Source organism: Aphelocoma coerulescens, chromosome 4, assembly GCF_041296385.1.
Source record: "Aphelocoma coerulescens isolate FSJ_1873_10779 chromosome 4, UR_Acoe_1.0, whole genome shotgun sequence".
Taxonomy (NCBI): Eukaryota; Metazoa; Chordata; class Aves; order Passeriformes; family Corvidae; genus Aphelocoma; species Aphelocoma coerulescens.
Window position 1 is genome coordinate 21,557,002 of NC_091017.1, and position 975,175 is coordinate 22,532,176.

The 975,175-nt window shown below is 39.0% G+C and overlaps 4 protein-coding genes across 28 annotated transcripts; 2 read left to right on the forward strand and 2 right to left on the reverse strand.

Annotated features, from left to right (window-relative positions):
- Positions 1-31,462: 31,462 nt before the first annotated feature.
- On the reverse strand, positions 31,463-63,602 carry GPRIN3 (GPRIN family member 3). Of its 3 annotated transcripts, none has more exons than XM_069013040.1 (2): positions 63,542-63,602; positions 31,463-38,995 (listed from the first exon to the last, which is right to left on the reverse strand). In XM_069013040.1, exon 2 carries the CDS (start codon positions 38,901-38,903, stop codon positions 36,522-36,524), a length of 2,382 nt encoding a protein of 793 aa, XP_068869141.1. In that variant the 5' UTR covers positions 38,904-38,995; positions 63,542-63,602; the 3' UTR covers positions 31,463-36,521. The 3 variants fall into 3 exon arrangements, with proteins under 3 accessions (XP_068869141.1, XP_068869142.1, XP_068869143.1); XM_069013041.1 differs by lacking the exon at positions 63,542-63,602 and adding an exon at positions 63,080-63,176; XM_069013042.1 differs by lacking the exon at positions 63,542-63,602 and adding an exon at positions 43,344-43,417.
- A 102,293-nt stretch (positions 63,603-165,895) lies between these two features.
- Positions 165,896-229,522, reverse strand: SNCA (synuclein alpha). 5 transcript variants are annotated; one of them, XM_069013047.1, is made up of 6 exons: positions 229,435-229,522; positions 227,717-227,862; positions 221,584-221,625; positions 214,009-214,154; positions 167,498-167,587; positions 165,896-166,525 (listed from the first exon to the last, which is right to left on the reverse strand). In XM_069013047.1, exons 2-6 carry the CDS (start codon positions 227,835-227,837, stop codon positions 166,493-166,495), a joined length of 432 nt encoding a protein of 143 aa, XP_068869148.1. In that variant the 5' UTR covers positions 227,838-227,862; positions 229,435-229,522; the 3' UTR covers positions 165,896-166,492. The 5 variants fall into 5 exon arrangements, with proteins under 5 accessions (XP_068869148.1, XP_068869149.1, XP_068869147.1 ...); XM_069013046.1 differs by lacking the exons at positions 165,896-166,525; positions 167,498-167,587 and adding exons at positions 194,044-194,103; positions 196,404-196,491; XM_069013044.1 differs by lacking the exons at positions 165,896-166,525; positions 167,498-167,587; positions 229,435-229,522 and adding exons at positions 194,432-194,534; positions 196,404-196,491; positions 229,125-229,409.
- A 22,907-nt stretch (positions 229,523-252,429) lies between these two features.
- MMRN1 (multimerin 1) lies at positions 252,430-292,946 on the forward strand. The gene is made up of 8 exons (XM_069013049.1): positions 252,430-252,992; positions 265,854-265,973; positions 268,205-268,311; positions 273,597-273,695; positions 277,947-278,120; positions 282,555-284,534; positions 290,300-290,446; positions 291,576-292,946. The coding sequence occupies exons 1-8, from the start codon at positions 252,466-252,468 to the stop codon at positions 291,995-291,997; spliced, it is 3,576 nt and encodes a 1,191-aa protein (XP_068869150.1). The 5' UTR covers positions 252,430-252,465; the 3' UTR covers positions 291,998-292,946.
- Positions 292,947-307,354: 14,408 nt separating this feature from the next.
- On the forward strand, positions 307,355-973,894 carry CCSER1 (coiled-coil serine rich protein 1). 19 transcript variants are annotated; one of them, XM_069013052.1, is made up of 14 exons: positions 307,362-307,412; positions 307,530-307,621; positions 318,712-318,770; positions 320,000-320,156; positions 329,599-329,828; positions 425,333-426,694; positions 429,280-429,467; positions 472,286-472,379; positions 512,942-513,062; positions 601,052-601,262; positions 655,204-655,281; positions 697,159-697,242; positions 738,234-738,311; positions 973,011-973,894. In XM_069013052.1, the coding sequence occupies exons 5-14, from the start codon at positions 329,726-329,728 to the stop codon at positions 973,494-973,496; spliced, it is 2,805 nt and encodes a 934-aa protein (XP_068869153.1). In that variant the 5' UTR covers positions 307,362-307,412; positions 307,530-307,621; positions 318,712-318,770; positions 320,000-320,156; positions 329,599-329,725; the 3' UTR covers positions 973,497-973,894. The 19 variants fall into 19 exon arrangements, with proteins under 19 accessions (XP_068869160.1, XP_068869153.1, XP_068869163.1 ...); XM_069013062.1 differs by having other exon boundaries at positions 307,366-307,621; positions 601,052-601,099; positions 601,196-601,262; XM_069013051.1 differs by having other exon boundaries at positions 307,366-307,454.
- Positions 973,895-975,175: the final 1,281 nt, after the last annotated feature.

Consider the following 975,175-nt stretch of genomic DNA (forward strand, 5'->3'; position numbering starts at 1 on the left):
ATGACTTTCCCCAGGATGTTGCTCTTGTTAATGAATTAAACATTTAAAATATCTAAAACTAGTATTAATAAGGGGTGCTGTTGTTGTTGCTTTTGTGAACAAATACATGGCTACCTTGCACGTCTGCATGAAAATCAGAAAGTGAAGGGGACTAGAAACTATCTTGTTTTCTTTTCATTGTGTTGTCCAAATGAAAAAACCACCAAAATTAACTAGGCAGCACATGGAGGACAGAAAATTAAACCCAGCATTTTTGAGAGCTGTTTTACTGAAAGATGGGCAGGGATTTGTGGTGTGACTCTTCTCCAATGTAAACCCTACAGAAAGGTCGGGTTGAATTTTTAATGCCTTCACATCACCTTTGTTGTTCAAGACAAGGGAGGATGTAGGAGAAGGAAAAATCTGATATGACGATTATGATTCTAAAGTAAGGAAACAAATTGTTTTTCTTGAAACACAATTTGCAATTTTATCAAGCCTGAATAACATTGTTCTCCTGCTTAATATTATCTTGTTATTTATGACATCCTACTTTATTTATACAAAATTTTCTTTAGAAAAGGCAGAATTCGTTGGAGGCACTCATTACTACAAGTGAATTCTGTGAATGTAGAATACTCTGATGAGTCATCACATAAACAGTACTGCCAAAGGAGTAAGTGGTTATAAATAGGAAAAGAGGATTTATAAATAAAATACTTTTTATTGTAGGTCAACAATAAAAATGTCCAGTACCTACATTTTGAAATAGTATTGGGAGTGGAGGATAGTGATTAAAGCTATTCACAAAGATATCAGTGGTCCCAAGTTGGTGATGAAAGAATGTATCACCTCATAACATGGATGATGAAAAATGGGATTTTGTGGGCTCAGGTCCCTTTTATCCTCCCTTTATGTGTGCAAGACTAAGTAAATGCTGGCTAAATGAAGGGCTGAGTATGCTGAACACTTGCCTTTAGCTTGGAAGGAATGGGAGGCTTCATTACAGGAACATATAGAAAAAAAAGAGATATGTATGTGACATAATATTTTCTACCGAAACCTTTCAGGGGCTGCCCGTTGCTGTGTTATGAAATGAAGCTGTTAATCATTTCAGCCAAGCTGCCACCACTGCCAGCTAAATATCAGGTCTGCAGGGCCTTCCCTGGCCACATTTTAGCCTGGATTTCTTCCCTTGGCCACTTGGGACAGAACATTTGTAGATATTTGATGACTCTTGAAGTTGAAAACAGAAAATAAAGCAGCTTATAGAATTGATTTAACTGACTAAATCAAAAGCCAGCTATTATCTGACTAATCATTAGCTCACTAATCTGTACTTAGTGACACCCAGGTATTTTTAGAGAGAGGTTTGCCTCTTAGTGTTGCTGCAATGATTTGAAATTTGACATGGATTTGCAAGGAGTTCAAATTGTTTATGGCCAACTACATCACAGAGGTGTTTTAATTTCAGCAAAGATAAGAAACAGGTTTTTTTCAGACGCCAGCACCCTTCAATAATATAAAATTATTTAAGAATTAATGTATCTTGCGAGTTTGCAGGCTCCAAATAATAGCAGCAAAAGGAGGTCCCTGAGCGGGCAAGGGTCATGGAGATTCAGTCTTACGGGAGAAGAAGCGGGTTCACACATGGCCTAAACCCGGGCTTGCATCTCCATCTTGTGGCAAAAGGGGATGGGTGCAAGGAGCAAAAGGAAAACCACACCGTGGCCGGGGGTAACCCGTGGTTTCACAGCCAACCAAGCAGCAGGGAATGCATGAGGAATGTCCTCGGCTCGGGAACTGCTGCCACGCCGCTTCTAATTTCACTCCTCATCAATATCCCCTGCCTCATCAATAAAAGAGACTCAAGGAAAATCCTGTCTTGGTACAAAAAACAAAACAACACAAAACCAAAAAACCCCAACCAACTAACAAAACCCCAAACCCCCCACCCCAAATAAACACCACTCCACACACCAAAATGCTTGTTTCTGAAATCTCAGCACAACTGCATTCCGAAGACTTTCACTTGATGTAGAAAATGTCTCCATCCCAGCACTGTGCCAACGAGAAATGTGCTTGCCATACTTCAGGAATAACATCCTCTACTCAATCCTGTTTTACCAGGGGAAAACTGAACTTAATTTTACTAATTTCACAGACTGCTGGTAAGTTTTGGATCAGGTCTGTAAGTAAAAACCAAGCAAAAAAAAAAAAAAAAAACCAAAACAAAAACCACCAAAAAACCCCCAAACAAACAAACAAACAAACAAAAAAAACCCCCAAACCCAAACCAAAAAAACCACCAAACAAACCCAGAAAGCACTGGCAGAAGAGCTGTTGGCACACTGCTGCCCTGGCAGTCCCAAAATGCTCATCCATTGCAGGTGTCTAATTTTTAGCTTGCACATTTTAATACACCCACTGCACGGGTTGTCTAACCTCTGAGACAGACATATTTCAGTGTGGTTAATACTTAGGCTGGGTGATGATGTGGTCCACAAACTCAGAGCAGGGAAGAGCTGCACGTTTTGTTCCAAAAATTATAGTTGTGTGTTTTACCCAACATCAGTGTCTGAGACATTTTATAAAGGACACAGAAACACAGAAACCAGTTGAAATATGGAGACATGGGAAGATCAGAATACCAAAAATTGTAACAAGCCTACAGCAGAATAATAAGACTTCACTAGAAACCCTGTGAGAATTAATGATGAGCTTTACAAGCAGTTGAGAAATATTTATTCCCTCTTTCTCTCCGATCTCAGCCCCTGCCTCAGGTTGTGAGTCAACCTTAGCATTTAAACTGTTACAGAGCAATAGCTGTAAAAGAAGAGAGAGCACCATTTCTACCCTATCCCACAGTGAACTACTCTGTCCTAAAAATTATGGTTGGTGAAACCTGCACATATTTTTAAAACCAGACAGATCCAGGCAGTATCTGGCAGGACTGCAGCATGCTTAAAGACATGTAGGATCTCCGTGGGACATAATGAGTGTGGCAGCCTGTGCTGCTGTTCAGACACACTTCTGAGAATGTTAATGGGATTGATACACTATTCAAAAACCGTCAGAAATTTCAGTCTGTTTTTCCTGGCCTGGAAAACCAGCATCATCCAGCCTCTGTGTCTGGTGCAGTCCAGGAACCCTGATTTAGGTGAATGGAGACCCCACTAGAATCTGTCTGTGTATAGGGCAACGTTGTGTGAGCTCAGCTAACAGATGGTAGTGAGGCAGCCTTAGGCAGAAGTGAAGATTTGGCTTAAGTCAACTGAAAAGAGAATCCAAGCTTTTGACCCTGGGCTGGACTTTGTGAAAAGGTTGCAATACAGCCCAATGTGTTTGGGGTGCTGCTGTTTCTAGAGTTCCAGTCACTCCAGGCAACTGTCAGAAAGCAGGGAAGAGTTTCCAGCATTCCCCAGGGAGATAAAAGAGGTAAGAGTAATAAAAATGGGAGGACAATAAATAGGGGGGTTTTGCTGTCATATTTTGGTAAAGGAAATCTCTCCAATATGACACATCAGAAAAGGTTCATCTTTCAGTGACCAGCTACACATGACAGGCCAGGTTGTTTTTGTTTTTGTTTTTTTTCCTGAAATATCATTTTTTATGTTTATGAGCCTAATCTTGCATCCTGTTTCAGGAAAAGCTGACAGCTATGTCCCCACTGCTGCCTGCCCAGGGCGTGGCTGGCAGCAAAAGCAACACAAGGCAGTAGGGGCCAGCTGTGCTCAGAGCAGTCAAGACTTTTTGCTCTTCAGTAACTTTCTGTTTCTCAGTGCCTCTCTGCACTACAGATGTGATAGCAATTTTGCAGTGAGGGAAATACATCCACAAAATGTAGACCTTTGCCATGATTGTTGCAAGTTAACTTGGTGGCCTCAAAGATGAAGTACCAGCTGTCAAATTACAGTCAGAGTCATTCACCCCCTTTAAAGTGTAACTGGGAGGAAGAAGTACTTGCACATGTCTCCCAACTCAAAATATTGTGACGTTTTACCCACAGTGGACCATGGCTATGAGCACTGATTCGTTTGTCAGAAAACTTAGTTTTTATTGGCTTTGAACACTGCAAAAGGTGCAATATGAGTTGAAGCCGCCTCTGAAGAGCCAAGACAGAGAGGTAACTGAAATCACATCCCTTATTGGAGGGTAAAATTAAGCATGATCAACAGGAGAGAAATGTGTAGGCTGGGACTAAAGAAAACTTCTCTACATTTGGCATTTTGTTGCCTTGACAATACAAGTCTGTGTAAATAATAAAAAAAAAGTCTCTGAGTACCAGACTGGATGGAGCCACATCTGATGCTGGGAAAGGATCCTGCCCATTAATTTGTGTGAGCAGAGAAGGCTACATGACAGGATTTGGGCACTGGAGACAAACCACTCAAGAGGGAATTTGCACTTAGGCTCTGTGGTGGAAACATAAAACACTTGCATTAAATCTCACCCTGCTTCAGGAATTTTTGTTCTATGAAGAGTTTGTCTTTGCCCACAAGGAGGGCAAAAGTCATCCTTCATGTAAAGCTCTGAGGCTGCATTGTGGCCACCCAGCTGCTCTGCAGAAGATAAGAAGGAAGATCTTGTGTCAGCTGTTATTGCCCTACAAGTTGGTTTTAATGGTATTTTTAACTTATCAGGCCTTTACCAAGTGTGTAAAATAATCACTTTGAGAGTGAATGGCATTTTACAAGTTGATCTACTGCAAAAGTCAGCATCCCAGCTGAAGCCAGCTCAAATGGCCTTCAGAAAGCAACCTGTAACAAAACCATTGATTATGTGTTCCGGTTGGAAACTGTGCATCCTGGAGCCAAGAAAAATTCAGTCACTCCACATTTTGTTAATCTTATTTTTTCCAGGTTTTACAGGACTACTTCACTGCCTGGAAAGCTAGTGTCAAGGAGAGATCTAGAGGTCAGCAGAGTCTCAGCAGGAGAAAAAAAAAGGGAGTTTTCATCAGGAGAATTTTTTTTTTCGGTAGCATGTTAGCACACACCATTTTGGCTAAAAATCTATTATTTCAAGTCTGAAATTGCCCCACCATAGCTCATGGACATTCCAGCCAGATGATCCCTGCTCCTATCCTTTTCTTTAGCTCAGAGTCCAGGATCTGTTTTGGCTGCAGCATGATAGTGAACCCTGATGAAAATCCTAGGATCTGTGGTGTGGTGTGTTTCCAGCTGAATCAAAGAAATATCAGTTGTGCTGTTTGAGGTGTGGCCATAAGCTCACTTGCAGTACTGTGTTCAGTCCTGCTTCATGAAAGGTTAATCTAAATGAAGACAAGTACAGAAAAGAACCAGTAGGATCAAACAGAGAGGAGAAAATTCAGTTTGATGTTGGAAAATGAAGACTGGAAACAGATATGATTGTTTACTGCCACAATATAATAAACACCAGAGAAATGAGAGAGTTGTAATTTATGGAACAACCTTAACAAATCTCAAACTGGCCTATGTGGCTTGTGAATAACTTTAGGGTGGAAATAAAAAAATATTTTAAACCTAGGCATGTTCTGGAGTAGCCTTTTGTATGGAGGAATAAAGGCCAGAAACCTAATTAGGCTGAAGGTGGATTATATGATGGGAACATTGCTGCAGTAGGAAGCAGTTCTTGGAGACCCAGTAGATTTTTTCCCGTCTGTGGTTCAAGAGGAGGCCTGATAGGGAAAACACATGATTTGGCAAATTTAGGTCACACTGTTTTACAGGAATGGAGTTTCCAAATGGAATTTTTTTTTGGTGGGACTTTCCCTTTTTCAGCAGAAGAAGAGTTACTCATGGGAAGCAGACACATTCCACAAACACGCTCATTTAGTCAGGAAGATGTTTCCCACTGAGAAGTCATTCATCTTGAAATTTTCAAGTAGCCCCTGCACTAACATCTGCTTGGATGTAAAACCCTTGGGCAATGGCCTCCTCTCCTCGTTTCTTCAGTGTCAAACACCCTTGGCAAGACAGGCAAATAAAGAATGACCAGGCGAGGGAAGTAGAGAGTCCATCCAGCTTCTGCCATCTCCCCTTTCCATGGGCTGTCCGTGAGAGGAGAGGGCAGGGAGTGACTGGTGCAGCTGGCTTGGAGCAGGGAATGCTGCAAAGACGTAAACCATACGATGAACCTGACTACAGAAAACTCAAGCATGACTTTGCAAGGCACAAGCTCTTAAAGAAATAAAGCTGAATGAAAGGGTAAAATAATAAATAACAATGAATTACTGCTTTCAATAAACTAGCTAAGTGTTGTGTTGGATGAAGCAGGAGGCATCTCAGGAACCCAGGCCATAGTAAAAATAATGTAATTATTTGAAAAATAATTATATTCCAAGATGAAAAAAATGGGATTAAAAAGCTTGGGCTTTTTTTCAATGAATCCATTGCAAAATTGTTCTATATAAGAAGAATTCAAGTGTTATCCACTGTAGCAGAACCCTTCTGTCCTACCTGCCTGTTCTCTCATCCTGTGAGTCACAGAATTCTGTATATCTTATGCATATGGAATAACAAATTTTCTTCCTGGAGAAGATGAATCCTTTGTCAGGTCTTCCACATTTTTGCCACCTACAAGTCTCTTGGGAAATGCTGTTCAACAAGCTTGAGTTAGCAGAGAGTTCAGCTCAGCTCTTTCACAAAGCTTTTTAAAAGCTTGATAATCAGCAAGATGTGCAGGGGGTGCTTAGCCACATTCATTTCATGAGCTCAGGAATTCTGAGTACAGTGCATAATTTTGGTTTGCACCCCAGCTCCCTTGCAATGTCAGCTAGTCAAAAGAACAAAAAGCATGCCCGCATGCATAGACACACACACACAGTGTGCTTCCTGCGGCAGAAAGAAAGGATTCTCCATGCCTGGGAGTTTCTGTGAGGAAGCAGTAGAGACAGCAGCTCTCCTCCAGTGTGTCCTTCCTTGTCACAGCCTGGCTAAAAAAAAAAAGAACGTGCACAGATCTCGCTCAGACATGATTGATTGCTCCGATTTACCCTTGTGGGTTTTGTTGCATTTTGGTTTTTATGTTTGTTTGGGTTTTGTTTTATGGTTTTGGTTTTTTTTTCCCACAGCCTTCTTTTTCTGCTGTAGCTGCCAACTGACCAACTGATTTAGTGTCTTTGCTGGCTCAGAGGCTGTAAGGTCATTTTTACTGTATTGCTCCCACACAGCGCCTAATGATTTGGAGTCACAGCACCCTTGCCTATAAAAGGGAACATAAAGCAGTGGGAATCACTGCCACTTGCTGTGCCTGTCCTGAGTGGAAATAGGATAGTCTCCATTAACAGATAATTGTGTTTACGTTTCACAGCACATAGGGGTATTAAGGGTCATACAGGCATCAGACAAGGTCAACAAAACCAGCTTAGTTTGGAGTAAATGAAACAATTATAAAGCCCAGTTTCCTTGAGCAGTTGTATTGACCAAGACAGGAACAGAGCACAATCCCCATTTCCCAGGGAATGTATAGACAAATCCTGCAGTGCCCTTCCGGCAAGGCCTCCATATGCTTCTTTTGCAATTTTTGCTCCCAGAAGTATGAAATCAGGTACCCTGTAGATGCATATAACACAGCAGTTCTGGCACTGGGAATGCTAAATCAACAGTGGAAAGCCAGTACAGCATACAGAGGTTCATAACAGCACGAGATCAGTGTTGATGTGCACTACTTACTCCTGTGTGAGGACTTCTCTGCACACTCAACTTCTTGTGATCTGTCTTCATGAATCCCCTTAGGGTAGGGTCAGGATTCAAAAGAGGAGAAAGCAGCAACAAGGTCATTTTCGTGGCCTGTGTCCTGCTACGAGTACTTGCTAATAATTCCTTTCATTACAGAATTCAGCGCACGATGGCACATCTTATCTATCCAGCCTCATGGGTTTGCCCAGTCCATACTCTATTCTCTCCTTACCCAAAAAACTTCTTCCTTTCCCACTATTCAAAGTGGTGTGCAAAAAAAAGTCACTCCCTGCTATCAGCACAGGGGTCTCAGAGAAAATTTACAGGTCACTGCCAATAGACTGAAGACATTTTCAGCTGTCCAGGAGTACAAAGTAGAGGTTTGGAGTTTGCCTTGCAGCAACCAAGCTGATCTTTGCTGCCAATTGCTTTTTACAGAGGTTGGCAATGGACAGAAACAGGCACCCATCAGGAACTGAAAGCAAACCCTCTCCTGGGGAGAGCAGTGCCAGGGCTCTGCCTGCCAGCTCAGGGCCACAGGCAGGAAATCCCCTTTATCAAGCTACCCTGATTCATGGGCAGCCAGACTAATGATGTAAAGGCTAACAGGTCCCAGAATAATTCCAATTAAATGCATTTGTGTCTGAGGACCTCACAAGACAGCAGCAGAGGGACTGGAGAAAGGTACTGAGCTGAAAAATAGGCTGTGTATGCTGGTGGGGAGGAAAGGAAGGTGCAACATGGAAGCAGAGAAAGTGAGGTCTTGCTAAGCCCAAGAGCTACTAAATGACAAAATTTCCTCCTGTTGCCTACAGTGAGCACCCAAATGCTTCAGCAGTGCTGAAATACTTCACAAGCACTTGTCAGTGGTTTAGACATGTTGAATCATAGGTTAACCAGTTAATTGATGAGTACAAGTAGGATCCCTGACCTTCCCAAGGACTGAGGTGCTTGTTCACACCATCACTGCTGCCCCATCAGACTGTTGCTGCAGTTAAACCAATAAAACCCCCTCAGTTTTTCAGTCAGCTTCGTAATTCATATTCAGACATAGTCCTGAGTGTCTTGTAAGCACCTGAATTTTGTTCTCGTGTTTAATAGTAGATATGAAGCTGTCTAATCTTGAAATTCAGACAGAAATGATATGTTCTTCAACTGCTTGATGGTTTTGCTTGGATTTGCTTTTTCTTTTTTACTTTTCTGTTTAGCAGATCTTCAAACTGCTGTGACTTACTGACTTTCTTGTGGCATAAATTTGTACAACACCCCCAAATTCTGCAGCAAAAACCCACTGTTTAATTTGCATCACTCAGAACTGAGGGGGAGCTATATTGAGGGCTGTCTGTTGTAAAGACAATCTTGCTGCATTGACCCCAAATGCAGATGCATCATTATACAGTCCTTAATGACACAATTACACAAGTATTTTTCTTCAGAGAACCCCTTGGCAATTTACCATGAGGAGTGTTTTCTGCTTTGCTGCTGAGTGTCTCACCCCGAGCCTTGTGCTGGACAACCAGGCTGGCATATTTCCTGCAGAAGATTCAGCAAAAGGGACCAAGCCCTCTGTTCATCCCACCCCAGCCCTTTTCCTAACCATAATCACTGCTGAATCCAGTCCTTTATTTCTGCCAGACTCTAGAGAGCCTCAGAGACATTAAGTTCCTAAGGTTGTTGGCTGAGGAAAGGAAAGAGGTGATTTTCATGGCCTCCTGCAGGGCTGATACTCCTGTAGGCTCACACCAGTGTCTCCCCCTTGAAATCCCTGTCCATACCCCAGGTGTCCTTGGCTCTGCAGTACTGGAAACAACTGCTTTTTTCCTGGTACTCATTCCCCTGTTCATGCTGGCCATTTATAATTATTCTGTTTCCTTGCCTATGATTTTTTAAAAAAATCTTTCAGTTCCCTGGGGCAGAGCAGTGGCTCTGTGAATGCTGGAGAGCAACTAGCAGCAGCATGAGAAATTGAATTCCTCTTAAAAAAAAATTAGATTTCTAAGTGAGACATCCTGTCCTGGAACTACAGGAAAAAAAAAAAAAAAAAAAACGCCAAACAGAGGAAAAAGAAAAGTTTGTTCCTTTTAACAAGAGGGTAAATCTGGAGTGCATAATAGGGTGGTTCCTTTCCAAAATCAGGGGTGGGGCTGGAGCATCCAGGGACCTTCAAAACACTCACTTTGGGATAAAACTCTCTTTTTGTGGACTACAAAAAGGATTATGACTCTGCAGAGCCAAGAGGTCCAAAGTCTCATGGTATCCTGGGAAGGGAAAAGAAATTGAAGACTACTTAATATGCAGATTACCATTAATCTGACCTGTGCAAAGGATGGGGGTCTTGTCATCCCCCAATGTTCAGGCATCCCTTCAGACTGTGCACTGTTACAGTCTTGTATTTAAACATGTAAATGGTATTGTTAACAAAATACACAAAGGGCTTGTATCAGCTCATGATTATAGTTTGGGCTAGCTGATGAAGAGATTAAATGCTCAAAGAGATCTATTTCTCCTTATCTGTATTGCCTTGCCTGGCTTAGTATCCAGATGAAAATTCAGGAACATCCACTTCTTGTACCTTGGGGATGGGAAAAAGGGAATGTTGTGATGGTTTTGCAGAGAAGCAGACACAGTGGGTTTGCAGGGAAGAAGAGAAGGTAATACTGGCCCCCAAACTGGCTTAAAGTCTAACAAAGGCGAGTGGAGAGAGCGCGGTAAAGTGCTGGAAGGAAGAATACTCCTGGTATTTGTTACCAGATGGGATGCTTTGGTGACACACGCCTGAAAAGAGGGCTCCCATAGCTTTGAAACAGATCTGTAGAGCACTGACGAGAAACTGGCCATGCAGACTCCCAGCAGATTGCCTGCCTTGAGAACACAGGTGGATGCAGTGCCTCTCTAGCATCACTGCTGCCAGGAGATGAGGACAAAAACCTCTTTAGGTTCCCTTTTCTCATTTTACTAGTTACCTCTGCTATTATAATGCAGCTCTTGTGTCCTGCTATCCCGAAGGCAGTAGATGGTGCTATTGATAGTACTATTAGTGCATATGTTAATCAAGTAAAAGTATCCCTAGATGAACAATGTTAAATGCTTGTGTTTTCCTCATATTCATCATCTCAAGGAACCTCAAGGCACTTGCAAAAATTTAAAACCTGCGTTTTTATGTCAATTCATGTTCAACTTCAGTGCAGCCATGCTTGTGTGTGCCCGCAGAGCCCTGCTCCAGAGAGAAGACAGAAGATAGCAGAGTGATGGTAACACTCTGGCAAAGAGCCTTGTTACTCCAAGTCCCACTGAGGCTTGAAAGATAATTTCAGGAAGAAGGATACGAACAGCAAGGCTGGAATCTGGCAGGGCTAATATAAATCAAACTAATCTCTCAGTGTTACAAGAGAGCCCTTAACAACTTGAGGTCAGGTTGTCATCTCTATTATCTCTTGGGAAGAGCTGTTCTCAAAAGCCAGCACTGATTACCCTGTTGGCACATGGTAGCTACTCTGCTGCTTCTCACAATGGGGACTTGTGATCTTGGTCCCATTACAATAATTGACTGTTATTAGTCTCAAAGTAGCAGATTAGGCAAAAGCCATGGTTCCCAGAGGGGCAGAGATGGTGCAAAGACACAGCTCGTGCTGGAAACAATTTACAAAGGCAACTGCTTCACCCTGAGAAATTAAATTACATCAGCAGTATCACAAAGCTGAAAAGACTAATTTCTGACTCCAGATCAGTCATATTTCCAGGAACAAACTAAACTCCTTTTGCACCCTGTACGAAGTTGTCATTACAATCACAATCCATGCATCCTAACAGAGATGATAACAAAGGAATGGGCCAAGATACAAAGCAAATTGTCCCCAAGGATGCTGAACTGGCCGACTCAGCAAGACACTCAAGCAGTGTGCTTTGTGTTACCAGGCTTTGTAGAAAACATCTGAGGCCTCATAAAACCAAGAGTCAGATTTCTAGATCTGAAAGTGTCAGTGCTCATAGTAAAGACAGCTCCATATCTGTGGAAAAAAGGTGCTCAGAGCACAAGTTTAAGTTTTTCTACATGTCTTAAGTCTTCTGTGTTTTAAAATCAATGTTTCAGGCTGTTAACAGCCCTTTCCAAATGCATCCAAGCACACACATCCAGCTCTGCAAAACACATACCAAGCATGAGAACATCAGTCTGGTCCAGCTCCTGGCCAACCTTAAAATCTCCAGTATTTTCTATCATTTTCCTTCGTCAGCAGCAGTTCTTTACATTGATCTTTGAATGTGTACAATTTTGTTCTCTGTAGATGTCTCAGAGAAGATTTAAATGGCAGCAGATTGTGTTTCAAGCCTTTCACACTGATGGAAATTAAAGGTCCATTTCCCAAACCTTTTAAATACTTGCTTAACTTTGGGCATATGAGCAATGCTATTCAGCAAAGGGATGATTCACATGTTTTGCTGTACTGCTGCACAGCACCTAGATGACAACACAAATTGGTCAAGTGATATTAATGAGATTACATGGATTCTTAAACAAATAAACCTGTGGGAGAGATACCATTTGGCAACATGTTTTAGGAAGGGAAAGAGGACCTGGTGACAAAGGGAACACAAGTGTCTGAGGAACAGAGCCTCTTTGCCTCACTCTTTACAGGTAAGACAACCCTTACTTAATCCAAGACCCTGAGACCTGGAAAACTGCAGCAAGGAAGACTTAGTTGTGGTGGAATAGGATGAGGTTAGGGGATATTTAAACAAATTGAACATAGGTTAATTCCATGGGCTCTGTCAGGATGCACCCACAAGTGCTGAATGTGCTAGCAGGTAGTATGACAGTGGGGCCATTCTTGGTGATGTTTGGAAGGTTGTGTTCCTTGAAAGAAGTTCCTGAGGATGGGAAGAACAAAATGTCACTTCTGTCTTCAAGAAGGGCAAGAAAGAGGATCTGGGGAAGTGTAAGCTAGTATCCCTCATTTTGATCCCTGGGAAAGTGATGAAAAAATTTCTAAACACACAAAGGACAAGATGATGGAGTAGTCAGCATGGATTTCTGAAGGGACAAGCATGCCTGACCAACCTGATAATGAAGAGATGACTGGTGAGGGGAGAGCAGAGGATGTTGTTTATTGGTTCTGTGGACCATAGTAGGCTTTCAGTTCTGTTTCCCACAACACCCTCATAGACAAGCTGAAGAAGTACAAGTTAGGCAGTTGAGGGAAATTGGTCTGAATTGCCAGACTCAATAGTCATGATCACAAAATCCAGTTGTGGCATGAAACCCAGCTGGAAGCCATTCACTGGTGGTGCACTGAGGTCAGTACTGCTAAACATCTTCATTAATGATTTTGATGACAGGGTGGAGTCTGTCATCAAAAGCAAGTTTGCTGATGACACAAAACTGAGAGGAGTGGCTGATACTCAGGAGGGTTTTGCTGCCGTCCAGAAGGACCTCAACAGGCAAGAGAAATGGGCGGAACAAAACCTCAGGCAGTTCAACAAGGCACAGTGCAGACTCCTACATCTGGGAAGAAACAGATCCACACATCAGTACCTGGTGGGGGCCAAGTGTTTGTAAAGAAGCTGTACAGCAAAGGAGGTGGGGATCCTGGTGGATACCAAGCTGACCATAAGTTATCATTGTGCCCCGGTTACCAGGAAGCCCACCAACTTCTTCAGGGGAAATTACAAGGAGCATTGCCAGCAGGATGTGATACTTCCTCTAGCACTGGTGAGACACATATAGAGTGCTGAGTCCAGTCCTGGGCTCACCATACAAGGAACATATGGATTTACTGGAGTGAAACCAGGGGATGGGCCAGAAGATGATGAAGGGAATGGACTGTCTGTCATACAAGGAGAAACTGAGAGCTAGGACTGTACAACCTCAAAAAGAGACAGCTGAGGGAGGAGGTCATCAGTGCATAAAAATATCTGATATGGGGGGAAGGGATAGAGAAGATGAAGCCCAACTGTTCTCAGTGTTGTCCAGACAAGAGGCAGTGGGCACAAATGGAAGCACATGAAATCCCGTTCAACCATAAACTTAGACATACTCTTTTCCCCTTTCCTGTGAGAGTGGTCAAACACTGGCACAGGTTCCCCAGAGAGGTTGTGACCTCTCATCATTGCTGATACTCAAAACCCAACTGGACATGGCCTTGAGAAACCTGCTCTAGCTGACTCTGCCCTGATCTTGTTCTCAACAGATAGTCCAGCATCAGCTGCCACAGATCCCATGCTAAATTCAGATTTACGTTAAGATTTTTCATCTTACTTTTCCTGGTAAAATACAACTTCTAAAGTATAACAGTGTAGCTGCCTTATTCAGCTCAACCATGAAATAATGCTCATTGCAACATACTCAAGCTGAAGGCACTAACAGCCAATTATCCTACAAGTGGTGGTTTTTGCAGAGCTAACCTTTTGGTCTTTACTGTGTCTTTTCCAAAGCTGCCAATGCTTCTGTGCTTACATTAGAATCTAAATGGACAGTATTGGTTCAAGTTTAAAATGTCTAAAGAAAAGATACAGCCTAGCACAATGGAGTTACACCCACTTTCCTTTCTCTTTTTATCTTCTGCCTGCAAGGTTACAGAACACTAAAAGCACCTGCTCTCCTGCAAAAGTCCTTTCTGTTGCCAACTGCACTAAGTAAGTGCTGCTCCATAGTTTCCTCTTTTGTCACAAAAGCAGCAAATGCATTTTAAACTTGAAGCAAATGCCAGTGAAACTCCTGGAATACTTATGGTTTTTCTAGCGCATGCCAAGTCATATTAGCACCAAGATGCTGGGAAGCCTGAAACTCTCTTAGAAATGTTGACTCTCTTGGTGAATCAAAGACTGAGTTCTCCAGGTCTGACTAATTGTCAGTCCTCTGCAGACCAAAGAGATTCGCTGGCCTCCCTCATCATCCAGGGGAAACATTAAAATGATCGAGTAGCCCAGAACTGCAGGAAAGAAAAAAAAAGGAAGGTTGCTATGGAAAAGAACCAAGTATTAGTATTTGACAGACTTTAATGACTACCATCAATCTCATTTCAGCCATATTCCAGTCATGCCAGTTCAGTTCAGACCTTAATTCTAACGTCTTCCTGGTTTAGTGGTGGACTTGGAAATAATAGGTTTACAGTTGGACTCTATGATCTTAAGGGTCTTTTTCAACCTCAATGACTCCATGATCTGCAGTATAATGAGTGAACACATACACTATTATTGTCAGTGCTAAAGTTTGCCGCAGCAGAAGCATCCAACTAGTATTTGGGCAAGCCCTGCATTAGCAACAAATTACCTCAATCAATATTTACTTCTCTAAGAATCAAACCCAGGAAATTCTACAGGCAAAGGGAAAACAAGAAATGTTGCTAATGGGTACAGAAAAGCCAGTCACCAGGGAGCCATATGAACAGCTTCTTTTTCCCATTAGGAGCTAACACAGGAGTTGTTCATCACTACTTGTTGCAGAGTTGCTCATGATTTTTCTGTATTACAACCACAGAAACCAGATGCTGCAAACAGCAGCTCTCACTCTGACCCTGTGTAGATGGCCATCCTACAACGAGGAGACTTCATCTGATACCAGCAACACTGGTTTCTTGTTTGGAACCTCAAGCACTGCTGAGACTCAAGTCAGTAAAATTGGTTTTCTCAGGCCATGGAGCTTACAGGCCAAAATCTGAGTGGCTGTTTTAAGCTGCCTTTCACTTTAGAAGGTATTTATTGTTGTGAACAGTGTCCTCATTTTCCACTTAGTTCAAAAGAGAGGTGAAAATTTGGAAAAATTTCTGCCAAGTTTAGTCTGCCTTTTTTTCCCCCCTCTGCGTTCCCAGCAATAGAAACGAACCAGAACAAAAGGAAGGGCCAGGCTGAGCCCCACTTTTGCAATTGGCACACAAACATGCTCATTAACCAAATGCATTGTACCCTGACTCTGCTGACAACAGAGAGCAGGAGCTGAATCACAGCTGAGCAGGGCTAGACAGAGCCTGGGTTTGGTATAGTAGACATTTGTGGAGTCAGTCCAGCAACATAAAACCTGTTTTCTAACTCTGCATGTCAGGAGTTAACAATCTGAGCAGAGCAACCTGCCAGGTACTAAATGAGAGCACTACTGAGGTTCGCAATAGGAAACCAACAAAATTTCTGATCAGTACAAAAATATCATCTGTGAGGGTTTTTTTTCCCCTTGTTGATTTGTCCTAGAAAGTTTTTACCTAATTTTCAGCTGGTCATTTCTATAGAAAGAAGGGTAGAACTGAAGTTTCCTACAGTGAATGAAGGAGAATTTAGAGAAGGGTTACAGAGCCCACATGTCGCCTTTCACAGAATACAAATCATTACTTGACAGTATTTGAAGTGTTCGAAGTGGCTTTGCTGTCACACTCAGTATTTTACCACATCCTAATTACAAGTTCCTGAATCACTTAGCTAGTTGTAAAAAATTCTAGAGGCATAAAAATCAGAAAACAGAGGTAAATAGTTTATATATGTTGTCATGAAGATGATGGCATTTCTGATGATGTTTTAAATATTTCGGATAGGCAGTACTGACACAAAGTAACTCAATGGAAAACAAAATATGAATAGCTCAGATTATTACTTCACATACCCATTGGACACACTTTCCACTGAACCATAAAGTTAATCTCTTCTTATCAATGCTGATTTATTACCACTTTTGCCTGCAAGAGCATATGTATAAAACATTAAATCACAGCAATATTTGCCCTTTCAACGGCTAAACCAAAGGGAAAAACACCATCTTTGGATGACACTGACCTCCCACAGCTGCTCTCAGGTATTGATGCTGTGTGACCAAAAAGGGAACAAGTCGGGAGTGAGCAGAAGCCTATAACTTTGGAGAGCTTTTGCATCAATCCCTTCACAATTTTAAATGCCAAATGTTTAAAAATCAGCAATGAAAATGTTTACACTCCCAGCCCACTGCAGCCAGTGTCTCTGTGGCACAGTAAGTAGGAAGAAGCTCAGTATAAAAGCACTTGGAATGTGCATGTAAAAAGTGACAGTATTTAATAAAAACATTGCCTCAAAATGCTGCTGGAAGAGCACAGCTCTTGTTTCCAGGAGTGGAGGGAATATTGAAGCACCACAAGATTCCAGCTGTAGAAAATTTTAGCAGTTCTTGATATCTTGTTTGCATAACTTCATTTACCCATGGCTAGAAAGAAGAGTTCTTAAATACCTGCTAGCTGTTCAACATTTTCCTAGACTCACTGCTTTGGTAGCATTTGCATTCTGCAGCCAAATCATACTTCTTCCATTAAGAAACCCACCAACTTCTGTCTACTTAATTTGTGTAACAGAATCTGTTGCTAACACTTATGGTCTAGTCCAAATAGAAGTAACAGGATTTCTAAGTGCTGCATATCTTGGCATTAGAGCTAAATATGTCTTAAAATTCTTCTTGGACAAGACCTGGAAACCTATGGAAATATTTTGGAAAATCATCTTGATAGTAAAACGACCTAAGCCATCAGGAAGCAGTAAAGAGTCTGCTTTGGTGATAATGAGAGAAGGTCTGAGCTCTACTTGTAATGCAAATGTGTAGTAAGTTAAAATCATAAGAGACTTAATTTTGCTCTGGGGTCCTCTATCACAGTAAAACGTTTTGTCTGGTTTCAAAGGCACTTCAGATACAATAGTGGACAGGCAGCACTGATAGATGGCTCCTGTGCTATCTCTTACAGGACATCTGTCACACATACACCTGGACTGTTTCTCACTGCTGTTGCTTTAAAGATGACAGACATGTTCTCATTCAGAAAGGCTGCCTATTTATATCCACTTAACACAGCTTCTTTCACTGCTCTGTAGAAGCTTTATCCAAACAGGAAGGAGGCCAGTGTAATCTGAAGGATGCTTTCCCCATTGAAATTATGAACTCAGGCATGTCTGCCTGGGAAGGCACAGGGGGCAAAGCTGAAGTTAGGACTAATCCATGAATATTGCTCCCAGTTATCTTAGCCATGCAGTTTTTAACTGGGGACACAGGTGTACTTTGCCAGAAACAATGCACTCAAAGTAGCATCTATTTACCTGGTGGTTTATAAACATGTTTTAAGAGGGAAAATCCATGGGGGTGTTGCCTCACTGTGAGCTTCATGCTGGGTGTGGAGCTGTCTGAGGGGTCCTCAGGGACCACAGTGATGGCTTTTTGCTCTGGGCCCCAAATGTTCAGGCTAGCCTATTGCTGGAGGAATGTATTACCCAGATGATGTGTTGCTCCCCACTAGCTCAGCCTGCAAACACAGCAGGACAGACACCTGAAGACTGTCCCTGTAGGATGCCACTTAGAAGATATCCTGGTTTTTAGCTGGGCCTCAAAGCTGGCATAAACTTGTTTCTGATAAGTTTTTTTCTGATGGGAATTTAGAGGGAAAGACAACATGCTCCTCAAGGAAAAAAATAATCTTCTGATGTCAGTGGAAGTCTTGCCAGTGACTTCAAAAAGGCCAGGACTTTGCAGTGATCTAAAGGTATAAATATAAATACTGAGCAAAATGTTTGGGTCACCCCTCTTGTATCCATTTCTGGCCTTTCAAGGCCCTATCTAACAGAAAGAATAACATTACAAATTAATCTAAGTGCAGTTGTCTGAGACCTCCATTTCAGCACAGTGAAATGCTGCCTGGTGAAAATAATGGGCTTGCTGTTACTTTTACCCTCCTTAAAATTGCTACTTTCATAGTACAGTTTCACTGCAAGACATTTATCCTTTATAAAGATTTGGCAAATAGGAACAAAACTAGGTATTAAAGCACTGGGTAACTTAATTAATTCACTGCAGGGAATGGTGCAGAGGAGACCCTCATAGCTTATGCTTTAAATCCAGCACTAAAAAGACAGCCTCAGCTTGTCCTTTAAAAAAATAATAAAAAAGCTAATCCACAATGACTTGTCAAGACTCACTGGACTTCCTTTTGTTCTTCTCATATATCCCTGAATCTGTGTACACCTGAGGAGGTAAAGAGATGCTATTAAAGCCTTAAACTAGCATATGTTCACTTATCTAATTATTTCTACATGTAACATAGGGTGCAGTTAACCATAAATTTAAGGAGAGTTGAAGATACTGCTTAGATCTAAGGCAGCACTGCACTTTTTCCTTCTCATTGAAACAAACTGCAAAGAGTGGACACTGGTGATCCAGTAATGTTTGCTGCAGAGTGGCAGTATAGCTCAGCCATGAAATACTCTTCCATGTATCATCACGGATGACAGCCACTTCCCCTGCAACAAGGTGAAGGCCCACTGTAAAAGACAGGAAGCTTTAGAAATCAGAAGACAGAAACTACGAGATACTGAAAGAGCTGCCAAAGAAATTCTTGATCTTGAAACAAGGATAACTTCACCTGATGAGGAGTTCTCTTGCTTCCACATGCAAAATTCTCTACTTGCTTAAACATCCAGACCTTGAGCACTCATTCCCTCAGGGCTTGGTGCTGCCAATAGAGCCTATTACTCCCTGTATTTCAAGTTTGGTGTAAAAAATACCCAGAAGACAAAATTGGAGCTTTAGCATCTCCCAATCATGTTGCATTCACAGAGACAAAAGACACACCGGTGTAAACTGAGTGTTTGCCCCATTCCTTCACCTGTTTCAAGAGACTATACAGGCAATGATAGCTCTGCCTCCACAGCTGGGCTGTTCCTTATCAGTCCAGATGCCTCAAGCTGTTATTAGCTATTATGCTATTGATCATCATTATCTCTCAGACACATCTTCAGAGAGAAGCTTGAATTTGCAGATGCTCTCTGCCTCCCGAACCATCTCTGCTTGAACAGACCCATGAAATCTGGAATGTCAAATGCCCATTGCTGTAGACTTTCACTACAATTAACCCCCTGACGGACACGAAGGAGCTACCCTCAAAGCACTGCTGGAGATGCACTGTGCTCACCCACAGCTGCAGGCTGCCAGCTGAAAAATTAACGCCATACACATTCATGGGAATGAGATTAAAAGGTCATTTGCTGGTGATTAGCAACACTCCAAGCCTTCTGTTCAGTGTTGTTAGCAACTCCATACATGGTAGCTATGAAGTGTTTCCTGTGCCTTCCTGGCAGAGACTACATTGCTGAACTGGGTTTACACAGAGAAGTGCATGTGTTAGCCAGGCACAAAACTGCCATCAGAGCTGCACGTAAGAGTGCAGCCTTTCCCAAAGCAGAGGGGAAGCAACAGGACCCCGTGGCATAGCCACGTGGCCACAGCTGTGTGTTTGGGCCCTGCATGTGCTGAGGAAAGAAACCCCCAAGAGACTCCAGGAACCAGAGGGAGTTCAGGGGCCAGGCTCTGGCTCTGCCAGCTGGGGTTGTTAAGGTCATATCCAGATGTGGAAACAGCTACAGCAAACAAGAAACACCCCCAGTCATTGCTGAATATAAACACTATGACAAGCAAATGACTAACTAACTTCAGTGGAGGGTGGCATTAACAGCTCCATCAGCTTCTCACGAGTGACTCTATGTTCAGGTAACAGCAAGAAGATCATTCAGGAGGCAAGAGCTCCTTTAGACCAGACACTGTACAGCCTGGGGTGGTTTCCCTACACCTCTCTGAATCTGCAGTCCCCCAAAGACTGTAACAAAACAGAAAAGTGAAACAAAACAACTTGGGGTGACAAAATAGTCAACAAATACAGCTCTGTTAACTCTGAACGTGGAATTTCTGACAAAGGCTCAGCTAAGCTGAGACTCAGGATGTAACAGTGTAGTATGTCTAACCCCAAAATGTGCAAAGCTCACTCTATCGATAGGACAGTGGTCAAGATTCAGATCTTAGGTGTATGGAGTTATTCAAAGTTAATTCATCAGCAGCTGTTAAGGACTGATGGCTTTGTTGAAGTCAATAGCACTATGTTCATTAACTCCAGCTGATGGTCTGGCCCTTAGGGTTTGATTCAGACACAAATCTTTAATCAACTAAATGCCAACATGAGGAGCTACAGATGCATTTGTGGACAGCTCATTGTTTAGAACAGGAAGAAAGAGGTGATTTTTCCACATATGTTTAACAGCTATGCTTTTTCATCGTTTTCAAACTCAGCATCAGTCAGACCCAATATGACTCTTCAGAGGAAGCTACATAAACCAGAGTCCCTGCCCTTTTATATAAAAGGACAATGCAGTGCAGCTGAGGAGTATGATCTGAATTATTATTCTCAATACACTGCAGTCTCATTACATTCCAGGGCAGTCGACCGAGTCGATTGCAATGCCCAGAGCGCTGGCAATTGCAGTCCAGGGGCTGGCTGAACTAAAAGCCAAATAGGATGCTGAGGAATAGGTAAATGCAGGTTCCCTCTGCCTTTCAGAGGGGAATTAAAGCTCTTAATTTTGTTTCCTGGTAAGAATCTCCCTGCTGAGCAATGCTGCTGTGCTCTGGTGCCCGAGGTTCTTCTGGTGTCCCCAGAGTTCAGGAATTTCTTTAGTCTGATCAACTCTTAAGGTTAAGGAGCAGAACTAGAGATAATACTTCCAGAGGGAATTCTAACTGAAAAGGTAAAGTAGGGGTGGGATTAAGCCAAAAGGAAATCCATTCTCTACAACCCCCACATGTGATCCTAGGAAGAGGAGCGCATTAACATAACATCACACCTGGCCTGGACAGGAGGGAGCTGTGGCTTCTTAGACAAGGTCAAGATCCCAGGCAGAGCTGCCTGCTGGCCAGCTGCCAGGCTGTGTTCACCTTGCAAAGGGACAGCTTGGCCCAAAGCCCAATGTGGAGGCAACAGGACGTTTGCTCCAGTGGGCTTCCCACAACGTTGCCCTCTGTCAAGAAAAGCCGTGGCCACCTCCTTTCCTAGTGATCCAGACAGGAATGTAAGTACAAATGGCAGCACTGCAGAGCTGGCATGGAAGAGTAACCAAAGCATGAACTGCTTGGGGGCAGCCTGGGCTGTGCCTCATTCATCCTTCTGCAGAGGACGCGCTGTGCGGTGTCCCCACACAGCCTCGCAGATGGAGAGGTGCCACAGGCACCACTGAGATGTGTCACTGGTCGGTTGGTGATGCTACTGCAGGTTTGTATGGAAGGTGCTTGGGCAAATCGAAAGACAAGCATTGGTTTACACATTCTTCCAGGAAGTATCATTGTTTAAGGCATTTAATTAGCAGAGGTTCCCCATTCATTCACTTTGTCTACTTAGCAAAGGGATACAAAGGCTGTCAGCCTCCACTTACTGGAGACCAGCCTGGAGGCCTTTGCTCCCTGTTGAGTCCTGTGGGAGGTGAGCAAGCTCAGCTTCTGGAAGGAATTATTTTCTGCAAAATTGTGTCCTTTGAGACATGGAAAACTCTAGTGATAAGAAGGTCTTCTGCAGGTTTCTAGTCACCTGAACAGATTGTTTGTCTAATACATGCCAGAAAAACACGTTAACTCATTTCTGCACCCAGCTGACTGAGCTGGAACTTACTGGTCTTGTGTGAAACACTCCCACGTGATTTAGTTGAAGAACATTCCTGGACTCTGCCACTGACACTATTTGAAATCTGGCAGCCAGCATTGTCTCATACATTGCACCTTGTCCAGGCCATGAGCTGATGAACAGCTGGTGGCTTTGAAAAACCCAAACTGGAGCACTTTCCACATTGAAGGGAATAGGGTTTTAATGCTTGAGCTCAGTACAGAAGCTATAAAACGTCCTGCAGTGTGACTGCAGCATTTTCTGGCTCCCCTGCTCTCAGCAGATTGGAGAGAAAAATGTTCTCTTAGACCAGAGGAACAAACGCCTGCACCCTCTGTTACAAGTGACATGGAAGCAAAGACTTTCCCTAAACATGGTGGGTAATTAGAAGATCAAGAAGCCTCTCTCTCTCTTTCTCTCTCTCTCTCTCTCTCTCAGACATTAAGGGTAAGGCTTAGAAGACCAGTGCTGGGGTGCATAAATCATGAAATCATGAGTTGAAACCTACCTACACAGCAGTCCCCAAGATTCCCTGCTGTCCAATGGCTTTGGAACAGCCTGCAATAAAAGCAGCATCTAAGCAAGTGAGAGTTAAAATTGCCTCCACAACTGACAGGTTGGCCATTTTGAGGGGAATTCATACAAAGTGACACAGTCCTGAGATTAACCCCTCCCTTGCTGGTTCAGTAGGCAGAGACAGCACTGCTCACTGGAATGAGACATGTGAGAACTAAACCTTAGGCCAACACAGTTGCCCTCTTTACTATAAATTGCAGTGCAATGCAGGAGTTCTTCCAGGATCAGCTGTTTTCTCTAGATTTCTGTCAAGCTTTGACAGCTCATTAAAAGTTAGGAGGCGAAAAGGGTTTGATTTGCTTCACTTAGAAGCAAGGCATAGAGGCTTACCCTTTAGCTCAAACAATGATGAATAAATGACCTTCACTCTCCCCAGCTTTTCTCTGCTGCACCGTAGCTAACAGCAGGGGAGGACCCAGTTCTGCACACAATTATTGCCAAAAGTCTTTTAGAGCTTTAAAATTGATTCTCCAGTCAGATACTAATTTGCACTGCTAGAAAAGACTTAGCGCTACCTGCAGGTTTAAGGCATACAGCTGCATCGATTATGCTGAAAACACCATTTCAGGCAATCTTTGCAGCTTGGAGAGCTAAACCTCACATTTCCCCCCACCCAAATAGATTCCCCCCTCAGACTCTTACAAGGGCAGACCCACTGCAAGCCCTGCATGCCAAAGGCACAGTGTAAGAAAGAGTTAAATATCCATGTGACACCATGGCTGGTGCTGCTGCTGCCGGGAACTGTCATGGTGTTTGTGTGCAGTGTTAGTGTGACGTTAAAATCAATGTGTGCTCTGTATACCTGCAGGCAGTGCTTGGTGCCTGGTAAACAAGGCAGGCAGGGCTAGGATGAGAGCTACAAGCCAGAGGACTCAGTAACTCTGCTCTATTTAAAAGAGAACTCATTTAAAATACGTGGCAATTCCATATAACTTGCCAAGAACATCCAAAATACGAGAGCGCATTTTTGTTCTTCTGTTGGAGCTTTAATGCTAAAAAAAGTGCTGACAATACCTTTTTATACAGGAAAAAGCTTTTGTGTCACATTTCTCTAATACTCTAGGAAGTTACCCAGTCAATCTACATCTGCCTTTTCTATCTATCAAACCTCAGTTAAAACATTCTTCTCTCATTAAAACCAATGCAAACAGTCTACCGGGGATTTCTTACTTCTTTTTGCAGCTATGTATCTCATGGCAAGAAAAAGAGAGGGAAACAGTAAAACTTCAGGGGGAAAGCCTGGCCTTACAGAGTTTTGTGTGCCTCTCTGGTAAGTCCACAGAGTTGAGCCACTTTGCACTCCCTGGGCTGCCCTGGCTGATGGAGGCACAGGCCCACCTGCTGCAGCCTTAGTTCTTTGTTCTTCTTTTCTTTGGACCTAACTCTACTTGTTCTTACTCTTGGCTTGCAAAGCAAGAACTATACATTCAGCCAAGCATCTCAAACCACCTTATTTCTGCACCGAGAATCAAAACCTCTCCCAGAAGCTGCACCTTTTCCTTGCTATGCATTAATAACAGCATACACTCCACATAGCACAGTATCCCACCTCTGGGTCCCTCCTCCCTACTCAGACCCTCCATCCTCTCCACTTGACAAAGTTTCACAACCCTTTGAACCAGCCTTGAATAAAGGCATCACAGAAGCAAGAACTCCATGTTGCATCTTACCTGCAGCTTCCCTGATTACCTCAGCTCTTCTGCAGGATAGACATTCTTCTTAAGCCATCATCACTCGAGGTTTTACCGTCTCTCCTGAGGGGGATCTTTAGCCAGTGTTATGCCTAGGTCTCTGCTACAATTCACTGCATCTTCGTCAAATGCCTTTAGGCTCTTGGCTCCTATCTCCTGCTGCTCACTGAACTCAAGTAATGAAGAGCACTTGTGCCCCTGTTCTCTTCCCACCAGTCAGAGCCTCTACTGCCTCCTGAGTTTAATGCACATCACCAATACACCTGGTGTTTGCAAAGGTGAGGAAAGATGAGAGTCTCTTTTCTCACTGTCCTCCTTGTAGGGTCCAACCTGCCAAGACCACTGGTTGGAAACCAGTCTTACAGGAAAGCTGCTTAGAGGCTTTTCACCTAAATAGATATTTTTCTTTTAATGAGCTATAGCTCATTTTCATGCACATTGCAGCACTTTGGAAAACATGTCAATCACTTGATTTTTGAAAGCCAAACTGAACTGTTCAAACAGTGCTGAAATGCCTTTGCAAAAGATAGTTCATCTGCCTGCAAAGGTGTGGAGCATCCCAGGAAAAGGAGCATTTAAACCAGCCCATCCCTTCCTCTACTGACCTTTCTCTTTACTATCAAAGCAAAGCTCTGCACTATGGTTTTCTTTCCAGTCACACTTGTTTGTTGCACATGCTGCATTCTCACGCAAGGACACTGAAACCAAGCCTCTTTTTTCTCCTAGCATCAGGAAATGTAGGAGTTTTGGGGGGTTGGTTGGGCAGATGACCTTTTCAGGAAATAGGTCATGGCACTGAAAGACTCAAATAATTTATTCAAGCAAAACTTGCCTAACAAGTTAAAGAAGTATGAAAGCTCTTCCGGGGCTGGTATTGAATACCTCACAATGATGGAAAATTGTGTGATCAGAGCAGACTGCCAGGAAAGAGCAGTGTGTACCTTGTGCCACTATGTATGGGCTTGGACAAATAGAAGAGACAGGTGTGCCCCAGTAGAGGGAGGATTCAATGAAGATATTTTTCCATTTTCTATTTTAGCCTGCACTGGAGACAGAAAGGACCAGCTGTGCTGAATCTGGACACAACCTTCATATGTGTAGCTATTAAAAAAGCTGTAAGCTACACCACATAGCTCTCCTTTTGTCAGGGGTAGGTTCTACAAAAGCTCCAGATTCTGTTTCAACAGAAATTAGGACCATTTAGGGACTGCCTTCAATTTTGTAGGCTCTCTCTGCAGTGCCATCAATTAGCTTGCAGTAGCTATTCCAGCCTGTATGTGAGCCAGGCTAGAAATAAAATACAGAAATTAAATGGCACAGATTTTCTCCCTGCAAGCAAAGGAATGGACATTATGAGATGGTTACTGCAGCTCTGTGCCCTTTGGGAAGTGTACCATCTCAGAGAAATAGCCAGTGGAAAAAAATAGGATTGCTTTCTGCTCCACTTGTGCTACCGAAAGGGAACAGGCCAGAGAGCCTGGCTTTGGCTTTGCAAGGGCAGAGAGATGAGTGACAGACGGGGAAGAGGCTACTTATCCACATCCAGCCCAGGAAGGAGAAGCCAGGTACTGACTGTGTAGTTTGCACTCAGTTTAGTGATGTCAGGATGTGGATCCCCATGTGGATGCTGAAAGTTTGATCGCAGAGAAATGTTCCAGCTTTCTGCCAGCATCCGTGTGGAAGTCTTGCTTTCACACACACACTAGCTGAGAACAGTGAGAGGTTTTTGTAAACCAATCTTTTATCTTGCAGCTGCAATGTGTTATGCAGTCTGTTATGTTACTGACTGGAGAAATATTTTGAAATGGGTGCTGCAGGGTTTAACCAATCATTCTAAGAGGTGGATGGTCAAAGGACCAATAACCTTATGCCAGTTAAGTGAGCCAGGTTATAGAAATGAGTTTGGAAAATAATAAAAAATTCCCTTCCTCTGGACCAAAGTCTATGCTGCTTTTCTCGCCATCCCCGGTACAATAGCGACAACCCAAAGGACAGGAATACATGTAAAGAAATGCAAGGCAGCTGCCAGTATCATTCACAGCAATGTGAGTGATAAAAGTTTCTTTTCCTAAAAGTGAGGAGCAAATAAGAGTGAACAATCAAACATTTCACTCTTACCTGTCCTTCATCATCAGCTGAGCCAAGCTGGAGAGGCGGGTGAGTTTGAGAGGAGAGAGACACAGAGCACTGTCAGCTCCCAGGATAATAAAGCCCAAGATGACAATGCAGAGGACAGCACTTTGCAGAGAGCTTCAGCTACAGTGAGTGCATTCTTCTCTAAAATATGATGAGTGCAGAAAGGAGGTATAGTCTGTCAGTGCATGAGCTATACAGCAGGAAAGTTAGGGTGAATACCAGGAAGTCTTTCCCAGCAGAGAAATATATAAGCACGCAGAACAATGTCAGTGAAGGCAAAGAGATAAACCTGTAATAAAGGATATTTCGTGTAATGAACCAAAATTGAAGCATATTTTGAATTTACATTATATAGTTTGTAGGACTCACTGAAGTTCCTTACTTAAACTGCTCTACAGCTCTTAGCTTTCTTAGCCAGCATTTCTCCTTTATGTAGCTGAAGAAGTCACACTGGGTGCAGGGAGATATTTGGAAATGACCTGAGCAAGTGTCAGCCCTATTTATTCCCCATTCCTTCTCTCCTGCAGCTAGGAAAACAAAGGAAAGCCTTTCCACCAGCCTCTGCCTACAGAGCAGACACTCAAAGTATCCAAAACCTAAGTGGAGCCCAGGAGTTCCAGTAGGGTGAGTAACCCAATGCATGGAGACAGTATCTCCCTAGAGGCTTTTCCCTAGCTTAAGACTTACTACACCTAAGCAATCTCTCATTAATTGGCAGCTCAGTAACTGTCCTTGAAAAAGCAAGAGACACAAATGTGAGGGAAGAAATATGAGGAGCTCCCAAACCCCAGGAGGAGCAGCTTCATGGATGGCCTCACCTCTGCTGGTTCCCAGGCAGACCTCCTCTCTCCTCCTCCTCGAGGCCAGGGTGACACAGTCCAGCAGTTCCTGGCTCAGCCCAGATGTGGGGGCTTTGCAGAAGCCAGCAGACATTCCTGCACACCAGCCATTTTCCACCAGGCACCGAGGGAAAGGTGGGTGCTGAGTGGTTCTGCTCCAGCTGCCAGGGTGTTTTTCACCAGCCCGTGAGAAAAATGTCCTTAACTGCTCAGCTCACTTATGTCTTTCTGATGTTATGTAAGTGGATTGAGAGAAAAACAGTGCCATGAGCAGGTTTCTAATTAGGAAAAGAAATAAAAAGAATTATGGAATTAAGGCAAAACCTCAGCATGAATGACCCAAATCCCTTCCTTGTGCTGCAGTCCACAGCAGGCTATTAGTAAACTTCTTTTTTAAAGAAAGTTAATTCATCACTAAGATGGCACAGCAAAGGCAAATTCTTTTGTAGGCTGGCACCCGCTCTCCCAAGCAGCTGATCCCACTTAATTTGTCTATTGTTAGTGCAAAGGACGCTTTCGAAAGAGATGTGCTTTGCGACACAAGCACTCCTACAAACACTGCTGAAATATGAGTAGCAATGGGGCATACCACAGAGTCTTAGAATCATCAAGGTCAAAAGAGACCTTTAAGATCATCAAGTCCCACCATCTACCCAGCACTACCATGGTAACTCCTGAACCATCACCCAGCACCGGATCCGAATGCCTGTTGAGCACCTCCAGGGATGTCACTCCATCACCTCCCTGGACAACCTATTCCAATGCCTGACCACCCTAACAGTGGAAAGTTTTGTTCTAATATCTAATCTGAATCTCCTGTTCCTCAGATTAAAGCCTTTTCCTCTCACCCTCTCACTGCAGACATGGCAGAAGAGACCAGCGCCCACCTCACTACAGCCTCCTTTCAGGGAGTTGTAGAGAAGGATGAGGTCCCTCCTGAGCCTCCTCTTCTCCAGACAAAACAACTCCAGCTCCCTCAGCTGCTGCTCATAAGACATAAGAAGTGTTCTCTAGATCTCTCATGAGCCATCTTACCTTTCTCTGGACATGCTCCAGGACCTCAAAGGACATTTTAAAGTGAGGGGCCCAGAACTGAAGGCAGCACTCGAGGCGCAGCCTCACCAGTACTGAGTACAGGGGAATGATCACTTCCCTAGTCCTGCTAACCCTCCATAAAATCACCATACAATTACCATTTCTTGATTTGCACTGGCAACTTTCTGTTGGTTGTCTGCACACTGTCATTTCTACTGAGAGTTGCCTACAATGAGTTACCTACTATCATCTACTATCACAAGGTGTCTCATCAACAGTGGCTTGCTTTGGAAGATTTCAAGCATCCACAGGTCTCCATGCCCTGACCTCAACAGGAGATAAGAGCACCCTACATTTCTCACCAATGAGGTCATATTTATTTAAATACTCAGTTGCAGATGTGCCTCAGTTGCAGATTTAAGTGCCTACACTTTAAAACATTGGCTAGCCAAAACTAGTAATTTTATGGGTCTCATAAGAGCGAGTAATCTGAAATTTGCTGAGGAAATCTTCTTTTCCCTCACAATACTGCCTATTGTAAGTGGAAATACCTACCAGAGAGTGATTTTGATGCCATTTGAATCCCTAAGGGCATGGTGATTTTCTTCAGCAGGTTAAGAAGTGAAGCAGATACCTTGGGATGTAGTGCTGCTGCTGGTTGGAAATCTCACATCCTCAGTAAATCAGTTGACATTTGAACAAGAAGCCAGATTTACTCTCTGTGTATGAAGGCACTATCTCCCTGAAACTCCATGTTACATGACAAAGTCTGCATCAGCCAGAAAATGTGCACTGGTCATCATTGGTTTGATAGGATGGTAGCTTATTTTCTGCACTAGTCCTTTTTCTGCTGGGTCAGTCCCCTCAGGGTGAGAGCTCTTTAGGCTTTTTCCTTACTGCAGCAAGGCTGCAAGGATGAAGCACAAAAGGGAGACCTCAGCTTTCCTGCCTACTAAGAGACCTTGACAAATGCAGTGCCGAGCTGAATGAACCAAGCTACCGTAGGGAAGCACCCCACTCTGGCAGCTTGGGGACTAATGTTTGGCAGCCACTGGTATGTAGGATCCTGAACCATACAACAAGGAATCAGCAAAGCTCATTAATAAAACGCCCTCTGCAATTGCCTGAAGCAATTGCCTGGGCAATTAGTTGAAGCACCCGGACAACTACAAGGCACTAATAGAGAAACATGAAAAACTATTTTTGGGAATACACTCCAGCTTGGGGTGAGCAGACAGAACATCACTGGTAGCAAGAGGCACCATTCAACTGGATTATCTCAGTCTGTTCTGCTCCTGTCTTCTCATCATAGGAAAGTGTGTGCCAAGGTGGGGTCTTCACGCCCTCTGGAAGATAGGTACATAGATATGCCTTATCTGTAACAGCACTGGGTCAGAATGCTTCACTGCCATAATCTGTTACCTTATGCTCATTTGTGCTATGAGACAAAACTTCCTTTTTTTGAGTAGGAAAATGGTCACTGTGATGCTGATGCTCTCGGCTTTGTGTGTGGTATGCAGGCATGCTGGTGGGCAGTGGTGACCATCTGCTACAGCAGTGACACTGCAGAGTTAAAACGCTGCCTTTTCCACCTCGGCTCAGGGGTGGCTGTGCTGGGTGAGTAATGTGGTGTTGTGTGGCAGAGGGCTGTTGAAAGGCTGAGTGAATTCATTCGAAAGGGCAGAGCAGCAGCTGATGCAGAAGAGCCTGTGCTCATGGGCAGCTGTGCAAAGGCAGCTGCACTTACACAGAAGGAAGCAGACAGGTCTCTTCTCCAGCGGGGAAAGCACAGGGAAGCTTCCACCACACTGAGCTTTGCAAGGTACCAGGTCTCAGGCCTGAATCCAGAAAGCCCTTCGTTTCTGCTCTGACTCACACACATTCACAAATTCAGGCAGAATGTTCGCCCATAAAAGTCCTTTCTTTTCCCATGTCAGCCTACAAACAGAGACCCAGAATAATTAAGACAGTGCTCATTTTATTGTACTCAGCATGGAAACCAGATGTAAAACAGCAAAACATTAAATTCCTAAGGGACTCGGTCAGGTGGGTAACATTGCTTTAGTATCACTTTAAGACTTTTCACATGCAAACTTCTGTTGGTATGTCTCAAATGAATGCCATGGTACACCTGGTAGCCTAAGACTAGCTTTATTTTGTACAGTACATCACGTTCAATCAGTGTAACTATAAAATTAATAAAGCCACAATAATATCAGTTGTTGTTAGAAGCCTCCAAGTTGGTTTTCTTCTGCTGCTGGCTGATTCATGGCCATAGTTTTTTGAAATTAAAAGTTCAGATACACTCCCTACCTTTAATTCTGGGCATAAACTCCCAATACTTTTCAGTGTCACTGAGACCTTTACTTCACAACTCAGACGTGATTTTATGTGCCACAAACACCCGAATGGTTCTCTTCTATTTAATGGAAATTCCTCAGGGCAGTGTCTAAACTTGCTTTTGATGTACTTGAAACCATTGATTGTGAACTGAGCTAAGGGAAGTGTCAGGAGGACCCTCTCACCTGTTGTAGCGGAGCTGCTGAGAAGTGTCTGAGAGACTCGAATTTTGCAGCAAACAACTGCTGGGGACTTTGCTGGCAGATTTGTCATTTATTTGTACTCCATAAAGTGTCAGTCTTAGCAGAAAGCTAAGGAAAACTTAAGGTCTAATATTTCAAATGAGGACCAGTTGACATGATTCTGTTCCTAATGAGACCAGATGCTTCCTATCACCCACAGACTGCTTTTTAGAAACCAGATGAGGAGAAAGATTTAAACTTTCCTCAAGGTTGTGGAAAATGCTAAGCCTCCAGAATTCAGTCAGGGCAAAGGGAAAAAATCATATTAGAGCATGAGTGATGCATGAGACCTGCACACGTACTTGCCTTTTAAACAGGGACACACACACATATGCTTACCTACAGCAGAAGTTTTCCTAGAGGAAAAAATATTTCCCCTCTGTGTGATTTGGCTCAGTAATAACATCTTTTTTTTTTCTATAAAGAAGCCTGAATGATGAAAGGTAGGTTTCACTTTGCAAAATCTTCTTTGCCAGAATTTGATGCAAAATCCACATTATAAACTCTAGGAAGGAAGAGCTACTCAGAAAAGCCCAAAGCAGAAAAAACAATAAATCTCAGAGTTTAAAAAAAAAAAAAAAATCAGTTTGGCTCAATTCAGCTGTTATACTTCATTCTTCCTTTTAAACGCCTACACTGACTCAAGTGGGATAATTTAGGCCCCTAAGAGAATATTGCAGCCAGTTCAAGTTACAGGAACTGCTGACGTTCAGGTCCACAGATCACCACAGCATCCAATGACCCCAGAGATATTTGGTAGTGTGCACTATTTGGATAAGGACCTACCTGTGTATCTTTGGGACAACTGAAAATACTGACCACTCATGCAGGCATCACAGAGACACCAAAACATAAACTGGCAGAAATTGGTTACTGAAACAAGGAGGTGGGGAAAAAGGAGGGAAGAGTTTCCCTCAGACCACAGGCCTCAATTTTCTAAGCCCACAGAGTCTGACAATCAGTTGTCTCTCATTCAGAGCAGCCATTCCCACAAGATGTGTGCAAAAGTTACTCTGTTGTGGTAACATTTTGCATTAATTTTTAAAAGGTGTAGAAGGACAGACACAGAACAAGATAATGGAGCAAATAAGTTAATAGAATTTGTACTTTCCTACAAACCTTGCATATACTGAGCTAACTAATGAAACACTGGTATGGTAGATTTCCATGAAGTTCCCAAACTGAAAACCAGTGGCAGCCATTTTGAATTCCTCATCAACACTGATTTTCATTTGGACTTCCATTTCTAACTTTAACACTTCATAGTAGTGAAACTCAAGAGAAAAGCTAGTGCTATCTTTAGAGACTATATTCACCTTCTTGAATCCCTTCAATATACTTCTTCAAAAAGTGCATTTTACAAGCTCTTATGTTTTAGTAGCAGTAATAAACTGAGGTTGACTGCTTAGAAGTTTTGTTGAATCCTATTTGGATATATCTATAAATACTAGCAAAATATACAGCCTTTGGAAACATTCATTTTCCTAAAAGACATGGGACACCAACAAATAAAAAAAAAAAGTGAGGTCAGAAAACAAGTGGGCAAAACTTAAGCAAAACTCTGACTTTACAGACATAGGAATGGGAATTCATTGTGAAGTACCTACACCAACTTTATTTTACTTCTCATTTGGTCTTTCCCTGTCCATGTTTCTCAGCAACTTCTTCTTCTACATTCAAAAGAAAGCTTTCTTCACCTGAAATGAAGAAGACAGATATTCCCCTTCTTGCCCCTTCAGCTCTTTCCCCACTCTTTTTTTTCCAAACCAAGGCAGCAGAAATGAGGCAGAACTTCAGCACTTGTGCCCAAACAACACAAAGCTGGCAGATCCCAACCAAGTGCACACAGATGGATGTCACAGCCTCACAAGAAATCCAGGACAATATTGCAAAAATGCCTGCAGAGATGCTCCTTCAACTCAGGTATTGTATTGGCAACACCAAAATGCGCTTGTTCTCATCTTTCCTAGTGGAAAGCCCCGAGTAAAACTAGAAGTAAATCTTCCATTCTAATTCACTGCTTTCATTAATGGTTCTTGCTACATCGGCCTTCCTAGGAGATGCAACTGACAGGGAAGGGTTTCCTGACAAATAGCTTGTTTCCCAGAATCTCTGATCTTGAAATAAAATGAATTAAAGAGTTACTTCAACTGGCTAGGCTGCAACACAGGTACTTTTCTTTATTTTTCATATACATTTACCCTTGGGAATGACAAAGTATTTTCTGTTTTATTAGCCCAAATGGATTTTCTTGGTTGTTACCCATCCAACTAATGCAATATGATTCTGAGTCATTGGGCAGAGAAAAAGAATGGGTTGGTGGCACATAGATCATCTCCACCTACTCTCTGCCACATCACTACTCCAAGCCCATTTTCATTTTTGGGACTGACATGACACCAAGAACAGCCTTTCTTGGCTGCTACAAGCTCACTCACATGCATAATATTTGCTAATTGCTACCCCCAACATGGTTGTTTTGCTGTTGGTGAAAGATGTGTCATCACTGAGGATTCACATTGTCACCTAGACATCTAGTGCAAGAGAAAGCACTAATCACCAGTGTTAAACTAGCAGGTTGCCTACAGTCTGCCCTAGCAAGGCACAGTCAAAACCTAAAATATTTTCCATGAGATATGCTGGTGAGTATCGACTCATTTTTATGTGTTGGCTTTTGGCACTTCATTGCTTGGCTTCCAACACACATCTGCAGGACTTCTGCACCCACCAGACAGTGCCATGGACAATTTGCCTCTTTGCACTAGTACTTGCCCTGAACACAGGCTGAGCACTGCATTTTTTTTTCAGTTATGCCCATGAAGTCATTCAGACTCATCCACTCAGTAACTTGTCCATCGGCACTTTGTGGTACAAATGCACTGGTGAAATTTTCCTAGAAGAAAGGTCATTTATTATGGGGAACTCACAGCTGAAAAAAGCTGCAAGGAGCCAGGGGAGACCTCTCATTCCTTGCAAAGAAGCATTAATTCCAGTGCTGTCCCAGCATCTGCTCATTCATTGCCAAACCCAGTTTGGTGTCAATAAAGCAACTCATACCCATATGCTAAAAATATTTTGCAGAGCTTAAGCTAAAGGATAAAATTCATGGAAATCAGTGAATGAGTGATAGCTGTTTATTCTCCTCTGGAAAAAAAAAAAAAAAACAGGACAATCAATTTGTATATTCAGACTGAGCATATTTGTAAAGGGACAGTTCAGAGTAAGCTGGCTCACAGCTACAGCAAGGGGAGCGCACAGGGGGACGCGAGCTGAGCCAAGGGACACGGCTTCACAGGAAGACAGGCCGGGCAACAGCTAGGGAGTGAAGGGGCAGGAGGGAGGCAAAAGGAGCAGCACAGAGCCTTGGACCTGGACAGGACACAGCAAAAACTGCAGACAGCTCAGGGAACCTCGTCAGGGCTGACATGGACACAATGTGGGAAGAGACACTGAACTTGTCAACTAACCTGACCTAATGATACTGTCAATATTAATCCCACACAAAATTTCACGTTATACTCACATCTCAGACACTGCTAGGAAGGGGGTGGAAACAGCAGTACTAACAGAAAAAAGGTTGGAGACTTTCCTCCTGGTAGGCAGAAGTGGGAAGACGCTCTCTAATGTGGTGATTTAGAATTAAAAATTCAGCACCACAAGTAGGAGAGGACTTAAATAACATACAAAAATTGAACAAGGACGTGACATAAAGCCCCCTGGTATATATCTGAGGAAAACTAGGAGTCAATTCAGTACTATGCTTAGGGGCAACACTTTTCATTGCACTGGGTTAAAATGTATCTTACAGTATTTTACTTTTATGCTAGGGAAAAATTGCCCCGAAACAGCTACTATGGCAGTTGATATACTCAAGAAGTCTGGCCTCCTAAATAACTGGGGACCACCTCAGGTTGGCTTTACAGAAAAAAAAAAGAAAAGAAAAAAGATACTAATACTAATTTACACCATTTAAACCTGTAAGATTTAGAGTAAGTTGTAAGAGTAAGATCTACAGAGTAAGTCAGGTGTGTGGTACTAGAGACAGAAATAAATTATCATCATGATTCATGAAAAATCTTTAATGGACTAAAAGTATCTCCTATTTAACTCTAGTACTCTGCAGGATTACAATACCCAAATCATCAGTGCTTTGCAGGATTGATAACTAAATTTTCTAAAAACTGCAGGAGTTCCCCAGACTCCCATAATGAACTCTAGTGGACAAAATACAAAGCTACTGGGAAACACATTTCCCAAGTTGAAAAATATTATTAAGTTGAGAAATGTGACCAACATATATTTGAGACATTATTGTATATCATACTTCTGGAGAAACAGTCACTAAGCTACCTTTTATTAGCAGTTTCTACAACTAAGTTCAGAAATACAGCAAAGATTGTCTCAAGATTTCAGTACTGCTGCAAATTTTTCAAGTTAACAGTATAATGGTTTATAATATAGAGTGTAAGGTAAAACAAAATACACACAGGCTAAATAAATGGTATTTGGGTTATGAAAGGCAGCAAGAAAAGCACCAAAATACTGGAAAAAAACAGCAGAGCTGGCTAAGGACTTCAAAGGAAAAAAAAAAATCAGTGTAACACACTAGACATGGAGGCTCATGGACCCAAATGAACAGGAAAGCCTGCTGCTATGGGAAAACATTACTGTGCATCTCTGGAGAGAGAAGAAAGATCCACATCACTTTCAAGAGTGATTTAGAAGAGAGGTGCTCAGTGCCACGGGAGGCTGGGAGCAGGGGCTGCCCACCCCACCTGAGGAGGCAGAATGGCTTCCTGCTTTTTAAAGACTTGGCAGAAGCACCAGAGAGTAAGGGTGGACATCATCCTGTTGGATGCAGGTCCACCTACCGATGCGCTCTCCTGTGCCTTGCTGGCTTATACCTTGAGTGGCCACTGCAGGGGACAAAAAGCATCTCTCTCACCTCCCCTTCTGGCCATACACGTCCCACTGCCTTAGCTTCTCCCAAAGAGAGAATCCTTCAGTCTTGATCCTCATTCTTTGCCTGGTTCTGCATTTCAACAGGAGGGGAAGACTGGGCTCCCTGGGGCTCACCTGGGAACAGTGGCCCACAGTATCAACAGAGGTGAGGCTGCTCAGTGATCAATGTCCATAGCCTGGTTCACGGACTTGCCTCAGCGTGGGTAACTTACAAACCAGGAAAGTTGTCTTGTGTTAGGTCTTTACAGCTGTCAAACCTCAATTCCACCTCCCTCAGCTTCCCCCAGTCCACCCCTTTGAGTAAGACCTCATAATGCACACAAATAAATTCCCATAATTCTGACAATCCCTCTGCTTCCTGCTTTATCAGAAGGTGCTGCTCTCCCTGCAGCAAGGTGGAAATTGAAATTTGTGCTTTTGCTAAGTGCCTAGCTTTTCATCTGACAGCAGTCAAGGTTGGGGCATAACGTGGAAATACACCAGCTGTGACAATAATAATGGCAGGATGGAGCATGTGGCTAGTCAGAAAACAAAGGGGAATCATGTTCCACGGTTGCTGCATCACAACCCCAATTACACAACCAAACAGCAGGACTCAAGGGGAGGGATTCTCTCCACCACTGCAGGTATTTAGGCACCCCTGCAAACCATGTCAGTCTAACACAGAAGAGGGAGCAGGTCGGACACAGCAATTAGGACGCCTAAAATTCTGCAGCATGGACTGGAACACATTGTGCTGCCTCCCTTTCAGTTTTTTATTTGAGGATGTATCCGAGGAAATGGATTTCCGGGTCTGATTGTTCTGGGCCCGGATCAGTTTTTCGTGTTCCCGTATTTGTCTCTGTAAGTGGTTCTGGATAGCAATTCCCAGGGATTCTGGATCGAGGGAAGCACCATAAACCTCCCAAGTCATTCCCTGCTCGTCCCAAACAACATCCCTGACATGTTTGGACTGCTTCACCTGTACTCTTGCCTCCATGGCTGGGGTGGAGTGCTTTTTGTTCTCCCCCAGGTTCGGCACAGCTGGAGCAGAAGCAGGAATCGCTGCAGTGTGGAGCTCATGTCTGGACTCCCTGGGCTGGAGGCCTTGCTGCTGGGAAGCTGCCGATGCTGGCACAGGAGGGGCAAGACCTGCAGAACTCACATTCAACTTAGGCATCAGTCCTGCCTGCAAGCTCTGGCCACCAGCCATCTGAGACTGGCCACTGTCTCCGTGGCCTCTGCTCTCCTTCTCACCCACATCCTCTGAGCATGCTTTTACATGGACAGCAGCAGGCTGGCTACCAACATTCACCCCTCCTTTAGGATCAAGTACCACCAAGTTTTCTTCCTTTGCTTTTACCACAGATTGATTAGGACTGGTCTCTCCTTGACTTGCACCCTTGCTTTGCACAGGCTTTTGGTCAGAGCTGCCCAGGACCTCCTTCTGCTTGACTTCACTGTCCAAGCCACAGAGTAAAGGTGACCGGCTGCTTCCCACATGAGGGACGAGATCGTGCACGTTGTTCCCGGTTCCTGGGATAGCATTGGTAGAAGTGGTGCTTGGCTCACCAGCACCAGTCCCAGACTGCGATGGAGTTTGATTACTGGAGTTAACGTCAAGCTGCTCTGCTGGGATGGGCTTTGGTGGGACTGGAGCATCCATTGGCAGCTGAGCAGCATCCTTGTCATCACGAGCTGCACTGGTCATTTCAGCATTACCCACAGATGTTCCTTGGGAGGTAACAGCTGCAGGGGAGCAGGAGAGAAGAGGTTTTGCATTATCTGCTGATACTGGAGACACCACGTCAGATGGGACCCCAGGCAGTTTGACAGGCTGGGTTTGGGCTGAAGCAGTTACAGCCACAACAGTCGATTTTGATGTGATACCAGGAGAACATGAGAAGTTTTGTTGTGAGGATAAACTGTCAGTAAGTGCAGCCTGGCTCAGCCCCATACCTCCTTGGTAAATTATATGCAGTTCTTCCTTCTCCTCTGGAGGAAGATTCCCTTTTAAGAAGGCAGCAAAGATGCTCGGACTGGTGGAAGCTGATTTGCTCTCCACGGTAGCCACGGCTTGCACCTCAGCATCTCGCCATGTCCTGCTTACAGCTTCCTGAGTAAAAGGGCTGCTCTCTGACTGAGCCGTCATTGTACCTGTTTCTCTGAATTTGGAGAGCTGGGTGGGGTTTGGACTCCCAGGTGTGGGGTCCAGGTTGTGTACAGGACGTGGACTCCCGTGGCCAGACTGGGCTGGTGCCTCGCTGCTCTGCACCGCTTCAGTTTTATCTGGGGGCTGCGACTGTGCCGTGTCTGCAGTCCCACTTTTTGCCTCCAGAATGGTCTGTGCGACTCTCCCCAGGTCAGCTTCAGTTTGCCTTGCTGGCAAGGCTGACTGACACACAGTGGAATAATTTTTTTCTGCCGCCCTGTCTTTTTCCCCTGTTTGCAGAAGGTTTGCCTGAGAAGTACGACAGAATTGATTAACCCCGACAGGATCACCAGGGGAAGAATAATTTAACACTTCAAGCACTGGCTGATCATCAGTCCCCTGAGGTTTCAAGGCAGAGTCATCTATCTGTGTCAGGGAGCTCGTTTTGGCCTGGGTACCTTGCACAAACTGCCGGGAGCTCTGGGGGGCTGGCATCATCTCTGGCCCTTGCCCTGCCAAGAGGGCTCCTCCTGCCGCAAGGGCTGGCGCTGCCGGTGCCTGGATGCCCGCTGGCTGGGAACAACCAGCAGGCTTTACATCTGCAGGATGCACCTCTGCAGCTGTGCTAGCCAGCCCTGGAGAAAAGGCTTCCTGCTGGCTGTCATTGTCTGCGTGGCACCGCTCAGAGCTCTGTGTGCCGGCAGCAGCTGTGCAGTTCAGGTCGAACGAGCAGACCCCAGCTGAGCTGGACGGGGTGCACGGGAAGCCATTGCTGGCCCTCTCGCCGCTGGGGGGTTGGGGCTGGTGCTTAGCAGGCTGCAGGTCTCCCAGGTGCTCCTCCTCTGCAGAAGTTGAGACCAGGGGAAGCTTGGCAGATCTCAGAGGATCTGGTACAGTCCCCATGGACTGTCTTCGAGATGTTGTTTGTCCTCAGCTTCTCCTTGGAGTTTTCTCACTGGGCAGGCGGTCGGCGACAGTTTTCCTGTGAAGCTAATCTGTTAATGAAACAAACACAGTGTTAGCGGCAGTCAAATTTAAGAAAAAGTACCCAGAGCTAATTGATTTTATAGTGTGAAGAGAAATACTTGCAGGCAAAGAGGAAAGTGAAGCACCCAATTCTGCCTGAAAGTCACAAAAAAGACACAGATTTCAACGATCTCCCAGTTCTGAGGTCTGGATGGAAAAAACAATACTAGGGACAAAGCAACAACAGCTCCTCTGTTGTTGATACATTTAGCAAAACATTGACATGCCAGGAGGGAGGGAAAAAAAAAAGAAATATGAAAAGAAAGAAGAGGTATGGACTTTGTGTGGAAGTTTGAGTCACAAAATAAAAACACTGTGACAATATTTTCTAGCAAGCCACCTTGGAAGGAAATGCCTATGTGAAGAACAGATCCCTAGGTCTGAGTGGATCCCACATCTTCAGTGAGCTCCAGTTCCCCTTTCTTCTCAAGGATAGCCATTTTGGCTCCACTACCAACAAGGACAGTCACAGGGAGCAACAGGTCAATTTAGACTAATGTGGATGAACCCAAACCTCACTGGTAAAGGAATATGGAGGGATCACAACCTGCTGTGTGATGCAGATAAAAATCAAGAGAAGGTACTGCACTCCAGAGCTGTGCACATACTTACTGCTCTCACATTTAGATCCTTTGAAATAATTACAAGGAAGCCAGCTTGATTAATAAATGGGGGTACAGATGACCTAGAAATCAATTTACAAGTAGCTGGTATGAGATCGAATGGGGAGCATTGCAGCACCGCAGAACAGGAGGGGTTCATGCCATATCCAGGGAAACCTGGAGGAGGGATCTTACGCAGGTAGAACAGAGTTATCCAGGTTGGAGTCATGCCAGGACTGCAGAGAAACCACTGCTTCAAACATGAGGTGTTTTCCAAATGTGCTTGCTGGCTTTCCAACGGGCTTAGCACTGCCCACCTGGACGCTTCTAGAGATCAAGGATGGGATCCATATCAGCAGAGTGGTGGTGGCCAGTGATAGAATCTCACCCCACTCTTCTTTTGAACTGCAGGCTATCTGGGCTTGTTTAAAAAGCTTTCACTGGCTTATGCTGCCAGCAAAATACAGGTATGTAACTTGGGAGACACCCAGGTTTTGTTAACCTGATGATGGAAACATTGCTGTACCTGTTTGTGTGCCCGTCTCTGCAGGCACACCGTAGGATCTCCTTTGCTACATTACTAGGGAGATGCTGCTGGAAGCAGCAGTACAACCACTCAGCTGTTCCAGACCCTTCCTCCACACTAGCAAAATCAACAAAAGCCCTTTCCAGAAAAATCTCTACTCTCCTTCTCTCAGCCTGGATTACAGTCATATAACTTCCTTAGTTTCTGTAAAATGAGTCCTAAGTTTCAGCACCTTAGGATACTTTAAAAGAGCAACAGGAGAAAACTGCTCAATGAAGGGAAATTTAAAAAAATACAGCCACTCTATTTTTTCTAAGAAAAGGAAAGTGCTGCAACTTATTACTTATTCATTAAGCTTTCTGTCTTCCAGATATTAAAAATGTATTATTTTTTACTGCCTCTTTGGGCTCTGTCCAACCACAGAGATATAGTCTGCTGGGTTAAGCCAGCCCTGAGAAACTATAATCCTGCCTCTGAAGGATTCCAAGTCCCTTAGCTGCACTCTGTGACAGCAGCCCAGCATCACCCCACAAGGGCTTTCCAGGAGGGCTAAGGATTGCCAAGCGTTTTGAGAAGTACTAAAAGTATGTAAATCAGGCTGAAAATCAATGGAAGTTTGTGGCTGCCTACAACACATCTTGCCTTCATTTTATTCTCACTTTAGAGACAGCCAGCATAGTCCTGAAGGAAGGACAGACATTCCATGTCCACGCTGTTGTGCTATAAACGTGTAATGGCTGCGAGGAGAGGAGCAGATGGCTTTGGGTATCCATTGGACTAAATTCTGTTACTCCCTTCTTTCCTTTTCCACATATCGATGCAAACCAAACCAGTATATACAACCGGGCAGCTCACATTTCTTTTTTTTTCCTTATTTTTTAGATCCAGAAAGAAAAATTAAGCAAATAATGGAACAAAACCAATCCCCATTTTTAGGATGAGATGTACTGCTCAGCAAACATTGTCAAAAAAAATGAAGACTTCTGAGAGAATCAGTTTGGTTCTTCATTATACAAAACCTGGGCAAGGCAATCTGCACACTGGAGCATTATCTTTTAACTCATACCCACTCAACAGGGCAATGATTCCTAATTTTTCAATTAAATGAGTTAGTTCTGGTCGGAACCCCTGCATGAATTCTCCCCATCTGTTTAGTGGCTTTTCACCAGCATCACCTGAAACACATAGTTAAATGTTTGCCTCCTACAGTAATCAAAAGAGATTCTGCTACCAGCCCTTGACATATGGCAAGAGAAGAAATTCTGCCCCAGAAAACCCAGCTGGACCTGTTCTCTGATGTGGGACAACTGAGCATAGACCAGACATTTTGCTTGACCCTTGAATATGGGGCAGGGGGTGGATCATTCTTCTGCCTGGAATGGCTCTGCAAATGAGTTAATTTATGAGAATAAGGTTTCTATAAAGACTTTGTTGTCAAAGTCATGGAGCTATTTTCTAGACTCGTCACTAAGCCATCCTACTGACAGGAGCCAAAGGCACTGAAGTAGTCTAAATAAACATGGTAATTTAAGAAAATGTTCTAACTTAAGAATTAATAAAAATCCAAAAAAAAAGCTAAGTCTTATGAAGGAGAGCATCAAGGAAGCCCTACAGGTTACAGAACTAGAAAGGCATTTTTACTATTGGAATCTCATTTATGATTATTGTCTCATTTCTATTATTTGAGTCCTGTTATATAGGAATGAAGAACAATGTTGGGACCTGTGGGCAACACTACTCAACTGCCAAGACCGTGAGGATTCAAACAAACAAACAACACTGCCTACAAGCAAATATGTAGGAAAAACAGAAATACAAAACTCAGTAGAAGGCCAAAAAACATGTCAAAACAAATCAAGATCGCTGATGAATTTTTCAAGTTTTGTACATCAGACTTGGAGCAATCATCCAAAGTTTTCTTTTAACAGGAGGTAAAATTAGTATCTCCACAAAGGTCTAAATCAAGTTTTAGTAATAAGAACAGATTTGCTACATCAACAGAGTTCTCCTTGCCCTTATTCTTGCAGATCAAATTAGCCTGCCTGACTGTGTCAATCTCATCTCAACAAAGAATTATTGTGGACCTTTAGCAACAAGAGGTTTCTAACTTTGGCAAAGTCTGTGTTTTCTAGTCAAAGACCTATTGGGAGGGTCCCTGCATGGAGTCTTGTAACTGAGTAGGTCTTTTTTTATGTGTGGTTAAAAAAACCCCAAAAAACCCCAAATCCCAAGAAGTTTCCTGGCAACTCAATGCAGACAACGTAAAGAAACTCCTATTTATTTCAGTAATACCCAACCCCCAATAAAACAACACTGCAATTTTTACTCTTGCTGCTTATGAGAAAGTCAACAAAACCAGAAAGTCTGCATGTTTCATAATACCAGCCAATAAATTTTCAGGAAATTCCTATGTAAGATTCTGCCTTCCATCTCCTCTGGAAGAAATCTGAAAATCTGCAAAAGCACAAATAAGACTGCCAGCATCTCCACCTATCCTCAACTGTAAAAACAACTAAAAAGCAGCTCCCAAACTAATCAAGCACCCCTTTCCCAATTCTGGATTTCCATTCTTTGAGTCCCCTACTCTTTGAGCCCTCTCTTCAACCTTGTCTCCGCAAATGGAAGAGCTGAACACTTGCTCTTAATAGTTCTAATCTTACAAGATCTCTCAGATCATCACAAACATCATTATATAGCCACATCGGTTAAGAACGGAGATAAACATCTGCTGAAGTGGGAATTCAGTCTCTGTTCTCTTCTCCTGATCTGAGGGAAAAGACAATGACTCACCTGAACTCGTATTAGACCACTAAATGTATCAAAAATAAAGCACACTTCTTTAAATTTTAAGCATAAAAATGCACTTGCATCCTTCTAATTCTGCAGCCAATGGGTTTTTTTTCCCTCTTTTCAATGTCAAAGAGTGTTTGTTATTCTGTTTTTCATGAAAAATTTGCTTTATGGGTTATTTTCTCCTAATTATCTGTGGGATCAAAAAGACTGGCACTACAAATGAAAAACAGCACAAAACAAGGACACATTCATTAAAATACTTAAGACTTTGCCTGAAGAGGTAAAATACAAGAGGCAGAGCTTCCATCTTTCAGTGTGTTTTGGGATGCTGACAGGAGACAAATTACTCACTGTGATGACAGGGAGGGAAGAGGTGGTGGGGATTTCCACAGATACCTTGTGTACTTGTGATTCCCATCAGAGACAGGGCTGGCATTTCAAGCAGAGGCTGCTCTAAGTCCCAGTTCTCCTTCTACACCTGGGGAATGCAGATGTTTTTGCAGGTCAGACCTGCAGACAAAGCAGGAACCTGTGCCAGAGACAGGCAGAGAGCTGGACAGGAGAAGTAACATGTTCAGCACCACAGGGCTGCAGCTCCCTCCGTGAGGACATTAGGCAAAGTGGGTGATTGTATGTGCTGGTTTGCTTTTGACTGGTCTGTGCTGAGTGAGTTAGCAGAACTTCTGTAACACTTCACCAGGTACTGCAAAATACCTATTTATTCCCTCACTAGCCACTGAATTGATATGACTTTACTCAGCCCAGAAGGACAACAGCCTATTGCAGCTCAGAACTCCCTACGATCCTGAACTCTTTATTTTTACCTTTCACTATATTAAAAATTACATTTCTCATCCATAAGCTTTTTAACTCTATGTGTCTGGGGGTTTGCTTGAAAGGCTTTTCAGTTTTCCTTGTTATTTTTTGGGGTAGGAAAGTTTACCTTAGAAAAACATCTGCTCCACTTGAAGGCTCCGGCCAGTTCAAAGCTCTAGCACACATAAGATATGGATCCTCTCCACAGCCTTCCTGCTGCTGGCCACAGGAGTTTAAGGACTTTCTGGATGGAAGGACACACTCTAATCACCTTTGGAAATGAATGCACATCTACTCGTGGACCCCTTTAGCATAGCTGGCCTATGCAAAATGCTGTGCAGTGCACACATGCATGCCCTCTGAGAAAAGGACCTCTATTTGTACAAGCCTGCTCACTGGAAGTCTAGGCCACTCATATTACTGTTAAAGCAAACACCACCAAACAAAACCCCACAGCCTCTCCTAGAACCCTTCCCAACATCTGCACTAGAAGCCCTTCTTAGTCTCATGTGATGCATGTCATGACACTGAATCAGCTGGAACTACCAGCTGAGCCACATGAACAGCCTTGAGGAAAAACCAGATCCAGCCAGGGCTCTCACTGGGGTCCGGAGCCTGGCTCCTCACCAGACCTCAGAGCTCTTCCCCCTGGATGTTGATACAAAACAAGTACTGTCTATCAGGTCTGCTCAGAAAGATGCCATGACACAATGAGAAATGGAAATGGCAGAGGTAAAAACAGGAAATAAGCCCAAACACAAAACCAGAGGCTAAGTACTCATCTTTGCTTTGTAATGGTAGTAAACTGAGGAAAATCATGTGAAAATCAAGGGCAAGATGTACTACCATTTTCAGCCAAAAAGAGATGGCTGCCAATCAGCCTGACACCTACTGAAGATTTATGTTAGCACTATTTTGTACATGCTGAAGAAACACATTTTTCTGGTTGTTGACTCCTCTCATCTTGCATCCCTCCGCCAGGTATAAACTAAAACTCCACAGTGTGCAGAGCATGGGAACTCCACTTTGGAAGGACAAAGCTCAGCTTAACCTGCTGCCCACAACCTACAGATGAGAAAATGTGTCAAGCCAGTCCTACAAATGGTACAGTGGCCTCTGGGACTAATACAAAGCAAAGCAAACTGCTTTGCACCTTTCTTAATTTCTCTCAGCTTCTGGCTAACCTTAAGTACATCCTGCCAAGAGCCCTCAGTAGGGCCTTGCCCCAACACCTCAATGCAGTCCAGGGACACATGGGTACCTCAGCAGTCACTCAGGGACAAATGTGTGAGAATATCTGCAATTGGCTTTTAATAGGCAGGCACAGAGAATAAAAACTGTGTGGTGATCAAGCATGATTCAGCTCTACTGTCCTGCTGGCAGTTACCCTACAATTAGAAAGATGTCCATGTAAAAGGAAATACAGCTCTGCTTGGAGACAGGATGTTCCAGCCCATGTCCCATCTGTTCCCTGTGGGCAGCACCCATGTTGCCCTGGCCAGGAGACAAGCAGCAACCCCCACATCCAGCTCTGGCACCAGCTGACAAGGCCCTGGCGGGAGCCCGGGCACTGTTAACAATGCCACAATGCAACTCAACCCCGAAAGCTGGGCTGCCTCTGCTGGAAATGTCATTGTCCTCTGGCCATGGCCAAAGACAACAGGCAGGCACATGCTGTGAATGTGCAGCAAGAGCATCTTGTTTGTATGGGAGTAAGAATCAAGTGTTTACGTATTTATGGGTGCGCCATGGCTTAGCAAAACTCTCCCACATTTCCTGAAAGAAAATGGGTTTGCCTTGTGCTCCAACATTTTAAAGCAAGAAAAAACAGTATTTAGAAGTGATAGAAAATACAGTACTGAGAAGATAGCTAGAAGACAACATTTGGCAAGGAGATTGAAAATCCTGGTTTAGATTAAGAATTGTGTTATCATCTGCTGCCATCAAAGTTTTGAGCCTTCACAGCTCACTCCTTTCTCACAGATTAAAAACTTTTTCCAGGAGAAGCTCAGATCCTCATATAACCACTGCTTCTAGATTCTCTCCAAAGAACCCCACACATGGTCAGAAGAGGGTGGCACGAGAAGGAACCACAAGAGGGCTGGATGACAGCCTGACCATGCATCACCTCCACACTCTTCTCCCCGTGTCCTCCTGCCCCTCTACTTCCCCGCTCAGCTCACCCTCCCAAGCATGCTCCCTGTTGCAGACAGGGGCCTTGGGCAGCAGCAGGGGCTGCAAGGACAGGCTCTCTCCCTGCACACCTCTTCCCAGGGCTACAGCAGCCCAAAATAGGCTTTCTTCGGCGATGCGTGTAAGTATGCAAGGGTCCCTGCTGAATACCAGGCTTGCTGCAGAGCACCGCTAAGAGCCCGTCAGTCTTTCTCCTCCAAGGTGAAAGGGAAGGATAAATGGCTTTATGAAAACAGCTAAATCAAACAACAACTACACTGGCTGAGGCAGCTGTAACAGTTGCATAAGCTACAGCAATATTCCTACCTGGGCCACCCTGGAGGGGAGGCAATATGTGGGTAAAACCCACAGGGACATACCTTTTTTTTTGTTGCATGTTATTGTGTTTAGCCTCATTATTTATCAGCAGTTTTTTCTTATTTCAGTGTCTGAGCCTGGAAGTCACTTTTAAGGAAATGCAGCCTGACTTCAAGGGTAAGCCATGTTTCAGGAGGAAGGCCTGTGTGCACACTCCTGACACACGCACATGAGAGGAAACCAGCAACCTGCTGTCCACATCAGGCAGGTGACTCCATACAGCTCACTGCCACTGCTTATTTTCCTTCAGTTTACTATCGTATAAAAACAAGACTTGGTGTTTGAGGAATGTGAACAGGAGGGTCATAAGGACCTCTCAAACGCCACTTTTGTATTTGGTGTTGAAAGCAACAGAATTTCTAACCAACCAATGGGAATTTCACTCCTTACCTATCCTGCTATCTTTCTGTCTGATAAAAGTGTGGTGAAATCTAACCCCTCATTAATGCATTTTATTCAGCTTACTGCATTTGAATGTTGACAGCTGACAAACAAAAGCTCCTCATGAATTTTTCCTGAGAGCAGTTTAGCAGTAGCCAACAATAAATACCTTTTTCCTACACAGCAATACCAACGTGACTTCATTATAAAGCAGAGTGCTCATCTTCAGGGATGAAAGCATAATGCTGGCTTGTTGCCCGTGCAATTCTTGCAATTCTTGCTTGTTGCCCAGACAACTTGCAACAACCAGGATGATGTAGTTTACATGGACATCCATCCACTGGAAGCTGGACTAGGACCAAAATCACATTCGTGTGGTCAGGAAAACATAACCACTGCTAAGTAGGTGTGTCTTAGGGTAGCTCTAGGGACAAAGGCTGTTATGTACTTCTAACATGCTTTCAGGTCCTCAAAAGGAAGCTTCCTGAATTTCATTATGACTTCCTTAAGAGCATTCCCCCAGTGCACTGAATACAAACATTCATCTCATGGCTGAAGCGTCCCCAGGAGCAGAGTTACTGCCCTAGATAATTAGGCCTGATTTGCTGCTGAATAACCATATTATCAGTGCCCAGAGAAATGTATTGTAGCAGCATTTCTTATTTTAAAAGCAACCTTGCAAGTAAGAAAATTCTGCCTTGGAAGAGCTGACAGCAGGATCAATGTCTTTTGCATAAGGTAAAACCCAAAAATGATAATGTTTAACTCTCACACACCATCTGAAAAAAATTAACTTCCCCTCATATATCATATTATTTTAATGAAGATGCTGGACTCAGTTTTAGAGAAGGGAATAGATCTTTACATAACAGGCACCTGGCAAGGGACGTATCCATTGTAATTTCAGGCGTTATCCTAACGGAAAAGAACTACTCCAAATGGCATGTAATTAGAGAAGAAGGATGCAGTGCCTACCCAGTCATTACTGTAACAGAAATTTTCTGTACTGTGTGATTAACCTAAGAAAGGCATGATGATGATCTCACCATGTCTGCTCTTGCCTCCTGGCTATCACAAAACACAACTCATGTGAATAGAGAGGCTGGCAGCTGAAACAGCTATCACCGTGGGTTTTTTAAAAAAAAAACAGTTAAAAATATCCTGCCTTCTTCCGGCTGCCACCTCAGCAGTTGCTTCCTGTTTTTTCACGTTGGCACTTTGCTCTGCTGCTGGCTGTCATTGACAGTAAGAGCAGCAAAAAGAACAAAATAATCTCCTTACTAAACTGCCTCCTGCTAAACACCTCCTCAAAAAACCCACAAGAGGAAGCACCATGAGCTGGGCCACTTTTTGTCTGATGTATTGAGGCTCTGCAGGAAACCAAATGGCTGCAGGTTGGAGGCCTTTGGTGTTCAGGGATAAGATCTGAGCAATTCTGTGGTATCTTTACAATGCCGGTAAATGCTCTTTTGAGGGCAATGACTCAAACCTGGGTGTCCAGCTAAGGACTCTAAGCTGCTCACCTCAGTCACTCAAGCTTATGATGTGACTTTTAGTGAGACCATTACATGAAAAGCTGTCACCTCAGCCTCTTCTTTTTCTTTACTTGAGATTATACGCTTTATTTTGTTGAACATTGACCCTAACGGAACTGGGCAAAACCAGTGCCTCATTCAGTACTTGTTGGGGAAACTGATGAAGAACAGCATGTGGCATGTGGGGAAAGCAGCACTTGTCATGTACTGCAGATAATCAGCGAGACCACTGTTCTTGATATCCAGAAATGATGGAACAGCCTAACGGTGTACAAAGCACTGTAGGTGGGTGAGGGCTTCCAGTCACCTGACTCTAAGGAAGGTCAATGCCAAATGGGAAAATGATGGTAAAATATTAAAACTATAAACCAGACCAGGTCTTCTTTGGTTTCCAGCCAGAGCTGACAGAAGGTGTTGAAAAATATCTGAGAAACCTCCTAGATGTCAGTGACTGCCATTATGGCAGATCCGATCAGGTAAAATTGAGAGAACCTTACTGTTCTGGCTCTTGGCTTGAGCAAAAGGTGGTACTGGCATTGATACCAACTCAGCCTTGCTAAAAATCAGCTCCCAAACCTTACAACCCTGACTCTGGGTCCTGAAATTCACCATGTAGCCAGAGAGCTCTTTGAGACAAAGAGAGGCTCTTAAGTCTTCTCCATCCAGCAATTAGATATGCTTGAACAAAGAGACTGTGGTGCTTCCTCTGGGTGAAGCAGCCAACTCAGTCACTCTCTCAACACCTCCATCCTCCTACAGCAAAGAAAATCACCAACAGCTGTGCTGTATGATGGCTTATTTTGGAACAACTCATTATTTGCAGGCTATCCCACAGGTGTTCGATGGCAGTAGCTTTTTAAAGTTGCCCTTGCAGTCAGCACAGGGGTGTAAAAATTTCGCACACTAACAATTGCAGGAACCATCCTCACTTCTGTTAGAATTGTTTCCTAACAATGGCTTATTCAAAACATGTATTTTTATCCCTACATTCAAAGCGCTTCTATCCTTCTAGCCTCAAGAAGGGGGACTACGGTACCCAACTGTCTGCAGCATTTTATACTGTGATTCAAATATGATTTTCACAGGCTTAAGAAAAATTACATTCTCTGCTGCTGAATTCTTAAAAATCTCAGTGCTCTTAAAACAAATCCTTATTTAGTGTCTGACCTGGGAAGTCCCATCTGTGTTGGAAGCAAACTAAGCCCAGGATCACTTCCTCAAGACAGACAATATTTAAGAGATAGCAGTGCAAAATCTGGAGGCTAGTTCAATAAAACAGGCTGGGAACAGAGACACAGCAGGTGGTGTAAGCCAAAGCTTTGCCCACTGCAGTGTGGCGCAGCCATATCCTTAGCCTAGACCTCTGCCTTATCCATACCAGGTGTATGGTCCAGTCCACAGCCCAGAACTGTGCAAGGCTTACACCAGGCTGACGTGACATCCCTGCTTCTGCCAAAGGCTGGCGTCTTCCAAGTTAGAATTCAAGGTTTACACTGAGCCTATTTCTGGGCACACCTCTTCTCATTTCTTCTGCACTTAGGACAGGGGAATTCACATTCACATTTATCAGGTGACTGAAGCAATGCATGTAGTGATGAAGGCACTGGTAAAAAACATTAACTTTGACTTGAATCACTGTCCCTCAGGATGATTGCCAAACTGGTTAATGAGTATAATTAGCATTAATTAAAATGACAGCTCAAAGAAGACGTATCACATCTGAGTTCAACTGAGTCTCAGGTTTACTGGAGCTGGCTGCCTCGACCACCTGGCCAAGCCCAAAGCAGACATCCCTGTGGGCAGCATGACTGGCACTCACCTGCCAGCTATCCCTCCAGCTCACCTTCCAGCCTCTCATGTCACACTCCAAGCAAATCATGCCCCCAAGCATTCAAAAAAAAAAAAGAAAGATGTGGCACCCCCAAGCAATTACTGAGTTTATCACCTAAAGCCCAGCACCTCCCATCAGGCTGCACTGCTTTTTACTCCTCTTTGGAGCAGTTTTAGCTGCCTTTGCTCAAGCTGCCAGCATATTTAACCTGCAGATCTTAGAAGTGATCTAAGGTCAAGCTGTACCTTGCTAGAGCACAGCTGTGAGTGAGGAGGGCTGTGGGATAGCTTTGTCCTTATTTCTAAGTCAGCTGGAGTGGAAGCTGGCAGGGCATGACAAAGGATCATTCACAGCTTAGGGTTTAATTACTGGACTCGCATTGAACATCAATGCCCCATGCACAGAGGCACACTTGAAAGAGTGAGAAAACACATGGCAACCTTAGAGCCAGTATGAAAATCCAGACAAGATGGTTAATTTCCATGTAGGACCTTCTTGAAGATAAGCACTAGATACTTCAACCAGTCATCTGACAGCTGTGAATGCGTAGCAGGCTTCCGACCACAATTTATTTTTATTGACATCCTGTTTATGGGTACAATTTGAATTACCACAAACTATGCATACTTACATGATTGAAGACAGACATACACATACATATAAAATCTGATATATGCTAACAAAGATAGTCATCTAGCCTCATCTGAGTGATTAAAGCTGGGCATTGAAATCAAAGAAGTCTTATGCTCAAAAGTGCTGAATAATCAGAAATACCAGTAAAGCCAGCAGGATTCAAAAGTTGCTCAATATTTTTGAAAAGATAATTTTTTTTATTCCTGTTCTTACCCAAGAAATGCCAGAAAGTTCTAACATACACTGCCATTTTGCTGGATTCTACATGGGAGCATAGAGATGCTAAACATTCATCACTTAAGCAGGCAAGATACAGACCAAAGGTAGGAACCTCTACTTTTTCTGCCTCTTCAATACAATCTAACATAGATGAAGATCACAGAGAAAGCTATGCAGCAGCTGGTGTCTAATGCCAGTGATTTAACTACAGAACACCTTTCTTCTACATCTCATCATCTACTACTAAAAGGCTTGCAATCATGAGCCCAGCAATTCTGGCTTTAGTGATTCACCTCTGCAATATTACCGAAAAAATATTAAAATGAGTTCCTTCCCTTCCTAGACTCAAGTCCTGAATCTACAAAGAGGGAAAGAAACCTCTGTTAAATAAAACCAGAAAACAAAACAAGTGTACAGAATATGCTGCTGCTAGCATTTGCAAAGAAAAAAACCAAACCCCACAAAGCCACTACCTTAAAGCTGAACAAGCAAAGGATGTTACAGACCCAGGAAAAGTACTTGCACATACTCCACCCAAGAAAAGTACTTGTAACCACTGCAGATTCGTAAATGTTCATACAGGGAGGTAAGCAGTTTTGGAAAGGGCTCTGTTGTTGCTCTTGCTCTTCAGAAAGCTCGGGTGGGGCATGGGATCAGATGGGGTACGAACATATGACAAGAGAGAAGAAAACATCCAGTGTAAACAGGGCAGCAGTCAATGAGGTACTGAACCAGCAACTCAATTAACTTTTCATCTTCTTACAGATGAGCTGCTTCTCTTACAGAGAGCAAGGCTGGCAATTTGTTCTGAAACACCTCTCCTATAAACCTGTAACCTGTGTGCCAGAGCAAGCAAACTCAGAGCAGACCAAGAACAAATGGAAGTAGTATGTAGACAGAGGCAGATTGTGCCAGAGGATCAAGTAAGTCCAGGCTACAGAGCTGGGAAACCGAGAGCAATTTATCAGGTATTCATTGTATAACCATATTATCAAACACTCAGGCCACACTTCAAGAAACTTGGCTGTCACTGAGATGGGAAGCCTTGCCCTCCATCCCTGCTCAGCTGCTGGTCAGCACAGTCCAGGTAATTACTGTAGCTTGATTTTCATTATCTCAGCTCTCTTCACTCTGCTCCCTCATCTATTTATTAACAGTCCTTAGCCACAGGTGTGGGCAGCCACAGGAAAACTGTTGGGTTTGTTCTACTCCAAGTCAACAAGAGAAAAATATTTTTGCAAATGCAGACTTCCATGTGAGGTGGTTCGAGAGAGACAGATGTCTGGTTAGCACTGCAGATGGGCTGAAAAATCCCCCATCACTGCTTCAAAACTCTCACCCTTTTCCTTTCCCAGAAGGACAGAAAATGTGTTCTTTTCCCCTCATGGGTGGGGGCTTTGCCTTTATTTAAAGGGGAAAAACTGCAACACCTAAAAAATCATTAGACCCCATGCCTTCTCTCTGGGCAGCAACTAGATGAAATGGCTCAGCTGTTGAATTTCTAGGTTAGTATGCCTCAGTCCTAAGCTTCTCCCACAAAACTAAAGTGTTAATGCTGACCTTGGGAACGCCAGCCTTCTCCTACACAAATTCAGTGACTTCTTTCCATTTATGAGGCTGACGTACCTTTACAACTGCTGAGTGAATTGTCTCTGGGTAAGAAGGCAGGAGGAGATAAGGGGTGAAGGGGAGACTTGCTCTTTCAGAAAAAAAATGAGGATGTGCAGAGGAAAGTAAGTTGGTTGGTCCCTGTGATAAGAGAAATGTTTTGGCCCTCTGCCTCCTGGACCTAGGCTTGAATGCTCTTCCAGCACTGATTCCCCATCTGTCTCTTACTGTGTGCTCCTTGCCAGACCATTTCACAGCTTCATATCACTCAAGGCCAGGAAACTGTTCATAAATGGATGCTTTAAAATTGTCTTTTGCACCATGGTATAGCACCATTTTTGAAAGATAGTTTTAAGTATTTATGTTGACCATGTTTCTATCTCTTGTTGCTTCATGTTGCACTTTCAAGTTGAACATTGTAAACATTGCTTTGTCTTTCTAAGCCTCTGATGAACACTTTTCCCCATTTCCTGTGGTTTTTCTGGTAAAGTATTAGGTCTCTCTCAATGGTTGACCAATGCCAAACACTATTCAAAAGGCTGCTCTCTGATCATACAGAAAGTATTTTTCTGTCTATAGGGACATAAAAAGAAAAAAAAAATAACAAAACCAAAAAACTCACACCAAAAACCCTCAGACAAACAAAAAATCCCAACTGGACTTAACTAAAAAAAAAATGTGTGTATGCATAAGGGGGGATATGTATAAGCCCATTTTCCCAAAGACTGCCCTCTTTTCAGTCACGAACAGAAAATCTTCTCTGAAGAAAGACAGAATAAGTCATTAAGTGTATATAACCAATTAACACTTTCAAATGTCAACAGTGAAGAATTTAAGATCAAAACTAGGTGACTGCCAGATATTTATCCCGGCTAAATCCTGGTCATGGAGGTCAGCTCAGAAGTCCATGAATGAAATTCCACATGCAACACACAAAGGTCAATCCTACATTAATTCAAAGGGCAATATATATTTTCAAAATGCTCTCCAAAACTAAGCTAACAGGTGTACCCCAAAATGTCTTTGACTGTCTTTAATTCCACAGTGCAGAAGAGTCATCATATGGTCTGCTAGAAAACAGACACTTTTCATTCATCTCTACCTCACTTGCCCTATATTCATTATGAATCAGCCATCTAAGACAGGATGACTGAAAGGATGATGTGGTTTGGCTTCCTGTCAAAATGGCAACTGTGGTGTTTGGAACAATTTCATATTAATTCAATATCTCTGGTTAGATACCTCTAGTAAAAGGTCAGATTTATACCTCCTGTAAACTACAGCAGCTCCATTAATGGGGTTTGCATCAAAGGAATTACAGCCTTTAATTGCAAGGTCAAATTTCACCCATCTAATTAAGTTTCCTGCTCTAAGCAGCATGTTAGCCACTGACTCTGATAGAATTTTTACAATAACAGGTGTGGCTCTGATTGCCAACTAGTTGAACTCATGTAGTCATTAAAGACTAACTTTGATTGCTGAAGTCAAGATTATAGATCACATTGAAAAAGAAGAAGAGTTTTAACAGACAAATATGAGACAAACTGAGGCTGAGTAGGTGGGATTCATTAGTCACTAGGAGGCAGGCTCTACTCCTGGAGGAACACCACCACATGAGCTGCCCTGGAGCATCCACACAGACGGAACCGATGAGTAACAGCAAGTAACACTTCTTACAGAGCTCCCTTCTTGGAATCATAGTGTTAGAGGCATAATGTAATTGAAGCTTGCTTTCCTGGTACATCCTTAACAAAACTATTATTAGCTTTGTTGTCCTTTTCCTTCATTTTCTTCTCCTAAGGCTTTTTGAGGAGCGGCTCAGACATTGTGTGGGTTCTCTCCATGTCATCTGCATGTTTGAGCTGGCTGCTGGTAGGAAGGTCTGCTCACATTCCCGCAGGCATGCCAATCTGGATACAACAGACATGTACAAATCTAGCAGGAATCTAGTGAAAAAAGAAATTAAGAAAAACCCAAACCAAAACCCAACCCTAAACAAATGACTAAAAACCACCCCAAAACCCCAGGGTACTATCTCATGAATACATTCAGTCCACTCATCTGCTCATTAGGGAGCAAGTGTGAGTGTGCTTATTGTCCATCTCTTTGGCAAGCATCCTGCTACCTTCCTGTCCCCTCCAGCATGGAAAACTGCAATTCTAAAATAGGTCATTTTATTATGAAAATTTGTTTTCCAAGCAATATTCCCTTGAGGCCCTTCATATTAAGAGCATCTTTTGAACTGGATAAATACTGTTCTGCTATTTCCCAATATCAACTCACATGTTTATGCGATAATGGCCGAGCATGGTCCAGCTGGAAGCAAATCTCAAATAGACCATTTAATAGAAGAGTATTTCTGAGGGAAAGCTCCCAGGCTTTATGATAGGATATTATGTGCTTTTATTGCACTGTGACTCCATGACTTGAGGTTTGTATCGGTCCTTTTAAATTGATGCATACCCTGAACCAAGAGAGGAAGTAAAAACCCCTTTTCTCACCAAAGGAAAGACCACCTCTGAGTTTCTGTGACTGCTGTATGAAGGAGAAAACAGCTTGTCCCTTCTCCTTCCCAGGCATCAAGCTAATTGAGACTCAAAACAATCAATAAAGGCTGGATTAATTCCTGAGTGCCAAAAGCACAAGCAGCTAAATTAATGAAGCTAATCCTTTTGTAATACTCATTTGTTAAAACTTCTCTGCAGCTCCTGATGCAGCTTGCTTGACTTCTCAGGAAATGAATGAGCCACTTTTATTCCTCAGTCGTAGTTCGCAGTGCATCCCCATGCATTTTTAGCACCACTAGCACATGGCCAAAAGTACAGGCTGAATTCAGCTGATGAAGCCTATGTTCTCAGGCATGAGATAACAGCACAGATTCTGCACAGTCCTGACCTGACCATCATATGTAGGGTATGGTTTTCCAAGACTAATCAGTTCTTGGCTGAGGTAGGTGAAAGCACATTTGCAGTTACTAAAGCTCTTGCTTATGGCATGAATGGGTTTATTTGAAGAATGGGGCAGCAGACAGGAACCTGAAAGCCTGGCCACTTTATTCTGCCATACCATGCACTTGAGGTGACTCCTTGAAACACCTCTTACCCTTTCTGTGAAAATGCCTTTGGTGCTGCAACTAAGAATTGTAAAATGTTACCACAGCTAACTTTGCAGTTGGGATACCCATCCCTACGGACAGATGGAAACTGATGTTATTTTATGGAGTACTGAAACAGCACATCTTATAAGGCTATTGCTTAGCTTGAGCAGAAATCCGGGTCCTCAAACTCATGCAAACCTTCATAGCCTCTTTACTGGCTTTTAACAGATACTCCCTAACTATTAACCTCAAGGGCAAGATTAACATTTTTCTTTTAATTAATATGGAGAGGCTGTGGTGTGCAACAGTATTATAAAGAGTTCTGAAATGCCAGCCTTTTAGAGTGGAATAATTCTGTCATCTTGTTTCCATACAGCTCTTCTCAAGACTATCAGCTTTCTGACAAGTATTTTATCACTAGTACTTCTACTCCTAACTACACTCCCCAGCATGCTTATTATATTCCATAATTTTCTTAATGAGTCATCTCAACCTTAATCTTTCAATTGTGTGAAGTTTTTAATGAAACTGATGCTTCAGAGGAAGGAGAGTGACTTTAATGAAAGTGACCCTTTAGTTTGTTAAATACTAAAGTGTGATCATCCTTCAGCATTTTCTAGCCAAAGTGCTAGCTAAGTCCCCAACAACCAGACTGCTTCTAGGAGAGCTGAGCTGGGAAGATTTAGACAACTTTTACACCTGTGCACTTCCTGAAGTTGGGACCTGGTGATTTCTAACTCATTCCTCAGTGCCCAAAGGCCATCCTAAAAGCTGCTCTGAATTGCAGCTCCAGTAGTCTAAGAAAACAGGGACTTGCTAAAATGCGACAGTGCCCTGTCTGCATCACCTTCTTTGCTGGAGAATTTCTTACCTGCTCTGTTATACCAACTTTACAGGCTTAATCTGTTGTTTCACCCTGGTTGTGGCAAAACTCCATGGAGTCCTGGGGCCCTATGGAAGGGGAGGGACTGTTCCCTGAGCACTCAGCAGATACACTACTTTCTGGATTAAGATCTCACTGGCAATACACTGAGGGTAAAGCACCAGCCCTTGGACTTCAAAACATTTTACAGTTTCTTTACTAAGACAAAATGACTGCCCATGAGTAGAAACTAACTTTCAGTCAGGCTGGCTTTAGTTTAAGGGACTCTGCTCATCCCAAAGCTGGTAGACACCATATTTCCCTGACCAGAGAAACCACATGCCATCTCTACCTGCTACCAACAAGAACACTCATATCTTCCCAAACCCACGTAAAATCAGATTAGTAACCAGTCTACTGCTCTTTTGCTTCTCTGTTTCACCAAGGAGAGGAAAAAACCATCCATCTGAAAATTATGCCTAACCACATCATTTTTTTTCTCCCCCACATAAATGTTAATGAATTGACTCCTGTTTATGCAAATTTAAGGTAAACATCAGATCCTCTGTTATCCTGTGTTGGAAATTCCCACTGTTTCCATGATAACATCTTGACTGATTTTCTCAGCTTTCTAGTGATTATTTCATGCACATAAAGAGGGGTCCTGGAGTCACCAGAAAATTCCTGAATTAATTCTTCACTGACTTCACTGTCATCATTTGAGATATGCCATTGCTTTTTATAGTATCCTTTTAAGATTACTCATAATGTAGCATAGTATTCATGCCCTCTGTTTGAATCTGTTGGGTTTTTTGCATGAAGAACAGTAAAAATAATTGCACAGCTCCTTGTTTCATTTTGCCTTTTTTCTTGTTTGAGTTCCCTTTTAAAGACTGAACTTTGTTTGTTTGCACATTAACATCACTGGGATTTTCACCATTAGAATGCGGTCTGGGATTCCAACTGCAATAGTCAATATTTGTTCAATGTTCTCCAAAAGATGTAGGAAGGCACATGTGCACATAGAAAGCCATCCTGTTCTTCAGGATAAAAATGCCAACTGGTGATAATTGCATGATGATTTTGAAGCGCTGACAATATTAATTACCATCACTGAACTACAGGAGAATCTCAAGATAGAGGTGTCACCGTGAGAATTCAAGCAAACATTGATTACTTCTCAATATTTTTAGAAACACCTTGTCCATTTAGAAGGGGAAAAAAAAAAAAAAAAAAAAAAAAAAAAAAAAAAAAAAAAAAAAAGAAGTCAGAAAAAGGGAAAATAGTTAGAGCTGTCTTTCCAAAGCTGAATGTTTGGTAACTACATTCTGCTTATGTTTGGTATGTGTTTTCTTCAGAAAACAACAATACTCCTTTGCAGGCTCTCTAGGTAGCCTTCCCTATACCAGTTACTTCAGTCCTGGCCTATGTCTTAGTTCACAGTTGTAGCTAACTGGAGCACTACAGTAACTTTGTTAGCTCTTTCCAGACTCATCCAGACTACCAGTCCTTCAGGAAACACTGCTCTTCCCCTCACTTGTGTGTGTGCACATTAATGTACAGGCACACAAATGAGAGGGGGTGTGTTATTACTATGTAACCACGATCAATCCACAGACAATATCAATGATTTTAAACTTAGCAATGCTGCTGCTTCCTGGATCAGGAGGTCACCAGACCACAGTGAAGATTCCTGTCTAGCAATGTGCTTCTTATCTGTTTTATCATAGTTAAGTTTGACTGTGAGGGTTGCCTGAGAGGGAGATGATAATTATCTCAGAACACATACTTCTTCTGATCCTCTTCTAAGAAACTTCTCCTCTGCTCCCTCAGCGTAATATTTCTCCTCCAAAGCTAGACAACAGTGATACAACTTAGATTGGAAAATGAATTGTTACCACTTGCCAAGTGATACAAGCTTTCAGCCTCAGCTCAGAGCTGGTCTCCACTATGTTCGACACAGACGCCAATAGTATGCAGTGATGCTGGTAACACAGACGCTAACAGTTTAACAGAGCACTGGGGTGTCTGTGCCCCTCCTGATTAACTCCTAAGTAATTCTAAAAGAACTACTGTCAGAGGGAGGAAAACAGGCAAGGAAACAAGCAAATTCCACTGTTACTACCAACTCTTACTAATGTGTAATACATACAGTAAAATGAACAGTAGAAGTAACATGTGTTGCCAACAATTACACTCAGATATAATAGATACAGACACTTTTCCCCTGGATAATAGATACTGTATCTTTCTGGATGTCTGGTTGGTATTGGCTGTGGTAATAGCTTCCATACCTGCCACCAAGCTTTGTTACACAGGATCATGGAGTTAAGAGATGTGGGGAAAGAACTGAAGCTGTTCCTAGTGGACACACCTGTAGCACTCTTTTACCACAATGCACTGTAATATTTGTCATTGTTGGCATTCTTCCCTTCATTTATTTTCACCAAGTGCATGCGTCGACTGCTGACAGAGGCCAAATAGATACAAAATGGTATTATGCTGGTTCCCAGTCATTCCCCCTTTGGTGCCCTCTTTTTCCTTTGCCTTTCTTCCCCACAGCCTGCATGGAGTTGCAAGTGCTGGCACTGCATTTTCTTCCCTATTTACTCAGCAGCATGCTGACACCTCAACCCTCTAGGATCTGCTGCCAATTTACACATGTGAGCTCTTAGCCACAGACTCCCAAGAGACAAACAACTTGGTGTTAATAAGTAACTGATCATGTGTGATTAAATTTTTTAATCGGTACCAGTCTTTGTTTCTATAGGACTGTTGCTGAGTTCAAAGTCCATATATATAAGAAAACATATATGCAGACCTTTTCTATTTTTGCTATTTGCAAAAGTAAACTGTATTTAGATATACTTCCAAAATTTTTTCCTATTGGACAGTAAATTGATTTCACTCAGAACATGTCCAAAACTTGCTTTCCCCCAGTAAAATTAATTATCCATCTTTTTTTTGTTCTGACTCTCAAGAAAGTGGTGTTTACCTAAAATAGGTAACATCAGGTCTTAATCCAGGATTGCTCTTAAATCCACAAAGGCAACAGATTCAGCCTATATTCTAAGTCTGCCTTTAGGGTGGGGGTTATAAATTAAGAAGTGATGTGCTGCTAGAAGTGTAATTCTAGGTTATGAAATTTTGTTCTCTCTGTAGCTGTGAGACTACGAGCAGATTGCCTGTACTCCTACACCAGTGAGGATTTCACAAACTGTAGGCAGGATGTTGATCCCCTTAGCTTTGGCTGAGTCTGACAGAGGGAGTTTATGTTCTTAAAAATAACGGTGTCAGTAACAGTTGCGGGACCCAAATTTGACAAATTTTACCACTACCAAAGTATTTTGCTAATGAAATCTGTCTAACCTAGCACTTGCTGGACACTCTTCAGCAAGTTTGAGACCCAAAAATGCTATCCTCTGTCTGTCCTGACCCTGTAGAATTAATTCACAGCCACTATTCTTATTGCTGGGCTGACTCTGGATGGGCTTCATAATTCAGAAATGTGTAACTTTTGGGACCAGCCACCCTAAGGAAACACACATATTCTTCTGATTGCAAAAGGAGTTGAAGAAAAGGTGCAACCATGAGAAGGGGAAAGCATATGTTGAAAAAACTCAGATATTAGCCCAGTTTGGGGGATGGAAGTTGAGTTTGAATGAGTGAAGGAGAGATACCTCTCAGGTAGTAACATTTCAAAATTTCATATTGGAGGGGATTTGCAATTGGACAAACAATTGAGAAACAATTCCTAAGATGCTGACACCAGCCTGTAGAAAATTCACCAGAATTCTAGAGCTCACTGTTACTCTATTCAATCAGATGTGGTATCTCAGCTCTGTGACGATTTTTCAGACCTTTTAAGGGTCCATCACTGTTCATATTTTGTGCATCGCTGTCTATACTTTGTGAAATCTTATGAATAGACATTTTCTGGGACTTGTAATAAAAAAATCTTCATGAATTTCAAGAACACTCTTTGTCCTGACATTTAAGTTGTTTCACAATCAGAATGTACTTTTCTTAATTTTAACACTTTGAAGAAAACTAGGTCATTCTAAAGGCTGAAACCTGCTATCTTTATTCATGCGAACAAACTTACTCACAGACATCATCATATCACTCCATGGGATGGTCTGCATGTAAAGACCTTTAATTCAGACCTCTTACATCACCCTCCCTCCCTATGCATTAAGCTTGTAGACAGGGCAAATCAAGGTGGTTATAAACACACCCCCAAACAAAAAAACCCCACCCCAACCCAAACAAAAAAAAAGACAATTTCATAGAAATTTATTTTGTACCATGTCCCACAGAAGGTGCCTTCAGACTACTCAATCTCATCCTTTTGTTGAGATTCAAGATGCTACACGCTGCTGGAAAAATTGACAATATTCTGTCAAAGCCACCTACCTCTGGCCCATACTCTCAAACTCTGTGCTTTCTAGAGAGCTTTAAGTCCAGGCTTAAGCATACTTCAAAGCAAGTAAAGCTCACAACATTCAAGTCAAAGACTCGCAAAGTAATGACATTGTATATGTCAGCCTAGACACCACAGCCATTTGTGGGATTTACAGCTCTCCAAGACAGGAAAGCAACTCTCTTTCTCACCAACACTTGGAGGCACAGCTGAACAAAAGCAGTTACAAAAACAATTCACTGCAATGGGCACTTTCAGTTTGCAGTTTGTATATTACTCAGTATAGCTTCTTGGTACCATTTACTCTAGGTGACCTTAAACTTACTTGAAGCTGGCTGGGAGAGAAGACAGACCTTTTAGGATGGAGGTCCCGGGAAAAGAAACCCTTCTGACTTCTCGAGGACACCAGAGGTCTATTGTTATTCCTGAGCTGCAGACTCCACGGAAGTGAGGTGGGGGAAAAACTCTAATATAGGCAGATCCAAAGTTATACATGTAGAAATATTTAATTCAAATGCTCCTTTTACAGACAGGCAACCAGCTTCTGAGAAAACCTTGGCTTGCAAAGAAATGCAGGGATCACTGCCTGTAGCTAATGGAACAGAAGTTCCCACCGTGTAGTCGTGGGAAAGAAAAGTTTGTACCATTGGGTGAATAGACAGGGGAATACTGAGCATGAGGTTATTATCTCCACACGTGACATTAACAAGGGCCTGCCTGGAATCCACTGTGCAGCACCGGTGACCAGCGAGGACGGTGGTGGAGGCTCAGAGAAGAGCAGCCCAGACATTTCTCCTGGGGAGCATCTGCATTCCAGGGAGAGACCAAGAGAGTCAAGTCTATTTATCTCATCGGAGACAACGTTAAGTGGCTATTTAATTACTGCCCTTAAATACTTGAGCAGAGGGAGATGATCTGAAACTAGATAGCTATTTAATCTGACAAACAAAACATTACAAGATCCAGTAGCTAGAAGATGAAGTCAGAAAAGTTCAAAGTGGAATAGAGATGCAGACGTTTAACAAAGCAACTAAAAATTGGAGCCAATTAACCAGGAATGTAGTCAATCCCCATCGCTGGAAGTCATTAAATCAAGACTGTTTGAAGAAGCTGGTGGGCCAGACCTTAGAATCACTGGGGAATAGTCTCTGCTTTATATTATAGAACGGGTTAGACTATGGGATCATAATAATTCCTTATGATTCTAATAAATGTACCACCAGCGTTATTATCTTCCTTGCCAAAAAAAAAGAAGGATGAAGGAATAAAGCATGAATGAAGCTAAGGCCTGTATGGGGCACAAAACACAAGCTGAATGTGGACAACACAAGCCACAGATCAGGAGCTGACATCATCAGTAGTTTTGTCACCAACTACAGCAAGAGAAGGAAAAGGCCGTGAGAGATTCGTGCCCAGCCCCAACGCCCTGAGCCAGGCAAGGGACATCACCTGGCCAACCCGTCACGGCGTGATGCTCCTTGACCGTGACACCCCAGCTCGCAACCCGAGCGGACCCTCCCGCTGTCGGCCCAGAGCCGCCACACCACGGTGTGGTGCCACCAGGGGATACCCCAGCTCAGCCTCACCGCTCTGTCCGCCCGGGGGACGCCCCTTGGGCACGATCCCCGCTCTGGGAGGCGGAAGGCGGCAGCTAGGATTGCCCCCGTGGCAGCGGCCGCCTCCGGGGCATCTTCCGCGCTGCGACATCGCGGCCGCGGGCACGTTGCCGTGACGACCGCGCCGCGCATCCTCCCCGGCCCGTCCCGGCGGTGGGGGGCATCTCATCATTATTCCCTCCATCTTTTTTATTTCTTTTCTTAAGTTTTCCGCGCGCCCGTACCACGCGGGAGCCAAAGTCGCTTACAAGCGCCGGTAAAAACGAGCAGAGGATGAGAGAGGCACCCTCGGGGCCGGCCCTGCCGCCCCCACCCGCTGGTGCCCGCTCGGCGGGGCGGCCGCAGCCCCTCCCGCCGCGGCTCCCCGGGATGCGCGCCCCGGTCCGCCCGGCTCCGAGTCCCGCGCCGGGCACAGCCGGCAGGGCGAGGCACGCCCGCCTCGCCCCGGCACCTGCCCACGCACCCGCCCCGCTGCTCTCCGGCGCCGAACGCCCTCGCTGGTGTGTGTGTGTGTGCCGTGTAGGTGCTCACCGTGCCCGCTGCGCTCCCCCCGCCCCTTACCTCCGCGGCGGCGCCTGGGGAGCCGCGGGCACACCGCCGCCGCGGGCAGGGATGACCTTGCGGAGAAATCCATCATCCGGGCAGGAAAACAAGCCGTTCCTCGGGGTGTGCGGCGGCGGGAGGAGGGCTCCGCTTGGGCGGCCCTTCCCGCCGCGGGGGCAGGACGGAGGCGATCCGTGCCACCACCGACGAGGCGGCGGCGGCGGGAGGCGCGGGCAGCCCGGCCAGGCTCCGCCGCCGCCCGGGGAGCTGCGCCTCCGGCCGCTGCCAGCTGCGGCTCCCGGCCGGCTCGGGAGGCGGGGAGCGCCGGGGCTGCGGCGCTGGGCTGGGGCCGGGCTCCCCCCGCGGCCGCAGCAGAGCGGGGCAGCTCCCGGGCCCCGCCGGCGGGGAGGGACCGCGGCAGCCCCGGTGCGCTCGGCCCCGCACCCCGCCCTCCCAAACGCGCAGGGCGCGGACACGTACCTGCTTCCAGGGAGACATTTCCCGCTGACGCCAGCCCCACCCCAGGCCTCGCCTGGCTTTTATAGAGCGGGAGCTGGCGGCTCCTGTCCTCCATCAGGCGCATGGGGCTGAGCAGGGGGCCCTTGGCAGCCCCCCGGGAGAGGTCGGCAGCCGTGCTGGAGCCCCGGGCTCGCTTTGCGTTACCACCTCTGCCAGCCGGCTGCTCTCCAGCTTCTAGCCCAAAACTAGGTGCTGGGATGCTTCACGGCAGAAGAGCTAGAACCTCACACCCTAAATCCGCCAATTCCATCCACCTGTGCTAGCCATGCATGTGTCCGCGGAGGAAGCGTGCAGCCAGCGAGGCACCTCCTGAGCCCTCTGCCTGTGGGGTGGTACAGGTTTGCGCGCGGAATTGCAGTGGATGCAAATGCGGTTCAGCTCTTGTTACGCTTTCAATTTGGATTGTTGTTTTTGATAGGCAAATTTGGCTTCCTGTGTGAAGCACTGCCCTGTTTGCCTAAAAAAAAAAAAAAAAAAAAAAAAAAAAAAATAGATCAAGCAAAACGCGGCAAAAGAGGTTTTGGTTTGGAACTCTTAATTATCCGGAAATCTTTGATCTAATTTCGGTTTATTCCCACCACAGTGGAATTTTATCTCTCTCTGCTGCAATCACAGGAAATGGTTCTGCAGTGCCCGGAGACTCAAGTCAAATACAGGTTTTCAACTGGGAAGATTTTAACTCTTCTGCCATCCCTTAGGAATAAATAGGAGCAGGATTTTTCAAAAACTGTAGGACAAGCTGTGAGGAGAACTCTGTTGCAATATGGAAAATTGAGGGGAAAAATTGAGGGGAAAAAAGAACACGTGACTAGGGTATCTTAAAAAAATAATTTTTATCCCTAAACGTTGTAGGCATCCTATCAAATGTAGGAATCATATTCCCTCGATCCTTATGAATGGATCCATATTTTATTCACTGCTTTACCAAACACCCTCTGGCTCAGTTACTGGTCCTAAATCTCTTTGACTCGTGAGTTAAGCGATCGTGAAAAACACCTTACATTTCCTACCGTAGCAAATGTAATTTCTTCCCCAACAGTGGCCGCTAAGATCAGCCCATATTTATGTAGTAGCCATTCCTGAATGTGGCTTTCTGACAGTTATTTAACCATGGAAAATTTAAGATATGTATTTAATGTTCACCTACAATAACCACTTTTTCACATATGTCAAAGCCAAACCAGCAGTACTCTTAAGAGCCTTAACATCCCAAGCATCCTTCACTGGAAGGAGATTGGAGAGAGCATCAGACTTTATCAGGAAAAGATTTATAGCACTAGCACATCCAAGGCTTCCCAGTAGCTCTTCTTTACTTTGTTCTCTTCACAATCTTGCTACTTTTTTTGGTGCTCTGGAGGACTGAATAAAGCCTGGTCCTACATCTGCCCATGTCTGAATCAGGAATACAAGGTCAGCTTGGCAAACCCAGTCAGTGTTCAACTCCTCTTCATTATTCTGCTAAATGACCTATTTTTAAAGAAACATTGCCAAACTTCCTAGAATTAATCCTCCTACCATTAACATTACTACAGTGGAACTTCCCTTTTTTTGATAAAGAAGGAAAAGGGCTGGATGATGCAATTTCCTTTTGTCAGCAATTACACTTTTATGAAGAGGTAGCTGTCAGCACTTACAGACCTTGCAGCTGCAAGGACTTTGTGAGACCTCACAGGCTACTCAACAAGGGACAATTACAATTAGAGTTGTTTTCATAAACCTTCCTAAACATGAGATACCTTATTCAGATTCTTAAGAGAGATCTTTCTTTTGACAATCCAGCCTTGAAAGTCACAGCAATAAGAGTTATAGACATTCAGCTGGAACGACTAGGAAGCTTTTCTATTTTAGGGTTGTGAAGCACCCTCAGAGCATGTCCCAGAACCTGTGTGTAATTGACATTCTGAGGCAAAAAAGAGAGGAACTGGGAGCTTTTTTGCTCCAAGCCCCTCCATGCTCATGCACCTCATAAGTAGTGTCCACATGTTTTCCCGCTGAGTTCAGATAAACCTTTCTTCTGTCTGTACAGCATTGCTGAGAATCCCCATGCTGCTCTCAAGCAGTCATACCTGAGCACTGGGGTCTACTATTATTATGTCTGATGGACAAGGAATTCCAAGAGAATAGAAGACTGTAACATGACTGAAATACTGCTCAGCTAATAATCCCTTTCCCATGCCCAGTAGGTCATGGATGCTTTGGTCTCTGAATGCAGTGATGATCTGGGAAAGCTGAGAAGAGGTTTTAAAGAGACTCAGGTTGTTGCAGAGACTGGTTGAGCTGATGCACTCAGGGCATGGCCACTTTGTTTATGAGCTCTTCTCACACACCTGCTTTTTCCCCTATGTCCTTTACTCTTCCCTGAACCACAGTCTACCATGTAATGGCTTCATTTGGTACATTAGGCAATATTGGTTTTAAAGATCTCTAAATGATTTTTAAACCCTGTTATGCTCTGAAGTCTGCTAGCCACTCTTCTGATAGTCAAGACAAGTCATCACATCTCAACACATCAATGTGTCACCATATCAATGCAAACTAGAGATTTAGATTATTCTGACTTATTTATCTGAGTGTTTAATTCCCTTAATCACCTGTGAATCATGGCCAATTTGATACTATTACCCATCCTTTTTTCTGCTTCTATCTCCAGCTATATGCTTTTGGTTTGTGTTGACTTTTTGTAGGTCTCAATGCAGAAAGCAATCATACTGAGGGCAGCACATAGACGGTTGCTTAGCTTTAACTGTACTTAACTGTTAACTGTACTTAACACTTTAAATAAAGTCAGCAGAACATGCTTAAAATAAAGTGTGTGCATAGGTGTCAATAATATTGAGAATAATAAAGAATTCGAGCCCTTTAACTTGCTAGTATGGTCTGAGGTGAAAGCATAAATGTAACAGCAGAGGGTTCATCTTTTGATATGTGTTAGACCAGAGCTCAGGACAACAGGAGCCTGGGTTTTTAAGAGCTGCCAGAGTCCAATTAGCCATCGGAACGACAACCACACTTCTGCAGTGCCCTTGACTCTTGTAGAGTAGTTTAAAATCTCATCTTCAAACTGTATCACTATCTGGCTAAAAGAAATTCCTTACTGTAGCCAAAAAAAAAATAGATTTGATGATTTATCAAAATGAATAGTGGTGTAATGTTGAAAAGATGCGCAGTTGGCCTAAACTAGTGTGGTTTAATTTACTTCAGTAGTGCTAGGCAAATTTACATTGTTGTTATTGCACTGCTTCTACCATATTTGTTAACATATTTTGAGTTTTGATGATGTTAATACCAAATTTAAATTGTGTGGAAGCCTTATATTTTTTTAACACCTTTTGTGTCTTCTTTAGGAAAAGGAGTTAGGAATACTTCAAAAAGTAAGTAGAAGCATAACTTTTCCCCAGCAAAACTTCAGTTCAAGATTTAGCTGTAAAAGGCAATGAAGAGCAGCTTTGTGAATACAGACATTTAACATTTATGCTTTCGTGAAGGCACTTATAACTTGACTTTCCATTAGTGCAAAAACCAAGGTGAATGACTGGATGAATATGTTTATTTGGGACCAGGACCTGAGCCAAAAAAGGTGCAGGTCCTCTGGTGTGATAGCTGCAGTTGACAGCTGTATCTTTAGAGACAAATGTATGAAGAAAGAAAACCATACCATGCCCAAGGTGATGTGGCGCGTGTGTCTTGTGATCATGTGCCTTCTGTACAACCAGCAGAGCAGAGTAAATGTTCACTCCACGTGTTACACAGCATCTGCTTCTCTCTCTACCTCTCACAGACCTAATGGGCTGTACCAGGCATCTCACAAATAGATGCACCATTCAGCCACAGTAATAACTCTCCTGGACCATTAGACTGGGACTGATATCACAGTTTATGGCTAGAAATAATGGGTTCTGTTGGTCATATTTAAGAATGTTGCCCTTAAACATTTTGGTGTTTATAAAAATAGTAATAAAAAGGATATATTGAAAACTGCCTTGAACAAATAGTATGCTGTTGTGAGTGAACTCAATATTTGGGGTGTGTTTCATGGTGGTTCTAAAACCCTATGGATGCATGAGCGAGCTGCTGTACCTCTGGCACTTATGGCAAATTTCAGTTAAAAATATGTAAGCACGTGAATTTCTACAGCATTGTGAAAATGATTTTGCATCTCACCATGCACCTTTTGCCAGCTTTTGTTTCCATCTGAGCTGTGAAGGTGCTCATGGGGTACTTCAACCACCCCAACATATAAAGGAGAGACAGTAATGTGTAGGCAATCCTGGAGGTCCTTTGAGTGCATCAACTTCTTCACCCAAGTGACAGAGGAGCAGAGGAGAGGTGCTCACTGAACCTCATACTCGCCAACAAGGAGGGGCTCACTGGGAATGTGAGGGTCAAAGGCAGCAGTGACAATGAGATGATGGAGTTTGGGATCCTGAAAGGAGGTAGGACAGTAAAAAGCAAGCTTACAACCCTGGACGTCAGGACAGCAGATTTTGGCCTTTTCAAAGGGTAGAGACCCATAAAATAAAGCCCTAGAGGAAAGAGTGGCCCAAGAAAGGTGATTAATATTCAAGCATCACCTCCTCTGAGCTCAGGAGCAATCTATCCCAATGAGGAGGAAGTCAGGCAAAATTTCTGCATGAATGAACAATGAGCTCTCAGACAATCTCAGAGACAAAAAGGAAGCATACAGGGAGATGGAGCAAGGATGGGTAACCTGAGAGGAATATAGATTCATTGTCAAAGCATCCAGGGGTGAAGCTAAGAAAGATAAAGCCCAACTGGAATTTAATCTCTCTAGGAATGCCAAGGCAACAAGAAGGGCTTCTATGGGTGTCATAGGTTAGCAAGCATAGTCCCGGAAGGGATATCCTTGCTAAGGGGTGCTTACAGGTTCCTCTGGGACCTGATAGAACCTATCAGCTGGCCAGTTTGAATATGGACAATTCTTTAAGCCACTTAAAGCTGTGACCGCCTCTGTGATCCACACTTAAGAATAGACAAACTCCCCCCCAAGCTCTCTGTCTCGTTTCCGGCGCTGGCACAGGTGGCTGCAGGCCCTGTGCGGGGGCCAGGGGCCCAGCCAGGCCCTGCTTGGGCCAGGCCGGGCCGGGCCACGGCCAGCCTGGAGCCGATGTGCCCTGTTCCACCTATCCTGGAGTCGATGGGCCTGTTCCAGCCTCGGAACCCCCCTACAGCCCTGCTGTGGGCAGCCGGAGCAGCTTGGCTCTCCCCCCTCTCCACTGTGATAAGCCGAATTCCAGCTGCAAGGCCGAGGTGAGATTAACCCTTTTATTGCTGTGAAGAGCTGGAAACCTGAGGGAAGAGAGAGAGGAGATGCTTAAAGCTGAAATTCTGTTGTGAAGCTATGATATATCAGAGTATCCCGTTGTAATTTCATGAAGATATGGGGGGTGGAGTGTTCAACTCGTAAGCAGAAGCACCTGCGCTGAGATAGGCAGATGCTGACACAGCTGTAATTTCATGAGAAGTTTGGACAGGGAGAGATGGACCAGATGAGGACTTTTGCTCCAGATGGGAAAGGAGAAAACCTCAGTTCCTAGAGATGCTCCCAGAGATAGTCCTAACGATGAAGATGAGGAAGACCCTTTGCTCCCAGGGAAGGAGAAGGGCCTCTGTTTTTGTTTCTGAACGGCTCAACCTTAAAATTGTACCCCAAAAAACTTCAAGAGTGGACCCTCGAAAGCAGTTGTGGGAAAAGCTGCAAGTCGGGGGAAGGGACTCATATGTGAGCAGAGAGACTCCTCTTCCTAAATGGACTGAACAATATTTGGAAGTGGGTGGCTGTCTCATTGTGATAATGTTTTCATAGCACAAGCAAGAAGAGACTTCTCTTCCTAAATGGACTGAACAAGGTTATTATGGAAGTGGTAAACAGACTGATCATCTTAAGGGCTGTCTTTTTACATTGTCAGTGGGAGAAGGAAGGAAGGTGGGGGGAGGAGGAGAGTTCTAAAGGTGGTATAATTTTTTTTTTCCCTCTTTTAGGTCTGTTAATAAACTTCTTTATATTCTTTCAAGTTTGGTGCCTGCTTTGCGTTTCTCCTAATTCTTATCTCACAGAAGATAAACAGTAATGAGTATTTTGGACCAAACCACTACAGGGTAAATAGGTAACAAAAAGAAAATGAGGGAAAATGTGGATGCATTCATTGCTGAATGAGATGGGAGACCTCTTTACACTGGATTTGGAAAAGGCTGTAAGAATGCCTCCTTCACCTCAGTCTTTACTAGCAAGACTGACCTTCAGAAATCCCAGGTCCCTGAAACCAGGGGATCTCTGTATCAGAGGAGACATAACATTGGTGGACAAGGATCAGGTTAGACAATATTTAAGCGGCCTGGACATGCACAAAGGTCAGGAAGAAGGACCCAGGCCAGTCAGCCACACTTCAATCCTTGGAAGGTGATGGAGCAGCTAAACTTGGAAACTGTTTCCAGGCACATGAAGCATCAGACTGTTGTCGGGAGTAGCCAACACAGTTTCACCAAGGAGAAGGTGTGACCAACTTGACAAACTCCATGGTGAAATGACTGGCTTTGTAGATGAGAACAGTGATTATTGTCTACCTACACTTCAGGAAGGATTTTGGCACTGACTCCTCTAAGATTCTCATAGTGAACATGAAGTGTGGGCTGGATGAACAACAAGCTGGATTGAATAGTGGTTGAACAGATGTGTCCAGAAGTCGGTGATGAGTGGTCAGAAATGTAATTGTAGACCAGTCACTGGTGGTATGTCCCAGGGATGAAGACTGGGTTAATATATTGACAATATTAAATAATATTAAATAATAATATATTAAACATCCTCGTTTATGATCTGGATGATGGTGCAAAGTGCACCCTCAGCAACTTTGCTGATGGCACAGATCTGGTAGGGTGGCTGATACAGCAGAGGGTTGTGCTGCGTTCCAGATACACCTCAAGGGGCTGGAGATGTGGGCTGACAGAAACCTGAGCCTTTTCAGCAAGGGGAAGTGCAGGGAGCAGTAACCCCAGGCATTGGTATATGCTGGGGCTGCCCGTCTGAAAGGCTGTGAGGGTGACCAAGGACTGACACACTTGCCCAGAGAGGCTGTGGAGTCTCCATCGTTGGAGGTATTCCAAACCCATTTGGGTGTGGTCCCAGGCAGCTTGGTCTAGGTGGCCCTGCTTGAACAGGGGTGTTGGACCAGATGACCTCCAGAGATCCCTTCCAACCTGTAGCAGTCTGTGATTCTGTGATTCCTTTGGTATGATGGGAACCTTTGGCCAATGTGCTGTGACACTTCTCTTTTCACCCTTAGACTCTGAGGAAGATAATTGGGGATGATTCATTTCACATTCTGCTATTCCCATTTAACACATTCTGTGTATTCATTACTGTGTTCCTACATGTGAAGCAGGCCACACACAAAAAAATAACCTTCTCCCTTCTCAACAAATTAAAACAAATGATTTGATGAGTCAGTAATTTATACTGTTTACCTCTTTTTATGTCAACAATCCCGAGACCTGGAAAAACACATAATCATAATGATTATAGACATAATGAGCTGATTTATTACGTAGTCACCACATGGTATTCCGGTGCATATTCAGCTGTAATGATGTCAAACAATACGACTGGAAAACCTATCTGCTCAGACAACCTCTGCCTACTGGGAACAATGAATTATGCTAATGCAGTACCAGACACATGGGTTCTCTGGACTCACTGCTCCATCTCTACTTAAATTATGTATATGTCAAAAGCCTTTGACATTTTTAGAATTTCAGGAAAAAAGAAAATCAGTTGGGGATTCTTTGAAGGAGTGGTTGTGAGTGCTGAAGGTAAATGTAAATGAAATACTCTCCGAATACATTTCTGTGATATGGAATCACTCCTACAGCTGTACATTTTCACTGAGTTTAAGAAACTGTTTTTTCTGATTGCACGTCTAGTTCTGCCTACTTCCTTGGCTGTGCAAAGTGTTATTCCAGAGGGGAATATCCTTTGACAGGGCTATCACAGCTACTTTCATATCTTTGCGTTTCATTGCACAAGACAGAATCTTCTTCTCATGCTACCAAAAGAACCATTCCCTGCACCACTGCTAAAGATGTTTATGGCTCACAGTTGCCCCCTAAAACATGAATTTTTATGCTGATTTGTACAACGGGTGAGATGAAAAGCAAAGAGAAGAGATAAAAAGAACTGAAGAGGAGCAGAGGCTCTTGTTTAAATATAAAGAGTGTCAAAACCCCAAGAATAACTATATATACACCATAGGTCAGTGTAGAACCACACGTCCAAAAAGAAAAAAAATCTGGATTGAAATCACTTGTTCATATCATCTCTAAACATGTCAGTGCTCCATTGGCACAGAAAGCCTTACATTAATTCCAGGCAGCTGACAAAATAAAATATCAGGTGTTTCTGCTTCCTGGATATATTCACTAATTTTCACTAGAATCCCACTGACAGAGGGTCTCAAATGTCTGATGCACCTGTGCTTTGCAACATTCCTGGTTATCATCTTTAAGTTTTCCTGGGCATACATTATTCCTGTGTTCTGTATAAAAATGTCTGATTTACTTTCTCTTGGCCATTCTTTGTGTTGTATCTATCAGGATAATGTATCTATCAGTTATCTATCTATTATGTTGTTTCATCTAAAGTAAGAAGTCAAATTTTTACAAATTATTCCCTTTTCATGCATCTATTGCATCTCTGGTCCAGCCATGGTTCTAATAATATTATTGGTCTCAGAAACAGGTAATAGCTACTCTATTTATCTGAATACATAGATATTTTATCTTTGGCTGAAAAAGCTTGGCTGTAGCTCAGTTGTATTCAGTGTAGCTGTTTCTAGTAGCAGAGCTTGATCTTTTTAAAAAGCCTATTTTGTCATTTTTTTTTCTCCTTTTCTTACCATAGGAGTAATTACCTCCACTTGATCAAACCAACTGATTTTACAGTTTCTCAATTTAAAGTAGGTCAGGCCCTGTCTTCTGTTTGTCTGGATTACTTTCTGTTTGAGCTCTCATGCATGTTGTAAACAGCTCACCTGGTCACACTGGACAGCCTCATCTGCAGACTCAGCCAGCCTCATGCAAACAGACACAAATGTGCCCAAATGGACACACTGCACCTTCCACGTGGGCTCCTCTGGACCAGGCTTCACCATGGGGATTGCACTGGTTTAGTTTCACTTGAATGGACAAGGTCTGCCTGGGAAGTTCACCCTCCCTCTTTGTCCTTGTAGCTCTTTCTGCCAGGCTGATTTTCCACTCTACCTTGGTTATGCTCCCTTTACAGTCCTTCCTTGCTGCAGGGATCATCCAAACGCTGTTCCTAGCACCAAGAATGTGCATCATTCAAGCCAGGACTGAGCTGATCCACTGGGATATATATGGGGCCCATTCTATATGATTTCAGCATTTTTATGACCTGCGAACCTACAGAAAGTGTTTTGAGACAGGCTTTCTGCAGCACAGACCATCACTGTTTCCCACTCCAGTTCTACCAAAACACATGTCCACTTTGGCTTTTGGTGAATTGCATTAGGGGTAGCAGCATGATTATCACAAGGTGTTTTGTCTGATTATTATTTAAAGATGGTTTTTCCTCTGGACTTTGAGACCTCCCTCCAGAACATGAGCTAGTCAAGGTTCAGTGATTCACAGGGAGATTGGGAAGAGTCCTGCCTCACAGCTGCAGAGCAACAAGACATTTTTCTGTCAGTGCTAAGGAAATGTACTGTCAAAAAATTGTCTCTGAGCTCAACACAACAGACACTAAAATTTCTAGGTGACTTCTGATCTCAGTGGACAAGGCAAAAATCATGGAATAAGTCACAGATGGCAGATGAACAAATGTTTTACTACCCCTTTAAAGTCAACATCCCTTAATATAATTTCAGGAGAACTTGACCTTTTCTTTGAGCTAAAAAATCTTCAGACTCCTGTTAACCAGGGAAAAGGGCAGGGAGAAATAGCTGAAACTAATTCTAATAATTTTATATTATCTTGCCTACTGATAAGATATTTGAATAGTACTCAGCATGGAAAAAGAAGATAAATTTTCCATCTACATCTAATGGGAATTTAATGTCACATTGCTTTATCACAGAAACTTTGATTAATTAGCAGCATTCTAACTCAGAAACTAATGGTCTGTGAGTTTAGCTTGTCTCTAGAAGGTGATTAACTTAAAAACCACTAAGACTTGCTATTTCTTCTTAGAATCATAGACTCATTTAGGTTGGAAAAGACATTTAAAATCATCAAGGCCAAGCATTAACCCAGCACTCCCTCTGTCCTTTCCCTTTAGAATTGGTAGAACGAGGCACCTTCTACTAGTGAAGATGTTCTAACCTCTTCTTCTGAAGACGGTATCAAAGTTTTCTCAACTGATGTTAGTCTTCTCACCTGGCCATGGATACAAATGCACCTCAGAGTGTAGCTTGCCAGATGGAGTAAGAATCACATCTCTCTACTTCAGATAGCAGAGGGAAGACTATTTTTTGTGACAGTTCTGTTGAGAATTTCAGGCATATTTCAGGCACAAGAAGAAAAAGTATTTTACTGTTGGCTTTGTGAAATAAAGCCAGATACTATAGCTGACCAAATGACTTCATGTTTTTTGTCCATGCTGTAGCAGCAAGGCAAAAAATGTTAGTTCTTATGATACACCTGACAAAAAACATCCCCACCATGAATAAATTTTATTATATTGTTTTCAGGAAGCATTGCAGAGGTATAACAGTGGTGAAAACTCCCCAGATTCCAGAAAGATATGATATTTGGGAAAATACACTGTCTAGAATACACAAGCCTGGCTCTGTCTTTCATTTACTCCCTTACTATTGTTATTTGCCCTTCTTCTTAGCTGAATATAAGGTGCTACTCTGTGTAGCTAAAGTGTTAAGATCAATGCTGTGTGTGTAGCCAGAGGTATTAAAAGGCACTTGCTGACACCATCAACAGCACTGAACCTCCCCCACACTAAGAACACCAGCCCCCCAAAACTGTAAAGTAGAAACAAGTTACCTAGATGACCATCTGAGAGGCTGAATATTTTAGAATAAGTTTGTTAAAGATGCACTCGTGAGCTTCACTATGGTTTACAGATTAGTCACCAGAACATTCCCAGTTGGCATACAAATGTGAGTGTTTGGAAGCTGGAGGACTCCAAGTGTCTCACTGCACTTTTGGGCATGAATATTTTCTAGGCTAGCAAATGACCAAGGCTGGCTCAAGTATTTTGGGAAAGAATTATTTTTTTACAAATATGAGAAAGACAGAAATGGTTCAGTGGTTGGAGTACTGGATTCTGACATGATTGTATATCCATTTGAGCATAATCATCGATGTCCTTCATTATGCCAGTCAAACTTTTAGGGCCTTGGCTCTCTCTACTTTACAGGACAGTTGCCTAAAAATAACAGAATTGGGAGCTATTTGGAGCAAAGGAGATAGCTCGCTGTAAAACAGGGCTACCAGGGTTTTAGAGTTTTTTCCTTCTTTTCCAAGCTTGCAGCAGAGTAGGACATACCTGAGTACTGTGATGACCACGGCTGACAGAGAACAATCAGTCCAGGTTTGCTTTCTCTGAGCTCATGTGTGTGAAACAGGAAGAGACGCAAAAATCCATGGTAGCCATATTGTCAGTCAACGCTTCACAAAACCTGCAGATTTGATACTTGGGAATAGAAACTACCTGAAACCTGTATCATATACAAAATGGCACCTTTGAAATGGATAATAATGTTTGGCAGATTCTCCTGGGCTTTGACATTTCTTCCCACAAGGCACATGTGAAAGAAGCCAGGCAGCTCAGGCCGAGGATCTCACACATCTCTGTCGCACCAGAGCAGCTTTTTCGCCCTCATTCTTCCTGTGGAAGGTTGACTGATCTCCTTACCTGTGAATCCTAAGGTGCTAATTTCTCCTGTCTCTCAGGAAATAAAAATATTAAGAGCAAGGTATTACAAGAGTGGCACTGTTTGGGTTTTATATTGGTAAAATCTTTTTCAGGTTTGTTTGGCTTATTGGCAGCTTTATGCTCCGGGGCTTTGCAAAAGGAAATCACCCATTTTCCAATACAACAGAGCAAGCATGACAAAATCTGTCCTGCTGTGCTCTGGTGAAGCAGCTGCTTGGTATTATGGGATGCATATTGACACGGTGTTCCCTTGTCAAATAGCACAGAACTGTTTCCTGGCTGACAAAATGTTCTGGACAGCCTAGTGGCTTTCCCCAATCCAGTTGCTAATTCCTGCAATCTCCTACCCCTAGAATAGCCACAAAATCCTCTCTTCTGACACCACTATTAAGCACAAAGACATTCTCGCCCTTATGAATCTCCACCAGATCACATTTCCCCATGCTCCCATTGGGAATGACCTCAGCCCTCATGTGATGGTGCCTTCCAGCCTCCCATCTTTTCCTGTTTGTGATGAATGATTATGAGTCAGTTGCCTTTTTTTCCCTCATGTGATGGCATCCTGATGGGATGACTGCAAAATCAGGGGCCTGGGACTAGTCCTACCTTCCTGCTCATCATCAGATTAAGCTGCTGTGAGATCCTGGATGTGGTCACTGAACAGGATGCCAAAGCAGTGAGAGTATATAGCAAATACAGATCCTCTTTCCTCTATTGCTTCTATATAATAGATGAAAAACTGCAAAGTTCTCAGCAATCATGACCAATGCTTTCTGTGGTTATATACACAAACACACACACAGAGAAATATATAACCCAGGATAAGGTTTTCCACGCCTACATCCTCATGCTGTATGACTGGTTGCTTGAAAGGAGCTGGAGTTCTCCATTTTTTTTAGTGCTTAGTCCCCTAGATATACCCATGTTGGATTTAAATGAGCAAATTGTACCTGTTTCTCTTGTGAGAGTGCTCTGAGCCAGCATTTTGATCCAAGTGAGGCCAACTGGCAGTACTGTAAGAGGCAATCATTATCAGTAAACTGAAATCAGTGAATCTCTGGCAATTTATAACAGGTAAGAATCTGCCTTTAGTAACAGGGAAAGCCTTGAGGCTTGTCTGAGAGGTATGGTAAGACACAGCAATCCTCAGCAGCAATAAAGCTGTCATAATGAGCTGAAGCTAAAAGCTCTGGGTTAAGTGAGCATCCTGGGACTCACAGAATGGCACTGCCAGGTACAGGAACCCCCTGGTTAATGCAGCAACCCTGAGAAATGAAATAGGTGGCTGCCACAAAGTAGTGAAACTGCACTGGAAGCTGTAAAGAGCAGGGGAACAATGTGATAGCATGAGCCAGGCTGGGTCCTGAGAAGACACATGGAAGTCCAGTCAGAAAAATTCTTCAGTTTTTGAAAACAGTTGTAAATTAATTAACTCTCTCTGCATGTTACCTTTTTGTAATACTCAGAGAGGGCATGATTCTTACTTCCAGCAGAGTATCATGTTTCTATGTCACTGGAATAACAAACATTTTAAATTTATAGGGGTCTTTTTAGATCAGCTCTTTGCCTAAGTATAAATCACTTTTCCTCGTTACAGGGGAAGAAAAGCATAAATATGACTTGACATTCTTATCACCTATCCATTCCCCAGCTAAAAGATTTACTGTGTTGCTCTCTGGGAAACATTCCTGTAGTTAAGGGACTCATGTAAAAAAACTCAGCTGTGAGACAACCTTATGTGTCTGGGAGATGTAAGTCAAACTCTAGTAATCTTCATGAATCTATAGTACATTAGCCGCCAGATTGCAAAGGATGGATAAGACTCTTCTATTTTTCACTTGACTTTGACATAACTACCATAAAAGCCATATACTCTACAGAACATTGTGAAGTATGAGAGGCTTGTGGCCATTAAAATTTATTAGAGTATGGCTTACTATTTAAACCAGAATCTCTTAAGGCAGTAAATTCTTTGCTATTACCTTCAGTGTAATTGAAAAATTGATTTGTATATGGTGAATATTATTTGAAGCTGTAGAGTTTGCAGATTTGCTCTAGTTCCTTTTAACCTGAATGAACATGCAAAAGTATCCTGCTTCCAGGAGAAACCAATACCTTCCTTCAGGAGTCACCACAGAGATTTTTTTTCCACATTGATGTCCCCAGTTTTCTAAAATGTGTGATTATTCCACATGTTTCTGCTCTGATGGAAAGGGTCACACTGCTCATTGGTATAGCTGCCTGAGAACTCTCTTCAGCATAGAAAATTTGGTTGTGACTGGTCTTTAAGTGGCTTATCCTAGTGGACACAAAGGCAGCAGACCGTAACAGATAGTGTACAGCCATGTTGATAACACAGTTGGTAATAAAGCCTCATCCTTGGCAGGCCCTTTGGAAGAAACTCCGCCCCTGTGTAACTCCTTCTGAGCTCAGCACACCATCAAACTTTACCACAGACAAAAATAAACAGGAACTTCAGTAATTAATGAAGACAGTATTGGTAAGCCTTCATTTTATCATTTCCACTAAAGCTAATGAATTTGCTATTGATACTGATGGCCATAGGATTATCTTCCTGTACACGTTAACAGTTGTCTATTGTGCATATTCATATAAAGAATTCATACTTGATATTAAAAAAGGAAAAAAATGTTAAAAATCTGTTTATCTTAGCTGAAGAGCAATATCAGCTGGTCACACACAAAGGAAACCCACTTCTGATTCTGTTCACCTGACTCAGCCCATTTGGGTTTTTTTGACTGAGCTGAATCCTTTGCACTAGAATAAATGGCAGGCTGCTGGGAGATTTTCTAAATGAGACCTGGAAATCCTTGCTGAGTGATTGAAAGCTACTTCTTCCTGTGATCCGTCCTTCCCGGCAGGAGTTGCCATCCTCAGGTCTGAGAGAGCAAAGTATGTGATTCTTAAAGCCATCTGTCTTGTGATTTTAATAAAAGTTCTTGAAGCTTCAGGCACTCAAGGAAACCTTTCTCTGCATTGACTTCATTCTACATACAGTAAGCTGTGGTAAGGGAGTGGAATAGGCAGAGGAGGAAGTGAAAAAAAAATAGAGAAGTTAATTTCTGCTTTACTTGCACCAGAAAGAGTTGCAAGTCCATTTTTCAGTTCCTTGAAGACATTTGTTGGGATTCTGCATAGGATCATGCTGAGAGCCCTTGTGCAGATGTTAAAGTGACTCTTTTCTGCTAGGGAAAAATCTATGCCATGAACTTCTTAATTCATTCCTGTCAGACTCAGATATGCATGTGTCTATGCTAGTTTTAATGTAGGAATAGTGATTATCTTGCTTATCTTTGAAATTTGTCCCTGTCTTGAGTGCTAGGATTCCTCTTACTGGTTCCCTCTTCTCCTCCTGCACTGATTCTCTGCATTTACTTTTAGTTATACTGATTATCTTTGTGTGAAGCGAACACTGAATTTATCATCATTGCAGAATACTTCCCAGGAAGTCTTGGGTTGCCAAGGTTTCTGTCAAAGGTCACAGTGCAATCTATACCTTTTCCAGAAGATCTTCTCCCTATGAAGTCATGCCAGGTTTTGAGCATAGAGCCACTGCTGTTCCTTCCTTTCTTGGCTTAGGTTTACTTTTTGTTGTCCTAGTGCATTCTCATCAGATGATTTTGGCAAGTCTTTTGACCCACAAACAAGCATCACTGTCACAGCAAGGTGATGCTGGCAAGAACTTCCTATGTTGCCTGTCCCCTCAGGAGTGTGGCCTTCAGAAGCATCTCAACCAGCACATAAGCAGAGCACATCCTGTACTTTCCCTTAGCTGCTGGTGACTCTTCAGCACCACTGCCCATGAGCTTCCACACATCCACCAGCAGCTAAATAATTCAATGGCTGCTGAGGGATATATTGGAAAAATTCAATTGGTCTTCTAAGAAGTGTATATTAATGAAGTGTGTCTATTTATGAAACTGCTTTAATAGGCAGCAGGAGAATTGTTGAGAATTCTACCAAGGGCAACGGGTACAATTTATACTGCTAACAGAGGATATTATTCACATCCAGAAGAATAAATTGGATATCACCAATGCACTGAATTACTCTCTTGAAATAGAGGTGGGGAGTAGAAGAAAAAATAATATCCCAAAAGCATTAAAGAATCCATCAAAGAGTTTAGAGTTTTTATTAAAAAGTGTAATCAAAGCTGGATCCAATTGTGCTCTCACTCTAGCTTAATGGTTGGCAATGCTCCTCTGATCTCAGTGGCATTGCTAAAAGGGAGTCAGCACAGTCAGAAGCAGATTCTTTTTAGTCTCATTTTCTTAAGGTAAAAGTGAGCTGAAGAGAAAAACCTATTTATTTACCAAGATTGATGAGAAGAGGCTAGAGAAATGAAAGCAATATTCCCTCCTGTGTTCAGCTGTATTGCAGAACTGCAGAGATTAACCATGCCATCTCCAGGGGCAGTCCCCTCCTTGTCACAGATGTGAGGCATTCTGGCAGCAGGGCACAGAAGAATTGGCATGCCCAGTGCCTGACTGTTTGCCCCATGCTACAGCATGGCCTCCACTAAGTGGCACCACAGTGTTTATTAGGACACATCTTAGGTGACAAGGGTCTCAACACTGGCTAAAGCTGAAGTTAAAAAATTTTTTTGAAGTTTTTTTAACTGCTTGGCACAGGCTAGCATCGTGTAAAGGGAGAGTATCCAAGGGAAAAGAAGGTGAAAGATGCAGCCCATGCTAGGGAGAGATAAGACAAAGTCAGCTCCTTTTCTGAAACTCACTGGGAGTTTTGTAATATTCCAGAAAGAGCAGTCTGAGTCCCTAATACACAATGTCAGCATCCCAATCTCTGAAAAAACGATAACCATTAGAAATGTCTCACATCAGGGTTAAAGCCTATATGTTTTTCAGATGTTTAAACTTCTGGAAAATACAGCATAGCATCTCCCATGTGCTGAGCACTGATGTGCCAACTTTAGCTTACTGACTCCTCAGAGGTTAAAGAAAGTTGTGTAAGGAACGGACACAGATGAGTTAAGTCTCTCACACAGAAGAGATGTGGTGTGTTTGTGGAGTAACCAACATGTTGCTTTTCCGTGTAAGTCAGCAGTGTGTGGATTTTTCTCTTGTGCTGCATGTGCTGTTTACTGACTCATTTTAACTGTCTTTCCACAGAGGATAACAATGTGCTTGCTATCTATAGCCACTGAACTCAGACTTAGCCCTTTCTCCTCCAGGACTGTTCCCTGCCTGAATGAGACAGGAGCAAGGACAGCCATTTTGGACACATGAAATAAAGGTGCAGAGGGGGATTCAACAGGGGCAAAAAGGCAGCCACCTAAGATGGTTTTTCTCCCCTTGCATGGATTTTCTGATCCTCATACAATACAGAGCAGGCAGCTGGGTGACATTTTTTCTGGAGAACTAATGCTGATCAAAGTTCAAGCTCCTGAAGGGTGCAGGGGGATGATGTAAGCTGCTACACCAGACCATCGTGCCTTCATGTATTTCATCACTTTACCAGGGCCATCTAGCACTCTGCTGAGAAATTCCTGTGCTTGGCTGGCTGGCTGGCAGGTAGGATGCTCCAGGTTCATACCCAATCACCTCGTTGTGGAGGACACAAAAATTTGCAAAATTTGATGGAGCTTGCTCCATGACATTTGGCTTCATCCTGCAGCAGAGGGGCCACAGACACAGTGTTTCTTGAGGACTGCCAGAAGGATGTGGGGGAATGTAGTTTCAGGGCAGTTTTCAGTGGCTACAGTCCTGCCTACCTCCTCCTCACAGCTGCACCCTCCTGCCTCTCCTCAGACCAGCATAAACACTCCCTTGCCTCCATGGTCAGCTGGAACAGAGGGCTAATGAAGGCAAAAAGCATCACTCTCCTAACTATTAATTTTATCTATACCAGCTCTGCAAACCATCTCACCATAAGTGTACAGGGACCTCTGGACACCTCAAATGAAGGGTGGGAAGAGGAGTGAAACCTCCAGATCATAGTCTTGGCCTAAGCTGTTGTGGAACTGTACTTAAGCTGTGGATAAGGTCCCAGCCCTCCTCTACCACTTCTCTTTACAATGCTGGTATGAAAAGCAATTGTTTCTTAGTTCTGCTTCAGAAACAAGAAGTGGGCCTTTCAGTTTCTATAAATAAAAACCTGCCCTTCTTACAATAAGCCATCATAGCCCAAGGTTTAATTCAAAAGGAAGAGTGGCTTTTTCAAGGTTTGAAAGACTAAAATAATATTTTAATGGATCTCACCACATAGTGGTCACTAATGAAGCAGGGAACTTATGAAAAACTGTGGACATAGAAACACAGTTTGTCCTGGAGGGGCTGAGGGGTCCCATACAAGTGAATAACTTGTGGTAGATACAGTAAACTCATTTAATATACAACATTCTTCATTCCATATTTGCCCAAGGCTTTACCAATGAAACGTCATTCTCTGTTGCTGCATAAGTAATACCATAATATGACACAGAGCAGCTGAACAGGAAAAGTGAGGAAGTTTCCTGCAGAAATCAGGCAGATGGATTCAGGGCCCTGCCTACTTTTCATTGGACTGCTACTGGAAGGCAAGTGTCTGTACAGAATTCACTGAAGCTTTTCCAGCTGAGATCTTCAAGTGGGTCAGGCATCCCTGCAGGACAGCTTGATAAGCTGAACATACCATTCAAATTTCACCCACAAAAGTAAAAGCTTTCAGATTCTTCCCTTGAGAGGAACTTCAGGTGATGCCTGGTTGGCAGCCCTCTAGACATTAACCTTAGAAGCCCTAAAATCTCTAATTCCACAAGCAGTACATCTGTAAAGCATGCCTATTATTCACTGCTGTGCTACTCCAGCTGAATTCCAAAGCAGCTCTGTAACTGGTGCAAAATCTGACTAATGAAGTGCTAAATCAAGCCCAGCAAGTAGAAGGATTCAATTCTTTTTTAGTTCAAAGCTTTTGCAATTAAGGATAATTATGATCCAATATTTAAACCGCTTCTGTTTCAGTTTTCCTGCAGATGAGATTTGGGTTTTGCACACATAATACTGTTTCGTTTCAGTAAATATTTCAGTAATAGTATAAGTGGTCTATTATCATGTAGTAAAAATCTGTTGCAACATTTATTTACTAATAGCTCTGAACTATTCAGAAATGGCCAAAAATAAAAAAAGCCACAACCCAGCAGCCCAGTCTGGAAATGCATGAATGGGTTTGCAAGAACACTATTTGCTTTTTCCCTGTAAGCTTCTACTGCTGCAGGGAAATTTGATTTATGAAGCCCTGAGTCCATGTCTGCTTCAGACCCTGGCCTGTTGCTTAATTTAGCAACAAGGCATTGGCTGTGGATTGGCTGCCTTGGAGCAGCACAGCAGTTGGGCTCACTCTCGCTTTCCCTTGTGTAAGGTCACTTTCTCCACCAGCTTGAATGTGTGATGTGCTGCATACAAATAGACAGGAAAAGGCAAAAGCCTGTTGTGAAAACTGTCTGGCTCTCTGGTACTCATCAACAACATTCAGCCTGTAGCAGCTGAAATGACACTGCCATACTCCTCCCACCTTATACCTTAAGCCTCCCTTCAGCCCTTCTCTGTTTCTGCAAGTGTTTTCCTCCAACCCCCTGTGCTTCTCGTTTGCTTTGTTATTTTCTAGCACCTTTATCCAAGAGGCTTTATTTTGCAGACATTTTGGAGTGGTGACAGACCATCTGAGCTCCAGACTGTTCAGTTCAATAGACCAAAAGGAAGGTGACATGACAGCTGGAGTAAGTATCATACCATTTAACACACATAGTGAGATGTGAGGGACTCTTAAGTCTTACAACCTCACATGCTGACTGGCTGGAAAATGGAGGTGTAATAGGTAAAAAAACAACTAACAGGAGTCCTAAAGGGTTCAGCACCTAAATTGCAGCTTTATTTTTTTCCAGGCATGTCTCTGTGTTTTCAGAACATGAAGTAGAGTTCCTTTCTTTTTGTATCTTTTAGTCCCTTAAGTGTATATTCTTTATAACCCAGTTTAGGTCTGGAAGAGCTGCAGCCACTCCTGCAGGAATCAAATGGAGGATATGGTCCATTGTAGAATTTGCATTTATCAGATGTCAAAGAACAGAGATAAAGCAATTTTTAATGTCCTCTTCCAGCAAGTGTAGAGCTTATATCTCTAAAAGTTGCTCACCACTTTGGTTGGATTAACCCTTCAGTTATTGACTTCAGGAGGTGTTCTACTTGACTCTGCACCATGTACCATATTAGATATACATATTCCCATGGATGAAAGCTGTATAGCGCTTCATAAGCAAAGCAGAGACATTCTACCACCATGGGGCAGTCCTTCTGCCAAGAAGCAGGCTTATTCAAGCAAATAGTAAGTCTCAAGAACCCTTTCTAATGAAATTTTTCACAGAATCTAAATATAGACATTTCTGTCAATTCCCTCATTAATAAATCACAAAGAAGAAAACACAATTTCTGTTTACACTGAAGAAAAACCAAATAATACAACCTTTATTTAGCATTGTTTTCTGCTATGACTTTTTTTCATAGCTGACCTTTTCTATTTCAAGAGAGATCTTTATAAAGAATAAGCAGGGATGAGGGGTGGAGGAAGAAATGAAATTATCTTGCTGAAGTGATAATTAAGCAAGACAAGGGCCATGAAAATAATATATTTTCAAAGGTCTGGGCACGCTCAGTTGTCTTGGGCAACAGGACAACATAAGTGACGCTCTGCCCCTCCTACAGCCCTTCCTGTCCCTGACATCAGCACATCACTGTCATTAAAACTGTCATAAAAAATAGATGGGGCTGATGGGCTGGCTGAGAGAAGCTGTGACAGCTGCTTCGCGTGTGTCACTGGGTTTTATCACTCCATTACAGGATAATGATAATGATTAGCCTTGCCTTGCTCTCAGAATGGAAAGAGGTATTTTTGATGAAAGGAACTAAAAACTTGGTTTGGGCATCATGGCAAGATTTCAAGAATCAACAGCATCTGTCAGCACAACTCTTAGTAGTTATTCTAATCTGTATTCCAATGACACCCGGATGGCAAGTGTATGTAACAACCCCTGACCTGAAGGGCTCATAGGTTTAAAGAGAAAAGGGACATGGTGTGGAAGAGGAAGCCATTTTGGGTGTGTTAATGTGCAGTACTGGCTGAAATACATGCATATATGCATGGCAATTTTGTACACAAGTGTAGGGCAAACCAGTTTCTAGCACTGCCTGCCAAGAAGCTCTTGCTTGTGACACAGAGCTACCTTGTACTCATGCCAGGTTTGTTTCCCACTCAGCAGGTGATGTGACAACTCATACAGGTTCTCTGAACTGTATGACAGGCACCAAACTCTTCCTGTTACCTGTATGTGAAACCAGGGTGTCCTGAGTTAGCTCCTCTGATTTGGTCTGTACTCTTCACAACAACAAGGTTTTGTTCTGGGCTGAAAGCATTAGAAAATTAGTCAAAGGTTCTGGGTCAGTTGCAGACTTTCTTGTTGATGCTAAGGATTTAAGACAAGAGAAATACACAAGGACCTAATTGCACAGATAATCTCAGTTCCTGTATTTCTGAGAACTCAAATTTTCAGTCTTCATGCTCATTAATATAGTGTTTTAGGCTCTCAAACAAATCCGAAATGTTCCAGGTAGTATTATCTGGTGACCATACATACTGGTAGGTATTCTCACAGTTTCTAGCATTCCTCTTCACTCTTCCTCTTACAAAGGAAGTAGAAATCTGACTGCAAACACACCAACACTGAATGATCTGAAAGAGTATCTGTTACACCAACAAGTATTTTGTGGCTTGTCTGGGGCCAGGGTCTACCATCTTTATTTAATTGTGAGTGTTTCTTGCTCAGCAGACAGTCCAAATATAATTTCTTATAATTTAAGCATAGGGAAAACAGGCTCATGGCTTTAATGAAGTATCCCTTTCTATGAAGACGAAAATGGAAGTTCTCAGCAAAGCAAGCACATTAAACTGTGTCATGGCACCATAGGTTCTGAAAATTGTTCAAATCACATTCTCAGCTTTCCTCACAGGGTAACATTGTAGGCTACTTTCTCCACAGCAATTATCTCTAAACAAGCTTTAATTTTTCCTACTTTTGGAATTTATTTTCTTATTACAGTGGGAAGTTCCCTGGACATGAAGGATTTTTCTTGTCTTGTGAATCTTCAAGAGAAGATGCACATGTTGCACATGCAACAAAGCCATGGGCTTTTAATGACTTTTTGGAACAAAACAAAGCCAGTAAAAAAAGCAGACAGAAACACAGATGTCTTTCCCTTTAATCAAGTGGGCCCCAAATCTGAGATTGCTGTGGCACTGTCAGATGAAAATGCGACTTGACGTTTGTTCACCTCCCTTGCCACTCGTTAGTTGGTCTGTACTGCTCCTCAGCTGGAGCTCTGTTGTGCTGTGCCAGCTAACACTTCACTGACCACAGGGATCACGAGCAAGATGGACTCTGTGCCCTGTGGTTCTACCACTTACTGGCATGCAGGCCACCAGAACCTCCAGCTCATGTCTGGCCTCGCTCAAATCAGGTGTCAGTGATGACTGAACCACCTGTTGATCTTGAGACAACGGATATTGTATCTCAGCAAGTGCAAATGGAGTTTTCTTCATTTCTTATAGTAAGTTATTACTCCAGAAGAGCTTTAATCTCTGTCTCCCAGACTCCTGCACGTATTCCAAGGTTGATATGTTATATAAACCCCATACATAGGCCATAGCCAGAGAAGTCTAAGGTGTCATCTCTTCTGAAACATTCATTTCTTAGCAAAGCTGACCCACTCCTTTCCAGCCAAGAGAGGACTGTGGGTGGGCTAAACCATGAAGCAGGTAACTTATGAGAAGGAGAATATTACAACTTGAAAATACACTAGCAAGACAAGATCCTAGAAAGACCTGTCTGTGATCCACGTGGTGAGTGTAGGATCTGGCTGCATGCTGCCTGGTATCAGTGGAAGCAGAAGCAGTCATTCCTCTGTGGGTGTGTAATGAAGTCAAATATAGTTTGGGAGTAATCCAAAGATATCAATGTAATTGCTCAGTGCTACGTCTGCATGCTGTGCAGAGGAAGGAAATGGCAATTTCATTAAGCTTTTAGTGCAAACAACACACCTCTTTGTCTTGCTTAGTTCCTACACGTTACTCATGATTTGTTGCCTTCACCATATTTCATTTGTATAAACTGAACTGTCATTTTGCAAAGGGGACACTGGCTTTCATTTTACAATCAGTAAAATTATTTAGTACATTGTGGTTTTATTCATAACAGGACAGAATGTACACGGTCCTCATAATTGGTCTTTTGGCTTACAAGGGAAAGGTATGAAGTGAAAAAAAGATGGTACTTTATGAGTTCTGGATCGTAACAGTCTTCAAAAAGCAGCAAAAAAATAGCACAATATTCTGACCTATAATTACTTAAACAATGTAATTTGTGGTAGAAGCACAGAACATTTTGCAACACAGTGACATGTTAATACCTGCAGATGAATTCCTTTAGGTACTCTTTGAGAAGCATCACTTTTAACAGCCAGACTCTCCCACTGGCAGAGTAGGCAGATGGTTCTGTCCCATGGAGACATGGAGGAGGAGTCACAGCAGGCAGCAGAGGGACAGCCTGCACACTTGGACAGTCTGCTTGGTTCAAGAGCCATGTAAACACCTCCACTCTTTCATCCCCTCCCTGCCATCCTCATTTCAGAGAATGCAGCTCTGGTTCAAGTCGCTGCTGCTGCTTGAAGGCTCAGTGGAATATTTTTAACCATTAGCTGTACAGGCACCAGGAATGACCCAGCTCCTTCTGGTCCATGGTGTTCCTCTACAGCACCACATCCTTTGCTCTCCCTTCCAGGCTGATTATCTCAGGGTGTCCCTACCTGCCCAAGCTCTCTCCTCTCCTCTCCTCTCCTCTCCTCTCCTCTCCTCTCCTCTCCTCTCCTCTCCTCTCCTCTCCTCTCCTCTCCTCTCCTCTCCTCTCCTCTCCTCTCCTCTCCTCTCCTCTCCTCTCCTCTCCTCTCCTCTCCTCTCCTCTCCTCTCCTCTCCTCTCCTCTCCTCTCCTCTCCTCTCCTCTCCTCTCCTCTCCTCTCCTCTCCTCTCCTCTCCTCTCCTCTCCTCTCCTCTCCTCTCCTCTCCTCTCCTCTCCTCTCCTCTCCTTCCAAGTCTTTTCTTCCCCCACAAAGTGTGCCCTTCAGCCTTTTGCTTGGTTACTCCTGCCAAAGCATGCAAGGCTTTCAGGATCACCTTAACTTTTGACCAACACTGACACTCCGTGTTTCTCATGTACTTCATCTTCTCCTGCAGAGGCAGCCCCACTGTATTTGTTTAGAGAGGCAGAGAAAAGCCTAAAGCAAAACTGTAAAAGCTGCCTCAGGCATTGCCACTGCTTGTTAAAGTGGGTGGAACCAGGCAAAGCTATCTCCTAGACATTTCAAAAACCTGCTAAAATGCCCAATCTGTCATGATTTCATGCATTTACACTGTCAAGAAGAGCATTAGGAGAGAAAATTGAAATGAGCTTCTAACCTGAGAATATTTTTAGTTCCCAGTCTAAGCGTTTTGGCATTCAGAATTGTAACTGCATGGAACGGGCTGCAATTTCCCTCTTCCCTGGGCTGATGTGATTTCTTGCTCCTTAAATCTTCCTGTAAATTTTTAATGGAAACTGCACATTTTCCATGTTTTTTGAGCAGTTTTCTTCATTTGTATAAATGGGAACCTTCTGATGCTTTCTAAGATTAGTCAAAATTTTAAAACATTGCATGTTAATAAAATTTGGTAATGAAATTGTGAATTTTGGTGAGAAGACCTTTGCAAAAGACTTTTCTGCTAAAAACTCTTCAGTTGCTTCCAGAGATGGTTAGTATTTCCATGTTCAAAGAATGATGAAAAGAGTAAAGAATATAATATGCCTTCTTTGACTATCTGTATTACTTGCTGCAGGAAATTTAGTGAAGAGCACATGAACTTTGACTTGGAAAACAAAACGTCTCTACATGCTTTACCTATGCAGTTAGCACCATATCAGTGCTGAGGGCTTGACTGCCTGATTTCAGAACTGGCCTCTTGATCGGCAATTTGCCTTTTACCTAAATACCTTAAAAGGCAGTTTTGAGAAAAAGGCCTAAAGTGTTTTGTTTGGGTTTTTCTGTTTTAATTTTTCCTCAAATTGATTCCTGTGGCTGTGGTTCCACAATCTTTGATGCTATAGCTGTATAAATAGGAACCAGCTAAATGAACTTAAACCGGAATGAGAGTTTGCATGTGGTTGTGGCATTTTAAATCTGATTTACAATTGATAGTTCCTTCAAAAGTAGACTTAATTCTTTCCAGCCAAACTAGTTTAAAACTAAGCAATCTCATAGCGAGACAACTGTTTAACCAAATGAGTAAAATTATGCCCTACCCAGGCTGTTGGTCCATGATAGGGTTTTCTAGATACCAAACATGGGTAGAGAGAATCTCAGAAAAGCTGGTTATGCAACTCATGAGGTACCTGGATTGTTGTTCTGACCCCTTTCAGCCTTTCTTAGCACAGCCACCCCACTGCCCTCTCTCAGCTAGCCCTGTGCCAGTGACACTGAGCTGTAGGACCGCTCCAGGCCAGAGGTGCTCTTTAGGCCAGCTTCACTGTGCTGCAGATGAAGAGGAGGCAGGCTCAAGCACAGCCAGAGCACAGCTTCTGCAGCCACCAGAGACTCTGTGACCAGCTGGGTGGGGAGGTTTGGACACCCACCCCTCTGCATCCCTGCATGGGGTGTCCACAGCCCTGGCTGGCCATTCGCCCTCCTTTGGTGCAGCCGGGGCAGAGCCAGACATCCACGCTTTGACCAGATGTAATTGCAACTGGTGGGTCTTCAGGGGCACTGGGGAAAGGAATGAAATGGGTGATTTCATGTGTTGTTTCTATTTTATTTCAATTCCTTTAGCCCAAAGAATGTGAAGATGTTTTGTGAAGTCCTACATCACTGTGGGCAAATGAAATAGAAACAACAAAGATGTGATCACGAGTTCTAAAAGAAACCAGAATGTTTCCAGTCAGATTTAATCTAATCTAGCTTTTTCCTTCCCCCCCCAAAAAAAAAGCTAACAGGCAATGTTCCTTTTTCATACTTTATAGAGAAAATAAATCACTGCTGAAATGCATAACACTTGCTAGCATTCACCTGCAGGAAGTCCATAACCCTGGCACTGACAAGCAATACCTTAAAGCATGATGTTGAAGATGAAAATAAGGCAATGGATGCTAAACAATCACAGATGCAATCTGCAAGAGGGGCTCCAGTCTTTATGAATGAACACCCTGTTGCCAGCCTCCATCTCTAGGCATAATAAGGGATACAAAAAAGGACATAATACTTCTTTAACTTTTTTATTTTGTTAGGTATAAGGCTCTAACTTTTGCTCCACATCAGTGGCCTGTTATTTTTTTGGCTTTGCACCAGAGTCTATTACAACAGAAGAAGGAAAACCTTTCAATCCTAAAGGTCCACAGGGAAAAAGATCTTGGTTTGATCTCATTTTCCTTTTAACATTAATTATATATTTGGTTTTTATAGGCAGAGGGCCAAAAAGCAAAATAACAGCTTCCACCATGAGCATGACTAGGGTCAAGCAGCAGAATTTAAGGCCATCTTGTTCTTGGTGTTTCTGGCACTGAAAATCCCTGAGTCTGGCTCAGTCCTTCTCTTACCATCTTGGATGTGTTACAGAATAACCGTATGCATCTCAAAGTGCAGAATGAAATAAGGGTGTAGGTGCCTACAGAGCTTGAGATTATCTACACAAATTTAGCAGTTTGTAAATATTGCATTTCACCCTCAGTGCTTTTCTGTCTCTTCCCCTTACTGCTTAAGCTGCATCAACCTCATTCTCCGACTAAGAAATGGCAGTGAAGACTTGATACACTTATTTTTTAATCTGAAAATGTTTTTTTCTTACCCTTTGCATGTTCCAGCAACTATAACCACTCCACTCAAAAAGAAAGCAAGTAATTTTAAAGAGAACATGCAGGAAAAAGAAGGACATTTTCATTCGGTTAGCTCTCAGCACAAAAGGGGATTGGTTTCCTTCAGTGGTACAACACAAACTGAGCCCAATAATCAGTTCTTCACACTTCAGAAGGAGTTGGGCTTAAGTTCATAACTTGATGTGATCCCAGTTAGAGAGAGGAATCCTGACACAAGATAGCCCAGGACAGCAGACCATGAGGGTGGTAGGCTAGAGATGGGAATAAAAAGTATCAGTGGAATAAAATGGCTATGGTTCCTTCTCCCCAGAACTCCCAGACACCCAGAGTCTGTTGTGATTGCCCTCAAGGCCTTGATGAGAACAAGAAGATGCCCTGTCATTGCCCTGCTCATGCTGGAGATCTCTTTGCTCACAGATGAGCTCACCCAGGCACTCCTGGAGGACCCTATGTCTCAGCCTGTGTTTTCAAAACAGGACAGAACTGGACCATTTACAAAAGGCCTGAGTTCACCTTGGTGTGCCACAACCACAACTTCTAATGGAAGCAGCAACAAGCTCGTTCTGGGCTGTGTTTTTGATTCTCAGCATATTTTGGGTATACTTATTACAGGATAAGCTCTTTTTGCTGCCATAAGCATTATAATAATTTAATCAGCTGTCATCTACTGAATGATTTCCTTCCTTCTACCAACACTATCATTCTTAGGTCCAAAATTGTTAGAAAAGTAATTAACCACAAACTTCATTTAGCTAACTAAAATGAGATGAGATCTTTTTATTTGTTTTCATTTGTTACTGCAATAGGAGCACCAATTTTGCTGGTTTGTTTTTGCAATGACCTAAGGGGAAGCCAAAAATTTATTTTAAACATGTAATAAATACCTAGAGAAAAATAACAATAATTACACTTTCAGTGTCAAATAAGTTTTACCTACCCTTATCCTGTGTTTCATAATTTTATAGTGTTTCCATTTTTAAAGACTGCTTTTAAAATAAATGTTGATAAGTGTTCCCTAGAAAATAATGTGGTTTTGACAGCATTTCTTTTCTTCTGTGCGTGAATGGCTTAGGGACAACTGTTGAGTTTTCAGCTATAAATGCAAATGTAAACCTAACCCAGTTTACAGCTTGAATGTGTGCTATTTGCTCCAGCTGTTCTGTGTTTGCAAGGTGGTCTGATTCAATCCCCTCTAACAAATGACACTGTTTAAATTCTCTGGTTGTCTGGAAAAAAAAAACACTGAAAGGTGAAGAAAATAAAGCTATTTCAAGATAGACAAATACTGTTTTTCTGGTTAGATATGTAGGGAAACCACTGCCTGTCCAAAATTTTCATAGGGTTTTTGAACACCACATTTAGAGAAAAGAAAGAAAACAGGATTCTTGACCCCAGTGAGACTTCTGTCACCTGTGGGAGAGTGGACAGGGGAGGTTTGTGGACCCTCTTCTACAGCTTCTGTGGAGCTACAGGCCTCTGTTGTTTCCTGGCCACTCTACCAGGGAGAAGTACATTTTATTTTCATGCCAGGAGTATGCTTGCTCAGCCAGTAGGCTGAGCTCCCATGCTGCTTGCAGTACGCAGTCAGGGACTGAAGGCATTCCCTGTGGGAATAGGTATCTCAGCATACTTGTGTTTTGCAGGCTGAGAAATCCTGGTAGCCGAGCAGGCTGGAATGGTGAAAAATCAGTCCTGGGCTGGTGAGGCTCAGTGTAAGAGGCACTTACATGCAGGAATGTAGTGGCAAGCTTTAAAGGAAAATCCTGAATTGCATGATCTTTTGGGGAGGGAACAGTGCTCGTCCTGGCGGTGTTTGTCTGACATCCGCCGCTTGTCAGATGATCCGTAATGTCACAATATGGCTATGTGGGAGCAGCGCCAAGGCTGGCAGAAGGGGTATAACATACAGAGCATGGATCCTCCTCTGAACCTGCCCCAGGTTCCCTGAGGTTTTGATTAATGCTCATCCCAAATTGTTTCGTCATTTTGTTTACCTTTTCGGCTTGGAGCTGCTAATGCTGTTGCCACAGCTCGGCACATCTCGAGCTGAACACACCTCCAGTTCCCCCAGCATATCAGTTGAATTATGTAGGTCTCAGTCACTGTGGAGAACTTGTCTTGGGCCAGAGAGCCTGTTTATTTGAAATGTTGCTGCATCTGTGCTCAGTCCACATCAGGGTTATGCAACCAATAAAAAAAAATACATGCAAATTGCTCTAAGTGCCAGTTTGGAAGCATAAATGAAATCTGGTCACATGCGTTGTCAGATGCATAGGCTCTGCTGCAGGAAAGAATAACTTTTATTTTATGGCAGTATTTGCTTATGAATCTACTGGGACACTATTTCTTTCTTGTGAAGCTTTGCCATTCCCAAGGTTCTTCATCTCTCTGGTCAAGCACAGTGACCAGCCAGGACGTAGGAGCCTGAGTTTCTGTTCCAAGCTCTGCACAGGCTACAGAGGCACAACCTCACCCAGCTGCAGCCAGATCAGCTGCAGAAGTGGGTACATTCTACTTCTGTTGCCCTTCTCTTTGTCTGATGTGCCTTTAAACATTTGGAGTTAGGAGCAGTCTCCAAGGGTGCATCCCTGCTGCACCTTTGCAGTGGAGAGGGGAGGGAGATAGCCAGGTTGCCCTGAAGAAGCAGCACTAAGCAGCTCAGCCCACTCAGTGCCACACCCTGCCTGGCACCATGTAGCCAGAAGCACAGAGCTTCTACAGCTCACATATTGCCAGCAAGGATCTAATCTAGTTCAGTTATCTCTGCATTCTGCAGTGCACGCACACCTTTCCTACGTTTCTGCAGCCTGGTGACACAAAAGGTTGATGTTTTACAGTGGCTTTGTGATGTGGGGATCAAGCTCCTCCAGGATACCGTGGTCTGCTTTAATACAATTGAGGTCACTTTCAAGCAATGTGACAAGCTACAGTTTGTCTCATCAATACAGGCAGGAGATGGAGCAGTTTAAAGGCTTTGAAGCCTGCACAAAAAGAGTGTAGAATCAGTTACCCCTTTTTGGCAGCTGTTCTAATAGAAGGTAAAAAATTACTGTCCTTGGCAAGCCCCTTTCCTAGCACTCAGAAGCATGCCCCAACCTCAAAATAGCCCATAAAAAAATAAAAAGAGCAACCAAAAACCCCATTTTCCGTAACCAGCAAGCCTTCCTCGTCAAGCCCTTGCTTCAACAACAGCCAGCATTAAGGAAAGGAAGGAAATGGGATGAAGAGAAGTAAAAATTGTCTGCAGGAAGCCAGCCCATCATCTGAAGGGGTGCTCCCCGCTTCCCTCCCCACAGCTTGTTTCTCCTTACAGGGTACCATATGGCTTAGCAGCTCTGCAAATGCTGAGACAAGTGTGCTGGGGAGCAAAGAAATGTTTCCTTATAGCCATGCAAGGCTGTCACTCCTCTGCCTCCCCCACTGTTAGGAGCTGCTAGAGTCTCTCAGCCATCTGGTGCAGGATTTGAAATTTCCTGCTGCTAACCCTGGCCAGTCCTGGCATTGCTGTGCACTTGGTGTATGGAGATGAGACAGGTTTTGAAGTGTTTCTACAAAGCTGGAAAAGCCGTGAAAAGGCTGGAGGAAAATGAGTGGGAAGGTGTGAGCTGGAAACAAGACACGCTGGTGATGTAGGCCTCAGCACATATTTCCCTTTTGTGGGGGATAAAGGAAAGGGCTTTGCCTTTAGACTTTAGTAGTCATGGGACACAGCCACAGGGGAATAAATTGTAGATGACATGCTCCTCTTTATTCCCTGCTGGGGAATGGAAATGCAGACAGATTTCCAGAGAAGCACAAGGACTTCAAGCCCTTTGGATGAGGAAGGGTCTGAGAAGCCATCTGCCTCAGTTTCCTCTGCCAGCTCCTCACTGTGGAACGCCACTCACATGTGAGAGTTGGGAAGCTAAAGAAATCCTTATGAGGTGTACTTAGACCATTGTGCCAGCAACTGGGATCAGGACCAAGGTGTGCCTGCATAGTCTGCATGCACAAGAGAGGAAGTCATTGCTGCTCTTGTGGCTCTCCCTGCTGGAATCTGCTCTGACCCCAAGTTACTCTGGTTTGCTAATGCAAAGAGCTGTAAGGCAGGTCTTAGACTGCTTTGTTTATGCACTTTTTTCATCTCACTGCCGTTCAGGAACCTATCACACTGAATGCATGATTAATTAGGCCATGTTAGAAGACGGCAGTTCTTCCATGGACTCAATGCTAGCAGTGCTAGCAAAAGCACAGAATACCCTGACAGATAGCGAACATCCAGAGCTGTCCCAAATCAGTCTCTGTGATCCCAGACTTCTTATTCACCACTGTGCACATGTCCCTAGAAGTCATTGGGATGAGTTTTGAGCCACTCCTAGAAAGCCCTGCAGATTCCCATTTTGAAATTACTATTCAAAAAATAGAGGAAAGTGCCATAACTTCAGTAGATGTTTTACCTGGGTAAGAGTCTCAAAAGGATGTAGCCTCTGGTTGGGTGGAGTGGGTGGGTTAGGCGATCCTTAGCCAACATGAATATCCAAAATGGATACTGCCTTGAGTGAAATATGGACTGGATTTTCTTCTGAGCATTATTACTTTGCAGATACAGTTTCTGTGCAAAGTGACTTGACTTTTCCCCAGTAAGAATGGCAGGATGTCAAACAGTTATTTAGTTACCAGTATTTGAATTTTGAAAATATGTTAGCTCCAGATAAGAGAAGAAATATCTTAGAGTTTATAGAAAAACCTTCAGTTCACCAGTTTTAAACAACTGTCTCAAATATATACTCTAATACTTGCAGTGTATATGGCAGGCATAACAGTACTAGTGCAGGACTTCAAAGAAAAATATCCCATCTTTCCACAGGCAAGTATGCAACTGTTTGAAAATATTGAGCTGGAGGTATTATTTTTTATTTCCCAGTGAATAGTTGCTGAAATGATTTACAGTCTTCCCACAGTTCCAATTAGTTTCCTGTATGCCCTTACAGGCTCTCTCTATGTGCAAGGCATTTTATTCCTGTATCTCCACACAGAGAAGAGAATTTATTGGCACAAGCTGGCACAGCCAAATTGACTTTAGCTACCTGCAGTGATTTTAAGTTGCAATAACTGAGGATGCTTCTCACACTACATGCACCACCCAACTGTGTGCCCTGAAATTCAGCTAAAGGGTGCCCATTAATTTGAATACTGTTTTGATGAGGCTTTAACAAATACTGCCTTGGTCTCGTTCAAGGCAGTGTCACATGGACTTCAATGTCAATTCACTTTCTGAACAAGGAACAAATAGATAACATCTGCCCCATTACAGATGCAGGTAATGCAGATGCAGTGAGGAAGGTAAATGGTGGGGGGGATGAAGATGATAGTGATGGTGATGACCATGGTGGTGGTGTGTTCCCCGGATGTTGCTCGATGTCCTTGCCTCATGACTTAAAGTGTCTTCCATTTTGCAGGCGAAATGCTGAACACAGCATTCTACACTGCCACATTCTTCAGATTGCCCTTAAGCTTACAGGCTTTTGAGAAGTGGGAGACCTTCAGAGAATCTGTTAGTGCTCCTGTCATCAGCTGGCAGTCATCAAGGGAACACTATAACCATGGACACAACAAGGAGCAGCTTGGACCATAAACAAGCTGTCTAGATACAGATTTTCTCAAAGAAAACAGTTTTGTTTGGATGTGTGCACAGCCTGCTGCTCTTTCGATCTTCAGAGCACCGAAAGCACGACATTTTCACCTGAAACCACCCTGAGAAACAGAAAGCCTTGTGCCCCAAGCAGGGCCTGTTTCCTTTTCCCCCTACAACACACAATGGCCACAAGAGCTATAAAGCTAATTCCTTTAGCATTTTTTCCCCCAAATCAATGACTACATGAAAAGAACACATCTGACTGATCAAACCAAGACTGTAATTTTCACCTGTTAAAAGAAGTCTGTCTACCAACAGAGTCTGACACAGATGAACAGACAGACTTGACTATATTTAAATTAATTAGTACTTTATTTATAATTAAATTTTATAATTAAATTCAGGAAAAATGGAGCTGTATACAACAAGAACTATATACATGAAGGAAAAGTCTCTATATCATCTAACCTCCAAAATCCACCTGAGTCTGTGCTGAGAAATAGAGGTACTCATATACAAATGGGATGATATTCTTTGTGAGTGAGTTCTGTCCTGGAAGTTGGGCAAAAGCTGGCCATCTCAAGGGCAGCAGAGAGGCACTGACTGCAGAACACATGGCCACAACAGGGCTGACTGTCCTGGGTTGAGGTGTATTCTATTACCATCCTCATGAGCCGTTGAAATCAGGTGGGGCAGTGTTTCCTTGCCTCCTCCCCCCAGACTATCTTTCTGTTAATGGCCCATCATTGTCCTGCTGCATGACTCAGAGATAACTCCCTCCGGACTATCTTCTGTTAACGAGCCTAATCAACACTTGGCCTCATGACTCATTACCCCATTGTGAGATGCTCCACCCAGAGGGAGGAACCAAGCATCCCATCGTGGATATAATCTGGGACTCTGAGCACCAAAGACACTGGCTCCACTGGATTTCTAGAGGACAGGACCTACGCAGCCACCGCTGGACTTTCTGAGGAAGAGCAGACCCCTTCTACTACAGGATCACCACTTCAGAGGACTGCAGCCACCTTTCTACCAGACTGCTACCACCACCCTGCCTAACAGGGACTCAGGTTGTATCTTGACTCTATCAGTGTTTTCTTTTACTTTCTTTTCCTTTTCTTTAATTTCCATTAAATTGTTATTCTGACTTGGTGCCTCCCCCTGGTTTGTTTTCAAACTAGCACACTGGCAAAATCATTCACTTTGCACAGTCTGGAAGTAAGGAAATCACAGCATGTATTGGGAGGAAAGAATTCCAAGTTTGCTGCTCTACTGGCACCAGGCCGATAGGACTTGGAGTATCTGCAATCAGTCTGTTACTGTTAGAATAATGAGGGACCCACAGATCTGCCAGTGCCATCTTGGCAAAGGTTTCTCCCTCTACCTTCACCACCAAGAAATAACTTTGGAGCTTCAAAGCAAGGTCTATGCTTCAAGCCAGCTGCACATATCATCCCAAATTAGCTGAGTTGCACAGCTCTCTCTCTGTTCTGTTTCCCATCCCACAAAGCAGAAAGAATGACAACATGTGGATCCTCACCTCTGAGCTGTCATGCACCCAAAATGGACAACTACCAGGACCTGCTGGCCATGCACTAGTGAGAACAGAACCAGAAGACAACAGAACCAGAAAAACATGCAGGTATTCATTTTATTGTGCAGAGGGTCACTGATAAAGAAAATGCCAGAAATTGAAACATTCCCTATTCTGACTTAATAACATCCCAGCCCAGCAACACAATACTTCCAAGAACTTTCATGTTCTGCAAGCATTTCAGCATATCTCAAGCCACAGTGTAAGATACATTCAATCATGACTTCATGAAGACAGAAGAAATGTTGCAGGATGGTTCTGTCCCACAGAGATGTGAGGAGTCACAGCAGGCAGCAGAGGGACAGCCTGCACACTTGGACAGTCTGCTTGGTTCAAGAGCCATGTAAACACCTCCACTCTTTCATCCCCTCCCTGCCATCCTCATTTCAGAGAATGCAGCTCTGGTTCAAGTCGCTGCTGCTGCTTGAAGGCTCAGTGGAATATTTTTAACCATTAGCTGTACAGGCACCAGGAATGACCCAGCTCCTTCTGGTCCATGGTGTTCCTCTACAGCACCACATCCTTTGCTCTCCCTTCCAGGCTGATTATCTCAGGGTGTCCCTACCTGCCCAAGCTCTCTCCTCTCCTCTCCTCTCCTCTCCTCTCCTCTCCTCTCCTCTCCTCTCCTCTCCTCTCCTCTCCTCTCCTCTCCTCTCCTCTCCTCTCCTCTCCTCTCCTCTCCTCTCCTCTCCTCTCCTCTCCTCTCCTCTCCTCTCCTCTCCTCTCCTCTCCTCTCCTCTCCTCTCCTCTCCTCTCCTCTCCTCTCCTCTCCTCTCCTCTCCTCTCCTCTCCTCTCCTCTCCTCTCCTCTCCTCTCCTCTCCTCTCCTCTCCTCTCCTCTCCTCTCCTCTCCTCTCCTCTCCTCTCCTCTCCTCTCCTCTCCTCTCCTCTCCTCTCCTCTCCTCTCCTCTCCTCTCCTCTCCTCTCCTCTCCTCTCCTCTCCTCTCCTCTCCTCTCCTCTCCTCTCCTCTCCTCTCCTTCCAAGTCTTTTCTTCCCCCACAAAGTGTGCCCTTCAGCCCTTTGCTTGTTACTCCTGCCAAAGCATGCAAGGCTTTCAGGATCACCTTAACTTTTGACCAACACTGACACTCCGTGTTTCTCACGTACTTCATCTTCTCCTGCAGAGGCAGCCCCACTGTATTTGTTTAGAGAGGCAGAGAAAAGCCTAAAGCAAAACTGTAAAAGCTGCCTCAGGCATTGCCACTGCTTGTTAAAGTGGGTGGAACCAGGCAAAGCTATCTCCTAGACATTTCAAAAACCTGCTAAAGTGCCCAATCTGTCATGATTTCATGCATTTACACTGTCAAGAAGAGCATTAGGAGAGAAAATTGAAATGAGCTTCTAACCTGAGAATATTTTTAGTTCCCAGTCTAAGCGTTTTGGCATTCAGAATTGTAACTGCATGGAACGGGCTGCAATTTCCCTCTTCCCTGGGCTGATGTGATTTCTTGCTCCTTAAATCTTCCTGTAAATTTTTAATGGAAACTGCACATTTTCCATGTTTTTTGAGCAGTTTTCTTCATTTGTATAAATGGGAACCTTCTGATGCTTTCTAAGATTAGTCAAAATTTTAAAACATTGCATGTTAATAAAATTTGGTAATGAAATTGTGAATTTTGGTGAGAAGACCTTTGCAAAAGACTTTTCTGCTAAAAACTCTTCAGTTGCTTCCAGAGATGGTTAGTATTTCCATGTTCAAAGAATGATGAAAAGAGTAAAGAATATAATATGCCTTCTTTGACTATCTGTATTACTTGCTGCAGAAAATTATTTCCTCAAACTGATTCCTAGGCTGCAGTTGCGTGATCCCTGATTCTGTAGCTCTTCAAATAGCAACCAGCTAAATGAACTTCAACTAGACTGAGAGTTTACATGTGGGTCTGGCATTTAAAAATCTGATTTACAATGGATAGTTCCTTCAAAATTAGACTTAACTCATTCAGCCAAACTTGTTTAAGGTAAAACAGTCTCATACCCAGACAAAACTATTTAACCAAATGAATTTTTGCCTTAACTGGACTCCCCTAGGAACCCACAGGAGCCCCTGTACAGAAGCAATAACTAAAGGTTGCTTTTAAAGTTATCCTTGGAAAATCTTGTAAGGGAGTCAATAAAAATAAAATATAAAAATGTGTTTTGCCTTTTCTGCTATTCCATCTAATTTCACATTGCTTTTATAATTCACTTAGCTGTTGCTATGAAAATAACAACTACATGTCCTTTACTACCTTCAATCTCATCTCATGCCTGGTGTTTAAGGCCAGAGGATCCAAAAACATGAGTGGAATTAATCAAAGTGCAAACTTTATATCAAAACAGATTCAGGTCTACACAGCAGAGCTGATTCTGGCCCAGGTATCCACCACAGATGTGCTGAATTAATAGATACGCCAGAAGTCACACACTGAAAATCCAAAATCTCTTTCTGCAGAACACTCTACATTGGAAGAATAAAGAACCTGTTTCTTCCAAAGGAGCATCTGCTTCTTAGAGCTTGGCTTGAAACAGAACACAAATGAATATTATACTAGGAGAAGAGTAGGGAAAGAGTAATTTCAGTAGAAAAGAAAATAAGACCTCTTTTCCATGACATGAAAATTAGTTTTATTACTTCACACAGTTAATGTATAGGGAGTAGCCACCCTGTCATAGCAAGCATAAATAAATAAAGAAAAACTTTTCTCCCTCTGTTTCATCTGCAGAACACTATGCTCAGTCTTTTCTGTTAGGCTGCATTTCTTGCTAATATTCTTCCATCTCAATAGTCATTTGCTGGTTTGGCCAGCAAATTGAGAAGAATCAGCACCTTCAGAAGCCACCTGCTTAGCCAAAGATATTTGCAGTACAAAACAGAGGGTTGTGACTGTTCTAGCATCATGCCTCTAATGCTGAAAGAAAAATAATATTTGCATATTAATCGGAGCTAAATCATCATCCAAGAGTATAGAAAAACCTCCAGATCTTGCAGAATCGCATGATTGGAGATGAACTTCTAAAAAATCCTCCATAATTTACAGAGATGAAAGTGAAATTCATTTTTGCATTGTGAGAACTTGGCTGCACTAAATCATTTAAAGATATATTTTTATTGACTTTGGAAGGAACAGGGCTTAATTTGTTGATATTTTCTATTTGTTAAAATGAAACCCCCTGACTGACAGTGCTGCGATGGAAACTCCTGGGATCGAGGGTGAGTGGTAAAAGGAGATCTCTCATTTGCCCTGGTGAGTCTCAGTCCCAGCTTCCATTACCAAATGTTCCCCAGTATGGTGGCAGCTTGGACCCTGACCCAGAAATCCTTATTCATGCCCAGTTTGGATTAGCTGCTACCTTTTTCTTCCAAAAGCTATCAATGTATCTAGAAACAGGTGCATTTGCTTTCTGTGTTTTTTCTGGAACAAGAGTGATTTATTTATTTAATTATTTTTAATAAATAAATTATTTATTTATTTATATTGCAGCTAGAAGATCAAGAAGTATCTGAACTTCAAAAAAAAAAAAAATTCAAATCTGACAGTTCTTCTAGAGAACTTCCATTTCCTCACAGTCCATGGAGATGGTGCTTTTACAGATGGGGTTTGGGTCAGCCTGTTCTCACTCTTCATCTCACTCTTCATCTTCCTGTGCATATGAAAGCTCATGACTTGACAGGCCGCTCAAGACCTATAAATGTCCATTTGTTATTTATGGTGATTAGAAAGTGTCCGTGTTTTCAGACCTATTACGTATGCAGTGATGTAAGGCTTCTATTTTAAAGATAATATTTATTTATCATACCAGAAGGGGCTAATGTCTGGAAAGGTTATATCGGTAAAGTAAACATGGAGCACTACTGAACAAAGTATGGCCTAAATGGCCTGTTTGCATTCAGTATTGAATTTTTAATCTCATTTCCCCATTTTGTTACAAACAGTAAGGGGAAAAACCGATAGAGAATCCATAGGAAAAAAAATCCAGGGCACTGTACACTGCATGTGAGAAAAAGAGTTCCACTGATATCCTTCTGCTTTGTTATTGACAACATTTCGTTCCCTGCCAATAACAGTAAGAGCAGCAGGGCTTGCTTTAAATACTGATTTTCCTGTTTGTAGCTAAGTAAGTTTATTAGGGGTCAAAAAAACCCCTAGGTGGAAAGGAGGTCAGGAAATAACGAAGACCTTTATGGTGCGTAGGTTGCACACTAGAGAACAAATACTTAACACCCTAGTACCCCATAAAGCCTGTGTTCCCAGGCAGCTCTGCTTTCTTGGGATGCAGCCAACAGATAAGGGAACATACTCCACTTTCAAATCCCTTCTGATTACAGTTCTGAAGGTCAGGATGAGTGAGAATTAGAAGAGCTAAGAAAAGCGTAAAGAGAAGATCCAGATCATTAGCTGATCTGGAAAGGTGTGGGAAGTCAGACAATTTCTGAGTCCTCTGTGGACTCATGCAAGCTAAGACAGAGTGCTATTTGCTTAGAAGATATGTGAAAAGAGAGCTACAAGACTGTACCACTTCCGGCCTCTAAAGCCTTTCCTGATGATCCTAGAGAGAGCCTAGGCTGTGTGCACAGCTATAGTAACAGCTCCATCTTCCACTTTGACATGAGTCTTATTCCTAAATCTTCTTGTGTTTTGGACAGCTGCTGCCACAGCAGTCTTGAAAGAAAAAAGTCTCACGTTGTATTACTGATTTTAGAATCAACGGAAAGTCAGAATTCTGATATGATTTCTGTGATGGCATAAGGAAGATAAAAATGGCAGCTTGCCATAGAAAGCCCAGGAAAGTGAAGGTAGGGCGAAATCCTGAAAGGAAGGTTTGTCAAAACTTCTCTGAACAAAGCGAATTTACCTGATTTCATGCACTCAGTTGACACAACCCTCTTAGCCTCAGTTTTCCAATGAGACTCCAACAGCCAAACCCACATATAAAACATTTTTATAAACAGCAAAAGAAACACAAAGTAAAGAAGAACAAGGCAAATCAGAACTGACTTCTATTGATTTTGTGATAAAGGCTCCATGGAGACCAGCTGTTAATTACCTTTTCAGAGGAGACACTTATTTAGCTTGTAGCCAGGGTTGGGGTTATTTCACCCCTTTCCTCTCAGGTACAATAGACTGTACTTCTAGGATTAGCATAGGATTGAAGCTATAAATATGTATTGGGACACAGTTTTAATTATTCCTCCATTTTATTACGGTACTGCTAAAGACCAGGCAAGAATGAGACAATACACAAAATAGACACTCCCCATCACAACTGCTTTGATAGTGAGTAGTATTTTCAGCAGTTTAGCATCACTTTCTTTCTAGTCAAAGTTATGCCAAAGCAGCATGTGCCTGTCCATCTGGTTGTCCTTTCCACTGCTGTTTTTACACACCTTAGTGACTTATCCCTGCCAGGTAAATGGCATGAATGACTTAACCCTGACAGGTACAGAGCTCTCTTGATGCCTGTGGGGTGGGGATGGAGGGGAGACAGAGTGCTGTGTCTCTGTGCTTAGCTCCACTCTGAATAAAGCCACCTAGTCCCAGCTGTACGATGGCTCTGAGCTGTGCATGGTGGAAGACCAGCAAGTAGGGGCAAATGAGGCTTGAAAACCATCTGTTCACTCACCAGAGCCTGACACAGGCTGATTCAGTGTTTGCTGGCCTGCCTGGGTGATGTGAGCTGTTCCTTACAGCAATAACAGGTGCAAAGCTTTCTGGCAGCAGTGTTGTTTTTAAACCCCCGCGTCCCTTTAATAACCCGGAGAGGCGGCGGGATGAGCTTTCCAAAGACGTAGGGCCAATTTTATACATGCAACCTGGGCAATTATGGACGCAAAACGAATCCTGCAAGTGAAGTCACACTGCTCCTCACTTCTCAGAATTACTGGGGATAGTGTACAGAGAGTGGGAGCATACACAACAGCAGGATGACATGGTTAGACATAGGTTTGCAAACACATGTGCTTTTCCTCAAAAATCTCTCTGCTGCTACTAGGGCTGATGCAGTTTTGCTGAAAGTCATGATGCAGAGATCTTGGAATCATAGAATGTCCAGGACATGTTCCACTAGGCTGGGCTAGACTCAAAGCCCCATCCAACCTGGCCTTGAACACTTCCATTGATGGGGCATCCACAGCTTCTCTGGGCAACGTGGGCCTCACCACCCTCACAGTAATGAATTTCTTCCTAACATCTAATCTAAATCTCTCCTCTTTTAGTTGAAGACTGTTCTGCCTTGTTCTAACACTATCTGCTGCCTCTTTTTAAGAGCCTTTTAAGTACTGGAAGATCTTCCCTTTTTTAACCACCTTGAGAAAGAAGGTCAAAGAGAAAGGGCTTTGGTGGCTGCAGTGCACAAGAAGATGAGCATTTAAATTATTCATTTTATACAAAATCACCCAATACATGATTGAAAACAGGTGGTGCCTGGAATGACAGCTCATAGCTGCTTTCTGATTACTAATACACCATCATTATGTGGTGTAAGGAAAAGAGCTGTAGCAGATGGGGCTCTCTACAACCAGACAGCAGCAGACCATACAGGAAAATGCATTACTCTGTTTTGGCTTACAAGCTGTAAGCACAAATGCTAGTATGATTTTGATTCAGAGGGAGGGCTATGTGCAGTAAAACTTGGGAGACTTCAAACACTGCAACCACTCAAAGAAGATAGAATTTAGTTAGTCACTCTTCTCCTGCCTATCATGAATTTCTTTATTTTCTCTGTGCTTGTATAGCAGCACATCTAGTGCAAACTAAGTAAACAGTGTAAACTAGAAACAATCAGCATGATGATCTTGGTTCACACTTCAGCTCACACATCAAGGGTCTCTGTACCTTAACAAGCTGCCACTCACAAGGAAGCCAGCTCAATCACAAATTAACAACCTCTGCTTGGTTTTGATTCCAGATCTATTGTGCCTTGACAAATATTGCCTCTAAAAATACTCAGTGTTAAGGTCCCCCATACACTTCAAGTGGGGTGTTCTAGAAATGATCTACAACATTTTGCATGTCAAAGAACAGCAGTGGCCTTGGTGAAGAATGCTTTGCTCATTTGTATTTATATACATTCCCAGAACAGCAAAGTGGCCAAGGTGACTTTGGGAGGAAAAGGCTGCTTGAGTACAACCAGTGCAATCGGGGCCCACAACTTTCTGTGCATGTCAAAAGTCGTTTGCATATTCATTATCTTTTGATGAGTGCTGTGTGGTCAAGGGAAATGTACTTTCCCCTTTGGTGCATATCTCAATTTGATCAGCCTTCTGTAAATCTCCTGTGCTCTGTATCAGTGTGGGTATAATTTAGTCCATTTGCTGTATGGAAAGATCCTTCCTCCAGATTACTGTGGTTTTAACTGTAAACAAAATATTTAGGCAGGCAGAGAGCCTGGCAGGGGAGTTTGCTGAAGGCAAATATATAATTGCTAACTGTTTAATTAGGACCAGTCCCTAGAATTTTCTAGAAGATAAAAGAAGTTACATGCTCACTGGGGTTGAGCAGCAGACGTGCCAGCCAGCATTACTAATAAAGCCAAGAAATTTTGGCATTGGGATCCATCCTCAGCTCAGAGGTTATAAAAAACCCACAGCTTTTCTGTCCTCACAAGAAGGGTGAAAATTGAAGCAATTCATGATCCACCCGTAAATATGAGACAGAAGCTACAGAAGAAAGAGAAGGGACTCAACAGATGAGCAAACCAGTGCAAGTGAATTTGGCATTGGAGAGGTCAGGTTACTGAAAGCTGGATGTCTTGGTCTGACTGCTTTGCTCCAGTAACTCAAGCAGCAACTTGGCTTGTAGGTCTATAGGAACCATTCTCTGTCTCTCTCTCAGGTCTTCTTTTACAGGACAGCAATGCCACTTAGTGGCTTCATGAAATCTGTTTTCTCATGAGAAAAATTGCCTGTATTAGAGAGGAAGGTGTTTGACTGAATAGCAGCTTTTTGCTGAATCCTGAGCATAGCTGCAGAGTAAGGATGAGACACCACCCAAAATTTTCATCTTCATCTTTTCCAGATGTTACACAAGGCATAACCTCCAGTGGGATGTGCCCTATCTCTGCATGTGCCCAGAGACAACAGCACAAAGCCCACAAGCCTGGGAGGCTGATGAGCAAGGCAGGACTTTGGGCACAAAAGCCTACCTTGCCTTAAGAAGGATGTCCATCCTTACAATGGAATTAGAACAACCAACCACAATTCAGCAGGAAAAGCCATTCTCTGGAAAGGAGAGGAGCCTGTATGGCTCTCACTGTCTGCCAAGCACGTTCATTCCCAGATTTGTCAAGGTGCTGTGCCATCTAGAGGAATTTGAGGGGCATTTTCCCGTGCCTCTCCAAAGAGCTCCTGGCTCCTGGCTAGTAAAGCTGCCGAGGACTGCCACTGAAGGAGCCAAGCAGCGAGACCTGCTTCTGGGCCAAAGCCACTCCTGGCAGCCCCTGTGTCTGGTGTTCCCAGCACAACACAGCCCCGAGGCACTTCACCGAGGGGATTTGTGTGAGTTATACTAAATGCCTTTAAAATGTGCTGCCTTAACTGTTTGAATGTGTTTTCTTTACGAGTTCAGGTGTGATTTACAGAAACAAGGGCACATCCCTACCCAAATACAGGGCTACTGCTGACAGACACGTGTTACTAGATGAAAGAAGGGCTTCATTGCTTTTTTTTTTTTTTTTTTTTTTTTTTTTTGCTTTGTCATCACAAAGGAAACTGCTGTAATATCCAGCTACCAGTGACTACAGGCAGAGAGGGACTTCATGGCTTGTGGTGTGAGGTAAATATGGAGCACACTAATGCTAATTAACATGAAATGGAAGCTGTGACCTACAAATAGAGGCACAGGGTATATAGTTGGTGAATATTGCTATTGACTGAAAATAGTTATTTAATCTTTAAAAATGTTTAGTTGATGCAAAATATTGCCTTCATTCCTTTACTGATCAACAACACCTCAAGTTTTATTCACCTTCTGAACTCGCCAGCTCAGCCTGATGTCCTCAGCTCTGTCCTGCCTCATGTGCCTGTCCTGGTTCATGTTTGTCTCCTCTGACTGGGAGCCATCCAAAGCTGACAGGCTACCTGTGGCTTTCCTTTGCATTACCAGAGTAACCCTGTGCTCTCAGCCTCTACAGTTCCTTTAGGCATCCTAATCCCTATGTGATTCTGACCATCAGAGAGGTGAGCCATGAATTACTAGAAAAAATTATGTCTTTCCAATTTACTGTAAAAAAAATAAAGGAATTTCCCAAGTTCTCAGAAGTTTGAAATCATCAGATGACTTGTCTTCAGTTTTGATGCCCTCCGCTCTAGATTTTGTTCCCACCAACCTGTGGGGCTGTGCTGTATAGCTCCAGATAAAGGGTATTTTTTTCTGGCAGGAAGTGACTATTGCCAAGTGACTGTCAGAGTAGGATGTTTGTTGTCAGAACCATCATCTCACACTGTTTGTAGTCTAGCTACAAAAAACCCAAACCCAACCAACCAAAAAAAAAGGGGTGGAAATAAAGATGCCTATTGCTACAAGAAGTAACCCATTAGCATCATATTCTGTGCTTTTAAATTAGCACGTGTTTGGGAGGCCCCTGTGTAAACTTTACTCTGCTTTCTTTGCTCTGTTTTCTAAGCTTTACTTTGCTTTCACAGCAAATCTAGAGAGCTCTTCCATGCCACAGTTAGATGATTTTTCAGATCCAGAATGAATGTACTTTCTTCTGGTTATTCAGGGGGTGAGGTCAGGGTCTCAAAGGCTTGCACTTGAGGTGCTGACATCCCCACCACGCCCATGTGCTCTAGCACTGGCCCAAGATCTGTTTCTGACTGTCATTAAGTTTCTCCGTAGCTCTTAGAAGTCAGTTACTTCCTCCTGTCTTTTTATCCATGTCCTGAGCACACAGGGCATACAGCATGCAGGGGAGAAATGAGTTTTCACTGTATTTTTTTTCTTTCTGGGATTTCTGCAATGTGCTCAGAATGAATGATTTATTTTGCCCCTTGTCCCTTGTCCTCACAACCTGCCTGGCTCCCCACCTCAGCCTCCAGAGGAGAACAGAAATAATTATTTCAGGGAATAAGTGAAACACTGCTTAAGCAGCAAGGGTTTCACATTTTAGTCTAATTCTGCAGTATCTGAGACCTGTAGAAAACAGCAGAGCATAATTTAAGTTCTAAAGGATTAGATTAGGCAAGTACTCCAACCACTATAATTTCAGAACCAAAGGGCAGATGGATTATGCACATTCAGCTGAATTCAGACCTGAAAAAGATGATATAGCTCCTCTGGGTGTAGCTATTCCTGCCTTCCCCAGGTCAAACCCAGTTGTGCTGATTCACTAGAATAGACTAGAAAAACAGGTTCCATCAGTGTCTGGTAAGAAATGGCACCACTGAGTTGAAAGTCAAATCAGTAGACAAGGATAATACATATATACATTTTGATTCATGATATATTTATCAAAATTACCCTGTGTTCTGTGAAAGAAGATTATGTGGAATGGAGGGACTGTATCTTGCAAAAGAAGAAATTAAAATGTGGCTGGAGTAACTGGATAAATGTGTAGTATTACAAAGAAAGTAATAATAATGATAATAATAATCTAAAATAGAATAGTCAAAGACAACATGTGTCAATGGTCCCTGGTGGGGATAGCCTATGGAAGTTATTGCTGCGGGACCACAAGGTAGGAAGGATTTCTGGGCTGATTGGTGAATGTAAAAAGTTAAGGGACATAAAAGAATTCAAATGTGGTTTGAATCACCAGACAGACTTAATTGCAGGACACAGAGATGCTGCCCTACTTAGCGTACAGCTTTGAAAGCTGATCAAAGTCTGGACAAGAATGACTATATTCTTATGTAGGAAAACCAGGAAAATTCTTACAAAGTGCTATTAAAGCAGGCCCTTTAACACCTTGTAGGAGTATACATTTGTCCAAACTACTCTCAGAAAGGTCCTGCAGGTAAGCAATGAACACTATGTTTGGTAGAGAATCTCACAACACAGAGGGAGACGGAGGCTGCAGAATGCTGAGTGTTGTACAAACATGCAAGGCATCACTGACTTTTAGGGCTTCCAGGCTGAACAGGCAGTGGAGATAACAGGACAGGCAAGCAGCAGTGGAAAAGGCACTACTCAACACAATGAAAAGGTTGGCAGTAAAGCCAGGAAGCATGACCAAGCTTGCCAAATCCCCATCTATGACCATACCCCCTGGTCAAATCTCCTTTGGATGATATGAAAGAGTCTCCACTGTTTTGTGACTTGCCTTATAGAAGAAAATCTTCCACAGGAAAGAATTCTCACAGCAACAACATGAAGATTAAAAAAAACTAGACTGTCTCTCAAGAGAAATTTGGGCAACTGTACAATGTAAGCTGCATTTTCTGGCCTGAAACATCTGTTTTGATGCACTGCTTTCTCCAGAGTATGTTCAGATTGTTATCTCTCTGTTTCAGTTGTCTGAAAGTCCTGGTGGACAACAAGCCATCCATGAGCCAGTAGTGCCTTGGTGGTCAAGAAGGCCGATGGTATCCTGGGGTGTATTGGGAAGAGCATTGCCAGCAGGTTGAGGGAGGAGATCCTGCCACTCTGCTCAGCCTTGGTGAGGCTTCACCTGGAGTGCTGTGTCCAGTGCTGGGCTCCTCAGGACAAGAGAGACAGGGAGCTCCTGGAGTTCACACAGAAGGCAACAAAGCTGATTAAGGGACTGGAGCATTTCTCTTACAAGAATAGAGAGGGGAATCTTATCAATAAGTGTCTGAAGAGAGGGTGCCAAAAGGATGAAGCCAGGCTCTGCTCGATGGTGCCAAGCAATAGGACAAGAGGCAATGGGCAGAAAATGGAACACAGGAAGTTCCACTTGAACACGAGGAAGAATTTCTTCACTGTGAGAGTGACTGAGTGCTGGAAAAAGTTGCCTAGACAGTTTGCAAATTCTCTTTCCCTGGAGAGACAAAAAACTGTCTGGACACAGTCCTGAGTAACATGCTCTTAGAGGACCCTGCTTACACAGGAAGGTTGGACTAGGTGACCCCCAGTGGTCCCTTACAACCTTACCCATTCTGTGATTCTGATTAAATATCTGAAGGCTGAAATCCTTCAGGAAGACTTGGAATCTTCAAAAGGAGAAGTGAGTTCCCCCTGTTCCAGAGAATGGAGAGGAAAAGTCGTGGCTTCCTTAGTAACACCAAGCAATTAGCCCATGCTCTTATCAAGCCTATAAATGACCTTGTGGTGGACCTGTAGTTTTGGGAAGATGTCCTCCAAGCCTAACATCGTGTGATGCTGGATCACAGCCTGCCCTCAAAGCTAATCAGCATTAATAATCAGTCTTAATGTGGAACAACTGAACAGCACTGCTCTTGAGAGTGGCACTTTCCTCCTTACACTGCAGGTGTCACTGTAAAATAGAAAATCTGCTTGTAACAGACTGTTCTGGTGACTTTCCAGGGGAATGTACACAGCTAGAGCTTATGGGAAAATGTTTGTCCTCTGATGCTGGATTACATGCTATCCTCTATTCTAACACTGTTGCTTGATCTGTATTTGGTGGTCATGGTTCTCATGGGAAGAACAAAATGTTGATGTTATAAAGGCAGATTTTCCCCTCTCCTATGATATTGCCATTTGTGAGAGAAAGGCAGAGCATCCTTGGTCTGCAAATCGTTGCTTTGTACAAATGCAGCAGAGCCGTGAAAGTTCAGCAAAATATAGAAAAGCAATTTGCTTCTTGGGCATGTGATTGCCCATGGAATTTTGTCTTTCAGTGATGCCAGAGAAATTCTTTGCAGAAGGAACTTCAAATGCTTTAATTAGGGTGGGTAAACCCAGTCCACCAAGTGATTAGGATGATATCATGAGGAAATCCACAGCAGGCTCCTGTTAAATGTCAGCAGTATTTTAATTCTGCTGTAGCACAGTTTTGTAAGGCAGAGAGATCGTCTCCTGTCACAAAGGTTCATTGTGAGGATAAATATATTAAAGAATGTGAATCACTTAGATATGTTAGGTGTGAAGGTGAGATCACATGCCAAGTGAAATTCACCTCTCACTCAGAAAAACTAGTTTTTGCCTGTTGTTTCACTGTTTTCACTGTCTGATGAAAAACCATGGTGTGAAAGCAAAAAAAAATCAGCTTGATGCGTTCTCTTATTGCAAGTGAAATTATCCAATTTACCCATAATCTATAAAGATTTATAAAGGAAAAAAAAAATGCAATTTTTTTTTCATTAATTGCAAGCATTTATGCCCTTGAAACATCCCTAAGGATAGATTTTAGTAATATGAAATTTGGTACATTTAAAAAAGTTTTGGAAGCCTCTTTTAAGAATGATGCAAGAATCTCCAGAAAATGTGACCTTATCAAATGGCATAAAAGACTGTTTTTATTGTGCAGATATATTAGAGACCTAAACCAGTATGCTAGCATTTATATATCAGTATTCATATATATGAGTATATTAGGACATATCAGCTCAGATATCCTGGAAGGATTTCCCTTGACAGCTATGTGTGAGGGTAACAACAGGGTGTGTGCAGGATCTGGGAAGAACAAGGCTGTAAACCTGCAGGAAAAGCAACACAGTGCAGCCAAATTGTAGTGTGCCAGTATTTCAGTAACTATTTCTGTCTATGTGGGATAAAAGTTCTCACCTCTCCTGGTATTTTGTGTTGATTCTGTTTCTATAACCAGGATCATGGAAAACTGTTGTTGTTTTCCACACTTCAAAGAAAATGTTTGCTTTAGGCAGATTTTTGCCTTTGGCTTGTCCTGGCTAGTATTTGAACAAGTTCTGAAAAGATGAAAAAGATACATCCTGATTTCATTATAATGCCTGTGCAGGGATTCCTTCTACTAGCAGTGTGGATACAGTGGGCCACTTCAAATAATGTAGACATCTAATGTGATCTTTTGTTCCCTTTACTCCTGCACTAGACATATGGACAGATTATTTTAATTTGTTCCAAACCTGAATTTTCAATGTTCCTTCATCAGACTGGGTACTTTGTTATCCTTTGTACAACAAAATGCTGACAACTCTACGCTTGATCCTGCAAAATACTTAAATACATGCTTAAACTTACCTGCACATATGCTTTGATGCACAGCAGCTAGTGCTCAGCAGTTTTCAGGTCCATTAGCTGGGGAGAATAATTTTGAAATATTCTGCATGAACTGCAAAAACCAAAATTCTTTCAAGCAGACCAATGCAGAGGAGAATATTTCTCTTGGTTTTTCACTTTTTTTTTCCTTGGGCAGGAAGGAAAAGAAGTGGAAAGACAGTAAAAGACCTGATGCAGAAACAACGTTCCTATTCCTTACTGACACAACAAACTTACACATTCAGTGTAATAAAATATCCTGCACTGTGATCTTCTCCTCTCTACATTCAGATTCATCCCACATCTATATGTGAAGCAGGGAACTGTAAGAATAGCATAAAAGGAAAATTCACACACACAATTTAATTTTTCCATCTTATCTAGGCCAAAAAATTGGTACCTTTTACAACAGGCTTGGATAGTTGTTTTAGATGTGCTCAGGAATGTGGCTCTTTCCTCTGATTCTAGATAAGAAAATATACAAATAAACCTGATATACACATTTACACAATGTACAGGGAAATCTGCAAGAAAAAATATTTTGGAAGAAAAAGATAAAATAGATTATAGAGAAATATTAGTCAGACTTTATTTAGGAATGCACTAATTTACTGCCTTAGAAAATTTATTTGAATAAGAGACATATTTTTTCTATCTACTGTGTGCAGAAATAGAAAATGTTGTCCAGTTTCATTACAGGAGGTAATTACTCTCACACTCATATATATGGGCATGTACTAACAGAATTTCATATTAATTTTTGCCTCTCTTTTCTCCCAGGGTAGAATTATTGACTGTGAGATTTTCTTTTGATATATATATATATATTTTTTTTTTTTTTTTTTTTTTAAATGAAGTAGAGGTTGCCTTACTCATTTAATTAAAAAAACACATGTATTTATTTTTCTTGTTTGGTAACCTTGTTTTAAAATCAACAAAGTAAAGAAATTTTTTTCTCCACTCTTCTAAGGTAGGTAGAGATGAGGTACTAATTTGAAGACCTTAAAATTACACACAGTGGCAGATAGCATTTAGTATTAGGGGCTGTAGTTTCCTTAAATCAATTAAAATAATGTGTCTATTATCTAAATAGGAATTTAAAACCCATTTAGAATACATTAAAATTATTAAATAAAGGACTATATCTACAAAAGCATTTAGAAACTGTAGTACTGCCTAAAAGCCCAGAGTGAGTTGAGAAGTCAACACTTCATTCTCCTGCTTGTTGACCACTTGCCTTCCAGAGGCTTGTAAGGTTTCTGCAGATCAGTGAAATCCCAGTGCAATTAACATTCTGAAGGGCAGAGCAGTGAGGTGCCCCAAATCCACATCTAGATGTTTCTTTTCCATCTGTCTGGTCTTTGGTTTCAAAACTGGCATGTATTTGAAAGGTTTCTGTGAAGGCACTATGATGATCCTGCTGCAACACCTCAGCCTTTCAGCTCCTGACTTAATAGTCTGGGATGCCAGAGGCTCAACTACATTTCCTTCCCCTCCTTGAGGTAGTTTCAATCTGCATATTTCCCCATCTCACCCTGTAGCAGAATTGCCTTAATTTCTCTGGCTGTTGCATTTTGTATATGGTAATTGCACAGTCATCAGACAGAGAGACTCACCACGTTCATTACTTCCTCAGGAATAAGGCAGGACATGGGAATTACATGGTGACAGCAAGTCACAGTGCCAGGAATGAATCATATTTCTTAGCAACTCTGCATCAACAAGGAATCCAATTGCAGAATATGTCCTTCTCATCCCACCAGCAGCAAATTGCCTACAGAGTCATTCTTGCTTTCCCCAGCCAATTAAAAAAAAATAAATCAGTGTTATTCATCATCTTCAGAAGTTGCCAAAAATCTTGGAGGCTTAGCACCTGAAGAACTATATTAGACACCACTATCTGCATTTTCAATAATTCCCCTTTGAAAGTCTTCAGTTTTCATCTTGTACTCAATTGGCACAGCTTCACCTAGTTTTCTCACTATTAAAAGTTGCTGTTATGAAAAAAACCTCAACTTATATTAAAAATATTGGTTAGCACCCCTCCATACAAAAAGCAGAAAGAAAGAGAAATGATTTCTCCTTCAAGAATGCTGCCTATGAGCTTGAGAATTTGATAATTTTAGCTATAATTAATCTAGTGCAGAGATAGAAGGGCTAGATCATAGTGCTTCTTCATGCTTTCTTTCCACTAAATGAAAGCAAATAGCTATCGACCTTTCGCCAGCAGCAAAAATGAATTGGTGTGTTCAGCCCACTGTTTATTTGGAGGAGAGAAGAGAAGTGCTCTATAAAACATGCTCACCAGCAAGCCCATCCATTCTAAGGCTGTTGCCAACTTCTGCCTTCAAATGTTAAGCTTCTCCAAAGGCCCTACAGTGATAGGACTCCTTCATTAACTTTTGGTAAAGTTTGGAGCTGGACCTAGTGATTGTACCAGTAAAATAATATCCAGCTTCTGGGATGTGAAATCCTAGCCTGTTCATGGGAGTGGGTGAAAGAGTTAGGATGTGAGCTGTCAATTGGATGATCAAAGCCCTCTAGGGCACTGGAGGAAATCTGAGCTGTGGGAGGCAGAGACATGCACCAGACAAACTGCAGGTAGGAAGGGCACCCCTGCAAGCAGGTGTACCCCTGCAATCTCTTTCAACAGAAAGGACAGCCTGAAGGAGAGACTTGGGGTGTAGAGGACATCTCATGGCCCTGTTATATGAGTCCTTGATTTATGAGAGGACCCAGGACCTGATAACTTAGTTATAGGGAATAATCTAATTCATGGTTTGCTTTTTAACTCTGCATTTTTATGCTAGATATGGCCGTGTTTGAAATGACATGTGTGGTTTTATATTTACTAAGCATTCTCTACTAGTTTGCTAGGAGTTTCACTTTGACTTATGGAGGGGTTTTGATTTCTTTATTTACATTTGCTTTCCCTGACAGGACCAGGGGACTAAAGGTTGCTGTCATCATATTTCTGCAAAACTAAGGCCTGAAAACAGTTTGTCTTGTGGCTACATCTACCAAAAGACTGAATATTGCATAAATGAATAGCCTAACTGATTTTCTACACTCACATAGAGTAGAGCTCAGTAAGACAAGAAGATAATTAGCATTTAAGGTGTAAGTTAGACACAAGCTTTTAGGAGAGAAAGTCCCTCTTCCCTTCTCCCCATAAAATAAAAAGGTCAGGGGATATGGATCAAATTTTTCAAAAGATGATGTTGATTTCTGGTAGAGTTGAAAACCAGGAGTTTCTAGCAATTTATCTATTTCTACATTAATTTAAATGGTGAACATTCTTTTGGCAAGATCTATGAAGACAGGGCTCATAGAAAAACTCTCACAGCATCTTCCCTTGCTTTGATCTCTAATGAGTGAACTGTACAAGGTTCATGACTCCTTACAGAAGAGTTCGTGTCAGAACCTATGTAAAATTTATTGTGCAGAGGCCTGGAGGCCCTTTAAAATTCAGAAAAAAGCCATGAGATGTAAGGGAAAGGGAATGTGATGCCTTAGGTTTACAATTTGTACTTTCTTTTCAGTTCTTATGGTTTTGCTAAAATTAGAATCATAGGCCACTTTGTACAATTCCCAAGTCACTGCAGCATTACACTGGGGGAGTGTATACTAAGGGATGTGCTCTATGGTATTAATAAACATATAATCTCCCTCTATTACACATACTATCTATATATGTATATCTAAAATGAAAATATGTATGGAAAAGACATATTCCAAGAAAAGAAACAGAAGGAAAATAAATAGGGAAAGAAATCTATTCATTGTAGGGAAACATGTTCACTTTCAATTTTGAAAGGTTGGCTGATAGTTCATAAGGAAATCTAGACACATGTCACTAGATTGTCAGTGAAAAACCTTTCTGAAGAACCTGCAAAAAACCCCCCAAAATCTACACGATTCAAATAAGAGGCATCCCAAATACTCATCTAAACTAAGTGTCTCAAAATGGGTTTTTCTGAGTCAGCAGGTTTCTTCCATGTTTATATCTGATAACTGCAGCATTACTCCCTTACCTTCAGAAGCTGTGCAGAGTTCCTGTTTCTAAAACTGAATGAGATGCAACCCTTTCCATTTTGTCTACCAGAATTATTGGTTAAATCATGAAATACTACTTTTCAAAGTTTTATCTGTGGAATCTCATTGAAGGCTATGCTTCATTTGAGCAAAAACATGCTGGCAAGCTGTAGTTAATATCTATGTGTGGTCAGCAGTAAAATAAATTTGGCAGGCAGTGAAAGAAAATCATATCAGGTCTGAAGAGCTGGCAGAAAAAATATGACCCATTTCATGATGGCTAAAAAGCATTTCCCCCCAAACACCTCTCCCTGTAGATCATTGCAAAAGCTGTGGCAAGCTGCAGTTCTGACTCACAGATAAAAGTCTGAGAACAGGTGCTGTAAAGACTGGTATTATCCTTCAGAAGGGTGAATTAGTATTTGATGATCTCACTACATAGATCTCAAAATGTTTTAAAAAAGCTAGAGAGTAATTTACTGTCATTCTCCAGTGGCTTGATAATGGACCCGGGAATAGCTTAAATTCATTTATCTGGGTTAATACTCACATGACAGTAGAGAGAGAAACATAATTTAGAATGTGCTGCTTTTCTTTTTTTTTCCAGATGGCTAACTCCACATTTGTTGGTAATGATGGAGAGATAATAATGACAGAACAGAATAAATAGGAATTCAAAGAACTAAGAACTAGTATTTACAGACATCAGCAAGAAAGACAGATTGGTATAAAATATCCAACTATCCTGTCCATTGTCACAAGCCATTTTAAGACAGATTTTCATTCCTACTTCTCATTGAGATGCATCTACAGACCGAGTGGCATCTTTTTTTATAAAGCAAAATAATGTGTGTCTGGTTGCCATCTCTGGATTTGTGTTCTGTCACTCCATTTCATAGCATGAGTTACTGAGCCAATGGCAGCAGCAATCCACACACATCAGCCTCCTCCAGAGGCTTTGTTTACTGCCATTTGTCTGTTTTCCCACTCCTTTCTCCTTCCTCCCTGGAGAGCTATGTGAGCTAAATCCTGCTCCCAGCCCTACTTCTGTAACTCTACACTTGCCCATTGGAGAGACAATTTAAAACTCATATGCACTTGTGGCAATCTGCCCTCCTTTGCTGGTCCAAGGTTAATTGTGAAAAATACTGCAACTCCCCAAATGAACAAGGAACAACCACTGAGTCCCCATTAGACTCTAGAGGTTTTAATGGATTTCTTTCCTTGCAGATCAAAATCCACATGACTCTACTGCCTACAAATTTTTTCATTTTTTCCTCCCCCCCATGCTTATCTGGTGCTGTGAGTGCTGTGGGCACACCAGGAGGCTCCTTTGAAGGCAGAAGTCTCAGCTGAAGAGCAGTTGAAGAACATGTAGAGCATTTTCACTGACACAGGACATTTTAATTACTGACTGATTATGCCAGCAATTTTCAAGGTTATATTAGGTCTTGCTCAAGTGTTAGAGCAGCTTTTCCACTGCTGAACTTACACCTCTGCTAGGACATCATTATTGGGATTCTCTGTAAAGGCCTAAAACGGGAGACACAGTTTTCAGCTTACTTTCAGTTCAGGAACTGAAGTCACTGTGTAAGGCAACAAACTGGGACCTGAGGCACTTCATTTTCCAATCAGGAGATTCTCCACTTTGGTAGCAAACTTCCCTGGGACTTCAGCTGTATCATGCTGGTATCCTCCCAATGTCTCCCTCGATCTGGGGCATCGAGTTAAACCTGGAGATAAAAAGCATCCAAAGTCCATCACCTCTGCCACATCTAGCATTTAATCTGGATTTAATGCTAAATCTAAACAGCATGCACAGTCTTTCCAACTTACTGGCATTGTGTTGTGGCAATATTTTGAGAATGGCAAAGATCCTCTGAGTCTTGTGTGCATGTGATTTATTTCCTGCTTCCTGACTCACAGCACGAAGCAGTTTAATTATATTACTTCAACATGTAATTTAGCTTTTAAAACCTCAGCACTGAGGTGTGAGGTGTAAGCTCACACCTTCTGCCCATGAACAAAATCAGACATGGGTCATGCAAGTTCCTCTCCCCAGTGGCACCACATCAGCCACAGCTGGAATTATGTGGAGAGCCTGGACACTCACGACAGCTTGCCAGACACAGAGGCTTGGGCAGATGGCTCTGAGATGGAGCAGAAGTCAGGGTTGCAGTGTTGCTTGGGGTGCATTTAAATTAAATTGTCTATTGGCTTCCTGACAAAGGCCAGTTTTCTCTTTGGATTACTCAAGCACAAAGAAATATACTCTGTAGGGACCTAGAAGAGTGAAAATCCGTAAAATAGGATTTCATTAGGAGAAATTGCTGCCTCAAGAGTATGTCCTCAAGACAACTGTCTCAAGAAAGTAATTTAAGGGCTGTAGAAAGCTCTGTCCTCTCTCTCTGTAAAGTATCTGCTTATTTGGGCTGCTACCAACTCAGTGTTCTGCACTGGTGATTCTGTGGTGGATGCAACATACCACACTGTCCATTAATAGCAATTGATTAACTTTGCACATAGTTTATAACAGCAGCATGTGCAGGAATATAGAGTCTTCAAATGTAAGTTTTCAGGAGAAAGACACCCTGACTTATGCCCATCACTGCATCAAATTTTCAGGAAATTGCTATTATAGTTCCAGGTTTATGTAATTTTATGTAATTATTATCAAAATTTGACTCAGTATTACACTGAAGAACGCACATAGCTATAAACTCTGTGCCTGTTTTTATTTTTTTCCAGATTTTAAGACCTAAAAACTTTAAAAAAAAAGGAAAAAGAAGAAAAAAATTTAAAAAATTAAAAAAAAAAGCCACAAAAAAACCTCCAACAAAACAAGATATTTGAAAACAGCCTCAGCTGTAGTAACTGATAATTTGTAGCATTTCAGCCATTTTGGTTGAGTCACTTTGAATACAGATGTCTGCTAACATTCATGCAGCTGTCTCAAAAGATAGAAAATAACCTAAAAATTGTTCTAAGAAGGTGAAGACAATCAGATTTATTAAAAGGACATAGAGTATAATGTTAATGATAACTCTGATAATCTCTGCAATATTCAGTGCCTTAGCAGTATTAGATGCTCTTGGCTTTTCCCTGTTCATGAAGGTCTCACTTCACAAATAATACATATTTACTTATTTATTTTCCTGCTTGGTAGCAGGATTTTTCAGTACCCCATGCTACTAAATTTAATATCCTTTGGTAGCACTTAATTCCCTTCCTGGAGCAGATTTCCAGCATAACATCAAATATAAACTAACAACAGTGCAGGAAAGCCTCTCTGGCAGGCAAAAGAACATTGCAGCAGCTTGTCCCTGTGATCCTCCTCGTTTCTGTAACTGAGGATATTCATCATCTTGACAGCCACACTTGACAGAAGATTTATAGTTTCTCTCTCAGTCACGTTTCTCTGGAGCATGTAGAATCATAGAACAGTTTGGGTTGGAGGGGACTTTTTAAGGTCATCTAGTCCAACACTCCTGTTAGATCAGGTTGCTCAGAGACTTGTCCAGCCTGAGCTTGAATGTTTCCAGTGATGGTGCATTTACCACCTCTCTGGGCAACCTGTTCCAGTGTTTCACCACCCTCATTGTAAAAAATTTCTTCCTTATATCTCAGTCTGAATCTACCCTCTTTTAGTTTAAAACCATTGCCATTTAACACCTAACTTGTCCTATAGCAGCAGGCCCCATAAAAAGGTCTGTGTATATGACAGCACACAGTTTTCTTCTGCTTTCTAGGGTATTACAGACATATGGAATGGATGTGCACCTTTAGCCTGATGGCTGCTCCATTAAAAAATATCTCACATCAACTTCATTCAGGGTTTTTCTACAGATGAAGATTTTGTAGAAGGAAAGGAAGGGCCCATATGTCCATATTTGCACAGTGACTATACCAAAACACAGAACTGGAGCTGAAACTTTGAAATAACCCCAGAAGGAGGACTTAAGTCATGTTTTATTAGAAACCCAGAAAAGAATTCATGGACATGCTCAACTGATACAAAAAGCAGTTCAGGCAAGGCTCGCTGTGCTGTGATCGGGATCTTAATTTCCCTTGAAAATGTGTTTTTCTTGAAACTGGACTTTGTGAAATTGTACTAATTTGGCAAAACACTGCCTGAGAGGGAAAGAATTTTCACAATAATGCAACATGCCACTTTTCATAAGAATTTAGTTTTAGGTGTTTTATTTAGCAATTTCTTATGGTATAGAGGAATACAGGCTGTTTAAATCCATTTGGTTTCAAGGTTATTTTTCTGTTTAGTATGAAACTTAATTTGGAAATCTGAAAAACCACAGACAATCAGACTTTCCATTCTCTACCTCACTTCTCCTCAGATGATTTGTGTTATGTTTTTCTAGGCTACTTGCTTTCCTTACATTGATTGGTGAAAATGAGAATTTATAGAAATTGCCCATGTCATAGCTGATAGAAATCATCGTGTATGAGGTGCTTAAAAGCCTTTGAAAAATATGACTCGAGTCTCTATGGTATAATGTGGAGATACGTGTAGATAAGATTAATGAACACAAGTTGGGCAGAGAGGAAAACATAATTAGGCTGGTTTTGATGTTTATCAGAGAGGAAGGAGCCATGAATGAAAAGCAGGCATTTAATCAGGGTGGAGAGACGTGCTCATAGCTGTACACTCGCTGCAAGCAGACCTTCTCTTGCTCCTTCAGGAGGCTGTTTGTCGGGAGCCAGTGAGGGGCAGTGGGAAGCCACGGGGAGAGGAGGCGTGTGTGGAGCACACCTCTGCTCCCCAACACATGGCACTTCTGCAGCAGGGCTGGCACAGGGCAAGAAATGAAAGCAGAGGTTTGATGTATCTGATAGTCCCGTGATTGCTCCCCTCCCCCACGGAGCTTGGAAAGATGATATGGGAGCTGAGGCATGGTCATGAGCTGTTGTCCCTTTTTAATTGCTGCTGGCACCACAGGGAGTCATCAGAAGTGGAATGTCAGGTGCACCGACTTCCCCACTTGGCACCACACTGTGCCACCCAGAGTTTGGGTCATGATTTTTAGGGAATTTTTTTCAAAAACATGTAGGAAGAGGGAAAAAAACATGAAAGTTTTCTTCCACTCTGAAAACATCCATCCATCTTGTCAGACAGGGGCAGTCCGTAAGACAGAAGGGAATGGCACATTCAGGGTTTTGAAAGGACTCAGCACAGAGCAGAAGATTGGAGTGCAGACTAAATCAGCTGCAAGGATGGTTCCAGGTAAGTATCTGACCCAGTACATAGAAGCCAAGTTTGATAGGTTTTTTAGTATGACAGCGACTGAGCACTGGCACAGTTTTCCCAGAAGGGTTGTGGAGTCTCCATCTTTGGAGATTCTCAAAAGCCATCTGGATGTGATCCCGAGCAGCCTACTTAGCAGGAAGGACTGGACCAGATGACCTCCATGTGTCCCTTCTAGCCTCAGCTACTCTGTGATTTGTTGTTCAACAAGATCATTACTGTTATTGTTGTGTCCACTTGCTGTTTCTCTGTAGATACTACAGCAGAAGCTCCTTCTTCCAGCCTCTGGGCTGTCTTCTCCCATCTGAAGCTGCTCCTAAGGCACAGATAACCTCTGGTTCAGTAAGGGTATCAAGAAACCGTGACCTCAGAGGCAGGTTATGGCTAATATCATAATACTGCATTTGATCTAACAGCCTCCTCACTCGGGGAAAGGAGATCGTATTTTCCCTGTATTTTCACTGAGTGTCTATACAGGGTGTTGCAGAGAAGGCAGTTGGGTTTGGCTACTTATTCCCATCACCATAATCCAGAAATAAAATTAGTCTGAGGTGGCTCACACAGATATGAAATTGTTATTCACCCTTTTATAAAGCATCTATTTTAACTACAGAATAATTACAAGAAGTAAATTCAAGCAATTTTATGTCCTTTAGTTCCAGTTCTACATTTAAACTACCTTAACAACAGCTGTAATGATTTTTGCCTTCTTGGTCACGCTCAATTTGATCGATGGATGGAAAAAAGTCTGAGCACTTGAAATGCACAACCACTGTGCACGGGAGCATAAGTCATTCTGCTGGTGCCAAATGTAGGTATATGTTGACACACAGCATTTGGGCAGTTTTAGTGCTGCTAAGAGATGCCTCATCTTAGCAAGTGAGCAGAGGGTGCACCAAACACCACTCTAGCAGTGTTTCATAATCAAGGTTCCCCTGAGATGTGAGGAAGCACTGAGCGGTTTAGGCCATCCCACACTGGTAGCTGGAGGTGGATCTTGAGGTTGCAAACCAGCTCATTCCCCCAGGTCCTTTCCCTTTCCCCATTTTCACTGACTGCAAGCTGCCATTTAACTGTTTAACTCTTCATCCCCTCAGATGTATCTAGAACAGCTTCAGGAACTGCCACAGCAAATGCAGCCTTAAGCACCCAGGCAATAAATATCTGGAAAATGTGTGCAAGCATTCCTGATTTCTACTGCACAGCTCTAGACTCACAACACTCTTCCCCCCTCACAGAGACATGCAAGGCTGAGCCTCTTCTGGACAGGGTAGGGGCAGGTGTTTCTTTTCCTGATACAGGAAAATAAATGCAATGGATACATTGCACTCTCCCAGCTTTCTGTGAGTTAGGTGCTGAGAGAGGGGTGGCAAAAGATGTCACTGTTCAGCTAACGCACTAATGGCTGTACCAAATACTTTCACTTTTTATCCTTCCCAGATACAGCTTGTTTCTTTGAAGACATCATGGCTCAATTCAGCCCAATACAGCCCCTGGTGTAATCACAGTGGCTTCAGTTGCAACCTCCTTATAAGCAGAATAAAATTGCTCTTTTGTTCCACATTTTCTTTTTCCTACCAGCCATAGCTCCATTGTCCTGGCTTTTAACACTTGTAGCAAACCAGCAATTGCTGCATGAAGTGCTTTTGTTGTCCATTTGCAAGGGATGACCTTCCCTTTCTCTTGGCACAAGTCTCCAGATGGAAATGTAATCTTTCACAGTTGAGTGGCTTTCAATACACAAGCAAAGGCAGAGTGAAAAAACTCAGCACTGCTATTAAAGCTGCTCTCTATAAACAATTACTTGTCTTAATAGGGATTAATATGAGAAATAAGCATTGAAAGAAAGTGAAATCACTGCAAAGCCTGTCTCGCAGCTGTAATTTCTTTCTGCAGATATAGAACTGTGAATCTACTGACTGAGTCAGGCACTCTTCATCGAGTAGGTAATCTACAGAGTGAGAGAGCAGAAATAAGCTCCACTGGTATCCATGGGAAGAAAACCTGTTTGTTTATTTGTTGTTAATTGCAAAGACTGAAAATACATGCTGACATACAGAAAGCATATGCTACAAGGAGTTTGGTGGCTTTTTAACAATAGAAAGTTCACATAAGACTTCAAATAAAGGACAAATGACTAGCGTGTGCAGAACACTAGAGCAAATATGAATAAGCCAGGTAGTAACTTTTATTTGGTGAATTTTAATGCACAGGCAGTTCATTAGGAGCTACAACAGTAGAGAACTAACTACTCAGAGATGCACTAGCATAATCAGCTAGATTAAATGCAACCTTTTGAACCACTAATAAGATTACATTTCAGTGAGTTAATCAACGCAATATTGTGATTACATGGAGTTAAAATAGATTTTTAGAATAGAAATCAGGCCAGTCATTTAGATGGAATTAATAGTCCGCCTTTCCTCATTTTTACATTTCTTAAAATTCAAGCTCAGTGATAATAACTTTACAGAATCCTTTCTTTGTTATGTTCTGTCTGTTTATTTGCCATTCACTGGAATAGTCTTGTTCAGCCAAGTGAAGTGATTAGTAAAAATCTCATGCTTTGTTGTAATGTGTGGAAAAGCGGCAACATCTGGGGAGATGTTTGTCTCATTTGCTAAGGGACACCAGTCATACAAAGATGCTAATAACTGAGAAGCTCAGTCAAAGCCTTCTTTAAATGCTGAGTGTGGACCCTGCAATGTGTCCAACTCAATGTTCTGGTGACAGTGCTGGCCTGCTCTGTTTCAGAGTCATCTCTGTCTCACCTGTCTCAAGACAGAGGCTGTTTGCCTTCCTCAGCTTCTCCATGGAGCTCAGGAAGGAGCTCTGTGCTTAAGAGATTGGCTGTTTAGCATGGCATGTGCCCTGGACTCGGCCAGCAAGTCACACTTGGAAGCTGTGTGGCTCCCCTGAAGTACATGCACGTGGCCAGTTGTGGCACTGCCACCAGAGATGCCACACATGCCACCTCCTACAGGAGCACCTCTGTGTTCTGAGCACCTGGAATACACAAATATAGCTCGTGTCATGCAGCACCAAATGCTTAACAATAATTGCCAGGTTATGTGACAACAGCTCATCTGAACAACCATAAAGGCCCACAGACACCATCCCCAAACCTGCTCCTTTTTACCTCCCCAGGCAGGCTGTCTCCTGGCTGCCCACTGCCCTGTGTCCTTTGAGCAGTTTATCTGCTTCATACTTTTTTTTTGTTAAATCTTGTCTCCCTCATTTTAAATAGTGATTTTATTTTTTCTGGTGGTATGAAATCAAATACTGTGCTCTAAGTGTAAGTAGATGAAAACTGCTCTACTTTCTCATCTCTAAAAAAAAAAAAAAATCGTATGTCTCACGGATTTGGCTTCAATCTGCCATATACCACTGCTCAAAGTTTCTGTTTTTCTCTGTCAGGTTTCAGAATTTTGTGCATTCTGAGGTCAGATGACAGGATGCAATGTTTGTGCAACTGTTTTTTTAATCTTTCACTTTAAAAAAAGCTATGCATTTGCTTTTTGATGGTCATGGTATATATGGCACCTTGATTCGGTGTTCATTTAAAATAAAAAATTCAATCTTTGACACCTAGAGCCAGAGCTCTGGGATGGAGAATATCCTATTTCCCTCTGTCTTTTTTAACCTGCAGAACCTTTTTTACCCAGTTCAATGCTCAACTATTTATTTCTATAGGCCAGAGAAGTCTCTGGTGCAATCTTCATTGAAAACTGATGCAAACTGTGCTGAATTTAATCCCATTCTCTTTACAGCACTCTCCTCTTTCTTTTTTTTTTTCCTCCACAAGACTGTTCCAATTTCCTTTGCATGCTTAATATCTGCCTGAGCAGCAGCAATTTTTACTTTATCATTATTCCATAATCTCCTAATATCCTTTTTAATATCCCCCTAGTGCAATTTATTATCCTTTTTTACTAAAATAAATAGCAATCAGAATACTATTATGATTAAATTTTATAAAGATCATAAATTTATAAATTTTATAAAGAGAATAAGCCAGCCAATACAATTGAAATAAAAGGTAAATGCCATTTTTCAGGCAGATTAATGTGAAATTCTTGTTGTCATCAGCCTGGTTTTCTCCAAATTACCAATATCCTTCAACCAAGAGCTCAGGTTAGGAATCCTCTCCCCATATACAGATGATCAAAAATTTTGTAGTTGTTCCTTAAAGCAGAAAGGTTGGAATGGCTTTCTTTGCTCTGCTTGACATACATTTAAATATATGCTAAACAAAAGCAGTTACTGGGTTTTCTGGAAAATCACAGAACCACAATATACACTGTGAGCAAAATTCACACTTTTCCATCTATACCCAGTGAGCAGCTTCATGTTGGAATAAAACACTATCTGCAAAAGGCATATTTAGATCATTTTGTTGTTCTCTTGTGAACTCTGTGTAATAACTGCAGAGGAAAATAGCACATTTACAGAAAATAATGGTGCTACATTGATGCTGTCTGCAGAGTTACAAAAGATCTGACAAAGGCTGAATAAACCATAGAAATGCGCTTTTTCTTTCATATTATCAGTTCAAAATGCAAATTGCACTTGGTTAGTTTTACATTTGTGACATACCTTCTGCCTGGAAATGCAATTTGCTTAAGAGGCAGTTAACTTCTGTGTAAAAACCAGAAATTTAAGTCTCTGAGTGAAATGGATCTATTTACGTGGTGTATTTACTTCCAAATATGGACTTATTTCTTTATTTTGCACTTTTGGAAGCATTTTAGGTAGTTTTCATCCCTAAAGATTCCTCTTTTTTTTTTTTTTTTTTTTTTTTAATGTATTTCTTTCCAGACATTTATTTTAAGATTAGAAGAACCTCCATAACCTTTATTGCTTAATCAAGACACATTCAAAAAGGAAAACACCTAGGTTTTCCCACACTCTCTTATGATTTTCAAGCAATGACAAAACCCCCAGGTAACCCCTTCCTGTTGATCCAACTACAATGCAGTGATGACAGGGCACAGCTTGACTACAGGACCACATCAACAATTTTGGAAGCATGATATGCAAAAAAACAAGGAAGGTCTGAGTCCCTACCCCAGTCTGCTCTTAATTTGAGCCAAACAGAGTTTTGCCATTTATCATTGTCAGACCTTGCAGCCCAAATGCACAAATTCATGCACTTAGACAAAATTACATCTTCAAAAACACTCGAGGGACCTGCTGTGGAGTAGTCTGGCCATAGTACAAATATGGAGAGGGCAACAAGCACCAGTACTAAATCAACCTGCTATTTTGTTTTCTGCTTTTGAATAATGCAAAGCAATCAAGAAAGCACTTCAGGTTTTCTGTGGATGCAAAATGAATCAGGTATCACATCAGAAAAGACATCATCAGTTCCAGCAGGGTCTGCTATCACAAGTTTGTCATCAGCACATCTGGCTGGCAGGTGAGTACAGGAATGATAGTGAAGCACAGGACAACAGTTTTCTACACAGAAACAGCAACTATTTCTAGTTATACCCATAACTTTTTGGTTCACTGCAGTCTTTTGATCAAGTGTTTGCAAATTTGTTTTTCTTAAAATGGGGCAGAAGCAGCAGATCACTCCTTAAAGATGAAAAGAAACAGTTCTTCACAACTCTGCATCTTCCAGTTTTATGAATAATGTTTATACATCAACAATTTTTTTTATTTTATCATGTTACAAAGAAATCAGGTTAGAAGGTTTATCCAAATTTGTGAGCTGCACATTGCCTTATACTACTCTGTCCAGACATTTTTGTTTTCTTTTCTCCTCTGTTCTTACTTCCCTTGAAACAACCCCTTCCACTCCTCTATCTCTGCATAGAAATTTTCTTTCTCAGTGTTTTCCCTGTATTTTTGCTTACAGTTTTACATGCCTGCAGGCAACCCATGAGGAAAAAAACTGAAAGAGCATAGCTCATCTAGCTGGTAAAATGAAAGCTAGAAGAGGGTAGGATTTTTCCTCAGGAAAACTGCAAAATGGTACCTGCTGCAAATGGAGAACGCTGTTGAAACTACTGGACTGTACTGGCAGCAAATCAAACAAGGACCAACCAGTTATAAATTAATTTCACTTGGGTATTTTGAGGGTTCAGTGCTGGGTCTGAGCTTCCAGAACAGTTTTCCAACAGGAGCACGAGGATAACCCACCAGAGTGGTATTAAAATAGTGTTTACTACCACTATAGTAAAAGGTTTGTTCAGGAGAGTTGTAACACAAAGTGACTGGAGGTCCTCTCCAGATCTATTAGCTCACATTCCAGGTGCCCAATTCCTTTTCCTGTGCTGAAATTTCCTCTAATTCTACATGAAAGTTCATGCATTCAAACAGAAAAGACAAATAAAAGCCTCCACATTTGTATTTCTCTGTGCAGACTTAGACTGGCCTCATGCACCAGCCACCTCAGTCACAAAGTGGAACTGGTGGTAACTCTTCAGTGCAGCAATACTTTGTTTTCCCTAGGTCTGCTTTCCAAAAAATAAAATGCTTGAATTACACTAAACTGAAACAGACAGTAACACAGGTTTTGTAATGCTGTTGTTGTTACCTCACAAATTCCTGTCTCTTTTTGTGAGGCTCAGAACATCTGTGAGCCAGTTGCTTACAGAAGGTAATTAGTTCTTGATTAACACTTACACCTAATTTTATATAATTTTACATTTTCTAGTTTTCCCAGCTTAGCCTGCTCTGATTCTTTCTGTAATGAGACAACAGCTTTGCCTCACCCTGTGCCCCTCTCAAGGGAAGCATTCTGATGCTCTTCTGCAGCCTGGTTCTCAGACACACCCTGTTGCACTGTTCTAGATACCAGGGTGACTCTTACTAGGGCTGTATTTCTCCACGTACCCAGACCAACAAAAACACCTTTTCAAACCTATTGTCAGTGAACTTCAAATTAAGGCAAGAGCAGCCCAAAACTATCAACTGCTCTGAGAACACAGTAGGGGCTTGACTGAACATGTGTGAGGCAACTGCTTGTGTACTTATTGGTGACTAACTGAGCATGAAAGACATGAGATATGAGCTCAGAGCTATGCACATGTATCATCTGATGGATGTTTCTTTTTTGTTCCAGGTTCACCAGCCCAGCACTTCTCTGGCTTCTTAGATGTTGCACATATATGTGAAGTAGAAAGCTCTTGGGAAGTCCCCATCTATGAAAATACACCCTCCCCCAGAAGAAAGGGAAGGGGAGGGGAGGGGAGAAGGGAGGAAGGGAGGAAGGGAGGGAGGAAGGGAGGAAGGGAGGAAGGGAGGACCCTTTATTCTCTTCAGCATCAGCCTCTTCATCCAGCAGCAGTCAAACATGTATTCATATTTTCATTTAAGTTCTGTTACCTTTGGAATTCTGTAAAGCTCCTAAACAGGTTGTTTTGAAGATGACTGTAGTCTTATATTTTGGTTGATGATTGGAGCATGCTGGAAGAATCAAGTGTCAAATCAGGCTCTGAAACATAAACTTAGTTTGAATTTTTGCTTTTTACTGACAACATATGTTCAGGGAGAAGCCCCAAGGATAAATCATGCCTTGTCTTTAGATTGGCATGCATACATTCAGACAATTAAACCATAAACTCTCAAGGTAACAGGAAAATCATCACTATTGGACTAGAATATTAAATTTCAATCTTGGTTAGTAGGAACCTGAGGATACAGCTCAAGCTTAGTCTTACGAGAGTACACTTACTTCTGCTATTGTCTCACTGTCTTTGTATGTGCTTTATTTTCCATGGATCACGATGCCCATCAACTTTCACAGGAGTTACCACTGTTAAGGGGTGGGTGATGATAAGCTGTGTAACTCCATCACTTCTGACCATACTTTACCCTTCATAACTGCAGCTAATGAATACTGATCTTGTAAGTCCTGTCCCTATTCAATGGCTCAAGGTAAACAGCCTTTTCCTTTCACACTTTTTGTCAAAACCTTTCTGACATGCTTCACACACAAAGTGTTTTGCTGCCTTTCTTGAAACAAGGAAACCTTTGCTGCAAAGTTAGAATGACCTTGATTTTTTTTTTGTGCTAAGATTACACTCCTTGCAGGTACTGCTTTCCTTCGAATTGTTTGCTCTTACTTCTGAAGTGATTTTACAAGGTCTTCTTTATCTCTTTATTCCAGACTAATTCATTATAAATGTCTACAGCCTGTCTTGGACCTTTTCAGTGATTGTACTACAGTGGCTTTCCCAGCTCCTGCTACTGCTGCCGTTGCAGTTTGCTGTGTATCAGGCAGCTGTTTCCCACCCTCCACACCCCTGGCAATCTTTCTGCAGTGATCTGCTAAATATTGCTGATCACCAGGTTAGACTGGCTCCAGTTAACGTTGGTCATTTTCTGCTTGGCTCATTGCTGATACTTATTACAGAATAACACAGATTAACTTCAGCGGAAACCTTTGGTGTGGTCACAATGTCATACAGTAAAACCTCCCTAGCACTGTGTTTTTTCCTTTCATACTGATAATCTCTGAGGTTGGACAAATGAGGTGGTGGGCAGCCTTTAAAGGTGACCCTCTAAAGAGCTGTCTGCAAACATGCACTTCTACAGTCTAAGCAAGATAAATTACCTGCTTATTTAAAGGAAGCTATAAGCTTTCATCCCATCAGTACCTGTGAAATAAAAATGTTTGTGGTGGATAGACATCAACTCATTCAGATTTACAGTACCTCTGTGTTAATGACACAGTTAATGTCACAGCTTTCCTGCAAGTATTTCACAAAATCCTTGACACCAGAGCAGACCAATGTCTGTGTCTCAGTTCCTTCTCTTCAATGAGGGAATATCCATGTAACCCTGTCCTAGACATTACAGCAAGAGAAATGAGCCAAAGATTTCATGGCTTTAAGAGCCAGCAGCCAAAAGCAAATCATGGTGTGTACAAACCTGCTCCCATTTCAGTGGTACTAACAAGCAAAGCTGAACCTCTCAAGGGTCCTGTATCTCTGTATGCTGAGCTGACAAAGACTTTAACACACCCAGCAGTGATGGCGTGTCACCCAGTCTGATTGTTTTCTCCCCGAATTTACTCAAGGTTACCTCCCAAAGTAAGTATCCAGACACGGGAAACATTCCAAATTTTAGATTCCCTAACAGCACTGACAGCCTGAGTTGTGTTTTCCAAAGGAGAGAGAATCAAGCTGGGCTGTGCAGTGACTCAAACATTTTCAGATGACTAGCCCTTGGCTGTACTTCAGAGGACACTTGCAGCCTACCTAAGCAAGCACAGAGACCAAAAGAGGCAGTCCTGCCCTTCTCCTCTGCTGTTTGTTTCCACACTTCCTCCTTGTGCTAACACAAGCTCTTCTGTGAATATTCTGCAGTACTGAGCAGACTGAAAGATAAATCTTCCCATTGGTTTTGGCAAGGCTATTTTTCAGCTCCCAGAGTCTCACCTGTCACCCAACTACACAAACATTTGTGCTGGCCCAAAGATGAGGCAGGTTTGAGGCCACAGAAACCACAGCCTTCCTAGTTGTAGTAATCTGCACTGACTTTTTAAAGCCAGATAATCCACCAGTCGTCCTTTGTCAGCAATGCTGTTTCTCCAGGTGAGGGTTGCAGGCCTTGTTCCAAGCCCTGTGCCACACCTTGACACAGCCATGCCATACTGTACCTTTGGTCTTTGCAAAAGAAAACTACCATGAGTAAGTGATCTGCCAACACCAAAACAGTGAGAGTCATGGGTCTATGAACAGCTCAAATGACAGGTTCTCCACACACTGAAATGAGCTTTTCTAAGATGCATGTATTTTCACAGAGTAGCCCTAATTGCTTTGGTGTTTTTGTCCTTGAAGCTTTACCTGGTAGAAGCCCCTTTTAGGAGAAATCTGAGAAAAAGAAAAGGGACTTTGTAGTCTCATTCCTGAACAGCTATTTCATTCTGGTTTTGCAATGTCTTTTCCATTCCTTGGTGTTCCAGCAGTAAGAGAGCAAAACCCAATTACACTTAAAGTAAAGCTGTGAAATGAAAACAACTGCAAAAGCAAAACAGAGAACAGCAAGTGGTCTAGGAGAGCACATCTGGCTCTGCCCAGGGAACACAAGTACCCTGCCACTTTGTTAAGCTCATGATGACTGGGCAATTGAGCAGCCAAACCTACCTGAAAATGACAGAATGTGGCTACTGTTAAGAGGAGAAAGTGTTTTTCTGTGTGTATTTACTTTATCTTCTCCTGGAGGAGATGGGATGTCTCTGTGCATGGATGCTTCAGTCACAGCTTGAGTGCCAATAAAACCAAGGAATGAAAGGACACAGGTTACAGGGGGACCCTAACAGGTGGTTCAGACTGGATGATGCCTGCGTTTTTGGGACCTGTTTTGCATTCTGTCTTAATACGAATACAAGATGGTACTGAATAGTACAGAGTGTCTAATGAATTTAACTGCAGCTACCTGTAGACTTACAAGCTTAAGCTGAAATAAGGGGAGGCAATATTGTTTTGTTGAGTTTACTGCTCAGCTGTTTAAATGAACTAACTTGCTGAATAAACTACATGCAGGAGTTTGGTTTGGGTTTTTTGAAACTTTTTTTTAAATCATTTTTTCCCTCAACTACTAAACCTCTATAATGTTTGGAGGCAGCTCTTGAGAAAAGTGCCCTAGTGCAAGACAAGCTATGATGTGCTGGTGACCTTCACCCGGCTCCCTGGAGCCTCCCTGAGCCTGTGATCATCCATTCACTCAACAGATTCACTCTTCATCACGGACAGGGTTCATCCCACTCACCTTTCATCATGAAGGTATCTTACAGAAGCCATTTTTCTTGTCTTCTTCTGTATGATATGAAGAAAAAAAAAGTAGTCTACAATTAATTATAAAGACTAGAACAGAGGAGAGTGCAAATATTTAAAGCTCTTTTAATTCAGCAGAGGCTGTTTTGTAGTTATTCATCTTTGAAATTTAATACTCTGATTACTTTAACACTTGCAAGTTATGGAATGAAAAATAATTTTGCTTTTTGTTACTTTTATATATTGAGTTTATTAACTGCCATTAAAATAATGCAGGACTTACAGAATTAAGCAGTACATGTAGGAATTACAGTATTATGTAGATTTCTTGAAAAGCCATGGCTCTTTCCTCACTGGTCCCTCTACAATTATTTTTTTTTTATATAAACAGATTTTTGACCACCAATATGACTTGTTTGTGCCTCTAGTCAATGAATAGATGCATGTATCTTTCAAGCAATAATATTGTTTACAGGTGATGGTTTCTTAGTTCATTTGAGTCTAGAATTAATCTCCTCCAAGAGTGGGTTTTTTTTCTGTTTAGCTCATCACAATACAACTGTCTTCTATTGTAGCCTTGTGCTTCTACAAGTAGTCCAAATGGGTTTCCTTTGTTCTGATTTCCCAAAGGGTGTATGAGACACTGACCATAATTCTAAGCTTGTCCCGCAGTGGGCACTGAGCATTGTACTGGGAGGTGTTTACAGGACCTTCAGCCAGATTAAAAGAGAGAAGATTTGCTAATGTTGCACTTTCAGGAAATCCTTCCAGCTAAACATCTGTAGTCATAGCTAACTTTACCATATGTGTAGTTTTCTGGGGATCAGACAAAATTTTTTAAATTATTATTTTAAAATACTTAATATAATAAATAATAAAATAAAACATAATAAAATAAATATAATAAAATACTTAATATAATAAATATTAATATAAGACTAAAACATAAAATATTACTATCTTTTTAAAACATGTTGCTACTTGTTAATAAGGCTTATCATGCTGATTTTCTAATTGGTGTAATTAATGTGCTCAAACTGAAGTGCAATGAACACCAGGAGATTTCATACTGCTCTTTATCTACATAAAATCATTAATCAATGTATAAATATATTTTATACCTTCAGCTGGGCTTCTAACACGTGGTAACTTTGCCTCACAAAGAGTTTTTCCTTGATTCTCAAAGATTAGATACTTTTGGCAAAAATAACCAGTTCGTTCAGTTACTATATTTAAGGTCTTAGGTGTCTTCTCTATTTATCCACAATCTCAGGAGTGTTTTGTGGCTCTTGTGATTCCTTCAGACATGCCTGAGTTTGACTGGTTTCTTTGTTTCAACATGCTAAGGTACTGGGCTGGTTTTTGTGTGTTTGCTTGTCTTCTTATTCCTGAACAAATTAAAAATATCCTGAGTCTTTTTGGAAGTCAGAATGAGCGTCTTGCAGTCAGATTGTCTCAATTCACTTGGGCTCTGTCTCTCTCCGTTGGCGCAGTGTGCCATCATCTGTGATGTATGAGCAGAATTACGTAATTTTTCTTAATTTCAATTAATTTCTTATGTTATTTATGCCTTTTTATACAAGGGAAAAGATCGCGTAGGTGAAAGTAAGGGATTTGTTCCAACATTAAGCAATGCTTCACCAAGTGCTTAAATGTATATATATGTTTATATTTCTCAGATCAACAGCTCCACTTTCCCCCTACATTTTAAGGGAAAAACTAGATTTGGTGACACAGAATGAATGTGGAGAAGACCATCTTCAAAGAGGAAAAAGACCCTGAAACTGGGAGGACAGGACAGCAAACACAGCACCAGTTTCGAGCCCAAGACCATCACCCTCCTTGGAAAGCTACCCGCCGCGTTTTAGCAGCATTTCCCGACGGCTCTCGCCCCGCTGCTGCCGGGCTTGCCCAGGGATTCGTGGCTGGCAGAGGGGGGACAGCGGAGGGGAAGGTGCCCTGGCAGCGACCAAGGTGGCAAAGGCGGGTCTGAGGGCTCCTCTCCCCGCCGGGCACCAGGTGGCGATGCACGGCCAGCGAAATGCAGCGCTCCCGGCCGCTTCCCCACGGGAGATGCTCGCGGTCTGGGGAACATCCCTGGGGCCGACGCCGCCCTCCCCGAGCACCTCTGATGGTTTTAAGTAGGGGACAAGGTCGGGTAGTTCCTTACTTAGCTCCCCCTCTCCCCACTGCTCAGTGGGTAAATCTCTACTCACCCCGGTGAGAGCTCGCAGATTTTGTTCAGAAAGGCACAAGATTCATTCCTGGCATTTGTCTCTCACTTTAATTTCCCATTTATTTCCAAAACAAACCCAGAAAAAATCATTACTAAATAGGGCAGATTTCCCTGCACGCAGCCCGTCTGAATATTTGCACTGAGCACGTACAGCTTCCCTGTGAGGGGAAGAGGAGGGGCAGGCACTGATCTCTTTCCTCTGATCACCAGTGATAGGACTGAGGGAATGGCCTGAAGTTGTGTCAGAGGAGGTTTAGGCTGGATATCAGGAAAAGGTTCTTCACCCAGAGGGTGGTTGGGCACTGGAACAGGCTCTCCAGGGAAGTGGTCACAGCACCAACCTGACAGAGTTCAAGAAGCCTCTGGACTCTCAGGCACAGGGTGTGATTCTTGGGACACTCCTGTGCAGGGCCAGGAGTTGGACTCCATGATCCTTGTGGGTCCCTTCCAACTCAGCCTGTTCTTTTACTCTGTGTAGTCCTTTGGGCCAGCTGAGATGTGGCAGCAATAATATTCATGCCTAAGAACTCCTTCGGATGACAGTTCCATTCAGTCATCTTGAAGTGACTTGCAACAACCAGAGATCTCCAGTACTCTCAGATGAGCTGCTTAGATTGTGTGTTGGGCCACCCTTCCTCCACCACAAGAAGACTTCCAGTCTGTGTTCTAAAAGGCTTAATAACCTCCGATCATATTCCCTAAGTTTGGAAGACCTTTGACAATCAACCCCTTTGAGAAAAAGATGTATGAATTAAAAAATGTTAAATGCAGATTCCACCTCTATCTACAATTGAGGATGCAATTTTCTAGAGTCTACCACTGAGGCTTCTGTAGCTGTGTTATTATTTGTGTCCATCCTTTCCATCTACTTACAGCCCAACAACTCTTTGCAATTCAGTTTGAACACTCAAAGCTGTTTCTTAGGAGGGAAGTGAGAACAAATTTTCATAATATTTACAAGAAAATACTATCTAGGTTAAATATGTGCCTTTTTTTTTCTTGCATTCTGTAAGGCAGCATGGCTCTGCAGTACTTTTATAATCATAAGCTGCCTTCAAAACCACATGATGGGTGAAATTTCAGAGTTACAGGATGAAATATTTTCGTCAGTCATTTCAGTTTTGCTGGATATAGCTCTGCAAAGCAAAATTCACAAAAGATGCACAACTTCTAAAGCAGCCCTGAGAAGGTTCAATATTGAGCACAGCTCTGCAAAAATGTTACCTACTGTTAATAAACAGTTGATTGAAAGGGCACCTACAACTTTTACCGACCTCTCCTGGCCTCTCACACCCTGTAATGAATACTTTCTACTTGCAAAGAAGGAGGAAAGAAATGAGAAAGGATGAACTGCTCAAACAAAGTCAGAGAGAATTCCAGCGCACTCAGACATGATAACAATAAAAATGTAGGTAGGTTTATTTTGGTAGGAAGAAGCTGTGACTAATCATGCACAAAGGAAGCCTCTCTAGAGTGGGAGTTTGAGGTGCAGGTGGGGAAAGAAAAGGATGACACCAGGAGAAAGAACATTAACATGACAGAGAATTTATATTTTCAATGTCTGTCTGGGTTTCCCTTCATGATGCCTCAGTCTGTGCCAGTACTATTCATTAAATCCAGAAGTTGCCATGATGGCAAACTTGTACATACCTTGAAATCTTACAGAGTTAAAAGAAGAACGAGCAGATGCTCATTAGATGCTGAGAATTTAGATTAGACTGAAGAGGAGGAGAAGGAGGGAAACAAGCCCATTATCTGCCAAACCTACTAACAGAGCTGTATTCACAATTACAGCTCTACTTAAAAGAAAGCCCAAATTGTTCTCTAGATCAACACCAAAGGAACTATTAAGAATCCAGGACTATGCGTGAACTCCTCCTGAAGTCTGTCTATGCCAGCATCTGGGACACCAGCAGGTACACCCTGCTCCTGGGCATTGTAAATGTCATCATGGAGCATGGAAACACAGACCACTGCAACACTTCACCTCCTCAAGTTGTGACCCCCTGTGTAGTTCTTTAAATTAATTCGTTTTTGACTTGGAAGTAGGAATTTGCTTGCCAAATGCACCATAGTCTTATACGCTCTGCAGAGGATGAAAATTCCCAAGTGTATTTTACCTTAAAGAAATTAGTTTCATGTACCTAAACAAAAGCAGGAGTCACCCTAAAAAGTTCAAACCTGTCTGTCGGTGGATGGTTTTGTTTTGTATTTTCTTTTAACTTGTAATTGAACAAGCTGTCATTTTTTTAAGAGCAACTGGGCTTAAAACCAAGACCCAGCTATATACTGGCCTGGTGATATTGTGATATCAAAGTGGCTGGCCTGGTGCATAAGCAGCTAAAGGCAATTTGTCCCTAGATCACCTGTGTAGACCACTAGGGAGATGCTTCCAGGGCCTGGAAATCCCAGAAGAGGTGAAGAGAGTTTATTCTGTGAGCCTCATCTGCATCTGATGAACACCCAGGTCACAACCCACTCTTGGTGCAGCCTGAAAACCAATCCCTGATTTTCAGCATTCCCATGACTGAAGTGTAACAGAAATGGCCAGAGCAGGCCTGAGTGGAGAGGAAAAAAAGAGAGAGGTTCACAAGCGTTAAATAACTGTTGGGAATTAGCTGAATACTGCATTTTTAAAAATAAACCAGACCTGACCTTCTAAGAACTCTCTGGAGGGATTTCAGCTCAAAGAAGCAGCTGGAAAAGATAGTAAGTAAAAGTGTCTCGAGAAAGAATAAAATATTTAATTTTTTCAGAACAATGGGAAACCATCAACCAGGTAACTGATGCAAAGATAAAATTGGATACTGTGTGCTGAACATCACAGAAGGACACACCACTGAAATGAAAGACTGTTTATAAAGAACAGAAAATGAGGGGACACCCATCCCCTGTAGATTATGGATTAGTTTCTTGGCAATGTCTGTTCTGCATTTACAGCTTAGAAGCATAAGCCCAGCTCAGCTAGGAAAGCATACACAGGTGAGACCATGCAGTTAAGCCAGGACTAGGTGTTCAGGTCCCTCCCTAGATGATACCAGGCTCATCAGATTTTCTGCTGGAAGACTGTTTCTTCATTTGTGCCTGGAACCAAAATGAAAACTACCAGAAGAGGAAGACAACAAATATGTCTTGAGCTATGAAATAACAAAATATGTGAAAGACGTTCTTGCAGGTCAAATCAATCTGAAGCAGGCTTGCTAGCTGTCTTATGAACATTCTAGTTTGAAAAATAAAATTATATATTCGATCATCATCATCTGAAGAATGAGAATACCCAGCAGTTTTACAGCATGGAGTCAGTAAAATTCTTATCCTTAAGACTATGATTTTACCTTGAAATTTCCAAAACTATATGAATGTCCTGCAAATTATTAAGAGTTCAGTCCTATGGCATTTGCAAGTCTTTTCTTGACATCAACAGAGATCAGTACTGTTATATCTCTGAGTCTTACTGTGTAGTGTAAATTCAACTTGGCTCTGTAGTCGAGTTCTTAACACACACAAAAGAAGTTCAGAGACAAATGTATGTATCCTGAGGCTTGCAGACATATTCCTCAGCTGTGGGGGAAAAAAAAAATAAAAGAAAAAAGAAACTAAAACTGCAGTTTTCATATCTTTGTAATTTTCAACAGAGAATTTGAATGGGGATCATCTATCCCTGCTGGGCAATTTCTGAGAAAGAATCTGTTTAATTGTATGGCTGTTACACTCCATATTGCATGCATCTAAATTAAAGTAGGAGAGCCTGTAAGTTATAGTCCAAGCCAACTATTAGTCTAATCAGTGTATCGTGCTTATTGTAACTCAGTAATGAGTTGCTAGGAAGATTCCTCTAAGCTGTATGGAATGGCCTGGAAAAGATTCAGTCACTTTACAGGTCTGAGAATGTCACCAGGAAGAGAGGAATTAGATGTATAATGCTATTGTAAGAAAATGTTCATACTATTTCCTATGGTTTTTTACCACCCTTAAAACACACAAAGGTGAATAATTTGCAGTGACAATACAGGGATTGTGAGCAGTAACATTTACCTCAGGAATATTTTTTTTCAGATACCTGCAGCTTAGCTACAGGAAGGAAAACCCAAATTAAACCATTCTTCAGAATTACCTTATAAATCAAAGTCAACCCTGCTAGGCATGAGTTGGAACTATTCAGAGTCAATAGTGCTGTATCATATTTGGAGGTAACTGGTTTGTTTTATGAATCTCTCTGCAAATAAAAAGCTATGCCTGGTATGTCTAAGACAGTGTAAACATTCCCCATTTGTGACATCCAAATTCTGTTTCAAGCTAAATAATTTAAAATGCTGTCTGCAGAAACCTTACAACAAGTAATGCAGAATGTAAGTCTGACATTTCACTTTGGACCAGTTACTTTGAGAATGTGATTTCTTGAATACTCTTCTGGGTCCATGGGTACCCAGTTAGTGAATTCAAAGTTCAGAACCTGACCACACTCGGCTCCAGCCTCTAGAGCAACAGCATCCTGTAGGAGGTGGACATAGCAGTCCTAAAAATGCCAGTGTTCCCATGAGAGAGTTGGGATGGAGGAGCTGGAAGTTTTGGGCTGCATTTGTACAGCATGGATGCCCAGGGGACAAAGACACCAGGTACTCCCTTGCTGCTTCACAGACCCTGTAGCCAGCAACAGCAATATTAGGGAGCAGGTCTGAGTAAAATATTTACTCGCCTCTGGAGCAGCTGCTGAGTAAAATACTTTGTTTCAAAATATATGGCATTCAGGTGCTTCTGAAATAAAATTTTCTTTGATTTCTGGTTCACAGATTTCTGCTTGAAACAGAAGAAATCAAATTAAAAGAATCAAATAATGTCTCATAAACAGTGACTCCTGGCTGTTCAGTGATCTCCATGTGGTACTGTTCTCTAGAATAAAAGTTTATTTGAGGACAGTTCCCATTGCTTTTCTGCTGGTGGATAAAACAATAACAAGGATTCTCAGTATAGCTGTATTGAAGCTTGCTTTGGTTCCAAAATAGCATGAAATAACATCTGCACAAGAGAACCATACACAGTCTTGCCAAAATCAATCAATGCAAGAATCTTTGAAATAATATCTGAAGTGGGAGTAGGAAGAACTCCAGCTTTGATCCATCACTGCTTTCACTCAAATAATGTATTACTTTAAAAAACATCACCTGCAGCAATCTTTAGCAAAGCAAAGGAGGAAGAGGATGAATTTCATCAGTGGGTTTCCCTTAAGAAGAGGTCAGTTTGGTAAACCTCTACAGGGATCACCAACAAGCACGCTGCTGCTGTCCTTGCTTTTTCTGAACCGTGCCCTGTCCCTGAAGAATTTCAGCTTCCTGCCCAGTTGCACCTCAATGAAAATTGGCACCATGGGCACAAAGCTGACTGGGGAACTGTGTTCCTTCCTGTGTTTCCCTAGCAGCAGCTACAAATCTGCTCATGGGCATCCCCTCCATCTGAGTGCTGGCTAAGATAAACATTATTTTGCTGTTTAAAACACAGGTTCTGAGAATGAAGTCAAGCAGGCAGCTGGAGCAGAGTTCTTCCCTCTCCCACCATCACTGGCACCTATGATTTATTGTTTTTGCTCTCTGAGCTGCTTAGTGGGCTAAGTGGAAATACTTTACCAAAGACTGGAAAAGTATACTCTGTTTCAGAGAGGAAACAGTGAGGCAGTGTGATTTTCATTTGCTGTCCTCTTGGGCACTTTCCAGCAGCTCTGCAAAACTACTCTCACCAGCAAACAGAATTTGGCCAGTGGCAAGACCATAGCACCAGTGCCTCTAATGAACTGGAAAAGACCCCGCTCCCAGGGGTATGCCCAGCATTTTCCACGAGGTATTTAAGATACAAGATATCAGTAGGGCTCTTTGGTTAGTTCAGGGTGTAGAACAATAATTCATCAGAAAATACTCCAGAGGTCCTGGGAAGTTGGATTGCAGCCACTTAAACAATATCTAGGATGGTGTCAGTCAGCATAGACAGCAAAGACAATGCAATTATGCACTGAGCCTAAGCAGAGGTCAAGACTGGGCTGCCTCTGAAATCACAAAAGCAAATGAGAAACAAAACCAGTGACATATGCAGAATGACAGCTCTTCGTCTGCATCCAGTGGATACCACTGCCCCATCTCCTCTTTAACTGAAAACTGAAAGCCTAAGAAAGGATCCCTAAAAACGCAGACCTCGAAGTCTCAAAGTTTAGGCTGACTGAACAGGTGGGGAGAGTGGGACTGGGAAATCACCTTTCCCATGAAATGGCTGAGACTGTCCCAATACACACCATGGCACTCAATCTCTCCTTACCAGATGGGAACCCTTACAGCCTGAGAAAGGATAGCACACTCTTCCTGTAGCCAACAAGAGAAGAGGCTCCTACTGCTTGTACTCAGCAAACAGCCTTTCTGATGAGCACCTGACTGCCTGACCACAGCCTGCTCTCTAGAGAAAATTTTAACAGTACAGTCCCCCAAACCAACCCAGCTGCAAGTGACTAGAGAACATCTGTGGTGAACACCATCAGTAACTGCTCAGAGATACTGGAGCCACTAAAGCTCCTGGGATGTAACACCCTTGAAGCCAGGAGGTGTCTGCACCCCTAAGCAAGAAGCTGATTTCAGCAGGAACACCACCCAGTGACTTTGGTGATGATTTCCTCCATATTTCCATGGCAATTTGGAGATGTTATTTTGAGTAGAGATACAACAAAGGACTAAACAAAATATTAATCTCCAACTGCTTTAGAAAATTAGCTCCATAGGCATCTTTGGCATGATTTACTAGATCCATTAAAACTCTAGCAAACATTTGATAAATTATATAAATTAGAGGTAAGGAGAGAAGTTGCAAATGCATTTTTGCTCAGCCTTGCCTCCCTTGTTGACACAGATGTCTGTGGACTATGATTCATCAATACTGTTTTGGGGTTGGATTTACTTTTAAGCCCAGAAGCATGCTTAGATTAAATGAACAACTTTGCAATGCATTTGCTCCAGATTTACCAAGAAAAAGTAATCATGGCAGTTCAAGTTACCCTGGCTGGTGCATAGCCTACAAAATGTTTTTCTCAAAAGCCTTTTCACAGCTGAGAGTGGTCTTCGGTTTTTTTACTTCATTACAAAAGGCAGAGAGGGACTGGTAACATCACTCTCATATTAAAATGTTTCCAAGAAAGAATTAATATAATTTAAAGAAAATCAATCAAAGAAGACATTGCTTTCATTGTTAATCCCTAAGCAGTAGCTAAAATGCTGGGATAAAAAGAAGGACATAATTTCTAGGGAAAATTAAGGAACCTTAATATGACACTGTTCTTGTGAACTAAGGCAAATACTGCAGATAAAGAAAATTACGAGCTTGAGAAAGAAAGCTCTTGGTTGGAAAAAAAGATAAGAAATTCAGTTTTCAGTAGAATGAATAACACTGTAAACTGCAGCAGGCTTGTCACTATGAAAAAGCAGCAGTCTGTTTAATTAAAAATGGTGCTTTTTCATGTAAGAATGTGCAGTCTGGGCTGTGTCAACATGCTGCCTGCCTAATCTGAGTATAAAAAGAGCTGGTAGCAGTGAGATAAACTATAAGCCAAGGCAATGGTTTGGTTGTTTGGTTTTTTTTCTTTTTCTTTTTTTTTCTTTTTTTTTTTTTATTGTCACTCTACCTCATGGATTTTTTTTAATTCCCAGGCATTAAGCAGCCTCATGCTCGTTCTCAGATCCATATTAAATTGGATCATTCAGTTAGGGACTGTAAAACACCAGAAGATGGATCTAGATGACAAAGGGAGCAAAGACATCCCTCTTGAATATTGAGGTATGTTGGACCCAAGAAGTTTTGGAGTGCTCTTGGCCCAAAGAACTGTGAACTTTTTGCGATTTATTGCAAACTGAGTATTTGAGGAATGCAAAGGAGGGTTGTGGAGGGGGCATGAAAACTTGGTAAGGCTCTCACATGCAGCAGGTACACTGAATCCACTGAATGTTTTCCTGATCTGCAGAGGAAGTAAATGTCTATGTCACATTCAAGACTCTTACTAACATTTAAAACCATTTGGAGGAAAACAGAACATGACCTGAAGGTCTTTGCAAATGTTGGAATGAACTGTGATGAGTTTTGGCTCAGCATAAGAGGATCCTCACTGCACAGGGCATACACAAACATGGAATCAGTCAGACTAGGGGAAAAAAAAAGGAGGATTAAATTTCAGATCCTAAACACACCCCTCCAGCATATTTTGACAAACCTTCTCATCATTTGGGAATTATCCAAGAAACCTGAAGAGTATAAAAATCAGTCAAGCTCTATTCATTAAGCACCTTTTAAATTTCTCTAGTTGGTACATTTGCATGCCAAAGATGCTACAAACAGTTTTCAAGTTATAGTTACTGTAAGGAAATAAATATTTTGATTGTTTGCAAATTATAGATTTGTATGTCCATCCATGGTCTGCAAATTTCAGATGATACTTTTAGTACTATAATCTAGTTTCTTTCCTGCATGTACCAGCTTGTTAGGAATAAAAAAACTAAAGCGAAAACTCATATTAATACAAGCACGAGAGACTTCAATTCTCAACTGCAATTACAGCAACTCAAAGCTGAAGAGCTGGAGCAGAACAAATTAAATGGTGTAAGTACCAATACTTTTTCATCTTTTACACACAAAAAAAAAAAAAGAGAAGTGTTGAAGGAAGAAGTTCTGAAGCCCCTGCTCAGTCTCCAATGAGCCACAGTCTGATTAGTTTGTATTTGTTGATGTTTGACATGACCTTGAGTCAGGAGCAGCCCCATGTCATCAGAGACCAGAGACTTCCAGTGGCACCAGAATCAACAGGCAGTGCAAAGCCATGTACACATTAATGTTACAGGTTCTTATATCTAAGAATAAAAAAGTAATCTTTTTGGTGATCAAAAGACAGAGAAAGATGCTAAATGGATACATTTTCATATGCAAAAATATCCGTAATTTAGAAGGAACAGAATACCTTCCCCCCCACCCTGCAAATTAAGGCCAGGTACTGCTAACCCACCCTACTGCGTCCCTAATTTTTTTCCCTGCCAATATTTTCTTCCTGACAACTTCTGTCAAAGAGCTACTGAAGAAAACAATATTAAAAAGTGACAAATACAAAGTGACAATACAAAAAAGTGACAGAACCAAGTGTCTAGCAGACAAAGAGTTTCATTTCCTTTCAGCTCCTAAACAGAATGCAGTGAACTTTCTCCTGAAGATGGAGTTTTAAACAAATAAACAAACATACACCTATTGTTTGACTCCCAAGCAACATTTGTATCCATTTTCAGGAGAAGCAATAAATCATCTAACGTCTTTAAGATTCATGTGAGTAGCATAAAAAGTTATACCTGGGGATACCACACAGGACAGAAACTTAAAAAAATACTTTATAATTAATTCTGGCATGCAAATTTAGTGAATTTTCCCATCTAAAAATTCAGGAAGAAAAAGGAAGGTGACCTAGGAAAATTAAGTTAACATCAGTCCCAAGAAAATTCATGGGGAAATTAACACACAATTCAACTGATAGCCAGGGAAGGATGTAATTAATGCCATCAACAGAGTTTTATGGAAAACATCCTTAGGGATATATGGTGTGTTTAATGGAGAAAACTACAGGTATGTAGTGTAGTAGAGTATACACAGATGTTGCTGAAGTGCTCAGTTAATCTTTGTGGTGTGTTCTGATAAAAACTGGCTCAAATAAATGGATTTGAATTTACGGACTGGCCGACACAAATTTATTGAACAACTATTATTGAAATCCCATTTTCTAGAAGATTTTTTTTTTTTTTTTGCATAGAAGTAAATTAGATCTGGTACAACTCAATAGTTTCAATTAGTGATCCAGAAGTACTCTTAAAACGTTGATGACCAGATTTTCAGAGGACAAAAATGAGTTGAATAAAAATATTAAGACAGACAAGCAGTCATAAAAAATGACAGAGACCATCGGAGAGGAATGAAATGTTCATTTTAACAAGTTTCAGTGCAAAGCACTGTATTTAAACACAGAGACTACAGAACAAGCTAGAAGATGACAATATCCATCCTGGAGCAGCAACTCAAGAAAGACGCTGCCACAATATCCAGAAGTCCCACCCTGAAGTCTCTGTGTCATGGTATAATAGAAAAACAGGTCCTGCAGCAGACTTCAAGGGCCTGAACACCTTATTACATACAGCTCCAGTGCTTCATAAACACAGAACAAAAGGCAGCATCCCTTACCCCCAGAAATTAAATAGCACAGATGCAAGAGATGCAAATTTACTGGCGAATGGAAACAAGCATTCACATATTCCCACAGCATTCACATGGATCTGCCACAGACACCAATAAAAACAGTGAAACAGGTAACAAATCAAACTTCACATGGGGAAAAGGGTAAGCATGAGAGTGTAAACCCTGCTGCACTTCTCAAGGTGAGCAAGAAAACAGAAACTGTGCAGACACAAAGGTCCCTGAAACAAAGCCCAGCGCTGGAGCCAGCCAAGGCTGTGTGATTCATGGCATTGAGGATCCTGGCTTCTGGGAAGGTCTGGCATCTTGTACATAAGTAGCAACAGCCAGCTGGACAAGGACCAACTCTGACAGCAACAGCAGCACGTGTAACAGATGGAAATGATAAATGCTGACAGGAGGTTCCTGGATTAAATGTGCTTATATTAACCTGCACTGCACTGTTTTTTTATTTCTGCACCTCCAACCCCTTGGCTAACCCTTCCTTGGCAAGGTTTCCCTGCTCCAGGGCAAGGTGCAGGAGCTAGATCTGAGCCTGAGTAAACAGCATCTTAGCAAAAGTACAGTGAGAGTCTTCAGGGTCAGCTTTCAGACACTGGCTCCAGTCCTGGCCTGGCATTAAGCCAGAGCAATCCAGGCTTGCTCTAACCTGTGACAACCAATTAGGACCACCAAGGGACCACTGACCAGCAGAGATTTGACATCTGTATGAAACACTTCTCCATCCCTCTCTTACTCATCCTCCTAACACACCTTCTCCTTGGAGTCCTACACTAGTAGGGGTATGCTGGCAGTGCTCCAAAGGCCACCTCGATGAATATAAAGGACAAGCAGAGGAATCAGGCTTGCAAACTAATCAGACTGTGGCTCATTGGAGACTGAGCAGGGGTTTCAGAACTTCCTTCAACTCTTCTTTTTTTTTTTTTTTTTTTTTTTTTTGTGGAATCATTTTGCTTTTTCAGGAATCCCATCTGAGGAGTAGAAGGCAGAAATGGCCTCTTTCCTCTTCCACAGACACATTTCACTGTGAAGATCTGCCTGCAGCACAGGAAAAGATTGGAAAAGCTGCTGTTTCTGGAACACCTAGCAGAGGTTTGATTACACAAACTCAATTTTTGGTCAGCAACCCTTTGCTAATGCAACAATTCTTCCTGTCACACCACACATACCAGTGGGAATTTGTAGCTTCTATATACAAGCTGGAGAAAAGGAAAAAATACTCTTGCCACCTTATTCTACTGAAAAAGCCACCAAAAGATAAGAGGCCAGCAAAATTTTTAACTTGGAAAGCAAGAATATTTGCAAAGTCTTGTTTAATATCTATACTCTTCTGTTTCACAAAAACCCAAGTTCTTACCTACTTTAGGCACACAGAATACATTCTGTGGACAGCAGAAGAAAGCTGCTGTATTGTAAACAGGGTGCCAAAATGCCTCCCCAACACCTAGCTCTAGCCTTCATTGGTATCAGTGAAGTCAGCAGAGCAGCACCATGCCCGGTTTGTCTGGAGTAATGATTGAAGGTGCCAATCTCCCCCGTCTGTGACAGCCACTTAGGGGAAGCACAATGCTGTCCACGCTCATTTCTGGGCCCAGACACAGGATGTGCAAAGACACCATGTCCTCCTGGAGAGAGCTGAACCCTGAGCTCTTTGCTTCCAGATCTCTGCATGAGAACATCTCATCCCTTCTCCACACATAAGATTGCATATGATTCAGTGAGAGCTCCATATGTGACAGGTTAAGGACAGTGATACAGATACCAGTCACTTATGTCTCATAATACCTGAACTTCTAAGCAGATGTCAGATCAGATGATATTAGTAGTGATGTCTGATTTTCCTCCTCCACTGGAATTAACGAGGTTCACCAACACCAGCCCAATGCCAATCCATGCCTATGCCAGAACTGAAATATCAAGTGGGTTTGAGGCTTTTCCATAAATGTTGCATGAACGTATTTTTCTCAATCTGAAGTATGAGAAGCCTTAACCAGGCAACAATTACCCCAGAGTGCCAGTGTCTGCTGTGGGCAGAGAGTGGGAATGCTTATCAGCAGGCAGGTGACTGGCACCTCCAAGGGAGGCAGCACCATCCTCTGCAACACCTCCCTTTCCTCGGAGACACACTGAGCATCCAGCTTCCCAGGAGAGACAAAACCTTGAGATCCTGAAGAAAAGCTCTGCAGCTTTGTTTACACTTGACATTCAATATATTACATAAAATCCACTGAGCTTCAATTCACGAAAGCAGGTGATCACAAACTTTTTGAACATTTCCCTTTACAGTGCACAAAGACTGGTACAGCACATTCCTTCCTTTTCCAAGTGTTACAATGCAACAGCATGTGGTAACGCAGATTCACCTTCAAGCACTGTGAAAAGTAAACATCTGCCATTACCTGATTCCTGGTAATACTGTAGCACCTATTCAAAAACTCTCTCTGAAATAAACAAAAGCAATAAGCAAATTTAGGTATCACTCACCAGTACAATAACCCAAAGGAGCAATTGGAAAGCATCTGGGGCATGAAACGTGTGTTTATGACTGTACAGCACCTAGCACAAACGAATTTTGAAGTTTGATTAGGCTGAAACCCATATACACTGCTGTACAGCAATTAAGATCATTATTAACATTAAGAATTAAAACACAAGCTGACCATGTTGCTATGGAAATACAAGAATATGGCAAATACACCCTCCTGAACAGGAGCCAATAATTAGGAATGGCATAAAGGAAATGAGCCTAAAATTAATTACTAAAATAAAGAGGATTTCTTTAAAAACAGAAGGAAGTAAGCCTTGCTTGGTCAGGCATCAGGAAATACAGGTGCATTAGTATTTGCACTGATCTTTACCTCCAATAATAACATTTCCAGTAGCATAGCTACAAAAAGGATGGGAAGAAGAAAAACGAAGCAAATAAACAGAAAGTAGATAAAACCAGTTATTAATCTAAAATATTTTAGAAGCACAAGCTTTCTGTCTTATAAGAAACAATGTTGCTTCCTTTTCTGGTTTGAAAATGAAAGCTCTACTACAATATATCAAGATAAACAATCTAAGTGCCAAAAGGCAACAAAAGTGCTATTCTTCACTGAAAATTTATACACCAGCCAATGCAGGGATGCATCTAGAAGAGAAAGATCCTCTTTGGACTTCCTTTCATCACCACATTTCCATCTGGTAACTTCAAATCAGAGCATGTATCTCCCATGCCTGAGTCTGCATTTCTCTTAAACCTCAGGTAGGCTGGCCCCGTCTTCCCCCAGGTCCTGAGTCTTTCCAAACTCTGTGTCCTATTCCAACCTATGGAGACACCTGAGTTGGTAACTGAGAATTGTCAGAGTACCTCTATGGATCAGAGAAGGAGTAATTTAAACAAATTATGGATAAACTTAATAGAAGAGCAATGGAGAGGTCCAGGAAATGACAGAACTTGTTCAGGAAAGCAATGAGCAAGAGGGGACAGAAATGCTTTTGCTTTCCTTTCCCCACAACGCAGTCCATCTCCTGAGAGGTTTGCTTTCATCTGTTGAAAGAAACCTGCATCCAAAATTTCTCATAGGATCGCCTTCCCTGAGGTTCTGCTGTGCTCTTACCTAAGAGATCTCTGCTGGTTTGTGTTTTTGCTACTCTATTCTCACAGCTTCTGGAAATTTCCTTGCATACTGGAAGTTATTCCCCAGCAGAGGTGATTGATTTTTCACACACAAAACATTCTGGTGATTCTGAAGGGATTTATTTTTTTGTGCTCATATGTTCTTGTGCTGATTTTCCCTCAAAATTGTGGCTGAGAATATAGTTCTGTCCTCTTTCTGGTGGAAAAATATGACATATAGGGACAAGGACATAACTCTGTTATCTAAATTCTAGGCAGCACACAGCCTTTTGAAATACTGATATATCACTGCTTGAAGACACACTTCTGAGCTGGACTCTCACTTCAGCATTAGGAAGCAGGGAAGACATTCTCCCACCTTGAAACATACATTTTGGGCACAGGCACCCCCACTCAGAGCAGTGGATTCAAAAGCTCCACTCTTTCTGGATTGCCCTGGTCAGCACCAGGCGACACAAAACATATGCAGAGCAGAGGAGCAGGCTGGTCATACAGACATTTAAAGGGTAGGGAGCAGGAAAATACACACACAAACTGTATCTGTACACCAACTCCCCATCTTGCCCTGGGTGGAAGACTGGTGCACACAGCCAAGAGCTGTGCAAGCCCCCATGTGAGCAGCCTGGTTTTCAAAACAGATGCCTAATAAATTATATACATCTCTATTCGCATCCCGGTAACAATTTGTGCTTTTCTTTCCCCATGGGCAGCACACAGAAATACATTAATAGTAATTTAAATGCCAGAGGTTATGGAAATTTTTCAGTAGAATAAAGTCTTATACAGCACAAGTAAAACAGACTTTATGAACAGAAAACATTTCCACAACAGTCAGGGGAAAAAAAATGGATTATTAAAAGTGACTTATCATTTTTCATTTAAAGACACCACCACCAATAAAATCAGTTCTTTGCCCTGATGCAAGTTCCCTTAGAGGCAGACTCCATCACTTCACGTTGGGCTTGGAGTTGTGTCTGAAGCACCAAAAGAAGATTGAAGAGTTACCTGGAGTAAAATAAACAAATTGCAGTACGAAGCCTGTGAGTATCTGAATGCTGCTGCTCCTTTGAAAAATGTTACGCTATATTAGAAGAGTGGCAGGCAGGCCTGTTTCTCATTTCATTGCTCTGAATTGTCTAAGTATTTAAGGGTCATTGACTAGGAATATTTTTCACCCAGGACCAAAGAAGGAAGTACCCATTGGTAGTGATTATTGAGCACAGAACAAGATATCATTCTTGTGTTCACAGAAAAACTCAAGCACTTCCAAAAAAACTGAAGCTGAGCATCATGAACAAACTGCTGATAAATGACTGAATCTTAATTAGAAAAAGAAAAAAGCCAATATGAAATACATGCTTTTAAAAAGAAAAGAAAGGAAAAGAATGATGACGGATGCTACTATTCCACACACTTCAATTGGTTAAGATCTCTCTCATAAAGAAAAGAACCACTAGAGAAAACCAGATCCAGATAGAAAAAAATATCAGCGACCAAGAGAGAACATCACATCAGCTGAAGAGGCAAGCAGGAGCACCATGCCAGTGCTTTGAGCAGCACGCTCTACTCCACAGAGGCTTTGTCTGGAAAGCTCATTTACCATTTATACTTTATAGGCAGTGTTCCAATAGCTGGTCTAATCACATAATTCTTTTTTTCTAATATTTTCAGGAAGCCACGCAGGTTGGAAATGTAATACAGTGTCTGGTAGCTCGTGAAAGGGCTGTAAATGTGAGCAGAAAGGATAGAAGACATTTGTTTCCATATTTTCTAAACTGAATTCCAGCCCAGGCATTGTTGAAAATTGGATACAATACTAAGAAATCTGTATTGTATTGACAAGGCAATAATCAGAACTGAGTTCTTATACTGAACTGGAACCCAGTTTGGACCTGAGATACCAAATGCTCTATCAGCAAATTTTCAATTGTGAAGCATTAAAAGGCAAATTTTTATTGCAACTCTCCAGCCTCTGCACCTGCTCTAGATAGAAACAAACTTGTTCACTGAAACTGGAAATAGAGATAAAAATGTATAAAGTGGGAGGAGAACAACAGTGCACTCATAAACAGCATCTGTCTTCAGAAGGGAGATGTAAAAAGCTGGAGAAGAAATAACGAGTTTTATAGAGGCAATGAGAAAACAAAGATAATTAAAAACAAAACTAGAACTCTTTACCATTATGATCCCCATATAATAGCTTCCCCACAGGAAAATAAAGGAACTACATCTGAATATACATCTATGGGGGAAGAAAGTTCTCTTGGCAGCAGAAATAAGTGACAAATCTTTTTTGTTTGTTCGTTTGTTTCTTTTTAAATTCAGATGAGCACCAAAGAGACAACCTCAGCTCCTGTAATGCTAGAAACATTCTGGTGCCATCAGTCTCTGGTCACTAAAGGACACCCAGCAGAGGCAGGATCACTGTCACCTTGCTTCCCCAGCAGCTTCTCTCTGCCTGTGCTCCCCAGTCTCCAAGTAAGATGGTATGCTTGTTTCTGTAGAGAAACAAGCCCTGTCTATCTGTTCAGCTGAGACAGTAGATGTAGAAATTCATTTCAGTTGTATTAATCCTTTCCTACAAATGCTAATAAGTGGAAACATTGCCTGGCCCATGCAGCAGTGTTCTGGTCACCCTGCACTTATCCAGCTCCCCCACCACCCGAGCTCCAATACTCATTATCCACCTCAAAACATCCCCTCCAATCATGTAACTGTATGTGGTGCAGACATCAAGCTGTCTGGAGAACTAAAATGCAAATAACTACCAACAGTTACACCTTTCTTCCTGCCCATTAGGAACATTCTCCAATCTCCAATTCTCATGTGGTTTTAGCTGCAGTTAAAAAACACTTTTCAGGAATAATACCACACCATAACCAAAGTTCTGGCAGATGGAATCCACACCCTGGTCTTGTAGGCAGTGATGGACAGAACTGTACCTGTTCCTCCATCTCTCCAGAAACCTTTCCAGTAGGAGAGATGCAGGCAACCTCACCCAACACCCTGCCACATCCTAATGAAAGATAGAAAGGCAGCTGAAAGCACAGACTGCACATACAACTACTGCTGCAGGGATAGCAAAGATCCCATTTCAAGGCTAATCTAAAAACCCTACTGTGCTGTGCATGGAAGTCTGCCAGTGCTTTAAGAGCAGGAGGTGACTGTGTGCCAAAGGCACATTTCAGAGCACATATATGCCAGGGTGTAAAGATTGTTTCCTCTTCTTTTACACTCTGTTGTTAATAATGCAGCTAAGTTTAAAATACTGCGCACCCAAGGTCTCTGGTGGGAAGCAAAGCCCTTGCAGCTGAAACAGCTTAAGCCAAGAGTTTCCCTTCCTGCAAGCCCTGTCTGAAGCAACAGCTGTGTCTGCCAGAGCGAGCCTTGCCTTAATTCCCTCTCCAGACAGTGAGGTCAGGCTGGCAACAAGACAGTTTTCTTGGAACAAGTTTGTTTCAGAAAAGGCAAACACAAACAACAGCCCAATAACAGCTCCATGTAAGCAGTAGTGGAGCTTTAAAACCAAACCTTTCCGCTCTGTCTCCACGTTGCCTATGGCTGCACGCTAGGGCCCACCCCTGCTGCTGCTTCTTCACCTCCCCTTCTTCTTTGAACTCACCGAGCACATATTGTACAGCAGATGTGGGGAGCTGCCTGCCCTCCTACCTTCCAGCCGCTGAAGCTCTTAAGTCAGGTCTCTGCTGAAAAAGCTCTCAGAGACTGTCATGCCCCTGACCTTTTCTGTTGTGCTCATTTCTGTAACTGTTTGTATCACTGAAATGAAATGCCCGAAACATACTCTGTAGGCTCTTTATCTTTGCCCCTTTCCTTGCTCTCTTCATGGTAAAACCGATGAGCAAATCCCTGGAGGTCCCACCTGCCCCCAGCACCATTGCTACACTGTTCTCTCACGTGGGGAAAGAAATAAGCTACATTTTTCCTCTGAGAAACAAGATTGACTATGACTCTGGTGCACAGCTGAGAAGTATGTAATCCTATTTATCACTTGCAATAAAAGTCTCCAAGATACCAACCAAAAATTTAAGCTTTTGGGTGCTAATTAGAGCAGGCTGGCTGACGTTTTTACAAAGTTTTCTTCACATTTTTGACCAAACGCTTGGCAAAGAGTATCAAATAACAGCAATAATCATCATCAACCACACAAACAAACAAAACCCCAAGTCCAACAAACAGACACAAAAAAGAACACTTTGGATTCTTCAGACTCTTAAAGAAGCACTTGTTATGAATTCAGCAATGCAGGTCAGGTTAAGATACATGTTCAAAACAACTTAAAGTTGATGCAAAATGCAACAAAAGCTCTTTCCCTCTGCTAAGGGCGCCTATAAAGCAGTTTATCTGTTTGAGTCATCTCAGTTTTTGTGACGGCATCAGAGGAGACAAGAAGCCTACCTCCTCCAGACAAACCACTGAAGTTAGCAGATGAACACTAAATTTAAGCAGAACCTACCCTTCTCTCTTTGAAGGATTTGCTCAAGTTTCTCAATATTCTGTCAACATCTGCGTGCACAGAATTGAACATATACCATTTTCCTGGGCTGCTTTTCCTTCTCTTTAAGGAATAACACAGGGCAGAGGAAGTGTCAGAGTATCATGCAGCCCTTGTCACTTGTCAGTGTTATTTCATACTGTTTTCTTAGCAACTCCTGCTGAGATTCATAAACTGTTTTCACATAAGGATTACTAATGAAGTTCAGTCTCATTCTCCAGCCCCCCATCCAGCCCACAGTGCAAAATATAGCTGTACTTTGGATTTCGAAGACTGACTAATCATGCAAGATATACCTATCATTTATCTGTGGAGAAGGCAGCAGTTTCTACAAGAGGATTCCTGCCTTTTGCCCCTTTGCTCAGCTCTGCATCAAGACAGGACTATTTTGTGGGCAAATCAAGGCTTCTAATCACAGAATTTCAAAACGGGAAAGGTTGGAAGGGAGCATTGGTGGGATCATGTGGTCCAACCTCCTTGCTCAAGTAGTGTTGCCTGGAGCATACTGCATAGGATTGCATCCAGGTAGTTCTTGAATATCTCCAAGGTTGGAGACTCCACAACCTCCCTGGGCAACCTGTTCCAGTGCATGGTCACCCACACAGTAAATCAGAGCCTTCAATCCCAATGGAAGGATTAGCAGGTTTCAATGCCCTACTCTTTAGGAAGACTGCTCACCATTAGCAGGTAAAGGATGATTGATCTAGTATTTATAGTATGAATCTGGGAGTAAAGATGTACCTTAAAGTGCTGTCTTAACCTAAATTTTAATATCTTGGCACTGAGAAAATTCCCTAAAACCCAATAAAACTGATGATGGCATAGATCTCTTAGAAAAACTTGGCTAACAGATAGCCTTTCCCAGATCAGGTAGTTATCCCTTCCAGACTGTATTTTACAGTCCCAAAATACTTGGTGTTAATATTCATCCTCTACTAACAATTTCAAAGCATCATAAAAGTCCTGCTACATTTCCACACTGTTAACCATTTTCAGGTTTAGGGTCTTTTTTCAAAAGCCTTTGTAGATAAGAAGAGACAGAAAGTTCCAAGGTAAGAAACACTTGTCTGTGCATCATAGATTTCTCTGTGCAGCCTTTATGAAGAGCACATCTGGAACAGAGAGAGGAAGAAAAGTCTTGCAGAAAAGCAAACCTTTAATAAATTGGTTGCATGCCAGAATCTGTCAGCTGTGTGACTCATTCTGTGGTCGTTTCTACTGTAACAAATTACTGCTTTTCCAGGTTTGAATTTTCTCACTCGCTGTTTTGCTACAGCACTGCACGAAATAACCCAGCTCTGAGCACCCCACTGTGGGAGTGCAACATGCAGTTAATCATTAGCAATATTATTATGGCAAAGGACGGATAAGGGTGGTAGTGCAATCCCTGAATAAAGCAATATTAAACAAATAAACAACGGGCAGCAGCAGGTGGATTCAAAACAAACGGCAGGCCATAATTGCAGTAGGCTGTTTTACACTGAGGCATCAGCTTGAGTCCTGCCTCAGTTTGTCAATGTTACTGCCATCAAGCAGCCACTTATTTTCCTATTTCTAAACATGGTAGTGGCCACAGTTGTTCTGAGAGGGAGGATCCAGATTTTCAAGCACAAAGAGCACACCTACCAGCACCTAAGGGCAGAGAAGAAGGCAGAGTATCACTGTCTCCCAGTTCTCCCTTTCCTCACAATGCATCTTCTCTTCAGCATTTCTGTTATCCTTGCTCAGCTTCACTACCACCCTCTCTGCATGTCTCCTCTGTCCTAGCCTTTGGATGGCTGGTGCAAAACCTAAAAGGCATTCCATAGATAGACCTGACATTGTCTTGAGCTCCAGGGTGGGTAAGAAGAGAAACTGGAAGTACACAAGTAGACATGAAAAAACAAAGGAGGCTTCTGGTGTGAAAAGGACAGGCTGGAAGATGTCCCTTGCTGGGCATTTCTATAGTATTTCCAGAGATTGGAGGAGAAAGAACTGGCTTCACTCCCACACTTTCCCTGGGGACTTGCCCCAGGGTTTTTAACTCACTGAAAGAATAAATTTAAAACTCAATTAAAAATTGCAAACCAAAAGCACTCCCCACCTCAAAGCTCTGTCCCCTGTAAAATGACTGTTGAGGTAGTCCAAGGTGAGGGTGACAGGGAAGAGGCTTCCTGAAAAGTCAGAGCTGATACAAGAAATATGAATTCACTAATATGAAATGAGATGTATCTGGAACAAAGTTACATGATTGGTTTCAGAATGGCTTAAACAGAACATACCTCTTTTCTTCCATTCCAGTAGATGTTGGTTTCCCTCTGTGTTACAGGCTACAAGTGACAAAAGGATGATGACTTCTAATCAACAGTAATTTAAAAATCCAGAGCAGAACCAATGGATTTGGGGTTTTGTGGGATTCTGATTATTAGAAATCCCCCAATCCCTGGTTTTGGGCTTCTCAAATTTTGGGATTCTAGAATTTTGGGATCGTCTCACCAGGGCCAGCTCAGGATCAGTTCTGGGATCCACTCCAAACTCAAAGTTGGAGGTGCCCAGCATGGCTGTGGGGTTTGACATTGGAGATTTGGGGTTTTTTGGGATTCTGATGGTGCCAATCCTCAATTCGCAGGAATTTTGGGATTCCTACCAGTGCTAGCTCAGGATCAGCACTCAGATCCACCTCGAAGTCAGAGGTGTCCAGGCCCACAGTGTCTGTAATGTGACTGCAAAGACAAGAAGCTGCACCCAAATAAAAGGAAAAACCAAGAAAATCTTCCTAATCATGTCCATCACACTGACTTTTGTCCTGGCATCTCTAAAGCTAAACACTTGCGAGGTCAGACTTTGAAAATGTCCAGAAAAAGCTGCTATTTAAATTCAGAGGTGAAGCATTTTAGGTGCTAGCACAGTAACCCTGAGTTCCTGGAACAATACTCAGACAAAAGGTTGTGTCTGTCTGTAACCCTGATATTTGTATTTCTGCGTGTCCACCAGCACATGACCTAAAGATTGACCTGGAAACTCCCCTTGCTTCATCAGCCTGTTTAGCTGCACAAGACACTTCAGGCTGTGTCTGCACACGTGGCAAAGGAAGGAGACAATGGCAGAGCAGCAGCAGGCAGGCAGAGAGGAGGAGGCACTGTGATTCAGATGCACTCACTGACTTGCCTGACTCGGAATTAGTTTTACACCATTATGTCACGAGATTAGCTGGAATACAAACAGCTTACTATTAGTTGGTGAATTGCTTGTTCAAAGGTCTCTGCTCTAAACAGACTGAATGCTCCTCAGCTCCTTGTGTGACAGCCTGAATGGCAAATTGTGTTTAATAAAAGAAAAAAAGGCATATTGGTACTACAAATCAGATGAGAGCGTTTTGGTGGTTTTTTAAAGTCCTTTTAAAGAAGAATCAATAAAAACCCAGTACATAAATGATGACATATGAATAACATTCTTGGTAGGGTTTTTAAGGTGTATTCAGACATAGCCCCGAAAGGTGACGCTGGTTTTAAAGAAACCCTACAGCAAGGTTAGACTCAACATTTGGGGGATCATTCATCTGAAATAATTCTAGTGATAAACCTACAGACCACCAGAATTTGCTGGGGGAGGGAGGTGAAGGGAGGAAGACCTTTTGGTGGCATCCTAACAAAGTGAGGGTTTGCTGAGTGCTGGTTTACCTCAGTACCTGATGTTCAGCTGCCAACAGTACTCTTCAGTTTCCCCACCCTTTCTTCAGCAAATTCAGGAACATTGCATTGGAGGGTCAGAAGGCAATCCCCAGCAGGTCAGCCTAAAAGCAAGGGTATTTTCCAATGGATGCTGAAAAACAATCTCCCTCACCCTCAAGGGTGTGTGATTGGTTGCAAATGGGGAACTGCTGGCATTTAAAGCCAAAGTATTTCCCAACCTTTCTCTGCAGTGTTGTTGTTTATTTGCATGGCACTGGGGATATACCAGGTGTTCTAAAAAGCCACAAAAACTCACCTCCCTTTCAGCTTTGTAAATAGCAGCTAATGCATTTACATTCTTTGTCAGCATTGTTTCTCCAACCTAGTATTTTAGAGCCCCTTGGCCCAATCATGTCTAGGGCCTGAGGATGCTCTCCTAACATCAGCAACAAATAACAACTGAAGCCCCTGGGATTTCTGTAACTACTGAGAGGTGAAACAGTCTGCCAACCTGTCCAGAGAATTCACAATCTCATAAAAACCCACAGAAATGACACCAGCAAGCTGGCTGATAAACTGGACATGACAGCCAGAAGCACTGATCTTCCTACAACCAGTATCATTAAAAATGCCACTGCAACTACACCACAGTGTGAAACTGGGTGAAAGCCAAGAGGAAAGGGATAGGTCCCTCTGTGCTTCAGCAAGCTTTTCTCAAGTGATAGGTGAAGCCTTGCATACCCACAAAAATTGTAGCAAGTTACTTTTAAAGGTAAATCTGATAAGCATCAGCAAAAAGAGAGGCAGAAATTTGAAGCCCAAAGGCAGAAATGTGAAGCAGGAGGAGGAAATGAGTTATTTTAAGAATTTTGAATAGCAGAGTACTGTGCAAAGTGGGATTCAAAAGCAACAGCAAGGTGACTCCCCTTCTGGAGAAGGAAATTAGATTGACAAGTGTGGAAATAAACTACCTGGATTGCAATGAGCAGATTAATTAAATCTGGCCTCTGAGGTCTGGCTGACTTTTAATTGTCCCTATAGTTGAAAATGGATTTTTCTCCTCTGGTGCATGTTCACACCTGGTTCTCACCTGGACCATTTATTCCAAGGCTCCCTCATGGCTCTGCAAACCCAATCTCACTATATTGTGACATGTAACTAAAATCACTGACACAGAAAAATGCCTATGGAGAAGCTATTGCAATGCTGGTTTCCATCCTCTATCTCTGTTGCTCTATTTTCCTTCAAACAGCCAAGACTCCTACTTACTATCTAGTAACGTGCCCAGAAAAATGAATATATTCATAATCATCTAGTTTAGAAATAATATAAATGGGAAAGAAAACAATAAAAAGGAGCAGCTTTCCTTTTTAAAAATCAGCACATGTCCAATTGTACTAACCCTGCACTTTCTGTACATTATGTCTCCTAAGAAATCCCACTGGGAATCGGGGATGTGCAAGGTTGTGACCTGATAGTCAACACATCTTGGGCTTTGTAACTGAACACTGTAAGATCAGCAGCAGAAAGACAAGGATAAAAGCTAACAAAGAAAATAGACTACTCTTTGGCAAGAGTGTTCTGGAAACAGTGTGGGAGTGAAATTCTTCCCAAACCCAGAAGGAAAACTCTAGGAAGGATGCACTCCAACTCCTGACACTCAGCACACAGTACCATAGCTCAGACTGGACTCTTGCTCCCCAATCAACAAGTTCAGAGCTAATCAGAGCAAGTCACAGCTCTCCTCTAGCCCAGGTATGATTGGGGTACAAACCCCTGTCCTCAGGTCAGCACGTGACTGTGGCATGATCCCAAGCCAGGGAAGATGGACAAACAAATATCTTCAGGTACCTCAGGTACAGCTGATGTTGTGCAAATCACTGATATCCATGTGAATATTCATGCTTCAGTTCATTTAATGAAAAAACTAGAGAGTTGTTTGCATTTTACATCTAACTGAGCCCAATCTTCACTTCCAATTTAAATTAAGAAGTTGGAGGCCAAGACCTGCTGTTGCTCTTTTCCACCACAGAATGATAAGTGAGATAATAAAAAAACCCCTTGGGGTAATGTTTCCTTTTTTTAAAAGTCAGCCATCTATAAATAGTATGGCTTGGTCATTTTACCAGAAATACCTGCATGACAACAGGGAAACCTGCAAACTCATTCTTTTACACTTTTCCAGTTCAGTTGTCTTGATCTTGTCCTGTGTTTCTTAAAGTCACAAAAGCCATCTAGCCCCGGTAAAAGACATAAAAAGTGTGACAAGAGAAGGCAGAGGAAAAGAAACATTAAACTATGACAATTAGCCACAAATTAATTTCTAGCTCCTTATGTTCTTCTGCTGTATTATGTCCATATTGTTAAGTGAAGTCAGAGTAGCTTCAGAACTAGCAGTAATAACACCTCTCCGATCTGCAAGCACTTTGCAAGTACAGTTGGGGTCATAAACTCAGTTGAGGTGATTTCCCTACCACAACATCATAAGCAAATAGCAGAATTTGAATTAAAGTCTGCCTCTGTATCTTACAGTACCGAAGGACACCCTTGTTGTCCCAGCATTGTGGGATCTGTACTTGCCCACTGATTTAGTTTTCTGGTTATAACCCTTCATGCCCATCACAGACACAAGGAGCTGAAGGGACAGCCCTGCATTGGCTGTACTGCTTCTGCAGGTACTAAAGAAACAGCAAAGCAATACTTCCCACTTACCTCTAGAACACATCTGCTTTTTGCAACAGTGCAGTCACACATTCCTCTTCCTTTCCTTCCCTCTCCAGCTTCTGTGACGAGATAAAGTAAATCCCAGTTTTAAGCCAGCATCTTCTCTGGAATTTACATCCCTGTCAGCCAGGGGGTGGTGGAGCTGGTTCAGGTACTAAGCTGGAGATGGAGTAAGGCACAGGTACATAATTTTAAACAATGCAAAATCCTTTGATGTTGGGTAAAGTCAAACTTCTTCCATGACGATACCTGCACTTTGTCTAATGAGAAGCCTGGCAGGAACTTAGACAATAGTTTACAAAGAGTTGAAGTAGCCCACAGGGACTGAGAGCTGAACTCTGCTCCAACACCACTCATACTATTTTCCTGTAGATTTCAAAAGGGTCTCCAGGGGCAACACACTTGACTCTGTTCTCCTGACCTCCAGTTTAACAGTATTATCCTCTTACTTCACCTAAGTTTCAGTAATATTTGAGGTCCTGTCGAACAAGGGAGTGAACAGTCATGGAAGATGCAAGGACCTTTCCTCCAGCAACCTTGTGACATGTAAGACAAGACAAAGTGATTAAAGAGAGAAAACAAGTGGGTGATTTATCAACATGTTAAATGCAGTTTGTCCCCAAAAGCTCTCCTCTCTCTGCCTGTTCTTGTCTCTCAGATCTACCCACCCTCCTGAGGGAGCAAACACTTGTGCTGTCATTCTAGACTGACTTGCATTACTCAGCTAACATCCTCCCAGAGCTGCCTTGCCATCAAGTTGCTCTGCTAACATTCATCTATTCAGCTGTATAGTCAAGCTCAGGACAACTCCCTTTATTTAAGCAACATAGCTTATCTCCTGATGAGAGAGAGACAGACTTCCCTGATTTAACATGATTGTTTGCATGGTGGTCTACCCTTGATAGGAAGAGGTTGTTGGCAGTCATATAGGAGCCAGTGTTCCATGGGCACTCGGGTTCAGAAAAGCCATGCTGTTCTTAGGAGCAGAAGGGTTGCCAAAAAATCCAGTGTGTAACTAGGAAATGCCAGGATTTCTGGGTAGGGTGCTTTTATTATCATGCTCAGTTAAGTGGAACTGGCACTGTGACAAGAGCTTCAGAAAGAGCACTAAGCACAACATGGGGGAGAAAAAATAAGAATCTGGACTGATGGAGCTGTATCATCAGGAACACCTACTCCAGAGGGGTAGTAGCAACAGTGCATCTTTATTACACAGTGTATTTCACTGGAAAGGAACAAATAATGTCAGTAACACTGCACTGTAGGTAACATAAGCCACATATGGATTTATACAGTTACGTGGTTATACCTGCAAAACTCTGCTAATGCAGGTTTGGCCTCAGTTGTGAGGGCTTGAATTTGGCAGCTTTCAAATGTTACCTAGTATTTATATTAAATGCCTTAAAAATGGATTCCTTGAATTTGGGATAATTCCCCACCCCTGAAGACAATTATTAAAATAGTATCAGTTATAGTATCTCAGCATAGTGGCTACACATACTGAACAACAACTAACACCAAGAAAAGACTCATCTGTCTGTGAATGTCTGTCTGTGATGCTGTCGCTCTAGTGCACAGCAGCTGCCTTTGCACAGAATGGAACAGACTGGAATTGCCATCATACTTGAATTCGTTGAGCTTTCATAAAACTGAAAATGAAAATTGAAGGCTTTCAAAAGTCCATTTACTCCACACCTCACAACATCCAGTTATTCAAATGAAATATCACTCTCGCTGCAAATCTAGGCCAGAAAGGAACTTGATTTTGGAATGAGGAGGCTGAGTAAAAAGGAGGAATTTTGTTTCAAGGGTTTTGTCAGAGATGCCATCACCTTTCTTTGCCAAGGAAAGTTGACACTTACTTAGTGGACTGAGATCACAGATTTCATTTCTTTTTGGCCTTATTATGTATCACTTGTAAATCACTGTTCCTTATATTCTCCCCATTAACATGTTTTCCTATTTTATTCAACAGCACTGTTATGTCTTCTTGCTAAGGCTGCTCCTTTTGAGATGTTTCTGGTTTTGGGAAGTAGGCAATGCAGCCATTTCAGCAGGATGCTATCTTACCAACTGCTAACATTAGATGACCATCTTTGTTATTTTTGCAAGGCTTCATGGAATTTTACATCTGAAATTCACATGAATAAAATGCCTGGCCAAACAACAGAGGATACAATCCTAAGGGCATTGTTCAGCTCCCTCTTCTATTCAGGAGACTGATAAAATCAGATTTCATACTTTGTTTTTTATTTATTATCTAGTACGCTCCTCAGTCAACTGCTTTTGTTTTCCTGGTAGCACAGAGGATTTCAGAAAAAAACAGAAAAGGAAACTCAGCATAAAAAGCTAGGTCTCCTCAAACAGCACAGGAATTCTGGCTCATGGAGAGTGAAGCATCCCTGTTCTGAATTTACCTGGTTTCTCGAGGCTCCAGTCCCTGGAAGCACTGTAAAGCCATGGGCTATTTTCTATCATTAGCCTCTCACACCAGAAGCAGTGGCCAGGGCAGGGAGGCAGGATGAATGCCAGCCAATTCTCAGCAAGGCTCTCCCACCTGTTTTTTTTCTCCAGCCTCCTCTGCTGTCCTTGAACAGCCACTTTGCCTCACCCTCAGTACCTTCAGGTATTGCCTCTGCCTTTTCGTGTCTTTGGCTACAGCAGGGATGGAGCAGAGCAAGGGGCAGACGAGCTGCCATCTTTTCAGAGGGAAGATCAAAGACTAAAAACCCCAGTTCTCCAGGCATGCTTGCAGCCTTGTCACAGCGTACTAGACACAACGGCTGGAGTAAAATTTTGGAACAACATGGACACTCATCAACAGGTACAGGGTAAGATCCAACCCTCTGAAAATTTAGCAGATTAGTGGAGATATAGAAACCAATGGGACAGTGGTGGGCAGTAGGAAAAATAATAGAAGTTGAGGTATCCTCACAGTGGCCTTTCCATAAAAACATTACTCTAGTTAAATCTCAGGTTAATCATTGGAAGTACAGGGGTGCTTTGGCCTCCTGTGAAGAGCTCTCCTATGCTGCAGCTGAAAAACACACACTCATAGTCTCAGATATTCACCTTTCCTGAAGAATGTACCCTACAGATGTATCAGCTGCTGGTAGACTCTGACCTATGCAGAGATGTGAACATTAGTGGAAAATCATCAAAACCCACTTTTATGCATCCACTGGAGGAAGCATTTGTGAAAGCATTTATTCCAATATGGAAGAAATCTCATCTGACCTAGTTTCCTATTCTGTTTGTTACCTCCTGGCTGTCTCATCTGAGGTTCCACCTGCTGTTTCTCCATCTGCCAGTCTTTTTTATATCAGAGGAACCTTGTGAGTTACACGTTAAATGTCAGGCGGGCTGGAGAAAAGTTGTTTATGTCTGCATTTAAACAGATGATATTTCCATTAAAAGTGCATCATGGAGACACTAAAGGTTAAGATGTCATTTGCATTTGGTTGTTGTAACTCAGGCCTGCTTGTGTGAAAACTCATGCTATTGCTTCAGACCTTTGTATACCTAAGCAAAATGACCATTACCTGTGAAGCTCACTGTTAGTGTCTTTTCTAGTAATATTGAAAGCCTCAGGCTAGGGGCCAAAAAGTTACCAGGTAATTCATTTAAAGTCACTGGAAACCAAAACCACTATCAGGGAACCATCTGTTTCTCCCACTTACCTCCTAAGCTCTATTTCAGAGCAGAACATGAAGAGTTAGTTTGGATTAATGTGTGAATAAATATCAATTACCTGAAAGAGTAATTACCTCTAAGGTTGGAATACTTAAGGGCAACTACCCCGTTGAAAACCAGCATTTGAGGTATATTTTGCCAGCATAAAAAACCTCAGCTATGCTGAAAAAGGACTAAATTGTGGGAATATTAAGGTATCTATCTTTCTTTTTCTGCAACTTTTGCTATTCTTAGATATTTTGCAAAAGAATCTTGCTCATTTGATCTCTGCCATCTTAGTTCTATGCCGAGAGCCACTGGGAATCATCCAAACCCATGTAAGCCAACAAAAAATCTCCCTTTATTTTCAGCAAGTTAAGGATCAGGGAGCATCACCTCCATCACACATCATCTGTCTGACAAAAAAAGTACTGTATATCCACCAGTGCCTTGGGAAACTCTAGAATCAAGGGTTTCAGCAGTTATCTTCTCTCAAAAAAGCATTCAGAAAAGAACTGGAAACTCACCACGTCAGTGCAGACTGCCACATGTAATTTGTATGAGAAGATCAAATGTATACTGCAGCTATAGGTGCCCTAACATATCCATGTGAAGCCAGTAGGAGTCTTTTCACAGATTTCAGTGAACTTTGGATCAAATCTTAGAGGCAATTAAGCAGTCCCATTCTGTATATTAAGATTTTATGAATATGTGTAGGCAGACATTCTGTACCTGTCTTTCATGGTGCTCCTGGAATAATTGCAGCCATTAAATGGACAGCCATGGATCTTCCAGTCTCTACTCTGAGTTTGCTGCAGCTGTTTGACCCACTGTCCATGTCTGATTTTTCCATATGAGAATCCTTAAGCCTAGACTGTCCATGCTGTGAAAACCAGGATGAATGAAATCTGTGCTTCCTGACAAGATACAGGCATGTTACTTTTCTTTGAGTTTACGGCATCACAATTTACCTTCATTTGCCTACTGTCTTGAGGGAATGAAGGAAAGGCTTGGTGGGGAGAGGAAAGACTTGAAATTCATTATATGAAAGTCATGTAACACCAGTATTAACACTATGATTTACAATAATAAAAACATTGTTACAATGTGTTTAATTAGGAACCATTACAAGACCAATTAAAGTTGTCAAAATAGAACAAAAAAGCAACATGTGTTTTTCCCCTGGAGGAGTAGGATATGGTGAGGCTCATTATTAACTCTAAATTTGACAATAGAAGACTGCTTTTGCTTTGAGTTAAAATCCAAGCTCTTAGAAAAAAAGAGCTCAGAGTTATATTCCTCTCTGGCAGACATCGTTTAAAAAAATTTTAGCACAACAGAAGAAGAATTTTTTAATACCCAGAGTAGACACTTAAAAAAATCTGAACTCAGCAGTATCTATTTAGTTCAGCTTTAGCAACCAACACAGTTCTGATGTTTGCAACCTGCATGCCAGTATCCATCTTACTGCAGAAAATAAGACACAATGGCACTTAGTTTACCTGGAAAGGATGGTCAGGCAGCCCTTGAAGAAATCTAATTAAAATGCAGCTTGTTACCAGAGCAGTGCATCACACTGTGCTGCCATAGCAACCATGGTCCCATGGGCTTTTGAGGCCATCTGAGGGCATGTTTGCAGAGGCCCACAAGAACCAAACTGATCACCTTTAGTAAATTTGAAATGACCTAAACACTCGGAATGATTTGCTAATGTTACCAATGAAAGAAATTAATTAACTCTTACATGTTCAGACAGTGGACCAGTCTCAGGAGCAAATTTATTCTTATTGTTCTTTATGATATAACACTCCCCACAGCTAATTTAAGAAGTGCACAACTTATTTGCAACATGTGAGCAACCAATTAAAATTGATTCCCTAGGAGAGAAACTATAGAGCAATCAAGACCTGTGGGCTGTGGAAGAGAAGACGAATAACAGAAATACATGTTCTATGTAGACTGCTATTTCCAGTGCTATTTTCTGAAGTATCAGGCATGAGACTCATCTCAGTTGTTGCTTTTGGTGGATGATTCCCTGCTGCCACACTAGGGGAAAAAAATCACACTACAGGACTGGGCTTTTCTTCCCAAATCCTTCTCCTAGAACAGAAAGATCCTTAAACAACATAAAGATATATATATATAAAAGCAGTATCGTACATTGTACCTCATCCTAATATAATTTTCCAGGAATGCAATCAACAGATTTGTCACTGAGGCATTCATTTTTCACCATAAAGATGTCCAGGTCAAGAAACTCCTTTGACACATCACCTGTGAAGGAGACTGCAAACTGCTGGTGGGTTGCTACAGGTTACCACAAAAGTTTTCTGCAAAAAAGCACAGGACTTTAGGTTCCATTAAGCAATTAAACTGTTGATGAGAATACCTCAAAGTTGTTTTAAATGATCAAGGGGATTTTTCATTGTTTGAAGAAAATAAAAAAGAGCTTGATAGCAATTATTCTGAAAAAAATGAAATTCCTGAGAAATATTGAGTTGGGACTGGGGGATGACGCAGGAAATTGAAGCACTGGTTTTCTAAGCATCATGAAACCAGTGTGTTCATGTGATTTTTGGTTCAGAGTACTACATCATCAGCTCCCACTGTATTCAGATGGCACAGGCACTCACAGTTGGAAAGATCTATTTCATGTTGGGCATGCTACTACCAGGAAGGCTGCAGAAAGCCAGAAAGGAGCTCAATTCAAAAACAAATTGGAGAGTTCATCCTCCATGGATCTGGGTCTCTTTTTGAGCATACCAGTAACACACATTATGTGGTTGTGCCTAAGTCTCCTCACTTCCAAAACCAGACAATGATATTTACCTGTTACCTAGAACACTGGAAACAGTAGCACAAGTCAAGCTCAAAATCCTACTCGAGACCAGAGAATCTTTAAAACACAAAACCACTTCAGGTTAGAGGCAACACTAGATCCAAAATAACAAATAATAAAACATCACAGAAGTAAAAGCATCTCACATTTAAATCTTTTTACTATATGGAAAAATATCCAGGCAGCACATGTCTAAAAACAGACAGTAGACTGTACTTCTGCAAAATGGGACTTTATACAGGACAAACTCATTGCAACTAAGCCATCACTGTATATCCCAGCTCTTTAACAGCCTTGGAACAGTAATTCTTCAAAGGGCCTCATGACTTCCTGATAATTTGCTGCAGCCCATTATTAATGGCTTCATTCACTTTCAGGTTGTCCTTACAACAGCAAGTTTATTAGCCCTGCAAACGAATCTATCTGTCAGCAAAGCTGTGCCCAGCTGAGGTAGCAGCCCCGATTTTCTCATTCTTCACCATGTTTTTTGTACAGACTGGGCTTACATTTGCTGGTTTTGTTCCTCCAGTTCCTTCAAAAGAAGCAACACAGCTTGAATGCTTCAACAGGGACTTTTGGAAGGGAAAGGTGGCATTAGAAATCATCACTAATTTAGAAATTCATTTTTAATGGGTTACGTTTTATTTGCTTCAGTTGAACACCATTATTTACAGACACAAGTTAATAAAACACATCACAAAGCAATAAAATTTCAACAGCTAATATTTATAGGTGCATAGTTCATGCTCAATTACTTCTTTTTATATGTATAATACTTACACATATATATAAAGCTCTCACAATAAGTAATCTCTGCACAGAAAGAATAGTCATAGGAAACAAATGAAAACTGTATCATAAACAATATCAAATTACTGACAGCCTATCAACAAAACATGTACAGAATTAGAAATAAGCAGTAGACACTTAGGTGTTTTTACTTAATATTTTCTTTTTTAACTTTTAAACTTGAAGCCACAATATCCACAGCACAACAATGACTCTGCCAACCGGCTTTCATTTCAGCAGGAGGGAAATGCTGAAACAAGGTGGATGCAGTCACAGATACTCCAATCATTGCTGATGGAAGACTTCAAAATACACCGTAAAAACTGTAAAAAAATTTAACGACTGGGCACATTGGAACTCAGCACTTGTACAGGATGGGATGTCTTTAGTAGTTAGTAGATTTCAGGTGATAGAAAGGAAGGAAAGGACTCTCATGCTTCAGGTTCATAGTCTTGATACTCTTCCTATTGAGGGAGAGCAGAAATCAACACTACTGGTATTTTAGATAAAGACATCCTGTTTTCTCTATTTATTCTACTCCTGGTGGATTCAGTGCCCAAATACAGATTCTCATGTGATCAGGATATGACATTTACTTGTGTTTCGTCACATTTTCCAGATTCTGTACCTTACAAGTCATGGTACTTAGAGAAGAATTAGACTTTTACAGCAATTAACACATCATTCAGCTGATGCTGCCAGGAACTCCTGAGGCCACCCATGACTATTCACTTGGAGAGGAAGGAGGACTACCTCTGGGCTGAACAGCACACCAGGTGCTGCAGATCCTCATATGAGTCAGTAAATCATTTAAAGGAGTGTTTAACTGTGGACACATGACCAGCATCCATAATTTCAGTGATATTCAAGATATTACACGCAAGCCTTTAAGTCTTTTACTGGATCATGGCCTAAATTTTTTATACCTCTCATTTTCAGTCTAATTAACTATGCTACCATAAAACTGCTACTCCATCTACCAATGCATCACGCCAGACATTGTAGTAATATTTTAGATAGCTAGTTCATAAAAACCAACAAAATAATTTACTCCCATAATTGCATTAACTTAAGATCATGTTTCACAAAGCATGATGCATTGGTGAGTGTCCAAGCTATTAAAATAATCTATGAAGATGCAGTTTGTCCTGCATTCCCTATTAAACATATTAAAGATACAAATTTACTGTGGATTACTCAGAAACGCAGGCACAAGTGTTTTGAAACACACACACTATTTTCTCATTTAACTTCCTTACTATCAAAAAAGCAATTAATTTCTGATTCCCAGCACTATACCTCTGGCAGATCTTGAACAAAGAGGCCCTTGCAGCTCCCAGCATCAGCCTGGGTCAGGCTCATGTAACTGGAGCATGCAGGCTCCTCCTGTGCCCTTCTCTTACATGCATTCACAGCAAACACCACAACAGATTTACCTCTGGAGGCATTTCGTAAGCCTCGTTCTCAGGATCCACAGGAACATCTGTATTATTCACCATTCCCTCCTGCAGGAAACCTTCTTCATTCTACATTTAAAACAGGGAAAGAAAAGTGACAGTGACTGCTTGTCTCATCATTTCCACCACAGTGTGACTTTCCTCCCCACCAGAGCTTGACTTCTCGGCCTGTCCTTTGGTTGTGGGATGTTGCCAGGGGTGATGGAGAGGGAAGGGACATTAGTTGCAGAGAGATCTTCTCCATGTTTCACAGGGATATTCATGGGAATGACTACTGTCATCTTTTTGAATAGCTGAGATTCCATTTTTCTCTTGCCATGGACAGGCCAAGAAGTCAATCTGAATACAAGAACAGTACCACGGCCACCTTGCTAAGTATGTTCGGAAAATATTTTAACCCCACAGAAATGCTTTCGTTGAGTCACAAAACAAACCAAAACAAGGGGATTTTGTGCCTTAAGAAACTGATCTGGGAAAGAAAGTTCCACACAAACTGTGTAAGTATCACATTAATTCCTATTTAACTGCCTTGGGGAACACAGTCACAGGTATGCAAAAGTGCCTGTAAAAACAGGCCAATATTGAATAGTATCAAGACACGCAAATGAAACAGTAATTCAATTATCTATTTTTTAATGTTATAGGTGCATCCATCCTCTCATAAACCTTTATTTTCAAGTTTTAGCTTTTTCACAATACACTGCAAAAAAGGGAAAACATGCTGATTTTCTTTTTTCTTTCAGTTTTAGAACCTAACTGTATTGGAAAATGTTTTTTTCCTTTAATGGGTCATACCTTTACATGCTTTCTTATGTCAACCAGTATGCTACTCTATGCACTATTGGTGTACGATACATGGCATAATACCTTTTACCCAGCTTCTTGCTTTTTCTTTAGTATAGAAGCACTTCTATTTTATACAGCAATTTTATAAAGATCTCTTGGAATTAACAAGATTGCAGTGTTGTGACGAATAACTTGTTCAATAAGATTATTAAAGAAAAATTATTATTGTCCTAGAACTATGGCTACTATGTACCAAATGAAACAAAGGAAAAAAACCCACATTTCAGTTGGGCCAATCCTTTTTGTAGCTGTTACTACAGAAGTTCAGAGAGAAGAAACATGAGTACTGCCAGAGCAGAGGCTGCTGAGTTCATCCTGAACTGTAAGAAAATTGATATGAAAACAGGAGGAGTGTCTCAGTGGAACTATTGTGACCATGCTGATTTATAACAGGTGTCAATCTAGACAGAAATGCACTAAAAACCAATTACAGACACTCAGAAAGAAATTAATTTTAAAAACCCTACCTGCAGGCTGGTAGCATAGACAGAAATACAAAATTAAGTAAGTCATAAACCAGACTAATGAGATAATTCTTCAAATCTACAAATTATAATATAGTGGCACTAAATTAAATTTAGGATACAGAAAAAATAAGGACAAGAGAAGCTAAACCTGAAATTCACCTCTGAAAGCTTAATGCAAAATAGAATATAAGATGCAAAACAGGTGGCATTAAACCCTCTTTACCGTCACACAGTATTTATTGTGCTTCTCCATTTGCCACATACTGGTTTCCTCTGTGGTTTAACCAGGTGACCTTAGTCATAACACTCTGTTCCTCACTTTCTGCACCACCCCAAGCACAAACTGTGATTTCATCTGCCAGATACTAACCCTGTTCTTCCTTGGATCCATCACCTTTCTATACATATGTAGGTACACACTTTTGACCCTCATCATGGAAGTTTATGATGTGCAGAATTTATATCCATAATATGGATTCTTCTCTTCACCTCTTATTTCAGACTTTAAAAGGTCCAGTGTGGAGAGATATCTGATCCTACTGCTTCTCAGTGGGGCCAGATATGCTTTTTCCTTTGGAAGTGAACAGCACAGTCTGTGTGGAGACAGGGCCTGACTGTTCTGCCAAGTTCCCTCCATGCATGTGCTGGCTCTGCATCAACAACCTGTGCTGCTCTGTGGCATAGACAACATGGACAAATTCCAAAAATTCATTGGACACTGATGAATAAGCTTGCAAATGCCTTTATTTAGGTATCTAATAGGCACCTGTGTCTTCCAGAACTGCCAAAAATTTGAGGTGTTCAATATGACAGGTATTTTTTCCAGCATGAAATTATGAGAAAGACTAGGCCCAGTTACAGTTCTGCCTCATCTTATTAAAACACTTGAGTTCCTCAGATTACTTGACTTCAGTATTCACTTACCTTAGCGTCTAAACAAATTTTTAAGAGCATTTATGCCTACTTCCTTTTATCAGAAGTAGCATCAGTCCTTACCAGCTTTGATTGAAATAGCCAAACAGAGTGTGCGATGCAAATTTTACAGCTGTTACCGTGCCCTTGATCTAACAGATCAGCTCTAAGGACCTAAAGCTCCCATCACCTGCTCTCTTGCTTAATCCAAAACGTAATTTAATTTCTGCTTCTCCCAATCATTAAGGAACAGCTTCAGCTAACAATCAGTATATCAAGTAAAACTGTGCCCAAAGTCAGGCTTGAGGATGCACAAGAAAGCAAGCGTGCAGCTTAATGTTATCTGTAGCAAGAAAACAGATGGCAAGTGAAACTGCCAGGACCATTAGTAACAACAAGGAAAAAGACTTGCCAGCCAAATTTCAAATAAGAACTTCAAAGTTCACATGCTGTTTGCTTGTTAGGAACCTCTGCAATGGATCTGGACTGTCCATCAGGATTAGTGAGACACAAGGCATAAAAGACTGAATTTATCATCTTCCCAAATTCCTTCAGCAAGTTCAGGATGGAGATTTCTCTACAGCTTCAAATAAAACAATCAGCAGCACTAGAAAAATACAACATCAAGCACACCACCATTATTTTTCCAAAGGAAGTAAATCATAAGCTGTACCAAACCTCCAAGGGAACTCTTTGCCTGGGAAAAGTTTATCACCTTTGCCCAGCAGCAAACAGTAACACAAACACCACCATTCATGCTGATGTCACTGCAGTTCAGATGAGGATGACATTACTCAAGGTCATCTGTTACATATAAATGCATAGCAAAGGTGACCACCTCATTTTAAATGGTGGCATGCTCTGCTTCTGATCTACAGTCCCCCCAAAGTAAGGGTATCACAAAAGTAAATCACCACCCCCAGTAGCACAGAGCCATCTCAGGTAAACTTTAAATCATAATTTACCTCCTTTAAACCAAAGAAATGCAATTTTACATTGTCATGATCTATAATTCCATATCCTAATTCAGTTATGGAAGAGGAAAACCACCCAAAAGACCAATTCTTGTCTTAGTATGGAAGACACATTTTTCTCTAAAAGCTCCAACCTCTCTCAACCACACTGAAGGGTATTTCCAGAGGGAAAGATTTTTTTATATTAGATGATCTGAAAAGCTCAACTAATGTTTCTCAGAGATGAAGTCAGTTTTTAACTGGGGACCATGAACTCTTGCTGGGAAAACAATTTAAAAAGGGAAAATTGCAACTTACCCAATAAACAAGGTGTTAGAAGAATAGTGAGGTGAGGACATCTGCTCATCCCCTGAGGATTCCCTTAAGAAAAAATGAATGCCCACCTCTACATTGGTTTGAAGCATGGTCACTCTGGGTAAGACTTGTATTTTGACTCCAGAGAGTCTTGTGCCTTCAGACCCCACGTTACAGAAAGAAAGCTTCTGCGCTATCCCAAGCAGTGTAGACCACACTGCCATCCCCAAGCATTAACAGGAGTGGTCACTTTGTGCTACCAGCAGTTCTGCCTGCCTTGGCAAAGGCATGTGCCTACCACACCTGCACAAGGCCCATGAGCTACCAGGCAAACTGGCAAGCCCACCCACACTTTTCCCAGGAATACGTAGGTACATTACAAGGTGTATACCTTCTCTTCCATGAGGTGCTGTGCTCTCATTTTGCCAAGCAACTTTTAGAAACAAAGAGGAGATGGTATCCCATCATTGTGAAGTGACACATCTGCATGACCCTGGGTGCCACTACTGCCTCAAGGAACAGGTAAGAAATAATCAGCATACAAAAGCATGAAGCAGAACTGCTGTGATGGCTCCAAAATGTTGATCCCCCCTCTTTTACTATGGGAATGAATTCTGCTAAGGTCTGTGCACGACACTGTGAAATGACCCACTTTTGCAAAAAAATAGTAATCAAACTAATTAAAAACTCTTCCTGAAGAACTGGCCCAGTTAAAATATAGAGTACTTGAAAAAACTTCAGGACTATTTCTTTCACCAGGAAAATGTCACCAAATAGGTTTTCCTTATTTCAGTGTTTTTGATGAAAATTGCACTCCATTCTTTCCCTTCACTCTCTTTCCCACCTCGTAACACTCTTGGTGGAAGGGAGCAGACTGTTTAATATCCCCTACCCATGGAAAACAGACCAAGTGGTCCACTCCTGGTACTGCTCCTATGCCAGCACCAGGTCGTGAAATGGTCACCTTCAGGAATGTGCATTCTGTCCCCTCGGTGACATGTGCTGGAAGGCCAAGTTATTGCCACCAGAAAGAAGGCAATTTATCCCAAGTCAGAGACTAGAGAAACTTCAAAAGGGACCACTGTAATTGTAATTTAGTGGCTGATCGAAATGCTATACTTTGCCATCTCTCTGGTTAGTAATATGGTTTTTTTCTCCATTATGAACACTGATGGAGTCTTACAGTCATGCATAATTCTCATGATTACTGAAGACTAATTCCTTCTGAAGTGATTCCACATCCTGAGATAAATAAATCAGGCTACCAAACTGCCAGCTCTTAGAACATTTATACTGGCAAGAGGCAATCACCCTGGAAGCCACGAACCACAGAGGTCAGAAGTGACCTCCAGAAATTGTCCACCTTGAGCAGGTTGCTCAGGGCCATGCCTGATCGGGTTTTAACCACTCCCACAGATGGAGAATCCACAACCTGGCTGGATAACCTCATCCAGTGTTCAACTAACTACACAGTGAAAAACCTTTTTCTTACATTTAAATGGAGTTTCCTGCATTTAAATTAGTGCCCACTGCTTCCTGCCATTTCACTGGGCACTACTGAAGAGTATGGTTCAATCTCCTTTACTTCCACCCCCACCAGGTGTTTATACTCATTGATAAATTCCCCCCCAAACTCATATTCATGTTCTTTCACAGTTGCTGATTTTCTGTCTGCTCTTGAGACCTCTATGGAATTTCTCATGCAGATATTGTGGGAGGACCTTTTCTCTAGCTGAAAGCCCTACTGCCCACAATAAATAAGGTGAGGCTTGCCTAAAACACCTAGAAGACTATTGTAACTTGAAAAGTCATAGTTAATTTCAGCAAAATAGATTATTATAACTCAATGAGCACTAGTCACTCTACATCACTCGCCAGTCTGTTATGGAGCGTTTTATAATGTAAAACTGCGAACCAATTAAATTTGATTAAATTAAATCTGTGTAAATTAATCAAATTAAAACTGTGAATCAAAAAAGCTATGAACCAAGACAAGAGGCATTATGCAAAAAGCAGTGAACTAGAATAGGGAAAAAGCTGGTTTACAAGGTAATCTTCAGGAAAGCCCTTTGAGACCCCAACAAAATGTTCCATGCAAAGCAATTTTAACATAGCCCAACCTGTTGTGCGTACACACCAGTTGGTACCTGCGGGAGCTCAAAATAAGAAAATACACATCCAAAAGCATTATTACCTTGAAGAATTATCACATACTGATAGAGTAATGCCTTCCTGACAGCAATGGGCATGTACATCTTTGTGAGCCCAGATGTTAATTCTAGCCCAGTACTAGTGAATTATTGAATTTGCTGCTGTTACAGTCTGGATAATTGCACTGGTAATCTGTCTTAATTTATTTAGGGATAAAATTGTTTATCCCTAAAGCTATTGGTCTCATGCCTGTTACCACATCCCAAACCTGTAACTTGGCAGGGCTGCCTTAAGCCCTTAAAACTGGTAACTCTACGTCCCTCCAGCCTGATTAAGCCCATTTCATTTTGGTATTACCCACCCTGTGAGAGCTTTTGTCAGGAGCTGTCAGTCATTATATGGTGGAGCTTAAAGTAAAATTTTGGGATTCCTTTTTTATACCCCCAAGGCAGCTGTTATTGTTCCTGTGCAAATCTGCCTCCTGCTACAAAGCTGAATAACAATTTGCTGCGTTTATGGGCTTAAAATTCCACTTTGAAAAGAAAATAATTTGTATTCCTTCTTCTCCAAAATATACTCCACCAGGATGCCCAGGGGCTAGATGCTGGACTGAAGTGAACAAATAATTGTCTTCCCAGTTTGGTAACTAATTTTTTACAGATATTTTCACCATAGAGCCCAACTCATCTGGATTGGAGAGAAACCCTCGAACAAAGAATTCCAACAAGAGGCAAAACAAAGATATGCTAAAACGGCCTCAATTAATTTACTTTCCTAGTCCTAAGGTGTTATATTCATGGAACTGACTGAGTTATACAGTTATAACTAAGTGGCCAGGTCAGCTTAGAATGCTTTTTAAAGCTCCTGCTCACTTATTGCAATAGTCAGTGCCTCCAAGACTCAGCAGTAAATGACAAAGCATCCTCATCAGTCCAGTTGTCTTACTCCTGAGACACAGAAATGCATCTGTGCACTAGCTCGAAATAAAGTAAACTGTTTCAATTATCTCTAAGCTGAACACCTAAGTGAAGGAAACGATGAGAAAGCATTATGTGTGAAAGGAAACTAGCTGTTCCAGTGCACAACTCATTTAGAGTACCAATAATGAAATGAGACTATCTCCCTCCTTCTCCTCAAATGGAGAGCTGAAATGAAGAAGAGACATTTAATTAAACAAATATCAGCAAAAGCACAATCCCAATGAAAGGCTAAAATACTGCCTGCAAGTGCTACAGGCTGCATTTTGATTTGCATTTTTATGCCTTTCAGTTAGCAATGACAAAAGTGAAAAGGAAAACAACCAAGGCTTACAGAGAGAGGAATGAAGTGTGCGTGGTAATCTGTAACCACAAGCCCATCTTGATGTTTACAAGTAGCTGGAAATAATTTGTTTACAACAATCTGCAAATTGTTGTAAATTCCTTGAAAAACAAATTTCAGTACAACATAGATTATGTATATTTTTTCTTTCCTTCCTCTACAATTCCTCAGTATTACTTGTACGGATGAGACTCCTTCAGAGCAAAACAGGAACATTCCTGTGAGAAATCAAATTTTCTGAAACTCAGATTCATGTTTGCACTAACCAGGCTGGTAAAGTACCTAATTAGAGCCACTGGAATGTTGGTATTGCTGATAAATGAGAATTACATGGAGAACCTGCTCATTGCCCAGGCCAGACCAGAAGTTCATGTGAGTTCTACACATGATGGAGATGTGCATCAATTCCAGGTGACTTAAACTAAGAGGCTGCCTAGGGGCTGAGTCAATGTGACATCAGCAACGCATGTAAACGCATCTAGGACACACAGCCCTTCCAGCTTCATCCTTTTCTGCTTCCCAAATCCATGGTCACATTGAAAACTCCATGGGTAGGGAAAGAAAAAGCTAGAGCACATAATTTGGAAAGACTGAAGTTACTTCTAATTGCAAAATAGTGGGAATGATCCATGCTAACTCGATGTCGCATCAGAGATGTGGCCACAGATCTGCCTCTTGACATTCTCCTGAACAAGGTAATAATAATTTTTTATAGTAATAGATCTGTTCAAACAATTTCCACTATCAACTTTGTGATTTGCATTCTCAAAACTGAAATTTCAGACTGCAGCTCCACAGAAATTTTCAGTCAAATAACACCACTAATTTCAATGAGGATTTGGAAGAAGGACCAAGGACTGCACTGAACTGTTTGCTTGATCTTATGCAGTAAGAAGGAACAATAAACAGCCTGAGTTTATTTTTATTATTTTTACTACATAACTCAAAGATACCTTGACAAAACTGAATGAGTGACTGAAACAAGTAACATGCACCTCAATAGGAAAACATGTAAGTGTCACTTAGGCACTCAACCAAATCAAAGATGATGGGCAAACAGCGCATCGAAAAGAATTACAAAGTCAAAAAATAACATAAGCACAAAATGTCACATTAGTGCAAAAAAAGGGGAAGCCATTCTCTCATGTATTAAAAAGGCCTATCCAGCCCTAAGGGGCCTTCTCCTGAATACAGAATTCAGTTTACACAATGCACTTGGCTGGGGATGTTGGGAGATCCCAAAGGAGAGCAGCAGGAATGATCACATCCTAGAACAGAGAAGAAAATGAAGGAATCTGTTAGACGCTATGTCTGTTAGCTAAACCCATGTGTCCCCTCTGTTTAATGGAGGATTCTCCATTCTGTGTGAGCCCATCACCAAGAATGGTATCCAAGGATGATATTTGAACTTTACCTTCATTAAATAAAACTAGAACATAGCAACACATGACCTTTACAAATCACATTAACTAGAAGAATGGTACACATCAGCTTGGAAGTCAGCATAGAAATGAGCAATCTTGGTCAGATTTGGCTCTACTAGGTCAGTAAAGATTATTTTAAACAGCATGGTCCCAGCCAAAACTGCAATGTTATTTTACCATACTTTATTTAAAACAGTTTGAATATCATAACCACATTTCAATGTAAAGTACATTTTTAGTACAGATAAACTCCAGAAGTTATTGTATAGACTCCATGAGTACATATTCTCTTTCCTAAGACAAAATTAAAGGAGAAAAATAAATTTTCTCTTAAAAAAAAAAAATCTCCAGTTACACAAGCAGTTCATTCAATGCTGTATTATCTAAAACAGCAACCTCTAAATCATAGGTACTCCTCCTACTCTTAGAAAAAGTCCTCCACACAGAACTGCAGGCCCAGCCACCCTCTGGCACCATCAACAGTGTGAGTTCCCACTGCGTTACACATGGCCCCAGAGAGAGCACACCTTCCAGTTCTGTACCCTATCTCCTGTGACTGTAGTCACAAAGCAATGAAGCAACTTCACTCACTCCCAAGGAAGTTCTTCAAGAAAGGGGAAGATCTCTCTGCAGGTAGCAGGAAGAGGGCATGCTTTTCTCCCTTTTGCTTTTCCCTGGAGTATGAGCAGACAAGCTACTGCAATCAGCATTGACTCATTTGCTTGTATACTGTCCAGCACACTGAGCTGTGGGCTCATGGGTGATCTAGTGGCAGGATGTCACCTTCAAAGGCTGGAATTAATTGACAGGACATGCTTTGAGTGAAGTGGTTACCCTTCAATTATTATCAGTGAGCATCTCTCTAAAGCATTCCTTCAATTCCAGCCTATTACAGCACTTTACTCAGCTGGGGAATTTTAAAATATATTTATTCTACAGAGTAAACCACCACTTGCTTTGAAAAAAACCCACTTGGAACAATTACTTGAACTATAATGGTTTCAGGAGTATTTCCTGCAATTGTGATCTATTCAGCAGCAGATTAGACACTACAAAAGACTAGAGAGCCTGCATTTTAAAATTTATATTCCTGCAGTGACAATCCTCATCTAGAAGCAAGTACACAGCTATTCAGAGCTTTCACTTGAATCGGGAAAGGTTGCTTCACAGACCAGTGTCACGAAACACAAACATCATGTACATCTCTTCAGCTTATTCCTCTCCCATAGAAAATTGAAATAACTCCTTTTGATTACGTGGAAAGAATTACTTAATAAAGTCTACTTACTAAGGTGTAGTAGGCAAGGAGACTCTTTAAAGACCAGTGCCTAAATATGCAATACTTGAGTATCTGTGTTTTCTTTCCCTCCTCCCCCAGCAGTGCTATTGTTATCTTTTCTTTTCACTTCTGGCTTAGATGCAAGTAAGCAGCAGACTGAAGTCTGCCATCCTCTACACTGCCTGAGAGTAGATTTCAAAGAAACAGTTTCCGAGGCCAAATTCTGCTCTATTTTTGTCAATATAAGCCTGGTGTAACTCTACTCCTCACTAAGCCATTTGGCTACTTACACCTGTATGTCTGAGAGCAGCCTGGGTTTATGACCCCCTTTTCAGATACCTGCTGCTGTCCCAAAAGGGGTGGACACCAGAAAAATCTTCACTACTACTTCACATATAAGAAGTCATAAAGAGTAAGTTTGGACGGCCTTTGAGGAGTCACCCAAGTTGCACGTGTTTTAGGCAGGTTCAGCTCTCCCCAAATCATTCCCAACAGATGTCTGGGAAAAGCCACTTAAAAGTCTTAAAGTAACAAAGGTTTGGTACTAGAGAAAGCATAACCCTGACTCATTTCAGTCTTCTCTCTCTCACCCAGCTCCTTCTGTCCACACAACACAGTGAGGCAAAACCTGTGGAGCATCCACTACTCTGCACCTGCGGTGCTCATTTATGAGAACTGTAGACAATGTACCACTTGCTAGAGTTGGGATGTGGCTGCCTGGTGTTTGGAACAGAGTCAAGTGGGGCAGAGATGCTGCTCACCACGTTGTTGAGAAGGAAAAGGAAGGCAAGCCCCAGTGGTACCAAAAGTCCAAAAACTACCTGAACCAGTGTGGGCAGATGATGATCTCAGCCACAGATGAAGCTTCAAAGGGGAACTGTTGCTGCACTGTTTTTACCAGAAGGAGCCTTCTATTAATAAACTCTGTTAAACCATTTGATATTAAAATGCAGAGCTGGTTTTAAAGGATCAAAGCATTTAATGTTAGTTGTTAGAATTGTTAAAAGGACACTTTCCCTCTGGTCCTTTCTTATTATTAATCACAGTAGCTCCCCAAATGTCACCAGTTAAGGAGGGGCTGCCCCTGGAATGCATGTAAGTCACAGTGAAGTTATCACCATAAACTGCCAGAATTCACAGGAAGCAGTCAGTCCCACAGCCACTAGAAACAAAAGGGAAATATCACTTTTCACATCTACTATTCTGATTTGAGAGAGGGGACTCTAATCATACTCCAGCCCTCACCCCATTTATATTTAAGCATATCAGAGGAAAAAATTATGCATAGACACCATAGAGGTAGCACACAACAAAAGTAGGTGAGATAAAAGCATTTATTCTGTTCATGACAGCCAGAATAGCAGGTAAAACCACTCTTCTGCCAGGACATTTTGAGTGAAAAACTGCTTAGTAACTGCACTCATTACACCGTCTACTTTAGGGATTAATAGGAAAAACCAAACCACTTTTCTTCAAATTCATGGCATAACAGTCAGCAACATGTGATTTATGGAAGCTCAGATGAAGCTGAGGAAGAATAATTTCATGTATGTCATGTCAATGAGACTGATTACCAACAAAGCTTATTTTAGGAGAGACAAGAATGATCAGTTAAAACAGAGAAGGAGTGAGAGAGAGAACACATGTAGCAAATTAATTACAGTTGGTACAGTTCTTTCCCCTGCAAGCCACATTTGCAGTTCCTGAACAACAGTACACTGCCTGAAGCAATACAACATTTTCTCCATCATAATGAGAACCTAAATGCTGCTCTTTTGTGTTTTCAGAACTGAGGATGAAACAAAAAGGCTGGCAGGATGAGTCCACGCTTCAGAAGAAGATGTGTACTTACGATATGCCTCCCTGTAGTTAAAAAAGAACACAAAATCCTATCTGCTACCAGCCATAAAGATGTTTCTCTACATGTGCTGCCTGATGAACATTTGGGTAAGAATCAGAGCCAGATCTTGAGAATCACCCACACAGATCTGAACACAACTCACTTGCAAGACTGCCACAGCTGGATGCCCCAGTGTTTGTAAACACTCAAGCAGTATCAGTTAGGCACTGAGCTGGTGAGTCTATGTGCAAATGCCATTTTAGAAATGGCCCACACTAGAAAATACTTCTGTGGAATACAAGGCTAAGAGTAAATGTACTTTGACATGAACAAACTAAATGAAATTCAGCACTGTACTGTATAACCATCTTCTAATAACTACCTCCAAATAATTTTGTTTCAATTATCTGACAGGTATTTGTGCATTCCAACATAGGGGTATTGCAACGGCTCTCATTAAAGTATGATAATTTCTGTAGTGGTTTAGCATAAAGCCAAATGATGTGTTTACTGTTCCATAATGAGCATTGTTCAACAGGCAGATTCAATAAGGAAACATGGCAGTGAAAGCAGCAGTGATTCTCTTATACATGTGTTTCATTTCTGTACAAGCAGGCAACAAACCAACTGGTCCTTGTTTTTTGGTTTAGTTGGTCATCTTCCTGGAATTATCCAAGAAAGGCAATGGCATTGGAAAAAAGTAACAGTTGACTGCTCTAATGTTACTGACCTCTTTCCCATACCTGTAACATTTCAAACATAAATATGCAAAGTGTAGATGCTTAGTGGGTTACATTTACCTAAGTCACTTCTGCCAGGATACGCTCTGGACCATCTAGCAGCCTCAAAAAGCTATTTACAGAAGAATAACTAGTGCCTCAAGTATTCAGAAGCATTTTTCTGAATAGATTATTGCAGAAAAGAAGTTCAACATATTCTTTGCAACAACAACATATGTAAACCATATCGTGTGGCTGCATGGTACTTAGTTGCCAGCTGGACTTAAACCATGACATAGATATAAGCAATCTGAAGCTTAAAATAACATTACTCCTGAAAGCTTAAAAGCTGATCTACTTCAACTTGAATTATTTTTAAACATTTAAGTTTAATGGTTTTAATTCACTAAATTCATTCATTTGCTTCAGCAAAAGATTTTCAAGCATACACTTAAGCAAGTAGGTAGCTCCACAGAAGTCAAAGCTTTTACATAGGTTTAACAGTAACACTGTAGAGAATCAAGAATGACCCTCAGAAACCCAAAGTGCTTCAAGTGCCAAAACCCCAAACTACTTAATATGGTTAAGGTAGGACATCTTGGGAATTTGATGCAAACCACTTTCATCCAGCAAGACAGACTCAGCATGTATCTACCTGTAGTCTCCCAAATCATATCAGTGACAAGTGAGCTCTTCTCCTGTACCCTCACTGCAATTAGGAGAATTAAGATTCCCATATAAAGAGACAGTATTCAAGCAAGATGTGTTCTTAACACTAGTTCCAACAACCCTGTGGAAACCAAGATTTAAGTCAAAGCAAGCTTAGGAGACAACATTCCCCCAGTGACTATTCACTGCAGAAGCAGAATCCCTTCAGCACTTATTTTTTTTATACTGCTGCTGATTATCCTGTGCAGAGAAAAAATGCTCTAGAGCTTTGTGTTGTGTGGGTGATGCTCCCATTTCCCAGCTGAGTTTGGTTCAACATTTATAGAAGGGGTAAAATATTCTGAATTGGCTTCTATCAGTAAAATGACTCAGTGATCACTGCACAAGTGGGAGGACTTCAAGCACTTGACATTGCTTCTCACATTCTTGCTGTCACAAATGCAAATGTTAGGGAATTTAAACTCGCTCCTATCTTGTCATTTTAAAATCCTAAAGGGACCTTTGATAATTCAGCGGCCTGTTAAATATTTAGCAGTCAGGAAGAAAGGATTTTTTTTTCCTTCTGTGATGGTTTAACTGGTTTCAAATCTAATACTGCTTCCTTTATGTGAATACAACATATCACCATTTGCCCACCATTTTCCTCAGAGAAAAACAAAAATCCCTTCAATTAAAAATTGATCTGCCTTCTAAACTAATGAGAAAAGAAGACAGAAGTAATATAAACAGACAGAAGATAGGGCTGTGAACCCCACAAACTACATAATCTGTATGCACAGAACACAGGTACGTCTTGGGGGCTTATAAAATAAATTTTAATTTCTCTGTTTCCCTTCAAAGCTAAGTGCCCTGCAAATATTGGCTGGGGACACGCTCAACTCATTGAAGGCAGCACTGCCACTACCCTCTTCCATTGGTCCCGAGGGCACCAATACCCTACTGCACTTGAACCTGTTAATCCCACTGAAGCATATGTGATTGTTTTCATGGTAATATTCATCACACTCCATGAGGAGATGAGTGTCTCTTATTTTAGGAGCTGAAATTAAGCACCAGGGAGCACTGAGCTGTAACCAGCCCTGTTGCTCTGGCTCAACTCTGCTAGCAGCCTAAGGAGAGATGGCTCCTGCACCCTCCCACACAAACGCTCTCCTGTGCTTGTGAGCATGCCTGTTATATTAATGACTCATCTTCATCGTAAAGCACCAGCTCAGACTTTTCATTAATCACCTGAAGTGTGCTGGCTTCTGCAGTTTGCTCAGAGTCCCCAGTCTATGAATAATTCAGGCTTCAGCATTACAAACACGGGGAAGGAGTTTGTGGGTCAGGCCCTGCACTTCAGCAAGGACTTTGTAACTTCACAGAAAATACATTATGGTCAGAATGTGATTTTTTCAACCCAGTGCTGGATAATTCCTGGATATTTTGTATGAGCCAGAATAACAGCTTTCGAAATGTGATTTTTAAATTGTCTGAGTGGCCAGCAGGTCACTGCTGGTTCATTCCCAGTGATAGGATCAGACAGAGAACTAGTCCTGTACCACAGCCCAGCCCTCCTTTCCTGTAGAAAAACCACTGGCTAGTTTGTTCAACACTATGGAAACCTAGAGTAAAAAATGAATGCACTGTACTGCAAACTAATTTATCCTTCGGGGAAGAGAAGAGAATTCCCTCAAAATATTCTGAAAAAGGCTCTACATGTGTTATGAGAATGAGAAAGCCACTGAGAAGAGCTGCAGGTTGTGGGGAGGAAGCACTGACTTTTGATGGACTGTGGGCACTTTCTCCTGCATCCCAGTCAACACTAGATTTCATTCACAGTTCCTTCTTTACATCTCTTTCAATTTCAATTAACTGTTTCTTAATTATTTCTGTAATAGTTTCATTTTATTCCATTTTACAGATGACCTTTTTTAACGCTAACTACAAAGTAATACAGCTTCCTACTCTAGTTTAAAATGGGCTCCCCACAAATAACCACCAGGGCAAAGTACACTGTTAGCAAAAACTAACAGCCTATAACTGATGTAAATTTATGTCCACCCACCAGCTAGCCCATCAATTTCCTCTCTCATAAAATGTCAAAGCACCTGTCAATCACACAGACAATGTGAGAGGCTTCACCATGAGGACTAAAAGAAGAGCTCTCCCTTCTAGCTTCTCACACCAATAAGGGAACCATTTGATACAGAGGTTAGAGCCCAGACACACTGGTTATGTATCTTACAAACTTGACAGATATGTAAGCACTACATCAAGGCTGTACCACTCCTTGATACATCACTTCCTTAAAATATACACTAGATATCACATAGGGGGTATCTAGAACCACATATTTGGCAGCTGTATACCAGAGTAGACTGTAGACCCCATAACTGATCACTTATCAACAATGGATTGCTTATCTATCAAGACTATTTGTATCTTTTGGAGCACCAATTTCCAGGGAGCTGGTTAACTTCAGTTCAAGAGATGTGCTTCATTCAAGCCAAAGGTACAGATATTTATGTACAGCTCTCCCCACAAAGGAAGGGGACAGCTTCTTCCCTGGCTGGGACTGAGCCTGCAAAAGCTTGTAATACCACAAAGACTGGATGCAGCAGGCTAAGTGGATAATTTGGCAGCACTTCTATCTTGAAAACACTACTCAATTTCCTTCCACGGGACAAGTGTCTGCAGCTACCCTAAAGGAAGTGTTCACTCCTTCTTTCCTTGCCTGCCTAAAATAAATACCTTTTTGGCACAGAAAACAACCTACTTTTAGACATGCTACAGATGAGCAATACATTTTGCTGTAAGACAACAGACTGAGACCTGAGCTCATGGCAGCAAGGGGCAGCCCACAGCTGACAACACTCACAGATCAGCTGAGCTCATGTCTCAGGTGGCCTTGCTTTTCTGCCTGAAATACATTTTGTTTCCCCTTCTGCTTTAGATTTTTTTTTTGTTTTGTTTTGCACTTCAGGATTACTAACTGCAAACCCAGCAGCCATGTGTTGCTGCCCCCCAAAGTCCCAGCTCCTCTGCTGAATGGCCCCTCAGTGAGGGCCTCACCATCCTCATCTCACTGTGCTTTTCACCTTGTGAAAGAGCAGTCCAAGCCCAGTCAGCACTGACCTGTTGTAAGAAACGGTCTCCTCTTATATGGGAAAATGTCCTGGCCCAAGGGGCCAGACTTTTGGAAGTGATGGAACTTTTCTCCTCTACATCCCCAAAGGACTACCTGCCTTGCTCCAAGCCCTGCTCATTGCTGGATGGTTGTCAGTGCAACTCCAGCATGCTGGCCCAGTAGTTGAAAACGACTGAAAAGCACTGCTGAAAAACTTGTAACACCACTCAGCACTACAGCTTGGGGAACATTGATGCTGTGGCTTTACCACATCAATGCTGCATTTTAACTGACTCAAAGACTTGAAACCTCAGTAAACTATCCAGTGGGTGTTTAAGTGTCCCAGCACAGGAAGAGTACTCATGAAAATACTGAAGGAGCTTTCCAGTTCAAATAAAACAACATTTTATTTCCTCCAATAATACATTGCTTTAGTCAGGGCAATCTGACACTGTTCAAAAGCCCATGTTTAATTAACAGCAGTTAAAAGTTGTCTTTCTACATGGGAACTTAAGAGTAATTAACTTCAGCTGCTGAGCTTGTTAAGGACACTTCCTTGTCCAACACTCTCACACCACCTGAGCTGGGACTGAGGCCCCTTCACAGCTGTACCCCTCACACTCACACAGTCAGAACAGGTCTCCTCACCAGCTGGACCCCAGGATTCCCACAGCACAGCCTCAGATGTCCCCATCTTTTAAGTACCTTAATCATGGTATAATAACAAAATAACACCTCGAGCTGGTTCCTCAAGGAGGGACCCAGAACCAAGGAGCCCCTGGGCTTTCACATCCTCACAGTGTAAGGGTGGGAAAGTCTGGAATCATCCGCTCCTGCTGTGTCCCTGAGTGTCCCGGTCCCCTGGCTGGGCCACAGGTCCCTGTGCCCTTTGTTCTGCAAAGGGTCAGCACTCCATGGCCTCTTGCCTGGGGCTCGGGCTCCTGCCCCCCAGAGCTGAACCTGCAACTCTCAACCTGTAACTCAGCTGTACTGCAGCCGTACCCTGAGCTACCTGCACACAAAAATGCTGAGTGAACTCACTCTGCAGAAATTCCAGACTAAGTTTCCACTGGAAAGTTTTGCTGTAGTAGGGGTACATACTGGGGTAATGAAAACCAGTCTATTATTGATATGTCTATACCCACAGCGATTCTTGCAATGCAGTTCTTCCACCACTATAGCATATTCTGAACAACTTTCTCAATTTTTTTTTGGTTTTTTTACTATAAAAGCTTTGTTGACATTTGGGATGAAGTTCCTCGGAGAGCTCTACCAGTATCTGTCTACCTTCTAAATATAATCTTTCTTCAGACATCTATCACATCCTCCCATGATACACACAGAATCTGCTCGAGCTTTTCGTACCGTCAGTGACAGATTTAACTCTGCATTTGCCAAATTGGGAATAGCATAGATGTACCAGCACATCTCTGACGACATTTCTGTCCTTTCCCATCAATTATTAGACTGTGTAGCTACTCGTTGTCTCCCAACACCACATAACTGCTGAGAAAGAGCCTATTTTGAAGCTTGTAAAGAGCACAAGAAAAAAAAAAAGGCCCTCTGATGCTTGTTCTTTATAAACTGCACAGCAGGAGCCAGCTCGCAGTCCCTTCTCTGGACAACCTCTCCATTGCCCAGACTGCTTCTTGAGGTTCACTTGGACGTGTGATGTGCTTTGCACTTCTACAAAGCAAAATAATCCCAGAGGATTGCCATGGGTTTGAAGTCAAGGGCATGCCATGTTTACTTGTGATTTCTGTTTTCTTTGGGAAACTTTGGAGAGAAAAGTCAAAAATAAAATGTTCACCGCTGAGACAAAGCAGTGCTTCCAAGTGCAAATGTTTCCACAAGTGAAGAGGCCCTCTAGGTACCTAGATGTGACCATAACAGTATCTCTGCTTTGAAAACATTATGATTAGTCTCACTTTTTTTTTTTTTGAGAGAAGGAAAAGGTTTAAATTCAGGTAATGTTCTTCAAAGGACTACATTAGAGATGCAAAGATAAGCAAAGCACTCAAAAAATCATGAAACACCATCTGCTCTCTTTTATCTTCTAATGTCTATCAGCATCACCAGTGCTGCCAACATTAGTCACCCTCCTCATGATATTGGGTGTTTTTCTTATGCTCTCCGCTCTCATAATCAAAGTTATACAATAGCAGTTTATTTAAAATAAACTAAAAAAAATCCAATACACTTGATGCCTGAGAAAACTAGTGCAAGTCAGCAGCTCAGAAAAGCCAGTTAAAACAATTTAGATAGAATTAAACTGCTAAAATTTGTTATGGTATTAAGTATACTCCAGGGACTATCTATCAGAGTCGCTCAGCTTCCACAGGGGTACCAAATGGAAAACCACATTTAAGACCCAGGGTAGCACACTGAATCTCTCAAAAATCTGCTTTTGACTACGACCATAGAACACCCAAAAAATCCTGTTGCAAGCCACATTTTACACAGGCATAGCTCATGACAGAGAAGTCAACTGAACTCAGCGCCTTTGGAAGCCAGGCAATACTCAAGCACTGAGCCCCATATTGATTGTAGTCTCATTCTCTCCTCACATAAGTATCCAGGAGAACAAATGCAGCCTCTGCCTCTCTTGCCAACTTTACACTACCAGGATTACATCTTACTCAGCTGCTTCACACAGATTTTATTTTTATATAAAGCAAAGAAATTTTTTGCTATTCTGAAACACAAAGTATGTCACTGCCACTGCCTGCTGACACCAGGGTGCAGCTCATGACAAGTGCTGTAGGCACTGGAAAGGCACCAGCACACCTTGGCTGGCAGGTGGAGCAGGGCAGCCCAGGGAATGCTGCTCACAGGTGTTTTTCAACAACTCTGCACAGCTGAGCTGGGGACCCAAATGATTTGGATCCCTTTGTATGTCACCATCACCTGGGAAACTCCTCCATTACGCCCTGCTCTCTCCCCATCACATCCCTAGCATAGGTGCCAACCAAAACCGCAGTCTCATCCGTGGCATTTAATACTGGGAAGTAGGGGCTGCACTGTGCGAAAGCGTTCTGTTCTCAGCATGCGTGTCACAGGCTGCATCTTTGCAGGAGGCTCTGTGACTCATGCCTGACTCATGCAAGACCTGTACCACCAACACCATCTATCACAGCCAGAAAACAGAGTACCTGTCCTCAGGTTAGGAGCTATTTTAATGCCATGGGTGTTAAGGAAGAAATATGCTCAAGCCGAGGTAGCTGGTGCAAGGACACTTGAAGGAACATGATGCTGCCCTGATCCCCACAACCCTCCCTCAGCCCAAGCTCTGGGGCTTCCACGAGAAAGATTAAATGGCAGTACCCACCAGCTCAACTTAATTTAACCACAGCACCCTGGCATCCAAATCCCACTGAGGACTTTTGCACACACACTCTTGAGTTCAGGTACCCACACAGAAGAACGAACCCATGCACATGCTTGGTCCTTTACACAACCAAGTCCTGGTCTTTCTGGCACTGTGATTTGTGTGAGGCATTTTTCAAAGTTTCATGTCTTTTCCTATCTACATTTTCCAATATGAAATAGCAAAGTTAGTAATTTTCTTACTGTTACAGCTTTGCCCCCATCAAGAGTGAGAGGGGAAAACCAGGATTTCAGAACATTTGAATATTTCTTACAAAGTCACCTTCCTCTCTCCTTCCAGCCTCAGTAAAACAAAGCCACTTCTCCCCCACATTTAAAACCACTGAGCTCATTAACTACAAGTTAAAAACTCATTAAAACTATGAGTTTTGTGCTTTCCTGCTGCACAAGCAGCAAGCCTCACTCTATTTTCCAAGTCACAACTTCTTTTTGTTGTCATTTCTAATACACAGTTTTGTGCACAGAGGTTTCCTGAGAGCCATGTGGACTAAGACATGTTTCTTCACAGTAGGAATACAGAAATTGGTAGAAGAGCAGCACTAAAATTAAAGCATTTATTTGATCTGTCAAACAAAACCTACAGCACCCAACCCAGCAGTTCATAACATTACACTAGATTAAGAAAGCACAGGCAAAATGTGTAAAATAGTGGAAATAGAAAATTTGAAACATTATAGAGTATATTATATTTAGCAATATAATTTAACTGCACAGTAAAGCAAAACTGCTTAAGCATTGGACACATATATCATTATAGTTTATCCACTGCAAGTAACTCTGCCAGTGGAGACAAGAAATTGTAAGTTGCCTGCAGGGAATTCTTTTGGATGAATTATCAGAGGGCAGTTGAATATTCAAAACAAGACATTTTAGAAACGTACTTCTCAAAGAATATCTAGTCCTTCCAGAAAACCAGGCCAGATTTTTAATTGTGTATCTGTCAGTGCAGATCATCTAAATCAATTATTTAAATTATGCTCAGTTTTCAGGCATTAGTTTTAAGAAGGAGAAGAAAGAGGAGAGATCGATCATGAGATGACCTGCTTGGTTGATCTCTGGCCACTACTGCCAGAAGAGCTGTTAGGGGGAAGCGGACAGACATCCACACATGCAGGAATCCATCTTGTTAAGCTACTGCAAATCAGATCCAACGACCTCCTGGGCAGCATTCAGCAACTGCCATTAAAAATGGTCACCAGTACATGTCTAGAAGGCATCTTTGAACTAATTAGTCAGCTTCCAAACTGCAACAGCGTTCCAAGAAGAAAACAAACATCTCTTTATATTGTCACTTTTTCAAGTTTCTATTTTACCTGATCAAAACCATAAAGAGCTAACGGGCTTGGTGTTAAGAAAAAGGCTCAGATCCAAAGTCAGTGCCACTGCTGCCAAAAACTTAAGTCAGTTTTGGACTGAGCCATGCATTTGAAAATTTTTAAAGACCAGAGCTGTCACTTGTGTCATAGACTTAACTGTCTTAGATGCTTAGAAATTATAATAAAAAGCAAAATATGATGTTGTTAGCCTTAACACAAGTTATCTGCATCTAGCATTACCAGAATTCTTAACTTGTATGTTAGTGCAGGTGAAAGCAGTTAGGAAACAGCAGGATATTAGGAAGTATCATTTCAGAAAGCAGTCATACAGCAGATGAAGAAAAGGCCAGTGGCAGCATCTTTCTCCACATCCCCAATCCTTCAATTACCTTGTGGTGAACCATGGGGAAATCACAGCCTTGGTCCTAGGAGGGAGAGGATATGTGGTGGACAGTAAGGAAGAGCAGAGGAAGTGTTTTTTAAGAGTAACCATGTAAGCAGAGTCTACAAACCACCAGCAAATAGCTACAGAAAAACCAAGAATGAGTCCCTGCCACAGGCAAAAACATATGGTCCTATCTTTTTGAAGTAATTTTCCTGATTGGAAAAGTCAAGCCAAACATCTTGTTGCCTGTGAAGTGGGAATAATTAGGGATCCTACACAGCCATTTCCCAGCAACACCTGTACAAAGAGAAGTAGCTTCTTCTATCAATTGCAAAATAGTATTTTTTTAGAAGAAATTTATCCTGACACTCACAAGTCCACAGATTTATATTTCTTTGCCCTCTTTAAAACAATTATGTAACTAAATATAGAAAATAATTCTATTTATGCTATTTGTCATCTTAGAATTTGGCACAGAACCAAAGAAAAGAACACATGTAAACAAAATGCTTAAATAGCACAGGAAATATTCTTTTAAGATCTTACTGGGTTAAATCAATATGAATAAATGAATGAACTAGCAAAAGCTATCATTACTAATCCAACTACCATTGTATAATGAAAGGAAAAGTCTCATTGTAGCTTTGATACAACATTTAGTCCTTGGTTTTGATTGCCCTGTTTCTCTAGAGATTCTGATAGGAAATATGTGAATTAAGGGAGGAAAGGGATCTCTCAACTACTCAAAACCCATAAATAAATAAAGGCAAAACCCCAAAGCTAGTGAGACAGCTTCAGACACCTTCTTACATTCAATCCCTCTTCCCAGCACTTCCATGGAATGCTTCAATTTTTAATTTTTTCCTTTCTCCTATTGTTACCATTATGTTACCTATGAACCTCAGTTATTGGGGAACTCCATCTTCACTTAATCACCTTCTGGCTGATAGATCATCCAGCACAAACACCCAGGGCTAACTTGTCTTCCACAGGAATGACTTCTGGGAAGTGTGGTGCTCAAGGTCTATAAACTTCTCAGCCACATCCATGAATTTTAGCCTTCTGAATGCTTTACTAAACACTGTGCTGATTTCACCTTTGCAGAAGGCTTCCCCTTGCTTACAACAGCATGACAAGCTCTTATATTTTACACAGATAAAGCAGAAGCATTCTACAAGCTCTGCAGGTAGGGAAACAGACTTATTAGAACTTCAGTGATTAAATGCAAAGCTGCAGCCAGTTTATGATAGACCAGAACCACTCCTCCGACTTCTCCAGCAGCCCCATCCATGGATCTAAATTTCAAAGTAGCTCAAAGTGCATCCCAGGCATTTTAAGCTCTGGAGTTAAAAATTAATTTTGCCTAGCAACATGGCCTTAAGTTATCCTACTTTCATGTTTCAGTGATCCTTTTTGTTACAGAAGCAGCTTGGGTTCACCATCGGCCATTTCCTTTACAACTGGTACTGAGAGAACCTGGAAAAAGCTTCACTTGATCCATCCAACCTTGAATTTTCTTCCCTGCTTCCTGCACTAATCCTTAACTGAATATCACTGCCCCCATTTCCACCAGAACAACAATTCATGGAAATTACTTGCTTTTTTACCATACAACACAATATTTTAATTTCTGATTTTCTTTTGACATCTGTGAGGATGCACAGAGTTCACTATGGGGTCACCAGCTGCAAATGTCACTTCCCATATTTTTGTGGAGCCTCTCTTGACTACTTGTTTGTCTGCCATCAGGCAAGTTATCCTGCATTATTGTCAGTGCCTCTGCTTGTTTCCAAGGACAGAACATCTAATTGTTAATGATTAGATGTCCAAAATTCACCAACTTCATAACTACAACTGAAGATGCTTTGACAAAGCCTTCACCTATTCTATCTTCCCCAGTTTCACCCTATAAAAAAAATTGTCCTTTGAACTCCTTTATCTTCTGTGAAGAAAACCCTCCTGAATATGCTTCACACACACACACACCACTCCTTCCCAATCCTCAGCAGGGAAAAGGGACACAAATCTTCAGTTCAGAAAGAATTTTTCCTCACTTAAACAGGTTTTCAGTGGGAGCCATATGAAACTTTGTGCATCACCCAAATAATGTGTTTCAGGATTAATAGTCCTTTTTTTTTTTTCTTTTTTTTTTGGCCAAAACTCATATTGTTCCTGAAGAAAAAGGAAGCCTTAAATTGTTTATCAGCCACATTCTCCACATTGGATACCCTGCCAGATCTTTGCTGATCACTTTATATGCTGACACTGCTTTTATTTTTTTTGCTTGTTGAACTAATGTTTTTGTATTATTTTCACATGCTGTTCTTTGGAAAAACACAGATTGTTTTCCCAGTCACACAGCTCCCATCATTACCTTAGCCACAAGTTGTGTATCTCTGTTTTAGCCACAATCCCTCATCACTTAGTGTGATTTATAAACTCTGATATTCATTCAGCTCCCATGCTTTCAGACAAAGAAAAATAGCCCACCAAATGCTTGCAGGAACTACACTACCTGTCATTCTTTCTGTAAACCCTGGCATCTCTGTTCATTGCCCTTAGAAGAAGAAGAAAAATTAAGGTGAAGAGCATGCAACATCAGTGCTTCTTTTCTGCTCAAATGACTATGTGGGTTTATTTTCTGTTCCTGCAGGAAAATCTGGAGCTAAGTCCTCAAGGTATAGCTAAGCATATCACCTGTGATCTCCATGTTCCTCCTTGGGACATTTGGTGGCCATACCACAAAAGCAAAGCTCTTGGGCCAGGCTTCCCCAGGTAGCTGATACTGAGGTCAGGTTGTTCACAGTACAGTTATGCTGGCAGAACATGCAGTCCTAGGCTTTAGTCGTGCAGTGATTTCTCTTACAGTTTCCAGCAAGAGGCACACCTCATCACTAGAATGTTCACAGAGATATTTTTGACACACATTGTGGCCATTTTTTATTTCCCTGCTACCTCCATTTGAAATCTCAGTTTGTCTTGATTCTTTCCGAGTCAGAATCCTTAAGAATTTCTCAGGTCATTCAAAAAATTACCAAGAACCCTAGTAAAACTTGCAGAATTACATATCAAATTTTATTTTAATGGGGAATAAGTTAATTGAAACATAAAAGATGCGGAACTCTAAGCAATTGTAAAGGAGAATATTAAGTCAACATAGTGAAAAGCACATCTCCTCTACTTCCAAGATAGTTATCATTTCTTTTGTCCTAGTGGCTACAGCCTTTGGAAAAATCTCAGTTTTATATGTTCTTTGCTTTCTCTCAGTCACTCTATGGTGGTAAAACTATTAGTATTTAAAATTGAAGGGTCTGGCTAAGAAGTTTATCTTATCTACAAGAAGATTCTTTTTAACCAAAAGTTAGCAGTCCATGATGGATTCCAACTCCCACTTCTGAGCGAGGGTAACACCAGAGAGGGGGCGATGCCATCTCAGTGTTCTCTCACTAGGGCCACAGTGAATAGGGCTTCTCTCTGACCTGCCCTCATTTGTGCTCACACTGTTATGCACTCAGAGTCCCTGGGCCCCCCTACAGCTCTGTACCACATCTGTTTGGAACACAACAAAATCCCATCTTCCTCAGAGGCCCGAACAAATGAAACCAGTGACCTTGTTTCATTTCCTTTTCCCCAAAGGAGCACTAATTTCAGGGTTGCGTTGTAGCTGGCAGAACAGTATGTCTTACAAATGAAGCAGTGAGAAATAGCATTCCCAACATTATATTGCATAATGCAAGGCACTGAGATTTACTATGTTAGTCACGAGCCTTTACATACTGTACTCATCTATTCACAGAGCACTGAATCCTCCTTCTTAGAAAAGGCTCCTACATGTCCCATGCTAACAAAGATGACATTTACGAGTTTTACCATGAGTCTTCTTTCTCCTCAACTAATTCTGTCATGGTAGGAGTATGTCACTTATTTATGGCACGCATTTGGGTGGAGTGGGGGGTTTTAATCACCAACTCAAGGAATTTTTGTTGCTGGACATTTTGGCCAAGGCTGTGTTCATTTAAGAGTGGCTCAGATTTAGTAACACTGAGGAGCCCAACTGGAAGCACTTTAGGAATATGTATTTCAGGACACTTCTAATTAATCTCAGATTAGACACCCTGAAGTTAGAATCCTAATAATGGGTCACTGAACAACTGCCTTGGACAGTGACCTAATTTTAATGCTAAAATGATTTCATCTATTTTATTGCTGCTGAGAGGGAAACAAAGTAATTAGCTGGTGCTTTTTAACAGGACAACCAGCAATTTAAGTTTCTTTTACAGAGAAATAGTCGGAATTGCAGAGTTATCCACAAATAAATCTTCACTGAATTGCTTCTCCACTGCCAAAAACAGGCCCCCATGGCACAGAGAGCAGAGGTTGATAGAAGAGAACTGCATCATTAAAAACCTAAAATGTGTTATTCCTCTTTCTCATGCAAACATTGCTTCTCTTTCACAGCCTTAGAGACAGAGTAAGAGCATCCCATTTGAAGGAAACCTTCCCTCCAGTTGCTTTGGAGGAAGGAGTAAAATAACCAGTACAAGCCTACACAAACAAAGTGAAAAAATCCCAAACCCCTAGAAGTGAAATACCTTAGATATTTTGAAAGTCTGGTTACCTTCTGACCAAACTTCCTATCAAATACTTGACCAGATCTTTAGGTGGTCCAAAATGAGCATTGATGGAAGTCAAGTGACAACCACTGCCGCTTCATGAACAAAGTCAGCAGTCTGGGTGGGGATTTGGGAACTGCACCAGAGGCACTAAAGTTGCTCTCTCAGAGAAAAATCAGTAACTCTCCCACTGACTGCAATGGCCAACAACTACACACAGCTGAAAATCCTGCTCCTGGATGGAAACAGAAGCACAGGCAATAAAACACCAGAGCAGATCTCGTCCAACAAGATTACTTCTTTTGCAGAGACTCATAAAATTAGTGGATTAAGGGTGCACAGTTAAATTACTCTAGTTAGATTTTACCCAGGCAGCTGGTGCTGTACCTCAAAAATCTTGATTTAAAAAGTAAGTCAAATTGATCTGAATATAAACAAGGCCTTTTAAATTTAAGCTGTAAAGAAAGAATAACAATAAATGACAGTGTTTCAGTTTGAAGGAAGGTGTCTCATCAGTTACTAAAAGGATTTTTTAAAAATATCTTCCTTAAAAGATCTGTGATAGAAAAGACAGCATACTAGTCACAGATTTAGAAGTGGTAATGAAGTGGAAGAAATTCTGATTACTGGCAGCAGAACAGGAACACAAATCTAAAAACTGAATCTCAAGCATAAAACTCCCAAAATTTATCCCAGAAATAATTTGTTCGTAAGCTTAAAATTTCACTTCAAAAACCCCCCACAACTATTTGTAGCAGGAAATTTTGAAAATGTGAGCCAAGTCTAACTGTTACATACATGTGCAAAAATCCCAGAAATACCCAGATGACAGCTCAGAGATGCCACATCTCCCCTCCACTTCCAGCTGTTAGTCTGAAAACTAAGAACAACAGTTTAAAGGTCAGCACAATTAACTATCTCAGTAAGTCTTGCTGCAAAACCAGCATCCAGCTAAAGCCCATAATACCCACAACTTGAAGGCACTGTCTTTATATTGGCTATTTAAAAAAGTATCCATGAGAAGCTGCAGTCACACTAAGCCATTACAAAATATTCCCAAACACTCATACAAACACAATTTTTGTAACCATTTCAATGGCATTCACCATTCCTTTTATTTACATTCTACTATCACACATATGAGAAGCCACTCCAAATATGCATGCAGTAATGTATTTGCACAGTTCCTTCAAAAAGGCTTTGTGAGCTTGGAAGACTTTTTATCCAAGAGCAAGAGCATTCTGTGCGATCAGTGACCAAATGCACAGTGCAAATAACAAATTGCAAACAGCAGACAGAGCAACTGACAGGCTGAAACAGACAAAAAATTTTGAATAATGGGTAAATTAATGGAAATTGAAATCTGTTCACACATCATTTATGGATACAATGGCTAAAATTTCTGCATAACAAAGTTTTGAAATAATATTAGAAAATACTACAGGAAAATGCTATGAGGCTATCAAGACTGGAAGATTATTCTTGTTTTTCCTCCCCAGTTTCTTATAATTATACAGTCTAAGACAAGAAAAAGACAGCTTTACTGGATGAGTAAGTTACATAAAAATCTAGGATTTCCCCTTCTTTCCCATTTTATTGCAAGGTGCATATTTTTCAAGAAATGCAAATAGAAACTCAGTTAACATCAAAAAATATCAGGATGAAGAGCATCTCAAAGAGCTCAGATTTGGTATTTCTTTGATCATCAACTTGACCTTTGCCTGCTAAACAGCACAGAGACAAGGGAAGATAGATCAGCTGTCTTCACAGATGAAAACTAAAGAACATCAAATACAATCACTGGTGCCACATAAAAATCTTCAAGTGGGACACTGGCTGCAGAAGGTTACATGGATTCAAATAACTGCGGGACAAGCTGAGAGGTATCAAATGGAAACACAGCACTTTTCTTACAATGTGGTGACACCTCTGAGTTAGGAAGTCCCTCAACTAAAAATCCCTCCTGGCAAGTGAAGAGTGAAACCATGCCATGAATGCCCTGCATCTTCAAGACAAGATTCACATGCCACACCAATGTTTGTAACTCTTCTTAGGTTCTTACATCTGATGCACTTAGAAACAAAAGAACTAAGACATCTAATGCACATTTTTTCCTTCCAAAAATCAACAAAATAATACGACCATAAACTTCAAACATTTCAGCAATGGTTGTAATTTCAAGAAGCACAATGAACAACTTAAATCTACATGGCAAATCTGTCCCAATGCTGAGCACTGAAGCAGCAATATCAAAAGATGCAGCTCTGAGTCTGAACAACTCAACTCAGTGCCACATTTGAATTTTATGCTACTCTGTGCAACTCCCCCTTGCCTTTGTATTAGAAGGTTTTAAATAAAAATGTTGTTCAAAGAGATGCTACCACTTTGTTTCCCTGTAACTATAAGAAACTTTAATCCTAAAAAAGTTGAAGACAGTCATCACCCAATTGAAAATTTAAATTTAAGAAGAGAAGCAATTCATCCGGGTTGGGCTGCAGCTGACTAGACAGATAGAGTTAAGATTTCTTTCAGTGTTCAGGAACTGTAGACAGCACAGTTTCTAAAATGCTTTAGGAGGGCTACTGTGTATTAGCCAGTAAATAGTTGCAGGTGAAGCCCCAGAGGATGTTCCAATAAATCATTTAAACAATACCTTTAGGTGCCTAAACCAATACAGTGGTAGTGAGCCTGCGCTTACAAGTCCGTATTTGGCAGACAATTGACCGCTTCAGGTTTGTTACTCTGACATCAACACTACTAATAGGACTAATTACTGTAGCTTGTATTTTTCTACTTCTCAAACAGCAAGACAAATCCAAGCTTCCTGCCTTGCATTTCCAACAGAGTAGAAGCATCTGTTCTGAAGATGAAAAGTGGCATTTGCTTTTAAGTTCTTTAAAATAATCCCCATGCTTTTCAGAGTGTAAGGACTAATGATTTCTGTCAGTTTGGATGTTTCAGGATCCTGTTCTAGTGAGCTACATTTCTGTCACATTTTTTTCCTGGATAAAACACAAGTAAACCCCAAAGCAACAAAACTTGTACAGCTGCAAAGCCTTGAGAGGTGTATTCCACTCCATCCATCCAAACTACACTCTTTTGGATACAGTGTGACTTCAGACAACCATTACAGGGGTCTTCACCTAAGGATTACTAAAAAACATATTGTGTTCTACTTACAGTTCAGACTGTGTGTGAGGAAAGCACTGTGGCTGCTTAGAGGACAACCCCTGTGATTTGGGAACATGGTTTCTGTGAAGTCTGGTCCCTGATTAGAAGTACAGGAAGAAAAGTATCAGCAGAGCAGCTTCAGGCCAACACTGGTCTGCATGTGTTTCTCTTCAGTGCAGCCCACTAAGGCACAAGGCATCCTCCTCCCCAGCCACATAAGAGGTGAAGTGATTTACTCTCCACAAGGATTGGACTCAAAGGTAATGTACATAATGCTGGGAGACTGACTAGAACTCATGGACTCACCATCTTTTAAAATGGAATAGGGCCATGCAAATGCAGTTATTTCTGCAGCACCTGTACCTATCATGTCTGGACTGATGCCTGTCCAGGTGGTCTGAATATGTACTTTTTAACTGTATCTTTAAATACTAACTGGCACCGAACACAATTCAGTTTCCCATCTCTTTTCTCAAACAGAAATAGGCATTTATGCATGGCACTTGAGCCAATCCTGTCTAAATAATAAGACACAGAACAAAAAGTTGTTGAGAAAAACATGCACAGAAGGGTACTGCTATCACATCTCATGCTACTGCATATGTGTTCTGGCAGGAAACACTTCAAATACAGCCCAAGTAGTAAGATAAGACTTAAATCACAAGGAGGAAAGAATTAGTATGCACTAGAAGGTATGTATAAAACAAGCAAGGCAAAATTATTTCCCTGAAATTAAAAGTGTAATTACTTTGGTGCAAAGTTTCACACATCTCACAGATATTTTAACAGCTGCACATCTACTGCTCCGAAATGCCCCTTTGTTGTAAACCCGTCTCCATCCTTGATTACCAGCACTAAGACTGAAAAAATTTCAAATAATAAACTCCATACAAGCCACAAAATTCACTCTGTTCCATTTCCACCTAAACATCTGTTTTTCCAGTGATGGACATGAAGGACAAGGACTAGGAGATAGGCTATTCTACCATTCAGTCTTCATAAAGTAACTGAAAAACTCAAAGGTCACCAGTTTTGTGATCACTATCTCATATCAAATAAAAAAAATCCCATCACCTTACAGTAATTGTCTGCTTCTCTGGCAGTCTGAAGACAACTCTAATAGCTTACTGTATTTCAGAGTCTGAGGCAATGAAGAACCAAACTGCTTGGCTTGGGAAAGATGAAAGGGAAAGTAGTAAAAAAAAAAAGACCAGGAGAGTTCTAAATTATTACTACTTACTTCAGAGTTAATATAGTGATCTTTCAGAAGGGAAAAGAAGTTAAAAGGCAGTATAGGCCATCACAATAGACTAAATGCATATAGATACAACAGTACTTCAGGAAAGCGAACAGATGACAGTCTGGATGATCTGTCCAAAAGCACAGCTAACATCTGTGCTATTTTTTTTAATTGCACTTATGAGCAGTGCTTGACTGATCATTATTTTATATATTCACAGCTGAAGAAGCAGTTTCCATCTGACAAGAGTATCCTGCTGCCTGGCATTTGTACTTTTTACTAATATCCCAATTACATTACTACTGGCGACCAAGAAGTGGAACAAAGTATTCAGTAAGAAATATGGCCATGCCAAATTATCTCATTCTCAGACGTTCAGTCTACACAGTCTTGAAAAACAAAACTATTTATATGGCATAATGAAGTACTCAAAGATCAGAACAATCTTGAATAGAAGGCAAAATAGAAATCAAACACCAAGTAAATGGAACAAGTCTTCTGTTGAGTAGGTTTGACTGACAAGATCATCCTTACTTGCTGTACTTGCTGTCAAAGAGTGACAGTCCATGCTGAGGTGCTTGAACAAGCAGTGAAATAAAAACTTACTGTCAAAGGAAGTAAGAAAACTTAACTGTCACCAGCTGTCAGTGTACCAGCCTTACCCTCTTGTTCTTAGTCAATTCTAGTTGCTTTAAAACCTTGCCAACCTAGAAGACATATCAGGTTGATCAAGAGTACAAGACAGAACTGACAGCTGACAGGCTCATGATAGCCCTTCTTCATGCAGCCAAAGACATCAAATGGGAACAAGGGATGAATTTAACAGACCCCAGCACCATTTTTCATTATAAGAATGTGATGTTATTTGCTGCTCTGTACTATTTGGATACCATCCACCTACTGCTTGATGCCTCTGGAAGAGCAGCTTCCCAGATGACTAACATTGACTCCCACAACAGAGAAGATGCTATGAAAGAACAATACAGGGAGCAACGAAGAACAAAACAATTTCATGTCACATTTTAAAGCCAGAAAAATTACACATCCTATTTATTTCCACCCTCTAGAGACTTATTTAATCATTACTCAGTAATGCCTGGTGGCAAAACTCTCAGGGTTTTGGTTTTGTTTTGTCAAGAGCAATTACTATAATTTCTCTCTCATATACAACTTTACCAGATGATGGTTGAGATTATTAACAAAAACCTGAGCGCTGCAGCATGCACTGCTCCAACAGTAAAAGATAAGGAGAAACAAGTCCCAACTGTTCAAATACAGAGTTCAAAAAGCCCAGATATGGCAATATCCCAAGGGCTGACTTAATGAAACTATGCACTCCTTGTAGGCAACACACTTAAAGAGACCTGACTGAGAAAGCCTACTGTCAATCAGAGCAACTACAAAATTATGTGCTAGCATTGTTAAAATACACTAGAGTTCTACCTCACCAGTTCTATACACGTGTATGTACTTTAGATTATTTTATGTTATCAATATGCCCATTCACTTCTGCTTGTTTCTCCTGCAATCAGCTGCCAAACACTGACACCTTCCCATATTCTTGAGCAGCCCCAGCGACTGCAGTTCTGTTTACCTGCTCACCAAAGCACTGTTGGGTGGCTAAAGAATAGAAGAGCCCTTGATGCACCTTTAGTTTTAATATTGATATATTAAAGCACATAGGCTTGTTTAGCACCCCTGAAAAAAGACAATCCCAAGAATCATGCACTCAAGCATGAGCATATTTTTTCAGTGAATGATTCTCATGAACATCCCAAGTCTTTCCAATGCTAGTCCACAGAGCATGCAAGTGCTGCACCTCTGGTCCCCTGTCCTTTGATTTTGGAACTGAAGCAAGCTGTGCTTCTTGAGAGAGACAGATCAAGCCATCAGCCAAAACACAATTTTCTTGGTCCATCTCCCTCATTCCTTGCACAGCTTGGATCCTACTAGATGGACCCTACTAGAAGCCCTTCCAAGCTTCTGTTAGCTACTCATGCAAAACAAGTGAGGGAAGGAACTTCATGCACTGCCTCATTGTTAGGAAGATAGCACCTCTTAGGGCAAAGACAACTTGTATTTCTGCACTTCTTTGCCCCCACTTCTCAAACCAGTCTCAAATGTTGGCCACATGCAGAATGACACTTTGTGAAAGAACAGTGTGTTCTTCTAACAAAGAGTGACCAACAGATAGTTCAAGCCACAACATCTGGAAATGAGCCAGCCAAATTCCTGCCTCTCCTCCAGAAGAGATTTTAAAAAAACCCCAAAAATCCAATGCATCTCAGATATCACAATCAGAAACTACATAAGGGACATAACAGATGAGATACTGTAACAAAAAAGCTCTTCATAAATATGCTACATACAGTAGCTTGAAACACAATCATCATTTTAACAGCTACACTGAAATGTTTATTGCAAGTAGTCGACAGTTCACGTCAAAACAGAAAAATACAAATGATTTCAAGTTTTCTTCCTTCTGAAAGATGCTTGGTAAATGCTATGACAGGTTTGTTTCTCTCTTTGAATGCCAGATACGTTCAACTAAATGTAAAGATAACCGTAAAACTCAACTCGAGCTCTTACTTCTCGTGGATCATCGCTATAGTTTAATAAAGATATATCTAGCCAAACTAAATATTCAATTTCTCCTGCATAGCCACTGTGGATAAAAGCCTTGTACCTATTTACACATGAGCAAGCAAGACAGCCTTTGACAGATTTACAAAAATGAAGCTGAGCATTAGGGTAATAAAAAGCCTATCTTGACTTGGACATTGATGATGTGTAAGAAAAGCAGGAAAGCACCAATCCAGTTCTGATCTCCTACCAGTCTACCTGGCAGGTCAGGGGCAGGAAGTGATTACAACCCTGGAATGCACATAACAAACCAAACACTCTGGGTAAATTCTTTGTACTTTGTTGAAACAGTCAGCATTTCCCTCAAGTGCCAGTTTCAGTCCCAATGACAGACAGTCACACCTCCTGCCATCCTGGTAAAGGGGAGATTGGTGTCTTATCAGTACAAGGCAGTCACCTTTACTTCCACAGGACAGCTGCAGAGATCATGACAAAGGAGCAGGGAAGATAATAGCAGGGGGGTTAGATAATGCCCAAGGCAGAAGGGTTGGAAGTAGATGATCTCTAAGGTCCCTTCCAACACAAGCCATTCTATGACTCTGCGATAGAGCAATATGATGTTGTACTGGACTGATGAAATAGCTGGTCAAACACTGTGCACGCTATGGAAACCAAAAGGATAGGTGTCCTGCACAGGACACAAGAGTGTCTGCAGGACAGATGGACCAAAGGCTCAGTAAGAACAGATTTTAACTCACTGGAAAATTTAGAAGGTATTCTGATTTTATTTTAAACTTGGATAATCAATAAACACAAAGCACATGGCTGTGGATTTTTCTTAAACTTAATAATCTTTAAAAATTTCTTTTGTCCTTCTTTCATGCATACAAACCCATCCAAATTCAAGATCCTCAGAATCTGATCAGTTTAGTTTCTTTCTCCTTGGGGCAAGGGATACTAATTAGATGAGCTAGTGAGATGCCAGCACACAATCTAGGAACATTTGGGTGGATGTGATGGTTTGCACAGAGCTCAAAATAGGCCTCAGGCACTGAAGGGTAAAACATGAAAGGAGAAGAGGAGGACATGACATGATGGACCCAGTACAAGTCCTTTCAGATAATTTGAAGTCTTAGCTGAATCTATGTCCCTGTAAAACAATCACTCAAAAGCCCTGCTTTTCCACACTAGCCCAATGTTAGGTGCTAGGATAGACATTCAAAAGCAGTCAGCACTCATCAAGTTCTGCTACAAATAAGTTTCCTGGCAATTATCAAAGGGATCAACACTAGGACTGATACAGAGCAGTTACAAAAAAAGACTGAAATGCAATTTCTTCTTCCCATAGGATTCATGTTTATTACCAATGTTTACCAAAAAGGCAAAACATCAGGCTGAAATATCCAAGATCCAGGGCAGCTAGACTTCCAAGCCACTATTTTGGTGGCAAAAGCTGCTGGGTATACAAGAAAGGTAAATCCATTGCACATCCCATACCACAGCCTGAGTCCTTCTGCCATGTTCCCAGCAGAAGAAACAGATTTCTGGAGAGGGATTTCTGTGCCAGCATCCCATACCCCAAGGAAACAGGATTAAGAGGTTCTCTCATGGTGCTTGAATGCAAAGGGGGAACTACCTTCTCTCATATATGGCCACTCTTTCCTCCTCCCACTCATTCCCCAATCATCAAACATCTCCTACCAAGTCTTTCCATCCTTCCTGAACCCAGCTCATCCCCTCCATCAGCTTTGATTCCACAAACAGACTTTTCCTAACCAGAGGATGCAAATCAATCCCAGCCGAATCAGTTACTGTTTTCTTAGGCCAACTTTAAATCCAAGATTAACAGGGAAAACTTGAAGTAACTGAATGTCCTTAAGTCTCTGTAGAACACATTAACTTGGCACCTTGACCAGCTACTGATCATCCATTTTACTTCAAGTACAACCAATAGTTCTCCACATTCTCTTTGTAGCCTGAATGCTAGGATGAATTCCTAAGTCTGAAAGATTCTGCTTCAGGAAGCCTGCAAAGGCTTCTGTTCAGTCACTTCCCTTCCCATAATGTACCACACACAATCTAGAGGCATACAGCTGAGCTAAGGAACACAGAGGCTGGGAAAAGAAGAAAAAACAAATCCACCACTACTCAACTGTCATCAAGATGTTTACATTACTCCAACTAGATTCCAAAGCAAGGTCTAAGCTTTGCTTTTTAAATTGATTTCATTACTTCTCCCAGCCTCCCCTATTTCTCAGTTTGGACAACAGCTGGCATTTACAGCAGTCCAACCAGCCGCATGACAAAGCGTACATCCGAAATGCAGCTCAGGGAAAAATCTGCAGAGACAGCTAAGATTTAAAAACTCCATCTCATTGATGGTGTGTAGGAGGTGGAAAGAAGCACTGCTAAATCTGTTACCTTTCCTGTGAATGATGAGCATACCACCCCTTCCAAAAATAGACTACGGAAGAAACATTATGCTGGTGACTGTGAAAAAGCAAGCTCACTACTTTGGCTCAGACATCAGGTCAGCTGTATGTGAACACATGCCCTCCTTCAAAGCTACTGGAATAGCTATTACTTAGGTTTTTTCTAAAAAGTAAACACATGGAGTCTATTGGAAATAACAGTGCTTTAAAAAATGTATCCTCATTTCAAGAAGCTGTTTTATAAATTCCAAGCTAGCAAAAGGTAACAACTGACATAAGGCTCCTAGTAAAAGTTTCCACCTTCCACCTGCTGGTCTGACAAGCTTGTGCTGCATTCTATCACAACAGCCATCACTGATCCCTCCTGCCTTCACCTTTTAAACTTTCACTATGCAAATATATGCTCATAAAGCCTGTCTCCACGCTTGGACAAGGAAGAGAGTTCAGCTGCTAGATGCAAAGGTCCAGCACCATCGAATACAAAAAATGCACTTCAGAAAAATTACTCAGACCACAGTAGGTATGAGGAGAAGGGAGGAAATCTGTCTTCCATCTGAAGATCTCTGCAAAGCCAGTGACTTCAGTCTTGACCTGTTACAATAATTTTCACCTGAAAGGGAAATTAATTCAGCCTCCAGCTCTGTTGGATCTCTGACCTTTCTCTACAAAACAATTTACATACAGTATGTCTGAACTCATTATATTTTGAGGGATTTGTAAGATGATCTGTCACAGGCACAAAATTAAAAATGACCCAGCCATTAAAACTGGTGCTACCAGGAATCTGAAAAGAATCATTTGTTCAGATCAACCATATGAAGTATTAGCTAAGTCAGACAGGGGTTAATCAAACATCTCTGAGTGCAGTTCTTACATAAGATATGCTGGTAGTTAAGTAATGAACTGAAGTGTTTGATGCCACAAGAGTGATGTTATTATTTTTAATTGACATAAGTATATTCATTAGGCAAAGTATAAGTGTTTCATGCACACATTATCATCTATAAACTGCATTATGGATATAAATTCTACCAAACTGGCCATCAACTGCATACAGGATTACAATTAAACCACACATTTCAATACCTTTAAAGTATCAACTTACTATAAATCATTAGCTTAATAATTAAAAACACTTCAAATTAGAAGCAATCAGAAGCTCACAGTGAGTTCTCAATACCAGAGATGCTAAGAGGTTTTACAGCTTCCAGCCTCCTTCCTAAAGGCTCACACAAAATCAAGACAACCTGCAAGTCTTAAAAGTGCTCTGTAACCCAGCTCAGTTGCCCTTGCAATTTCCTTCCCCAAGCATATTTCGCATTACAACCTGTAAAAGCCATTTGCTTTAGATGTGATAGCTTGTTTCAACCACTGCTTCTTCCTTTCTTCATCTTGAATGGACATTCCCTGTTAGAAATACTGTCTCTATAGATAAGAAGAGATTTCTTGTGACTGACACTCAACCTGACACCCTAATTGAACTTTTCACAGCACTCCAAGGTAATGCATGTCCATTTAGACCACAAAGAACCCTTTTGGCCTTAAAAGCATCACAGGAAATCAGCAAGGGAAAAAAAAATCCACATATCTGTCTTACAAATAATAGTACATGAAGAAAGAACTACATTACACAATTAAAAGGTACAGCAGAGGTCAGCCAAAAAAGCCTAGAGGCTTTGCTTCATCCCATGGCCCCTGAGAAGAAATATGCATGGCTGACATAATACTGGCAGGGTATCAGCTGCTCTAGGTGATGCCCCTTCCCCACAGGATGGAGTGGGAGGTGGGACAGAGGGATTAAGCTTCTTTAAGGGCACAAATCCTGTTTCATGTGCTTCTGAAGGAGCAGCAGTTACAGACAGCTCCTCTTTCTGTTCATAGCTAACTGACCAACCAGGGTAAAAGTAGTTCTCTTCTGGCTGCATATCCTCATCTTGAGCTTCATTTTGACTTTTCTGACCCAAGCCTGGAAAACCTCCAGGGCATGTGCTAATCAAGCACAAGGAAATAGCTCTGAAAGCTAACACCAAAAGCTTGGAGGGCAATCAATACGTCCAATACATTTCAGAATCAGGCTTTCTGCCTGCTTCACTCTTGCAAAAAGCATGTTTTTTTGAAGGACAACTTTAGCAGCTTACACATCCAATTTGCTCACAAGGAATATTTTGCATTAGACAAGCCACTGGCAAAAGAGACATGCAATCTAAACGTTCAGATGCATTTCTGAGACGTTCTATGTAGCTTTGTCCAGTAACAAATTTCAGTATCCAGATATACCATAGAAGCTTTTGAAACACTCTGAGACAAGTACTTAGAAACTGAAACATTATTACCAATCATCTTTATCCAGGCCACTTAACTTCCTCTAACAAAAAATTAAGACAGTTGAAAGTAGGTCAGAGCCAGAGAGTTTAATGACAGTTTACTGTAGAAAAGATGGATCATCTCTTCTTTTTCATTATGTCCTAGCAGCTTCAAAAAAGTCCCAGACACCTGCAGGCTATATCCAAGCTTTTATCTATTACTCCACAGATTCTTTAGGAAGTTATATCAGTGGTTAAAATAGCCACCAAAATGGTGTATGTGATATGACACTAATATTTGCTGATCATCACAAGTACTCTGATATAAATTTCCTTTCTTCTGATAGTAACAACAGCACTACCAGTAATTAGGTAGTCCTAATAAAGCACCCCACTTTATTTCTTTCATCCTCCCTTTCCCTCTTAACCTACAGGGTTTCTTTGGAAGGGAGATGACATAGAGATTAATCTCTATTTTCAGAATGTCAAGCCAATCTCCTCAGGGAGGTATTTACTCCACACTTCAGTTCTTGAAGTTTACACAGCCCTCATCATCACATCAATCCAGGACCCCAATTTGCTACTCATGCCTATGAAACATCCCACTGCAGTGCTTTGCTGAACAGACTGGCAGACAAACACATTGCAGTGCTTTGCCAAAATGTCGTTTCAGCACCATAAACTTCCACCGCTAGCCAAAAAAACCTGCCAGCTGCAGTCCTTGACTTTTACAACATCAGCAAGTCACACCAAATACCATCATCACAAATACTCTGGAGACAATGACTTCCAGATAGGCACAGAATGAATCACATTTAAGCTTCTGACCTTCCAAAGCTTGCACGCTCCTTCTTGGCCAGCAGAGGAAAGGAGCATTGAAACGTGGCAGAAGATGCTAAGGAGACACTTATAGTAACCTGCTAATACCTGGAAGCTTGTAAAACCTTTACCTTAAGTTGCACAAAAATGCCACTTCAAATTTTGCCCAGCTATCATGAGTTACATGAAAACTATCTCCCATCTGAAATTGCTGAATCTTTCACACAAAAGTAGTCAAGAACAGGAATATAGTTGGCATGAATATGTATCACCCCCAAATGAACTTAGAAGTACTCCTCTCACCAAATAGCGCCTTCCTGAATATTTAGCATGGGGTTGGAAACTATTCAGAACAGGAAAAAGAATTCTGTCAGTACTGCATGAAATCCCATAGATGGATGCATAGGAAAGACAGGGACACTGAAACGGAACTGGTCCCACAGTGCAATGGCCATACCTACACAGGGGAGATCAACACAGCAGGAATGTGGGGGGAATACTAGGTAAGTTACACAGAAACAGGAGATGGAGGATATAGGAGGTGGAAAGAAGACCAGAGTAAAGAAGAGGGAGGAAACCAAGCAGAGTGTAGAGAAGCAAAACCCTCATAATAAATGCAAAAGGCAATCTCCCAGTAAAAGGATGGGGAATGTCTTTTGCGCTTCTCCCTCATAAGTTAAAGAAAAAGAAATTAAAAATTGTGTTCTGCTATTTGTAGATATTACAAGTATTATCTCATTAGCATGACATGAACAATTCCTAGTGGAGAATGTGTTTACCCTTCTATCAGCTGGGAAGCAATTCTTTTTGGAGAACAAGGGAGATAGGCATACTCAGTTTAAGATGGGGGTATTTAATTTCTCCGCAATCAAAGATAAATCTGAGGTTAAGCAATTGCTAGAAAACAAAGAACAATATGACGCCACCCAAAAGCTCTGTAACTCAATCTCTCCACAGGTAATTAGGAATACATTATGGTCAGAAGTAGTGAAGGCAGCAGGTAGATCCCAAACATCAGTCTGCACTAAAATGTTATCTCACAGCATGGAAGCCATTAGGAAACCAGGAAAACTTGCAAGACCTTTACATTAAACTGACATTTGCTCCTGAATTAATGAAGAGCAATAGCCTCCAGGATATTGTGATAACAGCTTACAAGTTTTCTTTGCTCAAGTTCTGCTTAAATCACAGCTATCAATGCACTGAAATGCTTTGACAGAGAGAATATGGTCTTCCTTCAAATACTGCTGTTTTGCTCTCTGAGAAAAAATACTGGCAACATGCCCCACAGTAGGAAAAGTATTTTCTCTGCCAACCAGGGAGGTCAAGCATAAGTTGCCATTCAAAGTTCTACCAGCACTTCAGCATACTCTTCAACAAACACAAACTCTGGCACTTCTATCTACAGTCACCCATCTTCCACTGTCTGTTTTTTTCCACCCAAGTATTATTTTCTATGCATATTCATTTCTATCTTGCCTAGCCTAATTTTAAGTATTTCAAACAGTGGTGTTCAAAGTGACATAAAATTGTACTCTGAAGTCCTACCAGAATGTGCACATACCTGCCAAGAAGGAAGTGACAGGTAAAAAACTCTTGCAAAAGAAAGGTACAAGAAAACCATTGTATTTCCTTGCTGGCTTTGCAATCTCTTTGCCCCTCCTGTTAATCAGCATATTTTTTGTGAGCATCATTAGCATATTTCATCAAATAAAATTTTCTGTAAACATTGGAGTCTGGTTCATACACTCCATGCTGTTCTTTACCGTGCCACTATGCAGTATCAACATATACAAAGCTACATATGGGAGGCTCGCCCATGTGGAAACACCAGGAGAAAACAGAACTGCATCAATGAAACTGCATTAAGTGGCCTCAACTGCTACTATAATGTGCTTCCAAAATAAATTCAAACCACTAAATCAAAGCCACTTGCATTCCAACACTCAGAATTCATACTGGATTCTAACACAATTTCACAGGTCTACCGACATTCATACCTCTGTACAACCTAGATGATTCATGAGCTTTCCCATCAAAAATACATGTGCTGTCATGAGGAGGAGATTGGACTGTGTACATAAAGCAGATTCAAAACTTTAATATCACCTACTGGTGGGTGCCTTATGATCCATAACAAATCAGAGTTTGCTGTTTCTAGAATACAGATTAGCTTTATAGAATGAATTTGTTAGAGATATTTTAGTACAACACATCATTAATTCTGAGATCAGTAAGAAAATCTCTACCAAAATAAATCAGTCCAGCTACACTACAATCAAAGAGATATGTCAGCTCACTGACAGCTCCACTTCCAAGAATTTAAAGAAACAGCTAACAAAGGCTTTCTCTTAAAAGGGTCTTCTGTGAATCAGCTCCTGAGCAATGTGGATCCCCTAATGGGAAATCTATCCATCATTCTTCCGCTCTCAATCAATCTACAGACATTAAAAAAGGAAACATCACTAACAGCTGCTAAATATCCTTTTTGTTTTGCAGCAGTCACTCACATACATTATGCATAGATCAAGAATAAAGCAATAAGGGAAAAAGAAAAACCTGCCTCAGACTACGTGCTCTGCACATTATGATTCAAATAGAAATTTGAAACCAAGTGTTGTCTGACTGATGTTCAGCTGTGACTATCTGAGCAAGCCTTCTCCTATAAATCACCTAAACCATGTTGGTTTCCTTGAGAAAGACCAACTATGTGCTAGTTATCCCACCAGAAACCATGCTATGCAAGCTTGCAGGCCAGGCTGATGGGGCTTTGAGCAACCTGATCTACTTGAATGTGTCCCTGCTTGTGGCAGGGGGTTTGGAACTAGATGATCTTAAAGGTCCCTTCCAACCCAAATCCTTTTATGCTTCCAAACTGCTGCTGTAATTGCTCCCACACACCAGCCAGGAGTGTCACATCAAAACAATGGTGAGGCCCACCCTGAACAACCAGAAATGCCATCTCTGCATTGCACAACAAGACAAACTGGCACTGCTTGCATCAGGTGCAAAGGGTTAGACCTATGACTGCCTGGCAGGCCCACTATGGACCTAGATCATTTGATATATTTAATCAAACGTATCCATTCTCTCCTGTGACATTTTATTAGAGCCAGAAAGGGTAAGAAGTAGTTGAGGAGGGCAGTTAGATGCTGCTGTGCCCCTACAGCCTGCTTGTTTTACAGTATCTACAGAAAAGCATCAACTCCAGAAGTTAGTTGGGTGGAGGCCATTTCTGCATTTGGCACGCCAAAATCTTACTGAAGTTTCCTTGCTTAAATCAAGGCTTGATATTTTGCTCATACTAAATGCTCTGGGAGATCAATAAACCTGCTTATTCCAACTAAATAACAACAGTTTAAGTCTCACACAACTTGCACTTATCATCCTGCTTTTCCTTGGGGTCTATTAGCCTTTTGGGACTACTGCCAGTAGCAAAAAATGTAATGAAAAAGTAAAAAACCTCTCTAATTCCCTTTCTGAATAAGGAAATCGGGCATCTCTGCTCCACAGCTTTTCCTTAGTGTTTTTAGCCAAGCTTTTCAAAATTAATTGACTAACCTATAGACTGGAAACATAGGAAATAGTGATCCTTCAACAAGTCAAGCATCCTGTACAGCATACTGAAATAAAGATGATCAGAGAACCAGGAGATCTCCATATTCTAGCAAAATACATGGTTCCACCTACAACCAAATCCTGCAATGATTAGACCTATTTTTAGAATCTTATTTACAAAAAAAATGATTAATTTTAAAAGTTTCAGGAATTTTCCCTGTGGCATGTCAGTATTATGGCAAGCAAATAAAATACACTGAATAGGTCTCAAAGAGATAAAAAGAGATAAAACAAGAAAATGCCTGTTGGAGCTTCTCAACTACCAAGCTAGACATTTTTATTGTATGCAGGTAGCAAGGAAAGCACCAAAGCAGTCTTGGGGACTTTAATGTTGGTATTCAAACTTTGGGAACTGATACCCAAGATAACTTAAGTAGAAGTCAAATGTCATCCCTAAGTTATTTCTGCATAAGATTTCTGCAGAAGAGTTTCTAAACTGATCTCTGTTTCTGTAATCAAAGTGTAAAGTGCAAAACCTCGAGATTTCTTACTCAGCTTTTTTGGTTTCTTAAACTACAGGTGGTAATCAAAACTTCTTTGGGAACACCCAGGAATCTCAATTTGCAACAAGACATCTTTAAAGGAAAAAGTATAACTTACATTTTAAAAAATTGGTGTTTAATAAAAAAAAATATCCTTCATTCTGCCACTGAAAGACAATTTTCAGAGACTCACAGGGTTTGCATTCCTTCTAATGGTAAGATTTCCCAAATGAACAAGTAACAGCTGACTGGAGTACACTGTGATGCTTGGTGTCTTAATCAAAACTGAGTTGCTCTCACCAAAATTAAAAGGTGTTCCACCATGTCTTTAGTCTCAGCAATGCACCATGTCTCATGGAGATTCCCTGTAAAAAGGATCAAAAAGGCTCCTACATATTTGTATATTTGATGATGGTGATTCCCCAAAGTGGATTCATTCACCCTGGCTCTAAACAAAGTATAATGTCCGTGGAAAATTTTGGTGGTTCACAAGATGAGCTATTCTAGAAAGGAAAAAAAGTAAGACATCGAATACTCTACATCTGTGGGTTGCACTGCACTGAACATTTATGCTGGGGCACTGTTTGAATTCTAAAGAATGACAGAAAACACAGGGGGGTGGGGAGGGGCAGATACAGCAAACTTGCCATCACTTTTAACCTTCTATATTAATTTTCACATTAAATGCAATTAGCAAGGGCTCTTAATTAATATTTTCTCTTAAAGAAAATGCCTAATGCCTAAATTGTTGGTCTTGACACCTAAAGACTTTTTCTGTGAAAGCTTTGTAATTAAACCAAAGAGTTCTATTACCTGCTCTGGAAGCATATTGCCCACCTACTTGTTACCTGCTACTGTAATCTTGTGTTTTCAGTGTTATTTACTGCAAAAGTGTTAAATTAAGAGACACTAGAAAAAAGAAATTAGCACATGGAGATAACAAAAATGATTCATACAGATCATATAGATCCCAAAAATCTTAAGGACAAGACCTGCTCTTCTATTTACTTTAGTAAAATCTACAGCACATGAAATCCATAGCACTGTATCATCATACAGTACTCAAAGAACCTTGAGGTTTCAGCTTGACTGGGAATTTTCGTGCTAGAACAGTAAAATTATTCAGCAGAGAAATCATAGAAGTTGGCTACATCTATTCTTGAGATGCCAGGGAACCAAATGACATGGATTCCGTGAGGTTAAGAACTTAATTCAATTAGTTAATTACCTATCTGAAAACAACAAACTTTGCAATCCATATTTTGTTCTCATGTAATGCTATACACCAGATGCTTATTTGCTGGTACCCTCCCCTCCCCCCCATTTGTATCCATACATTCAGGCTGACTTACAAATCTCCATTAAATGCAACTATCAATAATTTTCACTTTTTAAAAACTCCTTTAGAAGACACACTGTACACAGAAACAAAACATGCACAGGCACACAATAGATGTTTAGTCATTCAGTAAAATACTGCTTGCAGTACATTAGCCCTTTTATAATTAATTTGAGCCTACTAACCACCACTACCCTGGCTGTTTCTAGCAGTGGGTTTCTGCCAAAGCAGCAATCCCCCAGGCAGCCTCAGATGGGCACTCTCAAGTCATCCCTGTCTCTCGCTGTCTCAGCTGTCACTCCACACTGCCTGCTTACACCAGCTGCAGGGCAGGTGGGTGACAGCATGGTGTCACAGCAGCCCTCCAGCCTGGCCTCACTTGGATGCTTAAGCTTGTGCTTCATGCTCCAAAGCACACCAGCTTTTAAGGATGCACTAGGCCAGCTTGGACAAGTTTCCAAAGAAAGAATTTTACCAAGTATTTGCTTCATATTTCCTTCACATAATTATTGTTGTAGCCACAGGTTAAAACAAACAAACAAACAAACAAAAATTTATGAGTGTTTTTAATTATTGAAAGTCAAAACCAAGCTTCCATCATGGCACAAGAAAAATGCCCGTCACCATGCAAGACTGTAGGCTTTCACATAGGCAAGTTGCCTTAAGACACAACCTGACAGATTAAAAAAAAGTTACACTGATACTTTGATTGGATGCCTGATTGGCATCTTCTGTTATTTCAGAAAAACTCACCCTGCTTCCTTCAAGGGACCTGTGTCCCACTGCTATTCTAGATGCTCACACCTGCCCTACCCAGCTGTCAGTTAACCTGGAAAATCCAAGCAAAAGTCTATCTCATGGGCCTCAGAGCTGCAAAGGAATGCAAACCCTCTAGGTTTTAAAATAACTTTCTGTGACTCAATTTTGATATTAACATTTTCAAAATGGCTACTCATCCCTTGCAAAACCAGTAAAAGACAGAGGCAAGGCAGACCAGGAGGAGCCACAGATACTCCTCAGCTACATGGCCATACTGCATAGATGACTGAGAATCTCAGTCTAAAAATATCGGTATCAAGACTCGAATGAATGATTTTACATATCTAAAGAACAAAGCACCAGGTCAGAATAATGTTGCTATTTATAGGAATAATATGCATGCACATTATGGATGTTCTTTCATTTCACAGATGTAATTTTATTCTGTTACAGCCATCAAGACTTATATTTAAGCTTTACAATACAGAGAACAGATTTAAATGAAAGTCAGCAGACATTTGTTTTATACTTTATAATTACAGGGATCTCGCTCTACAGAGAGGGATAAAAAGGCATTAGTTATGGTCAATACTAAAGGGGGTAATTGTGCATTAAAGCAATGATGATCCTGATTACACTGAGTTTCAAGAGATGTGAACAGAAACGAATATTCTCATCATAAAACTACACGAGAGCTTTAGCAGAAACAAAGGGCAGAGACTACTGTGACCATGCTATACTCATGTATTCCCTGGCTGTTCATTAGATTCTCCACTTTGCAAATCTTCCCACACAGCTTTCACAAAGGTCCATGACCACATCAAAAGCAACATTTTACTTATAGCTGAATAAAAGAGGACTAAAAAATCCCCCAAGAATATTGATTTGAAATAGAATAAAACCTGCTTGTGAGATGTTTTCCAAGACAATACACCACAGTGACATGAATACCTACCACAATGTAATGTCCCTTTTTGCTCCACATCGTAAAGCACCAATAGGATTTGTCAGACAGACACAGACTACACTTCAATAAGGATAAAAACCCCCAGTTTTTAAGGATTTAATTTTTACAGCTCCTCTGGACACTAACTGGAAATAAGATACACAATAGAACTTCATGGTAAATTCCATGACAGCTGTATTTTTGTGTAAATACTAAATACTCTTCCTAATCTTATTTTTGTCTAACTCTTAAAGGTTCATATAGAAAACAGCACAAAAGGAGGTATTTGTCTCTTCTGGGTTATTTTTGTCTCCAAAAAACACTATACACATTTTGGAAAGCATCATTCCTGCCAACTGGGGTCACTTTTCACCTAGTGTCAGTGGAAGAATATAACTACAGTATATCAGCAACAAAAATGAGGTAACACTTCATATTGTGCAAATACTTATACTCACCTTGGGGCTGGAATAACAATGCCTACAGCGTTCTATAGGATGAGCTAGAGCAAATTTAATCTGTATAGTCAAGAATACTTGGAGGCATTTTTGAGACAGTCAGTCTGTTAAGGAAGACAGTGACTCTCCAGCTAGACCCTTACTTTAGATGCAGTGTGTCTAACCAGTCAGTGGATTCTGAAACCCTTCTCTCTTACAACCACAGAGGATACAAATGAAACCTGAGATTTGCTGTTTGACCTTCCAGCACTAACAGGTTGCTTTTAAATTTGAAGTTACTGGGAAAAACAGTTGTCTTTCCACACAATTACACAGCTACCCTACAGCAGTTGGCCTCCACTAGAGGCTGCTGAGCTCAGAATCACCACTAGATCACACTTTAAACCATGTTCCATGACTAAGACACTTCAGAATAATAAAGTTCTGCGCCTAATCCTACTCAAGTTCCCAAATCCTGCAAGCCACTGAAAATACAAGCTATAAACAGCAGACATGTTCTTTGTTGTTCATTTGTTTGGCATAACACAAATCATCCGGCATTCATACTGCTGACAGACAGAAAACACTCCATCTGCCTCTTCATGAGGCCTTCTTTGCTCACTTCTTCACCTGGAAAAGACCATAAATAAACAAACCTGTTTGGCCAACTGATCCTTCTTCACCAAGCCAGTGGCTGCAGCGATGTTCCCTGCTCCTTCCACTGTCTTCTGCGCCACCGCCGTCACTCCCGTCACCACAGCTCCCCCAACATTAGACACTTGCTCTTTGGTCTTCTCAGCCACTGAGGAGAAGCATAAGATGGAAAAACACATTATGCCTCTGGGAGCTGTAAGTTTTTCAGAGAATCTATCACTGACAGCCCAACATCATGAAAAGCAGTAAGGCCATTACATTTTCTGTACCCCAAGTGGATCTTAAGAAATTAAACTATCCATCTGGTAACACTGGAGCAGTAGAGGTAAAAATAAGCCTTAGCTAGGGCTCAATTTCTTTCATGTGAAAGACATCTGACATTTTCATTCATGTCTAACTGCACTTTAGGGAAGAAAAGTCATTATTTAGGTGCTCTTATTATGTCCAACTCACTGTATAATATATCCTAGTTTGGAAACGCATTCCAATTAGTCCACCAAACACTTGCTGCATGATACAGGGCACAGAAGACAAGATTTTTTTACATTAGACTCAAAAAATACTGATTATTCTTTTTATTTTTATTTTTTAAGATATATTTCATTAAAAAGATCTATCAGTGCTCAACCAGAGAATTTCAAATACAACCTTTTATCTGACTCCCTTGAGATTTTTGCCCCAGTGCTGATACATAATATACTCATTTATAAAAAGACTGATTGCCAAAGCAAACTGGATTAATAGTTACCTTCCAAGCCCGAGGGAAACAACAACTCATTTAGCCTACATATACATCAGCAGTTGCCATTCTACCTTTCAGAATATCACTGGGTTTTTTCTGCTCATTCATCCCCAAGGGCTCTTTCTGACAGCAGCTTGAACTACAGTGACACTGCTCGAAGAAAAGGGATGGAATGACTTCATGCCTTCAAGTTTTCAGCAAAAAAACCCCTATGTATTCCTCTAAACAAGGGAATGGTCTTCAAAAACATCCATCATATATTTTTTCAATTCTAACTAATCTTATCCTTTCCTCCAGGCTAAATCCTATTTGATCCATAAAACACATTCACAGCTTTATCTGTACCCTTTATGACCACGGGATGGATCCTGCTTAAAAGTTAGGCCACCACTTCTGTGTCTTTTTTTGGGAAACACATATGAAAATTAGACTTTCTGTGGATAAATTACATTTCTTTAATTCCTTACATAAAGAGTATCAGTTGTCCATATCACAGGGCAGACAGCATACATTACCATGATTGATATTAAATGGCAAGAATTAGGAAAAAGCTAGAAAGCTAAACAACATCACTAATACACAATTTTAATTAAAGACCCAAATCATAAATATCTGCTGACTGAAAATGGAGGCAGATAATTTAATGCTCATTCTAGCTAAGTTAAAGGGAAGAGGTAGCAACCAATTGAGTATTATCTCTATTATGACCAGGAGCTTTCATTATAGAGCAGAACAACAGACTACACATTGTAGGAAATTAGAAACAGAAAAAAATCTGTTTCAAATATCTCCCACACTGTACATGCTAATAATCTAAAAGTTCACAAGAAATTTATTGTATACATCCACTACTCTATTGTCATGCTTTTTCCAGGGGGAAAAAAAAAAAATCAAGAGTGGGTTTTGCTGAAAAGCAAATGTTGCCCTCAGGGAAGGTCTGACTTAATGCTACTAAGTGCAAAAAGATATCTGTTAAGATGCCCCATTTGATTACCAGCTACAGACCATAAAAAGCCTTGGATTCTATGGATAAAATTTATATAGGTAGCTTTTCACTAGTTCGTGCAAACATGTATCCTAAGATGTGTGTCCTAATAACACACTTTATCTTGCAAAGCATGGTGAGACCCAATTGTGCTTGGAGTCTTTCAGAAAGAAACTGAGTAACATTCTGAAACAAACTCATTCATGTTATTCCAAATGGCAAAAAATTCTAAAAAATAAAGTAGCATCTTGTAAAAGTAGATTCAAAAATCATATTTTCCAAGAAGTATTTAATTTTTTTAAAAAGTTAAAAAAAAGAGGAGATACGTTTTGGATACATTTCAGTACTTTTTATTTTCCTCTGTCTCATTCATTTTCTTGGAGAGATCCTGGGCTGTATCCAAAGCAGCATAACCAGCAAGTCAAGGGAGGGGATTCTGCCCCTCTGCTCTGGTGAGACCCCACCTGCAGTGCTGCATCCAACTCTGGGGTCCCAGCACAGGAAGGACATGGACCTGCTGGAGCAAGTCCAGGGGACATTACCAAGATGACTAGAGGGATGGAGCACCCCTCCAATGAAGGTAGACAGAGAGCCGGGGTTGTTCAGCCTGAAGAGAAGGCTCCAGGGAGACCTACTTGTGGCCTTCCAGTACCTAAAAGGAGCCTACAAGAAGGGTGGAAAGGGACTTTTTACCGGGTCGTGCTGGGACAGGACAGGAGTGAATGGCTTCAAACTGAAAGAGTGCAGGTTTAGATTTGGAAGAAATTATTTTCTGTGAGGGTGGTGAAGCACTGGAACAGGTTTGCCCAGAGAAGCTGTGGCTGCCCCATCCCTGGAAGTGCTCAAGGCCAGGGGGCCATGAGCAACTTGGCCTAGCAAAAGGTATTCCTGCCCATGTAAAGGGGTTAGAACCAGCTAATCTTTAAGGTCTCTTCCAACCCAAACCATTCTATGATTCTATAATTCAGGGTCCTTTCATTCTGTTAATTTTTTCTGTACGGAAGTGACACACACTGTTTTGAAAACTCCCCCTTCCAAACAATGTTGAATGGCAGAACACGTGAAGGACAAACTCAGCAGGCTCGATGCTGACAAGGGCTCAGTTGGCCTTAAGCAGACTCATCCTTTCTGATAAAATAATAAAGCATGGTTGTAACTGTGTTGATTGTCATAGTCACAATTAGCTTCATTATCTCAAGCTCTTAAAGCAACTGCACCTCAAAAGCAAAATATCACAAAGCAGAGTGGAACTGAGTGCACTGTGAATGCTGCAGTATAATCCACCTGATTCTCAGTGCCATTATTAGACCCACATTTCTTATACTATGTTGTCATGGCAAATACAACCACCTACCAAGAGCAACTATCCGGTGGCTGCTGTTCCCACTACTAACAGTATTTTGGGAAGGCGCTGTCTGAAGTACATTTCTTCCTCCCAGAAACACATTATCCTAGGAAAGGCTTAGTACATACAAACTCAAATGAAAAAGGAAAGAATCAGGCTGCTAACTGTTACTGGCACAACAGTAAGATACTGATAAAAGTAGCAACAAAAGCAGTATACTTAATATTGCTTCTATTTCAGACGGCCATGGGTTAGCCCCAGCTGGCAACTAAGCACCACACAGCTGCCCACTCACTTCCTCCCCCAGCAGAATGGGGAGGAAGAGAATTGGAAAGGTAAAAGTAAGAAAACTCATGGGCTAACTACAGTTAAATTGAAATACAATAATAATAGTAATAACAAATCATAATAAAAAGGAAAATAACAAAGAGAAATACATAAATCCCACAGGTGATGCAAATTAAAACAATTGCTTACCACCAACAAACTGATGCCCAGCCAGTCCCCAAGCAGATGACCTCCACCAACCTTCCCCATAGTTTTACTGCTCAGTATGATGCCATACAGTGTGGAATATCCCTCTGGTCAACTGTGGTCAGCTGTCCTGACTGTGTCTTCCCCCAATTCCTTGTGAACCTTCAGCCTCCTCACTGGTGGGGTGAAGTGAGAAGCAGGAAATGCCTTGATGCATAAGACCTGCTCAGCAATGAGCATCCCTATGTTATCAACTCTGGTTCCAGCACAAATCCCAAACAGCCCCATACCAGGTACTATGAAGAAAATTAACCCCATCCCAGCCAAAACCTGCGCAGACACAGCATAAGAAAGCTGACACAGGAGTTACCATAGAAGATCTCTCACACACTGCTTCAGAAATCAGAGCCATGAAGATAAATTCAGCAAACTATATAAATAGCACAGATTGGCAAAAGCAATCATAGTAAGGAGAGAGCCTTCTTTCCTGTCTCTAAGGAATAACTAAACATCATTACCAGAGTGACTCTGATAATGAGCTCCAGCCTGGTGACACTCCAGCTCTGAAACCCCAGTGACAGGAGAAGAAAAATCCAAGTAGGTTTCCAGTCTCACATATTTTATTGCTTACACGAAGTAGCAATGCGGAAAGCATTAAGGGCACACAAACAAATCAATTTGGAATGCAAGGGGTTGATTCCAAATTATTAAATTCATCTGAATACCAGGCTTAACGATCTTAAGCCATGAAGTCTTTGTAAAATTGGTATCTGCTTTGCATCACAGTGTTGAGAACCACAGTAAAGCAGCTTCTGCAGAGCTTTACTGTGTTATGGCCTGATTACTTCTTCTATCTATGCAGAGACTATCCCTTCCATTAAATGACCCTGGGACAGTGTACAATGACCACACCAAGGCTAACTTTAAGTTCTAATACTGACTATAGCGCTGGGCAAAAAGTATTAGCATTGAAGTTGACTTTTCCCTACTTATTACAGACAACTGGGTAGCATATGGTATCAATGTAAAACCTCTGGAGCAATTCAAAATAACAACTAGTTGCTTTCAACCTTGGACAGTAAAAGTAGATTCAAACCACAGAACTTCTCTGAATGAATGAAATTACTCTTATTGTACCAAATATACTTTTGAGTACATATTTCAAACAATAAGTTTGTCTTAAGTACTTGAAGAATTCACTTACAAAGATGCCACAAATATATTGGTGGTTCTTTAATTTATGCAATTTTCTGTAAGATACCTGAGGGAGTTAAAGAGCAGGACACCAATGAATAAGAATGTTAAGAAGAATACGAATGATCAGATAAAAGAATTAAGAAAAACACTTCACTATTGGTTTATAACTGTCAATATTGTGTCTTCAGTCAATTTCAGGACACAGACACATGGTTGAAGGACTAAGGGCTTTTTGGTTCTGATTTATTTACAAGTAGTAAATATTTGTAAATAGTAAATATTTAAAATAAAGTAAATACTTTTAGAATATTAGGAGATGGACTGTAAATATTTCATCTCTGATACAGTTCATTTCTGGGAGATAAGCAAGATGGGTGAATTATGCATTTACAGTCAAAGGCCAGGAGACACATTAATTACGAAGGCAAGTCTAAACACAAGCAAACATCCCATAAAACCAATGAGCAAAGCTGCTTTATCATCAGAAGTTCTGAGAAAGGGTGACCTGACAAATAACACACTCACCATATTCCTGTGAGCCACAGCCTGGAATCCTCATTTCACAGTATCTTGATGTCACTAAACCTGGTACAATCAGGTCACATTTAAAGCAAGAAACACCTCAGTCTAGTAACTTTGGGTTTGGAAATTAACTGACTGAAGAATGCATTTAGGTTTTTTAGCCCTTTAAGGCATGTCATTTCACAGGCATTTCACCAGCACAGAGGGTTAACCCACAACTTACTCAAAAATAGCAAAAACAATCAAGATTTTGGAACTCAGACAGCAAGAAAAGACTGACTGCACAACTGTGCACATACTCATTTTGATCTGTAATTCTATTTTGCATTTGATTGTCTCCAGCCCCTTGAACCATTTTTGTTTACATAACAAAGTGTTTACTTCACCTCAGGTTTCACATGATGAACTGGGGAGTTAGTATCATAAGACCACCACAGCTTGTGAACTCCAGTCATATGAAAAGAGACAAGTAGGTCTTTACAAGCGACTTAAAAGGCATTTTTATCACATTAACTGTAACAGCACTGATTTAAATAGATTTGATTTCTACAGCAACTTCACTACTATCTCTGAGTGTCTTCATATTACACCTCAGAATCACTACAGTGAACCCAAATCTGTTTTTATCTACCTTCTCTACTTGCCAGAACAGCTATTTATAGACTTGCCTTTTTTTTTCTTAAAACGTGTCCAAGCAGTTCCTCTACTCTTACACTAGCAAGTCCATGCTGTTTCACTTTGGAAGCCATGCTCTCTAGGTTTTGCCTGAAGTCTTCTCTTCTCACAGCCACATTTCAACCTGTTCACCCCTTGTTCATTTTCCATTTATCATTTGACAGCCAAACTAATCCCAAGCCGCCTGAAAGGCCAGAAGGAAGCAAACTGTGGCACAGAACCCATTATTCCCAAGTTTTGGGCATTTTGCTTTGTGTCACCTGTTTCCTAAAGTGTGTGAGGAGCAGCTACTGTTTTGCCTAACAGTAACTTTTTCAAATTTTCTGTTCATAGGCACAGCACGTAACAGAGGTGTTCCCCTTATGTTTAGCTTTACAGTCTGTTTTGTACCTTCCAGAACAAAATTCAAAATCTTTTCAAACCTGTTAAAAATTCTATCCACCTATTGAAAATTTCCTGCCTCACTAAACATATTGCCATCCTGTAAAGAGAGGTACAGCATTTGAGATCAGCAGTTTCTTTCAGGATGAAGAAGAGAAGTCCCCCACTGAGCTAGCCCACCAGAAGCCCAGTGCTTCAGCATGTTTCATACACATGCAAATGCCCTTGACTTTGACTCTATCACATCCCAGCTTGGTAAACATCACCTCTATTAACTTGCTTCCTACTGCTGTCAGTTGCTTCTCCCACATCTGTGATATTGGATATATGTGCCCCCAAATCTCATTCTACTGCAATCCTCTGCTGGTCATAGCAATGATCCCTCTGAATATTTCTCTTAATTGAGGTCTGACAAGCTGAGATTTGATATCTCATAACAGCATGCATGCTCAGCCTGAGGCCAAACTCTGAAAGACCATCCTAGATACTCTGTTCTGTTACTAGAAATGCTCTTGACTGACTTTTCAATCACTTATGTGGGTTGTGTATTAAGTAGTGACATTTGTTTACCTACCATTGTTTATCCTTTGCAGTGGCTTATGTGAGAACAGCTGAATGATACACCAGCTGTACACTAAGGAAAAAAATCCTTTTCTGCTACTTATTTGTTTTCTAATTTGTCAGGGGAAAAGCAACTTACATTTCTTGACCATGCATTCTCTTCACATCTCCAGAACTCCCACATTCTATAGCAGAAAATTACACATTTTATTCAATGCCCTATGGTCAGTTAAGGCTTTTCTGCACTCTGTATAAATCAAAGACTTCCATTCATTTTGCCCCTTAAAACAAATTATTGGTTATTGGTTACAGTTCATAGCTAAAATGATCCCTGCAAATCAATTTAAAATGCAAATCTACTCTTTTTTTTGGTGTAGAAATGCTATTGTGAATATACATGCATGGCATTAAATTCCAGGTTTCAAAGTGCTCTTGCTACTGAGAGATTAGTCAGTTTTAAAAAAACATTTCAAAACACACAACTGTGACAAATTCAAATCAAAACTCTGAAATTTGTTTCTTTCCTGTAAGCCATTTCCCTTCAATCTTCCCACCCAACCAGATCTCTCAATTTTCCTATGTTTTTCTCTCTTTCATAAATTGCAGTGCTCTCAAAAACCCACAATTTTTGAGAGCTAAATGGCTGGTTAATCAGATGTAGGAAAGAAGCTGAAATCAAGAGATAATGATCTTACCTGTTGTGACACCATGAACTACTCCTTCCTTGGTCCTGGAACCTAAAAAAAGAAAAATATTAGGTTGAAAATGCAAATTTTTAAGTACTGGTAAAGACTAGATAGATGATAAAGGGTAAGGATTAATATGTAGATTACATACAGTTGCACACAATATTTTCCAAGGTTATTAAAAGAAATCAAAAAGAAATTCTGTCTAAGAGAAGAGGCAAAACCATCAGTAAAGAACACCTGCATGGATGGGTACTGACTGTGGAAAGGTGAATAATAGTGGAAACACTTCTGCAGTACATACTCGAAGAAGTACATCCTTGCCATTTTCTTAACAGCTGCATTAAGGTTCCCACCTGGCAAACTCACACAGATGACTCTGCACAGAAACCATGCTAACATCCTAAGGAGGCTCATGCATGCATTTGGAGAAGCTCTGAGCCACAGTTTCCAGAAGATCCTTACAGTTTCACCTTTGCCCGATCTCAGTTTGCAGGGGTTGACAACCACTACTGAACTACAGAAAGGCCTAGAGGTTAAATTCACAGGGAACTGGTAGTGCTAGCCAGATTCAGACATCAACTAATCCAGAACAGAAGCTTCAAGCAGGAGATTGGTCCCACCCAAGGTCTGCTACATCCAGTGTCCTTGTTGTCACAAGCACATGTCACAGCTCACACCTGGAACTTGTGCTAGACTGAGCCATAACACAAGACAAGTTGTGTAAGCAACGTAACCCTGCCATGCTTAAGACCAAATTGATTTCTGCAACACTCATGCAAAAAAACCTTGACTTTTTAACATGCTGCATGAAAGGGAACAATCTCCTGTGTCTTTCAGAGGAAGAGAAACAAATTAGCACCTACTGCTGTTTAAAACATAACTTGGTGTCTTTTTCCCTACCAGCCCTCTTCTTGCCCTTGTCAGGTTCCATAATTTGGCTACATTTCAGGGATTAGTATCCATCTGTGACCTATGATGATTAACAGTGTGCAATTAACAGAGTTTATGGCTCCAAGTTAATCATCTTACCTTGCCAGAGATAGGATGACATTTTATTTTTCTTACTAACACAGAAATGACCTTATTTGTAATGCAATTTTTTTGCTGTCATTCAGTATTTGAGACATTATAATTTATACTTCTGACTTTACCCTTCTAACATAACAGAATAAAATGCATGAGCAGCAAAATATTAGAAAAAAGGCAACCTTTTGTCCAAAATTCTTTCCAATAATACAATTAAGCACAGAAATACAATATAAGCTCATTCATCAATATGTCCTATTTGCTACTAGTGCAAATTTATGGAACTTTAGCCATGTAGTTCTGGCACTATTAGATTGATTACACAATTGAAAAGGCTCTGTTACCCATGAGCAAGAGTAGAATAACAATCCATGATAAACACAAGTAAAAAAAATATTGCCTCAAGTAAAATGAAATATTCCTTTAGCTAATTATGAGGTTAAACAGCCAAGAAGTCTTTTTCCCTTTATTCCAATTTTCTCTTTAGACAAAGCTCGCTTTCTCTCACTGAAAAATATTTACCATTGAACAATTAGAAGTTTCATTATATGCAAAGTGTTCACCTCTAAGGACTTGTTTTAGGACTTTGGTTCTCAATTTTGCACCACCTTGAGACCTGAAGAAGCAAAGCACATGCTGGAATTCAAGCAGATGATGGTTCTACTGCCTTCTAGCAACTGAACACTGCTGCAGGCTCACAGTGTGTCTATTGGAATACTTAATATTCAGCACATGCTTTTAAATGCATTGTTAGACCTGGCCAGTATCTCATTCATGTTGTTGAACTGACTGTTTGCAAGCCAAACCACTAAAGACATGGAAAACTCTGAATTAGCAAGTACTCAGTTCCCTAAGGCCAGGAAGAGATGGATGGTATGACAGAAGTCCCTGAGGACCTGTGCAATGCACACATCTCCACAGGGACCTATTGCAAGTCAATTCTTACATCACTTGCTCTGATGTATCACTGCTATAGCCACAGCTCAGATAGGCTTTTCTTTAAAAAAGCTCAGCTCACAGACCCATATGGAACAGGGGTATGTATAGCCAGATCCATTAACTGGCAAACAACCAGCTAGCTGGTGTTCCAGACCCTATAGCATATGTTAGAGCTCAATAGTACTTGCCCCACTGCTGCACACTTGCATGCCAGTAGCTGTTTCTGCCGTCGCAGCTACAACAGCATCCAGAAGCACATTAGGATCTGCCAGAACAGGCCTATAAATAACAACAGTTGAATTCAGTAGGACGACTTCTGGCTGGCCACGAAGGAAAGCTGGTTGTCCTCATTGTTTCTGGGAGAAAGTAGCTGTCTTTCATTCTGGCATTCCCAAAATACCAATAGTCTTGCTCATGTACCCTGCACAACAAGTGGAACAAAGGAATCAGAGTAGGGATACTATAAAGACCAAGGAACATGACTCTGACCTAAGCCACTTAGAAGCAATAGTAGCACATGGTAATGCGACTTTTCCTAGCTATAGTACACATCTGTGTGACGGGAGGCAGAAAACTAAATGGCATATTTGCTTTTTTTCCCAATTATAAAAAAATACCATGGAGTCTCTTCATCATTTATTATCATTGCTGTCATTGTGCCAGAATGAAGGAGTGTATCAGCAGTTTGAAAATACATTCATTTCTGGACTATTTGAGATATCAACAGACTTCTCACATTGCTTAGTCACAGCTGGTTAAAGACAGGGAGATTTAAGTCCAAATTAGGGGACGGGGCAATCAACATTTAAGGAAAACACTTGCTTCCAAGTCCTCAAGCCCATTACTCCAGCAGCCGGACCCTGAGTCCCTTGACTACTCTGCTGGCCTTTCTACTACCAAAGGAAAATAAGGAACACTATGAAAAGAGAGCGCAGTGGAGGAGTTTGGATGGCTTTGCCAAATAGGTCATGACTGCCCTGTTCTACTCTAAGGCCATGTGCCAGCACGGGGAGTAGTAAACAACTCTGTCAGCCACTCTGCTGCTAATAAACTATTCCTTTGTTCTGCAAGCTTATGACACACCAAAAACGATCAGACTGGAAACTTCCATTCCTGAGGACTGAACACGCACTCAAGAGTCAACTGAGCAAAAGTTTTAGCTCCCTGGAAGCACACATGAAGTTCAGCAGACATTTTGAAGACTGCACCACCAAGAGTGTGCGAGCACATCCTTCTTACTCAGTTCCTGTTTCAAAGCCAGTGGGGATCAAGAGCTGTTAGTGTGAAGAGAGGAAGCAAGTGGCAGCACGTAAAGGATAAAGATGCACTTTTAAATTTACAGCACACACAGGACTGCTGAGCCTCAGTCCTCCTTTCCAAACAAGGACCAGGCCATTGTCTGACATCAAGAAAGGTCCTGATGCTGTGCTTGAATGAGTTGAGAGAACCACCAATTTCAGTCGCCCAGTGCTGAAGCCCATTAGCAGAGGAACTTAAGGATAAAAAAAAACAACACCCAACAGTTGAAAGCATAAAAACACATTGTAGACTGTATTGAAGGGATCTTGGGTACTTAAAAGGAGGATGGACAGTGGATTGAGGGAAGAAAGAAGAGATTTCAGCATGGAAAGAAAAAAATCCTCAATCCTCCAATACACTGCTCTTCCACAGAGCTCTAAGTTTCTCCCTCTGTCAAGGCAAATTTTCCTTGTGCCAAAAAAATACTAAAACCAAAACAAGAATAAAATAATTACAATGACCACACTTCATCCCAAACAGCAGCTGTTGTTAATAGAAATCTTACCAGGTAGAATTAGGTTATAATCTCACACTTAATAGTTAACAGCAGCCTGGACAGAAGGTTCCACATGTTTTCCATATTTACTTAAATTGCACTGATTTCAGTAGGAAACCACAACACCTAGGGGATCTGGATGAAAGACTTTGCATCTTCTTAATTCTCCAGCAGCAATGGGAGGCTGAATGTTATGAAACTGAAAATGATTAACAGGTCCCACTCAGCCCAGTGTTGTTAGGTTCTTTTTGCAAGATGTCAGGCAGCTTTCACAGTACAATCCGGCTGTGAATCTCAAATCTGAAAACCCAACTATAGAAAAATGGAGTGAGAAGTGAGCTCTAATGAATTGTGCTGCTCCTCTCCTCATAAAGGGGCTTCAGACCTTTTGCACTGCAATCATTATCAGCCTGCAGAACAAAAGATTACCACACTGGCCTTTGCTAATGCTGCACAGGGGAAGAGACACCTCTGATGTGTGCTTGGGAAGTAGACAGAGAAACATCCAGCTCCTTATTTCCCTTACCCTACCTGAACTTGTTGACACCTCCTGCCAGTATGGGCAAGCACACAACTGGACATGAGCTGCCAGAGCTTCCGGAGACAACTTCCAACAAAAGGCTCTTTTGCCTGCATGACAAACTGTGCACATAACTCTTTCCTCCTGCAAAGGAGGCATCTGGTAGGAGAAGGATCCTCCACCATTACTACAGTCACATGCACAGGTCCCTACCATGGCTCAGGGCTCTCCTAACCCCAGTAATTTATTCTCGAAAAAAATAGCAAGCCTGCCCTCCAAAGTTCAACCTCAGCAAAAGCATCTCTGAAGACAACAGGAAATCTGTTGTCTTTGGGAGCAGAACTAGGTTCAAATGTTATTATGGTCTGAATAACAGGTCAGGTACAGAGATTAATTTAGCATACAATGCAGGTTGCTAAGACAAAGAAACCAATCACCCCAGAAGCACAGCCAGAAGAAAACAAGGCAACAAAATAAAAAAGTTCCACCTTTGGAAAATCATTCCAACATGAAGCACAATATACAGTGGAAGAACATCTATTTTAATATCTTGAAAATGAGCAAACGCTCATTTTAAAATAGATTCATCCTACAATTAGTGTTCAAAATGACTGCCATCCCTGTTGGCAAGAGCACTGAGCTTTGCTATGGCTTAAAAGGAGGGAAGTATGTTCCAAATGAGTAGTCCATACTATCTGGAGCAGAAATAATTTCTTACAGACTGGCACTAGCCTGCAACAGCAGAGGGAATCCAAAAAAGGCACTGGAATACCAGAGACCTCAGTACTTCCATTGAAAAGAAATGCCTCTGGTTTTCAGCTCTGTTTAACTTCTGATACGTGCACATCTCCCTCGGTACACACAGCATCCATTACAGAACTGACCTGCTACAAAATCAACAGAACAGAAACGACCTACAGAAAAGGTTATCCTTTCCCCCTCCACTCTTTTATAGACTAGCTTTATTTGATGAATACGAGAAACAGATCCGTAATCACTTTTTTATAAATAACCACTTACTCATATAGTCTTGGCAGATTGCTTTTCTGTGAATTTTTCATGACAGCATTTGCAAGACAGTCCTCTAAAGCCCAATACTTGTGAAATGAAGACGACTATCACGCATGTACCAGTCTGGGATTTGAAAAGAATTTTATCCCTGGCTCTATGCAAGACATGTGTGGTCTAGAATAAGACACTTAACAACTGCTTTGCTACCTTGGAGTCTACCTGCCCTACCTCTAACTGTAGAGGCTCTTCCTTGAGAAGTCATGGAAAGTATCTGCCATGAATTTGCACTAGTAACTACAAGAGCATAAAATTAATTTCAAAAGATAACACTTAGCCATACAAAATGTTACTGTCAACATGCCAAGCAGCCAGCATGTTTACTACTCAGCTCCCAAGCTAACCTCTCAAGTGTCTTCTAAAATCCTATTCAAGCCCCACATGTTCTGTAGAATGCTGTGAAGCCATCTTCACCTCCAGCATTTACATTTTTTATATTTATTTTTACTGTACCAACCAGCCCTTCAGCCTTGATCGGGCAAACTTCTTGTGTGGAGTGCCAGCCAGCAACCTGCACTGTAAGGCACCTCCTATGACACAACCTCGTTCAGGAGGGTGCTACCCATGTGGCTCCTCCTCCACTGAGCAGCAATGCATGCCCAGCCCATGACACAAGAAGCAACATTTGGCTTCAAAGAACCAGAGCTTGGGAGGGGACAACTTTCCTCATTTCTTTTGCAATGGTCTCCTGTGAGCAGTTACATATTTTTTTGCAGAATAGGTCTGATGAGGATCCAGCTGTGAATGTCTGGGTGCACCAATGAGCAGTGTGCTCTCTGCTGCCCACCTACCCACATAGAGGACTCCCTCTTTCGTCTTTCCTGCTGCCTCTGCCACACCCTGCTTGGTTTTTTCTGCTGCTGCTACGACTCCCTCCTTTGCCTTGGAAAGCCCTTTCATGAACACATCCATGGCTGAAGACTTTCTTCACACAGCTCTAGAGAAAAAAAAAAGACAGTACACACTTTCAGTAAGGTTTTTCCAGCTTTTTATCCCAGAAAGTGGAAAAAAATATTCCAACTGAATGGAATCACAATTACATTAAAATTATATTATTTATATCCCCAAATTGTATAGCAATATGAAACAGATATCCTGTTTCCACAGAATCCTACAGAGAGGTTGCCAATAATGCAGTTCTGATTGGAAGATGGATTCATTGACACAAGTACCTTCCTTGCCTATGAAGGCATCATTTCTTCCAGAGGACAGTTCTGTTCATGCTCTGATTGCAAGATTTAGCCCTGTGATCTGATGATACTCCCATCCAGAGAAAAAAAAAGAGCCAACTTAAAGAAACACCGGCAACTTAAAAAACCAAACAAACAGACCACCCTGAAAACCAAACCACATAAACCAAAACCTCTTGTAAATGATAAATGTTTACTTGTTGTAAGAAACTACCATTACAACCCAGGACTGGAGAAAACAAAAAATGCTGCATTTCCAATAGTCCAGCATTTTGCACATAGTCCACATCACTCTTTTGGAAACTGAGTTTTCCTGAATGGGTTCCTTGCATGCACCACAACTCAGAAAATATTTTACTAAAAAAGCCAAAGCAAGAACACAGGATTTTAAAAGCACTGCACTAAAGCTACCAAGAGAGTCCTCTGGCAGCAATACAATTCAGTGCCACACTGAAACCACCAAAACAGTAATTAAAACCCAGAATCAGTGTCCCTTCAACAAATCCATTATCAGTAGTCCTTTCCCTTCCTCCACCCACACAGACAGAAGTGCTGCCTGTTATCTTCTCTTCTTTGCCAGAAGCGGAGTAGGAGGAATGGATGTCTAGGAAGGCAGCTGGGCTGTCGCAGCTTTCTACTAACTCGTGACGAGCGTGCGAAGAAAGGCAGTGTTTGCGCTCCAGCCAAACTGCCCACGGTACCTGCCGCCCTGGGGATGGCGAAGAGGGGGTGCCTTATACACAGCACCGGGGGGAGGCAGGAGCCGGCCCGCGGGACCCTCTGACTCCTCCGCCGGGAGGGTCCCCAGGTCCGTCCCCGGGGCAGCGCCGCGAGCAGGTGCGGGGGCAGCTGGGGACCGCGGGTGTGTATCAAATAACACAGGGACACCTGCAGAGGCAGGGAGGGAGGGAGCAGCGCGTCGCGCCCATATATGTGTGCGTGTATATGTAGATACACATATACAAACAGACACATACATACAAATACATACACACAGTGAGGCACCTACCGAGGAAAGCAGAGCGGCGCGACCATATGGGCATCCACAGGCTCCCGCGGACACGCCGTCGGCACACGGCGGACACAGCGCCCGGCTTCTCCTCCCTCCCCCGTGCCCACACGAGGACGTGCAACAGGAAATATCAGTCTAGCTACCTTAGGTACTATCTATAGATATCTCTCTAATTCTATGTACACACATACGCGCACCCCGCGCGGCTCCGCAGCCCCAGCCCAGCCCCCGGCAGCACGGACGCGGAGCGGAGCCGCTCCCCGCCCGAGCCCGCGCCCCGAGCGGCCCCGCCCTGCCCCGCACTCACCGCCGGGCTCCTCCGCCACCGGCGACCGACCCGTTCCGAGCGGGCGTGGGGCGGCGCGGGCTGCGGGCAGGCGGCGGGCGAGGCGCGGAGCGGCCCGAGGGAGCTGCCCCTGCTCAGCACATCCCGAGGCGGGGAGCGGGCCGGCTCTGCTGGCACCACCCCGGCGGCAGCCCCGCAGGCGGCGAGTGCCGGCGAGAGACGAGGGCGGGGGGCGGGAGGATGCGCCGCGGGAGGGAGGGAGGAGCGGAGGCTCTTGCCACGCTCCCTGTTGAGTATGCGCCCCCCGCCCGGCCCCCTGCGCCCACCCTATCACGTCTTCCGTGGCAGTGAGGGGGGCGGTGTGAAAAACTGGGAGCACCTGTTCCATGGACGCAGACCGAGAGAGAAGCGAGGATTAGAGACAGGCCAGGCGACTTGAGCCCCCTGGGACTCCGCACAGTCACCACTCCCTCCAAAGGCTGGAGTGCCTCATCTTAGAAGTGTAAGGAAGCTGTTGATGCGGCACACCCCTGTGTCACTTCACCAAAGCCGTAGAAAATCTTCCCTCAGGATCTAATCGCTTTTTCATCTACTTCCAGATCTTCAACCCTGAATGACTGCAGTTCAATGTGACTGTTCTCACAAGGTTCATGATCCCAGCTCATTTTAAGCACGGGAGGTGGTGCTCTTGCAGGTGTATTTTGAGTCTTAACTCTATTGCACACACATACAAGAATTTTCATCCCAAACGAAGAGCAGACTTGCCCAACCCCTACACCTCAGGCTAGCATCGTCCACCACACAGTCTATGGCCTCCCAAGCCTTAAGTTGATGCAGAGAAGTCACCTTCTCCCCAGAAAGGGAAACCTATCAAACCTCTCTACTTTGGTTGCAGAATATAAGCATGAAAAGCCAAGACCAGTAGGAGACAAGGAACTAGAACAGATGGACCTTCAGCTTCAGTACATCAATTCAAATCCTGCAAGACTTACAGAAACAGTTTGGGTTTTATCGCACTCCAAAAGGAGAAACAGAACGTGGCATAGATGAGATACAAGGTTGTGAGCTGCAAGGAACATCTTTCATCCATCATCCCATACAGACAGCATCCTTGGTTTTGTTTTCATGCTGAACATATAGTCCAGAGTCTTACTCTTGTCAGGTTTCTTTGTAATTTCTGTATTCTTTGGTAAACTTTCTTTTGCTTCATTCTGCTAGTAGTTTTAAGCAACCAAGCATTAAGCAACAGATTTCACTCTTTGTGTAAGAATGTGCAGACTGTAATACAAATCATTTTCTCATAATTCTTCCCTCAAGAAAACCCTAAAAAAAAAGCCCAGAAATTAAATTATGTAAGGCACCTCTCCTCATTTGTCCTGTGCAGCACATTCATAGTTAGTAGCGCAACAGCTAGATGTGGTATTTATATTTTCTTCCTATTTTGGGGAGAGGGCAATAGGTACAGTTCCAGACAGTAAATAAAATTTAATCAAAATCATATTCTTTGCACATGTTAACTGGTCCAGCAATTTATGTATCTTAGTATGTAAATTGGCTCATGCAAACCTTTCTGTCAGTCAGTCTCTACTAGCCTGAGCAGTAAACTTAGACCCCAAATTAGAATGAAAGTGAGTATTGAACCCTTATGTAAGTATTATCTTCCAAATTTAAAGAAGGCTTTTGTTTTTCCAGTATGCAAAGTGACTATGAGCACGAAATGTAGCTTTTTATCATGCTGATATAAATCTGGATAGACTTGTTGTATTTAATTATGTTAGCAAAAACAGATAATCCAGTATGGTAAATAACCTTGTACATTTATAGCTCTATTTCTGAAAACTTTACGAAGAAGAGCTCAGATGTTTGCAGCTCCTAGTTTTGCAAGCAGTCTTTTTTTGCCTTATGTTTATCAAAGGCAGGCATTATGTTCTGCTGTTAAACAAAGTAACAGCTTGTCCTTTAACAAAATCATGCAGCTAGAAATAGAGAGGTAAAGGCAAGAGGGATCAGTGTTCACAGCAGAAGTAAAGCTTAAAATTTCAGCTGTAGTATTCAAACTAGGCAGATGTTAAATTCTAAATCATACAGTAAGAGGCACAGCAAGAAAAAAACAATAGAATACCAATGTTGACACAAGAAATTCTTCATTCTGAAAATGAATGGGACTTAAGTGGAAAACAGAATTACATGTGGTAGAGAATGGGCATTGTATCTCCAAGGCAATTCCTATTGAACCCTCATTGTCTACAATAGCTGGTTGGGGTTTTTTTTAGGTTGTCTCTTCAGTACTATTAGTATCACAGTAAGTTCTCCCCTGAAGCCTTTTCTGTCTGAAGAAAGGATAGTGGCAAACAGATCGCCCACTGATCACATTTAAAACAAATTTTATTTAATGACACTGTTTACTTCACATGAGCATCTAGAGCAAAAATCAATTAAGTAGTACTAAAATCTTCTTTAATCCATCTTGCCTTGCAGTCTAACTTACTGGTTTAGTTGCTAATGATTAAGTACATCTATTTCATCACTATGAAAAGGACAATTATGGACAACTGAAAAAGGTTGCAGAGTAAAACTGATCAGAATGTACTGGTTTTGGGTTAAAAAATTCAAATGTAAAACTATTCATGTGGAAACACTGGAAAGGTGTTCATCTTGAACACTACATACAAAATCGACAGCTTTCTCCTATTTATTCAGAGTGACTCACACAGGCTCTCCGTGTTACCACAGAACTGATAGGTGATGCTCTTCAGAGGAAAGGTACCTTTGAAAACCTGAAAGCTGCAGTATGAAGGGAAGCTGTCTTAGAGCAGTCTATTCACAGTTAACATTGATTGCTCCACTGAAAGCTCCTACTGATTGCAGATAATCTGAAAATGGTCTTTTTTGGATCAATACATTAACTGTGAGAAACTGTGAACTTTTTATGCACATATAGTCCAGTCTTTGCATTTCTCACAGAACAGTTTACTATGTGGATTGCTTTAGAGGCAACTGGGAGTTCAGATCAGTTTCCTAGACTCTTGAATCATGGTGTTTGCATTTCCACTCAGCTCCCTCTGTGGACCATTGCTGACCATGCTGACCATACCTGTGTGCATAGCCCCTTTCTGAGAACTCAAAAATGTGCTCAATTTAAAAAAAGAAAAAAAGATGAAGATGACCTCATCTTTGCTTAGAGGTAAGCCTGGGGTTTAGCAAACCATTATCTTAATACTTATCATGCTCATAAGTGTTGTAATTTAACACTCCAGAGTGTGCATGGTGTTCCCATGATGTTTACTCAACTGAAAGTTAAGCACATGTATTAAAGCCTTCATATAATCAAGATGCAACTCATATCAGAGTTAATTTCCCAGTGGAAGCATTCCATTTATTAATTTAAAATTAATATTCATTATTATGCAGCAGTTGCAATTTCCAGTTCAATCCCATTGAAAAGATTTCTGTTTGTGAACTGTTTTGATAGATATAACTGGGTGCTCATTATGGGCTGGGTTATTGGATGTCCACTGTCATGCAACCATTGCCAAGAGACACAAATAGAACTGATTAAAAATGTTTTAATTGATCTATATGACATATATGTACTGTATCTGAGTACATGGAGCTATGTACACACATACACAGGCATACATACACATATATTTAAGGAAGATTGATGTATGTCTCTCATCTGGTAGATTTCAGCTCATCTACACTAATCTTGACATAACTCTAACCACCAGACAGAGGGGTCTCACAGCTTTATACCACCTCTGTTACAGGCAAAACCTGCCAGACCTTTACCTCGCCTTCACTTGCAGTCAATGGTGAAGTTACAGAGTCATCACATCTTTCATAAGCCATGTTAATATTTCATTAATTAATTAACCTATCTGGGCTAGAAATTCAGTGCTGAAGGGCGCAGAAACTGTCTGTTACACCTGGAACATTAAGCAAAGCTTTACTCTGAAAAGCAACATCTTGAGTGCCAAAGAAGCCATCTGCCAGCATCTTTGTACTCAGAGACAACCAGTAGGTCAGATGAGGCTGACCTAAGGGTGCCTGGCAGAATCAGTGTTGATTGTTCTTTAAGATGTTTCCCACAGAATCACAGAATATGCAGAGTTGGAAGGGACCCACAAGGATCATTCAGTCCTTCTCTTAGCCCTTCACAGGACCATCCCCAGGAATCACACCATGTGCCTGAGAACATTGTCCAAAGGCTTCTTGAATTCTCTCAGGCTGGTGTTGTGACCACTTCCCTGGAGAGCCTGTTCCAGTGCCAAACCCCTCTCTGGGTGAAGAACCTTTTCCTGATATCCAACCTAAACCTCCCCTGACACAACTTCAGGCCATTCCCTCAGTCCTATCACTGGTGACCACAGAGAAGAGATCAGTGTTTGCCCCTGCTCTTCCCCTCACAAGGAAGTTGTAGACTGCAATGAGGTCTCCCCTTAGTCTCCTCCAGGCTGAACACACCAAATTACATAGCACCAATGGGTTGATTGTAACTGAAGGAAACAATCACCTTACTCACATGTGATGCAGTGTGTTATCAGAACCTCGTATAACTGGAAATGCAAATGCTACAATGGTGCTGATGGTGGAAATCATCATGCAGAGTCAGGTCTGATGCCTGTCTTGTCCCAAGTTCTGTTTAATTGAGAAGCCAGCACCAGATGTCTCCAAGGTCAATGATAAGACATCCTGCTGCAAATATAGGCATCTGAGCCAGTGCAGGCGCAGCACATTAATTACCTGGATGGCAGCATTTCTCAGGAGCTGCACCAGGAGGGCAGCAGCTTTAATTAGATACTACAGTTAGTTACCAGAAAATTGTTTGAACAGGTGGAAAACACAAACAGGAGCATACTTCATTCTATCAAACTGTCTTCTTTCTGTAATTTCTAAGGGAAAGTAGACATCATGTAAAAGAAAAGTGGTGGTTTTCATTCAGATATTAAGCCATAGGGAAAACCTAAAGTCTTCTCTGGAAAAGGCAACACATGATTCTCTTCTCATTTCTCTGATTCCTACATCCTAGCTTCCCAGCCAAGCTGTCCCTTGGATATTTTTGCTGGTGCCACTCCGATCACCATGAACTCATAACACTGTCATCAGTTGCCAGCACATTTTTTGTAACACCAACTACTGGTCCAATTCAACTCCCATTCATGCTGATATTAAACCAGAGATTGATTCAGGGAACTAAAAATAGCAAAGGAAATATTATTGTAAGCACATTATTATCTGTTCTGGTTTCTTTGGCTCCTTTATTTATTACATGGAATCACTTACTGGAATCCTATCTTAGTGCAATCTCCAACCCACAGGCCTGTACCTTCTTGTTGATGTTTGTATTACCACAAAACTTATAGGAACTTGTCTTAATCTAAAATTCTTAATTTTAAGGCAAGGCCCTGGGCTATTAAAATTTCTCTATATGGAGCACAAATCAGGACATGGAATAACTGTGGGGAGCCATTTCAGCTTTCTTCACAAGGGGATTTCTACTCAGGTTTGGGCAATGTAGACAATCAATAGAAAAAAAATTACTTTTCCTCGCAATCACACACAAAATAAATGAACTTGTAAATTTAATTTAAATTACCATTCCAGTTACAGCCTCAAGCTCAGATCTTGGAAAAAAACCCCTACCTTGGAAACATTTAATTTCTGTTACGCTCTCCAATTTGTTTCAATTCACAAGCAGTTTGAAGCATTCACATTTGCAGTGATGCCCAGGAGGCAGGAGAAAAAGACTCAAAACATCACTTCAGTAAGGAACATTGTCCCTTACTGATAGTTAGGTAAGGGACAAAGGGAAGACAAAGCAGCAAACAGGGTGTCAGTGGTCAAAATTAAAGGCCACAGTCAAACCTAAGTTAAATTTTTGTAGTATCTCAATGAGGGGTTTGTCCAGAAAGAGACTGCAGGTTTTCAGTGAGTTAAGTAGAGATTTCTGGAGAATGATTTTTCATGTGTGAAGATTTCCTTATGTGTTTTGAAATACAGATGCAGAATTTGTGCAGAATCAGTGTCTCAGGAGTTTACCTTCTTCTTGTGGTACAAATCTACAGGAAATATTCAGAGTATTTAAAAAGCTGAATTTGTTTTCCCTATCAATATATTTTGGCATTCACTTCACTCATATCTGCTGATGAATGCCCCGTTGTTCTTGATATTTTATAGCCATGATCAGACAATTTTCTTGGCTCAAAGGGGCTTATTATCTTGGTTTCATGACAAGCTACCAACAGGGGAATAAAGCACAGATGAAGAATTTCAGAAGTAGTGAGAATGAAACAGGTGAACCATTCACAGTAGCTGATAATCACAGATCACTGCCTTCCTAGGTACCAACCGCCCTGTGAAATGAGAGTTTGACATTTCTGTAGCAGTAAATTCTTTGTACCTGTGGTACATACTCATCAATAATATTTTCTGCTGGCATCCTCATAACAATGTTACTAGGTGCTTTTGAAGTTTCCTCCAAAAATTCAACTCTTTCAGAACTACTTGAAGTGGGCATAAATCAGAATTTCCTCTTGCTATCCATGACCCAAATGCAGATTTCATTATTCTATGACTAGTCTGAATGCTCTGCTGAAGAAAGGCATTCCCATTCACCAGCAAACTTGAGTTTCAAATTGAGATATATCTGATTACATGCTTCTGAACTGAACATTTGAATTCCCAAACGAATTTTAATGTTCTTCACTTAAAATCATTGTGCTGAACACCTTAAAGAAATGTTGATTATTATATTTCCATTTAGTGATTTTAAAAGATTGTGTTTCAGTCACTGCTACTTTTGTCGGTTGTGAATAATACAGCATTTACTCTGCAGGGGTCATCTGTGCTACAAAGTACTAACAGCATGAATTAGAAAATGAGACCTTGACACTTCATTAAGCCATCTCAGTCTGAGAACAGCATTTTCAGCCTCTTTAACATTTTTCATAAGTCAGCTATGTTGCTCCCATGCAGTACCTTTTCATCCCAATGTTACAGTTTTGCAGTTTTGACATATTTGAGTGTGTAGTCACTGAAAACCACCATCTCCTATTTTTTGCTTCAGTGATCTCCATTTGACTTTGCCTGTCTGATTTGGGCTACCATTTAGCCCAGCTCTGTGGAAGACTGATTCTTCACAGAGACCACAGAACTAACTTTTTATATGGCGTGGTATGAGATGCTGAGTCAGCCAAAGCTATGAGGTGGATCTCACTTGTCCCCTTCTCTAAAGGTCAAAACATTCAAAAAGCCAGGTGTGATCAGAGTAGAATCTAAGCAAATAACCCAAATTTTCTAGTGAAGTCAGGTTAGATCAGACCAACTAATTAGCCCAACTGAAAATAAAAATATTTGTACCTGACTTTGTCCCACACTGCTGTGTTCTGGCAGAAGCTTTTGCTTCCAGATCAGCTCATCATCTTTCTGAGTTTCAGCAAGCAAGCCCTGCACATTCCCCTTTGGTCCTTGGGAAGGCCTTCATCCCCACCTGAAACCAGGGATCTGCTCTCTGCTCTTCGGTGCCATTCCACAGGCCATGGGAGCTGTGGGCTTCTGGCTGCAGGTGGTGCTGTATGGCCCTGCCATAGGCCCTTCCCTCCCTTACCACCCCACAAAAGAGTTTACAATCTCTTTCTGCCTTCTAGGAGATCTTCCTGATCCAGTCTTCCTAGGCCATTTCTCATCAACCAAGAAAGCATTCACACCCTTTTAGGCTACCCTGAGATCCAAAACTTTTGTTCATTTTAGTATCACACCCATTGAGCTTTGTTGCAGAGACACAGCTGTGTCATGTGCACTCCTCTAGATGTGGGGATACTACATAGCTCAAATGTTGTACTGAAATCCCGCTGAAGATGGTGATGGTCTGAGCATGTAGAAAGCAAATGATGTATTTTAGTGTGGAGCACTAACCCAAGTGCTAGTGGCACTAGTTTGAAACTTTTTTCATCTGCTGTTGTGATTACAGATTTCAAACAGACTGCCTGCATGTGACAGAGCTACTTCCATTTAGTATTCATTGTAGAAACAGCAGAATAGTGTTAATCAATAGATCAGCAGGATCCTGTTGCAGATTTCCTTTGCAATTGTAAGGAGAGAGAAAGATATTTCTTGTAATAAAACCCTATCTGTGTAAGTCCACAAAGACAGGCTTGTTCTTTCTAGCTGAGAATATGGTGAGGATCAAATGTGTTTTTCTCAACAACATGTCTGCATAGGCACGTGTAGGAAGACCTCAGACTGCTGGAGAAAAGTGAGATTATTCTGGGAGGCTATATAGCATAACTCAGCTCTGCTGAGAAGCTCAGTGTGATGTACAGCTTCCAGATCTAAGTAATGCATGGAAACAAAAGGGCCCTCTCTAGCCAAGGGTGTGCTGCCTTTGCAGGCTTAGCTAGCTTGTCTATGTTGCTGCAGCTTCTATAAAAATCTTATTGAGTCTCATTTATAGAGTAGATCAATACTTCAGCTTGCATGCCTCCTGCATGTTTAGTCTTTCCAAGCTTTGCCTTGTGCCGTGGTTTAACTTTGGTGGGCAGCTTATCACTGTGCAGCCACTCACTCCCCACAGTGGGATGCAGTACAGAATCGGAAGGGTACAAGTACAAAAATTTGTGGGTGGGGATAAAAACACTTCAATAGGTAAAGGAAAAGCTGCACAAACAAGCAAAGCACACTAAGGAATTCATTCACTAGCTCCCATCTCCAAGCAGGTGTTCAGCTATTTTCCAGGAAAGCAGGGCTCCATCACATGTAATGCGTCCTTGGAAGCATAAATGCAGTAACGGTGAACATACTCCCTGCCTTCTTCTTTCCTGAGATTTTATTGGAGAACATGACACCATATGGTATGGAATACCCCTTGGGTCAGCTGTATTCAGCTGTGCCAGGTATGTTCCCTCCCAACTCCTTGTGCAGCCCCAGCCTCCTTGCTGATGGGGTGTGTGAGCAGAAAAGACCTTGATGCTGGGTAAGAGCTGCTCAGCAATAAATAAAACATCCCTGTGTTATCAACCTTATTTCCAGCACAAATCCAAAACCTATCCTTGTACAAGTTACTATGAAGAAATTTAACTTTATCCCAGACAAACCAATACACTTCATTTTGGTTGAATAGGCTTTCAGTGTGGTTTGCAACCTTCCAGGCTTTCTTCCAAACGTGAGCAACCATTAACATTAGAAGTTCAACTCTGCATCTGAGTTTTCTCTGAGGCGCTCTGCTGCGTCACTAGCTCTCCTATCCCATTATGCTTTGAGAGTTACAACCTTGTCTCGCTCTCTTTTTAGTATACAAGACTCACACATGGGAACACAAAGAGCATTCAACATTGTGGTTGAAGAAGAGGTTCGGTAACTCAAGCAGACTCATCAACTGTTTTCTCCAAAGGATTAAACCATCTCTGTATTTGACCTTTTGCTATGTTTTTTCCAGTTTTTAGATATCGAACTCTCTAGGCAGTCAAGATGTGTTGAGCTCAATGAGAACTAGTCTTAGATGAAATTTTCTGCTTGTTCCTTCTTTTGTTACCTTAACAACCAGTATATGTACCTCTCAAGTAACAGCTTCATCTGAAGTGCCTCCCTCTTCCACATACATTTCCACTCTGAATATTCACTGAAAAATTATGCTGGAAATCAAATATTACACAGAATTTGTATATGCCTGTTTTCCCACATTAATGGAAATTGTCAGATAGCAAGCAGCTCTCCTGCCAAATTGTGTGGGTTTTTCTTTTTAGATTTACCCCGATCAAAAAAGACACCTTCTTGTTTAAGCTGTTGAAACCAAAGACAAGGTTACAAAATGGATGAGATCGATTCCAGCTTCCCCATTTTCTCCAGCAAGCTTTGGATAAGGAAAGACAGGTTTGTTTCACAAAATAATTTCCTTGAGAAGCAAACAGTAACCAAAGCAGAATTAATAACAGATACTCAATTTCCTTCTAAGACAAGGTTCTGTCACATTCTACATTAGCATGGTGCTGGTTTTCAGTGGAGGACTGCAGATTTTTTAGACTTTAAAATAAGTTAAACTCTTCAAAATTCAATTAAAGCGACAAGATACTCAATGATTATACATGTAAAAGTCTCACCAAAGTCCACAGTATCCTTCAATATGAGGCTTAAAAATTGTTATATTCCAGTAATGTTTTTATGGTGAACTGCCTGTATGAAATAATTTCTCTGTATGGGAACATTGGTAGTCCAGACTCCTTAATTCAACAGTATATCAGCATGTTCTTAAATTTGAAGTATGCACAGCAGCAAGCCAGACTTCACACATGTTTAATGCTCAATTTATAGACAAGAATCCTGATATTACTGATAATTTTCTATACATTTTCTATAAATCACTGTCTCTAGGACTTTTAAACTGTTGTAATACTAAGTTTTCTTTAAAGTCTATCACAATTGCACTTTGAGGATGTATTATGGATGTTAGATTTTCGTCCTTCAGTATCATGTGCACATATTCTGTGCTAGTAATCCTTTTCTGACAAATCAATCCCCCAAGTCATCACACTAAAATGTCTTGCAATGGCATTATATGTTTAAAAGTTATATTTCAAATTTGTTAAGACTTCAATCAAAGAAAGGACTTAACCCTTCCTGAAGTACAAGTTCAAACAGTCTATCAAGTCACAAAATAATAGATTTATAATCCATTTGAAATGTGTCAGCAAGGTTTAAACCCAACCAACACCCAAAATATTTTCTATTATTTGTTTTGAAAGGGTTGCTATTTAATTTTATTTTGTCAGCACGATAAATTACTCTCCTGAAAATTCCAAAAATTCCAAGGAAATTTTACTTGGTGAGTGCTTAATGACCACTAGGTGTTGCTGGAAAGCCCTTGACTTGATTTGTAATGCTTAATACAATAAGGATGACTGCACTTGCTTTCTCCTCTTCCCACTCTTCATCTTATTGGGTCTCAGATTTGTTCATGGGCTGGAGTTTCTACCTTCAGGTCTTGAGCTGATCACACTCACCTCAATCACCACATCAGATGAGACAAAATAAAGAAATAAAGCAATGTATATGCTCAGGTATAAGCTCTGATTCCAGATCATCTCCCCCCCAACTTCTTTTCTTCCTCTATTCTTAGCAATTTCTTCAGCTCTACACCTGTAAGAGAGTAGATTCAGATTTTTGTCTTCAATATAATTTCCATAGATTTGTATAGAAATTACATTTTTGGCAGGAAGTGCGCTTAAAGATCGTATAGTTCAGGTATATACCTGACCCCTTCCTGCTTGTTGAATTGAACTCTTTAAATGTTTCTGAGCATCTTGCAAGAAAAACACAGACTACCAAAAAAAAAAAGTCATTAACTTCTTCCTGTATTGCTGAATACAACAAACTCCTCCTGTTTGGTTTCCATGCTGCATGCTTTGGCATAAAGACACCTCAGCTGGGCTGCTGGCTGTGTCACCTTCCTAGAGAAATACCCCTTAATTCCTTTGAGGTATTTCCCTGGTGTTTCCCTGTTGGCCTCTTTACCTCAGGAATCCCTGACTCATCTCTGTAAGTCTGGAATTATGCTCCAGTGTGGCTCACACATTTCAGAGTCCTTGGCAGAGGGGCCTTGTTGGTACCCTGTCCCTCTAACCTTTGCATATCACCCCACAGCTTGCCAGGGACAACCCTGATATTGTTGTGTGCCGTGTCTGTCACTCCCCCATCACACATAGTTTAAAGCTCTGCCAACTCCTGCTAGTTCCTGAGCAAAGACTGTTCTCTCCTGCTGAGAAAGGTGACTGCCATCTGATGCCAGCATGCCTGGTGCTATGCAGGCCATTCCACTGTCAAAAACCCCAAAATATTGACCAGCCATGGAACCATTTATTAATAGGCTCAGCCCATCTGTTTCTTCCCACGTTTCCGCCTTCAACTGGAAGTCTGGAAGAGAATATAACTTCCAGTTATAAGTGCCCCAGACTTCCTTACTTAATGTGCCAAGGCCCTGAAGTTCTGTTTTGATGGCACATGGACTTCATGTTGCCATTTCATTGCTGCCTGTGTAGGAGATCAGTATTGGGGTACTCTGAGGGCCACACCAGGCTAGGAAGTTTCTTGGTGATACCCTTAACCCAGGCCCCATGGGCTGGGCCTGGTCGGCTTATTGGGCCCTCTGTTCTCCTTAGAAGGGAATCACCTACAACTACAACCCATCTTTTCTTCCTCTTGGAAGTAGTTGTAATACAGGGGGTTACCTTTCTAACTGTAGTGATCCCTGTGGTGTAACTGGGCCTTCATCCCCTTCATCCTTTGGCTGGCATCCCATGTACAAAACCTCATACCTTTTCTGCAGAGGGTGAGTTCAAAAATCCCTTGGAAACATACTACTAATACGGAGCATCTTGTACTTCTGAGATTCCCCCTACTTCTTCTCTTTGAGTAAATAGATGGTTCATTGCTCTTTTACCAACATAAAGTCACCATGCAAAACGGGGAGAAAATACCACGGAAATATAACCTGGTCAGCCAGGAAAGGGGGTCCCTGGTCACCTCCCAGCCTCTCCACGAGTTTTCTGGTGAACCTAAGAAGGAGATCCAGCACTGAGGATGGGGAAGCCATGGTGCACTGCCACCCCACACCTGATCTGGACAAGAGTGAAGCTGAATGCTGATGCACACTAAAGGGACTATACACAGATTCTGTCTATTAAATAGATTTTTTACTCATTTGCCCCTGTGGATTACTCAACGTCATGATGCACCTTCAGTGAAGTGTTCCCATATTCTTCTATATACCCTACAATGCCTTGTTTACTGGCTTTAGGAAGGCTTTGGCCTGCTGCTTTAAGTATACATATTTTCTTGCACAGCAACCTCCACCATCCCAAAGTAAAGCTATATTTTCCACCCCTCCAACTCAGAAATTTATCAGTTAGGACTGTTTGAAATTCAGTAATTGTAGCTGGCAGTGGCAAAACAACTGAAAACATGTAGAAATTGAAATGGGGCTCATAGAGAAAGGAGGGAAAGCACAGCTTGCACACAAACATAAGCACTCATCTTAGGCCCTAGCCCACCACATGACAGGAAAATGTGTTGCTCAATTCAATCAGTTTGAAAAGCCAGGAATAAGCCATCAATCATTTCATTTTACTGTGCCTCATAAATTTGTGAAGCCTGTATTTCCCAGCAGACCATACAACCCATTTTACAGGACCATGGAGCTTCACAGGAAGCCAGGCACAGCCTAGCCTGGCCCATTCTATTGCATTTTCTTTGTATTTTCACCAGAATTGCATGTCATTCACAGTGAGCCTTTTTACAGAAATTAATCCAATGAAACTCCAGTTGTTGGAAACCTCCCTGATTAATGGCCCAGGCTGCTGGCAAGGCTTGTCCTGGACTGCAACACACACTGATGGGTTTTCCTCTGCTACCTCTAGTCTGCTACTCACAGTCCAGATTCTGCTCTGCAGTTTGATGCATCCATGTCAAAGACTACATTGCCTGAGTTCCCCACCATTATACTCCAAATTAATGAGCAAAAAGGGAAACACACCTTGTATGAAAAACCAAGAACTTATTTTTAGTTTAATGAAACTCTAATCCATGGAATGAAATAATTATTTTTGGTGCAGTTACAATGATACTTACACAGTTCAAATGAAGTACGATTAAAAATGACATATACCTAAACTTCCTAGAACCTATCCCCTTTCTTTGGTATTGTGCTCACCCTTGCACTGCCCCTCTGGGCATGAAGGCTGATAGCTTCAGGCCATGGACAGGGAGTTACAGCACAGTCAGCATCTCCTCCCTGGGAGGAATGGGATGTTGATTCTCCCTTCTCAACCCAGGACTGGTGGTTGGGGTCAATATCGTATTTGGTAACAGCATCTACACTCTGCTCTTTTTTCCTTGGTCTGTGATATCATGCTACAGCTTCATTTGTGAGCTTAGCAAACGTTATATACTAATTCTTTGTTCTCTTCTCTTACCACTGGAACTGGTTATAGCCAGCTGCTGAGGCTGCTTTCCTTTGATAGCCTATTTGTGTCTTATTTACAACAATTGACCAGTGCTGAGTCATGGATTTGCTGATACAATTCTTTGTATGTGCTTTGTATGTGCTTTAAAGTTCCTGCCAAAGAAGGCAGGTTGAGAAGTAAGAAATCATGCTTATACACTTGGTACAAGGTTTTCCAACTCTTCCAATTGGAATAATTTGCTGGTGGCCATTACTGCTTGCTCTGACCTGCTTTGACACTGTCTTAACCTCCGGTTTTCCTCTTACTGATACAGCTAAGAAATCCTTCAAATACATTTCAAATCCAAGCACTCATTTGGCACTTATTGTGTCATGGCTGCTATACATGAGCACACATGCATATATTTAGATGTAGTACTTGCTCCCAAAGCTCTTTATTTTCTAAATGAAGCCGCTTCAGGCTCCAGTCCAACTCTAAACTCCCAGCTGCAGCAACCATTGCATCACACATTACTCAACCCTCCTTCACTTTTTTGTTCCAAGGGAAAAATTAGTCACTACAAATAATCTACATTTGCTCAAATAGAAGATTACACACAGAGGTTCATGTTGCCTTCCCTTTGTTTTTCTCCCAGGGCATGTCAAGACTGCTAACTAATTTTCTAGGAATAGAATTAATCATGTGAGCCAGAGAAAACTCTCTCAAATCTATTTTCCGTATGATGGGAAAAGCTTCTTTGTAAATAGCAGAGGGCTCACTCCTGGAGCTTGGAGCAACATCCTTCTGTTGCAAGATCAGAGGATTTTGAGAAGCCTTCAATATAGATTCGTTTTACATATTATCAAGTTTTCCAGGGAAACAAAATATAGCACCATACATTAGCAATCCACACAGTAGCTTAATGTGAGGTTTTAAGTCTGGGTGAAAAGGATAATTTTGAAATTCTTGTGTTAAAGGCTACACTGAAGAGTAAATTTTAGCTAGTTTGGAATATCTTTTCTGACAAATCTTTGGCTTTTCCCGTGACTATGCTTCATTTTCTGACTGGAAAATTAAAGCACAGCATCACTGGTCAATCTGGAGACAATTTGCCCTACCTTTAAATGATGTCTTAAGGAATAGAGATGGCCCAAGTATCTTTTTATGTAGGGGAAAGGGGAGAACAATATGATCAAGCAATTCTGAAAGTGAAACTGAACAGGTTGAATCAAAGTCAGTGTTGGAAATCGACTCCAGCCAGTCATTGCAAGTCAGGTTATTCTCTTGTATAGACATTTCACATCCTTAGCTCTCCTACCAAACCTATTCTTATAAAAACCCACTTGAAAATCCTAGACAAAACTGTCTGCCACCAGACTGCTCCAGTCTTTAGAGAGATACTTTTACATCCTCCTGAACTGGTTCCGTTCTGTGACTTAACTTACCCCATAGTCATACCTGAAGGAAATAAGACACTACCATATCCTGACACAGTACACTTCAAACCAGAGAAATACCAGCTGGGAAACACCCAGAAAATCAAGTTTCTTACACTACTGAACTAGAACACCATGGTCACTACAAAAAGTAGACTGACATGTTTATTCCTGTGTAATTCATACACTCACCCTACAAGCAGCAACAAGCTCTAGTCAACCAAAAACCTGGACAAATTTCAAGCACAGCAGCAGCAAAAATTAGGAGACAGAATTATGCATATACTTAGATTTATGTATACTGAAATGTATTGTCAGCTATATTATCACCTTCCCTTTTAGATTTCTATCCCACTAAGCCTTTCCAAATGCCCTAGGCAGAGCTTGGCAACAGGCCATAGCTCATGAGTAATGGAAGAACTTCATGGTTATCTACATGCTACCAGTTGCAATGCTGGGGCCTCACTGCTGGAAAATGGCAAAAGGAATTCTGTTTATAAAATGACAAGAATGAAATTGACCCACAGATGTCTCAGAAGAGCAAAATGCAGAAAAACAAAACATCCTGAGCAGAACTCCTGTAGCCTCAGGAAATCACATGCAGCCTTTTAATCTTGGTTGGATCCATAAAGACTTGTTCTTTGCATAACTTGCACAATGTTCATTCTCCTTAGTAAGAAGCAAATGGCTTCTCACTGTCCTTTAAAGGATCTGTGGCTCTTGCTCCAGACTGAGCTGCTTGCAGGGTGCAGAAGAGGGAGGGAAGACATGCATTTTTCCCATGAAATGCATACCTACAAGAAAAGTGGTAAAAGAGTGTGATTGTAGAAAGCCAAGTCTGTATATTTGCCATGGAAACAGCAGTTTTAAGAAACATAGTGATGGGAGGAATATCAACTACCACTTCAGTCTGATTTCTGCAGCATGCAGTCTTAGCAAACTGGCTAAAAGTAGGCTGCTCCTCTTGCAGCTTGACAGACCCTCCAGTTTTATTAGTTTGGTGAATATGGGTCATTTCTGGCTGCTACTTTTGAAATGTCCTAGGTAGCCTTTGCTACATTGAGGAAATATAAGGAATGAAGTGGAAAGAAGAAAGCAAGGGTGAAAAAGGCTCTCACTTCAGTCTGGACACTCACCTCATTTTTTGTGAGGCCAGCAGCAGCCTTGATGCATATTTCATTTACACATTTGGCTGTTTCCTTACATCCTAGCAGAGGCACACAGTATAAGGAAGGAAAGGGACTTCTTTGGACACCTACTGAAGACAAAGCAGTGCAGGCCTAATTCTGGCATTCTGCTTTTGGAAGCTTTTTGCGTCACATGTACCAGGAAAAACCTGCCATTAAAAGCACTTTCAGAAAGCTTAATTGAAGTAACAAACTCAAATTTTAGCACAGGGTTCCCTTTGTAGAACTGCCACTACTTCTGTAGTCATTTCTCTGTTCTTTCCCACTTAGCAGTTTCCTTTCCTTTTGATGCCCTGTTTCTCTTTAGTCACCACTTTCCCTTCATTATTCTGGGTTTTTTTGCTGCCAAAGGTGTAGTGGAAGCATCCCGACTTCTCATCGCTACTGATGTGAGCAAAATGAAGCAACTACTTTTGCTGAAGGAGAGAGATAAACATGCTCAATGCAGTCTGTAGCCTTAGGCTCTGCAAAACAAGTAAGGTATACACTCCAGAAAAATTAGCAGCACCTGCCCTTAAAGAATGCCAAGGTGCTTGGCTGCTCCCAGAGTTCAGGGAAATGCTGCTGTCCCAGTCACTTGCAGCACTGCTATTCAGGAGGGTTGATCACCTTGTGGAGTCACCTTCAGCTGCAGGAGAGCAGCCCAGCACAGACATGGATGTGTGCTTCCAGCAGAGGAAAGTTTTTGCTTCTCTGGTCTTTTGTCACAGCCCTGGCTTCCTTCTAGTTTCCACAGAATTCCACAGATGGATACACTGGGGAACGAGCTGGCATGGGAGCTTGTCAATAGCACATGTTTGTTTTCCACAGGGTGTTGCTAACAAAGCTTTGTCAGTAGCAGACATGGGTGGGAAATCCACACTATCAGACAGATGAAAACTTATCCAGGAAGTTTCTGTCCTTCAGGCATCATTACTTAGTCCCCAGTTCCCCACATTTTCTTGGAGATAAAGCCAAGCTTTTCTTAGTGTTGGATTTAAAGGCTATATAGGTAGCTGTTGCTTTCCTAGGTCCCTTCTGATTTCCTGTCTGCACTTGGGCATGGTTTGGTCTCCAGAATAGTGTGAGCATTCCCTTAGCTAAACTGTCCTTTAGCACCATCACCTAGAAGCTGGTAAAAGAGGCTGCACTGGTCACCAAAGACCAGTGGCTTCATCACACCTGGGAGGCAATGCTATGAAAAAAAGGCCAAAGTGAGACCTCTGCACCAATAAGTTGGTTTTTTTGTTCTAGGCAAAACCTAGTTTTCTTTGGTTTTTTTGCCTATCAAAGTAATTTCTAGAAAGGAAATGCTAGGAACAGCTCACAGAGGGGTTTTTTTAAGGTAACCAGATGATTGCCAGTTGCCACTTATCTGATGTCAGCTTTGCCCTGAGGATAGGCTGAAGTCAGAGCAAAGCAGACAGCAAACTCCTTCATCAGCTGCTACTGTTCCCAAGTAAAAGAATACATAAATATCTCTGAAGGCTAAAAACGTGCCCACAGGCAAAGGAAAAGAATATATTGGAATACACTTTAAAAACACAAGTATTACATGATGCTTCAGCAAAGGTATACTCAAATACTGTGGGGTATTATGTTTGCTTAGTTTGATCAAGAGTGATGCTGATGATGGAATAGGACTCTCTGGCTTAGCTGGATCCCAATCGCAGCTGGGCCTTTAGAAACACTAAGAGTTCGTGCTGTAATCATGCAAACTTCACATCCTGACCTTTAATTGGAAAATCCTTCTGCTGCTGTGTCCTTTCTACATAAAGTAATGGTTTCTCCTGTTACTGCTCTTCTAAGCAAACTAGGACTCAAAGGAGTCATTTTTTTGGGAGGGACACAGTGGTCTGTATTATGCAATCAGAACAAACCTAAAGAAATCTTACTGATTCATTGAATCCTATTTTAGATGTAAAATTTGACCTTCCTGGGTAGACATAGAGAGATATTTTTTTCTAAGTACACAATGGCTGTAATTTGTAAAATGTGGCCACCTTAAGCATGATAGCATATTTTGTAATGTAAGCTTTTAATTTAGGCTAACCAGCCATACACATTGGATATGAGCTCTTAAATAAAAAACAAAACTGAAACCAAACCTAACAGTAAGTATGGGTATTGCTCAGGAGTCTTCAGTATGCTTTTGGACCTTACAGAGGAAACATTATGATAAGAAAAAGAAGCTTTCTTTTTTGATATAGAGATATTTAGAGCTCTTCATAACCTGATAAGAATTTTCTGAATCATTGCAGAAGTGATTTCTTCTTCCTTATCCTGGGGTGCCTATTTTCCTGTCTTAAGTGCTGCCCTGTGCATCTGTATATGAGACAAGAAAGCAAAGTGGCTTTTTCACTGGACCATTCAGCTGGTACCAAGAGGCACGGCAGGAAATGGGAGAATTTATGTCAAATACAAGTGTCTTTGATCTGGAGCAAGGGAAAGCAAAATTCTCCCAGCAGTAGGCACACCAGTGGAATAAAGAGCTATTCAATAACAGCTTTCTCACTGTGCTGGTTTTGGTTGGGGTAGAGTTAAAATTCTTCACAGTTGGTATGGGGCTGTGTTTTGGATTTGTGCTGAACATGGGGCTGATAATATAGAGATGTTTGTGTTATTGCTGAGCAGGGCTTGCACAGAGCCAAGGCCTTTTCTGCTTTTTGTGCTGCCACACTGGCAGGGAATTTTGGGATGTGTGGGAGGTTGGGAGGAGCCATATCTGGGACAGGTGACTCAAACTGACCAAAGGGCTATTCCAGACCTTATGGCATTATGCTCAGTGTATAGAGCAGGGGGAAGAAGGAAGAAGGGGGGGATGTTTAGAGTATGATGTTCGTCTTCCCAAGTAATATGTGCTGGGGCCCTGCTCCTCTGGGGATGGCTGAACACCTGCATGCCCATGGGAATGAACTCCTTGTTCTGCTTTGCTTGCATGTATGGGTTTTGCTCTTCCTATTGAATTGTCTTTATCTCTACCCATGAGTTTTCTACCTTTTTTCTTTCTGATTTTCTTGCTGATCCTACTGCTGAAGGATTGAGTGAGTGGCTGTGTGGGGCTTGTTCGCTGGCTGGGGTTAAACCACAACACTCAGATAGAAACTCTCATTTTTTACCATATCACTTGTGACCCCACATGCTAAGCAGACAGCCCATTGTGTGAGCAGTGTTTTACAGCTGTTGTGGCTGCCAGCAGAGGTAGAGGAGACGATCCAGCTGTGCAGTCCTTGGCCTGAATAGTTCTGGTGTGACTAATCCCTATGGATTTGAACTACTCTGCCTAAGACTGGGAATAGGTTTTCTACTGGTAAATCCCAAAGAGTGAGGATGACAGACTGTGGCTGTGTAGCCACAGTGACCTTATAGAAGTTGTTAAATAATCTGGAGGATCAACAGTAACTCTGCCAAGATGGCTATGCAATCTGGTAACTTAGGGGAGAGCAAACCTGATGCTCTCACAGTGGTTGGGGGGAGTTGAAAGTTCCTGAAGATGGCTCAGGTTATGCAATGACATGTTCAGGGATTTGTCTGAAGTCACAGTGTTGAGTGTGTGCTGTTAGCAGATGAAAAATATAAAAGTGTTTCTACAATCACAGTCTGGTCAGCTTACTCAAGCATCAGTAAAGTGCTCGCCTTGTCTGAAGAACCACAGCTGTGACCCTGAAAACAAATAGTGTTCTTTCTTCCGCAGTACAGAACAGGGATAACTCTTCTGTGAGCAGAAGGGTACTGCTCTTTTATATAATGTAGCCTGGTGACTTAAATGCCCCCCAGGAGTGCAGTTGCATCTTCACAATCCATTTCCACCTCCCAGAAAACTGCTTCTTTTGCCGTCCTGTGCTCTCATGGGAGATGAGAGACTCTCTGTGCCTCCTGCTGAATGTGCCAATACCTACAGAATTAAAACTCACGGAGTGAAAGAATATGTATCTGATAGCAAGCATGATGTAGACTCTAATATGGACACTTAATATGGATTGGAAACTTGAGATCCAGCTTCTGCTCCAAGGTCAACTTTTAAAATTTCCAAGAAAAGCCCATGAGGCCAGCCCAGCGTGCAGGGATTTCAGTTACATGAATGCACAACTAATACAAAAAATGTGGCACCTAGGGATTTATGCTTAAGGGAGTAGGCAGCATGTTGAGTGAAAGCTTTCAGGATAATTTTGAATCTAGTTCTACCTGAGTTTCACCAAATGCATCCAAGTGCTGATCTTTTGCTGGGTTCAATTTGCACCAAGACAAGCAGCACTTGGATGTGAACTAATGCTGAAATAAGACTTATGATGAGCTTGGGATTCAGATCCAGCATACAGCAGTCTGAAAATGGATATCCTGAGTTTCTTACAGTGCCAAGATGGTTTTGCTAAATAAAAACAGCCTTCAAACAGCCTTATATTTTAATCTAAAGCCCAGACATGTACTAATAAAGTAATATTAACAATAGATCTTCATTTTGGATTATTCAGACAGGGAAATATACACTGCTGTAAGCGAAATCCACCAACCACCAAAAGCCAGACTCTTCTACATTACTTTTCTCTTTACTGGTGGAAATCTGCAGTTGCTTTTCTGAATTTAGAGGTAGAATTAACACTGAGTGGAGTGACTCAAAGCATAATCCAAGTTTTGTGTAGTTTTAGGCATTCTTATTGTATAATTAAACACAGTATACAGCTGCTGTGATTTTTTTAAAGGCAGCTTTCATTTAATTTGCAAATACGGTCAACACTAATTTACCCTTCATTTTGTCTTGGGATTTCTAAAAAATATGGGATGCCAAAGGCTGATTCAGGTAATGGTACTAATTCAAAATCTCAAATATAAAGCTGAGAAAGATAAGCGCTCGCATGAAATTGCTTATGTTAGTCTTTAAATTAAATTGCTCATTAGATTGTCTCCTGTGTCCTCCATTCAAAGGTCATGTACAGATTTCACTATGAATAAAAAAAAAAGAGAGGGGTAATAGTCTCCAAAAGAAAACACAACTGCATATCTTTTCTAACGTGTTGTATCATAAAATTGCATCTGGTTTACTTACACAGTAGAAGCCTGTGCTTTACCAAGACAATAAAACAGGAAAATAAAACCATAACAAATGGAAAACTCAACCCTTTAGTACACCTAAACATTTTCACCTGGAAACTGAAATCAAGGCACTGTTATCCAAATCTTCTAAACAGGAACAGTCATCACAGAGATTTACTTGACTGCAACAAAAGCTGGTAGTTTATCCCCCCTGTTGGTGTTTTGCTTTTGGGCTTATTGGTTTGGTTTTGGTTTTTTTGAAAGCCTTTTCTGACAAAATATGCAAGCAATTTACCAGCTTTTCCACTGTGTCCCTGTTAGTCATTAGACTTCCACGGAATGGAGATTTTCTTCTGTTTTTGAGGAAAGTTGATCCTCAACTAACATGAAGCACACCCATAAGATGCTCTTCTGTTAGCAGATGTGTGAGTTGCTTTCAGGGACGTCTTGTTCACAGTCTTTAGTACAGAACTCCTGTCAGTGGCCAGAGGATTTTTGAACTGGTTGGCAAGGGCCTCTCAGATCTATATGGTTCCTGACAGGTCTATTCTGTTGCTGCTTTGTACCTCCTTTAAAATTTCGTGTATTTGTATTTCTCTATGCAATTTCTTCAGCAATTACCTTTTTCCCTTTCTTTTCCTTCAATAAGAAACTGACCAGTCTTAGTCTCAGAGAGCTGGGGAATGGCAGCATAGGAGAAAAGCCTTCATCTCCTCTTTTCTGGCTGCAGTGTTCAACCTTGCAGGTATTAAGCATAATTTCATAGAGTGATATACACTGGAAAGGACATCCAAAGGTCATCTGGTCCAAAACACCAACTCTAAGCAGGGCTAAGATCAAATTGCTCAGGGTCTTGTCTAGTTGAATTTTGAGTATCTCCAGGCATGAGGATCAGTGGTGGATACAATGTGAACCTCTTCCTTATCTCCACACTTTTGGCAGCAGTGTGCTTAAATGTTCAGACTAAAAAGAGGAGACACAGCAAATGTTCAGCTTTGTGTAGCACACCAGTTTTGCCAACTCTTTTTCGAGTAACAAGGTCATAATTTTAACCATCGAAAGGGCACATGTGAGACATCACTTCTCTGTGCATGTGCATGTGAAAGGAAAATTAGCTAATAATTTCAGGTTTTATCCCTCAGGATTACTTCACAGTGCATATTTTTCCACATTTCTATTGTGCCATGAATCTTTATCCTGTGCCTTCTGCAGAGACTTCTTTTTTTCCTCCCACAGAGGCTGCCAGGTTCCTGCTCTCTGAGGGGTCACAGGTTGCAGGGGGATCCACAGAAACAGGAAACCAGGCTTCCTCAGTCAGTTTTGAAACACCAAAACCTGTTTCCTTTCTACAGAAATAAAACCTGTCAGGGCATCCTCTGGGTAGGCTCACTATCGGAGCAGCAGCCCAGGAGGAGGGAGAAACTACAGGATTTCTTGTTTAGGAAATAAATGTGAGATAACTTACAGCATTTGCAAACCATCAGAATGAAAGAGATAATTTTCTTCCTGCTCCTATTGCACTTACAGAGGGGCAGCATTGGATTTAACATTCCAGGAAAATTCAGGACCACAGGACAAGGTGATGAAACCCAGACAAGTCACTCAGACTCGACTCCATCTTTGACCACAATTAGGGGGTCACCCCACTCTGAAATCCAAGAAGCCAAAGTGAATGCCTCACAGGGACCTCCTTTTGCATCTTCAGGCGAGACACTGGGAATGAAAGCAGCGAAGAAAACTTCCAGTCCCACAATATCTACCCCTGCAAGTCAGTCAAATGGACACAGTGATGATGACTCTGGCAAAGACAAGATGGGAAGCTCATCTCGCAACAAAGGGACAGCCCTACAAAGCACTGCTAGAGAGATCCCTCTCCTTCAAGGGGTCACTACAAGCCTGGATACAGCTACAGGGAACAGATCTGTCAAGCAGTCCTCTCACAGCGCTGGTATCACCAGGAGCCAGCAGGATGCCAACTCCAAAGCATCCGGCTTTCAAACTACCAGGGGAAAGTAAGTTACGTATTTTTTCTTGTCTCCTATGCACTGCTTATTTTCCTGTTTCCAGTGTCATAATTGGCAAAATTCCTAGCAATTTCAGTAAAATTATTTTTTTACCTTAAAAAGGACCATCTAAAACAAGCAAGGGAGCAAAATAGCAGCATTTACTCAGGCAAAACAATTGTAACATTTCTAACAGTGTAAATGCTGCAATATTTTATTCCTCAGGGTAGTTATCTCAAAATCAACTGGAGAATCATTGTCAAATATGGGTAGGGAAGAACTACAATAGATGATGCCCTGCTTTATGCACAGTAAACTACTGCTGATTTTTTTTTTCTTCTTTCTTTTCTTGTGGGTAAAATAAATTGCAGATGCACTATCTCATTTGGAATCTATTAAAAAATATTGTGTTTGTAAACTTCTCCACTAAATTGAAAATACAAGCAATTAAATGTAAAAAATGCATCAATGTCTGACAATTTGAAACATCCTATTCTGTGATAAAAACTTATGAAAAGTGGTGTTGTAGGTGAATGTGCATTCAGAACTCTATAACTTAATACACAATAGCTGTTCATAACAGAGTATATCAAACTGTACTGTCTGGTTTTATAGCTCTGGAACACTCAATTATTTTCTTTGTTCCCCAATGTCTTCATTTCTCAATGGGGATATTAACACTGGCTTTGCAGATATTGCAAGTTTCCCTTAATTGCTGATATATAGTCAGATCCTGGTAGAAAATGAAAGACACAAAGTATTGGTTGTTTTCCATAGCATTTATGGAGAGTGGGCTTTCAGAATATAGATTTCTTCTTCTGATAGTACTTTCCCAAATGTTAGCATCCAACTTCATGCAAAAGAGAATAAATCACTACTATGATCATCTTGCTGTGTGTGGCTGGGAGCTTATATTCCTTTAACTGAAAGAAAAGATTCCCATTGACCTGAGCAAGTTTTGGATGATGCATAGGGGAAAGGATGCACAAGGACCCAAAGGAAAGGAGTCTTTTGCCTCTGCTTGGAAGAGAGAGCCCAGTAGAGGAGCTGTGTTTCCCAGACACCTTTTGTCACATACTCCTTAAGTTCTGAAAGTCGTCTGTTACACCGCCTTACCGCAGTGTTTGGCAGAGTGTCTGAGTTCACCTGAGTTAAATGGGTTCTCTTTTTACATGAGTGCTGGTAGCTACATCTCCATTAAAATAAATCCTAATACATGCTAACCTTGGTCTTTAGCTTTCACAGCTTTCTTCAAGAACAGTATTCCAATTAAATTAATCTTCAGAAAAACTCTGTGAATCAGCAGGTATTCTTTCTACCTTTTACATGAGATAAAAGTAGCAAAAATTAGTCTCTGGTGAAGATGGTCACATATTTTATTTATCATAATGACATGTGGTTGCAGCTGCAGAGAGGCAAAACAAGCAAATCTTGTATTTGCCAGGACCTAATTTCATGAGTGGTCAAGGAGCAACCTGCTGTGCAACATGCATATTTGAGCCCACTGAGCCAGTTAGCAGTAAAGCCAGGACTGCATACCTAATTTACAGGAATAGGTAGCAGCATGAAACCCCAGCATAGAACAGAATGCTGGATCCCCACTCTCTTGCTCAAACTGCTGAGCTACATACCCTCTCCCTGTCTAGCAAATATCTAGGTGTGGCTCAGTCCTTCTCACGGGAAGATTCTTGTGCTACAAGGCTTGTCTTCCCACTGTATACAAATGTTTTTGCAATCAGCTGTGGTGTTTTGAACTTTCCTTCCACTTTTGCTGCGACCTGGACCATGACTTAAATCACTTCATTGTTCCATCTTTCTTTATGTATGAATCAGACCTGGATGAATAATAAACTTGCTTGTGACTCTTTTTTTTTTCAGCAAAGGCATGAGAAAATGCCAAGTCTTGTGTGCTCACTTTTACCAATCACTGCTGTGAAGCACCTGAATAGCTACTGCTGGGAAAATATGCATAAGAACACAAAAATTTTTATTTATTAAGTGCAGGTGCCATCAACTATGCCCTAAATAATTTCTAGCATATAATTTCCTTCTTTTTTTCAATACTTATCACAAATAAAGTAAAGAGATACTGTAAGATCCAATAAAGACATGCATCTTTCTTCAACGTTTTACTCATTTGAAGCCTGAGCACAGCATGGCTCAGTAACAGATTCCACGGTTGTAAAGCGTGAGGAAATTTGGAAGAACTATTTGCTTTTTGAGTTTACTTCGAATTAAAGCACCTCTTTGGTTATAGACTGTATTCCAACCGAATTTTTGAGTGACCTTGTAGGATCTGCATGGCTCTGTAATCCTTTATGGCAACCCATTGTGCTAACATATGTGCAGAGATGCTGATATTAGGAGGCTCTGTATAGAAGGAACAATAGGGAGAGATCTGTGAGAGACAAGAGGAAGGAAAACAAACAAGAATGAGCATTTATTTTTAAACATATTTATAATTTTAAAAATACCAATACATACACTTTATTAGAGAGTCTGCAAGGCTGTCAGATTACCCACAAGGTACAATACGTGCCCATTGTACAAACTTATTTACCCAAATACCCCTTTCTGAAGGAGGTTATGTGCCTTAATGGCTTACAAAGATAATTCCCTTGCTATCTCTATCCTAGGTTTTATGAGGACAGTATTATGCATCCATATCTAATCAAATGCATACTAGAACTAGGTTAGGCTTTGAGCCTCTATTACATCCTGATGTGGAATTATAAGGGCTAAATATTGGGCATACCCTTTTCTCTAAAAACACTAAACTCTTCCTTATTCTTCACTGGCACAAAAATGCAATTAAATTCTGTTCCTTCACATTGGAACAATTTTACAATTAACCTTCGAATAGGTACAGGAGAACACAATTTGTCACTGTCTACTCTCAGACCATTTCAGAAGAATGTTTTCTGTGGTGAGGTATTCCCCCTTCTGGCAGGGTCTGCACCCAAGCTTTCATAAGGATAAGAAAACTTCATAGGAGCTCATCTGGAATGGCCTGAGCTGAAGGAGAATTCCTTTCTTCACTCCTAGTAATGAATTTGGCTTTAGCTCTGAAATGCAAAACTTGATGTCTCTACAAATATGCTTTTTTTTTTCTTGGTTTTTTTATTTCTACTTATCTTCAAATTTTATGCAGTCCATACCAATGAATAAAGAAATACTGGAAAACCAGAGAGAGAATTTTTCCAAAATTCAGTGACACTAAATCTGAGTATCAGTTTGGTGTCAAAGAAGAAAATTTATGATACATTCTTTTCAATTGAGTTAATTTGAGGTACATGTTTTTCAGCCTGTGGAGAGAGACAGTTGCAGCATTTCACTGTGTAAAGCAGCTTAAACAACAGTGGTGCAATGGAGTAAATCTCAGGTGCAGTCCTGAGACCAGCACACTCATCTTTTCGTTCTGAACCTTATTTTATTAATTACTGTGCAAGGCAGCTCCTGAATACATGAGACCTTCATTCAGGCTGTAAATTAAGCACAGTATCCCCACATGGCTGGGTGGCTCTACATTACTCTCTTCTCTTATTATGTGTATATTACACCTTTTCCAGTTATCATGAAGCCACTGAGGGTCTTTATAGACTTCCTCTAGCATTACCTTGGGTAGTGGTGAGGTGACAGTATTTTATTACTAAGCACAGAAGGGTTTAATAGAGTCAGCACCAGGGACAGATTTGCTTAGCTGTCACATGTGATAGGAGTGCTGAAATATTTCATTCTCACGACCAGACGTCTGCATTTCTCCCTGGAAATTGCTTTTGCCTATATCAGCTTGGTAGAAATCTAGTGTACTGACAAATTAAAATGAATGGTTGAGATCAGCAGATGGCTCAGATACATAAGACACATACAAATCTGATTTAACTGCCTAGTTAATGGAAGGTTCACAGTCTCTTTTCATCATGTCACTTTTTAATGGAGCAGAGAGAACAATTCTTGAATCGATTTCCTAAGATTTTGCATCACTGTGCGTTTCCAAAAAATACAGTCACACATGGCTTAGGTTTCTGCCTCACTAGGTATATTCACTATGACCTGGAAGGAGGAAGATCTTACACTGGCCTGGGGTTGCCTTGGCGGCTGTGTCAGGGTGTGTTTGACAATCTTTGTCCCCAGAATTGTACTACAGCTATGCAGAAGACCCTTGCAATAAGTCACTCGTGTCCAGCAGCACCTTGAATGTATTTCTGATACTCAGCTGTAAGCCCACAATCCAATCTTCCTACACAGGCTAAACTCAGTGTTACTCCCATAGCAGTCCCAAAGACCATGGCAAATGGAAACAGTGGCTGGTAAAGTCATGACAGACTGTTTTCAGCAGCACAGGAAACATAGCACTGGAAAAAACAAATCACTTCTTCACCAACGTTGTCTTTGAGACACAAAGCACTTAGCCTCCTCAGAGTCACATTGTTTAGTTTTTCTGTGATCAGATAAGGCATCACTATACAGATGATTTCTGGGTTTTTTTTCAGGGTGGTAAGGAAGGTTTCTGTTTTTCCAATTACACTAACTATTGCATGAATGCTCACGCTTATCTTGCTCTTGTTCTTTGTTTCATCTGCCATGGGAACAGCAGGAAGGATTAGGAACAGACTCTTTCCCATCCCTACAGTGTCCCTTCACCCCTCTGAATAGATTAGGATTACTGTACCAAACTGGACACAGTTTTAGGATTTACCTCCTAGACCCTGCAAATACTCAACTCTTTGTGGCATTTCATTTAAGGTACACCAGAAACATCTGCCCAGGTATGCACAGAAAACAGGCATTCTTATAAATCTGAATAAAATTAACATTTTAGAGAACTGACACTAATTCTAGAATAGACTTGGCAAGGAAGAGGACAGCAGCAAAGTGTCCCCGTATGTGTTCCAAAGGCATTATTGTGTTGCCAGTTAGAGAATGCGAGTGTTTCAAATGTCGATTTTTCTGCCAAATCTCAGAGCATCTATTCTGTATCACATTCCTGGTAAGCAATACCATTGGTCATGAGGAAAAGCCTGTGGAAAAAAATCACCTTGAATTTCATGGACTTTGGCTCAGATGCTTTCTGTTCAAGAAATCTGTTCATAAAATCAGTCAGGGACAGTATAAAGATATGTATCTGTATGATAAAATGGCAAATCAGGTACAAAGAAACTGGCAAGGTGGTTAATCATTTAATGAAGGGAAACAGGAAAAGAAGAGCTGCCCAAAACAACACTATAAACAAGGAAAAATTCACCCCTGAAACTGCAAGGGATCTTATTTTTCATATTTTCATTTGGTCACTTACAAAGTCTTTTTTGTGTTGGTATTTCTCAAAGTGGAGAAGCCGTCACTGACACACTGCAATCTCCTTTTCTGTAGATCACAAAAGCACTAAAAAAGCAGTGAAAACCAATACCACTGAAGGTTACCTGAAAAGGACTGACAGTAAACTAGACCAGAACTATCATAATGAATTTTGTACTCTGGGTCAATTAGAAGATGGAAAATAAATTTCTATTCCAGAAGTAAAAAAGCAGAATTCAGACCTTTTTAAAGAACAATTTGTCTGCATTTTCAGTTGTGTTTTACTGGATAATTCTCGAAGGTTTGAGATTAATGATATCTTCTCCAAAGTCTAAATTCTTTCTGGAAAAGTTTGATTGTGTTAAAGGGCTCTGAACACGGAGTGCAAGGTCATGTATCAAAGAGGTGATCTGATTTGCAACAAGAGAACATTTTAAATGCTAAAACAGATTGGTGAAATAATAAGTGGAAAGGGTGAATTAATTTTTGCAGCAAGAGGGAGGACAAAGAGTAAATAAAAATTTGGATGAAATAAAGAGGCTGTTGCAGTCCAAGGTTTCAGCACTGTAATACAAAAAAAGGAAATGAATGATGAGAGCAGAATTTGTGTTTTGTAACAGACAGAACAAAATGTCAGGACACTGAGTCCCGAAAAAAAACATTAAATAAATCTTTGACACCTAATGCTCTAGTCAGTGTCAACAAGTCAGCTGTTTCTCAGAGATAAAAACATATCCTATAACATATTTTACTATCACATACTATATTATATGTCACATGCACTTTTTAGTTTCTTCCATTCCAACCAGCTTGTAAAACACATTTTCCAATTTGATTTGTTTATGGTCAGTCCCTAGTGAGTACTGAATTTTTATTGCAGCTGAGATTCATACATTTCAGAGCAAAGGAAGCTGGGCACTGAACCTAAAAAATTAACTAGTTTTAGTTCAAGTTTATAATTTCTCTTTGAAATAGAGCTTATGTTATTGAAAGATGACCGACATTCTCTTAAAGATATAGAATTTACCATATGACGGTGAGACGTCTCTGTAGTCACCTAGTGGAACTCAAAGGAAGTTGCTAAAACTGCAGTCTCCCATGCAATAGCAAAAAAGAACCTTGTGAGGGTGCTTGCTATCCTTATAATCTTAGTGTTTGCACTGTGTCAATCAACATTATCTCTCCTCATCCAAACTTGGAAGGCTGTTTAAAGCAAATTTATCTCCTGGCTCTAGATGCTTGTAGCATCTTTCTACGACCCCTTTTGCCCAGATGTAAAGGATAATATAAAATTAAAACTGTTGTATAATCAAGATGAGTATTTCATTAACTATTCTGTGAAACACAAGCTGCATACAACATGAATGAGGCACAACCACCAAGATGGGCATGGACTTTGACAATGGCTCCAGCTCTGGGTCCTTTTGTATTCTGTCAGCAAGACAATAATCTTATTTTCATGATTCAGTGGTATTCAGCTGGGCTGATTCAATAGCATTTCTATTAAAAGCCAGGTAATCTAATTTACTCACAGACAAAAATAAGTCATTTTTCAGATATGATATGAAGGGGGCATAACTGATTCTATGCCCTTTGTGGTCCGATTAGCACTGGTGTTCCTGTGGGGTGGCTTTAGGACCCCTTGCAAGCATCTGTGAGCAATCCCGCACAGGCGTTGCCGGCAGTTTTTGTGAGGTTTGCTTTTTTTCTCGTCAATGCGCCCAAGGAACACTTTACAGTGGAAATGTGCTGTGGAAGGGGGACTGCAGGGACCCCAAAAAACCCGTGATTTTTGGTATTGGTGTAAATTGTACTTCGTTGTTCAGCAGCATCGGGTGCCCCAGCGGCGGCACCTCCGCGGGCTGCGGCCGCCACCTGCCAGCCGTGCCGGGCACTGCGCGCCGCCGGGGAGGCTCGGGTAAAGCCGAGCCTGAGCCCGGCTGATGGCGAGTTAGGAGAGGGTTTTACAGTGCAAAGACGGTTTTGAGGGCTCTTGAGTGTCCCCCGAACCAGGAGGCAGGATCCCAGAAGCTAAAGACAGGCTTAAAGGCAGCGCCTGGGGGCCACTGGTGGGTCCCTGCCCGTTGTAGAGCCTTTGTTCCGGCCGCCTGGGCAGGCTCCGGGGCCAATTATCTGCTCAGGACTTGGAACTGGGAATGGCCCTAAGGCCCAGGAAACTCAGGCTGCCGAGGCTGCCAAGCAGACGTGCTCACAGGTTCCAGCAGAAGCAGATGCTGCTCTTCCTACCGTGCCCTGCTGCTCGGTGAAGGTGCTTCCTCACCCCTGAGGGTGGGATGTCACATTCGGGTACAGCCAAACCACACGGAGTGCAGAGCTGGGCTAGCAGCATTTTGATTTAAGCTGGAAATAATGCAGTGAATACCACATCAAGGAGGCTGCTTCAAAGGCCTGAGGACTCTCCCACACATTGCCACCAGTGCACGTTCCCAGCCAAGACATGCTGGAGGAGGATGAAATCTGTCCCTTGGGCTTTATGCTGGCTGGGAACTTGTACTGCTCTTTCCAGGCTGGATTTCTGTTGTATGTTGTGAGGATTTTGTTTTGTTTTTAAATACAGCTCTCCTGATTGAAATCAAGCTCAATGCAAAAGAGACGCTAGGCTCCTCCAGCTCTCAACAAAATCTGCATGTTAGAAGCCTGTGTTGATGATCTGGAATAAATTATTCCAGGGAGGGTAAAGAGGATTTTCAGGTTTGAAGTCCTGTTATGCAAATCAGTTGTCTTCTGTTCTGCCTTTGCATTAACACAGCCTGTCATAGTTCTTCCGCCACGCTTCATCTTCTATTTCCAAATCTACATTTTTTCAGACAATTTGATTTCAAAATTATATTTACATTTTTAACGTCTCTTAATGAGCTTATTTCATTGGTAGCGTAAACCTAATTATGAGTCACACCAGGGGCTCTTTTGCTGTGAATATTTCCTCCAATTTAGCCTGATCAAAGATTGCTGGGCCATGTGAGAACCACAGCTTCAGACATTGCACTCACGTACATTAAGAATTAGTTAAGTATTTTAAATGGAAACAATCTGCTCAAGTTAGTAAAATTTTTGGTGGAGACCAGAGGCTGAGTACAGACTGTCTTTAAAATTCAAGAACAGCCCTTAGCATTTGGGGTGTATTGTAACATTTTTTTCCTTTGGAAGGCGTCTCCAAATGGGCAAGTTCCAATAGCTGCTCCTCAAAGCTACACACCCTCAACAATAATAATAATAATGGGACTTACAGTATGAATTTTTATAAGGTTTTAGGTGGGGGCTAGAGTAGTTTGTTTTTTTAACTGAAATCTATATTCCAGTGCTTTCATGTCTTTTGCTATTTTTCTTTACACCTGTTTTCATTCTCTTATTTTTTCATTGGCCATGTTTGCTTAACTGTAAAATGGCTCTCAGTGACTAAAATGTATACCCCAAATACGTGCACTGCAGAACAGGTTGTCAATGACAATATTGCTGTACATCTTCTGCTTAATCCCTTTCTCCGGTGAGCTGTCAGATCTGCATGCAAAGGTAAAGTGCAGGCTACAGAGCCACAGGCTCAAGTCCTAACCTCACCCCTGCTTCACTGTAGCCCAGATTTTAAAATCTGGCCCCTATATTTGGCTTTTTTATTTGCAGAGGTGGTATGCTTAGCACCCAGCTGCCCAAGGCGTTAGCTCCTCACTTCCCACACGGCTAATGTGCAACAGGAAAGGAGATGTGGTACTGCATAACAGCTAGAGATGGCATTATTGCTTCAGAGGTTTTCTGAGCAGACTTTATATGCCATCAGTTAATTGCTGAGAATTATTTAGGAATTTAGATGTTTACATTCTCTATACTTAGTTTAAATCATAAGCAAATCCCCATGATTAGTCAGAGCTCCTCCTGAATAGATCAGTGTCAGTCTGGCCCAGAATCACTTCCTGCATCTGTTAAGAAATATTTAGTAACCCATTCATATGCTGAGAGATTATTATTTTTTTAATCTCTGTGCTGCACTTCAGAGAAAAAAAATACATTTTTTAATCTTGGGTATGAATTTGCAGAACCCTCACCACAGATATGAAAGGGAAGAGATTTCATGCCTGTACTGAGAAAGAAGCTCTGTGATAGTGCCCTGGGGAGCATAACGAGCCTTGATAGTCCTAAGCAACCTCACCTGTAGCCTCCACCCACGCCCCTGGGCTGGGACTCCACTTAAGCCCAGGCTTGAGGTTGTACTGCTTTCCTTATGAGGGTGCTTGTCTCTAGCAGACCTCTTGGACCTGGCTCCTTAGGTGGTCCCTGCTGGGCTGCTCCTTGACCTGTTCCTGCTACCCTACTGCTGCCTGCAGGTTCCTGGTGCTGTGGTACCTCTGCTGCTGGTGAGGTCAGTGCCTGGCTTGTGTGGTTGGCCCTCCCTTTTTGATAGGGAGAAATCCCACTCATGCTGCTCCCTGATGCTCAGTGAGGAAGCCCCATGGAAGAGCTGTTTTCCCGGCAGTGCTTCCAAGGGCCACAAGTGTCCTGCTGTGTCTGGTTCACACTGGACTCTTGGCAAGAGAAGGTGCTTGTCCTCTCTTGCTGCAGCAGAAGTGTGCCAGAAGAGATGCAGCTACAGGCTCTCTCTCTCTGGCTTACTGCTGCTGGCATTTAACTCAAATATCATTATTACCTGCCAGTCTCTGTGGTACACGAGACTGTGAAGGGCCCGCATGCCCCACCCGGAGGGGTGGGTAAGTAACTTCACCGTTCTTCTGCAAAACTTGTAGGACTTAAATTTCCTCTTGTTTTTGCCAATTTTATGTGTCTTGAACTTGCATATAGTTGCTCCTGACTTTCCCAGAGGAAGTGAGTGGAGTACCTAATCTTTATGCTCATGCTTGATAGCTGCATTTAGCTTTTAGCAAATATTTATTCATGGAGTCTCTAATTAATACACAGAGATAAAAGGCAGTAACTAAAGGAGTGAGAAAATAAAGGAATTTTAAAAAGCACAGCTTTTTTATACCTTAACAAGAAGAAATACTGTCTTACTGAAAACTCTCAAGGAAGTGGAGAATGAGTGAGCAAAATCAGATCAAAGGCACTCAATAAAAGCCCATTTTATAGGAAGCACATTATTCCTCAAACAAATAATGTGTGTTGTGAAAGGGAGCACAGCAATATTGGCAGTAGAGATATTGTGAGGTTCAATCTGTTGGTTTTAGCATCTTTATAGCTTAGCCTGCTTTTTTCTCAGGAATCATTTTGCTAGTACAGCCCTACTGAGCTTATTGTGCATACACTTGTAGGATCTCAGTAGACAAAAGCAATCACTTAAGGATAGATGCTGATACTGTTTTGTGTTTTGTGCTGTTGTTCATGTTTGAAGCAGTGTAAATCTGTATTAATGCCACTTAAGTAAATGGAACTAATCTGGTCTTAATTATATTTTGATTTCCACTGTAAGGAGCCCATAGCAAGATACTGGTTTCTGGGGTAAATAACCCTTACTGAATCATGAAACATGAACAGAACTACTACAACTGGCAGAAAATGTTATCAGCAAAACACAACACAGAAAGATGAACTTTAAGTTTTCATACGCAAATATTTTTTGGAAGTACTTGCAGCTCTACCAGTCCTTCAACTGAAACAGTGTCTAGTCACTAACTTGCCAACTCAAAAATTAAATATGTTTCAGCATGGACAAGGCAATAACATATGATCCTGAGAAAGGCTGTGCTAAGTTAAGGATGAAAGAAAAAAGTCAGTTCTAGGCCAAATAGACATTTGTTCCACCAGCAGAAAAGCAATAGTACTTTCTTCAGGATGCCTTCCTGTCTGCAGCTAGGAGACTTCCTGAGACAGAGGTTATAGTGGCAATGATTTTTTTAAAAAACCAAACTGATAATACCCATTATGGCATGTTTTTTCATGAAATAATTTTACTGCCTTTTTAAATCTGTTTTGACTTCCAAATTTGGCACAGTCTATAGCTATGGAAATGCTGCCCTGGTCTTTGGTTTTAAACCAGTTTTGTTGCCTATTTATCATAACAAGACTAAGTGAATAATGAATGTCGTGACTTCTTATCCCTTCTGCTTTTCTTCTATTTGTATCTTGGGGGGTTTTGCACCTCTCTTTAGGTATAGGACCAAACCTGAATTCTCTATTCAAACTGGCTATTTACTTGTATACAGCAACAGAGAGTTGATGTACTGAAACAGTGGTGATTCCTGTTTGTTCTTTAGTCCTTCCCTGATAATGTCAAGTATTTGATTACCTAGCTTCGTTAATGCAAAACAAGAAATTGGCCTATTCAGAGAGCCATTAACAATGACTCCAAGATTATTTTTTCCACTGATGAAATCTACTGTACATAGTGATACTATCTCTATAAGCCTGTCTTTGTGACTGATTCTGCATTACAAGACCCTTTTCTGACACCTACTTAATTAGACATTCAGTATCATAAGACTTCTGCAATTCTTCAAGTTCAGCTTTGTTTACTACACAAAATGATTTTGTATAATTCTGTATAACCCTGCCATCCCCCTATTTACTGACTTCCCCCCTAGTTAGTGAATATAGTGCCTATTACAGATTAATGTGGGATTGTGTTGATAAAGTGCTTCTTGAGAAAGCAAACTAGTCTTTCATCTTTCTGATTTAATGCCTTATTTGTCTGTAACAGAATCTATTTTCTTACTATGTGATAGATTGCTTCCCCCCCAATATCTTTTGTTGAGAGACCTTGCCAAAAGCCTCTGAAAATCACACCCTTATCTACCTGCTTCTGATTCAAGGAATACCAATAGATCTATGTGGTGTAATTTCCCTGTATTAATCTGTCCTGAGCCATTATTTAGATTATAATTTTGACTTAATTCTATTCTCTACTGTAGCAAAGTTCCAAAATCTGATTTACCAGTTTGCATTTTCTTAGAAACCTTTAAAAAAAACCCAGCAAACCTGCTCTTGCATGCCCCAGCCCCCTGGGCTGCAGTGATCTAGAGTTTGATCATTTTGTATGTGACTGCCTTCTCTGGATGGGCATCCAGAGGCACAGGCAAGTGTGGAGCCCTGCTGTGTATTTGCTGTGTGTGGCTTTAACCTCACAGTGCACTGGAAAACAAAGTCAACCTGGACTCACAGTATTGCTGGGGAAAGTGAGAAGCATTAGAAATGGCTGTCCATGAAGTGAAAGCTGTGGATGATTAAAAACATTACTAAACAATCCTCTGAATTCTGGATAAACAGTTTCTGTAGTCTGAAATGTAGGTGTACTTTAAGACCTGTCATTACTGAAGTCTAGAAGAGCTTCTTTGTACTTGGATCTCCACAGACATTTACAAATTAAAATTTAGATTTGCAGTATGAATGTATGTAGAGATGGAGAAATTATCATCTGTTTTCTTTGCTGAAGCACAAAGACCAAGTTATTGCCCAAGACAACATTGGCAGTTGGAGAGAAACAAACGTAATTTTCATAACTTACTCCTGTTTGTGATTTATGGGTGCAACTTTCACATTTAAGTATCATATATTATCATATAGTGGAAAATGTTGTTTGTACTTTTAATCATATTTACCTTCTCTATCTTACAGAAACTGGTGTGCTTATGTCCATACCAGACTTGTACCTACAGTTGTGGTGGACAACCTGGAAACCTTCTCATCAGGCAGAGCAAAGCCTTGCACTTGGCACATTGGATCCTGTGCTCAGAGGTACTGAGAGCTGGGAAGAAAGAGGACTTGCAAGTACTTTAATTACCATCCAATGCACAGTTAATGTGACTATAACTTTAAAAATTAAAAGGGAAACAGGAAAGAGCAGCTTAGCATGTCTCCAGGGCTCATCATCACATGACCCTATAGCATATAGAAAAGCTCATGGCCTGTTCCTATAGCAAGTCTAAGTGCTTGTGACTGGGCATGTCCTCACTCTGGCACCCTCCCATCAGTTCAAAGTCTTGGAGTCAAAGAGAGATGCACAAGTACAAAGGTTTAAAACACGTGCATGGAAGAAAATCCTTTCTGTGCAATTTTCCAAGCCTGTGCTCTGTTGGAGCAAAAGGCTTCCCCTGAAAGGCACAAATATTTTTGTTCTTATCTCTCTGCTGAGTGCTTATTTCTGGCACAGCTTTGGTCAGGCAGTGAACCTAGACAAGTAATTGGCCTGGATGGAACTTGTAAATAATACCTCTGTTAAACATATTCAGATTGTCCTTTGTGGTTTGGGTGCCTCCTTGTATTCTCCAAATGTTAGATTTCAGTCAGAAGTGAAATTGGAATTTAATGCATGAATTTGGAAAATGGCAAACTGAAACAGCACCAACAAAAATATTACAATCTCCAGATTGTAATGTATTTTTCCCTTGACAAATTTCAGAAGCCTCTTAGAAGTCAGTTTGACTGTTCTGAGAATTGTCCTCTAGGTGGTATGGCAGAACACGCTTAAAGCTTTGAGTTGAAAGTGGGAATAGAGCTTCCTTAGCATTTGGTGACTCTGAAATGCAGTCGATTGCATTGCAAAGCTGTGGAGCGGACCCTGTGGTTGAAATGTTGCCAGCTGTGTTATTTTGTTTTGGTTTTTTCCTAATTCAATCACTTTAGGTCCTTGTGCTGCTTGTATAAATAAAGCTCTACTATATAAATTTCTGGGACTCATTTACATGATTTTTTTTTAAATGTGGATTATTTTTGAAGTAGCTATTCCTGATTAACTCCTTTCATGGACACTTCATTTTTGTGAGTGGTTTTAGGAATGGATTATGCTAATGCAGAATGAGGTGTTTTTATCATAAGACCATCCATACAGCAAAATAACTGAGAACACTCTTGAATTAAGATCACCTTAAATTTTATTGATTTCTTGCTGCTGAAAAAGCCACTTCTTAGAGCCAAAGCTGGTTGGGAACACATGCAAAGCTCCTGCCAGTTGCTATGAGAATTTTATTATATATAATATTGCATCCCTTGCGAAGGGCTGACAAGATTAATTGGGGTGTAAAATATGGTGGCATTTTTTAATGCGTTGGGAGGATAATTTTTGATCTGACAGCCTTTTTCTCTTTTTCTGGAGTGATTTATACGGGGATTGTGTACAAAACAATTCAGTAACTGTTTTATCATCGTATTTTCTGAGATTTTAGGTGTTCTTCATGTTAGTGTTAACAACTAGCAGCACTGTGTGATATTGTTTTTATTTGAACTTTGTATTTAACATCTTAAAAGAGCAAGGAGACTTGCTGTAGTTTATTCTGTATGCCCTACTGCAGCACGTTTGTTCTAAACTGACTTCTCTGTGAAGTTAAGAAACCTGGGAGAAGTGATGTGGGTAGCCAGGACATGCAGAATGTGTTGGAACACAAACAAAATTGCTGCTGCCTCTGCAGTTGTGTACTGTAACAGTGGTAACTGAGGCCTCACAATTACACAGCCATGCCCTCCTTTCCCTGAAGTCCAGAGTGGAATTTTTCACACTTTATTGGATTAATGTTTCTATAATCTTGTTTAAAATAATCAGAAGGGAAGGTTTCCAGTGTGCATTAAATGTGTGCTGATGTGGCATAAATTTATTGTGAATGCATTTTTCCACCAATTTCAAAGAAAAGGGGCATATGACTATTGTAGTTTGTACTTTGTTCAATGAGGTAGTTATTAATTGTAATGTCTTCCATAAAAAATTGCAGTATTTGAATCCTGAATAAGATATTCGGGGAAGAAATCTAAATAGACATCAGGTTTCTTTAAAATTCATGCAGGTGATCTGAAGGTTGCAATATTAAAGATCTGATTGCTAATGAAACACCAAACCCTGGTTAAAATTCAGTTTGAATTTCAAGCTGTAATGAAAGGATAAATATGACAAGTGGGATAATGCACTGTAGTTATGCAGGTATCTTACAGCTCCTCTTTGGTTACCTAAAATAGGTTTAAATGCTCTCATTTCACAGGTCCCAGACAACAACACACCAGGCCTATAGAATCAAACATAAAATAGTGACATCCCTGGAGTGGAAGTGCTGTCCTGGGTACAGGGGGCAGAACTGCCAACCCAAAGGTGAGTAGAATTGTAAGGATTTGAAACTATTCAGCAAAAGAAAACAATGAGCTGTGATTTGTGAGCAAATGGCTCTGTTGAAAACCAATACAGTCCTTTCCATTAATTTAAAACCAGGAAAAATGTACAGTAAACTAAAATGCTTTGGGATGTTGATGCTTCCCTGCATGTGAATTTTCAGAGTGGCTAAGCAAAATGTCCTTTCTTCTCTTCCACTCTAAATAAAGCTCATAAGATCTCCAGCCTTATTTCATTTTGCTAAAATACGGAGTTTGCATTCAGTGCGTCTACATTTTGACCTTTTAAGTTATTGAGTATTGCATTGCTGGGGATATTAAATCCAGGTCCTCTATTGAATATTTGCTGTAATATTCCTCTACAACACTGTTACTCTTTTGCCTTTCAGTTTCAGGCTCTAAGAATATATTTTGTTTGTGATAAAATAATGCATCAACTTTTTTTACTTCTCTGAATTTTGTAGGTCTTCTGTTGTTCATTTCAACAGTAACTGAATTTTTCTAGGTATTACACATGATCCCTGTGTAACTGTGCCCTTTTTGACAGAATAGCCTTTTACCTCTGCCCTGGTGATCAAACATGTAGCATCATATTGTAGTTTTACATCTGTATAACAGCTATTTCTTTGCTGCTGGCCTTAAGCAAGCAGCCTTTGAAAAATTAGATATGGCATCAGCATACATGTTTTAAATGAATGAATATTGCAAGAAAGGCCATTAGGTGTGATAGGGAGTTCAATCAGCAGCGTAAGGCTGATTAAAAAAAGGGCTGTGATTAAAAATTAATGTAGAGGAATGAAGAGAAATCACTGTTGTTCACATCCACGAGGGAAATTTCAGTGCTGAAGGGCCAGAACCTTGGCAGGCTCCAAGTTCTCCTCTGCACAGCAGAGTGTATAGAGACAGTTATTAACACAGGACATGGTCAGGCAGAAAGGCTGTCCAGTGAGCATGGATCAAGTGTTGTAAAGGTTTCCTTTCAGAAAAAAAAGCAAACATTAGCAAAAATAGATTAAAAAAAAAATGTAAAGGGTAGCATTGAAGGGGAAGGTCACAGTTGACAAAATTGAAATGGCATCAAAATAACAGGGAAACATTGACCAGGAAGAAAAGCTGTACAACTCAATTTGTAGTGGCATCTGTGTAAAAAATAAGAATAAAGGAAAGTGCTGTGAAGTGTTACAGGAGTGGGTGTTATATCCCCTGGGTTCTGTTTTCAAACCTCTTCTGGCTTGCTGAATAACTTTGGGAAGCCACTTATAATCTGCATAACCAAGTTTACCCAGCTAGAAAATTGAGATGACACTTATCTCACAGGGGCACTGGGATATTTAATTAATTAATGCTTGTAGAACTGCTTAAAGAGATTGGGATGAAAGGTGTTATGTCAGAGAAGCTTTTCTTCCCTGCTTCTGGAATCCTGCCTCCCATGAGGAGCAGACCACCAGCACAAGCCCTGCCTGTATTATTCAATTCCCATGAAGGGACGTCGGCTAATGAACTTGAACAGTTGGGAGCCTGATAGCCTTGTCTTCCTGTGCTCTGCAACAGCAGGGGAGAGATGCTGAAAGTGCTGAGTGGGGCTCTCCGAGTCACTGAGCCTCCCACTTGGCCCCTCTGTTGTTCAACAGCAGAACTGTCACTGAAGGGTTTCTGTGCCGAGGGAACTGGGGTGTTCTGACAATCCTTTAGATCCTGCAAAGGCATTCTTAGTGTGATGTGGGTTGCTGGTAGAAAATGCTAATTTAAAATGCCTTCTGGTTTAACTTCTCTTTCAGACAGAGTGAAGTTATATGTAACTGTTTCAGTCTGATAGTCTAGGCAGAAGGAACCACCACCACCTGGTAGTTATTATTACACATCTGAGAGTCTTATTTGGTAGCCCTGTTGTAACTGCTTGATTACAGATGCTTCCCAAGGTACTGCAGTAGTGAGAGAGCAGGAAGTGATGTGTTCAGATTGCTGTTTCTAGCCTTACCTCCCTTGTGGCAATGCCTGACCAAATTGGCTATGACATGGATCCTATTCCAGCATGAACAATGCAATTTTGTAAGAAAAGTTTTAAGAACGAAAAAACGTAGACGTAATTTCTTTTAAGCCTAATGAGACAGCTCAATATGGACAATTCAACAATTAAAGCATCATCATTTTGACCTGGGAATACAAAAATGCTTAACTGGGAGCAAAACCACTAAAACAAAAGCACTTTTAAATTCTGAGTTGCAGACTTCATGGCATATCACTTTTACTAAACACAGCTTTATTTTAACTTTGCATGTGTAGTAATGAAATCCGAGTTCCCTCACGCACATATGGCCCCTGAACACCAAATTATATGGTTTAGAGGCAGCCGCCGTCTCTGCCACAGCCACTGTCAGCACAGAATTCCCTGGCGTGGCAGTGATGTCATTTCTCCAGCAGATGGCCGTGCAATGTCCCATCCTCTGCGTGGGGTGAGCGGCACACACAAAAGGTGGCAATTCGTGTTGAAACACAGGGAACGGGAGGAAACTACCTAACCCCCCCTCCGGGAAACCCCTTCAGCTGCTCCTGCTTCATCAAAGATATAGTGAGTGAAAAAGACCCAATCTCCATTTTTTAAATATTCCCTGAAATGATTTTGAATGCTGTGTTTAAAAATACATGGGACAATAAATTATACATCTAGGCCAATATATTGGATGATAGACATCTAATGTTACCTTTCTATGTGCATTACCTGTTTTTCCTGATACAACTGGAAGAACTCATTGCTCAGGATTTTGTATTTCTGCTTTTTTTGTTGTTTGTTTTGTTTGTGCTGCTTTGTTTTTGAGAATGGCACCTTTAGGGTGGGTCTAGCTGTCTGATTTAAATTTCATTTTTTTTTTTTTTTTTTTAGTTTAAAGTGAGAATGGCATAGCTAATTTTTTAAAGGTCTCAAATGTGAGTCATTTGATGGCTATTTCTACCCTAAACAGTATGTGTATTAGATTTTCAGTCTGGTGCTCCCATCACACCTGCTGTTATCCAGCATTTACGATGGGAAATCTCAGCTGTGGGAATAAGGGACAAGTAGATGTAATCACCATATGATGTTTTGGAGTGATTCCTTTGGAAAAGGTCTGAGCTATGCTGAAAGAATGATGTAGGAGAAGCTATATCACTAGTGACTCCTCTGAATTTGTTTCACAAATGAAAAGCCTGAATTTCTAATGGTACTTGCAAAGTACCTTTCCTATACTGCAATGAAATTTAGTAAGTGTACAATATGTGACTATCTGTGGGTGAGGTTTGTGTGTGTGTGTGTGTGTGTGTGTGTGCATTGCTGGCTCCAGTCCTTGCTGCTGTCAGAGGCAGTGCAGTGCAGTTTGGGCTTGCTTCATGGATGGTTTGCTCTGACAGAGATGCTATGTCCTGGGTCTTGCAGCCATCACGTTACCTGAGCAGTTTTAAAGCACTGGTAAAACAAGCACACAGGGATAAATATATATCCTTAAAACTTTAAAAGTGAATAAAATTGTAAGATTTTGGGTATTCCAGGACGTGGAGCTGTGAGTGGGGCAGTTGATTTATCAGGGAGGATGAAAGATAAGGTGGATAATATATATTAAAAAAAAAGTGGTGTCTATAGCACCAAGAGCGTCAGTGAATGCATTTAGAGTAACAGAAAGATCAGTAAATGAAAGAATAAAAGGACATCGATCAGCTGGTCATTACCACAGGCAAGTAACCTACTCCCTTGTCACAGATTGTATCATCATGTCACCACCTGATAAATCCTGTGTAATGACATGGGCTGAATGCAAGAGTTTAGCTTCTGTCAGTAACCTTGACACAGAAAGATAACAGAAACTGTTGAAATTATAACTATTTGAGGATTTTGTATTTCTTATCAGCCAATTTCAATAGATTCTATCAAACTGTTGGTCCATATGTTAATTTCCTCTGAGTTCCTATCCTAATTTTACAACACCCTTTATTCACAACATAAAACACCTTATATCCTTCTAATTGCAGTCTATTTATCTTCAAATGAACTATGTGAAACATGGAACTCCTTGATTCAGCATTTTAATCTGTTTCCTTGGAAACTTGTTATGGCTAAACTAGATTTTAATATTTGAACTGTAAAGTAATGTCACTCTACCCAAGTTATTCTGCTTGTACTGTACTAAAGACTGGAAATCACATTAGTGCCACATAAGTGGCATTCCTTAGATATGCTCCTCCTGGAGCATTGACTTCAAAATGTTTCATGAACTGAGCAAGTACACAAAAATTGCTATAAATTTACACTAGCAAATTTATTACCTAATTTATACATATTCTGGTTTGTTTTTTTTTTTTTAAATAATGAAATGAAAACAACACCATTAAGCCTAATGGCTAGGAAATGTATGTCAGGAATATGGAAATTTCAGTTCAGTTCCCAGCTATCTGATCAGTTCATTACTTTTTGTGAGTGCAGGCACTTAACTTTCTGGACCTCAGTTTCCCCAGCTAGGATATTGAATTAATAATGATGTTAGTCCAGCTGTTTGCAAACTGCTTTCAGATCTTTTGGGCTGAAACGTAAAATAAGAACAGATAATCCCATCTGCCATCACCAGAGAAAATATTTACAAAATTGACACCTTTGTGAAATCTTTTAATGTGTATACCAGTCATAAATCTCAGATGTATTTGTTGGAACTTAGAATTTGATTATGCTTTGAAATTGTTTTTATTTTTTAGGTGCTGCAAAAATGTAATATCACCATTGCCTTTAGTAGTAAGATTTCCATGGTTGAAGATCTGTGTAATCTGTAAAGAAAAACAAACAAACAAACAAAAACCCCACCAAACAAAACCAACCCTAAAAAACCAACCCAAAAATCAGTTTCAGCAAGCCTGGTTAATTTTGTAGCCATTAAAAAACCCTAATTAATTTTACAGCTGGCAAACGCTGTATTGTCTTTGTACTCCTGTTTTATATGGTTCTAAAGTATTTATGTAGAATTTTTAGCCTTGGGCATTTAAAAATTCTGTTCATCATAAAGCAAATTTTGACATTTTAATATTAACACCAGCCCATGCCAGTCTCAAGAAGTCTTTTATAAAGCCAGTCAACATCTTCAGCAATGTGGTCCCACACTGGACAAAGCAGGTAAGAGTCACTGCAGATGATTAGGCTTTGGTAAAGCTGGTACAGAGTAGAGACAGAAAACAATTGTTGTGGAATCATCCTGATTGTTGTGTTCTGTGGTTCGCTCACATCCTTTCCTTTCATTTTTCTCCCTTCTCTAGCTCCAGAGCAGCAATCACTTATACACAGCAACCAGGCTGAAAGCAGCAGAACTGTCAGTGAGAGGACACCAGGAGCTCTGCAGGACCCCAGTGGGACAGGTCAGTTTTTTTAAGAGTGCTCTCACTTCCACCCAGTCACTGACAATGGGATTCACTGAGATCACTGCAAAAACAACTTGAGGAAAATCTCTGTCCACTGAAGGGACCTGAATGCACTGTCAGCTTCTGGCAGTCATGGTTCACTGGTATGCTTTTCTGATAAAGATGGGCAGAAGATACTGGATTTAAATATACCAGCAGCTTAGAGTTTATAGAGTGTCTTGTGACTAATTTAAAACCAGGGAACTATTCTGTATAGAAATATTTAAACTATTATATTAGTGAATACAATACGTTAATTAACAGGAGAAAGCAAAGAAAATTAAACCAAAAAAAAAAAAGGCAAAAAGACCCAACCCAAATACAGGAGTAGTACAGACCAGCATTGCACACAGAAGAAAATGTAATGATGTTAATTGATTATGTGAATACGTAATTACTGTTATATATTTTCTTACAAAAATTGGTTCTTTATTCAAAAATCACAACAAGGATGTTTCAAGCCTTAACAAGGGCAGCTCAGGTGTGTTTTAAGCTACTATGTCTAGGATGATCAAATAGCTAAGAAACACAGTGACAGTTTACACATTTATACCACAGATACTTGAGAGTATTTCTTATTGCCCTATTCATTTGCTCATTACTGGGTTTACTTTAACCTATCTGGACCTTATGTTTTTGGAATATAATGTCAGTTTTGTCTCACAACAGTACGTACAGATGTGCTAGTTTGAAAACTAACCAGTGGGAGGCACCAAGTCAGAATAACAATTTAATGGAAATCAAAGAAAAGGAAAAGAAAGTAAAAGAAAACACTGACAGAGTCAAGATACAACCTGAGTCCCTGTTAGGCAGGGTGGTGGTAGCAGTCTGGTAGAATGGTGGCTGCAATCCTCTGAAGTGGTGATCCTGTAGTAGAAGGGGTCTGCTCTTCCTCAGAAAGTCCAGTGGTGGCTGTGTAGCTCCTGTCCTCTGGAAATCCAGTGGAAAGAGTGTCTCTGGTGTTCAGAGCCCCAGATTATATCCACGATGGGATGCTTGGTTCCTCCCTCTGGGTGGAGCATCTCACAATGGGGTAATGAGTCATGAGGCCAAGTGTTGATTAGGCTCATTAACAGAAGATAGTCCGGAGGGAGTTATCTCTGAGTCATGCAGCAGGACAATGATGGGCCATTAACAGCAAGATAGTCTGGGGGGAGGAGGCAAGGAAACACTGCCCCACCTGATTTCCACTGCTCATGAGGATGGTAATAGAATACACCTCAACCCAGGACAACAGACAATCTAGAATTGTAGGAGATGGTCAGTAACAAAAATGATTTATTCAAATAGAGATCTGTATCGAGAACCTATGTTAGATGACTGCTGCATGAAAATCTTCTCCACATCTTGGTCTCTAGCTGCTGGCAGCTTTGCTCTGGGAGAAATCCTGTGCTGTTTGCCATTTTGGGAGGTAGCACGCCACTGTTGGCCACATGCAACTGGACACGAACAGTGGCCATTTTCCATGAGGAAAAAAGCTCAGTCCCTCAGTGTCTCGGGGTCAGGTCAGAGGTGTGGCATCTGGAGCTCCAAGAGCAGCCAGAGTCCTAGTTGTTGGCAGCTTTGGTCTGGAAGCAATCCTGCAACATTCACAATTTTTGGAGTTGGTGTGCAACTGTGGGCACAGGCGCCTGGTCTCAAACAGTGGTCCTTTTCCACTGGAAAAATGTTAGTTTTCATGGTGAAGAGCCAAAAATGGCCAGGATGTGAAGGATATTTTAAATTCCTTGAACTTTCTTACTACCTCCCTGTTCTTTTCAATCTATTGATGCTTCAGTTATGTTTGTCTACACTGGCTTTTTGTATAACCATCTGCTGTTCCGTACTGTGGTGTTGTTGTCACCTATTGGCCTATATCCAGAAACATTTAAATGAAGTAAATAAATGAGGCAGGCTATGTTCTCAGGTCTGTGTTTTGCAGTTTTCAATATACTCTTCTGGGCTGTAATGCATGCTGAGAGAACAGGACATCAGAATTAAGATTGCTGCTGATTTTTATGGAGATTTTACATGTGTATGTGCTTGTATGTGTTTTATTTTAAATCTTAATAGATAGAAAAAGAGAGGGATAGATTGAATCTGGCATGGAGATATAGAAAGGTATTTTCAAAAGGGAGTTAGGCTGTTTCCCCTTGGTGATAATGTACGAGCAATCAAGTCTCCCAGGGCTGGAGGGAGGAGGATGTTTAGTAAAGCAGACAGGGCCTATTATGAAAAAGTGAACTTGATCGATAGAGCACTGAGACGTGCCACTTCTGTTAGTAGAATTATGCTCTGAGAAATAAATCTGGAATTGGAATCTCTAACCTTCATATTAATTGCTTTTCAGTTATTTTTAAATCAAATTGGGTCAGTCTAGAAAGAGAGAGATACCTGTTTTGGCTGTCAACCCTGCAAACATGGCCTGTGGCCAGGACTGACTGCCCTGGTCTGGCATTCCATCAGCACCTGCTCTATAAGCCAGATTCTGCTTCCAGCTGCCACTATGCAGCCATGCCACTTTCAGGCATAAAACCTCACTTTCAGGTTCATCTAACTTCTCTTCTTCCATCAGTGGGAAATGATAGAAACCAAGATTAAAAAAGCATTGCACCCTGCAGGTTAGTTATCAGTTTGGGTGACCATGCATGAGCCACTTATGAATTCAAATCCCTTTCTCATAGTAATAATTCTACCAGAAGCAGGAGTGTCCAGGCCTGTTTGTCTCTCACAAAGCTGTATTATGAAGACAAAGGTCTATCAATGTCCTGTCTTTGCAGTGCCAGTCAGAAGAATTGCCAGAGTCCAAGCTAGATGGTTGAGTTAGAAACTATTTATTATCTGTATAAGTAGATACCTTGGGCAGAGAACACAGTTGGAGATCCTAACATCCTAACCTAAAAGAGCCTTATTCTCCAGGCTCTTCCAATTCTGGCCTTTACAACCAACATACCTCTGCAGGAGAGCATTTTCATGGGTGTTGGCCTGCTTCATCTGTGCTGATGGGGTGCATTTAGCTCTTTTTCTGGGTTTTCCCATATGCTACCAGGTTAGATAAGACACATGTATTTTTTACATACTAGAATTTACATACTAGAATACAAGTCATCAGAAGAATATGCCCTTTAGCATATAACTTGGGGTGTTTTGGAGCCTTTAGACCCCTGTAGTTAGACACGATTTCTGATTAGAACTGTTTGCTGCCACAGGAATAGACACTGATGCTGTGATGAAAAGTGACAAAGGATCAATAGCAATACTGTAAACTTACACTAATAAATATGTGTGTGCAATGCTAAAGAATCTCTTCCACAGCAGTTTATTAAGTCATAGTATACATAGCTCAGATCATTTGGGGTAATATATCCTATGTCAAACATAGGCCATTTGGGCTGAATTGTTGGAGATTTTCTAGCTTTGCTTACAGGAGTTCAAATATCTAATTTTATCACCATCTTCTGAAAATCCCAGACTAAGTTTGGTACCTGTCATCCATCAAACTCAGACAGCTGGCTGAAGTCGTGTGGGGTCTTAATTTTCAGCATCAAGGCGTTCTTCACCATTCCCTATCTTAAAAGCATCCTTCGAGGCCTTTTTATTCCTGAAGAGACTACAGGCGTCAGCAACAATTCGGGCAGGTTTTAAAATAAACCTGACTTTGTAGGTTGAGCTTCTATTTTTAATGACAGACTAGTCATTATTGCAAAGTAGTTTATCTATTAGCTGTTTTTCTGCCATGCTTCTGCGTTGAACAAGTCTTTATTTTGACCTAAACAATGGAAAGATGTGTTCCTTCAGACACAAGCCTTGCAAATTCATGAAGTTGTGTTATAAATGGTAAGTAAAAATGAATGCTTTTGTGATTGTGTTAAAGGAGATTGACTAAATGAGAGTTAACTGAGTACCCTGTAGGGTGCTACATGGAGGAAGAATGGCATTATGCTGATTAAAATATGCTAACCATTCAGAATACCCTTGCAGAATCATAAATACTTTATAATGGATACATATGCTTCAGTAATTAGTAACTAGTGTGCTGCTGAATCTCACTAATAAATGATACATGACAAAAATCAAGATGGTTCACTCAAAACTAAAAATTCAGAAACTTTTCACCCCACTTTTAGCTAATGTCTCTCAAGTCAATTATACCTTCCTTTTTTTAAATTCCCTGGACAATGTTTTAACACTACTTGTTGGGTTTTTTTCTTATTTTGTTCCCCAACCAAGCACTTTTTCAAAAAATGAATGAGAAGATTAGCAGTCAGGAGATGAAACTGACTTTTCTACAGAAGAAGGTTGACAGCATTGCTGCTGCAATGAATGATGTGAGCAAGATGCTTTCTTCTCTGGAAGGCAAAATCAATGAAGATAAGGGCAGAGACTTCCAGTCTTTTCTAAAAGGTAAGAAAAATAAATTAATGTAATCACTCACCCTGTTAGAGGTGCCAGGGAAAAAAAAGCTAAAAACCTTCATAGACTGTCCTATTCTATCACTCAACACTTGTAGGGAGAACTGATTTTTTAAATTTCATTTCATAAGAGAGGAATTTATTTATTTCAATGTTCGCTATGGTGTCTTTCATAGTGACAAAAGATTTATATTCTTGGATACTTCATCATCTACATGGTAACTTAAGCCACTAGCAAGGCATTTTAATTTACTTAGAGCTTCTGCAAATATTCTTATCTCTGTTTTTGTTTATCTGGCAGCCACTGAAGGATGCAGTATTTGCTTTGCTACCAAGTCTAACTAATATGCTTTGATACGTAATTCACACATGCAGGGCAAACTATTAGGAATTCTGTGGTGGTTGTATTTATAACACAGCAAACATTCTGCAGAATAATTTGTCCCTGATTATATTAGGCTATCTTTGATAAACATGATCAGTATATGAGAAAGACTCAGCTAGAGATCAGGAGCTTGGGCAGATCCTCACCCGCAGAATTATGCATGCGTTCTTTGTGAATCCTGAAGCAAGACCTGTGTGTTACACAGCTACAAGTGCTGCTTAACAAACAGATTCAAACTGAAACTTTCATTTCCTCAATGTGCATTATTTTTCTCATTTTTCTGGAATTTTCCCTAAACCATATTTTACACTTAAGAATCCAGAGGACTGTTTAGAAATAGAGCAGAGGTTCTGGAGTGCCTTACATTGAGATAAAACTGAATGAAACAATAAGTGGTTTTGCATCTCCCTCAAAGTTGGATCCCATTTCTTGTGTTTTCAGTCCTCTGTCTCCTGAGCTGCTCCTGCACATGCTGGATGGCTCTCTTGTATGCAAGTTTATTCCATCTCTTGATCGGTGACCCACTTTCACCTCTCCACATATTGCTAGATGGCATTCTTGACCTTTGGGTGCACATTTAATTTGTCTTTGAATATTTTCCATTTCCCTTCTGCTTTGTCCTCATTCTTTTTTGTATATTCCACTCATTCTAGCTGTCATTTTCTTGCTAGTCTAAGAGGTGTTTTTCTGCATCCTGTGTTTCTGCTTCTGCATTCCCTACCTGTACTTCAGGGTCTAAGTCTTTATTACAATGTCCTGTTCAAATCTCCCCTTTCTTTGAAAATTTGCTTCAAGCCTTTATTGTTTTTACCTGGAATGTTTTACATTATACCTGCTTAAAAAAAATCTCCAGCTGATGTCCTCTTTTTTGATTTATCTTCCCAATCTGTCTCCTAATCAAGTAGCTCCAATGAACAAGATGCTATCAACTACATTCCTTGGCTCTAATTATGAGCATTCCAGTACAGGTTATTATTGACTTGTACATAGGTAAACAGCGGGAACGAGGAAAGGAGGGGAGAAAGAAAAGGTTAGTGTGTCTGTTGGCTTGTGTTTGTAATGACAAATGGCAACTGCAGTTTCTGTCCAGGAAATATTTGAGTTGCACTCAAATGCATAAACAGCATCCTAAAGTAGCAGGACCTGGAAGGAGCTTCCATGCTGTCCTGTAACTTTGTACACAGGTGCAGCACAGGCACATCAGACTGGCTAAAATTTGCTCTTAGAAGCTCTCCTGAAGCAAACCACAGCTTTCCCCAGTATGGCTTTGCCATCCTGAAGCAAAGTGCTATCCAAGCACAGTTAGGTCTATAGTTGGTTCATGTTATACATTTTCCTTCTTCACCTACTTTTCCATTTTCTTCTTGGGGTGCCCAGGTCCTTTGCTCCATACATCACTTTTTTTCTTATCACAGCAATTAAAATGTTCTGCCCTGCTTTGTATCAGGGTTTCTTAGGAGTGAGGACTGATTCTATGACCAAGCAATTCAATAGAGTTTGCAAAGTCTTTAACTCTTGGTTTCATCTGTGACTTTGGTGACACAAATGTCATTTGTTCATAGAGGGCAACACTCACTGGAGTAACTGATATGCTCCTCTAATTTTGTTAGTGAAACCTGTTGTGCATTTTAAAAATTGCTTTCAGTACTCAGGCAGCTGTTCTGGTTTTTTACTTAGGGAAAATAATTTTGTGCTCTCTTTTTAATTTAAGAAACTCTGCTTACTTCCTGCTATTCTTTTCTTCCTCCTTTAACTCCGTGTTTAATGCACACCTTTCCTCTTCATTATTAAAATGTACACTCCTTTAAAAATGAACTCAATAATGGAGTGTTAATCACTTCCAAGTCAGAAATGTCATTTACAGCTGCATATATAACCTCAATTCAGTCTCCTGTGTACATACATTTATTTTGCACATTATTCTTCAAATAATTGAAACTGCAAAGCGAGTATATGTTGACACAGAGTAATTACACCCTTTGGTTTTCAGCCAGGAAGCTAAAATTAAAATTTATATCTCATAAAAAGTGCAAGACATCTTTAACTTTCACAGGTAGTTTGGACCTTTCTATTTCAAAATGAGCAATGGAGAAATTGAGTTACATCCATGAATGCACACATGTATTCTTAGCTCAAGCCTTACAGTATACCCAGTTGTCACCTACAACACAAGTTTGGGTTAGGTCTTTGTGTGGATAACTGTGCTCCCACAGTCCCTGCCTAGCTGTCTTAGCCAGCAAGCAGCAGGGAGAGAAACCCAAAGCTGTCTCGTTTATCAGGCTCCACACTCCCTTGGTAATGGGAACACCTGAAAACCAGAGCTGAGCTCCATATTACCCTCACTATCCAACTAAATGGAACAGGAATAGCAGAGAGTGAGGCTGGCACCTTCTTGGCTGTCACAGAAAGAAAAGGTCAGTGCAGACCTGTGGAACACCTCTCACAGATGAATGGCCTGTTATCAAGATTTGTTGCTGAGATGAAGGAATTTAATTGATTCCTCACAGAAGGTTTAGAGTAATCTTGGTTCTTTCCACAGCCATTAAATTTTTCTTCACAGCTCATTGTGTCTCAGAGCACAGAACACTTTTCAGCATCATAAGGCAACCTGACCACATCATATCTTGGAACGGTTTTCCTACATGTCAGTTTTTTTAACTTGGTTAATATCTTGGTTTTTCCTCTCAGCTGCCAGGACACCTTTATTCTCAGATATTTTAGTGTGCACATAGATGAGCATAGTCTTGTACATGCATCTGTCCTGTCATTTACTTGCTCTTTGAATAGTTAAAAGGAAGTCAATAAAGGTAATCCCAATATTATCACTGTTGTTTATTATACTTTATATAAAATTGCTGTGACATTTGGGACCTCACTTGACAATAATGGAGTTTAATTCTTAGGAAAGTTCATGCTGTATTTCTGATGAGGCTCTTTCCTGGGCTAGCAAACTTGGGTCTGATTTCCTGACATTTTACTGCACTTGCTGAGAGTGTACCTTCAAATAAGTTTTCAGAACATGCCTCAGTGTTTTAGAGATGAAGAAATAAATTCCAGTCTGTAGAATTAATTGAGAAGAAAATGGAAGTAGGGAACAGAGAATTTCTGCCTTTATCGATACAGTTTTAATCAGAGAACCTGTGGTCATTGAGGCATTGTAGAGGTTGAAGAGTTTAATCATTATGTCACAGTCTGACTGCAAATGTTCATAGGGTTTATAAAAATTGTGCAAAGAATGCATCAGTACTTTAGTTGAATGTAAGGGCTACCTTTGGAGAATAAATTAATAAAAATCCTTCTAACCTCGCACCAGAGAAGAAATACTGCTCTGATTGACTGAAATATGTTATGCAGAACTCTTTTATGCCTGCCTTGACCTCTCTAAGGCTATATGGGAAACATGTTGTTCACTGGGGCAGAATTCCCACACATTCACTTCTGCCTAGTGCTTTTCAGGATCAGAATTCCTAGGAGCTGTTTAAGGAGTTGTAGTATGCAAGCTGTAAAGTTTCTACCTTTAAAGTGTCAGCATTTTGTAGCAGTTGTTGTGTTACTAACTTTAGCTATTCAATAAGATGATTTTTTTTATTTTGCTTCTTTCTCACAATAGTGTGTTGTATTGTCACCTAGCACATACAATACAGCAGGAAGGTAATAATCTCTGCTTTCACTTCTTGACCATAGTGTTGTAAAGCAGATGGTTTTTGCCTTACTTTCCTAGTGGAGAAAGGATACATCACTTTTTATGAGCAAGCCACAAAAGCATACAGATCTCCTTCTGGTTCTCAGAAACAACTTAGCTAGGGAGGTCAAAGTTGGAGTTCGCCCTTTCAAAATAATAGCAAAAGTCCCACTGATCTCAGTAGAAACAGGGACTTGACATTCTTCAGCTGTAAATTTTGCTCTGTGTGTGGGTAAATTGGGGCAGGGATGTGTGTGTCACCTCTGTGCAGTGCTGTGTTTGCTCACGTTGTGGGGAAAACTTAGATGTTACTAGCACAGTTGGTTTGATTGTTTCCATATCTCTTCTTTTCCCCAAAGGTCTCAAATCCAGAAGTATTAACGACTTAATCAAAAACACAGTTGAAGAACACTTTCATGTGTTTCAAGGTGAAATGCAAGAGAGCATGGCTCAGATTTTCAAGACTATGTCTAGTTTGTCAGGTGACCTTGAAAATACAAAAGAATTAGTCAAGCATCTGAATGAAACCCAAAATAAATTTGCTCAGGAGAAAGATAGTGGGCCAACAGAACTTGACATTCTGGAGCTGAAGAGTCATATGGTGCAGATGAGAGAGGAAATGGCCCTCACTTGTGACAAGCCTGTGAAAGCTTTACAAGAAAAGCAGAAGTCCTTGGAAGTTAACTTGGAGCATCAACAGTCAAGAAGTGTAATTTATTATGAATCTTTAAATAGGACCCTTACTGAAATGAGAGATGCTCATGAACAACTGTTATCAGCTGAACAGTCCTCAAGGCAAAGCATCCCCTCGGCAGATGAAGTCATGGAGTACAATGTTACAGAGTACATGTTCACACTGCATGAGAAAGTAAAGAGACAAGGCATGATGGTACTGGAGATCTATGATGACTTAAGAGTCCAAGACAGCAAGATCAGCAATCTCAGTGTTGCACTGGAAATTCAGAGGGACTCTGTTCTGGGAGTCTGTGATGACATGTTGTCAGAGAGCAGGACAGATTTCCAAACACAGCTGGCAGCAGTCCAAGAGGGCATGCTTGTTCTAAACAAGAGTCTCTCTGATGTGTTCCTTCCATTGGGCAATAAGATGGACAAAATGAATGAGCAAATTAATGATTTGTGCTATGATATGGAGATCCTGCAACCCTTGATTGAACAAGGGGTACCTTTTAGTCTGACTTCAGAGTATGAGCAACAAATCCAAGCTCAAGAATTCAAAGAGAAACTTGATAACCTCACTGTTGTCATTAACAGAATGAGTTCTGCCATGAAGGAACTTTCCAAAACTCAGGAAGGACTTAAAAATGAATCTCAGGCTTATCAAGATCTGTTTGAGAGTCGTGTTAATGAATGCTCCATGGAAATAGAAGATGGATTAAACAAGACCATGATAGTAATAAACAGTGCTATTGATTCTATTCAAGATAATTATGTACTGAAAGATATGCTACATGCTTTAAGAAATGAGACTGAAGTTTGCTGTGGCAGAGCTGAGGAACTGGACAGCCTCCTGGCTTTCATTCCTCAGTTCCAACAGTTGAATGAATCCCTCCAGTCACTGCTCTATAACAAGAAATACGAAATTACTTCACAAGTAGCACCATCTCTTTCTGATCTTCCATACAAGGAATCTGACAAAAGTACCCTCCACAACTTCAGTAGAGTTTTCTATATTTTAAATGATACATCATCGAAAGTGGAAAAGCAGCAACAAGCTATCAGCCGCCTGGAAGAAAAAATATTTGACTCTGTGGAGGGTTCAAAGGACCATGAGGTTCGCCTTCTGAATGTAGAGTCAAAAATTTCCAAGTTTTTGGCAAACAACTGTGTCTCACTCAAAAAAACAAAAGCTGCCTCAACAGAGAAAGAGCAGGTGGTCTCACTTCAGCTCCAGGCACTGAGTTCCAGGATCAAGGCCCTGGAAGCCAAGTCAATCCGTTTCTCAAACATCATTCCACTTGTGAACAAGACTGCTCATGAGGCTGGGGGGCTGTGCCAGGATGCCAACAACAGCATCCAGAAAGTGAATGCAAGCATACCTGTGCTAATTAAATTGGCTCAGCCAGATATCCCCCTGCTGCAGAGAGGCCTCAAGGAGCTCATTGAATCTGTGCTTGAAGTAAAAGCAGGAGCTATTTTGACAAATTTAACCCAGCATGTTGACATATCGATGGTAAATGCAATGAACAATATCACCAAACTTCAGAAGCCGCTGAAACCAGTTACAAAGAAACCCTCCCCAGCAAAAAAAGTGGCAGCAAATGCCACCATGAGCCTGGCAAGCCGAAGCCAGAGAAACACAGATAATGCAATAGATCCAGGTAATGCGTTTTACTCTACTAAAAATCAAGGTATGCTTTATAAAGATTTATGTAACAATTGTGATGAACTGAGTGACAGAACCTGAGAGTAAATAAAAAGTCTAAAGACTGCTGTAAAGAGTGTTTCAGAGGAACTTGAGATTAGTCTCTTGCTTACAATAGAATTTATTTTGCTTATGAGGAGATTTTGCACTAAGGCATCTAGAAGCCCCATTTAATTTTCCTTAATAGATTCCCATCTGATCAGTTTATTATATATATACATGCACACACAATCAGCTGAGAACTTGACCTTTGAAAAGTAGCTGATAGTTTAGACAAAATCTGAAGAACCAGAATGTTGTGCCTGCGTCTCAATTAGCAATTTCAATAGAAAAAAAATGTATGCAAGCTGGGAGAGAAATATGGAGTTGCATCAGTACTTTGCAGTGTCAGCAACGATGAAAGGTATCAAAAACCTGAAGCAAGTGAATACAAATGACTGTAATGAGGCTTTTGCTGGCTCCTTCAGGACTTCCTTGAGAAGTACAGTTACAGTTACAACAGTGTGTTCTTGAAAAAGCAGGAATCCAGCCAATAAAGTAAACTTGGCTCCAGTCCACCAGGAGAGCAGCTCAGCTAAGCAGGAGCTGCCATTCTTAAAAAGGAAATTTTGAGTGTGATCTGCTTCATGACTTAAATTCAAATGCCATCATGTGAAATGAATTCATATGAATGAATTCACAGAAGTACAAACTCTTGAGTTATGACTTTTGCAATCATGCTTGAGTGAAAATCAACAGCACAAGATAATGTTTTATGGAAATATAATTTCTGGCACAATACAGAAAATGAAGAGTGGATGAGTGACTAGAAATACTGAGATGATTCTAATTCACAGTAAAATTAGACAGATTTCTTGATGACAGAGACATGTCCAGATACTCTTGAAGATCCAGACCTGAATACTTTCTGTAAAGTACTCTTAAACCTTTGAACGTTTCTAAACCGGTGTTTGGTCCCTACTGCAAGCAGATGTAGAGAAAGTAAGAACTATTACTCTTGTTCATGTGCTAAGGCCATGGGCAATCTCCTTTTCCCTCTCCATGCTTTTTTCCTTCCTTTCCACTTGGCTCTTTCAAGTCTTCCTGTCCTAGGGACAGCATTTCTCAATGATCAATGGAAAGGATCCTTTATAAAGCCATAATCCCATGAGTAGCTTGGTTTCTGATGAAAGCCATCCCCATTGAAGGATTGCAGTCCTTGGTTATCTTTTCAATTAGAGAGGGGACACAGCTATTAGAGGAGGCAATCACACTTAAAAATTTTGGTTTGCCAAATCCTCGCTACAAAGTAATTTTAATATTTTGCTGTTAAAAATGGCACTTCTTCCTCAGTCATTTGTGTTTTGTCTGTTGCTGCCAATGCACAGGATGGAAATTCAAAATCTTTGTTCAAAATTTAAATTAAGAGAAAATGAGATATGTCTTTGATCCTTCCCACACCATGTACTTTGTTGGAAAATATCACTAGTGCTACCTGCCTGGAGCACAGAAAGGTGCCAACTGCTCTGGTTTTCACTCCAGATTGATGAATTAATGTCTTTCCTATTTGTTATTTATGTCATAGTCAATTTTAACAAACAACTTGCTTGATAACTTTGGATATATGCTCACTTACATAAAGTGCAGATCTTTGCAGATGTTGAGAAGCCTTATTTTTATACAAGTTCTCTACACAGCAGTGTTTATGCTGACTTTTCCATCAGTAATGAGGTTTGGTACTTAACAATATTTCAAGGCTAGCAAAGCCACACATTATATTTCTGTAAGTTAAAGAACCAAGACCATTACCCTAATTAACAAATACCCATTTTCTGCCTGGGTAGATTTTACTTCTCTATGAAGGATTTTTCTTGCAAGTTCTAGGATACCATCAGAGATTTGTATTGCCTCTACTAAAATTTCTAGAAGAAACTCTAAGGCACAATTGGCTAATTATAAGATGTATTTAATCTCAGACTGCCTTTTTCAATTTAATAAAAGGGAATAAATCTCTAGAAAGAGGTGAATGACAATTTTCATTGACTCCAATATGTTCAATATTTGAGCCTACTCTAACAGAGTAGGGTTTTAGTTGGCTTTAATGTGTTCAGGATTTGACCCTGAGGTAACACTTTCCTAAGTAATTAGTTGAAATCAAGGGAAAGCAATGTGAGTTTGCATTGCATGTGCAGGGACATAAACCTTTGCAGATTTCCTGTATTGTGGAATGAACTAGAGAGGAGTTCTGTGTCAGGTGGAGGCTGCAATACGTGTATGAGTAGTGAAAGCACCAACACTTCTCCTGATACCGACTGATACGGCAACCCAGGGTGGATAAAAATGTGATGATCTTAAGACAGCTTCAATATCTAATATAGAGGAGAGGACAACCTTAATATATATGTATTGTTATGTACCTACAGACACACATCTAGACTAGTTAGTCTTGGGTGTGGGTTATGGCTGGTCCTACTTTCTGATGCATTGCTCTGCAGAAGTGTGTGATGCAGTGTGAGGGCAGTTTAGCTCAGTTCCCATTTCCCTGTTGCTATTAGTGCTGCTCTCTAGGGAATCTGTGCTTTGCAAAGGTGAGTGTATTCTCTTGTTGCACATCTTGTATTAGCTGTGGATTTTGCTTTATTCAGATTATGCCACCCTCCCATCAACATGAATAACTGAGAGTGAAGCTGTGCTGTATTTATGTATTTAAAACAGTGCATCTATGAGAGAGGTAATTTCATTTCATTCTCACTTTCTATGTGTCTTATTTCTGATTTTGTTTTCACAAGATTTCTGACTCCTAACAGAATTGCAAAGTTCCATTGTTGCTTTATCATTCAAGACTTAATTTCAAGTTAAATTAACCTATTCAAATGTTTTCCATCTTGTGTTTTAATTGCACAAATGTGATGGTTATTCCAGTTCAGTTTGGTGACATATACTTCAAATTCGCATATTTACTCTTTAGACTGATGGGTTGATGAAACTGTTGTGTTGTTTTTAGTTGGGTAGGCCTAAAATCATCACACTGGAGTTATTAGACACCCTTGCTTAACAAAGTGACAGAGTTGCCGAAGCCCAGGCAGCTTGGGTCCATCCTGACAATCCACCCAAAAGTGGAGGGCACAGCTGAGGCACCTCTCCTCCTTGCTTTTTGCCCACTGTCAGCCTGAGAGTGCTAAGCCAGAGGTGATTAATAACTATAGGCTGACAACCAGTTTGACCCTGTGCAAGTGGGGTGGTTTAGTAGATTCTCAGGCTCTTCCAATCTCCTAGGGCTTCCTGAGAAGCAGGTACTGATAACTGAATACTGAGAAAATGTTGGTAGGTTACTTCCTGGTCAGAAGAATTTCCAATTTGAACTGCTGGAGTCAATCCTTTCCATAAGGAGACCATTAAATTGCTGAATATTTGTTTGGCTTCTAACAACACCCCGGTAGATACTGACAGAGCTTCATTATTTGTTTGAAATTTGTTTGCACAGCATTGGCAGTCTATTTCCCAAAAGAGCTTCTGGCTGTTTGCACTCCCAAAGAGTAGCAAAACTGAGCATTAACTGGCTCTTCTCACTGCTACCATAATAAGTGTAATTAGCAACTACATTTTATTCTCTGCTGGTACTGGCTACAATTTAGGCCTTTAATTTATAGTCTCTTTTACTCATCTACACTACTAAATTGTCAAAGATTAATTAACAATAAAATATTTACTATAGTAGGAAATCCTTTCCTAATCTGAACCTTCTGGCATCTTTATCCCAAGGAGATTATTCAGACACGGTGTCTCAGGACACCCTTCAGTAAGATAAAAGAAAATACTGGGCAGAGGAGCAGCCTTAGCCAGAAATGACATCAGAAAAATGCTATTATAGCATAGTTACATGGAGATTATTGGTGCAGTGGAGATCTGCAGCATTTGCCTCTTGCTCTGAAAATCCTCACTTGACTCAAACCCCTGCACAACTTCTCCTATTCTAGCAAATGCAGGAGCTTCCCAGATGCTGTTAAGCAGTGCTTCACCTGGAGGGTTAATTTAATATAGATAAAGCTGTGTCTAAATTTGAATTACCTCCAAGGTTAAGTTTGGGCAGAATCACCCCACAGCAGACTTCCAAAGCACTAGTCTCAATCTCATTATCGTTTCCTTTTAGTGATCTTTTTCCTGTTTCTTGGATTTACTTCTTGTTTATGATAAGCAGAGGCCAATTAGCAGAGAGACTGCTGAGCTCTTACAGGAAGCTTTTGTATTTTGGGAATATGATAGAGTCAGCACAATCAGCTGTTTTCCTTCCTTTTCTGCTTTTCTTTGACACTTGGTAAATACGTGGATGCTTGGTAAATATCAGTGAAATGTTGTGGGTGCTCGGTAAATGTGGGTAAAAAATAACTTCAATGAAGGACTTAGCAAACTATTATCTGAGAAGAAAACCATTATTTCCTCATGTCCAGTTGCCTGTGCTGTGACCCCAGACATGACAGTCCTAAATTGCTTTATTTCAGGCATTACAGAACAGACATTATTTTCTGTGAAAAGAATGACTGTTGTGTTTATAAATCCATATGCTATATCAGAGCAAATTCAAGTGTCACTGCACAACGTGCCTCAGCATTCTGCTCACTGAACTAAAATATCACGCAGAAACAGTTTGCCTTAATGCAGCAGTCTGTGAAATATCTGGTTGGTAAAATGAAGGTAACACTGGAATTACTGAAACATCTATGTGAAATCCAACTCAACAGTTTCCTGGCAATAAGTAGATGCTTTTCTGCAAGGCTTTTTCGGTTCTGACCTACAAACCTAGATTTACCATCACAGGACTGTGTGGAGTTCTATTTCCAGAGGTCTGCAGGTAGTTCCTGGCAAAGAAAAGGTTTGTTTTCTAAAATATTTGAATTTTATTTGACCATACCAAAAGAAAGCAAAACTGTGTGGTTTGGGAATGCTTTGTGTTCAGAATTATTCATAGCAATATTTAATTTTTAATGTGACCTGAATTTTCTCCCCCCAAAAAACTGCCATGACAACACATTCAATTACACTCAGTAATTACTGTCTCAGAGCTCAGCAGCACTGGCCTGACAGATTTATCTGTATTGGCTGAGTGTAATTTGGCCAGCTCATACCTAGTTGGGAACAGAGGCGAGGACATCCTCAGTGAGGGTGCTCTGCAAAGCCCCCTGTTTGGTGTAATTTTTCTTGCTTGCAGTCCAAAATTCCTACAACAATCTTGGTAGATATCCTGAAATTATGGAGTTTTTTATGGACAAATACTTGAAGTGGCTGGGATAGCATTTAAGACCTTTCATCACCAGGAGCCTGACTCTTCTGCAATGTTTGTGATGTGCCTGGGTGAAAAATACCGTAGACAAGACAGTCCAACCTGAACACCAGCAGTACAAAATCTGTTTTGGTACACCCAAGGATAAGATGGCCCAGTCCAGAAAGAGCAGCCTGATCTAACTTCTTTGGAGGACATTTTTTCTCACTGCATGTTCCTGACCCTCTGAGACTGGCAGAACCTAGAATTTACAGGTAATTTTGAATATCTTGGAGGATAGCTGAGGGTATGCTGTGCTCAGGTCAAGAGGGAGGCTGGACAGGATCTGAAGTCGGCCTTCACGAAGAACTTCAGCAGAAATTGTGAATTGACAAAGAGCCTTTCCAAAATACTGCATGCTTAGGAAGTGTTACTGTCAGGATGTTGCAACTGAGGCTGTTGGATTTCCTCTCTCTCTTTCACAGGGCAGTTTTCAGCGTGTGCCAGTTCCCCGTGCCAGAATGGAGGGACCTGTGTCAATGACAGGCAGAGTTTTGTCTGTGCCTGTCGCCACCCCTTCGGAGGAGTCAACTGTAGTGTGAAGCTGGTGAACGACAATTCCCTGAGTGTTGGCAAGTACAGAATTTAGCAGTGCAATACACCATCAGTCCAGGCCTCTGCCCCGGGGCCTAATTACAGAGCACTTGCTGGTCAGAGGTCTCACGTTTCACTTTAATGAGTGACAACTCAAGCAGCAGAGTCCTGTGTTTTGGTGCTGAAGACATCAATCCCCACGGGTGACTCATGATCTCTTTTTTTAATATGACCAGATGATGGGATTAAATTGGTTTGGGACCTGCCATAATAGCTGGAAAGCTCCCTGCTGAAATGTGCAGAGTGGGAGGGTGTGGAATAGATATATTTGAACACAATTTCATGGATTTTGAAGGTGGAGGTAGAATCACATCACTGGGGAATACTAGCTTTAATGCAGCCATAAATGTTCTATAAATACCAGTAGCTACCAGGATGCATGGGACTATGGCCTCCAGAAATCATGTTAGGCTTGCTTCTGGTTTTCATCAACAAAGGATGCAGCCCTTGAAAGATTTCAAAAGGAAAAAAAAAAAAAGTGAAAATTATGCTTATTCAGTCCAGAAAACAAATAAATAATTTACACCCAGGCCACATGGAATGTGAATTTTATGCATCTTTCAGCAGTCATTAGGCTGATTTTCACTCATGACAGTATATGAATAGCGAATGAAATCATTTGTAGAGAAGCAGGGAATGATACTGTGCAGGCTCAGCTTGAAGAGAAACACATATACTTTTATTCCCTCATTTAACATCATGAGTGCTAAACCTCCTCAGTGTTTGTCTAAGATCTGTGGTGAAATTCTTGGCTTCAGCTCTCTCACATGAACAGTGAAAGATATCCTGGGGTGGGAAGAACTAGGAGGGGGTATGGGGTGGAAAGAAAGCTCCCTTAGTGATACCATAGATAAACAAACATAAAGTCCCCTTGCTTTTTCTAAAATTTTTCTCTGGTGAATACACCAAGCACTAATTGTGAAGAAAATTACTCTTTATACAGTATAGACAGATGTGTTTATGCAGGAATACTATGTTTCATTTGCTCAAGGTCCACCATCCACAGGATGATGTGACATCAGAAAGTCTGCTTTTGATCTTCTGGCTGGTCCAAGTTGCCTTTGTACAATGTAACATCACTTGAAATTGTTCTTTATTCCTTTCCAGATTTTTCAAAAGGATCATACAGATATGCACCTATGGTGGCTTTTTTTGCTTCTCATACATATGGAATGACAACTCCAGGACCCATCAGATTTAACAATCTGGATGTCAACTACGGCGCCTCATTTGCCCCAGCAACTGGAAAGTTCCATGTTCCGTATCTGGGGGTCTATGTTTTTGAATATACTATTGAATCATTTAGTCCACGTGCCTCTGGCTATCTGGTCATTGATGGAATAGACAAACTCACTTTTCAGGCTGAAAATATTAATAGTAACAAGTACACTGACAGAGTAATTACTGGAAGTGCTTTATTAGAGTTAAATTATGGTCAGGAAGTCTGGCTCAGACTGGCAACTGGCTCTATACCAGCCCAGTATCCACCAGTAACTACCTTTAGTGGCTACTTATTGTATCGTACTTAAGTCAGTCCTAAATGCAAAGTTAGTCATGTGAAGCAACTTGCAGCTGAATTTAGCTTTGCCTTTAAATACTTTGTTTCTTTAACAGCACTAAGTTTCCCAATGTAATGTCTTTTCTAGTGCTGATCCTCCAAGATGTCCTTTGGCTGTAGCCACGTGTGCAACCACAAGGAGTCCATAGGTTGGAGACAGGGGAAAACAAAGCATCTTGTTTATATTAGCATGATTTGGAAGCACAAATCTAATTATGTTCTACTGTTACATCACATAGACATACTCACACAAGGTTGCTGAGAATCAGTTCTCAAGAGAAAGCTCATTTTGATTATTCCTTTACACCCTCACTGCAAATCAAAAGTGACAGATTTTGATGACTCAGATGCTAGATTACTACTTAGCTCATTGTATCAATTGATAATAATGGGTATATATTCTGTTTGGAAAAAAATATATTTCTTTTTCATTTTGCCTACCATTATCCACCACATACTTTGATATGGGAGCATTTAATTGATTCATTATTTTTTTCATGTAACCAGTATAATGATAAACTAGTTTTTTTGAGTCTGGCAGCAAAAAACTAAGAGGAATACATTCAGATGAGAAATAAGGTATTTTTAGCAGTTGAATTAGTCACAGGATAAACACCATAATAGATTTGGTGGATTTTTTCTGCTGCTTGAAATATTTAAACCACAGCTGGATTTTCCTTAGGTGATGTGCTTTAAGCAAACATTGTTATATTGGCTTCACACAGATTATAGGTCAAATGCTAAAAAGTACACAAGATTAAATTATATAACCAAAGTGTTTTCTAAGTTTGAGCTCTATAAATCCATGGTTTTGTTTGTTTCTGCATGATGTTCACTAACTACTGAGGCAAGATGAAATTAACTTCAGTCTGCATGTGATTTGTAAAGCAACAATCTAATAAAGAAATATTTTTAATTGATGCCTGTCTGCCTAAAAAAACCTTCAGGTTTTTATTCTTATTCTTTGCAAAGTCCCAAGCTGCTGCAGTTTCTTGATATCCTATCCTCTGGTGTGACTGGCCTCTGGTTTGTTTCTGGTTATTGCCTTAGTTAATGCTATTTGACCAGGTTTTCTGTGGCTCTGTGTTTGTCTCACTCCCTTTTCCTAAAAGCTGGAAAAACCTAACTATGATCTATGCCAATCTATTAAAACACAATGTTTTGAAGCTCCCTGAATTAATTTGTGCCCCACTATCAGGAACTTTTCTTGAAAACACATGGGAATCTTCAGCTCTCTTCTTAGTATTACTTAATGTACAATACAAGATCTTAAGATGAATGTCCATGAAATGACTGAATTCCTGCCATGGTGTGTGTGGATAAGATAATCCACAATATCTTCCCTCCGATGCATAAATCTACCTTTTGTTGTTCCAAACGGAAATGAACGCTCCCCACCAGCAGCAATGGTGCTGAAGAATGTCCATGGGCATGTGCCTCTGGGTTCTGGCTACTTGAATTACAAAAATGTGCAGCACTGAGCAGCATCCCTCCAGCTTCAGGGGCATCCTATCATGGCTTATGGTTAAGGACAGCAGTGGAGAGTTGATGAAAGTTTTCAATCCAAGCCTGTTTTTTTTGAGGCCAGAAATCCTTTCTTCTCTGTAATTGACAGGTTCTTAATGTACCATGGACCCTGAATGAGTGTGCTACAGACCTTTCTCCTGTTGCATACCACATTTTATCTGTAAACAAAAATCTTTGATATCAAAATATATCAAAATCTTTGATATGGCACTAACTCAGCCTACTGTATCATGGAATTTTATCAAATATAATGACCACAAGCCCAAATCCCTCCTTGTATGACTTTGTCATTTTAATGTGTTTAGTCCTCTTTATTCCTGCTGCCATTATGGCTAAATGGCATGAAAATTACTCTGAAGATGAAATTCAAATGACCCACCAGAGACTCTATCTCTGTTTTAATGTGACTTTCTTTGCTGCCCTTCTCTCTAAATCCTTCAATCTGGGTACTCATCTTCACAGGCACTATTTTCCCCCAGCAATCAGATAATTTCTATGTTGTTGTACTGGTTTTCTTTCCTCTTTTCTCTTTTTTTTTTCCTCTTCTCATGAAACTACAGATTCCATTGGAGTAAAGTAAGAATTCTGATTAACACCACATGTGTTTGAGTAACACTTAGAAAATGAATTTCCCTAATAGAAATAGTACTGAAACTAATTCTCATTTTACTATTTGAAATATAGTAAAAAATAATACTTTAAAATGCTAATAAATGTATGCTCCCCTTTTAACACTGTTTAACAATCCATTCAAATCTTTCTTCAGATGTATACAAATTAATTATAGTTGGCTTTGTCTATTTTTAAAAACTAAAATGTAGGTTGTTCGCTGTGAAGATAGGTTTGTATCAGTCACTGAAGCTTATTTATGGGCTTGTGATTGTACCCGAGCTGCCTGGACTCATGAGGCAAACCATTGAGAAATAACTGAGGATCAATCAATCAGTCAGCCTACCCATTATGCAGAATAGACAGCAATCAGTCTGAAATCCCAGGAGAACTTTTTAGGCATCAACCAGGGTAGGTGGTTCCCGAGGCACTTTGTCACCCCTCTGCTTTTATCTTCATGCTCTGATTTGCATTCCCTAATGACAGCAGGCAACAACTCTGAACGCTCATCTCTGCCCACAGCCCTTGTGAGGGACCACAAAGCCATCCTAAGCCTTTGTACTTCAGAGCGAACTGTGCTCTCTTTATTTGGGTGACTCAATAACCATTTTGTCTGGTTTGGCTTTGACAAGCCCATCCCATTTACTCCAGAGTTTTTGCTATCATTTCCTCACCTATACCAAGCAAGTTATGGCTGAACCCAGCCCCTCATATGCTTGGAATTCCCACTGAGACCAGGGGCTGGTTTTCCTCACAGACCATTTCTAGCTGCACAGCCAGCACAGCTCGTGCCAAGCTCCCTTGCTAGCCCAGGCCTGCCTGGTGCTGACTCGTGCATATTGCCGTCTGTCCCTACATCTGGGATGTTTTTGTTCAATTATTTTTTTTTATTCTGCGATAATAACATCTACATTGGCAGCAAGAAGGAAAGAAACCAGTATTTCTGAATTCAGCAGTGACTGAAAGCATCTATTAGGAGCAACATTACAGCTAAATCCCACCAAAATCAGTAGGCACCTGATGATTAAGTGCCTTTGACAGTGGGATAATAAGTGCATTAAGGTAATTGCAAAACTGAATCTCCCTAGCAGCTCAATTGGGCAGGTGAGCTGGAGAGTATGAAACAAAAGAAGACAACACACAAACAGTTTGGACATTTTCAAAGAATGAAAGTGTACCTGGCTTTGCACATCTGTCACTGGTGGCTGCTACTTGGCTGCAGAAACAAATGCCTAGCAGCTCCATGAATTTCATTAACCCCTTCAGGCCATCAGATGTATCACACAGAGGTCTACATTTTTTCCTTCAGTTTTAATTTTATTGATCCATACTTCTTCCCATGCTCAGCTGACTGCTGGGAAGCCTGAGCCCAATACTCCTGTTCCCATGCTAGAGCGTTATCAACAGCAGAAGATGGAAACCTTTAATTATTGTGGAAGAAGTATTTGTATTTACTAAATCATCCTGGTGTAATCATGTTTTCAGCAGTTTTATAAGTAGTACAAATATTTCAGCAGTTTTATACTAGTACAAAGTAGTACTTTGTTTTTAAAATATACAGTAGCTCCATCGCAGTAATTTTCCCTTTGCAAGGCTGCCATTCTCCCCTTTTGTATGATGGCCCTGATGGCAGGAGAGTTCTCAAGGGTGAGATAAAATAAAACACTCTGTTCAGATGGGACTCCAGACAAGAGTGCATGGTAAGAAAGCTTTATCAGCAAGCTGCTTCCTAGCTGAAGTTGCTATAGATATGTTACAACCAATGCACTGGCTTGTAATGAACTTCCTTGCCCTGCTTCCCCACCCTCAGAAATCTGTGGTGGCTGTGAGCTGAAAACAGTCTTCTTCACTCACATGTTGCATATAAACAAACCAAAGTGTTTCTGAAAACACTGATTGCTGTGGCTGCTGTTGAAAATTCTTGTCTCAGAAAGAGCAAGTTGCAAACAAAACGACCATGGCTGTTTACAAACAGTGGGCAAGTACTTCCAGAAAGCTTGCTATTCAAATCGGCAGGAGTTGGGAGATACCATGAAAATTATCTGAAGTGCCCAGAAGTCCTCTATAAATACTATAAGCTTTCTAAATGCTTTTTGAGCCATTGGACTAGTATATCTCACATTCACACAGATTTAGTGTGATGAATGGCAAAGTCAAGAATGGTGGCAACTAAAACAAAATCCTAAAATGACAGACTTGTTTAGATAAAGAATTATCCCCAGCTCCATCTGATGACTCTGACTCCTCTGCAAATTGCCTTGGGAGGGAAAAAAGGGTTCAGCCATCCATTGCTAGGCTACTTGCTGCTACTTACTGAAGGGAAAAGAATACACATGAGAAAATTGTCTACTATTATTTCCTTTCAAAGAAAGGGCCATTACCAGCTTATACAAGCGAGACAATTTTCAGGCTCAGCATTTAGACACATCCTAGAAGAACATACTAGACCTCAAGTATAGTTTTCATCAATAATTTCTAGGGTCTAAGTTGATCACTCTGCTACCTTGGCCCCAACACCTGGCATTATTACAGCTTCTTAATAGGTACACACTATCATAATAAATGTAATCCTGGAAAAACAGGAACTTTTCTTACAAAAAAGGGAGAGAGATTCACTAAAAGCTAAAACGTAGCAGAGGAAACTAGAATGCCATCAGCAATGAATCACAGAATCACAGAATCATTTAGGTTGGAACAGACCTCTGAGGCCATTGTGTCCAACCTTTGCCTGATCACCACCTTGTCAACCAGAACATGTGCCATGTCCAGCCATTTCTTGAACACTTCCAGGGATGGTGACTCCACTGGCTCCCTGGGAAGTCCGTTCTAAGGTTCCATGAAGAAATTCCTCCTGATGTTCAACCTGGACCTCCCCTGGCATAGCTTGAGGCCATGTCCTCTCATCCTGTTGCCAGTTGCCTGAAGGAGAGGCCAAATGTGCATTAAAAACAGCCTTTATTGGCCAAAAAAGTACTAAAGATCATTCCTTTATATGTGAAATTATTTGTGTGAGCTAAATAGAAATATGATGACAGCTATGAGGAACTCTTAGCTTTCAGAGCAGAAGGTATAGGTCTAGGACCACCCTTCAACTTGTCTGTGGGCTTACCTTGTTTGTATAGGCTTGGACTTTGACTTAACTAGTATATATGGCCATTATGGCCCCAAAGGAAGGTCAGATGCTTAAATAACTGTGGGAGAAAGGTACAAATCAGGGAAATAACACTGGACATGTTTGTAAGTGTTAAACAAAATGCATAAATAACAATACATTTGCCCTCCTAAATAAGTATGAAGAGAAAAATAAATTAAAAGTAAGATATGGGGGAGTGTTCATCAACAGTTAGGATGCCCAGCTGTGAGGGATTGTTCTCCCAGGTCTCACAGCACCCAAGTACATTTGCTGGGACTGGACCACAGCCCTGCCTTTTCTCTGCCTTCCCTGTGTCCTACCCTGCATTTCTTTCTTCTTCCCTGCTGTTTCTGAGAATGACCAGACTGCAATGACTTTGGAAATTGTTTATGATGCAATATCCTTGCACCACATTTCTCCTGAGCCATAAGGACAGATTTTTCTTTCCCTCTGTTCTTTTCAGTTTGCTATGTCCTACGGGCACCCCAATTACCATCATTTTAGTTTTGTTATAGTACAGCACAAAACTCCAAAAAGCTTGTTTGGAAGAAGGGAAAGAGCATTCCTTCAATCTATTGCTACACAAACACAGTATTTCATTGTTGCTGACCATTGTTCATTGTTGTTTGTGTGTATATCCTTTTTTTTCCCCCAGGCAGTAACAGGAAAAGCTGATGGGGAAAAACTACTTTTCAACCAGGTGCTACACATTTTAGTTAGAGAAGAAAGTGCACATGGGTGAGAAGCTGTCTAGTGTCCCCTGTTTTAAACTCCATGCCATGCTTTTCATTTTTTAGAGGTGTATGTACAATCTCTCCACTCATTTGGTAGCCAGTTTCACAGCTCGGCCTGCAGGTTGTACTATCTCAGGTCATTTTTCCAGTGACTGTGAAAATGTGTCTATGCCAAAGGCCCTGTATCAACAGTGAAAAACCATCCATCTGTTATAAAAATTCTTGGAGATCCTTTCAGGTTAAGGTACACTGTTGGTCACCCAGCAATGCTGCCCAGCAGGAGATTGTAGCCAGCGGGTAGATCTTGATGTATCTTGTGAAACAGGAGTAGAGGCAGGTTTAAAGATACAAAGGTAGAAGAGGAGAGTTAAAACCAGAGAATAATTAAAAACATTGCAGAAACAGATAATCAAGGGAAATAACACAGAGATTATTATAAATAAATATGTGAATTTGTTGCTCAAGACATAGGATAGACTTGTAAGGTTTTTTAACATTACTCAGAGGGAGATGAAAAATTCTCTTCTGTGCTGATCAGAAAAACTTCCTGTTTAATGAAGACAGAGAATGTATGGCAAGACATGTTGATCTGTAAAAGGACATTTCATTAAAGCATTTAAACACAAGGAAGGTCTTGATGTCTACCTGAAAGCAGGAGGGAGATACAGAATGAAGAGTCATGCAACTTCTGAAACGTGGCAGGAAAGCCATCGACAGCAGCAGCAAAACTGAGGCTGAGTGGGTCTGAATAGTGTGCTTGCTTTCTTACTGGGAAGAACATGATTAAGCTGAGGGCATCTGGGGCACTTTGGGCAAGCTCAGCTCTTATTGTGCTACCTCCAAGTATTAGATCAAAATTGGGGTATAAGGTAGATATGGGTATATAGCCAGCCTACCCCAGCTTGTGCTTTGATGTGTATGTAAAGAGCTTTCCTTGGCTTATGAGCACTGATAAAAATAAACTCATTGAGAGAAGCATCTATCTTATGTCAAATTACCTGATGTCAGCTGCCTGCAATTCTGAAGTCTTTTGCAATAACTTACTGCAAAAAAAGATTGAATCTTTATCTGAATGAGAACTACCCAGTCAAATTTAAGCCAAGTAATTACAAAATATTTGTTTAAGAAAATAATGAGATTACATTCTGCATTTAAAAATCCCAAGATAGACTTAATGTCCAACATCTTTTTTAGTATAAGTTTGTCAGTGTAAATTGAGGGAAGCTAAAAATGCAGAGTTGGTTTTGCAGCCCTTTAGTTCTGCTACCCCTATAGAACTTGCAGAAGGAAGGCAGTTCCTCCTGCATGCAGAGAGCAGTGCTAGTGGCAGCATTAGTGTGGCAAAGTGTTTAAAATCTCAGGCTTAGGTGGTAATAGCAATGAATAAATACCAAACTGCATTGTGTGTCACTCCTCTGCCTGATGGAAGAGAGCTACTTGGAGAAACACGGGCACAGCAGGTACTCTGCTGCAAGGATGTTGAAAAGAACAATGTTTGACAGAAGTAAATTAACACTTACAACAGGCATATAAAAAGCTGAAGTAACAGAGGAGTGCCTGACAACATTTACAGGTTAAGAGCAAGGTTCCTGCTCAAGTCAAGATTTTTTGCCAGTCTCCTGTCGTGTCTGCACCTTTTGACTCTCAGGCCGTTCTAAGGTGTGCTTGTGAGCCTCACAGCCTGCAACCAGAGCACTTCTTAAGAACATCAGTCTGTTTGCCATCTCTGGAGAATATCACCAAACCAGTGAATGCTGGCACCTTTTCAAAGCCACTGTGAGAGTTAGGGTGGGCTGCTGATCTCAGGAAGAATTGAAGACTATAATCAGTTTTTAAGGTCTTTGTAAATTGGATAGATCTTGCTTCACAGCTACTGACTAAAATAATGATGTCTGGTGGTAAAAGGACTTTCTTGGAGTAGTCTCTCATCATCATCCAGTTTACTACTTTTCTTTCCACAATTATTTTCCACAGTGCTGGCAGTGACAACCCCTTCCCAGATAACATTTTTAATGAGAAATTTTTGTTTGACTTTTGATCTTCCCCCAGCATGATGGCTCTCCTCTGCTGAGTTATAGCAGCAGCCATGTGCTCATGTGTGCTGAGAACAGCATGCTGCAAGTGTTGATGATGTTGGGCCTGTCTCTTGAACCTGACAGGACTGATCACAGCAATTCACCTCTCAAGTGGTCAATACTGCTGCAACATTTCAATCTTTCTGTGATGAATCCCATGCAGTTTCATGCTTTTAACTTGTTTTTATTTCCTGCTAGTTGACTCCAGACACACTGTGAAGACTCACAAGGGCTCAGTTTTTACATCCATGCTGCTCTGAGTTTCTACATTTCTTTGGAGCAGGCAGCATGTAACATATTTCCCACCGTCATTGTTATGCTGACGATTCACTGCTTTATCTGTCAAGTACTTGCTTTGGGAATTTGCATCCAAATCCATTACTGCCATAATCCAGGAGTGGTAAAGCAATTGCCTTGGAAACAGCATCTTTGTCTCTCACCTCAGTACACCTCTGTGTTTGGTTTTAAGGAGGTGTGTTGTGTGATCTCTGATCTGCTTTGTCTTATGAACTTTACAAACATGGCTGGTGCCCATACACCCCTTTAGGGTCTTGTCTGTGCACTTCACTTACCACTTCAGTTTCTCCCAGAAAGCTGATTCACGTGGGCCTTAAAAAATTAAACTCTCCTTTAGAGGTAGCTCCCCTTCAAGGCCACACCTCAATAAATTTCCCTTCCCTGTTTCTCAGGCAGGTGTATCCTTTCTGTGACACAGGGGTTGCAATTGAAAATTCCGGGCTTTACTGCCTGGCCTGGGGACACCTGACTTGAGAGTAGGGTTTCACATGGAACCAAAAAATGCCACAAACACTCACAGCTGAGAATAAATGAGACACTGCTGTGTCTCTCAGCATTAAAAATTAACTTCAGAAAAACTACACTTTCTGGTAACTGCAGAAGCTCTAGCTCCTTATTTGGCATCCTACATGACTTTATGCATTTTGATGGTGAAAAGTAATGTAAAATAAATATATTGAGTGATTCTGTTTTACCCTCCTCCTGGGATGACTTTGATGTCCAATACTTTCTTCTTGGAGAGGGACTATTTGTCACAGCATTTCAAACAGTTAGCTTGAAATTATGTGCTCTTCTGGAGCCTCCAGAACACTTGAAGCTAAACAATTTAGAATTCAAAGAGAATTTGCTGAAGTATGTAGATACAAAAGTGCTTGCACATAAACTGTTACAACCCTTTTAAAAATCCCCTCTGTTTCATGTCCTGTTGCATTATGAGACTAACTCTCCTTTCAGCTGACAGATCAAAATGGCACAGTTTGAAATCACAAAGCTTCCCTGTATTCTCCTAGGAGCTGAGAACCCAATTTCTCCACAGAACTATCCAGACTGTTGAACTGCTATAATCTTTCAGAAAATAATGACATTTTTTCTTTAGAAGCTTCCTCTGATTTACTTGTATGTTGTCAGTATTATGAATTACTAGATATTCCTCCTAATTTAAAATTCTCCAGATTAAACATCTTTATTGCGCATGTGTCCTCACGATCCTTTTATCTGACCATATGGAATGAGTACTGACAGCAACTAATTTGATAATTATTGTATTGTGCAGATGTACAGAAGGATAAAAATTCAAGTCTTAAAGACAAACACAATGAAAACAAAAAGGAAAGCATCTTGCTTTGTCTGGCCTCTCCTTCCTTTGTATCAATACCCTCTAAAACAGTTTACCCCATTAAGATTAAAACAAGCAGCTTGATTCTTAAGGATAGCAATTATTTTTGAGTGCTCTGGTGAGTATAATTACACTGTCAAGAGTTCACTTATGTTCCACTGGTAGCCATGTGGCTCTGTTTCAGATTTCCAATTTCTCTCTCCTACAGAGAGAGAAACCCCTTGAATGGTTTTAATGCTGTACCAGTCCCGTACATTTGTGCTCGCACTGTGGTGAGTCACACACCACCTGCCCACAACCATAACAGTCCTGGGCAGAGAAATAGTAAAGTCCACTCCCCAGAGGCTCCTCTTTTCTGCTTCCTAACAAGTGGCTGCTCAGCAGGATCCAATCCTTGGAATGTCACCAGAAAATGAAAGTGGGAGAGGGACAAAAGGAGGAGCTGTGTCGAGAATGTGCAACAAAATAACCCTGAAAAGCCTAGGTGTGAAATGAGTCCTGATAGAGATGACAGGGATTACGCTTGTGGAGTGAGAGAAGTCAGCGTTAGGGGAAATACTCACAGGCAAAGGGGACATGTACTCTGAGCTGAAGGCTGCCATGCTGCTGGAGAGCATCCAAAACTGGAAAGCAGCAAGAAACAAAGGAAAAGCGGTATTTGACAAGAGAGATACTGAAACAGAGGAGAAACATATAGAAAAACAACAGGATTAATAACAAAAGAAAAAGGTAAAATGATTGTAGGCAGTGATTCCTTAGTTAACATTCATGGGGTCTGTGTGATTTCCAGAGGGCTAAAGCTTGGATCAAGGTATGCTTCAGAATAGATTCAGGTCTTCTCGAGGAAGGCAGAATGAATCTATCTGGTGAGCAAGATAAAACAAAGAGCAGGAGAGAGGATGAGAAAGTATTTTTGTCCTACTGCTGATTTTCTTTGTGTGTGACTCAAGCTACACTTCAGGTAGGCAGCACCATTGTACCCAGTCAGCACACCCCCTTGACCAAAATTAAGCATTTATGTAAGGTTTGATGATTTAATGCCAGATGGGGAAGAACAGAAAGATTTTTGACATGAGCAGAACATGTTTTCATATGCTGCTGATTTTTCTTAAGCTGGATCAAATTGCCTTTGTGCTACTCTGCAGAAATCTATTACAAATTGCTACTGCTTGGTTTCTTTTCCACCAGTATATGTTATTATAGCTTGTGTAATGTGAAATAGGAGTGAGAGAGACTCAACTAAGTCTTGGGGGATTCAGAGTGGAAAAAGACGAGCTTTCTTTAGAGGTAAAGCTTGAAAAGAGATGAAACACCTTGGGGCCCGCTAAGGTTGTTCTGAAAAAGTGTCTTGACTCAAATGGGAAAACTTGATGAGAGGATAAGCCTGCCTGCTCTGCTTTGTCCCCTCCAATTTGCCACTCTCAAGGAAAGAACATCCCTGTGTGGGAGACTGATTCTTCATCAGGAAGCAAGAACATTTTTTCTTGCTGATTTGAAAGGGAAGATAACATCCCTTTTGGAGCTCTGAGTTTTCTGATCTCTCCCCACCTCTGCTGTAAAATGCAAATCTGTCTGAGAAACCCTGAAATCAGCAAAAGAAATGTGAAGACCTAGTTAGAGAATGTCCTACTCCCTGGTCCAAAGGGACAGGAAAGTCCCTGCATGGGAGATTTGGGAGTGTTTGACCTGGGAAAGAGCCAGTGACTGACATGCCCTGGGAAAGCATCTGCTGTTGTTGTGGTTTGAGAGACCCCTGGAGCCACAATTACTTGGCTATGAGTGTGTTGACTTTAATTGTTAAAGATATGGAAGGACTAGACAGGGCACAGAGCTGAACACAAAATGTATTTTGGACCATTTGTTTCATTTTGGTTTTTATCCCTTGTATTGGTTATCACTGTTGTTGCCTCTTGCAATTTGTAGCCTAATATCTTCCTGTGTGCCATTCTCTCTTTGTGCTCTGATTTCATTTTGTAATTTTTATTTTTATTGATGCTATGATTGTCAACTATATAATGAATCCTTTTCTGCTGTTTTTTCCAAAAGCTCAAGAAAGCATCAGATGGTCTGAGTCGGCACTGTTCCACTGAATTCTAAACAGGTGAAGCAAAGCTAGCTCAAAGGGCTGATATAACAGTGCAGGAAAGGGAAGAATTTCCCCCTAACTTATAAAAGCTTTCCATTTTGCAGTCTCCTGTGATATGACACTTTGTTGACAGAAAGATAATTTATTTGCTTTTCGAGTATCTCTGCACAGCTCATGCATGTCACATGGTGACAAGCCTTCCTGATTCATTAGGTCTCTGTAGAAATATGCATCCCCTTTTCTTGTTTTTTATAAGATCAATACATGGGTTTTTTCCAATTTGAGATATTCTGTGGTTCTATGATTCTATTCCTTCCCCCCACTCCACTGCAAGTGATACTGGATAAGCATGGGATTAAGGATTAAAACAAATGAGTGAAAACATATGTTTATTGACTGCCTAGTTGTGGTGACAAAAATCTCAGACTCGTTGTAAGAGGCAGAGGCTGCAGCAAGGTGCATCCTGTGTGGATTTGGCTTGTCATGGGCAGCACAAGGGTGGAGTAAGTATCGTCTGATTTTATCAGATTAAGCAAAAAACAGAGGAAGATGCAAAAGCCAGTGTGAAATTAAGGTGCGCGTATGAATGCTTTTCCTCATCAACAGTCGATTCAAAGCTGACAAACCAGTTCCTGCCTGTGATTTGACTTGTTTCAGGAGATTGCTTTCACATTCAGGTGAGAATTCTCAGGGGTTAGAAAATGCATTGCAGTTTCATAAAAATCATTAACTTGAGGTTTTTTCTTTGGGATTTTATTTGCCTGATTTTCTAACTCCCAGTTCTTTTGCCCAAAAAATCAGGGATAGAAAAGCATGTGGAGTGGATTGGTGGGAAATGTCAGTTTTGAGTAAATGTTAAGGTTTTCATGTAAAGCCTGTTTTTATGATCTGGATCTTCAAGAAAGAGTCCTGTGAGATGGCTGGAAGCTCAACAGTAAATTTACTTTTACTGGATGTCAGGTTCGTGTTTCACATCTGGTGAGTTGTGATCTGCATAACCCATGTCTTGAATAGGCTTGCCCATCCTTCTTTTCTTCTGACACAGCATTCACAACTGTCCTGTTGCTATTTAGTGAGAGTGCAACAATTATCTATTACAAAATTTGGGGATACAGCAACAGTAAACCATCAGAAGAATCAGTGTGTGTGAGCAAATAATCATATGCCACTTTTGTTACTGGATTTAAAGTACTCAAAGCCCAATGCTGTACCCTGCCCAGCTAACACTTTACATTTAAATGTAACTCACAGTTAGTGACAGATGCTGAAATAAATACACACATAGGGAGGGGAGGGTATTAGTTTATATACAGTCATTTATCTTCTGATAGCATAAGTAAAGCTGAAGTCAGATACAGTTAAATGAACTGAAGCTTTAACAGTGCCTCTTGAACTGCTTGAATTAACAAAATCAATCCTCATAAATTAAACTATCATTGATCCATGATACAATTAAGTTCTATAATCAAAATACACTATTGGTGCATGCAGCGTAACCATACTTGTTCCAACGCTGAATTTTAACCACTGCTGGCTAACTGCTCCTGCCATGTTCTGTAAGGCTCCCATCTGGCATGGGAGATGCTAACATTATGATACAGTATTTCTCTTCCATTTTTCAATTTAGGCTGACATCTGCTGGTCCCTGCAAATGGCAGGCAACCCTGCTGAATGCAAACCAATTTGAGGCTGCGGCTTCTCGTGTTTTCCCTTTGTCATTTTTCCAGAGCTGGGAATGGCAACCGAGCCACTTAATTACAAAGGAAAATCATGCAGAATAATAACTCTGTGGAAAAAGAAAGGCAGGAACAATACCGTGTGAAAGAAAATGAGTTTGACATGATAAATTACATGCATGCACGCCCAGCGCGCTGTGCAAGCACTCAGAGGAGCCAATGGCAGCCACTATATATTGGCCAATTGACCTACACAAAAAAGGTGTTATTTAAGGGCACCACACTGAGGGTTGTAATGAGGAGGCTGTGGATGGGAGTTCTCTCTTTTACGCTCTCAATGAGGCTAAAGAGAGGGGGAGTGGTGCGATATTGGGCAATCAGCACTTGATGTCAGCCCAGGCACACAGCAGTGGTGGCAAAGGACTTGGCATTGGAGGGCGTGAGACATTCCTCCAGGAGCCACCAGTACGCCAGGTGAAGTGCTACACACACCTGGCCAGAAGCAGCAAGAGAAATGAGAGGCTGCTCTATGACTAAATAAAACAAGAGGCACCTCCACATTACCTGCTGGCTGTATATATCATACCTCAGTTTTTTAGGAAAATCAGTCATTTGGCACCTTATATTGACTGCAGCACTCCTCACCCTGGCAGCTAGCTGCAAGACCATTCAGGGGTATCTCCAGTGATACAGCTTCCACCTCTGTGGACTTTCAGTTCAGTTGTCCCCCAGCTGTTATTTTGGACAGGAATCTACTAACAACCACTGCTTTCCCACTGCGATTTTCAAATCCTGAGTAAAAGGAGTCACCTCCGAATGAGCTGTGAATCTGTGGGGATACTGATGCTTGAGCTACAGTGCAGATTTGGATAAGCAGCATTTACTGATTCCCTACAGTGGTTTGCTGTGCACTTTGAAGTCCAAAGAGTTTGCAAAATTTTTGCTCTCGCCACGTTTCGTTTCCATTTGTTCCAGCTCTTTGTTTGAAACAGCTGGTGTGCCCACTTACCCTAGCAGCGGTATTTCCCACTTCAGTTGCATCACTTTGCCTTTCCCAAGGTATTTTGTAGAAGGGAAAGAGAAGGGAAGCATTAATTATGCGATGACAGAGGTACTCCTCTAACTCCAGGGTGTTTCAAGCACAGGTTGCTGACAGTGGGTGTTGTCCATGCCTCCTACAGGCTCCTGCCCTTCAGTACAATGCATGAGAGTTAGAGTATTCTCCGGCTCTTCCCTGCTCTTCCCGTGGTGGCTAACCACGGTGATTACATTGTGTTGGCTGTCTGAGCTAGCACCCTGAGACATTTCAACACTTAAGTCACTGCACAGGACAGATTCACTTTAAATCCTGCACTGCAGATCCTCTGAGTTGAATTTTTTGTGAGCTGTTGAAAACACTCGGTGCTAGTTGCGATAATTCATGATGATGACGACATTTATCCTTGGGAAACTGGGTGGAAGTTTCTGCTGTAGCTTGGAGGAGCCAAGAATGCCTGAGCCAGTGATAAAGGAGAGCTCTATGAGCTGCCATGGCTGGTGCTGAGGCGCAGCCTTAGAACACACAAAGAAAGAGAGGAAGGGTGGATAAGATCTAGGTCCTTGCATCTCATGAGCACTAAGGATCCTCCAGCTGATCCTGCCCAGAAAAGCAGGAAGCCTCTCTGCTTTGGGAAGTAAGGAGTAGAGACGTGTGCAGTTTATGCATGCTGCTAGTATTTCAGCCAGGAATCTGAAGTGAAATTGGGGTTTGGCGCAGGTTTAGTGATGGTTACTAATTGCAATTAACTGTTATTGTCTGTTAAGTGCTGACAGGCATAAAAGGAGGCAGTGCCACCCCCAAGCATGATAACAATCAAATGAATCAGCGGTTGTTACCAATAATCCTCATCTCCAGGTGCTAAATTGCAGCTGAGGTACAGATTTGGGCTTGGTGAAGATCCTGCAGATAGTGCTTGGTTAGTTTTGGTAGGATGTAGGGGCCAGCAGAGTCCCTTATGTTTCTTTTGATACTACTACTACTATTTCTGCAGCACCTAGAAGAATAAAATGTCATTTCAAAGTGTCAGCCCTTTAGATCCTCATTAAAAATGTGTTCAGGAAGACAGGCAAGCCAGCTAGCAAGGTGAATTTTTCCTCTTACCATTTATATCATTTATATGAAGTAGAAAACTACAATAGTGAAGCTGACACAAAAGTTTGTCTTGTATTTGTAGCATAAATCATGTGGGGTTTTATCTGGTTGTTTTCTTTTGGTTTGCAGGGGTTCTTTTGGGTTGGTTTGTTTTGGTTTTTTTTTTTTTTTGCATTTAGGTTATTATTTAGAGTTTTAAACCTTCTGTATAAAAATTGTATAAAAATATTAGCAAACTGTAAAGCTAGTGCCCTGTCAACATCAGTGTAGCCATCAAGAAAATCCTTAAACTACCTTAAGCCTTTAAATGACTTGTTACAAAGCAGTTTGGACTGTTATGTAAGTAACCGTAGTGACATTTGGTGCTTCTTCAGGTTAAAGCCCTCTGAATGCTCCCAACAGCCCTGAACTGCAGTTCAGATTGCTCTGCGGAGCTGCTTCCTGTGAAAACGCAGGCATTTACCACTGAATTGCTTTTCGGCTCCTGGTATTCGTTTCTCTCACTCTCCGATTCTGCAGACACTCTGTTTCTCTCAGGTGTTTAATGGTGACATCACTATACTGACAGATACACCCAGCCATGTTGCAATTTACTGGAGCTGATGGGGAAATGTTCTCAGAGCTATGCTTGCAAAATGGAGCTGTTTTATAACTTTCTTGATTGCTGTTCTTGAAAACTTCACCTCTCTGAGAGTGCTGATAGACAATTTTCCCTTCCATTCATTCCTCTGCTTATTGTAATAGATACTTTCAGCACAGATCAGTGAACTGTAAATCTGAACAGACTCCTCAGCATTTTATACAGTAGGAGAGAAGCACCAGAGAATTCACATTTGTTACAAAGCTAAAATAAATTATCGCACAGATATCTTCCTAAGATGGATTTTAAGTTCCAGATCTTCAATATCAGTGCCAAAAATACTTCAGGCAGAGATTTCTATCTGCCTGCTGCTGTGCTTTGTGTAGTAGACTTTAAACGGTGTGATACACTGGATGGCTGAATGGACCTGTGAAAGTCTCATTTAAATGAATTCCTGTAAATGCAGAGTGATGTTTAGCGGGTTGTGCATCCTGGATTCAGATAATGCCAGAGGGTAGAACCACCGTGTGGGTACAAATAGAACCTCTGTGTCCCAGAAATGTGTTCAGAGTTTAGCCAAAAGCCAAAGCAGCTATTCCCCAGCCATGCTGCATCTTAGATCTTTAATGGAAAACTTTATTGTGGGTTTGACTTTGCTGCAGTTTCAAGCCATGGAGCAAGATACACTTACAATAGGGTCATGGCGAATGGTCTTTTAGTTCACTGCTTTTTTTGTACTGACCACTTTTGCAATTTGATGATATGACAGCAATGGCTTTTACTGTGAAAGTGAAGGTAGGTAGTTTCATATTCGTGAAAACTGTATAGTTTAACTGTAAAAAAACCTCTATATGCCTAAGTGTTTAGGATATGCCGTGATAACATCTGATTTTGTGTCATCACAGGCATTCACCTTGCATTTGTGCTGCCCCCCTTACACAGTCTCTTTGACAGTGGCCTCACTGCTAATGAACAAGGCCTGTAGATGTTAATTTTCCTGGACTTTTTGTGTAATCAGGTCTAGAGGATTTCAGTTCATCAGGTTCTCATTTGAACTGCCATGTACTTTTACATGCTGGAACCTTTTAGAAATGAGCATAGACATGATCCAGAACTGCAGCAGTTCAGCTGTGTTGGGCTTTATTTCAGCTATTCAGTTGATGAGAAGATTCATCTTTGTCATTTTAGTGTTTTCTTATGAAACAATAATTTTTTTCCTCTTGGAACTCATTAGCAAAAACCCTCACTGGTCTGAATTGAAGATAGTAGTATCTGAAAGCTTTTCAAGCTGCTGAGACAAGTAGAGTTGGTAGCCCATGAACCTGAAAAGAAGACAGATGGGAATTCCTGGACCCAACCACAGAGATGACCTTTCAGTCCAGTCAGCGAAAACTCTTCAAACAGTTCAGAGAGAGGAAGGGAAGTTCATATTTCATAGCAGTGTCATGAACAGAAGAGGTTCCAAAGCAGTAGTGTGATTTTTCTGCCTCTGAGTCCTTTTTTACAGACAATATAATCATCTAGATCAGCTTCTCACCACTTTAAAACTCCCAATATCATTTCCTGCTGCCTTCTGCTTTGACCCTTTATGCCAGCAGTTGTGAGACATTTTAGAAGAGCTCACATGGTCACGCTTCATGCCCAGTTTGCCTCTGGTGGAATTTAATCTAGAGGCAACAGGGTAAAACCATCAAAGATTCGATTGTTGACCTGACAGAGAGATCCCAGAGGGGCAGCTGCAGCAGAGAGCAAGATGAGGACCTCTTTGCCCAACAGAGCTCAGGGCAGCACAGGCCACGTGAAGCCACTCCTGAGGTATCCAGCTGTGAGACAAGAGCAGGAAGTAAATTGGTAGAGATGCTCCAAGTCATGCTGGGATAGCTGATTGCAGACTGACTAGCTCAGGGGATTTGGGGGCTGCAGGGTGCATGCAAATCCTCTGTAAGGCTCAGCAGTGAAGAGCTCAGGCCAAAAAGCTTTGGTGCTGCTGTATAGTCTCTGCCTCTGTCCTTGTTCAGCTCCCACAGAATGCTTAAGCAGCAAAGCTTAAGCATAATCGAGTTATGTGAGCCAATAAACTCCACTGCATTTCTTACTGCCCTACCACAGTTATATGCTTCTAAAATATTTTGCTTAAAATCAAGGCAAGGATTTTTACAGATTTCTTCTAGCACAGTCTCTCCTCTTCACCTCCTGAACTTGCTGCTCTGCGACTCAGGTGGACCCAGGACTGCCTGGTGTGTATATCTGTGAGGAACATTATGAACTGCACAGCTTTCACTTGACCTCAGGCTTCAGAAGGAACGTCAGGATCAGACTCTGAATACCTGAATTAAAGGCTTAACTTTGAAAAGCGCACGATCGAAGTGGTCAGAAGGTCTGTGGGGTGCACAAAGCAGGTGATTGTGCACTTAGACCCCTGTGTTAGCCTTCCATCTGTTGCCAGCAACCAAGGCTGAAAGAAAGTGTTTGTGTTGTAGGTAAGGCCATAAAAAAGAATCGTTCTTATTGAAGTTCAGTTTTGCAGAAGCTGGCCTTTCTACTTCATTCACCCAGCTTCACAGTAATGGGGGAAACCACGAGCTCTTCCTCTCATGGTACTGAGCTCACCCAGTTTCCCCCCTCCTGCAGCGTCTGCAATCCTTGCAGTATTTTTAAATTGTAACAATTACAAAGTCCTAAGAGAGGCAGGGCTTCAATTCTGTGGACACCAGTGACATTCTCAAGGGTGCATCTCTCTTGATCCCAGCTTGTGCTTCCCACCTCCTGCTGAGCACAGGAGGAACAGCTCGTGTCTCAAGGCAGTGCAGCTCCCAGGCATCTTTCTTCATGATTCACACAGAAACTTTTAATTTATAGAACTGACATATTAACTCCAGTGGCCTAAAAGAATAAATGAGTAATGCTGTGGGGTCTTCCATTCAAACACGGAAGTGTTTTCCCCGAGATCTCTTTTTAATTGAAGCCATTTGTCGTTTTGAATGTAGAATGTATTCATTAGAAAGCAGCACATCGGAGGGGACTAGAGAGCTCAGGAGATTAGTAACAGGGTACAAAGCCTTTTGCCTCCAGGTTGCCAGTTTCAAATCTGGCCATGTCACTATTGATCAGAAGAAGTCATTACAGTCTGACAGATGTTTGGCTGCTTATATAGAAGTGACGTTGTCAGATTAGTCAAATTCTTTGTTAAGAGATATGTCCCTTACTCTCACACACACACACAAAAATCCTCATTAGCACCTTGTTGGTAGTCCTCAAAGCATCAGTAAGGACAGGGCAGGCTTGTTTATGTAAAATCAGAACAGAGGGATCTTTGAGCCATGTGAGGGTTGATTGAAACATTTTCAAAGCATCTTATGATGCACTTTGAAATTTCCAAGTTGATTCTGTGCTGCATAATTTAAAATGAAGCCTTCTTAGAATATTTGCAGTGCTTTGATCAATATAAAATTAATTTTTTTTGGAATCTGAGAACTGAGATTTTTCTTATAGCATCAGGAATATGTGTATTAGCAGTATATTCTTAGCAAAAAAAATGGGGGGGGGTTTCTGAATTTTCTAAAAACACCCCCAATGCTAATGCTGCATGCATTTTATTCAGTAACTTTCAGACTAAGGCTGAAAGTCCTGTGATGTATTTTGCAGATTTTGCTGACTGATACTTAGAGAACAGAAGAATCTTACAAAATCACCCCAGACACTTCAGTCCAGCCTGCAATAACTCATATCTGTAGTTTGGATTAAACCCTTGCTCCATGGGCCACAATGACCTCCTATGGTGACAGCAGACATCTCTTTTCACAAGGCTCTGCTACCTCTTGAGCATAAGCTGTGGCTTTCAAAATCACCTAGGACAGGCACTTGGGAGAGTGTACACCCAAATTTTCAAACACAGGCTTTTTAAGGGGCCTCTTTCCTGTGTCCCTTTGAAGACCCTATGAGGAAGATAATTCAGCTTGGGACAAGGCTTCCTCCACTAACCCTGAGCTGGGGCTCAAGGGAAATTTATCCAAGTGAAGGGGCTCTGACAGAGATGAAAACCTCTACACAAATAATCTTTATGGGAGATGCACCCCAATTGTTCTCTGAAACAGAGGAAAGAAAGTGCCAGAAATCCAGGGGGAGCTCAATTTGCCATAGGGAAGAAAAGATTCGTTCTTTGTCAGCTTTGCAGCCCATGTTGAAAATTGAGTTTGAGACACACAAAAATGCTTTGGGGTGCTCATACTTTTTACATCACCAGCAATAAATATCAAAGCTCGGTTGATAATGTTGGTGTGAAAAGTGCAGGTGACGTTGGTCTGTATTGTGAACAGAACAGGCAAAGTGTGTCTTGATTAGTGAGGTTGGTAGGCAGCAGTTTGTAATGCTGTGATTTTTATTCCAGCCCAAATTCTGCTTTTAGAGGACTAAATCAGATTTTTACCTGATCTGAACTTGCTTCTACACAGGAGTTTTGAACAAGGTCCTTTTTGAAACAATTATAATCTCTCTGCAATGGGAGGGTGGAGGGGTTGTAGGCTGTGAAAGCAATAAATAATACCTTTGGGCTGGTCTGAGTTGTTCTGAGAAATGCCAAATCACTGGCACACCTTATGAAATCTTTTAAGCAATCACAGCATGTGACTCCAGCTCTTTCTATGTCAAGAATATTTGTTGTTAAATGCCGCAAGGATATGGGAAGCTGTGCCAAGGCTCCTGTGCACCTTCAGCTGTTCTCAAGGTGATGACTTAAAAATGGCAATTCAGCCTTTGCAGAGCACAGAACAGTATGTGCCGTTCAAGTCTTGGGCAAAAAGATAAGATAACACGTTGTATTTTAGAGCTGAGGATTATGAATTGGATCTCTGGGTGGTGAGTGGGGGGAAGGGTGAACACTTCATCTACCAAACTTGGCTGATTTGATTCTTGTTATCAGTGAGGAGATTTAACCTGCCTGATACACTATTTCTTTAAGGTCTCAGTAATATTGGTTCTGCAAGAAGTAATATTTCAGTGTGTGTAGTTTAAAACCTGGCTTGCCTTAAGGTCACATCAGCCATAAGTAATACACACGGAGTACTTAGGATCCCACAAATGTGACCTTCTACTTGTGTCCCAGAATTGCAGAAGGCACCAGCCCAGGGCAGGCCTATGGATTTCACAAGTGTATAAAAGGGAAAATAAAAAGACAGATATGTCTGTGTATTTTAATGGGGGGAAAAAAAAAGGCAGAATCTACAAGAAGCTCTAAATTAGTTATTGTGGTGATGAATGCTGCATTATGGACCTGCACATGTGCCTCAGGCTTTTATGGGCTTGTAATTACATTAGGAGATATTGCTTTGACCTAGACACAACTATTATTTACTATTATTCTTTTGCTTGAGAGAAATAAAACCCAATACAAACTCTTTCAAATTCTGTATGCCAAACACACATATGACAACATATAGAACAGATTCCCTGATGAGAAAAGGAACTAAGATGGCAGTCAGAATCCATTTCAGAGTGGATCAGTGAATGTGAATACTGTTGGTTCCATGAAGGTAATTTAACTTGTCTTTCTGTGATGGTGGAGCGAAACTGAAGTTTGTTCTGCCACTCTGTCACCAGTCTTCCCAGAGGGAGCATGTCCTGATGAACTAAGGGAACTTGGCCTATTTCAAGATAATGGGGCAAATTAAGTCGAATCACAACTGAAGGCATTTTAGAACAACCTGGCTAACTTTTCTAGGTGGCCTCAAAGCCTTCACACAGCCTAGAAAAGCTGCTTAGCTGGGAGGTTGCAATAAAGCACTGTTGTAAAATAATCATGAATGTTCATAAAGCAGATGAAAGCCTCCAAGTAGTACAGCCAAGCTCTATCAAAGGCTAAAGTAGCAAGACACATGATTTGTTTAAGACTTTCACTCTATTTGCATTATTTTTTTTCTTTCTTGCAAAAAAAAAATGGAAAAAATAACTTGAAACAAAACTTTGAAACAAAAGGCTAAGAATTTTCCAAGGAAAAAATTAAGGACTTCAAAAGTCTTGCAAAAGTGTAATATTACTGTTACAAAATACATGTAGAAACAAAGGATATCAGGATAAAAATTTTAAAAGAAAACAGAAGGAGTTAACAATACATCCTTTTTAGTGTTGTTTCAGCAAAGGTAGCCATGCACCAAATTAAAAACGGTGGCTATGAAGGATTACAACTTCAAGGAAGAAAAGAAGAAACCTGTAACACAGCCTGGAAAGCACAGCTAGTAAAGCAGAGAGACTTTCTGAAGCTACAGGTAGATGCTATGCTTCAGGAGATACTGACACAGAGGGAAAACTAAGCCTTAAAAAACAATAAAAAAGGGTGGGGGGAGATTCCCCCCCCAAACCAAGTGAGAATTTATGTAGTGGGTGGCTTCATATGCATTTCTCATTTATTTCCCACCAGGTTTCCTTTTGATATCAATATATACTCTCCATATCCAAAGTGTAAAGGCCTGATTTTATTTTCTTAGTGATTTCTTTGCATTGCTCCAAGGCTTCCAAACAATGAGAAACTTGTAAAGTCTCTGTAGCATGAGCTACAACTTCTCGAGGCATTGAAAGTTGTCAGTATGGCCAAGCTGGACTTGGCAGGGCAAGCAAAGGGAGAGGAAAAGAAAGCAGTTATGATGCCCCTGCTGTAGTAGTTACTGTGCATTGCTGCTCTGGGCAGTGCTGGCTTAGCCTCTTTCTGCTCCAGCTGCTCCCAGGAGCCTGTAGTGTCCCAGGGAAGCTGCCCCCTTCATCACGTTCTGTCCCTACTCCTTCACCCTTCCCAGGGGGAAGTCAACAAGGAAGCTTGGGCTGGTTGTCTCCAGGACCTGAGTGGTGAAGTGCTCTTTGCACACACAAACACTTTCTTGAAGCATGGCTGCAAACAACTAATCACTCTTTAATCCTACTAACCTCTTTACCTCAGCCGTATGGTGGGGTTAAAATTCCTGCTGATAAGATTAAGTGCTGTCTTGGATTGGAGCCTACATAAATAATAATGCTATTTCCACAGTTGCACTCATTAGACAGAAATGTAAAAAAGGATGTTGGTCTTCCTGCTGCGGGATGTCAGCCAACTGCTAGTTGTTTGTGATCTGAAAGAAGTTCTCTTCTTGTTGTTCTTCAGGGATCTATGATATAATTCCATTTTACACTTGCACTGAACTCAAGTGCATTTATCTACAGTGTTTGAGGTAGATTCTTACCTTTAGAACACTGGATAGCTGCATGTAAGTCTAGGTTGTATTAACCACAGGTTTTGTCTTTAGTTTTCTTATAAGGTTGTGTTTTTAATCTGAGTGGTACCTACAATAAAACCCTTTTGAATGGCCAAGACAGTCACACCTCAGATTTAACTCCCTCGTTATAAAGCTGATGTGCTTTCCCCATTGTCACACTGGCTGTTACTCACTGCTCCTTTCTGCCAACAAGAAATCCATTATGTTAATGTGAGTTTAAGAACTACAATGAAATTATTCCAGTGATCTTTTTATTTTAAAAATTCATCAGCAAACACCACAGAAACAGAGTGGCTAAGTCTGTTATTTTACTGAACAATCTAAAAAGAAACAGCTGTTAGAGACTGAACAATGAATTTGTGCCTTTAATCTTTAGAGGTGCTCTGTGCCCTTTCACCAGCTTAGGCACAAAAATTATGAAGCACAAGCCTAATTTTAGGCACACCTGCAATTCTTCTGGAGTGACTAAATGCTTTGGTTGCTTCAGCTGTGTTGGCAGACCAGGGAGACCTTTGGATGCAACAGCAAAGTCTGGAAAATCTTCCAAAGCAAATCACATGTCAAGATAAAACCATCACTCATGCAGGATTTTAAAACTATATGTTGAAGCAAACCCATCTGTTTTCCCTTGAAAAAATAAGGGACACAAAAGAAACCAAAGAGTAGCTTTCCACCTAACAAGCATCTCATGTAGAATAATACAGGTGTGCCGAAACCACTCTTGACATAAAGCATACAATAACATGTGTGATACAGATATGTTGACATTCCCAGCACTTTTTGTCCGAATGCTTAATTTGAAAAAAATCTACTTTCCTGTAAATTTCTCTGCTGGTGGGGGGGGGGGGGGGAAGGGTGGAGGGTAGGAGCACTGATATCTCTCATTTTGCTAGAGGTGTGCAGAGATGGCTTTGAAAATCTGAGCTGAATGGCTCTTATCACAAGAGGAATCTGGCTGGCTGGGGAGCAGTGCTTTGCCAAAGGAGTTATGTAGGGCACGAATGCATATATGTCAGATGACACTTGTCTGTGATGCTGTTCCCCGTTGCGTGTGTCATGAGTTATCTTCACTGTTCCTCAGTCTTGCACTGTTAAGAGGGAAATGCAAATTTCCTGATGTCTTCTGGAGGGCTATGGAGGGAAGAAAGTGAGGAAGGGAATCAAAGGGAATATATTATTGGTGACAGCAAGTATACTAAGTGAGAGATGGAGCAGAAACTGAGGATGTGGTTAATGAGGGCATGTGAGGGAAAGCAGCCCACCACACACACTAAACCCACAGCAGGGGGAAGGGTGGGGGAAGACACTGAGGGAAAAGGACAAAATAGAGCTTGTCTGCTAATATTTCTGGTACTGCAACCCTGCCCGTCCAAGAAAGCAGCACCCACTTGATGGCATAGTCAGAAGCCCTCTAATGCTTTTATTCCTCTTGACATGATCCCCATTTAGAGCAGAGGATCTCTCTCCCTTTCCCAAACCTCTGCCACCCTCTTGCTCTGCAATACTGATACTAAAAAGATCAAAGCTTGGTGCCGTTTCAACATTGCAAAATGAATTACTTATAGCTGCAATGACTTCTTTCAGTTTTCAGGTCCTTAATATTGTATCTTTTAATATTTTCAGAATGAAATACCTTTTATTTTCAAAAAAAAAAAAAAAAAAAGAACCTCCAAGTAAAATAATTGTCTTCCCAGAATATTTCTTTCCCAGGGATTTCAAAAACACCATGTTCCATTGTAACTCATCTTGAAGCCAAGACAGATTTTGAGTTATTTCAAGCCTTTACCAAATAATATTTTCATCCTTTTGCCAGGTCTGGTTTAGACTCGTAGCAAGACAGCAGCAGAACAGATCTTGTATTATACATTCATCCCTACCCCTCTTATGCAAGACTTGTAAACAAGAGTGTGTGTCCTCATCTTGGCCTGTATCTTCATTTCCCTGATGGTTTCCTTTATTTTTGTTACATTATTATCCCAGCCCTGCTTTTTCTCTTTCCCTAGAGGCATAAAAAGCACACAGAAGCAGCACAATATCACTATTCTGCCATCTTTATTGTAGGTACTTTTGGAAATGCTTGGTCCCACTGCTCTGCAATTATTATCATCATATTGATCCAAAATTTCCAGACCTCTTGATTTATATATTTATGCAATATATATATATAAGCACACACATAACCCCAATCATTCTTTGCATTTAACTAGTATTGGCATTCTTTCATCTATGATTAAGATGATCTTTCATGATCAATACAATCTCTAGTGAAAGTTTTACACACGCTATCACATTAGCGTCTCTCCTCAGAGATCTTGCCTTTGTAAGACCTCCACTCCATTGCATTTAGGACTCCTTCAAAATACTCTGAAATAGTAAGATGTCCAACCAAGATTGCCAAAATTATCTGCATAAGAATTATTATCATTATGAAGATGGAAAGCTAGATGTACAGCACATACTACTTTTTTCTGTATTAGGAGTATTGCTTTAAATTTTGGATTCTTTACAGAAATTTTGATATTTGAATATTCTGAATGTGCTGCAAAGAAGGAAGACTCAAATATTTTAGAATCAGGACAGAAGCAATGCCTGGATGTTGGGACTTTTAAAAACATACATGGAAGTTCTAGTGGATGCATTCGTTGTACCATATTCAGGGATGTTTTGGTTATTGCTGAGTGGTGCTTCAAGGCCTTTGCTGCTCCTTGTACCACCCAGCCAGTGAAGGGTTGGGGTGCACAAGGAGTTGGGAGGGGACATACCCAGGACAGCTGACCCTAACTGACCCAAGGGATATTCCATCCCATAGGGTGTCATTCCAGTATATAAATCTGGGGGAAGAAGGAGGAAGGGGGATGTTTGGAGTGATGGTGTTTGTCTTCCCAAGTCACCATTGGATGTAATGGGGATTGTATGGGCCTTTCAGGGGATGACTGAACATCTGCCTGCCCAAGGGAAGTGGTGACTGAATGCCTTGTTTTGCTTTGCTTGTGCACACAGCTTTTGCTTTACCTATTTAACTGTCTTTATGTCAACCCATGAGTTTTCTCACTTTTCCAGTTCTCTCCCCATCCCACCAATGGGACAGTGAGCGAGTGGCTGTCTGGTGCTTAGTTGCCATCTGGGGTTAAACCACAACAATACTGAAAGTAATCTAATACATAAATCCTCTTTAAATTTTATTTTTAAAATGCCTAGTGACACTTTGCTTTCAGATCAGGTAGCATGTGTCAGTGAAAGTTCTTTTTTTTTCCCCCCTCTAGTAAGAAAAGTAATCTCTGAGATTGTGTTTGACAGCACTTCTGACGAAAAAAGAAGACAGGTCAGTTGAAATGAGTTAGTATTTCACCAGAGAAACAATACAATCATTTTATCATGAGACTGTCTGAAAAATAAAAGGCGTGTTGGGAAGGAAGGAATAGTTCCTTAGATGAGCAGATTTTTGAAGAGCAGTCATTAATTTGAAATATTACAGACTTAAATAAGCACACTTCTCTTAGTCTGATAAGAAATAAGTTTGTGCTTTGTAACATTTTTAACACACACAAAATGAAATTATTAGATTTTTTTTAAAAGCTCAAATGAAAGAACTATATAATTTTTTTCCACTTGTCCAATCCCAGAAAGTTCACACTTCACATAAAGCTAAGATTAAACTAACCTGAGACTTCTGGAAGGATGAAATCTGTTTCCACAAGCAGCCTCCTGCATTACAGGAAAATCCACGCTTTAGGAAAAGCCAAAATCCAAAATCCTCCAGTTCTAACAGCCTTACCCTGCTGGGGACATATGGTACCTATGTACACTTGCTTCTCCATAAACACATAAGTGGATTAGAAGGACCATGAGGGTGATGATTTAATTTGCCTCTTGCCAACAGCAGAATGTCTTGCTGCCTTATTTTTAATAAAGTTTATGAAAGAAAAAGCATTTATACATATAGTTTTCCAAGCAGTGCACAGAAATCTTTTAAATTTAAATCTCGAGATGCTAGGAAATATGATTGCTAACTGAAAAACTTAATAATTTTTTAATCCTCTTTTAATGTGGAAATACATGAATTTGAATAGAAATATCTTCCTAGCTAAGGAATTGTCCTCTTTCTAATTAGCAATCACAAATCTGTCTATCAATTCCATATACAAGTATCAAGTTAAAAAGCAGCCTTGTCATTCCCACTTTCATTTGTGCATTTCTTATTCTAATGCAGAAATCCATTTGTGTGAAAATCACTAAAACCAGCATCAACATATTTTCTTTTTTACGCAGTATAAACCAATGCCCACAAAAACTGCAGTTTTGGAATTCTCTTATGATATGTGTCAAGAACTGCAGCTGTTTCGCAGAGTATTATTAAAAGAAACAATTACCAATTACTTTCTGCATCTTTTACTGTGTTCTACCTTGATCAGAAGCTAATGGCTTCCGCTATGGACACAGGGGAGGATAAATCCTCTTCAAAACAAATAACCCTCATTTTAATTCTTCTGTTGTAATAATGTATTTATGGATCTAGTTCATTCCTTCCCTTTTGGGAAATGTGTATTGCAGAACACGGCAGCTCCTGCACATTAGATACCACCAAGTTCCAGAGCCTGGGAAAGCAGAAACACCAAATTCGGAGGGAGTCAGTCCTGAAAACTGCAGAGCTATATGGTCCAGGCTAAGCACATGCTTAACTATGGGAAACTTCAGAATCACATGGCAGGTAAGAGAATGACGTCTGTACTTAAGATTTTATTGCCCATTGAAGTGAGTTTTTGGACAAAGTCCAGAGTGTCTCTACTTTGCAGGACTGAGCGCCCCACATTCAGGTCTGGATGCAAATCCACTGAAGGCAAGGAAAGAGTGTCTGAGTGTCCATGGACACTGTTATCTGCATCACCCCTTGAACTGGGCCCTGTCATGGCAGCAAATTTTTTTCGTTTGACTGAAAATTTTGTAGCTTGAATTTGAACAGTTATATAGATTTTGACACACTTTGATTATTCCCATCATTTAAGTAAAATGTCTTCCTAAAAATTTCACAATATTGTTCCATTACTTGTCAACTGTTTCTTCTCTATTATCTCATTAATGCATAGTCTCTCATACCTCTTCATCATTTTCCTCTTCTGGGTGACTGATATAAGAAAACAGGTCATTAACCCCATCATCATAAAATTCTTATTAAGTTGCTTACCTCCCTCATTTTCCAGTGGTCCTACTTTCCCCTGGTTCTTCTTTTATGCCTGCTCCATTAAACAGGGGTTCATTATCACCCTTAGCTTTGTTAGCTAGCAATAGCTGATTGCCTTTCTCCACCTTGTCTTGTTCACTGCTGGTTATTTTCTGCTCTGTTCTTGTTCTCCCTTCCTTTTCAGGTCTTTCTCTTCCTTGCAGCTCTCTGTGAAGCAATGGTATGTGTATGTTTTTAGACACCCACCTGTCGTGTGGTGGTTCCTTCCCTTTCTTTAGTGGCTCTGAAAGTATGGAGGAAAGATGAGGTGTGTCCTGGATACATTTCTCTGCAGATCTCCCTCACTCTTCCACCCGTGTCCCTTTGGAGAAGTCCAGAGCAGTTTAGACTCACGACTAAGTTGTTTCTACTATGGACAAAATATGAACTCAGTTCATTATTTATGCTTAAAATGAGTTCATGTTAGAAACCAAGCACTGCAAAGATGACATTTCAGACAAGGTACATTTATGCTGGAAGGAGAAAAGAAGAAATTCCCATCAGTATTCTGTCACTACTTTTGGCATGCCATGTTTGGTGGCATATTACATGCTGCTGCACAAGTTTCTTCTACGAAACACCTGCTTCACATTCAAGTTAAACTGCAAAACTGCCATTGGTTTCAACATGACAGGGAGGTCTTGTGAGCTTTGCTGCTGGTGCAGTCACCACTGGAAAGCTAGTGCTCTTCCTGAAGCTCTGCCACTGCACCATCAAACAGGTGCAAGATTCTGCCTTCCTTCACCCTGTGATTTCACACGCCCTTTCCTGTAAGTGCAAATGGTTGAACTTTTGCCTTCCAACTGAGTACCAGTGACAGGTGCTGCAAAACACACATGGTGCAGAACTGCAGCTGCCAAAGCCTCCCTGCAGATTGGTCCCTTCAGTGCTGCTAATTCTTTGCTGTTAACCTGAGTGATCAGACTGAAATCTGCAAAAGGAGCCCAGCCTACACCACTCAAAAGAAATCTCCTTTACCCTCTCCTGATCTCCTACATCTGAAAGATTTTCAGCCAAGGTGCTGCCATCTGTGCTCACAAGAGAGAGGAGATTGTGTAGTTTACCATCTTTTGTATTCTTTCATGTAATCTCTATTTACGTGACCAAAACACTAGGATTAGAAGAAATACACAAAAGTATTCCCCAAAGAAATGGCCTAAGCAATTCTATTGCTTATTTCCCAAGAGCTCTCATCGTGTTAAAACCTCCCAATCTCTAAAATTAATAGCTGGGGAAGAGCAGATCATAAAAGAGTGAACTAAGAAAAAACCCCACAACTGAAATGGAACTAAACCCCACAAGCATACAGCTGCATCAGCTGGGTCTGTGCTCTGGACCAGCTTCTACTACTTAAATATGTATTACTGGCAAAGGTTTCTGAGTGTTGTGTTTATTCAGAGAGTTACTCTCAGTCAAATCACTGGCTAAAGTCCAAGTAGGTACATCCTGGTTCCTTTAACTCATGAAAGTACCCATTTCAAAGCACTTACTCTACTTTCTGCTGTATTTTTCTCTGTTAATTAATACCTTTCTATGACAAGACCCTGAAAATCCAAAACATGAGCTATACAACTAAATAAGAAGCCACAGCTTGCAGTCCTTGGCTTCAGGCCATGCCATCCCTCCATACAGACCCAGACAGGTGTCCACCTTCACACACATTGGATTGTAACCTAAACTGAGGGAAGATTGCAAGAGGCTTTGACAAAGGAGATGAAAATGTAACTTGGAGTTTGGGATTAATGAAAATATACAAAGATTGGATGCCTAAACTGAGGTAAGGATGTTACATGGATTTCTAACTGGCATCTCATGCCAGAAGCCCATTCCCAGGAAAGTATTGGCAAACAGATTTACCTGATCTGTGGATATGTGGATTGTAGAGAATGAGGAGTCACCCTGTTTTTCTCTGTAAATCTGTACACCTGGAAAAGGACATAGGGAAACATGGCAACCATCTCCCTACCATGCTCTGTCTCTTCTAAGTGTTTCCATGCTAATGGCTGGAAATACAGACCAAAGACACTCAAAAACACCTGGAGTTCTCCTCACTGCAACAACTGCCCATTTGCCTCCACCAGTTCAGGGATGCTGCAATGAAACCTGCACAAAATAATGAATAGCCCTCTCCCAAATCGTGAAAACGCTGTGAAGCTGATGTTTCTGTAACACTTGTGTTCATTGTTCACAGAGTACCACAATCAGCAGGGTAACCTGGAGTATGCAGACAGCTCATTAACACATTAGTTGCCATGGGGAATATAATTCTAGCTCCCATTTCTGGCAAATTAAATTTTATCATTAGGTGTGCTCTTCAACACATTATGTCCATCAGAATTAGATTTTTTTTTTTTTTTGCATACTCTTGTCAGTAGACCTCAACCATATAGAGAAAATCTGTGTAGAGAAAAAATTAGAGAAAATATGCTCCACAGAGCACCAAACGGTTTTGGAGAAATTGTCCATATGAAAGATTTTGACCCAGAGCTCCCACATTCTGTTGTCTCTTATCAGAAATGTGTCCTGCTCTTTTAATTTTTATGGAGAGTATCATAACTATGATATAGCTGCTCTTTTCTTATAACAGGATCATTATTTGCTTAATCCTCTCACTGTGAATTTGTTTCCCGTTTCATTCTCTCTCTCTTTTTTTTTTTTTTTAAAGGAGATCTATTTGCAAATACAAGGTTTCCTCTCAGACCTATTAACAACTCCCATATTGCTCCTTGACTTTCTATCTCAGCATGGGTCTTAATTTAACCTAAGATACTGTATCTTGCCAGTGTAGATAGGTGGCTATAGCAACCCAGATATTTTAAGAGTTATGTGTTGCTTCTGAACAGATGTGACAAGATAATATTTAATCTTTGTAGCATTCCTGACATCCACTGGGCTAAATGTCTAAAACGCACCACTTGTATCAGAAATGCATGATTGCAAAAGAAAAAGGGGAAAAAAAAGATTATTTGCCATTTTCTTTGACTGCTGTGGAAACAGACACACAGCTGATCTTTTTCATTACTGTGTATCAGACTGAGCACAGTATTCATTGTTGAGTAAAATAATTGCAGAAAAAAAGGAGAGATGAAGAGAGAAGAAAGACTTGTTTAATTAAGATAATTTGTTTGGACCTGAGAAATCTGTAATCCTTCAGTCCATGCTTATTGTTCACTGGGACTATATTTGCTTCCCCATAGCTGAGAATAATCTTGCAGGCTTTTTCTTTTTCATCAGAGAAAACTGGAAGTTTTATTAATTCTGCATTTATGGTGGGTATTCTTCTGTGCCCCCTCTCAGATGGCATTGGCATGTTACTTGGCTACTAAGAAGCAATATCTGACATAGGAATGGAGTGGGGGCAGGGCAGAAAATTGACTTTTTCAGTCCCTGACCATGCAACCACATCTGGAATTGTGGGATGTCTACAATAAATCCCATCTTCTTACCCTGCATATGAAATATAACTCAACTAATGACCATATGGAGCAGACTAAAGTAAGCAGTCTAATTTACTAAAGAGGGGGGAAAAAAGGAAATTTCTTGCTTAATTAACAAGGGCAGAAATACAGCAACAGACAGTATAACAGGAGGACCATATTTAGGGCACCTCCAATCAAATGTTTTAATGGCATATAAGACCCAAGGGAGCTCTAAAAATGCCTGGCACTGCTAACATACTTGTAACATGGTTTTGCTTTCAAAAGCATTTTGGATAACAGTTTTGAAAATGATCAGTTATTAGGAATATCTTGATTTTTCTGTGTCCAATTTGCAACGCCTACAAAGGGAGTGATGTTTATGACTCTGTACAATAATCTCATGATTATGGCAAGGCAGAGCAAGATACACTCTCAAAAAACCAAGGCATCCTGGCCTTGATTGGAGGAGGATACAGCATGAGCCAAAGGACAAGGCAAATCCAGTTGCTGCTTGTTCCCCAGTGATACTCAGAAACATTCTCTCACCTGGGAGAGCAGTCTTTCATCATCTTAGCAGCTGCAAAAGCAACTTTCAGACATCATCCTTGGCCTGCGTGGGCGGTGGTCCATCATGTACTGTGCATCCTTGCTTTTGATTCCCCATCCAACCCAGGCAGTTCCTTTGATTATTACTGCAGCTCTCAGAAGCCTTTTGTTTTCTCATATATTCAAATTAGTCCTGTGGATGACTACTGCATGAAAGGCTAAGGAGTGTGTTTTTCCTGTTAAAGCAATAGTTTTTAACTGATTCTTTTTCCACAGCTGCTGCGAACCTTGTGAAGTATGCTGTACAAACACATAGAAAAAGGTATTTCTTTTTCAGGGAAAGTTTTCTGTCTGAGAATCAAAGCAAGAGAAAAGTGATTTGTATAAACCTAGAGAGACAGTGAACATAATTTAAAGAATTTAAAAAATTTTAAATTTGAAGGGCTTTTTTTCCTGCTTTTTTTCTTTATCAAGATAATGTAACAATGGGAAGCTAGTGAAGCCTGAAACATTTCAGATTTTTTGGTTTTACCTATGACCCTTGAATCTTTCAAAATGCAGGGTACAACACACAGTATTTCTTTGTATTCCTGACAGACTTCCTTCAGCCTCACTGACATCCTAGCTTTGAAACCATTTTCTGTTGTTGTCACATATATGACACTGGATGGCTTGGATTATGTATAGCAAAATGTAATTAAAGACACATATTGCACGGGAGAGGTAGAATCACCAAGGAAAAGAAGATTTGCCAACCCTGAAATGAGGATTAAGGAAGAAGGAGGTTTGCAGAGACTTGAATACATTAATTTTCCTAACAGCTTACATAGCAGTTCAGTGAATTCTATTGCGTAGAGTGTAGTTAGCACCTTCCTTGACCTGAAATCAAGAAGAAAGGGTGTACCTGTGTGGAGTCAGATGAAAGTATATGTAATTTCAGAGTCAAAGAACAAATATCCTAGTCTTGAAAAAAAAAGCTGATAGATTGTAGCCAAGAATTAAAGTGGCTAGGTCACTGAGGAAAAAACCTGTTCCATCTCATCCTTTGGGACTGTAGTTAAGTGACAATTAAATGGTCAATGAGATTATTTTCTCAAATCAAATTGTTTCACACTGCTTGTTGGACTTTTCTTACCTTGGGCTCATGATGAATTAGATCCAGAAATAAGACAGAAATGTCACTCCAGTGTTGCAGTGGGGATACCGTAACACTCCAGTGTTATCTCTGAGCTGTTCAGTCTCAACTCTTAAACCAGACTCAGTGGTTGCACAAAGAACAAAAACACTCTGTGTGAACATCTGTAACAGAAGAAAAATATGATTTAGGAGCTATGCTGGAATAGGGAGGTATGTTCTCTGTTATTCTCCATCGTATGTGTCTGTCAATCAATTTGCATATTTTAAACATCTTTTGAACTCCTGTGTTTGTGTTATACTATAGACTTTGCCAGTAGGATAATGAAATACATGCAAAGGCACAGAGGGAAAAAACACACCACTACAATGTGATGATTTAAATTATTTTAATGATTAATTATTTAAATCTCTGTTGCTTTACTTACAGTTATATTAGACCTATGAACAAACAAACAAAAGCAGAGATGATGTGCTGATCAGAAGATTAAGTGTGGCAGTACATTCACCCCAGCCCAGAAGCTGCTGAACACGATATATTACTGAGCAGCAAATACACAGAATAAGGCACAAACCACCATAAAATTTTGATATCTGCAATGGTGATCATTATATTTCCCTCTGAGGCCACAAAGACATTGTTCTTATCAAATAATACATAATCCACCACTGCTGCAGCACAAAAAGGACTCCAAAAAACAACTGAGCTGTGGTAGAACGTCAGGAACTTGAAACACTGATGTGGTTCACTGGAATCAACTTCGTTTAGTTTTAATACTAAAGGATTATTTCTTTGCTGTCTTGTTTCTCCAGACAGGCACAGGTCTCCTTCCAGCTCTGGCAGGAGGCTCTGCACACCCTCGGAGGGCTGATTCTTTCTGAAGCCTTTCGTGTGCTGCCTGGCTGCCTTCACAAGGGCTGCCCAGCCCCTTCCCCAACTGCCCTTGATCAATGGGGAATAGCTGTCCCAGTGGGGTGGGTACAGAATTTCCTGCCAGTCACACAGAACAGTCCACAGGGTCAGCTGTGTTAAATACGAGCAATTTTGTGTTGCATTGCTCAAGTGTCTCAATCACAGGCCAGGTGCGCTTTCTACATGCTGCAAATCCTTGCCTTGATTTCACAGGAACCTGCATGATATAACACTGTTCTTCCTGGATAGGTTGAAGTTTATTTGTAGAGCCTAAGGAATGGAAAGTAAATAAGTGCAGCCAGACTGAAGTTCAATGAAACCTGCATTTTGTCCTGTCAGCTGTGCATGCATAAGTGATTTCCTTGTGAATAAAGATTAAGGCTTTTTTGAATTCAGGGATTATTATGAGGGCTGAGCTGTCTTTCAAAACACAGTTTCTTGGGACTTTGCACCCTACTGTACAGCCCACATGGGCTCATTTCATCTGATTCTAAAAAGACAGGCCAGTGGAAGAGAGTAGATGATTTCTCCTTTTTTTTCTTTTCCTAAAGTTTGCATTAGTGCTGGTGGGACAGTAATGTGAGAATTCATGGAAGGAAAAGCAATTGATGTAGCCAGGATTTTTGATGTGGTCTGTGAGATGTCTTCCCCCCAGCTTTGGCCCTCTCCCAAGAAATAGCACAGCACCTGAAGTTTGGTCCTGATGCTGCTGCATCCTCTGGGATGCAGCAGGCTCTGGGGAGTTTGATGGTACTCCCCAGACCTCGTACATTAACACTGGGCTCTTTTGCAGCAATGGTTGAGGCTGCTCTGCTGTACTGCTCACAACTTTGGCCTCCCAGAGAAAAAAGTTCCTGTCTAGAACCAAGAAACCTGGATCCTCCTGCTTTTGACTCTCTAACAGGAGAGTTACCTAGAGCAGCCTTGCATGCAACACCCCTTTCCAACACCTTTCTCTTTTCCATTGCCAGTTTTGTCCTGGCACAGAGTCCTGTGGTCAAGCAGTTTAGCATGGGTAGCTTTAACCTGTGACACATTTAAAAAGCGTAAGTATGGACTATACCAGAACATGCAATGTGTTTTTGCTGAACTGAATAGCCTGGGTGTCTTGATGGTACAGGAGATCATTATGCCTGGCTTATCAGAATAATTACACTATCAGTGACCTTGACTAAGAAGGTCAGATCCTTTCTGCTCATCTCCCAATTTAGCGTTATCTTTTTCATACACCTTATGCTGACACTTAAGTAATCCATACAGTGCAATTAGCAGGGAATGGCCATGAGTTTTACCTTCAGAAGCAGGGAAAAAAGGCAGGATTCCCCTAGTACACACTTGACTATTCATTAATTAGCTCCTTTTGTATCGTTAACATCAGATACAGGTCTCAGGAAATGAAGGGTAGCCAACACTGAAAACAGACCACTCAATATGAATTCCCATACAGCCAATGCTATCTGCAAAAGCTTCTGTCTGTTCTTACAATGATTTGTCTAATAAAGTGCTAATAATCTCAGGTGTTACAGAAACTATGATGGGATTCTTAAATTATTGTTGTTATTATTGTTATTTTTTTAACCCTCTACTATTAACTAGAATGAGAATGCTAAGAACATACTGTTTTGAAGAGCTAGCTGACTGATCATGTTGTACTTATTTTTTTTAGAGAAATGTTGTGGAAATGCTGAATTTTAACCATACCAAGAGCTATGTAATACTGTGTGCTCTGAAATGTCATGTACTACATTGATCAAATGAGATCCCCACAATGAAGGTGTCTGTGTTTCAGTTCCTTTCTGTATAACAGAGATACTATCATCCCCTCAACTCATGAAAAGTGCAATGAAAATTAATTAATTTTTGCAATACACCCAGGTATTAGCGTAATGAGATTCTAGTCCTCATGCCCCTCAACTTGCTGTAATATCTGATTCCTTTCCCTCTTACTTATTCCTATTTTGATCTTAGAATTCACCCCTTTAAAAAAGGCACTTGTTCAAAAGTCCTTATGAAAATTAAGAATAAAAGTGTTGTCCAATACCAAACAATTTTTTTATCCAGAATAAGGACTTCCACTTTCAGTTTATTTAACCATCTTTTGTGAATGAAATGAACACGTTATATCCACTTTAAATGGTCTGAAAACTTCCATGTTTTCTAAAAAACTTTTCCTCTTCTATTTTACAGCAAATTTATTTGTCAAATTCAGCTTGAGGCTAAAAAACCCCATCTGAAATATGCTAAAAATGGTCACAGCTGAGTAGGCAGCTCTACTTGGTAATAAAAAAAAGCCCTTGTGAGTCAGTTCAGCAGGGAGATTTAAACAGGGTCCTGCTTCAGGTGAGAAGAAGCCTTTGGGGCTTGCTTTTGGGTAATTCATAGGAGAGTTACTCTTCTATCACTTGAGGGCTGCTGTGGCCTGACCAAAGGAGGACAAGAAAAGGCCTGGTATTTTCTTCTTTCTCTTGGTCTGCAGGTGCAGTTGTACTATTTTTTCTATTTATTCTGTGGAAAAAAGGTCTGGCTAAGTAGAACAGCTCTGGCATTTATTGTCCTGTGCTTATTAAGTCCTCTAACAAATCTGAGATGGAACAAAACAGAATGATCACTCTTGGAAGAAATACGTCACCTTTTTTCAGCTTGAGATGCCTGGAAAAAGTCAGGACATCTGTTTGATTCCAATTTATAATGAGATGAAGTTCATTTTTAATTTGTTTGTTATTGTTTTTAGTGGAAATTGAGTTTTAGTACTGTTTCTTTAAGGGCTCTAATGTTTTGATTACTGTCTTCTTTTCCGACCCTAACAAGTCTGTGATGCTTTACCAGCAACACATGGCTACATCGTGAGTTTTTAATTAACAATATATGCCAGCTGAAACAGATCTTACTTTTCTTCATTGCCTCTTTCCCTCTTATGCAGGAGAGGTGCTTGCTGTGAGTTGTGTGGGGGGTAGTCGGAGCAGATTGTGCTTGTGCCTAGACACGTTTGTGCCCTCTGCAAGCGAGGGCCAAGGAGGAGATGTGAGAGAGCTGGGAAGAGGCCTCCTATGACTGCTCTCAGCATCCAGAAGCTACAGCTTCAAGAAGTCGAGTGCTTTTCCTCCCTGCTCTCTAAGTGTTTCTTTCAAAGGCTAAAGCAGCAGTGCAAAGGTAAGTCTAGAGTGATGAAGAGAAAATAGCTTCTTTAGCTGAGCAGAAAGGGAATAAGGAAGACATGGTGAGTTTCCCTGTTTTGCCTGGACTGGGTTGTAACTGCAGAAAAAAGACTACAGCAAACAGCCAGCCTTTCTAAGAGACAATTTTGTGTTTATTTACCTGTATAAAATAGTTGTCAGTTTGGAGCATTTGCAGGCTTGTGCTTATATTCTGAATAGTTGTTAAATTGGTAGACTGGGGAGATGTGAAATTTCACACTATATTCTCAATGATTCATAATATTCCAGTTATCGTAATATCTAATCAGGAAAATACAAAATTAAAATGCATTCTTATCTAGGAAGACTGAAACAAGAATACAAAACCAAACTAGAAAAAAACCCAAACAGTGAGAAGTGTTGCCCCTTAACATCCTAGCTCTATAAACTGCTTTTGAAATACAAGAGATAAATCTAGGTATTGGAAAGTCAGCTTAGAGAACAGCTGTGCATTAAGAGATGTCTAAGCTCCTTTCTCTGCAGAAGCAATTAGAAGCCTTTCCCATGAAGTTAATACTATTAATATAGCTACAGTAGGTTTGAAAGTCTGGATCTGGAAAAAGAAGTGCTTTGTGTCTCTGTGACCACTTGTTGATCAAACAAATAATCCCAAGACAAAGTAGTGGTGAATTCACATGTTTTGGATCACAGGTATTTTAACTGTTCTCATACCCTGTAATGCACAGGAATGAGAAGCTGGCTATTCCTTGATTCAGTTCTGTATCTACACAGAGTATGTTTGCTATGCAGAAGGTATACATGCATAGATTCTCGTATTTCTTTGTATGCATCAACACACACAATATTCAAACAAAGGTATTTGCCCCAGGGTCTCCTTACCTAACTCGTGACTCCTTCCTGCAGAAGAGCTCTCCCAGCATTCAGGGCTTTGATGGATTTCTTTTCCCTTCCATGCTTCGTTTGTTCTCCTTCCCCAGGGTGGATGCAGTGGGTGATGAAGTCTGAAATGAAGGATGTGCGTGGCTTTCTGAACGTGCTTTTGCAGAAAACTGACAATGAGAGGATGCTTGCTAGCTCTCCCTAAAACTTCCTCCTTACTCTTCTGTATTTTGGACATGCAATGCTACTGTCTATTAACCTTTGTTTTAAAGATAGATTGTTTTGGATAATGAAACTTCCTGTTCCTGGAAATTAGGTGAATGATGTAGAATATTACACCCAGGGTAAAAGGGTGTGTTTTTCTGCTGAGATTTGTATGATAGTGATGGAAATTCTTATTTAGCAGATTTCATTTCTAGTAATGAAGGGGTCAATATTATCTATTACGCCTTTTTGGGCAGTTATTGCTCTCTTCCAAGATTATTTCTGCCGAGATATTGTGAAATATAGCTTACTGCCAAAGCAAAAACAGAACTCACAGAACACATGAAAACAGTTCCTCTGTGTTAGTGTTTACAGGTAGGTGCCACCTTTTTTTCTTTCCAAGGATATCTGAGGTCTAAGAAATCAGCACTGTGACACTTTATTTGCTGGTCTTCCCGTATTCTGCCAAAGACTTCTCAGATCTCAGAATTCTTGTATTGCTGTGTTGTTGCTGCTCAAAGGCAAGGTTGCACTAGACCCTACCAGGCAGGGAATCTGGATGGGTTTTTTTCCCCCTAGTGATTTCAATTTTAGCTTCTGAGCTGCTTCAGAAAATTACTAACTCATCTAAAAATTCTGGGCAGCTTACTGTGTATAATGTTAGCCACTCACACTTGTTATCCTATGGTTTATTTTCTACAGAAGTGTTTTTTTACCCTAACAGATTGATGATTGACAAAATTAAATACATAAATGTGAGTATAATTATTGGGTCCCACTATTTTAAGGTGACTTTCATGAGACGACAACCTCATTGAAAGAAAAGATAAGAGTTAAAAAAAGACCACTTGTTTTATTGTCTTCATTTGAAGCCTGTGGATCCACAGTCAGAAAGAAAAATAAATCCATATATCATGAAAGTTGTACCCAGGGAGTGATTACTTCAGAGTTCCTGAAAATTGAGGGCTTGCCACATGAATCCAAGGGGTTTCTGATGTCAGAAAACTTGCCTCTTAGCCCCCTCAAAGCGCAGGGAATGTAAGTCGGGGACACACATTGCCACTGCTGCCGGGCTGCTCTTTTGGAGGCTGGAAGGGAATTTAGGTAGGAGCTAAGCAGCAAACATGAGACTTTCCTACCAGGTGCTTGGGCATTTTGATGATGCTGGCTCTAAAAATCAAACTCTTTGTGTCAGGTGATAAACAGTTCATAAAACTGAATATCAAATATCTGTCTGTGATAGTGATTTTTTAGGCTAATATGTGAGAAGATATTCTCTGTAGCTACAGGAAAAGAGGAAATTAAGTGCTAGAAAGTGCTAGACTTGAATTATGGCTGTGAATGTATTTTGTGTATTCTGTATACTAAGAGGAAGAGGCCTTTTCCAATCTTAATGTAAAATTTTGACCTGGAGTGAATGTAAGTGATTCTTGGGAGAGCCTCTCTGCAATCTATGTAACTATCAATGGATTAGGTTCGAGCTTTTCTTTAGACTCTGCTCAGGTATTTTGTCCTTTGACTTGGTAAGTCAACATAGAAAGATTTAAGCACTAAAAATAAGATCTTTTTATCAACTAGACTTAATTGGTACAATTAATGAGCTCAGTGAGCTCTCTAAGTTTTCATATTGTGAAAATTTTTCCATTCCGTGATGGATCTGTATTTTCCTGGGGTTTTCTCATTTCCATCTCCCTTCTCCTGCAGAAAACATAGATTGCTTTCCCACCCCATCCCCCAGCCTATTGCTTATTAAATGCAACATCAAAAATGAATAGCATAAGGGTCGAAGTATTCTGAGTAATCAAGAAAGCTAATTAGGAATTTTAGCATTTACTTTTAAGAGCAATTAACATTGGAACAAAGATGCCTGGAGAAAAAAAAAGGATTTTTCTTCATTTGACATATTTAGATCTGGATATATGTTTTACTGTTCAAGCAAAAGCTAATTTTAATGTAGACATTTCTAGATTAGATTTTAATCTTGTCTAGTAAAGTAAGTGATCTTATACAAGGCATTTATAATAACACCTCTTAGGTAGTGAATTTAGACCTATCAGTGATAACATTTTGCTCTTTGATCAGTGACAGTAACCACCAGATTGCACTCTTGGAGAAGGATTAAATGCTGTTTCCTATTCTAATGAAAATATTTGTCAGAAAGGTGTAATCAGCTACTGTGGTCAGTCAAAGCTCATAAAAACCAATTATCTGTACTCAGGATTCAACAGGAAAAATTATCATGTGAGATGGCTTTGGCTAACACAGGAGGCTTTTCTGAGCTTGGGAACTAAAGGCTTTGTTACAAACTCTGAATTACATTTTGCAGTTCAGAAAGGATGATTTAACTGTGTTGCCTGGTTGAAATATTTTACTATTCCTGGGCCCTATCTGGGCAAAAATACTTTTTTTTTTTTTTTTTTTTTTATTGCTGTGAAATCCTGTTCATCAGTGAGTATCTGACAGCTAAGATGGGGTGATGGGTATTTTAAGGATATTTGGTGTTTGTCCCTGTGGAATGAGATGCAAAATCTCCTTTGTGTCATGTCGGCACTGCCGTGCGTCACCTTGTCACTACGCTATTTCATGTGCTGCTGACCTCTCTGAGAGCGGGCAGAGGAGATTCAGTGTTGAAATTCCCCATGTCCTTCAGTCTGTGCCAGTGCTGTGACAGCTTTGTGGAGAGGGAGGACTTGAGGAGCAGATCTTGAGCTACAGGATGTGAAAATGATTTATTTTTCTTTTGTGTAGACAAAATGCGCAATTTCTCTGCACGTTTCTATCCAGCAATGCAGCCAGGCTCAGGGTGATTATTTTTGTGCTTCTTTTCTATACTGAATACCATCTGCTACTGAATGAACGGTATTAAGGAAATTTTTGGTTTATCACATGTTTAGCTGATAACATCTATGGTTAAAGCTGACACAGTTCTCTATTGACTAATTTCTGAACGTATCAGGTAAATGTGAAATAAATCCAAGTCATCTAAATGCATATTCAGTGAGAGCTGCAAGAAAGTTCCTACTCATGATAGGCTGGAGCAGACTTGGGAAGAAGCTGAGTGTACTTCAGCAGAAGGGATGTAGCAGGTGCCTAGAGCACTTCTTCCCTTTTAATACTGTTGCCTGAAGCAGAGAATTATTTCAAGTGCAACATAGGTTCCCACTGATAAAGCAGATTGCCACTGGACCCAAGCATTTCTTACAAACCTAGTTCTTCCCTGCCCCATGCATCTCAGTTGCAGACATAAAGCACCATCCAAAGCCAATCCCCCCTGCTTTGGTCTCTAACACAAACATGATTTCTCTAACACAAACAAAAACTTACGGTTCTGTAAACATAGGTGATTCTGATAACACTCATCAGCAATGTGCGGGTACAGTGATTATAGGAAGAAGCAAGAAATGCTGTAGACTTGCATCTTCTTTGTCCAACCTCCTCCCATGCAGCATCCTGATGCTGACGGTCTGTCTGCCAGTGTCTGTCTGCGTCTGTTTCAAGCTGCCTCGTGTTGCTGGAGATCTGAGGGACAGCCTCTGGCTACGCCAGGGGTCATGCTTGAGGCAGAGCTGTTGTACAGACTCCAAGCTTGGTCTCTGGGAGAGCCCTGGGAAGTCTGATATGATAAAGATGCAGTTTTAATTTATATGTTTTTTTAACCTCCTTGGAGAGTGCTGGGAGTCAGACTGCTCTGCAAAGTCCAGGAATGACTGACGTTGCTGAAGAGGAGACTTCTGTTCAAACGGTGAGGTTTTCTAGTCTCACCGTCATGTTCCCAGACTGCTCTTGAGTAAGTCCAGAGTCAGGCAGCTCAGGTTGGCTTATCCTGGGCTTGCTCTTGTGAGTCAGTACTTTATCCAGGGCTCTGCATCTGACAGTACAGTTGTTCAGTTCGGTTTTTCCTGCCAAACTGCCTTGCAGTGGTCTCACGGCAGAGGTGGAGTGGGCACATCCAGAATTACCTATTGTTAGTGGGCACAGGGACTTCCACATCTCCTATGTGCAATAGATACAAATGAAACTGCTCAGTAGTTGACAATAAACAAAAATGAACTGGGGAAAAACCAAATTAGATTCAATTTCTTCCAACTCCGGGTAACACTTTCGAAGTGTTTTTATACCATTACTTCAACTTTTTCAGTCTGTATGGTGGGATATTTCCAACCCATTAGCATGTGGGACTACCTGAATTAGTACCATGGTGATCTAAACCTTGGCTGTTTTTCTCTTAGGCCACTTTCTACCTGAAAAGAGTAAAACCAGAGGACTTTTACTTTTTACTGTTACTTTAATTCAGTCAATGCGAAATTGCCTGTCACAGAAGTATTTTTAAACGTGAGGCAGTATCTTTGCCCAACTATAAAGGGAAGTACGGTACCCCAAGTCCATGAAAACTGCTGCCAGACCAGGGCTCTGGACCCTTTTTTGTGCTTGTAACCACGAATCACCCTGCAGCCATCTGCACCCATCAGCTCATTTTTATAAGTTTAAAATGGAGTGTAAATGGGTTAAGTGAGACACAGGTCCATCTTCTTATGTGCTTGGAATAACAATAGAAGCAGTTGACTGAATTTTCTGTGGATACCCTTGGTCTCATTTACATACGTTCTCTATTGGCAATTGCTGCTCTGCTTTGCTAAAAAGATGAAATACAAAAATGCCCTGTCAAGTGTCATCTGATTTACAATGGTACATGAACGAAGACAAACTGTGGGCTTTATGAAAAGCAGAATACTGAGTAGAATGAATCCCAAGGATAAGCATTCATTTGTTTTGTGAATTTTATATCTAAATCATAAATAAGGCATAACAATTTAAATTTCCCTTCTGAATTAATCTGATATGGCTCTGAAAGAGTACTGATAGTTATGATCTTTTTTTCCACCCAGTCCCTACATGAGCACTGTCTTCATTGCCCTTTGTGCTGTGCAATTACCTACTGGCATTAATTGCTGCACTCTTAAAATAGTTTACACCATGAATTCACACATCCTGTGATTTGCTTATGTGGTAAATCCAGAGGCAGCTACAAGAAATACCTGATTATGTTTATGAGCCCTTAAGTGCACACAGCTATTGACAGCGTATTTTAATGCACATATTACTATTGATTTTATTAAATTGTAGTTAAGTTCTGCAATTAATTTTTATTATTACTAACCTTACATTAGCTTTCTGCATACCTCAGATATTCACAATAAATACATATAGATGGATAGTCATCTGGAAAAAAATTAAGGCTTGAGCTTTCAGCAAAATTACTTGAGAGGAATTATGGAAACACTTGCCTTTTTTTTTTTTTTTAACTAATGTGTGTGCAACATTTTACTATTTAACAGACATGCAGATTAAAAAGAAAATTCTGGCACGAGATACCAGCTCGTGATGAGCAGGGCTGTATCTGCAAGATTATTTTTTTTTAATGTGGACGAAACAGTAGACAGAAGCAGCAGCTATTTAAGATTATTTGAGGTTAGCTGAGCAATAAAGCTCCCAGGGAAAGGAGTTACGTTAAGTGCTAAGGGAAATATGGCTGGTACTTGAACTTTGCTAATGAGGCAATTGTTTAAAATGTGGAGGCCAACGCTAAAGCAGCAGCAAATTGGCAAAGAAGATGCAAACAAAAACCAAGACATTTAGTACAGCTTCTGTATTTGTAAGTCAGAATACAAAGTGGCTCCTACTTTGTTCGGGAATGGGAGGAGATACCAGGGCTTTGTTTTTCCTGCAGTTATTCCTGCTCGTTCCAGGCAGGCATAAAGGATGCTTATTGGGCTGGGCTAAGGGGAGTTGATAAGGATAGAAATCGTGCAGACTCTGAAACTGCCATCACCTCCTGGGATCTGCAGTAGAAGCCAAGGGCAGGTTTGTGTCTGAGAACCTCAAATGTCAGGGAAAACTGAACGAAGGATGTCATGTCTCTTGCTCCTTCTAAGCGCCAGCTGAGTCAGTCTGACGGTACAGTATTGGAAGCACCGAGAATAATCTCAGTTGTTTAAGTTATTCTTGTATAGACTGAGGAAGCCTGTGTATAATGTAATCATGCTGTTGATTTAAAGGAAAAGATGAAACACCATTCTGAGATTCTTCTTGCATCTGCCTGAGCGTTTTTCAAATAAAAAAAATCTGCAGTGTCTTTCTTCTTAATTTCCTCATGCTTCTTCATTTGCATGTCAAATAAAACCTCCCTGACTAATTTTGATGACACTGCAAGTGTTTAGCTCTGAAGACAATCAGTGTAAGTTGTCACATGTTATCAGATAACCATTGACAAACTACCTAACCTTGTGCTTCACAATCTAATGTATAACGATTTTTTTCATGAAATAAAGAAAATTCGAGACCACTACAAAACTATGTCTTTTGTTTGGGAACACATTATGTGCAGTGCTGGAAAATGAGAGTCGGGTCAGGTAATGTGACTGAGAGCTTCCTTCTCCCTCTGCCCCTAAGGCCTATTTAGCCTTGAGACATTTACCATATGCCACAGATTATTTTAACCATGAGGACTCCATATCTTTATGGATATGGAGCTATCACTGGGCTTTCACTGTTACTGGACTTTCAAGGTTAGTTTTCTGAACCAGTCTGAGAATTATGCTGATGTTGCAGACATGTCAGTCTTGATCTTCGCACTGTTTTTACTTTTTTTTTTTCCTTCTTCCATGAATAAATTTAACAGCCATTTGTTACCTTGCAGTGTGAACTTGAGGCAGAGAGAGCAGAGAGTGTGCATGGATATATTGCCTGGCAGGGGGTATGTCTTCCTTTAAACTATGGGAAACATAGATATTGCATTTTCATATTAGGCACATCGAGCTTTAGAGCTTAGTTTCCAGTCAGTTATCCTACTTGGTGAAGTGAAGCGATCCATACTAAAGGTATTTTTCAGCAATATCTCAGCAAATGTCATAGAAACCACCTCTTTACTGTTGGTAATTATTTTTCCCAGTGGAATGACGTCCTGGTCTTATATGACAAAACAATAGGAAGGTGCAAAATTGGCCTTGTCAACTCTGATAGACTTGATTGAATGCACAGCAACAAAGAATAACTAAATATATATGCTTTCTTTTCCTAGGATATTTTTGGTTTGTATCATAAGACATAATTTTACTTTTCTCTACATTGTGGTTAGCAGAAAGAGGGAAATATCTCAGATGTGCAATGCTATTATTAGATGTTACCTATAAACATGGGTTTGCATTATTTGATGCGCTGGTATAGTGTTTGTTAGAAAATTTTTTTCCCCCTAAGAAAGACATGGTCAGAAAAGACTTTTCATAAATGGGATTTGAGTGTGCGTGTTGTATATCATTTAACAAGGAATGAGAAAGATGAAAGGTCATGTACAAGTTTTACCTCATTTAAAAGGTAAGCTTGAACTGCTTCTTAAAGGCCCCTTCTTAAGGTTTGGTAACAAAAAAACTACCAGAGCGAGAGCTTTTTCTCTGGGCTGTTCCCAGGATTTTCTGAAGGGCCTCCTTGTCTTGCTCCTCACTTGTCTGAGCGTGGGGTTGCTTCCCTGTGGCTGGAGGGCTCATGGAAAGCCTCTCACGTGGGACAGGAGTATTCCGCAGCCATCTAGCTCCAGTACTCACAGGGTCTCATTGCCTTTATCCCCCAGCTGAAGAGGCGCCAGGGAACAACTGAAAAAGAATGTAAAATGTTTGTCAACACGCTGCTGTCATTGTGTGAATAGAATGCTGAGCTCTGTGTTGCACGTACACCTCTTCTCCCGGTCGATTAAAAATTACTTGGGTGCTAAAAACTTGCTGGCTGACTGGTGTGAGAGCATTGCTTAACGGCTCCTACCCACAGATGCTGGATTTTTGCCTTTTGTTTGGATGCAAGTACACTTGAAATCCAGCAGAGGACCACCACGAAATTTTGTTTTGAGGGTTTGCCTCAGGTGCTGGCTTCAACCTGCACCTCAGGGTGAAGGAAGAAGCAGGACAGTGAGAAATTGTGCTCAGACAGCCTGTATCGGGTGGGTGCCTGGAGGAGGTGGCAAGCACTGAGAACCCATCAGGGCAAAGCAGCCCTGCAGCCCCTTGGGTGAGCGGGACCCTTCTCTCCTCTGCCCCCAAGCACCTGGCTGTGCACTCAGCCTGGCCTCTCCCACGGGGATGAGAGGCACGCCAGTCAAAGGGATGGTGTTCACTTTCCCAGCAGGTGGATGAACTTGAATGTCTGGTTCTGCCCTGGTTCACACGGTCTGTTCACTGAAGAGATCAAAGCATATTTATTTCTGGTACAAGACTTGATACAGATTCCTGTGGCTGTGCGTAAGCAGAGCACGGATGGACTCTGACCATCGCAATAACCCCAGCTCCACCACGATGGCAACACCCCTCACCATACCTTTTGGGAAAACAGTCTTTATCTAGTGGACCAACTTTGTCTACCAATTAGTTTGTAATCAAATTCTCTTGAATATTTGTTATTTTTTATGGAGGTTTTATGGCTTAAGTAATCTCAGATTTTCAGGCATCCATGTGAAATAGTTGTGAAACAAGATGATCAACTGACTCATTTAATGTTATGCCATAAAGCATGGCTTGATTCAGCTTTGAGTTTCAGCTGTGTCTAGCTGTAGTTATAACTGAGCAGTGAATCACTACCCCTTGGTCACTGACCCTTTTGGTGTTGCTTGGGATCTGTGACTGGGAAAAAAAGTTTATGTCAAAGTTAGAAATTTCCTGTTCCTTGGTCCTAACCCATTGCAACAAATTATCTGTGTACCTACCATTCTGATATTCAAACAGTTTTATTTGTTCATTTTTTTACTTTCCTAAGAATTTTTGCCAGCTTGTGAAGAGGCTGGTTAGCTCACAGCCTACCCCCCCACAGCTCTCTACCACATCACAAGCTATGTCATGTGTTAGGGTGACTGGCACTGAGTCATACTTTATTTTACTGTACCTGTACTTTTTCTGCCATAATCAACTTTACTCATATTCTTCCCTGCCTTTTCTTTATTCAAGTAGTAATTCACATGCTAATGGGATTTTGTTTGAGCCTGTTTCTAGAAGAGTAGCTCTTAGCTGAAGTTTGTCCATACTTTCCATTGTAAAGATCTGTTTAGATTGGAGATCTTTAATTTTTTTTTCCAACAGCTGACATAGGTAATCAGCAAGCAGTGTGCTTCTTAAAATCCCTTGTGAAAAACTGAGTAGGATGCCTGTACTATTTGCAGTAGTTTACCAGAGATAAAAGCAATGTTAGAGCTCTCATGCTAAAGCCATTTTTCTCTCCTTTGCCTCATTTTATCTGGCAATTCCCCTTTGACAGGGGCTGATTTGACATCTTAGAGGGTCCACAGACAAATGCCCGTCATGGTAAAGATGCTCCAGAGTGCTGCAGGGCTTGCAAAGTAGCCAGCGTGCCCAGCACCACCATCTTGGGATTTCCACCTGTGTCTCAACACTCACTGTGTATGCAGCATTCAGGCCTCAGTTGGGCATCCAGGGTCCTTTGAAGAAAGGTTAAGAAAGTCAGAGAAAGGTATCCTTTCAAACCAGGAAAGCCCATATTGCTTGTAACAGCTAGGAAGTGAACATGAAAAGAAAGAACTGGAGTTTATGTGCCACTCTCCTCTTCCTTTGGGATCCAAAGTGTGACCCTTTTCTGGGGGTTTATTCCAAAATGTGGCATTAGTTAGACATATGTTTGAATTGCCCTGCTTTGAGCAGGGCCAGGTGTCTTCCTGAGATCACTTGTGACCTAAATAATTGCTGCCTAGGGGCAACTGGTGGAGGGACATAGCACAACATTGCCTGGTTTCCAGTGACTTGTGATTAAAGCAGCAGCATGTGAGAGACCCAAGTTCACGTTCCTGTCCTGCCTGTTTCACAAAAACACGAATCCCTATGTTGTACTCCTCAAGGGGCTATTCTGACAAACAGGTTAATAGATACTCTGGAGGGCTGAGGTTTCCTTTGGTTTCTTAGTCTGGAGGAGTTTACCTAGAGAAGGAGACAACTGGATGCTAGCTCCATAGGGTACTGCAATTCCCTGCAGATGCAAAAGACTGGGATAATGTATGTGGAGTTATTTATGAAGTGTACACAGGGAAAAACAGAAACCAGCTTTTAGGTTAGTGTGCTTACCTGAACGTCAGACAGCTGAGTTGAGGGGGATCTGAATGTGGTTCTCTGGCTCCACTGCACTAGTAGATGTTTTGGTATTTGTCGTGCCTTCAAAACTTTCTAGCTCTTTGGGGAACATCACTATGTATGCTGTAACCTGCATATCAATGTCAAAACCATGTTTACAAACCACAGTAGCAGCCAGCCACTACTGAGGCAGCAGCAATCAGCAGTAATCCCTGAATGAAGCTAAAAGGTGCCCTCCTTTTTCCTGGCAAATCTCACCCTTGGCATAACCACCACGAGGTCCAGGAGGCTTTCTGCCTGGCTTTGTTTTGCTTTGGGTTTTTTTGTTAGAAAGAAAGTCTGTTTCTACAGCATCAGGAGACTTCCTTCTATACATAGTGCAATTATGGACACAAATGCATTTTACAACCAGTGCTGAATATCATATTTTCTTTAAAACCCTGGTGAATACTAGAATCTGAGTTTCTAGAAATTTGTGCTGCAGTAAGTCAGAGCATATTCCCACAATATGGTAAGATCGATCCAGGTAATTCTGTGTAAAACTCTGAACTTCTAGACATGTGCACACATGAAATTCCATTGATGTAATGGGCTTTCTACTGCAAAGGAAAATGTTTGGTTTGGATTTTTTTCCCCCTCTGGCTTGCAGGAGTAGAATATTTCAGTATGCATTAAGAATTATGCACCTTAATCATAAATCAATTGACTGGTTTATATGAAATGTAAAACTGGTATTTTCAGGTATTTCATTAGAATAAAAAGAACTGTTCTGCAAGAATAGCTTCAGCCCTCAGCCCAACTTACATGCTTAGCTAGATTAATATGAGTGGAATTGAAATAAGTGAGTCTGGATCAAGTCAAAGTTAGACTGCAACGAACCCTACATTGAAGTCAAAGGTAATTTTCCAATTGATTTTGGTAGATACAGGATGTCAGAGACAAGAAAGATGGTGAAAAACCTGGTATTTCCGTTATCAGTGCTGTGTTGAGGATATACGTGCTTCAGATTTTGCCACCTATTTGCTGTGCAGGACATGGGGAAGATGCAGGAGGCAGTCTGGGAGAAAATGATTGAACCAAGGATTTAAGGGCTGAAACTCTTGAAGGCAGCATCCTCCTAGTAGGCTAGTGATGGAACTCAAGACTCTAGAGCAAAACTGGCTATTCTAGGAATACACTATTAAATACCTGATGGCTCTTCTGGTGAAACAACCTAGGTATTTCCACACTAAAGCACACCCCGTGGCATTATTTCTCTCACTGTGGAGAGAACCTGCACAAGGTCCTTTCAGATAATTGGGTTGCTGGGTTTTTTCACACTAATTAAACAGAAAATGTTTTGAAGTGAAGTCAGTCATTCTCCCTGGCACGTTGCCATATGGAGTGGTGCAGGGGCAGATGCACTCACAGCTCTCTTCACCGGCTACAGTGTACAGCAATTGGTAGGAAAAAGACTCAGTGGAAAATGGCCTGTTCTGTGGAGATGTAAGTAATAGCAACATTAGCCCAATAAAAATCAACCGTGTGATTTTTATGTGCAGCTGTAATTATTTTCCACTAAAGGAGGTGCAGGAGGAGTACAAAGCCCGCGACTCCCATTGCTAGCAGCCTGCCTAGCAGAACGCCTGCCTCCTCCTCACTGCCTCTCACAGACACACATCAAACAATTGCATTAGCACTTCTGCTGCCTTTCTTCTCCCACCCTCTTTTTTCACACTACTTAAGAGCCAAAGCAGAGTGGTGTTGATAGTTGAGCCTAACAGCGAGTTTTGTTTGAACACAGCTTATCCTATCAATGATAATTCAGAAATTTCTACACGCATTTTGAAGGCAAGTTTAAGTAATTTTTAAAGATGCATTTCTCCATTCGCAAATAGTAAATAATTTGTTCTGTTTAGCGCTTCTGAAAGCGTGTCTGTGAATAGGATAAAATTCTGCCTCTAATCACAGAGATGGGCTCTATGTAATTGTGCATTTAGAATATGTAGAGTTCTAAAAGACATTTTTATATTTTTATACCTTTTTTAAAATTAAAAAGCCATTATTACATAAGAACAAACTGTAATATTTCATCTTTATTGCTGCTTTTACTACTGTGGGAGCAATTTTAAGGAATGGCAGTTCAGTAACTCTAGGTGCTTTCTGCAGACAACTGCTTTTTTTTTCCTTGACGTGTTTTTAACAGTTTTTGGATCAGGCCCCAAATATGTGTAATTAGCTTTTTATAAAAGCTATTAGAGTGTAATTGTCCTCCCATCTGGATTTTATGTTCTGGCTACTAATGCTACAGATGCTTTAAAATATATAGCTCCAAGCCCTGCTCTGATCCTATTAGCTAAGGCCTAAATTCCATTTTCTTTTTTTTTTTGAAGAGGCATGGAGAAATTGTTAGGATTTTAAATATATGTACTCACCTCACATAGGGGATGATGTGTTTAGTACTGCGGTTATAGATAATTTAGATAATTCACCTAGTGATATGACTCCAGTGCTGCTCCTACTAGGACCCTTGCCATCAAGTTCAGCATATACAAGTTTGTGCCCTACACTTATGTATTAGCAAAATAAATGCACGTTTGCTCATCGGCTTCCATAGCAAGATTTCTTTGCCTGAGCCAGTGTTTCTTCAAGTTCAAGTGTTATGGTCTTATAGAATCAAATGATGGTCATAATTTCTAAATAAAGTCTGTGGGTGTAATTTGGTATTTTGAGCAGTCCCACTTTTGTAAGAGGAAATACAGACTCAAAAGAAAGTGTAATCTTGAAAATCCCATCCATTTCAGATGGAATATTTGTTGAAGTCTGTGGGAGTTAGTATCCAGTTTCTGGTATTTTAATGGGTTTTAGGTCCCTAGCTCCTATATGCTCTGCAGAATCTCTGATTTATTTACTCCCCAAGATTTGCAAGGAAGAGCAGAATCCTGCTGGGCCAAACCACAGACCCAGCTACAATTTCTGCCTGAAAGAATCCTCTATAATCACTTCAAACACAGGATCTGGTCAAAGCACAGAAACCACAGGTAAAAATGTCCTATACCTACATTGTAGAAAAAAAAAAAAAAAGTCCTGCTATAGTGTTTTGTTTTTCGTTTCTTTTTTTTAAATCATCATTTAATGAACAGAAGTATCTAATAACGTGTTTTTTTCAAAAATTAATTCAGTATCTTGGAATTAACTAAAGGACACAGGATTCCTCAGGTTTTGTGGCAGGTATACAAATGTTTATTGAAGAAAGAAGCATTTAGGGACATAAATCCATGCTGCTTGTTGAGGCATAACTTACTGTTGCCCTTGGGAGGGAAAAACACACTGCACTTCTGTGTGTGTGTGTTAATGAACACATATTTAATATACTGGCACGTTTTACTTGCTGCAACACTCAGGTTTTCGTTTTCCATTTTTATTTAATGTCAGCTCAAATGGCACTAAGATGTCTATGGTCTAGGTACAGATGTGTTAAAGCAATCTGAAAAACTGAACACTAAATAGAGCTAGTAAGAAATATCTGTGCTTATTTCATAACTGTTCTCTACATGTGTGTCAGAAGGATCCTATTTATTATCCGTATATGGTTCAAAGATTTTCACGTAAATATATAAGTATGCTCAGGGGAAGAGTAAATAGGGACATGAAAGTCAGAAAATGTGATGTGAATTATTGGCACTATATATTAGCAAAATAAGTTTTGTGTTTTAAACAGTTTAATTATTTGCCTGTGAAGGGTATCTATTTGGCAATGTTTGGGCACTACTGAACTCCACAAAATTCTGGTACCTTTCTATATGCATCCTTTATGCTTCTGCATTTGCTAAAGCTTTTGAAATCCACACTAGTGAAAATGTGTCTGTTTAATGGCAGTTATCACATTTATGTGGCTGTAAATAGCATAAATTAAGAAATTACCCAAGATGAAGTTAATAGGCCTTTCTGGTGTCATCCTTCAGGTTATTTAAACTGATCACCAACCGGAGAGAAACTTCCACAGGAGAACTGCAGTAGGGAGCTGGTGCCTTTTGCTGAACACCAGACTTGTCCTGTTAACATAGATCCTCTTTTCCAGATGCATGTTTCCTAGGAAGGAATATGTGGTTTAGGGACCTGAGCCAAAATATGAGCCTGTTCAAATATTCAGTGCATGAGGCAACACTCAGCATTTCTATATTTGGGGAAGTGTGCTGATCTTTTTCTCATACTGAGTATGGTAGAGCTATACATCACGAGTGCTTGTGATGTTCATAAAAATAATACTGTTTAATAATAGAGTATGCAATAGAGTAATAAATATCCTTTAGGATGTAAGACAAAGCCTAATAAATTCATTAAGAAGACTAGATTTCCAGCCCCTAGCAGCAGACCTTGCACTTAAATCAAAATCACAACATGCACTTGTCCATCTTTGATAGAGACTTGGAAACAGACTTGAAAATGAGATGTCTGAATAAAGAAAATGCCCTTGCTTCCATAAATACTAAGTATGAAGCTAGGCATAATAGACATGAATGCGAAAATGGAGGCATCTTAGCACATCTTTGTGTCTGTTTGATTGCACATTGTGAGGCCTGGTGGCTCAATGCCTTCTCGCCTTGAGCCTTGTGATCATGCCAGCCTATGCAGTGGCTGATGAAGCAAACCTGTCCAGGCTGTAATAGAAACCTGAAGTGAAATGCAAGGCACCAACCTCTTTTAGACTTGGGTGCCAATTTGGAAATTTCCATGCAAGTGCTGCTCTGTAGAAATGCAATCTCACATTTACATAGAACCTGCCTGAGACTACATCATTCGTGGCAGCAAATACCAAGTAAGGGTGGTGCTGTGGAAAGGGCAATCAGGTCAGGCTTAAATAAAAAGCTGAGAAAGCTTTTTATTTTTTAAAAAAAATTTTTTTCCTTTTCTGTTTTTCCTTTTTTTTTCCTCTAACCCCAGTTCAGCAAGGGGCTGCCAGTGCAATACTCTCAAGTTATTTTAGTCCCATATGTCCATTCTCCAGCTGCAGCCTCAGACAGGGCACAAGAATGTGCACACTGATTATTCAGCCACACCATGCTGCAATAGTCCATAAACAATCTGCCTGCTGGATAAAAAAAAAACCCCAAAGTTTTGGTTAAGTCTAAAATGCTTTAATTTTAACTTGGCCAGATCTTTACAGTTGTATTGTCATTTGAGGTCTGCCACAGGTTGGTTTGTGTGACTACTAAAGATGTAAAAACTGTTTTTGCCTGTGCTTGGGGAAATATGGAGCTGGTGTTTTCTGCAAAGACCAAATCCTTTGCCTTCCTGAAAAAGCAATGGTGACCATCCAACTACAGCTTTTCAAATTCCTGCCAATGTGACCACTGCATGGTAGATAGAGAGACAATGCATGATAGAACTCAGAAGTTGTATACCTATTTCTAGTCTGTTTTTCAGGTAGATTCCTACTCCTGAAGACCCAGCTGAAAGGCTGTGTTGAAGAACATCAGTAACTGAATGAGCTTACACGTTTTTCTGGGTGTTGCCAAGATGCTGGTTATCAATCATACAAGCCAGTTGAATAATATAAAATTCATGACATATTCTTTTGATTTTGGCATTAGCTCTTATTCTTTGACCAATATTGGAAAGTTACCTAGATTTTCTTACTAGGAGACAATTTTTTTTTTTTCTAATTTACCAAGCTAAAGGAGTAGAGAAACAAATGTTCTCTCTTCTCTAAATTCATTATCAGTTGATAGGCACATGAAGAATATGGGCACTTCAGGGGAGAAATTAGAAGTACAGCAGTAGAAGTGAAAAGAAGATTTTTGGGAAGGTAGTGCTGGAAAGCTGGCTTTGCTCTGCCTGGGTGAATGGTACAGAGCAAATCCTGTGGTATGGAGTGTCTGCAGCAGCTGCAACAATAGATTAAGGGCCCTGAAGCCCATCTGTGCTGGAAGCCTTTCCAGTAACTGGTCTTTTCGGTGTTATTCTACACAATATGTGTGTACCTTATATGTTTTGGTGTATTTATGTTTATAGCTGGATATTCTACATTCCTCTGCATAATCTCAGATGATGTCTACCTTGCTTTTTTTGGTCTCATTGTTGGTCTTTTGTCTGCAAACAGAGAAGTTGCTCCTCACTAAACACATGAGGAAAACTTTCATAATTCCATGCTAACTGAGCAATTTGAGGTGCTATTTTTGCCCAAGGCAAACTGAATTAATGAGACTTAAATGCAGAATTTGCTCAGCCCCCCCCAGGTTCACTGGTACTGAAGAAAGCTCCTGCTGTGATGATGCATTGGAGTCACAGATACCATAAAATGCAGCACACATTATTCTTTTTTAATCCTCTACTTTCTGGTACCAAATACCACCCTCAGACTACGTTTTCAATGCTAGCATTCAATCTATTACAAATAGAAATATAGTTTTCCCTTTCAGCAGATTTCCTTCCTTTTCCTATTTTGTACAATGGATAAGTAACAAGGCTGGAAAGAATGCTTGTCAACTTCAATTTTTCCAAACATGTAAATGTTATAAGAAACAATCTTTAAAAAAATCCCTAGACAAACCAAAATATTTCCATGATTTAAGCAGGATTACAAAGATGAAGAGATAATTTACAAATAAACCCTGGTAGCCTGGAGAATCAAAATATTTTGTCATTGGGACCCTCCAAGTGAAAGAGTTCAGAAAGAAAAGTAAAACTGAATTCATGCACACTTCTGTTGTTCAACTAAAAAGGCACAGAAAGACAAGGCAGCCATTGAAGGCTTTTTTTAGCTGCTGTTTGTGAAAATACAATGCTCAAATCCTTTGGAGTCCTTTGGGTTTATGTATCCATGTGGAGCTTTGGGGATTACAATGGAGAACCAGAAGTTTGCTCACCTACTTCAGGATTAGACCCTCAGCCAGTGTGCACAGATTTTACTGGGGAATACCCCTCTGCATTAGAAGCATTATTTTCTTCACCAAGACAGTTTATCCAGTGCAACACTAAAATAAATAAACAAAACTTCATTCTCCAGTTATGGCATATTTTTCTATGGAAATGTAAACAAACTTTACCACTAATCTAATTTATTTGAACATCAGAGCTGATAAGATTTTTATGCTTTTGATTATACTGATAACAGTAAAGCAAGAAACTTGCATATTGACAGTGTTTGAAATCAGATTAACTAGAAAAATATATTCACAAAGCTGGATTGTTAAAGAGAAATCTTTTTGCTGTGCTTCTGAGGTAGTTATACATTCATTGGCATCACAACATCCAGCAATAAGCAATAATAATACCTGTATTAACTGTTTGAAAGGAAATAGTAAAGCCAAAATAGATGAACTGAGCTGTTCTAACAGACTAAACAAGGAGAAAAGTACAGGTATGGGGATTCATCCTTTTTTAGTGCCAAACTGGAGATTTTTCAAAGATAAATCCATGTCAGTTATCTCACCACTGGGAGTCAAATAACCTTTCTTTGTTCAATTTATTAAACTGAATTTTGAAGTGTAAGGAGCATTTATCTTTTTGAACAAGTAGAAATTCTATATTTCTAGTTGTAATTGTTCTTTCTGGCCTAAGTAGTGAAGGTGGTTATAGTTTTAGAAAGTGGTGTCATTTTTGCCATTAGTGCTGAGGGAGCCAAGAGACAGAGTATAAATCAATTTACAGCGTGTTTACAAGCAGGGAAGAAAATGCATGAACCTTAATTCAAAAACTGCTTCAGATTATTATTATTTTATGATTAGCTAAAGTGGACTTCAACCCCCTCTGAGATCTCAGTGTTAGCACGATAAAATTCATAGCTTTTAACCAACCGACTGATTTCAGTATTTATTCAGTACATTACATACACAGGGGGGGAAGGTCACTTGAATACTCCTTGCCCCAAAGGTGCAAGTGGGTATGATCATCTGCAATACAAAACCAATATGTATTGATTAGCCTGACAAAGCTTCACTGAACAGATGTCCCTTGAGAGTGGAAGCAATTTAGTATGGGAGGCCTCCTTTGACCTCTCCCCTGCTGGTAAGGTAAACCAGGACCTGACCAGCAATGCTTCATGCTTTCTATAGTATGACAACACCCCTAATGCCAACCTGGCTCTAACAGTGGTGTAAGAGAAAAACCTTTAGTGAAGTCCATACATCCCCTGGACCTTCCAAGAAGCCTCAGTCTACCCCAGTGCCAAGGTGAGGTTGTTCTTGCAGCCTGTGGTCATGAGTCACTGCTTGGCATACTTAGCTGAACTCCAGAACTGGTTCCTTTCAGGGTCATAAAATGCTCTTACAAAACAGAAATTAATCTGTTTTACCCCACAAAGACTGTTTGTAGCCCTGGCCAGACCCCAAATCCATGCAGTTAGACTCACTTAGGCAGACAACCACTGCATATCTGGTAGATTGAATAAGGAAGACTAGTGCTTCTCTGTGCCCAAAGAGTTCTCTTGAGAATAATGAAATGCCTGTGTGGTGAAGGGCTGAGGCCTTGAAGGTTACACAGGGATGCATGCTCAACCCTGATGGACATAGCTATTGAAACCAATTTGGTCTCACATGTCTCAGCTTCCCCTGTGCCTATGATGGATCCATATATGTGGAAACAAAAACAAGGGATGAAAGTGAAAAACATTCATCCCTCATTTTTTGGAAGAAGGTGGCATCAAGCATGGGGATAATGTGAAATCCTTGGTCAGGCAACAAGAAATAAATGCAGAGATAATACGAAGAGCAGACAGATGATGCAAGTGAATCAGACATACCAGTTGTAGAGACTTTCATGACACGTATCTCAGTCAATGAGAATGTCTTGTTCCTGGTGAACCTGCACCTCTGAATCTGAAGTTTCTTTTTAAGACTTTGTTGTGCTAGCAAAACCTAATGAAGATTTTCATGAAACACCCTGTCATAGCCTCAAAGCGAGGCTTTCTGCTGAAGTCACCAGGGCCACACCAGTAGGAAACCAGAGGGAAAAGAGACTCAGGTTATTGTGTGCTTGGGCAGATCTGGGGTGTGGTGACCACAAGTGTTCCTCCTCTACTAACTCCCATAGCTATCTGCTGGGGCCTCAGTTAGCAAACCTACTTCCAAACAGGCATTGCTCAATACTTAAGCTTATGACAGTATTTAGGCTTTTTTTTTGTCCCTCCAAATCCCTAGAATGCAGTTTAATGTTGGAAAAGGTAACACTGTTCCATATAACCTCTACCTGCTGTCTCTGTTGTTTGTCTGTCTGTGTTGCTGGGCTGATCAAAGCCTTGACAGCTTCACTGGAAGCATCACCTGTGAGAGTGTCTGAAGTTCTGGTTAATCACAGGGGCTTTCCTTTCAGGGGAATGGCAGTAAAGAGAGCTGATAGAAACTGGCGAGCCAGAGCTAACCATTAGGAGATTCTGCGAATCTTCTGCTGAATACAAGGATGAAGGAGGGTGGGGAGATGTCGTTCAAAAATCATGCAAGACTCTTAGGAAAGAAGCCTGATTCAGCAAAACACAGATTCCTCTGTCTCTATGTTCAAGGCTGTCTCATCTTAACTAAGAGGCTAAGCAGGCCCATAATTTTACTTATGACAAATACCCCCATCTTCATTGAGACAACTCATGTCCATGCAGTTGCTTATATACTTTGCAGGTTGTGAGCCACCTCTTAGTAAAGTGATCTCATTACTGCATGCTCTTGTTTGAAATTCCCAAATTGTGAAGGTAGGTACTTTCAATAATGAACACTCTTGGGGCTGTGTCACATGAGATCTTTTGCCTTTTAAATGCAGATGACAGGTTACTAAAAATGTTTCTCTCCATGGAGCATTTTTTGCAGTGCTGCATATGCCAAACTTTCCTTTGTGACTGTAAAATATTTTACCTGGTTTAGGTTTATCTGGCCCAAGAAGAAACAGAAATGCCTTCAGATTTGGTTATTACATTTCATTGAACAATCTTGTGAACACATTAAACAGATAGACAGTTATATTCAAACATAATTAGGTATGGCGAACTCACCTTGAAAGTTTACTTTTGTAAAGATGTATTTACTAGCATTCAGTTCCTTTCATACCAAGTATAACATTGACTTCTGCACTCTCACACAATTCTTATTCAGAATTTCAGTGGAACTTCATTGTTGCTGTTAAGTTGTAGCTGCATTTTGTTCAAATCTGTTTTACTCAAAATTCTTCAAAACTCTTTTACTCCATTCTGGATCTGCATTCTTCTGCACAAGCCTAATAGTTGAAATTTCTTTGGGTTCTTCAGTTGCAGAATTGGCACTGATGTTACAGAATGAACACACTTTATTCCTGTTCAGACTGAAGTCTGCAAAGTCAATGTGTTTCTTTAGTGACGGGAGTTGTATGTGTGTTATTCTTTGGTATGAGAGGATAGGGCACATAGCTACAGCCTGTCACTTTTGAGTCATCACTCATTTTACTCAAATGTTCTTAATGAGGCAGGGTAGTTCACTTTGGTGGGTGATACAGGAGGGATCCTGTATAAATTGGCAAGAATAAACAGGGTATGAAAACTTAGTCATATTCCTTAAGTATTAGTCACAGAGAACACGGTTATTTATCTGCTTTACCTTATCCTTCTGAATTGAAAAAGGAACTTAACTCATTGCATCTGAACGCCATGTAATTGACCTCTGCCCTCACCCGATATTCCAGGGAAATCATTCCTGCTCCTACAGCGGTGCAGCCGAGACTTGTCTTAAGACCTGCTTCTTAAACGTCGTTTCCTTGTTCCCTCCCCAGGACGAGAAATTTGCCGGGATGGCCATGGAGCAACTGGGAAATAATTACAAAACACATCTCTGAAAAAGAGGACGAGGAAGGGAAATCAGAGGGCTCCGCCGCCCTCCAGGAAAGGGAAAAAATACGTACAGATCCCTGAGCAGATGGCGAGTGTAAACAGACCGGAGCGGAGCTGAATTTCTCCCGGTGGGGAACTCGGACTTTCTCCTCTACGCTGCTCGCCTCTCGCCCGAGGAAGCCGGGGGGAAGCTCTCTGCCCGGGGACACACGGACACGGACAGACACGCATGGACAGACAGGGGGACGCGCACACACAGCCGGCCCACCCGCACAGACGGGGACACGCTCATCATCCCTCGCACACACAGGGACCGCGGCGGCCCCGCTCCGCGCCGCGGGGACACGCGCCCCGCACCGGCACACGCGCGGAAGCGCCGCCCCGGACCGCCCCCGCATCCCTCCCTCCTCTCCTCCCGCCCTCCCTGCTCCCCGCCCGCCGCGCACATACACACACACACACACACACGCACACACACTGGCCGCAACATGACGGCTAGGCGGACAGACTGACAGACCGGGGCACCGCCGCTCCGCACGGGATTATTCTCCCCGCGCCGGGGCGACGCAGCGAACCGGCGACCCAGCGGGGCGGGGGCGGTGCCGGTGCCGCGCCGCGCTGCCAGGAGGGTCCCAGCCCGCGGCGGCAAACGGCGAGCGCCTCGGGCGCTGGAGGAGCCCGGCCAGGTAACGCGTCCCTCCCGGGCGGTATCGCCGGGCAGAGCCGGGCCAGGCCGCGGCGCGCCGCCGCGTCCCCGGCGTGCGGGTGCCCCGGGGCGGCGGGGCCGCTTCGCCCCGCTCGGCAGGTGCCGAGGTGATGCGGCGGCTGTCGCCCCGGGGCGCGGGCGACCCCCCCCCCCGCCTTGGCCTCGCCTTCCCCGCCGGCGGGGCGGCGGCCGCCGGGCGCCCTGCGCCGACCTGCGGCGCTGCTGCGGCGGTGGGGGCGGCGGAGGATCGGGGCTGCCGGTGCCGCAGCTCCGCGCTGATCCCCGGCAGCCGCGCTCCGGTAGCGCCGGGGATTTGCGAGGGCGGGCGGGCGGCAAGGGGACAGTGGCACTGGCGTCTTTGTGGCGGGGCGGCCGGGGCTCGGCGCCCGCAGGTGTCACCCGGGGCCGGCCCATCCCGGGGCAGAGGCAGCGCCGGCGGGGCCGCGGTGCTGCCGCGGTGGCCTGGGGGCGTCGCGGGGCCCGTCGGGCCCGGCCTGCGGGGGGCAAGGCGCGGGCAGCCGGGGCCGGGCGGCTGCACCTCGCTGGCGGTCGCTCCGGCCTCGCTGCTGCAGGTGGCGGAGAAGAAATCACATCCTTTTTTTGTTTATTTTTGGCGTTTCTTGTTTCCGTCTTTTCCCCCTTTCCCTCCCGCTGTGTGTGTTAGGCAATCTGCAGTTAACCTGTGAAAACGACAAGAAGTGGTTTCAGAAATGTGAATGGGTAGGGCCGGGCCACTGGCGGTCATGTGTGACCTTTGCCATGGATTTGGAGGCAAGAGCTGGAGGATGCTGCATGTGCTTTCCAAAATTGCATGGCAAGCTTAAAAAGTGGAGCAGATGGTGATGGTAGTGCTTGTTATGGAAGAGGTTCACGGAAATCCTGTATTTCCTCTAGACAGTTTTTGTGTTTTTTCTCCTTGTTAAAGAGGTTATCTTTGACTTTTGGCAAGGAGAAGAATGTTGCTGCAAGTTGTCTTGCAAAGGAACGGGGTTATTTTGCTCTTCTACAGAGAAGGGACCCCCCCTCTCCGTCACAGTTTTATGTGTCTGGATCTGTCTCTCCTTTGGGATTGACAGCACTAAGTGTCTTGGCATAGACAGAAGCTGCAGTATGCTTTATTTTCTTATTGCACACCTTTATAGTTGAATGTAACTAGAAAGGAGAATTGGAGTATTCTCTTTTCCCTCTCTATGCCAGATGTGTTTTTCTATCTAGTATATATTGTACTTGAAGTGTTAAACTCTCAGGGGGCACGGAGGTGGGGATGTGAGGTGAGGTCTGCTAGTTACTTCAAACAATTCTCTCTGCTTGTACTTAAGAAGGAGAGAAAGGAACATGTTGTAAAAGCAGGTGAGGAATATATAAAAGTGAAATATTAATGAACTGAAAAAGCTCAGACAGCAGAGACATTGTGCCTAATCATTCAGGAGGGTTCATATCCTCTTTACAACTCTTCATTGTATGTGTGCCTGTACTACAAATGCAATTGTAGGATGGTAATGTTTGTATTTAGCTGGAAGTAGTAGTACATTTTGGTTTTTTTTCGTGTTAGTGACCATCTCTGGAGTAGCTTCTTTTAGCTGTGATTTTTGAGGCTGCTGTAAGAAAGGGAATTATTACAGAAACAGTAAAAAATATTTCAAGAATGTTTTCTTGGAAATGTAAATGGGAAGGGCTGACTCAGATCTGGAATAACCCACAGGAATAACTAGTCTTGGAAAGTCCTCTTAGAGACATCATGATGATAACTGAGGTATTATTAATCTCTTGCATCCCAGAGAGCAACATCCCATAAGTAGGCAGCACTGTCTCAGGAGAAGGCAGTAACATGCAGCTGTCCAGGATCTGCTGAATGCAAGACATAGAAACAAAGGGTATTTTCTCCAAACGGAGGTTCCTTTACCTCTTTGAGTTTGGAGTGCAGTGGTCCCTGTAGTTTGATTAACGTCCCCAGTTTGGCGTGGAAGGATATTAAGTGCAGCAGCTTTCTGCCACAGTTTGGTGAGGGAATTTAGTTCAGTGGGAAAGTTGTCTGTCAGCCCACAGGGTGAGGTCCTGTAATCCCTGGCTGTAATCCCTGGCAGGACTTTTTTGAGTAGCTGGTGGCTTGAGTAAGACCTGCCTTCTGGAGAGCTCAGTGCAGGCCTGAGTAGGACAACAGATAGGGGAGCTGTACCAGAAGAATGACCTGGAATGGCACATAGGGTATATTCCATGTCTGCCTTATATGAGTTAGTGTTTGGTTTTTAAATACATTAGTCACAAAAGATGCTGAAAAAGTATCTTGTACCCTCAGGTCTGTGTATGTGGTTGTATGAGACCACGATCTCTTGTGCTGCGTAAGCTGTGTGTGGCTGGATTTCTCCTTTTTGATTAAAACCTAATGTCACATGGAGCCTTTGAAGTTGACATTGAAGAAATTACATTTCTTCAGCGTTTTGGGGCTTTTTTTGCTAGAGTGTTTCATAAACAGCAAGAGCGATGTAGAGAAGTTGCTCCATTGGGAGAAATTCCCACTCTTCCATGAAAGTTCATTGAAGTAACTATGGCTTTGTTGAATTAGCCTACATATTTGATTGATACTAGTAAAGTATGACATGAAATAACATAACATTCATGTGTCAGTGAATGTATCAATGGAAAAGAAACCTTCTAAACACGTAGTCAAATTAAATAGCTACCAGCTTGTTATGGTGAGGAACAGAACTATATCTTCTATCTTGTTACTCTGTTATAAGATTCAGTGCCTCAGGTCTTCCCCTTGAGAATAGTTTTGCTGCAGTTGAGGGGCTCATCACCAGGTGGGAGGGAGGGAAACAAAAGGAAATACACAAATAATGGCAAGTAGGGGCTGGGTTTGTTTCCTGAGAAATGACTGCAGTTTCATCGGGTTTTACTCTCAGTATTGCATTTATTTGGCAGTTTTCTGCAGTGACAGTAACCTGGGTTACCTTGATAAAGTAAATATGCTTTTGTATTAGACTTTAGCTATTGAGTGTACTGGACTTCAGCTATTGAATGTACTGGCTGTGAGAGATGGCATGTAAAATACAGAACTTGCAGGCACCTAAAATGTGTATGGTCATTTGTACTGTAAGATTTAATGTGTATTCTCTGCTTCAGCAAGGGCTTGTAACTTTGAGAGTATGGGAGATGCAGCTGTATATTCTATAGGCATCAGTATTAAACCTCTGTAGCTGTTTGCTAGTTAAATATGTGGTTACTTGTACTTACTGCTTCTTGACTTGTTCTCACTGCACTACATTGTGGAGTATGTTGCTTAGATAATACAAACTCACTCCGTGACTGAGGGCTATAGTATCATTCCTCTATTGTACAACAGTAAAATAATAATAATGATAATGATAATAATAATAATACTTTCTATGAAGTCTACTGCCTTTGCCTGAAATGTGACGGTCCTGTAGAGGGAAAAGAAGATACAGGCAGGCAATAAGTAAAAGCAATGAAATCCTGGATGTGAAAAAAGCAAGACTTTTATTAAATATGCGCTGTAGTTTTGTTGCGTGTGTTTTGTAATTCTGCACAAAAGGTAAAACCTGAAAATTAAAAACATACTGTTGAGAGGGATTACCAGATCTGAGTGATGATGGTTTTGCACCCAGACATTGTATGTTGCCTATAGATGGTGCTATGTTTTTGCCCTGATTATTGCTGTGAAGGCCCACGTGAATGTTGAGGTAGGGATGTGTAGTTCTTTTCCTTATACATGGGAAATGGAAGCAGTGGTGTGTGGAAGTCACACAGCTGATTTGTGATAAAGACAGTAGAATTGAAATATGCATCCCAAGTCCTACGGTCTTATCTTAATGGATTAACTGTGTTCATATAGTTTGTTTGATAACTTGGTATAGATGTGGAAACGTCCTACTGATCCAATTACAGGATTGTGTGTAAAGTTATGCAGCATTTTCTTAGTAAAGACTAATTACTATCAGATTATTTTTTTTCCGTTTAGGCAAAAAAGCTTTTCCTGGATTTCGTTTTGTTAAGTTTGAGAGAAAGCAGTTTTGCAGTCGTAGAATGTAATGATGCTTTTACATTATTTAAGGAAATACCACTTAATTTTTTATAATGCTCTAGCATATCAGGAATTTGAGATCCAGCTCAGTCAGTGAGGCTTCTGAGGATCACAGCTGTTTTCCAGTGTGAAGAACCAGTTGTGAGAGACTGGTAGGAAGCTTTTAAAAATACTCCTTTATAAATTTTGGTAGTGCAAATCATTGTTTCTGAAAGTACATTGCTTTGTTCTAGTGCATATCCAGCTCTGACTTTTTTTGCTTATTTCTTGCTTGTTTTTGGGCCCCTTTACTGATCCTTGTTTGATGTGCCATCTTTATGGGATCTCTTAAAACCTTTTAATAGGAAAATAACAGCTCTAAGTGATCTAGTGATTTTGTATAGTACAGTGGGATTTAGATTTGGGTGAGAGTACAGAAGTATTCAACAGGTTTCTCATCTGTGTGTTGCTTGTGACATTGTCCAAACCTTGTCATTTACCTAAGAAACAATGTAATCTGTTCAGATGTCACCTCTCAATAATGTTAACCTGTCACTGTGTCTGCCATGCCACACTGAGAGAAAGATGGAGTCTCCCAGTACAGCCAGAACGTTGTCAGAGGGGTGTGTTGTGCTCAGGTGGCAGTGCCAGTCTCTGCCCACTCTGCCAGTATACAAATACACCAGCAGTTTTTGCTTTGTATTTTGTCCTGTGTGCTGGGCAGTAATTCCAAATTCTGTAGTGTCTTTTAGCTTTGATTTAATGCAAATCAAAGTTTGTGGGATTATATTTCAGAACTATCTTGGCTCATTTGTTTATTAATTTAAAGTGTTTTGTCTTCATTTTTTTACTATATGACTGGTGAGGAGAGAGGAGAAGAGCAAAGTTTTGCCATCTATTCTTGAGGAAGTTTTGGCCAGTGGCAGAACTGCTGCTGATTTGAATAGGTGCCTTGGCAATTGTTTTGACAGGTTTTATGACTTTAAAATATGCTGGCTAGATTCTTGATGACCCACTGAACATGTTGTGGCACAAAAGCAATGGAAATAGAGTAACAGTCTTGCCAAAAATAGATTGCCTTTCATTTTTTTTCATTAGTTGTCACCATACTTATTACTTCATTCTGGGCAAGGATATTTATTTTGTTGTTAACACAGAAGCTTTAAATAAGAATGTAGTGTATGTATTGAAAGGATGAAAATGCTAAGTTCATTTGGAGTATTCAGAAATACTAATAAACTGCCTTGGAAAGGAAATTCTGCAATAATACATTCATGGTTTTTTTCTCTTGATTTTGCTGAAGGAGGTGAGTGGCAGAAAATAGCAATAGGAAAGATGTTGTGGCTTTCTCCACATTTATTTCAAGTAAAGTGATGCTGCAAGATGATGTACGTTCTTTCACATTCATTGAGACCTCTCAGATACCTTGAGTGCAGATATGCCTTCAGCTGTGAGTGTAAGGTATCAGTTGTGCTTAGAGTGACATGTTAAGCTTTTTTAGTATTTCTTGATACTTAAACCAAGTATGTTTTAAGTTGTGCCACACAGCATCTGCAGGAAATGGGGTGTCCCAGTTGATATCATGTAACATATATTAGTTTCAATTTGCATGTAGAAGCACAAACATTGTGGTATAATAGAATCATAGGCTCATTAAGGTTGGAAATGACCTCCGAGATCAAGTCCAACCTTTTATTGAATACTACTATGTCCACTAGACCTTATCACAAAGTGCCATCTCTCTGGGGACTGTGACTCCACCACTTTCCCAGGCAGACTGTTCCAGTGCTTAACCACTCTCCCAGTGAAGAAGTTTTCCTTTGTATCTAGTCTGAACTTCCCTTGGTGCAACTTCAGGCTGTCTCCCTTTGTGCTGTTGCCAGTTGCCTGGGAGAAGAGGTTGACCCACAACCTTGGGGTGCCTCAGCCACAGCCTCCTTTCAGGTAGTTGTGGAGAGTGATGAGGTCTCCCTTGAGGTTCATCTTCTTCAGCCTAAAGAACCCCAGTATCCTCAGCCTCTCCTCACAGGGTTTGTGTTCCAGACCCTTTACTTGTTGCAAAACTACTTGGCTGTTTGGAAAACAACCCACCCAGCATGTGAAGGCACACCTGCATGTCTTCCAGAGGCAGCCTTTGAAGGCATTCCAGTTGATTTCTTCTGTTAGAGGTTAATAAGCTGTCAGGGATTCTGGGCTGGGAGAGCCATGTAGGTATCTCCTATTCTCTTCTGGTTTTGCTGTTTCCCAATGTAAGAGTAGATGTGGTATAAGGAAGGTGAGGGCAGGCTCTGCTATCTCTGTGAATAGCAAAATAAAGTGGTTTTGTTTTATGTGGATTTAAATTTTGAATTATGTGAATATGTAGTTTTTGTAGCTGCAGTTAGTACAGAGGTTATACTGTGAGTAGGAGACTCATCCTAATTTTTTACGGTTTTGAACACATTTTTTCAATGTAGTGGCTGTCAGCTCAGAGAGAAATGTTGGCCCCATAGCCCAGTGGCAAAACTGCTACTGGTTTTAATGAGGCCTTGATTATATCCTTAAATAATATTTTAGTGTCTTGATTATACCCTTAAATAATATTTTAATATGTCAGTTTGCTTTGTGCAACATTTATTTTTTTCAGGGACTGATTTTCAAAAGATACTGAGCTTTTACTGTTTTGATGGTTTTTGTTACATCATTAAATTCTTAGTACTCCTAAAAAGTAGTTTATAAGAATGTTTCTTACAATAAGTAATCCAAAAGAGTAGGAATTTTAGAATGTTAAGACTGCAAATACAGTTGATAATGAATGAGTTCTGTGTGTCTGAAAAGAAACTCCTTTGTACGTGTAGGTACCTATTCTATACTAATGGTGATTATGCAAGGGCACAACACAAGGCATTTAGAGTTTTTATGAAGTCTAGCTGGAGCAGAGATTCAAAAGACCAGGGTAGTTAAAATGATTACCTAGATTTAAACTTTTCAGAAATAGATGAATAATGGGAAAGTAGAAGGAAGAATATAAGATTTGGGAAAACTGTTTCAAAATAATATTGAGTGGAGAGTTGTGGAAAACATGCATACAGAGTAGAAGAGGAGGAAATAAAAGAAATATAAAGAAATTAGTCTGTCAGGTGGTAAGAGCTGACACCACAAATGCCTTCTTTTTATCTGCTAATCTTTATGGCTAGCAAACTCTGGGGCATTTGCTGAGACAGGGAAGAAAAAGACACAGGAGAGGTGGTAGGGAATGAAGGGAAAATCAGCGTTTCTGTTCGCCCAGATCTCTGCTTTTGTTTTACCACAACAAGGCTGTTAGAAGAAATTTAGGGATTTAGTCACATGAGCCACAAGATAATCTCTATTCTCTTTAAACCCTCATCCCAACATCCTCATCTTGGTCAATTATGTGTTTGGTGTCTGTCTGTGGCAGCATCTCAGCAGATTTCACACCAGTCTTTACTACTTGCTTATGGCCCTCAATAAGGGAGTAATGTACAATTGTCTGTTAATGATAGGTTTTGTTACAGATTAATCTTTTAACAGGCAGAAATCAGAACCAGAAGCTACAAGGCTGTTTTACACTGTCAGATCTGCAGCTCTGCAACACCTGTGTCTATTTTTAATAGTTAGTTTTGCTAGTTAGTTCTTTTCATTTAGTATTCGGCATGAGCTAAGAACATGCAAATAGCCACCTCGGGTGGCTTAGCTAAGGGCCTAATAACTTATGCATCTGATTCCTCTTTGTCAAGAGACGCATATCATTTTTACCTGTAATAGTTTCAATTTAAGAGTGCTACCAGGTGAAGAAGACTGGGATGTTAATATGACTTGAATGAAGTGTTCAGCTAACGCAGCCCGTGAGTTGCTTACAGGGATACGTAATAGTCCGAGATACTGTGGGAATAAATTTTCTGGGGTAAATACTGCATACACGTGTGTGTGTGTATATATATATGAAAGTCAAATGTTTTCAGTGAAAGAAGGTAAGCAATGGTGGTTTTGGTTGAAAGCTACATGGTTTTAATGTGAAATAGTGAATGGTTCAAAAAAAAAAGGGTTTCTTTCCTTTTCTTGCTTTAGTGGCAGTAACATTGAAACAGAAATACACTCTCAGATCTCTAAGCAGTTAATAATTGGGGGTGGGAGCAGGCAGAAAATAACAAAAGCAAAAAAAAATACTACTTTTCCTGGTTTAAAGGAATTTATTTTGTTGTGGGCAAGATGCTTCTGAAAGCTATATATTGCAATACACATATCATTTGTAGCCTTGGTTTGAGAGGGCCTTAGGATGATACTGTTTATTGAAGAAGGTGAGCAAGAAGTTACTGGTGGAAAAGGGTGTGAGAATTTTAGGTTTTTGTCTACTTTCTCATGCTTTCATTTGAATTTTACTGAGATCTTGCATTGTAGATGTTTCATTGTGATTCTGTATGCTTTGAAAATGGTTAAGGGGGGAAAATGTATCTATAAAAGAAGCAATTCCACTCACATTAATGATTCTTATAGTTTGCATAGGACAATGCATGTGACTTCCAAAATGCTGAAGTTGAACACCACAGAAGCCATAAAACATTTACACAGCACTATATCTTCTGCAGCATTTTCTAAATATAGACTAAATCCTTGGCATGAAGAATTTGTATAGTTAAAACAAAACAAGACTTGATGTGACACAGAACAGCTTGAGAGGCATGAGAGCTGTAGGTGAGGAACTGTGAGAAACTGAACAACTTTTCAAGTGAAGGATCGAGAGGATGGTGAAGATGCCCACCCCCTTCAGTTGAAAAAAAAAAAAAGGTAGTTTGAACTCCTTTTGTTGCTTAGTTTTTTGTTAGTAGGTTTTTAGAAACCACTATTTCTTTCTAATTTAAATAGTGAAAACAGTAACTATTTGAAATCTATAGAGGTTTTTTTTTAGTAATAAGAAAGGAATTTAAAGCTGTTCTCAAATGCACATTTGTGGGTCTAGATCCTCAGCTAGTGTTATAGCACTGCTATCTTCAGTGGAGCCCAACACACCTATTGCTTGTAGCTCCTGTTAGGCTGAGCAGTGGCTGCTGATGGCTGAATGAAAGAAGGATGGAGTAGGCAGAAAATGCAATAGCTTTTGATCTACAGTGCCTCTAGCACCCCTCCCTTGGGATGTTGTTTGTTCTCTTCTGTTCCTCTTGAAACTGGTTTGCTCTCCTAGAAGTTAAAAATGAACCTTGCAAACATTTGGTAAATTATGCTGCTTGGACAAAAAATGAAAACACATTACAGGTAAGTTACAACTTACCCTGATTTTCTATGGAAACAATACTTGTTTATCCTACCATCCAAGATCCTACTGTACAAGCTGCGCCAGAAGTTTTTGAACTTCTTGATTGCTTTCAGAGATATTTGACAAAAGAATGGAAGCCTTAAAAATTAGTTAAAATTTTATTAAGTTTTGAGAAATTGGAGGAGAGAGCGACGCTCATGTAAATTCTCTGGCTGAGAGAAAGGCTGTACAGTGACCTCATTTTATGATCAGTATCAAAGAGTCCACCTAGGAGAGGAGTCTTGTATGTGTCCTAGCTGCTCAGAGCTTCTTAGACATTGAAATGAACCAACCACGACATGCAAATCTGTAGGTAACTAGGCCTTGTTAGATCTGGCATTCATTCATAATGGTATATGAGGGAAAAAAAACTGAGTGCTTTTCTTAAGTTGTTGTTTGTTTGGGGCTTGGGGTTTTCTTTTTTTAATGGTCTCTTCCTCCCTCCCCCTGGGTTATTTTTATATCACCTTTTTGAAAGCGTGGGGCGGAGCACTCCTTCAGGGTGTTGGACTGATGCCTGCCTGATGAGAATTGATTTGTTTAAGCCCTTATGCTGTATCCATTTACACCACCTGAAGATTTGCTTCTCTTTTGTGTTTGTTACTTAGTACCTGAAGTCCTCAAGGAAGCACGTTGCAGGCTTGAACCTTTTATTTAACTCAGCTTTTGACTAGGAAGATAGCAGGTATTGTGTTTTTTTAATTGGTCTGGTCACACTGACACTGAGCACATCTATCAGCAGCAGCAAAGAAGGCCAGACTTCTTTTTGTTCCACGGTGTCAGAAAAGAATGGAAAGCCCAAACAAACCCTGCTGTGAAGAAAGTGCAGATGAATTGGTTTTGCTTTGAACTAACCTGAGTCCTTGGAAGAATAGAAGCCGTGCCTACTTAGTGAGGTGTGTATTGGGCTGGCTGGCCATAGTGTAATTGAAGGAAAGATCCGAGCTACAGATATTCCGCTGAAGATGGGAAACTAGTAATTTATGCTCTGTTGCCATTCAGCTTCTCTCTGGTACTTCTGGTTTAAGAAGGTGTTTTAAAAATAGAGAAGTAGGAGAAAAATTCAGAGGCATTTGTTTTTCTGTGCAATAGCAAAACACTCAGCAATTAGTAGTGAATGCAAAATCCAAGTGTTTGTATTCAAATAGAGTGCATAACTACCAAAGGTTTTAAGTGGTTTGTTGCTCTCGTAGAAAATGAGCTTAGAAATAAAGCAAGGGAGTCTCTGTGTCAAGTGAAACTTAATGGAACGTTATGTTTCAGTACTTCAGTCTTTATGCTAAGATTTGGAAAGCATATTACTTTTCTCCACTGTACCTGAGCACAAATTATGGTGAAGAACATAGAGAAAAAATGTTGAATAGAGTGGCTATGAAAAATAACGATGTTGTGTAAGTGTTTGGCACAGTAACAACATCCAAACCCTCCTCATGTGTTTGTTTATTTTGGAAAACAGTTTGGGCAGGGTAGTACTGTGATTATTCAAGTCATGTTTGGATATAAAATGAGCTTGGTTTGCTCTGTCAGGCAGGTGTCTCTGCATTCCAGTGAAAAACATTTGCTGAGCTTGTGTGCAAAAAGTGCACCTGTTTATTGGAATGACAATTTCAGCTGAGGTAAACGGGTATGCAGAGTACAGCAAAGTGACTCAAGGGTGAGCCATCCTTTTTTAAGCTGGGGTTCTTCCTTTGGCACTGTGACAGTTTTGCCTTTGCTCATGTTAGCTGCGCTTCAGTCAGTGCTGGTTGTACTTCAGTTGAGCTCTGGTTACTGTATGTGTGTGTTAGAAAGACCTTTTGTAATTTATCTATTATGAATGATGGTTATTGAGGAAAGTTATTTCATGGGCTACTTTATTATCTTGAATACAGCAGCTTGTAATACTTAGGGGTTTACCAGAGGGGTTTAATGAATCTGTGACAATAGAAACAATTACAGGGGTGGTAGAAAGAATCCTTGAATGTATTATTTTTATTTCCCTGGAGTTAATCTTCACATATCAAAGTAAATTAACCAGAATATGCTGCGTGGACGTCTACTGGATTCCCAAGTCAAAAGCTATTATGAACAAAATGTGATTCTCTTTATTCCCTGTCCTACAATCCTTTCTCCAAGTATGCTCCTAGTGAAGTCAATGTAAGTGAACAGAGTAATATTCTGCATACATTCGTGGTATTAAGGGAAAGACACTGGGATATGTAGAGGGACTGAGATATGTACTGGGATATGCAGAGATAAAATTATTTCAGGAGATATTTTTGCTTTTGTTCCTGAATCTTCGGCTCCTGCCACCCTCTCAGCCTCCATCCCCCTGGCTGGTGTCACGAATCTTCATGCTCTTTGTTATCCCACAAGCATTGGCAGTTCACGGCCTCTTGTCCGGGTTTCCATCCAGAGCTCAATCTGCATTTCAATCTGCAGCTTTCGTGCTGAGCTACCTGCACCGGCTGTTTTTCTCAACACTACAATAGAGTTTTTGCATGCCTCACTTTGTCCATTTAATGCCCTGAGGGACTGCCAACGGAGTGGCATTTACTGAAGAGGCCAGGTTTGGAAACTGAAATCATAACCTGGCTGGAGATGAAACAGAATATATTTTGTATTTGTTTATTTGCTTAGGAGTAGATATATGCAGAGATGAATGTCAGTGTAATCCTCAAACTGTTTACTATGTTGTGCTAATCTCTACAACTACATCTGATTACAAAAGAAAAAAAGGCCACTGGTAGGCTTTAAAAGTTTCTGCCATCTGTCCTGGTGCTTATCCTTCGCTCACCGTAAGGATGTATTGTGACAGCCTCCCCGTGTATTGCAGCCTCTTAGGCTGCTTTTACCTTCTGTCTCTCTTTTGGACTCCGTTCAAATGGAGCAGCATGTGGGTCTTCTGTTTTACCAGTACAATGGAGATCCTCATATCCTATGCTTCAGTTGCTTAACCTAGCAGCTTGGCATTTGGGACCTTCTTTTTATTGTGTAGCTCTTCACAACAGCTGGCAGTGGAGCTATCACAAGGAAGAGATCTTCTAGGTCTGGTCTAGCAGGAGGAATGGTGTGCTTTCCTGCTCCTTCATCCTTGGAATTTTAGCGCTTGTGGAATGGTTTCACCCTGCGTACCCTTGTTAGCTGAGTGCATCTCCAGATCCCCACCACATAAATGACTGTACCCTTTGGGTGCGCTCTGGGTCAGGCTCATCCTTTGTCCTCATCTGACACTTCACTGTTTCTGTCTGTTGGGGAGATCTGCCTAGATTTGAAACCACAGAAGGAAGGATAGCCTATAAATCTAGCAGGATGGTGGCTTTCCTGCAGCTCCTGGGCTGCTTTCTGGTGTGCATGAGTTAGTGTAGTTGAAAGGAATGTGATTACCTGTGGTTGTGAGGAGGAACAGACTGATGTCTTTGGGAGAGCTGAGGAAGGTGCACAATTTACAGCAATGTTCATGCTGAAGTACTTCATTCATCTAAACCACATTTTGTCCATGTACTGATGTAATAGACAGTATGTTATTAAAGCTAGTAAAAACCACCATGGCTTTTGAGAAAATACTACCATTACTGAAAAGCTGGGTTAAGCTCTCCCTAAATCCAAAAGTAGTTCAGGCTGTTAATGGGTTTCAGGACTCTTCCCTAGAAAGCGCACACCAGGCAAGTGATGGAGATCAAGAAAATAATATACAGATACCAAATCTGAGAGCTAATCCTTGTGTTTTTAAATATTCAATGAATAATTTAACAAAATATTTTAAATATTTAAAGTGTATTTAAAGCACCGTTTCAGCAATTCCCGCATCTTTGGAATTTTCTTTCTAATCTTCTTGGTTCATGATAGAGGTTTCAGGTATGCTGTTATTTCCACCCCTTAGGTTATAATGAAATGAAGTATCAGTTCAAGATATGAAATTGTGGATGTCACTGCCTGGGCACAGTTAGGCATAGATACTTAAAATATTTTAATTTTATGGTGGAAATCCCTTATAATAAAGTTGTGGTTTTCAGAGGAAAGGCTGGACTTAATTGGAGTTATTCACATAACTTGATGGGAGGAAAAAGCACTCTTAGAAAATACAATAATCAAGTTTTAAAGATTTTTTGCTTAAAAAAATTCTTGCCTCCACAATGTATGTATTCTCTTGATCAGTTGCAGTGTGAAAAATGGTATTGGTAAGGTTTTTTAATGCTTAGTATATATTATCTTTGCTGATTGTTTGTCACTGGCTGTGGCAAATGAAAGTAGCTGTAGGCAGTATAAAACAAATACATTTAACATGCTCTTCAAGCAGTGAGTATGTAAACTTGAACCTTCATGCCAAAGTCTGTGTTGATGGTTTAAAGTTAAAAGCCTGTATGTTCTAAAGGGAATTCAGGACAAATTGATGGAAGTGAAGTCCGATGAGTGTTACCAAGTATGCAGAAATTCTGGTATGAAAATGGTAGGAAGAATATTAGGGGTGGGGGAGGGTGGTATCTTGCATTCCTCCTGAGCATAAGATTTTGCATGTGCATGAGATGGGCGTGTGGCCTGGCTGCATCGTAGAAATGGCTGCATCAGATCCAAGTTCTGCATTCACAAAGCATCCTCAGAAGTGTTTAAAATTGTAGAAATTAAGAACTGAAAGTCTCAGTGAGGACTGGTTATGTCTGCAGTGCCCAAGGTAATGCAAATTGCATGAGCTGACAATCTTATTCTGTGAGCTCAGGGAATGCTGCTGATCTTCTTTTTGTTTTTTGAACTTTGATAATCCACTGTCCCACGTGGCTAAACAACGGAGAGAGATCTTGTTTGCTACGTATCTAATGTTGGCAGCAATTTCTTGGCAGCTGAATTAATTTTTAGGTTCTGTAACATGACTTCAGATTAACATTAGATTTCTTATAGCTAATGGTATTTTTGCCTCTCAACTCTATTCACAGGAAGAAAAAATCCTCTCTCTAGAGGTATTTGTGTTTTACATTTGATCTCCCCTATTTTCTTATATAGCATGTCAGAGTTTGACCTTTTAATAGATAGAGGTGTGAAAAGCACTGTGGTCATGACCAGCAGCGCTTCTTTTCAAAAATCAGTTCTTAAACTTTGAGATTCTACATGAACAAAAAGGTTGTTGGTGTATACATAATAAGAGGAATTCAATTTCAGAGTGATCTGTGCTGCATAATAAGATGAACTCACTTGTACAGAGTTCATTTTAATAAGCTGAATGAAACATTGCACGAATAAGAAGCAAAGATTGAGGTCTCCCTTAAACTACATTAGAAAAACAGTGACTCACTGAAGTAGTGGGTAACCAATCCCCATGTCATTCAGGGGGTGAGGCTACAGTGTGTCCCTGCAGGGGGGAGTACCGAGCAGAAATAAAGGAGGTGTTTTTTGTTCTGTATATTTGTTAGTGAGGCTTCCTGGAACAAGTCAGTTTGGTGTCTTACATTGAAAAATAGGATGTCCTCTTGTGGAGGGTTTAAAGAAAATGAGGGAAGCTTATTCAAAAGTCAGAAAATGTTTTACCCTGAGGGGTTAAAAAAGGTCTGCTTGTTTGATTTAACAGGAAAAAAAAAAAGGAACTTAATGAATACAAGAATGGAAGTGCAAGTGTAGGTGAGAGAAAGGCTCTTGAAATAGAGTGGTGTTTAGTAGATGGAAGTACAAAAAGTGTTTCTATAAAACCTGTAATGTCAATATGAAGGAACTAATGTGTGTAGACTGTTATATAGGAGGTTGTCAGCAGTGCTCATCTTGGTTACTCTATCCCTAAAATGTGAGAATAATAGAACTATTCCTGGAATGCACACAATCACACGGTAAATTTTAAAGACTCTGTGATGGATAGATTAAAAAAGTAATTATTTTAGGAGAGCCCAGGTATTTTCTGTTTAAAATATTTTTTAAATGGAAGCATTTTTCACTGTACATGCTGATTACTCGGTCTGTTAATTTATTTTTTTTTACAGCTTAGAGTAGGGAAATGATCTAGCCTCTTCCATCTTCATGTTCTTACACATGAGGACAGACTTAATAGAAAAGTTGACGGAGAGAGGTTAATTAATTTAATTGGTTTCCATGGGACTTATAAAAATAAATATGGATACAGTTAATTTTCTCATAGAAGGCTGTTTTCTCTAAGCCAATAGAGTGAGTTAAATTTGGCTTAAAATCTGTTTGGAGGAACTTATTTTGATGTGGCCTAAGGGATAGAATGGCTCATGTTTTTGGGGTAAAAGAGGGATCTAGGACCTTAAAAGTGCTTTCCTCCATCCTTGGCAGCAAATGTCATCCCCCAGACCAGTGCAGAAGTGGCACCTATGTCGTGTGCCAGACTGTGCTCGAGAGGAGGTGTTCAGCTGCTCTGTCTGCGATCACTGAGCAGCTGTTCTGCGTCTCCTGCAGGTGACAGGCCAGATGGAAGTGTCTCCTGTGCCTGGTACAGCCCACAGTCTGTTCTCTGGATGGTCCACGTGGCTGGCCAGTGCTCATGGTAGGCTTCTGCTGGCATGAGTGGGTTTTCTGAAAGCTTGCAATGCTGTTGCGTGTGAGTACACTTAAAAGCCTTACTTTCCTGAGAATGCTGAATGAAAAAGATCAGGCATCTTTCTTACTCAGGAGCTGAGTGATTATGAAGTTTTCTAACCAGAAGCTTGTGTTTCTTCTCCCTCACCTGTGACTGCAACTGTTTTCCATGTTATCTGCTGGATTTTTGCCTTTTACATCTGTGGATGCATGCAGTTGTCAGTCCCTATCCCACATGAGCATTCTGTGCTGGGAGGAGCCCTCAGAGACCTTAAGCTCTGCTTAGGCTTTGCTGTACAAGCCTGTTGTTAGACAAAGCTTCACATTGAATTCACATTTTCATTAGGAAAATGTGCACCTAATTGGTTCTTTTAGCTAACTGAAATTAAAGATGGGTGGCATCTGTTTAATAAAGTCTATTATCATCTGGAGATTAAAGAGGGAAATATTTCTACTTTGCTGTATCTTAGTGTATCAACTCAGTGTTTCTGTAGGGGCTTCAGTGCTGGGCTGGACTTTTATAAGAAGTTTCATGCAGTCAGTACATATCTTGACACTGTTATGAACATGTGACTGTATTGATATTTTCTTGGCTTCTAGCAGATATCTAAATATGGTACCTGTAAATTTGAACATACAGAAAATGAAAGTGTGTGTTACTAGTCTTTCATCTGAGCTGTCCCATACACAGACCCTAATTTAACCAGGTCTCTCTCACTTACTTCCACCATCGTTCACTGTACTTTTAGGAACTTAGCATATGATATTTTTTCTTTTATTTATTTCCTGGTACTTCAAAAGAAATGTTTGTGCTGAGAGCTATAGTCAAACACATTGACACAAACTGATAAAGTATGTAGGTACTTAAGGAATACTGTATGTTGTCCTCAACTTCGCTGCAGCTGGATTATTCAGAAGTTTGTTGTGGAAGCATTTCATGGGGTGAAGTGTATGGAGGACATATGGCATGTTTCTTGGCAGACTATGGACTTCTGATGTTCTTGTTTATAAGCACAGAAATACTGCTTTCTTTATATAGGTATTGTGTGTTTGTGTGTGTGAGAAAATATATATATATATGTGAGAGCTGATTTTATACGACACTATTGCAGAGTAAATGTTGTAAGGTATAATTAGACAAGCTATCATTAAACTATTACTGAGTTCTGTAGTTTAGGATTATACGTTATTTCATTTTGGATTGAGGCCATTTCTCTCATGTGGATTCCATGTCTGTGATTTCTTGTTCTTCAAAATACAGCTAGAGACTCAGCAGACATATACAGCTAATGAGATAGAGAGAAATTAAATATTTTAATGTGAAGTGTAAAGCTCCATCCATTTATTTCTTTATTAAAACATTATTTAATACTTAATCTATGCTAATGAAATATGACAAAGATGAAATCACAAAATACAGCATCTGTGGCGAAGCCGAGCCCGAGATGTTTAGGATATTGTAAGTAAAGGGTGTGTTTAAGGCTGCCCTTTGTGCATCAGCTCAAACTACTGGAATGCTGTGTCATAGCAACAGACTATAGCGGGAGCACTGGCTTCTGGTTGAGAGGTTGCTTGTGAGTGTTTTGGTGACTGAGGGATTTTGGTGGGGTTACCCTGCTCCAAGGACTGTCCTTGTTTCTGCCCAGTCAGCTGTGGTGGATAAATTCTGGGACTGATTTGCATCATCCTCTTCAATACCATAGCTCAGGTTATAGGAAAAGAAGGATTCTCAGGACATTGGTGGTGTCTGTGAGAGAAATGGAAACGTGCCCTTTTGGAAAAGTGTGGACAATGAGCGGTATAGCTAGAGAGGGACAGCATTAAAGGACCTGTGGGGAAGAAATTTGGTGTCAAGGGAAGAGAGATGGGTGTACATGTACATTTGGGTTGTGTGCTGGGAGCTTGATAGTGTCTTAGGGGATGACACTAGAACTGCTGACCTCGAATGATGCTCCTTTTGCCACATCACAGCTGGACAGCTGTGGCTCTTTGGAATTAAACAGTTCAGCTGGGGACCAGGAGAGGCTTTCAGGGATAAGGCAGTGTCAGATGGATAGCTGACAGTGAACGTTGCTTCACTTCTTTTTTTATCAGGAAAAAATTCTGAGCAGACAGAATTGTGGTTGTGCATATATGCTGGGCAAAATGTACATATTTACATAAGCTTCAATCCTTTTGCATGCGCAATTGCTATGATAAAGGTATTTATTACTGCCTGGTGAAAATTGTGTGTTCAGTTTGAATAAATGTTTTTGTTGGGATTTCTGCAGTAGTGATCTTAGAAATCGTGGGTTTTCTTTAAATTTACTTTTCTCTGTGAACTGTGGTGTAGTTAAAGGTGGCTTAAAACTTAGGAACAAATATCTGTTCTGCTATAAGAAAAGTAATGCTTTATTAAAACAAAGAGTGTATATTTTTCAACTACTTTAAAACCTTTCCTATCTCCTTACCATAGCAATAACTTCTAGTGCTTACACAGTGCTTAACTTTTCCAGAAGCACTTTACAAATATTAATAAATTGTTTTCCTAGGTTGAAAAAGCTGCACAGTGCAGACGTGTGGGTGGGAGCAGTTGGGGACAGATAGGCCACCAGAGCAGTGTGTCTTGCTACACCTCTTTATTTCCTGTTGAGAAGGTGATTTTCTATGGTGCCAGCCACCTTTCATTGTCCTTCCCTCTTGATAGCTCTTGGGGGACCACCCTGTATGTTTCTTAATGAATCTCTCCTCTGAGAATACACCATGAAGTCTTGCCTCGTGTATAGTTTTAGGCCCACTAAGATTTTCACTGGAAAACAATTAGTACTGCTGTATTCTCATAGAGTGCATCAAACTAGGGGTGATTAGCATTTGTGTGGTGCTTTCCAAATAGTGATCTCGAGGAGTCTAATGAAGTTGGCATTTCCCTATTTTGGAGTTCTATAAAAAAATTAAAGTTCAGAGAAGACAGAATTGGAAATAGAGTATTGGATTTCTGGCAAATAGCTTCTCCTTAGGTGAATGAGTAAGATTGTCTTAATATGGAAAACAGATGTGCTTTGAATTATGAAAAAGAATAAGATTGCAGGAGTTAAGAGGTGCAATATATTTCACATCCAAGTCAGAGAAAAGGAAAAGCCAATATCCATGCATGTTGAATTGGGATTGCAGTAAGGTAGTGAGTGCATACACCTGAGAACTTCTATGGAAATGAATTGCTATTTAATTTCCTTTATATGAATTAGCAATGGCCAATTCAGTTAACTGAGTAGCAACAACCAAAAATATTGTCTCAGACCACACCCATCACCATTGCCCCTTGCACTGCAGTGGACTTCGTGTTGAGTTTTGGCAGCAGAGGAATTGGCACAAATCTGTTTAAATCCCAGTTTTGTTACCACACACATTAACCTGTGTTCCTCCTGAGCACTTCGGAAGCACTGAAATGCCTCTTTCCAGTGCTCTTTTTTCACTGGTACATCGAAACCAGGACTGCTGCTGCTACAGAGTCTCCTCACCTCCAGCTGCCAATTACAGGCTGTCTTGGGGTGACTTTGTGATGTGTATCCTTATCACTATCCCATGCCCAGAAATTAATTTTGTGCCTTTCTGTGCTTTTAAACTGAGCCTGAGAGGGGGGAGGAAAACCTGAACAAAACTTCTTCAAAGCAGTTTGCAGCTTGTTCAAGGTCACACAGAGATAGAGACTTTTTTTTCAGCTGCGGCAGCAGAGTGAGAGTGGGGAAGGCACCCGGCTTGCTTTCGGCCAGTTTTTTTTTCAGCTCCTTTTTCTTTCTCCTGAGAGAGACGGAGAGTTGAACTTTTCATTTGCTGGGACTTTGTTTTGTTTGTTCTTTTTTTTTTGTCCTGTGCTGGACTGTTTCAACATCAGAATACATCAGGAGGAATCTCCATCAAGGCCTTGGCCCTGGAGGGTGGCCCACCACTCTGTCCCAGCTCCAAGGAGGCGGGGAGAGAGATCTACGGAAGGACTCTGAAATTTTCCCGGGTTTCTCTCAGCAGAGCGAGAGGTTTTATTATTTAGCATTATTATTCTTTTCCCATGTGTTTGTTAAGTAAATAGTTTTTATCTCTTTCACTTTCCTTCGAGGAAAAAGTTTCTTGTTTCCCGAACCTGGTGGGAGAGGGTTGGTTATAGCCTGCCTTCTCTCAGGATATATTTCTAAGTTTGGCCAAACCAGCACACAGGCATATCTTTAGTGTTGTCCTTCCTTGCATTTGGTCAGGTGTGGTGGTTACGTGTGCCCTGGGCTCCCTCTGATCTTCTGCAGTAGTTGCCTGGACTGCATCTTGCAGGTTTGAGTGGGGTTTTTTTTTTGTTCATTTTGCCCCATCCTGTCCAAGGAGAACAGGATGTCATTTCCAGTGATCCCACAGGGACTTGGGGTTGAAAGATTGAGTAGGAAAGGGAAGAAGTTGTCAAGAAAGGAGGAAATTCAGATGAATTAAGGAAAGGAGATTAATGTTCAAATGAGTCAGCCTTTTTTTTTTTTTTTTTTATCTGGTATTGGTTTTTGTGGAACAATGCCTGTTACAGATTCAGGAAATGGTATTGGCATTTAAACCAAAAAAAATTTGCTTGGCTTTCTATTTAAAGGCAATTTTTTTTTATCTTTTAGAAACAGAAATTTGATTAGCTGATGATTATGAGAAATTATTATTTCTTGAGAATTCAAACTGACTCAGCTGAAATGATCACAGGGTCATAGAATACCAGGCTGGAAGGGACCTCAAGGATAATCTGATCCAGTCTTTTCTTGGCAAAAGCACAGTCTGGGCAAGAAGACCTAGCACCTGGTCCTGCAGAATTGGAAGTATCCACTGTTGGGTAACCCTCCACTTCCCTGGGGAGGTTATTCCAGTGGCTGATGGTTCTCATTGTGAAATATTTTCCTATTGTGTCTAACCGGAATCTCCCCAGGAGTCTTCTGGTTCTTATCTTGGAGGCAGCTAATGAACATTTGTTGCTGCTCTGGTAGGCCTGGCTTATTCTCCAGCTGGGTGCAATGGCATGAATATTGCCACTTTGGACCCTGCCTCCTGAGCCCTCCAGTTTAAAGCCTGCCTCAGCAAGCTGGCCAGTCTGCTGCCAAACATTCCCTTGCTTCTTCTAGTCAGATGGATCCCATTATTTCCCAATAGACTGTAGTCACTGAAGATAACTATTGATGATAATTATTATTGATCACAAAATCGTAAGAGTGGACCAGGTTGCAAGGGACCATGGTGGTCATGTGGTCTGACCTCTCTGCTCAAGCAGGGTCATCTTAGAGCACACGGCACAGGATTGTGTCCAGATGGTTCTTGGATAACTTCAGTGAGGGAGACTTCACAGCCTCTCTGGGCAATCCAGTGCACAGTCACACACACAGTAAAGTTCTTCCTCGGGTTCAGATGGAAGTTCCTGTGCATCAGTTTCTGCCCATTGCCTCTTGTCCTATTACTTGGCACCACTGAGAAGAGCCTGGATCCATCCTTTTGACACCTCTCTTCAGATGCTGACAGGCATTGATAAAGTCCCCTTTCAGTTGCCTCTTCTGAAGGCTGAACAAGTCCAGCTCCCTCAGCCTTTCCTTGTAATAGAGATGCTCCAGCCCCTTAATCATCTTTGCTGGACCTGCTCCAGGAGCATCTGCCCCTTCATCCAAGTCATGGATGTCTTGCTAAAGACCCTGAAAGTTGAGATTTAACAAAATATTTGGATAGGATGTTGACATTAAATACTCCAGTCATCAGTGTTTTCTTCAATTTTTGGTTTGTTCCAATTTCTGGCCTCTGCAACTGGTAATGGGCCAGGTATCTGCAATTCTTCATATCACTAAGAAATGAGAGCTGGGGACATAAATCACTGTGTTGTGAAGTACCTTAAAGTGTGCTGAAATTCCATGGATTTAGAGATTTGATCATTATGTGCAGCAAAATGATTACCTTCAAATGACAGTGGGATTTTTTTTCTTAATTGAAAAAGACGGCTAGACTCTAACAGCATAATTAGCATAGATTATCTTCAGTGTAGGTCTATTTGTGCTTTTACTTCAAAGGGCACTTAAGGATGGATGAATATCTGTTGTTAGAGGCACCTTGTTGTTGTAAAAATTATAACCAGCTGGAAAGCTAACGTATATATACACAGGTTAGTTGTAGATAAAAGCTCACTTAGCTTTTTAGGTTTTGGTTTTAGTACTCCTTGTTGCTTAGTGTTGTTCTTCAGTTCTTTCCAAGTCCTCTCCATTTTTGTGTGCATAGCTTTCCTCTATGATAGTACATACTGATATTTAGGATTTATTTTTTTTGGAAAAAAGCTGAAGCAGCTAATAATTTTTTTTTTTTTTTTAAAAGACTGGTCTCAATAGGTGTAATTAAACACCCAGTTTGTCACCTCAGTAGACAGCAATTTTACTCTTGTTCTAGTATCTGATTGCACTATGTCTGGCCACACTTGGTTAACATGTTATCTGAACATTTTATCTGATCTGAGCAGTGGACTTCTTAAGTTGATCTTTGGATTGCTAAGTTCATCCATTATTTATATGAATATAAGCAATGCAGTGTCACACATAGGCCTATACTTTCAGTCTTAATTCAGAGAAATAACTCTGCTTTGTTTTCTATCTACTTACACTGAAAACTTGGCTTTGGAACATTGGATGTTCTCTTTTGTCTTTTGGCAGCTGAGGTCCTGCAAGAATGGTAAATCCTGTGATTGGAGAAGGCATTCTGAAGTTTTTTTAAAATGTGAGGTTCTAATTGCTGCTTATTAAGAAGGCTTAATTTCCATATTAGCTAACAGGAATTAAAAAAAAAGGGACATGATGCTGAAATCTCTTATTTACAATCCTAAACTTTTTAATTATCTGAATATCAGATCTGATTTGTTTGTACAGTTTTTTAGAAAATTATCAGAATAGTGTTGTGGATAGTAGCCTAGAAGCTTAACAGAAGTTAAAACATCTCTGCAGCCTAAAAATATACATCCCGGTATAGTAGAATATCAGATATCTCAAAAAACATACTTGGGCTATTGCATATAAATCATGTTATGATTCCCAGTATCTAAATAGGCACAATGTGGTTGGTCAATGGTCAATCGGGGTTGCTTGGAACACCTGCAGTTGTGGGAAGACTGATAATGGGTAAAATTTTGTCTCAAATTTAGGCTATTATGAGCCTGCAGTAACTCTGCCGAGGACAGTAGGGTTATTCTATGTTTATGTCCAAATAGATGATTATCCAATTAGTTCAGTAGAAGAAAGACTAGAAACCATTGAACTGGAAGATGTTTGGCTTTATCAAAGATGTTGATATTCATGGTTAAATACTAAAATATGAATGGATATAGAAAAAAAAGAGTGATAGGAACAGCCTGTTTTTTCTAGCTGTCTCAGTGTTGCTATCAGTATAATGGTGAGATAGGTGTTTTTCTTCTGTGTTGGGGCATTCCTTGTGGAAGCATTGAGTGTAAACACTGCATACCCAAGCAGTTTTTGCAATTTTAATTGTGGGATGTTTTCTGTCAGGAAATGTCACTGCACACTGCCTGCTTGAGGTCAGCGAGTTAAATATTGGAGTTGGATTCTAACAGGGCTGGATAATTTAATAACCCATAACAGCATTAGCAGTTATGCATGCAAAGATAAAGGTTATCACACTTTGCTCTATAAGCTGATTGCAGTGGGGACCTGTGGGGCCTCTTCTTTTCTCTGTTCACTTTAGAGCACCACAAGAGCTGCTCTCTTTGAGTTGAACCACTTTTGTGAAAAGAGAAATAGTAGACTTAAAAGTTGAGTGATCTCAGTTTATACAGTGAATGTTGCATCACTCCATCTATTCCAGGGCTTGAAATGCAGAGATGTTACAAGAGGGTTGGTGCAGCACCATGGGGAGGTTAAGTGCTCCGCCTGACTATTGCTGAAAACATTATTTAGGGTAAAGGAATAGGAGCAGCTTCATAGGAGTTAGAGAATTTACAAGTGGATTAACAACTCCTAATCTCTATGTCAGTACAGATGGATACCTTGATAGAGGGAATCTGGTAAAAGATGTCCAGAACTGCCATACTGAGCCTATTACAGGAGCTAATCAGAGCTGAACAGCTTTAATCTATTTGTTTGCTACAGAAAAAGTACACACAAGGAAATATAGAATAAAAATTGAATTTAAAAGTGAGTAACATGTTTCTTGTGTTTTGATTTATCATACTTTTAAAATAACATTTGCAGTCAATTAGTGATGTGAGAGAAGGAGGCAGGGTACGTGTTCCTGGCAGTCAGCTTGGGAGAAAAAACCGTTCTGCTTCTTAGTACCTGCTTATTGAGGACTGGCTGCAATTTTAAAGCATGTTCTCTGTAGACCTGGACTTTCTATGAAAGAATGTTGAGCAGAAGGTACCATGTTTTTTGGAGATTAATTGATGCTAAAACCCACTGATCCAGCGGGGGAGTATGTGCTGAAATGTATTAAACTTTTATAACCAGTCTTGCTATATAGATGATTTTGTTATAATTAGGTTTTTAACGCTTGGGGGGAGCTGTTGGCCTAAAATATAGTTACCTTGTCACTCAAAATATTTATTCTCATAGTCTGTTCCTCTCTTTATGTTACATTGCTACTATTTTCCCCTCACGTTTTGCTGGAAGTCTATTTCCTTCTTTACATTTCCTTTTTTCTTCTACAATTCCAGGATGTAGAAGGAATTAACAGGGTGATGAAGGAATATTGGAAGTGGTTATTGTTGTCTACTGACCTTGCAGTAAACTGAAATACGGGCTCTTTACTAAACCAAATGAAAACAATTGCCAAAAATGCCCATCTATGTTCTGTCTCAAGCCATTTAAAGTTGAACTTTATCACTCATTGCATATTTAACTGGAAAATTGGAACCTGCCTAGGCTGAGATGCTTTATTGAGGGCAATGCCCTGATGTGTGGGCTATTGCTCTGCAGCACATCTGTCTTAATCATTTGGTGCATTGGGGCTACAGGCCCATCTAACATTACTCACTGTCCTGATCAACAGATACTTCAAGGAGACTTGGCATGTGAATAAGATAAGCTTTAATGTTGTGCACATTTATGGATAAGTGAGGAAAAAAAACCCCATAGGTTTTTTGTTTCATTTTTAGAAAACTAGTTAAAGCATTGCAGAGGGACTTAGAGTTCCCCCCCTTTCCAACTTTTCTTGATCTTGTAGTCAAAAAAAAAAAAGAAAAGCTGGGGATGTGCAGATGTCTTAAGCTTCCCAGTAAAAGGGATTCCCTCCCCCCTTTTCAACCTTAAGCTGCAGAGCAAAAAACAATCCCCTCATCTAATTGAGTATCTAACTCCTTTTTAATGCAATTACAGTTATTGTAATTCTCATGTACTGAAACTGGTCTAGCGGTCTGTTATGGGACACAGTAAATGACATCTTATATAGCTGTGATTGATCTCTCAAAGAATATGTAGTTTGTCTGGTGCCAGTGTGAAATGTCAGGAACAATACACAGAAATCAGCATTTCAGCATGGATTTTTACGTAAGTCTGAAATTGCAGGGAGCTTTTAAATCTGATTGCTTAGATTAGAGGCATAGGAGACAGAAGGAATGCTTGGTTTTGAGTGTGACTGCATTGCTACACACCTGTTGTCTGATACTATAAATAGTTGCACTTTTATTCTCTTTAATTAGTGAGAACTAGTTAGAAATAATGATTTAAAAAACTGCTTTAAAAATTGAAAAGTCTTTCATGTTTCTTTTGCCTCCTCAGGAAGGGAGAAACTGATTTATCCAGGAATAGTGAAGTTACTCTAGCAAAAGTATAGTGTAGCTTAGGAAAGAGCAAAAGACAGGTGTATTTATGTATTTATGAAGGTGTAACTTCTAAGCTTGTATTTTTTTGCGTCACAAGCATCTTTTGCTATTGCAGCTATGGTATTAATGCTGGAAAAATACTAAGTAGAACTTCTTGTAATTACTGCAATAGGTGATGGCATTCTCTTTGTTTATGCCAAATCTTCAGTAAAGAAGAATACGTCCAGTGTCTTAGGTGGAGACTTGAGCAGGAGAAGCCTATCAGCAGTTAATTTAGAGTTTGTTGAGGATGGTTACTAAGCTTCCTATGTAAATTTTCCTCTGGAAATTATATTGATGGCACATGGGCTAGAGAGTTCTCATCTTTCCTAACCTGATCAGAGGTTAAAATGAGTGCTTTGTTGCCTCCCTTGGAAGCATCCTAGTGTTTGAACATCGAAAACTGTAATGCTGTTTAAGTTCATTGCCAGGTAGAAAGGCTGCCTGCCTTGTAGTGGTTCGTAAGATGCACGAATTTAGTGTATAGAAAATTACCACTTGTGGAGAAACAAACTGGCTTCTGGAAATGGGTACAGCTGGTAAAAACTCTGTCAGTGGTTAGCTCAGAGTCATCTTGCAATTTACAGTATGAACATGGGTTTGAAGTATCTTGGTTAGCTTGTGCTTCAGGTGAAATAAAAATAAGACAGTAACCTTTTCCTTTCCTTTTACTCCTGAAGTATCTGCTGTTATGTTTTTCTTTAAAATAAATTAAAAAAACAACCAAGTGAAATTGTTACTTGAAAATTGGCATGAAATTCATTGTGTGTCATTTACACAGAAACAGCGCCAGAATGGAAACCTTAAAATTTTCTACCAAGGAGTTCTATTTCCTTGTATTTGTAAAGTTGTTAATTTAAATCTTTTGGCAGCAGAAATGTTTCATTTTAAAAACCTTACTGAAAATACTTTGTGAGGGCAACAATTCCAAACTTTTATGTAATGGACTATATTTTGTTACATTTTTGCAAATTGGATTTTTTTTTTTTGTTGTTTTACATTTTGGAGTATGTTTAATTTTTCCTGTTTATTAACAACAGATGGTTAGCTTAATGCCAACTAAGCTCAATATGGCCAAACAGGTTAATTTTCTATGTTTAGTCCTCTGATATGCGTCAGGAAAATTTTGGAGTATTTCCTGCTACCCTCAAAATATGGTGAGCCATATTTGTAAGATTTCTAAGGTAATCTCTGTGTAGCATTGCAGAGAAAAAATAACTTGACCTCAGTTGAACAACCTCCTGGAGGTGATGTCTTCTCCATGACCCTTCTCATCTCCCCTGTCAGTAAATACAGGCTCTGAGCTTGCACCTCTCTGGGGCTGTGGTGCTTTACGACAACTACAGTGTTATCACAGCCAGGATGGCAATGGTTTGCTGGTGGTGTTTTAGCTTTAGTGAACTAAAATCAAGTGACTTCAGACAGAAAGAGAAGATGAGGGCTTCTTGTCATCTCTGCTGCATGTTTGGGTTGGTGTGAAGTGAGGAACAGGTGAGAATGGCATTTCTGCTAATGGTACTAGTGAGAGATAAGTGTGCATGGTATAAAACTTGTCCTGGGTTACCTACTTGGAGGAGAAGGCAGGGTTTTTTGTGACTACTGCTGTCTTGGCTTACAGGCCGGTGGGTGAACTGGTCCTGTGAGTTATTACAGTGTTACAGAGCAGAATTGTGTACCTGCAATTGCCACAGGTCCCTTTGGCACTGATTCTCAGCAGGGAATGCAACACCACTTGGTTTCTTCTTAAGTGAAAGTGAGATGTGACACAGGGATTTATGTTTTCAAGATACGTCTTCAGCTTTGTGAATCAAGCAGTTAAGTAGTTGTATTTCAGAATGTGTTTTGATTTTCAAGATGTGCATTTTTGAGAAGCATCATCCACATCATCTAACTTTAGCCACATAGCTCTGAGTCTTATGTTAGAAGTCTGTTTTTCCTCTGTGATTGGTGGAGACTGAGAGGCTTCTCTGTAAAGCAATTCCGAACATCTAAATTGGATTACTTCCTTGATTTGTTCCCTTATGGAGCCCGCTGTTCTTCACAGAGGAAGCTTAGGGAAGCTAAAGTCATTATATGCTCTGTCATGTCAGGTATGGTGAAACTCCTCTACCCAACTTCATTAATAATATATAATTGCATTACATGGTGGAAAACCACCTGAAATTCGGTATCATTCCTTTACATTTTAAACAAACTTTTCCATAAAAGATTGGTGATAATGAGCAAATGCTGCAATTACTATAAAACAGTACTTTCAAAATGTATTAGTGTATTTATAATCTTGGAAAGTAACAAACTCCAGGTGCTTTCAAACATCTCTTTCAAGATAAAATAAAGTATTGTGCTACATGCTTGAAAATATTTATTACAACAAGGCGGGACAAAAAGAACTTAGTTGTAATGGATGTGTGATTATATCTCTGCAAAAATAGTCTTAATGCTATTTGGGGCATTTCTGTTTTGGATATTTCACAAATGAGAAGGAGTTATGGTCAGAGATACTTTTTTAAAGTATTATGCATCTGCTTGGAGGTTTATATAAAGTAATTAGTTGACTGACATGGGTAAAATTTCTTTAGTGTGTGTTTGTAAGGATGTGTGTGCAAGTGTTTGGAGCCATCTGATTTGCTAATACATTAAAATGGTAACAATTACAATGTACAGAAATACTGCTTTTGGATCCCCATCACTGACCTGCACAACTGGCACACAACTACAGGAATAACTGTGAGCACTCAAGCTTTCTCCATGGCTGACAGTTAAGCAGATTTTTTAGTAGCTTGGGAGAACTTTGTGTACTTGAAGTTAATCATTGGCGAAGTGCTTTGTTGGATCGGGGTCAGCGTTCACTTCCTCAAGGGATCCCATCTCTGCTTGCTGTAATCTGTTTTTCTGACTTTCTGTAATTTTCAGTTCAAGGGGGACTTGTTTTGTTGTTTGGTTTGTTTGGCTTTGTTGTGGTTTTTTGGTTTGTTTTCAAAAAGAAGAATCTGAAATAAGTTACTAGGAAGTGCCTGGCAATTAGGTGACTTCTCTCAAGTCTATGTTCCTTAAAGTACAAGCAGCAAGTTCCTAGTCCTAGGGACTTACAGCCTGATAGGAGGCCATGGGAGCCAGGGAGGAAGTGTTCAGTTGCCCAGGCCTGGGAAAGGAGCCCCCAGGTTGCTGCAATAAGATCACAAAGTTGCTCAAGTTATGAATATAGCAGCTTGATTCAGTTCCTTTGGTGTAAGGAATGAGTTTCTCACTAAGCTGAAATAAAACATACTAAAATGCAAAAATGCATTCTTGGAGCTTCTTGCTTCAGTGATTTTCATATGAAATAAGAAATGTTAAAAATTAGTCCCAAGTTGACAGTGTTTATACTATCTGTTGTTCCTATCTCTTGCAGTAGCATATTCTTAGTGCTCTTAATCAAACAGGGTGTTTTCATGCAAAAGAAATGTGCCATGGCGAGCAGCAGAATGGCCAAAGACACTTTGGCTGACATCAGAGAAAAGTATTAAATGAGAAAATGTTTAGAATGCTGCTGTTGGCTTGAAATATGTATACCTATCGCTTTATAATCCCATAATGAAAGTGAAATCAAACATATAAATCTGAGAGTGGTATATTCAGTTGACAAGTCTGGCTTGACAGAGAGGACATAAACCAGAAAAATATTTTAATGAACTATAACTCTTTCCAGGGAATATTTGGGTTTACAGTAGAGGCAAACATAAATAAAATAGTCTTAGAATAATTTATATGATGCTAAGCTAGTGAGTGCAGTGGACTTGCAAGGCTACATCCCTTTGGAGAATAATACATACATATATATGGAGATAAAAATACAGTATCTCAATGACTGAGTTTAAGGGCTGTTCCATTATCAGAAGCACAAATTTTCAAATTTAGGGAATTCAAACCCAGAAAGCTACTGTCTGACTTAAGAGGTAATTACAGACTGCATAGGCTTTGGCATTATTTCTTGCATCCTTCCAGTCTATGAAATGACTTGACATCAAAAAAATGACGTGCATGACTCTGGAAGATGGCGTGAGAGCTCAGAGTGCAGCATGGCAGTGACTTGTAGCGTCCTCAGAGGTGACAGGAGAGCCCTGCAGTGGGAGTGGGGCTTTACCTGGCTTTCAGTGCTCAGTGAGGCAGCACCGCCTCTGCAAGCTCAGCACAGCCTTTGCTTGGCTTCATTTAAGGTTCAGCTGCAGCTGCTGTGTCTTCTGTGCACTGCTTCCCACACAGTCATAAGAGCAACTGTTAAAAGGTCACAAAACCATCTTCTTTTTTAAATGACTTGATAACATAGCCTGCTACACCGAAACGTGAAACAGGGTATAGCTTTGGGTTGCAGTGGTGTCTTTTTGCAGAATGTTTTGATGGAATCTGTTTCTTGGTTTTTTTTGTTGACAAAGTGTTTTATGGATATTTTCATCTGTTACTTCAAAATAAGTTAAAATGAGAAGCTGTTGTTTTAATAGAAATGAAGACACACTAGCAGTCATCTCTGTCTTCAGATTTGAGACAGAAGTATTTTCTTGGGAACAGGTATTTTCTGCAAATAATTACATTTTGACTTAAACTCATTGCTTTCAGAATGTTTAAGTGGAAAATTTTATCCCACGTGTGGAATATTCTTTTCTGTTCATTATTTGTGAACCTAGTCAGTCCACATAAGATTCAATCATATAGACTGCTTCTGATTTTGTGCCAATCTCTGAAGATGGAACAGGGAATGACAGGGCTAATTATAATCTGTCATGCTTAGTCATCCACATACACTTCTATTTTCAAGGGTAAAAATCAAGCTGTTGTATGTGCATCTCTTTGCAGCTAGTAAAGATATATTTTCTTGGAAATATTAAATACGTGCCAGAAATACTTGGGACATTTTAAAAAAAAATCACAAGTAAAAATGAATTGCAAAATCACTCAAGTTTCTCACTTGATTCTGTCTGGCAACTAAGAAGCATGGGCTGTCAGAGAGGATGAAAAGACTACAAGCTTTTTTATTGCCTTTAGTTTGAAGATCACAGAGTTTTGAAAAGTTGGTGTCTTTTTTTAAGTGAGCCCTTTTTTTTTTAATAAGAGTATCACAATTTATAAGAAAGCATAATATTTTTATTGTATTATAGGTCAGCTGTCAATAAGACTTTGGAATGCCCAGTTGACTATTACTATGCACCAGTAGAGATATTGCTTGCCTACGAAGTTGATGATTAGCAGAATTAATTAACTCTAATTGGGTGATTATATCCTGGTGCTGTGTCTTGAGTTTAAGACATGTTTACAAGTTGTTGAACAAGTGTTTGGTCTGTTATGGAAGTTTTTTAATCCTTTTCTACTCTGTGTGACTATGCTATGTAAAGCCTCTGAACTGTACCACAGAGAGACAAGCAGTGAGATGAGTCTAATCTCTCCAAGCACATTCTCTATGCAGTGCAGGACCAGACCTTCCCAGAGCAATAGCTAGATTCTGATAAAGCCTGAATTATACTCAGTGTGAATGTTTGTACCCTGAGGGCATCTGTCCCCTGCTTGAAGTGGCGTATCAGATCACATCTGTGAGCATATGTAGCCACTGTTGAGATAGAGAGAATTTAAAATGCAATTGAAAGTGATTTGTAATCCCCTTACTGGAATTATTTCTGAGTTATTTTTCTCATATTCATTTAGTTAAAGGCTGTGTTTATTAAATTAAGTTGCCTTTTCTTCAAATGCGTTTTCTCAGCTTCTCAAGATAATGAGTGAAAACTGAATGTCGTGTTGTGACCTTCTAGATTTCGGTTTAGTGCTCCAAATCAATCACAAAGATGTGTGTGTTATATCAAATCTATATTTAACATGCAGTCTGAACACAGAGATGCAGTGGTGAAATGGTGCAGAATCAATAAAAATCAGCTCCAGGCCTTGCTGTTTAGCTGCATTGTGTTTCAGCACTGCAGGCAGAGAAAGCTCAGGTCCTACCTTTCAATGGAGAGGCACTACTAGCATGGGAGCTAGTAAAGCAAGCTGGGCTTCTGCAAAGCCCAGCTTGTGTTAAATGTTCCATTCATCCCCTGTAACTCCAAACCCACTCCTCTGCAGGATTCTTTCCCCCTCAAGAAGCATTTGCATCAAGCGATGTCAGTTCTGTTTGGTACAACACAGTGAGGTGTGGGGGTTGATCAAGTGTAGCTAATGATACAAATTTTACAGCCAGTTGGTGTGAGCACCAGGCTTCTCAAACATCACTATAATATTTTTATTTCACTGAAATTTCTTGATAAAATGGAAAGGTGTTTGTTTGAAAGCAGGATCCTCCAATTCCTGTAATTCTTTGGTGGGGTTAAACTGACTCTCAGTTTCCAGCTTCACAAAACATGCCATTGTGACAGGCACTTCAGTCATGGAGCTACTAACCCTCCCTCAGAAAGAAGGTGAATATTAAAATTAAAGATGCTGTCACAGTAGATGCAGCTTTGCTATACAAAGAAAGGCACTCAGAGGTGGAGTATTGTTCATTTGCTATTTAAAACACCGATTTTAATTGATACATATTTTTAGAGGCATTCATGGGCCTTATTTCATTATTGTGGCAACTGGTGCCTTCCTGCATCCCTTGTTCAGAGGGAAATAGCTTCAAGTGTAATAAATTTATGTCATCTTACTGCTAGAAAAATGAGCTTGTAAGTAGGATTGAACATGCCAGAAGAAAACTTTACAGGAATCTTACCTTTTCATGCAAATCTTGCATAAATTTAGAGTAAAAAAAAGAAAAGGAAAAGAAAGACATGGCAGAAAACAAAAAAGCAATGCATTTAAGAGATGGTCATAAGACTTGGAATTGGCCTTGTTTTGGTTCTGTTGTTCTAATTTATTGAAAGTAGTCTGAAAAAAGTATTCAAACCAGTAAGTGTAAAAATAAACGAACTAAACTGATTATCCTTAGAATTTCAGTAAAATGGTAGAGAAGTTTTATTAGAACAGTAGCAATAGAACAGGAAGAGAAAGATGTATCTTCAGGATATTCTCCTGCCATTTTTGAGCCTTTTTTTTGCCTTACTTCTAACAGTAATGTGATAAAAGCTCCCAGAAATGTGTTTGACACAGATCTTTCTTGTGCCATCTTCCTGCCCTCCTCAGCATTGGCCAAGGGGAGCTGAAGCTCTGACGAGCAGATTTTTTCCCCCCTACTTTCTCTGGCAAATGGCCCTCAAGAAAATAGCCTTCATTTGTGCTTTAGACCCAGAGCCCGCATGTAATTAATCAAATGTGTCTCTTACCAAAGTGGAGTGGAAGGTTGAGAAGGAGGGAATTGTATTTTATTATATATGTAAGAAAGTGTTGCTTTTCTTTGTGGTGCCTCTTTTTCTCTAGGGCTGATTTTCCTGGAGCACGAAAGTGATTGTTTTGGAAAGCCAACAGGTATCATATAATAAACCAGTTTCTTTATTTATTTTGGCTAGTGGAAATTACTGTTGCAAGATATAAAAACGAATGCTATGGACAGCTTAAAATTAGAGGCTATAGAGAAATTAATTTACCTAAAAGCTTTCCAGAAATACACTTTTTATATGAAATGATATCTTGCATTAGACAATATACACTTCTTTCCTTCAAATCCTGGGAGTGGAACTGCTCTGGACAGTTCTTCAGTCTCTTCCCATAGAGGAAGCACAAGAAATGAAGCACAAAATCAGATTTGGAAGGTGGAAATTTGTCCTGTGTTCATCCCTACAGGATAGAAGGCTTGTAATAATTATCACAAAGCCTCGTACGTTGGTTCTTAAGACCGTGTTTAAGGGGATGCATACTGTTCTCTTGAGGCAGCATGAGCAGATACTGGCCTAAATAGGAAATGATGTGAAAACTTGTGAAGTCTTCCCCTTCCCCCTCCTTGGAACTTGTCAGAGTGCTATTGAGGATATAAGGTGAATATAGGATAAGATTTGACAGCCACTCAAATTAGGATGCTTGATAAGTGGGAGGATGTGTGTGTCCTAGGTTTAGCTGGTGCTGGCCGCACAGTTATTGTACCTGGAACTCGATTAATGGTGACAGGGCAGCCTTCTGTGTGCAGAGAAGTTCTCTTTACAAACCAGCACAGAATAGCTTGCAAAAGTCTCTCTGCTGCAGAATCCATGTGAAGGAGAAGAAAGGTCTCTGTGCAGCCTTACAGTTACAGGAAAGGGGTGGTGAGAGCAGCGTGAAAGCTGCCTGCAAAAATTTGGAAACATGTAAAGGTTAAAATGTAATCCTTTACTCATCTCACAGGAGAACAAATTTTAGCCATTTGCTCTGAAAGGAAGGAAGGAATAATTTGTTTGAAACTCTGAGGAAATGGTAGAGTTCCCTTACATGTACACAGGTGTTTCCTGGATAGAATGTGACCTATCCATATATTAGCATATAGTTCTGCATATCTTTGGGCATTCTTTGGGGCCACATAGGAAAATGAACTTTCTTGGGCATGAAGTTGGAGAAGTAATGATCACCTTTTCAGCTATGGCGTACACTGATGACTGTAACACTAGCATTACTCATTTTGTTACAAAACCTTTATTTGACATTTGTTGAAGATGGAGCAGGATGCTTTCTATAAGGGTAGCAAATTAGAAGCAAAGAATATTGATGGTTAGTGCTTTTGGCAAAGCCTTGCATAAGTCAACCCTTAGAGGATCAGGGTGAATAAACCATTTGAGACATATTGTAAAACTAAACTGTGCAAAAGTATAACAAGACAGTGTACTGCCACTTCATTTTTGACTACTGGACATTATTAGGTGTTTCAGCCATGGTTAGAATTACTTAAATTCCTCAGATGTCCATTCTGCCACCAGAAGGATATTTCTGCCATTGTTTTTGTCCCAGGTGTTAGTGTTCATTGTGTGGCTGTTCTTCATCATAGCAGCATCATAACTAAGTCTGTGGAGAAATCACTCTGCTTGTGTCTGATTAGAATTCAACTGTTAAATTGTCTAACTTGATTTATTCTCTGCTCTAACTGCACCCATCCCTGAAGGAAAGGGTGACAGTACATTGAGACCCAGCTGTGTGGGAGAGGTGATCAGAGCCTATTTGCAATGGGAAGATGGGTTGAAGTCTCTCAGCTGTTTGTGGGGTGATTTGACAGGTCTAAAAACAAACAGAAAGCAAAATAAATGGTGTATTTTGTTTCTACTTTAAGAAAGGAAATAATTAAAAAGGATAAAAATAAAGAAAAATTTTTAATGCATTTCTTCCAATACTGAAAACAAGGATGACATTCATAGTGCTACATTTGGTCTGCAGTCACTATCCTTTTACTTGCTGAATATTGCTGGTGCACACACATTTACGATGGGGAGCTATCTTAGTGGAAAGCAGCATGTCCAGACAGCAGTCTGACAGCCAGGAGGAATTTCCAGCTGCTGCCAAATGTGCTGGTGCATCAGCTAAGTAGCGTGAATTGCTTAGGATGCAGGTTGCCCCGCCTGCCCCAGATGTTGTTCTGACTCCCTCTGCAATTCAGACTGGACAACACTTGTAAGGGTTGGTCTTTAAGGCCCCTCCCTCAGATGGCCTTGTGTGAAGTATTACACTAGAGGAATGTGAGGCTCCATGAAATTTCCTTTCTTAAGACCTAAGGGCTTGTCTGACATGTGATTTTGTGGTTTAGGGCATTGCCAAATACATGACTGTTCTGTGTGGCCAGTGCTGTGCTGACGGGTAGAATTCCCATTGCTTAGTTTGAGGATTCTTTCCACAACCCAGTGAAGTTCTGTAAAATGTATTTAACACTTGGTAAACAAGCTCTGAGCTAACTCTTGTATTTTTCTAGTTAATGTAGTACTTTACGAAGCACAGCTACACTGTCCATCTCTAAATCTGGTATGTATTCTGTATCTTTTCCTGTCCGTACACATTTGAAAAGGGTTTTTCTAATTACAGTTCAGTAGTTCAGACCTATTGTTTGTTGAGATCACTCTGATTAAATTCTCAAAGTATCATTAAGCTTGGTGGTGATGCTTAGGAATTCTTTTTTTCATTGAAATTGCTACCTCTCATCTGATCCATGGAAATGCATTCTCTCTGAAACACAGCTGCATTATGATTTGCTGTGATTAATGTTAATTGATAAATGATAGTTGGAGTCTCTTGTTTGAACCTTATTAGAGGTTCCAAATTAAATCTCAGAAAGCATTTTCCTCAATGCATGAATGGTGCTAGGAATGAGGAAAAATAGGTTTTGGAAAATATGTAAAAGATCGCACAAGTGTATAGGCAAAGCTCTTAACATCATTTTTTCAGCACATGAATGATTCTTATATTAATCACTAAAGCACACACTAAAACGACTCCTTTACTAATAGATTCAAGTGATACACTTAGCCATATGTATTTCCTGTTCATTGATGTATGAAAAAAATCTTTGTTTCCAGCTTTTGTGAATATATCTAGGAAGGAGGTGATTTATGTTCCTGCTACATTCAGTTTTATTGTAACTGAAAGCTGCAGCTGCCATATAAATTCAGCGGACAAAATCTCTTAATGTTAAAAGCAGTTTACATCTTTGGAGATACAGTAATTCCTGAATTGGGAGAAGTCTGTGTCCTGACTCTAAAGAGCAGATCTCAAAATCATAACACTTAAGTCAGAAGTGGGATCTCTCTGAAGTAGATGTCTGGTTGTATTCGTACGTTAGTTAATATGTGTAACTTCGTTTTGACAGGGTGATGTAGCTGATGAATGTGAGGTCCACCCAGTCTCACAGTCAGATCTTTACATGTTCATTTGCCTTAGGACCCTTGCAGTGGGAGTACAGTTGCACCATGATCAATTTGAAGACTTACAAAATGATATAGTAGTTCTGATCTGTCAAACCCATTCAGGATTTGTTGTCAGTGTGAGGTGTGCTGGATTAGTGTAAAGGTGTATTTTGACACCTCTTTTATTTAGAAAGGGTAGGAAAGTACATCTGTACATCTATGTGTTGAAACTCTCCTGGTGCCCGACTCTTGTTGCTTTAACTCACCTTAGTGCCATAATTCATTAGAACCAGCTTCATGGTTACATGTATAGTAAGTGATAATTTGTACTGAGAAGTGGAAAAGAGGGAGGATTTTTTTCTTTAATATGTGTGCGGTACACCCAGTTTTGTTAATCTCAGTATTGCTCTATGTGTGTATGTGTCTAACTTAAAATTACCATTTTTGTTACATGAACACCTATCACTCTGCATATTGGAGTCTGTTGACTTAAAAGAGTGTAATTGAATATAAAAACATCACATGACCCTTTGCACTTAATTTTGAGATTTTTGCTCCCTCTTAGAGACATTCTTGCAGTAAAAAGAGAGCTTTATCCCAACCTGTGTCACAGCAATGCTGTTTTCAGTTTAATAGGATGTTGGGGAAGATGAAACAGGAAAGCCTTATAAATATGATTGCCTAACAAAAGATTTTGGGAATATGAAAACTATAAGCGACATCGAAATGAAGGCCATCTTTGAGATATAGAGTCTTAGTTACTGAACAACTGGAAAACAATGGTATAGCCGGCTGAAGGTAATCCCCTCTTGATTGAACAATACCCTCTGCTTGCAGACAGGTCCAAGGGTCAGAGCAGACCCTACTAGCTCAGCAGAAGGGGTCCAAGGAGTAGTTTTTAGAAGTTAAAATGTAACACTCTATGGTAATGTAAGAACTCTTATAGGCTGTATGTAAATGCTATAGGATTTGTACCTTGTATTAGATTGGCTAGTGAGAATTAGAATATTCACTACAGAAGATGATTTATTGTATTGTAACAAGGACCTCGCTCTCTTAGTAATGCTCTTCTCCTCTTAATTCAGCTCTCTTAGTAACTCTTCTCCTCTCTTCTTAGTTCAGCTCTCCTCTTAGTAACGCTCTTAGTAATGCTCTTCTCCTCTTAGTAACGCTCTTAGTAATGCTCTTCTCCTCTTAGTAACTCTCTTAGTAGCTCTCTTAGTAATGCTCTTCTCCTCTTAATTCAGCTCTCTTAGTAACTCTTCTCCTCTCTTCTTAGTTCAGCTCTCCTCTTAGTAACGCTCTTAGTAACTCGCGTCTCTCTTAATTCAGCTCTCCTCTTAGTTTGTCTCTCTTGCTCTTTACTCTCTTAGCTCTCAGCCTCTTGCTCTAGTGCTCTTGATTCATCTCTCTCTCTCTTACACCTTGGGCCTGCTTGGAGCTGCAGCTGGCAGCTCTAAGCAGTGCCTCTGTACCCACGCCCTCTGCAATAAACTGCATGCTCCAAAGACCTGCTTATAGAGATCTCCCCATCCGTCCATCTCCGGCCGGGCCCGACCGAACCCTCACCCTCTTCACGATCAGTTTCGACAATAGGACTGCATTTACTGTGTGTGTTTAGAATGTAATGTGTGTGTTTTTATGAATGTTGACAGTGCTTGTGTATTGTAAAATGAGCACTGTGTATTTTAAAGATTGGATTAGAGGACTGGTAGGTTTTAAGAATGAAGTGGATTGGTTTCTGTTACCATTTGATGCAGCAATGTTGTTTATACTTCTTTAGGCTTCTGTGCATCATTGTATGTCTACCTGTTCTCTTTTCATTTATTATAGAATGTCCTTCTTTCAAAAAGGCTTACATCAAACAAAAAGTAAGTCTAATGGGCTGTTACACAGGTGGGACTTTCACCAAGTTATTGAACTTTCATTTCTAGATGTCTTAATCTTTGAAAGTTGTGGAAGTTGTACCGAGATACTAAAAGGCTAAGGTCTGAAATTTATTTGATGTTTAGTTTGGAGGCTGAATTATAAAATAAATGAAAAAAAACATTAGCTAGTCAAGGATTATTGCTTCATTATATGGTAGACTGAAATAAACCAGAAACATTGTTTTATTAAGACAGAAAAATCGTTCTTTTTTTATGATTCTTGGCCACAAAATAGTAGAAGCAAAAGATTGCAGGAGAAAAGATAGGACTGTTGATACTTTTCTTCTCCCTCAGGTGTCCTGATTTGACTTTTGTGAGATAGGCGACTCTAGGATCACTTACTTCAGTGGGACAGTTTGCTTTCTTCTGTCCTGCTGAGTGCATATGCCTGTATTTGGTACAAAATGGAATTGGTTTGATAGGAGAGACTGCTGCTGAGAGTCCCCAGGATCATTACACCCTGTCAGTGAGAGTGCTTGGGAAACAGTTCTTGGTTCACTTTGCTTGGAGTCAGGCAGAGAGGGAAACTGTAGCTTTGGTCTTCTCTGTCCCTGGCAGGTGGATTGGACTCTTCTCCATGGAAGGCAGCTGTAAACTTGCCAAGGGCCAGCTGGTCCTTCACGCTGTCCTAACACCTTTCTGCCTGCCTGGCTGCCTCCTTCGGGTACCTGATCAGTTGCACCTGGAGGATGACTGCATCCACCAGGGGAGGTGCTGTGGGAAAAGCAAGACCAAAGGGGGTAGGAAGCTCAGCACAGACCATGGGTGAATTTTTATTGGTGTTGAAGAAGGTGGAAAATCTGTGAGGTGAGCAGTGCTTCCTGTTTTCCCTGCAAGGCAGTGGGCAAGTTTTAAAAAAAGGAATTTACTTGATTTTACTTTAAAGGATTACAACCTACACAGCAATGCAGTTGCTGGTAGAAAAATCGTGCTCAGAAGACCACTTAGAATATGGAGTAAAAGGGCATAGGAATGAAAGACTAATTTAAATTACTGGGCTGTGAGGATGTGGGCTTGGGATGAAGAAGGAAGGAATGGGTGCATGTGGCAAGTGAACATGGAGGAGGTGGATGATACAGAATTACAGAGTAAGGTTACACTGTTTTAATAATGTTTTAATACAGTTTTAGTAATGCCTTTCATGTCCCTAAAATTGATCAAATTAATGTGCTGTTTAGAAAATGAATCAGGCTTCATTTCTTTGGTCTAATCTGCACAGATGTAAAAGTGCAGTGTTGAGTTAAATTAGTGCAAGCTCCATGTAGGTGCTGGGATCTATGCACAGACAGCCGAAATGAGGCAGACTGAAGGTAGCTGAGCTTCCAAAAATAAAATGAGGAAACCAGAATTCTGCCTCTGCACTTCCCTTAGCAGTAAGGGTTTTTTTTTCCCTTCTCTCTCAAATGTCATAGTCTTTGTCTCTTCCAACATTTCTCACTCTCATCTTTGTAAGCTCACTTTCATCTATAAAACTTACTTTCCCTTATCTTTTCCCTAGTCCTCTTCTTTTCCTCAGGGTTCTTGTAGCATTCTTAAGCTGTAACCTTTCTTGCTAACTCTGCTGTTTTTTTCCTGCTGACTTGTGATTGATGACTGTGCTTCTGATGCTTACCCTTTAATTTCAACAAACCTATCTGGCACCACCCAGAAGCACAGTTGAAACCTGGATGAACAGTTCTTAGCCTGTTTGCCTTAGGGTGGCCATAAAGAGAACACTCTTGGTGGATTTTGTTTGAGAAATGCTGTCTTTCATTGTAAAAAACCTGTAAGAAATGAAGCGTGGACCAGAAATGTAGTAGCATAATTTTCCATGTCTTGCTTCTTCATTTATTTATATATTTAAAATTATATTTACATTTAAAACTGATTCTAGGAATTTTTTTTTCGCATGACTATTGTTTAAATTCCAATTAATTTACTTATTCATATACTGTCCTGTTCTGCTAAATGCTGTAGTAAATCTTATGACCCACATTCTGCTTAAGACATAAGGCCTTGTAGTTCAAAAGTTATTTCCTTGTCTCACAAGATTTTTTAATTTGAAAGAGTATCATGTGACAGTATTTACAGTAAAACTTTGAGGGACTTTGCTCTTTTTTTTATTTGAGGTAGAAGAAGATTTTGCTGTAGGAAATCGGCTTCTTTGGGACAGTTGAGTAGTTACCACTTGTAGAAGTATGCAATTTACACATCTAAATATTTACTAAGAGAGAGTGAAGCAGTGTACAAAAATTTTGTAGCTGACTAATGCCAATTACAGACAAGTCATTCTGCAAATAATTGGTTTATTTTCTTTCAGGTGAAAAATGAAGATGTAATTTTTCACCTGGTTAAATCAACTTTCTTTGCTGGTATGGATTTTCTTCATCAATTTTGATTTTTGGGAGATAAACCTCTTACCTTATTTGCTTGTGGAAAAGGTGAAGCAGGACATATTGACTCATTCCTTCATTCAGACTGCAGCTGTAACTTGGTAGTGAGGTTTGTAACAGACTAAATGAGCTGTCTGAACTTTGAGCTCCCTCAATAAGATTCAGCAAAGTTTTACCAGTTTTTAGAAGAAAGAAGGTACTGAAAAAATGAAGACCTTCATGTACTTTACTGTACAAGGAGTAAATTTTTTTGGAGAGCCACACATAGACACGCACACATGCTCTTATTTTTAACAACAAGCAAATTTTATTCTAAAAATTAACATGTTTGTGTGTTTTGATGTTTGACTGTCAGTAAGAACCTTGTATCCTTTGTTTATCCTTCTGTAATGTCACTGTGTGTAAGATGGGGGTATGGCTTAGAGAACACCTACAAACCACCACAGTATTTGCGTGAAAAAATTCTGAGAAGTCTTTGAATGGATGAAGATTTTACAGTGTAGTTCTCAAAACAGCACTTTGAAGTTTTAGTGTTGTGTTTTTGTTGGTTTTGGGGTTTTTTTGAGGGTTGTGTTGTTTTGGGTTTTTTTTTGGTGTGTGTTTGTTGTGGGTGGTTGGGGTTTTTTGCTTGGGGTCTTTTTGTGGGTTTTTGTTTGTTTGTTTTACTTCTTTAATTTATCTTTTCCTGAAACATTCTTTAAAACTGTGATGAAATGTGTTCTGGCCTCACACAGTTATTTCTAGGTGTGTTTTCTTGGTGATAGTTTTTATTGGAGGCTCTTTGTTGCTCGCAGAGTTTACTCTGAATCTGATTTCAGTTGTAAAAAAAGAAACCTATTTTTGTGCCTGTAAATTGCTGCGTCATCTTGTTTGATTATAATATGAACTCTAGTGTTTGGTAAACCATGTAAGCTAGCTCGGCATTAGAGCAGCTAGAAGAGAGACAGACAGACTGTTGACATGGGCTCCTTGTGGACAAGACCTTTGGGAGTTGCTCTTCCTGTTCCTCTTCAGTGGTTGAGTAAAGTGCTGAAGTGGCTCAAACAAGGTAACAGCCTCCCAGGTTCTGCAGTACAGTTCACACAATCTAATTCTCTTGATTGAAATGCCAAATGTTTTCATAAAGTCTTGCTGATGTCATGTAGTGATGTCCGCAAGAAATTCTGTTGATGGTTTGAAATTGCATTGGTGGCACTTACCTGCAGGAAAATGACTTTTTTTTCCCCTTATTGGGTTTATTTGAAGGAATAATGCAATTCTAGTAGTGATAAAAAGACAATTTTTAATGTTTCCTGAAGCTTAAACCAATACTGTTAAAAACAAGTACTGTATTTTTTTATCTCAAGAGAGGACGTGTACATTGGAAGTGGTACTGGTACAATGAAGGGTTAATTTCAACTACTTCACTTGTTCTGATTTCTGCTGTCATTTAGCTCGTGCCTTAACTACTTATGGAGCAGCCTCTTTTATGTTTTTAAGGGTACTGTTATAGTCTTAGAGAAGTAGCATTGGAAGTATTAAGTGATTGTGAATGTAGTGGCAGAGGATTAAAGCCTAAAGCTCATTTTCCCTCTACCCTGTAACAGTACTTTATTCTGGTCAGTATTATGCCATGGATAGTGATACCACAATCCTCAAAGACTGTGAATCAAGTCAAGCAGGGAAAATACAATGTTGAAGAGACTGATAACTGCAATATCTCTGTTTGCAAGCTGCTTTGAAATTCTGTTGATGGCATGACTTGAAGCATCAGACTTCAGGTCTCTTGATGTGAATTATTCTGTTCAAAAACCCTCAGGAAAGGAGTACACCTATGCCTAGTAGAGTTAATTTGTTCAGAGTTTTGGATGTAGGATGACTCTTCTATCGGTACTACTTCCAAGAGATGTTCTGTTGTTGATTTACTTTTCATGTATGAGAGATTCTGCTTTTGAGAGGTTCTTCAGAGTTTAAAAAGATGAGTTTTTATAACACAGATCAGGTATATGTAGGGAGATGGTAAAGGGTAATACCAGCAGTGATAACTTAAAAAATCTTGGAGTAAGCTAAAGCCTCGTTCACGTTTTTTTGTGATTGATTATACAGCTTGGAAAAGATTTGTGTGGAGTTAAGTGGGTAGTTACAAGCAGTTAGGCTGTTGTAGGATGCATGTTAAGCTCTCTAGACTGCTGCAATTAAGTCTTCAGCATTCAGGTGTAGTCAGGATCTTGAAATTCTGATATTAGCCCTCCCTGGGACAAGTATATTTATGCAATTTGCATCGAATGTGAGTAGGTGGATTGACTTGTATGCAGAGGATCTATGTGAATCCATGTGAAGGAGGCATGTAGGGTGTGCGGGTGTGCAAGGGTCAGCAGTCATATATTATATTAAAAAAGACATGTCAGCTACACAGTGTGTTCCTGAGGTTTCAGTGAGTGCATTTCATGTGTGGATCATTATGCCAATTATCCTCCTTCCAGAGACAGGGAAGGTGAAGCACAGAGACATTACCTGCCTAAAGACACAAGCGAGTTCACTGGCTGGACTCTGTATCTCATAAATCTCTTGTCCATGTTATGTCCGCAGAACCAAAACAAGACATTTTTATTGAATAATTTTCTTAAAAATCTCTGAAAGGACTTCTCTCTTGTTAGAGGCACTGTTTTACAGTGTGCTTTCAGGTGTTTTTAGACATTATAATTGTCTGTATTCAGAGAAAAGTGGAAAAGCCCAGACCCCCTTTTTTCATGTAATGAGAAAGGCATTCACACCTAGATGCAAAATTCCATCCCAAAGCTAATTTTACAGCTCAGTTATTAACCCCTGGATAAGAATAAGAATTCATAATGAAAGTGCTGTCAGTGCTTTAATTACAGTGATTATAATAGAACCTGTAATAATAAGGCAGCACCCAAGTTTTTGAGCTGCTGTGTCAGCTGTCAAACCCAGGCTCAGAAAAATCCCTTTGAGTGGAAATGTGGTGTAATGCTATTCAAGGGGGACTTGCATCTGCTCTTTTCAATGAGCACACCAGCCAATGTATGAAACTGTCTTCCTATCCTTACAGCTGCACAGAATGCATGTCTTAGTGCATTTGCAGTTATTTCTGCTTCTTTAAAAGAAAAAAACAATTTCATTGTAGACTAGACAAAAGCCAACTGTTGTTTGTGGCAATTGAGGAAGTATTAGCACTGTTAAAATTGGTAATTATTCTTTTTTGTTAAAAATATCTTTGAAGCAAACTTTACTTTGAAGCATTTGCATTTCATTTGTGTATAGGTTATTGTGGCAAAGTCTTTATAGCAATACTTGCCCACACAGTGTGGAAGATGATACACTGATGACCCGATTTATAAAGATCTGTCCATTTTCTATTCTGCTCCGTCAGAACAAAAACACTTTCTCAACTTGTTTACTTCAGACTTTTGAAAACAGTTAGTGAGGTTTAACTTGGTGAGAGCAAGGGCCTTGAACCGGCATTGAATGTCCAGGGCTGACAGTTCATCTGTGGAACAAATCCTTTCCTAGGTGAATGGCCATCCAGAAGTGAGCACTGGATTGTACTGTAGGTAGGTGGACCATGGTTATTTTCACTCTCCAGGAGTGGGTGATATCTGGACTTTTCTGGCTTATGAACATGCTGCCAGTGCAATACCTGATAATAGCAACCTTGGACATCTTAGTGTGGATACTTCTGAATTAGAATTTCTGAATTGTTAGCACTTAAAAATACATTCATGAACAACGAGTACATTTATATGTGATTATTAGCTATTCTGTTTCTTTGTTTCTAAAAATATTTTTGTGTTGGGCTAGTGATGAAACCTCTGTTGTGATAGTCCATCTCAAAGTCGATTTAGTTGGGCTTTAACTGTCAGACTCATCTGCAACAAGACTTTCAGAGGAGGAAAAAGAAAAGATTGCTGCTAAAGACAAATTTCTTTCTTGTGTGCCTGTGATTTTTTAAAAACATACTCTCAATATGGTATGAAAAAATACCTTTTTAGAATAATTTTGTGTAGGAAATGAATTTGAGGTAAGTTATGATAGTGTTTGTGTGTCTTCAAGGAGGTAATTCTTTTAAAAATAACAGCTTTTCAGGAGACTCTTCAGCCAGTCATATTGATTATTTTGCTACTGAGACATATACTGAGCTTTGGTAACACTTGGGGTAAATAATCATGTATCAAATTAACTTCAGCTTTATTTTTCAAATATTGTAGTGTCAGGAAAAATAAAGACATCTTGACCAATATTTAAAAATTCAGTTTTATTTGTTATTCAGTAATTGTAAGATTTTAATTGACATTACTTCATTAGTAAAAAAAAAAAATAAGCAACATTCTCTTTATTTTCTGGAAGTCAGCAGTTAAGTACTAACTGAAACAATTTCTTTGGCTTTCTTGGAGGGGAAAGGAGCTCCTTGTTTTTTGCAGGTGGATTCATAAACATGGCTCTAATGGCTCATAATGCAAAGTCTCCTATTCTTTATGTTATAATACTGAGAAAAAGGCCACTATCTGGTTTTGATGCTACCGGGTAGCAGCATCTGCTGCTAACGTTTGTTTGGGAGGAATAATGACTGGAAAATACTTAAAAAAGGTGCAGGGCCTGAAGTCATAGGCTGCATTCTCACAGCCAGCTGCTTCTTCAGGTCAAGTCCTTGAGGAAGTCCTCTGAAGTATCTGCAAGCTGCCTTTGACTTGCACCCGTAGTTATGCTGTTACAAAAACCAGTGGGAAAGCGGTGGTTACCCTGGAGTCTGGCCCAGGGGCACTGTATGCAGTTCCTTGTTGCTAACCTAAATAACAGTATTGGTTTTTAGGTGCTAGGGACTGGGAGTGCCTGCACAATTTGATAGCAGTCAGGCATTCTGTGCTTTGATACTGATACCGCCAAAATACCAGTTCCGAAAGAGACATCCAAGTGAAAGCTGTGCTGTGCCCTACAGCCACTTACAGAAAACTGCTGTGCAGTTTTCTTACTGTTTCTGTGTTTGTCCTGTATTGATGGTTGTGGCTGTGTGACGGGTGCTATTTGCAGCTTACTGATAAAACCAGCATTAAACAAAGATGTTGCAGAAACCCACTTCTTTTGTCACCTAATCAGCAGGCAGGCCATTGTGGTAATGGATAATGAACATCTGTGTTTCAGATGGAGTCCAGTAAAGCCCAGCCAGAAAACAAAGCTTCTCCAGATTTTGAAGTGGCAGTGATCTAATAACACATTAACGTTCAATGATGTGTGTAGATGGGCAAGCAAGATATAATTGGGTATAATCTGTCCTTCCTTGTGTAACTTAGTATGAGTTGTGCACTCTGTTATTGTGGGATCTGTCGTGCCTTGGGCAGTTCTGATTGCGAGCTCTGTACTATATTTACAGGTGAAGCTTCATAGGACACTTGTAGCTGAATCCTGTCAGGTTGATGTCGTTTCAGCTGATGTGAGATGTCACCTTCTTGTGACACAGCTGTGGCCATCCTCTCCTCGGAGCACTGTAGCTCTTCACATCTTTGTGCCATCACTGCACCTGGCCTGTTAGGCTCAGACATTTGTCAGCACAATAAATGTTTCCTCCTTCCTCATAGTGGGAAGAAGGAAATATATTCTCAGAAGCTGAATTGACTGTTTATTGACCAGATAAATTACATACTTTCCTTTTGGCTTTTCCCATGCAATTTAAAGTGAGGTAATCAGAATAAGAGCTTGTCTTTGGGATTTTATTTCTCTCAGATATGTCTACCTCCCTCAAAGACACAAAATAGTTCATGTAGCCCAAAAGAGAGCATCAGGGAATTGTTTCCAGCTAGTATTGTAGTTTTTGCTTTGGAAATGCTTCCTATTAGGTATTGTATTCCTGTATTTCTAAATGGGGGAACGACTCAAATAAGTCAACCTGGCCAACCTTAGAAGCCTTTTCTTCTCTCATTCAACATTGCCTTTTACTTATGTCTGGCAACAGGAACTTTTGAAAGTATTAAATGGTCTTAGCTGTGTAAAAAGATAGAGGAGACATTTTATAAAATCTAACTCTTTCAGTTGATCTGCCTGATGTATTTCAGCACTCCTGTTCACAGCATTGAGATTTGATATTTTCATAAGCTCCAGAGGAACAGTTATACTGGTATCATCTGTACACAGTCCACATTGTCCTGGATTTTGTCTTAGGGCATTGCTTTTGCTTTGGTACAGCACCTTCTGCATTTACTGCCTTTCCAGAAGCTCACTGTGCTGCCTGGTATTCTCAGCTTCAGAAACTGAAGAGGGAAACCTGGGTTTGTGCTCTTTGGTCCATTCTTCTGTCATTTCTGTTGGTCAGAGGTTGAGGATTATAGCTCTGACATTTTGGCTATTCACTTGGGAAGCTTTTGGAGGTCTTTTAGATGTTACAGCCTGAAGCTGGGGAATTTTACAGCAGGTCCCTGGGTGTGGTGTGGCAGAGTTCTGCTGGAGCAATGGACACGTGTCGGGGCCAGACCAGGGGCAGCCATGTAGGTGTGTGCCTTGTGCTAATGTCCCCAGCTTGGAAACTTTACACAACATATGCTACTGTCCTGAAGAGAATAAGGCCAGAGCAGGAGTTGTGGGAACAGAGAGGAAAAAAAATATGGATTCACCTCTTCTTTCAAACTGTTATTTTTCCATAACAGCTGTAGTGATTGCAGATGACACATATGAACTGGATGGTCAGGGGCAGGATTAGCACTCAATGATTTGCTATTGCCATGTAACTTCAGCTGGTCTGAATAAAGAACAGATTCATTTATTGCAAGTACATATATGTATAATAGCTTAAAATTAGCTGCAGTAAGGCTGGCATTAAGCTTCTGGATTTTTTTTTGCCAGTATCTTTGGCGTGGATATTCCCAAGAATGGTTTGGTTTTTGTGGGCTGAAAGTTTTGTGTTGGGATGTAATGTGCTATCTGTAGTACTTCCTTCTATTAAATAATTATAATTACATTTTCAGTACAATCTGAATTGTCTGTCCAAGCCTATCTCCTGTGTATCTTAAGGAGTACTTTGATAGTTTGGCTCCACCTCCAGTTTTAGTTACTATGTGCCTAAACCTCACTTTGCTTGTGTTTTCTGTTCGCAGTATGTATTTTGTTCCTTATATTCAAATAGCCATCTTCCTGAGCAAAGTTTAAAGTCTGAGTCAATGGCTGCTTTCTCCATTTTGTGGGTGTGTCAGCATTTTGTTTGTAATTTTCTTCAGATCCTCCTTATAAGAGGAGACTCTTAAAGCTGCAGTCAGAATCCGTAAAGGTGAGACCATAATGATTAATGTAACCTATTGGCCTGAGTATTGCAAATATTTCCTTGTATATGGTATCCTCAAATCAGCCAGGAGTGAGTGCGTCAAAGTGCAGTGTGCACTGCATGCCTGTGACGTATTTGTGTAAAAATGCAAATAACTTTAAACAGGCACACCAGCATTTGAGCTTTGATGTGTTAATGACTTCTTCATTCAATAAAGTGTGGAATGCCAAATCCCTGTGCTTGGCAAATTCAGACTGCTAATTTGTCAAAGCTGAATAAGAGGAAAACATGTATTTCGTAATTCATTGCAAGAATGTAAGAAAAACAGAAGTCTTAGTAAAAGAAACAGTAAGGTGCTGAATATTCCTTTTATCTGTTGAAAGCAGATGAAAGACAGTAGGACTAATCCATAGTGTCCAATATTTCCACTCTCTTTTGTGTTAAATTAGGCAATTCATCTGCTGAAATGCACACAGGAACGTTTTGCTTCGTGAAGAGTGCATGGTGGTCCAGAACTGGAGTAATAAGAAGTTCAAGTAAATATGAAATTGTTTACACTTACCTATGCATTTTAAATTGGTTAATCTAACAGAAATTAGTTAGAAGGTTTTTGATGGGCTTATCGTGCTTACAGGGATTGGTGTAAATGTTCAGAACAGATTGTATGTCTGATGCTGTCACCCAGAGCTCTTTAAAAAAAAATAATTATCAAAACAAAGATAGTTCTGAAAATACTTATTTTCTCTGGAGTTTAGCCTGACTGAGGTGAGATGTCCTTTAATTCTGAATTATTTGATCTGTTGAGTGACTTTGTGTCCTAGCTACATACTCAGAAAGGAAAAAAATATAGATACATAATATAGAGCAGTTCAAAACAGGGCCATGCAAACATGTGCCCAAATCCTGATATGCAATGAGTGGAGAATGCAGAGAGCAGCCCTGCGAAGAACGATTTTGGGGTGCTGGTGGATGAGAGGTTGAACATGACCTGTCAATGTGTGCTTGCAGTCCAGAAAGCCAGTTGTATCCTGGACTTCATCACAAACAGCGTGACCAGCAGGGTGAGGGAGGGGATTCTCCCCCTCTGCTCTGGTGAGATCCCATCTGCAGTGCTGCATCAGCTCTGCAGCCACAAACATAAGAAGGACATGGTCCTGATAGAGCATGTCAAAGGAGGCCACAAAGATGATCAGAGGGCTGGAGCACCTCTCCTACGCAGGCTGAGAGAGCTGGGGTTGTTCAGGCCAGAGAAGAGAAGGCTCTGGGGGGATGATATGGCACCTTCCAATATCTTGTGGGCAACCTACGAGAAAGCCAGAAGCAGACATTTTACAAGGGCATGTAGGAGTAGGACAAGGGGTAAAAGGCTTTAAACTGCTTTAAACTGAAAGAGAGTAACCTTAGGTATTAGGAAGAAATTCTTCAGTGTGAAGGTTGTGAGGCACTGCAGCAGGTTGCCTGGACCAGCTGTGGATGCCCCATCCCTGGAAGTGTTGAAGACCAGGCTGGGTGGGGCTCTGAGCAATCTGGTCTAGTGGAAGGTGTCCTGGTCCGTGGCAGGGATGTTGGAACGAGATGACATTTAGGGTCTTCCTTAACCTATTCTATGGTTTTATGAACGGCAGAGCAACTTGTATGTGGTTAGTGAAAGATGATGAAAAATGCAAGTGCTTCTCAAATAAAGTGCTGTATTCCCTTAGACAGCAGTTCCCGTTACAGTTGCACCATATGTTCTCAGCAGACAGCAGATGTACAGTCTAACATTTAGCAATGGAACTTTCCCATTTGAACGTTTGGGATAATACTGAAATAATGAATAATTAATTTTTGGCATTTGTAAAGCAGTTGCTTTTTCTTGCTGTTTGTCCCCACTATTTGCTGTGCCTATTTGTTTCACAACGGGTTTGTCACTTGAAGATATTAGAACCTTATGCAGGCATTTCATTCTATCTCTCCAATAACCCTGAAAGCATTATCCATTTTAATGCTTGGATGACTAGGTGGCTTCCCCAAGATCACACAAGGCACCACAGAAATGCAGGGGACATCACTGGTATCTTGAAGACTGATGTTTCTGTCAAGACAGGCACAGCTGCAGGGTCGATGGGGAGCTGCCAAGGGCATGGCATCTGGTAAATGACAAAGTGCCACCTTGGAGGCGGTGCTCAAAGATGTTGTCTCCTCACTCTCTTTACCACTTTTGAATACTTTATATTTCATTAATAAAGGCAATTCCTGGAATTGGATGTTAATTCTAGTATTCTTTACTTATAGAAGCATCTTGCTTTCTAATACCATGGAAGGTAGGTGTAAAATTGTGTCAGACCAGGGTGCAAGATAATTAAACCAGGGCAAAATGCCAAGTTTCCACTGCAAGTTTTGATAGATCAGCTCATGCTTAAAGTAGTCTGAAGGATATAATCTGAGCTAAAAGTTCACTAAAATCAGCACTTTGGGAAGTGGAAGGGGATTGACTGGCTATGACAGGATATATTTTTAAAAGTGTCAGTTAAAATGGTTTCTGTCTTGTCATGTTGTTTAAGAGGGATCTTGCATTGTTTGTTGTGAGTGGTATGTTAACCTTCATAGCCTCCTGAGGAATGTATTGATTAGCTTCCTTTTTTCAATTCAGCCTAACAGTTCTGTGGATAAATATCCAGTATGAGTATAATGCGTAGAAATATGTATAATATTTCCTTCAGTGGAAAACTGATGGTCTTGTAACCTTCCTGCATTGCCCTTTGCTAGAGAGACGTAGTCTTATGGGACTTTGATTCTTAAGTTCTTGAAAGTATCAGCAAAGCTGTAAGAAAAGGAAAACACTTTTATTGACTATTTTTTTTAACTGCAGAAGCTTTTTTAGCGGTTTTGTCAAGTGTGAAACTTGATCTGTTCCCTACAAAGTGGTGTTGTCTCTCTCTGCAGTTTATTTACAGTTCATTAGAAGTTCATGATCTGTTTTTTCTTTTTTTTTTTTTTCTTTAATTCTGCATAAGCCAATCAATAATTGTCAGATCTTTTCTTGGTAGTAATTTTGCAGGCTGTAGATGTTTGATCTCTATCCCTTATCTAATTGAGGATGAGTCAAGGCTGAATACTCATTTCTTTGTTATGCAGAGGCTATAAAGAGTGCAGTAAATGGGGACAAATGGCAGGTGTTTTGTGTGCAGACAGACTTGTAATAGATTAATTTGTTGCCTCTTGGATTATTTTGCCTTATTGGGCCACTGTGTTATTCAAGATGTCTTCTGAAGGTAAAATACAAGAAAAAATACTTCCTTTGTTCAGTGATATTTCTTGATGATCTGCATGAATGATCAAAATGAGTTAGTTGCATTACCCTGAGGTACAGACTGTAGTGAAGCCTGGGTATTATTTTCAGTAGTAATACAGTCATTAAGTCAAAAGTCCAAACTTTCTGATGTCCCACAAGGAGTTAAAAGTGCAAGAAATATACAAATAATGTGCTACTGCTCTAAGTAAGTCTAAGGTGACTTTCTATTAGATGCAAACATGAAATCCTGGCCCTGCAGAGGTTTAAGTCTGACCATTACTAGAAAAGAATGCAGTTTAATGAAGGTCAGGTTTGTTAAAAATGAAGTTGTTGTGAGGGTCAAAAAGTTGCTCTGTCATTAACTTTCCTGTCTACTAAAGGCACATGGTGTTATTTTTGGGATTGTCCTGTGCAGGGCCAGGAGTTGGACCCATGATCCTTGTGAATTCTTTCCAACTCAGGATATTCTATGATTCTGTGACAGGCATCTGTTGAACTTCTGCTGCGTTCTGTGCTTTTGCAGGACAGTCAGATAGCTGTGGCTCTGAAACCCAACTCTTTTTCTTCCACGTCTTTTCTTTTAAGTCTAAATCACTTTATTTGACAAAAAAGTAAAGCTTCAAATTTGAATATGACTAGCTCTCTTACAGGTATGAAATCACTTCTCTCTACAGCCATTTATTTAAGAAATGGTGTCCCGTCTTTTCAGCTGGAGTAACTAGCTTTCATATACGTAAGTACTTCACTTTCCTTATTAGCACAATACACTTTTCAAAACTCTAAACAGTTTCTCTGCCAGTATCTCTTTTTCATTTGGATATAGCAGACCTCAGATCCTCTGTGTTCCTGACTCCAGATCCCTAGCTGCTGACCTCAAGGCTCCCCTGGTACTTTCTGCCAGAGGCTCCAGGAAGGCCCGTTCTTCCTGGCTGTTGTGCACATTTTTTTACATCTTGTTTTGTCCAGACTGATCCAAGGGCTGCTGCATGAACTGTATACCTCTTTGATTTTTTTGAAGGCTTGTTGTTGCTCAGGGCTCCATGTGAAATGGTTCTTCTTCTGGGTCACTTGATAAATAGAGCTGGCAATCAGACAGTCATTTGGAATGTGCATTCTCCAGAAACCTACAATGCCTAGGAAAGCTTGTGTGCTTTTCTTGCTGGTGGATATCGGTGCAATTTTGTTGATCACACCCATTGGGATCTGACCAACTCTGTCTTGCCATTTTATTCCTAAAACCTCAATCTCCTGCGCAAGTCCCTTGACCTTACTTTGTTTTATGGCAAAACCAGCTTTCAGAAGGATTTGAAGTATTTTTTTTTGTTTTTCCAAAGCTGCTTCTGCTGTATTACCCCACATTATGGTGTCATCAATGTACTGCAGGTGTTCTGGAGCTCCAGTGCAGTCTGAATTGGTCCATGGCAGATGGTAGGGCTGTGTGTCCATCCCAGGGGTGGGTTATTCCAGGTATACTGGGCACCCCTGGCAGGTGAGCTCTGTTGCCAAAGGGATTGACAAAACCACATTAGTGGTAGCGGTTTTGGCACAGTGGGCTGCCTTTGACTCCAGTTCGTGTTGGAAGTTCAAGCGTGTCTGGTATAGCAGCAGGTTGATTTCATTCATGTCAAAATAATCTACTGTTAATCTCCATGCTCCATTAGACTTTTACACTGGCCATATGGGGCTGTTAAAGGGTGAGCAGGTCCTGCTAATGACTCTTTGGTGATCCAGTCGGTGACTCAGTTTATGGATGAGAAGCATGGAGTCTTGGTTGATGGGACATTGCTGCTGGTGCACTGGTATGGCAGTGATCAGTACCTGTGGACCTTCGACCTTCAGTAATCCCATGGGAGGATGGTCCTCGAAAGACCAGGCAAGATAGACAGCTGTTTAATTTCCTCTGTCTCCAAGGCAGCTGTACAGCAAGCCCACTGCATAGTTCAGTGCCATTAGGGTACACTGCATACTGGTATCTGCCAGAGCCTTGTACTCCTGTATTTCCGATGTTCCAAGCCACTGGATCCAGAAAGTCCAGTAAATCCAGTTCTCCCTCTTATCCTGTGGGCTGGAGGCAAGACCTCTCTAATACTCATCATAGGATCCTTCACTTATGTCTTACAGAAATAGGTTAGAATTTCTTTCCATAGGATCAGGAGTAAAGTCAGCTTTACCTCTCTGCCTGGGAAGCTGCCTGCTGTAAACTGGAGCAGCAGCAACGTTCCTGAAGGAAACCCCCATTTGTGATTGTTTTGATTTACTAAAATATGGATAAGTGCAGATCAGCAGAGATCCCTCCAGGGCAAGGGCTGGGCATATCCCACAGATAAGGATCTAGTATTGATATCCAACTGAGACGGACAAAAGCTCTCTAAGAGTTTAAAGTTAGAAAGTGCATGTTTATTGGCGCCGGACAGCTGCATGGGATAGCTTCCTAATACGCAGTGTCAAAGTATGAATGGTTACAGAGTCTATTTATCCACAAAAGTTATGAATATCCAAAATACAAATACATATTTATGACAGTGACCCCTCCTATTCTCCGCTTCGTATGGAAATTAGCTTTAATGTCATTAAGCATGTGTCGTATAGCTTCTAAACTGGGTCCGTGGTCATCGTTAATTGAGGAGTGGTCTTAAGGATGAAGGAATAATAGTCTTCTTCACTTAAACCTTCCACCTTTCTGGGTTTTGACAATACAAATGGCCTCTTGGGGAGCATCCAGTTTCTTCCTTATGACTTCTGAGTAGTATCCAGATGGGAAAAATTAGCAATTGTTTAGATTTCTTTAGATCTATTTATCAATGTTTTCTGGTTCTCATTATAACCACAGCTAAGCAAATATAGAAAGACAATTAATTATCTTCAACTTAAAAGCTTATTTCTAACTTAACTCTTATTAACTCTTAATTAGTCTCAGCTGGACTTACTTCCTCTAACTAATTCTAGCAAAACTAATCTTTAACTAAAATCTTAAAATCTTAATGTTTCTTTTAAAGTCTGTGTTTCAGTTTTTCCCTGTAATTCATGTATCTCTGTGTCTAGGGTTGAGGTAGGTTTTCCATCCCACTTACTCTTGTCTTCTCCACGGTCTCACGGGTCAAACCAAAGGGTACCCTGTGGTTATAACTTCTGTATCCTCTCTCTTGAGCAAAAGTTTGATGGGTTTTCCTTAACCACAGTGGAAAGTCTCAGCTGTTACAGTGACAGGTTCCCACATCCCTGCATTAATTTTTAGTAATAATTAAATTGGCTAGAAGTTGGTCAAAGACATGGGTGTAGTACCTGTGACCTTGCCTGCAATGTCCTGCCCTCCTCCCTGAGCCTTGCTGGAGCTGTGAACGTGTGGTCAAGTAGAGAAATGTGTCTCTTCCAAGTCTTCCCACATTTTTTTTTTCTATGGGGAATGTCTCCCTGCAAGTAGCAATCGTGCCAGGAGCGTTAGGTACCTCTTCATCACGTCAGGGTTTTTCTAAAGTCAGCAGATAACGCATAGTTCTTGCAGGAGCATCACCCTGGCAGCATGTTCCTGGAGAAGCTGAGAGTGTCTGGCCCATCTCATGGAAGGCACAGGGAAGGGAGCACACTGAAAGGGGCAGAGTGGCCTCAAGGGGCTGAGACCTCTTTGTCTGGGCTTGGCCTCTCTTGGAGAGACTTGGGCCTGGCTGGGCTGTCCCAGGCAGCCAACTGTGTGGAGAAGACCTCAAGCAGGCTATGTCTTGTTCCCCTTGTCCATCAGCCTATCCTTGTTTCCTGTGCAGCAGCTGAGACTCACCTCTGCCTCCTGGGGTTGGGCAAGGGCTGGGGAGGAGGCAGAGGAGCTTTGGTGCCTGCCCAAGCTTTTCCTCCATGTGGACTCTCAGCCCTTGCCCTGTATGTTGTTGGCCCAAGGCTGTGGCGGGTCCTGGCCTGCAGCCGCCTGGCACCATCCCACCTGGCTGAGCTCCATCGCTCAGCGCTCTGGAGTGTCTCCTGGCTTTCCTGCAAAGGCAGAGATGAGCCAAACCCTGCTGAGCTGCTCCAGCAGGCCACTTGCCAGGACCTCCAGGTGACAGCCAGCTGGGCACAGGAGGGCTGGCATCCTGTGCCCGGGCCTTGCTGGTCCAGATCCTGGGGGGCACATCCTATGTGAGCGTGGCCCAGGTGGGATGGCTGAAAAGGCCAAGGCTGCCAGTGAAGAGAGTGACCATGGAGAGAGCTGTCCATCTTACCTGACTTGTGCATGTTGTATCTGTCCATTTTACCTGACTTTTGTTGTGAAGAACTCAGAAGAGTTCTGAGTCAAGGATGAGGTGGAGCACAAAAGCTAGAGTCTGGACATGAAATTAGCCTGCCCTATTGCTCTAAATCAGAGATAAATCAAAGAGAGAAATTGAGCCTGGCCATAGGGATCTGAGAGAATATATGTATTTACTATTTAGCAGGATGAAGAACTGTGTGTTTTTGTTTACGCTGTGTATGTAATAAAGAAAAGTAACTCGTGGGGCTGCTGTTGGACTTTTCTGAAGCTACACCTATTTTTCAGCTCACCATGTCCTGAAATAGTTTGTGATAGAATCCAAAACAGATACTGAAAGAGAATGCATCATAATATTTTACAGTGTCCTTTGGCTCACAACCAAAAAATGTTATAACCCTTGACATAATTATTGGAGCAGTAATGAGCTTAAGAGGTAACAGAGAGTGCAATCTCTGCCCTTCTTTATAGGAATTTATGACTAAAGCAGTGGTGTTAATTTTATTTATGTCATTAAGGGAAAAGTAATACAGCACTAGTGTAATTTTCCAGGTGGGATAGAAACTCAAGAAATCCATCCACTTTGCAGCTGGGTTGAAGACAGAGAGGCACCGATATATGATCTTTCAGAAACATGAATAAAAATTTCATATTTAATATGTGTAAAACAACTACAAGCATTTTTAAAAATTGATTTGATAATTGGGCACTAAATAAGAAGCCGTGTAGACAAACCCTTCAGAAGTATGTCTGATGGGCGTTTTTGGAATTCCTCAGGGACTGTGATTTGCACAGTAGATTTGGTATGGCAAAAGTCAACAAGGGGAAGACACAGAGGACAGTGATATTCTGCTGCCTTGGGGTACTCAGTGAATGTGTGTGGGGAAATTAAGACCAAGAAGTGTGCTCACCAAGAGAGATCTCCTGTATTTTGTTAAGCCTTTTCCTTGACTGTGGAAGACCAAAGAAATTCTCATTTGAGTTATAAATGATGAGTAAAAAACTTAATGTTAGCATGAAAAAAGAGGCTGTGGCTAACTAAAAAAGTTGCAAAATACTGATAGTATATCTAAAGTCAAGGCAGAGGAGAAGGAACACCAATTTCTACTGACTTCCATCAGAGGTCTATGTAATGTGTAATCCCTATTTTTAAGACTAACTTAGAACCATACTAGAAAACTTTATACTATGACAAAATAACTAGTTTTCTATACTCTCCTTTAAATTTCATCCTTCACCTTTGCTTGTTAAGTTCAGATCTGTTTTGTATTTGAATTGGAAGCTCATTGAAGTACTGACCATATTTTCTTAAATGTGGGTGTGATTAAATAAATACAGTGACTGAGGCAGTACCTACAAGCATTGATCTAGTCAAAATAATACATGGCTTCTGAAATAAGAAACTCCTTTTTTTTTTTTGGTAATACTAGATACTTTTGTCACCAATTGAAGAAGAAAAACTATCTTGAAGCTTTTTGTAGCAGCATTTTCTTTTTAAGAAAAGACTTCATTTCTAGTCAGTGTTTTCCTCTACTAAGTTGCACTGTCTGGTTGCTGTCAAATCCTGGAAGATTATTGCCTCGTTTCTTAGACATCTCCTGCATGTGGTACTTGCCTTTGTGACATATGTTCTTGACAGAAGAAAATGGGGGACATTTGCTGTTGTCATCATCTGTCATCACTGAACATAAAGACATTGAATGTAACACTCTGGGAAATTATCTCAAGAAGTTTATGCAGCTTTTTGCTATTGACTGTGTAAGCAGTAGTCAGATACAGTACATTTTTTAGAAGTCCTCATTGTCCCTCTGCAGAGAGCTGTGATTTTTCAGAAGATCTCAGTAAGACTGACTAGTTATGACTGCTGTGCATCAGATGTTTTTGAATACCTTATCCAAGCTGGTGGATGGCACCGTGCTGTCACTAGTTCAGTTTCTTGGAAACACTTTTAAAGGTCTAGAACTTCTGTGCAAAATATATCCTTCTCTGCTGAAGGAGAAGGTTGGTTTGATGGCTCTGAATCTGGCAGTTTGCTGTCCGGGAACAGAGCCCTCCTTCATTACTTCTGATTATATCCTCTCTGTGGACTTTGACTCCATCTCTTTGAATCATTTTGTTAGCACTGTTTTTACAGTGTGCAGAGAGAGTATGCAAGCAGGATGCTTGCTTGAATGTGACATATACAAGTGCAAAGTGACTGCTTGTTGTCTGACAAGAGCTACTGGATTAAGTATTAATATACTCAAAATCCTGGTGAGACTTCTAGGCAGTGTGTGCTTGCTCCTGATTCATGCTATCTGTATTTTGGATAACTCTGTGTATCCCCACAAGAATAACAATTAGGTGTACTCTATCAGGGTTCAGAACATGGTTTAAGTTTTCAAAATAAGATTGCTTAATCTAACTACTGCTGGTGGGATTCAGGTGATGTTGCTCTTTTGAATTTTGGTTGCAGTTCCCATCTTCTCAGAGAACATTTCCTGTTTAAGTGTTTAACAAGTAGCACAATGTTTTGGTTAGATAATTTTGTCTTCTTGTTTTCTAAAGAAGAATAATCAAGGAACACATTCCATTTTTGGAAAATAAATTAATGAAAATACAAGGAGAGCAAATATGCAAAGAGATTCAGTGTTGCTCATTTCGTGTAGAAACAAGAGTTCTTATACAAAGATGTTGGTAATATCAGTGGCTTAAAAGTCCCTGTTCTGGCCCTTAGCATACCTGTTGGTTGCAGTTTGAAAGTTTCATTATGTAACAAATAAAAGATAAAGGCAGACATGAGAATTAGTATATATGGTGATCAGTAGATGTTTCTGTAATCAGATGTAAATGGGCTGTATTTTGGGAACACATTCACAAGTTGTGCTGCAGTGTAGGAGGGCCTGGTTCAGCAGCTGTGTTAACCAGTTCTAGGCAGAAGATGTTTTCCCTCCTGGTGTGCAGAATCTGAATTGTGGTGCAGGCTAATTTTATGTTATTCCTTAAGGGACTTTTCCAGCACTATCTATCTCAAAATCAGTTCTGAGGTACCTTTGAGGTTCACCTGGAATTTACATTTGTCGCTAGTATGCAGGGTCTCTTGCTTTGTAGAGCTGCTTTGTGCAGCTGGCAGCTTTCAACACTTCTTTGCAGCTCTCGAAGTTGGGCAGAATGGTGTGGGTTGGAAAGGACCTTTAAATGTCCCCTTGTTCCAACCCCACTGCCACAGGCAGGAATACTTTCCCCTAAACCAGGTTGCTCAAAACCCAACCCATCCTGGCCTTGAAAGCTTCCAGGGATGGAGTGTTCACAGCTTTTTTGAGCAATTTGTTCCAGTGTCTCACCACTCTCATCATAAAATATTTCTTCTTTATGTTCAATCTAAACCTACATACTTTCACTTTAGAGCTGTTCTTGGTGTCATCCACAGACTTGTGGAGGGTGCATTTGCTTTCACTGTCTTTGTTAGTGATGAAGATATTCAATAACACTGATCCCAGCACAGACCTTGAGGGACATGACTGGTTAGTGGTGTCCACGTGGACACTGAGTTGCTGAGTGTAATGAATCTTTTGTTGGCTTCACTTTCTGATGCAGTAAAGCTTTCTGAATGACTTTTTTCACTTTGAAGAAGATACATCTAAGCAGGAGCAGCTAAAATTATTGACTATGTCAAAACAAGCCTTTAAAATGGGAAAGACCAGTCTTTGTGATACAAGCTGCAACAGGAATAGTATTTACTGCCAGGAGTGTGTTCTGTTATTTGGTCGTTAAGGGCCATGGAGAAAGATGGGTCTCGCGTTACTGCTTTGCAACAGCTGTGAGATTGCATATGTGCACTCACAATATGCTCTCTGATATTTGTAGGCAACTTTGAGAGTGTGGCAGCTCTATTGCTATTTAATATTGTAGAGTTTAGGTGTGATGGAGAAAGTCATGACTAGATAATGTCATGAGCTAAAACTTAAAGCTGTGCAAAATTTCTAGCTGTGAGCTTGTAATTAACGCAGTTGTGAGTGCTGATATAGTTAACTGAGATTGCACGGCCCAATTTTCTGAATTTTCCCTCTTGTTTACTGATATCTCTCCCCTGCAACTTCCTTCAGACTCACCCAGTGCTGCTAAAGCAGACAAAATATGCTTGTGTAAGATGAAATACGTGAAAACTGCTCATCTCACCTTAAAAGAACATAACTCAGCCAGCAAAATTTCAGATCTGTGTAGAATCAGAGGTCAGGGGTATAGAAATGTTGGTATCTCATAAGTATACATGTGGAAATGAACTATATGTCTCTCTGAATCAATTTTTTTAAACCTGGTATTGTTAGTCTTTAAATAATTACTATGCAAACTGTTTGCATATTGAGGTAATTGGGAAATACCCATACTTGTTTTTTGACACCTCTTTAATACATTCAAGACTGGAGACGTGCTGTATTTAGCTGTCTTTTAATCTGAGTTTTGTGTTCACACAAAAGTGTGTGAAATCTGCTCTTACGTCTCTGATTTTTGGAACTGAGAACCATATGGTATCTTGGTTTTGCATTTCTTAGATCTTCTTAATTGTGCCTGCATAGCAATTAGGCTTGTGCATAAATTTGAGACAATAATGCATTCATTTGTTCTTAGTGTATAAAATACACTGAGAATTCATTTCAGCTTTTAAAATAACCCTAAGAAGCATTCAGAACAGGACGATTTGGATTGCAGTTACTACATCGTTGATTTGACCCTTTAAGGTTTGCTTTACTTTTTCTTGGTCTTTTATTATGAAATGGCAAGACACAGGACGTCCAATTCATCCAGTGAAGGGGGCTAAATTATGTCTTTGTGCACTGATCCAGCAAAGCACTTGGCATTGTGCTTATGTCCCATTTGAAGTCAATGGGATCACTCATGTTTTAGAAGAAGTGTGTGCTTTTAAGTGTTTTACTGAAAAGGGGTGAGATTATTCTCAAAGTCAAGCATGTGCTTAAGTGCTTGGCAGAATTGAATTAGTTAACGTCTGTGAGTTAGCACAAGAAAAACGGAACCTTGTAGCATGCTTGGTCAGAAAATCCTTTTTCTAAGTTCCAGTTGAGTTTGACTGGCTCTGAGAGAATGTCATAATGTAGGAAGTCAGTAAACTCATCCGTGATGTATCTTTCAATGGAATTAAAAAATGAATCAGGATGACTTTAGGACTCTTCCTCATTCAGACATGGTTTTATCACCAAACTTCTCTTTTCAATTTTTGTCTCTTACTAACTTTTAAAATATATTTTGCATTTCTAGCATCCTTTTTTTTTTAAACTCTTTCTTCTAGGCACTTATGTTCTCTCTGTATTGAGAGGTGAGTTGAATTTCTTCCTTGAGTTTCTGAGCAGTTGTGTATTTCTGTAGGCATCTCTCCTGTTGGGATGCTGCCTTGAGACAGGTCTCCAGATTGCTCACTCTGAATTGACATTGGAGGTTATTTCTGCCATCATTTCTCCATTGCTATTGGCATCCTTGCTCACCAGATTTCTCTTTCTATTTATTTGTTGATCCTTTGTATATGCTAAAATTGCTGGAGGCAAAATACTGACTAGAGATTTGTGTTGCTTAGACGGGAGGGAATATGTTGTTAAAAAAAAAAGGCAATTGTCTTCCTACCAAACTTCTAGGCATGGTGTAGTTATCTCTGCTTTCTGTCATCCCAACCAGGAGGCAGAAGACAAATGGATTGCACCCTGCTGAGAAGTTAATTATTTGATTGGACTTCCAGGACTGGCATAAAGCACCCGCTTTTGTAAAAATGCTGTCACTGGTGTTCCTGATGTTTCAGGAGATCAGACCAGCTTTGAGAGTTGTATTTGGTGATAAAGGGGAGCAAACAATACCAACTTGGGCATAATGATGGATTCTGATTCAAGTTTTTAGACTGTACAGCTTGGTTTTGGTTAACAGTGACAAAGTACGCCAGAGACATCCAGGAACATGCAGTAAAAAAACTCTTTCATGTATCTAAGGACTCTAAAATTTAAATATGAAGTTCAAGTAACTGTTAGGTTAAAATATTCCTGGTAACATAATTCTAATGAGAGGGGTAGGTTCTTAAGGGTCACTTGGTCACAGAGCAGGTCACTGCTAAGTAGGGGAAACACAGGTGATGGCTTCAAAGACCTTTACTCTTCCACTTAACACCTGGATATTTATGCTGTACCTGGGATAAATGGAAGCTGTGATGTACCATCTTTTTGTAGACTGTGCTGTGTTGAACTTTGGGTTGAATATTAACATTAATGGAAGTTTGTGTTGAGTTATGACTACAAGCTGTGAAGTTCCAGATAACTGGGCTCCTGAATCCAGAGAAACAAATTAAATTAGGTGTTCATATTTTCTGGAATTCTTAGGAACTTCCATGATGTTTTTGTTCTGTTTAGGCAGCTGTGAGTATTCAAGTTGGTTTCTTTTACTTCCTTCTGTGCTTGCTTTGTGGGCAGCAGTTTTATGCTTAGAGGATGCTAACCTTCAGTTTTCCAAACAAAATGCATGTTTTCCTGTTTGTGTTTAAACATGTTTAACTGCTTCCAGGCATTACTGCTGTGGCACTTGGTTATCGTAAAGTGTGCTATACTCAATGCTACAGAAATGTGAGCCTCTGTGTTTTAATGTTTGATTAACAACTTGCAATTAGAATTTGAGTATATGAATATATTGAGTTGTCTTGAGTGTTCTTCTCTTTCATTGTTTTATTAACAAGAAGACAGCTGGAAGTGAGTGTGATAAATTTAATCTAGAAATAATTATAATTTCAGTATAACACAAGGGTCTTGCCTGAGTCTTTGCTGAGGTTCATGGAAGTCTTAGGTAGAACATGACAAGTATCACGATTAATTTCTAAATGTGGTATGATTGATTCTTAAAAATATATTCTTCTTCTAAGTAGTGTCCAGTAGAGTGCATTAACATATAAAGAAACTAAAGCAGTTAGTTTGCAATTAAAATAATGAAATTACACAATATTGAGGCTGGTAATTATGAATATATTTAATATTCATCCCCATGAGGCACACATCTTATGTGTGGTAAAAACTGCAGGGAACACGAATCATGTGGTTCCCTTTCATTAGAGTTAGTAAGCCGTGAGTAGCTTGCCTGGAAGGTTTCAGTTAATCTGAATCCTCAGTCTGAGTATTATCAGTTCATTTTGCATCACCAGATTTCTTTCAAGGCGTGAGTTGGGAATTGTTCTCTTCTGTTGAGCTTAGAGGAATTTGGAAAAGAGCATTGCTGTTATATTATTTTGTGGCAATACAGTAAACAGCTCCAACATTGATACATTACAATTACCTTTTTATTAATCAAAGACTGATCTGTAAATTAAACTGCCTAGTGTTAGGCAAAGTTTTCACAGTTTACTTTCATGAATACTATTAGCCACAGATATGTTGTATTTTTAAAATCCTTTTACTCAAAAGCATGTACATCTTTCAAGATATGAGTTGTCCTATTGACTTCAATGGGACATAAGCATAGTGGATTGCTTGAAAGAGTTTTTAGTGCCCTGCTTTTTTGACTGTGAGGATGTGAGGTAAAACCATGGGTCTGTCTGTCTCAGTGCTCTGTTTTTAACACAGCCCTGAGCAGACACGTAGGGAGAAGCTGGAATGGAACACAGGTGTATGGTTGCTCAGAACTGCACGATTAATCTGCTAGGGTTTCACTGATTTTCACTGTAATCCATTAAGGGATTCTGTACTTGGTCAGCATTAAAAAAAAAAAAAAAAAAAAAAAAAAAAAAAAAAAAAAAAAAAAAAAGAGGAAACCGTGCTTCCGTCTACTTAAATTACGAGTCTGCATCCTGGTAGTGATTGGATCATGCATGTCAAAGTGTTGCTTTTGCAAGAGTTAACAAAGAATTACAGATGGGGTGATTGAGGCTTATAAGGATGAAAGGCCAAATGGTTTAAATCAGCATGATTTCACTTCATTGGAGCCTGTTGAATTTACAGCAGATGAGGATTGGTCCTTTTTATTGCCGTTAAGGTCACACATTGAACCAGTGACAGAGATAATAAATGGCCCCAACCCTTGTTGGCACTCTGGTTGCCATATACACAGCAGAGGCAGGTGGCACTTGAGACTGAAAAGGAGCCAGACTGGGAAACGTGCAGGAAGCTTTATCATAAAAAACAAATTGCTGCTGACGTTGGAGCTGTGATTCAGGAAGGTAAGAGGAATAGAGGGAGAGCACTGAACAAAGACTTGCAGGTCTGCTGGGACTGGGCAGTGCTGAGACAGTTATGAGGTGACTTGCTTGAAGTGAGCAAGAGATGCAGATTTTAGAAGGAGCACATTAAAGCTGAACTTGAATGGACTACTAACTGTGCAAGTCAAATGGATTATGCTTTAGAGACCTTTATGATGTCTTGTGAGACAGCAGAATATTTTCAGGAAGCTGTTTGGTTTGTTTTGGTGTGTGGTTTTTGGTGGTGGTGGTGGTTTTGTTTGTTGTTGTTGTTGTTTTGGTTGTTTTTTTGTTTGTTCGTTTGTTTTGTTTGTTTGGTTTTTTTGTTGTTGTTGTTGTTGTTTTTGTTTTTGTTTTTTAGTTTTAATATTTTTGGGGGGGGGGCGGGGTGAGGCAGAACTTATAGAGATACTTTGAATGCCTTGTGGGAGTTGTAGCCAATATTGGTACTTTGCTTCATTCTACCAACAAATTTTATGCACTGAACAAGCTAGAGCTAGGGCTGTGTTATTCCTGGTATTTTCCTCGTGAATACCAACTGCCTTGTGCAGCAGTGATCTGTTCCACTTGAATTCCAGAGCAAATGGCTGGCAAGAAGTCTCTTCCTCTTTTTATGCCCTGGGCTCAGGCAAATGCTAGGTGCTGTTTTTCAATGTGCACATAAGTCAGTGCTCTAGTAGGCATCTTACACTTATTTTTCATGCATGAAAGAAAAAAATACCCTTGATTCTTTGTAGGTTGCTTTTCCCTTTTAGTTAAACTAAAGTACAGCCAGAAGTCAAATTGCTGTCTATATATAAACACATCCTATGTTTATGACTAAATACTAGTATTTAGTGTGAAGTTCAAATATAATTATTTTCTTTAAAATACTATTAGAACATGGTTTTGTTCTATCTGTAAGCATTGTAAAAACACAGCTGTGGTCATCAAGAATGGGGGTGAGAGGAGAGAAAGATGTGAGGGAAGAAGGATAGCATTTGATCCTATTGAATCCTTCCCAGTCCCCAGACTGCTATCGCTATGTCCACCCAAGATGTCTCAAAATTAGTCCATTTCTCTTTGTCCCTTCATGGTATAATTTCCATGTGTACTCAGGGACCTGTGTAAGTCCACTTCAGTTGTTAAAAGTGAATAATTCATTGCATGCAAGCATATTTGGGGAAGATAATTGGGGGAGTTGATGCCATGGCATTCAAATCACAAAGCAAGCTTATACTCTTTGATGCTTGAATTTCCAGGTTATTACTTATACTCACGACTGTTTCTAATTAAACTGTTAAATATTGTGAATATCAGATGCTGTAAGAAATGCATTGTACACTTCTCCAGAATCCAGATAAGTGTCAAAGATGAGAGATATGGTTTCTCCTCTGTTAAAAAAGCAACACATGAAAACATGAATGTGACTGCTTGTTCACTGAGGTACGGTCATTACCCCATTTCTTACCTTTTTAATGTCTGATTGCTGAATGAGTGAAAGTGAATTGTTTACCTTCTTCACACAGTCAGTTTTTTGCTAGTAGGTTATCCCAGCTGTCACTGAAGAGCAACTGGCTGCTGGGTGTATGTAAAGACTAACAGTAAGGTTGGTTCACTTCTGTTATTTTGTATATTGTACTGAAGTGCTTTTTGGTGTGATACAGAGACATTTGAAGTAGAGGATGGTTTAAATGTGAGAGAACTGTGGCCTCTAAGTTTCTAATGATCAGTTGCCCTGGTTCTCCTTTAGTAAAGCCACAGTTCACATGGTACAAGTGGGATAAATTTACACACCCAGTGATAGTGAATGATAGAATGAGTTGTGTGTGACTTGTCTTGTGCTAATGTTTGCCTTCTGGATAATTTAAAATCAAAAGAGGAAGTATAGATAACTTACCTGCAGTTGTCGTCCTTGAATGATTGTTACACTTCTGATTTAATTGCAACATAGGGAATAGCAGTTATGGATATATGAAATCACTGTCTTCAGCTGGGACAAGACCAGTCAAAATGAGAGATGGGCTTTTGATGTATGTATGTGGCTTCAGACTTCTTTATTGCAAATTTATCTGCTTGTTTCCTTTGTCATTTCCTGAAAGCACAGGAGTATTTGAAAATAAAGATAGGTCTGGGCTGCTGAAGGCAGGAAACTGAAAGAACTCTCATCTCTTGCCTTAGGGTAACTCAGTGTTTGGATTCTGTGTTCTTGGGTTTGGTTTGTATTTTTTTTTTTTTCCCCAGGTATATAAAAGCTATTCCTAGACAGATGAGAACTTTTTTTGCCCAATCAGTTTTCAGTACAGAGGGAAAAAATGGTATGGAGTTATACACGTGTGCACATAAAGACATACATAACTTTTAAAGGTCTAGTGCCCTGTGTTCAGTATTCTTCTGTTGTTATGAAAACTGTTCAGAAAAACTAACCTTCAGAAACAGGTGTGGATGTGGTAGGAGCTTATAGATTTTCACTGTGAGAATTATGACTGTGGCTGCTGTTCCACAGAATACACTCTGCAGCTCAGTACCACGCTGCAAGGGTTGTATGCACAAGGAAGGAAGAGGGAAGAGTGTTATTCACAACAGCAAATGGAGCTGTTATGTATTAGGAGTTTCACTCATTCCATTTGCAAAACCAGATTGTTTCAGGATCACAATCCCACTATTCCTAGCTAGTGCCTTCTATTGTTCAGGCATTTGGCTTTGCTGGTGTTCTCAATAAGATCCTATTAATTCAGTTACATTGTCCGTGGTAACAGCTAAAGCCCTGAGTATTTATTTGGTGTTTATTTGTTTGCTTTTGTTTTAAATGTCAACTGATTTTTAATGGCATTTTTTGACTATTATGTTATCCTCATGTACAAGCTTCATCACACATAGTGACCCTGAGAGCTGTTCAGGTAAAACCAAGTCACAAACATACTAGAGAGACAAATAATATTGCAATAGAATTAGAACTGTATTGAAGGCAGTAATGCTTAAATGCTGAGGACAATACAGTGCTGGAATCCAAATGATGGAAGCTTAACAATTTGGGTGGGAGCCACAGGCTATGATGTTAGCCGGTGGATGGAAGGATTGCTTCTCACAAGTGCATCAGCTGCGTTAGGACTTCTGTTGTCCCAGCAACAATTAAAAATACTTATTTTCATGTAGTTTTGCGGGTATTTGTAGCATCCTGAGGGAAATTTCATTTCTTTGTGAGGCTGGAGGCAGCTGGTCTATAGAGACTGTGGCTGTGAGGTGGTCCTTCCCTCCTGCTGCATGCTAGTGCTCATGTGAGGGATGGAGGCAGGAAATTCACAGTGTAAGATGCACATCTTAGTCCTGTGTTTGTTTCTTTATTGTACAGTTCCTGATTCAAAGCAATAAAGAAAATGTATCATCATCCTTAAACTATGAGTGGAACCTAAAAATCATCCAGATGCTTATTGATATTTTGCTCTGATTTAAGGTTTGAGGCCTTTCAGCTATGTGTCATGTCATCTCCTAGTTTAAACTTTGATAGCTAATTCAGTTTTGGTTTTTGTGTGAAAGATGTTGTTTGATATTTCTAGGGAAGTGCATCTTTAAGGAGAACCTCTTTAGGAAAGCTTTAGAAAGTGTTGAGATGTAGTAGCAGGTTGGTTTATTCATAACGGGAGTGTTTGCACTCCCCTACACGCTACAGTGTTGAATAAGCATGTATTGTCTTTTGGTGTGTACATGTAATTATGATAATGGTAAAATTCACAAATAATTTCAATTCCTAAATTTTGCCTCAAAGGCAATGAGAAATGTAAAAGGCACCCGACTGTTGCTTTTTCATAGTTGCAGTTATTGAGAAAGTAGATCCATGGCTCCATCTACTGGGGTTCAAAACCAGAAGCATCGGGAGTTGCTGTTTATTGAATGACCTGAGTTCTGGCACACTTGAGAGAGTAGCTGCTTGGCAGAAGCTGAAATAAAAAGTACTGTGTTTTCTTTTTCAGCTGGTGAATTGAGGGAGTAGATTTCTCTGGAGATATTGGTGTAATATTTTGACAATTTTGCCTGTTTTAACGCTTGAGGGATTTTTGCTGCAGTTACATTCACTGTCTGGAAGTTGAACAATTTGTCTCTTTTGACAAGATACAATGATATATACAATACAGAGCTGCTTGTATAATTTTTTTATTCTGTGTTTTTTTTATACTCAGACAACTTCTGTAGGCAAGATGGAGGTCAAATATTACAATATTAGCTGGATTGTTCTGCTGAAGACCTCCTATGGGGAAAGAATAAGGCCAAAGTATAAAAAAATTGACTTCTTGGGTTTCTCTGGCAATTAAATATGTGATATTAAGATATTTTTGAGATTAATCTGCTTTTTGCAAGATCTTGGTGCAGACCAACAGGAAAGGAAGCTATTTCCATCTGATTAACTTCTAAAATTTCTATTAAGAGGGAAAATATTTTGCTCACACTTTCTCATTTCTGTTGGTCTGAGCACAGGAGCTCAGAAACTGTGAACTGTAGCCAAGCTCTTGAGGAAGAGAAGATTCTAAAATAATCCAGTATTACTCTGGCTGCAATTGTTTTCAAAGTAACTTATTCATTTCCTTCATTTTATCAAACTCTGTCTCGTGTAATGCCAGCTGCAAAAATATGCATCAAAAATCCATTCCATAAAAAGCAAAATTTAATGTCTGTCTTGTGCAGCACTGAGTAAACACTTCAGTTTCAGCAGCTAACTGCATTTTGGAATTTGAAAGTATTACAAAGTGATGGTTGTGTATTTGATCAAGATTCACACCTCTGTACAGAATAGTGGGACTGTTTTCTTGAGTGTTCTCATTATGTGATAATGATGCAAAATATATTTTGTCCTAAATGAGGAGCCTACCAAGGTGTCTTTCTCTGCTATTTTCTTTTTCTTCTGTTGAAGATTTTAAGAATGATGCTGGTAGGGATGAGGATGTTAGATAATGAAAATTAATGGTTTTGTAGAGAAGATGTAGCTGGAGTGAATTTCACTCTGTAAGGGTTACTGCTGTGAAGTTATTAAGTACAAATAATCATGTTAAATATGGAGACTGAAAGGAAACACTTCCTATTTTTAGTCATAATAGGACATATATGGCAGTTTATAACTCCCCTGCAGTAAGCAAAAAAATTAATACAAGATCAGATTTCATTAGTACCTGTAAGTATTGCTGTCTGGAAATACTTGTTATTTTTTCTTGTATTGCAAGTAGAAAAATTGTCAAACTTAGTGCTAAAGTTCGGTGGTTTACCAGTGTAAAGTGCGTGTGTGTGTGTAAATGATACATAATTATATTACATTAATAATACTAAAAATATTACTAGAATGTTCACAACATTGAAACAGTATATGCACATGGGCATGCATGTATATAGGTATATTTACACAAGGGTATATGTTTTAAGAAATGTCCTCTGATAGCTATTGTAGACCTGGAAAGAACAGTGTATTGTACTTAGTTCATATTTTATGGCTGAGGATTTCTGCTGCTAAGACAATAAGAGGAATGCTGACAGTTTGTGTTCTTCCTTCAAGAGACAGGAAAGGCAGAATCACTGAGTAAATGCCGTTTTGTTATCTGCTGTTAGAGGCAATGTATTCTATTAAAATTTATTACCACCTGGAAAGCCAAGGCTATGTTTTTTCAGGGTCAATCCTTAGGAATAATCTCTATTATTTAGACACAGCCTTTGTATTTCCAGTGCAAGTTACAGAGTGTGCTTTTTGCTCAGTTTTCTGCTTCCTTCTGCTCTGAACTTGGAAAATACTGTAATTATAAACTAGGATGTCTTGTTCTTCAGTGAACTGACAATTTAAGTTGTGGGCAGGAGAGAGAGCAGTGGCAGCAAATGTTTTATACGACCATAAAATATCTATAGAGACATAAGGTATTTTAAAAACACTGTGTTCATCTACTGCTATTGTAAAACCGCATTGTTGCGGGTTCAGTTTTTAACCGGGCAGAAACACCAATTTACTGTAGTGGTTTGGTCCAAAATACTCATTACTGTTTATCTTCTGTGAGATAAGAATTAGGAGAAATGCAAAGCAGGCACCAAACTTGAAAGGATATAAAGAAGTTTATTAACAGACCTAAAAGAAGAAAAAAAATCATTGCACACCTTCAGAACTCTCCTCCTCCCCCACCTTCCTCCCTTCTCCCACTGACAATGTAAAAAGACAACCCTTGAGATGTTCAGTCTGTTTACCACTTCCACAATAACCTTGTTCAGTCCATTTAGGAAGAGGAGTCTCTCTTGCTCATGCTATGAAAACAGTATCACAACGAGACAGCCGCCCACTTCCAAATATTGTTCAGTCCATTTAGGAAGAGGAGTCTCTCTGCTCGCGTGTGAGTCCCTTCCCCCGACTTGCAGCTTTTCCCGCAACTGCTTTCGAGGGTCCACTCTTGAAAGTTTTTGGGGTACAGTTTTAAGGTTGAGCCGTTCAGAAACAAAAGCAGAGGCCCTTCTCCTTCCTGGGGAGAAAAGGGTCTTCCTCATCTTTAGGACTGTCGCTGGGAGCATCTCTAGGAACTGAGGTTTCTCCTTTCCCATTTGGAGCAAAAGTCCTAATCTAGTCCATCTCTCCCTGTCCAAAACGTCTCATGAAATTACAGCTGTGTCAGCATCTGCCTATCTCAGCGCAGGTGCTTTTGCTTATGAGTTGAACACTCCACCCCCCATATCTTCATGAAATTACAGTGGGTACTCTGATACATCATAGCTTCACAGCAGACTTTCAGCTTTAAGCATCTCCTCTTTCTCTTCCCTCAGGTTTTCAGCTCTTCACAGCAATAAAAGGGTTAATCTCACCTCGGCCTTGCAGCTGGAATTTTTCTTATCGGAGTGGAGAGGGGGGAGAGCCAAGCCGCTCCGGCTGCCCACAGCAAGGCAATGCGGGGGGGTTCCATGGATGGAACAGGTCCATTGACTCCAGGATGGCCATGGCCTGCTGGCCCCCACACGGGGCCCGCAGCCACCTGTCCCAGCACTGGAAACGAGAGAGAGAGCTCTTGTGCTTGGGGGGGGGAGTTTGTCTATTCTTAAGTGTGTATCACAGAGGCGGCCACAACTTTAAGTGGCTTAAAGAATTGTCCATATTCAAACTGGCCACTGATAGGTTCTATCAGGTCCCAGAGGAAGCTGTAAGCACCCCTTTGCAAGGACATCCCTTCCGGGACTATGCTTGCTAACTTATGACATGCATTCTAAAGTCTTTTTTCAGCAGTTATGGTCTCCTTAAAATACAGGGAAGAACCCTCACAATCTCTAAAAATCCTGTGTGTGTTTATCCATACATACCAGTAAGCCTGCAGGTAGAGAGTCACAACAGCAAAGAAACCCCAACACGGTTAGGTCTTGAAGTGATGAAAGAAGCGAGAGAAGCTTGTAGGGGAAGGACGGGAGAGGGTTTCATGTGGCTTTCGAAAGCCCATTTTCAGTAGGCAGAGTTGTGGGCAGGTGAACAAGCTGGGATAACGCCAGCTCTCATGGGAGCTCACAGGACCTCGGCATCTCTGTCCTGTGTCCTCTGCAGTCGCTCTTACAGAGTGGTCTAAATGCAAACTTTCCTATCTGTCAGTGAAATGGAACAACTGGCTGTGCTTCAGTTCACTGGTGGATGTAAAGTTAATCCAGTAACTCTGTGTGGTCCTATGTTGTCAGTTTTGCCCCAGTTAGACTGAATTCAGATTGGGTTTTCAATCACAGAACCTGGGCATTGACTAGATCAAGATTTGCTTGCCATGAGGGATCACCAGTGATCCCTGATGACTTCTAGCAATTAGTGACTATTCCCAAACTGTTTTTCTCATCCTAAACTACAAAATTGCGTATTGATTCCTGGTGCTTGTGAATACTGTGGCAGCTTGGCACTGCATGTTCAGACTGGAGCTGTACTAGCATTTAAAAAAAGTGTTAACAGCACAAAAGTGCAGTCCAGTGTCTAGTCAGAAACAGTCTCTGAACTTACTTGTTTCCCTTTCTTTCACAGTTATATAACATATATGTAATTTCATTATTACTTAAAAATTCTGTTTTCATTTATATATGTGTGTATGTATTTATACACTACCTAATATATGTATTGCTCATAGATACTTGTTCTAGCCACATAACACATACTAAATTGCTCGTTAGATGAATTACTTTGTTTTTGCACTTGACACACAGACATTGTGTAGATAAATGACTTGGGTTTTATTTTTATGTGCTGAACACCAGCAGCTCAGGAAGTTACATTGGGGCATTATTCCTGCAGCCTCTTATGTTCTTGTGATTATATATTACATGTTTTTATTGCTCTCTCTCTGTGGTCCTGTCTTTCACAGTGGTAGTTTATTTTAACGAGAACAAAAAGAGGTAGAACTGGTATATATTTCATAAAGATTAATGTTCTTCCAATACATCTACAGTGCTGATGAAAATAAGTTTTGCTTAAATATTTATCAAAAATGCCAAGTGCTTGTGCATGGAAACACTTCTCACTAATTTCAAAAGACATGAAAATGTAGCTAATTATAAGCAAAAAGGCTATGAGAGGATTTCAGAGAAACGTTCAAAGGAAACATTAAAGTTCAAATCTGTAAACATGATCCCATATTTTGACAGTAAATTCCTTGAACTTACAATTCTTTAGGAAGAATTTTCGGTGTTGAATGTTTTGGCTGGATTGCAATGCCATCATTTTCTATACTGCGAAGTGGTACATACAGCCTTTAACAGAAGTGTGTAAAAGTAATTAAAAATCCAACCAAAGGTTCAGTGAAGATTGGAAAATTTAAATCCTCTTCTTTCTTGCAAAAATCTGGGTATTTAGAAATGTAAAATAATGATTTTTTTTCTACTCAGATCATGAAAAATCAAGTATCTTCTGAGAGAGCTTACAGTTTATAAGAAGAACTTACAAAACAAGGGCATCTGGGTGATATGTTTGTATATCTTTTGGCATTTAGATTTTGTACTGTAACCCAGTGTAACAGTAGTGTTGTAAAATACCATATATAAAACTGGATCTTTCATCTGTAGAATATTTTAGCGATATCGTTACTCACTTGCGAGGTTTTCAGTGCTGTCCATTGAAAGCTGCTTTGAAATTCTAAGTGTCTTCAGTAATTGTACGCAACAAAATGATGTTGATGTCTCATGTATTTAGGCTGACTGAAGAGTCTGTTTGAGTGGTCTTTGAGGCTGAATAATTTATCTTCCTTCCCCCCTCCCCGTTATTTTTCTCTCATCCCAGGTTACTTTATTGGCTGTGGAGAACCACGGACCCTTTTTTGTGCCCTGATGGGGGACTCGGGATCCAGACGATCAACTCTTGTATCTCGTTTGCCAATATTCAGGAGAAGTGTTAGCCGGAGACACGACTCCCTTCCTTCCTCGCCTTCTTCTGCTAATGCCATTGGTGTCCACACCTCCTCCCCATCCAGCACGAACTCCAGCTCAGGGAGCACAGGAAAGCGACGGAGTATTTTCCGCACTCCTTCCATTAGCTTCCATAACAAGAAAGGGAGTGAGCAGAAGCCTGACTCAGTGAGTCAAAATGTTAATGTCTCAAATGGTGCTCAGTTCTCTCTTAGCACTTTTCAAAAACTCAGCTTAGATGAACACATAAAAAGCAGAGGAAGGCATTCAGTTGGCTTTGGCAGCTCACGTAACAAGAAGATAACAAGGTCTTTGACAGATGATTTTGAAAAGGGAAAGGAGCCCTCAGCTAATAAGAATGTCTTTATCAATTGCATAAGCTCTGGGAAAAATGAGGGTGATGATTCAGGCTTTGCAGAAGAGCAAAGCCGATATTCTGTCAAACAGTCCACACGAAAACTTCTCACTAAATCTTTTTCATCACACTACAAATTTTCCAAACCAGTTCCTGAGAGTCAGTTGGTTTCCTCCGTGCAGCAGCCCAGGTGCTTGTTGGAAGTTAAATCCTATGTGGAAAGCGAACCTGTGATGGCCAAGTCGTCTCCTCCATGCTCGGCTGAGACGACGGAGTGCATGGGCAGCTCCCTGCAGTCCCCGCTGCTCTCGACTGACCTCACAGCTGCCCAGACCCCCTCGGACTTTGTCGCTCTGACTGAGGACTCTGTTTCAGAGGCTGATCCCCTGCCCAGCAGTGGGCCTGGGGCAGTGCTCGCAGAGGATTTTGGCCATGATGTCTCTACCTCTCAGATCTTTTTTAATCCTGCTGCTGCTCCTACGAGGGAGACAGATACTGTGCAAAGTATTGGCCATTCTGCTGGTGTATCTCCTGTGAGTCACGCAAGCTCGTGCAGCGTGGAATCCAGTACCTTATTCAAAACCTCAGTTGCTAATCAAGCAAAAGTACTGTTGCAAGCCAATGGACTACATATTAATGATGCCAGGCATATAGAAAAAAATAACTCAGAAAGCGCACATTTAGGAACCTTGACTTTACAGCATAGTGAAGAACCAGTGACACTCTCTCCAAAGGCACAGGGGTTGAGTGGGAGCAGAGATGAAAGCATGCCCTCCAAGCACATGAGAGACACAATTCCTGTAGTGGAGTCTAAGTCTGTTCCATGTTCTGAACCTCAGTCCTTTAAAACACAACAGGGTTATGAATCAAACCATCCTAAAGGTACGTCTCATGGTCTTTTCATTTTTGAGTTTGGTGGGTTTTGGGGGGGGTGGGGCTGGCCTCATTTCTTATATGATGATTATTTTGTCATAAAGTGTTTTTGTAGAATTGCAAGTGCTAGCTATGAAGTTCAAAAAGTAAAAATTGTGTCCTCCTTCAAAACTGCAGGAATTAAAGAAAAAGTCTATGATTTTTTTGAGCTTGTGTTTTACAGTTTGCAAACACCCATCAGTGTTGTTTGTGGCTATGCTTTGCTGTAGTAAAGAATGAATTAAGAAAGCGAGTATTGATTCCCAGCTCTCATTAAAGGCCGAAGCTGTGATTTTTTGAAACATGGCTATTTTGGACTTGAGTTATGGGGTTGCGTAATTTGGGATAGAAACATCACCAGAGAAACAAACCTTCTTGTAGTCTGATTATGGGAAGTAATACGGTTTCCTTTATATTGATCTGGGTTCAGAAATTTCTAGAGTCTTGCTTTCTCTATTCAACTGATGTTATAGAGTAACTCAGAGTGATATTTTGTCAAAGTACGAGAGATCTTGTTTCTGCTTCCATCTGAAATAAGTGTCCAAATTCCCATTTTGTCATCAGTGAAACTGAGGGAGTTAATCACCGTCTAAATTTCACACTGGGTCTTTAGTTTATGAAGAGTAATTTGGAAATACTGACAAGATCAAGTGGAAAGACTGTGCCTAGAAATCCCAATCGATAGAGATGCAGATAAATAAGGCGCCAGGCCCTTGAGTGAAGGGCACCTGTCAGAAGACATTTATCTCTGACAGTTTATTTTCTCAGTCCTACTTAATGGCTGGTGCTTTCTTGAGTAATCCTGAGGCTGTATGTGATGGGCCAAAATTTGTGAGAGTTAACAAGACAGCATTTGTAGTGATTGTATGAGAAGATGAATGATGGTAAGTATAAACTCATATTAATTCACACCCATCATTTTTCTTGGCTATTTATCTAGGCATGTAGATTATAAGCAATCAAAAGCAATCTTACTTTTTGAATTATTAGTCACTGCAAGGCTTAGTTGGGTATCTTGTACATAAATAGCAATATAAAGTCAAAGTAATCCACTGAATTATATTTCACCAGAGGGCACCTCTTTCCCTCAGAACCGTAGTCATTTTGGGGAAAAAAAATATTCCCATTTATATATGTTACTGGTCCAGAGCACTCTGTCTTCCTTGCCACATTGTCTTATCTGTGAATGAGCTCTTAGTTCAGAATCTGCCTTGCTAGAGTGTACTGCAGGACAGCAAGTGAGGAGCTTGGAGGGATGTTTAGAAATACCCACTGCATTTCAAACTCATGCACTGGCAATTGGATATTTAATTTGTATTTCAGGAAAGCAGCTAATGGGAGTTGGAATCATGATAGAGGGATTTTTGTAAATTGGATTCTTGTTCACAGAGACACTAGAGCTAATACTGCACTGTATAAAAGTTGATGATTAATTGTTACGGTTTTTTAATGCCTTTTTTTTTTTGCTTGTGTGGTGAAGAATGTGTTTCAAATTAGAAATTGGTCAAGCATGCAAAAGAACCATTGAAAAAAAGATAAAATCCTGCCATATGAAGTGAATCAAATACAGAAAAAGCTTACATGGCATTCAGCAAGATATGGTTATAAGTAGTTATACCTGTTGCAAACAGACTGGTTTGAACATTTGGTTTTCTAAAACAGTATTTGAACCTGTCTGTCAATACAAAATATTTCTGTGCATTTTCTTTGGTAATAGATATTTTCTCTTCTGTACCTGGTCTCATAGCTGATGTCATTATAGATAGCATGGTGAATGTGACATTCATATATGAGCAGTTTTGATATGCCGTATATTTCTCAGTATACCTTTATGTATTTTTATGATATGGATTTTTTTTGAGAACCCTTAGAGAAAATGTCTCTTCGCTTGCAAAATGCAAAAGAAGATTTTCTATATGTGTGACATTTATTACTCTATTACTCTTTTATCTTTCCCCATCTCTAAATTTGCCCTAGCATGTCAAAATATATCTTTTTCTCCTCTTTCCTGATGTGTTATTGTTTTAACTGGACTGGGATTTTGCCTGCTGCCTGCAGGCTGAATTTGGAGGGTGCTGGTGCAAGGCTAAACAAGGACTACACAGAAGTGGAAACCAGTGTGCATCCCTGGCTTTATGGAGGGATAACAAAGTTGTGACCTGGCCCTTCAAAAGCTGGACTTGCCTTTGGGCACAGGGTGAGGCAGGTTGGGTTTTGGCACCACTGGACAAGTGACAGTTTCTCTGGTAGACTTTACTGACAGCAGTTTGAAAGTGTCCTATGATGAGGGGAGAAAGAAAAGGACGGAGCAAAGAGTCCTTCTGGATTCTATGTGGAGCCCTGGACTGAGCTGTAGTGTGCTGAGCATGCCTGGGGGCTGAACTGGGGCCCAGGTGACACTTTTGTCTAGGTAAGCACGGTCTGCTTTCTACAGAACGTTTCTCATGTGATTCCCTTTCAGTGTAAGCATTTCAAGCAAAGCAGTGTTCTGATTTAGAAAATAGTTGTAGAGAGCAATTCCCTGTAACAGCTGCTGATTGCTTCTCTCTTTGCAGTTGATCTTGCCAATAGTCTCAGTCCATACAGGGAAGGCAGATTTGTTGAGAAACGCCTGAGGTCCTCTTCAGAAGGTACTGCTGGGGGCAGCCGGCTGATCATAAAACCAAAGGACGGAAATGAAGAGGAGCTTAACAGCCTACGGAAGCAGAGAGCAAGCTCATCCTCTTCCAAAATGAACAGCATGGTGAGTTTTATTCCCACGGGTGTAAGTCTCATATTTTTCTGTGATTGGTGTAACCATAGTGAGAAGCAGTGACTTCACAACCAGCAGTAATAAAGAGGGCAGGAGCTGTCTCAGGCTTCCAAAATGTGACCCAGGCTCAGCTTTGGATATTAAAAGTATTTTTTTGCAGGGTGTGGCGCTGTGAAAAGGTTTGCATACTTTCTGGGAAGAGTTTCTTGTTGCCATGTGTTGCTGATTTGCTTGTGCTATTAAAACATGGAGCTTTTAGTGTTTCTCTGTTTTTGCAGGAAGTTTGCATCCAAGTTTCAGTGAATAACGTGTTTTTTCAAAGCTAGAAAGAACGTGAAGACATTTAAAGATGCTGTTTCAAGTAGGCATGCAGAGCATTACGCAGATGGAGTTCATGCCCTAAAATACTGGTTAACCTTGCCTCAGGCCTGTGAACCTTTTTTGGGTTGTTAGACCCAAGCTGTTAGGCAGAGCTCTTTTTTCATTTAAATACTCGGCTACACTGATGCTGTAGCATTTCATTCTATTTAGCCCTATATTAATGATGGAAGTAGGAAGGTGACAACAAGAACAACAGGAAGCAGGCAAATTGTGGGTGGGATTAGGTGGTAATCTGAGTCCCTTCTTTGTGTTTTGTATATGAAATCCATGGGCTTTTTTCCCACACTGCTATTAGCAAGATCGTCCACAGATTCACATGGTTTTGCCCATGCTTATTGGTATTAGTCACAGACCAAGGAGTTCTAAAACAAGAATAGTGACCATGCTCATGAGTGAAGGTAAAATTATCCCTGCTTTTACCCCAATATGTATGAATATCATTTCCTATCTTAAGAAAATAGGAGCTTTTTTTAGTAAAAAGTGAGGTTTAGGAAGTAAATCAAACAAAACCAAACCTGAAAACATGCCCTGCACCCTCTCCTCCCCACAAACAACCAGAAGACAAAAGAGTAAACAAGAGTTTCCTGGAAGCAAAAGAAAAAAAAATATGAAGAAATTGAATGTTCATAATAATATGTATTTGAACAGTAAAAAGGCCCCTTGAAAATGCTTGTCACAATCAATTCATGTTTAACACCAGCGTAGCAGATGGCTACCAATGAATGATGCTAATGAAGAATAAATAGTAGGTAAAGAATCGGCATTATTACACAAAAGTATTATAAAAAACCTACAGCTCACTTTCCTGTGTGGCTAGAATAACATGAGTCGTGTGGCTGTCTGTATTCATTTTGTTCAGTTCTGGAGGAAAATGAACCACAGCCATTTAAGGGGATGGCAAGTCGATGGGGGAGAGCAGAGGCCCCCATGGCAAGGGCAGCCTTGCTGTGCAGTTCTGCTTGGCGGCACTGCGTGAGTGGCTGTGGCTGCAAATGCGGGTTTGCTGGCAGCACCCAGATGTCTTGTTAAGCTGAAGAAACTTTGTATCTTTGCCCCTGTTTATGTTCTTTTTCTTGTTAGCAGGCAGTGTGAGCTGCCTCTGCTAAGGGACTGGGAGTGAGGAGCCAGAAAATCTCTCTCAAGGGGTGTGAGATTTTCACAGGAGACAGGAAATAAAAAAAAATTAGCATCTGGGAAGTTGTTCTTTATCCTACACAACTTGCTCAGCAGAGTATTCTTGCATCATTATCAGTTCCTGTTTCGAAGGTAAAAGGTAAAAGCTTGGATACCTCCTAAATACTGGGAATATGTATCAAACCTACAGGGCCACTGCTTCCCTTAAGAGTGGCCTTAACTAACTTGCGAGGTGCTGAAAGTAATTTATATACTGGCTAAGAACAATGCTGTTTGTGAATGAAATTGAGAGAAGCAAAAAATGTTTCAAAATAACTCTGCAAACGTGCCAATTTCGTAGTATTGTAAATAATGATCTGAAACAAACACTTGAGGTGAACCACTTGGATTGCCAGGTAACGTGTTCATTACAAAGCTGCCGTTCTTGCAGTGACCGATTTCTGCTACAAGAGGGCGCCGTTTCACCAGGAATGGTTTTGGAGAGCGCTCACTGCAATTCAGGACACGCGTTCGAGCAGTTTAATGTTATTAGCCTGGGCAATATAATAGACCCTTTCCAGGTGAAAAGTGTTGATAGTGAAGCAATTTAAAGAGATTGATATTGCTGTATAAACTCTGGTCAGTCTAATGCTCCAACAATGAACTCGTGAGTTAACAAATTTAAATCTTTAGGCGTACCATATAGACTAGTTAACTATGTCTCAGAAGATTGGTAGAAGCTGTGTTTAGCCTGCTGTTTCTGCCTAGGTGGTTCTTCTTTTCCAATGTGTAAGAGAGGCAAAAAGAAGGAAAATGTGAAGCAGCACAGTAGAAGACTTGAATGGTCTGAAATAAGCAGTCCTGCAAGACGAGGAAAAGGAATGTAAACCTGTAGAGTTGACACAAAGAGACTTAGATTAACCACATTAAAAGAAAAAGATCAGACCACCAAATTACTCTAAGTAAGTTCTTTAGGAGAATTAGGAGACAGAACAGCAGGGGAAGAAGACTTGATGTGTAACAGTACTCGGAACTAAGAGAAAGTGAGGGGTGTGTGAGCAACAGAATTATCCATCACTTCTCATAGTAGTGGCTAATATGGAAAGATGAGTATCTTGAATATCACATTTATTAATACAAAGATGAAACGTTAAAAAAATTGCAATTTTTAGGTAAAGTTGCTGATAGAGATTTTTAAATGCTAGCAAATTACAGTCATTAAAACCAGATAGTCATGAAGGATGATACGAATGGAAGTAATTGTGCATTACTTCAAGTTAAAAAAAACTACTTGAGAGAATGATGGGAGCACCTAGGCCACACTGCCCAACTTCAAGACATGAGCTACACTGTCCTGCATGCATATATGTGTTTTCACTCTGTCTAGAAATGTGACTGCTTACATTTGGCTCTTGCAAACCTGCCTTTCTGCCTCTCTGCTATTTCTTACAAGGAAAATAGTGGTTTGTCTTTATAATTGCTCCCTTGCCCACACCTGTCTTTCAGCATATGTACTATTTAACTAAAAAAACTCCTTATTTTTCAACTTCTTGTTTCAGTGGGCGAACATTATGTACTGCAGGACTGCATTTCTCTGGGCACTCTTTGCACAGTTTTCTCTTTAGTTCCTCATACTTGAATCTTCTCTAAATGTTGCCTGTTTTTTGCTTCTTAAATTCAGCTTCAGCTTTTCACCCTTGCAGGTAAAAACTTTCGTGCTTGCCCTCAGTGCTGCATCATCAGCTTCCTTTGCCTGGAGCAAAGCAGCCTTGCCGACTTGTGCCAGCCCAATTAGAGCTGCACAACTTATTTTTCCGGATTGTTGCTTTGACTGTGCCATTTCTTTCTTTTCATCTTTCCCATGGATCCTATATATTAGATATAAAACCATTTGTTGCCAAGGACTTTTGAGACCAGAGGGCATCCCAGCTTTTTTCCCCTCAGCTTTAACAGTGATACAAGTCTTCATTGCCCTGTTCCCAAGCTGTCAAATAGTTGCATTCGTGTTTTCTCCCATACTGGCTATCATGCACTACAGTAACTGCAGTTACCACGAAGTTTGCTTCATTTCCTTTCTCAATTTTCACTTTACTTTTTTGCCTTGACTAAAGATAATTTTTTGAGATGCATGCTGGGTACTGTATTACTGAGGTTTTTACTGAGCTTTTTTTTGCTTACACATCCAGTGCTGATGCTTAGCCAAAATCCCCCTTTCCTCACGCTTGTCCTATGCTTGTTATGTGAGGATGCTCCAAGTACCAAGCATCTCAGTAAATGTACTTACAACATAAATTAGGAACAGCATATGCAAAACCCAGTGTCAGAATACAGGGCAGTATTTCATGGGCAGGAATTCAATTTGATAATGGAAGTGGTTGAATACGTTAGTTGAACATTAAATTAAAACAATTAATCGTTTACTAGTTCAGTATAGAGGGGGCTATCTGACATTTCAGGAATATAGAATAAAGGTAAATGATTGACACAGAAATATGCTTGCAAAAGAGAGGTTAACTGTAAATATCTGAGACTCCTAGTGTATCTCTGGAGGGAACAGAAAGTCAAAACAGAGGTTGCTAATGAAAGTGTGTTACGGCCAGAACTTCTGTGATAATTTTCTAATTAGCAGCTGGTGTCTAAATTGTGGCTGGTGTCCTGGATATTCTGTGTGTGTAACTGTACCTCAGTTTTGTTACCTAAGTGATTTGGGGGGACTTAGCAGTTAATAGTCAGGTTTCTAGTAAACTTCAGAAATGGTATTTGTAGTGATGGAGCAATTATCCAAACCACTGTATTCAAATCTCTTCCTGTGTTTGATATTGTACGTTATCAGGCTGTACCCAAATCTGCAACACGTGAAAATGTGCTCCTTGCTTCTCACAGATGACTTTATTTTTAATGTTACCTGAGTACTCTTATTTATCAAGCATTAGTTTTAACCCAGTTGCTACATCATGAATAAGGGCTAGAATGTTTTTTATGTTCCTCTTCTCTGTGCTTAGTATGGTATTTTTCTGGTGTACGATTAAACACAGAGTGTGAATCAAACTAGGTTGGCTGATAGTCTAGAGAGAATTGAAGTGATTTCCATATTTACTTGAGGTTACTTTAACACTGACCTTCTGGAAGCTGAGATTTTTATGCAATGTGTGGCTAATACATGAGGTGGAAGCTGCTGTTGAAAATACTTGAGTTGAATGAGCTTCAGAGGGTGACTAACCAGTAGATTTGAAAGTGGAATTTGAATGTGGCTATTTTTGTGGCCCATAAATGTGACCTGTAAAGGCTTGAGAAAACCTTATGGGCTACACTCTCCTTCTACAGACTGGAGACACATTAATTATTAATGCCTTAAGTGCCTGCCCTGGAAAGGCAGTGAATGAAAGGTTAGAGGGAGGATTTGAGTGCTCAGGGCTTCAGGTTGGGAAAAAACCCTCAAACAAAACAATCTTTTTCAGATATGCCAAGACCGTTACAAAAATATGAACTAGGTAAGTAAATAGACACACTCTTAATTGTCTTCTGCACAACCTTCTTTAGAACTAGCAATGTTGTGTTTTCTCTGAATAGCTACAACGTGTTTTTAACTTGCTATATCGTGTATTATCTTTGGTGTCTGTGGTGTTTCTAAAAGCTGTGTCATAGTTAAAAGAGATGGGCCATTTTTTTCCTGTCACCAAATTATTGTATTTCTGCTTAATTCAAATTCCTATCTGCTGTGCTGGGCTTCTTGAGGGAGAATACTTAGGAACATCAGTTGTTGCTGAACTGTTCAGGCAAACCCTGTAAGGCAGTGGTTCACCCTTCATGAGAAGTGGACTTGACAGCATTCATTTATAACTAGATTTGTACTAACGTAACAAAATTTTCCCTTTTGCAATGAATTTAGCGTTTTGCTCCTTTGTGAAAAGAAACTGTGGAAGCCACTTAAAGCAGGAACTGTCAGGACTACTTTGATCTTATAAGGCTGAACAGCGCTATCTAGATAGGAATAAACTGCTGACTATAGGTACTTAGTAGTTTGAGCCTTATATTCTTAATTTAGTGTGGATAAAGTGCCTTTTGCATACTAATAGCATAAAAAAATGGAAATGGCAGATAGGGATTTAAGCATTTTGGCTGTGATTTTTAGGTCAAGTCAACTAGAAGCTTTTTGGGTAACTACCCTGTGGGAAATTGTAGTGTAATGGGTGTTTCTTAACAAATGGAGGGCTTGTGAAAATCAGATTGCAATTGTTAAACACTTGGAATTAATTTTTGATATCAAGTAGCCAACAGAAATTAATTTAGACATGACTTAATGCTTATGCTGTAATGTTCTATGCACTTCTTTAAGGACATAATCATAGCCCATAAAAGGGTAAACTGTTAATCTAACATTGGAGTAATTATTTAAATTGAATTGGGTTATGTTAATACAGGTAGAAGGTAGAGCTATTAGCAATTTTAAATCCCAGAGTCATCATGGCAGTGGGTAGATGTGTTTGTTGTGTAGTTAAAGTAGAACAGAATTCGTTTTTTCCATGCTTTTATGGGTTAGCTGCAGTGGGTGAGCTGCACCCCTCAGCCACTGGCTTACTCCCTCTGGCAGGATGAGGAGGAGAAATGGAAGGATAAAAGTGTGAAAGCTTGCAGGCTGAGATAAGGGCAGTTTAACAGGTAAGGTGAAAGCTGCCCACACAAGCAAAGCACACTAAGGAATGCATTCAGTCATTCCCATGGGTGGACAGGTGTTCAGCCCCCCATCCCCAGGGAAGCAGGGCTCCATCACACCTAATGGTACTTTCGGAGGATAAGTGCCCTTACTGCGAACATTCCCCCTTCCTTCTTCTTTTCCCAGCTTGAACTGCTGAACACATCATATGGCTGGATCCCTTTGGTCAGGTGGGGCCAGCTGTACCAACCGTGCCCCCTCCAAATTCTGGCTCACCCCAGCTTCTTCTCTGGCAGGGCAGTGTGAGGAGCAGAAAGGGTCCTGACGCTGTGCAAGCCTTACGCAGTAATAGCTAAAGCATGTCTTCCTGTATTGATGACGCTGGTTTGGTGACAAATCCACAACACAGCACCATAAAAGCAAGCTGCTGTGAAGAAATTTAATTCTGTCCCATGCAAAACCAGTAGAAGCTGCGTATCTGATGCTTTTTTTTCTGAAGGTCCAATATGGGAGTACTTGCTCTAAGCGTTGTCTGAACTAATTTACAGGACACTTAACTTCTAAAACTATAGGTAGGCATCCCCTGTAATGCATTGTGCTTAGTGTTCTGTTTTAATATTTTTCTGAAAATCATAGCTATTTATTGAGACTCAAAACATAAGTGTAAAGCACACGCACTTGATGGATTTTTCTAACAAAACACACTTTTGTGCTAGTCTTACTACATTTCCCAAATAGTTTTGCCAGTTAATGTAAAAGATTGCTTGTTCTGAAGCTGCTCATCATTTAGAGTTGATACTAGTTTTGTGGATTTGTTTTTCCATATGAAGGGAAGGTTTTTTTCTGCACAGAAATATCTGGTAATATGTTAAAATACACTCTAATGATCGATATTGTTTAAATAGATGGATACATTTGTCAAGTAAAAGCAGCTTGGTTATTTTTCTATTTTATTTTGACTTCTACATTTTACTTTCCTGTTCATTACCTATTTTCCACAAGCCCATGTTTTGCATACAGGTTGAGTGCTGGAGCAAAATTGTTACATGGTCTTCCTGAAGAAAACCACTCAGTCTGTGTGTGTGTGTGGGCTACTAAAATCTGTATGTCACCACCTATGGCACCACCACCAAAGAAACAACTTGTTTGTGGTGAAGATACTTACCTTCTGCTCAGTGCCTGTCATTCTGTGGGCCTGTGAGAGAGGTCAGGGATTTACCAAGCATTAAACAGTCTTGTGAAAAATCTAGTGAATGCTCCCTACCAGCTTTCACAGTATGGTAATCAGTAGTAGGAGAGAAACAGAGTAACTGATGCTGGAAGGCACCTCTGGGGGTGATCTGAGGGTCCAACACCTCTGCTCAAATCAGGGTCAGGGATGGCATCCCTACACCCAGAGATGTGCGTAGCTGGGTTTAGAGTATCTCTGGGGGTAGAGATTCCAGAGCCTCACTTGGCAGCCTGTCCAGGTGTTTGTCCAGATTTATGGTTTAAAAAAAGAACAAAGCTTTTTCTTAGGTTTCTTGTATTTCAGTTTGCACTTCTCTATTCCCTGGGCAGCATGAAGAGGAGTCTGGCTCTGTCTTTATTATGCCCATGACCACCCTCGTATGTCAGATGCTCAAAGGTCTTTGAAACTGGGAAGAAAAGAGTCCAGTATTGAAGTATAGGGAGCCGAAGGGAATTGTCAACAGAGCTCCTTTGACACCTCCACTGTGCTCCCAACTCATTTGCTGTGGGCTCATTTGTGGGCTCTGCCCAGTCATATTCTGCCTGCAAACTTGCTGGGTTGGGCAGAAATTGTAAACTCACAGGAACTGGGATCATCACGATGTGTACACACAGTCTCTTATGTTTGCCCATCCTACTTTATGGAGCAGGTGTGCCAGAGAAAGGAGGTGGTTGACAGCGAGCTCCTGAGATATCCAGTGATGGCAGATGAGAAAGCATGAGAGGGTAGAGAGGCCACCAGGAAGGTAACAAGTGTTTCTGAAAGAATTGGAAGAGGTGGTAAAACCTGATGTACTCTGCTCGCATACTGGGATCTCTTCCCTGCAGAAGGACAGAGGTCAGGGGAACATGGAAGTTACTATTGGTAGAGACAGGTTAGAGGGTTAACTGAACTAGTGTGGCTGATCCAGTGTCTGTATTTTATTACACTTGATTTTTAAATAAAGGAGGGGTCATTATGCAATGAGTAATACTTAAGCGGAAAAATCTTTCTATCCAGTGTTGGTAAAAAAAAGTACTTCCTCAGAAAGAGAAGGTAAATTACTTTACTGGAATGTCTGCTGTGCCCTTGAAGATTATAGTCATGTCTTTTATCTTGGCAGATGCCCTTAGCATGGGCAGTATTTTTGCAGCTGTGATATATGTATGTATTTTCTTAGGTTAGCATATGCAAGTAATACATACAATAGGAAAACTGAAACTTTTGGATGACTTTTCTGAGGGAGACAGCTAATGGACAGTTAATTCACTGAACTTGAAACTTATGAGTAGTGAATAGAAATTAGTATCTTGGGTTTATCATCCTGTAGGTCAGATGATTCATAAGTAGTTTGCACTCACTTGTTTTTTATGAAAATAAAAAGGGAAAATTGCCCTGGCTTTGTTCTTAGCGTGATGAATTTTGGCCTTGTCCTTTCTTATGCACATCATTTCCTGCTGTGTGGATCCCTCAAACAGTGTCCATGAATGGTTTTGTAGTGTGAGTTCTGGAATGCTTTCCTATAAGCTGCGTATTTGTATTCTTTTGCTTGTGTGAGAATAAACTCTGAATAAATACAGTATTTTTTTCCCCAGGCTACAGCAATTCAGGGTAGGATGCTTCTTCCAGGCCTTTGATCCCTTTGATTGATAAAAAGAAGGTAATGGGGTGAGAAATGGAAATGCTGTTGGGTCACTTGTTAGGTCATTTATATTTGCAGTCCCCTTGTCTTGCCAGTGTGTTGCTGGAGGCAATATGAATCCTGGATTGAGGACTTGGCAGGGGCTGGAAAACTAGCTGTGGACCCTGAAGCTTGCCATTTTGAGCAGGAGATTTTTCTGATTTAAAGTCAAGTGCGTTCTAGCCTATGAAAGACTTGGGAGTGCGTTTTGTGATTTGATACATGGAAATTAGATTCAGGAGTGTTTATCTAGGTTCATTCACTTTTTAACAAACAATATATCAGTCAGGAAAGGAATGAGATGCTAAACCACATTTTGTTGCCTCTGAGATAATTTTCTATATTCATAGCATTCATTCAGTACAACTAATAAATTCATTGAGATAACACAGACCTGATGAATAACTTAGTATCTATCTTGTAAAATTTTCATAACTCGCTGCATAGATGTTTTCATGAACAAACTGCATACAGCCCCCCAAACAACACAAACGTCTCCAAAATTACTACACTTAAAATGTGTATTTTGTATTTGAATTCTTGATATAGTAACAAAACATTTTGTGATTTTGTTCTATGAGAGGCTTTTTTGACTGTGAAGAATATTAGTGTTGGATAAATGCGTAAGATTTATATTTGCATCAACAGTCTGGATAGCTGTTAGGATTTGGAGCTGACTGGCAATCAGAGGAACACTGGTACTTAAGCAGTCATTAGTAATAGGTGGAGCAATTCATTGCACAACATAAAATGCTTTGTTTGATACCAAAGAGAACCTGAGGAGGGGAGTTAAGATGTTTCGTAACAGCCTGCTTCAGGATCTTGAACATCTGCAACAGGATGAGGAGTTTTAATAACTTGAAAACTAATGGAAGGCTGTTCACTAAAGTCTATTTCTGTTGCTTAGACAGAGATCTTGGATAAAAAGAAGAGCTTCAGTTTTTATGACTTAATTGTTTTTTATTCATATGTATGTTTTAAGTTACTCCCACACACCCACCCTGTTAAATCTGATGCTGTGAAACAGGCAGCACTGTAGCAGAATTCATGTCTCCCAAAAGTGACTCCTACAAGATTCTTCACTGAATAACCTTTTTTTTTTTTTTAGTATATCAGAGGAAATGCCGTTAGTTTTGACTGCTCCAAAAATCAGAAGTCTCCTGTCATCTTTTTTTGGCATCTTATAGTTGATAAAAGTAAAACCTAACAGTTTTGACTTAGTCACTCTAGCCAAAATGATCAGATTCTAAGTGTTGGGAGTATATTTTGAAGAAACTATCCCAAAATAAGCATTGTGAAACTTGTGTTACGTGAAGCAACATGAGTAAATAGTGGGAGGGAACACTTAGCTAAATGAAATTGTCTTTATAAATCTGTAGACTTGGCAGACAGTTAGCCTGGAAGACTTTTGTCTAAATTTGCCAACTTTTGAAATCTGTCTCCTTACTGGAGTGGAGGAAGTGCAGTAGGCAAAGTGAGAACCTGATCCAGAGAGAAACAAGGAGGGCAAAGGGTAAGACTTCCGGGAGGCTGGGCTATGTTCCCTTTAGAAAATGAGTGGGGTTATGAAGTGCTGATAACAAAGGAAGGGTTAAATGTAAGAAAATTGTGATTAAATATGGGATGGAGTTCACTGCAGGTACTGTGGAAAAGGAAGAAATGAAGCATTGAGAAGGAAGAAAGTTCAGGAGAAATTTGTGGCTAGGAGCTCTGAAAGTTAAGAGGATGGGAAGCAGTTCAGTTAAAGAAGCTGGAAAGATGGAAGAGGCTATTTATATTTTTATAAAATATAAAATTCAGGCAGGAATCGGGGGAGAAGCTGGGAACTAAAGAGGTCAAGAGCTTACAGAACTGGTTGCCAAGAGAAATTTGTAATCCTTCTGTTACCTGAAACATTGAAATTCAGGGGTTAGTTTTATCTTCTGTGAATATTCCCTATAGGGGACGTTGTTCAAAAGAAAATAGAGCAGCCTGTAAAATATGCATTGTTGGCACAAACCTGTCAGGCATTTCAGCTGAAAGAGAGAAGTAATGCAATTTTCCTGCTGAAAGTGTGGCAGTGTGCACAATAGTATAAGTATTTTCATTAGTCACATTTCAGCAGAGTTTTTCCTCCAGATGAGAATAAAAAACTGTCATTTTTTGTCTTTATTCTTTTAGGACGTATGTGACATAGTGAAAGCAATTTGATCTTGTTATCAAAGCTATAGCTTTTTCTTTTGAAACACTTTACCTTCTCTCAGCTTGTAGAAAAAAGAAAAAAAGGAAAAGGAATATTTTTGCATCTATATGAATAAAAATTTATGCCTGTAATTTCTGTTCGTGTTGGCTCTGGTTAAAGTTAAATCACAAAGTTTTTCTGAGGTGCCTACTTAATATGCCTTGTTCACACCTAGAGTATTAAACTAATCATTGCAGATACAGAGTCAGGAGAAATTTTTTCCCTGTGTCTGAGAGAAGGTAACTTTTGGGGAAACTTTTGCTTTCCTCATAGCTCAGGATATCCCTTGTATTTTCCATTCCTATGCTGGAGGAAGCACGTGCAATCATTAAAGATTATGCAGAAAGAAAAACAATAAAGAAAAATAAGACACAGACATGATGGGGCTTCAGATGTTGCTTGGACCCAGGCACATGTTAAGGATGTATGTCAGATGTCATAAAATGCCTAACTAAAGTAAGTTACTTCTCAGTGAACTATCAAGTTATACATAGGTTAACTTGTTTTTACACTGAATCACTTCTAAAGTTTACTGGTAAAAGAAGAGGTTAAAAAAAGTGGATTATTTTCTGTGATCTGATCACAGTGGGAAAATCTCTACATCTTTTAAACAAACACAAATCATCATCAAAGACAGAGAACTATCTCTACATACAAGTTGTCAAGATATTCATACTGCTTGCCAGGTTTCTAAGAGCAGAAGGAATGCAGAAATGAAGTTAATTCCTCAAAATAGTAGTTTAGTTAGAAGATATGACCAGATCTAATAACAGAATATCGATAATAAATAATAATAGGAAAGCAAAACGTCCTCTTTACTGTGCCCAGACACAAAATCAAGAGTAAAATATTCCATTGAGAAGCAACCAACAAAGCTTATTTGTGCAAATGAAATTGTCAGAACAGGCAGATTTAGAATGGGGATTTGTGAATGTCAAATTCTTCACTACCAGTAATAGGCACTGATAAGATGAGACATTGAATCTCTGCGTGTTGGTGTCTTTGTTAGGTTTTTATTTCAAAGAGATACAGATACATGAATAAAAATCTTGAACCTAAGTGAAAGGAATAGTCAACCCCTCAGCCATGGTTCATGAATCACAGTAGTTCGTTTTAATAACTTCAGTTGGGAAAGTGGATGCCAAACTATTCTATCTGGATGCTTCAAGTGGACTCAGCTGTCTACTGGAAGGACCTACAGGTGGAAGAGAATAGAACTGAATCAGGGATGCTATGCTGACTAACACAAGAAAGAAAGGCACTATGAATGCATGGCTTTGCTCTCTGTTAGCATTCACCCTTCTATACGGTCTGCATAACAAAAGCAATTGTGGCATTATTAAATGGTATGAAGTGATACACTGATTTCTTGAGGCATATTTATTGCTGCTCAGCAGGAGGCCTGTAAGGTCTATTAACCAGAGGAGTTCAAAGATATCTCTTGTTGTTCAATATTTATTTTTTAAAAAATTCCATGCAGCAGGGTGTCTGTTAAAAAGGTTTTAGAATGCTTTGTTGTCCCTCTAATGTGCATTTCAGTTTGTTTAATGGAGCTCTCCATTTTGGAGCTAGCACATGAAGCTGCCAAAACTAAATTGTTTGTGAGCCTGGTTGTTGTTGTAAAGAATGGAAAGTCAATGTTGCTAATGGTAAATAAAAACTTTATCATGATCAGATACTTTAATCAGTGTTGCATGTTTTAATAGGTGGTGAACAAACTTATCACTGGTTTTTCTGCCTCTGTGTAGTGATGGCAAACAGTATCTATTTACCAAAAGTAGAGCAAACCATACAGAATCTGTCAAGGGCTTTGTTTAAGCTTAGAATTGTTTGGCAAATAAAAGAAATTTCAATTTTCATTCATTCTGTATATTTCAAAGGTAGAGAGAAACATTTTTGCATAGATGTATTACAAGCTTATATTCAAGGTGAATAGAAAGGTTTAGCAGATCCTCACATGAATTAAGATTTCATTTAAGACCGGAGTTCCATTTTGATACGCTACATACAAGGTTTGCACATTGGCATTGCAAAAGCCAATTAGCCTATTACTGCTAATAGGTATTTATAGGGAATAGCCATACTTCGAATTTCAAACAATATGTATACATTAATGGATATTGCCTGAGATACCTTCTATTTTAGTTTCTTTTTTTCCTTAGGCAAACTATTGGAAATTATTTTTAGTAACACTATTTCGCATCTATTTTGTTGTTTCCTGTGCTTGTGTTTTAGTAAAGTGGTGGTGATAAGGTGGCAGTGCTGTGTCCAAGGTCTGTCCTCTATGTGGTGAAGTAAAAAAGATGTTGGGATCACAGAGTAGAGGAGAACAGAGAGCATTTGCTTGTGTGCATGTGGAAGAGGTCATATCAAACGACTGCCTGGCCTGTATGTACCCTGGGTTTCAACAGGAAAAAAAAGCTTTAGATTTATAGAACTGGAAAGGACCCCTGAATTCTCTGGCCAGGCCTTTTGTATACGACTCATTGTAAGAGTTTACCAGTTACCTCTGGGTCAAGGACAATGAGTTCTGTCGGAGTAAGGATATGAAAAAATATGAAGAGATGGAACAAATGTGCCTTCACTTGCTAGGTTATTCTGAATGTGTGAGATGTAAAAAAAACCCAACAAAACAAACCAAACAACAGCCGATAAATCAAATCACCAAAACCAAAAGACTGTGAAAAAACCAGGCCTGATTCCTAAATTAATGGTAGCTTTGTTTTTACTTCCAGCCATTATGTCTCAATTTGTCTTCTGTACCTAGACTTAAGTGCACCTTTTAGTATGTGGCATTTTTCTGTCCATTAAAGCTACTTGTAAATGATAAAGCTACCTCCTTGGTATTTTCTTCTTTTGATTTGAACAGACTGAGGTCTTTATGTATCTTACTTTGCAAAATATTTTGAGTCCTTTTATTGGTTTTGTGATTTTTATTAGGGCTGCATGAATTTTTATTAGGGAGGGTGAGTTAAGCAAAAGGAAAAAAAAAGAACCTGTTTGATTCTAACAACAAAAATGAAATATTTGTGAAAATAACCAGTACAGAAAGACAAAAGTCACTCTCTTGTTCCTCTCCTACTCTATATGTATAGTTGATAGCTACAGTAGCAATGAATATCTTAATTTTGCACCTCCCAAGAAGATAAATTTTTTGCTGCGAGGTACATTGACTTCACCTGGATGTTACTCATGCAAATGGTGTGAGTATCTAGTCCCTCATAAAGCATTTTGTTCAGTGAAGAGAGCAGCTCTTAGTAAATTTGTGCAGAATTGATAATTTTCCACTGCTGTTTCCTGTGAAGCTGATGCCACTATTTATGCATTAAAGAAAATAAAGTGTAGGCAGCAACACACATTTCGTGTTATCAGTTGTATTCATTGAAGCAGGAGTCCCGTTGTAGCTCAGTGGGATGACATATGAAATTATTCCAGTGTGATATGGGAAATAATTGACTTTGGATTTTCTTTGTTGTTCTTAATGGTTTTTATTTGTCTGAGGGCTACATGTATGTTTTATGGAAGGGCTGCTGATCATAACTGCTTGTTTGTCAGCTTTTAGGTGAGTATTCTTCATCTATCATCCACGTGTACTGAATTCCATAGATGCTGTGAAGGGATATTTGTTTTAGTCAAAAAATGTGCTCTAGCATGGTGCAGAAAGATGTGAGCAGTACAATATAAGTACAAGCAGTAATGTTTCATTAGTCTAATTGAAACAGAGGAAAAAAATGAACAAGTTTTTGTCACAGAAATCCTTTTCAGGGCCAGTTCCTTAGGTAATAAGTAATTATCGTGGAAGAAGTGCTTGTGTCTAGGGAATATGTTTGTTTTTTCTAGCTTTAAAACTGGTCTGGTAAAAGATACTGTTTCTTCTGGTAAACCTTGGTTTTCCTAGATTTTTAGTCAATCATGCTTGCAGCAACTCTGCTAATGTAGTTTTTCAGCAGCCCATCTCCTTGCTTTTATGTGCTTTCAACCAACATAAGCAGAATGTAAGCTATCTATCTTTCACACGTTGAAAAGTCTGGAAAAACAGTAATATATCAGAAAAATTAAAAACAAATATGTGGTTTATCAACTTTTTTCATATAGCTGCTTTTTACAAAGGTGATGCTATTGCTTATCTCCCACTGCAGCTAGTCACTGCAAACTCAAATTTCTTTTTAGTTATTTTCTGGATTTGAAAAAATAAAAGATGGTGCCTTTCTTAATTTGGCAGCTTTCATCATTTACATTTTAGGTGAAAGCTGCCAAGCCCTATTAGGGGGCTGAGCTCACCAGGGGGATACTTGTGTCATTTCCACCCACTTGTCATGTTATTTTCTCTACACTTGTTAACTCGAACTGTCAACCTGTAAACTGCTCTTATAACATTTGCATGTGAGGTGCTGCAGGAGGTGACATAAGCTAATAGAAAGAGTTCATGGTAACAGAAAATCTCATTTGTACGTAGTGGAAGTGATGAGCTCAGGGACTTGCACTTTGATTGCATTGTAATTAAGGATGCTTTGTGTATCTTAGTGTGATAGCTGCAGAGACTGCTGCTGTCTCTCTGGTCCTGTCTGACAGGGTTGTTTCTCCTGAGAGACGTGGACAGGAGAGAACAATCGAGAGGTACGTGATATAGCTGGACTGATTGCAGGTTTCTCTGCTAATCACAGGCACATCACTCATGATTAAGAATTGAAAGCCAGTGTTCAGCCTTATGTTGCAGTTGTGGATATGATAGCTGCAGAGCTGTGCTTTGAAAGCACTTCTTTTATTTATCAACAGTAGAAAAGTTATGTAGATATCCACAGGAATAAATGCTAAGAAAAGAAAACAACGAAAGAAAGTTATATTATACAGCCATATAAAAGGATGGCAAGATAAACTCCTGATGCTGAAGCTCCTGAAGATGAAGCTTTCTGCACCTGATGTTGTTGAGAACCTGTGGCCTCTTTGGTTTCCTTGTTCTGTTTCTGATTACCTGTTTAGAGAGCAAAGACGTTATCAGCTGAATTTCTTGTTGTGCTGGGTTGCCATTTCTTCCCTTTCCTTAGAAAAGAGGGCTTGTGAAGGGGATGAATAGAGCTGTCCATGTTTGGTAGCTGCAGGAATCTGGAACTTGCTTTGGTATTCCCTGGTGGCAGATTGGTTTAGTTCTCTCTTTGCGAGTCCAGAGGGTCCCTGCTTTTAAGATGATAAAAGCCTGAGTGGATGCTCAAGCCCGTTCAAGAGAGTTCAACCTATTTGCTGTGTCTTTAAATCTGTGTTGGCCCAACATATTTTCCTGCTGACTTGTAATATCACAAACCCTAGTGGTTCTTCCATGCTAAAGGACTGCTCATGCTTTTAACTTTTTGCAGGGCTTCAGACATTCAGTATTTCCTTGTCTGCTTTTCACTAGTCTTTTCTAAAGGCTTAGTGAATCTGGCCTTAACTGAGTGTTTCAGGGAATGGGCATGAACAGCTTTATTCCTTCTGGGCCATCTTGCAGTTAGCAAACAAAATTGATTATATTTTGCCTAACTGTGCAGCATTTCTCATTAATATACTGAAGATTACATCTTTGTTTTCTTACAGAGCAAGTCTTTGAGCCTAGAGCTAAAGGAAGAGAAACTTCAGCTAGCTCTTGAGAATGTTTTGGATTAACTCTAGTGTCATGAATGGATTACTTATCTATTGTCTTATTTCTACTGCATATCTTATCTCCCAACACTGCACGTTAGTCCCCTGTAATATTGTACAGCAAGTACCTGTAGGACCTATTTGTAAAACTTTAACGGATTATTACTATCCTAGGTGTATTTTGTAGTCAGTGGAGAAAAAGGCTCCTCCAGGAGATAACTAAGAGTGGCTAATTTCAACCTCCTTTCTAAACCATGTGTAGGTTTTCTCACCATTCTCCCTTGCTGAATGATGAGAGGACCTCCAGGGATTAACCTCATTGGGCTGGTTCACTGCTAAAGTGTTCGACTCAATTTTGCTGATTTTTTGCTCTGTGCTGACAAATCCTGTGCTGTGTGGATCCAGCCCAGTGGTTACCCATTTCAGCAGACAGATTTGTCCCATTGCCTCTCTGTCATGTTGGGTTAGCTAGATTCTTAAATATCTGCAGAGAGTTTTGGTTATGTTTTTAACTTTTTTTGATCTGAGCTAGTTGATACTGTCTGAGGTTCCACTTGGGATTCTGCACACTGTAGTTCCCATTTCATTAAGTGGGAATTGGTTTAATGTAGCTAAATAAATACTCTGTCAGATTTTACAGTAGTCTTTTTCCTACACATACTGACTGATACTGCTTTGTATAATAGATGTGAGCCAGCATTTTTTTATGCTGCCCTGCTTTGGATTTGTGTTTTCTTTGGAAATGTGTTCAGAGCGGTTTTTTTGTTATGGTTTGTTTGTGGTTTTTTTCATTTTTTCAGGAGATTTTGCATCCTACAGTCATCTTAGCCTTGTTGTTAAATGTTTTAAAAAAAAAATCCAGAAATCCTGGCTACAAGGGGATATATCAGAGGGCATCACAAACAGTTGCAGCAAGTCAGTGAAAAAAATTCATTTGAGGTTTTCTTTTGATTTGCTGCCCTTGGAGGCTTTTTGGTAAAGGGATGGACTTGGGGAGAGGAGATGGAAGAGAAATTTGCCAATGAGTAGAAGTCATCCAGAAATTCTTGTGTCCAGCAGTAAGGTGTTATTCATCATTAACAGAAATGGTGGAAACATGATTTGGCTTAACCTTTGGCACAAATACTCCTATAAACTGGGAAACAAACCACCAAATCACAGCAGATTTTTTCAGGACAGCTTTCCTTTCTTAACTCAGTGTTCCTTGAAGTCAGGAACCACATTCATACCTGAAAATGCATTTGAATTTAACAATCTAAAGCGTGTGGTTACTCCACATTTACATAATGTTCATCCTGGCCTCGCTCATGTCAGTCAATCAGAGAGAACTATTGTTGCAGGCTTGCAAGATGAAACTAGGACTGGCTTCTACAACTGTTGCTTTGGAGTTCATAGATTTGATTAGCATTTTTTAATAACACTTCAAACTGCATGTCAAGGAGATTTAGTTCTTGGTGTTATCTGAAATAAGATTATTACCTTGGGAAAAAATATATCCTCCCTCTTTAATTTCCTAGAGCATCAGTGTATACAGAGCACATGACATTTTGTCTTATGATTGTATTTTTTATTAGACTAGAAGAAATGTATTGGGGAACTTATAATAAAAATCAATTGAAATTTTGCATGAGGGAAGATACGGTGTAAATGGTTGGATATAGCCAAGATCATACCATTATTCTTCATGACATTAAAATATAAACTGCATTGTCAAAACCTGGAAAATACCTGCAGTTTAGATTGCTTACTTTAAGCTCCATTTAATCCTCTTTCTTAGTATGGCATTTTCATTTAAAGTCTGGAAAAAAATAGTATGAATTTAGTCAAAGGCTTGTTTGTAATGAGGTTATATTTTTACAAATTCTTACATGAATTGAAGTGATACTGTACCCTCTTATTTTATCATTCTGGAATTGAAGACCTGGGAAATGAGTGAAAGAGCACACTAGATTTGTGGTGAGCAAATAAACCTTTAATATCATCAACATGGAAATGTCAATCACTAAGCAAGCAGACTACTTTTTGCCTGAGAAAATATAAAAAAATGCTTTCAAAACAGTACTGCAAATCCCTTTTTTCTTAACCCACTCTCTAGGAAAAACATGATCAGAAAAAGCAAAAAGTAACATTGCTCTCAAAAGTGCCTGTGGTAGTACAAGAATTTTCTCTTCTCACTTTTGCAAATAGATTGACAAGCACTTGTTACAGTAAATGCTCCTACTGCTGGAAAAAAGAAATTGAGATGAGAAAGGCTTGCTGTGTCAGTGGCCCCTCATAGAGGGTTGAAAAAGCATGCAGCAGGAATAGGAAGGAAATTACTGGGGTTGTAAACAGATATTAAAATATTCTTTTAAGGCAGAGTGAATTTTTATTTCAGTTTAGCCAATAAGTTGATGATAGAGGTGGAGATAGAAACAAAGAATATGAAAATAACAGATAAAGAGATAACAGGTAAAGATTTCAAGACCAGATATTACTCTTTCATGACCTGCTTCCTTCTGTTGATTGATGTATTACAGTAGTTTGGTTTTCTGCTCTCTTTGGGATTTATTTCTAAGTGCATGTATATTATATAGCACTTTATCATCTCCTTCAGTGCTCCTGCTTACTGATTCCAGGGTGAAATCTGTTTTAGGCTTGATACACTACATTTCACCCATTACATTCCTAAGAAAGACAAATGGCTGTAGGCCTTTGCAAGTTGACAACTCATAAATAGGACCTTTAGGAATAAGAGGCTTCTTCCTTCTGTCATTCCTTGCAATGATATAAGAACCGTGCAAGAAGAGTAGAAGAAGGATCAACAGTGCATCGTAATGACAAATAATAAAAAATAAATGTACATTGATGGTCATTGTGCATAGCTGGCTCCCCCAGTAATCCTTAGAGCATGCAGTCACAGTTCCCTGTTACATGCAGACGTTTGGCTCCTTAACACAAGTATATAGGTTATAAATAGGAAGCTTAACACGGATAGAAAGTTATAGCCTGGTCATTAAAGGCTATAACTTGCCCCTTTTCTTTTTGGAAGATCCTGCAATCACGATTCCCTTGAATTCTTATTCACAGTTTTCTTGCTTGGAACATTCTATCATGGTTCTTAATGGAATGCCATCGGTCATGTTTATTTTTCCATTTCAATTTTTTTTTGTGTCCAGGACTGTTGGAGAGCTCCATGTATCTGATCTGTTTAACTTGAATACTCCTTCTAATCACATCATTACATTTATATCTGTACAAAGCTTGGGATGATGTACAAACTTTAAACTATTTGTGATAATTTCATCCAGATCTTTGGGTAGTCCAGGTTTGTTTACCATAATAGTGAGCATTTGCTGTTACATTCTTTATATATAAGGTGGAATATAGCATGAATGTCTCTTGTTTTGCTGAGATACCAAAGTGAAGGGATGTAAAAGGGATAGTAAAACCTGGACAGATTTTTTTGAGTTGGTGTTTCTTGGAGAAGGACTTTGATTTACAGTGCCTGCAACTGTAGGCTGTAAAAAGATGAGGAGCTGGTAGCTGTGGCTTTCTCACAGGCTCGCTGCATAGCCTGAGCTGAGTTGCCTTATTTTTTCCCCATCTGGAGAAAAAAATACTACGGTCATCTTGCTGGCTGTGAAAATGCTGATGTAATGAGGGGTTATGTTCCCTGGAAGCATAAGTTGACAAAAGATATTTTACTGAAGGGTTTTGCTATCTCCTAATTTGTACTTTTCAGTTTAGTGGTTGAATGTATGGCAGAGCTAAAGGGCTGTATGAGCCCTGGATGTTGCTGTAATGAATAGTGTTAGAAGCAGCTGAGCATATGTGCGTGACAAAGGAAAGATAAACAAAGATTTATGCTTGTAATTTTGAGGTAGCTACTTAATGTTGTATTCTCTAGTTTATTATTGCTATAGTTCTGCTGGTGGTTTTGAGGCTGGAAATATACTTCAGAATGTTGACTTAACTAACAAGTTACTATTATTTTGTTCAGAATTAATTGTCCATTCATTAAAAATGTCATACCTAATTTATAGGTATCAATCTGTTTATGAGGCTATTGCCATTTCAGCCTTGTGACATTTGTCAAGAGGAAAGCATTTTTTTTTTCCTGTTAGCATTACAAGCAGTAAACAAAAATCACCCTTTTATGTCAGTAAAACATTTATTTCAAGAATTACTATTCTCATGGGAGAAGGAGATACTTTGATGACTTGCTTAAGGAAACTGTTAGATTTCTTTAATCTGGGAGGAAAGTTATCTTTGTGTCCTTCCTATGGCATTTAAAAATCAGCCAGCTGTCTCCCCAGCCAACCCTGTTCTCCTGGTTTTTGCTGTAGTGGAAACCTCCATTAACTTCCCTGGCTTTATTGCGTTTATATTACTAGAGGAAAAAAATGAGGTTTGTGGTGCATTGACTGGCCAAGCGCATCCAATCTTAGGTTGAAAATGAAAACTCTGACTCCAGTTAGCCTGCAGGCATGGCTGAGCTGTTACGATGAACCTAAGCTATTTATCTGGAGCAGAAAATTACATGTATGTAGAATAATTTTGATAAGAGAGACCTGTAAGGGAAATATAGCAAAAGTATTGTGAAGATGAACTAATAATCTATTTGTTTGGCAATTAGAGGCTTTCATGCTTGTGACACGGGTACCTTCTGTGAGGGCACCAGTGTTTTGGGTTATAGAACTATCTCCTAGTAGGTTCTGCATTTCTTGTTCTCTGTATAAATAAAATGTTAAAATTTGCCATTAATTCTGCAGGTGCTATATAGAAGCACACAGTGGTCACCTTAGACTACACAACAATTTGGGTGCAAAAAACCTCAGCATGAGAATGAATATTCTGTTTTGAAAAGAAAAACTGGGTCTTGCCAGAATGTTACCTCCTGAGAAACAATTTGAAGGAAGCATCTGAAGCCTACTGCATTTTAAACTTAAGATGTATTTTGACTGCAGTCCACTGGGATACCAGGAGCTGTGATGTTCAGTGGAATTGTTGGGAATATTTAGTCAGAGTTGGTTGAAGTGAGTTTTGCTTTTCTGGAAACCTTGGACTGTTGCTTTGTCTACATGTCAAGTAGGAGTAGGAAAGCAGCTATCTATGGTAGAGGACTAAAATGACATTGCTTTATTAATATAACTGAAAAACAAATAGCCCCCCACTCTCACTTTTGAAGTTTTCAATAGCCTGTGTGAAAAATGCTGAGTTCGGGCTTAATTGGTTCTGCAGGCTCCAAGTGGAAAGTGATTTTCTCTGGGCTATTAGATGAAACTGTTTCCCCTTTGGAACTGTGGTGCATAGTGATACTGTTGCAAGCAGTAATTCAGTGGCAGGTACAGGTGGTGGGTTTTGCTTTTTCTATTTGAATTACTGTATTTCATTTGTTTATCTTTAGGTAATTTTACCTATGGATGTGAAATAATGGCATCTAAGTCTTCCTATAAAGACAGATATGCAGAACAGAGCATTTAAATTTTTCATTCCGTGTACAGATCTACATGAGCTGGTTTCCTTGACTTTTATGTATTTATTCTTAGAAGGAAAGTGAATAAAATGTTAAAACAGAGAAAAAAAAAATCCCTTGCAGTTTTGCATGGAGGAATGGAGAATAATCTGATATTATTTCTGTGCATTCACTGAGATGTGCAATTTTATATGGTTTTACTTGCTGTTGTGTTTTCATATGTTGTTTTTATCAATCTGGTTGCCCACACTAATACATTTTAGGTGTGTGTGTGTCCGTGCAAGAGCTGCAATAGGCAGTGATTTAAAGGTTTACTTAACGCTTTAATACAACCCTTGATCAAGTTAACAAAATTCTGTATCGCCAGGGGAGCAATCTTCCCTGGCTGGGCTCTGCTCTAATCTTACAGATCAGCACAGACTGCAGAACTGCAGATGAGAAACCCGAGTTTGGATTTGCAGTACTGAGAGTACATTATACAGTGAGGCAGCTGGTCTCTCACTCACCAGTACGATAATAAAACACACTCTTATAGATTAAGAGATACTGATGCTGAGCTCCATATAGCCTGTCGCAGGTAAATAAAGAGCTACAAAAATATTGCTGCTTCGGGCTCAAAGCGTGAAATAGTGTTTTTTAGAACACAATTTTTCAGTTATATTAAACTTGGCCCAGCAGAAAAAAAAGGCATTGCTGGTGGGCAGTCTGAGCCATTGGAGGTTGTATGTCCTGTGTTTATATTCAGGAGAAGAAAAGCCAGGCCCAACCCTGTGCTCATTGCGTCGGGGAAGAGAGCAGTGGTGGTAAGCTCCTCTGTTGGTACATCCTCCCACACCTCAACTACAGTCTCCTTCTGTATTAAAATATATGTATGTTGAGGTTTTTAGATATTAATTTATATTTATTAGTGGCAGCATTCTTCCAGAACTAACAATAAGTTGGTTTGGCATGTTATATTAACTTGGGAAGAACGGTCTCTGACTATGAAAGGCATGGGCAAGTTATTAGTGACAGGAGAAAAGGGTTTAAAATGGAAACAGTTAAAATTTGGTTTTCTTTAGTGTCACTCATGTTACAATCGTGATACAGATTCATAGGTGGCAGCCCAGAAATACCTAGTAGAAGTCAAATAATTTTCTAGCTTTCCATGGCTTTTTCCTTATGCGTCTGGAACTCATCTTTATTATCCCTCTTATCTTAATACCTCCATTTTAACTTACATGTACTCTAGCATAACTGCTTGTTGGTGCCTTTGTTTCTTGATGAGGTTCCTGTTGATGTTAATTTCATTTGCATTGAGGAGGGATGAGGAGGTATATTAGGAAATGGTTTCTGATGGTTAGGGCGGTAAAAACCTAAGTGTCAGACTGAAGTCTGACTAAGTGTATTGTGGAATCTATGTCACTGGGAATCTCTTTAAGAACATTTTGGATAATCAGTGGATAGAAAGCACTATTAGATCGCCATTAACTGAAAGTACTTCTTCTGTTTGGTCTGTTAAGTTATTGTACCCATATCTTGTGTCTGAGAGAGGTTTTGGAGTGTGTATCTGTGTGTGACGTTAATCATTCTGTATTGGCTCATGTGTGCATATATGTGCGGATAAGTACATGAATTTGTGAGGAGTTCAAATGTCCAGAAACTCATAGGATGTGTTTCTTTGCATTGCAGTCTCTCAGAAAAAAGTGCATTATAAATGCCTTAGAGATTTTTTTTACTTTGGTGACCAGTGCATTTCGATAAACATTCCTACAGTGACATTTTGCAAAATTCCTTCAATTACGCATTCCAAGGTATGTTAACACACCAGCAAACTGGAGGAAAGTTGAGCGCCAGTTTTGTCCACCAAACTGATGTAATTCCACTCTCTTTTTCCAGGGGCAAAGTTTTCTGTTTGAGTCTTCAGATGTTTGAAGTATTTCAAGGATCATTCATCTTAAATTCCACTAACTTTTTCTGCCTTTAGCGTTTCCTCTTTGCTACTGCAGACCCTTGGGACAACCAGCAATAGCAAAGACTTGGTAGAATGACTTAGATGGAATTGAAGCAATCTGAAACTGAGACTGTGAATGAAGATATTCTTATAGAGTTTTCTTAATGAAGGGAAAGGGTGAAAACTTGTTCCGTGTTCAGAAATAGAACTGGCATTATTTCTCTTCCCCATAAACATTGGGAAAATCTTTCAAGGAACAGAGTGTTGTTTTAAACCCTCCCACCCTCCTCTATGCAAAAAAATTGCTGTGTAAGGTTGTTCTCTTTGTTACAGAATTGTCCAGAAGTCTTGCAGCAATTAATTTATCATGTAACTACATTTTACGTAGTTAAAATAATGTCTTAGCATTCACTGAATGTATTATCTGTAGTTTAGAAGAAGCATATTCAGAATTTTAAGATGGAAGATAGCTCTGCTAAGGGTGTCCCGTCATTTTCCCCATTTACCACTTCATTTTCTATTCCCTTTCTCTTTCTACCCTTGATTAAATACTGTGCTATGATGCTCATGAGAATAATTGGGATGAGCAGAAGCATTACTAACAGGAAAAAATTGCAGCCTCCAGCAAGTACTTTTTCTTATTAGTCAATGTGCCACCTTATAAGAATGTGATTAATTTCAGATCAGAACTTCACTTTAATGATGTGCTGATGTAATACTCTATGTAGGTCATTTGTTCTTCCAGCCCCCAGAAATCTGCTGGACATTGAGGTAGTCCTTGTCTTATTTTTATATCTGTGATGACTACTGACGAAAGAATATCTTTTTAGACTAATGCTGTTATCTTTTTTAGGGAATTTATCTTGGTCTGAAGCCTAACACTACAGAATTAGTAGTAATATAGTAGTTGGAGGTTTTACTTTATTCAAGTAAAATATTGCTGTTAGGCCCATTTTGATAGAACTATACTTGTGGAGAATTGGCTGTAGCACAGGAATGGAGACTGCATCTCTTTTTTGACTGTGTGATGTTAGTAGGGCATTTGAGAAATGCAATTTCTGCATAGTTTTTATTGGAGTGCATATCCTGAATTGGATCCTGAGATGAAAAATGAAAGAAGAGCAAAGCATTGATACTTGCTAAGCTTGGCTTTGGTCAGGAGTGTTGATGTTGGTACTAGGATTGGATGGTAACAAAACCAGCTGAGTCAAAACTGTAACTTTTGTGGATTATTCCATATGGTCAAATGATACTTATTGTGGAAATAGTAAGGCAGCTGTGTCTCTCTACAACAACCACAGAGACTACTTAAAAAGGCAAAAATTCTGATTCCTAATTATATGGAATTGGTTTGTGTTCATGCAGGATTTGCCTAGTATGTCTATGATTTCTCCCTTGAAAATCAGGAACTTGTGTTTGTGCTGCTTATAAAGAACATCTTAAAAAACCCCACAACACCACAAATCCAAGACAAAACTAAAGTACCTGGCATGGAAAACGTCACAGCAATAGCAAGGAAAGAAAGGCAGATGATTATGGTTGTATCGGACTGTCAGGAACTTGGGGAAAGAAGGGCTCAATATCCAGCTAAAGTGAAATGGAGGTAGGAGGATTCTGAATTTTGTTGGTTTTAAAATAAATTACATTTCACTGAATTTACATACTTCTGGCTTCTGGGACTTTGTTTTTAAAGCATTCATTAGTGCTTCTTTCACCAAAAAATCCATTATGCTAAGCTTTTTTAAAAAAATTCTAAAGAGTGAGAAGAGCATTTTGGATTGCACAGCAAAACTGTTAGACAGCACTCCCATTCCATGTGAACCCATGTGAAGCCAGGGAACAGACTTCCCTAAAACAGTAAGTAAACGGCCCATGTAAAACATCTAGGAGAGGCAATGGTGTTAAGATGCTCAGTTACAGACTTGCTTCAGAATAAGCACTTTGAAATAATCACACTCATGCCCAGCAGTTAGTCACACATTTCTGCTGCCCATTTGCTACTTGAAGGTACAAATGTGTGTCACTGCTGACTGCACTGTTGGGGGAAGTAATTTCATTCATAAGTGAATAAATTCAAAAGTGTCGTTTCTTGGTCTATTTCCTGGCTCCTGTTAGCCAATGGGCAGTTCCAGTCCAAAAACCCTTCCTGAATATTGATTAGCCTTGCATTTTAAGCTGGTAGAATGTAACCCTGTGTTATGAACAGCAACTTATGTTTAAAGGAGTATGAGATAAGGAGTAGTTGAAAATGTTCTTGGGATGGTGTTCGATTAATTTGTAAGTCTGTGGGATGGAAGGACACTCTGAGGGACACTGCATGTAAACTCATGGCTGCTTCGTTGTCTTTGCCAACCAGCTGATTCCATGAGCTATCACCTTTGGATAAATTTGCAGAGCACCTGCTATGCTGTGAACTTCTTGTGATGTGAGCTCTGAATACGCATGTGGACAGACCTCACATTACTTAGATTTCACGTAGAGAGTTTTGCTGCTCATTAGAGTTTACTGTTCAGAGACTAAAATTAAGCGTCAACATTAATTACAGAAACCTATCTTTATTTGCTGGCTTTTATTCTTAAAATTTAGTTGTAGTAATGACTGCCTTATCTGTCAGCATAAAACATAATTCTCTGGTATTGTATCAGCAGATGCAAATGGCTTGGAAATTTTTCTTCAGCAGTACTATAATAAGAAACTGTGGTGTCATAAAGTAATTTCATAACTCATAAATTTGGAGTCTAACTCTGAAGAGGAGACTGTTTTCTCACAATCATAGAAAAATAGTCTGTGCATTAAACAGCCACGGAATGGAGAAAATACTTTGGTTGCTTATTTGAATGTTGTGTGAATTAACCTCTCCTTCTGTACCATGTCCTCAGGGAAATAGTTATCATTTGTATTTATAATTGCTGTTTGTTGACCCCAGCCATGAGCTGGCAACCAAGAAGATTCACCAGCTGCCTGTAAAGAAGTCAAGCTTTCACAGGCTTTACATGCAAGTAGAAAATGAAGGACTTTTCTTAAATGTAAACACAAGATGTGACTGATGATTAAAAAAGAAGTGTTAACATAAGGAGTCTGGTGAGTGAAACAATACAATGAAATATGATTTGCAGAAGATTGCAAATTCTTGGAGATCATTGAAAGAACTACTTTATTTGGTAAGAAATCCCATTTAATTTGCCCTAATAAATTACAGAAAAGTCTCAGGGCTTCTACAAATGGGAGCCTCTGGTTGTACATGTATTTAATATGAGAGTTGTCTGAGAAGAAAACCTCACTACTAGAATATGATCACAAGCCAGAAATAACAGTGTAACGTCAAGTGATGACCACTGTCTTCCTGTGGAATGAGTTTCTCCACATGTCAGTTCTGAATCTTGTTTCAGTGTATGTCTCTCTAATCTCTTGTCCCCTGGCCCATGCACTACTGTGAAAAGCTTAATTCTGTCTTCTCCCTGACCTTCTCCACACTAATGATGGGCTGCTTTTAGTTCCATTTGTATCACGTTGTGTTAAGGGCTGTATTATCAGCTAAAGCAGCAAGGATTATTAGTTACACTGTAGTGATTAAATTAATAGCTCTTTTTCTGAGTGCATAGGCAATCTATGAATAGATTTATCTTGATAACGGAATTTCACTACCACCCAGCATTCAAAAAAGAAATGCAATCTGTAGCAGCTTTTCTTTTTGCCCATTGCTGACTTAGAGTACAGTAAGAATGCATAAGTCAGAAGCTGTTATTTTCTCTGATCTGAGTAGAAGCAGTTTCAGATGTACAAAAATAAACCTAAAACCATAATTTTTCTTTGTTTTGTGCTTGGGTTGAAAGCATCAGCTAGTCCTGTGTATCGCATGAAATAGAAAATAGTGTTCACTATCCTGAACGGTTATTTTGATTGACAGTGGAACAGAGAAATTTAGATTATCTATATGGAAGGTGTAATGCATTACCATGTGATGTAATTTATATGGATACAGAAAGTTAGTATGATTATTATACTAGGGCTTTTTTATATCAGTAAGAGAAAATGACAAATTGCCACTAAAGACCTTACACTATGTTTTGTAGTATCTTCAGCAGGAGTGGGCCAGAGTCCCATAACAAGATTATGCTCACTTTAAGAACTCCCATGAAGAAATAAAGAATGAGTCAGGTGATTGTCAATCACAAGTTGAGTTCTTTATTTTTTTTAAGGGGAACTTTCTTCTGAGAATTTAAAAAAAACCCCTTTTGACATAACTTTTCTTCGATTTACTTTTTAGAAACTTGTTTTTATTAAAGTGAAAATTTGAAGTATAAAGTTCATATATATCAAGGTTAAAAGGCAGTACCATATCATCTTGGTTTTAGTTTGAAAAAAAAGTATGTGTGTGTGTTTCGTTGGAACACAAGTATAACAGAGAATGCACTTGGAACTTTTGCACCCAGAGTTAAATTTAACAGGATGCCAGCAAGCTATCAGGTCTGCCACTGATAACAGCAATTATGTTGTACTTCTTACATTCTGGGTAGCATTAATATTTAAATGTATAAACCTTTCCATTATACTCTAAATTTACAGAATACGGAACTCTGATGCAAAAATTGAAGGCAATTCTGTGGTGTCAGTAGCCCATTTGTCTCTTTCAGAGATCCATGAAGTTGTCTGTTGATTGTTGTGCCTAGAAATTAATTTTTGATTACCTGATTTTCTTAACACAAATAGACCACCAACTGCATTCCAAATTGCAGTTCAAACTCCAGTTTTTTTGGGAAATGTGTCTGCTTTCTGCAGATCTCATGGATTTTACCCAGGAGCTCATTTTTCCTCTGAGCCACTCGGTGGCACTAGGCTTCTTCAGAATGATGAGCACTGCTGTAAAATGTGCCTGCGCTTCAGAGTAGAAGGCTGCTCGATTTCTTGTGTCATGTGATAGCTAAGCCTTTTGATTAAAACATGGTTTATGTTTTCCTTATATTATACAAATAGCAGTCAGATAACATTTGGAGAGCATTTAGGAGCAGCATGCCACTCTGCAATGTAGAAAACCATGTTGAGGCGTTGGGAAGAGAGCAAGCAGGGTTCTCTTGATTTTTTGGCAGGTGAGGCCCATGGCAAGGAAGCCTCTTTGAGCTTTTTAGTTTTGATGATGCCACTGTCATAGCCAGGGAGCTGTAACCCTGCAGTACAAGGAAACTGGCAGTGCTTTGTCCTTGGAGTTGGGAATGATATGAGATCTCTCAGGAGTAAAGAATCCTGACAGATAAAGTATCATGGCAAGTAAAATCCTTATGCTGAAGCTCGGCAAGGTCATGTTCCAAGCTTCAACTGTGGAGTTCTGTGGTGGTGCCTAAGGGGAAGAGATGCCTAAAGGCACTGCGTAGCTGGCAGGCTAAGGAGTTCTCTTGTGATGTGGAGCAATGCTTTGAGTGAGGTGATGGACAGGCCAGCTCAGCATGCTTTTACTCTGCCTTTGTAAGCATCAACTCGCTGTAAAAGAAATTTGCAGCTTTTTGAGTAGCAGAGTGAGAGTTTCTAATTGTTCAGAGCTGTTGCTTAGTAGCAATGCAGGTACTGTATAGAGGGGGAAAAAAGTCCTACTGTACTGAGGCCTGAGTTTAGACTGGGTTTCCTTTTTACTATACATTGTCTCAAGACATTTCAGAAAAGAATGATTTAGTAATAGACACTGTACACGAATGAAAAAGCTAAATTTCACAGGGTATGACATCATGCAAAAAAAGATACTATGTGAATTTTCTTTTTTTAATATTGCACTAAATCATGGGGTTTTTGTTTTGGTTTGGTTTTTTTAGTATATAAACACTGCATAGAGATACTGATTAAAAGACACCTTTCTCATTCTGCACAGGCATAGGATGCTGCAGCTGAATGAAGCCATTATGGCTGAGGCAGTTACAGCTCTCGATTTTCCACCTGGCTTTTGATTGTAGCAGATGCAGTGCTTGAATGTTACTCTTCCAAATACCTGCTGTAGCTAAGCTTCTGCATTTTGCCTTTAAGACTGTCATTTTCCAATGTAGTGAACATTGGTAAAGAGGTTCAAAATTTCCCAGGGAAAGGACAAAACAATTTTGTGCTTAGACAATTGGGATGGCATCAACCTTATTCTCTAGGAAAGCAGGCTAATAAGTTGTCATTTGTAGAAGTTCATGTATTCTTCCACTGCAGACCTGGGAATAACAGCACTGCATAGTACTGAACTCCAGAATAATCTTTATATGTGCTGGCTTTTTCACAATGATTGTGTTTGCTTTATGACTCCAGTAAGTGGAAAGAAAACAAAACCTAATTTTTGGTTAATCCAGTCTATACATACAGAATTAAGGCTGCAGAAGTTATGGGCTTTGATTATTGATCAGATTTTTTTGCTCAGCACATTCAGTAGTATCTAGTCTTTATGTAGCTTCTGCTACCTGTTTCTGGAACCTCTTTACTTCTGTAATTTTATTTTACACTGAAAGCAACAGCAGCTAGGAGAAGGAGCTTACATGCAGGAGAGCATCTTAAAAATAGGGATACTGACCAAGAAGCAACATGCCACTTTGTTTTGGAGGTGTGAAGATGTCTGCCAATCCTTTTAAAAAGCGGTATTGGAACCTGTTGACTGAAGTGCGGTTGGAAACTGGTTGAGAATAAGTAGCTTTAACATCAGTAATATTGGTATACTGAGAGTACTCTAGAAGTAAAATATTCAAAATGATAGTACTAGTACTTCCTCAGTCTTGTAAACATTTGAAAATAATGTCAGTCTGCCAGTTCTAAGACAGCAAATATTTGCTGTTTAATACTTCAGCTCATTCTCTAAGGTCCTGACTATATAGACATGGAAGACTGGTCTCACTTAAGAGACTAAGTTCTTTTTAGTATAAATTTGAAAATTGTTATATGCTGAATAAGATTTTTGTGGCAGGTATTTTCTAGATGAGTTTATTGTGATGGGCCTACTGAAGTTTAGTCCGTGAGGATTCATCTTATTCGTGTTGTGGGATAAAAACCTGACTTCAGCACTGAGCAAGTCTGGGTTTTTGTGGTGTTGCCTGCTTAGAGTGGAAATGAAGCAGAAACTGTTATCTGAACCTATAAGTGCCACTATCCCGTTCAAGACAGAAGACTGTGTTTTACTTAACTTTTAAAGAAAATCATAACCTACCCTGTGATCCTTTTAAAATCTAGACTATTGACCAAGAGGCTATCTTTTTTTAGGCTTCTTAACAATTTGCCCTGAGCACCTAGCTGTTAACAAATAATGAGAGCATTGATTCGATGAAAGGAAAAAAACCCCAAACTGGAGCACATTCAACTATTAAATTAAAAATTTATTCCAATTAGTACTGGGGAGACTGCTTTCTAGCGTTCTAAATTAGGCAGCTGGGAATTAATGGCAAGTGAAAATCATTATAATGATAGTCTTTTTTGGTTAGAATTTGAGAAAGTTTCTGACAGTGTCACCATGACCTCAAAGAGTTTAAATTGCTCTCTATACTGAAGATGCATAAATGTTGATTAGTGAAAAAGGTCTTTGGAGTACTTGCTAGTGGAGCTGAGCCTTTCCTGACTGTCTGAGGTTGAACTTGTCAGTGTAATAAGCCACCCATCTCCGTTTGTTCAAGCACCAGACTTGTCACATGCTCAGGATGAAGAATCCTGTGACTTCATATAGGATATTTAGTGGCAAACCAGAGAGCCTTTAACAACTAAGTTGCTGATTCAGTGACTGCATTTTTTCACTCGTTGTCCTTCTGAACCAAAAATTTGCTATTTCTTTGCTGTTCTTTATTATATGCACGTTATTTCTGTTAAATTTATAGGAAGAATAGGAATTGTCAAAGAAACATGGCAGATACCATTTAAACTGCAAAGCCACACAGGGAACGGAAATAAATGGAAACAAGAATTGGGGGTAAAAGACCTGTAAGCAGAGTGAAAAACAAGCTTTGTGCTTTGCTTTGTGATAAATTCTATATCTAATATTTTAGAATGCTGTTTTCTTCTGAACATCCAGCTACTGATTTAATCTCTACAATACTTGTATGACATTTGGGCCCCATATGCATGTATATATAACATATGTTCTGTGTAACATTATTATTTGAGTGTTCACTGGTTGGAATGCATCAGCAATTACATTTTCTCGACCTGATAATAAGAGGGGGTCGAGCCTGACATAAGTCTGATTTTTAAGCTGCTACATTGACTCAAATTACTGAAGGCTTGGATGTCCTGCCAGCATGTAACAGTGTGTGATGCAATTAACATTACTAAGGGTTATGTTGTTCTGAAAATGAACTGAGGTCATCGCCTTACAAAGGGAATCATCTTCAGCTTCTTCTTTAGGCTCTGAAGCAGTGGTAAAAGTAGGGCTGTTGTTGGGGTAGGCTGGACAGACAGGGGTGCCCAAAAGCTTCAAGCTAGCTGAATTATCTTCCCAGGCCTTAGTTCAAGGGATGTTATACCTCTCCAAGAGTGTTGTGTTCTCAAGTCTTTCCACTTTGCTCTGGCAAGGAGATCACCCTCTTAATAGCACACTGACTTCATCAACAGATATTTTTTGGGGGGAGCCGAATGCTGTGACACAGCCAGATTCTGTTGGTTATCCCTAGTTGTGGTTGGCAAGGTGAGTGGCAGCTTGGGTGCAGGTTTGATCATCTCTGAATTCAGACATAACAGCCAGGTGAACTGATACCTGTACAGTGTTCTGCTCTTCAGCTGGACATGCTTGGCATGCCAAATTTTCCTGTTCAGGTGAAGCACCTGTGTAAATCATGGGAAAGAATTGGACACTGTTTCATAGATACTAATGCTGTTCTTCCATTCTGTGGTCTAGAGCCAAATACCTGTTGGAAGACCGTGCACATGTAGATACTGAAAGAGACAGATGTCTTAACCATCAAAGTTTTGAAAGTACAGTGGAAGGAACAAAGGCAGTAAAATGTAGGCATTGCAGGATTTGCAGCAAGTGGTTGTGGTTTCTGTCTCTGTGAGATTTCGATAACTCTCCAAGATGGGATGTTGCATTTTGTATTGCTGCTGTTAGTCAAAGCTTGTAACAGTTTGCCTTGCTTCAGGTTCCGAATTCACTGCCCATTCAACTGTGGTAATAATAATAAAAAAATCTTTCTTCTGGACTAGCAGTTCTAGTAATTGACATTACACTTTTTCCAATAAAAAAAAGAAAAAATCAAAACAAAAACCAAAGAAAGTAGAAAAAAGTATGCAGTAGTAGAAAAATGCCATTTGAGCAGAAGAATTTCTCAAAGAGTGCTATAAACCCCTGTTTACCAGAGCAGCCATAGGCCAATGTTGCCATGGAAACAGAAAGAATTCAAATAATATTAGCCATAGCATATCTAGTATATATTGCATTAATGACACTATACCAAAGGTTCACTTGTGGTTTCATTTACAGGGCTCACTTTTCAGTGATTTATCGCCAATATCAGAAGCTAGAATTTAAAATTAGAGATGGAAAGTTCAGCCATAATTGGCTTATGATAATATTGGGAAGGAAAAAAATATTTATTTAATCATATGTCTAGAAGAGTTTTGAGGTTTTGATATGCAGAAAGTTTTTAGTCTTTTCTTAGAAACAAAATCATGCTCAAGCCATAAAACAGATTATCCTCATTTGGCATCCAAAAGTGCTGACTCCAACAGTATAGATGATAGAACTAGAACATTCTTTTATTTGCAAGAAAAATCCAATCAGTTCTTGAGCTTGGTATGTAACTGTTTGGGGAAAGGGGTTTGAATTCAGCTGTGTCTGCCAGATGAACGTGGCTGGTGCTGGATTGTGGCAATAGGTGAATTGTTCTGATCTAGTTTGTCAGAACAATGATATTCTTTGAATAAGAGTTTTACATAAGAGTGGTAGGGCTTTATGGTGACTGTAAACACTGAGGTTCTTCTTCCTCTTGTATCCCCTGATTTTAAATTTTTTTCTTTATGGCACCCAGGTCCTTACTAGTTCTATGGTTATGATCTCCCCCCCTCCCCGTACCACAGCTGAGAAAAGGCAAAAGTAGAATTGAAGATTCTTTACGTGTCGTAAAGCCAATTTTGACCCTTTAAATGTTGGCTGAAGCTTTGACTTGGGTACTTTCAGGACACATACAAAGTTCCAAGTGACAGAAGGTTGAGATGTAAGTTAAACCACATTTTTAATTTGAGTGGTTTTGGAAAAAAAAACCTGCCAGATCCATGTGTTGAATAACCTGTTGGACATTGCTTAGATGCACTCACATCTCTAAGGCATATACAAATAAGCATCACAGAGTGGTCTAAATCATATCCTGTAAAAATGCAGGCTAGAGATGCTCAAGGAGCTTTTTCTGTGTTTGGCAGAAAAATCTGGCATGAGTGTAGAAAACTTTCCCAGAGCTGTGTGCTGATAATGACTGCACTAGAATAATGCTTTGCCTATTACAAAAGCTGTAAAAACATTAACTAATCCACAAAGCAGATTACATGTTGCAGATGTATCCCTCTGCTGGGAGGAAAGCATATGTGTATGTGAGTGAGGAGGGAAAAAAAAAAAATCTTTTAAAGGAGGCTTTATCTTGTCCCTTTAAACTTTATTGCATTTCTTTGGCTGTATTTTTATACTTTATCTTAAGAGCGGGGTTTTTTTCCTAGGATTCTGTTAATGAAATTGCAGATTGATGTATGAAAAATGTATACACCTTTTTCAACACTGAAAATCCCATTGTCTTGATTCTGTTTACAACCAAAGTGAATCTCAACACTCTAAAATTATTTGAAAGAGTGGTGACCATTCAGCAAAGCACCTCTCTGTCTGAAATTACATTTTTTTCCTTTTTTTCACAGATACAGTTCTCAGGCTTTCTGCTGCACAGAAGCTTTGGCACATATTCAGTGTGGCTCTTTGATATTCTTGACAAATTGTGAATTCAGGTTTAGGTGACTGCTGTCTTATCAGGTTTGTCAAGAGCTGATCCTTATCTAGGACTGACTTGAACATGGATTTAGAATGCTGTGATAGATGTTTAAAATTGCTTAAAGCTAAAACTTTACTTCTGAGGCCACCTGTTGCCTCCCAGCTCCCTTCAGAGCTGTTTATCTGTGCCTGCATGTTGCAAGTGGGTGTGCACATACCTGTATATATGTGTATGAATTAAAGATGGCTGCTGAGTTAAAAATGGGATTGTTTAGGAGATGAGAAACAAGGCCAGTCTTGCTGGGATGTGGGTGCTGGTGATGGCAGTGGTCTTTGCCATCACCCTTCCTGGGTCTGTGGAGGCCAGGCTCTGCTCTCTCAGGTGTTGGAAACCCGATCCAAAGTGTGCTGCTTCTTCCTTCCTCATCTTCGCTCCCTCGTCCTTGATGGTTTTGTCGTTATCAGCCTCCTCCCCAAAAGGAAAGGGAGGGGACCTTATCTCCGTGTCCTATAGGTCATCTAATTTTGGAATGATTCTATCACTTGCCTTTCCTGCCTGTCCTATCACCTTTGTTATCATCTTTCTGAGGTTTTTTACGTGTTTTCCTATATGTGGCTTGTGCAAATACATCACTGCGCTGAGTCTTTGCAACATCATGTTATTCATATTGCTGTGCTTAGTAGTATTGCAAAATACTTCTGTGCTGCTACCAGTTTCACTATTGGTGGCATTCCTGTGCTACAGAAACACTGGCTATTGCCCCTCCATTTTTGACTGACACTGTGGCAGGACAGGAGCATGGGCAGGTCCTGTCCTGCCACCAGCAGTGCTTGGGCTTGGCTGTCTTCCCCTTGTGTAGTTCCAGGGAGCCGGCTGGATCTGTGGTACAGCGAGCCCTGTGTGAGTGCCAACTTGAGACCTGTTGGGAGAGTCCATTAGTTACAATCACTCAGGCAAGAGCAGCATCATTGCAGACATTGATTTAATTCACAGAGAGAATCAAAAGGGCAGAAACAACAATCAGATGGAGAGTACTGCTCTTCCCTTACACGGCTGAAAGAGTGCCCGCAGAAAATATTTTGAAGAATACTATGGTGGATCTGAGCCCTGTAGTTAGACAGTTGCCTCCACTGCTCATTTTCTGTCTTTGGTTCTTAATGGCATATTGATTTATTATATAACTGGATTTTCACATGTTAGGTACAGAAAGTGTTCTTACCAAACACTGCAACAATTTTTTTTTCTGAAGTCTTCAATTCATACGTGTAGCGAATGATACACTTCCTGGGTGGTGCAGTTCAGAAAAAAATAACTGTTTTAAGCTGCTCTTGGTATATGAAAGTAATCCATAAGCTTTTCACTTGATGCAAAGATTTTTAGGCTGTTGGCAGGAATTCTATGTTTTTAAAAGTTTTTCTGTTTGCTGGATTTCATGTACTTTCATTTCCCTTTGAAGTGTTTGAGAGAGAGCAGAAGGGGAAATACTTCATTATGTCCATGAATTATTCAGGTACAGTTCTAGCAGCTAACATTACTTTAAATAGCTCAAGGTCTTTCTTTTTCCTTGAGTATGTCTCAGTTTTCATTCTTATGCTGATTGTATGCCATGTTCCTTTTTTGAATACAATTTTGATGAAGTACTATCCTTTGGCAATCTTTAGAAATCATTTCAGTCTTGAAGTAAGTATTTAATTCTGTTCTTCTCCAGCATCAGATATTCAGTGACCCTCAGTAGATACAGGTGAATTGTCATACATGCGAATTTACAAAAAATCAAATTATTCTCCCTGGAGTGTGTTTTCTATATACTCTTGCAAAAGCATTGATCTCATAGCCTCCCACATATATTTCTACAGTGAAGGAAAAAAGGAATCTATAATATTAAATATTAACATACTGTTATACTCTGAGAGGAATTTTACAAACCACATTTAGAACATCATTTCAATGGGGAGGCATGAACATTAAATCCTTACATTTTGGAAATATCCCTCCCTCTCCCACCAATAACATAGAAAATTCGTTTTTAGAAAATAGTGAAGAACAATAACACAGAGGAAGACAGTTAGAAAGATGTGCAGAGGTCAACATGAACAGAAAGGAAAGCAAAACAGAACAGAACCCAAAGTGAGTTTAAAATACTGTTATTGTAGTTCTAAAAATAACTTTGAAAATCCAGTGATCGCTGCATAATCACTTATGCAAATGACACCATTGCTATTATTTCGGGGGGGGGGGGGGGGAGAAAAGTGTTAAAAAAATATTCCCTTGAAGTTTAGGGTTTACCTGATATAGTCTAAAGAGGCAGCGGGGCAGAATTTCAGACAGTTGAGCAGAAATGCATTTCTCTGTGTGTGTGTGTCCAAGGCTCAGGTTTCCAAGAGGGGTGCCCATGACCAAAGCTCAACCGCTCCATTTAAATTGCAGCAGCAGTGAGACCTTTACAAGGCAAGCATCAGAGGAAGTGCAGTGACAAAACAGTGTCAAACAGTGCAAAGCTTGACCAAAAGATCCATTAAAGATTGAAATGTAGTCAATATGTTCACATTCATGACAGTAAGGTTATAGCAGAGTGTTTATAACCACAGTTAACGTCTGTATGCTTTCTTCAGCCGTGGGTGTGTCTGAGAGAAATGTTTTTGAACTGAATAATTGCAAACGTGCCAGTGCTTCCGTCTTGTAACTTAAGTTGCTTACTGGACCTCAGGTTCTCAAAGCCCTTGAAAAATCTCTGAGCAAATAGTCAAGATTTTGTTGCAGTATCACAATACAGCAATAAAATGGAAATCTCAATCTGTGTAGAAGAACCCAGAAATACACTGGAAAATGCAAGGCTCCAGTTTCAACCTGTGTGTGGTAACCAAAAGCACTGGTCAGGAAAAAAAATTGCATCCCCTTGCTCAGCAAAACAAGATTTGTCAGGGCTGAGTAGCACTTGAAAAATATGCAAAAGTTGTTTGAGTATCACATTGACTCGGGATTGCATGTTAATTAGAATAAAATTACAAAATAATAGATACAGCCCTCCAAAAATGTTGGTAATGACAGAGAATCTGTGTCTGCAGCCTTCAGGATCTTGCTGTTACTTGATTATTTCTACTGTTTAGGAGCAAGAAGTCTAGAATAAAGATGTGTGAAAACATGAAGAAATGAATCTTTTGATTGGTGCCACTGATTACTGGCTGATTCAAAGGGGCAGTTTTGTTACCTAAACCCAATTATTAAACTTGATTTTGTGTATTAGTTGTAAATACTCATGGGTTTACCCTGCTCTGTTTATATGTATTGTGCAATTGATACAGTTATGCTAGGTCCATGTGAAATTGAATTACATTGCTTAATAAAATAATATATGTTAATGTATTTGTATATGCATATGTGTGTTTTATTGCCGTTTTTGAATAGCAGAGTCAATTTTTAGAGAAGTATTCTGTAATTCCATAAGCAGTAATTTCACTAGGTATTTATATGTGTAAGTTGATTATTTGGAATAATAATTAGGAAAAAACACATGGTAAAGGAGGCTTCATAAAGAGATGTTGTTTGCTTTTTATTATTTGATGAAGCCCAATGGTAAATTTGCGACCTGTTGCTTTGGGTGTTTTATATTATTTACTACTAAAGCTGTTACTTATTCCAGCTTTCAGACTCATTTTTAGTGTTGTCCTCTGAACTGAACAGGTATAAAAATAATTAAATACTTGGCTATTCTGGAAAGGGAATAAAATTTATGTATTAGGCACTAGTTTTCTTTTGAGTTTCCCTTCTTAGGAAGGGAAACTGGGAAGAGAGAAAGGAGGTAGGGTACTAAGGTGTAGGAAGGAAATCCCCTTCAACAAGCCTGAGTAAACTTACTGGCTGGGGCGAGCTGTGTGCCTAGTACATTTCTATTACTAAAAGGTTTCAGCTGTTTCTGAGCTATACCCATGTAAATCACTGTGGATCTTTTGATACTAAAACCATTCTTAGTTCATATTACTTAAGAATGTTAAGAAATTTGTGACTAGGCCCAGACTAAGTTGAGTACCATTGAATTCAGCGAGTCCTATCTAAGATACTCAGCTGTCAGATGAAAATAGCAGTTTATACTTCTTGTGGTTGCTGAAAGAATTTTAAATATGAAATTTGTTTATAAGAAGTCACTGGTACCTTGAAATATTCTTGGATTAGCATCTTGTTCTGCTTACAGCCACTATTGGTCATCAAACACATCCATCTGAGCCATTGTACGAATCACTGCTTTTTATTCTGAGTTAGTAATGTTTAAATTATCACTGCTAAATTCTTGAACAGAATAGAAATACTTGAATAGAAACTTTTTAAAATAACAGTGGTAGGCCACCAAGTCAAAGGTGGAAAGGATGGTTGGCAAACTGAGTTTATTAGTTTTTAAACTGGTTGCAGGCTGTGTTGACCAGGAAAAACTGAGACGTGTGGGCAAATGACTGACTAAGTGTGTTCACATGCTCTTCTCACAGGTTATGATCAACTTCCAGATTGACTAGAAGAAAAAAGCACCATCATGTTAATTTTGAATCTATTATAAAGGCAAAATAGTAGTAGAAGTCAAGCAGACAGTGGGAGTAGGAAGTATGTCTTAAGGCTTCTGAGGGGCTATTACAGAGTCAATAAAGAGGTTTTTTGCTGTGAGGTTGTGCCTTAACTAAATGGTTTCCCTACTAAAATAAATAAAAGGTATGCCATCCTAAATAGACAACAAATGGTTCCTTGAGACCTTGATGGAAGAATTAATTTCTTTTTCTGTCTGCAGCAAAGCCTTGAAACTATTCACTTGGAATGCTCTTTAGGGCTCGATCTCTCTCTTATTTTATTTTTTTTAATTTTTAATTGTGTTATTCTTCAAAGACTGCTGCAGCAGTGGTGAGGGGAAGAATGGGCAAAGGGTCAAGAGATATTAAACTTTAAAGGAAATTTCAATTTTTGCTAATTGTCATAGCAACAAAGAGTAATGAATCCTGGTGAGGAAGCAGAGGGACAGAGGCCATTGGTGTGTACTCACAGCGGTACCACGGAGCTGTTCTGTGGCATTAGGCAGGTCATTCTGAGAGCTTGGCTCTCTTATTTTCTAATACCATGTTTTCAGAAAATATTACTTAGTTAGAACAGCCTTGGGGATCTAACTAATGCTCTCTGCTTGGGTGGGCTTTTATGCATTCTTGAGTTGCTTTTGGTTTGTATCCATGGAAGAACTCTGCCCACATGTGGGCGATCAGAGCAGGGAATCAGCTGGACTGCCATCATTAACATACTTGGTGGTGGAGCAGCCCTGTCAAAGCCCTTGTTCTTGCCATGATGGACAGTAGCTGCTTTTAATTTGGTCCCAGTCCTGTGATTTGTCCCTTTATAAAGAACAAGTGAACTCCTGGGAACAGAGAGAGACTACTTCCCTGGAGGAGGTACTTACACGAAGAATACACCCGGGCGGGGCTTTTCTTTGTCACTTCAGCTTGCCTGCTGTTGTTGGTGCAGTTGAAGAGGCTGTAGGAAAGGGAAGGCAAAGGGGTCAGATGTGCTTCGGGAGGGCAGCTGGGAGCCCTCAGCTCAGGTGGATGAGAAGAGGTGCTGTTGTGTGGAGCAGGATGTACATCAGCCTTGCAGAACAGAGAGGATAGATGGAGCAAGGTTTGCCTCCACTTGGAGCATTCCTGGAAGTGAAGATCTTCCTAAAAGGCAGTAATAAGCTGGAGGAGAGTTGAATACAAACTTTTTTCTTTTGGTCCCTCTTAAACGGTTCTTCAACTCTTCAGTTTAGAAAATTGTGTTTCTGTTTGTGTTTGTTAATTCCAAATCAAATGGAATTTGTTTCTTGATGAAGGCTGTGAGTCACTGTGTTTTTGCAGGCAATCTCCCAGGATTTCAGCCCACACATAAATTACTGCACAAGATGTAGGAGATGCTCAATTAGCATGAATTCATTGCTCCTTGCTAGTATAGCTTATCAAAGGATGCTCGGCATTAATATTAATGGCTTCAGTTGGTCAACTGTAATATAGACAATAATTTTAATATAAAGAACAAACCTTTGTACTCCAGCCTTTTTACATTTTGCCTCTACTGGCATGAAAAACTTTTAGCTGTTGCTTAAAAATTGCAGGGATTGTTCTTCTGGACGTTTTCACCAATTTTTTTTTTGTTACATTGATAAAACAATATATAAACAAAGTATGTCATACGTTCTCTGAGTTTAATATACCATTTGATTAAGCCTGAGTGCATAATAGCATCTAAATTTAAAACAGGAGCAAAAAATGTATCAACAGCATTAGCAAGGGATTCTGTCTCTCATAAGAGGTTTCTTGTGCTGATGGTAAGTCAGGGAAAGAATGCAAGAAAAAGTCCTTGTGTTACCTGTGTGTTTTTTGTGAAAGAGTGGAAAACAGAGTTTGAAGAAATAATTACTCCAAAGGGTTGAATAGGTGCAAGTGGTGAGTAGGAATAAGAGGTAACATGTATTGTGGTGGGAAAATACTTAAAATAATTAGAAGGCACCAAAAAAAATACGGTTGGAACAGAAAGCAAGAAGGGCTTTTACTGGTTTAATGTATACTACTGTCATATTTGTCTACTTTCTATACAGCAGATTGCTATGCAGAGATCTCCCAGACAGCTCAGTGCTTTGGGACGATAACCTGGCCTCTTTCACACCAATTTGTTATGTTACATTAGTTATATTAGTGTTGGGAGCATGTGCAGTGCATAGGGTGCCAGCATCCATCCCATGCAGCATCTAATGACTTGTTTGCCTGTGGATGGACTGAAGAATTCAGCCCTGCATTATTGCTTGTTGGTTAGCAAACAAAATGCTAAAGCAGCTTGAGAAGGCATTGTATTAGCTTTGATTAATTGGTGAATGTGGAGAAAATCGGTGTATTACCAGGTCAAAAGAAATGACCATAGAATAAAATACACATGGGAAGAGGATAGAGAATGACTATCCCTGTGTGTAAACCTGCCTTATCTGTCTGTGGTTAAGACTTGGCAAACAAAATTAATCACCAAATAGTAATGGGGGCTTAAGCAGCTACACTTCAGAGTCAGATTTCTTCTCTGTCTATGTAAGCCTTTGCCACCCACGTAAATACTTAAAAATTCATGAGTTGATAATTCATGCCTGAATTTCCTGTTTATGCTAAATTTGTGTCTCATTATCCTTTGGATAAATAGAACAGTAAATCTGTCTTCGAAGCATATTGGTAAGGGCAGGCACTGCTTAGAATTTCAAAATTTAATAAAAAACATGCACTGATACTTTTATGTTGTGCTAAAAATAACATTTTTATTCTTCATAAAAAGTTATGCTTAAACTTGCAGGGACACAAAACCATCACTGAACAGTAAAAAAAAAAAGGTAGATGGTATTACTTGTACTTCTGGAGTTTTTTGTTAAATATCTGAGATCCTTTTCTAAAAGGAGAACGGTGACAAACACATTTCAGCTTGGACAGTTGTTTGATACAATTTCTAACTAGTCTAATGTAAGCAGAAAAATTTTCTGTAGCTCCTGCTTAGACATGTTTTCCAGATCTGATTGGAAATTATTTTGTGGAGAACAATTTGGCTAAAACATCTGTCTAAATGCTTCTTTTACTTTTCTTTCTTTTTTTTTATAATCTAAACTAGGATGTTTTGAATAACTTGGGTTCCTGTGAGTTGGATGAAGATGACTTAATGCTTGACTTGGAGTTCCTGGAAGAGCAGCATCACCATCGTTCTGGTAAGTCAGATAAACGCTGCCTGTCTTCAGTGAGGTATTGTTATTCTAGAAATAAAAGGTAAATACGTGCAGTACAATTACTTGGAAATAAAAAGAAGTAATTTTCTTGGGAGGGGAAGAGTGGTATTCATTTCTTAGCGTTATTTCTAAATGTGTTTGTAATTAATCAGAAAAATGCTCTTTACACAGCACTAGGACTTAATATGGTCAGTTGTGAAATGGAAGTGATTTTTACAGCTACAGAAGAATTTCAGTACCGAGGGCAGACCCATCTGTTTTTCTAAATACCTAAAATGGCTGCTGCCTACCCCAGGAACTTAACAAAAAGAGCATTGCTGGAATAATTGCAATCACATTTTGTGTGTGCCAGAATAAAATTCTTGAAATAAAGGTTTGGCTTGAAACATGAGTGTAACTTGATCGTTTTTCTCATGGTTGGTTAAAGCCCTCTTGCCCTGTCTTGACTAAAAGCAGTAAACTATTGCTGTATACTGTGCTTACTACCATTTTATAATAGGATTATGCAAGGTAAGTTGAGGGACCTGCAGTGAGGAATGCTGCATTTCCTTTGGCTGGGATGTGAGACAGCAGGGCCTTGTCTGTGAACAGGAGAAGTCCTGCTAACTCAGCAGGGTTTGGAGAGTCTTCAAGCCTATGTGAGATTTGTGCTTGATCCCAGATAGAGTTCTGAGTTTACTCTGTTGTGATGTTCTCTTCTGACGGTGCCGTGCGTTTAAGCACAAGTAATTCTCACCCTCTCTTTTACCTGCTGTTCCCTGATCCCAGTTTCTCCATTCACCCACGTAGGTGCCCAAAGTGCACATTCCTGCAGACTCATGTGGAAGTGGGGTTTTTGAGACATGTGCTGGCTGGTGTGGACCATCTTCAGTTCTGGTCCCTTCTTTGATGCAAATTTAGCAACGGTTACAGATAAGATGCTCGAGTTATACTCCTGTTTGATATTTTCTGTGTATGATTATTCTGTGAACATATCTGCATTATCTCTATGATAATTCTGTTTAACCATTGTACTGTGCTTTTTAAACCCGTTTGCGTAGCTCCTTACTGGATGAAACAGCTGTTCCATTTTCTTTGGTAGAGAGTATGGAGTGTTGCAGCAGTAATATGTGCATGATCCTAGTTTTCTAAATTATTGGGAGCTGGGATGCAGCAAATGAATTGCACAGAAAAGGTCCTTTCTAACCTGTACTGAATAATGCTATTAACTGGTTACAGAAAGTGAAATGACAGATAAAGAAATATGATTTCAAAAAGCCTAAAAACCAAAGATTACATTTTATAACATACAATCGTATGGGGTTTAGACTTACGTATTCCCTGGACCTGTTGGAAACAAATTAACTGGCAGAACCATTTTCCATAAATAAACTTCCCTAACACGTTGCACTTGGCTTGACCTTTGTTTTCCTTCTTTTTTTTCAAAGCACTGAATCAACAGTGAAAGAAAAGTTATGTCCTGTATATGATTACAAAGATTTGTAGCAGCTTCTGGAACAGTTAAGATAATAATGTCTGAGCGACATACTTGATGGAGAAGTAATTAAGATGGAGATGTGATATGACACAAATTCTTCCTGCTCTTGGCTCATTATCCGGAGCAAATGAGGTGCTTTTAAATCGTTGTCCTTTGAAGAATGGTGACCATTTCTATTCTGAGCCCTAATGTAGAGACATACGTTGCAGTATGCACATTGTCTTTTAACACAAATGTGTTTATTTTAGTAATATTTGCTCTTTGGTTTTATTTGTTTGGTGGTGAATCTAGCTGCAAAAAATTTAGGATTTCCCTAGCTGTCACAGTTGTTTTTAAGTCATTCAACTGGAAGAAAGACGTGGAAAGATAGAGCCACAGTATGAGTAGACTCAATTTCACCAAATAAAGCTGATGTCTTTATATTGCATTAGGATCTGGCACAAAATGGTTAGTGTGGTTGTAAGTCATCATCTTAATTTGTGTTAAGATATTGAGGTAATGTGCTTGATTTTTAGTGATTTACTGTTTGAATACCACTGAAGTGCATAAAAGCCTTGAACTAGATACTGACATCAGAACACTTTTAACAAATTGCTTTTCTGATTCCTGTGTTAAGTTGTGGCCAACTTCCAGGATTTAAGACTTCAACAAAAATTCTTTTTTACTAATTCCAAGTCAGTCCACTCTCTGTTTTAATTTCTGGGCTTCATTGTTTTCTTCCAAGAGGCATCTCTATTCATACCTGAATAGAATTCTTCTAAACTTCTTAATTTAAGTTATACTATCAAATACTTTTAATGCAATTTTTTCTACAGGCATCAGGATCATGTTGAAGACATACAGTTAATTTAATGCAGAGCTTTGTGCTTTTGTAAGTGCATCAGATTGAAAGTGATCATATTTCTGGGTGTGTACATCTAAGTTCTTCCAGGTAATTGGGAGGCAGTGTATGTTTTTTAAAAGTTCTTTAATCCTGCCCACTTCAGAAACAAGAAGACAACAGATTGCACATGGTGGATGAGCCAGTACTGTTATCGTAGAATATATTATTCTAATGGCATTTGAATAAAACCAAAGGACTGTTTAATTCTTGGAGTATGTGACTGGCATAGAGTAGATGATTTTCCTAATTTTTGCCAGTAGCAGGTTTGTTGAACTCTTTGTAAAGGCTTTTTCAAAACAATGGGCTTGAGAGTTTACCTATGGCTCACTTCAGTAAAATTCAGTCAAGACAATTGCAGACATACAGATTTGTGAGCCTCCTTTTCCTTGTGGGTATGTGCTGTCTATCCTGTATAACTTATGTCAGCTTTACATATTGAAGACATTTTATTGCACTGTTTGTTTACCTTCCTAACAAGTTTCTCTAATACTTGCAAGGGGTCTGAGTATCTTCATGCTGAAGTCAACTGAGAGTTAATGCATGTGTTATTAGTCTGTTATCAAAATAAAGGTGTTCACGAGTATAAAAATATTGCACAAAATGCCGTTTTTTTAAATGAAAACATTAAAATTATGCTCTTCTGAAAGTTAAAGGTATTAGCAGTACTGTGACTATTTGTAGTACAGTAAAAATCCTGTTGATGTTCTACATACAGATGCTGATTGTAGCATTTATTTGGTTAAGGCCATCAGTCCTAGAGCCATATTGCCATTCACTTATGCCCCATGTGGCTCTTGATGAACAATTCTCTGGGGAGTTACTATAGGGAGAAATGTTCCAAGAGAAGCTCTGTTCAGTATTTTAGCAAATAGATTGAAATATGAAGAGGTATAACTGGAAAATTATTCATTCAGTTCTTTCTTCAGTTGTTACAGAGGGATAACTAAGGAATAGCTAAGAATAACTGTTCTTCAAAAGGCTATGAAAATTTATAATGACAAATTGCATGAAGACAAGGGCTAACATCACATTTCTAACTTAAATATCACAAGCTATTCCTTGCTCAGGAGGCCGTATACAGCAAGCAGTGTCATTTAAACACAGCAGTCCTGAAGAGTACTGCCCCAGTTAATAAGCACTGTTGATGAGTTGATTGATGACAACTTGAGAATTCTCTTAAATGCCATTAGGAGCTTCAGTTTTTTAGAGATTTGTTAGTTAGGACACGATTTACAGTAATTTCTGCTTTTAGCTCTTGTGGATGTAGAGAACAGTATTTGTTAGTGTGAGGATATGTCTCCGTCTTTGTACTGAAGCTGACAATATCATACTCATTTAACAAAATAATTGTATCATATTGATTTACCATAATTTTAGTGACCATTTATGAATAGAAAATAAGATTATATTGGAAAGATTTCTGGGAGAATTGGCTATTAAGAAGTTTTAAAGAGGAGCTACGAGCCAGTTGGCAGGCAAGGAGATGTTGTTCCAGAAAGTGGAATGTGTGTTAATTAAAATACAGAGATAGAAAGGAGAAAGAGACCTCTTTCACTGTTTGTGGCAGTTTTTATTTATTTATTTATTTATTTATTTATTTATTTATTACCCCAACTCATTTTTTACTTGTGTTCTTGTTCTGTCTCAGCTTTTCCCTAATGAGCTGGTTGCCCTCCAGCAGCATCCTCAGGAAATGGGGTTCCTGCAAAAAGGTGCTATAAATCCTTATGAGTACTAGCAAATTAAAAGATATCCCAAACTTTTTTCTCTAATCATACAATAGAATGTAAAGAGAACCTGTAAACCTCAGGCAGATGCTTCTACTTTGGATGTAGATACCTGTGCTTTGCTGGTTTTAGCATGGCTTTAGAAGTCTGGAATTCCCTCATTTCCAGTTTTGTCTCCTTAAAAGTGAGTTTACTGCTTTAATTTGCTACTTTAGCTTGTTTTAAAGGCTGTATTCTAGAGATAAAGAATGTAAGACAGAGACTTTTTATTATCCCACCTAACGCAATTGCTTTGAAATTTAATAAAATAATGTTTATACAGTACTTGGTGAGCGCAGAGCACTACTGCATGCAAATTCAAAATGTTAATCAGTGTGATTTGCTGAGAGTTTTGCATACTGTTCTTAAGCTGGAATGCTTAAAATGAAGCATAATATGACATACATGGTGAGTCTTGAGGGTGTTTTTTTATTAATCTAAGTAAATTAGACTTTTAAAATATGCTGCAGCGTTCATTTCCGGTTGTAAAATAATGAAGTCAGCGGTTTCTATAGCGGGAAGCCATTGCAGGTTTATGGAAAGTGACAGCATTAATTTAACCTCATTCATTTTCCTTTCCCCTTGTGAAACATGACAGATTTGATTCCAAGTATTGATTAGTCAAATGCATGAGGAAGACCTTTATATTCAGTGATACAAGCAGTGGGGAATTTATTCAAGCAGTGCACGTTAATGTGCGTGAGTTGTGTGCTGGTGTTGTGCCATAGCCTATTGAAAACCAAATGGTTTTATGTGGTTGGTGTTGTCATTAAATCAGGACTGTAGTAAATGCCAGCCTTTTCTGGAAGTTCACAAAGCACACCTATCCAAGGGCTTTGGTAATTCCTTAAGTATTTGCCATTGGTGGCATGGAACAGGTGCCCTGCATCTTCCTACAAGGATGTGCGTGAGTACCTGGGATTTGCAGCGAGCGGTCCAGCTGAGAGTTGGGGGACTGCTCCTGGTGCTGAATATTAAACGCATGCTCCTGTCTCTTCCCCATCAGGCTCCACACTACGCAGTGACTATTCATGGGTGTGATATTGATTAGCTGTGTACCTAGACTGGCCTGTGCATCCATCATGTTGTGGCTGGAATGCTTGCTGAATAGTTTTGAATAATGTAGCTTGCTAAAATTTTTAGGAGAGATTTGTCTTCGGCTGGTGCTTTGGCCATTTTGGATTTAATGCCTCAGCCTCAGCTGAAAACCTGTGACCCAGTGTACACATGAAGCATAGTTACTTCACCCAGCATATTTCAGAAATGGAATTATTTATCTTATTTGCTGGGGGGAAAAGAAGTGGAAATATGAAATTTTGTATGAATATGAAACTTTATAATCCACCAAAATCCATCAAAATGTTATTTAGCTATTAAAAAACCGAAAAATTTCAGACATGGAACAGATTTTGATCAAACCTAAGTTAAGACAATCTCTGTTAGAAGCATTTTAAGTGTGTTCTTAACTCTGGTAATACATGTTTTGGTACTTGCTCAAGGTTTATCAGTGAAATGGCAGATTACAGCATGGGTTTTGCAGAATGAGGGGAAGGCAGACAGGTTTTTGAGATGGACACACAACTTAAAAATACTTAGTGTAAATGTCAGATTACGCATTCATTATATCAGAATATGGTCTTTTACATCAGTACATTAGGCATTAGCAGCCTCACCAACAAAAGCACAGTGTACTGCTCTTTTTTAGGAAGCAAACATCTGGCATTTGTATTGTATTTCTTTCAAATCCAGCTAGCCTGCAGATCAATTGACATCAACACCCAGCCAAACTAAACTGTTAATGTAATGACCTGGTCATATTAATTAGGTAGTTGCTGAGTTATTTTGAATGTGATGAACACACTGTGTGAAAATTCTGTGGTGAGTTTGGAGTTCCTCCTGTGTCTGTTAATTCAATGTAGTAATTATTTTTATTAATTTTTAATAGACAGTAGGAGTGCTGAGCTGTGATGAAACTCCTTTGGTCTTTTGGTGGTTATTTTTTTGACCAGGAGTTTGTCAGTGCAAGGAAAGCAAATTTTTCAGAGGTTTTAATTTGCTTTTAAATAGATAATAGGAAAAAAATACCCTAACTATGCATTTTTATCCAACAGTTGCTTAGAACTAGAGAAGAAATACTTAGGTAATTTGAATGTATTACTTTGCTTGTGAATGTGTTGTTGGCAGCAGATTGTTTCTGTGTTTATGAACAATAACCTATTTTGATTTTTAATTGGAACAGGACACTCAGCTCCTTGAGCACTTCTGAAACACTCATCATTGCCAAATGCTGTCTTTTAGAGTTGTGTTACAGATCACGTTAAACTAGAGCAGCATTTCTTTAGATTTCTGCTTGAAATATGTAATAGCAGTTTGGTTTATACTTGCAGGTTTTCAACAGAATAAAGACTGTGACAGTAAAGTAACAGCTCTGTGTCTCTGCCAAAGAGCAGGTTTAAAGATTATTTAGCTAACTAGCATCTTGCACTGTCACTACACATTCTGGATAATAAAGTAATAAAAAAGTAAGCAGTACCAATAATGAACAAACCAGAAAATGATGTGTGACTTCACTACATTAATTACAGCACTATAGAGATATCCTAGCACCAATTAAAAGGGAAAGTTCATGTTAGTTTTCAGTTTTGCAAGACAAAAGGTCTTGTTGAATAAATGCGTGCAGTTCCTCTGTCAAACTTCCTGTGGTGAAGGGAAAGCAGTATGAGCCAGAACTGTGGCCAGCCTGATTTCACACATACATCTCAATTCCAGCATAGATTTGAAGTATGGAGTGGAGAGTCACATGCCACTATCTAGAATACATATCTAGAAAAAGTTGTACCAGAGGGATTTTTTTATATTTTCAGAATGACCTATTCTACTAAGCTGCACATTTTCCCCTGAAGCATTGTTTTAATAAATATTGCACAGTAATGGAATAACTTAAGGTCTCCAGGGAATGAAATAAAACTTGTCATCTTCTAAACTCTTCTAACCATGATTTACAGTTTCTGAAAGAGCACTGAGCATGGAGGAAAGGGATTTTTGCAAATGAAAGTATGTGTAGCGGTATCAAATAAAAAGAGCTTATTTGTGTTAGGCACAATTAACCATTGCACGCTTGTGGCTAGGCCTGCCTTAGGACTCTGGACGTGTAAATTGCTGAGAGTAAGGAGAAGAAGAAATAATGAAGCTAGTGTTAAATTGGAAAGGAGCTAGTTAGAAATCATAGGCTAGTACAAGGTTAGTCTTCCAGCCTCCTGGAGAACCCTGGTCCATATTCTGGAAGAGAAATACTGGATTGAGAGTCCTGTTTCTGTTCCTTTATTTATGTAAACAAATGGTGCAATCTTATTTCAGTTTTAATTGAGAAAAACAAAGCAAACCACAACCTATAACTACTACCAAATTAACTTTATCCTAAATCTCTTTTAGTGTATTTTACTTGAAAAGTTGAGTTGTAACCAAACCTAGTTGATGAGCCACAGGAGGCATGTAAGACTAGCTTCTAGCTGCACTTTCCTCAGAATATGTTTAAAACATGTCTGGAATATAGGTAATTTGCCTGTTCTGTGTGTTCTCAGTGGATCAAGGAAAATATCAGCAAATTGGTATTTTTAGCTCTGTTTTGGGTGTGAAGAGTGGTGAAGGACTGATATATTCAAATGGTGTGAGTATGTTAGATCCCTATCTGACTGTTACAAATTTTATTAGTGATATGTACTTGTTAATCCTACTCAGTTAAGTGGAGCAATATCACAGAGCATCACATTATAATTTAGATACCATGAGATTTTTTTCTTTAATAGACAAGAAGGGCAAAAGAGCAGAGTCGTGAACTTCAGTGTCATTAAAGAATAGAGTGAGATGCATTTGTATGGTTATCATGGAACAATTAGATTCAGAGTCTGTATCTCAATTTCCTGCTCTTTCATAATTACAGTGTGACATTCAGTTACAAATCCTTATTCATATTGGTATGGTCAACCATCATTTACTGAAAGAACCAGGACAGTAATTAAATTAGGCAGATTGCCTTTCTTCATTCCTTTGATTTTTTACATATATTGAGATGAAACATCATCTTTAATAATATCTGCAGGCAGAACATAAATGCAATAATAAACATTATGACAAATCAAAGCATACTGTCCTATTTAAAGCAATTCTACGCTTCTAGATGGCAAAGTTTAAGTAGGATGCAAAATGCTGCTTTTCTGTCCTGCTTTTGAAATTTACAAAGATCTGGACTGGATGTCTTGCTAAAATGAAAATGTGATGAGAACTTTAGAGGAGTGTAGCCTATCTTCTGAGTTCTGTGAGAGATTTAGGGAGTAAGAGAAACAGTTATGAGCTCACAATTATTTTGCAGGACAGCCATAACTCTTTTTATATAAAAAACAATTGCTCTTTCCATACAACTTCTGCAGTGATCCTACTTCAAGGTCAGACTGAAACTGTATGTGAGTTAGTGATGGCTTTTGACATTTTGAAATATTTTTCTCTGAGGTCATTGTAGCTTCACTCTTAGGTAAAGAAATAAATAGTAGTCTGATAGTTAAAACTTGGATCTATCTAGGTCTCCTGGGTTGAGCTGGGTTCTCTGATGGCGATTTCCAGCATTACCATGGGCTTGTCACTTAATTTAATTGTGGTACTGAAAGTGGTACTCCAGTAGGCAGGGGGGTTTGGCAGTGAAGTTTGAGAGATACTCATGATACCAATGGGATGGAGCTGCAGCGATAACTAGAGTCATTTCAGTCTTCAGAGGCCAATTATGTTCTGGTTTGTGCCTCTTCATATGTCATTCCAGGAAGGGGAGCAGACACTGCCATTGCTGTTGCTGGTGTGTCTGCTACTGTTACTGCTCCTGTGATTTTTTTATTTTCTTCTGCAGAAAAAATGCCAAAGCAAACTACAAATTTGTTTATATAACAGGAGGAAAAAATATTGCAAAAGCCTATCATACTAATCAACTAAAGCTTGGGCTCAAATATAAATTACTTTTTAAATATTTCTAAAATCCATCATTGCTGAAAGATTGGGTTAAATCTGCTGTAGTGTTTGAAAATATTAAGTGACTTTATTGTTGTATGTCTTTACCTGAATCTGTTGTGATGAGAGAGCTTGTTGTCACTTCTTTTGTCCCTGTGAATGTTCTGTCAAATACTTCATATTGTTTGGATTTTGTTGAATTTTATTTATGTTTTAACCTCCAACTTCCCTTGAGGGGGAAGGAATTCGCAAATAAATGCTGTGCAGGTAGTAAGCCCTGAGATTTATTGCAACTTAGGTTTGGGTTTAGAGGGAGGATCAATAGGTAAAAAATGCTTTGGAGGTTGGTTGGGGGTACAGGGTCTTCCTGAGAATGTTTTGTCCTCTTGGGGACTCCTAGAAAGAAGCCTTTGATTTTGGTTTGTATAGCCTAGCTCGTTTTCTGCAGTAAGGACATTGTTCACCTTTCTTTGCCAAGGGAACAATTTGAGATAAACTCTGAAAGGTAACCTTGAAGAAATTTTCTGGTTGTACCTTCTGTACTTAGGCTTATTTTAGGAATGTTCAATATGACCCTAAGTGAATAATGCCCAGCCATCTCCTTACCACATTCCAGTTCTCAAAATTCTTCCATGCAGCCCTTACTGTAGGGAACAGCTTTACAATGGAAGTTTGTCAAAGCTTTACAATGAAAGTTTGTCAAAGCAAAGTTTGCCTGCCGCTGCTTCAGTAGCTTTGTGAAAGGACAATGCATTCCTCGTGCCTACTGAGGGTAACATCAGTGTTAGAGGATTTGGGGCTCTTTTTCCCCCCTGTTTTCATAATGTTGTGATGTCTTTGGGAAATAGATTCTGTTTCCAGTTAAGATTAAAAGGAAAGTGTGGTTACAGTGGGAAATATTCTGAATGCACGTTTAAGAACAAGTGTTTGGTTTTTGGTTGCAGGGTGGGTAACATGTATATGCATGGATCTGCAAGTGGCAAGTCATGCACAAATTGTCATTACACCGAATCTGTGTGAATCTGTGGGTATCCCTAAATTGTCTTTCTTTTTTTTTTTTTTTTTTTTTTTTTTTTTTTTTTTTTTTTTTTTTTTTTACACAGCACTAAGCATTTATGAGTTTGATATTTAAGGAGTTGCTGAACCATGCACTAGGCTGTGAAAAGTTGGTTACTGGAGACACTGGCCCCATGCAGCATCCCTCAGCCCATGGTGCTGTGTGTGTGTGTGCTTAAAGTAGCCTTTGTATAAATGTTTGTACCTAAGGACTAGCCATGTACATAAATGTGAAACACACCTGACAGACCAAAGGCATTCCTCTGAGCTGTTTCAGTGTTCAAAATGCTTTAATTCCTTACATCCAGCTTTTGATAGTGGTGCTTATTTGTGACACAGTAACTGCTGAATCTGGCATGGTGAGAAATGAAACAGAAAATTGATGGTAAATAAGTGTAGTGCTCTTCGGTTGCAGGATGGATAATGTGCTCATTTTCACTTCTCTTTCTAAATATTTCCAGTCCTGCAAACACAGTTCACATATGTTTTAGGAAAAAAGGATTAAAGCAATGTCTTTGCAAAGGCTAAGGAAACCAGAGAAGGCCCTAGGGGCCTGAGAAACTGTTGTGGGGAAAAAAAAAAAAAAAAAGTTGGTAGTAAACTTCTTTTTATTATAATAGATTGATTTTGCCAACTGTCAAAAGCCCAGGCATCATGATTAACCTGTTGAAGATCTACCTGACAACCAATTTTTTTCTCAGAGAGGTTTTTCTTTATAAAAAAACCAATTTGCTATAAAAATATACTTATTTGGAGATTGAAAAGCAGGCAGTAGATAAAATGAAGGTACAGCTGTGTTATAATATTATTTTTGTGCTTTTTCCCAAAGCTGTTAATTTCACAGAAAATAGTTTTGACAAGTCTGTATTTCTAATACATTTTCTTTGTGAATAAGACACGAAATAACTTGATTTCTAAGGTTCAATTTCATTGTTTTCTTCCCTACTTAATCTTTAATTTGTTTGTCTCATTTGTCGATTTTTGCAGGATTGGGGGTTCAGGAAAAAGTACTCTTTATGCTTCTTACTGATGTGATGTACTTGCAAATTATGGGGTTTAAGCTAGAATGACATAAATACATTACTTAACCATCTTACTGTCAGCATGTGCTGGATTAAATGCAAATAGCTCCTGGTTCTGAGCATATTCAATCAAACCCCTCAGTTTGCAAATACAGCAGACTTGTATTCACAGATGGGCTGTGTGGAGTTACATGGAGAAACTGGTGGCTGTGTTTTTGAGCATCTGGAAGGGGTGGTTTTGGCTGTGGGACAAGGTTGACCAGGCGAAAGTCATTGCCTTGTACTGAATTTTTATGGGAACTCATCCTGTGATCCTTTGACACTGAGTTCACAAAGGTCATAAAGAGTAGGGGTAAATGGAAAGGGGAAAAGAAATGAATAGAGGTAAGAAGGAAAACTGGTATGGAAAAATTTCACTTTTAGCTTCTGGGAAAATAACATGCTTTGGAATGAAGTTTCTCTAAATTTGGTTCAGAATGATATATGACAAGCAGCTTAAAAGAATTTTTCAAACTCTCCCAGCTTTCCAATACCAGCAGAAGTATTATTCTGTCCCTCTCTTGTGAAAAGAAATCAAGAGGTTGAAAGAAACCCAGGTAATTTGTGTTCTGCAGGCTGTGGGGTTCATGAGCAGAGGTTGTCTGTAACACATGTGTTCCTCCTGCATGTGCTGCTCGCCCTCATCCCCGCAGCAAACACAGAGGAAGGAGTGATGGAGACCTGTGTTAGGTGGTACATCTAGTTTCACAGCAGCCTGCACTCTTGCCTCATCTGCAAGAGAAGCTCCTGAGGATTTCTTCCCCTGGAATAATGAGCTGTTGAATCAGCTCAGTGGTGTGCACTAGATGGGTTGCAAAGGATATGCAGCAAGGCGAGAGGAGGTGACAGAAAACACTGCACTTCCTTTCAGTGGGAGAATTTATATTTCCTATATTTTCAAGTTGTAGGTAAAGAAAGATACTTCTAGTTGTGTCACTTTCTTAACTAGAAGTGAGGTTATTTTGCTTCCCCTTCAACAGTCACATTTAGCACATATTTTCTCCTCTTACCTGCCAAGCTTTCTGTAGTTTCCTGAAATATGTAGGAGCCTATGTTACCTTAGATGGCATTCGGATTTATTATGATTACAGATTTATAAAATCAGCTACTACTTCTGCAAATTCAGCTCATTTTGGAGTTGTCATGCAAAAAACCACCATTACTTTGTCATCTTTAGTCCTTGACCTAATTCTGTTTGCTTTCTATTAAAGAAATGTGGCTTGATGGGCTTCTTTCTACTGTGCATTCTTGTTCACAGCTCATATTGAGGTGTGAGATGCAGACAGCCTGTATATTTTCGACCTTTGATTAGTTCTTGATTTCAGTTAAGTTTATTCAGGTAACAGTAATATTTGAAACTGTAGGTCAAAGATGGTAAGTCTTGCTTGCTTTCAGGCTTAGAAGTCTGGACAGCTGAGATGAGTTTGACAGGTTTTTACAGCTATAATGATGAAGAATTCTGTCTCCCAGTAGACTGTTTTGTTTCTTATGTTGTAGAATGGAATCACCATGATTATTTAATAATTCTAGTTGTATTTATAAATTACAGTTTAGGCATTCTGGAGTCATCAGAAGTCCTTGGAGATTAGAATACTTTCTAATTATGTGTAGGAATAAATTGTTCCTATACTTTCTGCTGCAAAAATTTAATTGAAATTTTGGTATCTGATCAGTGCTTAGGTCACTGCATTTACTATTCTGTTCAACTTCTTATCTGTATGAAGGATGATTCAGCATGTTTTACATTTACCACTTAGCCCTTTGATCTAGCCTTTTAGAGTTCATTATAGATTCAAATTTATTCTATGTCCTCACTCATTTGTATAAATGCATGTTCACTACTTTTGGGGAAAAACATTACTGGTGTATCAATGATTACTAGAAAAAACATGTTTTTCCTTTGGGAAACAGGAATTTTTTGGTGCTTCAAGAATTTGCTGTGAGAACATCTCAGTGGAGAATTAAGAATATATTTAGCCTAAGGCCCATAACTACCTCCCCTGAAGTCAGGGGGATTGTACACTTCAGATTTAAGCTCATTCATAGGTGACCTCAGTGCTTAGAGCCTGAACTTGTTACATCCAGTGCCTCCTGTGAGACTGATTTTTTTATAGCTACTCAGTTTCTGTAATTTGCCTTAAATACAATTGTGCTGTGGCTAAAAGTATATGTGAGTACAGTATTGCTAACATATGGTAAAAGACTGAACTGCATAGGAATGCATAGCTAATGTATGGACTGATTTATTAGCAATAGCAGCATAGTTTAGAGGAACAAAAGGTTGTATTGTGGGTAATGATTATTTTTCCGAAAAACAAATTTGGGCATGACATCTCTGTTTAATTTCATGTGTTTTCCAAGAATGGATATTGAAAGGAGGAGATTTGAAGATAATACAAAATTTTTATTTATGTTGCAAGGAAAATTAGAATTGGTAGCAAAGCACAGTGTGCTTATTTAAATTAAAACTATCTTTTTGAGGAAAAAAAGGCCTTCAGAAAATACTCCTCCCTAGTGAATTTTAGTCCATAAAAATTGCTGTTTTCTCAAAACAATGAGGACATAATATCTGACTATTTCTTGATCATCCAAGCAGTGTAGAAATAGGTAGTAAGAAGGTTTCATTTCCAAAGAAAATTTTTATTAAGCAGATTTTTTTTTTTATAACACTTGGTACACTCAGTAGTCTGATCAGACCTTGGAAGCAATTATGAGGGGTAGAAAGGAAACCCACAGCAAAAATAACTTATTCAAGGTTCATTTAGATGAGGTTAATTTAAAATCTCAGCATGCCTTTTAACCTGCTAGACTCCTGTTCAGAAGTGATGTGAGACTGGTTCTTTAATATAAAGCAGAAAGAGATTAGAAGCTGATTAGGTCCTTTGCTATCTCTGATCTTAAATAAATTAATTTTGTTTCTCTTACATAAATATAGTGCCTGGATATTTGGCATCTATCAGAAGAAATGACTGAGGGGGCTATATTACTTATTGTTGTAAGTAATTTCCAGTGTCACCCTAGCAAGTTGAATTGTCTGGGTCTAACTTTGTCTTTCCTGGCAGCCTTGATCACATATGTAGGTTCCTAAATAACTGAAGGAATAAAAAAAAAAAAAATTAAATCTGAAGAGGGGATTCTTAATGAGAATATTTGATTTTCTTACCTGACCAAGACCATAATCTCACAGTTTCATTTCTGATTTTTGTATCTTGAGCATGTATTTTTGAATAGACTTTCCCAATAGGTGACTAAAAGTGCTTTCTTCTCTTCCACACAAGATTTTTTGAGCACAGGATATTTATAGGCTTTCCCATCTCTGACATGATCTAATACTAACATCCACAATAGCCCCACTGGGAAAAATTAGTCAAAACCCAGTGAAAGACTCAGAGGTTATTTTGTAAGAGCTTGTGTGTTGTGGAATCAAATCACAATTTCGGGAAAAGCAGTTTTGTCTTAACAAGCAGAGGCTAAATCTACTGTGTTTTAATGGCATCTTAGCTCCTACCTGAGTATGCAGTCTGTGCCATTAAGTGATTTAACCTCTACTCCTTACCCTGCTGTTTAGGTACCAGGTAATCAAATAATTCATGGGGGTGTCATGCACTGATTAAAGTGGTTTTATGGAGTTGCGGAGCACTGACAGTTCAAGTATCAGATGTTAGGATTTGATAAAAATCAGAATGCTGTCCATACTTTCTTTACCTGATGCAGTGTGTGCATGCAGTAAGTGTGCAGTAAGCATTTCTGCATACATATATGCATGGATGCAGAAATAAAGGAGGTTAGGTACAGACTGCTTACAGGAAGGAGTTGGTCTATGAAGCCATTGTTCTTTAGGTTGTTAATAATGTGGTGAGCTGTAATTTTTCATGTGCTGGTACAGCTTTTTGTACTTGGCAGAACTTGGCCTTCTGCACTTAAATGATCTCAGTAGTTTTGGTGGGTTTTTTTTGTTTGTTTTTTTTTTTTTTCTTCTTCTATCTTGTTATTATATGCATTCTGTGCAGTATAGCTAACCAGATTGCAAGAATAAGCTGATAACTTTTCCTGCCTTTTAGTGTACCCCAAAGTATTTTAAAAATAATAGCCAGTGTGCTGTCTGAGCAGAGGATAGGATTTAGAAACATTTATCTGTTTGTTTGGGGCTTTTTTTTCAGTCTTTTACCGTAGGATTTAATGTAGTAGCTTAAAAAGTTGTAATTGTATTTACCATAGCAAGTACTATAATGAGTGTTATACTGTATTTATTGTATGGCTTTGGACTGTTTTCTGTGATGTTTTTTCAAACCCTTTTCCTAAACTGGTGCTAATTCTGACAAATTACCATGTACTGGCTGCAAAGATTTAAGTGTGTTTGTGTGAGGTAACATTAGAGAAACAAGACTTCTTGCATGCTGAAAATACTTAAAATTCCTTGTTTATTTTTCTTAATTCTTGAGGTGGCAGCCAAGCAATGCTGCTGAGTCATTGCTGGTTTATTACTTCCACGGTTTGTCACTTGAAAGTGGAAAGAAGCTGTCACCTATTGTGGAGGTGACACAGCAGATGCTATAAAAAGGGAATTCTCATGGATAGTGTGAGAGTTACGTAGAGTTTCCAATGAACCTTGAATTTCAGCCATCCTCAAGGTGCAATTTTGGTCTTTCTGTTAATGTAGCAAATGAGTTTTTGGTTGTGATCTAGGGACTTCTTCATGCCCTGTAGCACTTTCTCAGTATTTAGGGAATAGTTTGGAAGGGAACATAATATTCAATATGTTATTTATGTTAGATGATTTTTTTTCAGCATTTTTGGTAAAAAAAGCATTGCTAAGGTAGTGATAAACTTTTAGATGCATATTGGCTTTGAGAACAGCAACAAATGTTTTCTGTAGTCCCTATAATTTTATAAACAGATTTACTTTAAAGAAATGTTTGTGTTAGGAACATGATTTCAGTTTCCAAAGAGTGCAGAACTTTGCTTTGATTTTGAAAGTAATCCTAGCAGACTGGTTAGTAAAGATGTAATTTTGCTCCATTTAAAAAATGTAAACTGTCTTGATTCTGTTGTTGTTTCAGACTGTCTTCCTTGGTGTTTTATGATGTTAGAGTTGGTTCAGCTCTAATGGAACTGGGGAGGATGAAGGATAACCTGAATTTCACAGACTCTTGTAGGCTTGCTAGTTTCCTTAGACACGTAGTGTGTTTTAAACACTAAAACAAACAGATGTAGAAGATGTGAAGATGGATTGAATCAAGGACCATCATTTTAAATAGGTGACTGTTGAGTCAGATGAAAGAATTTACTACAGTGACTTTGGAGGGAGTGACATTTGAGCCATGATCCTCTTCTCATTTGCACCCAGTAGGGAACTGTCTGGTAACGTGAGAGCTCGTGTATCTTTCACATAATTCAGAGGGGTTCTAACAGTGTAGCTAACACTCAAGGGCATTGTGCAGATTTGTGCATTCTCTGCAGAACCTCTAGTCCAGAAGTCAATAATTAGGCTGTCACAAAAATGTTGCAGTTCCCGTTGTTTGATTTCTGGGTTTTGAGAAGGAAAAAAGGAAAGAGTCAGAAGGGGAGAAATATTTTTCTTTTTAATTTTGATCATTTTTTTAAAATAAACTGTGTACAAGTAAAGACTCTGTAAACATTAACAAAGAATGAATATATTTTAAAATTAGTTTTACTTGAAAAATAACCTAAATTAAACCATTACTAACTTTCCACTTATTGTTAGTATTTTGTATACTGAACAGCTTTTTTTAGGGTATGTTTTATGGCCTTCCCAGAAACTTTAACTGAATTACAGACGTATTGTGGGCAAGCAAAAATAAATCATATAGTTTACAGGAAAAGTGTGTAGACTCACTTCAGGAAATTTGAGATTGCTTCTATCTGTGACACAGGTTCTTGTATAATTCTCTACAAGATACTCTGCTCATCAGTGTGTATCTCTCACATTAGGTTCCTTTTGGGCTGCATTCTTTTTTCCATAGGTGTTTATATACTGTGATTCCAAGTGCTATAATGTATCCTGCAATTTAATACCTTGCAGTTAGTGTTTTGCAAATAAGATTTGGATACCAACTGGATTGTTTGAGGAATTTCTTGTTACGCCTTCTTTTGCTGTAATTTTGCAAGTGATGTTTACTCTTAACAAAAGAGAAAGTAAATAGCTTTCAAATTGACAGTGATGAAACCAAATGCTCCACAGGGAGCTTGGTGTCTTGATTGGCAGTGAATAGAAGCAAACAGGAGATTCTGATCTGGAGTATCAGGAATGAGGAGCATCAAGTGCTGCATCCTCAGGCTGTGGTAACGAGTCTGTACTGAGGAAGGGGCTGGTCTGAGGGCTCCAGTGCTCTGTGCTGTCTTTCCAGATCTGTAAGTGTGCTCTCTTCATACATATCCTCCCAACATGTGAAGTGTATTTCGTTCACAAGTATGTTTTCTGTACATGCATCCATATTTTAGCAGAAGCTCTACATCCTGAAGAATCGTGAAACATTTTTTTTCAAAATAACGTTTTGAATTACATTGCAATCAATATTAATGGGTTATATCACTAATTGTATTCTTGGTTTAAAACCCGTTTTGGAAAACAAACTACAGCGAGGCAAAAATACTGCAAACCACCTGAGCCATTTTTGTAAAGTACACTTACCTACCAGTATGCTCCATACCAAATCATAGGTGGGATTGTTTTGTGACTTGCTGGATCCTGTGGTTGTAAGACTTTCTCTGTACTGTTTTCTGGTATCTACTAGTATTGTGAGTTTAGGTGCTTCTACTGTAGAACTTACTAATTATGATATTGCTAACATCTGTTTGTTTGCAGAAGTGGAGAAATGCTTTCTTTCAAAATGAGAAGAAAATACTGAAATTTTGAAAGAACACATAATTGACCATCCTTACTTGTGTGAAAATATTTTGACATCTTTCACCCAGCCAACGAACACAGATTTCATGAGCCAATATGAATCACTTCAGGAAAAAAACCAAGTAGTGTTTGGCTAATGTTAATGAACTAAGCATCTGTCTTTCTACACTGTAACTGTGAAAAGGCACAGTATCATCTCGCACAGTATTGGGGCAAGTGCTCATGTCAAAGAAACAACCCATCCCCAAGACACAGGTGTTTCCTGGTCTTCCAGTGGTTTCACATCTAAATGCTGGTCAGGCCTAATGCAGTGCATATTGTGATGGGGAGGTTGCTGCCTGGAATGCCACGCCTGAAAAATGAGCAGTTAAATGAAGTCATATCAATTTACAGGCAAATTGCCTGGTAATTGTTTTTATAAGTTTCAAATGTTATTACTCAACAGAAATCATTGGCAGAATGGTATAGCTTTATACATAATTCAGCATCATGGGCAGATCATTTTAATGCATTATTCACTTCAAGGAGGTCTTAGTTTCCTCAGTGTGCCATGGACTTTAGTCAGGAAAGCTGAAGTTCAAAGTACCTACTAAATGTTTTTGAGCCTCTGGTTGAAGAATCAAATGTGTTTGTTTAAAATATAAACCAATTATTCTTGAATTATACTGATCACCATGGTAACCTACATCCCTTGTATTTTGTATGATATAATTTAAAGTCGCTTAGCTGGAAGAAATAAGTGGTGTCAATTACTGATACATGAATGTATCCTAATTATATTAATGTGAAACATTTTTGTAGGATGAATATTTCTTCATGCATTGGAGTTTCATGTCATTGTCATAATTAGTGTCAGAATTTATGCAAACTGGAATTCTGAGAGAGGTTTGTGTTAATTGTGGTTTGTTTGCTTTTGTTTGTTGGTTTTGTTTGGATTTTTGTTTTGTTTTTTGGGTTTTTTGTGGGTTTTTTTGTTGTTTTTTTTTCTTTTCCTTTTTTTTTTTTCCTTCCCATGTCACTCTTACATCATATGTTATATTCATCACTTTTTAATTATTTCAGTTGGTTACTTTTGCTTGCAAATACAACTGGACTGTATTTGAGAAGTACCAGATGCCTGTTAGGTTCTGCTTTAAAGCTGTAGTCACATAGATACAGATGTGTATCTATAGAATGTAACCTCTATTATTTGTCTTTTATTTATTTTCCTGGCAGAACATTATTGATGTGATCTTGTTAAGAGTCTTGAAGTTTCTGGGAAAGTTTCCTTGATCCTGATATTTAATGGATTTTTGGTCATATACTTGATTAATCAAACTGTTGCTTATTTGTTTAATTAATTAAATGCAGTGATGTTTGAAGGCTCAAAAAGCAATGAAGTAAACAGTCTATAATTGACTGAAATGGGAATTCTGTTTGGAGAGCTGCTGGAGAATCAAGTTCACTGTTTAATCTTAAAATGCAGAACACTTTTGTTTATGTATGCAGCTCCTGTTCATTATGCTGAAATTGAGCTGAAAATTGTTTTCTTTTGCTGCCATTAATTTTAGTTTTTAAATTCAAAGCAAATTAAGTTGCTAACTTCAGCAGCTATTGAGATGACTTCCTAAATATGAGATAAACTCAGTCTCCAGCTATGTCTAACAAGCCTCATTTTGCTGGGTTGTTTCCAAATACCTGCAGTGAAAGCCAATGTATTTGAAAAAGAATTTGTCATTATTGCTCCAGCTAGTATAAACTGTCCATTGCCAACAGTAGTCAAATAACCCTCAAGCTTTACTGTTGAAATGTTACATGCCAGTTTTTACCTCTTTCATTGCAAATCACTTCACCAGCAGCATTCAGATCACCTTAGCAGAGTTGGATAGCACAGAAGTTACAGATGGGAAGAGCTAATTACCTCATCTGGTGCCTTTGTTTTTGTTGGTTTTTGTTTTTCTTCTTTTTTTTCCCTGCCAGTACTGGATTTTCACTACAGTGTGGTTCCTTTCAGCTTTTCGTTATCTAAGTTATGAAACTGCAGCCAGTTGCTTTGAGAGTTTCTGTATTTTGGCATTTTTCTTATTTTGATTTTATCTAGCATTAACAGATCTGAATGATGTGCTAATCAACTGATGGCTTAAACCTCTTTGTAGAAGAGATTGAGTTCAGTCTCTTAATATACACAGAGCTAAAAATACAAGCAGTTACCGCATTATGTTTGTTTTCATTCATAATCTCCATGAAACAATATGATTTCTTCATTGTGGTGAGGAAAATGCCCAGGTAAATACCATCTTGTTCAGTAAGTAAGCTTCTGTTGCATATTCTTACTCTAATCTGCTCACTTTCTGACAATACTGAATATCTAGACTTGTACATTGTATCTGATCTTTTAAATCATTACTGGAGGAAAGACTAAAAAAAGGAAGAAGTTAACTACTTTTCTCTTTGTGGTCCTAATCAACAGGTTTTTCAATCAACAGAACTGTGAGCTGCTTTTGATTTTTATTAGCAATGGCTCATTAGCCTAACAAGAAACCCAGAGGCTATGTTAAGCATTCTGATGTTGCCATGAGGGAAAAGAAAAGGTTATGGTAATAAATGGAGCATATTTGGTCTGGAATCGTTTTGAGAATAAATGTAGGGCCTTGTGAGACTCTCCCGTACAGAGTCATGCTGGGATGATGTTTTCAGTGAATACATACACCAGTCCCCAAAATAATATAAATATTCTTGTGTCTAAAACTCTTAAAGAAGGTGAATGGTTTCACTTTGGTCAGGTAAATTACACTTGAACTTTCAGATTCACACTTCATCTCTGTGTTTGACCATCCATGAATGCCAAGGTGCCTAAATGTGAGCTTGAATAGTACCAATTTCAGTAGATTGATTTTGGTTCTCATGTCACTCTTAAAAGGTAACTTGTTCTTCTCACCTTGGGTGTCATTAAATGAAGTGTATTTCCCAAAGTGTTCCATGTTTACATGGAAAACAAATAACAACAGAACTCAGTTCAGTTCTCAGTTTCTTCATCTGAGGGTTGGAGAAGAGCTTAGACTCCTGCATATGCCACGACTGAGGAGATCCTGGAAGAGTGTAATAAAGGTAGTAAGCACTCTACCAGGGTTAAAGGTGAAGATGTGCAGGGATGTCAGGATCACACATTCCTCAGCAGAAACCCAGTAAGCTCTTCAATGATACTCTCAGGCAGATGGTGTGATTTGTAGTGTTGCCCTTTGCAGGGCCAGGAGTTTGACTTGATAATCCTTGTCAGTCCCTTCCAACAAAGGATATTCTGTGAAATGATTTTTGTTTCTTTGCCATAATCCTTATCATCTTCTGTTTGGTGTCAGTTGCTCTGAATGAATACAACTGCTATGAAATAAATAATAAAATAATGATATTTTGAAATAAGAAAGAACTCCCTCTGTTATACATGTTTCTCTTTGTATAATCTTTGTTGTAAAAGAGAATTTGGATGCTGCTGAAGGATTTGTATTGCCAACTAGAGTGTGAAAAAAGCTAAATTTTAGCAATCAAGTAAGATTCCTTTCAGATTATCCAGAGCAAGAGAGTTGTAGCTGTTAACTGCTTATGCAAAGATTTTAGTGACAGAAGACTAAAGTTTTAGTCTACTTTCTGAGGCTCTATCATGCTGCTGTGTATGATAAATTGTACCAGCCAGAATATTCATTTAGAAACTGGAGAAGCATAACTGCTGTCATAAATGGACATACAGTTACCTTGGTGTAACAGTGCCTCACTGCTTTATTTTAAATTAACTATTGCTTCTGTTGTTGCAGCTCTTTTTCATATACAAGTGTCAGCACGGTTTTATCCTTTACTCCTTAGCAAAATAGGTTGCGACACCTTTTAATAAACTGCCTGAACAGCACAGTGTGGGTTGATTTTTGTGGTGTTCAGGTCTCCAGAGTCACTGAATTTGAACTGTAACAGCAGCCTCAACCATCTAAGACTCTCTGGTAGTCTCTGAAAACTTCAGAGTAGCTGGAAAATGAGTGATGTATCTCTACTATGTGCAGCATAAATAGTGTTATGACAGTGTTCAGTTGTTTGAGTGAGGACTCAATAGAGCCTCAGAGGCATTGAGGGAAGAGCTCTGGGGGTGTGTGGTCAGCTGCAGGTAGCTGGTTCTGTCGTGCCTATCTCCGTGAGGTGTCTTAATGCACTTTGTTACAGTGCCTTGAATTGGCAGGACGAGTGCGGAGGACGCCAGTCTAATTGAGAGGAGGAAGAAAGTCTCTGAACACTTTCATCTGTGACTGTGTCTGTCAGAGAACATGAAAGACTATTCCTGTGGTACTTAATTAAGCCTTGAGTCTTTGTAATGAAAACAGCAAACAATTAATTAATGATTAAAAGTAACTGTGCGTCCTTTGTGTAGTGATTTATGTACATAATTAATGCGGTAGCATTTTAAGGTGTTAGCTGTCCTTTACAGAGCTGTGTAATAAATGGTGGCTTCAGAGGGTGTTACTTAAGATTCAAATTAACATTTGCTCCAAAAAATTCTCAGTGCTAAGAGGATAACTAGAAGCAGAGTAGGCCCCCCTGCCAATTTTCTGTGTGTGAAGAGACATCAGTCTTGCACAGGGACTACTTTATTGTTCATACCTGCTCTAACTGGCTAGACAGGCTCTTGCTGTTTCTAGGAAGATGATTTAAACTGCTTTGTGTTCCTAGGCTACCAAAATGACTGATTAGACAGCCCTGTTGAACTATAGATATGGGTACTGGTGGACTGTTGAAATCAGACTGAAGTCCAGCATCCAAAGAGAGTGAGGTGTTGTATTTTGTAATTGTTAAGCCTTTTGGATCTATTAAAGCTTGGTTCAGTTAAGCCCTACAACATCAGCAAAGCAACAGGCACACCTGTGCTAAAAAAGTTGTGTTTTAGTTTTACTTTTGCACGTCAAAAGTAAAACTTTTTTTTTGATTTTGCTGGACCAAATGGGAGGTTGAAATTCAGAAAACATATGCACATTACATTGATCTACCCACAGGAGTTTTGCTGTATTGGTGATGGATTTAGGAATGATGGCCATTTTCTGTTGTGTCCAGCCTCTTCATCTGCACTCCAGTTTTGTCTGAAGAAGGTTGTTTCAAGGTTCACTCTAAATGCACGTTCAGTTTAACTGTGATACCTTGCATGCTTAACTACCTTTACAAATCCTTGAGCTTAAAATAGTATCTCAAAACAGTGCACTACTGTGCAAAAGAATATACTTTTATGCTCCTGAAAATACAGTTTCAACTCCAAGCATTGATTGGAAAATGAAGGTCTAAGGGAAAGCTGTGATTCAGTGGCTGTAAAATGCTTAAATTGAATATATGAATTTAGGAAGAAGCAATTCACTGGCTATAAAATGCTTGAAATATCAGAATTAAGGCCACAAGGAAAAGTTTCTGTAGAAGTCAGCTTTGGTAGAAATTGGTAATTTATAATTATTCTATTTCTCACTCTACCTATGATTGTAGTCTAGCTACATTTGGGGTAATAAGGAGTTAGATATAAATAATTCAATAAAGAGGTGATAATTCATTTAATAAAAATTGATTTGTAAGTACAGGGAATTCCTATATATAGAAATTATAATAAAAAGGCCAGAATAACATGGTAACCTGGGAGTATCTGTCCTGGATTAGAACTATGTCTGTTCTCATTCATTCTCTTGTCTTTACCTGTGAGACCTTAGCAAGAGAGAAGAGAAACTCGTCTTTTTGTAGAAAGTATCTTGCAGAACTTAATATATTTCTATTATAATATGGCATATGCTCAAAACTTCTTGTACTCAAAACCTCAAGGAAGATAACAGCACAAAAATGCCAGTTTCATGTCTTGTATAACTTTCTGTACCCTAACAGTATTCTTAAGCATTAGGGAAAACTTGTTTCTCTTGATTTTCTGATATATGGCAGAATGTGGAGAAATAGTATTTTATCCTTTGGCATCCTCATCCCCACTTCCCCTCTAAGCCTTCCATCAAAATTGCTCTTCCTGTCTATCTGATGCCAGTGATTTCCAAAATGTGTTGATGGGACAGTTTGTGGTCCTGAGCTGTGACCTCAGACACAGAGTGTGTTGTAGGTAGGATAATTCTGATAGTGTTTATTTGTTTATGTGTCAGTAAATTTAATCTTTACCTGCATCTTTTAAAATTATTTAAAAATCTTTTATGACACTGATAATTTCAGCAGTAATTAGCAACCTGGTAACAAGGTAATTGCATCTATGGAGGCTGTGTTTTCTAAGTAAATGTTTTAGCAGTCTGCCTAACAAGCCACACCAATGAAAACAAAAAGCAAAAAGAATATTTCATCTAGAGCAATTACTGATTTACTCCTATCACTGTAAAATCAACAGAAGTTACTGAGAATTTGAATGGTAGTCCCTCTCTATCTAATACCTAATTAATGAAGGTTAATAGGATTCTTAAACAGCAAATCCTTCTATAAAGTGTACCTCTGTTACTGTTCCCATTAAATATCAGGGTCAGGGTCTTGCTTATTCCTTTGCATAAAACCTCCCTGTGGGGTATTTTTACAGTGTAAGGTACATGGTCCATGCACTCTGTATCAGGGAGGTGGTGGTCTGTATCTGAAGTCCATAAGAAATTAAGGCACTGGAAAGATTTGAAAAGCAATTTTAATTTCAGGCGTGATCATGGTTTTTTTTCTTAGTGAACCAAAGTGCTTTTTGGCATTAGCAGTAACTTTGCTGATCAGGTGCTCTGTCAACATGGAAATCTCAGAGGGTAGGGCTCTAATCTACCACTTGGAACCTTCTTCCTTCCCAAAGCATCATTGCAGCATCTGGTGGGGCCTGTGATCCCTTTCAGTCCTCCTTGGCTTCTGGGATTCCTGCTGGGATAAGTCTGGAGCAGTACAGTGCTGCACCAGGAATGTATCTGGTAGTGTTGAAATCCCTAAAGTAGAGCATTTTTTTGTTTTTTGGTTTTTTTTTTTGTTTTTTTTTTTTGTTTGTTTGTTTTGTGGTTTTTTGTGTGAGTAAACTGACACTTCTGAGTTTCTGTGCGAGTATCTGAATAAATGCACTATTTTTAAAAAAAGGAAAAAAGTACTCTGTTTCTGACAGTAAAGGTGATACTTGTTTGGTATTAAGCCCTTAAGAAAATGAAAGGACTTTTTTAAATTGACTAGCCTTATATTGACTAGCAAGTAGGGTGGGTTAAAGGTTTTTTGCTTTTCCTTTCATTGGTTCTGCAAGCGAAAACTGTTCTGTCGAGATTTCAAGCTGGTGCCTGGAAGGTAGTACTAATGCAGAAGTTTCTTGAGTTGTGGTTAGTTGAGACATCTACTGTGGAGCCTATCAAGGGAATCCTCTCTCTTTTACATTGGTTCATAATTTCTTGCAGTTTTATTTACTTGTTTAGAAGATATTGTGTAAGTATCAGTGTATGTCACCCAAAAATTCCAACAAGATGGCAGCGTTTTTCTGTCTTTCAAGGACATGTCATTGGGGATATACCTGTGTATGACTGAGTGCCCTCCAGATGCTTGTGACCAGATTGCTTTTAGCAGTAGTAATTTCTTGGCCCACACACTTGTGAATTTTCATTGTCCTGTGAGAAAGTATAAAACCCCAAAGGGTTGTTGCTTCCCTTGCTTCTAGTGTGTCACCAAGGCAGAACCTGGAGATTGCGTAAATACATTTCTCTATTTTAATTAATTGCTAAATTTCAATTTGGTTTTGATGAGTTAATTTAGAAATATTTCTTCATTCTCTTTATATTCTTGGCAAGTTAGATATTCCACAACCGAGGAAGAGCAAACACAGCTCAGTGTGTGTTGTAGTTGACTGTACAGTCTCTATACATCAGCAGGATCTCGTGGATGCTTAAGTGCCACAGCAGGTTCCACATCTTTGTGTTACATTCTTTAATTGAGGTGTGGCAAACTCCTACTGAGAACATTACCTGTATCCTGGACTTTGCATAAGGTTTTACTTTTGATGCACTCTGTATACACATTTTCACTGCGTTTTTTTCTTTTTATTGAGAGGCATTAACTGGGTGATTTTAACATAAGCCTGTTTCTGCACAAAGAATACTGAAGTAGAGATTGTATCTTAACTCACAGTTCCGTTCTGGTTTGCTAACTCCTTCTGGTTTACTAACAATTCTCTTGTGCTCAACTTGAATACAAGGTACTTCCTCTGTGTACTTCAGGACTATGCCAACATCAGAAAAAACATGAAGAGTAATGAAAGAGTGACCCCCATAACTGGTAGAAACTTCCTGCCCCCTAAGTTTTAGCTGCTAACTCAGACAGCAAGCTGAGGGCTGTTAGTTCTGGCTGATGGAGCCAGAAATCCTAACTTCTACCATCCTGAAAAGACACCACTTGTTGGCTGTTTTTTTTACTAATGGAATAGTTTAAATTAGTTATCTAAGAAGGAAAGTTTCATGTATCCCACAGTAAATATGTGTCTTTGAGATCTCCATGGTCCCACAGTCATCATGACTCCTCTCTAACTCAGTTTTCAGTCTTTAGCTACTTGTTACATCTTTGACTTGCATTGAGGGTTTGAGGAATGCTGGTCCTTCTGTCATTCTTGACCTTGCTTGGGGGCTGGGGAGCTACATATATCCTCTGTGAAGCTGCAATGAACCACACCTTACTGTGTAACCTTCACTTGCTGCTGTATCAGAGGGAACTGTGGTTCTGTAAAGTAATCACTCCTTTCTTTCATGTTTATGTTCTGACATCATTAATACTGACAGTACAGCTCTGGGAATCATTTGCTAGTTAGATTGAACAGTCTTTCTGCTGTCTCAGCATTGACAGGTTGCAAAATGTTTAATGTATTACTTCATATTACAAACACATTTCAGTAACAAATCCATTAGCAGATCTAAAAATCAAAATAGATGCTCAGAATTCAGAAGTAGGATCAATCTAAAATTTTAATGTATTGCTCTTTCTTAGCATTTTCATCTGTGGGTAGCAGTTCTGTACATAATGATTGCCATCCACAGTGCTGGAACAGTCGTACAGAGGCAGGGAAATGTAGTCAAATGAAACCTTGGTCAAGTGTTTAATCCCAGGGGATTGCAGGTGTTTCATAACAGTATTTTATGCTTTATGTTGTTAGACTAGGCAGTACCTCTGATGCCAAAGCCAGTAAAGAGATAGTGAATATATGAAGAAAAAGTAAAAGCATACAGTGAGAAATCTTTGCTCAGTAGGAAACGTGTTGCCCGCTTTTTAGATCTAAATGGGTGCTTTAGCACATTTTATGCATGGATTCTCACATCAGAGTACAGGAATTACTCTTTCAAATGCAATAAAGATAATTTAGATAGCTGATTTCCCAGCTTTTTCATTCTGTTGAGTGTATAAAGCATTCTATCTAGTTCAAATGCCACTGGTGGATAGAAATTAGTGATATAGGACAATTATAAGAGGTGTTTTTAAGGAAGATGATGTATTAAGTGTGTTTCCTTCACCTTTTGGATATTTATATTTTGAATGTTTTTGTAGATTAACTGCTGTTCATAACATTTCTATTTAAGATTTTATCTGAAGTGAAGTTTTATTTTGATTAATACATATGATATTTAAAATATTGGGTGACTTCCAAATAATTCTTGTTTTTAAATTTGAGGGCTTCCAGCAAATGTCAAGTGTTAATCTTAGGCCTGCTCTTAAATTCTAATCAGCTAAGAGCATAATTGTTCAGTAGAGAGTGAAGTAAATTACCTTCTTACACACAGTGGCTTACAGAACTAGTGGGAAGGAAGTTCCAGAATTGGTGGCCATGTGCTCCAAAATGCAAGGAAATGCTCTGCATACTGAAGATCCCATTAGTCACCCTCCCTTTGAAGAGACAAGGGTAACCTTTGCGCCCTGGTGTCTGAAGTATTCTTGAAATTAGTGGGACTCCTTCCAGTGAGTGCCAGGATTTTAAATTACGTCGTACAGGGGATGGCTGTTGACATTTGGATGAGAATGGAGCAGTGTTGTTAAGTGCTCTACATTTTGGAAACTTTGGAGCCAATTTGTTCTGATTCTCTCTGTAGGTTACAACTTTTCTAGAGCCTGGCTCTTTGGGCATGTGCTGCTTCTGTGTGCAATCCTTTAGGAGCAAGCTGCATACATATGCAGTAAAGGGGAGTATTGTCCCTTGAAAGCAGGAGGTGAAGGCTGGTGGATATAGCTGAGTTTATATAAGGCCAAATCCCCTGATACGCAGTTGTGGGCAAAAGATAACTCTGGAATCACTATGAATTAGACAAAAAGTGGTTTATCTTAATTTTTTGGTACTTCTAGAAATCTGGTCCACTTGCACTTTGCTAACTTTCAGCAGGATCTGTTGTACTTGACTGGTTCCTCGGATGCCTCTGGCATGACATCTGAAGTAAAGATCAAAGATTTCCCAAGGGGAAGTGGAACGTGGGACTGTGAATGTGTTCTCACTATTTAAATAGTCATTAGGCCAGATTTTGCTGGATTCACAGATGCCCAACCAGTCTTCCATATTCATGAACACTCTTCATCTGCTTTGACAAATGGTGCAATTTGAGAATTGAGCTTTCATCTTTTTGCTCTGGATTCACCAACCTCTGAATTTCTGAACCCAGTTCACCTTGGGTTCAGAAATTCAGAGGTTGGTGAATCCAGAGAAAGCTCCAGGTGAATCTGGCCATTTAATTTTTATCTTCAGCTGGAGTGTTATTCAGTGAAAATCAGTAATGTAGATTTTACTCCTATTTTCTGTACATCTTCTGCTGGTTTAGAACATAATGGCCTTTTCTGTGGGACAGGTTTTTGAGCTACCTTTCTGCCAGCTTTTACAGAATTTCCCAGTATCCTCTTCTGTATTAATAAAATTTAGAGCTTAGTTTATCATGTGATGGAGAGCAGGAGGAAAAACATGTAGTTCTCTGCTGTTCAGGGAGATGAGGCAAAAAGATTTAGTGCAGGTTCTAAATCATGTTTTGAATAAAACATAATACTTCTCAAAAAAACATTTACAGTATTTCCTCAAGTAAAAACAACAATATTAGTGACTGTGCCAACACTCAACATTTGCAACTCCCAGGTTAATATTGTCAGTGGGTACTACTGCATTCAGTTTAAAAAGTGCAGCAAATCTACCTGACCACTAAATGGCACTCTTTCCTTTTCAGAGCCAAAACCAGAGGAAAGGTGTTTAAATCAAAGCTGAGGGATAATATGCAAATGTTTTTTTTTTCTTATTATCTAGTCTCCAAATTGTTGTTTGTCACTAAAAGAAAACTGACTTATTTGTTCATTCTTTGCTTTGCATTTGGTATGACTGGTAGAATCTGAACAGAAACTGATGAATTTGTAATGGCTTGGGTTTAGCTGTTGCATGGTTTTTATAACTGCCTTCTGTAGAGAACTTCACCCATAACATGAAGAGAAGCAACTGAATTTCTTTGCAAGTTAAATTTTTATTTGATTCATGTTAGGAATTTGAATTACTCCTTATTGCTAATTTTTTTTTTGATGTTTAATGAGGTTAGAGCAAATCTCATACAGGCCTTGGTGGAGACCACTGAGCTCTGGTTATTCTGTTTGCAGCATCATTCTGTATGAATGATGCATCATTGTCCTGTGTGGTCTGCTCTCAAGTTTTTCAGACATTTTCATATGGGTGCCAGTACATGGTGAGTTAACAGACATCTACATGTTATGCAGACTTGTTACCTATGCAGAGGAAAATATTTTTTGAAGAAATTAAACCCGTGTAGTTTTATATCTCGTTTTCTGATACATGATTCTTCTTTCACTCCGTTGAGTTCTGTGGGGCTGCAGTGTAAATATCAATATCAGATTTGAAAATTATGGCAAGAGGAAAATGGTTTAGATAACTTTGTTGAAGAAAACAGCCTCCAAAATGCTTTTCTACATGCTAATGCTAGTTTTCTTGCCATGACCTCTTGTATAATTAAAAACACTGGCTTACAGGTCAATACAACTGGAGCATCCCTATCACACCCTCTGAAGTGTGACTTGGAATAACCAACTTTTTTGACTCTTACCTCAGTTCATCAAGTCCAACCTCCCAAATAGCAAAGTGATTATAGTTTGCCAAGTTATGCCATGCAACTTTAAAATATATACTTGAAAAACACACATCTTAGTTTTAATCTTAATTTAAATATGTCTGTAGACAGTCACCAATTTTGTTTAGTATTTGGGTTTTTTTTTTCCCCCCAGTAGTTAATTTGCTTTTAATGCTACTGTTTGACTTCTGTTTATTTAGGGAGGTCTGGAATTTCCACCTATACAGGATCACATACAGTGTAGTGTATCTTTCAGTCATCTTTTTGAGAAGTTGAAATGGTAACCGGCTTGAGCCCGAGTTCACTGATTTCAAAGTCACCAATTCCATGTTTGTATAGCCAAGGCTTGTGTTGGATATTTTTGCAGTGGCAGCACAAGGAGTTGCTGGTTTACTCTGAACCAAAACTGCACTTCAGAGGCGTAATGATAGTCTGTATTCTTTCTTACTAGGGCTGTAATCCTGCACTGAGCTCCATTTGAAGGGTTTGTTAAAATCATCTGGTTTAATTGCTCTTCAAGATTGCTGAGCTTGTCTCACATTCCTGTCATTTTGATCCCAACCATTTTTGCCAAGCACAACCTGTTCTTATTTCAATTTATTTGTCTTTAAGGTAAAATACATTGCCCTCAAAACTTGGTTGGATTTCAAGCCCTAGTGATTTTCTTTTTTTTGTGGGTGTTTTTTTTTTTGTTTTTGTTGTGGTTTTTTTTTTTTTGTTGTTGTTTTTTTTGTTTTTTTGGTTTTTTTTGGTGAAAATTTGAGACTTTTAGAGAAAGTGTGAAAAGGCCATCACCATAATGATCAATGGTTTTATTGCTTTTCAGAAAGATGCATACATATTACTTGGCATATGCTTTATCTGCAGAACAGATGTATGGCTAGAAGTTTGTACTTCTGAAAATCAATTGGAAAAATTATGCTGTTATTTTGACCATTAATTGGAAGAAATCCTCAGATCATTTACAAACCTGGCATTGCAGTGACCTGTACTCTTCAAAGTTTTGCATCAGGACTATAATATTGAACTTCTGGAAGAACCACAGGATGTGCCTGTGCCACATGTCAGATCAGATGATCCCAGTAGTTGCATTTGGCCTTGAGATCTAGTAAATCATGTGCAGTAAGCACAAAGCATAGCAAAATCTGCAAGCTGTGCAAATGGGCAGCCTTCTAAAACTGCAGGTACATCAAATAGTATTCTCTTTCCCAGTTTTCTTTGTGGCATGGGAGGCTTTATATCATTCCTCAGCTGCCACTAACCTTTCTTGTCACCTAGCCAACTTGTGAACATCATTTCCCTGGTATTGCATGAAAAGCTGTGTGAACAGCTTAGGAAATTGCTGTACTGATTATCTTCTGGAGTCCATCCTCTGCTTGCTGTCGCAACACACCCGTAAAGAGCCTTCACTTTGCAGCCCTCTGAACATCCAAGTGTTCTTCCTTTGCACCCAGGTTTAGTGGGTGCCTGCCATAGGTTCCCACAGGAGGAAGGTGTTGTGTATTCTGTCTTATCCCGTGGTTTAACCTGCTCTTCCTTAAAGCCTCTCCATTTCCCCTCTTGGTTCAGAGGTCTCACTAAGTGCTCATGCTGGCCCCTCATGCTGGCCCCTCCCTTTGCTGCTGGAGTCCTGAGTGGTGAGGCTGTGGGTGATGCCCTTCCCACTTTGCTCATTTCCCCCGTGCTTTGGTTACGCTGGAGCAGTCCGCTGGAGCAGTAGCCAGCTGCTTGCTTATGCATGCTTCTTTGCTGGATTGTTAAATGACTGCAGGGACACTTGGGCTCAGTTTGCTTTCTTGTATGAGTGTATCACCTTGAAGAGAGCAAAGGTATAAAATAAATTGTTTGCATTTTATAATAAATATGGACAATATGTTCCCAGAGAATAGAAAGTGAGATCTTTTCTGTGATGGGTCCTCTGTTCATTTCAATGTCTGGTGAAAATTTCTAATAATTGGTATGTAAGTGACTCCTGTGAAGGCAGGGATGAGTCTGGAATGGCTATGACCAATGTGCTGCTGTAGGGGCTGATCACTGAGTTGCTTGTCCATGGGGTTGACAAAGGCTGTCATTCTGTAGCTGAAAATATGTACAGCTCTACTGGCAGCTGTACCTGGTGCTCCTGCTAGTGACTGCTAGCACAGCTATAATAGAAAGCCAAATAGCCTCCTACTCCTGCAGAACAAAAATACCTCGTGTCATTTTCCTGGTGAGCCTTTGTTGTTAGAATCTGCAAGGAAAGCTGACATTGTGATTTTATTTAATAATTTCTCTTGGGAAACTGTGCTTTTGGAGGTTTATCTGTGTATTAATTTCTTAAATAAATTTCTTGTGACTACAGCCATTTGATACAAACCACAATAAATTAATATTTATAAATCAGTCTTTATTTCAGCTAGGCCAAGAATAATAGTTGAAGCCAGGAGACTGTGCTCCTGCAAATACTTGCTATTGAGTTTTGGCAGTTTTACTTTCAGTGAGTGACAGTTGAGGATATTGTTGTCAGAGTAGTCATTCCTTCAGGGGATTGTATTATGCCTACAGAAATGCCCTGCAGGCCTTTTTATATTCCTTCTTTTAAGATTCCGGTGTCACAGTCACTCCTGTTTCTCTCTTTTTCTTGAAGGCATCACAAAACATAAGTGGAAACCCAGATGTGATCAAAGGCGTAACTAAAACTATTATTCTTGTCTTGGCTGAAAAAGGAAGTTGGAGGCAGCTGGCTCTTGCAGCTGGTGGCATCCCTCTTGGGATTTCCTCCATGTCCTGTAGGAAGAGAGATAAAGGTTTCTCAGTTTCTGGTACCTTATGGCTATTACTAGGGCATGGCTTTATGCTTGCACCTGAAACTACCACTTCAGTACTACCTTTTCCATTCTTACTGGAAAAGTGGAGTTTTGGACTGCTCTGTTTCCTTCCATCACCCAGGACCTGCCATGTCTGTCTTTCTTACTACCCAGTGAGACAGCATTGCCAAGAATGTCAGAGGCTCCCAGAAGGGGAAGTCTGGGTGAGCCTTGTTTCCCTGATGAACCCATTTGCAGCTGTATTCCATGGTAAATTAATTTAATTAATTTAACCAGTTATCTTTGGGAATAAACTGATGCACTTGTTTGGCCCACATGGCGATTACCACCATGCGTCTTAGACCAAATGACTGATGACCACTTTTTATTCTTAGAGATACTCATACTGTTCAATTATGAGATTTCCTGGAATTGGGCAGAATTAGGTATGATTGGTGGGGTTCCAATCTTCAGTCTTTCATTATAACCTTTCCCTCACACAGTTGTGTATTTATGCACACAGTTCTTATTCATGCTTGTGTCACAAAACAAGTCATAGACTAGAGTTTTAAAAATACAAGCTTGTGACATCATCCTGACTGATAGTGTTGCTAAAAGCTAGTGAAAGTTAGTTGTTATTTTAAAAGTTCTATTATTAACACTCAGCTAATGCTTTCTGACATTGAGAAGCAATGTCTACCTACTGGATACAGAATATGCCTTTATTTTTAAGGGTTGATTTTTCAATTCCTGTGTAGGCTGCTTGGAACAATATTTGCTTTAAGTAGTTCACTGTGAATAAGAAAGTATCTCAGAAGCAGCCTCAAGCACAAATAGATGCATTTAGAATGTTTTAGGTGTACAGCTGAAAAACTAACCCACTTAATTTTCTGTAAATGCAGTTACAGTTTCTCCTGGCCTTGCTACAGTGATCCATCATTGCAGGAACTGCATCAAGGAATGGTTGGTTATGGAGAGATCAGCAGGGTGGCCAGAGCTATGGAACAGGTTTTAAACAGGAACAAATGCAGGTAATACAGCCTGTAAAAGAAATGATTGGCTAAGTATCCAAAAGAAGTCTGTAAAATCCAGAGTGGAAGGTGAAGGGGAAATTGTGCATTGTCTTTTCCAAGACTAAAACTAGGGGAGTCAGATGAAACAAGCTGGTGGCAAGTTTAAAGTGGACTGATAGGAATATTTCTTCACATAACCTATATTCAGCTTTGGGAGTCTACAGGACATTGTGGATGCTACAAGTTCATGCAAGTAAGTAACTGAACAAATTCATAAAATCCCTGGGGGATTAGTAAATACAGGCATAACCACTTTGTAAGAGGCAAGTCTGCAAATCACTGTAAGCTAGGGGAGGCTACTTGAGAAGACTGATCAGGAGTTAAAATGCCACCTGAGGGATCTTTCTGCCTCAAGAGAGACCAAACTACAGTCGTTCTCTCAATACAGTGGAGTTAACAGAAAATATGTAAGAAGTGGGCCACCAGAATTGTCATTACCTATGGGATTATTTTAGGAATCGGTGTTTCCATCACTTACCATGTCCCTAGGATCCTTAGGTGATCAGGGCATGCCCTTTCATTCAGGATCAGAACTAGGGTCCTTAGGTGATCAGGGCATGCCCTTTCATTCAGGATCAGAACTAACATCAGCATTCCATTAGGCATGAACATTGGAAAATTACAGTTTAATTTCTTATGCATGGAGTACAAGATACCAGACCCAAATTTCACTTGTGGCTCTTACTCTGTATTATCACAGTGGCTTGTGACAACAAACTTAGGATACAAAAGCAAGGGTGCAGATATTCACTGCAGAACTGCTGGTGTGAGAGAACATACCAGTGTAGACAGCAAAAAGCAGGTATGTGTGTGCAGCCTTTGTGAATACTGTAAAAGAGCCGTGAAACATAAGAACCTGATAGAAAGTAATTCATTTGCCCATAATGGGCCTGTAATTGTTGCTATTACAAAATTTCTGCTTGTGACTATGTTGTGTTTAAGAACTGGGCCTGTGGTTTTATTGCAAAATTATTACAGCAAACCCTTTGGGGACTGTGAGCATATACACACATTCTCTTAAGTATTCGCTTGGCCAATATTGTGAAATGTAGCTGTTTCTAAAGGACAAGAGGCCCTAGAATAACTGTTGAACAAATGAAAAATAGAGATCCATTTAGTTTCCTTTTTTCTCCAAAGACCATCATCAAATCTAGAATCAAGCAGTAGGAAAATTAGGCTTTTTTATTATTATTTTTTAATACTAGGTGCTTTTTTTTAAATATAAGTAGATGGGCAAAAATAGCTTTCACACAAGGTACCTTGACCTTTTGTGTTGCTTTAGAGACTGAAAGTCTCCTTGGGCTTTAGGGTTTAATAACAAAGTAGTTAAAGACTTTATTGTGTTTCTGGGGTTGGGAAAGAGGATATGGATCTGAATTCATACATGTGGTTTTGCTGAAGTGTTTCATGCAGGTGATGTTTGGGGTTGATGGAGAGATAAGTCAGAATGCTGGTTCTTTTCTCAGCCCTCTGAGTGGCCCAAGACTATCAGAGGACATATCTGTGCAGTTAGGAAGGGATTAGCATGGTGGTTAATCACAGTTCTTCCTGGACATACCAGAATTAATAGACTGGATTTCAAGATCCTTTCTTACATGCTGTTTCTAATGTCAGCAGCTTTCCTGGCAAAATAGCTTGAGTTGCGTGTTTTAAATGTTCTCTTTCTTTCCTCAGCTCTTCACTTGTTCTAATCTACTAAAGGAATTTTCAGTGTAGCCACTCTTCCTTTTTGGTTGGTTGGTGTGTTTGGGGTTTGTTTTTTTGTTTGTTTGAGCAAAATCTCTGTTTTAATTATAGCAGTTCTTCGTCCTGAATTTCCCTTATCTGAAGAATCTGTATAGGGGTTACATATTTCTCAGCTCTTCCTTGTCCTTTGCTCAGAGCACCTCAGAGGGTGGCTCATTTCCTGAGCCTTTTCATGGCAGAGAGACATTTAGGAAAACATGTGCCAAGATGTAAATGCCTGCACCGAGAATTGGTGTTCCAGAGTTATTAAAACATAACGTCTGGCCTTCAGTAGTAAAAGGGATGTGGGATTGGATACTTGGGATCCAGATGTTGCTCCCTCATGATCTAGTCCCCTGTCTCCTACAGTGGCAGCTGATAGACATTTCAGGGTAAAGAATTCAGTGCTTTCCGTGCTCCTGGCTGCTTGCCTAGCTTTTGACCAAAGCAGAAGGGTTTTTGGTACAAAACAACGTCTGTTTCCAGACTTGATCTGTCTCTTGAATGATGAGAGCTGATAATTTTAAACTTCATAGGCATAAATGTAAATACTTTGAGTTGTCAGGATAAGTGCCCAGCTTTCTGAAACCTAGAAATATTTCACTGTTTTCATGTCCCTGTGTCATAATTCCCATATGCTTCATTGCACACTGCTTATGAACATTTCCCTTCTGTTTTCTCTAAGCAGGTAGTACTTGCTGCTAATTTCATCTTGCATCTTGTGTCAAGGGAGACTTTTTTTTTGATAGCAAGCAGTGATAACCAGATTTTCTTTCTCCTCAATTAAAAAAAAGGGGGGTGGGGGGAAAGGGTGTACAATTAAGTGTTCGAAATAGGTGATGTAAATGACATCCCTAGAGCTTAAAAATCTTTTTATTCTCTGGAGAAACACGTTCTATTCAGTAGCTGTTGAAGGCTTTCTACTGTCCTACTCTTTAGGGAATTAAAATTTTTTCACTGGTTGGTTCAAAGTAGAAGAAAAATGTTTAATTAGTCATTCTCATTGTTCTTGAAAGAAACAGCAAAGGGAAAAAAAGCGCTATTGTTTTTCTTTTCCAGATGTAAAGATCTGTTTTGATAGTGAGTGATGTTCTGGGACTGCTTAAACCAGCTAGGGTAAAGCCAAGCCAGCACTCCTAGTGATAAATATATGGGGTACTTTTAAAACACTTGGCGATGGAAGAAAACAAGCTGTATGCGTCATTAAACTGAAGGATCTGGGGAGAAACTCTGCAGCTTGAAAAGTAGTACAGATCTTTGTAATAGTAGTCTGTGAACTTAGATTGTTTTCCCTTTCTGTAGAGTTCTCCTTTGCATGACTTGTAATTGGTAGGCAGTGTCTTTTGTTTCACTGAGAAAAATATGTTTCTTTAACATATAGTAACACATAGTAACCATGTTCCTCCAATTGTGTTATTTCACTGCAAATCTTAGATTGTTCATGTATTGGTTGAATTGCGAATAAAGGACTGAAAAATACCATCTCACCTGCATGCAAATTGTTTTTTTTTTTTTTTCTGAAGGTATTCACTGTATAACACATTCTGACATACTAAATGTTAGTTTCTTAAAGAAACTGCTACAGGTAGTGTGAAATTGGCTGATTGTTCCCCTTGTTGGTAGCTTGTACAGTTTTTTCCACCGTTCTGGAGGTATGCATCAGGAATAATGTAATAGGCTGAGCCAGCTGATTACACTCACGGCTTTGCCAAGCACTAACTCAGATGACTGAAAATTCTGCTTTCCTTACTGATTCACGTGGGAAGGCTGAATTTTTTTAAGTTCTTTCTGGATGTTAAGGAGTCAGTTGGACGCATGAGAGGATTCATGATTAAAAGGAGGAATTCCTTAGAAAAATTGTTTTTCTGATGTTTGTGGTGTTTTGAGACTCGAACAGACTTTGATTCATAAAGAGTACAGCATGTAGACATCATGAATGGTCTTTTTTGGGGTAATGTAAGCCACTTGTAGATTAAAAAATGAAGGTGTAGAAATGAAGCTACACTTAAGAGTTGAGTTTGGAATGTAAAATGCAAACAATCTAAAGTAAAACAATGTCCATCCCCATCAGTGTTAAAATTGAGAATCCGTATTCAAGCATGTTCTCATTATTTTAATGCACGTTACGAACAGATAGTAAGAGCTTACACTCCAGTAGGTGAGAATTACTTGCTGCTGTGCCATTGCTATTTCATGACATTTTAGTTAATTATACTGTCCCATAATGACTTATGACTGTGCACAGAGACTTGAGATAAAAAGGAGGAACTGTAGTGGTTTTCAAAAGCGAGACCAGAGTACTGCTGTTTGGAATAGGGGGGATAATAAATTCGATGAGCTCCAGTCACTGGATGACCACTGGGTTTTCTTCAGCTGTAAATTAGGGGATTATACAATGCCTGTGTAGCATTTTTTATTAAACAAAAGCAATTTCACAGTTTAATTCATTTGTGAAATTTCTGTAAGGAGTGGGAGACTAGCAGCGTCTTCTTCGTTACTCGTGATTCCCTCTTTTATCTTTCTTTGTATCTGCTCTGATGGACAGTGCCTGATCTAGGGCATACCGTCCCCTGTGATGCTTGTCACCAGACCTTTTACAAGTTCTAAAGTAATAACTTGATATTCAAGTAGTACGACAGGTCTTCTGAAGAAAAATATGTGTGTGCTTCATCCTTTATGCTCCCTGTTTTATCAGTGTTTGGTTAAAATTCAGGTACTGAATATCAGTGGTGCACTATGACAAGCCTATCTTTTTGCGATTCTTTGACTGCAAATAAAGAGACTAAGAGACATAAATGTTCTTATTTGCACATCTTCAGTTGCTGGTTGTAATGAGAAAATACTTTTTTATAAATTACTTGGTGCCTACCAGGCAGAATCATGCATGCTAGTAGGTGGTCTGCTGATTGTACATAATATAGTAGGATGTAAAATCACCTAACATTCCATTTTTCTTATGTTGTCTCTTTAGTTCATTGTAGTTTGCATTAGTTTCATCTTAATCTGTTGTGCATCAAGCTCTAACACAAATCCTACTTGCATGCCTGTAGTCAATATAGAAAGTTCTCTCTGTGTGTGACCATGTTTTGGAGATGTGTGTCCCTGATAGTGACAAAGGATTGAGTAATGCTGGTTCCAAAAAAATAGGGAAGGTGAGGCTTCAATACTGGTCAGTACTGGTCATCTTAGGTGCCTTAGTCACTTAGCACAGTGTGCACATTAGTATTTAAAATAGAAGCATAAACAATGCTGGACAACATCAGATGAATAAAATGCAATTACAAGCACTCCCTGAAAGGTTTCCTTCCTGACAGCTGCCTGTACTCAGCCATTTGTGCTGCCTGCTGAATGGCTCAGAGCTGCTCAGAAAGCAAAAAAAGACCTTTGTAGAAATATCCAGCCCTCACCTGTTCCTGTTAGTGTTTCAGGGTGTTTGTGGAGCACCAGTGTGTCCTGCTGATGTGTGCTGAGTTTGGGCTGAAGGTAATTCGTGACCTTGGGGTAAAATGGCACAATTGGCTCTTCTTGACCTAGTCAGGGCAATGTGGGTGAAGTTTTACTCCAGTTTTGCTTCTTTTGTAAGGGGAGCATAGGCTGTGCCAAAGGCATGTTGTCTGTGGGCAATAAGGAGGCACATGATTGTGGAGAATGGAATAATGATAAATAAATGTTCACAGTTCGGCATTCCCAGCTGTACCAATCTTGCATAAATGTATGTACTTGTGAAATGTGTTCTTTCTGGTTTTGAATTGCTGAGAGTTTGCCACAGTCATTCTGGTTTTACAGGCGATGTTACTGGATCTGTGTGCTTGTGTGCACTCTCTGAAATAGTTCTGTGTGTTATAAAATACTGCGTGTCTTTTTAAACACAGGCCACCACATTTCTTCTTGCTTATACATTATATATTATAGTAGCAAATATAAGAAGCTGTCGTGCTTTGTTCAATAAAACTAACTCTTAATTCTAGCTTGTATTTGTTTCAGAAAGGTATACCTTGGCTGTAAAGGAAATCTATAGCTTCAAAATCAGTAGGAATAGTCACTGCTAAAAGCTGAATTACTAGTGGCACTTAAATTTCAGAATTTAAGAACGTGTAAGACTTGTAACATACACAGTTATCTTTCAGAGGTCAGAAACTTTTGGGTATTCATTTATTAGTGCTAATTGAGCCAGGGATCATTCTTCCAGTTCTAAATATTGTCTAAGTTGTAACATTCAGCACAGGAATACAGATACAATTTTTATTAAAAGAAAGCATGACTCAGTATATCAGATATCACTTCTAGACCACTTGGATTTGGCCTTTTTGGAGTAAAGTGAGTCATAACAGTTAAAGGTGAAAAATAAATCCCTAATTAGATTTTTTCAAATGTATTTTCTTACAAAGTCTAAAATATTTGAAGGTGGGAGGTTTGCCTGGAAACCACCCATTATTTTCACTCTTATTTTCAGTCTGTAATGAAAAAGAACTAAGAAGTGAATCATACTCTGATGTCATTTATGAAATATAAGTCCTTTTAGGATTCAGACACATCAGTGAGCTAGAGCAGACTGACAGCAGATCTTGTGCTAGGTAAAACTTAGTGAATGATCAGTCAATGGCAAAAAAAGTGCAAAGCAAGCATGTTAGGAAATGTGAAAAAAAATGGCATTTCCATTGCATGTGACCACAGTGAAGTCTGATTAATCATTTGCATTTGTGTTAATCACAACACGAATCTATTGTTTCTTTTTTTTTTCTCCTTTAAAGTAGAAGCTGAGTTCGCTGTTTACCACTGATATTTTTTGTCTTTGCAGTGTGCCGGGAGGACTCATACCAGTCAATAGTCTCATGTGCTGCTGTAGTACTTACCCCTGTAGAGACGACAGTGGATACAAGGAAAAAAGAACAGATGATCATGCCTGATGTGTCCAAACAGTGAGTTATTCAAATAACACCAGCTTTTACAAGTGCAATTTAAACACCAGGCTAGATTCCTTCTTGTGGATATGCATATACTCCCTCCTTTCTCTTTCATCAGGGCTTTCATAGGTGTTTCCAAAAGAAGAAACTGGCCTGAGGCTAAGCTGCTACTTTTGTTCATTAGCCTACATTTTTTCCCAAGACTTTTGGTAATGACATATATAGAGGGAATGGGTGTTTGTACTCTGAGAAACTGACTTTTTAACAGGTTTGATAAGGTGATTTTTTTTTGTTTAAATAGGCCTTTCATTCTTACAAGTACTTGATTTTTATGATACATAAATGCTCAGCTTATCTGAGATATTTCAGTATTTTCCAGTGACCGTTTTACCCCTGTGATACAAGATATGATGGCATCTTCAAAAGTGTGGTAGTGTTCTTCCGGGGAAATTCTGTCTACTTAATTAGACTGTATTTTGGTATCTTGCATTAGATGAGAATCATAACCAAAGAGTGCACAGTAACATTTGCCTTGTAATACCAGGCAGGATGGTTATTTCTTAATGATTGAGTCCTTGGAGAATAGAAATAATTTTGTTCTCATGAAGAGAAAGGAAAAAAAAAAAAAAAAGAATTGTAAGGCTTTATCACAACACAAACTTGGGGTCTGTGCCTTTTAAAATGTGGAAGGTATTAAAAAACATGACAGTGGATAACATCATTGACATACTTACCACTTATGTTTAGTTTTCTGCTTCTCTTGGTATGTACAAATTTAGCTTTGGACTTGTCTGTGGAGTCCTGGCTTGCATGCCTATTTCAGTAAGAAAATTAAAACATCCCCTCACATCCCCAAAAACCACTGAAACATCCAAAACACCACTGGTGGATTAGAGTAGATTAGATGGGATGTGATATTGCTTACAGATCTGTCTATGACTTAAGTTTGTATCTGACTGTGGTATCTTTTTCAATGTGGTGATAAACCCATTTCATCTAGTTTACCTGTACTTAAAATTTAACACAGTATGTTACCTATTGTCTAGGTATTACTGCAAAGGCCTTATGTTTGAAATGCTGCTAGCATCTAATTGTTGTAGTGATTCAGTTGTGTGGCTCTCTGAATACCAAGGGATTTGAAAGGCACTGGGCTGCAAAATACTGTGCTGAAGTCCAGAATAACCTTTCTGGTTAGCTCAAAGCAGCCCAGAACATTTTTTCTTCTCTTTGCTAAAAGGGAAACCTGCACTGTTGTTTGATTGGCTTTTTCATCTACTGTGATGAGATTCAGCATTTAATAATACCTTGCAAATTCAAAGTAGGAAACTCTGGTATCTGTTTAGCATGTGCTGAATGAAGCCACCTCCTCGATTTTTGGTGTTTGGGTTTTTATTTTTATTTTTTTTACAACCTGATTAGTGATATTTTCTAAGAACACAGACACAAGTAAAGCTTGTCTTAAGCACTCAGAGGTCTCATACTCTAACCTCTTGCTACTCTTTGGATACTCATATTTAAAAATATGACCTGTGGCTCTGGAATTCTTCTGATGCGATGCCACCTTGTGCTTAAATAGATTAAATGTATTTGAACTTCTCCATATGAAACTGCATCCATGTATTAGTATTTTTAGACCAACATTTCTGAAAAGTACATTGGAAATGAAACAGAACCATCTTGCTTGAAAAAGTTTGCAACTGGAATTCAGTAAATTTTGTAGAAACATTTGAAGTAAAAGTAGGGAGGTGAAAGCATGCAGCTTCAAGAAAATCTACAGCATTATGAACAAAACATCAGCTGCTGTTCACATCTCCCATTTCACCCTGTGCTTCCTACATGGAGGTAGTTTTCTTCATATCCAGTTAATGGAAGCAAAACAGATTCTAATTCCTGTGTGTAAGTATCCCAGTGTTACCTGTCTCCAATGCAGACAATGCCCTTGACACTTGTTGAATTAACTGGAATGCAGACCCCAGGTATGAGCTGGTCTGCATGTGTGGATTATAGTTATTGATACTCATATGGGAAAAAACATTGATCCTTTGATTTTTATGCTTATCTTTGTTTGTATGGTTTTGACTTGCATGTCTAAAAACTGTGCATATCACAGTGATGATGAGCAGTGGCCAGTCATCGAGGTCCTGTAGGGAAGAAGTTTCTGCCTTCAGACCCTACAGGGACAGAGTATGTTTAGATTAACTAATGCTTTCTAAAGGTACATAAGAAAGTGTGTAATCCAAACCAGAAAAAACGCATATGAATGATAATAAAATGTTAAACAGATACAAATAATTTAAAATAATCTTGTATGCCGCAGTAAAATTATATCCAAGATCTTTAGGACTCAAGAAGCTGTGAAGACTGGGCAGAGAAAAAAAAAGCTTTTAATACTAGTTGTGTACTATTTGATTAATGATGTTACTTTGTTTTAGAAAGAAGCTGTTTAGTGTTTTTAAATAATGTATTTGCTTAATGTATTTTTTTTGTAAGCAGCAAATGGTGCCAGAAGTGGTAGCAGCAAATCTAAATGACATTTTGTCAGTGATTAGATCTTACCAGGATTGCAGGAGTAAAAGGCCAATTTTTTTCCCTCCCCTGTATTTTTTATTGGAAGCTCAAACCATTTCATCAGGGAGTAATTTCATAGTGATACACAGGTAATTGCTGACTCGTTGCTTGTGCACTGGGCAAAATCCCTACCTCAGTTATTCACCAGGGATGGATTTGGCAAGAGGCAGAGCATGCTTTTGTGGTTTTTGTCTTTCCAGTCCACAACAGATACCGAGACAGAGAAATACACGATCAGTGTGAGGTCAGGGTGAAAAATAAGAAATGTGAGCTCTGCCTTACTTTGTCTTCTCAGCCCTGCATGTTGTCTAGGATGTTGCATTAACTTTGCTATAATTTGTAGAAATACAAGACTTTAAAACCTCTTTCTGTCTTAATAGTTGAAGTTATTGAGGCCTCTTTGTGTTGCCATAGTGATACATCAGTCAGTTGTTCTCTAAGGTGCCCAGATGCTAAAACAATTGGAACATTTTGAACAGCGAGTTCTGCTTACAGAGTCCTAATTTTAGTCCTTCCTATCTGAATTCACATATAAATAAATCAGCTGCTGGCACAGAGCAATGGCATGAGGAATCCTCACTTCCATTTCAAGTTCTTATGAGGAAGCATGGGAGAGGAAGCATGGCCCAGGGTACTGTATGTTATGCTGTAAATCAATTCAGCTTCAGCTTCACTGGGCAAACGCTCAGCTGAAAGGTCAGCCTACAAGGGGCAGTGTGGAAAAAGAAGTGTCTAAGACACGTGTCCCTGAGCAGACAGTGTTCTGCTGCTGTGTGATGTTCATGTGTAAACACAGAAAACCATTAATGTGCTACTAGTGCAGGGAAAAACTATAGTGAAACTTAGGTGCACCATTTTATTTAAAGATTCAAAGTTAAGCTGGTACATATGTACTATGATTAGTTTCTTTGGATATGACTGCCCTACAGTTCAGAATAGCTGTGGCAACATGCAGCGCTCTGAGCTGGCCAATTTAAAGGTGGTTTGTGCATTAGTACTTCAGCTGCTGTCCCATTTCTGATTTTGATTTTTATTTAAAGATATTATTTGCTGTTAAAGTGTTCTTAGAGGTACAGATCTTGCTATGTCATGAAGCAGACACACTAATTTGACAACTCTTTTTTGTGTCAGAAATATTTTAATTGCCAAAAAGAGGTAAAGTTTTTAAACTGAAAGAAGGTGAATTCAGACTTGATCTAAGGAAGAAGGTTTTTATAATGAAGGTGGTTAAACACTGGAACAGGTTGTCCAGAGAAGTTGTGGATTCCCCATCCCTAGGGACATTCAAGGTGTGTTGGATGGGGACCTGAGCAACCTGATCTAGGTGTCCCTGTTTATTGCAGAAGGATTGGATAAGATGGGCTTTAAAGGTCCCTTCCAACTCAAATGTATTCTGTGATTTTACTTTACGATTCTAAATATCACAGATCATTTGACAACTCTTCAGACTCTTAAGATCAAGTAATTTTTTTTCTGATAAACGCCTGAATGAGCCTATGAAGTGATTATTTCCAATATTCTGTTTGTGCCAGAGCTGTTCCACTTGTACCTTGCAACTGTACTTACCTGAGCAAGATTTTTACACATCAGTTCAAATACATGAGAAAGCTTCTTGGAGTCACAGTGGCTACCTGGGTGCTTGCTGATGGAAGCAGGGTGCTAAGGGCGAGAGTTACTGCTTTAAGGCCATTCTGTTCAGCACTGTTTAGTACAGATGCCAACCCAGGACTTTGGTACTGATACAGATTGGAATCTAGGAAGATTTTGGTGCATATATAGTCTAAATTTATTAGCTGTAGTAAGCATATTCCAAAATTTAGGAGCTTTTTTCCCTCTCAGTTTCAAGCTGTAAAAATATAATTGTTACATCAGAAGACTGGTAATCCTTTTTGACTCTTGCAGCCTTGCCTAATTCCTTTCAAAAGAAGTTCTAACCAAGCTGATTATGTATCATTTTCCCCTTATTCAGTTGTAGGTTTTCTTTTAATTTTTTTTCCCCCTCTAATTTTTGTTTTTTGTTTTTGGTAAATTCCAGGGAAGTTTCTTCCCCTTGATGTAACAGTGTGGTTATCTTACCTCTGTAATTTTTGATGCTTCTGTTGCGATCCTGTTATTGAGAGATGCCTCTGCCCAAATTAAGCTGTAAACGAGGGCTTGAGGTGATCCCAGCAATATGTGCACAAGCAGTTGCTGCTCCACAGTTTGCCACAGTGGGAGCCCTTGTCTGGATGCATTACCCAGGATGTGCCAGGCCTGGAGCCAGGCCACCCTGCCACTCCATCCTGTGCTTATCTCATGGCAAAGTCCTTATGTGGTCTTAAAATCACATTTGCCTGTCTCAAACACAGTTTAGGTCCTTACAGCTCCTCAGTGGTGATGTGAAGTGTGGTCTCTAAAGCAGACAGCTTGTCAGGTAGTGGTGTCCACATCATGATTTGTGAATGCTCTGACAGCCCTTTCAAAAAGGCATCTTCCAGTAACGTGAAAAAGGGTTGCTTTTCACTCTTGTTTGGAAAACTGGATAAAACATGATTGGGACAGTGGGGTATGGAAGCATGCGTCGCTCTTTGGGTAATGCAGAGAATAGGGATGCCCCGTGTTGCTCTGGAGTGACAATACTTTGAAAGCTGTGATTCCAGCTCAGCTGAAAAACCTGAGACATCAGCTGGATTACACTGTGCTCTCCACCACTACATTTTAGTGATAACAGGTAGGAGAGCTAGAATTTTTATATCCATTTCTTTAAAGCAGGTACTTTGAAATGGAGTAAACATAAGCAGTGTGTTTATGCTGTCAGTGGTCTACCTTTACATTCTTTTATCTGTTTTGCTAGTTGGTCTTTAAGCTCTATTTAGCAACTTCAAGGGGAACTGAAAATTTCTATTTACTGTGTTATCTGTCACATGGTGTCCTTGTACATCCTGTATTGGTTTTTGCACATAATGGGAAAATAAGTTATTTTGCTGTACTCTCGTCTCCTTTGAAATGGGAAACTTTTCAGAAAGTAGTAAAAATACAGAATTTACACTTCTTTTATTGTCTGCTAGTTAGTTGAAAATCCTGCCTGACATTGCCTCTTGTCTAGGCTGCTCAAATTTGTAACTTCTTTCTGTTTGCTTTGAAGAAAAACAAAACAAAAAACCAAACTCTTTTGCTTCTTTTCCCTGTGTCCAGCCACTGCAAAAATGAGAATGATTTTGTAAAATCAATTATAACATAAGTAACAGTTGTGCAAAGGAAATACAATTGCACTGCAAAGTGAATATGGAAGAAAACTTCTATCTGGTTATAGAACGGGGAGTTCTCACGTTCCTTCTCAGTCACTGCACCCATCAATTTATAGGAGAGCTTGACAAGAAAGCAATCTACATGTGTTATTTAAATATCTGAGGAAGTTATTTGCAGCCAAGGGATTAAGCAGTTCTGTACACTTTAATTTGATCATGAGTTGCAAATGTTGAATAAGCTGGTTTTTGAGAGCCACTAATTGCAGTTACGGTACTTAGTATTTTCAATATTTTGTAGTTCAGCTCCTGTCTTTTCCTGTGTGCTGGTGAATAATGCAGGAGGCAGAGGAGTGATGGCAGTTGTCCTATGGAGGAAAGGTGTTATGTAGATTTTATCTATAGCCCTACCAAGAAAGCTTTGATCTTTTGCAAGTCGTTTGTAAAGCTTCCTCTTCCCTATGAGAAGAGATTTGGTTTCTAATGCACCATAAACTATGAGTGCTTCAATCATTTCCCTTTAAGTATTGCTAGTGTGACTGAACTCAACTTGATAAAAAGATATAGGATGGAATGTTAAGCAAGGTGCTTCATGAGGTCACTTTGAATCAAAATGCGGAGGATCAAGAAAATGACAGCATTTTCTAGTTGAGATGATGGTAACCTCAAAATGAGATGAGTGCATTGTATCATTGTGTAGCTAGTCTTCAGTAATAAAAGAAAATTCAGGAAATAAAAATGTGTAGGGATAATACAACTTTGCTGTTGATGTTTCTGAGCACCGAATGGTGAAAATTTGAATAGAACTTTTGGAGTCAAAATATAGTTACTGTAATGTACATTGGCAGAGAGTGTGGCCAAAGCTGATTTCAAACACTGAACTGCACAAAGGACAGTGCAGGTATAGTAATCTGGGATACAAATTTCCCCTGCCTTAAGAGCAAGCAGTCAACAACATAACTGCATCTACAAGTACAATTTCTGAACTAGATCTGAAATCAGTGTAAGAAAAACATTGTCACCAAATCACAGTGGCATTTAGAAAACAGCTTTGCCTAACGTAAGATCACTTTGTTTCATTCATATCTGTAAAATTCTATACCTTTATGATACCATAATGTCATTCCAGTTTTGGCCATCACCCTAAAAAGAATGTCCTTTGGAGTAAGATTATCAATTTATTTATCAGACCTGAGAAATTTTTTAAATTTGTAAGTGAAGTTAAAATCTATGCATTCCCATGCATCCTTCTTTTCTCTGTTCTCTGTGAATCATCATGTTGTCCACCAGGCACTTCTGCAATAGAGGAAGCTTTAATTACGTAATTTGCTTGTCCTTGATATCCACAGATTTCCCTAAAAGAGATACATCAAGATAAGTAATTGTGCACTATTTATTTAGAGAGCTTATTTGAAGATATGCCTTTGTTACATATATATATGGGCAGGTGTTTAACGTAGACTTGGTTCCAGAATGAAAATTTTGTCTTATGTGTACTGTAGTGTTTAGAAGTGTCTGCTTTATTTATATAAGTGAGAATTACAAATCAGAACACCAGTATCAACTTAAATCCAAAGCAGGAGACTCGCACTTGGCAACCAAGAACTCATCTAAACTGATAGCCTTGAGTAATCATTGCAAAATACTCTTGGCATGTCTGTTTTAATTAGAACAATAAACCATAAGACACAGTTTCGAATTTTAATTTTGTGCTGAGATTTTTGCTTTGTGATGAAATAGAAATTATTATATATATATATATCAAAACACCTTTATGTCCGGAACAAGTCTAAAAGGAGATGTAGTTGAAGTAAATAAAATCTTACCTGGTTCAATCGACCTTGAAAAGGAGGGTTACTATAGGTAATGCAGGCAGAGAGGTTTGAGACAGGCTTAGGCAATTGAAAAGAAATTATTTTATCTGGAGATCTCCATCTGAAGAGGTGCTGTTCTAAGTTGTAGCGTTAGTCACTTACAGCGTTTGTTATGCTAATAAAATGGCAGAGTTTTCCATTGTCTTATGTGGCAGCTGCCTAAGTCCTGAAGAGCACACCCATCGTCTCCTGGGATGACTGCACAGGCGCTCAGGCACAGTGTCCCTCAGAGGCAGGGCTACAGCTGGGCATGTGGAACATGACTCACTGACTTTGGATTTAAAAGAAAAAGCAGACTTCATTTTTGTCCAGTCTAAGTTCATGTCCAGCATAGACACTCAGAACAAGCATTGTTACACCCTCAGTTTCATGTATTAAAGGAGATGTACAGTTTTTATTTACCAGGTAAATTCAAGGGGCTGAAGGCACTTGATTTCAGGGCAGCACAAGGAATCCTCAAAATAATGGCCTTACTGTCTGGACTTCTCCTTCATTTCAGAAAAGCCATTTCTTGGATAGTCTGAGTGTAAAGTTAGATCATATAGGGGTTGTTGAATTTGTATTTCAATGATCAGTTCCTGTAGCATCCTGTATCAGTTGGGAAGGCAATGTTAGATCCTGTTGTTAACCTCGATTCCTGGTGTTGCCTAATGAGAACTTAGAGTTGCTGTGAAGCCTCACTGAAGGAGAGGCTTTTAAAGTACAGAACCAAGAGATTCAGGAGCAAGCCCATTTCACTCAAGTGGGGATAATGAGAGAAGTGCTAGCTGTGCCCATTTTATTCCTTTTTCTTGTACGTCCAAAATCTTGAAAGTATACAGAAATTATTTTGCTGTAAAATCGGGGCAAACAGGTATTAAACTTCTTTAACTCAGCCTTTCACTAACTTAAGTGGAAGTGCTCAGTCTTAGGAACCACTCCAGAAACAGAATTATACTTTCTGGTCTGTAAAAGCATAGGCTGTCAGTAAACTGTAACTGCAGTTCTGTCTGAGACACAGCCAGAAACTGTATTTTATCATCTCACAAGGAAATTACAGCAGGTTTGGGTCTGTACCTTTGGGCAGCAGAAACAGTCTAACAGAAACATTATCTAACTGCTGAAGAGATGAGGGTGGGGTGGTGGGGGAGGAGGGACCAGGGGATCATTTGTTTTTTAATTTAGAAGCCTGTGGTGTTTGTATTAAAGTACCACCTCAATTCTTATAAATTAGATTTCAAAACATAATTGCAGCATCAAATATAAAAATTAATCAACTATGTTATTACTTGTGAACAATTAAAGCATCATAAAATGAAAAAATATGAAGGAAATACACTTGTACGTGTAATGCTAGGATTGCAAAGTACTTTACTCGGTTAGACAAATGTATTGTAGATTAAAAGTAGAAAAAACAGTGCAAGTACATAGCAGAAATGTATTTGTTTCACAGTAATTTAATAATATCGCTGAAGCATAACAAAGAACAGCATTTCTTATAAATTTCTTACTGTCATTGGAAGGTGAAGAAATGAGGGATGTCACAGAAAAACTAGGTAGATTTGCATTTATAATTGCATGGTGTAGTTATTGGACTATTGTGCTGTGCTGTTTAATAGCTCATTGTATGATTCCACTGAAGGCATTGTCAGGTATTCTTTTGAATCTGATGGGTGAAAAATAATGGTGTTGTGGTGGTGGTATTACTGACTTATTGAGGGGTTTTCTAAACCAGTTACTTTGCAGAACATTCCTGAAAACCATCATCCTGTGCAGTAGCTATGTTGGGGTTAGCTTTGTTAGAAAATACACTACTCTTGAGTCATATTATCATGACTTAAATAGGAATACCACTGGAGCAAATGTAGGTTCAATCAGCATAATGCTTAAAAATATATAGAGTACTTCATGGTGCTTAAAGTTGAGATAGTACCTGCATCCTAGAGGGGAATGAATTATGTGAAAAAAACATATATACCTGCATGCTATGTTTCACATACTGTCAGGAGGAACTCACTTTTTGTTTAGCACAACTAAATTGAGAAGGATGTTCCAGAAGTGTGCTTAATCTAAATATTAGTATTTCTAAGAGCAAGTTTTGGTCTGTTTTGCTGAGTAAAAAAGAGATATTAGAGAAGGACAGAAATAATTTTAAGAACAATCTCCTTATCCCCACCTCTAGCTTCAGTTTGTTTTGTTCTTATTTTTTTTTCCTGGAGGTAACAAAAAAATAGAGGCAATATTCCTCTTTCTCTACCATGTACATTTTTCAGTGTATTTGTGAATAGCCCTGGGAGCAGTAATTTTAATAACCTATCAAAATCTATGTTTGCAGTGAGTACTGAATATGTTATTTTTACTTGCATGGATTTACTGATAGCAGAGGTGGAAGACTAAGCTAAAAAAGGAGAAGTGCTATCTTTCTTTCTTTATCTTCTCTTCACCCTCCTGTTTTTTTCCAGTCGATGCACTGGCTGTGTTGGCCACCATATGGGATTTATAAAACATAAAAAAACCAACGAAAAGGAAGATGGGAAATGGGCAGGTGGGAAGCAGAAGAAATAAAAGTGAAAAGACTGTGCATCATCACACTAGGACACATGCAGTGTCAGTGCAGTTGGATTGAGACATAAATTTGCAATTATATTGGAGTAAAGTTAAGCTGTAAAGACAAAATATTGTACCAGATAAGTGAATTTAAAAGGGCCGAAAGCTTCAAGAACTATCTGTACAGTTACAAAGTGAATACAAATGTAAGTTTTTCCTCCTGTGCTCCACGAGCAGGATTAAGCTCTGTTATACTGAGAACATCAACTGGCCCAGCTGCTTTTTATCAATAATAGCTGCAGTAGCTACCATCTAAAAAGATGTTCGTGAGGGAAGAATATTTTTTGGTTTTCTTTTCCTGTGCTGAAGCTCTTAAGTATTTCATGTGTTTCCAGATCCATTTACTAGTTCTTTCTGGATGTGGCAGGATTTCACTCCAATTGTTTTGGTTTTGGAATTTAATCCTCTCTTTATCATTACATAAAGGAGTAGTTTGTAGCTTTAGTTGCACATCAAAAAATATTCACTGCTGCTACATTGATTAAATGTGCAACAGCATGTATTGCAGATATATCCACCTAATATTAGTAATAATCCAGATTTAGAGCTTCCATCGCAGCAGCCCACAACATCAGCTTGTGTATAGCTTTAATAAATGTCTTCAAAAAATAGAAGCGGGGAAAGTAAAGGAGGCCAATGCTTTCATCATAAGTGTGATGCGACATTTTCAAAAACAAGTAGATATCCATCAAAATATGATAGGTTCCAACCCCTTTTTCCTCCCAGATCAGCTGTTTTATATGTTCAGTGCATCCCCCTAATCCCAAGAGGATTCCTTTGATGAGCAGTATAAGTAGGAGGAGGGAAATATAGATAGGAGGCTACTAGGAGTGAGCTATTGGGAAAAATCAAGGGAAGCACAGGCAGGGAGAAAAGGGAGGTAGCTTTGAGGTAAACTTCCCCATGTTTTAATTAGTCATGCTTATAAAGTGTACTCTTGATAAAACTCTTTATCTGCCTGTTTATTCATTTGTTTATGCAGAAAGCCTATAGGGTATTCATCCAAAAATATGGTAATGTTCCTCTAATTTTTGTACTGATCTACTGCTCCATCCCCAACCCTTTATTCAAACTTTTTAATACTGATTTTTCAGGAGCATTCCAGCCCCACTTCCAGTTACCTTGTTATTATGTCCTTTAGTAAAATCGACATATTTATGTACAATTTGAATATGTGCCCAGGTTACCGGTTTAGAAGATGTGAAGTTGAACAGGACTCATCTCTCCTGTCAGCCATAGGTGCAAAGTGACAGAGAGCTCAAGTCAGAGCCACAAAACAACCTGGAATAAACAATGACGAGATTTAAGAATTATTTTAAAATACGTTTCTTGATGTTTTGATTGCATCGATCTAAAAGGTCACGTGCACACAGTTTAAAGGCAGAGCAGGAGAAACAGAACTATTTGACAGAAGAACTAAATGGCAAGGTGATGCCAAGTTATTTTGTCTTACAACAGCCTCCTATTAATAGGGCTGCATTTTGGGCCTTATTTTCGTGATCGCTTTTAAAACTTAATCTGATGTTCTAATGTCATTTTTCTATTTCTTGTCGGGACCTGTATAAATAGAAGTGGTTGATACTTTTGACTGGAAAAATTTAGATGTTCTCGACAAACATTTTCAGAGATACAGTCTAGATAAACATTGCTATATTGACTATTTGTTGTCAATTCTGACAAAGTGTACTTCAACACTCTAAAATAGGTAAATAAGAACCTCTTCACTTTCTTGTCCAAGGAACAGTGCACTCTATTTGGGATAATTTATGGAGAAAATAGAAAATAACATTTATGGGTCAGTGAGAAAGCACAGGTGTTCAGAAGTAAGATTACCTATTGCTTTCTAAATCCTGTGCCTGTGTTGTGGGAACAAATACACATAAAACTAGTGTTTGCTATCAGATGGACTTGAAATGGAACTATGCAAGTAAGGTGTGTAATTATAATAACAAGTACTATCTGCAAGTTCCCTACTCTTAATTACGCTGTAGATTAAAGTCAGAGAATAAATACAGTGCTGATACAAACCAGATTATTTAAGAAATCTTAAGCAGGCAAATCATCATTCTTCATTTATTCTCCCAGAAATGAGTTCTGTTTTTCAAAGATGTCACCTAAAACCAGGAATACATTCAGAGGGCTTGGAATTCAGTCTGGATATGTAACAGGAATGAATCACAAAGCTAAGCCATAGTTTAAAAAGGAGTCATAGTCCTAGTCAGGTAGGGAATTTTTATATGCACTCTAGCAAGGCTTGTTTTTCTTCATATTTAAAGTTGAAGTTACTAAAATTCACCTGTTCAAAATAATATTTGATGCTTCCAGGTTTGTGCTATCTACATTCTTCTTCCTGAATTATTTTATTGTAATACTAAATACTAAAATGTAGTAAATGCTTTAAATTTCAAATTATATAAAGCAAACCTGAATTTATAATGAATGCCTGATAGACTTCAGGGAATCCATAATTTAGATGGCAAACCCACTGATTCTAGGTACAAAAACAGATTATATTTGAACAGGCAAAAGTTAAATACAAAGAATGATTTTGGTTACTATGGGAACAGTTAAAGAAAGCTTTTTCAGCATTGCAAGCCACTGTGTGTATACAAGAGAAATGATGTTCTTCAGAGTCAAAGAAGCTATGAAAGGTTTTCAAGGAAAAGGCTAAATAATAAGAAATATTTAAAGCAAAAGCCTTTAAATGTATCTGTAGAATACGTTGGTGGTTTTATATTCTCTCTTCCTGCTTTCCCCCCATTTTTCTGCCACTAATTTTTGGAATTAGAGGTTTTTTGAGTTGTGTAGCAAAAAGCCCTTTGCAAAGAGGATTAGTGAATGAAAGAGCAATGTAAATAAGTTATTTTACTTCTGGCTCTGGTTGTAAGAGATCTAATCCTATCTCATAAATTTACTTCGATGAAGGCATTTGTGCTATAGATTCACGCTTCCTCTCACATACTTTTCTATTGATTCTTGTAACCTGGAAATAATGAAGGACCAAGTTAGAGGAGGGAGAAATGGGGAAAATTATCAAGTCTGTATTTCACTAAAGCTGAAGTGCTTTCAAATGCAGTTGTACAGTCACGTTATATATGCTGTACTTAATATTATTGCTAAACCAGGTGTTAATCTTTTTTTTTTTTTTTCTTTAATAATTGTAATAGTTTCCTCAATTTTTTGTATTTGTTAAAATAAAAGAAGGCAGACAGGTACTAATTACAGCATCAACTTTGCAGTAGACCAAGTGTTGAAAGTATCTAAAGCATCTTTTATACTTGATCTAAATCAGATATTTTGTTTATCTATTGAGGAAGCTTTAAAAGTTTCATCATCAGGAATGCTCAGTCCTGTGTGGAAACTAGCACAATCTGCAAGAGTTTGGATCATCTGAAATGTGGTCCCTTGGAATAAAAAAAAGTGGTATTTGAAATGAATGAGCACATTTATTGCATGACATGGCAATGAATTTAACATGGAGAAGGTTCTTTGATTTCATTTAAAAGAAATAAACTGTCTGAAAAGTGTGTTATCAGCTATTATTTAAATATGTATTAAACAATACTGTGCTTAGTCTGTGTATCTTTCAAACTTCAGATGTGGCAATGTGCTGACATTGAACTAAAATCCAGCAGTTACGTAAATTACGCTAAATCTGTCATCTGATTTTCTGTGCTCACTTGTGAGGTGAGTGCCTACCTTGTGATGCTGAGTACCAGCTCTTTGATTTTTAATACTGAAGCAAGAGTACTATATTTTGAGAAAAAAACATGTTTGGGGGCACTAAGGATATATACTTAGAAGTCTCAACTCTTTTTGGATGCAATATTTACTATGAGATTGATAAGCAGCCTTTTCGCAGTTATATATAAAAAAAAGAAAGATACTGTTGTTGCAGGAAATCCTTCTGTGTCCTTATTGAGAGACCTGGGAGTAACTGACAGGCGTGTGAACAGTCACAGGTGAGGGGAAAGTTTCTAGATTTAGACCCATTTTTGCTTGTTTGGGACCCATATTGTGCCTGTGTATGCAGGTCTTGTTTTCTTACAAGTCACCGTTAAAAAGCAAGGAGGTGTTCTGTATCTTGCAACCACATTTCATTTATAAAATGAACCTTTCTGGATTCTGCATTTTGGGGAAAAGAAAACACGTCTTCTCATAACTGATTTTCACTTTCACCCATGTTCATTTGTTTAGATCATTTAATAACCTCTAACTTGAAGTTGTTGTCAGGGACAAGTGAATACAACACTACTAGGGTGAGATAATGCTGGGTAGCTCAGTGGCCATTTCAACTTCACAGCTACTCACTGGCCTTGACATCCTCCTCCATGAAGAAGGAGGCCAGTAAGTTGTGTCATGGATGGTTTTGTGCTGACCTCTGTCAGTAGTCCTCTGTGGAGTTCCCACTGAGCACCACTGCAGGGGGCATAGGCTCCAAATGTGTAGTTGCCACGATTTTCATGTGCTGCTCCGTTACCATCCTGAGCCTTTCCAAAGCTGTATTGAAAAACTGATGAAATTGCTTTGAGTGGGGACTGAGACAAATCTATTGTGCAGTTTGCAGACAAATTGTTACCGGGACTGAAATGAGTTTAGTGCTCAGCATGGCGTGTTAGAAATCCTTTTCTGAGCTGTGTTTCCCATCATCTGGGCTGCTGGTATCCCTGATAGCCAGGGAAAGAAGCAGTGAGAGCAGGCACAGCCTGTACATGGCCGGGAGGAACGAGCAGGGATGGGCCTCCTCCGGCCGGGCAATAACTTCAGTAGCACTGACACAAGGCAAGGGCTGTTTTTCTTTGCTTGTTGATGGCTGCTCTGAAGATGACCTCAGAACATGTCAGGAAAAGTAATAAAAGACAGACAAGAAGCCTGGCTTTAGACAAGAAGAGGTAATGAGTACATTTTTATAGATTGCTTCCCTCACCTGGGCCAGAGAAAGGTAACTCAAGCCTAGCCATTGTCGAGGCTTCATAAGCAATGTTACAGGTACTCTGGTGATTTGGGGCAGTCAATACTTCATAAAATGATAAGTTTCTTTTTGGTCAAGTAAGAGTGACCTTGCATCCCTTAATCTTACAGCTGGTGTTGGCCTGATTTGCCACATTTACCTGTTTTCTTAAATAACCTTTGCAAAGTTAACAAAGGGCAAAATGGTTCATTCAGAAAGCTTAACTTTTGTGCCCTGTGTTTGCTAGCACTGGTTATGGAGAAAGCATAATTCTGTGGAAAGCCTGGTAGAGTCATTCTTACTGGACCAGATAATTAATTAATTCTTAAAAATCTTGTCTTAAAAATAGTTATTTTTGATTTTCATACATGTTCTTGAGGGATAGAGTTACTTTTCTATCCTGCAGTTTGCCTAAAGTTAGGTGAAGTAAGTAGTGTTACTTAATTTCAAACTAATTTTCCCTGAGCCCTGAATATTTTCTAAAGTACTTTCCAAATATAGCTTCCTTATTATATATAATGAAATAAAGTCAGTGGTAAATAGTCAAATATAAGACCAGAGATGATAAATGAGTGTACTTAATAATGCATCACACTACCTTGTGATCATCTTCAGAGCAGTAGCTTTTGGAGGCAGTAAGAGTTTCAAATCTATAGGGAAGATGTATAGGCAGTGTACCTTTGGGGGTCTTTAACTGACCGTACGGGAAATTCATGTGTTGCCTACTTTTTCTTTATATCAGGGCCAAACCAGAATAATGATATAATGATGAATAAGGCTTAGGGAACCCCCAGCTATGCAGAAGGAATTTTATTTACTTGTTAGCTGCAATTTTGTTGGGGTGAATGGGGGGAAATACTTCATGTGAAATGGGATTCCTGTGCCATCTGCATTGGATTCATGTGTACCTTGCCAATAAATCAGGCTGTCCAAGGCACTTCCACTGCTTATCCTCAGAGGTTTCTTGTCTCATAACAGGGAAGCTGCACAGATATTTCTTGAATAAATATGTGTAATTATGCCTGTAGGTGTCAGTGGTTCAATACAATGCCATAAGAGGAAACCTAAAATAGGTGAGCAGCCTTCCTTGGATTCCAGAAACAACAGTTAACTTAGTGCTGTCTTCTTCACTTGTTAGTTTTACTGAAAAATGGAGCATTTTACTTTGAATGAAATGCTGCCTAAAGTGATTGGAGTATGTCTGCATATCACTGTTGGCATAACAGTGGCGTACTGTCAACTAGCTACCTGGAAATAATCACAGATTAATTATTTTTAGCCATTTATTTTTTGGTTGATAGAGTTGATCAGTGCAGGAAATGGTTTTATCAAGTATGGTTTAGATTTTTTTTCCCCTTTTTCATATTGTAACTTTGTACAATCTGTGGGAAAGAACTTGATAGTTTATATTTGTTATACTGAGTAATGTATCATATAAACATTCTTTGGTGGTGGTGGTGAGCAGAAGAACAAATGTTAATATTTGTTCAATCATCATGCTTTTTTTTCCAAGAGGAATTAGCATTTGATCATTTTGATAGAGCTGTTGTGTTTTGTGAGGCATCTAATCTTGAATCTGTACTTGCTCACATTAAGACATTTTTTTCTAACACTGCTGTGCATTATGTGATCAGGACTGCTGCTGCAAACATGCACTTCAGCCCTGTGTATCCTGTGAATGCTGATGAGCAAAAAGCAGGTTTGCTGTCTTGCTGTCTACTCCTCAGGTTTCTTGGGGTTATGAATCCCATTGTATATTGATGACACAGAGATAAACTTGTTCATTCAAGCACACCTATGAAAAATTAATGTCTGTTCTAAAGATCTGTCACTTCGGATGCATATTGGTGGCTGTGTGAGCACATCACATCGTGTATTGGTCGAAGGCTGTGGTTTTTAAAATGTTGTTCAGGATAGCTTTATCCATCTGCCAAAGCAGAAATGAAGGAAAACCTTTGGTCAGTCAAAATTTATTAGGAAACTTTGATTGAAGAAGATCATGCCTATCCTGAGGTTGCTACTTCCTCCAGATAGTGATGAATTAAGGTATTTAAAAGTAGGAACTTTAAACCATGACTTACATAGCTAGATAAATATAAATGTGGCAGCTGCTTTACTGTCTTCAAAAGACTAATTACAATCTCCCTTTTCATATATTAATGCACATACAGTGATAAAGCAGTTGAACAGTTGAGATTTGCTATGTAGAATTTAATTTCCTGACATTAAAAGGTTTATGTATTTAATGATAAAATGCCAGATACTGCATTATGGTGAATATTTTTGCCCAGTAATTTGTACTGGCCAGGAGTAGCTGCTCTCCAAAAAACTGGTAGAAAACATACCCTTATGTGCATGTGTGCTTGTAAAATGGGAGGCCTTCAGCATGTATGAAAAGTACCTTTAGAAATCAAGTAGCTATTGATTTTTTACTCTCTTTGTGGCAATAGTGGAGGTTGTTTTGTTGCATTTTTTTTTTTTTGCTGAAATACAGTGGCTGTGTGTATTAGAACATTATGAAGTCAGCAGAGCTTATGAGAGCCAGTTGGATTCATATGGACGATTCAATGCTCAAACCCCCCACTGACAAGACAGAAGTATAGAAGATTTGAAAATTCTTTTTTTGTTACTTCTGTGTCTGAAAGTCATAGATTCTGATGTATTGAGTTTTGCAGAACTCAAGTAACTTACCATAAATGCACTTTTATCTGAAGTCTGAAACTGTCATAATGAAGTTAATATATGTTAAAAATTCAGCTGCAGTACTATGAAGATCTGCAGAGTTATTCAAATTTAAACAAATGACTGGTCCATTGAAATTTAAGCCTGTGCATAAGTCTTTGTGGCAAGCTTGTGCTGTTTTATCCAATGTTCTTTCATTCAGCAAAGTAGCTGGGATGATATATGTCTGTGAAATGTAAATATAAGTACATTTGCATGGCAATATTTAAAGAACTTCAGGAAAATAAGTAATGAAATACAGAAATTAAAGATAAAAGTATTCTTATTTCCAACAGAACTAGTCAGAAATTTCCAACTATGGCAAAATACAAAGGACAAAGCTGTGATTCAAACAGATAAAGGTTGTGTCCTTGTAAAGAGTGGACTCTTCATTTTGAATAATTTAAACTATTTCTTTCTTTTGAGGTGAACATTGTAGAGCAATAAAATCTCTTGTACCGTCTTAACCATTAAAAAGAAATTTGGTGATGTCCTACCTTTTCTGTCCTTCATTATATGTACATTTAAAATTCACTTTTGATATTAATCATACTTAGAAATCCATTTGCTAGCCATAGTGATTTCACTAGGGAAGACTCAAATCTTTCAGGGTAATGGAGTTCTAACTAAGTATTAGTTATTAGGTACTTAAGATCTTACTCTTTCCAGATGGCTATGCTTAATCTAGATCTTAGACACTTCTGATGGATAAAGATTCCAAATCACGTTCTGAAAAAGTAAAGAAGTTATTCTCATAGTCCACTTGAATCAGGTGGTAGCTCTGCACCTGGCACAGAAGCTTTCCCAGGCAAGTGTCACCTGCTGCAGGCTCTGAACATTGTTCATTGTGATTGGCACTGCACTGAAACCTTCCAGCTGTGAGGGAGGTTTAGCCTGCAGTCTTAAAGCATCTACCTCAGCATTTCGGGTAAGGTTTCTACATAATTGCACAGTTTGCTTGAACTGGAAATGAAAAACTGTTAGCAGTGTTCTGAGTTCATGCAGCATTTACTTAGGCCATAGTTATTCTCACCTATGGCTCATAAACAGTAAGGTTCAGCCTGCTTTATTGCAGCATGTCCCTCATCCCAGACCCACTTTGAGATTAGGTGGGGCTGGGATGAGCACGTGTCTGCTTGCTTCAGCATCGCTTGGGAGCAGAAACCTAAACTAGACAACTTAGGAAGAGAAGTGAATGTCTGGAGAAAATTTAGTATGCTACAGTAGATATTAGCAGAAGTGGGATTTTTGTAAAAGCCCATCCCAGTCAAAGTCAGTGCCCTTGAAAAACAAAACAGAATATCCAGTAGAATCCACTGCTCTTCACATTTTTTTTTCATACTTGCTACATAAAACTAATCCTTCTGTGGCAATCATTAAAACAAATATCAACTCATTAGGAACAACCATTAAAATAAATCTTAACTATGAACAAATCTCAATACTCATTAAAATAGGTCTCAGCTCATTAGGATTTTTAGTATACAGGTTGAAAACAGAAGATGAGATCATTTTTAAAAAGAAAAATCAGGTGTCAAGGCCTTTTTTGCTTCTTTTACTTCCTCAGCAGTGGGAGGACTGGGGCTGCACAAGGAACTGGGAGGGGACACAGCCAGGCCAGGTGACCCCAACTGACCAAGGGGGTATCCCAGACCATATGGCATCTGTTCAGTGTATACAGCTGGGGGAAGAAAGAGGAAGGAGGGATGTTTGGGTTGACGGCATTTGTCTTCCCGGGTGACTGCTGCATATGATGGAGCTCTGCTCTCCTGGGAATGGCTGAACAGCTGCCTGCCCATGGGAAGCACTGAATGAATTTCTTGCTTTGCTTTGCTTGTGTGCAGCTTTTGCTTTACTCCTTGCAGTGTCTTTATGTGAACCCAGGAGTTCTGTAGCTGTTGTTGTTCTGATTCTGTCGGTGGTCCCGCTAGCGGGGCAGTGAGCGAGCAGCTCTATGGTGCTTACTTGACAGCTGGGGCCAGACAGTCCTGCAGGAACTACTGATACCACAGCTGTCCATGATGGTGTTCCTTAGCTGATTTTTCATGATGCTGTTTGAAAGAGAGCTACCAAAATCTTGGTGTATGGCTACAGGTCCATACAATGGAAACTTTAACAGTTGCATGTGTATTTTGCTCTTATAGTGGAAATGTTTGTCTTTTCTATTCAAAAAAGATACCAATGCTGACAATTTAGAGGTACATCTTTTATGACATAAAATTTTTCACTTAAAAAAAATTCTATTAAATCAAAGTCATGAAGTGTCTTTCAGTCACTCTGGATCCAAATCTTCTCTGAAACAGTGTTTGTATTCATTGCATGAATACAGTGCATGGTGTATTCATTCACCCCTGCCTCATATGGACTTGAACTCTGGTCATTGTTTTGTTCTTCAAATTAAAGGAAATTGATCAATGAGAGTTTAAATCAGTGGCTCAGTTGAATAGGAGTTACCCATGCATGCCTGAGGTCTGAGTATGAACCATTTATGTTTAATTAAATGTAGTGGTCTGAGTGCAAACCAGATCTAATCTCTGTTTGTTACAATGCAGGAGTGAGCAAATCCAGTTAAGCAAAAGAATAGCAGCACTCTGTGGGATCTAAGGGGCTGGAGCCATTGTTAGAATCTGACACTGGAGCTTCATCTACACCAGGAATAGATTGTATAGATGACTTTAATTAATGCTGAGTTGTAGATTCTGGTACTAATGAATTTTTAAAATTAATAGAACATTGTTGTAGGAAAGAACAGCTCTGCTCAAAAAGTTTCAGCCAAAGACAGCATGCCTTTGTATTAATTCAGTTTTTAGATAAGCATTTAAAGCTACATTTCTAAGGTTTTAAAAGCTCAATATCTTTCTTTTAATATTTATTAGACTTTGTGGTGAGATTTTCTTGGAAACTCACTGATTGTGAGCACACTTATAAAAGGGTGATATATGCACCATCTAAGGGATGCAACAGGGAATATAATACCATATTTTTCTCTAAAAATTATAGTGGTACTCTTAGCCCAAATAATGCAGTCTTTTTCAGGAGGTTCAAGGCTGATTTTTTTTTCCAGAATAAAATCCAGATTTTATTCTGAAATCTCATAATCTGTATTTGGGATAGCCTAAGAACAGAACCTGAGGGAGTGTTTATTCCTACTGAGCTCAGAGGATATGGATGCTAATCTGTACCCTTAATGTTAGGGATAATCCTTCTACATTTCCTCTAAAGATTCTTATATGGAATCCCATTAGGCAGATAATAAAAGATTAAGTTTTTATCAGTCAAAACTATCTTGGCAGTATTAAATATGCTTTTTTTAAAAAAACAGAAGTTGCTAAAAAGCCACATTCTGAGGTTTAAAAATCCATAAATCTTCAGAAACACAGACAAAAGCAGAAAGCAATCCCAGAAGAGATGGTTTGTTATTAGGGCAGAGACATCCCCCCGCCCCCTTAGTTGTTAGGCCATTGGTTACTTTCATTTACTGAACCCCATAGTATATTTGATTTATACAAATAACTACAGTGATTTATACAAATAACTATTACACTGAAAAATCAGTGTAATAGAATCTTGGGACATTGCAAGGGTGAGATATGGCTGCCTTTTTTCTCAATCTCCTGTGGAACGTATTTCATTCCAGTCTGTATTTCCACTTCTACACTACCACTGGTTACAGGAGCCGTAGCTGTTGCATTGTCTTGGTTTTTGTGAAGGGTAGACCTATCACTCTTACTAATTTTTCTTCCCTATAGGTTCATTTATGACAGCCTAGTCAAAGCTCCCGGTGATGTCCAGTGTTCTTGGCAGTAATTGCACAAGTAGAATTTCCTCAAATATTGCTGCACAAGAAAATAGAAATGTATAGTTCTATTTATAGAATTGAAATGTGGTAGGGAAAAAGAAAAATACAAGAACATTGATTGTATAGGTTGTTTATTTTATTTAATCAACTCACTGTGACTGCCAGCTAAAAATGAATGTGGGCTTTTGGGTTTGTTTGTTTTTGTTTGTTTTTTTAATTCAGAATTCATGAGGTGCTTGCTGAAGCAAAGCAATTAGGTTAAGATATTTTTTCTTCTTGTTCCAGTGAACTCATGCTGTTTGAAGCCCAACGATATTGCTTTAAATCTCAATTTTCTCACTGTTGCAAGCATTTTATTATAAACACATTGAAGAAAAAGAATCTCACTTGAGTTATATCAGCATGCAAGAAAAGAGCATTGTTAAAACGTTCCTTTGAAAGATTTTAGTGTTGTTAGTACTGTGCAAGATCTGAGGAGCAGAGAAGTCATTTGCCAAATGTAGCAAAATACAAAAACTTCATTAGTTTTGCACAAGATTTTTGGATGGTGTATGACACATATAAAAATGATGTATTGGAAAAAACTGCTTTCAGATGCTTTTTGTGCCCTCTGTCCCACAACTGGAAGTTGGTTTTTACAATACAACACCTTTAGTCTGCTTACCTGCTTACATGAGGATTTTGTGCATTTGCTGCAGGGTTTGGTAATTTGAAATGCTCAGCTGTATAGTCTAATCTAGCTCCAGAGAAAAATCTCATCCTTTCTAAAGAATTCTTTGTTTTCATTCTGAGCAGGGCAGAGTACGTTTAGGATGTTCAAAGCTAGTGTGGTGATGAACATTGTAAGCAGATGGAATCTCTGGAAAACTGAAAGTGTTCTGTTCTGATTTGCAACTAACATCTAATTCAAGATTAAAATCTTTGTTTGTATATCTTGAATTTAGAAGTCGTGGATGTATGATGAGAAGATACATCACATGAAGAATGGTTTCTGTCCTTTTAGATGTTAGGCATGCACAGATACCTACACAGATGAAACTCCTTAGTGTAAATTCTGCCTTTGTTCGGATATATACAATGCCTTGTAAGATGTTGAAGATTGACTTGAGTGATTGAGAATTTGAAATGGGCCTCTTTTTTTCCTTCTTATGAATATAATGTAAAAGATCATCTCCTGTGCAGTATTATAGTTTCATATAAAAACATAAGCTTGTGTGGATATATTTAACCTTAGGGAATATCAACAAAGATTAACATTAGACAAGATAATTAAACCATTACTTTTTTTTGCTGTCAAATCTGTGATGGGGTAAGAAGTTTCATTTTGTTACTGAAACATTTTATTGCTCTTAAATTTGTATTTGTATCATATATTATGCTGCATTCTCATGTAGCCTCAGTATTTCCAGAGTACTGCAAGGTTCTGTAAATAAAAAAATAGGAGATTTCCAGGCAATTTCATATTACTTTAATAGATTATAGTGCAAATTGACACATGCAATTGATAATACTTGCTATAGTCAAGCTAAAATGAATGAAAAATCCCAAGCTTTGTCATAAAATATGTCACTGAGCCCTCGATACCCATCTCTGACATGGCTGATTACAAGTTGTCTTCTCACTGCAAATACATAGCTGGATCTTTGCCTCCAGATGGTAAAACCTTACTGAAGATGAGAATCAGCTTGATTTCATATTGACTAGCTTTTCCTGTCTCTTGTGATCACTTGGGCCCCAGTCCCTGTCCACAGCCCTCTTTCTCGAAGATTCAGCCAGTTGCAGATGCAAGCTGTGTATTTTTCCCCTTATGGCTGTCTGTAACCAGAGTTTTACCACCAGATCGCATTACCCACAACAGATGTGGTTTGTGTAAACTCCTTGCTCACACCTCTGCCTACTCACATTCAGAGTAACCAAAACTTTTGCTGCCACCCACCAACTCTACATTTAAACCCCAGGTTTAGAAGCTTGGCATGTTCAGGTGCCAAGAAACCTTACACAGTTACTTGAGTGCTGCCTTTGCCCAGCTTTGCTGTCCCAGACCTGCCTCTCAGCTCCTTCCCATCTGTCCAGGTCATATTGCTGAAATTTAAGACTCTCTGAAATTAATTTATTCCCAGAAGGGGAAGGAAGGGAAGACTTAGGGAAGACTTAGCTTGTACAGGTCATCTTCATTTCACTGAGCATAAAAGGTGTTACAATGCATGTTGGAGTGTGGAGGGTGGAAGTGAAACACAGATGTGGAACCTGTGCTTTTCTTCTGGTAGAATCCCCCTTGGGACAGCAGCACCTTACCAGAGCTTCTGCCCTGGTGGGTATGTGAAGGAGGCTGATGCTGCGAAATCGCACCAGCTGTTCTGTTTGCACTGAGGACCCCAGCTGCTAAAAGGATTATGACTGTAGAATTTTTACCATTGAACTGGTATTTATTAGGCACTGATTTTTATAATTTGTAATGGCAATTCAATTTAATCCTGATTTGCATACGTATATTTTCCCAGCCTAGAAGAAACACCAACAATGGTGTTTTCCTTGAGGACCAATATACTGCCTTTTATATTTCAAATTATTCTGTGTGAAAGCATGAATTCTATTCCCTGGACTGTAATCTTGAGTCATGCTAGGAGTCAGATGGAGAGCTGCATTCCTTGCCAAGTGACAGGATGGTTTCCCAGAGAAGCCTAGGAAATTAATTATACTGGGCAGCAACCATCCGTATGGTGCGTGGAAGCTAAAAGTGTAGCAAATGTTGAAGGGTGGATGCTGTGGACAAGCAGGTGAGAGCAGCTGCAGCAGCTGTTTGTGGTGATGTGGGAGATGTGTGGGGACAGCACAGCTGGGTGTGGTGGCACAGTAGGCACATGGGCAGGCCTGGAGGAGTGGTCTCGATACCCTGAAAATCCTAAATCTAATGACTTGAACGTACTTGCGTTGTTTTTTTTTCACTAATCATTTCTGTATAATTATTTTAAAATACAAAAAATCTACATTGTACAGGTGGGGTAGCATTTCAGGAGATAACAGGTACTTTTGAAGTCAAATGTTGATGCCACTCCTTTCCCCAATATAAAATGAAGTATTTTGTCTGTACCTTTATGGAATATGTTTTTGTAGGCTTTGCCAGAAGGAATTAATGCTCTGCATCTGCAGTAATGTCAGATCTCCATGGTTTATTAATCTCACAGTAGGCTGGAATTTAAACAGTTTTCTTATGGTTCTCTCCTTCATGTTGCCATGTAGTTCTTAATAGTAGGGAAGAAAGCTACAATCTGTTATGCTGGAAAAGAAAAGAATATTGAAGGCCTCTGTCATGTTTTTTTAAGCACGCTCTTCAGTAACATGAGCCTGACAAAAGGAAGCAGCAACAAAAATTACCTTAAAAGCTGAATAAGGCCCACAGTTCAGCGCTGCTTTCATCATTATTGTTCATTTGAACTGATTAAAATACTTTTGTAAATTATGTGCAGTCAATCAACAACTGGAGGGGCAAATTGGGAGTGAGATCTGCTTAGTGTAGCTTTTATAAATACCTGTATCCTGTCTCTTCACATGATACTATGTTGTGTTTTATTCAGCACTTTGCATGGTGAAACACCAGTTTTGTGTCTGAGTTGCTGGCTGTGGTTCTTGCTCCTATCCACATGCCATTCATGCCACTGGCTCTATATCAGCAGTATAGTTACATATTTTCTTGCCTCTACAACTAAAATACACCCATGAAATACCATGAAGAATGTAAAAAAAACCAACCAAACAAACCACAACATTGGGAAAGAAAGGGAAAATTTTTGTTAATAAAGAGTTGTTTAAAAATATGTGTCTTGGAAAATGAGAGTGTAGACCAGTTAACTTTGTTTTCTGCATGAATGAATAAGCAGTGACTAGACCAGCTGACGGTCTACAGAAAATATTGACACTTTTTAACTGTATTCTCAAGTGTATTTGTATATATTCCTTTAAACTATTTGGTGTTCACATTCAAATTTCTGTCCCTAGTATGGCACAGAAATTATGTACAGAAATATAGATAGAGTTTGGAATGCCAGTTTGTCAGTCAATGTGCCTTCAGCTGTCTTGTCAGGATGAATGTGATACTGAAATTCTGCAGAAAGGGGGTTCTAGTCTACTCCAGTGCTGTTTTTGAAGGCCCTGCTTCTGGAGTATAGTGATCCTGCAGAAAGTATTTTGTCTTTATTAAAGATGAGACAACAAGTTAAGATTCAGGAATCTGTCTCTTCTGGGAAATTGCCTGATACCATCCATTCAGAACAGTTATTGGGTCTTCATGACATGAATCAAAGATTGACTCTCCAGTGATGGCCTGTCGAAGAATCTTAGTATATTTCAGAGAGGGAGGGAGGGGAAAAACTCCTGCACAATTACAATAGAGATTCATGATTATTTATTTTTCAATCAAATGACTAATGTTTTAGACCAATATGCTGTATTCACTTAGTTGAGTAGAAAAGAGTCAAAGTTTGTAGTCAGGTTGCAGGTCAAGAGGTAAAAAGCTAAAAGTCAGTTTCTGGCTTTCAATTCCCTGAGTGACATATATTTTCACCTTACTTAGGGGAAATAGTGGAAGCTTCAGGCCTGTCGTGTGTGTGATGACTTTCCTTATTGGCTCCTTTGATAGGAGAGGTTAGGAAAGCTTTTGGGGTTTTCTGAGAATTCATACAGAATGAAAATAAAGCACTGATATTACCTCTTTTCTTGCATTTTCTCCACAGAAGTAATTGTGATGGGTATTTTGCTCAGATACTGCTCAGTGCAAAGGCTGATGCACTCTTGCATATGTCTTAGTGGTGTGAGAGACTCATTAAAACTATCTATTTGCAGTTGCGCACAAAAACCAGTCCTTAATTGCCTCCTTGGATATGGGCAAGAGCTTAAAAAGAAGCAAAATATAAAAGATTAAAAGAGCATAATGACATCTTCAAAAGATGAAAGATATGATCTAAATGTTAAAAAAAAAAAGAGGAGAAAAGCTTGAAATCTCTTTCTGTTTCCCCAAGTTAAGTAGGAAAACTTTGAAGATGACAGTAATTTCCCATTGTGTTTCATCTTTCTCATAATAACATATTTTGAAATCTGGAATGAGTGTATCACCTAATAATGTTTTTTAGGACTACATAAGTTGTAGTATAAAGCACAATATAAGCAAGATTTTCTTCTACTCTTTGCCATAATAACTAAAGATACTGTGCTCTTTAGTTTTAAAAAATTCTGATTGGATGCGTACTTGGCTAAGGCATTCCTAAAGGAAAAGGAGATTGATGCTGGTGATTTATCAGGTGGTCTTCTACAAATTAGTTGCAAACTCATATCTTAAGGGCTCAAAGTCATGGGGTCTTGTTTTTGAATGAAGTGTAAAAACATGATTCTGACCATTCGTGGTCATGAAAGATCCCATGGTGCTTTTGGGGATAAACCCTCCTGTCCTGGCCAAATTCAGTTTTGGTTAGTTCCCATGGTGATTACTTCATTTTCCCTGCAGTTTTGGTTAGATGTGATGTTCCTTGCTTCCCATCCTGAATCCCTGATATGAGTTGCTTTGATGTTGCTTAGCCTATAGGTTTCAGCCTGAAGGAGATTGCTGTTCAGCACAGAGCTACGTGGTTCGCTAGTTACACAAGAAGTTTCTGGAAAAAAATGCTTTTCATTTGGAAAAAATGCTTTTGCTAGGTAGAAATTATAATTTCAACACCAGCACAGGCAACGTGAATTTACATATTGACCTGTTCTAATGAACCCTAATGACATATATAATAATATGATGATGATGATGATGTCTGGTGATGTATGGAATCATCTCTGTCAGGGGGATGAAGAGAGGTTGTATTTTCCAAATGCCAGAAGTTACTGTAAAATTCTTGACTAATGGTTCAAAGCCAGTATTCAGTTTTTTTATCTGAACACAGAAGTGCAGATTTCCTGTGTAACAAATGCCAGTGTTTATGGATGTGCCCACCCACTATAAAGGGATTGGTGTGCTATGTCTGTAGTAAATGGAATTACTACTTCTGTTTAGATTATAACAGAAGCTCCCCTGATTCCAGAACACCAAGGAATCTGGAGTTTTTCACTGATTTTGACACTGTCTATTTGTAACAAAGTAGTTAGTTTAATTTTCCTGTGCGTTATTTGGAAGGGGTGAATGTGACTAGCATACTGATTATCAAGGTTCTCAACTCATTTTCCCCAAATTTCTTTCTTGCTGAAGAGATGCCAAATTATTCAACAGCTGAGTGAAACATTTCCTTTATAACTTCAGAGTCACAGTTTGGTCAGATGGACTTTGATGGCACTTAACCGAGAGAGGTTCTGTACTGCTGCTTTGTATTTTCAAGAATGTTTTTACTGTACCTCTTACAGGAAAATATTACATCTTTGCAGTAAAGTTGTGTATCTTTGGGGTGAATGGCTTTTGGTATGGAGTGGAAACCCTTTTTCTTAGTATAGTGTTGATATGAAGAGCTTCAATCAACAACCCTGTATTTACAAGTCACTTAAAAGGTTCCTAGAAACCATCAGTCAGTAACCTTTCCTAGTTATTAGGTGTGTTTCTGTAATACATGCTGATGTTTGTTTTTGTGCACATAAGAATGCCTGCATTAATATTGCATGCTAAATTTTTTGTGGAGTGGTTTATACTTGATTTTGTGTCTGTCCTTGTAAACATGCAGGCAATGCTGGGTCTGCTTGTTTTCAAGGAGTTTGGTGACAGCGCTAATTTGGCCTTGGCAGGAAGAGCCTGAGCTCCATCTCATAGCCTGTGTCTAGGCAGTGGGGTGGAAGAAAGTACAGTCTCCTGGCCATCATGACTGAAAAGTGAAGGCTGGAATCTATCCTAGCAGGTTCCAGCCATTGCATTGCTTTGCTTTCCGTGGAGACCAGGATACAGCAGGTACATGGCAGCTATAAACTGTCACACAACTCTCACACCAAAGGTGGGTCTCATTCCAACAGAGGATAAAATGTTCTTTACCCTTCTGTTCTTGCACAGGTGGGTTAAAAGATGGGGAGAAGTAATTCACTAACTCGGGAACACCACCTTCATCTGACTTAGGGTGAAGTCAAATGGTTGACTCAGCTTTTGGAGGAAAAGCCTTTGTCTTATGTGAACGGGAGATTTTTCAGAATTTAAGGATTCTCCCTAAGTTATGACACCTTAGGACTTCAAACAAGATGTTTGGAATCCCCTCCTTGTAAACAGCATCCCTTTGTTTACGAGCAGATAGGGAGCACAGGCACCTGTCCTGGACCATCTGAACTGTGCCCATATGAGATCCCCCAGAACAGATGAGTTTCCCAACCCTGAGTCTCTGGCTTGCAGAAAGAGGCTGTAAGAGTGCAGCCCAAGCTGAGAGAACACCCCCAGCACTCCTGAGACAGATTTCCATTTTAAGGATGCCCTTCAAACAGGAGGTTTTTGGGGCTGGCGTTTAAATTGTTTGCAATGGATAAGGTATAGTGTGCTTCGTTCTCTGCATATCCTGTGATCTACCTCAGGCTGCAGCTGAGCCTCCTGCATGGTGGTGTGGGACATTTCGCTGGCCAGTCCTTTCTGTCTTCCTCACGATCTCCAGCTGGACCCCAGTAAGATGAAGGCTGTCTTTCTGGCTAGGAGGAAGTTTGTGCATAAAACCCCCAGGCTTTAAATGAGGAGTGAGCTTAATTCTTATCTTTGCACAATGCAAATGAATGATCTTTGATCATCATGCTATAGAAGAGGAGCAAAGGCTTTGTGTCTCTAACAATATTTCTGGCTTGAATTTTTAAAATCAATTTCATTAGCATCTCAATACAGCTCTGCTTTTAAAGGCACTGTACTTTACTTAAAAAGATTTTACCAAAATAGCAGATGAAAAATCTCACATTTAATTGTATTGTTCTTTGAAACTGTTCAGCTTTTTTTGCTATCACATGGACCTTTCACCTCTGTCTTAAGCAAAAATAATTGCAGGTCTTCTGAAATGAGTTACATGAAGAGGTCATTATTATTTCATTCAGATGTTTAGAAGCCAGATTTTAGATAATGTTTGAGGTGCTGACATGAGCATTTTCAGTGAGCTACAGCAGCTGTTGTGCAGTTACTGCTCCTTAGCTAATGCTCTGAGACCAGCAGATTATTTATATTTCATTAACATTTAATTAGCCCACTGTACCTATGCCTGAATAATGACAGATGGATACAGTGAACTTGAGGACTATCTGGCTTTTTAAAGTTTAAATTTTTAAACCTGTTTTTCTCTTTCTTCTTGCCTTCCTTTTACCAATCTGGCATTGCAGTAGATTTGATTTTATTTTAATCAGCCTTTGGATACTTAAACTTGGAGAGGGAAGTAAGCCTCATCATAGCATTAGCAGTCACAGAATGCTGTAAGAGTGTGGCAATTTCATGTTCCTTAAGAGAATGTCTCAAAATGACCTTCCCCAACAGATTATGGTATGGAGACACACAGAATCATTTGAAGGGCAGGAAATGCAAAAACAGTGCCAGCCATTTCAAAGGGATTGCTCCAAACATCAGGTTATCCTTGAAATACTGGAAAAAAAAATCTGACCAAAGTACTTGTTTAAAGGAATATTTTAGGTATTTCTATAGTCCTTTAATGGCATGAGAAGCCTTTATGCTTTTCTGAGAATGATTTTTAGGTTTTTTTTCTAAATAACATTTAATTGAAGTTATAGAAAATTATATAGATTCTTTGCTTCTTTATGTGAATACTGTGCTGGAATATTAAAATGCAGAAAATGGCTACAGCATCAAATTCAGAAATATTAAAATATTTTCTAGCATTAGGAGGGAAGTAGTGAAAAGGAAAGACCTTAAAATAAGGAAAAACTATTGTTCTGAAATGCAACGAATTTTATGTGAGACTCTTCACTGATGTTAGTATGGAAAAGTAACAGGGCACATTTCTTTCTTGTAATTCTCAGGAATCTAGTAAATATCCAGAAAACTGAGAGAACAAAAGCAACAAACAGTATTATTGACATCTGTCCACTTTTGGCTCTTTTCCTTGTATCCTTTGTTCTCAGAGGGAAGTCTGCTTTACATCTGCTTAGAAAAATATTTGTTATGACTCCTAGATAGAAGTAACTAGAAATAGTAGACTTTGCTTACAGAGTCTAGAACAGGATTGAAAGCACTGTTCCTCAGAGTGCCAGGGAAATCTTTGATAAATGTGCATTATATCCACACATACTCTGTTCACTTATTGTTCAGGTCTGTGAAGTCAAATAAGTCCAATGGGAATCGTTACCACAAATGCCTAAATACTAAATCTGATTAGATTTACACGGACAGTGAAAAGGAAGAGCAGTCGTAATGTTTGAATTTTATTTTCATGTCCTAGCTCAAGTTTATGTTGGTGCCATCAGTAAAAACCACCAGTAAATTCAACACTAAAAGATTACCTCTTCAGATACGATCAGTGGTATCTGCTTGGTTAAAATGATGACTGGTGACTCCTTTGTGATGAAAACCTATCTGGACGTCAGGTCAATATATGTTTCTCAGCATCATATGGCCAACAGAAACACTGACCCTATCTCAGGAAGGAAGAAAATTTGTCAAAGGAAGCAAGTTTGCTAAGAATTCTCTATCCTGTAAAGCTGAGGGATGCTGGAAGGACAAAAAGCAGCTCGAGCAAGTAAAGGTTGGAAAGACATATGTTGCCCTTACTTCTGCCTGTTGGGATCTGTCAGTCAGTTCATTTAATGTTCTTCTTTCATGACTGAAATGGTTCACCTGGGAAGTCAGTAGTGAAAATGTCCTCATAAACCCAGAGTCTGCCTGGCTGCCCTCTGCCATACATCACTTCCTGGCTGTAAGAAGGGAGAATTTGTCTGAAGTGAAGGAAGACTTTGCAAGAAAAGCTGGTTTATAAACCTGCATCAGGTGTAATGTATTACTGAGAATGAAGGTTTATGCCAAAACCAGTTGTCCGTAATTTCCAAATGCAGGTGTGAAAACCAGGTGGTGACAGTGTTTCATATGTCATATGTGAGGTTTGTGAAATGATATTTGAAAAGAAGTTAAAATAAAATAGCCAGTTTTTAACCACCCCAGAATTCCCACCCGGAGCAGCACCAGGCATCACTGGTGTTTGTGTCTGCCATAGTGGCATTGAACTGTTTTAATTTCTAAGTATGAAGCCAGACACAAAAACTTGTGTTTTGGAAAGATGAATATTTTCATTCTTCACAGCAGACCATTTTATTTGTTGAAAAATTGAATGTAACATTTGTGGTTTAAAATTTCTATTTTCAACCCTCAAAAAAGAGAGGAAATGAAGATTAATACATTTTGGATTAATTTTTTTGTTTTCTTTTGTGTGCATTTTTAAAAGGATGCACTCTACTTCTTTGTAAGACTCTTACAGCTATTCTATCTTCTATGATATCATTATGCAAACTGATGACTGCATACCCCCGGGGATATTGCAATATAAAAATTCTGGTTTTGTGAAACTAATCTCTGTAAAATTAGATAGAAAACATAAGCAGCAAAGCTCTTGAAGAAAATCTGTTGACTCTAGCAATTACATATGCCATTTCAGTGCTGCCAAAGGGTGATGACAACTCAAAGGTATTGTTTACACATAGAAATATATCATTTCCTCTGTTTAAAACTCTTGATCAACACAATATTTGTGTATATTTGTAACTGCAGTTTGAAGGGTTTCCTCAATGCAATTTTCAGTTCATACCATAATTAGTTTTTCACAGTTTTACTTAAAAAAAAAAAAATTAAATTTAAAAATTATATTATTTGGGGAGATGAAAAAATATCAGGATCTACATTTCTAGTTCCCGCCATCCTAAATGATGTCATGGGAGAATGTAGAAGTGGAACTGTAGACTACTAAGCAGGACTTAATTTCTTACATTCATATCTTACATAGTCTGTCTAATTTTTACCCCCAAATTTTGCTATTCACACCATAGTCTGTACAGTTAATACTATTGGGATATTAGATGTGAGTTCGGGAATTCTTGTGGCTCTGATAGAATTTTTGCTTTCAGGTACTCTCAGTAAAATGCATTAGGTTGATCTCTGGGATATTCAAAATTATGAGGAAGAATATTCAGCTTTGAATGCTAATTCCAATAAAATTATAAGAGATGATTTTGTGATTCTACTTTAAAAAATATGAAAACATCCTGATAATAGACATTATTCCCAAACCAATTTTTTTGTGGTAAATATGAGGGGGGAGAAGAAACTTTATGAAGTTATTTGTATCAAAGTTTGCAAAGAGATTATCAGACATATGTCACAACAAATTGGTGTCATTGTTAGGACATGAACTAAAAAATTAGAGCACAATGCTTTTGAAACAGCTACACAAAATTATATAACTCTTCTAAAAAGTAAAAAACACTTGTTTTCATGTATTTCTTTTTCACTATATTAAATCTCCTTTCTGACAGCTAGAAGGAAATTACTGTGATTTAGAGACTGAATCTTTATCAGTAGCTGACAGGTACTAAAAAATGTTAAGTCGATATAAACAGTTATTTATAATAGCATTTAGCTGGAAAATGACAATCACTGAGCATTTGATTTATGTAATTTTCCAGGACAGTAGAAATACCTTCTGCAGTCCACCAGGCACTTTTTATGAGCCTGTTACTGAAGCATGGAAGTCTGCCTGCTCACTCCAGAAGGAACAAGATGAATGCAAAACTGGATAGCACTGTGTAGCAGATAATGCATTTGCAGACTCTGGTCCTGCTTAGATATTCCTTTTTAACTTTGGGGTTTTTTTAAAATCCTGAAGTGCACACAATGGCCAAACTCTGCCTGTAGAGCTACAATAAATGGGAGCATGGCACAGCCATTGAGGATTTGCCTGGTAGAGGCAGACTAGTGGTATTAACTTCACTCTCTTTTCCATCTTTTTTGTGTTTCTGGTGTCCCAGCAGAGGAATTCTTTGTCATGTCACTAGATGCTTAGGTGGTGTTTAGGGTGGAGTGATGAGTCCCCTATCTGTGTCATATGTTACTGAGAAATATTGGTAAAAACTGACTCTTTGAAAACTCTAGAACTGCTCTGTGCCGTGTTATATTGCTTTCTGTGATGGGATGATGGTTGCAAAAGCCAAAATGTGGTGAGGCTATCTTTTACTTTTGACGATGTTCCTGGCAAATACTGAGACAGAAAGCACCAACCTTAGTCTTAACTAGAAATTCATCTTATGACAGAATTTTATGATGTTGAAAAGATAGGACTAAGCAGCTACTTGTTTTGAGGTTCAGCTGAAGAAGCTGTGATGCTTTGGGATTACTTCAGCTCCCCTTAGTTCCTCTCAGTTTGCAGGTGACTGTACAAAACAAGTATTTGTTCATGCCACGCCATGCCATGCTTTTCCAGCTGTTGAACAAAACTGCTTCATTTTGCAGGTAACTAGTCAAAACTGGGTGGACCAGGAGAATTTTGGGGGTTCTGGAGAGCTGGTAGTGTTAGCCCAGGGTTACAGCAAACACATCCCCAGGGAATTCGTTAAAGGGGGAAACGTTTCAGTATTGATAGAATACAGTTTCAGATCCTGTGATGGTGTGAATACACCCAAGTCAGAGAGATGATACCAAGCTAATTTGTGGAGGAGCTGTCCTGACCAGGATTAAATCCCTAGAAAAAAATTGATGAAAGTTGAAAACAAAAATTAATAATTCAGTAATCATAGCCAAAGATGACTCATTATGAAATAGTTTTTCTGTCAACAGACCTGTTTTCCATTTTTTCCTGCAAGGTTGCAGCCTCCACCAAGTGCTTTTGTCAGTGAGCAGTGCCTTATAAAGTAGTGGTGAATTAATGTTGCCCAGAAGGGCTCATTGAAGAAGACAGCCTTTGCTACAAGAATTGCACACTTTTAGATGAGGCCTTAGGTCAGCCTTTTTGTGCCCTACAAGAAAACGGTAGCATCCTAAAAACCAATTGTTATTGTTGCGTGAAGGGTACAGGAGAAAATTTGTTTGACCTTTGCCTTTGCATGCAGATCTTGACAAAATATGGTCACTCTCATTGCAGGTTTCTCTCATCTGTTTGTTAAAGCCTTCCTCTGCTGTGCTACTGCAGCTAATGATTTTACAGTGCTTTCCCTAGCAAGCACCAGCTAATCATAAGGTGCTTAGATTTTTTCCTTAAGTCTCAGTACAGAAATTTAATAGGGGTTTCAGTGCTTCAAGGGAGAAAAGTTAAGTAGTCTGCTAGCTGAGCTTCCTCATTATATTACCTTATGCTTAGCTGCTCAGATGAAATGAATAATAATTTTCTTCCTTGGCAGGATTAGCTCTTCAGAAGCACCATAAGCATCCAGTCAGGCAATTCTGCATGTTGAACTGTTTTTAATACATCCATTTGAATACCAGTTTAATGTGGTTTACTATGATTCTGCCATCGCACATGAAATGGCATATCTTTTATCAATTTTTTTAAAATTAATTTTGAGCTCACTATGTGTTAGGGTATATATATGTAGCTAATGATTCGTGGAGGTGTACATCTCTTATGCACAATATGCATCAGTTGTTTGAATAATTAGATAGAGGCACTGAATGTGGACTATGAAACAGAAATATTCAAGTGGAAATCCTAATCTGCCACAATAATTTAATGAAAAGGTTTGTCATTGCCTCTTGTAAATCTTGAACAGTTATCTTGAAAAGCCACAACAGCATAAAATTTAGCTTAGTGAAACAGAGGTGGTTTTCTAATATCCTGGGGTTTATCACCTATGGAAATAAGTATTTTAAAAATAATATATAAAAGATCACTGAAATTTTAATAATGGAAATGAATTTCTGTCACATTGACTGGTGCTGTCTACTGCCCAGGCTAGCTCCAGCGGTGTGTGGCAGGAGTGGGGACATCACCACAAATTTCTTCTGAAATGTGTGGTGTTTTAAGTAGAGGGTTAAAGAGATCTTGGAACTAGGAAATAAGGTGGAAAAGGTCTAAAATGCTTTGTCACTGGCAGTGCAGAAGACTTTAATATATATAAAAATAATGAGAAAAAAAAGTAATAGCTCCTCTTATTCCACGCACCTGTCACAATGCATTTCCTACCTCTCAGTTACCCGCCTCTCCTGAGAGTGAATTTTTCAAGATTTTTCTAGATATTTTTCCTCTAATGGTTCAATCTCACATTTTGGCTTTAGCAGCCATAGCTCAGAAAAGAAGGCAATCAAAGTTATTTTTGATCCAGTACGGAGTTGTACTTCCATGTGGTGCACAGCCCTGTGCAGGAGGACATGGCCCTGTCTTTGTCGTCGGTACGAGCTGACTCTGTAGCTGTGTCCTATTTTCCACATTAATAGATTACAGCTTGTGGAAGAACACGATAGAGTTCCTTTGGACTTGGGACAAAGGGAAGTGTTTGTCATTTCTTAGCTTCTTAGCATATTATTGCAGGCCCATTTGTCTCATGGCATTGTGTGATGGGATGATGAAGATCAAACTTTACTTGTCAGAGAGATGTGACAAACCAGTTCTAAATTATTGAGTCTCGGTTGACAGCAGTTAGTGGTGGAGAAGGCCTTTGAGTCAGCAATTCGGAAACCCAAGGGTGTTAAAAGAAGGCATTCCTTTCCAGGGAAAGCTGAAATAAATCACTTTGTAGACTCATCTGGCTTTTGTGAGATGTTGATTTGCTTTTCTGCCTTTCCCCCTTCTCCTGCCCCCTCCCCCCCCCTCTTATATAATGATTTATTTAATTCGTCAGTATTTTACCATTCTCAGATGAGCCTAAGTAAATTATCATGATAATAACAGCATGATTGCTTTTCAAGATTCTAATGGCTGCAATCTCTGGTTTTTTTCTGTGATCAAAAGTCATGGTGGAAGGTGCTAAGTTAATAAATTACAGGATCTATAGGTGCTAGGAACAATCTAGGTTTGTCTTTCATGAATGCTTTTGTGGGCTAGGTAGGGTTTCCAGTGTCTGTTGGAGAACAGCAAGGGATGTACATTTTAGATATGGGGTTTATGTGATGTGTTTAGAGTTGTTCTTCTGTATTTGGCTGCGTTAACCCAGTGTAAGTTTGCTTTCTGTAAACTTCACTGAATATTTACTGGTTTTGCTGAGACTTCTTGTCATTAAACTCACTTGGAAGGAGATTTGGGAGAAATGACTGCATGAAGCACACAGAGAAAAGCAAAGGGAGTTACAGTTTTATTTTCTGTTTGTTTCTTTCTATTTTTGTGTATGTTTGTGAAAGAATTTAAGAGATACCCCTGGGCTGGGAAAGCATTTTGCTTCTCTGAATGGGAGCAGTTGCTTGGAATCAGTGAGGGCTCTGTCATTGATACCAGCTGGAACATTAGTCAACTTGTTGCAAGATTTGCCAACAAAACCTGGCCGTGGTAAAATAAAATTTATATCTCCAAATATTTCAGGTCTAAGACTTGTCACATACATTTTTCAGTTCACACTGCTCATTTTTCGCTACTGTTGAGAGCTACAGATTCACTTGCAATTTTTTTCCAAAATGCTGTAGCTTGATTATTTATCTCTTCTTTGGGATGATATATTAAACTAATTTTTGAAAAAGCCTAAGCTTTTTATATATTTTTAAATGAGTATTTTATCATGTTTGTGAAACAAATTACACTGTAGATAAATAATTCAATTTTTCACATTGTAGATAATACTACTACACTGTATCTCAAACACATCCAGTATTTATCTGGTAGTTAGTTTTTTCCTGAGATAAGAATGAAATTGTATTCACACTTAGAATTTTAAACCTGTTAAAAAAATTAGGTATTACCTTATATATTTTATTACTTATTTTATTTTAGAAAGGATTCAGGTAATCGCAGATTTAAAAGCTACAAATTAGGAAGTTTTATTCAGTTAGGTTTTAATGTCTTTGCTTTATTGTATTTCTGTTATTATTGTAAGAGTGAGAACAGGAATATTTTTACAACCTAGCAGTACTTCAGTGGTGTGTAAATTAGTCTTTTCTTGACAATCTGAACTTACTTTGAGCGTCACATTTCAGCAATTGTCTGGGTTTCTTATCATGGTTACATATGGTGGGTGTGTTCTTATAAACCAGTAGGCCAATCAAAATGCATGTGTTAATATTCACTGTTAGCAGCTCAATACCAAATACAAACTATGGAGTGGTTCACCCTTAGTAGAAATCATTAGAGGCACAAGGAAATAAGGAAGACAAGCTCTGACCACTCTTCACTTGTCCACCAGGTGCCTGAAGTTCTTTTGTGCAAAGGTGCTTTCTGTCTTGTCAGTGCCCCTCTGTGTTGGGGCATGGTGTCATCTTGGGAGTAGGAAAACAGCTCCATTCTTGCTTCCTCCCTCTGGCTTGCACTCATTTGGTAAAATAAGGGTGGAGCATGTTCTCATGGCTTAGCTGCCTAAACACAATAAACAAAATCTGAGCGTCAGTCTGACAAACGTAATCTGTAACAGAGCAGGTGCTGGACAATGCAGGTTATAATTTTCCAGGTTGGGATGTCTCTGACATCCAATTTAATCATCATAAATGGAAAAGATTTTAGAAGGTCTTCTCCTGTGAATGTTCCCTGTGGATTATTTTAAGTGTTTCTGATCTGAGCCTGTTCTACTTTTAGGCAACTTCTCTATACCCACTTTACAGTAACTTTAGGTGCCTGAGTTAGGGCTGTGCTTTCTGCTCCAAGGAGTTGGGTTCTCAGCATCTGTTGCCTTGTTCAGTGTCACAACCTTTAAGTGTCTTTTTTATCTTGCCACAAGTGACTGGATCACTCTGCATAATTTACTTGACATATTTAGCTTGTTTTGTACTGGTTTAATGTTTGTGAAGAGAGTACATGTTAAGTGAGTTATCTGAACAGCCGTGAAGAATGGCATTGTCAAGTATTTTTAAAATCTCAGTTTTAATTGCATGAAATTCATACCCCAGATTCAAAATATGTGCTATTTCATCAAGTTGATCTTACTCCTTTTGTCATGGCTTTTATTCCTTTTCCTGTATTGAAGTACTTCCCATGATTGCAAGCTGAAGATCACAGTCTAGCGTAGCATATTTCCTGTGACATTTGACTGACTCTTCATGAGAGGAAATGAGTCTTTCTCTGTAGCAGGACAAGTTAGTGCCCATTATTCCTCACAAGAATATGTCACCTATTTGTTTGAACATATAGCTGGATATTTTTTGTTCTTTACAATTTTGTCAGTGTGCGAGTGCATATGTAGAGATATCAAAGGAAAAATAAATATATTTAAAACCGGTTGTTGCCATTGCTACTGGAAAATAAGACAGAGCTGACTAGGAGATTAATAACTTGATGTGACAAGAATTTTTGTGCTTTTTAAATACTAACAGGTTATGTTGGATCACTATTTATGTGATTAAACTTTGACTACCTTAGATCAGGTCTGTTGGTGTATTTGGGTTTTTTTTTTTGTTTCCTGTTTAGAGTTATGGTGTCTCCTAATCTGTGTTTGTGAGTGCCAAGGTTATAGTTACAAAGTGATAAAACAGATTTTGTAGGGACCTTGTTAGACCCTTCTGTTGCTGTTGGACATACTGAAATATTGTGCTTTGAGTTTTAAAATCTTGACTTTCGGATGATTTTTCATTGGGACTCTTTACACTGTTTATTATTTGGTTTGAATATAAGCAAGGTATAAGAATAGATCCAAAACAGGAGCCATTAATTGCCCTCATTTTCTAATCCTAGAGTGGGCTGAACTATAAGAGGATCTCTAAGATTCATCTGGGTTAGGGAGTAGAGGGATAGGCAAAAAGAATCCTTTGTATAATGAGAAAGGGAAACTTGAGAAGAATGTAGTGTTAAAATCAAGTTTCTTACAGAAGAAATAATGAGAAGTGCGTGAACAGTTACTGCTTCTCTTGTCCTCTAAAGAACAACATAAACCAGATAAAGCCCTGAGGGAATGAAGAGCGTTCTAGCATCAAATGCCAGGAGGAGTGGTGGTATCTAAGCAGTCCCTGTTTTGACTTTAATAGGCAACCCAAGCTTCTCAAAACGTCTGAATTCACCCCCAAGGGAGAGTCAAAGGTGAATGATGGGGTTACCATGTGAAGAGAAGAAGGTTGTGTTTAAGAGAAGGTGCCTTCCTGGGAAGGCTGCTCTCCAGCTGTGTCCCATCTCCTTGTGGAGGTGGCAGCTGTGTGCACATCATCCCTGTCCTCCTGTATGTGCTGTGGTTTTTGTGGAAATCAAACCTAAGCACAGATGCTGGAGTGGTCCAGGACTGACTGTAAATGGTCTCTGGCCTACAATTTACACATAACACGTGCACCTCAGAGCAAACCTGAATGGTCACCAGTTAGGATACAGTTCATATGTCAGCTACAGAATGCATTTGGTCTATTTTTATGATTTATTTCCATCTTTGGTTGCAGATTAAATGTATCACAGTGAACAATCTGAAAAAAAAGTGTTTAAAAGAAAGTAGTTAGCAGATCTGGAGGTCTGCTGCAGGTAAACTATTAAGCTGGCAACAGGCAAAATATCTTACCTTATAATGGAGACTGAACTTCATTCAGAAGAGTTTGCTCTATGCAAAAGTCACCCTGTATTTTGTGCTGTAGCTTTTCTAAAAAAAGTTAGAGTGATGCTGTTTCATAATGCTGTCTGTCTAAGTCTTTTAGGAACAACAGAATTTGTGAAGTTGGTATGTTTTGTTGTGACAGATCCTAGCAGGATTGGCATTAATTGAAACACATCTTTGGAGCAGGAGTGTTCAAAACTGGTAACTACAAGAAAATGATTTGATGAACAAGTAACCTATGTAAGAAAGATTGATTATGGTACTAAAGTTACTTGTTATATATTAGTGAAAATGGTGTTTAATTTGTAGAATTCTTCCTAGTCTTCATAGTCTGGCTTTGGAAACATGTTACATGCAAGTATTATGTGCAAACTCCTTGTTTTTAGTATCAGCCAGCTTTGCATGTTCCATATTACTAGAATTTTCTCCAAAAGAGAGTTGTTGTGACTGCAAAATCAATCGCAGAAAGGTTTGATGTAAAAATCTCTTTCAGAAAGCTGGTATAAAAATCCCTCTAGTTTTCTAAAATACTACTAAAATCAGATGTTAAAATAAAAGGATAAAACGTATGTTACATTTGCTAGAGGTAATGTTTTCCAAAGTGCCTGGAAGTACAAAACACAAATAAATGTTTCTGCTTCAAATATTTGAGCTGTTAGGTTTCACTGCATGCAGTGTAGTGTACAGTGGACACATAGCCTAGATGACAGCTGACTGTAATTCTTCAAGTCAGGAATTTTTGAGTGTGTATTAGGGTGTATACTAAGCTGAATGTGTGTTGTGGCTGAATGGGAGGTTACAAACGAGTCCAAGCTTCTAGGTATGTGGAAATTCTGTTTACTGCCCTACTTGAGTACTTTTGGAAATAGAAGATCCATTTTCAAAGTTTTTGAAGTTTGTTTGTCCAGTCAGTCTTATTGAAACTTTTTGGAATTTTGATCCATAAAAAGGCAAACTTCTAAAGAAAGAATAGGATTTTAAAAATGCTGTGTTTTGCAATTTTTATTGTGGGCAAGGAGTTAGAATAATTGTTAGATTTTTACCTCGGGTCTCTCTATTTTTTAGGCACCAAAATACATGTAAGGTTGTGCTAAGCCAGAGGAGACTTTGTGTCTCAGCCACTTAACCTTTGCTCTTGAACTATTCATGCTTTTGTGGGTACAGTGTTCAAGAGGAGCAATGTCTGTCGCTGTGCTCCACACTCCTTTTGTCTTGATTCTGAGGAGGGCTTTTGTCTTGATTCTGAAAACAAAAGCCTGTGCAATTGAAGACAGGACACATTCAGTAGAGATTTTTGGTTTATGAGTTCATTCATGCCCCAGGTGGGAAGTGACTCCAGCATGCCATGTGGCACTGATTTACCAAAATACGAATATCGATCTAGTATCAATATCCAACTGAGAAGGACAAAAACTCTCTAACAGTTTAAAGTTAGAAAGTGTATGTTTTATTTGGCACCAGGCACTGCGTGGGACAGCTCCCTAAGATGCAGGGCCCCGATCCAAGCAAACACAAAGCTTTTTATTTACAAAAATTATGAATATCCAAAATACAAATGCATATTCATAGTGTTAACACCTCCCATTCTCCGCTTCGTATGGAAATGAGCTTAAATGCCATTAGGCATGCGTAGTGTATTCTCTGAATTGAGTCAGTGGTCTTGAATTGGGTCAGTGGTCTTAAAAAGATGAAGTAACTCATCTTCCTCATTTTTGACCTTTTTGCTTCTCTGAACTTTAACAATCCTAATTACTTTAGTGACCTCTAAGTTCCTCGTGCGTGACTTTTGAACGGTTTCCCACCAAGGGAAGAAATTGGTAATTGTCCTTGTTCCCTACACTGACTTATCAATGTTTCTATTCTTCATTCTAAGCACAGCTAAGCAAACATGCAAATGACAGATCATCAGATATTTGGTAATCAGTTACTAACATCTTAAAACCCATTTCAGGTCCAGATCTCTTAACTGTAGCTGGGCCCAAATTCCTTCCTATTCTAACTAATTTCAACACAGCTAGCCTGTAACTAAAATCTTTTTGTTTCTTCTAAATCTATGTTTCAGCACAGTGCTTAGAGGCATTTGTGTGGCATCTCGCTCAATGCCTTGAGTGGTCTCTTCACGTGACAGTGAGGTTGCTGTCTGTAAATGTACTCTGAGCATGAGAAAGGGGCCTGATGATTCCCCATTGCACCAGAAATACCAATTCATTAGGAAAGGATGCATCTCAAGAAAGACTGCAGAATATATCAAGCAGCCTTTTTGGTGAATGCTTACATTATATATTAGATTTGAAAACAATGGTTTGGGTTGGAAGGGACATTAAAGGTCATCTAATTCTAACTCTCCTGCTGTGGGTAGGGACACCTTCCACTAGACCAGGGCCCCATCCAACCTGGCCTTGCACACTTCCAGGGATGGGACAGCCTTTTCTAGGCAATCTGTTCCAGTGTCCCACCAGTCTCACAGTGATGATTTTCTTCCTAATATCTGTCTTAAACCTACTCTCTTTCAGTTTCAACAGATGGATGAAGCTATCCCCCCCTTTCCTGTCACTACCTGCCCTTCTAGAAAGTCCGTCACTGGCTTTCTGTTAGGCTCCCTTTTACTACTGGAAGGGTGCAATTAGGAGCCTTCTCTTCTCCACACTGAATAACCCCAGCTCTCTCAGCTTGTCTTTGTAGGAGAGTTGCTCCAGCCCTATGCAACTTTCCTCAGAGTGTGATAGATAATAGAGTATCTATGGACTTTTTTTGTTTCCCTTTTTTATAAAGTGACAAATTTAAGATTAGTTCTCAGATCACATTCAGTTCTCTGAAATATTCTATAGTTTAGATTAAAACAAATCTTCACACAGAAGAAAGTGAGAAGAGTATGCTAGTCAGGTTTACAGACATTGTTCATTCCCTCACAAATTTTCTTTCCCCTTTTCTGGTAACTATTGCATCAATCATAGGAGCTCTATCAAATTAAGCTTCATGCACCCCAGTGAAGTTGTTTTTATGCAAATATGGTTCAGTTGCTTTAGTTTCTCATTTGTGAGAATTTTTAGTAGGGAACCTGATAAATCAAAACTGGAAAGCCAGTGGGTAAAGCAAGATAAAAAAGCAGAGTTCCTTCTTGAGTAATGGCCTTGGGGCTTAATTTTTTTTTTTCAATTTAAAGGACATTGATTAAGTTTAGAATAACGTAATTTTGTTAAGCATAGCTTAAACGAAATCTGAAATGCTTTAGGATCACCAGCTATACTGGCATGCTTTGACTAAAGCACAGGCAACTGGACAGAGTCCCCCCATAGCTCCTCCTGTGCATTTTCTTTGAAGCCGAGCAGTGCCCTCAGGGTTACCACGATGAATTTGGAACATTGCATTTGTTCAGCAGGGAGGCCTGTTCGTTTGCAACTCTCTGCTTACTTGAGAGATTTGCATGTTCCCTAAAAGCATTTGTCTTAACCGCACTGTGGCAAACAGTTTCTGTCACTGCAGAGAGAAACCAGATACCAAATTGTGCTTTCAGCAAACAGCGGTGGGGCCACGGGGACAGACTCTGAGAACGTGGGGGAAAGACCTGCCAGTTGGCACCATCAGATCATTTATGAATTGTGTAAGTCTGACTTTTTACAATAATTTTTATGTGCCCATGGGATTACAGTTTCTGACAGAGACAGTTTTAACATGTAGAAAGACAGTAAACTTCAACATGTTCTGGAAAATAACCACCAACACCTGGCGCAATTCTAACAAAGAGCTTCCAGTGGTTTCTTCTTCAGCTTCATACTCATTTAAAGCTAAGCTTTTATTTTTTGTAGTTGTGGTTGTGAAATCTTTCATTTCTGCTCAGGAGACTGGGCAATGGGCTCAGGCATGTAATTCTGCACTTTTGAAGAATACAATTGTTAACTCCTATGTATGTGGGTCAGCAGTACTTACTTAATGCTGAATTGATGGCTGACTTCTTACTATTATAAGTTTCGGCTAGTGAAAAGGTATAGAAAATCCAGTTATGAGTGAAAATAAACTTTTCAAGTTCTTAGTGGGTGGTATTTCTTAATTAGGTTGAAGAAAGAGTCTGAGAATCACATAGTAAATAGGCTCTGTCACTTTATATTGCCAATCACACAATGTTAAAGTCTGTGTCAGCAACATGATGGACCTTCACATCACTAAGTGGGTTTTTCTGTTGAGCATGGAAGGAATTGTTTCTGTGCATGTGAGTAGTGTTTAGATTCGGCCTCTGCATCTGGAGAAGCTTCAGTTAAGATGGTATTGAAATGGGCACTAGCTGGCCTAACACTCAGACCTGTTTTCCAGTAAAAGCCTTTGCAAGGCTCTGGAGATGCAGAAATCCCTTTTCCTTCTGTCTTTATCCCTGTTTAAATCCAGAATCTTAGTATTTTGCATTCTTCCTGACAAAAATAATGTCACTCACTGCTACTTTGTGCCTGTCAGTTTTAAAAGCAGAAACACCAGGGTGGACAGCACTGAGGTAAAGACAGATGAGAAGAGTCTGACATTTAGTTGAGACTGAGCGCTCTCGATTTTGACCAGTAACATGGCAGATTGTTTAGTTCTTTTTCTGGTTTTGTTCTACATTAAAAGTTAGTATAAATTTAAATTTGCCTTTATTTGCCTTCATTGCATGTACTTAGACTGAGAACTCATAAGTGACGTTTTCCTGTAACTAACACAATTTTGTAAATTCCATATGATGAGCTATGTAGTTTGATTTGCACAGTGATCTCAAATTTATTTTCACTTTAAGAGCTCCAGTTTAACTACTCAAGTTACTTGAATCTCGTTGTTTTCTGCCACATTCAATGTTCTTCATAGTCAACTTGTGGCGTTTGAATAAACAGTCCAGAAAACCCAAGTATAATGCAGTTGCATTATTATGCTTTGGTTACTTGGCAGTTTAAAACGCTTTTCTTCCAATTTGGAATTAAAGCCTTTATTGGCAGATGTGGAACTAAGTATAAGCTGAATATCCTGAAAATATTTTGCTTCTGTTTCAAACATTTAATGGTTTCTCTTGGCCTTTTAAAAGATAAAATGCTATTTTAGTAACAAGATTTCCTTCCAACTGAAAATTACATATTTTTTTGAATTATAAGGACTAGCTATTGCTATGTTTTTCAAAGGATTTCCAATAAAATTTTCTCGGAGCTGTAATTCTTTTTCCGTTTGATTGAATCCATTGTACATTCAAGTAACATTAGAGCAGTTTCTTTGCCCTTTCATTTTTTCTTCTTAATGAAGGCTGAGGAGGTAAATTGAGTAGGCAAAGAATGTTTTCCTTGCAGTAGCTTTACACTCTGCAGCAAAGAGTCAAATTTTTGGCTCATCTGTATGTTTACAATGCCTCAATTTCATGTCCCACTTTGGAGCGTGTATGTGTCTAAGCTTATCCGTCTCTGTTCACTTATTTGGTTACATTGTCCCTTTCTGGGCATTGTAGTGGCTGCAGGGGTTTTTCCTTGAGTCCCTGGAGCAATCCCCTTTCTCTCCTTGCATTAACCTGCTCAGTTATTCGTGGTTACCTGCAATAGCAATGGAAGAAATCATGTGCTCCCGCGGTGCTGTTAGAGCTGCAGCACCTCCCTTGCTTATTCCATCTTTTTCTTGTTTGAGGAACTTGTGGACAGATCTTACAGAAGTGGAGAAATTTTAAATTTTGTGCAATGTGTTCCATTTACTGGACTTTCCTTTGACTTGTGAACCTGGGAAGTGATTGCACAGTAACCTGGGAGGGACCTTCTAGGATTGAATCCCATGACATATTTCTAGGTAATTTCAAGTTGCTAAAGGAAGAACTGGCATGTCTCACTGGAGACACAAATAACTTTTTTTTTGTGATCAGGTGTCATCTCCTGAAACTGCAATGTCTGTTAATAACTCCTTGGCTCAACAAAGTAAAATCTTCCTCCATTCCCTGTTTCTGGATGACTCAATATTTCCACTTGATTAATAAAGTCCACTGCTTGAACATTTTATTCTATATTATCCTCTAAAGAGAACAACTCTACATAACACAAACATCTATATTGGATTAATTTGTGAAGCCTATTAATAGCTCTGGACTGAGACCAGACCCAGTGGTAATCAATTGCTTTGGGATAATATTAAGTTCATGACTGACTCTAAATCACATCACATGGTGTTTCCACTGCTGGAGCAGATGAAATATTGGATGTAACATTCTTTACAGCAGTGAAAGTGTGCGGCTTATTTTGCTGAATTTAGCATTCTGTGACAACATATGAGCCCTCATCAAGTGACAGTTTTCTTCTTAAGATTTTTGATTTTTAATTTTTTAAAAATTTCAAATATATTACTACTTGGCACTCTCAGTTTCTTACTGCTATGTCTTCTCTCCCAGTATAATTTTTCTCAGACAGACTAGTTTGTGAGATCTTGTAGGGTTTATTAGCAGTGGAGCTGCTGATGAATAGACTTCACTTGAACATGGGTTTGACACATTGATTACATTTAAAATTTTGTATTTTCTTTGCAGAAGAAAAATAATGAATGTTTTGGAGTTTTTTTATTTCTACTTAGTACTCAAATTTCAGAGTGATAATAAATAAGCTTACAGAATTTCATGCTCTAAGGAGATAATTGTTGAAATTAGTGTATAGAATTAAACACCTAGTTGTATGGAATCATTGTTTTTCGTACTAGAACTTCCCTTACTCTTATTTCACTTTTGCATTTGACATGGAAGATTTCACAGCTTTGCTCAAAGACTGCAGCTTCCAAAACTCACTTTCCAAAAGGGCACCTTGTTTGCCCCTAAATTCTGTTGACTGGCATCTGTCCTACTTGAGTCCTGTGGATCTTCTGTGTTCTGAATGTGTTGGAAATCCACATAGACTGACTTATTTTGGTCAATAGAAGAAAATCCTGGCCATGTTACCTTCTTCACCCAAACACCTCTACCACTCAGAAATGCAGTTTTCAGTAGGAAAAAAGGGGTTATGTGCATTGGTCAAGGTGCATTGATGTACAAGATGGGAAACGGAACAAAAAGCCCTGCTTGCTGAGGAGGTTTCTTTCTTACTCTTACCCATAGAAGCCAGCACAAGTTGTTCAGAATTTTTTGTAAAGAGAAAGAAAATCCTTGAAAGTTATGATTATAGTCTTAAACAGAGGGAAGTATTATTAAATTTATAGAATAGCTGTCAAGTGAATCTTTAATTCAGTAGAAATAATGTCAAAATCTTATTGTATTCAGTAGAGCCAGACTTCTAAACACTTTATAAAAACTTTTGAATGAAATTTTTGGCTTGTATTCAAAGAAATTGATTTAATATATACACTTGACTTCATGTACACATTTAAAATAGATTTTAAACCTGAATTACAGATGCCAGGTACATATGAATTTCCTCTATAGTATACTGTTAGTGATACAACAGAAATGCATTTTTATCCTTTTCATGAATCTGTTTTCTGGATTTCCTCCCTGTTCCTGGAACCAAGTCATAGTACCGGGCCATCAGTCAGCCAGGAAAAGTCTTAGGAGGATTATTCCCACAGAAGAGCTGTTGTTGCTTAATCCACCAGACACAACCCACTGTCAGAAAATCCCTTAATCTGTTTTTTCTTTTGTTAAGGTATAAAGAAAACGAAGGTACAAAAACATCATGAAGTTAGCAATGTTTTGGTTTTTTTCCCCTAAGGCTTCAGTAATTGTTATTATTATTATTAATTCGTTATTACAGAAGGTTCTGTAATTTCTTGAAGCGGGGATTGTCTTCATGTGTGCTGAGATCAGCCATAGCAGTCTTTTAGTTGACACACCACCATCAGCAGCAGTAATTATTACTTAATTAATTATTAATTATTATGTCCAGTGCAGTGTTTGTACTATTCAGTGTTATTACACACATACACATTACTGTCCACATTTATTAAGAAGCGAATTTGAGGAAAAAAAAAAAAGAACACATTAATGTTCTATGAAGTTTGACTCTAGAAGAAATTTAAACATCACTGAGAGAACATTTCACTAAAAATTCAGATGTAATATTTCTTGGGGAGGATTAGTTGGTAAATGCGACTTTAGATCTCCCTTTGGCCTTTGCCCTAAGTCTTCAGTTAGCTGTTGTTAAATTTAGATTTAAAGAATTTGCAGTTTGCTAAAAATTGGCAATATTTGTCTTTGTCAACTGGAAGACATAGACAAACTTATTGTATAAGTGAATTATTTATTACATTTATGTGAAGGGCAAAAGTTCAATTAAATTCATTGGAAGGTCTTTTCACTGTTCATTTATCTGAACTAGATTATATGAGAAAAGTAAGGGTTCTGAGATGTAAGATGCATTAGGCTACAGCAACATAAAGTAAAATAGTGCCTTACTTTTTATTTTACTTGGAGGCTTTTTTTGGGCATGGTGGTTCACAGGTTAATGTTGAACAAAAAGATGATATCAGGATGATAAAGCACAAGAGAAAGAATATTACTTCAGTACCACTACAGAGGTGGGAGGAAATTATTCTCTTGGAATATTGAAGTTACCCACACAGAAGAAAAAGTAAAACTTAATACATAAGTCAGACACAAGCAAGAAAACCCATTATGACTGACTATTAAAAGAGATGGGGAACATATTTGAAACTAATGGCATGCAGAATAGAACTTATTCTGACATACCATATTAAACATGGTGCTTTGCCTAAACTAGAAATGATACATCACCCACTATTTATGAAATAATAGTAGACATGCTTGAAATAGTCAGGAATGGTAGGATGTTTATATAGGCAGTATGCTGTTGGAAATGAGGGAAAGTCAATGCTGTAATGGATTATGTAAATAAAGAAATATAGATAGTATTTGAATATAGAGGGAGACTAAATCAGCCTAACAGTCATAAAATGGCATTGATTTTCTTTGCAAAAAGACAAGTTTGCAAAGTTATTCTTCTTTGTTTGCTAAATATGGTGGCTCTTGAGGTGAGGTGGTTGAGTGGATTGTTCTTATATCAACTGAGGTGCAATGAAGCAGTAAAATTTATACCCCCATTTTTATTTTTAGCAGTGTACATAATGGCATTGGTACTTTAGTCCTTATGTAACAAGCTCTTTTATAAATGCAAGGATGGAGGAAATGATTGTTGTATATTAATAAAGTGAGACTGGTTACCTCATCAAAGTTACTTTTGACAAACTAGTTTTCACTTCAAAGCTATCATGAGAAGAATTGATGTTACCCATTTCTGCTTTCTGACTGGTCCACTTTCCTTCACAGTTACTCTCCTGTAATGCTGAACTTCTTGAAGGTTTTGGAATCCACTGTCAGTACCGACAGTACCCTTCTCAAAAATTTGATATAGAACTTGGTTTTTGGGGGCTGGCCACTGGTTAAATTGGTGGTCAATAGGTTATGCTGGAGTAGAGCTGTGCACATGTGTATCTGTACTGCATGGAAGTCATGGTTCTCTCTGGAATGGTTGGGCATGTGTATCTTCTTGCCATGGATTTATAGGTGTCTGAGACTTACACCTGTGAGGGGAATTCCTGGCAGGCACGCACAGAGTGTTGTACTCCAGCAGTCGTATGAGGTCTTCTAGGTTCATATCTGGTTGTCACAGTTTACAAAAGGCCATTTATAACCCTACACAGCTGAGAGCTTAATGATCCCCTACTACTTGTAATATTAGGAACTTTCAGCCTAGATTAATTTGCAGCTTCCAGTTCTCTTTGCTGAGGAGTAAACCCTTGAGGCTTTAGTTGCACTGCAAGAAATTAAAGCTATACTCATGTTGTTGTGCTGTCAGTTTGCTTTCTTTTATCTAAATAGTGAAAGACAGGCCTTGAGTACAGACAAGAATGTAAAATTCCCAATGCACTAGAGTGAGACCAAATACAAATGTGAGTCATTGGCATGAGGGGAATTTGCCAAAATTGCAAATAAAATCTGTTAGAAATGAAGTATTTCCTGTTGAAAAGATCTGTAGCTTTTTGCAGATGTCAGTGACGGCTGCAAGCACTGAATGCACCGGGATTCAATCAAAACATCTTAATAAATATGTCTTAGAGCAAAGGAAATCGTGAGAAGAATGAACTTGCCTTACTATTTTAGTTCTCTTAACACTGTCTGTCTAACTAAGTATCAATAGAAGGGCACACTTCCTGTTTATATTTCTGTATCTTATCTAGAACTAAGAGGTCAGTTTTATGAAGCATGGTAGGGATTTAATTGTATAAACATGTCAATACACATAATTTTCAGTCAAAAGTCTTGGTTAGATCTTGTAGGTCAAGAGGCAGATGTTCTATTTTTTTTGGTTTTTTTTTTTTAAATGCTATCCTGTCTCTCCTCTTTCAGAAAAAAGAAAAGATAGAAAAATCTTTACTAGATCAAGCCTTTTTTGAGATTTCTCACACATGCCCTGTATGCTCCATGTGCATACACAAGATTACTGAATATTGATGAAATTTTATGTTATGGGTTATGAACTCAAATTACAGCAGAATTTAATTCCTGGTCAGAAACCTGGCATCTGACCTGTTTTTCTTCCAGTGTATAGACTTTGGTTTTATTTTGCTACTGCTCATGCCAGTATAAACCCCTGAAACCTTGAGTTTCATTCTTATGTATTTGGCATAAATAAGCCAAGGCCAACAGTAGAACTCTTGAAAAATATGAATTCTGACCGTACAGTAAAGATAGTAAATAATTCATAGATTCTTCTAGCTAGTTGGGATCAGCAGATCATCATGTCTGACCTCTTCCTTAAAATAAAAATGAGAATTTCATTCAAGTACTCTGCTACTAAGACTGTTATAGCGAGGTATACTTATAACCAAGTTCAGTGTATTTGCTACTATAATCAAAGTGGATCTAGTCACTTTTCCTAATGTAAGGAAGTTGTATGTGAGACAGGTAGGAGTTTATTTCAACCATCATGAAACTTAAGACTGTAAGTGGGGTAAAATGTATGCTATGGAGGGCCTGAGGAAGGCAAGAAATTTAGCAATACTCTGATTAGGGCAGAAAGTGTTGGTGGAGGTCACAGATAGGTGGTTACAGCATCGAGGGTCATAATTTCTGAAACATTTGGAATAAAAAATCCTGGTTCCAGATGTAGCTTGTGTATTTTGTGTTTCAGAAGCAACAATTCATGTTTTAGAAGCAATCATTAATGAAATTTAGGATAAGCATCTATTTGCCTTAAATTGTAGAACATAGGAAAATTGTTTACTTCAAATAGCTTCTAAATTTTCCCAGTGGTTTCTTACAGCCTCTGCTCTGGGAATCTTGAAGAACGTAAGTGATCACATTCTATATTTTGTGTGTTTTTAAATGAAAAGGATAGAGAGTAAAAGTGTTGTTGAATTTTATTGTAGTGGTTCTGGCATAGGGGATTCCCCTTCCCAGCCCCCCAACACTTTTTCACCATTTCATGGGAAAAGTGCTTTTCTGTGTTTCTGTCCTTCATTTATATAAACTACAAGAGAAAACAGAAAGTCCAGAGTGGTGTTTTTTTAATACTATAAGTCGCACAGCCTCAGTTATTAATTCTTTGGCTAGAACCCTGTGGGTTTAGCAAGTGTGCCCTAATGCAATAATTTCATCCTGTTTCACTCATGCCTCCCTTCATCCCGTTTCCTGCCTATCCCAAAGAAAGGCTGGAGAACACACTTCCAGAGTCTGATGGCAAAATGGCTTGATGGCTTGATTGCTCCATTGACATCAACAGCTGTGGAATTTTCAAACTTTTTTGATAAGAAGGAACATTAGGAGCTTAAGGATATTAAAAGCCTACAAGGTTATCTTTTCGTTGGTGATTAAATCCAAAGAAACCTTGTGCCTTGTGGAAAATAAAAAATAAACAAAGGAGATAATATGGAGAAAGCCTCATACAAAAAGTGCATCTGCAACTTCTCTATTTCTAGATTTACTTCCTGGACTGAATTACTCCATGAATGTAATTCTGACTCCAGGTGATCTGATTTGGATTGCCTCTCTGTGTCAGTGTCATTTAGAATATCCTTGACTACTCTCAGTAACTCTCTTTTCTGTACAGATCCAAGGGTAAGGACTTCACAGCATAAATTCACTCCCTCATGTGTCAACGATTTAATTTTGAAGCACAAGTCTTTCATCCTCTTACTTTTCAAAATTCTGCTACCAACTAGAACTTACTTACTGTGCTGACAGATGCTCTGGAGAGAGGGGAAGTAGCAAGAACTCATTAGATCCTTAGTTCTGGTATGCATCCATTCAAATTTGGAAATTTTTTTTCCTCAATATGATCAGTGATTCATCTTTTTGGAGTCAATAAGGGGATTAGACATCTGACTCTAAAGGAAAACACCGCAAGCTGGATGCAGAATCCTAGAAAATTAGAGCCCATGTAAATTATACTTTGTCACTCAATTTCAAGTTGATACTGTCAGTCAATCTTTTAAATTTGTCCTATCCTTCCTCTTACCAATTTTTCTTCAATTATTTATGAAATACTATTTTAGTGTCTCACTGCTGTTCTCCAATATGCTGGGTCTCAATTTTTAATTTTTTTTTTTAATCCCTACAATTAATTCCTACATCTTCTGGCTTAAATTTCCAACAAATAAGTCATTTGAATTTCCTTGCTGTGATGATAGGGTATGAGGGGGTGTGCTTATTGATATTACAGAACAGGAGCTAAGCCTTTTCATACTAGAAATGATGTCTGAAGCAGTCATCACTTTTCTTGATGAATTTTAGGTTTCACGTTGAGGTATTATTACCTGAACGAGTGTAGATAACTAATTTTTTCATATGTAAGCAAACATTCCCTGTGTATGCAAAACCTATTTTTTGTGAATTTTTTCCTGTGGAGAGCTAGAATACATAAGATAGCAGTGATGTGTTCATATATCTTAGTACTTATTCTCTCTACCCTCAACCTTACTTTCCTTGTTGTTGTCCCTCTGTGGTGTACATCCATTGAGTCCATAATTCCACTGATTCAGTGTCTATTCTTTATTTACCTGTATGGTTGTAGCCACATTTATATGTATTAAGAGCCATGTATTCTTAAAAATACAACAATAATATTGTCTGTACTGCCAGACAGGTTAGAAAGGATAACATTGCACTGGCTGTTGCCTGTCACCTTGGTGAAATATTGTTCTGCCAGTAGCCATTGATTTTTGTGAATCATTCAGGGTTTATGGAGAGTAGTGATTTGGGAAATGTCAAGACACCAATCACAAGGTGTTATGGAGTAGTTTTGTTCACAACTAGTAATCATTTTTACCAGTAAAACATTTTTATTGTGTAGTCCTATACTCCTGTCAGCTGTTGAAAAGTGTGACTGTGGAACATAGGTCTGAACGCAGCCTAGGCACTCGGTGTCAGTAAGTCTACAGCTGCCTTCAACTAAATGGATTGCTGGGGTTTTCCTCTGAAAGGGCTTACACCGTACATTATGCATTTAAAAAGGCTGATGAAAATCTGGGAGCAAGTGAAGAAAGAATATAGAAAGATAATGCTGATATTTTAGTGGGTAATACAAATTTGAATTATGGTAATACTGTTATTGTCTGCACTCCAGCAGTGTGAGCTTTAAGAAAGGAGTGCTAAAGCATCATCAGTCCAGGAAGAAAAGAAACCACAATCATCACAGCAGTGTGATGCTACTTTTGAAGGAGAAAGAATAGAATATAGTTTGGGAGTTTATGATTCTTACTATACATTTTTCCTTTGCGTTTTATTTCTTTATTTGAGTGATATTTCCATATGGTAAAGCGAGTGATATTAAAGCAGAGGTCTAGGTATTTGAGGCCACTCTGCAGCACCTCTTTCCTCTGTCAATGCTATTGGCAGTATAAGGTTACTTATTCAACCCCTGGAAGGAGACAATGCTTACATGGAAAAGTCCCTGTAGCTAAAGGGAATCACGCTCAACCCTAGTAAAATTCACTACCTTGCATAGAGCTGTGAAAGAAATTAGCTCAGTTTGTGGTTCTCTAGACTATTAAATGACTGATTGTTATTTTTTAAGTGGACATTGTGGTACAGAGAAGCTCAGTCAGTAATTTCCCTAAAACCATTTAGCACGTAAGTTCTTTAAGAAGAACCTGCATTTTTGAGTCCTAATATTGTATATAGAGTCGTCCAGTGTATTTGAGAGGAAATGCTACTGAAGGTTTAATTTCTCTGTTGCTATTTCCAGTAAACAAAGAACATAGAAGAGTAGACAGGGAATAAAAGTAATATTAACTTCATAGTTTGTCTGTGTTCAGGAAAACACAGAAATCAATGGTGGAAGTTAAAATCAGGATATCAGTAGTTTTTTATGACTATTAATACTGTAGAAGTATTTTTAAAGCCTGTGTTATTAGTAGGTGGCTGGGGAAGATATACAGTTTCATGTCTGAGATAAAGAACTTGGTGTCTAAAGGTACCAAAAGCCTGAATAAGGTAAGAGGGAGAAGTACTTGGCAATTAAATCAAAAGTGAGATGGAATACATTTGCAATGGAATGAATTAGTTGTTGCTAAGGGTTTTCTGAATGCTGGAAACAACTCTCTTATAAGCACAGTATTTTCTGAATGTCTTTGAAAATCTCTTTTGGAACTTGACAACTCATTTGGTAGATGTCAGCTTCAAGGTTCAAAAAGCTTGGCATATAAAATTCAGCTTGGAATGGAAAATCTAGAGCAGCTTTCCTGGCAGATGCTCCCAGCAGCATCACAGAAAACTTCCACACTATAGGTGATGGGGTTTTAACACAGTTGTCTTAGTGCTAGATTAATTTGTAGACACTGTTCCATAGTTACTTGGCATTAGGGCAAGTTAATAAAGAAAGAATCAAGTTCACATGAAGAGGTGTGTAAATCTTGACAAAAGCAGCTGAGTTAGAGCATGAACTTACTCGTGCGGTAGCAATCTGGGCTGTTTTCTTGAAAAGAATATAGAGCTCTACTGATTTTTAGCAGATAACCTTTTTTTTTTTCCTTTTGGTGAAGTGAAAGCTGTTTGAAAATACTGTGTGTATGTCATTAAATCAGTGATAATTTTCAGAGAGAGATAAAAATGTTCAATTTGTCTGGTTATTTTCATAGAGTGTTTCAGCCATTAGTAGAAGTAGATTATGTGCCTTGTTCTCAATCCAGATTTCTCTGAGGCAGTTAATTATTCTGTATATCATCTTCTTAAATGTTACAGATAATGAAAATACCTGATGGTTATTTAAATGGAAATGTGTATGGTTTTTCTTAAGTTTTCCCACTGATTTCCAGCATTCTTCACATGCTGACAGACCATTTGTCTCAGTGCTGCTATCTATAATGTCATGTAATATTATGAAATGGAAGCCCCTTTTTTTTGCGTACAACATAAGTTATTGAATTTAAGGTTTGACTTTTTGACTCCTTCTATGCTCCTGGAAAGAAGATAGAAGATCTCTGCTGCTGCTCTCACTTGTAAATCACGATTTACAATTCTTTTGGTCTGAGGACAATTTTTGTTGTCCTTGTACCATAGCAGGTCACATGGAGGACTCCTTATCAGAAATTAGGACCCAGCTGGGCTGGGATGAAACAAGTATACAAGATTAAGATAGGACACATCACCTAAAGAGTTTGCAGTGGATGTATATGTGTGTTTGTATTCTGTGATTGGGATAACTGCACACTACTCCTTTTGGTGGCTGTTATCTGTGTAGCTACTGCACCTGGATTCTTACTGTAAGAGGAGGGGCAGCCGTGTCCTGGGGTGCCTCAGGCACAGCATCGCCAGCCGGGCAAGGGAGGGGATTGTCCTGCTCTGCTCTGCACTGGGGCAGCCTCACCTCCAGTGCTGGGGGCAGGTCTGGTGCCACAGTGTAAGACACTGTTTAATAACTATTAGAGAGAATCCAGAGGAGAGATACGAGGGTGGTGCAGGTCCTTGAAGGGGAAGGCCTACAAAAAGCAGCTGAGGTCACTTGGTCTGTTCAGCCTGGAGAAGGGGAGATTGAGGGCAGAACTCATTGCAGTCTACAGCTTTCTCATGATGGAAGGAGGAGAGGCAGACTCTGATCTCTGTGGTCACCAGAGAGGGAACAGCCTGAAGTTGTGTCACGGGAGATTTAGGCTGGATATAAGGAAAAGGTTCTTCACCCAGAGGGTGGTTGACTGGAACAGGCCACAGGGAAGTGGTTCCAGCACCGAGCCTGACAGAGTTCAAGAAGCGTTTGGACAATGCTCTCAGGTACATGGTGTGACTCTGTGTGGGCACAGCCAGGAGTTGGACTTCAATGATCCTTTCTGGTTCCTTCCAGCTCAGGATGTTCTGTGATTCTATGATTCTGTGCAGCTATTTCGTTATGCATTTATGTAAAGTAGTTTCCCACTGAAAAGTTTATCTTAGTTGAATAGGTATGTGTGATATGCTCATGCCATGCTGCTTCTAAGACAAGTAATTTTTGGAACCTGGTGCCAAAGGATTGAATCTCTTCTAAGCTGGCCTACATGACAATGGAGGCAAGATGCGTTGCAGTCTTTTCAAGCTTTGAACTGAGAAGTTGCCTGTAGGTGTTTGGACAATTTTTGATAAATAACTTAGTAAAAATATTGCAAAGTCTGTTACAAATCTACTGATAATATTTTTCAGGTTTTAAAGAATGTTTAACATCTTTTACATTTGGGGGCATGATTCTGCAGAATTCAGGAGAGAACTATGACATTTCTACAGAATTAAAAAACCACCCATAGAACTAAAGAATGTTTTTTACAATACCAGAGTCAGAAAAAAATGTATAGAAAGAAATCCACTTGAGACAGTGGCTAGGGAAATGTTGGTAACTGAATAGCTTTAAAAATGTAAGTAAGAACTTCCAGACACTTCCGCTGTTCAAAAAATCTTTTTCTAATTCGTAGTTCCCAAGTTTATGCCTCTAGGCATGCTCAAAGTCAGTTAATTTTGACATCTGGCTCCTTCTTTTAGCTCCTTTGGGATTCACAGAATAGGCATTGCCCTAACTTCTTCACCTGTGGAACCAGATGTTAGAAGGATGCTAACACTGTTCTTTCAAAAAGCCACTGAAAACACAGTAAAGAGCAGTTTTAGGTTTTATCAACTCTCTTGCATAAACCTCTTTCAACATGACAGAAGTATTTCTACCACTTTCTCAGTGATTTGATTCCCATGGTATTTCTCCACTTGAATACTGTTTTTCTGCTGGAAAAGAAGGACCTAACTGGCATGACAGGAAATTTTGGTACAGGTGAATCGCAGACTTCTGCTTTATCCAGTGGGTCAGTGTTGTGAAAACTGGACTATATTTGGGAAGCCTTAGAACCAAGTAGAGCTCCTAGAATTAAATTAGTATTCTGAGGATATTTGCATCAGTTTTGCTGGAGCTCTTCTGTTTAAATGGTCAGAAAACCAGTGGAGCATTCAACCCTTTCTGAGAAACTCCCCATAGTTTTGTGGTTGAATCATGAGGAGGAGTGGAAACATGCAGGTCAAAAGTCCCTGAGGCAGAGGGGGGATATCAGTCGAGGACATCTAAATGTTCTCCCAGATTCATATTATCGGGCTGTGGAATAGAGAGGCTTAGCAGCTCATAGATTTCTTTTTTGGCTAATGTGTAAAAGTAGTTACCCTAATGCTGTTAAGTGCTTTCTACCTTAGCATGCTTTTCACTGAAGAAGCCATTGAAACGAGTGTTTTCCCAATAGAAGGAGGTGATTTTTGCTGTTGCTGTGATATGTGCAACTTAGGATCACCATCTGCACTCCATTTCTACCTCACATAAATTACTGGTTGTTTAATTTAGCTTTTCTCTTGTGTCATTTATTTTCACATATGGAGGTAGCAGCTTTACCAATAGATAATAGGAAATTATTAACTTGTTTCACCTTACATTCCCACAACCACATGCTGCTATTTCTTATAATAACCTTGGCTTCAGTAATGTGGCCCTTTGTGGGATCTTTCGAGTGTGCTGTGTAATTATGTTGCAAGTGCCGAATGAATGTAGATTGTCATTCCATTACCCTCCTAATCTAATATGGTGATAGAGGTGTTGTTTGTATGATACTTTCTCACTTGTCTCATCTGATAAAATTCTGTTTGCAATTAACTGTTTCCTTTTTCTGCAACACTGATGGATTCTGCTCCACAGTTCAGCCAGTGAAGGAGTGAGGAAATGTCTGTGAAACTGCTAAAGCTGAGTTGGTAAAATTGATGGAAATAATACTGATTTCCATGTTTTGAAGAAACATTGCCAGCAGCAGACTCAAAAAAATTTAAACTATTTATGGGAATTTTTTCACTGGTTTTAATGGGGAAGTGTAAAAATTTTTTTTTTCTGAAATGTTTTAACCTGAAACAATTACAAATAATTCTTGTCCACACTGCAAAAGAAAATAAATATGTTTATTTTCTTTTTAGTTCTGTATTACTTGCTGTCTTCTTATCATTGAAGTTTTTCTTTGTAAACTCCTAAGTAAAATAGAGCATAAATAATTTGAAAATATAAGGGGGAGAGCGGCTGAGACTCTAAAACTAGGGAACATATTCACTGTGGGCATTTAAATTCTTTTTGTTATCGTTTAGTGCTGAGTTTGTCTCCTTTCAAGAATATTCTCGTAATTGGCAGATTATGGGACTCTCTGCAAGGAGATGGCAGTAAATGCAATTTGCCATCTGTGGGCAAATTTTTTTGTGGCAGCATACCTGTATCAAAAGTGGTTGTTTATCATCATGCTGTGTTTTGAAGTAAATGTCCAAATTTTCTAGTACTGCAGACCAGACTCTTCAAATGAAAATTAATGGAGTTTAGCTGATTAAGCCATGTGAGGTCTGACCCTGTTTTTCAAGATGTCCCCTATTGTTCAGAAAATGACACATTGGTAATTGATAAGAAGGACATGCTAATGATTCATAAAAATAAATGTGTTTTTGGAAGGTGGGAAGTTGAAAATGTAAGCTCTAGTGCCATTAACAGATGGACACCTCTAAGTAGATATTAACTTGCTGATAATTGCAGTGGATCACAAGAAACACATTCACCCACTCTGGTTTCCAGTATTTAACTTCAGTGGTTACAAATTCTTTAGTATGTCTTAGAAAAGGTCATCATGTGACTTTCCTTCTGCTGCAAAGAGACACACATTTCATACCATGAAAAAACTCATTGATTTGCCCTCTCCTATGTTGTTGTTCAATAAAATGAAGATTATTTCTGTTGGAGATGAAGGGGATAATTTTGTGGATCATTGTAATAGATTAATTAGTTTATGAACCCTAAGTTCTTTAGAGGATGCCACAAATATTTATGATGTCCTTGAGTTTTACACCGGATCTGTAAATTAGCTGAAAGATGTGTAAAAATTCATACAGTCAGACAGCTCCCTCCTGGCTACACACATAAAGTGGCTCAGGAGCATAAATTATTCCTGCCGAGGTCAATCATAATTTATGCTATTTTGCTTCTGCATCTGCTATTCTGAGAAAGACGAATATAAAGAACATCTGTATTTGAAGAAAGATTTCCCTCTTTGCATCAAATTTCATTCACTTTGGGAAATCTTTTGGTGCAAATGATAATCTGAAGAGCTGCAATTTGAATTGGCAGGTCACAAGGGAAAAGTGCTTCAGACTGTATTTATGAAAAAGCTGAAAAAATTACCACAGCCTGGATAGGGAGGTTTGTAAAGATGTTGTCATTGAGGATGTATGCAGCGCATTTCACTGTGTACAAGTACGAGGTAAAAATATGTGGTAGTAGAAGACAGTCACAAATTGCCCAAGTTAACCTTTGTTCTCCCAGTGTCACATTAAAAGCATAAATACAAACCAGTAAAGAAATTCAAAATTACAGTGCCTAGAGCAATTTGAGCGCAGTCATACTGCATGACCGATTTCCCACTGATGGCTGTGTGAGGTGAAAGAATTGCTTATGACTTTGGAAGTCTTACATGAGCTTGAGGCCCTTATCTATTTGCCTTTGATTGTGACTAAATGGGATCTTGCTCTTTGAAAAAGTTAGAGAGCTGTTGGCAGAGTAGTGATCTAATTATGTCCTGGTTCTGTAGTATTCCACTGTTTCTTGGGCTGTAAGAATCCACACTTAGTGGAGGCCCAGACAGTTTGCAAACACCATCTTCCTGGTGATTTTGGTTGAACTGAAAACATACTTGATGTATGTTTTACGTGATGCAATGCAAAGTGTGATGACAAAATTGCTGGATGTTTTGCTGAGTACGTGATAATTTTGTTTGAAGGTATTGGGTAGAGACAATGGGAGAGTAAGAGAATCTGGCCTTCTCCTGTTGAAAGTGCTCAGGATGCCTCGTTATCACCCTGCTGGGGTACCTGCTGCTGAATCCTGTATCTCTCTGATGCCACAATCGGGAAGTCCTGAAGTGCTTTTTCTTTACAGTACTGCAGATCCATCCTGTCAGGTGTTTTTGACTGATGGTTTTAGGTTTACTACCACTCCTGACAATATCAGGACATCTAAGCAGCTGGATAGGGGATAGGATATATCCTTATGTAGTTACAAAATTCTGAATAAAAGGACCTAAAACATAACAGTTGGTTCTGTCTTCGTGGTGACAGTGGGCACATTAAAAACTTGGCTGTCTCTTTAGTTTTCACATTTTATGTGTTCTTAGCTCCTTAAAGGAACTTTCTGTAATATGCCTGAAGTATATTTCCTAGAGAATACATAAAAATACCTGAAGTAGGTACCTATGTCGATGATACCTTGCATGGATTAAAGGCCTTGACGGGGTAATAATTTAAGTAGCTTGTTGCCTGTGATTCTTTGGCTTATTGTCCTTACTTTACTTGGCTGAGTGATACTTCGGTCTTTAGATGTCTAAAATGAATAAAACTAGCAGATAAGAGCTGTAATAATGCAGGTAGAAGTAAAAAAAGTGAAATAAGAGAGTCAGACTATTCTTACTGAATAGTATTTCCTGTCTTTGTCTTTTGCATCTTTATGACAACGCTATCTGAAATTCAATGCATTTCATGCTACATATAATAATAGCTCAAACTGTAAATTAATTTAAGCATTTTTCTTAATTTCTTAATCTCTCTGATTTATATCACTAAATAAAGGTTGACTGTGCAGCCATTATGAGGAAAAGAATCCAATTTTCCTTTATGTCACTTCCAAACAAAAGATATGTCTGTGAACAAAGGAGTCGATTTAGGCAAGCATGAACAGGTTATTTACAAGACCTAGTGGTTGTCTTATCTCCTGTCCTTTTTTTTTTTTCCTTGGGGAAAAAAAAAAAAAAGAACAGGATGAAAAAATAATGTATCAGCTCACACTATTAAAGTTCACTTTTTTGAGACGTAGTAATACTGGTGGTTTATATTAGAAATGGTCTTTGCAAGTTTGAATTCAACAAATGAGAGATTTTTGTGTTATATTGTCATTTTGATACCTAGCTCTAAAACCTTATTTAATTTCATTCTAAGAAGGAAAAAACTAGACTTTAGCTTATTTTTTTTTTCCCCCCTCACTTATGTTCAGCTAATTTTTTCCAGTCTAGTTTGCTCTCAAAGGCAGCATGTACCATATTTCATTCTCAAAACTATATTTTAACATGCTTCCTCTAGATTAACAAAATTGTTTGGAAGCAAAATGAATAATAACAATTTTTGTGGTATTCATTTTGCTGGGTAGATGTGCTATCTCAGGGTAAAGAAAGGTAGCATTAGAGAGCAGTCCAACAAACTGTTGGAAAGGCATCAGGATGCCAGTAATTTCATCTGTAAAAAACAGGAATGAATTATTCAGTCTGTATTATTTATTGTATATTTATGAATTGTTTCATATTAATACCTATTAGACTCTCCCCTGCAGACAGGTTGAGTGAGCTGGGATTATTCATCCTGGAGAAGATAAGGCTCCAGGGAAACCTCAGAGCAGCCTTTCAGTACCTAACAGGGGCTTACAAGACAGCCAGACAGGGATTTCACAAGGGCATGTAGGGATTCAAGGGGGATTCGCTTTAACTGACACAGGGTGAGTTTAGATTAGAGATCAGGAAGGAATTCTTTATTGTGAGGGTGGTGAGGCACTGAGCAGGTTGCCCAGAGAAGTTGTGAATGCTCCATCCCTGGAAGTGCTCAAGGCCAGGTTGGATGAGGCTCTGAGCAACCTGATTTAGTGGAAAATGTCCCTGCCCATGGCAGGGGTTTGAAACCAGTTGATCTTTAAGGTCCCTTCCAACCCAAACCATTCTCTGATGTTCTGTGGTAATACTTAGTATGAGACACTGTGCCTACTGCTTAATCTCCTTTTATGAAAAGTTAGGCAGCCTGACATCAACACTGTCAAGTGCTAAACAACTCCAAGAAATTCTGAATCTTTAAGCTGTAGAAACAAGCAACTCTGTGGTATAATTATAATTTCTGATGCCAGTACCATCTCTAATGAAGCACTTTTTTGTGCTGAGATGTAAAAAATTTGCATTTAAAATTCTCCTCTGTTTTATTTTTAAAAGGCAGTTAATGTCTGAAGAAGTGTCATTTACTGCAGAATGCCATAACAAAAACATGCAAATGACACCAGAGTTTACCATTTTCATCATGAATGTTGTTACTGCTTGTAGAATGAAGATTTTGCTCCTATTTGCACTCTTTGTTATGTATATTTGTCGTGTTCAGCATGTTCAGTCGTGGTTTTCTTCCAAATTTCATTTTCTTTCTCCATAAATAATAAACAATTATAATGAAGCAAAGTACCCTTTCTATTCTGTACTCTAATTGATTATAGCATACAGTAGCATCTTTTACAATATATTACAGGAATTGCTTCAAATCAGGTATTCTGTATTTCACTGTTTTAAGAGATGTTTTAAGGAACAAAAATTGTGTGTGCTACTAGCTTTGTGCTCTTTTTCTTTATTTTTAGGGGAAAAAAAGTAAAAAGTAGAAGTATCCATTTGAATATTGCTGCCTGGAATAAGTTTTGCATTTTTCTTGCTACTTAGAGAAGAGGATTTAATTCACAAACATAAATTGTTGCTTATTTTTTATTACACTGTCTTAATTATAAGTTTTCATTCTGTTCTTGAGGGTTTTAGCTCGTAGTATTCCGTCTCTATCTGCATCATATTGGTGCATTTCCTATTTTGAAGCTCAACAAAAGTGGAATTCTAAGGACAAATGTATTTAATTATCTTATATTGACAAGATTACTTACACACCAAATACCAAAACCAAGTCGATTTTACTTTGCAATTGCCTTTTTCTGTTCAAATAAACCAGTACTTGCAAAAATGTAACAAAAGGCAACAGAAAAATTTGAGGGGCTTTGGAAGATTGCTTCAGAGTAACTGTGGCATGTGACAACTTCTGTTATTCTTAAACATTTTGAGTCATGTAGACCTACATTTTCACAATAAGAAAAAAACCCCCCAGTCTGTCTTTTTAATGATTTATAGTCGATTTTTTTTTTTTTTTTTTTTTTTTGACTGGGGAATGCCAAAATCCATATGGTGCTTTCCAGGCTGTTAATACTTCAAACTTGGAACGTGAAATGTGCTCTCTTTTAATTCACCCCAGGACAGATGGAGCAGAGTGATTCCAGCTTTGCAAAGCCATCATTTTATATCATTTCTTTGAATGGTTGTTTCTTAGGTACTTTCCTAAAGCAATAATTTCACTAATAGCAACTGAAAATTACTGCATCATTTTAGCATTACATTTTCTGACCTCTTTAGCTGATCACACAGGAATTGTAGTACAGTGTCTTCTGCACAGTAGATTATCGCATTACTGCCTGTGGTATCGGTCTCTCCCAATACCATTCCTCTTAGGATCATTGCTATCCAAGTCTCATTTACCCCACAGCTTGTCAGCTCTGCAAGGGGCTCAGTTACTGTTGGAAGTGGTAGGGAGCTGAGATACTCCCCAGTAGCTCTGAAGGCTTTTCCTGAAGTGCCGAGTTCAAAAGCTGCACCGTACATCCTGTAACTTCAGATCAGGTGAAACTTCTTTCATCCATGGAGTTGGGCTGGGAGTGGAAGGACAGGGCTTTACCAGAGGTGTAGCAGAAATCATTCTTTGCAGATGAACGGGGGAGGAGCATAGATTGACTTCTGGGGAGAACTTGTGCTGCCAGGAGTGGACCTTGGGAGTGTAGGGCTCTCCATGCAACTGGTGGTGTCCTCACCCTTCCCACTGCCAAGTCACCTGAGCCATACGAGCTCTTCCCTTTCCTTTTTTGTGCCTCAGACATTTGAGACACTTGTTATTGTGCTGTTCAGTTTTACTAAACCATCTTTTGGCCCCCATCATATCTTAGTAATGGCACACAAATGAAGTGTGAAGGCACAGAAGTGAACACTGAGATGGGGAAATAAATAGTCTCCATAATGCTTCAAGTGCTGCACTCTAACTTCTGCTGAACATTTTATGGCTGGCCCCACATGTGGGGGAGAAAGGAAGTAAATCAAAGGTCTTGAGCTAAAGGAGGTTAGTGGTTGTTCAAAAGCCAGCAAAAGACTGATTTTCATGGTTCTCAATAGGGGGAAGATGGACATTAAAAGGCAAATTGACACTGTATACACAGAGATGTTAATACGGCTGTAGCCTTTTACTGTGCCAATAAAATGATACACGGCCCTAAATTTCTAACAGTGAAACATTTGGCTTTATATCATCATTTGCATGAAGATTTTTTTAAAACAAAAGTGAACCATGCTTCAGCCATTTGGTTTAATTCATATTGTTAGACTAAGACTATGAAAAAAAAACCACTCTATATTAGATGTGCACTAAGCTTGTTTTTTAAAGGGTTTTTGTTGTCACACAGACATGAGCCCAAAATAGTGTTAGGCAATGCAATTCAAATTTTTGTTGCTTCCAGATAAGCAGCTGAATAACTGAAACTGCTTCTATAATACTGATTCTCAAATAACTTTCCAGTGCTGTTTTCTCACAAACTGCTGATCTGCTGATGCAACTCACTTTATGTTTCTTGCTGTTTAATTTCTTTTCATTGTAGAAAGGCATATTTAAGAAACTAGTGGAGAGATCTGCCAAAAAAAAAAAAAAAAAAAAAAAAAAAGGCAGTTGCTCAGTTGCTGCACTGTGAGGCACTTCACATCAAAATTGAGCTCCATAATAAGTATGAGACCCTTCCTGGGTTAATTGATTTCCCCTGTGAGATGTAGTGTAATGAATTTTCTGTAGCTGAATTCTATTCTCAGTGCTAGTGGCTAGTAAACCTTTTCTATAATAGGTTGGTAAGTAGACAATAAATTTTTTAGAACCTACTTTTTCTCCTGTTCATAGAAAACAAAGAAAGCAACTCTTCCCTGCCATCACCAGTATTAAAAATAAATGAAATAAATAAATAAACAGCCTTTTCTAAAACTTCATAAAATTACATATCTTGTGTGCTGAATGAATGGCAATTCATACCATGTTTAATTTGCTCTTGGAAGCATTCTCTAGCTTCACAAGGGTACACAACCATATTGGCTGAAGTGAGTGCTTCACAGAAAATAAATACATGGCCTACATCCTAGGGCCTAGACTTTGATAAGTCACTTTACACAGACAAAACTAATTGGCTGCCTGTCTGAAACCCCTGCCTCTTGACTGGTGACAGGGAGCAGATTGTACTGATAATCCATAATGAAAGAGTTTCCTGGGCACACATTTTGAGCTGTGCCTCTTAACCAATGAACAAAACATGATGTTAAGATAATACAGCATGCCATGTTAGTAATTATGGAACCTGATACAGTAACAGTGGAACCCAGCACAGCAAGATGTTAACTGCACTGCACACCAGTGTCATCAGAAAGAAGCATAGCATTTGGATCTTAAAGGAGCTGCAGGTTCTCTTTGCCACAGTTTCTGCTGCCCCCTTCTCTGTGCAAGAAATTTCAAGACAGCAGGTTATCTCTCAGCAGAGTTGCTTTGCCAAACATTCTATGATATGGCATAACTCCCTCAACCTCCTATGGTGCTGTGACAATCTAGTACTTGTTGTCCCCAGTCAACTGAAGTTTATGGGACTGATTTATTGCCAGTTTACGGAATGCTTCCAGAAAACCTGTGCAGTACTCTTATATTGCTTGAGGTGCTTCCTTCTGAGTGGTAGAACTCTGTAGTGCTGAATTGCAAGGCTGTCATCTTGGAAAATAAAGGTCTTTATAGAAGTCTTTGGTAAGGGGAATTTGGTAGAAGGAAAGGTACAGTTTATCTCTGCAGATAATTAGGAGGTAGGATGAAGGTGTTGGTCAGTTACTCCACTGCCGTATCTGGGGCCTTATTGGGAGGATATGGCTTTTGCCCCCCTGCACTGATAATTACATACATGTATACTAGGAGGGAGAGGCAGTGTAGTAAATGGCATACAAAGCCATCAAGTTATATTTAAATAATGTAGATTCCTTGTAAAATTTGGAGTAGCAAAACATGCAGTAGCTGAAGCAAGGAAACTAAATTAGAAGGTCTGGGTATGCAACTGGGGCATGTTAAGATGTAGAGCAGGAGGTTGTGATAGAGTCTGGAATGGATGCAGTGATGAAAGAAGAGGGTTCAAGTTCTAATTGAAAAGTTTCTGTAGACTTTAAAGGTGAAAGCTTTAGGTATGAGAAGACTAGCAGCAGCAGGTGAAATTAAAGATTGCAAAACCACTAAGTGTTACAGATTCAGTCAGGCCTAGGAAAATGTCAGAGACCCGATAGTAAGTCTGTTAACAAATTCCTAATGCCACTCAGGTGGTGGTGGTATGTTTTTCCTGAAAGATACCAGATGGCAAAAGATTGGCAATCTAAGAGAAAATGCTATGTTTTGTGAGGTGGAGATGAGGAAACAAAATGAAGGAAGAAATCAAAAGGTTATTGATGAAAGTAGACAGTGTGGATTTGGTAGAAATAAAGAGGAAGGAACCAAAGGTAAAAGAAATAAAATGACAAAAAATACTTTAAAGCAGAGGTGACTAATCCAAAACTAAGGAACTAAGCCTAGAAATGGATTTTAGTCTTGGAAAGATAAGGCTAAGGATTAACCTCTTCCCTGGCACAAATTCATCTTATTAATTTCTTCTTCAGAAGGCTCAAAATGGTACATAGGATGCGAGTAATTTGCTACCTCTCACTGAGCATTGTTCAGCTGCATTCTGCCATGTTCTCTTTCAAACCACTGTCTAATACCTCCTGTGAAGAAAAAAGTTTATTTGAATTTACTTGACAGGTAAGAACATGCATAATAATTTTGAAACTGTTGTTATGGTTTGTTTGTTAAAAGCAGACGAACTCCAGACTTCTCATTGGAACATTTTCAGGTGCATTCACCCATGAAGAAAAAGGTTTTATTTTCTTTTCCTTTTTTTTTTTTTTTTTTTTAATTAAGAGACTTTTTTTCTTCCAGAAATTAGTACTGTAGTCCTGAAGGGAGCTGCTATAAATATGGCATGGACTTCATAGATTAGCTCTTACTTTCTGGTTTTCTTTCAATACATTTCTCTGCACTGAATCAAGCTTTTCAAATTCTCACTCCTTAAAAAAAGCTTTTGGACTGAACATTTTACATTCACTGTGCTCTTCCATTTACATAAACTTCTGCATAGGAGAGAATAGTTCAAACACCTGCAGTCATAGAAAGTCACCCCTATCTCTTTTCTCTTGGATTTATTGTTGTATTATCTATAATTTTGTCTGTGTTTGAGTAATATTCAGTTTCTTATTTTTCCATTGTTACAAATCTGAGAAAATTACCGTTCCTGATATGTAGTATAAATAGATCCTTTTTACTTTTATTGTTGGAGCATCATGCATCGTGGTGAAATTGCAGTAAGAAGTCCAAGGGCAATCAAAAGAGATGTCAGGGCCTTGGGATGACCAGTTAAGGGGTCAGGAGCGCAAGCAGTAAAGCCTTTGTCCTACTAGCTGCAGAGAGTGATGCTGGAGCAGGCAGACCCTGCAGATCAGTAACTGGTGTCACCAGGAGAATTTTGGGTTCTTTACTCTTGGATTGGTCTACATGACACCAGGCCTGCTGGCAAGAGACAGGGTACACTAGTCTCAAAGGGGCAAAAGGATCTTCATGTAAGAGTTAACAGGGCTCACTGAAATGAATTGAAACTAGATTTGAAGGGGGAAAGGGGTGTTGTGGAGACACAGCTAGAAAGCAGAAGTGAGAGCACTGCTAAACTCATGTCAGAAGTAGCCACGCTAACGCTGCTAGGCCGCAAACCGTGGTAGGCAGTACGGCCTGTAATGAGACAGTCAGCACAGGAGAAAGGCATGCTTGGTGTGTACCTGTGATAGTGCTAGCTTCTAGTTTTGCAATGTTATTACGAAACATAGATATGGTTGTTATAGTGATTGCTGCTTAGATAAGAATGTATTTTTAGTAACTGCTGAGAAGGTGTAGATACTCAGCTCCGTATCAATAAAATCGGCTTCTTCCATCCGAGCAATCTGCCCCGTCTTTTTCATCGCCGACCGTCTCGCGACAGGTATAACCAGGCTTGGTAGTGATAAGGCATGGGATGGCATGTCAGGGATCAAGGGGTAGAATATATGAATTTTGAACACTCTTGAGTCATGAAACCAGGAACAGTAGAATTCAAACGGCTAGAGCTAAACCCTTGTCCGGCTGTGAGTGTGTTTCTGATAGGATTTAGATGCCATAGAAGTATGGCCCATGCCACTGACTAAAATTTAGACTTTGTTAGAGTAAAAAGCCTCTGAAAATGTACAGTCAAGGAGAGAGCTTTCAATTTAGAATATACCAACAGTATTGTCAAAAAAAGAAAACATGGTCTCACTTTCTGCAAAAAGCAGAAAACAAAGCTACGCAAAGAGTTTCAAAGTCTAAAGTGGATTCCTTAATTTGGCTTTACAGTAATGGCTTTACACTCCAAAGCAGAAACTTTGATTGGACATTTAAATTGCTGTTTCCATATCACCAGAGCAATGATGATAACAGGACACAGCAGACTCCATTCATGGGTTGCTTGAACTTTTTGATGTATGTTTATTCTGATTCAATACTGAAAACTTTTTTTTAACATTTCCAATGAAAAAGAAGCTCTAAAAAGTTAGCTCCAACAGTTTATTTGCAACACAAACTGGAACACTTGCTTTTACAGTGAAAAATTAGTTCATTCTAGTAGAATTGAACAGTTGCTGTAAAAACTGAGCAATAAAATAAAGTCTAGTGTTTAATTTTTCTATTCCTGCTGTTCTGTATTTAACAATGGGTCACCTGTCCTCCAAGAAAGCATATAAAGATAATATTGACCTGACTGATAAGATTGACACAGAGCTGAACTTCGCTGAAAGATGACCCTTTTATGTCAGCCTTTTAAGTGCAGCCAGCCTTGTAGGTTTGGGAGAACTGCGGTCTCTCAGTATGTGTTCTGTTCAAAATTGCTGATACAAAGATGTCTGTTCATGGAGTGTTGCTGAAGGAGTCAAGGAGATCACCGTGAGGAAGCCATTTCGTGTGTTTTGTCGGCAGGTCATCCTGGCCATTGCCCCATCAACCTCACTTTGGAAGAATTGCAACAGCTTTGCCAAGCTTGCCTCAGTTTCAGAGATACCTGCCACATCTGGTAGCTGCAGCAGTAGCTTACCTCAGTCTTTGTCTTACTGATTTTCATATTTTAAATGTATTTTATACATCTTAGAGTAACACCAAATTCACATCTGACTTCCTGCTGTTTCCTTTTTTTCTCCTGACTGCTTTCCTGTTGGCATAACAAGCTCTTCTGGCATACAATACTGTGGAGGCAATTTAAATGCAGGAGAACAAAGGCTTCACAATTTGAATTTTTCAGCTATGTACTTTATAGAGAAGAACATGTTTGGCACATTTTCCATAGGGAGTGAACCAAAGCCTGCTGTCTGCTGTACATTATTATAATGGGAAGTGTCCCTTTATGCGATCTTTAATATTTATTTTATAAGCTGACATTATGAAGGCTGAAACTCTGTCATTGCTATTTATACTGTATTTGTGCTTTGGGATAAAAAAGAAAAGCATCTGCATAGAAAAGGCTTATGGGAACATTCATACACGAAGATTTTTCATCCTGGGGTATGCAATGCGTTATATAAAAAGCATCAAGAAATCTTAATCCTGTTTGTGCTTCAGAAGTTCCCTCCGGGCTTTAAGTTTTTCTGACAGTGGAGACTGAACTCTTTATGAAAACATTAATCATTAGAAAGGATTTTCACATCAAGTGAAATAAATTGTTGGATTTTATTCTGAAAGAGATTGTATGGAGTGAATTGATTCACCTACTGCTTTTATGCACTTTTGCTACAAGGATATAAACAGATAGGTGTGAATGTCAGGTCTGCAAAGAAACACTGTGTGGCAGAGAATCTTCTGTTAACTTCTTCATCTGATAAAAATATTTTACTGATCACACAATTAGAATTGCAACAGCAGTTAGGTAATACTTGAAATTTCTAAGAATATTATTGGGGATGGTCCTGTGCAGGGCCAAGCGTGGGACTCGATTCTTGTGAGTCCCTTCCAACTCAGCATACTTTGTGTTGTGTATCTATTTCTTCTTACTTCTATTTAAGAAAATTCTCCTCAGCTGAGCAGCTACTTCTGCCCATTTTGCCCCATGTGCAAGAATGATGTGTAACTTGTATTCCATCATTTTATTTCTGGTATGTAGGAGGGTATTTAAAGAAAATAATAATAAAAAAAAGACTGAATTTTTCTAGATACGAGCTAAAAATACTACAGTATACTTAGAAGATTAATGTGGTGGCTGTAACTTGAAAAAATTACAGCAAAGGATCATTAGAGAAGGAACCACTTGTGCAGAATTTTAAGTCTGTTTTTAGTTTGTTTTTCTAGACTAAAGCTGATTTGTTTTGTAACCTCCCTAGAATGTATAGTGAAATCAAATAAATCTGAGAGTGATGGTTTCATAAAAGGAATAAATCTGGATAAATTAGTGCTGAATTTCATGATCTTGTCAGGATTTCTTTTTTTTTTCTTATTGTTAATGAAAAGGTATAAAAATGCCAGTTAAACTCTTCCTTCACTTCTATTCATGCCCAAATACAAATGGGCACAATTTTTGTTAACCAGTTTTTACAGATTAAGTCATTTCTCACTGAAATGCTTTGGTTTCTGTTTCAAGATCTGATATCAAAGTTGTGCTGGTTTTAGCTGGGGTAGAGTTAGTTTTTTTTCTCAGTAGCTGGTTTGGGGCTATATTTTGGATTTGTGCTGGAGAGGGTGAGGTTGTGGGAGTGACACAGCCAGGACAGCTGACCCCAGTTTACAAAGGGGATATCCCAGACCATATGGCGTCTGCTCAGCATATACATCTGGGGGAAGGAGGAGGAAGTGGAGATGTTTGGAGTGATGGTGTTTGTCTTCCCAAGTCACCGTTACATGTGATGGAGCTCTGCTTTTCTGGGAATGGCTGAACACCTGCCTGCCCATGGAAAGCACCGAATGAACTCCTTGCTTTGTTTTGTTTTGCTTTTCTGCAGTTCTTGCTTTACCAGGGTTTTGTTTGCTTGGACTCTTTGATTATCTCCCCTGCCTCACTGGGGGGGGGGGGGGTTAAGCATGGTGCTTAGGTGCCAGCTGGGGTTCAGATACGGCACTGCTTAAGTCAGTTTTGATGAAAAACATAATCTATGCCTGAGTTTTTCATCTGTGTGTGGATGACAGTGATTCTTGGCTGTCAGTCAGAACTTGCCTGCAGCTGTATGCTTACCTCTAGCCAGGCTGCTTGGAACTATATAGTACCACGGGTGATGCTAAACTGAAGTGGAGCTTGAACTACTTAGGTTTAGTCTCCTTTATCCTGTCACTTACATGTAGTTAGACTGCAGGAGCAGGACATGTAGTTTGTAAAATAGGGCTGTCATTCTCTCTTTCTGGGTTTTGGGGGGTCCTGAGTGATAAAGTAAGGCACAGATGTGAGTGTTATTCCAGTTGTCTCTCATCACTGGATACTCCAGATATTGTACATATTTACACTTTCTGTCTGTTGCTCTTCAGAGCTGTCAGTCTCCGTGTCAAATTGCTTCTTACTGTAAATTTCATACTGAGTTATTGATTTTTCTCTTCTAGAACTGGTTCATATTGTATTTATTTATTTGTTAGTGCTTCAGTGAGGGTTTTATTTCAGTTTCTACACTTCACTTCCTTATGAAATGCCTGTCTTGATTTTTATTTGTCTTTCCAATCATTACTTGTACTAGGAAACAGTGATGAGTAGTGGATTGGTAATATGGTATGGCTCTTGGGCTTTGATGCTTGGTAGGATTTTCAAAACAGAACAATAACAGTTTGGAAAGAGGATCCAAAACAGAAGTAGAATTCCCTGGTTTTTGCATTCAGGCAGCAAAGAATACTCTTTTGTTGTCCTCCTTTGCTTCCAAGCAGCTCTCCCTAAAGAGCAGGAAAAAAATGTCACTTGGATCTTCAAACAACATTTATATTTTCTTATGACTGTATTGCCTGTATGAGTTCCAATGCAGAAGCCTCTTTGCCCATTTGCAAGGTGTTGTCACTTTGCAATGGGGGAAGTATAAAGAAATGTTAGAAAACACTAGCAGGGAAAATTGTTCTTGAATGTCTTTGGTAGAATCAAGGAAACAAATGACTAATAAGGCTTTTAGCCAGGTGTCTTCACCTGGAACCACTGAAATCACTGTTTGCCATCTGTCTGGCATTACTGGAATATGTTTGGAAGGATAGTTTGGGGGATTAGCAGCACAAAATGAAGTGATAATTTTTCTTCTATACCCTCTTCTTTCGCATACAAGTCCTTGAAGAAGGGAGTATTTTTGGTTATATATCCTTTTTCTCTTTTTCTGCCTGTTTTCATCTGAGCCCTTACATTGATGCTGTGGCTGAGAGCTTCCTCCCACTATCCTCTACCTAAGTGCAGTTTGTACACCTATGCCAGGAATCTTGGATCAGTCAAGAAACAGCATTAATTACCTCATGCAATAAATGCCCACTGAGATGGTTTGGATAAGATTCACACCTTCACATAAGTGAAAGTTGTTTTTTCATCTAAAATGTTCCCTTCATCAGCACTAGCCTTTGTCCCATCAGGTGGAGACCAGCATTCTGCTACCTGGAGCTCCTTCTTTTGTATATCTAAATCTTCATCCTAATTTCTACAACCATGAAAGAGAGAAGGGCAAAATACACTTCCCGTTGTGATGTTCTGCAGTGTTGGGTTTGGCATTGCCATGTCCATTGTGCCTTTAACATGAGTGAAATGACTGAGCAACACTTGACCAAGCCGACTTGTTCTGGTAGTGATGGGCCCTGCAGTCCCCAGTGGAAGAGCTGCCCCTACTCTTCAGTTTTTTTAGTAGAAGACTTTTTTCAGAAGTGCCCCCCTTTAACTCTGCTTTGTCACTCAAATACTGACGGCAAGTTAACTGAAAATGGATTTTTTTTTCCCCACTTAGATGTTGAAATTTGAAATTCAGTGAAGAGAGTCAGGAGACACCACAGCAGAAGTTGCACAAATAGTGTGATAAGCTCTGAAATGCCTCAGCAGAATATGAAATTGCTTTTGATCCCCTTCTTAGCTGGAGCATGCACAGAGATAGACTGCAGGAACACAGGTGAAATAGTGTCCCCCAGGCTGGGAAGAGGATGTCCTTCAACAGTACCTCCTTATATGTTCACTCTACATTATTTTTCTTCCTCTCTAAAAACTTTCCAAGATATATTTTACGTGTTACTACCAGCATTTGGATGTAGGGCTGCCATGAAATTACTGCCTCTGTAGCCAGAAGTGCTAATGAGAGGCTCATTACTTTCTTTTGATATTTAAGGAATACTTTACTGTGATGATAAAATGTGCCAGCTTAAGGGGTGATATAAAGTAGAATTCTTGCCCATGTTATGGTATTAAGATTCCAAATATTTCTCATATAAGAGCAGTAGCCCCAGGTGTTATTTGTAATTGATGCTTCCAAATTTCTGCTCTTAAACTGGACACTACACTGTTCAAAAACTTGAAGAGATTTTTCCTAGTTTAGAAAGAAAAATTTGTATTTCAGTAGCAAATAGGTTTATGTCTTTTAACTTACGTGTTTGAAATAAGCAGTGTGCTTATCCAAGTCTTTCATTGTTTTTGCTGTCCATATCAAGAATAAAAGAGGGAGCATTTACCAGATATTCACAAAATGACAAAACTTCCAGCTACCACATCTCTAATACTCATTTTGCACCTGTTTCTATTGAAAATCTTATGAGCCTATAAACAAAAGCACTTGTGATTTGGTTTAGTTGGTTAAATTCCAGGAATTTTGTGAATAAAGAGCATGTATGTATTTTCCAAACTTCCCTAGCTTTCACTGTTCTCAGAAATGAAGATAGACATATAAAGAGACAGGTATAAATATATCAGTCAAGGTGTGGAATTGCTGTTTTATCACTTTAGTTATTCCTTGCCATTTACAACTGTAGTTACCTGCTGTGTCTTGATGTACTGGAATTTAAAGCTGATTAAAATGCCAGACTTTATTTTTCTAAAAAAGTTTCTAAAAGCACACAAACAATTGGAAATCAAGTAATTAAGTATAGAATGCTTAGCCTGTTGTTTTAGATGATGCTGTGGGGAAAAATGTTGTCTACACAAATAACATTACCAGTTGTCTCAAGTCAGCCAAGCAGGATGAAAGCAAAGAATGGTACAGGCTAATAAAGATACACCATCTAAAACTTTCTTCCTTACAACTTTTACTTGTTTCAGTGGCTGCCTCAACAATTATATTGATACTGCAGTGTCTGCAGTAAATATTCAAGTGAATTCTCTGGTTCATGTTCTGAAGGGATGATCATTTATTCTTGTGTAACTTAATTGTCCTTGTAGGATCCACAGGGTTCCTCCCTGTTGGTAGTGAACTGATCATAGTTTGGAAAGTGCAAAGTCTACTCTTTGATTTAAAGGTGTGAGAATTGCAATTATTTCTTTGGTTGTCCTCACTTTATTTGGTCTTGAGGTTAATGTTCTTGTTGCATCAGCTTTACATTTTCACGTTTTCTCTCCTCTTTATTATTGCTATGGCAAGAGCACATGGCTTGTACCATGCAAGTTTTGCATGTCAAAAACTCTGCTAGCTTATGCTGAGGAGGAAGAGTGTGGGAAACAGAGGAGCAGAAACTTCACAGGCATTAATGAGTTTGATTTACAGCCCTGGAAAGAGCTTAGATTGATGTAATGGCAAAGGTATACAGACTTTAAGCAGAAGAATTATAAACCTAGGTTTCTTTAGTTATAAGGAAAAATATGTATTGGGTGATATGGTGAAGGGTTTTAAAGTATAGTAATGTGATTTAATAGTTTAAGAATGTAGCTGTTATAATAGAAGTACATGTGTGTACCTGAGCTAGCAAGGCATTGGTTGTGAAACAGGTGCAATGCAGTAAAAAATACCAAAGGTGATAGGTTATAAAGTCAAAACAAAGTTCTGTGTCAATTGCTTATTGGACCAAAAAGTTATAAATTGCCATCTAACTCTGAAACCTGTGACTTTCTCAGTTATGGTGAATTGTTACTAAATCACAGCCTCTGAGACTGATGCCTTGTTGATTTTTAAGTAATAAATCGTGATAACCGTGACTGTCCCATCTCTTGGGTAAGGTGCCCACAGAAGAGTAAAGATTTCCTACGTTTCACTGAAAGTTTTACAAATGCCAATCAGAGGTCCAGTAGGCTTGGATTGTTTTGTCTCTGTTTTATGGCACATGGCTGACAGTGTTAGTCATCTGCCTTATGGCTTTTGCCTGCATTTAAATGACTTGCTTCACTCATCTCTCAGTTATTTTTGTGACAGCCTTTATTCAGGAGTGATGGGATGAAAGAGGACAATCTGCATTAGGTTAGTTATTTCTTACTGTATTTTCTGTTTTCTAAAAGTAGTTATATCACAAGGCTTAGAAATTAGAGATTTTTGCTTAATCTGTGCTCTCATCTAAGCATCTCTGTTTCTTTGTCTTTTTCCAACATTGCATTTGCTCTTGAAAATGAAACAAAAAAACTTGATAAATGATGTTGTGTAAAAGAAATGCCAGCTTCAGCCCATCAGGGTTCATTTCATCTGAAAAATGATACTGAAATTTCAAAATGCTGCTTCTAGAACTAATAAAAAACGTCTCTAAGGGAAAACTTACTTATTTAATTCTCTGCTGCCAGATTTTGCTGGCAAACTTTGTGTTTTGCTGTATGACCCTGGCCAAGCTGAATATTTATTTCACCAAAACATGGACAGTAGTTCTGTTAGGAAGGAGAAAAGCTTATGGGTTATGCTTGGAGTTCTGTTGAAACCCTCATACTATGGTCAATCACCCTGTTGTCAGTGTAGCTTGACTGCACTTAATTATGTCAATTTATTATGCTGCCTGCATGAAACCTTTCAGGGGAAAGCTGGTGGCTTGCTGGGGGGGTGTGTGAGGAGAGAATCTCCTTCCTTTGTGGAAACGGCTCCTGAGCAGTTTTGAGAGGTCGCTGCCAGATGTTAGGTGTGGGAGATGCAGGTGTACAGGGTGTGGAGTACTAGCAGACCAACCAAGTGAGATGGAATAAAAAAATTTCAAGGACAGATATCCCTACTCTTCAATACTGCCCCAGAGGAATACGAATAATTCCTGGCCACTCAAAGAAGTGACTAAAAATACGCATTCTGCATTCCGTAGGACTTTAGTGCCCTCTTTCCTGTCTGAAGCTTTGATCACACTTTAAATCAACTTGCTGTTATAACCAGCAAAAGAACTTTAAGTTAGGTGGTAGAAATCTTCATAAATGGCTTGATGCAGGCTAAAAGACGTCACATAGGGATTTTTGGGGCCTGAGAACTGTGTATTTAAGTGAATGCTACTAGTTTATCTATGTTTTGTGACATCAGGCTTTTTTAAAGAGGAAATTTGGTATCTCACTCATCTTTCTCAACTCCCCACAAACTCTTGCTTTGCTCTGAGACACCACCTGCAGTGCTGCATCCAGTTCTGGGGCCCCCAGCACAGGAAGGACACGCACTGGTTGGAGCAGGTCCAGAGGAGGGACACAAAAGATATCAGAGGGCTGGAGCACCTCTCATGTAAGGAAAGGCTGTGAGAGTTGTTCAGCCCAGAGAAGTGTCCAGGGACACCTTATAGCAACCTTCCCATACCTCAACAGTGCCTATAAGAAAGGCAGATCAGATGTGTTAGCAGGATCTGTTGTGATAGGACAAGGTATAATGTTAGCTAGAAGGAAAGGTTTTTAGAATGAGGATGGTGAGGCACTGGAACAGTTGCCCAGTGAGGTGGTAGATGTCCCATCCCTTGAATGGAAACATTCAAGGTCAGGTTGGATGGGGCTCTGAGCAACCTGACCTAGTTGAAGATGTTCCTGCTTATTCCAGAGGATTTTAAACATTCCTTACAATGCAAATTAATCTATGATTTGACCGTTGTCCTCAAAATGTTTCATTGTGTGTTCAAAGTTGATGTGTTTTTTTCAAAAAAAACCAAAAAAAACAAACAAAAAAAAACAACCCAAACCCAAAAAACCCCACAACAACAATGACAAAAAAAACCCAAAAAACACCCACAGAAAAAAGTGACTCAAGTTAAATAAAAAAAGGAAAAACCAGAACATTCAGGTAATAGCAGGCAAATGTCTTGTTCATTCTTCTGTTACCACTTGACCATGAGTTGGGACTCTTCTTTTCTTGTCTGTCCATGTCCAGTGTGTAGTTGTGCAACATATTCCCTATTAATACACTCACATCCTAGCATATTCCTCAGGTTTTGTGTGTCAGATTTAGGGAAAAACAGCCTGCCCAGTAACATGTATGCCAATCCAAGTTTGTGATGGATCTCTGATCCCTGAAAGCAGAGGCAGGAGAACGGCCTTGCCACAAAAGGTTCAGAGTCATAAGTCGAGCAGTATTCAACTTCAGAGGTTGTACGATGCCTGTATGTGCACAGGCATATTTTTTGAGTGCTTTGTCTTCTGCATTCAGAATCTATAGGATGAGCTAAGATCAAAATGTCATGCTGTATCTGGCAACAGTGTGGGCCAGAAATTGACATTTTGTGCATTTTATTTTAAAACATGGAATTTATTCCAAAAGCTGGAGCGATACTGCAAACTGCCTTGAAAATAAATGAGTTGGCAAGTCCAGTTTTAAGCTCAGTCCAGATGGAGCTATGGACAGCAAGTTTTAACATACACTCCAAAAATTATTAGGGCTGCTCTCCTGACAAACAGTTTGCAAAATCAGTCGCTAAAAGTATTAATTATGCTATTATGTAATGTACATTTAGTGTTTCACAGAAGAAATGCTACAAATCCTATTATAAATTAATAATCATGCTAAATTTTTGATAACTTCCTTACAGCAACTTTTGCAAGTGTGTGTTTTCATTATCATATTTGTTGCAAGCTTTAATAAATTAATGGCACAAGTTACCGCAGTAATGTTAAATTAGGAGAAATTGTGTTCCAAATATAACTGTCATTTACTGCTTAAAATTTGAAAACGTGCAGTGTGAAAGGATCCAGACATCAGACATCAAATTCAAATCATGGGCTGTATCTTTCCAGTGGGATGCAGATTCAGTGAGATCTTTTCTAAACTTGCACAGCTTTGCACAATACTGCTCTTCATGTCGTTCTCATCCTTAAACTGCAAATTGGTACTGCAAACTGGAAGCCATTCCAGCATCACCAAATATTCAGGTAATTCAAGCAGAGTCCCCAGACCAGAGAATGTAGCAACGAGAGAGTAAACAGCTGAAATAAACATTGAATTTTAATATGACGGTCTCAAAACCCAATGTAAAAGACAGGGGACCTTATGTCCTCAAAGTGGAGAGAGACAGGAGGCACTGCAGAGAGAATGAAGCTTCTGATGGGACATAGTTTGTAGGCACTTACCTGTCAAGCAGTGTTGCATCAGCACAAAAATATTGTAAGCATGAAGAGCTGAGCTAGTACTGAAATTTTAGCATGCTTATTTCCTCCTCTATGCTGGTGTACAAATAAATATTTAGAGATATTTCAATATGATTCAGAGATCTGAGCTTTAGTCCTTTGTAGTCAACCAAAACAAAAAGCATTGTCTTTTTCATCTGTCTCTGGCCTCACTTTGACAATTTATTAGATTTACTTTTTCACGGCAGGCCACATTATGGGGGAAAGAAAGGACAAGAAATGTTTTCTTCTGAAAAAGAACAGTATGGAAGCACTACTGCAGTGCTGTAGTAAAATAAGACTAAATATTCTGATTACTTTTAATGAGTTATTTACAGTCAAAAATGAAAACCCTGAAGACCATACCGTCAAAGTCAAAGAAATCTCCTGTAGGTGGGCTAATTTCACCATATGATAAAATAACACGTTTCTGCTGTGGCACTTAGTGATTGATAGTGTCATGAGAGAACAAAGCAATTAGGTTAATTTACACATTAATTAGTTTGTTGCTTTCTTTTTGTTTGGTCTCTAATGCCTTTGTGTAAAAAATTGAGCATGTGCTGTTGCAGGGGTTTAATTTCACTAATTAGATTCCAAGTGCAGACATTGCAACACCTGCCTTGTAAGTGAAACCATTCTGAGTTAGTTCAAGCCCTCTGGTTGTTTGAGAGGATGCTCCCAAGGAAACAATATATGAAGGGTCCCACAACTTATGGGCTTTCATCCCTGTATAAAGCTGGGGATTTTTCTTAAAAAGTTATTGGCCTCTGTTTATACCAGGGGCAGTTTTTGTAAGGTGATGTCTGAGCTGTGAGGTGTTCAGAAGAGAAGAAGTTTTGAACGTTTGGAAGGTGAGCAGTTCCTGAGAAATCTTAGTGCTTGTGAAGCTCTCAGACTCTTTTATTTCAAGATGATGGGGTGTGAGCTGTTTTCACTGAAGCAATTAATTAGCCCTGGTGCTGGAATTCTTGTGTTGTTTTGTTACTTCTATAGGGATCATACTTCTGTAATGTTTCACAAAAACTTTTAGGAAGGATGTGATAAAACCTTAAAAAAAGCTTCTAGTAGGTTGATACCGTCAAGAATGGATATGTAGTTACACACACGGTCTGGATTTTTTCGTAAATTATGTCCCATGCTTTCATTTATTGGTCATAAAACAGGATTTAACATAAAAGCTCTTTTAATGGTAACATTAGGTTCCAACTGTTGTATGTGGTAATGAAATAGGACGGGTTTTAAAGCTGCAGTTTCCTCCTGGCATATTTATAAAGTCTGCTGCATAACATAGTTGGATGGTATCCCCTGAATTTAGAAGCAACTGTTTTCTACTCCTTCCTCTAAAACCATTAGAGGGCAGGGAGAAGGGGTATACCTTTGTTTAATCATATGTTTTTACCAAAATAGAAATCCATTGTGTTGGTTCTGTTGAAGAGTATTTCAAGGTATCATAACTCAGAAAGCTGTGTTTGTAATTAGTGAGTATTTTGGAGATAATATTCTATTACTGACTTTATATTTCACTATAGGAAAATGTAGAGTTAGTGTTAAATTTTAGGATTACTAGTTGGAATTTCCTGAACACCCACACAGTTTTAACTACCTAATTGTTGTACAGAGCATCCATTAACTGCTCAGCTCCTCTGACATTTTATTGTTCTTTCTTTCTCTGAGTGCCTGGCATTTATTTGGCATCTAATCCTGTAGGCATGTGCATTTTTGCTAATGGAGGAATGTGTGTGGCTGTAGCATAATAACCTGTAGGATGATTATTTACATGTCTGTATTTGGTTTGAGGCCCTGGCATGGTCGGAAAGCTAGACATTTTTATAATTGAACCCAATGCAAGAAGAGTTCCCTGAGTCACCTGATGAGGGGGAGGACAAGCAGGGCTTGGGATGTAGGGAAAGAAAGCAGAATGCTGAAGGTATTTTGGGGTATTTTAGTAAATATTAATTGGACCAGTTTTAAATCTGTTATGCATCTCAGATGAACCTCTTGGCCAACACAAGGTATAATGAATTGCTTGCTTGCTTCACAGAAGTGTTCTTAGTGCTTAATAGCTCATCAAGAGATAATATCTTGGGTCAGGCAGTAATAATACGATTAGGTGCTTCCCAAGTGTTTAAAAACCAATTCAGACAGGTCTTGAAGTGAGTGGCTTGTCTCCTTTATAAAGTATATGAATTTTCCGCTTAATTCTCTGGTCTCACTGGAAGTCCATCTTTGCTGTCTTACCCATGTCTGTGAATTCTGCTTGGCACTAAGCAAATACTCCTGCTGTCCTTTTGTCTTTTAGTGGATTTAACCTTTCCTGTTAGCATACCTATCTTCCCACTAAAGCCTATACTAACAGTTCAGTACCTTCTTATTGAGCACAGAAAATTACTTGCCTTTTTTTTCTTCTTACATTTAAAATACACATAATTTTGATCAGGATTTCATAAAGTTTTGAATAAAAAAATACTACCTGTAGTAGGAAGCATATGACAATTTGTTTTTAAGTAAGGAAACCTGGTTTGGTAACTGAACGAAAGGAGTGCACGACTTGTGCTTCTTGGAAGGCAGTCATCATATCCAATATCCATTGTGAGTTTCCAGGGTTTTTTTTAACCTAGTAAAAGCTTGAAAGCTTTATGTTGCATCTGCACATTTTCTAAGGGAAAGAATGAAACATTTAGAGCAAAGAAAAGGTAAAGAGAAATGTTGGAGTTTTTTTGGGGGGTGGGGTCAAAATAAAATGGAAAAAGACTCAAGCTTACCAAAGGCTCAATTCCTAACTGTCCTCATTTACTTTTCCTGGTTTGTCTATAATGCTTTACTTACTACTGCACTGTTACTATTTGAAAGTGAAGAAGCCCCACTGGTCTCTTCCAAGGAGCGTTTTTTAAACACTGTCTGGTTATTCTTTGGTGTTTCATTATCTTAATTTGTCACATTTAAATTTTCCTAATAGATTCCAGGAGGAAAAAAAGGGCTGAAGTTTGAAGTGTTGTTGTGTGCTAAATCAGGGGATATAAACAGAGCTCTTAACTCCTGTGGAGTTTAGAGAAAGGAAAGAAATGCTTGACAGGCCCTTAACAGCTATACTTTACCAGCAGCTGAAAGATGGAGGGCTTTTGTAAATTTTTTTTAAACCTTTTTTTTTAATTGGTTCCATATTTCTTGATCACCGGGTTCTAGCCAGAAGGATGTCTTTACGACTGTGATATAAACCTTGGAAAGAAAAGCAGTTTAAATGGACGAGGTTGACAGTCTCTTAACTTAGAGCAGCACTGACTGGCCATTAGAGTTTGTGTGCACACTTCTGTGTGGGTGGAGAATTTGATAGTAACAGATACTGGACATCATTTCTCTAAATGGCTGACCTTGAAAAATCATAGCATCAGAGTACCAATAAAGGATACACAGTTCTAAAAGCTGTAAAATGCCAAACAGCATGTACCTTATGACACACTGATGTACAAGATTCCGAGATCTTATCCCTACAACTGCTGAAGCATTCTCTGTTAGAACAGAAGCAGCATTGAGAAATGGTGTGAGACAGGGACAGGTAGACATTTTGATGCTAAAGAATGTCGTATGAGTAATTAGCCAAGTGTTTAAGTTCTGGTTACCTTTTTATCTTAGTATTGCAAAGCCTGTGTTTTCAGAGCTGAGTAAGGAGTTTGCCAATTTTTATGCTCCTTGACTAGATCTTGAGAACATCTAGGCACCCAGCAGGGCATTATTTTATATGATCATTGTAATATTTAGGAACGTGCTTTTAAAAGTCTGTGCCTTAATTCTGCTAAATATGGTGAGGGGCCTTTTCTTTTTTCCCAAAATATATCCCTGTATTTCAGTTGTAAACTGAAATGGGATAGAACATGTCTCCACTAGATGAGATTAGTAGGAGATCACTCAGGAATTAAGATTCAGTCTGGGATGATAGTAGGGTTTCACAGGTAATCTACTTCATTTTAGGAGAGCCACAGAGTGCTTTGAGCTGAATTTTGGAAGTTTTTGAGGTAGGCAGATTTTCCTCTAAAAATCAGAAGCAATTGCTCTGACATGTGTTATGTGATCTAACTGAGGGATCTTTATCAAAATAGTAACTAGTTATTTTTCCAAAGGAAGAAGATCTCCTTACTGTTGGTGAGGAAAAAGAAAATTCTGAATGGGAGAGAGAAATGTGGATTGAAGGCTCTCTAGATTAGTATGAAACAGGATTTCAGGACATAACCTCTGTATGAAACTAAAAACATTTTTCTTCTCATGTAAAAGGATGTGTTTCTGATTGGCCAAGCTCTGGACAAATAAGAACTACTTAACTACTTGTTTTTCTGAAAAATTTACAAAGACCAAGTTTTTATATGTTTATAGATGAGTATGTGTATGACTTCTACAACTGTACATATAAATATATATATATATATACACAGCTATAAAAAATACGTGTGTGTATATATATGGCATCTGTATTTATGAATGTATACACACACAGCTGCACACTTAAATGCTGGAAATTAGTGGTTTAAGGCTTTTTCTAAGACCCTGCTTTAGAAGATAAGCCCTCAGGGAAGAAAGAAGGTGTGTTCAGCTCTGCTCATAGAGTCTGGGGTCTTTTGCTCTGCTTTCAGAGCCTTCCTGGTGCCAGTAGTGTTGCATGGGTTCTTCTCTGTTAAGCTGGTATCAAGAGAAGCAGACTCAGGGGAACCAATTGTATTAGTTTAGGCTAATTCTGCTGTAACAACATCTTGAGCACTGCTGATGAAAACTAAGAAGATTAAAGTCCACATAATCTGGGGATCTTTATGTAAGTGAAGTTCAAATTACCATAAGCTCTTCAAATCATTGATCTGAGGATCAGTAAGAAGGGAAGAATAACTTCAACAAGCTCAAGCTGCAAATCCATGTCTTCGGCTCCTCTTTCTTTTTTTTCCCTTTTTTCTCTCCCTTTTTTCCCCTTTTTCCCCCCTTTTCCCCCCTTTTTTCCCCTTTTTTCCCCTTTTTCCCCTTTTTCCCCCTTTTTCCCCCTTTTTCCCCCTTTTCCCCCCTTTTTTCCCCCTTTTTCCCTCTTTTTCCCTCTTTTTCCCTCTTTTTCCCCCTTTTTCCCCCTTTTTCCCCTTTTTCCCCTTTTTCCCCTTTTTCCCCTTTTTCCCCTTTTTCCCCCTTTTTCCCCTTTTCCCCCTTTTTCCCCTTTCCCCCCCCTTTCCCCCCCTTTTCCCCCCTTTTTTCCCCTTTTTTCCCCCCTTTTTTCCCCCTTTTTCCCCCTTTTTCCCTCTTTTTCCCTCTTTTTCCCCCTTTTTCCCCTTTTCCCCCTTTTTCCCCCTTTTTCCCCCTTTTTCCCCCTTTTCCCCCTTTTCCCCCTTTTTTCCCTTTTTTTCCCCTTTTTTTCCCCTTTTTTCCCCTTTTTCCCCCTTTTTTCCCCTTTTTTTCCTCTTTTTTCCCCTTTTTTCCTATTTTTTAGTAAACTACTTTAAGAATTCTTTAGCATAAGAAAATTGGTTTTCTTCTACCTTCCTAGGGAAAAGGAGCTTTCAAAGGACCTACACACCTGTGTCTCTTACTCAGTTAACATGTGGTTGTATTGAATTGATGGAGGCTATTAAATGCTAAGAGCCACTGATTGATTATTTTAATGCTAGCGTACTGTTTCAATAAAGACTGCTTTTGAAATAGAAATCTGCCTTAATGGCACTACCATTTTACTGACTGTGGATATTGTAGCTTCTGATTTTTTTTATCAATTAGGAATGAGAGAATAGATTAGTGGTGCTCAGTGAATATGTCCAGATACAAAGGAAACAAGCCAGCAGGCCCAAAGTACCATCGAGTTGCACAGGTTTTCACCCTATTTAACATTTACAGACTTGAAACGACGTTTCTGTGGATTTTCTGACCTTATGGTGGCAGTAATTCTACTAACATTGTGTCCTTTTCTCTGTTGTCATTCATGGCTCCATATCCATGCTCAGGGATTTGGGGTGACATCTCTATGGGATTGTAGTTCAGTGCACATCTGCACCACGGACATGCTCCAGAATGGAGTGGTCCCATCCAATTTGCCTGTAGTGACAACCAAACCATGCCAGGAAATCATTTGAAGGAGTGGTAACGGGGTTGGTTACGCCCTTTCAGAAGCATTTTGAAACTGAGTTCCAGTGCTCAGAACGTTTTCAGGTGTGGTTTTATAACAGTAGGAGCTTAGCCTAAGCGTATGGCAGGCAAATTTAGATCTCAGGCTGGAGCCATGTATTTAAAAGTGACCAAATTACATTTCTGAAATATTGTATGTTGATAATATTATATAGTTAATGTTGTCACTTGAAGGAAATATGTTGTATTTAGTCATTAAAATAGACCTTTCGAGGCTTTTTTCCAACAGTTTAAGAAGTTTGTCACAGATAACATTTGCCTTGGAAGTGTTTTTATTGCAATAAATGCATTTTAGGAAGGTGGAGGGCTCTGGCCATCTGTAAGGAGCTCCTGCATTACCAGGCAAGGAACCAGTGCCTACTCCAGCTTCAGAGGCTGAGATGTTTTACTGATAAAGTGAAACTTCTAATTTAGGAAGAACGTTTGTTTTTTTTTCCTTTCTAAATCTCTATTGCTGCTTTGAGATGAATTGCAGTGAATTACTGTAATAATACTGTAACAGGCCACCTGGATGCTGTTAATAATGAACTTGATGAAATACCATTTCTGGAATGAATTTTAAATGAGGGTTTTTTTTTTCTGCAGGAAGTAGAATGAGTTGTGTCAGAGAGTGAAGAGTTTTTCTGTCACAGATCAGTTAAAGTGCCTCTGAACTATCAGAAAGGACTGAATGGTCACTGTATACCAACTCTGAGTCACCATTTTCGAGTAGCAATTGAGTCAGATTTTAAACTCTTAAGACTGTGAGTGGTAATGTGTTATTATGGTGCTTTTCATACTTTAGTACAGTATTCCGTGTTTGAAAAGATGGTAACTTTGTGTGTTGAGCAGTGTGGTATCAGCGTAAAGCCCACTGAAGTAACAGAAAATATTTTCTTTATTTGAAATTCAGAATTGCTATATTTCCAGTAAATCTATAGCTTATACATAAACACTTTATCTCTTCCAGAGAGGAGGGTGGTTTTCCAAGAATACTGCTTATTTCCTTGTCACTGGGGGAGCAGGGCATGGCTGGTGATACCAGCTTCTTCTCCCTGATAATGTGCAGTAAAAGATTCCTTCTGGGAGACAGTATATCTTAAATTGGTTATTTCTCAGGGCTGGGGTGGGACCCTCAGAGGATGCCTGTAGAGCAGTATGAGGAAGATTAAACTTCAGTGAGACTTACAAAGTGCATGTACAGAATATTCTAAGGAATAATCTGTCTTCTAGTCTGCAGGCACTGGGTGGAAAAATACCAGGACCTTGTTGCTTCATCTTAGTTGGTGCTTTTCTGGATACAAAAATCTTATGCAAGTGTAGATTCTGATGGTTTGAATATGGCTTCTTTTATAAACCTTTAAAAGTGGCCTATGTTAGGATACTTCATTTTCATAAGTTGTTTTTTCTTTGCATGATTTATACCTGGGTCTTGTTTAAAGGCTATAAAACAGCAGTGGTTTAATATCCTTCAATCAAAAGCAACTTTACCATCCACCTCAGATTTTTATTTTAAAGGATGCAAAATATTCTACTCAATGAGCTTTTAAAGCATTTAAAAACAGACTGGTTTTTTTGTTTTATGAGAGTCTTGAAAAGCCTGAAATTTTAGTTCCCTTGGCTGTCATGAGGATCTGTCCATATGTGTGATTTCTGTGGTATACTGCTTGATCTAACATGTTATCTTTACTGTGTATTACATAACTTGCTGAATATAAAAATGAACCATCCATAAAAGATAGTTATACTGTCTTAATTTCCAGTTTTTTAGTATGGCAGTGGGAATTGCTTGTCTTAAGAAATCACCTTAATCTGGTTTTGTCTGTGGATCCCATAAAACCAAAGCTAAGGAAAATCTAATGTGTGAAAATATTCTTTGTCCTTCCAAACTATGGTGGAACCAGTTTTGTGTTGTGTAAAAATTCAAATGGAACAGAAAATTGGAACAATACTTTAAATGAATAATAATTGTCATTTTCTTCACTGCTTCTGCTAGCGTCTTTAATTGTACTGAGTTAATTTAGTATGACTTTCTTCATCATGGGAAAAACTCTGTTAGATAATTTGCTCTGAATGCAGTGTGAATGCAGCAAAATAGTGGTCTTTCATTACTTTTCAAGTCCATCAAAATCTTTCTGAATCTTTCTGTGTCTTTAATGGTTTCTCAACCACAACTTAGTGTTGTTTTGTTTCATGTTCTGCTTATATAGCTGTAGTAGTGACTAAACCTAAGAGTGCGTGCAGATTAATTAAATTCCATATTCCATTTTATCCAATAGCAGGTTCATCTTCTGTCACTGGGCCAGCCCAGAAGAGAGTACTTTTTCTTGCAGTTTTCTTTTCTTTCTGGGTTTCAAGTCAAAGCTCATGGGAGATTGTGATTTGATTTAGCTTCTGAAAGTGTGTGACAGATTCATTTTTTTGTAAAGCTGAACTGAAATAAAGTAGACCTGTAGAAGTTTTGCCCATGGGATATTTTGTTTTAAGAAAATGGCTTTCTTTTGAAGGGTGTGAGCTGGAGCATAGTTTTAATTCCTGTAGAGTATGGTGCTTTTATAAATGTGTATTTTATTGCTAACACCATATGGCTATATGTACGTTATAAAGGCTGTTCATGCTAGCTGGCTCAAAAAGCAAATGTATAAATGTCTTTAAGCTCAAAGGAACTAACCCCTCCAGCTGTTAGTTTTTTCATATTTTAGTGTTGATCTTTCTGTTTTCTCTTACAAGGAATCTATCCCTGAAGCTGTCGAAGGAGGTGGAGCAAGGAGAAGCCAGGTACCCTCGTGTTAGCCAGCTGGCTGGCAGCCCATCTGTGGAGTGGCCTCTCACTGGTCTGGAAGAAGGTGGAGGCATTGAGTCTCTGCCCTTCAGGTTGATGCTCCAAGACTGCACAGCTGTAAAGACATTGCTTCTGAAAATGAAGAGGGTTCTTCAAGAGGTAATCACCCACTTATTTGTTAGATTAATATCTTTCAGTATTAATGAGCTAAGCAGCAAAAAGATCAGTAAAGTTTATGGATTTGATGTCTTCTAATATGTCTTGAATATGTGGAATTGATGCAGAAGTATAAATAGTCATGGCTCAACATGGTGAAGGTCAGACAGTTTATACTAGCAGAATTTAATTGATGTCCAGAGTGTAAAGCTTCTTTTGAGCTTTTACCAGAAAGGGGACAGGGGTGGCCAGCTGCTTGAGGTCAAAATACAGTGTATTGTTTTCTTCCAGTATTTTAGAGCTTTTCAGTTTCCTTACTGCATTTGTTATCTATTATGAAGTTGCATGCAATTTATTTAGAGGAGAGATGCAAAGGAAAAAAATTTTATTAAGTAGCAGTACTAAAAGGTTGCCAGCTTGAGTTTGTAAATTATGGCTGAAATCAAATTTTTTATGCCATTCACTGGGCCATTTCCTAACAATTTCAAGAGTCCTGGCTTGTCCTGTCCTGCTATATTCTCCTGCTTCCCCTATGGACTGCTGGTGCTGCTTTGAACATTTTGTTTTGTCTGTTTCTCTTTAGAATTTTAGAGAAATCAAATTATTTGGATTTTTTTTTTGGACACTTTCCAGCTTTTTGGTGGAGCCTTTACTCAGGTGTACACCATTAACTTTCATCTTCGTGTTAGTGAATTGCAGTTTGCTTTATCTTTTTGATCTACAAGAAGAATATTTTTTTGTTGTTGTTTTTTATCTATATAGAAATACAGAATAGTAATACATTTATAGAAATACAGAATAATTCAGGTTCAGAGGGCTCTCTGGAGGTCAGCCTTCTCTACTCAAAGCAAAGCCAGCTCAGAACAGGTTGCTCAGGTCCTTGTCCACTTAAACTTTTGGTACCTTAATGGAGTCTCCACAGCATCCCTGGGTAACCATTCCAATATTTGACTACCTCATTGTAACTTTTTTTCTGAAGATGGAAACAGAATTTCTTGTGTTGAAACTTCATCATATAATAAAGACCAAAAATAAGTTGGGGGTTTTTTACTGCTCACTTATTGGTCATCTGTATCTAAATTCAACCAACTATAGTCCTATCTGAAAAGGATTGTCAAAGGTTTAGCCACGATGGTTTGAAATGAGTCCTTCTAAACCACCTGTTTTTGCTGGATGGCAAGCCTCAGACTTTCGTGTTTCCTTCAGTTCACTAGAAGCTTGATTTGTGCTATATGGGTCCTTAATGCACTTCTGGATTGCTGAATCAAGAATTGAAATCATTAATTCTCCATTAGTTGCTTTTTATATAATGTGAGAATGTAGAGTGAATTTAAAGGATTTGTAACCTCATTGTATCTTGAAATAAATAAGAATTATTATATTATATGACATAGAAGTTCTAACATTCAGGTGGTAATGTAGGCAGCATTCTCTGTTGCTTCTAATGTGAATAATTCTATTATGATCAGAAAAGGTCTTTCTTACCGTGATGGTAAGCATAAGAATTTTAGTTTAACTTACACAGTTCCATTAAACTTGTGTAAGAATGTACTGTTATTTTCTCTTTGGAAATATGTTGTACCTTTCAGTACTTCATCTTTAGAAACATTCACCAGGTGATCTCCACAGAAGGAACATAAGGTATTTCATGTGACTCACCAGAATTTCATGTCCAGTTACTAATACCTCCTTATATAACTCATTGATTTTATTTTTTCATCTTAATCATTCAGTCTTTTACTTATTTGTTCCTTTGTACTATATAATTTTCATTTCCCCAGCTGACTGTAACACAGTGTGTCTCTGTAGTTTTCTTTTTGTCTTGCCCTATGAAATCAAAATAGCCTTTTCCTAATTCTACATTTGGATGTCCATATGTGCTGTAATTTACCTCAAAAGAACCTGAGTAGTTACTTTGAGCAACCAAAGAGAAGATGACCTTGAAATGTATTAGAAATTTATATTGAAATGACACAACTTGATTATCTTCAGAAATTCAGACATTTATATGTTTATGTCACTTTTAAATTATTAGTGAAAGATTACAGGAACGTATAATCCCATAAAATTGAAATACTGTATTGAAGAATCTGATAAATAAGTCATCTGAGTATATTTAGCAGACAGTTTCCATGGAGAAGATCCCCTACTTCCATTGCAACTAGACGTAATTTTTTTCATCCAAAAGTCACTTCTGCCCCAACCAATATTGTAAATCAAACTCAGAGCAGTCCAGAATAAAAGACATTAAAGAAAAATTCTTTCCTTAACATGGAATGCTCAGGCATTTTTAGATGTAGTCAAACATAGTCTTTGGCAGACTTGTATAGAATTGAAATATTTTATGCTTGCAAGACTGTAAAATAAGATTATATATTTATAAAACTAATGATATGTCACATGTTTTCAGCCACTTTAAAAATATACAAACTTCATGGGGAAAATTACATGGGTTACCAGAAAAAAAAGTTGCGGTGTTTCTGTTTTATGGCTGATGTTACCCATAGAAGAAAGAATTACAGTAGTGTACACCTCTTTATTGAAAAATAACATGCTAATTGAGTTAAAATATTAGCCCTGTTATTCAGTGTAATCCTTCTTCTTAAGCACTGAGCACTGCTTCTAAGGAATAATTTAATTATGATCTGCCAAAATGTAATACTAGCTAGTAAAATATGGTTCTTTTTGTTACAGTTGCTTGTAATTGAAGAATCTAAATGGGAAAACTGCATGCAATGTATGCTGTACTGTGCTGCAGACTTACAGGCTTGTTATTAGTCTTATCTTGAAAAGGGAAATTGAAGACATGGCAGTAACTTTCAAGATTGAGAATGTTATTTAGTAAAAGGCTAATGAATGATCGTTCAATTAAGAGAATTAATTACCATTTCACTTTCAGTGAAAAAGCCTTGAAAATGTCTACTAATAATTCTTTATGGTTTTGGCCATGCAAGGCTCATAAGGCAGATTGTTCCCCAATATTTTGGGGAACCTCATTGAACAAAGCTGGATAGTCTGGAGGGTCCTGGCATGTTGAGAAAACTTGGTGATTTTCCAAGTGCTCTGGAAGATCTCTCTCAATCTCTTCTGCAGCTTTTTCTCATGGATGTTCCATTTCTGACAAGACAAATCTGCAATAAATTGTGTAACCAAGACTTGTGGGATGCATAGTTTCATGAAGAAGTATTACCAGAGTATTACCCAACATGGGCAGCTTGATAAAAGCGACTTTAGCCTAGCAGACAATACAAGCTGTTTTGCGGCCTGTCCATGATTTCTTTGTCTCCCTTTTCTCTCCAGCTCGTGGATGTTTATTTGGACTGTTTGGTTTTTGTTTTTTTTTTTCCTCAAAGTCTTTATGGTACTAACCTTTTTGTCAGTAGTAACTCCTCTCATTTGAAAGAGAGAAGACAAGAAAATAGGAGTTGAGTAGATGAAATTGGGAGCTTTTTCCACTCCTAAGAAGTGGATTCTTTACCTTCTGACTTCGAGCAGGCCTCTCTGCTCTGAACGGTTCTTCAATTAATCTCTGTCATTTTTGTTCTCCCCCATTTTTGGGGGAAAGTATAGAACAATGGATGTTTTATACTTTCTATGGTTCATAACATTTCTGGCAACTGATTGTGTTTAGCCAATGAGCTTCTGAAAGCTGGACTGTATCTTCTTTCTCACTTACTGCTATGAACAATAATGAATACATAATGCCTCTTAACCAAGCAATATGTTGGCTTTCCTGTGCTCTTCCAGATGAGAATGAAATTATTTCCATCTGTTAACTTTTTTATGGCTTGAGTTATAGCTGGCTTAGGCAGTGTTGAAGTCTGGCTAATCGAGGGGACATTTAAGGGCTTTGCCTTTTCTAAAATCATTGGTTGAACATTTCAGGCAGAGACATACTGAGCAGAACTTGTATAGTTTTGGCTTCGTGCCTAACAAGAGAAGGTCTTTATGCTGAAATAAACATAATGGAAAAATACAGTTGTATTGGGAAGGAATCCATTTAGTCAGTGATAATGGGGTTTTGTTCAAACTTTAGATGTTGAGCTTGTTCATTAATTCCATTGAGTGCCATAATTAAAAGAAAATCTTTGGGCCTGTAGAAACAAGGTAATATTTTCTGTGTATTCTTTATGAAATATATAGTTTATTAGCTGCAAAATTCTACTTTTGGTTATTTTTATGGCAATATCAGAAGTGACCTTACTGGTTGCTAATCTAAAAAATTAAGATACTTTGTCTATATGTTTGTGTAATTTGGAATATAAATTATTCAGCTCATGCTTTTTTTGGAGCTCTGAAAAACACCACGCAGGCTATGGTGCTTTAGCTAATTGCTACAATTAGCAATAGGACTAAGTTACTTTGGACATGGATTGCATACTGTGTTTTACTAATTAATCATTTATTTTACTGAGGGAAATTGCTGCTGCCTGTGGCTGTCATTAAAAGTTAATGTGTCCGATACAGTGTCTTTAGATTGCACTTGAAAAAAAAAGACCAAAAAAAAAGAGAAATGTGGAAAATTATGTCAAAATTGCTGTGAGACTGGCCATAAGGGTTGCCTGAGATTAGTGGGGCAGAGTGATACCACTCAGGCTGCAATTAGTCTGTCAGATATCACTGGCTGCATTACTTCTCCCCATGCATCTTTCACCTCATCAGTAAAATAAGCATAATTATAGAGCCCCCTTTTATGCTGCACTTGCAATCCACTGATGGAAAGTACTGAGAGAAGGCTAATTGCTGTGTGGATATTTTGTAGTCTGATCACTGGTCAGTATGGAATTGCCCTTAAACTATGTTTTTTAAAGACATTAAAGCATTTCCTTCAGTCTGCTATAAAATGTATTATACTTGCTAATACTGTGTTAGCCGCTCTAGGAACCAACTGCACGTTTAATACACTGTAAAATACTGCAGGTTTTCTTCCTTTAAGTAACTTTGTAATTAACCACTGTAGCACTGCTGATTTATTGAACAGCTCTGCATTTAACATAGTCCCTTTTATCAAGTAATCCATGCTGGAAATTGGTAATTCCTTCATTTCATGGTATGTTGATACTACATATACTCATAAATTTAAATAACTACTAATAAAAATGTACTAGGTTTAGTAATAGGATTTAAATCTATTATGTTAAATTGGCTTTTTCTTTTGGAAATATACATGGGCTCATGTATATACTCATGTCCAGCTGGTTGCAAAGACAGGCAGAACACCCCATTGTTGCACTTTGTGTGTTTTTTTCCTAGGAGCATATCTCAGGGTGATGGAGAATACAGGGGACAAATGGATAGAGTCAGGTGTTCTCTTCAGCAGTGAAGATGTTTTATTCTGAGATTATCCATTGTAAGGAATTTAATAACAAGGAACAAACCCAATGTTAGTTATTAATTAGACATTCTCAAGGTACAAGAGCACCTCTGTACATTCCATGCGATGGAACTGAAGCGGATCTGCTCCATGACTTTCCCTGGCACCAAGCTGACAGGCCTGTAATTTCTGGGAGCCTCCTTACAGCCCTTCTTGTAGAAAGACATCACATTTGTTAACCTTCAGTCAACTGGGATCTCCCTGGTGAGCCAGGACAGCTGCTAAATGATTGAAAATGGCTCAGTGAGTGCTTGCACCAACTCCCTCAGTACCCCTGGGTGGATCCTATCTGGCCCCATAGACATGTGCATGTCTAAGTGGTGTAGAAGGTTGCTGGCCATTTCCCCTTGGATTATAGTGGTTTCATTCTGCTCCGTCTTCCAGCTCTGGGGTCTGGGCTGTCCCTGAGGACAACTATCTTACTACTAATGACAGATGCAAAATGGCATAAAGTTCCTCATCCTTTGTCACTTTGTTTGCCCCCACATCCAGTAAAGGATAGAGAGTTTCCTTAGCCCTCCTTTTGTTGTTAATGTATTTATAAAAACTTTTTTTGTTGTTGTTTTATATGATAGTAGCCAGACTAAGTTCTAGTTGGGCTTTGGCCCTTCTAATTTTCTTCCAGCATAACCTCATGAAGTCTTTGTAGTCCTCCTGAGTTTCCTGCTTCTTCTTGCAAAGATCTCAAACTTTTTTTTTTTTTTTTCTGTCTTTTGGCACATGGGGATGGGCTGTTCCTGTGCCATTAAGATTTCTTTCTTGAAGAATGTCCAGCCTTCCTGGATTCCTTTTCTCTTAAGGATCTTTGTACTTTACAACAGATGCTCCTGGACAGTGTGTTCATTTACTGGCACTCTCTTGAGTACTTTAGAGTGTGAGGTTACAGGTTGGAGATGGGCACACAGCTCTGGGCCCCTGTGAAGCCACACTAATCCTGGCTCAATAAAAAGATCTTCTGAATTGGTTCAGCTCTGTTATCAGTTCATCATTGCCCATGCTCACGCTGAAGTTGTTTTGAAAGCTACATTGATAATGTTTTTGAGCCACACTTTGACATTATCAGTCTGAAATGAATACCCTTAATATTTAATACTGAAAATTGAAAATTTCTTTATTTCTGTTCTGTTTGTTCTGCTGCTGTGGCTTAATCTTTGTAGACTACGTGTGTCTGTGTGCTACAGCCTCACTGAAACTGGATTGACCATGAAACATGTTGTCTTCCACATGTAGGGGGGGTGGTGATGGAAGTGTCTACTCCATGTATTCAGAAAGCAAGTGATGAGTTATTTCTCCTGTGGTTGCCTGAATGAAACATTTTCGTATGGCAGGGCAATGTGCTCCAGGTCAGCACAGATTTGCATAGAATGTGCCCCAGCCTCCTCAACAAGCCGTGTCTGAGCAGCACCTTGCAGGGAAGCATTAAAAATAGTAACCCTATTAATAGGTAATGTCCCTACATCAGCAGTTCTGTGCAATTGTCTGTGATTAACCTGTGGCTGAACACCATAAAATTATAACTGTTGCAAAACTGAAACCATGGTCTCGTTTAGTACTTCCATGGTTTTGATCCATTGCTGCAGCTGGGTCAGCTAAATCCCACCCCTCACTCCTTGGCAGTGGAGCTGATCACACCAATTACATTTTGTAGTAAAACTACAAATACCAAAAAGTGCATTGCAAAATAATGAGCAAGCGGTGGAAGAAATCCTGACTGTCTGCAAGAGTCTATAGAAGGAATTGATTATACTAAGTTGTTAGGGCTCATGAGTAATTTGATTTAAATGAAAGAAGGTAGATGGAAGAATTTCTGATAAAAAAAAACATTTAAGACTGCCAGATCTAACAGATTTTGCAGTAAGTTACCCAGTTACCCAGTTTTTTTAAAGGAAAAAAGTAATTGAAAATAGGACTGCACCTAAGCTTCATTATAATTGATTTTCCTGCAAATTTATTATAGTTATGAAAATACCAACTCATCAAACAGTTTTGTAATTTACAAAGAGCATTTCATATGAGGTTTATAGCTGGTGCCATTACCTTCAACTTCAATAGGTTAAAACCAAAAAGAATTGTCCTCATTTAAATAGTCTGTCAACTTCTGAAGCTGGACAGTCCTGTATGCCCCCTATATTAAGGTTTTTTTCTTCCTCATGATAGGTTGCAGTTTTCCTGACACTGAAAAATGTCTGGTTCTATAGATAAAGCAGTAAAACTGGTAATATGCAACTGTTGCTGTAAATGGATGTTCAAGGAGAATAAAATGTAACATAAAAATGTAGGTCTTATACTCAGGTAGTAGAGTGCCAGCTGTACCTGTAGTTGCCCATTTAACTATTTGTGTTCATGTATGACCATACAGATGTTTCTGCAGCATTTAAATTTGATGTCTTAATTATCCCTAATGCCTTGATCATCCAGAATTTCTGAAACAAGTGCTAGTGTAGTCACAAGAGAAATTCTCACTGTTCGTAGCATAGCTGGATCCTGGCATAGCTCCGCGCTGCAGATTTGTTTGATGCCTTCTCTGCACAGTGCATTCCTTTACTTTGCAGCCCAGGTTATCAGAACAGTGCTGATCATTTTTCTAGTGGAAGAAAGAAAATATATGAGAAATGCTGATACAGCATGCTTACAACTGAGCACCCTGATCTAGTAGATGTCGTCTCTGCTCTCTGCAGGGGAGTTGGAGTGCTTGATGATTTTATGATTTTGACAGGAAATAATAGTACTGATTTTGTGCTGTCTGGCTCCACTTGAGTTCATGAAGATTAAGGGGTTTGTTTGAAGGCTTACATGATGAATCCCAGTGACAAAGAAACAAACATATTTTTGGAAAAGGATTTAGAAATTGCTCACTGGGGACATATCCTACACCTGGTTTTGTAATTGTCCAGAGCCAATTGGTAGGCACATGTATCTTTCATGAGCATGTGATGTATTGAAAGAAATATTGCATATGTCTGATAGTCTGTATTTTCCTCGTTTATGTACCTTAATATTATAAATACAGCAGTTCTCTGCCTCTGGTCAGAGCCTCAGCTGGGTGTGAAATAGCACAGGTGCATTTAATCCAGCTGGTATTTGGTGCCTTGTCAGACTGCTGCTCTCTTCATCTTTCTTTCTCCTTACATTTTTGTGTTCATGGTGAGTTCCCTTTACAGAGACAATATGCATCCATGTAATGAAGAGCTCATGGATGTAACATGCAAACTTAGCTCATGCCTAGAAATTTTTTTTAAATTTAAATTGAATACTCTCCTCTGTTTTCCCTCCGGGACTCAACAAAAGGTATTGAAAAGTTGTCAGGTAAAAGCAATAGCCTCATTTGCAAGCTTAAGAAGAAGATTCTTCTTTTTATCAACAGCTCTTGTGTCAAATCTCTGTGAAGATAATCTAAATAGGAACAAATATATGTTCAGAGATAACTGATGTTGCCTCAGTAGAAACTGTGCATGTCATAAAGCAGCTAAGAAAGGATACAGTTTGATTACTTACATCTCTTTGAAGCAGGATAGAGATAGATGAACGACTAGTCAAGGATCATTTCTATCCTAGGATTTCTATTTCTCTTATGTGGCACTACTTTTCCTGCCCCTCCTGGGCAAATCATTGTGGTGGTGTTTTTGGGGGTTTGGTTTTGTTTTTAAAAATTTTATTTTGGTGTAATATGAGGAAAACAAATCTCTGGTCACAGTTACAAACCGCCACAGTGGAAAAAGAGGGGCAATTTTTATTACTTGCCATCCCATGCAAAAATCTCTTCTAAAGATTTTTCTTTGCATTTCATTTAAACTATGGTATCAGATTAAATTAAAAGTCCTTAAATCTCCAGTGTATAGCCATGCCAGCCTTGCTCATCTGTGTAAGTCCCCTGCTGCTGATAAACTTCTGGTGTTTGAGTCAGTCCTTTTGCTATGAAAATGAGCATTTTTCTCACCAGTCCCCAACGCCTTTTTGGTTTCCCCCTCTACACTATGTGATGCAGCTTTGGATTGGTTGATGTCTTAAACTTGTACTCCTACCCTCATGCATGGTGCTATGGAGCAACAATTGCTTTTAAAGTTAAGACTGTCAGGGTGCATGTAGAGAGAAACAGTTCAGCATGTCTGGATGTTTTATAGCTAAAAGATGTAACCAAAATCTTAGTAAGTGAGCAAATCTCCCATGTGAGCAGGACCTTTCCTGATTTGCCCTGTCAGAAAGAACTTTTTATTCCTTTTGTGTAGATTGCTTTTATATTGAAACAGAGATTAGCCTTTTTAGAGTACTGAAACTGAACATTCAAGGTAGTTTAAGATAAACCATGATAAAAATATTGCTGATTTTACAGACTTTTATAAAACCAGCCAACTATCATAAGTTATGTTTTCTAGTTTTTTATTTCATCAAAGCTCTCTTTTAAAGTTTGTTGAGGCAGTGGAGAGCTCTGCCTTGATGTTAGTGAGCTTTGGGCTCCCTGAATGAGTAAGACAGTGACATCAAAATGGATTCATACTCACAGGTTCTGTTTGTATGTGGTTGTCATTATAATTCACATTCTGGTGGGCCTGGCTGCCTTTTTTCATTGTGCTGGTGTGTGCATGTCTGTGGCTGAAATGAGAGTATTTAGCTGTATATCATTTATATATTTTTACAATAAATTACTTAGTAAGACACATGTGCTTTTGTAATATGCACATAACCATGCAGTTCTCACAGGTGTACCTAAAATATGCCACTGTCTCTTGCTAGTTACAGTGATGGTTGCGTTGAATTTGCTGCTAAAAGGTGAACCTATACCAAAAATATGTTTTATAATTTCAAATAGAAAATACTTTAAAGATATGTTTAAGATTATTGTTTAGATACCGAGCTTTCCTAGCCTATGTCATTCTGTCATTGCATTGTTCTTTCACCACTGATTTTTCTAATGAATATGAACTTTTAATGTATTTCTTTTGACTTTTGTGATTAAGCTCCTTCTAAGTTGTCTTTATTAAGATGCCATTATGTTTTCACAATGCAAGCTTCATCAGTATATTTTGTAGGCCATATTTTACCATATGATGTCATTTACTGATACAATACAGTATTTGACTGTTGGTTGGTTTATTCATATAACTGATTTCTTTTTTCCTCAACTTAAGCATCTTTCTGATTATCTTGTGTTTATGGCATCTTTTTCCAGCTTCTTGAACAATTTATTAGGGCAGTTTACTGGCTCAAAATAGAATTCCTTACTATTTATATACCAGCTTTTACAAAAATATAATTTTGTAGTATAATTTGGATAAATTGTTTTCTCACATTCTAGTCACTTTGGGACTTGCATTATGTGCAGCTTAATTGGCTAGGATTATTAAGAATTAGTATAAAATACTGTACTAGTATTAGAATTAGTACAGAGTATTCTTCTCATTTTTTTGGTATTATTCAGTTTCCTTCCCCTGTATATTTGTATCTGAATGCTGCAGAGGATCTTAGAGAAGCATTTCTGAATATCTTGACAGTATTTAAATAATAGAAAAAAAACAGTTTTGTATGAACTTTGGTCCTATAATATTGTCATTACATAATGCTGTGTTCTCCATCGTGTTTAGATGGGTACTATTTATAAGTGATTTTCAGAACTGCGGACAGATAAATGAAATGCAGTGTGGTCTTGCAGAGCCTACTGGAAAAAATTGAGATTTTAGTAGTTTGATACAGTGTCTTATGGAATATGTTTCCATCAGAGTTGGAAGAGCATGTAGTAGGGGGATAATTTCAAAGCCAGTGTTTACTTTTATTCATGTAGTATAATCAGTGTATAAATAGATATATGGTGAGTCTTCAAGACACATTATTCTTGTACTGAGTTTTTTGGTTTAAGATTTCATTAGTTTTGTCTGTGCCATGGTTACAATGATGAACTTTATTCCATTTTTTTATGGAATACAGATAGGAATGAACCTTTCTGGACACGTTGGGAACTGAAAATACTTGTTCTTATGAAACAGTTTCAATGTGTCAGAATAATAAAAATGTACGTAATTATAAACTACTTCTTCATTCAGATCTCCTTTTGGGGAAATGCAATACCAGCAGTGATAGCTTTACTCCTGTGTGCTATTTGGAAAAGATTTTCTGTGCAAGTTACACCCAAAAAACCCCCCTTCATTTATTCCATCTTGGTTTTGATGTTAAATTGCAAATTCCTGCCATTATCTGGAATCTAGCTGCAAAAGGGAGAGGGAATGAAGCACAGATACAAAAATAGGAACAGGAGAAAAGTGGCAAAATGTGAACTAAATGTAGAAATGCTTTGCTGGAAGGGGGGTTGTTTGAGCTAGTCTGGCACCCTGGCAGGCCTGCTTCTGTATTTGGTATTTGCTGAAGCAAGTAATTTATCCTGACAGTAACTTTGCCAGTACTGCAAGAATCCTATTTCACTAAGATTAACACTTTCTCCCTTGTTTCTAAGGACAAATATGCTTAATTTCTTGTTTCTAGATCTTCTTGTCATCTGTCTCTTCTGTGGTTTGTGTGCATACGCTGTAGCAAGTGTTAAACATGAGCTGTAGTAGTAAGATTGAGCAGCTGAGCTCTTTAGCTTTCTTAGTGGTGGATTTTTTGGTTTGGTTTGCTTGTTGTTTTTTGTTTGTTTTGTTTTGTTTTTTGGCTTTTTTAATACAGTTTGCTGTTGCAAGATTATGAGCTCCAGCCACAAGGGAAAGCAAGAGGACTAAGGTTTGGGGTAACCATTATTCTAGACGGCTTTTGGAGCAGTAACATAAAATATTCATGTACTGTCTGATGAAATTTTCGTGGCTTTGCCCCATGACATTATTCAGGGCCTTCTTACTTATCACTGCTATGGTAACAAGTTCACTCACCTGCTTTTGAAGGAAAAAAAAAAAACTGAAGGAGTGAATAAGGGAAAACAAATGATGTGTTTATAATTGTATCATGTACAGCATTTATTCTGACTTAGAAGGTGCTGGTAGTGAGATTGTGAGACTTAACTTAAAACAAGTTTTTTATTCCTATAGTAGGGTTTAAGGCAAAGCTTTATTTAGAGAGGTTTCTGCCCAGCAAAAAGTATTGATAGCTTGTAATACTGGCAGTTAGAGAAGATATATTGTACCCTGGATACCAGGAAAGAGGGGGCTTATACCAAAGCACTCTAGTTTCATACCATGATTGGCAAAATACAGCTGAAATTATAATAATGACATTAATGAAAACAGGGCTAATTTTTAAAGTAAACTCAGCACAAAGTGTAGTTTGTGTATTTTTCTGTTTTTTATGTGGACTCATTTCAACAATTCTTATTTTTACTGAGCACAACAAATTTGAAATCTGCTGTTCTTTTCAGTTTCAAGTGGTGATACTACTTCATGTCATGGTCTTGCAGCCTAAGTAAGCAGATAATCACTAGCACAGTTTTTGCCATGGGTGCCTGAATTCCAGTTTTCTTCTTGACTCCATGCTCAGCAGCTCAGTTGCAGCATGATGCACAGACCTTCATGAAACACAGGAAGTCAGTCTGGCAGGTTGAACTTAAGATAACCACTACACAGGCACTCCTCATGCACTGACCATCTAGAAAGGCCCAGCCTGGATCAGACATCCAAGTTGACATGAAATAATTGGGATGTTGCACAATGGGTACTTCTAGGGACAAAACCTCCCACTTCTGTTCTTGTATGTAAAACCAAACACAGACACTAAAGTTAACTTCTAGAAACAGTGACCTACACAGACTCTTATCTATCTAGAAACTAATTTTTTTAAGCACATCCTTAGATTTCAGTAACATTGAATAGTGGACTTACACTAGTGATTGTGGTACTTCAACTTTTGTTGCCTTAGAATAAAGAAAATTGTGACAGTATGATTTTACAGGTACATTTAGGGTCTAGAGGGGAAGCCATATGAGGAGAGCCTGAGGTCACTTGGTTTGTTTAGCCTGGAGAAGAGGAGACTGAGGGGGGAGATCTCATAATGATCTGCTTGGGTCTGTCCAGTCTCAAGGCCCAAGGGAGCAGCATGAAGCTGTGTCAGGGGAGATTTAGTTTGAATATCAGGACAAGGTTCTTCACCCAGAAGCTGATTGGGCACAGGGCACACAGAGAAATGGTCACAGCACCAAACCTGACCGAGTTCAAGAAGCCTTTAGACAATGTTCTCAGATACATGGTGTGATTCCTGGGGATGGTCCTGTGCAGTGCCAGGAGTTGGGCTTGAATGATCCTTGTAGGTCCCTTACAACTCAGGATATTCTAGGATTCTATGATTTAGCTGTTCTCCTGCTAAACATTTCCTTCCCTCCTCAAAAGTGTTAAAAAAAAAAAGGTACTGAAGACCTAGTCTAAATTTTGAGAGCCAGGAATCTCAACAGCTTGACAGTTCTCACATACAAGGCCTTTGTGGGCACCAAGAAGCTTCTGTGTCTCTGTGCAGCACAGATGTATTCTGATCGGTGCTAGGTTTATAACTCAGTTCTTCTGCATACTAATAGGGAATTGTGCAGTCATCAGTTTTATTTTTAAAGTCTGCCTATTGCAGTTGTTTTGTCTTTGACTAGACAGGGAGAAAGATCCTTGGCTGTGGAAATTAAAAAGCTTTGTTGTTATGTTGTCATTTGATTGATTACAGCACAGAAGAGTTACACTACAGGTTAGTGCAGGCTAATTCTGTTTACAAAACAAGTCTTTACCTGTAACTACAATAAGTATTGTCATGCTTTAATGTAATCTTAAGACTTTCTCAAGCCCAGTCAATTTCAGAAGGTAGGTGATTGCAAGGGTGTGTTCATGATTGTCTCACCGGCACCCGGAGTGCACCATGGGTTCCAGATAGGACTTGGACAAAAGGCTCTTCACGCCTACTTTTAGAGAACAGGGATGATGCTGTTCTTGATCTGCATTTGTCACCTGTGTTTTAAGCATTTATAAGTGTCTTGTGAATGTTGCAGGATAGCAGTATTTCCCTCTTATCTTACTCCATCCAGGAGTTGATTAATTTGTAGCAAATTTCTGCTGCTGTGTCACTGGCCTCTTGCTCCATACATTCATATCACTTTTTGTAATATCCATCTTTCAGTGACTATCTGACCTCTAAAAGGTCACTAGGTGCCAATTGAGAAGATACTTCAAGTCTTTCCATCTCCTTTTAAATAAATTTTACAGGGTTTGATGTGGAAAGGTAAGTGTTTGTTAAGGTGGCTTTTATCTATCCCCTAAAAATGAATAGATTACTGTAACGTCACTATACTAGGACTCAAAAGACCTATTAAAAACATGCCCTTTTTTGTGAAACCCTGTACATTAGCTTTGTTGTGTTTTCATCTTCATTTGTTAAAAGCCAAATACCCATCCCTAAGGTCATACAGTTCTCTGTGCAGGGTACATACATGCTTGTATTCCTTAGTGCTACATCCTGTACAATATTTATGATTTTTAGATTTTGCAAGCCCTGGTGATGAAATGTTCACATACTTTTGTTATACAAATATTAGTGTTGATGGCTTTCAGAAAAGGAATTGAAGTGATTTTGAAGTGCATGCATATATATATAGAGAGAGAGAGAAAGGGAATGGCTTTTGGAAGTAGAAACAAGGTCATCTTAAGTTCCAATAAAAGCAGGATAAAAGCTTGTGAATATATTCTGAGTTAATATAGTTTCAAATGAAATCATACCCTTAGGCTCAGTCTTCAAGAATTTTAGTACCACCTGAAAAATCTGCAGTTGTTATTTTTCTTTGTGTGCTGGTAGGGTTTTGTTTTGTTTTTTTTATAAATAAGGTGGGCTAATCAGATTATCAGAAGCAATAGACCTGGGAAGAAAGGGCAAACACAGCTTTGGAAAGAAGGATTTAAGACTGATGGCATGCAGAGAAAAGGCCTCTCAGGATACCTGAGACTGCCTCTGAACTATTTCTTGGTGGGAATAGATTTTTTTTTTTATGAAGTATGTTTGTGTGGAAGATGAACAAGGGTGTAAAAATTCCAAGAGACATTTTAAAGTAGATTTACATGCTTAGCAGCTGTTACGCTGTGACCACTGTTAAATGCCTTCAGGGAGCAGAAGCAGTTGGTTTTAGAAACAATGTGTGGAATGGCAAAAACTTGGTGACGTATTCTGCTAAACTGCTGCTTCTTTTAATTTCAAAACTTCTAGCAAATGTTTCTAGTAGACTTAGTTTTTCATTCTGAAAAATGTGATTGAAATCTGGGAGATTTTAATCTGGCGCTTTCTCATTCTCTCATACGGAATAGATAGATTTTGCTCTATACCAAGGCTACAGCACATGAATTGGGATAGCATCAGTCTTTCAGCACATGTCAACACCAGGAGCAGCTGGTAACTGCTGCTCTTAGAGGAAGCCAGAGAAGAAATGGTGTTTCATGTCCTGCCTTGCTGTTCTTTTGGGCAAGATCAGGAAAGATAAGGGAATGAGTACAGCTCTTCCAAGAGGGCGTCTCATTTCCTTCCTCGTGCCTGCTCTGCTACGCTGACTGCAACTCAGGACAACAAAAACCTCTCTGTTTTTTGATGTATAGCTTCAACACCTCAGTGCCAGGAAGGAAGAATCCACTGGGCAGTCACCAAAGGAGTCATTAGATCAGAGAATTTCTGGGTAGGAGAAGAAAGGTTGGTGGAGGGGAAGGCAGTTTATTCTTCTGTGTGGCTGAGAGCACACCAGCAAATTCTGACCTCCTTCTGCCGTTTCCATGTACCAAAAAACCTGCCATTATATTCAAATTAAGCAACATTTACTACTGAACACACAGAGCAAGAAATAAGTTTTTTGTAATTCACCTTTGAATGTGTAAAATAAACATGCGTGTGTGTTTTGCAGCGCCTCTGAATGTTCTCGTATTTGTCACATGCAGGATCACCTTTAAATATTGAAGAATAAATGAGCTTGAACAGACAACTAACGAGACATTTCTTCCTACAAGGAAGGCTTGCATTTATGAGCCACATATGTCCTACTTGTATTTTCAAATGACAAGTCTTTTCAAATGGTGAACTTGTTTTCTGCCTGATGCTCACAGAGATGTTTTTTGGTATTTAGAAGTACATTTGCAGATTACAGATCCAAGCCAATTTTGCAGAATGACAGACCAAACTCTAAACACTGTTGCTGAATGTAAGAAAAGATGAAATGATCCTTTTTAAAATTTCTGTCAGTCATTTTAAGTGATAGCAAGCTTCAATTTTAAATTGGAATGTAGTGGAATAAAAATAGCTGGGAATAAAAGAGAATGCAGTGAATCTAACCTCTTTGCATGGAATGGTACTTTTTAAAAGCTTTAAGGTAAAACCCTGTAGTGGCAAAATACATAATTTTCAGTCTGGAGAAAGATTGATAGCCTTAAAATGTGTCTTATTATACCAAAATAATCTTTATGCTAATGGACATTCCTTATAATATTACCTATAGGTAATTAGAAATTATGGAAGGAGGCAGGAGACCTTGAGTTCACATTAATAAAGTAGTACAGTGAGGGAGGAGGGAACATAGCTAATGTGTACTGCTGTCTGGAAGACAATATGAAAGATCATTGAAAGAATATTTGATTTTGGTACTAAATCAAAGTTGTAGTAGGAAACGGAAGATTATCTCTTTCTTAAAAAAAACCCTAAATATGTAAAATTAGATCTTCATTGGCTATTTTTACTGGTAGGTTCAAGAATAGTAAAGGCTGTTGTTGCAGCTGCTTCCCTCATTGAGAAGAGTCTCCCAAAGATATAAAGACATTTGGGTGTGGTTTTGAGTATAATAGATGGTAGTGTCCCTTTATCAGAGAGAATGGAGAGGAAAATACAAGTGTGTGTGAGGGGAAGGACAGTGTTACAGGCACTGGATTAGGACTGGTAAGGTTTGGGAAGTGGAAAATTAGATGTATCCATCAGTATCAGAATATAAGGAAAAGGAACATCTTTCCTGAAGCAGTTTGCTAATGTGTACACAGGAAGGAAATGAGAATACAAGGATGGAAAGATTTCTTTAAAGGAGTGCAAAGGTATAATAGGAACAGTGGAAATGTTTGTTTATATTCAGACATACTACACTGAATTCTGAGAAGGACAACATTGGGGCATTAGTGTGTTGTTGCAGTGGGGATACTGCAACACGCCTATATGAAACCAGGAGTCCCGTGGAAAAGAAATATATACGGACGGATTCTTGCTAGATGTTTCAGAGATGTTTATTTCCCCAGCCGCATGGCCGGGCTCTGCTGAGGGACTCTGCCACAGTCACAGGAGCCGAGCTGCTTTGCCCGCGCAGGGGAACACAAACCAACCAATGGGGAACGAGGCTGAGCAGGGGCAGGGAAACCCCGTGCCTCCCTCAGGGCTACAGGGCGCGGGGGAGGGACCCCAACATCTCACCCGTTTTATTTTAATAAAAGGAGAATGAAGACAACTGGATAAACATAACAAGAACTGTTTCAAAACAAAACAAGCCACCCTCCTGAGTCTTTAAATGTCCAAACAGATTCTCCGGAACACCTTAGGGCTGACAGAAGGGAGACAGAACTCTCTGGACATGCCTGTGGGGAAACTGAGGCAGGAGAGGGTTCAATCTCTTCCCTCCCCCTTTTCATCCCCCACTCGGCATTGGAAAAGGATTTTTGGGGAAACAATTGGCAAAGGCAGGGTTTTGTGAGGGAAACCATGGATGAAAAAATGGATTGGGAATACACTGGGGGTAATAGGACATAGGGTAGAAGGGAAAGGTGGGATTAGGAAAGGGAGACTGTAGGGGGGGTTTACAATGGAGATATTGTCTAACATGACTACGATTTTTTGCATATATACTGCCTTTTACAGGAACACCATCAGGCCCAGTGACCTGCGATGCTTGTAACCCTTTTCTACCTTGTATGATTTTGAATTCCACCACCTCTCCATCTCCCAAGCTTGGGATGCATTTTTCAGGGTTATTCTTTTTAATAGCAGTTCTATGCACGAATATGTCTTGCTGGTTATCACATCTTGTTATAAAACCATAGTTTTGTTTAACATTATACCATTTCACTGTCCCTAAGATCTTAGCTACTATGGTCTTTTCCTTTTTCCGAGTGGCTGCTGTTTTCTGTCTCGCTGTGTCTTTGCTCTCTCTTTCGGTCGCTCCCGTGTTGGAATTATCGGCGCGCTTTTCCCAGGGTCGCGTTTGGGGCCGCGCGGGCCGGGCCGGGCTGCGCCGCTCCGTTCTCCGTGCGTCGCCTCCTCTGGTCGCAGCTGCGTTGCCACTGCCAGGCGCTGCATCTCGGCCAGGCCCCCAAGCGATGGCCCCCCCGTGCCCCGCTCCAGCGCGCGTTTTGGCCGGGCACGGCTCCGCTCCGCCGCCGCCCGCGCGCCGCCCCTCTCGTTCGGGCGCTCTCGGGGCTCGCTCCACCACGCGCTGCGCGGGGCCGGGCGGGCACTGCCGGGCCGCGCCGCTCCTGCCGCGCCTCGCTCCGCCACCGACACTGCGGCCCACGTGGCTCCGCCCGCGCACGGGAACCGTCTCGCTGCTGCTCGCAGAGCGCTCGGTGCACGTGGCCTGGGTCGCACGGTCCCTGAGCCAGGCTTCCCTTCACCAGGACACAGCTGACATTGCTCAACAGTCTCGGTTATTAAATAATATTCACGAAAATATTCTTCCATCGGCATATATTTTGACTCAAATATTAACTGGGTCCAAACGGTCTTCCAAAAGCTCTTGGTAAGAATTAGATCCCAAGAAACATAGAAAAAGTTCTTAAACAACCATGCCAGGAAGTGTTTCAGTTCTTTCTGAGCTTGAATCAAGCTAAAATTTACAAACCGTTGTTCAAGAATCATTTTAAGTTTAAGATAAATGTCCATATGCGGCTCTGAAAGCCAAGAGTCTTCCCACGGTTCCTCCATTGTTTAGATATAGAATAGCAAAACAAAACCAAGAAGAAGAATCCAAAGTTTCCAGGGTTTACTCACACAAATCAGTCGCTTAGGGATCGGGGATCGTTCTGCCCTCAAATCTCCACCATTATGTTGCAGTGGGGATACTGCAACACGCCTATATCAAACCAGGAGTCCCGTGGAAAAGAAATATATACGGACGGATTCTTGCTAGATATTTCAGAGATGTTTATTTCCCCAGCCGCATGGCCGGGCTCTGCCGAGAGACTCTGCCACAGTCACAGGACCCGAGCTGCTTTGCCCGCGCAGGGGAACACAAACCAACCCATGGGGAACGAGGCTGAGCAGGGGCAGGGAAATCCCGTGTCTCCCCTCAGGGCCCCTCTCCCAGGGCTACATGGCAGGGGGAGGAGACCCCAACAGTGTGTGCCTTGAAATTTTCCCATGTTATTTCTGTAAATAAAAAGTAACATCTTATAGGACTGAGTTACAATGGCATTTGGAGTTCATTGGTGAGAAATGTTATGCTAGTGCTGCTTTCAGTCTGTGGTCGTGCTGGGACTCAAGTTTGGGTGGAATTATGATGGTTTACTGTAAACAAAACTATATAAACTTGAACAAACACCATGGTGGTTCAGCCGTCTTTAATTTTTTCCAGAAATCCAGAGGGCCTTCAGTGGCTTCTGGAGCCTGATGTGTGCCTTGCGTGAGCCAGATGAAATTTTTCATAATTCCATACATAGCAAGAAGTAAAAAAGGAACAGGTGAAGACAAATAATAGATAAATAATTTTAATATAAACCTCAGTAAAGATTATTCTTTTGGATTAACTGTTCTTAAGGTTCCTCTTGAAGATCAGTGGTTTCAATGAGACCTCCAAAAGTTGCACCTCCTGAGGTAGCAAAACCTCATCTCATATTCAGGATGTTTTAAGGGGAAGAATCCAGTCTTCTTACAAGCATTCTTACAGACTTCTACCTAATTATAAACTGTACTCTTCAAAGTTGTGTACACTATCAAGGCATAAAGTAAATATTTTTAAGTATTGAGAGGGCTCATTTCAGTTCCCTTGCTGTAAATGTTGAGTGCCATTTAATATGCTGTATGGTGATTTCATTTAGCTTCTAAATGAAATTTAGCTCCAGCTCTAGAAGGGTGTCTTCCATGTCCTGTGTCATATCTGCTGGCCTCTATATGACTTAAATACCTTAGGATATCTCAGAGATACTTATATTTAGGCAACTGACCCACAATCTCAAATCAGAAACCAAACAGGTCAAAATAACTGCAATCTACTGGAAGAAATTTTTTTATAATGAAGATGGTGAAACATTGTAAGAGCTTGCTCAGAGAGGTGGTGGATGCCTCATCCCTGAAAATATTCAAGGTCAGGTTGGATGGGGCTGTGAGCAACCTGATCTGCTTGTAGAAGTCTCTGGTCATTGCAGGGGTTTGGACAAGGTGACTTAGAAGGTCCCTTCCAACCCGAACCATCCCATGATTCTGTTGTTGCATTTTTGTAATACTGTAGGGAACAACAGAATATAAAGCTGGAGTAATGTTTGTTCTAAATGTATTTGCTGTTCTAGGGCTACTTGTGTGAGGGTGTGCATTCTGTTTTCCCTATTAAAAAAAAAAAAAAATAAAAGAAAAGCTACTTTAATTCTCGTAGCATGTCTTTTTAAGGAAAAGATCTTGAACAGGTATTAAAAAAGCCAACAACCCCCCCCCCCCCCCAACAAAACAAGAAGAAACCAATCCACAAACAAAAATCCTTAAATTCAGTTCATGTGGAAGTCTCCTTGCCTTTTAGACAAGAGAATCTAAATCTCCATTTTTCAGCATTGTTAAGCTTGCAGTAAAATAATGCTGTTACAAGACTTAATAGCAATATCATGCCCACACAGCTTGGCTCTATGTTTCAGAAGAAACTTTTCATGTGAGGCAAGAATGACACTAAAATAGCACATCTAAGAGCACCATCAGTGCTTTTCTGCTAGGTTTAATTTCTGAAGTTATGGGCTGTTGCTTTTGAAGCTCAAATTTTAGCTAGAGTGTGTATTAGATTTAGTGAGCTGTTTGATTTCATTACAAGGCGTAGGTCTGCTGCGTTTCTCTGATGGCACAATCCACCTGTCTTTGCTGAGAGTGCTCCCGTGGGAATCAGAGTGTTCGTATGATGATGAAAAATTAAACCTTCCGTTTGATGCTCCTTTTATTGAAGCTCTGCAAGATGATGTTGAAATGCCTTCTGTGTAATAGGCAGCTGGAGTAAAGTATTATCCATCAGTGTGGGCATAATGATTTATGTGAATACATATTTGTCGCTGTATGTGGTGACAAACTCCAGTGAAGCTCTGAGCATTCCTCGTGGTTACCCAAGGAGTGTTGATATTACATCTCCTGTTAGACTTTGATGCTTTTTTTTTGTTGGTGTTTTTTTTCTGTTCTAATGCTTGTTTTTACCAGTTTCTCTGTATGCAAGAGAAGGAGCACTATTCTTAGCCAGTTAATCTTCCTTTCTGTAGAGGAGGCATAACCTCTGTAGAGTAGCTCTCTACACACCCAAAAAATGCAAACCTGCCTAGAGGAACTGTCAGCACTGAGCTGGAAAGGAGCAGGCACAGCAGATATCTGCACTGCAGTGACTGCAGCTTGTATGGATAGACTTGGAGTAATGTGGTGTAGCTGCCACACCATTAAGCACAACATGAACTTCAAAAGCCACTGGCATCTTTGAATAGGCTCTAAAGCAACTTTAGTGCCAGTGTGAACTCCAGGTTGCTCCAGCCTCATTGCTGGCAGTGCCCAGATTAGCTGGTTGAATGCTGGGGGTGGAGGTATCCTGCTGAGCAGCAGTGATTTTGGTACGTCCTTTGCTGTGGCTTCGGTGCTGTATTGACTTAAGGAACTTCCCTTTTAAATTTTGGAAAGAAATATGAAGGCAAATCCTACAAATTCATGGCAGTTGCTTCAGTTCTGTTATTTGTGTGTTTTTGGATGGTGTTACTTGAAAGGCAGCAGGTGCTCTCCACCTCACTTTGGTCTGTGTTTCTGCAGAATGTTCTTGTTTCTTCTTTTATTAAAAAGACTTTATTTATTTATTTATCCAAAGAACATTAAGTCTACCAGGTTTTAACTTGAACAGACTGCTATTAACAATTTCCTATGTAGTGGTACAAAGATCTTTTTAATGATCTTGTTCATAAACCCTTTAGTCTCTGAAGCTATTAATTCTTTAATGAGTAAATTACCTCATCATTTCTTTCGGAGGCAACAGTGTTGTCCCAGCTGTGTGATCTTTTCTGGGTATTCCCAAAGAAAAAAACCCAAAATTAGCAACAAGGTCAAAAACCCTGAAGGATTTCCTACTAGCAATTACATTCATCACGTGCAGCTCTCTGGTGGCTTCTTGGCCTCACTAGTTGCCTGTAGTGTGAAGTAATTTTATGTTTAAAATAGCTTATGTGCCTCTAGCTTGGGTGAAGGCCAGAAACCAGGCCAAGAGTTACAACTGATAGATTGAAACCAAATCCAAGCTATTGAAGAAGTAAATTGGTGTGTCCTATCCTCTGTCTGTTATATCTGAGCTCAGGTCTTTCTTCCTTTGTTTTCTTACGGTGTATTAATGGTTTTAAACCAACCAGTTGGCATTCTGCAAAGGCGTGTGGTTTGCCAGCTGCTCTCTGTGAGCTGGGGCAGAGTTCTGTTTCTGAGTCCCAGTACCATCCAGGGGACTCCAGGGACTTTCCCTCCTCCAGGTACTGCATCTTAGCAAGGAAACATCAGACTGGGCTGTAGGACATCCTGATGTGTTATCAGTAAGAGTCTGAAGACTGGAACATTTCCTGACAAAATTCTCTTTTCCAGAATGCTCTGCTTCCCACCCGGAGAGGCAGACCAGATTGTCACACAACTAGGCTATCAGGCAGAGGGAATCCACATCCTACCTTCTCTGTGTACATCCATGCACATGCCCACAGGACATGCTCTGCCACCCATATTCCATAGGCAATATGGGAACCATAACTGCTTTTTGGCAAGGATTTTCACAGTGTTTAAAGTATTAAAAGATTAAGTGTCCTGGTTTTCGTTCTATTTTATTGATAAAGAAACAAGTGCAGACCACCAACAAACAATCTTCCTTTCTAGTTTCCAGTTTTCCCTTCTCTTTCCCATTGCCTGATAGGTACCTGGGAAGAATTAACAGTCTGAGGAGTAACACTTCTTGGAGTCATGCAGATCATTGGTTCTCCCTTAATTCAGTTCATTCCCCACCGCCACAGTGGTTTTGCTGCTTGCCTTTATTTTTTTTTTTCCCTACGTTCTTATAAACTAAATCCATATCACATCTCATACTATCCATGGAGGCAAGATAGATATCATGAACAGTTTATTTCTTTAATGTTTCAGGATAGCAGATCTTGGAAGATAATAGTGTGTCCCCATAAATCAAGTTAAATTGGAAGCATTTGGCAACAGCATTTTCCTGTGTATGTGTATAGAAAAGCTTTTTTATCTTCCATCTGGATGTTATGGGTAGAAATTACTATAAACTAGAAGGTGCTGTGTTTCAGTGATGGCATCTTTTATTCTTGATCTCGAAAAATCAGAATAATTTTCATTCATTTCTGGTGTTATGTTAGGAGAGCACATTTTCTTGACTAAATAAGGTTTGTTTGCTGAAATGAAGGATGCATTTTATGTTCAGCTTGCCAGTGCCCTTTGCTATAATTCAATGTGACATAATAATAGCTTGGGTGTCTTTTGCTTTGCCTATATCATTTGCAGTATGGGAAAATCAAGAAACCATGGCTTTAGTGTTGCTTGTCAGGAAGCCCTGAAACTGTCTCTTACTTTATACCTTCACTTTTCATCTTGTGCAGTTTACTAAAAGAGAGCAAAAGTGGTTTACATTTTGAGTGACAGTGTGGCATTAAACAGCATATAGAAAAACGCCAGCAAAGCTTCTCAAGTAGAAAAATTGTGAAATAGTATATACAATTTTCATGCTAAAGAAGGTTTCCGTCTCAGTTGTCTCCTTAATTATAATTTAGGAGTCTCCAGCAATGTAGGACTCTTAAAATTTGGGTTCTGAAAGAGCAAACATAGTTCAGTGGTGGTTTATATTTAATAACCAGGAGGAGGTGCTAGCTTTTTTCTGGCTGCATGGAACATGTAGATGTAGATTCTAAGCATCTGTCCATAAACTCACACTGTCTGCCTACAGCTCCATAGGTACCTCTCCTCTTGCTTTGTCTTTTAAATCTCTCTGCTTACTCTTTCTTAATACTGTGCAGGATTGTGAATTTTGGCTCTTCTGTTGAAAATATAGTCTATGTAATGGAGATTTAAGTCCCAAAGACCCTTTTAGTTTGCTTCCTAGATTACTGACAGAGCTGAATGTCATACTGAATTTAACTTAGAACAATCCATATCATTGTCTTTTTAGATGAGAGAATGAAAAGTCAAAGCAGCAGTGATAGAGTGAGCTAGTCTTGGAATAACTACTCAAACCCTGATTTATTCTCATATTTCTTCTCTGGAATTCATGGAGTTACATAGAGCATGATCTAAACACTACAAAAGTCAACTAAATGTCCTTTACCAGCTATATATGGCCACATGTATATTCCATGCAATTCTCAAAAGAAAAAAGCTGGTGTTCAAAGTAGCATCTGAGCACACTTCAAAGTGTTTTGGAAGTCCATGGAATGCAAACACTTGCAAAGATTGAATGTATTTGTCTAAAGAGGAAGCAATGTTAGCAATTGTTTTTACTCTTATTCTGAAACAGGGGCCTCAGTTCCTGATTTCATTCAGGAGAGGCCTACCTAGTAACCAAGAATTGGTTTATGTGAACATCAATACTGTAAGCATCTTGCTTTAGTTTCAACCTGTAAGGATCAATATAACACAAGGACGAGAGGAAGGACTGCTTATTGGTCTAATTATCTGTCTAGAGTCTTGTATTTTCTTTTTCCCTTCTTAATGTTCAGCAAGTCAGTAGTGAAGCATCTTTTGTGAGAAAACATTGTTTGAAATTGAGATAAATGTGTTAATATAGGCAAATCTGCCCATCTCTTACAATTTAGAGTGCTGGCTGAAGGTGTCAAAATATGACATTGCAGTTACACCAGTGACTGCATTTTGCTGTTAAGAGTTTGTAAGTATGGCATATGAAGAGGTACCTGTTAAGTACTGATGCAAAATTGATTTGCTTGGAAGTGGAGGGAGTTACATGTGCATCGTGAAATCCCCCAGAGAATCAGGAAAAATTTGTACTAGCTGGTCACTCTTCACAACAATATATACAAGAAAGAAATCAAACCTATTTTGTGTACCTTGAGGTTAATCTTTGAAGGCAATTTGAAGTATTCTTAATTGCGATGCTAATGTTCAGGCTAAAAGTGACCCTTCCTTTTTTAGCCCTGAAATGCTTGTCATTCCTGTTTCTTAAGTAACTATCACTTATATCATGGATTAATGGCTAAGTAACTCCCCTGCAGAAAAAGAGGCAGATTTGGAGGCCTTTCTCTTTTGCCAGAAGTGTCTAAAAGTGATCTTTGCAGCCTTGTTCTCTGCAGAACTTGATGCATCACTCTGTTAATCCATCCTTGGGCTTGTTGTAGACTACCCTGTGCCCTAGGAGTGCTTGCTTCTTTCTGAACCACCCTGCCAAAATATTGACCATTCGAAAAACTTGGCTTTTAAACAAGCCAAGCTGAGCTTCCAACAGCTCACAACCAGGTCTCTCTGCACTATGGTGCCCTGTGGTGACATGGAGATGAAGTTACCCTGACGTGGCCCTCCAGGAGTGTGTGATTTTTATGAAGTTAGCTTTAGCTGTGGTGTGTATGAATGATATGAACATGATGTAGTGATTCGCTGATATTATTAGAGAGAAGACTTATCTTCATTTCTGGTTTTGTTTTAAAGGATATAGGGTTCAGATCCATCCAGGCTATTGACCACTGATCAACAAAAGAGTAAAGTCAAAATGTGTCTGCAAAAATTGACAGAGAAATTTAATGCAGATATGTAAGTAGGTAGTTACTTATTTAAAGGAATATCTACTGGCCTGTCAATAAATTATTTTAATCTAAACTTCTTACCATCAAATTAAATGCAAAGCACAAAATCTGTCTCTTGAGATATAATTGAATGACATTCAAAAGAGTTTAATTACATAATTATTGTTGACAATAAGTAAAAGCAGATGCATTCAAAGTTATCAGATCTAACTTCAAGAAGTATTTCAAGTTTCTGAATTGTGTTAAAATAAAGGAATATATATTTTTGGCTTATATATGGAATATATGTTGAAGTATGCAAAACATGGTTAAAACATGTATGTGCATTAGTGTGTAAATGTGTGTATTAACAGGCATTATCTATAGGTGTGTATATGCAAAATTATTTGTGTTCTTTTGGTAAAGAGCATTGTAGTGATGGTGCTATTGTTTGTACAGGGCATATATTAGAAAATCCCATTTTGGCTCTAAGTGTATTATCCATTTTAAGAGGGTAACTTTGCAACAGGGAAGATTACTAAATTTATTTTTATTGCATACTTGTGTTTGGATTATGTAGGCATATTTTGAATCAAGCATGTGCCCTGCCAAATGGCTGGTGCGGTTTGCCAGTCATGTGGAAAAGCAAAAATCTCTATTTGATTAGGTGCTGACAGATATTTACATATATATTTCACCATTTCCAAATATGTTCATATAGTTGTAAGCACTTCTATTTTTATAAAGCTAACTCTTACTGATCATGCAGAACTGTTAATGGTCCAGAGTCAAAGAAACTTCAGTCATTTAAAGAGTGACTTGGGAATGTTGTTGCTGAAGTCTAGCAAATGTTATCTATTATGAGGTTGCCAGAATGCTGTCCTTGCTCACACAGGGTCTGGCTCAAGGTTGGGAACTGTCTCTTCATCTTTCTGCACCCAGGGTCTCTCTCATGTTCTTGTGGTTATGTTTGCTGAACATCAGTAAAACCAGGTCTCCTCAACAGTCCCACCGATTTTTAGCAAGCAGCCATAGAAAGTGGAAGCAGCAACAGCTCTTTTTCACAACAGCAGGATGGGAGGATGTGGGATTATGCTAGGGAGGGATTTAAGTTCTTCTTGCACCTGAGTACATTCAGACCCATGTCTGGCGATTGAGCAAGCAGCTCGTGAAGGCAGAAGGTAAATGCTCTCCGTTTTTTCCTTCAGCACTGTGCCCTGTGCAGAAATGTGTCTAAGATTCATTGTCTCAGGGAGAGAGAAAAAAACCAACAAGCATTATGTGAGTATCAGTGAGTGTCATTTTGCATTGTTGAACACTTGTCTAGGAAGGAAATGTCTTTTATTTTTTTTTTTTTTTTTTTCCCCCCCTCTGGATCCTGGGACTATCTCTGTATTTAATGCAGTGTTTTTTTATGTTAAAATTATGTTCTTGGGAATGGCTAACCCATTGAGAAGAGTTACCATAAAAATGCTGAAGTAATTTAAAGCATTGCAGAAATTATTTTGTATCACTGTGCTAGTCTAATGTGGAAAGCAGACATCTGGCTTTAAGTAAAACATTAATATATTGGTATTGGAGGTTAACAAGCCTTCTTCAGTAAGCTGAATAACAAAAAGGCAAAAAATACCACAGAAATCAAATTATTTGAAGAGCAATTTTAAGTTCTCTGTTTCCTAAGCAGGGATCTTAGAAAATATTATTTTGGTCTGCCTTGCCTTTCGGTTTTTCCCTTGGCACTTAGCAAACTGCAGGTCATGTATTATGAACATAGTCTAATACCAAAGTCAGGATCTTGGCTTCATTAACTTCCACCTAAGGAGAGATGCCTCTAGCTGATATGCTCATTCATTTGGCAGTCTCATCAATTCTGGGAGAATTACTGCTTTTTCTTCTGGCCTGAAGCATTAAATTGGTCACTGAAATTGAATCTCAGGTTTCTAAAGAAGTGAAAAATATCACATAATGTGCAGTTTCTATATTAACCAGCAGAAATCTTGTTGTAGCCTTTATTTTGATGTAATAGTGATATACGGGTTTTAGGAAATGGGCAGCCTACAGGACTAAAGGTTTCAAGCCAATTTGAAGTAAGAAGATGAAGTAATGTATGCATACAAATTTATTGAAGAGTCTCTTCGCTTCCCCTCACAAGGAAAAGGGAGAATGTCTTAGCTATGGACAACTTGGCATTTTCAGGATCAGTTCTCCCCTTCTTTGTAGTCCACATGGGCTTCTCCATGATTAAATGTGAATCTCCACAGTGCTTTTTCTCTGTTCCCCAGATACATGCTACTTTTGTGGGCAGGTTGTATGAAACCCACAAGCACTGTATGAAAACCATCTTGCAATGCATTAACTACAAATGTAGAGACTACCAGTTGAATTTTTAGGAGTGCTCAGCATCAAGCAGAACTGAAAAGAAGCAGAAAGCCTCCCTGTGTAGTCTGCCTCCTGTGCTAAACCCTGTGACTAGAAGCTCATAGTTCCTCTTACTAAGCTGTTGTGTCCTACCAAGGGAACCTTTATTCCTGGTAGTGCTTTCTATGGAAGTATTTGTTCCTATTTTTATTGGTTCCCCCTCTTATTATAAAGCAGATCAGTTTAAAGGTAGTTTCTTGAATTTTATATGTCCCTCAAAGCCACTGGCAGCAGCTTGACTCTTCCCACCCTTCCTTCCTTCCTTCCTTCCTTCCTTCCTTCCTTCCTTCCTTCCTTCCTTCCTTCCTTCCTTCCTTCCTTCCTTCCTTCACTCACTCACTCACTCACTCACTCACTCACTCACTCACTCACTCACTCACTCACTCACTCACTCACTCACACCCTCCCTCTTTTGTTCCCATAACCTAGAGGCATTTTTCTTTTCTAATGTATTGTTTTCCCCTCTTCTGTCAATCTTTGATCATGGTTATTAAGGTCACTCTCCTTCACAAAATATTGACATGAATAAGTGGGTTTAGATGTCCACTGAAAAAAACCTTTATGTTGCAGAAAGAAAATTTCCTTTTACTCTGTTGGAAAACTGTCTTTCCTCCAAGTAAGTTTCTCGTGAAGAAATAAGGTGTTTTCTTTAAGTGAGTTGAGGAATGTTTGGGGCATTTGCACAATTACTATTGCTCCACAGTTATAGCATATTTGGATGTCTTTAAGAAAGTAGCTTAATTATAATTACATCATTCACTTCACAATCTTCTTTACAAGACATAAGGCTTTAGTAATGACAGTTTAAGAGTCCCAGGGAATGAAAGCTGACCTGCCTAGGACTTGGGCTGTGTTGCTGTAACTAGTAAATACTGGGAAGTCTTCCAGGTGTATTGCATTTGAACAGAGCAATTAAAAATAATAACCATAAGCTGTATATCCCAAGATGTACAGTATGTGGCAGAAGTATGGCAGTAACAGATTAATGTGTAGAAGCTGGATTTTAAATGCACTGTGAATGTACTTACGTAACAGAAAAATTAACTGGAATGTTCATTATTCTTTTAAGGCAGAATCGAGGCAACATCACATAATAAATTAGTTTGGTCCCATTATTTGTTGGTATATAACCTATGGAAGTTACATAACATGCAGCTTCACTTTGTCATGCATTTTGATGGTGTTTTTTTTTAAATGTTTGTATATGTTGTATATATTCTATACATTCTGTATAAGATGCAGTTGTCTGAGAACACTCACCTGGGCTTGCACTAACCTAAAATTTAGACAATAATACTTGTTAATAAAGTTGAGGTGGAAAGTGCCGGATTATTTTAGTCATTATTAAAAAAATGAATTTTCAAAATAAGACAGAATTTAAAAGCCTCATTCCTTTTCTACCTTTATGTGCACAATGTTTTAGTTAACAACTTGAGGGCCTGATCTTTTCATGCTGTTATTACAGACTCCTGTAGTAATGTTGTGGTTCACTGTACAGTCCATCCTTGCTGCCTGTCCAGTGCCTATAACAAAGGTAAACATGCATTTGAGGTCCTGAGTTCTAAAAGTAGTTTTCAAGACTGGTGTCCTGAAGTATGCTGATATGAGTTCTGATTCAGTTGATGAATTATGAAGGTACACATTTACACTTTGATTTAAACATCATCATTTTAATGTTTAGTTTTCACACATTACGCTTCTTTAATAGTGCCTTTAATTTTTGTTTTTCATGAGGAACAGTATCTCAAGTCTTTGGAATTTTATCTGTATTATTTTTATGTTCCTCTTTGCTATATCAAGTTGTCAGTCCATTTCACTTGTGTACAATTGGCCATCTGTCCAGATCCTCTCCCTTGGAATGATGCTCAATATTGCATCCACTTTGGTCATAGTTCCTATCAAATACTATTTTGTTGTTATCTGTTGTGTAGCTGATGGTGAAAGCAGACACCTGTAATTTTTAGCTTTGTCAAAGAGCTTTCCAAATGAAGAGGGGTTCTTCTAATCTTTCCACAGCAAATCAGAATTTCTTCAGCTCTGCAGGTTCTTAATACTGATTTTTTTGGCATGGTGCAATATTCTTGTGTCTTAACCTTGGCTGACTGCCAGTTGTCCACCAACCACTCTTGGTTCCTCTCCATGGATGTGACAGAGGGAGAAATATGCATTGAAAAGCTCATGGATACAAATAAGGGCAGGGAGACCTCTTAGTAATTACTGTAAGGGGCAAAACAGGCTTGACTTGAGAAAGTCAATATAGTTCCTTTCATTTCATTGCCAGTTAATTGTAACAGAGTAGAATAGTGAGAAACATTGAAAAACTAAGAACACTTTCCCCCTACCCCTCCCTTCTTCACAGTCTCGGAGTGCTCTCACCTCTTCCAGCTTCCCCCCCGCACCGCCCTGAGCGGCGCAGGGGATTGGGAATAGGGGTGGTGGTCAGTTCATAATGCTTCATCTCTGCTGCTCCTTTCTCCCCATGTTCTTTCCTTTCTCCAGCACAGGGTCCCTCCTACAGGATACAATTCTTCACAAAGTTCTTCATCCTGGGTCCTTCTCAGTAGCTGCAGTGCTTCAGGAATTACTCCAGTGTGGGTTCTGGCCATAGGGTTCAGTCCTGCAAGAGTGGGATACTCAGTGTGGATTCTTCACAGGCTGCAACTTCCTTCGGGGAACTTCCACATAGTCCAATGTGGGCTGTGGGTGCAAGTCTGCTTTGCTGTGAACCTCCATGGGCTGCAGGGACACAGCTGCTTCGCCAAGTGCTGAATTCACCACAGGCTGCAGGGGAATCTCTGTTCCTGCACCTGGAGCACCTCCTGTCCCTCCTTCTGCACTGGTGTTGGTGTCTGCAGAGAGCTGTTTCTCTCAGATATTCTCACTCCTCTTCCCAGATGCTGCACAGTTGTTTTCCCCCTTTCCTAAATCTGTTATCCCAGAGGTGCCACCACCATTGCTGATGGGTTCAGATGTGGGCAGCAGTGGGTCTGGTCCGTCTTGGAGCTGGCTGGCATTGGCTCTGTTCAGCACAGGGACAGATTCTCACAGAAGGCCCCCTGAAGTGCCCCTCCCTGCTACCAAAACCTTGCCATGTAATCCCAGTACAAATATTAAAAATTGGGATGTATGAGGTAGGGAAATAAAGCTGTTTAATTAAAAGAATCAATGCTCTGCTTCCTTCTGGAAGCCTATGTTTTCCTAAGGAAATTTGCTGCAAGGTAGAAAATTTCTGGAACTTGGTTTCCTTTCTTCTATTCTGCCTTTCTCTCCAGGCCTTTCTCCTCTTCCTTAGGAATTTATTAAAAAATTTTGCATTTAAGGACTTTATTCACACTGTTTCTCCTGAGCTTGTATCATGAGTATCCCTAAACATGAGACAGGGATGGAATGGCTTGTGTAAATCATCAGACTAAGTACTCCCAACTGTGGGGTTTTATTGAATTTGATATGTCACTCCTTGTGCATACATGTATGCTGAATTGTATTTCATTTATTCCTGATAAACTAATTTTGCATGTTGAGCGGGAAACTTTGATGAATGAGGAATTTATCAATGGCTTTAACATCACTGAGAAAGGAATTTTTTAATGAGATATATTTGTTAAAAATCTCTGAGCAAAAGCATCTGTCCTAACTAAAATATTTATGCTTTTGATTTGCATCAAAGACACCTAAAGCCTAAATTCATGTGCCTCTCGGGCCATCCTTGAAATTCAAAACAATTGTAATAAAGGCTCAAGACCAGCATCAGCAACTGAAAGCAGTGGAGAGAGAGCCTCTAAGGCATCAAAACTTCCCATAATGAAAGCTACTTGCTTTTATTTTTTCTCTTTGTGTCCTTACATTTTTCAGACCTACTTGAGTCGCATCAAGAAGTCAAGAGAGTTCATGGTTTTTATATATTGTAGTGTGTTTGTATAAGTCTTTATCTGGGCTCTTTAGATTGGTTCTGCTCTAATGGTTAAGTACTGTTAGTGTCTAAACAAAGAGGGATTTTTAAAAAATCAGAACTGCTTGTGAATAAGGCAGAGTATGAGAAAAGGCTCTGCTACATCCGTGACACAGAGTGGTGGGAACAGGGCTTTGACTGTCCTCAGAGAGAGGGGAACAGGAGTCTTGAAATTTACAAGAAACAGGTGCTGGAGAAGAGACTGCCAAGCCCTGGGAGGAACCTTGCAGAATGTCGTGCCAAAGCCTGACAAAATCAGTGTGATTGTGATACTGTGCAGTATTAATTTGGAAAGAGCTTAGGCTGACTAATCACCCTTTTCAAGTTAAGGCTGTGCACTTCATGTTAGCTTTACAAGTATCTGGATTTGCTGAGATGAGAATCAGCATGGTCCTCCTTTACTGCATGTAGGGTTATGTCTTTGAATTTGGGAGCTCAAAATTTGTCACTCTTTAAAACTTCTTCACCATATGTGGTGCAGAAAAATGCAACATATCATTCCCTAACTGCTTGTTGAGCAAGCTGCTTTGTGATCTGAGCAGGAGAGGAAGGGGTTATAGTGCTTTGTAGTCCCTTCTTTTTGGTTCTCTTTGCTCCATGACAATTTTGGTGTAGATACCCGTGATTTAGTTTTTCCATTCAGAGAGTGCCAACAGTAATTTTAGTTATCCCTTTAAAATTTTGAAAATTCAGTACAAAGCATCCCAATACCTTACAGAAGACTCTAATGCCCTGTGGAGATAGTAGGATATGAAAGTATATTATCGTCATAGTGCCTAGTTAACATGTACTGCTGTTGTATTTCTCATTTTTTCCACCCAGCCTTACAGAGTTTGCTCTAATTCTCTTTTACTGTTTTTTAATTTAGCCTGTAAGCTCTGTGAAATAAGTTGTTTTCAGGAAGAACGTGTTTATATTACAATGATGTGTTTGCATTGCTCTAACGGTTCATTTAGCTTTGTAAGCTCTTTGTGGTCTGTGAGCAAGTGATTAATGCCAATAAGGGTGAAAAAAGATTGTGTGGGCAAAATTCTGGTTTGAGACTGACAAGTACAAGGATTAGTAGCTGCATCAGCAGTGGGGGCTTTGATTTTTGAGCCTTTTATTTATTCTTTGCCTCATGGACCTTTGTCAAAAGGAATTTATTGGTATTGGGTTTAATTGCCACTGTGATATAACAAAATATATGTCTATGACACTGTCTTTATCCATAGCAGAGCAAATGGGGTAAGGGCTGTTGGTTTTGAGTCTGAAAGGCTTGCAGACAAGAATCAGTAAGTGCTGGTTAGCTAAGCAGCAGAATGAAGGTGTTTGCTCAATCAGTTTCAGCAGAAGCAGCTATTAGTCAGTTTGTTTGAGTTGATCTGCATTGATGAGGATAATAACAAGTCTGGCATACTCTCTTTGTTTCCCTGGCAATAGCCAAAAGTGCTTGAATAACATAATTGATACTTGAGCCTAAATCTTATTTTAGCAAATCTGAAGGGCTGCGAGACATCCTGGAGGAATCAGTCAAAGCAGAAAGACTTGCAGGTCTTTGGGTCTATTTGCTTCTAAACTTGTCCTCTTTACGATTAATTGTTCCCTGCAATTTGTATAGGGTAAAAATATTAGAGCATCAAAACCTCTTCTGAAACCTGTGATTTGTGCTGGTTCACTTGAGACTGCTTGCTTTGAAGGCTTACTGTACTAACTTGGATGTTTTTCTCCTTGACCTCTTTTGGTTCTGAAGAAATCCCCGTAAGTTCTGATAAGCATGCAAAAAGTGCAGGAGAAGTTACACATTACATATACTTTAAGTTTGATTGCAGACTGCTGTTAATGTTTTTGCAGTTTCTTTCATTCCCTATAGTTACCACTAAGGGGGCAGTTCATCTGCAATGCTTTTCCCTTAAGTAGAATTGTAATTTCAAGGAAGTGAATTATAAACTTTAAAAAAATCAACTTAAAAACTGTTGATTAGTATCCTGCACATCTGTTATAAAGACCAGCTTACAGGCATCTGCACTTAAAAATACTTATGCATAAAGGGTGTATGTTCTAGCCTAATCTTCACAGATTCAAGGATGATGGCTAGAGTAGGCAATGTGCACTATTAATCACATGAAATGCCATTGCCATGACTGTACTGGTACCAATAACCATTCCTAGCCTCCTTTGCTGTGAGTGAAGCCATGGCTTTAGTATACCTCTTGCCCACAGACTGAATGTTTACACATTGCTGAGGCTGCCTATGCAAGCACGTAAACCACCTCGAGCTGTGTGGTCTGTCTGTAGCAGCCTCCATCCATCTCCATCACTTTGCTGGTGCAGGCTTCCTTTCTGTGCTCCTGCATCTTGCCCTCTTCTCACTGATGCTTCCAGAAAGCTGGTCACTTGGGAATGAAAAATTACTGTTATCAGGTGAAGCTTTGCTTTTCAGCCAGTACAGAGCTGAGGTACTGAGCCTGCAATATCACTCTCTGGCTTCAGATCAGCAGACAAGGCCTGGTAAGCAACCCCTTTCATCTTGAAAAGGAGTCATAGTTAATATCTTTAGTGTATTAGAGCAGCAAGGGAAGAACATTCACGGTGCTGAATAAACAAGACTGCTGAGTAATGTTTTGTGAGATCTCTTGAGTCTTTCTTTATTTTGCCCACATTTTGAGACTGAAGAGCATTATCAGATTGATGCCTTTTCCTGGTCTTAAAATCAAGAGTCACACACGGTTAGAAGGGGAAAAGGGATTTTACCTTGGTATTTATTTTAAGGATCCTTAGGTGTACACATCCAGGTCATATGCATCGAGATGCACCCCGCCGAGTCTATCTATGTGTCTCTCTCTCCCCAACATTGGGTATAACATTATAGGTTTTACTAATTAGCATATCTGTCAAAGATTCCCCAATGAGAGGCTCAAGTGAGCCCCCCTCCCCAAGGAACCTTCCCCTGGATGGTTCTATCTTGGTTTACAGAATGTGTTCTGGAGAGGACCTTGGGGTCTGGGGCACACTGATCCCTAACTACGAAGCTCCTAAAATGTTTAGTCTCTTAGCTTAACAAACAAGTCCAAGAATGTAGGCAAAAAGCACTAGGAATACAGAAGTTGGAAAAAGGTATAACAGGGGTATAAAAGAAAAGGCAAAAATCTTCATGGCATCAAGATAGTTGAGGTGTCTGACTTTCAAACACTTTTTTATTTGTGAAATGTTGGCCTTGTAGGAAAAGAGCCGGGGCATTAGGACAAAACTGCTCTGTTTGCTGCTGTCCATCTGAGGGTCACAGGGAAATTTCAGTGCACAGCTGCCTTTTCCTGGGCTGCCCTTTAACTGATAACAACTTTGGTCTTTCCATGCCAACCCACAAGTAACTGCTGTAGCACTTCAGGGAATTTTCTCCCAAGTTCCCAGATGTGCATCAGAAAATACATTATATATCCCCGCAGATAAGGACTGATAACTCTGCTGGCAGATACAGTGGACACATTTTGCTTCTAGCTTCCTGTACATGTCATGTGCAATTCTCAGAAATTTCCTGCGTCTCCTGCCTGCTCTCACAGCAGTTGCCCACACGTCTGTGATTGTCAGCTACATCAGCAGTCAGGAAGCACAGCTGAAATGTAAACAGTTTGACAGTTTGAACCTGATGGAATGACTGTCCTGAATATTTTCCTTGTAAGTAGGTGTTGTTGCATCTGGTATGTGCTACTACAGTTCTAGGTGATAAAGATCACATGTCAGACCATATAATTTAGGTGTGGTGTCTTAAAATGTCATTTTAAGGAATTTTTTTTTTTTTGTGTCCATAGATTACATTTTATGGTTCAATTCAAGTGGGAAGTTCTTTATTTCCTGGTAGAAATTGGTTTTTATAATACAGCAAATGGACAGTTTCCTCCCACTGACAGCTCACAGCTATTCCGTTATGGATTCAGTAGCACACGATAGTATTTCGGTAGTGCAATGAGCTAAGTTTTTTGGGTTTTTCTTTGATGGGCTAGTGTTTTAGGTAGACTGCCAACATTTTCCCAAGGAATGTGAAAAAAGTGTAGTGATATTGTACTTTAAAGTGGTTTATACCTCAGCAAGATTTCTTGAGACAAAGAAAAGTCACTTCTTCAGTTCAAGGCTGTTTTCTGAACTAAATATAAAAGACCTGCAGAGAAGAGGGTGTGCATGAAAGCTTTGAAGAAAAGGTCAGAGGAATTCTTTAAAATGAAAAACATTTGGCAGGCTGCCTGTAGGTGCCATTACAAGTTGTCTTGTGTGTACCCGGAGGCCTAATCTTGGAAACAATTAAGTGCAAACATGTGAGTAACTTTGTGTGCCTGCCAAATCAGTAAGACAAACTGAAATCTTTCAGCATTTGTAAGATCTTTAGTTTACGTGTTTCCCCTTCAGCTGTTAGAACAAAACCATGTAAATGAAATGTGGGAACTTGTCTAATATAAGTTTAATATTATTTTGCAAGACAATGAAGAGCTCTTTTACATGATACTTGTGTTTTTCTGTTTTGTGCTCTTACTAGGTTTATTTTGTGAAGTACATCAATAATTATCATGGTTTCTGCTTTCCTTCTCTAAAAGACTTTCTGACTTAAAATGAGATTTCACTTCCTTTTGGGCTTTAGAGAAAATATTGTCTTCCGTGCCCGTATGTATTACAGACTAGGTGGTTTGCATATAATATCAGTGCATTATCTGAGAGTAAAAACCAAGCGGTGAGCTCTGCTGGGAAAAGAAGTCAGTCTAATTACCTGGTTAATTGCATTTGTATTGCACTATATATTGCACTGTGCACTGTAAAGTATCTCACAAGACATCATATCTTATCTCTCTTTTCATCTGTCTTATAGGTGCTCCTGAAAGAAAGTAAAAACACTTGCTTTATTCAAATATCAGTGGAGAGTGAAGCATAACTACTTGAGTATATGTATTGAGAATGGATAGATAGAGACACAATCATAGTTGGTTTTTTTCCTTAGTCAAAAAAATTGTTGATCAAGGTGAAGAACACTTGCATTAATGCCATCTGTTCTAATTTCGTTTGGTTTGGCTTTTTTTGTATTAATTTGTAAGCACATTAAATGATTTTATCCTTTATACTGATTAGTGTCTCAGACTGATTTTAGTACTTCATTTTTATTTTATTTTCAGGTCTAGCAGGGCTATGGTTACATGCAAAAGCTGTATTAGAACATACACATGAAATTGTACAAGAAATCTGTTATCAGGATAGGAATAGCAAGACTTTTCTTTTTTCCTGTATGGCTTTCTTTGTTTGTTAGGTTGTTTTGGCTTTTTTTTTTTTGCCTCGGGGTATATTTTGTGTAGCACATTGTGAAACTGAAGAAGTCCATTCCTGGGAAAAAAACAAGTAGTACTGAGGTTGCTGTGTTGCTTTATTTCTCTGTGTTCTTTTCCCCCTTCAGAGAGAAGAAATAGTGCAATACCTTCTTCTACTTGCCTTTTCTATAGGATTCCTTTCCTTTGTAACTTCCATTGGGCTAGATGTTTAGGCCATATCAAGATCCTCACTTATTTTTATTCTCCAGTCTCCCCACTTGCCCCAGTCAGCCCCCTGTATTTTGATTAGCTTTCTACAGAAAACATAATGTAAATACTTCCTCCTACTTGTTCTCCCCAGCCTCTTCCATGCCTTACTTGCCACAACACAGGTGTGTTACAGTGTCTTCTGTAATAACTGCAGATAACCTTGGGATCACTTTAATGGCATCTTTCAGATTTACGGAGAATCCTGTGCTTAGACTCCTGCTTCTCCAGTCAGCTTTTCCTCAAGTCCATCCTTCATCTCCTTCACTTAAAAACCTTTGCTCCATTTCCCCTGTTTTAGACCTGCCAACCTCTTAGGTCAGGACATTCTTCTTCAAGTCTTGTCCTTTTTCTTATCGCTGTGTGTTTGTCTCTCCTGCTGCTGACTCTTGAGCGGTTTCTGCAGTACGGAATGGCCCGGCTCTCTCACCAGCGCACTGGCGGATGCCATCAATCACGCCGGTGTCCTTTTCTGCTTCATTCACACCTCACTGAATTATCTCATCTGACTTCATTAATCTGTCAAATAAAAGGTTAACTTTGAGATTTCATAATCTTCTACAGCCAATTCTTGTTTTGCTGGAACTAAGTCTCAGTGGGCTAGGAGATAATCCCCCTGTATAGCCAGCCACATGTAATGTTGTTTATTGCCCCGATATCAATCCATCCTAGCTTTACCTTGCAATGTACTTCTGAAATTAATTATGTGCTCTGCTCTGGAATCAATTACACCACTAGGGTGCCACTGTATTTGGCTTCCTGATTTTTCACCCTCTTATGAAAATGTGCTGGTAAAACGCTTTAGTTCTAAGTCCTTCTGAGTGATTCTTCATTTCAGGGGCACATCACAGCAAGCAATTCAGGCATTAGCTGAACTGATAAAGCGATAATAAAGACTTTCCTATTATTTTTTGCCTGCTGAAATGTAATTATTTATCTTTCTTAAAATACATAAAATCGACAGAATTACTAATGAAAGTCAGATACAAAAATTGTTGTTGATGGTATACCACTGACATGTTTTTCAGGAACTGTCTTATTGACACAATCCTTTAATAAGCTGCAAAGTTTATTTTTGGTCTAACACAGTTTTTTCATGTCAGAGAAATTACCTTTTGAAGGCTTCCCTTCCCTCCTCCAAGTTTCTGTTGCTCAATGGAAATCAACTGCAACTGATGTTGCTTTTTATGGAAGCTCCCATATGTAGTGTGCAAGTGGATTTGCACAAAGCCCACACGTCAGAATGCTGACTGAAACCACTGGAGTAGAGTAAATTATCGGATACCACTGTCCCATGGTTTGTAAAGTCTTCTGTTGTCATTTAACTGGGTGAAAATCATGTCGTATGAGACTTTACCAAGTGTTACTCTGCATGTATACATCATTGTAGAATTGAATAGGTAGTGAATTACACAACTTGTTGTTCCAAAGAAGTGCTTCAGCCCCTGTGTATTCATGCTTCTGAGTTTTGGATATACTAATGGCAATACATTCTTTGTAAAGGCTATGGAGATAGATAATTATTAAAAATTAAAAACCCCCAAGTATCTCATCCTACACCAGGACTGCAGATCACTGCAGGATCACTGGAGGTGAGAAAGAGACATCTGCACATCGGTGAAATTCCTGCTAACGCCATTTTTCAAATGCAGTGATGATTCACTGTGTGAAAATGGTCTTCTGTATCCCCTGGCAACCAGAAGCAAAATGTCTCTGTTCTTGTCTGGAGGCCTTCAAAAACACATCTGAGAAGTGATTTGTTTTCACAAGACAATCATGCAACATTAGAAACCCGCTCCCTCCCGTTCTTCATAAAGAATAAACTGAAAGTAAACTATTCGTTCTAGCTCTTGATTGAGTTGTAGGGCAAATTTTTTTTTTGAGGGATGTGTATTTTTTCAGATTCGTTCTGTGACTTTTTAATGCATGAAAAATAATACTGTATTTTATGCAAATTACTGTTGTATTTAATATACTCCTGAAATCTGAGAGATGTGACTTTTGTCGTCAGAATTTCTGAGACTTCTATAGCAGCAAAGTATTTTATTATTTTTTACTCAGCATGCTGTTGAATTTTATTCTTTAGTATGCTTAGGATAAAGAAAACTGAGACTCCATATTTCACAAAACAAGTGAAAATAAGGAACATTTTCTTTAAACATAATGTATCAAGCAAGTGGCGTATCTTTGTGTAGGCAGCTGAAATTCAGCAAGTCAAATGCTTAAAAGCTTGTGTCAAAATAGGCACAAAAGACATAAGTTCTTTTTTCCAGGCTTGTTTTTCAGCAATCACACCCTTTTTCCTCACAGCATCTAGCAATTGATGCTATTTTTAGAAATTATTCTGATAATAATCACTCAGCAAACCTTAGGCTGAATTGTTAAGAATACTGTACTCTTAGCTGGAGAATTGCATGATGATGTACAAAAGGCTTTGACCTTTTCAAATCTACAGTTTCCCTATTTTGCTTTATAAATGTAAAGCATGAGGGGGAAAAAATTGAGTTTTATCCAGAGGAGGTGCTTACTGCACAGTTAAAATTTGCATTTACAGAGCAGTGGGTTTCTTGACGTTTCAAAATAGCGTTTAGTTATATTTCACACTGGCAATTGTGTGAAGAGTTTTCTTCTGGGAAGTTAGATCAGAACAGATCATTCACTGTGTTTGTTCATGTCCCAACTAACTGTGCAGTAGTAGCTCCCTGCCTGCACAGTCTGTGGGGGAGAAGATACTTAAGTCCTGGAAGAACTGGCTGGCTTTGGCTCACAGATTAATTTAGCCTTGCTTATACAAGTGGTGTGAGATAAAGGTTAAATTTGTGCACCTGAGGCACAGATTTAAATGAGAAGCAGCTGAAGAAAAACATGTTTCTCTTGGAAAGTATTTAAATTATCATAAGAATTGAAATTTGAATTCATTTTATACTATAAAGCATTAATCAGCTTTATTTATAAATAAATTCAAATTAGACTGCAGAAGTGATCATCCTGCTCAAAATAGAAAATAGAAAATAAAGTTATCAATGCTATTTTAATATTCATGCTTTTTTGCATTTTTACATTTTTTTACTTGCATAATTTTTCCTTGTATTTTTCCATTGCTGTTGATTTCATGAATTGAACTTTATTATTCACTATTTCAGGGCCCATTTATACATGACACTCCATGCAGGCAGTACCCTTCATCTGCTTGAAATGGCTTGTGAAACAGGAACATCAGTAACTTTAATTTGTGACTTTTGGGTATAAGTCACTGCTGCATGAATCTGTTGAAGGCCCGTGCTCATCTTTTTGAAGATTTGGAATTCTGTGATATCCTGTGTTCGGGGGTAGAAACAAACCCTTTAGAGGTCATCTAGTCCAATCTCCTGCAGTGAGTTGAAGGGACCTCTTCCACTAGATCAGGTTGCTCAGAGCCCCATCCAACCTGACCTTGAATGTTTCCAGGGATGGGGCACCACCTCCTCTGTGCAGCCTGTTCCAGTGGTTCACCACCTGCACAGTAAGAAACTTCTTCTTTATATCTAAGCTAAATCAACTCTCTTTTAGTTTAAAACTATTACCCTTGGTCCTATTGCAACAGCCCCTGCTTAAGTTTGTCACCATTTTTCTTACAGGCCCCCTTCAAGTACTGAAAGGCCACAGTAAGGTCTCCCTGGAGCCTTTTCTAGGCTAAACAAACTTCTCTCAACCTTTCTGTTTTCTATCATTTGATCCCTCAGCCTGTATTGCCATCAGGGGTTGTCCCAGTCCAGGTGCAGCATCTGGCACTTGGCCTTCCTGAACAGCATGAGGTTCCCATGGGCCCACTTCTCGAGCTTGTTCAGGTCCCTTTGGATGGCATTCCATCCTTCCAGCATGTCAATCACACCTTGCAACTTGGAGCCTAGTGGCATTTAAAAAATACTTACTAGTGACTTTTTGAAAACAAACTACTTCTGTTTTAGGAAACTTTGGGTAAACAGATGGAAATGATAGTATTAATTGTTTTTTATTTTGTGTGATTTTGTAGAAACCCTCTGAAAAATATATACCTGCAAGTAGCTTCCTTGAACATAGCATTTTTACTTCAGTTCAGGTATCTGCCTAAAACCTTTTTAAAGCATTCAGCAAGAGTCCTATGAGAATTTTCATTTTTCCTTCAGGAAAACAGTACTTGAATGATGAGGATTTTCTGTTGGATTTTTGCTTGCATCTAATAAAAAGCTACAACATGTCTTTATTTTTTTCACTGCATACTAACTATGACACACTCTAATTTGCAGAAAACAAGCAAATGAAAAGTGATGTAAAAGTCATTTGTATTCCCTGTTATCTTGTTTTTAAGAGCCATAAGTAAAGGTTGCAAATTTCTCCTTTTTAAAAGATGTGTATTAATGGGGTTTTGTTTAATGTAAGGTTTTCCAGAGCTCCTGGTACTGAACTCTGTACTGCCCTCTCTGCTTAGGACAAGGATTAAAACTGCTTCTGGGCAGCTGCCCATTGCTCTTTAATACAGAAACCATTTAGATTTTATACTACTGAAGAGTAATCAGAACTGAGTGAAAGAAATGGAGGCATTAGACTAGAAAAGATTGAAACCCGGCAGGAGAATTTTCATCTGATCATATGTGGGCAGCTTCCAGACCCTTTGCAATATCCCAGTGTTACAATATGAGTACTGTATGTTAAAAAAAAATACTGAGAAATTTTTGAAGGCCATTGCCATGTGCTCTGGTTGACTTAGGGCAAAAAAGGTCTGTGGCCATTAACTGAAAGCTACAATAAAATAGATAGGCATGGGCGATATTGATTTTAGTATTTCCTCAATATTGATTTCTTCTGTTGAAAATGCAGTGTTCCACAAGTATGTTTGTGCATCGTTGGTATATGTCCTAAAAGTTTCTTATATTTTATCTGTTTGTTTCCTGTATTCCAGTGGAAAAGCCATTTGCCTCTATTCTCAGAGCAACCTCCTTTTCAAGATTCTCCTTTGTATGCAATATCTGATGCAGACATAGTAAAGTAAATTGCCCCAGCTTTAAGAGGCATGAAAAAGCAGACTCGTGAAATTTTTGTATTGAATTTATCATTCCTGAAATGTTGAAAACAGCAGTAGGGTAAGAACTAGAGTTTGACAGGAATAATTGTGAGCCAGGCTTTTCAGGCCAGCTGTGCTGGTGGACATCATTTAAACCCAGGATATTTCTGCTGCCTATGGTCTCTCAGAGGATTGTTTTATAAGCTTTTGGATGTCAGTTTCTTTCGGAGTCATTGAGGGTTTTAGGAACAGGGACCAGCTTTTGCCTATAAGTGGGATGGCAGTAGTGACAACCACAGGGCCTCCGTGCAGCAGCCAGGAGGTGTTAGCACCTGCCATCACCTCTGTGGTGCCGAGAAGGGAAAGATGAAACAACTCTGCCAAGGAAAGCTTCTGTTTTTACCATAACTGAGCCTAGAGAGATTCTTGTAAGCATTGGCAGCTGCTGAGAGCTAAAATCATAGTGGTGGATGCGAGGGGAAAAGGAGCAGATAAAAGTAACTCGCTGGAGCCATGCAGAGAGGTTGCCATCAGATAAGCCAGAGTGCCAACTGCTCCATGGCATAATGGGAGTATGGATAAACTCCTAGCCTGTAGCATGAGACTAGGAGTTCGTTAACAATGTCTCCTCATTTCCTTTGACTCTTGCTGATTTGTTTTTGTAGTTTTACCAAAGCTGTTTCAAGGAATACTGATTTATCACATGGTGACTGAGCCAACCTTGCCTTGTGAAATTACAAAACCAGAAAAAAAGAATAAAATATATAAATACAGTAGTGGAGATGCCTGTAACAATACCTCCAAAGAAAAAAAAAGACAGTATTATTATTTTTAAATTGTTTTTCATTTGAAAGGCTCTTTATATTTTATTGTAGTTAAATGAATGTGAAAGGTGTGTTCAATTTTTCTCTCTGGTTTCCCTATTAATGTTGAAGGGGAGGAAGAAATTACGCTCATTTGTATTCCTGGACATAATATAAATGAAAAATGAGTATTTTATTGCTAATGGCTTTATAAAATGCTATTCAGATATTTCAGCAAATTTAGTATACAATTCTATTGCAAAACATAAAAATTAAAAAAAAATTGGTCAGCTGAGGGCTCTAAAAATAACAATAATACAATGCCTAAGTACTAGTACAGCAGCTTTTAACTCCTCTATTGCTTTGCAAATGGTAGCAGTTTTTTAAACAGTGTAGCTTGGCCTTCCCAGACTTCACAGAGCTTGAGGCTGAGAAGTTGTGTCAAAATTAAGGATCAGTGTAGGAAAACCCTACAAAATTTTCACACATTCATTATTTGACCAGCTTTACTGTGTACATATCTTTTCACTAGCAAACTAATTGTATGGCAGCTACATCACAGCAGCTACAGAAAGATTCCTTCAGTCAATTTTGTGTGTGTTTTTGTATCTAAGTATATAGATACACTATATGTATCCTATATATACTTTAGATATATTAGATATATTTTAATATACATATTAGCCTCTATACAGACTGAATGGGATGGATCTTGGCCAGAGGAAGGGAGAAGGAGAGAGAAGGTGGGAATACTTTCAGGTTCAGATGGATGGCACAACAGGGCTAGTGCTGGTGATGGAATGGGTGCAGGAGTGGGAGAAATCGGAATAGGAGATTACTTTGCAAGTAAACTGAGAGATGAGAAAGAGCAGTCTTGAAGACAGTCTTGGGAGTGTTGGTGGATGAGAGGCTGGACATGACCCAGCAGTACACAGTCACAGCCCAGAAAGACAAACACAACCTGGGCTGCATCCAAAGCAGTTTGGGCAGCAGGGTGAGGGAAGGATTCTGCCCCTCTGCTCTGCTCTGGTGAGACCCCACCTGCAGTGCTGCAGCCAGCCTGGGGTCCCAGCACAGGAAGATCTTGATTTTCACTGGTGGGAAGAGAATTAAGGATTAAACTAGAAAAGGAGGGTAGAACAAGGAGAGCTGGGAGGACTGTGGAGAGCTCACTGCAGTTGGGGTAGTTTCTATTGAACCCTCTGACAGGGTGGGAGTTGAAGTTCCTGTTGTGCCTTACCCTTAATCCTTCCCTTAAGAATGAAAGCTGATGCACAAAGGTGAAAACTCAGTGTTCTGGTTTAGCCAAATTTAGAAATATATCCTCTGAGAGAAGGCACAACCACCCCTCCCCCACCAGGTTCAGGAAAAAATAAATTTTCCTCGAAGGAAAGTGAAGGAGATAAAACTATTTATTTAACAAACACATGGGAAAGGAAAATAATGCTAAATAATAAAATCTCTCACCATGGAGAAAAAAAACCTGGGGAAGTGTTAAGAGTCCTCCTTTTGGTCTCCTCGGCGCTGGGGCTTGGCCCAGGGCCAGGCCCTCTGTGCCCGGTGGAAAGTCCTCCTGATGTGCTCTGAGGTTGAAAGCAGTCCAGTAGAAAAGGGAGAAAATCCAAAATTCCAGGGAAGGAAAAGCAAAGTTCAACTCTCAGTCTCTCTCCAGAGAAAAGGAAACTGAAAAAACTGGCCCAAAAGCTGACTGGGAAGCAGCAAGCCGGGTGCTTCCTCGCTCCCCTGCCGCGGCTGGGGAAAAACCCTGCTATTGCTGTGTGACCTTGAACAAGCTGCAAACTGCTTTGAAAAAGTTTTGCTCAGTTTTTCCTTCCCCCTCTCAGGCTCAGTTTAGAGGCATAAAAAGGCACAAAGTTAATTTCTGGGCATCGAGCAGCGACATGGGATACACATCATAAAGTCACCCCAGGACACTCAGCATACCATGTATTTACAAAATCAAGAAATTTTTGTCCTGCCTTGACTAACTCCACATTGGAATCTGCTTCTTAAACTAAGAAGTGGGCTTAGCATTCTAGAAACTGTGGTAATCAGAATCTCTACATTTCAGAAGGTGAAATATTGCCATATATATATATATACGCCACAGAGATGCAACTTTCAAAAGTCGTTAAAGAACATCACTATTGAAACCACTGTGAAGCAAGTAACATAGCAAAACTTTCTAATTTTTTAGCTTTTACTTCTGTCAACATTATACAGAGGAAGTGCTGCAGCCAGGAAAAATGTATTTCAAATTGTAAAATGTCACTTGTTTCTTCTCTTGTAGTGTGAAAAAAACGCCCAGCCTGTCTTCCTTGATTTAGTAGCAGATACATACAGATGTTTAAAATGTTTCCTTTAAGCTGTTATTGGGTAATTCAAGACAGTTTTGAGAATGAAGCCACTGCATCTAAATAAGTTAAAATACCCTGTCAGGAGTGGTTCCATACTGAAATTGTAAAAACCCTTCTGAGAACTGATGAAGAAGTGAGAGTAATTGCAATCACAACATTTAGGAAGTGCAAAATAGCTTGTTAAAACCTCAGTGAAATGGATAGCAATTGAAGGCATCTAAATCTTTTTTGTGAATCACAGAAAAATAAAACATAGCCTTAGATTAAAACACTGTTGTGAAACTCTGGCAAAGTTGTCCATGATGCTTACAAAGTAAAATAAACCTAGGAAACAACTGGACAATTTAGCAGCAAATTATTAATGAAAGCCAGGTTGGCTTCATCATGTTCAGATTTAAAAAATAAGTTTTGTCAATATTATGAAACATTGTCCTCATTTAGGTGAAAGCACTGTAAGTCAGGGAAACTGTAGTCAGCTGACCACAATATTGGAGGAGATACTACCTATATCCCTATGTACTTATGGGCAAAGGGACAGTAAAGCATGTGTATGTTTTGGATATGAGTTTAGTGTATTCTAAAATGTGTACCTTAAAGAAAGATATTCATTAATAGCAAGTATAAATAGATTTTTATCTTGAAGGAATCGTGGTTTTTGTAGACTAAAAAAAGACATTACACTGTCTGTAAGGAGATCACAAACATCTTCCAGAGCTTCATGGAGAACAGTGAATTGTGAGTATAGGAACTGTTGTGCTGAAACTGGCACCTAAATCCATGTCTGGCTTCAATGGTGGCCGTCTGTGGAAGGACTTAGAGGAGGAAGTCCTTAGGAGCTTAGTCCAGAGGAACTTAGAAAACAACGTGGTTTGGGGAGCATTTTTTTCCTAACTCATCAAGATAGTTACTTCCCCCTATCCAACAGCATATAAATGTATATTCTGTATATATTTTTGTCCTCTGTAATGTAATTGTAGGTGTGTTTATTGTTGGTATCTGATCCTTTTAAATTTCACCTTGTATCTTGGTTACAGTATGTTATGCTATGTGATGATGTGTAACGTGCATGTGTGTGTAAGGGAGGGAGAGGAGTCAGTTCTGTTATCTGATATGACCCTTCTCAGTTTGATTGATTGATTGCTTAGATCTATTCTAAGTGTTTTATTTGGGGGTGCAGAAAAACTGTGGATCTCTATGCAGGGCAGATGCAGAAGTTTGAGAGAGCCCAGAGGTTCTCTGCTGATAGATTCTTCTTTGAGTGGATGCAGGCATTGTCTTCCAGACTCAGATTATGACTGTGCTGTGGAGTATCAGGTAGTTACTGTGAGTGCTGTAATGCAGGCTTTGGAGAAAGAAAGCATCCTTGTGACTAGAGTTAAAAAAACCACCAAACCTACTGTGCAAGACAAGCTTCATATTTGCTACAAAGCTGAAAGCAGTTTGAGGAAAAAAAAGTGTGCATTTGAACCTGAAAGATCTCCTGCAAGGAAAGAAAAGCAATTGAAATAGGCAGCCTGCAGATTAAAATCCCGGGAGAGCACTTGGTTCTCTCAATTGCCTGCTGAAAGAGCAGAAAAAGCTGATTTTATATGATATTATTAGGGAGGAATATACAATAACAAAATGTCAAGGCTGGATAGTACAGTCAATGAAGTATGAAAGAAACAATAGAAACTGAAGAGGGAGTAGAGTTTAGCTGAAGGAAATCAGTTCTCCACTGTGTTGTCAACAAAGCATTTGCATCTGTGAAAGCAACCCCCTGATTTTCACTAGGATAAAAATGTGACTGGAGTTGCATTTAATATCATCTATCATGGTAGCAGTCCCAGCTGAGAGAGTGACAGTCATTGATGATCCCTCAGGTCTCCTCTCAAAGACATGGTAACCCCAAAGTCATTGTCCAAATCAGTTCTGAAATTCGATTCTGCTTGCAGTAGAAGTGAGGGGGATTTTTAGACATTAACTTGAGGTGAATTTGATGTTGGGAAGGTAAAAATGGTTTTCTCCTACATATTAATGGACCCTTCATGTAACCTCTCCGTGGCAGGAAGTTGCCTGACAAGGAAGCTTGTGTCTCTGTTTATTATGAGTTTTGTGGAGGAAAGCAGGGAGAAAAGACAGACTGGGAGGATGAGCAAGATAAACTCCAGGTGAAAATAAAGAGCAGAAAGGAAGATATATTTGCTGTTAATAAATGAGTTAGTTATGTAATGATATATATGTCATTGTCTATTATAAGAAATGTGGTATTTCTATGCTTATAAAGACTCTTTTTTCCCCCTATGTATGTGCTCAGTTGTAAGCCAGCAACCTCCAGTTCTTAATAGTTCAGCTTTCTACTTTGTTTACAAATTTCTAAATGTTTATTAAGGTGTTATCCTTGTCCTAGCTAACGAATTATTTTTATGGTAAGGAATTTCATATTGCCAGTTTAGCAACTGAAAAACAGATTTATGCCTTGTGCTTTGGTGTTCTTCCACTTTTGCATTTACTATAAGGAGAGGAGAGATAGCTAACTTGGAAAATCTAAATATTTGAGGAAATTAAGTTTATATTAAATATAAAGCAGCATGAAAATATAGTCTGAGTCTAAACTATTTCAAACACAGTAGCACTTCAACAAACAGTGAAGTGGCTATGTACACTTTATTTTACTTGCTGGTTATGGACTTTACAATTGATTTAGCCTAATTAGAAGGTTAAAAGAGCATCTTGCCAGTTATTTTCCAAATGGAAACAAGTAACAGTCAACAAAATATTCTTCATACTACTTCTTGGAGGAAAAAAAAATATTGTACAAAGTATTATATTTAAGAGACATCCTGAAAACTCAAGAGTCTTCTAAAATAAACAGTACTGGACATACAAATGCTGCTAAGTGACAGATCAGCGTCCTACCTTCTATGAGATGAAATTTCCCACTGGCATTTCCCAGCTTCCCTGGGTGATTAGCTTTGCTTAGATTGTAAGAGGAATCAGGACTAATCTGTATGCCTGTATACTAATTGCTGATTGAGAATCCATGGGTAGTTGAACCACTGAAAACTTATTTGGCTTTCTGTACCTCACGTAGCATGAAAAGAGGTAGCAAGACACAGTAGCAGCTGTAATTTATGCTTCACTCCTGCAATGGGAGCTACAATAACTCTGGTCAAATGCAAGACCCATGCAGCCTTCTGAGCTATGTGAGCAGCAAGCTCCAGGCAAATACTGGAAAATAATACTTAAATGTCTCAGCTGTTAATTGCATGCATTAGTAATTAGTGAGAATATTTAACTGTATCTCCTAAGGAAGGGAACGTGGCATGGATTTATAAATAACCACCTGAATTGTATTCATAAATATCAGAAAACACATTTTAAGGAGGTCCTCACTCCATTCTTAGTGAGAGAGATTGGAGATGTTGGGGAAAGTTACTCAAACAAGGTGGGAAGTAAAAGCTTATATTGTGTGTCTACTATTTTTTATCTAAACTAATTTTCGTTTCTCTGGCCTCAACTGTTTCTCAAAAATTTATTTGCAGGAAGTATATGTATGAGCAAAACCTCTTCATGAGATTAAATAATACAGAAATTACAGAAATCAGAGCACTCAAAGTGTGTAGGAGAGCATTGCACACCCTGGATGAATAACTGAGTTTCTGATTCTCTCTTTGTTTTCACCTCCCTTCATAGCTTTGAGCAAATCACTTTCCCTTCTTTTTCACTTCCATGGATAAAATGGGATAATGATATTTAAGTACAATATTTCATAAAGATGCTGTGCAGACCCATTAATAAATCCATTTGCAGGTCTTTTGATGTACCCTCAGTATATCAAAATGTCACTACTGAGCTTGCTGACTGTACTTATTTAATTTCCTAGTTCTACTCAACTTCTAGATTATAAAATGATATTTTCTGACATAACTTATGATTCAACTAAAACCATCACTCTGAAAGTCAGTTCAACACTCATCCACTACCCCTTAGAAAAAGCTATAAAGTACACAGATTGTCTTTTCTTCAGTTATTATAAAGATTTATTGAATCTCGAGCTCTAACATCCACTGCAGATTTTCTCTGTCAGTATTAACTTCTTAGATCAATAAATTGCAATACTGATCTCCTGAGAAGTCATTGTCTGCCAGCTACCATTGCAGTGTTTACCCCTGTTGAAAAGCAGTTGTAGCAAATTAAATTGGCTTCTGTCAGTGAGAGGTCCTTATTTTATGGCACAATTAATGAAGGTTGATAGATAGGCCACTTCCTAAACAACATCAGATTAAAGGCAAGGGTTTGTAGCAAGAAAAATCTGAATTTATGAGGTGAATCTGCTTTCATTTAAAGAGCAGTTGCTGAAGACTGGAAGATGACTTTTGAACAGGAAGAGTTCTTTTCAAAGGAGCATGTTTTTAACAGTGTGCACATACCTGCTCTTCTGCGTTGCTGGAGAACCTCTGACTACGTTCTCTAATCTGCTGTTACACACTTTATGTTGTTAGGTAGGTTTGTGAAACATTCTGCTTTGAGGAAGGTAGAGACAAGTGGAATAAAACAAAACCAAGCCTGTAACTACTTTAAAACAGCTCCAGAAACAGCTGCTTTCACTTTCATCTAGCTCAAATGATGGGAATTTTTCCTCAAATGGGATCCTGACCTTGGATCTCCAAAATGGACATCGAAATGGGAGAAGTTTTTTCTCTTAAACTTGTTTTCTTCCTTTGCCTCATTATCAGGATCCTTATCACAGTTTTAACATTGGACTCCAAGGATAAATGGTTAGCATAGCCTATCAGTGACTCCAAGGTACCTGTTCAATTGCACAGTAAGGATGATGTATATTGAGACTGATTCTAGAAATTAGAATAAGACTTGAGCATTAATCTTTGTAATCATGAAAGAATTACTGATAAAATTCTAATAATGTCAGTTTTCCAGATATTAGCAGCCTGTTGCAAACTCAAAAATGGCCTAAAAGCACTGAGAGAAATGCTCTCAGGGGTTTTTAGGCATGGGCAAGATGGTGTTTTTCTAAACTGTTGTTCTGAGAAGTACTTGAATTGCTTGGTATTCAGATATTTTGAAAATATAGTTTAGGTGATTAAAGCTGTGCAAATTTTCTGCCCTCTGGTAAACTCAGAGGTTTCCAGTGACACATGGAAAAGGCTCAGTCAACAAAACCCAGCTGTGCATTTTGTGCATAAAAAATACATATTTAAATGATAGTTGCACAGCACAGTACTGCAAAATTAGATGTCCTGATTTTGCCTAATACTTACAATTAAGATACAAATTATGTTTATTTAGCATTCAATGACTTACAAGATATAATTGTAGCCTAATGGTATAGCATCTTCTGGTTAATTTATAACTAAAACCTATCAAGTTTATGCTGGACTTAAAGTGAGTGGCTGCTTTTATGAGAACACAATTGGTTTAGACAACATCAAATAAAAAGTCTTTGTTGAGTAAATTCCTCACAGTGATTTTTTTTAATATGTTTGGGTAGCTTTAGACTGCAAAGTGTGATTATGATAAACACACCACGGAGAGTAAATTTAAGTGGGGACTGTGATGTTGTTTGAAATTCGTAGTATATCACTTCAGGAGGGCAAGCTATCAGCATCCTTCATAGCAGTGATGACTTTGTAAGGGTTTGGGTTTTTTAATAGCTCAAGAAACAACCCTCTTAGTACTGTCTCACTCAATTCTCCACTATAATAAACTGTGTTAGTGCCACTGGGCTAAATTAATTTACACAGGCACAGATACTGCTCTGCTTTCCTTAGAGAGGAAAATTACTGCGGGTGTTGGAGGGGCCACTGAGAGTATGTGTATGTGGAAAGCTCTAGCAGGACACAGGCTCTTCTGCCAGTGCTCCTGTCTGGCCAGACTCAAACTGTTTTCAGTCCAGAAGCCATGTAGTCACGGTGCCCCTCCTAATACACCTCCTTCTCAACAGCCTTTTTGGTTCAGGCATGGTGCCACACCAGTGTGACATCAGACCTGAGCTGGCCCCTGTCCAGCCATCGTCGAAGAGCAGATGTTTTTCTGAGGCCATCCTGTGGATACGGCCTGAGACATTCTGTGACAGCAACAGTGTCATCCTCAGGGCTGTTAAAGCTTCCTTAGATTCCAGCTATCCCTGAAAAACTTGCAGCTCTTGCTTTGCAGATTTTTGTAGTGATGCTGTTTCAATGCTTAAAGATGGGACTGCCCCCCTGCACACTTCTAATAACAAATTAGGGCATTTGATTTGGTTTGGAAAGAGCTGCTTGATTCCCCTCCCTCCCCCCCTAAGTTTTTTTCTATTCTATGTAAATTAAAAGAATTAAAAGGCAAATTGTCTTCAGCTGAGCTGCTGGCTTTTGAGGGAAAACATTCCCACAGAGGTGTCCAGTTTTGTCTGTACTCCATGCTTAATGTAGAACAGCTAAATTTCACTTCATTTTTTAAATATTATTAGCCAGTTTTCTTCATGATCAGGTGCAGGAGTTAAAATTTTTGATGTTTCTGAATACAGTGGATTCTCCAAAGATACTGGCTTTCTGACATGCTGTAATCTTGCTTTATTCCTCAACATCATCTCTGTGTTCCGTGGGTTATAAGTTACCTGTCTCTCTCTTAGGATATAATTACCATGGTCCCCTTCTTTCTCATTTACATGTGTATCCCTTTTATTTAGCAAGCAAATATCTTTTCTTTCAGCTGTGCTGTAGCTGATACGTATCTAATTAAACTCAAATTTTCTCAGTAGGTGTTGACTTTGAAGTCTCTGTGCCCTGTTTTAGATTTGATGCAGGGATTCTTCATTTCTGTTTTTTTGGTGGTCATGGTGGATTTTTTTAAGTCAGGGACTTATTTCCCCAGAAGTAGCATTATTCTAGTTTTCTCCAGAACAATTGTGGTATTGTTTATATATGTTTCTAAATTCCAGATTTTGTTCTTCTCTTATTATTACCATTTTGTGTTGTTAAGTGTCACACTCTTGTTTTAGTATCTGTCACATCTGTAAAAATAATGTCCATGCTAACCAACAGGTTACTGAAATATTATCTGAAGAGGGTGGGGTTCTAGGTCAATCTTTCAAGCATTTTGACTTGACAGGTCCATTGAAGTATACAGAATTATTTTCATTAATAACTTTGGTCTTCACTGTTTCTTTTCATGGATTAGTGCTTATTTGTAAGGTGTTATTGACTCATGTGAACATGATATTTTTAAGCTTTGAACCAAATACTTTCCTGCAATATATTGCTTTCCTGTTAATTTTTCTTTCTAAATATACTATTGGGCCATCCCAAGACTAATTTCAAAATTTATATCATAGTTCTTTTTGAAATGAATAAATTTTTCTGTATGAACAAATATGAACAGTATGTTTGTGTACTCGTGCATGCAGTTCAGTCTTTGAATGGGGAGTTCATTCAAAATAAAGAAAATTAAGAGTACTTACCCATTAGTGAAATACTTGAACTAATTACAAGCAAATAAAGTACAGGTTATCAGTCTAATTCTGTTAGATTTTCAGTGTTGTTTTCAAGCTCTTTCATTTCCCACCCCCTACCCCCAAAACTGTAAAAAGTGGTCCATGGAACTTGATTGGAAATGCAAACTCCTGTGTGCTTTTCTTTCAGAGCACGGACATGAGTCCAGCTAGTAGCACAACCTCCCTCCCTGTTAGCCCCCTTCCTGAGGAGCCGTTATTTTTCAAGGTACAGTTAATTAATTTAATCATAAATATTGTCTGTTAATCTTGGCTTGTCATGTTATCTGGTGTACTGTGAAGTGCTGTTATTTCTTCTTCCTTTTCTTCAAATTACTGTGATGTTCTGTGTACTTACCATGCAGTTTGCAAGAAATACCTAGAATACAATGTTGGTTTTGAGAGGGATATTTTTCCAGCAGGCTACTGCTGGAAACTGTTATTTTAAGACTCTGTTTTTATCCATCATCCCATTTGGATATGTGCATTTGTGTAGAAGTGTGTATCATCAACAGATATCTCTTTATTTTGTATTTCAAGTGTATCTTTTAATGAAACAATGATTAGCTTCTCCAAGGATACAGGAGACAGTAAAGGTCTGTCAAAGAACAGTTTTGGCTTAAGTCCAGTGTAAGCCACAGGCCTGGCATTTTAGTTAATAATAAATGTTGGGACAGCATCCACAACTTCATGAGGTTTAAGCTGTGAGGAGTGAGTTGCTGTATGCCACTTTTCTGGCTGACTCCATGGTATCCATCCCTGGGACTCAGAATAGCCTTAGGCAGAGCCTAACTTTTTGAAGGGGTCTCCTGAGGCCACCCAGGTACTCAGAGGAGTGCTGCATCATCTAGCAAAGAGGTCACCTTGCCAGTTGTTCGCTTAGGTAAGGAAGAGGGAACTTGGGTTTTCAGCACCATTGACTCAACTGTGTGTCACTATAGGGACTAAATTACACTCACAGGAATAGCCCTTTTAAAATTTCCCTTTTCCAAGTAAGTTTCCACCTTCTGTGTGCATACAATCAGTTGACTGGGTTGTGTTTTAGTCACTTTGTGATAATGCTAGATTAAAGCTGAGTAACTGGAATTAAGGAAGTTTGATGACGTAAAGTTTGTGTCTCTCCTGCACGTTCTTCCAGCACAGAAAATAACAGTGTCCTTCAAACCTGGACAAGCCCAGAAAATAAACTCCTTTTTTTTTTTTTTTCTCCCCCATATCTTCTGTGTCTATGCAACAGTTGTACAACCAGCCAGCTGATTCCTGCTATTAGAAGGGTTGAGGATTGTGCTTGATCAGTTGTTTCATCAGTGGAGGTACAGATGGGATGTCAGTGGTCAGCTATTCACTGATTCTCATTCCTGTTTTGGGATTTAACACTTTTAAGACCCATCCCTCAGTCAGATTTGGCTGAAATTGAGCAATGTTGTGCCAAGATACCAGGGTACATGTCTTTATTTCCTTGAAACACCACTTAAAGTGCACATTGAAGTCTACTCAACATTCTAAGTCAGATTCCGTAGTTAACTCTCCCCGTGCCTGGAAAACCACTAAGATGCAACATACAAAGAGATGGACTGCTCAGCTCAGATAAAGGTGTCAGAGGTAAGGAAATCTAACTTGAAAGAGCATGATAAATTCTCATGCTGAGATAATCAAGCATTGCTCTGGTTGCATCAGGGACGTTGACAAGTACACTGTAATGCCTTTATTTTTGAAGGAAATGGTGTTCGTATAACCCAAAATGAGTTTTAAATTACTTATTTGAAGTGGAATATTTGCTCTAACAAAACAATAAAGATGTTTTTTCATATTAAAAATCTAGTAGAAAATGGTAAAGGAAACTGGAAAATAGGGCAGAGAGCATTACTTAATCTTTCATTTTCAGTCAATTTTCAAAGCAGGAAACATTTTCCTTTTCATTTCAAATAAAATGGAGGTCAGACTAGGAAAAAGTTAAGTTCATTTCACAGCATTTAGTAGAAATAAAAATGATGTAAAATGTAACAGTTTCTGTTATTTCTCCTTGACACACTCCAAGAGAGAGCACTGTTGTTCCAGTTGTAATGTGAATGACTGGTTTTACAAGCTGTAACCCTCCCTGAATACTGTCAGTCAATAATATTGGCTTTTGATGATAGGATGGTGCATTTCCCTTAGCAACATGATAATAACCTTTCCCACATCCTTGCTGTAGAGATGGAGATTGAAAAAGAAATTCCATTCTGTGATTCTGAAAACACAGGTGTAACGAAGCAGGGCCCTATAAACTGCCTCTCTTTGGGACAGTTGAAGATCTCCAAGCTAATGAGCTTTTATATTAGACTGTGAAATGAAACCAAGCCTGTGTTCTCAATCATACCTGGTTTTATACCAAGAAAGAGAACTGTCCTTCCTTGGATTTTAATAATTTGCCTTCAAAAGAAAGTCTGCATTTCTGCATGAAGAATGCAAATCCTGTCGTCATATTCTTCTTGTACATCCAACTTCACCAAAGATGATACCTGCCATTCTTAGTCCCACTGGATATGTGCTGTATAAATAGGGAGAACCTAAGCTTGTTCAAAACCATTTTAGGATTTTGAATTTAATCTAATGAAAATTAGAAATCAGATTTCCCTGGAAGGGCTTGCAAGTTGCATCTCAGCTCTGCTAACACCAAGCTCAGCTACCATGCTCCCAATATATTGCACATGCTGTGTCTTGTAGCAGAAAGATCCAAATCATATAAGACCCTGCTCAAGGAGTGTTTGGAGGAATATACTTTCCAGTGCAGCAAGAGATGCTCCACTTGAGTCCATCATATACCATTACTTTAATTGAGTCATTTTGCTTAACTTAAATTAAGACAGTATCTTTAAAAGAGTGTCACTGATACACAGCAAAAGGAGTAGAAAACAATTGAGTAAGAAATAAAGGTAACCAGCTCCAGAGCTATTGAATCCTAAAAGCAACCATGAGAAAATGAAAAGACAAGCATATTGGTAATGCCATTCAGCAATCTTTGCTCCATGGGTGTTGTAAATAGTAGATATGGTTTTGTTTGAGGAAAGAGCAACTGTGCATAGCAGCCAGTACAGCCAATCTTTTGTGTGGCTTTGGGTTCCTTCGCCCTGTGGAATTACCAACGCACGGATGTCCAGAACAGTCTTCCTTAGCTGTGCTCTTCAAAATCTTAGGAAAAAATCCAGTTCACCCATGTACACAGACACTTTTGCAAAACATTTCTAAAACCATTTTTGATAAAGCAATCATAGGCATTTCTTTTTAGTGAGGGTTATTTTGATGTCAAATTCCAGCTTTCAATCCTCTGCTGTTTTCTATGACTGAAAGTATTTAGAAAAGGAAGATCTTTTCCTATATTGTTGGAAAAAGTTTATTTCTCCTCTCAGAAAAGAACACCATCTTTGGTGGTGGTTTTGCACTTCAACTTTTATGTAGATAGGATCTTCTTTTGAACAGAAGTTTACTCTTCTGTCAGTTTATAACATTTCTTGGAGAATTAGGTCTTTGTCTTATGGGAAAAAGTTATGTCACTAAGTAAAAATTTCAGAACTAAGAATATGGAAAATAACAGAACAGAATGGTGTTTGTCATGCAACCTTAACTCAAGTGTTATTCTATGTTATAATAGCAAAACTGTAGCTGGCTCAAATGTGAGTGACTTTTAATTAAGCATACTTATATCCGCTCTCATTAGCTGGAATTAAAAATAATCCTGCCTTTCATTTAGAAGATAAGTGAAGGAGTGGATATTTCTAAAAGGTCAACTTACCAAGCAGTGTCTCATCCATTTTTTAGAACCTGTTCTTTTCTCCTACTCATTATGCTGTGCTTTATTATAATAGTATTTTATTATTTTTAAATTATTTTAAAATATCATGACAGCCTTTTAAGAAGAGATCTATGCCAGCCATTTAGTACATCAGATATCTAATATTAGCTAATTATACATTATCTGTTGTAATAAGCTCAGTCTCACTGGTTATTAACCACAGCCAGGTTGTAAATAATAACCATAATAGTAATTTATTGTAGCAATGTTTAATTGTGTTTCAATTCTATGATTAATCTCAACCATGCTCTACTAATTGGCATTAAATGAAAGAAAAAATTCTTCCATTATTTCCTTTCTCCTTTGAGGGAGCTGAGAATTTCCTTCAGTATTTATTATCTTACTGTGTTCTGACTTTTGTAATTAATACCCCTGATGCAAATTCCTTGCATAAGAAAACAGAAGTGCCAGGTCAAGTAGCAAAAGCTGACAGTTCTCAGTAGTGTTACCACTGCTGTAGGTCTAGTAAAGTGTAATCTATACTAAATTATGTCTATACTTAGAGTTTTACCATTCATCCTGCACCTTTACAGGCTCTGGAAATGCAAATCATTGCAGTCACGAATAGGCATGACTCTGGCAGCTCATGACGTTTGTGCCTACAATTAGCAAGAGAGAAATCTTCCATTTGGTCTGTGATCACAATTTAATTTTACTGCAGATATTTGGAATAATCAATAAGAAAGTCATGGTAATGATTGCTGGTTTCCCCAGGCAACTCATCTTTGAGAGTGTGACTTTGTATTTCTAGGTGTAGAATGGGGTCTTTTCCTCACTAACTCAGCAATGCTGACAACAAGCTGGCCCTATACTTGAAAAAGCTTCCTAGGATATTTGACTTCCTAGGCTTATTTACCCTCTCTACCTTAAATGTACTATTTCCAATATTTTAAGTATTTGCTGACACTTCTTTGAATAAGAAGATTTTAATGTATTGCTTTGTTTTCAAAACAGACTCTGAAATAATCACATAGGCATTATGACCCCATGGCAGATACAGGTGTTAGGGTTCAGTGATTCTCTTTAGTGGGCTGGAGGCCTCATTAGCTCTTGTCCCTCTCCTTCCACCCTCCAGCTGAATTTCTGCTTCTGCTGAGAAGCATCTGAAGTCTCTGAGGGTCTGGATTTTTGTTTGTTTTGGAGATGTTTTTGGTATTTTTAGTAAAGTGAGTAGAGTTAAAGAAGTATGACTCACACAACCCCACCTTTACTGTTCTTCTGCCTCAATGTCCATCCTATTTTAAATCAGTCTGTCACCATTCTTCAGTGGTTTAATCGATGCCTCCCACTCTTAATTTTTATTTGCCATGTCAGTATTTCCTTTCTTTATGACTCCTCACATCTTACTGGTGTAGCATAGGCTTTTAAAAGTCATGTAATCACAGCAACTTTCTGCCTTTGACGCAGGCCTTCCATTTTGTCATTTCTCAAAAAGATTTATACAGCTGATTTGTTTCACAGTCTTTACTGTCATAGAATATGAGATCTTGGAAAGCACTGAATTTGTTCTGAAGGGAAGAGTGTAAAGTAGGTATTATGGGCCCTGTTACAAGAAGCTTTTGTGCATTTGCTGTCTTTTCCTTTTTCCCAGTAAAACTCTGCACACTGTTCCTAAGGGCTCTGCCAGCAAGTCTGTCTGAATAGAGCCATATCACCTGGTTAATGAGTAAATAATTTTTTTTTTTATTGTGGGGAATATAGGTACAACATCTGTAATTTCCCAGTGTCGCTGATATATTTACTAAATACTAAAATATTTAATAATATTTACTAATGACTAAAAGAATCAGGAATGAGACTGGGAACTATACATTTACTGTCTGATTTCCTTCTGCCTCTATGCCTCGATCATAATTTCCTTTCTTTCCAAATTTTACATACATGCATTTTTTAGTGTGTTCTCCTTCATTTTATTGAAGCTTTCATCATACGTTGACCGTTAGTTCAATATTTCAAAATTAGAATCTCCATTTTAGGCAAAATTGATGCTTTTAATGCTGTGAATTCAGTTATTTACTCAGTGAGCCACATACAGGAAAATGATTAATGAATGTCTTATTAAAATCTGCAAAAGCAACTAGAAACACAAGTGATGCTTCAACAAAGGGATGCAGAAGGATTATCTTTACTTTTTTTTCAGTTAACAGGGTTTCCAGCATAACTTAAAATTTTATATAATCACTACTACAAGGGTAAATATTGGGTTCATTCAGGTTCCTTCCCTCAGGCAGACACATGCTCACACAATGAATTCTGATGCATACCTACAAAATAAGCTTTTCCTGCTGAGTACTCTATATCCAGGATTTAAAAGTCATAAAACTTGTAGCATTATAGGTTGCTGACAAGATTTTATCACTAGGACTATGAAAAAAGATTTTCTTGAAACTCCATGGGAGGATTCCGATACACCCAGGAAGAGCACTTAAAGTGCTAATCTAATCATCTCTATACAGACAGTAAATCCTCCTAATTTCCCTTGTCTAGGGACTGATAGGCATAAGTAAATCTGAGGGAGTACATTGGTGCGTTGAGGAATCCGTTCAGCGCAGGTAGCTCGGGGTGCAGCTGCAGGTTCAGCTCTGGGGGGCAGGAGCCCGAGCCCCAGGCAAGAGGCCATGGAGTGCTGACCCTTTGCAGAACAAAGGGCACAGGGACCTGTGGCCCAGCCAGGGGACCGGGACACTCAGGGACACAGCAGGAGCGGATGATTCCAGACTTTCCCACCCTTACACTGTGAGGATGTGAAAGCCCAGGGGCTCCTTGGTTCTGGGTCCCTCCTTGAGGAACCAGCTCGAGCTGTTACTCAGTTATTGCACCATGATTAAGTGATATTAAGGGTCTGGATGTCTGAGACTGCTCTGGGAAACCTGATGTGACCCTGTGAGTGTGGAGGGTGCAGCTGCAAAAGTCCTAAGTCCCATCTCAGGTGGTGCCAGAGTGGCTGCCAGAGGGGCTCCTGGATGGTTGGACAGGGAAGTTTCCTTATCAGGCATTTGTAAAATATGATGAGTGGAGTGGTTTTTTTGGCTTGTTTTTGTTTTAGTGAGCAGAATCATTATAAAGAGTTTGGAGTAAAATTTAGTCTAAATCAATGGCACAGTGCCCATTGGCTATAGTGGCATGTGCCATCAGGTCATGGATGACATGGATTATGTCAGAGGCATCAATTACTTTAGAAGTGAAAATATTAATCTGTATTGACCATTTTAACCCCATCAATTATGTTAAAGGTGAAAATGTAAAAACCATTTTGACCATTCCAACCCAAGAGTACTTTCTGTGGTTGTTGTAAATGAGATAAAATTCAAGTGTTTTCACAAATTATGTTCAATGTAGTGAAAATGTAGAACTGTCTGAAATGCAGGAGTTTATTTAATAATAATCATTCACTTTCGAGTATGTGTTAGAGCAATGAGTGTTTTCTTCCAAGGATAAATTAAACAAACCATAGGCTTGAAAATGGGTTTTCTACATCTCAGATGTGTATTCTCACTCTAGCAGGTCCTCTCTCCCCCTTTCTAGCCAAGGACTGCTGTTTTTTCATCCAGAAAGCCTCTGAAAATCATATGCATGGAAACTTGACATGTTTTTGACAAAAAGTTTTGACTTAGTCAAATTAATGATTTTAAATGGAAAACATCTGATCCTTGACTCTTCTATTAAAATATGTATAAACAACTTTCCTAATACTGAGTAATGTTAATGACCCAGCCATATGTTTTCAAATATAATCCATTACGGTAGGAAATTGAGGGTTGGCATTTTGAAATCCATCTCAAGTTAAATGTCTCAAAAGTACAACACTAAAAATAACTGATTTTGATAATGTTCACTGAGAGTTTAGAGAGACAGATATTTTTGTGAGCAATTTAGACAGCCATTAACTGAAATTAAAGGCAAGATTCAATTGCTGACTCACAGACACCTTGTGTCACTTCTGAAAGCTGTATCCTTCCTTTCCTCTAGCTAACTTTCTAGCAGAGCCAAGTATTGAGAGGTGATGAAAGTTGTGCTGTAGTTTGATTTTTGTTATGTTTCTGGTTTCGTTTCCATTTGAGTTTGTCACCTGGTCATGCTCTATCTCTTGGAAAGTTATAACTGCTTTGCGAATCACTTGTTTGTAATAAGCTGTTTAATTTTGCTGAGGAATGTGGCTTGTCTGGGAGGTTTCTATTGCATGATACAATGGTGACTTACAATGTTAGGTAGAGACTTCTGAAGTGCTGTTCCTGTTTCCACCAACTTTTGCATTGTTTCTAATTAAAGCTAATTCTGTGTGGAAAGAAAAAATTCCCTTGTATTTAAAGAACGTAACATGGTGATGGTAGTACTGGAGTAAACTTCTTGTTTCTGAAAGGTGTAATGTGCTCTGATTTTAAGCCATAGCATGAACATTCCATTTACTCTCTGTCCTTCTCCTTGCTCCTGGCATAGTTCAGTACTTTGATTCTTGATAGTGAAATATATTTGTGTGCTTAAGGTGACCTTTTAATGCCTTACCATTTCTTTAAGAACTATAAAGTTTCTTCTACCTTTTTGACACAGTTAAAAAACCCCAAACAAACAGTACAGCTAAAAGGATATCTTTGTTTATGGAAGTGTTCTTAAATGTGGCTGTATGAACTGGCTCTTAATAGTAGTCCAGAAATGTTATGTCTCTTCATGTGTGTAGAATAAGAAATCTATTTATTCAGGCTTCTTCATTTATCAGAGGTTTTAATAAGACTCCTGAAAGGCACTGGGGATGGAGACAATGGAAAATGTCAGTTTTAATTCTTTTAAAAATGTTGAAAACCCAGTCTCAAGGCTGTGGGTTTGTTGCATTGTTGCCATGGGAAACACCTATAAGAAAAGGCCATTCCTACTGTGAGTGTCTTACAGATAACTTTGACAATTTAAGAAAAACTTTTGGGCAATATAAATTTCTAAGTCATTGCTTAATAAATAGGTGAGGATATGATCCACTTAAAAATTTCTGGAAAAAAAAATAAGTGGACTAAAGGAAAAAGAGTACTACCTTTGTGGTTGAAGGAATTGATAATGAGGGGGGGGGGGAAAGCCCATAAACAGACTTAATCACTTGGTTTTGTCCTAGTAAGTAATGAACTAAATATTCAGCATATTTATTTTAGATTTGGTATTTTCAAGCAGGGCTGAATGCTATAGATGAGAGGGAATAGCAATTTTTTTTATTTGGATAATATTTTCTGGTCATTTTAAACTTTTACAGCTATGTGGTACATTGTTATGGGCAGCCTTGTGATAATTATTAGTTATCATCTATGGTGAGAGTTCTGAAAGATTAAGATTGATGAGGGCATAGTGGGAAAAAGTTTTCTTTAGGTGCCTATCTGATTACCATTTGTTGTAATCATTACATTTCTGGATGTTGTCAGTAGCCAAGAAAGGAATGAACAAGCAGGACTGATTGTTGTTTATTTTGGGCTTTTCTGCACAGTGTAATATTTAAGTGAAAGGGAGAAGCACATAATGCTCCACGACTGTACAAAGTAATATTTATTTCTGGTTCTTCTAACAAGTTGCCAGTTTATTTCAATAAGTCAGTAAGAAGAGATAAAGTTCAGGGGGGAAAAAACGTTTATCTGCAGCTGAATCGAGGGAAAATTCAGGAATGAGGATGAAGTAGTTTTTAAAAACAACATGAAACGAAGATGTTTTCTGAAGTTTTTTGTTTACTGTTCACTAAAATATCTAAAGCCTCATCACTTTCACAGACTGGTATGTCTTCATCAAATTTAAAATGCTTGGGAAACATAGACTAACTGGAAATCTCCAGGGTATAATTATATATCATAGAAAAACAGCTGCAATGAAAAACAAAAAAAAAAAGAAGAAGAAAACTGGTGACAGTAAAGTTTAAAATAAAGTAGTTACTTTGGCATGCCAGTGTTACAGAATTTAGGAGATTCACAGACACAAATTATCAATTTTTTAGTACTATGAAAGAAAAAGTTTAAAGATATTAAATATTACTTTCATTTTGATATTGCAGATGTGAAGTAGGATGACGTTGGGATGCTGTTTGAGAGGGAAACTTGGACTATAAAGTTGACTTATTCATATTTCCCAGTGATTGTTTGGATTCCTCTAGGTCAGTTTTCTTTGATAAAAATTTCTGTCTCTTAGGATAGAAGTGTTCCTGCAGTTGCAAGCTTAATAGGCTGGCATCTTTGTGCAGGCAGTTCTGGGTTTGCTGCTTTGTCCACAGTGAGCTCTGCTCACTGAGCAGCACTGAGAGAAGGGATTTTGTCCAACCTGACCACTTAAATGAGAGTTGTCATATCAATACAGAATTACATTTGGATAAGAAACAATTTTCCTGTACCATGGCAATTTCAAACATTTCAGGGCACTCTTGTGATCACAAGCAGATCATAATCTGTCATTTGGTCACCCCAGCTCTAAGCAGCAAAGACTTCAGCTGTGATTGTGAGGTATTTGTCAGAATTAGAAATGGCCAGAATAGTACTTGTGGCTTCTTGTATCTTCATTATTTTGCTTTATGCTTTGCTGTATTCTTGGGGATGATCCTTCAGTCGCAAGTTTGTGTATGTGATGTTTATTGCCATGTTTATAAACATTTTGAATGAACAATATATATAGGCTTTTAAGTTATTAATTCTTTAAGCCTTTTGCTTCAGTCTCCTCTTCTGAATATCTTTATCTTCTTTCCTTCTACGACCACAGAATGGTTGATTCCAGTACTCTTCATTTCCATAATTATCCTCAGTGATGTGTGAGGATGAATGCAAATTTGTTAGCAAAATGATAATTTCTTATCATAACAAGAAAAAACCCACAGAAATATCTGTCCATAAATTAAGTCAGCATTATATTGGGTTTAATCTATTTTATAAAGCGTTGCACACCTCTTAGACAGAAAGGGGTCCTTAGAGTAAATGAAATTAATTGGGGAAAAATTAACAAATGTTAGGAAGCTGTCATTTTTTTATGTATCAGCACCACAATCTAATAAATGTGACTCACATGTTAACTAGATCCAGCAAGCAAATTTAATGGGACTGATCATCATAAATATTAATTAATTCTGAGGTGCAGAGCCTTTTGCAAGCACTAATCTTGTAACACGCCTATAGGGTGAAGAGGTGTTATCTTCCTTTCACAGAAAGACACTTGAGGTGTTTGCATTGGTGATCCTGCACGCTGTCCTGGTCTCGGACTGGGGAACTGACTCTGCTTTTCCTGGATTTAGTTTCCAGATGTTAGTAATTCCTCACTGAACTGTGTCTTACTCAAAAAGAGAATATTCCCATGAAGAAGAAGAATTCTGCAACTCCTTTGCTGCCCACGCTGGGAAGCAAAGCCCACTCTGCAAACAGATTTCCCCATTCACAGTCTGGTGTAGGAAAAGATAATTTCTCTTTAAATAGAGAAGTGGTATCTGAGGAATATTTATTATGTTTTAAGATAGCTTTTATTTCATTTGAGCATTAAACAGAGAGGTCACTGGTACTGTGTGGCACTTCAGTTCTCTGTATAATACTGAAATTTTTTTGCTTATGGAATGGAAAGATAACATGAAAAATAGTTTGTGTACACAAATATACAAACACACAAATATACACCATATTTTTTGATGGGAAATACAGAGTGTTAAATACTCCTTTGTATAGTTCTTTATTTTCTATCTATAGAGTCACTCTCATCTCATAAGGAAGTTTCTTTTTTTTCTGTTTTATGTCTTTTTTTCTGTGCTAGCTTGAAAACTAACCAGTGGGAGGCACCAAGTCAGAATAACAATTTAATGGAAATCAAAGAAAAGGAAAAGAAAGTAAAAGAAAACACTGACAGAGTCAAGATACAACCCGAGTCCCTGTTAGGTAGGGTGGTGGTAGCAGTCTGGTAGAATGGTGGCTGCAATCCTCTGAAGTGGTGATCCTGTAGTAGAAGGGGTCTGCTCTTCCTCAGAAAGTCCAGTGGTGGCTGGGGGGCTCCTGTCCTCTAGAAATCCAGTGGGAAGAGTGTCTCTGGTGTTCAGAGCCCCAGATTATATCCAGGATGGGATGCTTGGTTCCTCCCTCTGGGTGGAGCATCTCACAATGGGGTAATGAGTCATGAGGCCAAGTGTTGATTAGGCTCATTAACAGAAGATAGTCTGGAGGAAGTTATCCCTGAGTCATGTGGCAGGACAATGATGGGCCATTAACAGCAAGATAGTCTGGGGGGAGGAGGCAAGGAAACACTGCCCCACCTGATTTCCACTGCTCATGAGGATGGTAATAGAATACACTTCAACCCAGGACATTTTCCCACTGTGTATCTGTACACCAAGGGTTTTAAGTGTGGAAACATAAATGGCAGACTAAGAAAATTTAGTGGCTCTTCTGCCACAAGGAGATGAGTTGCAATTGTCCATTATTATTCAGTCCCTTCTCTCATGTATTCATACATTTATTTTGTGGCTTATAGAAATCATAATTACCTCTACATAGGAATGTCCTGCACACCTCAATGAATCATTCAAAGCAACAGTGCAAGCAGGTTCTGTGATGCAGTTACCTTGAAGAGTATTCCCAGAAGGGTCTGAAAAGGCAAAACTGAATCTAAGCAAGTGCTTCCCTCCCCACGGAACAGTTTTAATTCAAATGGGCTTATGATTGTGATTTAAGGGACATCAAATGTTCTTCTGTGATGCATCTGTATTTGCCTGCCCAATTGCAGCAGCTTCATCCTTTCAGACTCTATTCGCAGTGTGAAAAAAAATAACTGAACATGAGGATGTGAACTGGAGTGCACCTGTTCACTTTGTCAGGTGCCTTTGCACCTCTGACTGTGGATAGTTTGTCAGGAGAAAGGTAAGAGAGATGCGACTGCAAGCAAAGGTGGCGTTTAATGGCAGTGCGAGCCTAATGGCAGAGAAAGAAATAGTCAAGAAACAGTCACTTAAAGAAAAGGTCAGAAGCAAATGAAGCATGTGCTCTGTGTCTGGTGATTTTGTAGGCTCTTGCAGTGCAGAGGTTTGGGGCTTGTTATTTCACCCAGCAGGAGTGAAAGGGAGCCTGAGCCCTGCAGTTCCAGGCTGTCTGAGCAATCAGTTTTACCAGAGATGTCCAATTAAAGATGGGTGAATGTCTGGACAGATGGATGGATAATGTCAGATGGACTATGCCACTTCTCCCCACTGTAATGAAGGAATGACTTCTCCCTGCTTCATTCCAAAGCATCCTGTGTGCACATAGGGCACTGACCTATAGTTGAGTCCAGTGACTGAAGAATTAATTGAAATTACCACCCCAATCAATGTGACTAATATTCTTCTTTGTACCCGCGTTAGTCTAAAGGCAGATTAATGTAGAAGAGATACTTGTAACCTGACTTTTCTACATTCCAAAACTTAAAGTGCTGCCAGGGAAATTCATCAAAGGGTTCATCTGTAAAAATATCCCTGCAGGAATATAGTATACATAAGCTAAACTGTGCTACTTTTTGGACTTTTCGGCCCTACCAGCCTTATCAGTTTGTTTTTGGTCTTTTTTTTCAGTTGAGTTGTAGTTTTCCTAAGATGAAGTCAGGCTTAAGAGTGGCTAAAGAAGCTGGGTTAAGGAAGTACAATTTCTTTAAACGAATCAAGTAATACCTTCATTTCTTGGTATGTGGCTGTCATGAGGGTAGAAGAAACCCACTTGACTGTCACACTGTGGTTATGCAGCATTAGACTGTGGAACAAAAATGAGCATTTGGCAGCACAACCAAAATGTTTGCAACAAAGATTTTTAAGGAATTGGCCAGTTGTCAGGTTCAATCAGCAGAAGCCATCTTTCTTTGCCCTGCATGAGTTCAGTTTATCGAGCAGCTCTTTCCATCTGTTTGCATGGTGGTTTGGGGTTTTTTTGTTGTTTGTTTCCTTTCTTAAATAACAGCATGTTCATGATTTTGTCTTCTTGACTCAGTTTTGTCTCTGTGATATCAACTCCTACAGAACAAAGTTACTGCGCAAAATATCACACGGCTAACACCGGAAAAATCTCTCCTCTATAAATATTTTACCTAAGAGAGGATTCAAATGCAGTCTGTGATGTGACAGTTGATGTTAATCCTGTTTTTAAATAAAAATCCTTCTATAGTACATGCTAATATGATTAAAGGATTCCTCTTGTGCCCATGCAAAAAGACGTGAAAATCATGAGCATCTTGGAAAATTTTACTGTGTCAAACAAGCTTCTTGTAAATTGACTCTTACTCCTTCACAGGCCTTCAGGCAATTGAATTTTTAAAAGTAAGGATTTGGAGGCTTGTTGGGATTTTCACAATGAAGTGATGGTATTTCCTGCTGTGATTAGGAAAAAAGCAGCACAGCTTTGTCCCCAGTGGTGTTATTAGGAGTCTCTTGCAGGTTAGGTTTATTGCCCCTTGTTAACACTGTTGATCAAACAAGAACTCCCTCAATGCTCTTGACAAATGGTCATTGACAAATAGCCATTTCTGATGTTAAATCCATTTGGCATGAAAATGAGTATTTACAGGTATCATGGTTATATAAACAAATGCAATTCAAAGAAACACAGAAATTGCTGACAATTACGTAAGCTGTGACTTTAACTGTAAATTTATTTAAGAGGACTGTGTTTAATTAGTAAAATGACTACAAAAGAGATTTTAAAAGATCCGAACTCCTAGTCACTTTCCTAGGAATAGGACAATGTTGCAGCCTTAGAAAAATGATTTACTTGTAAGAATAATATTGTTTGTATGACTGCTGTCATCTCACTGAATCTGTGTACCACTGGATTCTTGGTATTTGAACAAGGTTCCAGAGTTTTGTAAAAGGACTATGCAGTCTTCCCGCAGAGGTGGAATATGGCTGCTTTCTTTGTTTAATTTTAGAGTTGAGTGAAAAACACTGTGAACACATCAATAGATGGGAGGATCATGGATCGATTATAATTTCAGCTGAGAAGATTTGGTAATCCAGACTAGAATTCGATAATCCAAAATGACCTTGTTTTAACAGAAGAAAGTTGCTCAGAGAAGGGATGGAAAATACATCTGTGTAGCAGATGACCTACAGAATGACTTGTATGCTTGTCAATCTTTATTACATGTGTGAAATTCTTAAGAGTATTTAAAAAATCACTGCAACAATGTATGTACAGTACAGATTGGCTGCCACGCTCTTTTGTGCAGACATGAAGTTGTTGGGTGGCTTTCTCAAGGTTATAAACCCCACAGGAGGTGTGAACTTCCCTGGTTCGTTTCTATAACAAGTTTATTATTATTTTTCAATTTTAAAAAAGTTTGAGATTTTTCTAATTTAAACTGAAAATAACGAGAAGGGAAAAGTACAGCATGGAGCTGTGACTTTATTAAAAAAGCTTGTCAGTGACAGATCCAGATCTCATGATTTCCGCTTTTCTACCTGGTGCTTCTCTGGCTTAATCTCTTTTCAAACTTGATATAGTCTTAGGCTTCCAAAAGAAGTAGTCACATTCCAGCCTTGCTTCTCCTTTGCCATCACATTTGTATGTGAGATCTCTGTTTCGATTTTACTCTGCTTGCTTGCATACAGGTGGGAAATGAGCTGGGGTTGAGGAAAGGGCAGAGACCTGGTCTCTTGGCACAGAACCTGCTGATTCTGATTAATTATTAATTGAACTATAAGATCAAAATAAGTTACTTGCAGTAAGTTCTATAATTAGATTAATTAAAACAAAACCAAAAAGCCAACCAAACCCAAAAACCATGACAACTTTTTTTCCTTCTGTGACAAGCTGGAGCAAAATTGTCTGGATGAAACAGCTTTCAGTAAATCTATGAGTGACCATGATCTGGTCTTATCAAGAACACATAAGCATACTGCTTCAGCTAGAATATGATCCCCTTGGAAAGATAATCAACTGAAACCAAAGGTGCCTGGAATGAGGGTGTAGTTTCTCAGATGGTGATGGTTTGGTACATAGAGAAGCTCCACAAGACCTACCCAAGGTGTGTTACAGGTAACAGGAGTGGAATAGGCAGAGAGAGTTCAATTTTTCACGACTGCATGCTGGTTTTGGCTGGGGTAGAGTTGATTTTCTCCCCAGGGGCTGGTATGGGGCTGTGTTTTGGATTTGTGCTGAACACAGGGTTGATAACATAGAGATGTTTTTGTTATTGCTGAGCAGGGCTCACACAGAGCCAAGGCCTTTTCTGGTTTTTGTACTGGCAGGGAATTTGGGGGTGCATGGGAGGTTGGGAGGAGACACAGCCAGGCCAGGTGACCCAAACTGACCAAAGGGCTATTCCAGACCATAGGGCATCATGCTCAGTATATAGAGTGGGGGGAAAAAGGAGAACAGGGAGAAAATTTGGAGTGATGGCATTTGTCTTGCCAAATAACTGTTATCTGTGATGGGGCCGTGTTCTCCTGGAGATGGCTGAACACCTGCATGGGAAGCACTGAATGAACACCTTGTTTTGCTTTGCTTGTGTGCGTGGCTTTTGCTTTCCCTATTAAACTGACTTTTTTTCAACCCACGAGTTTTATGCCTTTTACCCTTCTGATCCTCTCTTTGATCCTGCTGGTGGGGGAATGAGTGAGTGGCTGTGTGATGTTTGGTTGCTGGCTGAGGTAAAACCAGCAACACACATGTTTCTCTTGTCACAGAGCAAATTCAATTTAATAAAAGAATGTAGAACATAGTGGAGTGTTATGGGAGATGCTCAAGCCAGGCCAGCAGAGTGAGATAATTCCTATGGGACAGGGGCAGCTGTGGAGTGACTGGAGTTCTCTCCAGTTATCCCTAGAAAACTCAAACGTTGTCTCTACTTGAAAAGTTATTTTGGTTTTCTGTTTTGTTTTAAAACAATTTCTTTTGTTTTAATCCTAGCAGACCTTTTGAGTTGTGCGAGTTAAAGACCATTCTGACTTCATGGAGTTTTAATAAAGTTTAATATAAAGTGTATTTTACTATAAGGTTTACTGGCAGGCTCCCTGGGGAACTGATTTCACCCTGATATCTACCCACCCACAGAAACAGGTATACATCTCTTACAGACATACTTACTGTAAACATGCTGTCAATTTCTAGGTTGCTTTTTTTTTTAATTACATCTGCTCTTGTTTAGAGCTGCATCTGTGTAGCTCTCTACAGCAGCCTACTCATCCTCTCTCTCCTTTGTTTCATGAAAAAAAAGGGCATTAAAAGAAGATGGGAGGAAAAGTAAATCAAATGCCAATCAAAGGTACTTACCAAGAGCCCCAGAAGAAGAAAGGGTTGCAGCTAGCTGTGATTGTCCAAAAGGAGTGCTGGATTTTTCCTTCTGGGTGTACAAAAGGCAGGAGATTGCCAGTGTGGGAACTTCCATTTGTGAATTACAAAAATGTGTTTAAATTGCAGCTAGTGCAAGCTTTGTGCTATTTTAGTAGTTAATTTATAGAGAAAGATGGCCTTGGGCTTAAGGTACAAAAGTGAAAATCCGAGGATACAGAACTTCTGGCCCAGAAACAGCATGTCTTCCTGGGGGAAATAATGTAGGTGATTTAAATTCTATCTGCAGAAGTGCCAGAGTACGTTTATTCTTTCTAGTGGCATAGTGAGGCTAATTTTATTAATCCTTTTTAAGTGCTCAGAAGGCAGCCATGGCAAAATACTGATTCTTGCAAGTGTTCTAGGTGCCAAAATATGTAAGAATAGGGAAGTGAACGTGATCCTGGAGGCTGCGTTCTGAAAACCTGGGAGAGCTAATCAGTAATAAGAATATTAATTCACGTAAATAGTCCACACTGGCATCTGACTGTTTGACTTTTATGAATGCTATGATTTAATTACTGCTTTTTGGCACGTCTGAGGATGTTGCATTGAATACTGGTAAGATTAGATCTGGTATTCATTAAAGGAATGGGCAATATCTTGCCTAGTACAACTATGTGTTATGCTATGTCTTAATTAGTTTTTTTTCTATTATGAACATAACAGAGCTTCAGAAGGGTTGACACCTTACATTACAGGAAACCTGTTAAAAGCACTTCACTCTAGTGTTTTTTAATCTCATGCATATGATGAGATTAAAAAACATCATATTTGGCAGTTTCAATGAAAATCAGGTTCCCCTCTAAGTCACATTGTCCCTAATAAATAAGTTTGGATCAAGAGAGCTGCTGTAAAAAACCATAAGATTGAATACATTTTTCAAATGGCTGATGGTCTTAAAAGTTTGTTTATTAAGTTCTTAGTAGTCATCTATTTCATTATGTACATAATGTCTGAAGTTTAGGGTAAAAGTCTTTATCATTGAATTCTAAGCAATAATTCTTTACTGATTATTCTCTCTTTTAAAGCCTCCTTCCCCTTCCCTAATATCACAAGAGGAACCAAACATTTCTTTCATGTTTAACAGATAATGAAATTAAAATTCAAATAATAATGAAAATTCCATTAAAGAAATAACTGGCTTTATCGCTCGGTTTCCTGCTGTGCAGGTGGATGAGAGGCTAAGAACAGGTAGAGGAGTAAAAATGTCATGTAATTATAACCATGACATATGTTTCATCTTTCCAATTATCTAATTTAAAACAAAGAACTACTCAAAGCCATAAAATTTGGTCCTATTTGTTTTGGTAGAAAATTAGCTCAGAGATGATTTTCCACTCATAAGGGAAAGGAAGATATAATTTCTGAATAAAAAAAAAAAGAACACAATTTCAGTAGACACTGCTTATGAAGACAGATTCATGTTGAAGTTCTGTTACAGCACTAATTTCTTATTCCTAAATATATCCATCAAATTTTTGTAGCTATTAGCATATGATAGCAACATTTCAATTAAATTTTAGCAAAGCAATTAACAGAATGGAGATAAAAGAAAACCTTAAATGTGTCATATTGGAAAGATTACAGGTATGATGTGATTGTACACCTCATAAAGCATGAATGTTTTTTGGGAACAGCAGGAACATAGTAAGTAGGAGGAAAGCCACATAGCAAAGAGTAGTAGAAGATACCTGAATTAGGGATAGCCACCAAATGGCTGATGGGCTGATGCTTCTCTACCTCGTTGACCAATCGGTGTGAAAATGTCATGGCTTAGCAGTTCCCTAATGCCAGCTCCTCTGACATGATGGACTCATGGTAGCAAGGTTAGTTTTCTGAAGAAAAGGTTATACTGAAAAGTAGATGGCTTCCTGCTGCTAAATTCCCACCTGTCCAGACTCTGTTGTGTAGGGGCTGGAAGAGGCTGGTCAGGGCTGGGAGCCCCTGCCAAAGGCTAGATTTGAAGAAGGGAGCTAGTTTGAGACTGCGGGATGGATTGGAGGACAGCATCCCTCACGAGGGTGGGGGCAGTTTTACTCTGGTCATTTCTGTGGAAAAGGCTGTGGCTATGTAAGGGGGTTCCAGATGAGGTCTGTGCTAGCATGAGAATTCACTCATTGGCAGAGGATTGAGCAGGGTTCCTGTGATCTCACTGAGCTGCAGGTACTCTCATTGATGGGTCTTGTAGTTGCCACTACTTTCTCCATTATTTGGAGTATGCCACCGATGTACTAGTTTGGGAAATGATAGGTTGTCCGAAATCCACCTGAACAGAAGTTGCCAACCCTGTTTGCAGCAGTGAAGGTTGAAGGACAAAGATCATTTTAAGTGGGAGTTTCAGCTTTTCCTGGAGAAGTCAACTGCCTACTGCAGCTGTCTTCTGCGTTCTACGTGTTGATGGAAAGGGAGGAAAAATTGTGCCTTTCCATTATAGTCACATCAGCCATCTTCTATTAAATCTTTCCAACAGAGCATGATGCCAAATAATCTCTTGTCAACCTTTTGCCCAGTCCCACTCAAATTGCTTGAAATATTTTTTCTGTACTAGGAAGGTAAAGATCTTTCTAAAACTATCTATGTATTCAGAAAGCCCAATGAATTTAGTGTCCCTTTCCAGGAGCTTTTACAGTAAGCTTCTGCAGAAACATTTTTCTCTTGCTCTGGTGAAAGCATTGTATTTGATTTGTGAAATTTTGCCTGTGCAAAAAAGGATGCATCAGCAAGGTCTAAGAAAAAAATAGTTCTGCCTGATCAAATGAAAATCACTAAATTTTTTTTTTAACTTGAAAATGTAGTTTTCCATCACTGAGGTTTCCATGGGGGAGGAAGAGGCAGAGAGACAGGAGATTAATTGGATGTTTAGAGTCAAGTGTGCCAGTTCAATGCTAAAATAAATCAAGGCACTATAGCTCTGGCTGAAGTTTCAAAGTTGTCAGAAGTAAACAAAATAGTTGTTTTTCTCATTGTTTGGTTCTTCCTCCTCCCTCATCTGTCCCCATTTCTAAGTGTCTGTAAAGCGAAAAAGCCTAAGCATAAATGGTGCGATTTCAGGAAAGACATTCTTTCTTAAATGTAGCCCTTTCAGATGTAGTTATGTTGTTACTCAAAACTGGCTGGTTTTAACTGAAGTTCTCAGGAGTGCCTAGTGATGTAAGCTCCTTAGGTTTTATGCTTAGCATAAGACCTGAAAATAAATGGTATTTTGCACTCAAATACCCAGTAGTTTCTTCAAGGCAAGTCTCTTTAGAGTTGCTCTTACCTAAAGCTAAAGATTCATAAGAGCCACTGGTAAACATCACCTGTAGAAAAAAGAAATGCTGCTCTTCAGAGCAGCTGATGCCCGCTCTGGGATGTCACAAAGCTTTGTGCAGAAGTTTGATGTTTGGAAATTACAAATAGAGCGACCATCTACGGTGTTTAAGATTAAACTGCCAAGAGCTTGTTATGTTTTAGGTAGCTTATGACTTTATCTTTGAGGGCTGGTCTGCAAACACCTTCCTAAAGACTTCCAAAATATTTCTAGTACTTACTGTAAAATCCATTACGGATTCATTTGAATATGCAAAAGTGCTTAATATCAGTTAAAAGCATTCACTGAGTTATGTCATTGATGATGATTAAAACAGAGGAAAGCTTACTCTAGTCATGGCAGGTATTTATATGAGTGAAGTCTTTCTTAGAAAGTAGCTGCATCATTTACACAGCATGTGGAGAAATAAGGTTGTCTGAAAATAGAAGTTGTGAATTGTACATGGTTTGTAAAATGCACACCCAAACATACATCTGAAATGATATACAAGGCACATACATCTGAAATGATATACAAGGCACCTACTTACTTTAGTACTTTAAATATATTTCTAAAGAAGTAGGGTCATAGAACTTTCCCTTCTGTTTGGAAAACTTGTTCAAGTCCAAATTCACTGTAGTACATATGTTTTTCCTGTTTCGTAAAGCCACCACAATCTTTAAATTGTTCTCAACTTTTTATTTAATACATTTATCAACTGAATTTTATTCACTTGATGCTGCAAGATGCTGCCAGAAATGTCCATATAACTTTGATGCCTCTGTCAATATATTGATTTTACAGCAGTTTTCCCAAAAATATCGTTCAGTTTTCATGAAAAGTTATTTCTAGACCTCTGATGTCTTGCTTTACACACAGGACTTCTGCATGTAGTCTTTCAAGACGCTTTACCGTAGTGTACTCCTTGAATTGATAAATATTTTGAAAAATGTAACTAGCTGCAACATCTTCCTTAGAAGAAGGTGTAATAGCATATATTTTTCTTGGCATGTGGGCTTGGGTTCATTAATGCACATATCTGGCATTTTTAGTGCTGGAGAAATAAAATCCAAGAGTCATTAAAACTGTGCTTTTCAAAAAGAAAGCAGTCATAGTGAACAGGAAGGTTTTCTTAAGCAATGGGCCCAACTATTGGAACTCAGTACATAAAACCAGAATTCACCAGCACTCAAACAATTCAACTAAAAATCTTTTGCATATTCATAATGCAACAATATTCTGATTTTGAGTGGTGGTGTGATAGCAATTCTTTCCTTTAAAAAAGCCCCAGGATTTAGCTAGCATTCCTTTATTACATGGCCATGTCTAATGCAGAATAAAATGTGACAATCTGCTACCTTTACTGTCAATGTCTTTACGTGGGAGTGCTGTTGTACAAATAGCTTAAAAATACAAGGGCAGAAGTGGTGTCATGCCCTCAGATGTGTAGGGAAATCATTCCAACAAACTTGATGTTAGGGATGAACAGCCATCTCATGGCAACGAGGCAGTTTGGATATTATGCGTCTGCCAAGTGAGTGCACAGTAATGAATGTCTGCTGAAAGAAAGCACGGACCTGTGATCCCACAATGAATGTTTGATGAATCTCAAGACCATCCTATTTGTACTTGAAAGATAAATCTCTTTAACCTTTCTGATAGGGATACAGCTGCAACCTGATATTTCAAAAAAGAAACGTTGCTTTTTTGTTTGGTGAAAAGTTACACAATTAATGGGTCGCTGGGTTATCCATTTATCAAATAATATAATACGTGTTTCAAACCTTGAGAACATAGTTGTGTAGATGAAAGTCTGCCAAATCACTATTAAAGATTTCCAAAACCAAAAATTATATTCAGAAAGTGCTTGGTATAACAGTCTAAATGAGCACAATTTCTTTTAATTAGTTACCTGATGAGAGTCAGATAACTTTGACTAAGTAAATATTCTGATTTTTACTAAACCTATTTGAAAAGAGATGAATTCCTGTTGTATTTGTTCATGTACAGCATACTGGCATCTCCTTGCTTTGATCCTGTTTATTACAGCTTTATTAACTAAGGTTACATAGCATTAGCACTTTTTGGGAACTTGAAATTGCATATTGAAATTATATATTTTAATCTAATTTTAATTTAAGATGTTCTGGTGAGCAGCTGAATTAGAAAGTGGTTTTTGCATATACTTGAGCTGTAGCTCAAGTAATGAAAGATCCAAGTTTTATGCCTGATCATAAACTTGTAAATTTTAGAAATTATTTGCCATGTTTTATGTCTGACTGTGGCAGGATGTAACCCAGAGCATCTCTCACTTTGAAATGGGGCTGTACTTCCTCTTATCTGTGTAATATTCTCCCTCAGAAGTTTACAGAAAGCCACTCAGTCCATACATCCCTCTCACCTTCTCTCAAGGGGTACCTTCCTGAGACAGTGGGCTTTTAAAAGCCCCATCTTGGCTTTCAGATCCATGCTGAAACAGTCAAACTTCCTTGTCCTATCCTTTTGGACCCCAAATTCCATATCTTTGTAAATTTCTTAGCATTTTAATTACAGTAAAAGTCCACATTTTTAGTGTGAGTCTCTCACACTGTGTTTGGAATTATTTCTGTTTTGGAAACCTCAATTCATGTTGGATTTCTTTCTGGGCAGAGTAATAATAGCCTTTTTTAGCCAGTTCTCTCATGAAAGAGGAAGTCACTCCTTGGATTAATGTCTTCTCTCACCCCAGTCTTAGTTGCTGTATGCTTTTATGACTGTGCACCCTTTCACTGCCCTGTAGGCTGTGCTCTGGACTGTAGTATTCCCTTTAATGGCTCTCCTATCCCTGCAAAAAGCTCTTTCTGAGCTCTCCAGTTGTGATTCTCAGCTCTGATATATGCAATTTGAGTTCTGCAGCCTAAGTGGGGCCTCTTCTAGCCCATAAATACTATGAGATTAATCTCACCATCCACCCCAGCAGTCTGGATGAAACCCCATGAAGCACACAAGAAGGAACATGCTGCATTTTGTTGCAGGCTGGAGTGTTTTGTTCTCTGTATATAAATTAACCAGTTTTACAAAGTGGTCTTGTCCTCTTACACTTCCCCTTTAGCGAATTACAGATGTAAGTAATTGATTGGTCCATTTAGAAAACCTCTGTAATGAAAAAAATTTTAGTTAATTTTTTTTTTATTCTGTACTATGCTTTTAAAAATGTGTTGTTGGACAGTAAGACAATGACTATCCTGGTTTTCAGCAGTGGAAAGCCTGAGAAGGGAATTAAATGAGATACAGTCTCTTTCTGGTTTCTTAGGCTGTGGATCTTGGCACTATCCTCTGATTAGTTAGATGGCTCTTTGGTCATTCTGTGTTTAAATATAAGCCAGATACCTTCTTATAATAGTTTTCCCTGCATTAAAGGAGAGGGGGAAGTAATCAATATGTTAACTCATTTTCTATCACAAAGATTATTATAGTGACATAAAGGACAGAGAGAATGTTTCTGTCAGTGAGAAAAAATACCATCTGGTATTTAATTTTGATTATTATATGGAGCTTAGAGTAAATTTGTATGATTTTCTCTCAGTTCTGTCTAGTGATTTATATATACGTTCCTCCATTAAATCACATTCATTATGTTTACCACTCTGTTGATACTGAAATAGGTACTATATAAAGTCATAAAACATTTATGAAATCTTAACTAGTGAAGCTTGCATGAGTTGGTGATCCATCCTTTCTGTCTGAGGAGAATGAACCCAACATATGTCTATTTTAAGACACAGGTTGAATTAAAGAGGCAGAGATGAAGTGCTCTGCCAGCCAAGTGTGAGCTAGCTTTTATCTGAACCCAGAAACTGAAAATTACGCCGAAATAATGGACAGTTATTATGGCATTGCCCGGGGAACAGAAGAAAAAAAAAAAAAAGACTGAAAAACATGAGGCATGTTTGCCCTTCTGTCAAGGCCCACACTTTTCACCCAGCATCCAGATGTGTGGTCTGCTGTCCTCCTCTTGCCATGTCATTTGCTCTGGCCCTTTGTTTTCTGTCTGTAATTCTCAGCTTCCGCTGTTGGGAAATGATCCTTAGCTTATGTTCCTTTCCAGATGCACCATCTACTCAAGGTCCAGTTGATCTTTGTGGGGGTTTTTTGTAACTCTTTAAAACGTTATCTCTTATGGTTTGTAGCATCAAACTCTTCTCTCTATCCTTTGCTCCCTTTTCATTGATTTGAGTCTCTTTTTCTGCTGGAACAGCAATTTTTCAGTGGGGCTGCCTCTAAAAATTATTGAATACATAGAACTTTTCAACTGTTGGCATTTTTTCATGTAACCTTGACTTCCTTCCTTAAGCCATTATTTCTTCTAGATAATTTCTGCAGGATTTCATGCCTTTTCAAGGCAAGAATGAAAGATGAATACTGCACCAAGTCTTTCAGCAAATTACTTTCTTAGACATCAAAAGTTCAGACATTTCATAAAACATTCATTTTAGATTCTTGTACGAGAATATTAGATTCTGCTTATACATAATATGACACTATTTACATTACTGAATCTGTTCTATTGTTGATTATTGTAAATTGTAGCAGAAAAAAAACATTTCAGGTTTTCTGTGGCATTTATTCTGCTTATCTTTCATTTTAATCATATTTTGTTATCAACAGCTGTAAACTCTTCTTCCATTGTCTTTGCTAACTTCTTCTAGTTTAATTTTTCTTTCATGATTTTTCTTATTTGTTCTTTCATATGGTCTTCTTTTCTCTGTGTCTTATTTAATCCATTCTTTTACTACATTACTCATTTACCCTTCTTTTACAGCTCCTTCCCTCACAGATTGGAGGGGGTTTTTTTGCCACCACATAGACAAGCCTGGGCACTTAATTAGATTTTCTGGTGAGTTGGGTCTGATATGCAGGGGAGAAAACATTGCTTTGAAAATAAGAATAATCCTTTCCCATCCCAGTTTCAACCAGCAGGTTTATTGGATAAGAAACTGTGTCTGAACTGGGATTGAGCTTTATGTATACATAGCCTCTAGCAACTGTTCATGGAGCTGGTTAGGGGTATAAGAATAAATTTAAAGGGTAACCCTTGCTTGCTGTATAATTTGTCACCTATATCAAATAAGGAACTTCAGAGATGCAGTTTTTTTAGAAGAAGAATTTCGAGATTTTGGTTACAGCCACTGGACAGGTTTCTATACTTCATGTCAGCATCCAAATCCATGAATTGTTAGTGTGCATAACAGGCTGCTCTCTCTAGGAATTCACTGGTTTATATAAGTTTTCCTGTTCAGTTGTGTCATATATGTGCATTGAGTTTTAACACTGAGAAAGGTGATTCAGCCAGCAAACTTCCTGTGCAGCAAATGATGAGCAAATAGCTCTTTTTCCAATAGATTAGAATTTTACGTACTTTTGGTGCCTAGTTTAATGCCTTTTGATATCATTCATAGTTAATAGTTTGATATTTAGTTAATAGTTTGATAGTTAATAGTTATCATTCATAATTTTGATATCATGGTTAATGCATATAAACTACTTTGCATTTAATGGACTGGATTACAAAGGCTAATAGTATTTCTAAAGGTTATACAATAGCCAATTAGTGTCTGTGCAAAAGGATTTTCATTGTTGTGAGATTTAGTAGAATGCTGAAAATAGGGTTAAACAGTAGATAATTCATCTGGTATTTTAGGAAGAGTGAAATAATTTCATCATTTTGTCAACAGGTTTGACTACATACCAAAAATGTTAAAAGTTTTAGGGATGAAAGTAAAAAAAGTATAAATTAGCCGGGCAGTAAGATACCTAACAGAACACACATTGCTCTTGTGGAGAGCAAAATGGGGGTTGCCCAGATTGATCTTTATGATACCATAAACCATTGTGTTTCTCCCATAAGCTGTTCCTTTCCACTGAATCAAGAAAAGCTATGCCTCTGTTTTGCTGAAAAAATTCTCCTCTGTGGTTTTTGTTCTGTTTGACACCTCTGTGAAATCAGTCTGGGTTTTTCAGGTTTCTGAAAACTATACTCATCTCTCTGCGGGATGTAAGAAGTTGCTGTTCTCTCCTGTAGGTGTATAACACAGACTTTCTAATTTTCATAGTGCCATTAATTTTCCTAACACCCAGTAGTAAGTGTTAAGCCTATTCTTATGGGTTGCAAAAATATGCAGTGTAAACCATCATCTGTCTCCATACAACTGTGGAGATATGTAGAGGATGAGAATCTGATTACATGAATTTTGTGACAACAGCCTTTTGGTGAAGAGGTAGAAGGTGAATTTTGTGCAAAAGTAATTGTTTTGTTAGTGATAGTGCTTGCAGCAGTGTTCACCTGGGCACGATCTGCTTCTGTGTACATGAAAGAAAGGCTGTGCTGCAGCTTTAGTGGTGCTGTGTCTGGATACTACATTTGTATCTGTTAAATATACAGGCAGACTTGTTTAACCTTAAAAATTCTCAAGTTTTCAACAACAGCTACAACAACAGATTAAGTTAATGACCTTTGCCTGGTTCTGTTTTACTCATGCCTGTTAAAATGACAGTAAGTTTTCTAATGTTTTGCCATTTGCTTCAAGGTGTGAGCAGGCCCCGCACTGGATGTGTCTGGCTTCTCTGTTATAGGTCACAGGTGTGGTGGTAAGGTTTTCATAGCCTTTTTTGTGAGTTCTTGTTTCATATATGGCAGACAGAAGAAACAAAGCTGTGTCTCAATATAACATCAAGGAGATTCCTTTGGAGATACCTTTTAATGGGATGAAAACTTTCTGTGAAAATGAGTCATTCAATCAACAAGGAAAGTAAATTCTACTATTTGCTTCGGAGATTTAACCTGTAAGATAGAAAGTGCTTAATACTATCTTTAAAGATCAGGACCTCACTAGGACTGATGTTTAATCATATATAGGTATGGAAGTCATCCCTCTCTCTAGTTTATAGCCTTAATTAAACTACTCATCCACAGTGTGAAAGGTGCTGAAGGACAGTCTCCAGGACTTATATAATTTTCTAAGTCATTCTGTTACTGTTGTCATAGGATTTTCACACATCTAAATTCTGGGGTGGGGGTGAAGGCAGTCAGATGAAACCATGTGTATTATTACCACAGCAGATTTCACACTTTAATGATTTTTCTCTATTAATTTTAGCAAAAACTTCTGCTCTTTTACTGTAAAATCAGCTCTTTTGTATTTCCAGGGATAGCATTTGACTTTTCTAGGACAAAGTTAGTACAAATGGTGTATAAATATAGCAGCAGCTGAGGACTAATAGCTGGGTCTAAATTCTGCTTGTTTTTCTGTTAGACTGGGATTCTTTGAATGACAGGTGTTCAAAGCATTGACAAGGGCAGATGGACTCTCACTGAGAGCTTACCAGTACTCTGTGTCCACCAGCTAGAGTGAGAGGCATCAGCTTCTTTCATTCAGATTTTCATTGCATCTCCAATCAAGAAATGTAACTGAGAAGAAAATAACCCTTTCTTCTTCTTCTGACTTTCTGACATAAGCTAATTGTTCTGTGTAATTTGAATTGAGCAAGAAGACAAAGAACTTTGAAACATGAAAACACACAATTATCTAAATGAGAGGGAGTGTACTCAATGCTAGCAGTTATTAAACATATATGTGCTAAGAAAATCAGGGTCCAGGTTAATAGGCAGAATCTGCTTTTTATTTTAGGCACATAAACATGTAGTCTTTAATATTCCAGCCTTGTTTTGCTGATAGTTTTTGATTAGTTCCCTTAATTTTGTCTCTACCTCATTCTTTCTTTTTATGGATGGGACTGATGCTTGGGTTCAAGCTTTTTAAAAAACGTGTGAAGGAAGAGTATGAACTATAGGACAGTAAGTACTTTAAAAAAAAAAAAAAAGAATAAAGGTGAATGACAGTGGTCTGGTACATCTGTGAAGTGGGAGTCCTAAAGACTAAGTCGTAATATAGATTGACACACGTCAGTGATGTTATTTGGATAAGTCATTTGTCATGAGCAGGTTATACTGATGAAAAATGTAGATAGTATTCTAAAGAAGTATTCTCTTCACACATAATCAGATTATTTTCCTACTATGTCTTTATTGTGTACAGCACAGTAATTTACAAAACATCTAAACAACAGGTTTGTCATAAGAGTTTTATGTATTACCTGTGCAAAGGGTTTGGTTGTGTAGCCTTATGAGAATAAAATGTGTACAATTGTCAGATGACTGTGCCAAAGTCAGCTCAAATCCTTCCACTTGGATGTGAAAGGGGGTGGTTTGGTGTGGTGGGGCTGTTTTGTTTCTATTTTCACTGTTTCACATCTTAAACTGCAGAAAATGTTTCTCCTTTGGACTATTAAAATGTAAAATGTTTCCCAGTTCACATGTTGGATTAGATACTCATAGTATAGTTGCTAAGGATACTGTTGACCCTCAAAAAGATTATGTACAAGAGGGAGAAGCATACAAATTCCAACTGGTTGTGAAATCAGAATAAATCAATCCTAAAAGAAGACCTGCAAAAATCCCTCCATTTCAATCATTGAAAATACACCCAGGAATCCTGTGGTAAATATTTTTAATTTTAGGTTCACCCTACTTGCTCTCAAGTATCTGGAAAACTTCTGGGAGTATAAAGTCCTGGGCTCCAAAGCAGCATTTGCTTAGGAAAACTATGAAGTCCTTAATTATGTCTGATGCAGGTGTAATAAGGATAAAGAGGATTAAGGGGTCTGAGAGCCATAACAAGCAAAAGAGAATTGAGCTATGGTCATGGCAAGAAATGGAAAATAAAAACCTGAGATTTATTCTGTGATCTTTTCATTGTCCTTTTTGTTCAGCTTCCTTTTCTCTAAGATCACAACAATGACCTGTGTCAGAAGGCTTTTGTAAGGCTTATTTCATTAGTTCTGTGAGCTGCAGTGCAGTAGCAACAACTGCCTTTGAGCACACAGAAGTGTAAAGAAGTCATCCCAAAAGTCTCTGTGTTGGCTTTCTGTGTATGTTTTTGGTAGCCCTCCATTTGCGTTGCTTACACGCGCCGTATTTTCAACAGGAATTTGAAAATATGCAAGAGTCACACGCTGCTGCCCTGTCAGTCCAAATAGTCTCATACTCAACTAATAGCTGGTGGAGCCACTTCCTGAGGGGAATGCTGCAAAGGACTGAGGTGCTAGGGATACCAATTTTCATACAAGAAGCAAAATAACAATGGACAGTTGTGAAGTCAGGAGGATAACCTGCTCTTTTGCGCTAGAAAATTGAAGAGTAGCTAGTGCTATGCTTGTGAAAATTTGAGAAGAAAGAATTGCTTTGAGGTGATGGGTGTTTGGAGTGGCTCAACAGCACAAGGCATGAAAATATAATGGTATGTTTGAGAGCTGGGAAGCAGTTTTATTGTACATTCTTTAATTACCTTGCATAGTGGAGGGTTGGGGGGGGGGAATCTTCCAATATGCCACTCTAAAACCACCCAAAAATTATCTTAAAATGGAAAGAATTCCTATTACTAAAGATGTGCTCAGCCATAATTTGCCATACTTCATTATTTTATACTATTGAAAAATTTGATCATTTATGATCTTATCAATTATTAATTTATGCTACAGTCTCATGACTTGCTCTGATTGTGGATAGAACAGGGGTACTTATAGGTATTTCCTTAACATTTGTATTAAAACAAATGCAAAGCTCTTGATTAGTTACAGAACTGGATAATACTAAGCAATTTATTCAGAATACAACTAATCAGGAAGGTAGGGCTTTGGAATGTTTACTGTTGCTTAGAGTGAAAGAGACTCTAATTAAAATGATAAGGTAGTCATGATTGGAATAAATTATTGAGGTTACAGAGATTACACCTTAAACCATTTGATTAATGTTGAGAAACTTTGTGAATATGTTCTAGGCCTTTAAACCTTAAAAAAGTGGATCCTAGAACATAATCCTTCCTTCAGTGTGGCTTTTGCAGACTGAAACAAACCCTCATGCTAATTTTCTTTTTCTCTCCTTCCAAATCTTCTACAATTTTATCTGCGTATTTTTATCTGGTTTTATCTACAAATATTTTTTACCTGTTGTTTACATGCAACTTAATAAAAAAAATGTGTGGAAATGTGTTTGCTAGTTGAGGGGTGACTGGTAGAAGAGGCTCATGTATTCCTGAAGAAAATCCAGTTTCCAGTTAAGATTTTCATTAAAATATTTGAGTCATAGTTAATTTGCATTAGGATTTATTATCTGAGCAAACCTGACCCATTAAACCTTCTAAATCTATTACTGTCAGTTAATGTCATGATTACAGGAAGAGCACAGGGTGTGCCATGGAAACACAGCTGTTCCACCAAATTTTTAACTTGAAATCACCATTGTGTAGTTTATCACTGAATTATTAGAGACAATAAATTATTTTATGCTAGCCACTCTCATGTCCATCTTTTTTAATATTTTCCTTGTCATTATAAGTGCCTTTAGCCTTACAGGCTAATGAAAGGTTCTCGTATCAAGTCTGATTACCACTCTAATGTTTTCCAGGCATGCTTAGTGATGAGCTTGGCATATGAAACAATTTCCTACAGTAATAAAGCTAATTAAAGTGGGCAGTCATCCCCACATCACTCTTTAATGAATTATAATGAGCTCATTAATCTATCCGGTCTTGCTCACCACATCTATTGACTAAGCTTCTCTGGCAGTAGAGGATAGAACACTTGCCGAGGAAAAAAATGGACACTGAAATGCATCTGTTTTCCCATTTTTGACTAAAAGCAGGAGAAAGCAGACGTATATTCTTAGTTGAATATGCTTTTTAATAATCAAAATTGGAAAGGGTAAATAGCTAAGTCCATGTAATGGTGGTGAAGGAAGAACCATGCAGGAATGTAACGAGGTCTAGTATTGCAGTGCAAGTGACAGAATAATTAATGCTTCTGTGGCACACACATATCATGTAAAATATGACTTACAAAAAATCTTTTAGTAACTGGCTCTCTGGGGAAACTGCCTAAAGAAAATAACATCAAGCTAATTTTTGGCTGAGCTTCTTGGCATTTTTCTTTGTTTGTGCAAAATGAGCAGAGAAGAGCTTGCAAGGTTATTTCATAACCAATTTCATAATGACAAATACTGGAGAATTAAATAGTAAGATTTATGAGTGGAACGAGATGATTCATGCAAATACACATCTAGAAAAAACACCTCTTTTTGCTTAGATTCTAACCCCACAACTTTCCCTGTCTGTATCAGATAAAGTCTCATAATAGCAAATCACAGCTAACCAATGGAGTTACCTGGTGCTTACCAGAATTCAGATGCTCTTAAGTAAAATCCCACAGGCACATTTTTGTATTATTTTATGCAGAGAATTTTATTTCTACCTGGCTTAGTGCATTGATATATTTCTTTACATGGTAGCTCGGAAACAGGGGGAGCAGTTCTGTATTAGCATGTTCATTATGCTGATGAGTGGTGTACTAATTAGACTGTACTGTTTTCTATGCTGGCCAGACTAGGTAGGTTTTATAGCTGGTGTTGTATTGTCTGTCTTAAATTTTGTATGTAGTTATGCTGTCAGGGCAATTAACTTATGATAGCTGAATTTAGTTTGTCTCAGTTATCTGACAAAGCCTTTTTTGTTGTTTTTTTCCTCGAAAACCATTAAGATGAACAAGTCTTTTCTTTTGTAATGACCTTACTGTTGGTCCAGAAATGAAATTTTCTGTATGTATGCAAAGTTGAAGGTTTTTAAAGATTGATACAGCTGCATAAACTTGCAGCAAAATGTCCAGTTGGTTGAACAAAGGTTTATTCTCAGCTGAAAAATGCATTTCCATTTAAGGTCAATAAATAATTGCATATGCAGTTTAGGAGGGAGTCAAGCTGAATGTATAGTCTAGTTAAGCTGGTTGACCACTACAGTGAATTACCTTCACTGTAATTCAGAATCTTTTCTTGCCTAATGATAAGTAGAGGTAAAACCTCAGTGGTTCTAGAGAAGTAATGTGTGTCAGAGCTCAGTGTAATAAATGGATGTATGAATCCATGTATGGATGTATGAATGAAAGAGGATATACAAAATTTTTTATTTAGAGAAACAAATTTGACTGTGCTTAGCAAGCATGATAAAGGCAGGAAAAAAATCTTAATGTTTTATATGTGTAAATGTTTTGTAAAATGTAGCAAGATGTTCTGAAATATTAAAATGATTTGCTGATTTGCTCACTAGCTGTGCATGATTTTGCTATTTGCTGATATTTTCTTTAAAGGGTCAGTAATACTGTATAGGATGTCTATTTGGAAGTCTTTAAGCAGTAGCAAATTACAAGTATGAAATATAGAGGACATCATGTTCTCTCAATACACCATGATATAAAGAGAGTCTATGGTACTTCTGGGGTCTTGCTTTTTCTAAATCTGAAGGTCTTTTTCTTTTCTGTGTCACCCTTGTGGACCTAGGGAACCTTTTGGAATAAATTAGTTAGGCTGGTGTACTTAAAGTTTATCCAAGAAAAGGTATTAGTTCTTTGCACAATAACCATGTGTGCAAGCATTTGTATATTTGATCCTAAAGTCTTTCCTGAAATGACATGTTATTTTCATAATTATAACCTCAAGCAGAGCTGGCTGGATCTCTTCTCCTTTCTTACTCTCTTGAGAGCATTTAATAAGATTACTTCTGTTAATTCTAGTGTGCTTAGAACATCTAAAAACTTATTCATTGCTTTCTTCCCTGAATCATCCTCATCAATCAAAAATTACTTTTGTATATTTTTATTCAGGTACTAAAGAAAAACTTGATTTGGCTTTAAAAGCACTAGTGGTAAAATACAAATATATATTTTGTCCTTTTTGTGTACAAGATGTTGTTTTGTCACATTTTTCCTTACACCTGGAAAGAGCCAAAGTCACTATTTCATAACACTCCCCAATCCTCCTGTCTGAAATTTTCTTGTGATTCCTGGAGGGCAGGACAAAAATATTTTAGAGCTGAAATACTGAATTCAGCATAAAATAGTGGATATTTTGTCACGTATACAAGCTGATAGTAGGAGACTACAGTGGATTCAGGAGAGACTTGAGCTCAGTGGCCTGTGCTGTGTTGGAGCTAGAAGAAACTTTTCTATTGATCTCCTCACAGGGCAGCCAGGATCCAATTTGGAGTTGTCTCCTCATGTTTAGACAAATGAGGTTTTGTGTAGGGACATTATTCTCTGAATATGAAGAAATACATTTACTGGTATGGCAGTAATGAAACTTTTACAAAAATGCTGCAGTTGGCAGATATTTTTGCTTTATTTTTTGGCCTGAACATTTTTTTTCTTGCTGCTTGGCAGAAAGAAACTGACATACAAATGAAACAGTGGCTGCATTTCAGTTATAAATTAAATTATGTTTGCACAAAGTTATAGATTTTATGGGTATTCTTTCATGTGACTTGGTCTATATGTATTACATGATTAATAAAGTTGTTTGCATGTAAAAGTGTGAAGGGGTTTTGGTTTTGCTGATTTGGTATTAGGGAAAAAATTAGATATGAATAGAGTATTTTACCCCTAATGATAATGAGAGTTAATAGGGCAGTATTAAATTGCTAAACATATGCTTACAAACAAACAAAACCCCACCCTGATTATAGAAGGCTTTTGTCAAATTAATAAGTGCAATGAGGTCTTCCAGAGAATTTGCAGTGCTGAAAGAAAATTGGTGATTACAGAAGCACTCTTGGCAAATAAGATTATTGTGAAGAAAAGGAAAAAATGTAATTAAAAAATTGGTGTTTATTTCCACATCAGTAGATGCACCAGCAACATTGGGGGAACTAATCCAAGGAATGAGTCTTGAAATGCCAGTTGAAGATATCTGAGAGTAGTAATGGAGCAACGGAGAATAAGGAATCTCTTGCACCAACTACTCATTCTAGGTGTGAAACTGGTATGAGAAATTGTTGAACTGCTTAGTCTTGCCTGTTATCTGTCGTTTTAATCTTCGTAGCTAAATGAGAGATGGAAATAGACAACTGCTTTCTGTTTGTTGGGGTTTTGAAAAAGTTCTTTTAGTTAGAGTTTGTTACTGGTTAAATTAGTAGAAACTATTCTGGAAAATAGATTTGCTTGGACTATGAATGAATGTAATAAAGGGGGAAGAACAAACCTGACTTCCCAAGATTTTAATCAGACCTCAGAAATCTAATGGAACAGTCATGCATGTGAATAAGGATGATCTGTTTTGTGTACACAAGTTAACTCAATTTCCAAAAACCTTTCAACAAAGCTCTTCATCAAAGGCTTTTAAAAAATAAGATGATTAGAAAAGTCTTCTCTTGGATTAATGGCAGACTAGGTGCACAGTACAAAAGCCATAAGTAGTCATTTATTAAAGGAAGAATTATACTTCTAGAAGGTGCAGAATAATCAGGATTAAAATGGAGTTTGAAATGTTGCAGAAAGATTTCATCATTCTAAATGATGTAAAGATGAAAGGCAGCTGAGATTCAGTGTCAGCAGACACAGTGGAGTGCACAAAGGGAAGCACAATCCTATTTTTCCAAATGAGGAAAGAGGACTTTCAGATATGGTACATAGTTCCTTGAAAAGACCTCCTTAGTACTTTCTGAAATAAAATTTTTAAAAAAGTTACATACAGTTGAGCATTGATTCTTAGCAGTATCCTGATTACCAGGTTCAAATGAATGACATGGTCCAACTAGGAAGGGTGGATGATAGGTTTTGATCAGACATACAGGATATCCTATGTAAGGAAGGAGGTATTTGCTAGCTTCTAACAGATGACAGTAGTTAGGAAATAAGCATGTGGATTTATAAAACAATGGAAGTCCTGCAGGAGATGAATAGGAAATACACCTGTCTTATCTTAAGGAAGCAGGAACAATTACAGTGTTCCACAGCAGGTTGAAAACCAAAGGAAGTTTGGGGGCTTTTGTTTCACTTGTTTTCTCTTCATGAATGTAGAATTTATTTAGGGATATCACTTTAGGAGGCATCGTACTGTGTATGTGAATTCTGGCCGTAAAGGGCCAGTAAGTGGATTAATTATATTGGGAAAAATACATTCATGTGTTTTGTTATGCTCTTGGCTGCTGTTCATGATTTCTGAAGGTTAGATACATCTTGGGCTTCCCCTGGTATAATCATTCAGTTTTATGTTCTGTAGTTTATTAATCAAGCTTCATTCTTTTAAACATAATACCTTTTATTAGCACTCAGAAAATTTCAGCAGGAGTGAAAAAAAATCCTAATTAATTTGGTCAATCTGTATTTCAGAGTTAACTGTGACTCAATGTGAAGAAAACATTATTTAGCTTTGTATTCATAGATGTCTGAAGTCAAAGTAGTGTAGCCTATATAGTCTCTTTGAGTGTTACCTTCACAGTAGAATATCAATTGAATTCTAGTATTTAAATGGATATAACTGCCCTAATTTGCCCACTAAAACATTTATCAACATGTTCCATGTAACTGAACTTAGAATATGTTATAATATTGCATAAGTCTTTTTTAGGCTTAATCACCCTTATTTATCATTAAAAGATCAGATCCTCTGCTCCCCAAACTCCAGTTGATTTCCTGATCAAGAAATGGAGAGTTGCTCCTTTGGAAGATGGAGCTGTGTGGAAAGAAGATGTACAAAGTGATGTCTGTTTCTGATATGATCAGGGGCTACAAAGCTGATTAAGGATTTTGTTTGTTTGCGTTTTTCCTACTGGAAAGATAACTTGGAGTGAGAATCTGCATGTGCTGGGTTAAGGTGGTTATGGGAGATGGCTCTGAGTTGTCGTGTTATGCTTTAATGGGAATTTTTGAAGCATGGACTTGCTCTCACCCTTGTTCTGGGCTTCAGCAACAGCTGGCAGGGCAGTGTGGCATGAGAAGCAGGCAAGTTAAGTGTGACCATTGCCTGCAATCAGCAGGGATGCTCTTCGGGAGCATTGTTAGAGACAAGACTAACTGGACTGGCAAGGCACCAAAACAACAGATGAGCCAAAGGACAAAATCAATGTGCCTCGCACATGTGAGAAATGCAGCCAGCCAAATAATTTCTCTCTTGGTGTGACTGAAAGGAATTGATAGAACAGATACAAAGTGATGCACTAGGTACAGCTAGAGTGAGCACAGAATGGGAAGTCACGCTGTGTACGTGAGGTGCCATGGTTTACTTACATTGGGGACCAGACCACTGACTTCATTTTGACACATGAAACAATGCAGACTTGGGCTCTCTGCTAATGTTAGGATCATTTAGACTTTCATTAAAACAAGAGTAACAATGAACAATGCAGCTAATCATGGTCTGACAAAAAACTCATTTCTGAAAACATGGGCTGTAATATCCAGCAGTCTACTCGTGTTACCTCACATAGGTAGATGCTCTTCCTTTTGTTAAAACACAAGTGGTGTCTCAGTTTGGAGAAAGATAATAGTGCTCCTCTGCAAATTTCCTGTAAGATCCAGAAAACTAGTTGTTGCTTTTCAGGTGTCAGGTGGGATAAAGTGAACCATAGAAGATACCCACAGTCCATAGTCTAGATTCTAATGCTGTTTGCAGAAAAATACTGTGCATGTTAAGCCTTGTGTTTTCTCTGAATGTTCTAGACAGTTACCCAGAAATTTATTAATTTTTCTGTGTAGATCTGCTGCATAACTTAGAGGAAGCTTCAGCTGTTATGGCATTTGTGTAGCTTTCTTGACCTGATACTCAGTTTTAAATTTCTTAGTTTGGTTTGTTCCAGGATTATTTTCTTAAGACACTACATCTTAAGTAATTGTTGATTTTTGCAGTAGCCAAAGTTGGTAAACAATCTATTTAGCATCTGAGATTCAGCGCATTTATCAAATGAGTTTTATTATATTCTAACTTTTGGTATTTTTTTGGAAGCATAGTCTGTTTAGTATCAGAGGAAAAGCATTAAATTTATCTTCTGGAGTACTTGGTTAGTTCTGTTTATAGCACTTTGATCACAGTAAGCACGACATTCCTATTTGTTCCAAAGTATGAAGAGGTATAAAATAAGTTTGCAAAATTAAAATGATTATTCTTTTTGGCACTTATGCATAACCTGCTTCAGTGGTCTTCACACACAGCACCATTTTTCATCTTGTGAACTGATCTGAGGAGAAACAGATTTGCTGTTCTGTTTAGCATTTTCCCGAATGAGCAGAATTAAACTAGAACAGGAAAATACTGGCACTGAGACATAACTCAGTCATAGCTGACAACTGAAAATAAGTAAAAGGATGATAATTTGTAGAATATTCTGACCGTAAGTATATACAATAATTACAGCAGATCCATAATGAACTTGCAGCTAACTAGTGGAATTTTTTTAACTATCAGAGGATGTAAGTGAAGAAAATGACAGATAGCTTTTTGCACACAGCTGCTTTTTTTACATTTGGAATTTAGACTGAAAAACTTTTTGATTATCTATATTTAATAAAAGAAAGCAGTTCTATTTACAGATCATGCTGTGTCTAAAAGTTCTCTTCAACAATGAGGTGTTAATTGACTTTTTATCAAGCATTTCCAGAGTCATGGACATGCTTACTTCAATGGAGAGCAGAATTCTTATCCTTTTTTAAGAATAAAATAATGAACAGCATTCATAAAAACAATGAGAATAATAATGAAATGGAATGTATGTTTAATTTATTAAGCTCAGCAAAATGGCCTCAAAGCTACAATGTATACAGGTAGTTTATGAACAGATGCCTGGAGTGTAGATTGAATTATTTGGACTGATATTTTCATAGCATCCATGTTCTCATTGGACTGGTAGCGTTGATAAAATATTGGTAGAAACTCATTTTGCAGGAAGGTAAGGAATCAAAGTGGCAAAGGGTGTTAGTTTAGTAAATGGAAGAAGTAAATGTCACCTAGCAGACTTCTCAATCTATGGACATTTAATTGATTTTGGTTGGCTTATGAACTCAACTTTACTTATGTGACAATCTGTTTTTTCTTTTACACTCTATAAATATTATAAGGGCTGAAAAAAGCAGGAGAAGTATTTTGCATATGTAATCATGCCCACACTATAATTGGGCTTAGTTTTCTAAACATAGGAATACATGGGTCAAGTATCTATTGGAATGTGGAGATAGCTAAGAGTCTGACTGTCACAGCCCCAGAGTATTCAAAGTGTATTTAAAAAGCCCTACTTCACGAGGGAAATGGTTTTTTCCAGCTTAGTAATTGCAGTGTAGATTTAGAATGCATTGAGTGAATGCTCTCCTAAAAGCAGGCCATCCTTTTCAAGTTATTTCCTCTTTAATATCTGTTGCTGTGACAATTCATTAGGAGGCAATATTGGTTTTCTGGGCAGTTTGGGTTTGGGATTTTTTTTGTTGTTGTTTTTTGTACTATAAATCCCCATCAGACTGTGCCTGCTATTTCTCATTCACCTTGAGAAGCTTTTCTCAACAAATTTTTTTGTTTTTTCCACAGCAGCTTTGCCCTGTGTTATAGTTTCTCAGCAGATAATGAAGCATTTCAGACCTCCTAAGGAGTAGAGATGGCCTGTTCCTGAATTCACACTATCAGATACACACTGCTGTTTGCCCACAGACTAATGAATAACACAGCATTCCACCAGTTTTTGCTGCTGTCCACTCCTTTCAATAGCATGCAACTTCTTTGATATCATTCATACAATCCTTCACTGAAATATTTTGGCTCTTGCATGAAAAAATTATTCTTGGAGCCTCCTCTGCTGTAGCTTTCAGTAGTTACTTTCTGGAGGAACTATATTCAGTGTTTTGGCAACAGTTTTTTCTGCAACATTTTTTATTCTGTTAATGCTACATTCAGACAGGTGTATGGGATATTGACCTTGCCCAAACCTTTTTGCAGTCAACTGCTTGACAGTATGTTTCCTGTCTTTTTTTCACTCTCTTGCATTTGAAGAACGATTGATGCCTCTGCAGATAGTGTGCAGCAAAATGAGATTATAAAATCCTAATTCTCCTCTGCATTCAGCAAGAAGCAGCTGTCTGCTGCTCCAGGCAAGCAGGGTTCTATCGTGTATAGCTGTGACTTGGGAAGATGAACACCATTGCTCCTTCCTCTTTCTTTCCCTTGCTTTATATACCCAGCATGATGCCATATTTTATGGAATATTCCTTGGATCAGTTGGCTGCCTTGGCTTTGTCCCCTCCCAACTCCTTGTGCCACCCTCCTCTCCTCACTGCAGGGGCTGTATGAGAAGCAGAAAGGGCTGTGTAAGTGCTGCTCAGCAGAAACAAAAGCAACTCTATTTCATCATCATTTCTTCCAGACCAAATCAAACCCATGGCCCTATATGAGGTGCTGGGAAGAAAATTAACTCTACCTCAGCCAAAATCATAATAGAGTCCAAACTTAACAGTCTCAAATATCCCAGAAATTGCAGGGCACTGGTTTTCAAGCGCCATGTCCCACTGGCAAGTATTAATCAGAGTTTTGCTGGAATGAGGCCGTGCAAGGGAAAAACCTTAGCCCTGCATATTTTTCTCCAAGCTCCAAGGATGGTTATGGTCTAAATTTTATGAGACAATTGTTTCATGGAATATGGAAGTGCCTGGAGAACTGTGCTGAGCAAGAGGAGTCCATTCCTTGCGTGTGTGAGGAAGATCCAGCTGGGTGCACGACTGCTTTCTGCCAGGAGAGAGGCACTGTAGGTTTTAATTCTTTGGAAGCTCTGTGAGGCAGAATCTTTCTTCAAGCTCTCATTAGTCTGCTTTTCCTCTTAGACAAAACCTAGTGCCAAAGCTCATCTCAAAAATCTTTCCTGCTGTGGTTGAGACATGCTGTTACAGGCCTCATTGCTGTTTGCTTGTGTATGCTTTCTGAAAGATATTTTTGTAATAGTCTTGGCTATGGGACCTTGATGTTTTCCTTTTTCCACTGTGTATTGTACTATTCTATTTTCCTTTAAGTTAAAAAGGAGAAATTCAAAAGGTAGCAACAGTGTAAAACTGTGCTGGCAAAAAGAACTCAGAACAATGTAACAAAAATTTGAGGTACAATAGCTGATGCCATGTTGTTTTTAAAACCATTTTTTTAAATGAAGACCTTGCTTTGATAAAATAGTAGTTGCTGATACTTAAAACCATTTTTTTAGAAGCAGATATTTTTGCTAACAGTAATGTTAAATATGTACTAATATCATATTCAGTGCTGCAGGCTGTATTCTGGGATGTGCAGAAATTTTATTTTCAGCTAATGTTCCTAAACATCAATCTGCTAGTAGATAGTAAAATGCTTCCATAGCATATAATAAAGAAAATTTCTGTGAGTTTTTCCCTACCAGATAATGCATGTGCTGGCTTTTTTCTAAATTTGGACCTTTCAGAAGATCTGTACGTCGTACTGAAGCAGAGTGTAAGCAGCCAGAGATGGTGTATCTCTTTCCATTGCAGCTGTTGTAAATATTTGCAATATTGATGTGTATGTGTCTTGTTTCTTCTTCCAATTCTGTTAGGACAGATGATGAGCAATATAATTACTTTGAAAGATAATAATGGTAACCTTTTATGTGAGGAAAATGGGTTTACACTCTACTTTTTTTGTCCTGTATTTCTGTGTTTATTTGGATTTACAAACACATTAGTACTGACAGAGTGCAAGTTTATCACACTGGTTATACCCTTTAGAACTGCTGAACTCTACACAATCTAAATAATTTCTATGCTCTTACACTGTTATCAGCTGATAACTAGAGGTCCAGTTTTTTTGTTTTCAGAATAAGTGTTGTGAATATACCACATGATTTCCAGAAGTTTTCTTGTCATATGGCTTGTGGGTTTCTGTTTTTCCATATTAGTAAAATTTCCAGATTAGTAAAATTTCCAGATTAGTAAACTTCCCAGATTAGTAAACTTCCCAAACTAAATGTTGCCATGCTAGAAGGATGTAAAAATAGAGTTCTTCAGTTACAGTTGTTTGACCAGCTAGTTGGCTGGTTAGTTTGCTAGATTTTTAATTTTCAACAGTTCAGTCTGTTAATTTGAGTTTCTCTCCTTGGATGTTTATCAGAACAACACAAAACTACATGATTGATATTTCTTCTTGAAATATGATGTTGAGACTTACATGAACTCATGAAGTTTCCTGGGGACAGCTTGCAGCCTTCCTCTTGGGCCTGGGCTTGGCTGCAGTTTTAGCTATTAGAGTCAGTTTCATACAGGTCAAATTGAGTTATAGTGGTTATTTCAGCAAGTGGTAACTACATTCTTTCCTCCCTCAGTTAATACCAGAACTGCTGCTGTTTTAGCTGATGTGGTACAAAAGATGTATGGATGGGGAGTGTGCTTTCCTTTTCCAGTGCATGTCTGTTGTACTTTCTTCTTCATTTCTCCAAGATCAAGAGCTCTGCAATAATGCTCTAAATTGGTATTTCTCTAATGTTGTTTTGTATGATTAAAATTATAACATTTCATAGCTGTTTCTCAAATGAAAAGGAATGACCTGATAGGATCATCCCTCAGTAAAAAGACTTAAAAGATTTAGAAAATAGTGAAATGGACTTCTTTGCAGGGAGCTATTCAAATTTCTATGCAATGTCTTTGGATACATTAATTTGTTTATGCAGCAACTTAGAAAATATTATTGAAAATACCACACATGACAAAGGAAAATTGAGTTTCATTATTTGAATGTAATTATCTCACACTATGCGAAACAGCCTTTTCTTGTCATGAGCAAAGTAGAAGTGTTAAGCCTATTATAACATTTCTTTGATGTTTTTGTAGGATGGAATAAAAGATGAATGCTCAGTGCTGAAGCTGCAGCTGAAGGAGAGAGATGAACTCATAGCCCAGCTTCGGGAGGAGCTGGTAAGCAGCAGAAGCAATGGGGGGTTTTTTGTTGGTGGTTTTGAGTTCCTTTACCGGATAATGTCACTTTGAGACCAGAAATTAAAGAAATGCAATTTCACACCTGCTACAGAATTACTAGCCTAAGGCTATGTTAATCATTCTGGTAACACTGACTGTACTTTTCTAGGGGTTTGTCAGCCTCTGAAGTGGCTACTGTCTATATCCACTGCTTGTAAAAGTTTCTTTGAAAAGCTTGTGTTGACAGTTGTCTTGATCAGAGGCAGATAAGCACAGCATTGTATGCATATGCCAGAAATCTTGAAGAGCCATGCACATGCCTGATAAATTGTCATTACTTCTCCCAGGAACAGCTTTTCTCATCTATATGATTGTTCAGGAGAAAAAGAAGTATGTTTTTTTCTCCATAATAGATGTCTTTGCATAAAATAATAAATATTCTTACACTTTCTGAATCTTTATGTAGCATATGAGCTACTAATGCTTGGCTACTACTGCTTTAAGAATTGACAAAGTACTTTCCAGTGACTGAAGCAAAATACACGATACAGCAATTAAAAAAAACCAAACCACATGAAAATGCATTTTATTGTTTTGTTAAGGCTTTGCTAACAGAATTTTAAGATTGCTTTTTTGTTGGAATGGGGTTAAAGCATGGATGTCTTCAGTATTTTTAAATAAAGGAGAGGGAGTTTCCACCTCCTCTCTCACAGCAGAGAACTTAAACACTTGGCAGGGAAAGCAGTCACTACATTCAGGAAGATAGGGTCACCACATTCAGGAAGACATTCAGGATGTACATTCCTTCCATGAAAGCTGCAGGTGTGTGGGCATCTAGGATTTTGTCTAAGCACCCTTTGGGACAAGGGATTGTTTCCCTAATTAGATCTTAATTAGCTGATCTATCTCAGGGGTTTTTTGTGCCTTTCTGTCTCATGCTTCATGGCTAGCTCAGAACTCAAACAGAATTAATTCAGGTCTAGCTATTACTGCATATTTTATATACTCACTAAAAACACCAGTATATTTTTATGCCAAATACTGAGTTTTAGGTTGCATGGGAAAAATGTAATCCTACCCAAGAGTGGAAGATTTCTTTTCTGTATTAATGTCTGCAAAATATATACACATCATCAATATTCTTTGTTTCGTATTTGGCTACTTTAAGAAATGTTGTGTTGTGTAATTATTGTCTAAAATTAAATGACAAAATGGGACACAGGGTACATCAAACTTCTCCACCGTCCTGGAGCATTAATTTTATATCAGTCTAATTCAGAACATATGCTATTTAACTGGTGGACAATTTTGTCAGTGTAAAATTACCCTGTATTGACACAGGGAGCTGTAGCTCATTTGCTGTTTAGTGTTGTCAAAGTTCATCTGTGTATACATCACTTGGAGAAGACCCACAGGGAACTGTCATAATAGACAAAAAGTACATCATCTTAGGGCCATGAAATAAGGATTTCTGTATGATTTAAAGTAAGTATCATGGATTTAATCCATGATCAATTGACTTCAGTTTCGATACTCTAAGACTTGTAAAAGTGCAGGTGGGATTCTTGAGATCATGTTTAGTCATTTAAGTTTTGAAAGGACTCAGTAGATCTTATTTACTCCTAATTGAACTGAAAAAGCCACGTTGGGAGGTGGATATGACAGAAACTACTTTAGTTTATGAAACCTAGAAAAAAAGGAGTGGGTTCCCACAGGATTGGAAAAAATGGATTTTTTGTTTTGGTTTGTTTTGTTTTTTGTTTTTGTCTGAGTTTCTAACTGCAGTCATAGGGATACTTTTTAAATCTCTACTGTATCTTCTATTTCAATACTGCACATCCAGTGCCCTTTTCTGGAGGGGCCCTGGACGGCACTTGAAGAGATTTGCTCCTGATTGTGTGAGGTGCTCTTAGAGCTTCATGCAGGGGAAGTAAGCTCTCTTTTCAGAGCTGTTAAAAATGAATTAAATTATTTGATTGCTAGGAAATTCTGATACTGTTTTCCTTCCTTGCATAAAATTGGTCAAAAATTGATCTGAAACCTGCTTTAATATTCTGCAAATGCTACTCTTATTTATGTGTTTGTAAATATTCGGAAAGTAAATGTTTATAAAAGTTAAGAGCAGTATTTTTGGCTAATGAAACTGTATGTGTTTTCACATAGCTGCAATTTATTATAGACATAGCACTTAATAGAAGACTAGCATTTTTAGTTTTGTATCTTGGAGCAGCCCATGTTCCATTTGTCACTCTGAATATGGAAATACAAAATTTGTAAATGCAACTTGCCTGTCTTGAAATCATGGCATCATGATGCTAATTCAGAAGTAGCACATAAAAATTGATTTGAGCAGGAGTCAGTTTTGTGCTTCTTGAGAAATACATGAAAATCTGTAGTTTCCAGCATTTAAGTTGAACGTTTGCCTGTAGATGTAAAATCCTTGGTTTAGCTGGTTTTACTTTAAAGCTCTTCAACTAACCTAAAGTGAACTTCAGGTAAATTTTGGTTCTCCAGGAGCTTTTGCTTCTTGCTTTCCTCTAGATTTGCTAGACTTTTCTAGTAGTTTTCCCCTCCCTCCCTTGTGGTGTTTTTTTCCCCTAACTTTTAAATGCTTTTAGAAAAGCATTTCTACCTCATTTGAGTGTATTATGAAGGAAACCTTGAGCTGAGCTGAGGAAAATGTCAATGGAGTGTGAGCCAATGAAGCTTTAGAGCTTGTAATTGTTACATAACTTTTTAGGGGAGAAAAGGGTAAATACTTGAGGAATGAAAGTAGGGGTTTAGATGCTCAGCTGCAATACCCAGGTAGAAAGGATAAAATGCAAGGAGCCATCACCTACATCCTAGTGAAAAAAAGAAGAACATGGAATTGTGGATTTTTTGTTTGTTCTGTCTTTTAGTGATCATTTTGTATTGACTCCCTTTGTCACCAGAAGTGTGTCGGTCTTTGTAGAAATGAATATAGGTAGGTTAGGGAAGTGGAATTAATTCTTCTATGCTCTTATTATCTCCTGAAAAATGCTTGCTTCAGCTATGTCAGGTACCCAAACCTGCTCCAAACCTATCTGGAAATGGTAAACCTCGGCAGGAACTGAAAATTTGGGTTCAAATCATCACTTGTCTCAAAACTGTACTCATTTGTGAAAATATTATCCAGGAAATCAAATTAAGCATATCCATTCTGTAGGGAATGTGCTCTTCTTTTCTCTTTTCTTCTTTTTTCTTCCATAAATTAACATCTTAGTTTTCATTGGACACGAAGATGTTTGGAACCTCAGCTGTCTCATAGCCAGCTTTGCCTGCAACTGCATCTTTACATATATTTTCCCAAATCGATCTTTTTCCACTGCAGTGTGAGCACTTAGAATGACTTTAAGCAGAAAATATTTTCATGTTATATTGGCAAAAGTAACTGACTGCTGTTTATAGTAACATTTATTCTACTGCTGTCATTGGTACAGCGACATTCACGCTGAAAAATGAGTGTTAACAACATTATCCTTTCAACCCTGATTCCCTGTGTGACTTAAAGTTGTGTGTTGTGCCACCAAAAAGAAAAATGTGGTGAGGCAGTTTGAGTGTATTCTGAGTGGAACTGGAGTCAAAGTTAGGTCAGGAAATTAATCCCCCTTATAGCCCAGCTGTTGGGGATATTTTTCTGCCATGGAGGTGGCTCTTTATCAAGTGTTAGACTTTCTACATTTATAGAATAGCGAGGCACAGAGCTAGCTAAGTGGGCTTTACCTCAAGCTGTAGAAGTTACTGCTTTAGGACTAGATACTCTAGAATCAGCTCAACAAAACATAACTGCCCTATTTTTATTTTTTAAGCCTTTTTCTCATCTTTGAAAATCATAAATAAGCTCTACTTCCTTGCCCAAAACTTATGTTAATTATTTGAGAGGGCGTGGGACTTGTGCTGTGCTTTGTGGGGAGGGGGTTGGTGGGTGGTTGTTTTTGGTGAGGAGGGGTTTTCTGTATTTGTTCATTTAGTTGCTGTATCCTAAATACAGTGTATTCCTGGAGGGCAAGTGTGGTGGCAAGCTTAGCTGTTTTCTGTAGGTTGATTTCAATAATGGGCAATTAGCCAATTGCACAATTTTTGAAGTATGGTGAAGATGAGTACTTGTTATTCAGCTTTGAAGTGTAACAGAAAACCCTAGATGCATTTGAATCCTGCTGAGGAGCTGTTTATGAAAGGCACTTGAGGTTAAGTGTAAAAATCACCTCAAAATGTAGTTATGCCAGTACAGACCCCTTGAATTTTACAGTCATAACGTCACAACTTGTTTTGACAGGCAAAGAATGAGATTTGGATAAAAATTTCACGAACACATCAGGAAAATAGTTTTTTGAATTGTTGTGTAAAAGAGAAATTTTCATTAGTCCAGGCTATTTTCAGAATTTTAAAAACAGTTGTCCTTGAAATTTTAAAGAAATTAAATAGTTCCCATTTGAAAAGGATAATAGTCCTTATTTTTGGAAAAAGCAGTCTAGATTAATCTTTACACTGATAACCCGTTTCCTTTACATTCTGCTGGTTTGTAGTATTATTTCATGTTGGCTGTTTTTATGAGAGGGTAACACAGACCTGTGGATAATTTACCTAAGAACCAGCATTTGTAAGTAGTTTCAAATCCTCTTTCTTCGCCATATTTAGGGAAAATTAGGAGTAGAAAAGAAAAAGATTAGGTGTACTTAAACATTATTAAAGTGTCAGGCTTCTTCCCCCTTTTTTTGCAGGAGAATTAATTGCACATATTCCAGAAAAGGCTTATCTGAGCAGTAATTACTCTCTGAATCAGTTCCACAAGACAGACATGGAGTGTGAAAATGGCAATATCCTATAACCCACAATGGAGATTAGGCTCCAATTCCTTGTCTACACCAGTCCCTTGATGAAAAGCTGCCAGTCAGATAGGATCTTTAATATTCTTTGGCACTTGTAGAGGTGATTCTGCATATAAATTTAAGTTCCTACTACAAAACATTGTCATATCATGGTGTTTGGCATAGATAAAGAAATATGTCACTAGCACAGAGTGTATTCCTGGTCTTCATTGAGGCTCTGCTCTGGAGTATTTCATAGAAATAACACTGCAAAATGAGCAGACCTGAAATACAAAATTTTTCCAAAGTCTCCCTTGAGACACAGTGCCAAGGCTTGCCCTCCTTCAATAATAATGCACCCTCTGTGCCTTTCTGGCAGGAGTGTCACTTGTAGACAGCTGCCTTCATGAGATGTGCAATGTTTTACTGATGGGTATGTACTTCTAGTATAAGCAGAAAATTCTGATCTGGCCTTAGGCCAAAATCTTGGAAAACTTTATTTTTTGATCCCTCCGAAGGACAAAATGTATGTCTCAATGTCACCTTTCCTTTTTTTCACCTAATTTTTTTAACCAGTTTTTTCTCTAGTGAAGATCTAAAGATAGCTGACAACAGGTGAATTTTAGGACAAATTAGAAATGGCATCTTGGAGGCATGGTGGGAAGGAAGACTGTGTTGCAGTTCAGCTTTGTTGATGTTTTCCTTTGTAGAATGAAAGTTGGCTAAAAAGTATTGAAATTCATTGCTGCTTGATGTGGCCCTGAATTTGTGATAGTAGATAAATTCTCAAAGAAGTACTCAAGCTGGCATGAGAATGACTGCTGTCAGTATCAGCTAATGAAATGCTATGGCATATGTGTGTTTGTAAGAGCACAGAGAAAGGTAATATTGCTTAAAAACAATTACATGTGTGCTGGGAAGCTTGTTTTGCTCCTGAAGATCAACACTTTAATTTCTATGACTTAACAGCTTCAGTATGCTGCTAAAGGCATGTGTGTGGCACATTTGTATTGTAGTCATCTGATGTGAATGACTTTCAGATTGATAAATGTATTATCCTCAGCTCTGCACTACAGTGTTTAATGAATCAAGTGGTAGTGTTGTTTCTTCCAATAATTACCTTTCTGATTGGGGAAATATTTTTGCTTTTCACAATACAGGGATATCTGTCTGTACAATTTGCTAAGGATCTGATAGAAGAATAATCTTTTGTTTGATTTCTCCTTTCTCCCCTCAATGCTGATTTAGTGTCTTGTCCAGTTTTCTTTGCCATAGCTGGGCATGATTCACAGAAAAGTCTGTGCATGCACACGAGTGTAGCAAATATCACAAATGAAGAATCATCTGCATTTTAATACCAAAATATAATTTTTGTTTGCATGCTAGTGAAGTTTTTTAAGGAAGGGTATAATGCAATTTTCATCCTCAATGAATATTTTTTCATTCACTCTCAATATATTCCAGAATTTAAAGACATCGCATATTTTTGTCTGTAAATAAGACATTTTTGTTCACACATGAGAATTTTTAGGAAAAAAAAAATTAAAAATACTTTAATGTAAGGACTGAGAAACTGTTCTTAAGACACCAAAAAGCTGAACTGCAATCTCTGTCCTTTTCTAAATACATAACCTAACAAGAAATTACTTGCATTAAAATATTTCTTACATCTCACTAATACTGCTTCTCAGCACCTGAATCCATAGATCCTCTCCAAGTTTTCTATATTTTTTTGTTGTTCCCTTATTACTCAGTTTCAATTTGTTATTGGAAATGCAGAAGATTTAAGAGATTCAACAAAGAATCTGTTTCAAATTCTGTTTCAAAGACTGAGCACTTTCTCACTGAAAATACCTTCTGTACTTTGGCATCATGAATATTGCATGGTTCAAAGGATGCTCAGACACTTCCTCAGGTCCTCTGCCTTCTTTGAAACACATTCTTCAGTGATTTTACGTTCTGTTTAGAGCTGGGGCATGTATGTGGCGTTTTAGTAGAACTTCCATAGAAAAGTTCTGGTTCAAATCTAGTAGTTTGTCTACCTGAAGTTTTAGCTCTGAAACGGAGAAAGTTACCCTTTCCAGTTTTTGGAGAGCAAAAAAGCACTTTGCCATAGCTGTTTCCCATGGTTTGGAGAAGTGAATTAAATAGAATAAAGTACTACTGATCTTCTAGATGTGAGTAGCTAACCATTATACTGCATGCCCTCTCATCTCTGTTATTCACCCTAGGATGGGTGGGAGGGATGCTGAGGCTGGAGAGCTACTGGAGTGGCCATTTATTTCAGAGATGTTGGATAAATGCCTTTTCTTTTTTTGCCTTTTCCTTTTTATTTTCTTTCTTTTTTTTTTTTTTTTTTTTTTTATTTTCTGAGCGGAATAGCAATCTTACAACAAGAGGTAATTTTTGGTCACAGTGTCAAGCCTCTTTCTTCCATCCAGGTCTTTAATGCTCCCTTTGGATTCTTTCTTCTCCTGTTTTGATTTTCTGCATCTTTCTTCATCTTTTGAAATACTGTTCCATCCTTTCTATAGAAACCACACACAGTCTGCACATCTTTTAATGTCCTGTGCATGTTTTATCAATTCTTCATCCAGAAGCTTATTGATGCACACTTCTGGTTTTTGGGTGGAGACTTCTTTCAAGCTTAGGCAATTATAGTGCTGCACAGCAGTAATATTTTTGGTTCTGATGAGATTTCATCAGTATCCCAGTGCTACAACAAGGGAGTGGGTTCTGTAGCAAAGCTTTCAGAAATTACCTGCTGATTACCCTGTATTTAGGCTGGGTATTTGGTGAGATAGGCTGCAGTCTGTACAAATGCCCTCCATCGCCCTGCAGGGAGGAGGCAGATGACTGAAGAGCTGTAATGCATTCGTGCTGAGTGGCAGTAAAAACTCCCATGTGGGATATCATTGATACAAAAGTGTGTTGCAAGACTATGTACAAAAGCCTGAATAATGTCCTAGCAGAGAGCTAGCCTGCAAATTTCTACTTTCATTGCTAAACTGTTTCCAAAAATTATTGCTCAAGTAATCCTATTTCCTATTTTGTCTCCTCTGATAGTTTAACTGAATGAACATTTTATATTCCTTTGTGTCTTGATTAGAAAAAAATAAAACTATAGTATATGGTCATAATCAGAAAATCAAATAAAAAACCAATCTTACTGACTTTTAGCCACATAGTACAGTTAAATTACAAGGAGGAAATAAGCTACTGGTTAATAGTAAGTCAACTTAATATCACTTGTACATTTATTTGGTTTGTCTGCGATACTCAATTCTCACTATTTTTATCAGGTTGCTCTGTATGGCTAGTAAAATAAAAGCAATGAACTGTTTCTTAATATTCTTTGTTGACTTCAGAATATAGAGTGAAAATATATCTTTTTGGGCTTGATTGGTGAGGTTTTTTTCAGAGCTGTTCTTCATGAATAATGCAGTATGTTTGAAATGTACTTAACGTATTTTAGCGTTTTCTGGTAATAATGGAAGACATTTATCTTACACTTCCCAATTTGACTTACAGATGATATTGTTTTTCTCAAAGGGAGCTCTTGTGATTTGCCAGAAGAGTAATAGAGTTTGCAGGCTATGGTATTTATCAGAATTCACCGATTATTAACACAGGGATTTATAAAACCAGACTTCCTCCAAGTGTGATATTTGTGTTTCAGCTTACAAATGAGGGTTTCACTCAACAAAGCTAGTTGAGAAATAGGGTGCTGTATTATTGTGGCTTTGGAAAGAGCAAGTGGAGCTATTGTGCTGGTAGTATGGTGATGAGAAGGAATAAACTATGTAAACTTGTGCCTGTCTGGTGGGGCTGCTTGTGGTGGAGCTCAGGTTAATAGGCTGGAAAAATAAAAAGTGGTGCAGTTAAAGGATGATCTAAAGCAGCCGAACAACTTGTTCTCTTTTTTAGCTGAACTGTGTATTTATCATACTGCTTTCAAGAGCAGGGTGATAGGCTCTGAATGGAATGGTAGTAAACAGAGGATTGAGGATTTTTTTATTGTCCCTGGATCTCTACCTTCTAAGAACATTGCAAGTGGAGGCAGGACTAGAAATTGCTGTGCAAATAAATAGAAATTGCTGCGCAAAGGATTCTCATTTGCCCAGTGTGAATAAGAAAGCTTTGACCATTTTCTGCAATTTTTTAGAAGCCATCTTGTTGCATCTTCTTCGATTTATAGAAGTGGAATTCAGTTCTTAAGGGACAAAGAAGTTTGCTTTTTTTTGTTCCTCCAGTTCAGAACCACTGGGGTGATGAGGCTAGAGAGAAAGGAGCTGATGAACCTCAAGTAGTTGAATAATCTCCAGTATTACTTTGTCTTTATTTGTCAAATCACAGTTAGTAATATATCTCTGTCTTGATTAAACCTAAAAATTCATGGACCATTCTGCTTAGCCAGCAAAATTAAAGAAGTATCCAGGCAGAAAGCTTTTTTCACATATGTTATTCTGCAGAAAACCAGATATTTTTAATCATGTAAGCAGATTGAGGGGGAGAGAGAGAAAGAGAGTGAGAAAACTACTTCTTAAACTGTGACAATTAAGTGGGAAGTGCAATTGTTCCTAACATTTAGGGAATCAGGAAGCTGCATGTTGTGTGCATGTCAGTTTGTCTGCATAGAAAGAACCCTAAAAGTGTGGCAAAAAAAAGGTTATATCATTGAAAATTCCCAGAATCAGTAATGAAACAAGTCTGTAGAATGGGGGGCTGTATGAATCTTTATCTTACTTATATTTCAGTTTTATTTTTCCTTTCTAAATTAATTTTGATAATTTATTTTTAGTATTCATGAGTTATTAAAACCTTCCATACACATGAAGGTCCTAACTTCACAGGAGTCTGGTCTGATAAGGAATATGTACAATTTGGCATGAGAAGTACCAGAAACAGCTAAGGCCTGGTAGTGAGCATGTTGCCAGAGAGTTGTTGATATAGGCAGGTTTGGTTGGGTTTTTTTAGAACATAAGCAGGTAACTTAAAATGATGGAGTAAAATAATTTAGGAGTGAAGGGCCTTAGTGGGTGCCCCAGCCCTACATCCTGGCTCAAAGTATCTCCTCAAGACATACATTTGTATAAAATCTCTACATGGATGCTGGCATTTGGGATAATCAGAATCTCAGTAGGAGATACTCCACAGAGCTGAGAATCCAGCATTGCCTCTGCTAAATTGAATGCTTAGGAATGCCTGAGAAACTAGACTTAAATGGGATATATCTTTAAGGAAATAGGGTATATTTTTAAGAATGAGACTTTTAAGAAAAAAAAATGCATGGGAAAACATTTTTCTTGTCAAGAGCAGTAGGAAGCCAAAATAGATGAAATGACGGAATATGAGTGGATATGAGTGATTACAGCTCAGAATTTCAGTACTACATGGAACTATGTCTCAGATGAGCACCAGGTGCACCAACTAGATGTTTCTGTACTTTGTCTCAGTAAGAACAGGATACAATTACATCTTAATTGCTCTCTCTTCCTCAGATAAGGTATTGAAGGCTTATAGGATCCCTTTTCAGAACATATTTCTCACTGCCTTGTTCCTCAGCTTTGACCAATACAGTTTATAAAATTTTTTAGGTGGTTGTTGTTGTAGCTTTTATTTTTACGATTTTATTCAGTATGCATAGATAGGCATGCATGCACTGCTCAAAAAAAAAAATCTTTTAATGGTTATGTCTTGCTGTTCTAATTTTTTCGCCTCCTTCTTTTCACAGAATGCTTTGTAGTTTAATTATTTTCTGACTTGGGATAATATAATTAACAGAAGGGACATCTCAGGCTAATAGACTTCATCAAGACAAATAAGTTTGTTTAGAAGGGTCAGGAATCTATTCAACTCTCCCTGGAGAGCTGCTGCCCAGGTAGCTGCTACTACAAAGGAAGAGGGGTTTGTGTGAGGTGACTTCTGGAATGCTTTTCAGGCTTTTGTGTCTACTTACACTGGTGTATACTGAAAATGTCAACATAAAATGTTACGGGAAGTTTGCTCATTTAGTTTTCTGATCATCTCTTCACAGCTGTATTGTACCATACATCAAACCTATGGGACAGTATCTTTAAAGGGCTCTTAAGGCCCTCACATTTAAGGTTACAGGAGTTGAACTCTGTGAACACCTTGGTGTTTCTTGATCAGCTTTCTTAGTAATTACTTCAGGCTACAGAAATGTTTATTGAAGATGAATGTTAGAGAAGTGTCAAACCCCGTTACTTGACATTTCATTATGGTTTTCACTTTTGTTTTAGAAGAGCTCTATTAATCATTAGCATCCCTCTTTGTGTTTTGAGGTGCTGGAGTCCTTGTAATTGTATGGACTGATGTGAATAAATAAAACATAGAGTAATATTCCAGAGCCCAGTAATATTGCTAGTTTCCCACTAAGCCATGGGTGAAGTAGCTCCTGAATTGTACTATAAGTAGTGTTAAATTTTTCAGAAGGCATGGGAGTAGAATTTTATACTTACGACTAATTAATGCAATTGAGACTGATCACATACAAGGTGACATCTTTCACAGCTCATCAGTTTTTATGCTAAAATAAGTGAAAATAGCTATCCTTCCTTTATCTGTGAAACATCTGCTTTGGTTTTTCATATGTAATTATTGTGAGAGACTTTCATGGACAGACTTATGCACGGTTCTTTGCTGTTAAAAGCAGGAAAAAGTGTTTTATGATCCCAGCTCTCAGCCATACATCAACATGTACACTGAACTTGATTCCCTGTTGTGTCTGCTTTGAATGTAAGTGCACTATAGAAAACATGTTGATGGCATCCCGTTCATGTTTTAGGGTTAGAAATAGGTAGTCTCTTGTTCCACTGGAGTAATAACTGAAGTAATGATTCAACTTTTTTCTCACTTGTTCCAGCCGCACAGTAGCTGTCTTCTGTTTCTTGCACAAGGTTTGGAAACACCTTAAATCATGCCATGAAAGCTCTCATGTGTGTAGGCTTCATTTCTGGCAACTGCCTTTGTTTGCATTAATATCCACATATATTGTTTAGCAGAGGCAAAAAGTCTTTTAAAGAAAATAACCACGTAAGCAAAACGAATTCAAAGTGAGAGCTTGTCCACCATAGTCACAGTTAAGCCATTTTATCATGAAAAAAAAAAAAAAAAGATATTTTTCATGACTTATGCTTTTTCTCTGCAAGACTTCCATGTGAAATAAGAGGGAGGAAAGCTCTAATTTCTGCTCATGGTGATTTATTTGTCAATAAGGGCTAGGTCTTTAGTGGACATGTGTAAGTGTAGCTACATGATGTGCTGATGGGCTGTGCTGATTTACATCAAGTCCTGTCATTGTAAGCCTAGAGGGGAAAGTTGTAAATATCCATTTTGTAAGAGAATGATAGAATGGCTCATTTCCTTAACATGCTTTTGGTGGACAAGTATAATAATGTAACACCTCACATGTAAAGATTGTTGGCTACTTACTTTGCCGTTGATTAGATCAGACTCTGCCTTTTGATTTAGGGATGATTTGTGCACTGCATTGGAAATAGGAGAGTGCAAGAAAGGCCAGTGTTAACGAAGTTGACTGCCCTTCGTGATGTGACCTCCTTAATCAAATAACCGAAAAGAACAAGGTGTTATTTTTAACATCAGGCTGGAAGTGAAGAAAGGAGAGAGTTGACAATACCATATGCTATCCCACACACACCCACATACCCTTATCTCCATAGAAAATTGAAAGCTAATCTTTCTAAAGTAAAATAGCAACAGTTTTTCTTAGACTTCATGTGATAAAAATGAAGAAAACAAGAGAATAACTTTGAAGGTCTAGTAATTCTTTTTGTTTTCTGAGCCTTTTCTGGTTTATGGTAGCTGAAGGACACAATCACAGCTGCAATAGTGCAATCTCAAGATCAACCAGCGTGGTTCCCTGTTAGGGAAGATTTGAAAAAATTACGTATTAGTATGCTATAGAAAATCTCTCTTCACAAGGTCGGCTGTTGGAGGTGATTGTTACTGTTCTTTCCACTGCAACTGCCGTGAATCCTGCAATATTTTTGCCACCAGGAGGATTCAGAAATGCATTAAAACACGTCTAAGCTTTAATGAAGCATAGGTAGGAAATCACTTACGGGTTTAGTCACTAGCATCAGCTTGAAGGAGTATTTCAGTTGTTCTGGGGAAAAAAAGGGTTTTACCAAATCAGAATTGTGTTAGCCTTGAGAAAGGAGTTACCAAAAAGCTACATACAATATAAATTTTGTTTTTTGTGAAAAGAAATTGGATACTGCTGTTGCTGCAGACTCTCTTGGTGATGAAATAGTAGAATTATATATACTTAAGTCTATCCAGCTTGGAAGAGATTTAACAAGAACAGAAGAAAGAATGTTTGTGTTCTTTGGTATCTCTCACTTTCTGTGGTCATCCAAAGGGAGCTTATCCTAACAGAACTAAATTATTCTCTTCATTACTTTGGTAAACCACAATTTTATTGTCCAAAAAAAAAAGGTGTTTTCTATTCAGGCAGAGATAGTTAAAGCATTACCAGCAGTGTACAGTTTAATAGTTTAATAGACAGGGCATTTTTTTAAAATATATAGATTATAGTGTGATGAGTACCTAGACCTAGAGAGATATAAAGGTAGCTTTTAAGGAGAGATATGCCCCGTGGTGTTACAGGGGTTTAAAACAGTACATTACCCTTTAGTCTGTAGAGGATGGAGTGCCAAATGATCATTTGAGAAGCCCCCACAGTCTATTTAACACAGTTTTTTATATTTGTTCTTAAAGAATGGATGAACATGCAGTGCCATACAGGCCATTTTTAAAAAGTAATGTTTAAAATCATGATGAACTCCATTTAAACCACTGTGGTTTAAAGCTCTCTTCATCAGGAGTGAAAGTTCAGCAATTCTAGGCTTTCTGTGTGCAGTTCCACCGAGGATTAATACTTTCCTGCAGGTTACTTCTGAAAGTGAAAAATTTTTTTCACTTCCTGTTGTCAGGATACTGAAATTCTAAAAATTTTACTGCAATCTTTCATGTAGTACATAATTTTTATTAAAAATTATGTTGGTTTTGTTGTTAGTTTTAGGTTTTTGGAAGAGCTCATTTTCATTTCAAATAGAGACAGTAAGTACTGATGCTTTTCTGGGCTTCCTTTAAAAAGCCATCCATTACAAACAACCAGGGGTTTTTTTTAGGTTGGTTGGTTGGTTGGGTTTTTTTTGTTGTTGTTGTTTTGTTTGGTTTTTTTGTTTGGTTTGGTTTGGTTTGGTTTGGTTTTTTTATGGAGTTTTTAACACTTCTGGGTTTATGCACACACGTGTGCAGTAAGCATTAAAAAATGTTATATGGTATTTGAAAAAGGTGCCATGAAATGATGTTAGTGTTTTAAAGTCTTCTTCTTTCTCCAAGAAGTGACTTAAATTCACATAAATCCCATGTTTTTCTGCTTTTTGGTGACTGTGAATCACTGAAAGATGCATAGATTGTAAGTGGAAAAATCATTATTTCTCCTTTTCAGTGCCTAATCAGTTTATAAAAATCCTGCTATTCCCATTCTTGTAGCATTCATGCCAATGGGATATTTTCAGTGTAGATCTAAAGAGAGAATGAGATTCTGAATGCAGGGTGCTAGCATAAAATTTTGCATTTTGTGAATGAACCAGTACAGAATTCATTTAATTATCTCTGATTATCTCTGAATGATTCATCATATTAAAAACCTCTGCAGTTCTACAATTTCAGGCAAGCAGATACCAGTCACTTCTAGAAGCTGATGTCAGAATTTCTGTTATGTTTGATTAGATCAGATTTGTCCCATGTGGTTATGGATACAAAGAAACTAAATTTGCTGTGGAAGAGGTCTATGCTTCTTTTTTAGGTGATTATTGGGCTTTGCTCAGGTTTAAACTCAATTTCCTGTGGATATCTCTGTTTTCTGTCTCACTGGATGTTGTGTCTCATTGTACAGTTCCCCTAAATATATTGATTAAATTCATCTTTTGTATCCCTATTATGTTTATTTCTCTAAAACGTTCAAAGCCAACATCTGATTTCCATATTTACATGAAGTGGTGCTCACTTCCAAAATTGATAATATGTGTAGAATATGTTGCTATACAAAATGATATTTTTTAATCTCTTTGTCCATATTTTAAGCAAAAATAATGGAAAAAACCCCAAACATTAAGACCAAAGTCTTGAATAGCCAAACATTGCTTAATTATTATTGGGGATACTTAATGAGATGTCAGTATGTAAATGTCTTGTCTTCAGTCTGTTAGTCATGAACAATCACTTTAAGATAAAGCAGAATAATTTTAGAGAAGTTATTGAGCCTCTCAAAGGCACTATATGTACTAGAAGTGGGGTAACAAGGTGGCTGGCACTTAGGTTTATTCCACTTAGGTAACTTGGACTGAATCTCCAGGCACTTAAAGAGGTTTTTTGACAGTGTGGCTCTTACTGCATTATTCACAGCTTTGGAATGAGAGGTCACACTCTAGAAAGATTATGCTATATCCTTGAGCACTCTCTCAAGCATTAGAAACCTTAAATTATGGAGAAAGTGAAATAACTTTTGTGTTTTTAGTGAACAGGACAACCATAAAGGCTGTGCATGTCACTTCTAAGTCATTATTGATAATTAGAGGAAGACTCTGTGTTTTGGGAGGTGCTTCTGAACAAAGTCATTTCTCACATGGATTAATAACACTGGCATAATTCTGATCATCTTATTTTTGAAGTGCCATTATGAGAACTCTTCTTAGCCTTTAGAAAATTCAAAAAAATCTTCAAAAATGTCCTTTGGATAAGATCTTTCATGCTTCCCAAGGTTTTGCAGTTGTTCTTGTCAGAATACTTGTGTAGTTACAAGTTGTTTCTTTTTATAAAAAGCTGAGGGAAATTGGAAGTTTTTCTGTTAATCTGAAGTGAATTCCAGATTGTTAGAGGATTTTTTTTTTTTATGCTATGCAGGATTATTAATTGCCTGTTTGTTCTTAAGCTGTGTGGTCATAAAGGCATTATCACTATATAGTGCTTTTCTCAGTCCTAATTTTTTAAGCTATTATTTTATAATCCTTCACTGAAACAACTTTGAATGAAACCATAAATGGATATTTTATTGAAAGATTGAAAAATGTATCTCTGTGACATGTAGTACCTGACATTAACTGCTATCAGAAGCAGGATTTTTCAATTGAAAGTAAAGTGGAAACTGTTTATGACAACTGATATTAAATTGGTACAGGGATCCTGAATTACTGCAAAAAATGAGTTAATGAGGTAGAAAAGTCTTCCCACTAAGTGAGATTTTCTATTAAGCCACCTATTACAAACCAGAGCCGGCTGTCCTCACTGTTTCAATGTTTAGTTTAGTATGTAAAACATAAGATGGTTGCTTTGAGGCTACAAATGTATTTCATGTTATTTATTTGAGTGGGAAGCAGCTCTTTTGAAAGCTTTGAATGGACTGTTTCATTAAGAGTGAGCATTACCAGGATGTACCCATACTTTGGTCAAACTCCCTCAGTGGAAGGGCCATGATTATGGGGTTAAGAATAACAAGGGCATTAGAGTATAATCTAAGTCTTCATGCATTGTGCTGATCTACTCAGCTAGTGCAGTCAATTTAAGTCCAGTCAGATGTGTTTTGCAATATAGACGTTGTTGTTGCTTTGAAAATTTGTTGTGCTCCCACAGTTTCTTCTTTGAAATCATTAAGTGCAATTTTATGTAATGCAAGTCCTGGTTTGGAGCTATTTACTGCTGCTCAAAAGCTCTTATGCCAGCTGAGATTGCTCTTTGAGCGATGCAGTGTTCGTAGCGGAGTTTATTTGTTGCGCTATGAGTGTGCAGAAATCTTTAAAGAATAGCTCTGAAAGATGAAGCAATCTACAGCCTCTATTCTGAGGAACCAGTTGGTTTTGTCAAGGTATTCTGTGTATTTTTCAACTACTGTGTTAAAGATGTACCTGATTATGGGAGTTTAATAAATTACCAAGTGCTATCATTGCTAGGATCATACTGATTTTTCTAGGGAGGTATTTCAACATCTGCTTTTTGTCCTATGAGGATTACAAAGTTACTGCCATGCAGGACAGTTTATAAGATCATGGAAGAAAAAAATGTATTTTACCACTGAGATATAAGTACAGAAACACACTGAAGTTATTTAAGTGTATGTTTCTGGGTACATAAATTACTTACATCTCCTTCACGTTTTTGTAATGTGAAGGGAATAATTTTAATATTCAAGGATGCATTGTCATGGAGCAATCAAAATAGCCTGCTTTGTAACACACAAAAGGGAATGCTACAGCAGCTTATTTCTCTTCTGAAGTGCAAGCAACTACTTCCAAATACGCATTCATTATATATTGAAAGTAAAACTTCATTTTCATTAGGCTACGTATGAGATACTGTCTTCCAAATGAATACCCTAACACTGACATCTTTTAAATGGCTATTTTAACCATATTAAACCAAAATGATGCCTTTCATATTCTCATTTAATGACTTCAATGATCCAGCTTTATTAAAACATTGGAAGTATTTTTTGATTTAGTTTTCGAAAGCATTAATGGTGTTGTCAGTATGTAAAGGTGCATCCAAAGTCTTTAGACGCTGACAGAGTCAAATGTATTGAGAAACTGCTTTATAATAAACTGGAGATGAACCTAAAGCTGAAAAGTTAGGCAGAGTATGAGCAATTCTGTACCATCCTCTGGGTTTCTTCCTGCTGCAGCAAAGCATTTGAGCATTAATGTGTGATTTAAACACTTATGGTTTTTTAAAGGAGCTTGAATTATTCATGACCTTAAAATTAGGCGTGTGTTTAACTGCTTGGCCAAAAGTGAGGCTTTAATTTTTCTAAAATTTCATTGTGAGCTATATTGCCTGTTCCATTGTAATGCTTGTGGGTTTCTCTGTAAGGTCATAAAAATATAAGAGTTTAAGAACATTCATATATTTCTAAAATTATGAGAAACATCATCCGTTGGTTCAGCTGAACTATTTGTCTTGTACTGAGTCTTAGCTCTAATATCAGTAGCAGATATCTTGGGAAAGACACTACACTACTTCACATGTTAACATAATTTTCTGTCTTTGACCAGTTGAGTTAAGCTTTATCTGTATGTCTTACAAACACTGATGGCATTTTTTTCCTTCTCCAATTCCACTAAATAAATTTCTAAAGCAATCTACATTTTCTGCATATATTCTATCCATGAGTGGCATTATTTAGCAGCACAGAATAACAGAATATCCCAAGCTGGAAGATAAAAAGAAGAAAAAAATAGATTTTTACTAACTAATTTGTTTTTCAATGTTTTGAGCATAAAAAAATTAAGTGCTAACAAAATGCATTAACTTAAATATTGGTGAGGTGTTAATATTTTATAAGCTGTGTAAAAATTTAATTAGTTACTTCATTTTGGATCCTTTTATCTAATAAACTAGATGAGAATATTTATTTATTTACATATATATGCAAATGTTTTCAATATTGCTTTAAATTCCTGCCCAAAATCCAGCAATATTCACCATGACTAATTTGTGTCACTTTCCATTTCCTTGCTTCCATTAATGTGGAATTAAGAAACTAACACTGGCATCGTGGGTAATGATATGTACTAATAAGTCTCATAAGTATTCGTATAATAAATAAAATTTAAGTCTTCCTTCAGATCTGTGGATGAGAATAAAATCTGTACATCAGTATTAGCAATTCACTGTGGTACAACTCTCACAGGCTGATGAGGCTGTGCAGTTAAATTGGGCTTGGAAATGTCTGTTATCCCTTAGCATGGCAGTGTTGGGTGTGTAAACCCAATACTGCTCATAAGGAATTTATGACTTCTGTTGCTCTCTCTCCCAGAAGCTTGTGGAGGTCTCTTGTGCAGTCCCTAGCAGAGCAGGGAGCTGATTCCTGCTCCTTTCCAGAGTGTTTGTTTTCTCCTTGAACTATGGAAAGAGCAAATTTGCCAGGCTTAGCACCCTTTTCCTCATGAGCAATAGGTGCCTTCTGTGTTTGCAATGTGTGTCTGTGTTTGCTGAGCCAGGTGTGCAGTGGCTTGCAGTGAATGACTTGGTGGCTGGAAGGGCTGTTCAACCACAGAAACAAAACATTTCCATACCCACAAAACAACAGCCTTCCTCGTAATTATAAAGTAATTTATTGATCTCTTCAATGGAAAGAAAAGTTTAGTGACAAGAAAAGCTTTTATTTTGGAATGGAGAAGGTGCAATATTTTCATCATTCCATGAGACTCTTTAGTGAATGTACAAACTGCTTAAGTACTTTGGCTCTTGGTACTGTCCTGAAACTGTAGGATGAAAGGGGATTTCCCTCACAGGAATTTACTGTGCAGCATACAGTTCTACAGCTGTAAATCCATGTTCGTGTCTGTTTACAAATCCTGTTGATCAGTTTTAGATGAGAGCTGTTAGAAATTTCTAGTTTTCCTGAGATTGTTTGGGAAAAATTTAAATATGTAAAATATAATACTTTGTGGAGTACATTGCTAGTGTGTTTTAGAAAGATTACATGGATTTTGACATGTCACTTCTGTCCTGATTGTAGTATAATCCATGATGAGAAAATTAAATACTTTTCCCACGTGTTTATCCTGAAATCTTCGGCTATATATAATTCTTGGTATAACCAGAACTTACATTTTCATGAGCCATCCCTTTTGTTTTGTGTAAAGCTGATATATTCTGATTAATAGAAATACACAAGCATTACTACCCTCTTTCTCCTGCTCCTTTTGCCTCCAAAAGGGCTCAAATCTTAACTGTTGATACTTAACAGTTAACTTTGCAAAATATAACAACTTTTTTCCTCATTGATTTGTGAAAACCAGAAAACTTCTAAGGAAGTTATACACATACCCTTAGGAAAAATAAACATCAAGTTAAATCTTAAGAATTACAAAAAGAATTGTTTTCTTCTGAAATACAAAAAAAATGTATGAAGGGGAATAGCACTGAATGCATCTATCAGAGAATAATGTGTAGGAAACCTGTAGTCAGCAAAGCTGCTGCAGAACAGAACACAGAACATTACTATTGTTTGATAGGTAATACTTCAGCCAAGTATTACAGTAAGAGTTGCAGAATATGAACTTTTTCTGGAAAACTTTCTTGCCTGCTTTTTTCCTGTTTCACAAGACAAAATAGCAAATAATACATTATTTCTCATATTAAGATTCTTGAAGGCGTATTTCTTCCATGGACTTGTCCAGCTTTTCACACATGCATCTATCAATGTTGGCAGGTTCTCAGTTTCTTCTGATGGAAAATACTGTTTTATGCACTGTAATGTTGCTACAAAATGCAAATTCAGGTGATATTCAACCAAATCCACCATTTGTAAGCAACACTTCAAAGTTACACGCTGCATGTATAATTTTGATTACATTAGTGGGATAGTTCTACATTTTCAAATGCTTATCCTTGCAAGTTCCACCAATTTTGGTCATCAGCATATGTTAGAAGAAAATAAAATGAACTCTAAAATGAAATTCAAGTGGGATTCTGGCATATGTTTCTTGTTAAACACTAACTTTATTGCTTCACTAACCTGGAATAATAAAGAAGTAATATTTGTAGGAACTCAATTGTATTGATCAAGAAAAGAGAGCAAGCATCTGAGCAAAGCAGCACTGAGTTCCCCTCCCCCTGCAAGGATTCCAGCAGAATTTTAAAGATGCCAATGACTCCAGGAAGTCTCAGGCAAAGCTGATTTTAGAGAAAGAAATCAGATTTTTTTTTTTCAGTACTTTTTTCTGGTATTTACAAGGCCACTAAGGAAAGTGCTACTGAGGTTGAAATATACTTTGTTAGATGTTAATTATTTGTGCTTAAGAGTTTCTTGGTGTTTCTTAACCAAAATAAGAAAATGCTTCCGCTCAGGGTTTTTTTAACCTTGAAGATTGTAAATTAAGGATTAATTTTCTGGACTTTGTTTTTTTTTTTGGGGGGGGGTTGGGATTGGTTTTTGTATAAGGTCATGGTTGTTGTTGTTGTTTTCTGTTGTTGGGAATTTTTTTTACAGATCTTGATCTAGTGTGTTCTTGTTACAAAATTTAAAGCCTGGTTTTACAGACGCTTGATCTAGTTGGCAGTTGCCAGAGTAACGTAACATTCTGATTTCAGTATTGGCAGGCAAACAAAGGAGGAATTGACTGTCAAGTATTTTGTGTTTAAACACAATTATTATGGATCTTTACTTTGCAGTTTGGGTTTATTTTGTTCCTGTCTGAGTTGGAACTAGTGTCTGTTTGAATGACAGACTGTAATCATTTGAAAATGCTGTCTATATTATAGTTATGATTTCCAACATCTTGTATACTGAAAGTACTTCATTTTTTCACAGTTTTTAGTTCTCACTAGGAAATTATAGCATTATTTGAAATTGTATGGGTGGTGTAGGTTTGCCTAAACTTAAATATGAGTGTTTTAATGATTGTTGTGTTACCATTGTGTTAGTAAGGATCAGGCTAAGCATTTTCACTTTCAAAATCCTTTAAATAGTTGTTGACAACATTATAAACCATGCTCGGCCTAGGTTGGCTTTCTTCGTTTTGAGATATTGGGGTTTTTTTTCTGAATCTGAAGGAAAGATTTTGAAATAATATTGTATTTCAAATTTATGTTTGTACCAGGTAATCCCCAGTTTTTCAAATGTTAATACAGCAGACTTCTGATTCCAGAGGGGTATCAAACAGAGTGTAGTGAAAGCAACAGATTTCACCCTTCCCTAGATATTAATCATTTTGTCACAAGGATGTTGGTGTTGTAATCAGCTTTCATGCAGCATGCCTTTCTCAACTGTATGATCCTTTGATGAAACTGCCCACTGCAATCATTCACGATTGTAACGTGGCAGGGAAGCAGAGTGGTGATTAAAATGAATTTAGAGAAATAAAAATGGACATCTGTTTTATTAAAATGTATTTAAAATTACTGTGAGTTTTCTGGGTGTTAAAGGTGGAGAGTTTCTCATTGTTCTTGCAGTAGTAACAGGTGTTTTTCCTCTTTTTGGTTGAAGCAAGTTCTAATAGATTTCACTGAAGTAGTAGTAATTTTCCAGTTTCCATTATGGGAAGCTGCACTAACCCAAATAGAATGAATCCACAAAATGCTCAATTTAATAAAATTTTTATAGCTTCCTGCCTTCATATAGACTCTGTGCTAGTTAAAAAATAGCCAGAGGCTCCAGTGCACCCCTACAGTGGAGCTACATCCATTATGGACCATCCATATACTTGAATCTCTTTGCCCATGGCACAGCTTGTTTCCAAAAGGCTGCAATAAGCATGGAGATGTTATTTTTTGTTTTGCTGGTGTTGTCTGGGTGCTTTGGCTCTGTAGAAGATGACTAAAGTGAAAGAGCTACCAAGACCACCTTGGAATCAGTACAAATCATCTTTCTAATTCACAATGGAGGGCACATTGTCAGTAAGAGTTACTACTGTGCCTTTCTAGTTGCAGTATGTGTGTTATGTGTCCTATACTCATAAGCCATAACATCTGTAGGTTAAACTTTTTAAAACAGCTAACCACCCGCAGAACAAAGTAGTGGACTGGTTACTATGCATGGTGGTTTAGCCATGTATCAATACTATAGCTGAATTTGTTCCTTTTTAGATGGTTAACCTGAAGTTTCAACTTTCATTGCATTAATTTTCACACTTTTTGCATGTGATAAATATACCTGTCACAGTTTTTATCTCCTTTATTAATCTCACAAGAGATTCCAAAAGGTATTGTTATTTAATCATTCAGATAGTGTTGTTTCTTCCTCCTTTTGTACATTGCCATTGTCAAGGAAAATACAATGGTTTAACCACTGTTGGAGGGAATTTTCTTTCACGAGTGCTTGAAAATGCTTGGCTTTGGGGTTTTTTAATTGTTTTTGTTCCAATTATTCAGCTCTGTGTACTGTATTTGTTTGGACAAAATATCTACTAAAAATGGTGCATTATGACAAAATAGTTAATGACTTTTTCTAATTCTCTCTTTCTCACAAATGGAGAAACTCCATTACACATAATAAAGGATAAAATATAGGCATAATCGAACAGCACATTAGACAGAAGGCTTTGTGTTTTCAGCAAAGGCTAGAACTGTTTGTTCATTTATTCTCTTTAATATGCAGCTTTGACTGAATGCCTGCACTCTTTACAGACCCAAAGCTTAAATGACAATGTGTTCTGTGTAAAACGTGGTGAAGATTGTAACCATTTTGAAGTGCATTTAGCTTAGTAACATGAAATATCAGTTATTCCCTAAGGTATTGTGTAGTTGTAGATCATAAACTTTTAGCCTAAATTAAACATCACAGCTGGTTGCCTTAATTTGATGCATTATAGCACAAATGTTTCAACAGCTTGACTAAAATGAACCATACTGCAAATTCAAAAGAAGAGCGAAGGTCAAGGCACATGATGCTTAGTGATTTGCAAATTTCCTTTATTTGGATATATTAAATGTATTTTGTGGAATTTAGCATAGAGGAATGGAATTTGGCAGGGTAAACAGATAGCGAAGTATGTTCAATCAGTTTTACTTAAAAATAATGCAGTATAGTAAGGAAGTCAAAATAGTACTGTCTCCAGTTTTCCTAAGGCAGTTAAAACTAGAGTATCTTCTGGATAGTTAAAACTCTTTGATTCTTTTGCACATGTTTACATAGAAATATGTTTTCCATAATTCATAATCCTGATTTCTAATCTGTCTATACCTGTAAACTTCATTGCTTTTTAAGAGCATAATATGGCTGCTACCTTGTTCACATTTAGGGGATTGCTTAGTTGAACAAGAGGCATCTAGAGATACCTAATCTGTGTCTGTGTTTCTGGCTGACTAGGAAAATGCATCATTCCATGTTCAAAAAGTTCTGGAATGCAAAGCAGCTGCCATTGCTCCCTATCTCTTCGGTGTGAGTGTAGTGTTAAGAATACATATCTCTGCAATAGAAAACATTGAACTGAACTGCTGCAAAGGAAATGAAGGTAGCCTGGGCAACATTGCCAAATATGGTATGTTTAATACTGAATGCTGTATTTCTCTGTAGAATTTCTTTTCGATATACACCAAAAATTCATATAGCTGGTGATTTATCTGTAACTGCACGTGGTGTACATAACTCTGTACCATGTTGGAAAACATGGTCCAGCAGTTTTCACTCACCTAAGTAGTAGGTAATTCTAAGTTGTGTGTGCTCTAGGGGTTTGAACTGGTTCATACCAAAGATTTGTACATCGAGGAGCAAGCCCTCTGGAGGCTTTAGATTGAAGTAAATACTGGCAGAAATGTGTTGGTTCAGTTTGTTTCTCTGCATTGTTTTCCAACTGCTACCTTGCTTGTCTGAGTCAGGTTTGTGCTGGTGGTATTTCTTGTAAGAAATGTATTCTCATATGATTGTATTAATCCAGAGGTTTAGAAAATCTAGTAACAAAGTTACTCTATGTTCTTTCTTCACCAAACATCAAAGTTTTAACCATGCCTTTCTCATCATCTGGTCTTCTGATCTAAACTGTCAGTGTTCTGGCATCTGTGGTGCTTGTATTGACCCACTGAAATATCCCAGTCCATACGGGAACTCTGTTACAAAGCAAGGCCCATACAAGTCCTGTTGCTGGGAGGTCTGTGCAGCCACCAGCTGGTGTTCTTGCTAGAATGTCTTTATATATGCAGTTAATAATCAGGGACTGTATCTCCTTCATTGCCATCTTTCATGGTTCCCTGAACTCCCAGATACTAACTTTAATAACTTTTTATAAGTTTTTTTCCCTTTATATTAGAACAACTTTTTTAGTTTGCTACTTCTATACTTTATTTCTGCATGCCTGTTTCTTTGCTCTCTGAAAAGTAAGTATGGGTTTTATTTTTCTCCAGATATGCCATTTTATTGGAAACTTAGGAAAATACTAAAATCTTATGATTAGATGATTATCACTGTGTAACAGTAAATAGCAGGAATAACTATTGAGAGACTAAGACCCTCTGACTTCTTAAACTGCAAGTGCTTGCAAGTTTATCTTTCCACATTAATACTGATGTGGTATTAGGAATATGGTGATTAAATTACTTTGTCACTTGTGTGAGATTAAATATGGGGTTTTTTTCCTGTTTTACAGCTGAAGCTCTGGTGATGATACTGATGTAGTGATTTTGATTGATAGTGTTTGGATTCACACTGGTGCTCAAGCTGAAATGTGGTGCAAAATCAGTATTTATAATATATCTACCATAATTGCCTTCAACCTTTTTAGATTCAAGACTTGTTGCCATAACTTGAATTAATGACCAAGGGCAGTACTGCACTGAAACATTTTCAATCTGGTTCTTTTAACAACTTTAATCCTAGAGAGTGTAATTGAAAGTTACTGTATTCATAAGAAATACAAGGTACTTTGATTAAATTAAGTAGTTATTTGATTATTTCAGTCTACAAAAGAAAAGAAATAATATCTGTTAAATATTTCCATAAATAAAAATAAACATACTGGTATGTTCTCTGGAATTAGTTTCATACTTCAAACACCTATTCTTCAATCTCCAGGATCTAGTTTTCATAGTATTTTTTGATATGGCCTTCATTTTTTGCAACTTATTTTCTTGTATTTATGTTTTTTTTCTAAAATGCCTTTACTGCTGCGCTGATGCTTCAGGTCTTCATTAAATTTAGTGTTACTTGACAGGTTGACAGGAACAATTGTTGCTCATTGGCTTTTGGAAACTTAAATCAGTTGGTGAATTTATGTTGTGCTGTTGATATGCAAGTGCTAGTTTAGTCAGATGCTATAGTAAGAGAAGTATTTAACTCCCTTTTCTCCACTCTTCTGGTTTAAGAGCATGAATTTATCATAGAGCCAAGTTTTGGAGACTAAATGCTTGTCTTGTCGTATTTCACTAAATTTTGATTTCTGGGTCCTTACCTTGAAAATTGCATAAGTCTTAAAATACAATTGGTATTTGAGAGCCTCCTGGAAGTTAGTACAGATACATCCAGCATTGGAAAAATGGGTTATTTATGGACTGAACAGCTTAATCCAGAACTGCATTATAATACAAAACAAATCAAAATCCCAAACCAAAAAAAAAAAAACAAACCAGCAAACTAAACCCACCCCCCATACATGCCCCAAAAAACCCACCCCAAATCTGTACAGCTTTGTTATCTATTTAAAAAAGTGCTTTAAAAGTTCTGGTGTTGGCTGGATGCTTTGGAAATGTAGAGCTAGACATCCTAATTAAGAAGAATAGCCTGACAGTCATTTGTAAGAAATTCATTTTACTTCTTGAAAAGCCTGTCTCTGAGGCTGAGCACAGAACTTTATGTGCTGATCATAGGGAAATATGGTTGAGTACAGTCTTTTTTTCACTAGTAGGGTAAGGTGATCACCAAAAATCTGGTTTTATTTAAAAGATCAACACTTACATTATGGAGTCGTTGAATTACAAGCAAGTCCATCAGCCAGATATATGAATTTCATTTTGATAGAGTCACTTTACAGTGAAGAAAGTTGTATTGTTCAAGTACCTTTCCTGCAAAGAAATATGTAAGAGCTATTTTTAAAAGAAATATTGGAAAGCAAGGATATCCTATTATCACTTAGCTCTGCCACATATTTTTAATAAGCTGGCTATTACAGTGATAATAATAAGTGAAAAATTCAAACCTGTTTTTTTTGTGTGGGATAGAATTAAGGAGAAGTACCTAAGTCATAATATTGTTTATGTGACTAAATTATGGAAATATAATTACAAAACCTTGAAGGAAAATGAAGGCTGCAAAGTAAAGCACTCCCATGGGAAGTACTGAAGACTGGCTTTGTTTCTGCTCGTGTTCTTGCCAGCAGTGATAAAGTTTCCAGGTACATGAGCCACCTTCCTGCCTCCCCCCTCCTCACCCCTGCCCCTAAAAGAGGGAGAAATTAATCTTCTGATGAGAGTGTATTGCATTTAATATAGTCATTGTATGCTGTGTAGTTCAGATGTTGTTTCTCCTTTTCTGCCAAATACAAAGTGTATTTCCTTGTGATTTGAGCCTTGGAAATTTCCCCATTCATGCCAGTAATTGCTGCTGGAAGATGGAGGCCTTAGAAATAAATTAAAAAGTTGTATTTCACGTGGATTAATTTTTTGAGAACAAATTAAACACTTAACCCCGAAACGAAACAACAAAATTCCCAAGATAAACTAAGTGTTAAAAAAATAAAATGAGAAGGCTGAACTTCATTGAAACTGTTGTTGTGGGAAAACTATCCCTTTTGAGAAATGGTAAATGTTGCCCAGTGTTTTGAAAGGTTGTTACTATTAAGGAACAAATAAGAGGGCAGTATGCTTATATGGTGGTGTTCAATTAAACAAGAAAAAACCCAAAATGAAACAAAAAACCCACCCAGAATTTAGAAAGCAGTGATCTTTATTATACTAAAAATTACGTCTGTGACATAGGAAACAGATTTTTGGACAACTTCCTACTATACAACTGAACTTAATTTTTGGTTTTGGTTGGTTTTGGGTGGTTTTTTTAATTTAATCTTTGGAACCTGATTCACTGGAATATTTTGTCTGAACTAATATCTGACTGTAGTTGATTTCCCACAGGTCCCAAAGCATTTTGAGAAATATGTGTCTACTACCACATTGTTTCACATGTAGAAAATAGTTTCATGGTAGATTGGAAGGTCTAGACAACCAATTTTGTGACATTCTGAATTGTATAAATAATAATATTTGCCCAAACATGCAGGAGATTGTTACTGTTTTTCTCCAGATTTTCCACAAAGGTTTTTAGTTTGATATTACACTGAAGTATTCTGTCATTGTGCTTGTGACTAAAACACGATGATGTGCTCATGGTTCCCTTTTGCAAAGGAAGCCTAAAGGGTATCCATTATTTTGGAGCTTCCTTTTTGGATGGGGAATCAAGTGATAAGATGGATATGCTAACCTGACAGATTGTAATGACACAGTACACTTGGGGAAATCAGAATTATTGTTCTTTTAGAGTAGCATCCTGAGACTACCACTCAATAACGTTAGGGAACAGAAATTCAGAGATGGATAAAGAAACCACCTGTCTAAAACAGTCAGCTGAAACACATGAACAGACAGAACAGAGGGGAGTATATGAACTGTGTGACCTGTACTGCAAGGCAATTTGGTGAGAATCATTGATATAGAACATTGAATTTCTGGTGACTACCTTTCTGAACTGCAAAATGAATGAAAATAGAAGAGGAAAGAGTACCTCAGAGAGAGGTATGGCACATCACATCTCCTTTCCCTTTTGACCTTGGATCTCTCATTATGTCCAATTTAAAGATTTCCCTGGAAGGGTAGCATCAAAGGCAATGTGATTTGGAGCCTTTTTTTTTTCTTTCTTTCTTTTTTTTTTTTTTTTTTCCCCCTGCCTCAGAATGAATTGCTAAATTCACACTAAAATGTGTGTTAAATTAAATTCAAGATCTTTGGATTTTTCTAGAGTGAAAAGCAGATACTTACACTCTACCAGGTATCACTTAAGTAGTTGAGACTGATGTAATACTGATGTTACAGTCATAGGAGATTCTGCAACTTTTCTTTTGGACACTGTAAGGATATTTTCCATCATTTGACCTCTAGCAGTAAAGTCACAGTGCTGCTGCTACATGCAAAAATTTCATTCCCCTTGTCTGGGGGCACATCCACTGCAGAGTGCATCTCCTGCTTGCTCACAGTTAACCAAGTGTGGTGGGCTAACCCTGGCTGGGTGCCAGGTGCCCACCAAAGCTGCTCCATCACTCGCCCTCCTCAGCTGGACAGGGGAGAGAAAGTGTAATTAAAGGCTCATGGGCTGAGATAAGGGCAGGGAGAGATCACTCACCCATTACTGTCACAGATGAATGGACTTGTCTTGTGGAAGTCAGTTTAACTTATTGTCAATCAGATCAAAGTAGGATAAATAAATAGGATTAAATAGGATCAGAGTAGGATAAAATAAAATCAGATCTTCAAAAATGCCTTCAACTCACCCCTCCCTTCTTCTCAGGCTTAACTTTGCTCTGGATTTTCTCTAGCCCCCTGTGACAGCATTGCAGCAGGTCAGGGAACGGGGTTGTGGTCAGTTCATCACACACAGTCTCTGCCACTCCTTCTTCCTCATGGGGAAGCTTCCTCACACTCTCTCCCTGCTTCAGCATCGGGTCCCTCCCACAGAGGACAGTCCACCAACTTTTTCATCATGAGTCCTTCCCATGAGGTGCAGTTCTTCACAAGCTGCTCCAGCATGGATCCCTTCCATGGGGTCCAGTCTTTCAGGAACAGACTGTTCCAGGGTCAGTGCCCCATGGGGTCACAGGTCCTGCCAGCAGACCTGCTCCAGTGTGGTCTCCGATCTCCATGGGGCCACAGGTCCTACTGGGAGTCTCCTCCTAGCACAGGCTTCAAAGAGAGTCAGAGACTCCTTTGGCCATCCACCCCATCATGGAGTTTTCCATAGGCTGCACGTGGATCTCTGCCCAACCTTGGACCTCCACAGGCTGCAGGGGCACAGCTTCTTCACCATGGACTTCACCTCAAGCTGCAGGAGTATCTCTGCTACAGTGTCTGGAGCACCTCCTCCTCCTCTCCTTCTTTACTGACTTTGGTGTCTGTGCATAAACATATATTTAGTGAAAATTTATTAATGAAAAGGGTGATCTTAGTTTCTCTTCTGAGAACTTGGTAATGCAGGAGTGTGTATTGACAAGGGGCATTGGCTGTGTCCTCCATGTTGACCTATTTTATGTCCCAGTCAGCTCAGTTTTTTCCATTAAATCTGAGCTGTGCAGGCTGTTTGGCTGAAGGCAGAGGAGTTCTGGCAGTGGGGAAGATGTAGGAAAATAGGGTGAAGACTGGTGCCATGCAGTCTGATGGAGGCTGTGCTGCTCTGCCATTAGTGTGACTGGGAAATCCTGTACTCAGGATGATATTGTGGAGTCTCAGCTGCACACTCAGCTGTAGCTCCACTGTTGGTTGCAGGGTAACTTCCTGGAGCTTGGCCAGATGAAGGAATGGAAACATCCTGTGTGAGGCAGTGGTTGGAAGAGGAAGCAGAAAGCGAAAGATGTTGCCCTGCCCTTCAAAGGGTTGTTGGCCTTAACTTAAAAGTCTAGATTCACATTTAGGATATAATGTAAAGCAAATGTACTCAGTTTGTACGTTATCCTGTGATGGAGAAAACAGGTGCTCTCCTTGCTGGGATAAAAATAAGAAGAAGGTAAAGAGAATAACAAAGATGGTGTGTTTGTATTTTTGTGCCTCAGGATGTTCTAATGCCATAAAAGTATCAGTTCAAAGATAACTTCTGCAGTGAACTGAGTTCCATTTTTTTGTCCCCTCTGTGACACCTTTAATTCTTCAGAAAGAACTTTGAAAAAGGTGGCAGCCCTGGCACTTTAGAAGCCAGTTGTTGTGACTGCCCCAGAACTGAAGTTATTGCAGTGGGGAGAGTCCTTGGGTTTAAGAGACTGAAGAGATGTATCAGACTGAAGTCTAAAGGGAAGAGCCAAGTGTCTTCACTGGCAGAAAAAGAACAAAGGTTATCAGTCATTTTGTAGCAAAGAAAGAAAGGATCAGGAAAAGTTACAAAGTAAGGAAGGAACAGGTCTACAAGGAGATAACATGAGTGGAAAACAAGGCATACAAGAGATGGTCATCTCAAAATCTAGTGCGGATGAAAAGAGAAAAGAGGACTTGAACTCAGATGAATAGAACTGAGAATTTTGTGTCAGAATTTTAGGTTTGTAGCATTTGAGTCCAATTCTTAACCATCCTGTTCACTGATAATGAGGAAGCTGCACGTGCAGTTTAGGGGGGGGGGGGTGGGGGCAGGGTTAGTGTTGCTTTTTTTCCTTTTCCCCGTTTTTTTCCGGTGGAATAAAATGCATTTTTGGGTCCCTGTCTTTAACAATGTAAAGATTATACAAATTACACCAGCCTAAGAAAGCTAAGCTTGAATTGTAGCACCTGAGCTGTGAGAGACCAGCTATAGGACTAAAGATGGTCATCTGTAGTTCTCTTATAACCCCAGTTTTTATAGCCACTGAAAAACTGATGATTTGTGTTTCCCATTCCTTGTGTTTTGTGTAAGTTCTTTGACTATGTCTCTGCATGATGTGGTTTCCTTCTAGTTGAGAGTCTGTGTAGTGACCTCCACCAGGACCAGTAAATAAACAAAACAACTAATGGAGCATTATATTCTGAGCATCAGGTAAAACTTTGCATGTGAATGGAATAGAGCTGAATCTGTAGGATCAAATGTCATGGAAGATCTCTGGGGTGCCTCAGGAAAACAAGCTAAGACTAGGATAGAAATGAAATGTACTCAGAAGAACAGAAATAAGGAAAATTCAGCTGTTTGTAATGTCGACCATAGTCACTGTGCTAAAATAGGAGACTTAAGCTGCTAAAAATAACTATGTCTTTCGCAGGTTGGGTGCAATTTGGGCGCTTCAAAAAATAGTAGTTTTCTTTACTTCTACTTGTGTGCATATTCTGACAGGAAAGCAAATACTGTCTCTGTAAGTGATGCTAAAAAAGCTAGTGTAAACAGAATAAACTGAACATCTCTTCCTAAGAATATTGAAAACTGCATCACTTCTCAAGCTTTTCACTCTTGATACAGAGTGGTGCATGTAAATAACAAGTCCATTTCTTTCTGCAGTATTTCTTAAACAAATAGCTAGAAGAACCTGAAAGCTTAAGACAATCTACTTGAGAAATTCTGTGGAACTCATGAAAAACTCAGCTATTTTCCCCTAGAAAACAAGATTTCTGATAGTATCTGTACTTTAAAAATTACATTTGCTCAGGTAATTCTGTTTTATTTTCTGCTTTTGTATTTCATTTTTCTGCCATTTGGAAATAGACGTGTGACAGCCAGTTCTGTAAATGAGTCGGATTTGGAGGGATGAGACTCTTGGTTGCTGGGAATGGAACAGCACGCCATAAAAGCTCAAGACATGAAAATGTCAAACCTTCTGTGATTATGAAATAGGCAGCAATCTGAACCAGTTTATTCATATACATCTGACTTTGAGAGTTCAGTGATGTTCTGAGTTGTTGGTCTGTTGAATGAGTTTGAGTTTCAATACCAGAAAATCTGGAAACAAGTGGATTGAATCATTGGTTATAAAAAAACCTCCAAAAACCCGAGAAAGACACAGTCTGATTTGGGTTCTGCAAAACCCATTTAAGGATCAGAGCAAAGTCAAGATTTTTACCTTTTTTGACTTTGTTAAATCATCCAAAAATGGGCTGAGCTTTTTGCATGGCTTGTACTTAATGACTGTAGGTGATAATCTGATTCCTAAATCCACAGATAGAGAGAGGACAGTGTAGGAAGATTCTGAAGAAAGCAGAAATCTGAACCAAATAGCAGTAGTATGGGGCAGAGGCATAGGTTGCTACTCCCAAAGTCTCACAAGTAAATGCTTTTGCCACTAGCTTTTGGATGCACCTTTAGAGAGGGTCTTTTAGAGTCTCTTTTTACATCCGTGTTAATAAAACACCTGTTTCTTTAGCATGTTGGATAACTTCCATTCAGTTTGAAATTAGGAAAATTGATAGAGATCTGCCATATGTCTCCCAAAGAGTTATAGGTTAAAGTAGGTTGTCTGAATTTGCTTTAGATTAAACAGGTGGGTTTTATTGTGTCTACACAAAATATCTTTTAGTTATTAAGAAACGAGGAACAGCTGGATGAAAAGCAGAGGAAACCAATTTTCTTGTCCATTGAAACCATATGAGCTGACTTCTTGACTTATTGCAGTATTACAAAAACAGAGTGGATTTGGATTGGTCTTTAGAATATGAAATAAGAAAAATTGTACTGGGTCCGCACAAGGGTTTATGCAGCCCTTCAGCTGTCTGTCTCCAGTGGTGGCCACAAGCAGCTGCTTTCAGAAAAGCTGGCATGCAAAGAAATGTGATATTTTCTTCTGTGCTCTCCCAGTCCATCACTTTGCAGCTCAAGGGATCTCCTGAACTGCTTTATATCTGTTTATTTATTAACCCCCAAAGGATCTCTGCTGCTCGCTGGTGCAATCCATCTGGACCGTGTTTGTAGTTTTATAGCTCCATCTTCAACTGCAGCCATTCACTGCATCTTTCACCCTGCCTAGTTTGAAAGTGCTGTTGTTTCAAAGCTGCCTTTTTTTGTTTACACTTGGATATCAGAGGGAGACCCTGGTCTTTGGCCGATAGACAGGGTTCATCTCTCTTCTACATGTGTTGAGAAATGAGGCATCTTCCTAGGCAACACTGGCTTATCTAAAAGCAGCATTTGCAAACAAATCCTTTTTTGATAGTAGGTAAGCATTTATGAGCTGAGACAGCACTGGGACGGCATTAAAAAACACTTGTAAAAATTTTAGCAAAACAATTTTATCAACAATAGTGTAGCAACAGGCTGATTATGAGACAATAAAGATGGTTTATTTGGTAGAGTGAATTTATGTTACAGTGTAAACTGACTATTAATGTTTTTCAAGTGCTGTAGATTCACCATCATCTCTTTCACTTCTTCTTTTCTGAGGCAAAATGAGAATTTAGTCCTCTTTTGTCTGAAAAACACTTAAGAAGTATCAGAGTGTCTCTTCAGACTTGTATAACATAACTCTCATGTTTTTATGAATATATCAGAGTTTCAGTTGTGATTTCCCCTCTTTGAACAGTTTTATATGACAGCTGCTTTATGGTCATGATTATAAGTCATCCTTTTTGGTTTGATTGCAGCAGCAAACTGGGGACCACAGCAACGTGTTTTGCTTATGAAATATGTCAGTGGGAAATAAAGGTCTAGTCACCATTTCCTTAATGGTGAGAAATTACATTTTTAAAAGGAAGAAAAAAGGACAGATCTTTTTTCAGTACTCTTTCCTGAAGATTGTGTAATTCTTCTGGAAATAATGAGAAAAATCTTACTTTGATCTTTGTGCAACATTTGCTTTCTGCATATGCATCATACCAAAAACCTGAATGTAATGGTTACTTTCCTTGTACAATATAATACTTTTTATTATCATTTGCAGGTGCTTGGAGAATTCCAACTTTTATATGATAATGAAAATAGTTTGCTACATATTTTATTATTTTCACCAGTTGAAGTCAAAATGTTGTTGCTAAAATGCTTGACTAAGTCCCAGCATCCAAACAGTTTGCTGTAGAATTTGTAACAGTCTCACAGCTCTCATTAAGTCAAACTCCCATCACTGGGGAAGTTTCTGAATTAATTAAAGACTTGTTTGAAAGGAGATTGATATGCTCCTCTCTTCTGGATTTCTTTGGTATTGTAAAAGTGAAAGAAAATATTTTTGTCTGGTCAAAACTATTCTGCTCAGACAAAGCTGCTGAAAATTACTTTTGGGCCTTGGTTAGATGTGCAATAGTATTTGGAATGCCTGATAATGCATATTAAAGTGTGTTGGGTTTGTCTTATGGAATTGAATATGATATGCTTCATACTTAATTTTCAGTGTCTCAGTTGAGGTAACTGGGTAAGAATGGAGGGCATGAGTGATGAATGTGAATTCACAGTAAAATGCTGTCTAGTTTAATAACATTCCAGTGTCAATTACTGGCAAAAACCATGCTGTGTCTTCCCTGAGAGAAGGTTCACAAAGGGTGGAAGTGTCTTTTGGTCCTTGCTTAAGCAGTTAATTGCCCAGGAACAAGTCTTTGCAGTGCAAGTGCCTGGTGTAGTGACTGAAGCTTTTTCCTCAGCTGTACCACTAAATCCTGTTCTGAGTATGTCTCCTTACTCTCTTATTGAAGCTCTCTGTTTCCCTATAATTTTCCATGCCTCACTTTCCCATATAATCTCTACAGACCCTTCTGGCTCCCAAGTGTTACCTGGGCAGAAGGCACTATGCAGCTCTCTGCTGGTTGCCTATGGGCCGACTTTCAGGTTGAAGCTCATGCCGAAGCCTCTTGCCAGCTGAGGCCCTTCTTATTTGTCCAGACAGTGATTTTCATAAAACTCACTCTGTTGCTTGGACCAGTTAGTATTGACCACTGTAAAAAAACAATTAGAAGGACAGGCAGCGTGATCACTTCCAGCGTGTGCATTTGAATGTGTACATTTAATGGGTTGCACACGAGTGCAGGACAAAAACAACTCAAAGAGTTGTCCTGTTCTGGCCATGCTAAACCCAAACTAAGGGTTCTGTTCAAAACACCTGCCAAAATGTACAAATAATTTCTTGAGTAATTGTTGTAATGTCACAGGGGGAACAACTTAGAGTGGCAGCTGTGGGTTGTTTTCAATATTGCTGGGAATATTTATAATGATGCAGGGATTATATGTTGTTGATATCAGTGAATAAAACTATAGCCTTATTTAGCACAGAGATTAGTCCAGGGATTTGTTGATTTCCATGGTGGCAGCAATTATTTGATTGATGTGATTATTCTTCTCTATTCATTTGACCAACAAATGATCAAAATCTGCCTGTCTCATGCAGTTGCTACTGGGACAACTCGAAAATGGCCCTTTCATTGCATTTGTACTGTATGCTCCTAATGCCACAATCATTAATCTTATTCCTCAGGACAGCAATCTGTAAAATTGTTGTAAATACTTAGCTGTGTGAGGTTTAATTAATGCCAGAAGCCTTCAATAAACAACAGTTGCAATTTGGACTGTGCTGATTTAATGATTCTTGCGCTCTGTCTAATGCACATTCTGTTAAATCTCTGTGTCAAGTGACTGGCACTGACGTGAATCACATCCCACCAATGTTCCTGTGTCCATGGAGGCAATGGAAACCTCAAACCAACAGAAATATTTGAAGTATTTGACAGGCAATGCACTTAAATATCTTCACTTAAAGGCCTGAAGGACGTTAGCATTTCACATGGTAGGCAGGGAAGAAAAACATAACAAAAAGTTAACAAATGCCTTTGATAATTTCAAAAGTTAATAAAACTGCTTGCCCAAGTAAAACCTTATATTAAATCTTTTGCAGAATCATCTGTTAGTAATGCTACAGGATTTTCATAATGCTCTTAAGTTGTATTGTATTTGTTTAACCACAGAGTTTTTCCTTTGATGAATAGTGATAGTCACCAAAAAAACCTATGAAAGAAATTATGAAAAGATAACTCCAGCCCTTCCAAAACAGATGTTTTGGACAGACTGAAATTCTGTTTGTGTACCCATGCAGAACCTGGCAGCATTTAAAGTCATGTACACCGTAAAAGTGATAAATGTGGTTGCTCTGAAAAGAGATAAAGGAAGAAAAAAACCCAAAGTTATAAATGGTGCTTCCTTTCTTAACTAAATTGGGTAGGTTCTGTGTCCATTTACGTTAGCTTTGTGTGTGTGTGTGTGTCAGCACAACTCTGCCAGCTGAATCATGAGCATACCAACTAGAGGTAATGTTGTGGCAGTTTATTTCAGTGAAAGCAGAAGGGCAGGAATAATCTATCTAATCCATTTTGTCCTACTCTAGGTTCTTCGTTCATGTTAGACTATGAAAAAGGTACTGTACTACTCCCATGAGACAAATACTTGAAATAATTATGTTTATATCCTTGTTTAAGGAGGAGGACTTCCTAAGTTGCAGTTATTTCTGAAAAACCTGAACATGAGTTTGCAAGCAATTTAATTAGAGACTTTGTCTCATCTCCATTTTCAGCTAGTAAACATAAGAAAAGCACAACTTAGATGGATTTAAACCTGCTTATTCTTGATGATCAAGTACTTTAAAGCTGATGGGTAAAAAATTGGTGTGTATAAAACCATTACCTTGTCTTGTATCTTAAGAGAGGCTGTTTAATACTGTTCACTTAAGTAAATGAGAGCACTAATTGAAGAGAATTCCACTGCCATATCTGTGATATCTATTTAGATAAAAGTGCTGTGTCAAAGTACTGTGAATCAGTGGTGTGCAAGTTGGATCTCTGAACCCGAATGCGTATCTCTTCTTTGCAGCAATCTTGCAATTCAGTGTTGTGCTGAATACTCCTCTGTTGTGGGCTCTGAGAAGGCAACTGAGCCCAGAAATTCCTAGCTGAGTGTGTTGAATTTAATGGTGTGAGAAAGTCTGCTTTTCCAGGACATGAGATTTGGACTACATCTTTATACAGCACTCCATAACTCTTCATGTGGCTTCACATGACCTTGAAAAATAGATCACTTATTGACTATTTTTCTTAAAATATTTGTGAGATGATCAAGTTAACAGTGCTAATGTGAGGTTTTTTGTGGTTTGCTGCTGTACAGCTTGGTGTCCCAGTATCACCATTTCTGAGTTATCAAACTGTCTCCTCATCTTGTCTGGTGGGTGTTTTAGATTTTGGGACAGGATTTTATTTGTCTAGGTGGTCCTAGCTGTCGGTGTGGCAGTGATAATCCAAGGATATATTGGTTGAGAGAGAGAGACTTCTTTATTAGATGAGCTACTGTAAGACTTCGGAATATCTCCTTGGACACCTGGCTGCAACCATAACACAAATTAGAACTAACAACAATGCTTAATAAAAGTCCAGGACTATTTGTAGAGATAATTTCTACATGAACTCCCATGCTTGATGTGTCAGCCTTTTGAAGGGTTATGACTGCACAGCTGCTTGTTTTTCCTGTCCTTCCAATAACTTTCTCAGGTCTTGGTTTTTGTTTTTGTTGTTGGGGTGTTAAGATTGGCATCACTTGTTATGGCCATATTATTCACAGAGTGTGACCACATAAATTTTTTATTGCATTGCATTATTCAAAGCACGCATGGCCATGTCTGGGCCATATGTTTGTCTGTGATTTTTTTTCTTTTTCTTTTTTTTTTTAAGAGAGGTGATCACTAGACAAAGTTCCTCTATATTTTCAGTGATGTGTTTACATAAACTTATATCTAGAAGTAGCCATGGGAGACATAATCAGTAAGGAAATGACAACTCGCTCTTCAGATTTACAGAAAGACTGAATGATAGAAATAAACAGTATACAGGTGTTGCTTTAAAATATAAATTGTAATAGCAATTTAGCATTCTGCTGATGCAACAGATAAAACAGTAAATAATTAATTGAAATACATCTATTGTGAAAAAATTCTCCTGATCCAAGAAATGCAATAGGGTTGGTTTTTTTTCATGTGGAAGAAACAGGTATCTCCCACTGTTTAATGCTATATTTTAAAACATCTTCCCAGCATGCTTTGGAAAAAGAACTTAAACACTCAGGTATATTTTCAAAATCCTTGTTCTGAAATTCTGAGATGGTTTCACATACCTGTAAACATTTAATTTTAATGTTGCAGCACATACATGAGTGGTAATGGCAATGTTTACAGTACAGCATGGTCCAGTCAAATAAATGAGTCAGAAGATACCGTTTTTATGACTTTTCCTGTCTCTGGCATTTGTCAGCTCAGTGGATGAGGGGATTCACTTTTTGTGTGTTTTCTCTTTCTGATTAGATAGACTGGGCTCTCAAAGCTTGGAGTAATCTTTTATTGGTAAGGTCATGCAGCACTCAGCAAAGGAGAAGAATTTTTATGATGCAGAACTTGGGGATGAAAAGTTTAAGACAATTCTTGGGATTATAAGGATTTTAAAACTTAAAACAGTAACAACCCTCTCTGGTTGGGATCGAGTAAACCTTTGCAGTACTGTAACGTTAGCTGGCGTGTCTACAGCAGGACTTGTAACTCTGTCAGAGATTTTAAACCTTGCTAAATATTGTTGATCTTCAAAGAGCTATTGTAAAGTGATTGCATTTTTAGAAACTGTCTTTTTTTCATTCAATGTTTCCAGACTTGGCAGTAACTAATTATGGAACTAATTGCAAACTGCTTGGAGACGGGCTTGTCTTAGCCTTTCTTGATTCATACCTGGATATCATGTTCTGCTAGAAATCAAAGCAGAAGGTGTGCTGTCTTTCATTCCAGATGCCATATTTACCATATGCATAGAAATTTGCCTTGTGTTTTACAAAGTCTCATAATGTAATAACTGAGAAACTATTTCAGTTCGTTTAAGAGTTGTATGTGAAAGCTGTGAAATGTTCACTGAAATTCTTTGTTGTTTCGGTGTTTGTTCTTTATAGTGATTTGACAGAATTATAACCCTCATTTGTGCTTACTTGGGTGCATTCCCACCAAGTTTTCTCATGTTTTTGTCCTGATCAGTGGAATAGTTCCCTTGGGGATGGTCACACCTGTTTGTCACTGCGATTCCAGAGTAATGCTTCTAAATTTGTTGTGGCTATTTAGCACCTCAGTTCTTAGTACATTTATGTGTGGATAGCTGAACCAAGCTGTAGCTGTTTTCTCATGCTGTGCTCAAGAGGCAGCTGGGCTTTTTGCTGGGCTTCACAGTGTTTTCAAGTGTGATATGACTCAGCTGTACAGCAGCTGATGACTAGAGCTATGCTCTATATGGTATGTTTTCTTCCCAAACTGAGACTCAAACCAATAGGGACTCAATTTCTATGGAAATAGCTGTCATAAAGTCAATTCTGTAGCTCATTGTAGTCTGTAAATTAGGTAGAATAGATGGTGGAGAGCAGGTTTTCTTCTACTTGTTATCCCTTTGCTCTCTGCCTAACTGCTGCTGTTGATTAAGTTTACTCCCAAAGTGCATCAGAATTAAAAGACTTTGTATTTTTATAAGTCTTCTGAAGAACAGCTTTTTTGCCCCAGTTCTGGGGTGAACATAAGTTGTTATTCACAGTGGGGTAAATGCCTGAAGCAAGGGAAACAATTGCTTGTAAGTTGTAAATGTGACTGCAGTGTTGGTCACATCTGGAGGATGTTCTGGATGTATGCTGAGACAAAATATGAAAACACCACATTTGTCCTCATAAGGTTTTAGAATAATCTATACACACTATAGGAGAGAGGTAAAAAATTAACTTATGAGATTTTAATTTTTTTAAATCTAAGTAACAATAAAGGTGAAACAGCCATTAAGAAAAAAAAATCTTTAATATGCTATCAACTAGACAAAATTCATTCCTTAGGGATGATGAAGCTGTACTGGACACTAGAGTTTTGATTCCTCCAAAATAGTTGGAGCAGTAAATTTTGTTCCTTGGTTTGATATGACTATTCAAAGTAATTTGCAAGCATTTTCTTTTTGGAATTTGCAATTAAACAAAGCACCACAAGTGGTCACCATGCTGTCACTGGTAGGGAACAGGATAAGAAAACAGTCACAAAAAATAACTTTGATCTGTTCACAGTCAAAGCTGTGAAAGTTGTTTTGATACTCTTCTGTTCAGAGAAGGAATGTTTTAGAAAGCCAGTGTCATGTTTCAAGACTGACTCACTAAATCTAAGTAACTGACTCTACTTTTTTCCTACTCTTTGTCTTCCAGTAGTGAAGATTGTCGTTTTCTCACTTTTTAATCTTACATTCACTTTTCAATTTTATCTGTAATATTTTTACTTGCATCAGTTATCAGCTGATGTCTGTTGTCTTCCTATTTCAGCACTTTTTGGTGACTTACTAGAAACATAGTAATAAAATAGTAAGCATTCAAACCATGAAACTCTTGTACCAGAGATAGCTTGAGATATAAACTACGTGTGAACTTATTCCCATGTGAAGAAATAAACAGAAACATGATCTTTATTGGTCATGATCTAATGCTTTTCCCTAAGGTTGTTGAAATACCACAGTCAGTAATCTCAATAATGTAAGCAACTGTAACGATTGAGAACATGTCCATCCATTTTCTCTGTCTCTCCCCTCAGCACACACCCTCTGATACACACACACACTTCAGAGAGAGGGGTGCAATGAATGTTCTGGGCAATGTTGCTGTTAAAACAGCCAACAGCTTTTCCTGCCTTTTTGCTAATTAGGACGAACCCAGGGTATAAAAGTTTTTCATGCTCTTATCTGTGTCACCTGCAAATGTACTTTCATGCTGTTTATTTCAATAAGAGGCAATAACACACAGAATGGTAGGAAAAGATGTTCATTTATGCTCTCTTTTAAAAAGTCACCTAGAAGTACTAAGAAGTCACCTAGAAGTACTTTGGCTGATCCTAAAAATATTTTTTAAATAAATTGTTTGGTCCCTTCTTGGTCTTTAGAGAGGCAAAGGTTTGAGTTTTGAATTTATCTGGATATTTGGAGCTGCAAAGCCCAGCAAGGAAAAACGACTCACCTATGCAATGTTATTTTGTTCTACAGGAAAAGGCTCAGTGCTTTCAGAGGGCTCTTGCTTCCCAAGCAGATAAATCCACGCAGACAGAACTCGTAGGCCATGATGTAAGTAGCTGTATCAAACAGTATTTTCTATCATCTTTGTGGGTGTTCAGACTTCTGTCAGCTGGTTTGCCTCCGCTGTTGTTGTGTCCATGCATGGATTTGGTGATTCTAAAATACCTTCAGAAACATGAGAAGATAATTACAACTACCTGCCAGCACACCAATGCCCTGTTAATTTTATGTTTTATAAAGAGCTGAGAATTTGCATGAATGAATGTGGAAGGTACGTGTTATCGTATTGTAAATTTTTTTTCAGTATTTATTTCCACACTTACTGACACTTTAATGAGGTTATTATGTTTAGGATTGTCATTTGCTGTCCAAACAAGATTTGAAATTTGAAAGATAATGGAATAAGTACAGTTTTGCCAAGTGATGTTAAAATTCTGTTTCCTAATGAGCATCTGTCAGAATTTCTCTGAGAATGTGTACTGAAAGTATGTATCCCCATGCAAGAGCACAGTCAAGGAAGATTCCTTAACTGTAGAAATATTGTTTCCCCAGTTCTTCTAACTGAAAGTATTCTGTCTGTGGGATGTTGCTTGAATATGTGTTAGAGATTCTCGTGCTTACATGAGCCTCTTGAATAATCTTTGATTAAGAATGCTCCTGTGTGGAACATTTAGCATAGTTCTGTTCTGTGATTTGAGCAAAGTCTAACAATAATTCTTAACAAAAACTGTTCGGAAAAGTAATGCCACGGTTGTGCGTTGGTGTAGATCAACATGCTGATTCAAATTTATGGAAAGAACTCTGGAATTAAAGCAGGCTTTGAAACCTTCCTTTCAGTTTTGTGTCAGTGGACCATTAAAGTTTTGTCTTCTGAGGATAGAAACATCAAAATTTCACGTTTCAATATGAAAAGTTTTATCTGCACTAACTTCTTTTTTGTGGGTTACCAAACATGAACCCTTATGTTCTACTGTGTCTGTGGAGTCATGTCTGGTGGAGTTTACTGAACCTCTGAGGTGTGTATATATTACTGCTGAAAAATCCATAATATTCAAAAATATTTAAAACCATCTTTGTATGTTGCAATACTATATCCACTTCTTCTGTGACTAATTATCCTTAGCAAAACTTTATTTAACATCTATACATTAGATGTTAAATAAAAGTCTTCCATTGAAAATGGCAACAGAAAATAGGTAGTTTGTGGAATTTTTTGTGTTGTCTTGTTTATTTTTGGGTTATGTTGCTTGCTTGGGTTTTTTTAAAGCAGATGTGACTTATGCATTTGGTTGTTTTCTCCCAAATCAAATATGTGGTACTGATGCTTCAGGGATTCATGCTGTTAGCAGATTATATCTTTTTTCCCTTTTTCCAGTCTGTGTTCCCTTGGAGTTTGGTTGGGAGTAAAAAATAACATAATAAAACCTCCTCCCACAAACAGGTACAATTTTCTGGGTGAGATTTGAGTATTAAATGTCATAATAACAACAATAAGTTAAATAAATCCTTTTCTTTAGCAGCATTCTCGTCAATTAGTGGAACATATTTTTCAGACTTCCCTGCCTTGTCACGGTTGCAATAATATATTATCTCAGCCAGGCTGTTGCAATGCAAGAAAAAAAGGAAATGTTGAATGTTTTTCTATGGAATAGCACTTCACCTGGATTTATCTGGCACAGAGTATTTGTGAGAATTCCATTCCAAGGGATTGATTGCAGAGAAATTTGAACTAATATACAGAAGTAACACAAGCCTGCTATGCTCACACTGAGGGGAACTCAGTGAGGAGGAATGTGCAAATAAATAGTGTTAACACTTTTTGTAATATTGGTAAAACTTTTTGCTCTTCTATTTATGAGATTGTGCAGCTTTTCTGTGAAGGATACCTATTAATGTTTGGTTCAGCTGTGTTTCTGTTGAATCCAAGTGGCAATTGCATTTACATTCTTTGCTTTTGCATGAGATTTTAAGGAGCAAGTTGTAACTGTGGCAAGTAGTATCTGTACATCATTTTATTCAGGATGTTAGTACAAGAATACTACAGTCAACTACAAGAATACTGTGATAATATAAATTTGATTAAATAGAAAAATAGATCAAAGACTACAAGATGTATTTTCACCCTGTTAGTCACACATTCTGAGAATAGTATACATTGAATGCTTAAGATCTGGTTTAAGAGGTAAGCAGAAAATTTAAGTTCATTTCATTACAAATTTGCTGCTTTAATTAAAAAACCAAACACATAAACAAACAAAAAACAAACAAAAATCGCATTTTTATTTGTTTTCTTAATTCACATTTAAAAGCTAAAAATAGTTGGATGAAAGTGCTACCAGGAATTTGTGTAGTATTGTTTCATAAACGTAGTATGAATACTGATATACACCACACAGTGTAATAATTCAGAAATGCTTAATACAGTGCCTCTATGAGTGGTTTGGTTTATGTTCTCATATATTCTTTTGTTTCACTATGTAATCTTAAAAGCTGCCTGTTTTGCAGCTGAAAAAGCTGAGAAGGTTAGCCCTCAAAATAAATCACTGCTTGGGTTTTTTGACTTCTGGACAACATCTCCAGTAGTTAAGAGACCACTCTTTAGCCTTGGAGTTCATTTAGATGTGTCATTAAAAGTAAATGGAAGTTCTGACTTTGACTTAGATGAGGAATTAATCCTTTTGTCTGTAGGGTGTACAGTAATGAAAAAAAGCTGGAGGCGAGTCTATATTTAGAAAGGAATGGGTGAAGAAGGAGGAAATGGAGTGTTTCACAGGGAGGAAATGTTCTTGTTTTTGTGGACTGCCCTGCCAAATCTTAAACAGTATTGAGTGAGTGTTTTGGGTAAGTGTTTGAGTGGTTACCAGAATGGAAGTTGTTATAGTGTATTTTATAGTAGCAGCTATAATGTAATTACAGTTAGAATCTGACTGTCAAGGTCATCAGTAAAGTTTGGATGATGCAATCTCCTGCAAGACCTTTAAATTATTGGAAGATACTTTGGATAGAGCTCTGATTTTTTTCCCATACAGCACACAGAGATATTTCAGTGGAAATTGCTTTAGAGTACTGTTTCAGCAAGCAAGTAGAAGATAAGGTCTGTAGCAGTAAAGATAATGTTTCTTACAAAGAGCTGTTTGAACTGGAAAGCAAACTCCTTAATGTCTTTTCTGTGTTAAAAAGGTCTAATAGAAAACTTAATTATGGAATTAAAACATGAAGCTTAAAATAGTTTTTGATAAGGACGAAAGAGGGTCTTCCATGATGAGAAATGCTACAGTGTCCTTAAGTGATTAACATGACCATTTTACTACTTGAGGAAGTTAAAAGTAAAATAACTATTGCATGTATTCCAGGGAAGACATTGGAAACTACTCAGGGTTTCCATAAAGGCTAGGTGCTTTTTAGTGCAGCATGTCAAGGAATCTTCATCTTATGATAGTCCTAAATTTAATCTGTTTTCCAATATGTATACTGAGAATCATTTAAAGCATCTTGGGAGTATTGCAGAAAGAGCCATGTGCACAACAGATTGATGTCGAGGCTGCTAAGTAATAAATTATTAATGTGTTTTCAATAATCAATGCCAGTTTAACCTCCTTCACCTTCCTGTGCTTGCAAAGTCTTCTTCTGTTGAGAGATCAAGGAATAATTTCTTTCATGTCGATCAAGTTGCTAAAATGGACTGGAAGAGGAATAGATGCAGTCAGCTAGCACTGGGACTGATTACAAGACCATGTTAAAGGGCACAAATCTAATAATGGCTGCTAGCGAAATAGGTAGTCCAAAGTATCATGCAGGCATCACACAAGCACTCTGCAGCATGTGCCACTACTGATTAGTTTTCATTAAAATGTGTCTCAAAACAGAATTAAACAATCATAGGACAATTAGTTCTGTCACCAAGTGAAGTAAAACTCAGCACCACTTTGTCAATCTTTATCAGCCTTTGGATTAAAAGAGTTTGTACTTAGATTTATTCTCCACAAAGTAGAAATTCCTAAGAACTGACATATTTCTGCAATGTCTTTTCTGTGTTTGCCTTCTGCTGATATTACAGGTTTCGTATCTCAGAACTGCTATTCTGTTTGTTCTTTGCTTTCATACTGAGAGTAAAGCTGATGTAAACAGGTTTTGGACTGGTCCTAAACTCATTCCTCATTTAATGAGCGTTCTTTCCAGTATAGTGGTCCTTACATTTTGTATGATGTATCTGATGTCTCAGACAACAAACCTGTGTACTGCTGCTCTCAATCTGCTGCAGTGTGGTTTGCACAGCTACAGACAAAAAGTACCTTTCTTTGGTGATCACCAGCACTGTGTTTTATAACAGTGTGTGGCGGATAAGAAGGCACTGACTTTTATCACTTGTACAATCATGCAATATTAAAATCCTTACATATTTTAGGGTATTTGTTTTGTAGCTTGCTGTGCATTACCTTGGACAGCATGCCTCCCTTAACCTCTCAAAACCCGGGCACTGCCTTCTGTGTTTCATTAGGAGGGAGTGGAAGACATGGAGTTGGATGCTTCCATCCATCTCCCTGCTGTGCCCCGTTTCCTCCCCAGCAGCCAGCCAGCCAGCACGGACTATGGGTGCTGTAAAGGGACTATGTTGCATTGTGTCCTCTCCTTCAGGAAGGCAGGGGAACAGAATACTGAGATACTTGAACTGCTTGAACTTTCCACTTTAATCTAAATATGTTCCTGCTGTCAGTATTGTGTAGTTTGTCACAGCAGGAAGTGAGTTGTGTTTTGCCACCTAAACTGGAAAATACATCCTGCTTCTGCCTCCCCTCCTTGCCGTGGAGACTGATGTCCATCTGCTATTGTATTTTACTACTAAGTTATTTTTTTCCATTTATTTGTTTTGTCTCTGCGTTTGTTGTCTAATTTATACAGGGCAATAATACAAACTTGTGCATAATATAAATTTTCCTAATGCAAAATTGCTGTTTTTTAAAATACCTTTAGAAATGAAACCAGCCATTAACCATTTCAGTATTTGCTATGTCTGTGTATCTGTTTATATCTGGATATCCAAGTTGTTCTTGATATGCTACATCCTTTGCTACAACTTCCTTTACCATTCATTTTCTCTCCTCATGTCCGATTTTCACTTTTTACTATACAACTTCAAAATCTATGTGGTTTAGGGTGTCCTATGTGTGCAAATTGTCAAACTTTGAGGATGCCAAACTAGGATGGTACTTTTTTGGTTTTAATGATCACCTTCCACCAACCCTTATGAAACATTGCTTCACCATCAAACCCCCTACATACATGGTGTTTGAATTACATTTAATGACCAAGTCATGAACAGGAATGAATTGTTACAACTGCTCATGACAAGGAAAAACAGTTCAAGTTACTGGTGCCAAATTCGCCAGAGGACAAATGCTTGCGCTGAGGGTTCAGTGTTTGTGGTGCTATATGAAAAATGATAACAGGTTTTCACATAAACAAACTTCAGCAGTAAATGGGTTCTGGAACAGAAACTGAGGTATGCCACATGAAAAAGACACTTTCATTCTGTGACTGATTATCAACAGGGTATTCTGCATTTAATTTTGCTATCTTTAGGAGTAAAGAACAATAAAATTTGCATTTGGTAGTGATGATTAATTGGTATGAATGATCTTCAGTTTTGATTTGTGGCATTCAAGTTGGCTTCTGGATGCTTTTATAGATAAGCTCTGTGCTGTTTAAATATTTGAAGTAAGATGATGATAATATTATAACTGAGTTTCCTCTCAGACCCAAAATTGATAAAATACAAGTAGTCTCTGAATCTTTAAAAAACAGTTTTCCTGTAGTATAATCTTCAATAACAGTGCAATGTTTTTCTTGCCTTTTGTTTTGAATCTTTCTACTTGTTCTGCATTTTTCTGTCATAACCTTCTTCTGGCTTTGTATCTGCAGTTATGCTGCTGCTGTCTTGCTTTGCAAATGCAATAAAATACAAGCTACTTTGAAGTATTGACCAAACTTACTAATTTTTGCTTAGATGTCTTGGGGTGGGGGAGAGGAATAGGGGAAGAAGCAAAGAAAGCTTTTTAGATATTCCTAATTTTTCATCCTAGAAGTTTTGTTGGGTTAAGACAAAACTCTTCTCACTATTTCTGCTTTAGCTCCATCACGGTCTCCTCCTTAGAGTTCTCCAGAAGTTGACTTTTTCACTTAAGTATATCCATCTAGACTTTTTGTCTCATTTCTTACTTTAGTTTAATTTTCGTGCTGTACTTATGAGTATGACTTACCAAAATTTATTTGCAGCAGTGTATTTTCAGTGTGTTTGAGTTGCATTATTTCTGTTGCAAAGATGCTGCCAAGCAGTTCATGACTACTCTCAGTAGGAACTAAGTGAGCAGCTATCCCTAGAATTAATAGCATGTTTTTACTATATCCACTCTGACCTGTTACATTAAGGATAGAAAGAAGTAGGACACTGACAGGATATTTGAAAAGGTTTATTTGAAATAAAAAAGTCATCCACTAGATTATACCTTGCTAACTCTGTTCATGCATTATGTTGAATACTAGCAGTGTCTTATTTGTAACGACAGAAAATAGCTGCACTAAACCTTTTGGATATTGTTCAAAAGAATGAACTGGGAATTTAGTAAAATATGCTCAACAACAATCAAAAATTATAAAAAATAGCAGCGTTTTGCAATAGGCCTTGATTATATTTTCTTAAAAAGAAGAAAAAATTAATTTCACCTTGAAGAAAAGATCAACAAACAAAATCGAGAAATGAGGCATGGATAGCCACTGCATTATAAGCAATGTGTATGGGTTTTGCTACATTAGTACATTTAGGGTGACTGCTTTTTATTACAGAATGATCTACTTACACAGTTGTATTGTAATGTGGAGATGTTTTAATGTTGTGTGCATGTTGCATGTAGATTTCCTCTGTTAGCATAGACTGGCTCAATCTGGTGACCTTTTTCCAGTGAAAATACGGCATCTGTTGTACATAAGGGTTTTCTGACTCGAATGGTGACATGCATAAGCTGACCAGTCATATTCCTGGTTTTCTCTGCATTGCCACTTGATTCATTGCTGTGTTGATCATAAGTGTGAAAGAAGCTTTATTATTACGTGCTGCCTGCATGACTGCATACAGCAGAAACAGTCATTTTTCATTTACTCTGTGTTGCCATCAAACCATGCATCATTAAGATTTCATTTAATTTCATTTCTCTTTTCTTTTTTTTCTTTTTTTTGTTTGTTTGTTTTGTTTGTTTTTAAAGGCCCTGTGGAACTCTCCCTGTTCTGAAGGCTTAGTTTACAAACCTATCAGCATCTCATTGGTTCCATCATTATTAAATTAAAAAGCAACATCTGGACACTCTGCACTTACGGATATAATTAAATACTGCTGTATATGAAATGAGCTGCAAGTTATCATTGCTGGCAAAACTCTACTACTTAATATAATATTTGTATTATGAACAGTCAAACATCACTTTTTTGGCAGTATCTTCATTATTAAGTGTATCTATGAATAAATTATTAGTAAGCTATGACAAAGTTATTATCTGAAATAAAAAATTATTCTTATCATTTTGTGCACTTAGTCATCCATTGGTGATTCACTGCAAGTAAGAAAATCCTTCAGTCATGCTTGTCTCTTGAGATTGAAAAAATATGTCTTCAAGATCTGGAAACCTGAGGAAGTCATTATTTTTTAAAACATGTATTTTTCCTTCTCCAATAATAATACTATTGCACTGACTGTGAATACAAGGTGGGAACCTTTCAGTATGTGGTCTATCTGATAAACGTTCATAATGATGTACATAATTCTTCTTTGGGATTCAGGAAACATTCCTGTGGGGCACTTGGTGCGCTTTTAGAAGGCCAGAATTTACCCAGCTTTATCCCAGGAAATAGAAGAGCTGATCCTAAAGACATACACTCTGATTTTTTAATCCATTAGAATCATTGCTTTACTGTACTTTCTATCTAATTTTCCTGCAGCTTCTAAGAGACATTACTAAGAGAGCATCAATGTGAGCAAAGTAAACATTGTGTTTGCTGGGCATGACTCTGCTACTTGAGTGGATCCTAGTTGTTCAGAGGGATGGGTAGGTGGGGAAGGGTAATTCTAAGTTTAGGGCTTTACTAAGCAAGAAACCAGTGAAGTTCACCACTGTCAGTTGCTTCAGTGTAACCTTACTTAGGAATGACTTCATTCACCAGGATGATGCTCTACACCCACCCTTACCAGGTAAGATAAGAAGCTGCTTGTGCCAGCAGTATTCATTAACCTTTTCCCCTAATATATTTTCTTACTAACAAGAAAGAGTGCTTGAATCTTTTTATTATGCCATTTCAGTTAGGCCTTACAGTACATAATACGAACAGTTACTCAACTGGAGCAACATTTTAGCACCTGTAGCTTTAATTTCAAACAGAGGACATATTGCATTCATTCAAAAACAACATTTTACCAGTTATTCTTAAATGAAGCAGAACTGAAAATAAAAGTATTCAGCTAAATATTAATGCCAGCCTTTAAAGTGAATGAATCTTCTTCACAGGGAATGTTGCATTATGTTGGCTGATACTGTACCACTTAGCATGATGTTACTGTTTCTCAGCCTTACATTGTCTTTTCTTTGGTCCTAACAGTCATCCTTCAGCATCCTCTCTTGTCCTTTTGGTCAGGCTGCCTGGAATTTCTTTGTGTAAATAATTGCATAGTTCTTACTGTACATGTTGGAAATACCTTGTAAAAGCAATTAAGTAGCAAATGCATAATTTAAAGAAACAACAGAAGCAAGCATGTGCATATTATCCTTTTGAACTTGACCTTCCTTGTTGAACTTCACTTATTATCACTCTTCCTTCTTTCCTTGGACAAAAGTCCTTTTTGTAATCATTGATAAGCATAGAAATGCCTACCTCTTGCTGCTGTCTGTCACGCTTCCTTTTTTCATCACTGTCTTTATTATGGTAATATTTTCAGTCTTTGTCAGATACTGCTCTTTGGAAGAAGATAGAACATTTTTCATTGTGACTCTTTGGCACAGAGATCTGTATTTCACTTAAAGAAATAAATATGGATAATGGAGAGGGTTATGAAAAATTGTGTAAGTTAGTGAAAGGAAAAGAGTGGAAGAAAATAAATGTCTTCAGGAGTCCAATGAGAAGAAAATTAGTTTCACTTTCTAAAATAAAGAAGCTTTTTGCCCATTCTTCCTAAGTCTGTGAAAGAATACTTTAAAATACTCAAAGAGCTAGTTTATTTCTGCGTCTGTTGCTTCATAGAGGTGTTGCAAGCAGCTGTCATTTCAATGCAAGTCTGAACTCAGCCCTTTAGCTTTTGGGGTAGACTGTAAGAATTGGGTTTTTAGCTTTCCCATGAAATTACTCATAATTACCAATACCTGTTTTTTTTGTAATTTCTTTGGTTTATTTTCATTTTTCTGTACTTTACAACTATACAAACTTTATAACTATACAAAATATAGGAATATAGTAGTAAAAATTACTCAGGTTTGGTATTTTGCTCACATAGCATTTGAATGATCTAGAAAAAATCATGATTGACAAGTACTATTCAGACTTCAAGGATGCACAATTAATACTTTGTATGCATAGGCAAGAACTTAATGCTAGTTTAATTAAAGTCTTAACAGTCTGATCAAAGATTTTTTAAAAATTATTATTGCAGTAGAGAGTTGTGGATGCTAAAAAAGCTAGCAGAAAAATTTTTCCAGCATTTTACCGCCTCCTGTGAAAGTCTCCATTCTCACACAAACTAGCTGAGAAACAGTTTGCTATTTTGTAAACCATTTTGCAGGTCCAGGTTGTTGTGGAATGCAGTGGATATTGTTTTGGTTCACTGAGAATAATATTTTGAGAATGGGAACTAGTCCTTTCAGCCAGTCACTTTGGTGGGTGGTTGACCGATGGGTCAATCATATCATTGCTCTATTGCGAACCAAGTTATATAAAGGAGTTTGTAATTAATTAAATAATCCCATTTTATCCTGGACTTGAATTCTGTGTCGTTCTTCTCGCCGTCCTCGGTACCACAGCGACAGAGAGTGATACTAGCACATCTAGTTCAAACAGTCAAAAATTAAGTACATATAACATTCCTAGTACCTATCTCTTTCCTTGATGTATTATATTGCTCACTCTTGCACAACCTCTTGGGATCTGAAGGGCAGTGGCTTCTGGTCAGTTGTGGGAGCATTGCAGTAAATCTGCTATCACAACTGCTTGTTGGACTCTGATAGTAACATTCATTTCTTTCTCCTCATTCTGCAATCCAGTTGGGATCTCTCTTATATGTTTGTTAACATGCTATACACCTTGCTCTTACATTGATTTCAAGTTTATGTGACATCTCTGTTACTCTTACAACTGGTTTTACCACTCTCCGAAGATTTCTTTCCTTTGATGGTGAGTAACTTCATAGCCATGGAGCCTCTGGTGTCATCCAATGCCTGTAATTAGTTGGACTGCTTGTTACTGGAAGATCATTCACAGAGTAAGTGCTTGTTCCTGTTATTTGTAAGATGCAAACTTCCAGCTGACAAAGCCACTCTGCCCTCTTCCCCACCACCAAACCATTGCCAAGTAAATCCTGTAAAAGGTGTTACACCACACAACTGTAAAAACAGCTGGTGCAAAAAGTGTCATTTGATAACTGCCCTTTAGAGCTTAAGTAAATTATCCTGTAAATATCCAGAAATAAAGTATTCTGTAAATACCCAAGTAAGCCAGGCAAAACCAGATCTTGGTGTCCATGTCATTAGCTTGATCCAAATGCTGTGTCTTGTGCCAAGCAATGGTAACACCGCGTTAACGGAGTTACAACTGTAAAACTGTATTGGCAAAATACTTTGTTCTCATTCTGAGCATTGGCATTTAACAGGTGCAGAGGTTTGTTATTTTAACTAGCACACAGTGTTTGTCTCCATTTGATGCTTTGTAAGTGGTACCAGCTAACCTGAGTTTGCTTTCTGCACTTTACTCCAGGGACTTCTGAATGTGCGACTGCAAGACTGTTTTGCACAGCACGGGAAGGGGAAAAGTAGAAGTTGAGTGAATGGACTTGAAAGTAACAATGGTGCAAAAATGTTACAGCTAGAGGAAATGTTCTCTGGTAAATGTTGAAAGGCTGAGAAGGAATGAGTGATTTTAACAGTTATGAGCAGTCAAAAAGACAAACAAGTCTCAAAAAACCTGGGGTAGTGTAGAGAGGCAGAAATGTTACATCCTGCTTGAATTGAAGGCAGATATTTTTTTCAGTCAGTGTTTTATTTTTGGGATTTTTTAAAATTTATCTTCTGAAGCAATTTCAATGTGAAAACACACAGAACAGTGTGAGTACTGGCATAGGAGTTATTCTGCTGTAACTCAATATGCATTTGGGGCAATAAAGAATTCCTGTAGGTTATCATGTTTATAAAAGGCACTTAAAATAATCTGTAATGTGATCATTAAGACTTGTTGTGGGCGTAGGTACTATGTGCATGGTGAAAGGGCTAGAAATTTCATTGTTTAGTAGATAGGAGATCAGTGGCTTATCTTCTGAAATTGAGTTTACCCAGTTTTAACCAGTGGTTTTAAGGTATATTCACACTATTTGGTCACTTCACTAGTTTAAACTGCTTGATATGCTTTAGACTTTTAGGTAAGCGTTAAAACTTAGGAGGATAAAGCAAGTATATAATGTATGTTTTACTAATGAAACAGAAAGTGCCATTTCTATCCCTGACCTATTACTATTTCTTCCTCAATAGAGGTGCAGTGAGAACTATATCCAGCCTGTGTACTCAGCCTTCATTTCAAAACAGTGCTCTCTTAGTATTCATTTATTCATTTTTAGTAATAGAGGCTTCTACTTCTTAAGAGTCAACAGAATATTAACATTAATGATAAAATGGCAAGAAGGAGCATGAAGGGAAAGGATTATAAATGAGATTTGGGAAATAGTAATATGTTTCTTTTGTATTGTACAAAAAGGCATTAAATTGAAAGCAGAATCTACTGGATACCAGCAATAAAAGGAAAAAGAAGTTCTGTTTGGCTGCTAGCAAGTGCATTCCAGAAAAAACCTTGCAAAGATATATTTTTGTGTGTGCATGTATTAAATCATGCTGGATTTGAAAGTGCATGAGTTAGATACCATATTACAACTTTGTATTCACTACCAGCTTCATTACTTTCATAGAGAATTTAATTCATCTGAGAACACCAAGGAAGAGCTTGGTGATGCTGTTAATGATAAGTTTCATGGTGAAATTAAGTGGTAGCTTTGTATTTGATACTAAAATAGAGGGGCTTGATCTGTATTGTGTAATGGTGCATGCATATTGTCAAATATTTGGAGAGAAATGCTAACACCTGCACTGACGTATTACATTTTAAGCAAAGAATGAGGAAAACACAACTGCATAAGAGAAACAGGTGATGGAGGCATTAGAATCTTCATATCTCAAACATATGAAACAGTTTTAAGTGCACACATCAAATACCTGAGCTTCCCAGTGTGCAAGTATTAAAAAGCATCTGCGTGAATATCTTTGTGTACATGTGTACGTCTATTATTTCATTTTCCAGTCTGTGAAACGATTCAGGAGGAAAGATTAATGCAAGAGAAATCTTCTACAGGAGTCCTGTTGTGTTATGAATAAGTTCTGCCAAGAGAACCCTTAAGAAATTGCCATGTTTCAGGTATTACTGAAACAAAGACAACATGAAAAAGGAAAAGTTTCACTGGTTAGAGGTAAAATTTGCAAATGGACCAGTTCAGTGGTTCTATCAGGCTTCAATGAAGCCAGCTTTTGGGATCATGTATGTTTTTCAAGCATCCAGGTAGCCTGAAAAACACTCAAGTAATTGCAGAACATGAACAAAAATTCTGAGACTAATGATGAACAGTTGGCTTTTCTGCTCATACTCCCACTGTCGCAAGTTTCTTTGAAGGCTTGTGGAAGTGCCCCCGACACTGATTTTTTATATATATATATATATATATTTATACACACATTAAAGTATATCAAAATACATCCAGGAATTTTTAATCATTCTTACAACTGGACAGAAGTAAGCTCATTTTTTTTTTTGCATGAGAAGCTTGCTGAATTGCAAATCTAAATATAAAATGAGCTGAAGCCACAGGTAATGTTACTTATCAGACTCTTTGGGAATGATGAGAGCATTTCAGTGAGCTCGAGGCAGGGCTAAGAGGTTGTGTCATTTGTGCTTTCCTGGGTTTAATTGGTATCTTGACCTGAGTGTCTTCCTATGCTTCAGGAGATGCCCCAGTGTGGGCTCTCAATGGGCTGCAGTTCCTTCAGGGCATATCCATCTGCTCCAGTCCAGTTCTCTCCAGACACCACAGTGTGGATATCTTCTTCAGTGCCTGGAGCACCTTCTCATCCTTTTTTTTCTCCTTCACTTCCCTGCATCCTGGTGTTTTTTCTTGCCCTTTAATATGTTCTCACGGAGGTGCCACCAGCACCACAGTGATGCTCAGTGTGGCCTGTGTGTGGGTCCATTATGGAGCTGCCTGGCAGCATTTGTCTGGGACCGGGCAGCCCCTGATCTTTTCCCACAGAGGCCACCCTGCAGCCCTCCTGCTGCCAACACAATGCCACATAAACTCATGGGAAAGCAAACAACAGCAAAGCATAACCCCTGAGCTGACCTGACTGGCGCAAACATTAATAATCTTAAAATTGTTTTTTATGTTAGGAAAACACTTCCGTGGAGTTACAGATCTGTTAACATGTGAGAGATGATTATAAAGTGGCTGATTGGAGGTGTGAGTTCAGCTGCACAACAAATTCAGAAACTAGTGGAACAATGTAATTTCTGTTCCAAAATACCTGGATTCACTGAGACTGGTGGTGTTGGTGATGACTACTGTGCATTCATCCATCGACTTCCACTGATGCCCCAGGCCAAGGGACCTCTTTTTTTTTTCGCTACAGAAGCTGGGCATTGCATCCCTTAAGGAGGAAGGGAAGAAATTAATTGGTTGATTCCATTCCTAAACACCAGGTTTTTCTGTTTTCCTTTCTCTTGTTTCCATGTCTGCAAATTTCTCTTGCTGTTGGAAATATTTCCAAACTCTGTTAGTGGTGGGGCTTTTGTTCTGGCTCATTATTTTCCCCTGCTGTTGCTTCTTTGCTCATTTCCTTTTATCTTGCTGTATTGTTTTTATTCTCTCTCCACATTACAGTCCCATTTGGCTTATACTCTCCTTTCTTTTCTATAAAACATGATTTTTATCACCCATAAAGCATGCTTCTAAAACTTCAACAATACTAAAAACCGGAAAGTCACACTTTTTCTTGTTAATTCTGTTTTGCCTCAGTCCTTTGCTTATTTTTAGGCAGAAGGAAAGAGAAAAAAATACATTTAAAGTGAGACTACTGATGCAGAATAATTCTCAGGGACTAGGAAGGGATACCTTTTTTGTAATTCTGAATGCTAGCTACTATGTTCAAAATCTATGGAAAGAAAATAATTTCATTTTCAGTTCTGTGGAGGTTAAGGTAATTTTATTTATCTTTTTAAGTGTCTAGTAAATGATATTGGTTTATTCTATCTTGTACCAAGGAAGAAATTCCTGTAAAACTTGTTTACTCACCATTTGGTTTTCTTGAACTATTTGTAAAATACTCTGAAGGGAATATCAAGAAAGCCATACTGTGTGCTGTCAATTTGGGCTGCGTAGAGAACAACCATTTTCAGCTGACCATGCAGATGTACAAATTAGATTATTTTAGATTATTTTTGGGATCTGCAGAAAATTTTTTAGACTGCCAGAAGGCTTATTTTACAGTAGTACCCATAATGTATTGAATTTTCAGCAGGTCATGCCACTGTTCTTGCTAAACACAGAATGATTTCTTCATGTTTGTCTTGTTACAAGTTTGTGGAAGGTCCTAGGACAGTAAATTGGAGGATGGAAAGAGAGCACTGATGTGAGATATTCCCCTTTCATATTGCTAACCTGGACTTTAGAACAGATCTCACAGTTCTTGGTGTTGCACAATGCTCATACAATTCTTGCAGCTCTTTAAAACTCTGGGTGAGTAACTTAATGTTATAGTAATGGGCAAGTTTAATATCTTTACAACATCGGACAGCTTTCCTTCCACAGACACTCATTTCTGCCTTGTTTCTATCCTGCATTGTTCTGGCTGTTGCTCCTCTTGCCCTTTGGTTGTAAATAGTGAATATAATGTGCTCCCTTACTTCTGATAAAATTAATTAATCTGTGATTAGTACCAGTATTTCTGCATATGCATAAAAAACATGTTCAAAGACTTGGGGCCATGTGTTCATAAAATATTCATCTTGTTCTTGTATTAATTTGAGCAGATTATTGCAAGACCAAATAAAAATCTCATTAAATGCACCTGGTAAATCATATCCACTCAAGATTTTGCATGGCAAGATTTCACCTCCTTTTCACTGGAGGCCTTTCAAAGGCCAGGTTACAGAACTGTCCTGTTGTCTAGGTCATTCTTGCCCAGGGGAAGCCTGCTGCTGCTTCAGACTTTCTTAGCCATCAGACTGAGAAAACTGCAGAAATATTTACAGTGTACAGCTCAATACTTGTAGCCAGAGGAAGCTCTGTTTTGATTGAAGGACAAGGAAACATGAGCAGCTTGGCTCAGCTTCCATGTTCAATTTGGGGTGCCAGAACGTTGTATTGAACTACCCTGAGGCTTTAGGGTGAGTCTTTCAAAATCCCTTCTGTGCATTTTCTTAGCTATTTGGGGTTTCTTTTGCACATAGTAAATTTTTTTCTTTTTGCTAAAAGCATTGCCAGCACTCATTAAACATAACCCCAACAGTAATGTGAAATGTTATTCTCTAACCCTTATTTGCATAAATTTGTTCCACTGTTTGTGTGTGTGTAAAAGTTGATGTTGATATTTCAAATAAATAGCAGGGAAACCTCCCACAGTGCATGACATTTTTTCCCTCTTCCACCTCTCCCAAGACTGAAGTCTAGGTCAGTTCTCACAGGTTAACAAATGCATTATTTCTGAAAATGGTCTGCTGCCTACAGGAAACTATTTTCTTTTGGAAGGTGCAAGCGGGGGAGGCACTGGGGATGGCATCAGGGATGAAGACGCTACAATATATTTAATGAAGTGTTCAATTTTTTAATATATATTTTTATCCTATCTTTCTTTGAAATGTTCCCTGGAAACTTCTAGTGCTTTCACTTCCTAGTCTTGTAAGCTTGACTCACTGACCCATTACAATTCTAATTCCCTAGTCTCTGTTCCTCACTGTATCTCCTCCTTCTCTTTTATTTCTTTCGTTCCTTCAGTTTTGAGATTTTTTTCTTTGTCAGCACTTTGGTTTCCATGCTACTCCTGTGTTCATTTGTGAACCGTCATCTTCCCCATCTGCAGTTCTCATTCTTGCTCAGCATCTTTCCTTGAAATATGTCTTTTTTATTTTCTTTGGAGTCATACAGATAGTGCAGAACCAATAACTTCAAGTCTTGAAGTGCAAGTTTATAAGAAGGTACCAGTGAAGCCAAGAGGGAAAACTTCTGAGTGTAGAATAAAATTTCTGATTGGAAAAAGTTATTGCTTAATTTTTACTAACATTTTTTGCCTTATTCAGCATCTCTATCAGTTATTGAAAAATGGGTTGTATGCAAGTGTTAAGAAAATATGTTTGTCAAAGATCATCACAAAATCCTTTTCCTTTTTTTTCCCTGAAAGTGTATTCTCCAAGCTCTTGGTTAGTGTTGAGTTACTGCATCGGGTGTGGATTTCCTGAGTGCATATTGAATTAGCACTTCAGTGTTACTGATGCAAGTAAGCTTTGACTGGTGCACAGGCACTCCAGAAATAATAACGAGGATATTAAAATATTCTGACACTTTCTCCTACTGTTTGCTGTCATTTTCACCTGCTTTGACTTTAGAAGCCAATATCTAACTACAGAGTCAGCATCTGTGGCAAGCTTTGGCTGTAGTTGGCGAGTGGAGGACCCACATGATGGACTCTGAACTTTAATCATAATCTTTACAACAGGTTTTTCTGTGTCTAATAGGTGTCGCTTTGGTCCTTGCACTATGGGGAAAACACTCTGCCAGTTTGGCCTGGTTTTGGTAACTGCAGAGCTGTCATAGAATTGCAGTGACCCTTGGAAGTGCAGGAGCTCTTTGCCTAATTACACCACCTTCTTGCATACTAATTTCTATTATTTTGCATAACTTTAGTCAGAATTAAAATAACAAAGAAAACCCACATGTAGGGTTTCTTTTGAAATGTTCCTTTTAAATTACTTTGCAGAGCTCTGTGGGGATAGGACAAGTTTTGGGAGAGGGAATATTTAATCCACAGGGCAGTTCAGATTCTCATCCTTAGATTCAAACTGGTTTGAAAAAAGCCACAAGGGAGCCGGAATGTGTCTCTAGCTTGCTTTATTTAATCACCAATTAGGTAATTGCTGTTTTTCCATGTAAAAAAAGTGGCACACAGGCACTAGATATACCATAATATACAAAAGCTACCTCATTGTAAGTGCTTTAAATTCAATGCAACCTTTCCCAAGTAATTGATTTAATGATACATGATTATAAGAAGCTGTGTGGTGGTGTTGACACCCTCTTAATATCAATTTGCCAAGGTAGGAATTGGCCAGTAGCAACTCTGGCTTTCACAAGTTGACTAATAGCCATGCTTGAAAACTTTTCTTTCTGCTGTCTAAATTAGTTATGAGGTCTTAGGTTAAGCAAAGTTGGCAAACCAATTTATGATCATACATGATTACACTACCTACACAAGGACTACAATTTCACCTCTAGCCCTAAATGGGAACAAAATCCAAATCACAGCATAGAGTGTCAAAGGATCTCTAAGGCTAACATAAAGTAAGATATCCAAAGGGCTATTTTGGGGCCTGTTTTAATAACATTATATTTTTAAAAGGGTGAAGTTGGTTTCTGCAATAAATACTAACTTTGGTAACTCAACATCTTACTGTAGTTTCCTTGTTTCAGAAGAACAATTAGTTTTAGCAGTGTAATACACCAGTAAGCTCTAAGGTAGCACTACTGAATATTTAAGATACAAGGCCATCTTTTAGCAAAATGTAAACTTTCATCTTGAGCAGTATCTTTGTTGGTGAACAAGGTTAGATCAGTACACAGATCCTTACCTGCACTGAAGATTTTGCAGACGTGGGGAACTTACTAGGAGATGCCTTTATATACTGAATTTGTTGCACATTGGCCCAAATACAAAACTGCTTTTAAGTACTGGCTGTAGTCAACATCCTCCAAAAACCTTCATGCTGATTATGGATTCATATCAAGATAAATGTTGGAATTTTAAGTATCTTTGTAATGTAAGTGACCCAGGCACAATTTTTTTATAAAAACACGAGGAGCTGGTAGCTTGTAGAGGAAATAATAATAATTTGTAAGTCTTGAGGATGGGATTTGGGATTTGGTGTTGCCTTTTTTTTTTTTTTTTAATGGGATACAAAATTGAATGTGTTGTTCATTTATTTGTGTGAACATAAATACAATAGTATGAATTTTTTTTTTTTGGGGTACAGTTCCTGTGAACACATATGGCAAGATGGAAGTAAAAGCTATTTATGAGATGCAAGAAACAGGGGGGACAGCAATTGCTTGTTGCTTCCTTTGTTTAGCTCTCCAAATTCAAAAATATTTTAAGATTTGTGCCTTTCTCTGGCTTTGTATGGCTTTTATACTTTATTCAATTAGGTTGTGGTCAAACCATGTTTTGTAATGAACCAGTGTGTTATGTGGAGGGACACAGTGAGGGTATTCAGCTCTCTGTCACTTCTGAGGCAGGGAAAAGGAAATATTCTGTCACCTTTCCTCAGCTGTCACATTGAACCCTGGGATTCTGGTCTGTGCAAAATGAGAGCATTCCACCAGGGAATTCTGGTCCATCATAAGCAACGTGCATTGCACTGCCTTTTGGATGGGCATGATCACTTCTTTTGTATATTTTCTTTTAGTGTGAAAGTTTCTGAAATGATACTGAGGTACATAGCTCTCTTTGTTTAAAAATACTTTTTTTTAAAAGTGATGCTGACTCCATTTAGTCTATTACTTGAGCAAGTGTGATTCATAGTTAATCTTCACTTGCATTTGCTATTGCAAACACTAATTAATCCTATTTGCAAAGAGAAATTATGATTAATGCATATCCTTAAAATTTATACCTAATTACACAGACTATAATCTCTAAATTTGTATAAATAGAATTTAACATTTTGAACATTGTAGATAATAACCAATTTTCTGAACTTACATTTGCATGTGCTAATTAACGGCTGCTTCATTGTATTTACATTTGCAAACAGTTTTTTTCTAATTACTCAACTTAGTGCTCTGTGAGCAGAGAAAAACAACATCAACATTTCACACCTGATTTTGTATCTAGGTTTATCTTTTGACATATTAAAATAGTGGCATTTTATTTAACAATTGCTATCGGTTTAATTGAATTTGCCTGTACTTAAAAAGGAGGGAAGTGCTGAACTGTTTCCTTTTACTATATTGATGGATTTTATTCTTGGAAGGTTAAACCCTTACGTAGTAATAAACTTGATCCTGGCATACTAAAAATGCATGGGTCCATATGGAGTATGACAAATGTCTTGTGATAACAGTAATAATAAATATCTTAGAAAATATTTTATATATGTACACTTTCTGTCCATTCTTATATGCAAGATTTTGAGATCTGAACAACCTAAAATTCTGAAGGAAAAGAAAATTTCTTGGAGGCCTTAATTTTTGGTTCTGTTTCCAGAGGCAGATTAAAGAGTATGTATACACATTGTGATGAAATGGGTAATTTGTACAATGTGGTAGTTAAAGCAAAGTATTAATTTTCAAGTATGATATGCTAAAAATAAAAGTTAGCAGATCTTATTTTTGCAGCTGGTCTATTGCAAACTACCTCTTTCGAAACTAAAGTAAAACCCATAGCTGAAACCCAATCATTATCTCATATTTAAATCCATTCACTGCTTTCACAGAATTTTAACTTTTTTTGGTTTCCTACCACAAGTCAAAAAATGTTTTTATAAACATTTATTAACAGTAGGTAAAAAATACTTACACTTCAACCATCTCATAAAATCATAGCTATTAACAGTAATTGGTGATAATATCCTGCATAGTGAAACATTTGTTGTTTTGTTTATTGGATGTGCCTGCAATAGTATGAATAAATAAACCTGAAATAATTATGATTGCTACAGATTTGTAAATACATTTGACCTCAGACATTTTATTACTTTGGTTCCTGTATTTTCTACACTATTAGTGTGAGTTTCTAATTTGAATACATTGATTCCAGAGCAGGTCTTGACATTGCTGCCAGTATTAACACTGGGCTTCATAAAGTGAGATAGAATGCAGGTCAGAGATGTAGCCTGTTTTTTTACCTCTGGTCATGTAATTCAGTGGTGTGATAGTGGGTAAATTATCTGTATGTAATATGTGGAAAGCTGTAGTCCAGACTGATGAAGAGTTACATTTATGAAAACTGAAATAGCTCAGTAAGGCTAACTCAGAGGTTATTTAAATAAGCTAGTGATGGCTGTAGTTAGACTATCCAGTGTCCTTTCTCCTTGGACCATTTTTCTGTCAGTCAGTCAGTCAGTGAATTTCACCTTTTGGGCTTGTAATTATACTTGGTAGTATTTTAAAAATTACCAACTTTATTACCATTTCTTTTTCAGGTTATAGTGTATCTTACACATTCTTCTGAATCAAAAATGGACATCAGTTTTAAGGAACAGTTTTGTGGTTTTTTTCATGAATATTGTAACTTTACATGCCTATGCTTTTGGTTTGTTTACTAATTGCTCAAAAAAAGTCTTCAGGGAGAACTTCTGACATGCTTCCATTGGAGGGTGATTCATTACATGTCAAATGCAGAAAAAAAATTGAATAGAGAACAACAAAAGCTCTTTTACTCCTGAGGCTTACATGGTATTTGAAGGTCTGATTTCTTAATTGTGCTTGATCTATCTGTGACTGCTGAGACACTACCACACTTTTTAATGCACCTTATTTTTTAAAAAAATTGTGATTTATTGCAGGTTTTTTGGCCAGAAAAAGACAAAGATTCTGTATTCAACAACAAGGCATCATTAGGATCAAAGTAGAAAGACAAGGTTCTCTCAAATGTTTTAATCAAATGATTGTTTTCTGTTTTCATTTATTTCAGAAAACTTGAACCCAATCCTCTTCATGCAAATTTTCATTGCTAGTTGCATCTACTTAACCTTCCACAGACTGTTACTTCCCTTCTTTTAAGGTCTGAATTCAAGCTCTTTGCTCTAAACCTCCTATTAATTTTCCAGGTCTACAAAAAGCAGGTTAATTTAAATTCGCATGTTGTGACACTGCTGTGTCACTGAAATTTCTGCAGTTTTCTGTGTGCTTGCCTACCTCACATTACATGTGCAATTTTCTCATAGTTTTAGCTTTAAAAGAGACAGATCTTATTCACAAGTACAAGTCTGATTATTAAGTTCTGACAGTTGTTACTCTAGAATTTGTCTACTTTTGTCTGTTTAAAGATTTTTTGGACAAAAGTATCAAATCAAATCACATTGTATTATAAATAGAACAACCCTCCCTTCGCTGGGATTCAATTTTGATAACTTACAATTATTCAGTAGGCCCCCGTTTCGCGATTATTTTTAAACCTTAAACTGCATCATTTATGTGTTGTTGTTCTTAAAGTAATGTCACTATTGAACTTCAAGAGCTGTCCACGAGTTGTGATCCAGTGGTAATTTATGTAATAATGTTTGCCAGGGACTTGCAAGAGCTGGAAGTAATCACTGCTAAGGCAGTTTGAGTCTCCACATGTGTCCTCATTTAGGTATTCACTTATGCTGTCATAATTACTTAAATGTCACGTTTAAACGTTTCATCTTTTTCAATGCCTCAAAAAAGCAGAGTGATTACGGTGGCAGCGCCAGTTATCTGCAGGGAGGGATTGCTACATTTTGTATATATGTATATGCACACAAGTGGGTCAGAAATCTAGCAGCAAGAACCCCAAAATAATCTTTTTTGTCAGCTGGGTGCTGGTAAAGTTTTCTGAGATTGCTGCTGTGTTTTGGAGGCTGCATTTCAAGACTGGAAATTAATAATTTCTGAAAGTCCAAAGGAAGTAGAAGGAGATGAGCAAAAGACAAGAAATCGTCTCTTGTTCAGAGAATTTGCTGGAATCTGAATAGCTTGAAGAAAACTATCCTAGAGACTGTTTGGCATGGATCTTTAAGATTAGAGTTTCTGCAAAAACTGTTTGTGTATTAGTTCTTCTGCAGCTTTAGTGTTGCAGATAAACAATAGTGAAGTTGAGACAATTAAAGCTAAGTGGGAAAGAGAAAAATGCCAATAATTCTTTATTAATAGGAACCTGGGTAGCAAAAAGTATTTATTAGCAAAAGCAGCCTTCAGTGATACAGATCTGAGGTTACCTGAGAAGGATCACTCTGGGATTCAGTTCCATCACAGAGCGGATTTCTGTCTTCCTGCTGCTCCTTTCAGAAATGCTGAGCTGATCACTCATATTATGAATCTACATCTTTACTCTTCAAAAAGTGAACAGTTTTTCTACTGGCTGTCTCAGTTTGAGAGCTGTTTAAAGGCAGGTCTGGCAGTTTAAAGGGCAGTATCATGAAATTGGGAGGAGTAGGTTGATTACAGGGAAGCCTAACTCCTCCCTGAAGATGTGATTCACTCCAGCTAAACCTGTTAGTGACAGTTTGCCACTGAATTTGCACTAGCTCTCCCCAGACAGCCTGGAGAGCCAGTTCAGGAAGGAATTCACTTCCCTATCAGGTTTGGTGCCACTGACTGAGGACCTGCCCTGGCTCCCTGGGGTGTGAGACCAGCCAGTGCTTTTAAGAAAGGAGCAGCAGGAAGCCCAGCAATACCATTGCTGAAGGCTGCAGCTGGCTGGTGTAGCACGTAACATTTCCCTGAAAGCAGGGGGCCTAGGGACAAGAGAGCATGGCTTTTTCCTTTTTTCCCATAGTTGATGGTGAATTTTAGGTGTTTGGGTGGTCCCTTGTCTTGGAGAGCTCACCACAAGAGTAACCTGTGATGCAATTGCTGGCTCATGCTGGACTGGGCAGGGCTGCAGAACAAGACTATGGAGTCCAAACTTTGACTTCTTGTGCTCTGGAGGAATAATATCTCACTGGTGTAAAGAACCGAGCTAAAAGTTAACCTGATACTCTGTTAGTCCAACAGTTTTTTAAATGTGGGGTCAGAGAAGCCAGGACTTTGGCTTGAGAATTCACAGGCATAAGTGGAAATCAGTGTAAAGTTTAAATGGGGTGGAAATAGCTGGAGTTCAAGCCATAGCATGCTCAGGCTTGTGCCTGGGGTATAGACTCTTGCCAGGCTTCATAAATGTTTTAAATAATGAGTAATCAGTCTCAGCCTTCCACAAAATGCAGTAAGTGGATGGACTTGTTTTTCTGAATAAATGGAAGTGAAAGTACTAATTTTGTTAACTGTCTTTTCAATTGGGTCATTAAAAGTAGTTCAGTTACCATATGTACCATAGTGCTGAAACCTGAAGCTATTGAAAGGGAAGCCTGAAAGATGTAGTTTTATGTTTGCTAGGAAAACTCAATGCTAATAATGTAGGGCTGGCGAGAGATAAATATCTGTTCATCAATATTTCATCTAGACAAATTTATCATAATGTTTGCAGAAGCACCCATCCTTAAATATATTCCCCAAACTCAGCTGAAGTGTCTTTGTGCTCTATCCTTAATCTAGCATCCTGCAACCCCTGGAGTATAGGAGTAAGAAGATGTTTACATAGTATATTAGCTTCAAATGTTGATTTCTTTTTTTTTGTGACAGCTATTCAGTCAACTGTTACTAGATCTTCTGGGACAAGATGAATATTTTTCTTCTAGGCTGGATGGAGGAAGGAGGAGAAGCAGTCATTAATAATGTAGTCCTGCAGTACTTATGGCACTCCAAGAGCGAGGTGCTAACTGGAGTGTTTTCCAGCTTTCTGTGCAGCTTTGGATTTGGTCATCGTGGAGCCGCCGTGTGAGTCAGTGGGCATTGGGCAGAGGGCTCCATCTGCACCAGCTTGTCCTGCAGCATCCTGATCTTTAGAGCTGGCATAATGAGTGGAGGGATGTAAGAACCCACTGACTTCCCTTTCAGTGCAGCTTGCCCCTGCAGCAGGTCGGTTATGGCAAAATACGTCACCTTGTAGTTGTGAGAGGGAAAACGAAGAGTGGAAAAAGCTGGCACTCGGCTTCCGCCACTGTCTGTGGGCTGTGAGTGCCAGGGGTTGCACACACAGTTGCTTCTTAATGATGTCATCTCTCATGTGCAGCTGCTGAAAGTATGGGATAGGGACATGATGGTTCTTTCTGAGAAATAGAAGCATTTACACACCACACTAAAAAGTGGCGCTTAAAAAACCCCAATATTTACACACCACCAGGCAAAGAAGAAAAACCCAAACATGCCCAGTATTATTTAAAACAGATTAAGCATCAGAATGAGGGGTTCTCAGATGATGCTGCAGTTGAAGTTGAGAGCATTTCTCTTCATCTTAAAATGATACACAAGTCTAAATCAGCTTGTACAAACAGAAATAGTCCATGCCTAGGTTGTAGGTGCTATGACTAAAGAATGATGTACATGAAAATTTTACTTTCTACACATTCCCCACTCAAACCAATTCATAGCATTTGAAAAAAATACAGTAGTAGTTCTAGGTAATTAGGTGCTTGTTGAAGATAAAATGCTTTAATATCTTTTACTCCTCTGAAGGGAGTGATGAATTGATTAATACTGGTATTTTTGCTTTATCTGCATTGCTATCTTACGTTGTATATGTAATTGTAATGTTACAGTGTTTTAAGGATTGTTTGGGAATTTCTTTTACCTTTCTGTACCTGTGCTTTTTTCTTTTTTTTTTTTTTTTAATCACAGCATGATTTAGCAGTGAGGCTCTTGAATTTAATTGTCAGAAGACCTGTTTTCTGACCTCATACTCCCACTGAAGTCCTCTATGATCTCACCTTGGTAATTTTTCCTTTCTCTGCCTTGGTTTCCTTATTTGCCATTTATTGAAGTGCTTTGAATTCTCTGAATGTCCAAAATTACTCTTTATTAGGAAAAGGTACCAGCTTTTTTTGTTTATACTTGAGTGAAATATTTGTATTTTCCTTGCTGTGATCCTACCAGTTTAGTAGAGGTAACAAGTGTGATGACTTTGTGTCAGCATTTCAAAGTAAAAATGAGTGTTAATGATGCAAAATTTATTCAGCTTGTTATTAACAGTTAAAATAGGCAATTTAAAAACCCTTTTCTGTCTTTACCTAACTTGAAAAATAGTGCAGTGAGATTTATAGTGAACCATAAATTTTCAGCAATCCAGGAATGGAAGGATCAAGATTATTCTTTTTTTTCCCTTCTGTTTGAACTGGAATACTTACAGGAGGCTCACATGCTTTAACCCACAAAGTTTTTGATGGGTAATTTTTCTTCCGTTTGTTATTTGGTTTTTTTTTTCAGGGAGAGAGGGGCTACAATTTGGACACTTTGCAATATAGTTTGTTATTTACTGCCTCAGAGGTAAAATACTTATTTTTTTAATAAATCTGGAGGATTTCAGTCTGAAAATACATTCTATGGTACTGAGATTAATACTGATTTCTAAGACATAGTTCATCTGTTATTACAGAAAAATGACAGAAGGTTTCTAAAAATAGAACTTGGTCGGGTGAAGATTATTGCCTGTGTGGGTTTGGATGCTTAATTTTGAAACTTCTGATTACTAAATAAGGTTTCTCATTGCAAAACAAAACAAACAACAATTCTCTGCAAATTTTTCTCCTGTAAGTGCATGTGCAGAAACCCCTTTTACACTATTCCTCCAAAAGCTCCCTTGATATCTGTGGCACTCATCCCTTGATTTAGCATGAATCACAGTTAAGGCACATGTGAAGGATTCTACAGTAGTTTATGTGGTGTTTTATTGAAGGTGTATGGGAGCATGACATGGAGCCAGACTGCAGCTTGTTCTGCTTTACTGTGCTGTGATGGGATTAACTTCTACTGTAGTCAATGCTCTTTTGATTAATGAATCACAAAATATGGGCCAGCTGGACAGCAACCTATCCCATGAGCCCTGTGATGTTCCCAAATCCATCATTCTTGATGTGTCTCATTTTCCCTGTGGGCTGCCATAGCCTACTATTCCACAGCAAGGTTCAGCTTCTAAATTATCACTCTTTGGATGAAAATGTGAAATACAACTCAAAAATTCAGAATTTTCTTGTAATCGATGAGCCCTACTGTCTTTTGTTGTGGATGATCAGTCAGTTGACTTGCACTTTTATATTCTGTTCTTCTGATGGATTGGATGTAAGGATTGCCCTTTTTTTTCGGTAACAAGTCAACAAAATAAACTGGCATGTTAATTAAATACTTTCTGATTGCAGATATACAATTCTTGGGTTACTTTGTACAGATTTCAGACCAAGTTCAATTTTGCAAGCCATTCTGTGGTGCTATTTTGAGTTTCTTTTCTTCCTCCTGAAGTGTAGAGGAAATTGTTTGGTGTCTCCACACACACCCAACTCAGACTGCACCTTCCTTGACTAGTGTGTGAATACCATTACTTCAGTAAAATGCAAGCACTGTAAACCCTAATGCCTACATTTATGTTTTACTGCCCACAGGCTTTCAAGAAGACATTATATAGGATTTGGTCCCAGTGACAATAAGGTCTCTTATCACAAACAAAGTTATTTATGCTTGTGTAGTCAAAAAGTATTTTGTAGTTATACGTATCTTAATGTAAAAGCCACTTCAGTGAGAGTTGTACTGTTTGCTTGAAACAGTATCCATCAAAAAATTCAAGCAAGTGATGTCTCCAAAACTGACCTCTGCTACAGAATTGTTAGGGATGAAGAAAATGTAAAATGCTGTGGGAGGCAGCAATCTCCTATTTGAATTTCTTCACTTGTCTTCATAGTTTTCTGTTGCTTTTTCAAGGATCTCTGCTTTTCCAGTGTGATACAGATCCCATGGTGGAGAACATGAGCTGCTTTATGAAAGCCAGCCTGCAAGCTGCAAGCAAGCCATTTGCTGAGGCAGCCAATTGTTTTAATTGTGGGAGCTGTGCTGTGAATGATAGATAGCATGGATATATCCAAAACCAGCTTGGGCTGTTTTACATGGCTTCTCTCTCTTTCCTCAGTAGTGGAGGATTGCTAAGTACGTTTGTCCTTGGGGTGCCTGATCAAGTCGGAGGTTTCGTTTTTAAATAAATTATAAAAATAGTCTGTTCCTATGAAAAAAACAGGTCTTTTGGTTTTGCTTTTTAAAAAAGCATTGTTTTTAAAAAAAGCATTGCAGACATGTCAGTGTCTTTTAAAAGTCTCATTCTGTTGTGAAAGGATATGAGAAAATGTCCCAACAGGAGAGTGAGCTTCAACTATAAGTGGTACATGAGTAATTTCTGTATCAGCTTTACAGAAGTATTAATTCCTATATTTCACTTATTTTTCTCAGCTGATTTACAGTGTAACTAGAACTGGCTGAAAATATAGACATAAATGTGGTTTTTTGGTTAAGTATTTGGAAGAGACAAGGTAAAATAGTAGCAGTTAACTAACAGTGTAATGTTTATTTTGCAGAAAAATAGATATATTTCATGGCTGTCTTCAAGTTTGTACATCTGAAAATACACTCTGAATTTATGCCAGGATACTGCATCATTAATGTTTAATAGAGAAATAAATCTAGGTATCATCAGCATAACAATGCTATAATCTTTGGATCTGAGTAATGTGTCTCATGTGGGTGGGCATGAATGGCAAGGAAGATTGGATAAAATATGCAGCTTTATGTAAGGCACTGTGGGGGATTGGTGAAGATCTGGATGCTATTCCTAAGTCACAGCATAGTAATGTTTATGTATAAAAACACCATAAAATCAGAGTTGGGCCATAAAAGAGACAGCAATATTAACATAAAATAGAAGGAAAGAAATCTTTACTTCGCTTTAAGACCCAACAAAAAAAAAAAAAAAAAAAAAAAGGGGACAATGTAAACCCCACTAAAAACAGAAAACTTAAACTTAGAATTTTTTTCTGTGCTACAGTAATCTGTTTACTTAGATCCAGTAGCTTGTAATCCATAAAGGACAAAACCAAACACTTAGCTGATTTCCCATATGAAAAGACAGCAATTTTGATTTATGGTTGTTTATATTAGATCTGTAGATTGTATGGAGATTTGTAGAGAGCCTGTCCATATATCAGAATGGTTCACTTTATCCTCAGAAGGAAATGCCACTGGAATCCTACCCAGCAGCACAGTGTAAGCGCAGCAGGGTTTTCTTAAAGCTTCATTAGCTTATGGTAACAGTACAAATTTTTGGTGAGGACAGAAATCTGAGGGCCCAACTACTGGTCTCCACTGGCTATTTGTGTTTGATTACACCCTATGTGTCTTGAGATGCCCCCAGAGGCTGATAATCACAAATCAGTCTGAATCAGTTAGAGGTGAAGTTAGAAGAGAGCAGCCAATGTTTTTCTAAACTTTTGTCCTTCGGGCAGCTTGTGAAATAGAACCAAATTTTGTAGGGAAGCTGGTCAATATATTCCAAGCTACGAACAAAGGAGCAGCCTTATATACAGCTTCAATCTACTTTTAGATTTTTGGAATTGCTGTTGCAGATTTTGCAGTTTTTAACATTTAGGAGTGGGGTGGTTAGCTATTGGTTCTATTTTCAATCTTAGATCTTTCACTGTATTGTTAGTGCTATTTTGCATTTATATAGAAACGTAAATCTAATGCCTTTTATATACATAAAGTTCAGCTTATCTCCCTTAGAGGTGACAAGTAGCATTTTTTTGTTCTCAATTTGGTAATTCTTATTAACATAGGCCCACTTCTTCTTTTCATCTGTCTAGCATTTAACAATCTTCCCACATATTGCATCATTTGTAGGTTTAATTAATGGCTTCTTCATTTAATGACTATTAGTAGAAGTCTGGTGAAGCTTTAACACTCATCCAGCCTCTAGTGGAGTAGGCTATGTTCCATCTGCACTAGGTGAAATTCTGTTACCATCAGTTTTACTTATTAGTTGGCCCTGGTTGTGATTCATCTGATGATACATTAAACCCAAAGTAGTTCAATCTTCTTGTTAAAGTTTCTGACATGATTTACCAGTTACGTTGTGTTGCTTTATTAAATGTAATAAAATGTCTCTGATCAAGAACATGAGTAGTTCCAGGGATTTTTGCATTGTTTTAAGTGACTTGTGAAAATCAAACATTTTACAAAGCACCAAATTAGACAGAAAGCAAATACAAAAATCTGGTTTTGTAGATAGAAGTCTTCCAAACAAAGTCTGAGGTCCAGTGACGCTGATCATTGCCTTAGGAGTATTGGAAGTGTAAAATCTTGCAGGCTGTTGTGATTTTAGGGCCGATAATCCAAGTATGTACCTAAGAAAATACAGGGAAATGGAGAATCTCAGTTAAAGGCTTTTTTCTTTTCTTTTTTAAGAGTTGTGTGTGGGTGCAGCCTAAACAGGGTTCCAGAATTTGTAGGACCTTTTCTTCTCCTTTGAATAAAAGAAATTTGACTCAAACAAATAAGGACCGTTGATCCCACATCTATGTCTAGATCCTCTATTTAGCTGTTCCTAAAATATTTTCTCTTTTTTTTTAACAGCTGCAGCTTTCTAAATTTCTCTGTCTTGCAGATATGTTACATGCTTGTCTTTTCTCTGAGAAAATGATTATTCAGTTATGTATGTATGAAAACTTAGGTGGGTTGAGGGTGTTCATGTATGCTTGCTCATTAAGCCCTTAAAAGGCCCGGAGAGGTAGGAGAGGTCTCTGAGAAACAGTCTGTAATTCAGTAACATATTTAATATATTTATAACCTGTTTTCATTTTGTAGAAATCTAAGCCACACTCTGGGGTTTTGTTGAGTTGGAATGGAAGCACTAAACTATCCATCCTCAGGCAGGAATAGAAATTGATAGCAGAGCTAGAAATGGAGCCATAATGCTTTAGAATGTTATCTTGGCTCTTAAGAGATAACCATCATCCCTCCCATTTACTTTATTTATGGTTAACCAAGATGTACTAACCAAAGAAGAGAAAAGATGTACTTTTTAATTTTTTTTCAGTCACTTTGTCTTTTTACCTTCCACTTGCATTCTGTGAACTTCTCTTCCCCAAAACACAGTTTGATTATGGACTATCTAGCTTTAATTATATCATGCTTATAGATCTGCATCAGTAGTAGATTATTTGGGGTTTGCCAGTGAAGAAATTTCATGAATTATGTATGCTTTTCACACCGCACATATTCTCTTCAATATTGAAATGGTTGTAGTTGCTTAAACACTCACAGTAAAACCACTGTGTCCTTCTGACCTTACAGTCCATAAGCCTAAAGCATTGCTAGCATGATAGCCCAGGATTACAGGGCTTCAGATTCTATAGGTGGCTTTTAAAAAATTCAAGTAGTTTTAAAAAGAAAACCAGCAAAAGCCAATCAGCAATAAATATACTGACTGGTCAATTTTTTTTTTTTTTTTTTTCCCTTGGTTATACCCAACTTTGAAAGAATTTAAAACTTTGTAAGGACTTTCTGAGTTAGTACCTATCATAAAGTTCTGAAGGCTATTAAACAGATTTAAACTCTCCTGTTTGAAGTGAGAAGCCATGTTTTTCACACCATTAGCTGGAAGGTACGTGTAATAAAAAGAATAGTTTATTGGGCAATAATGATGAAAGTCGAAGATATTTATTTAAGTTTCCTGGAGGAAGTGTTCAAGCATGTGTTTGGCTTGTCCCTGGAGCCCAGCTCGTATGAACCTGATCTCAGATCAGCATCCCTTCCCTGTGCTGTTGATGTTCCTAGAATTTCCTTGTCACACCTTTTCCATGGGTGGGTTTGTCACCACGATATATCCTAAACCCCCCCGCATAGATGTAGGACTTAGTGCAATTCTTGACATCACCTTAGTGAGCTGGGAAGTATCCAGTGGTGCAGGGTTTGTGCTGCAGTCTTCTAGTGCAATACATCCAAACAGTGCTCTCTTTTATGATAAAAATCCCTATAATTGCATTTTCACATGTGTCCTTTTAACCTGCTGTGAAACGTGCTGGCAGTGAACTCATGAAAGTAACATTCCTTCAGCACGGTTTTGGAAAAGGGTCTTTATTTCATTATGTTTTGTCTCAATTCATGAATAGATTTCAAAGAAAAAGGCAGAATAGAATACAAGCTAACCTCTAGAGAAGGATTTGAAATGAACAGTAAGGTTTTTTGTTTTGTTGGGAGGGAAAAAAAATGTGCTTCTTTTTCTATTTGCATTTGAGCTACAAATTTTTTAGCAACTACTAATATTTTGTAAAAATTTACCACACACAGGCAAGGCTTATAAATATTATTTATTTATCTATTTATTTATATTATTTGCACTGCAGAAACCACATTTGGCACTGAAATTGCATAAAACCCTTTTTTTTTTTTTTTTTTTTGTATTCTTCATGCATGTAATAGTTCTCTGATTATTTATATGTGCACAGCAAATGGATGCAGAAAGCACCAGTCCTGGTGAATGTAATGTAGATTGTCTCCCAAAAGATCTGATACTGAAATTACCAATGTTGGAAAGATAAGAGTTTGGTCTAGGATGAATGAATTTAAAGTAGCACTGCCAATCATTTAATCATCCAACAGTCTTTAATACACATTTTAATGTGTTAGAAACAATTTTTAGCTTAAGCAATAGGAAGATCAAGATGCAGGCACACAGTAACTCAGGACAAGACTTTCTTTACAGTTACTGTGGAAAAGAAAAAATGGAAATGGAGTACTTGTAAAAGCAGGGAGACTTAATTCCTTGAATTGTAGACCTTGGAATGAAAGGAATGATCAGATGATTAATATGTTTTGCAGGATGAAAAACAGTAAGAAAAACTTCTTTTTTGTATAACTCAGTTTAATTTAAAATTAATTTATGAGTGAGATTAAAATATTTATTCTTTCTATTTGGTTTCTGCAGCTTTTTTTTTCCCCCAGGTCAGATAATGCTAGCAGATAAACACTCTATCTAGTGCTCCTTTTTGCCTCACTATACATACTGCAATGTTGTTATAATTTAATGTGGTTGTTGGGTGGCAGGATGTTTATAAAATTTATGTTTGAGCTATAAACATGGAGAAATAATGTACAAGCAGTGACAATGGAGAAGGACTGAATTTTCCAATCGTGAGCACAGGAGTGATAATTAAAACCCTGAACAAGGAAAGAGCTAAAGAGCAGGAGGTCACAAATAAATCTGTGTGACTCTGTTGTAGGCAGCAATGCGGTGCCAGGCTCTGACAGCCTCCATTCCTATCTGCAGGGCAAGGACAAGGACAGAAGAGTATGAGGAACCATAAAACTGTCCTTCACTTGAAGGGATGTGAAGGAGGTTTCTAATTTTTTTTAATTATGTGAGACTTTCCAATTTGAGATGTTTTTACCCTGTTATTCTTGCTCACATTTGGTCTGTCTTTCCCCTAGTGCCATCTTGTTTCCTTGAAGGGGGTTTGTAGATGTATATGTGCACATGTGTGCATCTAAATATTCCCTGTATCACAAATACTGGCTGTTTGTAAAGGACACTATCCTCCAAAGCTGAAAATTATGGTTTAGAAGATAAATTAGGCAGTAATTTCATTTCGGACCTGTTTCAAAATAAATTGGCACAGACTAGTCATGAGCTTAGCAAACATTATTTTTATTCTCCAAGATGTATTACAACATAGAAATAAAAATAAACCTTAGTCTCAAAAAGGGAGCGTTTCCCAGGCTGGTACTTGTCAGCCTTGTTCTGCTTGAAGATGGCAGCATAAACTGTTGTGTAAATATCATTTTGCAAAACACACTGTACTCTGTGTCTTATTTATCCCCACTTGAGGGCTGAAGCCTAAAGTCTGTACACCATTGGTGTGATCCCATTAGCTACTCGTTTTTATAATTAATGCTTTAAGAACATGATAGATTCCATGGCTTGTCATTGGGTTGAGTTGGCTATTGACACATCTAAGTAAAGGAAGGTTTGTAGCCCAGTGCTACAGTTCAAGAAAGCATTAAAGTATTTGAGTGACTTGAATCCTTTCCTAATCCTGTTCTTAAACAAGGAGAGGCTGAGGATGTGTTTAATTTGGAAAACTATTGCATGCATTTAATTGAATTTTTACATTTTCCATTCAAGTACAAGTTGAATATTTTTTCCAGGATTTTAAAGATATTTTGTCAATTCTAATAGTTTCTAGGCCTGGGGGAGGAAATCACTAGTAAGAATTATCTCCAAATTATGTTGAGGAGTGCAGAGATGGGATTTGCAAAACTAAGGGTTAGATGAAAGGAAATTTGTGAATATATACAAACATTATTACAGATGGTTAAACAGTGGTAGAGATAAAGTAAATTACATATCCTAGATCAATGACAGATGAAGAGAGTTCTTAATTTCTAATAAATTCTTATCTTTAGCCTATGGATCTTGTGACATTCTCTAATTTGCATCCTATAATCAGAATAGTCATTTATAAGTGTGTAATGAAAGCTTAATCAAAGTTATATACATTTCATTTAATCTGATCAAGAAATCAGGATTCTTTAGAAAAAGTAGATCTGTAGTAAATGACTAATGAGGTTGGCAGTGAATCAGATTACTACTTTGAGAACAAAATCCATACTGAGAGCTCTACAAAAAGAGCATGAAAAAGATATATTTAGCTATGTTAACATAATTTGAGTAACTTCTACATTTACTTTGATTTTTTTTATAACAGACATTTAACCTCTTCATGAATGATTGTGTATACAATAACTAAATATTTTCTAACTTTTTTTTTTTTACTCATTAAAAATACAGTTTATATTGTGCCAAGCTAAATAATTGATTGTGGTACAAGACAGAAACAATTTGAAATAAAAAAGAAAAGTTTCCTTATTATTTTTTCCAGAACCTAACTGTGCAGAAGAGGGTAACTTCAGTAGTGTTACTCAGTCTTCATAAGTGCAGATAAATCTCTTGTCAGATATGTATCTATTCATGAACCATAGATATTTTTAGTGTAGAATGCTGCCCTCCTTGTATATTTTCTACCCTCTCCTCTTTGTTTGAAATGTAAATGCTGCTATAATATAACAAAATGCCATCTCTCATACCACTGTCCCATGAGAAATTTTGCCACTTAAAAATAACAGTGGCGTGAAGCAAATGAGAGAAACACTAGATTAACTTTTAAACGTTAGTCAAAGACACCTGCTAAAGAAAGACTGATACATGTGTTAGAGAGAGAATTTTATTAAACTTCCTTTTTGAAGCAGTTGTCAATCCTAAGAAATCTCGTTTTTCCTCTCAATTAAATAAGGTCTCATTTGTTGGGAATATACAGTACTTCACATAGATGTCTTTGACCTTGTCTTCAGTTCCTGGGGAAAAAAAAAAGTAATGACTGGATCTCATAATAATTCTTTAAATATTTTGTGTATCAGTGGATATCTGTTTTAGAAAAGGAGTGCATAGCCGAGGCACCATCATGGGATCTCATATCATTCAAGCCCTTTTTGTGTTCACAGCTGCAGTGTGTTTTCTTATGAAGTTGATGATGGTATTGGATTTTACAGTGGGGGATTTTTGGGCAACTGACCCCAATAAAGTCATGAGGCTAAAGCACGCCTGTATTACAGAGGCACACAGTGAGTCAGGAATACAGAAGTATTCCTGAAAGCTTAATCCCCTGAGCAGTATTTCATTTAAGGGTTTATAAAGTAAAATAGAGAAGTTCGTTTATGGATTGATTGAGGATTTTTTTAATCAGTTCTGGCAAAATCCTGGGAAAATAAGATAGGTTAAATTGTCTGGGTTTTTTGGTCAGAGAATCAGTCAAATGAATGCTGCCTGACAGAGATGTTCTCAAGAGAGAGCATTGTTCCAGGTGCTTCATCAAGGAACTCAGCAGTGGGTTAGAAGCAGTATTTCCTCTGTTTTATCTATTGCGCTTTGGATTAAGGAAATCATGCATGCCAAAGGCAGGGGAGAGAGGAGTTTGAAATCCAGCAATGGGTGAAACATTTATTGTGTTAGATGCTAATTGCATTGGCATCAGAGCAAGAAGAGCATTGGAGGGAACATTAGAATGGTGTCACGCTGAAGTGAGATGACTTGTGTTGCTGATGCCTCTGAATGTAAGAATGAATTTAGATGATAATTCTGATTTTTTAGGTCTGATTCTTTATTTTTGTACCGTGTTTTGTTCTTTGCCCTATGCAAACACGTTTTAAGACATTATCTCTTTTCACATGGGGGAAATACCAGTGAGGGAATATAAAACAATGAGAACTAGGAATTCAAATTCTTGCTGAAGGATCCATTAATGTGACTCAGGATTTCATTGCATGCTTTAAATTAATGGCAGATTGTATTGTCCTAGTACTGAACAAAGGAATATCAATGGTTATTTTTAAATTGCACTTAACAATTGGAGCTGCTGATTTCTTTCAAAAGTCACAGGAGGGTGGTGTTTTTACAGTTATCCCTAAAAGCCTGGTGAAGGAATTTGTCTTTCAGCATTCTACATTCATTTAAGTAGTTTTCAGTGTTAAGGTCTACGTTATTAGTTTTGTCTTGATGTTCTTGTGGCTTCTCAGAGGACAGTTTCCATAGAATTAACTTGGAAGTGAACCTGTGAAGGTCACTTTGTTGGTGAATACAGGTCTGAGCAGAACTGGAAAGCTGATTCCTACTACTCTGCATAGGCTGTACCTTCCCAGTACCTCAGCCAGTGGGGAAAGGAAGAGGGCAACATGTGGCCGGGAGTTTAGGATAGAAGGAGGCTGCACCCTCCAAAACCTTGAGAGAGAAAACCCCGTGGGCGTGTGCCCCAGTGGACTCTCTCCCTTTATTCAAATAAAGTTGCAGGACTCCTCTGTCTCCTTTTTGGACATAAACTTCTGGTGTTTGTGGATTTTCCTGACAATTGGAAGCTCTTCCAGGGTCCTTCCACCATCTGGGGCTGGCACACAGGAAGAGGAGCTGGAGGCATGCCTCTCCCAGTTTTTAGGTGAGCAGCTCCCTTCAGCACTGGCTGGCCCTGAGCAAGTGACTGGGCTCCTAGGACTGTCCAGGAGACAGACCAGAGGCAGACCAGGGGGGTCCCTGAAGAATCCAGAGGATATGGATGCCCAGAGAGTGCAGTAAGGGAAAGTCAAGAAGGATCTTGGCAAATCTCACCAGTGAGTACAACTTTGGGGAGTAAACCATGGCAGGAGGCCCAGGGTAGGCAACAAAGGAAAGTCAAACGAGGGTCTCGACTATAGGCATGGTGATCCCAAAATACCTCCGAAGGGTCCTTTGGGAGAATGCTGAGATGGTTTGCACATTCTCCCAGAGGTTGTTAAGGACATGGATGCCCAGAGGGGGCAATAAGAGGTGCTGAGAAAAGGTCTCGGCAACGCACGCTTGGAGGGGGCAATCTGGTGTTAGTTTGGGAAAGGATTGGTTGAAGGGGACTGTGGAGAAATATGGTTACAGCAAATAGCAGTGGGAGGCTGTGTGATAAGGAAAGAACAGTGAGGACTGGGAAGTTCTCTGCCTTATCTTCAAAACCTGCAGTCTAATACAGGGCCAGCTGCAAGCCTTTTGTATTCCTGGCTTCCAGGACAGAGAAAGCAGGGGAGTATTGTTCCTACTCCCCCACCCCTCCCTGGGCCATTATGGAGCCAGGGTGAAGGATTTGGATTTGCCCGCTTAGTACTCAAGGCTTTAGGGGGTTTCTCTGTGGTGAGGAGTGCTGAGTCCGGGTGTGAGAGTCCAGCACCAGCGGCACAGGCTGGGGACCTGTGGGGGAGGTGCAGGACCAAGCCAAGGCCATGGGACAGCCAGGGTGAGTGATTTTGCAAAGAATTTGGCAGCTCTGGGAGGGTAACAGCCCACAGACAGCAGGGGCTGGAGAGGTGGACAAGTGGGCTCTTCCAGGAACTGGTTAGAAAGGCATCTCAGGTATATAAAAGATGTGGAAGAAGGGATGAAGAAAAGGTAAAGGTACAGGCAAGGATAATGGTTCAGTTTTTGCAACCCCTAATGGGAAAAAGTACAGGGAGCCCCAGGACCAAAGGGAAGGAGGGGGCCACCAGGACAGTGATTGGGGAGGAATCAATGTGCCATTTGTAAAAAGTAACATTAGAAACGGATTGTTAAGGGTGTCAGGATCTGCTATTGTACCGGGAGCTCACCACACTGGAGCCCTTGCTGAAGTAGAAGTGTGTTTCCTAGCAGACGTGGGACCTTCTCTGTCTGACTGGAATTTTATGCCAAAGGGGGAACAACTGTTCAAATGTTCTTTTGGTAAGTGGGAAAGATGAGCAGGTGCATTTTATTCAGCCACTATTGGTGAATGTGTGTATGTGTATGCAAATCACCACTGTGCGTGTTACCTTAGTAGCTGCCTTTGGCCATTCCCTTCAAACGCATTGTACAGGGTTGGGAGAGGCCAGGAAGAATAAGACATAAACACTGAGTTGGCTTGTGTCCACTGAGTTGTTCTATACTTTTTTCCTGCATAACAATATTCATCGCTTTTGGGGTTTTTTTTAATCCAGTTTAGGACTTTGTACTGAATGTGTGTAGCAAAATAGAAGGGCTACCATGAGCCAGGTGAGTTCCATGGCTTGCTCAGATCCTGCTGCTGAGGAGGCAATTCCTCGAGAAGAAGATGAATGGAGGAACCAGACTGGGAAGGAAGCTGTGGGAGAGACGGCTTTGCATCCCTGCCCCTGCCAGCCTGGTTATGATGAGCATGCTGCTGTGGGGTGCTGCAGGCTGCTCCCCCCTGAGAGCTGAAGGTGCAGAACCTCCGGGGTTGCTTCAGGTCACAGGGGTTCACTTGAGGTCATTGGAGTCCCTGGGCAGGGTTACTTGATGTCATTTGGAGTTACTTGAGGTCATTGGAGTCTCTGGTAGGGGTTACTTGAGGTCATTGGAGTCTCTGGTAGGGGTTACTTGAGGTCATTTGAGTTCCTGGGAGGGGTTACTTGAGGTCATTTGGAGTTACTTGAGGTCGTTGGAGTCCCTGGGAGGGGTCACTTGAGGTCATTTGGAGTTACTTGAGGTCATTGGAGTCCCAGGGAGGGGTCACTTGAGGTCACCTGGGGTTACTTGAGGTCATTGGAGTACCTGGGAGAGGTCACTTGAGGTCACCTGGAGTCCCTGGGGTGGGGTCACTTGAGGTCACCTGGGGTAACTTGAGGTCACTGGAGTACCTGGGAGGGGTCACTTGAGGTCACCCCCGTGGGCAGGGGCTACTGTTTGAGTCCCAGTTGCTCTAAGTTCAGCTTTCTGATTTCTCATGTGGAGCTTTTCTGCATCCCTAAGTGGTGGTTTGGGGTTTTTTTGGAAACAAGAAATTGCATGTAGGGAATATGTTTTAAATAGTTCTTACAATCTTTGTAAGCACAAAAATTGAGGGTTATAGGAGACAATATTTTTTTAAGAGTTGCAAGCATCTGACTCAGTGGAACAGTTTTTCTCTTGTGTTTGTTACTGGATGAAAATCCAGAATGGCTTAATAGCGGGGCAATAATGTATAAAATTATGAGCAGTAGGCTATTGCAATCCTCCTGCAGGAGGAGGAGAGGGCTAGAACTGAAGAGTTCCCATGTCATTATGCAAGAAATCCCGAGGCATGGAGGTTGCCATGGGCTGCAATACATTGTTTTGACAATGACATGCTGCCAGGTGTTCCATTTTCATTCTTTTCACAGGAGGAAAATAAAATCTGTGGGTCTATCAGAAATGAAGCAGAACTGATGGTGCCAGCATAAAGTTTCTGTTTAGAAAAGTAAATCCCAGTTGCTGTGTAGCTAAGGGTTAGGTAATTTGCTTCTCTACAGAGGAAATATACCACAGATTGAAAATGTTTGGGTTTTTTCTATTAAACGTATGTTGCATTTGCTCACTTAAGACAAAGAAATTCATCTAAGTTTGTGAATGCAAACAGATTTAGTTAATTTAAAAATAAGAAACGTAGAGTGACTTTAAGATCAATATCTCTATCTTCTTAAAATATATATTTAATACAGTATTTGAGCTATGTAAGATTTGTATTTTTTTTCTGAGTCAACATTTGTTCCTTAGAACAAGTAATTGACTATTTCTTTTGTTCCCTAATTTTGCTGTGGATGTACGATCTTACTTTTAGTAAGCTTTATACAAGAGAAACCTTGTCATTTATTATATTCTTTTAAACACTTACCACAAAATTAATACTAAAACATTAGCAGTTACTGAGTTCATTGCTTCAGTACAATGGCAGTCATGTATGCATATTCCTAGCAATATTGTATTGTATTTTTCATGGGTTTTCTTGAATTACTGTATTTTAAAAGGGAGCATCACTCCCTGTAGCTTACACCAGTTCCATGCTGTTGTGACTTAAAACTTTGGTGAAGACCTATGAGTCCATAGCTGTTACTACTGTGAGTTTTTTAAGGATTTTTTACACACTATGGCATTCTAATAGTTTATGATGCAGAAATCCTGGAAGTTTCCGTTAATTGCTAGGTTATGAGACTGGGATGCATGGGAGACAAAGCACACTGATAATAAATTGCATGTGTAAATAGTACCTGTGTGCACTTACTATTGCTCCCTGGGAGAACATGGCACACACCTGCTGAGCCCTGCTCCTGTCCCTTTGAATATCTCTTTCATTTTTAGCCCCCTCCTGTGGGTTGCAGAATCTACCCGAACCAACCTCTGCCAAGTACTTGCAGCTAAGCAAGGGCCATCAAGCTGGCAAAATCTGACCCTGTCCCATCAGACTCTTAGGAGAGTGAGTGGTCTTTGCAAACAGCTTCATTTTAGGACCATGGGAATGGCTACATAAGTCTCATTGTTTGCATTTATTTATTGTGTGAGAGCTTTGTGTCGAGCTGTAGCACAACCTCATGTAGATTAAAAGCACTGTAGTTTTTCTGCTGGAGCCTGCCATCTCTAAAGCAAGATAAAATCACAGCTCCATGGCCAGATCTGTGTTCACCTGAAAGCAGCAAAATCTCATGGAGATGCAAGGTTTGCTATCAAAACAAGTGTTGCTTTAAGTGCTGATTTTTGGTTATTGCAGGTTTTTTTGCTGACATGAGCCTGAAGAGTTACTTACCTAGACCTTCTAGGACCTGTTTTGTTGTCCTTTAGCACTGATGATCTAAAGGGGTACGAAGCAAATAAAGCTGTTGCTGGGGGTCATAGTCTTGTGGGCCTGGCAACATGAAATTGTTTGGAATCTCATCCCTGCTCAGATGAGCTCCCTGTCCTTGTTGAGGAGCAGGAGCCAGGTACTTCACAGCCACTGTCACCACCTGTAGCTGCCTTCTGCTCAGAAACTTTTGGAGAGGCAGGAGATGCTCCCACATCATGCCTGTATTCTGATTTTTGTGGAATTGTACCGTGTTTGCACCATGAGCAATAGGCAGATTATCTCCTCTTGATTGTTGCTAATTGTCTGACTTTAACAAGGATTTTAATGAAGGATTGTGACTAGAATTATGGTCCCCTAATACCACTTTTATTTAAGTTTATTACAGTAATTGCCATGTGATTAATAAAATGTTAGTGCATTCATTGAAATCGCCGCTCTGCTATCACACAGTGTGGTAGTTAAACACAGTAAGTGCTTCTAATTAGTTAGTAATTGAATAATGTGCATTAATTTTTATTATATCACCCATAGGATGTTTAATTGTATATTGTTGGCTATTAGCTGCTGTGAAATATATGGGAAGGGTTAAGTTGTGTACTTACCATAATTCAGGCCCTTCACTACGTCTCAGCTCCAAACATCAGAGTGAAATATCTTTATTTTCTAAACTTACCTATACATGAATTAAAATTCAAATTTTTAATACCTAGAATACCTTTTCTGTGCTTCTTAAAAACACACTTATAATTGGAAGCATAAGGAGATATAGGAAATGGACTTAAGTAGGATGAGTTTGTCATGGGTAGAATGCCATTTGTTGATAATGCAACAGTCAGCACTTTATGGTAAAAAACTTTTCTGTCACAGCATTATTATTTTTGTGTGTTTTGCACACTTTTCTTCCCTCCCCTGAGCCAGTTAGTTTTTGATTGCATGTGTAATTTAAAAGAAGTTTACATTATCAAATTTCATTAAGCTTCTGGGTCCAGAAGGAGCACATGAAAGGAGGGAGTGTGACAGCTGGTGAGGGGTCAGTAGCTCTGACCGAGGAAGCTGTGACGAGTCCAGAGAGATGGTCCCAAAAGAGATCGTCTTCCCAAGGCCCGGTGTCTTCCCTCAGCTGCTGGCTAGGAGGGCCCATGCAGAAGCTGTCAGCTCTTTAGTGATTGTCAGCTCGTGATTCCAGCTCAGCTCTGCAGGGCAGCCTCCAGGCCAGACCAGGGAGAGAGAGGAGAGGCCCGTGTGGCTGTTCCGCACGAGGCAGCTTTATTGGAACGGCGAAGGGGAGCCAGGAACGAGCTCTCTCTGCCCTCACAGGGGCAGGGGGCTGGGTTTATAGGGATACAGGGGGTGGGTGGCAGAGGGTAAAGGCCAATGGGCTACAAAGGGATCTGCATAGGGTCTCCCAGAGGGTTCTGGGTTTGTCTTCTTCTCGCCCCAACTGAAAAAGTGGCTGCCTTTCCAGGGGAGTTCTGTTGGGAGATTGCTCAATTGCCTTATCTCAGCAGATGTCCCTCCAGGGCAGTGGCTGGGCACACCCCACAAGGGAGTGCTGGGGTTTTCTTTTATGGGGCATTGTTTTATATCCAAAGCCTTAAAATTTGTTGTATTAAGAGAAAGATTATAATTTTATAATTTAGTCATATCAATATCATAATAATAGCAGGCAAATAATTTTTTTTTTTTACTATTTGTCCTTTCACCTTTTCCATTATCTTCCACATAAAAGAAAAAAGATTGGACATCTGGTCTCTGTGAGAATCCCCAGTTAGCAGTTTCCAGCTTGGTGATACATCAAAGCAATTCTATTTCACTATATCTGATATTTCACAAGCAAATATTTTAAGAATATTTTAAAAAAGACAAATGTTAAGACCAAGAGAAAAAGAAAACGGAGTAACTTGATAGATATTATGATAATTTCTTGATTTGAAAAGGGGAGTGAAAGTAGTGTCGAGAGTAGAGGAAAGCAATTTTGAATTACTTAAAAAAAAAACCAAAGAAAGGTACTGACTGGAGACATTCAGGGTGCAAGGAACCTGCCCACATACTGAGTGTCAGTTGTATGGGAGAATAATAACTTCCGAGAGTGTTTTCAAATCACCAGAATGTGGGGTCCAGCTTTTCATCCAAAATAAATGTTAGCGGGCAAACAAGCAAAGAGTCGGTTCCAAAGAACATCCTCCAGCTTCTGACACCATTTGTAGGCAAATGTGTAGTTTTTCAAGACCCTTTTTCCCATCTGCAGTCTCTTAGTGCCTGACAAAATCTAGCCACTGCTCTCAGGTCCCACAGGTAGTTTCAAAGATGTAAAGATCAGCTGGTGGATTGTTTGTTCTTGTTATCCCCCAGTCCTCCAACTTTTGTGTTTACCATTGAGATATACTTAATTCAGGCTGGTGTCATTAAAGACACTTCCTTCAGAACTCGGAGTCTGAGATACAGGTATGAGATCTCACTTCCAGCAGAGCCATGATTGCAGAAAAACTGTGTTTCTTCTTGGCCGTAAAGGAGTACTGAGAATATTGATCAAAAAGCCACAAAAAAATGCACAAACACACCACAGATCTGATGATGGGAGAATCTTACCACTCTTCTATTTTTTAGGCAAGTAAAAGTTTTTTAAAGATGCTTTTAAAATATGTCTGTTTTTATTAAGATTTCTTCAAAGTGATCTTTGAAAATACTATTGTGGACCTCTACAGAATATTTAATAAGAAAATTACACACACACCCCCGATTCTCTTTTGTTTACAGCCAATTTTAATTGCTAAGATTAATTGGTTTTTTTCCTTTGTTCTCACCCCAATTCAGTTCTGAAAGGTTTTTCTTTCTCTTCCAGTGCTTTTAATTGGAATATAAGGGTATATAAAGGTAAAAACTTAGCAGACAAACTTTTCTTCAAGTGATTCCAAGTAGGGCACATTGCAGAAGTGTGGGTTGTTGAGTTTTGGGGTTTTTGTTTTGTTTTGTTTTGTTATAGTCTTCCATATCATATTCTTTCTGCAGTCTACACCTACCTTTGCAAGAACTAATTATTTGGAAGTTTAAAGACTGCTGCTGCCAAATGGTCTCACAGTTAGTGACCAGGTATAGAAATGAAACAGAACACTGAACCTTGGGGATTCACCTGGCCTCCTTTGCAAGCCAGGTTGGTTCCTACGGTGTTGAATAACAATTAAAGGAGTTCAAGTTTGAAAGTGACTCTTCAGATGTCAAACTACAAAGCAAGTTTCAGATTCTTGGCATAGAAAAAGAAAGAAAATAATGCAAAACAGAAAAAGCAGAGCAAAAACATTGGTACATGGGGTGATGTTTAAAAGTTTTATCACTATATCCACGATGTTTGCTTATATTTAAGAGACGTGTTAGTTGTTAATACTTGTTTGTTATAGTTCCCCTAGGGTCATGATCATACAATCATAATCCATACCTGTCAGAAGGGCTTCAAGATGAGAACCTTGTTTTTGCCTTGGTAAACGTGTAGTATGTATTGTCTTATGAAATACAAAGGGTCATTGGCATTTATGCATGTGTGATTAATGCAGGCGTCTCCTTTTATATTCAATCAAAAGAAGTAAAACCATTCTTATATCCTTGGCTAAGCAATCTGTAACTGAAAAATTCAGAGATTCATGTCTTTAGATGTCAAAGATTCAGGAAACCAAGTATCCATGCACCTTTCTGATTGAGGAGCTGAGACTGCCCATCACTTACCTTCCAGAAGGTGACCCACCCACCAGCCTACGAGGTGTCTCTGACACTCCCAACCAGATCCTTTGTTGAAGCAGTTGTAAAGAATTTGTGAATTTTCAGACTAGATATGAGGAAGATATTTTTTACAATAAGGGTTTTGAAACCCTGAAACAGGTTGCCCAGAGAGGTGGTAAGTGCCTAATCCCTGGAAACATTCACGGTTATGTTGGTTGGGGCTCTGAGCAACTTGGTCTACTTGAAGATTTTCCTGCTTGCTGCAGGAGGGTCGGACTGTAAAAGGTCTCTTCCAACCCAAACTTTTCTGGGATTGTGTCACTACAGCCATTAAGACACATGCCTGGGAGAGGGAATGAAAGGTGTGGTCTATGCTTTAATGCATTTCAGGTGTATTGAGCAGCCATTGGAGCAGAGTCAGGAACTCTTGTGTCTCTGCACAGTGCGGCTCCAGTGTTCCCGTTCTCAGGAAAGTCAAACAGCTTCAGTGGGAAAGATGAAAGCTTCCCACGCCACAGTAGGGGACAGCTTGCTAATTAGATCACCCTGCTGGGAGAATCAAATCTCCTGAGTTTCAATAGGGAAATCAAATTGTTTTGTCACATTCTGGGTGCATGTTCTAGGAACATAAATTTTGGTTATGAGTTCTTAGGGCTCAGGCTAATGCCTCCCAGTTTCTGCTGGAAGAAACATTTTATTCAGCACCCTGCCTTATGTGCATTCCATCCTGATATTTGTCCTATTTCACATCCTCAGCAAAAAGCCTATAGGCTTACCCTGTTACATTGCTGGCAACTACATACATCTTTAGAGGCCTTTTGAGCACTACTGGGATCTGTGATTTTACTGAGAGCAAAGTACTTAAATGTCTTCAGAAGTGAGGCCTTGTTACATGACAGGTGAGATTAATTTCAAAGAGCTGAGCTTGTCTGTCCTGTGCAGCTTAAATGCAGCTTGCAGTCTATCCAAGCAGTCTGGAGACATTCTCCACGTTCTCCTTGGCTTAGGATGTGACATTCCTCTTTTCTTTACCTTTGCTTTGCTCTACTTATTAAGACTCCAGGTCTCATATTGTTTGTCAACCTGTGAAAGGGTAAAATAATCTGTTGTGAGTGTAATGGAATTTAAGTCCAGATTGGATTCAAAGCATATGAGGTTTAAGAAATAGTTTAATCCAATGTATTTTCTTACTTATTTCTACTTACATTCTGGAAACACCAGTTGGATGAGATGTTCATTCCAGGATTGGAGACCTTTAGGACTGGGGCAGCACTAAGTGTAGGGTGAATAAGGTTGTTACACATACTACTGAGGCCAAAATTGCTGTTAAGCACTGCATATTGTCCACTTGGTTCTTCTGCTCTGTTTAAATATTCAGAACTTTTTCTAAAGCATTTAGGCATAAAAGTTCAACATACAGGGAGGAGCCATGAGAGAGCTGCTATAAGAAGCTGAAAAGGTTTTCGTGACAAAACCTGGCTCTTAAGTAGTGAAAAAGCTGCTTTTAAGATTTCAGTGGAGAGGGGTGTGAAGCTGGGCTGATTCTTCAGCAGTTTTCCATATGCAAGGGAAAATTATATGAGATATTCTACACTGATATGTTTCCAGAATGCTGTGATTATCTCCTATTAAAATAAGTAGGCCTTATTTTAAAGTGAACAGGTACTACCCACTTCCACCAATAAGAGGTTTTAACTTTATAACTTGGAGACATCTTTTCTACCTGACTGAAGTAATCTTGGCTGATGTTTGTCTGTGCACCTGCATTGCTCTATTCCTGCATCTCCACTTCAAAATAGAACTGTTACTTTAAAACAGGCTGTTACTATCCATGACAGGCAGTACTGAAGCACACCCTGTTTGTTGCCTTTGAAAAAAAGAGATTTGAAGCCTCATGTTACTCTTTACTACATTGTGCATTGCTCATTGGGCAGTATTACTTGCTCACAATTCCAGAAAGCTTCTCAACTTCTGTTGAGCACATCGTGTTGTATTGACCGCAGGCCAGACACTGTCAACTCTAACTCAAACCCTCAGTACAGAAGAGGTCAAAATTTGCAAGCTGAAAGGCTTCTTGAATAAAATAAATTCCTGTCCAGGATAAGTATCTTACTCAGCAAAAAGTTATCATCCTCCTGATTATCTTCTAGCTCCAGACAGAGCAACAGATTGACCCAGATGTCTTTAAAGGAAGTCAGAGCTAAACAAAAATATTCCTTAATCTGTTCAATCCCAAATGATGAGTTAGGGGGTGTATTTCTTTTTTTTTCTTGCTGCTGTTTTCAAAGTAAATGCTAATCAGAAGGCACTTAGGGATCCTGGTTCAGTCAGCAGATGCCAGGGGACAAGCACACACATGCAAGTGCATTATACATTTCTCACAGCATGAAATCTTTAGTGTGATACAATAAGTAACAATTTAAAACCTCAACACACATCTGGTTTCTAGGGAGATCTGCTGAACAGGATCACAGTCTTCTTCAGCAGTGCTGTAATAAGATATGCATAAAAGCATTGAAAACACTTTAATTTTAAGATTTCATACTGTGATGGCCCTTAAGTACTTCTGAGGAATGGGACTGGGGTGTTGTCTGGTGTTCCACAAATGCAGTTCAATGTTTGAAGTAAATCATCGTGCAATTTGCACATAACTAGAAAATAAACAGGGATAAACAGGGAGATCAAAGCTGAACTAGATTTGGGAAAAATATTTCTAAGTATTTTGCCCCACACTTTTTCTGTTTTTTTATTTTTATTTTTTTATTTATTCCCCAAAGGGTTTGCATTTTAAATGGAAAATGGTCAGGCCAGAGTACAGACTGAATTTTAAAGCAAGTATATTAGATGTAAGTGCTGATTTAATAAACCATTAGCCTGTTCGTCTTGTAAACATCTTTGGAGAAAAACTAATGAACTCATTCTGGATGAAATTGCTTAGTGATAGAACATCACTGTTGAACACCAGCAGATAATTTGGTGCTCTGAGGCTGTGTCTACCCTTCAGGACAGATGCCTGCTGCTGTGCCACCCTTGCCCCCATTTGCCTGAGTGGAGAACCTCTTACACTGATTTGTAGCTCTCTTCCAGCCTGTGTGCCCTGCTTGCCTCCCATGGGAATGAGCTGTCAGACAGATGGTGTGTTCCTAATCCTGTCCTCTAAGGCCAGGAGCTTATATGTGCTTCAGGGCCAAAAAAAACCTTCCCTACTTTTCATATTTTCTAGAAAGGGCACAAGAGCTTATGTGGCTGAGCAAAAGAAGCATAGTTGAATCCCTCTGATTTTGTACAGTAGCTGTAGTGTTGTTTTATAGTCTGTATTTTTAACACTGCTTGAATGTTCACTTTTATGCCAAGAATAATATAGTTATTTGAACAATTTATATCACAAAATGTCAATGACTTCAGAGATTTGTTACTCTTAGAAAACTATCAGGCTCTGCATGATAAGAAGCAAGCTAACAATCAGGTCCGTGCTAATTACAGGCAACAGTATATTTATTTTCTTCTGTATATTTTTGGGGGGAATTTGTTCTGAATTATATGCCCTGTAGAAAATAAAGCGGAAGTTTTTGTAGGACATGAATTACAGAATTTATGAACAGGGGAGGGAGGGAGATGAAGAGGACTCCTCCTGAAGTGAGTAGTGATGACATGGTGAATTTTGGGTTGAAAGGAGTAGAGGAGACCAAAGAATAATGTTTAGCACAAAAGTTATTCATTATGTTATTAAAACATACATGTTTTAATAGTCCCCAGTTGTTCCACCGATATAATTAAGGGGAATAAGTGGTTGAATTTTGGTTTTCAATTACTGTAGACAAATGTCCTACTTGCAGACAAATTTAAGGTTCCCTTACAAAATAAATTCTGCACAACTTTCTGCTAGTTTGAAAGTATTGGGCATAAATAAGGATGAAGGTCAATGTGCTCAAAAGACAGTAGCTGAAGGGTGAATGGGATTGCCTTTGGGAGAATTCATAGGCTACTGTATAAAAGATCTGTGTAAAATAAGGATCCTCAGCATCTCTTGGGGAGAAAAAAAACCCCTCTAACCAAACAGGTTATCTAACCTTTTGATGCCTAAATGTAGAGGTTTTGGTCAGTGGCTAAAACAGTAGGACTCTTTAAAGTTTCAGCTCTTTACTCATTGGTGCAGTGGAATTTTTTTAGGCAACAAGAAGCAAAAACAACTGCATATGATATGTTCAAACTTTTACTCAGACTTAATATTTCATTTAGCCTTCAGCTATGATAACCACAGACATACCCTACGAAATGTTATTTGTGCCCATAGAGTACCATTAATTTTCTTTTAATCTTTCTTTGCCTCAGGAAAGATTTCAATTGAATTTTGCTCTTCATGCAAGGAATCAAGAGTACCGAGAGCCACGCTAATTTCCTTTCATTTTCCCTTTATTTCCATATTTTTAATAAATTCATGGCCGTGATGCTAATACTGGAAAATACGTATTTCTTGTGTCCATCTGCTAAATTCCTGACATCTTCCTAGAGTTTATTGAATCTCCTGTCATCAGATCTCAGTTTCACAGTTTGTTCTAGCAGCATTTTCCTGACTAGGCGATTTTGTCTTTTCTGCCCTTCCCACTGCTGCGCTCTTTCTTGCACAGTTTTATTCATCTTCTCAGGCTTCCATGGATTCTTTACACTGCACTTCCTATCTTTATTGGCCAATAACTATCTCCTGTTCCCTTTTTAAATTTATCAAATTGCCTTAACCTTCTGTCCAGCTTTGTTCTAATTTTATTTTATTACTTTTGCCTTTACCCCAGGTACAGGAAAGCTGTTGTATTGGCAAGAACTTGCAGAAACATGGATGTCATTTGTGTGAGAGCTTGAGAGAGAGGGTATTTTACTCAATATAGTGAACAACTCTGCATTTAATACCCTATTTCACTCTTGCATCTTCAGCATTCTGATGGCATATTTCTCTTAGATGCATTGAAGCAGCTGTTTGACACAGAATAATGCCACAGCAGAGCTTGACAACTTTTTTTTTAAGCAGGCTTTGGATGGGTAATGATTATAAAATCAGGATCTCTGCTGAAAGATAACACCTCTAGCAATCTCAACCCTGAGATACTAGTTCAGAATTAACTCAGAGGGAAGTGTACCATCTGTTGCTAAAACCTCACACTAAGAACTCAAGCAATTTCTAGTTTAAAGGGAAAACGTGGACATGAACCTAGCTGGATAAGGGAAGCAAAGAGAGGGATGGAAGCAAAAACTTTAAAATAGCTTCTGGTCCTGTGCTTGTGCCCGGTGCTGTCTGACTGTAGAGACAGCAGGGAGAATTGGCACTGCAGAGAAAACAATCTGCACAGAAAGTTCTGTCAAATGCCCAAAGTAAACAAATGGGAAGCAAATATTGTTTCACTTCTGTTTGATTTAGAATAACTGTACTGTATTATGTAAAGCTTCTCCAGACTCACTTAGGATGTTTAAACTGTTGCTGTTCCTTCAGTGCTTGATAATCAGGACTAATTTCTGTGCCAAAAATGTATCTCCAAATAGCTTTTTTTCTTCAAGACTGCTCATCAGCTAAACCTAGCAAAAGAATCAAAATTTCTTGTTGGTGCTTCTTTACATGAATAGCTTATTTTATGTCTTAATTATTTAATTGAATGGTTTAGGTGACCTGGAAAACAAGCCAAAATGTTCTGTGGAGCCTTGTTTTCAGTTCTGGTAAGAGGAAAAAAAAGAACATAAAAAAAAGCAAAATAAGAGCTGGAGGCCTCGTCTGCTTGAAATGAAATACAGTGCTCCAGCTTGCTTGCCCATGCCATATCTTCAGATAATGCAGTGATAAATCTCCCATAACTGTGGAACCTGGGTAAATGCAGATCTGACCTTTTGTTTACAGGGTATCAAGGGAAATCTTTATGAGACCACAGAAGTGATTCAAAAGGTTTAGGAACATTATGAGATGGCAAAATGTGTCCCCTGTGGATAATTCTGACAGCAAAGATCTGACACTGTTTCTCAATGAGCAGTGCCCTTTCTGTAGAGGTTTGAACAAGCCATTTGGTAGTGATGCTTGAGAAACATTTTTGGTAATACAATCCAGGGAAAAAACTGATCTTTGCTGCTATCATTAAGCTAGATTTTAATGTTATTAAAATAGTGACATGAAAATATTTCCTGGGTGTACAGATGTTGAGGCTGGTACAATGAAAGATAAGATAGAAAAGATAACATTTTTGGTTTAGGAAGAAAATTAGTCACATTAAGCTTTTATACTTCCTCTCACTTCCACTGGGTATGATAGTTTATCTGCTTATAATTTAACATGGGGACTTAAATCAGCTTCATTGAAAGTCCAGACTGTGTTTTGTTACATCAAATTATTCTGTTGATTAGACAAATTCAGAAAAAAAATGTTGTGAGCAAGAAAAGGAGCCATGTTGCTGAATTCCAGATTAAAGTCTGTTCTGCTGCCTGAAAGGAAGTACCTTAAAGAACAGAATAGTGGCAGAAGGCTGGGATTCATTTTTTGGGTTAAAACACCACTTGTGCTTTTGGTTTGGTTTTGTTTTAAATTTAGGTATCTTCTGTAGGCAGTGATTTGGTTTCTGATCTGTACAAAGGTACATGTTATGAATACATCCACTAATTACCCCTGCGTGACTAATTTGCTGCCCGTGCTACCCTTGGTAGAACAGTATCAGGTTAAAGAGCACCTGAGCAGACTGAAAATAGAGAAACCCATGGGCCTTGATGTGGTGCATCCACAGGTGCTGAGTGAGATGATGTTGTCACTGTGAGGCCACTCTCAGTGATCTCTGAGTGACTGTGGCAGCTGGGGAGGTGACATACAGAAAGCAGCTTTTCAGGGAAGCACCTGGGGATACCCAGGCTGACTGTGAGCCAGCAATGTGCCATAGCCAGCAAGGGAGAGAATGCAATGAAGGCTTAGGCAAGGTAGGAGATCCTTCTATCTGCTCAGCACTGGTGAGGCCACACCTGTAGGGCTGGGAGCAGTCCTGGGCTCCCCAGTGCAAGAGAGACACAGACATACTGGAAAGGGTCCAGTGAAAGGACTGGAGCATCTCTCCTATGAGGAAAGGCTGAGGCTGAGCTTGGGAACCTAGAGAAGGCTCAAGGGGAATCTAAATACCTGAAGGGAGAGTGCGTAACCAGGCTCTTTTCAGGAGTGCTCAGGGGCAGGACCAGAGACAGTGGGCACAATTTGAAACACAGGAGGTTCCCTCTGAACATCTGGAAGCACTTTCTCTCGGATGTCATGATCAGTGGGACAGACTGAGGTAATCCAACTAATAAAAATACCTGCAAAACTCCAGCATGTGTGGATTGAGGAAGAGACAGGGAAGGGAGGTTGTGCAGTTTCCAAACCCAAGAATGCTGCCAAAAGTTTTAAGGAGTCACTGTTTTAGAAAGGGTTTTGTATAAAAGTTTATTAAATTTGAGGAATGCATGTATATGGATTTGTAACTGTACTGGCCAGTACATGAAGGATATGAATTGTTTTTGTCATGTGTATTATAGTGATCCTAGTTTCCAGGACTTAACAGTGTTTAATTTTTTACAGTGTTTAATTAATTAATGTACAAATTAACCTGATGCTTCATTATGAAAAGAAAATATTTCTAGTAAATACCCAAACATCCAAACTTAGCATTGGAAGTATGCCATAGCTATGACATAGCCAAGGTCACTTGAAAATATGCCCGCAAAGAGCACCTAGGATTACATTTTATAGTGGGGTGGGAAAAATCACCAGAAATTAATAGACTGCTCTTATGCCAATTCCCATTTATTTAAGTTTGTAGGAATCCAGAGTGCCAAGAATATTTCTCTGCCTGTTTTTAAGGGTTCTTACCCCACTGAACAACACTGTTTTAACCTCCAACCCTGGAAAAAACTGCCTACGATCAGACAAGAACTAGAAAATACAATGGTGTGAATTAGGTGATGGACTATTATGTAAGATTGTCACAGGGTGAAAAATTTAGAGGTTTTAGGCTTCTCTTTGTAGTAAATAGATAAGAGCAAAAAACATCAAAATGGAAGATTGTTGTTGTTCTCCAAACCTCCTTCTTCTACTACTTCATATTCTGCAGTAAAAGTAATTTGGGATGATAGGACAAAAAATTCCACAGTTCCTGGCCGTGTTGCTGAATAATTGGTAGGAAAGTGAAAATAATGTACATTTCTAGTAACCATTGGTTAAATTATCTTTAAAAAGCTGTGTGAATCTTGATAATTGGTCACTTCTCTCCTTCTTTCACTGCTCTGTGTTATGTCTAGGTCATGCTAGTGACTCTGTTTCTCTGATAAGGCTTAATAAACAACTATCTGGCAGCAGTGAAACTCCAGGGAAGTCTCTGTTTTCTTGAACTCCTTGCAAGGACTTCTAAAACTCCCTCTCCCATCAGCAGAGATTTGATTTATGGCACGGTTCAGTGTCAATGGTCTTCTAATTTTCTCATTGGTGTAAGCAGACTCATTCTTGGTGGATTTAAAATTGCAGAAATGCTCCATTCGGCATGCTGCAGACAGACTTTTCTGTAGTTTCACCTTGGCTCTCCTGGAACAGGAGAATGGCTGGACTCATCAATCCAAGAGTTCATTTCCAACCTTAACAGTTCTGTGAACTCTTGTGTGTTGTGTGCACATAGACCTGTGGTCATTTTGGCATTCCAGGTGTTCCAACAGGTTGCTACAGCAACAAGCTTCTGCAGGGAGAAGGTTCTCTGCTGAACAGTACTGTGCATGTTTACTGTGGAGCTGTGGAAGCAAGTTAGTAAACTTTCAACACTGCAAGTAAGCAAGTGTCTGGGGTTGCTGTCTCTGTCACCCTGCAGCATCAGGATGCTATCATATTTTATAAAATGGCCATAAAGTATATATTTACCTGACACCAAAATGCTTCTGAAAGGATTGCTTAGTTTTTGCAGTGCAGGTTGTGTATTTTTGTTTGTGGGTGTTATGTTTGCTTGCAGTCTTATCTGTTGTTTTCATCAGGCTATTAAATAAATTCAAAAAAAATTCTAAATAGAAACATAACAGATCAACAAAATGTGTAACCCCCACAACATATTAATTAAAAAAACAAAAGGCAATTTAAGAAAAAAACCCAAAACTATGCTTTCATTTCACCTGTTAGCCTCATTTGCTCTAACTTATGATCTCAGAAATTAGATCATCTGAAAATGAAACAGATGGAGGCTCCTTTAGACTGGGTAGGTGTGGGAATGGGAGGGAGAGGGACGCAGCTGAAGGCACCTCCCAGGATGAGCAGTGCTACTTTAGCACCTGCTTTGGCTTTGAATTGTGTCTGTTGACATCAGCCTCACGGATATGTTCGCTGTGATTCACCAGCCCTAGTGAGGTTTGGCTGCATGAGGGGACAGAGGAGGATGACAGATAGGAGAACAAATATCATCTCAGTATATTGGTCTGACCCTTCTGCCAATATTGATTCATTCCTGAGCAAAACAGCTGGCATAATGTGGTTCCCATCTCCTGTTGTGTAAGCAATATGCAGAATGGATTCCTGCCTGCCATTCCCTTTTTCCCAAGGAATTGAGCCAAAGCTTGGGACTATTCAGGCTATTAAAAACATAGGAGGTTTCTATTATGTATGCCTGCATTTTGTTTTTCATTGTGAATTGCATGTTAAACAGATGAAACTAAAATACTAAAACTACAGAAAATCTCAGCTATATAATAGTGCTTTTCTTTGGGAGCTCTATTCTCCATATTTACCTAGAAAATAATTTTTTTCATCTAGAAATACTTCATATACCAGTCAAAAACAAACAAAAAACCACTGTTGTGCTAATACTTTTCTCTAGAATCAGAACTTGTTTTAACCTTGTCATATGTTGCATTCATTGTTCAATTGCCATTTTTGTGAGTGCATTTCTTAATTCTTTCATTGGTTTCAGTTCCCAGTTTTCTTTTTGGCTCTGTAGGTGTTTTCGGCAGCCAGTATGTGCTTTTTTTAGATCATCCATTATCCACACTGGTGTTTACCTTTTCAACGTTCACAGCAAAGATGCCAGCTTAAAAACAGGTTTATTTTGTATATCTACATAAGGTTTTAAACACTGTCATTCTCAAAGTGTCTGGATCTCATCATAGGACTGACATACTGCATCTTTGATATTGATTACAGAAGGAACTGCAGAGTAAATAATAGACAAACTTTTTTTTGGTGACAGTGGGGCAAGATAAAAAGGACTTTATTTTCAAGATTAAATGGGAGGAGAAACAAGGAACATCTCAGTATCTGTCATTTCATCTAGGTAACATTTCTGCCTCAGAATTATCAGAACTGGTGTTGTTCATAGACAAGACATAAGTCATTTAAACCTAAGCAAACACCAGTTTGCAGCTTTTATCATGAAGATTTAACTGTCACACATACTGGATTACAAAAGTCAGTCTGTTGTATTTTCATTTTCCCACTGTGACATGTTTTTATAGTGAAGAAAAATCATTTTAAGGAACAGAAGAAAAATCTAACCCACTTTAAAATTCAGTGTTCAGAAGCATATACTTCTGAGCTGATGTAAATTCGTAACACTGAAAAAGATCTGGCACAAGTTAGTATTCTTCTCTTTTTCCCACTGAATAACAAGTATGAGCAGTTCTTTCTGTCTGCCTATTTAAACAAGGAGCTAACCAGCATCAGCTCAGGCAAGCTGAGTAAAATATGATTTTTTTTTTTTTTTCCCCACACTTAGAGTTATTTAATAAAACCCCTTCCTGATCTGATTGGTTACAGTGGAAATGGACTCTCCTTGAAACAGGTGTTTTAAAGCAAAATAAAAGGAGTATTCAAGCAATGCAGGATAAGCTGTATCTAATACACTGTCCAGGCTGAACAACTTAATGTATGGGTTTTGATTTTCCTCTTGATTTAAACTTCTTCTCTAAAGGTCTGCACAGGTATTAATTTAGAGATGGGAAAGTTGCACATGGTAGGGTACCAAACTGGGATTGGTGTGTCTGTGTTAACATCTCAGATTTGCCACATGCTTCCCCTGTGGCATTGTCATGTAATTAAGGTGTTTTGGACCTCATTATCTAATTATGTTTGTAATAATGCGGTGTTAATGATTTTTTCTTCTGTTCTTTGCATGTTTCATTTATTGTCACTACTCTCTCTACTTTGCTGCCATGTGTTTTTTTCTGTGTGCTGAGTGCAGTTTGAGAAGTTGCATGGAAGTACCACAGTCTGCATGGAACAGTGAAACAGTTGTTTAATTTTTGGACATTAAGGTTTTTTCTTTTGTTAACAAAATACTCTGAATTTCAAATTGCATGAGCACGACCACTTATGTGGTATCAAGATGCTGTATTTTAAAACGCAGTGTCACACAAACATTTCTTAGGTTACCCTTAGTTAGTAGAATCCAATTGCCCCAAAAGGCAAGACAAATAATTAATATTTTTTAACTTGGTGCTTCCCAAGCTTAGATTGTTTAAAATTGTTCTTGTTCACCTCAAAATATGCTGTGAAAAATTCTATGCTCCCTTTATCTTTTTATTTCTAGATGTTGTTAAAGAAGCTTTAAAAAAAGAAGTCTTCAGGTTTTCAAGTATTTCTTTTCATACATAGGCTTTAAAATAAGACACTGGGTACTATCACAGTCTGTGTTTCGTCAACACAGACCATTTGAGTTCTGTTCCACTTTACGTGACAGACCAGACATGTCTGATTGACAGATTTGGAGCAGGGAGAACAGAGGAGCTGACATTACAGCATTCCTCACTGTAATGGGACTGCTGTTGTTCAGCTGTGCACATACTTCTTGTCTTTTTTTTTTTTTCCCCCTCTGGTAAGTTTACCCAAATGTCTTGAGGTGAGATGAGGTTGTTTCTAATGAAATAACTTCAATATTTAGGTAAGGTCTAGGTTGTCATGTGGCTTTCATAGAAGATGGTTCAAATGACATATGGAATCCACGTACAGGAGAATTGCCATGTGGTAATGTTGATGCAGTCATAAAGAGATGGATTCAAATGTATTCAGGCTTTTGACATTTTCTGGATTCATTTTTTACGGCTAAAACGAGATTGAAATTTGGACTGTCATTGTTCTGCTGAAAGGTAGTTACTTACAGGAGATAGATACTTACAAGTTACACTCTTGTTCAAAGTGTTTCAGTATCACAGGTCAGGTTAGTTAAAAACCCAGTGTAGACACAGCAGGGTCCTGCAGGTGCTGCTTCTCCCTGGCCTAAGCATCTTTTTTGTGCCATTGATAAAGGGTAAAAATGCCTGAGGTTCATATCTTGGTAACAGGTTATGTGTAGCTACAGGGGTAACTGAAACTTTATTGCAAGAAGGGCAGTAAATAGGTCAGGACAAAGGATAAGAAAAAAAATAAATCTTTTGTTTGGTTGGTTCTTTTGTAGCACATAAAGGTGCTACATAGTATGGATATGATTTTTCAGCATAAAAACTGTATTTCAGAAGATACCACGAGTGTTTCCATTTTGACTAAAATTTCCTTTCATATTAACCATAACATCCTCATGACTGATAATTATTTCATAGTTTGATTGGGAAAAGACATTAATGGTACACCAAGTCTGAAGAAGATACAGGACTCAGTTGTGGGAAATTAGCAATGATTACTCTGATATGTAACATGAAGAAATTGCATAGTGACTGGGTAGACTTGCTGAACAGAGTTAGAAAAGCAAATTACTCTGTTGCCCAGCTGGCAGGATCCTGAGAATTCCTGTGAGTTCTGAACCTTATCAAGGAATAGCCATTAGTTAGCTATACCTTACTCATCACATAAACCAGTTGTGATTTGTAATCGTGGTAGCTGACAGCATGGCTCACAATGTGAGCGACATCCTAAGTGTGACACCCAAAAGACTGACTGGACAAAGCCTTGGTCGCCCATGGCCTGCTCTGAGCAAGGTCTAACTGAGAATTTCCTTTCCTGACTGACTTGTGGGGTAGGTTGGTTTATAGCTTGCCATCTGGATGTGGTCCAGGAGAAAGCCTTCTGGAGGCATCTTGAGCTGAACAGTGCGAGACTCTGGTCTGACACTTGGGCCGGCTCTGACCCCGTAGAGCTGCGTGTTTGAAACTCCGAACTTTGCAGGGATAACTGCCTGTTACAGTCACTCATTTACTCCAGCTTAATCTGCAGCTGTTTCCCGTGGGATAGAACTGGGTATGTTTCCAAAGCATCCTGCACCAGGTGGTCTTGAGGTGAGTGCTGGCTGTGTCAGTGCAAGAGGTTCCATCTGCTTATTGGAGGGAGTGACAACAGCTGAGGCGTGCTTGGGAAATAACAGCAGGTAGTAGTTTACTCTCAGCTAGACAGTAAATAAATACTCCTAGAGAACCAAGTTCTAGACAGCATATCAGATGCAGCATTCTGAGTACAAACATATATGAAGAGGAAAAGATTAAAATGTAATTTCATTTACTTTAAAAGCAGATAACAGCACATTGATTCATTAGGGTATTGATCTTAGCAACCTTAAATAGTGCTTTCCATGTCACTTGCATTAAACTCCTAAGTATAAAGATGGAAGCACATATTACCAATGCCTTTTACTGATAAGTACTACCAATAATGTCATAAGGATCTGAGAGGAATTCTGCTGTTAGTCCATTTTTGTACCTTCAAATGTTATTTGTTAAAATTACATTATTTATATTGTGATATAACTTACCTTTTCATCACCATAAAACTGAGTGGAATATTATACTGCTGAATGCTGTCATTTTCCTCATCTCTATGAGATATTTTGTCCTTTTGCAGGGCTAATATATAGTCTACAAAAAATGACTTAATATATCCTGTGCTTAAATTTGCAACCTATAAAAGGGAAAATGTAAATTTATGTTCAGACTTAAATGCAAGTAGCTTGCACAGAAAACATACGGATAAATCAGAAACTAACTTCTAGTCCATTTCCTTGCTCATCTCAGCACTGTTACTCATCTGAGCTTCATTAAGTGGTGCAAACTGCATATCTAGAGAATTAAATTATGCTTTTCTAAAGGGTTTGCATTAATATTTTCCTTAAGGTGCCATGAGAATTACCAGTGATTTGAGCATCCAAATCCATAGAAAGCTTTTAAAGTCTCAGCTACAAAATTATTTTCTTCTACTGTTGCCTTCATCAACCTTCTTTCTTCCTCTGTTCTTCACTCCAAAAACTTTCCATAGGCTCAGGACACTAAGTGGATCTGTTACAAGTGAGTAAACCAAAGAGACAGTACCAGGTATGAACTCCAGTCTTGCAGGGGAGGGTAGTGGCAGTGACTTGAAACTGATAGCAGTATTCTGATAAAGCTTTTTAAAATTACTTTCTAAGTATTTATATATAAAGGAACAGCTAGAGCAGTGGAGAGAGACATGATTCTCTTGTGCTGTTTGCAGTAGTCACTCATGAAGTGGGAGATCAAGATTCAGTTATCTGTTCTCATGAATACTCATTTACATATTCAATGAGTTCTCAAAAGGAGCTAATACTCACCTTGTAGTATCTTGTAGCTGCATCCCAAGGGGCTCCTGTGCAATGTGGGTGGCAGTAAAGCCAGGGGGTGTCTCAAGAAAGATCTAGAACTGTGCTATATTTACCAAGGACGTAGTAGACTCTCACCTCTTGCCTTTCCAGATTAAGCTATTTTGGGTCCTGCGAAGGACTCGGGGGTGCTGGTGGGTGAGAGGCTGGACATGACCCAGCCATGTGCACCCACAGCCCAGAGAGCCAAACGTGTCCTGGGCTGCATCCAAAGCAGTTTGGGCAGCAGGGTGAGGGAGGGGATTCTGCCCCTCTGCTCTGCTCTGGTGAGGCCTCACCTTTAGTGCTGCATCCAACTCTGGGGTCTCAGCACAGGAAGGACCAGAGGACCTGGTGACATTCCTTCCAGAGGAAGGTCACCAAGATGATCAGAGGGATGGAGCACCTCTCCTATGAGAAAAGGCTGAGAGCACTGGGTTTGATCAGCCTGGAAAAGGGGGGGCTTTGGTTTGACTTAATTGTGGCCTTCCAGTACCTGAAGGGAGCCTACAAGAAAGATGGAGAGGGACATTTTACAGGGCCATATAGTGACAGGACAATGAGGAATGGTTTCAAACTGGAAGAAAATAGGTTTTGATTAAATGCTAATAAAAAATTCGTTACTTTGAGGGTGGTGAAGCACTGAACAGGTTGCTCAGAGGATGTGGATGTGGATGACCCATTCCTGGAAGTGTTAAGGGGTGGGTTGGATGAAGCTCTGAGCACCCTAGTCTAGTGAAAGGTGTCCCTGCCCATGGCAAAGGGGTCGGAACTAGATGATCTTTAAGGTCCCTCCCAATCCAGGACATTCTATGATTCTTAAAGGTCTTTTTTAGCCACCTGAGTCAGGGCAATACAACTGGGTGATACCAGAGCCAGGGTCCTTGTTACACAGGTAGCAGAGCCCCTGGGGGTGGGGGTGGGTGTGGAAAGCACTTCCAGCAGAGTTACAGAGAGAAGGGATCTCACAGGTTTGTGAAGTTAACCTCTCTGCAAATCAGTCTGCCACACATTCTCTCTTGAGTTTGAAAAAAAAATAACCAAGATGGGATTAAATCATCCGTAGTCTTAACAGCTGGATGCTTATCTGTTATAGGACACATCAACTTTCTGTTCCCTTGGGAAAAATACAGCTGTTCACTTCTTACCATGCAGAGTTTTTAGTTTCTAAGAGTACATGATTTCAATTTTTTAAATAAAGCATTAGTTATTTTAGGAAAAAATCACTATTTACAAGTATCCCTGTGCCATTATGCAAACAGGAACATCCCAGGGTGAGACTGTGCACCTGTTCCCTGCCGTATCAGAAATAAACAGGCGTACTGTAAAACTACACAGATTCCTCTAGTTTTAGGTCCTAAGGCCAGCTGCTGTGCCTTTTTCCAAAGTCCCTTCAAAAAGGAAGGAAAAAGAATGCAACCATGCAGGGGATTCTCTAAGAGTTGAGCAGGAATATTATTCTCCTCTCTCGTTCCCAGGTGGATGTAAGAAGAGTAGCCTGTGCTGCATGTGTTTGTTAAGTGCAACGAGATGTGTTCTTTTGTAGTGGCTTTGGATGGGTTTTCTGTGCTCAGGAAATGCAGTTTTATTCTCTCCTTAGGCCACTTTGGGTTTCTGAGTATTTTACCTTTTGTATTTTGAATTTTAAATAAATCAGGACTACGTTAGTGGTTTTGCCTTTAGGCAGTGCAAGAGGGAAAGAAAACCCAGGGTAAAATTTAAGCTACAGTTGTCAAAACAAAGTAATAATAGAAAAATTTATTTTTTTGATGATTAGTGGGGAGTGACTGACCATGTACTAATTTGGGTTACAGTATCCTTCACAAACTCCACAGTGTGCCATATTCCCATTGCCACAGCGGAGGTGAGACCCGCAGATTTCCTGAGGCGCAGGCATGGGTACAGCTCTGCCAGGTGAGCCAGAACAAAGCCTGCCTCTGGCAAAACCAGCAGGGATGCTGCTGAGCTCGTCTCAACTTGGAAGTCATTCCGCATAACTTACTGTAATCACAGAGGGATAATTTAGAGATGAAAATTAATGCAGACATGAAAAATGATAAATGAGAATCCAAAGCTTTGGTCATATTTGACCTTCAAGTTTGAGTTCCTACACACACAGAAACATCTGCATATAGTTTATTAAGTCAGATTACACAGCCTAATTGTGGTCTCCATGGCAAGCTCAGTGGCTTTTTTCTTTTACTTGATTTGTAGATGTTCATTGTCCATGATTTGCAAATGTTCAGTAGTTAATTAGAAATTTGAATTAATGAAAGGTGTTCTGTTAAAGAACGTCTCATTTGTACATTACTTGCTAGTTTCATTTTTTCTTTGCCCACCCTTTTTTTAGATCTGACTGATATTAGTGAATCACCCTCAATGAAATTATCTCCGAATTATGAGACTATAAGTGTGCCATTAAAATTTTAAGTTCAAGTATCAGCTCTTGTGATAAATCTCAGAAGATGTTCAGAACTGAACTCATTTAGCAAAGCACGTACATTTTGACAAATTCTTCAGAAGTGAGAGGAGAAGGCAAGAGCGTCAGGAGAAGGGGAACAAACTAGAGGGAAAACCAGTTAATTGTTTTCCTAGCGCTGGGACTCATATTAGAAGAATAAGCTGAGAAAGTAGGACATTAGAAAGCTTACCTAGGCTTTTAACTAGATTTTAACCTCAGCAAGTAATACTTACAAAGCTTAAAATAATTGATTTTAATAGAGGAAGTTTTTTAGTCCAAAATACAGTTTTGTATTATACGATTTGTGGTCAAGTAAAAGTGCAATTTTAGGCAGAGCTTTTAAAAGTCTTCAGAAAATTTAATATATAGAAATTTCTATTTTTGCTCCCATGTGTTAGCATTTGGGGGTATCTGGGGTTTCCAGGAAAAGTGATAAATGCAGGCAAGTTCTATATTCTGTTGCTCATAATAATAAACATTTAACTGGACATGCTTTCTTTAAAACTCACACCTTGCTCTGATGGTTGTTGAGTTGCAAGAGAAAGTGTTTGCTTGTACTGTTTCTAGGAGCTGCAGACAGATGATCTGCAGTGATTTAGCAGAACATAGATTTGTGTTCCCTGAAAGTTGTATTGTCACATTCAGATGGATTAAGCTGAAAGTTTCCTGGGAAGCCTGTAGATTCTGGCCTAATGACCTCTTGGAATATTGCCAGTAACTTACAGTGTAATTGCATGATAAATTAGCCTAGCCAGAGGAATAACTACAGTCTTTAAATGAAGGGTTCAAAGCTAGCCCTGGCAGCCATCCCCATTCAGCAAAGGCAGCAGACAAGTATCAGTGTGCTTCCTGGTGTGGTCCTGGGAGCTGATGCAAAAAAATAAATTTCTTGTATTCCTTCCCGCTGGTAAAAGATTTTAAGAACTGCTGGCCCATACTTGTGCTGTAAAGAGATGTTTCTCTGTATAAAAGACTTACTTGGACTATTTGCAGAAAATCTGGTGGCCTTCCACTAAGAGGAAACAAATTTAAAATACATTTTGGGTTGGACTATCCATTGTTTAAACAATTACTTTTTTCTATATCAACTCAAACTAAAAGCAATTTTAGAAATAAAGCTGATGTAAAATAATTTTTAGATTCTAAATAGCTGACCTTCTACACTATAAATGCACAATGATATAATTTGGAAACAGAAATTCAGCAGCTTTGAACAGTTTCATATTTCAAACTGAAGGAAAGGTGGGGTGTTCATATTTTATGTTAAATAAGAGGACAACAGTAGTAAAAATGCAAGCTATTTGCATGTATCCTTCTTTACCTAATGTCATGTCTGCTGTCTTTAAAGTACTGTGGTGATTTCAGAAGTTTGGCAGATTACTGGGAGATTAAAATATTGAATAGGTAATAAAATTTTGTGGCACAACTGGTACTTTTCATGGCCATCTGTCTTTGCCTGTATTTAGTCATCATATCTTTATCTGGTTCAGGATGTCAATACCTAATTATACTATATTGACATTCTAAGTGATCTGCCATCTCAAAGACACTTTGGAAGGTAATAACATTATATCCATAGTCAGTGGAAGTGTCAGCAGTTTTTTGGTAGCAGCTGTATGAGATAGTTAATCGTGTGTTTAGCAAGGGGATTTTGCAAACAGTCTTCTTACATAAAAGTCACAGAATTCTATGATCTGTAGTACTTTCCATAAACACCAAGATAACCAAGTGGTTATAGTGGTCACAGTGGTGTTTTTTTAGATTTTAGAATTTTTTTATTTTTCTGAGGTTAATAATAAATATTAGGCTCATCCAAAAGTCTCTTTTTATTTTAATTATTATGCTGTAATTTTTTTCAGTTAACCGAGCATGAATGAAAATCTTTCCTGGAGTTCTAGTGGGAGATAGCAAATATCTTCATCTACCAGCCAGGAATGTTCCAAGGTTTAGGCTGTACTGAGCAGCTCCATCTAGCAATAGTGTGGGAAATAGTTGCTTTTCCATAACTGAGGAAGCTCCTTAGCTGCCAGTCCTTGGGGAATTGTGTGAGGAAGATTTCAGACTTCATCTGTCTCTTCCACTCAAAAAATACTTTCTATCGCAGGAACCACAAACTTTGACGAGCTGTGGTCATCTAAAGCAGATGTCTATCCACAGCCTTTAAAGAGGCTGCTGGATCATGAGAAGTTTGCTCTTCAAGGCAAGTGGTTCTAGAGAAGGGGATTACTGCCTCAGTTCAAACTTGAAAACAGTCTGATCTTTTAGTGGCCTGAGGTTGTAACATTAATTTTATAACTGAATAATAATTAACTTTATAGCTGTGTTGTGAGATTTTGTCAATGTACTGGTCTGAATATTAATGTTCTATGCATGACTGCAATTTTATTTCTCATCACCTTAACTAGGGTATGCCTGATGCTGCAGCTGAATTTGCAAATTTATTTTTAAAATTGTATTTTAAATGTCCATTTTAAAGTGCTAGGATTTCTCTGATTTTAACTTACAATTTCATGTGGATCTAAGAAGAACAAAACCCACAAGTTTATCTTGATTTATCACACAGTTCTGAATTGGTGGGTTTCTGATAGGATACGAAGGGAAGCCATGGATCAAACAGTCACTCGTGTGCCCTAAACTGTTAGGGCTGGACTGGTTTCTCTGTTGCTTGTTTAGTTGTTGTTTCTTTTTCTTTTTTACTTCCCTTGCCCATCTGCAGTAAAAACGGTTAAGCTTAGTTTTCAAAGGTGATATTTTGGGGTTTGAAATTGTATCCTTTTAAGGGGCTGTTACCTAGGTTCCTAGTAGAACAAACATATTTTTAAGAAAAACAACCAAAAAACCCACCCTCTATAAATAGTCTTTATGCAATCTCAGGTGAATGACTAACCCTTATTTCTATATAGGGTTGAAGTCAAACTTCATCTAAAAAAACAAAATGAAACTCTGAGGAAAAATAAATCCAGAGTCAAAATGTGTGTTCAGGACCACCATTGAAAAAGGAAATGTTTTGGGCATGGCATTAATGCAAAATGAGTTGGATGTTGAGCAAGTTGAGGAAGTTGGATGCTGAGGAAGTCCCAAGTTTTATTTTGGTGTTTATTTCGAGTCTTGAATTTGGATTGTTTAGACCCCCATTTGTTTGTCCTACATTTGAATGAAAATCAAGCTCAACTTTTTATCTATTTTATCATCAACTAAAACCATAAGGTGACTTTAAAATGTGGGTAATTGTTTCCCCTGCCCCCTCCCAGCCCTAGGATTTCTTTCATCATAGTTTTGCACTGATTATTGCTCTCAGAAAAGACTATTTTTTTCTGGGTCTCTCTCTCATTTTGACCTATGTCTGTCACTTGAAACAGTGCTCCCTGGCTAAGACATTAGCAAAAGGCAGGTGTATTCCTTCATTAGGAAAGTGAGAAAATTCATTAATTTCCTAAAGGCAGGGTAAGAAAATTTTTGTTTGGAACTTCTTACATTTTGTCATTTATGTAGCGCTAAGTTTGGAGTTCTTGGGTTGTTTGTCCTTCCACACAGCTCTTGTGGAATGTAGACAATGTTTGATGCTGCTACTATGAAGGCAATTTGTATGGTCAGTTTATGACAGAGCAGCTATTAGTTGTATTGCCATTTTGTACTTTAGCAGAAGTTGCAGACAGATTAATGATCTCATTCCTTATCAGCTTTTGGAAAAGCACATGAAAAAAGTAATTTTTATTATTTTTCCTTTGTAGGAATTAGTGGCAAGATGGATATTTTTCTCTTTTTTCTCAGTTAAATAGAAATCATATGCATTTGTGCATGCATAATCTCATTACATTTCTAATCAGATTACATCAGCCTTTTTCCTCTCCTAAGCAGTCCTGAAAGCGTGTTGGTTTGTATAAAATTCAGTTTGCCAAAAGATAAACAATCACTTTGCTTCCATTCTGAGGCCTCAGAAACAACCACACAGTGTTCTGAAAATGAAGGTAGAGATATCCCATATGCATTTGGAAACCTGTTGTGAAAGGAATGAATTTTTGTAGGTTTATGGTGGTAAAATGTTGGAAAGGGGGATGTTCTTTTTAGGTACTATCTTAAATTCTTGCCTGCAGCTTCCAGTAATATATAATGACGGTCATATGAGGGCACATTATTAGAATATGCATGTATATCTGATATAGGGTTCCATAGGCTAATGGCACATTATTGTGTTTTGTATGCTGATGTCTTCAGAAGCTGCATTTCAACAGCTCTACTATACAGCTTGAAATTTGGAATCAGTGGAATTAAAATTCTTGCAGCCTCAATGAATCCCATTGTGCTATTCTGTAGTAAATGCACGTAAACAGAATGGCTTTCTCACAACAATGTTGTATGCCCATTTCACATGTAGAAAACTGAGGCAAAGGGGTGCTAACACTTCAAGTTGTCAAAAATGCACAGTTGTTTAAGTTTTGGTTTTTTAACTGGATTGTTTTTTTTACTATTCTTTGGTTTTGCTTTTGTAATTTTTGAAATGTGGATCCAGATGAGTTAATTTACAGTCCTGGCCTTTCTGAACTTTATCAAATCAAACCCTAAATGCCTCACATAACTGTGCAAATATAGAATATACAGGTTTGTGGATAGCTGTGAAAACTTGGTTGTTGTTGGCTTTGCTGCATTTAGAAACTTGATGGTGGAAGCAAGAATCTGATTCCCTAGGTACTGTACATTAACTTCAGTGTCTTTGTCATTTAACATCTTCCAGTTTCTACTTATCAAGGATATGTAGAGCTAGCAGGATCAGTCACTGGGCAGTACTTACCTTTGGCACTGAATCAGAGGCACTATAGGGGAAAATGTGTGGTTATCAGGTTCTGATCTCTCTTGACAGTGTTTGTAACTTCAGTGAATTCTGATGAAACTTTTTTTTTTCACCAGGGAACAAGATAGAGATTTGCTTGGGTTAAAGAATTTCCACAGGTGGTTGCTGAGACTAAGGAAAGTTGGTTTTGTCCCAGAACAGGGAGTCTAGTAGTTGTAGGCTTTCCTTTTCATGTTCTGTAAAATTTTGCAGCTTTAGCCTGTATCTGATTTCTTAATGTCCTCATTTACTGTGTCTGCCTGCATATTCCTCTGCTTTTATTCTTGCCTTCTCTCTCTCTTTTTTCCCCCTTTCACTCTGGATCCTGTGGCCTTTCTTCTGACTTGCCCCTCAATTTCTTGTCTTTAAAACAATTGCTTTTTCATTTTCCATGCAGCTTGAGCATCTGCCAAGTAAGTGAGTAATTGGGAGTTAGGGAAGGGATTGAAAGCCCATTAGGAACTGCAGACAAAAACCTGGACATGTGGTGGGAGGAGTGAGTGCCAGTGAAGTCCTGCTCGGCTGCCTGCAGCATTGTAGGCGCATTTGGGACATGAGGAAGTAGGGTTTGTTTTGCACATAGAATAAAAAAAAGGGGAAATGTAGATGCCAAATGCCAACACGTCTTCCATGAAGCTCTGGGAGGAAGGCTTTTCAGTGGCTTGTTATTTTCCCAAGTTTCGATTCCTTTCCATAAGAAGGACAAAGAACTTATCCAAGAAACAGAAAGAAGGATTTTCTAACCTCACAACTCTGAGGAACTAAAATTGTGAAGTGAATGGTGTCAATTTGGGAACTCTACCTTAGAGTCTTCTGCTTTGACACTATTCTCAAACTTAGCCAACGTATTTCAGCTTCAAATTTTTAAGAGTCTATTTTTTGAAGAGTTGCATTTGAGTTATGGGAATTACCAGCCCAGACTCTTTTAAAAATTTAACAAGTGATAAGCACTTTAAAAAACTTCTATCTAGGGAAGAATTCAGCTACCAGAGCAATACATGGAACTGGACTGTCAGCTCAGCCTATAATCTGTTTTATCCTGTGCATTAGCATTCATTACTAGAAAGATTAGAAAATAAAAATGAAAAAATCTGTATTGACTACAAATAACTGTATAGTTGCAGGAATTCCAGAGGGAAAATGTTAAAAAAAGGCTTCTCTAGTGAACTCAGTGGAAGTTAGGGCTGCTCACAATGACCCCAAATCAGACTATAATTGGTGCCAGTCTGTATGGAAGGATACTTCAATATTTCACACTTCCATAATGATGTTACTGTGCATGGATATTCTCAGTCTGACAGATGTTTAAGAAAGATAAGGGTAACTAGGAAAAGCAGGGATTATTTAATAAAAGAAAAATCAATTCTTTAAGCCTGAAGGCTGTTCAGGTTTGGTGCATGACACTGGACATCTCTGTGGGCATGTTGATATCAGTGACAATGTTTTTGGCAATGTAACCACTTTCTTTGACCCTTACTTTGACACCTTTTTATTTCAGTAATACTCTCAAGCAGTCAGGAAGAGGAAAATATCAAGCATGAGAGAGAGAGAGGTTACCAAATAAAACCCAGCCAGTGAAGGTTGAGTAGGGACACACAACTTCTTATTTCACATATGCAACAGGAGTCTTGAATGTCATCAACCCCCCCCCCGCCCAAAAAAAAAAAAAAAAAAAAAAGGTGAATTTTTATCTGGTAGAGTAGTAGATCATCTGGGCCAAGCAAGGTCAAGGACCTCTCCAATGCATGTCAAGAAAATCCATAGCAAATTACACCTTCACTTGGAGTTATCAGTCATGAAGTGAGTGTTCAAAATAAAAGTGCACAACTGTTCATGCTAATTTCAAATGTGTACATAATTTGTAGTTCTGAGGAGTACTTTCTGTCGTGGTAGATTGGCTCATTTATCTGCTAATTAGGGTGCTTCAGTTCCTCTGCATAGACACCTAGAGTTACATCAGTAGTAAAGAAAACAGCTCATTATTAATCTGGTGATGAGGGTGTAAAAGCTGAATCAAAGCACTTTGAATCAAACTTGTTGACTTTCATATGTGTCTAAACTTGCAGTTTAATCATTAAAGTGAGACTTATTCTGATTCAAAATCTTTGCATTCACAGACAAAGCTCTTTGAGTTCACAGAGCTTATTCAGAGGAAAAAGCTGAGAAAAATGCTTTCTTACAGTCCTAAATGATCGATTAAAGACATACATTTATTTAGGCTGAATTCTCTGTATATTGAATACTCACTGTAATCAGGGTGTAGTCTGAATTGTCATTTCTTATTTCAAAGAGAATTGACAAGCTGTGGTGGTGAAGTAGTAAATGTCATTTTCAGATCCATGCCCCAGTCTGCCCCTGAAATTCTCCTGTTGCTTTTTTGTAGCCAACTCTGAGCTTCTTTCCAAAAGTGTGCTGTGTATATTATATTCCATGTCTCCACAGAAATAATCAACTAACTCCCAAACACAGAGAATTTTGTTGCAGTTTATGTTTGGGAGTTTGTGTTCCCTTAAAAAAAAATAAAAAATGTTTCAAACAAATGCATCTTTTGCTCTTGTCAGAAAGTGACTAATAACTATGACTTCTAGCACTTTTGCCACAGTATTCTGCTGGGACCAAGTGAGAGGTATGATCCAGCTGCAGTCCATAATTAGGGCAGAGCAAGTTAGAAGCAGTTTATGTATTGCTGTACTGTGTGCAAACCAGATTCCTGTAATACACCTGGAGAAACTGCAAGAAAGAAAGAAACATAAATAAAAATACTGACAATAAACCATATTCAACACTGAATATGCATAGTGATGTGTGAAATTATATTCTGTACTAGAAGGAAGGAGAAGGCTGTTGTTCTTACTCTCAGGGGTACGTGTGGCTTTAAATGTATTTACTGCATAACAACAGTGTACAGAATTCAGTCCTTAAATATAATCAAATAGCAGCCTAACCTGAAAGGAATGTGTATCGTATACTCAGTTCAAAGTTGTTTTTTGTTGGTCTTTTTAGTATTCATGAACATATGCCACATAGTACTCGTGGACATATGCCATCAAAATTTGGCCACTGGAGAAAACAGGGATTATTTTGTTGGGTTGTTTTTATTTCTTCTTCTGTAGTGCTCTGTATAGAATAAATAGCACTAAAAATATCTAGTGAGCTGAGCTGGCTCGAGTTTGCTTGAGAGAGCTCTGCAAGTGTGTAGGTGAATGTACTTTGCCAGTCCATTTTAAATTACAAGCACTTAAGATTAATCACTTGCTCTTTCAAGTAATTTGCAATCATCTGCTTTTGTTTTAATAGTCATGCTTTCTTTATGCATGCTGTGGAAAGATTGCTTTCTCTCACATATATAATTATACTTAAATGATACAATGTTTATTACACAAACCAGAAAAACAGCAATGTGTTTGGGGGAAGTATAAAAATGGGAGAGGTAGGTCAGACTGTCATCATGCCATCTTTGACAAGCAATCCCTTTAATTAGTCATTAGCCAACTTTCCCAGACAGTTTTCCAGCAATGATTGTGTCACTAACATTACAGGAGAAGGCATTGCATGGGAAGAAGGAAAATCTAGCCAACAGTGTCACTCAGAGCTGTTTTTAAATGGATGATGTACAGTCTCATGTGTCTTGTCAGGTTCTTCAGGCAGTTTTTCTCCCTCTTGGCTAAGACTTTTCCCTTAGCAGCGAATTAGTGGCTATATTGTTATATGCCTGTTGCTTTTTTTTTGGTTTGTTTCACAGCAAGTAAAAATATTTTCTTAGCATTTGTTATGATATAGAAAAAGCAAACCTGACTACCAAAAGTGAACCATACAATTCTGGCCTCTTCACTGACTCAATTTTTTGGTCTAGTGTATTGTCTTGGTCTAGAAAATTATATTCATGTATGTATGTCTCCATATAACCTGCCTGTAATGTCATTTTAAGAACTATGCTGGAGTACAGTCTTAAGCAATGTGTTCTTCAGCTTTTTAAGAAGAAAAATTCAAAAAAATATACTTGTGAATTGGGAGGAAGAAGTTTCTCTGTGTTTTCATGTCATCTGGGTGTGCTGGTTGCATAAAGTGTGCCTCCTAGAAATGTCAAGGCTTTCAACCTAAGCTCTAAAACAAGCATCCTTCCTTTCCTGCTAAGCTTGTTATCAATACTGAATTTTTTGATTGTATTCTTCAGACCACCAAGAAAATGGGGTTAACAGAGGAGTTTCTTTGCCACGGTTATACTGTTGTATTGTACAGACTCACAGATGACTGCAGACTGGCAATGGCTTTCTGCCTGTTTCATAGTGTAAAGGGTAAACCACTCCTTCTCCTTAAACAGCTCTAAATGTCTTAAAAACCCCTTCACAAATTCTGAAGCCTTGCTACCATGTTTTTTCCTTTACCTCTTCCACTATTCTTTCACAAGTTTTTGTTTTGTCTTTCTGTGGGTAACGAATTGTTCACTCACAGCTCGTGATGCTAAGATCTTAAATTTCTTCTTGGAATCTTTTGTTCTTTGTAGCATCAGATCCCAGTAGCTCTCTGATGAGAGCAAGCATAGTCTTTATGTTGAACGTGGCATTGTGATATTGTTACAATCATCCTTGAACTCCTGTAGTGTTAACTCTGGCTCTCTTCCTCCATAACCAAACCAACACAGACATTTCCAAGCTGCACTGGTTATGCTCTGCAGCACCAACATAAGAGATAATAGTCCACATTTGTGGATACAGATTGGGTTCTTAACCCTTGTATCTGGTTCAAACTCCTACTGAAAGCATGAGGGAATGGCATACATGAGCAGCAGTTTACCTCATTCTGCTCATGTCTATGTTATGCTGTCAAAATTACTCCAATAACTGCTTCTACCAAAGCAAATGCCTATTTATTGTTAGAGAAACCAATAATTTCTCTGGAAGGAGTGGAATTTCTCACAAAATGTGATCACTTTTCTCTGTGCTGTGGCTGCTGTAATTTTTAAGAACATTGCCATCTAATTGATATGAACTTAATTCTGCACACAATAGTTGTCTCACAGTAGGGAATACATCTAGTTGTCTGTGGAAACCACCAGATAAAAGCCTCAGAAGATAATTTAATTAATTTCTTTGCCTTTGAAGCCTTGTAAAACAGTCAATACTTTGACTTTTAAAACAGAGCTAGCACTCAAATTGGCATCTTCTTAAAAATGTATCCTTCATGTACATACTATAATTTAATTGGAAAAAGTATCAACAAAGGTACTAACATGCTTTCTCAATCTAGTATGTCAGTTTGTCTAGGAAGGGACAAAGACTGAAATTAGGAAGTCTAAAATAAATCAAATATATTTGGCTTGACACTCACGTATTAGTCTCTGTAGGTGAATATAGAGGAATAATTCAGTGTCCACATCAGTACATTTTTACTTTGTTTGTCTGTTTACTTAGAGACTCATCTCAATCCAGAATATTCCAGCTCGGTATAAAATGATTAGTTTTTAGTGTTTGTAACACTAAATTGCATAAAATAATTCATTGTTATGGATCGTGGGGTTTGGTGAGTTATTTTCTTCAAAAATATTCTATCATGCAGTCCAATTCAGTGATTTATATACAGCATGTTAAGAATGAGCTAAAAAGAAGTAGCATGGAAATTTAAAATCCAGTTATTTTTCTCTTTTGCTGAGTTAACAGAATGTAATCATCTGATACGGTGACTCTCTTCAGGGAGACAATCGGTTTGAGTCATAAAAAAATTTCCATTATTTTCCATCATGGAAAATTTCTAACTAATACTTGAATATTCTTTCCCACATCCAAAAGAAACACGAAAATGAGGTGATAGCTATTCCTATTCTGTCATCAGATTATAAAACATTTTCAGAGGTTAATCCAGAAAAATAATTTTGCTTCATTTGAAGTCAAAATATTTTTATATTTATGGTCAACAAAACAGTTACCAAGTTGATGTTAGACATGGATAGTAGTTTTAATTATGTTAACAACTATTCCTCTCCTAATTTTCTGCAGTTAGATTCTTTCCTTTGTCTTTATCTACAAGGACAGTGAAATAGGTTTGTTGGTTTCACATTCTTCTGTACAATGCTGAAATTTTGGAGTTGTTGATAGCTGAAGGTGTATTTATTTATAAATATGTAGAACTGCTTCCTTTTGAATTTTATGAACACATCTCTCCAATACCTAAGAGAGAGCAATCTTCATTCATTTACACTGATCTTAAGCAATTTAAAAAATAAAATTTGGAAACAAATTTGAAATGAGATTCTCTTGAGAAACTAGTTGTGGAATGGTCAAATCACATTACAGTGGCAAAAACCCCTCAAATTTAAATATTCTGGAGCCCAAGAGTGTTGTGAATCTTGAATAATGCATGTGTTGAAATTAATGTCAGATGACAGGTGATACAGAGGAAACAAGTATTGTAACTGCATTGTTCCTTTTCATGGAAGCATGACTCACACTGTAGACAGGCTCCTTGTGGCTTCCTCTGGTTTCATTAATTTGTTTACTCTCTGCATGTGTTTTGTGAAAGAAGCCTCCCTTAACATTACATTTTAGAGCCAGATGTTTGCAAAAGGTAGAATTTTTCATCTGGCACAGCGTAAGTGAGATGAGCAGTGACTGATCCCACTGTCCGTGTCACCACCAGCGATGTTAAACAGGGCTGGTCCCAACACCCGCCCCTGCAGTCACCACTCGTCACTGAGCTCCACCTGGACACTGAGCCATTGCCTGAATCATTACTGAACCATCTTTGGCACCTTGAGTGAGACCATCCAGACGATTCCTTATCCACCAAGTGGTCCATCCATCAAATTCATGTCTCTCTGGTTTAGAGACAGTGATATTGTGGGGGACAGTGTCAAACGTTTTCACAATTCCAAGCAGATGATTTCAGTTGCTCTTCTCTCACCCATCACCACTGTATAACCCCATTGTAGAAGGCCATGAAATTTGTCAGGCTTGATTTTCTTTTAGTGAAGCCCTGGTGGCTGTCACAAGTCACACCCTTGCTTTCCACGTGCATTATTACCAAAGTTCCCAGGAGGATCTGCTCCATGATCTTGCTGGGCACTGAGGTGAGACTGACTGCCTTATAGGTACCTGAGTCTTGCTTGTTTTCCTTTTTGAAAATGGGGGTTATATTTTCCCTTTTCCAGTCACTGGGGACTTCAACATACTTCTCAAGTGTGATCAATAGTGGCTTAAATCTTCAACATTCTGCTGATGTCTGTTGGTATTCTGAAACTGTATTTTCTTTTTTGTTTTTTTTGTGGGTTTGTTTGTTTTGTTTTTTTTTAATTACAGACCTGTGTGGTAAGAAACTTTTCCTCTTTTCTTATTCTTCCTGAAGGCTTAAGAAGGCTTTACTGGGGGTTGTTGAAGATGTAACTGATATGAATTAAGGATTAAGGAACTAGTTCTCTTCAGTCTCTATGTGAAATGTGCTGGGAGTCCTGAAATGGATGTTTGCCCTAGAGCCCTGAGTGTCTGTTTCACATGTGTGTCAGGACTGTGTTTTTGCTGCTTTCTCAAGATAAAAGCTAACTGTTCAGGTATTTTGTAGATGATTTCTGAGGTGAGATTTGCTTGAGCTTTCCAAGTATGTCCCGGTTGTGATCAATTGCTTCCTTCCAATGCCCTCGAAAGCAACACATTCAGCCCAGTGAACAGCATAGCCTAAAAATTATGAGCCTAATTTTGGCCAGATTAGCCTTACTTCTAAATCAACAAGTTTGCAACAGATAGCCATGCTTGTAGATCAGCATCCAAGACAGCACAGTTTTCTCTTTTTTTTTGGATATTGTTTCACATTTCTGTGTCTTCCCAATCCCCTGAATTCATCCCTCATCTGTGCCATAATTTCTGTCTCTGTTCCTGGAGAAACACAAACTGTACTACCCAAAATGAGCTACACTTGCAAATATTTCTCTTAAAGATATTTTCCCCTTATTTCCTATAACACTGTTGGTATTCTCTGTGATATACCTTGTCTTTTCTTGCTGCTCCCGGTGGGATCTTTCATGAGAGATACCATCTCAAGAGAGTCAGGAAAATAACAAGTATTTTCAGAATGGGCTGTAAGAATTTACACCCTCACCCCCTTTTTTTCCCTCTTACCCCAGAATCCAGTTGGCTTTAAATTACATTAGTTCAGAGAGATGACTTCATGCTGTCAGGTAATCCTAGCCCTTCAGGAGACCTGGTGAGTTTTGCAGTGTGGCACATTTGTCGCTGTATCATAGTGTGAGCTCAACCCCAAGCCTGAGCTTTTGCAGGAGTCATTGTCTTTCACTAGAACTGAGCAAGTTCAAACCTGAGAGGAGTTTTTCAGCATGTGGAAGGTCCAAGCCTAGGTACTGTTGAAAGCAATTTCCAAGAGAAAGCAAACTGAGCAGCTAGGCTTGCATTTTTGGCTGTGGAATGCAAGGTATCCATACCTGCATCATAAGGCCCCTTTATTTCTTCATTTAAATGGAAAATTGTGGTTATATTATTTTTATTGATTGTGGGTTGTTGGGTTTTTTGGACAGCATAAAATTCAATAGCTGGCTTCTGTGTAAAGTAGTTCGCGTGTAGCAGGAGAAACACACCTTCAAAATTGTCCTGGTGTTGGAAAAAAGTCAATATACTTCAATTTCACTTCTTTTGTAAAGGGGAAAAATGCTTTCCCCAATAATTCTTTTTGTCACCATTCAATTTTTTTTTTTTCAGAAGGAAATTAGTAAATACCTTGAAATAAATAAGTTTGGAACCCACAGAGGAGTCAAAAGTGCCTGATACAAGGGTGAAACAGGTAATCACACCTTGGTAAAATATTCAGAAATAATGAAATAAATGTATGGAAGAAGAACTGATCTATTAGTAATTACATTTTCCAGAGGCATTTCCATAATACGATGCAGTCAGCACTTATTTTGAATAGGTATTATCAATTCGTTATAAATGTTATATACATACATATATTTGTACATTTTCGAAAACAAAACTGCAGAAAAAATCCTAATTGTGGTGAAACTTTACAGTTATGTCTTTATGTAAGATAGATTTCAGCTACATTCTTAAAAAATTAGGAATAATTTAGGATAATACTTTTTGTTAAGGGAAATTAAGAAAGCGTATTTTTACCTTGTTTGTTTATTCCAAATAAACTTCAATACTTACTTTCTGTATTCTCAGGGAAATTAAAAAAAGATTATATGAAGAGAATAATAGTGTCCTGTTTTCAGACTATCAGTAGGGGAATGTAAATTTAAAATAAATTCACCAAATCCGTGTGCTACATAAATTCAGTAGGATGTCAAAGGGCAAATTCTCAAAGTATTGTTGAAAAAAAGGACGTAGTGGCAGAATGGATTAATTTTTGTACAAGGGCCAAAGCCCTGATTGAAAAAGAAAAATGAATACTTCACTATTCTGTCTCTCCATCCTTTGCCCCAAACATCAGGGCTGTGTCTGTCTCACATGTGTTCACATTCATAGGAGTAGAGGCACTGTGTAGTCTGGGGTGCGTTTCTTGTTTCATCTGGGCCATGGGTTAAAAGAAATACAATCGTTCTTAGCAGAGGTTCCTAGGAAAACACAAATTCCACACATGGTAGGGCAGCTGTCTCATGATGCATGACCAGCTGTGTCATGGATGTTCCTGCATGTTTGCTTATGCAGAAATACACAGGGACACACACATACACACACACAGAGTTGCATATCCTGCCACATTTTCCAAGTGCAGTGTTCAGCAGGGGCGGCCCCAGGGAGAACATCATTTAACCAAGCATGGCCTTGGCCTTGACCTCAGTGGCTGGGGCTGTGTCAGGCTGCCTCAGGGAGAGGCATAAGTGCAGGAAGAGAAGCAGAGGTGAGCAGGGTCATCAAACTGTGACTCCCTTTCGGCAGCACGGTTGAAGACAGAGCTGCAGGTGGCTCCAGGAAAAGTCACATCTACAATCTCCTTGTGGTGATATCAGAGCATATGAAGTGAGGCAGGGAGCTTCTTTTTCTTATCCATGCATCTTTGGATTTTTATTCCTAATAAGTATACAGGATCTGCCGTGGTAAATCTGCATTGTCAATTACTGGGCATTGCCTGGGGACTGCAAGGCATCATTTCAGTATCATTTCACATTTTAGGGCTTATCTACACAGCATTGTCGAGATATACAGGCACTCGAATGAGCTTGGGTAGCCTGTGTGGGACTTACAACACTGCTGAGGTACCTGTGCTGTTCATTTCAAACTAGCCTGAGTGGGAATGAGCTTCAATTAAAGCACTGAGGGCTGAGGGGTATATATTGTTAGCTTGGCAATGAAACTGCTTTCTTTCTTTCCTGCCTCAGAAAAACCTCAACAACTAACCATCAATAGACAATAGAGTTCCTGATTAAAGCTCCCAGGAAAAGCTGCCTTTATAAGTGAAATATGTGGACCTCTAAGAGAACAGTGTGTACAAAAGCACAGAGATTATTTAACAAGGAGTAGTTTTTATGTGTAATCTTGGGCACTGTGCTTTTTATACCTGGGAAACAGCATGACTGGAATTTATTTAACTATGTAGAAATCACTGCAAACCAGATCCTTTTACCCTTGCATGTGCTCTTTAGCATTTCATTATGTTTGCTCAGTATAGATTGAGCAGGGCAGTGATTTGGTCAATGGTCTCATACATGCTGGTGTTTTTATGCTTATGTTAGGGTGTGGAGTATATTCTCATGTTACTTTAATCAAATCAGAGAGCAAGTTATGTTGCTTTATTTCCTGTAAGTGTGGTGTTCAATTATTGGTAGGTCTGTGAGAGCTTACTGTCTTCATAGAATGACTGTAAAACCATCGATGGCAACAAAAAAAGATTTCAACTTGGCCAGGAATCTTATATCTACAGTATATATTTTTCCTTTATTCTCTGCATATTCTAGCACCATTGTCTTTAGATTTTTAGGTTAAAATGTGTATTGGATGAAGGCTTTATTCTGGCACATGTTATCCTTTATGAGGAGCATTGCACCGTAGATACCTTAGCAGGCAAAGGGTTACCTGCAGTATATTTACAGTACTGGTCTGTTGCAGCAAGGCAAGAGGAGAAAACTCCTCAAGTAAACATTCTTTCTTTTGTTCCTACCCTCCCTTTTTTTTTTTTTTTTTTCTTCCTGCTGCTAATCCTTTCAGCCTTGACACCTGAGCTCAGAACTGAGAAGTATAGTTGTTGATCAGGTGTGGAAGAAACAAGTACCAATCCATTTGTTCATACAGAGTCTAATTTATGTAAGGAAAAGTCATTTTGAATTGACAGTTTTCATTTACCTTATATTCCCAGTGCCGTTAAGAACCCCCGTGTTCTATGATAAAGCTGGCTAACAGACTTGAGGCATTTGCCATGTTGTCAGCAAGCATTTGGAAACACATTTGTAACTGTGTTGGCCCTAGCAGACTAATGCATTGAGTCTAACTTCTGCCCAAGTGCTAAACTAAACCATTACTTAACAGGCAGCTCTTGGAGGCATTGGAAAGGTGTGCTGATGGGCTGTTACAAAAGCAAATGCAGTCTGACAAAGTCCCAGTGGTGGTTCACAAAAGTGTGTTAGACTGCTTGTCGTGCAGCTGAGAACTGCCGGGCCTGCATCACATACTTGAGCACATCTCTGATTTGAGCATCTTTCCAAGTAAATCTGAAAACTTACAACTACTAGTTGGAAACCTAATTTTGAATTATTGACTGAGAATTAGTGAATCATTCATATTGGGTGTGTCAAAATATTATTATATCACTCATATGACATCCTCCCACCATGTTTCTTCACATTGGAGGAAGGCAGGAATTGAAAGGGATTTTGAGTTAAGACAGCAGCAAATAACAAAGACTTGCATTAAAAGTTATTAAAACAATGAACAAGGATTCAAATTGACTATCTAATTAGTTCTTGAAATTCACTGCTGGGTACTATGCAGAAAATCTAAGGTGTAGTTAGAATATTAGATTGCCAGCTTAATTGGGCAGTATAATTTTGCAGCAGTATATAATGAGAATTCAAGCCAGCAATTAATTCAGTGGTTCAGCTGGTAGGATTCTTGGGTTGCAGCCAGTTTTGCTTATAACCTCAGTTACATCCTTTCATTCCAACCCACCTTTCTTCTGAGGACAGTCAGCTTGCTTTTCTACTACTTGTTTTAAAAGGAAATCATTGTGAAATATGAAAAGTTAGATGACTTGAAAATCCAATGCCATTCTTGAACAAATATTGAGTATTTCACGAGGCAGGAGTAAAGGAAGAGCAATATGTTAATAAATGATTTAGATGAAGTAAAACACTTCAATCTAAACGCTATGCTCTGTTAAGACAGGATTTTTTTCCTGAGTTATTTGTAGTAAATACATAAAGCTGTACTGAAAAAGAGCCTTCTGAAGGCCTCTTTATTCTCTTTATGTTGTGATTGTAGAATCCTTCACTATTTTTCAAACTAAAGGATTGATCCTGAAGTGTGTGCATGTAAACTAAAAAGGTAATAAATATTCTGCATATTCTACAGTGCTCATGAATTTGCTTCTGTTGGTTTCAAAATGCAGGCAGGTGGCAGTCTTACCTCCTAATACCCTTCTGATGTATTTTAGACCTGTGTTCTTTGAGGAAGGATGATAGAAGACATTTATATGTAAAATGTAAATAAAATAAATCACATGTTCAGGAATTACTTCTAATTCAAGTCTCATTTACTATTGTGTAAAGATGGACAGAATTGCCAAGTCTACAAACTGTTTTCTTATTTGAGAAACACTGAAGGGTACTTCAGTTTGCTGTAATTACTTAAGAGAATAAGCCAGTGCTGAGGCAATTTAAATTATCAGTTTATATTACAGACAAATTTAAATCCAAGTGACTGCTAGAATTTAGGAGCGGTAGTAGAATTATGATTTAAGAATTTTTCAGTTCTTTTTAAGACTTTTTATATGTGATTTTAAGTCTTTGTTTCATGTATTATCCTTGTGGTTTTCCCAGTCCCAAAATACTTATTTTCATTACTTTAATGGATGCCCTAGTTAAGGAGGCAAATGGGTATTCAAAGAAGAAGTTGAGTAGAAATTGTCATTTTAAGCGATGACAGTCATTTACTAATTGATCCTTTCAAATTTTTGGTAGTACCTTCAGTAAACATGCTTTATGCTATAGGAGTCATAGTGCTGAAATGCCTTTTTAGAGATGGAAGCAATGTGCTGCATGTCATTAAGACATGTGGTATTATTTTCTTTTACCTGTAAAACTGCCTTGTGCTAATGCAATTTGTTCTGAAGAAATGAGTTTAGTCAGTCCCATTACAGTTTAGTATTGTTATGTATTAGTAAAACAGTTGGATAGGAGACTTAGTAACTAAGTAAGACAGATACCATAAACAGAAAGCAGTGAAAGATATTTGTGAAAAATCAAAATGGGGAATTGCTTTAAAAAAATGAAATCACCTGGAAATTCACCAGGTGTAAACAGGCTCGTGACTGGAGGAGAAGCAAATTGTAACACTAATGGAAAACTGCTAGGATGCAAATTCTCCAGCCTTCTTCCACATTAAATGGTGTAGTCCTGTTTTCTGCAAGCTGTCTATGTACTATGTCTAAAATTACTTTTTTTCCCCCACCTTGTTCTCTGTTTACCTATGAAAGGGACAGGAAGGGGAGAAAAGGTGGAGCAGTAGCATCCCACTGCCGCTGTCAAATGTACAGCAAACTGTCCTGCCCTAGGAGGGACCAAAAGCCTGGTGTATATGCTGCCTTCTGACAGTGAAAAAAAACCCCAAATGAATGTAATTAAAAGATAATAGAATGCACATGTGTGTTTCTCTTAATATTATCCAGCAATGACAGATGAATTCTGAGACAAAGGTAAGATACTTATTTTTGAAGCAGTTGCAAACTATTTTCAGTAGGAAAGGTCACATCCTATTGACACTGTCACTATCCAAGCAAATTTTAAGCTTTTAAAGCCTAGATTTCCTCTCTCCCAGAAGATAGTTCAACCTGTCACTTGGATTGAATCCAAAAGTCTTTGTTGCTGGCATTATCACAGTGACACCCAAAACTTTTCAGTGCCATGCAAGCAAACACACACACTTTGCTTCTCCAGAAGGCTTGTGGTGTCAGAAGTTTTAAAATCTCACTATTGAAAGCTGTAGGAGAGTTGATTTACTTTGTGTGGCTGCCATTACACTGTTGGTAATGCTGCAGTGTCCTGAAGAGCTAGATTTATCCTATAAAATGTGGTATTTATTGATGTGGAAGTATTTTTGTAGGCTATACCAGAGTAGCTGGTCTCAGATATTACTCAACACCCTCAGAATTTTGACTTGAAAATTAAGGCATTTTTCTAGCTTTAGTAGCCATTCCTTATTGTTCATAAAATCTGCTAACAACATGTACCATAAATGGTAAAATATGCAGGCAGCATACATTAATACACATACATTAATAATTCTCCTTTTAAGATTTGAGTTCTCTTTTGGAAATTAAGATTTTTGCTGTTTTCTCTCACACTATAACTTGTGGAATATAGCTATATTTTTCTCAGCAGGTCTTTCTTCTCTTGATGTGTTTCCTAATAATAATAAAAAATCCAGCATTCATGAAATGGAAATATGTAGTAATCCAGAATTTTGATGATAGATCCAGGTACTGTGGTTGCTCTATTGTGCCTCTTCCTTGAAGTAAGTTATTATTTGGTCAACAAGAGGGTGAGCTGCCGATCATTCAATTGCACTTGCAGTTTTTGATGGCCTTTTCCCTTCAACTAAACTCCATTCCTAATGATGTGCTTCATAACCTGTTATTGATTAAGCAATCTAAATCCCATTTCAGACCACACAGATGTGCTGCAGAAAATGAGAGAAAAAGCCAACATTTCAAGTAATAGTTAAACATGCTCAGCCTGGAAAGCACGTTTTCTGTTAGAATAGATGCAGTTCAGCCAAAGACAGAACTACAATTTTGGGTGGAGAGACATTTAAAATTCTCACAGGTGTATCAAGCTTGAAGGAAAAAAATGCATAATCAATCTTCTTAGTTTATAATAAGAAATACAATTCATGGTTGCAGGTGATGTTATATCGGAGAACACCTCATATCTGAATAAGCTTCAGTCAGAATAATATTCCTGGAAAAAATAGCTTGTTTGTTAGCCTGTTTATAGTTGTTTTGGTGACATGGTTTTCCTCGGAATCCAGAGTGCCGAGTTTCTCTTAGAAAATGCACTTTAAAGTGTTTTCTTAAGATTAATATAAAACTCTTGGGTCTCCCCAGAAATTGTACCCTTTCAAAGTATGGTCCTGGAGTGAGCATTCAACTTCTTTAGGATTTTTCAGACTGGTTTTACACCTTTTTAGTGGTTATCCTTTGCTACTTACTTGCATGTTATGCCAGCCCTGGGAATCTCCCAGAAATGGGCAGATGTAGTTGATGTATCTGCTGTCTGTGTGATGTGCCTTCTCTGTGGTTTCAGAAGGCATTCTTCAGAATCTAGAAATGAGAAAATTGTTCCTATGTAGCATTAGGAGATTTGGCAAGTGTCCTTCTGCCACAGAAGCAGCTTCAGTAGTTCATTAATAAATGCATTTTATGTTTTTCTCACCACCTACTACTGTAGACACCTCCTGCCATTATTGCATCTTGGCATAATTAGAATATTTCTAGTGCAAACACCTTCTGATGATTTACAGAGTCATTTGTGAAGGCCAGGAAGCAAGTAATATTTCATGAGCTAATTGTTTCATTTTCTCTACGAAATTTAAAATTTGATGTTGCCATTAAACTTGCACTTGTCATTCAGAGTGTTAGGAGAAATACATTTGTTTGCCTGCTTTTCCTATTATAATTCTGAGTATCATTAAGATCCCTTTGCCTTCTATCCCCATCACATAAACTTGGAGTTTAGCTCTTTCTGCTACCTGTACAGGAACTTGGAATTGAGACACTGAGGAGAAAGATCTGAAAGAATGTTTAAGTCCCTCCTACCCTCTTTCAGAAGAGATCAGGGTAAAGGACAAATACGAAATTCTATGAAACCTGTAAATCATTATTATGGCCTTACTTGGAATACTCTATACTGATGCTTACAGATATAAGCATCAAAAAGATGACTGAAGAACGGAGGTCACAGAGGTGACATTATCATCCAGTTCTAATGAAAGATGGGAAATTCATAAAGTAAATAATTTGAACAGTGGAAATAATCACACTATAACATTTTACAGCATGTATTGAGGTTAAAGTTTGAAAAAAGGCATTGTAAGCATTTATTTTTTTTATATATGACATACATTTTTAGCAAATTTTTAAAAATTTGATATTAAGAATGGCACATTTGAAACACACTTTCTTTTGGGAATAAAAAATACTTCACTTTCAAAACTATAAAGAACTGAGGGATCATTTCTTAAAAATAATAATCTCTCCAGATGTTAGTAAATATATTTACATGATCTGTGTGATACCATAAGGCCCATTGATCATATAAAGTCCGTCTTAGTGTGGCTTCGTAAATTAATATTGGGTTTATGTACCATCATTATTCTGTTCTTTAGCAAGCAGTGTCAAGAAATATTTACAGTTGCAAGTTCTTTTGTTTGATATTGTTAAGATGTGAGGGGATCTGATCAGTGATTATTTTATATAATTTCAGTAATAAAATGACATCTGTAAGTATGGTGCTAATTAAAAACATTAGGTAACATTGCATAAAATTGTGCAGTCTTAGTTAAAATCTGGTTTTAACTAAGCTCTTATGCTAGTTTTGTTTCATAAAGGCTCAGAGCAGAGTGAATTTCCCTTGTTGTCATCATTTTCGGGTTGGTAGTGTTAGACTTTAATACTTCCTGCCTTTTGGAAGGAGGGCCTGGTGGCCTTTGAGATGGAAGGAGATCAACAGGGCATCCCCTGTGCTTACACTTCAGGCTCTGGTTTGGTTATCTGGTTTCCTAATGGGGACTTGCAGAGTGTGCAGTGTGCTCAGAGTCCATGGCAGTGACTGCTGGGTGCAGGCCAGGAGACAGCAATGGAAGGCAGTGGCAAAGAGGTGCATCTTTTGTGGAAATAAAGGCCAAAGGTTTCAGAAATCCTTTAGAGGACATTGAACCCATTTTGAAGGATCCAATTAGCAAGGGTATTTGTTCAGTTACCATTCAGAATTGTGAATTGTTTTTGGCAAGTTTCAATTTCTGTGAATCCTTGAAAATGGCAAATAAAATAAATATTTACAGTTGCAGAGCAAGTGCCTGTTTGCTTTGATTGTGACACCTATAACACTGTGTTTCCAGTAGCACAATCTGAGTTGTCTAAACATAAATGAGTTCTATTAAAATAAATTGCAGTGGTTCATTTCTACTTATGTCTCAACCCAGATGGCAACATCACAAGCCACTTTCAGAGGTCATGACCTGGTCTTTTCCAGTCTATGTAACATTTATTGCAATGAAATGCCAAACTTGATGACCACCATGTGGTGCCTAGAACAAGGTTGCTGCCTATTATGTTTTTGGCTCTTCTCCAGATGATCAAAATCTGCATCTTACTAGATGATCAAATCCTGCTTGTAGTTACAATGCCTTTTAACTCTGTCTTTTCCAGAGCTCTTTTATCTCCAGTAGAAACTGTAAAGATCACCTGTTAAATGGGTCAAAGTCATGCCTGCTGTGACTTGGCTGGTAGGCTGATTGTATTAGGAGGAATACAGACATATTATTTCATATTCTTTGAAGATGCTTAGGAAATGGAATTTTATTTTTCAAGATGAGGTTGTACAGTCTTAGGAATGCAGTTAATTAACATCTATTGCTCCCAAGTCTACATAGGTATTTTAATAGTCAATATAAATGTTAATATGTCTTTCAGTAGTGTATTTAAATATGTAGGTATCTGATACATAAGACAATTTGAAATGTATCTGAAATGGATGAATCTTTACATTTGTAAGACAGCATGAATGAAATGTCTCTGTGCCACAGACTGACTTTTTCTTCCACCACCAGCTCCAATTCTGAATTAAGTGACCTCACATTACTGGAGCTTATTAACCAAGATATTACTAGTTATAGAAACTGAAGTGGTTCTGCCCAAAAACTTTCAGGTCATAATGATGTTTAATTAGCTTACATATTTTTAGAAATCATATTAATAACAGTTAAAAATTTGAAGATAAACTGTCACTTGTTGAAGTGTGCCAAGATTTGAGAATGCCATTTCTTTTGTGAGAAGTAGTTTACACTGTCTGAAATCTGGCCCACTTAAGTTTAGCCATAAAATAGAAATACACATTGTTTATATTTTTTTAATGCCTACATATGTATATATTTGTAGTCTAGAGTATGTACATGCATAAAAATAATATGAAATAATAGAAAAATAATTGTGTAGACAGAATTGCCTGCAAACATCCCTTTATTTATAGTATTTAAGTAAGCTGCATATTTAAATCCATAGAAATGTAAATATTCTGTTGTAAATAGTTTCTTCTTGTAGACAATTACACAGAAATGATACTTTGTATTTTAGCTTCCCTGACCAGTACTAGCATGGCTTAGCATTATGCATGGGCCCATTCAGATATACACGTGTATGTATTTTTCACATGTAAATGCCTTTCTGTAATAGTGACGTTTCACAGGTTAAATTACAAACCCTTACTATTATTAACTTGACCCATTTTCTACTTAATATATCACTTTCTTGGGAAATGTTAGCAGATTTTGTAGTGTGTGTCATCAAATATACAGAAGCTGTGATGTTGCTCAGTAAATGTCATTTATCTTTTCCACTTTGGAATCTTAGTATCACATTATTTCAGCTTCTGTTCAGCCTCATCAGCTTCAAGTATGAGTAATGGCTGGAATTGAGTTCAGTAACATTTCCATAACTAACTCTTAATGCTTAGGCCCCTTCAAGGTGAACGTCGGGCTATCCGTGGATCAGCTCACTTCTATATTGTTGCTGTGGAGATACAAAGGCCAGTTGTACTTTCTCCTGAAAATTAATTAAGAATTACTGAGTATTGTGGTCTATGATTTTTTTTTTTTCCCCCCCAGACATAAAGTTTTCAGTGTCATGGCATTTATCACCACCATTATTTTTTCTAGCAAAATGGGCTGTGGTGCCAGCAGAAAAACTGAGTTTAGAGGTTTTGTGTGAACAGTCTTTCATATTTCAAGTGTCCAGGCTGATTCCTGTTTGGTTTGGGAGTAAAAATATGGAAATCTCAGAAAGGCTGGAGAGTTTTCTTTACTGACTGATGGCATTGCCACAGCTTAGCAGTTCAGTAGTAAAGGCCCTCAGCCTGCTTCTCTACCACCTCCTAAGTCCATTTGTAGAAGGCAACATTTTAAAATGCAGTGTACCTCCCAAGATGTATAGCAGCAATATTGCTCTATGATGAAAGAGTCCCTGAATATATCTGAATATAGTTACTGACTTGATTTCTTTGTTGAGGTGATAATCTGTTCAAAGACTTGTACAGTTTATTACCTCTAAATTATAATGTATTAGGTTATTCCCTGAAAAACAGGACATATGTTAACAGATGAAACTAGGAGATAGAATCTCCAATTGGTTTATGATACTCTGCCTAGCACAGCTGGGTGATACAGTCATATTTCCTACCCTGCTTGACACAGATGCCTTGCGATATACTTCTCAGAGGATTTTATTTTCTCTCCACCTCTTCATCTTTCAAGTGAAATGTAATGGATTTTATCCTAGTCAAAGCTTCACTTGTTTATCTCCATCACAGTGGCCCGTTGGTGCGGTTCAGATGAAAAGCAAGAGTAGAACAATTAAAAAATAATTAAAGGGGAAAGAAGGCTTGAAGTCTTTTCACATATGAAACTTCAAGCTTTTATGTTCACAATGAAAATGCAATGTTTCTGTTTAATTCCATTTCTTCTGCATTTAGTACAAAGAGAAATAAGTAATTGCCTTGCTTGTAGAGCTGCTTTGTTCATTTTGCTATGTAAAATTGATGGCTTGAAATTTTTATAGAACTGGTACTTCTAAGAGTATCATTTTTCATTTCACCCTTTCCATTATCTCAAATAACATACATTTTGTATTGCCACATTTTGCTCTGTTTATTCTTCACACTCTTGGTTTAGCACAATTCGGTACCTCCGAAAAATAGCACAGATGTATTCTTAAAAACAGTAACAGTACTAGGTGAGTGTTCTTTAGAAAAATAAACTTTCTTTTGTCTTTTGCCAGTTTAAAGCTCTCCTGGAATAAATGTAAAGCCGTGTATTTTAACTACATGGTATTGTAAAAATGATGGAATGCACAGTAAAATTGCAAATTAGCACTGGATGAGACCCAGACCCTGATACAGTAAAGGAAGATTAGAAGTTATTTGTTTGGTCTCTGCGGGGAGGTGTGCCAGATGTCCCTCTGTTCAAACAATCCCCGGTGATTAACCCCTGAAGCAATGCTCTTTGTAGCTTAGGAGAGCTGCTAGCCTGCTCTCAGCATCAGGTTAGGCATTGCCTCAGGTATAAAAGATATTGCCCCCACAGAAGATAACTTCCCACAAAATGTGTCACCTGCAAAGACATCAGGTTTAGGTGAAGGGTATAACTTTCTATAGGTTAAAGTGTCTTCCAGACTGTGTAAAGGTGCTGTCCAAGACAAGTAATGCAGTTTTACTGTAGTACATCTGCATTTTGTTAATAGCCAATTACATCAAAAGGGGAATTATTTGCAAGTAAGGGAAGGCAATTTTGAACTCATTACAACTTGAGTTTCTCTAATATATGTTTATAATACACGGATGTGCTTATATGCATGCACATCCAATGTATTTAGCTTTTTCACAGACCAGAAAATTGTCTAAAATTAGTGTTGAGATTGTGCATTAGTGATTTAAAGGAATGGAAGTGTCATAGCAAAGACCTAGGCATGCTGCTGGTGTAAATTGGTTAAACCTAGTAAAGTCAGATGGTAGGCTATCTTTAAGTCTTGGCTTTAGTTTTGTCCTCTTACTCTGTATAACTCACTGAAGACAGCAGTTGCATGGGCACAGTTTTTCTCAGTAATTAATAAATCACTATCTATTTTGGCAGTTTGCAGAGTGAAAGTTTTCTTGTGTAATGTTCTTTTTTTTTTTTTTTTTTAATACTATATAAGTGACCATGAACAGGTAATAATGTCTTTGCTATCTTAGTCTGCAGAATATGAGTACCCACTGACTATAGATGGTTTGGGACTCTGTATGTGCCAGTGAGAGACTCACCTGCTTACCCTGAGTTTAGGCTGGCATCACAACACTCCTCTTCAGTACAGTTGAGCAATTCCTATTCAGTGCTGTGTGTCTGACTCTTCCTTGCAAGAGGTCTTTTACCTGAAAACATTATATATCTTAATTAAGGTAGCTTATTTGACTGGCTGAAAAATAAGTGCCTTCACTTTGCTATGGTTCCACTGCAAATGTGCTTCTGTGCAGCTTAGCTGCACCCCAACAGGAGTCATGCTTGCAAAGTGCCTTTTTAGGACACAGGAACTACTGTGCAGAGGGCACAAGGGCAAGTGGAGACAAGTGCAGTGTGTCTTTCCTGATGCTTGGTTTCCTGAGGAAGTGTACCAAAGTGTGTGTATGCTTGTCCTTTGTGGCAGTTGTTAGGAGCCTGTGCCCCACAGTCAACGTCCAGAGTCCCTCATGCTGCACAAATATTCATTATGGCCGTTCCAGGGATCATGAGTGGCAATGACTTGGACCTAAGCCGAGTTGACATTTTGACCCAGATTTAGCTGATTAGGGAAATATTTCCATTTCAAATTTGGCATGTGCTGTAGGCTACCTGGAAACTAGGGCACAGATTCCCAGAGGGTGGGGGTTTTGAATTGGATGTGTGTTCAAATGTATGCTTATGTAACTATGGCACTGCTAAATTACACACCCGTTCATGCTTGACTATTAAATAGTCAAAAGAAGACATTGCTCCTTAATTTTATTCTTATTTTCCCTGCCAAATTTGAAAATTTTGTACAAATAACAATTCATGAACATTATAGTTGTGATTTTTCTGTGCCTAGAGGTTAGTGTGTTTAGAGACACAGTAAAGTTTGCAAAGTTCTTCGTGGACAGTAAAGGGTGGAAATATAGCATTTGTCAACCCATCTTAGTCAGGTAAGCATGAAATTTCCTCAACATCTGTGAGTTTTGAGATTGGACAGCATGACTAAAGGTCGGGAAAGTGCTTCCAAAGAGGGGGTGTACTGCCTTGTCAACTTTATTGCTGCATAGGATAATGATTTAAAAACTCTGTGGATAGAAACCAATAGTTTTTCTTGTAAAAATTAATCAGAGCTTTGTGTGTACTTCTGTGTAGGAGTGTAGATGCTTGAAATACTGTTTGCATTATATTTCCTAGCTGTTTGGTGTAAACAATTGTGTAGTACAAGGTAGCTTTTAGCTACCAGCTGCTTGCTTGTTTTGTCTTCAAGAGAACCAAACAAAAAGGAGTCTTTATTAAAGAATATAATCACCAAGTTGTTTAGCTCATCCCAACTTAAATGATTGTCAGCTTAACAAATTAGTCTAATTAAGCTAGCTGCATAAAATATAATAAATACAATACCCTGAAAAGCTTCTCCGAAAGTTTTTGGTTTAGTTGTTATACCATTTAATTGCTAAAAGCTCCTTTCTTTTCCTCAGAAAATGACATTTTTGTTGCATATATATTCACAAAATATAGATGTGATGGACTTGGAGGGAAGAAGAAATATTATGATGAGATTTGAATGTGATCTGTTGTTTCAAATTAAATAACTTTTTTTTTTTTTAAGTATTTTTATTATAAATACCTCACAAACTGTCAATATTGGAAAAAGAATTAAACCAAAACAACTTTACTGTATTTTAATATATCTTTGTTATTTAGATTTATCTTGTTTCCATAATGATAAGTTTTCTGTCCTTTCAAGTAATTCAGCAAGATTTCAATTTCTTTTTTTTCAGCATCAGTGTTTGGCTGGCTTCTTATAAAGCCATTTTGCATCTTTTGTATTTCTTTATCCAGTCATCCATCTCTAGAGTATAATGCAGCTGTAACTATTCCAATATTTAAACTTGAATCAAGCTTTCCATTATGTCACTTCTTATTTTTTTAATCCAAGACTCTCCTGCAATAAACTTACCTCTGAAAATGTAAATGATACACCATGGCCAAGGTTTCCTTTCTGGAAGAAGTGTATGTATGGAAAATGATTTTAACAAGGAATCCCTGTAGCACAAGGGTACCTTGTACCTGCCCTTTTTATACCAATTTTCCTACCTGATATCTTGACTGAAATCACACTGTTTGGCAGATGTCATCAAGATACTTTTGACGTAAAAAGCAATTCTCATCTCTAGAAAATGCCATGCCAAAATTAATGTTTATAAATTGCATAAATATCAGCTGGTCATTTGGAAATTTGCGCTTCCGAAATGCAAATCAGTAGTGGTGAATCAGTGGGTGCCACTCATGTCTGTACAGCTTGATTGTTCCCTTTAAGGGCTCCTAGGTTTTAAGCAGCTCTGCTGCTTGTAGCAGACCTTACTTTCCAGTGGCTGGGTAAGCTAGAAGTGTAAAGTAAAATGTTGGAAGGTTTTTTTCCTCTACTGCTGAAGAAATTGAAAATATTTTGACTTCTTTGTTCCCTGTTTCTGTTGAGTTGCTCCTGTTGAGATGTAGAACAAACATCATTTATATGAAGAGAACATTTATAGACAGGGAGCCAGGTGTCATGGTGGAGAGCTCTTCTCAAGAAAGCAGCAGTGGCAGGTTCAGAGGTATAGCCTGTAGTCATAAAATTCACACCTACATGTGAGAGTACATATTTACTCTAGCAGCACCTACGATGTGCTAACTAGTGTTGGAAATTACATGCAGCAGTTATTCCACAGAAATGTTTAAAATTAATTTGAATGTTGTGGCTGCTTCATGAGGTTTACTTCCCTTCCCCCTCCACTCTTAGTTAAATTCACTATTTTCTTTAGTCCAGTGTAAGCTTTAATCTGTGCTGGAGTTTGATTCACCATCTTTGCTCCCTCTTTAGTCCAGTGTAAGCTTCAATCTGTGCTGGAGTTTGATTCACCATCTTTGCTCCCTCTTCCATTAAGCATAAACCTTTAAATCATGTGAGTGGCATTGTACTGCACATCTTTGGGTTTCCTCCTTTTCCAGCCAGTGTGATCATGGGAGAGTGGACATCAGTAGCATACTTGGCAAAACGAGAGACTCTCTGTTCAGTTCTGTTACTGTACAGCCAGCTAAAAAGGTGGGGGAGCACCAGGAAGCTCTGCTGGGATAAAAGGAATTGGTCTTTATGCAGACCAGTGAATTACAAGGGTCATGGGTTGCAGTGGCTGGTGTCAGCATTTTGGCAGAAGCCACCGTGATGTGGTCACTGTCCTTCACAGTTGGAGAATATCCTTCCTCCTCCTTTTTCCTTTGGCAAACATTCTTGTACTCCTCCAAGTGCCTCTTGCCTATCCTACACTGGTCCCTTTCACCTCACCTCTGGCTCACTTGCCATCCTAGTGCTTCTCCAAGGCAAGGAGACATGACCATGGAAAAGAAAGCCAGTATCCTAACCTAGCAGTAAAATAACATATTTGGGTAAACTTTTAAAACTCTTTAAATTCCTGTGCAAGCGGGATGTTTGGTCTTTGAAAAACAAACTCTTGAATTGTAGCTGCTGTACCTGTAATTTACTTTTTAAAACTATTATTAATTTCTCTTCCCCACTCAAAGAGTCTTTACAGTCTGCTTTCCCTTCCCTCAGGTCCTGATCCACTTTTCTCTGTTCCACTTAGGCTGTAGCACGATGACATGACGCCTTGTGACCTGCAGAGTGTGTCAGAGAGTTTTAGAAACAGAAAGGAAGCATATACTCCAGTCCTGGTATTATATTTTTCAGTGCATGAGAAAGCACTTAATGTGGGTTTCTTTGCAAAATGGGATTGGAGAACAGTTATTTCTGCTTCCAGTACAGGCTGATGGCTTGTGACTATGATCTTCTTTTTTCCACTTTTGCTGGCAACTCACATGGAAAAAATGCTGTTCAGATTAATTTGTTGTGATTATACTGATTTTTATTAAGATATTTTTTCCTGCTTGTCACATTCAGTTGAAAGAAAAAGAAAAAAAAAAAGTATAATCAGTAGTTCTAATAGACTGGCAAAAAACCCTGCAGACATTAGTGCTGCAGGAAGATGCAGCTATGTGATGGAAGAAACTGAAGAGAAGCCAAAAAGTTTAGCAAGGAAGTTGATTAAAAAATTGAAGAAATGAGAGGTTAGAAACTAAATCAGATCAGTTACAGGTTTTGCACCAGAGAGAATCTAAGAGCAGTATCTCAGAAAGCTTTCACTGGGGAGTGAGGAAAGGCTTGCCATCCCAGCCCTTCTGATAGGGTAAAGTAACATATTAAGTCTGAGTAAGGGATGTGAAGCCTGAATAAAAGGGAATTCTCAGCATTACCAAGGGCTGAAATGTAGATTTGAGGACAAAGCATTAATACTATTACTACTGGTGACATGAACGTTGCAGAAAACCATGGGAGGGAGGGAGGAAAAGAAAGGAGGGAAGGAAGGAGAGATGGGCAGTTTGTGAGAAATAGTGGTCTAGAGACAGCCTTAGGAAATGTGTCCAGAGCTTAGAGTCAGGTCAGGAAACTTGTTTTTTCCATTATGGTATGGACATGGAATTTGAGCTATTTCCAGTGGCCATTGTAATTGCATTGGTATGTTTTGTTGCTTTTAAATGTTTTAGTATTTGAATACTAAGTGATTTGTAGAATTGACAGCAGCTATAGTGAAAATGTAAATAATGTAAATACAATTGGCGAGAAATCCAGCAAGCCTGTTGGATTCTGTTCTCACAGGAAAAAAGTGCTCAGAAACTGAACTAATTCACATATATCTAGTCTGGTTTCATTTTGTCTTTTAATGAGATGGTTCTGGGGATATATAAAGAAAGTGGAGGAATAGGGAGGAAACTAAGATTAATAACCAATAGTTTGGCTGTGCTCAGAACTGGAGTTTCTATTTCAGTTAATGTATCCACATCATTAAGGTGGCCTTAAATGAGTAAAATAAGGGGGGAAAGAGCAATTGTCTACATACTGTTTCCATTAGAATAAGTCTGCAGGCTTGTTCACCTGCAGGTGTTTTATTCAATTTGTCAAGAGTTCTCCAGTTGTTTCACCTTTCCTCTTGGTGGGTTGGCCCATGAAGTGTTTTGTTCGTAAGTTTGGTTTTTGTTTTGTTTTGGGCTTTTTTATGATTAAACTCTACTTAAAAAGCAAGATCCAAGTCCTGCTATGATTTTGTCCTTGTTTTTGCTTTTAAATTGGAGGGAAGATCACTGAGTTGCAATACATTGTGCTCTATGAAAAAATACTGCAGGAAAGGTCTAAATGTAACATCTAGAGTAATGATTTCAGCAGGAAGGCATAAGTTTCTTTATTAGTTACTAGGGGTCTTTTTTTTTTTAAAACGTGCCATCTTCCACATATCTGAATCTGAGCAAGAGCTGAAAGCACAATCTCTTGAAGACTCAACCATTTGTCACACTAACCATCTCCAAACTGCTGAAACCTTCTAAAGAAAATTGTGCAACCAAGTGCAGTGGACTGTCAAAATATAAATGTAAGTTTAAAAGATCTGCAGAGTTTCAGTTTCAGAATTGGTTTAAGTTGTATTGGTCTGAGATTCGTTTAAGTTTTTAATATGCATTATAGACAGAGACAGTTTGCAGTCTAAATTGGATATTTTTATTCCATCTCTGGTTAAGTACAATTACTCTGCCTGGGGCAGTATCTAGCCAGACTGCACTTCTTAAATGGAGAACAAACCAAACCACTGCTTATGGGAGATAAAAACACCATAATCAGTAAGAAGTTTTAGAAGTGGGAATAAATCAGTAACTCCAGCTAATTTATGTCACAGAGTAAAGTTGTCAGTTTACATTCCCTTGCTCTCAATTCTCTTACTCCAGTTTTTATGCAAATCAAAATACTACTCAAATATTGTACCAAATTACACATTTGCACAGTTTTTGGAGGGAGAACCCTAGTCCCCGGCTAGATAAGGCAGGGACTAATGAAGCAATTTAGTTTGCCTCCCAGAAAATGTGTGGTTTACTGGTAATGGTTAAATGTTTTCTTGATTCTTACTGTACAATGGTCTCGGATTTGAAGTTAATCTAATCCCTTTCCAATTATTCCAAATGAATCCTTTTCTGAATAATGGCATTTTAAAGATTCAGGCTGAGCCTTCGTGTTTCATCTAGCAGCTTAACTAGCATGCTAGTTAACAGCACTAGCAACTAGTTAATGCTAATACCCCCTTTAAGACAAATGGCAGAAATTCCCCATTTAGCAAGTGATTTTTCGAATAATCTAGTCACAGATTGAGAAGAAAAGCAAGAGATTGAACATATGTTTTCTGTGCAGTCTCTGACTGGAATGAGAAGCAGGTCAGGTTCTGGAACTTTTTAGGACAAGGGTAGGGAATCTGGAGCCAGTTGATTGGCACCTCACAAATTACATTAGACTGAAAGAAAAAAGGTGCTACTAAACACTGGTGTGTGAGGAGGGAGAGGAACTCTTACCACATGCTCTATCCTGATAGTCAATAGTCATGCATGTTAGTTTCTCTGAAAAATGTAGTTTATGATGAGCTGTGGTGTCATGTATTCTGCATTGGTATAGACTTTTACTGCTGTTGAGCTGTATGCAAGTAAACTTGCTCTGTAAATTGCACATTAAAAACATCATTGGCCCAGCAAGTTAGATAATGGTCCCTCTCCTTTTTCTTCCTTTTTCTTTTTTCTTATCAGCTCTATCTCTTCTATTGAAACAAACAAGTGTGTTCAGGAAGACAATTTTTCTCTTATTTGCACGGGATTTGAAAATGCTAGATCCAACTACATGTAGCTGTAATCAATATTCAGTACTGTTGTGGAAGACTACAAATCCTGTTCATCTGAACAGAACAAATTTTCATCCGAAAGCCTCTAATCCTGTTTCCAGTTGCTACCAGCCATGAATATACCCACAGTCTGTATTTTACTGTTTGTCCATGAGGTGGCAAACACTGTTGATCCTTGGCTTGCCACAGAGAGATGTAACATGTCAGAGTTGCTGATATTTTTTACAATCAGTATGGTAGTTGCAGCAGCCTTTCTGATATTTTGCAATAAAGGTGTTTTTTATATGCCAGTATGTACCAGCATCATGATTTCTCTCCTGAAAAAGCTGGTCAAAAAGGTTATGATCCCTTCCTTTTTCATCTGCTCCTTGCCAGGTTCTGGCTCAGCTACAGTGGCAGTTACTGCCCATGATTTAAATGATGCATGGCAGGGAACAGTGAGGAGCTGGAACAGGGTGGAGCTAGGAGCACATTTCAGCAGACTTTAAAAAAGAAATCTGTTTTAAAAGAAATTCTTGTGTGGATTTATATCTTAGTTTCCATGAGGGAAAAAGTTTATCTCTTGATCAGTTCATTTTTTCTCCTGCATGGACAGGGCACCTGCGCCTTCTGAGTGCAGCTTGAAGGATTAAAGTCCTGGTGGCAAACAACTAAGAACCAAACTGTGTTAGCTTTTAGGAGAAACTCCAGAAGTAGTTTCTGTGTTTTATATGTATACATATATGAGGGTGCTTAGCTGTACTTCACAGATCTCCCCAACAGGACATACACAAAAAAGCCTCTTTCAGTTTTTTGCATTTATAGAATTTAGAAATCTGTGGTGATTGTTCTTCGCAGATATACAACTAACTGTGAATTCTCTTAGATTCAGAATGTTACTAAAAGAGAGTCTTCATCTAATTAAGTTTAAACACTAAGGAGTCTCTGACATTTAGCCTACTTAATAGCATTTCTATCATTTTTGTAATTTAAAGCAGACCTGCTACTGGCATTTATGTAAGGTCCATTTCTTCTTTTATTTGGTTTGTTAATTCCTTAAGAAGCTCCATATGTAAAGAGTGTCAAGGTAATAAAGTGATATGTACCCTATAAAAATCAATAATTATGAAAGTAGACAATCATCCTCCTCCCAGATTCTCCTGCTTACTAGCTAGGGATATAGTGTTCTTAAGCAGAGTTCTGTACTGTTGCCTTTTATAAGGCAAAAATCAATAGTCATGCTTAGCTATTTTTTGGTAGTGTACATTTGCCAGATTCGTTATCTGTGTGTAACAAATGAGAAAATTGAGAGCAGCTGTGTGACTTGCTTGGGGTCATACCTGAAGTCTGGCAGTTCTCCACATTTTCTGACTTGAGCTGAAACCGTTGGGCCACTTTACCTCTCCCTGGGGAATTGCCTGGAGACGATGCGCTGGTCACAGAGAAGTTTTGCTGCTGGCGTCATTGGATGAGAACTTCTCTCATGTTGCTTGGATTTTCTTCCACCTTGTTTGTCTTTAATAAGTCTTTGTGTTGATTGATAGGGAACATGTACCCAAAAGTTTATTGAAACAAAGACCAGCTGCATTATGGAAAGAAGGAGAACGCAGAAGGTGAAGTCAAAAAACAGACTGCTTTTATCAGGGCCATGATTTACTGCCTCTATTGATGTATAAGTGTTTTGTGATTTTTGAAGACTACATCAAGAAGTATTTTTCTAGCATTGAGTAAGTAGAATTAGGGGAGTTTTATTCACTTGATAATATGTGTCCTGAACAGAGAAGAAGTGTCAATATGTTCTTGTTATTGAGATGGCATCATTTTAGGGAAGGGCTCTTTGTTTACTATTGTTAGTAGCCCATATCTCATGGGGATCTTGAGGTCTTAACTTACTGACCATGGTTCTCATAGCAAAAAAGAATGAACATTTTTTCCAGCTATTTCAAGTAAGTGCAGATGAAGGAAAAAAAATTGCAGCATTTAAGAGATGTAGTCTGATGGTAGTGTTTTGCATGAAATTATGAAGATTTCTGCTTTCTTTACTACTTCTTTTTTATGCTGTTTGTACATAGGTGATTTCAGTGCATTTCTCTTCTCTAGTTATGACAACTAGTTATACTATCACCTCGTAAACACCTTGTTTATACAACAGAAAAGTAGCTTCAGTAGTGTTAAAATCCTATATTTGTTCAATGCAGAAGGGAGCTAATCCCTTAGGGTCTCATTTCTAAAGAAAAACTAAACTCTGAGGGTGGAAAAATGAAGATTCTGACAAATTTGTTACTTATGATGTACATTTTTATAATCTGCTTTTCCATAATAATTTGTGAGAGATCTTCCCTTAAAACTACAAAATACTTTGCTTACGAAAATGTTTCTACAGCCTTAAATTCTTGCAGGTGCTAAGGGCGTGATTGCAACTTAATGATTCTTGCTGGGGAATGGAAGAGGGGATTGAGCCTGATCTGTCTAATCTGGACCTGAGCATGGTCAGATACTCCTATGGCTTCCATCAAGTCCTGGGAAAAAGCTGTAACACGTCTCATAGGTTTGTGCCTCTGGCCTTGCCTTTGATTACGACCCTAGTTAGAAGAATTAAGTTTCTTGGAATTTCTTGCTTTGCCATAGAGAACTTTCTGTCCTGCACTTTTACAGAGGAACATTATGTCTCCTTAAAGAGAGTAAACTGGCCATTTTTGCTGTTATTTTGTGAAATGTGCAATATTCAGTGAGCTCTTTGAGAAGACATTGGATCATGCTTTTTCTCTTTAGTGGCTGTGTTCTTAGTCAGCAATTATGGTACTTGAAATCTGGGCTGTGATTATGTCTTACGTGGATGACTTCAGTTTGTTGGGAACAGAATGTTCTCCACTGTTCTCTGTGCCAATTTATGTCTAATACAGAATAAAAACTGTTGAAAAATGTTCTCGTATTTATGATTTTGAGACCTCTAGTTCCTAGCTCCACAAATAATTTACTATCAATTACATTTAAAATTATCATCAGTTGGAAATAGGAAATGGAGTTACTTCTGTGACAAACTGATCGAAATGTTTTGTCCAAATGACCACTTTATGCCTATGATATATCTGCATCAGTCCATAAATTTTATTTGCTCTGTCCTGAAAACCAGTTCCTCAGTGTAGTTATCAAAGGAAAAAAAATCACTTTGTGCACTGAGCTCTTACCATCATTTAGATAATTATCCTTGGTAGTTGCATTTGTGTGTTGGATGCGGTATGGTGCCCATCTAATTAAAGATTACCATCTCTGTGGGGGCATAAGGAAAAAAAAAAGATTCTATTAAAAATTTTGTATATTTCATTGATTACTTTAGTTGTTCTAGAAAACTGTTCCCTTTTTTTAACCTTTCCATGAAGAAAAAATGCATATTTGCAATCTCTTATTATCAGAAATTGCATATTACAAATACATCACTCTGATTTGGCAATACTCTTACAATGTAGTTTTCTTTTCATTCCAGTCAATTCATCATTACATTGAAATAACAGAATACTTTACCTCCTGATGGCTGGTGCTGTAGCTAAATGTTCAAGGTCACTCTGTCTTGGATAGATTTTATTTTTAACATACATAGGTAGCATTTTCATTTAGCTAATCTACGTGATCAAGCAGTCTTCTTTTTTCTTTTTTCCTTTAGTTTCTTTGACAAAACTTGCCCAGGGACTCATTAAATCTTAATTCACAGTACAAACCTTAACTCAGCTCATTCCCTGCAGTGTAGCCCGTTGTCAATTCTTTGCAGATCGGTCCTTTTGTGAAGTAATTGCATATCTTCTACCCCCTTCAGTTCTCATGCTAGACTGGGCATTTTCAGAGAGCACTATTCATACTTGTCCCCCTGAAAGACTAACATGCTCAAAAAGACCAGAGACAAACAGTATGCTTGACTTCTTGAGTTGTTTTAGAACAGAGTCCATCATGTAAAAGTAATGCACAGCCTGTTTGTTCAGTGTGTTAAGCCTATTACCTAGAGGTCCAGCCCAGGAAAAAAAATGTAAGAACATACTTAATCACTTAATTTTCAAAGCATGAATAATTTTATCAGTGTCAATGAGATTACCGATGCTTAAAGCAAGTGAGCTTATGTCCTGCACTAGTGTGAAGGTTTGGAAGACATTTCTGTTCTTTTACAGCCAAAAATAATCTCATAAATAAAATGATTTTAGAATCTGCCAGAAAAGTTGGGTTGGAGGAGTTCTTCTGGCATTTCAAGCACACTGAATTTCCTGCCTGATTTCGAAATACAGGAAGAAGGCCTTCTATGGAAAGCTGGTCATAAAATATAATTACAGCATATTCTGTTGCTGTGTAATAACAAGTAGGATGGTTTTGGTTAGTTGGCTCTTCAGAGGGGTTGGTTGGTTTGTTTTTTAGTCTACCTGTTCTCTTGGCTTATAGAAGTGCTAGAAGGTGCTATCAGGACGAAAAGCCAGCTCTGCAGAGGCTGAAATAACTCAAGAAAAAAACAACCCCTTATGCTGTTTAATGGAACCACTAAGGCTTTTCTTCAGCCTTGACACAATTTTGCATTCATTTCAATGGTAACATTTCCAATAGCTTCCATGGCACCTTATGTGACTTAGTATGGTTTAAGCATAGAAAAGGAGCATATCTTATTTCTAAGCATTCAGAGTGTGAGCATAATCCATAATTCTGGAAGAGCCTTTATCACAAACTTTGTTATCTCAAAATGTATTTGTTGTTGTGACAGCACCTTTCAAAGGTGACGTGAAAGTGACTTGCTTAGTGAAATAGGCATTTTTAGGTAAGTCCCTCTATCCAAAGATGCCCCTTTGGAGTTCAGGCATAATAACTGGGCAAGCAGTGTGATTTTATGTAAATTGTTGAAGTTAGTGTTATTGAAACTCTGAAGTGTAATACACTAGCATGTAATTGAGAGGGCGCTTCCATAAAAGGTTACTTAGATAATTTTTTTAAACAACAAAAAGCAGCTTATTTTTGATAAGCTAAAAAGCCCCCAGAAAAAAAATCTACAGATTGTTTCTGTTGGTCCCAACAGATGGCATAAGCAGTTTGCAAATGTAAATGCAATGAGCAGTGTACATTGCTAAAAGTGTAAATTTATTATTTATCACTGTTGTTCTTATTTCTTGTTCAAATAATAATAAAAAAAAGTTAAAACTATGTTGTGATACAGAAATAATGTTTTTGAGCCATGTCTTCAAGTGTTTGTTAAAACTTATCTTTGTGAAACAACAACATCTGTTTGCTGCAGTTACTGCTGCTGCTGTTTCAAGAAGCACTGCTGGGCTTGGCCATTTGGGAATTTATTACATTTGTTGGGAAACTTGCCTTTCTGATTAACTGCTTATGTTCACTCTGGTTAGGGTCTCTGAAGAGGCTTAAGTGGGAAGCCTTATGGGTGATTTTAGGCTCTTACAAGCGGGGAATTAGTATGTGGCTGGTCTTTTACACTCTAAATGGCTGAAATGCTTCACCGTTGTATGATCAGTCATTTCACTGCAGAGGAAAAAGTGGCACACTTTGTTTTGCCTCACTGAAACCTGGAAGTACTTGATTGTGTAGTTGCCCTGGGGTTTAGTGTCTGCACAGGTGGAGAGAGAGGGTAAATGTTTGAAATACAGAAAATTGAAGTACTGGAAGACCATGGAGTACTGTGTACTCTCATGTGGTGTTGTCTAAGAGTGGAAATCAGGATTAGATTACTGACTTCAGATACATCCAATGTGTGGGTGGGTGGTGGCTGATACAAAAGGGTGCTAAGAATCTCCTAGGTGTAACACAGAGCAAGTGTGAGTCCCATTTCCTTTTGTGACTGGAACTGGACAGTACAGCTATACTCAAAATTAGATGGTGAAAAGTGTGTGTTCAGAGTTCAGAACATACACTGTGAATCAGAGCATTTCCATCCTACAGGTGGTATTTCAATATTGCATTCGTTGCACTGCTCTGCTTTGTAAACTGAGTGCCATCTGGATTTTTTTTTTTCCTTCCTGAGAATCTCTAAGCACAGCATAGTTAATTAGTTTAAGACTTTAGGACACATTCTTGGGATTCCTGTAAAAATAAATAATACTTTGTCTATTTGTATTATGTTACAGCAAAAAGAGAACTGGCACTTTTTGCTCTTTCATTATCATGATAAAGGTCAACTTAAAAAGAAAGAAAGAAAAAAAACTTTAAAGCAAAGTTCGTTTAGAGACCCCCAATCCAAACATATTTATGTTTTATGGCAGGTGTTTCAGCAATTATTACTAATTGGAAAATTAGATGCCGTTGCTATAGCAGCATCTTTATTCACTAATTGGTTTTGGCACATTTTAACTAGCACTAGCTCAGCTAGACACAAAGCTATTCAAATGAGATCTATGAAGGTTTGTATGGAAGTGGTGAGCCAGTGCTGCAAGTCAGTACATTAACCTTCCACCTCTTGGTCCTGGGCACAGACCAGGTTCTCTGTGGGAGCACAAGCAAGACCTTGGTGGCCTCATCCATGTTTGTAAAGCACAAGAAAACAGGAAATTGGTGACATTTTGAGCTACAACTCTTCAATTCTCATTCTTCATGTCTATTCTGACTGTATCAGTTGCTGCAGGGTCAACAAACTCATGTGATTCTCCTTTTCAGATTGCTTTTCTGCTGGTTTTCTTGCTTATATTTGAGTGTGTGATGTGTTTCTTTGCTGATCTGCAAAACCTTTGCACTTGTCTTTTCTTGACCCGTCTTGTGCTCTTTCCTTTGGTTCCTGCAGTGAATATTTATTGGGGCTTTGCAGCTTTTGTGACTGAAGTTACCTCCATGTACAGCGTAATGTTTATTTTCTAGGCATTTCTGGTTTCTGTTTGAGTATATCTTTTCATGTGCTTCACAGTAGGATGGAGCTCCATTTTCATACTTTAATCACCTTGATTCCTTGTTGAGCTTTGAGAGGTATAGCTTGATATGAAAAATTCTTTTTTTTCTTTTTCTTTATTCTCTACTTCTTCTGGATTTTGTGAAGATATTGAAGTCTTGGAAGTTTGTAGAATTTGAAAATGAATAGCACTTTCAAATCTGCTTGCTTGCCCCTGCCCTGTCCCTACACTGTAGATGATCTTCCCATCCAGCCTTCCTTCTGTGGCTGTAGGTACCATATGAAGGGCAGACAAGGGTTGCTTAATAATAGCTCTGGTTTCTTGGCAAGTGTTACCTCTTCATCATTCATTGTCTGCCTTTTCTCTGTCAGTCTTTTTGAGGTAGTGAAAAAGAAGTTGAGCTTTTCAAGGCAAGGATAGTGTAAAATTTTTCCTGCTGTATGTCTGATGCAGGAAGGCATAGTGGCAGTGTGAGCATGTGTTATATATTCTGTTGGAGAAAAAGATTCCTGTTTGGGAGGCTTGGATGCATGAGATACATTGAGAAGTCTCGTGTGTGTGTGTTAACAAATATTTAAAGTTATTCAAAGTACAGTTAGAGCTGTGCCTCTTTTCCCTCAGCTAATGATGGGTTTATGTGCCAAAATATTGAACTGCTGTGTGCCATAAAATTGCTAATAATTTTTCATTCTCAAGTATGGTTTTTAGTGGGTAGTGAAATAAACCTTTTTGATCATAAGAATTTAACTTCAAAAAAGCAGCTCTATTAAAAAGGGGTCTCTATTTGAAGGTGCATCATTAGGCCAGTGGATAATATGTAAATGAGAGTTTGATTTCTAAATGTAACATTAGTTACTGTTAATCATGTCTTGGCAGCTTTTAAATAGTTGTTGCAGTGATAATAATTTTTTTTGTTTATAATAGTAAACACTTGTTCTGATGAGGTGCATACTGATAAGAAGTACTAAGAGGTACAAGTTCTTTGATGAGGTGACAAATACACTGTTGGTACCAGAAGGAGAAACTTGAGTTCTAAGGCATAGAGCATCTTGAAAGTTAAAGCATTAGTAGGTTTTTTTTCCTTTCATTTATTTTTATTCGTTTATATGTTTGTTAATTTGGGAGACAAAAAAAGTATACCCTGAACCCCCAGACAAATGGCTGCGTTTATTCTTCATGTTCTTGGTAATACCTCCTTCTCACTCTAGTAGAGATTGTCTAAAAGGAGAGGGAAAACATTTTGAAAACCCATGTTATTATACACTCACTCTAGGACAGTTTTGTTCATCATAGCTGGTATTCTCTTCTAAATACCTTATGTCCTTTCTTTAACAGTAGCCTCAAGGCTATACCAAAAACAAAAACAAAAACAAAAACAAAAACAAAAAAAAACAAACCAACAAAAAAAAACAACAAAAAAAACCCCTCAAAATAATGAAAAGTCAAGGTGACTCTCATCAGTGATACAGAAAACAAACAGATGTTGCTCTTGTTTTTGTGGCACTTCTGAAAGCTGCTATGGCATCAAATCCTGTGTCTATGTAAATGTGTAACTAACACTACCCTCACAAAAGACCCCTTGTAACTTCTTGCCTTGTCATTCAGGTTTGAATCCTACTGTGTTTAATAACCTCCTTTCCCACAGTTGTTCTTTTCTCCCATATCTAATCTCCTCTGTTTTGTAGTGGTTATCCCTGTGATTTGGGAAGTTATGAAATTTCAGATAGAAGGCTCGACCCAGCTTGAACGTACCTCTAGCTGCGCAGACTTCTAATCAAATGAGAATTGCAAAGATCCCCAAACCTAAACCCAAAATGTCTGCAGCATTTTGGAGTTCAAAATAGAAACGTCATCTGCCTTATTTTCAGTTATGTTTCAACCTACATTTATTAGTAGTTATTTCCACACAGCATCATCAGTAAGCTGCAGCTGAGATCTTAACTTGGCATTGTTGATTCTAAGAAGAGAAGGAGACTCTTAGGCCATCACCTCCTCCCAGGTTTTTCCATTTCTTCTGTTTCCTCATTTTTGTCCCCATCTATTGTTTTCTCTTGTTTTATGTTTCATTGATAAATCTACTTAGTAAAATAGGTACTCTTTTTTTCTTCATAGCCTACTGTCCATTCAGGAAAAAGCTGGAATTTATTATTGCATATATGCTACCAGCAAATCTAATGATAGTAGTGAATTTTAATATATTAAATGCTAAAAAGACTTTTCCATTTTGGGACTGAATAAAAATATTAATTCAATTGCAGAGTGTGGGAAGGAAGAAATGTTTTGTACCGAAATAGGTTTTGTTGTGCCACGCATGATTTGTGTGAAGCATGCAGCATGGTATTCTTAGGAAAATATGCATTAATGAGATATCAGGGCATCTGACAAGCAACAGAGGCAAGGGACTGAGTTGTGTTCAGAATGTTTTAATGTAGTTACAAGGCATTCACTTGTTTTGAAAATGCTTTTGTATAAGAGGTTGGAAAAAATAATGTTCAGTTGATTATTTCTAGATAAATATTGGGGAAGGGACAAGCTTAAATGGAATAGAGAGTGTGTGTCTGAAAGGTGTGCCAGCCCTCACACTGAAAGAAGTATAAAATCAAGTAGAAACAGAAAAATAGTAATAGCACCACACAGGTTGGTAACACAGTAATGCCCTGCAGTTGTGTTGTGGGTTCGGGGTTTGTTTAGCAATAAGTTCCTTAAACAGCTAAGATGCTATTGAAACACTATGCTAAAATGCTTCTGTAAAAAGCTGATGGCTAGCCTTATATTATATAGGATCATGAATGGTTTGGGTTGGAAGGGACCTTTAAAGGTCATCTAGTCCAATTCCGTGCAATGAGCAGGAACATCTTCAACAGGATCTGGTTGCTCAGAACCGCCTCCAACCTAGTCAAGAATGTTTCCAAGGGTGGGACATGCACCACTTCTTTGGGCAACTTGTGCCAGTGTTTTACCACCATCACTGTAAAAAAAAACTTCTTCCTTGTATCTAACCCTAATTGATCTTCCTTCAGTTTAAAAACATTATCCCTGGTCCTATTGCAGCAGGCCCTGCTGGGATCTGTCCCCATCTTTCTTCCAGGCCCTTCTTTGGTACTGGAAGGCTGCTATAAGGTCTCCCTGGAACCTTCTCTTCTCCAGGCTTGAACAATCCCAACTCCCTGAGCCTTTCCTCACAGGAGAGGTGCTCCATCCCTCTGATTGTGTCTGTGACCCTCCTCTGGACCCGATCCATCAGGTCCATGTCCTTCCTGTGCTGGGACCCCAGGCTGGCTGCAGCACTGCAGGTGGGGCCTCACCAGAGCAGAGCAGAGGGGCAGAATCCCCTCCCTCGCCCTGCTGCCCAAACTGCTTTGGATGCAGCCCAGGATGTGTTTGGCTCCCTGGGCTGTGAGTGCAGATGGCTGGGATATGTCCAGCCTCTCAACCACCAACACTCCCAAGTCCTTCTTGGCAGGGCTGTTCTGGATCTGTTCATCCCCTGAGATGAAACCGGAGATTGTCTTGACCCAGGTGCAGGACCTAACACTTGGTCTTGTTAAAGTGGGATCCCATGGGCCCACTTCTCAAGCTTGCCCAGATCTCTCTGGATGGTATCCTGTCCTTCAGGCACGTCAAACACACCACTCCACTTGGTGTCCTCTGCAAACCTGCTGGGGTGCACTGGATCCCACAGTCCAGGCCTTTGATGAAGATATTAAACAGTACTGGTCCCAGTAGACCCTTGAGGCGTGCCACTCATCACTGATCTGCATCTGGACTTGCCAAAAAAGGTGAAATACTGTATTTCTCAGGTGAACATAGGTCAAATTAACTCATATATATGTTAAACTACATGAAAACAAAGACAAGAAGCAGTTAGCAAAGCTAAATCTAAAGCAAACTTTTGTGATTGACCATCTGTTCAACAAAGAATCATTTTTTATTGTATCAATTCAAAAGCTCAGATGCTGAAAAAGTGGCTCAAAGCATGAGCACATTAATCAGACTGTGGTTTAGGTATGGGAATCATAAAAATTTTTGTGGTTTTAATTTTTCTGCTGGGATTTTTATAATTATTGTTATTTGTAAGATTTAACTGGCAAGACACTCCCATCTACATATTTTGGAAACAAAAAATTATTTTCTTTTTAAAGGAAAAGAGTAGTCAGAAAAGATAACTGTCTTTGGGAGCTGAGAAATTAAGACATTTACTACTAGGCAGTTGGAAATTAAATTCTGAGAGCTTGTCATACTGCTTGTAAAAGAAAAATCAAAATGAGATGTATCCAGAATCATGTCCCTTTTCTTGCATAGGATGTGTTTTATTTATATTTTAATTTGGTTTTGAAAAGAAGCTGAATCAACAGACTGAAAAAAAAAGAAGTCTTGTGTTTGAAGGTGATACAAATTAACATACATCTCAGCAATAAAATCTTTCTCAAATAACAGTTTTCTTCAGCTTTGGGCATAAGAGAAGAACTTGTATCCAATTTTTTTTTTTTTTTTCCCTACTGGGTAAGGATGATAATGTTTCCTCCTTCCTTGCCTTTCTCAGCCCCACACCCCTGCAGCAGTGTTTTGTTGTAATGTGAGCATTTACCAGTTAGGTCCAGGAGTCCTGACATGGGGGACATCAAACATTGATCAGTGGCAATTGCTTTTATAATGATTGCGATTGTTCATCTTCTAATAACCATTCCTTTTCTTTCTCGCCAATCAGTCACCTTTTTTGTATGTATAATAATATGAATTCTTTTATTTACAGGTACTTTTTAACTATAATCCTTACTTTCATAATTGAGCCATCAAATTGGTTTAATGCCTCATGTTATTTGTATTAATGAGTTATTGGTGTTAGCTGCTTATATTATTTGTTACAAATAACTTTTAAATTAATGGAATTAAGCAGGAGATTTGCAGTTATTCTCCTACCTTGTGGATTGTGAGTACCTGCCTTCATGTGGACAATTGATTGACACAGAGAACGCTCTATACTGTATCTGAGCTTACACATGAATATACTTTGGGATGAGAAAGACTTCCAGTGACTTTTGGTCAGACCTGCAGTGTAATCAACATTGAAACTGGCACTGGTAATCACATTCATGGTCATTTGTACAAACTTCATATTCACCCCTTAAAAATAGGAAAATGAGTTTGACTTGCAGGGGTATGACTTGCAGCGACAATTACAGGAAATAGTATACAGAACTGTGGGAGCATTTATATAATGTGGCAAAGCAAACACTGAAGGTCTGCAGGTCTGCATCTGCAGGTTCTAGGCATGCGAATAGATTTGCAGCTTGCAAGAGGGAGAAAAATCCAAATTTCAAACATTGCTGTCATGTTTTAACCCGAGCCAGCAACCACACGGCCACTCACCCAGTCCCTCACCAGTGGGATCATGGAGAGAATGAGAAGGACAAAAGATAGAAAGCTCATGGGTTGAGATAAAGACAGTTTAACAGGTAAAGCAAAAGCCACACATGCAAGCAGAGCAAAGCAAGGAATTCATTCACTCTTTCCCATGGGCAGGAAGGTGTTCAGCCATCCCCAGCAGAGCAGAGCCCAGTCATGTGTAACAGTGATTTGGGAAGACAAATGCCATCACTCCAAATATCCTCCACTTTCTCCTTCTTCCTCCTGCTTTATATCCTGAGCATGATTTCATAGGATATGGAATATCCCTTTGGTCAGTTTGGGTCATCTGTCTTGTATGGGTCTCCTTCCGACTTCCCGTGCACCCCCAAATTCCCTGCCAGCATGGCAGGATGAGAAGCAGAAAAGGCCTTGGCTCTGCGTGAGCCCTGCTCAGCAATAACAAAAACATCTCTATGTTATCAACCCTGTGTTCAGCACAAATCCAACACACAGCCCCATACCCAGCAGCTGGGGAGAAAATTAACTCTACTCCAGCCAAAACCAGCACAGTTTTTACGTTACTGTATATTTCTTCTCAGCATTAACGTTGTTTTTTATGAAACCACAGAGGGATTTTTTTAGAAATAAATGAGCTCTAGTGAAAATATGAGCTGAGCTGAAAAGGTAGCTGTGAATGTGTGCTTCAGCATTACGTTCTGGTTAAATTAAAATTGGAATATGAATCCCTAGGCATTTAGTTAAGCTTTGTACAAACATTTACTGCAGCATTATGTTCTGATGTAGATACAATCATCCAATGGTCTCTGCCCTTAACTCTATTGAATTTTTAATTTAGGGGTGGTTAAGTCAAAATTCATTGTTGACAAGGGGCTTTGAGCAGGAAGACTATGTGAGAAAGGTCTCTTCCAACTAGAATAGTGTGGGTTGTGTAATAATCAATCAGTAGGATGTGCATACATCTATACCATATGTATTTTTGAAGTGGTTCTTGAATGTTCTGTAGGCACTTCTAATGCATATGTATATATCTGAAGATAGTTATATGGCAAAAACAACAATAGCTAAAAATGAGATGTGAAAAGAATTAACTTCACAAACAGAATCCCTTTTCTTTTTGCCTCCCTTTGAATCTCGTGAAGAAAGTTTCCTACGGTTGATGCAGTGAGTAACTTAGTGCTAAATAAGAGCAGTCTTCAAAAAAACCGACCTGGCCCAGTGTAGCCTTGTCTCAGAATCGCTGTGTCTACTCCTGGAGAAAATCAGATTCACCCACAGGCCTTGCTTCCAGGTATGTTGTTCACACGAGGAATGACATCCGCTCCACCTGGAAAGGTAATGTGCACTGAGGGGCACTGAGGTACCCAGGACTCCTTAAGCCATCTAGAGCCCTGTACTAAACACAGATCAGCAAAAAGTATTTTTCTGATATGAAATAAGTTTAAATGTTGGGGAGTTTTATTCTTTTGCGACACACTGTCTAATGTATGTGGCAATTTGTAGCATAGAAGGTCTCTAATTGTCCTTAAAATAAATGCCAAATTGACTTGCTATATAATGCAATGAATTACTTCGTTGTGGTTGTTGTTTTTAAAGACATCCTTTATGTTTTGCCAAACAGTAGCTGAACTTCACTTTGCAGAGCTGGCTATCATAGCTATGAACCAGGTACAAGACAAAAAGTGGCCATTAGTGAAAAACTTAGTTCGGGTAAGAGGACCTAAATACATGGGATCAGCCTGGATTAGATTGTCAGCAGAACAGTGGCTTTTGACAGGAGCAAGGGGCTTAGGAGAATGAGAAAAGGGGTAGAAGGTGACTAAGTACTGAGGCTGCCCAGCAACTTCAGTCTGAATTTCCCATGCACAGCCCTAAAATAGGAACACTTTTACTGAAATGTATGCAGAGAATATGCTTTAAATGAAAGACATCATAGGCAGTAGTGCCTAAGAGACCTGAAGAATCAGGTTCACAAAAAACTTAAATGAGCAAAGCACGGTGGCTTTAAAATTACTTGTATAGAACTGAAGGCAGGGCAGCAAAATTCAAGTTCCCTTAAGTCAAGTCTCCCAAAAGGAGAAAGAATCAGGAGATCAAGTGAGTAAGAAATTAATGTAACATGACATCTATAGTGTGAATGAGATGTCTGCAAATGAGTTACTATTTTCCCATTTACTTCTTTTATTATGTTTACAGAAAGTTTTCTTTAAATGTAAGAACAGTATTTCAGCAGATGTTGGGACATCCAGGGATCCATAATTTATTAGAAATTTCTACCTAAGCAACTTGAGCAGGTTTTTGTTTCTCATGAGGCAGTGCAGGGAAACATTCAGTTCAAAGGGAAGCTGTCTGTACAGAAACATTCCTTGAATTATCCATTTGAAACATGTATCCTATCACTATCACACGAGGGACTGTAAGTACCCAGAAAGACTGTTACTGCCTTGACTGATTGTATCTCGATCTAAGGTAGTATGTGTAGTTTGGCCTTATGAGATGGCAATCCAATCTCTGGTGTGAAAGTGTATTTTAGGATCCTTCACTTAACTGTGGAAGCAGATTGCTGAAAAGTGCGTGTAAATGTTGATTCAGAGTTGAAAATGTGCCAAGAGACTGCTAGTAAAATATTTACTGATAACTTTAAGATGGAAATATGTCTTCCTTATTGAGCTATAAGTTCAGTTTGGATTGTGTTTCAAGGAGGAACATATTTGTATTAATATATCTATAGTCTGTGGTGCAGCATTTGCTCTTGGGGATATTTTCTTTTAGTAATTTTGTTCATGCCTGGCATAGCTTTCAAAAAAATGAAAATAAATGTGTGTGATTATGTGTGATCATCTTCAATTGCATATACATTTAAATATTTTGGTATTGTAGGAAGGCCTTTTGTTATTTTAGGCCACCACAGAAACAAAACATTTTTGTTGTTGTTTCTTTGTTAAAGGTAAAGCACATTGCGATCTGAAATCTAATAAAGGAAGAAGACACAAATGATAAGCAGTTTTTCATCAGAGGGAATGTAAAGACTGAATGTTGGCCATTATTAAAGTTGGGTAATGCTGTAGAAGAGATTAAGTTGTAAACAATTGCTTCTGAAAAATAATGGGAGAGGGTGTGCTTGCCTGAGGTTTTTTTAGCGTTTTCTAATCCTATCTTTCTAAAAGGAAAAAGAGTTCCTGTTCTGTTTGAGTTTGGCTGTAAAGTGTTGGTGTTCCTCTTTAATATTACTGCTTTGACTCTGATTTTTCATTTATTTTTATGCAGATGGTTTACCTTCCAGAGTCTCAAGGTCTTCCCCTCTCTGTATTCAACTTGTCAAAATGAGCCTGAAGGATGGATGGTTTCTACATAAGTAGAAGTGGTCTCAGCACTTAAAATTTTAAATGGGAATTTTTAAAAATAAAATTCTAAATGGGATTTTTTTAAAAATAAAATATAAATGGGATTGTTTTTTTAAATTACTAAAAGGTAGTGTATAAATTTCAGGTAGAAAACAGGGCAAAGCTAAGCTAGCTGACATAGTCCCATTGAATCAGCTCACACAAAAAATAGGTCATGACAAAAAGCAAATTTTTCTATCAAGACGGTAAACATCTTGAAATGAAATTGAGTGCAGATTGAGTGTTGAACAGTAAAATCCAGTGATCAAGAAGGTGTTCATGAGTAAGTTTGTTGCACCAAAACTGAAACTTTGAAGAAAGAACCTGAGGTTTGGTAGAAGTCTGCATCTTTTAGAATCTGGTGGCACCATATCTGAAGACATGCTAATGTCATTACATTGAATTAACTGACATATAGAAAACCTTTTAAGAGTGGTATTGCATTGGAAAAGTAGTAGATCCAAGGCAGCCTTTCCTGAGCTCAGTCCTGAGCTCAGAGTAGCAGCACACTACTTTGTGTATCACTTCATTGATAGACTCATCTGGTGAAGTGCTGTGTATACAAGTGAAAGCCATCACACCAAAGCACATCGAACCATTTTAATATTTACTCTCTTTATGAAAGAAACATACAGGAGAATGTGGGCGTGATATAGCAAGTCTTTCTGTCTCTAGGAAATCTTACAGTGGTATTTTGCCATCATGCACTGATGTGGAATTACCTTCCCGAACACTTGTGAGATCAGTTGAACTTTTTTTTTATGTGGTAATAACTAAGACTTCACTACGACCTGTCTGCTAAGACTGTGGGGTTTTTTCCTTAGTAGTGTTCTGAAACATTCTGTGGTACTGCCGTAATTTCTGTGATGAGAAAAAAGGGATAAGTTCATGTAAAAGTACTGTGTGCTAGGGAAACTTCTAGGGAAAATGTTGTGTATCATGAGTATCTTTTAAAATCATAACATGAGGCTGGGATGGTTTAGATGTTTTGGGTTGCTTGGGAAAGATGTCTCTTTTTTTTTTTTTTAATCTGCCTTTTAAGCATGTAGCAGGTGGGTTTGTGCTCTAAGGGAATAGAGGGCATTTATTGGAAAAACATTCATTTAATGGGTAGCGAGCTCTTCTCTTTATTTCTGACATGGATTGGTCTGTTGTCAATACACATCTTCATGGAGATTTCTCGTAGCAAGTGACAAAAAGAGAACAGCAATATTTGTGTAGTTATGCTGCAGAGGGGATATTTAGCTGTATTGATTTGATTGTTTCATATATTTCAATACTCAGATTTTCAAGTTGCTCAAGGTGAACCCAGAGGACTTCAGTCACTATATGCAGTTAATAACAGGTGAAATCCTAACTTTAGGGTTCATAGAGATGTAGGAAACATATGCAATTGGTTAAGTATTTTTAGTGAAAAGCTTCCTTTGAACAGCAAACTAATACATACTTGGATGTTTTGCTTTGTTGAACAGGTGGAATGATGAACCCTTTTCATTTGGATTTCCTTGCTGCTGTTGTCCCAGAATAGCTACAGTCATAAATATTTAGACTGGTTGGTGGTTTTAGTCATTACTTTGAGAAGCTGACAGTAACTGGTTTTGTTCAACGTGAGGATGTGAGGAACAAAACAGCAGTGGGAACTAAATGCCATATTCCCTTGCAGAGTTCAGTGGAGTTTTCAGTGAATACTTAACTGTGACTTCTGACAGAAACTGTGTCATACTCTCACCTTGACAAGTTTAAAAATTGATAGTGTTTTCAAAAAGAACTGAGTTTTGTAATGTTCTGATTGCATTTCTGAAAGCTAAGTGAAAAGAAATTAGAAATGACTGATTGAAGGAATGTAAATGGAACAACTGTGTATCTGCTTGTCTGGTGCATAAAATCCACATTCATTTTAGGGCTGTCTTGGGTAATCAAACATTCCTGCATTAACAATGAGGGGATGCTGCAGATATGTTATATGAAGGCAGAAAAGATAAAATAAAAGCCTCCCTTACTTTTCCCTTGTGAGGAACAGAGACTGTAGCACTGAATTACATGGCACAGGAATATATAGAAAAATTAGTCTGTGCCCTTTTTTCACTGGGAACGTGGAAATCTATCCTAAGCATGAGTTAATTAGCTGGTTCGTGCTTAGTTCAGCATGTGATGCTATGGAAAATATGAAATAAATTAATCTGATTGCATATAGTACTTAAGCCTTAAGCCACCCTGGCCCTCCCAGGCCAGCAAGCACTTCAGATTGAAATCTCAATATATTTGTGACAAAGGCTATAGAATGTAGGCCAGAATCAAGAGCTGAGCTGGTGCATTTTCTTGTCATACTGAGTTCATGTGCAAAGCAGTCCTAAAAACAGCCCTCATTGGCCTTTGGCATAGGCCAGGTGTTATAAATGAGGCATCCAGACACTTTTAGAAGCTTCCAGATCTTGATGGATTCCTGAGCTCCAGATTGTCAGGTACTAATACCTGTTCTCTCCTCACATGTATATTCAAAAATGCCTTTAAAGTGTTTGAAAATCAGTGTCATTTGAGAGATGCTGTTGTGTATTTGATCTCTTAGTTAAAATTGCAGAGCAAAAAGGTGGGGAAGGGTTCACCAGTTAGAACTTCAGATGAGTGTGCTAACTTTTGTAAGCCATTAACTACAAGGTAACTAGTCATCTACAATGCCTCTACATTATTGATAATGTTATCTTTGTTTAAGGCTCTACATTTCTATGAATCACAGGACTCAGAAAACTTAGTGTAGTATTTACCCCTGAAACTGTCATGGAAGCCTAGACACTTTTAGGATTAAGTGTTACACCACTCAGAGAGGACAGAAAAAGAGTTATATGTGATTGAAACTGTTGAACTGACATGAGTTCTAGCAGGGCCTGAATTTTCTATGGAGAATGTCTGAAACCTAAATTAGTTTTTAAAAAACACTCTTTATTATTGGGCCAGATGATACTGAAGGAAAACATTTATTTCTGGAGTATGCTCAGAAAAAAATAAAGGTGTATATCCTTTCCCCTGAGAAGGCCAATTACTCTGGAAATCAGAAATGTGAAAAAAGTAATGCAGTGAAATTCATTGACTTCTTGCTTTTCAAAGGAACATTATGTAATTAGTATATACATAATTTGTGTCAGGAGTGATGATAGTAACCAGCAATGAATAATTAAGTTCCCAATTCTTTGGTTGATGGATTCATGTAAGTTGAGGCTGTGTAAAGGTTTTCGTTTTGATTCGTGGAGGGTACCATGTAGATGCTACACATTCAAATTACAGAAAAAAAAAACCCTTTTGGCTAAATAAGCAAGCAGTCTTTTAACCATTGTCAGACCAATTTACTTTGTGCTTTTTGTTTTGTGTATATGATTTCACAAATCATTTCAATGTCCTTAAATGATGTTCTGAAAACTTACTTTTAGGAAATACCTTAGTATGAGGTACCACTGTGTACCTCAGCTTTTCTAGCCAGCTGCCTTTAAGCATCCCCAATAACTTAGAATTGGGAGAATGGGGAGACCGTGGTACTGCCCTTATACAATGTGTTTTCTTCAGTATTTCTAGCTTTGGTTTAGATAAACATTCTTACCATCTCAAATAACTGTATTTTATTTTCAAAAGATTTAAGAAAGTACTGGAAATAATAGGTAAAGCCCTAGCAGCCACTGAAGAACTCGTCTTAAGTGCTAAGTGTACTACTGGATTTGGTACCAAACAATTTGTCCTTTGGCTACTCTGAGAAATTAGCTGTAAATAAAGATGGGCTTTGACAATGCTGAAATAACTCCATAAAAAACTGTGGGGCTGGAGGATAGTGCACTTTCAGGGCACTGCCTGCCGTGAAGGAAAGAGCTTTGAGCACACTGCCTGCTTGCATGTTTTCCTGATAAATAGGAGAGCTTACTGCCTTTTCCTAGCAGCCTGAAAACCAGAGAGAAAGCAGCCAAGAAAACAAGAAATGCAGCTACTTTTGCTGGCCCAGCACAAGTTAACCGCAGCTTGCTCCCTTGGCTCCTTGTTGCCATGACTGTGACCTCTTACTGCAGTTTCAGGAAGGAATCTCGGCGTGACAAGCTTGGGGTGCGGTGAGACAAAGGGTTTCTGCAGAGCTACCCTGCACTGCATGTGGCCACAGAGTAGCAAGCCATGGTCTCAGTGGCACAGCCATGATATCTAAGTGAAGAATAATCCTAATTATTCTGATTTTCCTTAAAAATGTGGTATGGGAATCAGTGATGTAAAGGTGGCTCTTCTACAGGGCTTTCTAGATATGCATATATATGCTTCATTCATCTTAGACAAAGGAAAATGGAATTTCACAAGACTGAAAGAGAAAACTATTTCTAATTTTGTAATTCTTTACAATGAATTGTAAAGAATTCATTTCTTTACAATGAATGCCTAGCCCTTTCTAAATGACTGGTAAATCAGTTCCCAGCCTTGACTTCAAAAAGATGATGAAAGTCAAAATGGAAGCCAGCATCCACTGAAGTCTCATAAGTTTCGGGTGTTTGATCTTTTTTTTTTTTTAAGATAATACTTCCAATCTAAATATTACTGTAATTAGTCATCCTTGACTACCCAGTCCAAATGATCTGTATGCCCTTTTACATTGGGAATGAGGATGCAGTCTTGGACACAAACTCAAAGTGAAGCTCTGATTCATGATCTGGATTCAGAATGAGACAATATAGTTTGTTTTAACAGTGCTTTTCAAATTTTATAGAGAGTTTACCTAGTCATCTTCTTTCTTGATGTTATTAGTTTGTTTCTCTGGGATTGGTTTGTTGGTTTGGCGGGGAGTGGGCAGGTATGCTGAGGAAGATTGTGGGAATAGGGGAATCACACTGGGAAGAGATTTGTCTACAGTTCCTCACTGTTATCACTTGCTTGGTATTTGATTCATGTTTTGTTTACATGCACAGTTAGTATTTCAGAGATGTGTGGTAATTGCTGGCATAATGCACAAAAGATGAAGCACTTTCTCTATTGGAAGAGCGTACTGTGTGTATGGATCAGGGATTTAATAGAGCTGCTTCCTGTCAGCTGGCATAAAACTGACCCAGTGAGGACATGTTAAAAATTATGGAGAGAAGATGAGGAGGAAGTGGCAGGAACCAAACAGTACTGCTCCTGCTCTCCTTCCTACCTGTTTGAAATGTACCTTCAAACAGTGACAGTATCAGCTAAGACATTGGTGTCATTGAGCCTTCTTATTATTGTGAAGGAATTCATATTAATATATATACTCCATACATTGTCCTTTCCATCAAATTTAATTTTTGACAAGTGTGAGCATGCCTGTCTTATGCTGATACTTTTTTCCTATCTTCTTTCTTTCTCTCTCTTTTCTCTCCTTTTGGTTCACTGTGTTCACTGACGGGTGGATTACTCATAGAACCTTCTCCACTATAATTTATGTTTATCTGAAAATAGGAACTGCAGTTCTTCAGTAATAATAAACTCCTCTATCTAAACAGTCTCTATTTCAATTCACTGCCTTCGTTTTCTTCATGTCCTGTCATTTTTTTCATTTGCTGCTGCTGTTAATCTGACATCCTTTGCTCCAAAAAAAAATGTGTTTTATTTACAGGGCACAGCATTTGGAAGTGCTCCTGTACCTTCTCGCAGGCAATTATGTGAGTCTCTTAAATTCCGCTCTGTGTTGTAAAGATGACTATGTGTTCATGTGCTGTAGCATGGCATGCCAAACTAGAGTTAATGCCCTGAGGTCAATATTCAACCGCTGGTGTTGTATATTGCCTGTAATGTGTGTGTAGCTAACAGCTTCTATTGACCCCTTCTTTATTTCTTTGTTGGGTTTTGTTTAACACATCATGAAATGGGGCTGTGCTGTGCACTATAGACTTGCAAGAAGGGAAGAAAATACCATAATGACTCAAAGTCTGGAGGGGAATAAGAATGATGTTATCCGTTCATGTGTGCAACATAGTAGAGAGTAGCATTGTTAAAACTAAAGAATCTCTTTTTCCTATTCTTCAAATTAATGTCTCCATTGCACAGACCAAAAAAAAAAAAAATCTGGACCTCAAGAAACAAAGAAATGGAAAATCAAACAATGTGGTGTAAGACAAACATTACAGTTGTATTTCTTACAGGACTTTCCTTCTAATTAATTTGAAGAACAAGTCCATCCGCTGAGTTGGGGAGAAAAGGGAACTTCTAGAAAGGGATCTCATTCTTTTTTTTTTCTTAAATTCATTGGAATTATTGACAATGAATAATTTTTCTTTTAAATTAAAATAAATTCCCCTTGTCATCCACCAAAACCCCAAGAAATCACAAACAAAATGTGCTATATATTTTTAAAAAGAAAAAAAAAAGAGAAAGGCTTGCATTCTAATTCCAGATGTTCTCTCTGCTGCATTAACAGTGTTTGTGTGTGTGTGTATACTGAATATATAGATCCTCAGAATACCATCAGACTTTGAGATGAGGACTTTCTCACATTCCTTGAGTTATTTGTCTTTCTCCTCCTACCTTGAGTTAATGTCCATCCTAAAGACATTGGTGTCTTCCATATGCATATAATGAGCTACAGCCATGCACTGCATTATTATGATTGCTGTGCACTGCATCACGCCGCTGAATGTCAAACAGATTCATTATAATATAACATTACAGGCTTATTCATAAATACAGTGCAGTTTGACTGATGCTTCATTGTTGGCAGTCTTGAAACATGTTGCTTGCGTAAATTCACTGGTGCTGCTCTTGTGTATTCCTAGGAAAACATATGGCGTTTGTCTATGAGTGTGGGTCTTGCAAAAGTAACAAAAAATATGGTCTGTATATGACTGTCCTTTCTTTTGTGCAATTAACTAAGACGTTCCTATCTGGGTATTCCTGGGTATATCTAAGGGAGGAAAAAAGTGCCAAGATGTAACAACCTTCATGAAATATAATTGTGCTTCTATTACAGTTATTTAAGGTATGGTGGAAAGAATTAATATTCTCATTGTGTCCTTCAGAAAAACAATGCTGAAGTTATTTTTCATCCATTATGTATGTCACTTAGCAGTCTGCTGAAATGAAAATTTAAATTTCTGGCTGGCTTACTCGCATTTAAATTAGTCCTGCTACTGATTTATATGATTAACAATCTCAGTGAAGACTTTGGAAACACACTGAAACAGTAACATGCTTTAACATGCTTAGTTATAAATAACCAGCATGTTCACTGTTGACAACTTCCTTCCTTGTATGGAGCTCCTGTTTGAGGTGAATGATGAAGTGTCACTGAATGAAGTGTCTGGGATTTGAACATAAGGGAAGGTGTGGGAAGCGCAGAAAATGTTTTATCTGGCAAAGATGGGTTAAAATTTGTGGAACAAAATGAAGATGCAGAGCTCTGAAATACACAGAGTAGTGGATAAATGGTTGGGTTAAATATGTGGATGTGTAGGCTGGAAGAAGTGGTCAGAATTTCCACTCTCTCTTGATGAAATAAGCGTAAACATTGCTGAAAGGGTGAGTTGTGAGAAGTAAGTTTAAAGCAGCATATATAGAATGTGTCAATGTGTCAATGGCTTAACTGTGAAGCAAAAGGAAACAAAGAACCCCACGTAAATAAGGGAACTCATAATATCCAGGTGAATTATTTCAGCCAGCTCTTTCCTTTGGTTATGTGTTCTGGTAGGCAAAGATTATGTGGAGCTATGAATGCATTGGGGTAAAGTTCTAACAGGAAGCTAACATTAGAGCTTGAACATCCTGAGCTTGTCTTCTATTTGTTGGGGATAACTGCTCTGGTCCTTGCAAAGCATTGGATGTTATTGTTCATGCACCAAAATGGGAAACAAGGATGTGTGGTAATCCAGAGCAGCAGTGCCACTGAATGAGTGTCATGTCCTATTACAGAGAAACTGAAAGGTAGCAGGAATCTTTTCTTCCAGGTGGTGTGACCAGTGATCCTACAGTAACTCTACTGCAATGGAAGAGGCAAGAATAATCTGATCTCAGTTCACGCAAGATGTTTTAGACTACAGGGCACTTATGGCTGCTTCACCTCCAGAGTGAGCAGGGGGAGCTCAGTGGTGGTGTTGGAAGTCACTGGGAAGTCACCTCTGGGCATCCAAAGCTGTCAAAGGCATTGAGTGGTGTCTGTGCCAGTGCTGTGTTATGACATTTCCTCTAGGGGCTCAAGGTCCAGAGGAGCTGCTGGTGAAATGTGGCAAAGCAGTGAGTGGTTGAGACTAAGATGCTGTTTATAAACCATTTTAAAATAAATATCTTCTATTCATGGGACATTTTAACACTCTGGCTATAAACTCTGAGACACTGGGTGTAATGATAGCTAATATATTATGATATGGGAGTTAAGAGTCCTTTCCACAAGATAAAAATGTGCCTTGTGAATTTGAATAAATTGCAACTTTGTTTCTGTTTTACAATAAAGGCACCACCAGGAGTGGGAAAAAAAGGAATGGACAATTCAAACTGACAAAAAATATGAGAGCATCTGTAATTAGCGACAAAATAAGATCCAAGGACAGAGGATAAACTGAATGGGGAGTCCAAGGTCAATATAGATGTCATTAGAAGTCTAATGATAGCTGTATGACAGAGCTTTGGTCATTGGAGTACTGCTGACCTAAAGGCAAAACACAGATTTACAAAATACAGTTATGACTAAATAAAATGTTGTATCAAAACAAAATGCAGCTGCAGATTTTTTGGCAGAATTGCACTATAATTGCCTTAGGGAGAAGAGAGCCCTCATGTTTTCTCCTGTCGCTTCTTCATCACATGGAGTGGAAGCACAAAGTGAAATACATGAAGTAGGGTAAACCCCACAGTTCTCAAAACACACATGTTCGTTGCAAGATTTCCTTCCATCTGCACCCTTGTTCTGCAAAGGTACATGTTAGAGTCAGGGTTGTAGGTTTATATCCTGTGTTAAAGCATAGTGGATCTTGCACCGGATGACGAAGCTTTAACATTTTCCTATCTGTGGTCCTTTTTGTAAGGACTTTATTCCAAATATTTTTCCTTATTTGACCTGAAATGTCCTCAAACTGAAAGTAATTACTAATTGAATGTGATAGTGGTAGTAGGTTTTTAAAGAATATATTATAATTTACATGTAATTTGGGAAATGAAAAATGCTTACCGGTTTTGATTAGCACTCTTTAGAAGAAGAAATCAATGGGAAAAAATATCACAGAAAGAGCCTTGCTATAATAGATGTTCCTGAAACAGAGTGGGAAGGCAACAAAAATCAATACATTTATGTGGTACCTGACAATCAACTGTACAGACAGAAAAAAAAAAATGGATCAGATGCTTGAAATAGGTGTATAATATCCAAAGAATTTCGTACCATCTAGTGATAAGGAAAGCGCCAGAATAGAATGCAGCTAAACTAACCTTCTAGGCTTGGAATTTCATACAATGAAAAATTAAAAATAAACCAACCTAATATCAAAATTAAGGGATTCTTAGTTGGTTCATAAATGGTACTTTAATGTTGCAATCTCACAAAGTTTAATTACTTGGGACAAATATAAACATGTCAGATTTTTAAATTGTGGTGATTTTAATTACAGCAGAAAATACGTAGAACTGAAATTATGAGAGTTAAGTTCCTAGTGTAGACAATTGTATGTGTTGACTGTAAGTTTTTGCAAAGCGCTTGAAAGCTTCCTTGGTCAAACAAAAAGACAAAACAAAAGACAAGACAAAATAAGATAAAATGCTGAGAAGTTAACTATTTTTTTGATTCATGGTGCATTGCAGAGGAAGAAGGATTTTTCAATGGAGTGGTTTTCTGATAAAGAGTAAAACCCAAGGTGGTTGTGGTAAATGTATAAGTTGTGAATGAAAAGAACTAAGATGATTTATTTCAGAATTTTAGCAAAATTCGTAGTGAATAGGCTAGCATACTAGTGAAAATAGAGTCTCTTAGGAAAAACTACTGGCAGTCATTTTCTTGTAGACTTGATCAAAATACATGGAGCTGTGATGTAAGTAGTAGTTTGGATAAAACGATGCTTTATAAAAGCGTATTAAAAATACCTGCATGTTTGTAAAGTCAGCATGGTAATAAAGGTTTATCTATCAGAATTCTCTTCTATGTAGGATAAAAATTGTAAGCATAGGAAAATAGGTCAGTGTATTTTGAGATTTATGAGGAGGTTTTACCCTCACAGAAGGGTGCAAAACTCTCCTTCCAACCATAGGCCAGATGTGAGTTCTCCAGACTGAACCTCTGACTAAGAAAATGCTGTAGAACATTAAGTTCAGATATATGCAGCTGGGATGTCCACAGATTCCATTGCTATTTGGCTAGAGCATAGAACTGTATCTGAGTAATTGTAAAAAAACTTCCATTACTTTTAATGGAAGTAATTCATTTTCAAGAAAATTAAACAACAGTATTAGAAATAAATTATGTAAATAGTAATAATCCTTAGTATCTATTGGTTTGGTTTTGGCTCGTAATTCTTTATTGTACTGTTTGAAAAAAAGGCCTGATCTGATAGTCAACTGCTAAATTCGATTAAAAATTCATCAGAAAATTATCTATTTAACTGAATAATCTTTTCATCAGGTTTTTTAACTCAGTAATATGTTCTTGGTGATTTAGGCTTACTGTAATGTAATCAAAAGTTATAGCCCTATTAACTCCACTGAATGTAAGATCATGCTCTGCTTTGGCAAAATGAGAAAATATATATTCTGAGAATTGTTTTATTAATATATTATTATTTTTAAGTCTTTCATTTGTGGGAGAGAATTCTAATTCTTTTAACAGCAGCTTCTGCTTTCATTCCTGTTTCCATGGAAACAAACATTAGCACAATGAAAATTTTTAAAAAGTGATTATTTTAAAACATTGACGACTGGAGATTTCATTTAGCAAATTTGGAACCCACTCATAAAAATCATAGAACTTACATAGAAGATGTAAAATAGAAATAGGAAGTTTTTATGTGATAGCTTAACATGTGGTTTTTATTTGCCTTTGTTTCTTCATTCCATGATTGAAAAGAAGGATAATTTTGTTATTCATTGGTTCATGCTTGATGAGGGAGAGTAGAATTTATTGGACTGCAATGTACAGTGGTGCATTGAAAGCCAGTTTGGTTTGCATACTTCATCTGACTATGGAAAAAGAAAACAAATACGTTGTTGTTGTCTTTCTGTGGCATTCTTGGCTGTCTTATCACTGAACATGCAAAAAATACCATAGTCATAATTTGATTAAAAATCAGATACTGTGTCCTCTTTAAATAGACTAGCCCTTCAAAAAATTAGTTTTTCATCTTCCAAATAAATAGTCTATCAGGGCGAGATCCACTAAATTCAGGCATGATCACTTCTTCTTGTCATGCTTTGAATTCATGGACTTGATTACACCTCAATCAAGGAAAAGCGGAGTATGGAAGCCGTGAGCTTGAAGAATTGTTTTCTGGTTTTTGTCTTTGCTTTTGCTGCCATTTATAGTGTGTAAAAATGAGATGCATTGTTTTGCACTTATTTTGAAAGTTAAAAGATGAAAACTGAGGTAATCTATTGAAATTAGGTAGGCTCTTGCTGAATAAATTTTAAACCACTAGGAGATTTTAAAAAGAAAGCATTCTCTGGGCTTCTTGAGCTGCCTCAAATTCCTGTAATTGAATGTTTCTGAAAATTTTCCCTTCAAAACCTCCATAAAATATCGTTCATTAGTAAAAATTTATTTTGAAGTAATTTCTGTATAAAACCCTTGAATATTTTGGGGGTTTGTAAACTGTCTCTTCCCATGAAAATTAGCAGAAATGGCAGTTTCTAACAGATGAAGTTTACATGCTAAGGGTTTTTTTTTTTCATTTTTCTTAGTAATTTCTGTGGTGGCTCTGTTTGTGGTCAATACAAAATGGAAGAAAGTCTGTAGGATCTCTTCCCCTCTAGGATCTCAGAAAAAAATATGTAATTAAAATTACTAGTAACTCCTTTCCTGAAGACTGAGCTTTATATTTTCTACAGAAATTCATTAAACTTGTCCATGAACAGGGAATTGACAGTTCCTTATCTCTAGTGCTGTAATTTGTGTCTGTCACAAACAGAAGGCAGTGAAGGATAATGTCCAGAAACCCCTTCCAGCCAAGGCTTCTCTGACTCTCTAATTTGGGAAGCACTTCTGTGGATGGAAAGAAGGGAAAAAATGCGCAGTCTCTGAAGCTGCATCTTTCTTTCAAGTTTATATTCTGTTTTCCAATTCATGTGCAGTTAATCTAAGAAACTTTAGCTACTAAACCTGGTAATTTATCTTTTTAAGTGGCTAATGATTGCTTTCAAGTTTTCCAAATGAGATTGACTTTTCCAAGTGGTGGTGCATTTTTTAATTCTAAAAATAAGGTTAACACAGTAAATAATTCTTCAATTAAAGTAATATTTAATTTTAGACCTAACAAAATATTTCTGATTGATCTGATCACTTTAAGTCAGGCATCAAACTGAAGAGTCCCTTATTCGCTTAACTGAATTTTGAGTAATGAAATTGAATCTCCGATAGATCTCCTTCAGGAGTAAACTCAGAGTTTCATTTATTCTGAATAAATTACATCTCAAAGTAATCCTATTTCTGATTAGTCAATTATCTAAAATCTGACAGTGATTCTTTTTCTTTTTTTTTTTTAGATCTATATTTGAATTGTAATGACTTATCAGTGTAGCCATATGATAACTTATGCTTTGTCGGTGGAGTAATTTCCATCATTCAGTGCTTCCCCTTTGCCCACTGTAATAGCACTGCTGTTCCTGGACTTTTCCACACACACAGAAAAATCCTTCCCTTTCTCCAGTGACCATCTACTGTGCTACAATAATAGTGATATGTACTTTCAGATTGCCTAATGATAAATTTTGTTGTGAAAAATTTTTCCTACTACCTGCTTAGTTGTTCATTTTTTTGTAAATATTCTGTTGATCACATAGTTATCAGATGTTTATATAAGAAAAGAGTCAGGAAAATGAAGAAAAATTACTTGCTTTATGTCATTAATGAGAGTAATAGGGTAGAAGAGTACATACCAATTCAAAATAAGGCTTCCAGTGAAAGAAACTGATAAAGATGTGATGGAGTGAATGTGAGCAGTGAACATTCATCTCAGAAAATGTGAAACCTGCAGCTAAAAGACTTTCTCAGGACTGTCGGAGACTTCATGGCTTTAGATACCAGTCTTCTCATTGATGCTGGAGCAGACTTGAGCAAAGCAGTCTCAGGCAGAATTAAAACTAAGGAACATATTTGCCCATGTTTTTCTGATTTAGAGTATGTGCAGTCATGAAAAAAAGTTATTCCAAGATGTGAGGAAATACAAAATCATTTTGTGATGACTTACAGCCTAGACACTTGTATTTTAGTCACCTTGGGTGACATTCAGCATTTACAATTATAGAGACTGCATTTGCTTTTTTGATTAATCATTGTGATGGATAGTGCTTTTCTTTCATATGTAGTCAAATGAAAAACTGTTGTATTCTTTGTTTCAGTCAGTAGTTCTGTCTTCAGAGTATTAATGAAATTTGGGACTGCTGAAGATGGTTATTTAAATTACTGAAAGGCTTAACAGGCAAGTCAGTATTAAAAAGTTCCCAAGCCATTGCCATTAGCTTGCATTAAATGCAGTGGGGAAATTCTGTGGAACTACACTTCCTGCCACACTGCTGTTTGTTGTATATGTGACCAGAGATATCATGAATGTGTTTTGCTTGGCATTGCTACAGATGTGTATAGGCTGAATAATAAACAATGGCATTTGTTATTCTTCTGATACAGCTATTGAACCATTTAACAGTTTTCTGTATTGTATTTAAATCCATTAAATAGATTAAAAAAGCACTACCTTTAATCAACATAGCATGACTTTTTGTCCCAGATTTTCCATCTGAGATTTTGCAAGCGTTATTATTGCAATCTCTTTTGCATTTTATTAGTAGTGGAAAAAGCAAACCGACAGACATTTTGCTTCAGATGGTTAAAGAGAGTTAAATGTTGGAGTAAAAATATTCACCATTTCTCTGTGTCATACAGGCATGTATGTGAATGCACCCTTTTGCTGTTCTCTTCCTCACAGACAAGAGACAGTCTGTACCTTTCTATAGAGCAGCTACACAAACAATCCACTCTGTTGTTTTCCCATAAACACCATGGATTTTATATGCTTCATAGACCACTAATTAGAATTACTTTTTTTTAATGTGATGGAGCAAGACATTGCTAATGCTAGAATTATCTATGGGTATTTATCAAGTTCATCCATACGAACTGTAAATACAATTAATGTGGTATGGTTTACTAAAAATAAACATTTGGCATCATACAGTTTTAAGCAGCATTATATATAATACTTTTAATATCACCTCAATTTATTCCTTGTCCAGTTATTTTTCTAAGAAGATTTGCCTCCTTTTCATCCATTCATTTCTAACATCTGCAAAGTATCTGCTGCTTTGCTTTTATAGAAAATTCAATTCATTATTGTCATTTGGTCATGCTGCTGAAGTTCAAACACACAGGAAAAGAATGAGAGGCTTTTATATGCCTTGTTAGAGTCATCTATTGTTGGGAAATAAATATCTGCTGAATGTTTTCTGGAAATTATTTCAAGCATTTGTTATAAGAAAATACAATAAAAGCAGTATAGAAAACCTCGTTAAGCTTTTCTATAAAGCAACAATAATTTTTACATTCCTTCTCTTCAACATGAATAATTGCCTCAGTTTGGTTGTTAGAATAGCATATTATATGAACTTTGCTTCTTCCAGAATTTTATTTAAAAAATAAGTAATATTGTTGACATTTCCCTGTGTATCAGATCTTCGGGGTTTTAAAAGACCAAAGAAAAGAGATGTAAAAATGAACATAGTAAAAGTGAACTCTACCATAGATAATAAAGATATATGGAGGTTTTATTACTTACTTTAAAATTACATGTTTTGGCAGTGAAAAATCTTATCCTCTGTACTAACAGTATAGCTGAAGAAACCCACTGGTAATTCCCAAGTGGAAAGAATTGTTCCGTTTCCCTTGTGGGGTCTGTCATACCTCTACCACAGTCTCCTGCCAGCTCTCTGGGGATGACTCTGGACCTAGACTAGCAAACCAGAAAGTAGAAATGCTCCATGACTTGTATTGTGTAAGTCATAAAGGTCCCCTCTCCTTCTCTAGCAAAAGGATGCAGTATGTCATGGTTTTACAGGTAAGAACTGTAAGGAGAGTTAACAGAGGCCATTATTGGTTAGGATAGTGAGTACATGCATGAAGTTGGCCTCATGCTAGCATTGACTATTTTACTCATCAGATTATCATCATTACCCCTGGGCTGCTTATATTTGGTTTTATGTGTAGGATCAGACATTGAAATTTTGGGATCAGGCACTTAAGCTAACTGAAGCATGACTCCAAACAAGCAAAATGCCGTCATGCATGCAAACAGAGGTGTTTGGGAGGCAAGCACAGGCAGTGGTACAAAGGTGTGATTCACTAGCTAGACACAGAAACAGTCCAGAAGCACGAGTTCATGTCCTTGTGTATTTCTCCCAGGAAGACCAAGGCTGGATCAGCTCGCACTTGTCATGGGTTTATGTACAGAACAATCCCTACTGTTCCAGCGTCATCATGTGTCCCTGCCTGCTTCTGGGCTGTCCTTTGAACACAACCAGTTCTTGCTGGCTGTATTGTATCTCCTATAACATCAAAAATAGTTCCTGGTGTGAAAAGCCTTATTATTCTATTCATTCATAGTGGTTTTTTTCAAAAAGAAATAAAAATCTGTGGAGGTTGAGAAAAGAGACAATACTACTGTGGGATCAACTTGCTCTGTACTTGTCAGTACGCATGGTTTTGTAATCCTCACATGCTTACAGTTTGTGTCTGAATTTCCACTCCGAGCTAATGCTTTTGTAGATAAAACTTTGACAGAGATGTTCAGTGTGTTGTGATTTTTTTTTCACTGCGGCTTGGAGAGATTTTGAAGTTCAAATTTATTTGGGTTTTGGCTAATTTGGCCATGTGCAGCTACTTGCTCCTACCTGAATGAATTATAATCAGTATAATATAAGCTATTTCTAATATTCATTAGAAAGGGTTAAGGAGTCTTCCCATGAAAAAACCACAAGTTGAGGCCAAACAGTTTTGGTTTTTTTCTTTCATTTTTTGCTGGTGTCCAGGGCTGGTCTTGAGAAGGCAGAGTTCCCAGGTGATAAGCTCTGAGCTTGGAGATCTCTGTCACTTCGCCTTGTTTGGTTGCCCTCAACTGTGGCATGTATGGTGGTGTCTGCACATGGATGATGGTCTTGCCTACTGGTTTGTGATTGTATTAGTTTTACTTGCAGTCTAGCTGTTAGTTTAGCTTCACTGACTATGTGAACCCTTTCTTGGGCAATGAGCAGTGAGCATATACTGACTGGATTCACCAAAAGATTTCTGTTGGTCTGTTCACGTTCCCTGGCTGGAAAATTTCAAAGGATGACAATTATTTGGACTATATAAAGGATTATAAAGCTGGGCTGCTTTCACCTAACTGTAAACCCCTTTAGTTTTGTCTTTCAGCTGCAGTGATTGTTTGTAAGTTGAAAATTTTATCTAACCCTATGAAACAAGAGCCACTTACATATGCTGTTGTAATTAAAACAAAGCAAGTGTTCGTCTAGGTATGGCTGTCCTTTAACATAACATGAAAGATAGCTCATAATCCCCCTATTCTTCTTTTGGTCTTCTTTTGTCTCACATGGCAGGAGTTAATGATTCAGGTGTGTGAATAGGAGAAAGTGAGACTTTTCCTGTGTAGGACTAAATGGTTCTGTGTTCTTGGAGCAAGGGTGGAGGTGTTGCTACCCCGTGGGCGTTCTCTTGCCTCAGCACTAACCACACAGCAAGAGGATCAGGGCATTTAGGCATTTTGTGTTACAGTGAAGGAGTTTTATTAATTTATAAAACACTTAAAAAACCGTGGAAGATCTCACATCCAGCTGTGAAACTTGCCAGCAAGTTGCAGAGCCAAATGTTCTGTTAGGAGTAACAGAGCTGTTGCTTTCCTGAAAGCTTTGAGGATGCAATAATTTCATTTAGCTGACCAGGTCAAGTATGAGCATGGGTCTCACAATTTGAAAAATTATTTCTCTACTCATCTTTGTGAAGTAGAATCTGTCTTTGGATACAAAGACAATATCTTTTATTATTTATCGAGTATGATATTAAATATTATGTTTATGGTACTATAAATACTTCAGATATTTTTAAATGAATTGTCAAACACAGACTAAAGCAGGAATCACATCTGGACATTTTACAGTTCACTTTTACTTCAGTGCTAAAATTTAAATGCAATTTGTGCAATAAGTCATATGGAATGAAACAATAATGTGGAAAATACCCTGCAGTATTAATTTGTCTGCAAATTAATTTGAAGGAAAATTACTGAGTCTGAGTACTTCTGTGTGCCAAACGTGTGTTTCATGGCCGTAAGCACAGGATGCCTCACTCCAGATTCAGCATTCACTTTTACACTGAGCTATTACAAAAGCAACCACTGCAGGAAGATGGTTTTTTTTCCTAATGGATTTATAATGACATGGAACAAACATTCCCTAAAAATACCTCACTAAACAATTACAGGATGAGGTGCTATATTGTTGCAGTTTATCAGGTATACTGTTTAAGCAGTTGCCCTGATTCTGAATTAGGTGGAAAATAAAGAAAGACAAATATGAAGTAATTCTTCATATTGCTTATTTAGTAACAAACTATTTGAAGACTGATTTGGAATTTTTTTTTTCCTTTGAAAAACAACAGGCAGAAGGCAATTTAAATGCCGTAATTTATCCTTGATGGATGATGTATTTAAAGCAGCTCAAAGCAAATAATTTGAGCATGTAGCAATTAACATTCTGATCCCACTAAGGGAGCTGCATATGCTGACCCTCACCATCCAAATGTGGCTCTTAGCAGGTATGAGGTCTAGTGCTAGCTTCAGCTGCAAAGGGAAGTTACTGCACTTTCCTGTGCTGATTTGAAGTGAAATGCCAAATGAATCTACAAAGCTGTTTCTAGCCCATCCAGATTAAGGTAGCCAAGTCCTGTGCTGCAAAAAAGATCCACAAGCCTTTGGAAAGGCATGAAAGGAGTCATGACTCGGTGACATGTCACGCCTTGTCCTTCCTTAGTCTAAATAATATGAACTGAGTATTACCTAAACCATGATCTGTGTACGTCCTTGTCATTGCTGATGGTGTGGAGTCCCACCACAGGTACCTTGTGTTTCTCCTATTCTGTTTTTATTAATGCTTGGTGGAGAAGCATCAGTGGCAGCAGAGGGACTCTGCTGATTCCTTGAATGATTTCCTTGAGGACAGTACAGCTGTAGTACAAGTTTGTGGTGCAGAATGGCCTTTTGGCTCCCCTGGAATCAGCCACTGCCAAGGAAACAATGCAGGTCCCACCAGGTAAACAGAATAGTTCACAATCAGTAGTAGAAGTAAAACACAAAATGCATCATGTAGTTTTACACTCCCGGTTGAAATCAGTGATAAGAATGCAAATCTGTAAAACCAGAGAGAGTTGTTACAATCCCATTTCCAACACATACTTTGCAAAAGCTCCAGGGTGTTCACGTTACAAAATTTTGCATGCTGGTTTCACCTTGAGATCCTGATGTCAAAAGTATTACATGCTTATTTGTGCTTCAAGCAAACATTAAGAGCTTTTTTTCAGACTTAGCTTAAATTTTCCTTATTATTTTTTATCGGGTAGCCTTGGAGATTTTAATTTTGCTTTGAATTTTGTCTGGTCATTGTCCATTTAAGTGAATAGAATTATAAACTATAAATTTCTCAATGAGAAAATTTAAGCGCTTTGCTTTGTTGCTTTACCTGGACAGTGGAATGCTGATCCACTCATACCAATGATTTCAGTATTTGGTCCATTGACATTAATGGTTTTAGCTCTACCAGCATTTTAAGTTTTGGGGGATTGTTTATTTTTGCTTTTTTTTTTGCCAGTTAAATTTTTTCCTTGGTTGTTTGCATCTGTGGGGGTAATTTTGAAATGCTTGACGTTTACAAATATATATTTCACAGATTTGAAGTTACCTATCTTCTTAAGACCAACTGTGGCTCATAATAGGTAGTGTGATTAGACATGGTTATCTTCCCGTAATTTGGGATAGCTTATGATTTTAATTAAATTATGATGTATAGGATTGCTATTAATACACAGTTTATGCAATGACAGCATTGGGCAAGGACTGTTCTCTACCCAGATCAGTGAATTGCTAAATTGAAGGAGAGATACAAAGTATTCTTGTCCTCCTGATTTAGTTGAAGGGCTTCACCAAATCCTATACTAAGTAAATAATTCCTTTGAAGTATGAAGAGTAACACATTTAAAATAATGTATCAGATATAATTAATATTTGAGTCTTCACACTTTCAGTATACCTTACTAGGTTGTGCCCAGCCCTAGATCAGGCCAAAAAGTGAGACTAGTTGTATGACTTTTTGGGAAAGTCTGTTGAGATCAGAAATAATTTTGGTAGTTTCCCACTCCTTTATAAATCACTCTATGTAATCAGATGCCATTAAGCATACATTAACCTGTAGTCTTTTAATGGGATGAAAAGGGAGAAAAAAGATGAAAGACGTGTTTCATACCCTTGATGCAGATCTGTCTGAGAAAAGAGCCCACATAGGATTTGTGTGTTAGCAGTAGTCGTGTCACATCATATAAACCAAAATCTTACATTGAGCATTCCAATTAAACTAATTTTATAAAGTTGACTTAAGCCTTTGGTGGAAGAAATATTTCTGTTTGTCAGTGAAGCTTAAATAATTGACCCGAGGACTCTGTGTTTTTAGTTTTCTTGGTAATCCTACATAACTTTCAAGCCAGAGACTTAATATTCTCAAGAAAGTTCTCCTTCTTGCTGTGACTTATTTCAAGACAAGCTTTCTGTTGTACACAGCAATGTATTAAAGAATGCAGAATGATAATATGTATAAAAATTAAGGAATTCCTTTATTACTCTGTAAATAGAGTGTAAAATCTTTCCACCACATAAATATTTGTGAAATACACTTTCACCTATAATTTTAACCTGTTTAACCCTATCAGTACCTTTGTTGCCACTGTTATAATTAGAGATCAGAGCATTGCTTGGAGGACTGTATTCTGAGATTGAGACACCAGGCAAATATCAAAACCTTAAGCAACTATTTATGCTCAACTACTAATATTTGGGCTTGTCTGGATGGGTGTTAATTCCTGTGTGCAGATCTATTCTGGCTCATTGAGACCAGCATTAACTATTTTCTGACTGACTTCAAGTCATCTGATTAATTGTAACAGTTGCAGGGTGGAAATTATCTTGTTCTTTGTATTTTTGTACCAAACAAAGAGCTATTACATATCACTTTGCTTTCTTTCTTAAGTTGTTCTTGTATGTCTGAGTGTAGGGCAAATCCAGCAAAATCAGAAATAGGTTGTCTGCTTAGTCACCTTCCAGCTTCCACTTACCTTCCTCTAACAGGTCTTTTTAAGCAGTAGTATCCTCACTTTCAGGTATGCACTGTTTTTCTCCTCCCCCCTGCAAAACCCAAGAAAGGGAGTACATGTGTGTTTATTCAAACATAAGAGACCTCATAAACACAGTATTACTTTGACCATTCATCTATTTTCTTCCATTTGCTTTGGTTTGTTGTTTTAAATTTTATTTTATGTATTTGTTGTTTAAACCAGAAAATCCTCCAGGTATTATTTCAAGTTGTATGAAAAACTGTAAAATATCTGGGCTATACTGCTATATTGAATCCATAATGATTTAGGTGGTTATTTATTATAAATAACCAAATCTCTCACAGCATTCCCTCTGAGTGAAGCACACATGAGGTAGTATCTCTCAGGAGGTGATCCTGGAATAATTTGCTTATTTAAAAAGATAATGTTTGCATTCATTCTTGTAAGAGCTATAATATGAGAAGAATATAGGATAAAAGGCGAAAAAAAAATGTTGAAGGAGCACATTTTATTTGTTTTTTTTTTTAAGCTGACTCCTAAGAAATGGCTCTGTTTTAATTTAGAAAACCTCGGTGTCTGGGGAACATCATTATATGTGATATATGAACTTTAATACAAGAAAATTGTGGGTTCATATACAATACAGTCATTAGGTGATACTCAGATAACATTGCTTAAGTGCTCAAAGGCTTCAAAGTCAATGCCAATCATTGAATCCTGGAGTGAACTTGATAAACTGCTGGGTTCTTCATCTGTGCAAAGCAATACAGATTGCTGGCACTATTGATTTTAATCCTGAAAAACAGAACGATGATCTCTCAGGGGAGCTTGCCCTTTTAAATAGCAATGTGAGCATCGAAATTACACCTTTATTTAATATTAGTTCTTGAAGGGAGACTGCACAAGAGAAGTAGCATTTATTCCCTGTTTGAATCAAGGTACTGTGTCGTAGGTGGCATCATGTTCAACAACAGTTTTTTAAGTCCATGAAAGGCTCCACAGACACAGCAAAATTCAAATCACAACCAACAGCTAAGAGTTTCAGATGTGCATTCATGTGTTTATGTGAGTGGAACACTAACTTGATACTTCTGAGGCAGAGAAGATGTAGTAGCAAGAGGGTGCAGTAAGATGGTGTGTAAGGAGAAAAGAAACGAGAAGATAATACATGTTTCATTCACTATGGAGAAAAGAAGCAAATAATTACTTTATGATTGTGTGCTACTAGATATAACTGAGATCCTTCTAGGAGAAAAGGAAAGAGGAATATCTGGGAAGCATTTACTCCAGTCATTTATTAAAAGCGTCAACGAACTATGCGCATATTGTTGTACACACAGGCAGCACTCATGATGAAACTATTCCTAAGGCATGTTGGTTTTCACAGAAGGTATTTTTGATAGTGAGCTTAGTAAGGATAATGAACTTCTTCAATTATAGAAGATAATAATCTCTGGGAAGATTTCTTTGAATACTGATCATCTTCTAGTGCTAGGTGTACCTGTTTAATGACTTTTGTTGTAGGTGCTGCAGGAGGATAGTAAGTCTCATCCAGGATATACAGTCACCAACAGTGTATTACAGTCAATTCCTCTGTGTTATTCAGGTAGTTCTTTAAAAATGTGATCTGTTTCCTTATAGGTGAATGTAGTACTTCCAGGACCAGAAGTTACTCAATATTAATTGTGTGTTTATTTGCTTAAGAGTACATAATTTGCAGGTTTTAGATTGAGCTGTAGGGTGACAAAAAACTAAATAGCACCTGAAGTTTCATTATTTTTCATCACCACCAAATTTTAGTTTGTACAGCTGGGGGCTAAATATGGATTTTAATTTCCATTTTGTAGTAGCTTTTATCAGTTCTCAGCTGGTAAATGCAGCAAGTGCTCTTAATTGGAAAAGGATGTTTTGTTCTAGGCTGATCAGGGTAACATGATTTGTACTTCTCCCTTTCACAGAGGAATTCCTGTGAAGGATTAAACATCTCTACCGAGTTGTTAAGCCTGAAGAGTTCAGGATATTCCTTACCCCTCAGTATTAATCCAATTAGTCTATCCGTAGCAGAGAGAGACAAATGAATAACTGTGTGCCCTGCTCCTGCTGTGCTGTAGGACGCAGTTCTGCACCTTCACGTGTAGACAGTGTGTGTGTGTGTGTATAAAGCATCCCTAATATTGTTTCCTCTGTTTCATGGTTTTCCTAACCCCATTATGAAAATTTCTCATCTTAGAGACTAGAATTTGAGGAGAAAGTTATTCCCAGACAGGCTATAGCCTCATCATTTGATTGCATCTGGGGAATAAAGCAAAGCACATGTGGAGGATGAGAGATAAGGTGCTGTGGAAACCAGTGGCTGGGTCAGTTAATGTGCAGAAAGAATACTGCTCATCAGCATGTTCAATTGAGCATTAAAGTGTTAAGTGATGGTAACAGGCACTTTAATATTCACAGTGCCAGGCATTGCCTGGACATGAAGGAAGAATACGGGAGGACCAAATGGCGTAGTCGGGGCCCAGAGCTGAGCTGGCTCGCTTTGAGGCTCTGTCTTCGTGCATGTGGAAGACTGTGTCTGACTCACAAAGGAGTGAGTCCAGCCCTGTACAATTATAAAGTAAGGACAATTTTGTAGTCTCTAACTTTCAGAATATTGTGGTCTTTTGGAAGAAGCTTTTCATTACATTCCAGCAAATTTACTATAGGTGGAGGTAGTGTTAAGAGATGAAAAAATTTGACTACAAAAATGAAATACAAAATTTGGAGATGAGATACTGCATTATAATGAACAATGAGAAACAAACTTCTCATCTTTCTTTTTTAAGTTAATTTCAACTGTAGTACCTTATCAAACAAAAGAAAGATGCTGCAATATTTTTATAAAAAATTAGAGGCCTCTTGAATTTTTACATTGGTCGGAGAGTGCCAGGACCAGGTTTCTCAGAGGAAGCACAAGGAAACAGAAGTTAACTTTTGCTAAAGTCAGTCCTGAGATACAACCAAGACAGAGGAAAGGCCAGGGAGGTGAGCTGATGGACTACCCCGTGCCAGGAGAGGGGCATGAGCTGGCTTCTGCTCCCCACACAGTGCTCTCAGAGATGCAAACGGAGCCTGTGTTTGTGTCCCCTGACATAAGTTGGTTTCAGGCACGCTGCTGCCCTCACTGCTGCGTCTGGGGAGATTAGGAGCACTAACATTTCTTTTACTTCATGGTCATCAAACACTAAGTCTTTCTTGTTTTTTCTCTCCACAAGTGGAGCTATATGTCTTGAAACACCTGGTGTGTTTGCGACTAGAATAATCATCACTTCTGAATGTAGTGGTTTAGTTCTTCATAAGAATACAGCTGGGAAATTTTGCCTTCTGATATTTGTGCTATGATTAATTAATCCCCAGGAATAATTTCTTGATTTTTGGTTCAACTCTTCATAAATCCATTAGTTATTTGTTTAAAATAAGAGCATGGGCTTGGAAGTACCTGATAGAATCTTTCCATAAAAAAAAAGGAACTGCCAGCTCCCTAATCAAATTCTGAATATGAATATGAACTAAATACTAAAGTGCAGTGTGTATTTCAATTTTGCAACCTGAATATTCAAGCCTTGCAGAAGTACTAACAGCTTAGCTTTTCGCCTGAAAGTCGAGAACTTTTTAGGTCAAGATTCAATTTCAAAACCACGTAATAACTTCATCGTGAATGCAGAAGGTAATGTGATAAAGTAATGGTTATATTTACAAATCAATAGTTTTCAGTGACAGCATTTCTTTGATTTGTTAAAAAATCCATTATTAGCAGGATGAGTATAATAAATTTCTTCTAAAATATTGAAAATACTAATTAATTACTGTAATAAATTACTTTCAAACTTACTGATAGAAGCAGTTATTGTAATGAGTTTTGCATCTTGAAATATAAATAATCCTTCCGTACAGAATGAAAAAAGCCCAGAAAGATAACCTTTTTGGTTGAATAGCCTTAAAAGAAGATTATAGATATATCATGTATTCTTATACAAAGAAGTCAGGAATGCAAAAGCATTCTGTACAAGATATCGATATTTCTTCATGTCTTGACTAGTTTTTGTGAGGGATTTAGTGACCTTTTTTATTTGGTTCCCTGTAGTTCTATCACACTTGTTTTTATTGGGTTTTTGTGCAAATAATTATAGGCTCTCTAAAAGCCATCAACTGAAATAATCTAAGTTGCACCCACGATATCCAAATTACTGAATAACATTTTCTTCCCGTGCTTGCACAACATGCGCATTAACTACCAGCACACTGCGCCTCTCGGAGGGGTAGATCACCCCCATCAGTTCCTGCCCGTTGTCAGTAGATGTTTGCACTACAGATTGCAGATAATTGAACTTATCATTGATGTTTCTTAATGTCAACACACTGCAATTCCATTGTCTTCTTCCATTGTTCCTGTCTTGAACAACACCGTGGGAAAGCATAAAGCAGACATTACTACTCTCTATGCTACGTTGACCAAATTCGAATAAACCCACTGCTGTAAAGTTTGTTAGATCTGTATTTTCTCAGACCCACAATGGAGTGTGTTTTCTAAGTATATGTCTGTTCAACAGGGTTCTTAATTTCACCCCATCACTTTTAAAAGCAAATTGTGGTAACCACAGGAAAAAGAAGCGAGGCTGGTCATAGTAGTGCTGTTCCTCCACATATTATCAGTGTATGGCTGTTTCATTATGGGTCATCAAAAACCCTAACCTGTATCTGGTATAGTTCCCTTAGATGCAGAAGTGGGCTTTTTTATTTTTTCTTGTCTCTAGTGCCACAGAGGAAGTTGGTATTTTGAATACGCCTGAGGGAAGGAAAATATTAGTAATTACATTTCTGAGCACTTATCATGTAAGTGAAGTACAAAGAAAGGTAGAGACAATAATTCCAGAAGCTTACTCTTTTGAGGCTTCTTCTCATACAACTTGTAAAATCTGACAAATTATTTCAAGTTCCAACATTTTCATCCTTAGTTTTACTAACAATGAAAGATACTTTAAAAATTACAGTTTGGACTTCAAATATTAAGACACTTAAACGCTATTTAAGCATGTCTAGCATTTAGTTTTGATTCCAGAACTTCCCCTCTGTTTTGCTCATAGAATTTGGCCTGTCTAAGCATTTTAGAGCTAATGATAGCCTCCTTATATATAAATAATATTTTGTTTGTACAATTCACTTTTCAGTATTTTAAATAGGAGAGGCAGCAATATATGTCAGTGAGTTTTGATTAAAAGAGAAACAACAACAAATAGATCAATGGTTTGTTGAAAATGGAAACTACCAGTGCAGGGTGTTTAGGGCAGCTTTCAGAGACACACCAGGAGCTTACCTGCCAGTTGTCTTGGTGAGTCATTGCTCTTACTGTGAAGATATTCAGAGTAGCTTGATTTGCTGAAACCTGATTTCATTTCACTGACACACCAGTTTCACAAGTGATCAAGTACTCCTTAAGTCCCTTTGATCCACCTGATTGCTTCTTTCTTCCCTGCCAGCTCCTTTACAGTATTATGAGGCATAACCACTTCAGAGGAGATTTTTCAGATGTTCTGTAGGTCATGATACATTGAAGCCATGACTTTACACACAAATATTTTGTGTACACTATATTTCTATGTCTTGGAGAGGAAAGTGAAAGCTTATCCACCAAGCTATTGACTGGCCTGTTGTGGTCCTGTCCAGCTATTTTCTCAGGCCCTAAGAGTAATTGTTTCCTAGTGATCTGTATGAAAACAGAGGGAGTCTCGACACTACAGCATTAAAAAAAAAAAAAAAGAAGCAAGGCTACGGGATTTGTACATGACCTACTACTGCTTTTCATTGGAAGACAGTGCTCATTTTCTGAGGAATAAACTATTCCCTATGTATATTTGAAACTAAGCTTACTGGGATGCACTACCACATTAACTCTGGGGTACTGGGTGGGACCATGCTCATCTGTTAAAATGTAGAGTTATGTTATAGCAACAAAGCATCAAAACCAGCCCACAGGAATTAATGATGCTTTAGATACACTGTCCATCTTTTTATTCAGTTAATTCTCCCTGCTGCTTCTTATGACACCTTTTTAAATATGGGGCCAGTGAAGAGAGTCTCTTTTATCATCAACTTTATGAGACAGACAAAGGACCAAGAGAGAAATATTTTGTTGGCCAAGGTTGCTTTCAGAGTTGTTAGCATTCTGCAGAAAAGCAGAGATTAAAGCATGTGGTGCAGCCTTGTAGTGTGATGTCTCAAATCAGACTCATGGTCTCACCCATTTTTTGTACTGAACATTGCTTTCTTGCATTGCCAGCATTCTGTATGGTTAATGCATGAGCCAATTCACAGATCTTTCTTCTTTTATTACTTTTTCTTTGCTAGGAATAATGTGCCCACACATCCTTAGTGTTTTGCACTGTTATGTTTCTCTTTCGATCCTAGGCAAGAAAAACAGGCTGAAATCACAATTAAATATTAATAGCTTAGAATACTGGGGCTTTGAAAATTACCCATTACTTTTATCTTGGAAAATAGAGATGTTTATTCATTAGTCACAACTCTGTGAAACAGTTGTTCAATGGAACATTAATATTTTGTGTTTTTTTCTGTTTGCAAGAGTAATTGTTTGACTTTTCCTTCTGGTAAAATTTTCTTTAAGTTTGTGTGTATTACATGCTAACATGGCTCTAAAATGTCTTCTCACTGAAGTTATTCTTGGCCTAATTTGCTGCCTTCTTGGAGGAAGAGCTTTGCAGCAGGGTTAAAAAGGTGTTTGTGGCTGTGGGCTGCAGAGCCAAATATCCTGATCCTGGAATCCACACTATAAGAAAAACTCTGCTCCAATTACAGCTGCTTTCTTTGGATTTTTTCCTTAAACACTGATACTCTCGATAGGTCAGTGATGCTCATACTTGCACTGGCTCTCAAGTGTGATAAGGGATATTTGTGTCCCCCTCATGAAAGAGGGACATGAGGAAAAGCATATTTTATCCTTCTACCTACAAGAAACTTTAAATACCTATCCAGTCCTGCTGTTTCTGTAGGAAATTCAAAACTTCATGTTCTTATGAGTTCTTAAAAGCAAGCAGACATCCCTGGGGCTATCTGATATATGATATAACTAGCAGTGGAAGGCAAAAAAAAAAGAACTGTAATAAAAAATTACCTCATAACCCTACAAAGACAGTTGATATTTTTTCACCACAAGTGAAAAGCCAGTTCAAAAGAGAAAGTCTGCTTGGGTTAGAAAAATTGGAAAAATGCTCAAAAAGAATTATTCCTTCTCATCAAATAGATACTTTCTCATGACAGAATTGTCATTTCAGATGGTTAGATTGCTTCTCATAAGAGTTTTTGCTTGGTATAGATGCACAATTTCATTTTTCTCACCAGGAGATAGATTATTGTTTGATGTATAATTTGGTATATAAAAAACTTGTTTTAAGGATGGCATGAGTTTAAAAAAAAAAAAAAGAAAATGTGTGTGAAAGATGCTAACTAAAGATCCTACCATAATGTTCTTTCAATTATAGCAGTTCATCTTTTATTCATTTGTCACCCTTGGCACTCGATTACATCAAATTCTCGTTGGAAATACAAAGAGTGGATTCCCACTCTGTTTCTTTTTTTGCTGGCTTTTTTGTGGACGTGCCTGAAGAAAGAAGCGTGAGTGCAAGCTGGTCTGAAGGTGGTGAACTTCAGAGCTCTCCACACCTGTTCAACAAATTAGTCACATCATGCCAAGTGAAGTGACACATCTTCTGTCTTAAGGGGCAGTGTTACTCTGTGCTTTCTCTTGTTAAGGATGAGCACTCAGGAAATGAAAAGCATATCCAGTAATTGTCTCAGTCTCATAAAGATCTTACAAGTTTCAGAGGGAAGTGTCGAAATGGAGCTGGAATGCATTAGGAACTTCCATAGATGGAAGAATTTTATGGATTTGGACAGTTGGTTTTCCTGGGTGATACTCTGCCTGCTTGGACAAAGGGATCAGCTGTATGGCAGGGTTGCTGTGGCTTCTGTAATGTGAGATCCTGCTGGGGCTGTACATCTGTCATGGTTTTAAAATAACACTGCTGAGCATGCTCTAAGTGTACAATATATTCTGTGTGTGCCACAGCTCATAAAACTGACAGCATCATCAAGGATGGAAATGACATTTAGTTCAAGCTCTTGGACATTGCCAGTTTCTCAAACTTTCATGTTGAAAACTCTTCTGCTTAGCCATGAGGCTGAACAGAAGAATTAGCAAGATGGTACGAATCACAGTATACATATTGCCATAATTCTTGGATGATTTTCAGTAGGAAAACTAGAAGTAAAAACTTGACTATCTTTCAGAGTGTTTGCACATGCATTTTTGCAAATATGTGCCACCTATTATTCAGTAAGTGAAATCCTAGTTAGCCTTCAAAGGACTTTGCAAACCCAGATTACCTTTTTTGAAGCTCAGACATGGAAGATAAATTCTAAGAATGTGTATGTGCATATCTCAGTAAAAAAAAAAAATAAATGAAGGTGCCCAGTATGACTTTCTAGGTCAGTAAAATAACTGAGCTAATAGGAGGGCATGCTGTTGTACATAAGACCATGCAGTTTGCCAGATTTAGCTGATTGTCATGTTCTGACCTCCTCTGAGGAGGACATGGGGTGTGTGCATGTAAATTGAAATGTTACAGCAATTATGGAATTATTTAAAATATACATGTATGACACTTCCATCTTGCAATTGAATAATAGTATTCAGTCTTATGCTGTTTTATGATCTTCTGTAAGATACCTGCAAAAAGAAATCTTTTCACTTTTGCCAGTTAACCACTCTTGCTTTTCTTTCTGATATTATTGTTCTCTTTTTTTATACAATTAAAGAACATAGAACTATGTAAGTTATGCATAACCATCCTTATTCTAAATGTTTAATGCAAGATCAATGACCAATACAATATCAAAAAATCCTGACAAATTTTCATAACCTAAAAATCATAAGTAGGATTTTAATCTATAGCAAAGATGAGTAAGTGTGGGAAGGGGAAACCTTTCCAGAAGGAATTACATAAATTAAGCTAAATGTTTTGAGCAAGATTGATTTTTTTTTTTTTTCTTTTTTTTTTGTCTGCTTGGTACCCTCAGAGAGAAACATGAGACACATTTAATTTCTAGGCAATATCTTTTTATTTACATTCACTCATTAGCACTGCAAAAAAAAAAAAGAAAAGACTTGTACTAGAGCTGATGAAATAATTGCTGCAAGCTGCATGTTTAGACACACTGTACAAGTTAAATGTACAAAATTCACCCATTAGGATCCCTTGTGCCCCCAGTTTGTCATTCACTCCCAATTAGGATTTTTCTGCAGAGCAAACAAACAAAAGTGCCTCGAGGACCAATTCTTCAAGACATTGAGTGTATGGAGTAGGCAAATGTCCCTTGCTTGAACTGAAGTCATCTCTCAGAAGTTCACACATTTGTTCAGGCTGATGTGCTGGAGTGTCCTATACTCACTATAATCATTGAGGAGTTTTGATATTTTTCTATTCTCCTCATTCTCACCACCACCATTTTATTTTTTTTAATGTGTTTCCATTACATGAGATCGTTTTTCTATGGGACAGAGTTGGTTTCTTTTATATATTTACAGGTGGTTAACGAATGGTCTACAAGCTCTAATGAACTTTTGGAGTCTATTTAAAAAAAAAAAAAAGGCTCAGGTTTCTCCTAAGTATATCTGCACTAGGTCCACACCAGTGTGGAAGCTGGAAGAGATCTGTTGTCCTCCAGTTTTCCCTTTCTCCCCTGAGCAGCTTAGTATGAGACACAAGTATATTAAGTTTCTAACTGCTGCTCTAGCTTAGGGTATTGAGGGTATCTAACTGCATCTTTAATGATTTTCTACGTGTTTATTGCTGAAAATTGTAAAGAATTTGTTTTAATTAACACTGATGAGTGTCTAGCCACACTGTAAAATTCTGAGCTTCTTCAGGAAATGGTATTCAAATCCCATTCAATGTAAGGAGGTTTTGGCATATGCTGTGCTCCATATCATAATGGCAATTTTCTTAGCCCTCTTTTCTTCAGTCAGTCGTATTTTTGATGGTATAGCTTTTTTTTTCTTTTAAATTATAACAGTAGCAGTTTGGGATGGGCCAGTGATAGATATGATTCTACATGTCTGTCCTCTGGGTTGGCAGAACATGAAATATTAGATAGCATTTTGCAATTATGTTGCTGTCAAGTTTAGGTTTTATATGGTGAGAAGTGATACAGTATTTCAATTGAAAAGTATGTACTGCTGCTAAGTGGGTGCAGGGGATAATTCTGATGAAATGAAATCTCTATAAAAGTCTGTTTAAAACTAATTCATCCTTGTGAATAGCTGTAGCCTTGTACCAATGAATTTGGGTAGCAGCCTTGATGTTACAAGAGGAAATGAAAGAAGTTTGTTCTTTGCCCAGAAAAATCCCAGAGTAACATTGATAAATCAGTTAAGCAAACTAAGTTTCAGATATGGTTTTAGCACACCAATGTCAGAATACTCTGTGGCTTCCAACAGGGCCTTACAGAAGATGTTATATCCAGGCACTGGCCAAAACAGTGTGTAAAGGACAATATTTGTATTCTTCTCTTGCCATTTATTGACAATACCTGGCACCCAACTCTTGTTTTGCAGGAGAGTTGTTTTGCTGTTTTGTTTTGCCAAGGACAAGACTGTGCATAGCTGAAGGGTATAATGAATCTCTGATGCCCAAAGTGCTCCTACTTCTATGAAAAAAAAAAAAAGCAAATTAAAGTAGGAACTCAGTGAGTTTGGAAAGGAGGATTTTTTCTAGTCAGTAAAATGACTTGAAATAAATGGCTTGATTAATTAAAATCAGTATGTCTACTTATAGAGTGAGGTACTCGAGCATGATTTATGTGAGGAGTTACTGCGCTGGACTCTTTGATCCCTTGCTTTGAGAATTAAATGTAAAAGTCTCATTCTCAGTTTCAAGGTTGAATACAAATCCTTGTGAGCCTGTTCCTGCTAAATTGTGTCCTGTCACTCTCAAGCATTCAAAACTTCCATCGAGGCCAAACTCACAAATCCCTTCCTTAACCTCTAGTTTCTTTGCTGTTGCTACAAGTGAAGTTAACCCCCATGAAAATTCACTAAAGTGAGTCTTTCCCAGTCTTCCTATAAATCTCTCTCTCTCTTACTGTGCCGTATAAAATTTGTTGTTGAAATATTAAATGTGCAGTACTTGCATGCTGGTTAACCATCATAGGAATAATTATTGTAACTGTTGCCTTTCATGCCAAAAGACTTATTAGACGTGCTCCACTGGAGAGATAATATGAAATGTTTTACCAAATGTTGGATATTTACTTAGGGCTATGTCTTCAATTTGGAGTTTTATTATAAAGTGTCAGGAAATCTATTTGTATCAAGGAAGTATTTATAAACATTCATTTTGCAACAATTCTTATGGAAAGTTTCCAAGTGGTTATTGGATGTTTCCAGACAGAAACATTTTTCTTCCCCAGTAAAGAGACACAGCTAAGACAATTGTGCACCCTTCAAATAAAGACATACCAAGAAATTAGTATTGATGATATTCATGAAGGAGATTGCCTGAAAAAAATATGGAAAAGAATAAATTTTCTTTCTAAAATAGGAAACAAGGCTTTTGAGGCAACCAGATTTTATGTTTTCTGCTGGGAATAGTTCACAGTATGAGACAGTAGTAACAAGGATTCTGAATAAACTCCGTAGGCAAACACATGGGAATCAATGCAAGGGAAAGGGAATAACATTTGGAATAACAGAGTTTACCCAAAAGAAATTAATGAAAGAAATTGCCACTTGATGCAGTGAATGAGCTGAAAGGATGTCACAAAAAAACCCAACCAATCAACCAAAACCTAAAACCCAACCCTGAGAGAAAGCAGTCTGCTACCGTTTTCAGTCCCTGTTGGCCAGTCAGGTGGGGAAATGTCCCACAGTTGCACCTGGAGTTGATCATGCTGCTGGGTAACTCTACTCTGATCCTCTGGGTATTGTATTTTTTAGAGGTTTTTTTTGTTTTTTTTTAGTTTGGTTAGTTGTTTTGATTTTCTTTTAGTTGTAGGGGGTTTTTCCACCTCAGGATTTTCTACCTTTTCATATCAGTGTTTGCTTTAAAATCTTAGAGCTGTGAACTCTTCCCACATCAGCAGTGAGAACAGGTTGTCTCAAGACTGCGTAGGACTGTGGTGAAAAAGAAGAAAATGCCTTCCAGGTCTTCCTCCAGACTACCAAACTCTGTGATAAGTGGCACAACAGCTCTTTGAGTGAATTTCAACAGCAAACAAAACCCACCCCCTCTAAAGAACTGATAGATCAGTAAAGTACTGGGAATATGAGATAGGTTGCCATGCAAATGGTGGAGGAGTAGGGGAATTAATGGACATTTCTCTAAATTATATCCCAGTCTAATCTAATTGCATTAAAATGTAAGGTGGAAACAAATGGCTAGGAATGGAATGTGAATTTAAACGATCGTGGGTTTCCCTGTGGAATTCCAGGAATGAAGCCCAGTGGTTGAGGCAGCAGAGTGAGCCGTGGCAGAGCTTTGGGTGGCTTCAGCAAGACCACATGCATTCAGCAGTGTACTGAATTTGAACTGTGATTCTGGTAGTCTTTTGCATTTAGGATTATTTTAATTCATGGCACAGGGTTGCCTCTGTTATCAGTCCTCAGCAGATGTCTTGGCAATAATTTTTAGTTTCAGTTACAGGCAGTTTGGTTACACCATTTGTTTTGGGTCTTCCTTCAGATCTTAGTGGTATCCAATTAGTAGTAGAAGGTGTTTAACCTCTATCAGTTAACTATGGCTTTGCTGACCTACCATCAAAATTTTAGCAAAGTCTCTATTTGAAACTACTGAAAAGTGTCCCAATTTTAATGAAAACATTAGGAAGAGGTGGGATAACACAGTGACTTTGCTGTCTGCATCAGTGAATTCAATTGCTGTTTCATCCTGGTGCCTTGAACTTCGTATGTTATTACAATGGTTTTCACTTCTTTGATTTATATGTGACTTTAGAACATAACTTTTTGCGTTTTAGTTCTGTGGTTTATTTTTAGATGTATTTTCTCAGTAATTGAAAGCTGTGATGGTGCACTAAGGAGAACGGTAGCATAAAAGAATCAACTTGCAGTGATTCCAACATTTCACTTTGAACCATCAGTTGCCTCCATGATTTGTAGAAATTTTGCTTTGGAACATGGGATTTCAGTCTATAATCTAATTATTGCTGATTTAGAAGGAAATTTAAATTAATTTAAATATAGTATAAATGATTTCTCAGACAAATCAACTGACTAGAAGGAAAAATTTGTGCTATTTTTCCTCATTATATGATTGCTTCAGTTGTATTTGATTTCTCAGTTTTATTCATGTTATGCTTTTCGGATTACCCTAGTCAAATATATAAACCAACACCCCTAAGAGCACTTAACTTGATGTTTCCAAAAAAAAATACATAAAAGAATGCATAAGGTGAATGAAAATTCAGTTCTTAGTAAATAGAATTGTTTATAATTAATTACTTGTTCTTTTGCTTTTCATCATAGAAGACTCATGTACTAGGTTTTGCATTTATTTCCAAATTGTCATGGTTAGGTAGTGTTCAGAAAATGAACATGATCTGTGTACACACAAAATATATAATATATACAATGTGTTTAGTGTACACATTCAATAATGTGATATTAGCAGAGGACATACAGACAATATTGGTAAAAAAAGAAGTGCCAATTCAATAAATTTTCACTTTTTGTACATTTACGAGCAAATTCTTATTAAATTTAGGTACCATTGTCTTCTAATAAATTGATACTGTCAGAATGAGAGAAGATTTTTCAAAAGATTCAAAGATTCAGTAATCCAAATCTTTAATTTCTCATGAACCTGTATTCTAATTGAAAAACCCCCATAATGTTAGCCCAGTCCTTACAGCTGTATTTCTTATTTCTAATGTTGAATCTAGAAATGCAGTCCCTCCGTTTCTTTCATATTGAGCACTGCCTATGCATAAGAGGGCATTGCAGTTAAATCTGCTACCCTTTCCTTCTCCCCCAGTCAGTAACCTGGCTATTTACTGTTACAGAAAGAAAAAAAATCCCAAATGATACAATAAGTAACCACAGCAGATTCTTATATAGTATTTTCTTTTGTATCTCTTTCTGTGAATGGCTTTCAGCAGTGATTGCATCTTGCAATAGAATCTATTTCATTAGTGAACCAACGTATGATGAAATTTGTAATTCCAATTTTAGTGTAACAAGGTAATTAAAACACTAGATATAAATGACAGATTAGTCTAAGGTCATCTGTACTTTTATTTTTCTGCTCGTGTATTGCTTGAAAGGCTGAACATGGGAGTTGTGAGCAGTCTTGCTGCTGCTTAATGTTGACAACAGGAATTAAAGAGGTCCCCTCCCTTTGCTGCCATCCATCCCTGCTCCCCCAAACCACAGCATATTCCTTCCCTTCTGTTAAGTGATGGCCTTGTTCAGGAGGAGGGACCCAAAGCACATCAGTGAAAGAACAAACAACAGGAACCTCCTAAGTGGTGTCTCAGCACCAAAAAAAGTGATGGGGAACCAGATTCACAGAAAGTCAAATAATGCCTGGATTGGGCTTTCTGACAGCAGATGGATCACACCATGTTGTTTAGCTCCCCATGGGTACCCTGCTGAACCAGAGAGTCAGAGCTTGGTGGGATTTGTCCTTCTCTTACCTCCCCATTTGTTTCTTCTTGTGGATATATAAAAAAACCAGAAGATACAGTCACAGGGTGAAGTTTTAGTGGAGGTGGTTGTTATATATTTTTATATGTACTTTTTATAACCTTCTTTATAACCATCTAACCCTCTTTGGAATGTATCAAGATAAATTTTAAATGCTTCTTCTTTTGATAATTTAATAATGATTTTTCTCCAGTGGTTGGAAAGATGTTAAACTCCTCGCTCCATGTGTTCATAACCTAATGTAACATGTAAGGTCAAGGTGCTCAACAACAAAACCCCACTTGCACTCTGGTGACAGTGGTGGGACTTGTTTCCACAGTCTGTAATACTCTAATAATGGAGGGTAGTATCAACTGAAATGTTATACTCAGAGAGGACCAGTCTTTCTTTGCTGCAGCTACAAGCAGAAAGTAAGCAAAAATCAAGGTGAGGTCTGTAAAGATGATCAGTTTAGAGATCTGAAGTGAGTTGAAGAGGGTACTTCATGAAGGGGCTATGTCCATGAAGTTTTCTAGTTGTTCATTTGTGTTACATGTGTTTGAATATCATTCTCATGCCTTCTCTCTTTTTTTTCTTTCTTTTTACCTTCCATCCATCTATTGTCACGCATTGCATTCTTGATTACAGTCTGTGTAATTGTTACCACCGTGTGAAGGCAATTTCCCACATCACCAGGTACGGTGTCACATGTCAGAAAACATGTTTTTGTGTTCTCAAACCTAGTCAGTGTTGTGAATAGCAAATTTCTCCTATGTTAACCTCTTTTCTTCCTCTCTTCCTTTCCCATTCAATATGAAATAAAATTGCTGCAGGAAAGTGATTTTTTACATTATTGTCTTTTTAAAAAAAAGTTTAATTTAATTTTCTCGATCAAAGAGGTACTGTCTTTCTTAAGGGCTAAAAAGCAGTACTGTACAGGTTTCTGGTTGTCCACATGTTATGGCCTGGAACCTATTAATCTTTTCAATGGATTAGTATCTGCTATGAAGTTCTATTTTTTGTAAAATCCCTGAGCTGCATTGTTCAGTTATGTTTTATTTTGGTTGTGATTGGTTTATGTTAAAATCTTGATTCTCAGCTGTAGTTTTCACCTCTGTAATGGTAAACACAGATGGATAAATTAGTGCTTTTGTCAATCCTTATTGTTCTAGTTTTGTATCTAAACTGTCATTCCTCAGTGTTTATGTGGCCTTTAGAAACATGTTATTTGCAGATTGCTACATGGCTAGCTGAGTTTTTTGAGGAAGTAGTAAGATCGTGAAGATGCTCATTTACATGCAAATTTTTATAACTTTCTAATGATGTTTCTGAACATCACTGGCTTGTAGCTTGATTACCTTTGCACTTGGCAGAAGAAAATTTCATTAAAGAGCTGTTGCAAGAAACTGTTTTTAGCAATAATGGAAAACCATGTCCTACAACCTGTTTTTCAGGGATTAAAATTAATATAATTAATGTGAGTTCATGAGCTTATGCACATTTATTATACCTAGACATGTGGAACATGAATCATGTCTTTCTAAGCATTCTTCTTACAAGAAATAAAAAGGAATGAGTGCTCTTTCTAAATGCAAATTACCAAATCCAAACTGGTAAAAATGAATGTAGCCCAATTGCTTCTGATGGTGACACATCTCATACACCATTTCTAACAACAGTCCTTTCTTTATTTATTGCCAGTCCTTTATTTATTTATCTAAATAAATAAATTTAATATTTATTTTGAATCAACTTCCACTCCTTATGGCTCTCTAAGCTGCAGTGTACCTAGAGGTATAGCTGCTTCTGAATGAGAAAAGAAAGTTTTGAAAATTACACAGTGACTATTTCTAACTTTTTAGTCATATCTCAGCTTTTTCATTCTGATATTCGGTATCTCTGCAACAACTTCAACAGCATAACCATTTTCCAATGTAAACATAGTTAACTTTCTGTGTAAGTTCCTCTTTTGCTAGTGATGCCTTAGGATTTTAGCTTTGTATTTTTCATATATTTGTAATCCTGCAATTCTTTAATGTATAACTCTAAACTCCCTATACAGTGTTAGTTACTGTTCTCCCATTTTGGTCAGACAGAACAATTCCTCTCTAGCCTGAGAATCAAGGACACCTTACTGTCTCAGGCCCCGAGAAATGTAAACAGAAGTGGGTTAGTGGGGAGCAAACTTGGGGTAAAAGACTTCATTACCTGAAGCTGTAATTGGAGGATTAACCCCTGATATGAAAATGGACCAAACTTACAAAAGTATGAAAACCTGTGACCTGTCATCCATTTTAGGGTGTAGCCCCTGGGGGTCTTTGTCTGCCCCAAATGTACCCGAAGGCCCTTCAATAAATATAGCTGCTTTTTATTCTCTTAATTTTGTCTGGCCTCTGTTTTTAGGTAGTCCTATATGGTATTGCTAGGACACTAGTTGTCTTTTTGTCTGTCCCTACAACTTCAGAGTGTAAAATGGTAATAAATTAGGAAAAGGGAAGTGGCAAGTGCTTTTATTTAAAGTAATACTCTGAAATAGCTGGATATAGGTGTACAACTTTTACATGTATTGAGTGAGAAATTTAGAGTCGCTTAGATCCATCTCAGTACCACATGCACAAGCTGGAGGTATTCAGGATGTTTATTGGCATAAATAGGACGAGGTCCTAAATAGCTGCAAGCTGTAGTTTTGTAGCATGCAAACAGCAAGATGCGTTATTTCGAGGTCAAACCTAGATGAGCCATCATTGCTTCCTTGTTGTGTTCCAATGTTGCATAATTACATTACTTTTATGGATTTTCCCTACTTATTGGTAAGGTAAAATATGTGGGATGTAAAATTATCTATTAATTGACACAATTAAGCCAATGGATAAGGGCTGTGACTCAGTTGTTGTAATCACGTGAGGTAATGGCTTTGTTATAGTACCTGCTGTAGAATCACATTTTGCAAAAGCACAAATCTAGCTTAAAATAATTAAAAATTGATTTGTTTGGAACAGTGAGTTTCCTAGAGAAGGAATAACTGGAAACCTTGAGATAACTAAAGACATATGTAATGGATGGACGAATAGTTGTGTAACTGAGTCTAATCCCACTGGTAGGCTCAGTCATTTTGCAGCATTTTTGGACTCAGATTAGTAGACACAATTCAACATTATGAACAGTATTTTGGGATCACAGAAGCACACAGTATACCTCCCATGCTTAAAATAAGACTTAAATCTGTTTGCTAATTTAAATATTCCACTTTTCCGAATGTTTTGCAATCTCAGGATCACTCATGAAGTTCATAAACCTTCTCTTTTGGTATATGGGGACCATACAATTCCAGCAGCTCTTTTCTTACATTTTTTTAGCGTAACCTTAGTCTGGTGGTCAAAGTTCAGTAAATTGTAGTTATTGAAAATAATTTTTAAAGTGAAGCTGTATGATAAGGGAGGAGAACAGGACCTGAATGAAATACGTAAGTCTGTATTTTGCTTCTGGGAACAGTCTGAGAACAAACAGCAAAGCCTCATCTTGTAGCACTGCTCACAATAGTGCTAGTAAAATCTACCAAATAATTCTGCCTATTTTCTGCATTATATGTTGCATTGTATGTTCATAGTAAGAAACTAGGGCAATTGACACAAAAGTGTTATTATAGTGTATGGATCATGAATTTGCGGTAAGTTGAGAAAAAGAAAAGTCGTATTTAGCTACTGATATTTGAATTGCAGTCCTGGTAATCTAAACCTTTTGTGATTACATTGTTTGTATTGTATTTTTAATCACAAACATCCCTTAAATGATTGCACAGAATGGGCTAGCATTTTTTAGATGTAATCAGTACTAAATGTAGCTAAGCAAGGAGTGCTCTTTGTATCTGGCCTGTGCTACTGAACTTTCTGGTTTGTGTATTTTCACTTGTAAAGCCTTTTCTTTTTGGTCACATCTTGGCAATTTGAACTACCTCCATGAGATTGTATGGCTATGTCTAATGGTGTTTAAATAGTTTATATTTTTTATAATTTTTAGTTTAGTTTCTAAGAAATATAATAAATGTAATGTGGAATGCCATGTAATTGGTACTGTTCTTTTACATTAGACAATAAATAATTGATATTTTGGGTTATATCCATATGCTATTCTGAGATGAAGTTGTGAGATTTCAAAGTATTCTTTCACCCAGATCATTAAAAATCTGCTGGAGGATTTTCTTCTGAGTCTGTTTTGGTTTTATGCAGAACATATTAACTGCTGAAAAAAATTCCAAGCCCCCAAAGACTCGAGTTAAAAGAAATCTCTGTAGTTCCACTCATGAAGCGGCTGAAATTCTACACTGTTATAATTTTGTGGAAAAGCAAGAAATCAAATCTATCTATAATTTTATTTTATAAAGAAAATACTATTACAGTTTCTCAGAAAATGTGCTTGTGGGTATATTTGAAATGCACTGGGAATATGAATGCTTGATGGAATTTAGTGCAGACAGTGAATCATGGTGATCAAATATTCTCTATTAACAAATATTATCTTTTAAAAAGACTAATTTTTGTAACTCAAAACATCAGTGCCTTTTGTTTCAGATTTTAATGAAACAATTCACTTTTGGCGCACAGCTGTAATGGACAAATGCCAGAGGATGGAAGCAGAGGGCAGCATGTTTCAGTAAATCTAAATAGATTAATGATATTCAAACTCAATTTAAATGTCATTCTTGTTGTTTGCAAGTCTAGCCAGAGTCCTTTAGAGATGTTGGTGTTTTTTTCAGCACAGACTGGGAAGATGAGTGTGTCGCAGTCTGCTTGGTACCTGCTGCTGTCCTGTGCTGCTGCAGTTAGGTCAGCTGAACCTCACACCGCCTTTGACTCTCCTGCTGTTTTCTCAGTGCTAATTTTAAGCAGTTTATTAAGTGAGGGTAAATTTCTCATGGCTCATGGTATTCCTGTGAGCCTTTGATAATTGGAATAATCACTTTATTTCCACTTCCACTCGTCTAAGCTACTTAAGTAGACACTACAGTAGGCTGAGGCAATGAATGATTTCTTCTTTCCAGCCATATGTCGGTCATGCAGTATAAGTGCAAATCAGAGCTAGACAAGCATGCCAATTACTACTTCCAAAATGTGTCTCTCCCACAGAAGTTATTTATGCACACTGCTAATTAGCCATTGAGATTTTTGTTCACTGGAGGGGAACGGATCCACATGCATGGCACCGCAGGAAGCCTTAAAGTATGGGCAAGGATATCTGTGTCCAAGGCCCCAGGCTTCTCAGCAGGACATTCTGACTTTCAGTAATAATTTACATTTTAAGATAAAGTACTGCCACAGGTGTTTGTGACTTGTAATTTCAGACCTTACCTGAAGAAGGTCACAAGGGAATTTAGGCAGGATCAATATGAATAAAAGTCTGTTCCAGGAAAATGTACTGCCTGCTCCCATTTTCATCACTCAGAATTTTCTCATAGTGCTGAGGAGCCTTTCAGACTTGTCTATATTTAGGGCTTTCCAAAGTAGCAATTTGCTCTTGCTTTTGTTTCTTTTGCTTCATTTCTTAAGCATAAATTATTTATTTTTTGTTTCAGATACTTCTTCCAGGAAAACATGGGCTTCTGCTATCTTGTCTAACCAAGCCTTCTCATTTGCACCACATATACGTAAACACCCCATATAGAAATAATAGAACTGAGACATATCTCTGCTCAGAGGTGTAGCACTTGTCTCAAATAAACAGCACGTTGGTGAGACATGAATGAGAGATGTAACAGTGCAATGTAGTCAGACATAATTGGGAAAAAAATACAGAGGCTAATTGAGGAATAAGACAGAGAGCAACCATGATGGAGAAGTTGTTAGTTGTAATCGAGGTGACCTGCCTAGGACACAAAGAGATTGAAAGCATTAGGGACAAAAGGAAAGTTGCTATTAAATCACAGTTACAGGTAATTTAATGAGTATTTTATGTAGAATCAAGATCTCAACACCTCTTATTCAAACTTTTGCTCTTGTTCCCCTTCCAGTTCTTCTCTCCTTGTTTGCATGTAGCTCTGGTGGCAGCCTCACTTTAAATATGGTTTCTTGTTTTAGTCAGTTGCTGGTCTTTGTGATGTCAGTTTAGGAGTAATGTCTACAGAGTGCCCTCACCTCAAAGATCCTCGATTATGCTCTATACCACTTGTGTTCTTCCTGAGCCCATAAATCTTCCCTTTCACAGTGGCACAGCATCATTAGGATGAGCAGTGAGTACTCTGCTCTCTGTGATCCTTGGCCAGTGCTGGGGCCTCTTAGAAGCAGCTTAGAGGTAAATGACTTTGGCTATGCAGCTGAGGAGGGGATGAAAACAATACTGTTCAAAAAATTACCCCCTAAGTGCCTATCTTCCCCTTCTCTTCCTGTTTTGCACCTAGAGTAAGAGGCTTCTGCCTTTCTCTTTGAGATCTGATGGGGCCTTCTCCCTTGCCAGGGAGGATGCCATGCCCTAGGGTACCCTGATAGGTGCAAATGTTGCAGTCCTGAGTCAGCAGCATAAAAATAATATGTGTATTTATATACTAATTTAGGAAGCTCCAGCTTTATGGAAACTTCAGCAGCATGTTTAATGGACAATGATTTATTAGCCACTGTCAGGAAAATCTCTATAAGCAGGAAGGAAAATTTGCAGAAGCTGTGAAGTAGATAAGGCAACAGAGGAAAAAAAGAAAGCACTCAATCTCACACGTGCATATTTTATTCCAAACGTTGGAAGCACAGAAATTATAGTCAGAGTAAATTAAAACATTCACATAAGAGAGTAAAACTCAGAATGTAATCTGAACTTGTGCTAATAGTATCATCTATGATAAGGGTATGCTTTCAGGTTGTTTTTATATATTTCCAGTGTATGATGAACAAAGCCAATAAATTCACATTTCTACTCCTAGGAAAAGGAGAACTATGGCATTTAAACAGCTGTACAAGTCAGCTTCAAAAAGCCTACAGCTGAGTATCTAATTGTTGATAGTAATGCTCCTCTGCATTCTCTGACCAACGTGGGAAATTTTAAATATGAGGTATTATCTGTATGAAACCTTTCAAGAAAAGATATAAGTAAAGGTAAATGATAGTCACTCACCTATCATTGGATATAGTAGAAAGTGGCAGCCAGAAGCTTATTCATTTTGATTCAAAAAAAAAAATGCTGTCACACTGTCAAACATGCCAAAGCAATGCTTTCTGATCCATTTTTCATACCTGTTTTCCATTTCACAGAAGCAGCACAGATTGAATGGGGTAACTTTTAAATAAATTTCAAGTTTATTTTTAATCAATAGCAAATTAGGGATTTAGTTTACTGAGCAGCTGTGCCATAAATTATAACAGCACACCTCAGGTAGAGAGAGATCTTGACACTCCTGAAGACAGGAATGAGCAGTCCAGGGACAGACAGATGGGAAACTCGTTTATGCAGCTTCATTGTCAGTCACAAAACCAATGTGATTTTACATCTTCTGAGAGGGAAAGAAAAAGCACTCCTTTAGTATGTCTATACCAACTTAGAATAAGATTGTGCAAAGGACTGTGGAGGTACATGATATAGGAGGTCTAAATGAGAGTTCAGCCAAGCTGCCAAGATTAAAGCATGCTAAATAAGATGGAAATAAGAGTGTCGTGACAGCAGTGTAGGTGCCAGTGTTACTACCCCATACAAATCTGTCTTACTGGGCTTGATAGTCAAGACCAGCTGTGGGTTTGTTGCAATCAGAGTTGTAATGCAATTTTGGTGAGAAGCAGAAAAGAGGGGCAAACAATGGTATAGTTTTAAAGATTCATGGAACTGCAATATTGTGGTAAAAGCTGTAGATTCACAGGACAGTCAGCAGTAAAGAATGCAATGGAAATGGCTAGCTGTTTCAAATAGTCAACATTTTTTGGCTGTTCAGTCAGCCAAGTTCTTAAGAAAACCTACTGAGCTCTTAAAGAGTGGTGAAAATATTGTTTTTATGTGAAGCAAAATGTGCTGAGATATAAACAAAAATGTAATATGAAATAAATACAATAGACTATTTATTAGAAAAATGGTTAAGAATCACTTTTGCTATGAAGGAAATGCATTATACACAGCAGTGGTGCTGAAGCTGTACACTTCTCAAACTAGGTTTACACTCTCAGATTAGAAAAATGAGTTGAAAATGTGTTGGGAAATGTGAAATTTTCCTTGGGAGCTTAACGGCTTATTTGCATAAACTACAAAATAATCAAACAAACCTGAGGCTGGCTTTTAAAGTACACACCAAGGAAATCATATACTCTATTCTTGTGTTATTTTAACAAAAACTTTAATTGACCTCACAGTGTGATGGTGTAAAATGTGTGTGATATAGTTAGGTAATGAGTTAGGCTGTTCAATAAGACATTAAGAAATAAATAGCAGATGTGTTAATAAACAGAATCAGTGTAAAAATGGTGAAGAAGTGTCCTTAATGACTGATGCACTACAGTGTGTCATTTTACACTTAAATTAATGATGCAATTTAAGAAAAATCTAAGACGCTAGTAGAAGTCATATCAATTGCATTACTAACTTAAAATTTTATTATAACATGTGTTAGTAATAAAATATTTTATTACTAAAATCTGGTTTTTGTGTTCTTGAGGGCAGTTTAGATTTGTAGAGCTTGATGGCACACTAATCCTCTATTAATTCTGATCCAAATGAACTTGTGCTTGTCTTTGTTGTCGTTTAGATATTTCATAAAGTCACATAATCTAAAACTGTAGGCAAAGATTTCATAAGATAGTTCCAAAATCAAGCTGCTGGAAACAACCATCTACCTTTTCCCCCATCTTTAGTTAAAGACACATTCCTCATGCCCTGCTCTCATTTTTGGCTCTTTCTATTTGTTTCTTTCCTCTTTTAAATCACCTGGAGGGGAGAGTCATAGTTGTGCACAGTTCAAACTTCACTTTGCCCATTTGCTGTATTGTAAAAGGGATGGAGGTCATGTATGAGTGCAAAAGAGCTCAGAAGGGTTTCTCATCCTCACAAAATACAGCATAAATAATTTTGTAAATATTTTTTTAGTACACGCTATGTTTCTGAATGCTCTGAGTAAGAAGTGACGCACTGAGCACACACACTAAATTTTCTACCCCTTCACACCTGAGTTGCAGTGAATTGTTTTTTTCTTGTCTTGAGCTAAAATTTATGTGTTCACAAAACTGCCATGTCTCTTGATGCAATTTTCAGCTTCAATGGCAAGTAAGGTCTAGGAGTAAAAATAAATTAATAAATAATTTTCAGAGGCAAGAGACAAAGCTTTTTATTGCAAAAATAATCTGGGAAAGTTTCATCCAGATTTTAAACAGTGCTAATGCCAAAATGTCCAACAAGAAAACTTTATGTCAAATATAGTGCACAAGTTAAGCGCTTCTTCAAAATTATTCTTGATGGTAACACTGGGAAGACCTGGGGGAATAATTCTGTAGCCATATAAAGTTGTTTATGGGTCTGTAATTAGACAGTAATCAGTCAGTGCTTGACATTTTAGCACTTCAGCCAGCTGCAATGCAAAAGTACCAACTTCAACTACAAATCCCTCATTACCAGTAAAACAGGATTACTGACTGTTACGACTGTCAACATGCATTTTATTTTAAATAGCAATCAGAGAAATTATTGTAGTTCATTCTCTAAATATGCATATTTTCTCTATCCGTTTTTTTAAAGTTTTTTGCTGTGACAGATTAGGTAGGATGAGGTCATGGAACGTTTTCCTTAGAAATAACACACATTTCTGTGCCAGTTTAAATCTTTAACTTCAATTATAAAGAAAAATTAAGATGTGCTGTGGAGTGAAACTACAATGGTGAAAGATTAATTAGCTAATATTTGTGAAGCTGCAAAGATAAATCAGGTTATGCAGTGTGTGTATAAAGTATTACTGTAACAGGGTTGCTAAATGCATAGTTGAGAGTTAGTTGGAGGGTTGAATTTCTTCTCAATCCGCTCACTTCTTCTCAAATCTTCCATATTGTGAGGACTTGTAGGCGCTCATGATAATCTTCCTGGCACTGGTGGATCGATACTACTCAATTAGTTTAGCCCACACTTCTTTCACAGTCTATTAGTGCCTCTACATGTCTCATCACACTAAATCCTTTGGGGGGAACTGAATGATGAATCATTCCTCATTTGCAGTTCCTTGTCTATGGAAGACAATTTAGAAAATTGGTTGTTTTGGGGGCAGCAGTGATGAGTGAAGAAAAAATTTCTAAAGTGAATGATGCCTGGACCTAAATGTTCCTGCCCAAGCAGAACCCAAACTGTGGACTTCTAGATAGAAGAGCTGTAACAGTGTGTGCAGACCTCTTAGTATACAAATCAGAAATGTCACAGTTATATCAAATGAAGTGCCAGTCCAGTATAATGAGTTTACACTCATTTATACTCTTTGGCTCAAAGAATCTTGACAGGTCAGATTTGTCTGGAAAGACTTTCGTGGGTTCAGGCATAGCCTGACCTTAAGTGCCATAAAGCAGCATAAAGACATTAAAGCTGCCTTTTTTCTTCTGTGTTGTGCACTCCATCTAAGGCACAGTCTTGGACCCATGACAGGTGTTTACCAAATGTGCAGTTGTCATGCCATAACTCCCACCCAGAGTCATCACGATTGAGAACAGTGACAGGCCTTCAGTCAGTCTGCCCAGGGACCAAAGGGGAATGCTTAAGAATGGGACTTGCAGTTAGCACCAAGTTTACACCAGCCATTTTGTTAGATGTGGATAACCAAGATAAAAGAATAAGGCTCTTCTACAAAGGCTGAAGTAGAATAAGTGATATCTCATTATACATGTTTCAAATCTTTGCTTTCTTTTTAAATAAATTAGGCTCTTCATGGAAGACACTTTTTCTGTAGTATTTTGTCTTTTTTATTTTGGAGGATATGCAAAAATTTCAAACTTTTATTTAGTCCTTTCCTTTTTGACTGTCTCTGATCTGCTTCACTGCTTATCAGCTACAGGTCTTTCTTTTTTTTCAGATATGAGGTGTTGTCTCTTTTGCTAGCACTGGATAATGTGTAAAAGTGAGATTTGATTTAATAATAACAACAGTGGTAATACTAATAATAATAATAAGTGGATGTAGGATCTGTCCTCCCACCTAAGAAGTAGTAGTCCGAACCACTATGCAAAGAAGCTGTAAAAGGAACATGCAGTTCTCAATATTAACCCAGTGATAGTTTCTTTTCTTAAAACCCACTAACGTTGTATTTTCAGTACTTTAATATAACTTCTGTCATTTAATTTGACATGTTGTTCACAACTTTTTAATGAGTCTTTCCCATAAATCTGAAGAATATGTTCTCTGAATTTTTCACTTAATTAAGCTTAAGTAGTAATCTATTTGGACAGTGATAACATCATTTTTTCATACTAATTTCACTAATGTATCTTGTAGCCATTTACTGGACCATTCAGCATTGTCCTGGTGACCACATTTGTAGCCTTAACTTAGAATTTCCAAAAATTAGTTTACTATTGTCTTCAAGCTTCTGTATTTACTTTATATTTCAGTACCCGAGTCTCTTTCCTGTTTAGCAGAATTCTCTTTCTCTTCTCTCATACACAAGTTGGGAAGATTAGTTGGTTTTCTGATGCAGAAGTAGGAAAAAATTGGCAGTGCCTCCTGGTTTTGCTTAGCCCCATGACAGTGTCATGCTACTTGGTGAAACCAGAGGAGCTGGAAAACAGCTGGGCAGTGGTGCCTTTGTGGAAAATATCCTTGTTGTGATTCTGCCTCGCTCTTCTCTGAGGGAACCAGCTAAGACTTCTATGTGAAGCCAGCAGAGCTTGGTTGCAGTTGTAGTTATTCACTGCAGTTGTAGTGAATACTGAAAACTAGGACACTTGTGAATATTTTAGTTACTTTTCTGTAGATGTCAGAAGGAAGTTCTAGGTTGCTGCATGATAAATAATAGAGACCTGTGATTTATTTACTATTTTTACACTCTGCGTTTGTCAGAAGTAAGAGCGCAAGTGAAAAGTCCTGTGTCACCATAAAATTTTCCTTACCTCATCACAGTTAAGCTGCAGCATAGCTTTTTGCTCAAGGAGGGTTTGCAGAATTTTAGTCTCTTGTTCATTTAACCTCTGTAGAGCTGTGCAGAGCTGCCCCACTCAGAAATGTTGCAGATGAGATATCAAGCTCCTTTTGTGAAAGAGATTGGAGACTTATGTCTTAGTTCTGCTGTAAGGCCTGGAAGTGCCTTCAAATGCAATGTGAATTAGTATGCCCAGTGTGAGTTATATTCTTTGATTTTTACATTTTTAAGAACTCTGGTTCTGATGTACAGTAAAAAAAAAAGGAATCATTTATCTGCTCTTTAATTATTAGTGAGATGGATGGTGTAGTCTGATGTTACGGGAGGATGTGTTCATCTTTTCTGCTGGCACAAAGGCAGTGGGATAGTTGAAGGATAAATGTTCAATCAGGGAAATTCTGGTTTTGTCACTGCATACAGGGAGTATACTTCCTTTCTGCTGAAACAAAGCCTCTGTCTTCCTGGAGCTGTGTCATTTCGCTTAAACAAGCTCCTGAAACTCCTAAACTATAAATGTGCTCTATACCATCCATCTGTAAGTGGCCATAACAGGGAAATTTGAGTGTGATTACAGATTTTCTAATTTTAAAACATTGTGTGTAGATTTACTGCACATTTATTCCTCTTTCTGGAACCCTGAAGGAGGTGTCTTTCTCAAACTCAGAAATACTAAGAAAACTTACCTGATTTTTTTTCTAAATAAATTAAATAAATAAATTCCAAATTAACATTTCTGCAGATTCCAGTAGCATATTGGTAAAGATAGTATTTGCTGTTTCCCTCTGGAATTTAATAATAACTTTACTATTCATCAGTAAGAATGTTTCTTTTCACCTTCTTGATATTCCCATGCTTTTGCTACTATTTTGAGGGAGTAATGCATGGTAACCATGTAGACCAGTAGGTTCTCTTATCTACTGGGTTCAATGTTTGATTTATATTTTTAGATATTTTGTTGTTGTTGAGAGATTCGGCGTTGTAGGAATGTGGTTTTAGTGTGCTTTTTTTTAAATCTGCAATTATTTGGATTTTCCAGTTTCTGTATTTTGTAACAAATATTTTTCTCATGAACAACTTTATTCATCATTGGATCTATATTTTTAGATATTTTGTTGTTGTTGAGAGATTCGGTGTTGTAGGAATGTGGTTTTAGTGTGCTGTTTTTTAAATCTGCAATTATTTGGATTTTCCAATTTCTGTATTTTGTAACAAATACTTTTCTCATGAACAACTTTATTCATCATTGGGTACTTGGATTCTATAAGAATGAAAACCTTGGTATTTTTTTTGTATAAGTTTGTATCATGCCACTTAGTCTTCAGGTTAGGCAATTTTCTGATAGGAAATAACAGCCCTAACAGCAATCATGCTTCAGCTGACTATCTGGAACAGGATATGAGCTTGTGACAGTTTTTGCTTTTTCTTGCCTCATTAAAGTTCTTGCTCTAAAGATATTTTGCTGCTGTTGACTGGTCTGCAGTCTGTGATAGGACAGGCAACTTAGGATTGCCTGGAACATCTCTGTCACATCTTTGCAACACTTCTCAGGAATACATTTGTTATCCTTGTCACAATTACTATATGCTGGTGTTTCTTCTGGATTAAATGAAATTGTATCTTGTATTGATCTAAAGCTACAGTGCATGTGCTGCCATTCTGCAAAGTGATGACTTTGTGAAGTATTTTTTTAATGCAGTTACTTGAACTACTCCTTTATTTCCCCATAGAATTAAAAGTGCATTTAGATTTACCACCTTGTCTGTTTGTGCAGCCCAGAGCCCAGGGCCCACCATGCAGCTGTGATGGGGGGCTAGAGTTGAAATGGGGTCACCTGAGAGGTAGCAAGGCTTGTGTGGCATTCAGGGAGGTGTTTGATGCACACCAGTGGCACCCACTGGGCACTGCCACTCTGGTGGCAAAGGAGAAGGGGCCACCAAAGTCTTTCTTGAATGGAAACTCTCTGAGAAGGGTGGCTGGCCTTGTCTTCAGCCCTTACCATTAGCCCAAGAGAACATTTTCTCCACATCAAATACTCTCTTTGTTTCTAAAGTAATTCAGTTGCTGTTGTATTCCCACCTAATTCACACTCGCTGTATTCCCTTTGTCCCTAAGTCTGCATGACATTATACCATAAATGCTTCAGCCTCTGTTAAATCTTAATTAGAAGCAAAACTGGCTTGAATTAACCAGGTCTGGCTGTATCAATATTTTAGCAGTGTAATTTAAGACTATATGTAGAACGTGACTTGTAATTCAGAGGATTATCTACTGTTGTATAATGAGGGGAGGGAAAAAAGATAACATTTTAATGTCTTTTAAGGCTTTTTGAAATGAAGTTCTCCCTTGGTTGTACTTGCAATCGGAAGTATTTTTATATTTTTATTTTATTTCTGTTTCATCTCCAAGCTTTATAGAAAAGCCCTCCAGACCAATGGAATGAAACTAGGATAAAATAGTGGGTTACTGCTGAAATTAAGGACCAAATTGTCATGCTTCCTCTAGAAGGAAGCAAGTGTCTGTTAAGGCTCCCTTGTTCCCTCAGATTTACATTTAATGGTGGAACTGCTTCTGTTTCTTCTTTTATTGAGAAGTTTTTGTAGCTCAGTAAGAGTGATGTAATCACTTCAGTCTCATGCCTGGGAGTGTCGTGGCTAAACTGTTTTGAGCCATATTTTTCTATCTCCCCTCAACCTCTTGCTCAGGGATTGTGACAAAAAAACCAACCCAGCAACCACAAACCAATTTGTGATAGTTGCTGCCACGTATGATCTACCTTTTAAATAAATTGTGTATCACAAGTATAATACTTACCTGACGTATGTGTGACGTACTTAAGGGTACCTGTAGCTTTTCTTTAATGTTTATTTTCCTAGAGCTGGTTTGGAAAATACTTTCTCACCCTAATGTAATCTCTCCAGAATTTTCACTAGTGTCATTGAAAAATATTTTTAACGAAAATGCCAAAGGGCACATTTGCACCCAGCCTTTGTAATCTGATATCTACCAAGTCTAGGCTCGATTGCAGCCATTTTACCAAAATCTGATGAACTAGCAATGAGGGGAAACAAAGTCTCTCTCTTTTTTTCTCTGAAAATGTCAGCTACATGCACTGTCCAGAGCACGGTAGTTGAGTTTACAGGCTACCGAGAAGAAAAGTAATGATTAAAAGTTTGAAAAAAATTAATTCATTTCTCGATTGTTTTCATCAGGTTATTCCCCAATATTAAGCAAGTTTTGAGAAGAGAGCTGTTCCGCCCCTGTTAACTTGGAGCAGCTTCTGAAAGCAGCCCTAAACCACTGTATCTCAGCAGTGTGCCAGTGTTTCCAAGCCATGCACGAGAAAACTGTCACTGCTTATGACAGTTGTGACATCACATCACCTTCTCTTGGCTTCCACCTTCGTGACAGATTTACGATGCCTTTGACCATTTGAGTCTTTGTCAATGCACAGTAGTCCTGGCGAAGCACAAATTTTACTCTAAAAAAAATTAAAATCTCTTCTTCAAACTGGATCTAGGCAGAAGTTTTGAGGTGTCTACAACAGTGATTTTCCAGAGTTTATGAGATTCCCATTTGGCACTTGGCAGGGAACCAGGCCAAGTGTGTGAAAAGCTTTTTGAAAGGCCAGTTTCCTCGCTGACCTTCACAGTGTATAACTTATACAATGGACTAAGTCTCATGAAACCTGCAGACAAACTTTAAGTGCAATCATCATCAAATATCATCTGCAATCCTATTAAGAATGAGAGAGAGGGATCATTATTTGTGCATGCAGTTTGAAAAAAAAACCCATAAATTATTATTGCGTTGAAAAACTTTTGTTCGGTCCAAGTATTGCGATTTGCATCAGCTGTTTATAAAGGAGGGGGTGTGATCTGAGCTCAGCAAGAAAGATCCAATCCTGTCTGTGAGCCTTTTCCTCCAGAATAAATAAAAAGAATTTATGTGAATAGATTTTTCAGGAGGTGTGTGGAACTTGGTCTCTTTTCGTCTCTTTGGAATTGCTTTGTTTTCATGCCGTAAGCATGGGTCAGTAAATAGTCAACATACTGACATGAAACACACAGTATGAGATTCTGGTTTCTGGTCCCAGACATTCAGTCATCCACTTGCCATCTTTAGTTCACAATATATTGTTTCTCCTGCCTTATTTCATTCCTAAATTTCAACTTAAAACATCACAGAGTTTGGCTGAATACATGAGATCTATTACCCAGAATCACTACTTTTCTGAACTACTTCTGAGGGCTTGCAGAATCTCTCTTGAGCTCCCTTTTCCCACTTCTGTGTTCATTAGTAAAGACCAACGTGCTTGTACACTCTTTATCTTTCTTAACTGGTAACATGTCAGGTAAGCAAAACTATTAAAAATGGAATCTGTTAGTGAGTTCATTATATCTACCCAACAGCAGGACCAAAAATATTCCACATTATCATGCTGCAGTTGAAATGACTGTTTTAGGAATTAATGTTTTTCATGGCCTACCAAATGAATCTGTATTATTTTCCTTTATTATTTTAACTGTCTTGAGTTTCTGAACACCCACTTCTTGTTTATTGACCTATTAATTTTGTAGAACTGTTGTTGCCTTATAAAATGACCAAAAAATTCTGTTCCATGAGTATTAACAGTATTACTAATTAATATCTTTTTATGAACTGAAAATCTGCTGTGTTTCCAGTTAGTATATTAGAAAAATTTATAATACAATTGACCATCTGCTACTTATATTCTGTGATATTGGCTGGCTCTATTAATAGAGGTAAATATTGCCTTAAATTGAAAAGGCTGTCGTTCAAAGTGTTATTATTTTTTTGTTGTTTGTGCTCTCTGTACAGCCCCACGGCTTCTTTTATAACTTCTATTAAGAAAATAAGATCAATTACTTGGTATAAGCACTCTTATTTTTATTAAGAGAATGTGAGTCTATGAATCCTAAATGCTGACAGCTCTACTGCAGTATCTTGGCTCTCCACTAGTTTAATTAATAAACATACATTTGCTCATTTTGTTGGAGCAAGTTTATTGGTATAATGTAATAATGTTTTTACTTGTGAATGAAACTCTCCAAATCTTCATCTTGATTAATTTCTTAGCATGAAGACGAAGTGTATTTCTTAAACAGGTTATTCTAACGTGAATTTAATATAGCTGCTTTTTTTCCATTAATACATTTCCATAGAATTGTTTTCCTTCCTTTTGCCTTTCAATAAGCCCTTTGGAATATTGCAGTTGGGAACTTTTTTTCATTTTTAAAATGACATGATCACCTTTTCTATTTCCTATTTTATGTGAATTGATTCCATTTGGTTCACAGACACACTGAAATGTTGCCCAGAATTGTAGATACGTAGTTGAGTTACCTTTACACCAAATTGTCTTTGCTGCAGATAGCTTTCAAATGTTGATGAAAGAAACTTCCCAATATTATTTAGAAATACTATGTTCTGTCCTTTGGATGATACATGCTATTTTCCTAGGTTAGATTAAGTCCTTTAACACAGAGCTAAAACAAAAGTGGACCTAAAATGTTTCATGAGTCTCGATTTGTACAGGTAAACTAGGAACAATACATATTTTCTAGTCTAAACATATATTGAATTACATTAAGCTGTAATTCATATTATTGTTATTCCTCTGTATGTAATTTTCTGTCTCTTTCTGATTTCCAATCCTTTTCATGTTTGGACACCTAAAGAAGCTAAAGAACTCTAATTTTTTTTCAGAACCCTAAAGGGGAGTTTGCTTGTGTTACTCATTTCTGGGAACACCTGTGCACTATTGAGTTTAATTGGGCTACAGCTGGTGCCACTGATGTGTGGAGCGAGCAGGGCTTTGCAGCCCGACTGGAAATCTTGACATTGTGTGTCATTGTCTGGTTTCTAAGCTATTACTGTGCTCAGGTAAGTTAGAAGGTGTTCTAATATTTAGGGAATTTAATTCTCTGTGGTGCAGCTGATTTAGGAAGATCAATGCTATGAATTGTGAGTGCATTGCACACTAGGGCAGAACAAGTCTGCTGGACACCCACAGGGTTGGGTTGCTGTTTGGAGAAGTTAGGTGGTTGGTCATCTTACATCTTTAAAGTGTTGAGGAGAGTGCTATAAAAAAAGTGAGAGAGGAGCTACATATTTTATGGCTTTAAAAGTGTGAGGGAAAGCAAGCTACCTGTCTGCTGTCCCAAGGAGATTCTAGATGACTGGTGCAGTGCAAGAAAGGTGGAAATAAGATCGAACTCTGTACCAAATATGCTGATCGGAAACAAGAGGAATTTGAAAACAAAATCTTTTTATGGTTAGCTTTTTATCTATGGAATAGATTAAATTTAGAAATGGTAATAAACCAAGAAATATTGAACCTAAATTATAATTCCTCTGCTAAAGGGCTGAATAAAACCATCAAGTAAGGAAATCAGGGTGTCGTCCCCTGAGTGTGAGATGACCTAATCTTCATTTTCCTGCACACCTTATTTCCATAGGTTTGGTGACTGTTTTACACAGGCAGTAACACATCACTGCACAAAGTTTCAGACAGTGCCTTGACTAACAAATCAAGTTCACCAACTTTTGTAGTTGCGTTAGAATCGGTTCAAAGCACACAGTACCCCCATGTGCCCTCTCACAGAGAAGAGATGGAAGGGGTATGTGATAGAGCAGTGGGTCTGGCTGCTGTCTCTGGTCTGCTGAAGAGCAAAGGCTTGGCTTGTACAGCTGAAATAATTTCAGCATAAAATTCCTGTGGTGGCCTTGAATTACCACAGACAGACTTAGCCATTGGCACTTTTTGAGGACATGCTGCCAAAAGACCAGCTGCTTCCTGTAGGAGACCTGCCATCTGGAGCTTAGAGAGTGATCCCTTTGATAGACATCTCTGGCAATGGATGGTTTGCCGCATGCAATTTTTCCTCCTTTTTTTTTCCCCCCTGAAGTTTTGGAGGATTTCATATAGTAAACTTTGTGGGGAGATGTTAAAAGATTTCTCTTCTCTCTGGGTTGACAGTAGGGGAAGTTAACTGAATTACTGGTTGGGGAGGTCAAAGTTAGAAACTGTGGCAGAGGACTGAGAGATATCAGAGAGTAGCAGCCAGAAAGTATGTGAGTGGATGTAGTTTTATACAAGGGTGGTGACATGATTGTGTTCCTGATAGGAATCTATTAAGTAGCATTTTGTTTGGTATGGGATTAAAGATTGAAGAGAAAGAACTTTGAAACATGATTAAATCCTCTGTTGAGCTGGAACTGCTGAAGAAAGCAATGAAGTTGGGAGTGATTTAGACAAGCTTGGCTTCAAGCTGGATAGATGGAATTCCACTTACACCTAGAGAAATATAGAATAACAATAACATGGGATAAAGGACATAAAAGGGAACATGCACACACTAGCCAGAAGTTAATAAATATTGAACAGGGTATCAGTCTGGAGACAAGACTAGGTGGCATTGTAAAATCCCTGTGATAGAGAGCAAAGAGTAATGAAGCTGCATTCTCCTTGTGGGGTCTGACTGCTGACTCAAAATATGTAAAGATAAAAGATAGAAAAAAAATCTGATGCAGATTGTAGATCCACTTCTTCCTAGCAGAGCAGACCTATGCTTGAAGTATTGCACAGAGTGAAGACTCTGTAGAATAGACTACAGAAGAGTTAGGGGGAAATTATACTTCATTATGAATTAATTTCACGTGATCTTTTCCTACAGTTTAGTTCCAGCTCAGTTTATTCTGGAAGTGTTCCTGGGGCAAAGCAGGTTCCACATGGTGGCCACAAGCTGTGTGCTGTGGTGTAGGTCACTCACACCCTTCTACAAAAGCAGAATTGGTCCCTGGGGGTTTCTGCTCCAGTTCTCTTAGTTGTTGTAATGAACATTCTTAATACAATCCTGAACCATCCTCTTGAGCAGCAGGCAAATGTCCAGGGAGAGCTGATCCTTTTAAAAGCAAGGAAGATCTGGTCCTTTTGAAAGTAGCCCTGGGCTTCTCAGTGAGGACAAGAAGCAGGAGGGCAGCACATCCACCATTCCAGTGGATGCTGTGGTAAATCAACTGTTTGTGAATATTTTGCGCCTGATTTTTTTTTTGCTTTGCACTATTGTACCTCTGTCATCTTGGCTATCAAAGTGTAACTTATTCAGATAGTAATGGTCCTTGCCGTGACTTACACAAGTCCTACAATAACAGGACTCTGCTCTTACTTGAGATCTCACATTTACAGAATCATTCTGTAAAAGCCAGCTGTTTGTTTTCACGGTGGTATCAAGGAGTTCACAAAACTTGTGCCAAAGGCATAACATTGAATTAAATGAAAAGCTTTATTTTATTTTTATTTCATTTCATACATAGCTCTCATTCTTTGTAGTACAGCAAAATAATAAATAGTTGCTCCAGTTAATTAAAAGTAGAAGTACAATTTAATTACTCCATTTTCTGGAAACACTATTTGTTTTGTGCAGACTTCAAGACAAGCGAGATAATTTCTTTTACATAAAGGTTATATTATTAGGAAGTGAGAGGAGAATTCATCACAATCTAGTTTTACTCTTTGAGAGCTTCAAACTCTAAACTCTTTTACTTTATTGTGGTATGTGGGCCTGGCATAGGTAAAGCACACGATGGTGTTTACACATGATAACTCACTAAGGAAATTATTTTTGTCACACGAGGGAAGCTGTGCCATGCTGGAATACAGGTGGTGGTGTTGGAAATGTTTTATTATGAAGTGATGCAATACTCTTACTGCCATGTCAAATGTCACCATTATTCTTTCTGCTATGATTGCTGCAGTTATGAGAGATTACCAACACGTGTTGCCCACCCTCTGTGGAAGGATTAGTGAAGCCACAGCAGGAGCATTGGATAGAAATGTGTGTCTGGACAGCTGTGCCAGTTCTGTACTCGTAACACTGAGCTGCGTTCTCTGGGCCTGGGGCACACTTTTGTTTCTGCTGCAGGTGCACTGGTTTTTGACAGCAGCAGCAAGCAGGGCCAGTGTACTTGAGCATCTTTGTGGCATTTTGATGTGGTCTGCAGGGAACAAAACTCCCATGCCTTGCTTTCTTGCTTTTGTGAAGAGCAGCAGTTCCTAACTCGTTCATATGTGACGTTCTTGAAGAATCACAAAGAAAAGCCAAGGTAGAAATCTACAAACTCCCTTCTGAAGGCTGGTGGAACAAATCTGGCAACTATGAATGTGTGATTACCCAGTCTTTAACCCTGCCCTGGGCATTAGTTCTTGGCTGCTGTCAGAGGTAGGATGCTGGGTTGCCATGATTTTACCTATTTCCTTCTGCATTCTCTGTTTCATAAGCAGCAGGCAGGAGACTTGGAAACTCTTTATGAGGAAGCAAACTACAATGAAAATTAAAAGGAAAAGGATAATATTTTAACTCACTGTAAATGAGAAATAGAACAGATTGTCTAAATTTATTTTCTTTTTTTTCCCAAATGATACTGCAAGTGGTCCTTCAGAAGATATAGCAGTGATTTGTTAGGATTAGGCCTGCAACAGATGAAATAAAAAAATCGAAGTATCAAAGCATGAACACTGAAAGCTAGTTGAGGATGAGCAGTGTTAATGTAACTGGATCTTTCAAAAAATAGCAAATGGTAAAACTGCAACATAAATACCTTTGCTCAAAGCTTAATTCAATCTGAAAACAATATTGCATCTTTTTGTGTAGTATCAGCTTTTCATTTGCATTGTTACAAAGTTTTGCAGCCACCTGACTTTATCAACAGAGTGTTTCCGATTTATCAATTAATTGAATGGCTCTCCCTGTAAAATGGATCTGGCTATATAGATGTGAGCATAGAGAAGAAAATATATTTTTTTTAAATTTGCATACCTGAAAAATAGGAAAATAATTATTTTTTAGCTCAAAGATAATTTTTCACTGAAAGGATTTGTTTGGGAAAGTTATCAGAGAAGTGGAATTAGGGATGGAAGCCAGAACTTAAAAGTAACAATTTGCTCGTGTCGTAGTTAGTATCTGTTATATGCATTATATATATATTTTTTCTTAGGTGTTGTTCACACATTTTCATTTCTTATGCTAAGTTTAGGCTAATAACAGCTGTTTTATGCCAATAATGTAATTGCTTGATTAGAAGGGCTTTTCCTTCTATCAGTTTTCATCAGTTTTTCTTTTCCTTTGAACCTGATACAAGTAGGTACAGTATTCAAGATGTTATTCTAAGTAAAAATAAAACAAAAAAAGAAATCATGCTATGTAGTTCCTGTAAATAACTTGGTAGTCTTATTTCCCCTCAAAATTTCTAATAAGGAAAAGATTCAATGGTTGGGAGTCTGAAAGGACAGGTTTTGTAACATCCATTTTCTTTTATGTGTGCACTTCACACCTCCTATTGCAAAACAGGCATTTTTCACTGTAAGTGTTATTTGTTGATGCTTAAAGGTTCAATGAATAATTCAGCCCCTTTACCCTTCTTGCTTTGCTGCACACCTATTGAGCTCTCAGAGCACAGTTGTATCAATAAATTCTGACTTACTTTATGGCTCCAATTTCATGCCTGGCCTTTCCTAAGATGCATACAAGCAAAAATAAACAACTGAAAGAAAGAAAATACCTGTACAAATCGTTTTATGAAATCTCATGCACGTTCAATAAGCCCATCCCATCCCTCCTAAGTTGAAATGGATTGTTAAAATGAGTTTGCAATCCTTTGATCAGGCAAACACTGTTGTGTTACAACTCTGTCCACCAATATGAGGCAGAGAATTCAGAAATACAAGGGAGTTGCAGAGCACTGTGGGTGCAATTTTTAAAGGCCATGAGCACATAACTGTGTATGTGCATAAATAAGGGATGTATTATGGTGGGAAGTGGAACCACTGAGTCCTGCATTTAGGAAGCCTTATGTCTGCATGGGTGCACTTCATGGTGATTGCAGGTAGGTAGATCATCTGCCTGTGCTTCTAACTTTTCCATTGTGACAAAATATGAACAAAATCACCCTACCCTAGATTTAATTGTCAACAGTTTTCCAACTTGATCATTCACGTATTCTTTCATTCACTAATTATGTGCTGAAGGGTCACCAGGGGAAACAATGTGTTTTAACCTTCATTACAGAGGTATTGTCCATATTGGAAAAGTGAGGACTTCTTCAATAAGCATAATGTGAAAAGTGATTCATTCCTCAGTGTAGTCAAGATAATCATAGCCTGTCTCACAACAGAAGGCAGAGGTTTCTCCTCAGATGCCAGAAACGTTTGGGAACCTGAGTACCCTTGCAGTCGGTGGGATTTAGGGATCCATTATGATCCCACATTTAGTTCTTCTAGAAAGGTGAATCATACGATTAGCCACAATCACTTGAAACAAATCCAAATGGAAGATTTTGTTGTCCTCAGCAAATAATAAAAGGTGTTTATCATCATACTACTTAACCTTGCTTTATTTATGAGTGTTTAGTTAGAGTTAATGCCTGCAGTGATTAAATAAGATAGAAATTTACTCCTGTGCTGGAAGAGACTATTTAAAAACTTGTTTCTTGAGAGCTTCCTTCCTATGCATTTGTTTCAGTGGAGTAATCATCTGGACTCTTCTGAAAATGAAAGTCTGTTGGCATTTAAATTAGAATTTCTACTTTTGCTCAGTCACTGACTTGTGAGACAAACATCTTAGAGTTGGAATTGTTCAGGGGAAAAAGAGAATGTCCCTTTCAAAACTGCTGATTGTTTGTGAAAATAAATGGTAACAATAATTGAAGAGAAAGTATGATAAAATGCTGAAAGTATTACTTAAAGTCATATTTTTCTCTGTGATGAAGCAAAGGGATTTGATTCTCCTAAAGAAATAAAACCTCTGGCTGCTGCTGAGCTGTCCATAATGTCTGGATATTTGTGAGAAGTTCTGTTTTTTCTGAGTACCACTAGAAGACCTTGGCTGCTAAATTATTTGCTAGACCTCAAGGTATATTTAAATATAATTTTGTTTCTCCTCTTCCACATGAAAAAGAATATTGTTGACAAAAGTTGCTCAGAAAAATCTTTTCTGAAGAACAGTTATAATTTAAACACTAGCAGTGCAACTTCTCCCAATATACCCTAAAGGACAAGTCTTTAAGGGTTTCCTAAATGGAAAGACTCATGCAGGATAAGATAAAGTGAGAAGCTAATTTATTTAGTGTATTTTCTCACAAAGTTTAGATGTGCTCATTTGGGAGTTAATATTTCTGAAAATGGCGGAATGCTTTGGTTTGCCAGTTGTTATTTTCAGTGAGACCTTCATTTGACAGCAGTGCCTCTACTGTATATTACAATGGATAACTGAATTGTTATTTAGGTTTTTAAAAATCAGGGTTGCATGAAAAACAGATGGTTCTATGAGGTATCACTTAAACACTTTAAAAAGTTTTAATTGTTGCTCAGATACTTTAGGCTAAAAATGAGAACAGCTGCACTCTCATCTTGTGTTTTTTTCCCCCAGACTTTTAGTATCATTGTCTAAATATTGCCTGTTATTAAACTTGCTTGCTGCTTGTCTTAGTAATGTACTCATTTGTGGATGGCAATGCTGAGATATGAGTCCTCTAGAGCTCTCCAAAGGGGAAAAAATATTCCAGATAATGTTCCAAAAATATTTTAAGCCCTCTCATTTCCTGGGTATACCTAGCACGTACTATCAGGTTGGCATATTAATATTCTTTTTTTCAAAGAGTATTTTAGTGAAAAGTGCCTGTATGTCACTCACATTACCTAATTATATTCTGCTGTTCATATCTCATCAAACATGCAAGTTGTTGGGACAGCATTTCCAAGTTCTAGCAAATGGAAGTCACTACTTTTTTAACTGTAAATAGTTAATTTACTGTCGTTTTTTATTCCTCCAGAGGTAGAGGAAAAAAAGGAAGTCAGTTGATAGAGTAATAAAAAGACAGTTGCAAGGTTTTTACACTGGCTTTTACTACTGGCTTTGTGTGATTGATCTTTTTAGATGCTTCTTGTTTCATGACAGCAGTGGAAGCATAATGCAATTTCTGCTGTAAGAGTTATTTAAAATTATTATCCTCCAAATAGTACTATCTTTTTGGAGAATGGCACTATCACAATGATCACCTGGCCTCTCACAGTTTGTGCCATGTTACTGACCTAAGTGCCCATCCTGCCTGTGGGTCAGTGGGAAACACGTGCCTGCAATGAAAAATGCAAACATATGGATGTGGCAACAGTCAAAAGAGATTCACTGCAGTGAGTGCATGAATTCCATTTGTGTTCATGTTTTTAACCTTCTCTGAGTTTTTTCTCTCCAAAGCTTTGTATACATGTCTTAAGTGTAACTTTCAGCAGAGCCATGCTCCTGCTGACTGCAGAACACTGCTGTGGGGAGACGTGGCATCCCTGCAGCAGTGAGCCCACATCCACAGATTGCCAAAGGTATTGTTGCATCCTCTGCACTGTCATCCAAAGAGCACACACAGCTGTAATAGTCAGGAAGCCTGTGGCATGATCACTGTTGAAAGCAAGAATTGCTTTTTGTATATTTTCATTTGGTTTTCATATGCAAGTGAACCTTGATTTTATTTTCTCCCTAATTTAAGAATCCAAGATAGTTTCTCAGCTATAGGAAGAAGGCAGAGACCAGTACATACTATTTTTTAATATTTTTTTTAGAAATAGAAGTATTGCAATTACTTTTCTTTTTCATAGCTTTTCAAAACTTGTTGATTCTCTTAGTTAGGGGAGAGGATGTCTCTAGCCTGAACAAGTGTTCATTCACATGTTCTGCTTTTCTTTCATAATTTTCATGCAGACATAGTTGGAAGGATTGTGTTTAGACTCAATCAAAGAGTTGAAGTTTTGGTCCTCATTTCCTGCTCTGGGATGCAGGATGTCTGATACCTGCTCCTGCTGGGCCAGGTTCGTATACCTTTCATCCCATGATGTGAAGGATTTCACTCCTGACATCAGTCAGGTGTACAGATGTGATCCTTGGTGTGTGTATCAGTTTCCTGATAGCATCTGTCTGTAACAAGCTGGGATTTGCATACCCCTACAGATTTTTCTGTATCCTTCCTTCTAGAAGCACTTGTTTAATATAAAGCAAGGCACAAATAAATGGTCTAATGGCAGAGTCCTGCTTGACTCCTGTACTCTGAGCAAAAGATTTCTCATTAATTTATCAGACTCACATTCTCCATCCAACTCACAAGCTGCTCACTTGTTGCAGTAAGTCATTGAATAAGTCCATCTGTTTTCCTGTGTAAACTGTGCAAGTCTAAAGACAACCTCCTGAGTTAAAAAAATTCTGATGAGTACTCACAAATTTGCTGCTGATACAGTAAGAGGTGCTTTGCTGTCTCTGTTGATGCCTTTACTTGACTAAGCACAGTAAAATCTGTGGCCAACTGTTGCAGCAATAGAAGTTGCAATGAAGAAAACCTCTCGTGATATGTTGAACTCTATATGTAAGAGAACCTAAGCATATCAAATCAGAAAAGACTTTTTTTTTCTTGCCTTCTCACAGCTACCAATTTTAATTTCAGTGATTAAAGCACTTGTGATATTTAGCTCCTTGGGTTAACAATGAACAGAGTAATTTAAGCTGCACTGAAGGGCAGATTTTAAAGGTTAACATCTTCTGCATGCCGTTTTGATGAAAGCTTTGATGAAGACACAGTATTCAAAGAAATGAATGTTTATTAATTAGGAAGATTCATTGGCAGGTGTAATGGGATTTAAAAAAAAAAAAGTCGGGGAGAATTTTTTTCTTGCTTTTTCTTACCGAATGTAATTTGTACTGAATCTGATGATGAATAATTGAGATCAGATTTCCAAATTTCAGCATTGACCTAAATCAGCTCCTACTGAAATCACTGAATTCTAACCATGTTTTAAGACAAAGGTGGCTCTTCTCAGTCTTGTATGTATAGTTTGGGGTGGAGGTGGGGGGTGTGTCAATCAATGAACTGAGTGATCTTTATTAATTCTTTTAGTTCCTCAAGTTAATTTAGACCATTGAAAAATATTCAGAATATAATTTTAAAGAGACAAAAGACAAATTCCAGTTAGAAACAAGGGTGCATTCTTAGCAGCACTTTAGGATAAATCTCCCATGTTAACAGCTTTAAAGCAGTAAGAGTTGATTGTTTGCAACAGCATTAATTGTCAGCCATCATCATTTATGATGGAAATATTTCACTTACAATTAAAAATACTGGTAATACTGTAAAAGTGAGTGTTGAAGATATTAAAGCCCACTTACCTAAGAGGCAAATATTCACGTTTCACTGTCTGCCCTTCAAGTTGCACAGTATGACCTGATTTCCTTCTAGGAAAATTATATGCATTAGGAATAATTAATATTCCCTGTTGAGACCTCTACTAAGGTAGTGTACTAGAAGAAACAAAATTATTTATTTCCCCTCTCATGCCTAGCCTGATCTCTAACTGCAATAGCAGTTGACTCAACTTTTGTTTTTCCAAGAGATAGTGATCTACACTGCTATCAACTCTTAAGGGAAATTCATTGTAATGGGTCACTGAAGTGCACTAGATAAAATCTTTTGTGTCTTCTGGCACTGTTTCTGTTTTCTGACAGGGTTTTTGAAGGATGCTGTGGAAGTTTGATATAGTTGCTGTTCACTTCTTTGAGATTAGGATGTGTTGATCACCAGGCTGCTTTGAAAATCTAGCCTTTAGAGAGGATTTACAGAAGCAATTAAGTAACCTGGAAGCAGTACTTCTCTTATAATTCATGGACAGCAGAATACAAGTGAAGGGGAAAAAAAGTGGGGAAAAAAAAAGATAAGCTTTTAGACATGTGAATGACTTTGAAAATTCCCCTTCATTTAGGATGAAAGATTAGACTGATCTGATAGTTCTGCTTCTGGGTTTCTTCTCCTGTCTTTGAGTTGCTTTGGACTGTTCAAGCAAATCCTGGGGATTTCTACTGCTCCTTGTTGCTTATGAATGTACACTAGTTAAGACAAAATGGAATGAGTAATTCTTCATGAAATTTAAAATTTTGAATTATATCTTCATTTACAGTGCATGTTATCTTTCTTGAAAATAATCCTAATAAATTCAGTAGAAATCAACCTGAGAAATAGTCTGCTGTAACTCCACTAGGAATTTCTGATTTGAGTCTGATACAGGGCTATAGCAGCTTTACACATTGTAGAAGCATTCAAGAGCTGTTCAACCCAAGGTGTCAAATTCAGAAATGGCATTAGATTGCCTAGTTCTACACAGTTTTCGAGATTAGGCTGCTAGGATCCAAGCTTGCACACACAATGTTTATTTTTCTTTCTATTCTATATTAGAAGAAGGATGTCTCCCTTTCTTTGATTTCAGATTATGTATGATGATTCTATATTGTGATTTCTGAAAAGATTCCCATTGTGTTTGTATCAAGCCTGGCAGTCTTCTCTTAGGTTGAGCAGGCTTTTTCATTCACATGCCACATTTGCTGAGCTCTCAAGCTCATAGGTTGTTTTTGAAACGTGGAAATAGATGACAATACAGAAGCAGTCAGAATTCAAAAGAGAAGGTATTTGGGTGTTGGGTGTATTTATGCATTTTACTGGAGCATCTCTAGTTCAAACTTTGTGAATGTGAAGCTGCAGCTGGAGTGTTGAACTGCAAGTCTAAACATGGCTGAGCAGAAAATATCTCCATATTCATGACACAGCAGAAAACTGTGCCACCTCATTAAAAAAAAATTGAGCTGAAAACTGAAGGCACATAATGTTTTCAGAAGAAACCACTTTATTTCAGTCTTCTAAGAAGAATTCAAAGGAAATAGTTTTCTTTTTAAAAAGATAAGCCTAAGTTTTCCTGTAAAAAAAGCTTCCAAAATATTCGTCTTCATTTTTATGTCTCAGTTTCCATTGACAGCGCCTTAAGATACTCACTTAATTTTGTCTTTTTTCCCCTTCTTTAAAAGCAGAGTAATGAGATTTAATTGCATCAAAGTATTGTGAAGAATCAGAAAACAGCTGAAAGGAAGGACCTTAAAAAGTAGTAAATAGTATTACTTGGTTTTAAATGTCTTCATTAAGTGAAAGGCTCAAGTTTCAAAATGACAAATTAATTGTTTAGATTTTTTTTCTGAAGGCATAGGCTCAGTTAAATCATGTACCAAAGAAAGCAGTGTGAGAATGGTATGGAAATAAAAAAAAAATCAATCAAATAATAAGGCACATGAGCAGAGTGAATGCATAGAGGGCGAAATTAATGAGCGCCTTCCGGTGGCACAGCCTGAAACTGTGTCATGGCACTGGGCTGTATTAATGTAAATGGTATGACAGCATGATTCTAGCAGTTGTAGTTCTGCTAATTGTTTGTGTTCATGGTTTAATGATGCTTGAAAGAAATGGTGCATTTCTCGGTAAAATACATCTCACTGACACTTAAGCCAGCATTATGTTCAGCACTGAACCGAGTGACTGTGAGCTGTGTGTAGCTTCTTTGCAAGTGTTTGAAGCAATGGTAACCTTTGAGATTCCCTGAGGGAAGGAGAGTGTTATTCTCTTGATTTAAAATATATTACAACTGTTCACATGCTAAGCAACATATGCATTAGAGAGATTGCTGTAGGCTTGCAGGAAAGTTTGCACCTCTTCCATGATAATATTTCCAAGTGCCTTTCTGAGCATACCTGTGCATTTTATCCTTCTTGCAGGACTTCTTGTTCTCATCTAACTGGGCTTAACTTAATGGGAAGAAGAGAGCTTCAAAGATGAAATTTGCTAATGTGGATAAGGAGTTCTATTTCAAATGTCCTTTTAAAACAAGAATATTAACATCCAGCAGCAGCACACACATAATTACCTTATATAGGAACACAGGACAGAAAAATTGGTGTATCTGCAATTGAACATAGTGCCACAGGAAAGGCTGGTGATACCCACAAAGTCCCAACCCCACACACAGGACAGGTGCAGCTGTCTCTGGCAGTCTCAAAACCTGTTGTAAAAGACTCGAGGCAGAACCTTTAACATGCCACTAGGGGAGAGGACAATAATGCTGCTGGTGTCCCAGGTCTCTGCAACATCGGTGTCAGCATTAAATAAAACTCCCTTATATAACCCCGCAGTACCAAAGCCCCAGTGATGCCAATGACCTAATGGAAGCAAAGGAGTCCCTGCTGTGCCCAAAACTGGCCATTGGTTTGTTCAGGTGTGAGAGCTGATACACACCAAGTACTCAGAAATATTGGTACCCCTAACTCATGCTAGTTTACCTTGCTTTACATCCTATTTGCAAATGTAGCAGTTGCACAGTTGCAGCACTATCAGCACATATAATACAACAGAAGTTATCTCCCTGGTTTTCCAACACCAAGATACTCTGTGCAGGCCAAGAGATGAAGAGCACTTTTTTCCCTCTGTTTGTTTTTGTGGATTTTTTTTGGTAGATTTTAAAGTTGGAGGCGGTGTTTATTGTGGGTGTGCATTGACAGACTTTGGAAATCTTTTCCCACTTAATACCCATGAAAAAGGAACCAAGGACCAGTTTCTTAAGATTTAAATTCTCACTGAGTCACATGGAAGGATTTCAGGATGGGGATTGTTGCTGATACTGGCTCACCTTGTCTTGCATAGAATTTTTAGCTGTACGTGTGGTTTTGACAGTCATTTTGAAGGGTGAGAAATGGCTCCATATTTGCATTTTTAACATTCATTATGGAGAAGCTAGAAGCCTGTGGTTTTCAATTGCCTTTCTAAAAAGTGGTCAGATGATGAAGACAATCTGTTTAACAAACTGGCATATAAGATAGCTCTCTCCGTATGTCACACATTTGCCATTCCATCTGCTGGGTAATAAAGCCAGCAAAAACCCAGCCTGACCAGCCCCTTAGGTGATCTTCTTATTGTCTTCCACAAAACACCAGAAAAAGTGACAAAATCATTTAAACTTTAAGATACTTTGTTTCATTTTGTGCTTCCTGTTGTTCTTGATACTAAATAATGTAGTAAACACATAATAAGTATAAATTATGTGTTTAAAGTAAGCAGTACTTTTTACTCTTTGTCCTTAAAGAAGGAAATATGGGGGGGTTGTGAGAATATGATGCTCCTCACTAATGATTTATAATAGGAACAATAGGTTAGTGCTTTTTATTTTTTTTAGGTCAATTAATGTTAGTGAAGAAGAGTCAGACTCACAATATTGGAAGAGGATGACCATGTTAGGTCATAGCATAAGCAGTAACAGGGGCAGACAGAGGGAAAGCTGTCTGCGTGGTTGAGAAAAATACAGAGAAAAATACAGAAACACAGAAAAATACAAAGATAAGTTAAGCAAAACACCAGTTTGCCAAACAACATTTTTAATATGCACTTTTCATGTAACGGAAAATAAAAAACTTTTTCAATAATTGTTTGGAATGTATTTTTCTACCTAAACAAAACAAAAAAAAATCTAGCTGATAAGCTGCTGTAAGATTGGCATTTAATACTGGGGTGTTTCAGAACTTCTTTGATATATGGTTCAGCAGTTCTTTTACAGTCTTCCACTAAATTTAGTATTGTTGATTGCCAGATGATATTAAGGATTCCTGACAACAGTCAAAACTGGGTTCATTGTACTCTTTATAGTGAATTTGATCATCTTTGTATGCAGCGTTCATCTCACAGTTGTCAAAGAAAAACACTTGTAAAAACTTAGTGGTAACTAGGACTTCTAGTAAAGATGCCTTCTACCCCTCATAACAGGTAAAAAGATCTCAACCAGGTGTTTTAGCTGTAATCCAGCTACACAGCTGGACAAGCACAGCAATAAAGTGAAAGTTCATATTACAGCATTATTAGGAAGTAAATACTTTCAGAATGCACTGTGGAAAATTGAGCTTTAAGGAAAAGTGTTTTAGTTAGGCAGGAGTCTGCCAGAAAATCCCTTCAATTTTTGAGAATTATTTGGGAAGTTAGAGGAGATAGTAGCAGAAGTTGATGATTTATTAGATGTTTGACTATAAGATGTTCTCAAGTCAAAGATGTGATCACTAGCTTCAAAATTGTTACTTATGTCCTTAATGGAGTTGGTCTTCTCTAATATTTTAGTTTTGTGACACAATTAGAAAGGTACAAGCACAACACAGATTTGCTTTGAACTTTTTCAATTAACTCTTGCAGAAGTCCTCAAGTTGTGTGCATGAAATAGTGCATCGTTGCAGCCCATCTGAGGTGGCCAAAGCTCTTGTCTCAAGTGCTAACAGATGGGTACTAAGAAGTCCTTGGTGAATGCATTGTCCTTTGGAGGGACATCTGTGTGTGGCATTGCTACCACGCCCTGATCTAATGTCAGAAATCCAGGTACGCGTTGGAGAAGTTCACTCTCCTGCTTGGGGAAGCTCCTCTTTCTGCAGGCATGGAGTGGGACAACCATTCATTCTCAGTTCACAGCTCCATAAAAAAGATGCTGTTTCTCCAGCCCAACTTTTTTTTTTTTTTATATGAGGATAAATACATTAATTCTTGAGCCAAAATTTATCCTTTGACAGGCACAATTTTGCAACATATGTTAGCCACTCAAGTCTCAGTGCCATGAAGACCACATAAGAGCTTCCAGAAAAAAAGGGGCTGCAAGAAAATGAAGTATTGCAATTTCCTTCTGTTGAAGCAAAGGAACTTCCCATGGCTATATCCCTGCACTGATACCCTGGAACTGAACTTCAGTTTCTGTGCTGTTTCCAGTTTGTATCAGTGCTTGCAGAAATCTTCAAGTAGGAAGAGCTTCTGTTCCTGACTAAAGTACTTGAAACCTAACTCTTATGAAGCACTATAGAGAATAGAGGGATGGCTTCTATTTTTTCCTGAAGAGCAGATGTTGCTGAAACAGAGTGTAAACATGGATGGATACTGCTGTGATGAGAGCATTATAAAAGTACCTATAACACAATGAAGGGCTACTCCTGCAGGGAAGACTGGAATATGTTGTTTAAAACTTGGCAAAAAGGAGAGAGTTCAGCTTTTGATTACTTTTTTTTAAGTCAGCATAAAACTCTGTGGCAGGCTGTTCTAGGAGTGATTATTATCTATTGATTGTATAATACAAAGTATTATATTATGTTATGTTATCAGTGATTATATTATCTTGAGTAGTACCCCAGAGGAGAGAATTTTCATTCCTTCCCTGCAGATCCCTAAGTGTTTGAACTCTTTTAAAGGAGCATACCTTAGCACTTTCATGGTCCTCATTAAAAATAAATAAATAGCAGATTTTTTGAAGATCATTTTAAGGTTTTGGGAGTAAGAAACTGTGAACTGAAGAGTCCACTGTGTATCACAATTCAAATTCCATTTAAGCTGTTTGTAGAAACAAGTTTGATAAATAGTATTTTCATTTGAGATTGAAGTTTGTATGGGAGAGATTGGTGGTATAGGACTTGAAAGTTAAATACTACATTGTTCACTCCTTTACAAAATAGAGATTGCATTTTTTAACTTTGCTGTATTTTTTCTTACTCTCAAAGTTGACTTAAAATCTCATGTTTCTGTATATGTTTTTGTGTGCATAATTGTTGTTTTTTCCAATACATCTCTGTAGTGATCTGTCTTTTTATGTTGTAAAAGCATGTCCTTGCAGTTACTTCAGAAATTGTTCCAATGCCTTCTCAGTTGCCTTTGTAGCCTAACGTGAACTCTTTTTTCCTCCTCTGGGAGAAAACCTGGATTGAATTTTTTCCTTAACTGAAGAATTTGAAGTCCCAGTTTCCACCTCCCATCCTAGATATTCCACCTATATTAAGAGGTGGCTTACTTTCAGGCTTTCCTGTTGATTCTTTTCTGTGTTTTGTTTCAAACATGTATGGGCTTTTTTGTAACGGAGGAATTCAAAAGAGGATATATAGGTGGCTGTGAACATTTGGGAAAGTAATGCCGGTATTTTAATCCCTATTTCAGTATATTTTCGAGTTTTCATAAAGAAATACCAATAGGAAAAATGATGGGTCTTATCTCAGAATATTGTGTAGCCCTGTGGTTATAATCCTTGCTCAGATATGGGACTTCACATTCATTCTTTTTAATATGAAGATTCAAATCTGTTTTGTCTTGAGCTGGAGATATTTGATACTCTCCACTGTTCTCTGAACGAAGACTTTGTGCTGAACAAAAGGAAGTGTCTCATAGTTACCTTCTCCTAAAGGGATTCACAGGGTTGTTTTATTTGGCTTTAACTTTAAACCACCATTTTCCCTTTCTGCAAGGGTGAAGGATGCATATTGTCTCTGATAGGGACCCTCATGACTGCAGTTTCTCAGATAAAAAGGGCTACCGTAAAAATAAATACTTTATAGAGTGCTCAAAATTTTCTGTGGTATGTATGTCTCTTTTCACCAGTGTATGGGTGAATTTGTTGTGTGTTTTGAAATTCTGGGGGAGAATGGGAGAAGTTAAGAGTTCCTAACATAAGTTTAATTAGGTAGAAAAAGTGAAATCAAAGTGAAGGGTGACGAGGTTTTGACAGATTCTGTGGTACATTCTGTGGTAATAAATATTTGAAACATTTCCTCTCAGAAGTTCTTTAGGTTATTAGAGAATGTTTCATTTTCTGAAACCTTAGTATTTCTTTTGCCTATTACAGTTATTTGATATTTGTGCAGCATTTTTTCACAGCTAGTGCAAAACAAAGTATTCCATTATGTTGGATCTTCTACTTCCTGGAAGAAAGGGAGCTTGGCTTTGTGTGTTGATCCATCCATCTGTAATGTGTACATTTGTAGTGCTCTACTGTGAGTTCAAATACCTAAAGCTGCATACAGGAATAGATTATATGTAATATAATGCATAATATAATATAATATAGTTTAATATGTGCATAAGCACCTTTTATGCCAGAAAATGTATTTTTAGCTATTGCAGGGATTCTTTTGTCATTTACATCTTTTCACCAGAGGCTCAAAATTGATCCTAGCATTTATGCAAATGCCATATTCAGTATTTTCTCTGTGATCGTAACTTGTGACCTTAGGCTTTAATCTTCATATGCAGTCCTCGCATACTTAGTGCTCACATTATTCATGTCTACTGTCACTGCAAAGTCATCCAAATTGTATTTATGGAATTTATATGTGCCATGGTGTACTGACAGTTTTATGGGGGAAATTAATCAGAGCATCTAGAGATAAGTTTGTTACTTGCTACTTTCTTCTCATCTCTCTGCTCCATTATAATTAATCAGCTTTTTTTCTTTTTTTATAGCAGGCTGACATAATTTTAATGATGTTTCTTCTGTGCAAGCTTTAATTATATTTTATAATCTATGTTACATTATACTTTCTCCTTCCTTGTGCTAACAGGGTGATAATCTGTAAAATGATGCTTGTCTTCAGGCTTGTGCAGACAAGGAGTGATGAACAATATAGACACAAGCTGTTTTTCTCTTGAAAGGGATGTCAGCCATCAATGTAGCTTTACTTGCTCTCAAGCTGATGGTATTCTTGATAAAATGGAATTCTTCTTTCCAAGTAACATGGCCAGAAGTGAAAGGGAAATACTGTACAAAGGCTTATTATATTTAATTATTGCAACTGTGTCACCTGAAGTAGAAGACACTAGTGTGGTCCTGGTTTGTTTGTCATGCTGCATGTTTTCAGTAGTAGGATTTTAGCACTCATGTTGCTCTGAACATTAAATTTTTTCCAGCATGATGGCATGAGAAGGCAGCTCAGCTGCTTCAGTGTTAAAATGAATTCACAAATCAAGTGATGTAGGTTCATTGATGAACATAGTGGGTATAGATTTATAGTTTAATTCTGGGCAGCTTGAGTGTCAAAGCTCACAGGTATAAATGACATTTTTATACAAGTTTAAGATCAGATTTTGCTAAATTGATGGTCTTACCATCACAGGAGTATTCACAAGAACTTGGGGTTGATATCCATTTCAGTCTCACCTGGTTTTGGAAAGCAAGATTTTGGGGTCAAGGTACAGCAGCATCAATACTTAACAGTCTGTGGTGACTCAAATAGGTTGGATACTGTGATTTACAAGCCAAAGTTAAATCTCTGTTATCTAATGCCCAGCTGAACAGCCCAAGTGCAGAATGCCTATTATTTGCTAAATGAGAAGTAGAGTACATTTAAGGTAGGGTCAACTTCTTTTGACCTTCTAAAGGAATATAGCTCAAACAGAAATCCGGCTCGTACCAAAAGTAGCTACTTAGTGTAAAAGTGCTGCCAGGATTTCATTTTTTTTTTCAGAAAAGAGGCACTTAGCAAGCATTGCATCTAAATTCTGCAGTGTCTTTTGCCTTGAGGGATATGCAGAGAGGTGTCAAATCAGGCCACTTCTACCTATTTATCTATTTAAAATCAGCACGTTTGTGTTCCCCGAGGTTGTGAGAGCAAAAATATGTCAAACGTCACATACAGGTTTTAAAATAAAGGTGGGGGAATAATCCAGAGAAATGAAGTTTAGCTTTCTATTCATAAATGCAGAGGTTTATTTTTACAACTCTGCACTGAGATTTCTGTAAGGTAATCTCATTCATGGCCTACCATTTAAAATTCTTGTCTTACTTATGCTAACATAAATGAAGAGAAACTGAAGTAGTTACCTCTGTATCACAAAAAGCAGATGCAGAGTTTCTGATAAATGACTAGGCCTCAGATTTTTGATGAGTGATGAAGATAGGAAGGTTTTTGTCATTGCTGGCTATATCCATTTTTTAACTTGCTTTTCTCTCACCTGACATTTGAGTGCTCTTACCCTCCCCTTCCTTTTCCCCTTTCCCCTTTATTTCTTTCTCACAGATACCTGGCTTCAGTTCACCCATTGCTATTTATTTTCACTCACTCCTCTTGCCTGTACTTTTTACTTTTCTTGCACCTATTTATTTCCTGCACCTATTGTTTGCATTCTTTGCAAGGAAGAAGTGGTGCTTTCTATATGCCTGGAATATCATAATGCAGAAAACTTTACTTCCCATTCCATACTTGATGAATAAGATGAAATTTGCTGCAGAGTAAAACTTCTGCATATTTTAATATAAAGCAAAAATGTTAAAAGATTGTGGATTTTATCTTTTAACAAAAATGTTTTAAAATTATGTTTTTTCACCTTTATATTATTCTAAAATCAACACAGTGTTAAATAACCTTTTTTGATAGCTGTAAAGATATCAGAATGATGGTTTAAATTATTGGATCTCGGGGCAACATCTCATCTTTTACTGTATTATCTGATGATTTACTCTGTTCTTAAAATTGATCTTATGTTCCTGCAGCAATCAATAAGAGTTGGTTGCAAACAGTTTAGTCAGGCTTTCCTTAAACTCTTCACAGAACGTTAAAGGATGATGAGTGAAAATCACAAACCTTCTGCAGCTGAAGTTTTCTCGTTTTTTTTCTCTTGTTGCTTAATACAGTTTTTTTCCTCCCCTGTCTATAAAGCACTGAAAATTTTGCTGTGCTTAAAATGAATTACAGCGTGATTTAAAACTTGTGGACAAGGTTAAAAAATAGGCTGGAGAGTCTCAACAGCCCTTGGCTGTGCATATCTATAAGACACAAACACAGCTTTAATTCCATGTTCCTAACTGTGATATGGATCAGTGGGATGGGAGCAGCTCAAATTGTGATTCAGGAGTAGTGGCTGGGTAAGTCCTGATACTTGTTCCAATTAAAGGTACCATGAATATATTAAAGCAAGCTACACTCAGCACAATGTTTCAGTTGACCATTCCGTAAGAATTCCATAGGAAGGACCACATGTGCTGTAATACTTGTGTCAGTTAATAATTATCAGAGTGTGAAAGTTGGAGGAGTGTGTCTATGTGGTTGTTTGCTGGTTTATAACTGGCAGAAATAAGAGAATGTCATTTGTGGTGCCTCTTAGGTTTTCTTTTGAAGAGGGCTTTCATTGTTTCTCCATAAATCACTTTGTCATGGATGCAGTGACACACTTTACTCTTAAGAGAGAAGTAGCAATATGTTTATTGATAGAAAACAGTGGTTAAACACGGTTTGATAGTAGATGTGGCTGTGGTTTAACAAGATTAGATAGCAAGGTACACATTATTTACTTCATGGAGGACAGGGTCAGACAAAACTGCCAAGGAGACCCTCCTGTTGCATCATGGGGTTCGGAAAGGACCCCCTTGCATTCTTAGTTATTTTCTGGGGAGAGTTTAGGTGTGTCTGGATCCAGATTTGGTCAGTGGTTTATGTCTAAAGGATTGTATGTGCACAGTCAATCGTTCATCTCACTTAGCTAAGATTTCAAAGTCTCAGCAAACATATTCCCAGTTCACTTACCGAGTACCTGGCACAATAAGGATTCTCTCAGCCTCGAGGACCAACCTTGAGGGGTGTCTCTGGTCTTGGTGTGCAGCCCACTGTCATGCAGGAGAGTCCAGCAGGCTGTGGACTGCCCTCTATTTATGGAGTGAAATGACTGAGTTATATTTGTAGCTGTATTTTGGTTGGTACATTGTCGACTGGCCCTTAGCTGTTGAGAAAGATTTACAGCCCTCAGCTTAAGCCAGGTGTGACTATCCTGACTGCCACAGGGGGCTAGTGCTAAAGCAGAATGGGGTGGGGGGACACACGGCCACACTCCTTTCTTATGGTAGTTATAATTTTCACTTCACTGCACACTTTCTTGTGAGACCTGTCACCTGCATGTTAGGATAGTTAAGAAGAGACTTTCAGTTCACCTCTTAACCATGCCTAACTTCATCCCCAGCTTGAAAGTATTTCCTCTGTTCCATTGTACTTCAGAAATATTCATGGTCCTGGATACTCATATGTAAAGAATAAAAACCCAAGCCCAAGACTAAGTTTTGTGGCACAGGTAAGTTCACCTTTTATCTTCCTACATTTTTAATAATTAATTCTTGCTAAGACCTTTTCTTTTGTCTGTAAGTGCGCTTTAATTCATTTTAATAATTCTTTTCTCCTGTGGCACTCTGACACAAGCAATCAAACCTCACTGCAGGCATGAACCTTACACTGCGAGACGGTTTCTCACTTCAGACAAATCACATCCATTACTTCACAATTTTGCTTCCCAGTTCAGTAGTGTGCTTGGAGGATCTCAGACGTGTGTGACAGATGCAATCCTCTTTTCATGGATGTGGGCTGGCTGGCCCTTCACTGCATATAATCTTTCTCTCTTATTAATGTGTCCTCACAGCTGAAGACAGAAACATTTCTTCATCTTGTTGGTTTTTTTGCCTGTGAAGATATCTGCACATACTGGATATCTCTTGGAGTTTGTTCAGGATGTATGACAAATCAACTTGCCAAAGGTTTACCTCTTTTCCTCATTCATTTCTGGGTCTGTGACCTTCTAATTGTTTCAGTGCATCTTTCAGGTCTTGGTTACCAGCACAATGAACTCTCTAATTGATTCCAGGATATTAAATATTTAGTCCATGCCTAAAGTCATGACCCATTATCAAGAGTTCTTTTGCCTTGTGGTAATGAAAATAGTAAGTAAAGCACTTCTCCATCAGAAAGATATCTCTCTCAGGGGATCACCTTCAGCTTTCACTGTTAAAAAAATTGGCAGAGACTTCAACCTCTCAGCAATTTGATTTCATCTGTCACCACGATGTCACTTTTGTCCCTTAATGGTCTTACTGTCTCTTCATCATGCTGCTCATATCCTGGATTTTTAAAGACTTGCTTCCAATTCATCATTATTTTCTATGCTATTTTTATTTCACTGGCTGCTTTTATATCTGCTCATCCATGCTGAGATTCTAATTTAATTGTGTGTCTTTCACTCAGCCTCCTTCACTAATATTCATACATTCCAGTAAGGTATTTTCTCAGTCCTTTTGTCAATCTGCTTTTCCAGGCAAATGTCACAGAGCTGTGGCATGGCAGCAATGTATTATTTACTTTCTAACTCCTATAGTAAGTGTCAGTACTATCTTGTACATTCAGTTAATCTTTCTCAATTCTTCTCTTCACTTATTCTTACTTTTCTGCCTCAGTCTGTTTGCTTCCACATGGTTTTAGCTACACCAAGCCTTGACAGTATGTCTTCTTCCTGACCTAACTACTTCTTTAATAAAATCTGTGTTGCTGAGATTCCTCTCTGCCTTAAAACACACTGTCATTTTCATTCTATTCCCTTGAAATTTGATTTACATGTTGAATTTAACCACTTTCCAGATATTCTAGCTTATTGTACCCACTGGTCTTATTACTTCAAATAGGTGCAATCTAGGCTCTATGTGTCTGGTTAATTCAAATTTTACACTGTTATCATTTCAACCTTTTAAAATGCTATTTTTTTTTTATCATTTTGTAGTCCAGTTGTTCTTTCTTCTGAGAATAGGGGCAACAATCTATCCCTATAACTAACTCACCATCTGAAGCATTTTCAGCCACCATCCATACTGGTTCTTTTCTGTCCACATTTCTCTCCTGGTCATTTCTTAAGGAATTCTAAGTCCTCCTTGATAAATCAGACTCTGTCTTTTCCTTTGTTGTTACCAATGTAGCATATATCCATAGTCTCATTTTCTGGAATATAATACTGAATATCTTCCAGATGCTTTTTGTCATCATATGGTAAAGAGAACTCCATGGAGTTTTTAACTGGGAAGTCAACAGGGGTAAGAATTCAAGTATCAGCTGTTCTTCAGAAGACTTATACCTAATGGTGATGAGTGGAATGAGTGGAAACACAGATCACCTTGCATTCTAGGGTATACCAGAGTAACTCTCAAGTCATTGTCCAACAACTTATTTTCACATAGAAAATATAATGTAAAGCAGAGCCACCCATTCAGATGTTTCCCTCTGATACTCATTTAGGACAACTTCCAGGCACCTCAGTGTTGGGACTTCACTGAACCTTCAGCTGTCCCAGGTGCATCACCTCCCAACTCCCTGTGCACTCCCAGCCCACTCACTGGTGGGGTGGTGTGAGGAGCAGAAAAGACCTTGATGCTGTGCAAGCGCTGCTCAGCAAGAGCTTGTTGGAAAGTAAAAAAGAAGAAAGGCCCGGTGGCTCCGGCGGGGGGGAGAAAATTGCAGTCCAAAACTGATGTGGTTGATAAGAGCAAACTCCGTTTATTGGCAATCCAGAGGCACTTATATAGTACACCAGCTTGTTAACTCTTAAGTGGCTTAAAGCTTATCAAAGCTAATTTCTACTTCTACATAATTGGACTTACATTAGCAAGCTTCTACAGTTATGTTTTGTTATGATTAAAAGAATTCAGAGTTCACCTCCCTTCTCCGGGTCTTGTCTGAACAGCTGCAAATCTTCAAACTCCCTCTTTGTTTCTCAGACCTTTTTCTCGCACAGGCCTTTTTCTCATGCAGAGTTTTTGCTTGTACAGTCCTTTTATTGATCCCAATAATTCTATTTTCCAACAAGAACTAAAACATCCTTTTGAGTCTTACCAGCACTGCTTTGGTCACAAACCCTAAACACAGCATGATACAAGCTACTGTGAAGAAGTTAAACTCAGTTGTAGCCAAAACTGATAGAACTGTGGTAAATATTTGCAGTGCTTCAATAGGGTCCTGGGTCTAAAGCTGTGGCCCACCCATTACGAAAAAGTTGCATGCTGTGGTCTCCAAAGGCTTTGCACCAAGGGACAATGGAAATAAAAGAGATAAGTTGAGCATATAGATTTCTGGAGCTCAGAGACAAGCATCTTCTGTAGCAAAGATGTAGCATCTGATGCTTCCATTAAAGAATAAATATAATTATATACTGTCAAGTTTGAAAAGACTTTTGATTGATTTACTTATAAAGCATAATTTTAAGTAGAATTGACACTTGATATTTACTGCGTATTAACACTTCTAAGTATGGTTGCACCAGCAGGCATAATGTGAAGCCCTATGAGGAAAATATGTGCTTGACAAGACTCAGAATGGGCTTATTATTAGTATGGCTGTATTTCATAAATGTTTCATGCTGACCCAAGGATATGCTTGTGTGCAAACAGAATGCGAACACTTCTGTTTAAACAGGTTTCCTTGTGACTTTGTAATAGCCTTTTATTTCATATAACTCAGACGAGATGTTTAAAGAACCAAATGTGCTATGTTTTGGGGGTTTTTTATGTTTCATTTGATAAATTCTGTTTACACATTTGCTGCATTCTGTCTATTCCTCTGTAACCACACGCAATGCTTGGTGCATGACTAGTACCACGTTTACCTGTGTTCACTTCCCTGCTGTTATTGCTTAAGATGATGTGCCTGTTTAGCACTACCAGAAAGCTCATCAGGGTCTACCCTTAGTTTGGCAGCAGCAAGGCTGTAAAGGGTGTAACTCTTGGAAACAGTGATTGAATGTATTTCTAGAGTCAAAAACTGTTCATAATGTTTCCAGTTTGGTGTATCTGCAATTTGGTGTCACCCCTACTCTCTTCCTTTTTTTCACCTCTCTCTTCAAGTTGCAATTTCTCTTCTTTTCTGGGAAGCTAAGTGCGATGTTTTAGTATAGTTGTTTAGATTTTTAAAGGTCAGAAAACATGGATATTCTTTGTTCAGTTTTTAACAAAAATTAAAAATGGCTCCAGTTTCCATCGAATTGGTGGAATACACTGGTCTTGGGGACAGGAAAAAAATGGGGAATGGTTTTATCATAATGATTCATAATTTTTTGTATCAAAATTACTCTCTGAGTTGTAAAAACATAGCCCTCTAATTGTTTGCCTGTTCTGTCCTTCCATGTAGGTGCTATGGAGGTAGGCTCCTAGGAGGTTTTTTTTCATTTTGTTGCAGGGAACATGGACTAAAATAAACTCAGTAGTGACGCACACAACTACTTTTTGCATGAGCAGCATTAAATCTATCCATTGGATAGATTAATCTGAGTCTGGATCAATCTGCCCAGCCTCAGCATACTTTTTTTTCAGAGGATATTAGGCTAAAGAGAAGAAGCCAGTAAAGTTGTGTTTTAATCAATCACATTGCATTGAAGACAAACTTTTTTTGGGAGAGAGAGGGGCAATTCTAATCTTTGTGGTGTGGTAGCATGAGAAGCAGAGGTCATCTTCTCTCTGTACAATGAAAGTAGTGCTGTATATGTAAATAAAATGTTCAGCTTACTTTGTACCAAAGAAGTAAAACACATTGAAATTCAATATATGTTTAAGATGAAGTGTTATTGCATGTGGGCCGTTGCACAGCATGCCTTTGAGAGATTGCTGAGAGTAAAGAAAGATACTGCCTAAATGACAGGTCAGAAGAATCGTCAGGTTGCAGCAAGTCATCATTTAAAAAAAAATGAATTTGGCATGTATATTTTGTATAGCTTTAAAGCAATAGCAGAAGGAAATTATGTTCCATATACAGGATTTCCCAGTCAGTTTAAATAGCCCTGCCTTTGTTATAGGCATAATAAATTTGCTGAATTGCAATTAATTTAGCTTTCCACAGAAGGAAATTGTTCATCTGAGCTATTCTTTGTACTTAACACTTACCTGCCTCATTTTTTATAACAAAAAAAAAACCCTGACTTGGTGGGAATTTACTTGCAGCTCAAAGGCAAAATTGAACATTTGTTTATTTCTCACATCTGGTTAGGTAAAATAACACCTTAAGGAAGTTCTTACCAAGAAAATGAATTTTTTTGTGAATGTTTCAACCAATGTTGGTAGGAATAAACATAAGTGTGTGTGTGTCAGATAACGTCTGGAATAAAAAAGGTTAAGAATCACATTCTGGTGCCTCTGATTAAGGGTAGTAGCTGTATCATTGGTTCCACAAACCATACAAGATCAGGTAAAGCATCTGAAGTTATTTTTCTGTTTTGCTTTATCATAAAAATTACTTAACATTGTACAGATTATTCATTTAGAGAAAGCTGCCCACAAGGAAGCTCATTTTTAAGAAAACTTGGCAGCTCAGAGTTAATTTTACACACACTTCACATCAGCATTATTAAAATATACTGGCTTTCTGCATGTGAGTATATTACTATTCTGACTGGATTTAATATACATTTGTTTTATTTTTGCAAGTCCCTTGCAAGAAACAGAATTATGATATTCAAGCATCAATTCTTGTTTATCAACAGCTTCATTTTCTAATTGTCCATGTGGCAATATTGGATCGGAGATAATGAATAGGATTTTTTTTCTCATTTTACAAGCCTAACACTAAAAAAAGGTATTATATGTAATTGTTTTAAAAATTGCTGTTTCTTCATGCATACGACTTAAACAACTTTTTCCATTATTTACTGCCAAAGCTTACTTCTGACCAATAAGACTGCAGAAAAATAGTTAAAAAATAGTATTTATGATTGCCATGTTTGGGAACAATCTTCGTACATCAAAATATACAAAGCATTCAATTATTTTTCAAAATAAAGAAAGAAATGATTGCTAATTAGATAAATTACTTAATGGGTTGTTGACAATTTTTTTCTTTTGAAACCCTTATTGAAAACATAATAAAATATTTCTGAGTCTTAGATTATAAAAAAAACCCTTTTTCATATTATCTCTAATTTTGTAAAATTTTAATTCAAGTTTACCTTTGAAAGCGTGTCAGATATACATCTTCAAATCAACATAAAGGCAATTACTACTAATATTTGCAAGTAATTAGAGAAATTACATTTTTTAGCAGCAAGTCTTCGGCATGTTATCAGCATTGAGAGAAATTGCATTCAACTGGCATGAATACAGAAGCAACTACAGAAATATCTGTATATAGCTAAAAAAAGACCATGGCTTCACACAGGTGTTGGTACAAACGTGCTTTTCTCAGCCATGAAAATATCTGTGTTGAAAATCTTTCCTTTCTGTACTGCTTATCTTGCAGCAACTTTTCACCCTTCTGGGCACCACTGTAGAGGCCGAGGGCTTTTGTTAAAGCTGATTGAGGTCTTTTCCTCAACTTAGAGTGTCTTTGGAGAAGATGTAAATTCCTCTTTTCCTTTATCAGCACTGTATATAAATTGTTTCTTCTCTACCCCTCTGCGCACTCACACCCGCCTTTGTTCAACCCTGCAGATCATTTTATGGTACAGAAGTGTTTCTATATATTATGTGCTTTGTGAAAAAAAGATAGTGTGCATGCATAGGAAGGCTTTCCTAATGCACCTGAAACATAGCATTAAGGCAGCTCATCCAACTGGATTCTCCCTTGCCTTCCCAGAGAACAAAAAACTGTAGTCAGTTACTGTAATCGTCGTTATTCCTGTAAGCACTTCCCCCAGAAATGACCCATATACTGACTTTCCACTGGCAGGTGGATAATGTTTTTCCTCACTGTTTGGGGAAATAAAAGAACAGGCAGAGTTAGATGGTGGTGACATCCCATAGGGGCTGGCATGCACTATGGTGGGATGGGAGGTCACTTAGCAGGGGTTCTTACATTATTTTCAAGGGAGAAGAAAGCTCCCAAATTTCAGGCTGTTTGATTTATTAGTAGATATTCTGAGATAAATGGCAGGGCATTTTTTATTTACATTCTGTCCTTCATAAAATAATGCAGAAGTCTTTATTTTTTCTATGTTTTTTTTTTTTCCTGGTGTATCTCTTTTTTCAGTGGTACTAGAGATGCTGTGTTTCTGTTAGTTGGGGTTTAAATGCATACAGCATAATTGGTTTGGGGTTTTGTATCAGATTTATATCCCTGAAATACAGAAGACATGCTCTGGCTTGGTAAGAAGGAATAATATCTTGTAAGGTTGGAGGGAAAAAGAGTGAAAGCCAATCTGCTAGCCACTGACAAAAATGATGGAAGCAATGTCCTGAGTCTGCCTGAAATTAGGTGATGAAAAGTGAAGTACCAGTGAAAAAAGTCTAGGCTAGCATCTTGGTGGAGCTGGCTGATGTGATAAATATGTTCGCAGATCTTCTGGCAAGTTTCCTGCCTTGCTCAGGTAACAGCATCAAGCCTAAGGGAGCATCTTCATGTTAGAAAATAACATTTTTTGTTAAAGGAGATGAAGCACTCAGATTGGTTCGGGGAATAAAAATTCTCAATGCTCTCTTACTTCTAATATCATAATGGCTTCCATTCATGCCATGTACCAAGCTCATCAGAATAATGAACACACAGAATAAATGGAACACCTGTCAGTCATTGCCCTAAATCCAACCCTCAGTCCCTGGGCTGCGTCCTGCAAATCCTTATTCCAGACTGAATTTAGTAGGTGAGGTACTGCGGTGTCAAACACACCACCAAAACACTCGGCATGTGTTTGAAGCCTTCACAAAGGTGTGTTTTTGGGCAGATGGAGCCTCCCCAGAACATCCAGCACGAACTGCCACGAGCAGCAGCTTGGGGTGCTCAGGGAGGTAGGAAGCTCAAATGGATCTCCTGCCACCCCTTAGGAAATAGACACTGTGAGGGAAAAAGGAGAAAATTAAGGGAGTGTTAAAATATACCAGGAAGCTCCAGGCCTAAAAGGTAATAAATATGGTTAAAGAGTATTTCAAAAGAGAGGAAACTTGCCTGAAGGAGGGAGCCATCGTTGTGTTGGAGATGGAAGGAATACAGAAGCTCCTGGAAAGTTGCTCAGTTCCTTGGTGGAGAAAAGGCCACAAGCTAAGGGAAAGATTTGAGAGAATAAGTAATGTACACAGAAGCAACATTTATTTTCCCTTTTGAGGGAAGACATTCTTGGAGATAGGATTATTTTAATACAGTCTGCTTAGCGTAAAAGCAGTTCAAACAGTCAGCAATAATGGTAATTATTGTGCCATGTCTGGTTTAATACTGAATAATAAAAGAGTGGCATATTTTATAAACATCTTCACACAAATACTTTTTCAGGATTTACAGTAATGTCTATATGTATTTAGAAATTCTGCTTTTTAAGAAGCTGTATTTATTCACTTAGCTAAATTTCATAATATTTTGACAAATTTTGTCTTTTACAACTTGTGTATTTTTAGCATCAGGGTTTCTCACGGTCTATCTTGAGGAAAATTGTTAAATTGAACTTATTGTTGGGCTATGTTGCCACAGGTTTTCAAAGATTCAGTGAAATATCTGCTAAAGGATTGACAGTGAACAAAAAAAATCCTCTCCCCATCCCCCCCATCCTTTGGAAGTTAAATGCTTAATCCAGATCTGCTGACAGTGTTTTCAGGAGAGAAAGTGAGTTACAAGCGTCAAATGCTGGCCCTATGAAGAGATAAATGGATGCCAAATTTTTGATGGAAAGTTTCTCATGTCTGTAGTGACACAGTTTTTGAGGGTTACCTGGAGCACAGGTATGTAAAGAATGTGAGGGTGGGGGTCTCAGGGTTCTGCAATACACAAAGACATGGGGACCCAGGTTTGTAGTAATTATTACAAATTACTACAAAACTACCATTAATAAAGATATAAGCACACTAATATTCACAAACACACTACAGGCTCTACAAAATTACCACTAGAAAGGCAAATACATATATTAAAACTTATTACAGAATTCCAACTAGTGAAACAAGTATATAGTTACAAACCTTTACCTGTGTGCACCTATAAATGTGAGGTGTTACCACTGTGGCATTCAGCAAACTGCTCCCAGCAGCGAGGCAAATCAGTGGTAAAAAATTCTCACTTCAAAGCTGACCCATGTCATGGAGCCCAGAATCAGCCAGGTGTCCCTAGCCAGGGTCCCAGACTGTCCAGGAGATCTTGTGCAGAGAAGTTCATTTTGTAGGTAGCAGTTCACTTTTATCACTTTTGGTGTAACTGAATGTCAGACATCAGTACCCAGAAGTACTGTTGCTGCTTTGTGTTTTTCTGAAAGGTCAGTTCCTTATCACAGTTTCTTTGTCCTGCACCCTTCAAGGTTTTTGTCCTACACCCATCAGGTTTTCTTTCTTTGTCCTGCACCCATCAAGACCTCTGCCTTACATCTATCAAAGTTTCTTTGTCCTGCAACTGTTCCCTATCAGGGTTTCAGCAGAGCTTATCAGGGATGTCTCAGGGCTCCCACTAAGGAGATGTCCTTTGTCAGTTTGTTTACCAGTCTTTGTGGCAGCTCTGTCAAGATATTATACTTTGACATAGGAATAAAATTTGCAGTTCAAAAATAAAACATAACTGCTGTTTTTAGAGAGATAGTTTACTTAGTTAAAATATTTACTTTTAATGTTAATTGCTGTTCTTTCTGACCTGCAGATTTACCTGTAGTAAGAAAATCTACGCCAGACCTTCTGAAGCACCCACTCCCCCAGAGTCCTGTGTGCTTGAGAAAGGTGCCAGTTGAATATCCACAGAACATGCCCCGTACATGGCCCTCTCTATATTAATTAATCTTTTACTTGCTTTCTTTGTATTTTTTTTTTTTGTGTGTGTGTGTTTCTTCTTGGCTTTTATTTTTTCATTTAGATTAATACAGTCACCTTTTCTGTGGAAGCATAATCATTCAACATTTGAGCTACCATATAAAGCCTTTTCTGCAAGAGTTACTAGAAGCACTTCAGAATGAGTGGAACTGAGTAATACTGGGTTGAGGTGGGCATGGAGAAGGCTACTTGCTCCCTTAGCTGTGAACTCAGTCATCAAAGACTACTAGAACAGTGATTCATTCACTGTGATCATTAATGAAAAGGTACCTGTTACGTAGGCACGTGTGTGAAAAGGAGATTCATCGACCTTTTGTTCCCCCAACCATTCCCATATCTATTTCTGGTACTTCAGCTTCAGAAAGTCTGCCTGTTGAGTCACTGGGCACTTTGTACAGCTTTCAGTTGGCAAGGTCACACAGCAAACAGCAGCTGGATGAAGAATCTGATTTTCTTTTATGTTCAGCTTCTCTCTCTGCTCTCTAAACAGGAATGACAGATCTACCTTTTTCAGGATGCTTTCCCTTCTTCAAACATTTTTGACTAGCTGGGTATGGGTTATGGCAAAATAATGTAATTGGATTATAATTTACTTGAATTCTTAGACCTCCTTAGTCTCTGTGCTGTGTTGGATTTTTTTTTTTTTTAATTGAAGTGCTGTTAAAATGGGTTGGATTGCCTAGAGATAAATTTTGAGGTCTTACTCTAGTGCCTGATATTGTAAATGAATGCTGTAAAGAATTAAATTTAAAAAGGCTCCAAATACTGCCAGAACAGCTCTGGTTTTACTCTAATCACTTTTCACAAAGGAGTTGCAAGATTGTAGCTTTTTTGGTCTTTTTTTTGGTCTTTTTTTGTTTTGTTTTTTCTTTTTTTGTGGTGAAGTAGTATGTCTGGCAGTGCATCTGTGAAATTTATTTTGCACAGTTACAGGCATCACACCACTTGTCATTTATATGTCTCAATCTATTAGACAAAGAGAAGGAAGGAAACAGAACAATTCTCATTCAGAGACATTTTGCTTTGGTTGGAGGATGTAAAGTAGGTGGAAAACATCAAGTTTACAAGAACTACTGGAGGATCTTTCAGTCATTAGAATAGTAGTCCAATTCACTCAAAGAACAGCACAATTCTCAGAAAGCAAAACTCTGTATATTGATTATGAAATGTGGAATACTAAAAGCTGCTGAAAAATTGTGCAAATGCAGAAGGTAAGAGGGAACTTGAGGAGAAGTGAAGTATAACATAAAAATACGGGGAAGGTTTTGCATTTTCATGGATGTGTAAAAGCAGCGGTAAAAAGTCATTTAAGGTTTCACACATGCTTGTGTGTTTGCATCATCTTTCATGTCTTGTGTAGAAAAGGAATAGAGCTTAAAGAGGTGGGGTTTTTACTGACACACAGACTGAAGTTTTGAGAAACAGAATATATTCTATTATTTGCCAAGAGAAAAAAGTCTTAGGGGGAAAGTTATCAGCGTTGATACCTTTATTAGAAAAAAGGAAACTTACATGTTGGAAATCTAAAGTGAGAAAACTTCCAGAAGGCTGCAGTGAGATGGCAGGACACAGTGCATGCAGGAAAGAAGACTACAGGAATGGAATACTGCCTCCATTTTTTGCAAAGCCTGGAGTATATGTCAAAAGCTATTTGCCGTTTTGGCTGTTCAGTGCTCACTCAGATGAACACATCCTAATAGTTCACCTTTGACAGGGGAAGCACCTGTTACTTTACTGTTTTTTTTCTACCAAGAAAGAAGTAGAACATCTGCTGTCATTTCCTCAGTGTAAAATTGATTGAAATTACATTATAAAATTTTACAGCATTTTGAAAATGGAGGAGCTGCTAAAGTGGATAGCTAAGCTACAATGTCTCTGAGAAGTATTAAATATGAAGCAGATTTAATATCCTGACTTATGTTTAGCTTCATCTTATTCTGCTGAAGTTAAAAGAGATACAGAAACAAGAGTTGATGGTGTCAAAGTAAAAAATACTATATTATTTTCTAAGGAGTTCTTGATCTGCCTCCACAGAAGGTAATACATGGAGTCTTAACTTCCGTTAATCCATAACTGACATCCTATTGCATAAACAGGGATCTCATTCTAATTAGGATTCTTGCCATGAGCAGGCACAGAAGACTTTTTTTTTTCTATTTAAACTTCAGGACTGGACTAGAAGCTGATAAAAATTGATGTGTTTTCATTAGCAAGCACAGGTATGCACTGACTGAGAAGACCGTGGAGTCAGGCTCCTAGAACTGCTCATGAGAAATGCTGTCTTGTGATGAGGGAGAGGACAATGCCAACTAGCAGGAAGGTTCACTTAGCCAAAGCTTGAGTGCCTTCACCCAGCTGGAGCAAAGGGAAGATTTGATTAAGTCTCCTCCTGCATATGCACTCATTAATCAAACGCTTTGGAAGTGCAGGTTACGAGCCTATTACGTAATAGACTGGAAACAACAAGGAGTTAGGATTAATTTGTTCTGTTTCTAGGTGATCTAGAGGCTTGCTCTGGGACTTACTCTGAGTTGTATTCTCTTTCTGTCTGCATTTCCCTAATGAAAAGTAACAATATTTACCCAATTATTAGAAACATGGTAAGACACGCTCTCTGAAATAGTAGTTTTTGCCACATTTTAGCTTGACTTTAAAACTCAGATTGCAGCCTACCCTACCTAATTCACTATGAACAAAATGGAACTTAGTAGAAAAAAAAAGGAATATTTGCAAATATGAAACTGTCTTTAGGCAGAAATCAATTGTAGCTGGCTTGCGTATTTCTTTATCTGTTTTAAGGATACTTGTCAAAGATACGAAGATAAACAGTTGCAAAATGATACAAGAAATTTCAGTTTTCACTGGGTACAGAGAAGGGTTTTGAAGGAAGGAGTAGCTAGTGGAAAGTATTCTGGACACAGGCATAAAAAGGGAGAGGAGTGCTTGGAGAGCAGCCCTGCAGAAAGGGATGGGGGTGTTCAGGTTGACAGCAGAGTCAGTATGGGTCAGCTGTGTCCTGGGGTGCATCAAACACCACCAGCTGGTCAAAAGAGGAGATTTTATCCTGTTGCATTCAGCATTGATGCAGCCTCACATCGAGTGCTGTGTGCAGCTCTGGGCTTCACAATTTAAGGAGCATGTGAAGGGCACTTAAATGTGTCGAGATTAGGCCAGGTGAGCTGGTGAAAGGGCTGGGAGCCCTGTGAGGAATGACTGAGGACTCAGGGTCTGTCTAGTTTGAAGAGAAGGAGGCTGAGGGGAGACCTCATTGCTTTCCACAGCTTCCTGAGGAGGGGACCTGGAGAGGGAGGTGCTGAGCTCTTTTCCCTGGTGCCCTGTTCCCCTCAGTTCCATTCCATTCAAATGAAGTTGCAGCAATTAAGAAGGTCTCTTCCTTGACAACCAAGATAACCAATATGTATGTATTACACAGCAGAATCAGCTATGAATCTCTGGGTCATAAATACAATATTAGCAGCACAATGTTTTCCTGGATACAACGTAGACATGAAGTGTATATGGACAAGAAACAACAGTTTGCAGTAGCATCATTTTTCTTCAGTCTGCAGGTGGCTCAGCTTCACAGGGAAGGCTAAAAGAACCAGATAATGCAGTGCAGGTAGAGGATTATTTTTTTTATATTCCAGCTTTATAGAAATGGGGGAGGAGAATAGGAAATGATAGCAACCCAATAATCAGTTTATCAGCTCTACTGTCATCACTAAATGCCACTGTCATCAGAAGATATTGTTCCAGAATACTTTAGAGGACAAAAGGATGATTTGACAAGCTGAGACAAGCTATGGATTGTGGAGGAAATGGGAGAATATTAGAAGGAGTCAATTTACATACCTGAATCATGGCAGGTTTATAGTTTAAATATCTCTGCATATTAACTAATAAATGTGTCCCTTTTTTGTTTGCTTCTTTGTTACAAAATGATAGGGAAAAGTGAAACTATATTTTCATGAAGCATGGACAACTCTGACAAATCCATTTTTAATGCATGAAGAAGGAGAAAATACAGTGCACCAAGCAGGATGGTGTAGTACTCTGTGTTACTCTACAGGGACTCTTTAGCAGTGCAGTAACAAGTAGTACCTTTGCCTTTTATTTCGTGTTTTTGGAAGCAGTTTTATTTGCTGCAGTGGTTGCCATCAGTGAAACCATTCCACTCCAAGATATATATAGCAATTAATACATTCGATAATTTTATTTCACTGCAAATACACATTGTCTTTTCCCAAGCATCATTCACTGAGAAGTTAAGTTTTACATTGTTCTACTCTAAATGTATGTATGTATGTATATATGTATTTATTTATTTATTTATTTATTTATTTGACTCCTCTAAGTAATGGTGAGAGTTCTGTTTAGCAAGGAGAGAAGGAGGACTGGCAAGAGCCCTGAAATAAAGAAATCTAAGCTATAGTCCAGGTGGTAGTGGGGATACAGAACAAACTGTTAGACATGGCTTTTCATGTGTGATAGTGAGCTTTTCACTTTTTCAGTTCCCCTGTCTATTTTAAGCAGGTGGCTTAGCTATCTGCTTGAGCTGGGGCTCCTGGACTTTGAAAAGGTAACAGGGTCACCAGGGAAGTAACTTTGCTCCGAAATTCCTGTGTCTCTCTGCAAGAGCACTACAATAATGGAATTTGCCATGTCATTTGGAGCTATTCTGCTCTAAAATGTTGTGCCATAAATGGGTGCTGCGCCACTGAAGTTGAAACAAGTCATAGCTGTGTTCAAAGGAGAGCGCATCAGACAGTTTTTAATTCAAGTCCATTAAAAATAAGTCTTTGAGCAAGAGACCCTATTGTTTTTGTAGACTTCCACTATCTTTGCAGTGAAAATTATGGGGCTTGGATTCTCATAGTTTGCTGTTTTCCTTTGAGATTTCTTACACTTTGTAGCAGCATTAAAAAACTCTACCTTGACTTCTCATGGCTCCTTTCCAGTAATGCATTAGAGAGTTTTGCTTACTAGTAAGAGCAGCTTTTAAAAATGCCAGAGGGAGGCTGGGATACCGAGGGCATAATAATGGTACAGCTACTGCAATCATTAGATACCAAAATTGCTACAGGATATTCTTCTCTGGTGAATAGGACATGAAAATACTCCTGTGTAATGTACGTGCAGACCAACAAATATACAGGGAATGGTAAAAACCATAGGTGAACTGTTCTGGCATGGTAAGTAAATAGTTTATTTTACAAACAAATGTTAACAAGCAGTTTTAGTGCTTTTGGTTCATGCCTGTTTTTCAGCTGACTTATCTGGTGTGGAAATCAGTTAATTTATACAAACAGGTTAAAGAATTAGCAATAAGAAGATATTTCAGGGGCTTTTTCCTGTATTACAGAGGCATCAAAGGATTTGGCCTTCTTTATGAGCTGTCATTGACAGAAGTTTAATTTAGGAAGAGCTGAACTCTATTGTAGGGCAATAACAGTGGTTTAGCACAGGGATAACTCCTAGGCAAGCTGTAGGTTTTCACTATCCATTCCTGACTTTTTTTTTCCTGTGTCAATTAGAAGCAATATCATGAGATACCAATTTTGAAATGAGTTTTAGGAGCAACATTCATTTTTGTTGCATTTTCTGTGAAGAAAAAAAAAATCCCCATAAGTTTGCAGTTCATCCATTCTTTATACCACTGTAATCTTGAGCACATGTGTAGTCTGGCTGAAGTCAATGACAGTTGCTAAAAGGCTTCAGACTGTTGTTTAAGTGCTTTTCTAGATGAGAATGAGCCATTGCTAAATTGCATCACATTACATCCATCAAACAAAGTAAAACATCCATCAAAAGTAAATATTCACAGTTTTTGTACCAGGGGACACCTGAAATAAATGACCCTTGTTGACCAGTAAAAAGCAATAAACAGTTGACAACTACCATACTTTTGTATACTTTTAGGAGCTAGAGATGGGGTGGCAACAATACTCAACTTTTATTTTGACTTGCCTTTGCATGAAAAGTTCTTCATTTTTAGTAGTAAGTACTTGTGGACAAATATTTACATATGTATTTAATTTTAATAATTAATCATGTATCAGGAAGGAACTGGTTAAAAAAAATGTGTTTTCGGAAGAATGAAAGCTAAAGAGGCTACAAGAAGCATGCTGCTTTCTCAGCAAATGATCCAAGTTAATATAAAAGGCCTATAAGAAGTAGAACTTAACATGATGTCAGTGAACAAGTTCAGCAAATGTTCCGTTCATGAAGTTAGATCAAATTCAATGAATACAGTGAGGTCAAGGAGAGAAGCCACCATGGTATGCAAATAAGATTATTCTGCTTGATATTTTATTTAAAAATTAAGTGGAAGACAACTTCTTTATTATTATTAAAAAAAAAGAAAGCTAAGTTTGCATTTTTTTTCTGTCTTTTGCTGCCCTCTGCACATAAGAAATAAATGGCTTAGGACAGATCTAATGAATGTGTTCTAAAAGACAGTAATAAATCATAAATTAAAGGGAAACACAAAGCTTTTTTTTTCTGAGATTCAGAAGTGTTCTCTGAAGCAGATTATCTTACAAATGTTAAGTCTCAGGTATTGAAAACTGAAACAAAATTATACCATACTTTTAATTCCATCCTGCTCTGCCAGTCCCCCTTTTCTTTGTAAAAAGCTGTAATGCCACAGTAGGTTGAACCACAGAACTGTGTGGACTTCACATGTGTATGTGGTGTGCCTGTGAAACCCTGGCCTTGCTATTCCCAACATAATGCATACGTTGTCCTATATGCTCAGTATTTTGGCCTTTTGTTGTTGCTGTTGTCCTTCTCTTTCTTCTTTTTCCTTAGGGGGAATTTTTCTTGTTTTTTTTTTTTCCTTTTTTTTTTCCCAGCTAAAGAGATGGATTCTGTTTATAAGTGTTGTGGCCTTCTCTATTAAGCAGTGTGCAGATGTGTTTTCATAGAATCATTTATAAAACCACACAGACAAACTGGTGTCTATATTTAATTACTTAATGGCCTGTTTATTTCTTACAAGAAAATGGATCCCTTTTCCACGTTTTCAGTGTTCGTTACCTTTGAGAAGATAATTATTTAGCAGATGCCTGAGATAATTGTAAATATGAACGTTACAGTTATGTGTATGGATAGCTCCATAAAATCGGTGGAATTCATTGACTTTATTCTATCTTGTTATAAATTGTGCTTATTTGCACACCTTGCAGATTTAGATTTGCTGCCAGGAGCTTGCCAGCTCTTTCACCTTGCTCATAATGTTTTTGTTCCAAATGGTGAAAGACTCCATTTAGTCTTCCCATTAAGCAGATGGTTTATTATGTCATGTTATTTTTCTTCAGCAGCAGTCGTTGATTCTCTAGCATTACGAGGTTAGCAGAGGCTATTGCACCTACTGTATGTCCGACTAAGTTGTCTGGTTTTGCTCTCCCTGACCTGTTTGCTGTAATCTTTGTCCAATAACACGTCCCTGGTGCAGCATTTTCTAGATGACACTCAGAAGCTGTAGTGAGCTGGTGTTTTGAAATCATAAATGTGTGTTTTCCTTTTTCTGTATCAACTCTTATTTTTGCTAACTTCTAACAGGAGAGATACATTAGCAAAGGTAGCAAGCAGACGGTGGTTTGACTTGAAATTTTTCCTCTGCGCTAAAGGCTCCCATCTTTCCAGGCAATAGTCAGTTTCCCTTTCCTCAAGCCACTTTTGGCTGTTTCTGGTACTCCAGAAATGTCTTCCTCCTAATTTGCAGGCTAAATCAGATTTGAAAAATCAAGCACTTTGTTTGACTACCAGCTCAGGGGACATTTACTTCCAATTGCCAATCTCAAGCTACAGTACTCCTGATCTTGTTTCTCTAATCATTTTACCAATGTTATTTGGGAGCAAGACTGAGCTGGTTGGAAGAATCAGTTAGAAGATACCAATTCTCTGAGAACACTGTTAACAAGAGAGCCCTCTTTGTCTGTCTTGGCCCTTTTTTCCCCTGGATTACTCAATCAGCTTTTCAGGCATTTGCTTAATTCCCAGATTGATACATTTCTGCCCATATGTAAAACTACACAGAATTGAAAATTGGTTATAACTTTAATCCTCTATTATAGCAAAACAAGGTAAAGGAAACTGGTGTTTTGTGCAATTATATTTACATAGACAAAGTAAAATTTGCATCCTGTTAGTTTTGAGTGAGGCTGGAACCTGGACAGGATACTAACAGGAAGCACTGCAAGGCAGCAATTGATTATTGCTCTTGATCTTGTGGCTAATCAAGCTGCCAAGGCAGTGTGTTAGTCTTTCGTTACAGTCCACTGCTTTTCTTCTGAAAACCCATTCCCCAACAGTCATGCCCCTGCAGCAAAACACGGCCTTTGAACTGATGAATCCAGCTGCTGTCTTTTAACACAACCTGTTTGCAGAGCAAAACTAGGTTTGAGTTGAAGTTTAGAGCTCAATTTTTGGGTTGAGATGAGGATTTAAATGTAGAACCTCTAACAGAGAATGCCATTTTCACTAAAAATCTGTTATTAGCTCAGTCTCATCTTTAATCCCAGTTGCACTGCAAATTTAAAATTATCACTCTAAAAAACTTAGAAGGGTTTTTTCCTGCATTCTTTTCCTTCATTTTAGCATCTGTTTAATAACTCATTTACCTAGCATTCTGCTGGGGTCTTCTCTGAGTCACAGAGTCCCTTTAAAATAAGCAACATCTGGTAATCATGCAGATTATCTGTACAGGAGGCTCTGCATCTGTTGATGTTTGCCCCAAGTTTACACATTTTAAAGGACAGTCCAAGAAAAAACCTGTCTCTGGATTTCTAAGCAGAACTTTGCAACAGCAGTGGACATTTGCCAGGGTATTTTAAGAACAAAATGCAGCTTTTGCTGTGTGAAAAACACAGTATCTGTACTGTACAATCTGATGTACTGTGCAGTGTATCTAGTGATAACTTGCTGTCACACTGATCTTCACAGAGAAACTATCTATTCCAGACTCTGTGTGAAGAGCTTTAAGGATAATGGATTGAATTGTGCTGTCTGCATAGTTGCAGCTTCTGGTACACAATGCAGATGCAATCCTTTTCTTAGAGTACAAAAGATTTTAATCTAAAATCACATCCAGTCCCTGAACAGCTTATCTGCACCAGTGCATTATTCCTAGTACTTGATTCTAGCTAGGTAATGCCTGGGGAACGACGTGATTTTCAAGTTTCCCCCAAAATGAACGTTTATGGTTGTAAATGCTCAGCTCTGTATCTTGAAGCTGTGATTGTCTTGTCTTGCTCATGTTCCTGTTTCCCATTCATGCACTTTTTCTTGATTGGCAATATAAGATCACCTCCTCCTGGCTTAAGTCCATTATGATGTCCCTAAGTGTTTCTTCATGAGCTCTCCTTGTCTTACCCTCCATGAGTGCTGCCCCAGCAGTACTCACACTTTCCTACGTTATGTATCCACTACACAAGTGCCAATCTAAAATATCCACTTGTTTTTCGCTCTCCTGACCAATCCCTTACGTTCTACATTCTGCATCTCATCTTCTTAATTATGTCCCTGTTGCTTATAATTTGCACTCATCACACACAATATATGAAATCACATCCTCACTTGAATTTTCCCATTTATGCCACCCTTCTGAAAATGAATTTAAAATTAAACTATCTTGTCTCCTATTTTGGCTTGTCTGATGTATATAATGTGCGAATCTACTATTTTAAGTTTTTACAAGGTGGTTTTCCAAATGGGCATCATCCAGTTTTGGAGGAGGTGAAAGTAAAAAACCCTGTTTAAGTTTCAAAGGAAAGAAAAAAACAACCCTGTTCTACAAACAGCTTTAGCATCAAACTGCCTGTGAATAGAGTGAGGGAGCTTGCTGTGGGGCAGAACCCTGGTCATGGCAGTGTCACTGAAGCTGCTTGGTGGTCAGAGGTCACAGATCTCAGTTGCCAGAAGACTCTTGCTGCTGACTGTTCTTATGGAAATGCCTACAGAAAGAATTTTTACCAAACCTTTCTAGCATAGGAAGCTGTGATGTACCTGTAAATATGAGGGACTGTTGTGCAGTCTGCCTGGTAGAACTCTAGGATTTTTTAAGTTAAAATTTTCTTTATAAGAATTAACAGGAAGAAGTCTAGCGCTTTTTTCTGCAAGTACTGTAACATCACACAATGATTATTTCCAGATTTGTGATAATTACTGTGAATTCATGTACAATAAGGTCCCTTTCATGCATAGATACATGCACACATGCATACAATATCAAAATAACATTTTGATCAGTGTATTTGTGTTCTCATGCGTAGGGCTCCTGCAGTTTGTCAGCTTACTCTCATGCTTGCATCTGAAATGTGCTGTTTCAACACCACCCTACTGGGACAATTCCCTATTTGCAGTACTTAACTTCAAAGATTATATTCCTCTTTCAGTTGACACTCTTTTTTGGGTTTGTTCAGCAATAACAGTAAATAAACAACTGAACATAGTGAGGGGAGAGAAAGTGCCAGTTGTTACTGGAACAAAAAAGTTATCTGAGAATTGTCAGTGATCTTACTGTCAGGGATTCAAAAATGTTCACAACATTTGAAGAACTGATGTAACTTTAGCAGCTTGACTATATCATTCTCAGTGTTCATCCCATGAAATGTAGCAGATCATAGGTGGCATCCCCATCTGTAGAGCCATTTTGTGTGATGAATCTTCTCCTTTGTGTCTTTGTCAGCTGCTCGTACAGTTGTCTGCCTCCCTGTATATTACAGGAGTGCACACACATTCCTCTGTGTGAACATCTGCCTTAGAACATTAAAACAAAACCAAAACAGAAAAGAGAAAAATAAGGAGGAAACCTTCATTTATCTAATGGAGTACAAATCACCATGTCAGTGACTGACTTGTTTGTCGATAGTATTAGGTAGGATATTAAAGGAAAAACAATTTAATATAAATCAAGAGAACTACAGCAACATTTACAGGAATAGATTCAGTGAGTGAAACTAATTCATATGTAGCATGGTGGTCTGTATGGAGAGTATTAGTGGAGAGTATTAATGACTTCTATCATCACTTTTCTCATTTGAGTTGTTAAGGTGGCATATTTGGTTGTAGCTGTACAGATGTCTGGGTATGAAGTATGGGGAGAAATTCAAGGGATTTTCCATAGATGTGAAATGAAGAAGTATTGCTAGAGACTCATGTTTCAATTGTGAAACAAGTGTGGCTTTCAATTTTTTTCCACCTTTTTCTGATGGTTATTATCTGTTTTTGTTGGTCACATGTCCTGCATTTGTCCCATGTACTTGAATGGAAATCCTAGTGCAGAAAACTTTGCTGCAAGGGGTTCCTATTTAAGGTCTGCGTTACAGGATTAATTACTAAGTTGAGACAAAATTCTACCTGCTTGTAGGGAATCCTTTTTCTTCAGAATTTGCCTTGAATATCACTGTCTATTTCTTCTTGGAGGCCACTTCCTTATTCCATTCAAGCAAAGGAAAGAAATTCTGTGGATGTGAGTCCTAGCATTTGAGCATATGGTGGTCAACAGGTTGATATAAGACAAGACTGACCATAGTTTTTTCTGCAAAATACAAATATGTATATATCCATACTGCTCATTACTGGCTACTAAGAAGGGCCTTGATTTAAGACCCTCAGATATGACTGATAGGATACATAAATAAACTCCTTCCCCATAATGTCTGCATTGTCAAAAGCCAGACAGTATCCTAACCTGATACGCTTTTCAAAGCCTGATAAAATTTTTAAATTATTACAAATTTTCATATGTTTTTGTCTTCAAATTGTAAGCAATGTTGGCAAAAAATTGTTGCCCAGATAGATTCTCCTCTGTGTAACTTTGGTGTAGCATCATGAAATCACTGGAGCTTTATGAGACTATTTCTTGTGATACTTTTAAACAGATTGGAAAATGAAAATAAAGATTTCATTAGAAACTACCACTACTCTAGAGATTACTCTTGAAGGCAGTATCAAACAGTTGAATGCTCTTTGTTTTGAAATATGAAATGGTTAAATTGCTTTGATCTGTTTTATATTTGATGTCTAAGCATGTACTATCTAATTTGCTTTCTGATGCCTTTGTAACTGACCCCAGTCATGAAAGAAGTCACTTGTTCAGGTTTTATATTTAAAGAGAGAAGTAGCTAGTCCTTGTGTGATATGCCTACACAAACAGTTTTTGGAAGAAGAGTACAGAGTAAGGCTGATGGCTTCCTCTTACATTACTTCCAAAGACTGGATAATTTATTTGTTTCTATTACCTGTGGGTTACCAAAGGCATAAGAAGAACTGCTGGTGGTGGGGAGCTGTAGTGGCAGCATCTTCTTCTTAAGATAAAATGTTTAAAGTGGAAACTTTGTGGGTATTCTGGGAAGTAAGAGAGAAAGCCTTTATCCAGACAAGCTTTCAGTAAAAAACAAGGTAGTTCAAGTACTCCCAGCAACAAGAATACATGTTCACAACACTGGTTAATTCCTACCAAGACGTGGGAGGAGTCACTCAAGCTGAGAGCTTTCATGAAAAAAATTAGAAGTACTGAGTATGACTTAAGCACCAATGGACCTTCCTAGGCACAGAGGTCAAATGGCTTCTCAAAGTCTTGCCATTTCTCTTTGCTCTCTTTTGATTGTGCTATTAATGTATAGTACCCTTCATGAAGTGGAATTTATATGATTTACATTGGATTTTTTCTTATATCTGGTCAGAGGACAGCAAATGCAGGTAGAAATTGTGCTGAAAGATCAAAAGTGATAATTTTGATGTAAGCCTTACCACTAACAGAGTGCATTTGGAAAGCATGAAGTAATCCATGTGCACTAATGCAAATTTTTCGTAAAGATTCTTCACAATAAATGATTATTTGCCATAGGCAAAACCCCAGCCTGGTGGGTTTGTCTCATTTTCCTCAAAAGAGTTAGAATTTGAAAGTGTGTTCGTCCTGCCCAGTCCAGCCCCATATATTTCAGCCTAGCACCACATAAACTCAAGATGTAATCTCCCAAAATAAACATTACATTGTATAGAATATCATTAATGAGGAGGGTAAACTTAAATGCAGATTTTTAATAATCTCTCCTATTAAAAACATGTATATTTGTATTCAAGATATTGGCTTGAATTTAGGATGTTAAAACTACAAGTAAAACATGTGAAATGACTATTTCTGATGCTACTGAATATGAGGAATTTTACTGCTACACCACATTGACCTTACAGGTTATTGTTTTTAGTGAACAAAGCATTTCTTGCTCAGCAGCTTTGTGTTGTATAGAAAAGAGTTGTTTCTTTCAGGTTATCTTATCTGTAGCACTGTTACTGTGTTGTAATGAATATGATGTGTTCTCTCTTGAGCAGCTCTTTCAGCAGGTTCTGAATTTGTACCTTTCTGTCATCCCGCAAAAAACCCTGCAAGTTTTTTATCTCTGTGCTCACAACAAGTGTTTGAGGTTTTACAGCTCTCTGCCATTGGAACTTTTTCACATGGTTGAGAGTCAGACCGGCATGGAGCAGAAAAACCACTGGTATTTTGTGCAAGTTGTTGTAATCAGCCTTTGCAGAATACAGGTTTTCCGTTTTCTTTTGTGGGAGGATAATGTGGTGTTTCAGATGAAAAGCTGAAGAATTTTATATAGGATAGATGCTCTTCTCTTTCACCCTTCCTAAAGTATGAATCAGCAGATTTATCCATGGATCAAAAAATAATTTGTCAACCTGTTTAGTCGCTGCTTTCTCTTTTGGTAGTATGAATCCTTGTAATGCACGTTCTGCAATGCAAATGTCATCAGCTGTATTTCCAAATAACATATTTCATGATTTCTTATTAGTGAGCTTTTTTTCTATATCAATATATAAATGCTGGTACTGCATGGTAATGCAATGCTATTTTCTCTGCTAGAATTTTGGTTTATAAATGTTGTTGCCGCTGCTCTTGACGTACTATGCGTTTTCCAGGGTAATTTCTTACCATAAGCCTATGATTATATTTTTTTTAAAGGAAAAGGAAGAAAGGAAAAAAAAAAAGTTACTTCGCAATGCCCCTGTGACTTTTATTATTGAACATGAGACTTAAACAGTTTTTTCCCCTAGAAATATAGATAGGAAAAGTCTATGTGCTGTTTAATTTTTGTTAAGGAAGTGTTGTAGCTCACACACATTGACAATTGAATGGGATGAATCAATTCAGCATTAGAAACTTGGAGATAAAATTCTGAGAAACAGTGGAAAAGCTGTTCCAGGTGCCCCATCTCCCTTTGTGGCATTTAAAAGGCAGAGCTCTAACAGTTTTTTAAAGCAAGATTATGTAGCATCTCTGGCACTAAGATAAAGTAACCCCAGATCTTAACTGTCCCAGGAGTTTCATCCTGAGTTGTGCCTGGTGTGTCTGAATGTTACCTCTGAGTTTTGGTGTGCATTTGAGGGTTTCTTTGAGCTGACTTTGGATGCAGCTACTCCTGGTGTAGCTGCATCCAGCTTTGCCCACAAGAGCTGTTTGCCATGAGAGTCCCTCTTGCTCCCTCTGTGTGTGCACAGCTGACTAGAACCAGCACCTGGGTGTGAAATTCACTGCCTGTTCAATGTGTGACATGGACACATGGGTCCCTAGCATAGCCCAGCAAATGAAATCCTGTTGAAAAGAAAGGGGGGGAAAAAAACCCAAACAGAAAAATGCTTACTAATTGGGGCAAATGAAATGTCATCTGAAATAAAATCAGTCTTACTGTTCTTAACCCATCAGTTTAAAAACTGTTTGTTCCAGTGAGATTACTTACTGCCATAAACAAGCACTATAATTTTTCTGGTTTTAAAACAGTTTCCCTTGGAGTCCAGGGAACAGGAAAGGAGGAAAGAAAAATAAAACAGATAAAAATCAGATCTTGTTGAAAACAGTATATAGAGAGAAATGAGGAAAATCTCAAGCTGGAGCCTAATATTCTGTTTGCACAAAATAAAACCTTACTGAACATGTGGTCTAGTTGAATTTAATAACACTCATTGAAACAGGAAAGAAGTTAAAAATTCCTATAAAAAGGATTTTTATATAAGGAAGAATAGGTGTAATAAAAGTGTTATTGATCTGTGAATGATGTCAAAGCATAAAAGCCCATTCAGATGATGGTGGTTAAAGACAAAAATAAGTGAAGACAGCTTTGAATATAATAGTTTAGAATTTATTTAGGACCATGAATAATAAGTCACATTAGTAGTAATTCATGTCTGTGCTGTTATGGGCCACTAAAACTGTCTTATCTTTTTATGTATTTATCTCCAGTAAGAAATATATGTTAATATGCCACATATGTAAGTGATAAAAATCTAGAATTTGAAAGGGGAAGGTTTGACTTTTCTTGAATAGACATTTATGATAGAACAGATGTATTTGATTCATTATTCCATGAATCTTTAAAAAGCTTTTAGTCTTCAGACCAGTCATAAGGCATAGCTGGCATCTAGTACAAGTCATAGTTCTGTGAGGTGGACAAAATGTGAAAAGAAATTTCTCAGGTTTTTCCTCACCTTTCTGTCATGTGCACCATTAATTTTTGGCTTTATTGGTGTTCTTGGTTTTCAGGAGAAGGGGAAGTGTATGAAGTTAAACTTCTATGGCCTAGGTGGAGGAAAATCACTTTTCTTCTAGAAGAGATCTAGAGTAGTTACACAAATCAGCTTAGAGGAGATTTTCAGCTGCAGAAAATCCTCCTATCAGAGAGCTAACCCAGCCAGGACAATGCAGATAGGGCCTATGCCTTACTATTTCTATTAATCATGCTGTGCTGGTTTCATACTGCAGGGGCTGCAAGCACTACAGGTTTGCTTATCAACACTTGCTAAGTCTTTTGTGGCTTTCCTCCACCAACCTCCAGTGGAACAGGTGCCAGAAAAAGTGAGAAAAAAAGCCTGTAGTCAAGGAATTACATGCTAAAACAGAAATAAATAAATAAACCAAAGCAGAAAATGATGGCAAAGCTTTCACTGATGTACTATTCAAGCATACAAGGAGTAATATTGGTGTTCATCTCCTTCAAGGGAATGATTGCAAGTTACGCTGTTAGAATTAGAGAACTTCAATTATGCAAATCAGAATTCCACACATGAGGAAAAGGCACGTTTTCCAGACTGGGGAGAAGACAAAAGCTTACCAGTAAAATTAAAACCCAGTAAAACTCAAGTCTCTCTTCTGTTCTACTCTTTCCTACTTTCTATAACCTCCTCCCTTCCCACTTTGATATTTTTTTTCTTTCAGTGTTCAATATCAACAATACTTCCCCTCTGACTTCCAAAGTAGTATTCTCCACATTATGCAGATCAAGAAAAAGCAAGTGCAGAGCTCTAGATGCACATTAGATAGTTCTTTCTAAAAATAGGTGGTCTCTATGGCAATATTTCACAGTGCCCTTGAAGGTGAAAATTCAGTTTTGCTAAGCAGAAGTCTTTCAGCAAAAATGACAGATCTCACTTCTATAAGGAGATTGCTATTGTCAAAGCTGTATATTCGGAAAGTCAGAAGTATTTTTTGAAAAGTCAGGAACTAGACAAACTCTTCCTCTAGAAACTATTGCATCTTACTGTTTCATTACTTTGATATTATTTTTGTCTGCTTTTGTTCAGCTCTACAAAATTTCATAGTTTGATTTTTTCAATTTATGACCAAGACCTTTATGAGCTGTCTACTTTATTATAGAAGTTAAACACTCAAAAAACTCTCCTTATCACTTCAAGAATTGTTTATGTTTGTAGAAGGTGCCTGAATATTGAGTATAATTGACTAATATTGCTCTGTAGGATTGCCTTTGTTAAAGTTTGGCAGGCTAGAAACTTCATTCCTAGGTGCAAGGTCATTTAAAATAGTGGACATATACCATGGAAAAGCAGGACCCCTGTTTTCAGAAAATGACATTACAAGGATAAAGTAAAGCATTTGTTCTGTTCAATTCTTAAACTGGGAATTTCTAAGATTAGTACTGGTGGAATTTTAAAATATACTTCTGTCCTCCTGGAGTTTTGTACCCTGATGTGTGTGTGCATTAAACACCAAAGTGACAGATCCATGCACATATATTCTGTTGTGGGTCTTGCATAGGCAATAAACAAATGCTTTTATATCACCTTATCAAATGTATATCCCCTGGTGTTTTTCATTAGAAGACACTAAGAACGCTGTGAAATAAAAAGGAACTGGAGCGGGCAATAAAGAAACCAGCAAATTTAGTTACGTACTGATTTTCAGTGTGCAGTGCATATCTACATACGTGTAGAATGCATGTAAAGCTATAATGTTAATGAATTTTTGGGTGCTTTCCTAGAAGTAAACATGGAGTTAGAAGCTTTGAGAAAGCCCTGAGAGTCACACATGTGATTTTCGGTGTTGTGTCACATCACTACCTAGTGTATCAGACCCTCATAACATCAGAAATCATCTATATTTGCATATGGTCCTGCTGTACTGAATTAATTTAGCAAAAGCGGCTTAAGAATCTGTCTAGTCTAGTAAGAATCTGTCATTATTTAATAAAACTTCTTGGGGATGTGCTGTTTAAGTGAATATGAAGCCCCCATAGAATCATATAAAAACTAATACAAAAACACAAATGTGGCAAACTAATGTGAATTATTTTTACTATATTTGTGTCAGTTTTATTTTCCATGAGCATTAGATGATAAGGTGTTGTGATGGGACTTACCATGAGACTATTAGAACCTGCAGTGATAACTTGCTGCTCCTGTCATTTCTTTGTCTTCAAAACAGAATTTAAAATAATATATAACATGGTTCTACTTAGCAAGTTTATTTTCTGTAGAGGAGCAGAAAACCCCTATTAGAATGTGAAGCTGCCAGAGCAACATGAGAATTGCTTTATCTGTTACTGAGAAAGCCATTGCTTGATTTTCCTGGTCTAGGCTAAAAAAAAAAAAATGATACTTTTTAATGAATTTTACTTGGGTTCCCTTTCCCATGTCACATGTTTGAAACATGTTTTGAACATTAGGATTGACAGAATGCATTGTAGATATTTATAAAAAAAACACATCAGAGGGCACTGGGAGGGAATTTATTTACTTTTTGTATGTATATTGCATCTCTTCCCTGAAGCACTGTGTATCCCAAGAGCTTTTTCCTCTCCATTATTAATCATTTTCATATCCACTGAACACTGAAACTGCTTTTCGGATTAATAATAAAAATACATTTTTAAGGCAACAAATCTGGAAAAAAAAAGCCTGTGCACAGTACTTACATTGCTGCAAGACTTTCTTTTTCTATAACTATGAGGAAAAACCCCACCAAGTCAGGAATAGAAGGCTTATGAAAAGCTTATTTGTTCTTTTGTTATTCACATTGATAAAGCAACTGTGAGGTTTGAAATGCTGCTATCAAACCCAGAAGATATTAGTTTGTTGAGGTGCTAAAATACACTTCAGGTTGTACTGAATGGCTCTGGTAATAAATCTGAAGGTAACATACATCAGTGAAATATAGTTTGAAAATACCTCTAAAGGGATTATTTCATGCTAATAGCTTGCTGACTTCTTTAATTTTAAGGAGTATACAAGCTGGTTTCTTCTCTGAATGTTATTACTGTGTCCAAGTAAAAGAAATAGAATTTAGAGACACACCAAAAATTACATCTCATTATTCATTACAAGTGCTCAACCTGCCCAGATGATCAGCTTTCTGCATGTTTTTGTGCACCATGTAAATAGCAAAGCTCTGCTAAGCACATGAATGGATGCCTTCATGAAAAAAGTTCTGTTGAATCTTAATTCTTAATGATCACTTTAGGCGCCTCCCTCCCGCCCTTTCTTGCTGTTCCTGTTCCTCCCTTCCCTTTCCTGTAGCGGGCTTCGTTTGTAACCAGGCGGAAACACCAATTTAGTGTAGTGCTTTGGTCCAAAATACTCATTACTGTTTACCTTCTGTGAGATAAGAATTAGGAGAAACGCAAAGCAGGCACAAAACTTGAAAGAATATAAAGAAGTTTATTAACAGACCTAAAAAAGGAAAAGAAATCATACCACACCTTCAGAACTCTTCTCCTGCCCCCACCTTTCTCCCTTCTCCCACTGACAATGTAAAAAGACAACCCTTGAGATGTTCAGGCTGTTTACCACTTCCAGAATAACCTTGTTCAGTTCATTTAGGAAGAGGAGTCTCTCTTGCCCATGCTATGAAAACATTATCACAACGAGACAGCCACCCGGGTTGGTTCTCTGCTTGCATGTGAGTCCCTTCCCCCCGACCTGCAGCTTTTCCCACAACTGCTTTTGAGGGTCCACTCTTGAATTACTGGGGTACAGTTTTAAGGTTGAGCCATTCAGGAACAAAAGTTCTCTTCACCCATCTCTGGGAGCATTTAATCTCTAAGAACAGAGGCCCTTCTCCTTCCCTGGGAGCAAAGGGTCCTCCTCATCTTCATCTCTAGGACTATCTCTGGGAGCATCTCTAGGAACTGAGGTTTTCTCCTTTTCCATTTGGAGCAAAAGTCCTCATCGCTTCCATCTCTCCCTGTTGAAACTCCTCATGAAATTACAGCTGTGTCAGCATCTGCCTATCTCAGCGCAGGTGCTTTTGCTCCCAAGTATAAGTTGAACACTCCACCCCCCATGGCTTCATGAAATTACAACGGGTACTCTGGTAGATCATAGCTTCACAACAGAATTTCAGCTTTAAGCATCTCCTCTTTCTCTTCCTTCAGGTCTTCAGCTCTTCACAGCACTAAAAGGGTTAATCTCACCTCGGCCTTGCAGCTGGAATGTCACTTATCGCTGTTGGTCACAGGATCTCTGCCGGACAGCAGTGCAGCTTCAGCTGAATCTTGGCCGAACTGGAGAGGGGGAGCTGCTCCAGCTGCCCACAGCAGGGCTGTAGGGGGGTTCCGAGGCTGGAACAGGCCCATTGGCTCCAGGATAGGTGGAACAGGGCACATCGGCTCCAGGCTGGCCGTGGCCCGGCCCGGCCTGGCCCAAGCAGGGCCTGGCCGGGCCCGCTGGCCCCCGCATGGGGCCTGCAGCCACCTGTCCCAGCGCCGGAAACGAGAGAGAGCTTGGGGGGGGGTGGGGGGCTTTGTCTGTTCTTAAGTGTGGATCACAGAGGGGGTCACAACTTTAAGTGGCTTAAAGAATTGTCCATATTCAGACTGGCCAGCTGATAGGTTCTGTCAGGTCACAAAGGAAACTATAAGCACCCCTTAGCAAGGACATCACTTCCGGGACAATGCTTTGCTAACCCATGACACTTCCTCAGGGTCATTGAATTTTGTATCATAGACTATATATGTGGTTTTTCCCCTCATCCTCTCTCTGCCCAGCATTTTCTGCCCTTTCTCAAGCACACTTTGCCCAAGGCACCACCATTCTGGCTGAGGGGCTCAGCTGTGCCCTGCAGTGTGTTGGTTGGCGCTTCACTGCCTTCTCCTTTGCTTTCTCCCATGGAAATTTCACTTTATTATTAATCTGAAAAGAAAGGTCAATACCTGCATGCAGGGGTGCAACAAGCCCTTTACACTTCACAATGGTGTAGCCTTCTTAGCTAGAATAAAATTTATTGCCGGGTAAAAAGAATAAAACCTGGGGATTGCTGAGTCAAAGGTGAATGTTCCCTAATTAAATTCCAGAATGCAGTGTAATCTTTACTGCTGCTTTGTTAGTAATGCATTATTATAAGACTGAAGATGGAAAATAGTGTGCATTGTGTAAAGTGACCATTACACAGCATAGAATAACTGGGGCTTCTGTTTCTGCTTCCGAGGTTTTCCGAACAAGATCATTACAGAATATTGATTAGTCATAAGAATTGCAGTGTTTCTCATTACTACTTGACTGTGCAAAATTAAGAAAATAGCAAAATAAATTTCTGTAAGTTATAATCTGTCTTGTTCCCTTGAAAACATAGAGGTGGTGTTTCAATCTTTCCCCTTTTAACAGAGTTAAAGTGGAAAGTTGATTGTTGCTTTTCACAGAGCTCTATGAGCTCCAAGCTGTCAGTTTTGAACAAGTTTGGATCCAGATGTGATTTTGACTCCCATAAGTTGTTAGGTTCGCAGCTTTACTGTTTAAAATAGAGTAAAACCATATACAAACTCTGTCATTAGAATCCATGTTGTTTTCTTTTGAGGACTGTTGGCTGTGCTACTGTACAATTGTCTTATCAACAGAATAAGACACTTTGTATACTTGCCGAGAAAGAAATGGACTGAAAATATTCTATGGTGGTATCAGAAAAAAATCTTTAAGTATTATCTGCAATTCAATGTGCAGTATAATGCTGACTAAATTAGTATTTCATAAAGCAGTTTAATGACATTTTAATTATATTTCAAAAAATAAGATATCATATGGTTTTGCAGTTTGTCATGGGAGTGCTGCCACATTTATTTGTCTGCATTTTTCCTTTTTCCAATGTTTTGTTACTATTTCCAGCATCTTGTAGTCTGAGCAGTTTCAGAGTAAAATTTCTTGCATTAAATCACTTGACAGTTTTAATGCCAATAAATGTTGTGTCTTCAAGAGGGAAAAGGGTGAATTTTGATTCTTGTCTTTAAGAGAGCGTGTTGAACACAGGGAACTGGTTATAAACCACAGCAATCTGAACAACTCCCCATCCCTTGTAATGTGGGTGACAAAGAATCTCAGTGGCTAAGACTGGCATTATTCAGACATTGCATATTTGCAGTCCTAGGACAAGCAGCTCTTTTTAGCTTTAACAGAACCTCTGAGGTGGGTAGGTGTCCCTTCCTTGAGAGCATAAACAAGAGGTTTAGCATCCGAAATATCTAGACATGTCTAATTTTAAAGACATGATGATATCCCAACTTCCCCTGCATTGCATCCTAAAGATTTAATGTGTTCCATCTTTATGGAACTGTTTTTCCATATAAAACATGGTGAACTGACTGCTGTGTGTGGTAAAATTGGAGAACTGTGACAATTTTCAGTGATCTGACAATCCCAAATTTATAGTGGGAGTACAATAGATGATTTTATTCTAAGTTACAGACAGTCTTTTCCAGTTCCTTTTCCTGTGGTGAAGGAGTTAAAAACAAAGACCACAGAATTACAGCTACCCACTGATGTTCTCACCCAAAGACTAGTGAAATAAAATGAAGTTTTTGCCATTTTTTTCAGTGAGAACTGAATTAGCTTGAATCTGAGGAAGCAGCTTCAGGAATAAAGTTAATAAAATGAAATAGCTTTCTGTTAAAAATTAATTTGCTTCCTTTTCTTTTTTTTCTTTATCAAAACAACAGGAAAAAAATAATGTAGAATACCCTCTTTGCTTAAAGAGTCCCTAGTATCCACTCTTCAGACAGAATTTAAAAATATCATTACCTTTTATTGTGGCTTTTCAGAAAACTAAATACCATGATCTATCTTTCAAAAAGGGTCAACTGGAGTTACACAGACTTAACTGAAATTGTAAAAGGTCCTGTATATTTCCTCCAGACATTTTTTAGCAAAGCTCAAGCCTCAATCATTAGACAAACGTTTTGAAGTTTTTCTCCTTTTCTGTAATTAGTTTTAGTGGGGATATTATTGAAATTCAGCCAGGTGTTCTGCTGCATGGTAATGGTAGATTTTGGCAAGACTACTGGAGTTAATTTGAAAGGAGGAATGATGTTTTGGTTATTTCCATTTAAGCACTCAGTCTTACTTGGGATATATCGCTCATGCTCAGAGTAGCATTATGAAGTCCTCTTTAAAAATGTGTAATATATTAATATAGTACTAAGGAGCTTTCTCTCCAGCAGGGTTCTAATATGCTACCCCTGAACACTAAAACATTCAGAAGTAAATTCCAATTATTAAGGGCCCTAATTCAGAGCTCTCTAAAGTTAGTGGGTTAATTTGTAAATTCCTTGGTAAGAAACCACTGAGTTATATCATTTAAGGGCTGAACTGAAGCCCTTAAAAATTTTATATAATTGCACCTGGGAATATAAATTAGATTCTTTCTACATAATTTTTAAAGTTAATATATATGATATAGTTAGCAGTCCTGGGGAGGAAGGTCAGAAGTTACCCTTTTCAGCCAGGAAAGCAATCCTGAATGATTGAGGAGACATTAAAAGAAAGGCAGGGGGAGGAAATTAAAAAAAAAAAAATTAAAAATTGAAAAAAAAAAAAAAAAAGAAAAGAGGAATATAAAAAAGACTAGAAATTTGAAGTAGGATTAAAGATATTTTTAACAAATATGTTCAGACCACTGAGGGAGGTATATGCTGGATTCAGAGGGCTTCAATTTAAGCCTCAAGCAAGATTTTCAGAAAATTCATAGGTTAAACTTTTGGCATTAAAATAAATCTGCTGGATTGTTTTGAAAACAATATGTGCAATGGATGGAACGATATATGCATGGAATACATGCACCTCATACATAGCCTCAGGAAACCTTTCCACTACCTTTTGTGCAGAGTTCAGAGACTTGACATAAAAATGAGAAGCAAATGTTTCTTGTATTGTGGCAAATTCTCCATTCCAGTGTTTGAGCTTCCATTGTAATGGAGAAAGTGGGAAGTGGAGGTGAATTTCCCCTTTGCATTCTTGCTTAAAAGCTCAAAAACTAGGATTGTGTCCTTAATGGTCTTAAAAAAATACTGAAAATATGTCCTTAAAATATACTCTGATAGCAATATCTGCCTCTAAAAATCTGATCATACACATTTCACCATATACATAAGAAAGAAGAAAAGCAATTTCTTCCTTCTCAGTTATCTGGTCTGTAAAGCCAGGGACAATAAGTTCTCACTTGATACTTCTGGGAGTTGCTAGATCTAATATTTCCTGTTACTCAGAAGATACCAGAAGGGGGAAAAAACCAACCAACCAACCAACCAACCAACCAACCAACAGAGCCTTTTAAGTGTATTCCTTAAAGCCCCAAACCTTCAGTAAGAGTCATGTGGGTGTATGCTCACATCCACTGAGCAAGTGCTCTTTGTAAGTAGCTGGCACAAGTGCATACAAAAGACTTAAATAGTAGTGAAGTTCTATTTTAGCAACAAAATGTTCTGGAGACCTTACAAGGGCTCTGTATAAAACAGAGAGTTTAACCTGAAAGCTACAGCTGCCATTTGTCTTCTGTACAGCTTTATATCACTGTCTGCAGTCATTTGTCTAAATTCAGGATCTCCTCCCAGAAATCTGAAAAGAAAGGAAGGTTTCATTATGAAAAAGGCTTTGTCTGGGTCATTACATCACTTGGTTATGAGCAGTGTGGATAAGCAAAAACCCTAGTACCTTTACTCTCAAAATGGAAATATCAAAGTAATTCAAAGTCTCAAAACTTTTGGAAAAGCCTTTTTCAATATGTGTAACAGGGCATAGAAGTGATGCTGATTTATTTATCCTATATTGAATAGTGTGTCTGAGAACAGCATTAATGGTGATAAAAAGTAATCTGATAAAGAATCTGTCACATTTTAAAAATAAGCAAATGCCTGCCAGACCAGAACAGATGGACTTCGGGTGTTGCAGGATAAGAGTGTATTAAGAATTTCACTATTTCTTCTGTAAGAACAAATTATGAACCTATTATTTGCTCCATGTAAAAGCAGGTACTTTTTACAAGCGGTGAAGGTGTAAGAACCATGTTCTTCTGGACTGGAATCCAGAATGCCTGAGTCAGGTCTGGGGTTGAAAGATTCTTGTGTAAAATTAGAAAATCCTCCTCTGTTTGTCATGTGCCTATTAGCTGCTATTTCATCCTTTTGTCCCTTGACTGACATCAGAATGATTGCATTAATATTTGTGCAGTGATCATATAGCGGAGGACATAGTTGTTGTATGAGTGGACAAGTTAAAATGAGCGAAGTGTTAAATGAAAAAGAATTACTTAAGCTGAACTTCTGAAAGATGAAACACTCAAGTACTTTATCCCTGGCATCATCCTTCAACTGGCACTTCCACAATATGGACAGGAATGCTTTACATCCTCTATGACCAGTAGGCTTTCACAGCAGCATTTACTGAATCATTTTATCTCCCAAATTTAGTAATAAATTTTTGTCTCTACAGCTTCTTTTCAAAACCTAGAAAATATACATACATTACACTTTTGCAGATAGCTTTTTAAAATGTCATCCTACAGAACAATATATTCTGTCTGGTTTTAAACAAATCTGATCTCAGAGTGGAAATCAATTGATAGGTAGTGCTTTAAGATGATGTAATATAACCCCTGCAAATCCCATGTAAATGTGTTTATTCCAATGCAATTTTTATTGATAATTTACATCCTAGAAAGAATAATGAAGGGCTCTGTATATATTTTAGGTTTTGATTTGGTTTTTGCCATCATTTACTTGAAGACATGACATTTACCATGATGATGGCTATCATTTAATGGCCTACTAGGAAGTAAGATAGTTGGATGTTTATGGCTTTTTCCTACTGAGGCAGTGAATATGCAGCTCCGTAACAGCAAAACCAAGTTAGGTGGTGCTCTTGGGAAATTCCAGAGCTGGTGACTCCCACTGATGTCACATAGAGAAAAGTTCAGGCATTCCTAGTAGATTATATGCTAATTATAGGTGAATTCTGGTTCTTACAAATTATCAGGGGAAGACAAGGAAATGAGGTATGAGAACAAAATAATTTAGGGAAAGTTTAACCAGTACTTGCAGCTGCTTCCATGCCTGGACAAACCAGAACTAGGAACAAGTCTCAGGGAGGAATGTGGCAGATGCAGTAGCCATGCAGGCTGGATGGAGGTGGCAGTGGCATAGGACTAGGAGAAGGAAGGTTGTAGTTATGCACAGGGAAAACTCTGGCACTGGAGGTGGCTGGGATGCTTTATAATGCCCTGTGTCTACAGGAGTCTTCCTTCCCTTCCGGGACAAATGCCACTGGTGCATCCCAGCACAAGAGAGGCAGAAGTGTTCTGCATCTGACAGCAGAGCTCGGGCAGGGGAGGAGATGGAACCCCACCAAACTGTTTTGCATAATACGCTTTCACTTGCAACATCGCTGCCTTCTCATTAAAACAAAATAAAACAAACAAACAAAAAAAAAAAAAACCAAAAATCAAATCAAACAAACTCAAAAAAACCCCACACCTTCATCTCCCTCTTTGTCTTTAGCTGGTTGCTCTGGCTGCTTTTCTTGTGTGACTAGAAAGCGTTTGATCAGTGAACTGTTCTGGTTGAAAAATAACTTTCCACAGAGAGATTCGAAAGATGTAGTTTTCAGCCATGCCAGCTTCTTTATTTAATTCACTGCATAGCCACTCAAACCCTGACCCTTGCACAAGGGAATTAGCAGGGATGGCTGCAGAAAGGTTAACAGTAAAGATGGCAAAGGTGCAAAACTTAGTGTAGTGGGGTAAGTTTTGCACACACAGGGTTCTGCCCCATATTGGCTAGCAAAGCAGTGATTGTTTTAGTTACTATAATTTTAAAAGGTGTGGTTCCCAAGAGAAATATCCTGTAGAGAACCCAAAGTCCCCAGGGCAAAAGTTTAAATAATGCTCTGTGGATGCTATACACTGCTTGAGGTGATTCCTTACAATGTAGACATCCTTTTACAGCCTCATGTTTGAGAACAAAGCAATAATGACCACAGTTAAACACAGCAAATAAAGCCTAAGCAGAGGCACAGCTGCTAAATATGGGGCATTTCTGAAACAGGCTTTGGAATGCTCTGCATATGTCGGAATTCACACGCAAAGCGTTGGCAAGATAGGGAAATTAGTGGTTTTTTTAATGCCACACCTCTATAAATTATTTAATTCTCATACCTCAATTCCTTGTCTTCCCCTGAGAATTTGTAAGAACCAGGATTCACCTATAATTAGCACACTCTACTAAGAATGCCTAGTTAAAGACTTTGCTGACACAGTACAAATGGGAAGCTGCATATATTTTTCTTTTATGTGTCTTTTTCAGATCAAGCATTTTGCATGCTAAAAAGTCAAGCTGTTGTTGCTTTCTACCAGTAATAGCCATAAATGTTAAGAATAAAGTGAAAATAGCTTAGCAAATTACCATATATTTCTTTCCCAAGAGAATGAAATAACATATAATAGGTATTGTTTATGGCATTGTAGACTAGTTAGATTTAGTGTGCTTTTTATTTCACATCTACACTTTATATATATATATATATAAAATATATATATTTTTTATATATATTTATATTTATATTTATATTTATATTTATATTTATATTTATATTTATATTTATATTGGTCTAATTCAGCCAGTACATCATTTCAGCATTTCTAGCAACATTATAGAAAATATTACCTGTGCAATGTGACCTGACCTGTTCTTACAATTCTTGTGGGTGAGAGATTCATTGTTTTTTTCACTAGGGTAAAGGGGTTTTTTGCTTTCTGCATTTTGATATCTCTGTGAGTTCTTTCCTTGTCTGCATTTGTGAGATTTGTTCTGGGCAACAATGTTTGAACACTATTTAATGTTAAAAGCTCCAAGAAGGAAGTAAAATATTTTTATTAATCAGAATCTTAAATAACAATCAGTAATATTTTTTCTGTGTAAATATCTACTAAACATAGAAAGAGAAGTTTGTACTGTAGGTGTCATTTTTATTTTATTTTTCTTTATGTAAATGTGCAAGTCTGCTTGATCTTGTTTTAGGGTGATATTGTGATATTTAAATTTTACTAAAATAAAGCCTGGTGACTGTTACCAGGTGGAAAAAAAAAAGAAAAAATAATATTATATGTCCTTATTAGAGCTTTCAGGAGGATGTGTTTTAATATTAATGAAAACTTACAGTTGGTCATTTTGGTTATAGATTCTCATAAGGGTGTGTGTTGAACTTACAGCATAAATTTTGATAAATCCACCATTAAGATTTCAAAGCCATGGTGCTCCTATCTTGAAATCAAATTTGTTAAATGCAGACTATTTTTCAGTTAGGTAATTTCTGAAGTGAGGGGAGAACCTACGTTTCTGCTATTGAGAAGCAATTTCATTTTTGCATTGGCATGGGATGGATTTTCCTTCACATATAAAGATTTGTATTCACATACACCTTCACCATTCCTCTTCAGGTACTGAGAGTGCTTTCTTTCTCCATAGCAGCTGCTTGTTATTTATTTTCCTACACATGCTTTTCTGAATTTAAAGGGAAGCAGTCTGAAAAGTTAAGATCCCCATTTCAATTTAAGTCCAGTTTGCAAAGGAGTCGGTCTGAGGGGTTTTTTGCAACACTGTGTACTCCATATATCACTGCATCTCATGAAAAGATTTCAAGTGCCTGTGTGTTTCCCATATTTCAAGAGAGGGTAGTTCATGGAAAGGGAATCAGAGTGTCATGTCCCTGGTCAAGCTTGCAGAAAGAGCACGTCTCCAGCTTTGATAGTCTGCTCCTCTTCTGGCAGGGTTGTTCAAATTCTTTGGAGCTCAGGGCAGGAGCAGTTCTCTGCACTGCAGCCTGGCACTCAGGCACGTTCAACATTTTCTGGTGTCAGTATTTGACATGCTGTCACTGTGATTGTTGGACAGATTGACTTTTGGCATAGAAGCAACTGCAAGCTGCAAGTTCTTCTTCCTTGTAGCTGTGCCTCCAGGAAAATGAGGAAATGGAAAAAGAGAGGGACAAGGAAGAGAAAGATGAAACAGGGGTGCTTCTTGAACCTGAGTTTTCCCAAAGCAGCAATGTACTGTGCACTAAGGGCGAACTGATTGGGGTGGCTGGGCTGTGTTGCAAGTTTGGGGTAATCAGGTTTGGTGTAGAGCTTCTGCATTTCATTTCCTTCCCTAGCACTATGCAGGCAGATGTCAGCATGGGCGTTTGTCTGCTGAGAAGTGTGTAATTTTTCCTACATGGAAAGCCAGGAGTCGGCTGTTAACCTGTTTGGCCTGTGGAGGTGAGCTGTTGAGACTGCTCTGACAGGGTGACTGTGAGCTGTTTATTGCATGTGGCAGGTACCAGTTGGTGGGTGTCCCACTGCTTGCCAGAATTCCTGAGGTTACTCGTGGCTCTCCATGCAGTTGCTCAGCCAGTTGGAGGGAAATGCAATCTTGGGACTATCCTGGCAGCCATAAATTAGGTATATTTTAGGACAAATACGCTGGGTTGGGTTCCAATGTGCTCCAATGCCCCAAAACTTGATTCATCATATTTACTTCTGGTTGATAGGAAAGTGTTTGTGAATTGGGGTTTTCAAAACTTCTACTTGATATTCCTACAAGTAGATAAGATAAGGGTGCTTTTTCAGCACACCTAATAGTATAGTCATCAGTGTATTTGTTTTTACTCCAGGACACCTTGCTTAATCAATCTCTCTTTCCACAGCTGGGGAAGGATTTTACTTTGGGACCAGAGCAAAGAACTGTCAAACTAGTGCCTAAGCATCTTCCAGATCACAACAGAGGTTGTGTTTAAGAGACTGAAAAGTAGATGACATGCACTAGCTGAACTTCTGGAGGCAGCAGAGTGGGTGTGTGCCCTGAATTACAGAGTATTCCCTGTTTCCTGCAAGGTTTACACAAGTGAGGGGAGCAATTTGCCAGTGGCTGAGAGGCAGAAATCCAGAGGTGAGATAGGCAGCTTGTAAGACATTCCATCCCAAATAATGATTACTTCTGCATGGTAAGCATAGCCTACACAAACTGCTTCGAGTTGGGATATTCTGGGAGTTGTTTGTGTGTGCTTTATAGGTTTCTAGGAGTTGGTGGATGTCAGTCAAATGGGAGACTATCTTTTGTCAGTCCTCAGGGTGGGTGTGAGTGTGTGCGTGCACATTGTCCTCCATGGATTTCAAACATTGCTTATCTTTTATCTCTCACTCTACAGTTAATTGGAGTGTCTGGGATGTTGTCTTAGACAGCTTTGTTGTCTGTGTACAAGGTTTCCTTATCCTGCTTGTTGCTTCCTGAGTTGCACAGATTTGGCCATACTGGCTAAATTTTTTGCTGTATCAGCTAAATTTTGGCCAGTTTAAGTGTTGTTGGTACCTCTCAACCAGAAGCCTGGTTCACTGCCTGTGGATTACATTAAATGGATGCGTTGTAGGTAAGCAGCCATTTAAAAAAATGTGTTGTTTTGGCTGGTGAGGGAAAACTGAGAATATCTGCAACAGTAATAACACTGAGAAATTGAGGAATTCAACTTGGAAGGGATTTCAGTTTGCAGCAGAAAGTCTGATGGTCAGGTCAGAGATCTCTCCTCTAGAGAGTGTTTTGAGAGCTATTTGTTGCTTGAATGGCTTGACCGCAAGCCATGCAGGTCATGCCACTTAAACTGGCAAAAGGACTCACCCCTTGGAAAAGTTTGTGTTCCCTGCCAGATTTAGCTGTAAACTCTTCTGGTCTTCTTTAGGACTGATGCACTGGTCCAACATACTTCAGAGCTTCAGCCCTGGTGATAGTGGTGGGCAAATCATCTATTACTTTTTGTTTTTTTTCAAGTGAGAAACTGACATTATGGGCTGCAAAGAAAAGAAAGAGTAACTTTTTACAGAGAAAGGGTAAGCTGTAACAGGCAGTAGGTAAGTGCCTTCCTATGTGCTTTATTACAGAAAGTTGGAGGTATAATAGGAAATACAATCTTGCTAACTTTCCCTAGGCTAGGCATAGGAATAGAGAAGCAGGAACCAATAGAAGTATTCCAGTATTTTTGCCAAAGTTTTTGATGTCGGTTCTCCTAGAAGGAAAGGCAAAAAACGAAATTTCAATTAATGTTTGTTTATGGTTTTGTTTTCTTTTGTTCATTTTCGCATTTTAAGTTTGTGTAATATAGTTTTGCTGAAGGAAATAAGGGGCTTTTATCTGAATATTTTGAAATAACTGCCCTTCTTTTTTCCCCTTCATATTTCCAGGGAAGTAAGATAGAAGGGAAGGTTACTTTTCTAAATAACATGATCTTGGTGCTATAGGTTTTGGGGTTCTTTTAAGTTTTGGGTTCTTTCTCATTTGAAGGCTGTATTGGGCTCCTCATGGTCATGCATCCTATGTAATCATGCATGTAAGAGAATAAGGCCTTCAGATCTGAATTCTTCAAATCACATCATCAATATGACTACTTCAATAACCAAAACTTTCTCCAGACAGGCTTAGCTCCAAATCCAACCAGCACTTTCTCCAAGAATTGTGTATTCCTAAATGTCTTAGACACTAGTCCCCTCTGCTCTGTAGACATAGTATCTCCTAGCAGCAGTTTTGTCAGCAGCAATATGCCTACTTTTTCTTGTTCAAATACTAATGTAGGATTTGTCACCAGAATGTAGCAACATTTCCAGTAAGGATCTAGATAGCATTGTTATAAAAATATTTTAGTGGATTAAGAAGAAATAAAATGCATTCTCCATTACTTTTAGTTTTCTAAATTATGCTGTAATTCCACCCCCTCTTCTGGATTACCTGATTTCACCAAGAGAAATCTGTGGCTCCTACTGCAGAGAAGGGCAAACAAGATGTTATGGTGGCATTTTCTGGCCTTAAAATACATGAAATATATAAAATAGCTTTACCTTGTTAGAGTTAATTTTCCTGGACACCGACCAGTGTGTCTCATGAATGCTGTCCTGCATTAGCTGTGTTAAAGAGAGCTGAGCTGAATGGACCCTTAGAGAGGTAGAGTAAAAATGCCATGAAATATTTTTTCTTCTTTTTGTGTAAACTGCTAGTGTAGGCAGAAAGAGGTTATTTCATGTACTTATCTGATGGGTTATCTTACCTATGTGAAACCTGGTTTCTCTGAAAGTACACAGTAAGGGAAATTTTCTATCACCACCAACTATACACAATACAGAAATGTAAGGAGATAAGGTTTTGGATATTTTTAGAGCATAATGGATTGATGACAGCCAGCATGGCTTCGCTAAGGGCAAATTGCGCCTGACAAATCTGGTGGCCTTCTGTGACAGGGTTACAGGTGGATTAGGAAAGAGCAAGTGATATAATCTACCTGGGCTTGTCCAAAGAATCTCACACCGTCCCACGTGACATCCTTGTCTCTGAACTGGAGAAACATGGATGTGATGGATAGACCCCTCAGTGGATAAGGAGTCGTCTGGGTGGTCACACTCAAAGAGTTGTGGTCAATGGCTCAGTGTTCAGGTGGAGCCCAGTGACAATTGGTGACCTCAGGGGTGGGTGTTGGGACCAGCCCTGTTTAACATCACTGTTGGTGATGGACAGCTGATGGCACCAAGCTGTGTGGTGTGGTTGACACGCTGGAGGGAAGGGATGGTGTCCAGAGGGACCTGGACAGGCTGGAGAGGTGGGCCCACGGGAACCTCAGGAAGTTCAACAAGGCCAAGTGCAAGGTGCTGCAAGTGGGTCAGGGCAATCCCAAGCACAAACACAGGCTGGGCAGAGAATGGATGAGGAGAAGGACTCAGGGGTGCTGGTGAATAAGCTTGATGTGACCTGACAATGTGCACTCGCATCTCAGAAACCGAACATGCTGGGCTGCACCAAAAGCAGTGGTCAGCAGGTCAAGGGGGTTGATTCTGCACCCCTACTCTGCACTTGTGGGACCCCACCTGGAGTATTGCATCCAGCTGTGAAGGAAGGATATGGACCTCTTGGAGCATGTCCAGAGGAGGGCCACAAAGATGATCAGAGGGGTGGGGCACCTCTCCTCTGAAAACAGGCTGAGAGAGCTGAGACTGTTCAGCTTGGAGAAGGGAACACTCTGGCGACACCTGAAAGCTCGTTCACATACTTAAAGGGGGCTTAGAAAAAGAGGAAGGGTGACTTTTTGCATGGACATACAGTGACAGAGCAAGGAGGAATGGTTTTAAACTAAAAGAGGATAGATTTAGACTAGATATTAGGAAGAAATTTTTACTCAGAGAGTAGTGAAGAACAGATAGCCCAGAGAAGCTGGGGATCCTCCATCCCTGGAAGTGTTGAGGACTAGGTTGGATGGGTCTTTGAGCAACCTGGTCTAGTGGAAGGTGTCCCTGGCTGTGGCAGGAGGGTTGGAACAAGGTGATGTTTAATGTCCCTTCCAACCCAAACCATTCTATGGCTCTGTGATTACATCATTCAAGAGCAAACACTGTTTTGTTAAAGCAACTTCTCTTTCATGTAAATCAGTTGTATGGATTCCTTATGGAGGTCACATTTCCTTTACAACTACTTACACCCCTTGTCTGGGAGTCCCTTTCCTCTCTCTGACAGGATTTTCTTGCTGTAAATATATTTGATACTGACTGATGGAGATTAGAGAACAGAATTTATATGAGCCAATTCCATACCAACAAGGCCAAAACATTCTTGGGTCAATGATTTAAAAAAAAAAAAAAAAAAAGGTAGAGATATTCCCTATTCCAAGAGAATCTTATTTGTAACTTCGCTATTTCTGAGATTGTCAGTGCCTTTAAAAAAACTAGGCATGGAGTGATTCACACAACATAAATTTATAACCATCATAGATAGTAAGATCTTTGAAGATAATATATGAAGGGAAATTTTCTATTTTGAGTGAAGTTTAATTCACTGAGTGATGGCCTATGATGCAAACTTCATACAGGATTTTTTCCTGACTGAATCCTACAGTGGGGAGTCAGTATCTTTCTGGAATAGTAATGCTTTATCCTGTCATAGGAGTCTATTTTTTCATCTTGTTCAACACACTAAACCCAACAAGTTAAGCCTAGAGACTGATTGTAGTTATGTTACAATCTTTTGGCCTAACCACAAAAACAGGCCTAATTATGGAAATTTACTTTTGGGATAAAACAATCTGACTACTCTGTGATATTTCATTCGTAAAACAGGTGCTCTCATATATAGATATTAAAATAAAAAGAATATTTTCTCTTTCCCTTCAAAAATATCTTGGTCTCAGTAATCTCATCATAAAAATAAAAAGTCATGTCAATTTAAGGGCAATTAGGATTTCTTTTCTTGTCGTCAGGATAAAATTTGCCCTTTGCATTAGTCTGCTGATTTCTCCTTTGCAGACTGTATATTGACCTGAGGGACAGTGTTGCTGATTAATATGACAGTAAGTGCTCATCATTTGCCAATGTATGCAATTTCCCCCACTGTACTTATAAGTTCAGCTCTTACTGCTTTCAACAATAAGGATGCTAATTTATGGAACTCATTTATGGAAATTTAATAGAAGGATTTTTTATTGTTGTTAAATAATGTAATGAAAAAAGATGAGTGTTGGCTAAGTACAATCCATCTGGGGTTTTGTGTGTTCTTTTATGAAAAAGCAAGCAGTGCTCATTTCAGAAGGCAGGCATTCATTAGAAATCTGATTTGTGGCATTCACTAATTGAAAGGTAGATGAAAAAGTCCTGAACTCAAAGATAAGTATATATGATTAAGTATATATGATTAAGTATATATGATAAGTATATATGTGTATGTGATACAAAAAATATACAGAGACACAATAGATTTGAGACCCTACAATATGCCCAGCTATTAAAGCAAAAGTCTCACATGCCAAAGTATTAAGATTCTTATCCTGAACATAACATCTGTAAATATAATATCTATAGTTTTACTTTCTTTTCCTAAAAGTATTTTTCAGATAAAGAGCAATATAGGATATAAGCAACCATACACTGCATATTAAAATCTTTCTGAGACTACCACAACAGCCACTAAGGCTGCTGTGTCCTGGTGTCTTATCTAAGGGAATACATCATCATATGAGTTTCATTTTATATATGGAATTTCTGGTACGCTGGGAAATCATGTTAGGTGATATTAGATTAAGAAAATAAATAATAGTGTAATTGGAAACTTAGTAGAGATTAAGCATGTATGAGTAGCTGTCCAAGGTACTTGCCACCTGCAAGTCAGTTTTAATTCAGATGATCTACAGGTAGAATAATCGGGTTTTGGTGAGCACATGTCAGGCCTGAGGCTGGAAATGGACTTCACAGCTTTCAGACAGCTGGTCACCAATAAAATAGGTAAGGCAGAAGGCAGAGATCCTTGAACAACTTCTTATGTCTACATGGCATATGAAATGCTGAACAGAAATACTGGCTTGGCTTGCAAAGCCAGAACTCCCTGTCAGCATAGCAATAAATGTCAGCTGAGTAGCACATGCTTTCAGAAGGGCTAATTAGCACTTGTGCAGGTTTCCTGCTTGTAATTCCGGAGCAAACTCCCTTAGTGTTTCCTCAGGACCTTTGTGTCTTCACTGCCCACATTGCACTGACTGTCGTCTTTTGAAGTGATCCTTGTGTTCCTGTGGATCCACTTCTCCTTTCCTATCAGTTCATTTTGCATCAGTTATGCAAAAGAGGACCTTGGCTGCATACACCTCTAGCTTTCTATACAACTGTAGCTAAAAGCGTTGCCCAAGTAGCCCTAATTTCTTGGGTTGCACAGAGATAGTGAGACCCAAAGTGCTGGGTGAACATGGGGCTTATCCAGTCTCCTGGAATGCAGCCTGGAGGGTCCAAGGGCAAGTTTGACTTGAGCATCTTACTCTAGGCTCTGCTGCCTGTAACCAACAGGGCAGCCTGTGTGTAAAAAGAGCTTAATGAAGAGATCTTCCTCATCATGGCTGAAATAGCTGTGTCTGCCCAAAGAATCTGAGGGGATACAAGTTCAGGAAAAAAAGATGCTACAGGCTTCAGTAGAGGCAGAGGTGTTATGAGAATTGCTGGAGATAGGGGAGCTAGTATTTGCTAAATACAGGATGTTTAGCTTAGGGATTTAACAGATTTTTTAAATGTGTGTAAAAGTCCATTGCATTTTTTTTACCATTTTTTGCTTCAACTACAACATAAGAAACTTTTCTGTTTTGACTTTCTGATCTTGGGGAAGACTTAGATGCAGACTGAGAAATACTTGTTATCTCACATAGAATATCCTGCTGTTTGGTAGTTCTGTCATTGAAGGATTCACACTATTTAGTAGCTTTCGTTTTCATAAGTGTTTTTGCAGTTATTTAGAGTTTTAAGCCATAGGGTATAACAAGGTGTATTCAGTATCATCTAAATGAATTTTGTAGTATTTTTGAAGAATGTGATTAGCAGCTTCAAAGTTCCAATTGTTTTATTTGGAAGGTGTGGCAAACAGCTGTAAAATGCAAAATTTTTTCTTAGCTTTACTAATGAGAAAAATCTTCCAGTTACTTCCATTTCCTTGAAATGCAGTATTGAGAATGCAGAGCAGTGATTTACTGTTACTAGAAATTAATGGAAATTCTTTGCTGTTTTCTTCCTGCTTTATAAAATAGTATTGCATCCTTTTACACCTTGTTGCCTTAACTGTGCGTTATTACTCAGATAAATAAAATTTGTCAAGGATAATTCCATGTTGTGAGAAGATGAAGATCTTATTTAAGCACTCAGTCTGTTACTTATTGCATTGTAGCATCACTACCATAAAATTCGTTTAGGACATTAACTCACCACTATAGTTAACTTTTATTCAATTTGCCTGTTTGTTTAAATGGCCTCATGGCAAAGAGGCAGCATTTTAGTATCTCATAATTTTTGCTTTCAGTAAGGAAATGAAAGGCAGAAAGAAAAATGTTTGTGATTTATGTTGACTGCATTCATTTTATAAAGGACAACAGTAGAGTTGACACATTGATCAGCAGCTGGTCCTTACCCATAACCTCTTGATACAAGTCCATGCCTTATTTTGCCACACTGGACTTTATTTCTTTCATTTGTCCCATGTTGCCAGAAGGCAGCATCAGATGTTCAATAGATGCAGGTCTGGATTGTAAAAGCTACTACTCTCTCAGTCCAGGTGCTACAGAAATCAGTAAGAGTGAGTGATTTTTAAGAGACTTGAATGAAGAACAATTACCTGCTGCAGCTAAATTACATTTTGTGATGGATCATCTCTAGGCTGGAAGCTGGTAAGCGCAAAAGTGAGGAGGTGTAGAAATTAAGAAGCTGACATAGTGACAGATGTAGCATATCAAAGCACTGAGTTAACCTGTGTTTTGGTAAATTAGATCTGCACTTATATAAACTGTCAGAACTGCAAAAGGCATCTGAAGGTGTATAAATTCAAAAGCATCACAAAAGGCTTCATCCTGTCCAACCTTAAAAGAAATATAGAGCTCTAGCACCTTGTTTTGTGTCTGGACTCCTTTATGTTGCTTTGTATTTTATGAATTCTGGGCTAGGCTGCAAATGGAGACAGTTCTGTGGAAGGTGCTGCAATCCAGCTGAGACCTGACAAGGGCCAAGGGAGCCGTGCTGGGCTGTGTAGTAAATATTACATTGGAGAACACATTTTACATTCCTCGTGTATCTGCAAACACAAAGTAATTAAGCAGTAGAAAACATGACGGAATCCAGAAAGTCTTCAGGTTTCTGTCAGAATAATTGCTCTCTATAGTGTGCTTCCATTAACACCTCTGAAAGTGTAAAATCCTTTGGGGTGGTAAAACCATGTTCTTCAAATGCACCATTGTTTGGTTGTCAGGGTGCAGCAGGTACACTGATGAGAGTGTGTTTTGTTTGGCTTTATTCTCTATGTTGGCTGTCAGAATGATGTATTTAAGAAAGTTGCTGTACTTGGAAGAATTACATTATAGGTGTCTAAGACTCCCAAATGCCTCTGGGCACAGACATCTTAAAAATCTGCACCCTTTTTGGGGTGTTTTTGTAATTCATGTCTTTTCCTGTCATTTTTTATTAGTACTTTATCACCAGACAGTTGGAAACAATATTCATTTTCAAATGTCCTGCAGCAGTGTTGTCTTGTTGTTAACTCTTGTCATATTTCACTCATTGGCTTTGAAAATGGAAAGTGATGAATGGCTGCAGTGCTTTGTTTATAACGTTTCCTTCTGGAGCTTTCTATAAAAGTAGTACATTTTCATTACTTTATGCTGAATTGTTGAAGCATTACTATATGAGTTGGGTTTTTTTCTTAATATAAGAAAAAGTTGCTAGACTTCCGATTGCAAAAAATGAACCCTCAAAAAAAATTAGGGAAAGAATATTTTAAGAATATTAACTTTCCCATTTTGGTTCAATCCTAATTTATTTAGCGCTACTGTGGAATAATCAAACGTAAAGTATTTCGAACTTTTTCACATTTATGTACCTTAAAGCACAAGTGATCATGATACAAACTTACAAAAAGTTTACAGCCAATCAGATTTTAATAAAATATTTTTTTCCTTTTGAGAAATAGACTCAAGCACGAAGGCATGCACTTCTTGTGAGTGTGTTTAATATGAGCAGGAAATTCAAATCCAGATGTTCTCTTAAAGGTTAAGACATATTTGAAACAACAAAGGGGGCCTTTTCTTTTCTCTGCACGTATTTAAAATGGGCTACTTTTGAAAGAAATTTCAGAACCCCATTTGCATCCTAATTGCAACCCATTTCCTGGGTCCACAGTTAGGCAGACTATAGAGTGGCACTGGGGATTTCTGGGGCAGGGAATTTGTTGGTTCTAGCTAAGCTACTGAAAAATAAAAGGGAAAAAGATGAATGGATTTTTTGCTTCAGCAGTCACCAGCTGGCAGATCAGCTCCTTGGAGCTCTGCCAAGCAGCAGTTTACAGCAGCCCTGCAGCTGCTCTAGGCTGGGCTGGAGCACGACTGGCACGAAGCCACCTTCAGCTTTGGACAAGGACTCAGCCTTCAAATTGGCCAACAGATGCGTTGGGATTGTGGCTTTGCTCGCTCGTGTCTAATGTTCAGAGAATGTGGTTGGTACCTGAAAGTTCAGCACTGAAAATTTTGCATTAATCATTTGCAGGAAGATAAGGAGAAATAGGTTAAAAATAAGTGTTTAAGTTTGTCCAAAGACGGTTTGATTTGGGTTTTTATTTGGTATGGCATGTGTGACTTTTACTTTTGTGCATCTCATTCTGGGATGTTTTTCTTATTCTGACCAGTTCATGAGGATCCTAAATAACTATAAAATGGACCAGCAAGAAAACTTGGTTGCACTGCATTCTTTCAAGCAAAATTATCTGAATTCATCAAAAGAACAATTAATTAATTTCAACTCTGTAGGTTGCAATCTTTATAACAATGCTAGAATCACACCAAAAAAAAAAAAACTTGCATGAAAATCAAAGCAGCATTGGACTTTTTATTGACAATATTTTGAAGAGAGAATAATGTTATTGATATGATGAGGGTGGAGAGGATTTCATGTGAATTTTGACTCCTATCTGACAACCATTCTCTCTTTTCCTGATTAGAAGCTATTCTTCAGTAATTTGTCATAGACAACAACAGTAGTATTGGGTTTTGGCAGTGTTTCTATTAAAATCTCTGCTCATTTGATGTGTAACTATGCATCTGATAGAATGAGTCTGTCTTTCCTTGTTAACCATCCTATTATCTTATTGCTGGGGACAGGGCCAAAACAATTTCTTAAAATTCTGATGGCATAGTCTGAATTTCTACTGATGTTTTAAAATGTAGGTAAGTTAGCTCTTAATTTGTCACCACCTGGTATTTGTTTAATTATTCAGTAGGAGGGGAATTTCAGCAAGTTACAGCTTCACAAAACTAAGACCTTCCCTAACCACATATATATTATTAAATATTTATTCATACATATATTGTCTCTCCCCCATCAGCCAGCAACCAGAAGCGAATATTTTGCAGACCTATAAACCCAGCATTTATTTTCTAAATTGAAAATATTTCATGTGAAATATAACCTTGGTAAGGAAGAGGAAAGAAACACCCCCAGTGCTATAGTCATAACAGTGTTTCATCAAGATAAAAAAGCAATATTAAAAAAATCTAGGTGACCATAATCAGCTGTACTTAGACATAATTTTGCATTAAAAAATCATGAAACTATTGTGGACAGCTAGATGAACACGAATGAACAATTTCATGCTGTTGCCAAATAAAATTACTAACCTCCTACTGAAGTAATTAATAAGAAGCACATGAAGAAGTCCTTCATAGGATTAATAGCGTTTGTTCTGCTTCATAATGGTGGGGGATTACCTTGAGTACTGTACTCCTGAGCCTTCTAATTCAAGAAAAAAATAGTGGAATTACTAAAGGGAATCTGTAAAGAAGACAAGTGTGAATGACTCAGAGTCTAGCAGATGAGACCGGTGAGAAAAGATCAATGTGGTAGTTTTTTATTCTTGAGCAGAGAGGATGAAGGCATTGCTTGACAGCCATTCTTTGAAGACATAAACAGGTATTCAAGATCAAACAATAATTCTTTCTTCATTTTCATGAGAGAGAGAAAAAGAATGATCTTGAAGCCGGAAAGATACGGTTTAGACATTAGGAAGACCTTTTCTAAAAGTAAAGGTAATAGGGTGAAAAAATCTTAGTGGAGAAGGCTGTACAGATTACATTGATGAAGGTCCTTAAGAGATGGTTAAGGACTATAAATCTCCAGAGCGATAAACTGGAGTTAACCAGAAGTTCAGGATAGACTGGAGGTCCCACCATGAAGTTCCTCTAAGGTTCTGTATCGATCTTTAGGTTTTCAAAGATATAGGGTGACATATGGTAACTCTGGAAACATTCCTTACAATAAATGCATGGATTTTTGATGGGGCATTAAATTTGACTCTCTTGTCCCACTAGGAAGATTATATTTACTGACATGGAAATAAATAAATAATAAATAAATAAATAAATGAGAAGCATTTGAACTTACAGACAGGTCCTCCCAAGAAGGATACCCTAGGAATTACATGGAATTTCATTTCAACACCTATGTGCTGTAGGTGTAAAAACTTGAAGTAATGTTTTCCTGAAGAGTTCTACTGCCATTTATGAATCTGGGTGCAATCAGCACTGAATAAAGTGGGGGAAAATGATGTTCCAGCACTAATGATTTTTTAAAAATCTCATCTCTGATGCCTTAAATCCTTGTACCCAAACCTGCATATGGCTCTACATGGAATCATGACCATTAGCCTGCCTGCACAAAAAAAAGGATTTAAGCTGTGAATACTGACTGTATCATTCTTCTGTGTTGCCTAAAATAGAAATGCATGTGAAGTGATACAATTCATTCTGATACAATCTATCTGAGTTTCCTGTGGAATCATGGAAACATCCTGAAATATTTTTAGCCAAGTACTGTTGTAAGGCTTGGTAATATTTTTTATTCTCTCAGCTTTGTTCTGCAACATCAGAGCCTGTATGTCAATGTAAATGTCAAGAAGCTGCTCCTATGTCCTTTCAGAGTTCTGTTGCAGAAAACCTGTAAGGAGCCAAATTGGACTTTGGTTTCAAATTAACCAATTGCTTTAAGCATTACCTGGGAAGATGTACCATCATCTCCTCCCCAGTCAGGTGTTCTAGGGACAATATGAACCATTGCACCAGGTACACACTGAAAGTCTGCAGTGATCTGATTTGCCATGCACAGATAAATTACCATCATTTCAACAAAATCAGCTGCATGCATGCTTGCACAGCATCAGAAGTTGGTAACATGCTGGAATTCTTCTTACATTATATTTTTTCCAGGCAGCATGAAATAAAATTTTTGCTCTTCTCTAGCAGAGAATTTTGGCATGTATTGATTTGTAAATACACAACAAAACACCTGGATTCAAGGGGCAATGAAAATTGGGCATGTTCTAAGCTTAACCAAGTAATGGAGATATTTACAAAATATGTTCTTTAGATTTTGTAAGGATTTGAGAGTATTAAGTGTTGAACTCTATACGATCAAAATTCTCTTTGTTTCACTATGTGAATGCTTTTGAAAATCTGCTTACAATTCGCGGAAAATTTTTATCTATTAGTATGTTCTGAAAAAAAAAATCCTCCCTTGATAAGGAAAATGCCCAAATCATTACCTGCAGTAAGCATTTTTCAATTCTTGTGCTGTTAAATGTGAATGAACAATACTTCTATTTTATGATAGCAGTGCCTTGGAAGTTTTACCAGCAACTGAGAGTTGTCTTTCATTTGAATGTGCCAGACCCATGTGCCATTCATGTGTAGTGAGGAGTGGTTTATGCACTCCACACCATTTCTCTACTGTGTCCTATTACTGATATTTTTTTGTTTGTTTTGTTTTGTTTCCTCAGACTACATATCCAGTCAGAATGGTGAGCCAAAATCTCAGCACAAGGGACAGAAAGTCAGCACATACTCCCACCGAGGACCCTTTTAGACACCTGCCAGGCAACCAAGCAGCAGCCTATGAAAGCAAGAGCTGTCAGCTGTCTAATTTGTGTCTGAGCAGCCTCCTGAAAGAGAAGGAGATCGTGGAAGTCATCAAGCACACCCGAGGCACGTACGAAACCCTGGCTTCAGAGGTCACCCAGAACGGTTTGGCTGTCGCAGCCCCCAGTACAGCAAAGCCAGCATCCAAGGCCGACAGCTTCCCCATGTTCTCAGGAGCTCCAAAAGACCAAACTGCTGTGCCTCGGCAGCACAGCACCTTCACAGGGAGACTGGGACAGCCCCCGAGGGGACCCATCTCTTTACACATGTACAGCAGAAAAAACGTTTTCCTCCACCACAATTTACACACGGCAGAGCTACAGACTTTAGGTCAACAGGATGGCTAACAAGGTGCTTATTTTCTTGCCGTGGAGGGAGAGTTGATTAAAGAGGGATGTAAGCTCGCCTAGAGCTCTGTCTTCAGTTCTCTTCTGCTGCTACTTTCATGTGAAAAAAAAATAAAATAAAAATTTGACATTGTCTGTAGGTTCCATATTTTCCCACCTTAGGCTAAGGCAAAAGGATGAATGAGATTGTTAAATAACTGGGCTGATTGGTCATGCAGAAATCACCATGGGTTTAATGAATGGGACCATTTGGCTGGCACTGCTAGGCCAATATTGGCTAAATATACTTTTTCCCCTCTATAAGTCACTATCATTCCCTAAAGTTCTAGAAGATGATCTTAAATAATACCTGTATGTTTAATAATATTACTGTTAAAGTAGATGTGAAGAATGAATAGGTAAGTAATTAGTAAACCCTCTTGAATTTCATAGAGATTAGGGAAATAAGGAGCCAGAAATCTTTAGGACCCTCTTTTTACACTTCTTTTTTTTTTTTAAATATGGTGAAATGTGGTCACTTACAGAGTGTTACCACTTCCTGATGTTTGTGTTTCATGAGTGCCTCATGCCAGAAGTAGAGGAAGTGACTGATTTTCCTCTAACAGGTTCATAGAGAGTCGCCAGGTATTTGAGTCAGTAACTGGGTCCCAAACTGAGGATGTCAGCTTGTTTCCTCAACCTTCCCTTCCCTCTTCACACTTCTATTTAACTACATTTCTTTGAGTGTTTCTGTTCTATGTGGGGACGTGTCAAGTTGTGGTGATCTTTGTGCTTTACAGGCACTGTAGCACTCATGATGCAATGTGACATTCTGCTGTGTAATGCATCCTCTAATTTCATTTCACTTCCCAACCCAAAAATGACTGAAAGACTAAAGTAAGAGAAATCATCTTATTATTATTTTCTGTGGGCTGTGTCACCTGCACTTCAGGACCTGTTGGTTTACACCAGCTCAGGGGGTTTTTTAGTCTTGACACGTTGCAGACAAGTGAGATTAATTTACTGTCTGGTCTCACGGGAGCATGAAATCATCTGACCACACCACAGAACTTGAAGAGCTGTCAGTAGCATAAGATCCAGTTTTCCCCTCTCAGAAGGCTTGGAAACCTCTCAGTCCAGTTACTCCAAACATGTGGCATGTATGAAACATGACACTTAGTTTACAACCTCTCTGATGCAGGGTAATCTGTTTGAGTTGTAATGGCACATGCAGTTAGTAGTTTATAAATAATCTGTCACGTTTAAGTACGATTGAGGCAGATCTGAGACAAGTCACCTCTCACTTTAACTGGTGATTAATAAGGGAAGCCAAGGGAGCAGCACGTTCTCACACACAGAAACAAGCCATTGTGACTTAACAGAGATAGCATATAATGAAAAATAAAGCATCTGTAGCCACTCAAAATCTGTAACTTTTAAAAGGTAAGTCACATAGAGTGTATGATATGAATTAAAGATAAAATTTTACCTAGTGTTAAATATATCTGCTTCACTACTTAATATTTGGATTAATACAAGGAAATTGTATTAACAAATCTTGCTTAGATAAAGAAAAAAATAAACTATGAGCTTGGCAGATATTCTGTAAAGCAATTTCAGCAGCCTGAAATTTCAGGCTTCTGTTTATCGAGGATTTTATTTTGCTTAGAGCAGATTTTATTACATTATCTGATGTTGAA

Coding starts and splice junctions, on each gene's coding strand:
- GPRIN3 (XM_069013040.1), bottom strand. CDS start 38,903: ATGGGGACTGTACCAGATCCTCTGAGATCTGCCAAGCTTCCCCTGGTC.
- SNCA (XM_069013044.1), bottom strand. CDS start 227,837: ATGGATGTGTTCATGAAAGGGCTTTCCAAGGCAAAGGAGGGAGTCGTA. Junction 221,626..227,716: donor AGAGGGAGTCCTCTATGTGG/GTAGGTGGGCAG, acceptor TTCTTTTTTTAG/GTTCCAGGACCAAGGAAGGA. Junction 214,155..221,583: donor AGTTCATGGTGTCACAACAG/GTAAGATCATTA, acceptor GCTTCTCCTCAG/TGGCTGAGAAGACCAAAGAG.
- MMRN1 (XM_069013049.1), top strand. CDS start 252,466: ATGAAAGAGATAATTTTCTTCCTGCTCCTATTGCACTTACAGAGGGGC. Junction 252,993..265,853: donor TTTCAAACTACCAGGGGAAA/GTAAGTTACGTA, acceptor TCTATCTTACAG/AAACTGGTGTGCTTATGTCC. Junction 290,447..291,575: donor CGACAATTCCCTGAGTGTTG/GCAAGTACAGAA, acceptor ATTCCTTTCCAG/ATTTTTCAAAAGGATCATAC.
- CCSER1 (XM_069013059.1), top strand. CDS start 329,726: ATGACTGCTCTCAGCATCCAGAAGCTACAGCTTCAAGAAGTCGAGTGC. Junction 513,063..601,051: donor ATGCCTGATGTGTCCAAACA/GTGAGTTATTCA, acceptor TTCTCTTACAAG/GAATCTATCCCTGAAGCTGT. Junction 601,263..655,203: donor TGAAGAGGGTTCTTCAAGAG/GTAATCACCCAC, acceptor CTTTTCTTTCAG/AGCACGGACATGAGTCCAGC.